Consider the following 986,111-nt stretch of genomic DNA (forward strand, 5'->3'; position numbering starts at 1 on the left):
TCCAACCTGGTTCATTCTATGATTCTATGATTCTATCAGAAAACAATGGAGGGTTTGGCCCCAGCAAAGCCTTGAGGGCACCAAGTGTCAGGTGTCTTGTGCTGCCCCTCACAGGAGGGGCAGGAAGCAGGAGAGAGGGGGCAGGAAGCTTTGAATTCATTGGCCAGAGCAATGATGCTGGTGCCTATTGGCCAGTTTCCTTTTCAAACTGATGTATTTAAAGGGGGGGGGGGGGGGGGGCGGGGGGGGAGATGTGATTTAGAAACTGCCTTTCTGCACTAACCCTCCAGAGAGGGACCAGCACCCCATTCTCAGCTCCCTAACTGGCAATTGCAGTGCCCAGGTGTTTGCAGCTTCCACCAGCTCAGCAGCAGCAGCAGCAGCAGCAGCTCAGTTTCTCTGCCCTCCCCTCTGCCTGGAACACCTTGTATATTACCCTGGGATCATTACTGTGAGTTTTGAAAGTGTCTTTGTACAGGAAACTTACTCAGGAACCAAAGTGTTCATCTGCTGGAGTTAATCCTAAGGCTCCATAAGCGTAGTTAGAGGTTTTTTTTCCCCAGTTTTGCTTTCCTATTTTCCAAATTGTGATGGATTAAACTGTTTAATTTCATGCTTATAAATACTCTTCATGCAACTGCTTCCTGCCAACTGACACTCCAAAGAATCTCAGGGATTTTTCCCGAGTTTTGGAGTATTAATAAAAAAGTAATATTCCCACAGAAATCAATATTCATAATTTATAGCCAATTATTCATTTCTACCACACAGCAACCTGGGCAGCCTGTGCCAATGGAAATTGTTCCCAACCTCCAACCTAACCCTCCCCTGGCAGAATTTCAGGCCATTTCCTCTCCTTCTATTGCCTGATATAGGGAGAAGAGCCCAAGCCCCAGCTCACTGCAGCCTCCTTTCAGGGAGTTGTAGACAGCAATGAGGTCTCCCCTCAGTCTTCTCGTCTCCAGGCTAAACAAGCCCACGTCCCTCAGGCACTCCTCCCCAGCTCTGTTCCCCAGACTTCTCACCAGTTTTGTTACACTTCCCTGGGCCCAGCCTTGAGACAGCTTCTCTGGTTAGTATCACAGTATCATCAGGGTTGGAAGAGACCTCACAGCTCATCAAGTCCAACCCTTTAGCACAGAGCTCAAGGCCAGACCATGGCACCAAGTGCCACGTCCAGTCCTGCCTTGAACAGCTCCAGGGACGGCGACTCCACCACCTCCCCGGGCAGCCCATTCCAGTGTCCAATGACTCTCTCAGGGAAGAACTTTCTCCTCACCTCCAGCCTAAATCTCCCCTGGCACAGCCTGAGGCTGTGTCCTCTTGTTCTGGTGCTGGCCACCTGAGAGAAGAGAGCAACCTCCTCCTGGCCACAACCTCCCCTCAGGCAGTTGCAGACAGCAATAAGGTCTGCCCTGAGCCTCCTCTTCTCCAGGCTAACCAATCCCAGCTCCCTCAGCCTCTCCTCGTAGGGCTGTGCTCAAGGCCTCTCCCCAGCCTCGTTGCCCTTCTCTGGACACGCTCAAGCATCTCAATGTCCCTCCTAAACTGGGGGGCCCAGAACTGAACACAGCACTCAAGGTGTGGTCTAACCCGTGCAGAGTACAGGGGCAGAATGACCTCCCTGCTCCACCTCCCTGTTACACCCAGAAAACCTTGGTCAGCTTCTTTTCTGTTAGGTTTGTCTCAAAGGTTATCTCGTGCTGTTTGGTCCATTAAGTACCATGTAGGAGGCACACCAGGCCCAAGAGAGCTTCAGAGGACCAAACCTGACTCTTGCTCAGCAGGAGACTGCTGGAAAGCAGTAGTACATATCTGAATATAAGGATGTAGTTTCTCTGTGGAAGCAACCTGATTAAAACTGCCTAGAGAGCAGGCAATTCCATACAGCATTTGCTGGATTTGCCTTTTCCTGTTATCATGGAAGTCTGCATTCACGTTTGCTGGCTTAACTGTGGGTAATTAAAGCAACAAAACATACTTTTCTCTTTAGCAAGTGTGTAACTGTACTTACCAGCACTGATGATTGCAGTTTGTTTATCCTACATCTGCCAAGAAGCTGTAGCAGAGTGATGCTGTCTGCATGACAGTGATACAGAAAGATATTGAGGTACTGGAGTGGGTTCAGAGAAGGGAAGCAAAACTGGTGAAGGATCTGGAGAGCAGGGCTGGTCAGGAGCAGCTGAGGGAGCTGGGGGTGTTCAATCTGGAGAAGAAGAGGCTGAGGGGAGACCTCATTGCTGTCTGCAGCTCCCTGAAAGCAGGTTGCGGTGAAGTGCGGGTTGGGCTTTTCTCCCTGGTATCACATAATAGGATGAAAGGAAATGGCTTGAAATTGTGCCAGGGGAGGGTTAGGTTGGAGATTAGGAACAATTTCTTTGCTGCAAGGTCAGGGATTGGCAGAGGTTGCCCAGGGACATGGTGAAGTCCCCATGCCTGGAAGAAACCTGTGGCCATGGCGCTGTGAGACATGGTTTGGTGGCCGTGGGGGTGTTGATCTGGGAGGTGTCTTCCAACCAAACCAATTCTGTGGCTCTAAGATACAGACACCACAAGTTGTAATCTATCAGGCAGCATTACAGGAGAACTTTTCTTTCTTACACTGATACAAACCAAAACGAACCACTAAATGTTCTGCACTTTGTCCAGCTCTTGTAGTTATTTGCAATGGAAAAAAAAAAACATCTATGTGAAATTAAAACAGCAGAGAACAGACCAAAGGTTCCAAAGATGAACATAAGCAACTCTGAATACAGAGAAGGTAAAAAGGCAAGAGCCTTGTACATCAGAACCAACAAAACCTTGCTGGTTGTGTTCAAAAAACATGGAGATGTGGTGCTGAGTGGTGTAGTTTAGTGGTGGACTTGGCAGTGCTGGGTTAACAGATGGACTTGGTCCCAGAGGTCTTTTCCAACCTTGATTATCCTACAGGTTTGTAATTAAAATAGTCAATCAAATAATGAGGAAATGACTTTGTGTTCCCTGAAAAAGTGGATGAGTCTGTGGAGCTCCTACACAGCCCTTTAGCAGCTGTGATGATGACATACATTCATCAAATCAGAATGGTCAGGGTTGGAAGGAAGCTCAAGGATCATCCAGCTCCCAACACCTCTGCCATGGACAGGGACACCTCACACTAGATCAGCTTGCCCAGAGCCCTGTCCAGCCTGGCCTTAAAAGTCTTCTGGCTTCCACCACCTCGCTGGGCAGCCTGTGTCAGGTCTTAGCACCCTCACTGGAAAGAGTTTCTTCCTAATCTCCAGTCTGAACTTACCCACCTCCAGTTTTGCTCTGCTTAAATGACTCTGAAGGCAAAGGCAGTGGACAGCAAGAACACCATCCTGCAGGGCTCCCAGGTCAAGCCAGCAAGTCAAGTCAACAGTGGCCAGGGCAGACCTGCAGTGTAGCTCAGGCAAGGACAAGGGTCAGGGCATGAGCTTAGGTCCTGCTCTGGAGCCAAAGGGTGTAGGGTGCACAGAAGGAGGCTTGAGGTGAGGGCTTCTCTCAGGTTTCTCTCACAGCCTAACTCTTCTCACAAAAGTCTGTTTCAAGGTACACTGTGGCAGGGTAAATCTAGAGGTCTGTGATGGGAGAGAAGAGAAGCTTCTTAGGAAGGCTGTAGATAGGTGCAGGCTGGTCAGGGCAGTTGGACCTCCCTGGTGTGCTCAAGGCTTTGACAAAGGCCATTTTAAATGTTATGCTAAAGCCTTTTTTTGGGGCAAAGACAGGCAATAACTCTAACTTAGCAGCTTCCTATGCTTCATGACTGTATTTATCTCTAGAAATGAGGGGAAATAAAGTGACCTGCTGTGACTTTACCTTCCAGAATAACTTTAAGTATTGCTTAAGATTCACCAAGGTTCCCTCTAATTCCTTGGTGGCTATTTATAGTCTTCTTCACAGATGAGCAGCTTGGTAGAGATAAATGTCAGTGCTTAATTCTCCCTGTGATTAAATGATCATAATATAACTCATTTCCCATGATACAGTGGAGCAGGCTGCTCAGAGAGGTTGTGGAATCTCCCTCTCTGGAGACTTTCAAAACCTATCCTGATGTGTTCCTTTGTGGTCTGCCCTAGAGGATCCTGCTTTGGCAGGTGGGGTGAACTCACTGATGTCCAGAGGTCCCTTCCAACCCCTAACATTCTGTGATGCTGTATATCCTCCTGAATCTCAAAAGCAAACTGCATGTCCATGGGTTTGGAATCTCTCCAGAGAAGGAGATTCCACAACCTCTCTGGGCAGCAGACCCCATGCAGTGAGTAGGGACATCTTCAACTAGAGCAGGTTGCTCAAAGCTCTGTCCAATCTGACCTGCAGTGGTCTCAGGGATGGGGCATCTACCAACTCTCTGAGCAACCTGGGCCAGTGTTTCCAGTGTTGCAAGTGTATATATAGGGAACATCATCCTGAAAAGGCCAACCAGATTTCCAGTGGGGATAGTTATTTGCACACAGAGCACCACTGCAGTGTTTATCACTGCTATCATAGAAGTGATGCCAGTAAATGGACCATTCCCTCCAGGACCGTTTGCATCTCTCCATGATGACTTCAGCTAATGATGTCACAGGAATGTTAAGTGATTATGGTTTTAATTAGTTTGTGGAGATAGAATGAGTAGTGCCTGGCAATTAGAACTGGATGGTCATAGAATCATTAAGGTTGGAAAAGGCCTCTAAGATCACCAAGTCCAATCATCAACCCAACCCTACCATGGCCATTCAACCACATCCTTAAGTGCCATGGCCACAGGTTTCTTGAACACCTCCAGGGTTGGGGACTCCACCACCTCCCTGGGTAGCCAGTTCCAATCCACTCTTGCAGCAAAAAAAAACCCTTCCTAATATCCAACCTAAACCTCCAGTAGCAATCTTCAAGGTGCCTTCCAACCCACACCATTCTGTGCTTCTATGTTTAGAACTCACTTAATTGAATTAGGCAAACTGAATTTCCTCTCAAAATGTTTCACTCTCTGCTCCACCACAGATTTAGTTAACAGGGAGATTTTCAGCTCATTTCAAAGAAGAAAGGGCAAAATACCTTTTTTTTTTTCCTTTCTAATGACAACCACCAGCCTCAGCCTCAGCTCCCTGCACTTTTAAAGTAGGTAGGTAAGGAATGTTTCTTCTTCAGCACAATATGCCACAGTGACATTTCTTATCATTGCAACATTACAGGACCAGAGGGTCTGTAAATAGTCTGTGCCTCCTGCTAACTTTATTTTGTGATAATATCCTTTTGATGTTGGGGCTGTGCACAGCTAAAAGAACCTCCAGGCTATCTCTGTACTTCCAGAAGTTGGCAAACTCTTTCCTGGAGGGAAAAGAAAAAAAAAATAGATATTTTTTAGGAACCTAAATAAATCAAAATAGAATGCAAGGGAAACAAAACTTGCATTAAATAATTCCTGTGTTCATTGGGTTGTAACAAAAGCAAGGAAGGTAGCTGAAAGGTTCCCACATCTGCCCTACAAGTTCTCTTCTATGTCTAATTATATTAAGCCCCTGAAGATATCCCTGGAGAGCTCTAATTATGTAAATAGTATAAAACCTTCTTTCCTGAAATTCCAAATCCATTCAGCACCTTCTGAAGGCAGTTTTGGGCTTGCTTAACAACTTTGAAGCTAGACAACAAATTTTGTAAACCTCCTTTTTGTACTCTGAAGAGAAAGGCCTCCTTACACCTGCCATTTGTCCTGACTTGAAGACCAAGATTCTTTATCACAGGTTTCAGAAATGTTCATAGGTTCATAGAACAGAATTAGTTTGGCTGCAGAAGACCTCTCAGATCACTGAGTCCAATTGTCAGCCTCTTAATGAAAAGAAGACAGGATTCATATCCAAAGGTGTGTCCAAAGAAAGGAGCTGGATCAGGGCACATTCAATAAAGGCTACGATTTCCTTGTGCACAAGGGAGCCCTGTACAGTCTGTGCCCTCTGTCTCTCCTTGTCTGTATAGTCTCTGCCTCTTCAATTACAGAATCCCAGCATGCTGGGGATTGGAAGGGTACTCTAGGGATCATCTAGTCCAAACCCCTGCTAAAGCAGGGGCACCCACAGCAGGTTACCAAAGATCACAATGCCCAGCTGGGTTTGGAATCCCTCCAGAGAAGGAGATGCCACAACCTCTCAGGGCAGCCTGCTCCAGGGCTCCAGCACCCTCACCCCGAAGAAGTTTCTCCTCATGTTCAGATGGAACCTCCTGGTTTTCACTTTGTGCTCATTGCCTCTTGCCCTGTGCAAGGGCACCACTGACAAGAGCCTGGCCCCAGCCTCTTGTCTCTCACCCTTTAGTTCTTGCTGAGCTTTGATCAGATCCTCTCTGGGACTGCTCTTCTGCAGGCTCAACAGCCCCATGGCTCTTGGCCTTTCCTCCTCACATAGATGCATCTGGCCCCTCAGCATCTTTGTTGCACTCTGCTGGACTCTCTCCAGTAGTTCCTTGTCTCTTTCAAACTGGGGAGCCCACAACTGGACCCTGCACTCAGGTGTGGCCTTACTAGGGCAGAATAGAGCAGGGGGATGACCTCTCTTGACCTGCTGCACATGTTATTCTCAGTGCCTGCCAGGAGACCATTGGCCTTCCTGACCACAAAAGCACATAGCTGACTCATGGTGAATTTGTTGTCCTCCAGCACTCTCGGGTCACTCTCTGTGGAGCTGCTTTCCAGCAAGACAACTGCTCACCTGTACTGATGCAGGGGATGATTCTTGCCTGGGTGCAGGACCCTGAACTTGCCCTTGTTGAACTTCACCTTGAGTACTGTGTTCAGTTTTGGGCACCTCATTACAAGAGAGATGTGGAGGTGCTTGAGAGAGTGGAAAAGAGGGCAAGGAAGCTGAGAAGGGCCTGGACAATCAATCTGATGAGGAGTGCCTGAGGGAGCTGGGGCTGGTTAATGTGAAACAGGAGGCTGAGGGCAAACTTCATGGCTGTCTGCATCTACCTGAAAGGAGGTTGTGGAGAGGTTGGTACTGGTCTCTGTTCACAGATAAACAGTGATAGAACAAGAGGGAAAGGACATGGGTAAGATTTTTTTTTCCCAGCAAGAGTGGTCAGGCATTGGAATGTGCTGCCCAGGGAGATGGTGGAGTCACCAACCCTGGATGTGTTTAAAGATGGTTTGGTTGTGGTGCTTGGGGCTGTGGTTTATGGTGAGCCTTGCTGAGTAGGGTTCTGGGTTGGACTTGGTGATCCTGAGGGGCTTTGCCAATCTGAATATTTCTGTGGTTCTCTATTGGCCTAAGCTGGGACAATGTTTTCTATTAGTTGTAGAAGGTACCTGCTGAGGTAGAACACTCTGGGGGCTTCATGCAGCTAAAGAGTAGCTACCCTCGAGGAAAGAAGTGTCTGCACCTCTAAGTGGTTATGCAGTTCTTGGATAAGGAAGAAAGTGGGTAACAAGAGATGTGAGACTTAAACATTGTGAACCTCTCTTTACTTTAGCTCCTTGGAAGGCCTTTTAGAGTCTGAGGTGTGATGCCCATCCCAAATGTGTGGAAATTCCTTTCAAAACCAAGCCATTTCTAGCCTCTACAAAAGAATTTACAGACAACTAACTCTGCTTTGGGGGGGGGGACGACAGCTTTTTGTGCATCACTTTGTGAGAAGACCCCCTAGGAGTTCCCTCCCACCCCCCAGAAGCTAGCAAGCAGCTGTTACCCCTGGAAACACTCTCGTTCACAGGTGAGCCAGGCTGCTGCAGCTCCTGATTTAAAGCAAACCCCTGCATTGCCTGAAAATATTCCCTCCTATTCCACTAAGTATAGCAATGGCAGCTTCTGATTTTCTCCTTATTTTGGGTTTGGGGTTTTTTTCTGGCAGTGCTTTGTCCCCAGTGAATATTAAAGTGTCTTCCCTCATGAAGCAGAGAAGCTGGATCAATGCACCATCTTCATTTGTTGCCTTTGCATTTGTGGCTGTAGCTAACAGAAATGTCTTGGGACAGTCTCAAAGCTTGTTTGCTACTCAGAGAAAAATGGCACAAGACACAAAAATGCCTCTGAGGTTTAATTATCCTTCTTTGCTGCCTCTCACTAGGATGAAATGTGCTGTAGGTGCAAGTCCTTCCTCGGCCATGATACCTGCACCTGTTGCTTCTTCATTGCCAAAGGCAAACAAGCCTTTAAAAATGGATTGTTCCTGCTTCCTTTTCCCCCTGCCTGTACTCTCCAGAGTGTCTCTCTTATGCACAGATGTGCAAATGTGATAATGGAGCCTGGGAAAAAAAGAATCTAATACTCCTCCCTACCTCTGTTTGTCAGTTGGTGTGGGTCTGATTTTTCTCTTGGAGAGATGGAACCTTCACTCCTGGAATGGTTCACCGATCCTCAGTGCTCTCCATCAGCTGTTTCTTTCACTGGCCTTCAAATTCTTCTTTCCTGCTTGGCTGCCTCATTTCCTCTTCACATTCTGTTAAAATGAGGAAAAAAGAACATTTTACTAGGATTTTAAGGCAGCAACCTTTTGCCTGCCAATCCCAAACCGAGTAGAGAAACACTTCTTTCCTGTCATTTCTCCTGGAGTTGCTTGAGTCACCTTAGGATAAAACTGTTAGAAGAGCAGTTTAGAACCAGCTCTGTCCTCATCCTGTGCTCCTATGGAGGGCCTGGTACCTTCTGGAACTTCTCCATCTGGCACTTTTAAAATGACCACTGAATTTTTACCTTGTCCAATTGTGTAATTCCCAGAGGGTGCTTTTGTTTCACCTGCATGAATGAAAAATGAGCGGTGAACACAGACCCTCAGAGGAGAGGCTGAGGGAGCTGGGGGTGTGCAGCCTGCAGAAGAGGAGGCTGAGGGCAGAGCTCATTGCTGTCTACAACTACCTGAAGGGACATTGTAGCCAGGTGGGGTTGGGCTCTTCTCCCAGACAACCAGTAAGAGAATAAGGGGACACAGTCTCAAGTTGTGCTGGGGGAAGTATAGAATCATAGCATCAACCAGGCTGGAAGAGACCTCCAAGCTCATCCAGTCCAACCTAGCACCCAGCCCTACCCAGCCAACCAGACCATGGCACTAAGTGCCTCAGCCAGGCTTTGCTTCAACACCTCCAGGGACGGTGCCTCCACCACCTCCCTGGGCAGCCCATTCCAATGCCAATCACTCTCTCTGCCAACAACTTCCCCCTAACATCCAGCCTGTACTTCCCCTGGCACAACTTGAGACTGTGTCCCCTTGTTCTATTGCTGGTTGCCTGGCAGCAGAGACCAACCCCCACCTGGCTACAGCCTCCCTTCAGGTAGTTGTAGACAGCAATGAGCTCTGCCCTGAGCCTCCTCTTCTGCAGGCTGCACACTCCCAGCTCCCTCAGCCTCTCCTTACAGGGTTTGTGCTCCAGGCCCCTCACCAGCTTTGTTGCCCTTCTCTGGACACCTTCCAGCACCTCAACATCTCTCTTGAATTGAGGGGCCCAGAACTGGACACAGTACTCAAGGTGTGGCCTGAGCAGTGCTGAGCACAGGGGCAGAATAACCTCCCTTGTCCTGCTGGCCACACTGCTCCTGATGCAGGCCAGGATGCCATTGGCTCTCTTGGCCACCTGGGCACACTGCTGCCTCATCTTCAGCCTACTACTTATCAGTACCCCCAGGTCCCTCTCTGCCTGGCTGCTCTTCAGCCACTCAGTCCCCAGCCTGCAGTGCTGCTTGGGGTTGTTGTGGCCAAAGTGCAGAATCCTGGATGTTAGGAGGAAGTTGTTGGCAGAGAGAGTGATTGGCATTGGAATGGGCTGCCCAGGGAGGTGGTGAAGGCACCATCCCTGGAGGTGTTGAAGCAAAGCCTGGCTGAGGCACTTAGTGCCATGGTCTGGTTGACTGGCTAGGGCTGGGTGCTAGGTTGGACTGGATGAGCTTGGAGGTCTCTTCCAACCTGGTTGATTCTATGATTCTATGATCACAAGGATCTGATGTGGTAGCTTTCAATCCCCTCACCTTTGCTATTCCAACTGGTTGGAATCCTTCCAGTCTTTCTGCACAACCTGAGGTTCTCAGGGTTACTACATATATGATTATATTTCCAGCAGCAGCTTGGAAGTCTAAATCAAAGATCTCATTAATGGCCTGCAAAGGGAGCATGGATCTTTGACCACTTTTCTTGGCTGTCAGCATAGCTTATGAGAGGGAGATGCAGTGGAATTGTGCAAGGACTGACCTCAGCACCAGGGTTTACTGAGGATAATTGCCACATTTCTACAGAATTAATTCTATGCAGCTTTATGAGGCATAAATAATGGAGCTGTGCTCTCCCACAGGTTTCCTGAGAGAGTAGCTGGCTCTCTTCTGAAGAATCTTTTTCCTAACACATACTAGCAGCCTTAGGAAGTGTGCTACATAGTCTGAGCTAACATAAGTCATGTGAAGTACCTTTTTCATTCACACAGCTGTAAAAATAAGTGACTTCATCACCTACAAGTAGCCAGGTGGGGGTTGGTCTCTTCTCCCAGACAACCAGCAAGAGAACAAGGGGGGAGAGTCTCAAGTTGTGCCAGGGCAGGTCTAGGCTGGATGTTAGGAGGAAGTTGTTGTCAGAGAGAGTGATTGGCTTTGGAATGGGCTGCCCAGGGAGGTGGTGGAGTCACCGTCCCTGGAGGTGTTGAAGCAAAGCCTGGCTGAGGCACTTAGTGCCATGGTCTGGTTGACTGGCTAGGGCTGGGTGCTGGGTTGGACTGGATGAGCTTGGAGATCTCTTCCAGCCTGCTTGAGTCTATGATTCTATGATTCTATAAAGACACAGAGTAACCAAAGGAGAGACATTAATCATAGAATGATAGAAGGTAGGGGTTGGAAGGGACCTCTAGAGATCATCTAGGCTATCCCCCCTGCCCAGGCAGGATCACCTAGGACAGGTCACACAGGAATGCATCTAGATGGCTCTCAAAAGTCTCCAGAGGAAACTGCCCAAACTCTCTAAGCAGCCTGCTCCAGGGCTCTGCCAGTGAAGAAGCTTTTCCTCATGTCGAGGTGGAACTTCTGTGTTTCAGTGTGCTTGCATTGCCCTTAGTCCTGCCACAGGACACCACTGGACAGAGCCTGTCTCCTTCTTCAGACATTTGCAAACATCAGCAAGCTCTCCTCTCAATCTGCTCTTTCCAAGGCTAAGCAGCCCCAGGTCTCTCAGCCTTCCCTCACCACACAGATATTCCAGCTCCTTCCTCATCCTCCCAGCTTCCATTGGACTCTCCATGTCCTTCTTCAACTGGGGATCCTAAAACTGGACACAATACTGCAGATTAGCTAATTTTGCTTATGCACTTGTTGTTTTCCACCTGTGATGTTAAGTACAGTGATAAGAAGACATTTAGTGTCCTCAGCCTACTAGAACAGTGATGAGTAAAGCAAGTAACAGCCCAGGTAGATTCCATCAGGAAAAAAAGGGTCTGGAGTTTTAAACTTATTCATCTTATTCTTAGCCTTTTTTTTTTCCCTCCTTTTTGAGGTCCATCACAACTCCTATTGACCTAATTGATCTCTCCCTGCTTGAAGAAATAATTCTGCTCTTTGCTGGATGATTTCCAGCCTCTCCCAGCAGAGCTGGCTGAATTATGTATGCTTGGAGGGAGAAAGGGAAGAGTCTATCAGCATGAGAAGCAGACAGCAGCGTGAGGAATTTTACCCTGATGTTTATTACTGTACAGCACAGCAGTGATAATTGTTGTGCTAATTAACAACAGCAGCTTCTTGTAGTGGAATGCAGTAATGGAAGCTATTGAGCTCGTTTGGTCCATGTTTCTGAAGCCATTCCACTGGGATTATATACTGAATCATAGAATCACAGAATCAAACAGGTTGGAAGAGACCTCCAAGCTCAGCCAGTCCAACCTAGCACCCAGCCCTGTCCAGTCAACTGGACCATGGCACCAAGTGCCTCAGCCAGGCTTTGCTTGAACACCTCCAGGGATGGTGACTCCACCACCTCCCTGGGCAGCCCATTCCAATGCCAGTCATTCTCTCTGCCAACAACTTCCTCCTAACATCCAGCCTAGACCTCCCCTGGCACAACTTGAGACTGTGTCCCCTTGTTCTATTGCTGCTTGCCTGGAAGAAGAGCCCAACCCCCACCTGGCTACAGCCTCCCTTCAGGTAGTTGTAGACAGCAATGAGCTCTGCCCTGAGCCTCCTCTTCTGCAGGCTGCACACCCCCAGCTCCCTCAGCCTCTCCTCATAGGATTTGTGTTCCAGGCCCCTCCCCAGCTTTGTTGCCCTTCTCTGGACACCTTCCAGCACCTCAACATCCTTCTTGAATTGAGGGGCCCAGAACTGGACACAGCACTCAAGGTGTGGCCTGAGCAGTGCTGAGCACAGAGGCAGAATAACCTCCCTTGTCCTGCTGGCCACACTGCTCCTGATGCAGGCCAGGATGCCATTGGCTCTCTTGGCCACCTGGGCACACTGCTGCCTCATCTTCAGCCTACTACTTATCAGTACCCCCAGGTCCCTCTCCGCCTGGCTGCTCTCAGCCACTCTGTCCCCAGCCTGCAGTGTTGCTTGGGGTTGTTGTGGCCAAAGTGCAGAACCCTGCACTTGGCCTTGTTCAATCTCATCCCATTGGCCTCTGCCCACCCATCCAGCCTGGCCAGGTCCCTCTGCAGGGCTCTCCTACCTTCCAACAGCTCCACAGCTGCTCCTAGCTTGGTGCCATCTGCAAACTTACTGATGCTGGACTCAATCCCCTCGTCCAGATCATCAATAAAGATATTGAACAGGACTGGGCCCAGCACTGATCCTTGGGGCACACCACTAGTGCCAGCTGCCAACTGGATGTGGCACCATTCACCACCACTCTCTGGGCTCTGCCATCCAGCCAGTTCCTGACCCAGCACAGAGTGAATCTGTCCAAGCCATGAGCTGTCAGCTTGGCCAGGAGCCTGTTGTGGCAGACAGTGCCAAAGGCTTTGCTGCAGTCCAGGCAGACTCCATCCACAGCCTGCCCCACATTCACCAGGCAGGAACCTGATCATAAAAGGAGATCAGGTTGGTGAGGCAGGACCTGCCCTTCCCAAACCCATGCTGGCTGGGCCTGATCCCTTGGCCATCCTGCAGGTGCTGTGTGGTGGCACTCAAGAGCAGCTGTTCCATGCCCTTGCCTGGCACTGAGGTCAGGCTGACAGCTCTGTAGGGACCTGTAGGGGAAGCTGCCTGTGTTAGAAACAAAAATTGGATATTGGTGAAAATGTCTTTGCATAAAGGTTGCTCAAGCTGTGAAACAGGCTGCCCAGGGCAATGGTAGGCTCCCCAGCCCTGAAGGCCTTCAAGAAGCCTGTGGCACCTGGGGACAGGGTTTAGTGGCCACGGTGGTGTTAGGCTGAAGGTTGGACTGGATGATCTTAAAGGTCTTTTCCAACCAAAACAATTCTGTCATTCTATGAAACTAAGATGTCTTTGGGGGCACTGGTTGTGGCCAATGGCCCTCTGGCCCCTCTCAGGCTCAGCCCAGGTCTCTGCCAGCTCTCCCTGTGCAGGGCCTGGCCAGCAGTGAGGGCTGTGAGGGGCCTGCTTGGGGGGGAGCAGGTGAGGTAGGCCTGGGCAGGCCCCGAGAGGCCAGGCCTGTGTGGAGTGGCTGGGGAGGGGCCTGGAGCACAAACCCTGTGAGGAGAGGCTGAGGGAGCTGGGGGTGTGCAGCCTGCAGCAGAGGAGGCTCAGGGCAGAGCTCATTGCTGCCTGCAGGGAGGCTGTAGCCAGGTGGGGGTTGGTCTCCTCTCCCAGGCAAGCAGCAACAGAAGAAGGGGACACAGTCTCAAGTTGTGCCAGGGGAGGTCTAGGCTGGATGTTAGGAGGAAGTTGTTGTCAGAGAGAGTGATTGGCATTGGAATGGGCTGCCCAGGGAGGTGGTGGAGGCACCGTGCCTGGAGGTGTTGAAGCAAAGCCTGGCTGAGGCACTTAGTGCCATGGTCTGGTTGACTGGCTAGGGCTGGGTGCTAGGTTGGCCTGGATGAGCTTGGAGGTCTCTTCCACCCTTCCTGATTCTATGATCCTTTGATTCTGTGATGCTATCTGAGCCTTCGATGCCTGCTGTGAAGGGGCTCTGTGGGTGGGAGCAGGTGAGGGAGGCCTGGGCAGGCCCCGAGCGGCCAGGCCTGTGTGGAGCAGGGCCTAGCTGGGTCCTCTGTGCCTGCTGTGAGGGTTCTTCTGTGTGGGGACGAGCAGGGCCTGGCTAGTGGCTTGCAGAGGGCAGAGCCCAGTGGCCAAGGGAGGAGCAGAAGCAGGAGCCAAGGCTTTACACAGCTCTTTTCATTTGGCAGAGTAGGATTAAATAGCTGCTTCACTTGGAAAACAGCTCTGAGCTCAGCAAGATCAGATGTCACAGCACCATGGAATGGTTTTGGTTGGAAAACAGCTCTGAGACCATCAAGATCAGATGTCACAGCACCATGGAATGGTTTTGGTTGGAAAACAGCTCTGAGACCATCAAGATCAGATGTCACAGCACCATGGACTTGTTTTGGTTGGAAAACACCTCTGAGCTCAGCAAGATCAGATGTCACAGCACCATGGAATGGTTTTGGTTGGAAAACAGCTCTGAGACCATCAAGATCAGATGTCACAGCACCATGGACTTGTTTTGGTTGGAAAACACCTCTGAGCTCAGCAAGATCAGATGTCACAGCACCATGGAATGGTTTTGGTTGGAAAACAGCTCTGAGACCATCAAGATCAGATGTCACAGCACCATGGACTTGTTTTGGTTGGAAAACACCTCTGAGACCATCAAGATCAGATGTCACAGCACTATGGACTTGTTTTGGTTGGAAAACACCTCTGAGACCATCAAGATCAGATGTCACAGCACCATGGACTTGTTTTGGTTGGAAAACACCTCTGAGCTCATCAAGATCAGATGTCATAGAACCATGGAATTGTTTTGATTGGAAAACACCTCTAAGATCATCAACTCCAATCATCAACCCAACCCCACCATGGCCACTAAACCATGTCCCACAGAGCCATGGCCACAGGTTTGTTGAACACCTGCGAGGATGGGGACTCCACTGTCTCCGTGGGCAGCCTGTGCCAGTGCCTGACCACTTTTGCAGGTAAGAAACTGTTCCTAATTTCTTTAATCAAATGCTATGGTTCTCTTGGTTTCTGAGCACTCCTCTCAGAGTGTTCCAACAGCACTTGGTGCTTTAATGTCTCCGAAACAACAGAGGTGTGTTTTCTGGAGGGGAAGGCATAAGCTGTAACCATTGCCAGGGTTGACTGCAGCATCCTGCTACTTAGTTAATGCATTCTGTGTTTCTGCAGTGCCTGGATCCACATTTGCACTCAGGTACCCTTATCTGGCTGTCTTGTTTTGGTCTTGTTTGGCAGTGAGTGTCAATTTGCATCCACACTTTTCTCATGGAGAAAAGAAACCAAGATGGTGGTTTGTTGTTGGCTTTTTATTTTAAGGCAAGCATAAAGGCTTAATATTTATTTGGGGTATTAATTTCAATGAAGAATGGGAACCAGTGGACTTAGGAGGTAGAATACAAGCACCCTATAAATCCTGTCTTTGCTTGATGCCCTTTCACGTGTGTTCCTCAGTAAAGAACAGGGAGTTCTGTAGTCTTGTCTGGAACACAGATTATTAGGAGGAAGTTCTTCCCAGAGAGAGTGATTGGCATTGGAATGGGCTGCCCAGGGAGGTGGTGGTGTCACTGTCCCTGGAGGTGTTGAAGCAAAGCCTGGCTGAGGCACTTAGTGCCATGGTCTGGTTGGCTGGCTAGGGCTGGGTGCTAGGTTGGACTGGCTGAGCTTGGAGGTCTCTTCCAACCTGGTTGATTCTATGTTTCTATGATTCTATGGTGACAGTAGTTCCTTTGTATTTGCTGAGGAAGCTCATGCATATGAACCTTGTGCCAACTGTATCACATAATGGTAGGCATTGGAGAGGACCTCTGAAGATCGAGTTCCCCCTCTGCCAGGGGAGGATCACCTGAGCAGATGGCAGGAATATGTTTAGATGGGCCTTGAAATTCTCCAGAGAAGGAGACCACAATATTCCTGAGCAGCCTGCTGCAGGGCTCCAGAACCCTCACAGCAAAGAACTTTTTACCTTGTATTCAGGTGGAACTTCCTGAGTTCCAGTTTTGCCCATTGCCCCCTGTCCTGCCACTGGGCTCCACTCAGGAGAGTGTGACCTCATCTTCCTGACACCTACCCCTTGGATATTTGTCAGTATTAATAGGATCCCTCCTTAGCCTCCTCTTCTCCAAGCTAAACAGCCCCAGCTCTCTCAGCCTTCCCTCATATGAGAGATGTTCCAGCCCCCTAACCATCTTAGTGTCCCTGAGCTGGATCATCTCCAGTAGTTACCTTTTTCTTGAGCTGGGTTGCCCACAACTGAACACAGTACTCCAACTGAGGCCTCACCAGGGCAAAGTAGGGGAGGAGTGGGAAATAACTTTTAATTTATGGCATTTTCTGTTAGCATGGTGTAGATAAATGTGGCAGGAGGTTGAGGAGGAAAGATAAAAGGAGCCTATAAAAAAATGGACTGCTTAAAAGATAAGCTGTGTACAAATATTTTCTACACCAAAGCAGATAAAGAATTATCTGGTGGTTTAATGAGATTTGGTTAGCAGGAATCACAGAATCACAGAGTGTCAGGGGTTGGAATTGACCTCAGACTCTCATCCAGTCCAACCCCTCTGCCAGAGCAGGAGCACCTACAGCAGGTCACACATCCAGGCAGGTTTTGAATGTCTCCAGAGAAGGAGACTCCACAACCCCCCTGGGCAGCCTCTTCCAGTGCTCTGTCACCCTCACAGGGAAAAAGTTTTTCCTTATGTTTATGTGAAACCTCCTCTGCTCCAGCCTGCACTCACAGAGAGTAAGAACTCTCTCCAACAGTTCCCTGTCTCTCCTGAACTGGGGAATCTAGAGAACTGGACACTGTACTCCTGGTGTGGCCTCACTAGGGCACAGTAGAGGGGAAGGAGAGCCTCTTGCAATCTTCTGACCACACTCTTAATGCACCTCAAGAGACTTTCCTGGCCAGGAGAGCACATTGGTGACTCATGGTGAATTTGTTGTCCACTCAGGTGTCTAGTGTCCAACCAGCACTCTCAGGTCCCTCTCTCTGGAGCTGCTTTCCAGCAGGTCAGCTCTCACCTGTACTGGTGCAAGAGGTGATTTCTCCCCAGATGCAGGACTCTGCACTTGCCCTTGTTGAACTTCTTGAGGTTCACCTCTATCACAAGGGAAACTGTCCCAAGCTGCATCCCCAGCAATGTGGGCAGCAGGTGAAGGGAAGAGATTCTTCACCTCTGCAGTGCTGGATCCAGCCCTGGAGTCCTCAGCATGGGAGGGACATAGACCTCTTGTGGCAGGTCCACAGGAGGCCACAAAGATGATCAGGGAGCTGGAAGCCCTCTGTAGTGAGGATAAACTGAGTGGGCTGGGGCCGTTCAGTCTGGACAACAGGAGGCTCCAGGAAAACCTCAGAGCAGCCTGCTGGTGTTTGAAGGGCACTAGAGAAGAGCTGGAGAGGGACTTTTTAGAAAGGCATGGAGTGACAAGATGAGCAGTGAGGGCTTCAAACTGGGAGAAGCTGGATTTAGATGAGACATGAGGAAGAAAATTTTGCCCATGAGGATGATGAGGTACTGGAATAGCCCAGAGACGTTCTGGAGGCTCCTCCCCTAGCACTGTTCAATGCCAGGTTGGATGAGGCCTTGAGCAGCCTGCTGTAGTAGGACGTGGTGTAGGGGTTGGAATTAGATGAGTTTTGAGGTGACTCCCAACCCAACCCATTCTGTAATTCTGTCCTCCAGGCTCCTGAAAAAGCATTAACCTCTTGGAAAAAAAACAAACCCAACTTCCTAGCCCAAGTTAAGCTGAATTTCAATCATCTTGGCATTAGTGTCTTCATTCTGAACTGATCTCATTAAGTATTTTTGAAGGAACATACACCCTGATGTCTTCCTGTGATGAAATATTTAAATGACCATCACTGCTGCAAATCCTGTGATGAGAAATAATTTTACCAGAGCAGCTGAAATGAGCACATCAGGCCTTCTCTGTTGTAAGTGCACCCTGCTCTGTGAATTATTCAGCACTGTGTATCTATATAGACATGAAATATACATGGAGGAGCTGTGCAGTGCAGAGCCCGGGGTGAGCCTGGTGAAAGCACGCCTGGAATGTGAGCTGAGATAGCCCAAATCTCAGGTGAAGCAGGAAGCATGTGTGGTGAGGGTTGTCCTGAGGATGATGAGTGCTTGAAGCTGTGGTGAGAGATGTGCACAATCAAGGTCAAATTTAATGGGTCCTGATCTAGTTCAAGATCACAGAATGCTAAGGGTTGGGAGAGACCTCTGGAGACATCGAGTCCCACACCCCTGCTGGAGCGCAGTCACCTGGGGCAAGTCACGCAGGAATGTGGCCAGGTAGGTTTTCAAAGTCCCTAAACAATGAGACTCCACAACCTCTTTGGGCAGCCTGCTCCAGGCTCCTGCACCCTCATAATAAGGAAGCTTTTCCTCATGTTGAGGTGGAATTTCCTGTGTTCCAGTTTGTATCCACTGTCCCTTGTCCCATCACAGGACACCACTGAAGAGAGCCTGGTCCCTGTTTCTTGACACCCACCCTGCAGATATTCATAAGATCCCCTCTCAGCCTTCTCTTCAAACTCAACAGCCCCAGACAGATGTTCCAATCCCTTCATCATCCTTACTCTTTTGTTATTTTCTTGTCCCTCTTGAACTGGGGAGCCCAGAAGTGGACACAGTACTCCAGTTGTGGTTTCACTAGGATCAGCTCAAACGGCCACACTAGGGCAGGCTGTGTGCTGTGGAAACCTCTTTTGTCATCCCTGATTTGTATTTCTAGAAGTCCTCCCTGCACAGAGTCTTCAGGTGAGCCAGGACTTGATCTGCCTCAGAAGTTCTTGGTAAACATACACAGGTATCTGATCTTCCTGACATGCAATCATATTTGAAAGCAAGGACAATGATGACAGCATCACAGGCTCTCTTAAAGACACCTCTGACATCATCCAGTCCAGCTACCAACCCAAGACCACCGTGGCCATTAAACCATGTCCCAAAGCCCCATGGCCACATCTTTCTTGAACACCTCCAGGGATGGGGAGTCCACCACCTCCACGGGCAGCCTGTTCCAGTGCCTGACCACTCTCACAGGAAAGACTTTTTTGCTGATAACTGACTGCACACCAGGAAAGCTGAACCACAAGTAGAACTACAATGGTTGTTTGCATGTGGCTATAGATGCTAAAGTAACTTCTGTGTCATCAGAGCCACTGGCTAGTGGCAGGTAATACAGAAACTTATCAATGGTGAAATGTGCTTTTTGTACTTAATTCTCGTTGGGAGCTTTCAGCCTATGTGAGTGTTGCAGTATGCTGGGAGCAGGAATTCCAAGGGGAAACAGAAAAGTCTAAAGCATCTCAGTGCAGTCTTTGAGTCCTGACTCAGCAGGCTTTAAAACCAGCAACGATTGTGTCCCTGGTAGCTTGACTCATCAGGCCACAACATCCATCACAATGGTAGCTGGATGCCTTCCCCATGTTCCTGCTAAGGGTAAATCAGTTTAACACAGACCTTTTGAGACATCCTTTACCCAGTCTTTTCTTGAATCCTGGCTGGCTGCTCTGAAAGGTGTGAGAAAACTGAGCATCAGAGGGAGCTGGCCACACTCAGGCTTAGGCAGGTAACACATGTCACCTTCACTTTCCCTAATGCAAGGAGACAATGTCATGAGCAGTGCCAGTGAAGATTTACAGCCCCTCGAGATCCCTTTTTCTCTTTCACAGGAGCTAAGGGTAAGCAATAAAGTACACAAGCTCCTGGAGCCGCGTAACTCTTTTTGTCAGCTGTGTCACTTGGATTCAATATATCCCACACTAGGTGACAGGAGGGTCTGCTGCTGTGTGGTGAATAGCCCAAAGCACCACGCAGGGCTCTCTCCTCCTCACTTTCCAAAGCCCTGCAAATGGAATCACATCTTGGCAGGCTAGCAGGCTCAGGCTTGCGGATGCATCGATCTGCTTGTCTCACCCCCTGGCTGCAGACTTCGGCTGCTTTTGATTTCCTGCATGCTCTGTTTTATCCTTCTTTGCCTTCTCCACTCTCCAGATGCAGAAGAAGCAAAGTGCTGTCGAGTCAGCTGCAGCGTTTGCAGATGACACTAAACTGGGTGGATGTGTTGATCTGCTAGAGGGTAGGAAGGCTCTGCAGAGGGATCAGGATGGGCTGGCTGGGCAGAGGTCAGTTGTGTGAGGGTTAACAAAAGCCAAGTGCTAAGTCACAACAACCCCATGAACCCTTCAGGCTTGGAGCAGAGTGACTGGAAACTGCCAGTGGAAAAGAGCCTGAGGATGCTGGTTGAGAGCTGACTAAAGATGAGCCAGCAGTGTCCTCAAGTAGCCAAGAAGGCCAGCAGCAACCTGGCCAGGATCAGCAATGGTGTGGCCGGCAGGGCCAGGGCCGGGACTGTGCCTTTGTGCTCAGCACTAATGAGGCCGCATCTGAAACAACAGGTTCAGTTTTTGATCTGTCACTCCAAAAAGGACATCAAAGTGCTGGAGTAGGCCCAGAGAAGGGCAGCAAAGCTGGTGAAGAGTCTTCCCCAAAAGGGTTGTCGATCCCTAGAAGAGCTGCCCAGGGCAGTGGCGAAGTCCCCATCCCTGAAAGGGTTTCAAAGCTATGTAGATGTGGTGCTGGGAGATGCAGATTAGTGGTGACCTGAGAGTGCTGGGTAAAGGGGTGGACTTAATGATTTTCAAGGTCTTTTCCAACCTTAATGACTCTGTGATTCCATGAAACCCCTCTGTTGTTGACCACAGGCAATGGATGGGTGAAGGAGAAAGTGTGCTGGGACATCTGGACCTGAGACTATTATTACTGGTCACCCCAGGCCTCTGGATTTTGATGGGTGTTAACAGTCTGACCTTAAGAAATTAAACAAGAGGAAGGCACTTCAAGGCTCTTTTCTCCAAATCCAGAAGGCTGATGAGCATATTCAATTAGCCAAGTCTATTCTCTGCCTTTTTAACTAATAAACACTTGTGAGGTATTTCCATCCTGTGATACCTCCTCAACCATTTCTCTCTGTGGAGAAAGGCACTTTCCTTCTAATTACTGTGTTTGCCTTGAAGCAAGACTGACATTTCCAGCAAGGGCTAAGATGGGAGATTTTGGGGAGATAATGAAATCTGTGGCTAAAAAAAAACTCCAAAGCAAGTAGAAAAGGTTTAGATTAGAAAAATTAATGTGCTGTATGCTTAGCTAATTATGTCAGGCACTGGCTAGAATGCTGCAAGCTGCTGTCTTCTTTTTCCTTCCTCATTTAACACTTGAAGGAAAGAAAATTACAGTTCTAATTCTGCCTTAATTTTATTGTTTTTTGTCCTTGTACTCATAATTAATATGTTCTGTCCTGCAGGAGGTTGAAATTATATGCTCATTATGGAATTAATTAAAGTCAGATTAAGCCAACTGATTCACACGCTCCCTGCTCTGATGATATTTTTGGGGGCCTTTTGCTGCTAAGTCATTATTCCATTCTCTCATTTCTTCTGGAACTAGGTAGGAACCTCTCCCTTGTGCTAAAAGCCATTGTTCCAGCTCCTTGTTTCCTCTGGAACTAGGTGGGAACTTCTCTCTCATCCTAAAAGTCATTATTGCAGCTTCTTATTTCCTCTGGAGCCAAGTAGGAACTTCTCCCATGTCCTACAATAAAACTGCAGTTGCACTGATTCGTTTTCCTTGTTTCCTCTGGAACTAGGTGGGAACTTCTCTCTCATCCCAAAAGCCATTACTCCAGCTTCTTATTTCCTCTGGAGCCAAGTAGGAACTTCTTCCTCGTCCTACAATAAAACTACAGTTGCACATATTTGTTTTCCTTGTTTCCTCTGGAACTAGGTAGGAACTTCTCAATCATCCCAAAAGTCATTACTCCAGCTTCTTATTTCCTCTGGAGCCAAGTAGAACTTCTCCCTCGTCCTAAAATAAAACTGCAGTTGCACTGATTTGTTTCCCTTGTTTCCTCTGGAACTAGGTAGGAACTTCTCTATCATCCCAAAAGTCATTACTCCAGCTTCTTATTTCCTCTGGAGCCAAGTAGAACTTCTCCCATGTCCTACAATCAAACTGCAGTTGCACTGATTTGTTTTCCTTGTTTCCTCTGGAACTAGGTAGGAACTTCTCTCTCACCCTGAAAGTCATTATTGCAGCTTCTTATTTCCTCTGGAGCCAAGTAGGAACTTCTCCCTCATCCTAAAAGTCATTATTGCAGCTTCTTATTTCCTCTGGAGCCAAGTAGGAACTTCTCCCTCGTCCTACAATAAAACTGCGGTTGCACTGATTTGTTTTCTCCTCCATTAGATCTCCTCAGTGTTTCAGTCTTGCTTAAGACAAGAAAAAAAAATGTAAGTCAACCTGAAAGGAATTTTTTTTTTCTGTGTTTTGTGTTTGGTTTTTCCTGACAGTCTTCCCAGGAGCTGTCTCAGAGCTCTCTGATCCTACTGACAGGGATACCTGTGCGTGCTCTAAGTAAATCATGTAGTTCAGCGAAGAGCTTCCCTGGTGGCTCCAAGGGCTGCTCACCTCATCCTCTCTGCTCATCTCTCCCTCTTGTAATTCCTGGATGAGATTCAGGAGCTGACATCAAACAGCTGACATTGGAAGCTGACTATATGCTGCAGGGAGGGAACAGGCCTGATTTCATTATTTCTCTCCAAGCACAAACAGAGTCTGATATCGATAACGAGAGGTAATTTGTGTTCTGGTGAACGTTTATGGTTTAAAAGACATCCAACAAATTAAAAAGGGAAAAGAACATGAACATTCTCTACAGAGATGTAAATAGAAGCTCTGGAGCTTTTCCTTGTCTCCAAGCCTGAGAAAAGCAAAGACTAAAAACAGAATGTGTAATGCAGCTGCTTTGGCAGTGTGCAGTGCAGAAAGAAGTGAGTAAGTTCTCCTCATGATCTGTTGCTGCAGGCAGCGAAGGCAAGGCCAGACTCTTCACACTCATGTGTGCCTTACATCGGCAGGGACCATCCTGAGATGGAGTCAGCAAGCTGGGCTGTTCCCTGCCTTCTGGAGCTGCTCAGGACATACATGTAGCTGTGCTTTCCCAGGAAGTGTTTTAGTGTTCCCAGGATGTTTCAAGTGTGACAAAATCCTAAGCAAAGGGACTGAAAATTGTCAAGGGTCAGGGCTGGGCTGGCCAATAGACAGTGAGAGAGGCTCTCTGTGAACCCCTCTGCCTTCCCAAAAGGAAAAGAAAGGGAACACCTCACTGCAACCTGCTTTCAGAGAGTTGTAGAGAGCAATGAGGTCTCCCCTGAGCTTTGTCTCCTTTGGACTCAAGCAATCCCAGTTCCCTCAACTGCACCTTATGGGACTTGTTCTCTAGAGCCTTCATGGTGAAAAAAAACTTCTTTTTGCTGAAGCATCAGTAAAGTCAACCCAAAATTCATCTCCACTTATAATGTGGAAATAACACAACGTGAAAATATGTTGCAGGAGATTAGAGTGCAGGAGAAACAGAGATTGGCTGGATTGAAGACAGCAATAAATGAAGGGATGTTTGTGAGATGTGTGTATAGGTTGAAGACCCCCAGTTCCCTGAACTGCTCTTCACCAGACCTATTCTCCAGACCCTTCACCAGCTTTGTTGCCCTTCTGGGAAGTTTTAGTATAAGTTTAAGTAGAAATCATATTAGAATCCTGTAAAAAATTGAGTTGAGCATCCTACTTAAAGCTTCCTCTGCTGCCCTCTAGAATAAACAGCCTCACTACAACAGGAGGTTATAGAATCATAGAATCAACCAGGTTGGAAGAGACCTCCAAGCTCATCCAGGCCAACCTAGCACCCAGCCCTAGCCAGTCAACCAGACCCTGGCACTAAGTGCCTCAGCCAGGCTTTGCTTCAACACCTCCAGGGACGGTGCCTCCACCACCTCCCTGGGCAGCCCATTCCAATGCCCATCACTCTCTCTGACAACAACTTCCTCCTCACATCCAGCCTAGACCTCCACCAACACAGCTTGAGACTGTGTCCCCTTGTTCTGTTGGTGGTTGCCTGGGAGAAGAGACCAACCCCACCTGGCTACAGCCTCCCTTCAGGTAGTTGCAGACAGCAATGAGGTCTGCCCTGAGCCTCCTCTTCTGCAGGCTGCACACCCCCAGCTCCCTCAGCCTCTCCTCATAGGGTTTGTGTTCCAGGCCCCTCACCAGCTTTGTTGCCCTTCTCTGGACACCTTCCAGCACCTCAACATCTCTTGAATTGATGGGCCCAGAACTGGACACAGCACTCAAGGTGTGGCCTAACCAATGTTGAGTAGTGAGGCTGGAGCTGGTCTCTTCTCCTCAATTACTAATGATAGGACAAGAGGAAATGGCCTCAAGTTGCATCAGGGGAGGTTTAGGTTGGAAGTTGGGAGGAAGTTCTTTCCTGAGTGGGTGGTCAGGCACTGGCACAGGCTGCCCAGGGAGGTGGTGGAGTCATCATCCTTGGAGGTGTTTAAGAGGAGAATGGATGTGGTGCTTGAGGCTTTGGTCTAGTGCTGAAGGATGCTGAGATGAAGGCTGGACTGGATGCTCCTGGTGCTCCTTTCCAACCATAGCAATTCATAGTGATTAGATGTTGTGCTGAGGTGTTTGGTTTAGTCAAGGACTTGTCAGTGTGAAACTAATGCTCGGACTCGATGAGCTTGAAGGTCTTTTCCAATCTAAGAAGTTCTGTGATTCTGTGTTAGCAACAATGTTTTGGGGCTGCTTTCCAGCTGCTGGGTTGTTAAAAATAACCCTCCTGATTAAAAGTGCTTTTCATAGGGAGGTTGCTAAGGTGATGAGCTGCTTAGGAATGGCCAGTTTCATCTTCATCATTTTAATAACTTGCTGCTGCAGCAGAGGTAAATATCAGAGGAAAGTGTCATGAGTTTAACAGGCTTTCCATGGAAGCTCTTAGTCAGGGTTGGCAGGGTTGCTGTGTTTAATTAGCCTGTCAGTAAATCCTGCAGACCTATTAATAAGTAAGTTTACTTCAAAGGTAGACCTAGTGTCACATAAGTGTGATGAATCTGACATATTTGGGCAAATAAGCCTATCATTCTAAAGCTTAGTTGGATGGCTGGCCAAGGGGCTTCCTAAGTGGCATGACCACAGCTAGAGTACTGCTGGTTCTCATTTCTCATTAGCTTTCCATGTCCTTGCTGTGTAGACAAGCACCTGGAGTCCTAAGTCATTTGCTCGTTCTTACAGGAAGACTGGGAACAGCAAGGACATCACTATGGGTTGTCTAATCCTTCCTTACCCCAGTGTCTTACATCAGTAATTGCCAGTGCCCATAATACAGGAAGGACATGGACCTGGTGGAGCTGGACTTGAGGAGGGGCAAGAAAATGATCAAAGGGCTGGAGCACCTCTGCTGTGAGCACAGGCTGAGGGAGCTGAGGGTGTTCAGCCTGGAGAGGAGAAGGCTCAGGGAGACCTAATAAAAACCTGCGAGTACCTGAAGGGAGCTGCAAGAAGGCTGCAGAGAGACTGGAAAGGCTGCAGGGACAAGGTGAGGGCAATGGCTTCACACTAGAGCAGAGCACATAGAGACTGGATGTGAGGAACAAGTTCTGCACCGTGACTGAGAGTGCTGGAACACTGCAACAGGTTGCCCAGAGAGGTGGTTGGGTCTCCATCCCTGGAGATGTTCAAGGTGAGGTTGGACAGGGCTCTGGGCAATCTGCTCTAGAGGAAGATGTCCCTGCTTAGTGCAGGAGAGTTGGACTGGATGAGCTTTGGAGGTCCCTTCCAACCCAGACCATTCTGTGATTCCATGATAATAAAATTGCTAGTACCATGATGCACTTCCATTTCTTTCCCTACTTGTAATTGGCTGTGATGCAGAAGTGAATATTCTTTCTTTTAGAATCTTAAAATGATAATAGAAGTTGGAAATTCCATTTGAGGTCATCATGTCCAAGCATCACCAAATGTCCATCATAGAAAGCCACCAAGTTCATCAGGCATGATTTGCCCATGGTGAAGCCACGCTGGTTATCACCATTCACCTTGATGATTGACCTCAATAATTATACTTTATGAGGAAACTGAAGTCTGTTGTCTTTTCTGTGTTTTTCTCTCACATATGCCAATTTCAGAGGTCTAAAAAAAACATGTGAGAAAGACAAAAATCCTGAAGGAGTAACTCAGTGTCGTTTGAAGGGATTTGTCATCACAGAATCACAGAATGTGGGCTGAAAGGGACCTCAAAAGCTCATCCGGTCCAAGTCCCCTGCCACAGCAGGAGCTCTTAGAGCAAATCACACAGAAGCACATCCAGGTGGGGTTCATAGTCATCTCCAGAGAAGGAGACTCCACAACACCCCTGGGCAGCCTCTTCCAGAGTTCTGTCACCCTCACTGGGAAAAAAATTCCATGGCACTTCCTATGCCTCAGCTTCCACCACTGCCCCTTGTGCTGTCCTTGGGCATCACCCAGCAGAGCCTGGCTCCAGCCTCTGCCCACTCACCCTGCACATCTTTATCACCATGACTGAGGTCACCCCTCAGGCTCCTCCTCTCCCAGCAGCACAGCCACAGCTCCCTCAGACTCTCCTTGTAAGGAATCTCTTCCACTTGCCTTTATCATCTTTGTGGCTGTGATAGTTTGGGCTCTTACCCAAACATTCTGGCTTGCTTCACACTAGCACAGTGGCTCTGTGCTGGACTCTCTCAAGCAGTTCTCCGAGGTCCTTCTTGAACTGAGGGGCCCAGAACTGGACACAGTCTTCCAGATTTGGCCTCGGCAGGGCAGAGTAGAGGGGCAGGAGAACCTATCTGGACCTGCTAACCACAGCCCTTATAGTCCAACCCAGGGTGGCATTGGCCTTCTTGGCCACCAGAGCATGTTGTTACCATGTGGACAGATTTTGGCTTCAGATACAGACATCTCAGAAACTGTCAGATTAAGAACTGGAAGAGTTAGGCTGTAGGTCTGTATCACTAGGAGAATGGCTTGATCCAGATCACAGCATCCCACATTATTTCTGACATTTCCATAGCCCATTCTTGATCTATAAAGCCTGTGGACCCCTCAGGCAGGTGGGAGGATGTTAATCTCCCCATTTTTCTCCACTTAGAATCTAGGTTGGATTATTCATTCACTTCATGAGAAGATTTTCCTCTCTCTTTTGTTCCATTTATTTTTGAACTGTCAGTGATGACAAGATGCCAAGGCCACAACACAGGCTAAATGATTTTCTAAGTCCCTTTCTATCTATGCAAACAGGACCACAAAAAAAAAAAAAGGCTTGGATGTGTGGATGGGTTGAACACAGCATGGTTCACACACTGAGAGATGATGGGGTTTGTAAATGCCCCTCACTCACAGCCATCTCCAGTCTCTTGCTTTGAGAAGTTAAAACACAAGAGAACTTTTCTTCCACTGGAAGTTTTGCCCCCATTTCACTTCAGAACAGGCCAGAACTTGGGAATATGGGGGATGTCAGAATGTGCAAATAGGTGCTTTTAACACCATCTCACAGCTCTAATTCCAGTGCTGTTCTGTGCCAGGGAGTGTAACTATTTGAGAAGCCTGAGGGCAGCTGTGTTTGCAGCATCAGCTGGGCGAGAAATAGCTGGCAAGTCCTCCTCTTATGTCCATACACACAAGCCTAGCTCCTCTGAACAGATTAAGTTTGGGCTTCAAGATGGGAAGGGGTAGATTGAGACTGGAGATTGGGAAGAAATTCTTTAGAGTGAGGACAGTGAGGGCCTGGAACAGGTTGCTCAGGGAGGTTGTGGTTGTTGCCCCATCCTTAGAGGTGTTCAAGGTCAGGTTGGACAGGGCATTGAGATGGTCTAGTGAGACCTGGTCTGATGAGAGGTGTGCCTGCCCTTTGCAGGGAGGTTGGAGCTAGATGGTCTTTCATGTCCCTTCCAATCCAAACTGTTCTCTGATTCTGTGATTCTGTGAAGCTGACAAAAAGTGCAGCTGCTCTAGGCACTTAAGCATTTCCTTTTCCTGGTAACCTATCTCCCATTTTCATCCATGAGAGACTTGTGTGGGCACCAAACTGTTTCTGCTGGCTTTACAAGAAGCCAGAAGGAAGATAGTAGAGTCATTTTGGATTTTCTGGCCGTGGGTCAGGTTGTCCTTACCAAGTGCCACTCTGCTTTCACCCACTTCAGGACGTACACATAACATCTTTCTTCTATTAGGACTTGCCTTGACAGAACTGCTCCTGTCACTATGTTGTCAGGCTTTAGCATCAGTGATTTAACACCAGCACAGCCAACTGACCATGCTGATAGGATTGATGCATACCTTGAAGAAATCATGGAATTGTTGTGGTTGGAAAGGACCCCTAAGATTATGGAATCCAACAGTCTACCCAACACCACCATGGCCATTAAACTCTGTCCCACAGTGCCATGTCCACATGTTTCTTGAACACCTCCAGGGATGGGGACTCCACCATCTTCCTGGGCTGCCTTCATCCAGTGAAAATTGTTCCTAAAATCCAAACTAAACCTCCCCTGCCATAATTTCAGACCATTTTCTGCTGCTGTTCTCTATGTTCTCACTAAAAAGCATCTGCCAGTGCAACAGCTTGTGACTTCCCTGTTACTCAGACTCTGATCCTGGTCATTGGCATCTCAAATGAATCCTAATATGCACAGTAAAATTTCATGTTACAACAGGGTGTGCAAACAACTCTTCTCTGTCCTTCCCTCAGAGCATAAGTGAATGGATCTGGAGTGCCGGAGCACCTATCTCAAGAGGAAGTCCTTGACCAGAAATGTCAAGGAGAGAAGCCAGCAGATTTCTTTTAATATTTAGCTTTGAGCAATCCTGTTGTGTCAGAGCAAAAGATTAGCAAGGATAGAAGCCATCTCCTAATCGAGTTGATAAGATGCCCAGTGGATATCAGAGATAAACAGCTTTATTGTGTATTTATCTTGTAGAGAGCCTACATTTCATCCTTGCTCTCTCCTCTTTCTCCATTTATCTTGGAGCTGCTTTAGAGATCAAAAGTTTATTGAATGCTCCAGAAGGAGGCACAGTTCCATATCCTGCTGGGAGCGTTCTTGGCATATCATTAAAACCTGTGGACATACAAAGGTTAGAGGCAGGAGCTGAACAGCATTGATGAGACTCAGTACAAGAGGAGCCAGAAGTGAGCAGGTTCAACCACTTGAAAGGGGAATAGCTCTGAGTGGATGGGCTCAGCAAGTCTTTTTCACCCAGGAAAGGTACTTTGAGCCCTGGGAGAGTGCTGCTGGTGGTGTAATGGAACTGTAATTTCAATCATCTTGCTAGGGAGGGAAAAGGAGCCAGCCAGGGACAAAAAAGCATCTTGACTTTTAATACCCAGCCCTGAGGTTTTTGAGCAAGCTGAAAACTGCCTGTCTGGGGTTTACATTCTGTCATGTGGCACTAGCATTAAAAGTTGAGATGGGTTAATTAGGATGCTAAGCCAGGATCTGGGGAAATCTGAAAGTAACAATTAATGTGTCCTAAAGCTGCTGAGGATCAGAGGGAGAAAACTCTTTGGTAGTTGTTAGTTCGTTGCCTTTTCACTTTCCTCTGGTAAGAGCAGGGACAGCTACCTTAGGGATCTCAGTGTCTGGCTGCCTGTTCCAATACGACTTTTAACACTCTTGTTTGGGGCCCCAGGAGAGCATGGACCTGGGTCCTATAGTGTCTGCCAGAGCAGTCATAGCCACCTTAGAGATGGCTGTGAGGGCTGAAGCAGAGGCAATGAGACAAGGCAGGTGCATTTTCACCAGAGTTTGGGGGGGTAGAAGATTAATGACTTGGAGTGGTTTCCCCTTGGACACCAACTTAAAACAATGTATCTCAACTCTAATCTTCAGTCTCAGTGGTCCCACGGATTAAGCTAATAAGTGTTACATTCCTCATTAATCAAATAACTAAACCCAAGTATACAAATCATCACACAGGATCTTAGGATCAATGACTGGGAGAGGTTGGAAGTGACCTCTGCAGATCATCCAGTCCAACCTCCCTCCTAAAGCAGGGCACCCACAGCAGCTTGCCCAGGATCACAATGGCCAGAGGGGTTTGGAATCTCTCCAGAGAAGGAGACTCCACAACCTTTGAGAGCAGCCTGCTGCAGCACTCTTACAAGAGAGAATTTTCTCCTCTTGTTCAGGTGGAACCTCTGGAGAATCACTTTGTGCTTATTGCCCCTTGTCCTGTCCCTAGGCACCACTGACAAGAGTCTGGCCCCATCCTCTTGCTCCCCATCCTTTAGTTCTTGCTGAGCATTACTGGGATCCTCTCTGGGGCTGCTCTTGTCCAGGCTTAAGAGCCCCAGGGCTCTCAGCCTTTCCTGCTCACAGAGACCTCCAGGCCTCTCAGCACCTTGGTTGCCTCCTCTAGACTCCTCAGTAGTTCCCTGTCTCTTCTGAACTGAGGAGCCCAGAGCTGGATCCACTCCTCCAAATGTGACCTTCCTAGGGCAGAGCAGAGGGGGAGAAGAATCCCTTGTGAGCTGCCAAACTCTTCTTTGTGCATCCCAGGGCACCCCTGGTCTCTCTGGCTGTGAGGGCACATCGCTGACTCGTGGGAAACTTGTTCCTGCAAGGGGTAGATTCTGTGTTGTGGAGGGATCAGGGCCTAGCCCTGCCATGGTGAGATGCAGTGACCTGTATTCTTGTGCTGCTTCTGCTGCAGTAAAGTGACAGCACCCTGGTGGCATCCATGCCACGCTGACCACGCTGTCCAAGCAGGATGGATCTTGTTTGTTTTCCCAGTGGATGCAAAGGACAGGGAAGGCAGGAAAACTCCAAGCTGACACTGCACTATTAATATTTATACCCATGGGTTTCTGCCTCACTCTGCTTCCCCTGCTCTGTTGCAGATCTGTCTTTCCACTTTGCCAAGTGCAGCTCTGCTCTGCAGTTTGCAGAGCCTGCACACACCCTGGGGCCAATGCTGAGGCTGCTAACTCTCAGTGAGCTGATCACTGAGCCTGCTTCAGGGAGCTGAGGTGCAGAGGCATCCTTTGTTCAATTAAGCACTTCCTTCTCTTGGAGCTCTCTTGGTTTCCTGCAGACTTATTTGTTTTCTCATTAATTTCTTCATTCAATTGCCTGGCCTGATTTCTTTTTTCTTCTCAGGGATGAGAAGAATGGCATCTTGGCCTACATCAGGAGCAGTGTGGCCAGCAGGACAAGGGAGGTTATTCTGCCCCTGTACTCAGCACTTCTCAGGCCACACCTTGAGTGCTGTGTCCAGTTCTGGGCCCCTCAATTCAAGAGAGATGTTGAGGTGCTGGAAGGTGTCCAGAGAAGGGCAGCAAGGCTGGTGAGGGGCCTGGAACACAAACCCTATGAGGAGAGGCTGAGGGAGCTGGGGGTGTGCAGCCTGGAGAAGAGGAGGCTCAGAGGTGACCTCACTGCTGTCTACAACTACCTGAAGGGAGGTTGTAGACAGGTGGGGTTGGTCTCTCCTCCCAGGCAGCCACCAGTAGATCAAGGGGACACAGCCTCAAGTTGTGCCAGGGGAGGTCTAGGCTGGATGCTAGGAGGAAGTTGTTGGCAGAGAGAGTGATTGGCATTGGAATGGGCTGCCCAGGGAGGTGGTGGAGTCACTGTGCCTGGAGGTGTTGAAGCAAAGCCTGGCTGAGGCTCTTAGTGCCATGGTCTGGTTGATTGGCTAGGGCTGGGTGCTAGGTTGGACTGAATGATCTTGGAGGTCTCTTCCAACCTGCTTGATTCTATGCTATGCTCTATGCTCTATTTGAGAAGGCTCTTCCTCATATGGCCCTTTGAGCTTTGGGGACTCCACCAATTTGTTTGCTACTGCTAACAGCAGCCAGCTTTGCTCCTGGTTTTCCCAAGTAAAATACACAATGGTTTGTCATTTCACTACACTCTGCAGTGGATGTCTCTTCTGATTCTAGTGCTTTGCATTTTTGTTCTTAGGTTTGCATTGCTTTTGTGTTTTTTTTTCTTGGGGAATGAAAAATAAACGAAAGTCACCCAGAAATCATAGAATGATGAACTAGTTTCCTCTGCTGCCACAACTCCGATACTGGATTGAGTTTTGAGCCCCTCTCTCTAGGAAGGATGTTGAGGTGCTGGTTGGTGTCCAGAGAAGATCAACTCAGCTGGTGATGGGCCTTGAACACAGCTTTTCATGAGGAACAGCTTAAATGGAGTTGTATACCCTTCAGAAGGAGGCTTTGTCTACCTTTACAACTATCTGACAGGAGGTCAGAATGAGGTGGGGGTTGGCCTCTTCTCACAAGCAGCAAGTGCCAGGACAAGAGGAAATGGCCTCACACTCCACCAGGAGAGGTGCAGGTTGGGTATTAGGTGAAAAGAAATTCTTCCCATAAAGGGTTCTCAGGCACTGTAACAGGCTGCCCAGGAAGGTGGTGGAGTCAGCATCCCTGCAGGTGTTTAAAAGATGCGCGGATGTGGTGCTGAGGGATGTGGTTTAGCAGCTTAGCAGTAGTGGTGAGATTGTGAGCTCTAGGTGAGCAGTTGGACTTGATGATCTCAGAGGTCTCTTCCACCCTCAACAGTGCTATGATTGCATGATACTACCCCACAACAGAATTCCACTTGCATCCTGCCTCTTACATAATGTTGTCCAAAGAGTCCTGGTGGCCACCACATTTGTCAGAGCACAATTGTATTCACATCCCCAAGTAGGCAGTTGTAGCCTTGGATGTTGTTTTATTTCATGGAATCACAGAATCAAGACTGGTTTGGGCTGGAAGAGACCTTTAAAGGCCATCTAGTCCAACCTCCAGCAGTCAGCAGGGACATCTGCAACTAGAGCAGGTTGCTCAGAGACCTAAACAACCTGACCTGGAATGTTTCCAGGGATGGGGCATCTACCACCTCTCTAGGCAACCTGGACTAGGCTCTCACCACTCTGAGCTATTTAAGTCTTGCCATTAAGAGAAATCATTATTGTACCTAGCAACAACCAGCAGTAAGATTTTGAAAGCACTGATGATGATAAGATTCATTCTTATTTTGTTTCTCTGATAACTTCTCTGAGGTATTGAAAGAGCTTTTAGGATAAGATCAAGTCTTTAGTAAACTGCAGCTGTTCTACAGTCTGAGTCATCACACATGGAACGCTCTAAACAAAATCCACACAGTGGCTTAGCACCTTTTACTGTGGAGCATTTGGCTCTTTCTTTGCCTTTTAGTCCTTGCCCAGAGACTGATGGGTTGGGTGGTGAGCAGCAAGTGCAAGAAGCAATGTGAAGGATCCCTTGAGCTCTTGCCATGAAGTGTTGGTGCCTGAGCTCTCAGTGTGATCTCTGGTGGTAATTAGCTACCTCTAGCTTTATCCCCCACACCACAGGCTCTGTGCACTGTGGGCTGCAACATCACAGCCCATTAGCTGATAGCCCTCAGCAAGTGAATATGCCAAAAGACCATTATGTGTAACTCTGTGATCCCCTACCAGCTACACCCCAAGTTTACTGAATCATCAAGCAGACTAACTTTACTTTGTGATCCTTTGGCATCATTCCAGACCCTGTAATACCCAAGATGGTTTCCAAGGCGTTTGAAATAGTGGGGGTGAAATTCTCCAAACAACCTCAAATTAGCTGAGGAACAGAAGGATTAAAAAAAATCCCCAAGCAACAACAAACCACCACATGAATTATTTACAGGAGAGCATATGCTCCCTCCTATTCTTTTTTTTCTGCACATACAACTTGTCAAACACCTTTTTCTGAGACATTTGGAAACCCCTGAGGAAAACAGCACTGCTGCAAGTGTACCTACAGCTCCATGTGTGCCAGCAGTGCCAGGTGGAGCAGAGGCAAACCTTCTAGAAGGTGCATCACAGACAGAATAGGCACATTGTGTTACATGCTTGATGCTGCTTAATTGTGCTGGATCAAGAACTGGCTGGATGGCAGAGCCCAGAGAGTGGTGGTGAATGGTGCCACATCCAGTTGGCAGCTGTCACTAGTGGTGTGCCCCAGGGATCAGTGCTGGGCCCAGTCCTGTTCAGTATCTTTATTGATGACCTGGACGAGGGCATTGAGTCCAGCATCAGTAAGTTTGCAGATGACACCAAGCTAGGAGCAGGTGTTGGAAGGTAGGAGAGCCCTGCAGAGAGACCTGGCCAGGCTGGATGGGTGGGCAGAGGCCAATGGGATGAGATTGAACAAGGCCAAGTGCAGGGTTCTGCACTTTGGCCACAACAACCCCAAGCAGCACTACAGGCTGGGGACTGAGTGGCTGAGAGCAGCCAGGAGGAAAGGGACCTGGGGGTACTGATAGAGAGTAGCTGCAGATGAGGCAGCAGTGTGCCCAGGTGGCCAAGAGAGCCAATGGCATCCTGGCCTGCATCAGGAGCAGTGTGGCCAGCAGGACAAGGGAGGTTATTCTGCCCCTGTGCTCAGCACTGCTCAGGCCACACCTTGAGTGCTGTGTCCAGTTCTGGGCCCCTCAATTCAGGAGAGATGTTGAGGTGCTGGAAGGTGTCCAGAGAAGGGCAACAAAGCTGGGGAGGGGCCTGGAGCACAAACCCTGTGACGAGAGGTTGAGGGAGCTGGGCCTGTTTAGCCTGGAGAAGAGGAGGCTCAGGGGGGACCTCATTGCTGTCTACAACTACCTGAAGGGGCATTGTAGCCAGGTGGGGTTGGGCTCTTCTCCCAGGCAACCAGCAATAGAACAAGGGGACACAGTCTCAAGTTGTGCCAGGGCAGGTCTAGGCTGGATGTTAGGAGGAAGTTGTTGTCAGAGAGAGTGATTGGCATTGGAATGGGCTGCCCAGGGAGGTGGTGGAGGCACCGTCCCTGGGGGTCTTCAAGCAAAGCCTGGCTGAGGCACTTAGTGCCATGGTCTGGTTGACTGGCTAGGGCTGGGTGCTAGGTTGGACTGGATGAGCTTGGAGGTCTCTTCCAACCTGGTTAAAAAAAAAAAAAAAAGTGTGTCTGCATCCCTGAGTGCCTGCTGAGGGAGCTGTCTGTGAAGATAAAGGTTTACACCTGAGGGTTTGGTCAGAGAGCTGCTAATTGTCCTTATTTCTGAATATTAAAGATGTTTTCCCCTTTTCCAGTGCCCCTTATGAGGGAATAACACCACATAGTTTCATTTCTCAGCTGGGTAATAGTTTCTGATGAGTGTTAAAAAAAATCCACACTCTCCAGGCCTAGAATTTAATGAATTTCATGTAACATTTAAAGGGATACTGTGGAAAGTATGAAAGCCATAAATTTTGCTACAGTGCTGAAAGCTTCATTTCCTCTTACACAGAGGTTCCTGACATAGAATCAGAGAATTACAGAATTATTTCACTTGGAAAAACCCTCCAAGCTCATTGAGTCCCACCAACAACCTAACACCACCATGGTCCTACAGTGAACACCTCCAGGAGTGGGTACTCCACCACCTCCCTGGGCAGCCTGTTCCAATCTCTGACCACTCTCACAGCAAAGAAACTGTTCCCAATCTCCAACCTAACCCTGCCCTGGCACAATTTCAGGCCATCTCCACTTGTTCTGTCATTTGACACTAGGAAGAAGAGCCCAAGTCCCTCCTCACTGCAACCTCCTTGCAGGGAGTTTTAGACAGCAATGAGGTCTCCCCTCAGCCTCTTCTTCTCCAAAATGAACACCTCCAGTTCCCTCACTGCTTCTCACCAACCACCTTTGTTGCCCTTCTCTGAACCTTCTCCAGCACCTCATGGATGCTATCCATGGATGCAATCCCTTGCTGGTCAGTGAGGGTCGTCTGTCTTGTGTGCTCCTCCCCACAGCTGCCACCTCTGCTTCCCTGCAGCCCAAGGTGAGGCACAAGCCGTGGCAGTGCCCTTGGTGTGCAGAGGAGCAAGCCTAAGGCACAGCCTTTATGCAGCCCAGCCCTTGGCAGGAACTCTCCTCATCAGCTTCTCCTTGCTAGGAGCAGCTCCTGGCTGTGCAAACTGCCCTGAGCTTCACAAAGTGCCTCAGTGAGCAGAGCCTGAGCTGAGAAGTCACAGCACTGAGCAGAGTTAGGTCTGATCTAGCTCAAACTAGGACTCATTGTTACAAACCCAAACCCAACCAGCTCCCTAACAGATAAAGACATTGCAACCATATTCATCTGCAGCAGATTTCTCTGCAACTGCCCAAGACCTGTCATAATCTTTCAGTAGCTTTGCTTTCAGCAGAGCACTCACATTTCTCTGCTTGTTTGTGAAGGCTTTGGTGTGTGTGTGCCAGTGATTAGAATGGTTCTGGTAACGACAGCCCTGTGGGTGACATGCTGGAGTTCTCCAAGCTTGCTGTCATAGCCAAGAGCCATCACGGTGCAGGTGCCACATGTTCTGTTTACCAAGAGGAATGCTCCCTTCCTGCAGTTTGCTATTCCAGCTCTGCACACGTGCAGGGACAGCTGCTGGGAACTGAGGAAACTGCCTTTCTGTCAGGTGTCCCAGAAGAGTTCCAGCACAGTCAGCAAAAGGAGTCCTTCATCCTCCTCACCCTGGTGGCTGCTTCCTCCACCTGCTTGTTGTTGCCTGCATCTGGCTCAGGGGAGCGAGGCACACGTACAGCATGCAGCGAGTTGGCTGAAACTTGGAGAGCTGTCTCCAGCATACTGGTGACCATTTGAGGCAAGAAAAGTGCTGACATAAGCACGTTTGACATTACAAATCTAGGCTGGGTGGAAAATGGACAGAGATCAGTCCTGGGGAGAAGGGACGTGCTGGGTGATGGGAAGTTCAGCATAAACCAACACTTTATGCTCCCACCCCAGACCTAGATGTTTCCTACACTGCTTCCCCAGCAGTGTGCGGAGGGAGGGGATTCTGCCACTCTGCTCTGCTCTGCTCTGCTCTGCTCTGCTCTGTTCTGCTCTGCTCTGCTGAGACCCCACTTGCAATGCCAGGGCCAGCTTTAGTGAGTCCTCAGCACAGCAGAGACATGGACCTCTTTAAGCAGGTATCGCAGTATCACAGTATCATCAGGGTTGGAAGAGACCTCACAGACCATCAAGTCCAACCCTTTACCACAGAGCTCAAGGCCAGACCATGGCACCAAGTGCCACGTCCAACCTTGCCTTGATCTGCCCCAGGGATGTCCCCAAAATGATGTGAAGGCTGGAAGCCCTCCATTAAGAGACAGGCTGAGAGAACTGGATTTCTTCAGCCCGGAGTATAGGAGGCTGTAGGAAGACTTCAGACCCTTCCAGCATTTGAAGGAGGCCTGCAGGACAGCTCTTTACAAAGGCATGGAGTGACAGGACAAGAGGTAGTGGCTTCACACTGAGAGAAGCTGGATTTAGATTAGACATGGTGAAGAAATTCTTCCCCATGAGGGTGGTGAGGCACAGGAACAGATTGCCCAGAGAAGCTCCAAGCCTGGCAGTGTTCAAAGCCAGGTTGAAAAGGGTCTTAAGCAGTCTGGTCTAGTAGGAGGTGTCCCTACCCATGGCAGGGGGGTTGGAAGTAGATATTCTTTAAGCTCCCTTCCAAGCCAACCCATTCTCTGATTCTCTGACCCAGTGATCAAATGAAGCAAGTTAAGAGCATCAAATCACATCAAGAACGTGATGGCTTTGGTCTTTGCTGTCCTGTGTTAAACACAGTCACAGTCAGTGATCCTTGGAGTGGAGATCAGCTTCTGCTGCAGGGCAGAAAGATCCTGTGATGTTTGCAGTGACATTGCTGTTTCACAGAGTTTGACATAGCTATTTCATGGAGTTTTTCTCTTGTCAGAAGAGGAGAAAAACTTAACTGTGTCCTTCTCAATAAAGTCTGAGATGTCATACATGCAGTTTCGTCACTGGCTGTGAGACAGCTGTAGGATTTGGGCACAGCTACAGCACTCAACAGAAAGGGAAGGAGAAATTACTTCAGAGTGTGGAAGAGAAAGTAATTTAAGGCCTTTCAGTCACCAGAGGATGGTTTTAGCAGAACTGCTGTGATTTTCTGCATTTCATTAAGGCCCAACTTCCAAGGGTGGATAATTAAGTTTGTAACTGATGCAGCAGACAGCTTAATGTCAGTCAGCACATCCAGGTGGAATTAGACTTGTCTCTCTAAACAAGGAGCTGGAACTCAAAGTGGTGATCAGCCACCTTTTGGTTATAGATGCCTCTCTAGTGTTTATTTATTCAGCACTGACAGGCAGGCAGCTGGCAGAAGCAAGTAAAAAACATGCAGAGTCATCCATCTTGTCCAAGGATGTCCTGGACAGCTTAGCTCTTCTCTTCCCTCTCATTTAAAATTAGGCAAGACTGAATCATAGAATCATAAAATCATGGAATCATAGAATCAACCAGGTTGGAAGAGACCTCCAAGCTCATCCAGTCCAACCTATCCCCCAGCCCTAGCCAGTCAACCAGACCATGGCACTAAGTGCCCCATCCAGGCTTTGCCTTAATATTCACAGAACAATGGAGCTCAAAAAATGTATTTACATTTCAAATATGCTCAAGACCTATAAAGAAGCTACTATATACTTTTAAAATGTATTTTGGTGCCATAGCCTTCATCACATTATTCCTGAACACAGCAAGAACTCTTCAAGTCAGACTGAAGGACCTACAGCTCCTACTGCATCTGAAAGCAAGCAAGTGGTCTTGACTCCAATACACCACTTGTGTTGCCATTTCAATCTTTTTTCCCCCCTTCATTCACTTTAAAATGAGTCTCCCCATAGATATATTTAATTTAATGAACTGCTGTGCAGGTTTGAGGCTAATTGGAATATTTTATTGAGAGAAATCAGGTCACTGATTGTGAACAGAAAATAATCACAGTATCGGTTCCCTGACCGGGAACTGACTGGACTGGGAGGTAGTGAAACCAAACAGAAGGAGACTGAAAACATATTTTCTGAAAGAATGGCTATTTCTAGGGGAGTGAATTAAAAGAGAAGGGACTTAGTTCCCTCCAGAGGAGTTCTAAGCTAACACAGAAAGGACTGGATCTTGTGGAGTCTCCTTCTCTGGATGCGTTCCTTTGTGGCCTGCCCTGAAAGATGCTGCTTTGGCACGTGGCTTGGACTTGATGATCTCCAGAGGTCCCTTCCAACCCCTAACATGCTGTGATTCCAGTGAGGAGGGTCTGAAATGGGAAGGAAATGTGAGGACTGGGTGCTGATTGTGTTTTTTCACAGTATCACAGTATCATCAGGGTTGGAAGAGACCTCACAGATCATCCAGTCCAACCCTTTAGCACAGAGCTCAAGGCCAGACCATGGCACCAAGTGCCACGTCCAGTCCTGCCTTGAACAGCTCCAGGGACGGCGACTCCACCACCTCCCCGGGCAGCCCATTCCAGTGTCCAATGACTCTCTCAGGGAAGAACTTTCTCCTCACCTCCAGCCTAAATCTCCCCTGGCACAGCCTGAGGCTGTGTCCTCTTGTTCTGGTGCTGGCCACCTGAGAGAAGAGAGCAACCTCCTCCTGGCCACAACCTCCCCTCAGGTAGTTGCAGACAGCAGTAAGGTCTGCCCTGAGCCTCCTCTTCTCCAGGCTAACCAATCCCAGCTCCCTCAGCCTCTCCTCGTAGGGCTGTGCTCAAGGCCTCTCCCCAGCCTCGTTGCCCTTCTCTGGACACGCTCAAGCATCTCAATGTCCCTCCTAAACTGGGGGGCCCAGAACTGAACACAGCACTCAAGGTGTGGTCTAACCAGTGCAGAGTACAGTGGGTGATATTTGCTTTGCTGTCTCAGAACATGCTTCGAGGCAGGCTAGCCAGCTAGTGGTAATGCTGGCAAAAGCATCCCCTGGCCAGGCCTCGGGCAGCTGATTTCAAATCCACTGTTTTTCAGTGCTGCCAGGTAGAAAACACAATCTGGGAGCCCTCCTTAAGAATGACAAAGTTCTTCACAGAAGGTCATTGGCATAGTTGATGAGGCTGGTGAGTGGCACTTGGGTAGTCTGAAGGGAGGGTGTCTACAGCAGCAGGTTTGATACCTAGGTGAAGTTTTTATGTTGCCAGAAGGGTTGTTATTTCTATTACTGTTACCTAAAGGGACACAGTCTCCAGTTGTGCCAGGGGAGGTCTAGGCTGGATGTTAGGAGGAAGTTGTTGACAGAGAGAGTGATTGGCATTGGAATGGGCTGCCCAGGGAGGTGGTGGAGGCACCATCCCTGGAGATGTTGAAGCAAAGCCTGGCTGAGGCACTTAGTGCCATGATCTGGTTGACTGGCTAGGGCTGGGTGCTAGGTTGGACTGGATGAGCTTGGAGGTCTCTTCCAACCTGCTTGATCCTATGATTCTATGATTCCATGAAATCTAGAGCCTGTAATTCAAATCCATCTTCACCCAGGTGTGAGCTTACAGAGGTTTTGGATTTGTCGGTGTTTTAGAGGTCACTGTAAAGGCTCTTTTGTCTAACAGGAGAAGGAAATTTAGCTTTGTGTTGTGCCAGAGCAGTATTCCCATGGGAAGGTCCTAGCAGAGCACTAAGAATTAGTATTAATCAATTACTCCCATTCTTGGATCCTTCTGTTTGGGGTTTTAATCATTTGGACCCAGTGGTTCCTGGTTTTCCCCTTGGACTTCCTACACTTGATTCCTTGGCTTGTGGGGCCTTAGTTTGCTTTCTGACACCACTCACTCTGTGCCTCTCATGGAATCTTAGAATGCTTTGGGTTGGAAGGGGCCTCAAAGATCACCTAGTTCCACCCCTCCTGCCATGGGCAGGGACTCCTTCTACAGGCCTCATCAAACTTGATCATTCCCAGGCTTGGAGCCTCCACAGCTTCCCTGGGCAACCTGCTCCAGTGCCTCACCACCCTTATGGGGAAGAATTTCTTCCTCATGTCTAAACTCAATCCAGATTCTTCCAATCTGAATCCTCACTTGCAAACTGGAATTCTCACTTGTGATTTTATCTCTTGTTGTGGCTTCACTTCACAAATAATTTCCAGCAAACTGGCAAGTCCCTTTCTCTTTTTAAGTTGCTTCCATAATAAATATCCCACCTCTTAAATGTGTTTTCATTAGCAAAGGCATGGGCGAGGCAAAAGGCTTCTCTGCAGGCAGAAGACACTCATTTTAGTTTCTGGTTAATCTGGAGAACAGCAGCCTGAGAGAAGACCTTGTTAATGTTTCTGAATGTCTGCAGGGTGGGTATCAAGAAGCAAGGACCTGGCTTTTTCAGTGGTGTCCTGTGATAGCACAAGGGGTGGTGGATACAAACTGGAACTCATGGAGTTCCACCTCAACATGGGGAAAAGATTCTTCACTGTAAGGGTGCTGGAGCCCAGGAGGAGGCTGCCCAGAGAGGTTGTGGAGTCTCCTTGTCCAGAGACTTTCAAAACCTACCTGGATATGTTCTTGTGTGACCTGCCCTGGGTGATCCTGCTTGGGCAGGAAGATTGGACTCGATGATCTCCAGGGGTCCCTTCCTGTCCCTGCCATCCAGTGTCTATGATGTTCTGTGGCTTTGGGTGAATGGGTTTGTGTTTTTACATCCCTTCAGCAGAATGCCTCTTCCTGTGAGTGACAGGTCTGTAATGGGATTTTCTGCTAATGCCATCAGAAAAAAGAAAAGACAAGTGTTAGCAGTCTGGACCTGCAAGCATTTGTCCGTATTGGACTAGGGTTTGTGCATCCTTGAACCACTGGTTCATGGTCAGGCAGGAGAAACAATGGTAATCACAATCCTGCAGCTGATCCAGTGGGGATAGGACACTTGACTGAAGGTAACTTCTCTGTTTAGATCTTCTCCTGCTCATCTGCCTCAAGGCCAGATGCAGAAGGGATGTGGTGTAAGGCTTTGTGTGAGCTTCCTCCAGGCTTTGCACTCTTCTATTCCATGGAGATAACTGTCTTCTAGCTTGTGTCTTCATAGTAGCCTTCCAGTATCTGAAGGGGCCTAAAGGAGGGCTGGGGAAGGGCTACTGACAAGATCTTGTAATGACTGGAGGAGGAGAGGAGGAGGAATGGGTTTAAACTTGGAGAGGGGAGATTTAAACTGGATGTTAGGAGGAAGTTCTTTGCAATCAGGGTGGTGAGAGACTGGCAGAGATTGCCCAAGGAGGTTATGGCTGCTCCCTTCCTGGAGGTGTCTAGTGGGAGGTGTCCCTGCCTGTGGCAGGGGGGTGGAACTGGCTGAGCTTTGAGATCCTATGCTATGATTCTATGATTCAAACAGCAAATAATGTGTTAAGTGTCTGTCACAGACTCATGGAATTGTTTAGGTTGGAAAAGGCTTCTAAGTTGATCAAGTCCAACCATGAGCTTATCTCCACCACAGTCATTAAACTGTGTCCCCAAGCACCATCTCCACAGGTGTCTTGAGCAGCTCCAGGGAAGCTGACAGCTTGCTGTGGCTGAGAAGTGAACTTGTTCAATATGGCTTAGCTGACATCATCATGGAAGAGCAAAAAGGTGAACTGTGCCTTTTCTGTTTGACAAGTGTTGAGTTTATCCCAGCTGTGCCACACAGGAGCAGGCCATTCAGTCACTTGCTGCAGCATTTGAGCTTTAGTGTTGCCTCTTTGTGTGAAAGTCAGCCCTGGCCTTTGTGGTCACTTGTAATACTCAGGTGGCTTCCCAGATTTCATCCAAAGCACCAGCAGACTCTGCAAGACAAGTGATTGTACTTTAGATCTGATTCCTCATTGGTATGCAAGACTGCTGGACTGAGTTTCCACTTGTTTACAAGTTGAGAGAGAACTTGCTTCCTGATTAAAACTCTGAAGTCAGGCTGAGTAAACCTATTGATTTTATCACAGGGTTGCTCTCTGTGAATGCTCTTGATTTAATGGCTTCTCAAAATAATCAGCCTTTGTCAATGTGAAGGAACTGTCATTCAGTTGTTTCAGTTGGAAAAAGGCCTTTAAGATCAAACCCAACCATTCCTAGATTGACAGAATGGTTTGGATTGGAAGTGACCTCTGAGATCATCTAGTTCCAACTCCCCCAGACATGGGCAAAGTCACCATCCTCTAGACCAGGTTGCTCAAGGCCTTCAGAGATGTCAAGGGAATGACATCACTCAGATGTCCCTGTCCCAGGCCACATAGCTGGCACTGAAACCTTAAGCCAGAACCATTACATGCCACTGCAGTAGCCTCCCACTGCCACCTCCAGAAGCCACCACACTGCTCACATGGAGGAAGAACTGAAGGTGCCTTTAGACATCACTCCAAAACCTGGTTTATGCTGTATCTCCCTCTCAACCACAGCAGCAGCAAAGCCCTGGGTTTGCAGCCACACAAGTCCCCAGTCCCTCCCAGGATGGAGTGAAGCTAAGCTTGGGGTTCATCACACCTCCATTTTGGGGAGCCTCATGGCTTCTAAGAAGACATTTGCCTCCCACCAGCTGTGTGACACAAAGGGGCTCTGAACATTTGGTCCTTCAGTGGTCTGGGAGATTTGGGTCTCTGAGACCTCTGGTGTTAGCATGAATCATAGAATGGTCTGAGAAGGAACTCTGAGTCTGGTGCTAAACCATGCCCCTCAGCACCACATTTCTGTCTCTTTGGAACACCTCCAGGGATGTGGATTCAACTACCTCCCTGAGGAGCCTCTTCCAGTGGTTGAGAACTGTTTTGGTGAAGAAATTTCTTCCAACCTAAACCTCCTTTGGTGCAACTTGAGACCATGTCCTCTGACTTGGTATTTGTGATTCTTTTGAGGGAGCCTGCATCCTATTTCTCCTTGATAAAGCTCATAATCCCAGCTCACTTTCTATTTGAAATATAGGAGTTTGACCATTTTACTGCAGAGTTTGTAAAGAAAAGAAGTCAGCCTTCTGGCAGTGAAAGTGTTCCTTTGAAGCACCAGAAGTTCTCATTTTCATCCTGCCCAACAGTTTGATATGAATTGGATGGAGACACTCCAGAAGGTGATACAAAGCCTGGTGAATTGTCTCCTGCCTCTGGGTAGAAATCAGTCCTCATCGCTGCATATTGTAGATCCATTCACTTCAGGCACACATTCTGCACGTTCTGAGTGGGTTCTCCCTTCAAAGGGTTTGGTAGGCAGCCTTTGGATCCCAAAAAGGGATGTGCTGTGCTGTTTGGAGTTCCATCAGTGCTGGCTTGGTGGAGCAGAATCACTGCTCCCATTGATAAATCATTGTCAGCTAAGCATTAATCTAACCTACAGGAAGAATGAGCCAAACCAGTGAGCAAGGATCCAGTCTGTAAAGACTGAAACCACCAGATTTGTTCCCAAAGTGCATGAGGAGTCCTCTTTGGCAGAAGATAGAAAGTGAGAAAGAGTCTTTGCTCCCCAGCTCAAATACATGGTTTGGTTGTAGGGGGTTAAATGGCTCTCCAAGGTTTGCTAAGACATCAAGATATCCTGCACAAAGGCTTTTTAAGCATGTATCACAGTATCACAGTATCATCAGGGTTGGAAGAGACCTCACAGATCATCAAGTCCAACCCTTTACCACAGAGCTCAAGGCTAGACCATGGCACCAAGTGCCACATTCAGGCTCCTGGTGGAAATGGAGCATGCTTCAGGCTCCTCCAGTTTGTCATATTGGTTTTGATCCCAGCACAGCAATGGAGCTGGTGTGGACATTTGGGAATGCTTCAGAAAAGAAACTGTCTGGGTTGTTTTTTTTCAGCTGAAACTGGTCAGGGCTAGGCTGCTGTGCCAGCTGTGTGACTAGGGATCAAATCTAGGTGGGATCCCATCCCATCTGGCAAAGCCAGCTCAGCAGCTGACAGACTACCTATCTCCAGCCACAAACTGAAGCTGAAAATTCTGAAGATCAGCAACATAAAAATACTTTTTACCTCCAGAGCTGTGCCTTGAATGTGGTCCCCGGCAGTGAGAAGAGAGCAGCAGCTACCTGCAGCCATGCCACAGCAGTGTGAGAGCCATTCTGCAAGTACAAATGTTAATATTAGGTGTATCCCAGATGACTCAAAATGAGATTAGTCGTAAGCTGTAAGAGAAGTGAGACCTGGGCTCTAAGCTAGCTACAGTATATTGAGCAGACATGTCCTGGGAGGTCTCTACCACAGAATGTTAAGCTGATTGCTGTTTCCAGATGCACCCTGTGTCTTCTTATTGGTGAGATCTGCCTTTGCCAGCTCAGCTCTTGCTGTTTTATGTATGCAAAGAAGCTCCAGCACTGCAAGGTTATATGAATCCAGAGCTGGTTTACCCACACTGCCACCTACAGAGGGTTACACAGAGCAGTGAATTCCAGGAGGTGTTTTGTTAAGGCACTCTGTCTTTCTCCCTTTTTTCTCTGTGGGTGCAGCTCACTCACATAAGCATTTGCTTTTTACAGGGATTTAGAGTGACAAGCTACAGTGCTGTGCTGTTAACACAAATCAAAAGAGGTTCTGCCCTAGTCACACCATATCCCCAGTACTGGGGCCATGGCTGGGCACCATCAAGAGAGGCACAAAACTACTGGGGAGAATTCAGCAGAGGCTACAAAGATGCTAAGGGGCCTGGAGCAGCTCTGTGAGGAGCAAGGGCTGAGAGCCCTGGGGCTGTTGAGCCTGTGAAAGAGCAGCTGGGAGGGGATCTGAGCAATTATCAGCAAGAGAAAAAAAGGGGGGAGGCAAGAGGATGGGGCCAGATTCTTGCCAGCAGTGCCCAGTGACAGGACAAGGGGCAGTGGGCAAAAACTGAACATCCCTTTGTTGGGAGGGTGCTGGAGCCCTGGAGCAGGCTGCCCAGAAAGGCTGTGGAGTCTCCTCTGGAAAGATTCCAAACCCTCCTGGACAGTGCAATCCTGGGCAAGCTGCTGTGGGTTCCCCTGCTTTAGCAGTGGGACTAGACTAGATGATCCCAAGAGTTGCCTTCCAGTCCCCCCCATGCTTGGATTCTGTGTGATTCCACGGGGAACACCTTTGCAAGTGTTACTGCCTTGGTCCTTCAGCTCACTTCATCTCATCTGGTTTTAGGCTGGTGTGCACTAGTGGTGTCCCTCAGGGATCAGTGCTGGGCCCCATCCTCTTTAACAGCTTCATAGATGATCTGGATGAGGGCATGGAGTCAGTCATCAGCAAGTTTGCAGATGACACCAAGCTGGGGGCAGATGTGGCTGGGTAGGAGGGCAGAAGGGCTCTGCAGCAGGACCTTGACCGCCTGCACAGATGGGCAGAGTCCAAGGGGATGGCTTCAATAGCTCCAAGTGCAGGGTGCTGCACTTTGGCCACAACAACCCCATGCAGAGATACAGGCTGGGGTCAGAGTGGCTGAGAGCAGCCAGACAGAGAGGGATGTGGGGGTGCTGATTGATACCCACCTGAACATGAGCCAGCAGTGTGCCCAGGTGGCCAAGAGAGCCAGTGGCATCCTGGCCTGCCTCAGGAATGGTGTGGCCAGCAGGAGCAGGGAGGTCATTCTGCCCCTGTACTCTGCACTGGTTAGACCACACCTTGAGTGCTGTGTTCAGTTCTGGGCCCCCCAGTTTAGGAGGGACATTGAGATGCTTGAGCGTGTCCAGAGAAGGGCGACGAGGCTGGGGAGAGGCCTTGAGCACAGCCCTACGAGGAGAGGCTGAGGGAGCTGGGATTGGTTAGCCTGGAGAAGAGGAGGCTCAGGGCAGACCTTATTGCTGTCTGCAACTACCTGAGGGGAGGTTGTGGCCAGGAGGAGGTTGCTCTCTTCTCTCAGGTGGCCAGCACCAGAACAAGAGGACACAGCCTCAGGCTGTGCCAGGGGAGATTTAGGCTGGAGGTGAGGAGAAAGTTCTTCCCTGAGAGAGTCATTGGACACTGGAATGGGCTGCCCGGGGAGGTGGTGGAGTCGCCGTCCCTGGAGCTGTTCAAGGCAGGACTGGACGTGGCACTTGGTGCCATGGTCTGGCCTTGAGCTCTGTGCTAAAGGGTTGGACTGGATGATCTGTGAGGTCTCTTCCAACCTTGGTGATACTGTGACACTGTGATACTGCATTTTGCTGGCAGTTTCCCTGGGTTAGATCAGGCCACAGACCTTAATGCATGCTCTAGGAAGTTGCCAACTGCAAGGTTCACTGGAGCTCACTGATTGTTGCCTCTCTGGTTAGTTATTCCCATTATCCCAAAGAATCCAGCTGTAATCTCATTGTGGCAATAGACTTTCCTGAGCAGATGGGAAACCAGTATCCAGCTAAGAGCCTTTCAGTGCCATTGGCCAGCAGACACAGCTCTGCCCTTGCTCTGGTCAGAACCCAGGCAACATCTAGAGCAGAGAAGAAGCCTCAAGGTGTTTCCTTTGCATCCAGCATGTTAGGGAAGGAATAGCAAAGTGTGCAACATCCTCAGCCAGGCATGACAGTTCTGTGGGGGATAAAGGAGGCTGAAAAAAACATTGTTTATGTTCAAGAATTCTCTAAATATACTAGAAAAATACTCCACTTGTCACTCTTAATGATCCTCTGCTGCCACTTATGGTGATTGGAGCTCCATTTACAGGTGTTAGGTTGTTGTTTTATTTTCCATTTGAAAGCATTTCAGTCTTGGAAAGAACAGAACAGATCAGAGTTCACTTTTCAAAGTGCTGAACAGAAACTTCCCCGGTCTGGGTGCTTTTTGTTATGCTTTGCTTCTACCAAGGTTTTTCCCAGGCACATCATTTGCTGTGCTGCTGGTGTAAAAAGCTTTGGCTTCTGTAGATAAAGGGGCAGTGGGAGGTATTCTGTGTTCTCCTATTTGATTGATTCGTTTCTGTCCAGTGATAGGAAATGAGGTTTGGCTATGGGAATTGGAGATGTTCAGCCTGAAGAGGAGAAGGCTCCAGGGAGATCTTAAAGCAGCTTTCCAGTACCTGAAAGGGGGCTGGGGAGGGTCTTTTGTCAAGGGCTCGTAGCAACAGGATGAGGAGAAATGGATTTGTGCTGGAAGAAAGGAGATTTAGACTGGAGATGAGGAAGAAACCCTATGAGGAGAGGCTGAGGGAGCTGGGGGTGTGCAGCCTGCAGAAGAGGAGGCTCAGGGCAGAGCTCATTGCTGTCTACAACTACCTGAAGGGAGGTTGTAGCCAGGTGGGGGATGGCCTCTTCTGCCAGGCAACCAGCAACAGAACAAGGAGACACAGTCTCAAGCTGTGCCAGGGGAGGTCTAGGCTGGATGTTAGGAAGAAGTTCTTCCCATAGAGAGTGATGGGCATTGGAATGGGCTGCCCAGGGAGGTGGTGGAGTCACCATCCCTGGAGGTGTTGAAGCAAAGCCTGGCTGAGGCACTTAGTGCCATGGTCTGGTTGACTGGCTAGGGCTGGGTGCTAGGTGCTAGGTTGGACTGGATGATCTTGGAGGTCTCTTCCAACCTGGTTGATTCTATGATTCTATGATGAGAGATTGAAACAGGTTGCCCAGGAAGGCTGTGGATTCCCCTCCTTAGAGGTGTTCAAGGCCAGGTTAGATGAGTCCTTGAACAACCTGGGCTAGTGGAACCCATGACAGGGGGATTGGAACTGGATGATCTTTAAGGTCCCCTCCAACCCAACGCATTCTATGACTGTACAAAAGCCTACAGCACCAGCATTGCTGGTGCTACAGTGGGTTGAAGTGGGATGCCTCACATGGGAAGCTAATGAGATTTCTGCAAGCTGAATATGTATGGCAAGCCCTTGGGAGTCAGTAGAATTGTGAAAAGTAGGCAGTGGATTAGAAGAAAGAAAGATGAGATAAACTGTTAAGATCATTCTTCAAAGTGATTCATTTGGAGAATTTACAGCCCATCCTCCAGAGAACTGTCCAGGCATTGCCTTTCAAACTCAGCATTAGCTCGATCCTGCAGCCTTTGGAAAGAAGAGGGAAGAGTGATGGATCCATCACTCTTCAAAGGCTGCAGGATTTCTTGCTGTCCCCTCAAAAATAAAAATGGAAGGAATGAAATAAAAAATCTTCCCTGCCTCGATTCCTGTTCTTAGAAGCTTTCCCAGCAGTCATCTTTTGACACATTTATTGCCATTCAGTTCTGATCCCAGGGAATTTCTTGTGGTGACATTCATGTTCTCCTGCAAAGGCAAGCAGCCTGCAGAGATTCCAACCAAGCAGTTTCTCTTCCAAGAAAGCCCACTGCACTCAACAGAGAGCTTGGCACTGATTTCAGGGGGCCACACGTGTCAGGGAGGTTTTTCTTCTGTTAAACTACAGGATCACAGAGTGTCAGGACCTCAGAAGCTCATCCAGTCCAACCTTCCTGCCAGAGCAGGAGCACCTAGAGCAGGTCACACAGGAACACATCCAGGCAGGTCTTGATTATCTCCAGAGAGGGAGACTCCACAACCACCCTGAGCAGCCTCTTCCAGGGTTCTGTCATCCTCACAGGGTAAAAATTACTCCTCCTGTTCCCATGGAACTTCCTCTGCCTCAGCTTCCACCACTGCCCCTTGTGCTGTCATTGGGCATCACCCAGCAGAGCCTGGCTCCAGCCTCTGGGCGCCAAGATTGGACGTGGCACTTGGTGCCATGCTCTAGCCTTGAGCTCTGTGGTAAAGGGTTGGACTTGATGATCTGTGAGGTCTCTTCCAATCCTAATAATACTGTGATACTGTGATACTGTGATAATTGAGGTCACCCCTCAGGCTCCTCTCCAAGCTCAAGACTCCCAGCTCCCTCAGGCTCGCCTCACCACAGAAACATTCCATTCCTTTTGTCATCTCTGTGGCCTTGTGCTGGACTCTCTCAAGCAGTTCTATGTCCTTTTTGGACTGGGAGGGCCAGAACTGGACACAGTACTCCAGATGTGGCCTCATAAGGGCAGTGTTTCTTCCTTCTGGCTGAAAAAATCCACCTCCTGAATCTGGTTCCCATCTGCTGCTGAGTCCAGACTGGAACTTCCCCAGTGCCTGCCCCCCAACATCGGTGGTGCCAGTGGTGGCATCACACAGTCTCACAGTATCACCAAGGTTGGAAGAGACCTCACAGATCATCAAGTCCAACCCTTTAGCACAGAGCTCAAGGCCAGACCATGGCACCAAGTGCCACGTCCAGTCCTGCCTTGAACAGCTCCAGGGACGGCGACTCCACCACCTCCCCGGGCAGCCCATTCCAGTGCCCAATGACTCTCTCAGGGAAGAACTTTCTCCTCACCTCCAGCCTAAATCTCCCCTGGCACAGCCTGAGGCTGTGTCCTCTTGTTCTGGTGCTGGCCACCTGAGAGAAGAGAGCAACCTCCTCCTGGCTACAACAACCCCACGCAGAGCTACAGGCTGGGATTGGTGTGACAGCCAAACAGAAAGGGATCTGAGGGTGCTGATTGATACCCGCCTGAACATGAGCCAGCAGTGTGCCCAGGTGGCCAAGAGAGCCAGTGGCATCCTGGCCTGCATCAGGAATGGTGTGGCTAGCAGGAGCAGGGAGGGCATTCTGCCATCAGGGGATGGGTTCCATATTGGTTTGCGTCTCTTTGTCTCTTGTTCATTGGATTGTTCTTCTTTCCATCCCAGTGGATTCAGCTTCTTTCCTATTCCATTAGTGTCTCTCCCTTCTCCCTTTCTTTTCCCTTTGGAAAGGCAGAGGGGTTCAGAGAGAGCCAGCCCAGCCCTGCTCCATGCTGACATGTTTGAGGATGGTGTTTTCCTCCGTGCTGCGTGGTGTTGATTAGTTTTGCAGTTGGCAATGAATGTTTCCCATGTTGTCCTAATAAATGCAGAATCAATAAACCACTTCAGCTGTTTATTCTGAGCAGCATTAGCTCTTTTCCTGAATAAGCAGTTCTTCCAGAAGATATTTAGAACTTGCCAGATTCCAGCCTCTCACTTTATTTCTGGGGGACTTAACCTGTAGAAATCTCTCATGGAAAATGGTGAAGCAGCCTTTATTCCTAAGTGCTCCTTCTTCACCTGACCTTTATGTGTTTGTCAGTTATGACAGCTGTTTTATGGGAAGGGGGAAAGAGCTTTGGTTGCAAGGAATGACTTCTTTCTGCACCATTTTTTTCTTTACATAACTTCAGAAGGACTGGTGAGCATCAGAAGAGATCTGTCATAAGGCTATAGAAGTCTTTCATCTAAGTGTCTGTCATTTAATCTCCTTCTCTGACAAGGCAACCTGCGAAGTGGGTGAGAGGAAGGCTGTGGATGTGGCTACCTAGATTGTAGTCAAGCCTTTGGCACTGTCTCCCACTTCATTCTACTGGAGAAGATGCCCAGAGATAGGCAAGGGACAATGGCTATGAATCTGAACAGGAGGAGAAACTTGGTTGATGTGATGGAGGCTCAGGGGTGACCTTATTGCTGTCTACAACTACCTGAGGGGTGGTTGTGGCCAGGAGGAGGTTGCTCTCTTCTCTCAGGTGGCCAGCACCAGAACAAGAGGACACAGCCTCAGGCTGCACCAGGGGAGATTTAGGCTGGAGGTGAGGAGAAAGTTCTTCCCTGAGAGAGTCATTGGACACTGGAATGGGCTGCCCGGGGAGGTGGTGGAGTCGCCGTCCCTGGAGCTGTTCAAGGCAGGACTGGACGTGGCACTTGGTGCCATGGTCTGGCCTTGAGCTCTGTGCTAAAGGGTTGGACTGGATGATCTGTGAGGTCTCTTCCAACCTTGGTGATACTGTGAGACTGTGATGGTGCTGGGGCCCTGGAGCAGACTGCCCAGAGAGGTTATGGAGTCTCATTCTCTGGAGAGATTCCAACCCCTTCTGGTGTCATGGTGGCCCAAACAGGTCAAAATAGGCTTATTTGATGTGCCAAGACATGGGCACTTGGTCACAGAACAGGTACAGCTGTGAGGAGACTGAGGAAGAGAACAATAAGTGGTTCAGTCTGTGCAGAATTACTTTTATTTGGTGCCTGTAACCAGCAGTTTTCAGTAATAGTATCTTTCTATCAAGTGTGCTTGACTAAGCTCTTTGTTCAGACCCAAACCCATGGTGATTGGATGTCAAGTAAAGGGTGAACAACCACAGAGAATATCAATTTGTTACAGTGTCCTGATGATGTAAAACAGAGCTCTCAATAAGATTTTACTTGTCTGCAACATGTCACTAAATGAATTTATTTAATCATAGAATTGTTTTGGTTGGAGAAGACATTTCATAAAGTCATAGAATGGTTTGGTTTGGAAGAGACCTTCAAGATCATCCAGTTCCAACCCCCCTGCTATGGGCAGGGACACCTTCACTAGCCCAGGTTGTTCAAGGCCTCATGCAGCCTGGCTTTGAACACCTTCAGGGATGGAGCACCCACAACCTCCCTGAGCAACCTGTTCCAGTGTCTCACCAATCTTACTCGAAAGAATTTCTTCCTAATCTCCAGTCTCAATCTCCCTACTTCCATCTCAAATTCTTTCCCCCTTGTCCTATCCCCTATCCCCTGCCTCTTTTTTACAAGCCCTTGTAGAGAAGCCCTTTCCTAGCTTTAATTTCAGCTCATCAGTCCAACCATTAACTCAGCACTGCTAAGACACTTAGAAACTCCTCACAGTCTTGCTGTTTTCCAGTGTGCATTGCATCGCTGGGGTCTGTTTTCCCCTGGCTTCTTCAGTGCAGGGATGAAGAATATCAGTTAGAAAGCAAGAGAGCCACTACAGCACTTACTGTGGAAAACACTGTCCAGAGTTACAAAGATGTTGCCCACTGGCTCTGTGCAGACCTGGTAAGCATCTCAGTAAGTCAGGGGAGACTTTCTCACTTTCTGGAAGGAGGTTGGAGTGAGGCTGGAGGTGGGGGTCAATCTCTTCTCAAGCTGAACAAATGACAGAAGACCACAAAATGGCCTTTAGTTTTGGCTGAGGAGTTTTAAGTTGGATATGAGGAACAATTTCTTCCCAAAAAGGATTGTCGAGGCCTGGAACAGGCTGCCCAGTGCAGTGGTGGAGTCACCATCCCTGGAAGGGTTTAAAAGCTGTGGTGATATGGTGCTGAGGGACATGGTTTATTGGTGATCTGGGAGTGCTGGGTTAAGGGTTGGACTGGATGATCCAAAAGGTCTTTTCCAGCCAGAATGACTTCATTATTGTAAGTCAGAGAAATACCAATCTCTGATCTGGTACAAGAGCATCCTTACATTAAGCATCTTCTGGGTAGCATCAACTTCCCAGAGAAATACTTCCACAGCTCTAAAGGGAAGAAGATAGAAGGTAGCTGAATTAAAACACAGCATCACTGTATGAAGTTCTGGAGAAGCATCAAAAATCCAATTCATTCTCTATCCACAGCAGTGGTTACACTTAGACTGCCTCACCAGCTGCTAAGCTCTTGCTGGCTCATTGCCACTCTTCACAAACACTGCTGCTGTTCACTTTCCTGTCTTCTGCTTGGAAAAGCCTCTCAGTCAATGCAGCTTCAGTTTGTGAATCTGCTGATCTAATGCTAAGGTTATATTAAAACTAGAAGGTATATTTCGAGCTGGTCCTTGTTCCATTATTGGCTTGAGGTGAAATGTTCCATGTAACAATTAAGGCTGATCCAAGGTCTGCCCTAAGCAGGATTCCTGTGTTGATCTTGCACAGGAGTTAAGGTTCCTGAGTGTTTCTAGGCAACAGCCCTCCCTGAAGTGATGACTCCAGCATCTGTCTCAGCATCCCACTGCACTGACCTTCCTTGCCCAGCAACTGGGTGCTGCCCAAAGCCTCATCCTCACTGTGCACCTGGAGTGAGGCTGAACCCAATACCCCCTACAGCTCCTGCTGCCCCATGGAACAGCTGTATGCAGTGTGGGCATTGATGCAGTTTCTCACAAGGCATCCATTAAGCAGAGCTGTTCACCTCTGACAACTCATGTTGTGGCAGATGGCACAAAGCTAAGCAGGAGATCAGATCTGTTTGAGGAAAGGAAGGCTCTACAGAAAGATCTGGACAAGTTGGATCAGTGGGCATGGGTCAGTTGCATGAGGTTCAGGCTGCTGAACATTGTCATGCTACTTCCTAGGAATACTCTTGGTTGTAATTTAAATTTCCCAGAGACCCAAATTTAGTTGATAGAACCAATAGCAATTCATAATATGCCCTTCCCTCTTCCCCCCCTTTCCCAAAAGAAAAGGAATTAGATGGAGAGAGAGGAAAGGCATGCACACCCAATTAAATAATCTCACTGTGATTTGGAAGTTCAAAGAGGAGAAGCTTAACAGTAAATAAAAGGTACATGAGGTAGGGAAGTTACAAAGATATAAGGAAGGGGAAACAAGATATAAAACATGTCAATATACAACCAGATTTTATGGCAATGGGTTTTGTCTGCCTCGTGGTGATGATGGCCATGTGGTAAGACAAAGAGCAGCGGGAAACAGGAATGGTGATTTCTTGTGAGCAGGAAGGCAAGGGAGGCAGAGAGAACAAGAAGTCTCCCTGCTTTTATGGATCTTTGGACAGCAAGGGGGAGTGGGCTAAACCACAATCACCTGGGAGTATTCAGACCCACCTCTGGGGAGGGGTCACGGCTACCTAATGGTGAAGATCACTCCCCCCAGAAGGGTAAATCATAGAATCATAGAATCAACCAGGTTGGAAGAGACCTCCAAGCTCATCCAGTCCAACCTAGCACCCAGCCCTAGCCACTCAACCAGACCATGGCACTAAGTGCCTCAGCCAGGCTTTGCTTCAACACCTCCAGGGACGGTGCCTCCACCACCTCCCTGGGCAGCCCATTCCAATGCCAATCACTCTCTCTGTGAAGAACTTCTTCCTAACATCCAGCCTAGACCTCCCCTGGCACAACTTGAGACTGTGTCCCCTTGTTCTATTGCTGGTTGCCTGGCAGAAGAGGCCACCCCCCACCTGGCTACAGCCTCCCTTCAGGTAGTTGTAGACAGTAATAAGATCACCCCTGAGCCTCCTCTTCTGCAGGCTGCACACCCCCAGCTCCCTCAGCCTCTCCTCATAGGGTTTGTGTTCCAGGCCCCTCACCAGCTTTGTCGCCCTCTGCTGGACACCTTCCAGCACCTCAACATCTCTCTTGAGCTGAGGAGCCCAGAACTGGACACAGCACTCAAGGTGTGGCCTGAGCAGTGCTGAGCACAGGGGCAGAATAACCTCCCTTGTCCTGCTGGCCACACTGCTCCTGATGCAGGCCAGGATGCCATTGGCTCTCTTGGCCACCTGGGCACACTGCTGCCTCATCTTCAGCCTACTATCTATCAGTACCCTCAGGTCCCTTTCCTCCTGGCTGCTCTCAGCCACTCAGTCCCCAGCCTGTAGTGCTGCTTGGGGTTGTTGTGGCCAAAGTGCAGAACCCTGCACTTGTAATGAGACCAAATGAAAGGAACGAGACCAAAAGTCTTCCCTGCCTCGATTCCTGTTCTTAGAAGCTTTCCCAGCAGTCATCTTTTGTCACATTTATTGCCATTCAGTTTAGATCCCAGGAAATTTCTTGTGGTGACATTCATGTTGTCCTGCAAATACAAGCAGCCTGCAGAGATTCCAACCAAGCAGTTTCTCTTCCAAGAAAGCCCACTGCACTCAACAGAGAGCTTGGCACTGATTTCAGGGGGCCACACGTGTCAGGGAGGATTTTCTTTCATTAAGCTACAAGATCACCTAATGTCAGATTCGAGATCACTCCCCCCAGGAGGGTTAACCCTGTACAACTCTAAGATGTCTCTTTATTTATCATTCTTTGCCTGATTCCAAAGTATCAATATTTTGATTTTTCAGTTCCAAATCCAAAGAAAAGACTAAGATTTATTTTGCCTAGAGAGGCCCCAAATGAATTTCATTTCTGTGTAGCTGATGATGTGTTTCACTTTGTTTCAAAACTTGCAAAAGAGAAGTTTTAAAAACAGTTAGAGAAATCAGTTGGATTTCTCCTAATGACTTCCCACTTGAAAGGAGGTCTTCTGATGAATCTGGATGAATTAGTGGCTTTTTTTTCCTTTCCCTGCTCTCCAGCTGGTAAAAAATATCTAATTAGAGTAAGGTCAGGTCATACTTGCAGAGGATGATGCTCTTTTCTCTGCACAGTTTAGCCCACAGGTGTTGCCACAGGCTTGTTGGATGTAGCTACAAGCACAGCTGTCATGCAGGTGTCAGGAAGGACTTGAGCTACTCAGAGCATAGGACCAGAGAATCACAGAATGGTCTGGGTTGGAAGGGAGCTCCAAAGCTCATCCAGTCCAAACCCTCTGCACTCAGCAGGGACATCTTCCACTAGATCAGGTTGCCCAGAGCCCTGCCCAGCCTCACCTGGAATATCTCCAGGGATTGAGACCCAACTGCCTCCCTGGGCAACCTGTTGCAGTGTTCCACCACCCTTTTGACACAGAACTTGTTCCTAACATCCAATCTAAATCTGCTCTGTTCTGGTTTGAAGCCACTGCTTTTGTCCTGTCCCTGCAGCCTTTGCAAACAGGAGGACATGATGGCATGAGCATCAGGAGGACAATCTCTACTCAGAGCATGAGAAGGACATTTTCTTGTCAAAGTGTGCTCACTGAGCACTTCTAGAGGAACTAAGGAAAGAAGGAACAGAGAAAGTTAACTATTCCATATTTAATTAAAACCAGCCTGACTCAACTTTTAGTTGACTACCGAGATGCAGTCCTCTCTGCCCAACCCTCTCACCCATTCAGAGAGGCTGAACCATTGGCTATGGTACACTTGAAATCATAGAATTACAGAATCATAGAATCAACCAGGTTGGAAGAGACCTCCAAGATCATCCAGTCCAACCTAGCACCCAGCCCTAGCCAGTCAACCAGACCATGGCACTAAGTGCCTCAGCCAGGCTTGGCTTCAACACCTCCAGGGATGGTGCCTTCACCACCTCCCTGGGCAGCCCATTCCAATGCCAATCACTCTCTCTGCCAACAACTTCCTCCTAACATCCAGCCTAGACCTCCCCTGGCACAACTTGAGACTGTGTCCCCTTGTTCTGTTGCTGGTTGCTTGGCAGAAGAGACCAACCCCCACCTGGCTACAACCTCCCTTCAGGTAGTTGTAGACAGCAATGAGCTCTGCCCTGAGCCTCTTCTTCTGCAGGCTGCACACCCCCAGCTCCCTCAGCCTCTCCTCATAGGGTTTGTGTTCCAGGCCCCTCACCAGCTTTGTTGCCCTTCTCTGGACACCTTCCAGCACCTCAACATCTCTCTTGAATTGAGGGGCCCAGAACTGGACACAGCACTCAAGGTGTGGCCTGAGCAGTGCTGAGCACAGGGGCAGAATAACCTCCCTTGTCCTGCTGGCCACACTGCTCCTGATGCAGGCCAGGATGCCATTGGCTCTCTTGGCCACCTGGGCACACTGCTACCTCATCTTTAGCTTACTAGATTTACTTGAATTTGAGTGGACACTAGAGTTCATCTAGTTCAGACTCCTCTGCCATGGGCAGGGTCACCTTCCACTAGATGAGATCATTGAATTATAGAATGCTAGGCCTTGAATTGGGCTTCCAGATATCATCAAGTCCAATCCCCCTGCCAAAGGAGGATTGCCTAGGGCTGGTCACACTGGAACACATCCAGATGAGTCTTTAAAGGCTCCAAACAAGGAGAGTCCAGCACCATTCTGGGCAACCTGCTCTATGACTCCAGCACCCTCACAGCAAAGAAGTTTTTCCTTCTGTTGAGGTGGAACTCCCTGTGTTACAGTTTGGATCCATCATCTCTTGTCTTATCACAGGACATCAATGAAATGAGCCTGATGCCTTTTACTTGACACGCACCCTTCAGGTGTTTAGAAACATCAATAAGATCTCCTCTCAGTCTTCTCTTCTGCAGACTAAACCATCCACATCTGTCAACCTCTCTAGCAGAGATGTTCTGTCTTCTCATAGGCATTAGGTGATAATAATGTTGGCCATGGAAGATCATTGGGTAAGAGAGCAAGAAACCAAAGCCAAATTTAACCATAATGGAAAGTCTTAAGAATGTTTTCTATTTATGTCCCTTCTGAACTGAAGAAAATCATAGAATCATAGAGTCATAGAATCATAGAATCAAGTAGGTTGGAAGAGACCTCCAAGATCATCCAGTCCAACCTAGCACCCAGCCCTATCCACTCAACTAGACCATGGCCCTAAGTGCCTCATCCAGGCTTCTCTTGAAGACCCCCAGGGACGGTGCCTCCACACTGAAGTGCCTCCCTTGAGTGCTGTTTAGTTTCCTGACTAGAAAGGAAGGAATTGATGTTGGTATCATCATCCCTACAGCAGTGGAGGCAATTAGAGCCATCCCCACAGTACCCATCTCTAGAGGCAGCAGCACCACCGCATGCAAAGTAGCCCAGCGAGGCCTCTTTCCTCTCACAGTGTGATTTGTCTGTGAGAGCTGCCAATGTGCCTACTGCATCCTGTCCTTCAGTGCACTCTACTGCTGGGAGCCGTTAGCTGTTGCCTTCAGCTTCAGAAAGAAACAATTTAGGTGGCAGATGAAGTAATACTTGGACATAGCTTTGTCAGCAGTCTAGGAACCAGTAAGGGGGAATATGCAAGCTTTGAGAAAGTACTCAAAGAGCTTCTAAGGCTCTGGTTTCTACTACCACTTAGTGACAAACTCAGCCAAATATCCGTGACCACGGCCTTAGGCTGCACCTCAAGACTGCTGAAGCTTTTCACACACAGTACTGGAGGCCTCAGTTCACATAAAAAGTTGTTTTAATGGAGCTGTGAGCACGCTGCTTCAGGGTTGAGAAGTGCTGAAACAAAGCAAAATCACTGCCTAGGCAGCACTCCTGATTCCCCGTGGCACGGTGTGTGCTCGCAGTCCAGAATGGTGGTGCAGGGCAGAGCCAGGCAGTGGGAGAGAGGAGAACAACTTTATTAAAGATGACTGCTCCTGTGAGCAGAGAAAAGGAGAGAGAAGATTAGAGGAGTTGCTGACTGCGCACAAAGAGAGCAGATGTTGAAGGTTAATGGAGCATTAGTAAAAGAAAGAAATCAAAGTCTCCCAGAACCTGGTGTGGTTATTTCAGTCAGAGGATCCTATACAGAAATGCACAGGGTTTAATGGCAGCTGAAATTTAAAGTGAAGATGCAGCTTGGCCTTATTTAGCATGAAGGAGTCCAGCAGAGTCATCTTTGCCTCCAGGATTGCCCTCTGTGGATTTCTTGCTTCCTGCAGGATCACTGCTTCCATGGCTATCAACCTAAGTCAACTTTATTGAGAGCAGGTTTAAGGACTTGGGGATGGTGGTTGATGATAAACTCCCCAGGAGCCAGCACTGGTCACTGGCAGCCCAGCAGGCAGCTGTGTGCTGGCTGCATCCAGAGCAGGGAGAGCTGCAGCACAAGGAGGGGATTCTGCCCCTCTGCTCTGCTCTGCTCTGCTCAGACCTCACCTGCAGCACTGCTTCCAGTTCCAGAAGGACAAGGAGCTGTTCCAGCGGGCTCAAAGATGATCAGAGGTCTGGAGAACCTCTGCTATAAGGATAGGTTGAGGGAGTTAGGACTGTTCAGCTTGGAGAAGAGAATGCTCCAGGGAGGCCTTCACAGTATCACAGTATCATCAGGGTTGGAAGAGACCTCACAGATCATCAAGTCCAACCCTTTAGCACAGAGCTCAAGGCCAGACCATGGCACCAAGTGCCACGTCCAACCTTGCCTTGAAGTGCCCCAGGGATGGCGACTCCACCACCTCCCTATGGCTCCTTATGGCAGCCTTCCAGTACTTGAAGGGGGCTAGTAGAAAGCTGGAGAGGGACTTCTGACAAAGGCTTGTAGTGACAGGACAAGAGGGAATGGCTTTAAGCTCAACAGCTGTGGCCATACTGATAATAAACCAACATTTAACTTTGATTTCTTGCTGACTTGGCTCATTTAATCATGTCTTCATTCAGGAAGAGCTTGTAAAAAGTAGAACCAAAATGCTAATATGATGTTTCTGCCCTTTCCTCCTTCCATCTGTGTTTGCTTTCCTCTGGGATCTTCAGATGATATCCACCACACAAGGAACTCTCCAGTTCTGCTAGTTCTGCCTCCATCATTACTAATGTACCTGATCAGGGTTTTTGTCCTTTTCTTTTGACATTTTTCCAGCAAAGACAGGTTCTTGGTGACTTCAGCTGAAGGCTGCCAGCTGATGACAGCAGAGGGTGACTTTTTTCTAGGTGGCTTGCCTATGAACTCACAGTTGTTCTGATGCTGCTTACTATTTAACTTCCACAACTACCTGAGGGGAGGTTGTGGCCAGGAGGAGGTTGCTCTCTTCTCTCAGGTGGCCAGCACCAGAACGAGAGGACACAGCCTCAGGCTGTGCCAGGGGAAATTTAGGCTGGAGGTGAGGAGAAAGTTCTTCCCTGAGAGAGTCATTGGACACTGGAATGGGCTGCCCGGGGAGGTGGTGGAGTCGCCGTCCCTGGAGCTGTTCAAGGCAGGACTGGACGTGGCACTTGGTGCCATGGTCTGGCCTTGAGCTCTGTGCTAAAGGGTTGGACTTGATGATCTGTGAGGTCTCTTCCAACCCTGATGATACTGTGATACTGTGTGATACTGTGAGTCTTTTAAGGCTGTAGATATCTGGGGGAGATACAGACTGAAATAGAAAAGATACCCCAAAAAAAGCTGCTGCAGTGATATAAACCTAGGTGTAAAACATAACTCATGGACTGGTTTTGGTTGGAGAAGACCTTTAAGGTTACTGAGTCCAACCATTCCTTAACTCTGTGAAGGCTGGTGCTAAACCATAGAATCATAGAATCATAGAATCAAGCAGGTTGGAAGAGACCTCCAAGCTCATCCAGTCCAACCTAGCACCCAGCCCTAGCCAGTCAACCAGACCATGGCACTAAGTGCCTCAGCCAGGCTTTGCTTCAACACCTCCAGGGACGGTGCCTCCACCACCTCCCTGGGCAGCCCATTCCAATGCCAATCACTCTCTCTGCCAACAACTTCCTCCTAACATCCAGCCTAGACCTACCCTGGCACAACTTGAGACTGTGTCCCCTTGTTCTATTGCTGGCTGCCTAGCAGAAGAGGCCACCCCCCACCTGGCTACAATGCCCCTTCAGGTAGTTGTAGACAGCAACGAGGTCACCCCTGAGCCTCCTCTTCTCCAGGCTTCTCTAGACTTCAGTCCCTCAGCAGTGCATCTCTGCCTCTTTGGAACACCCCCACATGTGGGGACTCAAACACCTCCCCAGGGAGCCTGTTCCAGTGGTTGAGAACCCTTTCAGGGAAGAAATCTTGCAATGTCCAGCCTAAACCTCCACTGATGCAGCCTGAGGCTATTTCCTCTCATTCTGTCATTTGTTGCTAGGGAGAAGAAATCAATTCCCACTTGGCTCCAGCTTCCTTGGAGTTGATCCGAGTGGCTTTAAGAACTGAACCAGCTGCTGCTGTCTGCTGTGCCACATTAAATGGCTTCAGTTAGATACGTCACCTACCCAGTCCCTCCAGCTCTCTTTTTTGTTCTCTGCTTTCTCTGAGAAGAGGGAGAGGTCCATGGTTAATTTTCTGCCCCCAAATAAGGTCCTCTCTTTTCTTTTAGTATGCTTTGGCTTCCTCTCAAGATGAAAGATAGTGTGTAAGTGGGAAGGATTCATTTATTAGCACATTTCTTTCACCAGGAAAACAAATAGTTATTGGACAGTCTTGGACCTACACCTGGCAGCTGGAAGGGAGGCAGTGTAAGAGTCTCCATCTGTCTTAGTTTAAAATTCCTTTTTAGAAAGAAAAAGTGCAGATTCAGGGGGAAAAAACAGTTTAAAATGACTGTTAGTTTTCTTGTGTGAACTCATACATCAGCTGGGATGGGATGGAACTGGTTGGTGGAGTGTACCATTAGAAGAGGCCCCCACACACATGTCACTCCTCCAATGTCCTCCACTGATTTTCCACATGGCACTGGAAAACCACCCTGTAGGGAGTGTAGGGTAACTGAGAGTGGAAGAGGCCAGCAGGGCAAGGGAGGGGACTCTGATCCTTTGCTCTGCTCTCCTGAGACCCCACCTGGAGTCCTGTGTGCAGTTCTGGAGCCCCCAACACAAGAAGGACATGGAACTGTTTGAGCCAGTCCAGAGGAGGCCACAAAGATGCTGAGAGGGCTCCAGCAGCTCTGCTATGAGGACAGGCTACAAGGGTTGGGGCTCTGCAGCCTGGAAAAGGCATCGAGGAGATCTTGGAGTGGCCTTCCAGTATCTGAAGGGGTCTAAAGGAGGGCTGCTGACAAGGTCTTGTAGTGACAGAAGGAGGAGGAATGGGTTTAACCTTGGAGAGAGGAGATTTAAACTGGATGTTAGGAAGTTCTTTGCAATCAGGGTGGTGAGAGACTGGCACAGGCTGCCCAGGGAGGCTGTGGCTGCTCCCTCCCTGGAGGTGTTCAAGGCCAGGTTGGATGAGGCCTTAAGCAACCTGTTCTAGTGGGAGGTGTCCCTGCCTGTGGCGGGGGGTTGGAACTGGCTGAGCTTTGAGGTCACTTCCAATCTAAAGCATTCTGTGATTCTAAAGGAAGATACAGTGCTGTGCCACTCCTGGGTTTACTGAGGACACCTGGGATGGTGGGAAATTCCAAGGGAAGGTTAAGTAGAGCAGAAAAAAATAAGAAAGGAGAGGTAGCTGTACAGAGGAGCTTGGGTTAAGGAGTAAGTGCAAGCTGATATCCGTGCTGTCATTCCAGTCAGCTCACACAAAAGAGCTTGGCAGTAGCTGTGGAGAGCAGCTGCATTTGCTCTCTACATGTGACTGTCTCTAATGAAGAGGAGAGCTCCAAGCAGATTCCATCCCAATGTCTCCAAAGTTGACAGACTGAGGTAAGCTTCCTTAGAGGGAACTGTGGGCAAACTCCTTACACCGTTCACATACAGCCTCTTGGTGTGAGTGCTATTGAAAGTAAGGCTCAGACACAGATGTGACTCTTGCCAAGAGAGGTGAAGATGACTGGTCACAGTGCCCTCACCACAGTCACCAATCAAGTGATGCTTGTTCTGTGGCATGCTTAGGACAGCTTTACTGTCTGTGAAAAGGAACCTTCCCCATGGAATCCCAGCATGCTGGGGGTTGGAATGGACCTCTGCAGATCATAGAATCAGTCAGGGTTGGAAGGGACCACAAGGATCATCTAGTTCCAACCCCCCTGCCATGGCCAGGAACACCCTACCCTTCATCAGCCTGGCCTTAAACACCTCCAGGGATGGGACCTCAACCACCTCCCTGAGCAACCCATTCCAGGCTCTCACCACTCTTATGGTGAAGAACTTCTTCCTTACATCCAGTCTGAATCTGCCCACCTCCAGCTTTGCTCCATTCCCCCCAGTCCTCTCACTACCTGACAGCCTAAAAAGTCCCTCCCTAGCTTTTTCGTAGGCCCCCTTCAGATCCTGGAAGGCCACAAGAAGGTCACCTGGGAGCCTCCTCTGCTCCAGACTGCACAGCCCCAACTCTTTCAGTCTGTGCTCACAGCAGAGCTGCTGCAGCCCTCTCAGCATCTTCATGGCCCTTCTCCAGACATGCTCCAGCATCTCCACATCCCTCTTGTAATAGGGGCTCCAGAACTGGATGAAGTACTCCAGGTGGGGTCTCAGCAGAGCAGAGTAGAGGAGGAGAATCACCTCCCTCGACCTGCTGCCCACACTCCTCTAGGCCTAGATCATCTAGGCCAACTTGCCTGCCACAGCAGCTTGCCCAGGATCAAAATGGCCAGAGGGGTTTGGAATCCCTCCAGAGGAGACTCCACAACCTCTCTGGGCAGCCTCCTGGGTTCCAGTTTGTGCCCATTGCCCCTTGTCATGTACAAGGGCACCACTGAAAAGAGTCTGGTCCCATCCTCTTGCCCCTCCACCTTCTCCAGGCTCGACAGCCCCAGAGCTTTGCTCTTCACAGAGATGCTGCAGGCCCATCAGCATCTTTCTAGGCCTCCTTGAAGATCATTCTAGTAAGTTATGCTACAAATGACCCAGCCTGACACAGCTTCTGTGCTTTTCCAGGGGAAAAACAGAGCTCTGCTGACAACAGGGGAATCTTGCTGGAAGTATCTATTACAAGCTGTGACTGCAGGATGGATGGCACAATAAAGAAGAGGGAGTGGGCACTTTTCCATTCAAATTGACACAGTGACTCCCAAAAAGCCAATTTGAACAAGACTCAATGACTCCAGGACAGAACCATTATGCCCACATTACTGACTTCCTCTCACTTTCCACCCCATCATTAATAGTGACACCATTTATGTGTTTTTGCTTGGGGTAGGAGCTGGTAATTAGGGGAACTCCATGTGGGCTTCAGCCTAAGTCAGGCCTTTTGAAAGTGTGTGTCCTGCCAGCAGTGCTCAGATAAGCTAGCCAGCTTGGACTGCTGGCCTACTGTGCCCAGTTCTGGGCCCCTCAATTCAAGAGAGATGTTGAGGTGCTGGAAGGTGTCCAGAGAAGGGCAGCAAAGCTGGTGAGGGGCCTGGAACACAAACCCTATGAGGAGAGGCTGAGGGAGCTGGGGGTGTGCAGCCTGCAGAAGAGGAGGCTCAGGGGTGATCTTATTACTGCCTGCAACTACCTGAAGGGAGGCTGTAGCCAGGTGGGGGTGGCCTCTTCTCCCAGGCAAGCAGCAATAGAACAAGGGGACACAGTCTCAAGTTGTGCCAGGGGAGGTCTAGGCTGGATGTTAGGAGGAAGTTGTTGGCAGAGAGAGTGATTGGCATTGGAATGGGCTGCCCAGGGAGGTGGTGGAGGCACCGTCCCTGGGGGTCTTCAAGCAAAGCCTGGCTGAGGCACTTAGTGCCATGGTCTGGTTGACTGGCTAGGGCTGGGTGCTAGGTTGGACTGGATGAGCTTGGAGGTCTCTTCCAACCTGCTTGATTCTATGATTCTATGACAGATGTTGCCCACAGCTGGCTCTGCTTCCATGTCAGGAAGCTGAGTTTCTGTTGTGGCTTGCATGTCTTCTAGAGTTGAGAGCTGACTGATGAGACACCTCTGAGGGGAAGCTACAGAAGGGGAAAATCAGGAGGGACTTCAGGGCAGAGTCCCAGGGGGAGACAAGTGACTGTCAGCACAAGCAGAGTGGAATTTGTTGGGCACAAATACCCATTTCAGAAGGGAGGAGTTTGCTCTCCATTTCTGCTTTCCTGACTCTCTCTCTTTTACCTGCCCTCCCTAAATCCCTTCCTGTGGGGACTCTGAAGGAGGCCTGCAGAAAGGCTGGGAAGAGACTGTTTCCAAGCACATGGAGTGATAGCAGAGGGAGCAATGGCTTGAAACTGGAGCAGGGGAGATTTAGGTTGGATATTAGGAGGAAGTTCTGCACAGTGAGGGTAGTGGAATAGTAGAATAGGTGACCCAGTGGTGTGGTTGAGGTCCCATCCCTGGAGACATCCAAGGTCAGACTTGATGGAGCTGTGAGCAACCTGCTCTGGTTGGACATGGCTGTGCTCACTGCAGGAGGGTTGGGCAAGATGGTCTTCAAGTGTCTCTTCCAACCCAGTGTGTTCTGATTCCAGTGAACAGGAGCTCCAGGGACAGTCTGTCTTTAGCTGTAGCCACTTAGCAGTGAGGGTAGCAGCAGAACTACTGGAGAGAGTCCAGCAGAGGCTACAAAGATGCTGAGGGGCCTGGAGCAGCAATGTGAGGAGAAAATGCTGAGAGTCCTGGAGCTGCTGAGCCTGCAGAAGCACAACCTGAGAAGGGATGTGAGCAATTCTCAGTGAGAGATAAAGGGTGGGGAGCAAGAGAATGGGGCCAGACTCTTGTCAGTGATACCCAGTGACAGGACAAGGGGCAGTGGGTGCAAATTGGAACCCAGGAGGTTCCATCAGAATGTGGGGAGAAACTTTTTTGGTGTGAGGGTGCTGGAGCCCTGGAGCAGGCTGCCCAGAGAGGTTGTGGAGTCTCCTTCTCTGGGGGGATACTAAACCCACCTGGGCATTGTGATCCTGAGCAAGCTGCTGAGTGCTTCTGCTTCAACAAGAGGTTTGGACTGGATGATCTGCAGAGGTCCCTTCCAGCCCCCAGCAAGCTGGGATTGTGGCAGTGTGTGATGTGAATTGCCTGTCACATCAGGCTCTTGTAGCAATCCCTAGCAGGAGGGAACGTGAGCAGTTTTATAGGGCACAGCACTTCTTTACAAGGGTAACCCGAGCAACACACTGCTTGGTGCCTGCCTGGAAAACAGATCCAAAGGCATTAAACCAAGAGCACCGTTTGAGGGAGGGAACAGCGTTCGACAAGGGTTGGGAACAAAAGGTGGTTCCTCCTGTTGTGTTTTCAACTAGAAAGCATCAGCATCAAATCTTTTGTAGAGAGTTCAATCAGCAGATCTGGTGGGATTAGCAGTTAGCACCCTCGGGGTCCTTTTAAGCACAGCATCATCCAGGCAGTGCCTTTGGGGATCAGAGAGGGAAATCAGAGCTCCTGTTCACTGTTGGCAATCCCAGGTGGGGAAATCAGCAGTGAGCCATACAGTAGGCAGTAGCAGCACCTCGGGATGAGCCAGCCTGAGAGCCTGCTGGCTGAGGTGACATCTCTTGCCAGCAAGAGTCTGCTCCTGCTGCTTCCCAGTTAAGATAACAGGCAAGCATAAGAAAGAGCAAAATCACCCAAGGCACACAGCAGTAAAGGGGGAGACAGGTTTAGACACCTAGCAATAGTTTTCTGGAACATCACCACAGGCAGAGGGTTTGTCTTGGTAGACAAATAAGGGAAGGATGGAGAGCAGAATGCTCCTGGGAGACCTTCCTGTGGACTTTCACTACTTAAAAGGGTCTAAAAGAAAGCTGAGGACAGATGTTTAAAGCAGGGCCTGGTATGACAGCACAGGGGGTGATGGTCTGAGCTAGAAGAGGGAGATTTAGACTAAAGAGAAGAACAACACTGTGTTTTGCACTGAGGGTGGTGAGACTCTGTCCCTTGTTGCCCAGAGAGGTGGTAGAAGCCCCATTCCTGAAACCATTCCAGGTCAGGTTATCTGGGCCCATGAGCAACCTGCTCTGCTTGCAGATGTCCCTGCTGACTGCAGGGAGATTGGACTTGATGACCTTTAAAGGTCTCTTCCACCCCAAACCACGCTATGATTTTATAAAGCAGTAGCTTTAAATTGGAGCTCAAAAGCTTTGGCTTGGCCAAATATGACATTTGTTGGTAATCAGATCACAAAGATGTCAATCAGGATTGGTAAAGATCTAAATGTTTTGGGGTTTTTTTTTTCTGCATTTCAGAACAGGGCTTAGCAGAACCTGAATCCTGCTTTTGGTCCCTTATTTGGCTAGAAGATTTTTGAAAGCAGAAAAGGGATTTCACAACTTTGTTTCTTGAGTGTGGAACTGCTAAATAGCTCTTAGGAGTCCAGGGGTGCCACATTTGCAGTACTGACTACGAGGAGAATGAAGGGGATCTTCTAATGTAAAGCCCAGGGAAAGAAATAACCTTCATTGCCTCCAATTCTAGGGCTGCTGAGGGCCAGTTTGACTGCTGTGACATCAACACCTAAATCAGCAGGAGGTTTTTGTAGAGCTGATATGTAGAACCTTGCCTTTTTAGAGCCTCAACTACAAAAGCAGTTCCTGGACCTTGTGGTTGATCTTGGCAGGGAGAGAAGCCACTGCACAGAAAACTACAGGATCCCAGGATGTCAGGGGTTAGAAGAGACCTCTGGAGAGCTTCCAGTCCAACCCTCTGCCAGAGCAGGAGCAGAGAATCCAGCACAGGTGGCACAGGAACACATCCACACAGGGCTGCAAAGGCTGCAGACAAGGAGACTCCACAGCCTCTCTGGGCAGCCTGTGCCACTGCTCTCTCACCCTTACAGCAAAGAAGTTCTTCCTCCTCTTGAGCTGCAGCTTCCTGTGCTGCAGTTTCCATCCCTTGCCCCTTGGCCTATGGCAGGGCACAAGTGAGCAGAGGCTGTCCCTGTGCCTTCCTTCCTGACCCCCTGCCCTCAGCTCTTGATAGACATTGCTCAGCTCCCTCTCAGCCTTCTCCTCTGCAGACCGAACAGCCCCAGGGCTCTCAGCCTCTCCTCACCAGGCAGTGCTCCAGTCCTTCCAGCATACTTGGACCCCTGCCTTGGACTCTCTCCAGCAGATCCCTGTCCCTCTTGAAGTGGGGAGCCCAGAACTGGAAGCAATATTCCAGGTGAGGCCTGACCAGGGCAAAGTAGAGGAGGAAGAGAACCTCCCTGCATCTGCAGCCCACACTCTTCTTGATAGACTCCAGGATCCCATTGGCCCTTGTTTAACAAATACTGTCCAAAATTCACCTGGTAGGGAAAAAAGCACTGATGGCCTTTGGCTCCTATTTGCTTGGGAAAAGGGCTTGGAGCAAATTGGTCTTCTGAACACAGCTGTCAGCTGTGAGCACACTTAGTAATCTTTGCCATCAGATCTTAGATAGGGATTATCCTAAACTTGGAATAAAGCCCTGACAGAGATGGTAGAGACTGTTGCAGTGCAAGTGTTAGTTGTAGGAAATGTCATTTTCAGCCATGACATTTGAGTTTGGTTTTGCTCTCAGATCACGACACATGGGCTATGAAATGTTGTGGGGTTGTTTTTGTCTGCCAAAGAAGCGGTGGAAAAGAGAGTGGGAAAGTGACAGTTCCTCTGAGCCTGTCTCCCAGGCATGCACATTAGAGGCATTTTGCCTTTAATCTTTCATAGGCACTGTTGCCTTTCTCATGGGCATGGAGTCAGTCATCAGCAAGTGTGCAGATGACACCAAGCTGGGGGCAGATGTGGCTGGGTTGGAGGGCAGAAGGGCTCTGCAGCAGGACCTTGACCGCCTGGACAGATGGGCAGAGTCCAAGGGGATGGCTTCAATAGCTCCAAGTGCAGGGTGCTGCACTTTGGCCACAGCAACCCCATGCAGAGATACAGGCTGGGGTCAGAGTGGCTGGGAGCAGCCAGACAGAGAGGGATCTGGGGGTGCTGATTGATACCCACCTGAACATGAGCCAGCAGTGTGCCCAGGTGGCCAAGAGAGCCAGTGGCATCCTGGCCTGCCTCAGGAATGGTGTGGCCAGCAGGAGCAGGGAGGTCATTCTGCCCCTGTACTCTGCACTGGTTAGACCACACCTTGAGTGCTGTGTTCAGTTCTGGGCCCCCCAGTTTAGGAGGGACATTGAGATGCTTGAGCGTGTCCAGAGAAGGGCAACGAGGCTGGGGAGAGGCCTTGAGCACAGCCCTACGAGGAGAGGCTGAGGGAGCTGGGATTGGTTAGCCTGGAGAAGAGGAGGCTCAGGGCAGACCTTATTGCTGTCTACAGCTACCTGAGGGGAGGTTGTGGCCAGGAGGAGGTTGCTCTCTTCTCTCAGGTGGCCAGCACCAGAAGAAGAGGACACAGCCTCAGGCTGCGCCAGGGGAGATTTAGGCTGGAGGTGAGGAGAAAGTTCTTCCCTGAGAGAGTCATTGGACACTGGAATGGGCTGCCCGGGGAGGTGGTGGAGTCGCCGTCCCTGGAGCTGTTCAAGGCAGGACTGGACGTGGCACTTGGTGCCATGGTCTGGCCTTGAGCTCTGTGCTAAAGGGTTGGGCTTGATGATCTGTGAGGTCTCTTCCAACCTTGGTGATACTGTGATACTGTGATACTGTAATTACCTGCCTCTGCTCCCCACCTAAAATCAGGGTGGCAGTGGGGTATGAGGAATTCATTAGTGTGGGGAGTGGGTACTGGGGGAGTAAGTGCAGTGACACTGAACTGAACTGAATGCAGGGGGAAGAAAAGAAGAGTCAACCCCCCTGCGGGAAATCTTGCAGAGCAAGGGAGCAGGCTTGTCGTGAATGCCTCCAAACACTCCCTTACAACCTCAGTGATGACTGCAGATGGTGACAAGGTGACATTTTATGGTTGCTCTCCTGACCTAGACATAAGGCAAACATTAGGGAGCTATTTGCAGGAGTTGTCTTTCTCTGGAGGCTCTCAGCTGTCTCTGCGAATGCTTTGTCCCTTTCTTCTTCCTCCACTTCCAGCTCCTGCATGCAAAGGCTGTGAGTTTTATACTCTCTGATGTTCTTCTCTAGAATGTCAGCCTCAAAAATTCATCTCGATAGTTTCTGTCTCCCCAGCCCCCATCTGTCCTCTCTCTTCTGCCTCTGGGTGACATCTGGTGTATTGGCAGAGGTCTCCAGGCAGCTTCGTGGCAGCCTCAGCCTTGCCTAGGGCAGCTGGCTGGAGCCATCAGAGGGGATGACTGCTTTCTTTTGTCCTCCCTGAATGTTGGATGCTCTAAGTCACCTTTGGGTTCCGGGAGTTTTCAGAGTGGCTTTTGTCTTGCCACTCCGTTGGCTCACAGGCAGCCTTCACACTGAGGGAACAAAAGCAGATTTCAAAGCAACCTACAGTTTCCCTTAGCTCTTGAAATGTGCTCTCCCTCCCCATCCATCTCCCACTAAACAATTGTATCATAGATTGACTTGGGTTGGAAGAGACCTTAAAGATCACCTATTTCCACCCCTCCCTGCCATGGCCAGGGACACCTTCCACTAGACCAGGGTGCTCAAGACCTCATCCAGCCTGGCCTTGAGCATCCACAACCTCCCTGGGCAACCTGTTCCAGTGTCTCACCACTCTCACTGGAAAGGATTTCTGCCTAATCTCCAATCTAAGTCTCCTCTCTTCCACCTTAAAGACATTCCCCTTTATCTTAATCACTAACAGCCCTTGCAAAAATCCCTTCTCAGCTTTTTTTGTAGGCCTCCTTCAGCTACTGGAAGACCACCAGAAGGTCTCCCTGAAGCCTTCTCTCTTCTCCAGGCTGAACAGCCCAAACTCTCTCAGCCTGTCCCCACAGGGAAGGTTCTCTAGCCCTCTAATCACCTTTGTGCCCCCTTCTGGACCTGCTCCAATGGTTCTATGTCCTTCTTGTGTTGAGGAGCTCAGAACTGAACACAGTGCTCCAGATGGGAGTGCAGAGTAGAGAGGAAGGAAGTAGAAACAGTGGTGCTTCTTTTCAATAGCATGTTCTGTTCATGCTGGAAGGCAACAAATATTCATAGACCCATAGAATGGATTGGAAAGGACTTTAAAGATCATCTAGTTCCAAACTCCTGCTGTGGGCAGGGACACCTCCAACTGACCAGGTTCTTCAAAGCCTCATCCAACCTGGCTCTGAGTACTTCCAGACTTAGAGCTTCCACAACTTCTCTCCACAACTTTTCTGGGCAACCTGTTTTCCACATTTGGAAAGGGAATCAGAATGGTTTCAGTTGGAAAAGGCTTCTAAGATCATTAAGTCCAACCATCAACCTAACACCATCATGGCCACAGTATCCCATGTCCCACAGTGTCATGGCCACAAGTTTCCTGAACACCTCCAGGGCTGGTAACTCCACCCCTCTTTGGGCAGCTTGTTCCAATTCCTGACCACTTTTGCAGCAAAGAATTTTTTTCCTAATCTCCAGCCTAACCCTCCCCTGGCACAGTTCCAGGCCATCTCCTCTCATCCTATGACCCAATACCAGGGAGAAGAGCCCAACCTCCACCACCTCCCCACCCCCCTTTAGGGAGCTGTAGAGAGCAATGAGGTTTGTTTTCAATGACAAGAGCATTCTTCCTGGAAGGACTGAAGTAATCTACTTTCACCTCAAGTATGCTGACCTGCACCCTGAATGCCACCCAGCTACCTCATCTTCCAGCCTGGCAGCCCCCAGCCTTGCTGAGGACACTTCGTACATCCAGAAGATAATCAGTGGTGGATACAGGAGCCTTAAGGTCCACTGAAGATCACAACCCGAGGTGCAGGACACACCTGATAGTTACAGTTTTGCAGTTGCTTAGGAGCACAGCAGAATCATAGAATCATAGAATCAGGCAGGTTGGAAGAGACCTCCAAGCTCATCCAGTCCAACCTAGCACCCAGCCCTAGCCAGTCAACCAGACCATGGCACTAAGTGCCTCAGCCAGGCTTTGCTTCAACACCTCCAGGGACGGTGCCTCCACTGCCTCCCTGGGCAGCCCATTCCAATGCCAATCACTCTCTCTGCCAACAACTTCCTCCTCACATCCAGCTTAGACCTCCCCTGGCACAACTTGAGACTGTGTCCCCTTGTTCTGTTGCTGTGTGTGCAGCCATGAAATGAAGCATGACAACCTACTCAGTCATTCAGACAGGGAGCTGATGATGGAAGACTGCAAGAGAAGCTAAAATCCTTCTCTGTCTGAGGTTCTCTCTCTTACCAGTGAACACTCTGCAAAGGACTTTGCAGAGACCAGACGTGAAGGAGAAGAAGATTGGTAGAGGAAGACTAGAAGTACAGATTTGGATAGGTGTCCTCTTGTCTGTGGCTTGGGTAAAAAGATGGCTGGATGGGCAGCTCCAAAGAGTGATTAGGAAATGTAATTTAAACCACTTGGTGGCTGGTCACAGGTGGTGTTCTCCAGGGCTCAGTATTGGGGCCAGTTCTCTTTAATATCTTTATCAGTGATCTGGACAAGGGGATTGAGGGCACCCTTAGTCAGGTTGCAGAGGACACTAAATAAGCTGGGCAGGAGTATTGATCTGCTCCTGGTGTGAAGGCTCTGGGCAGAGGGACCTGGCCTGGCTGGATCAATGGGCTGAGGTCAGTGGGATGAGATTGAATAAAGCCAAGTGCTGTGTGCTGCACTTGGGTCACAACAACCCCATGAGTGCTTCAGGCTCGGGGCAGAGTAGCTGGAAACTGCCTGGTGGAAAAGGATCTGGGGGTGTTGATCAAGAGCCAGCTGAAGATGAGGCAGTGTGAAGCATTCTTGCCTGGATTGCTAATGGTGTGACCACCAGGACCAGGACAGTGATTGTCTGCTTGTACTCAGCACTGATGAGTACTAGGTTCAGGTTTGAGACCCTCACTATAAGGACATTGAGGTCCAGAGAAGGGCAGCAAAGCTGGGGAAGGGTCTGGAGAACAGGGCTGGGGAGGAGCAGCTGAGGGACCTGGGGGTGTTTAGCCTGGAGAAGAGGAGGCTGAGGGGAGACTTCATTGCTCTCTGCTACTCCCTGAAAGGAGGTTGGAGCCAAGTAGGTGTTGGCAAGTGACAAGACAAGAGGAAAAAACCTCAAGTTGCACCAGTGGATGTTTAAGTTGGCTGTAAGGAACATTTTCATCCCTGAAAGAGTAGTTAAGCCCTGAGACAGGATTCCCAGGGAAGTGGTGGAATCATCATCCCTTGAAGTGTTCCAAAAAATGTGTAGATGTGGTGCTGAGGGGCATGGTTTAGTGTGACCTGGCAGTGCTGGATTAACAGCTGGTCTTGATCTTGTATGTCTTTCCCAGCCTTACTGCTGGTGTGATTTAAACGAATGAAAACAGTTCCCAGCAATGAGGTTTCTACTGGTAGTCAACTTCACTGCTGGAAAGCTGAGATCTGCACTCCTCCATCAGTCTGGTGAGCAGCCAGGCCTCTTGCTTGTACAGAAGGAAACAATTTTGCTGCTGTTATTCACTCTGTGGTCTATTTTTAGAGCAAATCCTAGACCTTCAGTCAACAGAAGAGCAGCCAAACTCCACCTTTGCCAGTACAGCTGGAAGGAGGTTTTGTTGTTGCTGTTGTTCTGAAGGGTGATAAAATCTAGGAGCTGGTTGTGCTTCCAGGAACAGGTTGCAGCCTTTTTTTTTTCACACATCAGGCAACAAAAATAGAAGAAGTCAATAATGCAGCTGGTTGGAAAAGGAAGAGCAAGGCTCACAAGCAGGAGAGATTGTGATTTATCAAAGCAGACATGTGCAAAACAGAATCATCTTTAAAAATGAAAGGGAAAAACAAACCCCAAACCAGATCAGAACTGAGAGTCTGACACATTGTCTTTATAAACAGCAGAGCCCAGCACAGAACAGCCCTGGGTTTCCTTTCACACATAAGTCACTTCTCTCCTGGGAGGCAAAACCCAAATCTCCTTTGGTTTCAGGTGCATCCCACATCTCTATTAACCATAGAAATGATCATGATTGGGGGTTGGGGTTTTTGGTTTGGTTGCTTTTGTTTCCCTCCCCCCCCCCCCCCCCCCCCCCTCCAATGACAAAAGATGATTTATGAATATTTCTAAAGGAGCTAAATATTCTTCTTGCCTCTTCCCCCTCATTGTTTGCAGATGATCCTCAAAGAGGAGCTGTTTGCTTACAAGCAGTCGGGACTGGAAAGACTGGGAAAGTCTTAATTGCACCATTTGAAGCTCTTTTGTTTTTCTCAGCTTTTGACAAAGCTGAAAATATTTTGTCACAGCACTTCAGTGTGTTCTGGGGGCTTCTCTTACCCTACTTCTACTCCACTTCAGGTAGATAGTTCTTCTGATGAGTAAATGGTCTTTAACAAATGTACTGCTAGCTGCTTAAGCAGCAGGGGAATGGAAGTGGCTTGGAGAGGAGTTTGAAGTTGACTGGCTAGGGCTGGGTGCTAGGTTGGACTGGATGATTTTGGAGGTCTCTTCCAACCTGGTTGATTCTATTCTATCCTATTCTATTCTACTCTATTCTATTCTATTCTATTCTGAGTGTGTGTTGCTTCATGTATGGCTTTCAGAGAAAGTAAGGGACCCCACTGCATGATTAAGTGTGGCCAGCAGTTCAAAGGAGGTTGTCCTCCCTCTCTAATCTGCCCTCATGAGGTCACAGAGACATGGAGAACTGAGAGCAGTTCTGGGCTCCGCAGTACAAGAGAGACAGGGATCTGCTGGAGAGAGTCCAGAGGAGGCTACAAAGATGCTGAGGGCCTTGGAGCAGCTCTGTGAGGAGGAAAGGCTGAGAGCCCTGGGGCCGTTGAGCCTGGACAAGAGCAGCACCAGAGGGAATCTGAGCAATGCTCAGCAAGAGCTAAAGGGTTGGAGGCAAGTGCATGGGGCCAGGCTCTTGGCAGTGGTGCTCAGTGAGAAGGAGCAGTGGCCACAAACTGGAATCCAGGAGACTCCATCTGAACATGAGGAGAGACTTCCTTGATGTGAGGGTGGTGGAGGCCTGGAGCAAGATGCACAGAGAAGTTGTGGAGGCTTCTTCTCTGGAGAGATTCCAAACCCCCCTGGCCCTTGTGCTCCTTGCAAGCTGCTGTGGGTGTCCCTACAGAAGGGTTGAACTGGATGATCTCCAGAGGTCCTTTCCAATCCTTGCTACTGTGAGGCAGTTGTTGGACATGATGTGGAGTTCCAGTTTTGACCTCCAGTCCAAGTAACTGCCTGGACAGGAAAACTGCTGCCTGAAATGTTTGCAACCCATTCCCTGTTTAGCTGATTTCATGTTTCCTGGGCAGGCTCAAGTGAGGCATGAGGGAGTTTGTTACTGGTTTGGTTGGGGGTTTTATCACCAGAAATACACTTTGAAGGTTTTGCATCAATTGCTTCATAGTGCAGTGTTCATGCTTCTGTTTGGATTCTCATTTCACATGTTTCTGCAAATCAGCTGTGCCCAGGCAGTGCTGACAAAAGGAATTGGGTAATTTAAGGGAAATAATTTGTTCTGTGACATTTTGCATCTCATAAAGCATGAATTCACACAACAAATGTGGCATGTTTCAGCCACCAGTTTATTAAACACATAGGAGGCAGGAAACAAAGTGGTGGTTTTCTTGCTCTGAGGGTTTCACCAAATGGGGTAAAGGAGATTTTCATCAGCTGTCAGTACTGCTAAGAGTTCTCCTTGTCTCTGCAAGAGCCAAGGTGCTCTAGGAGGCTCTAAGAGTGTGGAAGCCAGTCAAGATTAGTCTTGATGTGGCTCTGGGTGTTCTGATCAGGATGGAGGTGTCTCTGCTGACTGCAAGGAGGTTGGACAAGATGACCTTTGATGGCCCTTTCACCACAATGAAACCTGTTGGCCTGTAAGAGTAAAGAATCACCAAAACCAGTGCAGAGTCTGGTGCTGTTCAACATCTTCATCAGTGTCATTGATGAGGGGACAGACAGACAGACAGAGTCTGCTCAGCGAGTTTGCTGGTGACACCAAACTGGGAGGCATCCAGCAAGACCTGAACAGACAGAGCTGGCCACAGAGGAACCAAATGAGGTTCAACATGGACAAGTGCAGAGTCCTGCACCTGAGGAGGAATAATAAACTGCACCAGTACAGGCTGGGAGGTGATCTGCTGGAGAGCAGCCCTGTGGAGAGGGACCTGGGAGTGCTGATGCACAGCATCTGTGGGGCAGCAATGTGCCCTGGTGGCCAACGGGACCCTGGGGGGCATTAAGAAGAGTGTGTCCAGCAGATCAAGGGAGCTTCTCCTCCCCCTCTACTCTGCCCTGGTGAGTCCTCATCTTGAGTACTATGTTCAGTTTAGGGCTCCCTAGTTGAAGAGGGACAGAGATCTGCTGGAGAGAGTCCAGTGGAGAGCTACAAGGATGATGAGGGGACTGGAGCACTGCCTGATGAGGAGAGGCTGAGGACCTGGGGCTGCTTAGTCTGCTCAGTCTCTCTGACTGAGAGGGGATTTGATCAATGTTTATCCATATCTGAGGGCTGGGGGTCAGAAGGAGTTTCACAGCTAGCATTATCCTGGCCCTAATGAAAACACAGAAGAAACATTTTTTACCTTAGCATGAAAGGCATTTTGGGAAAGCCATTTTCTTTGCAAGAAAGAAGCCATCAGGTGAACCAGTTGACCAGTCTTGAGTCGCAGATCTCAAAGCCAAAGATGAGCTGTGTGAATGGGCACAGTTGTTATGATGAACTGATCTGTGATGTGTTTGAAGCAAGGCTTAAGAATTAGAAGTGACTGCACAGTAGAGAAGTTTGCTAGGCTTGAAGAAAAGAAGTCTCCATAAATGCAGCTTTTACAGAGCCACAGAATTGTCAGGGCTGGAAGGGGCTTCAAAGATCCTCCATGGGCAGGGACACCTCACACTAGATCAGGTTGCTCAGAGTCACATCCAGCCTGGCCTTAAAGACCTCCAGGGATGAGGCTTCCATCACCTCCCTAGGCAAACTGTGCCAGTGTCTCAACATCCTCATGGGGAAGAACTTCTTCCTAACGTCTAACCTAAATCTCCCCTCTTTTGATCCATTCCCCCCAGTCCTTTCACCACCTGACACCCTCAAAAGTCCCTCTCCAGCTTTCCTGTAGCCCCCTTCAGATACTGAAAGGCCACAATAAGGTCTCCTGGGAGTCTTATCCTCTCCAGACTGAACAACCCCAAGTCTTTCAGCCTCATGGCCCTTCTCTGGACACCTTTCAGCACTTCCATATCCTTCTTTTCACAGAGGTCCAGAACTGGGCACAGTGCTCCAGGTAGGGTCTCACTAGGGCAGAGTAGAGGGGCAGAATCCCCTCCCTCACTCTGCTGACCACACTGCTCTTGCTGCAGCCCAGGATCTGGTTTGCTCTCCAGGCTGCAAGTCCACAGTGGCAGCTCAAGTTGAACTTCTCATCCACCAGTATGCCCAAGTCCCTCTCCCCAGGGCTGCTCTCAAGCCAAGCACTGCCCAGCCTATATATTTGTGCTTGGAGTTGCCCCAACCCAGACGCAGGAGCTGTTTTAAGTGTGCTTTGGAGAGGCCTCCTGTGCAGCTGTGTGAAAATCTGCATCTAAACCTACAAAAGGCAGCAGCATCAGGGGCCAGATTTGTCTACAACCAATATAGATTGATAATATGGGATGGAATTTCCAGTCAGTGGAATGCAATGAAATTTCCATTGCCAAAAGAAAAGCTGGAGAGGGCTTTTTTACAAAGGCAAGGAGTGAGAAGATGAGAATTGATGACTTCAAACTGGAAGAAGTGAGATTTAGATGGGAAATTCTTCTCCATGAAGGTGGTGAGGAGTCAGAACAGATTGTCTATAAAAGGGCAACCAAGCCAGGGGGCATTCAAGGCCAGGCTGGATGAGGCCTTGAGCGAGCTGCTCTGATGGGAGGTGTCCTTTCATCCTTGCACATGACATAGGGGTTGGAACTAGAAGATCTTTAAGATCCCTTCCAACCCATTCCATGATTCCATATATATATATCCTAAGAAGAACCACTTAACTAGAGCTCAGTTCTCAACACCAGTTTCAAAAGACATGACACAACTCTGACCATGGAGGGTCCAGTGGAATGTCTCTGATGGATTTGGTCACTGAAAGTCTGAACTTGCCTCAGACATGGAATTGATGATCTGTGAGGTCTCTTCCAACCTTGGTGATACTGTGATACTGTGACATCTAAGGATATACACATCACTAAAGCCCAAAGGAGAAACCTGCTTTCTTTCCACAAATCTTTGCCTTTTCCAGACTCTACCAAGTCCTTTAGGAGACACTGTTGTAAAATTTCACTTTACTGTTGGTGCTTACATTTAGGAAACAGAGGTTTGGCTTTGTTGGGTTGGTTTTATTCACTCAGGTAGAGCAGCAAATATTCTTCTTCAACAGGAAAATCTTCCATAGAGCAGCTTTAGCAGGCAGTCAAATTTCAATTAAAAATACAACAATCAAACACCTCCAGCTTAAAAAAAATTCTTGCATTAATCAGCAGCAAGTGGAGCAGGAAAGCTCTTAGGGCAAATGAAGACATTTAAAATTCAGTCCAGTGAAGATCTCACTTAAAAAAACAATCCCTAAGCCTCCAAAAAGATCACCACTGCCTAACCAGATCACTTGGAGGGGTAAGAATTACTGTCCTCCCAACTCTCTTATCTGTTTCAGAAGCAACAGATACTTCCAAAGTTATTACCTGCTAAGTGGAAAATTACAGACCAGATGGAGCTAATTAATTTGCAATTAAAAAATTGCCACAAACCAAATAATTAATTTTCTGCAAGAGATGGTTAGGCAAAGGACTGGGCTGCCACGCTGAAGGCGTCCAAAGCAGTCAGAACAGCTACAGGAGCTGAGAGGGGCTGAGGAGCTGAGCGTAAGCACCCACAAATTCTAGTGTGTGTCAGCAGGAGCAGGGAGGTCATTCTGCCCCTGTACTCTGCACTGGTTAGACCTCACCTTGAGTGCTGTGTTCAGTTCTGGGCCCCCCAGTTTAGGAGGGACATTGAGATGCTTGAGCGTGTCCAGAGAAGGGCAACGAGGCTGGGGAGAGGCGTTGAGCACAGCCCTACGAGGAGAGGCTGAGGGAGCTGGGATTGGTTAGCCTGGAGAAGAGGAGGCTCAGGGCAGACCTTATTGCTGTCTGCAACTACCTGAGGGGAGGTTGTGGCCAGGAGGAGGTTGCTCTCTTCTCTCAGGTGGCCAGCACCAGAACAAGAGGACACAGCCTCAGGCTGTGCCAGGGGAGATTTAGGCTGGAGGTGAGGAGAAAGTTCTTCCCTGAGAGAGTCATTGGACACTGGAATGGGCTGCCCGGGGAGGTGGCTGGAGTCGCCGTCCCTGGAGCTGTTCAAGGCAGGACTGGACGTGGCACTTGGTGCCATGGTCTGGCCTTGAGCTCTGTGCTAAAGGGTTGGACTTGATGATCTGTGAGGTCTCTTCCAACCTTGGTGATACTGTGATACTGTGATACTGTAAAGCTTGGGCTGGAAGTTGCAAAGCTGGACAGCAAACTTCCAGAAGGCTGTGAAAGTTGAGGTTGGTCTGGCAGGATTTTCATTTCAGCTGAAAACTGTGCATAGAAACAACAGCAGCAACTTCTTTAAAAGGTAGAAGTGTGACTTTGTAAAGCTACAAGCTAAAAGCTAAAAGGATTATTGTTCCACCTTGGAATATGCATTGCTACAAGTTAGGTGATGCTCTGAACCATGCAGGAGTCTGAGTTGCTGTTTTGTGAGGGTTTAGGACTGGGAAGAGAAAGGAAGGAAGGGGGAGAAACTGATGAGCTGGGAAAGAAAGTGAACCAGCTGGGATGGAAAGAACAATCCAATGAGATAGAAACAAAGAATCACAGGGTGTTAGGGGTTGGAAGGGACCTCCAGAGCTCATCCAGTCCAACCCCCTCTGCCAGAACAGGAGCACCTAGAGCAGGTCACAGTGGAACACATCCAGGCAGGTTTTGAATATCTCTGGAGAAGGAGACTCCAAAACCTCTCTGTGCAACCTGCTCCAGCACCCTCACAGTGAAAAAGCTTTTCCTTTTGTTCCCGTGGAGCCTCCTCTGCTCCAGCCTGCACCCATTGGCCATTGTCCTATCATTGGACATCACTGAGCAGAGCCTGGCTGAGTCCTCCTGATGCTGCCCTGCACATCTTTATCACCATGACTGAAGTCCCCCCTCCTCCTCTCCCAGCAGCACAGCCACAGCTCCCTCAGGCTCTCCTCCTAAGGAATCTCTTCCACTGCCTCCACCATCTTCGTAGCTCTATGCTGGACTCTCTCAAGCAGTTTCCTGAGGTCCTTCTTGAGCTGAGGGGCCCAGAACTGGACACAATATTCCAAATGCAACCTGACCAGGGCAGAGTAGTATGGCAGGACAACCTCTCTTAACCTACAAACCCCTCTAATCCAGCCCAGGGTGGCCTTGGCCTTCTCAGACACCAAAGAACATTGCTAGCTCATGGACATCCTTCTGCCCACCAGGAGACACAAGCCAATATGGAACCCTACCCCTGATGGCAATGATGTCTCCATCAGTTTATCAATTAATGGATTTCCAGTCCTGTGCTCTGGATAGGAGTATCATCACAGCCTTGTAAGTGCATAACAGCCTGTGCAGGCATCTGTTAGCAGCTGCAGCAGCTAACACTTCCTGTCCATGCATTTGCTATTTATTTTGTACTTTCTTTTCACAGCAGCACACAGCAGCCAAGAATTCTGTGTTCTGCTGCTTCAGGGATGTTCCAGACTGAGTCTGCTGAAGGGTAAATCAGGTCATTCAGTGGTTCTGCATGTGCTGAGTTAGAGTTAACCTTCATCCTCTTGAGCATCTTTGAGAATAAGTGGGTGTGAGTTTCTGTCTCACTAAGTTCTGGATGTTAGGGGTTGGAAGGGACCTCTAGAGATCATCCAGCCCAACTCCTCTGCCAAACCAGGATCACCTGGGGCAAGACACACAGGAACACATCCAGACAGGCCTTGAAAGTCTCCAGAGAAGGAGACTTCACAACTCTCTGGGCAGCCTGCTCCAGAGCTCTGGCACCCTCACTGCAAAGAAATTTCTTCCTGCGGAGAGGTGGAACCTCCTGTGTTCCAGCATGTGCCTGTTGTTCCTTGTCCTGTCACTGGGCACCTTCATCCTGACACTCACCCCTCAGCTATTGAGAGACATTGCTCAGATCCCCTCTCAGTCTTCTCTTTGCCAACTAAGCAGCCCCAGGGCTCTCATACTCTCTCCACAGGGGAGATGCTCAAGTCTCCCATTCTCATGGCTCTCTGCTGGACTCTCTCTAGCAGGTCTCTGTCTCTCTTGAACTGGGGAGCCCAGAACTGGACACGGTATTCCAGATGTGGTCTCCTGCAGTAGAGAGGGAGAAGAACCTCCCCAGACCTGCTGAACAGTTCTTGATACAGCCCAGAATGCCATTGGCCCTTGTTTAACAAACAGTGTCCAAAATTCACCTGGCAGACATCACCCTAGGAGAACCCAAGAGTCTCAGAAGTTTTAGTAAGGCTTCAAGGCTAAGGACTTTTGGTGACTGTCTCTTGGCCATGAGGGCACATTGCTGTCCCATGGGTAACTTGCTGCCCACTAGGACTCCAAGGTCTTCTCCATGGAGCTGCTTTCCTGCAGGACAACTCCCAGTTTGTGGTGTTGCCTGCCGCCCCAGGTGCAGGACTCTGCTCTTGTCCTTATTGGACTTCAAAAGGTTTTTCTTTGGCCTGGCCAGGTCTCACTGGATGGCAGTACAGGCATCTCCCCCACCCAGCTTGGTCTCATCAGTGGACCTGAGAGTCCACTCTACCCCTCATTCAGGTCATTCAGGAAGAGGGAGGTCATTCTGCCCCTGTACTCTGCACTGCTTAGACCACACCTTGAGTGCTGTGTTCAGTTCTGGGCCCCCCAGTTCAGGAGGGACATTGAGATGCTTGAGCGTGTCCAGAGAAGGGCAACGAGGCTGGGGAGAGGCCTCGAGCACAGCCCTATGAGGAGAGGCTGAGGGAGCTGGGATTGGTTAGCCTGGAGAAGAGGAGGCTCAGGGCAGACCTTATTGCTGTCTACAGCTACCTGAGGGGAGGTTGTGGCCAGGAGGAGGTTGCTCTCTTCTCTCAGGTGGCCAGCACCAGAACGAGAGGTGAGGAGAAAGTTCTTCCCTGAGAGAGTCATTGGACACTGGAATGGGCTGCCCGGGGAGGTGGTGGAGTCGCCGTCCCTGGAGCTGTTCAAGGCAGGACTGGACGTGGCACTTGGTGCCATGGTCTGGCCTTGAGCTCTGTGCTAAAGGGTTGGACTTGGTGATCTGTGAGGTCTCTTCCAGCCTTGGTGATACTGTGATACTGTGATACTGTGATACTGTGAAACTGGACCCAGCACTGATCCCTGGGGAACACCCCTGGCCACATGCTGCCAGCTGGGCTCTCAGACCTCTGTTGTTGAGCCAGTTTCCAATCCACTTCTCTGTCCAATCATCTAATCCATTTTCCTTGATTTTGCCTGCAAGGATCTTATGGGAGACTGTATCAAAAGCCTTGCTGAAGTTAAGGTAGAAGATATCCACTGTTCTCCTTTCATCTATCCTTTGGACTTTTGTAGTAGGCACCCAGCAAGAATGGCTTCTGAGTGAGCTCAGCAGCAGCAAACTTGACGGCAGAGTAACCTGAACAGATATTTACACCCATCCTGCTGGTTTTGAACTCCAGAATAAACACTCAGGAAATATTTGGATGATGAGCATCCTTTTCAAAACATTTAGAGAAGCCTTGATAGGACTAAGCCTTAATCAGTTTTTCAAGATACCCACTGATGAGATTTTGCTTCTCAGAGGAAGTTCCCTTATTTCCTTTTTACAGCTTCCAAGAGCCCACTTGGCAGCACTCTTGCTGCAGCCACTCTGTGGTGATGATTAGCTAACACCAGTGAGCTATTTCTTTCAGGCCTTTTGCCCAGGACTTCCCAGCTGAAGCAACTTTAAACAGAAGGGGAAGAGATAGGAGAATTATTTCAAGAAGCAGAAGGTGAAAAATATAATCCAGCAGAAAAGAACTTGGGGGTGCTGACTGAGAGCCAACTGAACTGGAGCTGGCAGTGTGCTCAGGTGGCCAAGAAGGCCAATGGCATCCTGGCCTGAGTCAGGAATTCTGTGGTCAGCAAGAGTAGGGAAGTGATCATGCTCCTGTACTCAGCACTGTTGAGGCCACACTTTGAGTACTTGGCTCAGTTTCAGGCCCCTCACTATAGGGAGAACATTGAGGAGCTGAAGCAGGTCTGGAGAAGGGCAACAAAACTGGAGAAGAGCCTGGAGAACAGGGCTGGGGAAGGGCAGCCGAGGGAGCTGGGGGTGTTTAGTGTGGGGAAGAGGAGTCTGAGGGGAGACCTCACTGATCTTTACAGCTTCTTGAAAGGAGGTTGCATTGAAGTGGGGGTTGGGCTCTGCTCCCTTGTATCAGGTGATAGAAGAAGAGGAGATGGCCTGAAATTGTGTCAGAGGAGGCTTAGATTAGGGATTAGGAAAAGTTTCTTTGCTGCAAGAATGGTCAGGGATTGGAAGTGGCTGCCCAGGGAGGTGGTGGAGTCCCCATCCCCGTTGATGCTCAGGAAACCAGTGGCCATGGCACTTGTGGACATGGTTTAATGGCCATGGTGGTGTCAGGTCGAAGGTTGGACTGGCTGATCTTAGAGGTCTTTTCCAACCCAAACAATCCTATGATTCAGTGATGTTTTGATTATAATCTTTCATGACAATCACAGTAGTTTAGTTCCATTAAACACATCCTTTGGCTGCCGTGGCTGCTTACTGAGCTTTTTAATATGGAGAAATCCCATGTCAGAGATCAAATTGCATCAGAAGGACAGGGAATTACTATCAAAAGGGCTTTGGGTCAGTTAATCCACCAAGAACTCACTCAGAGCAGGAATGCTGTCAGCAAAAGATCACATCAGATCTCTCCAGAAGTTCAGGATCTGTGTCCCCACATTAGCAATACATCCATACTGTAAGAAAGGCAAGGACTAAAGAGATGGGAAGTCCTTCAGCCAGCCTTATTCTTTCCTGCTGCTTACCTTCTGCACATCTGCTCCCTACAGACCTCACTGAAGCCTGTAGACACAGAGGTGCCACCTGCAAATATTCCTGGTGGAGGTGGAAGAAAAATTGGGGTGCTTGTTTTGGTGGCTGCACACATTGTTTCTCAAATGTCTGCATTCACCCAGCACTGCCATTTGTTTGGGGGACAAAATTGTTCCTAAAGTCCAACCTAACCTCCCCTGATGCAACTTGAAGACATTTCCTCTTGTTCCATCCCTAGTTACCTGGGAGAAGAGGCTGACCCCCACCTCACTACAAGCTCCTCTCAGGGAGTTGTAGGGAGTGAGAAGGTCTCCCCTCAGCCTCCTTTTCTCCAGACTAAACAATCTCAGGTTCCTCATCTGCTCTGCACAAGACCTCCAAGGGTGGAGACTCCACTAAGAAAGGTGCACAAACAATTGTAGGAACTTCTTGATGCTTTGTCACTCTCTAGGATTAGATTAGCAGTGTGCCCAGGTGGCCAAGAGAGCCAATGGCATCCTGGCCTGCATCAGGAACAGTGTGGCCAGTAGGACAAGGGAGATTATTCTGCCCCTGTACTCAGCACTGGTCAGACCACACCTTGAGTCCTGTGTCCAGTTCTGGGCTCCTCAATTCAAGAAGGATGTTGAGGTGCTGGAACATGTCCAGAGAAGGGCAATGAAGCTGGTGAGGGGCCTGGAACACAAACCCTATGAGGAGAGGTTGAGGGAGCTGGGCCTGTTTAGCCTGGAGAAGAGGAGGCTCAGGGCAGAGCTCATTGCTGTCTACAACTCCCTGAAGGGGCATTGTAGCCAGGTGGGGGTTGGCCTCTTCTGCCAGGCAACCAGCAATAGAACAAGGGGACACAGTCTCAAGTTGTCTCAAGTTGTGCCAGGGTAGGTCTAGGCTGGATGTTAGGAAGAAGTTCTTCCCAGAGAGAGTGATTTCCCATTGGAATGGGCTGCCCAGGTAGGTGGTGGAGGCACCGTCCCTGGGGGTCTTCAAGAAAAGCCTGGCTGAGGCACTTAGTGCCATGGTCTGGTTGAGTGGCTAGGGCTGGGTGCTAGGTTGGACTGGATGATCTTGGAGGTCTCTTCCAACCTGGTTGATTCTATGATTCTATGATTCTATGACTGAGATCCATGTGCTCAGACCCACTTTAATGAAATACTTAGTGTGCAGTTGCTGCCTTTGTGTCGGCAAGTCCACACTGCTTGTTGTCCACCAGCACTCCCAGGTCCATCTCCACAGAGCTGCTTTCCAGCAGGTCCACCCCTCCTCTATACTGGTGCAGGAGGTTATTATTTCCCAGATACGAGATCCTATGCTTGCCCATGTTGAACTTCTTGAGGTTCAACTTCATCCAGCTCTGCAGCCACTCCCTGCCACCATGTGTGGCAGAACAGCCTGCTGTGCTGTCAGCTTCTCCTCCAAGTTTGGTGCCATCAGCAGACTTGCTGCAGATCTGCTCTGTCCCCTCATCCAGGTCTGTAATGAAGATGATGAAGAAGGCTGGACTGAGTCCCAAGCTGTGGGAACACAATTAAACAGTTGGGTTTTTTTTTTTTTTTTTGGTAAATCAATGTCCTTTTAATGCTCAAAACAGTAGAATCTTCCAGAACCTGACTGGCAATCTCCATTGCATTTTGCAGTATCCTCTCCCTTCATACAGAAGCATGAGAGGAAAGCAGATTAACAACTGCATGCTGCTAGAACAGAGACTTTGCAGTCTCCTCAGCTATAAAAATGATCCTAATTAGGACAATTCTTTGCTTCTGTAGAGCACAGAGTGGACTTTGATGGGATGGTTTTGTCATGTGGGCTTGTTGAGTTGGGAGAAAGAAAAGGAAGAGGCATTAGTGTTGTGCAAAGTGTTCCTTTGATTTTTGATGTAGCTTATCATTTATCACCTGCTCATACAGAGGCTTTTTTCTACTCCACCTGGTTTTGCCCTGCAATAGTCATCAGCCTCCAAGTCTACAATGGTTCATGCAATATTAACAGTCCTGATCTTGCCAAGATGTTTGGAACAAGCAGCCAGGACAGGCTTGCACTCTGGTACCCACCAGGGATGGAGTGCGTTCAGATCGCAGCGGCGCCAGGCCAGGGCTGCGAATGCACTGTGTGAGCACAGCTTGAGGGATTAGCAGGGCTGGAGAACTTGGCTGCATTCAGAAGAAGTTAAGCAAAGCTTTTCCAGTAATTTTTCTCACCATGATTACTTCCTGCACTGCATTTACCATGATGGAATGCTTTGAGCAAGACTGTTTCTGAACTGGACCTGAATTTGTCTTGGTTCAAGGTGATTTTTCCTTCAGCAGAAGACAGAAGCCATAGCAATGCTGTGCCACAGAATCCCAGCATGCTGGGGGCTGGAAGGGACCTCTGGAAATAATCTAGTCCAGCCTCCCTGCTAAAGCAGGGACACCCACGGCACTTTGCCCAGGATCATAATGTCTGGGTGGGGTTGGAATCTCTCCAGACAAGGAGACTCCGCAACCTCTCTGGGCAGTCTACTCTGGGCAGCACCCTCACAACAGAGAAGTTCCTCCTCATGTTCAGATAGAACTTCCTGGGTGCCAGTTTGTTCTTGCTGCCCCTCGGCCTGTCACTGGGCACCACTGAAAAGAGACTGGCCATGTCCTCTTGCGCCCCACATGTCCTTTATCTCTTCTTGAGCATTGCTCAGATGCCCTCTGGATCTACTCTTCTCCAGGCAACAGCCCCAGGCCTCTCAGCCTTTCCTCCTCACGTTGATGCTCAAGGCCCCTCAACATTTTTATCACCTCTGTTGGACTCTTTCCAGTATTTTCTTGTCTCTCTTGAACTGGGGAACCTAGAGCTGGACACAAGACTCCAGCTCTGGCCTCCTTAGAGCAGAGCAGAGGATGAGAAGAGCCTCTTGAGCCTTGCTGATCACACTCTTCTATAAAATCATGTGTAAAATCTTCTCTTAGGTGGCAGAAGCATGAGAGAGATATTTTTGAGTAGAGGAAAACACATCTGCTGTTTGCCTGAGCACAAGCAATGTATTATTGTAAGTCTAGCAAATATAATTATTCTGATGTTTTACTATACCACATGGAATCCTTGGATGAACAACCTCCCTCTCTGCCTACTGGTGAGAAATGACAGTGCTGGGGCTTGGACTGAATGAATTTAGAGTCACGGAATGGGCTGGGCTGGAAGGGACCTCCAAATCTCAACCAGGCCAACCCCCTCTGCAGGCAGCAGGGACATCCTCAACCAGATGAGGTTGCCCAGAGTCCTGTGGAGCCTCACCTTGAATATCTCCAGGGATGGGGACCCAACCAACTCCCTTCCAACCCAAACCGTTCTCTCATACTATGATTCTGTGATTCTGTGACTCTGTGATTCTATGAACCTGTGATTCTGTGACTCTGTGACTCTGTGATTCTATGATTCTGTGACTCTGAGTCTGTGATTCTGTGATTCTGTGACTCTATGAGTCTGTGATTCTGTGATTCTGTGACTCTATGATTCTATGATTCTGTGACACTATGAGTTCTGTGATTCTGTGACTCTATGAGTCTGTGATTCTGTGATTCTGTGATTCTGTGACTATGATTCTGTGATTCTGTGACTCTATGATTCTGTGACACTATGAGTCTGTGATTCTGTGCCTCTATGAGTCTGTGATTCTGTGACTCTATGAGTCTGTGATTCTATGAACCTGTGATTCTGTGACTCTATGATTCTGTGACTCTGTGACTCTGAGTCTGTGACTCTGTGACTCTATGAGTCTGTGATTCTGTGACTCTATGATTCTGTGACTCTCTGATTCTGTGACTCTATGATTCACCTTCACAGAAACCCAGAAGGCCTGGCAGGAGGAAAGCTGTTTTCTTTTTCACTTCAGTACTCAGTGGAAGCTGTGATTACACTTTTCACTTCTCTAAAGTTCTAAAGCAGGTGATCTCCTAAGGCATTACCATCCCTGATGAACTTAATCTCATAATGCCTGAGAAACAGCAAGCTTCTTTAAATCATATTTTCTAGGGCTTACAGGAAACCATCAGCTCAGCCAAGCATAAAACTATTTCCCCTTACCCCTTTATCTCTGCCTCAGTCAACCAAAAAATCTGTCTTAACTAATGGCTCTCATCTTCTCATTTTAGTTTCTTAATTTGCTCTGTGAGGAGATAGCTTTGGTCTTCTTCACAGGCATCAAAAAAGTGTCCCCAAACAACAGCAGTAATTCATTCTTGGGTAAGCAATTCACCTCTTGGCCAGATCCCACCGGTTCAAGTATCTCTATGAAAGGTTTGTGCTCTAATCAAAAGAAACAACAACACATTGCAGGAGAACCTTGACTTGCTTGATGTATTTAAGAAGCCAAAATAATTAATTTCATCTTGACTTAGTAGAAATTTGTTATCTTATCTCTTTCAAGCTTTACTGGAGCCTGAGTTACAAGAAGTCTTGTCCTACCTGCCTTGTACTGCCCCTGCTGCATTCTGCTTGCCTTGAATCTCTCACCTGAATCCCATCCTGAGCAGCTCCTTTGTTTCCTCTTGTTCTTGAATTGTTCTCAACCACTGCTCAGCTGCTTTGCAACTGCTCTCCTGCCCTTACAGGCTGGACTTGATGAACAAGGGGACACAGTCCCAAGTTGTTCCAGGGAAAGTACAGGTTGGATGTTAGGAGGAAGTTGTTGGCAGAGAGAGTGATTGGCATTGGAATGGGCTGCCCAGGGAGGTGGTGGAGGCACCGTCCCTGGAGGTGTTGAAGCAAAGCCTGGCTGAGGCACTTAGTGCCATGGTCTGGTTGACTGGATAGGGCTGGGTGCTAGGTTGGACTGGATGAGCTTGGAGGTCTCTTCCAACCTGCTTGATTCTATTATTCTATGATTCTATGATCTCAGAGGTCTTTTCCAGCCTCAATGATTCTGTGACCTTGGCAGGCAGTGGAGAGTTCTGAGGAGCTAATCAGGCTTTTACAGACCTCCAATCAAGAGCAGCACCTTGTCAGGAAATGCTATGTAGACAAAACTTTACTATTTTTTGAGGCCTTTTCTCTGCCTATTTTGACACCCAGAGATCTCTGTCCAGGCTGCTGATATGAATACAGGTAGGCAAAAGTGATTTGTATTGAATTAAAATGCTTTCTACAGCTTGACTAAGCATAAAAGTCTTCAAAATACAGCCCCCAAATAAGGACTCCAGGGAGACATTCACCAAATGAAACCTCCCAGAAAAGCACAACACAATTACTTAGCAAAGCAAACTCCAGCTTAAATAATTCATGCCCATTCCTCTGTGCCATTAGTTGAGATGAAGAAGCAGGGATGGTGACAAAGTCTTTCTCAAAAGCCTTCTAAATGTCCATGTGGACCTTTCTGGGTATTTCACCTTCCTGTGTGGGTCAACAGAATCGATGGTTGGAGGACTTAGGGTGTCCTCATCCTAGAAATTCTCTGTGAATGGAGTCAAATCCAGTTGGAGGTCAGTCACAGGTTGTGTTCCCCAGGGCTCAGTGTTGGGCCAATTCTCTTCAATGTCTTTGTCAATGAGTTGAGTGAGGGGATCAAGGCACCTTCAGTCAGTTTGCAGATGACACCAAGCTGGGAGGCAGTGTTGATCTGCTTGAGGGTAGGAAGGCTCTTCAAGGGGTTCAGGACAGTCTAGGTTGATGAGTTGAGGCAAATGGGATGAGGTTCAACAAAGTCAAGTGCTGGGTCCTGCACTTGGGTCACAAGAACCTCCTAAACTTTGGAAGAAGTTCTCCAGTGCAAGGGTGGTGAAACTCTGGAATAGGCTGGTCAGGGAGTTTGTGGCTGCCTCCTCCCTGGGGGTGTTCAAGGGCAGGTTGGATGAGGCCTTGAGCAGCTGAGTCTATGTGAGAGGTGTCCCTGCCTGTGGTGAGGATGTTGGAGGAAGTGGTCTCTGAGGTCCTTTCCAGCCTACACCATTCTGTGATTCTATTGAACTCTCCAGGCTTGGGGCAGAGTGGCTGGGGACTACCCAGCAGAGAAGAGAGCTGCTCCACAGCTGGGATCAACATGAGGCAGCAGTGTGCTTGGGTGCACACCAGGCCACCAGCACCCTGGCCTGGTGGGGCCAACAAGATCAGGGCAGGGATCATTGCTCTGTATTGGGCAGCTTGAATACTGGGTTCAGGTTTGGGGCCCTCACTACAAAAAGGACACTGAAGTGCTGAAGCATGTCCAGAGAAGGGAAAAGAAGCTGGTGAAGGGCCTGGAGGAGAGGTTGTATGACAACCTGGCTTTGGACATCTCCAGGGAGTGGTCATCCACCACTTCTCTGGGCAACCTGTCCCAGTGTCTTGCTACCCTCACTGGAAAGAATTTCTTCCTAATCTCCAGGCTGAATTTCCCCTCTTCCACCTTAGAACCACTCTCTCTTATTCCACCACTCCAAACCCTTCTCAAAAGTTCCTCCTCAGCTTTCAGTTACTGGAAGCCCACCCTAAGTGCTCCCTGGAGCCTTCTTTTCTCCAGGCTGAACAACCCAAATTCTCTCAGCCTGTCCTCAGTTTTTCCAGCCCTCTGATCATCTTCATGGTGTCCTCTGGACCCTCTCCAGCAACTCCATGTGCTTCTTTTTCTGGGGGCCCCAGAGCTGGAGGCAGTGCTGCAGGCATGGTCTGAGCAGAGCAAAGGGGCAGAATCCTCTCCCTGTGCTGCAGTTCTGCCTGCTCTGGATGCAGCCAGCACACAGCTGGCTCTGGGCTGACAACAATCAGTGCTGGCTCCTGGGGAGCTTTTCATCAGCTGTCACCCACAAGTCCTCCTCCAAACTGCACTCCAGCTACTCCTTGCCCAGCCTGGATTTGTGCTTTAGTTGCTCAAGGCTTTGTCCAGCCTGGCCTCAAACCCTGGCAGGGAGAGGACAGCCAGAGTGGCATCATTCCCATTCAGGCTTGCTCCTCCTTTCTCAAACATAATTTGCAATGATGAATTTCTGCCTTGTTCATCTGAAATGACTTAGCTGAGACTGAAAATACTAACAGATAATAGTGGTACAAATGACATTCTGTGACAGATTTTACCAGTGCAAGGTATTTGTCTAAAGGCACTTCAGTGTACTGTTGATTTCATAGAGAACTGTGATTTCTGTAACTTTCATCATCTCATGCTGTAGCTCTCTAAATGGAAAGTGCATTGTAGCCTGCATCTTTGTGCCTCCTTGTCTTGCTGTGGTGGCACACAGCTGTCTGCTGTTAGCTCAGCATAGTAGCATTTAGAAGGGATGTTTGGGGAGCAGCAAATGAGCAGGTCACACATGAATGCATCCAGATGGGTCTTGAAGGTCTCCAGAGAAGGAGAATCATAGAGTCATAGAATGGCCTAGGCTGGAAGAGACCTCAGAGATCAGCTAATCCAACCCCCCTGCCATGGGCAGGGACACTTTCCACTAGCCCAGGTTGCTCAAGGCCTTATCCAACCTGGCCTTGAACACCTTTAGGGAGGGGGCATCCACAACCTCCCTGGATGATCCATTCCAGAGTTTTGCCACCCTTGGAGTGAAGAATTTCTTCCTGAGATCCAATCTAAACCTACTTCAATCTAAGTCCATTTTTCCTGCCTATCTGTGAGAACTCTTGTAGAGTCCCTCTGCAGCCTTCCTGTAGGAGCCCTTCAGGCATTGGAAGGCAGCCTAAGGTCCCTCCAGAGTCTTCTCTTCTCCAGGCTGCACAATCTCAGTTCTCTTAGCCTAACCTCATAGCAGAGGTGCACTGGGCCCTTGATCATCTTTGTGGCACTCAAAGGAGACTCCCCAACCTCTCTGGGCAGCCTGCTTCAGGCCTTCAGCACTCTCACAGCAACAAGTTTTCTCCTCCTGTTCTGATGGAACCTCCTGGGTTCCAGTCTGTGACCACTGTCCAATGTCCTCTCCGTGGGCACCACTGAAGAAGAGTCTGGCCTCACCCTCTTGCCCCCTGCCCTTTAGCTGTTGATCAGCATTGAGGCTGCTGCTCAGTGTGTAGGAACTCACTGCTCTCAGTCCTTTGTGGAGCTCAGGACTGGACATGAGGAAGAATCTTTTCCCTTCAAGAGTGGTCAGGCATTGGAATGTGCTGCCCAGGAAGGTGGTGGAGTCTCCAATCCTGGGTGTGTTTAAAGGTGGCTCGGATGTGCTGCTTGGGGCTATGGTTTAGGGTGAGCCTTGCAGAGCAGGGTTCTGGGTTGGACTTGGTGATCCTGAGGGGCTTGTCCAGCCTGGGTGTTCTGTGATAGTGTGACTCCCTCAGGTCTAGCGCACACCACCATCTAGTGGCTGTGAACTGAACAGAGGACATGGCACCTAACTGCAGGTTTGAGCTTTGGAAAGGAACATTCCCCACAAGCAGTTTTCCCAGGCGTCTCCTCTAATTCCCTCAGAATTCCCTGGGAGTTTCCAAACGGTCTCAGCCACCTTTCCTCATATGAAAACGTCCTGCCAGCATGCAAGGGAATGGAGAGAGGGAGAAAAATACTCCCTAACCCCATTCCTCACTCTCTTTGTGGCACTGAGAGTCACTGGAGCAATCTACAGAGGGGAGGATCATCTGCCTGTCATAATCTGAACCTCAAACCCACCTGAAATTAGCTCTACTGTGGTGTGAGCTGTGTAGTCAAGGGGAAAATGACTTTGTTCCTACCTCAGAGGAAGTCTTCTCCAAAAACATTTCTTTAGTGGCAGACCTTTTCTGCTAGAGCATCAGGCTGGATGTAAAAGCAGCATGAAATGTGGGATCTGGACATCAAGACTTAAGGTAAATGGCAGCTGTTTGGCATCAGGTGAACAAAACCTGCATCCCTGAGCAGTCCCCTGCTACAAGAGGGACATTGAAGTGTTGGAGCATGTCCAGAGAGGAGCAGGGAGGTTGGTGAAGGGTCTGTGAGGAGCAGCTGAGGGAACTTGGGGTTGTTTGGTGTGGAGAAGGGGAGGCTGAGGAGGGACCTGCAACTGCCTGAGGGGAGGCTGTGGTGAGGTGGGGTTTGGTCTGTTCTCCCTAGTAACAAGTTATAGGAGATGTGAGGAGATAACCTCAGGTTGCATCAGGGGACTTTTGGGCTGGATATTGGAAAAAATCTTTCCTGCAGGAGCAGTCAGGAGTTGGAGCAGGCTGCCCAAGGAGGTGGTGGAGTCTCCATCTTTGGAGGTGTAGACACGGCACTATGGGATGTGAGCATGGTGGTACTGGATTGGTGCTTGGACCTGATGATCTTGGAGGTCTTTTCCAGCCTCAGTGAATCTGTGATTTAAAGCATCTGATCTATGTAGGTCCTGGAATCCTTTCATGATCAGGCAGGCTTTGTAGAACAGCAGTGGATGTTTAGAATCATAGAATCAACCAGGCTGGAAGAGACCTCCAAGATCATCCACTCCAACCTAGCACCCAGCCAGTCAACCAGACCATGGCACTAAGTGCCTCAGCCAGGCTTTGCTTCAACACCTCCAGGGACGGTGCCTCCACCACCTCCCTGGGCAGCCCATTCCAATGCCAATCACTCTCTCTGTGAAGAACTTCTTCCTAACATCCAGCCTAGACCTCCCCTGGCACAACTTGAGACTGTGTCCCCTTGTTCTGTTGCTGGTTGCCTGGCAGAAGAGCCCAACCCCACCTGGCTACAGCCTCCCTTCAGGTAGTTGCAGACAGCAATGAGGTCACCTCTGAGCCTCCTCTTCTGCAGGCTGCACACCCCCAGCTCCCTTAGCCTCTCCTCATAGGGTTTGTGTTCCAGGCCCCTCACCAGCTTCGTTGCCCTTCTCTGGCAGGGAAGAGAAGGGAAGGGGATCAGTCAGGTACTATTCTCTAAGCTATGACACAGGAAGCTGGAGTAGGATAACAATATCGCAGCATCCTGGGGTGAGCAGGTCTATCCCCCTGCCATGGGCCTCTCTCCCTGTGGTTTTGTTGAGGGAGTCCTAGGATCCCTCAAACTGCCACACAGATGGTGAAGGTGGGCAGAGCTCTGAACCACAACTGGGGAGCAGAAAATAACCAAAGGTAAGCAAAGATGAGGAAAAACAAAGCTGAAGTGAAGATCAGATGGCTTCCAGGAGAGCTTGGAGTGGCCTCCCAGGAGAGCTTGGAGAGGCCTTCCAGGGTATGAAGGGGGCTCCATGAGGGCTGGGGAGGGACTATTGACAAGGTCTTGTCATGACAGGAGGAGGAGGAACAGGTTTAAAGTGGCAGAGGGGAGATTGGAAGTGGGAGTTAGGAAGAAGTTGTTTGCAGTGAGGGTGGTGAGACACTGGCACAGGTTGCCCAGGGAGGTTGTGGAGCACAGAAGCACCCAATGTGATCTTTGATCACATTGGGTGCTTCTGTGCTCCACAACCTCCAGGGAGGTGTTCAAGGCCAGGTTGGATGAGACCTCAAGTGACCTGTTCTAGTGGGAGGTGTCCCTGCCTATGGCAGGGGCTTGGAACTGGCTGAGCTTTGAGGTCCCTCCCAACCTAAACCGCTCTAGGATTTTATTCCTTGATTCTGTATTTGACTGACTCTGCTCAAGTGAATGAAGAAGACATGAAGCCAAAGCCCAGCACCTCCTCATCTAGCAGCAGCCATGCATTTTGTCCTGGTGGGTGCTAGCAGCTCTTACCTACACTTCTCTGCCTGTGGGAAACACAGGCTGCAGCTGGACAAACTGGACTCCAATACTCCCTATGGTGATGTTGGAATCAAAGCACAGAAGCCAGCTTAAATCAGTCGACTTTCAGGAAGCAATCTGGGAGACAATATTCCTGTCAGGATAACAGGTAGATTTGTGATGGCAGGGTGTTTTCTAACAAAAAAGCTGCTGTGCTTTGGAATTATAGAATCACAGAATGGTCTGGTTTGGGAGGGACCTCCAAAGCTCATCCAGTCCAACCGCCTGCACTCAGCAGGGGCAACCTCAACTAGACAAGGTTGCTCAGAGCCCTGTTCAGCCTCACCTTGAATATCTCCACGGATGGGGCCTCAACCACCACCTTGGGCAACTTGTTGCAGTGTTCCAGCACCCTCCTGGCGTTTCAAACATCCAATCTCAATCTGCTCTGCTCTTGTTTGAAGCCATTGCCCTCATCCTGTTGATGCAGCCTTTGCAAACAGTCCCTCTGCAGCCTTCTCACAGTATCACAGTATCATCAGGGTTGGAAGAGACCTCACAGATCATCAAGTCCAACCCTTTAGCACAGAGCTCAAGGCTAGACCACGGCACCAAGTGCCATGTCCAACCTTGGCTGCTCTTAGGTCTTCTTGGAGCCTTTTCCTCCAGGCTGAACTCCCCCCCAGCTCCCTCAGCCTGTCCTCATAGCAGAGCTGCTCCAACTTCCTGATCATTTTTGTATCTTCCTCTGGCTTGCTTCATCAAGTCCATGTCCTTCCTGTGTTGAGAGCTCCAGAGCTGGATGCAGCACTGCAGGTGAGATCTCAGCAGAGCAGAGCAAAGTGGCAGAATCCCCTCTCTGGCTCTGCTGGCAGTGCTGCTTTGGATGCAGCCCAGGCTGCCATTGGCCTCTGTGCTGCAGTCTCACACTGCCTGCTCACATCCAGCTTCTCCTTCACCAGCACCCTCACGTCCTTTTCCACAGGGCTGCTTTCTGTCACCTCCTCCCCAGTCTGTATTGACAGTGAGGATTGTTCTGGCCCAGGTGCAGAACTCTGCACTTGCTTTTGTTGAACCTCATGAGGTTCACCTGTGCCACCTCTCTGACCTGCCCAGGTCCCTCTGGATGCCATCCTGTCCCTCTGGTGTATCTTTTTATTTCTTTTTGCAACTTCTCAGTAGAGACTCAAAATTGCTTGGAGCAGTGCCAGGTATCCCACTGGTTCCTCATAAAAAAGCATAGTTTAAAGGAGGTGTCATTTTGGCATTTTTAAGCAGTATTTTCCTTCCTTCTCTCTCAAATGATTTTTGATCCTTTTCAGCACTCTCAGAAGAGTTTCATCTGTGGTGGAGGTTGTCATAAGAAGTTTAATACTTAAAGCAGTTCCTGATAATAGTAGTGGCCCAAATCAGCAATTTTAACCTATTTGAGGTGTGGGAAGTTTTTACTAGAAGGTTTTGCTCAAAAGGAAAATAGCAACTTTGTGCATTTAACAAAGAGAAACAGCTAAAAGAAAGCAAGGGAGTGATGGCTTCAAACTGGGAGGAGCTGGGGCAACAAGGCTGCTGAGGGGCCTGGAGCACAAACCCTATGAGGAGAGGCTGAGGGAGCTGGGCCTGTTTTGCCTGGAGAAGAGGAGGCTCAGGGGTGATCTTATTACTGTCTACAACTACCTGAAGGGGCATTGTAGCCAGGTGGGGTTGGCCTCTTCTCCCAGGTAACCAGCAACAGAACAAGGGGACACAGTCTCAAGTTGTGCCAGGGTAGGTCTAGGCTGGATATTAGGAAGAAGTTCTTCACAGAGAGAGTGATTGGCATTGGAATGGGCTGCCCAGGGAGGTGGTGGAGGCACCGTCCCTGGAGGTGTTGAAGCAAAGCCTGGCTGAGGCACTTAGTGCCATGGTCTGGTTGACTGGCTAGGGCTGGGTGCTAGGTTGGACTGGATGAGCTTGGAGGTCTCTTCCAACCTGCTGGATTCTATGATCCTATGACAGTAGGAGAAAATTCTTCCCCATGAGGGTGGTAAGGCAGTGGAACAGGTTGCTCAGAGAGTTGTGGAAGTACTGAAAACCAGGTGGGATGGGTCCTTGAACAATCAGGTGTGGTAGAAGGTGTCTCTGCCCATGGTAGGGGGTTTGGAACTAGATGACCTTCACTATCCTTTGCAGCCCAATCCAGCCTGTAATACTATGAGTTCAGATTGCTAAGTGTATTTATATCTGCCAGCCACTGTCATGGTAGGCCTGAGTAGGCCAAAATAGAGGCTTATACATGTCCTGGCTTCCCCAAACATATTTTTCTGCTCTCACTCCTTCTGCTGTGGGGAGAAGTAACCGTGGGAAAGGGGACAAAGAACCTGGAGTCACTGAGTCTAAGGACTCTGGCATGCTCAACCTTGTTTTGCTCCTGTTTGCATCCCATGGTAAACAAGGTACCTACACTTGGCTTGTGCCTGTCTCATGCAAGGTCTGTATTTTCCCCCAAATTTGGGTAAAGAAAGTGTATGGCTTCACCTATTGTGGTCAAGCTTGCATGACTGCCTTTCTGATTGCCTATTCCAAAGTGTCCAAAGTTCCATTAGCCTTGGGTTACATTGATAAAAAGAGATGGGCAGGTAAGCACAGTGTGTGCTCTGCTGCTGTATGAGTGCTTGCTTGCCTGCTGCTGCCAACCCGCTGCCATGCTATGCTAAGTTATAAGCTAGCTCTGCCACAACGTAACAAACTCTGATGCTCTGAGTTCCTTTGCCTGGAAACTGCCTGCCTCGATTTTACCAGGATCTGGCTGCAAATGCCTCTACGTGGCAGGGATAGCCTCTGCTCATAGGACAGGGGCAAGGGATGGAAACTGCAGCACAGGGAGTTGCAGCTCAGCATGAGGAAGAACTTCTTTGCTGTAAGGGTGCCAGAGCAGTGGCACAGGCTGCCCAGAGAGGCTGTGGAGTCTCCTTCTCTGCAGCCTTTGCAGCCCTGTCTGGATGTGTTCCTGTGCCACCTGCGCTGGATTCTCTGTTGCTCCTCTGGCAGAGGGGTTGTACTGGAAGCTCTCCAGAGATCCCTTCCAACCCCTAGCATCCTGTGATCTGTGATCCTGTGATTTTTAAAGAGAGAGGTGCTTGGAAAGAGGGAAGAGAATAGAGAACTCAAGGAATAAAAGGAATAGACAGAGCTACAGACAGTTACAGAGCTTGCATGTGTATCTTATTAGAGAAAAACAGAGAGATGATCAATAGAATCATGGACTCACAGATCAGGGACTGGAAGGGACCTCCTCAAAAGCTCATCCAGTCCAACCCCCCTGCCAGAGCAGGAGCACCCAGAGCAGATCACACAGGAACACATCCAGGCAGGTCTTGAATATCTCCAGAGAGGGATAGTTGTAAAGTATCTTCACAGCCAGGAAATCACCTTCTTGCTTCACCTCTTCAGTGCAGACAGGAGGTACTGGGCCTGGCTGGAGTTCCGTGGTCTGTTAGGCAGGAGGGCCAGTTCCAGAGGATAAAGCTGTACTTTATTGACCAGAAAATCATTTTAAGCCTTAAGTATCATAGAGAAAACTAATCATGCAAATCTGATTTGTCTGTGTTCCAGCAGAACCTTTCTTCTGGGAAAGTTGTCAGAGTGATGTAGTGCACAAGGAGCATCCCCTTCTGCTGCTTCTTCAGGGTAAGTTACACTTGATAACACAGATTTGGGAGTGTGTGGCTGCAAGCTTGCCATCGCTTCTGTCTGAGCCCTGCAGAAACCTCTCTGTGCTGCTCATAAAGAGTGAGGTGGGGAGGAAAAGGTGTCGCTAATTTCATTCCTCGGGAGAGGGGGAGAGAGATGCCTTATCAAGATAATCAAATAGAGGGAGATCAGCCAACATTAGCATCCTGACTAATAACACAGAGATTAACTAAAGCGATTTAAACACTTGAGCACACCCTGGTAAGAAAGGAAAATCAATTCTTCTGATTGCAGTTATTGAAGCTAAGCCATTGCAAAAACACAGTTTATGGCATGAATGAGTGACTACAGCACAGGAATGAAAAACACCTTGGTGCATGAGCCAGGATGGTCAGATGGCCTTTTGTGGCAGAACATGGAATTGTTTCAGTTGAAAAAACACTCTAAGATCAATCCCAACCATCAACCCAACTCCACCATGGCCCTTAAACCATTGCCCACAGTGCCATGGCCACACAATTCTTGACCACCTCCAGGGATGGAGACTCCATCACCTCCAAGGATGGAGAGTCCACCACCTCCAGGAATGGAGAGTCCACCACCTCCAGGGATGGAGACTCACCACCTCCAGGGATGGAGAGTCCACCACCTCCAGGGATGGAGAGTCCACCACCTCCAGGGATGGAGACTCACCACCTCCTAGGGATGGAGAGTCCATCACCTCCAGGGATGGAGAATCCACCACCTCCAGAGATGGAGACTCCACCACTTCCCTAGGCAGTCTGATCTTTCACAACTTTCATGATTCTATGATTTGTATGCATGCAAAGTAAACTCTGCTTGTTTGCACTTAATTTACCACACCACAGTCAAAAGCACTAGGTGGATTTGGGCACTTCTTAGATGTTTTGTGGTTGTTTTGGTCTCTAGTAATTGCACTAACTCTGTAGCTTAGGTAAATGTGTCAGGAGTTGACCTTCCTTGAAACAGACCTGTGGAAATAATAGAATGGTAAAATTGGTTTTGTTGGAAATGACCTCTCAGATTGTTTGAGTCCAACCATCAACCCAATCCCACCATGGCTATTAAACCATGTCCTACAGAGCAACATCCAACAGCGTCCTGGTAGGGCATAAATCCTGCCAGGCTGGTTTAACCCTTGCTCTCCTCCTTCTCTTGTGGGGAATCTCCAGGTAGTTGAGTCAGATGAGCAAAACCTTGAGGGCTAGGGGGCTTAGCACCGTGTGTCAGGTGTCTTGCGCTGCCCTCAACGTGCCTGCATGGTCAAAGGAGGCACAAAGCTTTGAATTCATTGGCCAGAACACTCTTCGAGTTCACTGGCCAGAACAATGGTGCTAGTGCCTATTGGCCAACTGGGGACAGGCTGGGGACTGAGTGGCTGGGAAGCAGCCAAGAGGAGAGGGTCCTGGGGGTACTGGCAGATAGTAGCTGAAGATGAGGCAGCAGTGTGCCCAGGTGGCCAAGAGAGCCAATGGCATCCTGGCCTGCATCAGGAGCAGTGTGGCCAGCAGGACAAGGGAGGTTATTCTGCCCCTGTGCTCAGCACTGCTCAGGCCACACCTTGAGTGCTGTGTCCAGTTCTGGGCTCCTCAATTCAGGAGAGATGTTGAGGTGCTGGAAGGTGTCCAGAGAAGGGCAACAAAGCTGGTGAGGGGCCTGGAACACAAACCCTGTGAGGAGAGGCTGAGGGAGCTGGGGGTGTGCAGCCTGGAGAAGAGGAGGCTCAGGGGTGACTTCATTGCTGTTTACAACTACCTGAAGGGACACTGTAGTCGGGTGGGGGTTGGGCTCTTCTGCCAGGCAACCAGCAACAGAACAAGGGGACACAGTCTCAAGTTGTGCCGGGGCAGGTCTAGGCTGGATGTTAGGAGGAAGTTGTTGTCATAGAGAGTGATTGGCATTGGAATGGGCTGCCCAGGGAGGTGGTGGAGTCCCCATCCCTGGAGGTGTTGAAGCAAAGCCTGGCTGAGGCACTTAGTGCCATGGTCTGGTTGACTGGCTAGGGCTGGGTGCTAGGTTGGACTGGATGAGCTTGGAGGTCTCTTCCAACCTGGTTGATTCTATGATTCTCTGATTTTCCAAGTTCCAATTGTTTAAACTGTTTAATTCTGTGCAATTATTTCCTGTCAGGTGAAAATCCAAAGAATCTCAGGAAAATTTCCCAAATTTCTGAATAGTAATAAAAAAAATATTCACACAGAAATGAATATTTATAATTCATAACAACTATTAATTTGCAATACAACCAGTTCTTGCACACCTCCAAGGATGGGGGCTCCACCACCTCCCTGGGCAGCCTGTCCCAGTGCCTGACCACTCTTGCAACAAAGTCATTGTTCCTCATCTCCAACCTAACCCTCCCCTGGCACAATTTCGGGCTCTTTCCTCTGTGTTAGATAAAAAACCTGCCCCCCCACCCCCACCCCACTGCTGGCTGAGTCCATCTCCTTAGTGTTCACTCACTTGAAAAGCAAAGCAATCTGCATTTCAGCATTATCTTCTTTGCTTTTGGCCCTGGGTGAACCAACCAACACATGCAAATAAGGAAGATTTTGTGCTGGCTGCAAAAAATGATCCACAAATATGGTGGCAGCAACAATTATTTATCAGTAGGCAGGGCAATGGAGGCATAATTATCGAGCAGCCACCAAAGAGTAAATGTAGGTTGAGTCTAGCAGCTGATTTTTAGGTGCCAAGCCTATGATAATCTTGCCAATTTTACTTGGATTTGCACTCCCATTGAATACCACAAAATATCCCTAAAAATCCTACCATTTGGACAGCTAAAACAGATCATCAAGAGCCTGTTTGATGTAATGCACTAAAAGAACAGAAATCATCCAGATATAAAGCAAGTATTTAGTTGCCCTAGCCCCTGGATCATCACTTGGGCTTGCTATGTGTGGATTAACCTTTTTCCCTACATGTAGGAATGGGTTGAGCCAGTTCTCACCAACCAGTACCAGCACAAGGGAACTCCATGCAGGGCATAATTTTGCACAAGTTATTGGTGTTTAATTGGGGGAAAAGGAGTAAATCAGTGGAATCCTGGTTTGAGTTGGAGGAGACCTTTCAAAGTCATCTAGTCCAAACTCCCTGCAGTCAGCAGGGACATCTACAACTACAGCAGGTTGGTCAGAGCCCCAAACACCCTCACTGGGAATGGTTCCAGGGATGGGGCTTCTACCACCACTCTGGGCAATCTGGGACAGTGTTTCTCCATCTTCAGTGTCATTTCATCCTTCTCTCCAGTCTGAATCTCCCTCTTCCAGTTCAAATCATCAGCCCTTTGTTTTGTCACAACAGACCCTGCTTAAAAACTCTGTTCCCATCTCTTTCATAGGCCTCCTTCAGTTATTGAAAGGCAACCAGAAGGTCTCCCTGAAGCGTTCTCTTCTCCAGGCTGAGCAACCCCAACTGGCTCAGCCTGGCCTCACAGCAGAAGGGTTCAGCCCTCCAGTGAGTCATTTCATATTTCTTCAGTTTCTGTAACAGTGAGGATAACTTTGGACATTCCTAAATACCTCAAGAGTGAAGAGTTCTGTGGAGGTTCATCACCCCTGTGGGTTCTCTGTCTTGAGCCAGGCAGAAAGAGGCAGGTCCAGTTTTATTGTGTTTTCCTGCTGCCTTCCTCTCTTTCTCACAGATTCACAGGTCCTGTCGAGCTGGAAGGGTCTCTCAAAGGTCATCCTGTCCAACCACCCTGCAGCCAGCAGGGATACCTCTAGCTAGAGCAGGCTGTCTAGGGCCATATCAAGTCTGATTCTGAATGTCTTCAGCAATGGAGCCTCAACCATATCCTTGGACAACCTGTTCCAGTGTTCTGCCACTCTCATTGTGCAGAACTTCCTCCTGATGTCCAACCTGACTCTACCCTGCTCCAGTTTCAAACCATTGTCCCTTGTCCTGTCATTACAGGCCCTTCTAAAAAGTCCTTTCCCAGCCTTCCCGTAGATCTCCTTCAGATATTGAAATGCTGGCCTAAGGTATCCCCCAAATCCTTCTCTTCTCCAGGCTGAACAACCCCCAACTTTCTCCACCTGTCTTTGTAGATTCCCCAACTCAATACCTTTGGTCTTGGCTCAAACTTTGCAACATCAGTGAAAGTTAAGATCTTATCTGCTTTCTGGAGCTTTGCTGCCAAATTAATCTAGCCTTGTGATATCTTAGTGGAACTTGGACTGTTCCCTGAGGTTTTTCAAGAGGCCTGAGGTTAGGTTTCTATCCACTGCAATGAGTGATGAAGAGCAGGTGAAATCCATGCATCTAAAGCTATTTATGTTTTAAAAGAACCAATTGATCCAGAGAACTTTGGGAACAAGATGATTTTGTTAGTTTAAGCATCATGCTCTTTTGTTGTTCTGGATGCTGTTTGCTTGGTTACACATCCAAGAGCACGGATAACCCTGCCTTGTCAGGAGTTTAATTATGTTCTCATCCAGACTTGGTTTTGAAGCTTAGTGAAGCAAAGCAGTGTGGGCAGGGCAGCTGTCACTGTTCTCTAGCTGCAGCTCGAAATGCAGTCCTCCTGATCCCCATTGTAATGCAATTAATCTTCTGCTTTGCACTAATGGATGAACAAGCATCTTTACTGCAGTAGAAAATCCCAATTATTTCCTGAGCAGATGCAGAAAGGGAATTTAAATTAATGGCAAGTGACAAATGTGATAAATGCAGATAGCATCGTTAAATACCAATGCTCTGCAGCCCAGGCACTTCTTCAGTACTCACAGCTTCTACACCTCCATGGGATGCTTCTTCCCCCCCTGAGGAAGCTGTCTCATGAAGAGGTGTTTCTTGCACCACAGAACTCCCCCTGAGGACACCCCTGAGTTGTGTTGCATTCACAGAAGTTGCAGTCCCTGTTTCTGCAATACAGTGTTCAGAGTTTCCCTTTCATCCCAGCTTCATGACTTTATAGTCTGTCAGAAACACGTGGGTAAGGTATCACAGTATCACAGTATCAGTTTCACCAAGGTTGGAAGAGACCTCACAGACCATCAAGTCCAACCCTTTAGCACAGAGCTCAAGGCCAGACCATGGCACCAAGTGCCACGTCCAGTCCTGCCTTGAACTGCCCCAGGGACGGCGACTCCACCACCTCCCCGGGCAGCCCATTCCAGTGTCCAATGACTCTCTCAGGGAAGAACTTTCTCCTCACCTCCAGCCTAAATCTCCCCTGGCACAGCCTGAGGCTGTGTCCTCTTGTTCTGGTGCTGGCCACCTGAGAGAAGAGAGCAACCTCCTCCTGGCCACAACCACCCCTCAGGTAGTTGCAGACAGCAATAAGGTCTGCCCTGAGCCTCCTCTTCTCCAGGCTAACCAATCCCAGCTCCCTCAGCCTCTCCTCGTAGGGCTGTGCTCAAGGCCTCTCCCCAGCCTCCTCGCCCTTCTCTGGACACGCTCAAGCATCTCAATGTCCCTCCTAAACTGGGGGGCCCAGAACTGAACACAGCACTCAAGGTGTGGTCTAACCAGTGCAGAGTACAGGGGCAGAATGACCTCCCTGCTCCTGCTGGCCACACCATTCCTGAGGCAGGCCATTATGATCCCTTTCCTCCTCTCTAAACTAAGGGGACCAGTAGGAGAAGCGAGCAGAACTGAATGTTTACCACTCCCTGGGAATCAAAGGGACAGGCAGCAGTACAAAAAGCACAGGCAAACAGGAAGGAAAACCAGTGTACCAATAGAAGGAATAAAATAACCCCCTGGGGCTTAATCAGCAGATATTTAATTGTCAGAAAACCTTGTTAGAGGCATTGTGGCTGCTACCTGTTTGCAGTTAGCTCTGGCCCTTGGGTACCAAGGTTTAGCCACCAGTACATTTTCATCGTGTCCAACTTCTCATTAGCCATGTAAATGTATAATTCTCTATTAATTCCCATTTAAGCTCTTAACCTCCATTATATCCTCCTGGCAGCAAGTGCCACAGGTTAATTCTGCAGCATGTTTAAAGAATTTCCTATTCCAGCAGCTTTCTATTTATCTCCTAACAATCCTTCCTTTATCACCCTAGTACAATTTAAGTCATTTCCTAGACACTGTCTTTTCCTGGCCTCCAATTGCTGGTTTGCTTTTTCTTTCCTCTGGAGTAGAAAGTTTTGACAGAATGGGGTGTTTTTTTGCTTGTTTGTTTAAATTATTCTTATTATTTTAAACGAAGTAGCTCTAAAATAATTAAAATATGAGACCAATGTCAATTCTTTTTACTTTGAGCCCAGACAAACACTTTCCAGTATTTCCTTTGAGAAAGAGAGCTGACCTAACATGTTTTCATGCAATCATAGAATCATAGAATCAAGCAGGTTGGAAGAGACCTCCAAGCTCATCCAGTCCAACCTAGCACCCAGCCCTAGCCAGTCAACCAGACCATGGCACTAAGTGCCTCAGCCAGGCTTTGCTTCAACACCTCCAGGGACAGTGCCTCCACCACCTCCCTGGGCAGCCCATTCCAATGCCAATCACTCTCTCTGGGAAGAACTTCCTCCTAACATCCAGCCTAGACCTTCCATGGCACAACTTGAGACTGTGTCCCCTTGTTCTGTTGCTGCTTGCCTGGCACAAGAAAACAACCCCCATCTGGCTACAACCTCCCTTCAGGTAGCTGTAGACAGCAGTGAGGTCTGCCCTGAGCCTCCTCTTCTGCAGGCTGCACACCCCCAGCTCCCTCAGCCTCTCCTCATAGGGTTTGTGCTCCAGGCCCCTCACCAGCTTTGTTGCCCTTCTCTGGACACCTTCCAGCACCTCAACATCTCTCTTGAATTGAGGGGCCCAGAACTGGACACAGCACTCAAGGTGTGGCCTGAGCAGTGCTGAGCACAGGGGCAGAATAACCTCCCTTGTCCTGCTGGCCACACTGCTCCTGATGCAGGCCAGGATGCCATTGGCTCTCTTGGCCACCTGGGCACACTGCTGCCTCATCTTCAGCTACTATCTATCAGTACCCCCAGGTCCCTGTCAATCAAATATAACAGACACTTTGTATAGAGGAATTACTGAAGCACAGATTGGTAGGAGTTGGAAGGGACCTCTGGAGATCGTTGAGAGCAACCCTCTTGTCTAGTCAGGTTCACCTGCAGAAGATACTACAGGAACACATCTTGGCAGGCTTTGAATGATTCCAGAGATGGAGATGCCAGCTCCTCTTTGGGCATTTTGCTCCAGGCTTTCATCACCCTTATAGTTCCTCTGCTCATATTTGTCCTGTCACTGGGCACCACTGGAGAAAGACTGGCTCTCTCCTCCTGCCACCCTGTGGTTTCTGTGATTCTATGTCTTCTCTCAGGTGGCCAGCACCAGAACGAGAGGACACAGCCTCAGGCTGTGCCAGGGGAGATTTAGGCTGGAGGTGAGGAGAAAGTTCTTCCCTGAGAGAGTCATTGGACACTGGAATGGGCTGCCCGGGGAGGTGGTGGAGTCGCCGTCCCTGGAGCTGTTCAAGGCAGGACTGGACGTGGCACTTGGTGCCATGGTCTGGCCTTGAGCTCTGTGCTAAAGGGTTGGACTTGATGATCTGTGAGGTCTCTTCCAACCCTAATGATACTGTGATACTGTGATATAATCCAGTTGTTCCCCCCTGAATAATCTGTGTCAAAATACTGACTGCAAGGAATGCTGCTTGCAATGGGATAAAAACTGCAGCCTGAAAGAAGTCTGTCATGATAAAGTTTGGGTTTGTTTTACTTCCATGAATCTAAACTGTAACATGAAAGGTCACTTCAGTATTAAAACAAGAAAGTAAACAAAGAGAGAAAGAGAGAAATATCCCTGATACCCTGCTCCAAAAAGATGAGAATGAAACAATCTCCCATATGAGGGAGCCTTTTTCACTTGTCCTTGAGAAAATGCCAGTGAAATTGACATATTTCTGTGAATGGTTTCCCTTTTGTAGGAAAAAAAATACCCCAACCCTCTTTTCTAGAAGGAAAAAAAAAGGAAAACAATTTCACCCTTTCTAATGAACCATTTGTGTTTGAGGTTTGGATAGAAAATTCAATAATTCATGAGGTGAAATAAGATTCAGTTAATTCTAGCTTAGTGGTTATGCCCTTCAGATCTAAAGGGAGGAAAGTTGTTCAGTCACAAAGTCAGAAGAGGGCAATTCAAAGGGACTCCAGCAAGTATGTGTGTATAGAATCATAGAGGGGGCTGGACTGCAAGGGGCCTCCAAAGTTTATCCGCTTCAAACCCCCTGCATGGACATCCTCCACCAGAACAGGTTGCCCAGACTCCTGTCTAGCCTCACCTTCAATATCTCCAGGGGTGGGATCTCAACCACCTCCTGGGGCAACCTGTTGCAGTGTTCCAGCAACCTCCTAGTGCAGAACTTGTTCCTAACATCCAATCTCAATCTGTTCTGCTCTAGTTTGAAGCCATTGCCCTTGTTCTGTCCCTGCAGCCTTTGCAAACAGTCCCTCTGCAGCCTTCTTGTAATCCTTCAGGTCCTGGCAGGCTGCTCTTAGGTTTGCCAGGATCCTCCTCTTCTCAGGCTGAACACTTCCAGCTCCCTCAGCCTGTCCCTGTAGCAGAGATGCTCCAACCCCTAATCATTTTTCTCGGCCCTCTTTGTATGAGCAGCTGCTTTGCATAGGCTTATTTGTCAAGCAGAAATATACTTTAAGGCTTCTCTCAACTGTACTGGGACCAGTTCCTGCATTCTAGCTGAGTACCAAAGTTTACCATGGACTGGAGCAGGACATAAAGGAGCAAATGTAAAGTACTGATGACATTTATATCATAGAATCACAGAATCAAGCAGGTTGGAAGAGACCTCCAAGCTCATCCAGTCCAACCTAGCACCCAGCCCTAGCCACTCAACCAGACCATGGCACTAAGTGCCTCAGCCAGGCTTTGCTTGAAGACCCCCAGGGACGGTGCCTCCACCACCTCCCTGGGCAGCCCATTCCAATGCCAATCACTCTCTCTGTGAAGAACTTCTTCCTAACATCCAGCCTAGACCTCCCCTGGCACAACTTGAGACTGTGTCCCCTTGTTCTATTGCTGCTTACCTGGGAGAAGAGGCCAACCCCCACCCTGGCTACAATGCCCTTTCAGGTAGTTGTAGACAGCAATGAGGTCCCCCCTGAGCCTCCTCTTCTCCAGGCTAAACAGCCCCAGCTCCCTCAGCCTCTCCTCATAGGGTTTGTGTTCCAGGCCCCTCACCAGCTCTGTTGCCCTTCTCTGGACATGTTCCAGCACCTCAACATCTTTCTTGAATTGAGGGGCCCAGAACTGGACACAGCACTCAAGGTGTGGCCTGAGCAGTGCTGAGCACAGGGGCAGAATAACCTCCCTTGTCCTGCTGGCCACACTGCTCCTGATGCAGGCCAGGATGCCATTGGCTTTGCTGCCCACCTGGGCACACTGCTGCCTCATCTTCATCCTGCTATCTACTGTAAGTCTATATGACTGTTAAGTGAAGATTTGCCATGACACATCATGGATCCACCTGCAGTGAGGGACAGCTGTGGATTGTGCTGGGCATTTGGGTATCCAAAGCTGGAGTTGCTAGTCCTGGTTAGGGCCTGCAATGCTTTTTTCTTGCCTAAACACTCAAACTTTTTCTCCAGGAGGAGTGGCTTAATAATGCCAGTGTGGAGTTTGGACTTGGTGGTGACACAGGACAGGTTTGGGAGACCAGAAGGATGGGCTAGTGCAAAAAGTGCATTGATGGAGATGTTTGGAAAAGGCCTTTAAGATCATTGAGTCCAAATATTGACCCAGCACTGCCAAGCACACCACTAAACCATGTCCCTCAGCACCACATCTGCACAACTTTTAAATCCTTCCAGGAGTGGGAGCTCCACCACTGCCCTGAGCAGCCTGATCCAGGGCTTGACAGCACTTTCAGAGAAGAAGGTTTTCCTGATGCCCACCATAAACCTCCCCTGGCACAACTTGAGCTTGTTTCCTCTTGTCCTCTAGACTCCTCACCCTCTTTGTTGCCCTTCTCTGGACACACTCCAGCACCTCAATGTCCTTCATGGAGTAAGTGCCCCCAAACTGACCCTAGTGTTGGAGGCATGGCCTCACCAGTGCTGCATACAGGGCAGGACCACTGGCCACTCTATTGCCAGACCAGACCAGCATGCTGATGGCCTTCTTGGCCACCTGGGTACACGCTTGGTCACGTTCAGGCAGCTGCCAACCCACACCTCCAGGTCCTTTTCCTAAGGGCAGATTTCCAACCGCTCCACCCCAAGCCTGGAACATCTCAGGGGGTTCTTGTGACCCAAGTGCAGGAGCTGGCACTTGGCCTCGCTGAACTTCATCCCACTGGCCTTACTCCATTGTTCCAGTGTGTCCAGATCCCTCCCTGCCCAGACACAGCCAAAGACCAGACTGTTCTGCTCAAGCAGGCCTCAGGAAGAAGACTTGCTCAAGGAATTTTTTGGTGGTGGCCTTTCCTCAAGCAATTTCTGGAATGCTCCCCAGGGAACCAGAAGCACTGCAGACAGTCCAACCTAGCAGCTAAGATTTATGTCTGGCTGGCCAGTTGACCACCAGTTTTCAGGGCTCCCCACGTCTGCCATAGAATCATAGAATCAACCACGTTGGAAGAGACCTCCAACATCATCCAGTCCAACCTATCCCCCAGCCCTATCCTGTCAACCAGCCCATGGCATTTGCTAACAACTCAGAATGTGTTGTTAGCAGAATTTCAGAACCAAAATTAGCAGAATTTCAGAACCAAAGACCCTGCTGAAAGAGAGAGGCTGCAAGACCTTTAGTTGTCTTGTCTGTGCTGGGCCCCATCCTCTTTAACATCTTCATAGATGATCTGGAGGAGGGCATGGAGTCAGTCATCAGCAAGTGTGCAGATGACACCAAGCTGGGGGCAGATGTGGCTGGGTTGGAGGGCAGAAGGGCTCTGCAGCAGGACCTTGACCGCCTGGACAGATGGGCAGAGGCCAAGGGGATGGCTTCAATAGCTCCAAGTGCAGGGTGCTGCACTTTGGCCACAGCAACCCCATGCAGAGATACAGGCTGGGGTCAGAGTGGCTGAGAGCAGCCAGACAGAGAGGGATCTGGGGGTGCTGATTGATACCCACCTGAACATGAGCCAGCAGTGTGCCCAGGTGGCCAAGAGAGCCAGTGGCATCCTGGCCTGCCTCAGGAATGGTGTGGCCAGCAGGAGCAGGGAGGTCATTCTGCCCCTGTACTCTGCACTGGTTAGACCACACCTTGAGTGCTGTGTTCAGTTCTGGGCCCCCCAGTTTAGGAGGGACATTGAGATGCTTGAGTGTGTCCAGAGAAGGGCGACGAGGCTGGGGAGAGGCCTTGAGCACAGCCCTACGAGGAGAGGCTGAGGGAGCTGGGATTGGTTAGCCTGGAGAAGAGGAGGCTCAGGGCAGACCTTATTGCTGTCTGCAACTACCTGAGGGGAGGTTGTGGCCAGGAGGAGGTTGCTCTCTTCTCTCAGGTGGCCAGCACCAGAACAAGAGGACACAGCCTCAGGCTGTGCCAGGGGAGATTTAGGCTGGAGGTGAGGAGAAAGTTCTTCCCTGAGAGAGTCATTGGACACTGGAATGGGCTGCCCGGGGAGGTGGTGGAGTCGCCGTCCCTGGAGCTGTTCAAGGCAGGACTGGACGTGGCACTTGGTGCCATGGTCTGGCCTTGAGCTCTGTGCTAAAGGGTTGGACTTGGTAATCTGTGAGGTCTCTTCCAACCCTGCTGATACTGTGATACTGTGATACTGTTGTCTTGCTCACAGACAGATGCTAGAACCTTTATCTGTCCAACATTAGCCTTAATTGTCCTTGTATTCATCTGCCCTATGATGACAGCAAAGAAATCATTCATGGAATTAAAAAAAAAAAAAAAGGAAAAAGACAGCACTTGACAAGCAAAATCTGTAGTTTATTAATAATTAAAAATGATTTCCATGTTCTGTTGCTGATGGAATATTTAATCATCAGTTCAGTCAATAGCAATGTCTCATTTATTATTCATTGAAGATAAATAGTGTGGAGTGCTCCTGGATTGAAATGTGTTACAGCCAGATTACCAAGAGCACCCAGAGTTGATTTATTATTTAGGAATCAATTAAACTTCCCTAGGGAATTTAATGGCTTAAATAACCCTCTGGCCTTTGGGAAAGTTAACAATGAGCTTTCGTTTCAATATTGGGGATGTGAAGGGAAGGGGATAGGGAGGGGAAGAAAACAAACAAGGCAAAAAGAAGCTCTCAGGCTTCTAGTTTGATGATGAAACTGAGATGATTTCGGAGGGGAACACTTCACTAGTAGCAGGCCTGCCTCACACAACCTCTGTACACCTATTTTTAATGTGGAGGGATGAGCTGTGCTGTTGCTGTAACCTTGCCACCGCTCTGAGGAGTCAGCAGGACCCCTCCCTCCATCCCCTCATGTTTTGCCTCCTTCACATTGGGTTCCTTGACTTTGTCGAAGGGACTAGTGTGTAATTGAAGGAGGTTGTGCTGCACTTCTTATTCATCTCTATCCTGAACAAAGGCAGAGAGCAGGGAAGGACAGATTTGTGTCTTCACATCCTGTCAGTGGTAAGATACCACCTGAGGAGAAGAAGGAGATGAGGTACTCCTTTCTTCTCTGCAAGTGGACAGGAAGCCTAGCAGCAAAAAGTCTGCCACCTTGCTCACTAAAAAGCTCTCTAACTTGAATGATAATCTCTAGATACTAAGTGAAGCCATGCTTGAAATGGCAACACCTTTCATTTCTGTAGCTCCCTAATTGCAGGGGCAAAGCTGACTTCTGCAGTCCAGGTCAGGGAAGTGGATTCACTGGAAAAGACTGAGAAGAGAAAGAGAGAACAAGGAAACAACTTTGGTATCTGCTGCTTATAGCTTCAGAGCAGAGAGCTCTGCCTACAGGGTGTTATGCAGAAGACAAAGTTCAGTTTGTTAGCTGGTAATAAAGCATTACCTTAGCATCATAGAATGGGTTGTGTTCAAAGGGACCTTAAAGATCAGTTAGTTCCAGAGATGCCTTCTGCTAGCCCAAGTTTCTCTGGCCTTGAACACTTCCAAGGAGAGGGCAACCACAACCTCCCTGGGCAACCTGTTCCAGTGTCTCATCACCCTCACTGGGGTGAATTTCTCCCTAATCTCCAGTCTAAGTCTCTCCTCTTTCAGCTTCAATCAGTTTCCCCACATCCTATCACTATAAGCCCTTGTAAAAAGTCCCTCCCCAGCTTTCTTGTGGGTCCCCTTCAGGTACAAAAGGGACTGTCAGAAAGGTTTTAGAGTAATCACTGTAAAAGCAGTCTTGTTTGTGCAATAAAGCAAGATTATACCCCAAAGATTTGGTCCAGTTTTGGGCTCCTCGCTCCAAGAAGGATATTGAGGTGCTGGAGGAGATCCAAAGAAGAAAGTTGGTGAAGGGTCTGGATAACAGTGCTGGTATTTAGTCTGGAGGAGGCTGAGGGGAGACCTCATTGCTCTCTACAGCTCCCTGAAAGGAAGTTCAAGTGAGGCAGGGGTTGGGCTCTTCTCCCTGGTATGAGGTGATAGAAGGAGAAGAAATGGCCTTGTGCTATGCCAGGGGGAGGTTGAGGTTGGAGATGAGGAATAATGTGGTCAGGGATTGGCACAGGCTGCCCAAGGAGGTGATGGAGTCTCCATCCCTGGAGGTGTTCAAGAAACCTGTGGCCACGGCACTGTGGGACATGGTTTAATGGGCATGGTGGTGCTGGGTTGACAGCTGATGGCAGAGCTGAGTTAACAGATGGACGTGATGGTCCTAAAGGTCTCCAGTCTAAACTGTTGTGTGATTCTAAGGTGTTTGCTGTGCCCAGTGCAGAGGCAGTTGTAGCAGAGCAGCCCAGGGGCTGGCAGGAGTGATGGAGGCTGCCCTGCTATGGACTCCCTGGAGAAGGGAGGGGTGAGAAGTTAGTTTTCTTTCAGGAAGAAGTGTAGCCTTCAGCTGCATTCTAACAAAGTAGACAATTAACAGCAAATGCCCTGTGGAAGGAAGGAGCAACACCTTCTCATCTGTCATCTGAGAGACAAGTGGAAAGAACTCCTGCTCTCTAGGTGTCCACAAAGGCTTGTCACAGGCTTTACCCTGGCAACATTTCCTCATTAAAAGTGAAGGGTAGAGACAGAGTGTAAATATCACCACTGTGCTGTGGCTCTGCCTGCCCCTACCTTTGTTGAATCACAGCTCTGCTCGTCTTCAAATCCAGATCCCTGGAAAAATGAGACTCTGTGAGCTGAGAAATGCTGCTGGGTGTTGCTGGGAGACAGTGTGGGACCAAAGAGGGCAGGCTGAAATCTGGGAAGGTGGAGGATGGAAGTGGTGATCTGGGCAGCTCCTCTGTGAAGATGGATTTGTTCAGTGTTCCAAGTGTGAAATGCCTGTCAGTGTGGTTCTAAGCACACTGTAATTAAGATCACTTTACATCTGCCAATCTCTGTAATTAATTCCTTAATGTTATTATTATAGAAACCAGAAGAAACTGAAGTGATTACAATATCACTAACATAGGTAATCACATCAGAAAGACACTCCTGAATCCTTCAGAATGGAAACTTGGGTTTAGGGAAAGACTTTATGAATATCTTCAGGGAGAGGGGCAAGAGGATGGGGCCAGACTCCTTCCAGTGGTGCCCAGTGACAGGCAATTGAATGGCCCAGAACTGGACACAGCACTCAAGGTGTGGCCTGAGCAGTGCTGAGCACAGGGGCAGAATAACCTCCCTTGTCCTGCTGGCCACACTGCTCCTGATGCAGGCCAGGATGCCATTGGCTCTCTTGGCCACCTGGGCACACTGCTGCCTCATCTTCAGCTACTCTCTACCAGTACCCCCAGGTCCCTTTCCTCCTGGCTGCTCTCAGCCACTCTGTCCCCAGCCTGTAGTGCTGCTTGGGGTTGTTGTGGCCAAAGTGCAGAACCCTGCACTTGGCCTTGTTCAATCTCATCCCATTGGCCTCTGCCCACCCATCCAGCCTGGCCAGGTCCCTCTGCAGGGCTCTCCTACCTTCCAACAGCTCCACAGCTGCTCCTAGCTTGGTGTCATCTGCAAACTTACTGATGCTGGACTCAATCCCCTCGTCCAGATCACCAGTAAAGACATTGAACAGGACTGTGCCCAGCACTGATCCTTGGGGCACACCAATAGTGCCAGCTGCCAACTGGATGTGGCACCATTCACCACCACTCTCTGGGCTCTACCATCCAGCCAGTTCTTGACCCAGCACAGAGTGAATCTGTCCAAGCCAGGAGCTGCCAGCTTGGCTAAGAGCTTCTTGTGGCAGACAGTGCCAAAGGCTCTGCTGCAGTCCAGGTAGACTCCATCCACATTCACCAGACAGGACCCTGATCATAAAAGGAGATCAGGTTGGTGAGACAGGACCTGCCCTTCCTAAACCCATACTGGCTGGGCCTGATCCCTTGGCCATCCTGCAGGTGCTTTGTGATGGCACTCAAGATTACCTGTTCCATCACCTTGCCTGGCACTGAGGTCAGGCTTTTAAGTAGCCACACTTTGAAGTGTGGCTTTTAAGTAGCTTTTAGTGCAGGAGAGGTAAGCAGCTAGGAAAAAAGCAAACAAAGAATTTCAGATAACTAAACCTTTGGCAAGGTGCCTGGCATGCCACAGATAACTCTGGGTGCTTGAAAGCTTTGCAGTTACAGGGACCCATCTTAAAAATTAATCACATCAAGAGAAACACTTTCATCTGGAAATGACTTTTCTGGGTCTATTTATGACAAAGTTTGTGGATCAGAATCACTGAAAGTAGAGTTAAAGAGATTTTCAGTGAAACCCAGAGCCAGTGTAGGGCATGGAACTTAGTGGAAGTGTTTCATAGGTTAGAGGTGAAAAGAGAGTTTGCTTTCACAGGGTTTTAAAGTGAAGTGTGCTTTCTATCAGATCCCTAGCAAGAAGGCAGAGCGGCCAGACAGAGAGGGATCTCTCTTGAACTGAGGAGCCCAGAACTGGACACAGCACTCAAGGTGTGGCCTGAGCAGTGCTGAGCACAGGGGCAGAATAACCTCCCTTGTCCTGCTGGCCACACTGCTCCTGATGCAGGCCAGGATGCCATTGGCTCTCTTGGCCACCTGGGCACACTGCTGCCTCATCTTCAGCTACTCTCTATCAGTACCCCCAGGTCCCTTTCCTCCTGACTGCTCTCAGCCACTCTGTCCCCAGCCTGTAGTGCTGCTTGGGGTTGTTGTGGCCAAAGTGCAGAACCCTGCACTTGGCCTTGTTCAATCTCATCCCATTGGCCTCTGCCCACCCATCCAGCCTGGCCAGGTCCCTCTGCAGGGCTCTCCTACCTTCCAACAGCTCCACAGCTGCTCCCAGCTTGGTGTCATCTGCAAACTTACTGATGCTGGACTCAATCCCCTGGTCCAGATCATCAATAAAGATATTGAGCAGGACTGGGCCCAGCACTGATCCCTGGGGAACACCACTCGTGACTGGCCGCATCTCACTCAGCCCAGAGCAGGGGAGTGTGTGTGTGTGTGTGTCATAAATGGATTTCCTCTACCTCTTTATTGCAGTTGTGAAACACATCTTCCATTAACTGTGTGAGGTTTCCATTCTGGGGACTGGACATTTTTCTTGCCTCTAACTGTATTGATCCCTGTGCAGCTTTCAAGTCCTAGACATGCTGGTTATAAATTCCTTGAGGCCACCAGCACTTTCCTCCTGTGGAAGAAGCATAAATGAGCAGCAGGAATGCAGGGCTTGAGATCTGGATATTTGTTGGGTTTCTTTAACTCCCTTCTTTCCTGCTAAGGAAACTCCTGTAGGCAGGGTTGTGTGATGAAACAAAGACTGCAGGAAACAGAGATTGTTGCTGCTTGAAGCCTTCAGGAGCTTTTGAGGAGACAACTGTTCTGATGGCCAGTTTGTGCAGACACACTGAATGGCTTACAGCTGTGAGTATTTGGTACTGCTCAGGCTGCCTGTGTAACACACCCCTCCAGAATAGCCTTTCTGGCCAGTAGCAGGCAAAATGGGCCATGGGCCTGGGTCTTCTTCCAGCTTTTATTGTTGGCAAGACAACACAGCACTCAGAATTCCACTCTTCCACCTAAAGTAAGCTGCTTCTGTATTTAAGTGCCCTAATCTATCCAAATTTCTTGGCCAGAGTACAGAACCATAAAATGGTTTGGGTAGGAAGGGACCTTAAAGATCATTCAGTTCCAACTGCCCTGCCATAGGCAGGGACACCTTCACTAGCCCAGGTTGCTCAAGGCCTCATCCAGCCTGGCCTTGAACACCTCCAGGGAGGGAGCAGCCACAACCTCCCTGGGCAATCTGTGCCAGTGTCTCACCACCCTCACTATAAAGAATTTCTTCCCAATCTCCAGCCTCAGTCTCCTCTATTCCAGCTCAAAGTCATTGCCTCTCATCCTATCACTACAAGCCATTGCAGACAGTCTCTCCCCATCTTTCTTGTAGCCCTCCTCAGGTACTGGAAGACTGCTCTAAGGTGTCTCCAAAGCCTTCCTTCCTCCAGGCTGAACAGCCCCAACTCTCTCAGCCTGCCCCCACAGGGGAGGTTCTTCAGGGCTCTGCTTATCTCCATGGCTTCCTCTGGACCCACTCCAGCAGTTCCATGGAGCACTTGCATGACAAGGGTCAAATCTTCTGAAAGGCACTGAATGAAGACCTTCCACATATGCACTTTAAAACTCACAAGAAGCTGATTTCTCTTTTTCCTTTTCTATATTTGCTCACAGAGTGGTGCACTGTAACCAACCTACTGGGAGTCTTATTTTTCCCTGGGGAATAATCAGCTTACAGAGCTCTCTGTCTCTGAGATCATGGGAAGGCTTAGCTGGGGAAGAGCTCATCCCATTTATATAGAATTTCTGGCATCTGAACTTGATTTGTGTTTTAGCCTCTGAAGACCTTCTGCTTTGGGTCACCCACAGCTGGCTCATTGTCAGCTGGAGTGAAGATGCAGTGGGGAAGAGGAGGTGACTCACTGGGTGGCCTTACAGACAATATGTAGGTCAGGGGTTTCAAAGTCATACCCTTCTCCTTCTCACTCCAGGGGAGTCTCTGCAAGCCCTCCTCAGGACAAGTTGTGCCGAGGAAAGTCTAGGCTGGATGTGAGGAGGAAGTTGTTGGCAGAGAGAGTGATTGGCATTGGAATGGGCTGCCCAGGGAGGTGGTGGAGGCACCATCCCTGGAGGTGTTGAAGCAAAGCCTGGCTGAGGCACTTAGTGCCATGGTCTGGTTGCTTGGCTAGGGCTGGGTGCTAGGTTGGACTGGATGAGCTTGGAGGTCTCTTCCAACCTGCTTGATTCTATGATTCTATGATTCTATGACATGTTTTGCAATGAAATATTTACTGGCTTGTGGGCTTCATTCTTCCTCTTCAGAGAATCACTGAAGGCAGCAGATTGGAAGGGATCTGCAGAGGTCATCTTGACCTAATCTTGTGCAGTCAGCAGGGACACCTCCAACTAGATCAGGTTGCTCAGGACCCCTTCAAACTGATCTTTAATGTCTCCAAGGATGGGACTTCCACAGCCTCTTCTGGCTTAATGGTGTTATGATGGTTGGACTGGGTGACCTTGGATCTCTTTTCCAGTCAAAGCACTTCTATGAGTCTCTGATCTTTTAGTCACAGTATCACAGTATCATCAGGGTTGGAAGAGACCTCACAGATCATCAAGTCCAACCCCTTACCACAGAGCTCAAGGCCAGACCATGGCACCAAGTGCCACGTCCAGTCCTGCCTTGAACAGCTCCAGGGACGGCGACTCCACCACCTCCCCGGGCAGCCCATTCCAGTGTCCAATGACTGTCTCAGGGAAGAACTTTCTCCTCACCTCCAGCCTAAATCTCCCCTGGCACAGCCTGAGGCTGTGTCCTCTTGTTCTGGTGCTGGCCACCTGAGAGAAGAGAGCAACCTCCTCCTGGCCACAACCTCCCCTCAGGTAGTTGTAGTCAAGTCACAATGTCCCTCTGCTCAGCACTGCTGGGTCTCACCATCTCCTGCTTAAAGCTTCTCCCAGAGGCCCTTGTCACATCATGGAGCAGATTATTCTGAGGTGATTTCACTACCAGCTTGGGAGCTCATTTCTTACTGCTGCCCATCTGTACCAGATCTTATTGACAGCTTCCAGTCCGTGGACTGCAGTTTGTTAAATGAAACCAGGCACATTCTGCATTCATTTTTACATGGCTGCAGTCTGCTGCTCTGGTCTTCCATTGGAGTTTCATTTGTATTCCTAGATGGAAGAAAGGGAGACATTGCAAATGTACAGAAGTTTGCAATAAGAAGTTGTTGATGAGCTCTACATTTTGGTAATGCTTTGGACCATAAACCAGCAGGAATGAGCAGAAATTGTATAACTGCTTCTTCTGAAGCCTCTTGTACATGACTGTGAAACCTGATGCAGCTTCACCCTGGGTCAGAGCTCTTGGCTTTGTGGGAATCTGATTCACTGCACTCATGTGGTGGACACTGCACTGTGTTCCTGACAGATAAACAGAGAGGTTGATGCTTGCTGCAGTGAGAGCTCAGGCAAGTCAGGTATTGAAGGGCCACAGCTGCCCCAGTCTTTGAAACAGCTCAGCACTGTCACTCCTGAACCACATCTTAGAACTGTACAATCACAGAATCATTTTGGTTGGAAAAGATCTCCAAGATTATTGAGTCCAACCACCAACCCAGCACTGCCAAGTCACCACTAAACCACGTCCTTCAGCTCTGCATCTACACAGCTTTGACATCTCTCCAGGGATGGGGACTCCACCACTGCCCTGGACAGCCTGGGCCAGGACTTAGCCTCTCTTTCAGTGAAGAAATTGTTCATATCCAAACTAAACCTCCTCTGGCACAGCCTGAGGCTGTATCACCTCATTCCAACCTCCTTTCAGGCAGTGAGGAGCACTGAAGGAAGCAGTGAGTTACACAAATTGATTCCACTTAGGCCACATGGAGTTTATTTCTCTCTTACTTTACACTGTGAACAATTAAACTCATTTGCAAAGAGCAAGTGGAAAGTAGATAGAAAATACAGCTGGCTTGCACCTGACAAAGCCTCACACATTCTGTGCAGAGGCAGATTACAAATGGCAGAGCAGCAGAGAATTTAGCCTACACACTGTAGGAAGCTCTGTTTGGGAATGAAGATGAGCTAGACAGTGTCTTCAGACACCTAGGCACAGCTCTGACATCTCTGCAAACACAGCAGATTTATAGGTGAGATTTAGAGAAACACTCTGTTCAGTTTGGCATCCCTCACTACAAGAAGGACATTGAGGTGCTGGAGCATGTCCAGGGAAGAGTGAATAAGCTGGTGAGGGGCCTTGAATATGAGTCATGTGAGGAATGGTTGAGGGAATTGAGACTGCTTAGTCTCAGAAGAGGAGGCTGAAGGGAGACCTAGTTGTTCTCTGCAATTCATGCCAGGGGAGGTCTAGGCTGGATGTTAGGAGGAAGTTGTTGGCAGAGAGAGTGATTGGCATTGGAATGGGCTGCCCAGGGAGGTGGTGGAGGCACCGTCCCTGGAGGTGTTCAATAAAAGCCTGGCTGAGGCACTTAGTGCCATGGTCTGGTTGACTGGCTAGGGCTGGGTGCTAGGCTGGACTGGATGAGCTTGGAGGTCTCTTCCAACCTGTTTGATTCTATGATTCTATGAATTACCCTCAAAGGAGGTTGGAGCAAAGTGGGGTTGGTCTGTTCTCATGTGCATCATTAAGGGGCAGGACAAGAGGAAATGGGCTCAAGTTGAGCCACAGGAGATTCAGGATGGATATTAGGAAGAATTTATTTACAGAAAGGGTTCTCAGGCACTGGAACAGGCTGCCCAGGGGGGTGGTGGAGTCAGTACCCCTAGAGGTATTGAAGCATGGATATGGTGCTGAGGGCTGTGGTGTAGTGGCAGCAGCTTAGCAGCAGTGATGGGGTGGTGAACTGCAGGTAAGCAGCTGGACCTGGTGAGCTGGGATTGGTTAGCCTGGAGAAGAGGAGGCTCGGGGGTGACCTTATTGCTGTCTACAGCTACCTGAGGGGAGGTTGTGGCCAGGAGGAGGTTGCTCTCTTCTCTCAGGTGGCCAGCACCAGAACAAGAGGACACAGCCTCAGGCTGCACCAGGGGAGATTTAGGCTGGAGGTGAGGAGAAAGTTCTTCCCTGAGAGAGTCATTGGACACTGGAATGGGCTGCCCGGGGAGGTGGTGGAGTCGCCGTCCCTGGAGCTGTTCAAGGCAGGACTGGACGTGGCACTTGGTGCCATGGTCTGGCCTTGAGCTCTGTGCTAAAGGGTTGGACTTGATGAGCTGTGAGGTCTCTTCCCACCTTGGTGATACTGTGATACTGTGATCTCTTCCAACCTCCACAGTTCTGTGAAAGTAGAGTGGGCTATAAGACTCAAGTGCCTGTTTGTCTGGCAAGCCTTGGCTGAACAGCAATTCTGTCTTGGAGTTTCAGTTATGTAGCAGCAGCTTAAAAAGACCACAGTGAAGGTCTCAAGAAGGCCTCCCTGTTTCAGTATCTGCTTAGAAGTGCTGAGTAACTCCACAGGCATTAGCATCAGCATGAATGCAGACTAGTGGGCTTGTGCAGGTCTAATTTTAACTGGGTTTAAGACAGAATAGGCTCCAGTAGCTCTGAAATGCCTGCTTGTGACAGTGAGAAATTGGTATTTTTACTCATTTCCTACTAGAGGTTTTTAAATCCCCCAATCGCTGCCTTGCTATTAATTAAACAGCTTTCCCAAGCTGCCCTCATGGATGGGTTTAAAAATAGAAACAGAAATTAGCTTTACCTCTGTGCCATTAATTCCTCACCCTTCCCAGGTTGTCACTGAAGCTGGCCCTGGCTGCCTCAAACTGTCAGTCAGTGTAGTGTTTCTGAGGCCAGTGAGCAGCATCATGAACAATCGAGAGCCACAGAAATATCCAAGCCAGAAACGTTTCTCTTCTTGACCCTTCAACACTTCCATCCTGTCTGCTCTGTAGAATATGAGCAGAGGTGTCAATGGCTACAGATGGGGAGGATGTACAAGTGACTGGATGAGACAGATGGATTGAAAGGTGCTTTTCTTCTGTGGCTGATCAAAAAGTAATCTCTTAGGCTCTGTTTTGGTAAGATAAAGAGATTGAATATTTTGAGTTTCTCACTGTAAAGATGATATCCTTCCTGAGGTTCTTTTCCTCATGAGTTTCACTTAGTAAACATCTAAACAAGTGAAAATCACAGAATCATACAGAATTCCAGTATGGTGGGAGTTGGAAGGGGGCTCTGGGGATCATTCAGTCCAGCCCCTCTGCTAAAGCAGGGCACTCACAGCAGCTTGCCCAGGGTCACAGTGCCCAGCTGGGTTTGGAATTTCTCTGCACAAGCACACTCCACAGCCCCTCTGGGCTGCCTGCTCCATGGCTCCAGCATCCTTGCAAAAAGGAGTTCAGATGGAACTCCTGTTCCTCAGCTTCTTCTTGTGACAGAGCTGCTCCAGTTCCTTCAACCATCTTTGTAGCCTCCACTGGACTCTGTCCAGTAGTTCTCTGTCTCTCTGGAATTGGGGAGACCAGAAATGGACACAGGACTCCAAATGTGGACTCAGTAGTGCAGAGCAGAGGAGGAGAAGAACCTCCCTCAACCCACTTACCACGCTCTCCATGCATCCCAGAAAGCCACTGCCCTTCTTGGCCACAAGGGCAGATTTCTGCCTCATGGTGAAGTTGTCCACTGGCATTCTCAGATCCTTCTCCACAGAGATGCTTTACATCAGGTCAACTTGTGGTGATGCAGGGAGTGGCTCCTCCTCAGGTGCAGGACTCTACACCTACCCTTCATGAACTTCATGAGGCTCCTATCCCCCACTCTCTCTGAGGAGTTCCACTTGTTAGGAGGTTCTCACATTTTAAGCCCAATTTCTGTCTTCACCCCAGCAGCAGAGGTGCCATGTCAATAGAGTTCACAGGCAGGGATTTAAAAACCAAAGAGGAAAAAGACAAAACATCAACTCTTGAAATATTTGACAGGATCACAGAAGCACAGAGGTTGGAGAGGACCTCCAGACATCATCCAGTCCAACCATTCTGCCAAAGCAGGATCCACATAGGAACGCATCCAGGTGTGTTTTGAAGGGCTCCAGAGAAGGAGACTCCACAACCTCTCTGGGCAGCCTGCTCCAGGGCTCTGGCAGCCTCACTCTAAAGAAGTTTCTCCTCATGATGAGCTGAAACCCCCAGCTCATCCTGCAAAACAGGTTAATCAAAATAGAAAACATCCATGCAGAGGTTAAAGGGAGCTGGTGCCTGAGGTGGTGTGAAGTGTGCCCAGCTCAGACACTGGTGTAGTTGTTTAATCATAACTCCTTGTCTCAGACATGTTATTCCTCTTCATTCTTGGATGAGTCAAGCTGTCAGCCAGCATAATGTATGTGAACCCTTGCCTTTCAAATGAGCTCAGGAAAAGCTCATTTGCATTTTCTTTCATACCAAATGCAATTATTCAGGCTTCAAATGCCTTCCTCATCGTGTTCGTGATCGCGGGGCGTGAGGACCCGACGTACACAGACCTGGCGTCTGAAGGAATATCAACTGCAGGCAAACAGAAATGGGTCCTGACAGAGCAACAAACACAATTGCAGAACATGTCCTACTTTTCAGCTTGAAAAATGAGCAGGTCATTTTCTCTTTGGGTGACAAGTTGCTGACATACAGCCTAGAGAACTCTTAAATGTGTTTAATTTGAGAAGAGGTGGCCATCAGAAAGCAGAGAATGACTTTGGCCTTGCAGGCTGAGAAGAGAAGGCTCTGGGGAAACCTAATGACAACCTTCTAGTACCTGAAGGGGGCTGCAAGAAGGCTGCAGAGAGGCTGTTTGCAAAGGCTGCAGGGAGAGGATGAGAGCAATGGCTTCAAACTAAAGCAGAGCAGACTGAGATTGGATGTGAGGAACAAGTGCTGCACCATGAGGGTGCTGGAACCCTGCAACAGGTTGCCCAGGGAGGTGATTGGGTCCTCATCCCTGGAGATCACAGTGTCACAGTATCACAGTATCACCAAGGTTGGAAGAGACCTCACAGACCATCAAGTCCAACCCTTTAGCACAGAGCTCAAGGCCAGACCATGGCACCAAGTGCCACGTCCAGTCCTGCCTTGAACAGCTCCAGGGACGGCGACTCCACCACCTCCCCGGGCAGCCCATTCCAGTGTCCAATGACTCTCTCAGGGAAGAACTTTCTCCTCACCTCCAGCCTAAATCTCCCCTGGCACAGCCTGAGGCTGTGTCCTCTTCTTCTGGTGCTGGCCACCTGAGAGAAGAGAGCAACCTCCCCCTGGCCACAACCTCCCCTCAGGTAGCTGTAGACAGCAATAAGGTCTGCCCTGAGCCTCCTCTTCTCCAGGCTAACCAATCCCAGCTCCCTCAGCCTCTCCTCGTAGGGCTGTGCTCAAGGCCTCTCCCCAGCCTCGTCGCCCTTCTCTGGACACACTCAAGCATCTCAATGTCCCTCCTAAACTGGGGGGCCCAGAACTGAACACAGCACTCAAGGTGTAGTCTAACCAGTGCAGAGTACAGGGGCAGAATGACCTCCCTGCTCCTGCTGGCCACACCATTCCTGAGGCAGGCCAGGATGCCACTGGCTCTCTTGGCCACCTGGGCACACTGCTGGCTCATGTTCAGGTGGGTATCAATCAGCACCCCCAGATCCCTCTCTGTCTGGCCACTCTGAACAGGGCTCTGGACAACCTGATCTAGTGGAGGATATCCTTGCTGAGTGCAGGAGGGGTTGGACTGGGTGAGCTTTGGGGGTCCCTTCCAGCCCAGCCCATTCTATGATTCTATGGTTCTCCAGAACAAAAGCTTATCCCCATGATGAACTTTAACAGGAGAGGAGAGGAAAAGATCTGTCCTGCTCTCTTTGTTCACCATTTCCTTATCAAGAAGTTGCACTCCATACTCACACAAGTGGTGAGTAGCAAAACTGAGCATCTTACAATCACAGAATCCTAGCCTGGTGGATTTGAAAGGGACCTCTGGAGATCATCCAGTCTAACCTCCCTGATGAAGCAGGAGCACCCAAAGCAACTTGCCCGGGACTAAAATGGCTGGCTGCAGTTGGAATCTGTTCAAAGGAGGACTCTGCACAGCCTCCCTGGACAGCCTGCTCTAAGGCTCTATCACCCCAACAGAAAAAAAGTTTCTCCTCCTCTTCAGGTGAAACCTCCTATATTCTAGTTTGTGCCCATTGCCCCTTGTCCTGTCTCTGGGCACCACTGAAAACAGTTTCACCTCATCCTCTTGCCTCCCTCCTTCATCTCTTGCTGAGCATTGCTCAGATGCCCTCTGGGGCTGCTCTTTTCTGCAGGCTCAACATCCCCAGGGATCTCAGCCTTTGCTCCTCACAGAGATGCTCCAGGCCCCTCAGCATCTTCATGGCATCCATATACCCTCCAGTAGTTACTGTCTCTGTTGGACTTTGGAACCCTTTGACTCCACTACTCCACCTTTGCCCTCACTGCTGAGACCACATCTCCCCAGTTGAAGAGAGACAGGGACCTGCTGGAGAGGGTCCAGTGGATTGCCATGAGGATGATTGGGGAACTTGAGCACCTCTCTGGAGAGAGACTGAGAGCCCTGGGGCTGTTTAGCCTGGAGAAGAGAAGGCTGAGAGGGGATCTGAGCAATGTCTATGAGTAGCTGAGGGCTGGGTGTCAAATGGAGGGGGCCAAGCTCTTTTGGGTGCTGCACAGCAATAAGCCAAGGAGCAATGGATACAAACTGGAACAGAGAAGGCTTCAGCTCCACGTGAGGAGAAACTTCTTCAGAGTGAGGCTGCCTGAGCCTGGAGCAGGCTGCCCAGAGAGGTTGTGGAGTCTCCTTCTCTGAAGTCTTTCCAGACCCACCTGGAAGCATCCCTGTGTGGACTATCCAGGGTGATGCTGCTTTGGCAGAAGGGTTGGAGTAGATGGTGTGTGGAGGTCCCTTCCAACCTCTGTGGTTTTGTGATTCTGTGATTTTGATTTTCAGTCACTGCATGAAAATAACAAATACAGTTTATGTGCCAAAATGACCACTGAGCATTTGGACTACTTCTGTCTGGACCTGTTGCTTTCCATGCCTGGTCAGTGAAGGAAGTTGAACCTATCTGCTTAGCTTAGTAGTTCACCTGTCTTTAGGTTTGCATGAAGGCTTGGTTGGTTTCAGCAGGAGAACACAACCCAAATGACCTTTAAAGGTCCCTTCCCATCTACAGCATCCTGTGTGAGGAAGGAAGGGACAGGGACAGCCTCTGCTTGCTTGTGCCCTGCAATAGGACAAAGGATAATGGGTATAAAGGGCAGCACAGCAAGTTGCACCTCAAGATGAGGAAGAACTTCTTTGCTGTAAGGATGACAGAGCAGTGGCACAGGCTGCCCAGAGAGGTTGTGGAGTCTCCTTGTCTGCAGCCTTTCCAGCTCTGTCTGGATGTGTTCCTGTGCCACCTGTGCTGGATTCTCTGCTCCTGCTCTGGCAGGGGTGTTGGACTGGAAGCTCTCCAGAGGTCCCTTCCAACCCCTAACATCCTGTGAGCTGTGATCCTGCAAACCTCTGTTTTGGGGAGTGCTGTGCTCTCAGAGCTGCTCTGTGTCAGGTTCAAGTATGAGCTCCAAGCTTTGATTCTGAAACAACATTCAACAGTGCCACTCTTGGAGCCTCTTTAACATCTTTATCTGGTACCAAAATAATACTGCCTAGAACGTGGTGTGATTTATGATACAGAAAGTGTCATAAATCAACATGCAAGATGCTGGTTAAAATAGACCATTTTTGTCAGAAGATGTCAGGTTGTATCACACTGGGGTTGATTTGATTTTCTTTTGTGTGTGTGTCTGTGTCTTTGTGCCATGTGAGACAATTTCCAGGCCATTTTACACTGCGTGGATGTGAAATGGAACACATAAGATCCTGTGAAAGTTATTTGTTTGTGTTCCCCTGTCACAATTACTAATGCTTCAGCTTTGCAACTGCTCAAAGGAGCACTGAAATAATCTTTTTATCATGGCTGTGTTGCATTCATATTGGTTTTATTCTCTGTCTGAGATGAAATGGCTGAAATGTTCCTGCTCAAATATTTCTAGTATCATGTTGAAGATGCCAGAATTATATTTCAATAACTGGAGTGACAATCTGAGGGTTTTGAGTGTTGAAGATGCTAAAATTAGGACTATTTCAATTACTGGAGTGACTATCTGAGGCTTTTGAGTGTTTTCAGCATGGAGTTAGAAAGAAGCCCTTTATAATTTTGGTGGGCACTGCCCTCTTGCCTCTCTTGTGATGTATTTTTGCATCACTCAGGCTGAAAAGTCTTCAGGTTCAGATCTTAACTGTAAGCTTGGGCTGTGTTGCTATATTCTCTAGTCACAGTCTCAGGATGATGAAGCTGGTGAGAGGCCTGGAACATGAGTCCTATGGGGAGAGGCTGAGGGAGCTGGGATTGTTTAGCCTGGGCAAGAGGAGGCTCAGGGCAGACCTCATTGCTGTCTACAACTACCTGAAGTGAGGCTGTAGCCAGGTGGGAGTTGATCTCTTCTCCCAGGCAACCAGCAACAGAACAAGGGGACACAGTCTCAAGTTGTGCCAGGGCAGGTCTAGGCTGGATGTTAGGAGGAAGTTGTTGTCAGAGAGAGTGATTGGCATTGGAATGGGCTGCCCAGGGAGGTGGTGGAGGCACCGTCCCTGGAGGTGTTGAAGCCAAGCCTGGATGAGGCACTTAGTGCCATGGTCTGGTTGACTGGACAGGGCTGGGTGCAAGGTTGATGATGTTGGAGGTCTCTCCCAACCTGGTTGGTTTTATGATTCTATGAGTGGCCTTCCAGGAGATGCTGGTCTGTGGTGGCTTGCAGCTTTGCCAGCTTTACAGCCTGAATTACAGTGGAGTTATGCTTCAGGCTGAGGCGAGGTTCCCACCTTGTCTGTTAGAACTGATGAGAAAAACTGGCTGGGTGTGAATGCAGAAATCAGCAACTTCCTGGCACCACTTGCAAAAGGAGGGTCAGCTTTGTTTACAGAGTGAAGGCTTTGCTTAAATCAGGGAGAAGGATTTCAATTTCATCCTGATTTGATATGGGCTTTTGTCTTCTTTCTTTTCTAAAAAGGCAACCAATCTTCAAGGAAAAAGAAAAAAGTATTTAAAAGGAAAAGCTCAGTCTCTGCTTGCATGGATATTCATAAGCAGACCTAAATAATTTAGCAAGAGCTTAATCCCTTTCATTTTTAAATACATTACATTAATCCATTTATATGAGATCCTTATTTCTAGCTCTTCTGTCAGGCACAGCCTCAGTACCTAACTCTGGGATTGTTTTCCATTGATAAAAAACCAACAGCATAAAACCAGTGGGAAAAGTCACCAAATTCCTGGGACAACAACAAATGAGGGAGATTTGATCTTATTACAGTCTGTGTCCTGGCCACTTCTATCCCCATCTTGTGAATGATTAATACCAGTCCATAGTCTTAGCTAAGCTTGGTTTCAGTTTTCACAGAATCCCAGCATTTCATTGTTCCTCTAAGCATGGAATTGACACTGCTTAATTCCTTACATTAATTCAAGTGGATGGAAGTGTGTTTTCCTAACAGCAGGGAGCAACAGGGTGAGGCTATGAGCCATAGAGAAGCTTTGCAGTTATCCTGTGCACCAGGCAGACAGTGTTGCTGAATCAGAGTGGTGAAGGTTGGAAAGGACCTCTGAAGATTATCCAGTCCAACCCCCTGCTAAAGCAGGGCACCCACAGAAGCTTGCCCAGGATCACAGTGCCTGGGGGTTTGGAATCTCTCCAAACAAGGAGACTCCACAACCTCTCTGGGCAGCCTGCTCCAGGGCTTTGTCACCCTAACAGGAAAAGAAGTTTCTCCTCCTGTTCAGGTAGAACCTTCTGCATTCTAGTTTGTGCCCCTTGGTGCTGCTGGCAAGTGTCTCGCCCCATTCTCTTGCCCTCCACCCTTTAGCTCTTGCTTTTGTGCCCATTGCCCCTTGTCCTGTCACTGAGCACCACTGACAAGAGTCTGGTTCCATTTTCTTGCCCCTCACCCATTATCATAGAATCATAGAATCATAGAATCAAGCAGGTTGGAAGAGACCTCCAAGCTCATCCAGTCCAACCTAGCACCCAGCCCTATCCAATCAATCAGACCATGGCACTAAGTGCCTCAGCCAGGCTTTTCTTGAAGAGCCCCAGGGACGGTGCCTCCACCACCTCCCTGGGCAGCCCATTCCAATGCCAATCACTCTCTCTGTGAAGAACTTCTTCCTAACATCCAGCCTAGACCTCCCCTGGCACAACTTGAGACTGTGTCCCCTTGTTCTATTGCTGAGCATTGCTCAGATCACCTCTGGGGCTGCTCTTCTGCAGGCTCAGCAGCCCCAGGGCTCTCAGCCTTTCCTCCTCACATAGCTGCTCCAGGCCTCTCAGCAGCTTTGTACTCCTTTTCACACTGACCACTGCAGTTCAGGTTCTGTTCTCATGCCTTGCTCTCCAGTCCAAGGCATTCCCTGCTCTTGGTGGCTCTTCCTTTCAAGCCAGCCTGTTACAGAAGCTCCAGTTCCAATGCAGGAACCTTTCACAGAATCCCAGAATTAATCAAGTTGGAAAAGACCTTTAAGATTGTTGAGTCCAACTTACCACCTAACTCTCTCTAATGAACTAAACCATGGCACCAGGTGCCTCACCCTGTCTCTTTTTAAACACTCCCAGAGATGGTGACTCCTCCACCTCCCCAGGCAGCCCATTCCAATGCCAATCACAGTATCACAGTATCACCAAGGTTGGAAGAGACCTCACAGATCATCCAGTCCAACCCTTTAGCACAGAGCTCAAGGCCAGACCATGGCACCAAGTGCCACGTCCAGTCCTGCCTTGAACAGCTCCAGGGACGGCGACTCCACCACCTCCCTGGGCAGCCCATTCCAGTGCCCAATGACTCTCTCAGGGAAGAACTTTCTCCTCACCTCCAGCCTAAATTTCACTCTTGCTGTGAAGAACTTCTTCCTAAGATCCAGCCATTTCTTTGTCCTGCAGCTGTCATTGAGTAGCTCCTTTGCAGACATCTAGCCTTAGATAAGGAACTAGATGGCATTTCTAATCATAAAGAGCCTCCAACAGTAAATTCATCCTAAATCTCCTTTCCAAAGGCCAGACTCCCTGTGAAGCCTCTGGGGAGCTGAGTTTGCCCTTTGCAGAGCAGACTTTTGGTGCTCCCCCAGCACACAGCAGTGCTGACACATTTCTTGCACGGGGCACTGTGGATGCCTCAACATTTGCATGGAGTTCAAAAGCAATTAGAGTGGAAAATAGATCCAGGATGCTGCTACTAACTACAGGGAGAACACTTTAGGTTCAGGAAGTTTCTAAACCACAAATCTCTGGGGCTAGGAGGGGACATCAAAGAGTGACCAGTGTGTGACCTCTGACCTATGCTCATCTCTCATGGTAGGGCCTCAGGCTTAATGAATTCTTGCAACGATCTTCTACAGCCACTTCTCCAAAGTGCCAGGACTGCAACAATTTGAATGGATGCCACAGACACAAGCCAATAAATCTTTCCCTAACAAGGGGTTAGATGTGGTTTTTGTAGGCAGTGACAGCTTTGCTGAAGTCAATGAGCCACTGGGGACGTTCCATCTAAGGTGATTCCAGGTCTGACAGTGGTGAAGATACTTATTGTCTGAGTGTGACTAATCTGTGAGGAGAGGGAGGGCTGGTGCTGATTGCTACAACATCCAACAGGGAAATCAAGGCAAAGAAACCCAACCTTGACAAAAGAGAAGATTGGACATTTTTGGTTTATTTTTACCATAATTAAAAACTTTTTTTGCTGTGAGGATGCTGCAGCTCTGGAACAGGCTGCTCAGAGATGTTGGGGAGTCTCCTGTACAACCTGCTGTGAGACCTAAGAGCAGCCTGCCAGGACCTGAAGCAGGCTACAAGAAGGCTGCAGAGGGACTGTTTGCAAAGGCTGCAGGGACAGGACAAGGGGCAATGGTTTGACATTAGAGCAGAGCAGGTTGAGACTGGATATTAAGAGCAAGTTCTGCACCATAAGGGTGGTGGAACAGCAGAACAGGTTGCCCAGGGAGGTGGCTGACATCCCATCTCTGGAGATATTCATGGTCAGGCTGGACAGAGCCATGGGCAACCTGATCTAGTGGAGTATGTCTCTGCTGACTGCAGGGGGCTTGGAGTGGATAAGCTTTGGAGGTCCCTTCCAACCCAGACCACTCTATGATTCTGTGCCTGGAGTAGGTGACCTTGAGAGGTCTCTTCCCACCCCCACTGCAGAGGGATTCTGTGCTGCCATTCCCTACCCCAGTGCTCATGACTCTGCTTGGATTCTCATTTCACATGTTCCTCATCTGTTCTCCCCACCATGCTGGGATTCTGGGCTAACCAAAAATGCCATAGCTGGCTGAGGCTCGTACAGCTGAACAGAACAGCTGCAAGGCAGGCTGCAGATAGCTCTTAAGAGCTTTGCAAAGAGCAATTGATTCTCACTTTCATTTTCTCTGTCAGTCACATGAAGAGAAAAGAAACTTTGGCAAGTGGTGAAGTTCTGGGATTACTCTTGTCCCTTCTAACAGTGGTAAAATGTGGAAGGAAGCTGAGAAAACTGTAGCAAAATGGTCACCTGTTAAGATGCCTGCCTCATGATGAATGGATTCATTTGTGCTAAGATTTGCTATGTCACCTCAGGTCCTAGAGCTCCTTTCCTTCAGATGTACATCCCCTAAGTGCCATTCACATTTACTCAGTGGTGTTATCAACCACAGGCATAAGATGGGAAGAGGCTTGGTAATAGCAGGGCAACAAAGCTGGGGAAGGGGCTGGAGAACAGGGCTGGGAAAGAGGAGCTGAGGGACCTGGGGGTATTGAGTCTGGAGAAGAGGAGGCTGAAGGGAACTCTCATGGCACTCTACAGCTTCCTGAAAGGAGGTTGCAGTGAGGTGGAGGTTGAGCCCTGCTCCCAACTATCAGGTGATAGAAGGGGAGGAAGTAGCCTGAAATTGTGCCAGGGGAGGATTAGATTGGAGATTAGGATCCATTTCTTTGCTGCAAGAGTGGTCAGGGATTGAAACAGGCTGCCCAGGGTTCAGTGCTGGGGCCTGTCCTCTTTGATATCTTTATCAATGATCTGGATGAGAGGATTGAGTGCACCCTCAGTGAGTTTGCAGGTGACACCAAGCTGAGTGGCTGTGTCAATCTGCTAGAGGGTATCACAGTATTATCAGGGTTGGAAGAGACCTCACAGATCACCAAGTCCAACCCTTTAGCACAGAGCTCAAGGCCAGACCATGGCACCAAGTGCCACGTCCAGTCCTGCCTTGAACAGCTCCAGGGACGGCGACTCCACCACCTCCCCGGGCAGCCCATTCCAGTGTCCAATGACTCTCTCAGGGAAGAACTTTCTCCTCACCTCCAGCCTAAATCTCCCCTGGTGCAGCCTGAGGCTGTGTCCTCTTGTTCTGGTGCTGGCCACCTGAGAGAAGAGAGCAACCTCCTCCTGGCCACAACCTCCCCTCAGGTAGTTGCAGACAGCAATGAGGTCTGCCCTGAGCTTCCTCTTCTCCAGGCTAACCAATCCCAGCTCCCTCAGCCTCTCCTCGTAGGGCTGTGCTCAAGGCCTCTCCCCAGCCTCGTTGCCCTTCTCTGGACACGCTCAAGCATCTCAATGTCCCTCCTAAACTGGGGGCCCCAGAACTGAACACAGAACTCAAGGTGTGGTCTAACCAGTGCAGAGTACAAGGGCAGAATGACCTCCCTGCTCCTGCTGGCCACACCATTCCTGAGGCAGGCCAGGATGCCACTGGCTCTCTTGGCCACCTGGGCACACTGCTGGCTCATGTTCAGGTGGGTATCAATCAGCACCCCCAGATCCCTCTCTGTCTGGCTGCTCTCAGCCACTCTGACCCCAGCCTATATCTCTGCATGGGGTTGTTGTGGCCAAAGTGCAGCACCCTGCACTTGGAGCTATTGAAGCCATCCCCTTGGCCTCTGCCCATCTGTCCAGGCGGTCAAGGTCCTGCTGCAGAGCCCTTCTGCCCTCCAACCCAGCCACATCTGCCCCCAGCTTGGTGTCATCTGCACACTTGCTGATGACTGACTCCATGCCCTCATCCAGATCATCTATGAAGATGTTAAAGAGGATGGGGCCCAGCACTGATCCCTGAGGGACACCACTAGTGACAGCTGCCAGCTGGATGTGGCACCATTCACCACCACTCTCTGGGCTCATCCCTCCAGCCAGATCCTAACCCAGCACAGAGTGTTGCCATCCAAGCCATGGGCTGACAGCTTCAGCACATTCACATGGGGTGCTCCCAAGAACTCGAAGGGAATTACTCTGTCCATGCAAACCAGAGAAATAGCTGCCCAGATGCACAGGTGTAGAATCCTGCCACTATTGGTTAGATTGGGAAATACCTCCAAGGTCATTGAGTCCAGTTGCCAGAGGAGGCTCAGGGGTGACCTTATTGCTGTCTGCAGCTACCTGAGGGGAGGTTGTGGCCAGGAGGAGGTTGCTCTCTTCTCTCAGGTGGCCAGCACCAGAACAAGAGGACACAGCCTCAGGCTGTGCCAGGGGAGATTTAGGCTGGAGGTGAGGAGAAAGTTCTTCCCTGAGAGAGTCATTGGACACTGGAATGGGCTGCCCGGGGAGGTGGTGGAGTCGCCGTCCCTGGAGCTGTTCAAGGCAGGACTGGACGTGGCACTTGGTGCCATGGTCTGGCCTTGAGCTCTGTGCTAAAGGGTTGGACTTGATGATCTGTGAGGTCTCTTCCAACCCTGATAAAAAGAAAGAAAAGAAACCTCCATGGCCACTAAACCACGTCCCCAGCTGCCATGTCCCCACGTCTCTGGAACACCTCCAGGGTCGGGGACTCCACCACCTCCCTAGGCAGCCTGTGCCACTGAATCTCTGTGTGAGTTGGAGTCCAACTGACTGGCTTGCTGATAACTGTATTCTGCATCTTTCCCACCATTAAAAGCAATTCATTTCCAGACTGGAATCACAGATTCATTAGGGTTGGGAAACAACTTCAAGATCATCAAGTCCAACTGTTAACCCAGCACTGCCCTGCCCAGCACTAAGCCATGTCCCTCAGCCATCACCATGGCTTTTAAATCCTGTTTCTCTGCATGGGGTTGTTGTGGCCAAAGTGCAGCACCCTGCACTTGGAGCTATTGAACCCCATCCCATTGGACTTTGGAATTTAGCATGTTACAGGATGCTGTTTTGCTCAAGGGGTTGAAATAATGTTAGCTAATTGTAATAAACAAAGACACTTCCAAAATGTTAACTTCCATGCAATTAAAATGTGTGAAACAGCCAATTTCTTGAAAGGTAGGTGAAGAACACTGAGCTTTAGTGGAAATCTGCAAATTAGATGTTAGGAGAAGGATAGAAGTAGGTCTTCCAAGTATCATTTCACCACCACTTCCCAACTGGAACCAGACAGAATCACAGGATCACAGAATGGTAGAGGTTGAAGGGACCTCTGGAGACCATTGAATCCATCCCCCACTGCCAATGCAGTTTGCCTCAGGCAGGCCACACAGGAACACACCCAGGTGGGTCTTGACAGTCTCCAGAGATGGAGCCTCCACAACCTCTCAGGGCAGCCTTCTGCAGTGCTCTGCAACCCTCAAAGTTCCTTCTCATGTTTAGATGGAACTTGCCACGTTCAAGTTCAGACCAACCCCATCTGGCTGCAGCCTCCCATCAGGTAGTTGTAGGCAGCAATGAGCTCTGTCCTGAGCCTCCTCTTCTGCAGGCTGCACACCCCCAGCTCCCTCAGCCTCTCCTCATAGGGTTTGTGTTCCAGGCCCCTCACCAGCTTTGTTGCCCTTCTCTGGACACCTTCCAGCACCTCAACATCTCTCTTGAATTGAGGAGCCCAGAACTGGACACAGCACTCAAGGTGTGGCCTGAGCAGTGCTGAGCACAGGGGCAGAATAACCTCCCTTGTCCTGCTGGCCACACTGCTCCTGATGCAGGCCAGGATGCCATTGGCTCTCTTGCCCACCTGGGCACACTGCTGCCTCATCTTCAGCTACTATCTACCAGTACCCCCAGGTCCCTTTCCTCCTGGCTGCTCTCAGCCACTCTATCCCCAGCCTGTAGCACTGCTTGGGATTGCTGTAGTCAAAGTGTAGAACCCTGATCTGATCCCATCTTCATGTACCCCATCCTGTAGATATTTGTAAGCATTGATGAGATCCCTCCTCAGCCTCTTCTCTGAGCTAACAGATCCAACTCTCAGAGCCTTTCCTCATGTTCCAGTCCCCTAATCATCTTAGTGGCCCCGTGCTGGGCTCTCTCCAGTAGCTCTTTGTCCTCCTTGAGCTGACTCCAGGTGCCAATAGGAGCGGAAGCTTCGCCAGATTTTCAACCCCCAGCAGCTGAGAGCATTCACTGAGTCCAATTCTGCCATTCTGTCTTGCTGCTGTTCTAATTGAAGCAGACTGGGGTGTGGGAGGTTGAGGCCAAGCAGCTAAATATAGGCAGCACAGCTGCATGTGTATTGCCTCTGGGAATTCTTCCCCAAGCCAACTGACAGTGCAGCATGTGTAAATGTGTGCACACCACAGCTTTTAGCTCTCCTCTGGCACGTCTGCACTGCACCTGAGAAGAAGCAGACTTGCACAAACTCTCTGCTCTGCCATTTGGATCCTGTTAGAAGGAGTTTTCTAGCCCGTGGACACTGTCCTGCCTCAGCAATCCCATGAGATTCCTCAGCATGAGAAGAAGGAGAAAGAGCCTCCTGAGCACCCACATGGGGATTTGTAAGGCTTGCTACTTGGTGATACTGTTTCTAGCAGGCTGCATGATGCCTGCAGCGCAGCCAGCAAGGTCTCTTCAGCCTTCTCTGCTGAAGCCACAGACACTGGGAGGTGGAAAGGTAAAGCCTTGAATATGGGATGGCTTATAGCTTGACTGTGGGCCTCAGAAGAGTCAACAAGGACATGTGCAAGGTCCTGCAGCTGGGCCAGGGCAACTGCAAGTGTCTGCAAAGAGCTGGGGGATGAAGGGATGCAAAGAAGTCCAGTGGAGAAGGGCTTGGGGGTGCTGAAGGATGAAAAGCTGGACATGAGCAGACACTGAATGCTGCCAGCCCAGCCTCAGCTGTGTCCTGGGCTGATCCCCAGCAGCATGGGCAGCAGGAGCAGGGAGGGCTGTGCTGACACCTCCCCTGCACTGCTGGAGCCAGCTCTGAACTCCTCAGCACAGCACAGACAGGGACCTGTTGGAGCAGGTCCACAGGAGGTTGCTGGAAACCCTCTGCTGCAAGGCCTGGCTGGGAGGGTTGGGGTTGTTCAGCCTGGAGAGGAGAAGGCTCTGGGGAGACCTTCTGGTGGCCATTCTGATCCTACAGGGACCGATCAGAAAGCTGCAGAGGGACTTCTTAGCAGTTTCTGTTGTGAGAGGCCAAGGGATGGAAAGAATAATTAGGCTGGATATAAAGAATCATTTTAGTTACACTGAGAGTGCAGAAACTGACCCAGGTTGCCCAGAGAGGTGGTAGGAGGCCCATCCCTGGATCCACTCCATTTGAGGTTGTTTGGGGCTCTGAGCTCAGAGCTGTCATTGCAGATGCCCCTGCTGACTGCAGGGAGGTTAGAACAGATATCTTTTAAAGGTCCTTTCCTACCCAAATCGTTCCTTTACTCTATAATATTTATTCTGAAGTCCACTTGAAGGTGAACATAGCTGTGGGCATGTTGGTTTTGTAGCAGAGGAAGAGGAGCCTGGTGGAACCAGGAGTTCTGAACTCCAGGCATTCCTAACGAGAGGCAGACTTGCAGGAAGTGAAGTCCAGCTTCTAGCTTCCAGCTTCCACTGCCTTGCTGGAATTTGCATTTTCCTACTAGTGCCCAGGAAATGTGTGGATGTAGCACTCGAGGACATGGTTTAATGGCCATGGTGGTGTTATACTGATGGTTGGACTTGATGATCACAGAATTGCCAGGGATAGAAGGGCCCTCAAGGATCATCCAGTTCCACCCCTGCCATGGGCAGGAACACCTCATGCTACATCAGCTTGCCCAGAGCCACATCCAGCTTGGCCTTAAAAATTTCCCAGGGATGAGACTTCCACCACTTCCCTGGGCAACCTGTGCCAGTCTCTCACCACCCTCATGCTGAAGAACTTCCTAGCATCCAGCCTGAATCTACCCACTTCTAGTTTTGCTCCATTCCCTCCAGTCCTGTGGCTACCTGACACCCAAAGAAGTCCCTCCCCAGCTTTCTTGTAACCTCCTTTAGATACTGAAAGGCCACAATAAGGTTTCCTTGGAGCCTTGTCCTCTCCAGACTGAACAACCCCAACTCTCTCAGCCTGTCCCCATAGCAGAGCAGCTGCAGCCCTCTGATCATCCTCGTGGCCCTTCTGTGGACATGCTGCAGATCTTAGAGGTCTTTTCCAACTGAAACAATTCCCTGGTCCTATTTTTTCCCTGTGGCAGACTCTCCCTTCTGACCTGTCTGTACTCTTTTAAGTGAGCACTTTGCACTTCTCTTTGCTGAAGTTACCCAGCCCGATGTCAGAGAAGTTATCCAGGAATGAACTGGGGATGCTTTCATCTGTCAGCTGCTCATTGAGCAGACTGGCACAGGATATCTTAGCACTTCAGGATATGAAAATGTGGAGGGGATGCAAAGCTACAGAGATTTCCTGTGTGATACTGTGGGATGTTTATCCTGCTGTATCCATAGTGTGGAAATGAGTAGTGAGATGAGAGCAGTGACAGGACCACTGACAATGTAGATCCATCAGATTGGAACAACCAGAATATTTTTGTGTTGCTTGGTTGCTTTAGATGTTATCAGAAGATACCTTTGTACCTTGTGATCTCTGCTCTACTCACTGAACCACTCTTCAGCCAGCAGGACTGACAGGCAGCAAAAGGAACCCTCTGATGCCACTCTGGGTAAGATCTTGTATCACACAGTTCATAACCACTGCTTCTCAACCACTGCAACAGGCTACCCAGGGAGGTGGTTGTATCCCCATCCCTGGAGGTGCTCAAAAGCTGTGCTGCTGAGGGGCACCAACCTTGGTAGAGTTAGAGAATGGTTGGACTTGATAACCTGAAAGGTCTTCCAACTATTCTCCTCTCCAGCGTTCCACCTGCTGTCCTTACCTGCATCCCTCCTGCAGATGGCCCCAGTATGATAGGAGCAGAGCTATCTGGAATGTCATTAGGACCACTGAGAGGCAGCAGGTTTTGGGAGCACTGCTGGCTATGTGGGACTGCATCAGAGCTGGGAGGTGCTGTGTGTTAGGTCTTCTGTGACTGCTTCACGGCCTGGCTTTTTTTAAGAGGCTGTGGGAAGTGAGAATGGCCACAGCTACCTCCCTCTCTCCAGTGAAAATGCAGCTGCTGATTTCTAGGTCTGGAAGGATCTCTTAGTTGCAGGTCAAAAGCCATAGGGAAATGCTGTCTGAAACCATGCTGACACAGAGACATTGTCCAGAGGAAATACAAAGAGTTTGGGATCACTGGTATCCCAAGGATGGTACTTTCCATGGTCCAGACAATCTGTTGTAGTGAGGTTTTGTCTCAGATGTGCTTTTCCTAAGCAAAAAAACCCAAACATCTTTCTTTGGACAGGGATGGTTTAGCCCTTGATTATTTTTGCACGGTCCTGAAGGGAGCAGGTTTGTAGGGAATAATCAGACCTGCTGAGCTAGCTCACAACTGGTCTCATGGGACTATCATCCAGTTACTTGCCTGAGAAAGGAAGCAACTTGTGATTAAAACCCCAGCCAGAGGTGCTAATTAGAAACTGCAGAAGCAGGCTTCAACAGAAGATTGGTTGAGGTTTTGTTCCAGAGACTGTGAAGGAGACAAAGCTGTGTTTTGCCTGCTGACTGATCAGTATGTTTAAGAATAAACTGCCTCCACCTCATATATTTTCATTTTGCTTCAGCTTTCTCTCCATCTCCATGGTTTTTCTCTCCCTCTCCTTCTGTGTCAGATGCTTTACCATTCCCTTCATCTGGATGTGGGGAAGATAAGAGATGCTACCATATGTGACAATTGCCTTTTACCAGCATGAGGTCTTGAACGTGCTTGAAGAGGGAGTTGTGGAAAGGACTGGGGAGTCAACTTACCTCTTGCAGAGTGCCTGGAGTGAGCCCTGCTGAAAACATGAAGAGTGACTGACTTCTCAGACTGGGGGTGTCATGTTTGGGCTTTGCCAGGGTGTCAGGTGCAGAGGCAACTGTACCCTGGGCTGCATCAAGAGAAGTGTGTCCAGCAGGTTGAGACGTGATTCTTCCCCTCTGCACCCCTCTTGTGTGACCCCACCTGCAGCACTTAGTGGTGGTGGTGTCACTGTCCCTGGAGGTGTTGAAGCAAAGCCTGGCTGAGGCACTTAGTGCCATGGTCTGGTTGAGTGGCTAGGGCTGGGTGCTAGGTTGGACTGGATGAGCTTGGAGGTCTCTTCCAACCTGCTTGATTCTATGATTCAGCAAGCCTATGAGTGCAGTAGACATCATTATTGTTTCCTTTCCACAGCCTATAATCTATGTCCTCTCACTGTGTTCAGTTCTAGAGCCACTATTGCAAGAAGGATATGGAGGTGCTGGAAGGTGTCCAGAGAAAGGCCATGAAGCTGATCAGAGGGCTGGAGCTGCTCTGCTATGGGGAAAGGCTGAAAGAGTTGGGGTTGTTCAGTCTGGAAAGGAGAAGGCTTCAAGGAGACCTTCTTGTGGCCTTTCAGTATCTGAAGGGGGCTACAGGAAAGCTTTAGGGAGAGACTTTTTAGGTTGTCACATAGTGATAGGACTGGGGGGATGGATCCAAGGAGGAGAGATTCAGATTAGACATTAGTGAGGAGTTCTTCAGCATGAGGGTGGTGAGAGACTGGCACAGGTTGCCCAGGGAGGTGGTGGAAGCCTCATCCCTCAATGTTTTTAAGGCCAGGCTGGATGTGGCTCTGCACAAAACCTGATCTAGTATGAGCTGTCCTTGCCCATGGCAGGAGGGTTGGAACTGGATGATCCTTGAGGTCCCTTTCAGCCCTGACAATTCTGTGACTCTGTGAAGCAAGTATTTCTTTAGATGTTCAATTGCCTGGTCATCCAAAATGGAACATGAGAGTCTACAGGATGCCTTGATACCCAAGAAGCAATAAAACCCATGGCACATTTTCTACTGTAGTCCATTTGATCCCCAGTCTTTGGCTCTCACTGGCTGTGACTATGATGTTTTTCATCTTGTCACAGGTCAGGATTTGAATGCATTAAGCCAGCCCTGCCATTGCTTTTTAAAGACAGTCTTGTCAGATGCTGCCTGCTGAAACACAGGTCCTGCAGCATGTATTGTGCTGCAAATGGGCTTCTGTGCTTACTCAGAATGGGAAAGAAACAGTGGACATTGTGGAACGTCTTTCTAGGTGACCTGGACAGTGAGAGTGAGGCACCCTCAGCAAGTTTGCAGGTGACACCAAGCTGTGTGGTGTGCTTGGCACACTGGAGGGAAGGGATCCATCCAGAGGGATTTGGGCAGGCCTGACAGCTGGGGCCATGCCAACCTCATGAAGTTCAAAAAGGCCAAGTGCAAGGTCCTGCACCTGGGTCAGGGCAATCCCAAGCACAATTCTAGGCTGGATGAGGAGTAGCTGGAGAGCGGTCTGGAGGAGAAGGCCTTGGGGGTGTCACTTGGTGCTGAACTCCCCAGGAGTCAGCACTGGTTGGCAGCCCAAAGGCAGCTGTGTGCTGGTTGCATGCAGAGCAGGGAGAGCAGCAGCATGGGGAGGGGATTCTGCCCCTCTGCTCTGCTCTGCTCTGCTCAGACCACACCTGCAGCACTGCCTCCAGCTCTGGGGTTCCCAGCATGAGAAGGACATGAAAAGCTTGGAGCAGGTCCAGAGGAGGCCAGATGATCAGAGGGCTGAAAAACATCTGCTGTGGGGACAGGATGGGAGAGTTGGGGCTGAAGAGAAGGCTCCGGGGAGACATTTTAGTGGGTTTGCAGCACCTGAAAGAGGACCTGCGAGAAAGCTGGGGAAGGACTTTTTAGGTGTGGATGAGAGGCAATGACATTGAGCTGGCAGAGGGGAGATTTAGACTGGAGATTAGGAAGAAGTTATTTATAGAGAAGGTGGTGAGGCACTGGAACAGGTTGCCCAGAGAGGTAGTGGAAGCCTCATATTGGAGGTGTTCAAGGCCAGGCTGGTTGGAGCCTTGAGCATCCTGCTCTAGTGCAAGGTATCCCTGCCCATGGAAGGGGAGTTTGAACTAGATGATTTTTAAGGCCCTTTCCAACTCAACCCATTCTGTGATTCTATTATCACAGTACCACAATGTCACCAAGGTTGGAAGAGACCTCACAGATCATCAAGTCCAACCCTTTAGCACAGAGCTCAAGGCCAGACCATGGCACCAAGTGCCACGTCCAGTCCTGCCTTGAACAGCTCCAGGGACGGCGACTCCACCACCTCCCCGGGCAGCCCATTCCAGTGTCCAATGACTCTCTCAGGGAAGAACTTTCTCCTCACCTCCAGCCTAAATCTCCCCTGGCACAGCCTGAGGCTGTGTCCTCTTGTTCTGGTGCTGACCACCTGAGAGAAGAGAGCAACCTCCTCCTGGCCACAACCTCCCCTCAGGTAGTTGCAGACAGCAATAAGGTCTCCCCTGAGCCTCCTCTTCTCCAGGCTAACCAATCCCAGCTCCCTCAGCCTCTCCTCGTAGGGCTGTGCTCAAGGCCTCTCCCCAGCCTCGTTGCCCTTCTCTGGACACGCTCAAGCATCTCAATGTCCCTCCTAAACTGGGGGGCCCAGAACTGAACACAGCACTCAAGGTGTGGTCTAACCAGTGCAGAGTACAGGGGCAGAATGACCTCCCTGCTCCTGCTGGCCACACCATTCCTGAGGCAGGCCAGGATGCCACTGGCTCTCTTGGCCACCTGGGCACACTGCTGGCTCATGTTCAGGCAGGTATCAATCAGCACCCCCAGATCCCTCTCTGTCTGGCTGCTCTCAGCCACTCTGACCCCAGCCTGTATCTCTGCATGGGGTTGTTGTGGCCAAAGTGCAGCACCCTGCACTTGGAGCTATTGAAGCCATCCCCTTGGCCTCTGCCCATCTGTGCAGGCGGTCAAGGTCCTGCTGCAGAGCCCTTCTGCCCTCCAACCCAGCCACATCTGCCCCCAGCTTGGTGTCATCTGCACACTTGCTGATGACTGACTCCATGCCCTCAGGATCGATGCCACAGCATTGCACACTGAGAGTCAAGTCACAGCATGAAGAAAGCACAGAAGGCAATTGATAGTGAGCAAAAAGAAAAGATGGAAATAGGACTTATCTTGACCTTAACATTTAAGAACACTTTCTTTTTCCTGGACATTAGAGGAATGAAGTTCTCACAGCCCTGTAGAAACACTGTTCCTTGTTTGATCAAAACCACTAAACAGTTGAAGGAACCTCCCTGCATAATTCTTCTGGAAGTTTTGGCACAGGTCCCACTACTTGTTGTGTAAAAGACTTTGGGAATTTAAAACCTAAATAATCCTGCTTGGGAAAGGGATTAGAAGAATAATACCTCAAGGTATACTGGGCATGAGCAAAAAGAAGGGAGGGCTTGTGAAGGACAAAGGCATTTGCAGAGAAGGAAATATGAAGCAGTCCTTGAGAACAAAGGGGTCCAGGATGGTTGGACCTACTTTAAACAGGAGCTCTTGAAGGCACAGGAGCTGGCAGTTCCCATGTGCCCAAAGATGAGCCGGCAGGGAAGGCAACCAGCCTGGATGAGCAAACAGCTCCTGAAGGAACTGGGGGGAAAAAAGAGGGTGTATCACCTCTGGAAGGAGGGGAAGGCTTCTCCTGACGTGTTTAAGGAGGTAGCCAGATTATGCAGGAGAAAAATTAGAGAGGCTAAGGCCCAGCTAGAACTTAGGCTGCCACCTCTGTGAAAGATAACAAAAAGCACTGTTATAAATGTATCAGTGCTAAAAGGAAGGGCAAGAAGAGCCTCCACTGCTTACTGGACCAGGAGGGGAACACTATAACTGATGATGTAGAAAAGGCTGAGGTCCTGAATGCCTTCTTCACCTCAGTTTTCAACAGTAAGGAAGGAGGAGGAGAAGAATGGCCTCTTAAACTGGGGGATGGGGTCGGGGAGCGGTGTGTTCCCCTGGAAAGTCATGAAGAATTAGTTCAGGACCTGCTGAGCCACCTGGACACCCACAAGTCCATGGGACCAGATGGGATCCATCCCAGGGTGCTGAGAGAGCTGGCAGCTGAGCTGGCCAAGCCACTCTCCATCATTTTCCAGCAGTCCTGGCTCACCAGAGAGGTCCCAGGAGACTGGAAACTGCCAACGTGGTCCCCATCCACAAGAAGGGTCGGATGGAGGAACCTGGGAACTACAGACCTGTCAGCCTGACCTCAGTGCCAGGGAAACTGATGGAGCAGGTTAGCTTGGGGGTGATAAGAGCACACCTAAGGGATGGCAAAGGGCTCAGGTCCAGCCAGCATGGGTTTAGGAATGGCAGATCCTGCCTCTCCAACCTGATCTCCTTCTATGCTCAGGTGACTGCTTGGTGGCTGTGGGGAGGCCTGTGGATGTGCTCTGTCTGGACTTCAGCAAGGCCTTTGACACTGTCCCCCACAGCAAACTGCTGGCTAAGCTGTCAGCCCATGGCTTGGATGGCAACACTCTGTGCTGGGTTAGGAACTGGCTGGAGGGCTGAGCCCAGAGAGTGGTGGTGAATGGTGCCACATCCAGCTGGCAGCTGTCACTAGTGGTGTCCCTCAGGGATCAGTGCTGGGCCCCATCCTCTTTAACATCTTCATAGATGATCTGGATGAGGGCATGGAGTCAGTCATCAGCAAGTGTGCAGATGACACCAAGCTGGGGGCAGATGTGGCTGGGTTGGAGGGCAGAAGGGCTCTGCAGCAGGACCTTGACTGCCTGGACAGATGGGCAGAGTCCAAGGGGATGGCTTCAATAGCTCCAAGTGCAGGGTGCTGCACTTTGGCCACAGCAACCCCATGCAGAGATACAGGCTGGGGTCAGAGTGGCTGAGAGCAGCCAGACAGAGAGGGATCTGGGGGTGCTGATTGATACCTGCCTGAACATGAGCCAGCAGTGTGCCCAGGTGGCCAAGAGAGCCAGTGGCATCCTGGCCTGCATCAGGAGTGGTGTGGCCAGCAGGAGCAGGGAGGTCATTCTGCCCCTGTGCTCTGCACTGGTTAGACCACACCTTGAGTGCTGTGTTCAGTTCTGGGCCCCCCAGTTTAGGAGGGACATTGAGATGCTTGAGTGAGTCCAGAGAAGGGCGAGGAGGCTGGGGAGAGGCCTTGAGCACAGCCCTACGAGGAGAGGCTGAGGGAGCTGGGATTGGTTAGCCTGGAGAAGAGGAGGCTCAGGGCAGACCTTATTGCTGTCTGCAACTACCTGAGGAGAGGTTGTGGCCAGGAGGAGGTTGCTCTCTTCTCTCAGGTGGCCAGCACCAGAACAAGAGGACACAGCCTCAGGCTGTGCCAGGGGAGATTTAGGCTGGAGGTGAGGAGAAAGTTCTTCCCTGAGAGAGTCATTGGACACTGGAATGGGCTGCCCGGGGAGGTGGTGGAGTCGCCGTCCCTGGAGCTGTTCAAGGCAGGACTGGACGTGGCACTTGGTGCCATGGTCTGGCCTTGAGCTCTGTGCTAAAGGGTTGGACTTGATGATCTGTGAGGTCTCTTCCAACCCTGGTGATACTGTGATACTGTGATACTGTGATAGTGTGATACTGTGATACTGTGAAAGCAATGGATAGAATGGTTCATTTAGGGTAAGGAAAGACTAAGAACTTCATCTATGGGACAAACATAGACCTGAGGTACATTAGGAGGAGGGTGGCCATCAGATCACAGAAGGTTCTCCTCTGCCCCACTGAATCCACATCTGGAGTACTGGGTCTGGTTCTGGGCTCCCCAGTTCAAGAGAGACAGGGAATTACAGGAGAGAGTCCAGGAGAGGCTGCAAAGATGCTGAGGGGTCTGAAGCTGTGAGAAGGAGAGGCTGAGAGCCCTGGGGCTATTGAGCCTGCAGAAGAGCAGTCTGAGAGGGAGCTGATCAATGCTCAGCAAGAGCTAAAGAGCAGGGGCCAAGAGGATGAGGCCAGAGTCTTCTCAGTGGTGCCCAGGAGGTTCCATCTGAATGTGAGGAAAAACTTCTAACCTGTGAGGGTGCTAGAGCCCTGGAGCTGAGAGGTTGTGGAGTCTTCTTCTCTAGAGACATTCCAAACCCTTCTGGCCACTGATATCCTGGGCAAGCTGCTGTGGCTGAACCCTGCTGTAGCAGAGGGGTTGGATGAGATGACCTCCAGAAATCCCTTCCAAGCTCTAGCATGCTGTGATTGTGGAATTCTGTAATGCATGAGCATTTCAATTTGAAAAGGACAGAGAAAGCACTTGGAAGCCTCCTGTCAGGGTGAAATGCAACTATGGGTTAAGCTCTTGTGCATAACCCAGTGACTCTTCAGTACCTCTCAGGAAAAAAGTTATTTCCAGTGAGGGTGATGGAGCCCAGAAAGGTGGCTGAGGCCCCAGCCCTATTCCAGGTGAGGCTCATTGAGCCTCCGGGTGATCTAGTCTGGTAGGGGATGTCCTTGCTGACTGCAGAGGGGTGGGACTGGATGACCTTTAGAGGGTTCTTGGGACCTGGGTGAAGCTATGATCCTGTGATTCTGCTCTCAAGTCAGTCACTGCTGCCAGGAGCTTTGGGAAGCTTACTGAACCTTCAGCCTAGGCACGTGTGCCCTGTCCCCAGGGCTGCGAGTGCCTGAGCACCGTTTCCGTGTTATCCTTTCAGACAAGCCAATTTATGTGTGCAGAGAGTGCAAGTGCAGGAGTTTTATGCCCCTGACCTGTGCTTTTCTTCTAAGCAGCCCTTTGCTGTCCCCTTCCTAGCAGGCTGCCCCGAGTTTGCTGTGCTGATGCTCGTGTTCAGTGGTGCAGCTTTTTCCTCCCTCTGCTGGGGTCGTGCAGAACTGCAGAGCCTGCCAAAATGCTCTGCAGCAGTCATTCCTCAGCTCACCTCCTCCTGCAGACACCTTTTCTTTGCCTTCTGAGCCCTGTCTCATGGATTTGGGTTTGTGTTAGCTGTGCTTTGTTTCCAGCCTGAGGAAGGTGCTCTGAAAAAGAACGACCCAAAAATCAAGCAGGCCAAAGTTGTGAAACAAGGATGGAGCAGATCTGTTTCTGTGGAGTTAATTCAGTGACTTGGAGAAGGTAGTAAAGGACTCTGCTACTGATTTCTCTAATTCAGTGGGAAGTGTTAGTGATGCTTTTACTGTCACAAAACAATTCAGCAGCAAGGTCAGGCCCAGGACATGGCTGGAGCTCACCACCCTCAGATCTCACAGAACCACATAATAGTCAGGGCTGGAAGGGACCCTAAGGATCAGTCCAATTTCAACTCCCCTGCCATGGGCAGGGACACCTCACACTAGATGAGGCTGCCCAGAGCCATGTCCAGCCTGGCCTTAAAAGCTTTCAGGAATGAGGCTTTCACTACCTCCCAGGGCAACCTGTGCCAGTGTCTCAACACCCTTACACAAAAGAACTTCTTCCTAACATCCAATCTAAATCTCCCCTCCTCTAGCTTGGATCCATTCCTCCTAGTCCTATAAAGTCCCTCACCTTAAAAGATCCCTCCCCAGCTTTCTTGCAACTCCCTTCAGGGACTGGAGGCCACCATATGTTCTCTTTGGGACTTTGTCTTCTCCAGACTGAACAACCCCAGCTCTCTCAGCCTGTCCTCATAGCAGAGCAGCTGCAGTCATCTGCTCATCTGCTGGTTCCACTTTTCTCTTTCCTTTTAAGAACAGCCCATGGTGCATTCACCCTGTCTGAAAACAAAGTGGAGATATAACTGACCTGTTGTTAGCCAACAATTCTCTGCCAAGCTAACTGCCTTCCAGCAGCTGTCCTGACACAGGAAGAAGAGCCCCAGAGAAGACTTCTTGCAGACTCACAGAGGCATCTCCTTCAGTTCTGCAACACTCAGGCTGCTGCCAGTCAGGGCAAAGCAGGACAGCAGCTCCAACACAGTCCTATCTCATCAATACAGATCAATACTGAAAGGGTGGGTGTCAGGAGCATGAGACCTGTCTTTTTTTCAGTGGTGCCCAGTGACAGGACAAGGAGTAACAGGCACAAACTTGAGCACCAGAAGTTCCATCTAAACACAAGAGGGATCTTATTGAATTGAAGTGTGACAGGGCCCTGGAGCAGTCAGCCCATAGGGGTGGTAGAGTCTCCATCTCTGGAGCCATTCAAACCCCACCTGGACGTGTTCTCTGTGTGACCTGTGCTGGGCCTGATCACCTCCAGAGGTCCCTTCCAACCTTTGCCATTCTGTGATTGTGCATGTCTGCACTAAGAAGGTACACAAATTATGGTAGCCACCTGAGGTGGTTGTAAACACTTGAGGTAGATTTGAAACTGACCTCTTCTGGTCTCTGAGTCATAGCTACATGAAAGAGTCAAAGTTCCCAGGTTGTTTTAATGAGCCTTCTTTATCATCTCCAATTATAAGATGACATCCCTGACCTGCACCTTCAAGAAGTCTCTGGTAGCAGTGCATGCATTTGCCTGTGTTAAGTGCACATATGGATCCAATTCCAAAATCACAGCCATCCTTTCCCCCCCCACCCCCCCTTTTCAGAACCACAGAATCACAGCACACTTGGATTAGGAAAGCCCCTCAGGATCACCAAGTCCAACCCAGGACCCTACTCAGCAAGGCTCACCCTAAACCATAGCCCCAAGCACCACATCCAAAACACCTTTAAACACACCCAGGGTTGGGGACTCCATCACCTCCCTAAGCAGCACATTCCAATGCCTGACCACTCTTGCTGGGAAAAAAAATCTTCCTCATGTCCAGTCTAAACCTACCCAGTGGCAGCTTGAGGCCATTCCCTCTTCTTCTGTCATTAATGCCCTGTGACCTCCTTTCAGGTAGGTGACCTCCTTTCAGGTAGCTGTGGATGGCAATGAGGTCTGCCCTCAGCCTCCTCTGTTTCACAGTGACCATCCCCAGCTCCTTCAATCACTCCTCATCAAACTTATTCTTCAGGCTCTTCCACTCAAAACAGGCTTCAGTCCCTTCCCAGCTTCCTAGCCCTCCTGGGCACTCTCTCCAGCACCTCCACATCCCTCTTGGTCTTGAGGTGCCCAAAACTGAACAGAGCACTCGAGGTGCCTCACCAGTGTACAAGATCTCACAGAGGTACAATAAGAGAACTGTGATAAGACCCAATTAGAGGTTGTGGATAATTAAAGAGTTTCCAGAAAAGATCTGTTCTTTGTGACACCCAAGATTTGAAAGGATTAGGCTTCAGAGTGAGCATGAGAATCACAGAATGTTCCTTTGTGGTCTGCCCTAGAGGATCCTGCTTTGGCAGGTGGGGTGAACTCAATGATGTCCAGAGGTCCCTTCCAACCCCTAACATTCTGTGATCATAGAATCATAGAACCATAGAATCAAGCAGGTTGGAAGAGACCTCCAAGCTCATCCAGTCCAACCTAGCACCCAGCCCTAGCCAGTCAACCAGACCATGGCACTAAGTGCCTGTTCAGCTGGAGATAACAGCAATACAACCATAACAGCACTTGGGGCTGTAGATCATCTTGTACAGGGCCTGTGCTCCTTAGGACTTGAAAGTGACAATGGCAGGAAAACATTTACAGGCAAAGTGAATTTTCAAGTACTGTGAAATTAATGTGTCCTCCTCATGCCCAAATCTTCAGTGTGCTTTAGTTTGCCTCTATCCAGAAGCAAACATTTTCATCTCCTGTGAACATAAAGTTAAATTCTCTCTCTTCTTTTCTTTTTTTTTGAGTGGGGGGTCTGAAACTGGGACCAGAGCTCCAGTCCACAGTCTTGATGATGATAAGCCAAGTGCAAGGTCCTAAACCTGGGTCAGGGCACTCCCAAGCACAGATTTAGGCTTAAGAGCAGTCTGGAGGAGAAGGCCTTGGGGGTATGAGTTCATGCCAAAGTGCCCAGGAGCCAGCACTGGTCACTGGCAGCCCAGAGCCAGCTGTGTGCTGGCTGCAGCCAGAGCAGGGAGAGCAGCAACACAGGGAGGGGATTCTGCCCCTCTGCTCTGCTCTGCTCTGCTCTGCTCTTCTGAGCCCACACCTGCAGCACTGCATCCAGGTCTGGGAGCCTCAGCATAAGAGATACATGGATCAGCTGGAGCAGGTCCAGAGGAGGCTGCAAAGATGATCAGAGGGCTGGAGAACCTTCCCTGTAGGGACAGGCTGAGAGAGTTGGGGCTGTTCAGCCTGGACAAGAGAAGGCTCTGGGGAGACATTTTAGTGGGTTTTCAGTATCTGAAAGGGTCCTACAAGCTGGGCAAAGCGTTTTCAGATGTGCTTGTAGTGACAAGGTGAGGGGGAATGGCTTGCAGCTGGCAGAGGGGAGATCTACACTGAAGATTAGGGAGAAATTCTTTCCAGTGAGGTTGATGAGACACTGGCATAGGTTGCCCAGGGAGGTGGTGCATGTTCAAAGGGAGGTTGGATGAGGCCTTGAGCAACCTGGGCTAGTGGAAGGTGTCCCTACCCATGGCAGGGGGGTTGGAATTGGATGACCTTTAAGGTCCCTTCCAAGCTAACCCATTCAGTGCTTGTATGAATCTCTGAGCACCACTCCATCACAGATACTCTAATCACACTGTAGACCTGTGAGAATCAGTGACACAGCCACATTCAGAGGCAAACAAACCCACTCAGTCCCACGTTCAGACCATTCTGTTTGCTTCTCTCCTTTTCTTTCACTGCTAATCTTTTCTACTCATCTCTCTTTTCAATGTTCCAACCTCAATTCAACACAGAGAAAGAAATTCAGGCTGCTGTTAAATCCTCCAGAAGGTTTCTGACTGCCTTTGCTCTCCAATATTTTCTGCTCATGCAGGTAGCAGTTTAAAAAGAAAGGGGAAAAAAACCCCTCTGTTGTTGTTGTTATTGTTCTGAAAGGAGAATGCACTACCAGTGAAAGCTTCCAATAGGATCTACTCCAGGGCTCAGGAAACACTGTGAATTGGATATTAGCACTGTTTTTCCAGGGAATAGGATATCCTTGTGGCAGGAGGGAAAAGAACAGACCTCCTCCAAGAGAGAATTACCATGCAGCAATAGGTACTGGCTTGACAGCAGAGTGGAGAGGGTTGTCATCAGTGGCAGAGAGTCAAGTTGGAGGCCTGTGGGCAGTGGTGTTCCCCAGGGATTGGTGCTGGGTCCAGTTTTGTTCAATGTCTTTGTCAGCAACCTCAATGAGAGCATTGAGTGCACCCTCAGCAAGTTCTCTGATGATACCAAAGTGGGGCGCAGGGGTGGTGTGTGCCTGACAGTCCTCAGGCCCCCAGCCTGTGCTGCCACCCAACCAGTTCTGGACAGACTACAGAGCTGGGGGAAGGCAGAGCTCATGGAGTTCAGTAAGGAAAGGTGGAAGTCCCTGCATCTAGGGCTGCCCTGCTGGAAAGCAGCTCCATGGAGAAAGACCTTTGACTGCTGGTGGGCAGCAAGTTCTGCATGGGGCAGCAATGTGCCCTGGTGGGCAGAGAGTCAATGGCAGCCTGGGGTGCATCAGGGAAAGTGTGGCCAGCAGGGCTGGGGAGGTTCTTCTCCCACTCTGCTCTGCCCTGCTGAGAGCACTCCTGGAATACTGTGTCCAGTTCTGGGCTCCTCAGTTCAGGAGAGACAGGGACCTGCTGGAGAGAGTCCAGCAGAGAGCCATGAGTGTAAATGGGGGAGTTGAGCATCTCCTCTGTGCAGAGAGACTGAGAGCCCTGGGGCTGGTTAGTCTGGAGAAGAGAAGGCTGAGAGGGGATCTGATCAGTGTCTATCAGTAGCTGAGGCCTGGGTGCCAAGTGGAGAGGGCCAAGCTCTTTTGGGTGCTGCACAGCAATAAGCCAAGGGGCAATGGATACAAACTGGAACAGAGAAGGTTTCAGCTCAGCATGAGGAGAAACTTGTTTAGAGTGAGGGTGCCAGAGCCCTGGAGCAGGCTGCCCAGAGAGGCTGTGGAGTCTCCTTCTCTGGAGCCTTTCCAACCCCACCTGGATGCATTGCTGTGTGGACTGCCCTGGGTGATGCTGCTTTGGCAGGGGGGTTGGACTGGATGATCTCAGGAGGTCCCTTCCAACGTTCTGTGATTCTCTGCTGGTTGTCAGAAACTAATGTAAGTGGTGGTGAGATAAGATTGAAAAGAAGCACAACTATAATGAGGGTGAGCATTGAACAGCTTGTCACAAAGTGTATCATGAAAGCAGTCCCATGTCAGAGCCATGGAACAGCAGGAGAAGTTACTTAAGGCAAATCAGTTAGGAATTGTTAGGAGTGAGGAGGAATTCCAGTAGGTGAAATGGAGTAGCAGTGAGAATTTCATTCCTCCTTCAGCATCTAGGTTGTAGGAAGAAGCCCACATTTGTCACCCAGTCAGAAACACACCTGCCTTCTAGTGAGGGTGAATGAAGTACAGAATCATACAATGGTAGGGATTGGAAGGGACCTTTAGAGACCATCCAGTCCAACCCCCCTGCCAAAGCAGCATCACCCAGGGCTGGTCACATGGGAATGCATCCAGATGGGTCTTGAAAGTCTCTGGAGAAGGACACTCCACAACCTCTCTGGGCAGCCTGCTCCAGGGCTCCTGCACCCTCACAGTAAAGAAGTTTTTCCTCATGTTGAGGAGGAACTTCCTGGGTTCCAGTTTGGATCCATTGCCCCTTGTCCTATCACAGAACACCACTGAGAAGACCCTGGCCCCTTCCAGACATCCACCCTGCAGATATTTGTAAGCATTCATAAGATCTCCTCTCAGTCTCCTGCTCTCCAGGCTCAACAGCCCCAGGTCTCAGCCTTTCCTCATCACACAAGTGTTCCAGTCCCTTCATCATCCTCACAGCTGCCATTGCACACTCTCTAGTATATTCCTGTCTCCATTGGACTGGAAAGCCCAGAGCTGAGCACAATACTCCATATGTGGCCTCAGTTGGGCAGAGTAGAGGGGGAGGAGAACCTACCTTGACCTGCTAGTCTGTGAGTTACACACAGGTTTGGAGCTCTTTGAAAAGTGAAAACCCAAGAGCTTTGTGGCCTCTCCCTGTGTACACAGATAAAAAGCTTCTGTCAGGACTCCAGGGATTTCTGTATTTATTCTAGGTACAATATGCAGATTAGATGAGAGTTGTGATGCCCTTTGTTGCTGTGAGCACCACTCACTGGGTGAAGTTAACTTAAAATGCAGCCAAGACCCATGGAGAGAGTAAGAGAAATGATGGTAACCTGGCCCAGAAAAGGTCAAGTGGGAAAGTAAAAGAAACTGAATGCTGCTGCTTTGAAAGAGGCACCCAACAGAAAGTCTACTGTCATTTTGTTCCCTTCGTGGCCTCTGCAAATACACAGGACTGAGTTTCAGTTTGAGACTGGAGTCTTTCAAGGCTCATCTGCCTGCATTCCTGTGTGACCTGCCCTAGGCTGTCTTGCTTTGGCAGGGGGACTGGACCAGATGATCTGCAGAGGTCCTTCCCAACCCCTACCATTCCATGATTCTGTGATTCTATGATTAGGACTGCAGCAATGAAATATTTAGTGCTGAGTAGATGTGAAGTGCAGAAGACCACAACCCCTTTTTTGTCTATCAATCAAACACTAATGATATTTTTCTCAGGGTGAAGCAGAACTCATGTAGGTTTGGTTTTTTAAGGCAACTCTCAAGTCAAAAGCTTCTGCTCTTTGGAGAAACACTCACCAGGGAGACTGTCTGGGGCTTTGGAGTTTATAAAACCCAAAGCAGTACTTTCTCCAGAAAAGAAGAGTGAATATTTCCTTGATTGCCAAAGTCTCACAGCCTGAGGGCAGTTAGAAAGCCATAAGTCAGGCAAGAAAGTTGCCCTAATCCAAATAGGAGAAGGTGAGCATGGCTGTGCAGCTGTACAGCTGTTTCTACTCCAGGCAACACCCAAAAGTGTGTGCAAGGCAATTGCAGAAGTAGGGAGGAGCTACAGATTCTTCTGGAAGATCCAGAGTGGTTGTGACATGTCAGACTTATGAGCTCTAAGAGCACAGAGTCCTACACTCATGTCATGAGTTAGGTCGGAAAGGACTTGAAAGGTCATCTAGGCTAGCACTCATGGCCCCAGCAGGGCCATCTGCAACTAGAGCAGGCTGCTCACAGCCCCAAACCAGCTGACCTCAAGTGTTTTCAGGGATGTGGTTTCTGCCACCTTGCTGGACACCCAGAGCCAGGGTCTCACCAGCCTCACCAGTGTAAACAATTCCTTCCTTCTCTCCAGTCTGAATCTCCCTCTTTTAGTTCAAACTACTGTCCCTTGTCCTGTCACATCAGGCCCTGGTAAAAGGTCTGTCCCCAGCTTTCTGATCATAGAATTGAGCAGGTTGGCAGAGACCTCTAAGCTCATCCAGCCCAACCTAGCACCCAGCCCTAGCCAGTCAACCAGACCATGGCACTAAGTGCCTCACCCAGGCTTTGCTTGAACACCTTCAGGGGTGGTGACTCCCCATTAAGCACTGAAAGGCCACCAGAAGGTCTCCAAGGAGCCTTCATTTCTCCTGGTTGGACAAGCCCAACACTCTCAGCCCACTCTTACAGCAGAGGGCTTCCAGCCCTGCCATCATTGCTGGCTCTGCTCCATCAGGTCCCTGTCTCTGCTGTGCTGAGGACTCAGAGCTGGATACATAAGTTCAGCACTCATCCATGAGAGGTTATGGACTTCATTTTTCAGAACAGATAAGGCCAAGAAAGCCTGGAAACGACAAAGAAACCCCAAATCATTGGGGGTTCAGTGCCAATTTGAGTCAACAAAACAGACAGCAACCCCAGGGGATTGTGGAGTCTCCTCCTCTGGAGATATTCCAAACCTGCCTGGATGTGTTCCTGTGTGACCTACTGCTTTGGCAGGGGGCTTAGACTGGATGAGCTGTGGCAGGGAGGTGCCAACCACTAACATTTTGTGCCTCTGATTTTGTGAACTGCCTCCCAGTGCAGGATTACAGCAGAGTGACAGCTCCTTGTGGAGTGCTGTGAGCACTGTGCAGCACTGCTGCCCCTGCCTTAGCACCGAGCAGGCTGCCTCTGGTCCTGCTGCCCACCTCAGCTCTGCAGGCTGAGAAATGAGGGCTTGCTGGATATTATCCAAGCTGAGTTAATGCCTGGGCTCTTAGCCCAAGCTAAGCTGCATGCTGCTGGGCTTCCTCTGCTTGCAGAAGCCAGTTGACATGAATTATTTACAATCCTCAGCAGATTTTGTCTCCTCTCTCTCATTTCTTAGCTAGCTTTACAGTAGCTCAGATATGCCTACACAAGCTACATGCACAGTTGTGCGTGTGTGGGAAATACATCCCAGGCCAAAAGCTAGTCTGGGGGTTTTATCCTTGCTGTTGGAGGAATTCCATCATGCATGGAGACCAGGAAGAAATTCTTTCCAGTGAGGGTGGTGAGACACTGGAACAGGTTGCCCAGGAGAGCTGTGGATGCTCCCTCCCTGGAAGTATCACAGTATCACAGTATCACCAAGGGTGGAAGAGACCTCACAGCTCATCAAGTCCAACCCTTTAGCACAGAGCTCAAGGCCAGACCATGGCACCAAGTGCCACGTCCAGTCCTGCCTTGAACAGCTCCAGGGACGGCGACTCCACCACCTCCCCGGGCAGCCCATTCCAGTGTCCAATGACTCTCTCAGGGAAGAACTTTCTCCTCACCTCCAGCCTAAATCTCCCCTGGCACAGCCTGAGGCTGTGTCCTCTCGTTCTGGTGCTGGCCACCTGAGAGAAGAGAGCAACCTCCTCCTGGCCACAACCACCCCTCAGGTAGTTGCAGACAGCAATAAGGTCTCCCCTGAGCCTCCTCTTCTCCAGGCTAACCAATCCCAGCTCCCTCAGCCTCTCCTCGTAGGGCTGTGCTCAACGCCTCTGGATGAGGCCTTGAACAACCTGGGATAGTGGGAGGTGTCCCTGCCCATGGCAGGAGGGTTGGAACTGGATGATCTTCAAGGTCCCTTCCAACTCAACCCATTCTATGATTCTCTCTACAGCTACTTGAAAGGAATTGTTGTGCAGCTGGTGCTGGTCTCTTCTCCCAAATAAATAGGGACAGGATGAGAGAAAATGGGTTACAGTTGTGCCAGGGGAGGTTTAGTTTGGACATCAGGAAAAGCTTCTTTGTTGAGAGAGTGGCCAGGGGGTGGCACAGATTGTCCAGGGAGGTGGCACAGTCCCCATCCCTGGAGGTGCTCAAGAAACCTGTGGGCATAGCACTGTGGGACATGGTTTAGTGGCCATGGTGGTGTTGGGTAGATGGTTAGATCTGATGATCTTAAAAGTCTTTTCCAGCTTCCATAATGCCATGATTGTAGCCAGGTGGGGGGTGGCCTCTTCTGCCAGGCAACCAGCAACAGAACAAGGGGACACAGTCTCCAGTTGTGCCAGGGTAGGTATAGGCTGGGTATTAGGAAGAAGTTCTTCCCAGAGAGAGTGATTGGCATTGGAATGGGCTGCCCAGGGAGGTGGTGGAGGCACCGTCCCTGGGGGTCTTCAAGCAAAGCCTGGCTGGGGCACTTAGTGCCATGGTCTGGTTGATTGGCCAGGGCTGGGTGCTAGGTTGGACTGGATGATCTTGGAGGTCTCTTCCAACCTGTTTGATTCTATGATTCTATGATTCTATGATCCCTTTCACCTGAGATGGACTGAAGACCATGATCTTTGTCTCCTTGATGAGAGTGCCGAGTGCCAGGCCTCTGCTGGCACCCAGAGGCTTTGAAAGCAGGTTGTAGTGAGGGGGAGGTTAGTCTCTTCTCCCTAGTAACAACTGGCAGGAGGAGAGGAAATGGCCTCAAGCTGCACCAGGGAAGATTTAGATTGGATATTTTTTTTGCCAGAAAGGATTGCCAAGCCCTGGAACAGGCTGCCTGGGGCAGTGGTGGAGTCCTTATTCCTGGAGGGACTGGATGGCTATGGAGATGTGATGCTGAGGGACATGCTTTAGTGGTACCCTGCTTTAGTGGCTGACAACTAGCCTTGATGCATTTAAAGGTCTTTTGCAACCTATTCTATGCTTCTGTGACTGCCCTGACCACCTCACCTGCAAGCCTCCCCTCTGCAGTGCTCCTGGGACTTGTCCTCACCACTAGGTTGTCTGTGCCAATGTTATGGAAAGATTGGGTTTAGAGAGCCACTCTCCATGAATTATTCCTGCCTCTGTTTGGTAATGTGTTAGCTTCACTGCTGGAAATGCCAACTTATGGAGGTCTGCTTGGGGAATGATGCATCTGAGACCACTCCCTACCTCAGGAGGTAGGATGATTTTCCCCCAGTGTCTTCAAATTATGACATAACAGCACTAAACATTTAATTAATGCTTAAGTAAACATGAGAACAGTTCAGGGACAATGCAAAGCAAGGCTGATGGAATGTCTGGTGTGTACAGATCCAGGATCTATCCTTCACCAACGTAAATTCCCCTCTGTAGCAGCTCTATGAAGGACCTTGTGGACATTAATTTGACCATGAGAGAGGAATGTGCCCTTGTGGCTAGAGTATTCTGTGGTGCATTAGGAAGAGTGTGGCCAGCAGGTCAAGGGAGGTTGTCCTGCTCCTCTATTCCATACTCATGAGGCCACATCTGGAGGACTGGGGCCAGTTCTGTGCTCCCCAGTTCAGGAGAGACAGGGAACTACTGGAGGGGCTCTAACAGAGGCTCCAAGGATGCTGGAGGGATTGGAGCATCTGTCTTATGAGGAAAGGCTGAGAGCCCTGGGGCTGTTTGGCCTGGAGAGGAGAAGGCAGAGAAGGGATCTGCCCAGTGTTCACAAATACATTAAGAATGAGTCTCAAGAAGCAGCAGCAAGTCTCTTTTCATTGTTTCCCTGTGATCATAGAATCATAGAATCAAGCAGGTTGGAAGAGACCTCCAAGCTCATCCAGACCAACCTAGCACCCAGCCCTAGCCAGTCAACCAGACCATGGCACTAAGTGCCTCAGCCAGGCTTTTCTTGAAGAGCCCCAGGGACGGTGCCTCCACCACCTCCCTGGGCAGCCCATTCCAATGCCAATCACTCTCTCTGTGAAGAACTTCTTCCTAACATCCAGCCTAGACCTCCCCTGGCACAACTTGAGACTGTGTCCCCTTGTTCTATTGCTGGTTGCCTGGGAGAAGAGACCAACCCCCACCTGGCTACAGCCTCCCTTCAGGTAGTTGTGGACAGCAATGAGCTCTGCCCTGAGCCTCCTCTGCTGCAGGCTGCACACCCCCAGCTCCCTCAGCCTCTCCTCATAGGGTTTGTGTTCCAGGCCCCTCACCAGCTTTGTTGCCCTTCTCTGGACACCTTCCAGCACCTCAACATCTCTCTTGAATTGAGGGGCCCAGAACTGGACACAGCACTCAAGGTGTGGCCTGAGCAGTGCTGAGTACAGAGGCAGAATAACCTCCCTTGTCCTGCTGCCCACACTGCTCCTGGCCACCTGGGCACACTGCTGGCTCATCTTCAGCCTACTGATGAGGAGCAATGGATACAAGCTGGAACCCAGGAAGTTCCACCTCAACATGAGGAGAAAGTTCTTTACTGCAAGGGTTACAGAGCCTTGGAGCAGGCTGCCCAGAGAGGTTGCAGAGTGTCCTTCTCTGGAGGCTTTCCAGACCTGCCTGGATGTGTTGCTGTGTGACCTGCCCTGCTTTGGCAGGAGAACTGTGCCTGATGACCTCCAGAGTTCCCTTCCAACTCCTCCCATGCTGTGATTCTGTGATTTAAAGCCAATATATGGAAGGCAATAGATTCCAGTCTAGTGCTTGCTTTGCTGGTTAATTTATTTCCCTTTCTTCTCTGAGTTCCTTCTTTGATGTATGGCAGGAAACATCAATAAAAAAAAACAACAAAAAGAAGGGAAAACAAATAAAGGTATCACATTTTTTGTTCAAATGTCACCTGTCAACTGAAGGATCACAAAGCACTTTAAAAATGCCATTGGATGTCTACTGAATACACACTGAAGCTGATGGGAATCTTGCCACAGACTTCCCCACAGCTTTGGATCAAGGCTTAAAGAACCAACTCCCTTGGAAAGCCAGTGAAGTTGGGAAAGTTACAAGTCCAAGAGATACCTATAGAAGTTATACTCTCTGGATTAAGAATGTGGGAATAGAAATGAAAGGTATCTTCTGAGACACACAACCTGAGTATTGTGTATCTCAGATCCGTGTTGCCCATCGTTAAGAGCAATCATTCTAAGACTCACAGGTGCCATGCAGAAAGTAGGAAATGCATCTGGTGTTGGCAGGATACCAAGAGGGTGGAATCATAGAATCCATGAATGGTTTGGCTTGAAAGGGACTTTAAAGATCATCTAGTTCCAACGCCCTCACCATGGGGAGAGACACCTCCTATCAAACCAGCTTGCTCAAATCACAGAATCACAGAATCACAGACACATGCAGGTTGGCAAAGCCCCTCAGGATCACCAAGCCCAACCTAGAACCCTACTCTACAAGATTCACCTTAAACCATAGCCCTAAGCCCCTCAGCATCACCAAGTCCAACCTAGAACTCTACAAGATTCACCTTAAACCATAGCCCTAAGCCCCTCAGCATCACCAAGCCCAACCTAGAACCCTACTCTACAAGATTCACCTTAAACCATAGCCCTAAGCCCCTCAGCATCACCAAGCCCAACCTAGAACTCTACAAGATTCACCTTAAACCATAGCCTTAAGCCCCTCAGCATCACCAAGTCCAACCTAGAACTCTACAAGATTCACCTTAAACCATAGCCCTAAGCCCCTCAGCATCACCAAGTCCAACCTAGAACTCTACAAGATTCACCTTAAACCATAGCCCTAAGCACCACATCCAAATGGCTCTTAAACATTTGTAAGGTGGATGACTCCTCCACCTCCCTGGGCAGCTCATTCCAGTCCCTGATCACTCTCTCCATGAAAAGCTTTTTCCTAATGTCCAATCTAAAGCTACCCAGTCCCATACAACCTGGCTTTCAACACTTTCAGCCTTGGAACCTCCACAACCTGTCCCAGTGCCTTGTCACCTTCACAGGGGAGAATTGCCTCCTAATGTGTAATCTAAATGCAGCTTCTCCCAGTTTGAAGCCATTACCACTCATGCTGTCACTCCATGGCTCTGTAAAATGTCCCTCCCCTGCTTACCTCTAGATCCCTTCAGGTACTGGAAGGCTGCTCTAAGTTCTCCACAGTTGACTAAATGTGAGCCAGCAGTGCCCAGGTGGCCAAGAAAGCCAATGACATCCTGGCTTGGGGCAGAAACAGGGTGGGCAGTAGGGACAGGAGGGGACCATCCCCCTGTGCTCAGCACTGCTGAGGCCACACACGTCGAGTGCTGTGTTCAGCTCTGGGCCCCTCACTGCAGGAAGGACATTGAGGGGCTGGAGCCTGTTCAGAGCAGGGCATTGAGGCTAGAGAAGGGCCTGGAGGGGCTGGGCTGTAAGGAGGGGCTGAGGGTATTCAGGCTGAGGAAGAGGAGGCTAAGGGAGACCTCTTTGTTCTCTGCATCTTCCGGAAGGGAGGTTGGAGCGAGGAGGGGGCAGCCTCTGCTCCTTGGTGGCAAGACACAGGAGCAGAGGAGATGGTTGCAAGCTGCCCCAGGGGAGGTTCAGGCTGGGTGCTAGGAAATATTTCTGCACTGGAAGAGTTCTCAAGCATTGGAATGTTCTGCCCAGGGCAGTGCTGCAGTCACCATCCCTGGGTGTATTTAAGCAGTCTGTGGAGCTGGTGCTTAGAGACATGGTTTAAGACTGACCCTAAAGTGAGTCAAGGGTTGGACTGGATGACCTTGGAGGTCTCTTCCAACAGGATATTTCTGTGATTCTGTAATTCCCTTATTCTCTTCTCCAGGCTGAACAACTCCAATCTCCAAGCCTGTCTTCACAGAGGAGGAGTTCCATGCCCTCTGATCATCTTCGTGTCCCTCCTCTGGACCCAAGCACAGAAAAAGGTAACCTAATGATCTTCTCTTTGCCCCTTCATGTTGGTGTGCATGTATGTGTAATAGTGATCAAGAAAACAAAACTGATGGAGAAATAGAAATCACAGTGTCACAGTATCACCAAGGGTGGAAGAGTCCTCACAGATCACCAAGTCCAACCCTTTAGCACAGAGCTCAAGGCCAGACCATGGCACCAAGTGCCACGTCCAGTCCTGCCTTGAACAGCTCCAGGGACGGCGACTCCACCACCTCCCCGGGCAGCCCATTCCAGTGTCCAATGACTCTCTCAGGGAAGAACTTTCTCCTCACCTCCAGCCTAAATCTCCCCTGGTGCAGCCTGAGGCTGTGTCCTCTTGTTCTGGTGCTGGCCACCTGAGAGAAGAGAGCAACCTCCCCCTGGCCACAACCACCCCTCAGGTAGTTGCAGACAGCAATAAGGTCTGCCCTGAGCCTCCTCTTCTCCAGGCTAACCAATCCCAGCTCCCTCAGCCTCTCCTCGTAGGGCTGTGCTCAAGGCCTCTCCCCAGCCTCCTCGCCCTTCTCTGGACACGCTCAAGCATCTCAATGTCCCTCCTAAACTGGGGGGCCCAGAACTGAACACAGCACTCAAGGTGTGGTCTAACCAGTGCAGAGTACAGGGGCAGAATGACCTCCCTGCTCCTGCTGGCCACACCATTCCTGAGGCAGGCCAGGATGCCACTGGCTCTCTTGGCCACCTGGGCACACTGCTGGCTCATGTTCAGGTGGGTACCAATCAGCACCCCCAGATCCCTCTCTGTCTGGCTGCTCTCAGCCACTCTGACCCCAGCCTGTATCTCTGCATGGGGTTGTTGTGGCCAAAGTGCAGCACCCTGCACTTGGAGCTATTGAAATAGCAAAGACTGCACCTCTTTGTCTGAACAAAACTCAGCACTCTTCACTCTCCAACTTGCAGCAGCAAAGTCTCTGCTCCTCTCGGAGAAGCTGCAGCTGACAGTTTCAACCAAGATGCTTGGGAATCTCTGTGAAATGTTAGGGACAGCCTGGAAACAAAAGCTTTCTGCTCAGCATCCTGCCTGAGTTATCTGATTCAGCAGTCAAATAAGTTTGAAGGAGTGGCCTTCAGAAATGTCCAATTTGATTTGCACTCATTGCATTCTCTTTTCAGCTCTTTAAGAAACAATGAGAGACTGAAGCAGTCGAACATCCCATGGCTCAAAGCAGTTGCAGGCACTCTGTGAAACAGTTCTAATCTGTCATCCATCATCTTCTTTCCACAAATCATTACATCCATGAGTAACTTTATGGACATGAGTTATTCTGCTGATTTGCAGGGGCCGTTTACATCTCCTCCCTTAATGGTCCAGGGAGTGTGAGCATTAGAGGCATGCAGGTAACTTTACCTGTTGCTGTATGTTTCTGTCCAAGGAGTGATTCCAGTGGAAGGCTTTGTGGTAGCAGAGTGTTTCCAACATGCCTGGAGTGACCTTTGAACATCTAAAGCCCTAAAACTTTGAAAATCCCTGACAGGAGATTGGGGCAAGGCAGGGGTTGGTCTCTTCTCACAACTAACTCATGATAGGACCAGAGTTGCCTCAAGTTGCATCAAGGGAGGGTTAGGTTGAATATTAGGGACAATTTCTTTGCTGCAAAAGTGATCAGGGATTGGAACAGGCTGGTCAGGGAGGGGGTGAAATCCCCATCCCTGGAGGTGTTGAAGAAACCTGTGACCATGGCACTTGGGGATATGGTTTAATGGCCATAGTGGTGCTGGGTTGATGTGTGGACTCAATGAGCTTAAAGGTCTTTTCCAGCTGAAACAATTCTGTGGTTGATTCTAATATTGGTCACAGGGCACAAGACGAAACCTGCACTGAAGGGGAAGAGCAGGGAGAGAGACCTTGTGGTGCTCAAGGTTTGTTAGTGTGTGTGACATCGAATGCCAACAAGACTTAGGGTGTAACACCTTTAGAGTTCATTTCTGTAGTACCAGGACCATAAAGACCAAGAAGCAAAGCTATTTGTGTCTGAAATCAGCACAGTAGCAGGGCAGGTATTATCCCCCTGCATTCACAACTGGCAAGGGTGCACCTCGAATTCTGGGTTCAGTTTAGGGCCTCTCACTCTGAGAAGGACATTGAGGTGCTGGAGCAGGTCCAGAGAAAGGCAATGAAGCTGGTGAAGCATCAGGAGAACAGGGCTGGTGAGGAGCCACTGAGAGAACTGGGGGTGTTCAGCCTGGAGAAGAGAAGGCTCCAGGCAGACCTAATAGCAGCCTTCAGTACATGAAGGGGGCTACAAGAAAGCTTCAGAGGGACTGTTTGCAAAGGCTGCAGGCACAGGATGAGGGCAGTGGCTTCAAATTAGAGCAGAAGCAGATTTAGATTGGATGTGAGGAACAAGTTCTGCATCATGAGGGTGCTGGAACACTGCAACAGGTTGCCTAGGGAGGTGATTGAGGCCCTATCCCTGGAGATATTCAAAGGGAGGCTGGACAGGGCTTTGAGCAACCTGTTCTAGTGGAGCATGTCCCTGCTGAGTGCAGGGGAGGTTGGACTGGATGAGCTTCGGAGGTCCCCTCCAACCTCGGTAATTCTACGCCTTAAGCAAACTCTCTTTTGGACCCTAAATCCTTTCACAGAGCCCTTTCATGGACCCTAAATCCTCAAGTGGAGAGGAGTTCCCTCGCAGATTAGAGTATCAAATAGTGAGAGAAATCCCAGAAGCCAAGAGCAGCTGTTCTTGGCTAGACCAAAGGATACTTGTAAGCCACTATTGTGCCTCTGATGAGTGGAGATAGGCAGCGGGCAGGTGTGGGAGAGCCTGGAGATAACTGTAGTGTTAAATCAAGCTGCTTTCAATCCCAGATTAAAGTCTTTAGAACTGTGCCCAGTTTACTGCTACATCTGTGCATTTTCTTCCCTCAGCTCCAAAAGGTGTGTTTAAAGGGCTTCCCTTGCACTTCAAAAGGCCACGTATTTCTTACCTGGGCATTCAGCATCTGAAGGAGCATTTCAATGACTCTGCTGGGTACTGGGTTCTCTAGGGAGTGGCTGCACACTTTAGGTGTTTATATCTCATTGGAGATACAGAGTTGGGCACTTCATTAGAAGTCAGAGGCCTGCAAAGCACTGATAAGGTAGAGCCTTGTCTCTGCAGACAGAAGCTTTGCTGCCCGTAGCATTATGGCATCCTGGCCTGCATCAGGAGCAGTGTGGCCAGCAGGACAAGGGAGGTTATTCTGCCCCTGTGCTCAGCACTGCTCAGGCCACACCTTGAGTGCTGTGTCCAGTTCTGGGCCCCTCAATTCAAGAAAGATGTTGAGGTGCTGGAACATGTCCAGAGAAGGGCAACGAAGCTGGGGAGGGGCCTGGAACACAAATCCTATGAGGAGAGGTTGAGGGAGCTGGGGGTGTTTAGCCTGCAGAAGAGGAGGCTCAGGGGAGATCTTATTACTGTCTACAACTACCTGAAGGGGCATTGTAGCCAGGTGGGGGTGGCCTCTTCTCCCAGGCAAGCAGCAATAGAACAAGGGGACACAGTCTCAAGTTGTGCCAGGGTAGGTCCAGGCTGGATGTTAGGAAGAAGTTCTTCCCAGAGAGAGTGATTGGCATTGGAATGGGCTGCCCAGGGAGGTGGTGGAGGCACCGTCCCTGGGGGTCTTCAAGAAAAGCCTGGCTGAGGCACTTAGTGCCATGGTCTGGTTGATTGGTTGGGGCTGGGTGCTAGGTTGGACTGGATCAGCTTGGAGGTCTCTTCCAACCTGCTTGATTCTATGATTCTATGATTGCCACAGAGGTGAGTGACAGCATGGAGGGGTTTGGACATGGGTGAGGACTCAGGCCTTAGAAAATCCAAGTTTCTTGCTTGGAGTGCCCTACAAAGTACTCTGTAACTAAATTCAGTCTGTCACACTCATCCCAGCTCTTCCCTAGCCATTGGCAGCCTTTTCAGGACACGGTAAGGGCAACATTGCCAGATTCCTGGAGAAGCAAAGGAGCAGATAACTGCAGATCGCCAGAGGTGAAATGCAGCTGCAGGGAGCACTGCACCTGATACATGCCACTGGGGCTCTGTGCAGCACACAGACACTGTCTTCCTCACTAAGCAGGGAAGCACAGCACCTCCCTGAGGCAATGCACACTAACGACCCATTCTTATGACTGCCTGAATCCTAGCCTGGAGTAGCCAGGTATGGCCAGCAGCACCGGGATCATGCCCCTGTGCTTAGCACTGCTGAGGGCACCCCTCAGATGCTGGGGGCAGTTTTGGGTTCTCGCTCCCAGAAGGATATTGAGGTGCTGAAGCATGTCCACAGGAGGGCAACAAAGCTGGGGAAGAGTCTAGAGATCAGGGTCTGGAGGAGCAGCTGAGGGAGCTGGGGATATTTAGTATGGAGAAGAGGAAGCTGAGGGGAGACCTCATTGCTGTCTACAGCTTCCTGAAAGGAGGCTGGAGTGAGGTGGGGGTTGGGCTCTTCTGCACAGTACCATAGAATCATAGAATCATAGAACCAACCAGGTTGGAAGAGACCTCCAAGCTCATCCAGTCCAACCTAGCACCCAGCCCTAGCCAGTCAACCAGACCATGGCACTGAGTGCCTCAGCCAGGCTTGGCTTCAACACCTCCAGGGATGGTGCCTCCACCACCTCCCTGGGCAGCCCATTCCAATGCCAATCACTCTCTCTGCCAACAACTTCCTCCTAACATCCAGCCTAGACCTGCCCTGGCACAACTTGAGACTGTGTCCCCTTGTTCTGTTGCTGGTTGCCTGGGAGAAGAGACCAACCCCACCTGGCTGCAACCTCCCTTCAGGTAGCTGTAGACAGCAATGAGCTCTGCCCTGAGCCTCCTCTTCTGCAGGCTGCACACCCCCAGCTCCCTCAGCCTCTCCTCATAGGGTTTGTGCTCCAGGCCCCTCACCAGCTTTGTTGTCCTTCTCTGGACACCTTCCAGCTCCTCTACATCTCTCTTGAATTGAGGGGCCCAGAACTGGACACAGCACTCAAGGTGTGGCCTGAGCAGTGCTGAGTATAGGGGAAGAATAACCTCCCTTAACAGAATGTAACAGAATGAGAGGAATTGGCCTGGAATTGTGCCAGGGAAGGTAAGGTTGGAGATTAGGAACAATTATCTTTGCTGTAAGAATGGTCAGGGATTGGCACAGGCTGCCCAGGGAGATGGTGGAAGTCCCCAGCCCTGAAGATGTTCATGAAGGGTGTGGCTATGCCACTGTGGGATGTGGTTGAATGCTGTGGTGGTGTTGGGTTGATGGTTGGACTGGGTGATCTGAGGAGTCTTTTCCAACAGAAGCAATTCTGTGATCCTCCCATTCTATGTCTTTGTCTCTTTCAGCAATACAAATCCCTCTGTACTATATCCTGGTGTTCAGCAAGTCTGGACTGAAATAGATCTCTCTGGAATTTTCTTTCTCTCTGTTGTTTTTCTGGCTCCAGCTAGCAAGGAGAAGTGTGTTTGAAGGGAGAATTAGGTTCTTTGGGGGTGGTTAGGTGGGTAAGTCTGCTAAAACACATTTGATCTAAACAGTAATCCCCCAGGAAGCCTCTGAGATTCTGAATGTTATTGCTGGTGAGTCTGGAGCTAAAATTGTTCCCTTGCCTCTCCCAGGTTGTTTTCTCACAGTTACAGTGGAGAGCATAACCTGGGTTTTGTAATAAAATCTACTTAGCATGCAAAATTCCAGATGTGGAATCAATGAAGATGCTCAAAGGTAATTTGGCAGCAGTGATGAGTGACAGCTGAGAAATCAGCTCCACCTTTTCCACCTGGCACTGCTGAATTGAGGCCATTGAATCCTAAGTGTTCACTGATTCCAAAATGCCAGTAAGGGTGAAGTCAACAGGGATCAGGGATGAGTTTGGTTAGGGAAAATACACCCTTTACATTGTCAGCAGGAAGAAAAAGAGCCTTTGAAACAGTAATTTAAATAGCAGGTTGGAAAATATGCAAAGGAAAACAGCCTCAGTGGTTTTCAAAGCATTTGTTGCCTGTGTGATTGATGGAGCTGACAGCCTTGTGGGAGCTGTGCTCCTGGGGGCTGCTTAGTCTGGAGAAGGCTGAGAGGGGATCTGAGCAATGTCTATCAGTGTCTGAGGGGTAGATGCCAAGTGGAGGGGGCCAAGCTCTTTTGGGTGCTGCACAGCAATAGGCCAAGGAGCAAAGGATACCAAGTGGAACAGAGAAGGTTTCAGCTCTACATTAGGAGAAACTTTAGCATGAGGGTGCCAGAGCCCTGGAGCAGGCTGCCCAGAGAGGTTGTGGAGTCTCCTTCTCTGGAGCCTTTCCAAATCCTCCACATATTCAAACCCATTACTCCTCATCTTGTCATTACAAGACCTTGTCAATAGTCCCTCCCCAGCCCTCCTGCAGGCCCCTTCAGATACTGGAAGGCTGCTACAAGGTCTTCTCAAGGCCTTCTCTTCTGAAGGCTGAAGAGCCCAAACTCTTGTAGCTTGTCTTCAATAGCAGAGGTGCTCCAGCCCTGAGCATCTTCTTGGCCTCCTCCATGGCCATATACACTCTCCTAAGCTTTAGCAGGAACCCACAGCTTTATCACAGGTTGGGTTTTTTACAGCCATCTGCTGGAATTTCAGAAGATTAAATTAGCCAATTAAGTCCTCACTACAAAATGTCACAGGGTAGCTAAATGAAAACATTAAAAAGAGATAATGCTGTATCCTGAAAGCTGACCCTGGCAGGCCTGAGACAGGAGGGTCAGTGGCTATGAACTTGTGTTGGAGCTCTTCACACCATGTGTAGATACAGCAGTGCAAAAAGAAATGTCAAGGACATCTGTTGGAAGGTAGGAGAGCCCTGCAGAGGGACCTGGCCAGGCTGGATGGGTGGGCAGAGGCCAATGGGATGAGATTGAACAAGGCCAAGGGCAGGGTTCTGCACTTTGGCCACACCAACCCCAAGCAGCACTACAGGCTGGGGACTGAGTGGCTGAGAGCAGGCAGGAGGAAAGGGACCTGGGGGTACTGATAGAGAGTAGCTGAAGATGAGGCAGCAGTGTGCCCAGGTGGCCAAGAGAGCCAATGGCATCCTGGCCTGCATCAGGAGCAGTGTGGCCAGCAGGACAAGGGAGGTTATTCTGCCCCTGTGCTCAGCACTGCTCAGGCCACACCTTGAGTGCTGTGTCCAGTTCTGGGCTCCTCAATTCAAGAGAGATGTTGAGGTGCTGGAAGGTGTCCAGAGAAGGGCAACAAAGCTGGTGAGGGGCCTGGAACACAAACCCTATGAGGAGAGGTTGAGGGAGCTGGGGGTGTGCAGCCTGCAGAAGAGGAGGCTCAGGGGTGATCTTATTACTGTCTACAGCTACCTGAAGGGGCATTGTAGCCAGGTGGGGGGTGGCCTCTTCTGCCAGGCAACCAGCAATAGAACAAGGGGACACAGTCTCAAGTTGTGCCAGGGAAGGTCTAGGCTGGATGTTAGGAAGAAGTTCTTCCCAGAGAGAGTGATTGGCATTGGAATGGGCTGCCCAGGGAGGTGGTGGAGGCACCGTCCCTGGGGGTGTTGAAGCAAAGCCTGGATGAGGCACTCAGTGCCATGGTCTGGTTGATTGGATAGGGCTGGGTGCTAGGTTGGCCTGGATGAGCTTGGAGGTCTCTCCCAACCTGGTTGATTCTATGATTCTATGATCTCTCCCTGAGGGCTTCCCCATCTCTAACTCCCCTCTGAATTTTCTATCCCACAGTGTGGCTGCAGTCAGTGCTCTCAGGTGTGTTTTGTGTTCCCTCAGAGATGCCATTGCTCTTCTTTCCCAGAATCTGGGGGGAAGCTTTTTTTCTGTAGCAGCTTCTTCCTTCCCACCCCTGCTCTCTCTTCTTTCTTTCTCTCACCCCTGGCAGAAAGAACAAGCTCACCTCAAAGGTAGCTCCTATCAAATTTCATCAGTTTTCACTGCACCTCCAAAACCCATTTGGTGAACCTCTTCAGATCCTCTTAACTGTGCTTCCAATAATTGTAGCAGCCTCTGGGGCATGCAGGTGATTGAGGCAGAAATGGGATGCGAGTCCTTGTATTGATCACAGCACAAGGAAACCTTTATCTCCAGATCATCCAGGCCAAGTAGGTACAGAACAAAACTTTGCAAGCAGAGAGGGACATCTTATTCCTGCTCTAGGACTGACACCAAGGCAGTGTGAGCAAGCACAGGCAATTAATTCTTTTTAAACACTGATCTCCAGGGTTAAACTTTCAAGAAACAGTTGATTCTCATGGCTGGCTCCAACAGGCAATGGACTTCATGGTGTGTAGAGGGAGTTTATCCACTTGGGAGGCAGGATAGACTGCAGGATGCTTTCTGAGTGCAGATTAATGCTTGTGAACGACCTACTAGCACTAAACTGAAGCACCTGCACTAAAGCTGTCTATGGTGGTCCATCAAGCACTTCTGGGCCTCCAAAGGTCTGTTTTGGATGCCTAAAATGAAACAAAGGGTAGTGTCCTGAGAAGTTAACTCTTTTTAAGAGCAACTCTAAAAGGAGCCTGCAAGGATAAGGTTCATGCAGATGTATAACCACAGGTGCTGACTGGACTGCAGCACTGCCTGAGGAGGAGAGGCTGAGGGACCTGGGGCTGTTTAGTCTGGAGAAGTCTGAGAGGGGATTTAATCAATGTCTATAAACATCTGATGGCTGTGTGCTAAGAGGGCTGGGGGGAGAGGCTCTGCTCACTGCTCCCTGGGATAGGACAAGGAGCAATGGGTGGAAGCTTCAGCACAGGAGGTTCCAGCTCAACACAAGGAGGAACTTCTTTACTGTAAGGGTCCCAGGCTGCCCAGAGAGGCTGTGGAGTCTCCTTCTGTGGAGCCTTTCCAAGCCTGTCTGGATGTGTTCCTGTGTGCCCTGAGCTAGATTGTATGGTCCTGCTCTGGCAGGGCAGGTGGACTCAATGAGCTCTTTGGGTCACTTCCAACTCGTGATATCCTATGAGGGGCTTTTGACGAGAGCTTGGAGTGACAGGAGAGGGAATGGATTGAAGCTTGAGGAGGGGAGATTGAGACTGGAGATTAGGAAGTGGTGAGACACTGGAACAGGTTGTCCAGGGAGCTTATGGATGCCCCCTCCCTCGAATTGCTCAAGGCCTGGCTGGATGAGGCTGGATGATGAAGGTGTCTGTGCCCATGGCAAGAGGGTTGGAATTAGATGATCTTTAAGGTCTCTTCCAAGCCAAACTATTCTGTGATTAATGCTGGAGGGTGTGCTTGGAAGTATTCAGTGGTTTGAGTGAGGAGGGAGAAAAACCAAAGCAAGCATCCTTCACTTGAAATCCAAAGTGATCTGCTCTTCTCTGCCATCTTTAAGGTTAAAACTTATCACAGGCAAAGGGAAGACTAAAACTGAGCACCAGAAAAGCTACTCTCCTGCTGTCTGTTGTCTGTGGTGCTATCTAGGTTTTCAGAAGAGGAGATTCTTGTATTAGGGAAAGAAGAAAAAAGGCTTCACTTCATGTGAAGAAGAGGAACGGAATGGTCATGGGTTGAAGGTTGGACTTGATGATCTTAAAGGTCTCTTCCAGCTGAAACAATTCTATTAAGGAAAGTTCCACAAAGGAAATGAGTTGTCTAAGCCTGTTACAACCTCCATCAGCAAGTGGTAGCTGAATTGGTGCTCATGACTTTACAGTTAACTTTGAGAGCTGTTAGGCTCTGAAAGAGTCTCCAGTGAGGAGTGATGGAGAATACTGCTCAGACTTAAAACTAGTCTGCAAGCTGCTAATGCTTGTTAGAGAGCTGATCTGAGTTGAGAGAGAGAGGCAGAAAACATCTCTTCTGTTTCTGCAGTCCATGAGGTAACTGCCAAGGTAACAATCAAATCTAATCACTTGTCCAGCCTAAACCTGTTACTGAATCTTCTTCTTAACATTTTCCCCACCTCCTGCTTCACGGAGCACACTAACCCCTTGCAATCACAGCTGAGTTCCAGGTTTGGTTGTTTTCTATCCCAATAGATGTATCAGCATTGCCATCTCCCTGTTTTGAGGCTAAAGCAGCTTTTATTTTGAGCTTCTGCAGCAGCTGCTGATCTCTCAAGCCTTTGTCCCTGGTGTGAAGAGAAATATCTTATTTCAGGTCTGGCTTGGGTTAAGCTAGAAAGTCTTAAAATCCCATATTTCAGCATGACTTTGGTATTCCAAAATACTGCCCTGATAAGCATGAGAAGACATTTTGATCTCTCCCAATCTTCCTGGCAGCCAAATATACGTCCTGCAGTGTGCAGATAAACAGAGAAAGCACACCTTTGGGCTAAGGGAAAGCTGATTTTACCCACACTCTGATATTTGTTATTCCTTTAGTGGTGTCTACCCCACTACTGTTGAGCTGGTTTGCTGAATTCCTGTGCACACAAGTGAGACTTGAATGGGAGCCTGGAGCTGGGGCTGACAGAATGTCCTGCTGTGTTTAAAACTTATTCTCCTCACTGCTGTGGCTTCTCAGCTCAGGCTCTGCTCACTGAGGCACTTTGTGAAGCTCAGGGCAGTTTGCACAGCCAGGAGCTGCTCCCAGCAGGGAGAAGCTGATGGGGAGAGTTCCTGCCAAGGGCTGGGCTGCATAAAGGCTGTGCCTTAGGCTTGCTCCTCTGCACACCAAGGGCACTGCCACAGCTTGTGCCTCACCTTGGGCTGCAGGAAGGCAGAGGTGGCAGCTGTGGGGAGGAGCACACAGCACAGGTGACCCTCAACTGCCCACCAAGGGATTGCATCCATGCATGGCATCTTCAGGAGAGAGCTGAGGGATCACCAGAGACAAGCCTCTTCTTCACTGGCTGGTGTCCCAGAAGGACTCTGTCCCTTCTGCCTTTGATTGTGATCAATGTGTTCTTGAACCTAGGCCCAGAATTCAGCTCCCAGGTCTGTTTCCCATCTGCTGCTGAGTCCAGTCTGGGACCTCCCCAGTGTCTGCCCCCAGTATCAGTGGTGCCAGTGGTGCCATCCTTGCCATCAGGGGCTGGGTTCCACATTGGTTTCTGTCTCTGTCTCTATTACATTGGATTGTTCTTTCCATCCCAGCTGGTTCAGTTTCTTTCCCAGCCCATCAGTCTCTCTCCCTTCTTCCCTTTCTCTTCCCTTTGGGAAGACAGAGGGGTTCACAGGGAGCCTCTGGCACTGACCTGATGGCTGGTCCATCTGGAGCCCTTGATAAGGGAAAAGGGCAGCTTTGCAAGAGGGGGAATGTTGGTGAGACTATCCCTTAGGCATTCTGAATTGCTGTCAGTAACACCTGAGTCAGTGCTGGTGGGCACAAGGAGCAGAGAGGGGATAGTGAAAGCTCCTGGAGAGCTAAAGCTTTGGAGACTCAAACTACTGATCGAGGATGTGAAATATCTAAAGCTTCCAATTCTTCTTTCTGGTTTCTTTTTTGTTGTTGTTTTTCACCAAAACATATCTTCAGTGAAAGGTCAGGAAGATATTTCTGGAAACTAGAAATAAATAATAGAATTTTATTACTGCTGAGCAAAGAAGAATCTTCTGAGGAACTGGAATGTAAGAGTGTAATGCCCTGCTCCTTTGGGTAGCAATGCTGCTTCAGCCAAGGATAAATCCATCCAAGCTGTTTAGTTTGTGTTTAGTCACTTTCATTGTGTTTCTCAAGCAGTGATGCAGTGTTTAAGGCTGCCTTTGACAATCCAGCTGGATTGAAGGAGTGCTCAATGATGTGAGAGTGAAATGCAGACCATTTTGACCATCTGGCTTTGCTAAAAGACATACCAAGCCCTTTAGTTCTTAGAACTTGTCTCTCTACAGAGAGGAAGAGAGATGGTAACTGCCACAGAAAGGGCTTGATGCTGCTGATCCCTCACCGTCCTCCTGAAGGTGTCATTCATTGAATGGGATCCCTTATTGGTCAGGTTAGGCTGCCCTGGTGGGTCTGCTCCATCCCTAGAGAATCACAGAATCATTGAATCAACCAGGTTGGAAGAGACCTCCAAGCTCATCCAGTCCAACCTAGCACCCAGCCCTAGCCAGTCAACCAGACCATGGCACTAAGTGCCTCATCCTCCCTATGAGGAGAGGCTGAGGGAGCTGGGGGTGTGCAGCCTGGAGAAGAGGAGGCTCAGGGCAGAGCTCATTGCTGTCTACAACTACCTGAGGGGTGGTTGTGGCCAGGAGGAGGTTGCTCTCTTCTCTCAGGTGGCCAGCACCAGAACAAGAGGACACAGCCTCAGGCTGTGCCAGGGGAGATTTAGGCTGGAGGTGAGGAGAAAGTTCTTCCCTGAGAGAGTCATTGGACACTGGAATGGGCTGCCCGGGGAGGTGGTGGAGTCGCCGTCCCTGGAGCTGTTCAAGGCAGGACTGGACGTGGCACTTGGTGCCATGGTCTGGCCTTGAGCTCTGTGCTAAAGGGTTGGACTTGATCTGTGAGGTCTCTTCCAACCCTGATGATACTGTGATACTGTGGTACTGTGCTACTGTGATCTCTGGGGGCTGGGAGTCTGTGGGCATGGTGCTTCAATTTGTCAGGAGTGGTAAGGTTCCCAGTAGCCTGTTCTATTCTGTGCTTTCCAAATAAGCCTTTACACCATTTCTGTTAACTCAAAGGCAAAAAAGTAAGGCCACATGGAAGTGGTTTTATGATTTAACTCCTGACTTTTGCTCAGTTTGGCTTCATCAGGTGTAAGGCAGGGGTGGGAAATCAGCCTCCCATTAATAGCAGCCAAACAGCACCAAGTCAAGGTGGTTATGAGAAGTATTTCTGCACTGGAGGATTAATTTGACATTGCAGGCTCGAGGTGCTGACTTAGGAGAGATTTTTAGGCAGAAGATTGAAAGCTGACAGCAAGTCTCTGTCACAACTAAAAATATCTCCAACAAAACCTGCTCAGTTTGCCAAAGAAGCTGGCTCAAAAAAGAGTATTACTGCCCCTGCATGTCATGCCTGCCTTTACTGTAGGGCAGCCAATACCTAAGCACCTGGCATTGCTCAGGCTCAGGAGCTCACTAGACTGACTGAGCTTTAAGATGTGAAGTACATGCAGAGTCTGTTTGCTGTGGTTATGCTGTTAGAGTCATAGAATCACAGAATCAACCAGGTTGGAAGAGACCTCCAAGCTCATCCAGTCCAACCTAGCACCCAGCCCTAGCCAGTCAACCAGACCATGGCACTAAGTGCCTCAGCCAGGCTTTGCTTCAACACCTCCAGGGATGGTGCCTCCACCACCTCCCTGGGCAGCCCATTCCAATGCCAATCACTCTCTCTGTGAAGAACTTCTTCCTAACATCCAGCCTAGACCTACCCTGGCACAACTTGAGACTGTGTCCCCTTGTTCTATTGCTGGTTGCCTGGCAGAAGAGACCAACCCCACCTGGCTACAGCCTCCCTTCAGGTAGTTGTAGACAGCAATGAGCTCTGCCCTGAGCCTCCTCTTCTGCAGGCTGCACACCCCCAGCTCCCTCAGCCTCTCCTCATAGGGTTTGTGTTCCAGGCCCCTCCCCAGCCTTGCTGCCCTTCTCTGGACACCTTCCAGCACCTCAACATTTTTCTTGAACTGAGGGGCCCAGAACTGGACACAGCACTCAAGGTGTGGCCTGAGCAGTGCTGAGCACAGGGGCAGAATAACCTCCCTTGTCCTGCTGCCCACACTGCTCCTGATGCAGGCCAGGATGCCATTGGCTCTCTTGGCCACCTGGGCACACTGCTGCCTCATCTGCAGCCTATTTTCCTCCAGTACCCCCAGGTCCCTTTCCTCCTGGCTGCTCTCAGCCACTCAGTCCCCAGCCTGTAGTGCTGCTTGGGGTTGTTGTGGCCAAAGTGCAGAACCCTGCACTTGGCCTTGTTCAGTCTCATCCCATTGGCCTCTGCCCACCCATCCAGCCTGGCCAGGTCCCTCTGCAGGGCTCTCCTACCCTCCAACAGATCAACAGCTGCTCTCTCCCTGGAGAAGAGAGGTTTGGATAGAATGACTTCACTTATTCACATGTTTATTGCCACAGGAACATCTTGATTATCAACTCTGCAAGTCTTTTAGGAGTTTGCCAACACTCAGCTTTCCCCCTCCAGATAGATGTTCTCTTTCTCTGAAACAGAATTGGTTTGGTTGGAGAAGACCTCTCAGATCATTTGAGTCCAGCCACCATGGCCATTAAACCATGGCCCACAGTGCCATTGTCACAGGTTTCTTGAACACCTCCAGGGATGGGGACTCCACTCCCTCTCTGGGCAGCTGTACCAATCTCAGACTATTCTTGCAGCAAAAAAAATTGTTCTTAATCTCCAACCTAAACCTCCCCAACCCTATTTCAGACCACACTCTCTTTCCTCCTATCATCTAATGGTCTGGCCTTGAGCTCTGTGGTAAAGGGTTGGACTTGATGATCTGTGAGGTCTCTTCCAGCCCTGATGATACTGTGATACTGTGATACTGATACTGGGTGGTTACCCCCACTTCACTGCAACCTCCTTTCAGGGAGTTGTAGAGAGTAATGAGGTCTCCTCTTCTCCAGGCTAAACAACTCAAATGCCCTCACCTGTTTCTCATAACACTCAGGTGCTCCTAATAACACTCAGGTGTTCCTCATTGGTCTTGAGCTCTAGAACTTTCAGCTCTTCTCTGCACATGCTCTAACAGTGTGTGGTTGCAAGTAGCTTTCACAACTTGTGGGAGAGAAGAGCAGGAAAGACTGGAAAGCCATTGCAGTGCTCCTAATGTTGTTCTGTCCAGCTCTGAAGGTGCCTTGGCCCAGCACTGGGTTGCTAGGCTGTAAGAGGAGTTGCCATGGCTCTGGAACAGGAGCAGCAGAAGCCACGTCCCTGCCGTTTGCTGAGCAATAGGTATGTGTTTTCCTTTAATGACTTGCCTGCAGAAAAGCAGCTGGCGGGGTTGGTTAATAGCTTGCTGAAGGTGAGACCCTGTGTGCCTAGCTGCCCAGGGAGGTCACCAGCAGCCTGGCTTGGATCAACAATAGAGTGACCAAGAGAAGCAGCCAACTGACTGTTCCCTGCGTGTGGCACTGGTGAGGCTGTATCTTGGGTGCTGGGTTCAGGATTTGGGGCCCTCACTCCAAGGAGGGCAAGGAGGTCCTGAAGCAGACCCAGAGAGGGGCACCGAAGCTGGTGAGGGTTCAAGAGCACAAGTCTGGTGAGGGCTGGCTGAGGGAACTGGAGTTGCTTAGCCTAAAGGAGTCTGAGGGGAGACTTTACTCCTCCTTCCTGGAGGACAAGAGGGTGATGGTCTCTGCCCCCAAATAAAAAGGGACAAGAGGAAATGGCCTTAACTTGTACCAGGGAAGATTTAGGTTGGATATGAAAAGAAAATTCTTGGCTAAAATGGTCTTCAAACACTGGAACAGGCTGCCCAGGCAGGTGATTGAATCCCCATCCCTGGAGGTGTTTCCCAGACACAGGTGGTGCTGAGGGATGTGATTTAGTGCTAGGCATGGCAGAGATAGAGCATGGTTGGACTTGATGGCCTTATGGAATTGTTGTGTTTGGAAAAAGACCTTTTTATTCTATGGCTCTCAGAGAGCTCAGACAGAAGCACTGGGTGTCAGGCAGTGATGTGAGCAGGATGGGTTGGGAAGAAGAAAAAGTAGTTGCAGCTGAGAAAACCCAGTGAACATTTCCAGTGTCCCCTCCTGTTAGTTCTGTAAGCTTCCATATTAATAAATCATTTTTAGGTTTAAATTCTAATGCAAGTTAAGCTGAAAAAAAAAATGGGGAAAAAAGTCCAAGTGACTGCATGTGATGAGTGTGAACAGGAGCTGCCTTTTCATCTTCTGAAAGAGTTCCCTGCAGTGCTCTTTACAGCTGTCAGGGAGGTGCAGCCTCTTAGTGCTGCGTAGTTGTGTAAGTTGGGTGACTTGGAATTGTGGTGTTGACTCTGTGGTGGTGTTTGGTGTTGTGTCAGCAGTGCTCATGGACAGGTCTCTAGGCTTGTGGTCCTCTGTGCTGAAAGCTACAGTGCTTGTATCACAGTATCATCAAGGTTGGAAGAGACCTCATAAATCATCCAGTCCAACCCTTTAGCACAGAGCTCAAGGCCAGACCATGGCACCAAGTGCCACGTCCAGTCCTGCCTTGAACAGCTCCAGGGACGGCGACTCCACCACCTCCCCGGGCAGCCCATTCCAGTGCCCAATGACTCTCTCAGGGAAGAACTTTCTCCTCACCTCCAGCCTAAATCTCCCCTGGCACAGCCTGAGGCTGTGTCCTCTTGTTCTGGTGCTGGCCACCTGAGAGAAGAGAGCAACCTCCTCCTGGCCACAACCACCCCTCAGGTAGTTGCAGACAGCAATAAGGTCTGCCCTGAGCCTCCTCTTCTCCAGGCTAACCAATCCCAGCTCCCTCAGCCTCTCCTCGTAGGGCTTGTGTTGTGGTCAGGGCACCCAGGCTGCCTGGCTAGCTGAAAGTGCCCCAGCACGTCCATCTCTGTGCAACCAGGGTAATTGTAGGAGTTACTGTGGTAGGTTGTGATATGATGCACCAAACTGTGTCCAGCTTTGGGTGCTGAGAGACCCTGAGGTGCTGGAGTGGGTACAGAGCTGATGTGGGGTTTGGAGAGCAGGTCTGGTGAGGAGAGAATCATAGAATCAACCAGGTTAGAAGAGACCTCCAAGCTCATCCAGTCCAACCTAGCACCCAGCCCTAGCCGGTCAACCAGACCATGGCACTGAGTGCCTCATCCAGGCTTTGCTTGAGAGGCTGAGCAAGCTGGGGTTGTTTAGCCTGAAGAAGAGGAGACCTCACAGCTCTCTACAGCTACCTTAAAGAAGGTTGTATTGAGGCTGGTGTTGGTCACTTCTCCCAAGTGACTAAATACAGGCCTCAGACCGTGCCATGGAAGATTTAGGTCAGAGATTATGGAGAATTTCTGTGCTGCAGGAGTGGTCAGGGATTGGAACAGGCTGCCCACAGAGGTGGTGGAGTATCCATCTCTCAAGGTATTCAAAGAACAAGTAGATGTGGCACTTTTGGACATGGTTTAGTGGTCATGGAGGTGTTGGGTAGAAGGCTGGACTCAGTCTTGGATGTCTTTTCCAACCTTAATGATTTTATAGTCCATTCAAGGGGGACCTCTGTCAGGACCAATGAATCAGATCCTCACTAGTATCAAGTAGTAAATTCTAGCAGTCCTCCATCTGCTTCTGAAGAACTCTTTGGTTTTGCTTTCAGGCTTCTGAAGGAGTCTCAAAGTGGTGTCTGCTTGGGGGGAAAAAAGGGAATTGCAAATGAAAATGAAGACAGCAGTGCTGCAGGTTGTGCCTGCCAGAGAGGAGCCAGCTCACCTGTGGGAAGGTAAGGGCAACATGAAGTTGCATTTTTCACTGGAGTGAATTACAGCTTGGACTTGTGCTTGCCACAGCAGATCATCAGCCACGTCTGTGCACCACTGCAGCACAGCAGCCACTTGGACAAGCCGTGGAAAATCTGTTGGGCTGAGAACTTCCAACTCATTTCACGAGTGCCAAGGCTTCAGCAGAAGGCTTGTCAGTGCAGAAGGGAATCTCAAGCCCCTTCTTAAATGCAGTGTTGGATGCCTGCCTCCACTGCCTTTGGAAATTTCTCTTTCCCTGCCAGAAATCCTTTCTTCTCTAGAAATATTTATTTCACTTTGCATAGTGCTGCATAATCTAGAGCTGCATCCAGAAGACAGTGCTGCCTGCTGGAACAACGGCTTGTGAAAGGAGCTGCTGGGGAGCAGATCCCCTACCCTAACACGCTCTTCTGGGGGCTGCTTTGGAGCAAACCCTCAACACCCCAACGCCATCCCCCCCCCCCCCCCCCCCCCCAGCTCTTCTGGGTGCAGCGAGGCTTCTACACGCGTTCCCTCCTCCCCGGCTTCATCTGCTGCACCTCTCATCCGAAGGAAAATACAATTGCTGCTCCTTGATATTCATTAAGTGATAATCCCGATTAATTCAGGCTGCGATAGAGAAGCAGCTCCCGTTGGAGCTGCAGGGAAAGCCGAGCGGCCCCACGGCCAAGGCTCTTCCCCCCCCTCCCGTCTCCACGCAGGCGTCCGTGCAGTATGTAGAATGCCTTAAAGAAACTGTAGCTAACCACCTTATTAGTATTCCTCCCTCCTCTGGGTTTCACTTGCAGCAACAGAGGGCTGAGCAAAACGCAGTCGAACATGGACAGAGACAGAGCTGGCAATCATCTCGGTGCAGGCTGCCGAATGTAGGGGGTTGGGGGTGGGGGGGGGGGGGGGGGGGGGGGAGGCGGTGTGGGATGCAGCAAAGCAAGATTAATAACCTTGCCATAATCCTGTGCACCCTAGAAGGAGATACCTCTGGTGACGGAGCCGTTCTTGCCGTGATGAATTGGACCGAGTGACCGAGCGGCTGGCAATCCACCTGCTTTTGGAGACGACCCCCTCCCTGGTTTTGCTGCTCTCCGAATCCTCCTCTCCCCATCTGGGAAGGTAGCAGTGAGCTGTACCATCTGCGGCAGGCGCAGCAGCTATTGGAGGCTACTCCTGACAGTTCGCACTCCAGTTTGCCGGCGAGCAGGGAGCCAGGTAGATCGTACGCTCGGATATTTCTGCCCTCCAGCTCCCCCATAACACAGGCTGGGCTTGCAGCAACCCCCTGCTACGCTCCCGGCTTTTTCCCATCGCCTTGGAGTTCTGGGCTTACTTTTTGGCACGGTCTCCTGGATGCATTTTGCCGGGGATGAGAAGAGCGGTCCCTGGAACCTCTGAGAACTAATTGTTGTGCTTCTGTGTGACTGGAGAAGGGAAAGCAGCGAGAAGGAACCGCAGCCAGCTGGAGGAATTTAAATTTCTTTCGGAGAAGTCGACAGAGGGACTTTAAAAAAGGTAGGGCTGGGGGCTTGCCTACCCCTTCTGTTGCCTCGTTTGTATCCTGCTTGCCTGTTGGAGGTGGGGGCGGGGGGAAAGCTAAAGCCTGGCATAGACCTTCATATGAGGGCATTTGAAGTGGAGTGTTGGCAAAGTCTGTGCTTGTCGTTTATATTCCCTGGTTTTGCTTCCTTCTCTGGCTTGGTTATTTCCCCCCCCCTTCCCCTCCCTGCCATTTGCACAGTTAAAATGCTCTCTAAAGAACGGTCTGCAGAGCTGGGAAGTGTCAGTTAAATAGCATTGGGAATCTCCTTTCATTTCTGAAGGCGTTAGAATTTTTAGGGGGGGGGAATTCTCCTCGGTAAACCAGCTGAAATATTTGGAGAGTGCCTAGAAGGGACAAGCCATGGAGCTCATGCAGCATCTTCAGTGGAAGTCTCCATATTTTCATAAATCTTGTCTAGTTTGGGTTGTGGGTTTGGTGTTTTTTTTCCCCCTCTCTGCATTTCAGCCAGCTCTGGAATGATGAATATGTAAGTAAAAAAGCTGCTGCTGCTTCTGTGAGCGGAAGTAGAAGCTGGCAGGGTGGAAATATGAGGATTTGTGCATCACTTAGGTGAAGTTCATCTGTTTGCTTCTCGTTAACCTTTTGGGTGCTGTTGCTCAGAACTGGTTTTACTTGGTTCCAGAATTAATGACAACCATAGGGCTAAACAGTAATAGCTGGCATGGAACAGAGTGCCAGTCACAAATGGGTTCTTGTGGGCCCTTCATGTTGGGGCTGGAGATGCTACCCAAGTGCTCAGGTGACCAATGTCTCATCTGACATGGTTTGTGGCACACTGCTGTTTCTAGAGTGGGATCTATCAGCCCTATGGCAGTGGTGCTACTTGCTGTTTGGACCTGGCACTTACTCTCTCCCCCTCTCTGTGCTTCCCTCCCCTCGCTGCAGTTTCTGTAGGAGCAATCTGACTGTTTTGGACTTTCCCATCTTTTCATTAAAGAAGAGGGAGGGGGAAACCACTGTTGCACTGCAACAGAACTGGAGCTCTTGTAGTTGAGGGTTATTTTATTGCTGCACTGCTAGCACTTAGCGTTCCCAAGGAGGTGAGAGCCATCTGTAAATACACTTCCAAGGCGCTTCCCTCTCCAAATGGAATTGTGAGCTGCTGGCTCCTCAATTCTAGGGATATGGAGGACTAGCACCGGAGGAGGTGGTGTCTGTAGGGAAGGCTGCAGAGCCTGTTGGTGTCTGTTGAAAGGCTGCAGGGTGCTCAGTCTGAGGAGATGTGGATTCAAAGGCAGCCCTGCCGAAGAGCCGGACGCTGAGGGGCTTGCGTTTGCATGGATCCATATGTAATGTATGCAAAGAGAAGAGGGCTTGCGTCAGCCTGTTCAACCACGAGGAGACATCAAATAGGAGGGACCTTTGATCTGACCCTCCTGGTAATAGATCCTGTGTTGTAAAGCTGAAAAACTTAATGAAAAGGCTCTGCTCCAGAGTAATCAAATCACTTCGTGTTATTGCATCCTGTCAGTCAGTCCCTCTGTTTCCCCCTGCTTTTCCCTAATGGCTTTAGAGAGGCGATGGAGGAAGAGAGAACTGCTCATAGGTGTATGTTTTCCCCCTCATTTTCTGGAAGTGCTGCTCTGTGGCATCTGGTTCTTCACTCTCTCATGCCAAGCCAACCTCTTCCCGGGCAGGATGCAGTTCAGCAGTCGTCTCTCGCAGCACAATGCTCAAGCCCCATGGTGTGGTTCCTCCAGCCCCACCACACGGAGCGCAGGAACCTGTTCCACCAGGCTGCCAGCCAACCTCTTCTAACTACGGGCAACAAAAGGAGATGACAACTCACAGGGTTTTGCTCTCTCTTTTTTTGGTTGTTGTTTCGTTTGGGTTTTTTTGTGAGCCTTACTTTGCTTTTAGTGGGGAAATGTAGGGCATTGTCTGGCTTGAAAGCAGGGGGGAGATGAAACAACTTTCACGTTCTGGGGAGGGGGAAGGTGACATGCTTGGTGTGCTTATGCTTCTGTGCATTCTGCTGTGTAGGATATAATTTGGTTGTGTTTTCCTGAGGGGAAGGGGGGAGGTAGTCAGATGTGTGCTGGAGAAGATGTCACTGATCTCTCGATGTGTTGCCCAGGTGTTACTAACCATCTCCCTAACCATCAGTCATTCAGAAGCGAGGCTGCTGTGGGTTTTGGGGGTGCCTGTGCTGCCATGTGAAGCAAATGGTGCTCATTGCACATATGAACAGCTTCTGTGGAGGGGAACTCTTCCCTCATCAACTCTACCAAAGTATTTTTGTTGGTTTAGTGGCTTACAATGAGAGCTTTTCCTGGATTTGAATGCTTCCCACTTTATACTTTCACACTGGCTCTTTGGGGTTGCTTATGAATGCACAAGGCTGTACATAACACAACACATTTGCATCGTGTGCATTGCAGCTTCTAATAGTGCTGCTATTCTTCTGGCAAGGACAGGGAATGGATGAGAGTCAGTGCTAGCAGGCTTGGTGTGGGAACAGGTGTTTAGCTATGTTTGGGCCATATGTGGGGGTTTGGATGTTCAGCTGAAGAGTGAGAAGAGTGTCAGAGGTTTCATCTGAGCAGCCTTGCTGTTTTCATGGCTTTTGGTGCTGGTTTTGGTCTTGGTTACCATAAAAAAAACCCACTTTGTGCTGTTGGTGCTGCTGTGAGCTCAAGCCACTACCCACCAAGCATCTTGCTGAACTGGGAAGACCAGCACAGGTCTTGCAGGGAGTGCATCAGAGGTAAAGCCTCTCAGCAGAACTGTGGGTAGAGTGGGATTCTCATGAGCTGAACGACCTAAATGTTGTGTTAAGAGTAAGGGAGAGGCAAAACTGAAATTTCTTTTTCACTTAGTTCCAGTTAATTGAGCAGCTTCCTTTTTCTCCTTGCTGAGGTCAGCCAGCCAGGCACTGAGCTGCTCCAGCACATGTTGCTGTGTTTCTAAGACTCAGGGTACTTTACACATGAATTCCTCCCTCCTCCTGAACCAAGCTGAGCTGACAACTGGTAAGTCAATCCTGGAGCTCTGCAGCAGCGTGCAAGGAAAAGGAGGAGGATGGGAGAGAGGTAACAGCAATTCCAGGACTTGAACCAAAAGGCAGCAGCTCTGTGGGATGGCAGAACATGTCGCTTGGATTGCTGACTCATGGTGTTGGTCTGTGATGTTATCTTATCCTACTGTGCTGACACTCAGCTTGGCTTGGAAATGAGGAGCTGGGAAAGGGGGTTACCACCAAACACATGCTGGGAAGGGATGTGTACCTCTCTAATGGCCAAGAGTGGTCACTGGAAATTCCTTTCTTAGATCTCTTACTGTTAAGGGGATGAATAGCAAGTACAATGTCCTGGTTTAGTCACTCTGGGGAAGAAAAAGGAAGTTACAAACACATCTTCTCAGTTGACTGCAGTGTATTTCCCCCCCCCCCCCCTCCACACATCGTTGCTCTTCCTTTTTATTCAGTGTCAAAGGATAAGGTTTAGGTAATAAAAGAAGCCTTGGAACTCAGAATTCCACTCCCTGGTCTAACCCTAAGGCTTTGAGATAAACTCAAAACTCTGAAGCTGCAGACTAAAAACAGTGACTTTTTTTTTCTCTGCTTTCACTGCTTCTGGTTGGAAGTGTGAGAATGAGGTTGGTTTGGGAGATCATTTCATTCCTTGGCTCTTCAAAAGGACATTCACTCAGGTGCATAGGGAAGAAAACTTTGGTGGTGCTACCTGGTGATTGGCCTTCCACAGCCTGAGGTGGCTAAGAAGAGAGGGGATCTGTGATGGTTTGGGTGTTCCCTGCCTCCCCCCACCACCACTACTTTGGGAATCACCCAGACTGGACTCAGCTGGCTCTGGAAGCTGAATGAAGCTTATATTTGCAGCTAGCACAATATACTAGCAGATATTTACAGTATATACAGTTATAGACAGAAATAGACAAGGTAAAAGCTAATACAGAAACACAACTCCCCTCCCAGAAACCTGAGTCCTCAGGAGGGGCTCCCAACTGCCCTTCCACCCCTCTCCCAAGGGAGAATGGAGGTTTGGCCAGGGGGTTAGAAAGCAAAGTGGATTCATCAGAGAGACAGCAGAGAGGGTAGAGAGAGAGAAAATGCAGCTCAGAGCTCCCAGGCAGAAGTGTTTTATCTGTGTTTGGATTCTTCTTATATCTTTCAGCAAGCCTATGAGGGAAGTAGACATCACCCTTGCTTCCTTTCACAGCCTGTAATCTAGTTCTTCTCACCAAAACATTCTAGCTAGCTTCAAACTAGCACAGGATCATAGAAAGATCTGTGTTGGAAGGGGCCTCTAAAGCTCATCCAGTTCCAACCCCCCTGCACTCAGCAGGGACATCCTCCACTAGAGCAGGTTGCCCACAGCCCTGTCCAGCCTCACCTTGAATATCTCCAGGCATGGGGCCTCAACCACCTCCCTGGGGAACCTTTTGCAGTGTTCCAGCACCCTCCTAGCACAAAACTTGTTCTCAACACCCAACCTAAACCTACTTCTTCTCTAGTTTGAAGCCATTGCCCTTGTCCTGTCGCTGCAGGCCTTTGTTAGCATCCTTCAGTATTAGAAGTTCCTTTGTGGTTTCATGACATAATGCAGAAGTCAATGTGCTTCTGTTGTGTAATTGAAAAGCACCATGTGAAAAGGTTGACTTGGAGTGGTCCAAAGGAGCAATGTTGAGAGCATGAGAAACACATGCAGGTATTGGAATGGTAGGTCCTAGTTCAGTGCTGTAAGGGTGGTGGAACACTGGTAGCCCAGGGAGGTAGTTGAAGCATCATCCCTGGGGATATTCAAGGTGAAGCTGGACAGGGCTCTGGACAACTTGCTCTAATGGAGGATGTCCCTGCTGAGTGCAGGGGGGTTGGACTGCATGAGCTTTGGAGGTTCCTCCCAACCCAGACCATTCTGTTTGCTTCTGGAGGGACCTGTTCAGGTAGTAATAGAATCATAGAATCAGCCAGGTTGGAAGAGACCTCCAAGCTCATGCAGTCCACCCTAGCCCCCAGCCCTAACCAATCAACCAGACCATGGCACTAAGTGCCTCATCCAGACTTTGCTTGAAGACCCCCAGGGACGGTGCCTCCACCACCTCCCTGGGCAGCCCATTCCAATGCCAATCACTCTCTCTGGGAAGAACTTCTTCCTAATATCCAGCCTAGACCTACCCTGGCACAACTTGAGACCTCTAGTGACCTGGAGATGGTGATGCTCTCCAGACTGAGATTCCAAAGCCCTGGTGGCATTCTGAGTTATTTTATACTGCTGAGGAGGAAATGTGCTGTTTCTGTCTCCTCCAAATCTGCACGGTGCTGCTGTGGGAGAGCTCTTGCTGCCAAAGCTGTTATGTAAGGTAGGAGCCTATTGATCCTGGAGGAGGCTAGTGGTGGGCAGGGAGTTCTTCAGCAACTGGAGACTTGCTGTCTCAGAACATACTCTGCAGAGGCACAAACCTAACCAGGAATCTAGGTCTCTTCTCCAGGCGTGTTGGAGACACTGTGCAGACACGGAGAGGTTTGGTGCTTGCCTGAGCTCTTTACACAGCTGGCTGTGAGTGGTAGGTTTCCTTTGTACTCAGCACAGGCCAACAGGAGCATCCCTGCCAAACAAAGGCCTGCTTAAACGAGGCAAACATCAAAGTTCATCTCTTACTGCGTTTTTGACACTGCTTTGAGTTTGCAGCCCCTGTTATTCTAACCTCAGGATGCTGTTATGGGAGGTTACATCTGTGCCAAGTGCTCATCAGGTCCAGCAGCTACTGGTAAATAAAGACTGTTCCAGCCGTGGTGTTCCTGTGGACAAGAGGAAGAGCAGGCTTAAACCCTTCCCAGATTAGCTCCTCTGCACTGCTCTGAGGTAAAGATGCAAACAGGTGAGATGGGAGGTCAATCACGTTTGTTTTTTGGCCACTGTTTGCTTATTTCTAACTCCCTATGACACCAAAAGTCAACCTCCTTCTACTGCTTAGCTGCAGGAGAAAGATCTTAGCATTGCAGCATGGGGTTATTAAGTAGTGGTTCTGTTGTCCATGTGATCTTGGGTTTAATATCTCTACAGACAAATGACTTTGGCTACAGACAGCCTGAGACAGTTGGGGCTGCTCAGTCTGCAGAGGAGAACGCACTGAGGAGCCTATATTGTGGCCTTCTGTGTCCAGTCCTGGGCTCCTCAATTCAAGAGAGATGTTGAGGTGCTGGAAAGTGTCCAGAGAAGGGCAACAAAGCTGGTGAGGGGCCTGGAACACAAACCCTATGAGGAGAGGCTGAGGGAGCTGGGGTTGTGCAGCCTGCAGAAGAGGAGGCTCAGGGCAGAGCTCATTGCTCTCTACAACTACCTGAAGGGAGGCTGTAGCCAGGTGGGGTTGGTCTCTTCTGCCAGGCAACCAGCAACAGAACAAGGGGACACAGTCTCAAGTTGTGCCAAGGTAGGTCTAGGCTGGATGTTAGGAGGAAGTTGTTGGCAGAGAGAGTGATTGGCATTGGAATGGGCTGCCCAGGGAGGTGGTGGAGGCACCGTGCCTGGGGGTCTTCAAGCAAAGCCTGGCTGAGGCACTTAGTGCCATGGTCTGGTTGATTGGTTAGGGCTGGGTGCTAGGTTGGACTGGATGAGCTTGGAGGTCTCTTCCAACCTGCTTGATTCTATGAAGGAGTGTACAAGAAAGATGGGGAGGGACTTTGTGGAGTGTCAGGTGATGGTAGGACTGGGAGGAATGGAGCAAGAGTAGAAGTGTGTAGATTCAGATTGAAAGCCAAAAAGAAGCTCCTCAGCAAGAGGGTGGTGAGAGACTGGCACAGGCTGCCCAGGGAGGTGGTGGAAGCCTCATCCCTGGAGGTTTATAAGGCCAGGATGGATGTGGCTCTGGGCAAGCTGATCTGGTGTAAAGTGTCCCTGGCCATGGCAGGGGGTTGGGAGCTGGCTGATCCTTGAGGTCCCTTCCAGCCCTGTCAGTTTTTGATTCTACTAGGAAATGGTTTTGTTGCCTGCTCTGCTGGCCCAGAAAGACACTGACAGTTCAGTACGAGCAACACTTCTGCACTACAAGCATGGTGAATGAACAGCTTAGTGAAGCCAAGAGACCCCATTTTGGTGCTGTTAGGTAAAGCTAGGTGTGGTGGCTTGGCTGTTACAGTATCACAGCATTATCAGGGTTGGAAGAGACCTCACAGATCATCAAGTCCAACCCTTTAGCACAGAGCTCAAGGCCAGACCATGGCACCAAGTGCCACGTCCAGTCCTGCCTTGAACAGCTCCAGGGACGGCGACTCCACCACCTCCCCGGGCAGCCCATTCCAGTGTCCAATGACTCTCTCAGGGAAGAACTTTCTCCTCACCTCCAGCCTAAATCTCCCCTGGCACAGCCTGAGGCTGTGTCCTCTTGTTCTGGTGCTGGCCACCTGAGAGAAGAGAGCAACCTCCTCCTGGCCACAACCTCCCCTCAGGTAGCTGCAGACAGCAATAAGGTCTGCCCTGAGCCTCCTCTTCTCCAGGCTAACCAATCCCAGCTCCCTCAGCCTCTCCTCGTAGGGCTGTGCTCAAGGCCTCTCCCCAGCCTCGTTGCCCTTCTCTGGACACGCTCAAGCATCTCAATGTCCCTCCTAAACTGGGGGGCCCAGAACTGAACACAGCACTCAAGGTGTGGTCTAACCAGTGCAGAGTACAGGGGCAGAATGACCTCCCTGCTCCTGCTGGCCACACCATTCCTGATGCAGGCCAGCATGCCACTGGCTCTCTTGGCCACCTGGGCACACTGCTGGCTCATGTTCAGGTGGGTATCAATCAGCACCCCCAGATCCCTCTCTGTCTGGCTGCTCTCAGCCACTCTGACCCCAGCCTGTATCTCTGCATGGGGTTGCTGTGGCCAAAGTGCAGCACCCTGCACTTGGAGCTGTTGAATGCCACCCCCTTGGACTCTGCCCATCTGTGCAGGTTACCTGCCCCCCCACACTTTAGAAGGTACCTCAGCTAACTCAGACAGGCTCTTGAATATAAATGAAGCTATTTATTTACAGCAGCACAAATATACAGGCAGGATTTACAATATATACAGTTATAGACAGAAATATACCAAGTAAAAATAATACAGAAGCACAACTCCCCTCCCAGAAACCTGAGTCCCCAGGAGGGGCTCTCAACCACCCCTGCACCTTCCCCCTGCCCCTCTCAACCTTACCCCAAATCCTAGGAAGAAAAAGAGGTTCAGCCAAGAGGTTAAGGAGCAAGGTTAGTGGCAGTGAGGTTAGGGAGATGTAGCTCAGTCTGAAGCCAAAAGCAGAGTGAGAAGATGGCAAAAAGTGTTATCTAATGTTTACTTTCTTGTTCCCATAGCTCTCAGGGAGACTGTGAGGGAAGGAGACATCACCAATGTTTTCCTTTCATAGCAATTTTCTACTTTCTCTCACCAAAACATTCTAGCCTGTTTCAAACTAGCACACTAAGGCTGGCACTTCTTTGCCTTCATTACCTTGCATTGCTCATCAGTTTGGGAGCATCCCCAGCTTGTAGTTGAAGGGACAAAGAGAAGGTGAACGTTTTGAGATGAGGCCTTTCTCTCCTCCTGAAGCTTTGCTTTGTTTCAACCTCTTGTGCTTTATAGGCTTTTCTCTGGAGCTGCTGCCTGCAGTAACGCTGCTTTTCAGCTGAACCTATACATCTTACCCCATACCCTCAGTTATTTCAGGAAGAAAATGAGGCACTTTGGAACTAAATGATCTACCTACAATTTACTTAAAACTTGGGAGAGCTGCTGCCTTTTGAGGACTTAACAGTGGAAAGAAAACTGGAGAGGGGAGAGTGGAAGGAAGAGAGAGTAAAAAATAATCCTTGCCTAGATTACCCTTAAGGCAGCAGTAGCAGATTGGATTGCAGGAACAGTTTCCTTGCTGCAAGAGTGGTCAGGGGCTGGCACAGGCTGCTCAGCGAGGGGGTGAAGTCCCCATCCCTGGAGGCGTTCAAGAACACAAAGGCACTGTTGTGGGGCATGATTTAATGGTCCAACGTGGTGTTGGATTGGTGCTTGGACTCCATCTGCAAGGTCTTTTCCACCTGAATCATAGAATCAACCAGGTTGGAAGAGACCTCCAAGAGCATCCAGTCCAACCTAGCACCCAGCCCTGTCCAGTCAACCAGACCATGGCACTAAGTGCCTCAGCCAGGCTTGGCTTCAACACCTCCAGGGACGGTGACTCCACCACCTCCCTGGGCAGCCCATTCCAATGCCAATCACTCTCTCTGTGAAGAACTTCCTCCTAGCATCCAGCCTAGACCTCCCCTGGCACAGCTTGAGACTGTGTCCCCTTGTTCTATTGCTGGTTGCCTGGGGGAAGAGACCAACCCTACCTGGCTACAGCCTCCCTTCAGGGAGTTGTAGACAGCAATGAGCTCTGCCCTGAGCCTCCTCTTCTGCAGGCTGCACACCCCCAGCTCCCTCAGCCTCTCCTCATAGGGTTTGTGTTCCAGGCCCCTCACCAGCTTTGTTGCCCTTCTCTGGACCTGAAATGATTCTGTGAGTGTCCAAGCAGGGAGTGCACTTTACAGCCTGCATGTGGAAGAACATTTTCCTTCTGTCTGCAGTGAAAGCATATTTGAGCAGCTTGGGGAGGTGGCTGGGGGGGGTTAAGTCTGGCTTAGTAGACTGTTCTTTTAAGCATCCTCAGCAGATGCTTCAGAAATGCTCCTTAGGTCCCAAGTCTGCATCTGTAGTTTGAATGAGGGCAGATAAAACAAGGCTAATAACAGGAGTGGCATTATCACAGCTCCATAAGGGATTTGATGGCTCTTGAAAAAGCTTTGAGAACTTAAGCCTTGGACTTTGATAGGAAATTTGAGCTGCAGTTCCTTAAGCAAAGGAATGGATCTTGAGTAAGAATAAACATCAAGTGAGAACATGCCTTCCTGAGGAAGCTGCCTCTCTGCAGCCTCTTCAATTGTTGCCTTGAGTGGGGTTGTAAATATTAAAGTCATGTTCCTTTATGTGCTCAGCTGTGCAGTCACTCCTCTCAGGTGGAGGTGGAATCTAGTTCTGAAAACAAATGAGAGCAGAGACCTGCTTTAGACACTGCTTGGGTAAAAGAAGTGTGTTGACTGGAGAAAGGTGAAAGCCCAGGAAAACAAAAGATGCTTTCTATGGTTAGAAGTTTGTGTGGGTATGTGCTAAGGTTGAGTTGTTGGGAGGTTTGAGTTCAGCAGTTAATGTTTGCCTCGGTTGGATTCAGCAAATCTGAAGCAAACTGGCAAGCAGAAGAGGTGGTTTAAGATGTAGATGTGGATGTGGAAGAGCCTAGGTGCGCAGGGATAAGGCAGGTGAAATGACACTGCATTGGAAATGCCTATCATGAAGTAAGTGTGGAGTAATTGAACTTAATTTCTGAAAACCTAAGTATTGTTTCAGTTGGAAAAGCCTTCTGAGACCATGGAGCCCAACTGCTGAGCCAACACCACCATAGCCATTAAACCATGTCCTGAAGTGCTGTGTCTGCAACGTGATCTGGATGAGGGCATGGAGTCAGTCATCAGCAAGTGTGCAGGTGACACCAAGCTGGGGGCAGATGTGGCTGGGTTGGAGGGCAGAAGGGCTCTGCAGCAGGACCTTGACCGCCTGCACAGATGGGCAGAGTCCAAGGGGATGGCTTCAATAGCTCCAAGTGCAGGGTGCTGCACTTTGGCCACAGCAACCCCATGCAGAGATACAGGCTGGGGTCAGAGTGGCTGAGAGCAGCCAGACAGAGAGGGATCTGGGGGTGCTGATTGATACCCACCTGAACATGAGCCAGCAGTGTGCCCAGGTGGCCAAGAGAGCCAGTGGCATCCTGGCCTGCCTCAGGAATGGTGTGGCCAGCAGGAGCAGGGAGGTCATTCTGCCCCTGTACTCTGCACTGCTTAGACCACACCTTGAGTGCTGTGTTCAGTTCTGGGCCCCCCAGTTTAGGAGGGACATTGAGATGCTTGAGCGTGTCCAGAGAAGGGCGACGAGGCTGGGGAGAGGCCTTGAGCACAGCCCTACGAGGAGAGGCTGAGGGAGCTGGGATTGGTTAGCCTGGAGAAGAGGAGGCTCAGGGCAGACCTTATTGCTGTCTGCAACTACCTGAGGGGAGGTTGTGGCCAGGAGGAGGTTGCTCTCTTCTCTCAGGTGGCCAGCACCAGAACAAGAGGACACAGCCTCAGGCTACGCCAGGGGAGATTTAGGCTGGAGGTGAGGAGAAAGTTCTTCCCTGAGAGAGTCATTGGACACTGGAATGGGCTGCCCGGGGAGGTGGTGGAGTCGCCGTCCCTGGAGCTGTTCAAGGCAGGACTGGACGTGGCACTTGGTGCCATGGTCTGGCCTTGAGCTCTGTGCTAAAGGGTTGGACTTGATGATCTGTGAGGTCTCTTCCAACCTTGATGATACTGTGATACTGTGATCTCTGGAATGGGGGTTCCACCTCCCTGGGCAGCCTGACCTTTTTGGCGTCTTAGAGGCAGAAAAAGATCTACCACATGGTTGGAAAAGCCCTGTAGGTTAAGATGTGGTGTGCAGGGCATGGGAATCTCACCTGCTAGGAAACAGCACTGCAGAGAAGGAGCTGGGAGTGCTGTGGGACAAGTTCAGTGTTAGGCAGCAGTGTGCCCTCATAACCAAGCTCTCCTGGGCTGCGTGAAGAAGAGCATGGCCAGCAGGTCAGGGGAGGTTCTCTCATCCCTCTACTGTGCCCTACTGAGGCCACTTCTGGACTATTGTGTCCATTTCTGGGCTCTGCAGTTCCAGAGAGGCAAGGAACTGCTGGGCAGAGTCCGCTGCCTTGGACCTTAGAATAGTTTAGTTGCAGTTTTTATGCAGTTGCCCCTAGTAAAATTCCTTCCAGAGAAGAATAGAAGTCAAAACTGTTTAAGCTTTGAAGATTTACTTATTTTTAGTTTGTAGTGACTTAATCATCAGGAATGACTTTTATTTTTAATCAGCTCTAGAACACAGAAAGGAATTTGGCTGGGTTGATGTAGTGTGGTTGGCAGTCAGTAAACACCATCCATTTTCTTTCTCCATGGCTCACATCATGCTTGATCCACAGGGGTAAGCTTTTGCCTCTGAAATTTCGGTGGGTGCTCACTGAGGGGTGCTCAGAGGCACCTCTTGTTGTCCTGTCACCTGCACCTGAGGTTACTGGAGAGGAAGGGGAGCAAGGATTCACAGAATCCTGGAATGGTAGAGACTGGAGGGGGGTCTCTTCCTGACTCTGCCTTGCTCTGCAGGCTCTGTGTGATTTGGATGAGCAGGAAGGGGGAGAGAGAAGATGGCTGAACTTGTTAGCCTCCCTTTCCTTCCTTTGGCACTGATGGGCAGGCCTTGCTGCAGTAACCTGCTGCCCTCCTCTTCCACAACCCTTGCAAACCACAAAGCATCCCTTCCAACTGGGATTCCCTCCACAATCAGCTTTATAGTTTAAGCAGCTTTCTGCTATACCCAAAACAGTGACAGTTGAGAGAGGTAACTGGGAGACTTCTATTATAAATACTTGGCTTGGCAGTGTGTGCTTAAGGGTCTTAAGCTGCCTAGAAGAGTCTCTTAATCTGTCTTAATTCTTCTTTTTGTATTGCTTTTCTGAAGTAGGAGGAGATGCAGGATCTTTCTTTCATCCAGATGAATAGAGAACTTCCACATCTGTCCCCAGAACTCCCCTCTGGCGCTGCAGGCTTTGGGATTCCACATGTGTCATCAGAAGCCAGGGCTTACTGCTCTGGATCTATCCTACTCCTCAAGAGACACTTGTCTCTGCATTCCTACCCAGATCTGAACTTAATTCCCCTCTCAAGGGGGGGAGCATTTGCTACTGGTCAACTGGTGGTAACTGCTTTTTATTTTGCTGAATGGGAAGTGCAAGGTTAAAGAATAAGAAAGCTGAAATTTCCTTAATCCCACGAGTGCCTTCTCATGAAGACTTTCAGCCTGGAGAAGAGGAAGCTCAGGGCAGACCTCATTGCTCTCTGCAACTGCCTGAAAGGAGTCTGTAGCCAGGTGGGGTTGGTCTCTTTTGCCAGGTGCCCAGGGACAGAAGTAGAGGACACATCCTCAAGCAACAGCAGGTCAGGTTCAGGCTGGGTGTTAGGAAGAAGTTCTTTACAGCAGGAGTGATTGGCATTGGAATGGACTGCCCAGGGAGGTGATGGAGTCCCCATTTCTGGAGGTGTTTAAAAAGAGGAGGCTGCATGAGACACATTTTAGTTAATGAGAAGGTGATAGGTTGGACTTGATGATCTTGATGGTCTTGTCCACCCTGATTGATGCCATGATATATATATATATGTAGCTTCCCAAGAGTATCACAGAATCTCAGCATTTTGGAGTGGGAAGGGACCTCTGAAAACTGAATCCAACCTCCCTGCCACGGCAGGTTGACCTAGAGAAGGTCACACAGGAGCACATCCATGGAGACTCCACCACCTCTCCAGGCAGCCTGCTCCAGCACCCTCACATTAAAGAAGTTCCTCCTCATATATTAGCTTTAAGGCTACTCATGAAATGCCTCATTTCAGAGATGGATGTGTGTATGTTACTGGACTATAGAAAGCTAGGGGACACCTGGGCATGCCCAAAATACATCTGTTCATGCGATTTCCCATTTGAAATCAAAGCCTAGCAGAGGGTAATGAATATTTCCAGTGATTATTCCCTCTGCAATTTCATGGGAGCTTTTCAGACCCAGCAGTGGGGGACTCTTAAGTTGTTTCATCATCTCTTATCTGTCAGATATGTTAAGCCTACATCTCTGGGTAGGAATGAGCCAGCTTCAAGTCTTTTTGGGGGTGTCAACAGGAAACATGCTTCCCCACCACCACCTTCCTCTCTGCTTTTGGATGCAGGGAGGGAAATTTCAGGAGTGAAATATGAGGTCTTGAGGATACAGAAAGTGTTCTGTTCTGAGGCCCCCAGTACTAAGATGCTGCTGGAGCAGGTCCAATGGAGGTCTACAAAGATGATCAAGAGTTCTGGAGCACCTTCTCTCTGGGGACAGGCTGAGGGAGTTGGGGCTCTTCAGCCTGGAGGAGAGAAGGCTCCATGGAGAACTTAGAGTAGCCTTCCAGCACCTGAAAGGTCTACAAGAAAGCTGAAGAGGGAATTCTGACAAGGGTTTGGAATGATAGGATGAGGGGAAATGGCTTCGAGCTGGAGGAGAGGTTGAGGGAGCTGGGGCTGTTTAGCCTGCAGAAGAGGAGGCTCAGGGGTGATCTTATTACTGTCTACAGCTACCTGAAGGGGCATTGTAGCCAGGTGGGGGGTGGCCTCTTCTCCCAGGCAACCAGCAATAGAACAAGGGGACACAGTCTCAAGTTGTGCCAGGGGAGGTCTAGGCTGGATGTTAGGAGGAAGTTGTTGGCAGAGAGAGTGATTGGCATTGGAATGGGCTGCCCAGGGAGGTGGTGGAGTCACCATCCCTGGAGGTGTTGAAGCCAAGCCTGGCTGAGGCACTTAGTGCCATGGTCTGGTTGAGTGGCTAGGGCTGGGTGCTAGGTTGGGCTGGGTGAGCTTGGAGGTCTCTTCCAACCTGCTTGATTCTATGATTCTTTGCATTGAGGGTGGTGAGACACTGGCACAGGTTGCCCAGGGAGGTTGTGGATGTCCCTTTCTTGGAGGTGTTCAAGGCCAGGTTGGATGAGGCTTTGAAGAGCCTTGGCTGTGGAAGATGTCCCTGTCCGTGGAGGGGTGGGCTGGAACTCTCTGATCTTTAAGGTCCCTTCCAACCCAAACCATTCTACGATTGTGTGTAGTAAAGGATAAAGCTACTCTTGGTATTCACAAGCATTTGCTTTGCTGGGGGAAGTGGATTCTGTCCTAGTGAGGGAGGAGAAAAAGTGCCTTTGGGAAGTGATGATTTCTCTAAACCTGTGAATATTTGGGGGGGGAACCCCCAGACCTACAGAATAACCAACACAACTCATCTATCCCTAAATGAGACATAAGTAATTCTTCCCTGAGGTTATTTTGTCCAGGTTAAGTGTCTCTTGTAAAACAAGAGTGCTCTCCCTTCAGTGGGTTCTTCATTCCCCTATCAGAGACCATGCCTGAGCTTTTAGCACTCTAAATCCTTTTACCTCTGAACGTTGCTGATGGTTGTCTCTTTCTTGCTTTCCACATTGTTTAGCTGTAATTGGTGTAGTAGAAGGCTGCTTTCATGAGGCTTTCCAGGCCCTCAGGCAATGGAAATGAGGAGGGAGTTCCAGTAAGGATGTCAGTTTATGAGAATAAGCATTTGGCCTCCAGTTGTTGTTCTACAAATTATTGCCTAAATAGTCCTTTTCGAAGAGCGGTGCCCTCCTGCAATCACTTCAGGTTTAGGCATCCTGAATTATTTAAGGCTAGCAGTAAGCACAGCCAGAAACAGCCCAGGAAAGGTCACCGGAGGCAGAGGATGCTTGTCTGCTACAAAAGGCACTGATGTTTGATTTTTAGGAGGATCACACAAACGCTGGGGAGCATTAAGAATTTAAGGTTACATAGTCACTAGTGGTGTCCCTCGGGGATCAGTGCTGGGCCCCATCCTCTTTAACATCTTCATAGATGATCTGGATGAGGGCATGGAGTCAGTCATCAGCAAGTGTGCAGATGACACCAAGCTGGGGGCAGATGTGGCTGGGTTGGAGGGCAGAAGGGCTCTGCAGCAGGACCTTGACCGCCTGCACAGATGGGCAGAGTCCAAGGGGATGGCTTCAACAGCTCCAAGTGCAGGGTGCTGCACTTTGGCCACAGCAACCCCATGCAGAGATACAGGCTGGGGTCAGAGTGGCTGAGAGCAGCCAGACAGAGAGGGATCTGGGGGTGCTGATTGATACCCACCTGAACATGAGCCAGCAGTGTGCCCAGGTGGCCAAGAGAGTCAGTGGCATCCTGGCCTGCCTCAGGAATGGTGTGGCCAGCAGGAGCAGGGAGGTCATTCTGCCCCTGTACTCTGCACTGGTTAGACCACACCTTGAGTGCTGTGTTCAGTTCTGGGCCCCCCAGTTTAGGAGGGACATTGAGATGCTTGAGCGTGTCCAGAGAAGGGCAACGAGGCTGGGGAGAGGCCTTGAGCACAGCCCTACGAGGAGAGGCTGAGGGAGCTGGGATTGGTTAGCCTGGAGAAGAGGAGGCTCAGGGCAGACCTTATTGCTGTCTACAACTACCTGAGGGGAGGTTGTGGCCAGGAGGAGGTTGCTCTCTTCTCTCAGGTGGCCAGCACCAGAACGAGAGGACACAGCCTCAGGCTGTGCCAGGGGAGATTTAGGCTGGAGGTGAGGAGAAAGTTCTTCCCTGAGAGAGTCATTGGACACTGGAATGGGCTGCCCGGGGAGGTGGTGGAGTCGCCGTCCCTGGAGCTGTTCAAGGCAGGACTGGATGTGGCACTTGGTGCCATGGTCTGGCCTTGAGCTCTGTGCTAAAGGGTTGGACTGGATGATCTGTGAGGTCTCTTCCAACCTTGGTGATACTGTGACAGTCAAAGTGTTACTGAGCTGCTGCATTAAGCTGCTGAATGGCTCCCCCAGTGCATGACCCACTCACCTTCAGGACAGGAATGAGAACCTCTCCTGCCACCACCTTGTGTGCTCTCACCCCTTGTGCCTTTCTGAGTCAGTTGGTTTCTGTGTGCTGCAGTAACCAATGTCTTTAGTGGTGCTCCAGTGTCCCTCCAGTGCTCTGAGGTTCCCAAGATGAGGGAATACCTGCCTGGGCTTTCAATCTCCACTTGCAGGCACTTGGCAGGACTTGTTCTGTTTGTTTATGGTGGAATGGCTGCTAGAACTCAGGCATTTTGAGCCAAAACCTCCTTTCTCAGACCATGCTGTTGAACTTGGCAGGACTGGAACTAAACAGGTATCTGCCTTCATGACCAAGAAGGTCAATGGACGCCTGAGGTGCACTAAGTAGCATGAGGCTCCTGTAAAGAGAGGTTCTCCTCCCTTTATACTCTGCCTAAGTGAGACCACATCTGCAGTCTTATGTCCAGTTCTGGGCTCCCCAGTTCTAGAGGGACAGAGATATACTAGAGAGAATCCAACAGAGGCTGTGAGGATGATGAAGGGGCTGCAACACGTGTCTGATGAGGAAAGGCTGAGAGCTCTGGGGTGCTTGATCCTGGAGAAGGCTGAGAGATCTCATGCATGTTTATGCAGATATGCAGGGTGGGTGTTAAGAAGCAGGGGGCAGGCTTTTGCAGTGGTGTCCTGTAATAGGACAAGGGTACAAACTGGAGTACAGAAAGCTCCACCTTGACATGAGCAAAAACTTATTTGTTGTGAGGGTGCTGAAGCCCTGGAGCAGGCTCCCCAGAGAGGTTGTGGAGTCTCCTTCTCCTGAGACTTTCCAGATCTGTCTGGATGTGTTCCTGTGTGACCTGTTCTGGGTGATCCTACTTTGGCAGGGGATTGGGCTTGATCTGTAGATGTCCCTCCAATCCCTGCTGTTGTGTGGTTCTGTGAAATCAGGCTGCACACTCAAGGTACTAAGAGTCAAGGCTGTGGTTCAGGTATAGATGATCTTTTGGTATTTACAACCTTTAAAGCAAAAGTTATTCTATTGATCTGCTCCTCTGCAGGATCAGAAGGTTTGTACCTCCTCGTTGCCTTCAGTGGCCATGTAGGTTTATGATTATCCTGCAGCAGTGCAGGACAGAGGTTAACTGAATCCTCCTGGAAATGCCTTCATGTGAACCACCTCTGCAGAGCCCTGATTCAAAGCCATGCAGTGAAGCTGGGTTCTGGTTTGGCAGCTCAAGTTGTGCTGGGGAGGCATAGGCTTGATATTAGGAGGAAGCTCTTGACAGAGAGAGTGATTTGCCACTGGAATGAGCTGCCCAGGGAGGTGGTGGAGTCACCATCCATGGAGGTGTTCAATACAAGCCTGGATGGTTCTGTCCTGCTCTGTGTGTGTTGCTTAGCCCCTGGTTTGCTGTGGAGGTGAAGCTATAGCCACAGTCCAAACTGCACTTGAGACAGCAAATCCTACTCTGGAACTGCAAAGCTGATTGCTTCCTTCAAGGGCAGAAGCACTGCAAGCAGAACTGTGGAATCAGCTTGGATAAATAGATTAATATTGCAAACCTCTGCAGGTGTTAATTGCTCTGCAGCTGCTTAGGGAGGTGGAGGACAGACACAGCTCTGAGGACACTGGCATGTAAAACTTGGAGTAATTGGCTCCTGGTGCTCAGCACTGGTGAGGCCACACTAGGGGGCTCATCAATCCAGGAAGGGCATTGAGGTGCTGGAGCATGCCCACAGAAGGGCACTCAAGCTGGTGAAGGGTCTGGGGAGGAGCAGCTGGGGGTGTTTATCCTGGAGAGGAGGAGGCTGAGGGCAGACCTCATTGCTCTCTGCAGCTCCTTGAGAGGAGGTTGCAGTGAGGTGTGGATTGGGCTGTTCTTTAGTGTCAGATGATAGAACAAGAGGACATGGCCTGAAATTGTGCCAAGGAGGTTTAAGTTGGATATGAGGAAGCATTTATTTGTTGCAACAGTGGCCAGGCACTGGAACAGGCCACCCAGGGAGGTGGTGGAGTCCCCATCCCTGGAGGTGTTCAAGAAGCCTGTGGCCATGGCACTGTGGGACATGGTTTAATGGCTGTGGTGTTGGGGTGATGGTTGGACTCAATGATCTTGGTGACCTTTTATAACCAAAATACCTGAATGTGAAGCTTATTTCAGACCCCAATGAATCTAAAGAGAAAGCTTTAATCTTGGAGAAAGCAGCAGGAGGGTGTTTGGGTTTTTGTGTGCAGTGCATTGCTTTTGATTGCTGCCTCTGAGCTGCTTTGTGTGTGTGCTGGCGTGAGGACTGTGAAGCAGCAAAGCCACCTCTGGCCCTGTCTGCTAGGGCTTGCTCTTGAACACATTTGCTTGGACCTCAGAACTGTTTTGTCTGGGAAAGGCTTCTAAGACCCTACAGCAGTGTGGGGGCTGAGACCCTACAGCAGCCAGGCCAGCGAAGGATCTACCTGCCCAATTTGGGAGAAACACCCTTGGAGCAAGAGTTTTCCAGATGGAAAGGCCATGGCTTTTGTGTCTGTCACAGATTTAGAGGCACCTCTGCCCCCTGAAGGAGATCCATATGGCTTTTAATGGATGTGAAGATTATAGGCTTCCATCAAAATGTAATAGGACTACAAGGTGATTAGTCTGCAATTTATGGCTTGTAGTAAAATGTTAGTACAGCACTTTCCTGTAGGACTTGTTGAAGTATCCCACAGCATTTAATATTTGGGATGTAATTTTCAATTAACTTGATGGGAAGCTCCAGAAGTAGAGAACTAGGATGAAAAAGCAGGTTATAGAATCTGCAGGGTTGTCAGGGCTGGAAGGGACCCCAGGGATCATCCTGTTCCAAGCCTCTGCCATGGGCAGGGACATCTCACACTAGATCAGCTTGCCTGGAGCCACATCAAACCTGGCCTAACAAGTTTCCAGGGACAAGGCTTCTACCACCTCCCTGGGCAGCCTGTGCCAGTCTCTCACCATCCTCATGATGAACAACTTCTTCCTAACACCCAACCTGAATCTACCTGTTTGTAGCTTTGCTCCATTTCTCTCAGTCCTATCACTACCTGAAAGCCTAAAAAGTCCCTCCCCAGCTTTCTTGTAGGCTCCTTCAGATCCTGGAAGGTCAGAACAAGGTCTCCTTGGAGCCTTCTCCTTTCCAGACTGAACAATCTCTCAGCCTATCATAGAATAAACCAGGTTGGAAGAGACCTCCAAGCTCATCCAGTCCAACCTAGCACCCAGCCCTAGCCAGTCAACCAGACCATGGCACTAAGTGCCTCAGCCAGGCTTTGCTTCAACACCTCCAGGAGCTGTGACTCCACCACCTCCCTGGGCAGCCCATTCCAATGCCAATCACTCTCTCTGACAACAACTTCCTCCTAACATCCAGCCTAGACCTCCCCTGGCACAACTTGAGACTGTGTCCCCTTGTTCTGTTGCTGGTTGCCTGGCAGAAGAGGCCACCCCCACCTGGCTACAATGTCCCTTCAGGTAGTTGTAGACAGCAATGAGCTCTGCCCTGAGCCTCCTCTTCTGCAGGCTGCACACCCCCAGCTCCCTCAGCCTCTCCTCATAGGGTTTGTGTTCCAGGCCCCTCACCAGCTTTGTTGCCCTTCTCTGGACATGTTCCAGCACCTCAACATCTCTCTTGAATTGAGGGGCCCAGAACTGGACACAGCACTCAAGGTGTGGCCTGAGCAGGGCTGAGCACAGGGGCAGAATAACCTCCCTTGTCCTGCTGGCCACACTGCTCCTTATGCAGCCCAGGATGCCATTGGCTCTCTTGGCCACCTGGGCACACTGCTGCCTCATCTTCAGCTACTCTCTATCAGTACCCCCAGGTCCCTTTCCTCCTGGCTGCTCTCAGCCACTCAGTCCCCAGCCTGTAGTGCTGCTTGGGGTTGTTGTGGCCAAAGTGCAGAACCCTGCCCTTGGCCTTGTTCAATCCCATCCCATTGGCCTCTGCCCACCCATCCAGCCTGGCCAGGTCCCTCTGCAGGGCTCTCTTACCTTCCAACAGCTCCACACCTGCTCTTAGCTTGGTGTCATCTGCTGAGCAGCTCCAGGCTTTTGATCATCCTCATGGCCCTTCTCTGGACACCCTCTAGCACCTCCAGATCTCTCTTGTAATAGTGGCTCCAGAACTAAACACATTAGTCCAAGTGGGGTCTCACCAGGGTGGACTAGAGCAGCAGAATTGTATCTTCTTTTCCCCATCCTTGCTATATATTCCTTACAGAGCAACTAGATTGGCATTTGGGGTTTTAGCTGTAGGGCAGAACAGGATAAATTTCATCCCATCACTGCTGTTGTGGGACAGGAGATCCATTTAAATCACAAACTAAATTTGCTGTCAACATTACTGCTGTACTTAGGGCTTTATCTAGACCAGGTAAAACAGTGATGGTGCAACCAGGAGAGGTGGGGGAGTCTCTGAAAGCTGTTCAGTGGCTGAGTGTGTCAGGCTGTGGATGTTGTTCCTTTGCACTTGAGTGAAGCTTTTAGTGCAGTGTCCCACAGTGTGCTGGAGAAGCTGGCTTCTGATGGCTGGCCTGGGTGGGTGGTTTGCTGGGTGAAACACTGGCTGGGTGTCCAAGCACAGAGAATTGGGGGGGGGATGGAGTTAAATCCAGTTGGTGCTCTCTAGGGTGCAATGCTGAGGCCAGTTCTCTTTAAGGTCTGTAGCAGCATCTTGGGTGCATACTTGGTAAGTGTGCAGGTGACACTGAGCTGGGTGGGAGTGTTGCTCTGCTAGGTGGTTGAGGGGCTCCACAGAGGGGTGAGGGAGTGGGAGTGTTGCTCTGCTGGGTGGTTGAGGGGCTCCACAGAGGGGTGAGGGCAGGCTGGATCAATGGGACAAGGCCAGTGGGATCAGATGGAAGAGAGCCATGTGCTGGGCACTGCGGTTGGGTTCTGACCCCGTGAATGCTGCATGCATTGGGAGGAGTGGCTGCAAAGCTACCTGTGTTCAGTTTTGGGTGTTTCACTCCAAGGAGGAAATTGAGGTGATGAAGCAGGGCCAAAGAAGGTCATGTAGACTGGTGGAGAACGTTGAGCACATGTCTCCTGAGAAGTGAATGAGGGAAATGGGACTTTGCAGCCTGGAGAAAAGGAGGTTGAGGGAAGAGCTTGCTCTTTCCAGCTACCTGCAAGGAGCTTGTAGCCAGGTGGATGTTGGTCTCTTCTCTCAAGGAACAAGCAACACAATGAGGAGACAACCTCAGGTTTTCCTAAGGGAGGGTTTGGTTGGACATAAGAAATAATTTCTTCCCCCAAAAGGTGGTGAAGGCCTGGAACTGGCTGCCCAGGGAAGTGGTTGAACCATCATCCCTGGGGGGAACTTGAAAGCTGTGCAGACATGGTGCTGAAGGACATGGGATGGCAGTGATGTTGGTAGTGTCAGGTCAACTGTTGGGTTTGATGGTCTTAAAGATCTTCTCCAGCTGGTACAGTCCTATGAAGTGGGGGAGGGAGGGCCATAAAGATGATGGCTTTGACATTTGTGTTTGTAATCTAATGTCGGAGTGGCTGAGAGCAGCCAGACAGAGAGGGATCTGGGGGTGCTGATTGATACCCACCTGAAGATGAGCCAGCAGTGTGCCCAGGTGGCCAAGAGAGCCAGTGGCATCCTGGCCTGCCTCAGGAATGGTGTGGCCAGCAGGAGCAGGGAGGTCATTCTGCCCCTGTACTCTGCACTGGTTAGACCACACCTTGAGTGCTGTGTTCAGTTCTGGGCCCCCCAGTTTAGGAGGGACATTGAGATGCTTGAGCGTGTCCAGAGAAGGGCGACGAGGCTGGGGAGAGGCCTTGAGCACAGCCCTACGAGGAGAGGCTGAGGGAGCTGGGATTGGTTAGCCTGGAGAAGAGGAGGCTCAGGGCAGACCTTATTGCTGTCTGCAACTACCTGAGGGGTGGTTGTGGCCAGGAGGAGGTTGCTCTCTTCTCTCAGGTGGCCAGCACCAGAACAAGAGGAAACTGCCTCAGGCTGTGCCAGGGGAGATTTAGGCTGGAGGTGAGGAGAAAGTTCTTCCCTGAGAGAGTCATTGGACACTGGAATGGGCTGCCCGGGGAGGTGGTGGAGTCGCCGTCCCTGGAGCTGTTCAAGGCAGGACTGGACGTGGCACTTGGTGCCATGGTCTGGCCTTGAGCTCTGTGCTAAAGGGTTGGACTTGATGATCTGTGAGGTCTCTCCCAACCTTGGTGGTACTGTGTGATGCTGTATTAAGAAGTTGGAGCTCACTAAGAGGTGAAGAAGCTTGCAGAGCTGGAGCCCAGTGATGTGTCTGCATCCAAAGACTTTGGGCTACTTGATGAGAACTGCCTTGAGCTGGCTTCACGTTTTGCTCTGATCTCCCTATTTCCAGCTATCACTCTTGTCTCTGCTTTCTCTCTCAGCACTGCACAGCATCGATTTCCCAGCCTTTAGGGCAGGGAGCAGCACAGCACGGAGAGGCTGCGCTCCTGTGCCTGCAGCTGGCTGTAGTGCTTTCGTACACACACACTGCTCTGCTGCTTCGCCAGTCTCAAGTGCTGCTGTCATACTCCTGCAACACAAGTAGGTTTTTTCCTATTCCAAACATTGCAGCTCCTTGTACTTCTGAGGTGAACAACTGTCACACCTTTAAGATGACCTTTGCTTTTGCTTTTTTCCCCTCTTGCTGCAGTCTGTGGAAAGAAGGTGAGATTTCAGGTTGGAACCAGAGTGCTTTCCCTGTGCCTGGCCTTCAGTCCAAACATTAGCTGCCTTTTTCTGCTGGCCATAGCCCTTCAGCTCCTTCCTTGTAGGAGCATATCTGAGTGGTGCTTCCTCTAGTAAGTCTCTTTGAAAGGCTGTCTCTGAAGCCAAGCCTTGAAAGAACATTTCAGTGAGCTCTAATTCAAGCCTTTCAGCCTTTCCCCTTGCTTTGTTCGAGGCTTCTGACTGAGTTTTCATTCTTGAAAGTGTTTGAAATGGAGGTTTTCTTGGTGACCAGCAGCTGCTTTATGCAGAACTCTTAAAGCAGGACCACTTCCAAATCCAGTTTCTCATAGTGCAGCATAAGTCACCAGCAGTGGTTCAGCTTGAGGTCTCTCACCTAATTGCAGCCTGAAAGGGGACCGAGAGGGCGAGAAGCCCCAGGGTGGGATGCAGTGAGGCTCCTTCCCAGATGCTCCTCCCAGGTCTGCCTTGCTTCCCTCATTACAGCTGAGTTTCTCTAAGCAAACATAAGGTGGTGGGTCTAACAACTAATTATTTCATTAGCTGTGTGCACTGAGGTGGCTTTATATGCTTACCAGGCAAGTACATCAAGTTAATAAGCAGGTAAAATTTGTTCATGACCTCTTGCAGCCTGTCCCACCTTCTCCTCTTCTCATAACTAACTTCTGATACATTTAATTCTGTTACTTACTCTTCACCTAAAAAGGTTCCTGAAGTTCTGGGCATGAAATGCTCCATCAGGAAAAGATGTTGGTAGGCTCAGTTTTGGTCTCCTTACTCCAAGATGGATATTGAGGTTCTGGAGCATGTCCATAGAAGGGTAACAAAGCTGGTGAAGGGCCTGGAGAAACAGGGTGGGGAGGAGCAGCTGAGGGAGCTGGGGGTGTTTGGTGTGGAGAAAAGGAGGCTAAGGGAAGACCTCCTCATTGCTCTTTACAGTTGTCTGAAAGGGGGTTGGAGCAAGGTGGGGTTTGATCTTTTCTCTCTGGTGTCAGGTGATAGGACAAGTGGAACAGCCTGAAATTGTGCTTGGGTAGTTGGTTGGAGATTAGGGAAAATTTCTTTGCTGCAAGTGTGGTCAGAGATTGGCCCAGGCTGTGCAGGGAGGTGGTGGAGTCCCCATCCCTGGGAGGTGTTCAAGAAACCTGTGGCCATGGCACTGTGGGATGTGGTTTAATGGCTGTGGTGGTGTTGGGTAGATGGTTGGACTCAATGATTTTGGTGATCTTTTACAACCAAATCTGTTCTCTGTATGTGAAGCTTACTTCAGACCCCAATCAATCAAAAAAAGAAAGCCTTAATCTTAGAGGAAGCAGCAGGAGGGTGTTTGGGTTTTTGTGTGCAGTGCATTGCTTTTGATTGCTGCCTCTGAGCTGCTTTGTGTGTGTACTGGCCTGAGGACTGTGAAGAGACAGCAAAGCCACCTCTGGCCCTGTCTGCTAGGGCTGCAGGGCTTTCTTGATGGCTGTTGACACCTTAAAACCTATGCATTGTTCCAAATGGAGAACAGATTCTCTTTCCTAGGTGGCAGAACACAGCTGTTCTGCACTAGACTCATGCTTCTGCTCTGGCATGGGGGTTGGACTCGATCCCTGGAGGTCCCTTCCAACCCTTAACATCCTGTGCCCTTCCCTTGGATGGATTTATTTCTTTCTTTCTCCCCCCTCTTTTTGTCTGTGCTGTTTGCTCAACTTTTGCCAGGTTGGCTTTGGTTAGTGTGGAGTGTCAGAAAACAAAGGGCAGTGCTCTGGATCTGCAAAGTGCTTTTCAGAGCAGTGTCTTGTTCAGCTTCTAGATGCACAGTACTCGCTCTTGAGAGTGAGTACTCACTCTTTGCTCTTGAGAGAGGAAGGGAGCAGCTGACTGCTTATGCTACAACAGCTACCAGGCTTAGTTGTTACAGAATGGGTTGGGTTGGAAGAGATCTAAAAGATCATCTAGTTCAAACCCCCCTGCTATGGGCAGCAACACCTCCTCCTAGACCAGGCTGCTCAAGGTCCCGTCCGACCTGGCTTTGAACAATGCTAAGCTTGGAGCATCCATGACTCTGGGCAACCTGTTCCAGTGCTTCACCTCCCTCTCCATGGCAAAGAATTTCTTCCTAATGTTTAAGTTGAGCTTCTTTCAGTTGGAAGCCATTACCCTTTGTCCTGTCTCTCCATGCCTGTCTAAAAGGTCACTCTCCTCCTGTCCTATAGGCCCCCATCAGATACTGGAAGGCTACAGTAAGGTCTTCCTAGATCCTTCTTATCTCCAGGATGAACAGCCCCAACTCTTTCAGCCTGTCTTCATAGAGAGCTGCACTCTTTCTTTTGGCCCTCCTCTGGATCTGCTCTAACAGTTCCATGGGCTCCAGAGCTGGACCCAGCACAGCAGCTGGGGTCTCAGCAGAGTGGAGCAGAAGGGCAGAATCCCTTCTCTCCACGCTGCTGGGGATGCACCTGGGATACGTTTGGTTTTCTGGGCTGCAAACACACATTGCCAGCTCATGTTAAGCTTCTCATCTCCCAACATCTGCAAGTTGTCATCATCAGAGAATGAATAGAAAGTGGATCTCTCTCTATCTATAGTGTTCAGAGTTACCCTGACCTAGGTGCAGGACCTCACACTTGGCTTTGCTGAACTTAATGAGGCTGAGTTTGTGACCTGAGGTTGGCCTCTTCTGCCAGGCACCCAGCGACTGAACAAGAGGACACAGCCTCAAGCTACACCAAGGCAGGTTCAGGCTGGATGTTGGGAGGAAGTTCTGCAGAGCAAGAGTGATTGGCACTAGAATGGGCTGCCCAGGGAGGTGGTGGAGGAGTCCCCATCCCTGGAGGTCTTTGAGGAGGCTGGATGAGGCACCTGGTGCCAGGGTTTAGTTGATCAGATGGTCTTGGGTAACAGGTTGGACTGGATGATCTCAAAGATCTTTTCCAACCTGGGTGATTCTGTGGTTCTGTTATCCTCAGGAATCAGAGTATAATCCCCTTGAGGTGAATACCCACTGTGGAGAATTCTCCTTTCATTATTCATGAAGGGATTTTCATGCTTTACCTTTGCTTGTTATTAAGTCATGAGGTCTTCAAGCTGGAAGATCTGAAATCTTCAGTTTTATTCCTAAGTGACAGCTCCTCACCAAAGTGCTGTGGCAAAGGGCTAAAGCTTCTGCAGATGGCCACAGCTGTGAAATATTGTTTTCTTCATAATTAGCTCAAATTTCAATTTATCTTCTTTCCACTGTCAAAATGCCTCTGAGAACCAGCAGCCTTTGCTTTGCTTTACTCCTTCTGACAGCTGCTGAACTGGCAGCTGATGCCAGGACTTGATCCCCATATGAAAGGCCATGGCAGAAATCAACACCACATCATGCATCTGTTACTGGTAAGGATTTCTGTGACAGAAATTGTCCTAGTTCCCATGTACACATGGGAAAGGGAAGATGCTTATGGTAAGAAGTGCTAGATATTGATGTCTTTAAGGCATTTCATCATGTGGAAGATGAGGAGATGGAGTGCAGCCTCACTAAGCTTGCAGGTGACACAAGTAGGAGTGTTGCTCTGCTTGAGAATAGGAAGGCTGTGCAAAGTGGATAGGTTTGGTCATTGAGCTAAGGTTTGCAGGAGGTTTGTAAGGTGAGGTGCTGGGTCACAACAGCCTCAGCATGCAGTGCTTCTGGCTTGGGAACATGCAGCTGGAGAGCTGCCTGTCAGAAGAAGGACCTGGGGGTATCACTTGACATCTGACTGAGACCTCCATCCAGCAAAGTGATATTACTATCTTCCAGGAGCTAAGCTAACTCCCATTAGGAAGATCTGACAAGCTTGTTTAAAGGTCTGCCCTAAGGAGGCTGAGGGGAGACCTTGCTCTCCAAACTCCTGAAATGAGGTCAGAGCCAGGTGGGCTTGGTCCCTTCTCCCTAGTAACAAGTGATAGAACAAGAGTCAGTGGCCTCAAGTTGCACCAGGGGAGGTTTAGGTTGGATGTCTGTGATAGTCTGGGGTTGGAGTGGCTGGACAGCAGCCAGACAGAGAGGGATCTGGGGGTGCTGATTGATACCCACCTGAACATGAGCCAGCAGTGTGCCCAGGTGGCCAAGAGAGCCAGTGGCATCCTGGCCTGCCTCAGGAATGGTGTGGCCAGCAGGAGCAGGGAGGTCATTCTGCCCCTGTACTCTGCACTGGTTAGACCACACCTTGAGTGCTGTGTTACACTGCTGGCTCATGTTCAGGTGGGTATCAATCAGCACCCCCAGATCCCTCTCTGTCTGGCTGCTCTCCAGCCACTCCGACCCCAGCCTGTATCTCTGCATGGGGTTGCTGTGGCCAAAGTGCAGCACCCTGCACTTGGAGCTATTGAAGCCATCCCCTTGGACTCTGCCCATCTGTCCAGGTGGTCAAGGTCCTGCTGCAGAGCCCTTCTGCCCTCCAACCCAGCCACATCTGCCCCCAGCTTAGTGATCCTGCAATCCTGTGAACTCCTGAAAGGACAAGAACCATGGGTGTGAATTAAAAATAATCACAATGTTTTGGGGGTTTTTAAGCTGTAAGGAAAATATCAGTGTCCAAGAGATGCAGTTTGCACCACTGTAGTTGATCATTTCTCCTTGCAGCTGAACACTTCTTAATGTTTGTGTAGTTGGCAGTAATTTGAGCTGTAGTTCTGCAGACAGCTATTTGCTTCTGTCTCCCCCTTTTTCCCCCCCTGCTCTGTCCACATCAGCTTTGTCCTTTTCTGGGCAGAAAGGCATTTTTGCCTTCCCTCTCCAAATCTGGCCTGACATTTAGCAAGGCCCGTTTGTAAGACTGTCAGATTGATGAGAGCTGTTTGCTGAAGTCTCACCATGTTCACTCAGCTGCACAATGTCTGTTGTTAACAGCCATAATTATTATGAGCAGGTTTAAAAGGACAGGCTTATTGCTGTGCTTTGGCAACGTGCTTCCCAGCTGCTGCTTACACACCAGTTGGGCTTGGCACCTTTGGACTGCTTTTGCCTTCAAAGTGCTTACAGATATGGACTAATTAGAATCCACATAGAATCAACCAGGTTGGAAGAGACCTCCAAGATCATCCAGCCCAACCTAGCACCCAGCCCTAGCCAGTCAACCAGACCATGGCACTAAGTGCCTCAGCCAGGCTTTGCTTCAACACCTCCAGGGACAGTGCCTCCACCACCTCCCTGGGCAGCCCATTCCAATGCCAATCACTCTCTCTGCCAACAACTTCCTCCTAACATCCAGCCTAGACCTACCCTGGCACAACTTGAGACTGTGTCCCCTTGTTCTATTGCTGGTTGCCTGGGAGAAGAGGCCACCCCCCACCTGGCTACAATGCCCCTTCAGGTAGTTGTAGACAGTAATAAGATCACCCCTGAGCCTCCTCTTCTCCAGGCTAAATAACCTCAGCTCCCTCAACCTACTCCCTTCCTGGGCATCCTATTCCCAGTTGTAATGCTCACCTACTGCTGCTGACTCCACCACCTCCCCGGGCAGCCCATTCCAGTGTCCAATGACTCTCTCAGGGAAGAACTTTCTCCTCACCTCCAGCCTAAATCTCCCCTGGCACAGCCTGAGGCTGTGTCCTCTCGTTCTGGTGCTGGCCACCTGAGAGAAGAGAGCAACCTCCTCCTGGCCACAACCTCCCCTCAGGTAGTTGCAGACAGCAATAAGCTCTGCCCTGAGCCTCCTCTTCTGCAGGCTGCACACCCCCAGCTCCCTCAACCTCTCCTCACAGGGTTTGTGCTCCAGGCCCCTCACCAGCTTTGTTGCCCTTCTCTGGACACCTTCCAGCACCTCAACATCTCTCTTGAATTGAGGGGCCCAGAACTGGACACAGCACTCAAGGTGTGGCCTGAGCAGTGCTGAGCACAGGGGCAGAATAACCTCCCTTGTCCTGCTGGCCACACTGCTCCTGATGCAGGCCAGGATGCCATTGGCTCTCTTGGCCACCTGGGCACACTGCTGCCTCATTTTCAGCTTACTGTCTATCAGTAATATATAATGTGACAAGGCAGAGCAGGCCCAGCAAAAATAGAAGTGAAAGCAGCAAAAGCCTGTGGCAGAAACCCATTTATTGTTTTTCCTGCATGCAGTGGTCACCTTGGCCATGCAAATTCACCACTCAGTGTGGCACTTTGCAAACCTGCCCATAGTAGGTGAACTCAAGGAATCAGTCAGGGTTGGGACCATAAGGATCATCCAGTTCCAACCTCCCTGCTATGGGCAGGGACACCCTACCCTGCATCAGGCTGGCTACAGCCTCATCCAGCTTGGCCTTAAACATCTCCAGGGATGGGGCCTCAACCACCTCCCTGGGCATCCCATTTCAGGCTCTCACCACTCTCATGCTCAACAACTTCATCCTCACATCCAATTTGCATCTCCCCACCTCCAGCTTTGCTCCATTCCCACTAGTCCTGTCACTCCCTGATAGCTTAAGAAGTCCCTCCCCAGAGGAACCCAACTCAGGAGCTTGCTGTCCCTTGCTTGGGAGGAACAAGTCTAGGCAAGTCTTGGACCCTCAAAGTGGGTGTCTCCAAGCCTGTTGTCTTCTCCTTGTGCTCTGCTTCCCCTCCACACCCCTGCACCAGAGGGAAGCCAGTACAGGGATCTTCCACAACACAGGTTCCTGATCATCTGTGTGCCCATCCTGGACACCCTGCTCTGGGTGACCCTGCTTTAGCATGGGAGTTGCATCTGATGATCCCTCTGAGGTCTCTTCCAGCCCTTACAAATGTGTGAGTCTTTGTATATCCATTTTTGGACAAAGTATTGCTTGTGATTATCAGATCACAGAATCATAGAATCAAGCAGGTTGGAAGAGACCTCCAAGCTCATCCAGTCCAACCTAGCACCCAGCCCTAGCCACTCAACCAGACCATGGCACTAAGTGCCTCAGCCAGGCTTTGCTTCAACATCTCCAGGGACGGTGCCTCCACCACCTCCCTGGGCAGCCCATTCCAATGCCAATCACTCTCTCTGTGAAGAACTTCTTCCTAACATCCAGCCTAGACCTTCCCTGGCACAACTTGAGAGCCTGTCTCCTTGTTCTGTTGCTGGTTGCTTGGCAGAAGAGCCCAACCCCACCTGGCTACAGCCTCCCTTCAGGTAGTTGTAGGTGCTCTGGCTCCTCACTGGTACAGGTGGGAAATGATGGTCCTTGTCTCTTCAGATGGAGATTTTAGCCCCTCAGAAGAAGGCCTGATTTGCAAGCCTAAAATGCACCATTCTTCAGAGTGTGCTTTGTGATTTCTACCCAGTGATGTTTCATCTTCTCAAGGCTTATATTCACTTTGGGAATGAGTGCTGGTGAAAGGAAGGCTATGGGGAGACAGAGACCAACCCACTCAGTGGATCAGAGGACAGCTTCCTCTAGCTGTGAATCTGGAAGGATGTCAGAATGATCTCTGTCATTTTTGGTTGCTTATTCATCAGTGAAAACTTCTAATGGTGAGGACTACACAGGCTCTGCACCACAGGGAAGTGGTGGAGTCCCCATTGCTGGAGATGTTCAAGAAACCTGTGGGCATGGCACACTGGGACATAGTTTAATGGCCATGGTGGCGTTGGGTTGATGGTTGGACTGGATGATCTCAGAGGGCTTTTCCAACCAGTTCTATTCTGTGACTCTTTGAGCAGATCACTCTGTTAACCTGGGGCTAGTGACCAGTCATGGAGAGGTTGCCTGCAGAGCTTGCATGTTACAGATACAACTGCTAATGATAGCTGCTGCTGCCTTCATCCTTATCCCCATCAGCATGTGCCTGATGCTTTCACAGATTGCAACCCTTGAACTGGAGCATGGCAAATCACAGCAGGGATTGATCTTCCCAGGCCCACTGCAGTTTTGGCAGACTGTTGCTGAGAAATCTGGGGCTTTGCTTGCACTCTAGACTAGTTCCTAGGGAATTGCAGGCATTCTTGGAACACAATTGACAGGAGGCAGCTGCTAAGGAGAGTCAGGTGAAGAACTTGTGTTTAGGGCAGAATTTCATACAACTATAGAATGAATTGGGTTGGAAGGAACCTTAAAGATCACCCAGTTCCAACCCCCTGCCATGAGCAAGGTCACCTTGCACTAGCCCAGGTTGCTCAAAGCCTCCTCCAGCCTGTCCTTGGACATCTCCAGGTAGGAAGCATCCACAACCTCCCTGGGCAACCTGTGCCAGTGTCTCACCACCTTCACTGGAAACAATTTCTTCCTCATCTCCAGGCTCAGTCTTCCCTCCTCCAGCTTAGAGCCATTGCTTTTCATCCTATCACTGCTAACCCTTGCCACAAGTCACCCTCAAACTCTCTTGTAGCCTCCTCCAGGTGCTGGAAGGCTGCCCTAAGATTTCCCCAGAGCCTTCTCTTCTCCAGGCAGATCAACCCCAGCTCTCAGCCTGTTCCCATAGGAGAGGTGCTCCAGCCCTCTGATCAGCTTTGCAGCCTCCTCTGGTCTTGCTCCAACACTTTGTCCTCCTTATGCTGGGGGCTCCAGGAATGATTAATGACTCATTTCTACCTTGTATCTTGTGGTTTGCTATCTGAAGTAATTTTCCTTTCTAACCAAGTGATCTTCCCTCATGAACAGCATGGTATAGGTTTGAAGCTGCTCTGTGAGTATGGACAAGTTTCCATATGCAAAAGGTGAGGATAGCAGCTAAGTGATAAGAGCAGATGATGCTCTTGTTATCAGAGGAAAAGAGCTGAAGAAGTTGTCTGAGAGGAAGAGGGGAATCCAAAAATGCTGTGCAGAACTCTGCTCTTGTCTGTCTTGTAAAACAACCCAACAAACCTACCCATAAAATCATGGGCTGGTTTGAGTTGGAAGGGACCTTTTGAGGTCACCTATCTTGTGCAACCCCTCTGCAGCCACCAGGGACACTTGCAGCTACAGCAGGTTGCTCAGAGCCCCAAGCAACATGACCTGGTTCCAGTGATGGGGCTTCTGCCAGCTCTCTGAGCAAGCTGAAGCAGTGTCTCAGTACCCTCTGCATAAGAAACTTCTTCCTTCTCTCCAGTTTAAATCTCCCCTTCTTTAGTTTGAGGTCATCATCTCTTGTCCTGTCACAGACCTTGCCATCAAGGTCGTCCCCTTTCAGCTCTTGCCTTATGCCACTTTGTTCTGCCTTCAGCTGCAAGTGTGTCCTCCCTTTGCTCTGTACCCAGAAAACCATGGCAGAGCTGTAAGCAGCCATGGCTGGAGTCAGGGTTCAAGTGGCCAAATAGAAGAGCAGAGTATGAGACAAGGTGGGATACCTGCTTTGTCTTGGCAACCTCAAGCCTTGCACAAGCATCCAGAGCCAAGCAATCTCTACTGAGTTCTCCAACAGCTCAGTTTGGTTTGCTGTGCCATATGTGTTTAGCTGCTTGTGGCACTTTCTTGCTAGCATTTATGAAGTCTCCACAGTGTAGCTGCATCTTGATCAGCTTTTCTTAGTTACACCAGATAGAAGCTCTAGGAGATGAATCAAGTCAGGGTGGAAACTTTGAGCTTTCTGTCTAGGCTGCGGGAAGAAATTCTGCCCAATCATAGAATCAAGCAGGTTGGAAGAGACCTCCAAGCTCATTCAGTCCAACCTAGCACCCAGCCCTAGCCACTCAACCAGACCATGGCACTAAGTGCCTCAGCCAGGCTTTGCTTGAAGACCCCCAGGGATGGTGACTCCACCACCTCCCTGGGCAGCCCATTCCAATGCCAATCACTCTCTCTGGGAAGAACTTCTTCCTAACATCCAGCCTATATCTACCCTGGCACAACTTGAGACTGTGTCCCCTTGTTCTGTTGCTGGTTACCTGGGCTTGAGGCTAGAAACTCTCTGTGTGTTGCTCTTCTGAAGTGGAGTTAGAATGGTTTGGTTGGAAGGGACCTTAAAGATCACCTAGATCCATCTCCTGGTCTACTAGGAGGCTAGCAAATGAAAGTACTCTATTACACCTAAGTAGAATTACAGAACTGTCAGGCTTGGAAGGGACCTCAAGGATCAGCCAGTCCCAACTCCCTGCCATGGGCAGGGACACCCTACCCTAGATCAGGCTGGCCACAGCCACATCCAGTCTGGCCTTAAACGTCTCCAGGAATGAGGCTTCCACTACCTCCCTGGGCAACCTGTGCCAGGCTCTCACTACCCTCATGCTGAAGAACTTCCTAACATCCAACTTGAATCTACCCACTTGGAGTTTTGTTCCATTCCCCCCAGTGCTATCCCTACCTGACACCCTTAAAAGTCCCTCCCCAGCTTTCCTGTAGAGCACCTTCAGAGGAATTTGTCAGAAACCCTCCACCAGCAACAGAAAACTCAAAGCTGCCACAAGCTTCTGCAGAGCTGGGTCTGGGAATGTAGCCTTGATCCTATCCATGGCTGTGCAAGTGTTTGGTTGTGCTTAGAGACATCAGTGCACAACTAGAGTGCAAGAGTTTGCCCCTCCAGGGCAAGGGGTAATGGACACAAACAGGAGCTTAAGAAGTGTTATCTAAACATAAATAAATAATAATCCTCTTAATAATAATCCTCTTCTTGGAGTGTGGCAGAGCCCTAGAGCAGCCTCTACCCAGAGAGGTGGTGGAGCCTCCATCTCTGGAGGCATTCTGGGCCCGCCTGGATGTGTTCCTATGTCCTTTAGTGATCCTGCTTGGACTCTGTGCTCTCCAGAAGTCTCTTGCAGCTCCACCATTCTGTGGTGGTGTGAGGTTTTTGTACTTAATTGCCATATTGGTTCATGGGCTGTCAGTAACTCCTCATGTCCTCCTGTGCAAATCGAGGAGGAAGATGATGGCTTCCTCCGAAATGCTGTGCTTTCATCTGTGAAGTGAGGATGCAAGGCTGTTCAGACACACACAGATAAGAAAGTAAAGTGTGAAGGGTGCTTTAGTATATTAAAAATGATGTGGGGGAAAAAGAAATCTATTTTAGGAGGTGGGTTCTCTATTTATAGTTCTTTGCCTGCCTTTCCAAGAGGCACATTAAAACTGCATCACCTGACGTGGTCTAGCGATCAGCTCCCCGAGCAAGGGCTCTTTGAAAGCAGAGGCATGGGGAGGCTATGAAAGATGAAAGAACAAGTTCCTTCTTAGCTCTTGGCTCTGCTAATTAACCCAGACAAACCCTTTCTCTTTCCTCATTCTGCTTGCAAAAGCAGAACAGTGCTGGCTGCCTTTGGGATGCTCCTCAGGGCTCTTGCCGAAGTGTGGGTGCCCCGCAGCAGGTTCCTCTGCCACCAGGTCCTCTCCAGGGCTGGCAAGCATCAAGATGCTGCTGGGAGTCTGGGCAGGGCTCTGGAATGTCTTCTAGTGAACAAAGAGCTTGTTCTTTGTCTGTGTTTTGTGCTGGGGATAGACACAGCAGCTCTAGCAGCTGTGCTGTGGTGAATGCTAACCAGCGCCTGGGGGCACACCATGAGCCTTCCTTGATGCTCTTGCATCATGCCATGCTGCCTTTACCACTTCAGGCTGGGGCTGCTGGTTTGTGTCACATCTGCAGTAAGGGTTCAGCAAGGCTTCTCCCCTGCTCCTCTCAGTTTCCAGGTGTAATGGTCAAGTGGTGCAGCTGGCATCCCTGAGTAACAAGATTCCACCCAAAGGGACATGGATGAGCTCAAGAAGTGGGACTGTGTGACCCTCATGAGGCCAAGGGCAAGGTCCTGCACAAAGATCTGAGTGTCCCCTGCTACCAATCCATGCTGGGGGGGTGAAGGGCTGGAGAGCAGCCCTGTGGAGAAAGCCTGAGGGGTGCTGGTGGCTGTAAAAATGGATATGAGCCAGCAAGGTCTCCTTGCAGCCCAGAAGCCAACACTGTCCTGAGCTGCATCTCTGGCACTGTGGGCAGCATGTTGAGGGAGAGGCACCCTGTAGGTGCTCAAAACATGTGTAGACATGGCACTTGGGACTGTGGTTTGGAGGTCGCAGTGGTGTTAGGTTGGTAGTTGTACTCAATCACTTTAGAGGTCTTTTCCAGCTGAAAAATTCTGTGTTCTACCCTTCTGCTGAGACCCTCCCTGCAGTGCTGGGTCCAGCTCTGGAGTTCCCAGCACAGCAGAGACAGGGACCTGTTGGAGCAGGGTCAGAATGCACCACAGCAGCGACGGGAGGGCTGGAAGCCCTCTGCTGTGTGGACAGCTGAGGTTGTTCAGGCTGGAGAAGCCTCCAGGAAGACCACTTTGTGGCCTTTCAGTGCCTGAGGAGGCTGATCAGAAAACTGGGGACAGACCTTTCAGGAGGGCCTCGTGTGTCAGGACAAGGGGTGATGGTTCCCTGCTAGAAGAGGGAGATTTAGCCTGGAGAGAAGGAAGAAATGTCTTCCACTGAGGGTGGTGAGACCCTGACCCAGCTTGCCCAGAGAGGTGGGAGATGCCTCATCCCTGGAAGGATTTTGGGTCAGGTTGTTCTGGGGCTCTGAGCAACCTGCTCTAGCTGGAGAGGTCCTCTGATGGTTTGGAGTTACCTGTTCCCCCCTCTCTTCTGAAATCACCCAGGCTAGACTAAGCTGGCTGGAAGTTAAGGAATGCAGCTTTGTATTTACAGCTTAGCACAATAGGAAGTTCCATGGAAACAGGGGGAGGAATTTTTTCCCTATGAGGGTGCCAGAATCTTGGAAAAGGCTGCCCAGGGACGTTGTGGAGTCTCCTGCTCAAGACCTGCCTGGATGTGTTGCTGTGTGACCTGCTCTAGGTGCTGTTGATGTGGCAGGGGGATTGGACTAGATGAGCTTTGGAGGTCCCTTGCAACCCCTGATGTTCTGTGACTCTGAATTAATGGACTTGGTTTGGGTACAAAGAGGCAGGAGTGAAGCCTGCGTGCCTTAACCAAGGACTTCACAGAACAGCAGAGTCTACAGCCAGGGACAAATGGGATTTGTATCCATGCACCCAAGTCCCTTTCCATGGCAGTAACTAGGGGCTCAGGAGTCACATGTCCCTTGCTACACCGGTGAAGCTCTAAGTGGCTTTGCTTAGGGCTGCCTCAAACCTCCCCACAGGTAGAACGCAGCTCTTCAGCTAGAGCACTGCTGCTGTACCTTGTCATCCCATATGTGCTGCAAGAGATTTTTCTGTCCTCTCCATACCCACATGCATTTCCTTCCTCTTGCATAATTCATGGTGGAAGGATTTGCATTTCCCTGAAGTTGAAAGTTCCAGGAGTGTGTTGTAATGATGAGAGGAACGGGGGTGGAAGGAGCTGCTTGGGTTGGGGTTTTTTTTTGACCCAGCACTTTTGCATATTGATTTATTGCACACAACACCTCCCCCCAGACCCTTTTTAACTAAGAGGCAGCTGAACTGGTGCCAGTGGAATATTGCAGACCTGTAAAGTGACACACGACCCATATGTGTATGGGCTTGGAGAAAGCATTTTCTGAGCTGCCTCAGCACGAAGTGACCATCTGTCCCTGGCCCCTGCTGAACTGAGTGCAGGGAAGTGAGGCCTTTGCCTGCCCCTGTGCACAGACACCCCTGGCCCCAGTATGTCACCCAGTGTTGGATGCAGGGAGGCAGCAGTTAATGGTAAAATAGAACCACAGAATCATCTTGTTTGGAAGAGACATTTGAGATCCAGCTTATGGCCAGCGCCAGAACGAGAGGACACAGCCTCAGGCTGCACCAGGGGAGATTTAGGCTGGAGGTGAGGAGAAAGTTCTTCCCTGAGAGAGTCATTGGACACTGGAATGGGCTGCCCGGGGAGGTGGTGGAGTCGCTGTCCCTGGAGCTGTTCAAGGCAGGACTGGACGTGGCACTTGGTGCCATGGTCTGGCCTTGAGCTCTGTGCTAAAGGGTTGGACTTGGTGATCTGTGAGGTCTCTTCCAACCCTGATGATACTGTGATACCTTCTAATCAACTTGACCATGGCACCAAGTGCCTCATCCAGGCTCCTCTTAAACACCTCCAGGGATGGTGCCTCCACCACCTCCCTGGGCAGCCCATTCCAATGCCAATCACTCTCTCTGCCAACAACTTCCTCCTAACATTCAGCCTGGACCTCTCCCAGCACAGCTTGAGACTGTGTCCCCTTGTTCTGTTGCTGCTTGCCTGGCAGAAGACCCCAACCCCACCTGGCTACAGCCTCCCTTCAGGTAGTTGTAGAGAGCCATGAAGTCTGCCCTGAGCCTCCTCTTCTGCAGGCTAAACCACATCCCTCAGCAGCACACATCTGCACAGCTCCTAAACCCTTCCAGGAATGGGGTTTGCACCACTGCCCTTCTTGGCCTATGCCAGGGCTCTTTGACCCATTCAGGGAAGAATTGTTCTTTGTGTCCAACCAAACCCTCTCCTGGCACAACATTGAAGCTGTTTCCTCTCATCTTATTTCTTGCCAGAAGACACTGCCCCACAGCCTCACTCCAGTCTCCTTTCAGGGAGTCAGTGAGCAAGAAGACCTCTCCTGGGGTCTAGACTAAACAGCCCCAGTTCCCTCAGCTTCTCCTTGGAGGACTTCTACTCTAGACCCTTCACCACTTTTGTTGTTCTTGTCTGGATATGGTCCATCACCTACAAGTCTTTCTTGCAGTGAGGGCCCCAAAATTGACTCTAGTACTGAAGTTGTGGCATCATCAGTGCCCACTACAGGGCAATCACTTCCCAGTCTCACTGTTCCAAGCAAGGATGTTGGTGGCCTTCTTGGTCACCTGGGCACACTGCTTTCTCACCTTCATCTGCATGTTGTCCTAGCACCCCCAGGTGACTTTCCAGTCACTCTTCCCCAGCCTGTGGCACTCATGGTGTGGTTGTGACTCAAGTGCAGGTTGTGGGCAAATAGGCAAGGGGACTTTTTTGTCTGGTACCAGGCATGGAGCTGTGACAGGTATACTCAGAGCCAGTCTGCAGTGAAGATGCATCTGATGGGATGCACAGGGTATATGTTGGGATAACTGCAGTCACTGTGATTGCACACTGCTTGAATCACAGAACCTTAGAGGTTGGAAGGGACCTCCTGAGAGCATCCAGTCCAAGCCCCTGCCAAAGCAGCATCACCCAGGATAGTCCACACAGGGATGCATCCAGGTGGGGTTGGAAAGGCTCCAGAGAAGGAGACTCCACAACCTCTCTGGGCAGCCTGCTCCAGGGCTCTGGCACCCTCACTCTAAAGAAGTTTCTCCTCATGCTGAGCTGAAACCTTCTCTGTTCCACTTTGTATCCATTGCTCCTTGGCTTATTGCTGTGCAGCCCCCAAAAGAGCTTGGCCCCCTCCACTTGACCCCCAGCCCTTGGCTATTGATAGACACTGATCAGATCCTCTCTCAGCCTTCTCTTCTGTAGGGAGTCATGGAGTTATCTGTACTTACATATATGTGGTGACCTCCCCAACTCAGCATTCATCATCTGCCCTGTGGGAGCCTTTGCTTTTGAGACAGATGAGCCAAAGACTTCCAAGAAACTCTTGTTAGTAACTCAGGTTTGCTGGTTCTATTTCTAAAGGGATGTAACCCAGCAAGAAGGCTTTTATCAGTCCAAAGGAGCAGTTGGCTTTCACTGAGGGTGCCCTTTGTCTTATGCCCACAGCAGTGGGTCATAGGAACAGCACTGTCCTGGATCTCCCCAGTACCATCTCTTCCAGGCTGTCATTCCAAAGGTTTAATGACACCTCAACCAGAGATGCATTTGAGGCCCCATCCCTGGAGATGTGCAAGGTCAACCTTGACAGGGCCCTCAGACCCTTGATCTAGATGGAGATGTCCTTGCTTGCTGCGTGGGGGTTGAACAAATTGACCTTCAAGGATGTTTGCCATTCTGATTCATCTGATCCCTGCTGTGGCAGAGGACTACAAAATGTGGGATGGGAGCTCTGCCAGGTTGATATCCTCGGGATATCAACAGCCACATAGATACCACCTGTACTGCTGCTGGATGGAATCATGGAAGCCCAAAAGACAAGGTGATAAGTTGTAGCTGAAAGGTCCCTAGCTGGGAGAGAGGGCACGCCAAAAGGCTGGCACGACCTTTCCAGGTCACCACTCTGCTTGGTGTAATTCATGACAAGCTTCCTGCTGGGCTGCAGTGTGGAGGTGTTTCCTTGGGGTGGGGGTAGGAGAGCTTGGGAAGGGACAGGGATGTGAGCTGGGAAGAGCCCAAAAGGCAGAGCCCTGTGGAAGGAGCGAGATGGTATGGTGCTGGCCAGCTCAGGTAGGCAGGGCTTTGCTGGCAGGTCGCTGAAATGAATGAATGGCAGTGTCACTGCCTGCGTCAGTGCAACATGTCTGCTGGCACCTCTGGCAATCTCCCCTCGGCTCAGCCTCCTTTGTCATCCTCCTGCTGCACCAGGAACCTTTTCATCACCGCCGCACAAGCGCTGGCTGCAGCTCCCCAGCCCGGCTGGGGAGGAGAGGGTTTTACAACAGGTTAAGAGCTCAGACAGGCATAATTTCCCTTTGGCAACGCTCCGTTTGATCCTCTTTTACAGATCAAATGCATGCACTGGAGATGAAGGGAAGGCAGCGAGTGGAACAAGCCCAGGCAGCGCCTGCCGCAACCCCCGAAGCCCCCCGCGATAGCTAAATCTTCTGCTCGCACACTGCTGCCGCTGCCTCCCTGCTTTAAAGGCACAAATGCCTTCGAGTTCCTGCCGGCAACCCAAGCTGGCCAATTTGTCTTTAATCAGTTATTTGTCACTGTCTGGCATATTTTGCCTGAGTGGGTATTATGTGTTTATTTGGTCTCTGTTTCCCCGCCGTGTTTTGCCGGAGCAAGGAGAGCAGGGAGGCATTGCCTAGCAGAAGAAAACCCGTGGTGGTGAATCACACAGACCTCATTCCTCGCCTCTTGCCTTAGCAATGCGTGTGCCTGTGTGGGAGGGGAAGCTGTGTGCAACCGATCGCTTGCTCTGCCTTCCTCTTCTCCTGCTTCCTGTCTCAGGTGGCTTTGCAGAATGCCAGGTTGGAAGGGATCTCAAGGATTGTCCTGTCCAACCTTTCTCCTAACAGCAGAGGTGACAGCACAGAATCACAGGACTTTAGAGGTTGGAAGGGACCTCCTGAGAGCATCCAGTCCAACCCCCCTGCCAAAGCAGCATCACCCAGGGCAGTCCACACAGGGATGCATGCAGGAGGGGTTGGAAAGGCTCCAGAGAAGGAGACTCCACAACCTCTCTGGGCAGCCTGCTCCAGGGCTCTGGCACCCTCACTCTAAACAAGTTTCTCCTCATGCTGAGCTGAAACCTTCTCTGTTCCACTTTGTATCCATTGCTCCTTGGCTTATTGCTGTGCAGCACCCAAAAGAGCTTGGCCCTCTCCACTTGACCCCCAGCCCTCAGCTACTAATAGACACTGATCAGATCCCCTCTCAGCCTTCTCTTCTCCAGGCTAAACAGCCCCAGGGCTCTCAGTCTCTCTCAGCAGGGGAGATGCTCAGGACCCCTAATCATCCTCCTGTCTCTCTGCTGGACTCTCTCCAGCAGGTCTCTGTCTCTCCTGAACTGGGGAGCCCAAAACTGAATACAGTATTCACACCAGGACAGAGCAGAGGGGAAGAAGAACCTCCCTAGCCCTGCTGGACACCCTTTGCTTAATGCACCCCAGGATGCCATTGGCTGTCGTGCCACAAGGGCACATCATTGGCCCATGCAGAACTTGTTGCCCACCAGGACTTTTTCTGTGGTCTTTCTCCATGGAGCTGCTTTCCATCAGGGCAGCCCCAGCCTGTACTGGTGTCTGTTGTTATTCCTTCCCAGATGCAGGACCCTGCACTTGTCCTCACTGAACTTCACGTTGTTATGTGCTGGCCCAGCACCCTGTCAAGCTGAGGCTTCAAACTGCCTCATATAGAGGACTCCACTGCTTCTGTTAGGAGATGATGCTGGAAGGTGTCCACAGAAGGGCAACGAAGCTGGTGAGAGGTGTGCAGTGCAACCCTGTGAGGAGAGGCTGAGGGAGCTGGGGGTGTGCAGCCTGCAGAAGAGGAGGCTCAGGGCAGAGCTCATTGCTGTCTACAACTACCTGAAGGGGCATTGTAGCCAGGTGGGGTTGGTCTCTTCTCCCAGGCAAGCAGCAACAGAACAAGGGGACACAGTCTCAAGTTGTGCCAGGGCAGGTCTAGGCTGGATGTTAGGAGGAAGTTGTTGGCAGAGAGAGTGATTGGCATTGGAATGGGCTGCCCAGGGAGGTGGTGGAGTCACCATCCCTAGGGGTGTTGAAGCAAAGCCTGGCTGAGGCACTTAGTGCCATGGTCTGGTTGACTGGCTAGGGCTGGGTGCTAGGTTGGACTGGTTGAGCTTGGAGGTCTCTTCCAACCTGGCTGATTCTACAAAGTTTAGGAGAATCATAGTGAGAACTCTTAGAAGAGGAATGCAGCAGGCATGGTTTTAAGCCTAAGATCCAGTACTTAAAGTGGCTTCTTAAAACTCTCAAAGGCAGCCCTGCAACTTCTGTGAGCAGTGTGGATTTCAGTGGGTGCCACAGACCTTCATGGGAGGAACTGGAGCAAAACCATCGTGCCCAAACGTGAGAATAGAGACTTGGCTTGCTCTGGGCACCACATGTGGCCTCCTTTAGCTTTTCCACCCCCAAGTCTATCAACACATGTGAAAAAGTGAGTTGTTTTGAGGGAGAAGAGACGTTGTGCTCTGCTTCCACCAGTGCCTGCTTGTGTGCTGTGCTGTCTGACCCAGATTAGAGAAGGAAAAGGCTGCCTGTTTGCATTTGGCAATAAACCCTTTCGAGCCAGTGGTGGAGTAGATGTTAGCAGCAGAGCAGGCATCACTTCTGGGGTGCCAAAAGAGCTCATGCAGTCGGTCGCTTCTGGTTCTTCACTCTTCTCTGCCCAGAGAGATGCTTTAAAAGGAGCATCGTTCTTATGCAACGTTTGCATCAAACAGTGGAGGCTTGCTTGATGTAAAAAAATGACTTGCTAGATGTCAGCCATCTGTTCTTGCAAGTCTTTAAACGCTCAGTAGAGCCCCCTTCCATTTTTAGAGAGCACAAAAGAAAAAGCAGAGTTCCCTCGAGTGAGCAAATGCCATTAAAGTGTCAGATCACCTCTTGGCTCAGCAAACAATAGCCAGGTACACAAAGCATTAATAGATCCTTCCTGTGGGCCTTGGTTCCTATCCAGAGGAGGTTTGTCTGCTAAAATAGGAGCCTTGCAGTGCCTCTGCAGGCAGGAATTGTTGGGCTTTTCTTGAGGGATAGCCTGTCACCCTCAAGGCAGTTTGTCACTTAAAATGAGCTGGAGCTTTCATGGGCTCATTGTACTCTGCACTGGTTAGACCACACCTTGAGTGCTGTGTTCAGTTCTGGGCCCCCCAGTTTAGGAGGGACATTGAGATGCTTGAGCGTGTCCAGAGAAGGGCGACGAGGCTGGGGAGAGGCCTTGAGCACAGCCCTACGAGGAGAGGCTGAGGGAGCTGGGATTGGTTAGCCTGGAGAAGAGGAGGCTCAGGGCAGACCTTATTGCTGTCTACAGCTACCTGAGGGGAGGTTGTGGCCAGGAGGAGGTTGCTCTCTTCTCTCAGGTGGCCAGCACCAGAACAAGAGGACACAGCCTCAGGCTGTGCCAGGGGAGATTTAGGCTGGAGGTGAGGAGAAAGTTCTTCCCTGAGAGAGTCATTGGACACTGGAATGGGCTGCCCGGGGAGGTGGTGGAGTCGCCGTCCCTGGAGCTGTTCAAGGCAGGACTGGACGTGGCACTTGGTGCCATGGTCTGGCCTTGAGCTCTGTGCTAAAGGGTTGGACTTGATGAGCTGTGAGGTCTCTTCCAACCCTGATGATACTGTGACACTGTGATTCCAGCCCACGCCCCTATGCGCCACGTGTGGTGTCCCTGAATTGAGGCTCCATACCTGACAGGATCAAATCAGTGCTGCTGTGTAGGCACCAAGGTGCTGACAGTGCATAGAGCTGACTCATGAAGTCTAAAAGACACAGCAACTTAGAACAGAACTGAAGCTTGCCGTGGGATGTTTGTGCCTTTCTCTTGCTTTCCAGGTGGGATTAGGCTCTTGCTGTGACATATAGGAGCTTCAGAATCATAGAATCAAGCAGGTTGGAAGAGACCTCCAATCTCATCTAGCCCAACCTATCCCCCAGCTCTAGCCAATCAACCAGACCATGGCACTAAGTGCCTCAGCCAGGCTTTGCTTCAACACCTCCAGGGACGGTGCCTCCACCACCTCCCTTGGCAGCCCATTCCAATGCCAATCACTCTCTGCCAACAACTTCCTCCTAACATCCAGCCTAGACCTCCCCTGGCACAACTTGAGACTGTGTCCCCTTGTTCTATTGCTGGTTGCCTGGCAGAAGAGACCAACCCCCACCCTGGCCACAATGTCCCTTCAGGTAGTTGTAGACAGTTCCTGTTTTGCCTCCTGCAGGGTGATTTGGCAGGTGGGAGCTGCTGGCCTTGCTTAGTCAGAACAGGGACCTGGACTTGAATGTAGTGCTCTGAATCTCAGAGGTGGCCTCATGCTGCGGTGGCCTCACCTTTGTTTCCTCTTCTCTGGCTGTCAGAATTGCTTACCCTGGTTTGTCTGCCATCTCTGGAGCATAGTTGTGTCTGAAACGCTAGGATGTCAGAGGGTGCATTGTAATTCTCTTTTCCTGCTTTGTGTCATCCCAAGATTAATAATAAAAAGCTTCACTGCTGCTGTTTCCCTTCCAAAAGGGAATTCTGAGCTGGAAATTTCCTTTTGCCTATGGTTGATTTACTCCTGCTTGAGCACTGCGTGCCTATGAGCACATTCGCTGGGCTGTCTTCTGAGCAAGACCTAAATGAGCTCCATGCTGGCTGCAGAAGAGTCTTGTTCCATTGCATGTTCAAATTCCAAGTGCAGGAGTGCACTCAAGTTAGATAAAGGTGTGTGAACCTCCTAACAGCTTCTGCACTCCTGGCATTGCATGTCCTAACCAGGAGTTTGCAAGGCTTTGCTTAATTGGCTCAGCAGCGTGCTGAAGGCTTTCAGGCTTGTTGCTCAGGTCAAGACTTGGGGTAAGGACTGCTGTGGTATCAATCTTGTCCATCAGACAGTCACCTAGGCTGCAGAAGACACTTAAGCTAGCATCCACCCATCACCCAAGCATTGACAAATCCTCTGTGAAGCCATGTCTCTCAGCACCATGCTCACATGGCTTTTAAATACCCCCAGAGGTGAGGCTGCAGCCATCCAGAGGTCACAGTGCAACCACTGCCCTGGCTTTGACTCTTCCAGGCCTTGACAACTGTTTTGTGGAAAGAAATTGTCTCTGATGTCCAACCTAAGCCTTCCCTTGTGTAAGTTGAGGCTGTTTGCACCTGTTGTAGTGCTTCACCTTAGGAGAAGAGACTGATTTCCTCCTTGTCCCAGTTTCCTTCCACATAGTTTCAGGGAATCATACAATCAGGTTGGCAAAGCCCCTCAGGATCACCAAGTGCAACCCAGAACCTTACTCTGCAAGGTGCACACTAAAGCATAGCCTCAAGCACCACATCCAAACCACTTTTAAACACATCCAGGGTTGGTGACTCCACCACCTCCCTGGGCAGCACATTCCAATCCCTGACCATTCTTGCTGGGAACAAATTCTTCCTCCTGTCCACCCTAAACCTACCCAGTGGCAGCTGAGTGTCCTCACAGTGAGAGCCCCAAACTGAACCCAGTAGTCCAGCTATGGCCTCACCAGTGCCAAGTACAGGGGAACATTGCCTGCCCTGTTCCTGCTGCCCACAACATTGCTGATCCAGGCCAAGTTGCTGTTGGCTGTCTTGCCCACCTGGGCACTCTGCTAGCTCATCTTCAGCTGACTGTCAGCCAGCACCCTCAGGTCCTTTTCCACTGGGCAGTCTCCAGCTGCTCTGCCCCAGGTCTGGAGAGTTCACAGGGTCGTTGTGACCCAAGTGCAGGACCCAGCCCTTGGCCCTGCTGAACCTCCTGCAGCTGGGTGTAGCCCATTGATAGGTACATACACCAGCTCCTTGTTTGTTCTCACCACCTCTGGCTTGCTTTAGTCCTTGTGCTGCATAGAAGACTGGGGTGGAAGGAACCTGAAGGAACATTTGCCACAACTTTTCTGGGTAATAATCTAATTTACTACGTTGTTACATTGAGGAGAGGGACCTGGGGGTGCTGGTGGATGAGCAGCTCAACAGGAGCCAGCAGTGTGCACTTGCAGCCTGGAGGGCCAAGCAGAGCCTGGGCTGCAGCAGGAGGAGTGTGGCCAGCAGGTCGAGGGAGGGGATTTTTCTCTCTCTACTCTGCTCTGGTGGGACTCCACCTGGAGTACTGCATCCAGTTCTGGAGCCTCTATTGCAAGAAGGATGTGGAGATGCTGAAGCATGTCCAGAGAGGGCCAGGAGGATGCTGAGAAGGCTGCAGCAGCTCTGCTGTGAGCACAGACAGAGGGCTGTGCAGGCTGGAGCAGAGGAGGCTCCCAGGTGACCTTCTTGTGGCCTTCCAGTGTCTGAAGGGGGCTTCCAAAAAAACTGGGGAGGGACTTTTTAGGCTGTCAGGGAGTGACAGGAATGGGGGGAATGGAGCAAAGCTGTAGGTGGATAGAGTCAGACTGGACTTCAGGAGGAAGTTGTTGGGCAGGAGAGTGGTGAGAGCCTGGACTGGGTTGCCCAGGGAGGTGGTTGAGGCCCCATGGCTGGAGATGTTTGAGGCCAGGCTGGCTGAGGCTGTGGGCAGCCTGCTCTAGGGTAGGGTGTCCCTGCCCATGGCAGAGGGGTTGGACTAGATGATCTCCTTGGGTCCCTTCCACCCTCTAATATCCTGTGATGCTGTGTAAGTGTTGAAAGTGTCTGTTGGAGTTCTGCAGCCAGTTCCATGCCCTTTTCCACTCTCACTGTTTCCCAGCTCTTACTGCTTCCTGCCTCTGAATTTTTGTTTTCTCTTACTTTCTGGATGCAGTTCCTTGTCTTTAAACATTCATAGATGATTTCTAGGTGCAGCTTGCATCATCATAGAATCATCTTCATCATAGAATCAAGCAGGTTGGAAGAGAGCTCCAAGCTCATCCAGTCCAACCTAGCACCCAGCCCTTGCCAGTCAACCAGACCATGGCACTAAGTGCCTCAGCCAGGCTTTGCTTGAAGACCCCCAGGGACGGTGCCTCCACCACCTCCCTGGGCAGCCCATTCCAATGCCAATCACTCTCTCTGTGAAGAACTTCTTCCTAACATCCAGCCTATACCTACCCTGGCACAACTTGAGACTGTGTCCCCTTGTTCTGTTGCTGGTTGCCTGGCAGAAGAGGCCACCCCCACCTGGCTACAATGCCCCTTCAGGTAGTTGCAGCCAGCAATGAGCTCTGCCCTGAGCCTCTTCTGCTGCAGGCTGCACACCCCCAGCTCCCTCAGCCTCTCCTCACAGGGTTTGTGCTCCAGCCCCCTCCCCAGCTTTGTTGTCCTTCTCTGGACACCTTCCAGCACCTCAACATCTCTCTTGAATTGAGGGGCCCAGAACTGGACACAGCACTCAAGGTGTGGCCTGAGCAGTGCTGAGCACAGGGGCAGAATAACCTCCCTTGTCCTGCTGGCCACACTGCTCCTGATGCAGGCCAGGATGCCATTGGCTCTCTTGGCCACCTGGGCACACTGCTGCCTCATCTTCTGCTACTCTCTACCAGCACCCCCAGGTCCCTTTCCTCCTGGCTGCTCTCAGCCACTCTGTCCCCAGCCTGTAGTGCTGCTTGGGGTTGTTGTGGCCAAAGTACAGAACCCTGCACTTGGCCTTGTTCAATCTCATCCCATTGGCCTCTGCCCACCCATCCAGCCTGGCCAGGTCCCTCTGCAGGAGGTCAGTAAATTTGGTAGAAGCTACTTTTAATAAAGCAGGAGAGCAGAGCAGAGCTCTCTCTCTTCACTGCTGAGAGAGCACAGCTGGATTTGCTACCAGCACCTTTTGCTGAGCCTCTGGGGAGTGTAAGGAAGCTGTTGCATTAATTCCATGTGATCTGACTCAATCCATGTGGTTTGTGTAGAGGACACATATTTGTAGGCAGCCCATTGGGCTGCTTTTCTCTGCTCCACTACAGGAGAGAAAGCAGAGCTGGGGCTGATACTTTCGTCTGAAGCTTCTTCACAAGAGGTTTGCTCTGGAGGCTTATTAGAAGTGAATTGCTGAAGTGAATTACATATTGGAGGATGAGATTGTTGATTAGAAGCTGGTTGGGGGACAGAATAATGCTTGGAATTGATCAGTTTGCTGTAAACAAAAGACAGCTGCTGGCAGCATCTTGCCTCGGCATTGTATAATATGGTGAGGCAGGCTGCTGAATATGCTTATTAGGTGTTAGTTCTGAGCCTGTCACTCCTAAATGTTAGAGAACAGGAGGGAAATGAAACCTGAAATGTCTGTTTTCATTAAAGAAAGCAAACCCAAACTCTTCCCCTGTATTATTTTTTTCCACGAAGATCAGTCTGAGGAAAATGGAAGCAAGGACATAGGTGACAGAAGGCTTCAGAGGTGGTGAAGAGTCGAGGGAAAATGCAGTTTGAGTTTCTTTGTTAAGTTCAAAGAGGCTTTTAAAGAGCTTTATGAATTTGTTACAATGCTAATCAATGCAGAGAGGCACGAGATGGTGAACTTCAGAAGGAGCTTAAAGCCACGAATGGGTTCAAAAGGAAACTGCTCTCACAGCCTGCTGGGCTTAGGTACCATTGGTGTGCTGGAAAGATCTGCACAGTGTTTAGCACAGATAATTCTCTCTGCTCAGAATTGCTGTTGTACAGGTATTGAGAACTAGCCCAGAGAGTGGTGGTGAATGGTGCCACATCCAGCTGGCAGCTGGCACTAGTGGTGTGCCCCAGGAATCAGTGCTGGGCCCAGTCCTGTTCAGTGTCTTTATTGATGATCTGGACAAGGGGATTGAGTCCAGCATCAGTAAGTTTGCAGATGACACCAACCTAGGAGCAGGTGTGGAGCTGTTGGAGGGTAGGAGAGCCCTGCAGAGGGACCTGGCCAGGCTGGATGGGTGGGCAGAGGCCAATGGGATGAGATTGAACAAGGCCAAGTGCAGGGTTCTGCACTTTGGCCACAACAACCCCAAGCAGCACTACAGGCTGGGGACTGAGTGACTGAGAGCAGCCAGGAGGAAAGGGACCTGGGGGTACTGATAGAGAGTAGCTGCAGATGAGGCAGCAGTGTGCCCAGGTGGCCAAGAGAGCCAATGGCATCCTGGCCTGCATCAGGAGCAGTGTGGCCAGCAGGACAAGGGAGGTTATTCTGCCCCTGTGCTCAGCACTGCTCAGGCCACACCTTGAGTGCTGTGTCCAGTTCTGGGCTCCTCAATTCAAGAGAGATGTTGAGGTGCTGGAAGATGTCCAGAGAAGGGCAACAAAGCTGGTGAGGGGCCTGGAACACAAACCCTGTGAGGAGAGGCTGAGGGAGCTGGGGGTGTGCAGCCTGCAGAAGAGGAGGCTCAGGGGGGACCTCATTGCTGCCTGCAACTCCCTGAAGGGAGGCTGTAGCCAGGTGGGGTTGGGCTCTGCTGCCAGGCAGCCAGCAATAGAACAAGGGGACACAGTCTCAAGTTGTGCCAGGGGAGGTCTAGGCTGGATGTTAGGAGGAAGTTGTTGTCAGAGAGAGTGATTGGCATTGGAATGGGCTGCCCAGGGAGGTGCTGGAGGCACCGTCCCTGGAGGTGTTGAAGCAAAGCCTGGCTGAGGCACTTAGTGCCATGGTCTGGTTGACTGGCTAGGGCTGGGTGCTAGGTTGGCCTGGATGAGCTTGGAGGTTTCTTCCAACCTGGTTGATTCTATGATGATTCCATTGAGAACTGGCTCAAGGACAGAGCTCAGCTGGTTGTGATCAGCATTGCAGAGCCTAGCTGAAGGCTTGAAGCTTCTCGTGTGAGCTGGACTGAGGCTCGTTGCACACCTTCCTTAGTGATCTGGAGGAAGGGGCAGAGTAAAGTAGCAGCAGGTTGGCTGATGATGGCAAACAGGAAAGAATGGCTGACACCCCAGCAGGCTGTGCTGCCTTCCTGCTGGAGAGCTGGACAGAGGGAAGCATCATGGAGTTCACCAAGGATAACTGCAGAGTCCTGCAGCTGAGGCAGAATCGTCCCCTGCACCAGCACGGGTGAGAGACTGACCCACTGGAGAGCAGCTGGGTGGATAAGGGCCTGGCAGTGCTGGTGGACAAGTTCACCATGAGCCAACAATGATGTCCTGGTGGCCAAGAAGACTAATGGTCTCCTGAGTGTCCAATGTGTCCAGCAGGTTGAGGCAGGTTCTTCATCCCCTCCTCTCTGCTCTAGAGAGGCCACAGGTTGTGTACTGGGGCTAGTTCCAGGCTCCCCAGTACAAAAGAGACAGGGAACTACTGGACAGAGTCCAGGGGAAGCTACAAAGCTGCTGAGAGGCCTGGAGCAGCTCTGTGAGAAGCAAAGGCTGAGAGCCCTGGGGCTGTTGAGCCTGCAGAAGAACAGCTCCAGAGGGCACCTGAGCAATGCTCAGCAAAAGGATGGGGCTGGGGTTTTGGCAGTGGTGCCTGGGGACAGGCCAAGGGGCAATGGGCACAAACTGGAACCTAGGAGGTTCCACCTGAACATAAGGAGAAAATTCTTTGTTTGTGAGGGTGCAGGAGCCCTGGAGCAGGCTGCCCACAGAGGTTGTGGAGTCTCCTTGTCTGGGGACTTTCAAAGTCCACCTGGATAAGTCCCTGTGTGACCTCTCCTAAAACAATCTCCATGGTTCTCTTCCAACCTGGATGTCTCTGTGATTTTGATGTTGCTCTGGCAGGGGAGGTTGGACTGAGCAAACTTTTGAGATCCCTTCCAGCCCTGAGCACTCTGTGGTTCTGTGATTTCAGTCAGGTCAATGTGAAAAAGAAAAACAGCATTTTCAAGCAGCTCCCAAGGAAAAATCCTTTCAAAAGGGAGTAGAAACTTTGTGCATCTTACTCTCTGAACTTAGATTCATAGAAGCAACCAGGTTGGAAGAGACCTCCAAGCTCATCCAGTCCAACCTAGCACCCAGCCCTAGCCAGTCAACCAGACCATGGCACTAAGTGCCTCAGCCAGGCTTTGCTTCAACACCTCCAGGCACGGTGCCTCCACCACCTCCCTGGGCAGCCCATTCCAATGCCAATCACTCTCTCTGACAACAACTTCCTCCTAACATCCAGCCTAGACCTCCCCTGGCACAACTTAAGACTGTGTCCCCTTGTTCTGTTGCTGGGTGCCTGGCAGAAGAGACCAACCCCACCTGGCTACAGCCTCCCTTCAGGGAGTTGTAGACAGCAATGAGCTCTGCCCTGAGCCTCCTCTTCTCCAGGCTGCACACCCCCAGCTCCCTCAGCCTCTCCTCATAGGGTTTGTGTTCCAGGCCCCTCACCAGCTTTGTTGCCCTTCTCTGGACACCTTCCAGCACCTCAACATCTCTCTTGAATTGAGGAGCCCAGAACTGGACACAGCACTCAAGGTGTGGCCTGAGCAGTGCTGAGCACAGGGGCAGAATAACCTCCCTTGTCCTGCTGGCCACACCGCTCCTGATGCAGGCCAGGATGCCATTGGCTCTCTTGGCCACCTGGGCACACTGCTTTTTCCTAACAACAGCAAAAACAAACCAACAAACAAAACCAAGAAAATGAGTAGGGAAGATGTTGTTCCTCTCTCCCTCCCCACTTCCCTCAAATGGAATAAATGAGCCTAAGCTAATTCTTCTCCAAACTGGAGTGCTGGAGAGAATCAAGAGATTGATGCATAATTTGTTGTTGTTTTCTTTTTTCCCCAATTCTGTTTGTTGTGGGTTGTTTTTTTAACTCCTTTTAGTGTGTTTTCAAGGCAATCTGTAAGAGCACTACAAGAGGATGAGTAGCTTTGATATTAAAAGACAAGAGACTGCAGCAGGATTTGATTGAAGTACATTTCCTGAAAGCAAAGCTTTCTCCCCAAGTGTGCTGATTTTTTATCATGCTGCTAGGACTGGGAGCAGAGGCTGTGGGGTACTGATTTTTGGCCTTTCAAATAGGTTGCCAGCTGCTGACCATTGGACTTGGGAAAGTGTTTTCCTCACAGAGGCAGGAGTTCTTAGTTACCATGAAAATTCCTGAGGGAGGAAGAGCACAGGAAGGAAGCAGTGTTTTAGAGGAGGATCAGACTGATGGTGTGGGTCCAGAGGAGGCCACAAAGATGATCACAGAATGTCAGGGGGTGGAAGGGACCTCCAAAGCTCATCCTGTCCAACCTCTCTGCCAGAGCAGAGCACCTACAGCAGGTCACACAGGAACATGTCCAGATGTGTTTGGACTATCTCCAGAGAGTGAGACTCCACAACCCCCCTGGGCAGCCTGTTCCAGGCTTCTGTCACCTTCACAGGGAAAAAATTCCTCCTCCTGTTTCCATGGCACTTCCTATGCCTCAGCTTCCACCACTGCCCCTTGTGCTGTCATTGGGCATCACCCAGCAGAGCCTGGCTCCAGCCTCTGCCCACTCACCCTGCACATCTTCATCACCATGACTGAGGTCACCTCTCAGTCTCCTCCTCTCCCAGCAGCACAGCCACAGCTCCCTCAGGCTCTCCTCCTAGCAGAGAAGTTCCATTCCCTTCATCATCCTTGTGGCTCTGTGCTGGACTCTCTCAAGGAGTTCTATGTCCCTCCTGAACACAGTATTCCAGCTGCAGCCTCCCCAGGGCAGAGTAGAGGGGCAGGAGAACCTCTCTGTCTCTACTCACCACAGCCCTTTTAACACACCTCAGAATGGCCACCAGAGCACACTGCTGGCTCATGGTCAACCTCCCACTCACTAGGACCTGCAAATCCTTTCCCCCTTCACTGCCTTCCAACAGATTCATCCACAGCCTGTCCTGATCCCTGGGGTTGCTCTTTCCCAGGTGCCAGACACTAAACTTGCCCTTACTGAATTTCATTCAATGTCTCCCTGCCCAACCCTCAGCCTGCCCAAGTCTGGCTGGATGGCAGCACAGCCTTCTGCTGTGGCAGCCACTCCACCCAGCTTGGTGGCCTCAGCAAACTTGCTGGCAGTGCCCTCTGTGCCCTTACCCAGGTCAGAGGCTGGAGAAGCTGTTGTTGACAGGCTGTGAGAGAGTTGGGGCTGTTCAGCCTGGAGAGGAGAAGCCTCGAGAGAGACCTTAGAGCATCTTTCCTGTGTCTGAAATGGGATACAAGGAAACCAGGAAGGGACTTTTGACAAGAGCTTGTTGTAACAGGATGAGAGGGAAGCTTGAGGAAGAGAGATTCAGACTGGAGATTAGGAAGAAATTCTTCCCAGTGAGAGTGGTGAGACACTGGCACAGGTTGCCCAGGGAGGCTGTGGATGCCCCCTGCCTGCAGGTGTTCAAGGACAGGTAGGCTGATGCCTTGAGTCTACCTGGGCTGGTGGGAGGTGTCCCTGCCCGTGGGAGGGAGTTGGAAGTAGATAATCTTTAAGGTCCCTTCCAACCCATTCTATGGATGTTCTTCAGCATGGCATGAACCTTTTGTTTGAAGTGTCTTTAAGGTTGGCTGCTGGCTTCGGTAAGGAACTGAGACCAGAGGCTTATTATCCTTGCTTGGTTTACTTTGATTGTTTCAGCTACCTTCATCCCTGCAGCCCACCTCTGCTTTAATCACAGAATCAAAGCCTGGTTTAGTCTGGAAAGAACCTCTCAAGCTCATCTAGTCCAACCCCTTTGCAGTCAGCAGGGTCATCTGCAACTAGATTAGGTTCCCCAGAGTCTCAAGCAATCTGACCTGAAATGGTTCCAGGAATGGGGCTTCTACCACCTCTCTGGGCAGCCTGAGTCAGTATCTCACCAGCCTCATTCTATCAAATTTCCTCCTCCTCTAAAGGACTAAATCTCCTCTCTCTTAATTTATACCTGTCACCTCTTGTCCTGCCCTAGCAGACTGCTAAAAGACTATGAAGATTAATCCAAAGGCCCCATGGCTTTTGGCTCAGGTGATGCCTGGGCCAGCAACCCCACCTTATAGCTCAGTAGTGTTGCTGGTGATGCCTCTATGCCAGGTATGAGTTCATGCCTGCTGTTACTTAGCTAACCTGGGCCTCTGATTATTGTGTTACAGCTGATGGAAATGAGCATCTCCTGTGCAAAGACACTGAAGGAGACATAAACATACAGTAGGGAACACACTGTGGTGTCTTCATACTATCCCAGCATATTAGGGGTTGGAAGGGGCCTCTGGAGAGCTTCCAATCCAACCTCCCTGCCAGAGCAGGAGCAGAGAATCCAGCACAGGTGGCACAGGAACACATCCAGACAGGGCTGCAAAGGCTTCAAAGAAGGAGACTGCACAGCCTCGTTGAGGAGCCTACTCCAGTGCTCTGTCATCCTTAGAACTGCAGCTTGGGTTGTTTTGGTTCTGCTGGGGCAGAATCCCAGGCCAGCCCTGGTCTGCTGGTCATGAAGAGCTCTGTGTCAGGGCCCCTGATTCCTGCTGGTTCTTAGGTGTATCCCCTGACATGAGCACTGCCTTTAGTATAAAGGGGAAAGTTTGATGAGGAGAGGGCATCCTGTTTGGGCTCTTCCTGACCCTGCTCCTCTCCTGTCTCCTGCTCTTTGACTGAAATTCTACAGGCTTGAGGCAGAGTGGCTGGAAAGCTGCCTGGCAGAAAATGGCTTGAGGGTGTTGGTTGGCAGCTGGCTGAGCATAGAATCAAGCAGGTTGGAAGAGATCTCCAAGCTCATCCAGTCCAACCTATCCCCTAGCCCTGTCCAGTCAACCAGACCATGGCACTAAGTGCCTCAGCCAGGCTTTGCTTCAACACCTCCAGGCACGGTGCCTCCACCACCTCCCTGGGCAGCCCATTCCAATGCCAATCACTCTCTCTGCCAACAACTTCCCCCTAACATCCAACCTAGACCAACCCCAGCACAACTTGAGACTGTGTCCCCTTGTTCTGTTGCTGGTTGCCTGGCAGAAGAGACCAACCCCACCTGGCTACAGCCTCCCTTCAGGGAGTTGCAGACAGCAATGAGCTCTGCCCTGAGCCTCCTCTTCTGCAGGCTGCACACCCCCAGCTCCCTCAGCCTCTCCTCACAGGGTTTGTGTTCCAGGCCCCTCACCAGCTTTGTTGCCCTTCTCTGGACACCTTCCAGCACCTCAACATCTCTCTTGAATTGAGTGGCCCAGAACTGGACACAGCACTCAAGGTGTGGCCTGAGCAGTGCTGAGTACAGGGGCAGAATAACCTCCCTTGTCCTGCTGGCCACACTGCTCCTGATGCAGGCCAGGATGCCATTGGCTCTCTTGGCCACCTGGGCACACTGCTGCCTCATCTGCAGCTACTCTCTATCAGTACCCCCAGGTCCCTTTCCTCCTGGCTGCTCTCAGCCACTCAGTCCCCAGCCTGTAGTGCTGCTTGGGGTTGTTGTGGCCAAAGTGCAGAACCCTGCACTTGGCCTTGTTCAGTCTCATCCCATTGGCCTCTGCCCACCCATCCAGCATGAAGCCAACAGTGTGCTCAGGTGGCCAGGAAGGTCAGTGGCATCCTGGCCTGAGTCAGAAAAGGCATGCCCAGCAGGAGTGAGGAAGTGATTGTGGCCCTGTGCTCAGCACTGATGAGACTGCACCACCAGTACTGGGTTCAGCTGTGAGCTCATCACAAAAAGAAGGACATTGAGGTGTGCAGAGAAGAGCAACAAAGTTGGTGAAGGGCTTAGAGAATAGGTCTGGTGAGGAGCAGCTGAGAAAACTGAGGTTTGCTTAATCTGGAGGAGGCTGAGGGGAGAGCTCCTTGCTCTCTACAGCTCCCTGAAAGGAAGTTGCTGCAGTGAGGTGGGGCTGAGCTCTGCTGCCTTCTCTCAGATCATAGAATGAGAGGAAAAAGGCCTGGAGTTGTGCCAGGGGAGGGTTAGGTTGGAGATCAGGAAAGATTTCTTTGCCGCAAGAGTGGTCAGGGATTGGAAGTGGCTGCCCAGGGAGGTGGTGGAGTCCCCATCCCTGGAATCACTCTCCCTGGAGGTGTTCAAGTAATGAGTATTCTGGGACATGGTTTAGAGGTCGTGGAGGTATTGGGTAGAAGGTTGGATTGGATGATCTTAGAGTTGCCCACCTTTATGGTCCTATGGTTCTGTACCTTCATGGGGTAGAGTACAACTGTACCTACTTCATATTGGCATTGGCTTTGCTGTGTCATTAAATCCATTTTCATTAGGAGCCAAGGGGCTCCTCCTCTTTCCTCTGCTAGGAGGGGATCACTGCTGACAGAACAACTTCTGTAGCTTGGCCCCAGGTAGACAAAAGTGAAAAGAATGGCTCCTGAGATGTGTTAGGCTCCGTCTTAAAATGTGCCAGGGAGAGCTTCAGTGCCACTGCAGGCACCGCTCACACAGCTCCTGTGGCAGGGGTGGCCTGAAGGCAGCAAGAGAATTGAGGCTGATACCATTCTGCTTTATCCCCTCTGCTGAATTTGGCACTCAGCAGGAGGCTGCAGCAGTTGCGTGCTGGGGGTTTGCCCTTCAGGATGCTGGGCAAGCGCAAGCTGGAGGAGTCTCTGCCTTTCAGCTGTGTAGGTGCTGAAAGGACTGCAAATGCTTGGTGTCAGCTGTGGAGAGCTGTGAGAGCATTGCCTTCAGTATCAGGTGTGAGAATGCTGCTGTGCCTGCCGGTGTTAGCAGTGTGCTTTCACCCAACGTGATATCATAGAGCTTCTTGGGTTTGCTTTTTGCCAGCGGCAGAGCTGGTTTCTCTCCTGGGTAGAGTGGCTCCTACATGTGTTGGCAGGGGGCTGTATCCTTGAGATTTCCTTGCTTTCATTTATCTCTAGGGCTTCTTGTTCTCCCTGGGGAAAAGTTAGCTGTGCTGAAATGGTTGCAGCTCTTGAGTTCTTTCCTCTTTCTGCAGAACCTCGGTTGGAAAAGCAATAGAAGATGGCAGTCATAGAATTAAAGAGTGGTTTAGCTCAGCAAGGACCTTAATGCTCATCCAGTTCCAACCCACTGCTGTGTACAGGGACATCTCCCACTGACCCAGGCAAGGGTGCTCAAGGTCTTATCCAACCTGGCCTTGAATACCTGTAGGGAGGGGGTATCCACAGCCTCCCTGGGCAACCTGTACCAGTGTCTCACCACCCTCACTGCAAAGAATTTCTTCCTAATCTCCACTCTGAATCTCTCCTCCTCAAGCTTCAATCTATTTCCTCTCATCCTGTCGTGACAAGCTCTTGTCTAAAGTCCCTTCCTGGTTTCCTTGTATGCCACTTGAGGTACAGGAAGGCTGCTCTAAAATCTCTCTCAAGTCTTCTCTTCTTCAGGCTGAACAGCCCCAGCCTGTCCTCTTCAGGATTCACACAGTTTGTCTGAAGATAGATTGGCCTGGAAAGGCTCTCTGAGGTGGCATTCATTAGTTGAGTGCAGGGGTGGAAATAGATGATAGAGTGGGGTTGAGAAGCTGGAGAGAAGCCATCTCATCCAGGAAGACCTGCACAGCCTGCATGCAAAGGTGGGCAACAAAGGTGTAGGTCAACTGCAAGCTTCTGCAGCTGGGTCAGGGCAATGCCAGGCACAAATACAGCTTGGGGGCAGACCAGGTGGGAAACAGTGCTGAGGAAAAAGGTCTGAGGCTGCAGGGTGAAGAGAAGCACAATGTGAGCTGGCCATGTGCAGGCTGTTGAGAAGCCCACTGAGTCCTCAGCTGCAACTCCAGCGGTGTTGGCAGCAGTTCAAGCTCTGGATACTAGGGACCATCTAGTTCCAACTCCCCTGCCATCCCTTCTAGCTCTGGATACTAGGGACCATCTAGTTCCAACTCCCCTGCCATCCCTTCTAGCTCTGGATACTAGGGACCATCTAGTTCCAGCTCCCCTGCCATGCCTTCTGGCTCTGGATACTAGGGACCATCTAGTTCCAACTCCCCTGCCATCCCTTCTAGCTCTGGATACTAGGGACCATCTAGTTCCAACTCCCCTGCCATCCCTTCTAGCTCTGGATACTAGGGACCATCTAGTTCCAACTCCCCTGCCATGCTTTCTAGCTCTGGATACTAGGGACCATCTAGTTCCAACCCTCCTGCCATCCCTTCTAGCTCTGGATACTAGGGACCATCTAGTTCCAACTCCCCTGACATCCCTTCTAGCTCTGGATACTAGGGACCATCTAGTTCCAACTCCCCTGCCATGCTTTCTAGCTCTGGATACTAGGGACCATCTAGTTCCAACTCCCCTGCCATGCTTTCTAGCTCTGGATACTAGGGACCATCTAGTTCCAACCCTCCTGCCATCCCTTCTAGCTCTGGATACTAGGGACCATCTAGATCCAAGTCCCCTGCCATGCTTTCTAGCTCTGGATACTAGGGACCATCTAGTTCCAACTCCCCTGCCATGCCTTCTATCACTTGATGCTAGGGACCATCTAGTTCCAACCCTCCTGCCATGCCTTCTATCACTTGATACTAGGGAAAATAGCCCAGCCCCCACTGCAACCTCCTTTCAGGGAGGTGTAGAGAGCAGTGAGGCCTCCCCTCAGCCTCTCCTTCTGTCACACACACTTATGTTAATTTTCAAAGCCTGTTTTGTCTGACTGAAGCATCCCTGTCAGTGGAGAGCACAGCTGGAGATGCTCACAGCAGCAGCCTGTGTTGTCCTGTAGCAAATTGGTGTTTCCAATCCATTTCTCCTCTCCATACACATCTGACCAAGAATCAACATCCTGAACAATATCATTCAACATGGGTACTTGTTAGGGGAAAAAGCAATTAATTAAACTTTCCAGTGTGGGTTAGAGTGCTGGCTGCTTGTTTATTGTTCCTCAAATCAATACATTTTGATTCATTTTGAGTATTTGTTGGGGTGTGTGTTGGTTTGGTTTTTGTTTTCCCCACCAAGAAAGCAATTTTTGTCCTTGTACTTCAGAAAAGCCTCAGTGAAGTTAAGCAGGTAACACATCATGCACAAAAAGGATCTGTCCACAGGCACTTTGCCCACCCAGTAGTGTTGTTTGCTGTATCTAAACATGCCAGGAGAACACACAGTTAGTTAGTTATTGGTGTACTTATTTTCCCACTGAATGCTGCCTTTTGTTTGCTATCAACTTTGAACATCTTTCTACTTCTACCTCAATCTATGGAATCCCAATTGCAGAAGTGTATCCTGCCACTCATTTGCTTTGTCTGGCAATGGAATACAAAATTAGCATAGAGATGAGGGCAAATGTTGTTTACATTTGATAAATCATAGAATCAGCCAGGTTAGAAGAGACCTCCAACATCATCCAGTCCAACCTAGCACCCAGCCCTAGCCAGTCAACCAGACCATGGCACTAAGTGCCTCAGCCAGGCTTTGCTTCAAGACCTCCAGGCATGGTGCCTCCACCACCTCCCTGGGCAGCCCATTCCAATGCCAATCACTCTCTCTGCCAACAACTTCCTCCTAACATCCAGCCTAGACCTACCCCAGCACAACTTGAGACTGTGTCCCCTTGTTCTATTGCTGGTTGTCTGGGAGAAGAGCTCAACCCCACCTGGCTACAGCCTCCCTTCAGGTAGTTGTAGACAGCAATGAGCTCTGCCCTGAGCCTCCTCTTCTGCAGGCTGCACACCCCCAGCTCCCTCAGCCTCTCCTCATAGGGTTTGTGTTCCAGGCCTCTCCCCAGCCTTGCTGCCCTTCTCTGGACACCTTCCAGCACCTCAACATCTCTCTTGAATTGAGGGGCCCAGAACTGGACACAGCACTCAAGGTGTGTCATTTAGACATCAGTCCATATCAGTCACAGAATTCCAGCATGGAGTGGAAAGAACATTTAGAGATCATCCAGTCCAGCCCCTTGCTAAAGAGCACCTCAATTTAAGGAAGATTTTGAGGTGCTTGAACATGTCCAGAGAAGGGCACCAAGGCTGGGGAGGGGCCGGGAGCACAGCCCTCTGAGAGGCTGAGGGAGCTGGGGCTGTGCAGCCTGGAGAGGAGGAGGCTCAGGGCAGAGCTCATTGCTGTCTACAACTACCTGAAGGGAGGCTGTAGCCAGGTGGGGTTGGTCTCTTCTGCCAGGCAACCAGCAATAGAACAAGGGGACACAGTCTCAAGTCGTGCCAGGGGAGGTCTAGGCTGGATGTTAGGAGGAAGTTGTTGTCAGAGAGAGTGATTGGCATTGGAATGGGCTGCCCAGGGAGGTGGTGGAGGCACCATCCTTGGAGGTGTTTAAGAGGAGGCTGCATGAGGCACTTGGTGCCATGGGTTAGTTAACTGGAAGGGTTAGGCGATAGGTTGGACTCAAAGGTCCTGGATGTCTTTTCCAACCTGGTTAACTCTGTGATTCTGATTGTAAAGCAGGGCACCCACAGCAGCTTGCCCAGGGATTACAGTGCCCAGGTGTGGGTTTGGAATCTCTCCAGAGAAGAAGACTCCACAACCTCTCTAGGCAGCCTGCTCCAGGGCTCCAGCACCCTCACCATTTTGAGCTGGAGTTCCTGGGTGCTGCCTGAGAAGGGGCATCAGTCCCTTCCAAGTCTGCTTGAAAGATGAGGGTTATATGAAGCTCAGGTGCCAGAGCTGTCTCTTTAATAGTCTTGGGTTTTGTGTGCTGCTAAAACATCCTGTCTGAAACACCTCCACTGCCACCCTCATGCCCATGGACCAGACTGGTAGAGGCAAACTGCAGACTGAGTTAGAAATGGAGCATGGATGGAAGTAAAAGATAACCCAGCACAGGATGCATAACTGTTTTTGATGTCTTTGGGAGGGGAAGCTCTGATCAGGAGTGATTAGAGACAGGCACCCTGGTAGCCTGGATTTTGTTGTTCTGTGTGTGGAAGTGTTTTGAGCCTGGCAGAGTGCTGTGTCACAGAGTGTTTTGTTGCATCCATTAACTTGGCATCTTGTTAGTCTGGGTGACTCCTCTGCTCACGAGTCAGCCTGTCTGCTCTCCTCACTAAGCTCCAGTACTGTGCTGTTGTCTTTATCCTGACACGGTGCTGCAGGGGATGCTTCAGAACTGGTTTTTAGGAGTCACAGGAGGTGAAGTACTTTGCCTTGTGACTTGGTTCCTCCCCTTACCCACCCTGGTGTTCGGTGAGCTGCTGAAGGAGAAAGAGAACTAAGAGGTGGCTTGTGTCTTCATGCTGTGCTGGAATGAAGCAAGCCCAGCTGCTTTTAGGCAGGGAGACTGAAGAGAGAACCAGCTTGCACACTGAGAATAATTAGAACAACAGGGCTTTAATATCATCATTGCCAGGCAGTCCTCCAGCCACTGCACTGCTGCAGCTCTGCTCCTGCTTGCCAGAAATAACAGCAGGGCCAGGCCAGCTAGAGACAGCAACCTGAGATTCAGTTAGCTGCCTTATTGCTCGGGGGGTTCTCCACCTTTGCTGTTGCCTCTTCAGCTATAGCAGAAATCTCACAGTCAGAGGTCTCTAACAACTCAAACAGTTCTGTGAGAACAAGTTCAGCTCTTAGTCTAGTGCTGTCAGGTCACCACTAAACTGTGTCCCTCAGCACCACATCTCCTCTACCTTTCATTCTGACCTAGATAGTTCCTCATTTGTCTCTTTGAAGGTAGTAGCAGCACAAACGTTGAGCATCTTCTCCATTCTTTTTGCACCTTTTCATTGTTCTTATGCTTTTCATTTGAATTTCAGCAGCTTTGTAGCCTGTTTCCCCTCTACTGAGCACTGGTGAAGCCACAATTTGGGCACTGGGTGCAGTTTTGGGGTCCTCATTTACAAGAAAGTCATTGAGTTGTTGGAGTGTGTCCAGAGTGGGGCAATGAAGCTGGTGAAGGGTCTGGAGACCAGGGCTGATGAGGAGCAGCTGAGGGAACTGTGGGTGTTCAGTTGGGAGAAAAGGAGGCTGAGGGAAGATCTCCTCACTCTTTACAACTCCTGAAGGGGGGTTGGAGTGAGGTAGGGGTTGTGTTTTTTCTCCCTAGTAACAAGTGATAGAGCAAGAAGAAATGGCCTCAAGTTGAGCCTAGGCAGATTAAGGATGAATGTTAGAGACAACTTCTTGACTGAAAGGCTTCTCAACCATAGAACAGGCACCTCAGTTGGGTGGTTGCATCCCCCCATCCCTGGGGGTGTTTAAAAGTGGCAGAGATGTGATACTGGGAGATAGGGTTTAGCACCAGACTGGGCAGAGTTAGAGAAGGGTTAGAGTGATTTTGGTTGGAGAAGAGCTCAATGCTTCTCTGTGAGATACTGCTTTTGAGCTGAGGAAGAAGAAGAAGGAATGGAGGAAGGCTGAGTGCAAAGGGATCTGTATACTTGCCAAGTTAGAGAGTGTGATAGTGGCTCTGGCACCTCTGAAGCTTGGCTCTGTAGAAATGCAAAACTCCCTCTTTTATGGGACATGAGGACAGGTGAAATCTGTGGCACTCTACCAAACCACAGAGCTGTGTGCAGGGAGCAGTGCAGGTGCCCTCTAGGACATTGAATGGCAGACTTTGAAGTCCTGGGTGAGGGGATAGAATGGACCTCCAGCAAGGTTGCTGCTGATACCAAACTGGAAAGAGTGGCTGCTGCCCCATCAGGCTGGTCTGCCACTCAGGGAGATCTGGACAGGCTGGAGAGCTGGTCAGAGGAGAACATCATGGTGTTCAACAAGAGTAAGTGTAGAGTCCTGTACCTGGGGAGGAATCACCCCCTGCAGCAGTACAGGGAAAGGATGGACCTGCTGGGAAGCAGCCTTATGGAGGAAGATCTTGGAGTGCTGGTGCACAGTAAGTTCTCTAGGGGACAGCAAGGTGTCTTTGTGGCCAAGAAGGCCAATGGGATCCTGGAGTGCATTAAGAAGAGTGTGGCCAGCAGGTCAAGGGAGTTTCTCCTTCCCCTCTTCTCTGTCCTGGTGAGACCACATCTGCAGCATTGTGTCCAGTCCTGGGCTCCCCATTTCAAGAGATGTATTAGAGAGGGATATACTAGAAACAGGGATACCATAGAGAATGTCCAGCAGAGGCTATGAGGAAGCTGAAGGGATTGGAAGAGGAAAGGCTGAGAGCCCTGGGGCTGTTCAGCAGGGAAGAATGAGAGGAGCTCTCATTAATATTTATGACTGTCTGAAGGGTGAGTGTCAAGAAGGGGCCAGGCTCTTTCAGTGGTATCCTCTAATAGGACAAGTGGCAATGGATACAGACTGGATCCCAGGAAGTTCCCTCTCAACCTGAGTAAAAACTTCCTTACTGTGAGAGTGCTGGAGCCCTGGAGCAGGCTGCCCAGAGAGGTTGTGGAGCCTCCTTCTTCAGTGACTTCCCAGGCCTGCCTGCATGTGTTGCTGTGTGACCTGCCCTGGGTGATCCTGCTTTGGCAGGGGGGTTGGACTTGATCTGCAGAGAGGTCTCTTCCAACCTCTACCATGCTATGATTAATGAAGAAGTCTGGAGTAGAAATTGAGAGTACAGCTTTCAAGAAAGTACTTAGCTGGTAAAACATCTCCTGGCTGTGTTGTTGACTGGAGATGTTTTGCCATGTGGAGAAAAACCTATGGCAAATGAAGCTTCTGAAGGCAGTTGGGCAGTGCAGATGTTCAACATGTGTATGGGCACTGCCAAGGGAGAGTCATTTATTCATTTATTCCTCCAGCAGACCACACCTGTGTAATGTGCTATTCCCCAGGGGATGGGGAGTGTGAGATGCTGCCAGTAACTTGCATATGCAAGCCAGCAGCTCTGGAAAGCATCCACAGCACTGCTTTGACTTGTAGCCTTGCACAACCTGCTGCGTGGCAGTCAGAACCTGCACACAGCTTCCCCAAAGGAGGTGTTTGCTCTGGTGAGCTGACTGACAGCAGCAGTGGGAGGATGATGGCCCAGTCACTCCCACTTGCCTTGCTGGATGGCAGAGCTCAGAGAGTGGTGGTGAATGGTGCCACATCCAGTTGGCAGCTGTCACTAGTGCTGTTCCCCAAGGATCAGTGCTGGGCACAGTCCTGTTCAGTATCTTTATTGATGATCTGGACAAGGGGATTGAGTCCAGCATCAGTAAGTTTGCAGATGACACCAAGCTAGGAGCAGCTGTGGAGCTGTTGGAAGGTAGGAGAGCCCTGCAGAGGGACCTGGCCAGGCTGGATGGGTGAGCAGAGGCCAATGGGATGAGACTGAACAAGGCCAAGTGCAGGGTTCTGCACTTTGGCCACAACAACCCCAAGCAGCACTACAGGCTGGGGCCTGAGTGGCTGAAGAGCAGTCAGGAGGAAAGGGACCTGGGGGTGCTGGCAGACAGTAGCTGCAGATGAGGCAGCAGTGTGCCCAGGTGGCCAAGAGAGCCAATGGCATCCTGGCCTGCATCAGGAGCAGTGTGGCCAGCAGGACAAGGGAGGTTATTCTGCCCCTGTGCTCAGCACTGCTCAGGCCACACCTTGAGTGCTGTGTCCAGTTCTGGGCCCCTCAATTCAAGAGAGATGTTGAGGTGCTGGAAGGTGTCCAGAGAAGGGCAACAAAGCTGGTGAGGGGCCTGGAGCACAAACCCTATGAGGAGAGGCTGAGGGAGCTGGGGGTGTGCAGCCTGCAGAAGAGGAGGCTCAGGGGTGATCTTATTACTGTCTACAACTACCTGAAGGGAGGCTGTAGCCAGGTGGGGGGTGGCCTCTTCTGCCAGGCAACCAGCAACAGAACAAGGGGACACAGTCTCAAGTTGTGCCAGGGCAGGTCTAGGCTGGATGTTAGGAAGAAGTTCTTCACAGAGAGAGTGATTGGCATTGGAATGGGCTGCCCAGGGAGGTGGTGGAGGCACCATCCCTGGAGGTGTTGAAGCAAAGCCTGGCTGAGGCACTTAGTGCCATGGTCTGGTTGACTGGCTAGGGCTGGGTGCTAGGTTGGACTGGATGAGCTTGGAGGTCTCTTCCAACCTGCTTGATTCTATAATTGTATAATTCTATCTCCCAGCCTAGTTGTGCCTTTAGCCTGCTCAAGGTGAGCACATCTCCTGTGTTCCACCCCTGCAGGAGTGCTCGGGTCATGGGATCAGGCTGGGGCGAATCACAGCTCCATCATGGTCTCATTTACCATCTGAAGGCTGAGTGGCTCTTACTGGGCCAGAGCTCCTGCTTGGTGGTGGTCCTGGCCAGCACAGGTGTAACTTTAGGCACCAAAGCTGAAGGTTACTGACTCAAGAGTTGCTTTCCTCCTTCCAGCAAAGCTCAAGGTTGCTTTCCTCTCATTTTCTCTCCCGATACAAGGGTGAGAAGACCAACATGCATCACAATCCAACTTCCTTTCAGGGAGCTGTAGAGGGGCACCTCTCAACTAGACTTGGCTGCTCAAGGATTCATCCAACCTGGCCTTGAACATCTCCGGGGAGATGGCTCTGGGCAATCCATTCTAGAGTCTCACCACCCTCATACTGAACAACTTCTCCCCAAGCTCCAGTCTAACCCTGCTGTGCCTCCAGGTCCAAACCATTCCCCCTTGGCCTGTCTCTAGGCACCCTTAGGAGAAGTTCCTCTGCAGTCCTCCTGCAGGATCCCTTCAGGCGCTGGCAGGTAGCTCTAAGGTCCTCCTGGAGTCTTCTTCGGGCTGAACACCCCCAGCTCCCTCAGCCTCCCCTCAGAGCAGAGCTGCCTCAGCCCTTGGGTCATCTTTGTGCCCTCCTCTGGACTCACTCCACATTTCTGTGTCCTCCTTCTGCTGGGAAAACCAGACTGGAGGCAGGATTGGAGATGAGGTCTCAGCAGAGCAGAGTCCAGGGGCAGAATGCCCTCTCTTTCCCTTCTGTCTACACTCCTCTGGCTGCAGCCCAGCACACAGCTGCTTGCTGGGCTGCAGGAGGGCACTGCTGGCTCCTGGGGAGCTGCACAGCAGCCAACACCCCCAAGGCTCATTCTTCAGAGCTCCTCTCAACCTCGTCTGAACCCAGCCTGGATCCATGCCTAGGCTTGGCCTGACCCAGCTGCAGGACCTTGAACTTCACCTTGTTGAACCTCAACAAGAAATGTGTTTCTCCAAGCTGTGTCATGCTCTGCCTTTACTTAGAGTAGCAATGATGTGATTTTTCACTCGTTTTCTCTTTCCTCTGAAGTCCTGCTTGCTGAATTGCAGAGTGTGTTTCCTTTGCTCCCACAGCCCTTCTTCTCCTGTGGTTGGTTGCTTTTTAGTGCTTCCATTGTGCAATTTTAATTGAGTGCTTCCCTCTTAATTAGCTATATGGCTGTAACCAAGGGGAAAACACTGCCAGTTATTGTTCCTCCTGAAATATCTGCTTTGAATCTTTGCAGCATTGACATCTTGCTATTAAACTCTAGTTGGGAACCTTAAGCTGATAAGCCTACGTGGGTGAATCATAGAATCAAGCAGGTTGGAAGAGACCTCCAAGCTTATCCAGTCCAACCTAGCACCCAGCCCTAGCCAGTCAACCAGACCATGGCACTAAGTGCCTCAGCCAGTCTTGAGCACATCCAGGGACGGTGCCTCCACCACCTCCCTGGGCAGCCCATTCCAATGCCAATCACTCTCTCTGGGAAGAACTTCTTCCTAACATCCAGCCTATACCTACCTTGGCACAACTTGAGACTGTGTCCCCTTGTTCTGTTGCTGCTTGCCTGGCAGAGGACACCAACCCCCACCTGGCTACAGCCTCCCTTCAGGTAGTTGTAGACAGCAATGAGGTCCCCCCTGAGCCTCCTCTTCTGCAGGCTGCACACCCCCAGCTCCCTCAGCCTCTCCTCATAGGGTTTGTGTTCCAGGCCCCTCCCCAGCTTTGCTGCCCTTCTCTGGACACCTTCCAGCACCTCAACATTTCTCTTGAATTGAGGAGCCCAGAACTGGACACAGCACTCAAGGTGTGGCCTGAGCAGTGCTGAGCACAGGGGCAGAATAACCTCCCTTGTCCTGCTGGCCACACTGCTCCTGATGCAGGCCAGGATGCCATTGGCTCTCTTGGCCACCTGGGCACACTGCTGCCTCATCTGCAGCTACTCTCTATCAGTACCCCCAGGTCACTTTCTGCTGGTTGCTGTGTTGTGTTAGGGTATTAGCAGCATAAAAAGCAATAACCCCAACTGAGCTAAGCAAGGTTAGAGAAGTAACTGATCTGCATCTGTAACACAGACAGAATGCCAGGGGTTGGAAGGCACCTCTGGGGATCACTGAGTCCAACCCCCCTGCCAAGGCTGGTTCACCTAGAAAAGGTCACACAGGAACATGCCTGAAATTCTGCTAGGGGGGGCTTAGATTGGAGATTAGGAACGATTTCCTCACTGCAAGAGTGGTCAAGGATTGGCACAGGCTGCCCAGTTGGTGGTGGAGTCCCATGCCTGGAAGTGTTCAGGAAGCTCTGTGGGCAGAGCACTGTGGGCCATGGTTTAGTTCCCATGGTGATGTTGGGTTAGTTATTGAGCTGGATGACCTGAGAGTTTTCTTCCCAGCTGCAAGAGTTCTGTGATTCCAGGAAACAGTGTGGGAATACAGGTGAGGACTCTTGTAACCCACAGCTATTTTTCCTCTCGATAAGGAAGATTTTATAGCTGTTGGAAGCCAGTGAATTTGGAACTCCTCTCTGTTTGCAGTACTTGGAGCTGAGCTTCCTCTGATCTAATGCATTGCTCAGGCATGGTAAGTGCCCTGCAGATGCCCACTGGTGAGAGGAGCAGAGGTAGGAGGCAGGAGCAGCTGGAGACATCAGGCTGGCTGCAGGTTTTGCAGATGCAGGAGAAGAGAGGGCTTGTAAGCCAGGATGTAAGCAGCCTCCCCTCTGGCAAGCTGTCAGGATCCATTTGGCAGGGTGAGGCTCAGGCAGAGCGAGTGCTGAGCTGCCCGGGAGAGCCTGGCTCAGGCAGGTGCTTGTGTGCTTGGCAGCAGCCTGGGCTCTGGGCTGCTCTGGCCTGGGAGCAAGGGGGCTGCTGGAAGCTGATAAATGGTGATGACAAAGAGGTTCTTGCTCCTGGTGGGGATGTTCTGTGCAAACAAGGCTGTGAAGGGCTGACTGATGTGTGTGTGTTCAGCACAGCTGCTGTGGCATCACCAGGGGGGTTCTGGAGGACCTGTGGGAGGGAAGGTGTTAATCCCATCCAGTTTTTCTTGAGGTAGTTAGGAATCTGTCTCTGATACAAGTGTCAGCTAGGTTCACTTCAGACTTGCTCTGCCTCTCTGGAGATATTCAAGAGTCATCTGGGTGTGTTCCAGTGTGATCTGCTCTTGGTGATCCTGCTCTGGCAGGGGGGGCTGGTCCAGGTGATCTTTTGAGGTCCCTTCCAGCCCCTGACATTCTGTGACCAGTTGTCCAACTGGACTGCTTTGCCCTGCAAATGGTTGTACAGACTGCTCTGTTCTGCTGGGACTCCCCTAGCAGTGCTGTGCAGCACAGCACAGACAGGGACCTGTTGGGGCAGAGTCAGAAAAGGCTCTGTACATATCTGTATACCCTCTGCCATGAGGCCAGGTGCAGAGAGTTGGGGTTGTGCAGCCTGGAGGAGAGAAGGCTCCAGGGAGGCTATCTGGTGGCCTTTCAGTGCTAAAAGAGGCTGATGAGAGAGATGGGGACAGAGTTCTTCTCAGAGCCTGTTGCAACAGGACAAGGGTTGATGGCTCTAAAGAGGGAGGTTTAGACTGGAGAGAAGGAAGAAATTGTTTACCCTGAGGGTGGTGAGACCCTGGCCTAGGTTGCCCACAGAGTTGGCAGGTGCCCCATCCCCAGAACCATTGCAGGTTGGGTCAGACAGGGCTGTATGCAGCCTGCTGACTGCAGGTGGGTTGGGCTAGAGGAGCTGGAAAGATCCCTTCCAACCCAAACCAGTCTGGCACTCTGTACCAGAGACTGTGCTGGTTGTGATGCAGATGAGCAGAGGGCAGGAGGGGCCATGCAATGCTGAAGTCATTACTTGAAGGGCTGTGATTTATGCCATCTGAGTGTGCCTAGCTCAAAGTCTGACATCAGGCCTAAGCTGTAGTGCCATCCCTCCTCTTGCTGCAGAGTTATGGTAGGGAAAAGATTCCTTCTGCCAAGTAATTCATGCTATCTATCTATCTATCTATCTATCTATCTATCTATCTATCTATCTATCTATCTATCTATCTACACTTAATTTTAGGGTAGAGTGAATCATATTTTTTTGGGCAGTAGATATTTCCAGAAACATGAGAGTTGAAGTACCTTTGAAAATGTAGTTGTGTAGCCTAATGAAGTTAGGATTCTAAATGAATTGAAGAAACCTGTGGGCATGGCACCTGGGGATATGGTTTCATGGCCATGGTGGCCTTAGCTTGATGGTTGGAGTCAATGAGCTTGGGAGGTCTTTTCCAACCAAAGCAATTCTGTGATTTTTATCTTCAGGGCCACAAGTATCTTGTGCCTGGTTTGACATAAATGTCTCACATGGCACCCTGAAGTGTTTTTTTGGTGTTATCCTCCTCCTTTTTCTTTCTAAAGTCTATCACAAAAGATATTTTCGAGCTGAATTAATTTTCCCTGGGTAATTTCCAAAGGCAAACCAGTTGGAATAGTTGCAGAAAGTGAAAAGCCTGGATGAGGCACTTGGTGCCAGGGTCTGGTTGACTGGATAGGGCTGGGGCATAGGTTGGACTGGCTGAGCTTGGAGGTTTCTTCTGACCTGGTTGATCTATGAATTGCAGACTCAAAGTGGGTTTTGCTTCTAATTGTGGCCTGGACCATTTGAGAAAGAGGGGAAATAAAAAAAATCATCTTGGTAAAGAGGAATGGGCTGAGGAGAACCTCATGAGGTCCAGTAAGGCAAAGTGCAAGGCCATGCACCTGGGTCAGGGCAATCCCAGACGTCAATCCAGGCTGGGAGATGATGAGACTGAGAGCAGCCCTGCAGAGAAGGACTTGAGAGTGCTGGTGGGTGAGAAGCTGAACAGGAGCCAGCAATGGGCACTGGCAGCCCAGAAGGCCAATGGCAGCCTGGGCTGCATCCAAAGATGTGTGGCCAGAGATGGAGAGAGGGGATGCTGCCCCTCTGCTCTGCTGAGTCCTCACCTGCAAGGCTGTGTTCCTCAACACAGGAGTGATAGGGACCTGCTGGGGTACCTCCAGGTGAGGGCCACCGAGATGATCAGACAGCTGGAGCAGCTTTGCTGTGGAGACAGGCTGAGAGTTCTGATTGTGCAGCCAGGAAAATGGAAGGCTCCCAGGAGACCTTACAGCTATGTTTTAGTGTCTGAAAGGGACCTGCAGGCACTCTGAGGAGGGACTGTTTCAAAGGGCTTGTGGCAATAGGATGAGGGGCAATGGTTTGCAAGTGGAGCAGGGCAGAGTTAGGCTGGATATTAGGAAGGAGTTCCACACAATCAGCTTGGTGAAATAGTGCCACAGGTTGCCCAGACATATGTGAGGCCCCATCCCTGCAGACATCAAGGTCAAACTTGATGGGGCTCTGCGCAGCCTGCTCTAGTTGGAGGTATCACAGTACCACAGTATCATCAGGGTTGGAAGAGACCTCACAGATCATCAAGTCCAACCCTTTAGCACAGAGCTCAAGGCCAGACCATGGCACCAAGTGCCACGTCCAGTCCTGCCTTGAACAGCTCCAGGGACGGCGACTCCACCACCTCCCCGGGCAGCCCATTCCAGTGCCCAATGACTCTCTCAGGGAAGAACTTTCTCCTCACCTCCAGCCTAAATCTCCCCTGGCACAGCCTGAGGCTGTGTCCTCTTGTTCTGGTGCTGGCCACCTGAGAGAAGAGAGCAACCTCCTCCTGGCCACAACCTCCCCTCAGGTAGTTGTAGACAGCAATAAGGTCACCCCTGAGCCTCCTCTTCTCCAGGCTAACCAATCCCAGCTCCCTCAGCCTCTCCTCGTAGGGCTGTGCTCAAGGCCTCTCCCCAGCCTCGTTGCCCTTCTCTGGACACGCTCAAGCATCTCAATGTCCCTCCTAAACTGGGGGGCCCAGAACTGAACACAGTACTCAAGGTGTGGTCTAACCAGTGCAGAGTACAGGGGCAGAATGACCTCCCTGCTCCTGCTGGCCACACCATTCCTGAGGCAGGCCAGGATGCCACTGGCTCTCTTGGCCACCTGGGCACACTGCTGGCTCATGTTCAGGTGGGTATCAATCAGCACCCCCAGATCCCTCTCTGTTTGGCTGCTCTCCAGCCACTCTGACCCCAGCCTGTATCTCTGCATGGGGTTGTTGTGGCCAAAGTGCAGCACCAGCACTTGGAGCTATTGAAGCCATCCCCTTGGACTCTGCCCATCTGTGCAGGCGGTCAAGGTCCTGCTGCAGAGCCCTTCTGCCCTCCAACCCAGCCACATCTGCCCCCAGCTTGGTGTCATCTGCACACTTGCTGATGACTGACTCCATGCCCTCATCCAGATCATCTATGAAGATGTTAAAGCGGATGGGGCCCAGCTCACCACGAGGCACTTGGACAAGATGACCTTTGAGGGTCCCTTCCAACCTGCCACATTCTGTGTGGCTCCCTGATTCTGTAACTGCTGCTTCTGTAGCAATACTTAAAACTGCTATTTCAGTAATGATTATGGTTAAAACTGGAACAAAAGGGGCCTAAAAAGCAGCAAAATAAGCATCTGTGATCTGTGGAGGGCTTGCATTTGGAAGCTGTGTGCAATTTATTCAAGCTCTCATTAGTCAGTATTAGCTCCAGAACATATTTCCATGTGTTTCACAGAGCTCTTGTAGTGCCTTTTGGCATCTCTGACCAGACAAGATCATACAACTTCTATGTGGAGTAAAATCTCTCCCAGACAAGACTTGTTCTGCATCAGTTTTGCTTCAGGTTTAACCAGCTGAGCCGTGAGGCTGCAAGAATTTTGCTTGCTTCAGCATGTGTGGTGTAAAAATAGTGATTATAATGTAGCTGTCAGGTTGATGGAAAGGGCTGTGCCAGCTCAGGGCTGCTGCTGCTGTCTCTGGAGGAGGCTGAGTGGTTTCTCAGCTGCGTGAATGGAGGAGGGTGCTCTTAGTTCAGGTTCTTCCAATAGGTGTAGTGTTTGGGCTGTCAGGTAGTGATGGGAATAGGGGGAATGGAAGAAAGCTAGAAATGGCTGGGTTCAGACTGGATGTTAGGAAGTTTTTCACCTTGAGGGTGGTGAGAAACTGACACAGGCTGCTCAGGGAGGTGGTGGAAGCCTCATCCCTGGAGGTGTTTGAGGCCAGGCTGGATGAGGCTCTGGACAGCCTGATCTAGTGTGAGGTGTCCCTGCTTGTGGCAGAGGGTTTGGAGCTGGATGATCTTTGTGTCTCCTTCTAATCCTGACTGATTCTGTGATTTCAGAGTCACAGAATGCTAGGTTGGAAGAAGGCCCAGGAATCCCCAGGTCCAACCTGTTCCTAGGTAACAGTAGAGCTGGAAGGAGCTGGTCCAGCACCTCAAAAAGCTGAGCCTTAGAACTGTCCCATGTAAGGGAATGCACAGCTGTCCTTGGGAGATGACTGCAGCATCTGACTGTTCTCATGGGGAAACGTTTCCTTCTGGAGTCCAACTGCAATCCCCCCAGCAGGCACTTGTCCCCATCACCCCTTTTCTTTTCTGTGGCACTCCTTGGAAAAAGATCATAGAAGATCATAGATCATAGAATCAACCAGGTGGGAAGAGACCTCCAAGCTCATCCAGTCCAACCTAGCACCCAGCCCTAACCAGTCAACCAGACCATGGCACTAAGTGCCTCAGCCAGGCTTTGCTTGAAGACCCCCAGGGACAGTGCCTCCACCACCTCCCTGGGCAGCCCATTCCAATGCCAATCACTCTCTCTGTGAAGAACTTCTTCCTAACATCCAGCCTAGACCTACCCTGGCACAGCTTGAGACTGTGTCCCCTTGTTCTGTTGCTGGTTGCCTGGGAGAAGAGGCCACCCCCCACCTGGCTACAATGCCCCTTCAGGTAGTTGTAGACAGTAATAAGATCACCCCTGAGCCTCCTCTTCTCCAGGCTGCACACCCCCAGCTCCCTCAGCCTCTCCTCACAGGGTTTGTGTTCCAGGCCCCTCACCAGCTTTGTTGCCCTTCTCTGGACACCTTCCAGCACCTCAACATCTCTCTTGAATTGAGGAGCCCAGAACTGGACACAGCACTCAAGGTGTGGCCTGAGCAGTGCTGAGCACAGGGGCAGAATAACCTCCCTTGTCCTGCTGGCCACACTGCTCCTGATGCAGGCCAGGATGCCATTGGCTCTCTTGGCCACCTGGGCACACTGCTGCCTCATCTTCAGCTACTCTCTATCAGTACCCCCAGGTCCCTTTCCTCCTGGCTGCTCTCAGCCACTCAGTCCCCAGCCTGTAGCACTGCTTGGGGTTGTTGTGGCCAAAGTGCAGAACCCTGCACTTGGCCTTGTTCAATCTCATCCCATTGGCCTCTGCCCACCCATCCAGCCTGGCCAGGTCCCTCTGCAGGGACCTGCATCTAAAGCCCTGGGGAAGCCCAAGGAGACAGTGCCCACTGCTCGCCCTGCGCCGACTGACTGGGTTGTGTTGTGGTGGAAGGTGATCAGGTTTGTCAAGCACAACTTGCTCTGCTGCATAGTTCCAAGTGTCCCTATGGCTTTGATGCTTCAAATGGCCATCAGCCATCAGCTCTGGACATTTAAGTGGTATGGGGGAATGGAAAGCTGATGAGCCTACTAATATAATAGCATGGCAATGGGATTAGTGTTGATCACTCCAGTCGGGAGAGAGGCTTGATGGAGGGAAGATGCCTGCTGATATTGTGTTATGTTTCAGTGTAATCCACTCTGTAACAGCTGCTGTCAGGTTTGACATTGGACATTCATCACAGTTTGTCCTCTGCTGGCCTGGAACAGCATTACCTTCTCTGTGTAGCTATCCGTGACGCAGTGTCAGAGCCGAGTTGCAGCTTGTCTTCCTCTGCATCAGCAGGCAGGCTGCATCAGGCTGCTCTCGCTCACAGCTATGTCTGCAGCTCCATTCCAGACCCTTTCTCAAACACTTCTCCACTCCTAACCTTGATCTAGATTTGCCTAGCTCTCCTGAGAATATTGTGTCCATCCAGGAGCAACATCTTGTGCACAAACATTCCTCCTGTGCTCCATACCCACCGCAGTCAGTGGCAGATGAAACCACAGTATCACAGTATCACCAAGGTTGGAAGAGACCTCACAGACCATCAAGTCCAACCCTTTAGCACAGAGCTCAAGGCCAGACCATGGCACCAAGTGCCACGTCCAGTCCTGCCTTGAACAGCTCCAGGGACGGCGACTCCACCACCTCCCCGGGCAGCCCATTCCAGTGTCCAATGACTCTCTCAGGGAAGAACTTTCTCCTCACCTCCAGCCTAAATCTCCCCTGGCACAGCCTGAGGCTGTGTCCTCTCCTTCTGGTGCTGGCCACCTGAGAGAAGAGAGCAACCTCCTCCTGGCCACAACCTCCCCTCAGGTAGTTGCAGACAGCAATAAGGTCTGCCCTGAGCCTCCTCTTCTCCAGGCTAACCAATCCCAGCTCCCTCAGCCTCTCCTCGTAGGGCTGTGCTCAAGGCCTCTCTCCAGCCTCGTCGCCCTTCTCTGGCTCTCTTGGCCACCTGGGCACACTGCTGGCTCATGTTCAGGTGGGTATCAATCAGCACCCCCAGATCCCTCTCTGTCTGGCTGCTCTCAGCCACTCTGACCCCAGCCTGTATCTCTGCATGGGGTTGCTGTGGCCAAAGTGCAGCACCCTGCACTTGGAGCTATTGAAGCCATCCCCTTGGACTCTGCCCATCTGTCCAGGTGGTCAAGGTCCTGCTGCAGAGCCCTTCTGCCCTCCAACCCAGCCACATCTGCCCCCAGCTTGGTGTCATCTGCACACTTGCTGCTGACTGACTCCATGCCCTCATCCAGATCATCTATGAACCCTCACGCTGGAAGGTTGTTTTCCTGCTAGCTAATTGCTGGTCAATTACAGGATAAGAATCTGACACATTTGGTCTTAATTGTTTTTTTTAGGGGGGAATCAATTTTATTTCTACAAGTGGTCATGTTCTTTGTGGCCTCTTCTGATAATTTTAATCAGCCCCAATAAATATATCTGACCTCTTCTACCAAGTCCTGATGTATTTGCATAGAATGGGTTGGGTTGGAAAGGATCTTAGAGATTATCTACTTCCAGATCCCCTGCTGTGGGCAGGGACACCTTCTACTGGCTGGCCCAAGGCCTCATCCTTCCTGGCCTTGAACACCTCAGGCAAGGGGCATTCACAGCCTTCCTGGGCAACCCATGCCAGTGTCTAACCACCCTCACTGGAAAGAATTTCCTCCTAATTTAAAGTCTCAATCTCTTCTCCATCTCAAAGCCATTGCCCCTCAAGCTATCACTATAAGCCCTTCTAAACAGTTCCTTCATGGCTCTCTTGTAGCCCCCTTCAGGTACTGGAAGGCTGCTCTAAGGTCTCCCTGGAGCCTTCTCTTCTTCAGGCTGGACAGCTCTAACTCTCTCAGCATGTCCCCATACCAGAGTTACTTCACCTTCTGATCATCTTTATGGTCTCCTCTGTATCTGTTCCAATAGTTCCACATCCTTCATGTACTGAGAGCATCAGAGTGGTACACAGTGCTCCAGGTGGGCTCTCAGGAGAGCATGGCAGAGAGAGTGATTTGCCACTGGAGTGGGCTGGCCAGGGAGGTGGTGGAGGCACTGTGCCTGGAGGTGTTGAAGCAAAGCCTGGCTGAGGCACTTAGTGCCATGGTCTGGTTGACTGGCTAGGGCTGGGTGCTAGGTTGGACTGGATGAGCTTGGAGGTCTCTTCCAACCTGGTTGATTCTGTGATCACAACTTTACAGATGGTTTCCCAGGATTTTATTTAGTTACTTTATGCCTTGGCCTTTGAGTCTGCAGAGCTGGGTGTTCTTATTCACCAGCTCTTTCCCCTCTCTAAAACATTATTAGTCAGAAGGAAAGATAATTGCAAGGTTGGAGATGAATGCTCTAATCCCCTGCCTTCATTTTTCCCATTTCCCTGCATTATTCATACTTTTTTTTTGGCTGGCTGTGGACAGCATAAGCTGAATGCTGATGCCTGTGCTGCCTGTCCACTGCCACCTGGTCCATGCCAGGAGAATATCTTCAGTGAGCACCTGTTCTCTTGCTCCTGATTTAGGAGAGGCACAGGTTTATGTCTACAACTACCTGAAGGGGCATTGTAGCCAGGTGGGGGGTGGCCTCTTCTGCCAGGCAAGCAGCAATAGAACAAGGGGACACAGTCTCAAGTTGTGCCAGGGTAGGTCTAGGCTGGATGTTAGGAAGAAGTTCTTCACAGAGAGAGTGATTGGCATTGGAATGGGCTGCCCAGGGAGGTGGTGGAGGCACCATGCCTGGAGGTGTTGAAGCAAAGCCTGGCTGAGGCACTTAGTGCCATGGTCTGGTTGACTGGCTAGGGCTGGGTGCTAGGTTGGACTGGATGAGCTTGGAGGTCTCTTCCAACCTGCTTGATTCCATGATTCTATGATTCTGTGATTCTAACTGTCTTGCTACCAGGTTGTTTTTGAAGTGTGTGAAGCAGAGAAGTTTTCTGACTGAGGAACACAGGCAGTACTGCAGTCCAGGGAACCTTAGGCACTCTGCTGCCTAAGAGTGATCCTCATGGCTCTCCCCAGCTCCTGAAATGAGGGTACAGTGAGGTGGGGTCAGCCTCTCCTCTCAAGGTGATGGAACAAGAGGAGATGTCCTGTAAGAGCGGTCAGGCATTGAAACAGGCTGCCCAGGGAGATGGAGCCCTCATCTCTGGAGGTGTTCAAGACCTGTGTGACAATGGCACTTGGGGATGTGGTTCAGTGGCCATGGTGGGGTTGGGTTGATGCTTGGACTCATCTCAGAGGCCTTTTCCAATCAAAGGCATTCAATCAGTCTATGCCTGTTAGCACTTGCCTTGCTCTCCTGATGCGGTGTTCTTTCTTCCCCTCCTCTTTTCTGGAGGGGAACTCCTTTCTTAGCATCTGAAACTTTTCTCTTCTGGGGGTTTCTCTTTTGCTGCCACTTCTAAGGTGGCACACTTCAGTCTGTGTCTGTTCCTTTCGTCACTCGTTTTGACTTCTGGCCCTGGAGGAAGAAAGGCCAAGTCTGATTAAGAGGCTGTCTGGTGTCAACAGAGGCCACACGACAGTGTCCTCATGGCCCTGGAGTCGATACTAAAGACTCAGCTTCAACCCAAGGCAACAGTAATGCAAAAATCTAAAGCCAGCAACTTGGGGACCTGATAAAGTTGCCTTTATTGGTAGCTTGGTGATGACTCCATAGGGGTTGTACTCCTAACTCCACAGGTGTGTTCTGTAAGTCCACAACTGAGTTACTTGAGTGATGTGACAAGCTTTGATTTGCTGGTGGTGTTGTTTTCTTGCCAGAAGGGTTAATTTCTGCTGTGAGGTAAGTCCCTCCCTCAGCCAATTGTTGTGGGCTTCGTTCTGTTATTTACTGACTAGAGGTCAGAGTTTAAAGACATTTGCGAGATTAAATCCCTGCTGGAAGAATGCTTCAGATACAAAAGAGCCTTAACGATGCTGAGGGACCTTCAGTACAGAGGTTAATGGAGCAGCTGTTCTGCCACTTAATGCTTTCATCCTGTTTCAGTGTATGGGCAGGAAAAGATGAGGAATTGCTTCATCTGTAATGGCCTGACTGCTGGTACCAAAGTGAGAGGGGTGGCTGGCACCTGCTGACTGTTGGTACCAAAGTGAGAGGGGTGGCTGGCACCTGCTGACTGTTGGTACCAAAGTGAGAGGGGTGGCTGGCACCTGCTGACTGCTGGTACCAAAGTGAGAGGGGTGGCTGGCACCCAGTGACTGCTGGTACCGAAGTGAGAGGGGTGGCTGGCACCCAGTGACTGCTGGTACCAAAGTGAGAGGGGTGGCTGGCACCCAGTGACTGCTGGTACCAAAGTGAGAGGGGTGGCTGGCACCCAGTGACTGCTGGTACCGAAGTGAGAGGGGTGGCTGGCACCCAGTGACTGCTGGTACCAAAGTGAGAGGGGTGGCTGGCACCCAGTGACTGCTGGTACCAAAGTGAGAGGAGTGGCTGGCACCCAGTGACTGCTGGTACCAAAGTGAGAGGGGTGGCTGGCACCCAGTGACTGCTGGTACCAAAGTGAGAGGGGTGGCTGGCACCCAGTGACTGCTGGTACCAAAGTGAGAGGGGTGGCTGGCACCCAGTGACTGCTGGTACCAAAGTGAGAGGAGTGGCTGGCACCTGCTGACTGCTGGTACCAAAGTGAGAGGGGTGGCTGGCACCCAGTGACTGCTGGTACCAAAGTGAGAGGGGTGGCTGGCACCCAGTGACTGCTGGTACCAAAGTGAGAGGAGTGGCTGGCACCTGCTGACTGTTGGTACCAAAGTGAGAGGGGTGGCTGGCACCCAGTGACTGCTGGTACCAAAGTGAGAGGAGTGGCTGGCACCCAGTGACTGCTGGTACCAAAGTGAGAGGGGTGGCTGGCACCCAGTGACTGCTGGTACCAAAGTGAGAGGGGTGGCTGGCACCCAGTGACTGCTGGTACCAAAGTGAGAGGAGTGGCTGGCACCTGCTGACTGTTGGTACCAAAGTGAGAGGGGTGGCTGGAGCCAGTCAGGGATCTGGGCAGCCTGCAGAGCTGGGCAGAGGGAAGCCACATGAGGTGCAGCAAGAGTGACTGTAGCATCCCACACCTGGGCAAAGAGGCACCATGCAGGTTTCCAGGTGAGGGCTGACCTGCTGGAAAGCAGCTACATGGAGGAAGGTTTTGGAGTGCTGGTGGCACAGCAAAGTCTCCTGGTGGCCAGGAAGGCCAATGGGATCCTGGGGGGCATAAAAAGAGTGTGGGCAGCAGATCAACGGAGGTGATAGGACTGGGGGGAATGGAACCAAGCTAGAAATGGGTAGGTTCAGCCTGGATGTTAGGAAGAGGTTGTTCAGCATGAGGGTGGGGAGACCCTGGAATGAGTTGCCCAGGGAGGTGGTGGAAGCCTCATGCCTGGAAGTGTTAAAGGCCAGGCTGGATGAGGCTCTGGCCAGCCTGATCGAGTGCGAGATGTCTCTGCCTGTGGCAGGGGGGTTGGAAGTGGATGATTCTTGTGGTGCCTTCCAACCCTGACTGATTCTATGATTCTACAAAACATCAGTGCAGAAATACTGGAGGGGGGACAAAGGCATGGAGCCTGTTCATGGAAAGGGAGGTTGTGCAGGGGCCAATGGGCAGGAGCCTTTGATCAGTGCTTAGAGGCTGGATTGGAGCTGCAGCCACAGTGTGGCAGCCCAGGTGCCTTAGCACAGCTCTCACTTCACCATGTGGTAGAGGGGGAAGCAGTTGGGGATTTCCTTGCTGACTTCAGTGAGCAGAAAGGACACAAAATGCTGATTTAAGCAAGTGACCTCCTTTATCTGTTTTCAGTTCTGAAAATGAACCTAGGCTGATCCAAGCACTCTTGTCTGTCATCTCCTTTGCATCCCTGTCTGTCTTCTCCTTGAGCTGCTAAATCAGTGTTTGGGATCTCTCTGAAAGTTTGGCTCCCCCATGTTCTAATTCCATCACAGTATCACCAAGGTTGGAAGAGACCTCACAGATCATCAAGTCCAACCCTTTAGCACAGAGCTCAAGGCCAGACCATGGCACCAAGTGCCACGTCCAGTCCTGCCTTGAACAGCTCCAGGGACGGCGACTCCACCACCTCCCCGGGCAGCCCATTCCAGTGTCCAATGACTCTCTCAGTCAAGAACTTTCTCCTCACCTCCAGCCTAAATCTCCCCTGGTGCAGCCTGAGGCTGTGTCCTCTTGTTCTGGTGCTGGCCACCTGAGAGAAGAGAGCAACCTCCTCCTGGCCACAACCACCCCTCAGGTAGTTGCAGACAGCAATAAGGTCTGCCCTGAGCCTCCTCTTCTCCAGGCTAACCAATCCCAGCTCCCTCAGCCTCTCCTCGTAGGGCTGTGCTCAAGGCCTCTCCCCAGCCTCGTTGCCCTTCTCTGGACACGCTCAAGCATCTCAATGTCCCTCCTAAACTGGGGGGCCCAGAACTGAACACAGCACTCAAGGTGTGGTCTAACCAGTGCAGAGTACAGGAGCAGAATGACCTCCCTGCTCCTGCTGGCCACACCATTCCTGATGCAGGCCAGGATGCCACTGGCTCTCTTGGCCACCTGGGCACACTGCTGGCTCATGTTCAGGTGGGTATCAATCAGCACCCCCAGATCCCTCTCTGTCTGGCTGCTCTCAGCCACTCTGCCCCCAGCCTGTATCTCTGCATGGGGTTGTTGTGGCCAAAGTGCAGCACCCTGCACTTGGAGCTATTGAAGCCATCCCCTTGGACTCTGCCCATCTGTGCAGGCGGTCAAGGTCCTGCTGCAGAGCCCTTCTGCCCTCCAACCCAGCCACATCTGCCCCCAGCTTGGTGTCATCTGCACACTTGATCCCCTCATGTAGAGGCAGCTCGAAGCTTTTCCTGTGACAGACAGTGGAAATTTCAGAGCTATCATCTTCATTGACTTGTTTGCACTTCTCTGATAGATGACCTTGGAGATCTTTTCCAACTTCAATGATTCTCTGATTATTTTGGGTTGTCTCTATATTTGTGCATGGGCAGCTCCAAAACCTGCCCTGCTCCTGGAGTGACTTTCATTTCTCCTTTGCAATGTTCTATCTCCTGGGACTGATTTTAGCTGCTTACTTCTACTTGGCATTGGGGGAGGGAAGAGGGGGGATTGTCCTTGTATTAGGTGTGGGTGTGGGAGCTGTCTTGGGGGTTGGTTTTGGGGCAGTATTTTGGTTTGGGAGCTTTTAAGGTGTTTTGGGGTATGGAGGTGTTCTGGGGTATGAAGTTGTTTTGGTTTTTTGTGTCTGTTTAGTTTCTTTGGGGTTTTAGGGAATTTTGGTTTGTTTTGTGGTTTGTTTTTTGGGCTTTTTTTGGTGGCTTTCAGGCATTTTGGGTTTTGGTTGGCTTTCACAAAGCCATCCATTTGGATTCAGTTTGCTTCATGGAAAGGATTATTTTTTTTCTCTCTTGAACAAAGTTCTGAATGAACCTTCCTATCCCTGTCCTACTTCTTTGTTGTGAGGACCTCTGCTGTTAGTAGTCCATTAAATATGAATGACTCCTATTGCAATTTCTTTCTGATGTGCTTTATTTTGGTACCAGTCCAAGCTGTGGAAATGAAAAACCCCTTGGGACCTTCTGTAGGATGTAATTTGCTCTGCAGCTTTGGCTGTAAACATGATAATAAATTAGGGGATGTAATGAATATTCATTGAAGCACAGGTTTCCTCCTTCACCCATGTCTGCTTACCCACTGCCCTCCAAACTGTATCCAGTAGGAGATGTGGATGTTTGCAGCTCCAATGGTTTGATGAATTCAGTCTTAGTGATGGTTTTGGCATGAAAAAATTGAAGTTAAAATGGGCCAGAAGTGTCTCCTCCTTGCAAAATGAATAGGAGGAGAAGAAAAACCCAAACCAGATCTTTTGGTCTTCCAGTTTGTTTCTCATAGAATAATACAACTGTCGAGGATGGAAAGAGACCTTTGAGATCACTGGGTCCAGTGGTCCAGCCTGTAGCTCACAAGCCCAACGCTGCTGCTAAAGCAAATGCCTCAGCAGCACATCCTAAGGGACCTCCAAAGCTCGTCCAGTCCAGGCCTTTGCCTAGAGCAGGTCACGCAGGAACACATCCAGGCAGATCTTGAGTATCTGCAGAGAGGGAGACTCCACAACTCCCCGTGGCAGCCTGTTCCAGGCTTCTGTCACCCTCACAGGGAAAAAAATTCCTCCTTGTCCTTCCATGGCACTTCCTATGCCTCAGCTTCCACCACTGCCCCTTGTGCTGTCATTGGGCACCACCCAGCAGAGCCTGGCTCCAGACTCTGCCCACTCACCCTGCACATCTTTCTCACCATTGATGAGGTCCCCCCTCAGGCTCCTCCTCTCCCAGCAGCACAGCCCCAGCTCCCTCAGGCTCTCCTCCTAACAGAGATATTCCATTCCCTTCATTGTCTTTGGCTCTGTGCTGGACTCTCTCAAGCAGTTCTATGTCCCTCTTGAACTGGGGGATCCAGAACTGGACAGAGTACTCCAGATGCAGCCTCAGCAGGGCAGAGTAGAGGGGCAGGAGAACCTCTCTGCACCTACTCACCACAGCCCTTGTAATCCACCCCAGAATGGCATTGCCCCTCCTGGCCATGAGAGCACATTCCTGGCTCATGGTCAACCTCCCACCCACTAGGACCCTCAGATCCTTTTCCCCTCTGCTGCCTTCCAACAGATCAGTTCAAAACCTATACTGATCCCTGAAGTTGTTCTTTCCCAAAGAAAGAGCAGAGAGGAACCAAGCTAGAAATGGGTAAATTCAAACTGGATGTTAGGAAGAAGTTCTTCAGCATGAGGGTGGTGAGACCCTGGAACAGGTTGCCCAGGGAGGTGGTGGAAGCCTCATTCCTAGAGGTATTATGGCCAGGCTGGATGAGACTTTGCACGGCCTGGTCTACTCTGAGGTGTCCCTGCCCATGACAGGGAGGTTGGAACTGGCTGATCCTTGTGATCCCTTCCAACCCTGATTCTGTGATTCTATGACTCTAAGAACCTCAACTGCCTCAGCCTGGCCTCACAGCAGAGGGCTTCCAGCTTTCAAGGTTTATCCATAAACCATTTTTGGATAAGCAAAAAGTGCTAATGGAGAGCAGTAGTTTATTTTTCTTACTTTCCTCCCTGTCAAAGCTTTAAGAGGAGCACAGAGCCTGTGTTTTCATAGTCTGCTGGGGGCTTTATTGGCTTGGGTTTTCTGAGAGCACCTAAGCAATCTGGGCTCTGATTGAGACAAGGCAGCACTTTCAATCTGGGTCTGTCACAGCCCAGCCATGCTCCCTAACATCTGTCAGGAGATGGAGTGTGCATTTTTCCCTCCTGCTGAAGCATTCTGGAGCACAAATCAAGATGAATGCTTTTGCAGCCAGAATAAGTGATTCCTTAACTCTTTTTGCTCACCTTGGTCTTTTTCGTTCAGTTCAAAGCTTCTCCTTACTGTTTGTGTTTCTTCATAACAGAAGTGAACTTCTTGAACTCAGAATCAGCTTCTTAATGCAGTTCAAAGTTTATCAGGAGCTGGCATTTCTACTTTAGAATAGTTCTAGTTGAACACATGTCACAGAGAATCACAGTGCTGCAGTGGGAATGGTTAGGAGAGGCAACAAATAGATGTCAACCTTGGAGAGATCACTTCTTGTGAGGTCCATCAGCAATAACCATTGCCTATGGCTGCCTCTCACTTGTTATCAGTACATAGCCATAGAGTCATAGAATAGCTTAGGGCGGAATGGAGCTTAAAGATCTTCCAGTTCCAACCCCCTGTCATGGGCAGGGACACCTTCCACTAGCCCAGGTTGCTCAGGGCCTCATTCAACCTGACCTTGAACATCTGCAGAGAAAGGGCATCCACAGCCCCCCTGGGCAACCTGTTCCAACATCTTACCACCCTCACTGGAAAGAATTTCTTTCACACAGTTAGCCCATAACCATCTCTTCTAACTCAGCTGGGGGGGCACAGTCTGCTAGAGGTGATGCCATGACACAATTTGAAGTCCTTGGTGATCTTATTTGAAAGTGGAGGAGCAGACTGCCCAGACAAGATGTGGCTTCTTTTCTAGAGCCTTGCAGAACCTGCCTGCATGCAACCCTGGGCAACCTGCTCTGGGTGACCCTGCTTTAGCAGAGGACTTGAATGATCTCCAGAGGGTTGGAGGGGACCTCTGGGGAACACACAGTCCACCTCTCTTATAAAGCAGGGTTGCCTACAATAGCTTACTCAGGATCACAATGACCACCTGGGTTTGGAATCTTTCCATAGAAGGAGACTCTGCAATCTCTTTGGGCAGCCTGCTCCAGGGCTCCAGCACCCTTTAACTCCAAGAGTAAGACTCACACATGCCTTACTCTGTCCCATTTGTACAACTTGATTATAACTCTCTCTGCCCCTTTGCACTTGATGTTATTTCTGCTTACCTGGGCTTATTGCTGGCTGTGACCCAGTGTCACACAGTCCTGACCTGCTCTTGCTGGCTGTGCTCTTGTAGTTTGCTTATGGCTGCGCTTGAGGCATGTGAATATTAGTTGCTCTTTGGGTGTGATTTTGAGTGCAACATGTCTGGTCTATGTGTTTTGGAAGCACCACTGCTTCTCTGCTGATGCTGGCAAAAACAGTGATGTTTTTTTGTGTGGTGACAGATGTTAAAGTTGCTCTTTTATTCTTCTCCTTCTCTTGGTGGTGGAAATGGATGTGGCAGAGTATGGGATGATTCCTCACTTGGTATATGAGTATCACAGTATCAGAGCATCACAGTACCACCAAGGTTGGAAGAGACCTCACAGATCATCCAGTCCAACCCTTTACCACAGAGCTCAAGGCCAGACCATGGCACCAAGTGCCACGTCCAGTCCTGCCTTGAACAGCTCCAGGGATGGCGACTCCACCACCTCCCCGGGCAGCCCATTCCAGTGTCCAATGACTCTCTCATTTGTATGTGGGACCTCACTGTAAGAACAATTCCTCTTCATAAGGGGAATAATGTTCACCTGCTTAAAGCTTATCAAGTGGTTTGTAGCATGTGATGATGTAGAGCAATTAATTTTACCACCCCTTATGTAAGCAGTCTCTGCTGCTGTCATCTGGGTAGTTGACCTGTTCCTGTCCAAAATGACATGGAAGAACTAATAACACTTATTAATAAGAGCAGCTGAGGGAGATGGGCTTGTTCAGCTTGGGGAAAAGCAGGCTGAAGGGAGACTACCCCAGTCTCTACAGCTGCCTGGAAGGATGTTGGAGTGAATATGATGCAGAGGGACACAGTTAAATGGTGGATGTGGTAGTGCTGGGTTTGTGCTTGGGCTGGATGATCTTTACATGTTGTTTCCAACCAGAATGATTCTCTAAGTCTGTGACATATGAACAATACCATCCTATGCTTTCTGAGGTGGAGGCTTCCCAACAGCATTGGCTGATGGCACACATCTAGGTAAAGCTGGACTTTGGACCCCACAGGATTGTAACTTCAACACCTCCCCTCCTCTCGCAGTACTCCCAGTAGCAGTAATTCTCTGCCTCTAACAGCTCTGCAGGAATTGGTTTCACCTTACTGTGCCACCTACTTTGGTCACTTGGTTAAGTAGGAATGAGTTTTGTTACGCTGGATTAAAACAGAGTGGCAACATTTTCTGGCTGTGCCACCAGCTAGTAAGGAGCCTGACTTCACCCTGACCATGCCATGGCTGATGTGTCTCTAATGGACCCTGTCCTGGTGGTGACTTCCTAACTTCTCAGCACACTTCTCTTGAAAGGTGCACACAGAGGAGCCTCCTGTGTGCTGCCATTGACAAAGCCCAGGTCCCATCCCAAAAGCAGATCATCCTTCTGGTCTAGCTAAGCCACCTTCCCAAGCTCCAGCTGCTGGACACAACCTCCTCAGTTCCTGGGTGTCAGAAGGAGCCTGTGCAGCTCTTGCAAAAATACCTGTGTGCCAGAAGCGTTGCTGGGCTGTTCCTGCTGTCAGCAGTGCCAGCTTAGAAGCCTTTCTCAAAGCTCACACTGCATCAGTACATGACTGACTTCTCTTCAGAGCAACAGTGTGCCCAGGTAGCCAAGAGAGCCAGTGGCATCCTGGCCTGCCTCAGGAATGGTGTGGCCAGCAGGAGCAGGGAGGTCATTCTGCCCCTGTACTCTGCACTGGTTAGACCACACCTTGAGTGCTGTGTTCAGTTCTGGGCCCCCCAGTTTAGGAGGGACATTGAGATGCTTGAGCGTGTCCAGAGAAGGGCAACGAGGCTGGGGAGAGGCCTTGAGCACAGCCCTACGAGGAGAGGCTGAGGGAGCTGGGATTGGTTAGCCTGGAGAAGAGGAGGCTCAGGGCAGACCTCATTGCTGTCTGCAACTACCTGAGGGGAAGTTGTGGCCAGGAGGAGGTTGCTCTCTTCTCTCAGGTGGCCAGCACCAGAACAAGAGGACACAGCCTCAGGCTGTGCCAGGGGAGATTTAGGCTGGAGGTGAGGAGAAAGTTCTTCCCTGAGAGAGTCATTGGACACTGGAATGGGCTGCCCGGGGAGGTGGTGGAGTCGCCGTCCCTGGAGCTGTTCAAGGCAGGACTGGACGTGGCACTTGGTGCCATGGTCTGGCCTTGAGCTCTGTGCTAAAGGGTTGGACTTGATGATCTGTGAGGTCTCTTCCAACCTTGGTGATACTGTGATACTGTGATAGTGATCCTGGGCAAGCTGCTGTGGATGCAGCAGCTTGGTTGGATTGGGTGATCTCCAGATGTGCCAGTAGGGTTGGACTGGGTGATCTCCAGATGTCCCTTCCAGCCTCACCGTGTTGGGATTCTGTGAATAAATCTAAACCAGAAAACCAGTGGCAGGGAAAGGACTGACTTCTGCAGAGCCAGGAGCAAAGGGAAATAGACCCCCACACAAACAGCTCTGTTGCAACACAAACATTTCGAATGCCTCTGGCTATTTTTTATCAACACAACCATGAGATGCAGCTTCTCATTTAAAGCATTTTAATGGGTGTCCTAATTAGTCTGCATCAAACAGGAGGAAGAGCAAGAGCAAAGGAGGACATGTGACCTCTGGGGAGAATTGTTTAATGGTAATAATAGTGATGATAATAACAACAGTGATAGTAATAGTAGTAATAGCTGTTATTGTTCTTGTTGTAAATATAATGGTAATAATAATTGTTGTTGGAACAATAAGAATCATTTAAACATAAATGTAAATATCATGTTAATAATGTTAGTTATTGGTGTAATAATAGCAATAATAATTATAATATTATAAATATAATTGTAATAACAGTTGGTGGTAGCATATTGCTACTACAGCTACTACTAATGATGTAAATCTAAATGTAAATAGAATGGCAACAATGAAAATAGTGATAATAATAATAGTAGTGGTTGTTGTTGATAACAACCAACAATGATAGTTGTTGTTGGTATATTGCTACTACAACTACTACAAATGATGTAAATCTAAATGTAAATAGAATGGCAACAATGAAAATAGTGATAATAATAATAGTAGTGGTTGTTGTTGATAACAACAACCAACAATGATAGTTGTTGTTGGTATATTGCTACTACAACTACTACAAATGATGTAAATCTAAATGTAAGTAATGATAACAATGAAAATAGTGATGCTACTCCTACTAGTTGTTGTTATTAACAGCAACCAACACTAACAACCCCCAACAATAACAACAACCATCAACACCTCCCTCACCTCCATAAGCCCCAGCATGAGAGCTGCAGATTGCTGCTGCAGTTTCCCCTCCTAGCACACCAGAGCTAACTTCAAACCTTTCAAGAGCTAATTAGAACAAGATTTGGGTGGGCTCTCTTTTTATGTCACTTGTCCATGTGTCAGTCAGCAGCTGAAGCTCTGCCATTTGCATTTTCCCCTGGCTCAGCCAGGGTCTGTGTCACTTAAAAGCAACTGCAGCAAGGTGATAAGGAGTGCGTGAGGATCTCGGCCTTTCCTTCAGCTCAGCCAGCTTTGGCTGTTGTCATTAATCTCTGGTTAATTAGGAGATGACTTTAATGTCTATCTATAGCCCAGGATGCAAAAGGATTATGGTGTTAATATGTTAAGTATAAGATCTGGAGATATGAAGTCCTTTTTGTTGCCACCAGTTGTATTTCAGCAGCAGCTAATATTCTGGTTGGGTTTTTTAAAGCAGCCTTATCAAAATGATTTCAAATGCCTCTAGATCGATTTTAGTACTTGTTTTTATTTGGCATCTGTTTATATTGAAGAAAGGATGAGAAGGTTGATCTGGGAAGATGAGCCAAGGGGGATGTGAGCATAAGGTCTCTGAAGCTCTTTGTAGATTAATTTGTCTTGTCTGCAGCTTCATTTTAAGTGTAGAGACCTTAATTTTCAAGGAGGTGAAACTCAAAGCATTTAAGACCAGGCTGGATGTGGCTCTGGGCAAGTTGATATTAGTGTGAGGTGTCCCTGTCCATGGCAGGGGAGTTGGAATTGGATGGTTCTTGAGGCTCCTTCCAGCCCTAAAAGTGTTCTGTGATTCCTTGATCAGTGAGGGCATTGGAAGGAGCAAGCTGGGGGCAGATGTGACTGAGTTGGAAGGCAGAAGAGCTCTGCAGCGGGACCTTGACTGCCTGCACAGATGGGCAGAGTCCAAGGGGATGGCTTCAATAGCTCCAAGTGCAGGGTGCTGCACTTTGGCCACAGCAACCCCATGCAGAGATACAGGCTGGGGTCAGAGTGGCTGAGAGCAGCCAGACAGAGAGGGATCTGGGGGTGCTGATTGATACCCACCTGAACATGAGCCAGCAGTGTGCCCAGGTGGCCAAGAGAGCCAGTGGCATCCTGGCCTGCCTCAGGAATGGTGTGGCCAGCAGGAGCAGGGAGGTCATTCTGCCCCTGTACTCTGCACTGGTTAGACCACACCTTGAGTGCTGTGTTCAGTTCTGGGCCCCCCAGTTTAGGAGGGACATTGAGATGCTTGAGCGTGTCCAGAGAAGGGCAATGAGGCTGGGGAGAGGCCTTGAGCACAGCCCTACGAGGAGAGGCTGAGGGAGCTGGGATTGGTTAGCCTGGAGAAGAGGAGGCTCAGGGCAGACCTTATTGCTGTCTGCAACTACCTGAGGGGAGGTTGTGGCCAGGAGGAGGTTGCTCTCTTCTCTCAGGTGGCCAGCACCAGAACAAGAGGACACAGCCTCAGGCTGTGCCAGGGGAGATTTAGGCTGGAGGTGAGGAGAAAGTTCTTCCCTGAGAGAGTCATTGGACACTGGAATGGGCTGCCCGGGGAGGTGGTGGAGTCGCCGTCCCTGGAGCTGTTCAAGGCAGGATTGGACGTGGCACTTGGTGCCATGGTCTGGCCTTGAGCTCTGTGCTAAAGGGTTGGACTTGATGATCTGTGAGGTCTCTTCCAACCCTGATGATACTGTGATATGATACTATGATATTAATATTTAGGAATTACTCTCAGCACTTTTCTTCCACTGTTGCAATTTTTCATTAAGTCAGATTCTTCAGTAGTCTGCCAGCAGTTGACAATCTTTTTGAGGGTGAGTTCTGCAGTCTCACAGCAGCTAACAATCTTTCTGAGAACAAATAGATTTTAGACCCTGCAGTGACTTAAATCCTGTGGTGAACCTCTTATTTTATGACTGGTTTTTTTTAAACAAATATTCCTAATTCTGGCAACTTGACAACTTTGAAGCTTTTCATCCTTTGCTTTTCCTCTGCGGTGTTGAAAATTACAACAGCACACCAGCAGCAGTGGTTGCCTTGGTAAAGTACATTGAAGAATATAAGATGTGTTTGACTATCTATCATTTCTTATCATCTTCTCCTCTAACGTGGTAATTTTGGGCTAACTTAAGTGAAGAGCAGAGTTAAGCCCCTGGGAAGGAACAACAAACTGCACCAAGTACAGGCTGGGAGGAAATCTGCTGAAGAGCAGCCCTGTGGAGTGGGAATGGGCTGCCCAGGGAGGTGGTGGAGTCGCTGTCCCTGGAGCTGTTCAAGGCAGGACTGGACGTGGCACTTGGTGCCATGGTCTGGCCTTGAGCTCTGTGCTAAAGGGTTGGACTTGATGATCTGTGAGGTCTCTTCCAACCTTGGTGATAATGTGATGCTGTGATACCTGGGAGTGCTGATGGGCACCAAGTTCTGCATGGCACAGCAATGAGCCCTGGTGGGCAAGAAGGCAAATTCTGCTGATGCAGACGACAAAGCCTGAGAGGACATAGCCCTTCTAATGCTCCCCAGGATGCCTTTGGCCTTCTTGGCCACCAGAGCACATTGCTGGCTCATGGTCAACCTCTTATCCATTTAAAACTAATTTTCCAGTACTGGGTGCAGGAATGTAGATGAAAGCTGATTTGTGAGACCAAATTATGGTGAAAATACACCTGAATTGCTGCCTCTCCTTCGTGTGGTGAATTGAGGATGAGGACCTTTTCCCAGCATTTCGGAGGAGCAGTGTGGCCAGCAGGACAAGGGAGGTTATTCTGCCCCTGTACTCAACACTGCTCAGGCCACACCTTGAGTACTGTGTCCAGTTCTGGGCCCCTCAATTCAATAAAGATGTTGAGGTGCTGGAAGGTGTCCAGAGAAGGGCAACAAAGCTGGGGAGGGGCCTGGAGCACAAATCCTATGAGGAGAGGCTGAGGGAGCTGGGCCTGTTTAGCCTGGAGAAAAGGAGGCTCAGGGGTGATCTTATTACTGTCTACAACTACCTGAAGGGGCATTGTAGCCAGGTGGGGGGTGGCCTCTTCTCCCAGGTAACCAGCAATAGAACAAGGGGGGACAGTCTCAAGTTGTGCCAGGGTAGGTCCAGGCTGGATGTTAGGAAGAAGTTCTTCACAGAGAGAGTGATTGGCATTGGAATGGGCTGCCCAGGGAGGTGGTGGAGGCACCGTCCCTGGGGGTCTTCAAGAAAAGACTGGATGAGGCACTCAGTGCCATGGTCTGGTTGAGTGGCTAGGGCTGGGTGCTAGGTTGGACTGGATGAGCTTGGAGGTCTCTTCCAACCTGGTTGATTCTATGATTCTATGAGGAGTGCACCTTTCCCTCTTCCATTAATGTCTTCTAATAACTCTTAAGTTATCAACGTAGCAGCTGCTGAATGTGGAAAGCAAGGGCCAGCTCTGGTGCCAAAAGAAGTATCTGGGAAAGAAAAGAGAAGAAATATGTGGTAAGAGGGGATGGAAGCTGTAGAGCAGTACTAGGGAATAACTCTGTGTCACAGAGTGGTTGTGCTGAATGACCTAGCAGTGCACCTTTGAAAGGTGACAATAAAAGAAGGTCTCTTTCTTTATTGCCCACAGAAGTAAGGAGACTTTTACAAGTCCCTGTGCCTCTGTCTCCTGCAAGGTGAGAACCACTGGAGGAGTTTGATTCTATAAATGAAGCTTAATTAGATAGGAAGCTGCATGAGTCAGAGCAGAGTCCAGCTGGCTCGCTCGGCTACAGAACTAACCAGCGGCCAAAGCAAGAGAAGCTTTTGTCAAACAGTTCATTAGTGGAGGCTGTGATGGTTAAAAATATTCACTTTGTACATATGTTTTAAAAGAATTTTCATTAAAAGTCCTCCCATGGCCTCTGATTAATGGGAAGAATGGATCCTGATGCTTGTACTTGCTGCAGTACTGCTTAAAGCACTGGAGTTACTGGTTGACTTCTCATCACTTGGGTTATTGTAGAGTCATAGAATTGTTTCAGTTGGAAGTGGCCTCCAAGGTCATCCAGTCCAACCATCAACCCAACACCAACATGGCCACTAAACCATGTCCCACAGTGCCATGGCCACTGGTTTCTTGAAGACCTCTTGGCATGGTGACTCCACCACAGCCCTGGGCAGCCTGCTGCTCTAGCAAGGACAGAAAAATGCTCTGAGTGCTATTATCCCCTTCACAAATAGCATAGAACAAAATATTGCTCTCAGGTTATTATCTGAGTCCCTTCCACCATTTCTTTCAGCAACTGCATGAATAGGATCCAAGCTCTGGTTTCTCGAATCTATGTCATGCATGTTTAGGACAAGGAGAGAAGGACAGGGGATCATAAGATCACAGGATGTTAGGGGTTGGAAGGGACCCAAAGAGATCATTGAGTCCAACCCCCCTGCCAGAGCAGGACAATGCTCTCTAACACAGATCACACAGGAACACATGCAGGCAGGCCTTGAAAGGCTCCAGAGAAGGAGACTCCACAGCCTCTCTGGGCAGCCTGTGCCAGTGCTCTGGGATCCTTACAGTAAAGAAGTTCCCCCTTGTGTTGAGGTGGAACCTCTTTTGCTGCAACTTACACTCATTGCTCCTTGTCCTATCCCAGGGAGCAGTGAGCAGAGCCTGTCCCCCCACTCCTGGCCAGCCCTCAGATACTTATAAGCATTTATCAAATCCCCTCTAAGTCTTTACTCCAGACTAAAAAGCCCCAGGGCCCTCAGCCTCTCCTCATGAGCCATGCCCTCCAGTCCCTCATCATCCTCGTAGAACTCTGCTGGACCCTGTCCAGCAGATCCCCGTCCCTCTTAAATTGGGGAGCCCAAAGGGGACTGTGTTTTGGAGAGGTTTGTGTTAGGGAACTTTGCCAAATGGTTTTCTTCTCCATTTATGTACTGGGATGAAGAACAAGGTAGAGGGAAAACAAAACAGGTCTTGTAAGGGAAGGCAGCAAACCTACAGGCCAGAAGCAAAAGCTTCTGCTTTGATGGAAGACTACAAGGGCCGTGGGGCTTTTTAGTCCAGAGAGGAGAAGAGTGAGAGAAGATTTAATAAAGGTATATAACTATCTGAGGGCTGGGGGTCAGGAGTGGGGGCAGAGGCTCTGCTCACTGCTCCCTGGGATAGGACAAGCAGCAATGGATGGAAGCTGCAGCACAGGAGGTTCCAGCTCAGCACAAGGTGCAACTTCTTGACTGTAAGGCTCACAGAGCACTTGCACAGGCTCCCCAGAGAGGTGGTAGAGTCTCCTCTGGAGCCTTTCAAGACCTTTCTGGATGCATTCCTCTGTGACCTGAGCTAGATTGTATGGTCCTGCTGTGGCAGGGGGGTTGGACTCAGTGAGCTCTTTGAGTCCCTGATATCCTGTGAGCCTGCAACTTTGTTCTCCTGGTGGATTTCTCAGTTGCTGTGAACCAAGTCCAGTATCCTCCTCACATCTTCCTAAGATCAGTGAGGATCTTGGCCAGTAGAGGAAGATTCAGGGGTGCAAATCAACAGCTGGCTGAAAATGAGCCACTGTGCTTGAGTGGTCCTCCCCTCAGCCTCCTTTCCTCCAGGCTAAACAACTCCACTGTTGCAGGTAGAGGTCAGGATGCAATTTAGCCTGCAGCTAAGCACCACCCTGCTAACCCTACTGTTTAGTTGTCTGAATGCCATTATGAACTCCTGTTTTTTTTAAGACCCCTTGCATCCCACTCCTATCCATGTCTTGAGATGCAGGCAGTGTAAGAGTTGGCTGCACCTAGCTGTAAGTCATCCCTTTTGACCTGTAGCCTGATCAAGATGTCAGATACTTCATCTCCAGGAGTGGCTGATGTTACCAGTAGGAGTGCCTAACATCCAGGCTAATAAATTCCTGGTTTAAATCTTTCAGCTCCTCTTTCTATAGGCAACATATGATGCTGTAAACACAGACATCAGGCTTGATAGCAAAGTCCCTTCTATTTTCTGTCACCTACTGTCAAGTTTATGAGTTCCTGGGTGTTTACTTGCTGTAAACTCTTGTTGAAGAGAAGCTTCACACTCATGGTGCTGTTGGATCTTTACAGCTTGGTTTAGCTCCTTGTGAATCTGACAGTTCAAGGTTTGATTTAATAGTTCAGCCTATGTTTTCTGAACTGGTCCCTGTGATTCTGAGGTGATATTGAGCTTGTGGCAGAGGCTGAGCCTACAAGGAACCTGGGGAGGGGCTTGTGGCAAGGGCATATAGTGATGGGACAAGGGGCAATGGCTTTGTGCTGGAGGAGGAGAGATTGAGACTGGAGATCAAGGTCTTGTAATGACAGGACAAGGGGTAATGTGTTTAAACTGGCGGAGGGGAGATTCAAACTAGATGTTAAGAAAGGGTTCTTTCCAGTGAGGTTGGTGAGGCACTGGAATGGGTTGCCCAGGGAGGTTGTTGTTGCTCCCTCCCTGGAGGTGTTCAGGACTAGGTTGGATGAGGCCTTGAACATCCTGAGCTAGCAGAAAGTGTCTTTGCTCATGGCAGGGAGGCTGGAACTGGAGGATCTTTAATGTCTGTTCCAAGCCAAACCATTGTATCATTCTCTAATCTGTGCTCTTGCACAACTGTATTGAACACAACCTTCCAATCTCACACTTCTCAGCCAGTATATGCCCAGAGGACAGATAGCCCCCACTTGAAAATTTCTCTTCAGATGAATGGAAGAAATCTTTTCCAAGGGAGGTATAGACAGCAAGAGAAATTGTCATCTCATCCATGGGAGATGCCTTCTGGCAGATGGGAAGCATAGCTTGCTAGAAGAACCTGGACTGCCTGTGACTTAGAATCATAGAATCAACCAGGTTGGAAGAGACCTCCAAGATCATCCAGTCCAACCTAGCACCCAGCCCTAGCCAGTCAACCAGACCATGTAACTTGTAACTGAGATGTCACACAGAGCTAAAAGACTCTTCTGGAGAAATGATTCAGTTCAGAGACATGGGAGAGAAAATAACCCCTAATGTTGTGGATCTCTTTTCTGTCAGTGAGCAGAGGATGATAGTTAATGAGCAAGGGTGCACAGGGTGCTAGCAGGAAGTCAGCAGTAACAGGGAAGTGATTGTGCCCCTGTGAGGTTACATCTCAAATATTGGGTTCAGTTTTGGGCTCCTCACTACAAATTATTGATGTGCTGGAACAAGTCCAGAGAAGGGCAACAAAGCTGCTGAAGGGTCTGGAGAACAGAGCTGGTGAGCCTGAGGGAAGTGGAGATGTTTAATGTGGAAAAGAGGAAGCTGAGGGGAGACTTCATTGCTCTCTACAGCTCCCTGAAAGGAGGCTGCAGTGATGTGGGGTCAGGCTTGGGCTCTTCTCCCTGGTACTAGGTGGTAGAATGAAAGGAATTGGCCTGAAACTCTGCCAGGAGAGGTTTAGGTTGGAGATTAGGAGAAATTTCTTTGCTGCAAGAGTGGTCAGGGATTGGAACAGGCTGCCGGGGGAGGTGGTGGAGTCCCCATCCCTAAAGGTGTTTGAGAAAGGTGTAGCCACGTGTGCTGGTTTGAAGCTAATTGGAATAGTTTACTGGGAGAAACTGAATCCTTAGCTGTGAGAAGAAAGCAAAAAACAACAGTACCTTGTGTCACTCATTCTTCTGCTGAGAAACACAACTAGTCAAAATACAAATAAGACACTTCTCACACACTTCTCAGTTCTGCCCCTCCCTGGCAGTCTGTGTGTGGGTCTGAATCTGCCTTAACTCTAATCCAACCTAACCCTTTATTTCCCCTAACCTTCTTGTCGAGTTTTTGACATCTCACCTCAGATCTCTCCAGATTCATGACGTGAGATATATGGGGATTGATCTGGCTATTTCTGAAGGGAGGGAAAGAGGTAGGGGGTGGGGGAGTGGGGAGGAGGTTTGGGTCAGGAGCCTCCTGGCAGTCTGATTTCTGGAAGGGGTATTGTGTTTCTGTATGACTTTTAACTTGTGTATTTCTGTATATACCTGTATATATTTGTAATATCTTGTATATATCTGCTTGTATATTGTGCTAGGCTGTAAATGTAGCTTCATCCCTTAACTTTTGGCTGACTGGATGTTAGGAGGAAGTTCTTCACAGAGAGAGTGATTTGCCAGATGGGTTTGGCCTCTTCTCCCAGGCAACCAGCAATAGAACAAGGAGACACAGTCTCAAGTTGTGCCAGGGGAGGTCTAGGCTGGATGTTAGGACGAAGTTGTTGGCAGAGAGAGTGATTGGCATTGGAATGGGCTGCCCAGGGAGGTGGTGGAGTCCCCATCCCTGGAGGTGTTGAAGCAAAGCCTGGCTGAGGCACTTAGTGCCATGGTCTGGTTGACTGGATAGGGCTGAGTGCTAGGTTGGGCTGGATGAGCTTGGAGGTCTCTTCCAACCTGCTTGATTCTATGATTATAAATCACTTCATAAGTGTGGTGGGGTGGGTAACTCCCAAACCATTGCACCATGGCAGTGTGGGACATGGTGTAGTGGCCACGATGGTGTTGGGTTGATGGTTGGACTCAATGATCTTAGAGGTCTCTTCAAACTGCAACAGTTCTATGATTCTCTGAGGGTATTTTGGTTCATCTTCAGTGGAAGGATGATGCTGTGTTCAGTTCTGGGCCCCTCAATTTAAGAAGGACTTTGAGATGCTTGAGCGTGTCCAGAGAAGGGCAACGAGGCTGGGGAGAGGCCTTGAGCACAGCCCTACGAGGAGAGGCTGAGGGAGCTGGGATTGCTTAGCCTGGAGAAGAGGAGGCTCAGGGGAGACCTCATTGCTGTCTACAACTACCTGAAGGGAGGTTGTAGCCTGGAGGAGGTTGCTCTCTTCTCTCAGGTGGCCAGCACCAGAACAAGAGGACACAGCCTCAGGCTGTGCCAGGGGAGATTTAGGCTGGAGGTGAGGAGAAAGTTCTTCCCTGAGAGAGTCATTGGACACTGGAATGGGCTGCCCGGGGAGGTGGTGGAGTCGCCGTCCCTGGAGCTGTTCAAGGCAGGACTGGACGTGGCACTTGGTGCCATGGTCTGGCCTTGAGCTCTGTGCTAAAGGGTTGGACTTGATGAGCTGTGAGGTCTCTTCCAACCTTGGTGATACTGCGATACTGTGATACTGTGTGGTTCCTTTATATTTTAGCCTATCAGAAAGGGGAATTGTGTTCAAATGAACCTTCTGGATACATCAGAGTCTCTTCAAAACCCTGGCCTGAGGGTTTGAGGAGTTAGGGAATAGAGGTGAGTGCTGAGTTGGCCTCAGTTAGGCCATGCAGGAGCGGGAAAGACACAAGCTTGTACCAGTATGGTATGTAGGAGGTCAGTCCGTTTATTGAAGCTAAGAGTGATGCTTATGTAGTCGATTGGATACATGCACACAGTAATTCTGGTAAGTTTCACTAGCCAGAACATTTGCTTGTTCCCAGGGCTGACCAACCTGCCCCCTCTTCGAGGCTCCCTTGCCCAGCTCAGTTTACAGACAGCAGCTAAGCTCTCCCAGCTTCTACCCAAGGCTGCTTCCCTGCAGCTGCACTTCTTATCAGTTCTCAGCCTGTTCAGTTACTCAGCCCCGTTCACAGGATCACAGAACGTTAGGGGTTGGAAAGGACCTCTAGAGATTATCAAATCCAACCCCCTTGCCAGAGCTGGACCATCCTTAGCACCCAGACCATGGGATCATCTGGGACAGAGGTGCCTGTGTGCAGGATACTGAGCAGCAGAGGATGCTGAGGCACTAAAGCTCCTTGGAGTACAGGATGCTACAAGGAGGGCAAAGGCCTCTCACAGACTGTACCACAGCCCATAATAGGCAAGCAGCAGCAAGAAGCTTATTTCAGTGGTCAACCAAGAGGGCACTGGAGCGGGAGGCTGCTCCTGAGGGTAGCTCTTACTGTTCAAGCCCCTGGCAGGTGAGGAGTTAGGGAGTGGGGCTGAGGAGGTAGGGAATGGGGCAAACACAGGTTTGATTTGTCACAGACTGGTGCAAGGCAATGGTCAGAATGTGAAGTGGTGTAACAGCCAAACTCAGCATGAGGAGCTTTATTATCCCCCTCATTATATTTCAGATTAATTGGAGCTGCTCATTTCCAGATTTAAACTTGATGAAGTGGTAACTAAAATGTGGCTATTTCAGTCGCTACGATAAATATTTATGACCTTATTAGAAATGACTGAGTGGGTGAAGCAGAAATGGAGTTGCACTCATGTAAAACAGGGGTGGTTATTTCCAAACCACCTCAGATATTGCATGGCCATGATATAAAATGTAAATGTGGTATTTATTACCCCTCCTCCTCCCCCATTAATGGCCAAGTCACACAAGGAAATTGAATATTCAGCTCTTTACTGGCTGTAAAATGCCCAGCTGAAAGAAAAGAAGTTTCAGCTGGAGATGGCAGTTGTGTGTGTGGTGTCCCCTGGCCTTACCCAGCCCAAACAGCTTCAGATGCAATATGCTCACAAACCAGACATGCACTGCAGGGAGGTTTATGTTGGGCATAACAGAGTAAAACATGAGAGGACTTAAAAGTGAATGATAGGATTATGACTTCTGTGTGGTTTGGAGTGTTACTAGGTGTGGGTGAAACCAGGTGAGAGCCCTGAACCTAGGAGAGGGTATTTGGGGGGAAAACTTCCTGACTGAGGAGGTGTTTTCAGAGTGTTTTGTAAGTGTGATCTTGCCATGGGTCAAACCAAATAGCATAAGAGGGACATTGAACTGTTGGAGTGGGTCCAGAGGAGGCCACAAGGATGCTCAGAGGGACGGAGAACTTCTCCTGTGGGGACAGGATGCAAAAGTTTGGGCTGTTTAGCTTGGAGAAGAGAAAGCTTCAGGGAGACCTTAGAGCATCCTGCCAGTATGTGAAAGAAGCTACAAGAAAGCTGGACAGGGACTTCTGACAAGGGCTTGGAGTGACAGGATGAAAGGGAATGGCAATGTCCCTGCAGGAAATACAATGGAGTGACAGAAGAGCCCAACAGAGGTTACTGAAAGCCCATCACACGTGTGGCAAGGGACAGGATGAGGGGCAGTGGCATAGAGCTGGAAGAGAGGAGATTTAGGCTGGAGATCAAGAAGAAATTCTTTCCAGTGACAGTGGTGAGACATTGTCGCGGAGGGGATTCTGCCGCCCACACCGATTCTGGCGGAGGGCAGAAATTAATTGGGGCAAGATAATAGTCTATAAAAACATATCTTTATTAAACTCAATATTCTGAATTCTGGCCACCCCCAACCACTGTATATTAATATTAAAATGATTCTACACAGTCATGAAAACATTCTAGGATAAATATCTACAGTAACTTATTAATAAGTAGCAAACATTCAGACTATAAACAGAGAGAGGAGTTTTTCATAGGATCATAGAATCAACCAGGTTGGAAGAGACCTCCAAGATCATCCAGTCCAACCTAGCACCCAGCCCTATCCAATCAACCAGACCATGGCACTAAGTGCCTCAGCCAGGCTTTTCTTGAAGACCCCCAGGGACGGTGCCTCCACCACCTCCCTGGGCAGCCCATTCCAATGCCAATCACTCTCTCTGTGAAGAACTTCTTCCTAACATCCAGCCTATACCTACCCTGACACAACTTGAGACTGTGTCCCCTTGTTCTATTGCTGGTTACCTGGGAGAAGAGGCCACCCCCCACCTGGCTACAATGCCCCTTCAGGTAGTTGTAGACAGTAATAAGATCACCCCTGAGCCTCCTCTTCTTCAGGCTAAACAGGCCCAGCTCCCTCAGCCTCTCCTCATAGGATTTGTGCTCCAGGCCCCTCCCCAGCTTCATTGCCCTTCTCTGGACATGTTCCAGCACCTCAACATCTTTCTTGAATTGAGGGGCCCAGAACTGGACACAGTACTCCCGTGGCAAATACCATTTGGGGTCTATATACTCTTTGCCCAGCAGAATGGGCTGGAAACTTTCTGCTCTATGGCAGAGACAACAGATATCACAGAGGCATTAAAGCATTTACTCACAAGCTTTGATTAATCAATAATCACCCTCCAGGGCTACGTCACAGCCTATTACAAGTGTCCAAACTTCAGGACAGCTTTGCCCGTGGACTTTGAGGCTGGAATCTTCCCAGCTTCTGGGGAAAGAGAATCTTCCCAGCTTGCGGAAAGGACAGTCTCTGACCTTGTTCTCCTGGCAAAGGATGCAATCTCTGCCTTTGTGCTGTTGGCTTCTTCTGGATGCTCTGTCCAGGGATTCCTAGGCAGGACCTCAGGTGTAGGAGTAGGATGTCATGCTGTCTCAGCACGATGTAATGCTGGCCAGCCAGGCGTGCAGACAATTGGAGTCTGCTTCCTGGTAACTTGGCAGCAGTGGCACACACCAGGCACTGATAGGCAGCAGGTGTGCAAGGTGTGCACGGCTGCTGGGAGACTATGGGCTCCACATATATATAGGCAGGCTTAAGTGAGCTCTGCAAGTGAATATGCAGGCAGGGGAGTCTGAGCTATGCAGGGAGGAGTCCGAGCTGCAAGTGAGCGTGGGCAGGGGCATCCGAGCACATTGTTTGCCTGTGCGCCCCTATTTATTGAATGTGGGCTGAGATGAATGGCCCTTTGGCCACTAGAGTGACCAATCAGGTTGGCAGTCAGCCAAACCTTACCATAATAGGCAAATGCCACAGGCCTGGACTTTCCCCAAATATGGGAATCACATGGGCCTACACCAGGGAAGCACAAGCTGGGTGTGTGGGGCTTACACAACCTCTTTACAAACAGGGGTCCTGGCAGACCAGACTTTGTGGCACCAGGTCTGTTGTGCGCCTTTTATCCATTCAATGTGCTTACAGTATCACAGTATCACCAAGGTTGGAAGAGACCTCATAGATCATCATGTCTAACCTGTTACCACAGAGCTCAAGGCTAGACCATGGCACCAAGTGCCACATCCAATCCTGCCTTGAACAGCTCCAGGGACAGCTACTCCACCACCTCCCTGGGCAGCCCATTCCTTAGGCAGAAAAACATGTCCAGGCAGGACAAGGCATAAATAAGCCTGTTTTCAGGCCTACAGGCCCTCCACAACAGACATTGGCACAGGCTGCCTAAGGAAGCTGTGCATGTCCCCTCCCTGGAGGTATTCAAGGCTGGGCTAGATGCAGCCTTAAGCAACCTAGGCTGGTGGAAGATCATAGTATCATCAGGGTTGGAAGAGACCTCACAGATCATCAAGTCCAACCCTTTAGCACAGAGCTCAAGGCCAGACCATGGCACCAAGTGCCACGTCCAGTCCTGCCTTGAACAGCTCCAGGGACGGCGACTCCACCACCTCCCCGGGCAGCCCATTCCATGTCCCTGCTCATGGCAGAGAGATTGGAATTAGATGATCTTTAAGGTCCCTTCCACCCTGACCCATTCTGTGAGTTTATGAAAATGAAACTTTTTCTTTGCAAAAGTAATTTTGAATTACAGGCAATTGTTGTTTTTCAAACTAGGGCTGATAGAAAACGGCAGAGAGATACCTCAGGGTAATAAACAGGAGAGTGATGTTTAGAAATGGTGTTTAAAATATCTGTATGGTGAAATCCATGATATATGCTTGTAACAGAGCACCTATGCCTAGGGGACAAAAGGAAATACAAGAAGATATAAATCTAACACCGTGGAAGCAGAGGTACTTGTCATAATTCAGGGAGATGAACACAGCTTGTGTGTTTGTTTTGGAAAAGCACTGATTTATAGACTGAACTGACAATGAATTATTTTTCCACTCTCTTAGTATACACCAGGTAGTGTATTTGAAGCACAATGCTTTTAACCTTTGAGTTCTGACAAGATATTGGAACAGGTGGCCCTGGGAGGTGGTTGGGTCCCTGTCTCTGGTGATACTCAAGGTGAGGCTCTGGGCACCCAGCTCAAGAAGGACAGGGATCTGCTGGAGAGAGTCTAAGGCAGGGCCTCAAGGCTGCTGAAGGGCCACACTGCTCCTGATGCAGGCCAGGATGCCATTGGCTCTCTTGCCCACCTGGGCACACTGCTGCCTCATCTTCAGCTACTCTCTATCAGCACCCCCAGGTCCCTTTCCTCCTGGCTGCTCTCAGCCACTCAGTCCCCAGCCTGTAGTGCTGCTTGGGGTTGTTGTGGACAAAGTGCAGAACCCTGCACTTGGCCTTGTTCAGTCTCATCCCGTTGGCCTCTGCCCACCCATCCAGCCTGGCCAGGTCCCTCTGCAGGGCTCTCCTACCTTCCAACAGCTCCACACCTGCTCCTAGCTTGGTGTCATCTGCAAACTTACTGCTGCTGGACTCAATCCCCTTGTCCAGATCATCAATAAAGATATTGAACAGGACTGTGCCCAGCACTGATCCTTAGGGAATACCACTAGTGCCAGCTGCCAACTGGATGTGGCACCAGTCACCACCACTCTCTGGGCTCTGCCATCCAGCCAGTTTTTGACCCAGCACAGAGTGAATCTGTCCAAGCCATGAGTTGCCAGCTTGGCTTCTTCTCTATAGGCATTCAAAACCTGCCAGGGCGTGCTCCTGAGTGGTTCATTCTTTGTGATCCTGCTCTAGCAGAAGTGTTGTGACTAAATGATCTTCAGAGATCTTTTCCAACCCTTACCATGCTATGATTCTGTTATTCTCTATCTTTTGTGAGGCATTTTAGGGAGTTGCTTTTATTCCATCTTGAACAGAATAATGAAGAAGACCAAAGCACTCTGTTGCACGCTGGCTGCATTGGAAAGGCACAATCGTCTCAAAAGGTTATTGCAGATGCATTCCAGCTACAGCTCAGTGGGGATCACTTCCTGATCCCATACTCTTTAATGTTATTAACCTGGAGGAAAGCTATAAAGGAGTTAAGATGTCTGGAGACACAGAGCTGGAGGACTAAAATAGCTGTTTTTCAAAATCAAGTGAAGGTAATGATGCTCTGAGGAAAGGGAGATGCAGTTTTTAAGGTGAAAATTAGTCAGATGAAGCCTTTTCATTGGAAAAAGTACCACACAGAGGCCTGCAGAATTAAATGCTGAGGAACTACAGTGCAAAAATACTGCTTAGGCCTGCACTACTGCAAGGCAAAAGCAGAGGGAAGACAATGGAACAGCAGGGAGATGTTTGCAGATGCGTCCTGGAGCACCTCTTCCAGGAGGAAAATGTGGATTAAAAGCTGCCACCAGACAAGAGGAGAGCAAAAGGATAAAGCAGCTGTGCAGAATGTGGCAGGAGATATCTGAGGCTGTTTACACAGCAAAAGATTGTGACGGGGAGATAATATTTCCCTGCATCCTCACTTGTGTCCAGCTTTGTTCTTGTTCTGTTAAACATCAGGGCAAGTTGTTGCATCCCACTTCAGAGAAGGCCAAATGAGGACCAATCTGTAATTCCTTAGTTAAAGGAGGGGTGTTAAATAATCATAGAGTTATAGAATGTCAAGGGCTGGAAGGGACCTCTAAAGCCCATTCAATCCAACCCCCCTGGCAGAGCAGGAGCACCTAGAGCAGATAACACAGGAATACACCCAGGTAGGGTTTGAATATCTCAAGAGAAGGAGACTCCACAACCTCCCTGGGCAGCCTGTTTCAGGATTCTGTCACACTTACAGGGAAAAAATTCTTCCTCGGGTTCACCTGGAACCTCCTATGCCTCAGCTTCCACCCCTTGCCCTTTGTCTTGTCACTGGGCATCACTGAGGAGAGGCTGGGTTCATCCTCCTGGCACTCACCCCTTACATATTTATAAACATGAGTGAGGTCACCCCTTAGTTTTCTCAACCTCCTAACAGCAGCCCTTCTAATCCTCCCTGGAATGGCACTGGCCTTCCTTGCCATAAGAGCACACTGCTGGTCCATGGCCATCCTTCCATCCATCCACCAGGACTCTGAAGTCTTTCTCCCCTTCATTGCTATCCAGCAGGTCAGTCCCCAGCCTGGACTGATACATGGGATTATTTTTTCCTAGGTGCACAGCTCTACACTTATAGAATCACAGAATCAAGCAGGTTGGAAGAGACCTCCAAGATCATCCAGTCCAACCTAGCACCCAGCCCTGTCCAGTCAACCAGGCCATGGCACTAAGTGCCTCAGCCAGGCTTTGCTTCAACACCTCCAGGCACGGTTTCTCCACCACTGGGCAGCCCATTCCAATGCTCAGTGTTGAATTAATCCTGATGCTAATTTGCGCCTCAATTCCTCCAGCTGAGTGAGAGGCCATTTGTGAGGGCGGAGCTTTCAAATCCTTTAATGCTGTGAGATGCTTGGAAAAGAGTCTTTTTTAGCTCTTACTTAGGGGCAGAACGACAGAGGAGAAGCATCTCTAATCCTTGAGATGTTTCACCATTGTCCAGTTTTCAACAGAATTAATTTTTCCAGCGAAGGATCGGGGTGGGGGGAAAAAAAAATCCTTTTTTTTCTTGGGTAAACTTCATTAAAGACCTGCAGGCAGCCCATCAATGAGGAGATTCTCCCTCTTCCCTGAGCTCCCTTGTCTATTCAGTGTCCTTTCCCACCTGCACTGACAATGGTGGCTGTTTGCTCCCACATGCATGGAACAACGCAGCGGTTGTGAGCTGGCCCTTATTCACTGGGTGCCTGTTTGAAAGGCCTGACAGAAAGCCCTGTGAGGAGGCTTTCCATGCAAATGCCAGTTTAATGACTTGGTTCATTCAGCAGGAGGGACTCTGAGGTAGTTTTGACTTCTCGCTCCAAACGACAAGAAAATGTTTTCATAAAGCCCCGGACGTGTCGCACTTTCTAACGAGCCGCTCTGGGTTTGCAAACAGGATCTGATGGCTTTAACTTTAATTAAATCAAAAGCTCTTGGATTTGGCGACAGCAGCAGCAGCAGCAGCAGCAACCTTTCCGACACCTCTCCCGTCCTGCAGACAGGCAGCCTCAAAAATGCATCTCTGAAAACCACACCGAATGGTAGCGGTTGGAAGAGACCTCCAAAGCTCATCCAGTCCAACCCCTCTGCCAGAGCAGGAGCACCTAGAGCAGATCACACAGGAACACATCCAGGCAGGTCTTGAAAGCCTCCAGAGAGAGGGAGGCTCCACAAGCTCTCTGTGCAGCCTGCTCCAGGGCTGCAGCACCCTCACGGTGAAAAAGCTTTTCCGTCTGTTCCCATGGCACCTCCTCTGCTCCAGCCTGCACCCAGTGCTCCTTGTGCTGCCATTGGTCACCCCTTAGCAGAGCCTGGCTGAGTCCTCCTGGCGCTGCCCTGCGCATCTTTATCGACATCAGAGGTCCTCAGACTCTGTGAACCGGGGGCCAGTTCGCTGTCCCTCAGGCGCTGCCGGGGGCCGGACTACAGTTGGGTTCCAGCCCAGCCCCGGCCGGTGCCGGAGCGGATTCAGCGGCAGGAGGCTGCTGCCTGCTTTCCCGCCCGAACCCCGCGCGGGGGGCGGAGGGGCTCTGTCAGACCGGCGGGCCCCACTGAGGACCCCGGCGGGCCCCACTGAGGACCCCGGCGGGCCCCACTGAGGACCCCGGCGGGCCCCACTGAGGACCCCGGCGGGCCCCACTGAGGACCCCGGCGGGCCCCACTGAGGACCCCGGCGGGCCGTGTCTGGCCCGCAGTGTGAGGGCCCCTGACCAACATAGAACCATAGAATCAACCAGGTTGGAAGAGACCTCCAAGCTCATCCAGTCCAACCTAGCACCCAGCCCTAACCAATCAACCAGACCATGGCACTAAGTGCCTCAGCCAGTCTTTTCTTGAAGACCCCCAGGGACGGTGCCTCCACCACCTCCCTGGGCAGCCCATTCCAATGGGAAATCACTCTCTCTGGGAAGAACTTCTTCCTAATATCCAGCCTATCCTGCCCCAGGCTCCATCTCCCTCAGCCTGTCCTCAGCAGGAAGGTGTTCCACTGCTTTCAGCTCCTTTGTGGCTCTGTGCTGGACTGAACTAAGGGGCCCAGAACTGGGCACAATATTCCAGAGGTGGCCTCAGTAGGGCAGAGTAGAGGGGCAGGAGAACCTCTCTTGACCTACTCACTACAGCCTTTCTAATGCCCCTCAGCCTGCCCTTAGCCACCAGAGCACATTGCTGACGTCCTTCTGTCCTCCAGGCTCCCTGTGTCCTTCTCTGCACTGCTCTCCAGCAGCTCAGTCCCCAGCCTCTACTGCTCCTTGAGGTGGTTCTTTGCTGTGTGCGAGACTCTCCCCTTGCCAGATGTCATTCAGTTTCTCCCCAGGCAGCTCCCCAGCCTCTGCTGGTCTCCTGAACGGCAGCACAACCTTCAGTTTGGTGTCACCTCTTGGGCTTGAGACGTTCCTTCAGCAGAGCAGTGGTTCTCTGTGAAGATAAAGCCTTGGCTTGTTTGCTCTCTCTCGGAAAGAGTTTAAATACCAAATGATTGGGAAACGATGAGCAGAGTTACTGTTGTTAAAGCCAAAGGACAAACCAGGTTTAAGCCTGTTTGAACAGCCTGCGCTCAGCTTTGCCCTTGGGACATGGTGTTGGAAGGTCCAAGTTATACCTGGAGTGCATCGCATGCCCTCAGCACCTGCCTGGACGCCCAGCCCTCAGCCTGCCTCGGGGCGCACGCAGCGCGGCAGCGCAGACAACAGCCTCGGTGCCTCTCCGCCTGTCCCGGGCGCCATGTTTGGCCTCGTTTCGCAGCCTGCGTTGTTTGCGGTGAGCACAGGTCGGGGGCGCTGGGCCTCTGCCTCTCCCTTCCTGGAGACACAGGTGGTTTTATTTGTTCCTATTGGTCACAGACGCTCCTCAAAGTGCTTAAAAACCGAGCAAACGTATTCGTTTGCTGCCGCTGCTGCTGCTTCTGTTTTGTTTGCTACCCTTTTGCCTCGCCTGCCTCTGTGTGCCCTCACACTTCGCGTCGCGGGGGACGGCCCTGAGCCTGCCTGCCTGCCTCCTGCGCTGAGCCGAGGGACTGAAACGGCTTGCTCTAGGCGGCCGAGGGACTGAAACGGCTTGCTCTAGGCGGCCGAGGGACTGAAACGGCTTGCTCTAGGCGGGGATACAGCTGTCCGCCTGAGCTCAGCCGAGCCCAAGTCTAGGCAACGACCTAGGGACGGCCTAGCAAAGAGCTGCGACCCCTGCTTTGCCGCCCGGCCCCTCCGGCCCGCCGCTCCGGCCCGAGGGCCGCCTCCTTGCCGAGCACGGCACCCGATGGGACTGCTCCAGCTCGCCAACCTGCGTCCTGCTTTGCCCAGCTGCCTGACCGCTCCGATGACTTCTGAGAGCCACGGAGGACTCGTGCTCAATCTAACCTAAAGAAGCAGCGAAGCCCTGCCCCACCATCACCTCCTGGTGACCTGCGGAACGAACCCCAGAGCTCTGCAGTAGGTATGTTTTATTACAGCACTTGGTGCAGGCAGGATGGCTCCATCTATCCTGCACACCCCATGCTGGCACAAGCCACGGTTTATGTCATAAGAGGAGGCATATTCATAATAGGAGGTAGGGTTATTACAAGTCTTGGAGTTCATTAACATAGGTATTTTCCTATTCTCCACCCCAATTCCAACAATGCCAATCCTGGTGGTCAGGAATGGTTATCTGCGATGAACATCCCACACAGTCTTCCTCCCAGAGTCTTTCTCATCTCAGGTTAGCAGACCCTTCTTTGCTGCTGGTGTCAGGATATCCCTGCTTATCCTTTATCTCCTTCCTGCTTTCCTTAGTCACTGCAGGCCTGGGTCTTTACAAGATTGCTTATCACAGATCTCCAACGAGTAGCTGCAGACACTCCTACAGTAGCCCTTGTTCAGGTTTGCAGATTATCAACTGATTGCTACAAACAAACATCTCTACAGAGTTTGGTGGTTTATGGCTTGTCACAGACACCTCAAAATGAGCATCTGCTCTATGAGACCTTTTTACCAGTATTCCTTGATTGGAAGGCCACAAGGTTTATGCTTTCGGATTGCAAATATTGAGACTCTTCACCAGTGACTAAACTAAGTCTCTTTACTCAAGTTTGTGGAAGTTGATGCTTAACCTTTAAGCAGCAGTTTCTGCTGCAAAACTCTCCAGTGATAAACATTTTCTATAAAACCTTTCCTAAATCATTTAAGTTCAATCTGACTGTGCCTATACATTCAGCTAAAAGAAAAGACTGGATGAGGTATGCAGTGCCATGGTCTGGTTGACTGGATAGGGCTGGGTGCTAGGTTGAACTGGATGAGCTTGGAGGTCTCTTCCAACCTGCTTGATTCTATGGTAGCAGAAGCTCTGTGTGTTACCTCTAAGTCTGGGGGGAAATTTTCTCTCTCTCAATTATTTAATAATTTTTTTATTGGCCTCATTGCAATTCATTTCTAACCCAGATTCAAACCCCTCCTTCACAGATGTGTGTTCCTAAATTCATTAATTTTGCTTTTCTACATCACTTGTTTATTGAATTTCCTCACAGAAAGATGAAATTGAAGTTGTGGTAATAATTTTTTTTAAAGGAAGAATAGAGGCAGCCCTTGGGTATTTGGAACAGGGCTTGAAGGCAGTGATTGTAGCACTGATGTTGTAAAAGAAACAAAGGAGTTAATTTGCTGTTTTAAGTTCACAAACCCACACTAGAGTTACTGGGAAGCTGTGAGGAACTGACCACAGATAGAGCAGACAAGAGTGACACACAGTGCCAGCAGGGTAGGAGCTGGAAGAGACATCTGGAGATTGTCTAATCCAGCCACCGTGCTGAAGCAGGGCACCCACAGCAGCTTGCCCAGGATCACAGTGTCCATGCAGGTTTGGAATCTTTCCAGACAAGGAAACTCCATGACCTCTCTGGTCAGCCTGCTCCAGGGTACTGGCATCCTAACAGGAAAGCAGCTTCTCCTTATGTTCAAATGGAACCTTCTTGCTTCCAGTTTATGCCTGATGTCCCTTGTTCCATCACTGGGCATCACTGAAGTGAGTCTACCCTTATCCTCCTGTCCTCTACCCTTTAGCTCAGGTCCCCTCTCAGGCTGCTCTTCTCCAGGCTTCACAGCCCTGGGGCTCTGAGCCTTTAGCCAGCCGTCCTGGTCCTCTCAGCACCTTTGTAGCCTCCCCTGAACTCTATTGGGTTTACACAGCCTACGATAAAGTTTTCTCAGAATTCATCTTGACAGAGGAATTAAGAGATTGATTTCCTTTGCTGTGGGATATCTGACTAGGATTTAGTCTGTAGTGGTGGGATGACTTTGATGTCTCCCCACCCTCACTGGAAAGAATTTCTTCCTAATCTGCAGTCTCAGTCTCCCCTCTACTAGCTCTAAGCTATTGCCCCTTATTCTATCTCTACAAGACTTTGTCCAAAATCCCTCCCCAGCTTGCTTGTAGACTCCCTTCAGGTCCTGAAAGGCTGCTCTAAGGACTCCCTGGAGCCTCCTCTTCTCCAGTCTGTGCCTGTCTTGTAGAAGATTCACAGATGAACCTCTTGAACAAGTGATTTGCTGTTTTACACCCTCTTTTGTGACTCGTACACAATGCCGTAGCAGCTCAATTATCCTCAGCCTTGGTAATTCCAGTCTGTGCTGTGATCATTTTATTAGGATAAATTGCAGACCTTGTACAACTGTAAATATCCATGGATCATGTTGTGCTCCTGGCAGGGGTGTGTGTATTTGGTTGCCCTTGACACACAGCAGCAATGAAAAATTAAACATTGTATAGCCTCCAGCATTGTAAAAGGTGGAGGAGAGTTGTTAGGTGATAACATTCATGCGATCAATATGAAGACATGAGACAGGGAACTACTGGGGAGAGTCCAGAAGAGGCTACAAAGGTGCTGAGGGGTCTGGAGCAGCTCTGAGAGGGGGAAAGGCTGAGAGCCCTGGGGCTGTTGAGCCCGCAGAAGAGCAGCCCCAGAGAGCATCTGAGCAATGCTCAGCAAGAGATAAAGGGTGGGGGGCAAGAGGATGGGGCCAAGCTCTTTGCAGTGGTGCCCAGTGATAGGCCAAGGGGCAATGGGCACTAACTGGAACCCAGGAACTTCCGTCTGAACAGGAGGAGAAACTTGTTCAGTGCAAGAATGCTGGAGCCCTGGAGCAGGCTGCCCAGAGAGGTTGTGGAGTCTCCTTTTCTGGAGAGGTTCCAGTCCCCCCATGCCATTGTGACCCTAGGCAAGCTGCTGTGGGTGCCCTGCTTTTGCAGGGGTTTTGGAGTGGATGATCTCCAGAGGTCCCTTCCAGCCCTTGTCATGCTGGGATTGTGTAACAGCAGAAGCACTTTACAAAACACATTGCACACAACAGACAAAACCCGCTGGAGATAAAAATGACTGATCACATTCATTGTTCTTTTGGGTCTAAGCTCAATCATTCCAATGGGGATGTGCCTTCTGCTCGTGAATGATTTGTCTTTTTGTTGTTGTTGTTATTTTTGTTGGTTTGTTGTTTTTTGGCTGTTGGATTGGGTTTCTTTTTTTGTTGTTGTTGAAACTTGCTCATGGCTTCATTGATTTTCCAGAGGACCAAAGGAGGCCTCGTGTGACTTTCAGTGTCAAGTGTTGTGATTGATCAAGGGTTTTGTCCTTCCTAGTTTATTGTATTAGGTCCTCTTGAGTATTTGGGGCTTTTTGCAACAGGAATTATATTAATGTGTGTGGGAGGAGAAAGAGCTGAGAATAGTCCAACACTTCGTGGACTGCTTGTCCCTAGTGGAAAGGAGGCTGCAGTGATAGGACCATAAATACTGAATCTTCTGCTTATGACTTTACCTTGGTGTTGAAATTCCACCTCTTTCACTGCATAGACCTGTGTGATTGCTCCAGTAGAATGGAAGGGTGGTCCCTTTGAGCTGTTCCTGATATCCAGTGTGCTGAATCTGCATGCCTGAGAGAGGGGTGACCCTCCTTGAAGCACATCTCTTGTTCAAAGCCATGTTACATGGGGCCTTGAGCAACCTGGTCAAGTTTGAGGTGTCCTTGCCCATGGCAGTGGGGGTTGGAACTAGGCGATCTTCCAGATCCCTTCCAACTCAAAGCATTGTAGGATTCTATGATCTTTAAGGTCCCTTCCAACCCAGATCATTCTGTATTCTAGGATTATGAGGAGAGCCTGAGGCTGTGCTGCTGGGAGAGGAGGAACCTGAGGAATGACCTCAGTCATGGTGATAGAGATGTGCAGGGTGAGTGCAGAGAGGCTGGAGCCAGGTTCTGATGGGCAATGCTTAATGACAGCACAAGGGGCAGTGGTGGAAGCTAAGGCATAGGAAGTTCCACAGAAACATGAGGAGGATTTTTTTTTTCTCTGTGAGGGTGACAGAAGCCTGGAAGAGGCTGCCCAGGGAGTTTGTGGAGTCTCCCTCTCTGGAGATATTCAGGACCTGCCTGAATGTGCTCTAGGTGCTCCTGCTCTGGCAGGGGGTTGAACTGGATGAGCTTTGGATGTCCCTTCCAGCCTCTGACATTCTGTGCATCTGTGCATCACTGAACTGTGATTCTGTTATCCCTAAGGTCCTTTCCAACTCAATCCATTCTATGGTTTGGTTGAGTTTCTGCCAAGGCTGGTAAATTTTGTCATTCAGCTTCTGCCTCCTTGTTGACTGTAAAGCAGGACAGGTCTGAAATGGGCAGCTGGTGGTTTGTCCCAGACTGTGTGGCTGAAGGTATCTCTGCCTGTGTGAGAAGGCAGCTATGTAATACAGAGGAGACTGAACACACTGTGGATTTATCCTTGTTTCTTTCTTTGGCATGAATGAGAAGGAATCACAGAATTGGTTTGGTTGGAAAAGATGTCTAAGATCACATCGACCTCAGACCACCAACATGCCTGGGGTAGTTCTGAAACACTTCTCATTACCTAATGGTTTTGCTTTAGGAGGAGGGATGCTGTGATACTGTTTGCTGCCATATCTGTAATACCAAAGAGCTTGTGGAGTCTCCTCTGGAGACATTCAAAACCCACCTAGACAGTGTGATCCTGGGCACCCTGCTGTGAGTGGCCCTTCTTTAGCAGAGGGGTGGGACAAGATGATTTCCAGAGGTCCTCTCCAGTTGCCACCATGCTGAGATTCTGAGGCTTCCTAAGTATCAACTCATCCAGCAGTCGTTGCAGGAGCATTTCAGTGCTGAGCTGCACTTTGGACCACCACTCCCTTTGTTGGTGGAACCTAGGGATTTCTCACCTCTTCAGTTCTTGTCTGACAGCCCGGGTGAGTAATTCCCTATCTTCTTAGGGTATGGGTAGATTTCATTGCTGAGTTTAATGATTGTGAGGACTAACACTGCGACACATGGAACAGTTGAATCATATCATGCTAAAAGGGTTTGGGTTGGAAAAGGACCTTAAAGATCATCTGTTTTCAAGCCCCCTGCTGTGGGGAAGGACATCATTCATTAGCCCAGGCTGCATAAGGCCTTGCCAACCTGGCCTTGAACACTTCTAAGGAGGGAGCACCCTCAGCTTCCTTGGATAACCTGTTCCAGTGTGTCACCACCCTCACTGGAAAGAATTTCTTCCTAATCTCCAGTCTAAATTTCCCTTCTCCTAGCTTCAATCCATTTTCCTTCATCCTGTCACTCCAAACCCTCCTAAAAAGGCCCTCCCCATCCTTCCTTTAATTCTCTTTCAGGTACTGGAAGGCTGTTCTAAGATCTCCTTGGAGCCTTATCCTCCCCAGTCTCAAGAGCCCAAATTCTCTCAGCCTGTGGCCATAGTGGAGGTGCTCCAGCCCTCTGATGGACCTGCTCCAGCAATTCCGTGTCCTTGTGCTGGGGACCTTAGAGTCAGATGCAGCACTCCAGAGCAGAGGAGGAGAATTAGCCCTCTGGTCACACCACGTGGAGCTGGTTTGTCATTACTTCCTAAGCAGTCCTTGGCAAAATCTCTTTGCACAGGCCTTGGGACAGTAATTGAAGAGCTCTGTATAGTGAAGCCAAGGTTTCCACGTGTTCCATCTAGGGAATGCAAAAGAACACACCCAGTGGTGTCAGGCTAGAAACTGAGAGAAAAATGTAATTCATGTGTGAAGGGAATAACGTTAAGTGGGGAGTAACAGAGCGTGCAGGTGGACTGCCACATGTTTATGTCCCAGTGCACGGTGTAACCCAGTGAGATGCTTTGTTTCTGCTAACAGCAGTGCTTAATACCCGACACTGAGTCTGTGTGGCAGAGCTAAAGGAGCTCAGAGCCTGCTGAGGTATGGACGTGGCACATCTCTTGTGTTTGTGTCGATGCATCCTTAGCTGTTGCATTAATCTAGGAGAAGAAACACAAGAAGGGCTGCTGCAAAGCATGAGACAAAGCACTTTGAGGGCACTGTCCTGATAAAAGCTGCTCGTGTGTCTGAGGGCACACTTAGCTCAGAAAATCCTGGTGGATAAAATACACAGATTTTTAGGAATTTAAGATGAGGACTGGAGCAGCTCTGCTGTGGGGACAGGCTATGAGAGTTGGTATTCTTCAACCTGGAGAAGGCTTCCAGGAGACCTTGGAGTGGCCTTCTAGTGTGTGAAGGGGGCTACAGGAAGGGTGTAGAGGGATTATTGACAAGGTCTTGTAATGACAGGACGAAGAGTAATGGGTTTAAAGTGGCAGAGGAGAGATTGAAAGTGGATGTTAGGAAGTAGTTGTTTGCAGTGAGGGTGGTGAGACACTGGCACAGGATGCCCAGGGAGGTTGTGGAGCACAGAATCAAAGATCACATTCTGTGATTCTGTGATCCGCAACCTCCTTGGAGGTGTTCAGGGCCAGGTATGGTGAGGCCTTGAGCAGCCTGGGCTAGTGGGAAGTGTCTCTGCCCATGTCGGGGTGGGGGTGTGTGTGGAACTGGATGAGCTTTGACATCTCTTCCAGCCCTGACCATTCTATGATCTCAAGCTGGTTTTAGTACTTCAGACTAATACATACTGGTAGAAGAGACCTCAGCTTTAATCAGTGTATAACCCATTGCAGTTCTGGTATTAATCCTAACAAGCTTTCTTGCTACAGGGTTGAGTTGCGAAGTGTGTTAATTCATAGCTCACCATCTTAAGGGTTGAAACATGAATGCTGAGAAGGAAGCAGTCTGAAAATGCTGCAAACGATGAGACAGGGAATGAAGAACAATGTCAAGCAGTAAAACTGAGTAGAGGGGACAGGAATGCCCAGCATGGCCAGCAGGTGTGGGGAAGTGATTGTGCCCCTCAACTCAGCAGTGCTGAGGCCACATGTGAGTACTGGGTTCAGTTTTGGGTCTCTCACTGTAAGAAGGACATTGAAGTGCTGGCCTGAGTCCATTGAAGGGCAGCAAAGGTGGTGCTGGAGAGAATGTAGAGGAGGGCAAGGAAGCTGGGAAGGGCTTGGAGAGTAAATCTGATGAGTGACTGAAGGAGCTGGGGCTGGCTAGTGTGAAACAGAGGAGGCTGAGGGCAGACCTCATAACTGTCTGCAGATACCTGAAAGGACCTTGTGGAGAAGTTGGTGCTGGTCTCTTCTCACAGGTCATTAGTGACAGAACAAGAGGCAGCCTCAAGCTGCCACTGGGTAGGTTTAAACTGGACATGAGGAAGATTTTTTTCCTAGCAAGAGTGGTCAGTGATTGGAATGTGCTGCCCAGAGAGGTGGTGGAGTCACCAACCCTGGGTGTGTTTAAAGGTGGTTTAGATGTGGTGCTTAGAGCTATGATTTAGGGTGCACCTTGCAGAGTAGGGTTCAGGGCTGGACTTGGCAATCCTGAGGGGCTTTGCCAACCTGAGTGTTTCTGTGACTCCATGAAGGGTCTGAAGAACAGAGCTAGTGAGCAGAAGCTGAGGGATCTGGGGTTGTTTTGCATGGAGAAGGCTGAAGTAAGACCTCATTGCTCACTACAGCTCCCTGTAAGGAGGTTGGAGTGAGGTGGAGTTGGTCTCTTCCCCATAATATCAGGTGATAGGAGAGGATATGGCCTGAAATTGTGCCAGGGGAAGTTTAGATTGGAGACTAGGAAAAGTTTTTTTTTCCTGCAAGAGTGGCCAGGGATTGGCACAGGCTGCTTAGGGAGATGATGGCGTCATCCCTTGGATGTGTTCAAGAAACCTGTGGGCAGAGAGCGCTGTGAGACATGGTTTAGTGGCCATGGTGGTGTTGGGTTGATGATTGGACTCAATGATCTCAGAAGTCTATTCCAACTGAAACAAATCTGTGGTTCTAATAATTTCTCTAGTTTTGCTCTACTGCAGTGACTCATTGTGTCCTGCCTAGTGCACCCTGAAGCCTACCACTGGATGCCAAACTGATTTATCACAATTGTGCATTCCTAAAAAGCTTGGTTCTGCTGGTTAGTCAATAGAAGGAGGGCTAAAGAAAACACTTCACAATGGCTCACAGCTGTGCTTGAACGTCGCTGTCTTTGAGAATCATCTTGCTATTGTCACTTTGATCTTTCTCTTCCTATCTTGTTCTCTCCTCTTAATGATGCTCTGTTGTGTAATGTCAGATGAAGAGATGTGATAACGTAGCTTTTTTGCTCTTAGGAGCATTCTGCCTAATTATAAAAGTGCTGATGAATAGCTGGTATTAGAAATGCAGGGAGATCCCATAGCTGTAGGAGAGCTGCTCTGACAAGGTTGGAACTGGAGTGTAACAAAGAAAAAGGTTGGAAGATAATATGGCATAGAAGAAGCAAAAAGGGCCAGCAATATGCTTTGAAATGACAGTGTGAAGATGCACACCTGAAATGCTGCATGAGAAAGAAAACCTCTTGATTGAGGTTAGCTCTGTGGCTTTTATGCTCTTCTCGTGTATGAAAAACAGTCAAACCAGTTGTGATCCAGATGTCTTCAAAATCCCAGCATGGTGAGGGTTGGAGGAAACCTTTGGAGATCATCTAGTCCAATCCCACCTGCTAAAGCAGGGGCACCCACGATGGGTTGCCCAGGATCACAGTGCCAGCATAGGTTTGGAATCTCTCCAGCGAAGGAGACTCCAAAACCTCTCTGGGCACCCTGCTCCAGGGCTTCAGCACCTTCTCAGAATAGTTTTTTCTGTATGCTCAGATGGAACCTCCTGGGTACCAGTTTGTGCCCATTGCCCCTTGGCCTGTCACTAGGCACCACAGACAAGAGTCTGGCCCCAGCCTCTTGCCCCCCACCTGTTGCTCAGATCCTTTCTGGGGCTGCTCTTCTCCAGACTCAACAGCCCCAGGGCTCTCAGCCTTTCCTCCTCACAGAGCTGCTCCAGGCCTCACAGTGTCTTTGTAGCCTCTGCTGAACTCACTCCAGTAGTTCCTTCTCTCTCTTGAACTGAGGAGCCCAGAACTGGCACCATACCCCAGATGTGGCTTCACTAGGTCAGAGTAGAGAGGAGTGAGAACCTTTCTCCATTAATGAATCAGAAACAAAGGCATTCACTGGATTCCTTCATCTCCATCCTGGTGATGAAGTTTTGAAAGGTTTAATTCTACAGCATTATGTTTCCCTTGGATGTTCCTTCACGGAGAAGTATGTGCTGTAACCAGCCTGGTATGTTCCACAGCAGTGATCTTTGGTCCTGAGGTATCCTTTTATTTGTACAGAGTGAAGAACAGCTTTGACTGGTTCAAATCACCTTGTCACAGTTGGAAACCATATTTATCAATTCCTTGAGCCTTTTCTGGTTTTTTTTTGTAAGACAAACTCCCTGGATTATGGTGAGGAGAAGACTTGAGCAGTGGGACAGAACTGCTATGCATTATTGCCATTAGCCACTGAGTACTAACCAGCTCAGTGGATTCCGTGCTTGGTCAGTTGTGGTTCCATTCACACTAGATCCCTCCTTTCACTTGGGATCCTTCTTCTGAGGTTGGATAAGTGACCTTAATCCCATGCAAAGGGCAAGAGAGGTTCTCCTGCCCCTCTGCTCTGCCCTGGTGAGACCACATCTAGAGTTTTGTGTCCAGTCCTGGGCTCCCCAGTTCAAGAAGGACAGGGATATACTAGAGAGAGTCTAATGGAGGCTACAAGGATGTGGAAGGGACTGAAACTTCTGTTTAATGAGGAAAGGCTGAGAGTCCTGGGGCTGTTCAGCCTGGAGAAGAGGAGGCTGAAAATGAATCTTATGAATATTTCTAAATTTCTATGTCAGGAAGCAGGGGCCAGGCTCTTTTCAGTGGTGTCCTGTGGTGACACAAGAGGCAATGGATACAAACTGCAACCTCACCTCAACATGAGAAAAAACTTCTTTACTGTGAGGATGCTGGAGCCTTGGAGCAGGCTGCCCAGAGAGGTTGTGGAGTCTCCTTCTCTGGAGCCTTTCAAAATCCATCTGGATGTGTTGCTGTGTGACCTGTCCTGGGTGATCCTGCTTTGACAGAGGGATTAGACTTGATGGGCACAGGAGATCCCTTCTAACCCCTACCATTCTATGATTCTACAATAATGAACTTCCAGTGCTCCTTTCTGGAGAGGGAGCAGAAAGCAAAGGGAAGAACTGCAGAATCCAGAGAAACCAGGGTTACAGTGTGTGGTTCCAGAATGTGTCCTTTACTCCATGTGAAAGACAAGGCTTGCATGGAGTCAGTCACAGAATGCTCTGGATGGGAAGTGACATCAAAAGGTCATTTAGTCCAACCTCCCTGCACTCAGCAGGGGCATCCCCAAATAGATCAGGTTGCTCAGATGTTCATGAAACATTTCCAGAGATGTGGAACCTCCACCATCTCCCTGGGCAGCCTGTTCCACTATTCCATCACTCTCACAGTAAAGAACTTCTTCCTGATGTCCCTAGTTTGCTGAGAAAGACATCACTGAGAAAAGATATTTCTCAAAAAGCAATCCATCAAACAAACAAAAACCCCAAACATTTTCAGCCTCTCTTGAAATGCTTTCTCCTTGTTTTGTATTGTCCTCCTTTGTAACTTTCAAACGTTGTGAGCTTAAAGATTCCCAACATGTACATTTCCACTCAGAGGCAGACACACTGCATGGCTGCTGCCAGATCAGCTCATTGGTCTCCTTTGTCTCTACTCATCTGGTTTATGAGCTTATAATAACAGAGCAAAACCCAGCAGCAGATTGGATGAGTTTATGGAAGGTAGATAAATGAAGGCAGCTTCTGATCTTGGCATCCTGTTCATTTCAGGAGCTGTCTGAGGCTGAGAATAGTTGGAAGTTGGGAGAGCATTGGCTGGAAGTGTGATCTGTGCAGTCTTGTTTTTCACCCTGGGCAGGTGTGGAGCAGCTGCTGGAGATGGTTGTGTTGGTAGGGTAAAGCCTTGCTGGCTTAGCGTGCAGTCACTGCAGTCAGTTTTTCAGGATGAGGAGGAGTAGTGTCTCAAGTTAGTCAAGGAAGCAAAACTCTCTGAAACCTTGGCTGTGTGAAATGATGCCTTTGAAGATTGACTGGAGCATTTAATGAGTTCTCACAGTTCTTATTGTCTCAAGACCTGTCTCTCTCTCTCTGAATTCCTGACCTGAAATACCCATGTCATGCTTGAGATTAAGTACGACTGAGCCCCTACAAGCTAACTAATCATTCAGATCAGACACTTTTTGGTGTCATCAGATGTTAAACTCCTGCACTGACTGGTCATTGAAGAGCAGCAGCTTGTGTGGAGCTGGCTCCAGCACTGCTCATCTGTCAGAGATCCCTGCAAAGGCAAAAGGCAGAGAAAATAGTTTTGTTCTGAAAAGAGGTAGAGGAATTAACTTAGCAGTGATTGATGTTGCAAGATCTTTTGTCTTGCTTAAGGCTTTTTGTCATTTATTTTTATGTTCTTATGCAGTAGAGGAAAGGAGAAAGAGAGACTTAATGGCAAATTCAATTCTGATCAAACAAAGGGAGGAGATCCAAGCATTGTGAATTCAGCAGGACCAGATTTCATTTTTTATGAGAGGCAAGACCTGTGTGTCTTAGGCACACACAGGTTGGGTTGGAGCAGCTCTTGTGTGAAGACAGGCTGAGAGAGTTGAGCTTGTTCAGCCTGGAAAGGAGTCGTCCCAGGAAGACCTTAGAGCAGCCTTCATGTATTTGAAGGAGGCTGCAGGAGAGCTGGAGAGGAGCTTTTAACAGGATGAGGGATGGATTCAAATGGAAGAAACTGGATTTAGATGAGACATTAGGAAGAAGTTCTTCCTGATGAGGGTAGTGAGGCACAAGAACAGGTTGCCCAGAGAAGCTGCAGCAGCTCCAAGTCTGGCAGTGTTCAAAGCCAAGTTGAACAGGGCCTTGAGCCACGTAGCTTAGTGTGAGGTGTTCCTGCCCACAGCAGGGGTGTTGGAACTAGATGATCTTTAAGATCCCTTCCAACCTAAACCATTTTATGATTCTGTGAGCTGAATTGAAGGCATTGGTGGGTTACTTCATTGGGCTTTGGCCCAGTTTGTTAGACTTTCCAGATATGCATAGGTGGAGGTGGAGGCATGTCTACCAACCAAACAGAACCCCAAGTAACCCTACTCTTTATTCAAGAGGTGATAAACTATAAATAAAGATCCATATCTCCTTAGAGGGATATCTTATCATGAGGTGCTCCTATGTGCTCCTAGCAATAGCCAGTTCCTGCAGACTCTAGAAAACTTGTTTAGTCTGTAGAAGAGAAGGCTGAGGAGAGACCTCATTGCTCTCTACAACTCCCTGTGAGAGCAGGTTGGAGTGAGGTGGGGTTGGTCTCTTCCCTCTAGTATCAGGTGATAAAATGTGATGGAATGGCCTGAAATTGTGCCAGGGGAGGGTTAGGTTGGAGATGAGGAACAATTTCTTTGCTGCAAGAGTGGTCAGAGACTGGAACAGGCTGCCCAAGCAGGTGGTGGAGTTCTCATCCCTAAAGGTGTTCATGAAGTGATGGCCAGGGCACTGTGGCACACGGTTCAATGGCCATGGTGGTGTTGGGATGGTGGTTGAACTGGATGATCTTGGAGATCTTTTCCAGCCAAAGGAGTTCTGTAATTCTGTGATTCCAAGTGTGAGCAGAGCCTACTGCTGATTGATTTTCATTTTGTTTTGGTGCCTTCGTGGGCAGAATATGCTTGGTGAATGCTTCTGCAGTGAATGCAGCTGCTTGGAGAGAGGCAAATAGAGAAGACAATGACTTCTCCTGCTGATACAAAACGCCAAGCCTTGTGCCAGCAAAAGGCTGTTTGGATTTCTCTACAGCTGCTCTCAACTTGGAGTAACTCTTTGAAATTTAAAGTAGCAGCGTAACAAGGAGCATGCACAGCATTCCCAGGATACCTGATGGGTTCTGCATCTGGCTCCAGACGTTGTGTCAGTTACAATTACCCAGGATGGCTTGACTTATGCTCTCTGTGGTTTTACCCATTTATTCTTTTTCCAGTGAGCACCTCAGACCATATGTCTCTGTTCTCTGAACAGAAGCAGGGAGCACTGTTTAAAGGCTGTAGTTCCTATTGCAGTTGGGTAATCACAGAATGAAGGAGTCTGGAAAGGACCTCTAGAGATCACCTCCACCCTGTCAAGGGAGGTTCACCTAGAAGAGGTCACACATGAGCGTGTCCAGGTGGATTTTGAATGTCTCCAGAAATGGAGACTCCTCCACCTCTCTGGGCAGCCTGCTCTAATGCTACATTAATGAAATTTCTCCTCATCTGTAGATATTCAAGTTTGTGCTCCTTATGTCTTGTCCTGTCACTGGGCACCACTGCAGAAAGCCTGGTCCCATTCTCCTGACACACACCCTCTAAGTACTGATCAGCACTGATGAGATCCCCTCTCAGGTTGCTCTTCTCCAGACTAACAACCCCTGATTCTCTCAGTCTTTCCTCATAAGAGAGATGTTTCAGTCCTCTCTGCATCTCTCTAGCCCTTTGCTGTACCCTCTCCAGCATGTCCCTGTCCTTCTTCAACCAGGGAGCCCAGAACTGGCCACAGTTCTTCACATGTGACCTCACCGAGGCAGAGTAGAGGGTTAGGAGAACCTCCCTTGACCTGCTTGCCACACTCTTCTTAATGCACCCATGGAGACCATTTGCCTTCTTGGCCACGAGGGCACATTCCTCACTCATGGGGCACCCTGGTTTCCACCAGGGTTTCCAAGTCTTTTTCCTGGGCACTGCTGTCCAACAGCTCAGCCCCCACCCTGTAGTGGTCCATGGAGTTATTTGTCCCCGAATACACGACTCTGCTCTTGCTCTTAGTGCGTTTGATTGCATTTCTCCCTGCCCAGCTCTCCAGCCTGGCCAGGTCACCCTGGATGGTATCACAACCTGATGTGGTGTTAGCCACTCCTCCCTGTTTGGTAATCTTCACAAAGGATGAAGGTGGAGAGCAGTGGAGCTCTGCCACAGGCAGTGCTAATTAAATGTATCCATGTGAAACACAAACATCCTCGGAAGCTGCTGTAAGGCTAATGGACTGCTATTTTTTCCCCCCATTTTTTCATTTGTTTGCTTACTTTGAGCAGAGTGATCAGTGCTGGATGCATTAATGTTCTGAGGGTGATTGGGTGAAAAAAGATGAGAAAATTCTTACTCAAAAGCCTTTCTCCACTTGAGCAAATCTCTCAGAAGCTTGGTTTCAAGTTGAAGATTGGTGGAACTTGTTAGCTAAGAGCTATCTAGGGCTTTGCATGTGCTTGAATGTCCATCACAGAATTGTCAGGGCTGCAAGGGACCTCAAAGATCATCCAGTTCCAACCCCACTGCCATGGGCCAGGGACACCTCACACTAGATCAGGCTGTCCAGAGCCACATCCAGCCTGGCCTTAAACTCCTTGAAGAAGGAGGCTTCCACCACCTCCCTGGGCAACCTGTGCCAGTCTCTCACCAATTGCATGCTGAAGAACTTCTTCCTAACATCTACCCACTTCTAGTTTTGCTCCATTCTGCCCAGTCCTATCACTACCTGACACCCTTACAAGTCCCTCCCCGGCTTTTTTGCAGCCTCCTTCAGATACTGGAAGGCCACAAGAAGGTCTCCTTGGAGCCTTCTCTTCTCCAGACTGGACAACCCCAACTCTCTCAGCCTGTCCTCTTAAGAGAGGGAAGTCTTTACTTTTTGTTTCTGTCCAACAATTATTGTCCTATCTATCCCATGGCTTTTCTAGTTGAGTATCACCAGCATAGCTCTCTGCACTCTGGGATTTTTAGCTTCTGAATATCTGTTAGGATAAAATTTCCCATGTATTCTTTAATCTGTTTCTCTCGGGGTAAAAACAACTCATGGAACCACAGAAGTGTTCTGCTTGGAAAAGCCCTGTAAGGTCACCCAGTCCAACCACCAACTCAACCCCACCATGGCCATTAAACCACGGCCCACAGGTGCCATGGCCATCAATTTCTGGAACAGTTCCAGGGATAGGGACTCCACCACCTCCCTGGGCAGCCTCTGCCAACTCCTGACCACTCTTGCTGCAAAGAAATTGTTCCTCATGCCCAGTATAAACCTCCCCTGGCACAATTTCAGGACATTTCCTCTCATTTTATCACCTGATACTAGGGAGCAGAGCCCAACTCCCACCTCACTGCAACCTCCTTTCAGTAAACTGTAGAGCGAAATGACATCTCTCCTCAGCTTCCTCTTCTCCAGAGTTAATCCCATCTCCCTCAGCTGCTTCTCCCCAGACCTGTTCTCCAGACCCTTATCCAGCTTTGTTGTCCTTTTCTGGACATGCTCCATCACCTCAGTGTCCTTCTTGGAGCAAGGGGCCCCAAAGTGAGGCTTAGGCTATTTTCTCTGCATGGAGTTTATTTAAATAACTAAACCACATCTCTTCAAAATGTTAGTATTGGTGACAGGTAGTTATGGATATCAGTGAGGTCTGCCCTGAGCCTTCTCTTCTGCAGGCTGCACACCCCCAGCTCCCTCAGTCTCTCCTCATAGGGCTGTGCCTCAGGCCTCTCAGCAGCCTTGGTGCCCTTCTCTGGACACCTTCCAGCACCTCAACATCTCTCTTGAATTGAGGAGTCCAGAACTGGACACAGCACTCAAGGCATGGCCTTACCAGTGCTGAGTATAGGGGCAGAATAACCTCCCTTGTCCTGCTGGCCACACTGCTCCTGATCCAGGCTGGGATGCCGTTGGCTCTCCTGGCCACCTGGGCACACTGCTGCCTCATGTTCAGGTCCCTTCTAACAGAGTGCATTCTTTGGTTCTGTGAGTTTTTTATCACTTTTAGGGGCAGTGACTCAACCACTTCACTGGGCACCACTGAAAAGAGCCCAGCTCCTTCCTCCTGCCCCCCACCTCAGCTCTCGCTGAGCATTGCTCAGATCCCCTCCGGGGCTGCTCTTCTTCATGCTCAACAGCCTCAGGGCTCACAGCCTTTTCCTCCTTACAGAGCTGCTCCAGGCCTCTCAGCATCTTTGTAGTCCTCTTGTTGCTGTGTGGGTTCAAGTGCTCCAGTATGGCTGAATCTGGAAGCATCTGGTACAGAATTGGAAGCTGCTTTCAATCCATTTTCCCAAGGATTATCAGCATTTTAAGCAGACAGGGTTTTTTTTATTCATCTCCCTTACCAATAGCTGGATTTGTAGCTCTTCCCAGAGTTTTTCCTCTTAGCTGCTGTGGCAGCGTCTCTAAAATGCAGTGTTTGGTTTGTGTGACTCACTGCCTTTGAATAATTAATTTCTCTGTTGTTTATAGCTATATCCTCCTAGTAATTTAAAAAGAGGTTTGTTTTTCCCCTAACATTGACTAATTCATTAGCTTGCTTGTTTTAAGCCAGTGAAATCCAGACAAACTAATCTATGGACAAGTTGGTTTTTTTTTGCCTTCAGATAATGAAGGGAAGGAGGAAGATGATGTAATTCATTGTGCTTTAGCTTCCAGCTAGGAAAACTAAGACTTAGGGAGTTGACATAGGATGAGTTGAAGTGTTGGTACTTGGTTGTACCTCTCTGTGTGATGTTTGTGGAGAAAAACCTGCTCCATGAGAGCTGCACAGGCTGTCTCCTGCCAGCTGCTCTAAACATGATGCTTACCATGTGTCAGCCTCCAGAGCAGGACCTCCTTATGCAGTAAATGTGCCTGACATGGGATAAGGTTTGGATCAGCGTGACTGTGGGTGGTAGAAGCAGAGACCTTGATAGGTGCTGAAGAAAGAGCTATAAAAAACTCCTGTCAGCTGAGGTAATGTAGACAAGTTGCATAATGTTGAAAAGGGCTCAGTGAACTGTGAAGACTGACATTTGCATCATAAAATCAGGCTTTGTTTAACTAAGTTAATGCGTTTTAGGCTCGTTCTGTCTCGTGGTTTAATAAAATGGGAGCAGTGAATGATTGCAGAATTGAAAACAGATTGGCTCCCATATTAAAGCCTGTCAGGTTTCATTTAGTAGATATATTAATTTTGGGGTTTTTTTTTTGGATGGTTGAAAGCAATGGAAGGTTCTCAGCAGCAAGCTGAGTTTCGCTGCGCTTACGCACAGCACCAAGTTTGACCTTCAAGTGCGACTAACTTAAAGTGTGCCTTTCCTACAAAGCCAAAGGGAGGGAATGTTCCTTCCTTCCAGCCTCTTTTCCTTCCACCCTGTCCAAAGGCACCCCTTTCCTCCCACCCTGTCCAAAGGCACCCCTTTCCTCCCACCCTGTCCAAAGGCACCCCTTTCCTCCCACCCTGTCCAAAGGCACCCCTTTCCTCCCACTGTTTCCAAGTGATTTGCACTGTTGCTGTGAAATTCCAGGGTAGCCTGCAGGATAAGCATGTCCAGAGAAGAGTAACAAAGCTGGTGAAGGGTCTGGAGAATAGGGCTGGTGAGGGAACTGAGGTTGTTCAGCCTGGAGAAGAGAAGGCTGAGGGCAGACTTGAATGCTTTCTGCAACAAGAAGGAGGCTAAAATGATCTGGGGGTTGGTTTTTCTTTTTTCTTTTTCTTTTTTCCTTTATTTTTCTTTTTAATTTTCTGCTTTTCCTTCTCTGCTTTTCCCCCTGCCCTTTCTCCCCTCTTTTCTCCCCCCTCCCCCCCCTTTCTTCTCCCCTTTCTCTCTCTTATTTTCATTCCTCTTTTTCTTCTCTGTACCTTTTGAGGTTGTAAAAATTCATCTGATATTACATTGCCATCTTCTGCCAGGAAAAAAACATTTCTGCTCCTTCTGAAGTTCCACTTAGTGGCACTGCTTGCACTAACAAGCATAAACCTCATCTAGATCTTTCTCCTTTTTGCTATTGCTGTCAAATGTACTGTCCAGGAATGTCTGCAGAATATAGGCCTCAGAGAGTGTAATTGATTTCATGATGCACCTCTCCAGCTAGGACAGTTCAAGACATTGACTGAGGAAGGTTCTTTTCCCTGTCTACTCTGTCCTGCTGAGGCCCCACCTGGAATATTGCATCCAGCTCTAGGCTCCCCATTTCAAGAGGGACAAGGATATGCTGGACAGAGTCCAAGGCAGGGCTGCAAGGATGCTGAAGGGCCTGGAGCACTGCCTGGTGAGGAGAGGCTGAGAGCCCTGGGGCTGTTGAGTCTGCAGAGGAGAAGGCTGAGAGGGGAGCTGAGCAATGTCTGTCAAGAGCTGAAGGCTGAGGACCGGGAAGGAAGGCACAGAGACAGCCTCTGCTCACTTGTGTCCTGCCATAGGCCAAGGGCAAGGGATGGAAACTGCAGCACAGGAAGTTGCAGCTCAAGATGAGGAAGAACTTCTTTGCTGTCAGGGTGCCAGAGCAGTGGCACAGGCTGCCCAGAGAGGTTGTGGAGTCTTCTTGTCTGCAGCCTTTGCAGCCCTGTCTAGATGTGTTCCTGTGCCATCTGTGCTGAATTCTCTGGTCCTGCTATGGCAGGGAGGACTGAACTGGAAGCTCCCCAGAGGTCCCTTTCAACCTCTAATATTTGACCCTGTGATCCAGACAAGGACAGCAAAGATGGTGAAGGGTCTGGAGAACAGGAGTGCTGAGGAGCAACTGAGGCAACTTTGGTGGTGATGTGGTGTTGTGGGACATGGCTTAGTGCTGGGCTGGGCAGTGCTGGGTTAATAGTTGGGCATGGTGACCTTGGAGTTCTTTTCCAACCCTAATGATTCTGTGATTCCAGTGTGGAAATGAATTGTTTTTAATGGTAGGAAAGATATATCACATTAGATGAAAAATACAATTATGAGCAAGCCAGTCAGTTGGACTCCAACTCACACAGAGTTCCAACAGTGACCATTTCCTTTCTTCTTTCGACATGACATTTTTCTCTGAGAAGTTTACTTGATTGCCAGGAAGCAAAGAAAAGATTCACGCTTCCCCCTCACATTTTTTTTTTCAGAAGGGAGCAAATATTTTTTTTCCTTGGAAAAGTCATGTGAGAAGTCACCATCAGCATTCTGATGCAGGACATCTGGGGGTGTTCTGCCTGGAGAAGAGGGGGATCCTGGCAGACCTAAGAGCAACCTGCCAGTACCTGAAGGGGGCTACAAGAAGGCTGCAGAGGGACTGTTTGCAAAGGCTGCAGGGACAGGATGAGGTCAATGGCTTCAAACTAGAGCAGAGCAGATTGAGATTGGATGTGACAAACAAATTCTGCACCATGAGGCTGCTGGAACACTGCAGCAGGTTGCCCAGGAGGTGGTTGAGGTGCCCATCCCTGTCAATACTCAAAGTAAGGCTGGACAGAGCTCTCTGCAACCTGCATTAGTGGAGGATGTCCCTGCTGAGTGCAGGGGGGTTGGACTGGATGAGCTTTGGAGGTTCTTTCCAACCCAAATAATTCTGTGATTCTAATTGCTGTTCTCATCCCATCTCAAAACATGGATTCATAGTTGATAACTTCTCAGAGATGTTTTCCATTACTTTGGTTGATTAATTTACATTAGTAATTCCATTCACAGCAGTAACATGCAGAGAAAAGCTTCCAATGAGAGACAATAGGAAATTTGAGTAAAAGAAGTGAAAAAAAAAGTCTTGTGGAGTAGAATGAAATAACCAAAGGGAGAGGTTTTATTTCCTACTTAAAAATCAGGATTTTGTGGTTGTATCTGTCAAAGGTCAGAAATTTCTCTTGGCCTTCAAGGTTGGGATTGATGCTACAAAACCTCTGCAGATGAACTATTCTATGGTGAAGGTTTCTGCTGCCCTCCTTGGTGCGTTCTGAGAGTGTTCTCTTCTGGAGCTGCATGGCTACAGGTGATTCATTTCCATGAGTGTGATTTGGTGTTTGCATTACTTAGTGTGGAGCATTTAATTAGCTCAAGTCATGATTGAACAAATACTTGTTAAAACATGAATATGTAGTGGCATGTGAGTGCTTAGTAAGCCCCTACACCAGTTCCAGGTGAGGGGTTGACCTCCTGGAAAGCAGCTCTGCAGAGAAGGAGCTGGGAGTGCTGGTGGACAACAGACTCCTCATGAGCCTGCCATGTGCCCTCATGGGCAAGAAGGTCCCTGGTCTCTTGGGGTGTGCGAAGAGGAGTGTGAACAGCAGGTTGAAAGAGGTTCTTCTAACCCTCTACTCTGCTCCAGTGAGGCCACAGATGGAGTATTGTGTTCAGCTCTGGGCTCCTCAGTTCAGTCCAGCACAGAGCTACAAAGGTTCTCAAGGCAGTGGAACATCTCCCTGCTGAGGACAGGCTGAGGGAGCTGGGGCTTGAAGCTTGGAGCAGAGGAGCCTGAAGGATGACAGGGAAATGCTGGAGAGAACCAAATGAGGATGATGAGGAGACAAGAGCATCTGTCTTAAAAGTAAAGGTTGAGAGCCCTGGTGCTGTTGAGTCTGGAGAAGAGCAGCCCCAGAGGGAATATGATCAATGCTCAGCAAGAGGTAAAAGGTGGAGGGGAAGAGGATGGGGCCAGGCTTTTCTTAGTGGTGCCCAGTGACAGGACAAGGGGCAGTGGGCACAAATGGGAACCCAGAAGGCTACATCTGAACATTAAGGAAAACTTTGGTGTGAGGGTGCTGGAGCCCTTGAGCAGGCTTATCAGAGAGGTTGTGGAGTCTCCTTCTCTGGGGAGATTCCAAACCCACCTGGGCATTGTGGTCCTGGGCAAGCTGCTGTGGTCAACTCTATTTTAGCAGGGGCCTGGAGTAGTGAATCTCCAGAGGTCCTTTCCAACCCCTACCATGCTGAGATGATAAATACAAATCTATTTGGTTAGCAGAGTAAAAACCATTGTGATGAGGCTCTGACACCGTGAGCTGCACCCAAGGCTGCAGAAGCAGTCTAGACTCATGCAATCATTGGTGGGGTTTTGGGTAGGTAAATTGCAGTTACAGTGCCCTGAGGGCTTAGCTCACTTGGGAAGGCATCTTCAGCTCTGTGAACTTTTTAATCTGAGGGAAAGTTTTCATTCTGCTTCATACTTACAGCAAAAGCTGAGTGTGCCAGTGTCGTAACTTGCTTCTTTGTGGTGAGGAGCATCGTGTGCGTCATCTGTGGCTTCCTGGGATCAAATTTAACCTTCAGTCTGCCTCTTAGGAGGCCACCAAGCAGTGCTTTGCCCAGCTTTAGCAAGCCCAGGACCTGAGACAGTGCTGCCTGTATTTTCCACAGCCTTTTTATCCTGCCAGACCGAAATCTTAGGGCAAATCCAGCTCTTTGTGTCCCTTTTCCATACTTATTCTAAATATTGAACTTCTTTCTAGTGATTCTCCACCACTCTTTTTTTTTTTTTTTTTTTTTTTTTTTTTTTTTTTTTTGCTTTCTAGCTATTTTTTTCCTTCAGCAGCTTCCTTTCCTCCCCAGCAGGTGCCAACTTGGCACCGTTTAGGCTTCCTCTGAACTTGGTGCTGTGGCTGGTTCCAAGGCTGCTGAACAGGGAGCTCTTATGTGAGCAAGTGCAGCTGGAATTTTGCTCTTCTACCTTCTCCTCCTCCTCCTTTCCCCACTGCTTTTCCCCTCAACTCACTCCACAGCAGGCTGGTGAAGCTGAAGAGCAAGAGCATGTTGTCTCCTGCCAGGAGCAAGCCTCACACACAGCTGGGCAGTGTGCCACAGCTTGCTTGGGTAGGTGCTGACTGCCATGAGGGTGGGAGACGCTGTAGGAGGCTGGAGCTGCATAGGGCAGCCTGGCATCTCTGCCAACTGCAGTGACACGCAGGGCTGCCACCAGTCTCCCCTCTTATTGGGCTGTCCTTCTGCAGGAGCTTTAAGATGAAATGCAGCCTCTCATGAGCTGCAGGAGCATGGGGTTGCTGACTACCTTCCTTTAGAAAGCCCAACAAAAGAACAATAGGGAACAATTTCTTCACTGCAGTAGTATTCAGGCATTGGAAGAGGCTGCTCAGGGAGGTGGTGGTCAAGAAACCTGTGGACATGGTTTAGTGGCCATGGTGGTGTTAGGTCAGTGGTTGGGCTCGATCTTAGAGGTCTTTTCAAGATGATTTTTTTCAGTTAGGCTTTGCTATTGAAACCAGGAAATGTCTGTCTGACTGTGTTTTCATTCTCATGTCTGTCTCCAGAAGCATGAAAGCACTTCTTGGCTCACTTTTGGATCAAACAGGCTCTGTCTCTGCATGATGAGACTTGCTCTGCAGTTCTCAAGCACTTTATTGATGTTGGTTTTACTTTCAGAAGTTACTGATGTTTCCTGAGAGGCTGGCTACCAGCAGTGTTGCTCATGGCAGGATCACACCATCTGAGGATGTTACAGGTTGGAAGGGACCTCTGGAAAGCTTCCAGTCCAACCCCGCTGCCACAGCAGGACCAGAGAATCCTGAGCAGGTGGCACAGGAACACATCCAGACAGGGCTGCAAAGGCTCCAGACAAGCATTCTCCACAACCTCTCTGGGCAGCCTGTGCCACTGCTCTCTCATCCTTACAGCAAAGAAGCTCTTCTTCCTGTTGAGGTGCAACTTCCTGCACTGCAGTTTCCATCCTTAAATCATCTCAGTTCTAGTTTAACTTTCCCAGAGACTTATATATATATATATATATATAGCTAAGAGAACCTCTACAGTTATAGGATGCCTTCCCCTCTCCCCCCTTTTGGAAATACCCACCCAAATAAATAGTCTCACTTTGATTTGGAAGTAGATCTTCAGGATTTGTCCACCACGTGGAAGGATGAGCACATGGTAAGACAGGAGCAGCAGGAACCAGTGTGATGTTACCAGGCAAGCAGGGCAAGAAGAAGAGAAACAAGAAGTTCCTCTGTTTTATAGGGAGCTAGAGAGGAAGTGGTCGTGGGCTAACCACTACACCTGGGGCCAGGGTCAGACCTACCCCAGGGAAGAGTCAGGAGGAGCTGGAGGCAGGCTCAAGACACCCTCCCCCAGGAGGGTTAATGCTTTACCTGTCCTTTGCCCTTGTCCTATGGCAGGGCACAAGTGAGCAGAGGCTGTCCCTGTCCCTTCCTTCTTGACCTCCAGCCCTCAGCTCTTGATAGACATTGCTCAGCTCCCCTCCCAGTCTTCTCCTCTGCAGACTCAACAGCCCCAGGGCTCTCAGCCTCTCCTCACCAGGCAGTGCTCCAGGCCCTTCAGCATCCTTGCAGCCCTGCCTTGGACTCTCTCCAGCAGATCCCTGTCCCTCTTGAACTGGGGAGCCCAGAACTGGATGCAGTATTCCGGGTGCGACCTCAGCAGGGCAGAGTAGAGGGGGAGGAGAACCTCCCTCTATCTGCTGGCCACACTCCTCTTAGTGCCCCCCTGGATCCCAGCCCTTCTTGACCAGCAGGACACATTGCTGTCTCTGGAGAGCTTCTTGTCCACCAGTGCAGTGTTTCACTAAGGTCACTTCCACACTTCATAGTCTCTTTGTACACACTCAGGTGGCTTTTCTTGGCTTAATTTGTAGCAGGTCACGCCGTGCAGTGATCCTAAATGTCTCTGTGGCTGCAGCTTCAAGGTTAACAACACTTCTTATCAAGTCCTCGACTGCAGTGTAACATGCCAGGTTGTATTAAAGTGTGTGGGAAGGGCAGGAGAAGGTTTTTGGCTTCCTATTGATATTCTGTTTCAAAGTGCCTTTTGTCATTATTATTCTGCTGTTGGCACTCTTGCCCTGAGACTCAACCTGAAAATCTAAGCTTTGTGTTTTTGGCTCAGTAATCGATTTTTCAAACATTAACCAGAGCTACAGTGGACAATTCCATGTCAAACTCTGTTTGGGATTGCATCTGCCCACTAATAGGTGTGTTATGAGACATCTGTGAATCTCTATGTAATCCATCTACTGTAAGAGGAGACCTCCAGAGGCTTTCAGCAGTGTTAAGAGATATCATGAAGCGTATTTGCGAGGTTGGGAGGATGGAGTTGAAGTTTTAGGCTGAATAAGCTGATAATGAGCTGGTGTGCAAGCAGGATAACAAGGCTGGAGGGCCTCTGAGATTGAAGGTTGGAATGATCTGAGAGGTTAAAGCAAGCAGAACCAAGCCACAGTAGAGCAGAATCCAAAGGCAGGAAAAGTCTGTCAGCCTGTGGAGCTAATGCCTCATTCTGGCTTCTTTACAGAGCCACATCTGGAACGGGCTGCTTGGGGAGGTGGTGGAGTCACTGTCCCTGGGAGTGTTTAGGAACAGCCTGGAGGTGGCACTTGGTGCCATGGTTGAGTTGATCAGATGGTAGTGGGTGACAGGTTGGACTTGATGATCTCGAAGTTCTTTTCCCAACCTGGCTCATTCTGTGATGGCCAAGCCCAAAGAGAGATGTGAGAAATGGATTTTTGGTCATTTGGAGGCTGGTCCCCAGTGGGGTTCCTCAAGGCTCATTGCTCATCTCTGATGACAGCACAAGGATCAGTGAGTGGAAGTTGAGCCATAGGAAGTTCCATGGAAACATGAGGAGGATGTTTTCCCTGTGAGGGAGCAGGCTGCCCATTGGGGCGTTGTAGAGTCTCCTGCTCTGGAGATATTCAAAGCCCACCTGGATGTGTTCCTGTGTGACCTGCTCTAGGTGCTCCTGCTCTGGCGGGGGGATGGACTGAATGAGCTTTGGAGGTCCCTTCCAGCCTCTGACATTCTGTGATCCTGTGTGAGCTGGATGGTGTCCCCTCCATGACCTGTGGGGAGTTTCACGCTGAGTTTAACCCTTCTGGAGGAGAATTTAGATGGCAAAGAAGGTGGCAAATCAGTGTCAGGAGCCAGGTAACGGTGGAGTGACTTAGCAAAGGGGGCAGCATGGAGTTAATCATGGCAGAATGGGTTGGGTTGGAAAGGACCTTAGTGTCACCACCCAGGCTATGTTACCAACCCTGAGTAGTCTCTTTCTATCTTGGCTGTAAACCACTGCTCATTGAGCTCTGGAGGAGTGGATTTGTGGTTTAGCAGCCAGCACCTGTTTGAGCAGGACCAAGATAAAGCCAAATATCTCAACTCTCTGTGTAGATCAAAAGGCTGCAGCAGCTCTGCTATGAAGACAGGCTACAAGAGTTGGGGCTCTGCAGCCTGGAGAAGAGAAGGCTTCCAGGAGACCTTGGAGTGGCCTTCCAGTATGTGAAGGGGGCTACAGGAGGGCTGGGGAGGGACTATTAACAAGATCTTGTCATGACAAGACAAGGAGGAATGTGTTTAAAGTGGCAGAGGGGAGATTGAAACTGGACGCTGGGAGGAAGTTCTTTGCAGTGAGGGTTGCCCAGGGAGGCTGTGGATCACAGAAGCACAGATCAAAGATCTTTGATTACATTCTGTGCTTCTGTGAACCACAGCCTCCCTGGAGGTGTTCAGGACCAGGCTGGATGAGGCCTTGAGCAACCTGTTCTAGTAGGAGGAGTCCCTGCCTATGGTGGGAATTGCAACTGGCTGAGCTTTGAGGTCTCTTCCAACCTAAACCATTCTATGATTGACTTTGCATACTGGGGACCCTTTCTGGGGGGAGAACTACATATGGGTTATGCACAATCCATGAGAGAATAGAGAGAGATGTTACTGTAGAATCACAGAGTTGTTTTGGTTGGAGAAGATCTCTAAGATTGCTGACTTCCAGCATTGACCTGACTTCACAATGGGCATTAAACCATGTCCTGACCTGCCACATCCACATATTGCTTGAATACTTCTGGGAATGGGGCCTCCACCTGCTCCCTTGGCAGCCTGTTCCAATGCCTGGCCACTCTGTAAAGACCTTTTTCCCAATATCCAGCAACACCAGTTCCCTCAGCTGCTCCTCATCTGTTCTCCAGACCCTTCACCAGCTTCATTGCTTTTGTCTGCATCTGCTCCAGCACCTCAATGTCATTCTTGAAGCCAGGGGCCCAAAACTGAACCCACTATTTGAGGTGTGGCTTCACCAGTGCCCAGCCCAGGGGAACAGCTCGTTCACTGTCCTGCTGGGCACACTGTTGATGGTACAACCCAGGTGATGTGAGCCTAAGGTACTCTTACAGTATCATGCAGTGGTGTTTCTGCTGGGCTTTACACTGAGTGTGCTGCTTGGTTAAATTCAAGTGCTCTGTTGAGGGAGTTTTAGAAAGGAATCTTTTCCATAGAATCATGGAATTGTTTTGGTTGGAAAAGCCCTCCAAGATCCTTGAGTCCAACCTTCAACTCAACAGTACTGTGGCCATTAAACCACATCCTAAAGAGCCATCTCCATATGTTTCTTGAACATCTTCAGGAATGGGGACTCCACCACCTCCCTGGGCAGCCTGTGCCAATCCCTGACCACTCTTACAGCAAGGAAATTTTCCTTGTCTCCAACCTAAGCCTCCCCTGGCACAATTCCAGCCCATTTCCTCTCATTCTGTCACCTGATACTAGAGAGAGAGCCCAACCCCCACCTTATTCCAACCTCCTTTCACAGGGACTTGTAGAAAACAGTGAGGTTTCCCCTCAGTCTCATCTTCTTCAGAGTAAACAAGTTTTCTACAGCCTGTAGGACTTTCCTGCGAGCCAGGAAATGCTCTGCTCTTTTATCACTGCTGCCAGAGAAGGAATAGATGTCACTGAGCTTGATAGTGAGCATCACTTACTTGAGAAGTTAACAGGCTTCCCCAGCCCTTTCAGCACCTGTCAGGAGGAATGCCTAAATCGATCCTTAATGGACACAACCTCACCACCAAGTGAAAATTGTAGCTTATTTGATTGTTGTTGCTGTGCTTCCTCCCCCCCCCTCCCCTTTCAGAAATCCATTACTGCCATGGCAGCAAATGGTTGGAATAAAAGGACCACTTGGCCCTGAGTGGGTTTTCTGGAGCATTGCGGACTGGCATATTCTGTGTTGCAAAACAAAATTAATAAGGGGAAAGGAGGAAATGAATTCTGATGTGTTTGCAAGAGATGAATCCCCACTGCAAGAGGCAGACCTAATTTTATAAAGATGTGCAGGGTGCATGCCCAGAGGCTGGAGCCAGGCTCTGCTGGGTGATGCCCAATGACAGCACAAGTGGCAGTGGTGGAAGCTGAGGCAGAGAAAGTTCCATGGAAACAGGAGGAATTTTTTCCCTGTGAGGGTGACAGAAGCCTGGAAGAGGCTGCCCAGGGGGGTTGTGGAGTTTCCTTCTCTGGGGATATTCAAGACCTGCCTGAATGTGTTCCTGTGTGACCTGCTGGAAAGTGTCCGGAGAAGGGCAACAAAGCTGGTGAGGGGCCTGGAACACAAACCCTATGAGGAAAGGCTGAGGGACCTGGGGGTGAGCAGCCTGCAGAAGAGGAGGCCCAGGAGTGACCTCATTGATGTGTACAACTACCTGAAGGGAGGCTGTAGCCAGGTGGGGTTGGTTTCTTCTGCCAGGCACCCACCGATAGAACAAGGGGACACAGCCTCAAGTTGTGCCAGGGGAAGTACTGGCTGGATGTTAGGAGGAAGTTGTTGGCAGAGAGAGTGATTGGCATTGGAATGGGCTGCCCAGGGAGGTGGTGGAGTCACCATCCCTGGAGGGATTGAAGCAAAGCCTGGCTGAGGCACTTGGTGCCATGGTCTGGTTGACTGGCTAGGGCTGGGTGCTAGGTTGGACTGGATGAGCTTGGAGGTCTCTTCCAACCTGGTTGATTCTATGATTCTATGCTCTAGGTTCTCCTACTCTGGCAGGGAGGTTGGACTGGATGAGCTTTGGAGGTCCCTTCCAACCCCTGACATGCTGTGATTCTGTGTGATTCCCAAGCACAAATCTAACTTGCTGCATGGGTAGGAGTTGTGGAAGTAGTCAGGATTGTTGTTGTTGTTGTTGTTGTTATTGCTGCTATTATTATTTTATTAGATGTTTTTGTGCCTCGGGGAGCAGGAGTTGTGAGGTGGCAGTTGCCAGGGAAACCAGTTTGAAAAATGTTGTGGAGAATCAGTGAATCTGCTTGTGAGACAGCTGCCAGCCCTGGCCAGGAGGGAGATGTGTGCTGTGCTGGGAGTGAGCTGCTGCCTTTGAGGACGTGTGTGTGTGGGGGGGTGGTTTAGAGTTAATCTCACATTTTGATCCTGTTTGGGAGAGATCTTTTTGTGCAAGTCTCTTTTTTTTTAATCAGAGGAGTTTTGTTCATACATTCATAGAATGGGTTGGGTGGGAAGGGACCTTAAAGCTCATCTAGTTTCATCTCCCTGCCACGGGCTGGGACACCTCCCACCAGCCCAGCTTGCTCAAGGTCTCATCCAGCCTGGCCGTGAACACCTCCAGGGAGAGAGCATCCACAGCCTCCCTGGGCAACCTGTGCCAGTGTCTCCCCACCCTCACTTGAAAGAATTCCATCCTCATCTCCAGTATCAATCTGCCCTCCTCAAGCTTAAAGCTGTTCCTTCTCCTCCTGGATGAATGGTTAATGAAGGCAATGTTTTTATTAGTCTTCTCTAGTCATGTGTCCTGGTACTGAGTAAAGTTTGTTTTCCCAAGATGCTACTACAGAAAAGCTTATTTTGGTTGCCTTTAATTCCACAAATACAAAGTGGCAAACTCAAGAGCACAGACTTTTTTTTCTTAGCATAACAAGAACTCTTCATCGTCATGGGTTGCTCCTTGGGGTGATAATTCAGCCTTAGCCTTGTTTTATAGCTGTTCTGCTCCATTAGTCTTATACCCCAACCTACTCTTCTCCTCTATGCATAAAGCAAAAAATCCATTTTAATCAAGCAGTGTCATCTTAGCCAATTCCTGCCTTTGGGGAGCTGAAGACAGGCTCTTCATTCTCCATTTTTTAGGCATTTCCTCAAGAACAGAGGTTTCACCCTAGGGAAGGGGTGGTTGTTTCATCTTTGTGTTCCTCTGTGATGTGACACTCCTTATTGACGTGGTGCTTGGGTTTGCCTTTTCAAACACTCTCAAGGGGCTTTTTTTTTCCCCTAGGCTGAGCTCATCTCTTGTAGCCTGTAGAGTAGAACTTTCTTCTACATCTCCTTGTTCCAAGAATCATGGAATGGTCTGGGGCGGGTGGGACCTCCAAAGCTCAGCCAGTCCAACCCCCCTGCAGTCAGCAGGGACATCCTCTGCTAGATCAGGTTGCCCACAGCCTTGTCCAGCCTCGCCGTGAATATCTCCAGGGATGAGGTCTCAGCCACCTCCTTGGGCAACCCGTTGCAGTGTTCCAGTACCCTCCTAGTGCAGAACTTGTTCCTCACATCCAATCTTAATCTGCTCTGCTCTAGTTTGAAGCCGTTGCCCTCGTCCTGTCCCTGCAGCCTTTGTGAACAGGCCCTCTGCAGCCTCCTCATAGCCCCTTTCAGGTCCTGGCAGGCTGCTCCTAGGTCTGCCAGGATACTTCTCCAGACTGAACACCCCCAGCTCCCTTAGCCTGTTCTCGTATTTCCAACCCCCTGAGCATTTTTGTGGCCTCCTCTAGATCTGCTCCATCAGGTCCATGTCCTTCCTGTGTTGAGGGCTCCAGAGCTGGATGCAGCACTCCAGATGAGATCTCAGCAGAGCAAAGCAAAGTGGCAGAATCCCCTCTCTGGCTCTGCTGGCAGTGCTGCTTTGGATGCAGCCCAGGCTGCCCTTGGCCTCTGCAGCAGTCTCACACTGCCTGCTCCTGTCCAACTTCTCCTCCATCAGCACACTCACATCCCTTTCCACAGAAGAAAAGTTCTTTTGGTCAATAATACTTCCCCTTGGCCAGATGCAGAAGTTAGTATTTCTTATCTGAGCTTTTGGTGCGTTTTCAGTCTTTCATCATTCATTCCTTTAATAATTTTTCATCATTTGTGTCTTTCTGGATCATGGAATCAGTGTGGTGCTTGCCAGAAAGTTTCATCAGGAATGAGAGAAACTAATCCCCAGCTCCCCTCTGATTGGAAATGTCCTGTTGCAAAATAGTGTAGGGCTTTCTAAGGAAGCTGGGAAGGGGAGCGACTGCTTTCTCCTTTTGTAAGGAGATAAAGGGAGATAATTATCCTAGAAAGCTGAGGGCAGCCAAATTTCCATGAGAAAGAGGCGCTTTTAAACATGACGAACTGCTAGAATCTGCTGTCATGGAAGGTGTGTTTGCTCAGCTTTTGATGGCATTCCTATCACTCCCCGAAAATAGGCCTTAGCCAAATGCAAGTTAAACGTCCATTAAATGCAAATTGATGAGCTCACTGTAAAGACAAACTGGTGGCAGAGAGGAAGTCAGACTGGACTGGAATGCTCACTTCAGCCTCAGCTTTAAAGATCAATAGCAGTGCAGTTTTCCCTCATTTCCCCCTGATCTCTTTTCTCGTTCTCAAGTAGAAACTGACCGTAAGTAGCGTTTTGGTACAAGAGTCTTTGTGGCTGGCTTGTGTATTAAGAGTATTTTATATACTCTTTGTGACAACTAAGAGCCAAGTGCTGGAGCTGGCTGCAGGAGACCCAAACTCTCTCTCCATTTCTACAGCAACTCACAGTATCACAGTATCAGCAAGGTTGGAAGAGACCTCACAGATCATCAAGTCCAACCCTTTAGCACAGAGCTCAAGGCCAGACCATGGCACCAAGTGCCACGTCCAGTCCTGCCTTGAACAGCTCCAGGGACGGCGACTCCACCACCTCCCCGGGCAGCCCATTCCAGTGTCCAATGACTCTCTCAGTCAAGAACTTTCTCCTCACCTCAAGCCTAAATTTCCCCTGGTGTAGCATGAGGCTGTGTCCTCTTGTTCTGGTGCTGGCCACCTGAGAGAAGAGAGCAACCTCCTCCTGGCTACAACCTCCCTTCAGGTTGTCGTAGACAGCAATAAGGTCACCCTTGAGCCTCCTCTTCTCCTTGAATGCAAACCTGTCAGCTGTGAACAAGCAACCCTTGTAGCTCTGCTGCCAGGCTGCCACTTCGTTAGACCTGTCTGGGTCCTGTCGTCAGCCCAAGTAGACTCTGTTCTTTTAAGCAGCAGGGTGACTTTTTCTTGTCGTTGAGGGTGTGGATAGCTGCTAGCTTGAAGCAAACAGATGTGGCAGAGTAATTTCATTAGAAATGAGATGTTCAATAGAAATGTTGTTTGGCAAACAGTTGGGCTGGGTTAACTGAGCAGCTCCACCCCTGCTCATGTTCTATCATTCTGTTTCTGATTCTTTCTTAGTTAGGAAGTTGTTTTGGTTTGGGATTATTTGCCAGGAATAATTGGGCAGATCTTCCTGTGCCAGGTTGCAGCAGGAGCTGGTTCTAAGACTAAGAGGGGATCTGGTCAGTGTCTATCAATGGCTGAAGGCTGGGGGGTCAAGTGGAGGGGGCCAAGCTCTTTTGGGTGTTGCATAGCAATAAGCCAAGGAGCAATGGATACAAACTGGAACAGAGGTTTCAGCTCAGCATGAGGAGAAACTTCTTTAGAGTGAGGGTGTCAGAGCCCTGGAGCAGGCTGCCCAGAGAGGTTGTGGAGACTCCTTCTTTGGAGACTTTCCAGACCCTCCTGAATGCATTTCTGTGTGGACTATCCTGGATGCTGCTGCTTTGGTGGGGGGGTGGACTGCATGATCTCTGAAGGTTCCTTCCAACCTCTAACATTCTGTGATTCTGCATATAAAAAAGGCTGGTGGTTGCAGAATGGGAATAACTCATCTATGAGATGTTCACTTTAAACCTGTGTGCTGAATGACTCTCTGAGCAGAGTGGTTTTTGCTCTGGTTCAAGGAGAAACTTGTTATGATAGTTCAGATGGCATTTTCTTGCACCTGTGTGTTCATGATGTGAGCCAGTAGAGTTGATGGCTAGAATTTATCACTAGGCACTCATTTAATCACTGGTAATTTCTATTTTAAATTCAGAGTATCAGTTTGATTGGAGGAGACCTTTAAAGATCATCAAGTCCAACCCTACACCCAGTACTGCCAGGTCACCACTAAACCACATCCCTCAGCATCACATCTACACAGCTTTTAAACCCCTCCAGGGCTGGTGACTTAAGCAATGCCCTGATCAGCCTGTTCCAGGGTTTGACAACCCTTTTAGGGAAGAATATTTTCTTTCTATGCAATATGCAAACAAATGTTAACGATTCAGACCTGAGGAATCCATTTCCTAAGCGTAGTTTTGGGTTGTTGAGTTCTTGGCCCACAGTATGTCAGCTGCTCCTGGAGCTGCAAAGCAGGGTTAGAAGTCTGTGTCTGATTGGAGCCCCTTTCTGGTGTCTGCTGCTCTGCTTCAGTGCAATGTCTGCTTTCAGGAAGGTTAGCAAGTGAGTGAAACAAGAGATCTCTTCATTATATTGGTCATTCCACAGTGGTATGGTTTGGATTTGCTGCCCATAGCTGTTTGAGGAACAATGGAATCCAGGTAAGGAAGGCTGCTGACTGGAGGGGTAAATAGCAACAGTAAAAAAATGTTTTCTGTTGTTATTTTAAGACAAACTTAGGCAACAGCTTCCAGCTGATCTCTGCAGAGCAGCCTGAGACTTTCATTTCTCTTTTATTACAGACTGGTTTAGCATACAGACATGTGCAGGTACAAATCATAGAATCCATCAGGTTAGGAAAGCCCCTTGAGATCATCATCTCCAGCCATTAACCCTACTCAACCAAGTTCACCACTAAACTACATCTGTTACTACTGAGCACCACATCTAAACGACCTCTAAACATCTCCAGGGACAGTGACTCCACCACTTCCCCAGGCAGCCTGCTCCACTGCCTGTCCACTCTTACAGTGCAAAAGTTTTTCCTGGTGTCTAACCTAAACCTCCCTTGGTGCAGCTTTAGGCTGTTCCCTCTCCTTCTCTCACTAATTTCTTGTGAGAAGAGACCAGCACCAACCTCTCTATGTTGTCCTTTCAGGTGTTTGGAGAGAGCAATGAGGTCTCCCCCTCAGTCTCCTCTTTCTCAACCTAAACAGTCCCAATTCCCTCAGCCACTCTTCATCAGACTCATTCTCTAGGTCTTTCAGCAGCTTGGGGGGCTGGGTAGGTTTAGATTGGACATCAGGAAGAAGTTTTGCAGGGAGAAAGTGGTCATGGGCTGGAATGAGCTGCTCATGGAGGTGGTTGAGTCACCAACTCTGGATGTGTTTAAGGGTCATTTAGATGAGGTGCTTGGGGACATGGTTTAAGGTGAGTCTTGTAGAGTAGGGTTCTAGTTGGACTTGGTGATCCTGAAGGGCTTTGCCAGCCTGCATCTGTCTGTGATCCTGTGATTTGTTGCTCTTCTTTGCACTCCCTCCAGCACCTCAATATCCTTCTTGTATCAAGGTGCCCCAGACTAAGCACAGTACTTGAGGTGTTGCCTCACCAATGCCAAGTGCAGAGGGACAATCACTTCCTTAAATATGACTTTTCAGTTCATAGAGCAGGTTGGAAGAGACCTCCAGGCTATGATAATTCATTATTAGTAATTAAAAGCATAATCATTAGGAGATTTTGCTATAATGACCTTGCTTCACTCATGTGATGCTTCTCAGCTGATGAGAAAATGAAGTTGACCTCTCAAAGTGGCTCAAACAAATGAATGGTTTTGGTGTACTCAGTCCACAGTTGTGGGCATCTTGGATGATGACAGTATCTTCTTCCATCATTTGTTCCCAATCATCATCCTCTCTTCTCACTTCACAGAATTCCAGCATGATAGGGCTTGGAAAGGTCCTCTGGAGATCATCCGGTCCAACTCTCTAGCTAAAGCAGGGCACCCACAGCAGCTTGCCCAGGATCACAAAGTCCAAGGGGGATTGGAATCTCTCCAGACAAGGAGAATCCACAACCTCTCTGGACAGCAGCCTGTTCCAGGGCTCCTGACCCTCACATCAAAGTTTTTCCATGACGCTCAGATGGAACCTTCTGGGCTCCAGTTTGTGCCCATTGTGCCTTTTCCTGTCACTGGGTACCACTGACAACAGTCTGGCCCTATCCTCTTGCCTTCTACCCTTTAATTCTTGATGAGCATTACTCAGATCCCCTCTGGGACTGCTCTTCTCCAGACTCAACAGGCCCAGAGCTCTCAGGCTTTTCTCCTCACAGAGCTGCTCCAGGCTCCTAAGCATCTTTTGTCCCCTTCATGGTCTAGTTGACTGGCTAGGGCTGGGTGCTAGGTTGGACTGGATGATCTTGGAGGTCTCTTCCAACCTCGTTGATTCTATGATTCAGTGAACTCTCTCCACTGGTTCCCAGTCTCTCTCAAACTGGGTAACCTAGAAGTGGCCTCAGTCTTCCAGCTGTGGCCTCACTAGGGCAGAGCAGAGGATGAGGAGAACCTCCTTCAGCCTGCTGGCCACACTCTCTTTAATGCATCTTCATACCTATTTCTGAATACTATTTCCAGCAGCTTAGTTTTGAGAACCATTGTATTCAGGAATATTTTGGGGAGGATATGGGGGGCAAATCTACTCTTTAGCTTTGGACGTGTCACTCCAAAGGGCAGGCAATATTTATCCCTGACTTTTAGTGAAATTTGTAGGCTCAGGCTTTTTATCATCTATTTAACCCAGCCATCGATGCTGCTCAATGCATTTTGTGACTCATCTCACCTGGAACATGAAGAGAGAAATCCTCCCAGTTCCACCTCTGCTTCCTATTAATCAAAGTATTAGAAACAGCATTTGCTTCTGTTGTAGTCCTGAGCTCAGAGCACTGCACAGAGATCCTACATAGTTCTGTTTACACCCTGATTTCTGAGGGATTCATAGGGAACATCACTTGGGAGGGCTTTTCATTCACTGAGCTGCAGGTCAGTGGCTTTGGCTTAAATATGTAGTCAAGTGTGACCTCTTGGGCACCTGAAACAGTCAGAAGGTCCTGTTGTGCTGGCTGGGTGAACGGTGAAGCTGTTGAGTGCTCACTGATGGGAATGGTGGAGTATTCAAAAAGTCTGTTATGTGACAGAAAGGTTGGAGAGAAGCTTCTTGGCCTGCTTTAAGAAGGTGAGTTAAGGAGTTACTGTGGCACAGCTCAGAGGGGGTAGCTTGTTGAGCTGCTGTGCTTAAGCTCAGTGCCTGGACTGATAAACTCCATTCAAGTAAGTGAGATGAACGCTGCCTTCAGAAAATGGGACATCCTCGAGTCAGACAATGCTTTAGCTTGAGAGGGACCTTGAAGTTCATCTGGTTACAAGCCCCTGCTGTGTATAGGGACACCTCCCACCGGCCCAGTTGACTCAAGAATTCATCCAACCTGGCCTTGACCACCTCCAGGCAGGGGGGGCATCCACAGCCTCCCTGGGCATCCTGTGCCAGTGTCTTACCACTGTAAGGAATTTCTTCCTAATATCTAAATATGCCCTTCTCAAACTTCATTCCCTCTCATCCTGTCACTCCAAGCCCTTGGGACTTATCTCCCCTGGAACATGAAGAGAGAATTCCTCCCAATTGCACCTTTCATCTACCCTCTGCTTCCTATTAATCAAAGTATTAGGAACAACATTTGCTCCTGTTGTAGTCCCGGGCTTAGAGCACTGCAGAGAGATCCTACATAGTTCTGTTTATGCCCAGATTTCTGAGGGCTTCTGGAGGGCTTATAAACCTAAACATGCCTGGAATTCAGGGGAAGCTTCTGGGAATGTCAGCCATCTCTCATGTGTCCCACTTCACTGGCAGTTGAAAGGCAAAGAGGAAAAAAAAAAGAAGGCAGGAAAAGAAGGAAACAACCCCCTCACACTTGGTGCTTTGTGCTTGGTTACTATAGTGATGGATCCTGGATAAAACCCCTCCGCAGCTCCCACTGCAACCCAGGCATGCAGACACTTGTCAGCACAGCGAGAGCAGAGAAAGGGAGGAAATTCAGGAGCCTGATGCTGAATGGTGCTGAAAACCAGATCTGTGGGGACCAAATTATTGCCTCAATTTGAATCTGGTCCTTACTGGTTTAGATACTGATGTGAAATAGATCTGTCAGGCTACACCTGAGGTGCAGAAAGGATGGACATGCAGTGAGGCATGCTGCAGGGAGGATAAAATTGTGACCAGTGAGACCAGGGAAGTGATTGGATTCCTGTACTTGGTACTGGTGAGTCCACAGCTCAAATACTGGGGTCAGTTTTCTGGCCCTTACTCCAAGGACTTTAAGGGGCTGGAAAGTGTCCAGAGAAAGGCAACAAAGCTGGGGAAGGGTCTGGAAAGCAGGGCTGGGGAGCAGCAGCTGAGGGAGCTGGGGTTTGTTTAGCTTGGGGGAGATTGAAGGTAGATCTCATTGCTCTCTGCAGCTCCCTGAAAGGAGGTCACAGTGAGGTGCAGATTGGTCTCTTCTCTCCAGTATCAGTGTCTTCCTAGTATCTCACTTTTTGGGTAGGAAGGTTCTGGGTCAATGGGCTGAAGCCAGTGGGATGAGATTCAACAGGACCAAGGGCAGGGTTCTACACTGTGGCCACAGCAACCCCGTGCAGGAACACAGACTGAGGGAGATAGAATGTGGGGACAGAGTGAACATTGCTGGTTTGTCCCACAGATGCATTTGCATTCTTCCTTTAAATAACTTTCTTGGTACTTCTGGAGAGAGCCTGGCAGAGAGGGAGCTGACAGTGCTGGGTGACGGCAGCTGGCCATGAGCCAGCAGTGTGCCCAGCTGGCACGGAAGGCCAAGGGCATCCTGGCTGTATCAGCAGCAGCAGCAGGGCTGTCTTTCTGCCCTGTACTGGCACTGGGGAGGCCTCACCTTCAGCACTGTGTGCACCTCTGGGCCCTCACTGCAAGAGAGAACTTGAAGGACTGGAGCAAGGCCAGAGGAGAGCAACAGGACTGGAGGAGAAGGCTGCTGAGGAAGCTTGGGGGGTTCAGCCTGGAGAAGAGGAGACTCAAGGGGGACCTCAGCACTCTCTACAGCTACCTGAAGGGAAGTCGCAGCCAGGTGGGGTCAGGCTCTGCTCCCAGGCAGCTTGTGCCAAGAGGAGAGGGCATGGCCTGAAGCTGTGCCAGGAGAGGGTTTGGTTGGATGTTAGGAAGCAGTTCCTGCTGGAAAGGAGAATTAGAATGGAATGGGCTGCCCAGGGAGGCGGTGAAGTCACTGTCCCTGGAGGTGTTTAAGGACAGCTTGGGTGTGGCACTCAGTGCCATGGTCTGGTCCTTGTGGTGATGTTAGGTTGGACTGGATGACCTCAGAGGTGTTCCAGCCTGGGTGGTTCTGTGACTCTGCAGTAACTCTGCTTTGTCCTTGTCGTAGCTGAAGTGCAGACATGGCACTTTGGGACACGGCTTCGTGGCCATGGTGGTGTTGCTTTAATGGTTGGACTCAGTGATCTTAAAGGACTTTTCCAACCTTTCCTGACTTTCTGGTTCTAAGAACTCCTGCACAAAGGTTTTACACTGGTAGGTCTTCACAGCACACACTCTGTAAACATGCTACACCTCCTGCTTGGAGCAGCTGACCAGAGTGAAACAGAGACCACTCACCTTAGTCTTTGTATTTGTGTTATCTCCAGGCACCTTGTTAAAGCTGAGAATAAATTAATTATTGCATTTCTATCTATTAATGACCACTGCATTTCATGGATCAGAAGGCTGCTTTTAAAATTGTTATATCTCATTATTAGTAATTGCTCTTATTAAGCTGAAATTAAAGGCACACCTTTAGTGTTGTCTCGGTGCCTTAGCTGAGTGCTAAAAACACTTGTGGGGAAAAGAAAAAGTGATAATTTGACTGTTATTGTCTAGAAATGCAGCAAATATCTCCCTGGCTTTTCACAGTAGCTAGCAAAGCTTGATTACTATTGGTAACAGCTAAGTGGTAGTGGTGTGATGGTGAAAATTAACCTCCTCCTAGCCAAATCCAGGACATCACTACAAGAAAAACAGTGAGGTGCCAGAGTGTGTCCAGAAAAGGGCAACAAAGCTCTGGTGAGGGGTCTAGAGAATAGATCTGGTGAGGAGCATCAGAGTGAACTGCAGGCTGGAAAAGAGGAGGCTGAGGGCAGGCTCATTGATCTCTGCAACTACAAGGAGGTTGCAGTGAGGTGTAGGTTGTTCTCGTCTCCCTGGTATCAGGAGATAGAATGAGAGGAAATGGCCTGGAATTGTGCCAGGGGAGGGTTAGGTTGGAGATGAGGAAAAATTTCTTTACTGCAAGAGTGGTCAGGTGTTGGCACAGGCTGCCCAGGGAGGTGGTGGAGTCCCCATCCTTGGAGATGTTCAAGAAACCTGTGGCCAGGGCAGTGTGAGACATGGCTCATGGCCATGGTGGTGTTGATAGTTTCACTCAACCATCTTAGATGTCTTTTCTATAGAATAATAGAATGGTTTGGGTTGGAAGGGATCTTAATTAAGTATGAACTAAGTAATAAACTTCATTAATTAGGACAATAGATTTCTTTCAAGAAAAAGCTGAGAGGCCTGGGACTGTTCAGCCTGGAGAAGAGCAGACCTGGAGAGGATCTTCTCAAAGCTCATCAGTAGCTGGAGTGTTGTCAGGCCCTGGAACAGGCTGCCCCAGGACAATGGTGAAGTCCCCATCCCAGGTGGGCTTCAAAAGCTGTGTAGCTGAGGGACATGGTTTAGTGGTGCACTTGGCAGTGCTGGGTTAACGGCTGGACTTGGTGATCTCTAAGATCTCCTAATTCTATGATTCAGTGTCTTGCTGCCAGAGATGTTTTGCTGCCATGGCTGGAGCAAGTGATGTGTGACAACCCTAAATTGTCTCTCCTGAACTTGTAGTAGTGGGTGCTGCACCCCAAATTCATAGGGAACATCACTTGGGAGGGCTTCTCATTCACTGAGCTGCAGGTCAGTGGTTTTGGCTTTAATATGTAGTTGAGTGTGAGCTCTTGGGCACCTGAAACAGAAGGTCCTGTTGTGCTGGCTGGGTGAACAGTGAAGCTGTTGAGTGCTCACTGATGGGAATGGTGGAGTATTCAAAAAGTCTGTTATGTGACAGAAAGGTTGGAGAGAAGCTTCTTGGCCTGCTTTAAGAAGGTGAGTTAAGGAGTTACTGTGGCACAGCTCAGAGGGGGTAGCTTGTTGAGCTGCTGTGCTTAAGCTCAGTGCCTGGACTGATAAACTCCATTCAAGTAAGTGAGATGAACGCTGCCTTCTGAAAATGGGACTTCCTCCAGTCAGACAATGCTTTAGCTTGAGAGGGACCTTGAAGTTCATCTGGTTACAAGCCCCTGCTATGTATAGGGACACCTCCCACCGGCCCAGGTGACTCAAGAATTCATCCAACCTGGCCTTGACCACCTCCAGGCAGGGGGGGCATCCACAGCCTCCCTGGGCATCCTGTGCCAGTGTCTCACCACTGTAAGGAATTTCTTCCTAATATCTAAATATGCCCTTCTCAAACTTCATTCCCTCTCATCCTGTCACTCCAAGGCCTTGTGAAAAGTTTCTACTCAGCTTTCTTTTAGGTCCTCTTCAGATACTGGGAGGCTGCTCTGCGGTCTCCTTGGAGCCTTCTCCAGGCTGAACAGCCCCAGTTCTCTCAGCCTGTCCCTATAGGGGAGGTTCTGAGCCCTCTGATCATCTTCATAGCCTTCTCTGGATCCATTCCAACAATTCTTTCTTATCTTGGGGGCAGCAGACCTGGATGCAGTGCTGCAGGTGGGGTCTCAGCAGAGCAGAAGGGCAGAATCCCATCCATCATGCTGCAGGTCACACTGCTCTTTCTGCAGCCCAGGGCACAGGTGATTTTCTGGGCTACCAGCAAACATTGCTGGCTCCTGTTGGGTTTTGTAGCTCCTTTCTTGCTTAGGGACTTGTGAAAAGTATTTTTTTGTTGTTGTTCTTATTTATCTTTCTCTTCCAGCAACACTTCATGTGACACCAATTAAGTATTTTGGTGGTGGTGACTCATTTGATAGAGAGGTACATATCCAGATGGTAAAATCACTTGGCAGTGACTTCAAGTAAAGGAATTGATCTGAATAGATCTCTCTTTGCCAGCTCAGTAGTTTGCTAAAATTGTAATTTAAAAATAGACAATTAAGGAAATTAAGTGAGTTTATTAGAGCTCAAATAATGAACTAAAAATAGGCTTCAGTGCTGGTAATGGGCGATTTCTTGAGGTTTATTGTTTCATTAATTATCCCATTTCAGCATTTCTGCCTTACTGGAATGAAAATGTCCTAGATGAGATGGCTCCTGCAGATCCAGGGCTGCTTGTATCTCAAAACCTTGTGCACTCTGCAGCTCTTGGTTTGGAAGTGTTGGATCAAAACCGAGCAGGTTTGGCTTCTGTGCCTAAATTCTCTTTTCTCCGCTGGAGGCTAAGAATATTTAGGGCAATCAGGGCAAGTATGAAGTCCAAGACCTGGGGAGGGATCCTCCCCTGCAGCAGGCCAGGGAAGGGGTTCACTTGCTGGGAAACAGCTCTGTGGAGAAGGAGCTGAGAGTGCTGGTGGACAGCAGGCTCACCAGGAGCCAGCAATGTGCCCCCATGGCCAAGAAGAAAAGTGGTCTCCTGGGGTGTATGAAGAACACTGTGGCCAGCAGGTCAAAGGAGATTCTCCTCCTTCACTATTTTGTCCTGGTGAGGCCACATCTGAAGGACTGGGGCCAGTTCTGGGCTCCCCACTTAGAGATAGGGAACTACTGGGGAGAGTCCAGCAGGGGCTACAAAGGTGCTGAGGGACCTGGAGCAGCTCTGTGAGGAGCAAAGGCTGAGATCCCTGGGCCTCTTCTCCCAGGCAACCAGCAACAGAACAAGGGGACACAGTCTCAAGTTGTGCCAGGGCAGGTCTAGGCTGGATGTTAGGAGGAAGTTGTTGTCAGAGAGAGTGATTGGCATTGGAATGGGCTGCCCAGGGAGGTGGTGGAGGCACCATCCCTGGAGGTGTTCAAGAAAGGACTTGATGAGGCACTCAGTGCTATGGTCTGGTTGACTGGCTAGGGCTAGGGGATAAATTGGACTGGATGAGCTTGGAGGTCTCTTCCAACCTGGTTGATTCTATGATTCTATTGATCCTGCAGAAGAGCAGCCCCAGAGGGGATCTGAGCAATGCTCAGCAAGAGATAAAGGTTGGAGGACAAAAGGATGAAGCCAGACTCTTTTCAGTGGTGCCTACAGACAGGACAAAGGGCAACAGACACAAAGTGGAACCCAGAAGATTAAATCTGAACGTGAGGAGGAACTTCTTTGGTGTGAGAGTGCTGAAGGCCTGGAGCAGGCTGCCCAGAGAGGTTGTGGAGTCTCCTTGTGTGGAGAGACTCCAAACCCACCTGGCCATTGTGATCCTGGGCAAGCTGATCTAGTTGAGGATGTCCCTGCTTACTTCAGGGGGGACTGGACTGGATGACTTTAAGAGGTCTCTTCCAACCTAAACCTTTCTATGATTCCATGATCCTGGGCGAGCTGCTGTGGGTGCCCCTGCTTTAGCATGGGGAGGGGCTGGGGAGGGGCTAGCTGGTCTCCAGAGGTCCCTTCCCAGTGCAGATGTGAAGGATTAATGATTTCCCTACTGATCTATCTGAACATAGCTTCACTTGCTGCTACCAGCATTTGCCATTTCAAGTTTGAATATTACTGACTGCTTCTTGTACCTCTTGAGTTACCCTGTTAATGGGTTATAACCTTGGGGCTGGGGAGGGCTGTACAGGATCTGGGCATTATCAATCACAGCATCCTTTTGGTTGGAAATGGCCCTTAAGATGATGGGTTGAAACCATTACCTAACTCTTAGAGTTAGCACCTCCAACATCTGTCTCTATAGATGATAGTTTCCATATGTTTGCATGCTGCATTTGAAGCTGCACATCAAGATCACCTTGATGCAGAGAGTGAGCATCATCTACCTAAATCAAAGCAGTGTGCTCTGGTGGCCAGGAGGGCAAATGCCATCCTGGGGTAGATTAGGAGAGCTATGGTGAGTAGGTCCAGAGAAGTTCTTCTGCTCCTCTACTCTGCCCTGCTGAGGCCACATCTGGAAGACTGTGTTCAGTTCTGGGCCTCTCAGTTCAAGAAAGACCTCAGGGAGCTGCTTGAGAGAGTCCAGCACAGAGCCACAAAGATGCTGCAGGCAGTGGAAGATCTTCCTTAGGAGGAGAGCCTGAGGGAGCTGAGGCTGTGCTGCTGGGAGAGGAGGAGTCTGAGGGGTGACCTTAGTCGTGGTGATAAAGATGTGCAGGGTGAGTGGGCAGAGGCTGGAGCCAGGCTCTGCTGGGTGATGCCCAATGACAGCACAAGGGGCAGTGGTGGAAGCTGAGGCACAGGAAGTTCCATGGAAGCATGAGGAGGAATTTTTTCCCTGTGAGGGTGACAGAACCCTGGAATAGGCTGCCCAGGGAGTTTGTGGAGTCTCCCTCTCTGGAGATATTCAAGACCTGCCTGGATGTGTTCCTGTGTGTCCTGCTCTAGGTTCTCCTGCTCTGGTAGGGAGGCTGAACAGGATGAGCTTTGGAGGTCCCTTCCAGCCCCTGACATTCTGTGGTTCTGTGAGATGTTAGAGAGAAACTTTCATTATCCATTGGTGACCACAAAAAGGTCATAAATATGTTTTTAGTGAAAAACATTCTGTGATTTCCATTCCAACTTCTGGGAGCAGAGCAGTGCTCAGTGTCTGCAGATATGTTAACCGACAGCATGGAGAGAGTCTTGCAGCCTCGGGAAGATGGTTTAGTTGAGCAATTCCTGCTCCCCTGAGCGTGTTCAGGAGCAGGATTTTGGCAAGGGAGAAATAAATAAGAACTGGGTACTTGATTGTCAGCAGCTCTCAGGAGTTTAGGAAGGCAGTGAGGGGGCTAAAGATGCTGCTGCCACTAGGTGTCATGCTGCGATCATCTCTTGAAGCATGAGTGGCTGTCAGAGGTGCTGAAGGAGGGAGCAGCAGCTCTCCTTTCTGGGCTTCAGAAGCTGAAAAAGCTCATTTTGCAGGCTGCAATTGCCACGGGCCTGCCAAGGCTGGGCTGGTATCTATGCACCTTCCTGAGTGAGGAGGGGTGGGTGGCACTCAGCCTAAAGTAATGGATTGCCCAGGGAGGTGTTTAAGGCCAAGCTGGATGAGGCTCTGGCCAGCCTGCTCTAGGGTAGGCTGCCCCTGCCCATGGCAGGGGGGTTGGAACTAGATGATTCCTGTGGTCCCTTCCAACTCTGACTGATTCTGTGATTCTAAAGGCAACCATTTCTCTTTTGGTTTTGGGTGGTGGATATCCGCCACAAAGATCCTCAGTGCTTGGCACTGCTAAGGCCACACCTCAACACTGCAGTCACTTTTGGGCACCTCACTCCAGGAAGGACATTTTGGTGCTGGAGGGTGTCTAGAGAAGGGCAACAAAGCTGGGGAAGGGCCTGTAGAACAGGGCTGGGGAGGAGCAGCTGAGAGAGCTGAGGGGGTTTGGTGTGGAGAAAGGAAGGCTGAGGACAGACCTCATTGCCCTTTACAGCTCTCTGAAAGGAGGTTGCAATGAGGTTAGGGGTTGGGCTCTTCTCCATAGAATGAGAGGAAATGGCCTGAAGTTGTGTCAGGAGAGAGTTAGGTGGGAGATTAGGAATGATTTCTTTGCTGCAAGAGCGGTCAGGGATTGGCACAAACTGCCCAGGAAGATGGTGCAGTCCCCACCCCTGGAGGTGTGCAAGAAATGTGTGGCCAAGGTGAGGTTGGGTTGGTGGTTAGAAAAATACATTTGTATTATTTCCTGAGGGAGTGGTTGGTAATATCAGGAAAGAAATGCTGCTGCTATTATCATTATTATTGTTATTGCTGGTGATAATAATTATGTCATAGAAACCTCAAATGAGGCAAATAGAAACTAAAGAAATCACCAAGAAACACTCCTCCAACTCCCCCTCAAGCTGAAGGTGATGCAGTTTTTTGCCTACTGAAAAACTCTTGCAGCAAGAATTTGGTTTCATAAGCCCTGAACACAATGTCAAGCAATAAAGCTTTCTATTTTTTGCAATTGCCTTTATAATATGGAAATCATCCTGGGAAAGGGGAATACAAAATGAGATTGAATCATAGAATGGGTTAGGTTCAAAGGGACCTTAAAGATTATCTAGTTCCTATCCCTCTGCCGTGGGCAGGGACACCTTGCACTAGTCCAGATTGTCTGGGACATTGAGTAACCTGGCCTTGAACACCTCCAGGCAGGGAGCATCCACAGCCTCCCTGGGCAACCTGTGCCAGTGTCTCACCACCCTCACTGGAAGGATTTATTCCTAATCTCCATCTTAAATCTGCCCTCTTCTGGCTCCAAGCCATTGCCTCTCCTGCTGTCAGTACAGGCCCCTGTCACATGTTCCTCCCGGGCTTTCCTGTAGTCCCATTTAGGTATTAGGGGATTCCACTAAGTTCTCCCTAGAGCCTTCTCTTCTCCAAGCTGAACCATCCCAACATTCTCAGCCTGGCCTCACAGCAGAGCCCTTCCAGCTCTGCCAGCACTGCTGTGACCTCCTGTGGCCCCGCTCCAACAGGTCCCTGTCTGTGCCGTGCTGAGGACTCTAGAGCTGGCCCCAGCACTGCAGGGGGGCGCTCAACGGAGCGCCGCAGAGAGGCAGAATCTCCATTTTCTGGCCACATCATCACATTAGCAAACTTTTTGAAGGCATTTCAGGTGTCATGAACGTTGGCAGACTGACCATGGCAGGCTGGAGTTGAGCAGCAGTGAAGGGGTATGTAGCCCACTTACAGGCCAGCACAGGGTGTGGTATCTGCCCACGGGGGTGATGCTTGTGCGTCAAGCGCAGGGGGATCTGCACTAGCAGGGTTGGGTGTCCATCACATAAGATGTGTTTTCATTGTAATGCCTGCTGTCTGTCTGTGCTACAGCTGCCTGGTCTCAGCTTCTCACCTGAATTCTTCAGTTAGGAAGGAGGCAAATCTCCTCAGGAGGCTTTCACAGCAGTGAGTGTGTGCAAGGCAGGGCAGGATGGTAACAGATGTGCTGCAGGTTCACACTGCTGCTTCTGCTGTGTTCTTGTTCTGTACCTGTGAATTGTGCCACCTCGGGCCAGGGGCTTGCTGAGATGGCCAGAGTCTAAAATATGCTGTTGAAGATTGCCTGTGGCTGTTGGTCTGTATCCAGTCTGCTGTCTTTACTCTGTGTTTTGTGCCTGTTTGCCGTGCAATGAGATGCTGATCCGTGGTCCTTGGGCACAGTCAGCATGGTGATGAAAGGTTCATTGATGGGAATTAATGAAGCAGAAGAGTTTCTCATTCCCGGGATTTGGTGTTTTCATCAATATGAATAGTTCTGAGGAACAGACTTGCACATGACAGAAACTTGAACGTAGGAAGTTCCATCGAAACCTCTTTCTTTTGAGGGTGGCAGAGCCCTGGAACAGGCTGGCCAGAGAGGTGATGGAGTCTCCATATGTGGAGTAATTCAAAACCTGCCTGGGCAATGCCTTCCTGGGCAACCTGCTCAGCGTGACCCTGCTTAAGCTCTGGGCAACCTGCTCTAGTGGAGAATGTCCCTGCTGAGTGCAGGGGGGTTGGACCAGATGGCCTTTAGAGGTCCCTTCCAGTGCAAATCATTCTATGATTCCCTTGAGCTGCTAATTTTCTTTACCAACCACTGTAGGTCATGACACTGAACTTAAGCAGGGAGGTTGGACTAGAGCTCCAGAGAACCTTTCCAACTCCTCCATGCTGGGATTCTGACTTCATCTTGGAAGGAATACTGCACACTTGGGAAGACAGCATTAGGATGTAACACTGTCTTGAGGTTTATGGAGAGAAATGACCTATGAGGAGCAGCTGAGGAAACTGGAGTTTGTTAGTCTGCAGAAGAGGAGGCTGAGGGGAGACCTTATCAGCCTCTACAACTCCCCAAAAGGAGGTTGGGTTGGGTTGGGGTTGGTTTCTTCTCACGTTCAACAAGTGACAGAAGAAGAGGAAATGGCCTGAAGCTGCACAGAGGAGGTTCAGGTTGGATATTAGGAAAAATATCTTCACAGGAACTGCTCTCAGGCACTGGAACAGGCTGCCCAGGGAGGTGGTGGAGTCAGCATCCCTGGGGATGTTTAAAAGATGCGTGATGTGTTGCTCATGGATGAGGTTTAGTGGCAGTGGCTTAGCAACAGTAGCAGGATTGTGAGCTCTAGGTGAGCAGTTGAACCTGATGATCTCAAAGGTCTCTTCCAACCTCAGCAGTTCTATGGTTCTATGGCTCTAAAAAAGGAAACCCACAGAATTGTGGGAAGATAAATGGGAAGTTAGGTGTGTAAAGGAAAACATACAGCTAAGTACCAAACCAGTAAGTGATTGGGCAGTGCAGCTTTCAAAAGTACCTTGGAAGTTACAGCAGGTGAGCTACTGTAGAGAAATGAGGGCTGCTCTGCTGCTGGTGTTTGTGGAAGAATTATGGGGTGGTTTGGCTCAGCTTCATCTGGCAGCAATCAGAATGGGGCCTCGTGGAGCAGTATATCCCCTGGTTGGCAGCGCAAGTAAGGAGATGCAGGTAGTGCTTGGAGAATGTTAAGTACACAGTGATGCACAGCAGTGGTCTCTTTGCTCTGCTCTGCTAAGACCTCACCTCAGTGCTGTGTCCTTCTCTGGAGCCCTCAACACAGGAAAGACATGGACCTGGTGGAGCAGGTCCAGAGGAGGCCACGTGAATGATCAGGGTGTTGGAGCAGCTGTGCTAGGAGGACAGGCTGAGGGAGCTGGGTGGGTTCAGCCTGGAGAAGACCTAAGAGCAGCTTGCCAGTATCTGAAGGGGGCTACAAGAAGGCTGCAGATGGATTGTTTGCAAAGGGATACAGGGACAGGACAAGGGCAAGGGCTTCAAACTAGAGCAGAGCGGATTGAGACTGAATGTTAGGAACAGGTGCTTTATTATGAGGCCACTGGAACACTGCATTGGGTTGCCCATGGAGGTGATTGAGGCCCCATGCCTGGAGATATTCAAGGCGAGGCTGGACAGGGCTCTGGGCAATCCAATCTAGCTGAGGATGTCCCTGCTGAGTGCAGGAGAATTGGACTGGATAAGCTTTGGAGGTCTCTTCCAAAGGGATTCTGTGATTCTGTTATCTTGGAGAGGGAGAGGAAGGTTAGACCTGGACGGAGAAGGAGAGAGGATTTAAAATATTTGCATTCCAACAAGGTGAGTGCCTTAAAGACAAGATCTATGTGGTAGTTTGTTTTGATGTAGAACAAGCCTCTAGCTGCAGAGACAACCTCGTATAGCACATTTTGATTCTGACAGGATGAAAGTGCTGAGATGTAGCAGCCAAAGAAAAATCCTCAAGCAATTGGCCATTAGCACAGCTGAAGACTGTTTTTAGTTCCAGCAATACTTCAAAATATTGAGACAGCAGAAGAGCAGGATATGCTGCAGCATTTGAGAGAATATTGATTTCACTCTAATTTGTGACTAGCAGAAACACCACACACCCATCCCCTATTGTGGATGGAGATGAGTAACGTCTGTGTTTTAACGTGGCAAGAGCGCAAAAGCTTGGCCAGTGCCCTCACCTGCAAACTGGTAGCCAAGTGAGGCTTCACCAGAGGGAAAGGGGAAGATTCTGTGAAGCATTCTTATGAAATTTGACAGGATCTGAGTGCCTTAGAACCACAGAAAACAATCTGGCTCTGCAGGAACATCCAAAATTAACCAAGCACTTAGAATCAGTCAGGGTTGGAAGGGACCACAAGGATCATCCAGTTCTGACCCCCCTGCCATGGACAGGGACACATCACACTAGATCAGGATGTCCAGAGCCTCATCCAGCCTGGCCTTTAACACCTTCAGGGATGAGGCTTCCACCACCAACCTGGGCAGCTCATTCCAGGGTCTCACCACCCTCATGCTGAAGAACTTCTTCCCAATACCCAATCTGGATCTACCCACTTGTAGCTTTGTTCCATTCTCGACAGTCCTACCTGACATCCTAGAAAGTCCCTCCCCAGCTTCCTTGAGCCCTCTTCAGATACTGATAGGTCACAATAAGGTGACCTTGGAGCTTTCTCCTCTCCAGACTGAACAGCCCCAACTCCCTCAGTCTTACTTAGCGTGGGGGCCAGTCTTGGGATCAGTTCTGTTAGGCTGGGGTCGGAGTGGCTGGAGAGCAGCCAGACAGAGAGGGATCTGGGGATGCTGCTTGATACCCACCTGAACATGAGCCAGCAGTGTGCCCAGGTGGCCAAGAGAGCCAGTGGCATCCTGGCCTGCCTCAGGAATGGTGTGGCCAGCAGGAGCAGGGAGGTCATTCTGCCCCTGTACTCTGCACTGGTTAGACCACACCTTGAGTGCTGTGTTCAGTTCTGGGCCCCCCAGTTTAGGAGGGACATTTGAGATGCTTGAGCGTGTCCAGAGAAGGGCGACGAGGCTGGGGAGAGGCCTTGAGCACAGCCCTACGAGGAGAGGCTGAGGGAGCTGGGATTGGTTAGCCTGGAGAAGAGGAGGCTCAGGGCAGACCTTATTGCTGTCTACAGCTACCTGAGGGGAGGTTGTGGCCAGGAGGAGGTTGCTCTCTTCTCTCAGGTGGCCAGCACCAGAACAAGAGGACACAGCCTCAGGCTGTGCCAGGGGAGATTGAGGCTGGAGGTGAGGAGAAAGTTCTTCCCTGAGAGAGTCATTGGACACTGGAATGGGCTGCCCGGGGAGGTGGTGGAGTCGCCGTCCCTGGAGCTGTTCAAGGCAGGACTGGACGTGGCACTTGGTGCCATGGTCTGGCCTTGAGCTCTGTGCTAAAGGGTTGGACTTGATGATCTGTGAGGTCTCTTCCAACCCTGATGGTACTGTGATACTGTATCCTTGTGGACGATCTGGATCAGGGGATTGAGTGCACCCTCAGGAAGTTTGCAGGTGACACCAAATTGGGCGGAGGTGTTATTCTGCTGGAGTGTAGAGAGGCTCTGCCAAGGGATCAGGACAAGCTGAGGTCAGTCATATGAGGTGTCACAAAACCAAGTGCCAGGTTTTGCACTTGGGTCACAACAACCCCATGAGTGCTCCAGGCTTAAGGATGAGTGGCTGGAAAAGTGCCCTTAGGATAAGAACCCAGGGGTTGTGGGCACAGCTGTCTGAGCATGAGCCAGCAACGTGCCCAGCAGTGTGCCCAGCTGGCCAAGCACCAGCATCCTGGCCTGCATCAGCAGCAGTGTGGCTAGCAGGACTAGGGCAGTGATTGTGCCCTATACTCAGCACTGGTGATGCTGCACCTTATTTCCTGGGCTCAGGTTTGGGCCCCTCAATTCAAGGAGGCTATTGAAGTGCTGGAGCAGATCCAGAGAAGGGCAGGTTCAGTTGCTTCTAGAGTAGTCTTAATTTTCTTCCTGGTCTGGTCAATGTAATGATGTTAGGTCATAGGCTGGACTTGATGATCTCAGAGGTATGTTCCAGCCTCAGTAATTCTGTGGTTACAAAACCCAAGTAGTCTTTAGATACCTGAATTGTTGATTTCAGGGCTTAGTTGAAGTTGAAATTAATTTTTTTCCCCTAGAATGAAGGCCACTGTCTAGAATCATTTCACCACAGAATTTAGCTTCCTTTCAAATAATCCTCACGAGTGAGTGGAGACCTTGGTTTGGATCAGAGATGCTGCAACAAAAAGACAGTAAAATGAAGAGCAAAAAGGGAGGGAGAAAAAAAGCAGCTTAGTGTGCTCAGCCTTAGCTCAATCAGTGAAGAGGCAGAGGGAGCAATGGTTCACTTCACTTAGTGTGGCCTTCCAGCATCTGAAGGGGGCTACAGGAAAGCTGGGGAGGGAATTTTTAGGATGTCAGGGAGTGATAGGACAGCAGGCTGAGGGAGTGCATCCTGCCTCTCTCCTCCGCTCTGCTGAGACCCCACCTGGAGCATTGTGTCCAGTTCTGGAGCCAATATTACAAGAAAGATCTGGAGGTGCTGGAAGGTATCCAGAGAAGGGCCACAAGGATGATCAGAGGGCTGGAGCTGCTCTGCTGTGAAGACAAGCTGAGGGAGTTGGGGTTGTTCAGTCTGGAGAGGAGGAGGCTTCAAGGAGACATTCTTATGCCTTCCAGTATCTGAAATAAAGGAGGCTACAACAAAACTGGGGAGGGACTTCTTAGGGTGTCAGGTACTGATAGAACCGGGGGGAGGGAAGCAAAGCTAGAAGCAGATAGATTCAGGCTGGATGTTAGGAAGAAGTTCTTCACTGTGAGGTTGGTGAGACCTTGGCACAGGTTGCCCAGGGAGGTGGTGGAAGCCTCATCCTTGGAGGTCTTTAAGGCTAGGCTGGATGTGGCTCTGAGCAACCTGATCTAGTGTGAGGTGTCCCTGCCCATGGCAGGGGAGTTTGCACTGGCCTGCATCAGGAGCAGTGTGGCCAGCAGGACAAGGGAGGTTATTCTGCCCCTGTGCTCAGCGCTGCTCAGGCCACACCTTGAGTGCTGTGTCCAGTTCTGGGCTCCTCAATTCAAGAGAGATGTTGAGGTGCTGGAAGGTGTCCAGAGAAGGGCAACAAAGCTGGTGAGGGGCCTGGAACACAAACCCTATGAGGAGAGGCTGAGGGAGCTGGGGGTGTGCAGCCTGCAGAAGAGGAGGCTCAGGGCAGAGCTCATTGCTGTCTACAACTACCTGAAGGGAGGTTGTAGCCAGGTGGGGGGTGGCCTCTTCTGCCAGGCAAGCAGCAACAGAACAAGGGGACACAGTCTCCAGTTGTGCCAGGGGAGGTCTAGGCTGGATGTTAGGAGGAAGTTGTTGTCTGAGAGAGTGATTGGCATTGGAATGGGCTGCCCAGGGAGGTGGTGGAGGCACCGTCCCTGGAGGTGTTGAAGCAAAGCCTGGATGAGGCACTTAGTGCCATGGTCTGGTTGACTGGACAGGGCTGGGTGCTAGGTTGGACTGGATGATGTTGGAGGTCTCTTCCAACCTAGTTGATTCTCTTCTAATCTTTGAGGTCCCATCCATCTCTGACAATTCTGTGATTCTATAATTTCCTGTTCACTAATTTCTAAGCTGGAAAATCCCCAGGGACTCACATTCTAGCTGCTCGTTGATTTCTCCTATCTCCTTAGTTAGTTCTTTAGGAACTTAGGAGTTCCTTTTACTCCTAAGATAAGGAGAATGCTGTGGGAAAATCCAGCTTCAAATCTTGAAACAAAGGTGGTCTCCAGAGGTCCCTTCCAACCCTGCCATGCTGGGACTCTGAGATTTGCAGTTCTGATTTGGGTGGCCCTCCAACTGCAGGCAGAAATGAATGAGGCAGCTTTTATTAGGATCACAGAATTGTTTCAGCTGGAGAAGACCTCTAACACCACCCAGTTCAAACATCAACCCAACATCACCATGGCCATCAAACCATGTCCCACACTGCCATGGCCACAAGTTTCTTGAATATCTCCATGTATGGGGACTCCAGCACCTCCCTGGGCAGCCTGTGCCAATCCCTGACCACTCTTGCAGCAAATGAATTGCTCCTAATCTCCAACATAAACCTCCCCTGGCACAATTTCAGGCCATTTGCTCTCCGTGTATCACCTGAATCTAGGGAGAAGAGACCAACCCCCACCTCACTGCAACCTCCTTTCAGGGGAGCAATGAAGTCTCCCTTCAGCTTCCTCTCCTCAACTGAAAAGCTCCAGTTAGAAAAGTTATTTGTACCTGTCACTCTTGTAGCTCTACTTGGATGTAACATCGTCTGGACAGGATCCTGACAGTGACAGGATGAGGGCTATGGCTTCAAACTGGAGCAGAGCAGATTTGGATTGGATGTTAGGAATAAATTCTGTACCAGGAGGGTGCTGGAACACTGCTACAGGTTGCCCAGGGAGGTGGTTGAGGCCCTATCCTGGGAGATATTGAAGGTGAGTCTGGATGGCTCTGGGCAACTTGCTCTAGTGGAGGATGTCCCTGCTGAGTGCAGGGGGGGTTGGACCGGATGGCCTTTGGAGGTCCCTTCCAGCCCAAATCATTCTATGATTCCCTTGAGCTGCTAATTTTCTTTACCAATCACTGTAGGTCATGACACTGAACTGAGCAGTGCAGCTGCTGACTAAACCAGATTCCAGACTGGAACTCCCCCACCCCATAAATCTTTGAGGAGAGATTGCCTCTCTCTTGTTTTTTTTGCTATCTCTTTCTTTCAGGACTCCATGATCAGTGCAAGTCCTTTGAATTTTGAATGTGCTCCTGGTAATTGATGTGCTGCTGAAATCTAATTAACAGCAAGCAAAGAAACTGGAAGGTCTTGTTTGCTTTCCTACAGCATAAACATTTTGCTGGTCACCTTGTCTGTGGGGTGGTTTACTTTGGAGGGCAAGGTTTCAGTACAAGGGGTTTGCATAGCTGACTGAATCCTGGGAAGAAGCTCAAATGTCACAGGTGTTTGAGCCTTGTCACACCCTGCATCCCTGAGCCTTGTCACAGTCTTCATCCCTTTGGACACTTCTCTTTTGCTGGCTATTTACTTAGAAAAGAGTGATAGTAGCTGCATTTTAGCAGTCCTTGGGGTTTCCTGCCATTGGGGTGTCCTTGTTTCACCGAGCAGGTCTTTGCTGAGTGGAATTAATGAGTTTCATCATAGGCCATGCCCTGCAAACACCTACAGACGATTGCCTGCAAAGCCAATTATTAGAAGATCACTTCTCTCTTTGTACTGAGGTGATCTGGAGTAGGTTGGATGATCATGAAGTTGTTTGCAGTGTCAGCTCTGAAGCGCTGCTGCTGTCACAGAACTATAGAATGGTAGTGGTTGGAAGTGGCCTCTAGAGATTGTCCAGTCCAATCACCCTGACAGGGCAGGATCACCCAGGGCAGGATCGCCCAGGGCAGGCTGCACAGGAACGCATCCAGGTGGGTCTTGAAAGTCTCCAGAGAAGGAGGCTCCACAACCTCTCTGGGCAGCCTGCTCCAGGGTTTCAGCACCCTTACCATAAAAATATTTCTGCTTGTGTTGAGGTGGGACCTCCTGTGCTCCAGCTTGTGCCCTTTGTTCCTTGGCCTATCACTGGGCACCGCTGAAAAGAGCCTGGCACCTTCATCCTGGCACCCACTCATCAGGGATAGTGGTCTGCTGGGGTACATGGAGAGAAGTATGGCCAGCAGGCTCAGGGAGATTCTCCTCCCCATCCTCACTGCTCTGGTGAAGCCACATCTGAAGTGCTATGTCTTATGTGCAGTACAGGAGGTTCCATCTCAAGGGGAAACTTCTTTATTGTAAGGGTCACAGAGCACTGGCACAGGCTCCCCAGGGAGATTGTGGACTTTCCTTCTCTAGAGACTTTCAAGGCCTATCTGGATGTGTTCCTGTGTGACCTGAGCTAGATTGTATGGTCCTGCTGTGGCAGGGGGGGTTTGGAACTATCAGAGAGTCCAGAGGAGGTTATAAAGATGCTGAGGGGCCTTAGAGCGTCTCTGTGAGGAGGAAAGACTGAGAGGCCTGGGGCTGCTGAGCCTGGGGAAGAGCAGCCCCAAAAAGATCTAATCAATGAAAGGATGAGGGGCAAATGGATGGGGCCAGACTCCTTCAGTGGTGCCCAGTGACAGGACAAGGGATAATGGGCATGAACTGGAGGCCAGGAGGTTCCATCCTAAGATGAGGAGAAAATTCTTGTGAGGGTGCTGGAGCCCTGGAGCAGGCTGCCCAGAGAGGTTGTTGAGTCTCCTTGTCTGGAGAGATCCCACATCTGCCTGGACAATCTGATCTTGGGCAAGCTGCTCTTTATGTCCCTGCTTTGGCAGAGGGGTTGGACTAAATGATCTCAGTAGTTTCCTTCCAACCCCCACCATGATGAGATTCTGGAATTCATTATGACCTTGGTTCTCATTAACTGGTGTTGTAGGAAGTGTCTGCCATGATTCTTAGCAAGCCTTAGAATGTAGATGTGATTGCTCATGAGCAACACTGCCAGATGCCCAGAGTCATAGAATGGTCCAGGCTGGAAGGGAACTCCAAAGCTCATCCAATCCAACCCTCTCTGTGTTCAGCAGGGATGTCCTCCACTAGATCAGGTTGCCCAGAGCCCTGCCCAGCCTCACCTTTAGTATCTCTAGGGATGGGGACCCAACCACCTCTCTGGGCAACCTGTTGCAGTGTTCCAACAGCCTCATGGTGCAGAACTTGTTCTTCACATCCAATTTCAATCTGCTTTGCTCTGAATGTTGTTTCTGAACATGTACGTATGCAAATCAGCTCCACTACATCTGCACAGTGATTGCAGCGCATTGAAGAGGTACCAAGCCTCTTAAAACTCTTCTGCACACAAGATTTGCATGGAGAATGTGTTGGAACCACTCTCTTCCTGACCAGGAAGTCTGATGACTGTAAAAGAAAGTGTTTAGAGACAAGAGGCAGGTTTTAAAGTGTGTTTAGTTGTAGCTTTCCCTTTGTGAGCTGAGACAGATTGTGACTACCCTTAAAAAATATTGAATGATTGCATATTTGCTTTTTGGTGCTCTCCTCTCTTTGCCTAGCAGCTTGCTCAAATAAATATTCTCTTGGTAGCTCCCCCAGGAGCAGTTGGGGAAAGCAGATCAGCACAATACAGCGGGAGAGGAAGAAAGACAGACATTAAATTTGATGGCAGAACATGAATAATAAGCATAGAATTGTTAAGGTTGGTTGCTGAGACCTCAGGGATCATCAAGTCCAAGTGTTAACCCAGCAATGCCAGGTCACCACTAAGCCATCTGCCTCAGCATTTTCAGGGTGCTTCCAGGGATGGTGATTCTACCACCACCCTGGGCACGCTGTCCCAGGCCTTGACAATCCTTTCAGTGAAGAAATCATTCCTAATATTCAATCTCAGCCTTCCCTGGTGCAACTTGGAGCCCTTTCCTCTTATACTGTCGCTTTTTACTTTGGAAAAGGACTGACCCCCACCTGCCTCCTACCTCCTTTCAGGGAGCTACAGAGCCAGAAGGTTTTCCTTCAGCCTTCTCTTCTCTAGGCTGAACACCCTCATCTTCCTCAGCTGCTCTTCCCCAGTGCTGTGCTGCAGACCATTCCCCAGCTTTGTTGCCTTTCTCTGGACCTTCTCCAGCACTTGAGTGTCCCTGTAGTAACTGCTCAAAACTGAACACGGTTATTGGAGGTGCCCTGTTCACCAGTGCCCTATACAGGGGGACAAGCTCTACCTTAGTCCTCCTGGCCACACTGTTGCTGACCCGGGCCAGGATGCTCTTGGCCTTCTTGGCCACATTGCTGGCTTGTTTTGAACCAGCTGACAACCAGCAGGTCTTGTTCAGCCAGGCAGTTCCTAACCATTCTGCCACAAGCCTAGAATGGAAGGTAGAAATAACAGATTTAAGATCAGCCCAAACAGTTCTGCCATGGCTCTTGGATGGGCACATGGAATGTTAATTTGTTCTGTACAATGTTTGTAGCTAGGGAATTATTTTTGCTTTCAATTTAAATGATAAAAAAAAAAAACCCACAAAAGTTGTATGATGAAGCACTTAATTTAAAACTAAAATCTCCTAGCACAAAGCAGTGTTGTGACTGAAACTTTCTTTTGGGAAGAAAATAATTAGAGTTTGAAGTGGTCCTTTTTTTGTCTACAAATATTTTTTAGTTGAATTTTGACTAGAGAGTGTCCAAGTGAGGGTTATGAGGATGCTGAAGGGGCTGGAACATCTGCCTGGTGAGGAAAGGCTAAGAGACCTGGGACTGCTTAGCCTAGAGAAGAGCAGCCTGAGAGGAGATTTTATTGATGTTTATAAATGTCTTCAGGGTGGATTTTGAGAAACAGAGGCCAGGCTCTTTTCAGTGGTGTCCTGTGATAGGACAAGGGGCAGTGAATACAAACTGGAACCCAGGAAGCTGCACCTCAACACGAGGAGTAACTTCTTTACAGTAAGGATGACAGAGCCCTGGAGCAGGCTGCCCAGAGAGGTTGTGGAGTCTTCTTCTCTGGAGACTTTCAAGACACCTCTGGATGCATTCCTGTGTGGCCTACCCTGAGTGACCCTGCTTTGGCAGGGGCATTGGGCTCAGGATCCCAGGAGCTCAATGACCTTCCAACCTCTCCCATTCTGTGATTTTGTGACTTATCAATTGAATTCAGGTTCAGATGAACATTCTCCCCAGGACCCACCTTTAGTAGATGCACTGCTCATCTGCAGATACCTAGCACACAGGGTAGAGATACCTAGCACACAGGGTAGAACCAGACAAGGAGGGCAAGGAGGAAATCCATGTTTCTGCTGCAGAGAGGATTGGAAAACTTCCACATGTTCCTGTCAACATTGTTTTGCAATTCTAAGCGAGCACAGAGGGACTGCAGCTGTAAGAGTGCTGAACACAGGCACCTGGCAGACGTTTCATTACAGGGCTACGTGTGTAGTACATGGGCTTCTGACTGCTCACACCACCATGCCATCAGCCATGCACAGGGGCTTGGAGCATTTCTACCAGGAGAGGCTGAGGGACCTGCAGCCTGGAGAAGAGAAGGCTCTGGGGAGACCTAATGACAGCCTGCCAGGACCTGAAGGGGGCTACAAGAAAGTTGCAGAGACACTGGTTGCAAAGGCTGCAGGGACAGGATGAGGGTAATGTTTTCAAACTAGAGCAGAGCAGATTGAGATTGGATGGGAGGAACAAGTTCTGCTCTGGGAGGGTGCTGGAATATTGCAACAGGTCCCTGTCTCTCTTGAACTGGGGAGCCCAAAACTGGGCACAGTATTCCAGGAGTGGTCTCACTAGGGCAGAGTAGAGGAGAAGAACCTCAGTAACAGCAGAGAATTGTTCTTATTGGGTACAGAAAATCTTTTCATAACAATACCTTGGAGATATTAAATTCAGAATTATAATTCCCTGAAATACCTCATCTGTCTTCCTTAGAGGTGCAAAAGGGCTGCAAATGAGCTCTCAGAATCTCAGGATTTGAGAATTCAGGGAACTCATAATGCAGTTGTTATTAATAGCTGAGCCCCTGTCACGGAGGGGTATTCTGCCACCTACGCCGATTGTGGTGGAGGGGAGAAATTAATTGGTGCAAGAGGATGTTCTATAAAAATATATAACTTATTAATTTCAATATTCTGAACTCTTGCCACCCCCAACCACTGAATTTTAATATTAATATCAGTTCTACATGGTTATGAAAGACATTATAGGAATAATATCAAACCATAACTTCTTAATAACTAGCAAACAAGCCAAACTATGAAACAGAGAGAGGAGCTTCCCCGCAGCAAATACTGCTTGGGGTCAGTATGCTGCTTGCCCAGCAGGTGGGCTGAAAGCTCTTTCTACTCTACGACAGGAGGTAATAGAAATTACAGAGGCATTAAAGCTTTTACTCATAAATTCTTAATAATTATCAATCACCCTCTGGGGCTACGTCACAGCCTATACAAGTGTCCAAACTTCAGGGGACTTTGCCCATGGACTTTGAGGCTGGAATCCTCCTGGCTTCAGGGGAAAGGATGAATCTTCCTGGCTTCTGGGGAAAGGACAGTCTCTGACCTTCTTCTCCTGGCGAAGGATGCAATCTCTGCCCTTGTCTCCTGGCTTCTGGACACTCTGTCCAGGGATCCTTAGGCAAGACCTTGGGTGCAGAAGGAGTACGAAGCCATGCAGTGTCAGCACGGTCTCACCTGGCTATATAGGCTGGTTGTGTGCAGACAGGCAGGGTCTGCTCCTGGTAACTCAGCAGCACTGGCGCGCAGCAGGCAGCGATAAGGCAGTGGGCGTGCAACAGGGTGCACAGCTGCATTGGAGACTAAGCCCTGTGGATACAGGCAGGCTTCAGCACAATAATGAACACGAGCGAGTGAGCACTGCGGGGGAGTCTAAGCACTTTGTTTACCTCTGTACCCCTATTTATTACATGTGGACCAAGATTAATGGCCCTTTGGACTCTAGAATGACTAATCAGATTGGCAGTTAGCCAACCTTACCCTAATAGCCAAAAGCCACAGGGCTGGACCTTCCAAATATGGGAATCACATGGGCCTAGCACCCAGTAAGCATGAGCTGGGCTCATGGGCTTACACAAACATGTTTACATAATCAGGGGTCCTGGGCAGGCCAGACTTTATGGCACCAGGTTTGTTATGCCCCTTTGTGTTCGCTTATGTGTTTGCCTCTGGTGCAGGCAGAAAAACATGTCACAGTATCACAGTATTCTCAGGGTTGGAAGAGACCTCACAGATCATCAAGTCCAACCCTTTAGCACAGAGCTCAAGGCCAATGACTCTCTCAGGGAAGAAATTTCTCCTCACCTCCAGCCTAAATCTCCCCTGGCACAACCTGAGGCTGTGTCCTCTTGTTCTGGTGCTGGCCACCTGAGAGAAGAGAGCAACCTCCTCCTGGCCACAACCACCCCTCAGGTAGTTGTAGACAGCAATGAGGTCTGCCCTGAGCCTCCTCTTCTCCAGGCTAACCAATCCCAGCTCCCTCAGCCTCTCCTCGTAGGGCTGTGCTCGAGGTCTCTCACCAGCCTCGTCAGGCAGGGCAAGGCATAAATAAGCCTATTTTCATGCCTATGGGCCCTCCACAACAGCCCCTCACTAGGGCTCAACCCTTGAGTCAAGCCTAATGAAATAATATCATTGTTTTAGTGTAGTTTTACATTGATTCTTCTCCTCTGGGTCTCACTGTCTTGCACGGTCTCAGAGCCATCACATGCAATCAGCTGAAGAATGGCAGATCTTCATCCTGGGACAGGTGTGTTATTAGCATCCTTTTTGCCAACATGTTCCGAACTCTGTTGTGAGATGTGACCTTTACATGAGACTCTGAAAGTGCAGGCAGCCTCAGCTTGTTCTTAGTATCAAGATCTTATGGTGTAAATGCAGATGCTTGTGATGGAGTGCAGAGAAGCACAGATGGCTGTTGGTCTGTCCAGCAGGTGTGGCCGGAGCACACAGCAGCTTCCTACCAAGGCATGTGCTTTAAGCAAAAGGAATTAGATAATAGAGTTGTTTTGGCTGGAAAAGAACTTCAGGATCATCAAGTCCAACCATTTGCTAACTCTGCCAGGGCTGGTGCTGAAGCATTTTCGTCAGCACCATGTCTCTGCCTCTTTGTAACACCTCCAGGGATAAGGATTCAACCCCCTCCTTGGAGACCCTGTTTCATTGTTTGAGAACCACTTTAGCAGTTTGAAAAGTAGAAGGCTGAGGGGAGACCTTATTGCTGTCTACAGCTGCCTGAAGAGATGTTGTGGAGAGGCTGCTGCTGGCTGCATCTTGCAGGTAGTTAGAGACAAAACAAGGGGGAATGGCCTCAAGCTGAGGCTGGGAAGGTTTAGATTGGACATTAGGAAAAAGATTTTCACAGAGAGAGAGGTTAGGGACTGGAATGTGCTGCCCAGGGAGGTGGCAGAGTCACCAAGCCTGTATGTGTTTAAGGGTGGTTTGGATCTGGTGCTTAGGGATATGGCATAAGATGCACCTTGTAGAGTAGGGTTATAGCTTGGACTTGGTGACCGTAGAATCGTAGAACCACAGAATGGTTTAGGTTGGAAGGGACCTCAAATTCAGCCAGTTCCACCCCCCTGCCATAGGCAGGGACACCTCCCACTGGAACAGGTTGCTCAAGGCCTCATCCAGCCTGGCCTTGAACACCTCCAGGGACAGAGCATCCACAACCTCCCTGGGCAACCTGTGCCAGTGTCTTACCACCCTCACGGCAAAGAACTTCTTCCTAACATCCACTTTCAGTCTTCCCTCTGCCAGTTTAAATCCATTCCTCCTCCTCCTGTCATTATGAGTCCTCGTTAATAGCCTCTCCCCAGCCCTCCTGTAGCCCGCTTCAGATCCTGGAAGGCCACTCCAGGCTCTCCTGGAAGCCTTCTCTTCTCTAGGCTGCAAAGCCCCAATCCTCGTAGCCTGTCCTCATAGCAGAGCTGCTGCAGCCCTCTCAGCATCTTGGTGGCCTCCTCTGGACTGGCTCCAACAGTTCCATGTCCTTCTTGTGCTTGGGGCTCCAGAACTGCACACAGTACTCCAGGTGGGGTCTGATGAGAGCAGAGTAAAGGGGCAGAATCCCCTCCCTTGCCCTGCTGGCCATACCTGGGTGTTTCTGTGATTCTGTGAAAGGAGTTTCTTCTGATGTGCAATCTAAACATCCTCTGATGCAACTTGGAGCCAGTTCCTCTCATCCAGAAGCAGTCATTGGCTGTGCAAACCTTCTCTGACCTCCAGAAGGTGCCCTCCCTGAACAGAGGCTGAGCTGAGAAGTCACGGAACTAGTTCTGTTCTAGCTCAAACCAGGACACTTGGCAGGGGAAGAACATGAATTCTGGAGCAGAGTTTCAGATGTGTGAGTTTCATGTTTCCACACATTTTGCAGCTAGACCAAGGCTTCACTCTGGAGAGCAGTCAAATCTGAAAGAGAGAGATAGACAATGATTGTTGTTTCTCAGGAATTCAGCATCTCCAAAAACTCCATTGACCACTGGTTATGTGAGTGACAGCTCGCTGAAGGAAGGAGCAGGAGAACAGGAATTCAGAATCACAAGAGCTAAAAGGAGAGAGGATGCAGCCTTTTGGACTGGGCTGCCCAGGGAGGTGGTGGAGGCACCGTCCCTGGAGGTCTTCAAGAAAAGACTGGATGAGGCACTTAGTGCCATGGTCTAGTAGACTGGCTAGGGCTGGGTGCTAGGTTGGACTGGATGAGCTTGGAGGTCTCTTCCAACCTGGTTGATTCTATTGATTCTATTGATTGATTCTATTGATAAAGTAAGCAGGATGAGGGTAGAAACTGCATCAGGAGAAGTGTGGCCAGCAGGTCGAGGGAGGTGATTCTCCCCCTCTACTCTGTGCTGGTGAGACCTCACCTGGAGTACTGCACCCAGGTCTGGAGCCCCCATTACAAGAGGGATGTGGAGAAGCTGGAGTGTGTCCAGAGCAGGGCCAGGAGGATGCTCAGAGGGCTGCAGCAGCTCTGCTGTGAGCACAGACTGAAAGAGTTGGGGTTGTGCAGTCTGGAGAAGAGGAGGCTCCCAGGTGACCTTCTTGTGGCCTTCCAGGATCTGAAGGGGGGCTCCAAAAAAGCTGAGGAGGGACTTTTTAGACTCTCAGGGAGTGACAGGACTAGGGGGAACAGAACAAAGCTGCAGGTGGGGAGATTCAGATTGGATGTGAGGAGGAAGTTGTTGAGCATGAGAGTGATGGTAGCCTGGAATGGGTTGCCCAGAGGGGTGGTTGAAGCCCCATGGCTGGAGGTGTTTAAGGCCAGGCTGGATGAGGCTGTGGGCAGCCTGCTCTAGGGTAGGGTGTCCCTGCCCATGTCAGGGGAGTTGGAACTGGCTGATCCTTGAGGTCCCTTCCAACCCTGACTATGATTCTGTGAAACCTCATTCTCAACTTTGAGCAGGAAGAGATTGTTCAGGAGCACAGCTGGGAAAGGCCTTTTCATCTGTTCCACACTGAGATGTTCTGTGCTGATCTGGGAAGGAATTGGTGCCCAGGTCAGTGATCAATGGAGTCCTTGGGGCTCGCTGGTGTAATCACCAGTAGGGAATGGATTTGCATGTCATGAGCTGGTCTGTACCACTTCATTCATCTCTTAGGAGACATCTGATAGTCTTTAGTAATTGCAGTGTCTTTAATAACTGCAACAAATCTGGACTGGGCCCTGCTAGAAGGCAAGCTTGACTTGAAATCTATTTCAAAAATACATATTAGAGAAGGAAAAAAAGAAATGGAAGCTGTCCTACAGCCTGAAGCAAGATACCTTTATCTCATTCCTTCTGACATCTAAATGTCTGCTGTGCATCTCTGCCACTGGAGACCCCCATCTCAATCTAGATAAAAGGCTTTTGATTGTTTATTTATTTATTTAGCCATCAGATGCTTTTAAGAAAATGAAGTGCTTGGTAGGAGAGTGGAACTTTTTTTAATTGAGGCTTCTGGAACGTGTCCACCACTGGAAGAAACCAGGAACAGAAGTGATTGTATGATGGCTTCTATAGATTGTTGGCTGGTGCTCTGCCTGAGAGCCCTGGGGCTGTTCAGTCTGCAGAGGAGAAGGCTGAGAGGGGAGCTGAGCAATGTCTATCAACACCTAGGGGCTGGGTGTCAAGAAGGAAGGGACAGGGACAGCGACAGCCTTTGCTCACTTGTGCCCTGCCAAAGGATAAGGGCAAGGGATGGAAACTGCAGCACAGGAAGTGGCACCTCAGCATGAGGGAGAACTTCTTTGCTGTAAGGGTGCCAGAGCAGTGGCACAGGCTGCTCAGAGAGGTTGTGGAGTCTCCTTGTCTGGAGCCTTTGCAGCCCTGTCTGGATGTGTTCCTGTGCCACCTCTGATGGACTCTCTGGTCCTGCTGTGGCAGGGAGGTTGGGCAGGAAGCTCTCCAGAGGTCCTTTCCAACCCTATATATCCTGGGATGATGTGGTTTAAGGGTATTTGGTCCTGTTCTTGCACAGATAACTAGAGCTTTCTCAGTATTCATCAGGGAAAAGCATTTTAGGAAGGGAGGTGGAATATTTCTCCAACAGTTTGACTCCAAAGGGCAGAGCCTTGAGGAAAACATCAAGGCACAGTGACAGAGCTCAAGGGGAAGACTTTGACCCTGTCATGGCCTCAGATGTGACTTCTCATCAAAAATTCATTCTCCGTCCCTAGCACTTCTTCATTGACAGGGAGTGTATTTAAAGAAGGAAATATAAACTTGTTTATATATGCAGACAGTAGCATAAATGTCATATAAATGCAACCACAACCCTTATCCTATGAGACCTATGCATGTCAAACTGGGCTCTGGAGTGCTAGAAGGTGTTTTTTTAATACATGTAAAACTTCAGCAAAACCATCTCCAAGAACCATCTAAAAGAAGGATAGAGAGAGGCTGCAGTGACAGGATGAGGGCAGTGGCTTCAAACTGGAGCAGAGCACATTGAGATTGGCTGTTAGGAACAAGTTCTGCACCATAAGGGTGGTGGAACCCTGCAACAGGATGCCCAGGGAGGTGGTTGGGTCCCCATCCCTGTTGATATTCAAGGTGAGGCTGGACTGGGCTTTGGGCAACTTGATCTAGTGGAGGATGTCCCTGCTGAGTGCAGGGGGGTTGGACTAGATAAGCTTTGAAGGTCCTTTCCAACCCAGACCATTCTGTGATTCTGTGAATATTTTTTAGCATGTTTTTCCCTAAAATACTGAGAATGTAGTTTTGCTTCTTCTGAAAGAAAGCTCCTCCAGAGCTCCTAGGCTGGCTTAGAGGAATTTCCTTTGATTGAAGCATCGTCTGGTTGTTCCCAAAACTCATCTGTTCTTCAAACATCAAGGCCTCAGGGCAATTTTTCAACCCAGAGAGGAATTCCTGTCGTGTTTTTGGGATGAAGGGAAAAAATAAATTGTTTAGAGAATGGGATTAGACCTGCAGAAAGCTTAGAGGCATTGATGTGCTGATAAGTAAGAGCATTTGAAATCTGCAGCTTGACAGCTTCATTATGATTCCTTCTGGTTTTTCTCCAGCAGGGTTGCAGCTTGGCAAATAGTTTAGCCCTTTGGTAAAATGATAAAGCTGTACCCGTTGAGGAGAACTTGTTTGGCACTTGCAGGCATTGCCCTAGAGAATCACAGGCAGATGCAGGTTGGCAAAGCTCTTCCTGATCACCAAGTCCAACCTAGAATCTTACTCTTTAAGATTCACCTTAAACCATAGCCCTTAAGCACCACATTCAAATGACTCTTAAACACATCTAAGCTTGGTGACTCCACCACCTCCCTGGGCAGCTTATTCAGAGATATGCAGCTCCAGAAGGTGTCCAGAAAGATCCAGAAAATCTGTTTAAAATGAAGTTAAATTGGGATGAGGTAACCTAGAGATCTGTAGCTCCAGAAGATCTCAATGTGCAACAGATCCTATAGGTTTAATCCAGTGCAACACGGGGTGAAATTTCTCCATGGATAATAGGAGCCTTAGAAGTTCTAGAGGAAATCCTTGCAGATTCTTTCCAGAATGAAGTTTAATTAGGATGAAGGAACCTCAAGTTGTAAAAAAAGGAGGGGGAAAAGAGCTGGGAAAATCCACATTTTGCAACCTGTTGAAGAAATTCTGACTCATTTCTTATGCCCAGTTTGCTGTTAGGATGGACTCATGGTGACAGACATTGATAACATTAGGATTTGTAGATGCCTACAGGGTCAATTGTTGTTATATTACCATTTGCATGTCAGGCTATAATTCTGTGTGACATGTGGTATTAAAGCTCTAAATCCTGATCTAAGGAGCTTACAAACTGACTTAAATCATAGGGAGAAAATATAACATGAAGTGACAACAGTCCAGTAGTGTGTGTCTCTGCTAGGGAAGTTGGAAGGCTTTCCTTGCCAGCAACTGAATCAAAGGATCCCAGAATTGTGGAGGTTGGATGAGGGAAAGGCTGGGGAAAAGCCTTTGATATTACCCACAGAATTCCTGGGGCCAAACTGGCTGCTAATGGCTTGGATGAACACAGCTCTGCTGGACAAAAGGGCCTGAAGGGTGGTGGTCAGTGGAGCTAAACCCATCTGGCAGCCAGGCACAAGTGGTATGCCCCAGGGCTCAGTGTTGGGGCCACTTCTGTTTGACATCTTTACTGATGCCCTTGATGCAGACACAGAGTGTGCCAGCAGTGAGTTCATAGGTGACATCAAGTTAGGTGGCAGAGTTGATCTGGATGGGGGTAGGGAAGCTCTGCAGAGGGGCTTGGATAGACAGGGTGGATGGGACAATGTCAATGGGATGAGCTTCAGCAGGGCCAAATGGCAGCTCATGCACTTGGGCCACAACAATCCCAAGCAATGCTACAGGCCTGATGCAGTGTGGGTGGAAAGCTGCCTGCAGAAAGGGACCTGGGGGGTTGTAATGGACAAGCAGCTGAAGATGAGCCAGCAGAGTGCCCAGGTGGCAAAGAAAGTCACTGGTATCCTGCTGGGGTCCAGCAGGAGCAGGGAGGGGATTGTCCTTTGGACTGTGCTCTGGTGAGGCCACACCCTGATTTTTGTGTTCAGTTTTGGGCACCTCAACACAAGAGAGATGTGGAGGTGCTGGAGAGAGTGCAGAGGAGGGCAAGGAAGCTGGGAAGGGCCTGGAGAATGAATCTGATGAGGAGTGACTGAAGGATCTGGGGATGTTAGTGTGAAACAGAGGAGGCTGAGGGCAGACCTCATGGCTGTCTGCAGCTACCTGAAAGGAGGCTGTGGAGAGGTTGGTGCTGGTCTCTGCTCACAGGGCATTAGTGACAGAACAAGAGGGAATGGCCTCAAGCTGCCACTGGGCAGGTTTAGACTGGACATGAGGAAGAATTTTTTCAGGGAAAGAGTGGTCAGGGATTGGAATGTGCTGCCCAGGGAGGTGGTGGAGTCACCAACGTTGTATGTGTTTAAAGGTGGTTTGGCTGTGGTGCTTGGGGCTGGGGACCTTGCAGAGTAAGGTTCTGGGTTGGACTTGCTGATCCTGGGGGGCTCTGCCAACCTGAGTGTTTCTGTGATTCTTTGAAGGGCATTCTGGAGCTCACCCAGTCCAACCCTCCTGCTAAAGCAGGGCCACCCAAAGCAGGTTGCCCAGGATCAATGGCCAGGTGGGAAGGAGACTCCACAACTTTTCTGGGCAGCCTGCTGCAGGGCTCCAGTGAGGGCACCACTGCCCCTCAACCTATCCCCACAAGCCCTTCCAAACAGGTCTTCCCCAGCCTTCCTGCGGCTCCCCTTCAGCTACCGAAAAGCAGTTCTAAGGTCTTGCTGGAGCCTCCTCTTCTCCAGGCTGAACAGCCCCAACTTTTTGAGCCTGTCCTCACAGCAGAGGTGCTGCAGCAATCTGATCATCTTTGTGGCCCTCCTCTGGACCCACTTAGGTAATGTCCTTGTGGTTTTGTCCTGTTTTTCCAAAGCAAACAAGGAGGTAACCAAAGCATGTCGCAAGCAGTGAGGTTAAGTAGCAGCTTCATGGCTTTGTGACTTTACATTTCCTAACTGAATCCCAAACACTCTTAGTGCTCATCCCTGAGTCCCCAAGGAGAGGTGTAACCCAGTTATAGGGAATATCACACTCCTTGGATCCTTAGAGACCAACAGAAAATTGGGGCAGTGGTCTGACCATCCTTAATTCTTCCAGCCTTTCTGGTTGTCAAGCTGGTTTTGCACCACTTCACAGTTAAATAGCTGATGGATGATTTTTAATGGCCAAAGATGTCATGATGTCAGAATGAAGTGGAAATGTGGTAAACTGGGGCACTGAGCTTCCAGGCTGGGACTCATGAGGTAAAGGGAAAACAGAAACACTGTTAAGCAAGTTGTCCCTTGGTGTTTTCAGTGAAGTAAAGCTGCCTGCATGCCTTTCCCAATTTATCTTGATTGCCATCTGATTGCCAAGATTTATTTCTATATAAGCCCTGCTTTGATGAGCAGAGTTAGCTCTGAATTAAAGCATGAAAGCTAGGTATGTCTGAAGTTCAACCTCTGGGGAACAGGGCTGAACTTCATGCCTAAGCTGTTTCCAGAAGTAATGTAAGAGAGAAGGGTTTTACTTCTTTTATTCTGTGCCATGCTTCATCTTTACTGCACTGCAAACCCCACTATGGAACCCATTTCCCTGGTGACTTTTAAGTGATTCCTTTCCACCAATGGGCTAAGCTTAGCTCAATATCCAAGATCACTAGTGGAGCATCTACCTTACAAGGAAAAGCTGAGCACCCTGGGGCTGTTGAGCCTGGAGAAGGGCAGCCTGAGAGGGAATCTGAGCAATGCTCAGAAAGACTTGAAGGATGATGTGGGCAACAGGATAGGGCCAGAGTCTGTTTTTTTGGTGATGTCCAAAGACAGAACAAAGGGGAACAGGCACAAACTGAAAGCCAGGAGGTTCCAACTGAACATGAGGAGAAACTTCTTTGGTGTGAGGATGTAGGAGGCGTGAGAGGCCCAGAGAGGTTGTGAAGTCTCCTTGTCTGGAGAGATTCCAAACCTGCCTGGAAAATGTGATTCTGAGCAACCTGTTGTTGCTGACCCTGCTTTAGCAGAGAGATTAGACAAAGTGATCTCCAGAGCTCCCTTCCAACCTCATCCTCTGTTCAATACTTCTGAATTTTGTGGAGCTGAGTTTTGATACAGAACAAAACAACGCATCTTAACTGGTGCTGTGTTGATCTGCCCAAAATCAGCTCCTGATTCCTGTATTTTAGTTGCTTACAGGCAGTGTACAAGGGCTGACATTGCCCTTTATACTACCTTTTTTCCAGACCTTTTAATCTAAAGATAACTTGATCCTAGATGACAAAATAATGAATATTGCAGATTTTTCCTCTCAAGATTAGATAGTCTTGAAATTCCCTTTTGTCAGTGACTCCTTTTCAAATTGTAGCTGTCACTATTTACCACTCCCACATCTCTTGTTCAAAAGTGAGGTGATAACCTGGAAAGTATTAATAAATAAGTGGGCAAGTGAAATTCTGAAATCATGTAAGAGTGACCCAACTGTGGCTCACCAGACTCTTGCCTGCTCTGGTGCTGTTAGTTTTGTCTTTCTGAACTAGAAAGACAAAAAGGTGTTGCCAGAGTGCTGGACCATCTTGTTTATATTGTACTGTTCCCTAGAATCACAGAATCACACAGAATGTTAGGGGCTGGAAGGGACCTCCAAAGCTCATCCACTCCAACCTCCCTGCCACAGCAAGAGCACCTACTGCAGGTCACACAGAGACCCATCCAGGCAGGCCTTGAGTAGCTCCAGAGAAGGAGACTCCACAACCCCCCTGGGCAGCCACTTCCAGGTTTCTGTCACTCTCACAGAGAACAAAATTCCTCCTTGTGTTTCCATGGAACTTCCTATGCCTCAGCATCCACCATTGTCTTTTGTGCTGTCATTGGACATCACCCAGCAGAGCCTGGTTCCAAGGAAAGGTTGGACCAGATGATCCTTAGGGGTCCCCTCCAGGTTGGTATTGAGATTCTCTGGCCACTCACTACTCCTCTGAAATTGGTAGGAGCTGCTTCTAGAAAAGTGGCCCCAAGGATTTCAAACTTGGGGCGGGCAACAAATTTTCCTTCTTAATAGTGGAATTGTGGTAGTTTCTGTAGCCAGGTTACCTGAAATGTTCAGATATAGGTGACCTTTGAAGCTCAACTGCCAAAAAGTGTTCAGTTAGCTCTGCTGATGATTTTCCTCTTGAAGCTGGACATGCATGAGCAGATGGCAAGCAGGGCAGCCCCCTGACAGTGAGCAGAGCACTGTCATTTTGGATCCAGATTGCAGTTCATTAGCACAGAAAAAATGATCTCTTCTCCCTGTGGTGGGATATGATGCTGAGGTGCTTGAATGTGTCCAGAGAAGGGCACCAAGGCTGATGAGGGGGCTGGAGCACAGCCCTGTGAGGAGAGGCTGAGGGAGCTGGGGATGTGCAGCCTGCAGAAGAGGAGGCTCAGGGCAGAGCTCATTGCTGTCTACAACTACCTGAAAGGAGGCTGTAGCCAGGTGGGGTTGGGCTCTTCTGCTAGGGCCGACCTCATTGCTTTCTACAAACCTAAAAGGAGTCTGTAGCCAGGTGGGGTTGGTCTCTTCTGCCAGGCACCCAGGGACAGAACAAGAGGACAGCCTCAAGCTGTAGCAGGGCAGGTTCATGCTGGATGTTAGGAAGAAGTTATTTACAGCAAGAGTGATTTGCATTGGAATGAGCTGTCTGAGGAGGTGGTGGAGTCCCTGGAGGTGTTTAAAAGGAGGCTGAATGAGGACTTGGTGCCATGGTTTAGTTAATTAGAAAGGTTAGGTGATAGGTTGGACTGGATGATCTCAGAGGTCTTTTACAACCGGGTTAAGTTCTGTGATTCTGTAATCTCAGTATCAGACTGCTGTCTAAAAGATTCCTTAAGCAGGAAAAGTTGCAGAAGTAGTTTCTGTTGATCCTAGGTGTTGGTATTGATGTGAGTGGCCTAATGTATATAGTGGAGGTCTTGAGTTTCAGTCTTGGACTTCATAGAGCCATAGAATGGTAAGAGTTGGAAGGGACCTCTGACAATCATCGAGTCCAACCCCCCTGCCAAAACAGGCCCATCTAGGGCAGGTCACACAGGAATGCCTCCAGGTGGCTCTTGAAAGCCTCCAGAGAAGGAGGCAGTAGAATTTGTCACTGAAGTACTTCAGACAAGTGACTCAATCTTTGATTCTTGATTACTACATCCTTGAAACGTGAGATTCTTCTGCAGCGTAGTGTAAAATTTAATGACTACTTTTGAAGTGCTATTAGCATCTGAGCCACCACAACACTTGTGCCTGGTGTGGTGTGCTGATCTGAGAGCAGCAGGCAGAATAGCAGCCCTGTCAGGAAAGCTTGCCAGGCTTTTGTTTTCAACACTGAATGATGACACCTGACAACAGCACATCTTCCAAAACATGTTTTGCTCTGTGTGTACAGAGAAAAGTGGGGAACCACTTGTTGTGGTAGACCTGATAGGCCCAGGCATGTTTTTTCTGCTCTCTCTCCTTCTGTTTTGAGGAGAAGCAACCATGGGAAAGAGGAAAAAGAACCTGGAGCCATTGAGTCTAAGGATTCTGGCTTGCCCAGACTTGTTTACATCCTGTGGTAAACAAGATACACACACTTAGCTTGTGCCTGCCTTGTGCAAGGCCTGTGCTTTTCCCCAGTTTGGGTAAAGCAAGCCTATGGTTTAACCTAATATGGTCAAGCTTGGCTAACTGCCGTTCTGATTGGCTATTCCATGTCCAAAGGTCCATTAGTCTTGGGCTACATTGATAAAAAGAGATACACAGGTAAACACAACGTGTGCTCTGCTATTGTATTAGTGCTTGTTTGCCTCCTGCTGCCATTGCTTACTGCCTCAGTGCATCCTGATTTCCCTGGGAACTCCACTGCCTCGAGTTTACCAGGAACAGGCTCTAAATGCCTCCACATGATCAGCCTGCATGGCCAGCGTGACATCCATGCTAAGACTGCACATCACAAGACATCCTGCCTACACCTGAAAGTCTCCTGCCAAGATGGTAAGTTCTGGATATACATGGATCATCCAGAGATATCAAGACACGCTCAGAGATTGACTCCTTTCTCCAGAAGCCTGGGAAGAATCAAGTCTCAGTGGTTGACAAGACAGTAACAGAATTCTCTGAAAGCATTTGGGTACTGTCTGAAGCTGTAGCTAGCCCTGTGAGTCAGGTGATAGTATTTTGTGAGTAAATACTTAAAGCCTCTTGTAATTCACCTTTGACTTCTGCCAGAAAGAAGCTTCTTGAGTCCATCCAGTGGGCAAGCAGTATCTTGAGTCCATCTAGTGGCCACAGGAATCTTCTCTTGCAGTTCACTTAATGTGTATATATTTTTGCTGGTTATTTCTAGATCTAGTTATTCCTCTGTAAAATGTTTCCATGGCCATGCAAAGAACCCATTATTGTTAAAATTAGTGGTGGGTGGTGGTGAGAGTTTTGACTATCAAAATTAATGAACTATATTAATTTTGCAAATATCATCTCACCATTAATTAATTACCCCTCCATTACACCACTTCTTTTTAATGTCTTTATTAATGACCTTGATTCAGGCATAGAGAGTGTCAGCAGGAAGTTTGCAGGTGACACCAAGTTAGGTGGCAGTCTTGATTTGAATGAGGGTAGAGAGGCTCTTCAGAGGGACTTGGATAAGCTGAATCAATGGGCCAACATGAATGGGGTGAATTTCAACAAGGCCAAATGCCAGGTCAGTTTTGGGCACCTGAACACAAGAGGCAGTAAAGTCACTATCCTTGGAGGTATTTAGGAGAAGATTGGATGTGGCACTTTGTGACATGGTTTAACTGATTGTGCTAGTTTGAAGCAGGCTAGAATGTTTTGGTGAGAGAAAGTAGATAATTGGCTGTGAAAGGAAAACGTTGGTGATGTCTCCTTCCCTCACAGTCTCACTGAGAGCTATGGGAACAAGAAAGTAAACATTAGATAACACTTTCTCCATTTTGTATTCACTTTCTGGCTGGCTTCTGGACTCAGCTGCAGCTCCCTAATCTCACTGCCACTAACTTTGCTTCTTAACCTCTTGGCTGAACCTCTATTCTTCCTTGGGACTGGGGTAAGGTTGAGAGGGGCAGGGGGAAGGTGCAGGGGTGGTTGAGAGCCCTTCCTGGGGACTCAGGTTTCTGGGAGGGGAGTTGTGTTTCTGTATTGCTTTTACCTTGTCTTTTTCTGTCTATAACTGTATATATTGTAAATAACTGCTTGTATATTGTGCTAGCTGTAAATAAATATCTTCATTTATATTCCCAGAGCCTGTCTGAGTTAGCTGAGGTACCTTCTAAAGTGTGGGGAGGCAGGTAACAGCCAAACCACCACACTGATGTTGTGGTTTAAACTCATAGGCTGGACTGGATGATGCCAAATGTCTTTTTCAGCTTCTGTGATTCTGTGATCTTAGGTAGAAATTATCTCAGGGCCGTTATGAATCATGCAGAATAGCTGCATTGTGAGATAGGAGGATGTGGCAGAGGCTGGATTGGGAAGGGGGAGGAGGCCTATCTGTCAGGTGAAACATAGAAGTGGCTTTGTACTGAGAAGGTTGCTGCTGCTGGAAGTTGAATGTGAAAGAAAGGTAAAGCAAGGGTCATTCCTCCTCCTTCACACTGGCTTTCTTTTTTCCCCCTCTCTGTGATGTGTAGTTGTGGGGTGGTGTATTTTTGATAATGGAAACTTATTTCTGTCGAGGGAATGTTTTGGAAAAGGCTCTCTGTCCTTATGTGCTTTAGCTTTGATTATTCATGTTCTCAGGAAAAGAGCTATGAATGAATTTTTCATCAGTGCCAAGAAGCACAGGAGAAGGATCCTTCAGTCTTTTTTATATTTCAGCTGAACTTATTTGCAGCCACTGCAGTATTTTGTTCCAAGGCTGCTGTCCTTCAGCAAGTTCGGTATTACCCCCGGGAGAAAGTCTGGGAGTTGGTACAAGCAGAGGCTTTGGGTGAGGCAGAGGACAAAGTGAAAGATGAATGTCCCTGCCAGTGACAGGGGCGTTGAACCTAGGTAGTCTTCAAGGTCCCTTCCAGGGCTCTCGTCTTGTCAAGTGCAGGCAGGATGTCTTGCAGTGTGCAGTCCCAGCACAAGGTCATGCTGGCTGTGCAGGCCGATGGCATGGAGGCATTTAGAGCCTGTTCCTGGTAAACTCGAGGCAGTGCAGCTTCCAGGCAGTTCAGGAGGCACTGAGGCACTGAGCAGTGGCAGCAGGGAGTAGCAAGCAAGCACGAATACAATGGCAGCACACGTTGTGTTACCTGCTCATCTCTTTTTGTCAGGTGATGGTTTTGGTGTTCCCCACCCCCTCATACTTTAGAAATCACCCAGACTAGACTCAGCTGGCTCTGGAAATATGAATGAGGCTTATATTTACAGCTAGCACAATATACCAGCAGATATTTACAGTATATATACAGAAATAGACAGAAATAGACGAGGTAAAAGGTAATACAGAAGCACAACTCCCCTCCCAGAAACCTGAGTCCCCAGGAGGGGCTCCCAACCACCCCTGCACCTTCCTCCTGCCCCTCTTAACCTTACTGCAGTCCCAAGGAAGAATAGAGGTTCGGCCAGAGGTTAAGAAGCAAAGTGGGTTAGCCCAAAATGGAGGGTGAGGTTAGAGAGATGCAGCTCAGCCAGCAGCCCCAGTGAGAGTGATGCTGAGAGTGTTATCTAATGGTTTTATTTCTTGCTCCCATACTTCTCAGCAAGGCTGTGAGGGAAGTAGACATCACCATTGCTTTCTTTTTTACAGCCTGTAATCTCGTTCTTCTCACCAAAACACTCTAGCCTGCTTCAAACTAGCACGTATCAATGCAGCCCGAGACTAATGGGCTTTTGGACATAGATTGGCCAGTCAGAATGGCACTTTGCCAAGTTTGGCCATATGAGGTGAAGCCTTTTTGTGTTTTGTGTTTGTTTCCCACGGTTGCTTCCCCCAGCATAGGAGGAGGGGGAGCAGGGGAACATGTCTGGACAAGCCAGAGTCCTTAGACTCAGTGGCTTCAGCTTGTTTGTCCTCTTTCCCGTGGTTGCTTCTCCCCATAGCAGGAGGGAGAGCAGAAAAACATGCCTGGGCAAGCCAGGACATGGATAAGCCTATTTTAGCCTACCCAGTCCAGAACTGGATGCAGTGTTCCAGGTAGGGCCTCACCAGAGCAGAGCGAGAGGAGAACCTCCCTTGACCTCCTTGGCCACACTCTTCTTGTTGTCCCCCAGTACCCCGTAGATCTTCTTGGCCACCAGGGCTCATTGCTGTCCTATGCAGAACTTGGTGCCCAGCAGCACTCCCAGGTCCCTCTCCACAGGGCTGCTGTCCTAGCCTGTACTGGTGCAGTTTAGTTTTCCTTCCTAGGGGCAGGACTCTACACCTATCCTCATGGACTTCACAATGCATTTGTTCCTGTTCAGGGTACCTTGTGTGCTGTTCTCTTGCATGTCCCAGTGCCTCACATGGAGTGAGCTTATCCTGATGACTTTCAAACCCAAGCATATTGTTCTATCTTCTCCGTGTGTTGGTGATTTCACAGCTAGCAAAGCTTCAGCAGCCCAGAGATTATCACATTTTTTTTTCCCCCTCTCTAGAATACTGGAAAGTTGTTACAGAATCAGCTTAAACCTTGCAGGGAGTCGAAACAAATAATTAAAGTTCACTTCTTATCAAATCGATTGGAACTGAGCAGCCCCTGAAGGGCTACAAATTCACTCAACAAAGTGAAGACACCAAGAGTTGAGCTCTCAGCTTCTGTCATTCCTCAACAAGCTAATCTGAGTCATCATTCCTGGCTTGGTAATAATTGCTCTCATTCATCCTTTGTTCTGGCTTGATTGTTTCTCTGTTTCACTTCTTGTAAACCAAGCTCATCAAAAGGAATAGTTGGAGTTTGGCACGTGGGAGATGTGCCTTGGAGCAAGCCAGGAGCGACAGCACAATGCTGGCCTGGCTTGCTGGCCTGGCTCCCTGTAGGGATCCATCAGAGCCACTCAGTGCAAGCTTACAGCAGGTGATTAATGTTCTGCCTCTGCTCGTTTGTTCCTTCTGCAGTGAGGCTTCAGCAAAGCTCTTCTCACAATGTGTTTCTCCTTTGAGGGGCAAGAGGGTCTAAAGCAGAGTCTTATGAAGTCTGGCTGAGGAATCTGGGCTTGTTTAGTCTGGAGAAGAGGAAACTAAGGGAAGAGCTCATTGCTCTTCTACAGCTCCCTGAAGGGAGGTTGCAGTGAGATGGTGGTTGGTCTCTTTTCCCTACTAGGAAAAATAGCCTGGAATTCTGCCAGGGAAGGTCTAGATTGGAGATTAGGACAAATCTATTTGCTGCAGGTGTGGTCAGGGATTGAAACGGGCTGCCCAGAGAGGTAGTGGAATCCCCATCCCTGGAGGTGTTCAAGAAAGGGGTGGGCATGGCACCTAGGGACAAGGTTTAGTGGCCATGGTGGTCTAGCCTTGAACAGCTGGACTCAGTGATCTTAGAGGTGTTTTCCAACCAAAATAATCTTGTGTTTGGAAAAGAACCTGGCTGCCCAAAAAGGTTGTTGAATCACCTTCTCTAGAGTGATGCAAAACCTACCTAGACAGTGTTATTCTGGACAACCTGCTGTGAGTGGCTCTGCTTTACTTGGCAGTGGGCACAATCCCAACCACAGCTCCAGGCTGGGTGGGGAATGGCTGAGAGCAGCTCTGAGGAACAGGGCCTGGGGGTCTGGGATGATGAAAAGCTCAACTTGAGCCTGCAGTGTGAGTGCAGCTCAGACAGCAACCCTGTGCTCTCCTCAGACCCCACCTGGAGTACTGTGTGCAGTTCTGGAGCCCCCAGCACAAGGACATGGAACTGTTGGAGTTATTCCAGAGGAGGCCACCAAGATGCTGAGAGGGCTGCAGCAGCTCTGCTATGAGGACAGGTTATGAGAGTTGGGGTTCTGCATCATGAAGAGAAGGCTTCCAGGAGACCTTGGAGTGGCCTTGCAGTATCTGAAGGGGGCTACAGGAGGGCTGGGGAGGGACTACTGACAAGGTCTTGTAATGCCAGGATGAGGAGGAATGGGTTTAAACTGGCAGAGGGGAGACTGAAAGTGGATGTTTGGAAGAAGTTGTTTGCAGTGAGGGTGGTGATACACTGGCACAGATTGCCCAGGGAGGTTGTGGATGCTCTGTCCCTGGAGGTGTTATAGGCCAGGTTGGATGAGGCCTTGAGTGATATGTTCTAGTGGAGGTGTCCCTGCCTGTGGAGGGGGGTTGGAACTGGCTGAGCTTTGAGGTCCCTTCCAACCTAACCCATTCATTCTATGATTAATTCTATGACTGGATGATGTCCAGGGGTCCCTTCTAATCCTCATCATGCTGGCATTCTCTAGCCTCAGAGCTGTCATACTTCTCCCACCTAAGTAATAACCTCTGCCCTAAATGGACACATGTTCACAAGGACATTTCTGTATCCTGATAAGAAAACCTGATTTTAGTCTTTGTTCCATGGTCTGCACTTAAAACATCCCAATGCCACTGCAGAATGCTAATGACTTCTCTGCTCTAATATGACTCCCCCCAGCTTGCTGCTCTGTCAAGGCTTAGAGCTGGGCTGGCCACTGAACAGAGACTTTCTCTGAACCCCTCTTTCATTCCCAAATGGAAGAGAAATGAAATAAGGGAGAGACATTGACAGACTGGGGAAAAAAAGAAACCCAACAAACCAGAACTCAAAACTAAACTAACTTTAATGACAATCACAATGATAAAAATGAAACAGATCAGCATAGCTGCAAACCAACATCCAAACAGGTCTCTGGTGGCAATTCTGGGGGCTGCTTATTCTTGCATTCTCTGACATAGGTGAGTCTAACAAGATGTTTACTTTCTCACAGAGCTCACAGGGGTGACAGGCAAAATGTTGCTGGTATTTTAGGCAAATGTCAGGTAATAACAAACTCTAAGATACTGTAATGTGATGGAAATGAGCAGAGCCAAAATTATCCTGTTAAGGAATCTGGAGGACGTGGTCACTTCCCATCTATCAGCTGAAGCAACCTTTGTTATGGTTGCTCACTGTCAGTCACTGTGGCAATTACTGTGTGATTAACTGTGAAATGTTGTTAGCTTCTAGTCCTACATTTTCTTGTCCTCCCGGTGAGAAGAGATGAAGTTTATTTTGATTGAGTCTTCCTCTCTGGAGATATTCCAAGCCTGCCTGGATGTGTTCCTGTGTGACTTGCTGTAGGTCTTCCTGCTCTGGCAGGGAGATTGCACTAGCTGAGCTTTGGAGGTCCCTTCCAGCCCTTGTCATTCTGTGAGTCTGTGGTTGTGTTAGGCTACAGTAACCTAAAAGAAGACCCTAATACCCTCTCTGATTCGTTGAGTGACTGGAGAAGCTTATGGCTGTGCTGAAGAATCCCATATTGGTTATGATCACTCTTTCCAAGATGCTGTGTGTTACTTGTGGGGTGGAGACAATGGTGCTCAAGTCATGGAAGTGTCATAGAGATGTTATTATAGATGTGAGGAACAAGTTCTGCACCAGGAGGGTGCTGGGACACTGCAACAGGTTGCCCAGGGAAGTGGTTGGGCCCCACCCAATCACCACCCTAGGCAACCTGTTGCAGTGTTCCAGCGCTACAGGCTGAGAACAGAATGGCTGAGAGCAGCCAGGAAGAAAGGGACCTGGGGGTACTGTTAGAGAGTAGCTGAAGATGAGGCAGCAGTGTGCCCAGGTGGCCAGAAGGAGCCAATGGCATCCTGGCCTGCATCAGGAGCAGTGTGGCCAGAAGGACAAGGGAGGTTATTCTGCCCCTGTGCAGAACTGTGTCCAGTTCTGGGCTCCTCAATTCAAAGAGATGTTGAGGTGCTGGAAGGTGTCTAGAGAAGGGCAATGAAGCTGGTGAGTGGCCTGGAACACAAACTCTATGAGGAGAGGCTGAGGGAGCTGGGGGTGTGCAGCCTGCAGAAGAGGAGGCTCAGGGCAGAGCTCATTGCTGTCTGCAACTACCCAAAAGGAGGTTGTAGCCAGGTCGGGTTGGTCTCATCTGCCAGGCAACCAGCAACAGAACAAGGGGACACAGTCTCCAGTTGTGCCAGCAGAGGTCTAGGCTGGATGTTAGGAGGAAGTTGTTGTCAGAGAGAGTGATTGGCATTGGAATGGGCTGCCCAGGGAGGTGGTGGAGGCACGGTCCCTGGAGGTGTTGAAGCAAAGCCTGGCTGAGGCACTTAGTGCCATGGTCTGGTTAATTGGACAGGACTGTGTGATAGGTTGGACTGGATGAGCTTGGAGGTCTCTTCCATTAGGGTTGATTCTATGATTCTGTGACCTAGCTGAGAATGTCTTTGCTGATGCAGGGGAGTTGGACTGGATGAGCTCTGGAGGTACCTTCCCACTGGGCCCATTCTGTGATTCTATGACAAAGCAACTGTTAAAGAAGTCATGGGAAAACATGGCTTCTTTTGAGGCTCAGTCCAGCTCCTCCAGTGAAGGCTTTCCTCTTGCTGGCAAGAGTTCTTTTTGCTCTTCTACAGCTTTCCATTTCCAGTTATAGTCTTCTTGCTGCTTTGGCTGGAAAGTAGATTTGGGGTAAGAGGTGCAGCTTAGCATTAAGATTTGATGAGGAAGCTGCAGCAGTGTTCTGGATACTCTCATCAATAAATCATGAACTTGTCATGAACTTGAGGTTTAGAACTGTTAATTCTGAAGTAATACAGTTTTTTAGTGTGATGCTGTCTCTCTTGAGCTGGGGAGCTCAGACCTGGGCACAACACTCCCATTGTGGCCACATTTTCAGCTTAACAATGTGTTGGCTAATTGGTAGAACACAGCAAGCTCTGCCTGCATGCATGTGTGCAGTAGCTGGGCTGTCAGGAGCACATTTAGATGTACATTCTCACTTCAGGAAGACATTTGACTCCATTTCATGAAGACAGGGTTCATTTGGATCATTAAATCCTACGCTGTTCTGGTTAATAAAACAGCAAATCTGCCTGGGCTGTGCTGAATTTCTCTCTGTGACTCAGGCAAGTCTTCACCTTCCCCCAGCTTGTTGAGTCATTCAGCAGATTGGGTTTTAATACCATGTTTATTTAGATACTCTTGATTACATTCCTTGTGGGTCTTCTCTGTGAGGTTGGATGGTATGTGCCAGTGGAAGGGTTTCTTTCAAAGGCAATGTCAGCATTTTCAATTTCATGGATGTAGGTAAAGTCACTTAGTAATTAGGTCAGGGTTTTTTAGTGCAAATAGTAAATTAAAACCTAACTGATGATCAGTTCTGGAAACTTCAGAGTGTCTGGCTGTGTGAGAAAACCTTGTGCTTAATAGGGATGTCTTGTAGTCTTGGTTTTGCCCTACTCAGCCTTTTCTGTCGGTCTGCTGTTTGATTTGAAGGAAACTTCTCCCTGTGTTCAGCCCCAGCTTGCAATCCTCCTTCCCTGGCTGCTGTCACCTTGATACACCAAGTCCTGAATGCTGAGACATTCCAGAAAGTAATGGAATGCAGTGATCAGTTCATTTGTGCTTGCTTTCTTGGAGAGATTTCTCTCAGGATAACCGTGCCACTGATTTCAAAGCTGTTTTCTACACAGAAGATCATAGATTCCCAGCATGGATGGTTGGGAGGGACCCCTGGAGGTTGCCTATTACAGTCTCTGAGCAGTGACAGGGTTCTTCAACGCAGCTTACGCAGGATCACAGTCGCCAGGGGAGACTGGAACCTTTTCAGTCAGGGAGACTCCACAACCTCTCTGTGCAGCCTGCTCCAGGTCTCTCTCAGCCCTGGCTGCTCCAGGGTTCTGTCAGCCCCTACATCAAAGAAGTTCCTCCTCTTGTTCAGATGGAACCTCCTGGGTTGGAATTCCCCTCTCCCTCTCCCTCTCCCTCTCCCTCTCCCTCTCCCTCTCCCTCTCCCTCTCCCTCTCCCTCTCCCTCTCCCTCTCCCTCTCCCTCTCCCTCTCCCTCTCCCTCTCCCTTCCCTCTTTCTTTTCTCTGTTGTTTCTTCAGATTCAGAGCAATTTCATCTCCTAACAGCCTTGTTCTGTTTTTTTTAGCTGCAAGCCATTCCCATTCAAATCCCCAAGTCCTCACTAGTCTCTTTTCCATCTTCACGCTGTCCCTTTTCAGAGTGAACTTCATTTCCCTAAGTATTTCTCCTACAAGAGGTAATTTTTCTTCAGAATCTCTCATACTTCCTTCAAGTTGCAACTGGCAGCTGATAATTTATGCTCTGGCTTGGGGCGATCCTCTCCTCCATGTGGGAGTAGCTGTAGCTGGTGGTTTACAAGGAAAGGTTTGATCTTTTACTTCAGGAACCGAAAGTTGTTGTGAAGATGTAAATGAAGTTTCTCCAGGATCCTAGAGAGACTCCTGGAGATTCCATGTGGTCAATATTTGCCACATTCTAAGTGTTTGAATTCCACATCCAGGTGAAGAGACCTTCTTGGCCACATGGGCACATTGCTGGCTCGTGGTGAACTTTGTCCACTTGTTTGAAGTGGTTTGTCTTTTTCTTAGTTTTTGACTTTGAATGCTCTGTTTATTGTGGTGGTGCTCACAGAAATGATCTTTCTCCCTGATTATTTCTCTGCCTGCCTTATTTTTTTACATGAGTTACTGCATTTCAAAGCCTCTTCCAGGAATTTATAAAGTGCTGTGGATATTTGTGTGGTTTTTGGAGAGCATTGGTTGGGATGGAAGCTGGATACATCCAGCCTGTAATTACCCAAGTACATGGTTGTGGTATACTCACATGGATTCATGGAATCACAGAATGGTTTGGATTGGAAGGGACCTCCAAAGTTCATCCAGTGCAACCCCCCTCTGCAGTCAGCAGGGACATCCTCTGCTAGTTCAGGTTGCCCAGAGCTCTGTCCCAGCCTCACCTTGAATATCGATGGGGATGGGGACCCAAACACCTCCCTGGGCATCCTGTTGCAGTGTTCCAGCAGCCTCATGGTGCAGAACTTGTTCCTAACATCTAATCTCAACCTGCTCTGCACTGTTTTGAAGCCATTGTCCCTTGGCCTTTGGAAACAGCCCCATGATGCTTCACAGGCAGCATCAATTCCTTCTCAAGAGCGAATGGGAGTCTAAAGGTAAGAAGTTCTTCACAATGAGGGTTGCTCAGAGGTGTGGGGGGTGTCCCATCCCTGGAGACATTCAAAGTCAAACTTGATGGGGCCCTGAGCAACCTGCTCTAGTTGGAGATATCCCTGCTGACTGCAGAGAGGTTGGACCAGATGACCTTCGAGGATCCCTTCCAGGCTGATGCATTCTGTGATTCTTTCAAACAAACAAAAAGGAAAATCATCCTAGGAGGAAAATCTGTGTCACCCTACACTAATGCCAGCTTGCCTGAATCTGTCCACCACCTCCCTGGGCAGCCTGTTCCAATGCCCTACCCCTCTTTCAGTGGAAAGATAGTAGTGAGTGAGAGCAAATTCCTCATCATTTCTAACATGGAAATTGCATTTTGCTTTTCTTCCTTTTATTACATTGTAGAAAAATAAAAACCAAACAAGCAACTCTTTTTTTTATTCTGGAAAGAAAGAGCCAAGCTTTGGAGCAAAGTCTTGACATCATAAATGCTAAATCTTGCATGACTGGACCTGAGTGAGGCGTTTGACTCTGTCCCACATGACATCCTGGTACCCAAACTGGAAAAGCAGGGACTTGCTGAGTGGACCACTCACTGGATAGGGAATTGGCTGGATGGTCTCATGTACAGAGTGGTCATTGAGGGCACAATGTCCACCTGGAGACCAGTGCCAAGTGGCATCCCTCAGGGGTCAGTGCTGGGACCAGTGCTGTTTGACATCTTTGTCAGTGACATCAACAGAGGAATTGAGTGCACCCTCAGCAGGTTTGCAGATGGCTGTTTGGAGGGGAAATTATGCTGAGAGCTTTAGAAGTCTCTCCTTTTGGAAGCCTTTTGTTTCAGTATCCATAGAATCACAGAATAGTTTAGGTTGGAAGGGACCTCAAAGCTCAGCCAGTTCCAACCCCCCACCATAGGCAGGGACACCTCCCACTAGAACAGGTTGCTCAAGGCCTCATCCAACTTGGCCTTGAACACCTCCAGGGAAGGAGCATCCACAATCTCCCTGGGCAACCTGTGCCAATGTTAAACCAAATTTAATTGCAATGGGAAGCTTCTACTTCTGCCTTGAGCATTTTCTTGCAATCATCTTTCTAATGGAGTGGACCTGTTGCACATATGAAATCTTGTTGGATGTGTGAAACGAGCACAGTCCCACTGGGCTGTTCAGAATGTCAGTTCAGGGAGGGAAATTGATGTATTCATGAAGCCTGGCATCTGCTAGTATCATGTAGTTACAATTTGTTTTCCCTGGACAGCCCTCCAGAGAGAGTGGAGAAGACTTTGATTGGTGTGGCTCCGCAGATGGATAGTACCTACAAAGATATTGTTGCTAGCAGTCATTGTTTTGCTGCCTTCATAATGGTTGCATCCATTAAATATGCCACCAGTGGTCAATTAGTGGTTGCAGTTGAGAGTTGTGCTTCAGTGTTTCTTGCAGTTGGTAGCACTTGCGGTGATTGCTGTCCAGTAAGTGCTGGAGAGTGTCTGTGGCTCCTATGAAAAGGCAGAGCTCTCTACCACACAGAATCACAGTCACAGAATTAACCAGGTTGGAAAGACCTCTAAGATCATCAAGTCCAGTCTATCACCTAACACCTTCTAATTAACTAACCCATGGCACCACGTGCCTCATCCAGCCTCCTCTTAAACACTCTGGGGATGGTATCTCCACCACCTCCCCAGGCAGCCCATTCCAATGCCAGTCACTCTTGCTGTGAAGAGAAATTCCTCCTCACCTCCAGAGATGGTGACTCATCTTGGACCCCCTTGGACTTCAGGATGTAACAGCCTGCTGGAGAGGTGAATCACTCTCTTGGGTTAATTTTTGTGTCAGTTCAGTGATGGAAGCAATTCAGTCAGCAGCTGTTGTGTTCATAGTGTCACAGGATGCTAGGGGCTGGAAGGGACCTCCAAAGCTCAGCCAATCCAAGCCCCCCTCCAGGGCATAACTACCTATGAAAAGTTACACAGGAACACATGTGAGTGGGTCTTGAAATTCTCCAGTGAAGGAAACTCCACAGCCTCTGTGTGCAGCTTGTTCCAGGGTTCTGTTACCCTCACAGCGAAGAAGTTTTCCCTTCTGTTCCCATGGCACCTCCTCTGCTCTAGCCTGCACCCAGTGCCCCTTGTGCTGTCATTAGACATCCCTGAGCAGAACTTCGCTGAGACCTCCCAGCACTGCCCTGCACATCTTTATGAGCATGACTGAGGTCACTCCCTCAGGCTCCTCTGCTCTGAGCTGTTTTAATCAGTAGCTGTTGTGTTCAGCAGCATTTAGTCTCCCTTTCTTGGCCAAGTTCCCATTCTCTCCACACCTTTCTGAGCCTCAACACCAGGAGGCAAGACTGAGCCTGAAGCATTTAACAAAGCAAAGCAATGCTCTGATGCTGCTAATGTACAAAGCAATGTACAGAGCAACAATTCCAATGTTGACTGTGTAGATCATCACATCATACTTAGCCTCAGCTTTCAGAACAATCTGATCTGTGAACAGCAGGTAAATATTAAGGTAATACATCATGAAGGCCATGGCAGTTTGTACTGAATTTGGGTGGACACCACAAATCTTTGCTCATAAATTGGACAGGGCCTTTGCAATGCACCCTGAAGTCTTCATTGTTTTCCCCATTTCTTCTCTCACTTGCAAGACAGGTGAGAGGATAGAATCATAGAATCAAGCAGGTTGGAAGAGACCTCCAAGATCATCCAGGCCAACCTAGCACCCAGCCCTAGCCACTCAACCAGACCATGGCACTAAGTGCCTCAGCCAGGCTTTGCTTCAACACCTCCAGGGATGGTGCCTCCACCACCTCCCTGGGCAGCCCATTCCCATGCCAATCACTCTCTCTGCCAACAACTTCCTCCTAACATCCAGCCTAGACCTCCCCTAGCACAACTGGAGACTGTGTCCCCTTATTCTGTTGCTGGTTGCCTGGCAGAAGAGACCAACCCCACCTGGCTACAGCCTCCCTTCAGGCAGTTGTCGACAGCAATGAGGTCTGCCCTGAGCCTCCTCTTCTGCAGGCTGCACACCCCCAGCTCCCTCAGCCTCTCCTCACAGGGTTTGTGTTCCAGGCCCCTCACCAGCTTTGTTGCCCTTCTCTGGACACCTTCCAGCACCTCAACATCTCTCTTGAATTGAGGGGCCCAGAACTGGACACAGCACTCAAGGTGTGGCCTGAGCAGTGCTGAGTACAGGGGCAGAATAACCTCCCTTGTCCTGCTGGCCACACTGCTCCTGATGCAGGCCAGGATGCCATTGGCTCTCTTGGCCACCTGGGCACACTGCTGCCTCATCTTCAGCTACTATCTACCAGTACCCTCAGGTCCTTTTCTTCCTGGCTGCTCTCAGCCACTCAGTCCCCAGCCTGTAGTGCTGCTTGGGGTTGTTGTGGCCAAAGTATAGAACCCTGCACTTGGCCTTGTTCAATCTCATCCCATTGGCCTCTGCCCACCCATCCAGCCTGGCCAGGTCCCTCTGCAGGGCTCTCCTACCTTCCAGCAGCTCCACACCTGCTCCTAGCTTGGTGTCATCTGCAAACTTACTGATGCTGGACTCAATCCCCTCATCCAGATCATCAATAAAGATATTGAACAATACAACAAGCTGGGTTTGAGGAGGGACTAACTATGAGTGTTAAATGGTCTCCCTTTTTTTTTTTTTTTTTAATAGGAATTAACTTCATTTTCCTCTCTTCTTCTGGTGTTGTTCCCATTCAGTGAGGTCATTCTGTTCCCCTAAAAACAAATAAGTAATTAGAATTAGGACTTTTCCTTTTGGGTTTCAGACAGAGGTTCATTTTATGGCCAACTGCACTCCTGCAAAGCAACACCTTTTATTAAATCTTGTGAATGAAGTTGTGGTTCTGATGCCAGAAGTGCTTCAAAGCTGTGCCTCAGTTTCTTGGTGTTGAAATGTGTCTTCAAAGGAGCCTGCTAAGATCCATTCCCAGTCCAGTTTGCGTAGGATGTGTGAAGTTCTCACAGTGTTGTGGTTAAGGGCATGGGTCACAGAATACATCAGGTTGGAAGGCTCCCTCAAAGGGCATCTTGTCCACACCTCCTGCAGGCAGCAGGGATCTCTCCAGCTAGATCAGGTTGCTCAGGGCTCCATCAAGTTTGAGCTTGAATGTCTTCAATACTTTACTGTTCCAATATTTTACTGTTCTTATTGTAAAGAACTTTCTCTTAATGTCCAACCTGAACCTGCCCTGCTGTAGTTTCAGACCACTGCCCCTTGTCCTGCTGCTACAAGCCCTGCTGAAAAGTCCCTCCCCAGCATTTCTGTAGCCCCTTCAGGTTCTGGGAGGCTGTTATAAGGTCTCCTTGGAACCTTCTCTTCTCCAGGCTAAACATCTTTAGGTCTCCCACTCAAAGGTACTCCATCCCTGCTCCCTGGGATAGGACAAGGAGCAAGGGATGGAAGCTGCAGCACAAGAGGTTCCAGCTCAATACAAGGAGGGACTTTTTTACTGTAAGGATCAGAGAGCACTGGCACAGGCTCCCCAGAGAGGTTGTGGAGTCTCAGGGTTGTAGAACAGTGGAACAAGTTGCATAGGGAGGTGGTTGGGGCCCCATGCATGGAGTTATTCAAGGTGAGGCTGGACAGGGCTCTGGGCAATCTGATCTAGTGGAGGATGTCCCTGCTGACAGCAGGGGACTTGAACTGGATGAGCTTTGGGGCTCCTTCCAACCCAAGCCATTCTGTGGTTCTCTAAGGAAGAAGGTGTCCCCACCTCGCTTTGTGTCACCAGCAGGCTTGGTGGGGTTATTTGTCTCATCCTCTGGATCATGAATGAAGATACTGAACAGTACCAGGCCCATTGCTGACTTCTGGAGTACACTGATAGCTCCCTGCCTTCAAGCAGACTTGCTCTTACTGATTACCATCTTCATCTGCATCTCTATACGATTGCAGCCCAAAAGGGTAACAGCTGCAGCAAAAGCAGCCAGAGCAGCAGCATGGGGGAGGTGATTTTGCTCCTCTGCTCTGCTGACATCCCACCTGGAGCACTGCTTCCACTTCTGGTGGCCTCAGCACAAGAAGGACATGGAATTGTTGGAGAGGATCCAGAGAAGGCTATGAAAGCAGAGGGATGGATAACCTTCCCTGTGGGGATAGGCTGAAGGAGCTGGGGTTGCTCAGCCTGGAGAAGAGAAGGCTCCAGGGAGACCTTAGAGCAGCCTTCCAGTACCTGAAGGGCTACATGAAAGCTGGGGAGGGACATTTGGCAAGGGTTTGTAGTGCTAGGATTGGAGACAGTGGCTTTGAGCTGGAAGAGAGGAGATTGAGAGTGGAGGCTCAGAAGAAATTCTTTCCAGTGAGGGTGGTGAGAGACTGCCACAGGTTGCCCAGGGAAGTTGTGGATGTCTCCTTCCTGGAGGTGTTCAAAGCCAGGCCTTGAGCAACCTGGGCTAGTGGAAGGTGCCCTGTCCATGGCAGGAGGTTTGGAACTAGGAACTTTTTAGAAGGGCTGGTGGTGATAGTAGGAGGGCATAGAGGGGTGAATGGCTTTGAGCTGGAAAAGAGGAGATACAGACAGGAGATCAGGAAGAAATTCTTTGCAGTGAGAGTGGTGAGACCCTGGCATAGCTTGCCCAGGGAGGTTGTGGATGTTCCCTCTCTGGAGGTGTCCGAGGCCAGGTTGGATGGAGCCTTGAGCAACCTGGGCTGGTGGGAGGTGTCCTTGCCCTTGGCAGTAGGGTTGGCACTGGATGATCTTTAAGGTTCCTTTCAACCCAACCTATTTTACGATTCTATGTTATCTCCTGATGCCTCCTGGGAGCTGCTGCAGGGAGGGGCAGCAGGCTTAAGTGCCTATTTTTATGAAGTAGATTCTCTGAACTACTGCAGTGCAAGAGAAAGGGAATTGTGCAGCTGCATATACATTTTGCACATGCTGAAGGACAGGGACAGGATTTCAGTGCACACAGGGGACAGGCAGGAAGGTGTTTGCAATACACCAACTGCCTGCTGTGTTTGTCAGAATTTCCTCTCGAATTAGAGCAAGTGCTTTAAAAATCTCTAAACATCCTCAGGAACTTTGAAGCTCATTAAAAAGAAGGGGGAAAAAAGGCATTTAGCTGGGTTTTTTTTTTATTCTGGCCTTGTTATTGAAGAGCTATTCCAAAAGACAGATTTTATAGTCACCAGGAGTGTTAATAACATAATTAGTGCTGTGTGAAATGCTAAAGCAAGCAAAGTGAGCAGGGAAATTAGATGATAGTAAAGGTAGTATGGAGGCAGAGTTTGTAAGCTGTTAAAAGGGATAAATCTTGTGTCCAGGTGTGGGATTCCCAGTTCAAGAGGGACAGGAGAGTGTCCAACAGAGGCTGTAAGGATGATGAAGGGTCTGGAACGTGTGTCTGGTGAGGAAAGGCTGAGAGCCCTGAGACTGTTCAGTCTGGAGAGGAGGAGGCTGAGGGGAGATCTTATTGATGTTTACAGATATCTTCAGGGTGGGAGTCAAGAAGCAGTGGCCAGGCTCTTTTCAGTGATGTCCTGTGATGGGACAAGGGGCAATGGATATGACCTGGAACCCAGGAACTTCCAGCTCATTATGAGGAAAAAAATATTAGTGTGATGTTTCTGGAGCCCTGGAGCAGGCTGTCCAGAGAGGTTGTGGAGTCTCCTTCTTTGGAGACCTTCAGGACCTGTCTGAATGCCTTCCTGTGTGACCCTGCTGTGGCAGGGAGATTGGACTCAATGATCTCTGGAGGTCACAGAATCATAGAATCAACCAGGTTGGAAGAGACCTCCAAGATCATCCAGTCCAACCTAGCACCCAGCCCTAGCCAGTCAACTAGACCATGGCACTAAGTGCCTCATCCAGTCTTCTCTTGAAGACCCCCAGGGACAGTGCCTCCACCACCTCCCTGGGCAGCCCATTCCAATGGGAAATCACTCTCCCCTCCCGTTCTGTGATTCCTGCTATCCTATGGTTCTATGAGTCTGTAATTCCACCACTGCCTAGGAAGCAGGTGAGAAGGAGATGCCAGTGTTCTCTGCAGTCACAGCATGAGGGCTTGGGGAAAGGGGCAGAGCACACTGACAGTTTGATAATTAAGGCTGAATGAAAAGGTGGCAGGTTTGAACTCAGGGATCAGAGATACCTTGTGTCAAGCACAGATGTCTCTGGGGAGGGTTCCTGCCAAGGGGGATGAACACTGAGAGCTGAAAGGCTCCTTGCCCCCTGAGGAATGAGGAAAGGAGAAAAGAATCCCTCCTGAATTCCTCAGCAGGCTGTGTTCTTCAGGTGCTGTGAAGTTCAGGTCTAAACAAGCAGTGCCTCAGACCCAGCACATGGCTCCTTTGGAGCTGAACGGTTTAATTGCAGCTGAGCATTGTCATTCCAGACAGTTCAGTCCAGCTAGTTTAAGAGTGTAAACTGGACTGCCAGTTGCCCAGGGAAGTGGTGGAAGCCTTATCCCTGGAGATGTTTAAGGCCAATGGGATGAGATTTAACAAGGCCAAGTGCAGGGTTCTGCACTTTGGCCACAACAACTGCAGGCAGCACTACAGGCTGGGCACAGAGTGGCTGGAGAGCAGCCAGGAAGAAAAGGACCTGAGGGTACTGGTACATAGTAGCTGAAGATGAGGCAGCAGTGTGCCCAGGTGGCCAAGAGAGCCAATGGCATCCTGGCCTGCATCAGGAGCAGTGTGGCCAGCAGGACAAGGGAGGTTATTCTGCCCCTGTGCTCAGCTCTGCTCAGGCCACACCTTGAGTGCTGTGTCCAGTTCTGGGCCCCTCAATTCAAGAGAGATGTTGAGGTGCTGGAAGGTGTCCAGAGAAGGGCAACAAAGCTGGTGACTGGCCTGGAACACAAACCCTATGAGGAGAGGCTGAGGGAGCTGGGGGTGTGCAGCCTGCAGAAGAGGAGGCTCAGGGCAGAGCTCATTGCTGTCTACAACTGCCTGAAGGGAGGCTGTAGCCAGGTGGGGTTGGGCTCTTCTCCCATGCAACCAGCAATAGAACAAGGGGACACAGTCTCAAGCTGTGCTAGGGGAGGTCTAGGCTGGATGTTAGGAGGAAGTTGTTGGCAGAGAGAGTGATTGGCATGGGAATGGGCTGCCCAGGGAGGTGGTGGAGTCCCCATCCCTGGAGGTGTTGAAGCAAAGCCTGGCTGAGGCACTTAGTGCCATGGTCTGGTTGATTGGTTAGGGCTGGGTGCTAGGTTGGGCTGGATAATCTTCCCTATGTACTCCAGGCCCTGGATGAGGGAGAGGAACCCTGGAGGAGGGAACACTCCCCACTGGTCAGTACAGACTGGGTTAGGGATCAGTTACACTAATTAAACATGAACAAGTCCATGGGCCCTGATGAGATGCACCCAAGGGTGCAGGCAGAACTGGCTGATATTATCACTCTACCACACTCCATCATCTTTGCCAAATGGTGGCAGAAAGGAGAGGTGCCCTGTCTGGATGTGTTCCTGTGCCTCCTGCATGGGATTCTCTGTTCCTGCTCTGGCAAGGGGGTTGGACTGGCAGCTCTGCAGAGGTCCCTTCCAAGCCCTAACATCCTGTAACCCTGTGATTTGAAGGTGTTTGGTCCTGTCCCTGCACAGGTAACTAGAGCTTTATCAGTATTCATCACTTCCTGTGCTCCTGTGAAAGGCAGAGCTCAGAAAGCAGGTGAAGCATTAAGCAGAGAGGGTTACAGCAGTGTTGCACTCTGTGATACATTCTTAATGGAGTTAGGAATGTATTTACCTTGAAAACTGTGGTATGAATTCACAGGAGCTCTCAGTCCATGCTCTCTGTATTATTAAGAGGATTACACCTCCCAGCACACTTGCTTGTTTAGAAAGGACTGAAATTTCAGAGCCAGAAGAGCCTGAGTGTTTCCATCTTCAGCACAGTATTTCTCATTCTAATATCTCTTCCAGAAATTTGGGGGCATTATTTGCTCTTCTCAGTGATTAATGCTCTTTCTTACCCTGATATGAGAGGGGTGAAAAAGCAAAGCCAGCCCTGGTGCAGAACAAGAGTGACATCTTTGGCTTTATCAAGCCATGAACTCGATTTGTCAGCCATAATCAATTCCATGACAATTCCAGTATGTGCCCTTTAACATTGAGCAGTGGCCAGGAGCAAGCTGGAAATGGTAGATGATATGAGAGCTGCTGCCTGAGATCTGCTGGTAGTGATGATTGCAGAAAGGAGGAGAGCAAAGCATGTCCTTAATGGCAGAGCCCTCTCTAAAAGTGAATGATTTTGCTTCTCATCTTTATTTTACATTTTCCTTGACAGCTCTTCAAATGAAGTGGGGTTTTTAAAGTTGTTTTTTCTTTCTTTTTGTAGCAGCAGGCTAAGAAATGATGTAATAATATCATTGAATGCAGCATTATAGAGTTAGGAGAAAGTTCTTCCCTGAGAGAGTCATTGGACACTGGAATGGGCTGCCCGGGGAGGTGGTGGAGTCGCCGTCCCTGGAGCTGTTCAAGGCAGGACTGGACGTGGCACTTGGTGCCATGGTCTGGCCTTGAGCTCTGTGCTAAAGGGTTGGACTTGATGATCTGTGAGGTCTCTTCCAACCCTGATGATACTGTGATACTGTGATTTAGGCTGGGGAAAAGACCTTTAGACCATCAAGTCCAAGCATTAACCCAGCACTGCCAGGTCACCACTAAACCATGTTGCTCAGCACCACATTCCATGGCTTTTAAAGCCTTCCAGGCATGGGGACTCTACCACTGCCCAGATCATTCTGTTCCAGGGCTTGACAACCCTTTATCATAAGAGTCACAGAATGGTCAGGGCTGGGACCTCAAGGATCATCCATCTCCAATCCCAAACTCCCAGCATGGTGGGGTTGGAAGGGACCTCTGGAGACCACCTTTTTGTTTCCAAGGTTTGAAGCTGGGTTTGTACACAGCATTCTCCTTGCTCTTCCAGTTTGTTAGGAGAAACCAACAAGCAGCTAGAATGTCATTCCCTGAGGATTTTCCAGCTTAAAAAATAGTGAACAGAAAATTATAGAACCAAGTGTAAGGTCCTGCACCTGGGTCAGCACAATCCCAAGCACAGCTCCAGGCTGGGTGGCGCATGGCTGAGAGCAGCCCTGAGGAACAAGACCTGGGGGTCTGGGTTAATGAAAAGCTCAACAGGAGCCTGCAGTGTGAGTGCAGCCCAAACAGCAACCCTGTGCTGGGCTGCAGCAAGAGCAGTGTGGGCAGCAGGGCCAGCGTGACCCATCTGGGCACATTCTTGTTTGACCTGCCCTAGGTGATCTTGCTTTGGCTGGATGGTTGGACTCTATAATCCCCAGAGGTCCCTTCAAACCCCCATGGTTCTGTGGCTCTGTTTCCCCTCATTGCTACTTGGCAGAACCAACCACCCCCCACCTTGCTGCAACCTCCTTCCAGGTATGGAAAACGTCCTGTGGTTGGATCTCAGGAAGACAGAGAATCTTGTGGTCATTTTGAAGATTGGAGTGAATTTGATCTAAACCTTATAACAAACTCCATGATCCACTGCAGAAGAGGTTGATATCATTACTAGGCAGTTTGCAGCTGCACAGAGTGTTCACATCTTGGGTTTTCAAAAAGATTGGATGGGCAGGCAGTTGAAAGTAAAATTGGAGCATGCCTGAGGAAGGCTAAAGGAGGAGGAATTTCTCCTTTTTCTCTGGTGCAAGCAGCAGTGTGTCTGCTGGAGGAGGACAGTGACTCCAGATCAGCTCAGAGCTGGCAGATTAGCTCAAAGAGGTCAGAACAGTTGTGCTGCATTACAGAAACCAGGGAACCTTTTGTTGAAGTGACAGTCACGGAATCATTGAGGCTGGAGCAGACCTCTGAGGTCACCCAGTCCAGCCTGTGACCTAACAGCACCACAGCGACCAGACCATGGCACTGAGTGCCACAGCCAAGCTGTCCTTAAACACCTCCGGGGCTGCTGACCCCACCACCTCCCTGGGCAGCCCATTCCAGTCTCTAATTCCCCTTTCCAGCAGGAACTGCTTCCTAACATCCAACCTAACCCTCCCCTGGCACAGCTTCAGGCCATGCCCTCTCCTCTTGGCACAAGCTGCCTGGGAGCAGAGCCTGACCCCCACCTGACTGCAACTTCCTTTCAGGTAGCTGTAGAGAGTGCTAAGGTCCCCCCTGAGTCTCCTCTTCTCCAGGCTGAACCCCCCCAGCTTCCTCAGCCTCTCTTCAGCAGCCTTCCCCTCCAGTCCCTTCCCCAGCCTCGTTGCTCTCCTCTGGCCCTGCTCCAGCCCCTCAAGCTCTCTCCTGCAGTGAGGGCCCAGAGCTGCACACAGTGCTGGAGGTGAGGCCTCCCCAGTGCCAGCACGGGGCACAATGACAGCCCTGCTGCTGCTGCTGCCCACACTGCTCCTCATACAGCCAGGATGCCCTTGGCCTTCCATGCCAGCTGGGCACACTGCTGGCTCATGCCCAGCAGCTGCTGTCACCCAGCACTGCCAGGCTCTCTCCAGAAGAACCAAGAAAGTTATGTCAAGAAAGAATGCAAATGCATCTGTGGGCCAAAACAGCAAGGCTCAGTCTGCCCCAAAATTTTCTCTCCAGAAGGGTTCATGGGAGCCCTGAGGCTGGGGGGAGCTGCAGAAGTAGTGCACCCAAACCTGGATGTTTCTGTCCTGCACTCTGCCCTACTTGAGCCCTCATTTAGAATTTGGGATTTTAGAGAGTACATTTCTTGGCATCTTAATGACTAATAACTGTTGGACCTGCCTAAACATAAAGTCATGTTGCCCCTGTGGCATCAATATCCTTTCTGAGTTGCCACAGGTGTTCTTTCTTTTGTAAGACCTGTGGCATGCTCAGAGGTGAAGAATAATTCTGTAGCAGTGCATTCCACGTTGTCCTCCTTCCTCACCACTCTGCTTTTCAGGAGCAGAAGTCACCTAGTCTGAGGCCAGTGAGATGAGGTTCAACAGGGCCAAATGCTGGGTGCTGCACTTCGGTCTCAACCACCCCAGGAATGCTTCAGGCTTGGGGCAGAGTGGAAAAGGATCTGGGGGTGAATCATAGAATCATAGAATCAAGCAGGTTGGAAGAGACCTCCAAGCTCATCCAGTCCAACCTAGCACCCAGCCCTAGCCAGTCAACCAGACCATGGCACTAAGTGCCTCAGCCAGGCTTTGCTTCAACACCTCCAGGGACGGTGACTCCACCACCTCCCTGGGCAGCCCATTCCAATGCCAATCACTCTCTCTGTGAAGAACTTCTTCCTAACATCCAGCCTAGACCTCCCCTGGCACAACTTGAGACTGTGTCCCCTTGTTCTATTGCTGGTTGCCTGGGAGAAGAGCCCAACCCCCACCTGGCTACAATGCCCCTTCAGGTAGTTGTAGACAGTAATAAGATCACCCCTGAGCCTCCTCTTCTCCAGGCTAAACTGGCCCAGCTCCCTCAGCCTCTCCTCATAGGATTTGTGCTCCAGGCCCCTCACCAGCTTAGTTGCCCTTCTCTGGACACCTTCCAGCACCTCAACATCTCTCTTGAATTGAGGAGCCCAGAACTGGACACAGCACTCAAGGTGTGGCCTGAGCAGTGCTGAGCACAGGGGCAGAATAACCTCCCTTGTCCTGCTGGCCACACTGCTCCTGATGCAGGCCAGGATGCCACTGGCTCTCTTGGCCACCTGGGCACACTGCTGCCTCATCTTCAGCTACTCTCTATCAGTACCCCCAGGTCCCTTTCCTCCTGACTGCTCTCAGCCACTCTGTCCCCAGCCTATAGCACTGCTTGGGGTTGTTGTGGCCAAAGTGCAGAACCCTGCACTTGGCCTTGTTAAATCTCATCCCATTGGCCTCTGCCCACCCATCCAGCCTGGCCAGGTCCCTCTGCAGGGCTCTCCTACCCTCCAACAGCTCCACAGCTGCTCCTAGCTTGGTGTCATGAAGCAGGGTGTGCCCAGGTGGCCATGAAGGCCACCAGCCCCAGCAGGAGCAGGGCAGGGATTGTCCTCCTGTCCTCAGCACTGATGAGGCCACAGCTTGACTGTTTGTTTCAGTTTTAGGCCCTTCTCTACTAGAAGGATGTCAAGGTGCTGGGTTGTGTCCAGAGAAGGGCAGCGAAGCTGGGGCAGGGTGTGGGGAACAAGTCTTGTGAGGAGGGGCTGAGGGAACTGGGATTGTTCAGCCTAGAGAAAAGGAGGCTCAGAGGAAACCTCATTGCTCTCTACAGCTCCCTGAAAGGAGCTTGCAATGAAGTGGAGGTTGGGCTTCTCTCTCATGCAGCAAGGATGAGAGGGAATGGCTTCAAGTTGCATTAGGGGAGGTTTAGGTTGGAGATGATTTTGTCCCTGAAATCACAGAATCTTCCAGGTTGGAAGAGCCCCTCAGGGTCACTGAGTCCAACCCAGAAACCTACCCTGCAAGGTTCACCCTAAACCACAGCCCTAAGCACCACATCCAAACGACCCTTAAACACAGCCAGGGTGGGTGACTTCACCTCCTCCCTGGGCAGCTCATTCCAGTCCCTGAGCACTGTTTCCATGAAAATCTTTTTTCCTAATGTCCAATCTAAACCTCCCCAGCCTCAGCTTGAGGCCATAAATATTTGTCAAGCCCTGGACCAGGTTGCCTGTGGTAATGGTGGAATGCCCAGTCCTGGAGGGATTGGAAAGCCATGCAGGTGTGGTGCTGTGGGGCACATGGTTTAGCATCAGACTCCTGCTGTGGACCTGATAACCTTCAAGGTCTTTTCCAGCCTAACCCAGTCTATGATTTAACACAACCAAATTTTAAAGCTGTTCTTCACATGGCCTAAATGTTTGCTGTTGTAAAAGCAAATTCCCTTCCAAAAGGCTCCTTTTCTTCTTCCAGGTGCTTTCTTTTCTCCTTCACATGTGTCCTGGCTCCGTTCACTCTGCTGTAATCATTGTGTTGGAATTTATTTCACTCAGTCTCCTCGTTGTAGCCAAAAGCAGCTTCACTTTGAGACCTGAGGAGTTATTATGTGCCCCAACTGTAGATAATGGCTATGAGCTCTGACTTGTATTTTATTTCTTTGGTTTTTTATACTTCCCCTTTAGCTTTAATGCCTTCTGAAGGCACCAATGTGTTGTATTTTTTGAAGCAGGCAGCTGATCCATTACCAGATGTTCCCCCATCAGGATGCTACTAGGGGAAGTATGGCAAGGGGAAAAAAAAACCCTGCAAGTTGTAGCTTCTCTTATTGAATAATAATAATAAATAATAATAATCATTCTGAAGTTGGATCTTGGTAAGCAGTAAGAGTTGTTTGGGGGTTTTTAAACACATAATGAAAAAATCAGATTATCTTCTTCCATGTTGATTCCTAAGTGATTCTCAGGAGCATCTTCTGCCCCTGGCGCTGTGTAGTGAAACCATTATGCTGCCATGCAGTGCAGTAATGACAGAGCACTTGCTGTGGAATGTAAATGTGCAAGCCAGTTCCAGGCAGATGTTTTCAGGCTGTCATCTTTGCCAGCAGCAGGAGTGGAATTAAAACCGACATTAACAACCTCCCCCGAAACACCAAACTCCCTACAAACTCCCTCCCACTCCCCTATCTTTGCCCCCACAGCAAGAGTCATTGAATCAACCAGGTTGGAAGAGACCTCCAAGCTCATCCAGTCCAACCTAGCACCCAGCCCTGTTCAGTCAACCAGACCATGGCACTAAGTGCCTCAGCCAGGCTTTGCTTCAACACCTCCAGGGATGGTGCCTCCACCACCTCCCTGGGCAGCCCATTCCAGTGCCAATCACTCTCTCTGCCAACAACTTCCTCCTAACATCCAGCCTAGACCTCCCCAGGCACAACTTGAGACTGTGTCCCCTTGTTCTGTTGCTGGTTGCCTGGCAGAAGAGACCAACCCCACCTGGCTACAGCCTCCCTTCAGGCAGTTGTCGACAGCAATGAGGTCTGCCCTGAGCCTCCTCTTCTGCAGGCTGCACACCCCCAGCTCCCTCAGCCTCTCCTCATAGGGTTTGTGTTCCAGGCCCCTCACCAGTCTTGCTGCCTTTCTCTGGACACCTTCCAGCACCTCAACATCTCTCTTGAATTGAGGAGCCCAGAAATGGACACATTACTCAAGGTGTGGCCTGAGCAGTGCTGAGTACAGGGGCAGAATAACCTCCCTTGTCCTGCTGGCCACACTGCTCCTGATGCAGGCCAGGATGCCATTGGCTCTCTTGGCCACCTGGGCACACTGCTGCCTCATCTTCAGCTACTCTCTACCAGTACCCCCAGGTCCCTCTCCTCTTGGCTGCTTTCCAGCCACTCTGTCCCCAGCCTGTAGTGCTGCTTGGGGTTGTTTTGGCCAAGTTGCCAAGTGGGTTTGCTTTGATCAAGTCTTCAAAAGGGTCTAGAGAAGAGAGGGGAAGTGAGGTTGTCTAATCCAGAGCAGAGGAGGCTGAGGGGAGACCTCCCTGCTCTCTACAACTCCCTGCAAGGAGGTTGCTGTGAGGTGGGGGTTGGACTCTTCTCCCTAGTACCAAGTGATGGGCCAAGAGGAAAGGGCCTGAAATTGTGCCAGGGGAGTTGTGCTAGTTTGAGGCTAGCTGGAATATTTTGGTGAGAAGAATTAGATTGTAGCCTGTGAAAAGGAAGCAGTGCTGATGTCTACTGCACTCATAGGCTTGCTGAGGTGTATAAAAACAAGAACATAAGAATAGATAACCCAGTGTGTGGCTCTCTGTTGCAGCTGGTGCCTGCACTTTTCTGCCTAACCTGCTGTCTGTGTGACTAATCCTTCTGCTTTCTAACCCCCCTGACCCATCCTCCAAACTCACCCTGAACGTAAGGCAAACTCTGGGGTAAGGAAGGGAGGCGGAAGGTTGGTTGGGAGCCCCTCCTGGGGGCTCTGGTTTCTGGGAGGGCTGCTGTACTTCTGTGTTGCTGTTAACTTGTGTATTTATGTATATGGCTGTAAATACCTGCTTGTATATTGTGCTAAGCTGTAACTATAAAGCTTCATTCCTTAATTGCCAGCTGGCCAAGTCTAGTCTGGGTGATTTCATCAGAGTGGGGGGGCAGGTAACACCCAACCCATCACAGGAGGATTAGATTGTAGATGAGGAAAAATGTCTTTGCTGCAAGAGTGGTCAAAGATTGGCACAGGCTGCCCAGGTTGGTGATGGAGTCCCCATCTCTGGAGGTGTTCAGGAAAGGTGTGGCCATGGCACTGTGGGACATCCTTTAGTGTCCCTGGTGGTGTTTGGTTTATGGTTGGACTGGATGATCCTGGAGGCCTCTCCCAAGCACAGCAGTTCTGTGACTCTGTATCTCTCTTTTCCTTTAGCTTGGTTTCCTTGCCTCACTGGGCATGTGCAACCTAGTGCACAATGTAGCATCTCTCTGGTTGTGTCTTTGGTGGGGGGTGGTACATTTTTACTTCCATAGCTGTCAGTCTTGAGGAGAGCCTGAGGAGAATGCATGCCAGGAGTGAAGTGCAGGCCACGATCGTTCTGTGCACCTCTATCTAGTGTGATCCTATCTGCTGTTTAATCTGGCTGAGATTATGAACCAGGATGACATCCAAAGGCTTAATGATTACATTTCTCTAGCATATTTTTTTCTCTTCTTTCATGTTCTTTGAGCTTGGGAAGTGTTGTAAATACCAGCCAGATTATTATGTTCCTTGTAAAACATCATTCTGAGAGGTAGGCAACTTTATCCGGTGGTATTGAGCACTAACTTGCTCTTCAGCAGTCTTTCTGCAGCTTTCACTGGCACAACTTTATGGTGAGAGAGAAGATGTCAAGGGTCAAGGCTGGCCTGGCCACTACATAGGTGATAGAGGCTCTCTGTGAAGCCCTCTGCCTTCCCAAAGGGAAGAAGAGAGAGAGACTGATGGGATGGAAAGAAGAATAAATGAAATAGAGAATAAGAGGCATAAACCAATGTGAAGCCCAGACCCTGATGGCAGGAATGGCACCACCTGGCACCACTGATGCTAGGGCAGGCACTGAGGAGTTCTAGACTCAGTAGCAGAACTAGAACTAGAAGTTGGATTCAGAGGTTGGATTTAGGAATGTATGGAATGAGGTTGAAGGCAAAATACACAGACACCTCCTCAGATACCACCCAGTGAAGAGAGGCTTGACCCTGGTGATCCCTCAGCATTCTTCTGAAGTTGCCATCCATGGATGCAATCCTTTGGTGGTCAGTTGAGGGTCACCTGTCCTCTCTGCTCCTCCCCACAGCTGCCACCTCTGCTTTTGTGCAAGGTGGCAGCATGCCCAAGGTGAGGCACAAGCTGTGGCAGTGCCCTTGGTGTGCAGAGGAGCAAGTCTAAGGTAGAGCCTTTGTGCAGCCCAGCCCTTGGCAGGAACTCTCCCCATCAGCTTCTCCCTGCTAGGAGCAGCTCCTGGCTGTGCAAACTGCCCTGAGCTTCAGAAAGTTCCTCAGTGAGCAGAGCCTGAGCTGAGAAGTCACAGCACTGAGCAGGAGTGACAGTGGGGATGGTAAGATAGTGTTTGTCTTGAATGTTTCCCTTGAACTGCTCTTTGTGTAACTAATGGCTAGAGAGGGAGGTATGGATTTGGATTCTTTTCCACCACAGTCTAGTTTGCAGAGACGTTTTGCTGCATGGTTCTGCAACAGACAGGGATGCACAAGGCTTCCCTAGCCTGCACAGAGAAGGGAATGATGTTCTGCAAGTATGTGCTCATGGCTCTGCTCACTCTGGAGATGCTTAAGAGGAGGTGGGGTGAGGCACTTGGTGCCATGGTTTAGTTGATTAGAAGGTGTTGGGTAGTAGGTTGGATTCGAGCATCTCAGAGGTCTTTTCCAACCTGCTTAAATTCTCTGATTCTACGATTCTGTAAGTTGGCAGAGGAACAGGAAGGACATTCAGTCTTCTGCCCTAAACCAGGCAGACTTCAGCAGAGAATGAGGAACATATCCCCTTCATTCCTCCAACCCCAACTTCTAGCAATAATGAACAATTCCTGTTATTCCAAACAATCACAGAATCACAGACTGGTAGAGGTTGGAAGGGACCTCCTGAGAGAATCCAGTCCAGCTCTGCTGCCAAAGCAGCATCACCCAGGGTAGTCTGCACAGGAACACATCCAGGTGGGTTTGGAAAGTCTCCAGAGAAGGAGACTCCACAACCTCTCTGGGCAGCCTGCTCCAGGGCTCTGGCACCCTCACTCTAAAGAAGTTTCTCCTCATGCTGAGCTGCTGAGCTGAAACCTTCTCTGTTCCAGTTTGTATCCATTGCTTCTTGGCTTATTGCTGTGCAGCACCCAAAAGAGCTTGGCCCCCTCCACTTGACCCCCAGCCCTCAGCTATTAATAGACATTGCTCAGATCCCCTCTCAGCCTTCTCTTCTCCAGACTAACCAGCCCCAGGGCTCTCAGTCTCTCTGCACAGGGGAGATGCTCAAGCTCCTCAGTCATCCTCATGGCTCTCTGCTGGACTCTCTCCAGCAGGTCTCTGACTCTTGAGCTGGGGAGCCCAAAACTGGAGGCAGTATTCCAGGTGTGCTGTCACACATTGACACCCATGATGTCAATGTTTGTGTAGAAGACATAGCATTCTAATCAGCTCTCATGAGGAGTTTTTCAATCACTATTTATTTACATGGGGAAAAAAAAAACAATACCAAAATGATTTCTTCTGCAAACATCCTGGTTTAGCTACTTCATGGTTTCAAAAATGCATGTTCTTGTAGCCCATAGTTTAATTAAAGAAGAGAGTTAGAGGTGAAGGAGAAGAAATGGAAATCAAATGTTGTAGTTGAAGCACTCTGCTGTTGTTTTCCAACTGACTTTCTAGTTCATTAGTGTGGTCAGCAGATCCAGAGAGGACATTCTGCTGCTCAGACCTCACCTGGAGTACTGTGTCCAGCTCTGGGAACCCCAACACGTGGGACATGGACCTGGTTGAGCAGATCCAGGGGAGGGCCACAAAAATTGTCAAAGAGCTGGAACACCTCTCCTATGAGGACAAGCTCAGAGAGATGTGACTGTTCAGCCTGGGGAAGAGAAGGCTCTGGTGAGACCTTAGAGTGGCCTTCCAGAACCTGAAAGGGGCCTACAGGAAGGCTGAAGAGGAACTGTTTAAAAGGGCTTGCAGTGATAGGACAAGGAGCAATGGTTTTAAACCAGAGAAGAGTAAATTCAGGTTAGATATAAAGAGGAAGTTCTTTGCTCTGAGGATGGTGGAACACGAACAGATTGCCTAGGGAGGTGCCATCCTTGGAGACATTCAAGTTCAGACTTGATGGGGCTGTGAGCAACCTAATGCAATTGGGGATTCCCTGCTTAATGCGGGGGGATTGAACTGCCTGACCCCTGAAGGTCCTTCCCAACTCACTGCACTCTGTGATTCTATTCTATGATTCAGTAGTAATAGAAATGTTTCATTTTTTCCACCTATCAGCAATAGAACAAGGGGACACAGTCTCAAGTTGTGCCAGGGTAGGTATAGGCTGGATATTAGTTCTTCACAGAGAGGGTGATTGGCATTGGAATGGGCTGCCCAGGGAGGTGGTGGAGGCACCGTCCCTGGGGGTCTTCAAGAAAAGCCTGGCTGAGGCACTTAGTGCCATGGTCTGGTTGACTGGCTAGGGCTGGGTGCTAGGTTGGACTGGATGAGCTTGGAGGTCTCTTCCAATCTGCTTGATTCTATGATTCTATGATTCTATTGGAGAGAGTCCAGTGAAGGATATGAAGATGCTGAGGGGACTGGAACCTTGCCTTGTGGAGCAAAGTCTGAGAGACCTGGAGCTGTTTAGCCTGGAGAAGAGCAGCCCCAGAGGGGATCCAAGCAATGCTCAGCAAGAGCTAAAGGGTGGGACACAAGAGGCGGGAGCCAGACTCTTGTCAGTGGTGCCCAGTGACAGCACAAGGAGCAGTGAGCACAAGCTGGAACCCAGGAGGTTCCACCTGAACATGAGCAGAAACTTCCTCTGTGTGAGGGTCCTGGAGCAGGCTGCCCAGAGAGGTTGTAGAGTCTTCAGTCTTCCAAACCCACCTGGCCAGTGTGATCCTAGGCAAGTTGCTGTGGGTGCCCCTGTTTTAGCATGAGGGTTGGGCTGGATGTTTCCAAGAGGTCTCTTCCAACCACTACCATGCTGGGATTCTCTGAATTGATTTTGTAGACATTAATTCAAACCATAAATGCAAAGTAGCATTCACCACAGTTCAATGAAATCATGCACTCACATTGGTGGTTCTGATCATTCTGCTAAAGGCCCAGAGGCTGTCATGGCAGCCCTTGGGATTCACAAATGTTAGAGAAGAAAATAGGAAGGACTTTATCATGCAACAAGTGGCAGAGAAAAGAAAGAGGAAGCTCAGTGGCATTCAGTGATGTCAAACAAAATGGTCATTACAGGCCCCAGTGAAATGGGAATCTCCAGATAATATTTCTAACAGTCCTGTTTTCTCCACACACTCCTGTAAGTGAAAAAAAAATAACAGTTTGAGAAGCTGGGAGAGAAGCAATCCACCTGTCAGATCTTTGCATGTCTGTCACGTCTCAGAATCACAGAAAGCTGGAAGGGACCTCCAGAGCTCATCCAGCCCAAACCCCTGCCAGAGCAGGAACACCTACAGCAGGTCACACAGGAACACAGGAGCTTGCAGGTCTTGCATAGCTCCAAAGAAGGAGACTCAACAGCCTCTCTGAGCAGCCTCTTCCAGGGTTCTGTCACCCTCACAGGGAAACAATTCTTCCTCTTGTTTCCATGGAACTTGCTATGCCTCAGCTCCCACCACTGTCCCTTGTGCTGTCATTGGGCATCACCCAGCAGAGCCTGGCTCCAGCCTCTGCCCACTCACCCTGCACATCTTTCTCACCATGTCTGAGGTCCCTGCTCAGGCTCCTCCTCTCCCAGCAGCGCAGCCCCAGCTGTCCCTTAGGCTCTTCTCCTAAGGAAGATCTTCCACTACCTGCAGCATCTTTGTGGCTCTGCACTGGACTTTCTCAAGTAGTTCTCCAAGGTCCTTCTTGAACTGAAGGACCCAGAACTGGACACATCTCACCTTGTCTTGTGGCATGGGTTCCCCTTAAGCCAAAAGGCAGCACAAAGGATGGGAACAAGGCTCAGGGGACATTTGGATTGTTTGGGATGATGTGAATAATGGGATTAAGCCTCTCAGTACTTGGTGATTTATGCTAGGACATCCAAAGTGTGCTGTGTGTCCTGGGTTAAGTGCAGAGCTTGGGTTCCAGCCAGGTGCTGGATGTTCAAAGGGAGCAAGGGCTGGAACTCAGCCTGGGAGCCTGCCCCGGGCAAAGGACACCTCACCAGCTCTGGGAAGCGCAGCAGGGTCTGTACTGAGGCTCTTCTGGCTCTGGTTTCTTTCTCCTCTGCTGGTTGAAGATGGCTGCAATAACCCTTACTCTCCCTCTGCTCCAACAGAAAAGCTCAAGATAAACAAGGTTGAGGAATGACTCAATTGTCTGTAATGAAAAAAATGTGCTCAGTGGACACTTTCATTTTACAGCCATTACCCCCTCAGGACCCTCCTTGTTCTCTCAGCTAGCTTTTGCCAATGATTAAAGTCTTGACTGATCATCATTCTCTGAGGTACTTGGGGAGGATTTATGGCTCTGAAGTGGTTGCCACACATGCCACTGAACTACTTCACTGCCTTTTCTTTTCTTCCTGTTTTTTTGTTCCCCTTCTCATTTTGTTACCTTCCACAACCCAAAAATGCTTGGTTGGATTGAGGCTTTCATGAAACTGAAATCATGGCAGCTTCAAGGGCTTGAAGGTAGTGTAGTAGGAAGAGAAGGTGTCAGAGAAGCAGCAAAGTGTTTCAGCAATCACACCTTGCTGTTTGTGGAAGTCTCTTCTGGTTTTTGCTTTGCTGTTGAAGGGATTAAATGCACAGAAGCGTAGAACTGTTGAGGTTAGAAGAGGTGTTGGAGGTCAAGTCCAACTGTTCACCCAGAGCTCACAATCCCACCACTGCTGCTAAGATACCACCACTGAAACAGGTGCCTCAGCACCACATCTCTGCTTCATTCAAGTGCCTCCAGGGATGGTGACTCCACCACCTCTCTGGGCAGGCTGTTCCAGTGCCTGAGAACCCTTTCTGAGAAGAAATTCTCCTTGTATTCAACCTGAACCTCCCTTGGCACAACTTGAGGCTGTTTCTTCTTGTCCTGTCACTTGTTGCTTGTGAGAAGAGACCAATCCTGACCTAGCTCCAATCTCCTTTGAAGTAGGAGGTGAAGAGGTCTCCCTTCAGACCACATCCATGATGGAATTTTGTGTTTTGTGCACACAGCATTAGAAGGTAGAGATGGTTTATAAAGTAGTTTTAAGAAAGAAGCAAACACATAGGTAGTTGTGCATTTATAGAGGTGGTATGTGCAGAAAGGAGCATTACACAAGCACAGAATGGTCTGGGTTGGAAGCAGTCTCCAAAGCTCGTCCAGTTCAACCCCCTGCACTCAGCAGGGACATCCTCCGCTAGAGCAGGTTGCCCACAGCCCTGTCCAGCCTCACCTTGAATATCTCCAGGGATGGGGCTTCAACCACCTCCCTGGGCAACCTGTTGCAGTGTTCCAGCACCCTCCTGGTGCAGAACTTATTCCTAACATCCAATCTCAATCTGCACTGCTCTAGTTTGAAGCCACTGCTTTCATCCTGTCCCTGCAGGCCTTTGCAAACAGTCTCTCTGCAGCCTTCTGGGAGCCCACTTCAGGCACTGATAGGTTGCTCTTGGGTGTCCCTGGAGTCTTCTCTCCTCCAGGCTGAAAACCCCCAGCTCCCTCAGCCTGTCCTTGTTAGGAGAGGTGTTCCAGTCCCCTGATTATTTCCATAGCCCACCTCTGGACCTGCTCCATCAGAGCTGCTGCACCAAGTCAGTGGTAGGTAGCCTGTTTGGAAACCTGTCCAGTAAGGTTAAACCAAAAGATCTCAGATGTGAAGCCAATAAACTGAGACACATGGGGCTGAGGCCAGTCCTTGATGGCTAGAGCTAAGCAATTCTTTGTCATCCATGATCAAAACCATTGCTCCAGCAACACAGAGCAGTGAAGCAGTGTGGAGTCAGCCCCCACTGTAAGGAGTGAAGTGGGTGGGATGCTAAAAGCACTGCCAAACTGTGATCTCCTCAGCTAAGTGAGAAAACCTGAGGCTGTATGAAATGAGTGATTTGGAAAGCTGATTGCAGCTGAATTTTTACTGCACTCTGCTTTTCCAGCTCTTCGCATGAAAACCATCTGAGCCAGGCTGTGCCTTCTCAGTGAGTGGCAAAGAAAAGATATCCAGGACAAACAGGAGCCTGCTGAGGTCAGGGCAGAAAGTGGCACTTTCAAACACAGGAGACTGTGTTTATGTGCTGCTTAGCTAGCTCTGAACTCCCAAGAAGTGCCTGAATTGGCAGTCTGAGAGTAGAAATGGAGGACTGTGTTCTTGACCTTAATGTTTCTCTTTGCTGTTGTGAGAGTCACTCAAGCAAAGTCTCAGGGCAGTTTTGTGATGCCTTCTCTAGTGCTGGCTGAGTAGTTTCTGGGTTGACAGAGGCGTTGTGCTTCTTTTCACATGAGGCTGTGTTTTGTGGCATTGAGTGGTCAGCAGAAGTCTTCCTTCAGGGGCTGTAATGCTGACAGGAAGTGGCAATCTGCCTCCTACAGGTGTCTTTTACTAGGTCTGGGGAGTTCCCCTCACTCCAAGGACATCTGAGGTGCTGGAATGTGTCCAGGAAAGGGCAACAAAGCTGGGGAAGGGTCTGGAGAACGGGGCTGAGGAGGAGAGGGAACTGGGATTGCTTAGTTTGGAGAACAGGAGGCTGAGGGGAGACCTCATTGCTCTCTACAATTCCCTGAGAGGAGGCTGGAATGAGGTGGGAGTTGATGTCTTCTCCATACTATCAAGTGATGCAATGAGAAGAAATGGCCTGAAATTGTGCTGGGGAGGGTTAGGTTGGAGATGAGGAAAAATTTCTTTGCTGCAAGAGTGGTCAGGGATTGGCACAGGGTGCCCAGGGAGGTGATGGAGTCCCCATCCCTGGAGGTGTTCTAAAACACTGTGGATGTGGCACTGCAGGACATGGTTTATTGGCTGTGGTGGTGTTGGGTTGATGGTTGGAGTTGATGATCTTAAAGGTCTTTTCTAGCCCTTATGACTCAGTGATTGGGTGATTCTGTGATCCCTTTCACATGAGATGGACTGAAGACCATGATCTTTGGCTGATGGTTGGACTCAGTGTTCTTGGAGGTCTTTTCCAACCCCACCAGTTCCACGTCTCTGTGACTGTCAGTGGTGAAGGCGCTGAGCTGTATGGGCATCCCTGCCAGTGAGCCATCTTGGCAGCTTGCTGTGACTGTGTGAGTGGGAAGGGAGGGAGCTCTTCTAAATAAGGGCTTATCCTTAATATCACAAATGCTAAACATCAAAGTGAAGGATCATGTGAGGATTTCACCATGACAGACTCAAAAGTGAGTGCCGTGGCTGCTGGTGTGTGTGATGTTGGTTCAGAATAGTTATCAAGAAGAAATGGTTTGTGTTAAAGGTGGTAAGGCACTGCCCCAAGTTGCCCAAAGAGGTGGTAAATACCCCATGCCTGGAACCATTCCTGGTCAAGTTGGGCAGGGCTCTGAGCAATCTGCTGTAGTTGAGGATGTCCCTGCTGGCTGCAGAGGGGTTGGACTAGGAGACCTTTAAAGGTTCAACCTAAGTCATTCTGATTCTATGATCATAGAGAGGTGATGCAGCAGACAGGATTGAATTTCCCTACCCAGTATTAGTTCCTGATGTTTTCTCTTGCAGACCAGCAGAGCACATTTTGTACCAGTGATAGTGGCTTGGCTTGGGGATTATCTCTCATGAGACCATCCCCTCCTTTGATTCCCTGCTGAGGCTACAACTCTGTGAACTGGGTAAAGAAAGAAAACCAGTCTGTGTCCTGAGCTGATACCAGAACACCTTTTATTAGGGACAAAAAAGAAATGTCTTTTTTCCCCTGCCTGTTGAGCTCCAGTTCTGGCAGTTTCAGGGTAAGGAGAGCAGGGAGAATTACCTGTTCACTTGTCAAGTGTCCTCATGCTATGAAATGCACTCGGTGTGGCCATTAGGAGCTGTAATGTCAATACAGCTCCTTTTGTTGTCAGAGTTTTCAGCTCAAAGCGAGAGGTGAGCTGTTAAATACTCCAGATTTGCATTTCTCCTCCTCTCCATTGTTCCTGCAGCAGGTCAGGTCTCTTCAGACTCCCGTTGCTTTTTCCTTTCACCTCCACATGCTGTCTGCCATTGACTCCCTCTATAACAGGCAAAGTTCCAAGTGAAAATAGTGCAGCTCAAGTGCAGGCCAATGGACCTACTGCATGGGTAGAAGATGCTGCTGACTTAAGGCATTGAGTTGTTGGAGTGTGTCCAGAGAAGAGACACAGAGATGGTGGAGGATCTGGAGAACAGGTCTGGTGAGGAGCAGCTGAGGGAGCTGGGGGTGTTTAGTGTGGAGAAGAGCAGGCTGAGGGGAGACCTCATTGCTCTCTACAGCTCCCTGAAGAGGTTGGAATGAGGTGGGGTTGGGCTCTTCTCCTTAGTATCAGGTGATGAAACAAGAAGAAATAGCCTGAAATTGTGCCTGGGGAGGGTTAGATTGGAGATCAGGAAACTTTTCTTTCTAAGGACAGTTTGAGAGAGTCCAGCACAGAGCCACAAAGATGCTGCAGGCAGTGGAAGATCTCCCGATGAAGAGAGCCTGAGGGAGCTGTGGCTGTGCTGCTGGGAGAGGAGGAGTCTGAGGGGTGACCTCAGTCATGGTGAGAAAGATGTGCAGGGTGAGTGGGCAGAGGCTGGAGCCAGGCTCTGCTGGGTGATGCCCAATGACAGCACAAGGGGCAGTGGTGGAAGCTGAGGCATAGGAAGTTCCATGGAAACAGGAGGAGGATTTTTTTTCCCTGTGAAAGAGACTGAACTCTGGAGTAGGCTGCCCAGGGGGGATGTGGAGTCTCCTTCTCTGGAGATATTCAAGACCTGCCTGCATGTGTTCTGTATGACCTGCTCTAGGTTCTCCTGCTGTGGCAGGTGGAGTTGGACTGGATGAGCTCTGGACATCCCATCCAGCCCCTGACATTCTGTGATTCTGTGAAGATGTAAAACATGCAAAGCCTCAATAAAACACTTCTGCGCTTGGGTTGGGTCTCCCTGCTCCTCTGGATGACAAATGTTGCCAAAAAGTGACAAAACATTGTCCTGCCATTACCTTATAAAACCTTTATGGTAGCCACAATACACCAATCACTACACTCAGGTGACCACTTAATCAAATCATAGAATCAACCAGGTTGGAAGAGACCTCCAAGCTCATCCAGTCCAACCTATCCCCCAGCCCTATCCAATCAACCAGACCACTAAGTGCCTCATTCAGGCTTTTCAGTCTGCTTCCCCAGAGCTTCCTGTTCTATCTCACAAAGTGAGATTGTGATTCATGCATGGAATGGCTGGAAAAAAACCCTCCAAACCAACAACAAATACATTGAGTGGTTTTCACCTAAAAACATGGGGGGAAAAAGGATGCTTGCAGTAAATGCAGGTTGGAGTGTGGTAGATGAGAGGCTGTGGTGCTGCAGGGAGGCTTAAATTATTAGCAAAAAGCTGCTAATCTTCATGAGAGGAAACTGATTGCAGGTAGAGGTTTTGGAACCTGCAAGCATGGCACTTTTCATCTGAGTTGCCTCTAAAATCCTGTGGGCAGTGAGAGAGCCAACAAGGATTTCAAGTCAGCCTCCTCTCCAGCATTCCTTAAGCTGCTTAATTTATGATGGGGTTTGATGCAGTAATGTACTTTCCCTCCACACTGCAAGCTGCTCACTTTGAGTCCTCACAGTTTCTACTTTGGCATCAGAAAAGAGGAAAATGCTGTCTCAGCTGTACCATCACAGCTGCTTTGCCTCACTGTGTAAAGCAAAGAGAGGTTAGAGAGGTCTGCTGAGAAGGGCAACAGAGCTGGTGAGAGGCCTGGAACACAAACCCTATGAGGAGAGGCTGAGGGAGCTGGGGGTGTGCAGCCTGCAGAAGAGGAGGCTCAGGGCAGAGCTCATTGCTGTCTGCAACTACCTGAGGGGAGGTTGTAGCCCAGTGGGGTTGGCCTCTTCTGCCAGGCAACCAGCAACAGAACAAGGGGACACAGTCTCAAGTTGTACCAGGGGAGGTCTAGGCTGGATGTTAGGAGGAAGTTGTTGGCAGAGAGAGTGATTGGCATTGGAATGGGCTGCCCAGGGAGGTGGTGGAGGCACCGTCCCTGGAGGTGTTGAAGCCAAGCCTGGCTGAGGCACTTAGTGCCATGGTCTGGTTGACTGGCTAGGGCTGGGTGCTAGGTTGGACTGGATGAGCTTGGAGGTCTCTTCCAACCTGGTTGGTTCTATGACTCTAAGGTTTCACAGTGAGGCAGTGGCAAGGGTTATGTTGCTTATGGAAGCAGAAGAAAATAAGAGTAAAAAGAAAGACTTTTCCTTGTCCTTTCAGAACAACCTCAGCAAATCTAAACCTAGGTGCTCTGTCAGGAGCGCCTGGAGGAGCACAGCAGTGGAGCACATTGCCCTTTGGCAGGTCGTTAACCCATCCTTACAGTGAAAGGGAAGCCATAGGTTGAGGTGTAATGTGAGAAGGGATTTAAGAGAGTTAAACAGCAAAAGCTTATGTTAGAAAGAAAAGGGGTAGGGGTGGGGTGTGCTGTCTATCTCTCTCCTGAGTTTTGCAACCCAGAGAGGCCAGTGGCATCCTGGCTGTATGAGGAGCAGTGTGGGCAGCAGCAGCAGCAGGGCTGCCGTTCTGCCCTGTGCTGGCACTGGAGAGGCCTCACCTCCAGCACTGTGCAGCTCTGGGCCCTCACTGCAGGAGAGAGCTTGAGGGGCTGGAGCAGGGCCAGAGGAGAGCAATGAGACCGGGGAAGGGACTGGAGGGGAAGGCTGCTGAGGAGAGGCTGAAGGATCTGGGGGGGTTCAGCCTGGAGAAGAGGAGACTCAGGGGGGACTTAGCACTCTCTACAGCTACCTGAAGGGAAGTTGCAGTCAGGTGGGGTCAGGCTCTGCTCCCAGGCACCTTGTGCCAGGAGGAGAGGGCATGGCCTGAAGCTGTACCAAGGGAGGGTTAGGTTGGATGTTAGGAAGCAGTTCCTGCTGGAAAGGGGAATTAGAGACTGGAATGGACTGCCCAGGGAGGTGGTGGAGTTTAAGGACAGCTTGGCTGTGGCACTTGGTGGTATGATTTGGTTGATGTGATGGTGTTAGGTCATAGGCTGGACCTGATGACCTCAGGGGGCTTTTCCAGGCTAGGTGATCCTGTGATTCTCTGATCTGTCACTTCAGGCCTTTGCAAACAGTGTCTCTCCATGCTGCTTGTAGGTCCCCTTCCACTTACTTACTCTTTGCACTGATGGTTGTCCATCTTTTAGATCCAAGAGCAAGTTTTGATTCACTGTTTGTATTTGCCATGGAGGAAGAGATGTAAGCATCCATCTAAAATGCAATCTGGGCACTGAATCTCTTTTCTACCCTTGAATCAGGGAACAATCCTCAGGCAGCCTGAACACACAGCACAAATCAATATTCCCTGAGCAGTGGTAAATACCCCTGGTAGTTTTTAATGCATAATTAGCAGTGAGTAGTAGTTACTAACACAGCCAAATGACTATGCCACATTTTACTATTACTTCTATGGGTTTCAGCCACACAGGCAAGCAGTTAAAATGTGGCCAGGTCTTGGGAGTTTGGCACACTCATTTTCAGCTCCAAATTCCCAGAGAGCTCTTTACAAATCTAATTAGCAGCAGCTCTTAGGGTTGGCTTTTTCCCCTCGGCTTCAGATGCGAACCAAGCAGCATGGCTTAGTGGGGTGAAGTCCTACAGCAGTGTCTCAGTACTGCCTAGCATGATTCATTTGCCAGCAGGACAAGAGAGAGGATTTGTCCCTTGGCTCTGCTCTCATCAGACCCCACCTGGAGTACTGTGTGCACTTCTGGAGCCCCCAACACAAGAAGGACATGGAACTGTTGGAGCCAGTCCAAAGGAGGCCACCAAGATGCTCAGAGGGCTGCAGCAGCTCTGCTATGAGGACAGACTGAGGGAGTTGGGGCTCTGCAGCCTGGAAAAGAGAAGGCTTCCAGGAGAGCCTGGAGTGGTTTTTCAGTATCTGAAGGGGGCTACAGGAGGCAGGGGAGGGACTATTGAGCAGGTCTTGTAATGCCAGGGCAAGGAGGAATGGGTTTAAAGTGGCAGAGGGGAGACTGAAACTGGAAGAAGTTGTTTGCAGGGAGGGTGGTGAGACACTGGCACAGGTTGCCCAGGGAGGTTGTGCAGCACAGAAGCACAGAAGGTGATCAAAGATGAACAGCATGGGTGGACAGACGGATGTGGCAGATGGGACAAGGGACAAAGGGCATGAGTTGGAACACAGGAGGTTCCATCTGAACATGGGGAGAAGCTTCTTTGCTGTGAGGGTGCTGGAGCCTTGGATCAGGCTGTGGAGTCTCCTTCTGTTCTTGGAGAGATTCCAAGCCCACTTGGACACCTCAATTCTGGACAACCTGCTGTGGGTGACCCTGCTTTTAGCAGCAAGGTTGGACTGGATGATCTCCAGAGGTCCTTTCCAACTCCCCACTGCGCTGGAATTCCACGTTTCAGCACCATGGAGCCAGGAATTCCACATGGAAAAGAAAATGTTCACCCAGGAGGAGACTGTAGATCCCATGTGGTGGGAAAAGAGGAAATCAGGGTACAGAAAGGAGCATAATTTAGCAAGCTATATGACTAAATCCACCCCTAAAGTAGCTGTGCTGAAAGCAAAGGGGCTGTTTCTACCAAAAATTAACTGGGGCCAGGAACATCCCTTACTGGGTTGAATTTGCAAACAGAACTTTACAGCAGGGAGAATTGCTTGGATCCATAGCAGGGAACAGAAATTAAGCAGAAGTCTCTCAAGGCCACTTCCTCACCTTTCTGTGACCAACTTGGGACACATTCTGCCTGCAGTGTCCCTGCTGGAGTGACTCCCATCAACTATCTGCAGAAACAAAGCCAGGGAGAGGATGTGCTGTAAAGACATTAAGTGGTGGAATCAAGAGAGATGGAGGGGGAAAATGTAGAGCTACCAGCTAGACAAACAGAGGCAGTAGAGCAGACAATAGCTCAGGCAAATGCCTTGCCCTTCTCTCCCATTCCAGCAGGCTGTGGTGAGAAAGAGATCACAGAATCACAGAATGTCAGGGGCTGGATGGACCTCCAAAGCTCATCCAGCCCAACCTCCCTGCCACAGCAGGAGCACCTACAGCAAGACACACAAACACATCCAGGCAGGTCTCAAATATCTCTGGAGAAGGAGACTTCACAACCCCCCTGGGCAGCCTGTTCCAGGCTTCTGTCACCCTCACAGGGAAAAAATTCCTCCTCATGTTTCCATGCAACTTCCAAGGCCTCAGCTTCCACCACTGCTCCTTGTGCTGTCATTGGGCACCACCCAGCAGAGCCTGGCTCTGGGCATTCACCCTGCACATCCTTCTCACCACTGATGAGTTGTCACATTCAAGAAAGGACAGGTGAAGGACCCAAATGCCTTTTCCATGCTTAATCCAAAACCATTGGCATGAAAATTACGGAGCAGGTAGGGAAGAATCAGGTTGGACTGGATGATCTTGGAGGTCTCTTCCAACCTGGTTGATTCTATGATTCTATGATTCTATGACTTGAAAAACAAAAACGTTTTGGCTTTTGGACTTTACTTACTAAATCTGTAAAACCAGACCTCCTTGAGAGAGCTTTGTGCTCTGTACCAGAAAGGAGAGGAGGTGCAATCAGCAGCTGTAAACTTGAGATGCTAATAGTGCCATGGATTTCTGGCAGGCTGCTGCTCTCCGAGCACTTCCTGCTGCTGCTGTGCTTACAAACACTGCTGCCTGAAGAGGTCTTCACAGAATGGTGTCAGCTGGAAAAGGCCTCCAAGGGCACTGAGTCCATCAACCCAACACCACCGTGGCCGTTAAACCACGTCCCACAGTGCCATTGCCACAGGCTTCTTGAACACCTCCAGGCATGGGGACTCCAGCACCTCCCTGGGCAGCCTGTGCCAAGCCCTGACCACCCTTTCAGCAAAGAAATTTTCCCTAATCTCTAACCTAACCCTCCCCTGGCACAATTCCAGGCCATTTCCTCTGGTTCTATCACCTGATACTATGGAGAAAAGACCAAGCCTCACCTCACTGAGTTTCTTTGCCTTCAGAAAATATCACTCATTTAGGAAGAAGAAAGAGGCAGTGTGGTTTTGCTTTCAGAATTCGCCTCGATGCTGCCAAGGGCAGAGGAAGACATGGGGGCAGTGTGGAGCAGACGCTGGCAGGAGCCAGTTGTACAGCCAGCATCTCTCCTCCAGAGCTACTAAAGCCACCACCCTGCCTGTTCAAGCCCAGGCATTGTCACATCGTGTCTGAGACACTAGGCTCATTCACAAAATCAAAGAAGTATTCAGGTGGGAGTAGCCCCTCAGGATCACCAAGTCCAACCCAGAACCCTACTCTACAAGGCTCACCCTAAACCATAGCCCCAAGCACCACAGCCAAACCACCTTTAAACACACCCAGGGTTGGTGACTCCACCACCTCCCTGGGCAGCACATTCCAGTTCCTGACCACTCTTTCCCTGCAAAAATCCTTTCTTATGTGCAGTCTAAACCTACCCAGTGGCAGCTTGAGGCCATTCCCTCTTGTTCTGTCACTAATTCTCTGTGAGAAAAGCCCAACACCAACCTCTCCACAGCCTCCTTTCAGGTAGCTGCAGACAGCCATGAGGTCTGCCCTCATCCTCCTCAGTTTCACACTAACCATCCCCATCTCCTACAGTCACTCCTCATCCATCACAGTTATTCTCCAGGCCCTTCCCAGCTTCCTTGCCCTCCTCTGCACTCATGAAAAGGTGCCAAGATTGTATTTGTTCAGTGCTGGACTTGGACTGCCAAGAGACAACAAAAAAAAGAGTTCAAAGAAACATGTGGGCATGGCCCTTTGGGCTATGGTTTAATGGCTGTGGCTGATGGTTGGACTCATGGATCTTAGAGGTCTTTTCCAACTGCAACAGTTCTGTGATTCTCTGATGCCTTACCAGCTGTCTGATGCCAGTCATGTCGTTAGCTGGAGGGCTTTCCAGCTCCAAATACATACATGACACTGTGGTTTACATTTGCAAATATGTCAAATATCAAACCTAAAGTAGATTTAAACTGAATTATTGTGTCAAGGCATGGGGGTGAGTCAGCCACCAGATCAGGGCTGGATGATCTCTGTTTTCCAAAGGGAAGAGAAAGGGGAAAAGGGAAAGAGTCTGATAGGTTGGGAAAGAAACTGATCCCAGTGGGGTGGAAAAAACACTCCAATGAGATAGATACAAAGAGACACAAACCAATATAGAACCCAGCTCTTGATGGCAGTGATGTCACCATTGGCACCACTGATGCTGGAGAAGTACCAGAGTGGACTCAGAGGCAGATGGGAACTGGATTCAGGAGTTGGATTCTTGAACTGGATTCAGGAATGTAGAGAGTCCTCCTGGGAGACTTGCCAGTGAAGAAGAGGCTTGACCCTGGTAATTCCTCAGCTTGATGCGCAGGTGCAATCCCCTGTTGGTCAGTTAAGGATCACCTGTCCTCTCTGCTCCTCCCCACAGCTGCCACCTCTGCCTTCCTGCAGCCCAAGGTGAGGCACAAGCTGTGGCAGTGCCCTTGGTGTGCAGAGGAGCAAGTCTAAGGCAGAGCCTTTGTGCAGCCCAGCCCTTGGCAGGAACTCTCCTCATCAGCTTCTCCCTGCTAGGAGCAGCTCCTGGCTGTGCAAACTGCCCTGAGCTTCACAAAGTGCCTCAGTGAGCAGAGCCTGAGCTGAGAAGTCACAGCAGTGAGCAAGATTAGTTCTGGTCTAGCTCAAAGCAGGAGAAATATTGAAATGTTTTATTCAATATTAAAGCAAGTGTCTTCAAGGATTATGGAAGTGATGTAGAACAGAGCATTTGGGTCTTTTTTTAGTGGTCTTATCCATCAAAATGAATTGAGACTGAGCTCATAGAAGCTGATTCTGTCTTCATTAGCAGCACTGTTAATCTATACAAACCATAGCCAAAGAACATGTGAGGCTGAAAGGAGAAGCATAGTTACTGGCAGCTTGTCCCTGGGGATGAGCTTTTGCTCATGAGAAGTACAAAAGGTTTACCTTAACCTATCTAAACTCAATGTGCACCTCTGCACACCTTCCACATTCACTGGCTGGAGAGGGGAGGGCTCCAAGGAGACCTTATTGTGGCCTTTCAGTATCTGAAGAGGGCTAGGAGAAAGCTGGAGAGGGACTTTTGAGAGTGTCTGGTAGTGATAAGACTGGGAGGAATGGAGCAAAACTAGAACTGGGTAGATTCAGGTTGAATGTTAGGAAGAAGTTCTTCAGCATGAGGTTGGTGAGAAACTGGCACAGGCTGCCCAGGGAGGTGGTGGAAGCTTCATCCCTGAAAGTTTTTAAGGCCAGGCTGGATGTGGCTCTGGCAAGTTGATCTAGTGTGAGGTGTCTCTGTCCATGGCAGGGGGGTTGGAGCTGGATGATCTTTGAGGAGCCTTCCAAACTTGTCAGTTCTGTGATTCTGTGAAATGCTGCAGCTCTCTGTGTGCTATGTACAAGTTTTTGTTGCTTCTGCATCTGTTTCCCTTTCAGTACTGTAATGCATGGATTCATTTCTGTCTAGATACAAGGAGGATTGGACGTGGCACTTGGTGCCATGGTCTAGCCTTGAGCTCTGTGGTAAAGGGTTGGACTTGATGATCTGTGAGGTCTCTTCCACCCTTGGTGATACTGTGATATTGTGAAGGTGTCAGGGCTCTGGAGCACGTTGCCCAGAGAGGTGCTTGAGTCTCCTTCTCTGAAGACTGTCAAAACCCACCCGGATGCATTCCTGTGCAGCCAGCCCTGGGTGATACTGCTCTGGCAGGGAGGGTTGGACTCAGTGATCTCCAGAGGTCCTTCCCAACCCCTACCATTGTGTGATTCCAGATAATTTCAGGCTCAGCAAGTCTGGTCAGTTAGATTAAAATGAATGACCTATCCAAGCTGTTAAACTTTTAATTACCAATGCTATTAATTACTACTGCAGCCTCTTCTTTCCTGCATCCCTATTCCTGTCACTGACATAGCCATTCATAAACATCTGCTATTTATAGCAAGCAATTTTCAGCTAATGACAGGAAATGAAGCACTGAAAATGAGCATTTTGTTTGCTTCAGTTACTTGTTGGGGTCTGGGTGGTCTGTGCAGGATTTGCTATCAGTTGTTGTCAAGAGGTGACTGGAAGCATTTTCCTCTCATGAAGGGTGGATACGGTGATGTAGAATTAACTCTTGGTCTCAGGAACAGCTTTTCTCTCTAGTGTCAGGTGATAGAATTGGAGGAAATGGCCTGAAATTGTGCCAGGGGGAGGGTTAGGTTGGAGATAGTGAACAATGGCTTTGCTGCAGGAGTGGTCAGGTTTTAGTATTTCAGTAGCTGAGTTTTTAGTTGATTTGGTGTGGATTTACACAAGTCCCTGTAGTGCAGCTAAGTCACACCAAGAGTACACACACTAAACGCTGTCTTTGGTCTCCTCTGCTTCTACCTTCCCTGCCTTACCTTTTCTTCTCCCTGCTACTCACATTCAATACACACCTGTGAAGAAAATGTGAGTTACATTTGTATTGTTTGCCAAAACTCTTCATTTGTCTGGCTTATTATGAGTAGAATATCTGCTGGATTTAGAAATGAGAGAATCCCAGGATGTTAGGGATTGGTAGGCACCTCTGGAGAGCTTCCAGTCCAACCTCCCTGCCACAGCAGGAGCAGAGAATCCATCAGAGGTGGCACAGGAACACATCCAGATAGGGCTGCAAAGGCTCCAGACAAGGAGACTCCACAACCTCTCTGGGCAAGCCAGGACAAGTATAAGCCTATTTTGACCTATCCATGACTACCACAACACCCTCTTCAAGTGGGGAGCCCAGAACTTCATGCAACATTACAGGGAGGCCTGACCAGGGCAGAGTAGAGGGGGAAGAGAACCTCTGTCGACCTGCTTCACCACATTCTTCTTAATGCCTCTCAGGAGATTTGTTTTGGGCCTTTTTCCCTCTACTCCTTCTGCTGGCACTAAGGCTTCCAACCATGTGCTTCTTGGAAAAGAAACTTAAGGTGCCTGCTGATGGTCTGATGGTTTTCAGAGAGGATATGTTAAAGGCAAAACGAGAAATTTCTCCTCCTCTGCTGTGCAAATATTGCTCAGTATGGTTTCATCAGATGCTGTTTGAGGAAAGAACCCAAAGCCAAGAGGAACTGTACAAAAACTGGGACCAAAAGGACATTCAGAGACAAAGTAGGGGAATGAGATCTGAAGCAGTACTCAGCACTGGTTAGGCCACACCTTGAGTGCTGTGTCCAGTTCTGGGCCCCTCAGTTTAAGAAAGATGTTGTGGTGCTTGAACATGTCCAGAGAAGGGCAGCAAGGCTGGTGAGGGGGCTGAAGCACAGCCCGGTGAGGAGAGGCTGAGGGAGCTGGGGGTGTGCAGCCTGCAGAAGAGAAGGCTCAGGGCAGAGCTCATTGATGTCTACAACTACCTGAAGGGAGGCTGTAGCCAGGTGGGGTTGTTCTCTTATGCTAGGTACCCATGGACAGAACAAAAGGACACAGCCTCCAGCTGTGCTAGGGCAGGTTCAGGCTGGATGTTAGGAGGAAGTTGTTGCCAACAAGAGTGATTGGCATTGGAATGGGCTGCCCAGGGAGGTGGTGGAGTCACTGTCCCTGGAGGTGTTTAAAAGGAGGCTGGCTGAGGCACTTGGTGCCGTGGTTTAGCTAATTAGAAGTGTTAGGTGATAGGTTGGACTGGATGATCTATAAGGTCTTTTCCAACCTGATTAATTCTGTGATTCTCTGAAACAAGATCACCACTGTGCAAGGAACACTTATGGGTGTTTTATAGACAGCCTGGAGAAGCATAAGCAATGGACTCCTGCAGGAGCCACATTCATTGCCACTTAGGAAAGGTTGCTGTGACCTCACTGCTGTCTACAGCTACCTGAAAAGACTTTGTTGAGAGGCTGCTGCTGGTCTCTTCTCACAGGTAACTGGAGGCAGAACAAGGGGGAATGGCCTTAAGCTGAAGCTGGGGAGGTTTAGATTGGACATTAGGAAGAAGAGAGTGGTCAGGCACTGGAATGAGCTGCCTGGGAAGCTGGTGGAGTCACCAACCCTGGGTATGTTTAAGGGTCATTTGGATGTGGTGCTTGGGAGTATGGTTTAAGGTGAGTCTTGTAGAGTAGGGTTCTAGGTTGGACTTGGTGATGCTGAGGGGCTTTGCCAACCTGCATGTTCCTGTGATTCAGTGATTCCATGATTTTGGAACACTTCTGGGGCTGGTGACACCACCACTTCCCTGGGCAGCCTGTTCCAATGCCTGACCATTCTTTCAGTGAAGAAATTATGTTTAATGTCCAAGCTAAACCTTTCCTGGCCCAACCTGAGGCCATTTCCTCTTGTCCTGTTGCTTGTCACCTGGGTGTAGATACTGACCACAGCTTGGCTCCAACCTTCTTTAAAGGAGTTGCAGAGAGCAGTGAAGTCTCCCCTCAGGCTCCTCTTCCCCAGGCTCAACACCCCCAGCTCCCTCAGCTTCTCCTCACCAGCCCTGTTCTCCAGACCCTTCAGCAGCTCCGTTGCCCCTCTTTGGACACAATCCAGCGTTTCAGTGCCCTTCTTGGAGTAAGTGACCCAAACTACAACCAGTATTCAAGGGGCAGCCTTAGTAGTGCTGAGTACAGGGCCATGATCTCTGCCCTCATCCTGCTGGCCACACTACTGCTGATAGAGGATGTTTCCATGATGCCCATTCCTGGAATCCTTTGTTGGGCACTTGGGGGTCACCTATTTGCTCCTCCCTGCAGGTGTCACCTCTGACTTCCTGCACCCCAATAGGGGCAGAAGCTGTGGCAGTGCCATCAGTCTGCCCAGGAGCAAGTCTAAGGCAGATGCTTTGTGCTGAGAAGTCACAGCACTGCACAGGATTACCTTGGTCTAGCTCAAAGCAGGACAAGATGTCAGGTTCTGTATTTTCACAGTTGTATCAGAGTAACACCAGGACACTGAAAGAATACTTTCTAGTTCTGCTGATTGCAGATGTGAGCTCAATAGCTGAAAGCAATTAATGCCAAGCTTCAGCCAGTCAGAGAATCTCCTGATTATTGCAAGAACTTAGAGATTATCCATGGCACAGCAATGTGCCCTGGTAGCTAAGAAGGCCAGTGGGGTCCTGGGGGGCATTAAGCACAGTGTGTGCAGCAGATGGAGGGAGGTTCTCCTCGCCATCTACTCTGCCCTTGTGCAGCCCAGCCCTTGGCAGGAGCTCTCCCCATCAGCTTCTCCTGCTAGGAGCAGCTCCTGGCTGTGCAAACTGCCCTGAGCCTCAGAAAGTGCCTCAGTGAGCAGAGCCTGAGCTGAGAAGTCACAGCACTGAGCAGAATTCTGGTCTAGCTCAAAGCAGGACAAGATGTCAGGTTCTATATTTTTACAGGTATATGAAAATCACAGAATCATAGAATCAGTAAGGCTGGAAAGACCTTTTAAGATCATCAAGTCTAACTGTTGCCCAACTACCATGACCACTGAACTATATCCTGAGGCACCACATCCACAGGCTTCTTGAACACCTTCAGGGATGGTCACTTAACCACCTCCCTGAGCAGCCTGTTCCAACACCTCACCACTCTCTCAGTAAATAAGTTTTTTCCTAATGTCCAATCTGAACATCCCCCTGGCACAGCTGAAACCCATTTCCTCTTGTCCTATCACTGCTACTTGGTAGAAGGGACCAACATCAGCCTCATTACCTCCTTTCAGGTAATTGCAAAAAGCAGTAAGATCTTCCAGCCTTCTTGTAGGACCCTTTCAGGTACTGAAAGGCAACTATAAGGTCCTCCCAGGGTCTTCTCTCTAGGCTGAACAACTCCTGCTCTCTCAGCCTATCCTCACAGCAGAGGTGCTGCAGCCCTTTGATAATCCTTGTAGCCCTCTGGATTCAATCCAACAGCTCTGCATCCTCCTTATGATGGGGATACCAGACCTGAATGCCTTGTTTGAGGTGAGGTCTCACAAGAGCAGAGTAAAATGACAGAATCAACACCAGGACATGGAAAGAATGATTTCTGGTTCTGCTGATTGCAGATGTGAGCTCAATAGCTGAAAGCAATTAATGCCAAGCTTCAGCCAGTCAGAGAATCTCCTGATTGTTACAAGAACTTAGAGATTATCCATGGGACAGAAATAGCAACCAGGGGGGAAGAAAGTTAGAGGGTCAGAGAGGGTCAGTTAGAGGGTCAGTGCTGTTAATACTTCCCCGAGTGGAATTTTCCCTTCTGTTCCTATTGGAGCTGCTGTGCTGGGGCTTCCCGTGTGCTGTGCAGGGAGGAGTCTGATACAGGTGGCAGAAACTCATTGAAATGCAAAGGTTCAAACCCCCTGGTGTGCAGTTTGTAGGTAAATGCGTGGCAGCTCGCAGAAAATTACCAATCCAGGTCAGTTAGCACAAGATTGATTTTATCTTCGTTTTCCCCCTCCCCTTTCCTTTCTTTTTAAAGCTGGGGAAGTGGTGAGAAAGGCAGCAGCAAAGTTTACTATTTGTTAGGTGCAGCTTCAAATTAAATGGTGAAATATGGGCCAGGATGCAGTTTCTGGGGCAGTTTTCTTCTCCATTAGCAAGCTGGAGGCTTCGTTTAGGCACTGGAAAGCACAGCAACAAATGAGGTGGGTGAGTGCTCAGCAGGATGCGAGCGGAAAGATGGAAGGGTGCATCTGGGAGGTGCAGTGAGGAAACACACAAGAGAAAATAGATGTCTCCATTTGAATATTTCCACCTACTCCCCTTCTGGTGGTACCATGTGCTTCTTGTTCTCCCGTGGGTCTGCTTTCACAGCTTCAGGCTTCTGACAAAAGGAGTATTTGAGAATCACAGAATGCTTTAGGTCGGAAGGGACCTCAAAGCTCAGCCAGTTCCAACCCCCTGCCATAGGCAGGGACACCTCCCACTAGAACAGGTTGCTTAAGGCCTCATCCAACCTGGCCTTGAACACCTCCAGGCAGGGAGCAGCCACAAGCTCCCTGGGCAACCTGTGCCAGTGTCTCACCACCCTTACTGCAAACAACTTCTTCCTAACATTCAGTTTGAATCACAGTGTGCAGTTCTGGAGCTCCCAACACAAGAAGGACATGGAACTGTTGGAGCCAGTCCAGAGGATGCTGTGAAGATGCTCAGAGGGCTGCAGCAGCTCTGTTATGAGGACAGGCTACAAGAGCTGGGGCTCTGCAGCCTGCAGAAGAGAAGTCTTCCAGGAGACCTTGGAGTGGCCTTGCAGTATCTGAAGGGGGCTACAGGAGGGCTGGAGAGACACTATTGAGCAGGTCTTGTAATGCCAGGGCAAGGAGGAATGGGTTTAAAGTGGCAGAGGGGAGACTGAAACTGGAAGAGGTGTTTGCAGGAAGGATGGTGAGACACTATCACAGGTTGCCCAGGGAGGTTTTGGAGGCTTCCTCCCTGGGAGGTGTTCAGGACCAGGTTGGATGAAGCCCTGAGCAACCTGTTGTAGTGGGAGGTGTCCCTGCCTATGGCAGGGGGTAGGAACTGGCTGAGCTTTGAGGTCCCTTCCAACCTAAACCATTCTGTGATTATTGACATGAGCTGTGATGGAGACAGGTCTTAACCTCTTGCCTTCCTTTCATGTGCTCACAACTTCTACCTGCTCTTTGAATGTGTGTGCCAGGGAATTTCCAAACACTCTCTAGGATTTCCTGGTGTTTCTGCATGCTTCCAAAAGTTTGTGGGAGATGGTTTCTGGCAACCTTTTGCTTCCTCCCTGTGTCGCCTGCTAGTAAGAGACTGTCCACACTAGAACACTTCAGACTCTGCCATCTGTCTTTTAGACTATTAACTGAAATATTTTGGCTGGAAAACTCTGGTCTGGCTCACAGAACCCAATGTAAAAATATCAACTAAAGAAACAGAACAGTCCTGGAGAGACTCTGAAGAGGGGAGGGAAAGAGAAAATTCTAGGAGAGGAGAGAAGAGAAAAACAGAGGAAGACAATGAAGCAAAAAGACAAATCATAGAATCATAGAATCAAGCAGGTTGGAAGAGACCTCCAAGCTCATCCAGTCCAACCTAGCACCCAGCCCTAACCAATCAACCAGACCATGGCACTAAGTGCCTCAGCCAGGCTTTGCTTGAAGACCCCCAGGGACGGTGCCTCCACCACCTCCCTGGGCAGCCCATTCCAATGCCAATCACTCTCTCTGACAACAACTTCTTCCTAACATCCAGCCTAGACCTCCCCTGGCACAACTTGAGACTGTGTCCCCTTGTTCTATTGCTGGTTGCCTGGGAGAAGAGGCCACCCCCACCTGGCTACAATGCCCCTTCAGGTAGTTGTAGACAGCAATAAGATCACCCCTGAGCCTCCTCTTCTCCAGACTGCACACCCCCAGCTCCCTCAGCCTCTCCTCATAGGGTTTGTGCTCCAGGCCCCTCCCCAGCTTTGTTGCCCTTCTCTGGACATGTTCCAGCACCTCAACATCTTTCTTGAATTGAGGAGCCCAGAACTGGACACAGCACTCAAGGTGTGGCCTGAGCAGTGCTGAGCACAGGGGCAGAATAACCTCCCTTGTCCTGCTGGCCACACTGCTCCTGATGCAGGCCAGGATGCCATTGGCTCTCTTGGCCACCTGGGCACACTACTGGCTCATGTTCATTTCTGGTTGATTTTCATCAGGGTGAAGACAAGTTTCATTTTATCAACTAAGAAAGGGGATCTGATTTCCTAGGAGATACCACCACACTCTGTAGGTGGCATTGCAAGGATTTGTGGCATAGGCAAGGAGGGTGAATCTTCTGTCTGCTCTGCTAAGGAAAATACCTGGGAGCAGGCAGAACCTGCTGGGAAATTAGCATATGAAATATAAATGATGCTGGAGACAAGGAGCTGCATTAGCAGACTGAAGGGGGTTTGTAATGGAATGTATGAGAAGAAATCTAACCCCTTAGAGACTTCTCTTTTTTTGGCCTCAATATGAATGCAGCCATATTGGTTTAGAGGTTTTTTTTTTTGCTGATAGTACTCTTTGGAGTGTTCCAGCCCAAGTGAAATCTGTTTAATAGCATTACAAGGTCTCTTTAGTTTTGGGTTTGGATTTTTTTCTTTCCAGAAGGTGTATCCCAATAAGATTAATGGCAGGGCTCTAGTCACAGTGCTTTGAAATGTTCATTTGATCTACAACATAATTTGAAGTGCTAATGCTTATCATGTCTTGGCCAACAGCCAGCAGTGGTAATTACAGTTAGTGGCTCAGGCTTCACCTGGAAGCCTGCAATGGAGAGGAGAGAGGTTTGTTTCCTTTTCCTGCAGCAAAAGCAGGTCCTGTGAGCAGCTATTATTGCCAGGTGGGGGTTGGCCTCTTCTGCAAGGCAACCACCAACAGAACAAGGGGACGCAGCCTCAAGTTGTGCCAGGGGAGGTCTAGGCTGGATGTTAGGAGGAAGTTGTTGGCAGAAAGAGTGATTGGCATTGGAATGGGCTGCCCAGGGAGGTGGTGGAGGCACTGTCCCTGGAGGTGTTGAAGCAAAGCCTGGATGGGGCACTTAGTGCCATGGTCTGGTTAACTGGATAAGGCTGGGTGCTAAGTTGGCCTGGATGATCTTGGAGGTCTCTTCCAACCTGGTTGATTCTCTGATTCTACAGTCCTGGAGATCTCATCAGCAAAACTCTTTGTGATAGGACTGCAGTGGTAAGGGTGAGTCAAGGATTTCAGTGCTAATTTGCTGATGATTCCATAGATTTATGTCATCAACAGAAGGAAAAAGCAGGGCTAGACATTTAGAACTTCCTCTGGCTGTATAATGAAGTACAGCTTTTCAGTCTGGGTAGCAAAGAATTTCTGTGTTTGTCTTAGAGAATCACAGAATCAGAAAGGTTGGAGAAGAGCTCTAAGACCATTGAGTCCAACCTTCTACCCAACACCTCCATGGTCACTAGGCTGTGGCACAGAGTGCCACATCTACTTGCTTCTTGCACACCTCCAGGGATGGGGACTCCACCACTTCCCTGGGCAGCCTGCTCCAATGCTCCACCACTCTTGCAGCACAGAAATTCTTCCTGATATCCAACCCAAAGCTTCCCTGCTGCAGTTTCAGGCCATTACCTTTGGTTCTGTCATTAGTTACTTGGGAGAAGTCAACACTACTTCACTGCAACTTCCTTTCAAGTATCTGATGAATTCTGCTCTTAGCCCTCTCTTCTTTAGGCTAACCAGGCCCAATTCCCTCAGCTTCTACTCAAAAGATATGCCTTCCAAACCCCTCACCAGCTGTGTTGCCCTTCTGTAGCCTTTATGTTCTGTGTCACAAAGGCTTTTCTTCTGCTTTTTGGTTCCTTTGATAGAAAGAACGCAGTTTGCCACTGAAAGAGGGGCTTGACCCTGATGTTACCTCAGCTCTCTCCTGAAATGCCATCCCTTGGTGGGCAGTTGAGGGTCCCCTGTCCTCTCTGCTCCTCCCCACAGCTGCCACCTCTACCTTTCTGCAGCCCAAGGTGAGGCACAAGCTGTGGCAGTGCCCTTGGTGTGCAGAGGAGCAAGTCTAAGGCAGAGCCTTTGTGCAGCCCAGCCCTTGGCAGGAACTCTCCTCATCAGCTTCTCCCTGCTAGGAGCAGCTCCTGCATGTGCAGACTGCCCTGAGCTTCACAAAGTGCCTCAGTGAGCAGAGCCTGAGCTGAGAAGTCACAGCACTTCTGGTCTGGCTCAAAGCAGGACAAGATGTCAGGTTCTGTATTTTCACAGTTGTGTCAGAGTAACACCAGGACACTGAAAGAATACTTTCTAGTTCTGCTGATTGCAGATGTGAGCTCAATAGCTGAAAGCAATTAATGCCAAGCTTCAGCCAGTCAGAGAATCTCCTGATTATTGCAAGAACTTAGAGATTATCCATGGCACAGCAATGTGCCCTGGTAGCTAAGAAGGCCAGTGGGGTCCTGGGGGGCATTAAGCACAGTGTGTGCAGCAGATGGAGGGAGGTTCTCCTCGCCATCTACTCCGCCCTGGTCAGGCCCCACTTGGAATATTGCATCCATTTTTGGGCTTCCCACTTCAAGAGGAACAGGGATCTGTTGGAGAGAGTCCAAGGCAGGGCTGCAAGGATGCTGAAGGGCCTGGAGCACTGCCTGGTGAGGAGAGGCTGAGAGCCCTGGGGCTGTGCAGTCTGCAGAGGAGAAGGCTGAGAGGGAGCTGAGCAATGTCTGTCAAGAGCTGAGGGCTGGGGGTCAGGAAGGAAAGGACAGGCACAGCCTCTGCTCACTTGTGCCCTGCCACAGGACAAGGGCAAGGGATGGAAACTGCAGCACAGGAAGCTGCAGCTCAGCATGAGGAAGAACTTCTTTGCTGTAAGGGTGAGAGAGCAGTGGCACAGGCTGCCCAGAGAGGTTGTGGAGTCTCCTTGTCTGGAGCCTTTGCAGCCCTGTCTGGATGTGTTTCTGTGCCACCTGTGCTGGATTCTCTGGTCCTGTTGTGGCAAGGGCTTGGACTGGAAACTCTCCAGAGGTCCCTTCCAACCCCTAACATCCTGGGATCCTGTGATTACTTTAGAAGTTTCCTAGCAGAGTCTGAACTTCTGGAGCTGATTACAGAGTGCTTGTGCTGTATTCCCTGTCTGGTGTGAGGGAGGAGCTCTGCTCCAAGGCAGTATTCCACTGAGTTACTGTGTGTATAAAAGTCTGGCCTGACCCAGCTCCTAGAAAACACTTCTGCAGATATGTTTGAAGTACCTTCTCCTCTTCAATAAACAACCAACCAACTCCAAGCATATAATACAGGCTCTTTCTTTTGCATCTTTCTGCTGCATAGTGACCTTCTTAATCCTTGCGATGCAGCGAGTGCTCACCAGCTTAGGGTTTGGTAGCATTCTGAGTACCCACTTCTGGATTGTTGGTTCTTTTTTAATTAGCATGTTAATTACTCTTGAAAGTAATTGGAAACTGTGTTGGAAAAATGGTGCATTTGCTTATAATCCCTTTGGTAGCACTCAAGAGTAAGCTTTTCCCAAGGTCAAATGTGTGCTTGAGACAGTGGCGAGTTTCTGTGATGTCGTGCCAAAGGCTTGGCGAGCAGAGAGATTTGTGCCAGGCCTTGCTGTTGCCCTCTTGCTGTGGTAGGGGAAAACCAGTAAGCAGCAGGACAACCAGGTGGGCAGGTCCTGCTTGATGAACCTGATCTCCTCCTACAAGTTATGCTTAGTGGATGGATCACAGAATCACAGAATGTCAGGGGCTGGAAGGGACCTCCAAAGCTCATCGAGTCCAAGCCTCCTGCCAGAGCAGGAGTACCCAGAGCAGGTCACACAGGAACACATCCAGGCAGGTCTTGAATGTCTCCAGAGAGGGAGAATCCACAGTCCCCCTGGGCAGCCTCTTCCAGGGTTTGTCACCCTCACAAGGAAAAAATTCCTCCTTGTGTTTCCATGGAACTTCCTGTGCCTCAGCTTCCACCACTGCCCCTTGTGCTGTCATTGGGCATCACCCAGCAGAGCCTGGCTCCAGCCTCTGCCCACTCACCCTGCACATCTTCATCACCATGACTGAGGTCCCCTCTCAGACTCCTCCTCTCCCAGCAGCACAGCCACAGCTCCCTCAGGCTCTCCTCCTAAGGAAGATCTTCCACTGCCTGCAGCATCTTTGTGGCTCTGTGCTGGACTCTCTCAAGCAGTTCTATGTCCCTCTTGAACTGGGGAGCCCAGAACTGGGAAAAGCTGTGGGTATTACCTACCTGGACTCTGGGAAAGCTTTTGCTACTCGCTCTCTCACAGCATCCTCCCAGAGGAACTGGCTGCTCATGGCTCGGGTAGTTGGACACTTCATTGGGTAAGAAACTGACAGATAGCAAGGTCCCAAAAGTGGTAGGGAATGGAGTTAAAGCCACTGGGCTCAGTGCTGGAGCCTGTTCTCTTCCATGACTTTATCCTGCCTCAGGAAGTTGGCAGATGAGAAGTAGAGGAGGAATATTAATCTTCTTAAGGAGAGGAAAGCTCTGCAAAGAGATCTGGACAGGCTGGCTGGTTGGGCTGAGATCAGTTGTATGAGGTTTAACAAAGCCAAGTACCAGGTCCTGCACAACGACCCTGTGAACACTCCAGGCTTGGAGGAGAGTGGCTGCAAGCTGCAGTAGAGAAGGACCTGGGGATGTTGGCTGACAGTTGGCTTCAGATGACCCAGGGTGTGCCCAGGTGGCCAGGAAAGCCACCAGCATCCTGGATAGACCAGCAATGGTGTGATCAGAGGAACCAGGGCAGGGATTGTGCCTCTGTGCTCAGCACTGGTGAGACCACACTTCGAATATTGGGTTCACTTTCAGGTCCCTCACTCCAAGAAGGACATTGAAATGCTGAAGCAGGTCCAGAGAAAGGCAGCAAAGCTGGGGAGGGGTCTGAAGAGCTGGTGAGGACTGGCTGAGGGAACTGGGGTTGTTCAGCCTGGAGAAAAGGAGGCTGAGGAAAAAAAGATTTGACTCTCTACAACTCAGGCTTGATCTCATTGCTGTCTACAACTACCTGAAAGGAGATTGTAGCCAGGTGGGGGTTGGTCTCTTGACACCATAACCACAACCCAGCAGAGCTGCTTGCTTAGGAATTAACTGCTCTTGTCCCCTTCAGGGGCTCAGGCAGCTGAAGACCAAAGTAAAGCCAAGCAAAGGTGAGCCCTGCAGCACGTGGGAAGCAGCAGCAAAATAACAGGCAAATGGCACAGCAAATGCACATAGCTGAGCTCAAGGCAAAGACTAAAAAGCTTCTTGCTCCTGAGGGGACTGTGGGTGGCTGCAAGTGGAGAAGGGAACAGCCCCTGCTGGTCAGAACTGAGAGAGGGAGGCAACCTCTCTGAAAGGAGGTTGGAGCCAGCTGGGGGTTGGTCTCTTCTCCCCAGTAACTAGTGATAGGACAAGAGGAAATGGCAATGGCTTCAGAGTGCAGCAGGGGAGGTTTAGGTTGGATATTAGGAGAAACTCTTTTATTGAAAGGATTCTCAAACACTGAAACAGCCTCCTCAGGGAGGTGGCTGAGTCCCCATCCCTGGAGGTATTTCAGAGAGGCACAGATGAAGTGCTGAGGGATATAATTTAGCACCAGGCTTGGGTGAGTTACATAATGGTTAGACTTAATGATCTTAAATGTCTTTTCTAGCCAAATTGATGCTTTGATTCTTAGTAAGAGGCATTCTGCTGAGCTTGGCTTTCTATGCAGTGTGAGCTCTGAGATGCTGTGTTGCCTTCTCGCTTACCAAAGCCAGACTGCACTTGTTGTAATCATCCTTAGTGAGTCTCAAGTGGCTCTTGCTGGGAGGAAGGCTTTAATTTGTGGCAGTGCTCCTGGACAGTGTGTACACTCAGGAACACTCATCCCACACAGCATCACTGCAATCTAAGCAAAGGCTCAGTTCCTGGAATTGTCTAGAGAAGACACTGAACAGGTGCAGAGGGTCCAAGCAGTCTGGGTCCTAGTAAACTGGAAATAAAAAGCTATGAAGTAGCTGGTGGGTGTCAAGTGGAGGGGGCCAAGCTCTTTTGGGTGCTGTGCCAAGGAGCAATGGCTAACAAACTAGAACAGAGAAGGTTTCAGCTCAGCATGAGGAGAAACTTGTTTAGAGTAAGGGTGCCAGAGCCCTGGAGCAGGCTGCCCAGAGAGATTGTGGAGTCTCCATCTCTGGAGCCTTTCCAAACCCACCTGGATGCATTCTTGTGTGGATCCTGCTTTGGTAGGGGGGTTGGACTGGATGCTCTCTGGAGGTCCCTTCCAACCTCTAAGGTTCTGTGATTGTGTGAGATAATTGTTTAGTTATCATTTCAAGAAGCTGAGTCCTTACTAAGTGGTAGAGGAAGCAATGAGATGACCTCAATAATCAGTTTGGCTTCCCTTACTGTGCAAGTGCTGTGGGAAATTCTGCTCATTCTCTTCTCTTTTCATGCTTTATATTTTTGCCTGTTCTTCAGCTGGAGGATCTGTGCTGGGATGATTCCAGCAGTCTCTCATCAGGGTGTACATTTCATACTGAAATGCTAGATTGGTCTTATTTTCACTCAGAATGGCTAGTTCCAAATAATGTGTGTGCTGTGGGGGGACTCTTATTCCCATCCCACGTGTGCAAAGGCAACTCTGCTCATTGCTCTCACTCGTGGGTGAATGGAGTTAAATGCAGTTGCAACCAGTTACAAGTGCTGTTCCCCAGGGCTCCCTACTGGGGCCACTTCTCTTTCATGTCTTTATCAATGATTTGGATGAGGGGGTCTCAGTAAGTTTGCAGATGTCACCAAGCTGGGTGGGCATCTCGATCTGCTGGAGGGCAGACACATCTGGATAGGCTGGGGAGATAAGCTTGAAAGAGTCCAGCACAGAGCCACCAAGATGCTGCAGGTGCTGGAACATGTCCAGAGAAGGGCAACAAAGCTGGTGAGGGGCCTGGAGCACAGATCCTATGAGGAGAGGCTGAGGGAGCTGGGGGCCTGTTTAGCCTGCAGCAGAGGAGGCTCAGGGGTGATCTTATTACTGTCTACAACTACCTGAAGGGGCATTGTAGCCAGGTGGGGGTGGCCTCTTCTCCCAGGCAACCAGCAATAGAACAAGGGGACACAGTCTCAAGTTGTGCCAGGGTAGGTATAGGCTGGATGTTAGGAAGAAGTTCTTCACAGAGAGAGTGATTGGCATTGGAATGGGCTGCCCAGGGAGGTGGTGGAGGCACCGTCCCTGGGGGTCTTCAAGAAAAGCCTGGCTGAGGCACTTAGTGCCATGGTCTGGTTGAGTGGCTAGGGCTGGGTGCTAGGTTGGACTGGATGAGCTTGGAGATCTCTTCCAACCTGCTTGATTCTATGATTCCTCAGGAGGAGAGCCTGAGGGAGCTGTGGCTGTGCTGCTGGGAGAGGAGGAGCCTGAGCAGGGACCTCAGTTATGGTGATAAAGATGTGCAGGGTGAGTGGGCAGAGGCTGGAGCCAGGCTCTGCTGGGTGATGCCCAATGACAGCACAAGGGGCAGTGGTGGAAGCTGAGCCATAGGAAGTGCCATGGAAACATGAGGAGGAATTTTTTCCCTGTGCTGTGGGTGCCCTGCTTTAGCAGTGGGGTTGTGCTGGATCACAGAATCACAGAATGTCAGGGGCTGGAAGGGACCTCACAGGCTCATCCAATCCTACCTCCCTGCCAGAGCAGGAGCACCTACAGCAGGTCATGCAGGATCATATCCAGGCAGGGTTTGAATATCTCCAGAGAGGGAGACTCCACAACCCACCCTGGGCAACCTGTTCCAGAGTTCTGTCACCTTCATAGTGACAAAATTGCTCCTCCTGTTTCCATACAACTTCCTCTGCCTCAGCTTCCACCACTGCCCCTTGTGCTGTCATTGGGCATCACCCAGCAGAGCCTGGCTCCAGCCTCCTGGCGCTCACCCATTTGCTATTTATAACCATTAAAGGTGTATGCTAGATGATGTCCAGGGGTTCCTCCTGATTCCCAGCATGCTGGGATTGTATGAAATTGTGCAATTGAAAATATCCTTTCAGTGACAATTTGATCTCCAGAGCACCTAAGCAGTCACAGTCCTTGCTAAGGTTTGTGGAGGTTGTTTTCAGCCCATTATGCCTCACATTAAGAAGCTGTTTCCCCATCCATTTCCAGAGCCAGGCCTTCATCTTTTTGGTCTGAAACCTGCAGATTGAGCAAAAAAAAAAAAAAAATCATGGCACTGACTTTGGAAGTTCTCCTGTGTGCAATAGTGGTGGTAGGAAGCATGAAGTATTAGGGAAAGCATCTCTTACTTTGTGCTCATTGGGAAATCAGGATTAATTGCTAGCTGAGCTTGCAGTTGATGTCTAATTGGCTCGTTGTTGCAGAGCAGGCTGGAGAGGGGGAGCTACACTGTTTATTGCTTTGGAAGTTAAAAAAGGAGTTGTCTGCTGTGTTTGAAATGAAAATAAACCAGCTAGAGGCTGACCCCCATTGAAATGCTTCATCCTTTCCATTGTTAGCAGGAGATCCTCAGCGAGGCAGATCAGATGTAATTATTGAGGGAACATAAAGGAAACATCTTTGTTTGCCCTGCTGTAATGAGGGAAGCTCAGCAGGATGGGTCCTGAGCGTGCTGGTATCTGACTGGCTGGTAAGCTGCAGAGCTGGCAGGGGTCTTCCTGCTTTAATTACAGAGTTGAGTTTGCTTTTGCAAGCACCAGGAACTTTATTTAAAGGAGGCAAGAGCTGGCAATGCTTGAGGTGCGCTTCGGATCCTGAAGGTGCTTTGCAAGTAGGAAGCAGTTAGCTTGGGTGCCACATGAGTGTTCTTCTGGTGGTTCATATCACAGAGTCAGAGAATGTTAGAGGTTGGAAGGGACCTCCAGAGATCATCCACTCCAACCCCCCTGCCAAGGCAGCATCATCCAAGGTAGTTCACACAGAAATGCATCCATGTGGGTTAGGAAAGGCTCCAGAGAAGGAGACTCCACAACCTCTCTGGGCAGCCTGCTCCAGGGCTCTGGCACCCTCACTCTAAAGAAGTTTCACCTGGAAGACAGTGAAGGGGAAAAGGACTGGGAGTCCTAGTGGGTGGGAGGTTGACCATGAGCCAGCAATGTGCTCTAGTGGCCAGGAGGGCCAAGGCCATTCTGGGGTGGATTACAAGGGCTGTGGTGAGTAGGTCCAGAGAGGTTCTCCTGCCCCCCTACTCTGCCCTGCTGAGGCTGTATCTGGAGTACTGTGTCCAGTTCTGAGCCCCCCAGTTCAAGAAGAACCTCAGGGAACTGCTTGAGAGAGTCCAGCACAGAGCCACAAAGATGCTGCAGGCAGTGGAAGATCTTCCTTAGGAGGAGAGCCTGAGGGAGCTGGGGCTGTGCTGCTGGGAGAGGAGGAGCCTGGGAGGTGACCTTAGTCATGGTGATGAAGAGTGGCCAGAGGCTGGAGCCAGGCTCTGCTGGGTGATGCCCAATGACAGCACAAGGGGCAGTGGTGGAAGCTGAGACCTAGGAAGTTCCATGGAAACAGGAGGATTTTTTTCCCTGTGAGGGTGACAGAAGCCTGGAATAGGCTGCCCAGGAGGGTTGTGGAGTCTTCTTCCCTGGAGATATTCACACCCCACCTGGATGTGTTCCTGTGTGATCTGCTCTAAGTGCTCCTGCTGTGGCAGGGGATCGGACTGGATGAGCTTTGGAGGTCCCTTCTATCCCCTGACATTCTGTGGCTCTGTGATTCTCATGGTGAGGTGAAATCTGTGCTCAGGTTTGTATTAGTTCAAGTTTGCATATGGCTTGGTGGATATAAGCTAACCTCAATCATCTCCATTTAGAGATGGAGAAATAAAGGAAAAGGAGGCATTTTGGTGTGTCCAAAATCTGGGTCAGAGAGTTCAAGGGAGTTCTCCATGTGATAGCTGGAAAAGACCTTCCAGATCAAATCCAACCATTAACATAACACTACCAAGTCTGCTGCTAAATCACCACATCCCTGAACTGCAACTAGAGCAGTTTGCTCGGGGCCACATCCAAGCTGACTCAGAATGCTTCCAGAGGTGTGCATCTAACACCTCTGTGGGCAGCCTGGCCCAAGGTCTCAGCACACTGAGTTTAAAACATTGCTGCCTTCTCTCTAGTCCCTATCTGCCTGGTTTCAGTTTGAACTCATCATTCCATGTCCTGTCACAGCAGGAAAAAAATCTGTCCTCAGCTTTCTTGTAGATCTCCTTTAAGTTGATTTCTCTATGTGCAGCATTTATTTACATACAAATAGAGCAGTGAAGTTACAGACAGCATTAAATTGTCTTTCCAGTGGGAAACCTCAAGAACTTGGCATTGCTTTGTGTCAGTTGCAAGCTGAGATGAAAAGCTGAAATTCTTCTTTCTGACAGAATTTGGGTTTTTATGCTGAAGAATGTTACTTAGTGCACACATTTCAAATGATCCCAGGGTCTCAGAGCAGTAGGGGTTGGAAGTGACCTCTGGACATCGTCTTGTTCAGCTTCCATGCTGAAGCAGAGGCACCCACAGTAGCTCACCCAGAGTCAAAAGGGCCAGGTGGATTTAGAATCTCTCCAGACAAGGAGACTCTACAACCTCTCTGGGCAGCTTGCTCCAGAGCTCCAGCACCCTCACACCAAACAAGTTTCTCCTGTTCAGATGGAACTTCCTTGGTTGCAGTTTGCGCCCATTGCCCCTTGTCCTGTCACTGGGCACCACTGCAAAGAGCCTGGCCCCAAGCTCTTGCCCACCACCCTTTATCTCTTGTTGAGATGCTCTCTGGGGCTGCTCTTCTGCAGGCTCAGCAGCCCCAGGGCTCTCAGCCTTTCCTCCTCACAAAGGTTTTCCAGCACCTTCAGCATCTTTGCAGCCTCCCTTGGACTCTGTCCAGCAGTTTCCTGTGTGTCTTGAACTGGGGAGCCCAGATCTAGACCCAGTTCTCCAGTAGGGCAAAGTAAAAGACTATTCTCTCTAGTGTCATAATTCAAACCAAAGGAGAACTCAGAGTTTCATATTTACCTCCTCCAAACAATATTTTGACATTCTTGCAATGAGGTGGGAAGGGGCAGTAATGATTTTGACCTTACTCTGCATGAAATTCTGCCCCCACCAATGTGTTCCTGCAAACTGCTGAGTTTTCTGATGGCAACCCATTTTGTGAGCTTCCACCTCTTCTTCTAGCACAGTGCTGTTATCAGACACCTACATACATTGTAGTAAATAAGTTTTCCCTGAACACACAAAGCACTGCATATTAAAATACATCAATTGATTGCAGTCTGAACCTTTCTCCCTTCACACACAAAAAAAACCATCTTGGTTTGGATGTGGCTGAGGCAATGACAACAGCAGTAAAAAGAAGCAGGGGAAATTGGAGGATTTCCTCAGATTTCCTCAGGTTGATCAGAAAGAATCAAAGAATCACAGAATTTCAGGGGATGGAAGGGACCTCCAAAGCTCATCCAACCTCCCTGCCAGAGCAGAGCACCTACAGCAGGTCACACAAAAACACATCCAGGTGGGTTCAGAATATCTCCAGAGAGGGAGACTCCACAACCCCCCTGAGCAGCCTCTTCCAGGGTTCTGTCACCCTCACAGGGAAAAAATTCCTCCTCCTGTTTCCATGGAACTTCTTCTGCCTCAGCTTCCACCACTGCCCCTTGTGCTGTCATTGGGCATCACCCAGCAGAGCCTGGCTCCAGCCTCTGCCCACTCACCCTGCACATCTTCATCACCATGACTGAGGTCACCCCTCAGGCTCCTCCTCTCCCAGCAGCACAGCCTCAGCTCCCTCAGGCTCTCCTCCTAAGGAAGATCTTCCACTGCCTGAAGCATCATTGTGGCTCTGTGCTGCACTCTCTCAAGCAGTTCCCTGAGGTCCTTCTTGAACTGGGGGGTCCAGAACTGGACACAGAAAGGAAAACATTGCTCCCCTCATGAAGCAAAAATCACCTGTCACAGTGGTAAGATGGATCACCAGGAAGTCATTTACTGACCTGCTGCACATCTTCTTCAAGTGGTGGCTTGTGTCTTGGAATGGGCTGCTCAGGGAGGTGGTCCCAGGAGTTTTAACAAGTCCAAGTGCCAGCTTCTGCACTGTGGCCACAGCAACCCCAAGCAGCACTACAGGCTGGGGACACAGTGGCTGGAGAGCAGCCAGGCAGAGAGGGACCTGGGGGGACTGGTTGACAGCAGCTGAACACAAGCCAGCAGTGTGCCCAGGTGGGTAAGAAGGCCAATGGCATCCTGGCCTAGATCAGGAGCAGTGTGGCCAGTGGGACTATGGAAGTCCTTCTGCCCTGGTACTGGCACTGGTTAGGTCACACCTTGAGTACTCAGTATGACATCATGAGATGCCTTTTGAGATAAAAATCCAACCCAACAGTAATTGTACAAAAACTGGGACCAAAAGGACATTCAGAGACAAAGTAGGGGAATGAGATCTGAAGCACTGGTTAGGACACACCTTGAGTGCTGTGTCCAGTTCTGGGCCTCTCAATTTGAGAAAGATGTTGAGGTGCTGGAATGTGTCCAGAGAAGGGCAGCAAGGCTGAGGAGGGGCCTGGAGCACAGCCTTGTAAGGAGTGGCTGAGGGAGCTGGGGGTGTGCAGCCTGCAGAAGAGAAGGCTCAGGGCAGAGCTCATTGCTGTCTACAACTACCTGAAGGGAGGCTGTAGCCAGGTGGGGTTGGTGTCTTCTGCCAGGCAGCCAGGGACAGACCAAGAGGACACAGTCTGAAGCTGCAGCAGGGCAGGTTCAGGCTGGGCATTAGGAAGAAGTTCTTGAGAGCAAGAGTGATTGGCATTGGAATGGGCTGCCCAGGGAGGTGGTGGAGTCCCCATCCCAGGAGGTGTTTAAGAGGAGGCTGCATGAGGCACTTGGTGCCAGCATTTAATTAATTAGAAGGTGTTAGGTGATAGGTTGGACTCAATGATACCAGAGGTATTTTCCAACCTAAATGTCTCTATGGTTTTATGTTATGACATATAAAATATTTGAGCTCTGCTTTGCCATGAGTACAGAAGTGTGAGGCTGTGAACAGTAGGGTTTAGCTGCTTAAAAAAATGCCTTTATGTGACATTCCCAAGTGTGCAGCTACAGTTGGGTATTGGGCTAGTTTGGGGCCAGTTGGAATATTGTAATGGGAAAAGTTAGATTATAGGCTGTGGAGAGGAAACAGTGGTGAAGTCTACTTTACTCATAGGCTTGCTGAGATCCATAAAAACATGAACACAAATATTGATAAGACAGTGTGTGTGTGTGTGTGTGTGTGTCTGCTGAAGCCTGTGCCACAACCTCCCTGGGCAACCTGTGCCAGTGTCTCACCACCCTCACTGCAAACAACTTCTTCCTAACAACCACTTTCAGTCTCCTCTCTGCCAATTTAAACCCATTCCTCCTCATCCTCTCATTACAACACCTTCTCAATAGTCGTCCCCCCCCAGCCCTCCTGTAGCCCCTTTCACATACTAGGCCACTCCAAGCTCTCCTGGAAGCCTCCTCTTCTCTGGGCTGCAGAGCCCCAACTCTCTCAGCCTGTCCTCATAGCAGAGCTGCTGCATCCCTCTCAGCATCTCAGTGGCCTCCTCTAGACTGGCTCCAACAGTTCCATGTCCTTTTTGTGTTGGGGGCTCCAGAACTGCACTCAGGACTGCAGGTGGGGTCTGAGGAGAGCAGAGCCAAGGGGCAGAATCCCCTCCCTTGCCCTGCTGGCCATGCTGCTCTTGACATATCCCTATCTGTATCTATATCTATATGTATTTATCTTGATGAATAAGTGGAAAGGAGAATTGGGAAAAAGCTAACAGCATCCTGTCCTGAATCAGCAGTGCTGGGGCAGGGATAGTCCCCCTGTGCTCAGCACTGGTGAGGCCACACCTTGAACAGTTTTGGACCCCTCGCTATAAGGAAGACATTGAGGTGCTGGAGAACCCCAGGGCTCTCAGCCTTTCCTCCTCACAGAGCTGCTTCATTCCCCTCAGCATCTCTCTAGCATTGACTGGGTTCCCTCCAGTAGTTCCCTGTCTCTTGAACTGTGAACCCCCAAACTGGGCCCAGTACTCCAGATTTGGCCTCTTTAGGGCAGAGTAGAGTGGGAGAAGAACCTCCCTTGGCCCGGTGGTCACATTCTTCTTAATACAGCTCAGGACTTCATTGGCCTTCCAGGCCATCCAGGCACATTGTTGGCTCTTGGTTAAGAAGATCTGTTGTATAACATGGGCTTTTTTTTCTGTTTGTCCTTCTCTTGGAAGGGGCTGAGGTAGGAAAATCATTTTCCTTTTCTCCAGTAATCAAGAACTAAGACATTTTATATTGTTCTTTTTTTTTGTTGACTTGGTTCTTCTGCAAAATGAGCCATTTTCCTCTTCCAGGGACTGAGAGTAACAAATCCTTCACAAGTTCTAGGTGATTTTGCATTTCCTCCTGGCTGCTCTTTTTGTGGTTTCCCCTCTCTGACTCATGCCAAGAGCTCTTTCAGCTTGACATATTGTAAGTGCATTTGCTGTCTATAATGAAATGGAGAAATGTGGGTGATGGATGTGCAGGAGGCTTGCTCACTCTTGTATGCTTTGCTGTTGAGAAGGAAGCTTAGGTAGCCAGAAATGAACTTGTGTTTACTTCAAAGCCACCTGGGCTCCCTTCATTCAAGTTGTCTGGAGCACCGTGGGTGTCCTCTTGTCCTCGTCGTGATTCATACCTCTTGCTGCTAAAGATTTCCACTTTCCTCTTTACCTCTCTTCCTGTAAATAACTCAGATGAAACAAGTCACTTCATTACGTGGCATCTTTTCAGTGGATGCTGCTGCCTCTTGCTCACACATTAAGGGCTCTCTGCTGTAGCTTTATTAACTTAAGAGCATGTGTTCAGAGTGCATGTTAATGCTGCCGTTTGATTTCTCTAGTGCATATGGGATTCACAGTGTCACAGCATCACAGTATCATCAGGGTTGGAAGAGACCTCACAGATCATCAAGTCCAACCCTTTAGCACAGAGCTCAAGGCCAGACCATGGCACCAAGTGCCACGTCCAGTCCTGCCTTGAACAGCTCCAGGGACGGCGACTCCTCCACCTCCCCGGGCAGCCCATTCCAGTGTCCAATGACTCTCTCAGGGAAGAACTTTCTCCTCACCTCCAGCCTAAATCTCCCCTGGCACAGCCTGAGGCTGTGTCCTCTTGTTCTGGTGCTGGCCACCTGAGAGAAGAGAGCAACCTCCTCCTGGCCACAATCACCCCTCAGGATTATTGCAGAGTCTAGAGTTGCTGACAGGAAGCAGGGGCCAGGCTCTTTTCAGTGGTGCCCTGTGCCAGGACAAGGGGCAATGGATACAAACTGCAGCCCAGGAAGTTCCACTTCAGCACAAGGGAAAAAACTTCCTCACTGTGAGGATGCTGAAGCCCAGGAGCAAGCTGCCCACAGAGGTTGTGGAGTCTCTTTCTCTGGTGATGTTCAAAACCCACCCAGATGCATTCCTCTGTGACCCTGCTTTAGGAAGGGGTTGGACTAGATGATCTCTGGAGGTCCCTTCCAACCCCTACCTTCTATGCTTCTATGACTTTTGTTCCCTGCTGTTTGAGCTGAATTCTGTACTTGTGAAACCAGTCAAGACAAGAGAATCTCAGTCATGTCAAGGAAATACGTTGTGAGAGGTAGGGTTAGCAGGTCTAAACTCAGACCTAATCTTTCTCTGCATCCAGATTTATTTCCCATTTGTTTCTCAGCTGTGTTGGGACAGCAGATGGGACACTGGGAAAGCATAGAATCATAGAATCAAGCAGGTTGGAAGAGACCTCCAAGCTCATCCAGTCCAACCTAGCACCCAGCCCTAGCCAGTCAACCAGACCATGGCACTAAGTGCCTCAGCCAGGCTTTTCTTGGAGACCCCCAGGGACGGTGCCTCCACCACCTCCCTGGGCAGCCCATTCCAATGCCAATCACTCTCTCTGCCAACAACTTCCTCCTAACATCCAGCCTAGACCTACCCTGGCACAACTTGAGACTGTGTCCCCTTGTTCTATTGCTGGTTGCCTGGCAGAAGAGGCCACCCCCACCTGGCTACAATGCCCCTTCAGGTAGTTGTAGACAGTACTAAGATCACCCCTGAGCCTCCTCCAGGCTAAACAGGCCCAGCTCCCTCAGCCTCTCCTCATAGGATTTGTGCTCCAGGCCCCTCCCCAGCTTTGTTGCCCTTCTCTGGACACCTTCCAGCACCTCAACATCCTTCTTGAATTGAGGGGCCCAGAACTGGACACAGCACTCAAGGTGTGGCCTGAGCAGTGCTGAGTACAGGGGCAGAATAACCTCCCTTGTCCTGCTGGCCACACTGCTCCTGATGCAGGCCAGGATCACAAACCAACTTGGGAGATGCATGGATCTTTTGGTTCACAGTCTTCTCTTAACATTTCTCCACTCCTTCTGCAGTAATTGCAGGAATTTAAGATCCTTTAAGGGGGTCTGATTGCTTTGTGCTGTTGCTTTCTGTTACAGGGAACTGTTTGAAATTGATGGCTAGAAGAGGACCCTTCAGAAACTGAAGGGGGGAAAGTGAATAAGCTCACACATGTGGGCTGCCTATTGCCCATTAGATTCCCAGCTTCTCCTATGCTTCACAATGTTTTCAGCCAGCAGCGTATCTAAAGCTGTGTGATCTGTTGTTTGTGTTACCCTATTCATTATTCTTTAAACCACCTTGAATCTTGAGCTCTAAGTTTATATTTTCTCTCTACAGTAATTAGCAGTGTCTGGCAACTCAACTCTGTGATGCTAACTACCTAGGAATGATCTTTATTGCCTTGGAAACTTGGAGTGTTTAACATCAGATATGAGCATGTCTCTAATGTGGTTCTAGGAGGGGAAGATCATTTTGAATTATGACTTGATTTATATTGAAGATGCTGCTTACTCATAGGCTTAAAGCAGACTTAATAAGTTATTAAATGCAGAAGTTCAGGTCATTAAATGTGTGCTTCCCCTCATTTTTCTCTGACCTTTAAAGTGGATCTTTGCCTTTCTTCTTTCATAGAGTCATAGAATAATTTGGGTTGCAAGGGCTCTTAAAGGTGATTTTGTTCTGGCTCCTCTGCCTTAGGCAGGAACACTTTCCACTAGCCTGGACTGCTCAAGGCCTCATCCAACCTGGCCTTGGGCAATTCCAGGAAGAGGGCATCTGCAGCCTGCTGGGGCAGCCTCTTCCAGAGTCTCACCACCCTCATTCTAAACGATTTCTTCTAGTCTCCAGTCTAAATCTCCCCTTTTCAAGCCTCAATCCATTGCCCCTCATCTTGTCACTACAAGCCCTGCTAAACAGTCCCTCTCCAGCTTTCCTGTAGCCCCCTTCAGGTACTGGAAGGCTGCTATAGGGTCTCCCTGGAGCCTTCTCTTCTCTAGGCTGAGCAATCATAGTCCCTGCAGGGGATGTGCTCCAGCCCTCTGATCATCTTTGTGGCTTTCTCTGGACTCACTCCAACAGTTTCAGGTCCTTCTTTTCTTGGGAGCACCAGAACTGGAGATTGCTCCCAGTGAGGTCACAGGGGAGCAGAATAGAGGGGGAGAATCGAGTAAACACATGTGCAGATCCCTTCCTGTCTCTCAGGGTGCTCCACGGGAACAAGATGCCTTCAGAATAGTTCCAAGGTTCACTGCTGAATGATTCTCAGAAAGACAAAGGATGTTTAAGTGCAGTTACAAAGTGTTTGTGGTGCTCCCCCTTTGCTGTCTGGTTCATTGAACAGCCCTCATGTTTCTGCTTCAGGGGTTAGGATGCTGGCTGGACTTTGATGCCCAAGTAAATTGTCTGCTCTGTCTGAGGCAGATAACAGCCTGGCTGTGGGAAAGCTGTGGACCTTTTGACAGCTGCTCTGCACTTTGGGACCTTATTGCTGTCTACAACTACTTGAGGGGAGGTTGTGGCCAGGAGGAGGTTGCTCTCTTCTCTCAGGTGGCCAGCACCAGAACAAGAGGACACAGCCTCAAGCTACATCAGGGGAGATTTAGGCTGGAGGTGAGGAGAAAATTCTTCCCTGAGAGAGTCATTGGACACTGGAATGGGCTGCCCGGGGAGGTGGTGGAGTCGCCGTCCCTGGAGCTGTTCAAGGCAGGACTGGACGTGGCACTTGGTGCCATGGTCTGGCCTTGAGCTCTGTGCTAAAGGGTTGGACTTGATGATCTGTGAGGTCTCTTCCAACCTTGGTGATACTGTGATGCTGTTTTAGTGGATATGGTGGTGTTGGGTTGGTGGTTGGACTTCATGATCCTAGTTGGCTTTTCCAACCCAAACAGTTCCATGGTTCAGCTGCCCCACTGGCACAATGGTAGAATGATCCAAATTGGAAGGGACCTCTGAAGATCATCTCGTCCAGCCCCCTTCCAGTGAGGACCATCCTCACCTAGATGTCCAACCTATAACTGCTGCAGTTTGTCCCCAGATACAGGTTAAATGTAGGTTAAAGAAATATAGCTGTGGGTTTGTTATGACTCAGAGTGGTCTAGAACAAAGTTTTGGTAACCAAAAAACCAAGCTCAACAGCTTTGGTTTTATTAAAGCCTGTCTTGGTGAAATCACCTTGTAAAGAGATGAATTAACTGATGGCTGCATGAATTCACTGCAGAGCCCTTTGGAACCTGTGGTGGAATTCACTGATGGGGGAAAGGAAGATGTTGGGAGGTGTTTCCTGCACACTTTTTCCTTAGGAGTGATCAAAGTTGGTGTCAGTTGCACAGCAGATTCACATCTCATAAATCATAGAGTCATAGAATGCTCTGGGTTGGAAGGGACCTCCAAAGCTCATTCAGTCCAACCCACTGCACTCAGCAGGGACATCCTCCACTAGATCAGGTCGCCCATAGCCCCACTGAGCCTCACCTCGAATCTCACCAGGGATGGGGACCCATCCACCTCCCTGGGCAACCTGTTGCAGTGCACAACCACTCTCATTGCAAAGAACTTTTTCCTAACATCCAATCTAAATATTTCCAGGTCGCTTTTATTTACTGCATTTTAATTACAGTGTGCTTAGATTGCAGCTCAATAAGAGGTGGTTCCTGATGCCTGGGTGTAATAACAGACCTTGGGAGAGGAAATGGGAACAGTTCATTTTACTGATTGATTAAGTACTTCCCATTAAATGTCTTTTAAGCTAAAGAATTCTGAGAGGCTGTTAGAAGAATGCTGCAATTTGAAAGCCCAAGCCTCTCTCTCCAGCTTAATCACAGGATCTCTGATCTCTCCATTGTGTTTTGAGGCCCGCTGAAGTGAGGAGGTCGATGTGGAACAATCACATGCAGTCACAAAAGAGCTGCATGTTGTTGTGCTTTGCAAACCGCGGGGGTGGCTGCATAATAATTGCTTTGGGAGCTGTGAAGAGGAAAGGCAGGATGGCATTCAGGAGCGTGGGATTACTCAGAAGGTTTCTTTATGAAATCTTCGACTGCTATTAAATGATAGGTGCCACCTTTCACCCCTTTACGTGGCATTGGTGATACTAAAATCTTCCCCAAAGTTGGTTCATTTTGCCCTGGGGCAAAATCAGAGCAAAGCAAAGGCAGTGATAACCAGGAGGAAGCATGGACATGAGTTAAGTTGCCATCACTATAACAAAAAAGATATTAAGGTGCTGGAGCAGGTCCAGAGAAGGGCAGCAAAGCTGGCAAAGGATCTGGAGAACAGGTGAGGAGCAGCTGAGGGTACTGAGGTCATGTAGTCCTGAGAAGTGGAGGCTGAAGCTTGGGCACTGTGGTAAAGGGTTGGACTTGATGATCTGTGAGGTCTCTTCCAACCTTGGTGATACTGTGAAGGGAGACCTCATTGCTCACTGCTGGAAGGAGGTTGTAGCAACAGGTAGTCATAGAACCATAGAATCAAGCAGGTTGGAAGAGACCTCCAAGCTCATCGAGTCCAACCTATCCCCCAGCCCTAACCAGTCAACCAGACCATGGCACTAAGTGCCTCAGCCAGGCTTTGCTTGAAGACCTCCAGCACTCAAGGTGTGGCCTGAGCAGTGCTGAGCACAGGGGCAGAATAACCTCCCTTGTCCTGCTGGCCACACTGCTCCTGATGCAGGCCAGGATGCCATTGGCTCTCTTGGCCACCTGGGCACACTGCTGCCTCATCTTCAGCTACTATCTATCAGTACCCCCAGGTCCCTTTCCTCCTGGCTGCTTTCCAGCCACTCATTCCCCAGCCTGTAGTGCTGCTTGGGGTTGTTGTGGCCAAAGTATAGAACCCTGCACTTGGCCTTGTTCAGTCTCATCCCATTGGCCTCTGCCCACCCATCCAGCCTGGCCAGGTCCCTCTGCAGGGCTCTCCTACCTTCCAACAGCTCCACAGCTGCTCCTAGCTTGGTGCCATCTGCAAACTTACTGATGCTGGACTCAATGCCCTGGTCCAGATCATCAGTAAAGATACTGAACAGGACTGTGCACAGCACTGATCCTTGGGGCACACCTCTAGTGCCAGCTGCCAACTGGATGTGGCACCATTCACCACCACTCTCTGGACTCTACCATCCAGCCAGTTCTTGACCCAGCACAGAGTGAATCTGTCCGAGCCATGAGCTGCCAGCTTGGCTGGGAGCTTCTTGTGGCACACAGTGTCATAGGCTTTGGGTGTTGGTCTCTTCTCACAGATAACAAATGACAGGATGAGAGAAACTGGCTTAAAATCATGCCAAGGGAGGTTTGGGTTGGACGTTAGGAAAATCTTCTTCACTGAAAGAATGGTTAAGGCCTGGATCAGGCTACCCAGGGTAGTGGTGGAATTGCTGGACAATTTCCAGCCCCTCTTCCTGGAAAATTCACAGGGCTGTTGTGACCCAAGTGCATGACTTGGGACTTGGCCTTGTGCAACCTCATCCCACTGCCCTTGGCCCATTGGTCCAGCCTGTGCAGATCATAGAATCAGACTTGCTGGTTGTCTGCCCACTGACAGAGGCCCTACCATCCCTCTTACTGCCCAGAGTGTTTAGTTCTCCGTTCAGTGACACAGAAAACAGGTGCCAGGGAGGCTGCTTTCACTGCAGCTACACTGTCCTTTCTCACAAGAGTTTTTAGGACCAGGTTTTCATCCTGTTGCTTTTGTTGTTCTGCACTCTGGCAAATTGGTGCTTTGTGGCAGCAGCAGCAGTGGACCAAAACATCTTTAAAGCTGAATGGCCTTGGCTGGTCTGAGAGTGTCACTGGTCTACTGAAAGAGAAGGGTTCACCAGAGTACAGAATTGTTCATCCTGGAATCAGTCAGAATATTACTCTAACATTCCCCAGCAAAAGAGAGACATGGAACAGAGGCAGCCATGAGGATGATCACAGGGCAGCAGCACCTCCCTTACAGGGACAGGCTAAGAGAGCTGGGAAAGAGAAGGCTCCAGGGAGACATTAGAGCAGATTTCCAGTGCCTGAAGGGGACTACAAAAAAGATGGGGAGAGGCTTTTGGCAAGGGCTTGTAGGGATAGAATCACAGAACCACAGAAACATCCAGCTTGGAAAAGTCCCTCAGGATCACCAAGTCCAACCCAGAACCCTACTCTACAAGGTGCACCCTAAATCATAGCCCCAAGCACCACATCCAAAACACCTTTAAACACACCCAGGACTGGTGATTCCACCACCTCCCTGGGCAGCTCATTCCCATGCCTGACCACTCTTGCTGGGAAAAAAATCTTGCTCATGTCCAGTCTAAACCTTCCCAGTGGAAGCGTGAAGGGGATGAGAGGCACTGTCTTCAAGCTTGAGGAGGGGAGATTCAGGCTGGAGATGAGGAAGAAATTCTTCAGAGTGAGGGTAGTGAGACATAGGAACAGGTTGCACAGGAAGGCTGTGGATGCTCCCTCCCTGGAGGCATTCAAGACCAGGTTAGATGGGGCCTTGAGCAGCCTGGGCTGGTGGGAAGTGGCAGGGGGTTTACTAGTGGTGTTCCTCAGGGATCAGTGCTGGGCCCCATCCTCTTTAACATCTTCATAGATGACCTGGATGAGGGCATGGAGTCAGTCATCAGCAAGTGTGCAGATGACACCAAGCTGGGGGCAGATGTGGCTGGGTTGGAGGGCAGAAGGGCTCTGCAGCAGGACCTTGACCACCTGCACAGATGGGCAGAGTCCAAGGGGATGGCTTCAATAGCTCCAAGTGCAGGGTGCTGCACTTTGGCCACAGCAACCCCATGCAGAGATACAGGCTGGGGTCAGAGTGGCTGAAGAGCAGCCAGACAGAGAGGGATCTGGGGGTGCTGATTGATACCCACCTGAACATGAGCCAGCAGTGTGCCCAGGTGGCCAAGAGAGCCAGTGGCATCCTGGCCTGCCTCAGGAATGGTGTGGCCAGCAGGAGCAGGGAGGTCATTCTGCCCCTGTACTCTGCACTGGTTAGACCACACCTTGAGTGCTGTGTTCAGTTCTGGGCCCCCCAGTTTAGGAGGGACATTGAGATGCTTGAGTGTGTCCAGAGAAGGGCGAGGAGGCTGGGGAGAGGCCTTGAGCACAGCCCTACGAGGAGAGGCTGAGGGAGCTGGGATTGGTTAGCCTGGAGAAGAGGAGGCTCAGGGCAGAGCTTATTGCTGTCTGCAACTACCTGAGGGGAGGTTGTGGCCAGGAGGAGGTTGCTCTCTTCTCTCAGGTGGCCAGCACCAGAACAAGAGGACACAGCCTCAGGCTGTGCCAGGGGAGATTTAGGCTGGAGGTGAGGAGAAAGTTCTTCCCTGAGAGAGTCATTGGACACTGGAATGGGCTGCCCGGGGAGGTGGTGGAGTCGCCGTCCCTGGAGCTGTTCAAGGCAGGACTGGACGTGGCACTTGGTGCCATGGTCTGGCCTTGAGCTCTGTGCTAAAGGGTTGGACTTGATGATCTGTGAGGTCTCTTCCAACCTTGGTGATACTGTGATACCTCCTGTCTAGACCCCCTATAAAAACAGAAGAACTTCCTTTTTCTCTTTCTCATTGCCCTCCCTGCCTGCTTGATAGCACCACCCTTGTTGCTGCTCCTGTTCTGCCCCATGGCCAGCCTACCACAAGGTGGGACAACCACCCTCTGAATCTACCTCCATCGATTAAAGCCTGGATGAGGCACTTAGTGCCATGGTCTGGTTGACTGGCTAGGGCTGGGTGCTAGGTTGGACTGGATGATCTTGGAGGTCTCTTCCAACTTGCTTGATTCTGTGATTCTATGATTGCCATCAATCTGGTCGCATATATATTTTGTACCTTGTTTCCCTTCTCTATACCTTTTTATAACTCCCCTTAAATACCTTTTGTTTACTGTTAAAGTCTTTCCTTTAACTTCCAAATGGAAGCAAGATTTGGGTGTTTTACCCCTTTTTCCTCTCGACATCTAATTCCTTTCTTTCCAAAGAGGGGGAGGGGGGAAGGCATCCTATTACTGTATTGGTCTGTCAGGTTTTGAGTCTCTGGGAAGCTTAAATCAGAGCAATACATTAATAAGGCAGCTCACTCAGACCCTGTTCACTCAGCAGCAGGAGGACAGGAGAAATATTTCTGTTTTTGAACTCCTTGGCACTGTCTTGCTGGAGGATATTTATTTTAATAAACACAAGGTCGTTATGCTGGCATAAGGACACCACAGGTTCTCCCTAAGTGCTATTCTCTGATTACATCTCATCCATCTTGCCAGCCTATCTCTGCCTGAAACTTGTCAGCCTCAACTCAGCTGCTCCTCTTAAAACTAGGGAGAAAAACAACCCCAAAACCTTCCAGAGAGGGCAGTCTCACAAAGAGAGGAGGGTAATTTGGGGCAGTAAGCAGACAGCATCATGTGTGGCAGCAGCTCCAACTACCCCTCTGCTATCAAGCCAACCCTGCACTTCCAGCTGCATGCTGAGGGCAATGTTGCTGCTGTCTTACCTTCACCTTCTGCACTTTGGATGCACAATGCAGGGACTGGTCACTGAGAGGCTTTTTTATAATATGGTTTGCATTGGAAGGGACCTTAAAGATCCCAGTATCACAGTATCACAGTATTATTAGGATTGGAAGAGACCTCACAGATCATCAAGTCCAACCCTTTAGCACAGAGCTCAAGGCCAGACCATGGCACCAAGTGCCACGTCCAGTCCTGCCTTGAACAGCTCCAGGGACGGCGACTCCACCACCTCCCCGGGCAGCCCATTCCAGTGTCCAATGACTCTCTCAGGGAAGAACTTTCTCCTCACCTCCAGCCTAAATCTCCCCTGGTGCAGCCTGAGGCTGTGTCCTCTTGTTCTGGTGCTGGCCACCTGAGAGAAGAGAGCAACCTCCTCCTGGCCACAACCACCCCTCAGGTAGTTGCAGACAGCAATAAGGTCTGCCCTGAGCCTCCTCTTCTCCAGGCTAACCAATCCCAGCTCCCTCAGCCTCTCCTCGTAGGGCTGTGCTCAAGGCCTCTCCCCAGCCTCCTCGCCCTTCTCTGGACACACTCAAGCATCTCAATGTCCCTCCTAAACTGGGGGGCCCAGAACTGAACACAGCACTCAAGGTGTGGTCTAACCAGTGCAGAGTAGAGGGGCAGAATGACCTCCCTGCTCCTGCTGGCCACACCATTCCTGAGGCAGGCCAGGAAGTGAGAGTGTGCTAACCACTACACCTGGAGTCAGGCTCAGACCACCCCCAGAGAGGAGTCAGGAGGACCTGGGTTCAGGTTCAGACCACCCCAGGAGGGTTAACCCTTTACACACCTCTAATTGAAAGCTGTCCGTGGGCTTGCCACAGCTGGGGCTCATTTATTTGTTTGTGACCACAAAGTGCATGCAGAGTACGGAGGGAAGGGGTGGTGTAAGACAAAACTGAGCTCTATCTTCCAGATGTGTTGAGGAGGTTCTTCACAGAGAGAGTGATTGGCATTGGAATGGGCTGTCCAGGGAGGTGGTGGAGGCACCGTCCCTTGAGGTGTGGAAGCAAAGCCTGGATGAGGCACTCGGTGCCATGGTCTGGTTGACTGGCTAGGGCTGGGTGCTAGGTTGGCCTGGATGTCTTGGAGGTCTCTTCCAGCCTGGTTGATTCTATGATTCTATGAAAGGTTAGCAGGCTCCCCATGCTGCTTATTGTAAGTGATGATGGTGGTGGTAAAAGCATGAGAAAACAAAAATAAGTCAAGGCAGTCGCAGGTGCTTCACAGGCAGGTTCCTGTTATGCTGCTCTGAGCTCTGCACATGCCTGTGGGTCGGGTGGGAATACCTGCCCTGCAAACCTGAGGCACAAAGTGGGACCTGAGCTTGCAAAGCAGGCATCTAATCAGGTTACCAGCAGTTGTCAGCTCTTGGTGTTAACTTCAGCCTTGCAAATGTTTCAGCTACTGAGGACCAGATTGTAGAATCATGGAATCATGAATCAGTCAGGGTCGGAAGGGTGTTACAAATTATGCAAACTTAATAACCTGTATGAATTTTGATATCCAGGTGAAGATTGTTACTAACTATGAACATGGTTTATTAACATTAAACCTCACCAGAAAACTCATTTACAAGGTTCAAAGCGCACACTTTGGATACTTATACACAGAGGGAACAGGCACAACTAGCACACTTTAAGGAATAACTAGCAAATGCAAACATTATACTGGAGGAGAAGGTTCTTGGGGTCACTGTACCACTTGTGGTTAGTTATACTGCCTATCCACTAGATGGGACTCAGGAAGCTGCTTTCTGCTTGTGGCAGAAGGCAGTTAGTGAATTACAAGAGGCTTTCAGCATTTCTTCACAAAAATTATCTCCCAACTTGTGGGGCTATAGCTACAGCTTCAGACAGTACCCAAAATGCTTTCAGGGAATTCTGTCGGTCTTGTCAGCAGCTGTGATTTCTGATTCTTCCCAGGCTTCCCAGAGTGCTGGGAAAGGAGGCAATCTGTGGCCTTATCCTGGCTTCTCTGTGTGATCTGTGTTTCCCTTCCAGGGCTCCTCATCGTGTCAGGTGCAGGCAGGATGTCTTGCAGTGTGCAGTCCCAGCTCAAGGTCATGCTGGCTGTGCAGGCCGATGGCATGGAGGCATTTAGAGTCTGTTCCTGGTAAACTCGAGGCAGTGGAGCTTCCAGGCAGTTCAGGAGGCACTGAGGCACTGAGCAGTGGCAGCAGGGAGTAGCAAGCAAGCACAAATACAATGGCAGCACATGTTGTGTTACCTGCTCATCTCTTTTTGTCAATGCAGCCCGAGACTAATGGGCCTTTGGACATAGATTGGCCAATCAGAATGGCACTTTGCCAAGCTTGGCCATATGAGGTGAAGCCAGGGCTTTTGTGTTTGTTTCTCATGGTTGCTTCCCCCAGCACAGAAGGAGGAGGAGCAGGGGAACATGTTTGGACAAGCCAGGGTCCAGAGGGAGCTGAGAGAGTCCAGCACAGAGCCACAAAGATGCTGAAGGCAGTGGAAGATCTTCCTTAGGAGGAGAGCCTGAGGGAGCTGGGGCTGTGCTGCTGGGAGAGGAGGAGCCTGAGGGGTGACCTCAGTCATGGTGAGAAAGATGTGCAGAGCAGTGCCAGGAGGACTCAGCCAGGCTCTCCTGGGTGATGTCCAATGATAGGAGAAGGGGCACTGGGTGCAGGCTGGAGCAGAGGAGGTGCTTTTTCCCTGTGAGGGTGCTGGAGCCCTGGAACAGGCTGCACAAAGAGGTTGTGGAGTCTCCTTGTCTGGAGATACTCAAAACCTGCTTAGATGCTTTCCTGTTTGACTTGCTCTAGGTGCTCCTTCTCTGGCAGGGGGGGCTTGGACTGGATGAGCTTTTGCAATCCCTTCCAGCCCTCGACATTCAAGTGATTCTGTGAGGCCTTTGCTCACCATGGTTTTTAATATCTGCAAAGATGGAGGTACCACAGATTCTCATGGCAACCCCCATGGTGATGTTTTTTTCTGTTCTCACTTTCATCTAAGCAGATCACCCTTGGTGCAGATTGTGGTAATCTCCTTTCATCTGCCACTGGCACTCTTGAGGAGGGTCTGGTGCTCTCTCTGCTGCTAGCAGCTCAGGTAAGAGGCCTTGAGCTTTCCCTTCTCAAAACGGAGTGACCTCAGTTTGAAGCCTTGTTTCACACATGATGTACTCCAGATCACTTCAGCACATGGGTGTCTCTCTTGTACTTTGTGCCTTACACATGGAGAGCAGTTGAGTCTCACAGCTGCAGCAGAGGGAAATAATCAGTGGTCTCAACCTGCTGCCTGTCACTTGGCTCATGCAGCCCGTGTGCAGTTGGCGTGGGTTGCTCCATCCCAGCAGCAGGGCATTTGCCCTTGTCAGACTTCGTTAGGTCTCTCTCAGTCCATGTCTGTGCTGTGCCAAAGCACTTCTGAAGGGCCTAGTTCTGGGCAGAGAGGCATCACAATTTCCATATCATATTTTGCATAGGCTTTGGTTGGTTCTTTTTTTTTCTGTCCTTAGGACTAACTTGATTCTTCCTCTTGAAGTGGTTTAAATCTGTTACTGTTGGCCATGTAATCCCTTGGCATGGAAAATCAATTCATGCTATCTTTGCAGCAGCTCTTTAGGGATTTGAAAACTTATCATAACCTTCTCTTAACTCTTTTCTGGCTTTCTCTCCTCTCTCACAAGTCATATTCCCTTTGTGATTGTTCTTGTTACCTCTAGACTGTCTGCAGCTGAAAAGCCTGAAGTTCCACGCAGTATTTGTTTGCCTTCATGCTTGATGCATAGAGTAGAGGATCATTTCCTACCTTTCACAGGCTGTGTATGAGCAAACACATCCCAAATACAATTTACTGCTTTTCCAAAAGCATAACATTATGCTTAGCTACCTGAACCAGAGAAATCAATCCCAACCCTTCAGCTGTGAAACCATTTTTCCCACCCTGTCTTTGAGGAGCAGGTTACTGAGCCTAGATTCAGAATGTTGTCCACATCTGAGGGGCATTTGCTTTGCTGCAGTTTGGCTTTTCAAAGGGTTCAGTTTGGTTTTTCTGTGCAAAGCTCCACCCTTTCAAGACAGCTTTTGGTTCTAGGCTTGCCCTTCCACCAGGCTGTCAGGTTTTATCTCTCAGCATCCTCATCATTAATGGAAGCAATGAGTAGCCCTGAATCAATAGGGAGCTTCCACAGATCTATTGATCTGTTTTGATGGTGTGGATTGGTAATAACTTTCCCAGAACTGGTCTGTGAGCAGCTTTGCCCCTCTGTTCTTGTCTGTTTTCATGTAGACTCTGCTTTCTCTCCTGGTTTTGAGCATATCAGATGAATCATAGAATTGTTTTGGTTGAAAAAGGCCTGCAAGAACATCCTGTCCAACCAGCAACCCAACACCACCATGTCCCTTAAACTGTCTCTCAAAGTGCCATGTCCACAGCTTTCTTGAACACCTCCAAGGATGGTGACTCCTCCACCTCCCTGGGCAGTCTGTTCCAATCTCTGGCCACTCCTGCATGAAATAATTTCCCCCTCATCTCCAATCAAAATGTCCCTTGGCATAATTTCAAGCCATTTCCTCTCCTTCTATCATCTGTGATATCAGGGAGAAGAGCCCAACCTCCACCTCATTCCGACCTCCTTTCAGAGAGCTGTAGAGAGCAATGAGGTCTCCCCTCAGCCTCCTTTTCTCCTGCTCCTCACCAGCCCTGTTCTCCAGACCCTTCCCCAGCTTTGTTGCCCTTCTCTGCTCCAGCCTCTCAATGTCCTTCTTGTAGTGAGGGGTCCAAAAACAAGCACAACATCCTTGGACATCTCTCTTTGCCTGAGCTGGAGGTGGAGCTGGCAGCCAAGGTTGCTACTTCCAAAGAAGGAGGCACCAGAAGGACTTAAAAGGTGTTTGAACTATCAGCCTTCCCTGGCACAACTTGAAGCCATTTCCTCTCATGCTCTAGTGAAAGGTGTCCCTGCCCATAGCAGGGAGGTTGAAACTAGATTGTTTTACCACGAGGGTGCTGGAACACTGCAACTGGTTGCCCAGGGGGGTGGTTGAGGCCCTATGCGTGGAGATATTAAAGGTGAGGCTGGACAGGGCTCTGGACAGCCTGATCTAGTGGAGGATATCCCTGCTTGCCACAGGAGGGGTTAAGACTGGATGAACTTTGGAGGTCCCCTCCAACCCAAACCATTCTATGATTCTGTGATCTTTAAGGTCCTTTTTGACCCCAAACCATTCTATGCTTCTGTGACTTTTCCAGCTTCTGATTCTGTGTTGTCCTGAAACACCATCCTGAGGTCCTTTCTGGACCCTCCTCTGCACCAGCACACATTATCTTCAGGGTCTATCTGCTTTAACCTGAGCCTGAAAGGACTGAAAGCCCAACAGCTGATTTTGTCACCACTCACACCACTTCTGTTTGCTTGAGAGATACCTTTTATCTTCACAGAGCAATCCCTGGTGGTGCCAGCATCTGCATGGTGTTTGTGGATGAGTTCAGTAGCTTTAGAGGAACTTTTCAGATGCAGGCTCCTGAAGGACAAGCTATCTCCCAAAGCATTTGGCTACAAACACTTCAAAATGGCTTTTATAAGAGTTGAAGTCAGCCTGATTTCAGGATCAACTGGAGAGCAAATTGCCATCTGATTGCTTTTCCACCCCAGGTTTCTGTATGCCTCCTGGTCTCTGCCAGTGGATACCTGCCAGGCCAACATTTGGTTGGGTCATCTCATCAATAAAAAATGTTCTTCCAGGAAACTACTTTAATTCATTAATGTAGCAAGTCAAGCTAGGTCAGTATTGAAATTCAGGAGCTATTTGTATCACAGAGATATTTGTTAACTACATCCAGTTTTACATCAGGGACCCCATCAGAGAAAAGGCTTTAAAGGAGGGAACAAAAATGTCCAACAGTAATTGAGCCATCAACAGAGACTCTGTGAAGGCTGAGGTAATTAACAGTGCATGTGTTTGATGCTCTGTAGGAAATGAAACAAAAAGATGATCAGAGAGAGGGATCAGGAGGGGAAAGTAATCATATGAATGGTGTTTAGATGGACTAAAATCCCAGTGAAACTCTGGAGGAGAGGCTGAGAGACCTGGGGCTGTTTAGCCTGGAGAAGAGCAGTCTGAGAGGGGATGTTCTCAATGCTGTCCTTAAGGACAGGGGGTAAAAGGATGAGGCCAGACTCTTTTTCATGGTGCCCAACAATGCAATGTGGGGCAAGTGGCACAGGTTAAAACCCAGGTGATTCTGTCTGAATGTGAGGAGAAGCTTTTTTGCTGTGGGGGTGCTGGAGCCCTGGAGCAGGCTGCCAAGAGAGGTTGTGGATTCATCTCATCTGGAGAGATTCCAACCCTCCCTGACCACTGTGGTTCTGGGGAAGCTGCTCCTACTTTAGCAGGAGGTTGGACTGAGTGGCCTTCAGAGGTGTTTTCCAGTCCCTGCCATGCTGGAGTTCTGTGATTCCAGGATGTATAGAAACCCCAAATATCAAAGGTAATCCATATTGTCAAAGAAACAAGGTCAAGATTAAGCTCAGCACTTTAAAGCTCATGCAGCAGTTGCTGAGGATAAACCAGAATTTAGTGCAAGCCTTAACACCAGTTTTAGAATCATAGAATGGTTTAGGTTGGAAGGGACCTCAAAGCTCAGCCAGTTCCAACCTCCTGCCATAGGCAGGGACAACTCCCACTAGAACAGGTTGCTCAAGGCCTCATCCAACCTGGCCTTGAACACCTCCAGGAGGGAGCATCCAAAACCTCCCTGGGCAACCTGTGCCAGTGTCTCACCATCCTCACTGCAAACAACTTCTTCCTAACATCCACTTTCAATCTCCCCTCTGCCACTTTAAACCCATTCCTCCTTGTCCTATTGTTACAACACATTCTCAATAGTTGTCACCCCAGCCCTCCTGGAGCCCCCTTCAGATCCTGCAAGGCCACTCCAAGGTCTCCTGGATGCCTTCTCTTCTCCAGGCTGCAGAGCCCCAGCTCAGTCAGTAGAGCATGAGACTCTTGTAGCCTGTCCTCATAGCAGAGCTGCTGGAGCCCTCTCAGTATCTTGGTGGCCTCCTCTGGATTGGCTCCAATAGTTCCACATCCTTCTTGTGCTGGGGGCTCCAGACCTGCCCCCAGGACTGCAGGAGGGGTGTGAGGAGAGCAGAGCCAAGGGGCAGAATCCCCTCCCTTGCCCTGTGCCCACACTGCTCTTGCTGCAGCCCAGCACAGGGTTGTGTCTGGGCTGCGCTCATGCTGCAGGCTCCTGTTGAGCTTTTCATCAGCCCAGACCCTCAGGGCTGCTCTCAGCCATTCCCCTCCCAACTTGGATTTGTGTTTGGGATTGTGCCCACCCAGATTCAGGACCTTACACCTGTCTTTGTTGAATGTCATGAGTTTAGCCTGAGCCCACCTCTCCAGCCTGTCCAGGTCTCTCTGGATGGATCCCTGCCCTCTAGCAAGTTGACTGTGCCACACAGCTTGGTGCCATCTGCACACTTTTTGAGACACCATCTCAACATTCCTTCCACCTATCATATTTACTACATAAAAAACAGGCAGGCAACAGCATTCCTCTCGTTCCTAATTTTATTCTAACTGGTTTTAGCCATGAGCTGCCCAGAACCAAAGGAAAGGAAGTCTTTCACCCCAAAGGACTAAATGAAACCACTTGCACAGAATTGGAGGCAAAATGGAGAATACTCTTTACAAAAGTAACCAAAAGTACAAAAGATGTAAAAGCAGAAAGGGAATAGATACACAACGAAAAATCAGCCCTCAGTCAGTTTTCTACCTTGGCCAAAACCTTCCCTCCCCACCATGCTGTGATGGTTTGGGTGTTCCCCACCCCTCCACACTTTGGAAATCACCCAGACTAGACTCATCAGGCTCTGGAAGTTGAATGGAGCTTACATTTACAGCTTAGCTGGATATACAAGCAGATATTTACAGTGTATACAGTTAAATACAGAAATAGACAAGGTAAAAGGTAAGACAGAAGCACAACTCCCCTCCCAGAAACCTGAGTCCCCAGGAGGGGCTCCCAACCACCCCTTCACCTTCCCCCTGCCCCTCTCAACCTTACCCCAGTCCCAAGGAAGAATGGAGGTTCAGCCAGGGGGGTTAGAAAGATAAATGGATTAGGAAAAAACATGGAGGGTGAGGTTAGAGAGTGAGATGCAGCTTGGAGCTTGCCAGCAGCAGAAGAGAAGTGCTCATCAGTGCTTTTATTTCTTGTTCCTATACATCGGCACCTTCCCTGGAGCTCTTCAAGAGAAGCCTGGCTGAGGCACTTAGTGCCATGGTCTGGTTGACTGGCTAGGGCTGGGGGATAGGTTGGACTGGGTGAGCTTGGAGGTCTCTTCCAACCTGCTTGATTCTATGATTCTATTCTATGATCTCAGCAAGCCTATGAGTGAAGTAGACATCACCATTGTTTGCCTTTCCCAGCCTGTAGTCTAGTCCTCCTCACCAAAACATCCTAGCTAGCTTCACACTAGCACAGCCCTCATCCTCAATAGACCCTGCACAGGCCAAACTGTGCCCCCAGCTGGGAGAGGCCTACCCAGAGCAGGCTTGGCAGGCCTGAGCAGCAAGCTGGAAGCAAAGTTGGCAGGCAGGGCCACGGAGGCCTCCCTCCCACACAGCCTGGAGAGGCAGCAGCTGCTCTGCACGCTCTGGGAAGAGAGGAGGGAGAAAGAGAAGGAGCTGGCCATGAGCTCTCCTTGAACAGGCAGACACAGGATTATGGGATAGCATAACAAAACTGTAGTTCCCTGTGCCCACACCCTGAGGACCATCTAGCACCCTGGGTACTGTCTCTGGAGGGATTTATCTGCCTGGTAAGCCACTGAGTCCTTCCTCAGCCTATAACAGCCTCACATCACACTTGAAGACTTGTCCAATTAAAGCAAAAAGCATAAGCTGATAGAGAGGATAATCAGGTACCTCATGAGCTTCTCTTGGTTGGCAGTGTGAGTAGACTTGGATGAGCCATGGTAAAGCAAGCCACAAACTGTTGGAGCAGTGTCCACTCCAGCTGAGTTTTCTGCTTTCCAATTGTTAGGTGAAGCAGGAAACAGAAAACATTTTGATGTCTAAATTGTTGGGGTTTGAAGGGAATGTGTAAATGGATGTATTTTGCCTTACATGGACTTGTGATGGTTTCTCCTCAGCTTTTCATTGGGTTGAAAATGGCCTCTATGCCAAGAATGTTGTTGGGCAAACATCAAGTAAGGTCTTGAGTGTGATACTGCTTTTCTGCACAGTGTTGGTGTAGCTGTTGCATCTGTTGATGTCCAGGTGAGATACATGTTCTGCTTTGTGCTGGGCCAGAAGTAATTCTGTGCAGTGCTGTGATTCTCAGCTCAGGCTCTGCTCACTGAGGCACTTTCTGAGGCTCAGGGCAGTTTGCACAGCCAGGAGCTGCTCCTAGCAGGGAGAAGCTGATGGGGAGAGTCCCTGCCAAGGGCTGGGCTGCACAAAGGCTCTGCCTTAGACTTACTCCTGGGCACACCAAGGGCACTGCCACAGCTTGTGCCCCACCTTAGGCTGCAGGAAGGCAGAGGTGGTAGCTGTAGGGAGGAGTATACAGCAGAGGTGACCCTCACTGCCCACCAAGGGATTGCATCCATGGATGGCATCTTCAGGGTCAAGCCTCTTCTTCAGTGGGTGGAGGAGTCCAAAGAGGACTCTATCTCTGCTGCCTTTGACTCTACCTGTGCATTCCTGAATCCAGTTACAAAATACTGCTTCTGGATCTGTTTTCCATCTGCAGCTGAGTCCAGTCTGGAGCTTCTCCTGTGCCTGCCGCTAGCATCAGTGGTGCCAGTGGTGCTGTCATTGCCATCAGGGATTGAGTTCCACATTGGTTTGTGTCTCTGTCTCTATTTCATTGGATTGTTCTTTCCATCTCAGCTGGTTCAATTTCTTTCCCAACCCATCAGTCTCTTTTCCTTCCCTTTGGGAAGGCAAAACAGTGTTCCAGTGAGATCTTTGGGGCCAGGGAATGCTCTCACACATAGCTACCCCTCTCTGGGTACAGTTTCAATACTTCATTATAGCTTAAACACTAAAACCATAACGAGAAAGGTATAGTGGAAGCCATGATACCTATGGCTCAAATACCAAAATCCTAGAGAGAAAGGTGTATCATAGAATCATAGAACCAGACAGGGTTGTAAAGGACCACCAGGATCATCTAGTTCCAGCCCCCCTGCCACAGGCAGGGACACCCTACCCTAGATCAGGCTGGCACAGCCTCATCCAGCCTGACCTTAAACACCTCCAGCCATGGGGCCTCAACCACCTCCCTGGGCAACCCATTCCAGCTTCTCATCACTCTCATGCTCAACAACTTCCTCCTCACATCCACCCTGAATCTTCCCAGCTGCAGCTGTGCTCCATTCCCCCTAGTTCTGTCACTACCTGACAGCATAAAAAGTCCCTCCCCAGCTTTTTTGTAGGCCCCCTTCAGATGCTGAAAGGCCACAAGAAGATCACCTGGGAGCCTCCTCCAGACTGAACAGCCCCAACTCTTTCAGTCTGTCCTCATAGCAGAGCTGCTGCAGCCCTCTGAGCATCCTCATGGCCCTTCTCTGGACATGCTCCAGCATCTCCACATCTTTCTTGTAATGGGGGCTCTGGTGGGGTCTCACCAGAGTGGAGTAGAAGGGGAGGATCACCTCCCTCAACCTGCTGCCCACACTTCTGCTGCAGCCCAGGCTCTGGTTGGCTTTCTGGGCTGCAAGTGCACACTGCTGGCTCATGTTGAGCTTCCTGTCCAGCAGCACCCCCAAGTTCCTCTCCTCAGGGCTGCTCTCCAGCCACTCACTGCCCAACCTGCATTTGTGCCTGGGATTGCCTCAACCCAGCTGCAGGACCTTGCACTTGGTATATGACAAGGAATGCTGAGTAACTCTATTGACCAAAGAGCAGGTTATACTCACCCTATCCAACTGAGCAGCTAAACTCCTGAGATGCATAGATGGCAGGGCTGGCAGGCACTTATCTCCTTAAGGTAGGCATCCCCTCTGGGAACCACACCATCGTGGTGATAAGAGTGGTGCTGCTCCAACCCAGCTCCCCAGGCTCTCGGTATATATGGGCTCAGAATTTGGTGACACATGGCCAGGAATTCCCAGAAGGCCAAACAAAGGAGGATGGAGCTCCTTCTTTATTTTGGAGTCTGTTACATACCATATTACCCCCACTGCTCATGCACATACCTGCAAGTCCAGGATCTTATCTCTAGTAACCTAGTGACTGACTATCAGCCTGTTGTAACTTCTGACCAAACACATACCAACTCTTCCCTCTTACAAGGAGTTCATAGAGAGCCTCTGGCACTCATGAGTGACTGGTCCAGCTCTGATGCTTGGCAAGACTATAAACCAGTTTGAGACCAAGCCAGAGAAGTGTTCTAAGCACAGCCTGTGACCTGGGAAAGACATCAGCAATCCAGTCTGCTGAGTTTATTGAAGTAATGCTTAAGAGTTCAGTGTAGACACAGCACTTTGGGACGTGGTTTAATGGCTGTGGTAGTCTTAGGCTGATGGTTTGACTGGATCTTAGAGATCTTTTCCAACCAAAATAATTCTGTGGTTCTATTCTTATTACAACTTGGCAGTGTGGGTGTGAGGAAGACCTTGTAAAGACTTTCCAAACCCACCTGGGTGCATTCTTGATTTGAATATGTCTAAATAAAATGTCTAAACATTACTGGAATCTTTTTCACAGTATCACAGTATCATCAGGGTTGGAAGAGACCTCACAGATCATCAAGTCCAACCCTTTAGCACAGAGCTCAAGGCCAGACCATGGCACCAAGTGCCACGTCCAGTCCTGCCTTGAACAGCTCCAGGGACGGCGACTCCACCACCTCCCCGGGCAGCCCATTCCAGTGTCCAATGACTCTCTCAGGGAAGAACTTTCTCCTCACCTCCAGCCTAAATCTCCCCTGGCACAGCCTGAGGCTGTGTCCTCTTGTTCTGGTGCTGGCCACCTGAGAGAAGAGAGCAACCTCCTCCTGGCCACAACCTCCCCTCAGGTAGTTGTAGACAGCAATAAGGTCTCCCCTGAGCCTCCTCTTCTCCAGTGTGTGGACTACCCTGGGTGATCCTGTTTTTGGCAGCAGGGTTGGGCTGGATGATCTCTGGAGCTTCCTTCCAACCTCTCAACATTCTGTGATTGTGTGATTGCATGGAGACTGTTCTCTACCCAAAAGTTGCAAATAGAGCCTCACAACTCAAATATGGGATGGAATGAGGCTAGAAATGAGACACATACAGTATATCATGGCACAGCAGAGGTTTCTTCTGTCTTTGCTAGTGGGGCACACTCAAACTCCTCAAGTGTTGGCAGGGGAGAGAGTAACACCCACTGATTCCAGTCTCCCAGTTATGGAAATGAATGTATTTTGAGGGTAGCAGTAACACAACTGAATGTAAAGTAGCAGATTCAGGAACACTGAGAGCTGTCTCCAAGCCTTTTCAGTGCCTGATTTGTTAGCCCTGCCGTTTCCATACATCTTCAAGTGAAGACACAGCTCTGAACACAGAGCATTTAATCAGTAATAGGCATTTGCTGAAATGAAGTTGGAGTGGCTGCAGGATTTATAGCCCAGAACACCAGGCAGGTGCTCAGACACTTTTATCCATGTGTTACAGTGATGGGAGGTGGAGAAGCCTCAGCAGCAGAGGACCTGCTTCTGCTGTTTACAGTAATGCTGCCTCCCAGGGGAAGCATAGAGAACCATAGAATAGTTTAGGTTGGAAGGGACCTCCAAAGTCATCCAGTTCCAACCCCCTACCATAGGTAGGATGGATCCCTTCCCTGTAACAAGTTGACTGTGCCACACAGCTTGGTGCCATCTGCAAACCTGCCCAGGGCTGTCCATGTCACTGACAAAGATGTCAAACAGCACTGGTGGTCCCCTGAGGGAAGCCAGCTGGCACTGGGCTCCAGGTGGACATTGTGCCCTTGATCCCAGCTCTCTGCATGCTGCCATCTAGCCAATTCCTTATCCAGCAGTGGCCCACCCAGCAAGTCTGTGTTATTTCCAGTCTGGTGACCAGGATGTCAAAGAAGTCCACATCTCTGCATTTGGGTCACTTTATTGCCACAGTTGCTACATGAATAAGTCTGAATTGCAGCCAGGGAACTGATTTGTTTTGTCAGACTGAAACTGCAGTCTCCTTTCACAGACAAAACATGAAATAAGGCAGGGAGGTGCTGGCTCTGCCTTCCTGCTCTGCTCAGGCGTTACTGCTCTGAGATGAAAGGAGCTGATATCCAGGCAGGTGGCTGCTTTGCCTTGGTCAAGACAAATGGAGGGAGGGTGTCCTCTGCCTCTACTCTGCCCTGGTGAGACCTCATCTTGAGTACTGCCTTCAGTTTTGGGCTCTCCAGTTTAAGAGGGACAGGGATCTACTGGACATAGTCCAAGGGAGGGCTATGAGGATGATGAAATTCTATAATCCTATGATACTCTCCTGTAGGAACTGCCTTTGTCTCCCCAAAACTCCCCAAGTCTTCTTATTCTCCAGTCTGTACAAGCCCAGGTCACTCAGTTTCTCCTCCCAGGACAAGTGGCCTCAACTCTGACAGTCTTGGTGGTTCTTAACTGGTCTTAATCCAATTTCTTCTGCTCCTTTTTTTTTTGTCTTCTTTGGGAACAAACCAATGTGTAGTTTTCAGTGATTAACAAACCCAGCTTTTGTTTAAAAGGTTCCTGATAGAATTATGTTTGGATATCTGTTGAGGACAGGCTGAGAGAGTTGGGCTGTTCAGTCTGGAGGAGAGAAGGCTCTGAGGAGACCCTATCGTGGCCTTCCAGTATCTGAAAAGGGCCACAGGAAAACTGGGGAGGGGCTTCCTAGGGTATCAGGTAGTGATAGGACTGGGGGGAATGGATGAGGCAGCAGTGTGCCCAGGTGGCCAAGAGAGCCAATGACATCCTGGCCTGCATCAGGAGCAGTGTGGCCAGCAGGACAAGGGAGGTTATTCTGCCCCTGTACTCAGCACTGCTCAGGCTACACCTTGAGTGCTGTGTCCAGTTCTGGGCTCCTCAATTCAAGAGAGATGTTGAGGTGCTGGAAGGTGTCCAGAGAAGGGCAACAAAGCTGGTGAGGGGCCTGGAGCACAAATCCTATGAGGAGAGGCTGAGGGAGCTGGGCCTGTTTAGCCTGCAGAAGAGGAGGCTCAGGGGTGATCTCATTACTGTCTACAACTACCTGAAGGGACATTGTAGCCAGGTGGGGGGTGGCCTCTTCTGCCAGGTAACCAGCAATAGAACAAGGGGACACAGCCTCAAGTTGTGCCTGGGTAGGTCTAGGCTGGATGTTAGGAAGAAGTTCTTCACAGAGAGAGTGATTGGCATTGGAATGGGCTGCCCAGGGAGGTGGTGGAGGCACCGTCCCTGGGGGTCTTCAAGCAAAGCCTGGCTGAGGCACTTAGTGCCATGGTCTGGTTGACTGGATAGGGCTGGGTGCTAGGTTGGACTGGATGAGCTTGGAAGGCTCTTACAACCTGCTTGATTCTGTGATTCTATGATTCTATGAAAGCTAGAGGAGGAGAGATTGAGCTTAGACATTAGGAAGTTCTTCAGCATGAGGGTGGTGAGAGACCGGCACAGGTTGCTCAGGGAGGTGGTGAAAGCCTCATCCCTGGGTGTTTTAAGGCCAGGCTGGATGTGGCTCTGGACAACCTGATCTAGTGTGAAGTGTCCCTGCTTGTGGCAGGGAATTTGGAACTGGTTGATTGTTGGTGTCTCTTCCAACTCTAGCGGTTCTGGGATGAATTCCAGTTGTCTGGGGACACACAGCTTTCCACTAAAGCCACAGGACTTCCTGGAGGAAAGAAGAGACTTGGCAGTTTGCCTCTTCTCTTCAGAATTCATGGAAGATCTCATAATGGAATATAAGAAGGGACAATGTCCTCCAGTTTAGGAGGGGCATTGAGATGCTTGAGCGTGTCCAGAGAAGGGCGAGGAGGCTGGGGAGAGGCCTTGAGCACAGCCCTACGAGGAGAGGCTGAGGGAGCTGGGATTGGTTAGCCTGGAGAAGAGGAGGCTCAGGGCAGACCTTATTGCTGTCTGCAACTACCTGAGGGGAGGTTGTGGCCAGGAGGAGGTTGCTCTCTTCTCTCAGGTGGCCAGCACCAGAACAAGAGGACACAGCCTCAGGCTGCACCAGGGGAGATTTAGGCTGGAGGTGAGGAGAAAGTTCTTCCCTGAGAGAGTCATTGGCCACTGGAATGGGCTGCCCGGGGAGGTGGTGGAGTCGCCGTCCCTGGAGCTGTTCAAGGCAGGACTGGACGTGGCACTTGGTGCCATGGTCTGGCCTTGAGCTCTGTGCTAAAGGGTTGGACTTGATGATCTGTGAGGTCTCTTCCAACCTTGGTGATACTGTGACAACACAGAAGCCACCTCACCCTCCTCCCAGCTGGAAATCCTGCCATATGGTGCAGCTTATTTGTGTTTTTCCTTTAAAGAGAACCCAAACCACTCTTCTGAGGTTATGTGGATCACAATTTGTGTTTACTCAAGACCTGCAGAAACACATCCTACTGTGATCCAGTCAGCTGACTGTGGTTCTGCTGTAGAACCTTAAAATCTGCTTAGTTTCAGGCAAATTTGTTTTGATGTGATTGCAGTCCCACTCTGCCCCCTCCCTCCCCACTTCTTTAAGGCAAGTTGGTGACACTTAGGAGAGGAAGCTTGATTGTCCAGTCTGAAAGCTTTAAACTTGCCCACTGCAGGGCATGACAAAAGAAAGCAAGGAAAAGGATATCTTGGTTACCATGGCAACAATAAAACTCTTCCCCCGACCCTACTGAGAACCACCAGCTCCCTCTGTCCTCTCCTCCTATGCTGTTAAGCAATTAGATGTGAAGCATTATCTGTGGAGACATTCTGCACTGAACTGAAAAGCACATTTGCTTCTGAAACTGAGACCTCTGCCCACAAGAACTCTTCGTGGGCATGCAAGGGTAGCACAAAACTCCTTTTAGTTTCTGCTGGAGCTGTCTTTAGTTCTTTTATATAGAAAACCACAATGAAAATCCTTGTGTTCCACTGCACTGTTTGTCCTCAAGGAGGTAGAGGATAAGGAGAGGGAAAAGCTGCAAAACCCAACAGGAGTCAGTGGTGGTGCATTTCCAGGAGCAGAAAATGGAATGAAGGAACAAACCCAAAGATCTTCATGATCTTCATCTTCTATGTTTCTACAATTCATGCTGAGGGGAGAAGAGAACTGGAGCAGACTGCCCAGAGAGGTTGTGGAGTCTCCTTCTTTGGAGACATTCCAAAGCCCTCTGGACATGCTCCTGTGTGGTTTGCTCTAGGGGATCCTGTTTTCTCAGGGAGTTGGACTAGGTGATCTTCAAAGGTTCCTTCCAACCCTCACCATTCTGTGACTCTCTAATTTAGTTTCCTCCTGAGGAAAGCTGTGAAAGTGCTTTCTTCTTGTCAGCATTCTGCTTGTTACAGCTCTGACTTCCCATGGGGCAGTACAGGGTGGGGACTGACCTGCTGGAGAGCAGTGAAGGGGAAAAGGACCTGTGGGGTCTTTGTGGGTGGGAGGTTGACCATGAGACAGAAATGGTGGCCAAGGCCATTCTGGGGTGCATTAGAAGGGCTGTGGTGAGTTGATCCTCGTGCCCCTCTATTCTGCCCTGCTGAGGGCCAGTTCTGGGCCACTCGGTTCAAGGAGGGCTTTGGAGAACTGCTTGAGAGTCCATCACAGAGCTACAAAGATGCTGCAGGCAGTGGAAGATCTTCCTTAGGAGGAGAGCCTGAGGGAGCTGGGGCTGTGATGCTGGGAGAGGAGGAGCCTGAGGGGTGACCTTAATCATGATGAGAAAGATGTGCAGGGTGAGTGGCCAGAAGCTGGAGCCAGGCTCTGCTGGGTGATGCCCAATGGCAGCACAAGGGGCAGTGGTGGAAGCTGAGGCATAGGAAGTTCCATGGGAACATGAGATAGAATATTTTGACTATGAGGGTGACAGAACCCTGGAACAGGCTGCCTGGGGTGTTCTGGAGTCTCCCTCTCTGGAGTTACTCAAGACCTGCCTGGATGTGTTTGTGTGTGACCTGCTGTAGGTGCTCCTGCTCTGTCTGGATGGGTTTTGGAGGTGCCTTCTATCCCCTGGCATTCTGTGGCTCTGTGATTCCTGACTAGCTTGGTTGACAGCTGCATATTAATTCTGGCGTGCCCAATAGTTGGGATCTTCTAATTCAATATACTCAGATCTGACTTATTAAATTGAATTTAAATTAATGTCAGGTACTTGTTTTTCTCCCTATAAGACTCATTTGGACATTTCAGACCTGCTTTTTCCTGCTGTAGTTGAGTTTTTTGCCTGTTTATCCTGGGTGCTTTGAGTTTAATCCAATAAACTGTGCAATATGCTGTGGCATGGGTAAGGATCCTTTTGAGTGGAATGCTCTTAGTTGCTGGGATTTCAGGGACTGATCCTTACAGTTGTATGCTCCCAGCCACCTGCTTCAGTACAGGTAGCAGATTTGATGCTGGTCTTAGCAAAAGATAGCTCCAAGTGCCAGGTGCTGCACTTTGGCCACAGCAACCCCATGCAGAGATACAGGCTGGGGTCAGAGTGGCTGAGAGCAGCCAGACAGAGAGGGATCTGGGGGTGCTGATTGATACCCACCTGAACATGAGCCAGCAGTGTGCCCAGGTGGCCAAGAGAGCCAGTGGCATCCTGGCCTGCCTCAGGAATGGTGTGGCCAGCAGGAGCAGGGAGGTCATTCTGCCCCTGTACTCTGCACTGGTTAGACCACACCTTGAGTGCTGTGTCCAGTTCTGGGCTCCTCAATTCAAGAGAGATGTTGAGGTGCTGGAAGGTGTCCAGAGAAGGGCAACAAAGCTGGTGAGGGGCCTGGAACACAAACCCTACGAGGAGAGGCTGAGGGAGCTGGGATTGGTTAGCCTGGAGAAGAGGAGGCTCAGGGCAGACCTTATTGCTGTCTACAACTACCTGAGGGGTGGTTGTGGCCAGGAGGAGGTTGCTCTCTTCTCTCAGGTGGCCAGCACCAGAACAAGAGGACACAGCCTCAGGCTGCACCAGGGGAGATTTAGGCTGGAGGTGAGGAGAAAGTTCTTCCCTGAGAGAGTCATTGGACACTGGAATGGGCTGCCCGGGGAGGTGGTGGAGTCGCCGTCCCTGGAGCTGTTCAAGGCAGGACTGGACGTGGCACTTGGTGCCATGGTCTGGCCTTGAGCTCTGTGCTAAAGGGTTGGACTTGATGATCTGTGAGGTCTCTTCCAACCCTGGTGATACTGTGATACTACAAAGAGGTTTTGGGTCAGTCAGAGTGAGAAATGTGAGTCTAGCAACTTGTTTGCTGTTATTGTTTATTGGTGTTTATGTTTTGTTTTCCCTTCCCTAGATCAAACCTTTCTCTTTTATCCATCGATTTCCCCTTGAAAGATTCTCTCTTAGAATACTAAGTGGCATTCAGTAAAACTGAGTTACTTTTGTTATAACAAAGAAGAGTTTTGTGAGCATCAAAATGAAGTTTCTGGGAATTGGTAGAATGTTGTTTTCCTTTTCTCTTTGCCTCTTCAGTTTCACAGTGTGCTTATATAACCTCTGAATCCTTTGTCTGGAAAGAACCCATTGAAGTTCCTAATTCACTTGGGTGCTCTCAACACAAAATAAATCTTTCTTGTCTTGCCTTGAACTTTGGAGGGCAGAGAAATTGCTGTGGATTACAGTTAATAGAGAGTGGAGTCGAGAATAAAGTCTTCTGAAATCTCAGGCTTGCATTTTAATCATTATGCACTGTAATGTGCCAAATATTTCACCTTCTAGCAACTTCTGTAGTTAACCTCCCCTGTTTTTAAACAGAATTCACTCAGCATTTCCTGGTGTTGCTACTTAGTGGCTAATGCTGTGGGTTTTGATGCTGCTTAGCTCCGTTTGCAGCAGATTGACATTGTGAGGTCCAGCTTGAATCTGTGTGGTTTGGTGGGATTAATTCTGCTTGTGCAGATGGTTGTCTGCATTCATTTAAGGAAACTGACTGGCTTGAGGGACATCCTCTGCTAGGGTTTTCATCCCTCTTCTGTACCCATGGCAGCAGTGAATTGGAGTTTCCTAGTGTAGAGTTGTTTCAATTGGAAAAGCCCTCTAAGCGTTGAGTGCAGTCATCGACCCAGCACCGCCACGGCTGCTGAACCATCTCCCACACTGCCATGGCTACACATTTCTTGAACACCTCCAGGGATGGGGACTCCACCACCTCCCCTGGCAGCCTGTTCCAATGCTTGACCATTCATAGAATCATAGAATCAACCAGATTGGAAGAGACTTCCAAGCTCATCCAGTCCAACCTAGCACCCAGCCCTAGCCAGTCAACCAGACCATGGCACGAAGTGCCTCAGCCAGGCTTTGCTTGAACACCTCCAGGGATGGTGACTCCACCACCTCCCTAGGCAGCCCATTCCAATGCCAATCACTCTCTCTGCCAACAACTTCCTCCTAACATCCAGCCTATACTTTCCCCAGCACAACTTGAGACTGTGTCCCCTTGTTCTGTTGCTGGCTGCCTGGCAGAAGAGCCCAACCCCACCTGGCTACAGCCTCCCTTCAGGTAGTTGTAGACAGCAATGAGCTCTGCCCTGAGCCTCCTCTTCTGCAGGCTGCACACCCCCAGCTCCCTCAGCCTCTCCTCATAGGGTTTGTGCTCCAGGCCCCTCACCAGCTTAGTTGTCCTTCTCTGGACATCTTCCAGCACCTCAACATCCTTCTTGAATTGAGGAGCCCAGATCTGGACACAGTACTCAAGGTGTGGCCTGAGCAGTGCTGAGTACAGGGGCAGAATAACCTCCCTTGTCCTGCTGGCCACACTGCTCCTGATGCAGGCCAGGATGCCATTGGCTCTCTTGGCCACCTGGGCACACTGCTGCCTCATCTTCAGCTACTCTCTATCAGTACCCCCAGGTCCCTTTCCTCCTGGCTGCTCTCCAGCCACTCTGTCCCCAGCCTGTAGTGCTGCTTGGGGTTGTTGTGGACAAAGTGCAGAACCCTGCACTTGGCCTTGTTCAATCTCATCCCATTGGCCTCTGCCCACCCATCCAGCCAGGCCAGGTCCCTCTGCAGGGCTCTCCTACCTTCCAACAGCTCCACAGCTGCTCCTAGCTTGGTGCCATCTGCAAACTTACTGATGCTGGACTCAATCCCCTCATCCAGATCACCAATAAAGATATTGAACAGGACTGGGCCCAGCACTGATCCTTGGGTTCCTTCAGTTCTGTAATTGAGAGCTGTAATAAAAAATACAGAATCCAGTAGGACAGATGAATGTTTCATGTGCACTGCAGAAGTGACACAGTCACTCTTCAGTATGTAACTAAGGGTTAAGGGTGAGGGCAGGGCTGCATAGTAAAGAAGTGTCAGATGATCTCCATGAGCCCCTCTGCCTTTCTGAAGGGAAGAGGATGGGAAGAAGGAAGACAGACTGCTGGTCTGGGAAAGAAACTGAACCAGCTTGGCTGGAAAGAACAATCCAATGAAATACAGACAAAGAAACACAAACCAAAATGGAACCCAGCCCCTGATAGCAGTGACAGCACCACTGGCACCACTGATACTGGGGACAGGCACTGTGGAAGTTCCAGACTGGACTCAGCAGCAGATGAGAGATGGACTGAGGAGGTGGATTCTGGAACTTTGTTCAGAAGCACAGAGATTGGGATGGAAGGCAGAATGGATAGAATCATCCTCTGGCCATTGAAGAAGAGCATTGACCCTGGTGATCCCTCAGCTCTCCCCTGAAGATGCCATCCATGGATGCCATCCCTTGGTGGGCAGTGAGGGTCACCTGTCCTGTGTGCTCCTCCCCACAGCTGCCACCTCTGCCTTCCTGCAGCCCAAGGTGAGGCACAAGCTGTGCCCTTGGTGTGCAGAGGAGCAAGTCTAAGGCAGAGCCTTTGTGCAGCCCAGCCCTTGGCAGGAACTCTCCTCATCAGCTTCTCCCTGCTAGGAGCAGCTCCTGGCTGTGCAAACTGCCCTGAGCTTCAGGAAGTGCCTCAGTGAGCAGAGCCTGAGCTGAGAAGTCAGTCACAGAACAGAATTATTTCTGATATAGTTCAACCTAGGGCACAAGCAGAGCTCCTTTCAGTAGCTGCTGGTCTCTTGGTTGGCTTAGGCTTCTTTTGTATTGTCTTTCACAAGCCCCAGATTCCAGCCTGCTTAGAGTTCCTCCTCTCCTCTCCTCTCCTCTCCTCTCCTCTCCTCTCCTCTCCTCTCCTCTCCTCTCCTCTCCTCTCCTCTCCTCTCCTCTCCTCTCCTCTCCTCTCCTCTCCTCTCCTCTCCTCTCCTCTCCTCTCCTCTCCTCTCCTCTCCTCTCCTCTCCTCTCCTCTCCTCTCCTCTCCTCTCCTCTCCTCTCCTCTCCTCTCCTCTCCTCTCCTCTCCTCTCCTCTCCTCTCCTCTCCTCTCCTCTCCTCTCCTCTCCTCTCCTCTCCTCTCCTCTCCTCTCCTCTCCTCTCCTCTCCTCTCCTCTCCTCTCCTCTCCTCTCCTCTCCTCTCCTCTCCTCTCCTCTCCTCTCCTCTCCTCTCCTCTCCTCTCCTCTCCTCTCCTCTCCTCTCCTCTCCTCTCCTCTCCTCTCCTCTCCTCTCCTCTCCTCTCCTCTCCTCTCCTCTCCTCTCCTCTCCTCTCCTCTCCTCTCCTCTCCTCTCCTCTCCTCTCCTCTCCTCTCCTCTCCTCTCCTCTCCTCTCCTCTCCTCTCCTCTCCTCTCCTCTCCTCTCCTCTCCTCTCCTCTCCTCTCCTCTCCTCTCCTCTCCTCTCCTCTCCTCTCCTCTCCTCTCCTCTCCTCTCCTCTCCTCTCCTCTCCTCTCCTCTCCTCTCCTCTCCTCTCCTCTCCTCTCCTCTCCTCTCCTCTCCTCTCCTCTCCTCTCCTCTCCTCTCCTCTCCTCTCCTCTCCTCTCCTCTCCTCTCCTCTCCTCTCCTCTCCTCTCCTCTCCTCTCCTCTCCTCTCCTCTCCTCTCCTCTCCTCTCCTCTCCTCTCCTCTCCTCTCCTCTCCTCTCCTCTCCTCTCCTCTCCTCTCCTCTCCTCTCCTCTCCTCTCCTCTCCTCTCCTCTCCTCTCCTCTCCTCTCCTCTCCTCTCCTCTCCTCTCCTCTCCTCTCCTCTCCTCTCCTCTCCTCTCCTCTCCTCTCCTCTCCTCTCCTCTCCTCTCCTCTCCTCTCCTCTCCTCTCCTCTCCTCTCCTCTCCTCTCCTCTCCTCTCCTCTCCTCTCCTCTCCTCTCCTCTCCTCTCCTCTCCTCTCCTCTCCTCTCCTCTCCTCTCCTCTCCTCTCCTCTCCTCTCCTCTCCTCTCCTCTCCTCTCCTCTCCTCTCCTCTCCCCTCCCCTCCCCTCCTCTCCTCTCCCCTCCCCTCCCCTCCCCTCCCCTCCCCTCCCCTCCCCTCCCCTCCCCTCCCCTCCCCTCCCCTCCCCTCCCCTCCCCTCCCCTTCTCTTCCTGTGTATTTGCCCTTTCTGCCTTCAGAGAATTCCTCATCTTCTTTAGATCCTTTTTAATGGATTCCTTTAAAATTATAGCAGGTTCTGAAACTTTCTTACTAATTTCATACTACTCCTTCTTAACCATTTGCATTTTTGGGGGGGGGGGATTCTTGCAAACTCCCTGACAAAACAGTTTTGACAGGAACTAAAATGATAATATGGTCCAGAGCTATTTCTGCTCCAATTAATCTTTACATTAGAAGGTATTTCACAGAGAGCTCCAGAAGTGAAAATTCATCTCTCTGGGAATTGTCAATTACTGTCAGCACTCTGGCTGGCTAAGGAACTGTAACCAGGGCATATCAAATTAAACTGAAAATGTCTCTTTTTTTTTTTCCCCCTCCCCTCTCTGACCTTCAACCAGGTTAGTGCTACTTGCTTCCAGGAAAAGCACAGTCAATACACATTCATTTCTGTGGGGTTTTTTTTTTTCCTAGAAATAAATTAAAAAATGATAAATTTAGGCACACTGAAGAAAAATCTTAGCAGTGGTGTTGAGTTATTACATTGCAGGACAGCAAAATTTCTCATCAATTTTATATTTATCTCCTCACTGCTCTGGTCAGCAGAGAAGAAAATGCATTCTTAGAGACAGCATTGAGCAGACAAATGGGAGCACAGAGACTGAATTAGTTTGTTGACCTTGGGTATGTAATGGTCTAATCTTCTGTAATGACTTTCTTGGTGTTGCTTTGCTGATGACAACTGTGAGTGGTCATCACTGAATGCTGAAAGAGTTGGGTCAGTTTGTAGGAGCAATAAACCTCCACGCTATGCTGTAAGGCCCATCCCTTCCCTCACCTGCTGGATGACTTTGATTTGCTTCATCAATAATCTCTCCCAAAATGAAACTACCTGAAGGGAAGTTGCAGTCAGGTGGGGGTCAGGCTCTGCTCCCAGGCAACTTGTGCCAAGAGGAGAGGGCATGGCCTGAATCATAGAATCAGCCAAGTTGGAAGAGACCTCCAAGATCATCCAGTCCAACCTAGCACCCAGCCCTAGCCAGTCAACCAGACCAGAGAATCATGGAATCAATATGGAACACAAACCCTATGAGGAGAGGCTGAGGGAGCTGGGGGTGTGCAGCCTGCAGAAGAGGAGGCTCAGGGCAGAGCTCATTGCTGTCTACAACTACCTGAAGGGACATTTTAGCCAGGTGGGGTTGGTCTCTTCTCCCAGGCAAGCAGCAACAGAACAAGGGGACACAGCCTCAAGTTGTGCCAGGGGAGGTCTAGGCTGGATGTTAGGAGGAAGTTGCTGGCAGAGAGAGTGATTGGCATTGGAATGGGCTGCCCAGGGAGGTGGTGGAGGCACCGTCCCTGGAGGTGTTCAAGGTAAGCCTGGCTGAGGCACTTGTGCCATGGTCTGGTTGACTGGCTAGGGCTGGGTGCTAGGTTGGACTGGCTGAGCTTGGAGGTCTCTTCCAACCTGGTTGGTTCTATGATTCTATGATTCTAAAAATGTTGCCAAGCTCTTTTCCAGGCTGCCCAGAGCAGTGGTGAAATCGTCATGCCTGGAGGGATTTAAAAGCCATGTAGATGTTGTTCTGAGGGACATGGCTTAGTGGTAACCTGTGAGTGCCAACTTGACATTTGGACTTGGTGATCTTGGGGGACTTTTCCTCCAGCTGTTCTGGATTAGATGCAGTAGATGTTGGGAGAGCAGAGCTCTGTTTTAATAGAACTATAGAGTAATTTAGGTTGGACAAGACCTTTTCCTTTAATTATCCTTATGTCAAACTGATCGAATCTTTAAGTCTCCCTCTTGACAGAGTACAAGAAATTAATTAACACTAATCATTATTAACAGTTCTGCTGTTAATGTCTTTGATTTTAAAACAATTACCAAACAATTCCCATTCAGTTCTGATTTCCTGCTTCAATCTAGCAGTTATCATTTGAGTTGTCCTTCCCTTTCATCATATGATCATAATCCTGGATGCTGTGTCTCCTATTCTGCTGTTCAAATATGCTTGCTACAGGTATTGAAGAGGATCTTCTTTGTCTGCATAGCTTATTCTGAGCTCCCTCAAAGAGGAGAAGAGAGTTTAATCTAGGTAAACATTAAAGATTGCTATGAATAGTTGTCTGCTCCTAGATCACTTCTGTCACTTCAAGGTCTCCACTGGAGATGGATATTGCCTTGGAAGTGAGAACCAGGAAAAAGATTCTCCCTTATTAATGACATAAACTCTCTGCCACCCTTAACCTTGTTGGGTTGAACACCTCATTCATAAATATTCCAGTGTTTTCAGGATTTGTCAATACACAGCATAGAGAACAGAGAGTTGACTGTGAAGGGTGTCAGGAGGACAGAGTCAGGCTCTGCTCAGGCATGTCCAATGACAGCACAAGGGGCAGTGGGTGCAGGCTGGAGAAGAGGAGGTTCTGTGGCAACTGAAGGAAATTTTTTGTTCCCTGTGAGCAAGCTGGAGCCCTCCAACAGGCTGCACAGGGGAGTTGTGGAGGCTCCTTCTATGGAGACATTCAAAACCTGCCTAGATGTGTTCCTGTGTGGTCCACTTGAGGTGCTACTGTTCTGGCAGTGGGATTAGACTGGATGATATTTTGAGGTCCCTTCCAACCCATAACTTTCTGTGACGGGTGCCAAGGCTGGTGAGGGGGCTGGAGCACAAATCCTATGAGGAGAGGCTGAGGGAGCTGGGGGTGTGCAGCCTGCAGAAGAGGAGGTTCAGGGCAGACCTCATTGCTGCCTACAACTACCTGAAGGGAGGCTGTAGCCAGGTGGGGTTGGTCTCTTCTCCCAGGCAACCAGCAACAGAACAAGGGGACACAGTCTCAAGTTGTGCCAGGGGAAAGTATAGGCTGGATGTTAGGAGGAAGTTGTTGGCAGAGAGAGTGATTGGCATTGGAATGGGCTGCCCAGGGAGGTGGTGGAGTCACCATCCCTGGAGGTGTTGAAGCAAAGCCTGGCTGAGGCACTTAGTGCCATGGTCTGGTTGAGTGGCTAGGGCTGGGTGCTAGGTTGGAATGGATGAGCTTGGAGCTCTCTTCCACCTACTGTGATTCTCTGCTTCTGTGATTCTCTGATGCTGCAGTTCTCTGCTTCTCTGATGCTGTGGTTCTCTGCTTCTGTGATTCTCTGATGCTGCAATTCTCTGCTTCTCTGATGCTGTGGTTATCTGCTTCTGTGATTCTCTGATGCTGCAGTTCTCTGCTTCTCTGTTGCTGTGGTTATCTGATTCTGTGATTCTCTGATGCTGCAATTCTCTGCTTCTCTGATGCTGTGATTCTCTGATTCTGTGATTCATGCTGCAATTCTTTGCTTCTCTGATGCTGTGGTTCTCTGATTCTGTGATTCTCTGATGCTGCAGTTCTCTGCTTCTCTGATGCTGTGGTTCTCTGCTTCTCTGATGCTGTGGTTCTCTGCTTCTGTGATTCTCTGATGCTGCAGTTCTCTGCTTCTCTGATGCTGTGGTTCTCTGCTTCTGTGATTCTCTGATGCTGCAGTTCTCTGCTTCTCTGATGCTGTGGTTCTCTGATTCTGTGATTCTCTGATGCTGCAGTTCTCTGCTTCTCTGATGCTGTGATTCTCTGATTCTGTGATTCTATGTGGGGCTTTTTCTTTGGTTTTGTTGTTTGCTCTGCTGTGTTTCTAGGAATGGGGTAGGGACTTGCATGTCTGTGATTGGCATTAAGAGATGCTTGTGCTGTTCTAATTGCTTTGGAGCTATTATTCTGTTATGGTTGAACTCAATGATCTTAAATGTCTTTTCCAACCTAAATGATTCTGTGAAATGCCTTCTCTGCACCCACAGAAGTCTTTCCCCTTGAAAACCATAGAATGGTCTGGGCCAGAAGGGACCCCTAAAGGTCATTCAGTCCAACTCCCCCCTGCAGTTAGCAAGGACAGCCCTCAGCTAGAGCACGTTGCCCAGAACCCTGTTCAGCCTCACCTTCAATATCTCCAGGGGTGGTGGCCTCAATCACTTCCCTGAGCAACCTGTTGCAGTGTTCCACCACCCTCACAGTTCAGAACTTGTTCCTGACATCCAATTTCCATCTCTTCTCATTTCAGACCATTGCCCTTGCCCTGTCCCTGCAGGCCTTTGCAAACAGTCTCTCTGCAGCCTATTTGTAGCCCCCTTCAGGTACTGGCAGGCTACTCTTAGGTCTGCCTGGAGCCTTCTCTTCTCCAGGCTGAACCCCCTCTGCTGTCCTCACAGCAGAAGTACTCCAGCCCCCAATCATTTTCATGGCCATCAGGTCCAAAAAAATCTGTGTATTTTTATACTTATGCATCTTCTTAAAGACATGTTCAGAGCTTGTAATGAGGGTGAGAGAATGCACTGGGCTAGCTCAGGAGAAGATGGTGAGCAGGTCAGATAATCCAAAACCAGCATGGCCATTACACCACAGTGGGGGGGCAGGAGGAATGGGTGACAGGATTTGTGATTGAGTCTGAATTGCAAAAAGACTATTTCCTGTGTGGGAGGAATTCAGAACAAACAGCAAGTTGTCTTCTCCACAGACAGGTTGCATCCTGCAGAAATAATTACCTCAGTTGATGTTCTGCTGGTGTGGGGCTGGCTAATTCCCTTTATGACCAGGAGGTCTCCGAGGGCCTATGGGCTGCAATCACTTCCCTGCATTCATCTCACATCCTCTGTCTCAAGTCCCATCTGATGTTCTCAACCTGAAGTTCACCTTCAGAGCTCTTTGCAGTTCTGAACTTCCTTGTGGGATCATAGAATCATAGAATCAGGCAGGTTGGAAGAGACCTCCAAGATCATCCAGTCCAACCTAGCACCCAGCCCTAGCCAGTCAACCAGACCATGGCACTAAGTGCCTCAGCCAGGCTTTGCTTCAACACCTCCAGGGATGGTGCCTCCACCACCTCCCTGGGCAGCCCATTCCAATGCCAATCACTCTCTCTGTGAAGAACTTCTTCCTAATACCCAGCTTAGACCTACCCTGGCACAACTTGAGACTGTGTCCCCTTGTTCTGTTGCTGGTTGCCTGGGAGAAGAGGCCAACCCCACCTGGCTACAATGCCCCTTCAGGTAGTTGTAGACAGTAATAAGATCACCCCTGAGCCTCCTCTTCTCCAGGCTAAACAGGCCCAGCTCCCTCAGCCTCTCCTCATAGGATTTGTGCTCCAGGCCCCTCACCAGCTTTGTTGCCCTTCTCTGGACATGTTCCAGCACCTCAACATCCTTCTTGAATTGAGGGGCCCAGAACTGGACACAGCACTCAAGGTGTGGCCTGAGCAGTGCTGAGCACAGGGGCAAAATAACCTCCCTTGTCCTGCTGGCCACACTGCTCCTGATGCAGGCCAGGATGCCATTGGCTCTCTTGGCCACCTGGGCACACTGCTGCCTCATCTTCAGCTACTATCTACCAGCACCCCCAGGTCCCTTTCCTCCTGGCTGCTCTCCAGCCACTCAGTCCCCAGCCTGTAGTGCTGCTTGGGGTTGTTGTGGCCAAAGTGCAGAACCCTGGCAGAACCTTTGGAAAGGAATCTGGAGCTTTTATCTCTGGGTTTAAGGAAAGTCACACAGTGAGCATCACCTTGGGAGATATGAGGAACAAATCAACCTATTGCTTGCTGCCTAAGATTTGTCTCCTGCTTTTATTACAGCTGACAGTCCACTCTTACTCTAGCACAGTTCCCACACTCATGTTTCTTGGTTTTTTAAAGACTCCATCCATCAAATTTCAGGAAATGACATCGAATTCCTGTGGCATTGCTGGGGCTGCTTTGAAGTTGTCTCCTGTTTCAGCACCTCCTGTAAGTTCATGCAAGTGTTTTGAAGTTTAAGGAGCTGCTTGAAGACTTGCTGGAAAAGAAGTGCTCCTAGATTCACAGTCTCACTGACTGCATAGGCTTGGGAGGGACTCTCAAAGGACAGCTTGTCTGATCCACTGCAGGCAGCAGGGATGTCTTCAACTAGATCACAGAACCACAGAACCACAGAATCACAGAAGTGTCAGGGCTGGAAGGGACCACGAAGATCCGAGACTGAGTGGTGAAGGGCTGGAAGGGACCACAAAGATCTGAGACTGAGTGGTGAAGGGCTGGAAGGGACCACAAAGATCTGAGACTGAGTGGTGAAGGGCTGGAAGGGACCACAAAGATCTGAGACTGAGTGGTGAAGGGCTGGAAGGGACCACAAAGATCTGAGACTGAGTGGTGAAGGGCTGGAAGGGACCACAAAGATCCAAGACAGAGTGATGAAGGGCTGGAAGGGACCACAAAGATCTGAGACTGAGTGGTGAAGGGCTGGAAGGGACCACAAAGATCTGAGACTGAGTGGTGAAGGGCTGGAAGGGACCACAAAGATCCGAGACAGAGAGGTGACCTGAGTCATGGTGAGAAAGATGTGCAGGGTGAGTGGGCAGAGGCTGGAGCCAGGCTCTGCTGGGTGATGCCCAATGACAGCACAAGGGGCAGTGGTGGAAGCTGAGGCATAGGAAGTTCCATGGAAACAGGAGGAGGAATTCTTTCCCTGTGAGGGTGACAGAACTCTGGAACAGGCTGCCCAGGCGGGTTGTGGAGTCTCCTTCTCTGGAGGTATTCAAACCCCACCTGGATGTGTTCCTATGTGACCTGCTCTAGGTGCTCCTGCTGTGGCAGGGGGTTGGACTGATGTGCTTCAGAGGTCACTTCCAATGCAATGCTCAGCAAGAGATAAAGGATGGAGGGCAAGAAAATAGAACCAAACTCTTGTCAGTGGTGCCCAGTGACAGGACAAGGGTCAGTGGGCACAGACTGGAACCCAGGAAGCTCCAACTAAACATGAGGAATTTTTGTTTTGCTGTGAGGATGCTGGAGCCTTGGAGCAGGCTGCACAAAGAGGTTGTGGAGTCTTCTCTCGAGAGATTCCAAACCCACTTAGGCCATTGTGATCCTAGGAAAGCTGCTGTGGGTGCCCTGTTTTAACAGGGAGGTAGGACTGGATGAACTCCAAAGTTCCTTTCCATTTTTTTCCATTCTCTGATTCTATGAGTGACCAGGTTTCACCAGTACCTGGCTTGTTTCTCTACCAGGTAAGAGACACAACCTGTCAGAAATGAAGTAGTATTTTCCTCTTTGCCTTCTTTTTTGTCTGTAGAGCTTGGGTCATGCACTTCTGGAGTATGTGACATCCAGGAATAGTCTTCAAAAGAGAAGTTTGAAGTATTTGACTAAGCTGAGGTTGCTTAGCTTATTTGCAGTGTTCCCTCATCAGTCAGCGTGCCAGATGGAAACAGCTCCTGCTGAGAGCAGCAGCACTCCTCTGGGCTCTGAAGAGATTCTGCATCCTTCCATGATGTTGATAAATTCTGAAAGTATGTTGATTGGACTAAAGATAGTATCTTGTCAGTGCAATAGTGGGCAGCACTCACTGCTTTTCTTTTAGGGAGGGAAGAGAAGGGGAGGTTCTACCTCCCCCTCTACTCTCTACTGGTGAGATCCCACCTGGAGTACTGTGTCCAGTTCTGGAGCCACTGTTACAAGAGGGATATGGAGGGGCTGGAAGTTGTCCAGAGAAGGGCTATGAGGATGAGCAGAGGGCTGGAGCTGCTCTGCTGTGGGGACAGTTTGCAGATGACACTAAGCTGGGGGCAGATGTGACTGAGTTGGAGGGCAGAAGGGCTCTGCAGCAGGACCTTGACCGCCTGCACAGATGGGCAGAGTCCAAGGGGATGGCTTCAATAGCTCCAAGTGCAGGGTGCTGCACTTTGGCCACAACAACCCCATGCAGAGATACAGGCTGGGGTCAGAGTGGCTGAGAGCAGCCAGACAGAGAGGGATCTGGGGGTGCTGATTGATACCCACCTGAACATGAGCCAGCAGTGTGCCCAGGTGGCCAAGAGAGCCAGTGGCATCCTGGCCTGCCTCAGGAATGGTGTGGCCAGCAGGAGCAGGGAGGTCATTCTGCCCCTGTACTCTGCACTGGTTAGAGCACACCTTGAGTGCTGTGTTCAGTTCTGGGCCCCCCAGTTTAGGAGGGACATTGAGATGCTTGAGCATGTCCAGAGAAGGGCAACGAGGCTGGGGAGAGGCCTTGAGCACAGCCCTAGGAGGAGAGGCTGAGGGAGCTGGGATTGGTTAGCCTGGAGAAGAGGAGGCTCAGGGCAGACCTTATTGCTGTCTACAACTACCTGAGGGGAGGTTGTGGCCAGGAGGAGGTTGCTCTCTTCTCTGAGGTGGCCAGCACCAGAAGAAGAGGACACAGCCTCAGGCTGTGCCAGGGGAGATTTAGGCTGGAGGTGAGGAGAAAGTTCTTCCCTGAGAGAGTCATTGGACACTGGAATGGGCTGCCCGGGGAGGTGGTGGAGTCGCCGTCCCTGGAGCTGTTCAAGGCAGGACTGGACGTGGCACTTGGTGCCATGGTCTGGCCTTGAGCTCTGTGCTAAAGGGTTGGACTTGATGATCTGTGAGGTCTCTTCCAACCCTGATGGTACTGTGGTACTGTGATACTGTGACAGGCTAAGGGAGTTGGGGCTGTTCCGTCTGGAGAGAAGAAGGCAGCAGGCTCCAAGGTGACCTTGTGTTGGCCTTGCAGTATCTTAAGTGGCCTACAAGAAAGCTGGTGAGGGACTTATTAGGGTATCAGGTAGTGATAGGACTGGGGGGAATGGAACCAAGCTAGAAATAGGTAGATTCAGACTGGATGTTAGGAAGAAGTTCTTCAGCATGAGGGTGAGCCTGGAACAGGTTGCCCAGGTTGGTGGTAGAAGCCTCATCCCTGGAGGTGTTGAAGGCCAGGCTGGATGAGGCTCTGGCCAGCCTGATGTAGTGTGAGGTGTCCCTGCCCATGGCAGGGTGGTTGGAAGCAGATGCTCTTTGTGGTCCCTTCCCACCCTGCCTGATTGATACCAAGAAAGGAAGTCTAGCCACTGGTGTTGCCCAAGAGAAAAGAACACCAGCTCTTAAGCCCTTTGTAATTCAGCTGTGGGGTAGTCCTAAAGCTCAAAGCAACACGACCTGAAATCCCTGCAGCCCTTTAGGAGTTCAAGGTCACCTCAGTTCATTTTCTACGAGCAGCCTTCTCTGGCTCCTGCTGCAGCTGTAGAACAACCAAGCAAACATATCCCGCGAGGAGATAAGCTTGGGCATCGCAGGCACCGCTCTGCCCTAATGACTCCCTATCGAACCTGTGCCTCGCAAAAGGAGTTTGAAGCTGTCACCTTCTCTTCTGGATTAAACATTCAAGCTGAGCTATCCTGTGGTAATGACATTATCTGTTGCTTGGCTTTTTACCAGGAGAAATATTGACCCACAGCTGAGCTCTCACTGTTTGGGGTTTTTTTTCACCCTAGCTGCATAACTTCTCACATTTCTCTTCGCATCGAGCCAGTGCTAAGTGGAATTTTTTTGGTACTGTTCTTGGACAGTTGCTGTGCTCTGAATTCCTGGAGGGATATTGATGGAGTAATTGTCTGTGCCATTCTGTTGTGTTAGCATTGGCCCAGGGAGGAGGTTGAATCCTCAACCCTGAGTGTGTTTAGAAGTCGTTTGGATGCGGTACTTGAGGGTACGGTTTAGGGTGCACCTCAAAGAATAGGGTTCTGGGTTGGACTTGGTGGTCCTGAGAGGCTTTTCCAGGCTGGGTGTTTCTGTGATACTGATAAGGTAGAGAATGAAGTCTAAATGCAAGAGCAGAACTCTGTGAAATCCAGGTGTGCTGTTCCATTTTCAAGTGACAGCTCAACCTGGAGCCGAGTCCTTCATTGGCCCTTTGATTCCCCAGAAATATGGCACAATTCATTGAGTTTCTTTCTTTTCAGTCAAGGAAGCTCTGTTGTGACTCTATTCCGTTCTAACATTTGTTCTCATTTGCTTAACTGTGAGATTCTCAAAGGCTGAGATGTGTTAAAAGCCCAGGCTAAGGGTGATGTCTTGGAGATGTCTCTAATGGTTTCAGCTGTAGCACTAGGTGTCCACATCTGTATTCATAGCACTGCAAGCCAAGCTAAACCCAGCTGTGTGTGCTTCCAGCCAGCCTGCCTTTCCTTGTGATGAGACAAAGGCAGGATGTCAGCATCACTGTTCCATGAAGGGCTGACAAAACTGCAGAGCTGTATCCTGCTACCTGCACTCCTGCCACCAGCACCTGCATGCCATCTTTTGTTGCTTTGTCACTGTTTGATGAGGCTTTAGATCCTAAGCAGATGTATTAGATCATTTACCTAGCTGGGTGTCACAGAATCACAGAAACATCCAGCTTGGCAAAGCCCCTCAGGATCATCAAGTCCAATCTACAACCTTGCTCTACAGGATTCACCACCTTAAACCACAGCCCTAAGCACCACATCCAAATCACCCCTAAACACCCCCAGGGTGGGTGACTCCACCACCTCCCTGGGCAGCTCATTCCAGTCCCTGACCATTCTCTCCCTGAAAGACATTTTCCTAATGTCCAATCTAAACTTCCCCAGTCCCAGCTTGAGGCCATTCCCTCTTGTTCTGTCTCCAATTACCTGTGAGAAGAGGCCAGCAGCAGCCTCTCCACAGTGTCCCTTCAGGTAGCTGTAGAGACCCATGAGGTCTGCCCTCAGCCTCCTCTGTTTCACACTAACCATTCCCCTCTCTCTCAGTCTCTCCTCATCAGATTTATTCTCTAGACCCTTCGCTAGCTCCATTGCCCTCCTCTGGACCCACTCCAGCACCTCCACATCTCATCTGTATTGTGGTGTCCAAAACTGAACACAGTACTCAAGATATGGCCAAAGACTCAAGGTGTCAGTCTCTTCTCCCTAGTAATAAGTGATGGGATGAGAGGAAATGACCTCAGGTTGCAACAGGAGAGGTTTAGGTTGGATATTAGAAGAAACTTCTTCACTGAAAGGGTTCTCAAACACTTGAACAGGCTTCCCACAGAGGTGGGAAGGTCTACAACTACCTGAAGGGAGGCTGTAGCCAGGTGGGGTTGGTCTCTTCTGCCAAACAACCAGCAACAGAACAAGGGGACACAGTCTCAAGTTGTGCCAAGGGAGCTATAGGCTGGATGTTAGGAGGAAGTTGTTGGCAGAGAGAGTGATTGGCATTGGGCTGGGTGCTAGGTTGGACTGGATGAGCTTGGAGGTCTCTTCCAACCTGGTTGATTCTATGATTCTATGGTTGAATCCCCATCCCTGGAGGTGTTTAAATGATGCAGAGATGTGGTGCTGGGGGATATGGTTTAGCATCAGCCTTGTTAGTTAGATAATGCTTTGACTCCATGATCTTAAAGGTCATTCCAACTGCAGTGATTCTGTGATTCTGTCACTGCAGTTCACCCTCACTACCATCTTCTCCCAATCTTGAAAGGTTTAAAGTTATAAGAACTCTTTAGCTTGGACAAAAGGAGACTGAGAGGTGACCTCATCAACGCTTATAAAGGTGTGCAGGGTGAGTGCCAGGCTCTGCTGGGTGATGCCCAATGACAGCACAAGGGGCAATGGTGGAAGCTGAGGCAGAGGAAGTTCCATGGAAACAGGACTTCAGTTATGGTGAGAAGATGTGCAGGGTGAGTGGGCAGAGGCTGGAGCCAGGCTCTGCTGGGTAATGCTCAATGGCAGCACAAGGGGCAGTGGTGGAAGCTGAGGCAGAGGAAGTGCCATGGAAACATCAGGAGGAATTTTTTACCTGTGAGGGTGACAGAAGCCTGCAAGAGGCTGCCCAGGGGTGTTGTGGACTCTCCCTCTCTGGAGATACACAAGACCTGTCTGGATGTGTTCCTGTGTGACCTGCTGTAGGTGCTCCTGCTCTGGCAGGGATATTGATCTGGATGAGCTTTGGAGGCCTCTTCCAGCTCCTGACATGCTGTGATTCTGTGAAGAAGCTTCTAACTAAAATTTCCTCCTATATTTCACATCCTCACGTGTAGGGTGGCTGAGGATTGATGCACAAGAGGTCCCAAAGTGCAAGTAAAAACCCCAAGCTTCTTTGTGACCAGGTTTAAATCCAGAATTCAGGAACCTGCAGAAATGTAGTTACTTATCACAGGTGTTTCTAATTCCCTGTTGACAGCAAGGGACAATCCAGAACCCTGACTGGAAATGCTGCCATGGTTTGGTAGTTTAGGACAAGCAAGACAGCCAACTTAGTACCACACTAACTGGAAGATATTTCTTTATGTGCTTAAGAAGCAAAAAAAAATATTTCAGAGGGTCTTATTTCCCACTAGAGGAAATGTTAGGCACTCTGAAGCTTCTCTCAGAGCAGGCAGGATGAATTTGGGCTCACAAATTGTGATCTATCTACATAGAATCTCCATTTTCTTGGGAGTCTACTCTGCTCTTGAATTGATTTCACTTTAGAAGTCTGTTATGCAGCCTACCTGAGCTTTTTTCCCCCCATGTATTCTCATTAACTAATATTGAAAAGGGATAAAGGGAGGTACTCTGGGATATAATCTACAGGATTTCCTTCAAATCCTTCTACCATTAATATTCAAGGAAAATCTCCTTTCTTTCCTCTTTTTCCTCCATAAGAAAGATGGATTTATTTTAGCTCAGATTCTATTTCCTTTTAGATTATTGGTAAAAGAGTGGTTCCAAAGAATGTTTATCAAAATAGATTCATACAACTCTCAGGACTGGAAAGGAGCTCAAGGATTATCCAGCTCCAGCCCCCCCTGCCATAGGCAGGGACATCTCACACTAGATCAGATTGCTCAGAGACACATCCAGCACGGCAGTAGAAACTTCCATATGGTGCTAGGCACTTCATATCTGTAACTAGAAATAAATACATCTTAAAAAAGCATATATTGAAACTGGGAACTCATGCTCCCTGAGAAGCCAAAACAGAGATCCTGGCAGAACAAAGTAGCACAGAAATAGAACCAGAGATTCACAGAATGGTTTGGGTTGGAAGGGACGTTAAAACTCATCCAGATCCAGCCCTACTGCCATAGGCAGGGACATCTCCCACTAACCCAGGCTGCTCAAGACCTCATCCAATGTTTTCACTCTGTGCTGGGTCAGGAACTGGCTGGATGGCAGAGCTCAGAGAGTGGTGGTGAATGGTGCCACATCCAGCTGGCAGCTGTCACTGGTGGTGTGCCCCAAGGATCAGTGCTGGGCCCAGTCCTGTTCAATATCTTTACTGGTGATCTGGACGAGGGCATTGAGTCCAGCATCAGTAAGTTTGCAGATGACACCAAGCTAGGAGCAGCTGTGGAGCTGTTGGAAGGTAGGAGAGCCCTGCAGAGGGACCTGGCCAGGCTGGATGGGTGGGCAGAGGCCAATGGGATGAGACTGAACAAGGCCAAGTGCAGGGTTCTGCACTTTGGCCACAACAACCCAAAGCAGCACTACAGGCTGGGGACTGAGTGGCTGGAAAGCAGCCAGGAGGAAAGGGACCTGGGGCTACTGATAGATAGTAGCTGAAGATGAGGCAGCAGTGTGCCCAGGTGGCCAAGAGAGCCAATGGCATCCTGGCCTGCATCAGGAGCAGTGTGGGCAGCAGGACAAGGGAGGTTCTTCTGCCCCTGTGCTCAGCACTGCTCAGGCCACACCTTGAGTGCTGTGTCCAGTTCTGGGCCCCTCAATTCAAGAGAGATGTTGAGGTGCTGGAAGGTGTCCAGAGAAGGGCAACAAAGCTGGTGAGGGGCCTGGAGCACAAACCCTGTGAGGAGAGGTTGAGGGAGCTGGGCCTCTTTAGCCTGGAGAAGAGGAGGCTCAGGGCAGAGCTCATTGCTGTCTACAACTACCTGAAGGGAGGCTGTAGCCAGGTGGGGGTGGCCTCTTCTCCCAGGTAACCAGCAATAGAACAAGGGGACACAGTCTCAAGTTGTGCCAGGGGAGGTATAGGCTGGATGTTAGGAAGAAGTTCTTCACAGAGAGAGTGATTGGCATTGGAATGGGCTGCCCAGGGAGGCGGTGGAGGCACCGTCCCTGAGGGTCTCCAAGCAAAGCCTGGCTGAGGCACTTAGTGCCATGGTCTGGTTGATTGGATAGGGCTGGGTGCTAGGTTGGACTGGATGAGCTTGGAGGTCTCTTCCAACCTGCTTGATTCTATGATTCTATGATTCAATATGGCCTTGATCACCTCCAGGAAGGGGTAATCCACAACCTCCCTGGGCAGCCTGTTGCAGTGTCTCAGCATTCTCACTGAAAAGAATTGCTTCCTAACCTCCCTCTTCCAGCTTCAATCCATTGCCTCTTGTCCCAGCACTATCAGCCTTTGTGTTGTCACTGAAAAGAATTTCTTCCTAACCTCCCTCTTCCAGCTTCAATCCATTGCCTCTTGTACCAGCACTATCAGCCTTTGCAAATAGTTCTTTCCTGGCTTGTTTTGTAGCCCCCCTGCAGACACTGGAAGGCCAATAATGAAGAGAGTCCCTACAGGTGAAGGAAATAATTACCTGTCTATGAAATATATTCTTGACTCTCTGGGATGGTTTGGGTGTTACTCGTCCCCCCCTCACATTGGGAAATGACCCAGACTAGGCTCAGTGGCTCTGGAAATTGAATGAAGCTTTATCTTTACAGCTTAGCACAATATACAGGCAGCTGTTTACAACAGAGACAGAAATAGACAAGGTAAAAGGTAATACAGAAACACAGCAGCCCTCCCAGAAACCTGAGTCCCCAGGAGGGGCTCCCAACTGCCCTTCCACCTTCTCCCACTCCCCTACCTTACCTCAGATCATAGAATCATAGAATCATAGAATCAAGCAGGTTGGAAGAGACCTCCAAGCTCAGCCAGTCCAACCTAGCACCCAGCCCTATCCAGTCAACCAGACCATGGCACTAAGTGCCTCAGCCAGGCTTTGCTTGAAGACCTTCAGGGATGGTGCCTCCACCACCTCCCTGGGCAGCCCATTCCAATGCCAATCACTCTCTCTGACAACAACTTCCTCCTAACATCCAGCCTAGACCTCCCGTGGCACAACTTGAGACTGTGTCCCCTTGTTCTGTTGTTGGTTGCCTGGGAGAAGAAACCAACCCCACCTGGCTACAGCCTCCCTTCAGGTAGTTGCAGACAGCAATGAGCTCTGCCCTGAGCCTCCTCTTCTGCAGGCTGCACACCCCCAGCTCCCTCAGCCTCTCCTCATAGGGTTTGTGTTCCAGGCCCCTCACCAGCTTTGTTGCCCTTCTCTGGACACATGCTCAAAGAAGATTGGAGGGTTGGCCAGGGGGGGTTAGGAAGCAGGTGGATTAGTCACAAAGGCAGCAGGTTAGGTCAGAGAGAGATGCAGCTCAAAGCCCAGACAGAGAGCGTCTGTGTTATCTATGTTTGTGTTCCTGTTCTTACCCATCTCAGCAAGCCTATGAGTGAAGTAGACATCACCATTGTTTTCTTCTCACAGCCTATAATCTAATTCTTCTCACCAAAACATTCCAGCTAGCTCCAAACTAGCACACTCTCATAACATGCTCATGGAGTGTTCACACTCACAATACAAACACCCAAAACATTTAGTGATGTAGCATTTGAGGTTAAACCATGCCATGTACCTGTAACCACACCAGAGGGCTGTGCTGCCTTTCAGCCAAGCTTAGGATGGAGAACTGGGCAGGGAGACACTGAATGAAACCCAACAAGGGCAAGGTAGGGTCTGACTCCTGGGAAAGAACAACCCCATGGAGCAGTACAGGTTGGAGACTGAGCTGCTAGAGAGCAGTGAAGAGGAAAAGGACCTGGGGATCCTAGTGGATGGGAGGTTGACCTTGAGCCAGCAATGTGCTCTGGTGGCCAAAAAGGCCAAGGCCATCCTGGGGTGGATTAGAAGGGCTATGGCAAGTAGCTCCAGCAAAGTTCTCCTGCCTCTGCACTGTCCTGCCGAGGCCACATCTGGAAGATTGTGTCCAGTTCTGGGTCCCCCAGTTCAAGAAGGACCCCAAGGAACTGCTTGAGAGAGTCCAGCACAGAGACACAAAGATGATGAAGGCAGTGGAAAATCTTCCTTAGAAGGAGAGCCTGAGGGAGCTGTGGCTGTGCTGCTGGGAGAGGAGGAGCCTGAGAGGTGACCTCAGTCATGGTGATAAAGAGGTGCAGGGTGAGTGGGCAGAGGCTGGAGCCAGGCTCTGCTGGGTGATGCCCAATGACAGCACAAGGGGCAGTGGTGGAAGCTGAGGCCTAGGAAGATGCATGGAAACAGGAGGAGGAATTTTTTCCCTATGAGTGTGACAGAACTCTGGAAGAGGCTGCCCAGGGGGTTGTGGAGTATCTTCCTTTGGAGATACTCAAGACCTGCCTGGATGTGTTTGTGTGTGACCTGCTCTAGGTGCTCTTGCTCTGGCAGGGGGCTTGGACTGGATGAGCTTTGGAGGTCCCTTCCAGCCCCTGACATTCTATGACTGTGGAAAAAAAAAAAACCCAAAACCAAACAACCAAACAAAAGCCAATCCTTGAAGCTCATGGGTTTTTTAACTGTTGTTGTTGTTTTATTGTTTGTGTTTCCAGACATGACCTCCTTTCCTGTGAGCAATCCTGATTCCCTGATGCTGCCGACAGCAAACGGCCTGATGTTCTCCTGGGTGTTCTGAACAGCATGTAAGTGCACTCCTTTCCCTGGAACCCCTGTTTACATCTTCCACTCAGCTGGTGACTGTGATCTGATTTTAGTTAGAGATGTTTCTTAATGTATTTCTTCCGTGGCAGCCGAGGAGGCACCGTCACAGATTGTGTCTGAGGTCATGTCTTTCTGAAGGTACTTTTGTCCCCTTGTTTCACTCTGCACAGTCATCTCCATCACACTCTTCTTTGCTTGGCAAAGTCCACAGCAACACAAGTCAGGATGAATGAGAACTGATAAGCAAAGCTCAAAGTAAGAAAGAGAAAAAGAGAGGGAGAAAGAAAGAGAGGGAGAAAGAAAGAGAGGGAGAAAGAGAGAAAGAAAGAGAGAAAGAGAGAAAGAGAGAAAGAGAGAAAGAGAGAAAGAGAGAGAAAGAGAGAAAGAGAGAAAGAGAGAAAGAGAGAAAGAGAGAAAGAGAGAAAGAGAGAAAGAGAGAAAGAGAGAAAGAGAGAAAGAAAGAGAGAAAGAAAGAGAGAAAGAAAGAGAGAAAGAAAGAGAGAAAGAAAGAGAGAAAGAAAGAGAGAAAGAAAGAGAGAAAGAAAGAGAGAAAGAAAGAGAGAAAGAAAGAGAGAAAGAAAGAAAGAAAGAAAGAAAGAAAGAAAGAAAGAAAGAAAGAAAGAAAGAAAGAAAGAAAGAAAGAAAGAAAGAAAGAAAGAAAGAAAGAAAGAAAGAAAGAAAGAAAGAAAGAAAGAAAGAAAGAAAGAAAGAAAGAAAGAAAGAAAGAAAGAAAGAAAGAAAGAAAGAAAGAAAGAAAGAAAGAAAAGAACCTAGGACATACCTGGTCAGCAAAGTGCCATGGCACCAGGTGAACTTGTTTACTTGTCAGACAACAACCCCAAGCAGCACTACAGGCTGGGGACTGAGTGGCTGAGAGCAGCCAGGAGGAAAGGGACCTGGGGGTACTGATAGAGAGTAGCTGAAGATGAGGCAGCAGTGTGCCCAGGTGGCCAAGAGAGCCAATGGCATCCTGGCCTGCATCAGGAGCAGTGTGGCCAGCAGGACAAGGGAGGTTATTCTGCCTCTGTACTCAGCACTGCTTAGGCCACACCTTGAGTGCTGTGTCCAGTTCTGGGCCCCTCAATTCAGGAAAGATGTTGAGGTGCTGGAATGTGTCCAGAGAAGGGCAACAAAGCTGGTGAGGGGCCTGGAACACAAACCCTGTAAGGAGAGGCTGAGGGAGCTGGGGGTGTGCAGCCTGCAGAAGAGGAGGCTCAGGGCAGAGCTCATTGCTGGCTACAACTCCCTGATGGGAGGCTGTAGCCAGGTGGGGGTTGGCCTCTTCTCCCAGGCAACCAGCAATAGAACAAGGGGACACAGTCTCAAGTTGTGCCAGGGGAGGTCTAGGCTGGGTGTTAGGAGGAAGTTGTTGTCAGAGAGAGTGATTGGCATTAGAATGGGCTGCCCAGGGAGGTGGTGGAGTCCCCATCCCTGGAGGTGTTGAAGCAAAGCCTGGCTGAGGCACTTAGTGCCATGGTCTGGTTGACTGGCTAGGGCTGGGTGCTAGGTTGGACTGGATGAGCTTGGAGGTCTCTTCCAACCTGGTTGGTTCTATGATTCTATGATTCCCTTAAAACATCAGTAGGGGGATGGGTTCTACTATGAGCTGCAAAAAACAGCCTGCAGGATGGCTGAGAAAAAAAACATAAAAGTGAACTCTGATTAAAATCTTCAGTTTTGAGAGAGAACACTGAGGAATATTAATGACCTTATCAGCCTGGATGCACTCGTACACAAGGGAAGGCAAAGAGGCCACTTATTCGTTCCTGCAGCCATACGTATCGAGCATTGCTGCTCTTCGGTGACAGTGCTGTGTTTGCTATTGCTAGGGGGATAACACTGTTCAATTTCCTTCCATTTCTGTTTGATTTCATTGCCATAAGCATTTCTGGCCTGGTAAAGGTCCAGTTCCTGAGATTGATGTTGGATCTCTGAGTATTCCTTTGACTTTTGAAAGATGAATTGATTCGGTTTCGCTCGCGATGTCCTTTCAGACTTTTCGGTGCACAGACATTTGTGGGGATGATTTTATTTGCTCTGCTGTTTGGGGGATTGAATAGCTGTCATGCAAGTAGTCATGCCCTCACCCAGAAGGAGGATTTGAGCATCCCATTATTCAGGATTGTCAGCAAGGTTCTTGTCACTGTTTGCAGTAAAGCTCCAGACCAAGTACAGGAATGGTAGGAGCTGACTGTGGTGCCTGATGCGCCTCGTGGGTGCTAGTCGCTTCTGCCAGGTGGGTGCTGTCTACAGCTACCTGAGGGGTGGTTGTGGCCAGGAGGAGGTTGCTCTCTTCTCTCAGGTGGCCAGCACCAGAACAAGAGGACACAGCCTCAAGCTACACCAGGGGAGATTTAGGCTGGAGGTGAGGAGAAAGTTCTTCCCTGAGAGAGTCATTGGACACTGGAATGGGCTGCCCGGGGAGGTGGTGGAGTCGCCGTCCCTGGAGCTGTTCAAGGCAGGACTGGACGTGGCACTTGGTGCCATGGTCTGGCCCTGAGCTCTGTGCTAAAGGGTTGGACTTGATGATCTGTGAGGTCTCTTCCAACCCTGATGATACTGTGATACTGTGACTAGTGATAGGGTGAGAGGAAATGGCATCAGGTTGCATCAGGGAAGGTTTAAGTTGGATGTTAAGAAAAAATTCTTTGCTGCAGGAGTGGTCAGAGATTGGAACAGGCTACCCAGGGAGGTGGTGGAGTCCCCATCCTTGGAGGTGCTCAAAAACTCTCTAGACGTGGCACTGTGGGGCATGGTTTAGTGGCCATGGTGGTGTTGGCTTGTGGGTTGGGCTCCACCTTAGAAGGCTTTTCAAAGTAAAACAATTCTGTGATTCTCTGAGTCATCTGATACAGTATCAGAGTATCACCAAGGTGGGAAGAGACCTCCATTCAAAACCAGGAGAGAAAGCAGAGTCTACATGAAAACAGACAAGAACAGAGGGGCAAAGCTGCTCACAGACCAGTTCTGGGAAAGTTATTACCAATCCACACCATCAAAACAGATCAATAGATCTGTGGAAGCTCCCTATTGATTCAGGGCTACTCATTGCTTCCATTAATGATGAGGATGCTGAGAGATAAAACCTGACAGCCTGGTGGAAGGGCAAGCCTAGAACCAAAAGCTGTCTTGAAAGGGTGGAGCTTTGCACAGAAAAACCAAACTGAACCCTTTGAAAAGCCAAACTGCAGCAAAGCAAATGCCCCTCAGATGTGGACAACATTCTGAATCTAGGCTCAGTAACCTGCTCCTCAAAGACAGGGTGGGAAAAATGGTTTCACAGCTGAAGGGTTGGGATTTAATTCTTCTTCAGCCACAATTCTGCTTTATGATTCTATGTTGTGCCCAGTGAGAGCCTGAAGGTGAGGCTGGTTCATGTAAAGTGAACCAGCAACTCTGAATAATAAATTACTTAATAAAAAATTGGTATTTTTGGAGTCACAGAACTGTCAAAATTGGGAGAGACTTTTGAGATAGTGGATGGAAGGTTGAGCCAGCAATGTGCTCTGGTGGCCAAGAAGGCCAAGGCCTTCCTAGGGTGGATCAGAAGGGCTGTGGTAAGTAGGTCCAGAGAAGTTCTCCTGCTCCTCTCTGCTGAGGCCACGTCTGGAAGATTGTGTCCAGTTCTGGGCCCCTCAGTTCAAGAAGGACCTCAGGGAACTGCTTGAGAGAGTCCAGCACAAAGCCACAAAGATGCTGCAGGCAGGGGAAGATCTTCCTTAGGAGGAGAGCCTGAGGGAGCTGTGGCTGTGCTGCTGGGAGAGGAGGAGCCTGGGAGGTGACCTCAGTCATGGTGAGAAAGATGTGCAGGGTGAGTGGGCAGAGGCTGGAGCCAGGCTCTGCTGGGTGATGCCCAATGACAGCACAAGGGGCAGTGGTGGAAGCTGAGGCACAGGCAGTTCTGTGGAAGCATGAGGATTTTTTTCCTTGTGAGGGTGCCAGGACCCTGGAAGAGGCTGCCTGGGGGTGTTGTGGAGTCTCCCTCTCTGGAGATACTCAAGACCTGCCTGGATGTGTTTGTGTGTGACCTGCTGTAGGTGCTCCTGCTCTGGCAGGGGGCTTGGACTGGATTAGCTTCAGAGGTCCCTTCCAGCCCCTGACATTCTGTGATTCTATGTGAGATAATGAAGTCCAACAAGCAAATAATTTCTCAGCTGAAGGAAGGACTGGTTTGAATCTGTCTGTTCATCTGTAGCTGAGGGCAAGTTCCCAAAGTGGGATCCAAATGCATGTCTGTGTGCTCTGCTGTAAGACTGACAACAGAAGGATGCCAAAGTGGTTCCCTGGTCAAAAAATTAGAGGTGTGCTGTCAAAAATCTTGTTTGACCTGTCTTGTTTTATCTGTCACAGATGCTTCATGCAAGACCAGACCAGAGAGAAATAAAGGCTCCATGCAGCCCTTAGCAAGGTCTGTCTTTTCATTGTGGTTGTTTATAGATGCTTTCAGTGTCATGATTTAATATCAGCTTTTCCACTGTTGGAGGGAGAACAGAGACGTTTTGTCACTGCATTGTGAAGATAAATACTTTTACTTGATGCACTTCTTAGATTTTGTGCTGGAAGAGATCAGTTTGGAAAAAAAAAATAAATGGGTTAGTGCCACCTTATTGTCCAAACTGAAAGTTAGATTGTGGCTGGCCCTGGATCAGGAGCAGTGTGGCCTGTAGGATGAAGGAGGTTATTCTGCCCCTGTGCTCAGCACTGGCCACCTCACACCTTGAGTGCTGTGTCCAGTTCTGGGCCCCTCAATTCAAGGGAGATGTTGAGGTGCTGGATGGTGTCCAGAGAAGAGCAACAAAGCTGGTGAGGGGCCTGGAACACAAACCCTATGAGGAGAGGCTGAGGGAGCTGGGGGTGTGCAGCCTGCAGAAGAGGAGGCTCAGGGCAAAGCTCATTGCTGTCTACAACTACCTGCAGGGAGGCTGTAGCCAGGTGGGGTTGGCCTCTTCTGCCAGGCAACCAGCAACAGAACAAGGGGACACAGTCTCAAGTTGTGCCAGGATAGGTCTAGGCTGGATGTTAGGAAGAATTTGTTGGCAGAGAGAGTGATTGGCATTGGTATGGGCTGCCCAGGGAGGTGGTGCAGTTGCCATCCCTGGAGGTGCTGAAAAAAAGCCTGGCTGAGGCACTTAGTGCCATGGTTTGGTTGAGTGGCTAGGGCTGGGTGCTAGGTTGGACTGGATGAGCTTGGAGGTCTCTTCCAGCCTGGTTGATTCTATTGATTATCTATGATTATGACTCTAGATGTTGGCTGTAGCTGATCTGAAAGCTTCAACTTGACCTGTATGACAATTCATCATTTATGTCTCCTGCTCTTGCAGTCCTTGTAATTTTGTGATGCCCAGTTGTTCCTCGTGCCTTCTGGAATGTTCTGACTCCTAGTCCCTGTTTTCATGAGAGGGTAGCAAAAGATACACCTCAGAGAGTGCCAGGATAGATAAAAGTGCCTCAGTGTGGCACATCTGCATTGACAGAAGGAAAAACTTCTTCACTGGGAGAATGACAAAACACTGGAGCAGGCTGTTCAGAGAGGTTCTGGAGTCTCCTGCTCTGGAGGCATTCAAAACCTGCCTGAACATGTTCATGTGTGACCTACTCTAGGTGAGTGTGCCTTGGCAGGAGCTTTGGAATAGATAATCTTTTGAGGCCACTTCCCACCACTAATGTTCTGTGACTCTGTGATTTCCATCCAATCATGCAATGGTTTGGGTTGGAAGGGTCCACACTCCATGCAAATAGCAGAGACATCTGCAGCTACAGCAGGTTGATCAGAGCCCCAAACAACCTGACATGGAATGCTTCCATCTATCACCTCCCTGAGCAACCTAGGCCAAGGTCTCACCACCCTCAGCACAAGAAATGGCTAGTTAAAGGCACCCCTCCTGACCACAGAAGAAGTTGGACTGGATGCCTTCTTCAGAGTCTTTCTGAAGGGAGCTACTGGAAGGCTGGGGAGGGACTGTTTACAAGGACTTGTAATGACAGGAGGAGGAGGAATGGGTTTAAAGTGGCAGAGGGGAGACTGAAAGTGGATGTCAGGAATAAATTCTCTGCAATCAGGGTGGTGAGACACTGGCACAGGCTGCCCAGGGAGGCTGAGGCTGCTCCCTCCCTGGAGGTGTTCAACACCAGGTTGGATGAGGACCTGTTCTAGTGAGAAGTGTCCCTGCCTATGGCAGGGGGTTGGAACAGGATGTGTCCTCTGCCATGAGCAGGGACATCTTGCACTAGACCAGGTTGCTCAAGGTCCTGTCCAACCTGCTCTTGAACATTACCAGAGAGGAGCCATTCACAACTTGGGGGTCTGCAGCCTGGAGAAGAGAAGGCCCCAGGGAGACCTTAGAGCAGCCTTCAGTGCCTGGAAGGGGTTACAAGAAAGTTGGGGAGGGACTTTTGACAAGGACATGTAGTGATAGGATGAGAGGCAATGTCTTTGAGCTGGAAGAGGGGAGATTGAGACTGGGTAATAGGAAGAGACTCTTTCCAGTGAGGATGCGGAGACAGTGGCACAGGTTGCCCAAGTTGGTTGTGGATGCTCCCTGCCTGGAGGTCTTCAAGGCCAGATTGGCTGAGGTCTCAAGCAACTTGATCTAGTGGAAAGGAGATCTGGAACTAGATAATCTTCCAGCCCAGTCCATTCTATGATTCCCTGTGCAAGATGTTTGGGAATGATGAATTTATTCCTTTCTTTCTGTTGTTGGAGTACTGGCTGCTAACAACAGTCAGCATTTCGTGCTGCCTGGTTGCTTAAATCACACAGTATCACAGTGTCACCAAGGTTGGAAGAGACCTCACAGATCATCAAGTCCAACCCTTTAGCACAGAGCTCAAGGCCAGACCATGGCACCAAGTGCCACGTCCAGTCCTGCCTTGAACAGCTCCAGGGACGGCGACTCCACCACCTCCCCGGGCAGCCCATTCCAGTGTCCAATGACTCTCTCAGGGAAGAACTTTCTCCTCACCTCCAGCCTAAATCTCCCCTGGTGCAGCCTGAGGCTGTGTCCTCTTGTTCTGGTGCTGGCCACCTGAGAGAAGAGAGCAACCTCCTCCTGGCCACAACCTCCCCTCAGGTAGTTGCAGACAGCAATAAGGTCTGCCCTGAGCCTCCTCTTCTCCAGGCTAACCAATCCCAGCTCCCTCAGCCTCTCCTCGTAGGGCTGTGCTCAAGGCCTCTCCCCAGCCTCGTTGCCCTTCTCTGGACACGCTCAAGCATCTCAATGTCCCTCCTAAACTGGGGGGCCCAGAACTGAACACAGCACTCAAGGTGTGGTCTAACCAGTGCAGAGTACAGGGGCAGAATGACCTCCCTGCTCCTGCTGGCCACACCATTCCTGAGGCAGGCCAGGATGCCACTGGCTCTCTTGGCCACCTGGGCACACTGCTGGCTCATGTTCAGGTGGGTATCAATCAGCACCCCCAGATCCCTCTCTGTCTGGCTGCTCTCAGCCACTCTGACCCCAGCCTGTATCTCTGCATGGGGTTGTTGTGGCCAAAGTGCAGCACCCTGCACTTGGAGCTGTTGAAGCCATCCTGCAAAAGACTTTAAGGAAGGAGAGCGATGAGTGACAATCTGTTAGGGGAGTGTGTATCACAAAACACACAGCTTCAGCCCACATGCAAAACTATCATTTAGCTGTGATAATAGAAATTAGATTTCAATCAGTGTGCTCTTTGTTATTAATCCATTTTTCTCCTTTCATCTGAAGAGGTCCTAATAACACGTTAGATAAATCAGAGCTGGGTTGGAATGAAAATGCTTTTGAATCCTTCTGATTCTGGGCCTTCATTTTGGCAATAATAACAATAATGATACATTCCCCTTGCTGCTAATGTATTGTAGCAGACTTTTAAGGATGCACCATGCTTTACTTTTAGTTTTAAGACCCAAATTTCTCATTAAGAATGAAATTGTTCATCCTATGTAAGCGGATTTTGGGAGGCAGCTCTGGGAGGGAAGGGTAGGAACATTCAAACTGAAGACAAGGAGGAACTTCTTGACTGTAAGGGTCCTAGAGCACTGGCACAGGCTGCCCAGAGAGGCTGTGGAGTCTCCTTCTCTGGAGCCTTTCAAGGCCTGTCTGGATGTGTTCCTGTGTGCCCTGAGCTCGATTGTATGGTCCTGCTGCGGCAGGGGGGTTGGACTGGAGGATCTCTTTGGGTCCCTTCCAACCATGGACATCCTGTGAGCCTGTGATCCTGTACAAGCTGCTGTAGGTGCCCTGCTTTACCAAAGGTTTGGACTGGATGATCTGCAGAGGTCTCTTCTGGCCCCTATCATACCATGGTTCTGTGTGATTCTGCATTCTCTTTCCTTCATCTGACTTGTGGGAGCTGGACAGCTGAATGCAGCTGTAATCTTGGCCTAGCAAATTTTCTAGGACCCCTCCCTTTTAAATGTTTTTTTTCCCTCCCTTTCACTTCCACTTTTCTATCTCTGAAAATGTTCCCTAAGGTGTCCTATGTTACTGTGAATTTTAGGCAGTTTGATGTGGGGAGGAGGGGAAACAAAATAAATAATTTCACAGATTTTTAACCAACCTCAGAAAAATGAATATTGGGAAAATCTTCCAGAGGATCATAGAATCAAGCAGGTTGGAAATAATCTCCAAGCTCATCCCCCCCAACCTAGCACCCAGCCCTAGCCAGTCAACCAGACCATGGCACTAAGTGCCTCAGCCAGGCTTTGCTTGAACACCTCCAGGGATGGTGCCTCCACCACCTCCCTGGGCAGCCCATTCCAATGCCAATCACTCTCTCTGCCAACAACTTCCTCCTAACATCCAGCTTAGACCTTCCCTGGCACAACTTGAGACTGTGTCCCCTTGTTCTCTTGCTGCTTGCTTGGCAGAAGAGGCCACCCCCACCTGGCTACAGCCTCCCTTCAGGTAGTTGTAGGCAGCAATGAGGTCTGCCCTGAGCCTCCTCTTCTGCAGGCTGCTCACCCCCAGCTCCCTCAGCCTCTCCTCACAGGGCTGTGCTCCAGGCCCCTCACCAGCCTTGCTGCCCTTCTCTGGACACCTTCCAGCACCTCAACATCTCTCTTGAATTGATTAGCCCAGAACTGGACACAGCACTCAAGGTGTGGCCTGAGCAGTGCTGAGTACAGGGCCAAAACATTTAATCTGACATGAACTTCTTAGTCTCTGCCTCTCCACTGGGAGGTGCTTAGATGGCTTTTCTGTTTCAGATGCTTGTAGCTTGGGTAAATGCCCATGTTTCATGCTCCATTTACTGCTCTTTTCTTTGACTGCTGATTGCCTGCTCAAACAATTGGTGGAAACAGCAGTGTAGAAATGGTGAGTTCTAATGAATTGACACTGCCTAAATAAAATACAGAAGATGTAAAAGAAGAGCATTTTTTTTGGCCTTTTGCTGGATTAGTACCTTTTGGATCCATTTTTTCCAGACTTCCAGAGAAGCATTCAGTGAGAGAAGCTGAGAAGGGCTCAGGAATAGAAGCAGCAAGTGCTGACTCCCTGCATTCGCTCTGCTCTCTCTGCCAAGCCCAAGCAAGTGTTTGCTTGTTACTCCTCACTCAGCAGCAGAAAAAAGCAGGAGAGCAGATACAGAAGGATGTCACTCTGGGCTAGCTGGAGTTCTATTTGTGTTGTCCTTCAGATATGCTCTCTGTTTTCCTGATGTTGTTGTCCTCTTCAGTCATAAAGCATTGTATGGAACAACACAGAAATGCTTTGCTACTGAGGGCAGTGGAACACTAGAGCAGGTTGCCTGGGAAGGTGGTTGGGGTCCCGTCCCTGGAGATATTCAGAATGAGGCTGGACAGGGCTCTGGGCAACCTGATCTAGTTAAGGATCATCCTTAACTAAAATTCTTCCCTGAGAGAGTCATTGGACACTGGAATGGGCTGCCCGGGGAGGTGGTGGAGTCGCCGTCCCTGGGGCTGTTCAAGGCAGGACTGGACGTGGCACTTGGTGCCATGGTCTGGCCTTGAGCTCTGTGCTAAAGGGTTGGACTTGATGATCTGTGAGGTCTCTTCCAACCCTAATGATACTGTGATCCTGTGATCCTGCTGACTGCAGAGGAGGTTGGACTGGATGAACTTTGGAGGTCCCTTCCAGCACAGACCATTCTGTGATTCTACACTGACTTAATTGTGACATCCTCAACTCACAGAACACAGAACTATAGAATGGGTTGGGTTAGAAGGAGCCTTAAAGATCATCTAGTTTCAACACCCTTACCACGGGTAGCAACACCTCCTACTACACCAAGCTGCTCAAGGCACCATCCGACCTGACTTGCCAGGCTTGAAGCCTCCAAAACTTCTCTGGGCAACCTGTGCCTCATCGCCCTTATGGAGGAGAATTTCTTTCTAATGTCTAATCCAACTCCTTCTCCATCTGAGATTTCCTCCTGGGACTCTGAACAGGACTTCAAATCAGTTTTGTTTTCCTAAAGAAATTAGAATGGCCAGCAGTGCAAAAGTGACTCTTTCTCATATGCAGAACCAGAATCATAGAATCAACCAGGTTGGAAGAGACCTCCAAGCTCATCCAGTCCAACCTAGCACCCAGCCCTAGCCACTCAACCAGACCATGGCACTAAGTGCCTCATCCAGGCTTTGCTTCATCACCTCCAGGGACAGTGCCTCCACCACCTCCCTGGGCAGCCCATTCCAATGCCAATCACTCTCCAACCTAGCACCCAGCCCTATAAAGTCACAGAAACATATAAAATGGAACAGAAACAAAAAAAAAAGTCTATTGAGTGACATTAAGTTGCAGCTGACCACTCAGGAAGATAAAGTTCTGGCTGATGCAACAATGAGGGAGATGTATTGCACCACACAGCCAGAATTAAATCTGTTTATCTTCTCTTGATCTCCTTTACTCCCCATTCAGGGCATGTGTTGTGATTTTTACTACTGGCAAGGCCTTGTAGCCTTTCTGTCTGTTTCAACAGGGTAATTGATGTTTAGAACTGTGATATTTTTACTTCCTTTACAACCCCTTCCCCCATTGCTGGGAAACACTTGAGGTTCACAAAAAAAAAGAAGAGGGTATTACACACTGTTAGCTCTTTATCTGACTTCTTCTCCATGTTCCTGGATTGTGTAATGCTTCCCAAGCTAAATACTTGTCAGACAACAGCAGTTCCATTGCTGTTATCACAGAGTCACAGGATGGTGGAGGTTGGAAGTGACCTCTGGGGATCATCCAGTCCAGCCCCCTTGCTAAAGCAGACCTCCCACAGCAGCTTGCCCAGGATCACAGTGCTTAGGGCAGGTTTGGTGTTTCTGCTGGAAATCACAGAATCATAGAATCAACCAGGTTGGAAGAGACCTCCAAGCTCATCCAGGCCAACCTAGCACCCAGCCCTAGCCACTCAACCAGACCATGGCACTAAGTGCCTCATCCAGTCTTCTCTTGAACACCTCCTAAGACTGAGAGGAGCTGGTTGAAAGGCCTATTGACAGGGTAAACTGGGCCATGGGTGCATGTCCTGCCTGCTGCTGGATGGAGATCCACTGCTGAAGTGTATCCCAGTGGCTGCATGTTGCTAGGACTGAGAGGAGCTGGTTGAAAGGCCTATTGACAGGGTAAACTGGGCCATGGGGGCATGTCCTGCCTGCTGCTGGACTGAAATCCACTGCTGGAGTGATGTGATGAAGATGTGCAGGGTGAGTGGGCAGAGGCTGGAGCCAGGCTCTGCTGGGTGATGCCCAATGACAGCACGAGGGGCAGTGGTGGAAGCTGAGGCAGAGGAAGTGCCATGGAAACAGGAGGAGGGATTTTTTTCCCTGTGAGTGTGACAGAACCCTGGAAGAGGCTGTTTGAGTGGGTTGTGGAGTCTCCCTCTCTGGAGATACTCAAGACCTGCCTGGATGTGTTCCTATGTGATCTGGTATGGATGTTCTTGCTGTAGCAGAGGGGTTGGACTGGATGAGCTTTGGAGGTCCCTCCCAGCCCCTGACATTCTGTGACTCTGTGTGGTTTCACTTACTGTGAGCCACTGATAGTTAATTTCAGAAGCTTTCTCCATTCCATCTTTGAGATGTTCCTGTTTTGTCAATGCAAGTAAGAGAAGGAACTGTGCTGCCTGACAAATGGAATAGTTCTTCTTTTACTTAAATTTTACTTGCAAAAAAGTTTCCAAGTAGAAAACTCTTCAAGATTATGGTGCTGAAAAGGAAGACAACACTCAACAATGATGTCATGGCTTCAAACATTTAATCCCTTGGAAACTCTGCACATCTTTTGTGGGTATGCAAATAACACATCGTTAATAGCTCAGCTTTATTTTAGGAGTAGGGTAGGGAGGCTCTGCAGGGGGACTTGGATAGATTGGATCTATCTATCATGGCCAATGGCAATGGCATGAGCTTTGCCAAGGCCAAATGCCAGCTCCTGTACTTGGGCCACAACAACCCCAAGTAACACTACAGGCTTGGGGCAGTGGCTGGAAAGAATGGGACCTGGGGGTTGTAATGGACAAGCAGCTGAAAAAGAGCCAGCAGTGTACCCAGATGCAATAGAAGGTCACTGGCATCCTGGCTGGGATCATTAATGTTGGGTCCAGCAGGAGCAGGGAGGGATTTGTCTCCTTGGACTCTGCTCTGGTGAGGCCACACTTCAAGTATTGTGTTTGGTTCTGGGCCTCTCAATACAAGAGAGATGTGGAGGTGCTGGAGAGAGTGCAGAGGAGGGCAGGGAAGCTGGGAAGGGCCTGGAGAATAAATCTGAGTAGGAGTAACTGAGGGAGCTGGGGATGTTAGTGTGAAACAGAGGAGGCTGAGGGCAGACCTCATGGCTATCTGCAGCTACCTGAAAGGAGGCTGTGGAGAGGTTGGTGCTGGTCTCTTCTCACAGGGCATTAGTGACAGAACAAGAGAGAATGTCCTCAAGCTGCCACTGGGTAGGTTTAGACTGGACATGAGGAGGAATTTTTTCCCAGCAAGAGTGGTCAGACACTGGAATGTGCTGCCCAGGGAGGTGGTGGAGTCACCAACTCTGGGTGTGTTTAAAGGTGGTCTGGGTGTGGTACTTAGGGCTATGGTTTAGGGTGGTCTTTGTAGAGTAGGGTTCTGGATTGGACTTGGTGATGCTGAGGGGCTTTGCCCACCTGAGTGTTTCTGTGATTCTGTGAATTCTTAGCCTGTGCATTATGTGAGTTAACTATCAGCTGAAAATCCCCCAAACAGAGGTCTGAGCTAAAAGCCATGCAAGAGCACTTGATCGTCTTTGGACAGCAAAGATCAAGTTGGTTGATGAACTAAATTCACCTCCACTCTGAAGGGGCAGATACACTATCGACTGAGCAGGGTAGGTCCAGACAACGTCAGACTGAAAGGCAGAGTCCACTTGTGTGAAGCTGAAAAGCACAGTGCACTCTCAACTCATGTGTGGAGATGAGATCGTTAGAGCCTTTGTGATGTTAATGTGCTCATCACTTCCTTCAGCTTAGAAAATGAAGGAGATGAAGAAGTGTAGGGAAGCATGAAGGCCTGAGATGTACATTTCAACTAATTACAGAATCACAGCATCACAGAATGGTAGGGGTTGGAGGGGACCTCTGAAGAATATTGAATGCAACCCTCCTGCCAAAGCAGGATCACCTAAACGAGGCCACATAGGAATGCTTCCAGGCAGGCCATGAAAGTCTCCAGAGGCTCCACAACCTTTCTGGGTAGCCTCTTCCAGGGCTCTGAAACTCTCACAGTAAAGAAGCTTGTTCTCATGTTGAGGTGAGACTTCTTATGTTCAAGTTTATGCCCATTAACACTTGTCCTGCCATTGAGGACCACTGAGGAGAGAGTCACAGGGTGATAGGATGTAAGGGGCTGGAAGGAACCTCTGGAGAGCTTCCAGTCCAACCTCTCTGCCACAGCAGGACCACAGAATCCAGTGCAGGTGGCACAGGAACACATCCAGACAGGGCTGCAAAGGCTCCAGCCAAGGAGACTCCACAACCTCTCTGGGCAGCCTGTGCCACTGCTCTCTCACCCTTACAGCAAAGAAGTTCTTCCTCCTCTTGAGCTGCAACTTCCTGTGCTGCAGTTTATATCTATTACCCCTTGTTCTATCACAGGGTGCAAGTGAGAAGAATTTGTCCCTTCTCTCTTGACCCCCAGCTTTAGATACTTATGAACATCGATTAGATCCCCTCTAAGTCTTCACTTCACCAGACCAAAAAGCCTCAGGTCCCTCAGCCTCTCCAAAAAGCCTCTCCCCACATCTTCTTGGCACCCACCCATGAGCTATTTGCAGGCATTGACAAGATCCCCCCCTCAACCTCCTCTTCTCCAAACAAAACAGCTTCAGCTGTCTCAGCCCTTCCTCATATGAAAGAACTTCCAATCTGCTCAGCATCTTAGTGACAGAATTAACCACAGGATTCATGGAGTTATAGAATAGTTTAGGTCAGAAGGGACCTCAAAGCTCAGCCAGTTCCAACCCTCTGCCATTGGCAGGGACACCTCCCACTGGAGCAGGTAGCTCAAGGCCTCATCCAACCTGGTCCTGAACACCTCCAGGGAATCTGTGCTCCACAACCTCCCTGGGCAACCTGTGCCAGTGTCTCACCACCCTCACTGCAAACAACTTCTTCCTAACGGCCACTTCCAATCTCCCCTCTGCCACTTTAAACCCATTCCTCCTTGTCCTGTCATGACAGGACCTTCTCAACAGTCCCTCCCCAGCCCTCCTGTAGCCCCCTTCAAATACTGCAAGGCCACTCCAAGGTCTCCTCAAAGCCTTTTTTCCACCAGGCTGCAGAGCCCCAACTCTCACAGACTGTCCTCATAGCAGAGCTGCTGCAGCCCTCTGAGCATCTTGGTGGCCTCCTTTGGACTGACTCTAACAGTTCCATGTCCTTCTTGTGTCGAGGGCTCCAGAACTGCACACAGTACTCCAGGTGAGGTCTCAGGAGAGCAGGGTTGGAAAAGACCTCTGAAATCATTAAGTCCTACCTATAACCTATGGCCCTTCACTGGACTCTCTCCAGCAGTTCTTTGCCCTTGAGCTGAGGAGCCCAGATCTGTGAAAACCAGTGCAGGTGAGGCTTTGCCAGCTTTGGCCTCACTGCCAACTTTGTAGCAGAAAAGGTTTTCTTAGTGCTCATTATTTCTGTTACAGGACCTGAGGTTCAGCAAGTCATTATTTCCCTGTCAGGCTTGAGTTCAGCACAGCACTCCTGAGCATTTTTCATTAGCCTGTCAGGTGATGCTGTTGCTAATGTATGAAGGGAGAGAGCACAGCTCCCTGGTTCTGTCCCACCTGCAGCTGGGTGGTGTGTGAAGGGAGAGAGCACAGCTCCCTGGTTCTGCCCCACCTGCAGCTGGGTGGTGTGTGAAGAGAGAGAGCACAGCTCCCTGGTTCTGCCCCACCTGCAGCTGGGTGGTGCAGCTGGTGAGCAATCGTGAGGCAAGCAGGAATTCAGGTTGGGTGTCCCCCCGCCACCCCAGTCCTATTCCCTTCATCCTGACAGCTGCTCCCTTGACATCTCCCCAGACTAGTCAGACCTTAGGAGTAAATAATGGCAGGCAAAGTGAGAAGAGGAGGGGATGTAGCTCTTCACCCACTGTCTCTCACGCTGACAGTCATTTTTCATTCCCCAAAGAGACTGTCAGTTTCTTGGATGACCGCTCCTGCTTCTTGGACTGCAGCCGCCTTTGGGTTTGCTTTGTGAGGAGTTCAGGAGATGGCAATGTGAAGCAAGTGACCCTTTCCATCCTTCATCTGGAGAAAAGAAAAGAATGAAAATGACAAACTTGGTCCATTTCGGCATAAACTGAGAGTTTTCTTTTTTCCCCATCTTCAACCAAGCCAAGGGAGTTGTGCCATTAAAAATGTTTCGACCAACTTAAGCTGCTGATTAGTGTTTTGCAGTACTCAAAGTGGCAAGTGTGGCACCAAAAGTCTTCCACATGCAGCTTGTTCACCTGGGGCAATGCTATTTCTGACCCCTTTGAGTGAGGGCTGGTGTGAAAAATAGCAATGAAAGAGCCTGTCTCAACAAAGCAGTCACAGCATCACAGAAACACAGAACTTTAGAGGTTGGAAGGGACCTCCTGAGATCATCTGGTCCAAGCCTCCTGCCAAAGCAGCATCACTCACAGGTAGTCCACACAGGAATGCATGCAGGTGGGTTTGGAAAGGCTCCAGAGAAGGAGACTCCACAACCTCTCTGGGCAGCCTGCTCCAGGGCTCTGGCAGCCTCACTCTAAAGAAGTTTTTCCTCATGTGGAGCTGAAACCTTCTCTGTCCCACTTTGTATCCATTGCTCCTTGGCTTATTGCTGTGCAGCATCCAAAAGAGCTTGGCCCCCTCCACTTGACCCCCAGCCCTCAGCTCTTGATAGACATTGCTCATATCCCCTCTCAGCCTTCTCTTCTCCAGGCTAAACAGCTCCAGGGCTCTCAGTCTCTCTCCACAGGAGAGATGCTCGAGTCCCCAAGTCATTCTCATGGCTCTCCACTGGACTTTCTCTAGCAGGTGTCTGTCTCTCTTGAACTGGGGAGGCCAAAACTGGACACATTGGTCATTAGACTGTAAATAAAATCATAGAATCATTTTGTTTGGAAGGCACCACAAGATCATCATGTCCAGTTGTTAACCCAGCACTGCCAGGTCACCACTTAACCATGTCCCTGAGCACCATCCCTCCAGGGTGGCTACACCACCACTTCCCTGAGCAGCCTGCTCCAGGTCTTGACAGCCTTTGCAGGGGCCACTTTTTTTATTGTAATATCCAACTCAAACCCTGCCTGGTACAACTTGAGGCCAACCCCCACCTTGCTCCAACCTCCTGTCAGGGAGCTGTAGAGAGAAATGAGGTCTCCCTTCAGCCTCCATTTCTCCAGGCTGAACACATCCAGTTCCCTCAGGTGTTCCTTACCAGCCCTGTTTTCCAGACTCTTCACCATCTTCATTGCCCTCCTCTGGATACATTCCAGCACCTCAGTGTCCTTCTTGGGTTGGGGAGCCCAAAAGTGAATGCAGTATTTGTGGTGTATCCTGAACTGAAACCAAAACTCTTTCTTCTGCTGCTGTTTAAATGAGAGCCCAGTGCCATGAAATCTATGGTTCAAGCCATAGAATCAGAGAACTGTCAGAGTGGATCATCCACTTCCAACCCCCCTGCCATGGGCAAGGACACTTCACACTAGGCCAGGTTGCTCAGAGCCACATCCAGCCTGGCCCCTAAAACATCCAAGTGTATGTGAGTAGAAACCCACAGCTGCCAGGAACAGGAAATCCTGACTGAGCACTCGATTGACAAGTTGTTCATCAGACTTGTGAATGAAAGACTGAGATCAATAAATGGTTACCCTTCTTCTTTGCCAGTCACAGAGGCATCCAGGCAGTGTGCACTTGTGCACTGCAGGTGTGATCTAAGAAAGATGTTGAGGTGCTGGAAGGTGTCCAGAGAAGGGCAGTAAGGTTGGGGAGGGGGCTGGAGCACAGCCCTGTGAGGAGAGGCTGAGGGAGCTGGGGGTGTGCAGCCTGCAGAAGAGGAGGCTCAGGGCAGAGCTCATTGCTGCCTACAACTACCTGAAGGGAGGCTGTAGCCAGGTGGGGTTGGGCTCTGCTGCCAGGCAGCCAGGGACAGAACAAGAGGACACAGCCTCAAGCTGTGCCAGCATAGGTTCAGGCTGGATGTTAGGAAAAGTTCTTCACAGCAACAGTGATTGCATTGGAATGGGCTGCCCAGGGAGATAGTGGAGTCCCCATCTCTGGAGGTGTTTAAGAGGAGGCTGCATGAGGCACTTAGTGCCATGGTTTAGTTACTTAGAAGGTGTTAGGTGGAAGATTGGACTCAATGATCTTAGAGGTCTTTTCCAACCTGGTGAATTCTGTGATTCTAAGCACATGAAGTGAAATGCCCCAGGAGTGTTCTTCACAGAGGGGATGAAAATCAGAATATAGACAAACCACCTCCATGATGACAGTAAGGGCAAAAAAAAGGCAACCGAACTATAAACTTAGCTTTGGTCTTCTTATTTTGTTTTTATTTCCTCTATTTTCTCTTTTATTTCCTCTCTTTTCTCTTTTATTTCTTTATTCTGAGTCATTTGAGACTAATCACAGTTACTTTAGCACCATGGAGCCTTGAGCTCTGTGGTAAAGGGTTGGACTTGATGATCTGTGAGGTCTCTTCCAACCTTGGTGATACTGTGATACTGTGATACTGTGATTTCCTCTTTTCTTCTTTCTTCTTTTCTCTTTTCCTCCCTTTCTTTCTTCCTCCCTTCCTCCCTTCCTCCCTTCCTTCCTTCCTTCCTTCCTTCCTTCCTTCCTTCCTTCCTTCCTTCCTTCCTTCCTTCCTTCCTTCCTTCCTTCCTCCCTTCCTCCCTTCCTCCCTTCCTCCCTTCCTCCCTTCCTCCCTTCCTCCCTTCCTCCCTTCCTCCCTTCCTCCCTTCCTCCCTTCCTCCCTTCCTCCCTTCCTCCCTTCCTTCCTTCCTTCCTTCCTTCCTTCCTTCCTTCCTTCCTTCCTCTTTTCTTTCTTTCTCTCTTTCTTTCTTTCTTTCTTTCTTTCTTTCTTTCTTTCTTTCTTTCTTTCTTTCTTTCTTTCTTTCTTTCTTTCTTTCTTTCTTTCTTTCTTTCTTTCTTTCTTTCTTTCTTTCTTTCTTTCTTTCTTTCTTTCTTTCTTTCTTTCTTTCTTTCTTTCTTTCTTTCTTTCTTTCTTTCTTTCTTTCTTTCTTTCTTTCTTTCTTTCTTTCTTTCTTTCTTTCTTTCTTTCTTTCTTTCTTTCTTTCTTTCTTTCTTTCTTTCTTTCTTTCTTTCTTTCTTTCTTTCTTTCTTTCTTTCTTTCTTTCTTTCTTTCTTTCTTTCTTTCTTTCTTTCTTTCTTTCTTTCTTTCTTTCTTTCTTTCTTTCTTTTTCCTCCTCAAAGAAAATACCCAAAGTAGCCCTCTCCAAAAGCTCCTGTATCAAAAGGAGTTTGTAGTGGATGTTAAACTGAGTATAGAAACAGCATTAAGCAGGAAATCCCACTCTATTCTATGCAGAGCTAATTGAATAGTCTATCTAATTGCAGAGGTTCCAGAAGTCAGGTATTCAGAAAGGGATTAGACTTGTAAAGTTCATAATGAGAGTATCTAGCACAGCTTTAGTGTAGGACAGATCTGCAAGGATTATGGCATTTATTATTTCAGGACATAAATCACAGGCAGCCTAGGAATTAGGGCTGAAATGTGCTTCTCTGGCCAGAGGAGAATTGGAAAGTGCTCTCATTTCACTGGGATGGTAAGGATGGAATAATGGATCAGCTCAGATTTCAGATGGCACTTCCAAAATCTTGGGGTTCTTTTAGTCTTTTGGAGTTATGGAAATCCTGTGCTGCCAAAAGGCAGTGGAAATAGGGGTGTGCTAGAGGGGGTATTCTGAAGGTATGGATTCTGGGGTGGATTAGAAGGGCTGTGGTGAGTAGGTCCAGAGGGGTTCTACTGCCCCTCCACTCTGCCCTGCTGAGGCCACATCTGGAAGATTGTGTCCAGTTCTGGGTCCCCCAGTTCAGGAAGGACTTGAGAGAGTCCAGCACAGAGCCACAAAGATGATGAAGGCAGTGGAAGATCTTCCTTAGGGGGAGAGCCTGAGGGAGCTGTGGCTGTGCTGCTGGGAGAGGAGGAGCCTGAGAGGTGACCTCAGTCGTGGTGATGAAGATGTGCAGGGTGAGTGGGCAGAGGCTGGAGCCAGGCTCTGCTGGGTGATGCCCAATGATAGCACAAGGGGTAGAGGTGGTAACTGAGGCCTAGGAAGTTCCAAGGAAACAGGAGGAGGAATTTTTTTCCTGTGAGGGTGGCAGAAGCCTGAAACAGGCTGCTCAGGGGGGCTGTGAAGTCTCCTTCTCGGGTGATATTCAAGACCTGCCTGCATGTGTGATCTGCTCTAGGTGCTCCTGCTGTGGCAGGGACGTTGGACTGGATGAGCTTTGGAGGTCCCTTCCAGTCTCTGACATTCTGTGATTCTGTGATTCTGTGGTGGGGAAGAATTCCAGATAGGAGAGGGAGAAACTTGTGTGATGGATATCTTTGTCTTGGCAGCACAGATCATCATCTTGTGTTTGGTTAATTGCCATACAAATGGTATGGTCTACAATTAGCTTTAATTACAGGAATGCACAACCATTATTATGCTAAAAGGAAGATGATAGTTGTGTGGAGTGGAAGAACCTGAAAGCTCTTCCGTACCTTTGTATTTGCTGGGAGAGAGAATAGGATTAGCAGGCTTGTAGGTGTTGCTTCTGTCAGTTTTGGAGCAGCAGACATCACAATTATTTCCATTAGCAACTTTCATCACTCATTAAACAGCTTTGTAGAACGGAGAGGAACATCTTGCTCTGGAACTCTCTGTCTGTACCTGGCAAAGGCAAAGTTGTACAACTGCAACAGGAAAAAGATGAATTTTCAGCTGGTGCTGGTGGCTCTGGGGTTGTCATCTCTCTCCAGATGGTCTCAGGCACTGGTCAGGCAGCTGGGGGAGGGCATTCTTCTGTCACCTCAGATTTACCATCACTACTGCTGTGATTCAGTGTGCCCAGGTGGCCAAGAGAGCCAATGGCATCCTGGCCTGCATCAGGAGCAGTGTGGCCAGCAGGACAAGGGAGGTTATTCTGCCCCTGTGCTCAGCACTGCTCAGGCCACACCTTGAGTGCTGTGTCCAGTTCTGGGCTCCTCAATTCAAGAGAGATGTTGAGGTGCTGGAAGGTGTCCAGAGAAGGGCAACAAAGCTGGGGAGGGGCCTGGAACACAAACCCTATGAGGAGAGGCTGAGGGAGCTGGGGGTGTGCAGCCTGCAGAAGAGGAGGCTCAGGGCAGACCTCACTGCTGTCTGCAACTACCTGAAGGGACGTTGTAGCCAGGTGGGGTTGGGCTTTTCTCCCAGACAACCAGCAACAGAACAAGGGGACACAGTCTCAAGTTGTGCTGGGAGAAGTATGGGTTGGATGTTAGGAGGAAGTTGTTGTCAGAGAGAGTGATTGGCATTGGAATGGCCTGCCCAGGGAGGTGGTGGAGGCACCATCCCTAGAGGTGTTGAAGCAAAGCCTGGCTGAGGCACTCAGTGCCATGGTCTGGTTGACTGGATAGGGCTGGATGCTAGGTTGGACTGGATGAGCTTGGAGCTCTCTTCCAACCTGGTTGATTCTGTGATTCTATGATTTGGATTTGGACCCCAAGGAATTGGAGTTTACCCTTTGCAGTAAATGCCCAAATGAACTCAGAACTCAGAAGCAAGAGCAAGGTCATATATTTATAAAGGTGGACTGACTATCCAAAGTATAAAAGGCAGCAGACATAAAGGTATGTCTGCATATATTGACAAGTTAACAACAATACAAGGACCCCTCTTGTACAATAATTCAGTTGTTCCCCACCCTGGGCAGCCCAGAGGACCTGCTGACAGCCTTTCACCACCACCTTTATCCCTTCCCAGTGCCTCACTGACAGAATGTGAGCCAGCAGAGGGTCAGAAGGGAGCTAAGGGAGCTGTGCAAGCAAGCAGAGGCACAGAGAGAAACAAAGAAAGAGAAGAATTCTTGCTAGTCCAAGCTACCAAGTATTAAACTGCCCAGCAAACAAGTGGGATGCTATAAACTTATAGAATCATAGAATGGTTCAGGTTGGAAGGGACCTCAAAGCTCATCTAGTTCTAACCCCCTGCATAGGCAGGGACAACTCCCACTAGAACAGGTTGCTCAAGACATCATCCAACCTGGTCCTGAACACGTCTAGGAATTCTCTGACCCACAGCCTCCCTGGGCAACCTGTGCCAGTGTCTCACCACCCTCACTGCAAACAACTTCTTCCTAACAGCCACTTTCAGTCTTCCCTCTGCCAGTTCAAATCCATTCCTCCTTGTCCTGTCATGACAGGACCTTGTCAGTAGTCCCTCCCCATCCCTCCTGTAGTCCCCTTCAGATACTGCAAGGCTACTCCAAGGTCTCCTGAAAGCCTTTTCTCCACCAGGCTGCAGAGCCCAAACTCTCTCAGCCTGTCCTCATAGCAGAGCTGCTGCAGCCCTCTCAGCATCTTGGTGGCCTCCTCTGGACTGACTCAAACAGTTCCATGTCCTCTGTGTGCTGGGGGCTCCAGAACTGCACACAGCACTCCAGTTGGGTACTGACAAGACCAGAGTAAATGGGGAGAATCTTACCAGTGATTATTATTCTGTGTCCCATCTCTAACTTTATTTGCTCTAAGTTTATGGAAAAATCCTGTTCTTGTTTGCAATAATAAAATGAGCTAAAATATTAGTTCTAAACCATCACAGTAACCTCTCTCTCCATCAAGGTCAGAGGGAATTCTGTTCACTCTTGAGAGCCCCAAGACAAGGTTTGGAGAGCAAGCAGCCTGGGAACGCATCTGTGTCCTGCTCTAGAGAGTATTTTCTGCATCCCAAGGGAAAAAACAACAACTTCCCTGTGCCTGTGAGGACAAACCACCTTAGTGCTCTGCAGGTGCTTGATTGCAGAACTTACAAGCCTTATGAAGCTGGTGAGGGGTTTGGAGAACAGGTTTGGTGAAGAGGAGGCTGAGGGAAGACCTCATTGCTCTCTGCAGCAAAGAGGTGGCAGAGAGGTGAGAGTCTGTCTCTTCTCCCTAGCATCAGGTGATCAATGAGAGGAAAGGGCCTCAAACTGTGCCAGGGGAGGGTTAGGTTGGGGGCGAGGGAAAGTTTCTTTGTTCATAGAATCATAGAATCAACCAGGTTGGAAGAGACCTCCAAGCTCATCCAGTCCAACCTAGCACCCAGCCCTAGCCAGTCAACCAGACCATGGCACTAAGTGCCTCAGCCAGGCTTTGCTTGAAGACCCCCAGGGACGGTGCCTCCACCACCTCCCTGGGCAGCCCATTCCAATGCCAATCACTCTCCCTGTGAAGAACTTCTTCCTAACATCCAGCCTAGACCTACCCTGGCACAACTTGAGACTGTGTCCCCTTGTTCTATTGCTGGTTGCCTGGGAGAAGAGGCCACCCCCCACCTGGCTACAATGCCCCTTCAGGTATTGCAGTTGTTGCAAGAGTGGTCAGAGATTGGCACAGGCTGCCCAGGGAGGTGGTGGAGTCACTATCCCTGAAGGTGTTCCAAGAAATGAGTGGATATGACACTGTGGGACATGGTTTAGTGGCCGTGGTGGTGTTGGGCTGAAGGTTAGACTGGATGCTCTTAGAGGTCATTTCCAACCAAAACAGTTCTAACTGGAAAGGAGCTGCAGAGTAAAAAGCAGTGCACATCATTTCAATGTTTCAATGAGACCTAAGTTTGCTTCTAACAAGCATAAGGATAAGGGTTAATTTCTCTCTGTTAAAGCTACTTTCAGATCTCTCTCCCTATTATTATATCTTAGAATATACTTCTGTCTGGAGACAACAGTGCTTAATCTATCCAAATCAGTGAAAAGTGATGTATCAGTGATGTATGATCTGTAGTTTCAGTAATTGCTTGGTTTGCTGATACTACTTTTTATTGGAGGAGGATGAGGCTAAGTAAAGGGAAAAGTAGAGAATCATAGAACTGTTTTGCTTGGGATTATCACAGAATCATAGAATTGTCAGGGCTGGAAAAGACCTCAGTTCCAACCCCCTGCCATGGGCAGGGACACCTCACACTAGATCAGCTTGCCCAGAGCCACATCCAGCCTGGCCTTAAAAGCATGCAGGGATGAGGCTTCCAGCACCTCCCTGGGCAGACTGTGGCAATGTCTCACCACCCTCCTGGTGAAGAACTGCTTCCTAACATCCAGTCTGAATCTGCCCTCCTCTAGCTTAGATCCATTCCCCCCACGCAGTTCCATCACTACCTCATGCCCTAATTATGTATTAGTGTGATTAAGTGAATGAAGGCTGGTGAGGGGGGCTGGACAACAGCCCTCTAAGGAGCAGCTGAGGGAGCTGGGGGTGTGCAGCCTGCAGAAGAGGAGGCTCAGGGCAGACCTCATTGCTCTCTACAACTACCTGAGAGGAGATGTTGGCCAGGTGGGGTTGGTCTCTTCTGCCAGGCAGCCAGGGACAGAACAAGAGGACACAGCCTCAAGCTGCAGCAGGGCAGGTTCAGGCTGGACGTTAGGAAAAGTTCTTCACAGCAGCAGTGATTGGCATTGGAATGGGCTGCTTGGGGAGGTGGTGGAGTCCCCATCCTTGGGGGTGTTTAAGAGGAGACTGAGTGAGGCACTTGGTGCCATGGGTTAGTTAATTAGAAGGTGCTGAGAGATAGGTTGGACTCAATGATCTCAGAGGTCTTTTCCAACTGGTTAATTCTGTGATTCTTTGCAATACCTTTTTAATGTAACCTCGGTGCAATTCCATTAGGATTGAGGCCTGAATGTCTTCTAAGAGCTTGAAAATGAAAAAGGACTAAGAGGACAGGAGTTTGTCCTTTTGAGGGGATTTGTATTTCTGTCTGTCTGTCTTTAATGCACAGGGGTCAGCTCAGTGTGATTAAGTAATGGAAAGCAGTAATTAAGTGGGCTAACAGTATGCTGTGGGGTGGGGAGATGAACACTGAAGAGAAAGTAACCTCAAACCAGCAATTGTCAGTAAGCACAGGTAGAAAGTTATCAGTGGAAAGGGTGTTCTTAGAGAAGACCTGAATTTGACATAGAGAAGCTGGAGAACAAAGTACTGCTGATAATGGTAAGGCTGAGAATCAACATCTTTTTCTTCTTCCCAAGTCACTAACTCAGACATGCTGCAGTTCTGTCACTCACTGTGGTATTCTGTAAGCACCTTTCAAAGAAGTGAGCACAGGATGTAACCCCTCAGGCTCTCTAGCAATTATTTGCTTCCTCTTCTATTGAAGGGATCAAATTTAAAGAGAGTGAAGACTGAGATTTGTTATCAGAGGCATTATCACAGAATGGCTCAGTTTGGAAGAACCTCAGAGATCAGCTACTCCAACCTCCCTGCTGTGGGCAGGGACAGCTCTCACCCAGGCTTGACTGCTCAAGGGTTAAGGAACCCCAAAGTGAAGTATTTGTGGTGTATCCCCAGCTGAAACCAGAGCTCCTTCTGCTGTTACTGTTTCAATGAGAGTCCGGTGTCATGAGATCTATGGCTTGTGCCACAGAATCACAGAAGTGTCAGGGCAGGAAGGGACCTCAAGGGTCATCCAGTTCCAACTCCCCTGCCATGGGCAGAGACACCTCACATTAGATCAGGTTGCTCAGAGCCACATCCAGCCTGGCCTTGAAAAGCCCCAGGGAGAAAGCATCCACAGCCTTCCTGGGCAGCCTGTTTCAGAGTCTCACCATCTTTGTGGTGAAGAACTTCTTCCTAAGATCCAGTCTAAACTTACTCTCCTTCACTTTCAAACCATTCCTCCTTGTCCTGTCTCTTGACACCCATATGACAAGTCCACTTCACAGAATCACAGAGCCACAGAATGTCAGGGGCTGGAAGGGACCTCCAAAGCTCATCCAGTCCAATCCCCCTGCCAGAGCAGGAGCACCTACAGCAGGTCACACAGGAACACATCCAAGCAGGTCTTGAATATCTCCAGAGAGGGAGACTCCACAACCCTCCCTGGGCAGCCTCTTGCAGGCTTCTGTCACCTCCATAGGGAAAAAAATTCCTCCTTGTGTTTCCATGGAACTTCCTCTGCCTCAGCTTCCACCACTGCCCCTTGTGCTGTCATTGGGCATCACCCAGCAGAGCCTGGCTCCAGCCTCTGCCCACTCACCCTGCACATCTTTATCACCATGACTGAAGTCCTGTTTCCATGGAACTTCCTCTGCCTCAGCTTCCACTCTTGCCCCTTGTCCAAGCTCTCCCTCAGGATCCTCACAAATCTGGAGGAAAGTTATGATTTGGCCTCCTCAAAATTGGTCTTTGAGTGTAATTAAATGTAACAGTTTTAATAGCTTTGCCATTAAAAAAGGCTAGCCAGTGTGGTAATGATGTTCTCATGCCACAGCACTGGGGGGGAGGGGGAGGGGAGTCCATCTCTGCAGCAAAAGATTAATTTAATACACAGGAATAATCTGGTGATTTTACATACTGGAGAGACAGCAAGGGGATTGAATTTATTAGCTTAAAATGCAAGTCCTGCTCTAGGGTCATGGCAAATCATATTTTTTTGGCTAAAGCTTTTAGTCACTTCTGACAGAGAAAGATCTGGCTCAGTGTAAATCATCTGGCATGAGGAAGACTTTTATGAGGCATTAGTGAGGTCATGTATAGAATATTGCACAGTTGTGCCTATCCTGAGCAATAAAACCTAACTATAGTTGTCAAATTCCTGGAGTTCAGTCAGAACAGTAAATAGAGAGCAGGGAAGTTTGTTTGTGGTAGGAATCTGGAAGAACTTGCCTGCTTTTTCTAGCAAAATCCAAGCAGGACTGAGCCTTAACAGGATGTAAATGAGAGCTAAGAAACAATGCTGGCACAGCTGCAGATGAGGAGATATTGGCTTCAAATAAGTCTAGGCTGTCAGAGCAAGGAACATTTCTACCTGGCAGACCAAAGGGAATAGCTTTGAAAGAAAGAAAGGAAGAAAAAAAAGAAGCTGAGGTGACAAAATGCAAACCCCAAAGGGACTCAACTGTTTTGCTTCTTACTATGGAGTTTTGGTAAGCAGTTCCATCATGTTCTCATTGAACCTCACGAGGTTCAGCAAGACCAAGTGCAGGGTCCTGTATATGGGTTGGGGCAATCTCATGTACCAGTATAGGCTGGGCAGTGCCTGGCTTGAGAGCAGCCCTAAGGAGAGAGACTTGGAGGTGCTGGGGGTGCTCAACATGAGCCAGCAGTGTGCTCTTGCAGCCCAGAGAGCCAAGCAGAGCCCGAGTTGCATCCAGAGCAGTGTGGGCAGCAGGGTAAGGGAGGGGATTCTGCCCCTCTGCACTGCACTCCTGAGACCCCACCTGGAGCACTGTGTCCAGTGCTGGAGCCCCTGGAACAGGAAAGGTCTGGAGGTGCTGGAAGGTGTCCAGAGAAGGGCCATGAGGGTGATCAGAGGGCTGGAGCTGCTCTGCTATGGGGACAGGCTGAGAGAGTTGGGGTTGTTCAGTCTGGAGAGGAGAAGGCTCCAAGGAGACCTTTTTGTGACCTTCCAGTATGTGAAGGGGGCAACAAGAAAGCTGGAGTGGGACTTTTTAGTCTGTCAGGTAATGATAGGACTGGGGGAGAATGGAGCAAAACTAGAAGTGAGTAGATTCAGGTTGAATGTCAGGAAGAAGTTCTGCAGCATGAAGGTGGTGAGAGAGTGGCACAGGTTGTCCAGGGAGGTAGTGGAAGCCTCATTCCTGGGTGTTTTAAGGCCAGGCTGGATGTGGCTCTGGGCAGCCTGACCTAGTGTGAGGTGTCCCTGCCAATGGCAGAGGGCTTGAAGCTAGATGATCCTTGTGGTCCCTTCCAACCCTGACATCCAGCTGGCAGCAGTCACTAGCAATGTCCCTCAGGGATCAGTGCTGGGCCCCATCCTCTTTAACATCTTCATAGATGACCTGGATGAGGGCATGGAGTCAGTCATCAGCAAGTGTGCAGATGACACCAAGCTGGGGGCAGATGTGGCTGGGTTGGAGGGCAGAAGGGCTCTGCAGCAGGACCTTGACCGCCTGGACAGATGGGCAGAGGCCAAGGGGATGGCTTCAATAGCTCCAAGTGCAGGGTGCTGCACTTTGGCCACAGCAACCCCATGCAGAGATACAGGCTGGGGTCAGAGTGGCTGAGAGCAGCCAGACAGAGAGGGATCTGGGGGTGCTGATTGACACCCACCTGAACATGAGCCAGCAGTGTGCCCAGGTGGCCAAGAGAGCCAGTGGCATCCTGGCCTGCCTCAGGAATGGTGTGGCCAGCAGGAGCAGGGAGGTCATTCTGCCCCTGTACTCTGCACTGGTTAGACCACACCTTGAGTGCTGTGTTCAGTTCTGGGCCCCCCAGTTTAGGAGGGACATTGAGATGCTTGAGTGTGTCCAGAGAAGGGCGAGGAGGCTGGGGAGAGGCCTTGAGCACAGCCCTACGAGGAGAGGCTGAGGGAGCTGGGATTGGTTAGCCTGGAGAAGAGGAGGCTCAGGGCAGACCTTATTGCTGTCTGCAACTACCTGAGGGGTGGTTGTGGCCAGGAGGAGGTTGCTCTCTTCTCTCAGGTGGCCAGCACCAGAAGAAGAGGACACAGCCTCAGGCTGTGCCAGGGGAGATTTAGGCTGGAGGTGAGGAGAAAGTTCTTCCCTGAGAGAGTCATTGGACACTGGAATGGGCTGCCCGGGGAGGTGGTGGAGTCGCCGTCCCTGGAGCTGTTCAAGGCAGGACTGGACGTGGCACTTGGTGCCATGGTCTGGCCTTGAGCTCTGTGCTAAAGGGCTGGACTTGATGGTCTGTGAGGTCTCTTCCAACCCTGATGATACTGTGATGCTGTGATACTGTGATACTGTGATTTCTATGACCCTGTGATTCTATGTGTGTAGTGTGATGTGGCACAGGAAATCCCTTCCATTCTCATTAACCTCTCAAACTACCCTCCTCTCTTTTCACCAAGCAAGTTCCAATAAGCAAAGAAAAGGTTTTTTTTCCCCTGGTTTTAATTTCTCTGCATGCAATATCCCTCCTCAAGCAGTCTATACATGAAAATAAAACTCTAGGAGACTATATAATAAACTATAAACTATAGGAGACTAATAAATAAAACTCCAGGAGACTATACATGAAAATAAACCCCTTCAATCTGGAGACAGACTGCCAGAGAGGTCTTGAATCTCTTTGAGAATTCTCAGAGCTGCCAAAGATTTTTTGGTCTCTGTGTATTGTTTTGGGGTTGGTTTTGGTTCATTGGGGTTTTTGTGGTTTGGGCTTTTCTTTTTGTTAGCTGTTATGCTATTTATAGTTGGCTCAATTAATCCACAGACTGCCCAGCACAGCTCTAGACCTTTAGTTACTTAAAGCTGCACCAATGCCTCTCTTCAAAGCTGTTGTGTTTTGTTCGTTGAGTTGTAAAAACTTTGCTGTGTGAGGCAATTGAGAAGGCAACCTGAAAGGGACAGAGTCCAAGTCCTACTCATTGCAGCTCCTTAGGAAGGCAAATAAGGTTGTCAGAAAACTGTTTAGAGGTGAAGTTGTTTTCTGCAGTGTCAAAGGGAATTAACAGGCAAGTTCCAAATATGAAGTTTTAAAGGGAAGAGTCCCTTGATAACTCTCTAGGTTAATGCTACTCAGCTGTGCCTTCCTTGAATATAGTTTCCCTCTCTGCTCCACTCTGCTGAGACCCCATCTGGTAGTGGCAGGTCCAGCTGTAGAGTACTCATCACAGGGCAGACAGTGACCTATTGGAGGAGGTCGAGAGGAGGTCACAACAATGCTGGGAGGTCTGGAAGCCTTCTGCTGTGAAGCCAGGCTGAGAGAGTTGGGATTGTTCAGCCCTGAGAAGGGAAGGCTTAAGGGAGACCTTCTGGTGGCCTTTCTAGTTCTTGAAGGGACCAAAAAGAAAGCTGGGGACAGATTTGAAGCAGGGCCTGTTGGGAAAGAAAGAAGGGTGATGGTTTGAAACTGAAAGAGAAGACATTTTGACCAGATAGTCTAGAAGGAAGAAGTTTTTACTGTGGGGGTGATGAAACACTGACCCAGGTTGCCCAGTGAGGTGATGGAAGCCCCATCCCTGGAACCCTTGCAGGTCAAGTTGTTTGGGGCTCTCAGCAACCTGCCCTGGTTGAAGATGTCCCTGGTGACTGAAGGGGAGTTGGACCATGTGTCCTTAGGAGGTCTCTTCAACCTAAAGCATTCTCTGATTCTCTGATAGCTAAAGCTCTGCCCACTGTTTTTACTGGAGGCTTTGTTTCACACCCACCCTCCAAAGTGGAAAGTGCCTCCTGCAGAGCTTTTGACTGAAGCAGCCTGTGACCTTTATTCATGTGCATCTTCACTTGCAGCTGAAGCTTGGTTAGCACTGACTGCTTTTGAAACTGACAGCAAATATTTGTCCCATCTGGCGGTGAGAAACTGCAAATAAATGCTAAAAGGAGGGAGGGAAACCAAACAGAAGAGAAAACAAAGCAGGAATGCTACCTAAAATCAGTTCATGCCAAACTACTTCCTAATTACATGGGTGAAGGGACTGCTGCTGGTTTCTGTTCATATTAATTAAATACAGGAATTCTGAGAGTGAAGAATAAAGAAAAGGAGACTTAAGTCCTGATGGTGAGAGCTCTTTTGACCCCTTCACACTGATATCCCTAGGAATGGTGAAACAAAGTGAGACTTCTCTCCTGGGCTCTTCTGAAGTGGAACTGGACAAAGATGTTCAGTTTCCCACAGCCAATATTGTTTGTAAAGTGGACTAGAATTAGAACTTCCAGGAAGAAAACAGAAGCTGGATTTGTGCCTAGTGGCAGAGCTGTTAGCCTCAGGCAGCCTGGAGAAATGTGTTTCTTGAAGCAGTGCAGCAGCTGGATGAAAGACATCTCTACAAAGAATAGATCCTGTGGCTGAGTTATTAACAGTAAGAGAGGAATGCTCAATGCAGCCAAGATCAGGAGGCTTAGGAGTCCCTGATGAGTTCAAGAGAGATGTTGAGGTGCTGGAAGGTGTCCAGAGAAGGGCAACAAAGCTGGTGAGGGGCCTGGAACACAAACCCTATGAGGAGAGGCTGAGGGAGCTGGGGGTGTGCAGCCTGCAGAAGAGGAGGCTCAGGGGTGACCTCATTGCTGTCTACAACTACCTGAAGGGAGGCTGTAGCCAGGTGGGGTTGCTCTCTTCTGCCAGGCAAGCAGCAACAGAACAAGGGGACACAGCCTCAAGTTGTGCTGGGGTAGGTCTAGGCTGGATGTGAGGAGGAAGTTGTTGGCAGAGAGAGTGATTGGCATTGGAATGGGCTGCCCAGGGAGGTGGTGGAGTCACCGTCCCTGGAGGTGTTCAAGCCTAGATGAGGCACTTAGTGCCATGGTCTGGTTGAGTGGCTAGGGCTGGGGGATAGGTTGGACTGGATGATTTTGGAGGTCTCTTCCAACCTGGTTGATTCTATGATTCTATGATTCTATGTAGGTGTGTGACACTAGGACAAGGGGCAGAAGTCTTAAACTGGATGTGGTATTTAAGCTGGTTTTCTAGCTCAGACATAGAGGAGAAGTGAACATTCCAGGGATAGGCCATAGGATGGCAACAATAGCTGAGTTAATATCATTTCACTGGAGCATCAAGAGCTTTATGTCTAGAAGCACAGCTTGTTCTTTCCCCCTTGCTGCCTTCTGCTGCTTGAGCTGCACCTGCCACTATCTTCTCTGGGTACTGTTCTGGCAGCTGCTGCTTTTTGCTGCTTCGCCGCCACTTGAGCCCTTCCCCATCTTCCTTAAGGTCATTATATTTTTTTTTCTCAGCAGTTTATTTCTCTTTATGCTGTTATATTTCCACTGTAAGGAATAGAGTTTCATCTTTCCCTGACTTTCCAGAAAAAACAAACCTGTGTTGTGGTGAGTTTACTCTACCGGGGGGAGGGATCCACCCTAACCCGGGACACTGAAGAAAGGTAGATTTAGATTCATAGAATCATAGAATCAACCAGGTTGGAAGAGACCTCCAAGCTCATCCAGTCCAACCTAGCACCCAGCCCTAGCCAGTCAACCAGACCATGGCACTAAGTGCCTCAGCCAGGCTTTGCTTCAACACCTCCAGGAACGGTGCCTCCACCACCTCCCTGGGCAGCCCATTGGACGTTAGAAGAAAGTTCTTCTCTATGACGGTGATGGAACCCTGGAACAGGTTGTCTGAGGATGTGGTGGAGGCCCCATCCCTGGAATCATTCAAGCTTTTGCTTGTTCAGACTCTAAACAACCTACTCTAGTTCAGGATGTCCCTGCTTACTGTAGTGGGGCTGGACTAGATGACATTTGAAGGTCCCTTCCAACCCAACACATTCTATGATTCTTTGGTACACATCAGACACTTGAGCAGTGGCAGATCTCTTCCTGATTAGATCTAGGTTCTATCTAAGTGTGTATAGGATTAACACTCCACGGGGAGTAATCCTGAACCTGACCCTAGGTGGTCTTGACCACTCCCCAGGGGTGGGTCTGAACACCACCAGGTGATGGTTAGCCCACTCCCCGCTCCTATCCCATAAAAGCAGGGGGACTTCCTCTGTCACTCTCTCTCTGCAGCTCTCCCTGCACCTCTCTGCATCACTCTGCTCCCTGCATCCCACCATCACCACCTGTTCCTGGGTTCTCTTGTTTCACCATGTGGCCATCACAATTGGGTTGTATTTATACCTTTTGTATTTGCTTTCCCTTCCCTATATCCTTTGTAACTTCCTTACCTCAGATACCTCTTTTAAGTTCTTGTTAAACTTCTCTTTTTAACTTCCAAACGGAGTGAGGTTCATTTATTTGGGTGTGCTTAACCTTTCCTCTCTCTCTACTTCTGATTCCTTTCTTTGGGAAAGGAGCGGGGAGAGGGAAGGGCACTCTACAAATAGTTATTGGTTCTATCAAATTGATCTGAGTCTCTGGAAATTTGAATTAGGACCCAGACAAAGTGCCTGTCAGGGACCTGGCCAGGCTGGATGGGTGGGCAGAGGCCAATGGGATGAGATTGAACAAGGCCAAGTGCAGGGTTCTGCACTTTGGCTACAACAACCCCAAGCAGCACTACAGGCTGGGGACTGAGTGGCTGGAAAGCAGCCAGGAGGAAAGGGAAAACTGGGGGTACTGGTGGATAGTAGCTGAAGATGAGGCAGCAGTGTGCCCAGGTGGCCAAGAGAGCCAATGGCATCCTGGCCTGCATCAGGAGCAGTGTGGCCAGCAGGACAAGGGAGGTTCTTCTGCCCCTGTGCTCAGCACTGCTCAGGCCACACCTTGAGTCCTGTGTCCAGTTCTGGGCTCCTCAATTCAAGAGAGATGTTGAGGTGCTGGAAGGTGTCCAGAGAAGGGCAACAAAGCTGGTGAGGGGCCTGGAACACAAACCCTATGAGGAGAGGCTGAGGGAGCTGGGGGTGTGCAGCCTGCAGAAGAGGAGGCTCAGGGCAGAGCTCATTACTGTCTACAACTACCTGAAAGGACATTGTAGCCAGGTGGGGGGTGGCCTCTTCTCCCAGGTAACCAGCAACAGAACAAGGGGACACAGTCTCAAGTTGTGCCAGGGGAGGTCTAGGCTGGATGTTAGGAGGAAGTTGTTGGCAGAGAGAGTGATTGGCATTGGAATGGGCTGCCCAGGGAGGTGGTGGAGGCACCGTCCCTGGAGGTGTTCAAGCCTGGATGAGGCACTTAGTGCCATGGTCTGGTTGATTGGATAGGGCTGGGTGCTAGGTTGGACTGGATGAGCTTGGAGGTCTCTTCCAACCTGGTTCATTCTATGATTCTATGATTTCTGGGGTTAAAGGTGTAGTATTAGGAGCCCTGCATGGCTCCAGTGCCTTCCAATTACTTTGTGTCAGAGACACCTGGCTGTGGTTGATGCTTTGTGATTAGAAGACATCACATGTCAATGCATTTCCAGTGTTTTCTTTTCTCTACACATACCTCATTTGTGACGTGCTCCTTTGAGGGTGAAAAAGCCCTGGAAGAGGCTGCCCAGAGAGGCTGTGGAGTCTCCTTCTCTGGAGGGATTCCAAACCTTCTTGGCCATTGCGATCCTGGGCAGCCAGCTCAGCAAGGGAGGTTGGGCTGGACGATGTCCTTTTCACTCTTCAGCATCCTGGGATTCTGGAATTGCAGTCTGAGGTATGAAGACATTGCTTGATACTCAGCACAGGTCAGGAGTAAGGTTAGACACTTACTTATGGCTGTGTATTGTTCATAGAAATTGCTTATAAACTCTACTGTTTTCTTGAGATATTAAATGGGCAGAGAGAGTTGTTGGTTGCAGTTTGGGTTTGGGGTATTTTTTTTGTTTGGTTGGGGTTTGTCTTTCTTTTTCTTGTCTTTTCTCTTGGCAAATGTCACATGTGTGGGACTTTGCTAATCCCCTTGAGTGGGACTTGGCTAATGCCACTGAGTGGGACTTAGGCAGTTGCAGGATCACCAGAGGCAAATTGACTTTTAAAATGTTCTGGGCTGTGAAGGAGGAATTGCCAGGGGAGGCAGGAAAACACAAATCCAGTCAGATGTTTATAGGGTCCTGTCTCTTCAGGCTGTTCCATACGGAGCACAGGACATTCCCTATCTGCATGAGGAAAAACAGCTCCAGCAGAAGGGCTTCAGAGCTCTGGAGCAGGCTGCCCAGAGAGGCTGTGGTGTCTCCTTCTCTGAAGACTTTCAAGACCCTTCTGGGTGTGTTCCTGTGGCCCCTGCCCTGGGTGATACTGCCTTAGCAAGGGGGTTGTACTGGATGACCTCTGGAGGCCCCTTCCAAGTCCTACCATCCTGTGATTCTATGATTCTATATGGCAATTTCAGATCAGGTTAAACCATGGCATCTGTGCAACTTTGAGGACTGGTGGCTTCCATTACAAGGAAGAGGATGACTTATTCCATGTAGGGAGATAAGAAGTGGAAGGGGGATATTAAACTGGGTGTTGGGAAGAAGCTCTTTCCAGTGAGGGTGGTGAGACACTGGCACAGGTTGCCCAGGAAGGCTGTGACTGCTCCTTCCCTGACGGTGTTCAGGGCCAGGTTGGATGAGGCCTTGAGCAAACCTATCCTAGTGGGAGGTGTCCCTGCCTGTGGCAGAGAGTTGGAACTGGATGAGCTTTGAGGTTCCTTCCAACTTAAACCATTCTATGAACATCCTTCTTTTCTCTAGCTGCAAGACACAAGAGCCAGAGCAGGAAGAAAACTGTTAGAGCAGAGTGCTGACAGATAAATGAAGGGGAAAAACAAAGGGTGACTACATTTAGGTGGAATATTTGCAATGGAATCTTGTAGCTAGCAAAGAGCTGACTTAGTGAGGAAAGGGAGAATTCTCAGCACAATGCTTTTCAGCTCCTGGTAACTGCAGCTGTGGTTGCTTGGCAGCAAGAAGCTGGGTCCCCTGACCTCTGCATTCGCAGGTGTATTTCTGTTGTCTGCTTGCCCTCATTCTCTCACCCCTGGCACCTCAATATGCAAAATTTTGGTCTCTCTCTGCCTGCTTATCCAAGAGCAAGGATTCTTTTTTGTTTTACCCTTCAGGTAGTTTGCCTATCTAGGATAACTACAAAAGGAAGGCTCCAAACATGAGTGAACAATGATGCTCTGCCAAGTTGTCTTTTGAATATATCAGAGTAATTGGCACTGGAGATTAGGAAGAAATTGTTTCCAGTGAGGGTGATGGAACTGGAACAGGTTGCCCAGGGAGATTGTGGGTGTCCACTCTCTGGTGCTGTTCAAAGCCAGCTTGGATGAGGCCTTGAGCAACCTGGGCTAGTGGGAGATGTCCCTGCCCATGGCAGGGAGGTTGGGACTTGATGATCGATCCCTAAGGTCCCTTCCAACCACCCTGCCCATGGCAGGGAGGTTGGGACTTGATGATCCCTAAGGTCCCTTCCAACCACCCTGCCCATGGCAGGGAGGTTGGGACTTGATGATCCCTAAGGTCCCTTCCAACCACCCTGCCCATGGCAGGGAGGTTGGGACTTAATGATCCCTAAGATCCCTTCCAACTACCCTGCCTATGGCAGGGAGGCTGGGACTTGATGATCCCTAAGATCCCTTCCAACCACCCTGCCCATAGCAGGGAGGTTGGGACTTAATGATCCCTAAGATCCCTTCCAACCACCCTGCCCATGGCAGGGAGGTTGGAACTCGATGATCTTTAAGGTCCCTTCCAACCCAAACCATTCTGTGATTCTATGACCAACTATCTATTGATGACTTGAAATGCTCAGAAGTTCTTGGTGAGCAGAATGTAGGCAAACATGAATGACTTTATTTTCCTCTATGGGTTCAGCCACAGTGGGTTTGGAAAGAAGCAAAGGCTGTAGAGCAGTGGAGAGCACCCTGAAAGCAAGGTATGTTATCAGCTGCTTTTATTCTTGATGCCACCTAAAATACAAGTATGAAAGAGATGAACTGTAGAAATGGATGTCCCAAGGTGATGCTCTGCAGCACCCTGAGAGCAAGGTACGTTATCAGACGCTTTTATTCTTGATGTCACCTAAAATACAAGTATGAAAGAGATGAACAGTAGAAATGGATGTCCCAAGCTGATGCTCTGCAGTGCCTGACTTGTCAGAAGGCAGCTGATAAGGTAAATAACTGTAAAAACAACAGATTCTGCTACAGCAAGTCCCTCATCCAAAACTGAAGCAGAGCAGTTCCTCTGGGGTGATGTATGGCAGCTCTTCAATAACACAGGCAAACACTGGAGGGTTCAAAAGGATTGAGAGAACAGGCTTGTAACCATATGGCCAGCACTGAAGGGGGTGTAGAAAAGGGAAAAGCTGTTTCAGAGTAGTTCTAGGAGTTGGGCTTCTTTGGTTCTGTTTTCCCTCTGATCTCAGAGGTTAATAAGCAAAACTGAAGGAGTCATTAGAGAACCTGTTGCTGCTCTGGGCTGAACTACTTTACAAATGTCAAACTGCAGATTTCTCCTGTTAAAAATTCACTTCAGAGACCACTTGAAAAGGCCATGGGTGAGGGCAACTTTTACAGCTAGTTGTGTTCCTAGCTGATAACTCTGTTCTGGAATTCTCTAAGAGGAAAGGGACATTTTTCAGTGCCAGTACTGTGTGTGGTGGTATTTCCTCTGGAATATTGAAGGCTTTGCAGGAGAGCAGGGTCTCGTGTGCTCAAGACATCATGTTCTGCCTTGCTTATGCTGGCATAACTCAGCTAACCTGAAATCTGCTGGGAAGGGGTTTGAATGTGATGTGGCTGGGTTGGAGGGCAGAAGGGCTCTGCAGCAGGACCTTGACCACCTGCACAGATGGGCAGAGTCCAAGGGGATGGCTTCAATAGCTCCAAGTGCAGGGTGCTGCACTTTGGCCACAGCAACCCCCATGCAGACATACAGGCTGGGGTCAGAGTGGCTGAGAGCAGCCAGACAGAGAGGGATCTGGGGGTGCTGATTGATACCCACCTGAACATGAGCCAGCAGTGTGCCCAGGTGGCCAAGAGAGCCAGTGGCATCCTGGCCTGCCTCAGGAATGGTGTGGCCAGCAGGAGCAGGGAGGTCATTCTGCCCCTGTACTCTGCACTGGTTAGACCACACCTTGAGTGCTGTGTTCAGTTCTGGGCCCCCCAGTTTAAAAGGGACATTGAGATGCTTGAGCGTGTCCAGAGAAGGGCGACGAGGCTGGGGAGAGGCCTTGAGCACAGCCCTACGAGGAGAGGCTGAGGGAGCTGGGATTGGTTAGCCTGGAGAAGAGGAGGCTCAGGGCAGACCTTATTGCTGTCTGCAACTACCTGAGGGGAGGTTGTGGCCAGGAGGAGGTTGCTCTCTTCTCTCAGGTGGCCAGCACCAGAACAAGAGGACACAGCCTCAGGCTGTGCCAGGGGAGATTTAGGCTGGAGGTGAGGAGAAAGTTCTTCCCTGAGAGAGTCATTGGACACTGGAATGGGCTGCCCGGGGAGGTGGTGGAGTCGCCGTCCCTGGAGCTGTTCAAGGCAGGACTGGACGTGGCACTTGGTGCCATGGTCTGGCCTTGAGCTCTGTGCTAAAGGGTTGGACTTGATGATCTGTGAGGTCTCTTCCAACCTTGGTGATACTGTGATGCTGTGAATGGTTGTCTAGACCCCTGTATTCAACACTGATGAGGCAGCACCTTGAATACTGTCTTCAGTTTTGAACCTGTCACTACAAGAACATTGTAGCCAGGTGGGGTTGGGCTCTTCTCACAGGCAACGACCAACAGAACAAGGGGACACAGTCTCAAGTTGTGCCAGGGGAAGTCTAGGCTGGATGTTAGGAGGAAGTTGTTGGCAGAGAGAGTGATTGGCATTGGAATGGGCTGCCCAGGGAGGTGGTGGAGTCACCATCCCTGGAGGTGTTGAAGCAAAGCCTGGCTGAGGCACTCAGTGCCATGGTTTGGTTGACTGGCTAGGGCTGGGTGCTAGGTTGGACTGGATGAGCTTGGAGGTCTCTTCCAACCTGCTTGATTCTATGATGCTATCAGCAACCTTGCAGACTATAATCTCACCTCTACCTGTGGATCTGGTCCAGTGTGTAAATGCCATGAGAGGTTTTTATCACCGTGCTTGGAAAGTGTGTTTGTGAACTGAGTAAGCTCCATCTCCACAACCAATTCACTTGCAGAGTTCACAGGCAGTGAAGAGGAAGTATTCTTCAGCCCTCTGTTTTTTCCTCTTTCAGCAGCACTGCATTCACCAGATGGTTGCAGTAGCTTGAACCATATAAATGAGGAAACCAAGATGTACAAGAGTTGGTGGATAGCCTGGAGCTCTTCACTGTGTTGATTATATTCCTCTAATAACTCCTGTTCTTAGCCAATTTACACTGTTCTTTTGAGGGCTGAATTGAGTATAAGTTTGAGGCTTTCCCAGGATCTGACTCTGGTTTGAGCTGTATTTATTGGTTTCAACAACATATGCACATACAGAGGTCCTTGCCTCTGGTGAATTTCTGCTGCTCATGATCCTTCATTGCTCTGAAACAGACCCAAATGGTTTTGGGATGTTGTTTGTATACCTGTTGTAGCTGTTTGGGTTTGGTATTTGGATATGTAGCTTCCATCCTCTAAGTTCAAAGAGGAGAATCACAGTTTCTGGCATTGTGTCATCAGTTAATGTACAGACACCAAAAGATCCCTGGGCAAGTGCTGTTAGAATACAACTCGGAGAGCCTGGCTGCTGAATTTTGATTAGCTTTGGAGTTATTTCACTGCTCACCAAGTTAACAAGAATGATGATTACCAAGTTAGGCGTGCCTAGGAAATAGAAACACAGAACTGTACTGGTCAGTTTGGGGTTCCCCAGTTGAAGAGGGACAGGGATCTGCTGGAGAAGGTCCAGCACAGGGCTATGATGATGAGGGGACTGGAGCACTCCCTGGTGAGGAGAGGCTGAGGGACCTGGGGCTGTTCAGTCTGCAGAAGAGAAGACTGAGAGGGGATTTAATCGATGTTTATTGATATCTGAGGGCTGGGGGCCAGGAGGGGGGATCAGGCTCTGCTCACTTGCTCCCTGAGATAAGACAAGGAGCAATGGGTGTAAGTTGCAGCACAGGAGGTTCCAGCTCAACACAAGGGGGAACTTCTTTACTGTAAGGGTTACAGAGCACTGGAATAGGCTCTCCTTCTGTGGAGCTTTTTAAGGCCTGTCTGAATGTGTTCCTGTATGACCTGAGCTAGACTGTATGGTCCTGCTCTGGCAAGGGGTTGGACTTGATGGTCTCTTTGGGTCCCTTCCAACCCCTAACATCCTGTGAACTGTTAAGGCTGGGAGAAGCCTCTGGGATCATCAAGTCCAAACACTCACCTGGAGCTCACAATCCCACCACTGCTGCTAAGCTATGACCACTAAACCATGTCCCTCAGCATCACATCTGTGGGTCTAAACACTTCCAGTGACTCCACCACTTCCTTGGGCAGCCTATTCCAGTGCCTGAGGACCCTTTTTTGGAGGAAGTTCTTCCTAATATTCAACTTGAAGATGTTTTAGCCAGCCAGAGCTGAGTTTGGACATGAATTCCTTACATAAATTCAGGCCTAACTTATTAAGTCATGGAATCACAGAGGAACATCCAGGTTGGCAAAGCCCCTCAGGATCACCAAGTCCAACCTAGAACCCTATTCGACAAGATTCACCTTAAACCACATCCCTAAGCACCACATCCAAACGACCCTTAAACACATCCAGGGCTGGTGACTCAACCAATTTAGGATGTCCAAATACAAACCCAACCAACAACAGCAATGTCCCTTCAGGTCATTGTAGCCAGCAGTGAGATCTCCCCTCTAGCCTCCTCTTTTTCAAACTCAACAGCCCCAGCTCCCTCAGTCACTCATCATAAGATTTATTCTCTGGTCTCTGTGGTTTTTAGGATGCCCAAATACAAAGCCAACCAGCCACCACCAGCAGCAGCAACAAGGTGAGAAAATCACCTCCTTGTTCTAAATCTGGAAGGCACTTCTAGACCTTGAAAACAATTTATGCATGGAGTAAAAACAATTTATGCATGGAGTAGCTCTTCTTTTTCTGGCAAGAGAAAGCGAGAGGTTTAGGTTGGACATTTCTTCCCTGAAAGGGTTTTCAAGCCCTGGAACAGGCTGCCCAGGGCAGTGGTCCTCATCCCCAGAGGAGTTTAAAAGCTATGTAGATGTGGTGCTGAGGGGCATGGTTTAGTGGTGACCTGGTGATGCTGGGTTAAGGGTTGGACTCAACAAACTTCAAGATCCTTTCCAACCAAAATGATTCTGTACTTCTGTGATTCCTGTATTAGTGTGTGAAAAGTCTAAATAACCTAACAAGCCACACCATATTTCTAGGGAAAGAGAATAAGTATCTGAAGAGGGAAAGAAACCAAACAAACATCAACAAAAAAACAAACCCAAACCCAAAACATTTTCAGTGGAATTTGTGTTAACAGGCTTCCAAAAAAAGCAATTACAAATTTAATTGGAAACTGTTGAAGCCACAAGGAAAAGTCCTTTTAGAACTGGGTCAGAATATTGGAACCATTACCCTGTGCGCCTCTGTGGTTGTGCAGAAGATAAAAGCACAGACACAGATGCACTTCCTAGGGGGATGGAAAGGCTTTGTGGCCCCACTGAACACTGCCCACTGCACTAGAGGGTACCAGTGGAGGGATTAATCACCTCTCCTCCTGCTCTCCAGGTCTTAAGTGGAAAGGTTTTGTAGTCATTGATGGCTTTTTATGGTCAATCTGTGTTGTTCAATCTGCTGGCATCTGGCTCCAGCACTGAGATCTTGCTGAGACCTCTCCTAATTAAAACTTTCCTCAAACCAGAAAAGTGGGTTTTGATGGGAGCTTGCTGTTATGGTTTGCTTGTTTTAATCTCTGTGTTGCATCAAAGTTAGCCTTTGTTAGCCAAAGCTGCCCTGATTTTCTGTGCTCCTGGGGCACTTGAGATGCTGTGATGCTTAAGTACTTGGCAATAGTTTACACAGGGAAGCAATATCAAGTAGTCCAGTATAGAATGGCCAGACCCATTGAGCACCTTGATAAATGTACAGAACTTTGTTTCTTTCTGTCAAGCATCTAAGTGCAATTTGAAAATCAAGCAGAGAATCTTAGGTGGCTTGCTCGGATTAAACTACATCAAAGAGATCCCTGTCACCCACTGCAAAAACAGGGAGCAATCCCTCATTTACATCTATGCAGAGCTTTGTCAAGGGGCAGGGCAGGGCTGGGCTGGCCACCAGGCTAGTGCCAGAGGCTCTCTGTGAACCCTCTGCCTTCCCAAAGGGAAGAGAAATGGAAGAAAGGAGAGAGACTTGATGGGCTGGGAAAGAAACTGAACCAGCTGGGATGGAAAGAACAGTCCAGAGAAGTAGAGACAAAGAAACACAAACCAATGTGGAACCCAGCCCCTGACAGCAAGGACCTCACCACTGATGCTGGAGGCAGGCACTGAGAAAGTCCCAGACTGGACTCAGCAGCAGATGGGAACCAGATTCTGGGACTGGATTCAGGAACACACAGATTGGGATCAAAGGCAGAAGGGACAGAGTCCTCCTGGGACACCAGCCAGTGAAGAAGAGGCTTGACCCTGGTGATCCCTCAGCTCTCTTCTGAAGATGCCATCCATGGATGCAATCCCTTGATGGGCAGTGAGGGTCCTCTCTGCTCCTCCCCACAGCTGCCACCTCTGCCTTCCTGCAGCCCAAGGTGAGGCACAAGCTGTGGCAGTGCCCTTGGTGTGCAGAGGAGCAAGTCTAAGGCAGAGCCTTTGTGCAGCCCAGCTCTTGGCAGGAACTCTCCCCATCAGCTTCTCCCTTCTAGGAGCAGCTCCTGGCTGTGCAAACTGCCCTGAGCTTCACAAAGTGCCTCAGTGAGCAGAGCCTGAGCTGAGAATCCTATAATCATAGAAGTCAAACCACTGAAGTGGTTTCAGCTTCTAGCTGAAAGCAGGAGTGACTTAGACGCAGCCTTAAAATGTTCCTTTTCCAACTGCAGTGAATTGACAAAGTCCAAGGGAGGAAAATCAGTTTGTTTGGGACTTTTCTGTTGATGAAAGAAAGGGAACACTCCCACAGTTCTAGGGCGGTTTGATTGCCTAAAGATGGATGGCTCCATGCATATTTCACCATAGCTCTTACATGAAAGCATCTGCACCTTCATCACCTTGTCTCTAATCCATGCATCCATTTCAGAGGTGAGACAGATTATTGCTAGATCTGTTCTTTTCTTCACCCCTCTAATTTTAAATTTCAGGCCTTATACTAGCACAATAAAGAATCATAAAACTCTCTCACACTCCCTCTTCAAATATGTCACATCTTCAGTGTGACAGCAGGTAGAGAACCTGAGCTACATAGTATGGGGGCTCTGTGGGAATGACTTCTTGTTGTGTCATCTGGGGCTTTCTGTAACACTCTTTCTCCTCAGGGATGTGATGGGGACCGTGGGAAGTCAGTGTGGACTTCATGAGGTTCAGATGAGGTCATTCTACTCCTGTACTCTGCACTGGTTAGACCACACCTTGAGTACTGTGTCCAGTTCTGGCCCCCCCAGTTTAGGAGGGACATTGAGATGCTTGAGCGTGTCCAGAGAAGGGCGAGGAGGCTGGGGAGAGGCCTTGAGCACAGCCCTACGAGGAGAGGCTGAGGGAGCTGGGATTGGTTAGCCTGGAGAAGAGGAGGCTCAGGGCAGACCTTATTGCTGTCTGCAACTACCTGAGGGGAGGTTGTGGCCAGGAGGAGGTTGCTCTCTTCTCTCAGGTGGCCAGCACCAGAAGAAGAGGACACAGCCTCAGGCTGTGCCAGGGGAGATTTAGGCTGGAGGTGAGGAGAAAGTTCTTCCCTGAGAGAGTCATTGGACACTGGAATGGGCTGCCCGGGGAGGTGGTGGAGTCGCCGTCCCTGGAGCTGTTCAAGGCAGGACTGGACGTGGCACTTGGTGCCATGGTCTGGCCTTGAGCTCTGTGCTAAAGGGTTGGACTTGATGATCTGTGAGGTCTCTTCCTGTGATACTGTGATACTGTGAACAAAGCCCTGTACATGGGTTGGGGCAATCCCCACTGTCATTATAGGCTAGAGGATTGAGAGCAGCTCTGGGGAGAAGGACTTGAGGGTGCTGCTGGGTTAAAAGATGGGCATGGGCTGGCATTGTGCAATCCCAGCCTGGAACCAGCTGTGTACTGCAGCAGCAGCAGGGAGGTGATTCTGCCCCTCTGCTCTGCTCTGCTGAGACCTTGCCTACAGTGCTGGGGCCATCTCTGGAGTCCTCAGCACAGCACAGACATGGACCAGTTGGAGCAGGGCAGCCAGATGGAAGGGCTGGAAGCCTTCTGTGATGAGGACAGGCTGAGAGAATTGGGCTTGTTCAGGCTGAGATAATTTGGCTTGCTCAGCCTGGAGAAGGCTCCAGGGAGAGCTTCTGGTGGCTTTGCAGTGCTTAACAGTGCTGATCAGAAAGCTGAGGACAGACTTATTAGCAGGGCCTGATGTGATGGGACAAGGGGTGATTGTTTGAAACAGCAGGAGGGAGATTTAGTCTGGAGAAGAAAGGAAGAAACAAGGACTTAAAGTGGTGATCCACTGACCCAGGTTGCCCAGAGAGGTGGGAGATGCCTCATCTCTGGAAACATTCCTGGTCAGGTTGTTTGGGACTCTGAGCAACCAACTGTACTAGGAGATGCCCCTGCTGACCCCAAGGGGGTTGGCCCAGATGACCTTTAATGGTTCCTTCCAGCTGAAACCTTTCCATGGTTCTGTGATTCTACTTTTTTGTTTCCTTCTTCACAGCATGTTTAACCTGAAGAGACAAAGCTGCAGGGCAGAAGGATGGGCTGGCAGTGCTTCTCCTCAGCTTAGCAACACTTCTTTCCTCCAACTGTCACAAAGTTGGGGAACATTAATTGCATTTCCCTGTATTAGTTCTAATCCATCTTCAGCTGTCTTTGCAGAACGGTTAAGCACGGTCAAAGGCTGGTGGCACTCAGCTCTCAGCAGTGCTGCTCACTGGATTATGTTAGCAGCTAATGCTTGTAACATCTGTCAGGTGACAACTATCAGTACAGTATTAATCTGTCCCTACTAATTGTGAAACTATGGCTGCCTAATTAACATGCAGACTAAGTTTCTGATGCCTGCTTGTCAAGGACGCCTGGTTTTAACCGCAGCTCTGTCCGTAGAAGCTGTGCCTTGCAACAGATGCACTTGCAGGAAGCCCTACTTAGTTATCTCTCTGCAAACTTTTGTTTGTTCTCACTTGTGCCACTGGCTTGGCTCAGCAGAAACTGCAGGCAAGAAGCATTGCATGTGGCAGCAGCTTGCTGCTTTTGAAGAGTTTGCAGTGGAGACTTGATTTAGTTGCCTAAATCTAGCCTGCAGCTGTCTTTCCAGACGGCCATGAGCCTCCCATGGATCCTGTCCTATCTGCCAGGCTCCTGACAATGTCTCATATAATCCTGGAGTATGTCAAATAGCATTAGATGGTTATATTTAAGCAACAGATTGAGCCCTCCATGGTTAAATACCTCATGTATGTCACTTAAGCTTCACTGAAGGACATTAAGAAGTAAAATATGTCTGAGCTGGGATCAGAACAAATTCAAGTAGGCTTGGCCAATGCGCATCCAACTGCAGGGGAACCTAGGATGAGTTCCATAGATGGAATTCATTTCATCTCAACTCAGACCCCATCCAATGTGCATTTGGAATAAGGATCCATCTGCTTTTATGTATCCCTGGTAATGTTTCCTACTGTTTCTACATTTGAAAACAAAAGAATCTACCTCCGAAGAAGAGGGAGGTTATTTCTAGTGCCTTTGCTATTTAGAAGTGTGGCTAATTCGCTTCTGTCTGTCTCAGAGCACCCTGTGGGTTTTAAATGGGTGAGATATTTACATCTACCTCCTCTTCTAAAGGGCTGACAGTGTTCATCTGTGCTGTTAAGCCACTGCTGTGTTCTGTCTCTGGAGCTGGCTGCAGTTCAGTGGTAAGTGGAATGATTCTATTATTACAGCATTGTGAAGTGCTTTGAGGTCTGTCAGGATGTAAAATATTTTGTGACTGCTTTGCCAGGTAGATAAATATCTCAACCATTTTACCCTGTGGGGGAAGAAAAAGAATAAAGATGGATAAAAAAGCAGCCCAACAACTTTCATAGAATCAACTAGCTTGGAAGAAACCTCCAAGCTCATCCAGTCCAACCTAGCACCCAGCCCTAGCCAGTCAACCAGACCATGGCACTAAGTGCCTCAGCCAGGCTTTGCTTCAACACCTCCAGGGATGGTGACTCCACCACCTCCCTGGGCAGCCCATTCCAATGCCAATCACTCTCTCTGCCAACAACTTCCTCCTAACATCCAGCCTAGACCTACCCTGGCACAACTTGAGACTGTGTCCCCTTGTTCTATTGCTGGTTGCCTGGCAGAAAAGCCCAACCCCCACTTGGCTACAGCCTCCCTTTGGGTAGTTGCAGACAGCAATGAGCTCTGCCCTGAGCCTCCTCTTCTGCAGGCTGCACCCTCCCAGCTCCCTCAGCCTCTCCTCATAGGGTTTGTGTTCCAGGCCCCTCACCAGCTTTGTTGCCCTTCTCTGGACACCTTCCAGCACCTCAACATCTCTCTTGAATTGAGGGGCCCAGAACTGGACACAGCACTCAAGGTGTGGCCTGAGCAGTGCTGAGCACAGGGGCAGAATAACCTCCCTTGTCCTGCTGGCCACACTGCTCCTGATGCAGGCCAGGATGCCATTGGCTCTCTTGGCCACCTGGGCACACTGCTGCCTCATCTTCAGCTACTCTCTATCAGTACCCCCAGGTCCCTTTCCTCCTGGCTGCTTTCCAGCCACTCTGTCCCCAGCCTGTAGTGCTGCTTGGGGTTGTTGTGGCCAAAGTGCAGAACCCTGCACTTGGCCTTGTTCAATCTCATCCCATTGGCCTCTGCCCACCCATCCAGCCTGGCCAGCTCCCTCTGCAGGGCTCTCCTACCTTCCAACAGCTCCACAGCTGCTCCTAGCTTGGTGCCATCTGCAAACTTGCTGATGCTGGACTCAATCCCCTCGTCCAGATCATAAATACAGATATTGAACAGGACTGGGCCCAGCATTGATCCTTGGGGCACACCACCAGTGCCAGCTGCCAGCTGGATGTGGCACCATTCACCACCACTCTCTGGACTCTGCCATCCAGCCAGTTCTTGACTCAGCACAGAGTGAATCTGTCCAAACCATGAGCTGCCAGCTTGGCTAGGAGCTTCTTGTGGCAGACTTTAATTATATGTTGCCATTTTCATTAGTGTTATTCCTTCTTTTTAGCTCCTTACAGGATACAGAAATCCTGAGGGAGAAGTGGAACACAGAATTAGCCTGGTACTTTTCTCTTCCAGCAATGCACAGTAGGTGTTTGAGTCACAAGGAAACAGTTTCACTTGGGTGCTTTTGGATGGGGTGTGGGATCTTCCTTGTGTTTCCTTTGGGAGGTTTAGGCAGATGGTTTGGACAGATTCACTCTGTGCTGGGTCAAGAACTGGCTGGATGGCAGAGCCCAGAGAGTGGTGGTGAATGGTGCCACATCCAGCTGGCAGCTGGCACTAGTGATGTTCCCCAAGGATCAGTGCTGGGCCCAGTCCTGTTCAATATCTTTATTGATGATCTGGAGGAGGGGATTGAGTCCAGTAGTAGTAAGCTTGCAGATGACACCAAGCTAGAAGCAGGTGTGGAGCTGTTGGAAGGTAGGAGAGCCCTGCAGAGGGACCTGCGGGGTGGTGGAGGCACTGTCCCTAGAGGTCTTCAAGAAGCCTGGCTGAGGCACTTAGTGCCATGGTCTGGTTGACTGGCTAGGGCTGGGTGCTAGGTTGGACTGGATGAGCTTGGAGGTCTCTTCCAACCTGGCTGATTCTATGATTCTATGAGGAATGAGTGCAGCATTGCCTGACTCTGTTGTACAGAAGGTGTGGGTTCAGGGGAGTCTTTTGCCTTCTTTTATGGGATGAGGATCCAGCCCTTTTCATGAAGCTACACAGCAGAAACGATGATAGTCTTTCTCCCTGCCATGCTGTAGTGGCCACAGTGGTGATACCATGCAATGGCATCCAAGGACAATTCAGATTGGAAGGGGCCTCCTCCTTTTGTTTGCTTTTTAAGGTTTAGGCAGATGAGGAATGAGTGGAGAAGGGAAGGAACAATAAACTGCAGCAGTACAGGCTGGGAGGTGATTTGCTGGAGAGCAGCCCTGTGGAGAGGGACCTGGGAGTGCTGCTGAGCACCAAGTTCTCCCTGGCACAGCAATGTGCTCTGGTGACCAAGAAGGCCAATGGGGTCCTGGGGCGCATTAAGAAGAGTGTGGGCAGCAGATTGAAGGAGGTTCCTCTGCCCCTCTACTCTGCCCTTGTGAGACCTCACCTGGAATATTGCATCCAGTTCTAGGCTCCTCAGTTCAGGAGGGACAAGGATCTGTTGGAGAGAGTACAAGAGAGGATGCTGAAGGGCCTGGAGCACTGCCTGATGAGGAAAGGCTGAGGGGACACAGTCTCAAGTTGTCTCAAGTTGTGCCAGGGTAGGTACAGGCTGGATATTAGGAAGAAGTTCTTCACAGAGAGAGTGATTGGCATTGGAATGGGCTGCCCAGGGAGGTGGTGGAGGCACTGTCCCTGGGGGTCTTCAAGCAAAGCCTGGCTGAGGCACTTAGTGCCATGGTCTGGTTGACTGGCTAGGGCTGGGTGCTAGGTTGGACTGGATGAGCTTGGAGGTCTCTTCCAACCTGGTTGATTCTATGTGGATTCTATGTGGACCTGGGGCTTTTTGGTCTGGTGAAGAGAAGACTGAGAGGAGATCTAATCAGTGTTTATAAATATCTGAGTGCTGGGGGTCAAGAGGGAAGGGACAGACTCTCAGAGTGCAGCATTGTCGGACTCTGCACAGAAGGTGTGGGTTTGGGGGAGTCTTCTGCCCTGTTTTGTGGGATGAGGATCCAGCCCACAGCAGAAAAGATGATAGTTTTCCTCCCTGACATGTTTTAGTGGCCACAGTGGTGATACTATGCAGTGGCATCCAAGGACAATTCAGATTGAAAGGTGCCTCTGGAGGTTTTTTTGTCTGTCTGCCTGCTTGAAGCAGGATCAGCTTAATTAGATGAAGCTGCTCTTGAGTCCTGTTTGGTTAAAAGCTAAGCAGATCCAAGTATGGAAATTCCTCATCCATGCTGGGCACCTGCTCCAGTATTTAATTGTTGTAATTGGGAATTTTGTTGGTTGTTTGGTTGTTTTTCCCCTTGTATCTAATTTCACAGAATCCCATCATGGTTGGGGTTGGAAAAGACCTCTGGAGATCATCCAGTCCAATCTCCCTGCTTTACTTGCAGAGTCACCCACAGCAGCTTGCCCAGGATCACAGAGTCCAGGTGGGTTTGGAATATCTCCAGAGAAGGAGGCTTCACAACCTCTTTGGGCAGCCTGCTCCAGAGCTCTGGCACCCTCACAACAAAGATTTTCCATATTTTCAGCTGGAACCTCCTGGGTTCCAGTTTGTGCCTGTTGCTCCATGTCTGGTCACTGGACACCACTGAGAAGAGTCTGGCCCCATGAGATGCCAGAGTGCTGCAAAAGGGTCACAGCTTGTTTGCCATTGCCATGAAATGAAGGGCAAAGTAGGTCAAGGTGGAAGTCTCAGGTTGCACCACAGGAGGTTTAGTTTGGTCATTAGGAACAGTTTCCTCCCCAAAAGGCTTGTCAAGCCCTTTAACAGGCTTGAGGCATTGAATGACCTGTTCTAGTGGGAGGTGTCCCTGCCTACAGCAGGGAGTTGGAACTGGCTGAGCTTTGAGGTCCCTTCCAACCTAAACCATTCTGTGATTCTATGTTCAGGCTGCCCAAGGCAATGGAGTCCCCACCCCCTGAAGGACTTAAAAACCATGTAGCTGTAGTGCTGAAGGACATGCTTGAGGTCTGACCTGTCAGTGCTGGGTTAATGCTGGCACTTCATGAGCTCAAAAGTCTCCTCCAACCACAATGAGTCTATGCTCTGAGAGGTCTTTTCCAACCAAAGCAATTCTGTGCTTCTACAGTTGTGTGATAATTGGATTAAGGATGGACATTATACCCAGCACTGTGTATTTTGTGGTTTCTGTGCTATGGGAATTTCAAGCATGTGAAGAGGAAATTTCTTTCATGTGAAGAATCTGTGCTGGGTTAGGAACTGGCTGGAGGGCCGGACCCAGAGAGTGGTGGTGAATGGTGCCACATCCAGCTGGCAGCTGTCACTAGTGGTGTCCCTCAGGGATCAGTGCTGGGCCCCATCCTCTTTAACATCTTCAGAGATGATCTGGATGAGGGCATGGAGTCAGTCATCAGCAAGTGTGCAGATGACACCAAGCTGGGGGCAGATCTGGCTGGGTTAGAGGGCAGAAGGGCTCTGCAGCAGGACCTTGACCGCCTGCACAGATGGGCAGAGTCCAAGGGGATGGCTTCAATAGCTCCAAGTGCAGGGTGCTGCACTTTGGCCACAGCAACCCCATGCAGAGATACAGGCTGGGGTCAGAGTGGCTGAGAGCAGCCAGACAGAGAGGGATCTGGGGGTGCTGATTGATACCCACCTGAACATGAGGCAGCAGTGTGCCCAGGTGGCCAAGAGAGCCAGTGGCATCCTGGCCTGCCTCAGGAATGGTGTGGCCAGCAGGAGCAGGGAGGTCATTCTGCCCCTGTACTCTGCACTGGTTAGACCACACCTTGAGTGCTGTGTTCAGTTCTGGGCCCCCCAGTTTAGGAGGGACATTGAGATGCTTGAGCGTGTCCAGAGAAGGGCAACGAGGCTGGGGAGAGGCCTTGAGCACAGCCCTACGAGGAGAGGCTGAGGGAGCTGGGATTGGTTAGCCTGGAGAAGAGGAGGCTCAGGGCAGACCTTATTGCTGTCTACAACTACCTGAGGGGTGGTTGTGGCCAGGAGGAGGTTGCTCTCTTCTCTCAGGTGGCCAGCACCAGAACAAGAGGACACAGCCTCAGGCTGTGCCAGGGGAGATTTAGGCTGGAGGTGAGGAGAAAGTTCTTCCCTGAGAGAGTCATTGGACACTGGAATGGGCTGCCCGGGGAGGTGGTGGAGTCGCCGTCCCTGGAGCTGTTCAAGGCAGGACTGGACGTGGCACTTGGTGCCATGGTCTGGCCTTGAGCTCTGTGCTAAAGGGTTGGACTTGATGATCTGTGAGGTCTCTTCCAACCCTGATGATACTGTGATACTGTGATACTGTGAATCTTCTCTGAGACCATTTGAAATACATCTTTTGATGTTCATGTCTCAGCAGAGGGAGTTTATAGGAGACTTGCATGAAGGTGCAGAGGGTTTAAAGTACCTTCTGTAGAAGAAAACTCTCTTATTCCCAGGCTGGTGGTTTCTTCTGGATGGGCACTGGTGAGGGAGTCTTTGGAGAACAGTGAACCTAATGAGAAAGGAAAACAATAAGAGTGCTCAGTGGCAAGAGAAATTTGACTTCTGGTACTGGAAGTCCCAAGTCCTTCTCACCATTGTTGGTATATAGGAAATAAAACAAGAAAACCCATCAATCACAGCATAGCACGAGTTGGAAGGGACCTCTAGGGATCATCCAGTCCAACCCCTCTGCCAAAACAGGCTCACCCACAGCAGGTTGCCCAGGCTCTGAGGTGACCTTATTGTGGCCTTCCAGTATCTTAAGGGGGCCTGCAGGAAAGCTGGGGAGGGACTTTTTAGGCTGTCAGGTAGTGATAGGACTGGGGAAAATGAAACCAAGCTGGAAATGGATAGATTCAGACTGGATGTTAGGAAGAAGTTCTTCAGCATGAGTGTAGTGAGAGCCTGGAACAGGCTGCCCAGGGAGATGGTGGAAGTCTTATCCCTGGAGATGTTGAAAGCCAGGCTGGATGAGGCTCTAGACAGCCTGATTTAGTGTGAGGTGTCCCTCCTCATGGCAGGTGGTTGGAACTGGCTGAACCTTGTGGTCCCTTCCAACCCCTGACTGAATCTCTGATTCTATGATTCTGTGATCACATTGACCCAATGGGTTTGGAGTGTCTCCAGATGTCTCCACAATCTTTGTGGTCCAGGGTTCTGACACCTTGGCAGGAAGGAGATTCAGGTGGAAATTCCTGAGTTCCCATTTGTGCCCATTGTCCCTCATCCTATCACTGGGCACCACCAAAAAGAGTGGCCCCAGCCTTGAATATAATATTAAAGTCCTGTACAATGGTGGAGAACCTCAGGCAGAATGGCCTTGGAATTTCATGGCATCCACAGGTTTTCAGTCCTTTTCCACAGTATTTGGGAGGTTAACATAGTAGGAAAGAAGTGCACCTGCTTCTCTGCAGCCCAGACATGATGATTCATGGTGGTGGCAATGCTAAGTTGTGTCACAGGCTAAAAAGAGAGCTGGCAGCAGGAGTGTTCTGACAAACAGATCCCAGGTGCTCTAACCTCCAAATAGTGGGTGCAACAGGGAAGAGATTTTTTTCCCCCAGGAGCTGCATCCCAGTGTAGTCAGGCTAAGAAGTGAAACATTTTGCAGCAGGGTTACAGGTCCAGAAAAGGAAGTGGAGTGTCAAGTACAGTCCTGGTTGTAATTTCAGTGCAGGTCATGGTTTGTCTGGAATCCATGGATCAGCCTGGGGACTGACCTACTGGAGAGCAATGAAAGGGAAAATGATCTGGGGGCCCTAGTGGGTGGGAGGTTGACCATAAGCCAGCAATGTGCTCTGGTGGCCAAGAAGGCCAAGGCCATCCTGGGGTGGATTAGTGAGTAGGTCCAGAGGGGTTCTCCTGCCCCTCTGCTCTGCCCTGCCCTGCTGAGGCCACACCTGGAAGATTGTGTCCAGTTCTGGGCCCATCAGCTCAAGAAGGACCTCAAGGAACTGCTTGAGAGAGTCTGGTGCAGAGTCACAAGGATGCTGAAGGCAGTGGAAGATCTTCCTGAGGAGGAGAGCTGGAGGGAGCTGAGGCTGTGCTGCTGGGAGAGGAGGAGCCTCAGCGGGAGAGGAGTGACCTCAGTCATGGTGATAAAGATGTGCAGAGTGAGTGGGCAGAGGCTGGAGCCAGGCTCTGCTGGGTGATGCCCAATGACAGCACAAGGGGCAGTGGTGGAAGCTGAGGCAGAGGAAGTTCCATGGAAACAGGAGGAGGAATCCCCTGTGAGGGTGACAGAAGCCTGGAACAGGCTGCACAGGGAGGCTGTGGAGTCTCCCTCTCTGGAGATATTCAAACCCTGCCTGGATGTGTTCCTGTGTGTCCTGCTCTAGGTTCTCCTGCTCTGGCAGGGGGGTTGAACTGATGAGCTTTGGAGGTCACTTCTGACCCCTGGCATTCTGTGAGTCTGTGATCCTGAGAGTCATGCAAGACAGCAAAGCCACTGCTGGCTAGAAAGCCCAGGAGCCTCTTGGCTGGTGTGTGGCTGCCTGTGCACGTTTTGGAAGACAAGACACAGATAGAGGCAATCACTGTGCAGTTTTGCTGGGTTTTTATCCCCCCTCCCTGATCTCCTGGATGTGTCTAGGTACAAAGTGTCTTTCTGAAGAGACAAGTTGCAACAAATGAATAGTTATGAGTGTCTGAAAAGCTCTTTTTTTCTGGAAATTTCGACTCAGAGGCTGTTCTAATTTGGCAATAACCCTACTGAGTGTGAGCTAGTGTGGGATCTTACTCTATTCTCTCAATCTTCCTGCTATGCCATATGGATTTTTGGGTTCCCTATAGCTTTGATAAGTGCCTGTTACCACATTGAGTGTAACTTGTAGAAATCTATTCTGCACTTGTTTCAGCCAAGCCCACAGCAACATGTTACAGAATCACAGACTGACAGGCTGAGAGAGACCCATCTAGTCCATAGGTAATGGAATGACTGGAATGAGCATCCAGTTCTGAGCTTCCTGCTTCAAGAGGGACAAGGATCTGCTGGAGGGAGACCAAGGCAGGGCTGCAAGGATGCTGAAGGGCCTGGAGCACTGCCTGGTGAGGAGAGGCTGAGAGCCCTGGGGCTGTTCAGTCTGCAGAGGAGAAGGCTGAGAGGGAGCTGAGCAATGTCTATCAAGAGCTGAGGGCTGGGGGGCAGAAAGGAAGGCACAGGGACAGCCTCTGCTCACTTGTGCCCTGCCACAGGACAAGGGCAAGGGATGGAAACTGCAGCACAGGAAGCTGCAGCTCAGGATAAGGAAGAACTTCTTTGCTGTAAGGGTGAGAGAGCAGTGGCACAGGCTGCCCAGAGAGATTGTGGAGTCTCTTTCTCTGCAACCTTTGCAGCCCTGTCTGGATGTGTTCCTGTGCCACTGCACTGGACTCTCTGGTCCTGCTCTGGCAGTGGGGTTGGGCTGGAAGATCTCCAGAGGTCCTTTCTCTTCTAAGCCTTGTTGAGAAAGAAACATAGGCAAGGTCATTTCAGTCTTTCATCATTGCTGGTAGTAGCAACGGGTCCAATGCATCAGAGAGACAACAGCACACAGGATTTCTGCTGCTGCTAGGTGTAAATGCTTCAGAAGTACTGATGCAATCTTGTGAACCATCTTAGAAACTAACCTAGGAGCAAAACTTTTCTCCTGCTCCCCTAACAATGAATTTATTAGGGGCCAGGTATACTGGTAGCACAAAAGTAACCACAGTGTTATTTGGGGTGCTGGCACCACTGCAAAAAAAATATTTAAGGAGGAAACAGGCAGCTGAGGGGGTGGAAGAACTCTTCTGGAGACATGGTCTGGGAAGGAAGCACCATGCTGGGAAGCATTGAAGAACCGTGGCCCACGCTGTGGTAGGGACACAGAGAACCAGAGATGCAGGAAAACCTGACAGAGAAAAGACTGCCACTGACTCTGAGAAGGACACTGAGGTGCTGGAGGGGGTTCAGAGGAGGGAAACAAAGCTGGCGAAGGGTCTGGAGGACAGGGTTGGCAAGGAGCAGCTGAGGGAACTGAGGTTGTTTAGTTTGGTAAAGAGGAGGCTGAGGGCAGACCTCATTGCTCCCTACAGCTCCCTGCTTGGAGATTGTAGTAAGGTGAGGATTGGGCTCTTCTCCCTAGTATCAGGTGGTAGGAGAAGAAATGGCCTGGAATTGTGCCAGGGCAGGGTTAGGTTGAAGATGGGGAAAAATTTCCTTTGCTGCAAGAGTGGTCAGGGCTTGGCACAGGCTGCCCAGGGAGATGGTGGAGTCCCCATCCCTGGAGGTGTTCAAGAAACCCGTGGCCATGGCCCTGTGGGACATGGTTTAATGGCCATGGTGGTGTTGGGTTGATGGTTAGACTGGATGATCTCAGAGATCTTTTCCAACCTAAAGCAATTATTGTAGCTCTTCTGGTTGATTCTGCCCAAGTTATTGTTCTGATAAATGATAGAAATAAAGCTTTACAGAGAGTGAAGTTGTTCAGCCATAAGTTAGCTAATACCCAAAGCATAGCAATGCTCTTGCTGCTGCCTTTTGGCTGAGGTGGGGTGTCATATGTATGGGTGTCATAATAATGTCAGGAATTCATCAAGCGAAGCTGGCGGCGCTCAGCTGCATCTCATAAGTCTTGCACTGCTCATAACTGGGGGTGGGGCAGTGCTGTTCCTTGGAGAAGGGGAGGTTTGGAACGAAGGGAACTGAGAGGAGCAGTTCCTGCATGAGTGTGTCACAGGATCACAGGACGTTAGGAGTTGGAAGGGAGCCAAGGAGATCATCGAGTTCAACCCCCCTGCCAGAGCAGGACCATACAATCTAGCACAGGGCACACAGGAACACATCCAGACAGGCCTTGAAAGGCTCCACAGAAGGAGACTCCACAGCCTCTCTGGGCAGCCTGTGCCAGTGCTCTGGGATCCTTACAGTCAAGAACTTTCCCCTTGTATTGAGCTGGAACCTTTTGTGCTGCAACTTATATCCATTGGTCCTTGTCCTATCCCAGAGAGCAAGTGAGCAGAGCCTGTCCCCCCTCTCCTGACCCCCAGCCCTCAGATAGTTATAAACATTGATTAAATCCTTTCTCAGCCTTCTCTTCTCCAGACTGAACAGCCCCATGTCCCTCAGCCTCTCCTCATCAGGCAGCACTGCAGTCCCCTAATCATCCTCGTAGCCCTCCACTGGTCCCTCTCCAGCACATCCCTGTCCCTCTGAAACTGGGGAGCCCAAAACTGAACACAGTATTCAAGATGAGGTCTCACCAAGGCAGAGTAGAGAGAGAGAAGAACCTCCCTTGATCTGCTGGACACACTCTTTTTAATGCACCCTAAGATCCCATTTGGCCTTCTTGGCCACCAGGGCACATTGCTGTGCCATGGATGTTATCCATCCCTCTCCACAAGACTGGTCTCCAGCAGATCACCTCCCAACCTGTACTGGTGCAGTTTATTGTTCCTTCCCAGGTGCAGGACCCTGCACTTGTCCTTTCTGAACCTCAGCTAGTTCCTCTGTGCCCAGCTCTCAGTCTGTGCAGGTCTTGCTGTCATAGAACGGTGAGTTTTGAGGGGCAGCCAGGGGAGTTAGGAAGCAGATGGATTAGTCAGGCAGCAAGTTAGGTTAGAGAGAGGAGTGCAGCCCAAAAAGCCCAGAGAGAGACTCCAAGAACAAAAATACAGATTTATGTTCTTGTTCTTATACATCTCAGCAAGCCTAAGAATGAAGTAGACATCAGCAATGTTTCCTTTTCACAGCCTATAATCTAATTCTTCTCACCCAAATATCACAGCTAGGCTCAAACTAGCACAAGCTGACTCTCAGGATGAACCTCTCAGTTGCACTGGAAAAAGAAAACAATGACATTTAGAAAGAAAAGATACAGAGAAATTACAGAGAACACACAACACTTTATAGTGACCCCCTTAAATCTTCCCCATACTTGAAACTAAATCTATAATCCACAGTGCTCCAATCCTCACCCCTGACACCTTTGCCATCCACAAGCCCAAACACAAGCCTCTGGAAGCCCCCAACAAGGCCTGTTCCTTAGGTGTTAGTCCCAATAGGTAACTCTTGCCAGACACAAGGCTGGAGGGAGAGGAGAGGAGGATGAGCTGGCTTCACCACTAGTTTATAAAGAAATAGCAGAATTAGGAGATCAAATAACAATTTTCCAGTCCTTAGATGATTTTTTGACCCTAGAGTTTCCACATCTCCACCCTTTTGCTCTCCATTTCCCTCCTGGCAGCACTTCCTTCCCATTTCCACCATACCTGCCCCTTTCCCATGCCCCACTGAATGTTCCCCTTTCCCCCCCAAACCCAGAGCACCTGGGTGCTGTTGGAGTCTCCTCCCACCCCAGGTGTCACCACTTTGCCCTCCCTGCCCACTCCCCTTTTTAACCAGCTCCAGGAAAGGCAGCTGCCTTAAGCTTGCCCAACTGGGCAGAGGGATCCTTCTCTCATCACTGGTGAGTCCTCATGCTGTGCACTGGGTGAAGAGGACCAAGGGCTGGGGGCCCTGGTGGCCTCCTGGTTAAACAGAAATAGTCTTGATGATTGCTCTAACATCACCCACGGGTGCTGGCTGGGTCTCCTAGGCTGAGTTCCTCTATGTTTAGCTGCTTCTTTCTGCTCACTTGTGAAGATGGCAGGGATGAATCTGTGAAGTGTTTTGAGAAGCTTTGAATTAGCATGGAGGAAACATCTGAGAAGCCCTAGCAAGTAAAATGGAATGAAACTGAGTGACATTAAGGAAATCTGTTCCCTTCATTGCTCTGCTTGATGGCTTGGTAGGGGAATTGTGGCAAACATTATTGCACCGACTGGAGGAAGCATTAGGGTCGCTGGAGGGTCAAGTTTCCCTTCTTTGACTGAAGGTGCAATATTGCTTTCTGAAGGCTCTGAACAGCCTAACACCTCCTGCACTTATCTCTTCCAATAAAGCATCTATGACAGAAAGTGCAATCTCTGCTTCTCTCTGCAAGAGCACACTAGAGATGCAATGGCTTACATGCCTGTCATCCTGTTGAATGATCCTCTTTGTGGAGAGTCACAGAACGTCAGGGGCTGGAAGGGACCTCCAAAGCTCATCCAGACCAACTCCCCTGCCACATCAGGAGAACCTAGAGCAGGTCACACAGGAACACATCCAGGCAGGTCTTGCATAGCTCCAGAGAAGGAAACTCCACAACCTCACTGGGTGGCCTGTTCCAGGGTTCTGTCTCCCTCACAGAGAAACAATTCTTCCTTCTGTTTCCATGGCACTTCCTCTGCCTCAGCTTCCACCACTGCCCCTTGTGCTGTCATTGGGCATCACCCAGCAGAGCCTGGCTCCAGCCTCTGCCCACTCACCCTGCACATCTTTATCACCATTGATGAGGTCATCCCTCAGTCTCCTCTTCTTCCAGCAGCACAGCCACAGCTCCCTTAGGCTCTTCTCATAACAGAGATGTTCCATTCCCTTCAGCATCTTTGTGGCTCTGTGCTGGACTCTCTCAAGCAGTTCTATGTCCCTCTTGAACTGGGGGCCCAGAACTGGACACAATACTCCAGATGCAACCTCAGCAGGGCAGAGTAGAGGGGCAGGAGGAGCTCTCTGGACTTATCACAGCCCTTCTAATCCACCTCAGAATGGCACTGCCCTCTGGCCACCAGAGCACGCTGCTGGCTCATGGTCAACCTCACATTAATCACAACCCCCAGGTCCCCTTCACTGCCTTCTAACAGGTCAGTCCCCAAGCTGCACTGTTCTCCAGGGTTGCTCTTTCCCAGGTGCCAGACTCTCCCCTTGCCCTTACTGAGTGTCATTCAGTGTCTCCCTGCCCAACCCTCAGCCTGCCCAAGTCTGGCTGGATGGCAGCACAGCCTTCTGCTGTGGCAGCTTCTCCACCCAGTTTGGTGCCATCAGGAAGCTTGCTGGCAGTGCCCTCTGTGCCCTCACCCAGGTCACTGATGAATGTATAGAACCGAAGTGGTGCCAGTAGTGACCCTTGTGGGACCCCAACAGCCACAAGCCTTCAACTGGGCTCCATCCCATTGACCACAACTCTCTGCTCTCATCAGTGCACCTGCTGAGGCCCTGCCAGGGGCTATGCTCTGCTCTGCCTCATCAGTGCACCTGCTGAGGCCCTGCCAGGGGCTATGCTCTGCTCTGCCCTCATCAGTGCACCTGCTGAGGCCCTGCCAGGGGCTATGCTCTGCTCTGCCTCATCAGTGCACCTGCTGAGGCCCTGCCAGGGGCTATGCTCTGCTCTGCTCCCTCCGGGCAGGGCAAGTCCCTCCTTGCCTCGCGGTGAGTGCGGGGGCAGGGACCTGTGAGCTGCCTCTGGAGGAGCGGCTGAGGGAGCTGGGGACGGTCAGTGTGAAACGGGAGGCTGAGGGCACACCTCGCTGCTGCCCGCAGGGACACCGTGGAGAGGCTGCTGCCCAGGAGGCTGAGGGCACACCTCGCTGCCGCCCAGGAGGCTGAGGGCACACCTCGCTGCTGCCCGAAGGGACGCCGCGGAGAGGCTGCTGCCGGGCTCTGCTCACAGGTGACTGCAGGCAGAACAAGGGGGAGCAGCCTCAAGCCGAGGCTGGGCGGGTTTCGGTGGGACATCAGGGGAAAGTTTTTCGCGGAGAGAGCGGTCGGGGCTGGAAGGAGCTGCGCAGGGAGGCGGTGGAGTCACCCTCCCCCCGGGTGCGTTGAGGGGTCGTTTGCATGTGGTGCCTGGGGCTGCGGTTTAAGGTGGCTCTTGTAGGGAAGGGCTGTGGGCTGGACTCGGCGCGGCTGCGAGGGGCTTTGCCGAGCCGGGTGTGCCTGTGCCTCTGCATCTCTCGGGGGGTGTGTGTGGGAGGCGGCTGCTGCCCGGCAGGGCATTTCCAGCTGCGTCATGCGGCCTGGCAGGCCTCAGCCGCCAAGCACAGGCCCGGCCCGCGCGCAGGGCTGCCGAGGGTGCGGGGGGTGGAAGGTTCTAGGTGGATTTGGTCTAAGAGACTTGGCTCAGCTTGTGGATGTCTTCATCCTACCTAATGGTCTGCTGCATATGTGCACTCGTGTTATAAATTGAGAATGACTCAAAATCCAAGTGTGCAGATTACAAATTTATTCAATTAGGCAAGTAGAATATGAGCAAAGTTACAGCGCTGGACGACAGGGGAGTCACCGCTCCGCCAACTGCCCTGGCAAGTCTCTCAATCAGCCTATATTTATACTGTGTTGTCTGCGTTGTTCTGCCCTGCAAATTACATAAACCCATCCTTTCTGTGCATGTTCCTTCTTTTGGGTTAGGGTCTTCCTTCCCTTCTGGTGGTCGTTGAGGATGAAGTAAGCAGTCCTCCTCAGGTGTCCTCTGGTTAACCCGTCTCCAAATATGGACTGCCTTTGGCTGGTTAATGTCCCGAATCCCACTTCTCAAAATTAAAGCTTAGTCCTTGGAACATGACTGATTAATGTCCGAGTCCATATGTGGCATGTTCTCTCTTAGCTCAACATTAAGGATGTACCTAAAGCTTAGTCCTTGGAATATGACTGATTAATGTCCCGAGTCCCACATGTGGCCTGTTCTCTCTTAGCTCAAAATTAAGGATGTACCTAAAGTTTAGTCTTTGAAATACTTAGCAATTAGCTAGCTTATTCTTTGCACATTACCATCTATAGCATGACCTCTGGGTTAGGCATATCTCCTGATTTGCAACAGCTGTATATACACTACCGTTTGCAGCTAAGCATGCTTAACATTCTATTAAAATATTTATTTATTGGATAATTACAATTACCTATTACAATTCTATTAAAATGTTTCCTTATTAAACAATTACGATCACCTATTACAATTCTATTAAAAATGTTTCTTTATTAAACAATTTACAATCACCTATTACACTAGTAGAATCGTAGAATAGAATCACAGAATCAAGCAGGTTGGAAGAGACCTCCAAGCTCATCCAGTCCAACCTAGCACCCAGCCCTAGCCAGTCAACCAGACCATGGCACTAAGTGCCTCAGCCAGGCTTTGCTTGAAGACCCCCAGGCACGGTGACTCCACCACCTCCCTGGGCAGCCCATTCCAATGCCAATCACTCTCTCTGACAACAACTTCCTCCTAACATCCAGCCTAGACCTCCCCTGGCACAACCTGAGACTGTGTCCCCTTGTTCTATTGCTGGTTGCCTGGCAGCAGAGCCCAACCCCACCTGGCTACAGCCTCCCTTCAGGTAGTTGTAGACAGCAATGAGCTCTGCCCTGAGCCTCCTCTTCTGCAGGCTGCACACCCCCAGCTCCCTCAGCCTCTCCTCACAGGGAGGGTGTCATAAATAACAGGCACAAACTGGTGTTCATGCAAGTTAAGGCTTTAATAAAGTTGCAGGAATCAAGCAATTTTACAGGCCTGGGTGCGAGGAGAGACTCTGATCTACCCCAACGCACCCCCTCTGGCTTCAGTTCTCTCTTTTTATACCCTAAGTTCAAAGAAAAGGTTGGGCTTTCTTTATCAGGTTTTAGGAATGTGAGATGTCTCTTCCACACAGGTCTCCTTTTTTCCGGTGGTCCCTCTGGTAATCTTTGATGAAGTAAGGGGTCTTGCTTAAGTGTCTTCCTCATGAACTTCAAATCCTATGAGGAGAGGCTGAGGGAGCTGGGCCTGTTTAGCCTGCAGAAGAGGAGGCTCAGAGGTGATCTTATTACTGTCTACAACTACCCGAGGGGCATTGTAGCCAGGTGGGGGGTGGCCTCTTCTCCCAGGCAACCACCAATAGAACAAGGGGACACAGTCTCAAGTTGTGCCAGGGTAGGTCTAGGCTGGATATTAGGAAGAAGTTCTTCACAGAGAGAGTGATTGGCATTGGAATGGGCTGCCCAGGGAGGTGGTGGAGGCACCGTCCCTGGGGGTCTTCAAGCAAAGACTGGATGAGGCACTTAGTGCCATGGTCTGGTTGACTGGCTAGGGCTGGGTGCTAGGTTGGACTGGATGAGCTTGGAGGTCTCTTCCAACCTGGTTGGTTCTATGATTCTATGATTCTATTTGCTCATACAGGAAAGGTGGCACCAGGAGGAATGCATTTCCATTTCAGTATGCAAAAGACTCTCTCTTCCACATGCCTCCCTCCTTTGCCAATCTAATTACTCTTATCTTTAAGCTTATTGAGATGGTGATGCAAGCAGGAATGCTGTTTTATTCAAACCCCCCCCTTCCTCCTTGTCTGTGACCTCTTGCCACGAATTGATCAGTTCAAACATATGATTCTACATATTTCTCACAGAGGGTATGGAATCTATCTTTTAAATTCCAATCAGTGTGCAGTATTTTCACTCTTGCTCTCTAAAAGGAGCAAGAGTCACCTCTGTCACCAGTCCTGGGTACCTCATGGCCTCAAGTTGTGACAAGTGAGTATTAGAAAGAATTTCCTCCCTGTAGGAGTGCTCAGGCATTGGAACAGGCTGCCCAGGGAGGTGGTGGAGTCCCCAACTGCAGAGATGTTTAAGAAAAAAAGTAGATGTGGCACTGTGGGACATGATCTAGAGGTGATAAAAGGTTAAACTTGACCTTTGAGGTCGTTTCCAACTATAATGATTCTATGATTCTTGCAATGGTGCTATGATATGTTCACTTTTAGGCCCTTCAATGCAAGAGAGATGTGGAGGTGCTGGAGCTGGTGCAGAGGAGGGCAGGGAAGATGGGAAAGACATCATGAGGAGTGACTGAGGGAGCTGGGGCTGGTTAGTGTGAAACAGAGGAGGCTGAGGGCAGACCTCATGGCTGTCTGCAGCTACCTGAAGGGACCTTGTGGAGAGGTTGGTGTTGGTCTCTTCTCACAGGTAATTACTGACGGAACAAGAGGGAATGGCCTCAAGCTGCCACTGGGTAGGTTTAGACTGGACATGAGGAAGAATTTTTTCCTAGCAAGAGTGGTCAGACACTGGAATGAACTCCCCAGGGAGGTGGTGGAGTCACCAACTCTGGGTATGTTTAAAGGTGTTTTGGATGTGGTGCTTGGGGCTATGGTTTAGTGTTAACCTTGCAGAGTAAGGTTCTGAGTTGGACTTGGTGATGCTGAGGGGCTTTGCCCACCTGAGTGTTTCTGTGATTCTGTGTGTCCTTATCTACCAAAACTCAGTAGATCAGACTAATTAAAGTTAGAAATTTAATATATGGATTATAAATTGCACAGAACACATGGAAAAGGGAGTAGAACATGCTTTGCTTTTTTGAAGGCTGTTTGTTTTCAAGAGAGTAGTAACAAAACAGTGAGTCTTAACACCATCCAGAATCAACACCTTGTTGTGCTCTACAAGTAGGTGTTTGCTGAATCTTCATCTAAGTGCAGTGAATGATTAGGTGCTAAGGAAAGGGTGATGAAAACACGGCTGTGGTTAGCCATTTTCTGTAGAATCTGTAGCAGAAGTCACAGTTCTGGAGTCACAGAAGTTCTGGAGCCCTTATTACAGAAAGATCTGAATGTTCTAATGTGAACACAGGGAAGGGCCATGAGGATGATCTAAGTGCTGGATCTCCTCTCCTGTGAGGACAGGCTGAGAAAGTTGGGGTTGTTCAGTCTGGAGAGGAGAAGGCTCCGAGGTTATGTTATTGTGGCTTTCCAGTATCTGAAGGGGACTACAGGAAAGCTGGGGAGGGACTTTTTGCTCTGTCAGGTACTGATAGCACTGGGGGGAATGGATCCAAGGTAGAGGAGAGGAGATTGACATTAGATGCTAGGAAGAAGTTCTTCCCCATGATAGTGGTGAGAGGCCAGCACAGGCAACCCAGGAAGGTGGTGGAAGCCTCATCCCTGGAAGTTAAGACCATGCTGGATGTGGCTATGGGCAAGCTGGTCTAGTGTGAGGTCTCTCTGCCCATGGTAGAGGGGTTGGAACTGGATGATCCTTGAAGTCCCTTCCAACCCCGACTCTTCTGTGCTCCCTTGAAGCCTATCCCAAATGAAATGTAGCCCAGTATTTTAAGGAGCAAATCTACCTTTAAGTAGTCATTAAAAAATTCATACCCTTACTGTCCCTTTTGTGCTCTCTGTCAGGGACTCTTTGCTCTGTAGGGAGGATTTAAGGTTGCTCAACACTGACCGGTGTTACTGGCAACAAAATGCTAAGCCTAAGGCTAATAGCCTAATAGAGCTTTTATTTCAACTGAAGGTACTGCAAGTGAAACTGTTTGCTACTCTTCTATTTCTTTTATCTTCCCCAGTAAAATCATAGAATCACAGAATGGCTTAGGCTGAAAGGGAACTTAGAGTCCACTACAACCTGCCTGCCATGGGGTAGGGACATCTCTCAACTAGATTTGGTTGCCCAAGGTCTCATCCAGTCTGGCCTTAAGCACCTCCTGGGAGGATGCATCCACAACCACTCTGGGCAACCTATTCCAGGGTCTCATCACCCTCATACCGAAGAATGTCTTCCTAAAATTCTACTCTCCTCAGCTTAAAACCATTCTCCCTTGTCCTGTCTCTAGACACCCTTATGATAAGTCTTTCTCCAACCTTCATGTAGGATCCCTTCAGGTATTGTAAGGCAGCCATAAGGTCCCTCCTGAGTCTTCCCCAGGCTGAACTATCCTAGCTCCCTCAGCCTGTCCTCACAGCAGAGGTGCTCCAACCTTTGGATCATCTTTGTTGTCCTCCTCTGGATTCACTCCAGCAGTTCTATGTCCTTCTTGTGAAAATGCCAAATGCACTAGGGAAAATAAACACCACTTCCTTCATGGTCTCAGTGCCTAACCCGATCAAGATTAAAGATGAGCATCATGGCATTGGGTTGGGAGGAGGTAGAGAAACTGGAAGTGAAGCTGAGCTCAAGATCAAAGGAGGAGTGCGGCAAAGGAGGTTTAAGATTTGGGATTTTGTATTTCATTATCCTACTATGATTTGCTTGATAACAAGCAAAGTTAATTCCTCAAGCCGAGTTGCCTGTGATGGTAATTGCTGAGTAATCTCTCCCTGTCTTCACCTCAACCTATGAGCCTTTTGTTAAAGGTTCTCTTCCCCATTCTGATAAGGAGGGGACTGATAGAGTAGCTTCGGTGAACACCTGGCATCCAGCCAGGGTCAACCTCACCACAATTATCTGGAGTTAAAGAGCATGAGAGTTCCTTTCCATGTCTTTCTATTACAGTACAGAGATGTGTGAACTCTCAAGGTTACTCTAAGTAATGACTCTTGAGTAGTTATCCCACTAGTGCTTCCTAACTCATCACACTACAGGAAACCTTGGTGATGAAGGATAGTCCCTCACAACAAATTATAGCAAGGAGACTACACCAAACACTAAAATGCAAGTTTCCACAAGTGACTGCTTTAAACAGCAATTGAAATTCTTCAAGGGCTTGGACCTGACAAGCTAATGTTGAAAAGAGAGAATGACTGAAGAGATAGATAATTGCAAGTAAGACATTTGACATTTTCATTTACTTAGAATTCTGGCTGCAGTTAGTTGGAAAGATCACAGTTCAGTTTATTTTTTTTTTTCTTTGTAAGGGGTCACTTCCAAGAGCAGGAAGCAGCTCTGTGAAACTAAAGGAATTGCCAGATGCTGGAGGTAGCAGTACCTGTGTCTGCTTTGCCCTGTGGTATTGATACCACCTCAGACTGTACACAGAAAAATGGCTGTGCTAGCTGACATCAGTTAGCTTTGCCAAAGGTTGGCTGTGGAGTGAGATTTGATTTTTACAACCAGTGTAATTCTCTGTTGGCTTCTGGGTGTGTGTGATGGTCTGAACTTCCCTTGAATAACCCAAAAGACAAACACGAATTGATAGAACAATTTGCCTTCATGGAATCACAGAACAGGCTGGGTTGGAAGGGACCTCCAAAACTCATCCAGTCCAACCTCCTCTGCAGTCAGATGGGACATAAAATCATAGAATGGTTTAGTTTGGAAGGGACCACAGAGCTCATCCAGTTCCATCCCCCAACCCATAGGCAGGAACACTTCCCACTAGAACAGGTGGCTCAAGGCCTCATTTGGCCTGGCCCTGAGTGCCTCCAGGGAGGGAGCAGCCACAGCCTCCCTGGGCAACCTGTGCTAATGTCTCACCACCCTCACTGCAAATAACTACTTTGTAACATCCAGTTTCAGTCTCCCCTCTGCCAGTTTAAAGCCATTCCTTCTCCTCTTATTACAAGACCTTGTTAGTAGTCCCTCCCCAGCCCTCCTGTAGCTTCAGATACTGGAAGGCTGTTCCAAGGTCTCCTGGAAGCCTTCTCTTCTCCAGGCTGCAGAGCCCCAACTCTCTCAGCCTGCCCTCATAGCAGAGCTGCTGCAGCCCTCTGAGCAGCTTTGTTGCCTCCTCTGGACTTGCTCCAGCGGTTCCATGTCCTCCTTGTGCTGGGGGCTCCAGAACAGCACACAGTACTCCTCAACTAGATGAGGCTGCCCAGGGCCCTGTTGAGCCTCACCTTGAATATCTCAGGGATGGAGACTGTAATGGTCTGGGAGTTACCCGCCTGCCCCACGCTTAAGAAATCACCAAGACTAGACTCAGCTGGCTGGAAGTTAAGGAATGAAACTATGTTTACAGCTTAGTACAATTTACAAGCATATATATACACAATATACATAAATATTTACAGTTATATACAAGTTAAAAATAATACAGAAACACAAAAATCTCTCCCAGAAACAAGCAGACTGCCAGGAGGCTCCAGACTCAAACCTCCTTCCTCCCCTCTTTCCCTCCCTTCAGAAATAACCTGTTTAATCCCCATATATCTCAAGTGATCAGTCTGGAGAGATATGAGGTGAGGTGCCCAAAGGATGACAAGAAGGTTAGGGGAAAATAAAGGATTAGGTCAGATTAAAGTTAAGGCAGAGGCAACCATACACAGACCACCAGAGAGAAGAAACAGAACTGAGAAGTGTGTGAGGAGTGTCTTATCTGTATTTTGACTAGTTGTATTTCTCAGCAGAAGAGTAAGTGATAGAGGTTACTGTTGTATTTTTGTTCTTCTCACAGCTAAGGATTAATTTCTCTCAGTAAAATATTCGAAATAGCCTCAAACCAGCACAGGGATCCAACCATCTCCCTGGGTAACCTGCTCCAGTATTCCACTGCCCTCATGGTGCAGACATTGTTGCTGACTTCCTTGTCTACATTTAGCATGTATCAGAGGCTCAGCTGCAGCACCTGCACTGTCACCTGAGTATCCCTCCCCAACAGAGGAGGGAGGGGTTCAGGAAAAGGAGAGAAAACCCACAGGCTGAAATGAAAATGGATTTAATGAAACAACAAAACTAATTCCAATGTAAAACACACAAAGTCATCTCAGCCCAGCAAAAGTACAGCAGTCAGGAAGCCAAAACAAGAGTGGAATCCTTGAGAGAAGAAAGAGGATCAGGGCAAGGAGAAAGCCTTTTCCCTCAGCAACCTTCCCTCATGCTCAGTGTGATGGGACATACTGGGAGCTAACTCAAGTCAGCTGTGCTGCTTGACTCTGAATTGCTAATGGCCTGCAGCTGACAGCTCAACTGGCTTCCTGTCCCACCAAACCCAGGGCAGCCTTCCTCTTATAAGCCCCAGTGGATCGTTCAGGCTCTGAGGAGTTGTTGTTCTTTGCTGTAGAAGATCCTGCTATCCCCTGAGGGGTTGACTCTGGATTTTCCTACTGTGTGTTTTGGAGTCCCCAGACCAGTGTTGTGTTGCTGTGAAGAGTTGGGAGGCCTTTTGGAGTGGTTCTGTGTTTGAGGTATGTTACATTTTACTCTCTGGAAAGGGTTTTTCCCTGAGCAGCCAACTCAGGACCTAGGCTTTTTCAGGCAGAGTTTAGTCATAGGAGTGGGTTCCAGCTTTATTAATTTTGAAGGGTAGTGTCAGTGTCCTGTGGGCTTACTAGGGCCCCTAGGGAGGATGGGGATGCAATTTTGAGCAGAGCCTGTTGTGACAGGACAAGGAGTGATGGTTTGAAACTAAAAGGGAGAGATTTAAAACCAATAGAAGGAAGAAATTTGTTCCACTCTGGGTGGTGAGACTCTAGCTCAGGTTGCCTAGGGTGGTGGGAGATACCCCAAGCCTGCAATCATTCCAAGTCAGGTTGTTTGGGGCTCTGTAGCAACCTGTGCTAGCTGCAAATATCCCTGCTGACTGCAGAGGGGTTGGGGACTAATTGACCTTTAAAGGTTCCCTGCCAGATCAATACATTCTGTAATTCTGTGATTCATTCTTAAGCTGGTATTAGTGTATTCATTACTTGCAGAAGAAACTGTTTTTCTTTCCTCTTGTTGTAATGCAGTGGGGCTACTCAGCAGGTTTATTTCTAAATGTAAATTGCTAACACTTGTGCAGTGAAGCAGGTGTGTGTTGATTCTGAGAACATGAGTGTGGTGCTTTTATAGCACCCAGAGTTTGGCATCTAACCCCAAAGAGTAAATTGCCACACTTGTCACAATTTGGAACAAAAATTAAATGATTCTTTACCAAAGTAGGGTAAATATAAAAGGTCATAAGCAGAGTTGTTTATTGTTATCAAGTTGTGCCAGGGGAGGTCTAGGCTGGATGTTAGGAGGAAGCTCTTCCCAGAGAGAGTGATTGGCATTGGAATGGGCTGCCCAGGGAGGTGGTGGAGGCACCGTGCCTGGGGGTGCTCAAGCAAAGCCTGGATGAGGCACTTAATGCCATGGTGTAGTTGATTGGCTAGGGCTGGATGCTAGGTTGGCCTGGCTGATCCTGGAGGTCTCTTCCAACCTAGTTGATTGTATGATTCACATGCAGATATATATATGTGTGTACAACTAGACAATAGCCCAGCTACCTCCTGGACAAAGTATTATCTTTTCCTTGCTCCCAGTGTTCTTACCATAACCCAAAGGTTGGTGCAGAGAAGCAAGCATGGCCACAGGGGTTAAAAAAAAAAAAAGCAAGTGAGAGAGCCCAGGTCAAGCTGTGCTTTAAACTATCTCATTCCAGTGCTCTAAAAAAGCTCATCTAAACATATTTCTTGTATTTTGTTCAGCCCCTTGAGAGTCCATCCCTCTGGACTCTCTGCATTCTGTAGAAAACTTCATTGGCAATTAGGACCTTGGTCTTAAACTGTAACAATAGCGAATGGGAAGGTTTGCAGGGAAGGATATGTGCAAGCACAGCTCTCGTTGTCTTGCTGGTTACAAGACCTTCAGTTGTTGGCTTCTGTGGTTAATCACACAGTAAGGTTTGTGGAAAGGGGTTGGGAGGAACACCTGGAGATCACAGGCTCACAGGATGTTAGGGGTTGGAAGGGATCCAAAGAGCTCATTGAGTCGAAGCCCCCTGCCCAGAGCAGGACCGCACAATCTAGCTCAGACTGCATAGCAACACATCCAGACAGGCCCTGAAAGTACCCACAGGAGACTACAACCTTTCTGGGAAGCCTGTTCAGTGCTCTGTGACCATTGCAGTAACAAAGTTCCCCCTCGTGTTGAGCTGGAACCTCCTGTGCTGCAGCTTCCATGTATTGCTCCTTTTCCTGTCCCAGGGAGCAGTGAGCAGAGCCTCTCCCCCAGCTTCTGACCCCCAGCCCTCAGGTATTGATAAACATTGATTAAATCCCCTCTCAGTCTTCTCTTCTCCAGAATGAACAGCCCCATATCCCTCAGCCTCTCCTCATCAGGTAGTGCTCCAGTCCCCTAATTATCCTCATAGCCCTCCCTTGGACTCTCTCCAGTCCCTCTTCAACTGGGGAGCCTAAAACTGAATGCAGTACTCAAGGTCAAGTCTCACTGGTTCCATCCCTCCCTGCTAAAACAGGGTCACTCACAGAAGCTTGCCCAGGATTCCATCATCTAGGTGGGTTTGGAATCCCTCCAGAGCAGGAGACTCCACAACTGCTCTGGGCAGCCTGCTCCAGGGCTCACAGCAACGCAGTTTCTCCTCATGCTCAGATGGAACCTCCTGGATTTCAGTTTGTGCCTTTTGCCCCTTGTTGTGTTGCTGGATGTGTACTCTCAGATTGGAGTAAGTAAATCCAGAGATGTAGTAAAGATGGAAAATTCAGTGAAGAGCCCTGAATTTCATACACTGAGAGTGAAGAAATGAAGGTATTACTTAAAATGCTTATTAGTTTTGGAGGGAACAGGTTGCTTAAAGAAATGTGTGCATCTCAGAATCCTTGTGATTGCTTAGAAATGAGGGGGCCTGGTTTAACAGAGTAGAGGAACAGAAAGTGAGAGAGGAGGAAAATCTGTGCTGCTGGGTTTTCCAAACATCACTTGCTGCCTGATACTGATTGCTGAAAATGAGATCTGGTCCAACAGAAATTTCCATTTGAATAACATTTTAAACATCAGAAAAAAACATACTCTGTGATGCATGAAAAAGTACAGAAGAATACCAAGATGTCCTCCAGCCCATCTCTGGACATCTCTTTGTATTCCTGCTCTAGAAGTCAGCAGCTCCACTATGTAATTTCTGAGACATGATCATCTAATGGTGTTTTGGAACCTTGATGAGATTATCTACTACCTGCAGAACCCCTCCCAAAGTGTGTTGTTTTTCTGGCAATTGCATGATACTTCTTTCTGAGCTCCTCTGATTGCTTGCTGGGAATAGTTTAATCCCTTTTTTTGTAATAGGCTTCTACATTCCTCAGCTGTTATCTTCTCTGCCATGAACAATGTGTTCTCCTTGCTGCTCTTCTCTTGCCTCTTCCAAACTCATCAATATCTCTCTAGCATGTGGCCTCCCAGGACAGAAATAATTCTGAGCTGAAGCCTTTACCAGGACAGGGTGGAGTGAAGATACAATTTGTCTCACACACAATTTCTAGTCTTTATTTTGAGCTTTTATGGTTGCTTTTTTCCTTAAGGTTGGTGACTTTGACTGAGGTTAATTTCTGACCCATGGTGATCACAGAATATTAGGGGTTGGAAGGGACTGGAGGAACTCATTGAATCCAGCCTCTCTGCCAGAGCAGGACCACACAATCTAGCACAGTTCACAGAGGAACACATCCAGACAGGCCTGGAAAGGCTCCAGAGAAGGAGACTCCACAGCCTCTCTGGGCAGCCTGTTCCAGTGCTCTGGGACCCTTACAGGAAAGAAGTTGCCCCTTGTGTTTAGCTTGGAACCTCCTGTGCTGCAGCTTCCATCCATTGCTCCTTGTCCTATCCCAGGGAGCAGTGAGCAGAGCCTGTCGTCCCCCCCTCCTGACCCCCAGCCCTCAGATGTTTATAAACATCTATTAAATCCCCTCTCAGTCTTCTCTTCTCCAGTCCCTTTTTTTGCCAATCTTTGTCACAATTACAGAAGGCATCAGGTTGGAAGGGATGCTCCAAGGTCATATTGTCCTACCTTGCTGCAGTCAGCAGGGACTTCTCCAACTGGAGCAGGTTGTTCAGAGTCCCCTCAAGTTTAAGCTTGAATGTCTCCAGGGATGGAGTCTCAACCACATCTCTGGGCAACCTATTCCGGTTTTTCACCACTCTCACTGTAAAGAACTTCCTCCTTGCATCCAACCTAACTCTACACAGCTCCAGTTTCAAGCTTGTCCTGTCGCTGCAAGCCCTTCTAAATGGTCCAAAAGTCTCCATCCTTTCTCTAGGTCCCCTTCAGGTACTGAAATGCAGCTCTGAGGTCTCCCTGGAGCCCTCTCTTTTCCAGGATATGCAACCCCAGCTTTTTCAGCTTGTCCTCATAGGAGAGGTGCTCTAGTCCTCTGATCATCTCTGTGGCCCATCTCTGGACCTGCTCCAACAGGTGCATTTCTTCCTTGTGTTGGGGGCCCCAGGGCTGGACCCAGGCTTCCAGATGAGGTCACTCCTTTCTGAGGAGGCTTTAGTTCAGTCTGAATTAGTGAAGTGTAGCAAATATTCTGTGTCATCTATAGGTACATCTTGATGTGATGAGGTTTTGTGTTCAGAAATGTGATGTAAGACACGTTAGAGGTAAGGTTGGTATCCACAAAGTGTTTTGGTTAGCAGCAGCTGTTTGACTTGAAGTAGCACATCAACTGCTATTGTATGAATGCTGGTTTTGCAAGGCAGTCTGCTCAGGCATGCTTCCTTCCATCACTTCACTTGAAATAACTTCACTGCCTGACTTCTGTGTTTGCTGGAATGTGCTGAGGAGCTGGTGTTGAACCACCTAACCACTGCAGCTGTTTGTAAGCTTTTCATAGAGAGAGTGATTTGCCATTGGAATGGGCTGCCCAGGGAAGTGGTGGAGTACCTGGAGGTGTTCAAGAAAAGACTGAATGAGGCACTTAGTGCCATGGTCTAGATGACTGCATAGGGCTGGTTGCTAGGTTGGACTGGATGCTCTTGGAGGTCTCTTCCAACCTGGTTGATTCTATGATTCTAGTGCATGTTGTTTGTCTTGGTTGGCTTCACCTCATCGGTGCCATTTGTGCAGGAAGTGTGTCAGTAAATGGAGATGATGAAGAAGCTCAAACCCTTTTGATTTGAAACAAGTTGACCTTTTGGTCTCCTTAAATAGCACCACTACAAGAAGAAAACAAAGGGCTGTTTGGAATGAGAGCTTGAAGTTATTGGTCATCTAGAGATGGTAGTTTTTGTTTTGGCTCTGCCAGCTAGTCTGGGGAGAGGGCAAATGTGGTTTGGATTTACCTCCCAACAAAATGGGTAATTTACCCTCTTACCATACTCAGAATTTTGTCAGTTAAATGACATTTACAAAAGAAGACTAAATATAAACGTTTAAAAAGGCAATGAACACATCTAAAATGTATTGACATATATTTACAGTTCAACAACAGCACAAAGTAATTCCTCCTCATTCCACTGGCTTAGGCTTGTGATTAAGCTTTTTTATCTCTCTGGCCCTGTTCCTTAGGGAATGAGTTGCTTTTGCTCTGGTTGGAGACTCCCACTTACATAATTTTGGTCCCCTGTGGATCAACAAAGCACAGAGTCTCAGTTTTGGGGTTAGGGTGCTCATTCACTTCTCTTTGCAGGTGTTTGTGAACACAATTTCCTGATGTGGCATTTCAGAGATTCATCAGACCTATGGTAAACTAAATCAGTTTTGAAAAGGTGCATTCCTTTTATCACTTACACAATTGGAATGTTTTGAGTTTTACAACATTATACTTTTTTCATTAATACTTATTTTTAAGAAGATCACACTTTCAGTTCCAAAATGAAAAAGTGATTTCTTTTCCTTCATTTCAATGAAATCAATATTCATTTTGAGGGTGGTGGTTGTTCCCTCTTTTTCCCCCCCCCCATGTTAGCTGTTTTGTTCCTTCTACATTAATCCAACCAAATTAACATACACAGATTGCTTCCTAAGACCATCACTGAATTGTGTCTAATTGTTTTGGGGTTTTTTTATATATATATTGCCAGTCCTTGAGTATTGTGTTCAGTTTTAAGCACTGCAATACAAGAGAGACATTGAGGTGCTTGGGCCAGTGCAGAGGAGGGCAAGGAAGCTTGGAAGGGCCTGGAGAATAAATCTTACAAGGAACAACTGAAGGAGCTGGGGCTGGTTAGTGTGAAACAGAGGAAGCTGAGGGCAGACCCCATGGCTGCTTACAGCTACCTGAAAGCACCTTGTGGAGAGGTTAGTGCTGGTCTCTGCTCACAGGTCATTGGTAGTAGAACAAGAGGGAATGTTTTCTAACTGCCACCAGGCAGATTTAGACTGGACATGAGGAAAAAAAAATTGCAGGGAAAGAATTATAAGTAAGAAGTATTAGGGATTTATTTAATCAGAGAAGAGCAGGTTTAGATTGGGTGTTAGGAACTAGGTCTCTAACATGAGGCTGGTGGAACACTGCAACAGGTTGCTCAGAGAGGTAGTTGAAGTCCCATTCCTAGTCAGGCTGAACGGGGCTCTGGGCAGCCTGCTCTAGTGGCAAATGTTCCTGCTGACTGCAGGGGAGTTGGATTGGATGAGCTTTGGAAATCCTTTCCAGCCCATTCTATGCATTAAAACTGTGATAATCCAGTTAATTTTGGACCTTGGGTGGCAAACTGTGCCAATGAGTGTGGATTTTCAGTGCCTCTGCACAACTAATCACAGAAACATTCTGGTTGGCAAAGCCCCTCAGGATAGGGTTGGACTAGATGATCTTGGAGGTCTCTTCCAACCTGGTTGATTCTATGATCACCAAGTCCAACTTAGAACCCTACTCTACAAGGCTCACCCTAAACCACAGCCCCAAGCACCATATCCAAACCACCTTTAAACACATGGCAGGGTTGGTGACTCCACCACCTCCCTGGGCAGCATGTTCCAATGCCTAACATTACTAGTGAGGAGAGTAAAAAGACCAAGGTGGCACCCAGAGCATCTGAAATAGTTCCTACCTTTGTCTGATTGGTTGCCTACTGATTTAAATACTTAACTGTGCATTCACAAGAAAAATGTCAATGTTTTTATAGTATATGGGGTTGGCATATTTTCATTGTTTCTTGACTTCTCAGTATCCTACAGAATATTCCTTCTTTCAAAGTGGCAAGAGAACAGAAATAACTTACTGTCCTGTTAGAGAAGCTTTAATTATAGAGCTTGCAGGTGGGAAGAGAAAGAGTAGGTCGTGGCTTTATTAAAACATGTCTAATTAGGTAGTGCAGATAAAGCTTTCCAGCCTTACAAATGCCTCCTTTTTGATAGAAATCTGACAGCTGATTGGGCTGCAGTTAAAGAGTAAGTTTCAGGTCACCCAGCGTGCTCGTACGTTGCCTTCCCACTGAAGCCACACTCAGCTAAGGCAACAGGAGTCAGTTTTAATGAGGCTGGTGCTGCCCAAGAAGGAGATAGATCAGAAATTAGGCACACAAGAAAGAGGAGACATAAATGGATATACACAGGAGATAAAAACAGGTTTGGCAGACAAAGAAAGATGAGTTCCTGCTGAGGGCACTCCCAGGTCTATCAGAATGAAAGCAGCAGATGGCAGGGGCATTGTCACCAAGCTGGGGTGAGAGTGCTTTTGAAATTGATTGTTGCCAAGGATATTTCTCTGAAGAATCAGAGGTGGGACTTTCTGAATCTCAGTTGACTGTCTTGTATGTTCTTATGGAAGACAGAGTGCTTTAAATCATCACAGGATGTTAGGGGTTGGAAGGGACCTCTGGAGAGCTTCCAGTCCAACCTCCCTGCCACAGCATGACCAGAGAATCCAGCACAGGTGGCACAGGAACACATCCAGACAGGTCTTGATTATCTCCAGAAAGGAGACTCCACAGCCCCCCAGGCAGCCTCTTCCAGAGTTCTGACACTATCGCAGGGAAAAAATCCCTCCTCCTGTTTCCATGGAACTTCCTATGCCTCAGCTTCCACCACTGCCCCTTGTGCTGTCATTGGGCATCACCCAGCAGAGCCTGGCTCCAGCCTCTGGCCACTCACCCTGCGCATCTTCATCACCATGACTTAGGTCCCTGCTCAGGCTCTTCCTCTCCCAGCAGCACAGCCCCAGCTCCTTCAGCCTCACTCTTGGCGCTGGTGAGACTGCACTTTGAATACTGGGTTCAGTGTTGAGCCTTCAGCAGTTTTGTGGCTCTGTGCTGGACTCTCTCAGGCAGTTCCCTGAAGTCCTTCTTGAACTGAGGGGCCCAGAACTGGACACAATAGTCCAGATGTAGCCTCAGGGCACGGTAGAGGTGGCAGGAGAACCTCTCTGGACCTACTCACTAGCGCCCTTATAATGCACCCCAGGATACCCTTGGCCTTCTTGGCCACCAGAGCACATTGCTGGCTCATGGTCAACCTCCCACCTGCTAGGACTCTGAGGTCCTTTTCCCCTTCACTGCTCTGCAGTGGGTCAGTCCCCAACCTATATTGTCCCATGGGATTGTTCTTTCCCAGGTGCCAGACTCTCCCTCTGCCCTTGTTGAATTTCGTTCAGTGTCTCTCTGCTCTCTCTCCAGCTAAGTCCGGCTGAATGGCAGCACCAACCCCCTGGTGTGGCAGCCACTCCGTGGAGCTTTGTGTCATCAGCAAACCTGCTGGCAGTGCCCTCATCTAGGTCGTTGATGAACATATTGGATAGTACTGGTCCCAGTACTGACACTTGAGACACAGAAGTGATGCTTTTACTGGTCTGCTTTCTGCAAGATGATCAGGAACTCTGATCATTAGTGGGAACTCAGTGACACCTTGTCAAGGTCCAGAGAACAGAGATGAACAATATCTCTGTCCAGAGGAGCAAGATCTGTTCTTAGGGATTTCCATGTTGTGAAATTAAGGTGTGAATGAGACCATAGATCACCACAAAACTATTTATTAAAGGATGAAGTTGGACCAAACAGAGGGAGAGAGAGTTAAAGAGAACTACAGAGAAGAGAAGCAGCAGGGAAGGAAAAGAGCTGGGATCATATTACCCTCAGTCGCAGATGAGGGGGAGGGGGAGAGAGATGGGTGCATAGCCCAGGGATAATCTTCTGTGGAGTTCATCAGGGGTTCTTCTGGTGGTGGTGCAGCTCTGGTAGTCTGCTGGAGGTCCACCCTTGGGAGTCTGGTATTTGAGCACACTTTGGCAGGCACTCCTCCTGCCTTTTACACATTTTTTTAGCTCGGTGTCCAGGTGCAGCTCCCCAGGGAATCTTCCTGTGTATTCACACATAAGCAGGGGTCTGTCGGCAGCAGCGGGGGAGGACCTCTGCCCCGTCCCTGCGCTGTTCATACTCCCGAATACACATAAACCTTCTTCTCTTGGCGTAGTTGAGGTAAGATGTATGTATCCTGGGCATTCCAGCCAGGCTGAGGACCAAGAACTTCCAAGGCATTGTCTGTTGATTTGCACCCCTGAGCTCTAGGCCAAGCACCTAGTCTGAGTCCCAGAGGTCAACAAAGGCAATCTTTATCTTTGTTGATGAACGAGAGAGAGAATTTAGACTCTCAGGCACCTGAATGCAAGACAGGGCTGGTGTAGATCAAATGGATGAGGCTTTCTTTGCAGTCAGAGTTTGAATCAGCAGCCTCAAAGCACTGCTCTAATAAAACCTCTGCAGAGTGGCAACCCATCAGTAACAGCATGGCAGGAATGGGGTTTGTAGGGTGCCACAGCTCAGAGGCTGCAGACCTTCCTAAAACAACTGAATGTTTCCTTTCCACATTGCTGTTGTGATTTACTTTACAAGGCAATATATCAGGGTGTCTTGACTTGGCTTCTGGCTACTGACAGAAAAGTCCACAGAGATAAAACCTCTTCTTTTTTTAAGAGAAATATAGACCCATCAAGAAAACCTGGGATGTATCATGGTATTTATTTGTTCAGTCTGTGATCTCTTACTCTTGCTGCTGATGGTGTTTCAGAGATGATAACTTCAATGTTAGTGTCTGTGAGTTATGAAGCTGTATATTTCAAAGCTTTCTTCTGACCAGCACAAAGCCTACAGGATATTTTTCTTTCCCTTTTTTTCCCCCTTCCTTTTCTTTACTCTCCTGAGATGGTGACTTTTAAGTCTTTGGTAGGAAACAAGCATGTTTTACTGGAAGGAAGGAAGTAAACCTCCAGAAACTTTGCAGACCACATCACCTAGGTCTTATTTGACTGCCTGATTTTATACTACTGATTAAACATTGAAATGAGACATGAGGATGACTGGGGTACTGGAGCATCTCCCCTGTGGAGAGAGACTGAGAGCCCTGGGGCTATTTAGTCTGGAGAAGAGAAGGCTGAGAGGGGATCTGAGCAATGTTTATCAATAGCTGAGGGCTGGGGGTCAAGTGGAGGGGGCCAAGCTCTTTTGGATGCTGCATAGCAATAAGCCAAGGAGCAATGGATACAAAGTGGAACAGAGAAGGCTTCAGCTCAGCATGAGGAGAAACTTCTTCAGAGGGAAGGTGACAGAGCCCTGGAGCAAGCTGCCCAGGGTAGTTGTGGAGTCTCCTCTGGAGACTTTCCACCCCCACCTGGATGCATTCCTGTGTGGACTACCCTGGGTGATGCTGCTTTGTGCAAGGCAGTTGGACTGGATGATCTCAGGAGGTCCCTTCCAACCTCTAACATGCTGTGATTCTGACTGGTCTATCATGTAATTCCCTTTGACACTAAACCATCTGTATTGCCTACCCAGAGAGGCAAGCCATGGTTAATCCTGCTTTCAGAAGTACTCTGAGGTGGCTGCTGTAACAGCTGCACTGAGTTCTGTTCCCTTGCTGCTTTCCCTACACACCATTTATTCAACTCCAGTAGAGCTGTCTCTGCAACCCTCCCTGTGTGAAGTTGCAGCTAATGCAATTCTTTAAGTGTAAACTTGCTTCTGCAAAATCCTGCAAGGTTTTTATTGTTAGCATCAGTGAAGTGTGAAGATAGGCTTGTGACTTCAGTGGCCTGTTCTACAAGTGACTTCATGAACCTGACTCTTCTGTTCTAGAGATGTTTGTCAGTATGAACAGCTCTGCTGAGAGGAGCAGAGAAAAACATCTTCCCCTTCTTTCAGGTTTGCGTGCAGAAAGTTATTTTCACAGTCGCGAGGGCCTGCAACAGTCTAACTTCTTGTTTTGACTAAGATACAAATTCAGTACTTCAAAGATTGATAGGTGAAGCTGGAAGCAACCAGAAATGTGGGGCTCAGAGTTTTGCTGGGGTTCCATTTCTTGTAGAACTACTTTTAAAAGGCAAAGTATGCTGCAAACGTTCACCATTGAGCAATGGATGGAAGCTGCAGCACAGGAGGTTCCACCTCAACACAAGGGGGAACTTCTTTCCTGCACTGACACAGGCTCCCCAGAGAGGCTGTGGAGTCTTCTCCTCTGGAGACTTTCAAGGCCTGTCTGGATGTGTTCCTGTGTGATCTGCGCTAGATTGTATGGTCTTGCTCTGGCCGGGGTTTGGACTAGATGATCTCTTTGTGTCCCTTCCAACCCCTGACATCCTGTGAACTTCTTTCTCTGTTGTTAGTCAGAATCTGGAGTGGCTTTTTCTACCAAATAGTTGCATCGTTTGTAAGAGTTTGAGATCCTGAAGGGCAAACTGTAATTGAGTACACCCTCAGACAACATGAAATTGGGTGGGATTGTTGATCTACTTGAAGGTAGGGAGGCTGTGTAAAGGGATCTGGACAGGCAGGATCAATAGAATAAAGTCAGTTCTGTGAGGTTTAACAAAGCCAAGTGTTGGCTCCTGAGCTTGGGTCACAACAACCCCAGGAACACTGCAGGATTGGGACAGACTGTCTGGAGTGTTGCTCAGCAGAAAAGGACCTGGAGGTGCTGGTTGACAGCTGGCTAAAGGTGAGCCAGCAATGTGCTCAGGTGGCCAAGAAGGCTGACAGCAACCTGGTCTGGATCAGCAACAGTGTAGCCTGCAGCACCACAAAGTGTGAGCCGCCCTCTATACAGCACTGGTGAGGCTACAGCTTGAGAAGGTATTCAGTTTTGGGCTCCTCATCCCAAGAAGGACATGGAGGTACTGGAAGCCATCCAGAGAAGGGCAACAAAGCTGGTGAAGGGGAGAATAGGGCTGGTGAGGAGTGGCTGAGGGAACTGGGACCTTTTAACATGGAAGGCAGAAGGATGGGGAGAGACCCATTTGTGATAGGAGAGGAAATGGCCTGAAATTGTGGCAAGGGAGAGCTAGGTTGGAGACGAGGAAAAATTCTGTGCTGCAGGAGTGCTCAGGGATTGGCACAGTCTGCTCAGAGAGGTGCTGGAGTCCACCATCCCTGGAGGTGTTCAAGAAATGTGTGGACATGGCACTTTTGGTTCCCTGGTCACAGTGGTGCTGGGTTGATGGTTGGACTCGAATGATCTGAGCAGTCTTTTCCACCCAAACCAATTCTATGATTCCATGATAATTTAAGCCTGATTTATTTGCTGTCTAGCAGCAATCAGTCTGTTTTTTCATTTAGATTACTTATTATGGAAATGGAGTAGTTATTATCAAGTAGCCATCTCTTTCTCTTGGAAAATAAACTCCTGATCAAGTGGAAGCACCTCCACTAAATTATCTGTTCTCAGCAGCAGTATTTGACAGCACGATATGCAACTGTTGGCATGGATTCACTGCTCCAGACTGAAATATGCTTTACAGCTGGTCACATTTTGACTTAATACTATGTCAAGCTCTGTAGATAATTTATTCACATAATTTAATTCTTTGCTCAGTCGCCAAGCTGAAAAGTACCATAATTAAATGGGTTTAGGCTTTTCCTAACATGAAAATGTTTCATTTGTGGTGTCAGGTTGAATGAGCCCATCAGAAATGCTTCATGTGAGGCTTTTTTATTAGTAAGAAAGGACTGGGGTTTTTGAACCAAATACCTAAATCACATGAAGACTTAAAACCAAGATGTCAGGGGTGTGCTGATGACATATTTGTTACTTTCCCAGAAAATCAGAGATAAACAGAATGGTTTGGGTTGGAAGGCACCTTTTGAAGATCATCTATTTCCAGCCCCCCTGCCATAGGTAGGGACACCTCCCACTGGAGCAGGTTCCAACCTGGCTATGAACATCTCCAGGGAAGGGGCATCCACAGCCTCCCTGGGCAACCTGTGCCAGTGTCTCATCACCCTCACTACAAAGAATTTCTTCCTGATCTCTGGTCTTAGTCTCCCTTCTTCCAGCTCAAAGTCATTTCCCCTCATCCTATCCCTACAAGCCTTTGTCAGAAGTCCTTCCCCCCTTTCTTATAGGCACGTAGAGAGCTCAGCTGACAAGTGCAATAATATGATTTAGCCTGCTGCTTCTTCAAATAGTTTTCCTATGGCTATCCCACTGCTTTTTCCCTTCCCTGCATCTCCCCAAGCTAATGAATTGTAGGGGGGACTAGATGATCCTTTGAGGACCCTTCCAGCCCATGACATTCTGTGATTCTGTGCTAGTTTGGGTTACTTTAAGGCTAATCCCTCTGCACATAACATTTTACACAACATTTCTGAAGAGCACACTTAAGATGTTCTTAACAAATCCTAAATATACTCTGAAGAAATTAAAGTCAAGTATGAGAAATTAGCTTTGCTTTCCAAGTTCGTGTGACTGCTATTTTTGTTTTGCTTTGTATTTGTATTATTTTTAACAGTATGTTAAACATGGAAAAAAACTTCTCCTGAAGCCAAGACTGTATTTAAAGTGAAACTTGTGGCTGTAACTCTGCAGATTTGTATGAATATTTTTACCTAGAGGTAGCTGTTACTCGCATACCTTCATGTCTGAGTAATATGTGACACCCAGTCACAAGTGGCCTTCCCCAGGGCTCAGGATTTGGGGCCAATTCTGTTTAGTATCATTATCAAAGATCTGGATGAGACGATCAAAGGCACACTCGATCATTCTACAGGTGACATCAAGCTGAGTGGAAGTCTTGGTCTGCTCAAGGGCAGGAGGATTCTACAGAGGGAGATGAGAAGAATGGATGGATGTGATGAAGTCAGTGGGATGAGGTTTGACAAATACAAGTATTACTTCTTGCATTTGGGTAAAAGTAGCCCCATGAATGTTCCAGGTTTAGGCAAAGTGGCTGGAAAGTTGCCTGGCAGAGGAAGGCCTGGCAGTGTTGGCTGACAGCCGGCTTCAGATGAGCCAATGTTTGCTCAGGTGGCCCAGAAGGCCAGCAGCATCCTGACCTGTATTAGGAATAGTGTGGAGAGGAGGAGTAGGGAAGTGATTATTCCCCTGTACTCACCTGTGCTAGTTTGAGGCAAAATTGGAATAATTCAATGAGAGAAATTAGATTATAGGCTGTGAAAAGAAAACTATGGTGATATCTACTTATAGGCTTGCTGGGATGTATAATACAAGAACACAAAACACAGGCAAGACAGAGCAGGAGGGACAGTGTCAGTGTGTGTGTGTCTCTGTTGCAGTTGGTGCCCTGGGCTGCTTCTGTGTAACTAATCCTTCTGCTTTCTAAACCCCCTTGCCAATCTTCCAACCTCACCTTGCATGTAAGGCAGAATCTGGGATAAGGTAGACAGGTGGAAAGAAGGTAGAAGGGTGGTTTGGAGTCCCTTCTGGGGACTCTGGTTTCTGGGAGGGCTGTTGTGTTTCTGTGTTACTTTTAACTTGTGTATTTCTGTATATAACTGTATATTTTTGTGATATATTGCAAATATCTGCTTGTATCTTGCTCTAAGCTTTAAATCTAAAGCTTCATTCCTTAACTTCCTTAGTCAGGTGATTGGGGGGGGGGGGGGGGCAGGTCATACTTTGAGTACTGAGTTCAGTTTTGGTGCCCTTACCTGAAGAAGGACACTGAGATGTGGGAGGCTATCCAGAGAAGGGCAGCAAAGGTGGTGCGGGGTCTAGAGAACAGGGTTGGTGAGGAGCAGCTGAGGGAACTAGGATTGTTTAGTCTGCAAAAGAGGAAGCTGAGAGGAGACCTCTCTACAGCTCCCTGAGTTGCAGTGAGGTGGGGTTGATCTTTTCTTCCCAGTATCAGGTGATAAAAGGGGAGGAAATGGCCTGAAATTGTGTCAGGGGAGGGTTAGGTTGGAGATGAGGAAAATCTTCTTTGCTGCAAGAGTGGTCAGGGATTGGCACAGGCTGCCCAGGCAGGTGGTGGAGTCCCCATCAGTGGAGATGTTTAAGAAACCTGTGGCCAGGGCACTGTGGGACATGGTTTAATGGCTGTGGTGATGTTGGGTTGATAGTTGGAGTTGGTCTTAGAGTATTTTTCCAACTGAAAAAGTGCTGTGATTTTATAAAGATGAGAGGAAATGGCCTCAAGTTGTTTCAGGGGAGGTTTAGGTTGGACATAAGGAACAAATTCTTCCCCAAAAAGCTTTGTCAAACCCTGGAACAGGCTGCCCAAGACAGCGGTGGTATCACCATCCTTGAAAGGATTTAAAAGCCGTGTAGATGTGGTGCTAAAGGCCACTGTTTAGTGATGGACTTGGGAGTGTTGTGCTAATACTTGCACCCAGTGACAGCAAAGGTTTTTTCCAGCCTAAACTATTCCATGTTTCCATGAAGTATGGAGGCCTAAGATTTTGTCTAGCTTTGTTAGTCAGGAAACTGCAGATGCAGAAAACGATAGAGATCCCAAATGTTTATTGTATCTGAGATTTTAAACTGCTTCTCAAGAGGAAAACAAAGTTTCTTGAGGAGGATTTGAGGCACCTTGCTTGTTTTAGTGTTCCTTTATCTTGTCATTTTTGAACATAGGTGAATTCAGTTTGCAGCTTTGAAGAAAACAAGAACTTGTTTTCCTCAGGTAGGTCTCTTGAGACAGGATGTGGGTTTTAGGAAATCAGACAGTAATATGCATAGCTCTCTAAAATAGTTCTTTATATAAATGCTCAGGTGGTTGTAAAATGTCCATTCCTAATGATTACCTTTTTAATCTAGGATTCCTTTTTAGTTGGGATTCAGACAGCTTTAAAGGAAAGGCTGAAAATGAAAGACAGAAAAAAATAATTTAGCAAATGAACAATGTGACAAAACTCTTTGTGTATGTGTGTGTGTGAAATCAGCAGTCCTTATTTGACTCCTAACTGGAACACTTTCTTGAAAGGTTGTTTGCCTCAATTATTCCTTATTTATTTGTTCTGCCTCAAATGCTTGAGTTGAGGAGAAAGTTCTTCCCTGAGAGAGTCATTGGACACTGGAATGGGCTGCCCGGGGAGGTGGTGGAGTCGCCGTCCCTGGAGCTGTTCAAGGCAGGACTGGACGTGGCACTTGGTGCCATGGTCTGGCCTTGAGCTCTGTGCTAAAGGCTTGGACTTGATGATCTGTGAGGTCTCTTCCAACCCTGATGATACTGTGACACTGTGATAAATTAGAAGTTAGGTGGTTGGCTTTTTTTGATTAAAATCTCTCTACCCAGGTGTAATGCCTCTTGTGACAGTGCAGATCAGAATGAAGCAAAAGAGCATAATGAGGGGGTAGTTTGGAAAGGCCTGGGGATCTAAAATTGGCTGCAGTTTGTTCTGGCTACTTTTAACAAAATAAAAATAGTTGAAATACTGCAGTCATCCTGAGCTCTGGAAATCATTGAAATGTAAGAAGTGTGGTGTAAAACCTGGAGTTCTATTGCAGCAGAGAAATGTTGTTCATTGGACCAAACCAGGTGCTTCTCTGACCCCCTTCTTTCTCTTTCTTTAACAGTCATGTAGTCTTCAGGAGAATATTACCTTTTTCATAGGGTGAATACTCAATCCTGGATTGAGATCAGGGGGTTGGAACACCTCTGCTATGAGGATGGGCTGGGGGAGCTGGAGTTGTTCAGCTTGGAGAAGAGGAGGCTCAGGGCTGATCTCATTGTTCTCCACAAATACGTGACAGGAATCTGTAGCCAGGTGAGGTTGGTCTCTTCTGCCAGGCAACCAGGGACAGAAGAAGAGGACACAGGCTCAAGCTGCAGCAGGGCAGGTTCAGGCTGGATGAAGCTCTTCAGAGCAAGAGTGATTGGCATTGGAATGGGCTGCCCAGGGAGGTGGTGGAGTCCCCATCTATGGAGGTGTTTAAAGGAGGCTGGATGAGGCACTTGGTGCCATGGGTTAGTTATTTAAAAGCTGTTGTATGATAAGCTGGACTTGATGATCTTTGAAGGTCTTTTCCAGCCTGATTGATTCTGTGTTTCATACTAGAGCAGAGCACATTTAAACTGGATGTGAGGAAGAAATTCTGCACCAGGATGCCCAGGGAGGTGGTTGGGTCCCCATCCCTGGAGGCATTCAAGGTGAGACTCAACAGGGCTCTAGGCAGCCTGCTGTAGGGGAGGATGTCCCTGCTGACTGCAGAGCAGTTAGACTGGATGAGCTTTGGAAGTCCCTTTCAGCCCAAACCATTCTGTGATGCTTTGGGAGAAAGTAGTTTTCTAAGCCCAGTTTCAGGGTGTTGTTGTGAAGTGACTCTCTTCTGTTGATTATAAAGTGCACCTGGATTTTGTGTCATGGGTTAAGTGTCCAAGTAAGAGAAAAGATGCAGTTTACTGTGAAGTAGTTAAAGTCTGAAGGTGATTTCAAGGTGTTTCATAATATCACACAATGGTTTTGGTTGGAATGGACCTCTAAAGATCATTTGGTAACATCCCTGCAGACAGCAGGGACATCTGAAACCAGAGGAGGCCACTCAGGCTGGGGAGAGCTGTGATGTTGAATTTACCTGGGGATGGTGTGAGGAAATGTGTTGTTCAGAGGCAGGAATCCAGGAATTTTGTGTGAGTGGTGCAAGGCTGGAAGTAGTTCACTGAATTGAGATAAAGATCCTCTTTGCTTCACTCAGCTCACTGAGATGGGAAACAGCCACCCACAGGTATGCACCTAATGATGGAATCATAGAATGGTTTGGTTTGAAAGGGACCTTAAAGATCATCCAGTTTCGACCCCTCTGCCATGGGCAGGGACATCTTTCACTACATCAGGTTTCTCAAAGCCCTGTCTAACCTGACCTTGAACTTCTAAGAAGGAGACAACCTATTCCAGTGCCTTGCCACCCTCACTGGCAAGAATTTCTCCCTGACTTCCAGTCTGAATCTCCCCTCAGCTCAGCGTTAAATGTAATTTCACCTAATGCTTGGCTGGGATTATTGGAACCATTTGGATATTTGTGGCTTGCAGCTCTGGAATTCCTCTGCCCCTTTCAGCTGCATTATTTCAAGCACTTCCTCTCTTAGCAGACAAGGGGAACAGCAGCTGATTTACTTGCAGCTGAAGTTAGTTGAGAGAATGCCTTTAGTTTTTCTCTTCTTCCTTTTTATTGAGTATGAGTAAATCTGTCCAAGTACTTTACCCCCTTCCTAACACTTCAAGAGAAGAAAGAATCGTTCAGGGTCAAACTGGCTTAGCCAGAGGATGTGACAAACAGTTATTGCAGTAAGGTGAGACGTGGCTAAAAGCAAATCTGCCAAATCCATACTTAAGGTAAATGGAGGCCTGTATTAATGAACCTCGTCGAGAAGCTGATGGCAGGGGGGAGAAAATGTGGGGTGAGAATAATTATTTGAAAGCCAACTAGTCAAGGCTCATTCTGCCAAATGAACACACACACACACAAAAAACAACCAAAAAGCCCAAACCAAAACAGTTCTGCGTTCAATGCCGTCTGGAAATTAAAAGAAAGTAAAGGATTGCAAATCAATAGCAATAAAAAGTGCACTAAGCTAATGGATCCCTCGTTTCAGACGGAAAGTGACAGCTTTGAATTCCAGAGTAAAGCCTTTGTGATGGCTCTCTTCATTAGCAGGCAGCCGCCCCTGCCATTTGCGCCTCCGCAGCGCTGCTCGCCCAGCTCCCTGCTGCTGTGATCTATGGCTCTATTTGCGCAGCCTTTCAGGGCTGGGGAAGTGGGAACTCATTACTGAAAAACACCCGAGTGATTTGGAAGATAGATTTCTCATGTCACCAGCCGCTCCCCCAGGCTCAGCATCAACCCTTTGGAATAGAAAGTTAAGTAAGACCTGAGATGCTTTCTATGTCGTTTCTTTCAATCGGGACCTTGCTGACTAACCGATTTAACAGCCATAGCTGTTCACAGGCACTTCAGAGAATCACAGAATTGTCAGGCTTGGAAGGGACCTCAAGGATCATCCAGTTCCAACCCCCCTGCCATGGACAGGGACACCTCACACTTAGATCAGCTTGCCCAGAGCCACATCCAGCCTGGCCTTCAAAACAGCCAGGGATGAGGCTTCCACCACCACCTCCCTGGGCAAGCTATGCCAGCCTCTCAGCACCATCTTGGTAAAGAACTCCTTCCTAACATCCAACCTGAATCTACCCACTTCTAGTTTTGCTTCATTTCTCCCAGTGTGATCACTGCCTGACACCCTAAAAAGTCCCTCCTCAGCGCTTTTATAGGCCCTCTTCAGATACTGGAAGGCCACAAGAAGGTCTCCTCAGAGCCTTCCCCTCTCCAGACTGAACAGCCCCAACTCTATCAGCCTGTCCCTGTAGCAGAGCAGTTCTAGCCCTCTGATCTTCCTCGTGGCCCTTCTCTGGACACCTTCCAGCATCTCCATATACTTCTACTAATAGTGGCTTCAGAACTGGACACGTTGCTCCAGCTATGGTCTTACCACAGTGGAGTAGAGAGGGAGAATCACCTCCTTTGATCTGCTAGCCACACATTTTCTCTCATAGTGAAGAAATAGCTCAGTGGTGGTTTTCTTAGTCCTGTCTCTTGCTTTTGGCAATTCCTGTAATACTCTGGATCACTGGTGCTTGACACATAGGAGTTGAAATAATCAGGACTGATTGAAATGTCCAATAAAATTGATGCAATATTCCACTGTGGGTGAAAATCTTCTAGATAGAGTTGCTTTAGTCTTCCATCACCCCCTTAACTTCCCTGAATGCTACAATCATTGTAGTCTCAGGGCTGAGAGAAGTCCTACAAATGTCTACAGTTAGTGGTCAGGTTAGAATGTGCTGCCCAGGGAGGTGGTGGAGTCACCAACCAAAGGTGGTTTGGATGTGGTGCTTAGGGCTATGGTTTAGAGTGAGCCTTGCAGAGTAGAGCTCTGGATTGGACTTGGTGATCCTGAGGGGCATTTCCAACCTGAGTGTGTCTTTGATTCTGTGAAACACATGAAGGGAGGGTGCAAAGATGATGGAGCCCAGCTCTTTTTTGTGGCACTGAGTGACAGGACCAGTGGCAGTGGAGCTACATGGGGCAGTTGCTTTTTCCTCCTACTTAGCAAGTGATAGGATGAGAGGAAATGGCCTCAAGTTGTACCATTGGAGTTTTAGTTTAGGTACGAGTAACAATTTCTTCACTGAAACATTGGGTAAGAATTGAAACAGCCTGCCCAGGAGAGGTGGAGTCAGCACCCTTGGAAGTGTTCAACATGTATATAGAATCATGGAATGGTTTAGGTCGGAAGAGACCTCAAAGCTCATCTAGTTCCAAACCCTCACCATAAGCAGGGACACCTCCCACTAGAACAGGTCACTCAAGGCCTCATCCAACCTGGCCCTGAGCAATTCCAGGCAGGGAGCAGCCACAGGCTCCCTGGGCAACTTGTGCCAGTGTCTCACCACCCTCACTGCAAAGAACTTCTTCCTAGCATCTGTTTTCAGTCTCCCCTCTGACATTCTAAACCCATTCCTGCTCCTCCTGTCATTATAAGAACTTGTCAGTTATCCCTCCCTGTCCCTCCCCATCCCTCATGTAGCCCCTTTCAGATACTGGAAGGTCACTCCAAGGTCTTCTGGAAGCCAGGCTGCAGTGCCCCAACTCTCTCAGCCTGTCCTCAGAGCAGAGCTGCTGCAGCTCTCTGAACTTCTTTGTGGCCTCCTCTGGACTTGTTCCAACAATTCTGTGCCCTTCTTGTGCTGGGGGCTCCAGAACTGCACACAGTACTCCAGGTGGAGTCTCAAGAGAGCAGAGTAAAGGGGCAGAATCCTCTCCCTTGCCCTGCTGGCCACGCTGCTCTTGCTGCAGCCCAGAACACAGTTTCTGTCTGGGCTGCACTCACACTGCTGGCTCATGCTGAGCTTTGCATCACCCCAGACCCCCAGGTCCTTTTCCTCAGAGCTGCTCACAGGCAGGTATAGATGTGGTGCTGAAGGACATGGTTTAGTGGTGGAATTGACAGTGTTAGGTTAGTGGTTGGACTTGCTGATCTTGGAAGTCTTTTTTTATTGGTTTGTAGGGATAGGATGAGGGGAAATGCTTTGAGGTGGAAGAGGAGAGATTAAACTTGAAGGTGAGGAAGAAAATCTTTATTGTGAAGGTGGTGATGCACTGGAACAGGTTGTCCAGGGAGGCTGTGGATGTCCTTTCCCTGGAAGTGTGCAAGGCTACGCTGGACAACCTGGGATAGTGGAAGGTGTCCCTGGCCATGGCAGAGAGATTGGAACTAGCTGTGCTTTAAGATCCCTTCCAACCCAACCCATTCTGTGATTCAGTGGCCTGAGACAAGCAGGTTTAATTATCTGTGCCTTCATTTTCCAGTTTGTAGCAGGCAGATAATAAAATGCCCCTACCTTTCAGGGATGTTGTGAGCTTCAATTAGTGCTTGTTGAGGGCTCTGAGCTCCACAGATAAAAGCCCTTGTGGCAGGAGGAGCTATTACTATTGTTCTGTCACTATAATATGTGTTAGCTCAGCTCTGTGACATTAATCTCCATTCATCAAGAGGCTTAGAACTCACTCATGGCTACCTCTCTGATGCATTATAGTTTTCTCTATATACTGAATATATATCTAATGTCAAATTGGTATACAACCATGTTGGGTTTTATATCTCTATGCACTCTGTCTTCATGAGATAGAAGATATTTCTTAAAGCTGCTGGCAGGAGCTCCTGCTCATTGATTGGAGTGATTGTACTCTGAACTGATGTTGTGTTTTCACCTGGGTTTTAAAAGCATTCCCATTAATTTATTTCTTTCAGTTTGAAAGGAGGCTCAAATAAAATGTTGTGTCATGAGATGAGGAACTAAAATACTAGGTTGAGTTTTGGGCCTTTCTCTCCAAGGAGGATGTTGAAGTGCTGGATTGTGCCCAAGAAGGATGATGATGCTGGTGAGAACAGGGCTGGTGAGGAGCAACTGAGGGAACTGAGGGTGTTTAATCTGGAGAAGGGGAGGCTGAGGGCAGACCTCATTGCTTTCTGCAGCTGCCTCAAAGGAGAATGGAGTGAGATGGGGAGCAGTCTCTTCTTCCAAATAACAAGTTTTAGGATGAGAGAAAATTGCCTCAGGTTGTATCAGGAATTTTAAGTTGATGATTAGGAACAATTTCTTTCTTGAAAATATGATTAAGCTTTGGAACAGGCTGCCCAGGGAGGGGTGGAATCATCCTCCTGTAAAGTATTCAAGATGTGTATAACACATAACAGGCTCACAGGATGTCAGGGTTGGAAGGGACCCAAAGAGCTCACGAGTCCACCCCCTCTGCCAGAGCAGTACCATGCAATATAGTTCAGGTCACACAGGAGCACATTCTGACAGGCCTTCAAAGGCTCCAGACAAGGAGACTCCACAACCTCTCTGGGGAGCCTGTTCCAGTGCTCTGTGACCCTTAGAGTGAAGAAGCTCCCCTTGTGCTGAGCTGGAACCCCCTGTGCTGCAGCCTCCATCCATTGCTGCTTGTCCCATCCCAGGGAGCAAGTGAGCAGAGCCTGTCCACCACCCTTCTCACCTCAATTCTCCAGCATCAGCTGAAGGATGTAGTTTAGTGGGTAACTTGGCAATGGTGAGGTAATGACTGCACTTGGTCTTGGAGATCTTTTTCAACCTTAATGATTTTGAGATTATTGCACTCTGTTGAAGTTTAGCAATCTGCAGTTCAGGAGTGGACCTGCTTTGCTGCCTGCATTGTTGCATATCGAACATGAGGACAAGCACAATCCTTCACCTCAAGGAATGGAACTCATTGGCTGCCCCCAGTGTTTAGTACCTTGCCACTATAGTCTTTGAGGTAGAGAAATGATGCTTGTGGGGTTTGTTGCAGAGCATTTTGCTCATGTGGCTGTATCCCTCCACTAGTTATCAAACATATTGCACCAAAGAGGCTGAAAGAAATGAAGGTGTGTCAAGTCAAATTAGCCACAGGGGTCTGGTGTCCTCTGCCAGGTGCTCTTGCCTTGTGTATTGGACTACATCTGTAATGGCTGTTGACACCAATCTCTGCATCACTTCTAAACCATTAACTCCAGTGAGTGGTAGCTGCAAAACTATTTTCACTTTATTTACTCCTACTTGTTGAAATGCAGTTGGGTAATTTCCCCTTCCCCCCCTTTTTTTTTTTCCAGACTTACAGCCTCCTATTGTTTGAGTCACTTTGCAGTTTGAGAAGGTAGAGGAAATTTCATTGTCTTACTTCAAGGTTGCATTTTTTTGCCCCACTCTCCTGCTCTTTCCTCCCTTCCTTCCCTTACCAATCACGTTTCAAACTGCTGAGTCTCTTTTCAAACCCTGTGCATGGATAGTTTGTCACAGTAGGCTTCCTGCAGCTTTTTTTCAGCGCTTGGTACCCAGTGAGCATTTTCAATTGAACGACAGCATAAGCTCCTGTTCAGTGCTGACTTGGATCTATTGTGTGTGTTAGTGAGGTATTCGATTGTTAAAGCAAATCATATGTAAGACAACTGGTCAGGTCTAACAGGTTTCTTAAAAGTATTTTGTGGTGAGTTACCTGTGATAAAACAGAGCTGTTGGTGTCTCAGAGTCCCTTTCATTCAATAATAATGAAATGATGTGTTGTAGTTACACATAGTTCTTGAGGGAAAAAGTCACTTTCCTGCTGATAAAGCTTTTTTTAGGTTTTGGTTTTCATAAAGCACACTGATTTTGTGTGGTCTTCCCTAAGGCTTTTGAGAAAAAATGAGATATGCAGTGATGCTAAGAGAACCTTTGTACAAGAGAGAGGCTGCCAGCTTCCCCGAGTTGTGAGAGGTACTGAGCTCTTGCTCAGGAGCTGCTGGGTTAGAGCTAAAGGCAGTTGGAAAAGTCATTCTGCTCCAAACGAGAAAGGGAGTGAGGGGAAGTTCTTTTGGCTGTGAGAGGAGAGTCTTCAGTGGTGGCTGTGAGAATGATGAAGGGTCTGACGAGGAAAGGCTGAGAGACCTGAGGCTGTGTAGCCTGGAGCAGACTGAGAAGAAATATTGTTTATGAATATCTGTGGAATATGTGCCAAGAAGCAGGGGCCAGACATTTTACGGTGGTGGCCTGTGACAGGACAAGGAGCAGTGGATACAAACTGGAACAGAGAACACTCCACCTCAATTGGAGGGTGCTGGAGCCCTGGAGAAGACTGCTTGGAAAGGTTGTTTGAGTCTTTTTCTCTGGAAGCTTTCAAGATCCATCTGGATATGTTTCTGTGTGACCTGCCCTAGGTGATTCTGCTCTGGCAGGGCTGTTAGACTCTATCTTCCAAGGGTTTTTTCCACCCCCTACCAATCTGTATTTCTATGATGTGGTGCAGTAAAAGTTGTTACCTTTTGAAGTCAGTTCCTGATCAGAAGTACAGAAAAGCAGCAAAGAAGTCAGAGCTTCCTTCCATTTAGGAAACCTTTCCCTCTCCACCCCGCCCTTGTGTAACATGCTTTATGTGTTTGGTTTCTCTTAATGTTATTATATGGCTGCTAACTATGCCAGCTGTGACTTTTCCCTGCTTATTTATTCCTTTGAATCTTTCTTTCATGTCAAATTCCATCTCATTAATCAATTTTACATATACTTCTCTTCTCTGGATCTCTGATTACTTGTAGAACTGCCTTGCTTGGAAGAGACCTTTAAGATTATCAAGTCTAACCATCAACCCAGCATTGCTAGGTCAAATTAGAGTTTCTTTGGTTGGAAGAGACCTTTAAGATCATCAAAGCCAGCAATTAACCCAGTTTCTAGGTGGAATAACAGTCCATTTTGTTGATCCACAGACAGAAAAGAAAACCAGGAGAGCGTTCTGCCTTGGGGAGTGCACAGCAAAGCTGTATAGGCCCTTGCCCAGGCTTGGTGGAGCTCTGAGCAACCTGACCTAGTTGTGGTTGCTCTCTGCTTACTGTAAGGGAGTTGGGATCTCTAGAGGTCTTCTAGTGTTTCCAACCCAATGCATTCTATGATTGATTTTTCTTAAATGCTTTGTGGTGAGCAAAAAGTACTCAGTTCTCAAGAGCATTAAATTAAAATTACTCATAGAACTGTTGATTTTGGAAGAGGTATTTGAGATCATCAAGTCCAACCACTTGCCTAGAGCTCACAATCCCACCACTACTGCTAAGCTGCTGTCACTAAACCACATCCCACAGCACCACATCTGCTCATCTTTTAAACACTTCCAGAGGTGGTGACTCTACCCACCTCCCTGGGCAGCCTGTTCCAATGCTTGAGAACCCTTTCTGGGAAGAAGTATTTCCTAGTATCCAACCTCAGCCTGCTTTGGCACAATCTGAGGCTGTTTTCTGTTGTCCTGTGTGAGAGGAGAGACTCAGCCTCACCTCACCCCAACCCCCCCTGGTTTAACCAGTCATGTTACTGGGAAAGCAGAGCTTGCTTTAACTCAGAGATGTGGTCATGCTGTTCTTTAAAGAATGTTTTTGGCCATGGGCATGGATAAATTCCAACCTCTAGCAAGATGTTTTATCCTGATGAATGCTGGTCTGCCAAAACAGTCCCAACTATTGTATTTGGGTCTGATAGTCTAAATTCATGATAACAGAATCCTAGAAGTGTCAGGGTGCTGTGGTAGGTCTGATAGGCCCCAAAATAAGCTTATCCATGTCCTGGCTTGCCCAGGCATGTTTTTCTGCTCTCCCTCCTTCTGTTTTGGGGAGAAGCAACCATGGGAAAGAAGACAAAAGAACCTGGGGCCACTGAGTCTAAGGACTCTTAGCTTGTGCCTGCCTTGTGCAAGGCCTATGCTTTTCCCAAATTTGGGTAAAGCAAGCCTATGGCTTCAAGCTTGGCTTCCATTCCCATTGGCTATTCCATGTCCAAAGGCCTTTAGTCTCAGCCCACATTGATAAAAGAAATACACATGTAAATGCAGTGTGCTCTGCCATTCTGTTTGTGCCTGCTGCTGGTGCTGCTGCTCCTCACTGCATCCTGCCTGCCCCCTCTGCAAGGCTTCTGCTGAATTAGGAATCAAGAGGAATCAAGTTAGAGACTATGCTCTAGACTCCAGGCTTCCTGAGAAAAGAGCCTGGGATTCCAAACCCTTTAACAGCTTTGAGACCACCAACAGCAACCCCTCCACATGCTTTGGGTACTGTCTGACAATATTTTGTGAGCAAATACTTAAAGCCTCTTCTAATTCACTAATTGCCTTCTGCCATAAGCAGAAAGGAGCTTCCTGTGTCCTCTAGTGGATAAGTGGTATTATTAACTGTAAGAATCTCCTCTTCCAGTGTGATGTTTGCATTTGCCACTTGAAGAAAGAAGTGCTCTAATTTTGCCTATTCCTTATGTGTATAAATTTCCAAACCTTGCGTTTTTTTAACCTTGTGAATAAGTTTTCTGGTGAGTTTTAGTGTTAATAAACAGTTTTCATAGTTATTAACAATCTTCACCTGGATATCAAAATTAATACAGATTATTAATTTTGCATAATCCGTCACACAGGGTTGGGATGAACCTCAAGGATCATCCAGTTCCAACTCCCCTGCCATGGCCAGTAGGACAAGGGAGGTTATTCTTGCCTTGTACTCAGCACTGGTCAGGCCACACCTTGAGTGCTGTGTCCAGTTCTGGGCCCCTCAATTCAAGAGAGATGTTGAGGTGCTGGAAGGTGTCCAGAGAAGGGCAACAAAGCTGGTGAGGGGCCTGGAGCACAAACCCTATGAGGAGAGGTTTGAGGGAGCTGGGCCTGTTTAGCCTGAAGGGGCATTGTAGCCAGGTGGGGGGTGGCCTCTTCTCCCAGGCAACCAGCAATAGAACAAGGGGACACAGTCTCAAGTTGTGCCAGGGTAGGTCTAGGCTGGATGTTAGGAAGAAGTTCTTCACAGAGAGAGTGATTGACATTGGAATGGGCTGCCCAGGGAGGTGGTGGAGGCACCGTCCCTGGGGGTCTTCAAGAAAAGCCTGGCTGAGGCACTTAGTGCCATGGTCTGGTTGACTGGCTAGGGCTGGGTGCTAGGTTGGACTGGATGATCTTGGAGGTCTCTTCCAAGCTGGTTGATTCTATGACAGGGACACTTGCCACTAGATCAAGTTGTCCAGAGCCACATCCAGCCTGGCCTTAAAGACTTTCAGGGGTGGGACAAGTGAGGTTGTTGGGATTTTTTTGGCCATGAAGTGGCCTTTCCATAGAGTATGTACATCTGTGAACTCCTTTCAGGAAGTTGTAGAGGGCAGTGATGTCTCCCCTCAGCCCCCTCTTCTCCAAACACAATTTCAGGCCATTGGGTAGCCCTGCTTTTCTGTCCCACATATTGTAGAAGCTCTGCTCTCTGGCAGCCCCTGTCCGAAGGTTCTCTTTTCAGATATGCTTTCACAAGTTAGCTGACAACAAAGCAGCTGATTTCTGGAGTGGCAGCTTGGTGCAACATGCTTTTACTCTCCAGCAGTGCTCTTTGCTATGCAGAGTTAAGGAGCAGAAAATTATTATTAGAAATGGTTGAGATGGTTCTGTAAAGATAGGAGGGGAGCAGCTGTATGAAATATGATGCTTTGTGTCCTCAGTGTTCTGCCTGTGACAGCACAGCAAAACACTGCCAGCATTTTCTGTGGCACACTATAATGTATATAACAACTGCCCTTCCTCTGTTCCCCTAACAAGACATGAATGAAGTGTATTTACACCTGGCAGCAATCCATTTTGTTGCTAGTCTATAGCTCCTCCTCAGCCCTGTCCCTCCTGCCTTTTAAGGACCATGAAGGCAAATGACATCCTGGCCTGTATCAGGAACAGTGTGACCAGGAGGACCAGGGAAGTCCTTCTGCCCTGTGCTCAGAACTGGTTAGGCCACATCTTGAGTACTGTGTCCCATTCTGGGACCCTCAGTTTAAGAAAGAAACTGAGATGCTGGAACATGTCCAGAGAAGGGCACCAAGGTTGGTGAGGGGCCTGGAGCACAGCCCTGTGAGGAGAGGCTGAGGGAGCTGGGGGTGTGCAGCCTGCAGCAGAGGAGGCTCAGGGCAGAGCTCATTGCTGTCTGCAACTACCTGAAGGGAGGCTGTAGCCAGGTGGGGTTGGTCTCTTTTGCCAAGCACAGAACAAGGGGACACAGCCTCAAGCTGCAGCAGGGCAGGTTCAGAATGGATGTTAGGAGGAGGTTCTTCAGAATGAGAGTGATTGGCATTGGAATGGGCTGCCTGGGGAGGTGGTGGAGTCCCCATCTCTGGAGGTGTTTAAAGGAGGCTGGATGAAGCACTTGGTGCCAGGGTTTCATTAATTAGAAGGTGTTGAGTGATAAGTTCTACTTGATGATCTTGAAGGTCTCTTCCAACCTGGTTAATTCTGTGATTCTCACAGTGTAAAAGGTATCCTAGGATAGAAAACAGTAAGCCTCTACTTCAACAGCAGTTCTCTTCCACTGCCAGAAGATAGCCTGTGTGTTTTCCTCATGTAATTGATTCACACTGCAGTTTGCATCGTGCCTCTTGCTAGTTTCTGTGCAAGTGAAGAGCAGCAAGCAAAACAGTGGGACTCGCTTCTGAGGTGTTTCAGAGCAAGAGCACCCATCCATCTGGGGTGTATTAAAAGGGCTGTGGCTAGTAGGTCGAGGTTCTCCTGCCCTTCTACTCTGACCTGGTGAGGCTGCATCTGGAGCTCTGTGTCCAGTTATGGGCCCTCAGTTCAAGACATAGAACTGCTTGAGAGAGTCCAGAGCAGAACCACAAAGATGATGAATGGAACAACTTAGGGGGAGAGCCTGAGGGAGCTGGGGCTGTGCTGCAGGGAGAGGAGGAGACTGAGGGGTGACCTTGTCAATGTTTATAAAGATGTGCATGGTGAGCCCCAGGAGGCTGGAGCCAGGCTCTGCTGGGTGATGCCCAGTGAGAGGACAAGGGGCAGTGGTGGAAGCTGAGGCATAGGAAGTGCCATGGAAACAGGAGGAGGAATTTTTTTAATTATTTTTTTTTGGTACTGTAAAGATGACAGAGCCTGGAAGAGGCTGCCCAGGGGAAATGTGGAGTCTTCTTCTCTGGAGATACTCAAAACCTACCTGGATGTGTTTGTGTGTGACCTGCTGTAGGTGCTCCTGCTCTGGCAGGGGAGTTGGACAGGATGAGCTTTGGAGGCCACTTCTAGCCCCTGACATGCTCTGATTCTATGATTCTTTATTCTTCTCTCCCTCCAATGCTTCTCACACAATTCAAGCCTCAAAAGATGATAAGCAAAGGAATAATAGGGTCCCCACAACATCCTGCTCACCAAATTGGAGAGAGATGGATTTGCTGGGTGGACTGTTCAGTGGGTAAGGAATTGTCTGTATGGTTGTATCTGAAGTGTGACACTCAGTGGCTTGAAGTTCAGTGGAGATCAGTGACAAGTGGTGTCCCTCAGGGGTCCGTGCTGGGACTGTGCTGTTTAATATTTGCATCACTGCTGTAGCAATCTTCCAAGAAGGACATTGAGGTGCTGGAGTGTGTCCAGAAAAGGGCAACAAAGCTTTCAACCAAAGTCTGGAGAACAGGGCTGGGGAGGAGCAGCTGAGGGAGCTGGAAGCATTCATCCTGGGGAAAAGGAGGCTGAGGTGAGACCTTATCACTGTCTACCACTATCTGAAAGGATGTTAGGTCGAGGCCTTGGGTTGTATAAGCAGAGGTTTAGGTTAGACATGAGGAAAAACTTCTGCTTTGGGGTTGTGAAGCCTTTGGAAAGGCTGCTCAGAGCAGTGGTGCCATCACTGTCCCTGGAGGTATTTCAAAGCCATGTAGGTGTGGTGTTGAGGGACATGGTTTAGGATGACTTGGCAGTGCTGGGTTAATGGTGAGACTTGGTGATCTCAAAGTCTATCCCAACCGAAATGGTTCTGTGATGTGATACTGGATTGGGATATTTGCCACTCAGTGTGCCATGCCCTGTATGGTATAACTTGCACTGGGGAAAGAGGAAAAAGCCCTCTGAGAAGTGTGTGACACTCTCTGGGTCAGTCTGGGTGACTTTTGCTATACACAAGGAACTGTAAGTAGGATATGTGCCAATTATAAGTAGAAAACAATAATTTATTGGTGAGATACAAAGGAAGGAGCTGGAGCTAACTGTGCATCAGGTTAACCATTAATATCCTTCATCATCCTCAATGAGGCACTTGGTGAGTCTTGGTGGTCTGTATGGGGAAGGGTCATTTGCTTTTTGGAATGAGGTGGTCTTTTATGTTCCTGAACTGCCATATTCCATCTCTGGTTCCCCCCTTAGATTTTCCCCCTCCCCCCCCCATCTTTGGTGCTTCTCTTGAATCCCTGACAGTCCTTTTCTCCTTTATTTTACCTCTGCCTTTCATGTCTTGCATAGCGTTGGGCTATGCACTTTGCCACAGATGTTTCCTGTAACACAGTTTCTGAGAGGTCCAAGCCAATGATATGCACCTGAGCTGTATCAGAGCTGGAGTAGGGTCATAGAAAACAAAATCCCTCCAAAGACAGATATTTATTTTCTCATCAAGCACTTAGGGACAGCTCTGCAGCTTGAACCCAAAGTGATCTTGATTCCATTATGTCAGTAATTGAAGTAAGGAGGCTTAAAATTGTCTCTAAAGTCTCTAGATGGTCATTACTGAGAGCTTTCAGCAGTTATTTTCCTGAACTGTCTTGAATTCATCACAGTGGTTTTATTTTGATCTGGGCATTGCACAGAACACTGCTGCATCAAAGATGGGATGCATATTGTGTTCAAACTAGGCACATCTGGGTGGTCCTTTGGTCTTTTTGTCCCAAGAAGTAACCTAATTTATAGATGCAGGATTCCTCAAGCATTTTAGGTTCTTGAAGAGTCAGAGGAAAATCATAGAACAGAATCACAGAAACATTCAGGTTGGCAAAACCCCTTGGGACCACCAAGTTCAACCCAGAACCCTACTCTACAGGGTGCACTCTAAACACCAAACACCACATTCAAACAACCTTTAAACACATCCAGGGTTGGTGACTCCATCACCTCCCTGGGCAGCACATTCCAATGCCTGATCACTCTTACTGGGAAAAAGTCTTCCTCATGTCCAGTCCAAACCTATCCAGTGACAGCTCGAGGCCATTCTCTCTTATTTGAAACCATTGAGGTTGGAAGAGACCTTTTCAGATCAAGTCCAACTAGACTTGAACTCAGGTGGTAGTAAAAATTAATTGATACAACCATAGATAGAGAGGCTTGCAGTAGCTCCTGACTAGGATGAAGCATTAAGTTTCTGGTTTTAATCTTTACTTTCTGATTTCCAGAGCACTGTTACAAGGGCCTTATAATCCTGACCACTATCTAGAAACTTAGGATAGCCCTAAACTGAAGACCTTCAAAACTTTAAACAGTTAAACCCTCTTAGTTTCTGCTGCAACCTGCAGGACACATCCATCTCCTGAATGCAACTCAAATACTTAAGCTAGGGCCATAACCTAAACCAGCCTAACCTAAACAGATGGGATGAGATCCCACAAAGTTCTCATTAACAGCTGGATGCCTAAAACAGCAGGGTTCTTTCTACCAAACCCTGGTACACTCTTGGTGTACATCACTGAGCTTGCAACTCAACAGGAATTTCACTGCAGAATCAGTAGGAGGACTCAAACCTAACACTTCAGCACTTGGCCGTCTTACCTGTGACCTTTATTAACTGGTAACTATGCTTAACCAACCATAAAGACATCAGCAGACTGTACCTGGCCTTTGGACCAAAATGACATCAGCAGACTACCTGGTCTTTGGAGCATGAGTCAATACAGTTGGCACTGCTCTCAGCCTATGTATCCATGCAGAGCTTGGTCAACTGGGCACTCTTCTTGGAGAAGACCCAACCTATGATGTGATTGTTGCCACCCACACACCTTCATGATCACCTTCTTCACAGTAATGCCAATTGTATTTGGAGGGTTTAGAAGGTAGCTGGTTCCACTTAGAGCTGGTGCCCCAGACATGGCATTCCTATGGATGACAACATTAAGATTCAGATGATTACCACCACCCTTCTTGCTCCTTCTCCACAGAAGAGGTCAGAGTGCATATAGATTGAACCATATATCCCTGCCTTGCTGACAGCCTATAGTAGAGTTGCCAAATGGATCAGTTTCTCCTTGCCTTCCATTTTCAACTCTACATTTCTTACTAAGTGTTTCTCTTCCTACCTTTCTCAACTTATCTTGGAATGGTATCAAACTACATCTTTCAGCTTCTAAGGCGGCAGAGGTATGGGAGATTAACTACAGAGTTTGTAGGAGGATGCAAAACTTTTTCAGCCTCTCATCTAGCCATGACCTACTTGTCACAGTGTAATGCCCTTTCTTCTAATGTGCTGACTCCAGTGTAGCTGTAGGAACAAAAATAAATGCTTTAAGCTCTGCTTTTGGACTCCATCCAGAAATATTTTCCCCTAAGCTTGTAACAAACAGCTGCCAGGACTCCATGAGTCCCTGAAAGTACAGCAGTGAGTGCTCTTCATGAACATTGCATTCATAATGTGCTTGGTCAACAGTTTCACAGAGGCCTGATCCAAAGATGTACATCGAAGGAACAAGGTCTTCAGGGACATTGCTGTACTTTCTGCTAAAAACCCAAACTGGAGAGCAAACCCATAAGCATGTCTTTGCTTTCTGCTTGATTTCCACTCTTCATCCAACTGAACATTCGTGGGAGAGGAGTGTGCCGTGGGTATCTCTGCTTTCACTTGCCTTTCCTTTTTAATACATTGAGAACTCTGCAGGTTCTGAGCTTCAGTCCTCTGCTTTAAACACGTGGCTGGACAAACCTAGCCCTGAGGTGCATGTTTCCAAGAAGTTTAGAAGTTATCCAATCTGTTCTTCAGACAAACCCAAAATGACATCAGTGTACATGGTATATGAGGTTTCATCCGTGCAGATGCAGTTAACCAAGTGCAGGCAAAGCTGGAGCACAAAAAGGAAGCAAAATGGTTATGCAAAATCAAAGGGCAGGCTGAATTGCCTGACCTGAACAAGATCAGCATTCATGTGTGTACTGGGAAGAAAGAAAGAGTGTATTGGCTTGTTCTGTAACATTAGTGTGTTGTACAATAAACCCCTCAGGTTGAGACGTTGGATGATGAAATTTGAAAGGAAACTGAAATTTCCCTGTTAGTGGCATATGTGAGTTAGCAGGTTGGGCTCTCCCTCTGCTTGTTTGTGAAACACAGCCATGGATAACAAATGCTGCCAAGGGGACAGTCTCATGGGCACTTAAAAGTGGTCACTCTTCCTCTCGGTCATACCTTCCTTGCAATGTTTTCCTGTAATGAATACAGAACACTCTGCAGAGCCCAGAAAGGCAGGACACTGAAAAAGTCTCAGCTCTTCCTTTCTCTCTCATTCCAAATGCTGATCTGAAACACTAAGTATTCCTTCTGTCAGTCATGGAGTCACAGAATGATGGGGATTGGAGGAGATCTCTGGGGATCATATAGTCAAGCCTCACTGCTAGAGCAGGGTCAACCACAACACATTGCCTAGAATTGTGTCCAGGTAGGTTTGGAATCTCTCCAGAGAAAGAGACTCCACAGTGCCTCTGGGCAGCATGCTCCAGGGCTCCAGCACCCTCACAGCAAAGAAGTTTCTCCTTATGTTCAGATGGAACCTCCTGGGTTCCTGTTTGTGCTCTTTGTCCCTTGTCCTGTTGGTGGGTACCACTGAAAAGACTTTGGTCCCATCCTCTTAGTGCCATGGTCTAGTTGATTGAACAGGGCTGGGTGCTAGGTTGGACTGGATGATCTTGGAGGTCTCTTCCAACCTGTCTGATTCTATGGTTCTGAGATCCTATGAGATCCTCTTGCCCCACCCTTTAGCACTAAGAAGATTCACCTCTCAGGCTGCTCTTCTCTAAGCTCCACAGCCCCAGTGCTTTCAGCCTTTCCCTCTTACATGCCCTTGTCATCTTTGTAGCCTCTGCTGAACTCTCTCCTTGTCTCTCTTGAACTGAGGAGCCCAGAATTGGACACAGTACTCCAGCTGTGGCCTCACTAGGACAGAGAGAAGGGGGCCGAGAACCTTCCTCAACCTGCTGTTCACACCCTTCTTAATATACTGCAGGAGATCGTTTGCCCTCTTGCTTATGAGGACACATTGCTGGCTCTTGGTGAACTTGTCTGCTGGCAGTCCCAGGTCCTTCCCCATGGAGCTGCTTCCCAGGAGGTCAACCCCTCCCCCGTTCTGGTGCAGAGAAATACTTCTCTCTAGGTGCAGGACTCCTCTTCTGCCTGTGCTGAATGGCAGCACAGCCCTTCTCAAACACCTCTACATTTTCTTCTTTTAGATATTAGAAATCATTTTGGATCTTAGGAAATATTTCTTTACTAAAAGAGTGGGGAAGCAGTAGAACAGGCTGTGCAGAGATGTGGTGGAGTCACCATCCCTGAAAGTGTTTAGGAAAAGGAGAAGATGTGGCACTTCAGGGCATGGAGCATTGGGTAGAAGGTTAGTCCTGATGAGCTTTAGAGGTCTTTGCCAACCTTAATTGTTCTCCAGTTCACCAAGCACAGAGAACACTGTGCTCTTCTGTGTATAGAGAAAGAGAGAGCAATGATGTCAGAGATAAAGAACTTCCCACAGGGTATCTTTGTGTTCACGGATCCCAAGATGGTAGGGGTTAGAAGGGACTTCCATAGATCATCATGTCCAACCCCCCTGCTAGAGCAGGACCAGAGAATGCAGGACAGGTGGCACAGGAACACATCCAGACTGGGCTGGAAAGGTTTCAGAGAAGGAGACTCCACAACCTCTCTGGGCAGCCTGTGCCACTGCTCTCTCACCCTTACAGCAAAGAAATTCTTCCTTGTGTTGAGGTGAAACTTCCTATGCTGTAGTTCATACCACTTACCCCTTTTCCTATCCCAGGGCACAACTGAGAAGAGTTTGTCCCCTCCCTCTTCACCGCCAGCCCTCAAATATTTATGGACATGGATCAGATCCCCTCTGAGTCTTCTCTTCATCAGACCAAACAGCCCCAGGTCACTCAGCCTCTTCTCACAGGGCAGCACTGCAGCCCCTTCAGCATCTTCATAGTGTTGCTGTGGATGCTGTTGGGAGCAGAGTCCTGGAGCAGCCAGTCAGCTTAGCTCCTGGAGTCCTGTGAGGAATGATGTTGCACTGCCAACATACAAGTTGGAGATGGCAATGAGTAAACTGTCTAAAAGAGTGTTGAGAATTGTCAGATCTTCTTTTGACCTTATCTAGCTGTAGGTCAACACAAAACATTGACTCTGTGGGAAAGTCTATCTTTAAATATAAACACAGGGCAGGGTTAGTGCTCATTTCCTTTTCACATCTCCTTCAGAGTCGCTGTCATCATGAACCAGAGAAGCTGCTGCTGTTCTTCAGGGGCTAGAAGCAGAGAAGACATCACAGGATTGCCTGTCGGTGTAGTACAGACTTGGATAACCATGCTGTCCACCAACATCATAACACTAGGCTTGGACAGGCACTGGCATTGCAGGGCAACTGGAAGGGATGTAGAGGAGGCAGATGAGTCTAGTTTAAGGTTGGATTACAAGCATAGAATATAGAATGTCAGGGATTGGAAGGAACCTCCAGAGGTCCAACAGCCCTGCTAACCTAGGAGCACCTAGGGACAGACCACACAGGAACACATCCAGATAGATCTTGAAAGCATTTGGAGAAAGAGGCTCCACAACGTCCCTGAGCAGCCTGCACAGTCCCCCCAGCTCCAGCACCCTCACGATATATAAGTTTTTCCTTCTTGTTTGTATGGAACCTCTTGCCCCTTGTCCTGTCACTGGCCACCACTGACAAGAGTCTGCTCCCATCCCCTTGACCCCCACCCTTTATCTCTTTCCAAGCATTGCTCAGATTGCCTCTGGGGCTGCTCTTCTCTGTGCTCAACAGCGGCAGGACTCTCAGCTTTTGGCCATCCATTTATACACAGTGTCTGGATTCTTGCTCCTGAACAATGATTCAATAAACTTTCTCATGCCTAGAAACTTTCCAAGTCAAGTTGTCTGGAGCTCCTTGCAATCTGCTCTAGTAGTAGATGTCCCTGCTGACTACAGGAATGTTGGACTAGGTAACCTTTAAAGGTTTCTTCCAACCCAACCCATTCCATGATTCTCTGACCATCTAATTCCATAAGGTAGCTTTATTTTAAATCTACTTAAAATCATAGAATCAGAACTGTCAGGGTTGGAAGACACTTCAAGGATCCTCTGCTTCCAGCTGCCCCTCTGCTGTGAGCAGGGACACCTCACACTAGATCAGGTTGCTGAGGGCCATGTCCAGCCTGGCCATAAAAACACCCAGGGATGAGGCTACCACCACCTCCCTGTGCCAATCTCTCACCACCCTCATGCCGAAGAACTTCTTCCTAACATCCAGCCCGAATCCACCCACTTGTAGCTTTGCCTCATTCCCCCCAGTCCTATCACTACCTGACACCCTGAAAAGTCCCTCCCAGTTTTCCTATTGCCCTCTTCAGATACTGAAAGGCCACTAAGAAGCCTTCTCTTCTCCTCCTACCGTATCATGTCTCCATTAATGATTCTTTTATCTGAGGCACTTCAGGTCTACAGAGGGAAAAGGTAAGCAGATCTTAGAGATCATTCCAAGCTTCCCTTTTGTCTGGGAGGTGATATTAATAATGCCCTACAGGGAAATAATCAGAGTTTCATTCTGCTCCTGTGCTGTAGATAGGAAGCATGACAGCCGTACATTACTGCTAATTGAATTTAATGAGCTTCTTAGCACCCTGTGAGCCAGCCTTTGAAATTGAAGCTATTCAATTTAGATAATTTGGATTATAATTAAATAATTTCCCATTTACCACAGGGGCAAGTTTAATCTTAATTAGGATTTTTTTTTTTTTTCCCCTGGAAAGGTGATGCCATAGATCATCATTTCATCTCTATAGATGCATGCATCTGAAATGCTTCTATTAATCAAAGTTTAATCTTGAGATTGATAAATGTGGCAGCATTTTTTTCTAGTAGTGATGCAGTCTCTGGGTTTGAGATAATCAAAGTAGATTGTGTCCAGTTCTGGGCTCCTCCATTCAAGAAGGTACCTAGGGAACTGCTTGAAAGAGTCCAGTGAAGAGACACAAAAGTAGAGTGGAAGGTCTTCCATAGGAGGAGAGTCTGAGGGAGCTGGGGTTGTGCTGCTGGGAGAGGAGGAGCCTGAGGGGGGTGTGCTAGAGGGGGTATCCTGAAGGTATGGATTCTGGGGTGGATTATAAGGGCTGTGGTGAGTAGGTCCAGAGGGGTTCTACTGCCCCTCCACTCTGCCTGGCTGAGGCCACAGCTGGAAGATTGTGTCCAGTTCTGGTCCCCCCAGTTCAGGAAGGACCTCAGGGATCTACTTGAGAGAGTCCAGCATAGAGCCACAAAGATGATGAAGGCAGTGGAAGATCTTCCTTAGGAGGAGAGCCTGAGGGTGCTGGGGCTGTGCTGCTGGGAGAGGAGGAGTCTGAGCAGTGACCTCAGTCATGGTGAGAAAGATGTGTAGGGTGAGTGGCCAGAGGCTGGAGCCAGGCTCTGCTGAGTGATGCCCAAGGAGAGCACAAGAGGCAGTGGTGGAAGTTGAGGCATAGAAAGTTCCATGGAAACATGAGGAGGAATTTTTTCTCTGTGAGATAACAGAACCCTGGAAGAGGCTGTCCAGGGGGGTTGTGGAGTCTCCTTCTCTGGAGATATTCAAAGCCCATCTGGATGTGTTCCTGTGTGATCTGCTGTAGGTGTTCCTGCTGTGGCAGGGGGGTTGGATTGGATGAGATTTGGAGGTCCCTTCTATCCCCTGACGTTCTGTGATTGTCTTCAAAACATTTTCTCCAAAACAAAGACCTTGCCCTCTTTTGTAGCTTGGTCCATGGTCTGGACCTTCAGTAAGTTTGCAGATGACACTCATCTCAGAGAGAGTGTTGACCTGCTGGAGGGCAGGAAGGCTCTGTAGAGGGACCTGACAGGCTAGCTGGGTCAAGGGCAACTCAGCAAGGCCAAGTGTCTGGTCCTGCACTTGGGTCACAACCATCTCATGAATACTCCAGGTATGGAGCAGAGTGGCTGGAAACTGCCTAGAAGAGGAAGACCTAGGGGTGTTGGTTGACGGCAGCTGAAGATGAGCCAGCAGGGTGGCCAGGTGGACAAAAAGGCCACCAGCATCCTGGCCTGGATCAGCAGGATTGTCCCTTCATCCTTGACACTGATGAGACCGCTCCTTGAGTACTGGGTTGGTTTAGGGCACTCACTCCAAGGAGGACACTGAGGCGCTGGAACGTTCCCAGAAAAGGCGACCAAAGCTGCTGAAGGGTCTGGAGAGCAGGGGTGGTGAGGAGCAGCTGAGAGTGTTTGGCCTGGAGAAGAGGAGGCTGGGTGAGAGACCTTATTGCTCTTTACAGCTCCCTGTAAGAAGGTTGGAGCCAGGTGGGGGTTGGTGTGTTCTTCCTAGTAACAGGTGATAGGACAAAAGGAAATTGCTTTAGGTAGCACCAGGGGAGGTTTAAGTTGGGTATTAGGAGAAAGTCTTTCCCTGAATGGGTTCTCAAACACTGAAACAGGCTTTCCAAGGAGGTGGTTGAATCCTCATCCCTGGGGCTGTTTCAAAGATGTAGAGATGTGGTGCTCAGGGATGTGGTTTAGTACCAGACTTGGTTGAGTTAGAGAGGAGTCAGATTTCACAGTATCATCAGGGTTGGAAGAGACCTCACAGCTCATCAAGTCCAACCCTTTAGCACAGAGCTCAAGGCCAGACCATGGCACCAAGTGCCACGTCCAGTCCTGCCTTGAACAGCTCCAGGGACGGCGACTCCACCACCTCCCCGGGCAGCCCATTCCAGTGTCCAATGACTCTCTCAGGGAAGAACTTTCTCCTCACCTCCAGCCTAAATCTCCCCTGGTGTAGCCTGAGGCTGTGTCCTCTTGTTCTGGTGCTGGCCACCTGAGAGAAGAGAGCAACCTCCCCCTGGTCACAACCTCCTCTCAGGTAGTTGCAGACAGCAATAAGGTCTGCCCTGAGCCTCCTCTTCTCCAGGCTAACCAATCCCAGCTCCCTCAGCCTCTCCTCGTAGGGCTGTGCTCAAGGCCTCTCCCCAGCCTCGTTGCCCTTCTCTGGACACGCTCAAGCATCTCAATGTCCCTCCTAAACTGGGGGGCCCAGAACTGAACACAGCACTCAAGGTGTGGTCTAACCAGTGCAGAGTACAGGGGCAGAATGACCTCCCTGCTCCTGCTGGCCACACCATTCCTGAGGCAGGCCAGGATGCCACTGGCTCTCTTGGCCACCTGGGCACACTGCTGGCTCATGTTCAGGTGGGTATCAATCAGCACCCCCAGATCCCTCTCTGTCTGGCTGCTCTCCAGCCACTCTGACCCCAGCCTGTATCTCTGCATGGGGTTGTTGTGATCTTCGAAGTCTTTTCCCTTTCACAGTGGTGTGATTTTAACAGAGTGGTACCAGATAATTTCAGCACAGTGGCAAAAGCGAGGAAGCTTCATTAGTTGTTGTTTGATTTAGAAGAGCCTCATGAATCTTGTTCTTATCAGCTGATTGAAGTGACAGTGAGCTTCAACTTGCTTTTGCTGGGATGGTTTTCTTGTGCTCTTTTTTGCTGTCACTGAAAGCCTCATTGACCTTATGATTCCCAGTGTTACATGTACTAACAAGGCCTAAGGCATTGCCCACAGGTTGCATAATCAATACAGGGGATTGGTCAGTTGAATTAACACTGATAAATTTTACATGAAAGTATTTGAGTCATTTTTTCCTGGCTTTATAAGATTTGTGTTAGTAGTTTCTTGGCAATATTGTTTTCAAGATGTTGGATGTGCCACACAGGATTGCTCAGCTCTGGAGCATCTCCAGCCCTATCTGAATGTGTTACTGTGTGATCTGCCCTAGATTATGATCCTGCACTGTCAGGGGATTTGGACTAGAAGTTCTGGAACCCCCAACACAAGAAAGGCATGGAACTGTTAGAGTGAGTCCACAGGAAGGCCACAAAGATGATCAGAGAGCCAGAGCAGCTCTGCTATGAGGACAGGCTGAGAGAGTTGAGGCTGTGCAGCCTGGAGAAGAGAAGGCTTCCAGGAGACCTTGGAGTGGCTACAGGAGGGCTGGGGAGGGACTATTGACAAGGTCTTGTCATGACAGGACAAGGAGGAAAGGGTTTAAACTGGAAGAGGGGAGATTGAAACTGGATGTTAGGAAAGGGTTCTTTAGAGTGAAGGTGGTGAGACACTGGCACAGGTTGCCCACAGAGGTTGTGGCTGCTCCTTCAGAGGAAGTGTCCAAGGCCAGGTTGGATGAGGCCTTGAGCAACCTGTTCTAGTGGGAGGTGTCCCTGCCTATGGCAAGGGGTTGGAATTGGATGAGCTTTAAGGTCCCTTCCAACCTAAACCATTCTATGATTCTGTGATGTCCAGAGGTCCATTCCAATCCATAACACCTTGTGATCCTGTGACTGATTTATTGTTGAGAAACAAACAGTTCCTGCCTTTTTACCAGCTAACTGCTTGCTTAGTTCCCTGCAGTCTGGGGTGACTCACTGCAGTATGGGAAGGTCTCTCCTTTGCTCTTTTCATAGGGTCCCATTCCCTACACTTCATAGAATCCTGGAGTGGTTGGAGCTGGAAGGGACCTTAAAGATCATTCAGTTCCAACTCTTTGCCATGTCCAGGAACTCTTTCTACTAAACCAGGCTGCCCAAAGCCCCATCCAACCTGGCCTTGAACATCTGCAGGGAGTTGTCATCCACAATGTCCCTGTTTGACCTGTTCAGTGTCTCTGCACCCTCACTGGAAAGAATTTCTTCCTAGCTTCCAGTCTAAATCTTCCCTCCTCCAGCTCAAAGCCATTTCCCCTTATCCTTTCACTATTGCTAAGCTCTTGTCAATATTCTCTCCTCAGCTCTCCTGTAGCCCCCTTCAGGTAATGGAAAGATGTTAAAAGGTCTCCCCAGACCCCCCTTCTCTTCCAGTTTCTTTCAAACGTTTGAAATGCAGGTGCTTACCAACCCTGTAAACAAGGGCAGAGATGACTCAGGGCTCTAGGCATCATCATGGAAACTGGAGAAGTCTTTTACCTTTGACAATGTTCTCTCTCCAAGTGGGCTGTGATGGGAAAGAGCCTGTAGTACAGCTACTTAGCCTGGTTGTGCTTGGTGGATGAGCAGAAAACTGAAGTCTCCAGGGCTGCCAATCCAGCATGAAATTGAGATGCTTTTTTACAAGGATTGTTTTAGCTCTGTGAGTCACTTGGTGATGCATAAAGACATGTGCAAGATACAGAGCATGGGTCAGACCCACCTCAAGCCTTTAAGTGCAACATGCGAGGTGCACTTGGTAGACTTCTTGATCTCTGTGTCATTTCAAAGTGGCATTTCTAAATGGGTGATAAAGGCAATGACTCAAGCTTAGGTAATAACACTTTTAAATGTTCACATTTTATTTGTATTTAAAAGGAACAAAAAGGAAAGTATCCCAGTATCACCAAGGTTGGAAGAGACCTCACAGATCATCAAGTCCAACCCTTTAGCACAGAGCTCAAGGCCAGACCATGGCACCAAGTGCCACGTCCAGTCCTGCCTTGAACAGCTCCAGGGACGGCGACTCCACCACCTCCCCGGGCAGCCCATTCCAGTGTCCAATGACTCTCTCAGGGAAGAACTTTCTCCTCACCTCCAGCCTAAATCTCCCCTGGCACAGCCTGAGGCTGTGTCCTCTTGTTCTGGTGCTGGCCACCTGAGAGAAGAGAGCAACCTCCTCCTGGTCACAACCACCCCTCAGGTAGTTGTAGACAGCAATAAGGTCTCCCCTGAGCCTCCTCCTCTCCAGGCTAACCAATCCCAGCTCTCTCAGCCTTTCAGTAAAGAAAAAGTGTGTAATTAAAGATTCACAGAATGGGTTGGGAGGGACCTGAAAGATCATCTAGTTTGAACCCACCTGAAATGGACAGGGACACCACCTTCTAGACCAGGTTACTCAAGGCCTCATCCAACCTGGCCATGAATACAGAATCACAGAGTTGTTAGGGCCAGAAGGGACTTCAAGAATAATCCACTTCCACTCCCTACTGCTATGGGCAGGGACACCTCACACTAGATCAGCTTGCCCAGAATCACATCCAGTTTAGCCTTAAAAGCATCCAAGGATGAGGCTTCCACCACCTCCCTGGGCAACCTCTGCCAGTCTCTCACCACCTTCATGGGGAAAAACTTCTTCCTAATATCCAATCTCAGTATCTCCTCTAGCTTGGATCCAGTCACCCCAGTGCTATCACTACCTGACACCCTAAAAAGTCCCTCCCCAGCAAACAAACTGCTGCTTAGAATTAGGGAGAAATTTTGGTCTCTGCATCAGATGTGTTTCATGGAGCTGACTCAAGAGACTGACACTTCAGTGCTTGTGTCTCAAGTGACAAGTTGGGCAACCTGTTCCAGTGTCTCACCATCCTCACCTGTAAGACTTCCTTCTTGATCTCCAGTCTAAATCTCCTCTCCTCAAGCTTCAGTCCCTTTCCCCTTGTCCTATCACAGCCTTAGAAAATGTCCTTCTCAGCTTTTTACGGGTCCTCTTCAGGTACTGGGAAGCCTGAAAGTGTCACTTAAGACACAGGCACTGAGGTGTCAGTCTGTTGATTCAGCTCCATGAACCATATCTGATGTGACACCTGAAAACGAGCCCTGCAGCAGAGCTGGATGGAAACAGAGGAACTTGGAAAGACCAACACTTCTCCCTAATTCCAAGCAGCAGTTTGTTTGCTGCACAAACAAGAATGTTGATTACCTTCTGATTTAGCTTTAATGAACACAGATGCATTTAGTCATGCAGTTATTCAGCCTTTAGACATCCAGCCATAATATTTGACTCAGTGCTGCAGTCAGAATTGATGCTGAGAATTGGAAGTGCTAAACACAGATGAACGCCCTTGCTGCGACATGGAAAAGTTTGGGATCTGTTGGTTGTGTTTTGTGGGTGTTTTTTTCCCTCCTGCAGTGGGCTGGATGCCAGATGTCTGAACATGAGCCAGCAGTGTGCAAACAGCATCCTGCCCTGGATCAGAAACAGGAGGGTGGCCAGCAGGAGTAGGGAAGCGATCAATGATCACCACTGATGAGGCTGTGCCTTGAGTACTGGGGTCGGTTTTGAGCCTCTCAATACAAGAGGGACGTTGAGTTGCTGGAGGGTGTCCAGAGAAGGGCAACAAAGCTGTTGAAGGGTCTGGAGAACAAAGTTGATGAGGATCAACTGAGGGAACTAGGGGTCTTCAGTCTGGAGAAAAGGAGGCTGAGGCAAGACCTCACTGTCTACTGCTACCTGAAAGGATATTGGATTGAGGCCTCAGGTTGTGTCAGGGAAGGTTTAGGTTGGATGTGAGGCACAATTTCTGCCTTGGGAGGATTGTCAGGCCCTGGGACAGGCTATTCACAGCAGTGGTGTCATCACCATCCCTGGAGGTATTTCAAAGCTGTGTAGGTGTGGTGCTGAGGGACATGGTTTAGGGGCAACTTAGCAGTGCTGGGTTAGGGGTGGGAAAATGAAGATGTTTAGTTCAGAGAAGAGGAGGATGAGGAGAGACCCCCACTACTCTCTACAACTTCCTGAAAAGAGACTGCAGTGAGCTTAGGAGATTAAGGTGAATTAGGAAGATGAGTGCATTGCAGCATCACTCTCTTGAGCCTAGCAGTTGTGGGCACAAAATGCCAGGAGATGCAACATCAGGCACTTTTAGAAAGGGGATTTTAACATCCATTAACTATTTTCTTTAGATGAGGATTTCCCAGAATTGCAGCATGCTGGAGGTTGGAAGGGATCTCTGCAGAGGAGCAGAATCCCCTCCCTTGCCCTTCTGCCCGCACTGCTCTGAATGCTGCCCAGGCTCTGCTTGGCTCTCTGGGCTGCAAGTGCACACTGCTGGCTCATGTTGAGCTTCTTATCCACCAGCACCCCCAAGTCCTTGTCTTCAGGGCTGCTCTCAAGCCAGGCACTGCTCAGCTGAAGTTGATGCTTGGGATTGCCCTGACCCAAATGCAGGACCCTGCACTTGTTCTCACTGAACTTCATGAGCTTGTCTTGGGCCCACCTCTGCAGCCTGTCAGTTCTTTTTTCTGTGTCAGTGAATTGCTCATTCCCATTAATTAAAATTGCCCATCGTTGCTCAGGAAAGGGAGCAGAAGATACCAATACACATTGTTAGTTCCTAAATGAACTGGAACCAGTCAAGAGAAAGGCACTTGGGAATTGCAGCAGACAGATCAGGAGGATAGGGAAAAGCTTCATGTGCAGCAGAGAAGTGAAAGCAAATAGAGCACTGGCACATGTAGAGATTAGGAACCACATTGCAAACACAGTGCAATTATGTAAATCAACAGTGCTGCTTCCTTTGCCTGCTAACATTCAGGCAGGAGCAGGTATTTGCTTTGGCAAAGTCAATAAAGTGATACCCCAAGACAGAACATAAGATACTTGAGTGGTGAGGAAAGGAAGTGACAGCCTGGTTTCTGTCTGCAAGTCACCTCTGAGAGCATGGCCTTCAGCATTTCATCTGAACAGAAATAATTAGATGAGTAGATTGTGAGGAGAAACTTATTGTGAGGAGAAACTTACTGTGAGGGTGATGGAGCACTGGAACAGGCTGCCCAGATAGGCTGTGGAGTCTCCTTCTCTGGAGATGTTCAAAACTCACGTGGATGTGTTCCTATGTGACCTGCTTTACAGAGAGTTGAAGTAGATCACAGGCTCACAGGATATTAGGGGCTGGAAGGGACCTGGAAAGACCATTGAGTCCAACCCTCCTGCCAGAGCAGGACCATGCAGTCTAGCTCAGGTCACACAGGAACACATCCAGACAGACGTTGAAAGGCTCCAGAGAAGGAGACTCCACAGCCTCTCTGGGGAGCCTGTTCTAGTGCTCTGGGATCCTTCCAGTAAAGAAGTTCCCCATTGTGTGAGCTGGAACCTCCTGTGCTGCAGTTTCCATCCATTGCTCCTTGTCCTATCCCAGAGAGCAAGTGGGCAGAGCCTCTACGCCCTTCTCCTGGCCCCCAGCCCTCAGATATTGAAAGATATTGATTAAATTTCCTCTCAGTCTTCTCCAGACTAAACAGCCCCAGGGCTCTCAGCCTCTCCTCACCAGGCAGTGCTCCAGGCCCTTCAGCATCCTTGCAGCCCTGCCTTGGACTCTCTCCAGCAGATCCCTGTCCCTCTTAAACTGGGGAGCCCAAAACTGAAGGCAGTACTCAAGGTGAGGTCTCGCTCACTCAGAGTAGAGGGGGAGGAGAACCTCCCTTGATCTGCTGGACACACTTCTTAATGCACCCCAGGATCCCATTGGTCCCCTTTGCCACCAATGCACATTACTGTCCCATGGATAACTTGTTATCTGCCAGGACTCCCAGGTGTTTCTCTATGGGAATGATCTCTGGAAGTCCTTCCAACCCCTGACATCCTGTGATGAAGTGCTTGTGTTCAGTGTTGACCCTGAGGCATGTCTGTATTCAGTGTTGATCAAATCTGACTACCTTCCAGAGTTGGTTCTCTTTCTTCCTCAGCCCATTTGTGGTTCTGGAGAATCTTAATATTCACTAAGTCACAGAATGGTAGGGGTTGGACCTCTAGAGATCATTAACTCCCAATCCCCTGCCAAGCAGGTTCAGCTAGATAAGGTCACACACATTCTGGGCCCTTCACTTCAAGAAAGGCCTCAGGGAACTGCTTGAAAGGGTCCAGCACAGAGCCACAAAATAATGGAGTGCAACATCTCCCTTGTGAGGACAGGCTGAGGGAGCTGGGGACCTTGAGCTGGGAGCAGAGGAGCTTGAGGGCTGACCTCATTCGTGTTGATAAAGATGTACAGGGCAGTGTTGGGAGGACTGTGGTTTGCCATTGGAACAGGCTGTCTGGGAAGGTGGTGGAGTTTCTGTCCCTGGAGGCAGTCAAGAAAAAACTGGCTGGGGCACTTAGTGCCATGGTCTAGTTGATTGGCTAGGGCTGGGTTGGACTGGATGGGCTTGGAAGTCTCTTCCAACCTGGCTGATTCTATGACTCAGCTAGGCTTTGTTCAGGCATCTGATTTCCCATTGGAATGGGCTGCCCAGGGAGGTGGTGGAGGCACTGTCCCTGGGGGTCTTCAAGAAAAGCCTGGCTGAGGCACTTAGTGCCATGGTCTAGTTGATTGGCTAGGGCTGGGTGCTAGGTAGGACTGGATGAGCTTGGAGGTCTCTTCCAACCTGCTTGATTCTATGAAAGTCTATGAAACATAAGGGCAATGGGTGCAGACTGGAGCAGAGGAGGTTCCAGAGGAACATAAGGGAAAACTTTTTCCCTGTGAGGATGCTGGAGCCCTGGAACAGGCTGCACAAGGAAGTTGTGGAGTCTCCTCTGGAGACATTGAAAACCCACCTGGATGTGTTCCTGTGTGACCTGCTTTAGGTGCTCCTGCTCCAGCAAAGGGATTGGACTGGATGAGTGTTGAGGTCCCTTCTAACCACACTTTCTGTGACTGATTGATTCTGTGATCTGATCTTCTGGCACTCTTCTTTATGTTAGCAGCTCCCCAGAGAGTTCTCCTGATATATTTATACACTTCAATTATGTCTTCTCTTCACCTTCATTTTGCTGGTGGATATGAGCTAAGCACTTTCCAATTCCCCTTACAAGATTGGATTCTATTCTTTTGGTGATGATCCTGTTACCTTCTACAGCTTGAATTAATATTTTTTGCACATGGGTGGTCATCTGCTGAAAGCCACATAAGGTTTTACACAGTTGCATTGAAAGTGGAATAATACTGCCCTAGTACATTCTGGCTGCTTTGTCTTGGTTATCCAGTAACTGTCAAGTGGCATTAAACTATTGAAATTAGTCCTTCCACAGCCAGTTTTGCCCTGGTTTGAGCTAGACCAGAAATAATTGAGTTCAGTGCTCTGACTTCTCAGCTCAGACTCTGCTTACTGAGGCACTTTCTAAACTTCAGGGCAGTTTGCACAGCCAGGAGCTGCTCCTAGCAGGGAAAAGCTGATGGGGACAGTTCCTGCCAAGGGCTGGGCTGCACTAAAGCTCTGTCTTAGACTTACTTCTCTGCACACCAAGGGCACTGCCACAGCTTGTGCCCCACCTTGGGCTGCAGGGAGGCAGAGGTGTCAGCTGTGAGGAGGAGCACACAGGACATCTTCAGGAGGAAGCTGAGGGATCACCAGGGACAAGCCTCTTCTTCAATGGGTGGTGTCCCAGAAAGACTTGATACTTTATGCCGTCAATCCAGTGTGAGTCTAAACAAAGTTTCATAATCCAGTTCTGGAATCTGGTTCCTATCTGCCACTGACTCCAGTCTGGAACTCCCCCAGTGACCGCCCCTAGTATCAGTAGTGATGATGCTGTCATTGCCATCAGGGGCTGGGTTCCACTTTGATTTGTGTCTCTTTGTGTCTCTCTCATTGGATTGCTCTTTCCATCCCAGCTGGTTCAGTTTCTTTCCCAGCCCACCAGTCTCTATGCTTTATTTCCTGTATTTTGCCTTTGTTGAGGCAGAGGAGTTCATAGAGAGCACTTGGCACTCCTTTAGGAGCTAAGGCAGCCCTGATCCTTAACAGAGTGGAAGATTTTTGATGAACCATTCCATGCAATCCTATTTCTTTTGCTCATTTTCAGGTGCCTGAGCGAAGATAGATCAGACAGACTCTTCCTACTAAAAATAGCCCTCAGGTTAGGGTTGGGTGCTGAACCTCCCATCAAACTGCACTGCATTGTATTACATTTTTCATGTCTCTGCATCTTGAATTACTTTTTTTTCCTTCTTAATTTTCTCTGGAAATTCCCAGATCTGAAGCTCTTGAGACTGCTGCTCCCACTTCTTTTGAGGAACTTTGATGTTTATTCATCTATAATGAAATATATATATGCCTGCACTAATAGATTAGAGAAAGTTCTTTGATCTCTCTTCCTCTCCTCCTCCTCCCCCCCAACTTCTTTCCCCCCAAGAGCTTGGCTTTTGCTGTTTCACAGCCATAACAGGCTGCCCAGGGAGTTGGTGGAGCCACCATCCCTGGAGCTGTTCCCAAAAAGGAGTAGATGTGATATTTGCTTCAGGACATGGTCCTGTGGTCATGGAGGTGCTGGTTGGATTTAATGATCTCAGAGGTCTTTCCCATCATTAATGATTCTAGGATTCTGTGAGTTATCACAACCATTGTTTTCCAGCTGATTCTCTTTGATTCCTAGAAGGACAGAAATAAGAGGGTGGAATGATGCTGGAATTAAAGGGTAATGATCCCCCACAGCCCAGCCACTTCCCCATTGAGTATCACTCAGGGACCTAAAGATAAGTGCAGAGTCCTGCCCCAGGGGAGGAACAATAAACTGCAGCAGTACAGGCTGGGAGGGGATCTGCTGGAGGGCAGCCCTGTGGAGAGAGACCTGGGAGTGCTGCTGGGCACCAGGTTCTGCATGGCACAGCAATGTGCCCTGCTGGGCAAGAAGGCCAATGGGGTCCTGGGGGGCATTAAGAAGAGTGTGCTGAGCAGATGGAGGGAAATTCTTTCTCCCCCTATACTCTGCCCTAGTCAGGCCCCGCCTGGACTACTGCATCTAGTTCTGGGCTGTCCACTTCAAGAGGGACAGAGATCTGCTGGAGAGAGTCCAAGGCAGGGCTGCAAGGATGCTGAAGGGGCCAGAGCACTACCTGATGAGGGAAGGCTGAGAGCCCTGGGGCTGTTCAGTCTGCAGAGAAGAAGGCTGAGAGGGAGCTGAGCAATGTCTATCAATATCTGAGGGCTGGGGGTCAGGAAGGAAAGGACAGGGACAGCCTCTGCTCACTTGAGCCCTGCCATAGGCCAAGGGGCAAGGGATGGAAACTGCAGCACAGGAAGTGGCACCTGAGTAGGAGGAAGAACTTCTTTGCTGTAAGGGGTATTCTGCTGCCTACGCTGATTTTGGCGGAGGGGAGAAATTAATTGGGGTGAGATAATAGTCTATAAAAATATCTATTTATTAAACTCAATATTCTGAACTCTGGCCACCCAACCACTGTATATTAATATTAAAATGATTCTCCACAGTTATGAACACATTCTAGGATAAAATATGTGCAGTAACTTCTTCATAAGTAGCAAACATTCAGACTATAAACAGAGAGAGGAGTTTTCCCCACGGCTTAATGCCACTTGGGGTCTATATGCTATTCGCCCAGCAGAGAGGGCTGAAACTGCTTCTGCTCTATGGCAGAGACAACAGATATCACAGAGGCATTAAAGCACTTAGTCACAATTCTTATTAATCAATAATCACCCTCCGGGGCTATGTCACAGCCTATTGCCAGTGTCCAAACTTCAGGGGAGCCTTTGCCTGTGGACTTTGAGGCTGGAATCCTCCCGGCTTCAGGGGAAAGGAGATTCCTCCTGGCCTCTGGGGAAAGACAGTCTCTGACCTTTTGCTCTTGGTGAAGGATGCAATCTCTGCCCTTGTGCTGGTGGCTGCTTCTGGCTGCTCTGTCCAGGGATCCTTAGGATCTGAGGTGCAGGAGTCGGATGCCGTGCAGTCTGAGCGCGGTGCTCACGCGGCTAGCAGGCTGATGGCAGGCAGGCAATTCAGAGTCTGCTTCCTGGTAACTCGGCGTCAGTAGCACTTGCCAGGCAGTGATAGACAGCAGGCATGCGAGCTGTGCACGGCTGCTGGGAGTCTGTGCTCCATAGGTGAAGGCAGGCAGTACAGGATCTGGTCCTGATAACACAGTGGTGTGCGGGTGTGCACAGCTGGCTTGGAGACTGTGGGCTCCACCTATATAGAGGCAGGCTTAAGTGAGCTCTGCAGCTACCTACACGAGCAGGCAAGCAATGCACGGGGTCTGAGCTATGCAGGGAGAGTCTGAGCACGTTGTTTACCTGTGCACCCCTATTTATTGAATGTGGGCTGAGATGAATGGCCCTTTGGCCACTAGAGTGACCAATCAGGTTGGCAGTCAGCCAAACCTTACCATAATAGGCAAATGCCACATATGGGCATCACATGGGCCTACACCAGGGAAGCACGAGCTGGGTGTGTGGGGCTTACACAACCTCTTTACAAACAGGGGTCCTGGCAGACCAGACTTTGTGACACCAGGTCTGTTGTGCCCCTTCTATTAATTTAATGTGTTTACCTCTGGTTTGGGTAGAAAAACGTGTCCAGGCATAAATAAGCCTATTTTTGGGCCTACAGGCTCTCCACGACAGGGTGAGAGAGCAGTGGTACAGGATGCCCAGACAGGTTGTGGAGTCTCCTTGTCTGGAGCTTTTCTAGTCCAGTTCTGGGCCCCTCAATTCAAGAGAGATGTTGAGGTGCTGGAACATGTCCAGAGAAGGGCAACAAAGCTGATGAGGGGCCTGGAGCACAGCTCTATGAGGAGAGGCTGAGGGAGCTGGGGGTGTGCAGCCTGCAGAAGAGGAGGCTCAGGGCAGACCTCATTGCTGTCTACAACTACCTGAAGGGAGGTTGTAGCAGCCAGGTGGGGGTTGGTGTTTTCTGCCAGGCAACCAGCAATGGAACAAGGGGACACAGTCTCAAGCTGTGCCAGGGGAGGTCTAGGCTGGATGTTAGGAGGAAGTTGTTGTCAGAGAGAGTGATTGGCATTGGAATGGGCTGCCCAGGGAGGTGGTGGAGGCACCGTGCCTGGAGGTGTTGAAGCAAAGCCTGGCTGAGGCACTTAGTGCCATGGTCTGGTTGACTGGCTAGGGCTGGGTGCTAGGTTGGACTGGATGAGCTTGGAGGTCTCTTTAGCCTGGTTGAGTCTATGATTCTTTCTGGATGTGTTCCTGTGCCACCTGTTTTGGATTCTCTGGTCCTGCTGTGGCAGGGGGGTTGGAGTGGAAGCTCTGCAGAGGTCCCTTCCAGCCCCTAACATCCTGGGATCCTGTGTTCTACCCTTCCAGTTAATCTATGTGGAGAGGCAATGCACAGGTGACATTTTTATCCCTCTCCAGAGCTGTCTTGCTTTCTACTGTTGCAAACACCTCTTCACACAGGTCTTCTCCTTTGTACTGCAGCACAAAGACCACAGTATTGCAGTATTGAGTATCATGACTGGAGAATATCTGAGCTGCTGTTATTTTTTTCAGAGATGTTTTGTTTTAATAGAGTTGGTACAATCTCTGATGCACTCCCAAGGTTATGTTTAAGGCTACATCAGTGAGGGTAACAAAATACTGGGATGGGCTGCCTAGGGAGGTTGTGGATTCAGCTTCTCTGGAGACTTTCCAAAGCACTTGGATGTGTTCCTATGTGACCTGCCCTGAGTGATCCTGCTTTGTCAGGGGGGTTGGACTGCATGAGCTTTTTAGGTCCTTTCCGAACTTGAAGAGAAAAAAACCCTACCTTGAAACAGACTGCCCAGAAAGGTAGAAGTGTTACAAAAATGAGTCAATGTGCCATGTCAGGACATGGTTAAGTGGTCATGGAGTTGTTGGGTAGAAGTCTGGACTTGATGATCTTAGAGGTCTTTTCTAATGATTCTCTCATTGTGTGATCTTTATCTTTTAATCCATCTAATCTCTGTGGTGCTTTCTTTCTGCATTGCTTTGCATCTCTCTGACATAGGGGTGTGTTCTGCTTTGGTTGTTCTCTGTAGGCCATGTATGCACTTAGAGAAGTCATGTGCAGCTGACATGGTGCACATATCTACAAGAATAAAGTGGACCTAAAGTCCACTGTGGATTTGCAGTCTCCCTCTACAGAACTGCCTGTAGAATGCTCCCTGTGAACAGCTCATGTAGGGAACGGATGTGCAAGCTGTGTCCAGGTAGAGGATCTCTTTTGATGTCAAGAGCTTTTGGATAAAAGTGAGTGAAATGCCAGTTCTAGTCCAAAAGGATTGATTTTACTAGGAAAGAGAAAGAGCTAAATCTGTGAAGCTGCACATCACAGAATCCCAACTTGGTGGGGGTTGGAAGTGACCTCTGGTGATCATCCAGTCCAACTCCTATACTAAAGCAAGGGCACCCACAGCAGCCTCCTCAGGATCACAGTGGCGTGGGAGGTTTGGAGTCTCTCCAGAGGAGACTCCACAGGCTGTCTGGGCAGCTGACTCTAGGGCTCTGGCACCTTCATGGTCAAGTTTTTCCTCATGTTCAGATGGAACCTCCTGGCTTCAAATTTGTACCTGTTTGGCCCTTATTGCCTTGCAGGGCAACACTGAAAAGAGTGACCCCATTCTCCTGCCCCTTGTCCTTCAGCTCTTGCTGAGCATTGCTCGGATCCCCTCAGGGGCTGCTCTTCTGCAGGCACAACAGCCCCAGGACTCTCAACCTTTACTCCTTTCAGAGATGCTCCAGGCCTCTCAGGATCTTTGTAGTCTCTATTTGACTCTCTCCAGTAGTTCTCTGTCTCTTTTGAACTGGGGACCCCCAAATTGTCCTCAGTCCTCTAGCTGTGGCCTCTCTAGAGCAGAGTAGGTTGGGCGACACTAAGAATCATATCATAGAATCAAGCAGGTTGGAAGAGACCTCCAAGCTCATCCAGTCCAACCTAGCACCCAGCCCTAGCCAGTCAACCAGACCATGGCACTGAGTGCCTCAGCCAGGCTTTGCTTCAACACCTCCAGGGACGGTGCCTCCACCACCTCCCTGGGCAGCCCATTCCAATGCCAATCACTCTCTCTGCCAACAACTTCCTCCTAACATCCAGCCTATACTTCCCCTGGCACCACTTGAGACTGTGTCCCCTTGTTCTATTGCTGGTTGCCTGGGAGAAGAGGCCAACCCCACCTGGCTACAACCTCCCTTCAGGCAGTTGTAGATAGCAATGAGGTCCCCCCTGAGCCTCCTCTTCTGCAGACTGCACACCCCCAGCTCCCTCAGCCTCTCCTCATAGGGTTTGTGTTCCAGGCCCCTCACCAGCTTCATTGCCCTTCTCTGGACACCTTCCAGCACCTCAACATCTCTCTTGAATTGAGTGGCCCAGAACTGGACACAGCACTAAAGGTGTAAGGAAAGTATTTCTGTCAGTTTAGGTTACAGGTTGTCAGCTCTGGGCTGTAGTTTATTTTCTTCTTCTTACTTGCTTGGGTTGTCCTTGATTTCAGCCACAGCTCAGTAAGAAGGCACACATCATTTCTTTTGACATGCTCAGGGATAGGAACCCTTCTTGGATTCCAAAACTGCAAAATGTGTTCCAGCTTATCTGGAATTCTGTCCACACACTGCTCTAAGGGAGACCTAATACAAGACCTCTTCTAACACCCTCCTGCTAGGAAGCTCAAATTTTGTTTTCAAGATGTTGGTATAATCAAATAGCAACTCCTACATTTTGGCTGTAGGATGTGACTTACAGCATTTAACCATGCATTTATGGGAACAGGATAGTTCTTTCTTACATTGGTTAGGTATGGACTAAGATTTTTAGATGTTTCTGATCTCTGAGTGTATGCAAAGAACAGCCCCTTGAATGCTCCAGGCTTGGAGCAGTGTGGATGGGAAGTACCTAATAGGAAAAAAGGACCTGGAGGTGTTGATCACTGTGAACAGCCGGCTCAAGATGAGCCAACAGCGTGCCCAGGTGGCCAAGAAGCCAACAGCACCCTGGCCTGGATCAGCAATAGTTTGGCCAGCAGGACCAGCGAAGCGATTGACTCCTTGTACTCAGCAGTAGTGAGGCCGAACCTTGAATACTGGGTTCAGTTTTGGGTTTCTTGCTCCAAAAAGGCCATTGAGGTGCTCGAGCAGGTCCAAAGAAGGACAACAAAGTTGGTAAAGGGTCTAGAGGATAAGACCTGTGAGGGCTGGCTGAAGGAACTGGGGTTGTTAAGTCTGGAGACTCTCACCAACTCCTGAGGTAGTGATTGGTGTCTTCTCCAAAGGAACAAAGTGACAGGACAAGAGGAGGGCATCAAGTTGCACCGAGAAAGGTTTTGGTTGGACATAAGGAACAATTTCTTCCCCCGAAGGCTTCTTAGACACTGGAACAGGCTCCCCAGGGTGGTGGCTGAGTCATCAACCTTGGAGGTGTTTAAAAGGAGCAGAGATGTGGTTCTGAGGGACGTGGCTTAGCAGTGGACTTGGTAGTGTTGGGTTAGTGGTTGGACTGGATGATCTCAGAGTTCTTTTCCAACCTAAGTGGTTCTATCGAATAAATGTTGTGGTTCAGCTTGTTCAGTTATTAATGAGCAAATGTGAAGCTGATTCTTCAAGCAATATAATTTCTTCCTGGTTTAGTCACCTTTCCCTTAATGAATTCTGATTAAAGCTACATATTGTCCTGTCTTGAGAAATTAAATCATCTGCATTTGTTGATCGCAGCGTGGAAAATGGTTTCCGTTTCTGCATATATAAATAGCAATTACAAGGCATCTTTTTCACTCTGTCCAGGAGCTGCTTTTCCCTCTTTGGAAGGGAATTCAGCTCTATTGCCTTTCCTAAGTGAATAGCATCTGTCAGGGACTATATGAAGATGACTCCAGTCCAGATATAAATCTGTCCTGAAAGCCAGTAATGAGTCATCTCCTCAGTGCTTCCAGTGTAAGCCCCAGCGCAGGCATTCATTTTGCAGAAGAAGTGTCAGCATTTGATTTAGCTTAAGCCAGTCCAAAATGACTTCAATCAATGACTTCAAAAATGACTTCAATCAATCTAATGTGGTGTTAAAGTTGCTAATGTTCACACAGTGGCTTTAAATAGCAGTCATCTTTACACTGCGGTTTCACGCCCGCTGGAGACGTCCAACACCAGCGAAAGGCCTCCTCTCCCCCAGCCTATCCAACACCATAGCACCTCGAGCTGTTTCTGCCACGTTTAGGAGCTGAAGAGAGAGATTTGAACGTGACAGTGTGTCATAGTTCTTTGTGTAAGAGCGTGATGGACTGAGGTTGTTTCCCTTTACTCTTTGCCTAGGGAAAAAAGGGCAGTAAAGTAATAATGCTCTCGCTGCATTGGAGAAGAATATACAGAAAGGCTGTATTTAAAGGTTGAGGGAGCTGGGCCTGTTGAGCCTGGAGAAGAGGAGGCTCAGGGGTGATCTTATTACTGTCTACAACTACCTGAAGGGGCATTGTAGCCAGGTGGGGGGTGGCCTCTTCTCCCAGGCAACCAGCAATAGAACAAGGGGACACAGTCTCAAGTTGTACCAGGGTAGGTAGAGGCTGGATGTTAGGAAGAAGTTCTTGCCAGAGAGAGTGATTGGCATTGGAATGGGCTGCCCAGGGAGGTGGTGGAGGCACCGTCCCTGGGGGTCTTCAAGCAAAGCCTGGCTGAGGCACTTAGTGCCATGGTCTGGTTGACTGGATAGGGCTGGGTGCTAGGTTGGACTGGATGAGCTTGGAGGTCTCTTCCAACCTGCTTGATTCTATGAGCAGGGAAAAAGATATAGCAATGATGGTTTGGGTGTTACCTGCTCCCCTCCCCTTTAGAAATCACCTGGACTAAACTCAGCCAGCTCTGGAAATTGAATGAAGCTTATATTTACAGCTTAGCTCAGTATATAAGCAGATATTTACAGTCTATACAGTTAGAGACAGAAATAGACAAGGTAGAAGGTAATACAGAAACACAGCAGCCCTTCCAGAAACCTGAGTCATAGAATCAAGCAGGTTGGAAGAGACCTCCAAGCTCATCCAGTCCAACCTAGCACCCAGCCCTAGCCAGTCAACCAGAACATGGCACTAAGTGCCTCAGCCAGGCTTTTCCTGAAGACCCCCAGGGACGGTGCCTCCACCACCTCCCTGGGCAGCCCATTCCAGTGGGAAATCACTCTCCCCAGGAGGGGCTCCCAACTGCCCCTTCACCTTCCCCCTACCCCTCTCCTCTTACCCCAGATGTTGCCTTGTGCCCAAGGAAAAATAGAGGGTTGGCCAGGGAGATTAGGAAGCAAGTGGATTAATCAGAGAGAGATGGTAGGTGAGGTTAGAGAGATGCAGCCCAGCACATGGACAGAGAGTGACTCTCTTACCTATGTTTGGATTCCTGCTCTTATACCTCTCAGCAAGCCTATGAGTGAAGTAGACACCACCGTTGTTTCCCTTTCACAGCCTGTAATCTAGTTCTTCTCACCAAAACATTCTAGCCTGCTTCAAACTAGCACAGAATCCTTAACACCTAATACAAAATCAGGATTCATGCAAATTCCCCATAAACCTTCCCCCCAAGCAAACCTAAACCACCAAGAAACAAAGACTCCAGTGCTCATTTTCTTCCACTCTCCATTGTCTCCCATTAAGCCCAAGCAGGCCAGATTGACTGCAGCCCATGGCCTTGAAGGCTGCAGCCTACAGGGTACTGCTTACATAGTTACTTGGTTACCCAGATAAGGATCCTTCTGGAGAGCTGGAAAGGCAGGGAGAAAAAGAGAATGAGCTGCTTTTGTTGCTTGCTTTTAAAGTGTTTGCAGGGTTATAGGATTGAATAACATAATTATGATAGCCAGGGCCACCAGTTCATCCCCTGGGATGGCTTTTGGTCTTTGTAGTTTTTTTAGGGAGTCTGGGATAATCTGGAACCCCTCAAACCACAACACAGGGAAAAGGATTTCCTCAGAGGAAGCTTTTTGTGCCTGGGAGAGGACACTTGGAATCCTCCTTGGATGGTGGGGCTCCATCTCATTTGTTTACACCAGATGGCTTCTCCTGCAAGAATTCGTGGGAGGGTCTCCTGGTACTGTGCTCCTTTGGAAGCAGATGTATAGAGTCATAGAATGTCAGGAGCTGTAAGGGACCTCGAAGGACCATCTGGTCCATCACCCCCTGCCAGAGCAGGATCACCCAGAGCAGATTACAGAGGAATGCATCCAGATGGTTCTTGAATATCTTCAGAGTGGGAGACTCCACAACCTCCCTGGGCAGCCTGTTCCAGTGCTCTGTCACCCACACAGGGGCAAAAGTCTTCCTCAGGTTCACAGGGAACCTCCAGTGCCTCAACTTCCACCCATTGCCCCTTGTCCTGTCACTGGGCATCACCAAGAAGAGGCTGGCTCCATCCTCCTGGCATTCACCCCTTACATATTTGTAAACATTAATGAGGTCATCTCTTACTCTCCTCCTCCTCAAGCTCAAGAGCCTCAGCTCCCTCAGGCTCTCCTCATAAGGAAGATGTTCAACTTCCTTAGTAATTTTTGTGTCTCTGCACTGGACTCTCTTAAGCAGCTCTCTGTCCTTGAGCTGGGGGGGCCCAGAACTGGGTACAATACTCCAGATGAGGCCTCATCAGGGCAGAGTAAAGGGGAAGGAGAACCTCTCTCGACCTACTAACCACAGCCCTTCTACTCCGCCCCAGAATGGTACTGGCCTTCCTGGCCACAAGAGCACACTGCTGGCTGGTGGCCATCCTTCCAACCACCAGGACTCTGAAGTCCTTCTCCTCTTCACTGCTCTCCAGCTGGTCAGTCCCCGACCTATACTGATGCATCCTGGGCTGTAGCTGGATATCCCCATAAGCAATATTCTCAGACAGGTGTAAAATGTTGCAAGGCATTAGGAGTGTTGGTCAAGAGTCTCCTCAAGATGAGCCTGCAGAGAGTGCTCAAGAAGGCCTCTGTCAGCAACTGTGTGGGCAGCAGGACCAGGGCAGGGATTGTCCCCCTGTGTTCGTCACTGGTGAAGCTCACTGCCGTGAGCACTGCCTTCAGTTTGGGAACCCTCATTCCAAGGACATTGAGGTGCTGGAGTGGGTGCAGAGAAGGAAAACAAAGCTGGAGAAGATTCTAGAGCACAAGTCTTGTGAAAAGCAGCTGAGGGTTGCTTGGCCTGTAGATAAAGGGAGACCTTCTTGATCTCTACAACTGCCTGAAAAGAGATTGAAGCCAGGTGGGGGTCAGTCCCTTCTCCCAAGTAACAAACAATAAGATGAGAGGAAACAGCCTCAAGTTTTATCACTGGAGGTTTAGGTTTGTCATTAGGAAGGAAAATCTTCATGGAAAGGGCTGTCAAGCCTCAAAAATGACAGTGGTGGAGTCCCCATCCATGCATTAGTTTCGTAGCTGTGGATTAACAGAATTAACCAGTTTGGAAAAGACCTCTAAGATCATTGAGTACAACCATTCACCCAACACCTTCTAATTAACTAAACCCTGGCACCAAGTGCCTCATGCAGCCTCCTCTTAAACATCTCCATGGATGGGGACTCCACTGTCTCCCCAGGCAGCCCATTCCAATGCAAATCACTCTTGCTCTGACATCCAGCCTGAACCTGCCCTGCTGCAGCTTGAGGCTGTGTCCTCTTGTTCTGTCTCTGGCTGCCTGGCAGAAGAGCCCAACCCCACCTGGCTACAGCCTCCCTTCAGGTAGTTGTAGACAGCAATGAACTCTGCCCTGAGCCTCCTCTGCTGCAGGCTGCACACCCCCAGCTCCCTCAGCCATGTGGAGGTGTGGTACTAAGAGGCATGGAATATCAGTGGATTTGGCAGTTAACCATTGGGCTCCCTTGCAGGTCCTCTCCAGCCTCAACAGTTCTGTGACTCTGTGAACCCTGTTCTCATGGTTTCAACAGGAACATTAGGCTGGAGGTGAGGAGAAAGTTCTTCCCTGAGAGAGTCATTGGACACTGGAATGGGCTGCCCGGGGAGGTGGTGGAGTCGCCGTCCCTGGAGCTGTTCAAGGCAGGACTGGACGTGGCACTTGGTGCCATGGTCTGGCCTTGAGCTCTGTGCTAAAGGGTTGGACTTGATGATCTGTGAGGTCTCTTCCAGCCTTGGTGATACTGTGATTCTGATCTTCACACAGCACAGGAGTAAAATCCCTGTCTTCAGGGGAGTTGTTGGAGTGATGGCTGTGATTTTTCAGAGCAGCAGCAGTCTCTGTAGCTTTCCCTTATATAACAGCAAGTTAAACTGTGGCAGAATCTGTGACTGTGTCTGATGCATTTTTGTCTCTTGTGGCTATTTTTGTCCCCTGATTATTCTCCTTTGTTATGGGAGATGAATAATATATTGATGGTGTAGGTGTAGGTATAAAAGGATTTTTCTGCTTTAAAGATTAACACTTTTTTACTTTTATACTCTCTCTATATGATTCTCTGTGTGATTCTGTGATATTCATCTAATTTTTTCTCCATAAGATGAAATGTTTCTGGTGGTATGTACTATAAATTTGATTTTACTTTAACCAGCTATGCATAGGAAGCAGTGAGCAGAGACAAGAAGCTGCGAACAGCCTAAGTCAATTACAGTTAATTAATAAATTGTCTGGCTCATGCTAAGTTAATACAATGAGTTGATAATATCTCTTTGGGATAGATAATCACTGCTTGGAGAAAACATGAGAGATGTGGAGGCCTCTTCCAACCTGGTTGATTCTATGTGATCAAAGCATTCCTTGTGTTTCCATCCTGCATATTGTCTGCATAGGTCATTGTCAGTTACTCAGTCTGGAGACTGGGAGGAAATTCATTCCACTGAGGGTGGTGAGACGCTGGTACAGGTTGCCCAAGGAGGTGGTGGAAACCTCTTATCTGGAGTTTTTTTAAGGCCAGGCTGGATGTGGCATTGAGCAACTTGGAATGTGCCCTTGCTCATGGCAAGGGAGGTTGGAACTGGATGAGCCAGCAGTGTGCTGAGGTGGCCAAGAGAGCCAGTGGCATCCTGGCCTGCATCAGCAATGGTGTGGCCAGCAGGAGCAGGGAGGTCATTCTGCCCCTGTACTCTGCACTGGTTAGACCACACCTTGAGTGCTGTGTTCAGTTCTGGGCCCCCCAGTTTAGGAGGGACATTGAGATGCTTGAGCGTGTCCAGAGAAGGGCGACGAGGCTGGGGAGAGGCCTTGAGCACAGCCCTACGAGGAGAGGCTGAGGGAGCTGGGATTGGTTAGCCTGGAGAAGAGGAGGCTCAGGGGAGACCTTATTGCTGTCTGCAACTACCTGAGGGGAGGTTGTGGCCAGGAGGAGGTTGCTCTCTTCTCTAAGATGGCCAGCACCAGAACAAGAGGACACAGCCTCAGGCTGCACCAGGGGAGATTTAGGCTGGAGGTGAGGAGAAAGTTCTTCCCTGAGAGAGTCATTGGACACTGGAATGGGCTGCCCAGGGAGGTGGTGGAGTCGCCGTCCCTGGAGCTGTTCAAGGCAGGACTGGACGTGGCACTTGGTGCCATGGTCTGGCCTTGAGCTCTGTGCTAAAGGGTTGGACTTGATGATCTGTGAGGTCTCTTCCAACCCTGATGATACTGTGATCTGTAAGGTCCCTTTCAACTCAAACCCTTCTGTGATTTCATGATTCTGTCTGTAGTTTAAATACAGCTGCACAGTATCAAGTGATCTGCACTGCTCTAATTTCTGAAATGCAAAGAGAAACTGGAAAACTCACAGCATCTTGAATCTTAATCTGTTTTAGGGTATCTCAGATCTTAATCTGCTTTACAGTAGCTCGAATCTTAATCTATTTTACAACATCTCAAATCTTAGTCTATTTTACAACATCTCAAATCTCAATTTATTTTACAGTATCCCAAATGTTAATCTGTTTTACAACATCTCAAATCTTAATCTATTTTACAGTATCCCCTATTTTAATCTACCTTACAAATACAGCTGGAGAGCTGTAACTAGTCGAGTCCCCAGGGATCAATGCTGTCTCTGATGCTGTTCAACATCTTCATCAATGGCATTGATGAGGGCACAGAGTTTGGTCAGCAAGTTTGCTGATGACACCAAACTGGGAGGCTTGGCTGATACAGCTGAAGGCTGTGGCCATCCAGTGAGAGTTGGACAGACTGAGAGCTGGGCACAGAGGAAGAAAATGAGGTTCAACAAGGACAAGTGTAGAGTCCTGCACCTGGGAAGGAACAGTAAACTACATCAGTACAGGCTGGGAGGTGATCTGCTGGAGAGCAGCCCTGTGGAGAGGGAGCTGGGAGTGCTGGTGGGTATCATCTATGAGGCAGCAATGTGCCCTGGTGGCCAAGAGGGCCATTGGAATCCTGAGGTGCATTAAGCAGAATGTGTCCAGCAGATCAAGGAAGGTTCTCCTTTGCTTCTACTCTGCCCTGGTTAGACCCCATCTTGAGTACTGCCTTCATTTTTTGGCTCCCCAGTTGAAGAGGGACAGGTATCTGCTGGAGGGAGTCCAGGGGAGGGCTACAAGGATGATGAGGGAACTGGAGTACTGCCTGATGAGGAGAGGCTGAGGGACCTGGGGCTGTTCAGTCTGCAGAGGAGAAGGCTGAGAGGGGATTTAATCAATGGTTAGAAACATCTGAGGGCTGGGGGTCAGGGGTAGGGGGAGGAATAGGCTCTGCTCTTGCTCCCTGGGGTAGGACAAACAGTAATGGATGGAAGCTGCAGCACAGGAAGTTCCAGCTCAGTACAAGGGGGAACTTCTTTCCTGTAAGGCTCCCAGAGCACTGGCACAGGTTCCCTGTTGAGATTGTAGAGTCTTTTTCTTTGGAGCCTTTCAAGGCCTGTCTGGATGTGCTCCTGTGTGACCTGAGCTGGACTGCATGGTCCTGCCGTGGCAGGGAGGTTGGACTCAATGATCTCTTTGGGTCCTTTCCAACACCTAACATCCTGTGAGCCTGTGATATCTCAAACCTTAATCTATTTTACAGTATCTCAAATCTTAATCTGTTTTACACTATCCCAAATCTTAATGTATCTTAAATTAAGCTCAGTATTAGCTATAAAAGAATATTAGCTGGTTTTTTTTTTTGCATTTGTAGGTCCACATAATTAAATAATTTAGGGTAGCAAAGCTGATGAAGGGTTTGGAGAACAGAGGAGTAGCTGAGGGGAACTGGAGTTGTTTAGCCTGGAGAAGAGGAGGCTGAGGGGAGACCTCATTGCTCTCTACAGTTCCCTGACAGGAGGTTGCAGTGAGGTGGGGGTTGGGCTCTATCACGTGATGGAATGAGAGGAAATGGCCTGAACTTGTGCCAGGTTTAGGTTGGACATGAGAACAATTACTTTCCTGCAAGAGTGGTCAGGGATTGGAACAGGCTGCCCAGGGAGGTGGTGGAGTCACCATGCCTGGAGATGTTCAAGAAACCTGTGGCCATGCCACTCTGGGGCATGGTTTAGTGTCAATGGTGGCGTTAGGTTGGTGGTTGGACTTGATCTTGGAGGTCTTTTTCCAACCAAACCAATTTTGTAGTGCTGTGATTAATGATGAGGTTTCTAAATATGTTCATTATAAAGCACATCACCAGCTGATGCTGTCAGCACAAGACACACCACTCCATAAAATGAGCTCTTTATTTTTTCCCCTAACACATACAGGTTGCCAACAAAAAAGGACTGTGCAGTGGAGGCTGTTGATATGGAACTATCCTGAAATACAAGACACCATCTGAGAGAAGAATTCCTTTACCCTGGCATGAAGGAGAATTAATTGCACCTTGAATTACTGAAGACAGGTAAGCTCAAAATCTCCTTCCATTTTTGTGGTCCATGATACTATGTTTGCCAGGGTCTGCTCTTCTCTTCTTCCAGACTTGATTCTTGGCTGTTCTTCTGCCCCTTTTCAGGTAGTCACATGCAGTTGGGTAAGGAAAAAGAACTGTTTCAAGGAGTGCTTGGAGGGCAGGTTTTTAGGACAGATTTCTGGCTGATTTGTCCATGGGTTACTGGAGGCTTTCTGTCAGGACCAGAAGGAAATTAGGTTTTTTGAGACTCAGCTATGGCAGACTCATCTGTGGATGAGTCTTCCTCTGCTACAAGGGTGTTCAGCTTGGAGAAGAGAAGGCTTCAGGGAGTTCTAATAGCAGCCTGCCAGTGCCTGAAGTGGGCTACAAGAAGGCTGTGGAGAGACTGTTTGCAAAGGTCTGCAGGGATGGGACGAGGGCAGTGGCTTCAAACTAGAGCAGAGCAGATTGAGATTAGATGCTGGAACAAGTTCTGCACCATGAGGGTGCTGGAACACTGCAACAGTTTGCCTGTGCTTAAAGCATATCCTGGATCTGGGTGCCAGCTGAATCAGCAATTGAGAAAGCATTTGGAAAATCCTTGTGTGCTCTTTTCTTCTCTCTGACTTTTGCAGCTTCATAAAGGCAGTGAATGAAGCCAAAGATGGAGGCTGTTGGGCTTTAAGCTAAAGAGAAACAGCTTGTAGTAAACATAGCAGTAGGGGGCATTAAGTTGATTATATTATGTAGGAAGCATAAGTATTAATTATTAATGTAAGTAGTATTTATTAATGTATTATGAACTTCATGTATTAAGTACTGTTTATATTAATAACATAACAATAATGAAGTAATACCTATCAAGATAAGTATTATTAACTAATACTCACAAAATTCTGTCTCTAGTCAAAGGGGAGGAGGAGGCAGCAAGCACAGAGCCTTTTGATAGAGCATCCAAGTCTGTTGACCTGAGGTTTTGGGCTGTATTTGGGAGAAATACTGAGAGAAATTTACATACAGGAGAGAAATTGAAACAACAGGAGAAAACTTTAGGCTACTGAAGGTCTTACAGAGCAATAGGTCTGATTTTTTGGTTTGTTTTCAGTTATTTGAGTTATTGTGAAGAGTGAGTCCTGATGGCTACCAGCACTGGGATGGGCATCTTAGTTTTCCACTTTTCAGTTAATGACTTTGAATTTTGAAACCTTTTGGTGGTGAAAAATCAGTTTCTTTCTTTCCTGCTTTCTGGTATCTTTTCCTTCTTCCTACATGTGAATTTGCTGTTTAGTGAGAGTTGTTGTGAAAGGAGGCTGTGGGGAGGTTGGTGCTGGTCTCTTCTCACAGGTAATTAGTGGTAGAACAAGAGGTAATGGCCTCAAGATGCTGCTGGGTAGGTTTGGACTGAACATGAGGAAGAATTTGTTCCCAGCAAGAGCGGTCAGGAATTGGAATGTGCTGCCCAGGGCAGTGGTGGAGTCACCAACCCTGGGTGTCTGATGGTGGTTTGGATGTGCTGCTTGGGGCTATGGTTTAGGGTGAGCCTTGCAGAGTAGGGTTCTGGGTTGGACTTGGTGATCCTGAGGGGCTTTTGCAGCCTGAGTGTTCTGTGATTTGTGGGTTCCACAACCATCCAGGTGCTTACAAAAGCTTTGCAGATTAAAACCAAACCAGACAGATGACACAAAATTAGAAACAATGATATTATAAGAACATCAGGCTTGGTTTTTTTTCCAATTATCTTCTTTCCTCCCATAGAAATGCAACCTGCATTGCTCAAGGAAGAGAATTGTTTGTCTTCTGAAGAAGAATTTGTTCTTCTTCTGGGGTGTATTAGAAGGGATGGTGATGAATAGGTCATGAGAGGTTCTCCTGCCCCTCTACTCTGCCCTGCTGGAGTACTGTGTCCAGTTCTGGGCCGCTCAGTTCAAGAGGGACATAGAACTACTTGAGAGAGTCCAGTGCAGAGCCACAAAGATGCTGCAGGTGGTGGAAGATCTTCCTGAGGAGGAAGCTGTGGCTGTGCTGCTGGGAGAGTAGGAGCCTGAGGAGTGGCCTCAGTCATGGTGAGAAAGATGTGCAGGGTGAGTGGGCAGAGGCTGGAGCCAGGCTCTGCTGGGTGATGCCCAATGACAGCACAAGGGGCAGTGGTGGAAGCTGAGGCATAGGAAGTTCCATGGAAACAGGAGGAGGATTTTTTTTCCCTGTGAGATAATAGAACCCTGGAAGAGGCTGCCCAGGGGGGTTGTTGATTCTCCTTCTCTGGAGATATTCAAGACCTGCCTGGATGTGTTCCTCTGTGACCTGCTCCTGCTCTGGCAGGGGGGTTGGGTGGATGAGCTTTGGAGGTCCCTCCCAGACCCTGACATTGTGTGATTCTGTGATTCTTTTTGCTGCTTCAGCATGCCTCAGAGTATAACATTACTATAATCTGTTTAGCTCCATTAGAAATCACTTGGCAATGTTGTCTCTTATCTGTTCAGGAGAGAGGTTTTGTGAAAGGTTTTGTTGCTGCAATGCAAGTGGAGAAGTTTCATAGCTGATAATGACGAGCTCAAGCTGAATACATTTGCATTGGTTAGTCTTAATTTAGGAGCAAATTGAAGTGAGCTAAGATGAGCTAAATGAATTTCTAAATCTAATCAATGCACAAACATGATGGATGTAGGCTTGTCTGATTTGATATCGAGGCTTTCCTCCTCTTCTCCTTAGGAGAAAAGAGTTAAACTTTGTGCTGGAGGTATTTGTTATATCATTACCACTTCTCTTGGTGAATTTCTGTCTCCAATCTCTGCATTTCTTTCTCTCTCCCTGGAATTTGTTAAGGCTAAGCTGGATGTGGCTCTGGGCAACCTGATCTAGTGGAAAGTGACTCTGTCCATGGCAGGGGGGTTAGACCTAGATGATCCTTGAGGTCCCTTCCAACCCAGGCTGTGATTCTGTACCACCTGCTGAGTGCAACTTTGTTAATTTATTTCTACCTGGTTTAGAGCTTCAGGCTTGGAAGACTTTTTGCTGTTGCTTATCAGAGCACATCAGGATGTTTTTTTTATCAATATATACAGTCCCTCTGTTGTCTGGGCATGGAGAGTGCCACTGTAAGTCTTAACTACAAAAAAAGTACGTTGCTTTCTTATGCTGCAGGAGACAATTGTGTGGGAATTAGCATTCTGTAGATGTCTGTTGAAATGTGTGGGGTTTACATTCCTTGAGGAAGCACAAATGGCATATGCATGATATTGCTATAAATCTAAGCACCCAGACTGCTGTCTTCTACATAAAATCAGCAATTCCCAGCTTTGTGTATTTGAGTTCCCATGGCCAGGTTTTGGTAATGAGTGGCTCTAGGGTTTCCACTTTTAGGTCAAGAAGACTGCCTGTGCTGAGAGAACAGGCTGAGAGAAATGGGATTGTTCAGTTTGGAGAGGAGAAGGCTCCCAGGAGATCACCTTGTGGCCTTCCAGGATCTGAATGGGGCTACAAGAAAGCTGAGGAGGGACTTTTTATGGTGTCAGGTAGTGACAGGATGGGGGAAAATGAAGCAAAACTAGAAGTGGGGAGAATCAGTTTGGATGTTAGGAAGAAGTTCATCAGTGTAATGGTAGTGAGACTCTGGTACAGGTTGCCCAGGGAGGTGGTGGAAGCATCATCCCTGAAGGTGTTGGAGGCCAGGCTGGATATGGCTCTGGGCAACCTGATGTAATGTGAGCTGTCCCTACCCACAACAGAGGAATTGGAATTGGATGATCCTTAAGGTCCCTTCCAACTCTGACCGTTCTGTGACTCTATGAAATGTCCTCAATTTGCCACAAAGGAGATTTAGCTTGGAAATGAGGATAAAATTCTTCACCAGAAGGGTTGCTGAGCCCTGGAATTGGCTTCTCAGAAGGGATGGAGTCCCCATCCCTGTAGGGGTTTAAAGGCCATACTGATGTGGTGCTGACGGATATGGTTAGTGGTGACCTGGCAGTGCTGGGTTAATGGTTACACTTGGGGAACTTAAAGAGCTGTTTAGTCTGGAGAGAAGAAGTCTGCGAGGGGATCTTATCAATGTCTATAGATGTCTGAGGGGTGTGTGTCAAGATGAAGGTGCCAGAGTCTTTTTGTTGGTGCCCAGTGATAGGACAAGGAACAGCAACCACCTGGGACACAGGAGATTCCACCTCAACAGAAGGAAATGCTCCTTTACTGTGAGAGTGCTGGAGCAACCTGCCCAGAGAGGCTGAGGAGTCTTCCTCTCTGGAGACCTCAAAAACCTTCCTGAATGTGTTCATATGTGACCTGCCCTGGGTGATCCTGCTTTGGCAGGGAGGTTGAACTCAGTGATCTCTGGAGGTTCCTTCCTACACTTACCATTCTGTAATTCTGTGATTCCAACCAAAACACTTCTGTGATTCTGTGAGGAGATGCCAGAAGCTTCCTCTGCAACCAGCAGAGCCAGCTTGGCTTCAAGATGTGCCCATCACTGGTATTCCTGAGACAGTCCTTGCTTGTGGCAGCCCCATTGTGCACACACAAAAACCCAAAAGAGGTGCAGATGCATTACCCTGCACCTCAGCAGTAAGAATTTGTAGCTCTGTCCTTTCATCAAAGCTTTGTCAGCAAAAAGTAACTTTATCCTTCTCAGCTGCTGCAACTAGATCAAGTTCTCTGTTCCATCTCAGACTCTGGGCAGCTAAACTTTTCTCAGAGAAATGAAAGCATTCCACAGGATCCCAGGATATTAGAAGTTGGAAGGGACCTCTGGAGAGCTTCCAGCTCAAGCCCCCTGCCACAGCAGGACCAGAGAGTCCAGTGCAGGTGGCACAGGAACATGTCTAGACAGGACTGGAAAGGCTCCAGACAAGGAGACTGCACAACCTCTCTGGGCAGCCTGTGCCACTGCTCTCTCACCCTTACAGCAAAGAAGTTCTTCCTTCTACTCGGGTGCAGCTTCCTGTGCTGCAGTTTCCATCCCTTGCCTTTGGCCTATGGCAGGGCACAAGTGAGCAGAGGCTGTCCCTGTGCCTTCCTTCCTGACCCCCAGCCCTCAGCTACTGACAGACATTGCTCAGCTCCCTCTCAGCCTTCTCCTCTGCAGACTGAACATCCTCAGGGCTCTCAGCCTCTGCTCACCAGGCAGTGCTCCAGGCCCTTCAGCATCCTTGCAGCCCTGTGTTGGACTCTCTCCAGCAGATCCCTGTCCCTGTTGAAGTGGGGAGCCCAGAACTGGATGCAATATTCCAGTTGAGGTCTCATCAGGGCAGAGCAGAGGGGAAGGAGAACCTCCCTGGATCCGCTGGCCACACTCTTCTTAATGACATATATTAGGAATAATCTGCAAGCACATCACAATTTCATCCTCATCTTGAGTAATGAATTGGACTTACTGAACCTGTGTCCTCTCAGGCTTTGTCATCTGCCTCAGCAAAATTTTCTGGGAGCTGTACCCAAGGAGCAGGATGCAATAAGCAGGTAATATGCTTGCAGCTTCTGCAGACTTTAAGCACAAATAGCAATTAAAAATAATGTCCTAAATCTTCAAAATCTCAGAATCCATTCATAGTGGAAGTTGAAAGGGACCTCAGGAGATCATCTGCTCCAACTCCCCTGCTAAAATAGGGTCACCCACAGCAAGTTATCCACTATCACAATGTCCTGTTGGGTTTGGCATCTCTCCATACATTTCAGGCACTGGAATGAGCTGCCCAGGGAGGTGGTGGAGTCACCAGCCCTTGATGTGTTTAAAGGTTGTTTGGATGTGGTGCTTAGGGCTGTGGTTTAAGATCAATTTTGTGAAGTAGGATTCTAGATTGGACTTGGTGATCCTGAGGGACTTTGCCAACCTGGATCTTTCTGTGATTCTGTGAGACACCACTCTGGGCAGCTGCTCCAGGGCTCGAGAACCCAGACAGTAAAGAATTCTCCTCACCTTCAGATGGAACATTGTGACTTTCAGTTTGTGCTCATTGTTCCTTGTGCTGTCACTGGGCACCACTGACAAGAGTCTGGCCCTATCCTCTTGACCCACTTCCTTCAGGTATTGCTGAGTAATGACAAAATCCTCTCTCAGGCTGCTCTTCTGCAGGCTCAGCTGCCCCAGGGCTCTCAGCCTTTCCTCCTCACACGGGGCTCTGGGGCCCTCAGCGACTTTGTAGGCTCTGCTGGACCCTCTCTAGTAGTTCCCTGCCTCTCTTGAAACTGGGAAGCCCAGAGCTGTCCCCAGTACTCCAGCTGTGTCCTCAACAGAGCAGAGGGGGAGAAGAACCTCCCATGACTGACCATGTTCTTGTGAATGCAGCCTAGGACACCATTTATCTTCCTGGGCTTGAGAGCACACTGTTGGCTCATGGTGAGCTTGTTGTCCACCAGCATTCCCAGAGCTGCGTCCTATCAGATCAGGCCCTAACCTTATGTACTGGTGCCTACAGTGATGCTTTCCCAGGTTCAGGACTTGGGATGCTTATGGGTGTCACCCACCCCCCCTGCCAAAGATTCACCCAGACTAAACTCGGCAAGCTGGAAGTTAAGGAATGAGGCTTTAGATTCACAGCTTAGCACACTTTACAAGCATATAGATACACAATGTATTACAGCTATTTGCAGCCAGGTACAGTAACATACAATTTCAAAGTGATACAGAAATACAAGACCCCTCCCAGCAGCCAGAGTGCCCAGGAGGCACTCCCAACCACCCCTCCCCCTTATTGCCACATTTTCCCCTAACTCAGACTCTCCCTTACGTGCAGGGTGAGATGGAAAGGTCAGGAAGAGGTGTTAGAATCATAGAATCAGTCAGGTTGGAAGAGACCTCCAAGGTCATGTAATGGTCTTCTAATGACAGGACAAGGGGGAATGGGTTTAAACTGGAAGAGAGGAGATTCAAACTAGATGTTAGGAAAGGGTTCTTTCCAGTGAGGGTGGTGAGACACTGGCACAGGTTGCCCAGGGAGCTTGTGGCTGCTCCCTCCCTGGAGATGTTCAAGGCCAGGCTGAATGAGGCTTTGAGCAACCTGTTCTAGTGGGAGGTGTCCCTGCCTGTGGTGGGGAGGTTGGAACTGGCTGAGCTTTGAGGTCCCTTCCAACCTAAACCATGATTCTGTGATTCTGTCATCGAGACCAGCCTATCACCCAGCCCTATCCAACCACACCAAGTGCCTCATCCCATCTTTTTGTGAACACCTCCAGGGACGGTGCCTCCACCACCTCTCTGGGCAGCCCATTCCAATGCCAACCACTCTCTCTGCCAACAACTTCCTCCTAACATCCAACCTATACTTCCCCTGGCACAACTTGAGGCTGTCCTCTCCTTCTATTGCTGGTTGCCTGGGAAAAAGAGACCAACCCCCACCTGGCTACAGCCTCCCTTCAGGTAGTTGTAGACAGCAATGAGGTCGCCCCTGAGCCTCCTCTTCTGCAGGCTGCACACCCCCAGCTCCCTCAGCCTCTCCTCACAGGGTTTGTGCTCCAGGCCCCTCACCAGCTTTGTTGCCCTTCTCTGGACACCTTCCAGCACCTCAACATCTCTCTTGAATTGAGGAGCCCAGAACTGGACACAGCACTCAAGGTGTGGCCTGAGCAGTGCTGAGCACAGGGGCAGAATAACCTCCCTTGTCCTGCTGGCCACACTGCTCCTGATGCAGGCCAGGATGTCATTGGCTCTCTTGTCTACTGGGGCACACTGCTGGCTCATGTTTAGCTACTCTCTATCAGCACCCCCAGGTCCCTTTCCTCCTGGCTGCTCTCAGCCACTCAGTCCCCAGCCTGTAGTGCTGCTTGGGGTTGTTGTGGCCAAAGTGCAGAACCCTGCACTTGACCTTGTTCAATCTTATCCCATTGGCCTCTGCCCACCCATCCAGCCTGTCCAGGTCCCTCTGCAGGGCCCTCCCACCCATCAACAGATCAACTCCTGCTCCTAACTTAGTGTTGTCTACAAACTCTCTGATGGAGGACTCAATCCCCTCATCCAGATCATCAATACAGATATTGAACAGGAATATAGAAGCAGAATGATTAGTTGGAAAATGTGCAGGGTCAGACAAAAGAGCTAATATGGCAATAGTCAGGCAAGGACTGTCTTATCTATGTCTGTGTCCTTGCTTTTGTATGCCTAAGCAAAACCTGAGTGAAATAGACATAATTGTTTACTGCTCATAGCCAATAATTGAATTTCTGCCACTGAAATATTCCAATGAGCTTCAAAGCAGCACAGGACTCCACACTTGCTTTTGTTGGACTTCGTAAGGTTCCCCAATGAGTTTGCAGAGCAGGTGATGTAAGCCTCAAAAGCCACTGCAGTAAAATAATGGAAGAATACTGTGGATATTTAGGCTTTGAAGTGCTCCAGAGACAGAGATCTGATTGTTTCTGAGTGTGTTATCCATTGAAGAGCGTTGTTTGGAAGGTCTTTGAAATGGTGACCTTGCAATCATCAATCCACACACCCTGACCTTCCTGCAGCAGTGTCCTTCCTGCAAAGGCTTTCCTATCTGCCAATGAAATTGATAAGACTGATTCTGCAACAGCAATTAGGTGAGAGATGTTCAAAACTTCAGTATCAGAACATTGGTAGTTGTTAACTTCTTGGGCTTAGAAGCTGGAGGAGACAATGACCCTGAAGCTAATGGGAGTGGGTAAAAAAGCAAAGGACAGAGGTCTGAATGTCAAGAGCAAATAACCTGGACCTAATATATTTAAAAGTCTTTGAAACCCCTTTTGCATTAATGAGTTCTAAGGTGCCCTATGTGACATTCAAGTGGAGCAGGGAATTACAGAGTCACCGAGGCTGGAAAAGATCTCTGAGGTCATCCAGCCCAGCCTGTGCCTAACACCACCACATCAGCTAAACCATGCCACCAAGTGCCACCTCCACTCTTCTTTTAAAGATCTCCAGGGTTGGTAACTCCACCACCTCCCTGGGCAGTCCATTCCAGTCTCCAATTCCCCTTCCCATCAGGAAGTGCTTCCTAACATCCAACTAAACTCTCCTCTGGCACAGCTTCAGGCCATGCTCTCTTGTCCTGTCACAAGCTGCCTGGGAGTAGAGCCTGACCCCACCTGACTGCAACTTCCCTTCAGGTAGCTGTAGAGAGTGCTAAGGTCCCCCCTGAGTCTCCTCTTCTCCAGGCTGAACCCCCCCCGATCCCTCAGCCTCTCCTCAGCAGCCTTCCCCTCCAGTCCCTTCCCCAGCCTCTCTGCTCTCCTCTGGCCCTGCTCCAGCCCCTCAAGCTCTCTCCTGCAGTGAGGGCCCAGAGCTGCACACAGTGCTGGAGGTGAGGCCTCCCCAGTGCCAGCACAGGGCACAATGACAGCCCTGCTGCTGCTGCCCATACTGTTCCTCATACAGGTCAAGATGCCCTTACCCTTCCATGCCAGCTGGGCACTGCCAGGTCCCTCTCTGCAAGGTACTCTCCAGCCACTCATCCCCCAGTCTGTATTGCTGCATGGAGTTGTTGTGGACAAAGTATAGGACTCTGCCCTTGGTCCTGCTGAATCTCATCCCATTGGCCTCAGCCCATTGACCCAGCCTGGCCAGGTCCCTCTGCAGCATCCTCCTGCCCTCCAGTAGATTGACTCCCTCCCAGCTTGGTGTCAGCCACAAATATATGGTGAAGAACTGATTGGAAATGTTCAGAGTTACTCCTGGAGGAACTGCCCTGCTGACAACAGGTAAAGGCAGTTTGGCAGAGAACAGAAATGCTTTCAGCCAGGAGATGATGACAGCTGCTGCTTACTGCTGAACCACAGGCAGGTGCAGCTTTTGTCTACCTGGAGGTGACCTCACTGCTCTTGCTTGTAGGTTTATGTTCTCTGGAACTTGCACTTTCTTAGATACTCTTTCAAGCAGAAATGTTGCTAGAAGTGTAATATTTTACCCTGGGCTGCAAGATATGATATCATGATGTATGACTTCTCTGAGGAGCAGCTGAGGGAGCTGAGGTTGTTTAATCTGGAGAAAAGGAGGACCAAGAGAGACCACCTGGCTCTCTACAGCTTCCTGAAAGGAGTTTGGAGTGAGATGGGCATTGGTCTCTTCTCCCTAGTAAGAAGTAATAGGGTAGGAAGACTCGGCCCCTATTTCTATTAGGGGAGGTTTAAGTTGGACCTTAAGAACAATTTTGTCATGGAAAGTGTCATCAAGCCCTGGATCAGGATGCTCAGGGCCAGGGTGGGGACATCTGAAAGCCATGTAGATGTGGTGCTGAAGGGAGGTGGCTCAGTGGTAGGTTTGGCAGTGCTGGGTTAATGGTTTGACTGTGCCCTTAAAGGTCTTTTCCAAAGTAAACTGTTCTATGATTCTATCTGTGCATGGCTCCAACATTCCCCTGTGGGCGTTCTCCCTTTGCAGAGGTGTCACTTGCCAGTGGATCCATGTTTCTTCACATGGCTGGAGGAGGGCAGATTTAGGCTGGATATTAGGAAGAAGATCTGTATAGTGACGATGGAGAGACTCTGGCACAGGTTGCCCAGGGAGGCTGTGGATGCTCCATCCCTGGAAGCATTTAAGGTCAGGTTGGATGAGGCCTTGAGCAACCTGGGCTAGTGGGAGGTGTCAGTTAGAAGGTAGGAGAGCTTTGCAGAGGAGAGGTATCTGGATATGTTGCATAGATGGGCACAGTCCAATGCCATGGGGTTTAACAAGTTCAAGTGCAGAGTTCTACACTTTGGCCACAAAGACCCCAAGCAGCACTACAGGCTGGGGACAGAGTGGCTGGAGAGCAGTGAGGCAGAGATGGACTTAAAGGCACTGTTCAGCAGAGACTGAACATGATCCAACAGTGTGCTCAGGTGGCCAAGAAGGCCAATGGCATCCTTGCCTGGATCAGGAATAGTGTGGCTAGCAGGACTAGGGAAGTCCTTCTGCCCTATGCTCAGCACTGGTTAGGCCACACCTTGAGTACTGTGTACAGTGCTGGGGCCCTCAATTTAAGAGAGATGTTGAGGTGCTGGAATGAGTCTAGAGAAAGGCAGCAAGCCTGGTGAGGGGCCTGGAGCACAGCCCTGTGAGGAGAAGCTGAGGGAGCTGGGGGTGAGCAGCCTGCAGCAGAGGAGGCTCAGGGGCGACCTCATTGCTGTCTACAACTACCTGAAGGGAGGCTGTAGCCAGGTGGGGTTGGTCCTTTCTGCCAGGCACCCAGGGATGGAACAAGAGGACACAGCCTCAAGCTGCATCAGAGTAGGTTTAGGCTGGATGATAGGAAGAAGTTCTTGACAGCAAAAGTGATTTGGGTTGGTATGGGCTGCTTGGAGAGGTGGTGAAATCCCCATCCCTGGAGGTGTTTAAAAGGAGGCTGGATGAAGCACTTGGTGCCATGAGTTAGTTAATTAAAAGGGTTAAGTGATAGGTTGGACTTGATCCTAGAGGTCTTTTCCAACCTGGCTAATTCTGGGATTCTGTAGTTAGCCCAGGGGTCCAGAAAATAACTTTTGTGAGTAAATACTCAAAAGCCTCTTTAAGCAAAACTCTGTACAAACGTGATTGAAGTCCAAGTGCCTTCTGCCTTAGCAGAAAGGAGCTTCCTGAGTCAGTCTTGTGGGGTTGTTTAGCCTGCAGAAGAGGAGGCTCAGGGGTGACCTCATTGCTGTCTACAACTACCTGAAGGGAGATGTAGCTAAGGTGGGGTTGGTCTCTTCTGCCAGGCAACCAGCAATAGAACAAGGGGACACAGTCTCAAGTTGTGCCAGGGGAGGTCTAGGCTGGATGTTAGGAAGAAGTTCTTCCCAGAGAGAGTGATTGGCATTGGAATGGGCTGCCCAGGGAGGTGGTGGAGGCACTGTCCCTGGAGGTGTTCAAGCAAAGCCTGGCTGAGGCACTTAGTGCCATGGTCTGATTGAGTGGCTAGGGCTGGGTGCTAGGTTGGACTGGATGAGCTTGGAGGTCTGTTCCAACCTGGTTGATTTGATGATTCTGTGATCTGCAAATTTAACATAAGCTATGTCTTTGCTGAGGCACGGGAAGGTTATGGACAGCTCTACTGCTGCTTCAAGAGTGGAAAATATTGCTTTGTAACCACCTTTGTGACTCTAATGACTCTTTACACCTTTCCTGCTGCCATCATGGGACAGAAGGTGAGGACGACTGGGCTGAAATACAGAATATGAGGCTTGGCTGTGACTTATGAGGCAGAAGCATGACTGTGAGCATGAATTAATGAACAAACAGCAGGGGAGGAGTGAAGATCACAGAATAGTGGAATTTGGTTTAGATTGGAAGGGACTTCAAAGTTCAACCCCCCTGCCATGGGCACAGACACCTTCCACTAGACCAGTTTCCTTAAGGCCATTTCCAACCTGGCCTTGAACACTTCCCAGGGAGGGGGCATCCACAGCCTCCCTGGGCAACCTGTTCCAGTGTCTCACCACCCTCACTGGAAAGAATTTCTTCCTAACCTCCAGTCTAAATCTACCCTCAAAGGTGTCTGATTTAATATCTGCCCTCAAAGGTGTCTGATTTAATATCTGCCCTCAAAGGTGCCTGATTTAATATCTGCCCTCAAAGGTGCCTGATTTAATATCTGCCCTCAAAGGTGCCTGGTTTAAATCCTACCCTCAAAGGAGCCTGGTTTAAAATCTGCCCTCAAAGGTGCCTGGTTTAGAATCTACCCTCAAAGGTGCCTGGTTTAAAATCTGCCCTCAAAGGTGCCTGGTTTAAAATCTGCCCTCAAAGGAGCCTGGTTTAAAATCTGCCCTCAAAGGAGCCTGGTTTAAAATCTGCCCTCAAAGGTGCCTGGTTTAAAATCTGCCCTCAGAGGTGCCTGGTTTAAAATCTGCCCTCAGAGGTGCCTGGTTTAAAATCTGCCCTCAAAGGTGCCTGGTTTAAAATCTGCCCTCAGAGGTGCCTGGTTTAAAATCTGCCCTCAGAGGTGCCTGGTTTAAAATCTGCCCTCAGAGGTGCCTGGTTTAAAATCTGCCCTCAGAGGTGCCTGGTTTAAAATCTGCCCTCAGAGGTGCCTGGTTTAAAATCTGCCCTCAGAGGTGCCTGGTTTAAAATCTGCCCTCAGAGGTGCCTGGTTTAAAATCTGCCCTCAGAGGTGCCTGGTTTAAAATCTGCCCTCAGAGGTGCCTGGTTTAGAATCTGCCCTCAGAGGTGCCTGGTTTAGAATCTGCCCTCAGAGGTGCCTGGTTTAGAATCTGCCCTCAGAGGTGCCTGGTTTAGAATCTGCCCTCAAAGGTGCCTGGTTTAGAATCTGCCCTCAAAGGTGCCTGGTTTAGAATCTACCCTCAAAGGTGCCTGGTTTAAATCCTACCCTCAAAGGTGCCTGGTTTAAATCCTACCCTCAAAGGTGCCTGGTTTAAATCCTACCCTCAAAGGTGCCTGGTTTAAATCCTACCCTCAAAGGTGCCTGGTTTAGAATCTACCCTCAAAGGTGCCTGGTTTAGAATCTACCCTCAAAGGTGCCTGGTTTAGAATCTACCCTCAAAGGTGCCTGGTTTAGAATCTACCCTCAAAGGTGCCTGGTTTAGAATCTACCCTCAAAGGTTCCTGGTTTAGAATCTACCCTCAAAGGTGCCTGGTTTAGAATCTACCCTCAAAGGTTCCTGGTTTAGAATCTACCCTCAGAGGTGCCTGGTTTAGAATCTACCCTCAAAGGTGCCTGGTTTAGAATCTACCCTCAAAGGTGCCTGGTTTAGAATCTACCCTGGTTTACCACATTATCATAGGGGCAGCACACAAGGTGAAGTATAATCAAATGATGAGTTGCAAGGCTAGAAAGGTCTTTAAAATATTATCCTTCACTGTCTCAGTGCACATCTCTGGCTTAGTATGTGTGGTTTAATGAGAAATAAGCACTCAAATTGCTGAGCCCAGCAAATCTCAGCATTTTCTCTAAGTCTGTGTGTGCTTAACTCTACAGCTAGTCAGTGTTGCAACTCTACAATCAATTGAAAAGGAAAACAAATAAGACAAACCCAAACCAAAAGCAACCTAGGAATTAGTACAGAAAAACATGGTCCCTGAAGTGTGTGAAGGATTGCTGGAGCTGGATGGGAGAACCCCCTGAGCACGGCTGACATATGGCCGCTGCTACCCTGTAGGGAAATGTACAGTGCAAGGAAGTTAGAGTAATCCTTCTTAGAAAATAAAGGTCACAAGTGACAGCAAATGCCAAGAAATCATCAGGGATGTTTTTCCTAACAAGCCTGTTGGGTCAGTCAGACCTCAGTGGGCTCCTGTACTTCTCTAACTGCAAGAAAGGAGTCTGTTTGGATCAGAGAATAGAAAGGTTTGTGAGTGAATCATAGGATGGTGGTGGGGGGGGGGGGGTTGGAAAGGACCCCTGGAGGTCATCATGTCCAACCCTGCTTGCCAAAGCAGGATCACACAGGAGGTCACACAGGAACACAGCCAGATGGGGCTTCAGGATCTCCAGAGAAAGAGACTCCACAGCCTCTCTGGACAGCCTGCTCCAGGGCTCCATCATCCCCATAGGAAAGGAGTTTTTCCTTGTGTTGAGGTGGAACTTCCTGGATTCCAGTTGTTGTCCATTGTCCCTTATCCTATCAGAGGATACCACTGAATATAGCCTGTTCCCTTCCTCGTGCCCCACTCTTCAGACGTTTGACAACATGAATAAAATCTTCTCTCAGCCTTCCTCAGACTAACCAGCCCCAGGTCTGTCAGCCTTTCCTCACCAGGCAGATGTGCTGGTCATCGCATTTAATCATCTTCATCACTTCTCCTAGGCACTCTGTAATACAGCCCTGTCCCTCTTGAACTGAGCAGCCCACAACTGGACACAATACTCCAAATGTGGTGTCACTAGAGAGGAGACCCTCCCTTGACCTGCTGGCCACACTCTCCTTAACACACCCCAACAGATCATTTGCCTTCCTCGCCACGAAGACACATTGCAGGCTCATGGTGAACTTATGCACCAGCTCCTCCTGGGCACAGCTGTTTCCCAGCAGGCCAACTCCTAACCTGTACTGATGCCTGGAGGTGCTGCTCCCCATGATCAGTGCTCTGTGCATTTTTATCTTGAACCCTGAGAACAGCCTCTCTCCTCTCTTTTCATGGTTGTGGCATTCAGACATGTCCTTCAACGCTTCTCTAGATCAATAGCATCTTGCTTTTTGGCTGCTGTGTTGTTGTGTTCTGGCTCCTCAGCTTCACCATTCACTTCATTTGTAAGAACCTAGCCCGATGCAACTCTCATCTGCAGCTGCACTGAGGGAACAACTTGTCACCATGGCTGTCATCAGCATTAGCAGCAGTACTCTCACTCAGTTTTGCTGATGGAGGTCTTTGAAATTCTGCTTTTTTGTATAAGATGTGCAGTCTGCTTTGGTCTGGAAGAATCAATTACTCCATAACAGATAAAGCTTAGCAATGCTTTCCTTTCAAATAGAACAGACTCATTCTGCAGGGGTCAGCAATGTGCCCTTGTGGGCAGGAGAGTGTAGCTGCCAGGTCAAGAGAGGTGATTCTGCCACTCTGCTCTGCCTTGCTGAGACCTCACCTGGAGTACTGTGTCTGGCTCTGGAGCCCAAACACAGGACCTGCTGGAATGAGTCCAGAGGAGGCCACAAAGACGATCAGAGGGCTTGAGCACCTCTCCTATAAAGACAGTAGAGATAGTTGGGACTATTCAGCCTGAAGAAGTCTCTGGGGAGACCTTAGAGCTGCATTTCAGTATCTGAGGGGCACCTAGAGGAAGGCAGGGGAGGGACTGTTTAGAAGGGCCTGTAGCGATGGGACAAGAAGCAATGAATCTGGAGCAGGGCAGATTTAGGTTGAACATGAGGAGAAAGTTCTGCACAACAAGAGTAGTGAAATACTACAACAGGTTTTCTAGGGATATATTTGAGGCCCCATCCTTGAAGACATTCAAGGTCAGACTTGATGGATTGAGTTGGAAATGTCCCTTCTGACTGCAGAGGGGTAGAACAAGATGACCTTTGAGGATCCCTCCCATCCTGATCCGTTCTGTGATTATTATTGGTCTGGATCCTTCTGTTCCTTGGCAAGGTAGAGTCAGCTTGGTAGCATTAGATGAGTTTACAATTCTTTAGTAGTTGCATGGACAGGAGATGTTCAGATGCTTGTAGCCTTGCAGATTTGGGGAGTAAGAAGTTTAGCTCCACCAAGCAGGCTTGTAAAAATAAAAAGGGAAGCTAAAACCAGAGTGTTTACTCTAGTGCTTGCTCTGACACCTTGGCAGGATGCCTGGGAAGATCCCTTCTGTGATTGTACAAGGCTATAGATGTAGTGAAGTGCCTGCTTTGTAGAGTAAAACAATAAAGGAAAGCCAAATAGCAAGGGGGAGGGAGAGGAGAAAGGGGGGAAGGTCGTTTAGAAGTGGGTTTGTCTCTCACGCGACTGTATGCATTCTTATTTCAACACTTAGTAATACAAAACTGGGGGGGGATGGGGGTGGCTGCCACCCCTCAGGCTGTGCTGCCATCCAGCCAGATCCAGACAGGCTGCAGAGCTGGGTGAAGGCAAACCAGATGCAGTTCAGTGAGAACAAGTGCAAGGTCCTGCATCTGGGGAGGACTACAGTACAGGTTGGGGCTGCCCTGCTGGAAAGCAGCTCTACAGAGAAAGACCTTTGACTGCTGGTGGGTAGCAAGTTCTGCATGGGGCAGCAATGTGCCCTGGTGGGCAAGAGAGCCAGTGGCAGCCTGGGGTGCACCAGGGAAAGTGTGGCCAGCAGGCCTGGGGAGGTTCTTCTCCCACTCTGCTCTCCCCTGCTGAGAGCACTCCTGGAATACTGTGTCCAGTTCTGGGCTCCCCAGTTCAAGAGAGACAGGGACCTGCTGGAGAGAGTCCAGCAGAGAGCCATGAGGATGTCTGGGGGACTTCAGCATCTCCTCTGTGGAGAGAGACTGAGAGCCCTGGGGCTGTTTGGAAAAGAGAAGGCTGAGAGGGGATCTGAGCAATGTCTATCAGTAGCTGAGGGGTGGGTGTCAAGTGGAGGGGGCCAAGCTCTTTTGGGTGCTGCACAGCAATAAGCCAAGGAGCAATGGATACAAACTGGAACAGAGAAGGTTTCAGCTCAGCATGAGGAGAAACTTTTTCAGAGTGAGGCTGCCAGAGCCCTGGAGCAGGCTGCCCTGAGAGGTTGTGGAGTCTCCTTCTCTGGAGCCTTTCCAAACCCTCCTGCATGCATTCCTGAGTGGACTACCCTGGGTGATGCTGCTTTGGCAGGGGGTGTTGGACTTGATAGTCTCTGATGGTCCCTTCCAACCTCTAAGGTTCTGTGATTCTAAGATTCCTCATGTCATATCCAGCTCCTTGTTCTCCTTGTCCTTTCACAACAGGTGCATGTGATTTAGAAAGAGAGTGTGTGGACTTGGTAAAGCTCTTGGTGTGTAGGAACTTCCCCAGGTCAGGTGGACCCTCCAGCTTGTAGATGTCCTCCTTTCCCTAAAGAATATCTTCTCTCTTCTGGTATTGATTCTAAATGCATGTTTAGAAGGCAGAATTGTGTCTTGTTAATGCTTTCTCCATTGTCTTACTCTGTCAGTTCTTCCACTCTTTGCAGCACCGTGGTTTTCATGCTAGGAGGCCTTACTCATGTGGATACATTCTAAAAGCTAAACTTTGATTTCAGTAGGTAAGGAAAAGAGCAATTGTTAGGCTCAGATTAAATGCTCTGATGCTCTTCAAGTTGTGATTCGAGACAAAAGGGTATGTGCCAGGGCTACACAAAGTTAGATGAGAGCAGTGACCTGATGAAGGGCAGAGGTGCTCTGCAGAGGGACCTGGATGGGCTGGATCAGTGGCTCAAGGGCAATTGTGTGTGCTTCAACAGGGCCAGGTGCTGGATCCTGCACTTATAATTGTTCCTCCAGGTCTTTAAGGCCAGGCTGGATGTGTCCGTGCCCATGGCAGGAGGGTTGGAAATGAATCATAGAATGGCTTAGGTTGGAAGGGACCTCAAAGCTCAGCCAGTTCCAACCCCCCACCATAGGCAGGGACACCTCCCACTAGAACAGGTCACTCAAGGCCTCATCCAGCCTGGTCTTGATCACCTCCCTGGGCAACCTGTGCCAGTGTCTCACCACCCTCACTGCAAACAACTTCTTCCTAACATCCACTTTCAATCTTCCCTCTGCTGCTTTAAACTTGTTCCTACTCCTCCTGTCATTACAAGACATTGTAAATAGTCCCTAAGCAGCTCTCCTGTAGGCCTCCTTCAGCTACTGGAAGACATCTTCTCAGGAAGATACTTGGGTCACAACAACCCTGTGAATGCCCCAGGCTTGGGACACAGTGGCTGAAAACTCCCTGGTGAAAAAGACCCAGAGGATATTGGTGGACAGGCAACTGCAAGTGAGCCAGCATGTGCCCATGTTGCCTAGAAGTCCACCAGCACCCTGGCTTGGATCATCCATAACACAGCCAGTGAACCCTTTCACTCAGCACTGGTGAGGCCACATCTTTAGTGGTGGGTTCAGTTTTGGGCACTTCACTCCTAGAAGGGCATTGAGGTACTGGATTGTGTCCAGAGAAGAGCAATGAGGCTGGTGGAAGGTGTGGAGTAAAGGTCTTGTGAAGACTGGCTGAGAGAACTGGAGGAAAGGAGGCTCAGGAGAGACTTTTTCCCTCCACAGCTTCCTGAAAGGGAGGGGGGATATGGTGAATTGGAGGCTGGCCTCATCTCCCAGTTAACACCTGGAAATGGGCAGAAGTTAGTCAAAAGGTTTAGGTTGGACATGAGGAAAAATTCTTTCACTGAAAGGGTTGTCAAGCCCTGGAACAGTTTGCCCAGGGTAGTGGTGTAGTCTTCATCCCTGAGGGGCTTGCAAATGTGTGTAGCTGTGATGCTGAGGGACGTGGTTTAGCGGTGACCTGGCAGCGCTGGGCTAACACTGATGGTCTTAAACATCTCTTCCAAACAAAATGGTTCTGTAATTCTGTGTTGGCAGACTCCCAGAGAGCTCAGGGTGAGCAGACTTGTGGGTTCTGTCAGTGTTTAGGGGAAGATCCTTCCTAGCAGCACTGTCTTTTATTGTCCCCAGTCCCTAGATGTTAGGAAGAAGTTGTTTGCAGTGAGGGTGGTGAGACACTGGCACAGGTTGCCCAGGGAGGTTGTGGCTGCTCCCTGCTTGGAGGTGTTCAAGGCCAGGTTGGATGAGGCCTTGAGCAACCTGTTCTAGTGGGAGGTGTCCCTGCCTATGGTGGGAGGTTGGAAGTAGCTGATCCTTGAGGTGCCTTCCAACCTAAACGGTTCTAAACCAGGCTGCTGATTTGTGCAGAGCACCCTTGCAGCACTCTTTGTCTTCTGTTGCTCATTAATTCACTAAATAAATACTTGAGATTGAGGCAGGGCAGGGATGTTATTTTTCCTCACTGCTCCTGGCTTGTCTCACTGAATTCATTGAGGATTTTTGAGCTGGCTAAGACACAGCCAGATTGAGTTAGCTGGGAAGAGTCAGGCAAATGAAGATTCAGGTTTGACCAGAGGCGTGTGAGTTCATTGTTGAAAGGGATTGTGTGGAATTAGCATACATCCTGCCAGAAGAGTTTCACTTCAGGAATTAGTCAAGCACATTAGACAAGCAAGGACCTCCCAGTAGGGCTCCAGGTGTTGCCATGTCAGTATTCTGTGTGGTCAGGCCACACCTTGAGTGCTGGGTCCAGTTCTGGGCCCCTCAATTCAAGAAAGATGTTGAGGTGCTGGAACATGTCCAGAGAAGGGCAACAAAGCTGGTGAGGGGCCTGGAGCACAAACCCTATGAGGAGAGGCTGAGGGAGCTGGGGGTGTGCAGCCTGCAGAAGAGGAGGCTCAGGGCAGAGCTCATTGCTGTCTACAACTACCTGAAGGGAGGCTGTAGCCAGGTGGGGGTGGCCTCTTCTCCCAGGCAACCAGCAATAGAACAAGGGGACACAGTCTCAAGTTGTGCCAGGGTAGGTCTAGGCTGGCTGTTAGGAAGAAGTTCTTGCCAGAGAGAGTGATTGGCATTGGAATGGGCTGCCCAGGGAGGTGGTGGAGGCACCGTCCCTGGGGGTCTTCAAGAAAAGCCTGGATGAGGCACTTAGTGCCATGGTCTGGTTGATTGGCTAGGGCTGGGTGCTAGGTTGGACTGGATGATCTTGGAGGTCTCTTCCAACCTGGTTGGTTCTATGATTCTATTTCCTTTCTAGTGCTTTGAGGAGCTGCCCTCTCATCGAATTAAAATGCCTTCCCTCCTCTAGCCTCCAGGGGTACACTGAAAGAGGGTCTGCAAAGCAGGGTGTGATGTCCAGGGGGCTGTTTGCTCATGAATCAGGTTTTAACCACTAGGGCTCCTTGCACAAGGAGCTGTGATTGTGGGGAAGGAGGGAATGGTGGCTCTCAGCTTCTGCATTCACATGCACGCCCTGGTGAGACCACCGCTGGAGTATTGTGTCCAGTTCTGGGCTGCCCAGGTCAAGAGGGACAGGGATATAGTAGGGACTATCCAAGAGAGGCTCTGAGCATGCTGAAGGGGCTGGAACATCTGGGTGATGAGGAAAGGCTGAGAGCCCTGGGGCTGTTGAGCCTGGCAAAGAGCAGCCTGAGAGGAGATTTTGTTCATGTTTATAAATATCTGAAGGGTGGGTGTCAAGAAGAAGGGGCCAGGCTCTTTTCAGTGGTATTCCATGGTAGGATGTGGGGCAATGGATACAAACTGGAACCCAGAACATGAGGAAAAATCTCTTTGTTGTGAGGGTGCTGGAGTCCTGCAGCAGCCTGCCCACAGAGGTTGTGGAGTCTCCTACTCTAGAGATTCCAAGACCTGTCAGGATGTGTTCCTGCTTGATTTGCCTTAAGTGATTCAATGATCTCTTTGGGTCCCTTCCAACCCCTAACATTCTGGGAATTGATCCTGCTCTGGCAGAGGGGTTTGGTGTTGCCTTCTGACAGCTGCAGTGCTGTGATTCCATGTTTCTACAACTCTGAATTTATGAAAAGTAATATATTCTGCACTAAAAAAAACCCTAATTGCTCTCCTTTCCCCAGTGCTTCTCACTCTGTGCTGGGTTAGGAACTGGCTGGAGGGCTGAGCCCAGAGAGTGGTGGTGAATGGTGCCACATCCAGCTGGCAGCTGTCACTAGTGGTGTCCCTCAGGGATCAGTGCTGGGCCCCATCCTCTTTAACATCTGCATAGATGATCTGGATGAGGGCATGGAGTCAGTCATCAGCAAGTGTGCAGATGACACCAAGCTGGGGGCAGATGTGGCTGGGTTGGAGGGCAGAAGGGCTCTGCAGCAGGACCTTGACCACCTGGACAGATGGGCAGAGTCCAAGGGGATGGCTTCAATAGCTCCAAGTGCAGGGTGCTGCACTTTGGCCACAGCAACCCCATGCAGAGATACAGGCTGGGGTCAGAGTGGCTGAGAGCAGCCAGACAGAGAGGGATCTGGGGGTGCTGATTGATACCCACCTGAACATGAGCCAGCAGTGTGCCCAGGTGGCCAAGAGAGCCAGTGGCATCCTGGCCTGCCTCAGGAATGGTGTGGCCAGCAGGAGCAGGGAGGTCATTCTGCCCCTGTACTCTGCACTGGTTAGACCACACCTTGAGTGCTGTGTTCAGTTCTGGGCCCCCCAGTTTAGGAGGGACATTGAGATGCTTGAGCGTGTCCAGAGAAGGGCAACGAGGCTGGGGAGAGGCCTTGAGCACAGCCCTACGAGGAGAGGCTGAGGGAGCTGGGATTGGTTAGCCTGGAGAAGAGGAGGCTCAGGGCAGACCTTATTGCTGTCTGCAGCTACCTGAGGGGAGGTTGTGGCCAGGAGGAGGTTGCTCTCTTCTCTCAGGTGGCCAGCACCAGAACAAGAGGACACAGCCTCAGGCTGTGCCAGGGGAGATTTAGGCTGGAGGTGAGGAGAAAGTTCTTCCCTGAGAGAGTCATTGGACACTGGAATGGGCTGTCCGGGGATGTGGTGGAGTCGCCGTCCCTGGAGCTGTTCAAGGCAGGACTGGACGTGGCACTTGGTGCCATGGTCTGGCCTTGAGCTCTGTGCTAAAGGGTTGGACTTGATGATCTGTGAGGTCTCTTCCAACCCTGATAATACTGTGATACTGTGATAAAGCAAGTTCAAAACTCCGGCCATGGGCAGGGATGCCTCACACCTGATCAGGTTGCTCCAAGCCTCATCAAACTTGACCTTGAATGCCTCCAGGGAGGAGGCATCCACAACCTTCTTGGGCAACCTGATCCAGGTTCTTTCCTTCACTGGAAAGAATTATTTCCTAGTATCCATTCTGAATGTCTCCTCTTTCACCTTCAATCCATTCCCTCTCATCCTAGCATTCCAAGCTCTTGTCAAAAGTCTCTCGCCAGCTTTCTTGCAGCACACTTCAGGTACTGGAAAACTGCTAAAAGTTCTCCCTGCAGCCTTCTCTTCTCCAGGCCAAACAGACCAAATGCTCTCAACCCATCTCCATAGGGAGCTCTCTGATCATCTTCATGGCCTCCTCTGGACCTTCTTCAATAGTTCAGTGTCCTTCCTGTGTTGGGGGCAACCGAACTCCTGAGAGAAGAGAGGAGCAGAATAACCTCCCTTGTCCTGCTGGTCACACTTCTTTTGAAGCAGCCCAGGACATGGTTGGCTGCCAGCAACCACTGCAGGCCCTTGCTGGGTTTTTCACTAAGCAACACCCCCAAGCCAAAATGTTGGCTTGACCATGGCTTCATTGCATAAGTGGGGCCAAGATAGAATCACTGAATTGTCAGGGCTGGAAGGGACCCAAAGGATCATCCAGTTCCAGCCTCCCTGCCAAGGGCAGGGACACCTCAGACTACACCAGGTCGCCTAGAGCCACATCCAGCCTGACCTTAAAGACCTTTAGGGAATAAGGCTTCCATCACCTCCTTGGGCAACCTGTGGCAGAGGTGAAGAACTTCTTCCTAACATCCAGTCTGAATCTACCCACTTCAAGTTTTGCTCCATGAAATTTCCCAGGATACTTTACCTTAAGCAAGAGCTAAGCAGGCCTGTTCTGCTCTTCCTGTGCCCCTTTAATGGTTAATTTCTGCTGCTGGTGCCAAGAACAGTGCCAGTTTTAGTTTGCCTGTTGACAGTGATTCTTCTGAACATCAGTCTGCTCCACGCTGTGCTGAGATCCACCAAACTTATTGCAAGTAACAAGTGAGAACATCTCCCCCCCCTGCTCCCTCCTCCCCTCCCCTCCTTTACACCTCCACATGCTGCTCTTAATATAGGGAAAGTGTTCCCATCAAAGCTGTCAGAAGGTTTCTGTGATCTCATTAGCTATACTTATTTCTACTTACAGAATAAGTGAATCATCAACCAAAACAGCACTGAAGACCAACTGCTAAGGCTCACATGGCTGCAGCTATATCTGGGCTGAGAAGAGGTTTGGGGGCTTTTTTTTCTTCTCAAGTCTCTAAATTGAGGTTGTTCAGGTTGCTACTTTGCAGACCTAAAAAGGGTTAAGTCATTTCTGAGATGAATTTGCTTCACCTCAGTGTGAGGAAACAAAACTTGTTGTAAGGTTTAAGGAGTTGGTTTGTTATTTCACATGGGAACAGGTTGTGGGAGTTGGGGATGTTCAGACTGGGGAAGAGAAGGCTCTATGGAGACGTTAGAGTGGCCTTGCAGTACCTGAAGTGGGCTACAAGAAAGCTGGGGAGGGACTTTTCCCAAGGACTTGGAGTGATAGAATGAGGGGAAATTAATTTAAGCTGGCAGAAGAGAGATTGAGACTGGAGATGAGGAAGAAATTCTTTGCAGTGAGGGTGGGGAGACACTGGAACAGGTTGCCCAGGGAGGTTGGTTGTGGATGCCCCCTCCCTAGAGGTGTTCAAAGCCAGGTTGGACAGAGCCTTGAGCAACCTAGACTAGTGGAAGGTGTCCTTGCTCATGGCAGGGGGAGTGGAACTAGAATGATTCTCTACAGATGATCTACCTGAGGGGAAGTTGCAGTTGGGTGGGGGTCAGACTCTTCTCCCAGGCAACTTGTGACAAGCAAGAGGGCATGGCCTGAAACTGCACCAGTAGAGGATTAGGTTGGCTACCAAGAAGCAATTCCTTGTGGAAAGGATGATTAGGCACTGGAATGGACTGCTCAGGAAAGTGGTGGAGTTGCCATCCCTGGAGGAATTTAAGGACAGATTAGATGTGGTACTTGGTGGCATGGTTTAGCTGATGTGATGGTGTTAGGACATAGGCTGGACTGGATCATGTCAGAGGTCTTTTCCAGCCTCAATGTTTCTGGGACTCTGTGATATTTAAGGTCCCTTCCAAGCCAAACAGGAAGGAAGGAAGGAATCCACCTTTCTGTTTATAGAACTCCTGAAGGAACTGAAGTGAAAGAAGTGTTTTTGCTGTTGGTGGGCTTCTGGTTTGCTTTGTTTATGTAGTTAACAGACAGAGTCGTTTGGCTTTAGGGCTGTGTAAGGTAAATTGGATAGGTGGCACCCAGCTGAAATTAGCTGAGGTGATTCAGCCCATTTAAATGCTTCTGAGTGTAAGCAGGCACTGCAGGGGAGTGAGATCTGATTAGAGGGGGAAATGAAGAGTGAATGGACATGGCTAGGAGCTGTGTTAGGTGAGTGATGTAAGGATATTGGTGCTGGATGGAGGTGTTGGTCCTGCATAGTGAACAAGTAAAAGGATTCTGATACGTAGCTGCTGGTTCCTGATGCTATGTGAAGATCATTTCAGAGGCTGTTGGGAAGGGTGGGCACTGGAAACTAAAATCTGCAGCAAGCAGCAGGACTTTGCAGAGGAGCTGCTGTCAGTCAGCAAGGGGAGGCAGGTAGCACTCTGAAAATTCAAGACTGATTCACTCTTCAGGGATGAGATTTTTGAGGCTGCACCTCAGATTTGGGCCCTCACTTCGGGGAGGACATTGAGGTGCTGGAGCAGTCCAGAGCGGGGCAGTGCAGGGTCTAAAGAAGAGATCTTGTGAGGAGGAATGAGAGAGCTTGAGGGTGTTTAGTCTGGAGAAGAGGAGGCTGAGAGGAGACTTCATTGCTCTCTACAGCTCCCTGAGAGGAGGTTGCAGTGGGGTGGGGGATCAGGCTCTTCTCCTAGGTAACAAGTGGCAAAATGAGAGGAAATGGCTTCAGGTTGTGCCAGAGGAAATATAGATTGGATATTAGGAAATTATTTTTCACTGAAGTAGTGCTTAAGCCCTAGAGCAGGCTGGCCAAGGAACCAATGGAGTCACTGTACGTAGCAGTGGTAAAGAAGTGGCGTAGTTGTGGCACACAGGGGCATGGTTCAGTGGTGGGCTTGGTTGTGCTGGGTTAACTTGATGATCTTGGAGGCCTTTTCCAACCTTAATGACTCTAAAATGGAGAATTCAGAGCTGGCCATGGAATTCATAGAATCATATCATAGAGTCAACCAGATTGGAAGAGACCTCCAAGATCCAACCTAGCACCCAGCCCTATCCAACCAACCAGACCATGGCACTAAGTGCCTCAGCCAGGCTTTGCTTCAACACCTCCAGGGATGGTGCCTCCACCACCTCCCTGGGCAGCCCATTCCAATGCCAATCACTCTCTCTGACAACAACTTCCTCCTAACATCCAGCCTAGACCTCCCCTGGCACAACTTGAGACTGTGTCCCCTTGGAATTCTCCTAGTTTTGTATTGCTTTTCTTTACAGCTAAGGGGAAAGAAAGAGTCTTGCAGACTTGACAAAGTGAGATTTATCCTGTGGATGAGGAATGTGAAATGAGGGAAGGCAGAGAGCTCTGCACCTTCTCTTTTTGTTCAGCTCTATGTAGATACCTAAATGAAAACCACTCTTTAGAACTCTGAGTGCCATTGCCACACACAGATCCTCTGTGCCACTGTAGACCCAGACCAGTGGAATATGTGAGTGTCTGAGCAGTGAACACAGATCTTGCACCAATAAACCAGCACCCTCCTGAAGTGCAGTAGAAACAGCTTCTCCTGACAGAGCTTTGACAGTAGTTTGTCTGTGCCTGTCTCATTCCCTGACCCAGGCTGCCCAGAGAGGTGGTAGAATCCCCACTCTGGGAAACATTCAAGGTCAGGTTGAACTGGGGTCTGAGCAACCTGATCTAACTGAATATGTTTCTCTTCAGTGTGGGGGGTTGGACTAGATGGTCTTTAAAGGTCCCTTCCAACCTGAACCCTTCTGTGATTCTTTGAGCTTCAGAAAGTGCCTCAGAGAGCAGAGCCTGAGCTGGGAAGTCACAGCACTGAGCAGGATTAGCTCTGGTCTAGCTCAAAGCAGAACACAGACAGAGGACTGAGCTTCACAGATAATTGTGTGGACAGAATAGGTTCCCTTGTGGACCTCATTGCTGTCTACAACTACCTAAAGGGAGGCTGTAGCCAGGTGGGGTTGGTCTCTTCTCCCAGGCAACCAGCAACAGAACAAGGGGACACAGTCTCAAGTTGTGCCAGAGGAGGTCTAGGCTGGATGTTAGGAGGAAGTTGTTGGCAGAGAGAGTGATTGGCATTGGAATGGGCTGCCCAGGGAGGTGGTGGAGTCACTGTCCCTGGAGGTGTTCAAGCAAAGCCTGGCTGAGGCACATGGTCAGTTGATTGCACAGGGCTGGGTGCTAGGTTGGACTGGATGAGCTTGGAGGTCTCCCAACCTGGTTGATTCTATGATTCTAAATTCCCAAAGCATCAATTAGAGGTCAAGTATTGGGAGGCTTGGGTGCCACACTGACAGGTGATCACACCAGAGTGAAATCAGGAACATGCCACTAGTGCCACAGACAGTCTGAGAGGTGAAAGTATTGATTTCTCAAATACTGTGGGGCTTGGGAGCTGGGGAAGGCCTTTTGGCAAGGGCTGGCTAGTGCCTATGAAACACCATCTGGGGAAACTGAGTAAGGGATTTGCTGCAGCTGTGAATGCTCTTCACCATGAGGGTGATGAGACCATAGAATGATTACCAAGCTAGAAATGGGTGGATTCAGACTGAATGTTAGGAAGAAGTTCTTCATCATGAGGGTGGTGAGAGCCTGGAAGGGCTTGCCCTGGGAGATGGTGGAAGTCTCATCCCTGGAGGTGTTTAAGGGCAGGTTGGATGAGGCTCTAGACAGCCTGATCTAGTGTGAGGCCCATAGCAGGGAGGTTGAAACTAGATGATCATAGAATCATAGAATCAATCATGTTGGAAGAGACCTCCAAGCTCATCCAGGCCAACCTAGCACCCAGCCCTACCCAGTCAACCAGACCATGGCACTAAGTGCCTCATCCAGTCCTTGTGGTCCATTCCAACTCTCACTCATTCTATGATCCTCAAACCCCACAAGGCTATGGATTTACTCTGGTTAACCTCAAATGATGTCTTTGAGTCCCTTTCTATAAATGTGGGTGTCCAGCACTTTGAGTAAGTGGTGAAACATGATCCAAGAGTTCTCATTCCTAGGGGTCACATCAAGTGGCAAACTCATGCTGTGCAGCTCCTCTTTTAATTAGGTGGTGAGAAATCTGAAGGAAAGCTTAAAAGCAGCTCCTAATCTCACTTGTGAATTCCCTTCCAGTGGGGGGCAAACAAAGGCTAACCCCCCCCCCCCACACACACACATTTTGGAACTTACCCCCTTTCTGGTTCAGGCAAGCAGCATTAACAAATGTCAGCTCCAGCTGAATTTTGCCTCTGCTATGATCTGTCCAGCCTGGAGGCACAGCACTGCCCATGAAGGTGCTGGAATTAGCCATTATGTTCTCCAGCTTGGAGCTTTCACATACCTTGTGGGCTCTGCTGATTCATTGTATGCATTTGGCTCTAAAAAGGGCAGCACCGTGCTAAAAGCAGCTTGCAAATTGTGCTGCTCTCTCTCTGTGTGCATGGAGAGAAAGAAGAGCAAGGCAGGGCAAGAGTCAAACACCTGAAGTAATGTAAACTTATGTTACACTTGACATTTGAGCTTTTCCAGGGAGTTCTTTGTGTCATAGTCCATTCCTGGGCATTGCTGTCGCTTCTGCTTGCAGTATGGGACATTAACTCTGCTTTCATTGCTCACATCTAGCAGTGATCAGATGAAGTGTGGCATATCCAAGCTGATAACCTATCATTTGCTCCCTTCTAAATGCAGACAGAGGCAATTCTTATAGCACTGGTTTCTGTTGTTAAAATGCTGCTTCTTCCATGTGGAAAGGAGATTAAAAATAAAGCCCAACCAATCAACCAACGGCATGAAAACAACCCCCAGTTTTTAGGGGGTTTTGTTTTAGATGTTTGTTGGGTTTGGGTTTGGGTTGGGTTTATATTTTTGCCTCCCCTGGTGAAATGTTTAAAACTGTCTTTGTGAAACAGTAGAATCGTAAGCACCCTAAGACACATCAGAACAGGGTACAAAGATACTGAGGGGCCTGGAGCATCTCTTCCAGGAGGAAAGACTGAGAGCCTTGTGGCTCAGGCTAGAGGATGGGAAGAAGTTCTACAGCATCCTCTGTTGGACTCTCTCCAGCAGATCCCTGTCCCTCTTGAACTGGGGAGCCCAGAACTGGATGCAACACCCCAGCTGAGGCCTGACTAGGGCAGAGGAGGAGGAGACCCTCCCTCCATTTGCTGCCCACACACTTCTCATTGTCTCCCAGAACCCCACTGGCCTTGACCACTAGGGCTCATTGCTGTGCCATGCAGAACTTGGTGCCCATCAGCACTCCACAGGGCTGCTCTCCAGCAGATCTCCTCCCAGCCTGTGCTGGTGCAGTTTATTATGTTGGGCTGATGGTGAGACTTTAGGAATGGCTCTTTCAATCTTAACATTTCTATGATTCCAAGAGAAGGGCAAAGCTAAAGAAGGTCATATAGGGACTTAGAGAGGCAAGTGAGAGTTAAGCCATTGGGCCACAAGGATTAATAGATTGAATTACAGTGAATTAAGTTGGGGAAAGTGTGGAAAAAACTTGCCTTTGTATTTCTGCTGTAGCTCTGCTGCTGAGCCTTTGGTGCCAGGTGCCTTTGAAAAGCAAGGCTGCAGAGTCACAGCATCACAGTATCACCAAGGTTGGAAGAGACCTCACAGATCATCAAGTCCAACCCTTTAGCACAGAGCTCAAGGCCAGACCATGGCACCAAGTGCCACGTCCAGTCCTGCCTTGAACAGCTCCAGGGACGGCGACTCCACCACCTCCCCGGGCAGCCCATTCCAGTGTCCAATGACTCTCTCAGGGAAGAACTTTCTCCTCACCTCCAGCCTAAATCTCCCCTGGTGCAGCCTGAGGCTGTGTCCTCTTGTTCTGGTGCTGGCCACCTGAGAGAAGAGAGCAACCTCCTCCTGGCCACAACCTCCCCTCAGGTAGTTGCAGACAGCAATAAGGTCTGCCCTGAGCCTCCTCTTCTCCAGGCTAACCAATCCCAGCTCCCTCAGCCTCTCCTCGTAGGGCTGTGCTCAAGGCCTCTCCCCAGCCTCGTTGCCCTTTTCTGGACACGCTCAAGCATCTCAGTGTCCCTCCTAAACTGGGGGGCCCAGAACTGAACACAGCACTCAAGGTGTGGTCTAACCAGGGCAGAGTACAGGGGCAGAGTGACCTCCCTGCTCCTGCTGGCCACACCATTCCTGATGCAGGCCAGGATGCCACTGGCTCTCTTGGCCACCTGGGCACACTGCTGGCTCATGTTCAGGTGGGTATCAATCAGCACCCCCAGATCCCTCTCTGTCTGGCTGCTCTCAGCCACTCTGACCCCAGCCTGTATCTCTGCATGGGGTTGCTGTGGCCAAAGTGCAGCACCCTGCACTTGGAGCTATTGAAGCCATCCCCTTGGACTCTGCCCATCTGTGCAGGCTGTCAAGGTCCCGCTGCAGAGCCCTTCTGCCCTCAGTCAAACGCTGCTGTACCTGCAAGCCACTGACTCACTGGGAAAGCCTGAAGCCCACGTGTGAGGAGCATTCATTTCCTGGCCTTCTCCACTCCTCGTGCACATCCATGGCTTATTCAGATTTACAGGCAGCCAAGTGCCTGCACTTTGCTCCTTTTCTTTCTGCTGTGTGGAAAATGATCCCCAATGCTTCGTATTAAAATTCCAGGCTCCTCCAGCACACCTTCTGTGGAGCACTGCTGCAAATTAAACTCACTCGTACATTAGGACAGGAGCCAATGCAATCATAATAGAAGGCTGGAGTGCTGCAGTGATGAAGTGGTTCTTCTGCTGCCTGCCTTGGCACACGCTCAGCACCCCACTTTGATTCCACCATTGTATCTCTCTGGTAAGACTCTGGAGAGCAATAAAAGATTCCGTATGATGAAGATGATTTGTGAGCAGAGGCACAGGAGCTCCACTGGGAGTTTTTTCCACTTGTGCATGGAGCAGTTGCAGAAATGTTGGTTCTTATCCATCTGTGTTTTTGAGGAGACCTTGTTCTGGCCTTCCAATATCTGAAGGGGGCTACAAGAAAGCTGGGGAGGGACTTTTTAGGGTGTCAGGTAGTGAAAGGACTGGGGGGGGATGGATCCAAACTAGAAGTGGGGAGATTTGGAGTGGATGTTAGGAAGAAGTTCTTCACCATGACGGTGGTGAGAGACTGGCAGAGGTTGCCCAGGGAAATGTCGGAAGCCTCATCCCTGGATGTTGTTAAGGACAGGCTGGATGTGGTTCTGGGCAAGCTGATCTAGTCTGAGATGTCCCTGCCCATGTGAGGGGTGCTGCAACTGGATCATAGAATCATAGAATGGTTTAGGTTGGAAGGAACTGCAAAGCTCATCCAGCTCCAATCTTCCAGCATAGGCAGGGACACCTCTCAGTGGAACAGGTTGCTCAAAGCCTCATCCAACCTGATCCTGAACACCTCCAGAGAGCTTGTGGAGCACAGAACAACAGAATGTGATCAAAGATTCTGTCATCCACAGCCTCCCTGGGCAACCTGTGCCACTGTCTCACCACCCTCGCTGCAAACAACTTCTTCCTAACATTCACTTTCAATCTCCCTTCTGCCAGTTTCAACCCATTCTCCTTGTCCTGTCATTACAAGACCTTGTCAGTAGTCTCTGCCCAGACCTCCTGTAGTACCCTTCAGATCCTGGAAGATCACTCCAAGGTCTCCTGGCTGCAGAGCCCCAACTCTCAATGATCCTTCAGGTCCCTTCCAACCCTAAGACTTCTGTAATTCTGTGATTTAGATTAAGAACTTCCTAATAGTGACCCTTTAATAAATACCAGGGGAATATAGTCCTTGTTGGGAGGGCTGCCAGGCTGGAGAGCAGACAGCCCTGCCCCCAGCTCTTGGCTGCTGGATGAAGCACATGGAGTGAGTTTGCTCAGGGGGCAATGTCATCCATGTCACAGCCCTGTAACATGGCATTTTCCTGTGCACTTAGCCTGACTGATCCTCTCACAGTCACTCCACATCTACTGTTAAACACTTCACAGAGCTGATTGCTTTCACAGGGATTTTAGGCTCATAAAGTCATAGATTTGTTTTGCTCCTGGAGCCTGTCCAGAGCAGAGCAGCAAGGCTAGAGGAGGTCCTGGAGCAGCTGTGTGTGAGGAGAGACAGAGGAAACTAGGGGTATTGAGGCTGAAGAAGAGGAGGCTGAGGGAGTCCTCACTGCTCTCTACAGCTCCTTGCAGGGAGGTTGGCGTGAAAAGGGGCAGCCTCTGCTTCTTGGTGCCAAGGCACAGGAGCAAAGGAAATGGTTCCAAGCTGCCCCAGGGGAGATTCAGGCTGGATGCTAGGGAATATTGCCACTCTGGAAGGGTTCTCAGACACTGGAATGTTCTGCCCAGGGCAGTACTGCAGTTGCCATCCCTGGAGGCGTTTAAGCAGTGCACTCATAGACATGGTGCTTAAGGACATGGTTTAGTGTTGACTTTTTAGTACTGGGTCGAGGGTTGGACTGGATGAGCTTTGAGGTTGGACTGGATAAGCTTCCAGCTGGATGTTTCCTGTGATACTGTGAGAAGACCTTCAAGATCACATCAACTCCAACCTAACACCACCACAGCCATGAAACCATGTCCCACAGTGCCATGGCCAAAAGTTTCTTGAACATCTCCAGGCATGGGGGACTCCACCACATCCCTGGGCAGCCTGTGCCAATCCCTGACCACTCTTGCAGCAAATTTGATTTCAGGAAGTGTTTTATACGTTTTGTGTTTGATTGTTTAGCTTTTTGATGCAGTCTAATGATTGAAACCCTGCTTTCCTCTCCATAAATTTCGGTGTTATGACAGCTTTTGGAGGCACCATGCTTAAGTTTCATAGGAAGGTTGTGAGGGTTGTGTCTGTTGGTGTGCTAGGCCTTGAAAAAAATACAGACACAGATGTAAAGAATAGAATAGTTTGGGTTGAAAAAACCTTGAAGAAGATTGAGTCCAACTGTTCTCTAACTCTGCCAAGCCCGGTGCTAAACCACATCCCTCAGAACCACATCTTCTCTTGTCAAAACACCTCCAGGGGTGAGGATTCAGCCACCTTCCTGGGCAGCCTGTGCCAGGGCTTGAGAACCCTTTCAGGGAAGAAATTTCTTCCTATACCAAACTTAAACCTCTTCTGCTACAACTTGAGGCCATTTCCTCTTGCCCTATCACTTGTTACTAGGGAGAACAGACCCTCATCTTATTTCAGCCTCCCTTCAGGGAGTTGTAGAGAGTGAGAAGGACTTTCCTTAGCCTCTTTTTTCCCAGGTTAAAGTTATAAAGATACATATATATATATAGGTGCACAAGCAGGCCTAGTAAGTATGAGGCCCCTGACTTGTTCTTAAAGGACAGATAAATAATGGCAATAACATAAAACCTACCCATTATTAAGTTCTGATTCAGAGCTGGAGGCAAAAACTATGACTTAATTTCTTTTTCAATAAGATCAATGATTTCTTAGCCAAGGCTCTATTCAGGAGTGTGAGACCTGTCACCAAGCACAGATTGATTTCAACAGTTGACACCAAAGGGTGATCTTGTTTTGAATACTGGCTTGAGACTGAAATCCAGATGTCTGGAAGGGGAAAAAGAAAGGCTAGATAGAGGCCTCTAGCTGACCCAGGCGTCAGGTCTGAAGCTAGCCCTGTTCTATATCTTCATCTGGATGAAGGAGGTGGAGTGGACACTGAGCAGGTTTGCTGATGATAAAAAAGGGGGAGGAGTTGCTGACAATCATCCTCTGGAGACATTCAAAACCTGCCTGGATATCTTCTTGTGTGACCCACTCTAGGTGCTCCTGCTCTGGCAGGACGGGATGAGCTTTGGAGGTCCCTTCCAAGCCCTAATGCTCTGTGATTCTGTGCTGCCATTCAGCCAGACCTGGGCAGACTGGACAGCAGGGCAAGAAGGAACCTCATGAAGCTGAACAAGGGCAAGTGTGGAGTCTTGCACCCGGGGAGGAACCACCCCCTGCAGCAGTGCAGTGGTGGACTAACCTGCTGGAAACCAGCTCTGTGGAGAAGGACTGAGAGTGCTGGTGGACAGCAAGGTCCCCATGAGTCAGCAATATGCCCTTGTGGCCAAGAAGGACAGTGGGATCTTGGGGCACATTCAGAAGTGCTGTGTTCAGTTCTGGGCCCCCCAGTTTAGGAGGGACATTGAGATGCTTGAGCATGTCCAGAGAAGGGCGACGAGGGTGGGGAGAGGCCTTGAGCACAGCCCTACGAGGAGAGGCTGAGGGAGCTGGGATTGGTTAGCCTGGAGAAGAGGAGGCTCAGGGCAGACCTTATTGCTGTCTGCAACTACCTGAGGGGAGGTTGTGGCCAGGAGGAGGTTGCTCTCTTCTCTCAGGTGGCCAGCACCAGAACAAGAGGACACAGCCTCAGGCTGCACCAGGGGAGATTTAGGCTGGAGGTGAGGAGAAAGTTCTTCCCTGAGAGAGTCATTGGACACTGGAATGGGCTGCCCGGGGAGGTGGTGGAGTCGCCGTCCCTGGAGCTGTTCAAGGCAGGACTGGACGTGGCACTTGGTGCCATGGTCTGGCCTTGAGCTCTGTGCTAAAGGGTTGGACTTGATGATCTGTGAGGTCTCTTCCAACCCTGGTGATACTGTGATACTGTGAAGAGTGTGGCCAGCTGGTTGAGGAGAGTTCTCCTCTCCATTCACTGTGCCTTGATAAGGCCACTTCTGGAGTACTGCATCCAGTGTTGGACATCCCTGGTCAAGAGAGATGAGGAACTACTGGAGAGAGTCCAGGAGTGGCTACAAAGATGCTGAGGGGTCTGGAGCATCTCTGTGAGGGGGAAAGGCTGAGAGCCCTGGGGCTGTTAAGCCTGCAGAAGAACAGCCCCAGAGGGGATCTGGGCAACGTTCAGCAAGAGCTAAAGATTGAAGGACAAGATCATGGTGTCCAGTGATAAGATAGGGACATACTGGGAGCCAGGAGGTTCCATCTGAATATGAGAACAAACTTCTGTTAAAAGATAAGCTTAAAACCATGTAAATTATGATCAACCAATCAGAAATCAGTTGAGAGTAGTTTTGAAAGAGAGATTTGCATAAATAAATTAAGAGTCAGTTTGAAAGAGGTCTACAGTGAGATGTGAAGTGAGTTTCTCCAGTGAGTTCTCAGTAGAATAGAGTCAAACAATCTAAAAAGGTTTGAAGGTGAAGCTTGAAATAAGCCACTGTGGGAAGTTATATAAAGATGTCCAAGAATTCCTGGCATACGAAGGTTGAACATTGATGTCTGCTGTGCCAGTACATCTAAAGGGTGTGGAAAGAAGTCTTGTTTACACTTTTATTTGTATTAATCCTCAACTTTAAAGCTTTCCTGGTTCATTTGCTGAGGCTAGAATCATAGAATCATAGAATCATAGAATCAACCAGGTTGGAAGAGACCTCCAAGCTCATCCAGTCCAACCTAGCACCCAGCCCTATCCAATCAACCAGACCATGGCACTAAGTGCCTCAGCCAGGCTTTGCTTGAAGACCCCCAGGGACAGTGCCTCCACCACCTCCCTGGGCAGCCCATTCCAATGCCAATCACTCTCTCTGGGAAGAACTTCTTCCTAACATCCAGCCTAGACCTCCCCTGGCACAACTTGAGACTGTGTCCCCTTGTTCTATTGCTGGTTGCCTGGGAGAAGAGGCCACCCCCCACCTGGCTACAATGCCCCTTCAGGCAGTTGTAGACAGTAATAAGATCACCCCTGAGCCTCCTCTTCTGCAGGCTGCACACCCCCAGCTCCCTCAACCTCTCCTCATAGGGTTTGTGCTCCAGGCCCCTCACCAGCTTTGTTGCCCTTCTCTGGACACCTTCCAGCACCTCAGCATCTCTCTTGAATTGAGGAGCCCAGAACTGGACACAGCACTCAAGGTGTGGCCTGAGCAGTGCTGAGTACAGGGTCAGAATAACCTCCCTTGTCCTGCTGGCCACACTGCTCCTGATGCAGGCCAGGATGCCATTGGCTCTCTTGGCCACCTGGGCACACTGCTGCCTCATCTTCAGCTACTATCCACCAGTACCCCCAGGTCCCTTTCCTCCTGACTGCTCTCAGCCACTCAGTCCCCAGTCTATAGCTTGGGGTTGCTGTGGCCAAAGTGCAGAACCCTGCACTTGGCCTTGTTCAATCTCATCCCATTGGCCTCTGCCCACCCATCCAGCCTGGCCAGGTCCCTCTGCAGGGTTCTGCTACCTTCTCCTAGGAAGGGTCAGAGAAGGGTCACCAGGATGATCAGAGGGCTGGAGCTGCTCTGCTATGGGGACAGGCTGAGGGAGTTGGAGCTGTTCGGTCTGGAGAGGAGAAGGCTCTGAGGAGACTTTATTATGGCCTTGCAGTGTCTGAAGGAGGCTACAGGAAAGCTGAGGAGGGACTTTTTAGGGTGTCAGGGGGACTGAGAGGAATGGATGCAAGCTAGAAGAAGGGAGATTCAGACTGGATGTTAGGAACAAGTTCTTCAGCATGAGGGTGGTGAGACACTGGCAGAGGTTGCCCAGGGAGGTGGTGGAAGCCTCATCCCTGGAAGCTTTTAAGACCAGGCTGGACGTGGCTGTGGGCAAACCGATGTAGTGTGGGGTGTCTCTGCCCTTGGCAGGAGAGTTGGAACTGCATGATCCTTGAGGTGACTTCCAACCCTGACAATTCTGTATGGTTTTCCTTCCTCTTCTTTTTCTTCCAGAGTTAAAAATTTCAGTTTTTAAATGACTAGAGGCAAACCCAAAGGGAGACAATGTGGTGGTAATTGGCACTGGAATGAAATTCTCCTGCCTGATTCTTTGGGGTACCCTACTTATATTTTTGAGGTTTAAGCTTTGCTCCATATTTAAGTTCTTTTGCTTCTCTTCACTGCCAGTACTGGGGTAGGGTTCTGGTTCCATTTCTAGGGTGATCTGGAAATGGGATTTAAGGAATTCTTTGCTTTCATTCTTACACAGGGTCCACAGGATATTGCAGTCATCTCTGTTCTTTTTCTGTTCCCCTTCTGTGGACATTACACCTGTGAAATCTTCTCTCCTGCTGCATGTCACAGAAATACTGAGAGTTAGTTTTTGTCATCCAAGGCTTTCCTTACCCAGTGTGGGACTGGCTTCTCCAGTACAGGTGGCCTTAGAAGCTGCAGAAGGGAGTTTCTACAGTATTAATTCTTCATTGGATGTGGGAGGTTGGGACAAATTCAGACAGCAATTGTGTGAGACCAGTATAAACGACTGACTTCATAGAATAGATTGGCTTGGAAAGGATCTTACAGCTCCAGCCCCCCTGCCATGGGCAGGAACATCTCCCACTAGAACAGGTTGCTGAAGGTCTCAGCCAACCTGGCATTGGACACCTCCAGGGAAGGGGCAACCACAGCCACCTTGGGCAATCTGTGCCAGTCTCTCACCACCCTCACTGCAAAGAATTTCTTCCTAATCTCCAGTCTTGATTTCCCCTCTTTCAGTTTCAATCCATTCCCCTTCATCCTATCACTACAAGTTGTTTTCAAAAGTCCCTCCCCAGCTTTTTTGTAGCCCCCTTTAGGTACTGGCAGGCTGTTCTAAGGTCTCTCCAGAGCCTTTTCTTCTCCAGGCTAAACAACCCTGACTCTTGCCCCTGCCTTATGTGCTATGTGAGAAGTTTTCTTTCAAACAACCATGAGCAAAGACAGGAGGAAAACTGTAAAGCTTCAGAGGCATTACTATGCTTTCACTACACCTGTGTCACTTCATTTCTGTTCCCAGGACTCACTCATCCCAGTAGGCACAGAAGATAATGATCGTGCTTGTGAGGCCCTTGTTTAGAACTCCCAGTAACAGCTGCTTGTACCTACAGAGTCTTGTGCTTGCCCAATTGCATAGCTTTGATGTCCATACTTTTGTGGTCTTCAGTGTGTCAGAACTGAGTTTCCCTGTCCCCTGAGAGTTCTTCCTGCTCAAATGGAAAAGACCTGATTAGCAGGCAGGTAGGAGATGATAAAGCTCTTGATAAAAGCCATGCCTGGCAGCTCAGAAGTGTTGGTAGTAACAGAACAGCAGGCAATTGTTACTTCACAAAAGAAATGCAGTGGTCACTGTCTGGATTCACCTTAGGTGGTGATTTTCCAGCAGCCAGCAGCTGATTTGATGCAGAAGTGTTTCCAAGAGGCTTCGGTAGAGTCATGTAAGGAGTGGGAATGGCCTAGGCTGAAAACTCTGTATCAGGTCCTTGCACTGTGCCCCAGCTGGAAGACCCTCTCAGCTTTTGGTAGACTTCACAGCATCACAGTATCACCAAGGTTGGAAGAGACCTCACAGATCATCAAGTCTAACCCTTCACCACAGAGCTCAAGGCCAGACCATGGCACCAAGTGCCACGTCCAGTCCTGCCTTGAACAGCTCCAGGGACGGTGACTCCACCACCTCCCCGGGCAGCCCATTCCAGTGTCCAATGACTCTCTCAGGGAAGAACTTTCTCCTCACCTCCAGCCTAAATCTCCCCTGGCACAGCCTGAGGCTGTGTCCTCTTGTTCTGGTGCTGGCCACCTGAGAGAAGAGAGCAACCTCCTCCTGGCCACAACCTCCCCTCAGGTAGTTGCAGACAGCAATAAGGTCTGCCCTGAGCCTCCTCTTCTCCAGGCTAACCAATCCCAGCTCCCTCAGCCTCTCCTCGTAGGGCTGTGCTCAAGGCCTCTCCCCAGCCTCGTCGCCCTTCTCTGGACACGCTCAAGCATCTCAATGTCCCTCCTAAACTGGGGGGCCCAGAACTGAACACAGCACTCAAGGTGTGGTCTAAGCAGTGCAGAGTACAGGGGCAGAATGACCTCCCTGCTCCTGCTGGCCACACCATTCCTGAGGCAGGCCAGGATGCCACTGGCTCTCTTGGCCACCTGGGCACACTGCTGGCTCATGTTCAGGTGGGTATCAATCAGCACCCCCAGATCCCTCTCTGTCTGGCTGCTCTCAGCCACTCTGACCCCAGCCTGTATCTCTGCATGGGGTTGCTGTGGCCAAAGTGCAGCACCCTGCACTTGGAGCTGTTGAAGCCATCCCCTTGGACTCTGCCCATCTGTGCAGGCTGTCAAGGTCCTGCTGCAGTTGCAAGTCCCAGCTTTTGATGGACTTGAGTGGAAAAGGTTGCCCAGGGAGTTTGTGGATGCCCCCTCCATGGAGGTGTTCAAGGCTAGGTCAGACAGCACCTTGAGCAAGCTGGACCAGGGGAAGGTGTCCGTGGTCATGGAAGGGAAAGGTGGTGTAGTAGTTCAAGGCTTTTTTGAATATTCTCATGAGATAAATTGGTAGTTTCCTGAGAGTTCAGTGCTGAACCTAACTGAATTGGATCATTGGTTGTGAAAGCATAATGATGAAGTCTGTGTCATTCATTGGTTTGCTAAGAGGTATAAAAAGCCAAAGCAGAAACAATTCTTCTTTCTTCGCTCTTGGGCCCTGGCTCTGTTCACTTCTTCCCCTACCTAACCCTGACTGCCCAGCTAACAGGTGAGCTTTGCTTGTTGTTTTCTATCTGGGGAGAGAGAGACTGGCACTGGCCCCTTCTGGGCTTTCTTTGTCTGGGGTGGGGTCAGGGGGGAGACTTGATTCCTGTACTATTTCCAAATGATATATAATTGTAAATCCATCTACCTATATTGTGTATATATGCTTGGAAATTTGGCTTTGTGGTAAAACAGAGCTTTAGCATACTTCCAACACATCTGAGCTGGTCTGGTGAGTTTTAATTGGGGGTAGGGCGAAATTATTAACCCACCACAGTTGGAAGTAGATGATATTTAAGATCCCTTCCAACCCATTTTATCATCAGATCACTGTGTGCTGGATAAAGCACTGGCTGGACAGGAGGGCCCAGAGGGTGGTGGTCACTGGAATTAAATCCAGTTGGCACTGGTGGTTTAGATTGGACATTAGGGGAAAAAAAATTCATAGAGAGAGTGGTCAGGGACTGAAATGAGCTGTCCAGGGAGGTGGTGAAGTCAGCAACTCTGGATGGGTTCAAGGGTCATTTGGATGTGCTGCTTTGGGCTATGGTTTGGGGTGAACTTTTTAGAGTAGGGTTCTAGGTTAGACTTGGTGATCCTGAGGGGCTTTGCACACCTGAATGTTTCTGTGATTTCTCTGATCATTCCGTGGCTGGACCCTAATGTTTGGTCTCTTTTGCCAGGCACCCAGTGACAGAACAAGAGGACACAGTCTCAAGCTGTGTCAGGGCAGGTTTGGGCTGGATGTTAGGAAGAAGTTCTTCACAGCAAGAGTGACTGGCATTGGAATGGGCTGCCTGGGGAGGTGGTGGGGTCACCATCCATTGGAATGTTTAAGAGGAGACTGGATGGGGCACGTGGTGCCATGGTTTAGTTAATTAGAAGGGTTAGGTGATAGGTCAGACTCAATGATATTAGAGTTCTTTTCCAACTTGGTTGATTCTTTGTCTGTGATTCAGTGTAATATGCTCAGACAAGCTTCAAACTAGAAGTTAGTCTTGATACAAAGAGTGGTAACCTTGTAGGCAGGAAGGAATGAGCAGATGGACTTACTGCCATGGTCTCGTTGGCTGGCTAGGTCTGGGTGCTAGGTTGGACTGGATGAACTTGGAGGTCTCTTCCAACCTGACTGATTCTATGATTCTATGAGTGATGTACCTGGGTGTTAAGTGCATGTTCCAACCAAAATTCAGTCTCTGGGTGGCTTAATGAGAGCAAGCAGGTTGCCAAGTTGAGTAGATGTGGTGGGAGAGGAGGGCTTCACTCCAAACAGGTGGTGATCGTTTTGGCTGCAGTGCTTTTGGGTTTTACCATCCATTTATTGACTTCACTGCTTACTTTGAAATGTGGAGAATGTTTTTCTCCATCACATTTAATGAAAAAAATAAAGAGAAAGATGCAAGAAAAGAAGGGAAAAAAAAAAATGAGCTTATTGTGGGTTTGTAAAGGATATCACACCCTGAGTGCTGTGTCCAGTTCTGGGCTCCTCTACTCAAGAGAGATGTTGAGATACAGGAACATGTCCAGAGAAGGGCGACAAAGCTGATGGGAGGCCTGGAACACAAACCCTATGAGGAGAGGCTGAGGGAGCTGGGGGTGTGCAGCCTGCAGAAGAGGAGGCTCAGGGCAGAGCTCATTGCTGTCTACAACTCCCTGATGGGAGGCTGTAGCCAGGTGGGGTTGGGCAACCAGCAACAGAACAAGGGGACACAGCCTCAAGCTGTGCCAGGGGAGGTCTAGGCTGGATGTTAGGAGGAAGTTGTTGGCAGAGAGAGTGATTGGCATTGGAATGGGCTGCCCAGGGAAGTGGTGGAGTCGCTGTCCCTGGAGGTGTTGAAGCAAAGCCTGGCTGAGGCACTTAGTGCCATGGTCTGGTTGATTGGACAGGGCTGGGTGCTAGGTTGGGCTGCATAATCTTGGAGGTCTCTTCCAAAATGGTTGATTCTGTGATCAACAGCAGCAGGAGCTTTGGTGTCGGAGTGTCCAAGCAGCATGGGGTGACACTTTCCTGCACATGGGACTAGGTGCCAGTATGGTAGGATCTGCTATGATGGTTTTTGACCTGAAATGAGTCTTTACTTGCTTTTTTTGCTATGTTAGGGGTACAAGGCTGCACAAAATCTAGTCGAGAGCGTGATTTGACACAGTCACACTGTGTTGTGCCAAATCTGTGTTTTGCAGATCTTGGTGTCCTTGGTTTTCCTTAGTGGTCATGCTCATGAGGGTGGACATATATCTCCTACCTAGTAATTAGATGCTACAGAGTGAAAAATACATCAAGGGCAAGCTAAAGTTCAAAAAACAGCAGAAAAATATAATCCCTGATCACACCAGAAATCAAATCCATTGATATTTTCATGTGACTGACATTTATTGGACCCTCCTCAAAATGTAAAGTAATAAAACAATATATTCACTCTTGGACTGGATGATCTTAGAGGTCTCTTCCAACCTGCTTGATTCTATGATCCTGTGATTCAGTTTTTATCTTTGAAGGAAATTGGGAGAACATTTTGAAATGCATCTCTGGGAGAAAGAAAGGCTGAGCAAATCTGGGGCTGTTGAGCCTGGAGAAGAGCAGCCTGAGAGGGGATCTGATCACTAGCTAAAGGATGGCAGGGCAAGAGGATGGGACCAGGCTCTTCAGTGGTGCCCACACACAGGACATAGGGCAAAGGGCACAAACCTGAAGCCAGGAGGTTCCATCTGAGCAGGAGGAGAAATTTCTTTGATGTGAGGGTGCTGGAGCAGGCTGCCCAGAGAGTTTGTGGAGTATCCTTGTCTGGAGAGATTCCAAACCCACCTGGCCCTCGTGATCCCAGTCAGTCTGCTGTAGATCCCCTACAGGGATTGGATGAGATGATCCCCAGAGGTCCTTTGAGCCCCCCCCATGCTGGGATTCCTGGGTTCTATAGAATACATCAAAAAGAAGGTGGATATCTGTGCATTACAGGAGTAATCAGCTGGCTCACTACTTCTGAATCTCAGGTTATTTGAATTTCCCAGGGTTTTACAGGGACAACAAGAGATCCATCTAATGTATGTAAATCATAGGCCATGTGTGTCTGTGCATACAAGTGTAAAAATCAGCTATGCAAATGCACGTGTCTGAATGTGTGCTCTCATTCTGCTTTACTCTGGCCTGAAATTGCTAATGTTGTGCAGGAGGCATTAAGAATTCCTGGGGGATTGGATTTTTGTAGCACCTGTTATTAAGTGTCATTAGCATTTACAGTAGTTGGACAAATAAACAGGATCCCAGGATGTTAGGGGTTGGAGGGGACGTCTGGAGAGCTTCCAGTCCAAGCCCACTGCCAGAGCAGGAGCAGAGAATCCAGCGCAGGTGGCACAGGAACACATCCAGACAGGGCTGCAAAGGCTCCAGAGAAGGAGACTGCACAGCCTCTCTGGGCAGCCTGTGCCACTGCTCTCTCACCCTTACAGCAAAGAAGTTCTTCCTCCTCTTGAGCTGAGATGCAGCTTCCTGTGCTGCAGTTTCCATCCCTTGCCCCTTGGCCTATGGCAGGGCACAAGTGAGCAGAGGCTGTCCCTGTGCCTTCCTTCCTGACCCCCAGCCCTCAGCTCTTGATAGACATTGCTCAGCTCCCTCTCAGCCTTCTCCTCTGCAGACTCAACAGCCTCAGGGCTCTCAGCCTCTCCTCACCAGGCAGTGCTCCAGGCCCTTCAGCATCTCTGTAGCCCTCCCTTGGGCTTTTCTCCAGCAGATCCCATGATCTCTCAAGCAGAACTCCCATGATCCAAAGCCTCTCTCAGTTGTTCCCATCTCATTTTCTAAATGGGATGAGTCATTATCTTCCCTCATTTCAGACAAACAAAATAATCCCTGCCTTTCATACAGAGCCTTTTATTCCTAGGGATGGACCTAAGGGCTCTCTGCAACTTCCTGTGCTGCAGCTTCCATCCCTTACCCTTGGCTTGTGGCAGGGCACAAGTGAGTGGAGTCTGTCCCAGGGGTCCCTTCCTTCCTGACCCCCAGCCCTCAGCTCTTGATAGACATTGCTCAGGTGCCCTCGCAGCCTTCTCCTCTTCAGACTCAACAGCCCAAGGGCTCTCAGCCCCTCTCATCACCAGGCAGTGCTCCAGGCCCTTCAGCATCCTTGTAGCCCTGTATTGGACTCTCTCCAGCAAATTCCTGTCCCTCTTGAAGTGGGAAGCCCAGAGCTGCATGCGGTGTTCCAGCTGAGACCTCACCAGGACAGAGTAGAACAGTAGGAGAACCTCCCTCCATCTGCTGGATATATAAATCAATGGTGGTTTAAACGTGCTTTGGTGTTGTTAGGTTGATATTTGGGCTCTAGGATCTTAGAAGTATTTTCCAACATCTTTATAACCATTGATGAGGTCACCTCTCAGGCTCCTTCTCTCCCAGCAGCACCCCTCAGCTCCCTCAGGCTCTCCTCCTAACAGAGATGTTCCATTCCCTTCAGCATCTTTGTGGCTCTGTGCTGGACTCTCTGAAGCAGTTCTGTGTCCCTCTTGAGCTGGGGGGCCCAGAACTGGATGCAATATTCCAGGTGTGGAATACCGGGGCAGGAGAGCCTCCCTGGGTCTGCTGGACACACTATTCTTCATTAAACCCAGGACCCCAGTGGCCTTCTTGGCTACCAGAGCACATTGCTGTCCTGTGTAGAACTTGGTGTCCACCAGGACTTGTTTCAGTGTTGCTGAATAGCTGCCTTCATGTGTTGGCAGGGACAGTTGTCTGGGTTGGGTTTAGAATGTGAAGGTGTTAACTTTAGTCATCTCTACTGCATTTCTCTGTCTTTCTGATCCTCAGAAGTCTTCTGAATGAGGTGCAACCTACCAAATCTTAGAATGCCAGCTTGGGAGGGACCCCAGGGCTCATCTGCTCCAACCTTTCTAGGCAGGAGTGTGGTCGCAATGAGCTGACCCAATCCCTTGTCAAGCTGAGTCTTAGAACTGTCTTAAATCTGTGTAGGAGATTCCACTGCCTCCTCTGGAGGATTATCCCAGTGTCTTGCTGTTCTCATGGTGAAAGCTGAGGCATAGGAAGTTTCATTTAAACATGAGGACTTTTTTCCCTGTGAGGGTGACAGAACCCTGGACCAGGCTGCCCAGGGAGGTTGTGGAGTCTCCCTCTCTGGAGATATTCAAACTCCACTTGGATGTGTTCCTGTGTGACCTGCTCTGGATGCTCCCTCTCTGACAAGGGGCTTGGACTGGATGAGCTTTGGAGGTATCTTCCAGCCCTGACATCCTGTGATTCTGTGAAATAATAAGTGGAGGAAAAGGAGATGAAATTCTCTGCAATGCATTAGATAAAGAAAAGGTTGTTAAGAGAAGGAAAGGTAATTATAATTTAGAATCTGTGGAGGGCTTTAATTAGGTGCTTCTAAGGTGCATGAATGCCAAGCAAACAAGATGCACTTAAAGAATTCTTTAACTCTTCCCTTGTATAATGACTTTCCAAATGTTAACACAGATCCTTAGATGAAATTGGGACAGAAATTAAAATATCCTGAGTTTTTTATTTGGTTGGTTGGGTTTTTTTTTAGCCTATAAATGAAATGCAGAACTTTTGGCAGAGGTTTTCACTGTTTGTTTCAATTTTGAATTTGAAAATAACCTGTTTGTGTAATTAAAATTAATAGACTGAGTTCTTATGGGAAAGGCTGCAGTAAACATTTCTCTATAATAATATTAGGTACATAAGAGCTTGTTAAGGAAGAGTCCTCTCAACCTGGCTCAGCAGGCTGAGACAGCTGATATTTGAGATGGAGATGCAACTAAAAGTTGCCATAAATTGAAGGTTGGACACCTAAGTCAGGGCAATCCCAAGCACAAATCCATGCTGGGTAAGGAGTGGCTGGAGAGCAGCCTGGAGAAGGACTCAGGGGTGTCAGCTGGTGACAAACTCCCCAGGAGCCAGCACTGGTCACTGGCAGCCCAGAGGCAGCTGTGTGCTGGCTGCAGCCAGAGCAGGGAGAGCAGCAACACAGGGAGGGGATTCTCATGTAGACCACAGCTGGCAGCACTGTGTCCACTGCTGGTGCCCCTAGCATAAGAAGGATGTAGAACTCCTGGAGAGGGTCTGGAGGAGGCCACAACAATTGTAAGAGGGCTGGAAGACCTCTGCTAAGGGAACAGCTTGTGAGGGTTGGGGCTGTGCAGCATGTAGAAAAGAAAGCTCCAGGGATGCTCTTGTAGGCCTCCTTTAAGTATTGAAAGGCCACTGTAAGAAAGCTGGGGAGGGACTTTCCCAGGGGCTTGTGGTGGTAGGACATGAGTGAAGGGCTTTGAGCTGGAAGATGGCATATGGAGACTGGATGTTAGGAAGAAATTCTTTACTGTGAGGGTGGTGAGACACTGACACAGGTTGCCCAGGGATGCCCACTCCCTGGAGCTGTTCAAGACCAGGTTGGATGAGGCCTTGAGCAACCTGAGCTACTGGGAGGTGTCCTTGCTTGTGGCAGGGAGGTTGGAACTGGATGGTTTTGAAGGTCCCTTCCAATGGAAACCATTCCATGAATCTATAAATCATGGAGGTCTTTTCCAACCTTAATGATTGTGTGGTTCTGTGCTAAAACCAAATGAACAAAGAGATCTATTCCTGATGTTTCTTTGCCTTAAATTCACTCAAATGAACAACCACAGAATGGGTTATTCTGGAGTCCTCAACGTTAGCTATTCTGTGAATATTAATCAGGATAGCTTTTGGAAGTTAAAAATGTGAATTTAACTCACTAGATCTCCTGTTTCATTCATGTCTTCAGCAGTATCATTTAGAAGAAAATGCTTCATCAAACTTTCAATCATAAAAGGATGAGGCAGCAGAAGTATTACAGTTAGGGGTTGGAAGGGACCTCTGGAGAGCTTCCAGTCCAAGCTCCCTGGCAGAGCAGGACCAGAGAATCCGGCACAGGAACACATCCCGACAGGGCTGGAGAGGCTCCAGAGAAGGAGACTCCACAGCCTCTCTGGGCAGCCTGTGCCACTGCTCTCTCACCCTTACAGCAGAGAAGTTCTTCCTCATGCTGAGCTGCAGCTTCCTGTGCTGCAGTTTCCATCCCTTGTCCCTTAGCCTATGGCAGGGCACAAGTGAGCAGAGGCTGTCCTTGTGCCTTCCTTCCTGACCCCCAGCCCTCAGCTCTTGATAGACATTGCTCAGCTCCCTCTCAGCCTTCTCCTCTGCATACTGAACATCCTCAGGGCTCTCAGCCTCTCCTCACCAGGCAGTGCTCCAGGCCCTTCAGCATCCCTGTAGCCCTCCCTTGGGCTTTTCTCCAGCAGATCCCATGATCTCTCAAGCAGAAGTCCCATGATCCAAAGCCTCTCTCAGTTGTTCCCATCTCATTTTCTAAATGGGATGAGTCATTATCTTCCCTCATTTCAGACAAACAAAACAATCCCTGCCTTTCATACAGAGCCTTTTATTCCTAGGGATGGACCTAAGGGCTGTGTGTACAACATTTATTATCTTACCTTCAAATATGCATTCACCTCTGGGCTGGAACAAAGTGGAATGCTTAAAGGCTCAACATTGCCTGCTCTTTCTTGATGACAGTGGTTCTTTAGATTGCCTCTGTAATGAGAAAGCAAATGGTGCAATCTGTTCTAAAAGGCAGCCCCAAGTTATGCCAATAGTGGAATCTGCAGGCTCAGCATCTTGTGGGGAACCTGGGAGAAAACAACCATTTGTTTTCTAGTGGCAGCTTTCAGCTGAGGACTTGCTTATACTTTTCTAGTTGTTAATAAAGTTGACTTTGAAAGCCTGCTAGGAGCTCTTATTTTTCAGCTTGAACTGTGTTTGTCTCTTGTCTGAGAGATATCAGACATCATCCCAATCACCAATACAGGCTTGGTAGTGCCTTGCTTAAGAGCAGCCCTGTGGAGAGGGACTTGGGAGTGCTGGTGGATGAGAAGCTCACTATGAGCCAGCAGTGTGCTCTTGCAGTCCAGAGAGCAACCAGGGCCTGGGCTGAAGCGAGAGCAGTGTGGGCAGCAGGGCAAGGGAAGTGATCCTCCTCTGTGCTCTGCACTGGTGAGACCCCACCTGGAGTATTGCATCCAGTTCTGGAGCCTCTGGTACAAGAATGCTGGAAGGTGTCCAGAGAAGGGCCATGAGGATGATCAGGGAGCTGGAGCTGCTCTGCTGTGAGGAGAGACTGAGGGAGTTTGGGCTGTTCAGTCTGGAGAGGAGAAGGCTTCCAGTATCTGAAGGGGGCTACAAGAAAGCTGGGGAGGGACTTCCTAGGGTGTCAGGTAGTGATAGGACTGGGGGTGAATGGAACAAAGCTAGAAATGGGTAGATCATGACTGGATGTTAGGAAAAAGCTCTTCACCATGACGGTGCTGAGACACTGGAATGAGTTGCCCAGGGAGGCTCATCCCTGAAGGTGTTTAAGGGCAGGCTGGATGAGGCTCTGGACAGCTTGATCTAGTGTGAGGTGTCCCTGCCCATACAGGGGGGTTGGAACTGGATGATCCTTGAGATGCCTTCCAACCATGTCTGATTCTATGATTCTATAATCCTTAAACCCCATGTGGTTATGGATTAACTCTGGATAACCTCAAATGATGTCTTTGTGTCCCTTCCTATAAATGTGGGTGTCCAGCACCTTGGGTAAGTGGTGAAACATGATCCAAGCGTTCCCATTCCCAGGGGTCACATCAAGTGGCAAACTCATGCTGTGCAGCTCCTCTGTCAATTAGGTGGTGAGAAGTCTGAAGGAAAGCTTAAAAGCAGCTCCTAATCTCAGTTGTTGTGAAGGCTGTAACATTACTCTTAAAATCCTTTTCCAAGTTGATTTCCAGGGAATACAGAGGGGAAAAGCAGACCCTCTCTCTCTGGTGCAGATTAACACTACTGCTGGAATTTGGGGGTTAAACTCTGTAACACCCACTCATGATTTTATTTTCATTCTTAATCCTTTTATATTCCTCCTCCCTCCTCTTCCCCCAGGCTACACACACAGATTAACACAGCTCAGAGCAGACCAGACTGTTCTTTTTCCTGGCTGTTCCAGCTCAATTTCAAATCCCAGCCTCGCTGAGCATCCTGTGATTTATACTCCCAGGTGCTACATGACATCTATTCAGCTGCACTATCTTCTGAGGCATAGGGAAAACCTCCTCTAATGTGAGAGTGATCACATTTGATACAAAACCACACCTGATAATCTTCAGAATTTTAGGCCAGCTGCCTTTGTAGTGCAGGGGATTGAGTGGCTTGGAATTTCCTTTCTCTAATGGTTTTTTATTTACCAGCTCCACTTTACTCTGGTTTTCTGCATACTATACAGTCATAGAATGATTTTAATTGGAAAAGACTTCTAAGATCATTGAGTCCAACCATCAACCTAACAACACTAAGGCTACTAAAGCATGTTTAAACCACCGTTGATTTATATATCCAGCAGATGGAGGGAGGTTCTCCTACTGTTCTACTCTGCCCTAGCCAGGCCCCACCTGGAATACTGCACGCAGCTCTGGGCTCCCCACTTCAAGAGGAACAGGGATCTGCTGGAGAGAGTCCAAGGCAGGGCTGCAAGGATGCTGAAGGGCCTGGAGCACTGCCTGGTGAGGAGAGGCTGAGAGCCCTGGGGCTGTTGAGTCTGCAGAGGAGAAGGCTGTGAGGGGAGCTGAGCAATGTCTATCAAGAGTTGGGGGCTGGGGGTCAGGAAGGAAGGGACCCCAGGGACAGCCTCTGCTCACTTGTGCCCTGCCATAGGACACCTCAAGATGAGGAAGAACTTCTTTGCTGTAAGGGTGAGAGAGCAGTGGCACAGGCTGCCCAGAGAGGTTGTGGAGTCTCCTTGTCTGGAGCCTTTGCAGCCCTGTCTGGATGTGTTCCTGTGCCACCTGTGCTGGATTCTCTGGTCCTGCTGTGGCAGCGGGGCTTGGACTGGAAGCTCTCCAGAGGGCACTTCCAACCCCTAACATTCTGAAATCCTGTGGCCATACCTTGGGGTCTCTCTCTGAGAAAGAAAGATAGTACCACAGTGTACCACAGCTAATTAGCAGGAGAGGTTTGTATATTGGGTTTGGGTTTGGTGTTTTTTTCCATACTCAAAAAAACTAGGGTTTAAAAATGATCTGCAAATGTTTCTACAGCTGTTAATATATTTTCCTTCATCTTTTCCAAGTGGTTTCCAGGGACATTGTGAATGAATTCACAGCCAAATTAATAGAACTTCAGACTTTACTCATCTACATGTGAACAGGTCCATTGAGTTGATTCTGAGTGTGAATAAAATTGCATCCTAGTGCATGTCAGAGACAGAACTCTCTTTTAATTCAGCTATACAGATTTAGGTCCTATTCCTCCTACCTAAAAAGGAAATGAAGCCTGAATATAGTGAAAAATATATTCTCATTTCAAGGCTGTTCTTGCCTCATACTCATTATACTGCCAGCATCTTCAAATCATGCAAAAGGTGCCCTTTTCATATTGAGATATGATAAGTAGGCTCACAAAAATATGTACCAGAGTGCAGTAATTTCAGCAAAACAGGAGTGTGCCAATTCCTAGTGCATGGCCTGGCACTGGAGGTGCTCTCTCTGGGCAGAATTAATGTTGTCATTCAGCACATCTGCTGATTCAGTAGAGAAAGTGCTGCCATGTTCCTAACCCTATAATACCAAGACCTTGACATCCCAGCCTTTGCTATGCTTGGCTACACTTGTTTATAATCAGGAATCAAATCTCTCTTCTGCCCTAGTGAGGCTACATCTGGAGGACTGGTTCCAGTACTGGGTTCCCAGTTCAAGAGAGACAGGGGACTACTGAAGAGAGGCCAGCAGATGCTATATAGATGCTGAGGGGCCCAGAGCACAGTATCAGTATCACCAAGGTTGGAAGAGACCTCATAGATCATCAAGTCCAACCCTTTAGCACAGAGCTCAAGGCCAGACCATGGCACCAAGTGCCACGTCCAGTCCTGCCTTGAACAGCTCCAGGGACGGCGACTCCACCACCTCCCCGGGCAGCCCATTCCAGTGTCCAGTGACTCTCTCAGGGAAGAACTTTCTCCTCACCTCCAGCCTAAATTTCCCCTGGCGTAGCTTGAGGCTGTGTCCTCTTGTTCAGGTGCAGATCTGTGAAGAGCAAAGGCTGATAGCCCTGGGGCTGTTATGCCTGGAGAAGAGCAGCCCCAGAGGGGATCTGAGAAGTGCTGATCGATAACTGAAAGGTGGGGGGCAAGAGGAAGTGGTCAGGGATTGGCACAGGCTGCCCAGGGAGATGGTGGAGTCTCCATCCTTGGAGGTGTTCAAGAAAGATGTGGCCATGGCACTTTGGGACATGGTTTAATGGCCATGGGGCAGTTGGGTTGAGGCTCCATGTTCTTGAAGGTCTTTTCCTACTGCAGTTAATCATTCTGTGATTCCAAACCCACACAGACAGCGTGACCGTGGGCAGCCTGCTCACGGTGAGCTTGCCCGACCGGATGATCTCCAGAGATCCCTTCCAACCCCTACCATTCTGTGTGGTGCTGCCATTTCACCACTAGCACTGCAGTTCTGCTTTGTTGGGGAGTTTTGTCTGGGTTCTCCACCTAATAGCAAGGCTGAACGACAGACTTGGCTGCTTATAACAGGTTTCTGCCACGTAACAAATTACTTTTGCCATCTGCCAGTGTCTGGAGGAGCTGAACTGAAATAGTCTTAGCTGTGCATCTCTGTGCTTATCTTTCCAGAAATAATTGATGTAAAGCTTGTAGCTCCTTATACATTTAGCACTTTCTGTCTGCTAGTGTTACATGCCAATGTAAATAAGACAAGGTAGGTTGAGAAGTGAGGTTTGCAAATTTGAGATTCCCTCTTCTCTTCTCTTCTCTTCTCTTCTCTTCTCTTCTCTTCTCTTCTCTTCTCTTCTCTTCTCTTCTCTTCTCTTCTCTTCTCTTCTCTTCTCTTCTCTTCTCTTCTCTTCTCTTCTCTTCTCTTCTCTTCTCTTCTCTTCTCTTCTCTTCTCTTCTCTTCTCTTCTCTTCTCTTCTCTTCTCTTCTCTTCTCTTCTCTTCTCTTCTCTTCTCTTCCTTTTTCCTTCCCTCCCCTTTCCCCTTCCCCCTTCCCCTCTCTTTTCCTTTCCCTTTCCTTCTCTTTTCCTTTCCCTTTCCTTCTCTTTTCCTTTTCCTTTCCTTCTCTTTTCCCTTTCCTTTCCTTCTCTTTTCCCTTTCCTTTCCTTCTCTTTTCCCTTTCCTTTCCTTCTCTTTTCCCTTTCCTTTCCTTCTCTTTTCCCTTTCCTTTCCTTCTCTTTTCCCTTTCCTTTCCTTCTCTTTTCCCTTTCCTTTCCTTCTCTTTTCCTTTTCCTTTCCTTCTCTTTTCCCTTTCCTTTCCTTCTCTTTTCCTTTTCCTTTCCTTCTCTTTTCCATTTCCTTTCCTTTCTTTTTCTTTTCTCTTTTTTGTTTTCTTTATCCATATAATTTTCCTTTCTTTTTCTTTTCCTTTCTTTTTCTCCCCCTTCCTTGTTCTTCCCCTTTCTTTTTCTTCCCCTTTCTTTTTCTTCCCCTTTCTTTTTCTTCCCCTTTCTTTTTCTTCCCCTTTCTTTTTCTTCCCCTTTCTTTTTCTTCCCCTTTCTTTTTCTTCCCCCTTTCCCCTTTCCCCTTTCCCCTTTCCCCTTTCCCCTTTCCCCTTTCCCCTTTCCCCTTTCCCCTTTCCCCTTTCCCCTTTCCCCTTTCCCCTTTCCCCTTTCCCCTTTCCCCTTTCCCCTTTCCCCTTTCCCCTTTCCCCTTTCCCCTTTCCCCTTTCCCCTTTCCCCTTTCCCCTTTCCCCTTTCCCCTTTCCCCTTTCCCCTTCCCCCTTTCCCCTTTCCCCTTTCTCCTTTCCCCTTTCTTCCCTCTCCTTTTACCCCACCCCCTGCCCCCTCCAGCCTTATAAACATTAATTAACTTTCACCCATCTGTCTCCTTGCACTTCCTGCTTATGCAAACAGGAGACTGAGTTCAGTGTGGAGGCTGGCAAGCCATTAAGGGGTGCTTTGTGCAAATGCCTTGCAAAAACATAGGCTTCTTGTTTCTCTAGAGTGCAGAGGTCAGCTCTGAGAAAGCTCTGAGAAGCATAAATAAAAATGAATGCCAGCTCTTCAGTGCTATCTCTTTCAACAGTTTATGAGGGGGGTGCCAGGAAAGTATGAGGTGTATTTCTGCAACACTCTGCATCCTGAAATGAGTCAAGGAGCTGATTAAAAGTCCACAACTCTATAGGTTGTTGCTGAGGTAAAGACAGTTTCAAGACTGCTTTGTTACAGCATTTTGCAGCCCCATCCAGGCACAGAATCATAAAGGAATGCGTTGGGTTGGAAGGGACTCTCAAAGGTCATCTCCTCCTGCAGTCAGGAGGGGCATCTCCAACTAGAGCAATTTACTCAAGGCTCCATCAAGTTGAACCCTGAGTGTTCCTGAGGATGGAGTCCTCACCACATCTCTTCACCACACCCTGCTCTGGCAGGGGGTTTGGACTTGATGATCTCTTTGAGTCCCTTTCCACACCTAACATCCTGTAATCCTGTGATCTTAGGCCAACATGTTCCAGTGCTTCACTGGACAACCTCATTGTGTCCAATCTATCTCTCCTCTGCTCCACTTTCAAATCCCTCATTGTATCACCACAAGCCCTTCTAAACAGTCCCTCCCCAGCCATCCTGTATGTCTCTGTCACATCCTGAAGCACCTGGTAGCTTCCTGAGGTTGAGCATTTCATTGCACAGAATGTTAGGGGTAGAAAGGGACCTCTGGAGATCATCACTGATCTGAACCTCCTTGGTGAAAATGATAAGCTTTTCTGATTGGTAGGTGGAAAGGGGAGAGTAAAGATAGTAGTTGAAACTTTTCTGCACTCTTGTACTTCCCTGGTTCTATTAAAATACATAGGTGCATAAGATGAACTGATTTGTAGTTAAGGCTGAAAAAGCACAAGGGTGATGCATACATTCTAAGGTCAAAATCTGCCTTGGTAGCTTATATGTGGGTAAAACCATAATAACAGTGAATAAATGAAAGCAAGATTTCCCACTGGATCCAACCTGTGATCAAGTGCTCAGTTCTGATCATACCTGTTCTGGAAAGCAGAACATCATGGAGTGTCTTTTTGGCTTGAAGATTTCTATCTCTCAGAAATCAGTTGATTTCACAAGGTCTCATTAAGCCTGTTTAAGTCAAATTCTTATCTGAACTCTACCAAGCTCAGAGTTTCTCTGCTGTCTTAGAACTCTAGATTAAAGCTCCTTTATATTTTAAATGTTGTATATATATAGTTTTTCCTTAAAAAATCAAAACCAACCCACACCACTTTTGGATTTGAGTATTAAGGGGGGGATTAGGTTTCAGACTGGGTTTGAGGTGAAATGCACCGAGGCCAACGTAAAAGTTATTAAATAATTTATTAATGTATACATAGAATTCAACCAGGTTGGAAGAGACCTCCAAGCTCATCCAGTCCAACCTAGCACCCAGCCCTAGCCACTCAACCAGACCATGGCACTGAGTGCCTCAGCCAGGCTTTGCTTCAACACCTCCAGGGACGGTGCCTCCACCACCTCCCTGGGCAGCCCATTCCAGTGCCAATCACTCTCTCTGTGATTGTTAGGAGGTCTCTTCCTCCTGACATCCAGCCTAGACCTCCCCTGGCACAACTTGAGACTGTGTCCCCTTGTTCTGTTGCTGCTTGCCTGGCAGAAGAGACCAACCCCACCTGGCTACAACCTCCCTTCAGGTAGTTGCAGACAGCAATGAGCTCTGCCCTGAGCCTCCTCTTCTGCAGGCTGCACACCCCCAGCTCCCTCAGCCTCTCCTCACAGGGTTTGTGCTCCAGGCCCCTCACCAGCTTTGTTGCCCTTCTCTGGTCACCTTCCAGTACCTCAACATCTCTCTTGAATTGAGGGGCCCAGAACTGGACACAGCACTCAAGGTGTGGCCTGAGCAGTGCTGAGCACAGGGGCAGAATAACCTCCCTTGTCCTGCTGGCCACACTGCTCCTGATGCAGGCCAGGATGCCATTGGCTCTCTTGGCCACCTGGGCACACTGCTGCCTCATCTGCAGCTACTCTCTGTCAGCACCCCCAGGTCCCTTTCCTCTTGGCTGCTCTCAGCCACTCAGTCCCCAGCTGAAAGCTTCCCCAAACTCGTTCCCAACAGACCCGCACGGATCCTGTGATGCAGTTGGCAGAACTGTTGTTGCAGGATGTCTCTGTACAGTCGAACGATGCAATGTGGAAGAGGGTTTTGGAAATCTTTCTAATCAGAGACTCTTACAGCATAAGCTGCTGCTGGTAAGGTTAATCAAATTCTTTTAGCGACTTGACTAGAGAGTTCAGATACTCATTGGTCCGAAGTCTTAATAGCTGCGTTCCAAGAACACACACAGGAATATATATATATGTGTGTGTGTGTGTGTGTGTGTGGCTGCTGTGATGGGGCTTGTGGCCAGTTCCGTGCGAAGGGAGCAGGCCGCTGAGAGCGGCTCAGGGACACAGAGAGCTGCGGGCGGCTCTCGGCAGGCACCGGCGGGGAGCAGCGCCCGGGCACGGCAGCGCAGGGCGGGCTGGAGCCGTCCGGGCGAGCGCTGCGGCAGCCAGAGGCGGCCCTGGGCCGGGCGCGGCGGGGCCGGGGCGGCGGCGGCAGCTCCCCGGCTCCCAGCTCGCTGCTGGGGCGGTGCCTGCGTTCGGGCTCGACCCGGCAGGGTCAGGCTGCCAGCCGTAGGCGAGTCCCCGCTTCCAGGCGGCGCAAAGTGCCGTGGCAGGCAGGGGCATGAGGCGGACAGGCGGCGAGCGAAAGAGAGGCGGCAGCAGCAGCAGCGGCGAGCAGGCGGCAGAGGTGAGCGCCTCGTTTGCTGTGCTCCCCTGTGTGTCAGCTGCGGGCCGAGGGTAGTGCTCCTGTGGCCGCGACGGCACCCAGCCGGCTCTGGCAGTCGGCCGGAGCACACCGAGCTCGGCAGGGTCCGCAGGCCTGGCCCCAGCTATGGGGGGGAGCAGCAGAGGCCTGGGGCCGGCAGGCCATGGGCTGGGCGCCTGGGCTCACGCAGCCGCCCCACAGCCTGGGCCTGGGCAGGCCTTGTGCCGCCGGCCCCCGCTGCCCCCTTGTAAGCCTACCTTGGGCCTGTGGGCCCTCCACGACAAATGCTGCCCTGATTGCGGTGTTCTTTAAGGGCTAAAGATAAGCAAATATCTATTTACACCTCCACCGCTGTCTCAAGAACCTCTGGGGCTGCTCTCCCGGCCGGGGCTGCCTGGATTAGAGTGCCTCTTTTGTGTTGGCAGAGTGTCTGTGTGGTTAATTCAGTGATCGTGAGAAGTAGGGCTCCAAACTGTTTGTAATGGTCTCACATCCTGAGGAGTCTTATCTGTATTAAAAAAGACTCTTCTTGGTGAGATTATCTGCGAGGGTCCTTTATAATTCAGTACAATGGAGATGGTTGTACTTCAGTCCAGTACCAACTTTGGAAGGATGCTTTGGGTTTTCAATCACTAAATTCTCCTCTGTGATGTCCCTTGAAGATGAAATCCTTGTAGAGGAGGCAATAACGGTGTGCTTCAGACTGCATGATGTGTCAGTTCAGGATGCTTTGACTTGTGAAAGGTTTTCAGAGGAAGGAGGATTCTTGTCCCTTGCTTTTTAAATAAGTTGCTTCTTGAAGGTCCTCTGACACAGCCAATACCTAAATCTCACAACCATAAAATGCTCCATGAGACTATCAGCAAAGCATCTTGTTGGAGACTAAAGGCTAAGTGATGGAGGTAGCGATCCTAATGTTCAAAATAAACTGTGCCTTTGAAAGCAGCTTGGACATGCAAAGCAAAACGTTTTCTTTTTCTCTTGCATTCCAGTATTAGTTTGCTTCTCAGGATGTTGTATGTGGACTGGACGTGGCACTTGGTGCCATGGTCTGGCCTTGAGCTCTGTGCTAAAGGGTTGGACTGGATGATCTGTGAGGTCTCTTCCAAACCTGATGATACTGTGATACATTCAGCTTCTCCAGTCTGTCCATGGCAGTGTCCCCTGGCAGTGGGCTCAGGAGACTCTTCCTCTTAGTTTTGTTTTTCCTCCCCACATCTGCTCTCTTGGTTGTTTTTCAGTCTGTTCTTCTGCTCACGTCTGCGGGAACATCTGGTCTGCTCCAGCCTGTTTCCAGTTATCTATACATTGTCTTAGATAAGCATTCCACAGGTTTACCTTCATCTAAACACTGTGTTTTGATGTGGCAGATTTCTTCCTGTATGGTAAACAGGCATTGAGCTTCTAAATGCAAAGACCAAGATAGTCTTGCTTTTGAGTGAGATCACGTGTGATCTTCAATCACACTCTGTGATTCTGTGATCCACAACCTCCCAGGAGGTGTTCAGGAGGTGGAGGTGTTGGATGAAGCCTTGAGTGACCTGTTCTAGTGGGAGGAGTCCCTGCCTATGGTGGGAGGTTGGAACTGGCTGAGCTCTGAGGTCTCTTCCAACCTAAACCATTTTATGATTCTATACTGTCAGTCATTGTTACTGTTTTTTTCCTCCTTTCCCAAATAGATGCATTTTCCTAATCTCCTTAGCATCTTAGATGTACAGAAAAGAAATCCAAACAGCCCAGAATCAACTTTTCATTGTCTGTTACCCCCAGAGTGAAACACTCTCATGTCCCAAATGAAACCTCTGAAAGTCTCAAGTGAAAAAAAAAACCAACAAACCAAACCCAGAAAAAAACAATCAGTGATGGATTTTCTGTTAGCACAAAAAGCTTCTTCAAGTGAGTACTGCAGAAAAGGTCCCTTAAATAAACCCAACAAAATAAATGTTTGGGTGGTCACAATGAAAAATTCTTTCAAAGTGCATTGCCAGAATGAAGGACAGAGTCAGGTGAGGCTTTTGAAATGTGTTTGAAAGGGAAGGAAGTTTGGTGAAGTACAATTTGCTTAGCTGAAAGGCATCGTGTACAGAAATGCCTCTAAAGGTGGTTTTCACTTGTAAACAAGCATCCTTGCTCCTGAAGTACTGCTCTCCAGAGACACGTTGGCTCTGAAGCCTTTGTTAAACCAACCTACCTGACAACTGCACCAAAAGGCACTTAGCTTTCTTATCTCCGGAGCAAAGAACTGCAGTGTTAATAGAGAGCTGGCAGCCACTTCTTGTTTCACTTTGCAGGATCCCAGGATGTTGGGGGTTGGAAAGGACCTCTGGAGAGCTTCCAGTCCAAACTCCCTGCCAGAGCAGGACCAGAGAAACCACACCCATTAAGTGACCCGAAACACATTTTTAATGGTGGATATCTTTAAAGTGATTACTTAGTGCCAACATCACAGGATCCCAGGGTGTTAGGCGTTGGAAGGGACCTCTGCAGAGCTTCCAGTCCAGAGAATCCAGCACAGGTGGCACAGGAGCACATCCCGACAGGGCTGCAAAGGCTGCAGAGAAGGAGACTCCACAACCTCTCTGGGCAGCCTGTGCCACTGCTCTCTCACCCTTACAGCAAAGAAGTTCTTCCTCCTACTCAGGTGCAACTTCCTGTGCTGCAGTTTCCATCCCTTGCCCCTTGGCCTATGGCAGGGCACAAGTGAGCAGAGGCTGTCCCTGTGCCTTCCTTCCTGACCCCCAGCCCTCAGCTCTTGATAGACATTGCTCAGCTCCCTCTCAGCCTTCTTCTCTGCAGACTGAACAGCCCCAGGGTTCTCAGCCTCTCCTCACCAGGCAGTGCTCCAGGCCCTTCAGCATCCTTGTAGCTCTGCCTTGGACTCTCTCCAGCAGATCCCTGACCCTCTTGAAGTGGGGAGCCCAGAACTGGATGCAATAGTGCAGGTGGGGCCTGACTAGGGCAGAGTAGAACAGTAGGAGAACCTCCCTCCATCTGCTGGGCACACTCTTCTTGATGCCCCCCAGGACCCCATTGGCCTTCTTGCCCACCAGGGCTCCTTGCTGTGCCATGCAGAACTTGGTGCCCAGCAGCACTCCCAGGTCCTTCTCCACAGGGCTGCTCTCCAGCAGATCCCCTCCGAGCCTGTACTGGAGTAGTTTGTTTTTCCTTCCCAGGTGCAGGACTCTGCACTTGTCCCTTTTGAACCTCCTTAAGTTCCTCTCTGCCCAGCTCTCAGTCTCCTCATATTTCATCTTTTCCTTCCTGTAAGAATGCTTTGAGTGTATGTGCAAGGAAAGGAGACAGCTGGAATGTTAATGCAATCTAGCATTTTCCAACTAAAACCAGTGTCAAATCGTGCCTTAATCAGGGCAAAAGAAGCTAGGAGTTTGGACATCATTTCAGGAAAGCTGTCATTCTGTATGGTATGAAGCACTCTGCACTCATTGAATCCACAGTGTCAGTCAAGTTGAGCCTCTAGCTCAATTTCTGAGGCCAAAACTGGAGAGGGACAAAAAAGGATAGGAAAAAGTATGTTGTTTTTTATCTTGTTTGGTGGTGTGGTGCCTGCTACAATTCCAGAACAAGCTGCCAACCTGAGAAACATCACTCTTCTTTTTGTGTTGAAGTTCTGTTCTATATAGCTTAGCATTTTGGCCTACCTGTCACTGAGGATTTGGAAGAATTCCTGCCATATTTCCAATGGCAGAAAGTTCAGTCAGTGTTTAAACTCTGTTGGCCTCAGTAAGTTGAAATTCCACCATTTAATGTCTCTAAGGAACTATCCTTTGGTGGTCTGGAAATTGTTTTGAACTTGCAGGTAGCTCTGAGTCATAGTTACTGCATTGCTCTGACTCCTGCCCTAGAAACAGCCTTCAAGGAGTTATAGATCAAGAGCACAAGTGCTAATGGGCTCATTTAGTACAAGAAACTCCACAGCTAACATGAGCCCTGGCTTGCACAGAATTTATGGAAGCTTCCCTGTCATGTGTTGAGATAAAAAATGGAAACAAATACCCAGGACTTACACAGCAAAGAGGAAGAAAACAGCTTTTGGTAGAGCAGGAAACGACAGTTGATGTTGGATACCTGCATTCTGTATTGCTCTGCTTTTCGTTTGTTTCTACTCTGGTGAGACCTCACTTTGACTACTGTGTCCAGTTCTGAAGCCCCTATTAACAAGAGGGATCTGGATGTGCTGGAAAGTGTCCAGAGAAGAGCCATGGTGAATAGTAGAGGGCTGGAGCTGCTATGGAGACAGCCTGAGAGAGTTGAGACTGTTCAGCCTGGAGAGGAGAAGGCTCTGAGGAGATGTTCTTGAGGCCTCCCTGTATCTGAAGGGGGCTACAAGAAAGCTGGGAGGGGACTTTTTAGGGTGTTAGGTAGTGGTAGGACTGATGGTAATGGAGAAAAATTAGAAGTGAGTAGATTCAAATTGGATGTTAGGAAGAAGTTCATCAGCATGAGAGTGGTGAGACACTGGCACAGGCTGCCCAGGGAGGTGGTGGAAGCCTTATCCTTGGAAGTCTTTAAAGCCAGGCTGGATGTGGCTCTGGGCAAGCTGATCTAGAGTGAAATGTCCCTGCCCATGCCAGGGGAGTTGGAACTGGATGATTCTTGAGGTCCCTTCTAGCCCTGACAATACTGTGAGTCTATGACCTGGATGACAGCTGCATTTTGGCCAAGACATGAGACCTAGGCAGATGATCTGAGTGTGATTGTCATTAGGACCTGAAGGTAATGGCCTATGATCCAAGCTGTGGACCAAAAAAACCTGTCAGAACAACGCCTGGAACTGTTGGAAAGATAGAGCAAAACATCACTCTGCATGGCTTGTACTGCCAAAGGAGGTTTGGGCTCTTCTCCCTTGTATCAGGCAATAGAATGAGAGGAGATGGCCTGAAATTCTGCCAGGGGGTGGGGAATTAGGTTGGAGATTAGGAACAATTTCTTTACTGCAAGAGTGGTCAGGAATTGGAACAGGCTGCCTAGGGAGGTGGTGGAGTCCTCATCCTTGGAGGTGCTCAAGAAATGTGTGACCATGGCACTTTGGTATGTGGTTTGATGGCCATGGTGGTGTTAGGCTGATGGTTGGAGTCGATGATCCTAGAGGTCTTTTCCAACTGAGGCAGTTCTATAATTCTATAACTGTGAGGGCTAGAGCAGTATGTGGGAATGTAATACATCTGATCCTGGAATGAACAATAATCATCCAACCCTTTTATTTCTTGCCCTTTAAATTCAGCATGTGCTTGGTCATTTGCTATCACAGTATCATCAGGGTTGGAAGAGACCTCACAGATCATCAAGTCCAACCCTTTAGCACAGAGCTCAAGGCCAGACCATGGCACCAAGTGCCACGTCCAGTCCTGCCTTGAACAGCTCCAGGGACGGCGACTCCACCACCTCCCCGGGCAGCCCATTCCAGTGTCCAATGACTCTCTCAGGGAAGAACTTTCTCCTCACCTCCAGCCTAAATCTCCCCTGGTGCAGCCTGAGGCTGTGTCCTCTTGTTCTGGTGCTGGCCACCTGAGAGAAGAGAGCAACCTCCTCCTGGCCACAACCACCCCTCAGGTAGTTGTAGACAGCAGTAAGGTCTGCCCTGAGCCTCCTCCTCTCCAGGCTAACCAATCCCAGCTCCCTCAGCCTCTCCTCGTAGGGCTGTGCTCAAGGCCTCTCCCCAGCCTCGTTGCCCTTCTCTGGACACGCTCAAGCATCTCAATGTCCCTCCTAAACTGGGGGGCCCAGAACTGAACACAGCACTCAAGGTGTGGTCTAACCAGTGCAGAGTACAGGGGCAGAATGACCTCCCTGCTCCTGCTGGCCACACCATTGCTGAGGCAGGCCAGGATGCCACTGGCTCTCTTGGCCACCTGGGCACACTGCTGGCTCATGTTCAGGTGGGTATCAATCAGCACCCCCAGATCCCTCTCTGTCTGGCTGCTCTCAGCCACTCTGACCCCAGCCTGTATCTCTGCATGGGATTGCTGTGGCCAAAGTGCAGCACCCTGCACTTGGAGCTATTGAAGCCATCCCCTTGGCCTCTGCCCATCTGTCCAGGCGAATACCTTTCATCAGATATTAGATTGCAATGCAAAAATTGCAACACATCCTGACGTGATTTTCAACATCAACTGAAGAGCAGTCCTCTCCTGTCAGCTAGCATTTGGCTAGGTTAGAGGTCATGCTCCTAAGATGGTTTGATATCTAAAAGACCATCACAGAATCACAGAACCACAGAATGTCAGGGACTGGAAGGGACCTACAAAGCTCATCCAGTTCAATCCCCCTGCCAGAGCAGGGGCACCTACAGCAGGTCACACAGAAACACATCCAGGTGGGTTTTGAATATCTCCAGAGAAGGAGACTTCACAGCCCTCTTGAGCAGCCTCTTCCAGTGTTCTGTTACCTTCACAGGGAAAAAATTCCTCCTCATGTTTCCATGGAACTTCCTATGCCTCAGCTTCCATCACTGTCCTTGTGCTGTTGTTTGGCATCACCCAGCAGAGCCTGGCTCCAGCCTCTGCCCACTCACCCTGCACATCTTTATCAACATTGATGAGGTCACCTCTCAGTCTTCTCCCAGCAGCACAGCCCCAGCAACTTCAGGCTCTCCTCATAAGGAAGATCTTCCTATCCTTTCGTCATCTTTGTGGCTCTGCGCTGGACTCTCTCAAGCACTTCTATGTCCCTCTTAAACTGAGGGCCCAGAACTAGACACAGTATTCCAGCTGTGGCCTCAGCAGGACAGAGTAGAGTGGCAGGAGAGCCTCTCTCAACTTCTTCACCACAGCCCTTCTAATGCACCCCAGGATGCCCTTGTCCTTGACCAGCAGAGCACATTGCTGGCTCATGGTCAGTCTCCCACCCACTAGGATCCTCAGGTCCTTTTCCCCTTCACTGCCTTCCAGCAGGTCTGTCCCCAATCTATACTGATATCTGAAGTTCTTTCCCAGGTGCCAGACTCTCCCCTTGCCCATGTTGAATTTCATTCAATGTCTCCCTGCCCGACCATCAGCCTATGCAAGTCTGGCTGAATGGCAGCACAGCCTTCTGCTGTGGCAGCCACTCCACCTCGTTTGGTGCCATCAGCAAACTTGCTGACAGTGCCCTCATCCATGTCACAAATGAAAACTGTTAATTCTCTGAGATAGGGGTATAAACCTGGAAAATGCATCTTAGGGAGTTTAGGCTGGGGAAGGAAAGAAGATCAAAAGAGGAAGAAGAGGGAATGTCTAAACTGTGTGAGAAGGCATAGTGCTGAATGCAAGGTGGTTAAAAGGAACTGTTAGGGGATCTGCCCCCTTTATAATGCTGTATGTGAAGTGTGGTTGAGACCTGGTTTCAGGGACTGAACTTCCCAAGTTAGAGCAGTTTTCACATGTTATGGGTTTTTAATATCAGAAAACATGGTAAATTGAACTCAGGGATTGCAACTTAACTCCTAAGGTTTCCTCATGCACCCCCACTTGGCTCTTGACACCTGTGTTTGACCCTGGATGTGTTTAAGGGTGGTTTGGATGTGGTGCTTAGGGCTATGGTGTAAGGTGAATCTTGTAGAGTAGAGTTCTAGGCTGGACTTGGTGATCCTGAGGGGCTTTGCCAACCTGCATGTTCCTGGGATTCTGTGGTTTCTTCTTGGTAGACACAAAGACACTGTGTGTGTTTGAAGAACTTTATTGATGGGTAGAGGTGTCCTGGGCTTCAGTGATAGATTTTCCTCTCCCTAGTATCAGGTAAGAGACCTGACCTCACCGTGTGCTGGGGGAGGTTTAGCTTGGAGATGAGGAAGAAATTTCTTTGCTACGAGAGTGGTCAGGGTTTGGAACAGGCTGCCCAGGGAGGTGGTGGAGTCTCCATCCCTGGAGGTATCAAAAAAACATATAGCCATGGTTTGGTGAACATGTTGTTGTGTTGATGGCTGACTTAATGATACAAGAAAGCTGGGGAGGTGCTTTTTAGGATGTCAAGTACTGATAGGACTGGGGTGAATGGATCAAAACTAGAAGTGGGGAGGTTTGGATTGGATGTTAGGAAGAAGTTCTTCACCATGAGGGTGCTGAGACACTGGAATGAGTTGCCCAGGGAGGTGGTGGAAGCCTCGTCCCTGAAGTGTTTAAGGCTAGGCTGGATGAGGCTCTGGCCAGCTTGCTGTAGTGTGAGGTGTCCCTGCCCATGGCAGGGACGTTGGAACTGGATGGTCCTTGTGGTCTCATCCAACTCTGATTCTGTGATTCTATGATCTCAGAGTTCTTCCTCAACCAAAGCAATTCCATGATTCTGTGTCTCTTCCTGGGTGGTCCCCAGAGGACTCTGCCCAATCCCTACGATTCTAATGAGGGAATGGAAACTCTTCTCGAGGTAGTGCAGTTTACTCCTACCACACTTCCCCTTCACAGATCAACTCAAAAGCCCTTGAAGGCTGACTTCATTGGACTGCTTCCAGAGGACCTTTTACTTAGCACTTTCTGAAATACCAAAGGGATCTTTCTATTTACAGTTTTTGATGATGCTGGAAGCCTCACAGGTCCTTTCTTCCTGGATTAAGTAAAATCTGCAGTGCAAACTATGCAGATGCATTTTGTCATCCTCTTCCCTGGGTTGCCTCTTAACATTTTATCACAGTGAGAATTATTAGGTTAGAGTAGTTGTTGTCCCACAAGCACCTGCGGTGTACATCTAAAATGAAAAGGAAGAGGCAGGGAGGAACCCAACCTCCTGGCCTTTTGCCAGGAAAGCTGTCTGTTTTCTCCTCAGAGAATCACAGAAGGGTAAGGGTTGGAAGTCCAGCCCCCCTGCCAAGGCAGCTTCAGCTAAAGAAAGACACACAGGAGCACATCCGGGTGAGTTTTGAATGTCTTCAGAGATGGGCATTCCATCACCTCTCTGGGCAGCCTGTGCCATTGCTTCATCACCCTTAGGTTAAAGGAATTCCTCCTCATGTTTAGATGGAACTTCTGATGTTCCAGTTTGTGCCCATTACCTCTTGTCCTGCCTCTGGGCACCACTGAACAAAGCCTGGCCCCATCCTCCTGACACCTACCCTGTAAGTATTGATCAACATGGATGGGATCACCCCTATGTCTTTCGTTCTCCAGACTAAAGAGCCCCAATTCTCTCAGTCTCTCCTCACCAGAGAGATCACAGAATCACAGAACATCAGGGGCTGGAAGGGACTTCCAAAGCTCATCTAGTCCAAGCCCCGTGCCAGAGCAGGGGCACCTGAAGCAGGTGACAGAAGAACACATCTAGGCAGGTTTTGAGTGTCTCCAGAGAAAAAGACTCCACAACCCCTCTGGGCAGCCTGTTCCAGGCTTCTGTCATCCTCACAGGAAGAAAAATCCTCCTCCTGTTTCCATGGAACTTCCTATGCCTCAGCTTCCACTCTTGCCCCTTGTGCTGTTGTTTGGCATCACCCAGCAGAGCCTGGCTCCAGCCTCTGCCCACTCACCCTGCACATCTTTCTCACCATGACTGAGATCACCTCTCAGGCTCCTACTCTCCCAGCAGCACAGCCCCAGCTTCCCCAGCCTCTCCTCATAGCAGAGATGTTCCATTCCCTTCAGCATATTTGTGGCTCTGTAGTGGACTCTTTCAAGCAGTTCTATGTCCCTCTTGAACTGGGGGTCCAGAACTGGACACAATACTCCAGATGGGGCCTCAGCAGGACAGAGCAGTGTGGCAGGAGAACCCCTCTCGACCTACTAACCACAGCCCTTTTAAAACACCCCAGAATGGCATTGGCCCTCCTGGCGACCAGACCACAGTGGAGGTTCGTGGTCAGCATCTCTGTAGCCTGTTTCTGTGCCCTCTACAGCAAGTCCCTGTCCTTCCTGAACTGGGGATCTGAGAGCTGGATTCCAGATGAGGCCTCACCAGGAAGGACTGGATAGTGAGGAGAACCTCCCTTGACCTGTTGGCCACATTCTTGATACACCCCAGGATGCCATTGGCCCTCTTGGCCGCAAGGGCATGTTGCTGTCTCATGGTCATCTTCATACTCCCAGGTCCTTCTCCTCAAGGTTGATCTCCAACATATCAGCCCCCAACATGTTCTGATCCGTGGGCTTGTTCTTCCCCAGATGCAGGACTCTACACTTGCCCTTAGTGAGTTTCATTGGCATGAGACATGGCACAGCAGTGTGTCCTGGTGTCCAAGGCCAATTGGGTCCTGGGGGCCATCAAGAAGAGTGTGCCCAGCAGATGGAGGGAGGTTCTCCTACTGTTCTAGTCTGCCCTAGTCAGGCCCCACCTGCAGAATTGCATCCAGTTCTGGGCTCCCCACTTCAAGAGGGTCAGGGATCTGCTGGAGAGAGTCCAAGGCAGGGCTGCAAGGATGCTGAAGGGCCTGGAGCACTGCCTGGTGAGGAGAGGCTGAGAGCCCTGGGACTGTTCAGTCTGCAGAGGAGAAGGCTGAGAGGGAGCTGAGCAATGTCTGTCAAGAGCTGAGGGCTGGGGGTCAGGAAGGAAGGCACAGGGACAGCCTCTGCTCACTTGTGCCCTGCCATAGGCCAAGGGGCAAGGGATGGAAACTGCAGCACAGGAAGCTGCAGCTCAAGATGAGGAAGAACTTCTTTGCTGTAAGGGTGAGAGAGCAGTGGCACAGGCTGCCCAGAGAGGTTGTGGAGTCTCCTTCTCTGCAGCCTTTGCAGCCCTGTCTGGATGTGTTCCTGTGCAACCTGCAGTGGATTCTCTGGTCCTGCTGTGGCAGGGGGTTTGGACTGGAAGCTCTGCAGAGGTCCCTTCCAATGCCTAATATCCTGGGATCCTGTGATGTTGGCACTAAGTAATCACTTTAAAGATATCCACCATTAAAATTGTGTTTTGGGTCACTTAATGGGTGTGGTTTCTCTGACACACCCTTAGATTTCCTTTTCTAGTTATCTGTAGAAGTTCAGATCATCAGCACAAGAGCTGATGTAGCTCCGATGCCACTTTCTCCAAGTGGAATCTGGGGCTGAGGGGCAGAAATCTTAGGAATCCTTTTCTTTGGACTTCATTCCCATTGGAATGGGCTGCCCAGGGAGGTGGTGGAGGCACCGTCCCTGGGGGTCTTCAAGCAAAGACTGGATGAGGCACTTAGTGCCATGGTCTAGTTGACTGGATAGGGCTGGGTGATAGGTTGGACTGGATGAGCTTGGAGGTCTCTTCCAACCTGCTTGATTCTGTGATTCTATGATTTCTCACTGGCATAGATGTTAGTTGAGGCAGTGATAGTGTCGGCCCCCATCAGCGCAGCCTGAATCTAATTAGCAATGCAGTGGCTGTTGCAGGCTGTGGATCTGTGATGAATAGATGGAGTGCAGCAAGCAGGAAGAATGGGTTACAGCCTTTACTGACAGCAGATGTAGGGGGAGTGATTAGTGCCCTTGTCAAGCACCCAGGTAATGGGTATCTGCCTGCCACAGGTGCGTGGTTTTCATCATGAAGAAATCATCTAATTCATCACGGAGAAATCATCTCATTGATGTTCTTCCTGTTCTCCAAGAACATAGTTGTATTTTAACTTAAACCTAGGCATCTGTGAAGGTGTCAGTTCTTCCCAGAGCAGGATTTGTGTTGCATTTGAAGTTTATACGTAGTTAAACACCTTGTAGTTCTTTGGGGATCTAAATCTAATTCAGCCAAAGCTAATGAAGGTAATAATGAAGTTGCTCACACTTACTGAAGCCTTTTTATCAGATTTCTTTTTTTAATGAGGCCTCATCAGTCTGGCTCCTCCTCAACCAAGAGCACTCAGCACTCCATCAAAATCACTACAATTAAGACAAAATATTGATCTCCTTACCTAGCAGAAGCAATAATCTGTCATTTAGAGACTGTATCATGCCATAGTCGATGTATTGCAAAAGCAGAAAGTGGAAGGGTACAGCCATAGATTAGATTCAGCTCTGAAAAGAATGAGAGGTGTGACCTCAGATGATCTAAAAAGGATAAGTAATGGAGAGGTGATAGGAACGTCAGGGGAGTTTGCTTAATTTATAGTGAGGTACTATGGAGAGTGGAATTGTGTAAATTGAAATGCAGGTAAGGGAGGAAAAAGGATTAATTTTAAAGCTGTTGCAGTGGAATAAATGACTGGAGCCTGTAAAATATGTGAGCTCAAAGAGGGAATGGCAATGCTATGGCCTAGAGAATAGCTGAGAGTGAGAATTGCTTTTTCATCGTTGAGAGAGAAAGAAAAGTACTGGGAAGAAAGACACAGCTGATTTCCTCCAGACAGCTTTCATCTGCTGTAGTCAGTCCACAGGAGGCCACAAAGATGATCCAAGGGCTGGAGCACCTCTGCTGTGATGATGGGCTGAGGGAGCTGGGGGTGTTCAGCCTAGAGAAGACTCCTAGGGGACCTTACAGCTGCTGTCCAATAGCTGAAGGGATCACAGTATCACCAAGGTTGGAAGAGACCTCATAGATCATACTACAGGAAAGCTGGAGAGGGATTTTTTCTAAGGATGTGTAGCAACAGGACAAGGGGGAATGGTTTGAAGCTGAGGGAGAGGAGGTTAAGACTGGATCTTAGGAAGGAATTCTTCAATATAAGGGTAGTGGGACTGTGAAAAGAGGCTGCCCAGGCAGGTTGTGGATGCCTCTTTCCAGGGGGTCTTCAAAGTCAGGCTGGATGAGGCCTCAAGCAGCTCAGTCTCTCTGAGAGATATCCTTACCCATGGTGGGAAGGGTGGAGTAGATGGTCTGATGATGGAGTAGTAAAGTCCCTTCCAACCTAAGCCATTCTGTGATTCTAAGTAGGTATAAAACAGCTACTAGGAGAACAACATCTATGGAAAAAACCCAAACACACAAGCAAAAGAAAAATCCCAAACCAAACAAACAAGCAACAATCACACAACCCAAGACAAACCAAACCAAACAACAAACAAAACCCCAAACAAGCCACCAAAGAAAACAACAAGAACAACAAAAAAGCCAAACTAGACCAACCCCTCCCCATAATTTTCAGTCACAAAATGTTAGAGGTTGGAAGGGACCTCCTGAGATCGTCCAGTCCAACCCCACTGCCAAAGCAGGATCACCCAAGAACAGTCCACACAGGAATGCATCCAGGTGGGGTTGGAAAGGCTCCAGAGAAGGAGACTCCACAACCTCTCTGGGCAGCCTGCTCCAGGGCTCTGGCAGCCTCACTCTAAAGAAGTTTCTCCTCATGTTGATCTGAAACCTTCTCTGTTCCAGTTTGTATCCATTGCTCCTTGGCTTATTGCTGTGCATCCCCCAAAAGAGCTTGGCTCCCTCCACTTGACCCCCAGCCCTCAGCTCTTGATAGACATTGCTCAGATGCCCTCTCAACCTTCTCCTCTGCAGTCTGAACAGCCACAAGGCTTTCAGTCTCTCTGCATAGAGGAGATGCTCAAGTTCCCCAGTTGTCCTCCTGGCTCTCTGCTGGACTCTCTCCAGCAGGTCCCTGTCTCTCCTGAACTGGGGAACCCAAAGCTGAACACAGTACTCCAGGTTTTCATTTCCTGGAGTGAGCAGGGCCAGGCTGGAGAGCACAAATTACTGCCCTTCTGAACTCTAACTCAGCTCTTCACTGAAGCAAAGATGTGAGCTAGGTGTGTGGTATTGTATATTCTCTTGTGCAGCCCTGTAGTGTGCTGAGGGAGCTGGAGGTGTTCAGGCTGGAGAAGAGGAGGCTGAGGGAGACCTCACTGCTCTCTGCAGCTCTCTGAAGGAAGGGAGGGGTGAGGAGGGGGCAGCCTCTGCTCCTTGGTAGCAAGAGACAGGAGCGGAGGGAATGGTTCCAAGCTGCCCCAGGGGAGGTTCAGGCTGGATGCTAGGACATATTTCTTCCCAGAGAGGCTTCTCAGACACTGGAATGATCTGCCCAGGGCAGCGCTGCAGGCACGATCCCTGGAGGTGTCTAAGCAGTGCCACTTATGGACATAGTGCTTAGGGACATGATTTAGTGTTGACTTTTCAGTGCTGGGTGGAGGGTTGGATTGGATGAGCTTTGAGTTCTCTTGCAGCTAGATGTTTTCTGTGATTCTGTATTGTAGTTGGTAGGACAGAGGACAGATATTTCTAATGCCAGATGGCCTGGATCAGCAGGAGCATGACCGACAGGACTGGGGCAAGAATCTACCCCCTGCACTCAGCACTGGTGAGACTGCACTTGAAATATTTGCTTCAGTTTTAGGCCACTCACTCCAAGAGCATTGAGGTGCTGGATGGTCTTCAGAGAAGGGCAGTGAACCTGGTAATGGATCTAGAGCATAAGTCTTCTGAAGAGCAGCTGAGGGCACTGGGGATGTTTAGCCTGGAGAAAAGGAGTCTGAGAGGAGACCTCGTTGCTCTTCACAACTCACAAAAGGAGGTTGTAGTAAGATGAGATTTGGGCTCTTCCCCCAAGGAACAACTGACAGGACAATAGGGAGCAACCTCAAATTGCACCAGGGGAGGCTTAGATTGGATATTAGCAAACAATTCTTCTTGTCAAACCCTGAAACAGGCTGCCCAAGGCAATGGTAGAGTCCTTACTCCTGCAGGGATTGAAATGACTTGCAGATGTGGTGCTGAGAGACATGGTTTAGTGACAGACTTAGCAGTGCTGGGTTAACAGTTAGATGCAATATTCTTAAAGGTCTTTTCCAAGCAAAGCAGTTCTGACTCTCTGTCTGAGACCTTGGGGCAGATGCAGGTTGACTGCTTGCAAATATGGCTGGTTTTAAGGCAACACAAAAGGTGTTTTGTCTATTCACCTCCTACAAAGCATAAATAGTTTTCTCCTACGTTTTCTTCCCATTTCCATAGGTAGTTGCTCAAACAAATCAACCATGAAAGGTGCACCAGTTCAGTGAGCAAGCAAAAAGCTGGAGCTAGTAAACACACAGCCTCCAGCAATGCTCCAGATGCCTTTTTCTGTAGCTGTCTTAGTAGCTTTACGTGGCTCTGATGGATGATGCCATGCAGGATACTGACAACACTGCGGGTTTGAGATATTCAGGCAGATCCAAGGCTGCAAAGGAATCTCTCTGGGTTTGTGAACCCACTTGCACTAAAATTCACACTGCCTGGAGAGCATTTTACTGCTCTTCTAAGGTGGAGCTGAAGCAGTAGGTGTCTAACTTATGATAGAGATCATATATATATATATCTATGATTGTACTCAGCTTGTACCTTTGTATTCATATATATATGTATATATATATGTATGTGTGTGTGTGTGCATCTGTGTGATTGTACCAGATTGTCCCCTTGTACTCTGCTCTGGTGAGGCCCCACCTGGAATATTGCTTCCTGTTCTGAGTTATCCACTTCAAGAGGGACAGGGATCTGCTGGAGAGAGTCCAGCACAGGGCTTGCATGGGTGCTGAAGAGCGTGGAGCACTGCCTGGTGAGGAGAGGCTGAGAGCCCTGAGGCTGTTGAGTCTGCAGAGGAGAAGGCTGAGAGGGAGCTGAGCAATGTCTGTCAAGAGCTGAGGGCTGGGGGTCAGGAAGGAAGGCACAGGGACAGCCTCTGCTCACTTGTGCCCTGCCACAGGACAAGGGCAAGGGATGGAAACTGCAGCACAGGAAGCTGCAGCTCAGCCTGAGGAAGAACTTCTTTGTTGTAAGGGTGAGAGAGCAGTGGCACAGGCTGCCCAGAGAGGTTGTGGAGTCTCCTTCTCTGGAGGAGACTGGAGTCTCCTTCTCTGGAGCCTCTCTGGATGTGTTCCTGTGCCACTTGCACGGGATTCTCTGGTCCTGCTGTGGCAGGGGGTTTGGACTGGAAGCTCTCCAGAGGTCCCTTCCAACTCCTAACATCCTGAGATCCTGTGTGTCCCTACTTGTCAGTGCAAGGTCCTTGCACCCCAAATCTTCTCTTAGATCAAAATTATTTCACGTGTGCACCTGTTATCCATCTCATCAGTCCTGATGAGGGAAATTATGGCCTGTTGCACTTGGAGTTTCTCAGAATTGCTATCAAAAAGGTCTTTCCTGACCAGCTGTATTCCACAAATATTCACTTGCAGTCTAACATAACAAGCAGAGTGGCACTCAGATGGCAGTAGTTTACCAAGAAAGCACATATCACCTGAAAGAAGGCTCAGAAGCCTGTTATCATGCACTTCTGGTGTGTCACTGACCTCCTCTTAGCAATACTTTTATGCTTTATGCTGTCTTGAAAGCTTTGCTTGAGCTGGCTCGGTTCAGCAGCTGCTTGTCTGTGCTTCTGATCTATATGAATAGTAGCAGAAGCAGAATATTCTTGGGTTTGGAATTAAATCCATAGGTTTGGAATTAAAACCTGCTTGTGTGCATGCAGGTTGTATGTGTTACACGTGAAGGCACAGCTGCCAAAGTGAATAAATGATTCCTGAAGAAGTTTACAAGGGAATTATGACTAAATCGATGATAAGGCTGATTGCAGAGACGTGTGGGGATGGCAGAGCTGCTGTTTTTATCCCCTGCATCTGTCTTGTGCCTCTGGCACAGAGAAAATGAAATGTAAACAGTAAAAAACTCTCCAAATGGACCCAGAAGAACTCTGGTATTTTTGTGTTCCACTCTCTGGATTTGGAAAGTTACTGCTCCCAACACAAGCAGTCATTTCAAGCAGTTTGCTGGGTTTATGTGAGGACAGTTGTTTGTATGTGCCTGTCCTTTTCACTAATGAAATCTGAGTGCTCTACTGAGACAATGGCCTTTTGTATCTGATCCTTCCCCAAATAAAGCAGGGTAAACTGTCAGAGACCATTTCTGTGCAGGATTAGTGTGGGTCTATAAATATACTGAGGAGTTGAGGAGGAAAAAAAAGAACCCAACAACACGAGAGAAAATAAACTGTTCAGTCTAGCTCAGGCAAAGAAATACAGATGTGTTTGGTTCCTTCTTTAATTATAGAATCAGAGAATCAACCATGTTGGAAGAGTCTTAAATGAGCTAAGTGTCTCTTCTTCCTATACCAGAGAGGGTTCAAAGTGGGTATTAGGACAAATTTCTTTGCTGCAAGAGAGATCAGGCATTGGCACAGGCTGCCCAGAGAGGTGGTGGAGTCTTCATCCCTGGAGGTGTTCAAGGAACCTGTGGCCATGGCAAAATGGTACATGGTTTGGTGGCCATGGTGGTCTTAGGTTGAACTTGATGATCTTGGAGGTCTGTGCTACTGTGATCCTGTGATGCACAAAGGCAATTGAATAATCAGATTCATAGAATCATAGAGTGGTCCAGGCCAGAAGGGACCTCTAGAGGTCATCCAGTCCAGCCCCCCTGCAGTCAGCAGGGACATCCCTACTGGACCAGGTCACCCAGGGCCCCATCAGGCCTCACCTTGAATGTCTCCAGGGAAGGGGCTTCAACCACCACCTCCCTGGGCAGTCTGTTCCAGTGCTCCACCATCCTCATAGTAAAGAATTTGTTCCTGACATCCTATCTCAATCTACTCTTCTCAAGCTTGAACACATTGCCCCTCATCCTGTCCCTGCAGGCCTTTGTGAACAGCTTCTCTCCATCCTTCCTGTAGCCCCTTCAGGTCCTGGCAGGCTGCTATTAGGTCCCCCCCAGAGCCTCCTCCACTCCAGACTGAACGCTCCCAGCTCCCTCTGCTTGTTCTCATGGCAGAGCTGCTCCAACCCTCTGATCATTTTCATAGCCTCCTCTGTACCCTCTCCATCAGCTCCATGTCTATCCTAGGAGGGCTGCAGAACTGGACTCAGTATTCCAGGTGAGGTCTCCTCAGAGCAGAGTGGCAGAATCACCTCTCTGGATCTGCTGGTCACACTTCTTTTGATGCAGCCCAGGATATGATTTGCCTAAACCCAACCCAACAGCAGAGTTGATGTGACAGAGAAAATTGAGAAAAGCATCCTAAGGGGTGAGTTAGGCTTCTGAGGTCTCCTTCCCCTTCATGTCATTCATGGGTTCAGCAGCCAGGGAGTGAATTGGTTCATCATGCAGAATTATTTCACTTAGCTGTTCTTGGGCTTGCCAAGTTCAGAAGCAGCCTTGGAAAAGATATTATCATTCTGCTGGGTGCTGCTATGTGAAATGGGTTGAAATTACTCAAAATTAATTTCCATAGGACCTCTCTGTAGGGTTTTGTATCCCTGACTTTGAAAATAAGGTAGATGAGCCATCAGAGCCTCATACTGCTGTGTTCAGAAAGCAGACACCTCTCTTGTCTCTGTTCTTCACTGTCGCTTTTGTCTCACTCAGTCTGGCCATGTCTACTTTAGTGACATTCCACAGCATCCCAGGATGTTAGGGGTTGGGAGGGACCTCTGGAGAGCTTCCAGTCCAACCCCTCTGCTCCATCAGGTCCATGTCCCTCCTGTGTTGAGGGTTCCAGAGCTGAGTGCAGCACTCCAGGCGAGGTCTCAGCAGAGCAAAGTGGCAGAATCCCTTCTCTGCTGGCAGTGCTGCTTTGGATGCAGCCCAGGCTGCCACTGGCCTCTGTGTTGCAGTTTCACACTGCCTGCTCATGTCCAGCTTCTTCTCCATCAGCACCCCCAAGTCCCTTTCCATAGGCTGCTTTCCATCACCTCCTCCCCTAGTCTGTATTGACAGTGAGGATTGTTCCACATTGTTCTTGTATCTATGCATTCTGTTCTTGTATCTATACATTCTGAGTCTCAAATTCATGTCAGACAGTTCCCTGTGGTGACTCCTTGCAGTATGGGCTAGTTGGAGAGGTTAGCCTTGGCACTTCTATGCCATTGGAATGGGCTGCCTGCCATGGGAATGGGCTGGCCAGAGAGGTGGTGGAGGCACCGTCCCTGGAGGTCTTCAAGAGAAGACTGGATGAGGCACTTAGTGCCATGGTCTGGTTGATTAGCTAGGGCTGGGGGATAGGTTGGACTGGATGATCTTGGAGGTCTCTTCCAACCTGCTTGATTCTATGATTCTATGATGCTGGGCTTCCCACCACATGTGGCTGCATCAGTTTAATGTCTTAATCAGTGGACTGGATGAGGGAAATGAGGGCACTTCCAATAAGTTTGCAGAAGACACCAAGTTGAAGTGGGAAGGTCTGCAGAGGAACCTGACCTGGCTGGAGCAATGGGCCATGTCCAACTGTGAGAGATTCAACAAGGCTGAGTGCTGAGTGCTGCACCTGAGTCACAACAACCTTGGTGATACTGTGATACTGTGTGTGAATGCTTGTGGCAGAGTGGCTGGAAACTGCCCAGCAGAGAAATACCTGAGGGTGTTTGTCAACAGCTAGCTGAAGAAGAACCAATGTTTGTCCAAGTGGCCAAGAAGGCCACCAGCATCCTGGTGTTTTAGGTCCTGTCTCTTTTATACCACAGGAAGTGGGGGGAGTGGGCTAACCATCACCTGGAGTGTGGCCCACCCCTGGGGAGGGGCCAAGACCCCTAGGGTCAGGTTCAGGGTCACTCCCCCAGGAGTGTTAACCCTATACACCTGGTTTGGATCAGCAATAGTGTGGCCAGCAGGAGTAAAGCAAGGATTGTCTCCCTCTGTTTGGCACTGGTGAGGATGCATATCAAATGCTAGGTTCAGCTTTGGACTTCTCACTCCAAGAATGACATTGAGGTGCTGCAGTGGGTCCACAGAAGGGCAGTGATGCTGGTGAAGGGTCTGGAGCACATGTTCTGTGAAGAGGGGCTGAGGGAACTGGGATTGTTCAGCCTGGAGAAGCCGAAGCTGAGGGGAGACCTCACTGCCCTCTACAGCTCCATGAAAGGAGGTTGTAGTAAGGTAGATCTCAGTCTCCTCTTCCAGGTAACAAACTGCAGGATGAGAGGAAATAGTCTGAAATGATGCTGGGGAGATTTAGGTTGGCTATTATGAAATAATTCTTCACTTGAAAGAGTGGTTAAGCAGTGGAACAAGGCAGCCCAAGGCAGTGATGGAGTCACCAGCTCTGGAAGCATTCAAAGATAGCCTAGAAGTGGTGCTGAGGAATTTGGTTTAGTGGTGAGCTGGTGGTGCTGAGTTGGTGGTTGGACTTGGATGGTTTTGGAGGTCTTTTCCAATCTTTCTGATTCTGTGATATTTACAGGTGGTCTGATCAGTGCTCAGCTCACCAAAAAGCAGTGCCAGGAATAAGCCAAGGTGCTCAGTAAAAGGCAGCACCTCCTCTGTCAGTGACCTGCAGGTTTCACCCATGACCATCCCTGAATGTGTTCAAAGGACATAGAATCATAGAATGGTTAAGGTTGGAAGGGACCTCAAAGCTCAGCCAGTTCCAACACCCTGCCATAGGCAGGGACACCTCCCACTAGAACAGGTCACTCAAAGCCTCATCCAATCTGGTCCTGAACACCTCCAGGGTGTTGATCACATTCTGTGATCCACAACCTCCCTGGGCAACCTGTGCCATTGTCTCACCACCCTCACTGCAAACAACTTCTTCCTAACAGCCACTTTCAATCTCCCCTCTGCCACTTTAAACCCATTACTCCTTGTCCTGCCGTGACAAGACCTTGTCAATAGTCCCTCCCCAGCCCTCCTGTAGCCCCCTTCAGATCCTGGAAGGCCACTCCAAGCTCTCCTGGAAGCCTTCTCTTCTCCAGGCTGCAGAGCCCCAACTCTCTCAGCCTGTCCTCGCAGCAGAGCTGCTGCAGCCCTCTGAGCATCTCCATTACCTTGCAGGTCTTTTCCAGTCTTAATGATTTTCTGATGAATGCAGTGCATGGAGATTTTTTTTAGTAGCATTTAAGCCCTAAGACAAAATAAAATAAACCCAACCAAACAACTTTGACCTTGGTGGTTTTATGTGGGCCAGATTGCATGTTTGGGGTTTTTTTTTTATCCATTTCATTTCTCAGAGGTGTAAATTTCTTTTCAAGCCTAACAAAATGACTTTTCCTTTTGCATCTTTGCTGCAAGCTGTTTATTTGCTCCCACCAGAGATAGTTTCTGATGAATCAATCAACTCGCAATAACCATATCTAATGGGTAAAGGAGAGGATTTCTGACAGTGTGGGTTTGGCCAGGTTCAAATATTGAGTTATTTATTTATTATTAAGTAGTAGTTTATTTCTTTTCAGTTTGAAATACTGGCAAGTTTAACTTAAGAAAGACACCCACAGAGATAAGAGCAAGATAGTCAAATGAAATATTTTATCTGTCCTCCTTCTGAATCTACTGAGAAGTTCTTGGCTGTCTGGTTAGAGTATTATTTTTTGAAGCAAGGGAATTGAAATAGGGCAAGAGAAATATTCTCATGCAGCTCTTGCATTTCCTCTGTAAGATGAGTTGTTAGTGTTTCTGAGGGAGGTGAGCTGAAATCCACAGGTGGGAGTTAGCCCCTTGGATCTGATCAGTGTATCTGTTACCTACTGCAGGTTTGGCAAACTTTAATGCGTTCACATAGCTGCTGGTGGTAGTAAAATGGAAGTGGGTCCCTGTGAGCCTCATGAGGTTTATCAAGGCTAAGTGCAGGGTCCTATAATCTGCATTCAGGCAGGTCTTGGTATCAGTATAGGTTTGGAGTGAAGTGATGGAGAGAAGCCCTCCTGGATGTGATCAGAGATGCTGTGTTCAGCAGGAGCAGGGAGGTGATTGTCTCTCTGTAGTCTGCTCTGGTGAGGTCACACCTCGAGTTCTGTGTTCAGTTCTGGGGACCTCAACACAAGAGGGATGTAGAGGTGCAGGAGAGAGTGCAGAGCAGGACAAGGAGGCTGTGACAGGCCTGGAGAATAAATCTTACAAGGAGCAATTGAAGGAGCTGGGGCTGGTTAATGTGTAACAGAGGAGGCTGAGGGCAGACCTCATGGCCGTCTGCAACTACCTGAAAGGAGATTGTGGAGAGGTTGGTGCTGGTCTCTGTTCACAGGGCATTAGTGACAGAACCAGAGGGAATGGCCTCAAGCTGAAGCAGGGTAGGTTTGGACTGAACACGAGGAAGAATCTTTTCCCATCAAGAGTGGTCAGGGATTGGAATGTGCTGCCCAGGGAGGTGATGGAATCACCAACCCTGGATGTGTTTAAAGGTGATTTGGATGTGGTGCTTGGGGCTATGGTTTAAGGTGAGCCTTGCAGAGTAGAGTTCTGGGTTGGACTTGGTGATCCTGAGGGGCTTTGCTGACCTGAGTGTTTCTGTGAATCTGTGACAAAGGGCTTGGTGGTGCTGGTGGGTGAGAAGCTGGGCATGTGCCAGCAATGTACATTCCCAACCCACAGCCCACCATGTCCTGGGATGATCCTCAGTTGTGGAGACAGCAGGGGCAGGGAGGGGATTCTGCCCCTTTGCTGCACTCTGCTGAGACTTCTGCTGCAGTGCTGGGGTCCTCAGCACAGCAGAGACAGGGACCTGTTGGTGCAGGGACAGAGAGGTTACAGCAATACTGGGAGGGCTGGAAAGGCTCTGCTGTGAGGCCAGGCTGAGTGCGTTGGGGATGTTCAGCCTGGAGAGGAGAAGGCTCCCAGGAGACCTTCTGGTGGCCTTTCAGTGCTTCAAGGGACTGATAAGAAATATGGGGACAGACTTTTGATGAGGCCTGCTGTGACAGGACAAAGGGTGATAGGTTTGCATTGAAAGAGGGAGATTTAGACACATCTATGAAGAAGAAATTGTTCACAGTAAGGGTGGTGAGACTCTGTCCCATGTTACCCAGAGAGGGAGATGCCCCATCCCTGGAACCATTTGAGGTCAGGCTGTTTGTGGCTCTGAGCAACTTGCTCCAGCTGGCTGCTGACTGCAGGGAGGTTGGACTGAATGGCCTTTAAAGGTCCTTTCCAACCTAAAGCACTCTGTGATTCTCTTAAAAACTGCATGAAGTAATTTGGCCTTGGTGATATCCTGAAGTCTCCATTTAAGAGAAGCTTCAAGTGTAAAATAGTCTGCTTTGGTGTTTGGAAGCCCATCACACAACGGCCTTGTGGGAGATTGGCACCAAGAGAATCCCTCTGCCCAGTGTTTCTTTTAATGTTCTGTCCAGTGGAGAAAGAAAAAACAACATTCCTCATGGAAGTGATAAGACAAATTGGATCATTTGGGCATTTTTGGTTTAAAATGTGAAAATAAGTACAGCTGGAGGTCAGAGCTACTCCTGCTTTTGGTTCTTTTGATGAATGGAAAATCAAAATAGAAATGGCCTTCTGAAAGAGGAACTGGAAATGTCTGAGTATCTGAAGAGTGAGTCTTAAGAGGATGGAGCCAAACTCTTCTCAGTGGTGTCCAGGCACAGGACAAGGGACAGTGGATACAGACTGAAACACAAGAAGATCCATGGAAAAAAAAATGAATGCTTTTTGAAGATGCTGAAACACTGGAACAGGTTACCCAGAGAGGTTGTGGAGGGAGGTCTCTGGAGGCACTCAAAACCTACCTGGATGTGTTTGGGCAGGATTTACACTGCTGGAGCCTGCTCTAGCAGAGGGACAGGACTGGATAGTCTTAGAATCATAGAGTGGTTTAGATTGGAAGGGACCTCAAAGCTCAGCCAGTTCCAACCCCCTGCCATAGGCAGGGACACTCCCACTCAAGGCCTCATCCAACACCTCCACCACCTGAACACCTCCAGGGAGGTTGTGGATCACAGAATCAAAGAATCACATTCTGTGATTCTGTGCCTCACAACCTCCCTGGGCGACCTGTGCCAGTCTCTCACCACCCTCACGCTGAAGAACTGCTTCCAAGAATCCAAACTGAATCTCCCCAGTTCCAGTTTTGCTCCATTTTCCCCAGTCCTATCACTACCTGACACCCTAAAAAGTCCCTCCCCAGCTTTCTTGTAGCCTCCTTCAGATACTGGAAGGCCACAGTAAGTTGTCCTGGGAGCCTTCTCTCCTCCATCCTGAACAACTCCAACTCTGTTGCCATACCAAGAGGGTTGGAGTTATTCAGTCTGGAGAAGAGAGAATTCACCTCTTCTCTCCTCCAAAATCAATACAGTGTCCAACTGAAAACCTCTTACTCAGATCTTTTCACATCAGTCCTCTTTCTCTCTATTAACAGAAATGCAGTGCAGTGCTTTAAGTTCCCTATCATAAAGAAATTGCTTGACATAGTGTACTGCATCCAGTTCTGATGCCCTCCACACTAGAAGGACATGAAACTGTTAGACCAGGTCCAGTGGAGGAACAGGAAGATGGTCAAAGGGATGGAGCACCTTTCCTATGGACACAGGCTGTGAGAGTTGGGGTTGTTCAGGCTGGAGGAGAGAGGGCTCCAGGAAGACCTTAGAGCAGCCTTCTGATACTTGAAGCAGGCTATCAGAAAGTTGAGAAGGTACTTTTGACAAGGACTTGGAGTCCTGGGATGAGGAGGAATGATTGAAAGTGGAAGAAGGGAGATTGAGTCTGGAGATCAGGAGGAAATTCTTTCCAATGGGAATGGTGAGACACTGGCACAGGTTGCCAAGGAAGGTTGTGGCTGCTCCCTCCCTGGAGGTGCTCAAGGCCAGGTTGGATTTGGCCTTGAGCAACCTGGGCTAGTGGGAGGTGTTCCTGCCTATGGCAGATGATCTTTTAAGTTCCCTTCCAACACAAACCATTCTATGATACCCTAACCATGGGGAAAAGAAAAAAACAAAGTCATTTCATCCTGCAGCTTCTGTCATACTTATTAAGCTTCTTGCAGTCTAATAGGAGAAACTTAATTTTCTGGGAATGATTCAATATTCACTTCCTGTCTTTAATGCAGTGGAGGCATTTGTGTGCTGTTTGTAGAATCACAGAATCAGCCAGGTTGGAAGAGACCTCCAAGATCATCCAGCCCAACCTAGCAACCAGCCCTAGCCAGTCAACCAGACCATGACACTAAGTGCCTCATTCAGCCTCCTCTTAAACACCTCCAGGGATGGTGCCTCCACCACCTCCCTGGGCAGCCCATTCCAATGCCAATCACTCTCTCTGCCAACAACTTCCTCTTAACATCCAGCCTAGACCTCCCCTGGCACAGCCTGGGACTCTGTCCCCTTGTTCTGTTGCTGGTTGCCTGGCAGAAGAGCCCAACCCCACCTGGCTACAGCCTCCCTTCAGGTAGCTGCAAACAGCAATGAGGTCTGCCCTGAGCCTCCTCTTCTGCAGGCTGCACACCCCCAGCTCCCTCAGCCTCTCCTCATAGGGTTTGTGCTCCAGGCCCCTCACCAGCTTTGTTGCCCTTCTCTGGACACCTTCCAACACCTCAACATCTCTCTTGAATTGAGGGGCCCAGAACTGGACACAGCACTCAAGGTGTGGCCTGAGCAGTGCTGAGCACAGGGGCAGAATAACCTCCCTTGTCCTGCTGGCCACACTGTTCCTGATGCAGGCCAGGATGCCATTGGCTCTCTTGGCCACCTGGGCACACTGCTGGCTCAGCTTCAGCTACTATCTGCCAGTTGATTGACTCCATAGCAGTATACTTCTGCTTCCTGGCTGAAAACATTGCCATGGGTGTTTCAACTAAGCAGAAATAATTCTGCATTAAGTTAGGCCCCTAATTATGGCATTTAAGGGAAAGGCTCTGAAGTAAATTGAAATATTTTCCCTTTTATGTTCTTTTATTTATTTTTTTATTGCTTATGTTGGATTAAAATATCTCCCATGCAACACAAACTTCTCTGGGTAGTACTTTTTTAGGAGGCTAGAAGGAGGAGGTTTTGAGGCTCAGGATGGGATCAAATCTCCTTAAACACCTCATGATCAGCTGCTCTGAAATTTCCATAGAACAGCAAACTGGCTTCAAAAAGTTGCAGCAAATTCAGTCTTTGCTGTGATTTGTGTTTGGATCTGAGCCTCCTCAAGAGCTGAAGTCACTGATAAACAAAGAAGCTTAATGCTGTCTTCCCTGGAGTACAAATACTGGTGAAGCAGCCCTAGCTTCCTGCAAGCTCCTGCATCTGGGTCAGCTCAGGCTCCAGTATCAACACAGGCTGGGAGATGATAACACAGAATCACAGAAATGCTGAGCTTGGAAAAGACCCTCAGGACACTGCATCCAGCCCAGAACCCGACTCTCTGCAAGCTTCACCTCTAAACTCTATCCCCAAGCACCACATCCAAACCACTTTCAAACACCTCCAGGGTTAGTGAATCCACCACTTCCCTGGGCAGCACATTCCAACACCTGACTGCTCTTGCTGGGAAAAGATTCCTCCTCATGTCCATTCAGCTCTGGGGACAAGGATTTGGAGATTCTGGTGGGTGAAAAGCTTGGCATGAACTGACAAAGTGTGCTTGCAGCCTAGGGCAAACCATGGCCTGGGCTTATCCTCTGTAGTGTGGGCAGCAGGGGTGGGGAGGAGATTCTGCCCCTCTGCTGCAGTCTGCAGAGACCCCTCCTGCAGTGCTGGGCCCAGCTCTGATGTCCTCAGCACAGCACAGACGTGGACCTGTTGGAGTGGGGCCAGAGGAGGATGAAGTAGTGGTGGGAGGCTGGAAGCCCTCTACTGTGAGGTCAGGCTGAGGGAGTTGAGTTGGTTCAGCCTGGAGAAGAGAAGGCTTCAAGGAGCCCTTCTGGCAGCCTTCATGTACTTAAAGGGACTGATCAGAAAGCTGGGGACAGACTTTTCAGCAGAGCCTGCAGGGGGAGGATAAGGAGTGATGGGAGGGCTCAGGGGTGATCTTGTTGCTGTCTACAACTACCTGAAGGGAGGCTGTGGCCAGGTGGGGTTGGTCTCTTCTGCCAAGCAACCAGCAACAGAACAAGGGGACACAGTCTCAAGCTGTGCCAGGGTAGGTCTAGGCTGGATGTTAGGAGGAAGTTGTTGTCAGAGAGAGTGATTGGCATTGAAATGGGCTGCCCAGGGAGGTGGTGGAGTCCCCATCCCTGGAGGTGTTGAAGCAAAGCCTGGCTGAGGCACTTAGTGCCATGGTCTGGTTGACTGGCTAGGGCTGGGCGCTAGGTTGGACTGGGTGAGCTTGGAGGTCTCTTCCAAACTGCTTGATTCTATGATTCTCTGATTCTGTGACAAAAGAGGGAGATTTAGACTGGAGAAAAGGAAGGGAGTTTAGTTTTTATTTTTTTCTCACTGTGGGGATGAGAGCCTGGCCCAGGTTACCCAAAAGGTAGTGAGTGCCTGTTCCCTGCAACCGTTCCAGCTCAGGTCGCTGTGACTGATCAACCTGCTCCACTTGCCAATGTCCTTGCTGACTGCAGGGGTTTGGGCTAGTTGACCTGTAGAGCTCCCTTCCCACCTAGCTCATTGATTGTCTGAAGCTAAGACAAGCACAGTGAGATGTCCCAGGTGCAGAAGGAGCATTCAGAGCATATTTCTTTGGACAGCAGGACCAGAAAGTGCTATCAACATAAACTCTGTCAGATGCTGCATCAAATCTAGCAGGGCTCTGGTGATTGCTGACATCTCATTTTCTCCAGCGCTCAGGGGGTGGAGGGGAAGTGCTGTTGTCTTGAGCCCACTTAAAAATAGCTTCTGTAATGAGCATTTTGCAGCCTAACTTCTATTTTGGTTTTTTTTTTGACACATGTTGTGGGTTCCTGTTGCTAAGTTCCAGTGCCACAACTTATTCTAGTGCTGGATGCTTTACCTGCTACACCACAGAAATCACAGAATCACAGAATTAACCAGGTGGGAAAAGACCTCTGAGATGATAGAATCCAACCAAACCCTTCTAATTAACTAAACCATGGCACCAAGTGCCTCATCCAGTCTCCTCTTAAACACCTCCAAGGATGAGGACTCCACCACCTCTCTTGGCAGCCCATTCCAATGCCAATCACTCTTGCTCTGCAGAACTTCTGCCTAATATCCAGCCTGAACCTGCCCTACTGCAGCTCGAGGCTGTGTCCTCTTCTTCTGTCCCTGGTTGCCTGGGAGAAGAGCCCAACCCCACCTGGCTACAGCCTCCCTTCAGGTAGCTGCAGACAGCAATGAGCTCTGCCCTGAGCCTCCTCTTCTGCAGACTGCTCACCCCCAGCTCCCTCAGCCTCTCCTCACAGGGCTGTGCTCCACTCCCCTCCCCAGCCTTGTTGCCCTTCTCTGGATGTGTTCCAGCACCTCAACATCTTTCTTAAACTGAGTAGCCCAGAATTGGGCACAGCACTCAAGGTGTGGCCTGAGCAGTGCTGAGTACAGGGTAGGACTTCCCTGGTCCTGCTGGCCACACTATTCCTGATCCAGACCAGGATGCCATTGGCCTTCTTGGCCACCTGGGCACACTGCTGGCTCAGGTTCAGTCACAAGCAGCACAGCTCTGCACTGCTGCTTGCTGCTTTGCTGCCTGCACCAACCTGGTCACATTTCTTTTCCACTCTTTCATGCAAATGCTTCTCACTTCTCGGATAGCTGAGTGGATTTCTTTGAAGAAACCATAACTAATCTCCTAATCCTAAAACAAAGGCAATCCATAACTGCCTACACTGGAAACCTTTTCTTTATTTTGTTTTTCACACCAGCAACATAGTTTGGAAATGTTCTTGAGTGTGGTTTGAGTTTGAGGGGTTTGGGTTTTGGTTTTGAAGGTGGCTGAGGTGTGATCAGAGGGCTGGAGCACCTCTCCTATGAGGAGAGACTGAGGGAGTTGGGGCTGTTCAGTCTGGAGAGGAGAAGGCTCCCAGGTGAACTTGTGACCTTTCAGTATCTGAAGGGGGCTACAGAAAAGGTGGGGAGGGACTTCTTAGGCTGTTGGGTAGTGATAGGACTGGGGGGAATGGAACAAAGCTCGAAGTGGGTAGATTTAGACTGAATGTTAGGAAGAAGTTCTTCAGCATGAGGGTGGTGAGACCCTGGCACAGGTTGCCCAGTGAGGTGGTGGAAGCCTCATCCCTGGAGGTGTTTAAGGCCAGGCTGGATGAGGCTCTGGCCAGCCTGTTCTATTGTGAGGTGTCCCTGTCCATGGCAGGGGGGTTGGAACTGGACGATCCTTGTGAACTCTTCCAACCCTGACTGATTCTATAATTCTACACTGTCATCAAGGTTTATCTGGGGCTGGAGAAAATCACATTTGGAAAGCATCTAATGAAAAAAAATAGTGTTTGTTCGAAAAAATAAAGATAAATTAATTCCCCTTAGTCAAATCATACCAAGATGTTGCCTCCCTTAAGCTAGAGTAATTTTGGCCAGCTGAGATTCTGGCTGTGTTTGGGTATAGCCATAGGAAACCTGTACCATGGAAGGTCGATGCCCCCTTCTGGGCTGCAAAGAGTGAGGTTCATATCTGATGAACAAGAGGACACTGCCTCAAACTGCAGCAGGGCAGAAGTTCTTCCCAGCAAGAGTGATTGGCATTGGAATGGGCTGCCAAGAGAGGTGGTGGAGTCCTCATCCTTGGAGGTGTTTAAGAGGAGGCTGGATGAGGCACTTGGTGCCATGGGTTAGTTAATTAGAAGGTGTTGGGTGAAAGGTTGGTCTTGATAATCTCAGAGTTCTTTTCCAACTGGGTAAATTCTGTGATTCTGTGATCCTGTCCCTCCATACCTTCGTAAAAAGTCCCTTTCAAGCTTTCCTGGAGGCCTCCTTCAAATCCTGGAGCGCTGTTGGTTGGTTTTGGTTGCTCAGCATCGTTTCTCATTAGCTGACAAAAGAGCCATGACTTGACTTTGAAGCTGTATGTAACATTTTATTCAGTGATTACTACATACCTTGCTATAATTACATAATTACCTGCTTAAGCAGCTCCATCACATTTTAATGTAGGAAGGTTTTCCTTGTTGTGTGTACACAGACACAAATGATTGCTGAACCTGTAAAGAAAACAACATTCTAAAGCACTCTGAGGCCATTGTCAAAGAGCCTGAACTCACATTTCATGCAGTTAACAGGTAGTGGTGTTGCAGGGGTTGCACAGAAGGCATTTAAGAAGAGGGGAAGCTCTTTTTGAACCAGGCTGAGTGGGGATCAAAGGATCCAGGCTGGAGCTGATCTCTTCTCCCCAGTTACTAATGGTAGGACAAGAGGAAATGGCCTCAAGTTGTGTCAGGGGAGGTTTAGGTTGGATGTCTGGAGGAAGTTCTTCCCTGAGCGGGTGGTCAGGCACTGGAACAGGCTGCCCAGGGAGGTGCTGGAGTTGCCATCCCTGGAGGTGTTTAAGAGGAGAGTGGATGTGGTGCTTGAGGCTATGGTCTAGTGATGAAGGATGCTGGGATGAAGGTTGGACTGGCTGATGCTGGTGGTCCTTTCCAACCATAGCGATTCATAGGGATCAGATGTTGTGCTGAGGGGTTTGGTTTGGTCAAGGCCTTGTCAGTGTGACTGATGCTTGGACCTGGTGGGCTTGAAGGTCTTTGCCAATCTAAGAAATTCTGTGATTCTGTGAATTGCACCAACTTGATTTGGAGATCACAGGTTGTCAGGGGTTGAAGGGACCCAAAGACGTCATCAGGTATAACCCCCTGCCAGAGCAGGACCATATCTAGCTCAGGGCACACAGGAACACATTCAGACAGGCCTTGAAAGTCTCCAGAGAAGGAGACTCCACAACCTCTCTGGGCAGCCTGTGCCAGTGCTCTGGGAGCCTTACAGTCAAGAAGTTCCCCCTTGTGTTGAGCTGGAACCTCCTGTGCTGCAGCTTCCATCCATTGCTCCCTGTCCTATCCCAGGGAGCAGTGAGCAGAGCCTGTCCACCCCCTCCTGACCTCCATCCCTCAGACACTGATAAACATCTATTAAATCCCCTCTCAGTCTTCTCCTCTGCAGACTGAACAGTCCCAGGTCCCTCAGCCTCTCCTCATCAGGCAGTGCTCCAGTGCCCTAATCATCCTCATAGCCCTCTGCTGGACCCTCTCTAGCTGATCCCTGTACTTCTTAAACTGATGGATGAAACAAAGATGGATGAAAAACAGATTGAGGAAACAAAGGTGCTTGTTCTTAGCAGTGCAGAATGCCTGGGCCAGGAGTGTTTGATGGGATGGGAAGAAGGCTTTAGAGCTCACATTCATCAGAAAGGGGTCATGCTGCAGGTCGTTCTGGAGACAGTCACAATTGCATTAGCAGTGCTGAGCTTGACATTAAATGTCATGTTCAATTGCAGCTTATTGAAGGTGAGGCCCATGGCTGGAAGAGTGGTGAAAAGGCAGGGGAATGTTTTATCTAATAATAGGTGAGAGATCAATGGGAGCATGGCCAAACACTGCTGAAAAAAGAAGAGAGAAAAATAGAGCTACAACTTGGTGTGACTAAGCTGTGCTTTTCTAGGTGGTGCTTTCATTTAGCTTCCCTCTCTCTCTGCATCTATCTGCTAGCAGAAACATGGAAGTTGACAGTAGCCTGGAAGGAGCTGGGAATTCAAGAGAAGGGAGGGTGTCAAGAGGATCATAGACTCATAGAATGGTTAAGGTTGGAAGGGACCTCAAAGCTCAGCCAGTTCCAACTCCCTGCCATAGGCAGGGACACCTCCCACTAGAACAGGTCACTCAAGGCCTCATCCAGCTTGGCCTGGAACACCTCCAGGGAGGTCATGAATCAGAGAATCACAGAATATGATCAAAGATCACATTCTGTGCTTCTGTGCTCCACAACCTCCCTGGGCAACCTGTGCCAGGGTCTCACCAGCCTCACTGCAAACAACTTCTTCCTAACAGCCACTTTTAATCTCCCCTCTGCCACTTTAAACCCATTCCTCCTCATCCTGTCATGACAAGACCTTGTCAATAGTCCCTCCCCTGCCCTCCTGTAGCCACTCCAAGGTCTCCTGGAAGCCTTCTCTTTAGGCTGCAGAGCCCCAACTCTCTCAGCCTGTCCTCATAGCAGAGCTGCTGCAGCCCTCTGGGCATCTTCATGGCCTTCTTTGGACTCACTCAAACAGTTCCATTTTCTTCTCATGTTGGGTGCTCCAGAACTGTACATGATGGGGCCAGACTCTTTTCAGTGGTACCTAGCAGTTGGACAAGGGGCAGCAGGCACAAAGCAGAGCTCAGGATGCTCCACCTCAGTGTGAGGAAGAACTGCTTCACTGTGAGACTGTCAGAGCCCTGGAGCAGGCTGTCCAGAGAGGCTGTGGAGTCTCCTTCTCTGGAGATGTTCAACATCTGCCTGCACACAATCCTGTGCAACCTGGTCCAGCTGATCCTGCTTTAGCAGGAGATTTGGACTAGATGATCTCCAGGAGTCCCTTCTGATCCCTGCCATTCTGAGTGAACTCTGCTTGTCAGAGTGGGAAGAACCAAATGATATAACTCGTTTAGCTTCCTGATACTGGTGTGGAAGGAACTTCTGATTTGCTGTTTCCAATCCAAAAATTGATTGCAAATTAGTCTGTGCAGAACTAAGTTCTCACCTACTGTACCTGGCACTGGTGAGGCCACACTTTGAATACTGTGTTCAGTTTTGGGGTTCTCACTCCACAAATGACATTGAGGTGCTGTAGTGTGTCCAGAGATAGGCAATGAAGGGTCTAGAGAGCAGGGCTGGTGAGGAGTGGCTGAGGGAACTGGAGGTGTTTAGCCTGAGGAGAACAAGTCTAAGAGGAGACCTCATTGCTGTCTACAACTCCTGAAAGGAGGTTGTGGTTAGGTAGGTGTTGGTCTCTTCTCCCTACTAACAACTATGAGACAAGAGAAAATGGCCTCAAGTTGCACCACAGGAAGCTTAGGTTGGATATTAGAAGAAACTTCTTCAGCTGGCCTCCAGTTACACCAGAAGAGTCTTAGCTTGGATGTTAGAAGAAACTTCTTCACAGAAAGGGTTCTCAAAGCCTGGCACAGGCTGCCCAGGGAGGTGGCTGAATCCCCATCCCTGAAGGTGTTGAAAAGAAACAGAGATGTGGTGTTGGGGGCACCACCTCTGGAGGTCTTCAAGAAAAGACTGTATGAGGCACTCGGTGCCGTGGTCTGGTTGACTGGATAGGGCTGGGTGCTAGGTTGGACTGGATCTTGGAGGTCTCTTCCAACCTGGTTGATTCTGTGATTCTATGGTTTAGCACCAGCCTTGGTAGAGTCAGGTAGAGGTTTGACTTCTTGAATCCATTTCCACAATCCAGCTCCTGAATCTGGTTCCTGTCTGCCATTGAGTCCAGGCCAGGACTTCGCAGTGCTCGTCCACAGCCATCAGTGGTGAGTGTGATGTCATAGCCATCAAGATGCTTCTATTCATTACTATTTCAAACCTGGTTAATTTTAGCATCAATATATATTTGCATGTATTTTATTGCCATCATTTCCTTTAAAGGTGATTCAGTTTCTTGCCCTGCCCATCAGCCTCTCTCTCCCTTCTTCCCTTTCTCTTCCCTTTGGGAACACAGAGGGGTTCACAGGGAGCCTGTGGTATTTTTCTAGCAGCCAGCCTAGCCCTAACCTTTAACACAAGTGAAAGCATGGTAAAAAAAAACAACAAACTCTGCATTTTTAAATATCCTACATTAAAATAATGAATTATTCTAGCCAACAGTCAGGTTTTGACACTTTCTGCTTCCCTGGAGGTGATGGAAAACAAAACCTTCTCATGATCTGGTAAATGAAAGTGATTATCTCAAGGGTGAAAAAAAACAACCCAAAACCAACCCACAAATGAAAACAGTTCCCTGCAAGAAAATGGCTCAGAGTTGCATAACCAACAACACAGTAAATAAGGAGTGTGAAAATAGATTGCATTGAGCTTATGTGTCATAGAGTTATTGAGCCTGGGGTAGACCTTTGAGATCATCCAGTCCAGCCTATGACCTAACAGCACTACAGCAACCATAACCATGGCACTGACTGCCACAGCCAGGCTATCCTTAAACACCTCCAAGGACAAGCCAGCACCACCATGGACATCAAACCAAGTCTCAAAGTGCCATGTCCACAGGTTTCCTGAGCACCTCCAGGGACGGTGACTCCACCACTTCCCTGGGCAGCCTGTTCTAGTCCCTGACCACTTTTGCAGCAAAGAAATTGTTTCTAATGTCCAATGTGTGACAGAATCACACAATGTCAGGGTCTGGAAGGGACCTCCAAAGCTCATTCAGTCCAATCCCCCTGCCACAGCAGGAGCACCTTGAGCAAGTCACACAGGAACACATCCAGGTGGGTTTGGAATCTCTCCAGAGGAGACTCCACAGCCCCCCTGGGCAGCCTGTTCCAGAGTTCTGTCACCTTCACAGGGAAAAAAAAAGTCCTGCTCATGTTTAACTGAAACTTTCTGTATCTCAGCTTCTGCCATTGCCCCTTGTGCTGTCATTGGGCATCACCCAGCAGAGCCTGGCTCCAGCCTCTTGGCACTCACCTTTACATCTTTGTAAACACTGATGAGGTCACCTCTCAGTCTCCTCCTCTCCCAGCAGCACAGCCACAGCTCCCTCAGGCTCTCCTCCTAACAGAGATGTTCCATTCCCTTCAGCATCTTTGTGGCTCTGTGCTGGACTCTCTCAAGCAGTTCTATGTCCCTCTTGAACTGGGCAGGGGACAGAAGTGGACACAGTACTCCAGATGCAGCCTCAGCAGGGCAGAGTAGAGGGGCAGGAGAATCTGTACTGGAAATGAAAATGTGACCATTGCTGCTGCTCTGAACCTCATCTGAAAGAGCCTAAAGTGCTTTGGAAGTGCTCACAGAAAGCGTCGGCGACAAACTTCCGCTTACCAAATCTACCACGGTGCTTCTGATGGGAGCCACATCCGTGGCACGTCGTGGGGAGGCAGCTGTGTGATTTGGAAAGCACCTGAGCTGAGTGAGACATTGAGCCCCAGCTGACAGCATCTGCTCTCAAAGGGCTTCGTGTCTTAGAGTCAGGCTGGCATTAATTGCACCCCCCTCGCTGGCGCGTGGGCAGGATGAGACACTTGGCGGTGGTCGGCGTTGCTCGAAGGAGCTCTGTCAGGCTGGTGACATTCACGGGTGACAAACAATGCCTAGAACAGGGCTGCAAGTGGGAGGAAGGGGGTTGGAGTGAAAGACAGAAGTGTGAACGCAGTGTTGTGCTCTCGGGGCTGACGTCTCATGGGTGATGTTGTCACCCAGCGAGATACTCTCGGGCAGGCAGCAGCACCTGACTGAGTCTGCTTCAGTGTTCCCTCAGGAACAAAAGAAGAAATCTCTTGCCCTTTACTACATTCTCATCACCACACTCAGAAGAGTCATTTTTCTGTCTGCTTCTTTCATTCTGTTGTGGGTTTTTTGGGTTGGTTCTTCTTTGTTTTTTTTTTCCTTTCCTCCCTAGGATGAAGGAGTTCTGATCAATTGCTACCCACTGCTCTTAAGTCATGTTCTTGATGGATAAGGGGGAAAAAAACCCTCTTTAGCCCACAGCTATGCCTGTGAATCATTCATATCTGATGGTAGAACCTTTGTCTCTAGTTGCACTTCTTCCTAAAATGGTGATTGCAAGACTTGGCAATGGGTTTTGAGTGGAAAATGAGAATCCTCCTGATTCTTCTAGCACATTTTGCACAGTCTGAGAGTCTTACCTACCACCATGTAGGCCTCCAGCTGAGTCACTAACCAGAATATTCTGAGATTCCAGGACATCTTAGCAAGCTTCCAGTGACATTTACATCACATTGCATAGCATCTCCAGATGTCTTGATTCGGATTTGAGGTTCTCCCTGCTCAACTGTCATTATCTGAACAAGGCTTAGCAGCTCTGGAAATCAGATGGTACATGCAGGTACCAGAAGTGTTTAGTTCAAGTCTGAGCTCCAGTTCAGTCAGCACTCTGGGGGTGCTGGTGGATGGGCAGCTGAATATGAGCCACCAGTGTGCTCAGGTGGCCAAGAAGGCCAAAGGCATCCTGCCTTGCAGCAGCAATGGTGTGACCAGCAGGTCTAGCAGTATGATTGTGAGGCCACACCTTGAATACCCTGCTCAGTTTTGAACCCCTCACTACAAGGAGGTTATGGAGCACTAAAAGGAAGTGCTAGAGCATGTCCAGAGAAAACACAAGCTGATGAAAGTCCTTGAGCAGATGTCCTATGAGGAATGGGTGAGGGAACTGTGCTTGTTTAGCCTTCAGAAGAGGAGGCTGAGGGAAGACCCTCTGCAACTACCCCAAGGGAGACTGCAGTCAGGTAGGGGTCAATCTCCTCTCATGTGCACCAAATGGTGCTCACAGGCTCACACAATGTCAGAGGTTGGAAGGAACCCAAAGAGATCATCCAGTCCAACTTCCCTGCCAGAGCAGGACCATGCAGTCTAGCCCAGGTCACACAGGAACACATCCAGACAGGACTTGAAAGGCTCCACAGAAGGAGACTCCACAATCTCTCTGGGCAGCCTGTGCCAGTGCTCTGTGATGCTCTGTGACCCTTCCAGTCAAGAAGTTCCCCCTTGTGTTGATCTGGAACCTCCTGTGCTGCAACTTACATCCATTGCTCCTTGTCCTATCCCAGAGAGCAAGTGAGCAGAGCCTGTCATCCTCCTCCTGACCTCCAGCCCTCAGATGGTTATAAACATTGATTAAATCCCCTCTCAGCCTTCTCTTCTTCAGACTGAACAGCCCCAAGTCCCTCAGCCTCTCCTCATCTGGCAGTGCTCCAGTCCCCTCATCATCCTCGTAGCTCTCTGCTGGACCCTCTGCAGCACATCCCTGCCCCTCTTAAACTGGGGGTCCTAAGACTGAATGCAGTACTCAAGATGAGGTCTCACCAGAATGAGAAGAAACAGCCTCAGGTTCCCAGGATCACAGATGTCAAAGGTCAGAAGGTACCCAAAGAGATGGTTGAGTCCAACTGCCCTGCCAGAGTAGGAGCACACAGTCTAGCTCAGGTCACAGAGGAACCTTGTGCCAAGGAAGGTTCAGGTTGGATGTTAGGAAAATATTGTCACAGAAAGAGTGGTCAGGCACTGGAACAGGCTGCCCAGGGAGGTGGTGGAGTCACCATCCCTGGAGGTGGTGTGGATGTGATGCTGAGGGATGTGGTTTAGTGGAAATGGCTTAGCAGTAGCGGTGGGGTTGGACTTGATGATCTCAAAGGTCTCTTCTCCTAGTGGTGTGGATGTGATGCTGAGGGATGTGGTTTAGTGGAAATGGCTTAGCAGTAGCGGTGGGGTTGGACTTGATGATCTCAAAGGTCTCTTCTCCTAGTGGTGTCCCCCAGGGATCAGTGATGGGCCTGATCTTGTTCAATATCTTTATTGATGATCTGGACGAGGGGACTGAGTCCAGCATCAGTAAGTTTGCAGATGACACCAAGCTAGGAGCAGGTGTGGAGCTGTTGGAAGGTAGGAGAGCCCTGCAGAGGGACCTTGCCAGGCTGGATGGGTGAGCAGAGGCCAATGGGATGAGATTGAACAAGGCCAAGTGCAGGGTTGTACACTTTGGCCACATCAACCCCAAGCAGCACTACAGGCTGGGGACTGAGTGGCTGAGAGCAGCCAGGAGGAAAGGGACCTGGGGGTACTGGTAGAAAGTAGCTGAAGCTGAGCCAGCAGTGTGCCCAGGTGGCCAAGAGAGCCAATGGCATCCTGGCCTGCATCAGGAGCAGTGTGGCCAGCAGGACAAGGGAGGTTATTCTGCCCCTGTGCTCAGCACTGCTCAGGCCACACCTTGAGTGCTGTGTCCAGTTCTGGGCTACTCAGTTCAAGAGAGATGTTGAGGTGCTGGAAGGTGTCCAGAGAAGGGCAACAAAGCTGGTGAGGGGCCTGGAGCACAAACCCTATGAGGAGAGGCTGAGGGAGCTGGGGGTGTGCAGCCTGCAGAAGAGGAGGCTCAGGGCAGACCTCATTGCTGTCTACAGCTGCCTGAAGGGAGGCTGTAGCCAGGTGGGGTTGGTGTCTGCTGCCAGGCAGCCAGATACAGAACAAGGGGACACAGTCTCACGTTGTGCCAGGACAGGTTCAGGCTGGATGTGAGGAGGAAGTTGTTGGCAGAGAGAGATTGGCATTGGAATGGGCTGCCCAGGGAGGTGGTGGAGTGTCCATCCCTGCAGATGTTTGAGAGGAGGCTGCATGAGGCACTTAGTGCCATGGTCCAGTTGACTGGCTAGGGCTGGGTGCTAGGTTGGAGTGGATGATCTTGGAGGTCTTTTCCAATCTAGTTGATCCTCTGATTCTGTGATGTCAACAATTGTGTGATTTGATTCTATAGGAATGGGCCTTTTCTTTAATCTCCATTGGGAGATTAAAGAAATCTTTTTCTTTAATCTCACATTGGGAGGTACCTACAGATGTGGTGATTGACAATCACTTCCTTAAGGTGGTTTATTACAGCAGAAACTGCAGCAGAAACAGGACTGTAGTGCCAAAGCAGTGGGTGTGGTAGATCAGGTATTTTGGCTAAAATGCCAGGGTACAAGTTGCTGTCAAAAGCTTGCTCCTAAAACCCTTGCTCATGAGGCCATCACTTCAATGTCTTTGTCAGGAGATCCTGTCAGGGAAGGGCTCACAAGATCTAAAAGAAGACTTTTCTTTCCCCACCCCTGTTGGTGGCTGGATTAATGTGAGCTAATTTTGTGGATTGAGGGGGCTTCTTCATTCATGCTCTAGAGAGTTTTGTCTTTGTTTACTCTGGCTTCCAGGATGCCTTGTTCTGCAAGATTGATGTGTCTGGGAGAATGTCATCTCTGTTGTGCATGAAGAATAGTGTGGCCAGTAGGCTGAGGGAGGTTTGCTTTCCTTCTGCTGTGCTCTAGTGAGACCACAGCTGTGGCCTTGTGCCCACTTCTTCAAGGAAGACTGAAAAGAATCCAGCAGAGGTTGGATGGAGGGACTGATGACACCAAACTGGGAGGCTTGGCTGATACAGCTGAAGGCTGTGGCCATCCAGTGAGACTTGGACAGACTGAGAGCTGGGCACAGAGGTTAAAAATGAGGTTCATTTTTAAGGACAAGTGTAGAGTCCTGCACCTGGGGAGGAACAGTAAACTACAGCAGTACAGGTTGGGAGGTGATCTGCTGGAGAGCAGCCCTGTGGAGAGGGAGCTGGGAGTGCTGGTGGGTAACATCTATGGGACAACAATGTGTCCTGGTGGCCAAGAGGGCCGGTGGGATCCTGGGGTGCATTAAGCAGAGTGTGTCCAGCAGATCAAGGGAGGTTCTCCTCCCCCTCTACTCTGCCCTGGTGAGACCTCATCTTCAGTACTTCAGTTTTGGGCTCCTAGGTTTAAGGGACAGGGATCTGCTGGAGAGAATCTCTCAGCACCTTCATGCTGAAGAACTTTTTCCCAACATCCCATCTGAATCTAACCACTTCTACTTTTGCTCCATTCCCCTCAGTGCTATCACTACATGACACCTCAGAAAATCCTTCCCCAGCTTTTGTGTAGCCCCCCTTAAGATAGAGGGCTTGAAATAGATGAGCTCTAGAGGTCCCTTCCAACCCCTAGAACCATAGAATCAATCAGGGTTGGAAGGGACCACAAGAATCCAACCCTCTTGCCATGGGCAGGGACACCTCACACTAGATCACTCTTCCAGAGCCTCATCCAGCCTGGCCTTAAACACCTCTGGGAATGAGGCTTCCACCACCTCCCTGGGCAATCTGTTCCAGGGTCTTACCACCTTTATGGTGAAGAACTTCTATTGGGAAACTCTTTTTCCCTCAGGGAGTGGCTAAGTCCTTTAACAGCCTGCCCAGGACTGTGGTGAAGTCACCAGCTGTGGAAGCATTCCAAAGTGGTGTAGATGTGGTGCTGAGGAACTTGGTTTAGTGGTGACCTGACAGTGCTGGGTTGATGGTTGTACTTAGATGGTTTTGGATGTCTTTGTGATTCTGTGATAGCTACAGGTGGTCTGATCAGTGCTCAGCTCACCAAAAACCAGTGCCAGGAATAAGCCAAGGTGCTCAGTGGAAGGCAGCACCTCCTCTGTCAGTGACCTGTGAGTTTCACTCGTGACATTTTAGGTGACAAAACTTCTCTTCATGTATCTGATCCTGTGCCAGTTGTTGTGGAGTTAAAAAGATGTCAGTGTGTATCTATATACACACATCTATAGATATCTGTCTCTATATATACACATGTCTATATATACACACAGAGCTCTAACTCAAGGGAAGCAGCACATCACAAGAAGTTCCACCTGAACATGAGGGAAAACTTCTTCTTCACTTTTCTAAATACCTGCAGGGTGAGTCTCAAGGAGCAGGGGCCAGGCTCTTTCAGTACTGTCCTGTGACAGGACACAGGAAGTTCCACCTCAGCATGAGAAAACTTCACTGTGAGGGTGCTGGAGCCACTACCCAGAGAGGTTGTGGAGCCTCCTCCTCTGGAGACTTCCGAGGCACATCTGGTTGTGTTCCTGTGTGACCTACCCTGGGTGATCCTGCTTTGGCATGGGATTAGACTCCATGATCTCCAGAGGTCTCTTCCAACCCTCACCATTCTGTGACTCTGCTGTACCCACAGATAAGAATCACTAGTTTGAAGCTGCTCTTCGAAGCCAAAAGGCTACTGTGAGCTATAAACAAAGCTCTTTGGGACGTTTCATTAAGTGTGATAATTCTGCCCACGTGCTGTGCCACAACACACAAGCTCGAGGGATGGGTGTGGGTGTTCCTTAGCTTACTCTCATTCTGCTCAAACTCATTGCTTGAATGCTCTTTATGACCAGGAGGTTGGAAGGATGCCAACTGTGCTCCCAACAGTCTACACTCTGCCTAACACTGAACTTAGATGCTGTTGTGATGAGAAGCAATAATGAGCAGTTGAAGAGAGGTTGCTTTGTTTCTGTTTAAACATTTAAGAAACACAAAACTTTACTTTTTGTCTCAGAAGTGTGATGCTATCATAGATTCATAGAATGGGCTGGGCTGGAAGGGACCTCCAAGGCTCATCCAATCCAATCCCCCTGCAGTCAGCAGGGACACCCTCAACTAGATCAGGCTGCCCAGAGCCCTGTCCAGCCTGACCATGAATAGGTCCAGGGATGGGGACCCAACCACCTTCCTGGGCAACCTGTTGCAGTGTTCCAGCACCCTCATGGTGCAGAACTTGTTCCTCACATCCAATCTCAATCTGCTTTTCTCTGATTTCAAAACATTGCCCCTTATCCAGTCTCTGCAGGCCTTTGCAAACAGTCTCTCTGCAGCCTTCCTGCAGCCCCCTTCATGTCCTGACAGGCTGCTGTTAGTTTCCCTGCAGCATTCTCTTCTCCAGGCTAAACACCCCCAATTCTCTCAGCCTGTGCTCCAGCCCTCTGATCATCTCCATGGCCCTCCATAAAGTGCAACCTGGGAAACTCCACTTCTACATGAGGAAAAACTTTACTGTGAGGGTGCTGGAGCCCTGGCACAAGCTGCTGAATGAAGTCGTGGAGTCTCCTTCTCTAGAGACTTTTAAGGCCCATCTGGATGCATTCCTGTGTTACCTGCCCCAGCAGAGCCTGATTTAGCAGGGGCTTTGGACTTGGTGATGTCTGCAGGCTGCTTCCAATTCCTCCCCTTCTATGCTTCTGTGACCCACTGGGATCATTTGTACAGCTTGTTTGTCCTGAACCTTGTGTGTAAAGCACTGTGGGACTTGCCACTACATGTTGCTTTTTGCCTTCTCACTTATCCCTCTAGGGATAGATGTTTGGAAAACCTATCAGCTTTCCAACATGCTGATGGAGTGATACTGATGACCTTCTTTTGCTCTGAGTAGTGACATTGAAGAGCTTGCAAGGAAATCATAGAATCATAGAATCAGCCAGGTTGGAAGAGACCTCCAAGCTCATCCAGCTCAACCTAGCACCCAGCCCTAGCCAGTCAACCAGACCATGGCACTAAGTGCCTCAGCCAGGCTTTGCTTGCACACCTCTAGGGACGGTGCCTCCACCACCTGCCTGGGCAGCCCATTCCAATGCCAATCACTCTCTCTGACACCATCTTCCTCCTAACATCAGCTTTCTGCACCAAGGTGCCAGAAAAACCTTCAGCTGATCCTCTTGATCCTGACTTCTTTACAGGCCCAGCAGCAGTATTAGAAGTACAGAATTCACAGACTCAGAGAATGGTTTGATTTGGGAGAGACCTTTAAAGCTTATCTCGTCCAACACTGCAGCAGTCAGCAGGGACAGCTTATGGGATCATAGAACTGGTTTGGTTGGAAAAGACCTTCAAGATCATCAAGTCCAACTGTTAACCTGAGATTAATGGTTGGACTCCATGATCTTGGAGATCTTTTTCAACCTTATTGATCACAGAACCACAAATTTTCAGAGCTAGAAGGGGCCTCATAGATCATCCAATTCCAACTCCCCTGCCCTGGACAGGGACACCTCACACTACATCATCTTGCCCAGAGGCACATCCAGCCTGGCCTTAAAAACATCCAGGGATGAGGCTTCCACCACCTCCCTGAGCAACCTCTGCCAGTCTCTCACCACCCTCATGATGAAGAACTTCTTCCTAACATCTTATCAAAATCTCCAATCTCCATTCCTCCTCCAATCCTATCACTACCTGCTACCCTAAAAAGTCCCACCCTAGCTTTTCTGTAGCCCACTTTAGACACTGGAAGGCACAAGAAGGTCTCCTTGGAGCCTTCTCCTCTCCAGACTGAACAACTTCAACTCTCTCAGCCTGTCCCCATTGCAGAGCAGCTCCAGCCCTCTGATCATCCTCACAGCCCTTCTCTGGACACCTTCCAGCACCTCCAGACCTTTCCTGTCCCAGGGGCTCCAGAACTGATTCTGTTATTCTATTACATGAACAAGAGCCTTGGGTCTCTAAGCAGAAATCATGTGTCTCCATCCTCTGCACACAGAATCACAGAGTTGGTAAGACTGCCAAGATCATCCACTCCAACCATTAACTTAAGTCCACCAAGCTCATCAAACCATGTCCTGAAGTGCCATATCCATAGGTTCCTTGGACATCTCCAGGGACAGTAACTCCACCAACTGTGACTTGGAGGTGCCTACAATGCAAATTGGAGAGACACAAAGAAACTTAGTGGGAGAAGAGCAACAAATGCTCGATGCAGAAATAAAGCAACCCTGTCATATGGTGGGGAAGGCAGGTGCCTTCCAAACTTCCATTAGAAGCTTCTCCGCATCCTCAGACATAAAAATAGTTATAAAATCCTGCTCTGCCCAGATGGAGAGGAAGCATGGAGGCTACTCCAGACTTTTCTTTAGGAAAACTTGTATCACGATTTCACAGTGACAGCTTTCTGAGCTCTTACACAAGGGGAGAGACACAGAGATGCTGAAGGGAGAGGAACATCTCCCTTATGAGGAGAGCCTGAAGTTGCTGGGGCTCTGCTGCTTGGAGAAGAGGAGCCTGAGGGAGCTGGGGCTGTGCTGACCTCAGTCATGGTGATAAAGATGTGCAGAGTGAGTGGGCAGAGGCTGGAGCCAGGCTCTGCTGGGTGATGCCCAATGACAGCACAAGGGGCAGTGGTGGAAGCTGAGGCAGAGGAAGTTCCACAGGGACAGGAGGAGGAATTTTTTTCCCTGTAAGGGTGACAGAAGTCTGGAAGAGGCTGCCCAGGAGGGCTGTGGAGTCTCCCTCTCTGGAGATATTTCAAACCCACCTGGATGGAAATTTAGGCTGGAGGTGAGGAGAAAGTTCTTCCCTGAGAGAGTCATTGGACACTGGAATGGGCTGCCCGGGGAGGTGGTGGAGTCGCCGTCCCTGGAGCTGTTCAAGGCAGGACTGGACGTGGCACTTGGTGCCATGGTCTGGCCTTGAGCTCTGTGCTAAAGGGTTGGACTTGATGATCTGTGAGGTCTCTTCCAACCTTGGTGATACTGTGATACTGTGATACTGTGATGTGTTCCTGTGTGACCTGCTCTAGGTGCTCCTGCTCTGGCAGGGGGTGGGACTGGCTGAGCTTTGGAGGTCCCTTCCAGCCCCTGACATTCTGTGAGTCTGTGGAACAAATTTAGTTATTCTGCTGCTCTGCTCTCACCTGGACCACTGTGTCCAGTCCTGTGTGACCTCCTGCAGGTGCCCCTGCTCTAGCAGGGAGGTGGGACTGGATGGTTTTTCGAGGTCCTTTCCAGCCCATGACATTCTATGATGAGTCTATGATTTTGGATCCCTCAGCACAAGAACACAAAACTGTTGGAGCAAGTCCAGATGAGGCCCCAGCAATGATATGTAGGCTGGAACCCCTCTGTGACCTGTGAAATGAAGCCTGAAACTCATAGAGAGTTCTGAAGCAGAAATGTTTATTACAGTGCTGGCTACAGGAGGGATTACTTCACTGATCCTGTACACCCTATGCTGGCACAAGCCACAGAACCATAGAATCATAGAACCAACCAGGTTGGAAGAGACCTCCAAGCTCATCCAGTCCAACCTAGCACCCAGCCCTAGCCAGTCAACCAGACCATGGCACTAAGTGTCTCATCCAGGCTTTGCTTCAACACCTCCAGGGACGGTGCCTCCACCACCTCCCTGGGCAGCCCATTCCAATGCCAATCACTCTCTCTGGGAAGAACTTCTTCCTAATATCCAGCCTGTACCTCCCCTGGCACAACTTGAGACTGTGTCCCCTTGTTCTGTTGCTGGTTACCTGGGAGAAGAGGCCACCCCCCACCTGGCTACAATGCCCCTTCAGGTAGGTGTAGACAGTAATAACATCACCCCTGAGCCTCCTCTTCTGCAGGCTGCACACCCCCAGCTTCCTCATCCTCTCCTCACAGGGCTGTGCTGCAGGCCCCTCACCAGCTCTGTCTCCCTTCTCTGGACACATTCCAGTATCTCAACATCTCTCTCGAATTACTAGAGAGAAGAGACCAACACCCACTTCACTACAGCCTCCTTTCAGGGGCTTTTAGACAGTGAGAATGGCTCCTCTCAGCCTCCTTTTCTGGAGGCCAAAGACCCCCAGCTCCCTCAGCCCCTCCTCCTCAGCCCTGTTCCCCAGCTCTGCTGCCCTTCCCTAGACACACTTCAAACCCTCAATGTCCTTCTTGGAGTGAGAGGCCCAAACCTGCCCCCAGTGCTTGGGGTGTGACCTAAGCAGTGCCCAGTACAGAGGCAGTCACTTTTCTACACCTGCTGGCCAAGTTATTCCTGATCCAGGCTAGGATGCTGCCAGCCTTCTTAGCCACCTGAGCACACTGCTGGCTCATCTCTCCCTCTTCAAGTGCCACATGCAGGGCAAAATATGGGCATAAATGTCTGATCTACTACTGGAAAGAAACAAAAAGATTTAATAAGCATCTCCTTCTTGAGAAATGCCTAAATACAGGCACACATTATGGAAGGCAGCTTGGGGGAAGAGGAAAATGACATTAACTAAAGAGAGGGAATATCCCTCCTTTTTATTCCATGCTTTTCTCCATCCATCAATATCACTGCTGCCTTTACATCCTAAGAGTTGCATTAATATTCATCACTGCACGGCTTTAGATGTGCAGATGAAATGAATTGGCCAGCAGAGACCAAAACTCACCACTCCCCTCAGCCCCTCCAACTACACTTGTGTGTACTGCTCATTTCAATGACAGATCTGACCAGAGCTTTGGCACCACGCAGAGCTTTTGGAAGCAGGTTCCACATAAAGCTGATGGGAGTTTCAGGTGCATTTTTAACCACTGCCTAAGGTGGAAATGGAGGGGAAATAGTCACTAGACAACAGTTTGCTCTCCCTTTGACTGGTGACATTGGCTTGGGCCTAAAAGATTTCCTGTGGGGCTTATGAAGACAAAAGACAATTATTACATGGAGTTGCTAAGTTGATTAACAGCTTAGAATGGCTCCTGGTAGATCTCTTCTTCACCAGGGGAGGTTTAGGTTGGGCATCAGGAAATGCTTCTTTCAAAAAGGGTTGTCAAGTCCTGGAACAGGCTGCCCAGGGTAGTGTTGGACATCTCTGGGAAGACTTAAACCTGTGTAGATGTGGTGCTGAGGGACGTGGTTTAGTGATGACCTGGTGGTACTGGTTGAAGTTGATGATCTTAAAGGACTTTCAGAGTAAAACAGTTCTATGAGTGTATGAGTTTGTGAGTAGCTACTTCTGAGCAGTTCCAGCTACAAGAGAAAAATTCCACACAAAACAGGTAGATGATGATGATGATGATCACAGAATCACAGAAACACCCAGATTGGCAAAGCCTCTCAGCATCACCAAGTCCAACTTGGAACCCTACTCTACAAGAGTCACCTTAAACCATAGCCCTAAGCACCACATCCAAAAACTCTTCAACACATCCAGGATGGATGACTCCACCACCTCTCTGGGCAGCACATTCCATTCCCTGACCACTCTCTCCATGAAAAACTTCTTCCTAGTGTCCAATTTAACCCTCCCTCCCTGCCTCAGCTTGAGGCCATTCCCCCTTGTTCTGTCTCCAGTTACCTGTGAGCAGAGCCCAGCAGCAGCCTCTCCACAGTGTCCCTTCAGGTAGCTGTAGACAGCCACGAGCCTTCAGTTCCTCTTCCTCACACTAACCAGCCCCAGCTCCCTCAGTCACTCCTCATCAGATTTATTCTCCAGGCCCTTCCCCAGCTTTGCTGCCCTCCTCTGCACCTGCTCCATCACCTCCACATCTCTGCTGTGTTGCCATGCCCAAAACTGAACACAACACTTAAGGCTTGGCCTCAACAGAGCAGAACACAAGAGGACAATGCCCTCCCTGCTCCTGCTGGAGTTAAGCTGTAAAACATTATCTGAGTGAGTAGAAGTTCAGGTCTTGGCTGGAGCTAAAGCCAATCCTTTTGCCCTCAGGTGAGGCTGATTTAAAACTCCTCTTGGCCACTGCTTCTAAATCCATGGGCATTTGGCAGGCTGGTGGCTCAGTTTCTGAGAGGAACAAAACTAAGCCTGTTCAGCACTGCTTGGCCTTTTTAACAGGTTATGGATTGCATTTATGGACACTGCAGTTTCAAACTGCTGCCTGCAAGGCGTAGCTAGAAGCCATATTCCATTACTTTAGCTCTTCTAATTGCCTGTGTGATCTGTCTGTGTGCTCTCTTGCTGGTTATGGGGACCGTGGCAGAGCAGCTCTTTATTCTGCTTCTAACATCTGATTTTGTGCTCTGTGGTTTAGCATTCATGTCCATGCTGGGAGGGGGGGAGGGAAAGAAGAAAAGGCTGCTAGGAAATCTTAGCCATGGTAAATAAGCAACTACAGTGATCAGGTTCCCTCCTCAAGACAACAAACAAGGCTTTCTGCTTCAAGTGTCTAGCTCTGCCTTTTGGGAGGGAAATGGAAAGCAAATCAGACTCTGCTGCTGCTGCTGCACTGAACTCTGAGGCTCATCTCCCTCTATGTTTCTAAGAGGCCATAATATCATAAACATGTGTTGGTTAGGAAAGACCTTTAAGATCATTAAGTCCAACTATCAACTTACCACTGCCAAGACTGCTGCTAAACCACGTCCCTCAGCCACAGCGTCATCCAGCCTGGCCTTAAACACCTCCAGGAATGAGGCTTCCTCCGTCCCCCTGGGCAACTCCTTCCAGGCTCTCACCACCCTCATGCTGAGGAATTTCTTCCTAACATCCAGTCTGAATCTACCCGTTTCTAGCTTGGTTCCATTTCTCCCAGCCCTGTCACTATCTGACAGCCTAAAAAGTCCCTTCCCAGCTTTCTTGTAACTCCCTTAAGATATTGAAAGGCCACAATAAGGTCACTTAGGAGCCTTCTCCTCTCCAGACTGAACAGCTCCAACTCCTTCAGTCTCTCTTTATAGGTTGGCTCTCAGAAGAAACTGAAACAGTTCTCAAAGCCTGGCACAGGATGCCCAGGGGAGCGATCCAAGCTCTGGAAGCGTTTCAAAGACACAGAGGTGCGGTGCTGGGGGACCACCAGCCTTGGTGGAGTTAGGTGATGATAGGGCTCAATGATCTCACTGATCCTTCCCATACAAAATTATCCTGTGATCAGTGAGTGCAAACACCACTTGATACCTCAGCACCCTGCTTGTGTGTGAGTCACAGGACCACAGAATGATTTGGGCTGGAAGGGACCTGCAAACCTTATCCAGTCCAACCCCCCTGCCAGAGCAGGAGCAACTACAGCAGGTCACACAGGAACACATCCAGGCAGGTCTTGAATATCTCCAGAGAGGGAGACTCCACAACTCCCCTGGGCAGTCTCTTTCAGGCTTCTGTCACCCTCACAGGGAAAAAATTCCTCCTCATACTTCCATGAAAAGGGAAAGGTATTTTTTTGCCTCCAGACCACAGTCTCTTTCCTGGTGGGAAGCTCAAGGCTGTTACATCCATAGCTGAGCCTTTATTGTAAAGGGTTATACTTGGCATTTAGACAGATCCTACTGCACATGAATCTCAAGGTCATTCCAACTTAAAGTTTTCCTGAGTGCATTTATTGTACCTACATTGATCCCTCAGGGATCAGTGCTGGGCCCCATCCTCTTTAACATCTTCATAGATGACCTGGGATGAAGGCATGGAGTCAGTCATCAGCAAGTGTGCAGATGACACCAAGCTGGGGGCAGATGTGGCTGGGTTGGAGGGCAGAAGGGCTCTGCAGCAGGACCTTGACCACCTGCACAGATGGGCAGAGTCCAAGGGGATGGCTTCAATAGCTCCAAGTGCAGGGTGCTGCACTTTGGCCACAGCAACCCCATGCAGAGATACAGGCTGGGGTCAGAGTGGCTGAGAGCAGCCAAACAGAGAGGGATCTGGGGGTGCTGATTGATACCCACCTGAACATGAGCCAGCAGTGTGCCCAGGTGGCCAAGAGAGCCAGTGGCATCCTGGCCTGCCTCAGGAATGGTGTGGCCAGCAGGAGCAGGGAGGTCATTCTGCCCCTGTACTCTGCACTGGTTAGACCACACCTTGAGTGCTGTGTTCAGTTCTGGGCCCCCCAGTTTAGGAGGGACATTGAGATGCTTGAGCGTGTCCAGAGAAGGGCGACGAGGCTGGGGAGAGGCCTTGAGCACAGCCCTACGAGGAGAGGCTGAGGGAGCTGGGATTGGTTAGCCTGGAGAAGAGGAGGCTCAGGGCAGACCTTATTGCTGTCTGCAACTACCTGAGGGGAGGTTGTGGCCAGGAGGAGGTTGCTCTCTTCTCTCAGGTGGCCAGCACCAGAACAAGAGGACACAGCCTCAGGCTGCACCAGGGGAGATTTAGGCTGGAGGTGAGGAGAAAGTTCTTCCCTGAGAGAGTCATTGGGCACTGGAATGGGCTGCCCGGGGAGGTGGTGGAGTCGCCGTCCCTGGAGCTGTTCAAGGCAGGACTGGACGTGGCACTTGGTGCCATGGTCTGGCCTTGAGCTCTGTGCTAAAGGGTTGGACTTGATGATCTGTGAGGTCTCTTCCAATCCTAATAATACTGTGTGATACTGTGATACTTCAGTGATAAAACGAGGTAGAAAGAGGAAGAGTCATTTTTAAACTGAGCATTAGCTAAAAGTCAGAGCTCCAACTAAGAAATCAGTCAGGATTTAAGTGGCCAGGACTTTGGTGGCCACTCTCAGACAGGGGCTGAATTCTCCCTAAGGAGACTGAAGTTTAAAGTTTCTGCAGTATTCAGTGGCTGTATGTGCCTGACTAAATCTGGTTATTTTCAGCACAGCTGAGTATCCTCAGCTTTCTCTGTAGCTAGTGCACTTGGTGAAAGATCTATCACACTGAAACATCCTTGTGCCACCAAATTGCAGGTTGGAAATGATCTATGAAGATAACTCCAGAAATATCCTTTTCTTACTTCCTTTAAAACAGTCTTTAAACAAGGGGGAAAAAAGGTTCACTGTTCAAATGAGAGTACTTTTTTTCCTCTGATACGAAGGTATCACAGAATCACAGAGTGTCAGGGGCTGGAAGGCACCTCCAGAGTTCATCCAGTCCAACCTCCCTGCCACAGCAGGAGCACCTAGAACAGGTCACACACTAACACATCCAGGTGGGGTTGAATATCTCCAGAGAAGGAGACTCCACAATACCCCTGGGTAGCCTGTTCAGTCAAAAAATTCCTCCTCCTGTTTCCATGGAACTTCCTATGCCTCAGCTTCCACCACTGCCCCTTGTGCTGCCATTGGGCATCACCCAGCAGAGCCTGGCTCCAGCCTCTGCCCACTCACCCTGCACATGTTTCTCACCATGACTGAGGTCACCTCTCAGGCTCCTCCTCTCCCAGCAGCACAGCCCCAGCTCCCTCAGGCTCTCCTCCTAAGGAAGATCTTCCATTGCTCACAGTATCTTTGTGGCTCTGTGCTGGACTCTCTCAAGCAGTTCCCTTGAACTGTGGGGCCCAGAACTGGACACAATATTCCAGATACAGCCTGAGCAGGGCAGAATAGAGGGGCAGGAGGGGTTTGTCCAGAGGAGAGTTAAAAAGCTGATAAAGAGGCTGAAGAAGAAGCCTTATGAGGAACAGCTCTACCACCTTCTCTGAAGGAGCTGGGGTTGTTTAGCCTGAAGAAGAGTAGGCTGGAAGGAGATCTCATTTCTCTCTACAACTGCCTGAAAGGAGGTTGGGGCGAGGGCAATGATGGCCTCTTCTTCTAAGCAACTAACAACAGGATAAGGGGAAATGGCCTCAAGTTGCAGCAGGGGAGGTGGAGGTCAGATATTAGGGATAATTTTTTGTTTCCTGCAAGGGTGGTCAGGCATTGGAACAGGCTGCTCCGGGAGGTGGTGGAGTCCCCATCCCTGGAGGTGCTCAGCAAACAAGAGGACGTGGTTTAATAGCCATGATGGTCTTAGGTTGATGGTCCCAGTTTCTGGATGTAAGTAACAAAAGACTTCACTATCCCTGGAGGTGTTCAGAAACCAAGCAGATGTGGCACTGTGAGACATGGTTTAATGGGCATGGAGGTGTTGGGTAGAGAGTTGGACTGGCTGAAGTTTTTAAGGTTAGGCTGGATGTGGTTCTGAGCAGCATGATCTAGTGTGAAGTGTCCCTGCCCATGTTAGAGGTGTTGGAGCTGCATGATCCTTGATGTCCCTGACAGTTCTATGATTCTGTGATCTTGGAGGTGTTTTCCAACTGCAGTGATGTTTTTATTCTGAAGTCTAGGCTGGATGTTAGGAGGAAGTTGTTGGCAGAGAGAGTGATTGGCATTGGAATGGGCTGCCCAGGGAGGTGGTGGAGGCACTGTCCCTGGAGGTGTTGAAGCAAAGCCTGGCTGAGGCACTTAGTGCCATGGTCTGGTTGATTTGCTAGGGCTGGGTGCTAGGTTGGACTGGCTGAGCTTGGAGGTCTCTTCCAACCTGGTTGATTCTATGATTCTATGCTGAAATAACATCTGATCAATTCTGGGGGAGTCCTCTCTGCCTTTCTTCCTTCTAAACATTTGAAGACTTTATCACTTCTGCCCTTTTTCTCCCCCTCCCCACTGAAGCACTTCTGATACAGATCAATGCAGCTGAAGGTCCCTTTATTGTTAATGGTGCAGTAACGCTGGCGACTGACAGCTGCAGCCGTAATTGGGCTGATGATGGGGAAGTGATGGTCGTTTGCAGCCACTTACTCTGTCTGACCTTGCATTTCATATCAAAGGGGAACTGTTCATTCCTCTTGGAAAGCTTGGAGGAACCTGGGGCTGTTTAGTCTGGAGAAGAGAAGGCTGAGAGGGGATCTGAGCAATGTCTATCAATAGCTGAGGGCTGGGGGTCAAGTGGAGGGGGCCAAGCTCTTTGGGTGCTGCACAGCAATAAGCTGAGGAGCAGTGGATGCAAAGTGGAACAGAGAAGGTTTTAGCCCAGCATGAGGAGAAACTTCTTGGGTGTGAGCCTGCCAGAGCCCTGGAGCAGGCTGCCCAGAGAGGTTGTGGAGTCTCCTTCTCTGGAGCCTTTCCAAACCCACCTGGATGCATTCCTGTGTGGACTACCCTGTGTGATGCTGCCTTGGCAGGGGAGTTGGTCTGGATGCTCTCTGGAGGTCCCTTCCAACCTCTAAAGTTCTGTGGTTCTTGAGTGGAATCCTGGAGACAGGGTGACATTGGTACAGGAAACATGCAGCTCTACAGAAAGACATTGAGGTGCTGAAGCAGGTCTGGAGAAGGGCAATGAAATTGCTGAAGGATCTGGAGAGCAGGTTGCCCAGGGAGTTTGTGGAGGCCCCATCTCTGGAGACATTCAAGGTCAAATTTGATGGGACCCTGAACAACCTGAACTAGTTGAGGATGTCCCTGCTGACTGCAGAGGGGTGTGGGGAAGATGACCTTTGAGTCTCCCTCTCAACCCTGCCTGTGGTGTGATTCTCTGAGGCTATGCTCATGCTGCTGTGATGGCAGTTGCATGCTCTGTTTGGATTTTCCTAGTCTAAATAGGGATTTATTAGAGTGATACATCAAGCCAGTTCTCATCCCATATTAATGCTGATGTGTCTGGTGTCTGTTCATAGCTGCATGAATGTTTAATTGAGGACAAGCTTTCATTTTTCTTTTCTCTGGGTGAAAGCACTTGGCTTTCAGGCCAGCATTCAAATCCTGATTGCACCTGCAAACATTATCTTCTTTATTCCACTGCCAGTAGAGTTAGGAGCTTGCTCCACACAGGAGGTTTCTCAAGGCCTGTTTGTCAGAAGAGAGCACTGGAGCTGGGTCATACCAGTTGGTATGATCATGGCAGATGTTCTCACTGGCAGCTCAGGAGTTCTCTTGCTTGAGATCAGAATGAGGAGAGGCTGAGAGAGCCTTGAGAAGAGAAGGCTCAGGGTAGACCTTATCACCATGGACCAGGACAATAAAGGGTGTCTAGCAAGAGGATAGAGACTCCCTTTTTGCAAGGAGTCCCATGGAAAAGACAAGGGGAGATGGGGACAAGTGGCTGCTTCTTTCCAGAAGAAAATGTTTCCCCATGAGAACAGTCAGACACTGGAATCATGGAATCAGGGTTGGAAGGGACCATAAGGATCATCCAGTTACAAGCCCCCTGCCATGGGCAGGGACACCTCACACTAGATCAGGTTGCTCGGAGCCACATCCAGCCTGGCCTTAAGCACCTCCAGGGAGGAGGCTTACACCACCTCCCTGGGCAGCCTGTTCCAGGCTCTCACCACACTCATGCTGAAGAACTTCTACCTAACATCCAGACTGAATCTACCCATTTCTAGCTTGGTTCCATTCCCACCAGTCCTATCACCACTTGACAACCTAAAAAGTCCCTCCTCAGCTTTCTTGTAGGCCCCCTTTAGATACTGGAAGGTCACAATGAGGTCACCTTGGAGTGGTGGAGTCGTTATGTGTGTTTGGTTTACACTTGCACCTCGAAATTTTGACCAGAATAAACAGAGTTGTCAGGACTGGAAGGCACCTCAAGAGTCATCCAGCTCCAACTCCCCTGCTGTGAGCAGAGACACCTCACACTGGATCAGCTTGCCCAGAGCCACATCCATCCTGATCTAAAAAACATCCAGGGATGAGGCTTCCACCACCTTCCTGGGCAACCTGTGCCAGCCTCTCACCACCCTCATGCTAAAGAACTTCTTCCTAAATTCTAATCTCAGTCTTCTCTCCTCTAGCTTTGATCCATTCCCCACAGTCTTATCATAGAATCATAGAATCAAGCAGGTTGGAAGAGACCTCCAAGCTCATCCAGTCCAACCTAGCACTCAGCCCTATCCAGTCAACCAGAACATGGCACTAAGTGCCTCAGCCAGGCTTTACTTGAACACTTTCAGGGACAGTGCCTCCACCACCTCCCTGGGCAGCCCATTCCAATGCCAATCACTCTCTCTGCCAACAACTTCCTCTTAACATCCAGCCTAGACATCCCCTGGCACAACCTGAGTCTCTGTTCCCTTGTTCTATTGCTGGTTACCTGGCAGCAGAGCCCAACCCCACCTGGCTACAGCCTCCCTTCAGGTAGTTGTAGACAGCAATGAGGTCCCCCATGAGCCTCCTCTTCTGCAGGCTGCACACCCCCAGCTCCCTCAGCCTCTCCTTACAGGATTTGTGCTCCAGGCCCCTCACCAGCCTTGTTGCCCTTCTCTGGACACCTTCCAGCACCTCAACATCTCTCTTGAATTGAGGGGCCCAGAACTGGACACAGCACTCAAGGTGTGGCCTGAGCAGTGCTCAGTGTAGGGGAAGAATAACCTCTCTGACACTCTAAGAAGTCCCTCCCCAGCTTTCTAGTAGCCCTCTTCAGATCCTGGATGGCCACAGTAAGATCTCCTTGAAGCCTTCTTTGCTCCAGACTGAACAACCCCAACTCTCTCAGCCTGTCTCCTTAGCAGGGCAGCTCTGATCAACTTTGAGGCCATTCGTTAACATTTCAAAGGCGGGGGGGGGAGGGAAATCTTCCTTTGCTCTTTGCTTCTGAAATGCATCACTGAGATGCAGTGGAGAGAATAAACAGTAAATTAAATTAATAATCAAGTTATATAATTTTTTTGCAGCTTCCAAAAGAAAGGAAGAAAGAAAGAAGAATGTTTCTCCCATTCTGTAGTGTTTGATTTTTATTAGCCACACAAAGAGACAGAATGCTTCATTTAACCATGTCAAAACCAATCTCAACTCACTGCTATTTACTTTCCTTTCTATAAATGTTTTAATGCATTTTTAATTCCACCCCACTGCTTGGCAAACCAACCATTGAAGTCATTGCTGCCCTGTAATGTGTTTCAGTCATTTCTAATAAGCCTGGACTTGGAGATGATTTATTGTTATCTCTGGACCCGGGGAAAATGGATCCGCTGCCCGTGCTGGGTTTCGGCCCTTTCATTCCTAGGGGGTGTGGAGATGGATGATTTGGAGCAAACTAACAAATGTGACTAATTGGAATTGCAACACTTTGCATTCTCTTCTGAGGAAGAAAAGGGTTGGTGGGAAAACCAGAGACAGGGGAGGAGTGTTTCGTGCATTTGAAGAAGCAGCGCCTTGAGATGCGTTTAAAGGAGCATCGTAGCCTGCTGTGGGCAGGGACACCTCACACTAGATCAGCTTGCCCAGAGCCACATCTAGCCTGATCTAAAAAACATCCAGAGATGAGGCTTCCATCACCTTCCTGGGCAACCTGTGCCAGTCTCTCACCACTCTCATGCTGAAAAGCTTCTTCCTAAATTCTAATCTCAATCTTCTCTCCTCTAGCTGAGATCTGTCCCCCTGAGTCTTGTCATAGAATCATAGAATGAACCAGGCTGGAAGAGACCTCCAAGCTCATCCAGTCCAACCTAGCACCCAGCCCTAACCAGTCAACCAGACCATGGCACTAAGTGCCTCAGCCAGTCTCTTCTTGAACACCTCCAGGGACGGTGACTCCACCACCTCCCTGGGCAGCCCATTCCAATGCCAATCACTCTCTCTGCCAACAACTTCCTCCTAACATCCAGCCTATATCATCTTGAGAAGCAGTTACTTTATCAGGATCCTTCATTACAGAAGCTGCTCCTTTTCCTGTGTGAAATTCACATTTCTTTCCTAAGGTTCAATGGAGCCATAGAAAGGTTTGAGTTGGAAAAAGAACTTACAGATCATCTATTTCCAACCCCCCCTGCCATGTGCAGGGATACCTGGGTGAGAGCTGAGGCATAGGAAGTTTCATTTAAACATGAGGAGGAATTTTTGCCTTGTTAGGGTGATAGAACCCTAGAACAGGCTGCCCAAGGGGGTTGTGGAGTCTCTCTCTGGAGATATTCAAGAGCTGCCTGGATGTGTTCCTGTGTGACCTGCTGTAGATGCTCCTGCTCTGGCTGGGGGCTTGGGCTGGATGAGCTTTGGAGGTCCCTTTCAACCCCTGAAGTTCTGTGATTGTGTGACCTTCCATTAGCCCAGCCTGATCAAGGTCTCATCCATCCTGGCCTTGTACACGTCCAAGCAGGGTGCATCCACAGCTTCCATGGACAACCTGTGCCAGTGTCTCCCCACTATCACTGTCAGGAATTTCTTCCTCATCTCCAGTCTAAATCTGCCCTCTTTCATCTATAATCCATTTCCTCTCACTCCCAGCCTGTATCAGAAGTCCCTCTCCAGCTCTCATTTAACCCACTTCAGGTACCAGAAGGCTGCTTTAAGGTCTCTCTTGAGCCTTCTTTTCTCCAGGCTGGACAGCCCCAACCATCTCAGCCTGTCCCCATATGGGAGGTTCTTCAGCTCTCTGATTATCTTTGTGGCCTCTCTACACCCAGTCTAGCAGTTCCAGGTCCTTCTTATGCTGAAAGCCCCAGAACTGGATGCAGCACTCCCAAGTGTGGCCTCAGGAGAGCAGATGGATAAGATTCCATCAATCATCATCCTCCTCTACCTGGCTTGTGTGGAATTTTTCTCTTGTAGCTGGAACTGCTCAGAAGTTGCTTCTCACTCACAAACTCATATACTCATAGAATTGGTTCACTCTGAAAGTCCTTTAGGATCATCAACCTCAACTGGTACCACCAGGTCATCACTAAACCATATCTTTCAGCACCACATCTACACAGGTTCTTCCCAGAGATCTCCAACACTACCCTGGGCAGCCTGTTCCAGGACTTGACAACCCTTTTTGAAAGAAGCATTTCCTGATGCCCAACCTAAACCTCCCCTGGTGAAGAAGAGATCTACCAGGAGCCACTATAAGCTGTTAATCAACTTTGCAACTCCATGTAATCATTGTCTTTTGTCTTCATAAGCCCCACAGGCTGCTCTAAGGTCTCTCTGGAACCTTCTCTTTCGCAGGCTGAACAGCCCCAACTCCCTCATCTTGTCCCCACAGGGAAGTGCTGGGGACAAAGCTGATTGTTAAGCTCAGATTTCAGCAAGAAAGTTGGAAACGATTCCAAAGTAAAATGACTCAGGCAGAATTAAAACATCACATCAAAATGCACCCTCATGAGCCAGCCTCTTCCTTTGGACATGTTTGTTCAAACACAACAAGAATTGAGGCTTCTCATCTGCTGGAGGCCACATCAAAATTACTTTGTTCATCCCATTTATCACACAACAATAATTGCTGCCAAATAAAAACAGGCTTATGTTAAGCCTGGTACAAGGCAGAGTGCTAAAAAACTGAGTTGATGTTATCCTCATCTTCATTTTCTTAAGAGTTGCTCCCTGTTGGTGGCATTTGGCCTGGATTTGGACTTCTATCCCAACATCCTCACACTAAATATTTTTCACTGGCATGAGAACAAAAGGTTTTTCAACGAGTGCTGTAGCTGGCAGCTGAGCAGATCTGCAATCTCTGTCCTTCAAGCTGAGTTGACTTGATTCAGGAATTGTCCAGGGAATGTCAGGTCAAAGTGAACAAATTTATCTGTTCTTTCTATATCCTTGCTTGTGGCTACAGTCTGTGAGTTTTCTGGAGCAGAGAGTGTTTCAAATTCCTCCAAAGCCTTTTAGAATGACTGGGCCTTTCTTCAGAGAGCTAACAAAGTCTTTAAAATGACTTTCAGGGTAGTTTGAAAGGAGGAGCTCTTGCAGGAGATGATGTCTTGTGAAATGTACTTGAACTCAGAGAATGGCTGGGATTAGAAGGACCTCTGGAGATCATCCAGTCCAACCTCCCCCCGCCAAAGCAGGATCAGCCAGGGCAGGAACACATACAGATGTGTCATAGAATCATAGAATCAACCAGGTTGGAAGAGACCTCCAAGATCATTCTGTCCAACCTAGCACCCAGCCCTAGCCAGTCAACCAGACCATGGCACCAAGTGCCTCAGCCAGGCTTTTCTTGAAGACCTCAAGGGATGGTGCCTCCAGCACCTCCCTGGGCAGCCCATTCCAATGCCAATCACTCTCTCTGCCAACAACTTCCTCCTAACATCCAGCCTAGACCTCCCCTGGCACAACTTGAGACTCTGTCCCCTTGTTCTATTGGTGGTTGCCTGGGAGAAGAGCCCAACCCCCACCTGGCTACAACCTCCCTTTGGATAGTTGTAGACAGCAATGAGCTCTGCCCTGAGCCTCCTCTTCTCCAGGCTGCACCCCCCCAGCTCCCTCAGCCTCTCCTCATAGGATTTATGTTCCAGGCCCCTCACCAGCTTTGTTGCCCTTCTCTGGACACCTTCCAGCACCTCAACATCCTTCTTGAATTGAGGGGCCCAGAACTGGACACAGCACTCAAGGTGTGGCCTGAGCAGTGCTGAGCACAGGGGCAGAATAACCTCCCTTGTCCTGCTGGCCACACTGCTCCTGATGCAGGCCAGGATGCCCTTGGCTCTCTTGAAAGTGTCTTGAAAGTCCTCCAGAGAAGGAGACTCCACAACCTCTCAGGGCATGCTGCTTCAGGGCTCTAGCACCCTCACAGTGAAGAAGTTTCCCTCCATGTTCAGATGAACCCCCCTGGGTTCTGGTTTATGCCCCTTGTGCTGTCTATGGGCACCACTGAAAAGAGGCTGGACCTATCATCTTGTCCTTTAGGTATTGCTAAGCATTGACAAGGTCTACTGCCAGTCTTCTCTTCTCCAGGCTAAGCAGCCCCAGGTCTCTCAGCCTTTCTTCCTCAATATGGATGCTCCAAGCCTGCCAACATCTTTGTAGCCCTTTGTCAGACTGTGCTCAGGAGTTCCCTGTTTCTCTTGATCTGGGAAGCAGCTTGCCCAGGGTGGTTGTGGAGCCTCAGAATATCTCTGAAGATATTCATACCCCACCTGGATGTGTTCCTGTGTGACCTGCACTAAGTGCTCATGCTCTGGCAGGAGCATTGGACTGGATGAGATTTGGAGACCCCTTCCAGCCCCTGATACTCTGAGAGACTGTGATCTGCTTTCCCCTAGCCTGTACAGGTGCAGGGAGTTGTTCCTCCCCAGTTTAGAATCATAGAATCACAGAATCCGGGTTGGAAGGGACCACAAGGAACATCCAGTTCCAGCCCCCTCTGCCATGGGCAGAGATACCTCACACTCTGGCCAGCCTCATCTAGGGTAGGGTGTCCCTGCCTGTGGCAGGGGGGTTGGAAGTAGTTGATCTTTGTGGTCCCTTCCAACCCTGACTGATTCTATGATTCTAGAGTGGTCCCTTCCAACCCTGACTGATTCTGTGATTCTGTGATTCTAGATCAGGCTGTCCAGAGCCTCATCTGGCCTGGTCTTAAACACCTCCAGGGATAAGGCTTCCACCACCTCCCTGGGCAGCCTGTTCCAGAGTCTCACCACCCTCATGCTGAAGAACTTCTTCCTAACATCCTGTCTGAATCTACCTGTTTCCAGCTTGGTTCCATTCCCCTCAGTCCTATCACTCCCTAACATGCTAAAAGTCCCTCCCCAGCTTTCTTGTAGGCCCCCTTAGGATATTGAAAGGCCACAAGAAGTCCCCTGGTAGCCTCCTCCTCTCCAGACTGCAGAAAGGTGGTTTCTAAATCACCCCTCATGAAATACATCAGTTTGAAAATGAAACTGGCCAAAGGCAGCAGCATGGTTGTTCTGGCCAATGAATTCAAAGCTTCCTGCCCCCTGTGACCATGCAGGCACGTTGAGGGGCAGCACAAGACACCAGACTCCTGGTGCTAAGCCCCTAAGGCTCAAGGCTTTGCTGGGAACAAACCCTTATTGTTTGCTCATCTAACTCCACTCCAGGACTCACAGGAGGAGAGCAAGAGTTAAAGCAGCCTGGCAGGATTTATGCCCTACCAGGACAGGTTTAAGGTGAGCCTTGCAGAGTAGGGTTCTGGGTTAGACTTGGGGATCCTGAAAGGCTGTTCCAACCTGAGCAGCTTTGTGACTCTGTGAGAGGTTTTGTAGGGACTGTGGTCTCTTCATGCATCTTCAAGTCATACCTAAGCTCCTCTGTGTAGGATCTGTGTGTAAAGCACTGGCATGGAAATAATCTGTTTCGCTTTGGCCATGTCAAAATACACTTGGCACTCTGTGACTCAGCTTGTCTATTTTAAAGAGGAACTGGTGACAAGGTCTGCTCATCACCTTTTGCTGCTCATATAAGCATTATTTCTCTTGCCAGCACGAATTGTGCTTGCTGGGTGTCTGAACGTGGCACTCCAGTGAGGAGTTCATGATCCAGTAGATGGTGATTTGCTCAGGTTTTCAAAGCATCACAACAGGTCAGGCACTGTCATAAGTCACTCCCTCCTCTTGGTACTCTGTGGCTTTCTGCTCAGAAGAGCATACAAATGTTTCCTGTTAGTTACACAGAACTAATTGAGTTGAGTTGAGTTGAGCTGTGACTTCTCAGCTCAGGCTCTGCTCACTGAGGCACTTCGTGAAGCTCAGGGCAGTTTGCACAGCCAGGAGCTGCTCCCAGCAGGAGAAGCTGATGGGGAGAGTTCCTGCCAAGGGCTGGGCTGCACAAAGGCACTGCCTTAGACTTACTCCTGGGCACACCAAGGGCACTGCCACAGCTTGTGCCTCACCTTGGGCTGCAGGAAAGCAGAGGTGGCAGCTGTGGGGAGGAGCACACAGGACAGGTGACCCTCACTGCCCACCAAGGGATTGCATCCAGGGATGGCATCTTCAGGGGAGAGCTGAGGGATCACCAGGGTCAATGCTCTTCTTCAATGGCCAGAGGATGATTCTATCCATTCTGCCTTCCATCCCAATCTCTGTGCTTCTGAATGAAGTTCCAGACTCCACCTTCAGGAGAGAAATGAGGGATCACCAGGGTTAGGTCTCTTCTTCAAAGGTGGTATCTCAGGAGAGCTTTCACCCTTCTGTGTTTGATCCCAGTCTGTGTGTTCCAGAATCCAGCTTCAGAATCCACTTCCCATTTGTCACTGAGTCCTGTCTGGGACTCAGTGCCTGCCCCAAACATCAGTGGTGCCAGTGGTGCTGTCCTTGCCATCAGGAGTTGGGTTCCTCATTGGTTTGTGTTTCTTTGTTTCTATCTCATTGGATTGTTCTTTCCATCCCAGCTGGTTGTTTCTTTCCCAGCCCATCAGTCTTCCTCCCTTCTTCCCTTTCTCTTCCCTTTGGGAAGGCAGAGGGGTTCACACAGAGAATCTGTCACTCTTCTACTGTGTCCCCAAGCCCTGTCCTGTGACAAAATACAAGGGGCAGTAGCAAAGAGAACACAGGTCCAGGCTGGGTCCCAGAGGGAAGGAATCTCATGCAGATTTCAGTGAGATGTGCCAGGTGGCTTTTTCATGGCAACCATAAAATTCCAGTGGCAATCCCTATTTTCTCCAGCAAACTGAAGCCTTCATAAAGAGGGAATGGCTAATTTGTTCATGTTCTGTTCTACCTCCTTCTTCTAGTGTTAGATTTTCTGTGTCTTTATTATTAGGTGTCACTTCCAAAGCAAATGGCACTAGTGGAAAAGGGAAACCCTCCCCTTGTATTTAGGGAACTGTTTTTGATGTCCTTCACATTCACTTTTCTCTCATCTGCTGAACCTGAGCAGTACCTGACCTTAAAATCTTACAGGTGATTGAAGCAGATAATAAAATACATTAAGCTGTGGAGAAGAGCAACAAGAATGATCAGAGGCCAGAGGATTAATTTACAAGTAAAAATGAAATGGGCAAAATGTAGAATGTGTAGCTTAGAGAAATGAATTGAGTTGGAGAAGCAAGATCAAAGGGGGAGGCACAGAACCATCTTAAGATCCCTAGAGGATAGAAACTTCAATGGCTGAAAGGAACCAGTTAGTGACAGACTCAGTGTGGACAGTGCAGAAGGCTTCTTCTTGAAGCTCAGGACACAGAAAGGAAAAGCAAAACTGCTGCTGTCTTTTGGGAAATGGAAGTCACAGAATCATAGAATCATAGAATAAACCAGGGTGGAAGAGACCTCCAAGCTCATCCAGTCCAACCTAGCACCCAGCCCTAGCCAGTCAACCAGACCATGGCACTAAGTGCCTCAGCCAGGCTTTGCTTCAACACCTCCAGGCATGGTGCCTCCACCACCTCCCTGGGCAGCCCATTCCAATGCCAATCACTCTCTCTGCCAACAACTTCCTCCTAACATCCACCCCAGACCTACCCTGGCACAACTTGAGACTGTGTCCCCTTGTTCTCTTGGTGATTGCCTGGCAGAAGAGGCCAACCCCACCTGGCTACAGCCTCCCTTCAGGGAGTTGTAGACAGCAATGAGGTCACCCCTGAGCCTCCTCTTCTCCAGAGGAGAAGTCATGCAAGGCCTGCTCACCTTGGTGTCAAATGATGACAGGGAGAAGAGCAAAGAATTTGCTTTGGACCAGACCTTCTGTGGCTCTGTTATTTTCACCTGTGGCCAGGGGGAGGTTGCTCTCTTCTCTCAGGTGGCCAGCACCAGAACAAGAGGACACAGCCTCAGGCTGTGCCAGGGGAGATTTAGGCTGGAGGTGAGGAGAAAGTTCTTCCCTGAGAGAGTCATTGGACACTGGAATGGGCTGCCCGGGGAGGTGGTGGAGTCGCCGTCCCTGGAGCTGTTCAAGGCAGGACTGGACGTGGCACTTGGTGCCATGGTCTGGCCTTGAGCTCTGTGCTAAAGGGTTGGACTTGATGATCTGTGAGGTCTCTTCCAACCTTGGGGATACTGTGATACTGTGATCCTACTTTTAGCTAATGACACCGGAGTGAATTAATTTCTCCCACTCCTCTAGTGTGCCCCCAACCCCCCATTTTCTCCTCTCTCCTTCAGCGTGGCAGTGAATCTGTAGTGCTGCTGTTTTGGTGGAAAGAGAAGGAATCTAATAAAAATGAAGGCCCAGGTTTCACTAAATTGATGAGCTGTAGAGGCTTCCTTTGATGCAGCACATTAGAAAGGCTCATTCCTGAAGAATGAATTTGGCTGTGAGAAATCCCCAAATGAGAGCTGCACACCTCAATCAATCAAAAGGAATTTAAATACCTCAAGGGCAAGTTGAAATGAAAACAGATAAGCTGTTTCCAAATGCAGGCAAACAGGAAAATCAATGCAACAGGCTCGGGGGTTGCCTCCATTAAAAGCTCTCAAGTTCATTTTGAGTTGCACTGGCATTAGCAATTACTCTAATTAACTCTAATTATTTCATTGTGCAGGTTAGGAGGTGACTGTGGTTCGGATTTGGTGTCGAGGTGTATGGCTGCTGTCTACAACTACCTGAAGGGAGGTTGTAGCCAGGTGGGGGTTGCCTCCTTTCCCAGGCAAGCAGCAATAGAACAAGGGGACACAGTCTCAAGTTGTGCCAGGGGAGGTCTAGGCTGGATGTTAGGAGGAAGTTGTTGGCAGAGAGAGTGATTGGCATTGGAATGGGCTGCCCAGGGAGGTGGTGGAGTCACCATCCCTGGAGGTGTTGAAGCAAAGCCTGGCTGAGGCACTTAGTGCCATGGTCTGGTTGACTGGACAGGGCTGGGTGCTAGGTTGGACTGGATGACGTTGGAGGTCTCTTCCAACCTGGTTGGTTCTATGATTCTATGATTGTTGCAGCAGATGGATTTAGTTGGATGTGAGGAACAGGTTCTGCACCATGAGGGTGCTGGAACACTGCAGTAGGTTGTCCAGGGAGGTGGTTGGGTTCCCATCTCTGGAGATATTCATGGTAAGGCTCAACAGGGCTCTGGGCAACCTGATCTACCATCAACCATGAGATATCCTTAATCTCATGGTCTAACCTTTAAATGTCTTTATTAGAATGTGATTCCCAGCATGTCCCCCCATGCAGTGGTTCCTCTCATTTCAAACTCTTTTTCTATGTAAGAAGATGTTTTAGTTTTCCTTCATTTCCATTGCTTCTCTCAGAGGAGGACTAGGACATGGTCAAGGGCTTGGAGCAGCTCTGCTACAAGGACAGGCTGAGGGAGCTGGGGAGGGTTCAGCCTAAAGAAGAGAAGGCTCTGGGGAGATCTAATAGCAGCCTGCAATAACCTGAAGGGGGCCAAAAGAAGGCTGCAGAGGGACTGTTTCCAAAGGCTGCAGGGGTAAGATGATGGCAATGGCTTGAAATGAAAGAGCAGATTTAGATTGGATGTGAGGAACAAGTTCTGCACCATGAGGGTGGTGGAACACTGGAACAGGTTGCCCAGGGAGGTGGTTGGGTCCCCATCCCTGGAGATATTGAAGGTGAGGCTGGACAGAGCTCTGGGCAACCTGCTCTGGTGGAGGATGTCCCTGCTGAGTGTGGGAAGGCTGAACCCGATGCTGGTTGATACCCGCCTGAACATGAGCCAGCAGTGTGCTGAGGTGGCCAAGAGAGCCAGTGGCATCCTGGCCTGCCTCAGGAATGGTGTGGCCAGCAGGAGCAGGGAGGTCATTCTGCCCCTGTACTCTGCACTGGTTAGACCACACCTTGAGTGCTGTGTTCAGTTCTGGGCCCCCCAGTTTAGGAGGGACATTGAGATGCTTGAGCGTGTCCAGAGAAGGGCAACGAGGCTGGGGAGAGGCCTTGAGCAGAGCCCTACGAGGAGAGGCTGAGGGAGCTGGGATTGGTTAGCCTGGAGAAGAGGAGGCTCAGGGCAGACCTTATTGCTGTCTGCAACTACTTGAGGGGTAGTTGTGGCCAGGGGGAGGTTGCTCTCTTCTCTCAGGTGGCCAGCACCAGAACAAGAGGACACAGCCTCAGGCTGTGCCAGGGGAGATTTAGGCTGGAGGTGAGGAGAAAGTTCTTCCCTGAGAGAGTCATTGGACACTGGAATGGGCTGCCCGGGGAGGTGGTGGAGTCGCCGTCCCTGGAGCTGTTCAAGGCAGGACTGGACGTGGCACTTGGTGCCATGGTCTGGCCTTGAGCTCTGTGCTGAAGGGTTGGACTTGGTGATCTGTGAGGTCTCTTCCAATCCTAATAATACTGTGATACTGTGAACTTTAGAAGTCCCTTCTCACCCAGACCATTCCATGATTCCATGACCTGCTTAAATGCTTGGCCAGACTGAGAGCAGTATTCCAGTACAGCAGAATGAAACTTGGTTTAGAGGGCATTGCTGATAATCTTAAGGAATGAACACTGACTTCACTTCAGTTTTCCTCCTGGTCTTCAATCATTATACACTTGGTGCACAAGATTTGGAGGAAAAAATCTTCCTTCCATGTATGTTTGTTCTCTTAAGGCTTGGAGTAGCTTGAGTGTGTCCAGAGAAAGGCAACAAAGCTGGGGAAGAGTCTGGAGAACAGGGCTGGGGAGGAGCAGCTGAGGGAGCTGGGAACTTTTAGTCTGGAGACAAGGAGCCTGAGAGCAGCCCTCATTGCTCTGCACAACTCTCTGCAAGGAAGCTGCAGGGAGGTGGGGGCTGGGCTCTCCTCCCTAGCATCAGGTGATAGAATGAGAAGAAATGGGCTGAAATCTTGCCAGGGGAGGTTGAGGTTGGATATGAGGAGAAGTTTCTTTCATGAGAGACTTTTCAGGCTTTGGAAGAGGTTACCCAGGAAGGTGGTGGAGTCTCCATTCCTGGAGGTGTTCAAGAGATGTGTGGATGTGGCACTTTGGGACGTGGTTTAATGGCCATGGTGATGTTGGGTTACTCTTGAACTGGATCATCTCAGAGGTCTTTTCCAGCCAAAACAATTGTATGACTTAGGAAAACAAGTTGTCCTTCAGTGTGTTTTTGTTCTCTCTGGAATGCAGTTATTGACAGGGTACTAGAGCTCATCAGGGAAAGAAAAAGGAAGAAAATATGCAGGATTCATCCAGTTCAATTCAATATGATTTGGTTTAGCACCACATAAAACTGGACTGAGTTTCATTTGCAATGTTTATCTGACTTCTGGAGGAAGAGGATTGAATTTTGTATCCCTGAAGATTAAATCACAGACTCACAGAATGTCAGGGGTTGGAAAGGACCTTCAAAGCTCATCCAGTCCAAGCCCCCAGCCAGAGCAGGAGCACCTAGAGCAGGTCACACAGGAACACACCCAGGTAGGTTTTGAGTATCTCCAGAGAGGGAGACTCCACAACCACCCTGGGCAGCCTCTTTCAGGGTTCTGTCACCTTCACAGGGAAAAAAGTCCTCATCCTGTTTGCATGGAACTTACTATGCCTCACCTTCCACCATGGCCCCTTTTGTTGCTCACCACGGGACTGCATCCATGGATGGCATCTTCAAGAGACAGCTGAGGGATCACCAGGGTCAAGCCTCTTCTTCCCTGGCTGGTGTCTGAATAAGACTCTGACCATTCTGACTCTGATCCTGATCCCTCTCTTGCTTTATCTGTCTCACATATGGCACTGAGACCAGTCTGGGACTTCCCCAGTGCCTGCCCCAGCATCAGTGGTGTCATATTTGCCATCAGGGATTGAGGTTCATACTCGTTTGTGTCTCTGTCTCTAGTTCGTTGCATTGTTCTTTCTATCCCAGATGATTCCAGTTCTTTCCTAGCCCATCAGTCTCTCTCCCTTCTTCGCTTTGGGAAGGCAGAGCGGTTCACAGAGAGCCTCTGGCACTCATCTGGTGACCAGGCAAGCCCAGCCCTCACCATTCATACAGTTATTTCTGAGAAAAAGCTCTCCTGAAATCCTGTTTTCTAGACTGTTGCCAGAAAGAATAACCAGAAAGGGGCCTGGAGGCAGGGGAATAAATAGAAACCTGGGGATGAGCACTGCTGATTTCTAAGGCACTCAAATTTGCCTGACTTTATTAATGCTGTTTTGTTGTCATAGCTGCCAGATGAATACATGGAAACTTTTTTGCATACATAGAAACCTCTGACTGGACTAAATTGCAGTGGAAATCTCCCCAGGTTGTCTTGCTCACTGTGTGTAAAGAATTCCTTCTCAGTCTCCTTTAGAGTGGACAAAACTCTTTCCAAGACTTTCCAAGTTCATATCCTTCCTTGTGTTTAGATCATGGAATGCTGCCTTCCTTGGGTCCTGCCTTATGGGGAAGGAATCAGGAGACAAATGTTTCTCTTCAGAGGGATTTGGATAGGCTTAGATCGTGTGCCAGCATTAATGGGATGAGTTTCAACAAGGCCAAATGCCAGCTCCTGCTCTTGAGTCACAACAACCCCAAGCAGGACTATAGGCAGTGTGCCTGGAGAGCTGCCTGACAGAAAGGGACCTGGGGGTTGTAGTAGACAGGAGCTGAATATGAGCCAGCAGTGTGCCCAGGTGGCAAAGAAAGCCACTGGCATCCTGGCTGGTATTGAAAATGCTGTGTCCAGCAGGAGCAGGGAGGTGACTGTCTCTTTGGACTCAGCTCTGGTGAGGCCACACCTCGAGTGCTGTGTTCAGTTTGGGGCATCTCATTACAAGGGAGATGTGGAGGTGCTGGAGAGAGTGCAGAGGAGGGCAGGGAAGCTGGGAAGGGTCTGGAAAATAAATTTGATGAGGAGTGACTGAAGGAGCTGGGGATGTTAGTGTGAAACAGAGGAGGCTGAGGGCAGACCTCATGGCTGTCTGCAGCTACCTGAAAGGAGGCTGTGGAGAGGAGGTGCTGGTCTCTGCTCACAGGTGACTGGAGACAGAACAAGGGGGAATGGCCTCAAGCTGAGGCTGGGGAAGCTTAGGTTGGACATCAGGAAAAAGTTTTTCACAGAGAGAGTGGTCAGGGACTGGAATGAGCTGCCCAGGGAGGTGGTGGAGTCACCCACCCTGGATGTGTTTAAGAGTCTTTTGGATGTGGTGCTTAGGGCTATGGTTTAAGGTGAATCTTGTAGAGGAGGGTTCTAGGTTGGACTTGGTGATGCTGAGAGGCTTTGCCAAGCTGCATGTTCCTGTGATTCTGTGAAAAGCTTACTCTTCCTGAAGGGGGAGGGAGCCACCTGTCAAAGACAAAAAAGCCTGGATGAGGCCCTTAGTGCCATGGTCTGGTTGATTGGACAGGGCTGGGTGCTAGGTTGGACTGGATGAGCTTGGAGGTCTCTTCCAAGCTGGTCGATTCTATGCCTCTGTGCCCTGCTTTAGCTTCTAGAACTGCTGCTCTGCTGAGCAGCACTCTGAGCAACACCTGGCAGTGGTAATGATCAAGGCCAATGGCCTTTGCTCTGCTTGAAAACTGATTTTTGTAAGGCAAAGAGCTCTGAGGACAAAGCACTCAGAGTGCTTTAAGCAACAGCCACTGAGGGGGAAAAGAATTCCTTCAATTCACACTGAGCTAAGCAAATGGAAAAAAGAGAAGTGCTGGGAAAGGACATTTCTTGTGGGCTTTTGGTTGCTAGGACAGCATTAAGTCAGTGTTAGGATCAGATGATTGTCCTGCTTCTAAAGAGCCTGTTGTTCAGTTTATGAGGGAGGACAGTAAAGCAGCTGACCCTTGTAAACCCTTGAGGTGAAAGGAAGAGCAGGTATCTGTGGTACAACTGATGCTGCCTTTTAGCTCAGCTCCTACTCTCCAGTTTGCAGCCAGTGATGTCCTATGACACCATTCATTTCATGGAAACATAAAACTGATTCTGTTGGCAAAGCCCTCTGAGGTCACCCTCCAACCATCAGCCTAACACCACTTCAGCCACTGAACCACATCCCGAAGTGTCATGGCCACAAGTTCTGTGAGCACCTCCAGGGATGGGGACTCCACCACCTTCCTGGGCAGCCTGTTCTAAAGCCTGAAAAGTCTCTCAGGAAAGAAACTTTTCCTCACATGTAACCTCACCCTCCCCTGGCACAATTTCAGCCCATTTCTTCTCATTCCATCACCTAACACTAGGAAGAAGAGCCCAACCCACACCTCACTGCAGCCTCCTTTCAGACCTCAAAGAGGTCTCCCCTCAGCCTCCTCTTCTCCAACCTAAACACCCTCGGGTCCCTCAGCTGCTCCTCACCAGCTCCTTTCTCCAGACCCATCACCAGCTTCATTGCCCTTTTCTGGACATGCTCCAGCCCCTCAACATCCTTCTTACAGTGAGGAGCCCTAAACTGAACCTAGTACTAAAGGTATGATCTCACCTGTGCCAAGCACGGTCACTTCCCTGGTCCTGCTGGCCACGCTGTTGCTGATCGAGGCCAGGATGCTGCTGACCTTCTTGGCTACCTGAGCACACTTCTGCCTCACCTCCATAAGTCTGTCAACCAGCATTTTGTGCTTCTTTCTGAGCCATCATATAAATACCTTTCTTTCTATAAAATAGATTCACAGAAAAGACATTAATTCCTCTGGGGGATTTCTGGGGAAACAGTTCTAGAGGCAGGAAGTTCCACCTGGGGTTTTTCAGGGCTAAAAATGCTAAACATTTTTTTCCAGAGCTGTACATCATTGGCTCCTGTGCTCAGCTAATCACCACTGTGAGCTCTGTGGCTGTGTGATGATCTACAAAGGAAATGTCAAATCCACTGTGGTTCCTCTTGCCTCCAATAACTAAAGTCAAGGAACAGGGCCAAGGCTCTTCTCCTACAGAGAAAACCAATTTGAAAGGTGTAGCAACAGGCATTTGTATTCCAGTAGGCAGCTCCCATCTCTCAGAGTCTTTATGAAACCAAAACCTTTGTCCTAGACAAGTGCCCCTGTTTCTCACAGCACCTTGTGCATCAGGTGTGGGTCTGAACCTCTGTGTGCTGCCCAAATTGCATTCTGCCTCGTTCCATTCGCTTTGCAGTTGCAGTATATTGCTATGGGTTGGTCTTTTTCTTTCCACTTTCTGCCCAGAATTGTTCTAGTGCAGTTGGTGCCATCATTCTGGTGGCTCTGTGTTTGCCTTTCCCAATGAATGTCAGTTTAAGTAGCATCTTAGAATCGCAGCATGGTCTGGGTTGGAAGGCATCTCCAAAGCTCATCCAGTCCAAAACCCCTGCACTCAGCAGGGACATCCTCCACTCGATCAGGTTGCCCACAGCCCTGTCCAGTCTCACCTTGAATATCTCCAGGGATGGGGACCAAGCCACCTCACTGGGCAACCTGTTGCAGTGTTCCAGCACCCTCCCGGTGCAGAACTTGTTCCTAACATCCAATCTTAATATGCTGTGCTCTAGTTTGAAGCCATTGCCCTCATCCTGTGCCTGCAGGCCTTTGCAAACAGTTCCTCTGCAGCCTTCTTGTAGCTCCTTCAAGTCCTGGCAGGCTGCTCTTAGGTCTGCCTGGAGCCTTCTCTAGGCTGAACATCCCCAGCTCCCTCAGCCTGTCCTCCCCCTGTTCCAACCCCATGATCATTTTTGTGGCCTCCTCTGCACCTGCTCCATCAGTAGCTGTTGTGCTGTGAGGAGAGACTGAGGGCATTTGGGCTGTTGGGTCTGGAGAGGAGAAGGCTCCCAGGTGACCTTATTTTGTCCTTCCAGTTTCTTAAGGGGGCCTACAGGAAAGCTGGGGAGGGACTTTTTAGGATGTCAAGTAGTGATAGGACTGAGGGGAATAGAACCAAGCTAGAAATTGGTAGATTCAGACTGGATGTTAGGAAGAAGTTCTTCAGCAGGAGGGTGGTGAGACATCCTGAAACAGGTTGCCCAGGGAGATAGTCCTCATTCCTGGAGGTGTTTAAGGCCAGGCTAGATGAGGCTCTGGCCAGCCTGATAGAGTGTGAGGTTTCCTTGCCCATGGCAGGGGGCTTGCAATTGGATGATCCTTGTGGTCCCTTCCAACCCTGACTGATTCTGACTCTATGATCCCTGAAGGTTTTCAAGAAACCTGTGGCCATGACACTGTGGGGCATGGTTTAATGGTCGTGGTGGTGTTGAGTTGAAGGTTGGAGTGAAAGATCTTAGAGGTCTTTTCCAACCTTAATGATTCTATGTCTACATAAATTGGTCTTAGCCTTAAATAGTTATGAATCATAAAATCAACCAGGTTGGAAGAGACCTCCAAGATCATCCAATCCAACCCATCCCCCAGCCCTATTCAATCAACTAAACCATGGCACTAAGTGCCTCATCCAGTCTTTTCTTGAGCACCTCCAGGGATGGTGACTCCACCACCTCCATGGGCAGCCCATTCCAATGCCAATCACTCTCTCTGCCAACAACTTCCTCCTAACATCCAGCCTAGACCTCCCCCAGCACAGCTTGAGACTGTGTCCCCTCATTTTGCTGGTGGCTGCCTGGCAGAAGAGGCCAATCCCCACCTGGCTACAGCCTCCCTTCAGGTAATTGTAGACAGCAATGAGCTCTGCCCTGAACCTCCTCTTCTCCAGGCTAAACAACCCCAGCTCCCTCAGCCTCTCCTCATAGAGTATCAACAAACTCAGAGCATCACATAGTTATCAAGACTATCAACAAGCTAATAGCATTAAACAGTTATGAAGAGTATCAACAAACTCATAGCATGAAATAGTTATGAAGAGTATCAACAAACTACTCTCTGTGGTCTCAACAACTCCATCCCATGGGGACAGACATGTTGCTGGTGGTGCACTGGAGCACAATGCATGTACCGTGAGAGGGCACTCTTTTATCACAGCATCACAGTATCACAGTATCACCAAGGTTGGAAGAGACCTCATAGATCATCAAGTCCAACCCTTTAGCACAGAGCTCAAGGCCAGACCATGGCACCAAGTGCCACGTCCAGTCCTGCCTTGAACAGCTCCAGGGACGGCGACTCCACCACCTCCCCGGGCAGCCCATTCCAGTGTCCAATGACTCTCTCAGGGAAGAACTTTCTCCTCACCTCCAGCCTAAATCTCCCCTGGCACAGCCTGAGGCTGTGTCCTCTTGTTCTGGTGCTGGCCACCTGAGAGAAGAGAGCAACCTCCTCCTGGCCACAGCCACCCCTCAGGTAGTTGCAGACAGCAATAAGGTCTGCCCTGAGCCTCCTCTTCTCCAGGCTAACCAATCCCAGCTCCCTCAGCCTCTCCTCGTAGGGCTGTGCTCAAGGCCTCTCCCCAGCCTCGTTGCCCTTCTCTGGGCACGCTCAAGCATCTCAATGTCCCTCCTAAACTGGGGGGCCCAGAACTGAACACAGCACTCAAGGTGAGGTCTAACCAGTGCAGAGTACAGGGGCAGAATGACCTCCCTGCTCCTGCTGGCCACACCATTCCTGAGGCAGGCCAGGATGCCACTGGCTCTCTTGGCCACCTGGGCACACTGCTGGCTCATCTTCAGGTGGGTATCAATCAGCACCCCCAGATCCCTCTCTGCCTGGCTGCTCTCAGCCACTCTGACCCCAGCCTGTATCTCTGCATGGGGTTGCTGTGGCCAAAGTGCAGCACCCTGCACTTGGAGCTACTGAAGCCATCCCCTTGGACTCTGCCCATCTGTGCAGGCGGTCAAGGTCCTGCTGCAGAGCCCTTCTGCCCTCCAACCCAGCCACATCTGCCCCCAGCTTGGTGTCATCTGCACACTTGCTGATGACTGACTTAGGATAATTATTGGTGTAGAGTCTCTCTCTTCACACAGGTATTTGATCAGGTTTTTAATAGATGCTACTCAAACAATCTTGGAGTCTATGATTTTCTGAACTAAAAGAGGAGGAAAAAAAGCTGCAAGTTCTCACCTAATGGCCCTGACATTTATTTTTTGGCAGTGTAGCTATGCAGTTAATCAAGATCCAGAGTTAAGTTCCTAATAAATAAAGAACCCTTCTCAAGAGGTTAGGATTGCACATCCATTATTATCAGTCTTCCTCAGGGAAAAAAAAGAGAGGTAAATTCAATCCCCTCGAGTTTTCTGTTGCTAGGGAAAGTTGCAATATTCTTCTCTAGGTTTTTTTTTTCACATGGTCTTCATTATTGTCATCTCTGAACACCTTCAAAGCATATGGCGATGGTGCAGTGGGGTGAAATTACATTCCAACTGCCACAGGTGGTCTTAAGCAGGCTCAGTGAGTCTCCCTGTCAGAGCAGGACCTTAGAATGTAGTGCAGGTCTCACAGGAACACATCCAGACTGGTTTTGAAAGTCTCCAGAGAAGGGGACTCCACTTAGAGCCATGGTCTGGTTGACTGGCTAGGGCTGGGTGCTAGGTTGGACTGGCTGAGCTTGGAGGTCTCTTCCAACCTGGTTGATTCTATGAGTCTGTGATTCTATTCTATGATATAAAGTGGACCATTGGTTGGGGAAAGATGAACTGTGTGGAGCTGGGAGCTTTTGCATCACCTTTTCAGAAGTCACAGCAAGCTGTGGTCACAGGCACAGCTGAGCCATGGTCATGTCTCATTGTCAAGGTTCTCTGCTCCAGGGTTTGGTCATTATTGCTTATTGCTTTCTACTCCTACCTGAAATGAGGCTGTAGTCAGGTGGGGTTGGTCTCTTCTGCCAGGCACCCAGGGAGAGAACAAGGGGACCATCAGAGTGGTGAGAGCCTGGAATGGGTTGCCCAGAGAGGTGATTGAGGCCCCATCCCTGGAGGTGTTTAAGGCCAGGCTGGATGAGGCTGTGACCAGTCTGGTCTAGGGTAGGCTGTCCCTGCCCATGGCAGGGAGGTTGGAACTAGATGATCCTTGTGGTCCCTTCCAACCCTGACTGTTTCTGTGATTCTATGACACAGCCTCAAGCTGCAGCAGGGCAGGTTCAGGCAGGATGCTAAGAAGAAGTTCTTCACAGAGAGAGTGACTGGCATTGGAATGGCCCAGGGAGGTGGTGGAGTCCCCATCTCTGGAGGTGTTCAAGAAAAGCCTGGATGAGGCACTCAGTGCCATGGTCTGGTTGGTTGGATAGGGCCAGGCGCTAGGTTGGACTGGATGATCTCAGAGGTCTTCCAGCCTGGTTAATTCTGTGATTCTGGAGTTCATCAGATGACATTTCAGAAGGCAGGTGAAATGTCCAGATTTGGAGACTGGACTAACAGACTGTGAGCAGTCACCTGGAAGAAGAAAAGCAAAAGCTAGGACCCAAATGCATGGACTGGGAGGGTGAGATTCTTTATCAGTATTGCATTTATAGGTATAATAAGTTGTGGCATCAAAGATATTTGTGTGCACTTGGGGTCTAATAAAGCCAGAGCAAGGAGTAAGAATATAATTCCTCTATCAAAATAAGGAGGCAGGACTGATTAACAGGGTCTGTGGCTTATCTAAGGGCAACAAAGCTGGTGAAGGGTCTGGAGAACAGGGCTGGGGAGGAGCAGCTGAGGGAGCTGGGGGTCTTTTCCAACCTGGCTGATTCTGTGATTGTAGTTGTCTCAAACACACCTCAAGCTACCCCTTCAATTTAGAACCATAGCATGGGAAAAGACCTCAAATGTGATCTAGTTCCAAACCCCCCTGCCATGAGCAAAGACACCTCCCGCTAGCCCACCTTGTTCCAGTCCTCATCCAACCCAATCTTGAACAACTCCAGGGAGGGGACATCCACAACCTCCATGGGCAACCTGTTCCACCCTCACTGGAAAGAATTTCTTCCTAATCTCCACTCTGCATCTGCCTTCCTCAACCTTCAATCAATTGCCTCTCATTCTATTACTAAAAGCCCTTGTGAAAAATCCCTTCCCAGCTTTCTTCAGACATTTCCCTATTCTAAACCCCAACCACCCTGGTCACAGTATCACAGCATCACCAAGGTTGGAAGAGACCTCACAGATCATCAAGTCCAACCCTTTACCACAGAGCTCAAGGCTAGACCATGGCACCCTGATCAACATGGTCCAGTATTGCCCCACTCTTGCTAGAAGGAGTTTTTTCTCCAGCCTCAATCTCCCTGGTCCTGGGATGAATTAAGGAAATTATGGGACTCATTCTTCCCCCTCTACTTGCCACTAGTGAGGCCACAGCTGGAGTACTGGGTTCAGTTCTGGGTTCTCTACGTCAAAAGAGGCAGGAAAAAAATGGGGAGAGCTCAGCTGGGGGCCACAGAGATGCTGAGGGGCCTAGAGCATCTCTGTGAGCTCTGGCAGGGAGGTTGTATTTGATGATCTCTTTAGGTCCCTTCCAACCCCTAACATCCTGTGATCCTGTGGAAAGCTGAGAGCCTTGGGGCTGTTGAGCTTGTGTGGTGGTTTGGGTGTTACCTGCCCCCCTCACCCCCGACTTTGGAATTCACCTGGACTAATCTCAGCCAGCTCTGGAAATTGAATGAAGCTTACATTTGCAGCTTAGCTCAATATACAAGCAGATAGTTACAGTTATACACAGAAATAGACAAGGTAAAAGGTAATGCAGAAACACAGCAGCCCTCCCAGAAACCTGAGTCCTCAGGAGGGGCTCCCAACTGCCCTTCCACCTCCTCCCAGCCCTCTACCTTACCCCAGATGTTGCCTTGTGCCCCAAGGAAGAATGGAGGTCAGCCAGGGGGGATAGGAAGCAAAGTGGATTCATCAGAGAGACGGAGGGTGAGGTTAGAGAGAAAATGCAGCCCAGAGCCCAAAGAGCAACTCCTTTATCTATGTTTGGATTCTTGTTCTTACATATCTCAGCAAGCCTATGAGTGAAGCAGACATCACCATTGTTTCTTTTCCACAGCCTGTGATCTAATCCTTCTCACCAGCACATTCTAGCTAGCTTCAAAGTAGCACAGCCTGCAGAAGAGCAGCCTGAGAGGGGATCTGAGCAATAGCTAAAGGGTGGGGGCCAAGAGGATGGGGGCAGACTCTTTTTAGTGGTGCTCAGTGACAGGGCAAGGGGCAGTGGGCACAGCCAGGAGGTTCCACCTGAGCATGAGGAAAAAAATTGCTTTGAGGATGCTGGAGCCCTGGAGCAGGCTGCCCAGAGAGGCTGCAGAGTCTCCAGCTCTGGAGAGATTCCAACCCCACCTGGCCACTGTGATCCTGAACAGGCTGCTGTGGGCTTGGACTAGCTCTTCAGAAGCCCTTTTAACCATTCTGTAGTTCCATTTGCATCCTATTCTTCAGCAGACTCTGGATATGATTCTTTTTTTATGGAGACTTTTACCTTCAGAGCCTCCCACAAAGCTTTGCTCACATAAACACTGGAGATATTCTAGAAGCATATCCCAAGAACTGGACGTTACAGATCCAGAAGGTACATTCCACAGCCAAAATGCTGTTAGGGCCAATGCTTTTGAATTTAGAGCACCAAATCTATAATCAGCATAAAGCATTGTTCCCTTAGGTTGCAACTAATTGTAGCTATTTATCATTTGCTTAGCAGTTAAGTGAACTGCTTCTGTGGTGCAACTCCATTGCTGCTTCTTAGCGCTGAACCATGTTCAAAAGTGGTTTCAGTGAGGAGATGAGGAGGAACGTGCTGGAACTAAAGATTAGTTTCTAGGACTGCAGTGTTCTGAGGGTGCAGAGCTAATAATAACAACCATATTTGCTCAAAAGGCATGGACCTGTTTCAATAACTGTGTGTGGCTACCACTTTCCTGCACACAGAGGCTGAAAGAGTTGGGGTTGTTCAGCCTGGAGAAGGGGAGGCTGCTGGGTGACCTTAAAGTGGCCTCCTGGTACATGAAGTGGGATACAAGAAAACTGGAGAGGGACTTTTTACTAGGGTCTGTAGTGCTAGGATGAGAGGCAATTGATTGAAGGTTGAGGAGGGCAGATTTAGGTTGGAGATTAAGAAGAAATTCTTTCCAGTGAGGGTGGAACAGGTTGCCCAGGGGATGTGGGGAGGCCTGTGGATGTGCTCTATCTGGACTTCAGCAAGGCCTTTGACACTGTCCCCCACAGCAAACTGCTGGCTAAGATGGCTTGGATGGCAACACTCTGTGCTGGGTTAGGAACTGGCTGGAGGGCTGAGCCCAGAGAGTGGTGGTGAATGGTGCCACATCCAGCTGGCAGCTGTCACTAGTGGTGTGCCCTCAGGGATCAGTGCTGGGCCCCATCCTCTTTAACATCTTCATAGATGATCTGGATGAGGGCATGGAGTCAGTCATCAGCAAGTGTGCAGATGACACCAAGCTGGGGGCAGATGTGGCTGAGTTGGAGGGCAGAAGGGCTCTGCAGCAGGACCTTGACCAGAATAGAAGCACAGAATGGTCTGGATTGGGAGGGACCTCCAAAGCTCATCCAATTCCAACCTCCACCATAGACAGGGACGCCTCTCAACTAGACTTGGTTGCCCAAGGCCTCATCCAGTCTGCCCGTCTTAAACACCTCCAGGGATGGGGCATCCACACCCACTCTGGGCAAACTATTCCTGAGTCTCACCACCCTGAGACTGAAGAGCTTCTTGCAGTGCTGAGCACAGGACACAATCACATCCTTATGTGTTAATTTCCTATGTCATAACCAAAGCTTGGCTGACTCTAATGTGAATCCTGTCTGAAATATGGAACTCAGTGGTGATTATCCATAATTTTTATTGCCATGGATTTGCAGTAGCATCTTCCCATGGCTATTTCATCTCTTTTGCTTAACATTTTTTTAAGGAAGCAGCACTCAATAAATAGATTTTTAATGTGTGTGACAGCAGTGAAATCTGCTATGAGTAGCAGAAAATCATCCAGGATGAATGGAGCTCTAGTGAAAGAGACCTAAAGAGGTCAGCTCAGATCATCTCTGCCCTCAAAATTAAGGTGAAATGCAATTGATTCCTGACTTGGACTTACCTAACCCATTCTTGAAGACCTCTCCAAGACTTCACAGGTTCCCTTGGCCAACAGGTAGCTCATATGAACCATAGAATGGTCCAGGCTGGAAAGGACTTCCAAAGGTTGTCTATTCCCACACCCCTAGAGTCAGCAGGAGCACCCTCAGCTAAAGCAAGTTGCTCAGAGCCCTTTTGAGCCTCCCTTTGAATGTCTCCAGGGAAAGAGATAGGAAATCTCACAGAGCTTGGTTGTGACAACCTCTCCTTTTCTCATGGTTGAACCTTTTCCCATTTGTAACCTTTTCCATTCTTCCTGCCTTCTGGTGGCATAGCAAATTGATGAAGGTTTAATATCCTCAAGGAGATTTCATCATTGTCTTTTCACAGCATTTGCATGCTGTTTATTTTGTCCTAAGCTTTGGAGCTGGGATTGGTTAGCCTGGAGAAGAGGAGGCTCAGGGGAGACCTTATTGCTGCCTACAACTACCTGAGGGGTGGTTGTGGCCAGGAGGAGGTTGCTCTCTTCTCTCAGGTGTCCAGCACCAGAACGAGAGGACACAGCCTCAGGCTATGCCAGGGGAAATTTAGGCTGGAGGTGAGGAGAAAGTTCTTCCCTGAGAGAGTCATTGGACACTGGAATGGGCTGCCCGGGGAGGTGGTGGAGTCGCCGTCCCTGGAGCTGTTCAAGGCAGGACTGGACGTGGCACTTGGTGCCATGGTCTGGCCTTGAGCTCTGTGGTAAAGGGTTGGACTTGATGATCTGTGAGGTCTCTTCCCACCTTGGTGATACTGTGATACTGTGAATATGTGTGTTAGATCCCTACAGACCTATCTTTTAACCTGATTACCTTGAGTGGGACAGGCAAGGACTAGTGTGGTTTCCTTCCTTTGAACTTAAAAACCTGAAATCATACAATGACAGAACTGTTTTAATTGAGAAAGGCCTCTGAGATCACCAAGTCCAACCACCAACGCTGGCTTAGCCTGGAGTAAAACACACAAAGGAAGTACTGCTTGCGATGGATGGAAAGCTGTGAGCAGTGTTCAGGGCTACAGCACTCACTACTCAGAGGTTAAGGTTAGAAAGGGATTTTTTGTCCATCATTAGAGTGGTAATGCCCTTGGTTGGTTGTTTGGTTTGTTTTGTGTCATGGTCACAAAATCCCAGGATGTAAGGGGTTGGAAGGGACCTCTGGAGAGCTGCCAGTCCAAACCCCCTGCCACAGCAGGACCAGAGAATCCAGCACAGGTGGCACAGGAACACATCCAGACAGGGCTGCAAAGGCTGCAGACAAGGAGACTCCACAGCCTCTCTGGGCAGCCTGTGCCACTGCTCTCTCACCCTTACAGCAAAGAAGTTCTTCCTCCTCTTGAGCTGCAGCTTCCTGTGCTGCAGTTTCCATCCCTTGTCCCTTGGCCTATGGCAGGGCACAAGTGAGCAGAGGCTGTCCCTGTGCCTTCCTTCCTGACCCCCAGCCCTCAGCTCTTGACAGACATTGCTCAGCTCCCCTCTCAGCCTTCTCCTCTGCAGACTGAACAGCCCCAGGGCTCTCAGTTCTATAGTATTGTGCCTGGACCACTTTCTGGGGTCATGCAGTGCAACACTTGCAAGTGACTCATAGGAGGTTCTCTCCTCTTTCTGCTCTGCACTGGTTGGGCCTCATCTGGGATGTTACATCCAGTCCTGGGCTGTCCCATTCAAGAAGGACAAGGAGCTACTGGAGAGAGTCCAACAAGTAGCCACTAAGATGCTGAGGGAACTGGAACATCTACCTTAAGAAAAGCTGAGAGCCCTGAGGTTGTTTAGCCTGCACAGGATCAGCCTGACCAGGGAGGCTTCTGAATTCTCAGCAAGAGCTAAAGGGCAAGGGGCAAGAGGATATGGTCAGACTCTTCTCAGTGCTGTCTAGTGACAGGACAAGGGGCAATGGGCACCAACTGGAACTCAGAATGTTCCACCTGGACATGGGAAAATACTTATTTGTTGCAAGAGTGGCAGAGCCCTAGACCAGGCTGCACAGAGATGTTGTGGAGTCTCCTTGTCTGGAGAGATTCCAGACCCACCTGGACATGTACCTGCTTGATTTACTCTAGATGGCCCTACCCTAGCAGGGGGATTGGATTAGGTGATCTTCAGAGGTCTCTTCCAGCCCCCACCATCCTGTGGTTCTGTTCATTGAGAGGATTGCATGAACAGGAGCACTAACATAGAAAGATCTGTTGCAGCTCATACAATGCCAGTTCTGTTAATCTAGTCTTCTTCCTGACAGTCTTGTCAGAGCCTTTGCATTAATTAATGTCCAATCAACTCTGTAATTAGTTCTTACATGCTTTAATACATTGGAAAGGTTGTGAGACACTCTGCTTGCTTTCTAGCTAAATAGAAAAGGTTATCAGTCTCCAGGACTGGCAGTTTAGTGAACACTGAATGCATTCACCACCAGGGGTTTTCACTGGAAGTCAAGCTCATGAAATACCTTCTTTTCATTTTTATTCTCTTCTGGGAACTGGTTGAAGGAAAGGAGTCAGAGAGTTGTAGTCAACGAGATGGAGTCTGGCTGGAGGCCTGTGACTAGTGGGTCACCCCTCAGGGGTGAATATTTGGACCACTTCTGCTCAATATATTCATCAATGACCTGGGTGAGGGCACAGAGGGCACTGCCAGCAAGTTTGCTGATGGCACCAAACTAGGTGGAGAGGCTGCCACAGCAGAAGGCTGTGCTGCCATTGAGCCAGACTTGGGCAGGCTGAGGGTTGGGCAGGGAGACATTGAATGGAGTTCAGTAAGGGCAAGGGGAGAGTCTGGCACCTGGGAAAGAGCAACCCCGGGGAGCAGGATAGGTTGGGGACTGAGCTGCTGGAAGGCAAAAACAGGAAGAGGATTTGGGGATCCTAGTTGATATGAGGTTGACCATGAGCCAGCAATGTGCTCTGGTGGCCAGAAGGACCAAGGCCATCCTGGGGTAGATTAGAAGGGCTGTGGTTAGTAGGTCAAGAGAGGTTCTCCTTCCCCTCTACTCTGGAGTACTGTGTCCAGTTCTGGGCCTTCCAGTTCAAGAGGGACGTAGAAGTGCTTGAGAGAGTCCAGTGCAGAGCCACAAAGATGCTGAAGGGAATGGAACATCTCTGTTATGAGGAGAGCCTGAGGGAGCTGTGGCTGTGCTGCTGGGAGAGGAGGAGCCTGAGAGGTGACCTCAGTCATGGTGATAAAGATGTGCAGGGTGAGTGGCCAGGGGCTAGAGCCAGGCTCTGCTGGGTGATGCCCAATGGCAGCACAAGGGGCAGTGGTGGAAGCTGAGGCATAGGAAGTTCCATGGAAGCAGGAGGAGGAATTTTTTTCTTCCCTGTGAGAGTGACAGAAGCCTGGAAGAGGCCCCCCAGGGGTGTTGTGGAGTCTCCCTCTCTGGAGATACTCAAAACCTGCCTGGATGTGTTCCTGCATGACCTGCTCTAGGTGCTCCTGCTCTGGCAGAGGGGGACTTGGACTGGCTGAGCTTTGGAGGTCCCTTCCAGCCCCTGGCATTTTGTGATTCTGTGATTCTAAACATGCTCTTGCCTCCTGCTGGCTCTTTGCTCGGTGTGAAGTGGCAACTGATCCTATCTCTGTACTGCAGATTTCTTCATCTCTCAGGGTCATGGCTCAGCTGAGCTCCAGATGCCAAGTGCTTACATTAAGCAAATATTTCATGTTTCTTTTCTGATGCTTTCCTAGATGAGCCCCTTGTCAAATCCTGACAACCTGTGAAGATGGTAGATTGTGGGACAGAAGGTATAGCCTTGATCTTATGGAAGTGAAAATGTGCATGACAACTACAGCATATGATTTATTAAATGGTTGTCTAACTCTGTTAATTTAACCATTGCATCATTTCTGCTTCTACATTGCATCTGCAGTGTGATCTTCCTGATCACCTGCTTCTCTGCTGGAAGCTGAGAACCTCTCCACACAGCTCAAAAGCAGGAAGCCAGTTCCAGCTACACACCTCTTGAAAAGGGAACTGTTTAAGAAAGGTTTGCTTTCCAGTACAGATTAGAGGTTGACCTGCTGGAAAAGAGCTCCATGGATAAGGAGCTTGGAGTCCTGATGGGCAACAAATTCACCCCAAGCCAGCAACGTGCTCTGGGGCCGAGAAGTGCAATAGTCTCCTGGAGTGCATTAAGAGCCTCAAGGGGGGTTCTTCTCTCCCTCTGCTCTGCCCTAGTGAAGCCAAATCTGGAGTACTGGGTACAGGGAACTCCTGGAGAGAGTTTTGGGAAGGCAGTAAACATGCTGAAGGGCCTGGACTGTGTCTGTGAGGAGGAAAGGTGGAGAGCCCCACAGCTGTCAAGCCTGGAGAGGAGCAGCCCCAGAGGGGATCTGAACAATGCTCAGCAAGAGCTGAGGTGGGGGCAGGAGGAAGGGGACAAACTCTTTCCATTGGTGCCCAGCAACAGGACAAAGTGCAATGGGCACAAACCAGAATCCAGGAGGTTCTACCTGAACATAAGGATAAGATTCTTCCCTTTGAGGGTGCCCTGAAGCAGGTTGTCTGGAGAGCTTATGGAGTCTCCTTCTCTGAAGAAACTCCAAACCCACATGAGCACTGTAATCTTGGGCAGACTGCTCTGCTTAACCCTGCTTTAGAAGGGAGTTGGACTCCAGAGGTTCCTCCTAACTTCTGACATACTGTGCTGTTTGCATGGATGTCCAGGCATGAGGCTGCTTGATGACCAAGCTTACTCCCTTGACTGTTGAGTTAGATCTAACAATTTGAATGTCAGTTCTTCACCTTCTGTCACAATTTCTCCTAATCCCCATTCCTGGTAAATTTTCCATTACAGAATCACAGAATGTTAGAGGTTGGAAGGCAACTCCAAAGATCATCCAGTCCAACCCTCCTGCCCAAAGCAGGGTCCCACAAAGCAGGATTCACCCTGGAATGCATCTAAGTGGGTTTGTAAAGGCTCTAGAGTACACTCCACAACTTCTCTCAGCAGCCTGCTCCAGGGCTCTGGCACCCTCAGACCCAAGAAGTTTCTCCTCATGCTGAGCTGAAACCTTCTCTGTTCAACTTTGTATCCATTGCTCCTTGGCTTATTGCTGTGCACCACCCAAAGAGTTTGGCCCTTTCCACTTGACCCCCCTCAGATATTTGTACACATTGCTCAGATCCCTCTCAGCCTCCCTTTCTCCATACTACACAGCCCCAGGGCTCTCAGTCTCTCTCCATAGGCAGATGCTCAAGTCCCCCAGACATCCTCATGGCTCTCTGCTGGACTCTCTCCAGCAGGTCCCTGTCTCTCTTGAGTTGGGGAGCCCAAAACTGGACACAGTATTGCAGGTGTGGTCTCAGCAGGGCAGAGCAGAGGGGCAGAAGAACCTCCCTAGCCCTGCTGGCCACACTTTTCCTGATGCCCCCCTGGGCTGCCTACTAGGGCACATTGCTGCCCCACGCAGAACTTGCTTCCCATCAGCACTCCAAGCTCTTTCTCCATGGAGCTCCTTTCCAACAGGGCAACCTCTAACCTGTACTGGTGCCTGCTGTTGTTTAAATGGAGAGGTATGATTTTTCTTGATAGAAGGATGAAGGAGAAAGGTATTAACATCATTTACTGGGTCGTGGGTTTGGTAGGTTGCTTTTCTGTGTGGTCCTGTTTGGCTGAAGTAGAAGTAAAAGCCGAAAGTTTGCACTCCTTCAACACTCCTTCCAGATTTTGACTTTGTCATTTCAGATTCCTGTCAGATCACTCAGCTGACTCAAGTCTGTAGCACATTACAGCATTCTAAATGGCATTTGGTTCTGCCATATGCCACTCTGTGCTGTGGCACACCAGAGCAGTAGCATGATTTGTCAAGCTTATCAATACTTAATTTATCCTTATTAGAGTTTTATCTAATGCAGCTCTTCATTTAACTTACATCCTTAGGCACTCACTGCTAAAGCACAGGCAGGAAGTTTAGCCTGGAAGAAGGTGTTTTGAGGGAAGTTATTCCTTCTGCATAGGTCAGTAGGTGTTTAGCCAGAAAGCAGCTCTGTTGTATCTCCATTGATCATAGAATCATAGAATCAACCAGATTGGAAGAGACCTCCAAGCTCATCCAGTCCAACCTAGCACCCAGCCCTATCCAGTCAACCAGACCATGGCACTAAGTGCCTAACCAGGCTTTGCTTGATGGTCTGGAGGAGGAGATTTGAGTCCTCCATCAGTGAGTTTGCAGGTGACACCAAGTTGGGAGCAAGTGTGGATCTGTTAGAGGGCAGGAGGGCTCTGCAGAGGGACCTGGACAGACTGCACAGATGGGCACAGTTCAGTGTCATGAGGTTTAACAAGTCCAAGTGTCGGGTTCTGCTCTTTGGCCACAACAACCCCATGCAGAGGTACAGGCTGTGGACAGAGTGGCTGAGAGCAGCCAGGCAGAGAGGGACCTGGGGGGACTGGTTGGCAGTAACTGAACGTAAGCCAGCAGTGTGCCCAGGTAGCTCTCTCATCCTGTCCTCACAACAGAGGGGTTCCAGCCCTCTCATCATTTTTGTGGCCTCTTCTGGACCCTCTCCAACAGGCTGATGTCCTTCTTGCACTGAGGGTTCCAGAGCTGGATGCAGTAATCCAGATGAGGAAGTATGGAAGTGCTGGTTCAGAAGCCAGAATGCAGATGCCTCAGCAGACAACTAGAAGGAATGTTTGCTAATAGCTTTTCATCCCTCTGTGCATCTCTCACATATTTGCCCATTTAATCTTTGTGTATTTAATTATTAAGGAATGTTAATAGAAACTTGCTAGCAGTTCTTATGTGGTTTAAGAGCCTAACTCTTGTAATCATAAATTAGCTAGATAAGTGGAAACTAGAAGCCCACTGCCAGTCAATTAGTCGTAGACATCCGAGTGCCACTGTCACTATGTTTTCTTGGCACACAACTTAGGCTTACAAAAACCATTGATGGACTTCAGTGCTTTTGTGGCACAGAACTGGCTTAACATTTTCTGTTACCAGCTGTTGGATAGGACATAAAGATGTGTTTGAAGGAAAGGAAACAGCAACACAGAAACACAGAACTTTAGAGGTTGGAAGGGACCTCCAGAGAGCATCCAGTCCAACCCCCCTGCCAAAGCAGCATCACCCAGGGTAGTCCACTCAGGAATGCATCCAGGTGGGTTAGGAAAGGCTCCAGAGAAAGACACTCCACAACCTCTCTGGGCAGCCTGCTCCAGGGCTCTGGCACCCTCACTCTAAAGAAGTTTCTCCTCATGCTGAGCTGAAGCCTTCTCTGTTCCAGTTTGTATCCATTGCTCCTTAGCTTATTGCTGTGCAGCCCCCAAAAGAGCTTGGCCCCCTCCACTTGGCACCCAGGCCTCAGCTCTTGATAGACATTGCTCAGATCCCCTCTCAGCCTTCTCTTCTCCAGACTAACCAGCCCCAGGGCTCTCAGCCTCTCTCCACTCTCTCCACTGGACTCTCTCCAGCAGCTCCCTGTCTCTCTTGAGTTGGGGAGCCCAAAACTGGACACAGTATTCCAGGAGTGGTCACAGCAGGGCAGAGTAGAGCTGGAGAAGAACCTCCCTAGCCCTGCTGGCCACACTTTTCCTGATGCCCCCCAGGCTGCCATTGCTTCTCTTGCCCACCAGGACACATTCATTGCTGGCCCACGCAGAACTTGCTGCCCACCAGCACTCCAAGGTCTTTCTCCATGGAACTGCTCTCTAGCAGGTCAGCCCCAGCCTGTACCGGTGCCTGCTGTTATTCCTCCCCAGATTCAGGAGCCTGCACTTGTCCTTATTGAACTTCATGTGGTTAGCCAGCCACTCCAGTTAGTACATTTTGGGTGCAACAGAAGTAAACAGGTGAGTCAAAACCACAAAACCCCTTTGATTATGTAGAGACCTCCCAGCTCCAAAGGCCTTTTACAGCATCAAGTGTTCAGGTTCCTAAAATGAGCTTGAGCAACAGGTTGGTTCTGACTTCTAAGTAGAGGGGAGAAAAGGGAAGAGTACCAAAGAGGAACAAACTGAACTTGTAAAGCAGCTCCCAGAATTGCCTGCACACCAATTCCTACCAGTTCCTTGTGCTAATGAGTGGCTTGGCAGTGTAGCTTACAGGAGATTTGCATTCTGCTCTGGTGACTTCTTCTCTTCTTGGCTTCCTCAGTGATAGAGCTTCAGATGTCGCCACCATCAAACAGCAGGAACGAACATCTGCTGCCCCCCTTAAACTTCCCTGAGCTCTCTTCCCTGGTGTCCCTGGATGGAAGCCTGAGGATGGCCTTGGGGGCTGTATTGTAGTGAAAGATTTTCTAGGGCAGATGGCCAAATTAAAATTATTTACTTGCCTTACACAGCCAGGCTCTGAAATTGACATGAATGAGCCCAATAAAGTATGGAGTACTTAGGTGGTAGAAGAGAACTGGGGTTTAATTTACACAAACTTGACACTGAAATAGCTTCAAAACAAAACAACAAACAGACAAATAAAAAACCCTCAACCTGCTTACAAAGGAATATCACCCAAATAGTAAACTCTTTAGTAACAGTGGGCTGGCATTTGGATCCATAGCTGCTCCTTTATGCAGAGATGGAAGGCTAAGCAATTGTGTTGGTTGCTCTCTATGTATCACACTACACAGAGTTGTTTCAGTTGGAAAAGACCTCTAGAATCCAGTCCAATCACCAACCCAACACCACCATGGCCATTAAACCATGTCCCAAAGTGTTGCATCCACACTCTTATTGAACACTTCCAGGGATGGGGACTCCCACACCTCCCTGGGCAGCTTGTTCCAGTCCCTAACCAGTCTTGCAGCAAATACAGATTTCCACGTCTCCAAACGAAGCCTCTCCTGGCACAATTCTAGGCTAATATCCTCTCATTCTGTCACCTGATGGCAGGACTGTTTCCATTCTATAAGGTCATTCAATTTGTAGAATGGCAGAATTGTTTTGCTTGGAAAATCCCTCCAAGATCACTGAGTCCAGCCATCAACCCAGCACCACCATGGCCACTAAACCATGTCCCATAGTGCCATGGCCACAGGTTTCTTGAACACCTCCAGGGATGGGGACTCCATCACCTCCCTGGGCAGCCTGTGCCAATCCCTGACCACTCTTGCAGCAAAGAAATTGTTCCTCATCTCCAACCTAAACCTCCTCTGGCACAATTTAAGGCTGCTTCCTCTCCTATCACCTGATACTAAGTAGAGGAGTCCAACCCCACCTCACTGCAACCTCCTTGCAGGGAGCTGTAGAGAGTAATGGGATCTCCCCTCAGCCTCTTCTTCTCCAGATTGAACACAGTATCACAGTATTATCAGGGTTGGAAGAGACCTCACAGATCATCAAGTCCAACCCTTTACCACAACAGCACCCCCAGTCCAACCCTTTACCACAACACCACCCCCAGTCCCCTCAGTTGCTCCTCCTCAGCTCTGTTCTCCAGACCCTTCAGCAGCTTTGTTGCCCTTCTCTGAACATTCTCTAGCACCTCAGTATCCTTGGAGTGAGGGATGCCAAAACTCTACCCAGTGTTCATGCTGCAACCTCACCAGTGCTGAGTACAGGAGGACGATCCCTTCCCTGGTCCTGCTGGCCACACTGTCCCCTGTCCAGGCCAAGTTGCTCTTGGCCTTTTTGGCTACCTGAGCACAGTGCTGGCTGTCAACCAGCACTCCCAGGTGCTCTTCTGCCAGGCACCTACATACATACAGAGAGCCTTTGTGTTAAATACAACATAGGAGCCATATGCAGTGGTGGAGGAAGTAAAGAAAGCAAATGTTGTATGTGTTGGAAAGGTTTATTCTAGAGGGCTTTTGTTTTCCAAAGCAAATCTGGTACCCTCAGTCAGGAATATAACCTAAGTGTTGTTGTACGATGGCAAATATTAGTCAGAGTTTCAAGCTGACATGAAGTCCATTAGGGAAAATAGAAAGTAAGTAAGTAATAGCCCTGACTAATTCTGGATACAAAGAAGATGCAGGTGGGAGCTGAAATAAATAGGTGTTTATTTCTTCAATTGGTTGCATTTTGTCTTCATCTGCTAACAGGAACTGCTGTAGATGTAACCAAATAGTGCTCTCTGAGAAGGTTCTACACAAACAACCCAACCAGATGAGTTACTTCTTTAACTAAGAACATGAATGTGGGGTTTTGTTCTTTTGCTGCATCTTAAGATCTGAGAAAGCCAGGTTGGATGGGGTCTTGAGCAACCTGGACTAGCAGGAGTTCAAAAGATCACAGGATGTTAGGAGTTGCAAGGGACCCGAAGAATCCAATCCCCCCTGCCCATGGCAAGGGTGAGGTAACAAAGTGGCCTTTAAGGTCCCTTCCAACCCAACCCATTCTACTGATGGATTGAATAGATTCAACAGGTGGGCAGGAGGAGACTGCCAATGGTTTTTGAAGTTGAAATGAATTTGTTGTGAAATGTGCTAAATACCAAAATGATGGAGTCTTTATCATCCTTTTTTATTCACTGTGTAGCTTTTTATTCTGTTACTTGGCCAGGTTAGGGAGATGCAGTGTGTGTAACAGAAAATATGAATGGCAACATTTGGCTTAAGTATGTCCTGTCCAAAGGGCAGGATGAAGCTTCTGAAGGGTCTGGAGAACAGGTCTTTGGTGCTGGGGGAACTGGGTTTGATTAGCCTCAAGAAAAGGAGGTTGAGAGGAGACTTCCTTGCTTTCCACAGCTCCCTGAAAAGAGGCTGATGGAGTTGTTCTCTTCTCCTAAGCAGACAAGACAAGAGGAAGCAGCCTCAAGTTGCACCAGGAGAGGTTTAAGTTGGACATTAGGGAAAATTAATCAATGGGAAGGAATGTCAAGTCCTGGAACAGGCTGCCCAGCAGGGCAGTGGTGGAGTCACCATCCCTGGAGAGATTTACAGTGCGTGCAGATGTGGTGCTGAGAGACACGGTTTAGTGGTGGATTTTGTTGTGCTGAGCTTACAGGTGGACTCATAGAATCCACCTCAAAGCTCATCCAGATCCACCCCCTTGCCACAGACAGGGACACCTCCAACTAGAACAGGTTGCTCAAGGCCTCATCCAAGCTGGCCTTGAACACCTCCAGGGAGAGAGCAGCCACAGCCTCCCTGAGCATCCTGTTCCCATGTCACTGGAAAGAACTTCTTCCTGACATCCAGTCTAAATCTCTCCTCTGCCACTTTAAACCTATTTCTCCTCATCCAGTCATTACAAGACCTTGTTAATAGTCCCTCCCCAGACCTCCTGTAGCCCCCTTCATATCCTGGTAGGCCACTCCAAGCTCTCCTGGAAGCCTTCTCTTCTCCAGGCTGCAGAGCCCCAACTCTCATAGCCTGTTGAAGATCTTTCCTAACCTAAGCCATTCTCAGCCTAAGCCTCTTGTGTACTAAGGGGAAGCCTAAAGACAGAGCAGGCCTCCAGCAAAGGCTCCTGGAGTATCTTATTGAATCTGCAATGAGATCAGTTGAAAAGGAATTGAGTTGTGACCTGTGAATGTCATGGATTTCAGTCTGGAAAAAAAGAAGGCAGAGAGGAGATCATGTTAATGGCTCTAAATATCTGTGTGGTGGGTTTGAGGAAGCAGGGGCCAGGCCCTTTGCAGTGTTGTCCTGTGCTAGGACAAGGGTAGTCTTCAACTACCTGAAGGGAGGCTGTAGCCAGGTGGGGCTGGTCTCTTCTCTCAGGCAATCAACAACAGAACGAGGGGACACAGTCTCAAGTTGTGCCAGGAGAAGTCTAGGCTGGATGTTAGGAGGAAGTTCTTCACAGGGTGATTGGCATTGGAATGGGCTGCCCAGGGCGGTGGTGGAGTCCCCATCCCTGGAAGTCTTCAAGCAAAGCCTGGCTGAGGCACTCAGTGCCATGGTGTAGTTGATTGGCTAGGGCTGGGTGCTAGGTTGGACTGGATGAGTTTGGAGGTCTCTTCCAACCTGCTTGATTCTATATTCTACATTCTATATTCTATAAAGGGGCAGTGGATACAAACTGAAACACAGAAAGTTCCACCTCAACACGAAGAAAAAACTTTAGAGTGAGGGTGCTGGAGCCCTGGAGCAGGCTGCCCAGAGAGGCTGTGGAGTCTCCTGCTCTGGAAACTTTCCAGACCTGTCTGGATGCATTCCCGTGTGGCCTGCCCTAGGTGATACTGCTTTGGTAGGGAGAATGGACTCAATAGGTGTCTGGAGGTGTCTTCCAACTCCTTCCATTCTGTGATCCAGTGATTTCTGTTTTCCACATCTACTGTCTAGTCCCACTCTGTCTTTATTTCTTGATTCAGGTTTGTCCAACTTGATCTGAACAGAAGTGTGCTTGAAAGAAAACAAAGAAGACAAAGAGTAGAGCTTGGGTCAGGAAAGCTAAGGCTTGGCTAGAATTGAATCTGGGTGGAGCAAGTAGAATTTCTTCAGGTATATTATTGAGAAAATGAGGACTAGGGAGAATGTGGGACCCTTCCAGAAGGGAAATGGGGAACTGGTGAAAAGAAGGACATGGAAGTGTTGGAGCGAGTCCACAGAGATGCTCAGAGGGCTGCAGCAGCTCTGCTATGAGGACAGACTATGAGAGTTGGGGCTCTGCAGCCTGCAGAAGAGAAGGCTTCCAGGAGAGCTTGCAGTGGCCTTCCAGGATCTGAAGGGAGCTCCAGGAGGGCTGGGGAGGGACTATTGACAAGGTCTTGTACTGACAGGATGTGGAGGAATGGGTTTAAAGTGGCAGAGAGGAGATTGAAAGTGGCTGTTTGAAGAAGTTGTTTGCAGTGAGAGTGGTGAGACACTGGCACAGGTTGCCCAGGGAGGTTGAGGAGCACAGAATCTTTGATCACATTCTGTGATTCTGTGATCCACAACCTCCCTGGAGGTGTTCAGGACCAGGTTGGATGAGGTCATGAACAACCTGTTGTAGTGGGAGATGTCAGATGTCCCTGCCTATGGTGAGGGTTGGAATTGGATGAGCTTTGAGGTCTCTTTCACTGTAAACCATTCTTTGATTCTGTGGTTCTATACTGATGCTCCAGAACTTACAGATCCATGCTTCTCTAGCTCATCACTCAAATCCTGCCTTTTGGAGAGAGTATAAATTAGCTCTTCAGACAAATGTCTTCTTCTCTGCTTTGCAGAGTGCTTCCCCTGACTATAATTCCACATGGAGCTGTCTCACGTTCCCAGTTACTCCACTCAGAGAGCAAAGTCTCTCGTTCTTATGCAAACAAAATCCTCCCACTCCAGAGTGTTCTACTGTGTCACTGCAGAGATCTGTCACTCGCTGGTGGATTTTAATGTCACTAGAATATGCTGCTGGGGTTTTAATCCTTGAATGTGTTTTTGTTTTGGCAGAGATGGAAGGGATCACTTGACCACCTGGTAGACTCTGGGTTGGGTTGGGAAGGACCTTAAAGATCTTCCAGTTCCAACTACTACTCCATGGTCAGGGGCACCTCCCACCAGCCCAAGTCACTCAAAGCCTCATTCAACCTGGCCCTGAACACAGTATCACAGTATCACACAGTATCACAGTATCATCAGGGTTGGAAGAGACCTCACAGCTCATCAAGTCCAACCCTTTAGCACAGAGCTCAAGGCCAGACCATGGCACCAAGTGCCACGTCCAGTCCTGCCTTGAACAGCTCCAGGGACGTCGACTCCACCACCTCCCCGGGCAGCTGGCAGGGACACCTCCCACTAGAACAGGTCACTCAAGGCCTCATCCAATCTGGCCTTGAACAACTCCTGGGAAGCAGGAGCCACAACTACCTGGCATTTCCTCAAGCCCCTTAGAATTCAGGGGCAGGACTTCACCTAAAAGATTAAGCAATCAAAAGATCAAATGAGAACTTGATTTCAGTCACTTTTCCTGACTGAATGCCAGAGGGAGTCGACAACTGGAGAAGGCTGACAGTCACAGAATCCCCAAATCACACAATTAGCAAGTTGGAAAAGATCTCTGAGATCATCCACTCCAAACTAGCACCCAGCCCTGGCCAACCAACCAGACCATGGCACTAAGTGCCCCATCCAGGCTTTGCTTGAACACCTCCAGGGACAGTGACTCCACCACCTCCCTGGGCAGCCCATTCCAATGCCAATCACTCTCTCTGCCAACAACTTCCTCCTAACATCCAGCCTAGACCTCCCCCAGAACAACTTGAGGCTGTGTCCTCTTGTTCTGTCCCTGGCTGCCTGGCAGAAGAGCCCAGCCCCACCTGGCTACAGCCTCCCTTCAGGTAGTTGTAGACAGCAATGAGCTCTGCCCTGAGCCTCCTCTTCTGCAGGCTGCACACCCCCAGCTCCCACAGCCTCTCCTCACAGGGCTGTGTTCCAGGCCCCTCACCAGCCTTGGTGCCAATCATTCCAGTCAATTGGACTGAGTCAGCTGGGGCCTAGAAGAAAGTCAGGAAGGGATTATTTACAATGACCTGTAGAAATAGGATGAGGGGCAAGGGCTTCAAGCTGGAAGATGAGAGACTTAGACTGGAGGTTAGGAAGAAATTCTTTCCAGTGAGCGTGGGGACACAGTGGCACGGGTTGCCCAGGGAGGCTGTGGACATCCCCATCCTGGAGGTGCTGGCTAAGCTGTCAGCCCGTGGCTTGGATGGCAACACTCTGTGCTGGGTTAGGAACTGGCTGGAGGGCTGAGCCCAGAGAGTGGTGGTGAATGGTGCCACATCCAGCTGGCAGCTGTCACTAGTGGTGTCCCTCAGGGATCAGTGCTGGGCCCCATCCTCTTTAACATCTTCATAGATGACCTGGATGAGGGCATGGAGTCAGTCATCAGCAAGTGTGCAGATGACACCAAGCTGGGGGCAGATGTGGCTGGGTTGGAGGGCAGAAGGGCTCTGCAGCAGGACCTTGACCTGCCTGGACAGATGGGCAGAGTCCAAGGGGATGGCTTCAATAGCTCCAAGTGCAGGGTGCTGCACTTTGGCCACAGCAACCCCATGCAGAGATACAGGCTGGGGTCAGAGTGGCTGAGAGCAGCCAGACAGAGAGGGATCTGGGGGTGCTGATTGATACCCTGCCTGAACATGAGCCAGCAGTGTGCCCAGGTGGCCAAGAGAGCCAGTGGCATCCTGGCCTGCCTCAGGAATGGTGTGGCCAGCAGGGAGCAGGGAGGTCATTCTGCCCCTGTACTCTGCACTGGTTAGACCACACCTTGAGTGCTGTGTTCAGTTCTGGGCCCCCCAGTTTAGGAGGGACATTGAGATGCTTGAGCGTGTCCAGAGAAGGGCAACGAGGCTGGGGAGAGGCCTTGAGCACAGCCCTACGAGGAGAGGCTGAGGGAGCTGGGATTGGTTAGCCTGGAGAAGAGGAGGCTCAGGGCAGACCTTATTGCTGTCTACAGCTACCTGAGGGGAGGTTGTGGCCAGGAGGAGGTTGCTCTCTTCTCTCAGGTGGCCAGCACCAGAACAAGAGGACACAGCCTCAGGTTGTGCCAGGGGAGATTTAGGCTGGAGGTGAGGAGAAAGTTCTTCCCTGAGAGAGTCATTGGGCACTGGAATGGGCTGCCCGGGGAGGTGGTGGAGTCGCCGTCCCTGGAGCTGTTCAAGGCAGGACTGGACGTGGCACTTGGTGCCATGGTCTGGCCTTGAGCTCTGTGCTAAAGGGTTGGACTGGATGATCTGTGAGGTCTCTTCCAACCTTGGGGATACTGTGATACTGTGTGGATGAGCTCTGAGCTGCCTTCCAAGCTAAAGCATTCTATGATTCTATGAAATTCCACTCCATAAATGCATTTTTTTCTGGAAAGAAAAGTAAGGGGGGGGGGGGGGGAAGCACCACAGACCACAAAAAGAACACCAAAGTCACCATGTACCACTGCTTTCCCTTTCAATAACCTCAGTGTTTTCCAGCCAGTCTGCATCTTTTGTCATCTGTTTTGTGTTTTTTTTTTCTCCTCTGTGTCCTCTTTTTTGCTCTGAATCATAGGAGATATTTTAAAGCCTATTGGACTGGTAAACTGGAGACTGAAGAGAGCTTCCTTCTCTGCTGAAATAACTGAGCCAGAAGGAATCACTTTCAGTGGGTGAGTTGTGACCCAGCCTGTCACTGGCTGCTTTTCTGAATCAGCTAAATAGCTAAATACCTCTCTACACTATTTGGAAATCCTGGAGTTGGGATTGCTGCCTGCTTTCAGGCTTGCCACTAAGCAGCCACTGCTTTTGTCTTCTCTGACTCCCTGGCCTATGGTTATGAATAAGACTGGATGAGACACTTAGTGCCATGGTCTGGTTGCTTGGATGGGGCTGGGTGCTAGGTTGGACTGGATGAGCTTGGAGGTCTCTTCCAACCTGCTTGATTCTCTGATTCTGTGATTCTATTCTATGAATGTAACTGAGGGAACACCTTCAAATGGCTTAACTAAATGAATATTTATGGCCTATTGGAAGGCTCTGCAGCCATTCAGTGAGAGCTGTGCAGATTGGAGAGCTAGGCAAAGGGCAACCTCAAGAGGTCCAGGAAGAAGAAGCGTGGAGTCCTGCATGTGGGCAGGATTAACACCATGCATTGGGGTGCATCATGCACCTGATTAGTGACCTGATGGAAAGCAGCTCCATGGAGAAGGACCTCGGAGTCTCAGTGGGCAGAAAGTTCTCCATGGACACCAATGTGCCCTCATGGTAATGCAAGCCAGTGGTCTCCTGGCATGCATTCAGAAAAGTGTGGGCAGCAGGTTGAGGGAGGTTCTCCTTCTCTGTGCTCTGCTCTGGGAGGCTGCATCTGGAAGATTGTGTCCATTTCTGGGCTCTCCAGTTCAAGAGGGACATAGAACTGCTTGAGACAGCCACAAAGATGCTGAAGGGAATGGAATATCTCTATTATGAGGAGAGCCTGAGGGAGCTGTGGCTGTGCTGCTGGGAGAGGAGGAGCCTGAGGGGGGGCCTCATCAATGGTGAGAAAGATGTGCAGGGTGAGTGGGCAGAGACTGGAGCCAGGCTCTGCTGGGTGATGCCCAATGACAGCACAAGGGGCAGTGATGGAAGCTGAGGCATAGGAGGTTCCATGGAAACAGGAGGAGGACTTCTTTTCCCTGTGAGGGTGACAGAAGCCTGAAAGAGGCTGTCCAGGGTGGCTGTGGAGTCTCCCTCTCTGAAGATACTCAAAACCCATCTGGATGTGTTCCTGTGTGATCTACTCTAGGTGCTCCTGCTCTGGCAGGGGGGTGGAACTGGATGAGCTTTGGAGATCCCTTCCAGCTCATGACATTCTGTCATTCTGTAATTGAAAATAGCTTCCTCCTGATGTCCAACCTAAATCTACCCTGCTCTAGTTTCAAACCATTGCCCTTCATGCTACCACTGTAAGCCCTGCTAAAAAGTCCCTTTCCAGCCTTTCTGTAGACCCCTTTCAGGTACTAGAAGGCTGCTGTAAGGTCTCCCAGAGCCTTCTCATCTCCAGGCTGGACAGTCCCAGCATTCCCAGCCTGTCTTTGTAGGGGAGGTTCTCCAGCCCTCTGATCATCTCTATGGCACTTCTCTGGACCTGCTCCAGCAGCTCCATGATTCTCTTGTATTGGGAGTTGCAGCAATGGACAGAGTGCTCTAGGTGAGGCAAAGCAGAGGGGCAGAATCCCCTCTTGAAGCTGCTGGCCATGCCTGTTTAGTTGTGTGTTCATGGCTGCAGCATCCTTTCTGGAGATACTGTAGGACAGATATGGAGAAACCCAAAACCTTAGAGGGAAAATTGTGTCTCCTGTGCAATGTGAAGATGAGCAGACCTGCTCTGGCTGAATAACAGAATTGTCATCAAAGCAGCCATGGGCATCATTTAGTTTCTGTTGGCACCTCGAGGTCAGTGTATGGAGGCCATTAGTAACTTCTTTTGCCCTGTGCAGGTAATTGTGGGCTCTGGGGTGCATGAACACTCAGGCAAGGGTTTGAAAAGCACTCTTGGTGCCTTGAAATGACTTCTTCTGGGAATGACTGTCTGTGGCAGTGCTAAATGTTTCCTAGCAGAGAAGTGCCATAGGCACTTTTAATTGAATCCAGGAGCTGATGGCAAGAGGCAAAGCCTGTGCTGCAATCCTGCTGTCTATCTGCAGCACGTCTGGCAGACAGCAACGGCAGAACCTTCTGACGTTCAGTCAAACCTCAGAGAGGTTTCCAGAGGGACAGCTCCTGGGAGCTGAATTGTGACCTGTTTCTCTCTGGCTGTCACAGCCTTTGCCAGTGCTCTAAGCTTGCTGTTGCCTGCACCACTGGCATCTTTCCCCTGGGAGGTAAGAGGAATATTCTTTTCTTGAGAGGTAAGGCAAACCTGCTTTTCTGCTCTGTTCTGGGCTCCCCAGTGCCAGAGGAACAGGGATGTACTACAGTGTGCAATAGAGGCTGTGAGGGTGATGAAGGGACTGGAACATCAGTCCCAGGAGGAGAGGCTGCAAGCCCTGGGGCTGTTTAGACAGGAGAAGAGAGGAGATCTTAGTAATGATCACAAGTATCTGAAGAGTGGTGTCAAGAAGCAGGGGCCAGGCTCTTTTCTGTGGTGTCCTGTGACAGGAGAAAGGGCAATGGGCACAGACTGGAACCCAGGGAGTTCCACTTCAACATGAGGAAAAACTTCTCTGCAATAAGGGTGACAGAGCCCTGGAGCAGACTGTGAAGAGAAGTTGTGGACTCTCCTTCTCTGGAGACTTTCAGTACATTCCTGTGTTACCTGCCCTGGAGGATGCTGCTTTGGCAGGGGGGGGGTTAGACTCAGTGGTCTCTGGAGTTCCCTTCCAACTTCTACCATTCTATGATTCTCTGCTAATCTATTTCCTGTGGGTGATGAATGCTGCCTTTTGCTGGCTTACTGCTCAAGAAGTTTCTGTGCTGTTATGATTACAGCAATGCATATAAGAGACCCTCACCTCCTATCCAAACAGAATTGTTGGCCTGCCAGCCTCTGAGTTGCAAGGGGGAGTTGCTGAGTTGCTCTTGGTGCAATTGTAAGAGCAGAATGAGTGGGTCCTGCATGCTGCAGGTCCTACATGCTGCAAGAAAATAATAGAACAAGGTGCCCAGGGAGGTTGTGGATCTCAGAATCACAGAATGTGTTCCACAGCCTTCCTGGAGGTGTTGAAGGCCAGGGTGGATGAAGCTTTGAGCTCCCTGGGCTGGTGGGAGATGTCCCTGTCCATGGCAGGGGGTTGGAACTAGCTCAGGGAATCACAGAGTCAGAGAATCACAGAATGACATTGCCAGGAGAAGAATGCAGAAATGGTCTTGAGTGTTTAGTTTAGAGCAGTGTCCAGCAGCCTCATTCTGCTGAGCCTGTGTCAAATGTGCAATGCTCACTGCAATGCCTGACAGTGAGGGTGGGGAGACACTGGAACAGGTTTTGGATTGCTGGTTGATACCCACCTGAACATGAGCCAGCAGTGTGCCCAGGTGGCCAAGAGAGCCAGTGGCATCCTGGCCTGCATCAGGAATGGTGTGGCCAGCAGGAGCAGGGAGGTCATTCTGCCCCTGTACTCTGCACTGCTCAGACCACACCTTGAGTGCTGTGTTCAGTTCTGGGCCCCCCAGTTTAGGAGGGACATTGAGATGCTTGAGCGTGTCCAGAGAAGGGCAACGAGGCTGGGGAGAGGCCTTGAGCACAGCCCTACGAGGAGAGGCTGAGGGAGCTGGGATTGGTTAGCCTGGAGAAGAGGAGGCTCAGGGCAGACCTTATTGCTGTCTGCAACTACCTGAGGGGAGGTTGTGGCCAGGAGGAGGTTGCTCTCTTCTCTCAGGTGGCCAGCACCAGAACAAGAGGACACAGCCTCAGGCTGTGCCAGGGGAGATTTAGGCTGGAGGTGAGGAGAAAGTTCTTCCCTGAGAGAGTCATTGGACACTGGAATGGGCTGCCCGGGGAGGTGGTGGAGTCGCCGTCCCTGGAGCTGTTCAAGGCAGGACTGGACGTGGCACTTGGTGCCATGGTCTGGCCTTGAGCTCTGTGCTAAAGGGTTGGACTTGATGATCTGTGAGGTCTCTTCCAACCCTGGGGATACTGTGATACTGTGATACTGTGGATGCCCCCTCCCTGGGGGTTTCCAGTGCCAGCTTGGATGTGGCCTTGAGCAACCTGGGGCTGGTGAGAGGTGTCTCTTCCCTTGGTGAGGGGATTTGGCCCCAGCTGATCTTTAAGGTCCCTCCCAACCACAAACCCCTGTAGGATTCCCTTGGCTTTAATGTTTTTGTGGCTGAACAAAAACCCTCAGCACTGTTTCCCAGGTACCACAGGTGAGAGTTTTCCAAGGCAGAGTCAAGAAACTTTGCCAATAGAAATGGTGCTTTGGGGGTTGTTTTCTTTTGTTCCTTTGTTTGTTTTTTAACAACACTCCTGAAATTAGGAAGGATTTCTTCTTACAGGTTGCACTGCTGACTACAAAATGATCTATTCAGATGAAGGAGAGCCAGACATTATCCACATTGCTAATCCCTAGCAACAATGCATGCAGAAAGCTACTTTGCAATGAAAACTGAAATGTGTTTGTATTATCTGTAGGATTAATGCAGCAGTGGCTGGGAAGTGATTTGCCTGCTTGTGTCCTACAGCACTGACCCTGGAAAGCTGGCAGAAGCCTTCTCTCTTGTCAGGCAGATCTTATAGTAGGATTCACAGACATTTAACATTCTAAATTGAGTGTTACAATCACTAGTAACAATTTTGACCATCTCTTTGGTGCCATTTTCATGAAAACTAGGTTGAATGGGGCCTTAACTAACCTGGTCTAGTGAAAGGTGTCCCTGCCCATGGCCATAGATGATCTTCTGACCCAAACCATTCTGTGATTACAGCCCAGAGGGCAAACTGCATCCTGGGCTGCAGCCAGAGCAGTGTGAGCAGCAGGGTGAGGGAAGGGATTCTACCCCTCTGCTCCACCCTGGTGAGACCCTGCCTGGAGCACTCTGTCCAGTTCTGGAGCCCCTGGGACAGGAAAGATCTGGAGGTGCTGAAAGGTGTCCAGAGAAGGGCCATGAGGGTGATCAGAGGGCTGGAGCTGTGGGGACAGGCTGAGAGAGTTGGGGTTGTTCAGTGTGCAGAAGAGAAAGCTGAAAGGAGACCTTCTTGTGCCCTTCCAGTATCTGAAGGGGGCTGCAAGAAAGCTGGGGAGGGACTTTTTAGGGTGGCAGGACTAGGGGGAATGGATCCAAGCTAGAAGAGGGGAGCCTGAGATTAGACACTAGGAAGAAGTTCTTCAGCGTGAGGGTGGTGAGAGACTGGCAGAGGTTGCCCAGGGAGGTGGTGGAAGCCTCATCCCTGGCTGTTTTGAAGGCCAGGCTGGATGTGGCTCTGGGCAAGCTGATCTAGTGTGAGGTGTCCCTGCCCATGGCAGGGGCAGTTGGAGCTGGGTGGTCCTCGAGTTCCCTTCCAGCCTTGACCATTCTGTGGTTCTAATGTCGACAGGCTGAAAGCAGAGCAGTTGGATATCATCAGAACCCACACAGCCACAATGCCCAGGTTGTTCCAGTTGGTATTTACTTGTGCTTTAAGCCACAGAGTGCTCAGCTAGGATTTTTCACCTCTACATTCTGCTGTTTTGATTGTAATGATTGGGAACATTTGCAGCCTCTCCTGTTCACATCACGGTTGGTAAGTCTACCAGCTCTGCCTCTGCCAGATACTGCTCTGGAGCATCTGGCTGCTAAGCTGTTGAATCTCCCTGGGAGAATCTTGTTTTAGATCCATGACTAACAGTCATATAAAAATATGTCCCAGACAGATGCCTTTCAGCTTGTGTGGTGCTTGACACTGAGGTGTGTTCTGCAGTCAGGCTACTTCCCAGACTTGCCCAGGGAAATGTTTTAACAGAATAGTAGGGTTTGGAAGGGACCTCTGGAGATCAGCAGGTTCTACCTCCCCTGCCAAAGCAGAATCACATAGAAATGCATTCACAGTATCACAGTATCATCAGGGTTGGAAGAGACCTCACAGATCATCAAGTCCAACCCTTTAGCACAGAGCTCAAGGCCAGACCATGGCACCAAGTGCCACGTCCAGTCCTGCCTTGAACAGCTCCAGGGACGGCGACTCCACCACCTCCCCGGGCAGCCCATTCCAGTGTCCAATGACTCTCTCAGGGAAGAACTTTCTCCTCACCTCCAGCCTAAATCTCCCCTGGCACAGCCTGAGGCTGTGTCCTCTCGTTCTGGTGCTGGCCACCTGAGAGAAGAGAGCAACCTCCTCCTGGCCACAACCTCCCCTCAGGTAGCTGTAGACAGCAATAAGGTCTGCCCTGAGCCTCCTCTTCTCCAGGCTAACCAATCCCAGCTCCCTCAGCCTCTCCTCGTAGGGCTGTGCTCAAGGCCTCTCCCCAGCCTCCTCGCCCTTCTCTGGACACGCTCAAGCATCTCAATGTCCCTCCTAAACTGGGGGGCCCAGAACTGAACACAGCACTCAAGGTGTGGTCTAACCAGTGCAGAGTACAGGGGCAGAATGACCTCCCTGCTCCTGCTGGCCACACCATGCCTGAGGCAGGCCAGGATGCCACTGGCTCTCTTGGCCACCTGGGCACACTGCTGGCTCATGTTCAGGTGGGTATCAATCAGCACCCCCAGATCCCTCTCTGTCTGGCTGCTCTCAGCCACTCTGACCCCAGCCTGTATCTCTGCATGGGGTTGCTGTGGCCAATGTTGAAGAGCCTTCCTCCTTCAGCACTTGTGCTTCTGGAGACCAGAACTATACATAGTTCTTGAAAGGATAGTTAAAACCAGCTATAAAAAGCTAGTGTATATCCATCTAAGTTGACTCAATCCAGTGGGTAAATCAGCAGTACCTTAAGTTGCTGAGAAAGTCTGTCAACATAAGGCAAAATATAGCCACTCTCTAATATCATTTGAACCATTCTAAAGGTAGTTGCTATACCAAACTCATGAGAAAGCTAAAGCTGAAACATTTCCTGTGATTGTGAATAGCAGAATTTCACCACTGAAGTTTCAGAAGTTCAGGGCTTGAGAGCAGCCCTGAGGAAAGGGACTTGGGGGTGCTGGTGGATGAGAAGCTCAACAGGAGCCAGCAGTGTGCACTTGCAGCCCAGAGACGCAAGCAGAGCCTGGGCTGCAGCCAGAGCAGTGTGGGCAGCAGGGTGAGGGAGGGGATTCTACCCCTCTGCACTGCTCTGCTGAGACCACACCTGGAGCACTGTGTCCAGTGCTGGAGCCCCTGGGACAGGAAAGGTCTGGAGGTGCTGGAAGGTGTCCAGAGCAGGGCCATGAGGGTGATCAGAGGGATGCAGCTGATATGCTATAGCAACAGGCTGAGAGAGTTGGGGTTGCTCAGTCTGGAGAGGAGAAGGCTCCCAGGAGACCTTCTCGTGGCCTCCAGTCTCTGAAGTGGGCTACAAGAAAGCTGGGGAGGGACCTTTTAGGGTGTGAGGTAGTGATAGGACTGGGGGGGATGGATCCAAACTAAAAGTGTGGAGATTGAGACTGGATGTTGGGAAGAAGTTCTTTGCCATGAGAGTGCTAAGAGACTGGCAGAGGTTGCCCAGGGAGGTGGTGGAAGCCTCATCCCTGGCTGTTTTGAAGGCCAGGCTGGATGTGTCTCTGGGCAAGCTGATCTAGTGTGAGGTGTCCCTGCCCATGGCAGGGAGTTTGGAACTGGATGACCCTCGAGATGCCTTCCAACCCTGACAATTCTATGGTTCTATGATTCAGAGGAATCTCTGTTGTTTCCCTGACTGCTGTAAAGGCTCTTTTGCCTCGTTAAAACAGCTTAGTTGTTTGTTTGAGTGTGCCAGGAAATTTTATTCTACACTTGAACCCTCTGTAGACCTTAACTGAGGAGAAAATGAATGCTCTTTTCCTAGCAAGAGTGGTCAGGCATTGGGATGTACTGCTCAGGGATGTGGTGGAATCACTAACCCTGGGTGTGTTTAAAGGTGGTTTGAATGTGGTGCTTGGGGCTATGGTTTAGGGTGAACCTTGCAGAGTAGGGTTCTGGGTTGGATTTGGTGATCCTGAAGGACTTTCCCAGCCTGAGCATTTCTGTGAGTCTGTGATACCCAGAACCTGCCTTTCTAACCTGATCTCCTTCTATGCTCAGGTGACTGCTTGGTGGATGTGGGGAGGCCTGTAGATGTGGTCTATCTGGACTTCAGCAAGGCCTTTGACACTGTCCCCCACAGCAAACTGCTGGCTAAGCTGTCAGCCCATGGCTTGGATGGCAACACTCTGTGCTGGGTTAGGAACTGGCTGGAGGGCTGAGCCCAGAGAGTGGTGGTGAATGGTGCCACATCCAGCTGGCAGCTGTCACTAGTGGTGTCCCTCAGGGATCAGTGCTGGGCCCCATCCTCTTTAACATCTTCATAGATGACCTGGATGAGGGCATGGAGTCAGTCATCAGCAAGTGTGCAGATGACACCAAGCTGGGGGCAGATGTGGCTGGGTTGGAGGGCAGAAGGGCTCTGCAGCAGGACCTTGACCACCTGGACAGATGGGCAGAGTCCAAGGGGATGGCTTCAATAGCTCCAAGTGCAGGGTGCTGCACTTTGGCCACAGCAACCCCATGCAGAGATACAGGCTGGGGTCAGAGTGGCTGAGAGCAGCCAGGCAGAGAGGGATCTGGGGGTGCTGATTGATACCCACCTGAACATGAGCCAGCAGTGTGCCCAGGTGGCCAAGAGAGCCAGTGGCATCCTGGCCTGCCTCAGGAATGGTGTGGCCAGCAGGAGCAGGGAGGTCATTCTGCCCCTGTACTCTGCACTGGTTAGACCACACCTTGAGTGCTGTGTTCAGTTCTGGGCCCCCCAGTTTAGGAGGGACATTGAGATGCTTGAGCGTGTCCAGAGAAGGGCGAGGAGGCTGGGGAGAGGCCTTGAGCACAGCCCTACGAGGAGAGGCTGAGGGAGCTGGGATTGGTTAGCCTGGAGAAGAGGAGGCTCAGGGGAGACCTTATTGCTGTCTGCAACTACCTGAGGGGAGGTTGTGGCCAGGAGGAGGTTGCTCTCTTCTCTCAGGTGGCCAGCACCAGAACAAGAGGACACAGCCTCAGGCTGCACCAGGGGAGATTTAGGCTGGAGGTGAGGAGAAAGTTCTTCCCTGAGAGAGTCATTGGACACTGGAATGGGCTGCCCGGGGAGGTGGTGGAGTCGCCGTCCCTGGAGCTGTTCAAGGCAGGACTGGACGTGGCACTTGGTGCCATGGTCTGGCCTTGAGCTCTGTGGTAAAGGGTTGGACTTGATGATCTGTGAGGTCTCTTCCAACCCTGATGATACTGTGATACTGTGATAACCCTTCAGTAACCTGTGACAACTCCCTCTCTGGAGATACTCAAACCCTGCCTGGATGTCTTTGTGTGTAACCTGCTGTAGGTGCTCCTGCTGTGGCAGGAGGGTTGGACTTGGTGAGCTTTGGAGGTCTCTTCCAGCCCCTGACATTCTGTGATCCTGTGAACTCTGAACCCCTCAGCAGCAGCCTTTGGTTAGGTTTGGTTTTGTTCTACCAAGAGCTTTAGAGACAACAGAGTCTCTTGAGAAATATTGTCACTAAGGTCTCACTGTGGTGCTTGGGAGAGACCTGGAGAGCTGCTTTTTGATACTCAGCAGCTTTTGAAGTGCAAGCTCTGACCTCCAAACGATTGTTAAATCAGTTCTTTTTTGATCGTGTATCATTTCCTGGGCTTGCTGTAAACCTTATTAACTCACTGGATGTCAGCTAAGGCTAAAGGAATGATTACTCTCTTTTGTGTTTTGGTCAGTATATACATATCTATGTGGGGTTTATGTTTGGGGTTTTTCTTTGTGTGTCATCCCTTCCCCTCCCCCCCTTTCTATATTTAATATCAGTCATAAAAGCTGTTACAGATCTGTGCTGTGAGTCTCAGTAGAAGACCTGCAAGGCTCATGCTAGTGCTGTCTAGACTGTTTCTATTTAAATGGTGAGAATGTGACCTACTTTCATCTCTGTCCCTGCATCTGCAGATCCTCCTATTCCTGTCATATTAACTCAGCCAACTTTAATGATTGTCTTGCCTCATTAGCTGGACTCGAAGGACACATATGGGAGACCTCAACTAAGCCAAAACTCATTTCTCAGCCATGCCAAGAATGTGTCACCATATTTACCCAGCCCTTGGTGACCCAACGAGCTCAAGTAAACATTTCTTCCACTTCTCACTAATGGTTTCTGAGACGTCTTGCACAGAGTTGAGCACAACTACTTAATGATGGTCTGTCCAGCTAGGCTTTTAATAACAAGTGACTAATATCCAACATAAATAGAATTTTAATGCTGACTCATTGCTTTTCTTGGAGGGTTGAATAGAAGCAAATCTTTCACTTCCAATTCGGGTCTCAACGCGCTATTTGGCGACAGCCTTTGCCAGAAGCCAGTGCCCTTGGTTCCTCTGTGAACACAGCAATGTGGTGAATCTCTCTTGCTGTTTACTGCATCCCTTGCCAGTTAGTAGTAGTTCTTGATACTGGAACCTATCCAGAGAAGGGCAACAAAGCTGATGAGAGGCTGAAGGAGCTGGGGGTGTTCAGCCTGGAGAAGAGCAGGCTCAGGGGTGACCTCATTGCTGTGTACAACTACCTGAAGGGAAGCTGTAGCCAGGTGGGGTTGATCTCTTCTCCCAGGCAACCAGCAACAGAACAAGGGGTGACAGTCTCAAGTTGTGCCAGGGTAGGTCTAGGCTGGATGTTAGGAGGAAGTTGTTGGCAGAGAGAGTGATTGGCATTAGAATGGGCTGCACAGGGAGGTGTTGGAGGCACTGTCCCTGGGGGTCTTCAAGCAAAGCCTGGCTGAGGCACTTAGTGCCATGGTCTGGTTGACTGGCTAGGGCTGGGTGCTAGGTTGGACTGGATGAGCTTGGAGGTCTCTTCCAACCTGGTTGATTCTATGATTCTAAGTCTATTGGTATATTTCCCTGGAGAGAGCTGGAGTGGATGTGAGGTATTTCAGGTTGCTGTTCATGATGGCAACTGGATTGATGGGAATTCGTTAGTTAGATGCTCTGGAATATTTCTGCAGTTTCATAGGAGGGGTTCTCCTGCCCCTCTGCTCTGGAAAGCTGCATCTGGAATATTGTGTCCAGTTCTGGGCTCCCCAGTTCAGGAAGGACCTCAGAGATCTACTTGAGAGAGTCCAGCACAGAGCCACAAAGATACTGTGAGCAGTGGAAGATCTTCCTTAGGAGGAGAGCCTGAGGGTGCTGTGGCTGAGCTGCTGGGAGAGGAGGAGCCTGAGGGGTGACCTCAGTCATGGTGAGAAAGATGTACAGGGTGAGTGGGCAGAGGCTGGAGCCAGGCTCTGCTGGGTGATGCCCAATGACAGCACAAGGGGCAGTGGTGGAAGCTGAGGCCTAGGAAGTTCCATGGGAACCTGAGGAGGATTTTTTATCCTGTGAGGGTGACAGAACCCTGGGGTGGTTGTGGAGTCTCCCTCTCTGGAGATATTCAAGACCTGCCAGATGTGTTCCTGTGTGACTTGCTCTAGGTTCTCCTGCTCTGGCAGGTGGGATAAGCTTTGGGGGTCCCTTCCAGCCCCTGACACTCTGTGGTGCTGTGATTCTGTGATAGTCAAACCCCACTGCAGTCAGCAGGAATATCTGCAACTACAGCAAGTCCCTCACTGCTCCAAACAACCTGACCTGGAATGATTCTAGGGGTGGGATATCTACCACTTCCCTGGGCAACCTAGGCTAGGGTCTCATCATCCTCACTGTAAGAAGTTTCTACCCTGTATCCAGACTGAATTTTCCCTCTTTTAGTTTGCATCCATCATCTCTTCTGTCACAGCTGGCCCTGCTGAAATGTCTGTCCCCATCTTTCTTATCAACCCCTTTAAGTTTTGAAAGGCCACAACAGAATCATAGAATCATAGAATCAACCAGGTTGGAAGAGACCTCCAAGCTCATCCAGGCCAACCTAGCACCCAGCCCTATCCAATCAACTACACCATGGCACTAAGTGCCTCATCCAGGCTTTGCTTGAAGACCCCCAGGGACGGTGCCTCCACCACCTCCCTGGGCAGCCCATTCCAATGCCAATCACTCTCTCTGTGAAGAACTTCTTCCTAACATCCAGCCTAGACCTACCCTGGCACAACTTGAGACTGTGTCCCCTTGTTCTATTGCTGGTTACCTGGGAGAAGAGGCCACCTCCACCTGGCTACAACCTCCCTTCAGGTAGTTGTAGACAGTAATAAGATCTCCCCTGAGCCTCCTCTTCTGCAGGCTGCACACCCCCAGCTCCCTCAGCCTCTCCTCATAGGGTTTGTGCTCCAGGCCCCTCACCAGCTTTGTTGCCCTTCTCTGGACACCTTCCAGCCCCTCAACATCTCTCTTGAATTGAGGGGCCCAGAACTGGACACAGCACTCAAGGTGTGGCCTGAGCAGTGCTGAGCACAGGGGCAGAATAACCTCCCTTGTCCTGCTGGCCACACTGCTCCTGATGCAGGCCAGGATGCCATTGGCTCTCTTGGCCACCTGGGCACACTGCTGCCTCATCTTCAGCTACTATCTATCAGTACCCCCAGGTCCCTTTCCTCCTGGCTGCTCTCAGCCACTCTGTCCCCAGCCTGTAGTGCTGCTTGGGGTTGTTGTGGCCAAAGTGCAGAACCCTGCCCTTGGCCTTGTTCAGTCTCATCCCATTGGCCTCTGCCCACCCATCCAGCCTGGCCAGGTCCCTCTGCAGGGCACTCCTACCTTTCCCTGGAACCTTCTCCAGGCTGAATGAACTCTACTCTCTCAGCCTTTCTTCATAGAATTGTTCCAGCCATCTGAGCATTGGTGTGTGGCCTCCTCTGGAAGTGGAATTTTACTTCACAGTAAAATTCCCTCAAACTCCTCTTAAAATGATGCAGTTTTATGAGCTTCAGTTCTCCTGTGATTTGCAGCAATACATTATACTGCTTTCAGTCCTGGTGTCTGTATGCTATGGCATGGAAATATTCCTTAATTATCACTAGGGAAGAAGTTAAGGCTGCCTCGAGTCACAATTAATAGATAAAATTAATAGCAGTAAAGTTTATGTCTAACTCCTGATTTGCTGCCCCCAAATTTCTCTATTCTTCTTTTATAGATTTATGGGTGTTTTTCTGAGGGCCTGAGGAGTGAAATCAGTGCAATTTGACTTCATGACTTAGCTGTTGTTGTGTTGCATCCCGTGTGGAGCTTATGGTTCCTTAGCAAAATTGAGTTGCAGTTTATTGCTGGTTCTTCTGGTCACTACACAGCAAAACACAACGAGGAAGAGCATCCACAGGCAGGAGTTATTAACATGTATCACAGAGTCCAGAACAGTCTGGGTTGGAAGAGACCTCCAGAGCTCATCCAGTCCAACCTGCCCTGCATTCAGCAGGGACATCCTCTACTAGAGCAGGCAGCCCAGAGCCCTGTCCAGTCTGACCCTAAATGTCTCTGGGGATGGCTAACCAACCACCTCCCTGAGCAGCCTGTTGCAGTGTTCCATCACTCTCATGGTGCAGAACTTCTTCCTTACATCCAATCTCTGCTCTAGTTTGGAGTCTTTGCTCTCCTTGCAGGCCTTTGTAAACAGTTCCTCTGCAGCCTTCTTGTATCACAGTATCACAGTATTATTAGGATTGGAAGAGACTTCACAGATCATCAAGTCCAACCCTTTACCACAGAGCTCAAGGCCAGACCATGGCACCAAGTGCCACGTCCAGTCCTGCCTTGAACAGCTCCAGGGACGGCGACTCCACCACCTCCCCGGGCAGCCCATTCCAGTGTCCAATGACTCTCTCAGGGAAGAACTTTCTCCTCACCTTTAGGTCCTGGCAAACTGCTATTTGGTCTCCTTGGAGCCTTCTCCAGGCTGCACACCCCCAGCTCCCTCAGCCTGTCCTCATAGCAGAGCTGCTCCAAACTCCCTGATCATTTTCATGGCCTCCTCTGGACCTGCTCCATGAGGTCCAAGTCCTTCCTGTGTGCTCCAGAGCTGCACACAGTACTCAGGCGAGGTCTCAGCAGAGCAGAGCAAAGTGACAGAATCCCTTCTCTGGATCTGCTGGCAGTGCTGCTTTGGATATCTGCTGATAACTCATCATTAAAAAGTCTTCCTTATCTCAGTGGCAGGAACAGTCCTCTGTGCAAAAGTTTGCTACAAGAAGTGTAGACTATTTAAATCCTCAGGCAGAACTCGAGTGGTTTATGAAGAGTTGCAACAGGTTCTGTTGAGTTTCTGCACCCTCTGTGCTGTAGTGAAGTAGCAACTTGGGGAGTAGGTGTCCATGTTCAGACTTCCTTATGTCAGGGTGGTGAGACACTGGCACAGGTTGCCCAGGGATGTTCCCTCCCTGGAGGTGTTCAAGGCCAGGTTGCATGAGGCCTTAAGAGACCTGTTCTAGTGGGAGATGTCCCTGCCTATGGTGGGGGGTTGGAACTGGACAAGCTTTGAGGTCCCTTCCAACTAAACCATTCTATGATTCTGTGACTTTTCATTGTGACAAGGACATGAGGATGCTAGTTGGTTTCTGGCTGAAGATGAGCCAGCAGTGTGCTCAGCTGGCCAAGAAGACTAGCAGCATCCTGGCCTGGATCAGCAATAGTGTGGCCAGCAACACTAGAGAGGTGCTTCTCTCCCTGTACTCAGCACTGCTGAGGTCACACCTCCAATTTCAGTTCTGGGCCCCTCACTCCAGCTATGGTATTGAGGTGATGGAGCATGGAAGCTGGTGAAGGATGTACAGAGCAGCCAATGTAAGGAGTAGCTGAGGGCACAGGGGGTGCTTAGTATGGAGGAGGGAAGGCTGTGGAGAGACCTCATTGTTGTCTATAGCTCCCTCAAAGGAGAATGCAGTGAGGTGGGGATTGGGCTCTTCCTACTATCAGGTGATAGAATGGGAGGAAATGGCCTGGAATTGTGCCAGGGGAGGGTTAGGTTGGAGATGAGGCAAAGTTCCTTTGCTGCAAGAGTGGTCAGGGGTTGGCACAGGCTGCCCAGGGAGGTGCTGGAGTCCCCATCCCTGGAGGTGCTCAAGAAACCTGTGGCCGTAGCACTGTGGACATGGTTTAATGGCCATGCTGGAGTTGGGTTGCTGCTTGGACTGGATGATCTTAGAGGACTTTTCCAACCACAACAATGCTCTTAGCCTAGAGAGGGACTGAAGTACCTCCTGTATCAGCACACATTTGCCTACATTGCTTTGCTGTTCAAATTACAGACAGAAAAAGGGATCCTAAAAGTGGAGAATTAGCTAAGCCTCATGCAAATCTTTCTAGTGCTTCAGAGCCTCAGTGGTTTGCACTGAGGCTATTCATTCCCCTGCTTAGATATTACTCCTTTTCTGAGTGAGGAAGTGCATCTCATGTGAATATTTTCCACAGAAGTCCTTTTGAATGTGAAACAGAACTGCTGTGAGCAGAAGTGCCTCATTGTGTGAGGGCTGTATTCGGACTGGGTCCTCCAAAAGTGAATGCACATTTTCAATTAGCTCTGACTCACAGAGCATTACAAAACCCTGCAATAGATTAGTTTCATTGTATATAGAGACCTGGAAAATGTCAAACTTGGAAGAACTTTTCTAACAGCCCAGGAAAAGCTTTCCTCCTTTCTTAACTGGCCTCAGTCGTGGCAGCATCACACCATTAACTGAGCAAACAGAAATGCTTTACAGCATGCTTTAGCTGCACTTGAAGCTGGAGGTCTCCCACTGACAGGAGATGGGACTGAGCCCTATCAGGGCTAAAAGTTGCAGGCACATTGTGCAAGAAAACTGAGCTCCAGCAGAGAGTCAAAGATGCATTTAGTTTGGAAAAGCCTTTCTGAGATCGTCAAGTCCAACACTCAATCTATGATTTAGAATCAGAGTGTCACAGAATGGTCTGGGTTGGAAGGGACCTCCAAAGCTCATCCAGTCCAGAGCCCTGGCCAGCCTGGCCCTAAATGTCTCTGGGGATGGCTAACTAACCACCTCCCTGAGCAGCCTGTTGCAGTGTTCCAGCACTCTCATGGTGCAGAACTTGTTCCTCACATCCAATCTCAGTCAGCTCTGCTCTAGTTTGGAGTCATTGCCTTCATGCTGTCCCTGCAGGCCTTTGTAAATGGTTCCTCTGCAGCCTTCTTTTAGCCCCTTTAGGTCCTGGCAGGCTGCTCTTAGCTCTGCCTGGAGCCTTCTCTTCTCCAGCCTGCACACTCCCAGCTCCCTCAGCCTGTCCTTGTAGAGGAGCTGCTCTAAACTCCTTTGTGGCATCCTCTGGACCTGCTCCTTCAGGTCCATGTCCTGCCTGCTATGAGGTCTCCAGAGCTGGATGCAGCCCTGCAGGTGAGGTCTCAGCAGAGCAGAGCGAGGTGACAAAATCCCCTCTCTGGCTCTGCTGGCAGTGCTGCTTTGGATGCAGCCCAGGTTGCCACTGGCCTCTGTGCTGCAGTCTCACACTGCTCATGTCCAGCTTCTCCTCCATCAGCACCCCCGAGTCCCACAGGGCTACTTTCTATCACCTTCTCCCCCAGTCTGCATTGACAGTGAGGATTGTTCCAGCCCAGCTGCCCTTGCTCTTGTGGGCAGCCTGATCTAGTCAAGGCTGCCCCTGCTGACTGCAGAGGAGGGGGTTGGACTGGAAGACCTTTGGAAGTCCCTTCCAAGCCAGCCCAGTCTGTGATTCTGTGATGCCATCAGCACACAAATGTAAATCTGATAAATGTGAGATGTTTTTTTTTCTGTACATACCCATTCAGATAGGATGACCTAAACTGGATGCTCGATAATTTTCTGGTCAGTGACGATGTACCAAGTTATTTAAGAGGAAGTTAAGGACCATTTGTACTTTCCACTTTCTCTCCACAGGCATTTTTTAGCTATTAAAATTCAGTTTGAAGGGCTGCACGCTCCTCATTCTATAGAGGATTAAAAGCCTCATGTACTGGAAGTGCTGAAAAACCTCACCCTGTAGGAAGATACTCAGCACTAATGCTTTTATTAAACCCAGCAATATACTTAAAGAGATTTGCTACAGATTCTGGGGTGGGTTTTTCCCCACCCCCCCCCTCCCCTCCTAATAAAACCCACACAGGCATTTTCATGGGAATGACAAAGACATCTTCCCAAGCAGTGGTTGTTATCTGGGCCTTGTCATGCATCAGCATTGTCACTTGTAGCATGAAGAGCTGAAAATCATCAGCCTGAGTCACATACAGTGACATTTTTTCCCCCCTTTCCCATCTTTCACTTTGTGCTATAAAATATATTATGTTTATTTGTCTCTTTCCTAAATTGCCCATCCAAATGATAATGATTAAGAGCTCAGGGTCAGCAGAATCCATGGGCAGAAGATTAGTAGGAGCTAAGGCTGTGATTAAAGGGGTGGGGTGTGTGTGGTCCTTTGTCCCTGCAAGAACCAGGACTGTGTTTAACAGGGAGAAAAAAAGAATGCAAAACCAAACCAAGAGAAGTTAGATGGAAAATAAAGTGTGGAGAGAGAGAACCACTGCAAGAAAAAGGTCAGAGCTGTGCTGTTAGAGTGATATGCCTGATGAGGAAGGAGGATCTTGGAGTACTAGAAGATAGTGCTACCCACGGGACAGCAGTGTGCCTTTGTGGCCAGGAAGGCCAGTGGGATGCAACAGGAAGGGTGTGACAAGCAGATCCAGGGAGGTTCTCCTCCCCTGTTACTCTGCCCTGGTCAGGCCCCATCTGGAATATTACATCCGGTTCTGGGCTCCCCACTTGAAGAGGGACTGAGATCTGCTGGAGAGAGTCCAAGGCAGGGCTGCAAGGATGCTGAAGGGCCTGGAGCACTGCCTGGTGAGGAGAGGCTGAGAGCCCTGGGGCTGTTCAGCCTGGAGAGGAGAAGGCTGAGAGGGGAGCTAAGCAATGTCCATCAAATAGCTGAGGGCTGGGGGTCAGGAAGGAAGGGACCCCTTGGACAACCTCTGCTCACTTGTGCCCTGCCACGGGACAAGGGACAAGGGATGGAAACTGCAGCACAGGAAGCTGCAGCTCAAGAGGAGGAAGAACTTCTTTGCTGTAAGGGTGAGAGAGCAGTGGCACAGGCTGCCCAGAGAGGCTGTGGTGTCTCCTTCTCACAGAATCACAGAATTAACAAGGTTGGAAAAGACCTCTGAGGTTATCCAGTCCAACCTATCACCTAACACTCCGAATTAGCTAAGCCCTGGCACCACCTGCCTCATCCAGTCTCCTTTTAAACACCTCTGGGGATGGGGACTCCACCTCCTCCCCGGGCAGCCCATTCCAATGCCAATCAATCTCTCTGTGAAGAACTTCTTCCTAGCATCCAGCCTGAACCTGCCCTGATGCAGCTTGAGGCTGTGTCCTCTTGTTCTGTCCCTGGCTGCCTGGCAGCAGAGCCCAACCCCACCTGGCTGCAGCCTCCCTTCAGGGAGTTGTAGCCAGCAATGAGCTCTGCCCTGAGCCTCCTCTTCTGCAGGCTGCACACCCCCAGCTCCCTCAGCCTCTCCTCCCAGAGTGCTGCTCCAGCTCCTCTCTCTGGAGCCTTTCCAGCCCTGTCTGGATGTGTTCCTGTGCCACCTGTGCTGGATTCTCTGCTCCTGCTGTGGCAGGGGGCTTAGAATGGAAGCTCTCCAGAGGTCCCTTCCAGCCCCTCGTGTCCTATGATCCTGTGACTTGACAGTTACTTCAGCACCGATTCTGACAAAGCACTGCAGGATTCTTTCTTCCATCATTTTGAGAGGTACTTGAGGATGTGGGCAAAACATTTAGAATCTGATTGACATATTCCAAAGTGGTATTTGAAGGTGGCAGTCTTGGCAAACTAACTTTTTTTTCCTAAGTGCAGATATGAGATCTGTAAATAGCATTGCTGAGGTTATTGAAAGGGGGTTGTATTTTCTCCTTCAAGCTTCCTCACTTTGGAAGACCCCAAACATGAATGAAGACCTTTCTTGTGGAGAAATAGAAAAATCATGGATCCTCCAGCTCATCACTTTCACTGGAACATCACAGATGAGTGAGTCCAGCCACTAAGCCAGCCCTGTGTGCCTCAGCACCACATCTAGGCAGCTTTTCCATCCCTCCAGGGATCTTTGCCCCACTACTTCCCTCAGCAGCCTTTTCCAGGGCTCCACAACCCTTTCAGTGAAGGATTTTCTCCTGATGTCCAACCTAAGCCTCCCCTGTTGCAATCTGAGACCATTTGCTTTCATTCTGTCACTTGCTACTCAGGAGAAGAGACCTGTTTCTTCTCAGAATTGTTTTGCTTGGAAATGCCCTCCAAGAGCATTGAGTGCAAACATCAACCCAGCACCACCGTGGCCACTAAACCATGTCCCACAGTGCCATGGCCACAGGTTTCTTGAACACTTCCAGGGATGGGAACTCCATTCTCCTGGCACAATTTTAGGCTGTTTTCTCTCATTCTATCACCTGATGCTGAGGAGAAGAGCCCAACCTCCATCTCACTGCAGCCTCCTTGCAGGGAGCTATAGAGAGCAGTGAGGTCTCCCTTCAGCCTTCTCTTCTCCAGACTAAACACCCCAGCTCCCTCAGCTGCTCATCACCAGCCCTGTTCTCCAGACCCTTCCCCAGCTTTGTTGCCCTTCTCTGGACATGCTCCAGCATCTCAATGTCCTTCTTGCAGTGAGGAGCCCAGAACTGAACTCAGTACTTGAGACTTGGCAATGAGGGGGGAAGAAGGTGTAGAAAAATGGAGTTTCAGAAGGAGCTGAAACAGCTGACACAGAAAAGGTTCATAGAACCACAGAGTGATTTGGGTTGGAAGGGACCTCCAAAGCTCATCCAGTCCAACCCTCCACTCAGCAGGGACATCCTCCACTAGAGCAGGTTGCCTAGAGCCCTGTCCAGCCTCACCTTGAGTATCTCCAGGGATGGGGACCCAACCACCTCCTTGGGCAACCTGTTGCAGTGTTCCAATACCCTCATGGTGCAGAACTTGTTCCTCACATCCAATCTCAATCTGCTCTGTTCTAGTTTGCATCCATTGCCCTCATCCTGTCCCTGCAGCCCTTTGCAAACAGTCCCTCTACAGCCTTCTTCTAGTCCCCTTCAAGCCCTGGCAGGCTGCTCTAAAGTCTGCCTGGAGCCTTCTCTTCTGCAAGCTGAACTCCCCCAGCTCCCTCATCCTGTCCTCCTAGCAGAGCTGCTCCAAGCCCTTGATCACCTCATGATCCTCCTCTGGGAGAAGCAATGGAAATGGAGGAAAACTCAAAGTAATTCTCACATAAAAAAAGTGTTTCAAATGAGAGGAATCACTGCTGGCTGTGGGTGGGATAGGTTGGGATTCACTTTCTCATTAAGACATTTGAAAGTTTGACCATGAGATCAAGAAATATCTATTATCCAGTTCTTCCTGAACAGTTTACCTTGGAAGAGAGGATGAGTAGTGAAGAAAAACAACCTGCTAAAAGGCCTGAATGTTGAGGTAGAAGGAATAACACTTTTACACTGAGAAGGGGGTAAAAAACTGACCAAGGTTGCCCTGAGAAGTGACAGGTGCCCAATTCCTGGAACTATTCCAGGTCAAGTTATGGTTTTGCACAGAAGGGCACAATGAGAACTTTTGTGAGATACCCTTAGCTGTGTGTTGCAGAGGGGGTTCTCTATACCAAAGCCTATTTGGTGGAGGTGAGAAATTAATTTGAGGTGATATAAAATTTTATATAAAATATAATTCACTAAAATTAATAGTTAGGAACTCTTGCCCCCCCCCCCCCCCCCCCCCCCCCCCCCCAACCACTGTGTATTAAAACTTAGTCCTGTGCAAAGTTATGAAAACAATTTGGGATAGAATAAATACAGGGATTTGGTTAATAACTAGCAAAACATGAAACTATAAACAGAGAGAGGAATTTGCCTTTGGCTTAGTGCTGCTTGGGAGCTTATGCTCTTTGCCCAGCAGAGGGGCTGAAACTCTTTCTGCTCTAAGGCAGAGGTAACTTATATTAGAGAGGAATTAACAACTTATAAGTGTTGTTATTAATTATATAATCACCCTCCCAGGGTTGTGTTACAGCCTGTGCCCAATGTCCAGACTTCAGGGGATCTGCCTGTGGATTCTTGGATGCTGGAATCTTCCCGGCTTGAGGGGAATTGAGGGCATGGAGTCAGTCATCAGCAAGTGTGCAGATGACACCAAGCTGGGGGCAGATGTGGCTGGGTTGGAGGGCAGAAGGGCTCTGCAGCAGGACCTTGACCACCTGCACAGATGGGCAGAGTCCAAGGGGATGGCTTCAATAGCTCCAAGTGCAGGGTGCTGCACTTTGGCCACAGCAACCCCATGCAGAGATACAGGCTGGGGTGGGAGTGGCTGAGAGCAGCCAGACAGAGAGGGATCTGGGGGTGCTGATTGATACCCACCTGAACATGAGCCAGCAGTGTGCCCAGGTGGCCAAGAGAGCCAGTGGCATCCTGGCCTGCCTCAGGAATGGTGTGGCCAGCAGGAGCAGGGAGGTCATTCTGCCCCTGTACTCTGCACTGGTTAGAGCACACCTTGAGTGCTGTGTTCAGTTCTGGGCCCCCCAGTTTAGGAGGGACATTGAGATGCTTGAGCGTGTCCAGAGAAGGGCAACGAGGCTGGGGAGAGGCCTTGAGCACAGCCCTACGAGGAGAGGCTGAGGGAGCTGGGATTGGTTAGCCTGGAGAAGAGGAGGCTCAGGGCAGACCTTATTGCTGTCTGCAACTACCTGAGGGGAGGTTGTGGCCAGGAGGAGGTTGCTCTCTTCTCTCAGGTGGCCAGCACCAGAACAAGAGGACACAGCCTCAAGCTGTGCCAGGGGAGATTTAGGCTGGAGGTGAGGAGAAAGTTCTTCCCTGAGAGAGTCATTGGACACTGGAATGGGCTGCCCGGGGAGGTGGTGGAGTCGCCGTCCCTGGAGCTGTTCAAGGCAGGACTGGACGTGGCACTTGGTGCCATGGTCTGGCCTTGAGCTCTGTGCTAAAGGGTTGCACTTGATGATCTGTGAGGTCTCTTCCAACCCTGATGATACTGTGGTACTGTGAAATGACAAATCTTCCCACTCTCTGGGGCCTTAGGTTTCTCTAAGCTTTGTTCTCCTGGCGAGGGATGATCTTTGCCTTGATGCTGCTGTCTTCTTCTGGATGCTGTGTCCAGGCATTATCAGCTTGGCAGGATTACAGGAGCAGGAGAAGAATGTCCATGCTGGCTCTGGCACTCTTCCTTCACGGGTTCAGGCTATGTGTTTGTGGATGCAGACAATGCAGAAGTCTGCTTCCTGGTCCTCTCCAGGCAATAAGCAGCAGGCCTGCAAAGTGTGCTAGGCTGCTGGGAGACTGAGCTCCTTAAGATAAAGCAAGATCAGGATCAGGTCCAGATAGCAATATAGCTTGCAGGTATGCACAGCTGGCTTAGGAGGCTATCAGCTCCTTATATATGTATGTGCAGGCTTGAATGAGCTCTGCATCTAAGGTACACAGGCAGGTTAGCTGCAGTTGAGATCAATGCACGAGGTCTGTGCCTCAGAGGGCGTTGGAGCTATGCCATGGCATCCGAGTGTGCGGGTATGAGCGGCTGAGCGCTTCAGGTGAAGGGCAGAGCTGTGTCTGATCCTTGCAGGTGGGTCAGAGAGCTGAGCTGAGCTGAGCTGAGCTGAACACGTGGTTCTCCTGTGCACCCACCTTTATGGACTGTGGGCTGAGATTAATGGGCCCTTTGGCCATAGAGTGACCAATCAGGTTGGCAGTAAGCCAGACCTTACCATAGTAGGCAGGAGGCTCTTGCCTGGACTCTCCCAAATATGGGGACCACATGGACGTGCCCCAGGGATACACGAGCTGGGTGTGTGTGGGTGACACAACCTGTTTACAACCAGGGGTCCTGGCAGAAAAACATGTCCAGGCAGAGCAGGCATAAAGAAGCCTCTGTTTGGGTCTACAGGCCCTCCACCACAATGTGTGTTCCTCCCAGCACCACATCATTGTAGCCAGGTGGGGGGTGGGCTCTTCTCCCAGGCAACCAGCAATAGAACAAGGGGGGACAGTCTCAAGTTGTGCCAGGGTAAGTATAGGCTGGATGTTAGGAAGAAGTTCTTCACAGAGAGAGTGATTGGCATTGGAATGGGCTGCCCAGGGAGGTGGTGGAGGCACCGTCCCTGGGGGTCTTCAAGCAAAGCCTGGCTGAGGCACTTAGTGCCATGGTCTGGTTGACTGGCTAGGGCTGGGTGCTAGGTTGGACTGGATGAGCTTGGAGGTCTCTTCCAACCTGGTTGATTCTATGATTCTATGATTCTATGATTCTATGATTCTTTAGCTCTTGCTGTGCATTGATCAGGTCCCCTCTCAGGCTGCTCTTCTGCAGGCTCAACAGCCCCAGGTCAGAGCAGGAGAAGTAAGTGGAATCACAGAAGAATCTCTTCTCCTTTTCCCATCCCCTTGAGCTCATGTAATGCAAATTCAGATGACTTTCATGTTTCTGCAACATCTGCATTTGTCACTGGGAGATTCTGGGCAACCTAGGAAGAAAGGAAGGAAATACTTCTCTCTGCCTAGCTAGCTTGTTACTAAGGTAGCTACCACAGCTTCATGGCTTTTACAAGCTGTGATTGCTATTTCAATGTACATTTCATAGTGACATTAGTCTTTACCCTTGTAGTAAACTGCAACAGGAACTGACACAGATCAGAGTGATTTGGTATCGTGCAGAGCAAAAAATTGCCTGGCCTTGGTTCCCCAAGCACCACTGTGCAGACTTTACAGCTGTAAAGGAGCAGGTAGGCCTTTATGAAGATGTTTCAGTGGAAGAGTATGAATCCCAGGGATGGCAGCAATTCAGCTCAGAGACCTTATGAAGCAGCTGCCCTTTCTGTTGCTGTGCTTCTCATAGATGGCTGATGGAAGGTTACAAATCATAGAGTCCCAGAGTGGCTTGGAATGGAATGGAACTTTAAAGGTCATCTGAGGTGACCTTATTGTGACCTTTCAGTGTCTGAAGGGGATTACAAGAAAGCTGGGGAGGGACTTTTTAGGCTGTCAGGGAGTGATAGGACTGGGAGGAGTGGAACCAAACTAGAAATGGGTAGATTCAGGGTGGAGGAAGTTCTTCAGCATGAGGGTGGTGAAACCCTGGAATGGGTTGCCCAAGGAGGTGGTGGAAGCCTCATCCCTGGAGATGTTTAAGGCCAGGCTGGCTAAGGCTCTGACCAGCCTGATCTAGTGTGAGGTGTCCTTGCCCATGGCATAGAGGTTGGAACTGGGTGATCCTTGTGGTCCCTTCCAACTCTGACCGATTCTGTGATTTGGTGGTTCTGTGATTCTTTGACTTGGTGATTCTGTGATCTGTGATTCTGTGATCTCTGATTCTGTGACTCTACAATTCCATGACTCTATGATTCTAATCTAACCTAACCTGCAGTCAGCAGGGACATCTGCAACTACAGCAGGTTGCTCAGAGCTCCTGACCGGGACTATTTCCAGGCATGAGGTGCCTACCTGGGCAACATGAGCCAGTATCTCACCATCCTCACTGTAAGCAATTTCTTTCCATATCCAGTCTGAAGCTCCCTCATTTAGTTTAAAGCCATCACCCCCTCTCCTGTCAGGACAGGCCTTTTTGTGAAAGGAAGTCAAACCACAGAATGGGTGCTGGGCCCAGTCCTGTTCAATATCTTTATTGATGATCTGGACGAGGGGACTGAGTCCAGCATCAGTAAGTTTGCAGATGACACCAAGCTAGGAGCAGCTGTGGAGCTGTTGGAAGGTAGGAGAGCCCTGCAGAGGGACCTGGCCAGGCTGGATGGGTGGGCAGAGGCCAATGGGATGAGATTGAACAAGGCCAAGTGCAGGGTTCTGCACTTTGGCCACAACAACCTCAAGCAGCACTGCAGGCTGGGGACTGAGTGGCTGAGAGCAGTCAGGAGGAAAGGGACCTGGGGGTACTGATAGAGAGTAGCTGAAGCTGAGCCAGCAGTGTGCCCAGGTGGCCAAGAGAGCCTATGGCATCCTGGCCTGCATCAGGAGCAGTGTGGCCAGCAGGACAAGGGAGGTTATTCTGCCTCTGTACTCAGCACTGCTCAGGCCACACCTTGAGTGCTGTGTCCAGTTCTGGGCCCCTCAATTCAAGAAGGATGTTGAGGTGCTGGAACATGTCCAGAGAAGGGCAACAAAGCTGGTGAGGGGCCTGGAGCACAAATCCTATGAGTAGAGGTTGAGGGAGCTGGGGGTGTGCAGCCTGCAGAAGAGAAGGCTCAGGGCAGAGCTCATTGCTGTCTACAACTACCTGAAGGGGCATTGTAGCCAGGTGGGGTTGGTCTCTTCTCCCAGGCAACCAGCAATAGAACAAGGGGACACAGTCTCAAGTTGTGGCAGGGGAGGTCTAGGCTGGATGTTAGGAAGAAGTTCTTGCCAGAGAGAGTGATTGGCATTGGAATGGGCTGCCCAGGGAGGTGGTGGAGGCACCGTGCCTGGGGGTGTTGAAGCCAAGCCTGGCTGAGGCACTTAGTGCCATGGTCTGGTTGATTGGATAGGGCTGGGTGCTAGGTTGGACTGGATGAGCTTGGAGGTCTCTTCCAACCTGGTTGATTCTATGATTCTATGATTCTAATGATTAGTGAAAATCCCAAACTGGCAACACATAGCTGAAGCTGCCAGCAGCACAGCAGAATGCTCCTGCACAGCAGAAATGGAATCTCTCCTGATTTGCAGGCAGGAGCTGACTTTCATATGCCAACCTCTGTCCACAAACAGGAGACAATTAATGTTAAAGCAGTTTGTCAACCTGCAGTCTTTGTACATTATTCACTGCCCTCAGTGAAATGAAATTTCTTCCTTGTATCCAGTCCAAACCTCCATCTTTCTGTTTAAAACCATCACCCTTTACCCTGTCACAACAGGACCTGCCAAAAAGGCTGTCCTCAGCTTTCTTACTGTCCCAATTAGGCCACTCAGAGGCCATAAGAAGGTGTCCCTGGAGCCTTCTCTTCTCCAGGTTGACCAATCCCAACTCTCTCCTCCAATCTTCACATCATTGCTGTGGCCTCCTGTGATGGTTTAGGAGTTACCTGCACCCCCCCTCCTCTTATGAAGTCACCCAGACTGGACTGGCTGGAAGTTAAGGAATGAAGCTTTATAGTCACAGCTTAGCACAATATACAAGCAGATAGTTACAATGGATACAGCTGGAGACAGAAATACACAAGTTAACAGTAATACAGAAACACAACAGTCCTCCCAGAAGCCTGAGTCCCCATGGGAGCTCCCAACTGCCCTTCCACCTTCCTTCCACCTCTCTACCTTATCCCAGACTTTGCCTTATGTGCAAGATGAGTTTGGAGGATCAGCCAGGGGGGTTAGAAGCAGAAGGATTAGTTACACAGAAGAAGCTCTCTTATCTATGATTGTGTTCTTGCTTTTACACATCTCAGCAAGCCTATGAGTACAGTAGACATCACCACTGTTCCTTTTCACAGCCTATTATCTCATTTTTCTCACTAAAATACTCCAGTTAGCCTAAAACTAGCACACCTCCTCTGGATTTGCTTCAACAGGTCCGTGTCTCTCCTGTGATGAGGACTCCAGAGCTGGTCCCAGTACTGCTTTTGGAGGTCTTTACACAGCTGTTGTTGTAAACAGGCAGGAAGAAATGAATCATAGAATCAATCAGGGTTGGAAGGGGCCACAAGGATCATCCAGTTCCAACCTCCCTTCCATGGGCAGGGACACCTCACACTAGATCAGGCTGGCTGGAGCATCATCTGCCCTGGCCTTAAACACCTCCAGGGATGAGGATTCCACCACCTGCCTGGGCAACCTGTTCCAGGGTCTCACCACCCTCATGCTGAAGAAATTCTTCCTAACATCCAGTCTGAATCTACCCATTTCCAGCTTTGTTCCATTCCCACCCAGTGCTATCACTCCCTGACAGCCTAAAAAGTCCCTCCCCAGCTTTTCTGTAGTTCTCTTAAGGTACTGAAAGGCCACAATGAAGTCACCTTGGAGCCTTCTCTCCAGACTAAACAGCCCCAACTCCTTCAGTCTCTTCCTCATAGCAGAGCAGCTTCAGCCCTCTGAGCATCCTCCTGGCCCTTCTCTGGTCACTTTCCAGCACCTCCATATCCCTCTTCCACCAGGGACTCCCAAACTGGATGCAGTACTCCAGGTGGGATCTCAGCAGTGTGGAGTAGAGGGGGAGGATCACTTCCCTCACCCTGCTCTGGCTGCAGCCCAGGCTCTGCTTGGCTCTCTGGGCTGCAGGAACACACTGAAGCCACCAAGTCTCCTTTTGTTTCAGTTTCCTAAGCAGTTAGTTCTGGTTCAAATTCCTAGCAGGCAGCATGGAAGGACATTGGCAGGGGGAGACATTTGTGTTGCTTGTCTGAAGTGCGGCACAAGAGAGAGCTGTCAGGAGAAACCTCGGTGTGTGCTGGTCTCTCACACAGCTTTCCTGCCTTCAGATGCCCACTTCTTTCCTCATATGGAACCAGTTATGTCCCATCAGCTTCTCCAAGTTATCTTCTCTAGGTTAAGGCTTAGGTCAGAATTCTCTCTTCTAGGTTAATAACTAATCTGCTGGCTGTGCAGAGAGCATCGTAGAATTACGGTGGCAGGGAGGGAGCTGGGGGTGCTGGGTGACAGCAGCTGCCCATGAGCCTGCAGTGTGCCCAGCTGGCACGGGAGGCCAGGGGCATCCTGGCCTATATGAGGAGCAGGCCTCACCTCCAGCACTGTGCAGCTCTGGGCCCTCACTGCAGGAGAGAGCTTGAGGGGCTGGAGCAGGGCCAGAGGAGAGCAACAAGACTGGGGAAGGGACTGGAGGGGAAGGCTGCTGAGGAGAGGCTGAAGGAGCTGGGGGGGTTCAGCCTGGAGAAGAGGAGACTCAGGGGGGACCTTAGCACTCTCTACAGCTACCTGAAGGGAAGTTGCAGTCAGGTGGGGGTCAGGCTCTGCTCCCAGGCAGCTTGTGCCAAGAGGAGAGGGCATGGCCTGAAGCTGTGCCAGGGGAGGGTTAGGTTGGATGTTAGGAAGCAGTTCCTGCTGGAAAGGGGAATTAGAGACTGGAATGGACTGCCCAGGGAGGTGGTGGGGTCAGCATCCCTGAAGATATTTAAGGACAGCTTGGCTGTGTAGCTGACAGGTGTTTTACAGAGGTGAACAGAGAACTCAGCTTTGGCCATGTAGATAATGCTGACACAGTCTGTGTGTGTGTTTGCTTCAGTAGGAACTGGCCAGCAACAGAAATATCTGAGGCTGAGGGGAGACCTTCTAGCTCTGTACAGCTCCCTGAGAGGAGGTTCTGGGCTCCTGCCCTAGGTAACTAGTGATAGGATGAGAGAAAATGGCCTCAAGCTGTGCCAGGGGAGGGTTAGTTGGACCCTAGGAAACATTTCTTCTCTGAAAGGGTTGTCAAGGCTTGGAAGGGGCTGCCCAGGGCAGTGCTGGAATCCTCATCTTTGGAGAGATTTAAAGGTCATGCAGATGAGATGCTGAGGGACAGGGGTCAGTGGTGACCTGGCTAGTCAAGGGTTGGACTTGGGGATCTTACATGTTTTTTTCCAAACCAAATAGTTCAGAGATTCTCTTTGATGGTCTTAACCACAGTGATGAAAAAACTCTTCACATATAGAATCATAGAATCATAGAATCAACCAGGTTGGAAGAGACCTTGAAGTCCAACCTATCCCCCAGCCCTATCCAGTCAACTAGACCATGGCACTAAGTGCCTCATCCAGTCTCTGCAAATGAATTGGGGCTTTTTGATCATTTAAAGGTAATAAGCTCACAGGGTTTGGGGTTTTGTGTATGAGAATATTGCTAACAAATTGAACTTGCTGGTGGAGGGCATGGTCATTAGCTCTGCCCTTTGTAGTTGCCCATGGAAGTGATCTGCACTAGAGTCATTGTTCCAGCTATTGCTCTAACAAGAGTGGTGCACAGCAATAAGCCAAGGAGCAATGGATACAAACTGGAACAGAGAAGGTTTCAGCTCAGCATGAGGAGAAACTCTTTCAGAGTGAAGGTGACAGGGTCCTGGAGCAGGCTGCCCAGAGAGGTTGTGGGGTCTTCTATGCAGCCTTTCCAAACTCACCTGGATACATTCCTGTGTGGACTACCCTGGGTGATCCTTTTTTGGGCAGGGGGGTTGGACTGGGTGATCTCTGGAGGTCAACCTCTACCATTCTGTGAAGAGTGCTCACGGTGAGCTCTGTATCCACTGTATTCCAAAAGAAGCTTGTTAGCATCCATGACATCTAGATCAAGCTTGGAAGTGCTGATAGCAGCAGTTGGAAGGTCTCATGAAGGGCTCGTTGCAGTGGCACTATAGTAATGATTCCTGACTTGATATAATTATGTTGGAGAATTATTTTTTCTGAGTTGCTGCTCAAGTCTGACTTTAAGAGGTTTTGGGTTTGTTGTTGAGTCCCAGTAGAAGTTTGCCTGAAATAATTCCATTTAAGGAAAAGAAACACAACACAAAATCAAAGACCTTCAAGAGCCTGTGTCAGCGAGGAGGGGACAGGCTCTGCTCACTGCTCCCTGGGATAGGACAAGGAGCAATGGATGGAAGCTGCAGCACAGGAGGTGCCAGCTCAACACAAGGGAGAACTTCTTTACTGTAAGGATCACAGAGCACTGGCACAGGCTGCCCCAAATGGTTGTGGAATCTCCTTCTGTGGAGACTTTCAAGACCTGTCTGGATGTGTTCCTGTGTGACCTGAGCTAGACTGCATGGTCCTGCTGTGGCAGGGGGGTTGGACTCAATGATCTCTTTGGGTCCCTTCCAACCCCTGGCATCCTGTGAGCCTGTGAACAGAGAGTGCTATTGAAAATAGGGCAGAAAGAGAGAAGCAAACTCTGAATAAAAACTGAATAAATTATCCAAACACTCCAAATTTTCATTTGGAACATCCAGTCCAGCCACTCTCTAAGCCTCCCAAGGCTGGTGCTAAGCCACATCCCTCAGCACCACATCTCTGCCTCTTTTCAACACCTCCAGAGATGAGGATTCAACCAGGCAACCTGTGCCAGAGGTTGAGAATCCTTTAAGTAAAAAGGTTCCCCTCTACTCTGCTCTGGTGAGGCTGCATCTGGAGTACTGTGTCCAGTTCTGGGCCTCCCAGTTCAAGAGGGACACAGAACTGCTTAAGAGAGTCCAGCACAGAGCCACAAAGATGCTGAAGGGAATGGAAGATCTTCCTTAGGAGGAGAGCCTGAGGGAGCTGTGGCTGTGCTGCTGGGAGAGGAGGAGCCTAAGAGGTGACCTCAGTCATGGTGAGAAAGATGTGCAGGGTGAGTGGGCAGAGGCTGGAGCCAGGCTCTGCTGGGTGATGCCCAATGACAGCACAAGGGACAGTGGTGGAAGCTGAGGCAGAGGAAGTTCCATGGAAACAGGAGGAGGAATTTTTGTCCTGTGAGGGTGACAGAAGCCTGGAAGAGGCAGATCAGGGAGGTTGTGGAGTCTCCCTCTCTAGAAATATTCCAGAGCCACCTGGATGTGTTCCTGTGTGACCTGCTCTAGGTGCTCCTGCTCTGGCAGGAGGCTTGGACTGGCTGAGCTTTGGAGGCCCCTTCCAGCCCCTGACATTCTGTGATTCTGTGATTCTGTAATTCTGTGAAAAAGTATTTTCAGACATCTAAGCTAAACCTCCCCTGGTGCAACTTTAGGCCATTTCCTCTTGTCCTTCCTCTTGTTACTTAGAAGAAGAGACCAACCCTCACCTTGCTACAGCCTCCTTTCAGGCAGTTGTTGAGAGTGAGCAGATCTCCTCTCAGCCTCCTTCTAAAGAACCTCAGTTTCCTCAGCTAGCCCTCACCAGACTTTTTTCTCCAGACCCTCCACCAGCTGCTTTGCAAGAGTTTTCTCATTGTGATTCATTGCAGTGGAAATACCACTTAGAAAGTTTTGCTCCTATCAGTTGCTTTTCAAAGACATAAACCCTGCTTTTAATTATGTATAGCCACAGTGTGAGATGTTCTCAATTCAAGGCATTCAGACTGCTGCCTTCATCTGACTGCCTCCTGGTTTGTGTCTATGTTTAAAGATGACAATTCTGTCTGATCTCTGCTTTGCTGCTTGCTTTCTTCCTTTTTCCAGGGTTATTTTAGCTTTCCTGTTTACATCTTTGCTCCTGCACATCCAACCTCCTATTAACCTTTCTCCTGGGTGCAAAGTGTGGAGCTCACAGCCGTGCTCCTACAACCCATTGCATATTTGACCTGGTCTTTGTTCAGATCACTTTCTCCAAGGCCTGCAGACGTGGCTGAGTAATATTGAGGGAGTACTGCACAGGCAGAATACTGAGTCCTTCTCAGGAAGCCTTTGTGAATACATCTGGTTTTGTAATCAGAGAATAGCAGGGGTTGGAAAGGACCTGCAACCTCCCTGCCAAAGCAGGATCACCCAGGGCACGTCACACAGGAACACATCCAGACAGCTCTCAAAAGTCTCCAGAGAAGGAGACTCCACAACCTCTCTGGGCAGCCAGCTCCAGGGCTTCAGCACCAGAGACATTTATCCATAGGTTGAGGTGGACATTCCTGAGTTCAGGCTTGTATCCATTGCCTCTTGTCCTGTCACAGGACTCCACTGCCAAGAGCCTGGCCCCTGCTTCTCGACACCCACCCTGCAGATATTTAGAAACATCAATAAGATCTCCTCCCAGCCTTCTCTTCCCCAGACTGAACAGTCCCAGGGCTCTCAGCCTTTCCTCCTCAGACAGATGATCCAGCCCCTCCATCATCCTCACACCCTTCACTGGGCACTCTCTATCACATCTCTGTCCCTCTTGACCTGGGGAGCACAGAACTGGATGCAACGCCCCAGAGGCAGTCTCAGCAAGGCAGAGTAGAAGTCATTAATTAAAGCTGATGATCGTTCCTAAGCAGTCAACGATCTCCTGGCTTGTGCTGCTAGATCCATCCTGCAAAGGGCAGCAGAGCTGTGCCTGGGTGGTGCTGACAGTGGGATTTCCCCAGGATGCAGTCCCTCTGGCTGCTGCTCAGCGCTGATAAGGCTCCCGATGGCAGCCTGAGTGACACACCACACAATGAATAATAATGTGTCAGAGCTTCCCTCTCCCTTCTAGCACCTTGCCTAACAAACTACTCCACTCCCACAGGGTTTGCTGACAAAGGGCTGGGATATATTTTTATCCTCTTGCTCTCATTGAACCAGAGCAGAAGTCTTTGCCATCCCAGGGCTCAGCATGCCAGGTCCTCATCAGCACGAATATCCCACTTAAATACCTTAAAGAAGCAAATCCTCCAAAGGTAGGCATGAGGTGGCTGGGATTGTTTAGCCTGGAGAAGAGGAGGCTGAGAGGAGACATCATTGCTTTCAACACTACCTGAAGGAGGCCTCTTCTGCCAAGTAACTAATGACAGGACAAGAAGCAGTGGCCTTAAGCTGTGCTAGGGGAGGTTTAGATTGGACATTAGGAAGAATTTCTTTGCTGATATAGTTGCCAGGTGTTGGGGGATGGTGGAGTCTCCTTCTATGGAGATAGGAGAGCAGTGAAGGGGAAAAGGACCTGGGGGTCCTAGTGGGTGAGAGGTTGACCATGAGCCAGCAATGTGCTCTGCTGGGTGATGCCCAATGACAGCACAAGGGGCAGTGGTGGAAGCTGAGGCAGAGGAAGTGCCATGGGAACAGGAGGAGGAATTTTTTCCATGTGAGTTTGACAGAAGCCTGGAAGAGGCTGCCCAGAGGGGTTGTGGAGTCTCCTTCTCTGGAGATACTCAGAACCTTCCTGGATGTGTTCCTGTGTGGTCTGCTTTGGGTGATCCTGTTCTGGCACGGGGCTTGGACCAGATGAGCTTGGCCTGGAGCAGCCCCTGGCATACTGTGACTCTCTGATTCTGTGGTGGAGTCACCATCCCTGCAGGTGTTCCAAGAAAGTGGAGACCTGGTGTTAAACAAGTAGATGTGGCACTGTGGGACATGGTCTAGTGCTCATGGAGGTGTTGGGTAGAAGGTTGGACTCAATGCTCTTAGAGGTCATTTCCACAGTTTCCTGTGGTGAACAACAAGTCCAGCAGGAGCAGGAAGGGGATTGTGCCCTGGTACTCTGCTCTGGTGAGGCCACACCTCGAATATTGGGTTCACTTTTGGACACCTCAATACAAAAGAGATGTGGAGGTGCTGGAGCAGATCCAGAGGAGGGCAAGGGAGCTGGGAAGGGCCTGGAGAATAAATCTGCTGAGGAACAACTGAAGGAGCTGGGGCTGGTTAGTATGAAACAGGAGGCTGAGGGCAGACCTCATGGCTGTCTGCAGCTACGTGAAAGGAGGTTGTGAAAAGGTTGGTGCTGGTCTCTGCTCACAGGTCAATAGTGACAGAACAAGAGGGAATGGCCTCAAGCTGCCACTGGGCAGGTTTAGACTGGACACAAGGAAGATATTTTTTCCCAGCAAGAGTGGTCAGACACTGGAATGAGCTGTCCAGGACAGACAGTGGAATGTGCTGCCCAGGGAGGTGGTGGAGTTACCAACTCTGGGTGTGTTTAAAGGTGATTTAGATGTGGTGCTTGGGGCTATGGTTTAGGGTAAACCTTGTAGAGTAGGGTTCTGGGTTGGACTTGGTGATCCTGAGGCTCTTTCCAAGCCTGAATGTTTCTGTGTGATTCTGAGATTCTTCATCCTTCCATCTATGGCAGCCATGTAGGAAATGAAACAACTGTCTCAGTGTGATCAGATGAGTTTAATATCTATCTGAATTCTTAAGAGAGTGCTAGGGGAAAACACTTGTGCAAAACTAAATCCAATGCAAGGCAAGGATGGATGTGGCACTTGGTGCCATGGTCTGGCCTTGAGCTCTGTGGTAAAGGGTTGGACTTGATGATCTGTGAGGTCTCTTCCAATCCTGATGATACTGTGATACTGTGATACTTCTTGAGCTATTCATTTATTGTTTTCCTAAATCACACAATCATAGGAACATCCAGATTGGAAAAGACCCTCAGGATTACCAAGTCCAATAACAATACACAGGTATTGATAGTTGAATATTTTCTTTCTCTTCATTTTCCTAAGCAAAGAGCATTAATGGATAAAAACCCCAACACCCAATGCTCAACTAATTATGCTAATAGGAGTCCTTTTTATTATACTGACATATGTTCTGATACTAATTTGTCTTTCATTATCATATTTCTGGGGGGGGGGAAATAGCTAATACCAAACAAAATCAACTTATTAACCTTACTTTTGGGAGAGATTGCAAGATTAGCTGTCAGCCCATGGCTTGGATGGCAACACTCTGTGCTGGGTTAGGAACTGGCTGGAGGGCTGAGCCCAGAGAGTGGTGGTGAATGGTGCCACATCCAGCTGGCACCTGGCACTAGTGGTGTCCCTCAGGGATCTGTGCTGGGCCCCATCCTCGTTAACATCTTCATAGATGATCTGGATGAGGGCATGGAGTCAGTCATCAGCAAGTGTGCAGATGACACCAAGCTGGGGGCAGATGTGGCTGGGTTGGAGGGCAGAAGGGCTCTGCAGCAGGATCTTGACTGCCTGCACAGATGGGCAGAGTCCAAGGGGATGGCTTCAATAGCTCCAAGTGCAGGGTGCTGCACTTTGGCCACAGCAACCCCATGCAGAGATACAGGCTGGGGTCAGAGTGGCTGAGAGCAGCCAGACAGAGAGGGATCTGGGGGTGCTGATTGATACCCACCTGAACATGAGCCAGCAGTGTGCCCAGGTGGCCAAGAGAGCCAGTGGCATCCTGGCCTGCCTCAGGAATGGTGTGGCCAGCAGGAGCAGGGAGGTCATTCTGCCCCTGTACTCTGCACTGGTTAGACCACACCTTGAGTGCTGTGTTCAGTTCTGGGCCCCCCAGTTTAGGAAGGACATTGAGATGCTTGAGCGTGTCCAGAGAAGGGCGAGGAGGCTGGGGAGAGGCCTTGAGCACAGCCCTACGAGGAGAGGCTGAGGGAGCTGGGATTGGTTAGCCTGGAGAAGAGGAGGCTCAGGGCAGACCTTATTGCTGTCTACAACTACCTGAGGGGAGGTTGTGGCCAGGAGGAGGTTGCTCTCTTCTCTCAGGTGGCCAGCACCAGAACAAGAGGACACAGCCTCAGGCTGTGCCAGGGGAGATTTAGGCTGGAGGTGAGGAGAAAGTTCTTCCCTGAGAGAGTCATTGGACACTGGAATGGGCTGCCCGGGGAGGTGGTGGAGTCGCCGTCCCTGGAGCTGTTCAAGGCAGGACTGGACGTGGCACTTGGTGCCATGGTCTGGCCTTGAGCTCTGTGCTAAAGGGTTGGACTTGATGATCTGTGAGGTCTCTTCCAGCCTTGGTGATTCTGTGATACTACTGTGACACTGTGATTTACTTCTTTTTTTTACTTCAAAGCCAAATCTCTCTTCTTGCTTTCAATTTCCTCTTCCCAAAAAAGGAATTCTAGTATAAAAAAATTACCCTGCTTGGAGATGCTTAATTCCTACTTCCTGAGCATAGGTGTTAAACCTCCTTTTCAAGAAGTGATGATTCATTTCAGTTGGCTTATCTCTGGAGAAGGCATTTTTTAGATGGGGCTCCAAGGAACAAAAATGGTGGTGCTGGCATTTGAAAAGAAGGCAACCTTGAAAGGTTTTAAAGATCCTTTTCCCTTGGATATCCTGATTGGTCTCAAACGTGTCTCTGAGCAAGTTTCATTCTTTTAACAGCCTGATATTACAGAATCACAGAGCATTAGAGGTTGGAAGGGACCTCCAGAGATCATCCAGTCCAACTCCCCTGCCAAAGCAGCATCACCCAGGGTAGTCCACATAGGAATGCATCCAGATGGGTTTGGAAAGTCTCCAGAGAAGGAGACTCCACAACCTCTCTGGGTAGCCTGATGTGGGACTCTGTCAGCCTCACTCTAAAGAAGTTTCTCCTCATGCTGAGCTGAAGCCATCTCTGTTCCAGTTTGTATCCATTGCTCCTTGGCTTATTGCTGTGCAGCACCCAAAAGAGCTTGGCCCCCTCCACTTGACCCCCAGCCCTCAGCTCTTGATAGACATTGCTCAGATCCCCTCTCAGCCTTCTCTTCTCCAGACTAAACAGCCCCAGGGCTCTCAGTCTCTCTCCACGAGGGAGATGCTCAAGTCCCTCAGTCATCCTCATGGCTCTCTGCTGGACTCTCTCCAGCAGGTCCCTGTCTCTCTTGAACTGGAGAGCCCAAAACTGGACTCAGTATTCCAGGAGTGGTCTCAGCAGGGCAGAGCAGAGGGGCAGAAGAACCTCCTCAGCCATCCTGGCCACACTTTTCCTGATGCCCCTCAGGCTGCCATTGGCTCTATTGCTCACCAGGGTACATTGCTGCCCCATGCAGAACTTGCTGCCCACCAAGGTCGTTCTGGCAGGGCAGTACCAACCTATACTGGTGCCTGATGTTATTCTTCCCCAGATGCAGTGAGTTCAAACTCACTGAACTTGATGAGGTTTGTCCAGGTCTGGCTGGGTGGCAGCACAGCCTGAGGGGTGTCAGCCACCCCCTGTCAGTTCTCACTGGGGGCCCTCAATGCCCTCATCCAGGTCACTGATAGAGATATTGAACACAACTGGACTCTGCACTGATATTCTTAATATTGCCCCCATTTGCTGGCCAAAGCCCATCACTGCTGTAAATTCTGCTAGTGTTACTTCTTACCTCTGAATTTTTAGTAGCATGTGGAGGATAATTTCCACATGGATGAACAAAGAGAGAGCTGTAAAGCAATTAGAACTGTAGGGTGATGCACTTTCAGTGTAGTCTAGGTGGGAAATGCAAGGAGTAAGAAGTAGGAGGTCTGAAAAGCAATCAAAAAACCCAACTGCACTCCAATTGTTGCCAAGTGGTCACCAAACCCAGGGTCCTGTGTCTCAGCTGTCTGTTACTTGTCTCTTTTTCCTGTCCCCAGACAGTTCTGTAATTGTGGTGTGCAACTTCTGAAAACAATATTTCATTCCTTGCAGGTTTTTCTTTGCTCTTCTTCATCACCAGAAAGAGGTTTTTTTTTTTTCCCCTGCCCAAGAAGATTTACTGTAGAACTTGGAGACCTGATGTGAATCATTAAGGTGAGTTTCAGTTGCTGAGCTCTATCCACTGGGGATGAAATTTAGAGAGACAAGAAGAAAACTCAACCTGAAGTATCATTGATTGGAAAAAAGAAGAGAAAAACAGCTTAAATAATCGTTGTTCCTGCTGGCATGGCCACAGGATGTGACTAGCTGTGTGGCTGAGGGATGGGTGGCAGCAGAGCAATCTGGCAGAGAGGGAGCTGGCAGTGCTGGGTGAGAGCAGCTGGGTGCGAGCCAGCAGTGTGCCCAGCTGGCATGGAAGGCCGAGGGCATCCTGGCTGTATCAGCAGCAGCAGCAGCAGCAGGGCTGTCATTGTGCCCTGTGCTGGCACTGGGCAGGCCTCACCTCCAGCACTGTGCAGCTCTGGGCCCTCACTGCAAGAGAGAGCTTGAGGGGCTGCAGCAGGGCCAGAGGAGAGCAGAGAGGCTGGGGAAGGGACTGGAGGGGAAGGCTGCTGAGGAGAGGCTGAGGGAGCTGGGGGGGTTCAGCCTGGAGAAGAGGAGACTCAGGGGGGACCTTAGCACTCTCTACAGCTACCTGAAGGGAAGTTGCAGTCAGGTGGGGTCAGGCTCTGCTCCCAGGCAGTTTGTGCCACAGCTTCACTGTGCCAGGGGAGGGTTAGGTTGGATGTTAGGAAGCAGTTCCTGCTGGAAAGGGGAATTAGAGACTGGAATGGACTGCTCAGGGAGGTGCTGGAGTCACTGTCCCTGGAGGTGTTTAAGGACAGGTTGGGTGTGGCACTCAGTGCCATGGGCTGGTCGCTGTGGTGCTGTTAGGTCATAAGCTGGACCTGGAGATCTCAGAAGTCTGCTCCAGCCTCAGTAACTCTATGGTTCTGTGGTCTCACCTGTGCTGTTTTTCATTATGCTAGGAAATAACCAGGGAGGCTGTAGCCAGGTGGGGTTGGTCTCTTCTCCCAGACATCCAGCAACAGAACAAGGGGACACAGTCTCAAGTTGTGCCAAGGGAGGTCTAGGCTGGATGTTAGGAGGAAGTTGTTGTCAGAGAGAGTGATTGGCATTGGAATGGGCTGCCCAGGGAGGTGTTCAGGAGTCACCATCCCTGGAGGTGTTCAAGCAAAGCCTGGCTGAGGCACTTAGTGCCATGGTCTGGTTGACTGGCTAGGGCTGGGTGCTAGGCTGGACTGCATGATCTTGGAGGTCTCTTCCAACCTGGTTGATTCTATGATCCTTCTTGATGTAAAACTGGAGACATGAGGAAGTTAGGTGATTAATGCACTCACACAAGAATCTGTCCATCAGTGTTCCAGATCTGCATGTGTACCTGTCTTGCAGCATAAAGTCAGGGTCAGAGATGCTTTGGTGATGTTCAGAGAAATGGAAAGGATTGTGGCTGTGGTGCTGTTAGGTCATAGGCTGGACCTGAAGATCTCAGAGCCTCAGTGATTCTGTGATTCTCTGGTTTCTTAACTTAGAAGGATTTGTAACAGACAGTCGATAAAGAAGGAGAGATGTCCTCACTCACAAGTTCCTTTTAGAACTGACCAGATGGGGACAGAGAAGTGCATTTGTATTAAATAGACATTGCATGCAAGATTCCCCTTACTGCCTCCAAGCTAGAGTTACATTTTCCCTTGGTGACCTTTCCAGGGCTTTAAGTGCAAATCCAATGAAAATGGCTCTGATTTATTCTTCCACTTACAGTGTTCCATGAAACAAAAGTTATGGAACTACCTGTTGGGGAATAGTCCTGTATCCTCTTTAGTAGTCATAGAAAGGCTTGAGTTGGATTAAAAATCATCTCATTCCAGCCTCCCTGCCATGGGCAGAGATACCTCTCACTAGACCAGGTTGCTCAAAGCTTCATCTAATAACCCCATGTAGGATTGGGGACTGACCTACTGGAGAGCAGTGAAGGGAAAATGGACCTGGGGGGGGGTTCTAGTGGGTGGGAGGTTGACCATAAGGCAGCAATGTGCTCTGGTGGCTAAGAAGGCCAAGGGCATCTTGGGGTGCATTAGAAGGGCTGTGCTGAATAGGTCAGGAGGTTTTCTTCCCCCTCTGCTCTGCCCTGCTGAGGCTGCATCTGGAGTACTGTGTCCAGTTCTGGCCCCTCAATTCAATAAGGACCTCAGGGAACTGCTTGAGAGAGTCCAGCACAGAGCCACAAAGATGCTGCAGGCAGTGGAAGATCTTCCTTAGGAGGAGAGCCTGAGGAAGCTGGGGCTGTGCTGCTGGGAGAGGAGGAGCCTGAGGGGTGACCTCAGTCATGCTGATAAAGATGTGCAGGGTGAGTGGGCAGAGGCTGGAGCCAGGCTCTGCTGGGTGATGCCCAATGACAGCACAAGGGGCAGTGGTGGAAGCTGAGGCATAGGAAGTTCCATGGAAACAGGAGGAGGATTTTTTTTCCCTATGAGGGTGACAGAACCCTGGAGTAGGCTGCCCAGGGGGGTTGTGGAGTCTCCCTCTCTAGAGATATTCTAGACCTGCCTGTGTGTGTGTTCCTGCCTTCATTCAGTTCTAAACTGCTCCCTGACTTGAAAAACTTTTCACTTTGACAGCAGTCAGCCACTGGAATACTCTCCCTGGGGAAGTGGTGCATCCTCTAACACTGGGCACTGGATTCAGCTGGCGAGCTGCTGGGCTAAAAAGCACTGGGACCAGATGACCCTTGAGGTGCCTTCCCATTTGAGATTCTCTGGTTTTCCAGTCTCTGACCTTCCTGCCTCTCCACACATTTATATCACAACACATTCACAGATCTTAAGTTATTTCAGAGCAGGCATTGACTGCTAGGCTGTGGAAAAGAATTGCAACTGTTTGGATTGAAAGACCTATTTATTTTTACCCTCTCCTCCTTATATTTGTCTCACTCCCCCATTTTGCACTTGACTCATCCATGCAACTGTTTCAGAGGGGGATTCCTCAGTATCTATTTGGCGGAGGAGAGAAATTAATTTGGGGTGATAGAAGATTTTATATAGATTTATTAAATTCAATAATTTGAACTCTCACCACCCCCAACCACTGTATATTAATATTGAGTTCAGTGCATGGTTATGAAGACAATTTAGGATAAAATATGTACAGGGATTTGTTCTTCAACTAGCAAACATTTAAACTAGAAACAGAGAGAGGAGTTTTCCTGAGGCTTAATGCTGCTTGGGGTCTTTATGCTGTTTGCCCAGCAGAGCAGGCTGAAACTTAAGCGTGTCCAGAGAAGGGCGACGAGGCTGGGGAGAGGCCTTGAGCACAGCCCCAGGGAGACACAGTATCACAGCATCACAGTACCATCAGGGTTGGAAGAGACCTCACAGATCATCAAGTCCAACCCTTTAGCACAGAGCTCAAGGCCAGACCATGGCACCAAGTGCCACGTCCAGTCCTGCCTTGAACAGCTCCAGGGACGGCGACTCCACCACCTCCCCGGGCAGCCCATTCCAGTGTCCAATGACTCTCTCAGGGAAGAACTTTCTCCTCACCTCCAGCCTAAATCTCCCCTGGTGCAGCCTGAGGCTGTGTCCTCTTGTTCTGACGCTGGCCACCTGAGAGAAGAGAGCAACCTCCTCCTGGCCACAACCTCCCCTCAGGTAGTTGCAGACAGCAATAAGGTCTCCCCTGAGCCTCCTCTTCTCCAGGCTAACCAATCCCAGCTCCCTCAGCCTCTCCTCGTAGGGCTGTGCTCAAGGCCTCTCCCCAGCCTCGTTGCCCTTCTCTGGACACACTCAAGCATCTCAATGTCCCTCCTAAACTGGGGGGCCCAGAACTGAACACAGCACTCAAGGTGTGCTCTGACCAGTGCAGAGTACAGGGGCAGAATGACCTCCCTGCTCCTGCTGGCCACACCATTCCTGAGGCAGGCCAGGATGCCACTGGCTCTCTTGGCCACCTGGGCACACTGCTGGCTCATGTTCAGGTGGGTATCAATCAGCACCCCCAGATCCCTCTCTGTCTGGCTGCTCTCCAGCCACTCCGACCCCAGCCTGGGTGTGTGTGGCTTACACAACTTGTCCTGGCAGAAAAACATGTCCAGGCAAGGCGTAAATAAGCCTCTTTTGGGGCCTACAGGCCCTCCACGACAGCAACTTTACTCTCCCTAGTCCAGTTATTGCTGAGTCCATCCTCCTAAACATATTCACACAGCGTCACAGTATCATCAGAGCTGGAAGAGACCTCACAGATCATCAAGTCCAACCCTTTACCACAGACCTCAAGGCCAGACCATGGCACCAACTATTCTTTGCATTTTACAGGGAGGGAAGGGAAATCAAATCACCTACCTGGAGATCATGCAAAAAGCTCTGGAAATCCAATCCCAGTGACTCCTGGAGATAACCTTTCTCATGACCTCAGCGCTGGCCACAGTCCTGCGAGCACTAAAGGTGAGGTCTTGCTGTATAATATCTGCTTTAAAGCATTCAAATCTGTTTGGTTTGGGCTAAATCTGGGACAGAACAAGAGGTTTTCTGTGGGTTTCTAATGGGTAGTGATTTAAGGGGGGGAGGATCACTGCAGGAAGCACAATTGCATGGCTTCTTCTCTACTGACCAATAAAAGCCGAGTAGAAATCTGCCTGACATGTAAAAGAATAACATCCAGATTTGGGGTGTAAATGATGCTGAAGTGAATGAGTTGAAGTGATTTAGTGAGAAAGCTATAATTATCTGAAAATAGATCTTGGAAAGAGAAGTTCTCTCCTTGGTTCCTGTTATTTGTGCCAAGGATTTGTGGGTTTGGGTTGTTATCTCTCTCAGTGATTATGTCTCTCAGTGATATCTTTGCACGAGTTTCTTTCCCACCCCAATTATTTGAAAGCTTATCCTTTTCTTTGGGACCTTGCATGGTTGAAGCAAGTTGTGGGCCTCTTTTTTTGCCATGAACAGTCAGAAATCTACCATGTTACTATTTCTGTGGCTCAGAGGGGAAAGTGCAGGTTTCTTCCCCATACCTCAGTTTCACTTTGGATCCAGGCTAAAGGTGAGGACAAGCTGGAATTGTGATCATGGAATCATAGAAGCAGACAGGGTTGGTAGGGACCACAAGGGTCATCTAGTTCCAACCCCACTGAAATAGGCCAGGGACACCTCACACCAGTTTAGGCTGTCTGCAGCTTCATCCAGCCTGGCCTTAAACACCTCCCGGGATGAGGCTTCCACCAGCTCCCTGGGCAGCCTATTCCTGGCTCTCACCACCATTATGCTGGAGAACTTATTCCTAACATCCAGTCTGAATCTACCCATTTCTAGCTTGGTTCCATTCCCCCCAGTCCTATCACTCCCTGACTTCCTAAATTGCCCCTCCCCAGCTTTCTTCTAGCCCACTTCAGATACTTAAAGAACATGATAAGGTCACCTGGGAGTCTTCTCATCTCCAGACTGATTAGCCCCAACTCTCTCAACCTGTCCCCATAGCACAGTAGCTCCAGCCCTCAGAGCATCCTCCTGGCCCTTCTCTGGACACCTTCCAGCACCTCCTGATGCCTCTTCCACCAGGGGCTCCAGAACTGGATGCAGTACTCCAGGTGGGATCTCAGCAGTGTGGAGTAGAGGGGGAGGATCACTTCCCTCACCCTACTGCCCACACTGCTCTGGCTGCAGCCCAGGTTCTGCTTGGCTCTCTGGGCTGCAAGAGCACACTGACAGCTCATATTGAGCTTCTCATCCACCAGCAGCCCAAGTCCCTCTCCTGAGGGCTGTTCTCAAGCTAGTCCCAGACCAGTCTCTATTAGTGCTTGGCATTGCCTCGACCCAGCTGCAGGACCTCACACTTGGTCTCATTGAACTTCATGAGGTTAGCTTGAGCCCACCTCTGCAGCCTGTCCAGGTCCCTCTGGATGGATCCTCCCCTCCAGCTGCCAGCCACACTGCCCAGCTTGGTGTCATTGACAGGCTTGCTGAGGGTGCCTCAGTGCCACTGTCCATGGCACCCACAAAGATGTTAAGTATGCTGGTCCAAGGACTGACCGCGAGGGACCCCACTTGGTACTGGCCTTTACTGGGACATGGAGCCATTGACAGCCACTCTTTGGCTGCAGCCCTCAAGCCAGTTTTTTATCCATCCCATGTCTCTCCAGTTTGGAGATCAGGACATGGTGCAGGACAGTGGTGAAGGCTTTGCTCCTGCCCAGGTAAATGCCATCAGTTGCTCCCTCCTCACCAATGAATGTTGTGATTACACAGTGTGTTTATACAGTGGTAGAGGTTGGAAGGGACCTTTGGAGATTGTTTAATTCAACCCCCCTGCTACAGTGTCAGCAGCTTGTCCAGGATCATAGTGTCCAAGTGGGTTTAGAGTCTCTTCAGTGAAGGAGGCTCCACAGTCTCTCTGGGCAGGCTGCTCCAGGGTCTCCAGCAGCCTTGCACCAAGGAAGTTTCTACTCATGTTCACATCGAACCTCCTGGGTTCCAGTTTCTGCATGTTGCCCCTTGTCCTGTCACTGGGCACCACTGAAAAGTGTGTTTGGATGATGGAAGGTGTCCAGGGAAGGGCCACGAGGATGATCAGAGGGCTGGAGCTGCTCTGCTATGAGGAGAGACTGAGGGAGTTGGGGCTGTCCAGTCTGGAGAGGAGAAGGCTCCCAGGTAATCTTCTTGTGGCCTTCCAGTACCTGAAGGGGGCTACAAGAAAGCTGGGGAGGGACTTTTTAGGATGCCAGGTAGGGATAGGACTGGGGGCAGTGGAGCAAAACTACAATGGGGTAAATTGAGTTTGGATGTTAGGAAGAAGTTCTTCAGCATGAGGGTGGTGAGAGACTGGCACAAGTTGCCCAGGAAGGTGGTGGAAGCCTCATCCCTGGAAGCTGATGTGGCTGGATGGAGGCTGGATGTGGCTCTGGGCAAGCTGATTTAGTGTGAGGTATTCTGCCCATGGCAGGGGAGTTGGAACTGGATGATGTTTGAGCTCCCTTCCAGCCCTCATGATTCTATGATTATCTTGCCCCCCACCCTTTAGCTTATTACTGAGCTTTTATCAGATCCCCTCTGGCACTGCTCTTCTGCAGGCTCAACATCTCCAGGGCTCTCAGCCTTTCCTCCTCACAGAGATGCTCCAGGCCCCTCAGCATCTTTGTAGCCTCTGCTGGACTCCGCCAATTCCCCATCTTAAGCTGCAGAGCCCAGAACTGACCCCAGTACTCCAGCTGTGGCCACACTAGGGCAGAATATAGGAGGAGGAGCACCTCCCTTGACCTGCTAGCCACACTCTTCTTCATGTAACCCTGGAGACCATTTGCCTTCTTGGCCACACAACCACACTGGCTGCAAGGTTGTTTCTCAGTGATGTTTTGAAGCATCTCTAGTTAAGATTTCACTCTCCATAAATGCAAATTGCAGTTTTCCAGTCACAATAACTCTGCAGGAATAAAAATGAAGACGTTTGATGTATCCATTCCGATGTCAGAGGATCATCCTCTTGTGTTTAAAATTCACTGAAGTGAGAAAAAATGCTGTCACACAGTAAAGATGCCATTCCCAAGGTGGTGCATCATTTTCTGTCCAAGTTCTACTTCTCTATAGGCTTAAATTTTCTGTTCTGAAAAATTCAGTTGAGGAGAGAAAAAAAAGTCCTTTTCTTTCCTTCTTTCTTTTCTTCCTTCCTTTCTCTTTTCTTTTCTTTTCTTTTCTTTTCTTTTCTTTTCTTTTCTTTTCTTTTCTTTTCTTTTCTTTTCTTTTCTTTTCTTTTCTTTTCTTTTCTTTTCTTTTCTTTTCTTTTCTTTTCTTTTCTTTTCTTTTCTTTTCTTTTCTTTTCTTTTCTTTTCTTTTCTTTTCTTTTCTTTTCTCTTCTTTTCTCTTCTTTTCTCTTCTTTTCTCTTCTTTTCTCTTCTTTTCTCTTCTTCTCTCTTCTTCTCTCTTCTTCTCTCTTCTTCTCTCTTCTTCTCTCTTCTTCTCTCTTCTTCTCTCTTCTTCTCTCTTCTTCTCTCTTCTTCTCTCTTCTTCTCTCTTCTTCTCTCTTCTTTTCTCTTCTCTTCTCTTCTCTTCTCTTCTCTTCTCTTCTCTTCTCTTCTCTTCTCTTTTCTTTTCTTTTCTTTTCTTTTCTTTTCTTTTCTTTTCTTTTCTTTTCTTTTCTTTTCTTTTCTTTTCTTTTCTTTTCTTTTCTTTTCTTTTCTTTTCTTTTCTTTTCTTTTCTTTTCTTTTCTTTTCTTTTCTTTTCTTTTCTTTTCTTTTCTTTTCTTTTCTTTTCTTTTCTTTTCTTTTCTTTTCTTTTCTCCCTCTCTCCCTCTCCTCTCCCTCTCCTCTCCCTCTCCTCTCCCTCTCCTCTCCCTCTCCTCTCCCTCTCCTCTCCCTCTCCTCTCCCTCTCCTCTCCCTCTCCTCTCCCTCTCCTCTCCTCTCCTCTCCTCTCCTCTCCTCTTTTTTTCCTTTTTTTTTCCTTTTTTTTTCCTCTTTCTTTTTCATTTCCTCAAAGCTCATCCAGTTCCTTGCAAAGAGAGGCTAAGAGCCCTGGGGCTGGTTAGTCTGGAGAAGAGAAGGCTGAGAGGGGATCTGAGCAATGTCTATCAATAGCTGAGGGCTGGGGGTCAAGTGGAGGGGGGCAAACTTTTTTGGATGGTGCACAGCAGTAGGCCAAGGAGCAATGGATATGAAGTGGAACAGAGAAGGTTTCAGCTCAGCATGAGGAGAAACTTCTTTAGAATGAGGGTGCCAGAGCCCTGGAGCAGGCTGCCCAGAGAGGTTGTGGACTCTCCTCTGGAGCCTTTCCAACCCCACCTGAATGCATTCCTGTGTGGACTACCCTGGGTGATGCTGCCTTGGCAGGAGAGTTGGACTGGATGATCTCTGGAGGTCCCTTCCAGCCTCTAACATGCTGTGGTTCTGTAATACATGCATAATTCCAGGATTCAAAGCTCCATGAAAATTAGACACCCTAAAGTCATGCTACCATAAACTTGGAAGTGATTCCAAACCTTAAGGAGTGAGCTCTTGATAGGGATTTAATTTCCTGAAGCTTCTACCATTGCCTACCTATCTCTATACCTATATAATCTCTGTCATCTCTATCACCTCTATCTCTATATTATCTATAACATCTATAGCATTTATATCATCTCTCCATCTCTATATCATCTCTATCATCTATATCATCTCTCTAGCTCATATCTCTATATCTATTTCTTTCTATATCATCTATCTCTATATCTCTATTTCTGTTTCTCTATTTCTATCATCTCTATCTCTACCTCTTTCTCTATTTCCATCTCTATATTATCTAATCTATCTACATCTCTATATTATCTATATAATCTATATCTTTATCTCTACATCATCTCTATCATATCTCTATCTCTATCACATTTATCATTTATATCTCTATTTCTATATCTCTATAATTTATCTCTGTCTCTATCTATATAATCTGTATATCTATGTCATCTATATCTATATCATCTATATATCTGTATCATCTATATCTACAGCTATCAGAATTGGACCAGAATAACCCAAAGAGCAAAGTCAGGAAAAGTTAAACTTTTCTTTTTGTGGCTGCTTTTTCCTATGTATTGATTTATTTTCCCTTCAAAGTATCACTTTGTTTTAGAAGAAAGGTCTTTTCTGCTAGTCCTGAGCTGAATGCTAGGCACATGCTTCTCTTGAGCACACAGGTGAACAAAAGCATCTGAGAGCAGAGCAGGAATAAAAATACTTTTACTGAATAAGTATCAGATTTTGTTGCTTTCCTCCTATGTAAATCAAGTGGCTGATAAAGAAGATGTCCCCTGTACTCAGCACTGCTCAGGCCACACCTTGAGTGCTGTGTCCAGTTCTGGGCCCCTCAATTCAAGAAGGATGTTGAGGTGCTGGAACATGTCCAGAGAAGGGCAACAAAGCTGGTGAGGGGCCTGGAGTACAAACCCTATGAGGAGAGGCTGAGGGAGCTGGGGGTGTGCAGCCTGGAGAAGAGGAGGCTCAGGGGTGGCCTCATTGCTGTCTGCAACTACCTGAAGGGAGGTTGTAGCCAGGTGGGGTTGGTCTCTTCTCCCAGGCAACCAGCAACAGAACAAGGGGACACAGTCTCAAGTTGTGCCAGGGGAAGTCTAGGCTGGATGTTAGGAGGAAGTTGTTGGCAGAGAGAGTGATTGGCATTGGAATGGGCTGCCCAGGGAGGTGGTGGAGGCACCATCCCTGGAGGTGTTGAAGCAAAGCCTGGCTGAGGCACTTAGTGCCATGGTCTGGTTGACTGGCTAGGGCTGGGTGCTAGGTTGGACTGGATGAGCTTGGAGGTCTCTTCCAACCTGGTTGATTCTATGATTCTATGATCTTTCATGGTCTTGTACTGCAGTGCCCAGATCTGGGCACCACACTCCAGGTGTGGCCTCACCAGTGCTGAGTGGAGAGGGAGGATCAACCTCCCCCCACCTGCTGGTACCGCTTTGCCCAGAGTATCATCTGCCTGCTCTGCAGCAAGGGCATGCTGCTGGCTGACGTTCAGCGTGGTGAGCTGGTGGTTTCTGCTGCACTGCAAGCACTGGCAGGATGGGATTCAGTGCCAGAAACAGGCATTCCAGAAAGTTTTTCCAGAATCCAGGTAGCTTTTTAGTGAAAGATTACTAGCATCAAAGATGAACACTTGTAGAAGAGCTGTAGGACAGTTTGTGCTCATTTGAAGCTAGCTAGAATGTTTTGGTGAGAAGGACTAGATTATAGGCTGTGGAAGGAAAACAAGGCTGGTGTCTACCTCACTCATTGGCTTGCTGAGATGTGTAAGAACAAGAATCAAAGCATAGATAAGGCATAACTTCTTCTGCTGGGGAGCTCCGAGCTGCATCTCTCTCTCTAACGTCACCCTCTGTTTCTCTGACTAATCCACTTTGCTTCCCAACCCCCTGGCCAAGCCTCCATTCTTCCCTGGGACTGGGGTAAGGTTGAGAGGGGCAGGGGGAAGGTGCAGAGGTGGTTGGGAGCCCCTCCTGGGGACTCAGGTTTCTGGGAGGGGAGTTGTGTTTCTGTGTTACCTTTTACCTTGTCTATTTCTGTCTCTAACTGTATATACTGTAACTATCTGCTTGTATATTGAGTTAAGCTATAAATATAAGCTTCATTCAATTTCCAGAGCTGGCTGAGTCTAGTCTGGGTGATTCTCAAAGTGGGGGGCAGGCAGGGAACACCCAAACCAACACACAGTTTGAAACTTCTCCTGTTAACTCAGCTGGACTATGAGGATTGGCAGAGTCCAGTGCAGGATGCTGAAGGGACTGGAGCACTGCCTGATAAGGAAAGGCTGAGAGCCCTGAGGCTGCTTAGTCTGGAGAGGAGAAGGCTGAGAGGGGAGGTGGTGGGTTAGGAACCTTCCTCCCCCAGCCGTTGAAATTTACCAGAGCAGCTCAGAGGATTTGGAAGTAAGATGAAGCTGTGTTTACAGCAAAGCAGATATACAGAGGCTGGGCAGGTTTACATGGGACATTGGGAAAAGTTTATTCACTGAAGGAGTGGTCAGGGACTGGAATGAGCTGCCCAGGGAGGTGGTGGAGTCACCCAGCCTGGATGTGTTTAAGGGTGGTTTGTATGCAGTGCTTAGGGCTATGGTGGAGTCACCCAGCCTGGATGTGTTTAAGGGTGGTTTGGATGTGGTGCTTAGGGCTATGGTGGAGTCACCCACCCTGGATGTGTGTAAGAGTGGTTTGGATGTGGTGCTTAGGGCTATGGTGGAGTCACCCAGCCTGGATGTGTTTAAGGGTGGTTTGGATGTGGTGCTTAGGGCTATGGTGGAGTCACCCACCCTGGATGTGTTTAAGGGTGGTTTGGATGTGGTGCTTAGGGCTATGGTGGAGTCACCCACCCTGGATGTGTTTAAGGGTGGTTTGGATGTGGTGCTTAGGGCTATGGTGGAGTCACCCAGCCTGGATGTGTGTAAGGGTGGTTTGGATGTGGTGCTTAGGGCTATGGTGGAGTCACCCAGCCTGGATGTGTTTAAGGGTGGTTTGGATGTGGTGCTTAGGGCTATGATTTAAGGTGAAGCTTGTAAAGTAGGGTTCTGGGTTGGACTTGGTGATCCTGAGGGGCTTTGCCAACCTGCATCTCTCTGTGATGTCTCTGATTTTCTTTCACTCCTTCCAAAACTCTGAGACCCAGTAGAATTCACCTATGAAACCAAATTGCTCCCCAGCATGGTAACTGAGTGGCAATTGAGAAATGAGGCAGTGTTTTAGCCAGCTGCTCATTCTGGTGGTCAGAGATGTGATTTTGGTGGGGCTTGGAAACTGTTGAGCAGCCATCAATGAAAAACCCATCTGGAGGAATCTGTGCCCCACGAGCTTCAATTACATTACAGAGATCACACAGGTCTCCCTGTGAGATTATGCCTGATGTATTTTGTGTAGTCTGAGATTCTCAGGATCTCTCTGGAATCCCTGAAGAGATTAGTGGGGCTAGATCCATGCAGCTGAGAGTCTGTCAGCACTTTTTGTTCCCCTTTGAAAGCAGTGAGCTCTAAGAGGATTCGAGCACTGCCTCCATGTGCATGCAGCTTCTTGTCAGCAATGCTTAATAGAATAGAAAGAATAATATGTTCCAAAGCTTCCTTTTTGATTTCTTCATATTTATTTATAAGGAAGGCAGGGCTGTCACTGGCTTAGAACAACTTGAAACTGCTTTTCACTCTCTTTTGAATGCTCTGGTTTCACTCTTTAAACTTGGGTTATGCTTATTCCAGGTTAAAGTTTCTCTGCTTCTTTAACTACAAGCCAGAATCCTTTCTTTCTTTTTAGATGTTTACTGAAAGAGTTCTCCAACAGTGGAAAAGGTTGAGTGCACCTCCTGGGGCTGTTGTCCCTGCTCAGACTCCACCTGCAGTGCTGGGGCCAGCTCTGGAGTCCTCAGCATACCCCCCCATAGAGTAGGGCAGGGGCAGCCACAGCAATGAAGGGAAGGCAGGCTGGAAGCTTTCTGCCGTGAGGCCAAGCTGAGAACACCTTGAGTACTGTGTCCAGTTCTGGGCCCCCCAGTTTAGGAGGGACATTGAGATGCTTGAGCGTGTCCAGAGAAGGGCGAGGAGGCTGGGGAGAGGCCTTGAGCACAGCCCTACGAGGAGAGGCTGAGGGAGCTGGGATTGGTTAGCCTGGAGAAGAGGAGGCTCAGGGCAGACCTTATTGCTGTCTGCAACTACCTGAGGGGTGGTTGTGGCCAGGAGGAGGTTGCTCTCTTCTCTCAGGTGGCCAGCACCAGAACAAGAGGACACAGCCTCAGGCTGTGCCAGGGGAGATTTAGGCTGGAGGTGAGGAGAAAGTTCTTCCCTGAGAGAGTCATTGGACACTGGAATGGGCTGCCCGGGGAGGTGGTGGAGTCGCCGTCCCTGGAGCTGTTCAAGGCAGGACTGGACGTGGCACTTGGTGCCATGGTCTGGCCTTGAGCTCTGTGCTAAAGGGTTGGACTTGATGATCTGTGAGGTCTCTTCCAACCTTGGTGACACTGTGGTACTGTGATACTGTGATACTGAGAAGGTTAGGGTTCTTCAGCCTGGAGAAGAAAAAGCTTCCAGGGAGACCTTTTTAGAGCCTTTCAGTAATGAAAGGGGCCCACCAGGAATCTGAGGACAGACCTTTCAGTGGGTCTGTTGTGACAGAACAAGGGGTGATGGGTTTAAATTAAAAAAGGGTAGATTTAGACTGCATAGGAGGAAGAAATTTTTTGCACCAAGGGTAGTGAGATTCTGTTCCAGGCTGCCCAGAGAGGGGGTAGATGCCTCATCCTTGAACCCTTCCAGGCTGTTTGGAGCTCTGAGAAACCTGCTGTAGTTGAAGATGTCCCTGCTGACTTCAGAGGGGTTGAAGTTTAAAGGTTCCCTTCCAAACCAAAGCAGTCCAAAGACATTTTTTTTTCCAAGCAGCATGCGTTGTCATCTCTGGGGAGACCTAACAGCAGCTTGCCAGTGCCCCAAGGGGGCTAGGAGAAGGTTGGAGAGAGACTGTTTGCAAAGATCTGTAGAGATAGAAAGGACAATGGCTTCAAACTAGAGAAGAGAAGATTTAGATTGGATGTTAGGAACAGGTTCTTTACTTCTGAGCATGGTAGAACACTGCAACTGGTTGCCCAGGATGGTGACTGTGGCCTCATCCTCAGAGATATTCAAGGTGAGGCTGGACAGAGCTCTGGTCAACCTGATATAGTTGAGGATGCCTCTGCTGACTGCAAGTAGGGGTGGACTGGGTGAGCTTTGGAGGTCTCTTTCAGCCCAGACCATTCTGATGCTGAGGGCTGAAGCACCTCTGCTATGAGGAGAGACTGAGGGAGTTTGGGTTGTTCAGTCTGGAGAGGAGAAGGCTCCCAGGTGACCTTATTGTGACATTTCAGTATCTGAAAGGGGGCTAAAAGAAAGCTGGGGAGGGACTTTTTAGGTTGTCAAGTGGTGATAGGACTGGTGGGCATGGAACCAAGCTAGAAATGGGTAGATTCAGTCTGGATGTTAGGAAGAAGTTCTTCAGCATGAGTGTGGTGGGACTCAGGAACAGGTTGCCCAGGCAGGTGGTGGAAGCCTTATCCCAGGAGATGTCTGAGGCCAGGCTGGATGAGGCTGTGGACAGCCTGATGTAGTGTGAAGTATCCCTGCCCATTTTAGGGGGGTTACAACTAGATGATCTTTGTGGTCCCTTCCAACCCTGACTGATTCTATGATTCTATGGAATACCACTCATTAGATTGCTTTAAAGCAACCCTAAGAAGATATTCACTATCTTCTATCTTTATTAGGTGACGAAGCATAATTGCTATATTGAACATAACAAACATCATGAGAGAAGGTTATTTACTGCAGTCCACAGCATATTAGTCTTGGCACTAGTTCTGTGTTCACATCAATACCAGAAAATACATTACCTTTACAGTATCACAGTATCCCCAAGGTTGGAAGAGACCTCACAGATCATCAAGTCCAACCCTTTAGCACAGAGCTCAAGGCCAGACCATGGCACCAAGTGCCACGTCCAGTCCTGCCTTGAACAGCTCCAGGGACGGCGACTCCACCACCTCCCCGGGCAGCCCATTCCAGTGTCCAATGACTCTCTCAGGGAAGAACTTTCTCCTCACCTCCAGCCTAAATTTCCCCTTTGTGTGTCTGTACATCTATACCTATACCTCTATCTGTATCTATCTAATATAGATACTAATATAGAAGAGGAGGCTCAGGGCAGAGCTCATTGCTGTCTACAACTACCTGAAGGGAGGTTGTAGCCAGGTGGGGTTGGTCTCTTCTCCCAGACAACCAGCAACAGGACAAGGGGACACAGTCTCAAGTTGTGCCAGGGGAAGTACAGGCTGGATGTTAGGAGGAAGTTGTTGGCAGAGAGAGTGATTGGCATTGGAATGGGCTGCCCAGGGAGGTGGTGGAGTCACTGTCCCTGGAGGTGTTGAAGCAAAGCCTGACTGAGGCACTTAGTGCCATGGTCTGGTTGAGTGGCTAGGGCTGGGTGCTAGGTTGGACTGGATGAGCTTGGAGGTCTCTTCCAACATGCTTGATTGATTCTATGCTGTGATACTGTGATACTGTGTGATATATCTATATATATCTTATGTCTCTGTATCTGTATCATATATCATCTGTCTATCTCCATCTCTGTCTCTACCTCTGTCTCTACCTCTATATTATCTATATAATATCATCTATATTATCTATCTATATCTACCTCTACCTCTCTCTCTCTATCTCTATCTCTATCTTATCTATATAATATCATCTATCTATATATCTATCTCTATCATCTATTCATCATCTATATCTATATCATATAATCTATATCTGTGTCTCTATCTACATCTATATCTTCAGTTATTTAAGCATTTGGCTACCTGAAGAGAGCCTACAATAAAGCTGGGGAGGGATTTCTGTCAAGGGCCTCTAGTGATAGGAGAAGAGGAAGGGCTTTGAGCAGGAAGAGGGGAGGCTGAGACTGGAGATTAGGAAGAAAGTCTCTCCATTGGGAGCGATGAGACACTGGAACAGCTCACCCAGGGAGACTGTGGATGCTCCCTCCCTGGAACTGCTGGATGAGGCCTTGGGCAACCTGTCATAGTGGAAGGTGCCCCAGCCCATGTTGGATCTAGGTGATCTTTAAGGTCCTTTCTAACACAACCCATGCTATGATTCTGTGCTGTCTGTTAGAAATGTGCCTTTTGATTCCCTCTGAACAGCATCACAAGTCCTAAATGTTCAGCTTCCCATCAAAAGCCAAATATTAGTTTGCATCCACAGCTGTGCTGCAGCTCATGCTGATGCTCATGGCTTAGATTCTGCTGAGATTTCCCTCCCAGCTCTGAATCTTCTGTCCTTGATGCCCATCTATTTGTTTAATGCAGTTACAGAAACCTTCACTTCTCCTCACAGGCTCTTTAATACGAGCAGGAAATTGGTTCAGGCGCTTTAAAAAGAAAGAGTGGAGCAATCATATATTAGGCTGTGATGTTTTTATCCTTCTGGGAAAAGGAACAACTTTGTGGTTTGGGTTTGTTTTTTTCCCAGATTTTAAGTAGCAGGAAAAGGGGAGGTGTGTGGGGGGGGAAGACTCTCAAGACATTTGTTGGCCCTGAAGTCCACCAACGACATCAATGACTCAGACAGGAACAAAATAAGAGGCAAAAAAAAAAGAGAGAAAGATTGTTCCTTGTCAGCAACTTCATCTCCTAAGCCTTCTCCAAAAATCCCCAAAGCCTTGTGTTGGCATTCCTGAAGGATTGTTGTGTTTGGGTTACTCATTAGGGCTACCACTCAGCCTTTCACCCACCCTTGGCAATTGGTGTTTGCCGTGGATCCTAACGGCGGTGACATCAGATGCTAATTGATCTAACAGTGATTAAGGACTCGGTTCCAGTTGCTTAACTTCTGTCTGGTAGAACTTTCTCTCCCCAGCAAGCCCGCTGAGTCAGTAGGATAAATCTGAAAGTCAATGTTAATGATTCAGTAAGTGTTATTTGACTGAACTCAGCTAGCTGATGGATTTTGTAATGTGAGGGGAGGAAAAAAAAACAACCCACAAAACAAAAGCAAGCTTATAATGTGACACAGAACTTCAGCATTTCTCTTCTTGTAGCTTCAAGCATCTTGGTTTCACACCAAGGTTGACAGCTTAGTAAGGATACCAAACATAGTCTACCTAGTGCAGGATTCTGCACTTTGGCCACAACAACCCCAAGCAGCACTACAGGCTGGGGACTGAGTGGCTGAGAGCAGCCAGGAGGAAAGGGACCTGGGGGTACTGGTGGATAGTAGCTGAAGATGAGGCAGCAGTGTGCCCAGGTGGCCAAGAGAGCCAATGGCATCCTGGCCTGCATCAGGAGCAGTGTGGCCAGCAGGACAAGGGAGGTTATTCTGCCCCTGTACTCAGCACTGCTCAGGCCACACCTTGAGTGCTGTGTCCAGTTCTGGGCTCCTCAATTCAAGAGAGATGTTGAGGTGCTGGAAGGTGTCCAGAGAAGGGCAACAAAGCTGGTGAGGGGCCTGGAGCACAAACCCTATGAGGAGAGGCTGAGGGAGCTGGGGGTGTGCAGCCTGCAGAAGAGGAGGCTCAGGGGTGATCTTATTACTGTCTACAACTACCTGAAAGGACATTGTAGCCAGGTGGGTTTGCTCTCTTCTGCCAGGCAACCAGCAACAGAACAAGGGGACACAGTCTCAAGTTGTGCCATGGGAGGTCTAGGCTGGATGTTAGGAGGAAGTTGTTGGCAGAGAGAGTGATTGGCATTGGAATGGGCTGCCCAGGGAGGTGGTGGAGGCACCGTCCCTGGAGGTGTGCAAGCAAAGCCTGGCTGAGGCACTTAGTGCCATGGTCTGGTTGAGTGGATAGGGCTGGGTGCTAGGTTGGCCTGGATGAGCTTGGAGGTCTCTTCCAACCTGGTTGGTTCTGTGATTCTGTGATTCTACCTTGACCTTAGCAAGGCTTTTGGTACCATCTCCCATGACATCCCAGAGAGCAAGCTCAGGAAGCATGGCATGGAAGAGCAGACAGTGAGGTGGATTAGGAGCTGGTTACAAGATAGAGTTAAGAGAGTGGTGATCAATGGTGCCAGGTGCAGCTGGAGAGCTGTAACCAGTGGACTCCCTCAGGGGTCAGTGCTGTGCCTGGTGCTGTTCAGTGTCTTCATCAATAACACTGATGAGGGCACAGACAGAGTCTGCTCAGCAAGTTTGCTGATGACACCAAAGCGGCTGTGTGTCCATCCAGAGAGAGCTGGACAGACAGAGCTGGGCACAGAGGAACCAGATGAGGTTCAACAAGGACAAGTGCAGAGTCCTGCATCTGGGGAGGAATAACAAACTGCAGCAGTACAGGCTGGGAGGTGACTGCTGGAGAGCAGCCCTGTGGAGAGGGACCTGGGAGTGCTGATGGATAACATCCATGGCACAGCAATGGGTCCTTGTGGCCAAGAGGGTCAAGGGGTCCTGAGGTGCATTTAAAAGAGTATGTCTAGCACATCGAGGGAGGTTCTCCTCCCTCTCTAATCTGCCCTGCTGAGACCTCATCTTGAGTACTGCCTTTAGTTTTGGGCTACCCAGTTTAAGGAGGAAAGGGATCTGCTGGAGAGGGTTCAAGGGAGGGCTATGAGGATGATGAGGGGACTGGAGCACTGCCTGATGAAGAGAGGCTGAGGGACCTGGGGCTGTTCAGTCTGGAGAAGAGAAGACTGAGAGGGGATTTAATTAATGGTTATCAATATCTGAGGGCTGGGGGTGAGGAAGGAGGGGACAGGCTCTGGTCACTGCTTCCTGGGATAGGACAAGGAGCAATGGATGGAAGCTGCAGCACAGGAGCTTCCAGCTCAACACAAGGGAGAACTACTTGACTGTAAGGGTCCCAGAGCACTGGCACAGCCTGCCCAGAGAGGCTGTGACCTGAACTAGATTGTATGGTCCTGCTCTGACAGAGGCTTGGACTGGATGATCCCTTTGAGTCCCTTCCAACCCCTGACATCCTGTGAGCCTGTGAGCATAAGCCCCAGAAACCTGGGGCTGTTTAGTCTGGAGAGAAGACTTGAGAAGTGATCTGCTAAATGTCTATAAATATCTGAGGGCTTGGGGGGGGGGCACAAAGGAAGGGAGAGTGTGGGCAACCTGACCTGTTTGGGGGTGCCTTTGCTTACTGCACAAGGGGTTGGACTAGATGACTTTCAGAGGTCCCTTCTAGTCCAGGCCATTTTAGGCTTCTATGATTCTATTATTCTAGCCTCTGTTCACTTGTTTCCTGAGGTAGGACAAGGCACAAGGGATGGAAACTGCAGCACAGGAAGTTGCACTTAAGGATGAGGAAAAACTCCTTTGCTGTAAGGGTGAGAGAGCAGTGGCACAGGCTGCCCAGAGAGGTTGTGCAGTCCCCTTCTCTGGAGCCTTTGCAGCCCTGTCTGGATGTGTTCCTGTGCCACCTGCACTGGGTTCTCTGGTCCTGCTATGGCAGGGGGCTTGGACTGGAAGCTCTCCAGAGATCCCTTCCAGCCCCTAACATCCTGGGATCCTGTGATAACTGGACCAAGAGGGGAGATTTAGATTGGAGATTAGGAAGAAATTGTTTCCAGTGAGGGTGATGAGACACTGGAAGAGGTTGCCCAGGGAGGTGTGGATACCCCTTCCCTGGAGGTGTACAAGACCTATCTGAATGAGGCATTGAGCAGCCTGGGCTAGTGGAAAGTTTCCTTGTTCATGACAACAGAGTTGGACTTAGATGATCTTCATTATCCCTTCCAACCTAAACCATTCCATGGGTTCTGTGAGTGCTATTTGAGAGAGCAAATAGATAGCACCTGGCACAACACTGAGTTAGAAATGTGCATTTTGATTGAGTTTGAGTAACATAAACCCCAGAAAATGTTGAGAATTCCATCAAAAGCCAAATATTAGTTTTTGTTCACAGAGAATCTGCTGCTCATGGCATGGTCATGGCTCAGATTCTGCTGAGATCCTTGAAAGCTGCTTAATACCTGAAGTTTGTGGTAATTATCATGAGAGCACCTGACTAGTTATTTTGGGGGGGTGGGGGGGGAGTGTGAAGGAGTCAGAGCTATAAATAATTTCTTTCTGATTTGGAGAGAGACAAATGCCAGAACATACCTCACCCATATCCTTGGTTCTTTTCATCTTGGAGAGGGTAGTGTATCATATTATACATGCAAAGTCTGCTCTTAAGGTCCTGATGAATTTAAGGCCCTGAAAACAACCAAACAAACAAACAACGAACCCCAACAACCACCAAGCTATGACTCAATTCTGGGAGTTGTTGGTAAGATACCTGAGAACATTTCATACTTGGTAAGCATCTAACAAACAGGTCAGTACTTTACTAACCCAACTTAGATAATCCATCCAGGAGACTCACATCTGGAATATTGTGTCCTGTTCTGGGCACCCCAGTTCAAGAAGGACCTCAGGGCACTGCTTGAGAGAGTCCAGCACAGAGCCACAAAGATGCTGCAGGCAGTGGAAGATCTTCCTTAGGAGGAGAGCCTGAGGGAGCTGTGGCTGTGCTGCTGGGGAGAGGAGGAGTCTGAGGGGGGACCTCAGTCATGGTGATGAAGATGTGCAGGGTGAGTGGGCAGAGGCTGGAGCCAGGCTCTGCTGGGTGATGCCCAATGACAGCACAAGGGGCAGTGGTGGAAGCTGAGGCCTAGGAAGTGCCATGGAAACAGGAGGAGGATTTTTTTCCCTGTGAGAGTGACAGAAGCCTGGAACAGATTGCCCAGGGGGGTTGTGAAGTCTCCTTCTCTGGAGACATTCAGAACCTGCCTGGATGTGTTCCTGTGTGACCTGCTCTAGGTGCTCCTGCTCTGGCAGGGAATTGGACTGGCTGAGCTTTGGAGGTCCCTCTCAGGCTCTGACATTCTGTGATGCTGTGAAATCCTGGTCAGAAGTCATTCAAATCAGATTGCAGCATGTTTGAGAGGTGTGACAAGAGATCATACTACTGCCTGGCTGTCACTGGACACCTCACTGGAGTAATCACTTAAAGCCACTGAAATCTTGAAGCACTTCAGAAGGCTTTGGGTTGGAACAGGCTACAAGAGTGGGGGCTTTTCAGCCTGGAGAAGAGAAGGCTTCCAGGAGAGCTTGGAGTGGCCTTCCCGTGTCTGAAGGGGGCTCCAGGAGGGCTGGGGAGGGACTACTGACAAGGTCTTGTAATGAGAGGATGAAGAGGAATGGGTTTAAAGTGGCAAAGGAGACATTGAAAGTGGATGTTAGGAAGTTGTTTGCAGTGAGGGTGGTGAGACACTGGCACAGGTTGCCCAGGGAGGTTGTGGAGCACAGAAGCACAGAATGTGATTGAAGGAGGTGTTGAAGGCCAGGTTAGATGAGGCCTTGAGTGACCTGTTCTAGTGGGAGGTGTCTCTGCCTATGGCATGGGGATTGGAACTGGAAGAGCTTTGAGGTCCCTTCCAACCTAAACCATTCCATGATTCCATGACCTGCAACAGGTCAAGCAGTGATAGTTTTGAAATTTAATAAAAAGGGGAGACTTAGACCAGGTACAATGAAGACCTTTTATACTATGAAGGTGATGAAGTACTGGCCCCAGCTGCCCAAAGCAGTAGTAGGATGTCCCATCCCTGGGACCACTCCAGCTTAGGTTGGACAGGTCTCTGAGTAATCTCTTTCAGTTGAGGGTCAGACATTCACAGAATGATTTGGGTTGGAGGGGACTTCAAAGATCATCTAGTTCCAACCTCTGGGCCATGGGCAGGGACACCTCCCACTGGAGCAGGTTGGTCAAAGTCTTGTCCAACCTGCCCTTGAATGCTGCAGGAGGGTTGGGCTAGATGAGCCTTAAAGGTTTCTTTCAACCCAAGCCATTCCATGTTACTATGGTAACACCACCACGGGGTTTTAGGTAACTTTTATGTGCATACAAATTTTAACCCAACATTTATTTCTGTAATAGAAGACTGGTTTTCCTTCCATAAAAACTATTCCTAGAGAGGAGGTGGGGGGGAAGGGGGTTTCAACCTCTTCTCCCAATTAATTAGAGATGTTATGAGAAGAAACTGCCCCAAGTTGTGCCAGGTTGTGGTTGGAGATTAGGGAGAAAATGCTTTACTGCAAGAGTGGTCAGGGATTGGCACAGGCTGCTCAGGGAGGTGGTGGAGTTCCCATCCCTGCAGGGGTTCAGGGAAGGTGTGGACAGGGCACTGTGGGACATGGTTTAGTGGCCATGGTGATATTAGGTCAATACTCTACCCTGGTGAGATTTTATCTTGAGTACTGCCTTCAGTTTTGGGCTCCCCGGTTTAAGAGGGGCAGGGATCTGCTGGAGAGGGTCCAGCAGAGGACTGTGAGGATGACAGGGGACTGAAGCACTGCCTGATGAGAAGAGGCTGAGGTTCCTGGGGCTGTTCAGTCTGGAGAAGAGAAGAATGAGAGGAAATCTAATTAATGTTTATCAGTATCTGAGGTCAGGGGGTCAGAAGGTGGGACAGGCTCTGCTCACTGCTTCCTGAGATAGGACAAGGAGCAATGGATGGAAGCTGCAGCACAGGAGGTTCCAGCTCAACACAAGGGGGAACTTCTTTCCTGTAAGGCTCCCAGAGCACTGGCACAGGCTGCCCAGAGAGGCTGTGGAGTCTCCTTCTCTGGAGCCTTTCAAGGCCTGTCTGGATGTGTTCCTATGTGCCCTGAGCTAGATTGTATGGTCCTGCTGTGGCAGGAGGATTGATGATCTCTTTGGGTCCCTTCCAACCCCTGACATCCTGTGAGCCTGTGGTCTTAGAGGCCTTTTCCAACTAAAAAGAGTTTGAGGAATCTGATAAATCATACCTGGTTGTATTTTGGTGTGGTTCCTCTGCACCACTGGCTGGAGCTGGTTCCTGTAGCTCCTGCTTGTTCCCTTCTCCTTTTTGCAAAGACATCTTTACACCTCATTTCATCTTACTGTCATTCCCACTGCTCCCCTGGCTGAGCTGGGATCTGCGAGCGCTGCTTAAACTGTCAGGATCAGGCAGGCTTTTAGGAAAATGAGTTTTGACGTTTTGATTACCTACTTGATTTTTTTTCCCCCCTTCAGACGATCCCTTGTTTTTCACTTAACTGCTTTCTGAGCGGGGAGATTCCCCTGCAAGCCTCCCTGAGCTTGTTCGCAGACTGTCAAGCAGGTGGCAGCAGTGCCACGTTGGAGCATCTCTTGTCGTTTCCCCCCCCCCCCTCCACCCACCCCATCTCCTGCCAGCAAGTGTTAACGCGATTGTCCAATCAGTGCTAAGATGATGGGAGGTAATTGGGTAATTGTATTTTACTGATCACAAGCAGAGAAAAGGAGGAGGGAGGGGGATGGGGGGAGAGGAGAAGAAAGGGTAAAAAAAAAAAAAAACGGGGTGTGGGGGGGGGGAAACCAAAGAAAAAAAGGAAAGAGGGGAGAAGGAAGAGTGTAGGCGGAAAGACTGACCCTGGGACACTTGGGTACCACCGAAAGGTGGGCAGTGAGGGGAAGGCAGAGCGACGGCGAAGCAGAGCTAACCCCAGCATCACCGGCACCAGGAGCAGCTGCCGGGGGCTGGAAGTGCACACACATGCACACAGAAGCAGGATTCCCGGCGAAGCTGATGGGAGGGAGGAAGGCTTTCGGCTCCGCAAAGGGCTCCGCGTTTCGGGGATGAAACTACCAGAAGCGGCTGCGCTCCTTGGGAATGTGTCATCTTGGAAGGGAGGGAGGCAGGAAGGAAGGAAGAAAGGAAGGAAAGGGGGAAGATAACTGGCATGTGGAAGAAGATGGGAGACTAACCGGCTGCTATGCAGAAGGGAGATCCAACTTGTAGATCTGAAATACGCCAGGCTGAGCTTGGAAATGAGAGCAGAGCAGCACTGAAATACAGGGAAGAAAGAGAGGCAGAGGCCGGAGAGCTTTTATCCTTTTTCCTCTCTCTCGTTCCTCCTCTCCCCTAAAAGAAGAAATCGAAGTTTATCTGCCTCGGTGCTGCTGGATCTGTATCGTTGCTGGACAAAAGGCGGAGAGGAAGCCGAAATGAAAAGCAAAGGGTGCCTGTGAAATTTACAGCTGAGAGGACAAATCCACGCCCCCCCCGGGGCCGCTTTTGTGCCCCCTCGGGGGAGTTTTAACGTTAGAGAGAGATCTGAGAAGTGTGTGCGTGTGTGCGGCCGGGGGGTGGGGGCAGAGTAGGCGTTCAAAACCCCCGTCCCAAGCGCTGGAAAAATAACAAGGGGATGGATTTATTCTTGACAGCTGGTGGGAACCTTGGGGGTTTTATTTGATTTTTTTTTTCACCACCTTCCCCCCCCCCCCCCCCCCTCCCTGCTCCCTCCTTCCTTCCATTTAACGTGAGCTTCTGGAAAGGCAGAGGAGCTGGAAGGAAGGGGAAAGGATCCAGCGTGGAGTTTGAAGCGGAGGGGAGCAGGCAGCCGCCGCCGCGGCTCGCCGAAATCAGAAATCCAGTTGCGCACTGGGTTGTGATTGGAAATCTAATCAGATCCTTGGAAAAGGGAAGGGGTGGACGGGGGGGGGAGGGGGGGTTGGGGGGGAAAGAGAGACTAAAAGTTTATTGTTTTGCCAGCCGCAAGTAAAAATCCGAATGCGAAAGGAGATTGTTTCCTAAAGGAGCGTGCGGAGGATAGAAGCGGGGGGTGGGGAGGGGAGGGGGGGAGGAAGGAAAAAAGGATGGGAATCCCCGGTCTAATGTGGAGGCACAAGGATTGGGGGATTGGTAGTGCAGCAAAGAAAGGGGGAGAAGAAGAAATTTGCCTGGCAAGACCTGGATCTTAAGAGTCGCCAGAGAATCGCGTTGCAAGAACGCGGATGGAGGGTTGCTTCGAAAGGAATCCAGCCCTTGCTGCCCTCCAGAGAGATGCCCAGCAGCCGCCAGCCATGGAGAGCAGCGGAGCCAGAGAGACACAAACCCTCAGCAGAAGGCAACTGGGGAGAAGGATCCAGGGTGGAATGAAAAGTTTCTGAAGGGAGAAGGACCGTTCATCCTCTGCAAGGGATTTTTGGGTTCGGTTTGGTTGTGGATTCCCCCCCACCCCCCCCACCCCTGTTATTTCAAACCGCTCCAGCGAAGGCAAACATCGACGTTACCATCGCAGCGATTTCCAGTGGAAAAGTTGAAAGCCACAGAGAGGGGGGGAAAAAAATCAGATAAGAAGAAAAACAAACAAATAAAGGACAGAGGAGAAGGAGAAAGCCAAAAAAATTGCCAGGAGGAGAGAGTTCAGCAGCGCTGGGTTGGATTGGCAGCACCTCTATGGACTGGAATTGCTGGGAAATTGCAGTTGGATATCTTTGATTTTTCTTTTTTCATATTTTTATTCCTGTCTCGTTTTTTTTGTTGCTGTTGGGTTTTGGTTTTTTGGTGGTTTTTTTTTTAATTGAATTTTGGTGTGGTGGCTGCAAATGAAATAGTTTTCTCACCCCCTCCCCCACCCGGGTTTTTCGTAACGGCTCGGATTTCCAGCTGGATAGTCTTTGAGGATACAGTGAGTACACTTTCCATTCTATGCTGTTTGGGGAAGGGAGACAGAGCCTATTGCCTCTCTTCTTTCTTCTTCATCCCTTTTTTTAATTCTCTTGATCTTCCTCCCCCCCCCCCCCCCCCCCCTTCCACCTGAATAAAGGATCCGACTGGATTTTGATGATGGCTGGAGGGGGTGGGGGGGCGCTTGGGAAAGGAGAAGCGAAGGAAGGAGGACAGAGCCTGGATTCCCACAGCAGCTCCTTTAGTAGAACTCCAACCTTGGTAGGATGCTGCAGGTACCTGCCTGCTTGGCTCTGGAAATGGTCACTAGCAAAGAAATCTTTTGAGGGGGGTGTGTATGTTGGGGGTGGGGGTGGGGGGGAGGAGAGAGGTGTGAGTTGCCTGGAATTGGGTGCCCGGGAGGAGGCTTCCTCACATCTGAAATGTTTGGAGTAGAGAAAGGTTCTGGGTTGAATGCTGGTCCCCAGGCTGACACTGCAGATCCATATGGTGTATGACCAGGAGAATTTGGTAACTGAGCAGGGAGGTGAAGGATGCCTTTTGGTGGGAGTAGGTGGTGGAGGTTTGGGGGGGGGGTAGTGTAGGACAAGGGAGGGTTAATGGATTTTGAGGAGGCAGCACTGAGAGGAATGGCACGTTTTACACTCCGTTGCTGGGGGGTGGAGGGGGGGAGAGGAAGCAGTAGCAGGCAGAGAGAGGACATTCTGCTATTGAAAGGGAGTTTAGCAAACTGCTGCACAAGCCACCTCTGCCCTCCAGATCTCCTAGGAAATTCTTCCTGATTATTTTGGGGAGTGGGTTTTTTTTTTTTGGTGGTTGAATCCTTCAGGCTCCCTTAGGACTTTTGGTGGCAGCTGAAGGAGGTTTAGTTGGATTGACAAAGCAGCAAGAGGATGGCTTAAGCGTAGTGTCTGGATGGGTTTTGTCGTCGTGTTGGTAATGAGAAGCGATTTTGCAAGTGTCTCCTGTATATGGTGGGGTTCACAGATGAACAACGATGTGTGGCAGACCAATAAATGCCCTCCCCCTTCCTGCAGCAATGTGGTGTTAGGTGGGGGGGGAGTGGAACAAAGGGTGCATAACCTGATGGTTAAAATACAGCTCCTCATTTCCCTGTGGCGAAACTTCCACCCCCTCTCTTGGCATGACTGCTTAGCTTGCAGAGAGGGCATTTTCATTCCTCATTTCTCCCCCTGATCTCTCACCTCTGCCCACCTCAACCTTGGCCTTCACGTGTAGAGGCTCCACTTGAAAGTATCAGGCCAAAACTGGCAGAGCAAGAGAGAGAGAGAGAGAGAGGAACAGCTAATTAAATGAGCCATTGAACAGATATGGGTATTTTTTGGCAGGCAAGGTGCAGAACAAGCTTCACCATTCTTTTTGACTTTCCCCTAGCTGCAATATTCTGGAGGAGGGGAGAGAAGGCAGGGAGGAGAGAGGTGTTGGTAGAGGTGGATTTCAACGTTAGGTTTGTGTTTGTTTTTTGGTGGTGGTTGTTGTTGCTTTATAATCTGTCAGCATTTCCCTCTTCAGAAGCTTCCTTCAGAAGCTCTAAATTCCCTGGATAAATCACACATAAATGTTAGCATTTTTCTTTCCTGCTACCCCCTTTCACTTACAGCATCACCATAAACATCCTGAGTCTTCTGGCATCATGGCAGTGAGACCTTTTACCTCTCACCCAACATGTCCCATTCTGTTCTGTGTGGAGGTCATGCCTCTTAAGGATGTAAAGGGCAAGGCTTCTGCTTGTAAAGGATTAAGATTTAGGGTGCAATCCTGCTCCCAAGGAAGTCCCTGGGAGTTTTTGTTTGGCCACACGAACAGATCAGAGCCTTTTGTGCTGTTGTGTGTAGAAAAAGAAGGAAGCAGGCACAGAAAAAAACAACACCACCCCCCCACCCCCACCCAAATTGTTCCTTCCAGCTCCAGTTCCTCTCATCTTTCTCAGCCTAGCTAAATTGGTGCCTTTAGCTTCATTTCTTTCTCTGGGCATACCACTTCCTGGTGGGACACTCAGTGGGAATGAAGTTTGTCAAGCATCTGAAAATCAGCTCCCAACTCTTTACTGCATTCCTTCATGGATCAGTGTAAGTCTGTGCCCTATTGTGGGCTACACTTACATCAGCAGTTGCAGTAATAGAGCAGCTAAATTTATGTTAAGCTGCTGCTCAGTAATTACTGAAGGCGGGGGGGGGGGGAGAGAAAAAGAAGCTGGCTAAGGAAAAGGCATCTCTGAGCTTTTCCCTGGATTGCTGTCAAGTGAAAATCAACAGGAAATTTGATGGAGGGACTCTGGGCTTTGACAATAAGAAAGCTGCCATAGGTGCCCTGTTCCTTTAGTACAATCACTGGCAGGAGGGGTTTGTTCCATGCCCTAAGGAAGCACCAGGAAAACGTAGCCACCACTTTGGGCTGAAACAGGCAAACCCTGTCGATGATAAAAAAAGCTAGGGATGCGTGGCTGCTCCTAAAGAGGCAACAGTTTCACACTTGAGTGAATCATTCCCTTAATACAGTAGCCAAAAGGCACATGGAATAACTCAAAAGACTTTTTTTAACTGCTTCCAGAGTGGGAGCATCTCTCAGCTTTTGTGCTGGGGCTTAGCCAGAGCCCAAAGGACTGATGGTGAAATCAATGGCCCCAAACCTCAATTCAAACAACTCAGCCACAGGAGGAGCAGCAAATCTCTCCAAGCAGAGCCAAGAGCTGCCTGTCTCTGCTACTCCCCTTGCACGTTCCTTAGCACAGGGCTAGCATCCAGCAGCAAACATTGGTCCTACTCTTCAAACCAGGGACAATCCTTCTGCTGCTGGCCCCAGGCAGCTTGGGACTGTGGCTCCGTACGGGCAGCCTTTGTGGGTATATTTAGGCACCGAATGGTTGCGTAGAAGGAAAGAGAAAGCTGTGTGGGAGGCTGTTCCAGTTGTTGTCCAGAAGGGCAGACTTCATCAAATCACAGAAGCATAGAAACACAGAAGCCTAGAATCACAGAAACAGCCAGGGTTGGAAGGGATCTCAAGGATCAGGAGCTCTGAGCAACCTGCTGTAGTTGCAGATGTCCCTGCTGACTGCAGAGATGTTAGATTAGACTCACAGAACCATAGAATCAGTCAGGGTTGGAAGGGACCACAACAATCATCTGATTCCAAACCCCTGCCATGGGCATGGACATCTCAAACTAGAGCAGGCTGTCCAGAGCCTTATCCAGCCTGGCCTTAAACACCTCCAGGGATGGGACTTCCACCACCTCTCTGGACAACCCATTCCAGGCTATCACCAACCTCATGCTGAAGAATTTCTTCCTAACATCCAGTCTGAATCTACCCATTTCTAGCTTGGATCCATTCCCCTCAGTCTCATCCTAAAGAGTCTCTCCCCAGCTTTCTTGTAGCCCACTTCAAGTACTGGAAGGCCACAATAAGGTCACCTGGGAGCCTTCTCCTCTCCAGACTGAACAACCCCAACTCCCTCAGTCTCTGCTCATAGCAGAGCAGCTCCAGCCCTCTGATCATCCTTGTAGCCCTTCTCTGGACACACTCCAGCACATCAGGTAGTCTTGGCTAGCTGTAGGTGGGTGATGCAGAGGGCTGGCTGCTCCTTGTGTTTTCACACATCAGGAGTGGTTTGCAATGATCTGGAACAGGAGCAGGTTGGGTTTAGCCAGAGCAGCAAATTTCGTATCACAATCTCTCCCAGCCTGCTAGCACTGACGAGTCAGAAGTGGGCTTTGAATTTGGTTGAGACCCAAAAAAGAACACTCTAGATGTGAGCCAACCCAAGCAATCATGTGGGACAGGAGGAAAAGAAGGGGGATATTGAATCATAGAATGGTTTAGGTTGGAAGGGACCTCCAAGCTCAGCCAGTTCCAACACCCTGCCATAGGCAGGGACACCTCCCACTGGAACAGGTTGCTCAAGGCCTCCTCCAACCTGGCCTTGAACACCCCCAGGGAGGTTGTGAATCACAGAATCATAAAATGTGATCTTTGATCAGGTTCTGTGATTCTGTGATCCACAACCTCCCTGGGCAACCTGTGCCAGTGTCTCACCACCCTCACTGCAAACAACTTCTTCCTAACAGCCACTTTCAGTCTCTCCTCTGCCACTTTAAACCCATTCCTCTTCGTCCTGTCATTACAAGACCTTGTCAATAGTCCCTCCCCAGCCCTCCTGTATCCCACTTCAGATACTGGAAGGCCACTCCAAGCTCTCCTGGAAGCCTTCTCTTCTCCAGGCTGCACAGCCCCAGCTCTCATAGCCTGTTCTCATAGCAGAGCTGCTGCAGCCCTCTGAGCATCTTGGTGGCCTCCTCTGGACTGGCTCAAACACTTCCATGTCCTTCTTGTGTTGGGGGCTGCAGAACTGCATACAGGACTCCAGTGGGGTCTCAAGAGAGCCAAATGAAAGGGGAGAATCCCCTCCCTTGACTTGCTGGCCATGCTGCTGGTGGTGCAGCCCAGGACTACCTACAGACAGACCCAACACATTATTTGCCTGCAACCTACAAAGCTGTCTCCCATCTGACATGAAGAGTCTTCCTGTAGCCATATGAGGCAGAAAGATTTTGAAGGAGGCTCAAGACAGGATTTTAGCACCTTTTGAGGGAGCTTGGTGCTGGTGAGAACTCAGAAGCCAAGCTATCCAAGAGTAAAGCTGCAATGTATTCTCAGAGGGACTGCCTCCAGCTCACTCTCACCAGCCTGCCTTTGCTTTGGCATGGAGATGTCTCTTTGTTCCTGATTGCTGGTGAGGGAATGAGCTGAGAGAGAAGGATGCTGGAATTAGAGCTGCTTGTGGCCTAGCAGGAAAATTGCTCCAAAGAAGTGCAATTAACACCCACCAAGTCATTTCTGCAGCAGTCAAGCTGACTGCATTTTGGCCTCCTATTAGCAGGGACCTTCCTTCTGCATCTCCATCCATCCCTTTGCCAAGTCGCTCCAGGAAGATCATAATGATCTCCAAGCCTCCTTCAGTTCTGAAGTCTTTTATCCCTGCAGGACAACCTGAAGGAGAAAGATTTACTACCAGCAGGAAGCACAGTGGTCTGGAAGGCAGCCCTGAAGCGTGCTTCAAGTCTAGCAGCACAAGCAAGGAGCTACCATTGGAAAGGATGCTGCCTCCACATCCTGCAGTGGTAGCAGTCATTGGGGCTTGGCTTGTGATGTTTTGGGGTGCCTTATTTAGTGATGTTATTATAAAAAGGTGGGTTCCTGTTATGGAGCTGTAGTGTTCAGGCACTGGAATAGGTTGTCCAGGGAGTATCAGGTGACGGAAAGAGAGGAAATGGCCTGAAATTGTGCCAGAGAATGTTTAGGTTGGAGATGAGGATCAATTTCTTTGCTGCAAGAGTGGTCGGGGATTAGAGCAGGCTGCCCAGGGAGGTGGTGGAGTCCCCATCCCTGAAGGTGTCCAGGAAACCTGTGGCCATGGCACAGTATCACAGTATTACAGTATTATCAGGGTTGGAAGAGACCTCACAGATCATCAAGTCCAACCCTTTAGCACAGAGCTCAAGGCCAGACCATGGCACCAAGTGCCACGTCCAGTCCTGCCTTGAACAGCTCCAGGGACGGCGACTCCACCACCTCCCCGGGCAGCCCATTCCAGTGTCCAATGACTCTCTCAGGGAAGAACTTTCTCCTCACCTCCAGCCTAAATCTCCCCTGGCACAGCCTGAGGCTGTGTCCTCTTGTTCTGGTGCTGGCCACCTGAGAGAAGAGAGCAACCTCCTCCTGGCCACAACCACCCCTCAGGCAGTTGCAGACAGCAATAAGGTCTGCCCTGAGCCTCCTCTTCTCCAGGCTAACCAATCCCAGCTCCCTCAGCCTCTCCTCGTAGGGCTGTGCTCAAGGCCTCTCCCCAGCCTCGTCGCCCTTCTCTGGACACGCTCAAGCATCTCAATGTCCCTCCTAAACTGGGGGGCCCAGAACTGAACACAGCACTCAAGGTGTGGTCTAACCAGTGCAGAGTACAGGGGCAGAATGACCTCCCTGCTCCTGCTGGCCACACCATTCCTGATGCAGGCCAGGATGCCACTGGCTCTCTTGGCCACCTGGGCACACTGCTGGCTCATCTTCAGGTGGGTATCAATCAGCACCCCCAGATCCCTCTCTGTCTGGCTGCTCTCAGCCACTCTGACCCCAGCCTGTATCTCTGCATGGGGTTGCTGTGGCCAAAGTGCAGCACCCTGCACTTGGAGCTATTGAAGCCATCCCCTTGGACTCTGCCCATCTGTGCAGGTGGTCAAGGTCCTGCTGCAGAGCCCTTCTGCCCTCCAACCCAGCCACATCTGCCCCCAGCTTGGTGTCATCTGCACACTTGCTGATGACTGACTCCATGCCCTCATCCAGATCATCTATGAAGATGTTAAAGAGGATGGGGCCCAGCACTGATCCCTGAGGGACACCACTAGTGACAGCTGCCAGCTGGATGTGGCACCATTCACCACCACTCTCTGGGCTCGGCCCTCCAGCCAGTTCCTAACCCAGCACTTGGGGACATGGTTTAGTGGCTGTGGTGGTGAGTTGATGGATGGACTGGATGACTGCAGAGGCCTCTCCAACCAAACCAGTTCTGTGATCCTATCACGGTGACTTTTGTCTCCTGGAGGATAGAAATGAGTGCGCAGGAGGGGAGATGAGTGTGGCAGTGATGGGTTTTAATTACCACTTCAATACATGGAAGTGAATTAACACAGAGTCCCTGGTGAGGTTGAGGGGGGCTGGATCCTTTGGTGCCCGTGAGAGGCAAAGGCAAACATCAGAGGCACACTGTAAAAGAGGCTCAGGATTTACATTCAGTATCCAAGGAAGCAAGAGCAGAATCCTGCAGGGCTTTTTGTTCATTGTTTAAATGTTGCCATGGCAATATCTCAGGGCAGAAGTTACATGTTTTCCACTTCTGGAGTTGAGCTTTTCTTCCCTCTCTCTCTCTCTCTCTCTGGTTTTCTCTCCATCTACACCAGGAGCAGGGAAGATCTCACCCCGAGCTTTACCGAGCGATCGGCGTTGCAAGGCTGCGCTCTCCGTTCGCATCCCTCCCTTCCCATCTTCTCCCCCACCGTTTGCTAGTCTCTTGGAAGAGCAGTTGGAAGGAGATGGTTGGATGGGAGTGGAGTGTGAGGCTCTCGTTGTTAGGACATGCAGCATATTACAACATTTTGTGTCGTGGTGCTGTGCTAATTGGATAGCTGCAGGCAAGCAAAGTGTACCAGTCGCTGACAATTAGGAACAACAACGAACTTCCCAGGACTGAACCTATTCCTTGGGCAGATTAAAATGCATTTCAGGTGCATGCCAGAGCCTCTGTAAATTTAAATACTAGCTCACAGCACTGTTAGAAGCCTGGAAATCCTGTTTTCCCACTGCTGAGATGAGATGTACCCTTGCTGCTTGTGAAAGGCAAGAGAGGCAGCATCAGACCATCAAATAAAATCTCTCCCAGCCTTTGCTGCAGAGCTTGTACTTGGTATGGCAGGACTGTGGGGGAGCAATATAGCCAGGAAACCAGGAGAATGAGAAAGGAAAGCAGCCAACTCCCCCCAAAAAACAAGCAAAAAACCTCCCCAACAAAACCTCAAAACTCCAGCAGAAAGATTTCACTTGCAGCCAGATAAAGCCAGTTCAGATCTACCTCTGCTGGATCCCTGAAATGGATGCAAGCCAGCAGCAGTTCAGGGCATTTAGTAAAGCTCTTTGTGTTTGAGGGGTCTCTGCCCACTTCTTTGGCAGCTATGGCATCCACACTGTCCTGAGCATTACATCATCACAGAATCATCAAATCACAGAACTGTTTAGCTTGGAAAAGACCTCTAAGGTCATCAAGTCCAAACATCAACCTAACACCACCATGGCCATTAAACCATAGAGTCATAGATTGGTTTAGGTTGGAAGGGACCTCCAAGCTTGCAACACCCTGCCATAGGCAGAGACACCTCCCACTAGAACAGGTCACTCAAGGCCTCATCCAGCCTGGCCCTGAACACCTCCAGGGAGGTTGTGAATCACAGAATCACAAAATGTGATCTTTGATCAGGTTCTGTGATTCTGTGATTCTGTGATTCTGTGATCCACAACCTCCCTGGGCAGCCTGTGCCAGTGTGTCATCACCCTCACTGAAGACAACTTCTTCCTAACATCCACTTTCAGTCTCCCCTCTGCCACTTTAAACCCATTCCTCCTCATCCTCTCATTTCAAGACCTTGTCAATAGTCCCTCCCCAGCCCTCCTGTATCCCTCTTCAGATCCTGCAAGGCCACTCCAAGCTCTCCTGGAAGCCTTCTCTTCTCCAGGCTGCACAGCCCCAGCTCATGCAGCCTGTCCTCATAGCAGAGCTCCTGCAGCCCTTTGAGCATCTTTGTGACCTCCTCTGGAGTGGCTCCAACAGTTCCATGTCCTTCTTGTGCTGGGGGCTCCAGAACTGCACACAGTACTCCAGGTGGAGTCTGAGGAGAGCAGAGCCAAGGGGCAGAATCCCCTCCCTTGCCCTGCTGCCCACACTGCTCTTGCTGCAGCCCAGCACAGGGTTGACAATGTCCCAAAGTGTCTTGAACTTTCCTCAGTGTCTTTTTAGGTGGCAAAACAGGTGGGCAGCTGCAGTGGGGATAGAACATTCAGTGCACTTAGTAATGCTTTTGTGTTTGAGGGGTCTCTGCCCACTTCTTTGGCAGCTGTGGGATCCATACAGTCCTGAGCATTACATAATTCCAGAATCACAAAATCATAGAATTCTTTGGCTTGGAAAAGCCCTCTGAGGTCATCGAGTCCAACCATCAACCTAACACCACCATGGCCATTAAACCATGTCCCAAAGTGCCCTCAACTTTCCTCACTGTGTGGAAAAACAGGTGGGCAGTTGTGGTGGGGCTGGGAGATACCTCACTTCTCAGCCACTCTTTCTTACTCATCAAATTACTTAAGGCCATTTTACTTTCTTATTTATCTTCCAGACCACCTAGTAGTGAACAGAAAGAAGAGTCTGAGATGTCAGTCTCTCTGTAAAGGGGCACATGAGAGAATTCCATCTCTCAGAGAGCTAACTAAAAGCATTTTCTGGTTTTACTTGCAGTCTCCAGAGCCCATTTTTGTGATCTAATGCAGCACTGCAGTGTGCATGAGCTAACTGATTCTCTAGTAACTCCTGTGGGCAGTGGCACGGAGTCTGGTTGGAGGCTTGTAACTAGTGGAGTCCCTCAGGGGTCAGTACTGGGACCAGTTCTGTTCAATATGTTCAACAGTGACCTGAATGAGGGCACAGAGGGCACTGCCAGCAAGTTTGCTGATGGCACCAAACTGGGTGGAGTGGTTGGCACTGCCATTCAGCCAGACTTGGGCAGGCTTAGGGTTGGGCAGGAAGAGATGGAATGAAATTCAGTAAGGGCAAGGGGAGAGTCTGGCACCTGGGAAAGAACAGTCCCAGCGAGCAGTACAGGTTGAGGACTGACCTGACAAAGGCAGTGAAGAGGAAAAGGATCTGGGGGTTCTAGTGGAGGGGAGGTTGACCATGAACCAGCAATGTGCTCTGGTGGCCAAGAAGGCCAATGCCATTCTAGGGTGGATTAGGAGGGCTGTTGTTAGTAGGTCAAGAGAGGTTCTACTCCCCCTCTACTCTGCCCTAGTGAGATTGCATCTGGAGTACTGTGTCCAGTTCTGGGCCTCTCAGTTCAAGAGGGACATAGAACTGCTTGAGAGAGTCCAGCACAGAGCCACAAGGAAGGTTAAGGGAATGGTTTAGGAAGGTTAAGACACAGTGCCAGAAGGATGGTTAAGGGAATCTCTGTTAGGAGGAGAGCCTGAGGGAGCTGTGGCTGTGCTGCTGGGAGAGGAGGAGCCTGAGGGGGGACCTCATCAATGGTGATAAAGATGTGCAGGGTGAGTGGGCAGAGGCTGGAGCCAGGCTCTGCTGGGTGATGCCCAATGACAGCACAAGGGGCAGTGGTGGAAGCTGAGCCATTGGAAGTTTCATTTAAACATGAGGAGGAGTTATTTCCCTGTGAGGATGCCAGAACCCTGTAACAGGCTGCCCAGGGGGGTTTGGAGTCTCCTTCCCTGGAGATATTCAAGACCTGTCTGGATGTGTTCCCCTGTGACCCGCCCTAGGTGCTCCTGCTCTGGCAGGGGGGCTGGATTGGATAAGCTTTGGAGGTCCCTTCCAGCCTCTGACATTCTGTGATTCCATGCAACCAGTTTCATTCCTTTTACATTTCTTTCTCTTCTCTTCTGTCATCGTGCAAAGAGAAGCCTGCATCTGATCCAGCTAATCTTAACTGGAGCTGTAGTAATTGCTTCACAAGAACTGGTCCTGCTCTGTGCCTTTCTCTTTCCTTCTTTCCCCTTCTCCTCAGTGAGGTACAAAACCTGTTGGAGTTCCAGAAATAAACAGGATAAACATTTTTGTTTGCAGGCATAAAAAGAGGATACAAATACTGCTCTGCATTAATGTGCCATAAACTTCTGAATTTCCAGCTGATCCATATTCCCTTTGCAATCCCTGGTGACATTCCAAGTATTAATGCTTCTTTTTCATCACTCTTTAATGTAAGAATTGATGGATGAATTATGGAATTACTTAGCCTGTGTTATTTCTGCACTAAAACCTAAGTCTGTATTAGAAAAGACAAGGCAAGGCAAGAGGAAAGGAAAGGGGAAAGGGGAAAGGGGAAAGGGGAAGGAAAGGAAAGGAGAAAGGGGAAAGGGGAACGGGGAAAGGGGAACGGGGAAAGGGGAACGAGGAAAGGAAAGGAAAGGGGAAAGGGGAAAGGGGAGGGAAAGGGAAGGGGAAAGGAAAGGGGAAAGGAGAGGGGAAAGGAAAGGGGAAAGGAGAGGGGAAAGGAAAGGAAAGGGGAAAGGAAAGGGGAAAGGAAAGGGGAAAGGAAAGGGGAAAGGAAAGGGGAAAGGAAAGGGAAGGAAAGGGAAGGAAAGGAAAGGGAAGGAGAAAGGAAAGGAAAAAGGAAAGGAAAGGAAAGGAAAGGAAAGGAAAGGAAAGGAAAGGAAAGGAAAGGAAAGGAAAGGAAAGGAAAGGAAAGGAAAGGAAAGGAAAGGAAAGGAAAGGAAAGGAAAGGAAAGGAAAGGAAAGGAAAGGAAAGGAAAGGAAAGGAAAGGAAAGGAAAGGAAAGGAAAGGAAAGGAAAGGAAAGGAAAGGAAAGGAAAGGAAAGGAAAGGAAAGGAAAGGAAAGGAAAGGAAAGGAAAGGAAGGGAGGGGAAAAGGGAAATGAAATGAAAGAACAAGGGTTGGTCCCTTCTCTCTAGTGTCAGGTGGTAGACTGAGAGGAAATAGCCTGGAATTGTGCCAGGGAAGGGTTAGTTTGGAGATTAGGAACAATTTCTTTGCTGCAGGAGTGGTCAGGGATGGGCATAGGCTGCCCAGGGAGGTGGTGAAGTCCCCATTCCTGGAGGTGCTCTGGAAATGTGGGGGCATGACGTGGTTTAATGGCCATGGTGGTGCTGGGTTGACAGTTTGACTCAATGATCTTTGAAAGGGACCTTGAGGAGACTAATGGACAAGCAGCTGAATATGAGCCAGCAGAGTGCCCAGCTGGCCAAGAAAGCCAAAGGCATTCCAGCTGGGGTCAGAAATGCTGTGTCCAGCAGGAGCAGGGAGGTATTGTGTTCAGTTTTGAGCACCTCAATATAAGAGAGACGTGGAGGTGCTGGAGAGAGTGCAGAGGAGAGCAAGGAAGCTGGGAAGGGCCTGGAGAATGAATCTGATGAGAGACTGAAGGAGCTGGGGATGGTTAGTGTGAAACAGAGGAGGCTGAGAGCAGACCTCATGGCTGTCTGCAGCTACCCAAAGGGATATTGTGGAAAGGTTGGTGCTGGTCTCTGCTCACAGGGCATTAGTGGCAGAACAGGAGGGAAATTCCTCAAGCTGCCACTGGGTAGGTTTAGACTGGACATGAGGAAGAATTTTTTCCCAGCAAGAGTGGTCAGGAATGTGTTGCTCAGGGAGGTGGTGGAGTCACCAACCCTGAATGTGTTTAAAGGTGGTTTGGATGCGGTGCTTGGGACTATGGTTTAGGGTGAGCCTTGCAGAGTAGGGTTCTGGGTTGGACTTGGTGATCCTGAGGGGCTTTGCTGAGCTGAGTCTCTCTGTGACTCTGAGGGCTTTTCCCACCAAAACAACTCTGAGTTGCTAGGATTTAGTAAAATGCTCTGCTTTAGGTCTGTGCTCTCCCTCAGGGCTGGGTGAATCCAGTGCTACTGTGAGCCATGGACTCTCCCCCACAACACCTGCATGCTGTGACGTGTCTCAAGTACTGCTACCAAAACCAATGCCATGTTTTGCCTTTTAGAGGCTACAGGTGAGCCTCTGCAGGAAGAGAGAAAGGGTTAAGTATAGGAATAGAGTTTTTCTCTCTCTCAATGCATCCAGGTTTCCAATGAGGTACAGCAAAACATATTAAATTGCACGAGCTGCTTTGCCAAGGGGCATGTAGGCTGTGCTGAGGGTTTTTTACTTATCTGTTTGCTTTTAACAAGGCTTTTCTCTGCCAGCACTCCAGTTGTGAGCCCTTATTGGCCAGGCAGCTCCTTCAACAAGTGGCTCTATATTATTTTTTTTTCCAGGGGCAAGCTTTTGTATTTATTACATCCTTTATATTTGTTACATCTTTTCAAGAACTGAGGTTCATTTTCGTGTGTGTGTGTTAGGGTTGTTGATGACACAGCTGCTGAGGAGGTTGGTGTCCCCATTAGCCTTTCAGGTTGCTCATACCCAGTGCAGAGTCTGCTGGTTCAAAAGAGTTTTATTGCATTTAATGCCTGCCTGAGTCTCACTGTGTATGGTGCAGGGAATTAAAACCATAATGGATTTCTCTTCTGAACTGGAAAGAATCATAGAATGGTTTAGGATGGAAGGGACCTCAAAGCTCAGCCAGTCCAACCTTCTCTGCAGTCAGCAGGGACATCCTTCACTAGATCAGCCTCACCTTGAGTATCTCCAGGGATGGGCACCCAACCACCTCCCTGGGCAACCTAGTCCAGTGTTCCAGCACCCTCATGATGCAGAACTTGTTCCTAACATCCAATCTGAATCTGCTTTCTGCTAGCTTGAAAGGATTGCCCCTTGTTCTATCACTGCAGGCCTTTGCAAACAGTCCCCCTCCATCCTTCTTATGACCCTGTTCAGGTGCTGGAAGGCTGCTATTAAGTCTCCCCAGAGACTCCTCTGTTTCAGGATGAACACCTGCAGCTCCCTCAGCCTGTCCTTGTAGTAGAGGTGCTCCATCACTGAAAAGATCCCAACTCAGTCTGCTCTTTCCCTGACTAAAGAGCTCAAATTCTCTCAGTCTTTCCTCATCAGAGAGATGTTCCAGTCCCTCAGCTTATTTGTAGCCCTAAATCCAAAAGGGAGTCACATTTGACTCTCTAATGCAGAGGATGATGAAGTCAACATTAACAATTAATCAGAAAAACCCAAACCAAAATAGTGCAGAGTAGCTTAAAACAAAAGCAAAGAGGAAACCAGAACCAACTCTATTAAATTAAGGTAGAAAATTGATCCAATTGGTCTAATAGGAGAGAAATGTTGACAAGATTGGCTTGTGGGCTTAGAGTATTCCAGATGGTTGGGCTTGATAGAATGAATCAGAGAATCATAGAAGGGTTTAGGTTGGGAGGGACCTCCAAGCTCAGCCAGTTCCATACCCCCTGCTATGGGCAGGGACACCTCCCACTGGAACAGGTCACTCAAGGCCTCCTCCAACCTGGCCTTGAGCACCTTCAGGGAGCTTGTGAATCACAGAAACACAAAATGTGATCTTTGATCAGGTTCTGTGATTCTGTGATCCACAACCTCCCTGGGCAACCTGTGCCAGTGTCTCACCACCCTCACTGCAAACAACTTCATCCTAACATTCACTTTCAGTCTCCCCTCTGCCACTTTAAACCCATTCCTCCTCATCCTCTCATTTCAAGACTTTGTCAGTAGTCCCTCCCCAGTTCTCCTGGAGCCCCCTTCAGATCCTGCAAGGCCACTCCAAGGTCTCCTGGAAGCCTTCTCTTCTCCAGGCTGCAGAGCCCCAACTCTCTCAGCCTGTCCTCATAGCAGAACTGCTGCAGCCCTTTGAGTATCTCAGAGGTCTTTTCCTAACCTAATGATTGTGTAGTTGCATGAAATGGGGACTGATGCTGTTCCTATTGCTCCTGCTCTTGCAGATCCCCTGTCAAGCTGTATTGGCAGTGGTGGTGCAGAACTGACAGAGTTGTTCAATTAATAGCTCTGCTCAGCAGTTGGAAAAGCCACGAGGTAAAATTCATCTCAGGCCAAGCCAAAAGCAAGTGAAAGAATATTAGAGATAACAAGGATTAGGGATCAATATTGTTAAATCAACAGTCCTGTTATGCTTGAGCACTCCAGAGTGTTCATCTAGAAAACATCCCAGTGACACAAGCACACTGGAGTTGGTAACCATTGACTATTTAGTTTGGTGCAGATTTTAGGGAACAGAAGAGAAAATCCAACACAGGATTTAGCTGATAGAGAATTAAGGCAGGGGAAATGTTTATTGGCAGCACTGTAGTAATACCATGGAATGATTTGAGTTGGAAGGGATATTTATGGAGTCATAGAATGGTTTAGACTGGAAGGGACCTCAAAGCTCATCCAGTGCCCTTGGTGTGCCCAGAAGCAAGTCTAAGGCAGCCCAGCCCTTGGCAGGAACTCTCCCTATGCTGCCCAGGGAGGTGGTGGAGTCACCGTCCCTGGAGGTGTTGAAGCAAAGCCTGGCTGAGGCACTTAGTGCCATGGTCTGGTTGACTGGCTAGGGCTGGGTGCTAGGTTGGAGTGTGTCACAGAATCACAGAATCAACCAGGTTGGAAGAGACTTCTAAGCTCATCCAGTCCAACCTATCCCCCAGCCCTGTCCAGTCAACCAGACCATGGCACTAAGTGCCTCAGCCAGGCTTTGCTTCAACACCTCCAGGCACGGTGCCTCCACCACCTCCCTGGGCAGCCCATTCCAATGCCAATCACTCTCTCTGTGAAGAACTTCCTCCTAACATCCAGCCTAGACCTCCCCTGGCACAACCTGAGACTGTGTCCCCTTGTTCTGTTGCTGCTTGCCTGGCAGAAGAGCCCAACCCCACCTGGCTACAGCCTCCCTGCAGGTAGCTGTAGACAGCAATGAGCTCTGCCCTGAGCCTCCTCTGCTGCAGGCTGCACACCCCCAGCTCCCTCAGCCTCTCCTCATAGGGTTTGTGCTCCAGGCCCCTCACCAGCTTTGTTGCCCTTCTCTGGACATGTTCCAGCACCTCAACATCTCTCTTGAATTGAGGGGCCCAGAACTGGACACAGCACTCAAGGTGTGGCCTGAGCAGTGCTGAGCACAGGGGCAGAATAACCTCCCTTGTCCTGCTGGCCACACTGCTCCTGATGCAGGCCAGGATGCCATTGGCTCTCTTGGCCACCTGGGCACACTGCTGCCTCATCTTTAGCTACTCTCTATCAGTACCCCCAGGTCCCTTTCCTCCTGGCTGCTCTCAGCCACTCAGTCTCCAGCCTGTAGTGCTGCTTGGGGATGATCTTGGAGGTCTCTTCCAACCTGCTTGATTCTATGATTCTATCAGCTTCTCCCTGCTAGGAGCAGTTCCTGGCTGTGCAAACCTGCCCTGAGGTTTAGAAAGTGCCTCAGTGAGCAGAGCCTGAGCTGAGAAGTGACAGCCCTGTGCAGAATCAGCTCTGCTCTAGCTCCAAGTAGGACAGGAGGATTAATTATCTTGTTGTGTTTAGAAGTTTTTAGGTGTTTATTGCATTTTGTGAGCATCTTATATTGCAGTTTTCTATTTGTATTGCTGCTCCTGCCCTGGCACTGAATGCAGGCTAATACAATGATGTTGGTTAGAGTGATGTGATTTAAATCATATGACTTGAGAAGTTTTCCCTTGCAAGAGTAAGTATCAGCAGCATGATTAAGTCAGACAGGCCTGCAGAGTGGTACTAGATGCAAAATGTTAGGCATGGGAAGGAAAGGCACAAAATAGAGCTTCAGAATGAAGGGTGTTTGTAAAAGCAAGTCTGAAAGGGAGCTGAGATCATAAGAGACAAAAAATAGTGTTAGGAGAGGGAAAATAAAGGTGTAAAAGGACAAATGCAGTGCTCAAACTTTAATCTATTGGTCAGGAAAGTGGAGAGCTGCTGTGATTCATGTAGGAGGGAAAACCAAGGGGAGTTAAAATGTCTTCTCATTGAGCAAATCAAGTGTCAAGCAGCAGCAAAAGCTGGAAGTGGAGAGTTCATAAAGCCAGGTTACAAATTAAGCAGAGGGTTGGTTTTTTCCCACAGTGAACATAATTTAGCACTCTTTAAATTGCTTGGGAAAGGGATTCTCTGCCTGCTGGAGTCTGTGCACACAGATTGGATGTCTTGGTGGAAGGCTGTTGTAGTGTATTGTTTACAGTGTATATGCTTTGTGTGCTGTGATAGACAGAAAGGTGCTTCTGAGGTGTGTGCTCTCAGGTCCTGCTGGTAGAAAGAATCACGGAGTCAAATAGAATCACAGAGTGCATCAGGTTGGAAGGGATCCTCAGAGGTCAGCAACTGAGGGAGCTGGGGATGGTTTGTTTGAGGAAGAGCAGGACAAGGGAGTTTATTCTCCCCTGTGCTCAGCACTGCTCAGGCCACACCTTGAGTGCTGTGTCCAGTTCTGGGCTCCTCAATTCAAGAGAGATGTTGAGGTGCTGGAAGGTGTCCAGAGAAGGGCAACAAAGCTGGTGAGGGACCTGGAGCACAGCCCTGTGAGGAGAGGCTGAGGGAGCTGGGGGTGTGCAGCCTGCAGCAGAGGAGGCTCAGGGCAGAGCTCATTGCTGTCTACAACTACCTGAAGGGAGGCTGTAGCCAGGTGGGGTTGGTCTCTTCTGCCAGGCAACCACCAATAGAACAAGGGGACACAGTCTCAAGTTATGCCAGGGGAGGTCTAGGCTGGATGTTGTTAGGAAGTTGTTGTCAGAGAGAGTGATTGGCATTGGAATGGGCTGCCCAGGGAGGTGGTGGAGTCACCATCCCTGGAGGTGTTGAAGCAAAGCCTGGCTGAGGCACTTAGTGCCATGGTCTGGTTGACTGGCTAGGGCTGGGTGCTAGGTTGGACTGGATGAGCTTGGAGGTCTCTTCCAACCTGGTTGATTCTATGATTCCCTGATTCTGTGATTCAGTGCTGTCTACAATTACCTGAAGGGACATTGTGCAGAGGCTGCTGCTGGGCTCTGCTCACAGGGAACTGGAGACAGAAGAAGGGGGAATGGCCTCCATCTGAGGCTGGCCAGGTTTAGATAGGACATTAGGAAAAAGTTCTCTATGGAGAGAGTGTTCAGGGACTGGAATGAGCTGCCCAGGGAGGTGGTGGAGTCACCCATCCTGGGTGTGTTTAAGGGTGGTTTGGATGTGGTGCCTAGGGCTGTGGTTTAAGGTGAATCTTGTAGAGCAAGGTTCTAGGTTGATCCTGAGGGGCTTTGCCAACCTGAGTGTTTGATTCTGTCATTCTGTGATCTTGTCCCAGCCCCCTGCAGTCTCCAGGGACATCTCCAATTAGATCAGGTTGCTCAGGGTCCCACCACTTTTGTCATCAGTGACATCTCTGGGCTGTGGCAGTTGGATTTCCACCCTGGAGGTGTTTCAAGGAGGCAGAGAGGTGGTGCTGAGAGATAGGGTTTAGAGCCAGGCTTGCTAGAGTTAGAGAATGGTTGGACTCAATGATCTTAAAGGTCTTTTCCAGCCAAACTGGTTCTGTTTCACAACCAAGCTTTCAACCCCAGCTCTGAGATTCCAGTCCCTGCTGAGAATGCTAGCAGAAGGTCCAGGAAGTTTTGGGGTGATCTGCTTCTTTTTATGGTAGTGCTCTGTTGGACTCAATGATCTTAAAGGTCTTTTCCCATCAGAATGATTCTGTTTCAGAGCTAAGTTTTCAGCCCCATCTCTGAGATTGCTAGCAGAAGGCCCAGGAAGTTTTTTTTTGGGTGATCTGCTTCTCAGTTTTGCTACCTTCCACTTCTGTCTGGTTAGTTGGGGAAAAAAATAAAGTCTATTTTAAAACCTGCTAATTTGTTAAACCAGGAATGATTTATGTAGGTCAGTTGTGTAGGTTATGCTGAGGGTGAACAAACACCATGCATATTTGGTCATTGGATGGTGAGGGGCCTGGAGCACAGCCCTGTGAGGAGAGGCTGAGGGAGCTGGGGGTGTGCAGCCTGGAGGAGAAGAGGCTCAGGGCAGACCTCATTGCTGTCCACAACTACCTGAAGGGAGGCTGTAGCCAGGTGGGGTTGGGCTCTTCTGCCAGGCAACCAGGGGCAGAACAAGGGGACACAGCTTCAAATTGTGCCAGAGGGGGTCCAGGCTGGATGTTAGGAGGAAGTTGTTGTCAGAGAGAGTGATTGGCATTGGAATGGGCTGCCCAGGGAGGTGGTGGAGTTTCTGTGCCTGGAGGTGTTGAAGCAAAGCCTGGCTGAGGCACTTAGTTCCATGGTCTGGTTGACTGGCTAGGGCTGGGTGCTAGGTTGGACTGGATAAGCTTGGAGGTCTCTTCCAACCTGGCTGATTCCATGATTTGCTCTGTAGCCCATTCACCAACGTTCTGTGTGTGAGCAAGCTTCCACCTCATGGAATCACAGAATGTTAGAGGCTGGGGGGTACCTCCAGAGAGCATCCTCCCTGCCAAAGCAGCATCACCCAGGGTAGTCCACACAGCAGTGCATCCAGGTGGGTTAGGAAAGGCTCCAGAGAAGGAGACTCCACAACATCTCTGGGCAGCCTGCTCCAGGGCTCTGGCACCCTCACTCTAAAGAAGTTTCTCCTCATGCTGAGCTGAAGCCTTCTCTGTTCCAGTTTGCATCCATTGCTCCTTGGCTTATTGTTGTGCACCACTCAAAGAGTTTGGCCCTTTCTACTTGATACTTACCCCTCAGATATTTGTACACATTACTCAGATCCCCTCTCAGCCTTCTCTTCTCCAGACTAAACAGCCCCAGGGCTCTCAGTCTGTCTGCATAAGGGAGATGCTCAAGTCCCCCAGTCGTCCTCCTGGCTCTCTGCTGGACTCTTTCCAGCAGGTTCCTGTTAATCCTGAACTGGGGAGCTCAAAACTGGACACAGTATTCCAGGAGTGGCCTCAGCAGGGCAGAGCAGATGGGGAGAAGAACCTCCCCAGCCCTGCTGGCCACACTTTTCCTGATGCCCCCAGGCTGCCATTGACTCTGCTGCCTACCAGGCCACATTGCTGCTCCATGCAGAACTTGCCCACCAGGACTTCAGGCCACACCTTGAGTGCTGTGTCCAGTTCTGGGCCCCTCAATTCAAGAAAGATGTTGAGGTGCTGGAACATGTCCAGAGAAGGGCAACAAAGCTGGTGAGGGGCCTGGAGCACAAACCCTATGAGGAGAGGCTGAGGGAGCTGGGGGTGTGCAGCCTGCAGCAGAGGAGGCTCAGGGGTGATCTTATTACTGTCTACAACTACCTGAAGGGACATTGTAGCCAGGTGGGGGGTGGCCTCTTCTCCCAGGCAACCAGCAATAGAACAAGGGGACACAGTCTCAAGTTGTGCCAGGGGAGGTCTAGGCTGGATGTTAGGAAGAAGTTCTTCACAGAGAGAGTGATTGGCATTGGAATGGGCTGCCCAGGGAGGTGGTGGAGGCACCGTCCCTGGAGGTGTTGAAGCAAAGCCTGGATGAGGCACTTAGTGCCATGGTCTGGTTGACTGGCTAGGGCTGGGTGCTAGGTTGGACTGGATGAGCTTGGAGGTCTCTTCCAACCTGGTTGATTCTATGATTCTATGATCCTTCTTGATGTAAAACTGGAGACATGAGTGAGTTAGGTGGTTCTATGATTCTATGACTTGAAAGTCTTTCTCCATGGAGCTGCTCTCCAGCAGGGCAATCTCAAACCTGCACTGATGCCTGCTGTTGCTCCTGCCCAGATGCAGGACCATTCACTTGTCCTTACTGCACTTCATGATGTTTGCCTTCCCCCAGCTCTGCAGCCTGTCCAGATCTGGATGGAGGATGGATGGCAGCACAGCCAGATGGGCTGTTGGCAACCGCCCCGCTCCACCTCCTTCCTGGTGGAGACACCTAAATCAAAATTACCCTCAGAGCTTTTTTGATAGCTTAGACATCCAGATAGGAACTTCTGTGGTAGTTTATCTTGGTGCCAGACTTCTTTCCCAGTCTGAGCTGGACTAAATATAGAGGTGTTAAAGCTGGTCCATCCTTCGCTCCATTTCTCTCTGCTCATGGGCCACTAAGCATTGCTCCATCCACATTTTTTTCTTGCTGTGAATGGCTGTGAAGCAATTTGGCCTAGAAATGTGGAGTCTCTCTATATTCATAAAACAGCTTCACTTGTGGACTTGGTTTTACTTGTTTCCCTCATTTGGCTAATGCATGTACTTGGTTTGGGAAGGCAAAGCAGGGAAAAGGATGATGTAAGCTTGGACCAGCATCTCTGCATGGTAGCTGTTGGTTGTGTAGGTTGCAGCCATGCACAGTCTGCAGTGGGCTGCCATAGTTGTAGCTGCTCTTCCTCTGGTTTCTTGGGCACAGATTGTTCTAAACCCATCTGAAAAATGTACTGATGGAGATCTCAGATTTAAGACACTTCAGGCTTAGCAAGCAAGGTTGGTGGTGGCTTCCTCTGCTCAGTCTGGAGTTGCCCAGTACGTTCCATAGAGTTGTTTCATAGCTCAAGTCAATTTTTGTTGTGTAATCTGGCAATCCTGCATTCAAGACCTTTCCTGGAGTAGTGGGCAAGGTTCCTTGTTGCAGTTGAGAGGTCCTGGACAAGAAATGGAATTTGTCCAGGCATAGTTTTCTGCCATGTCTAAGTAGAAAGGCAGAACAAAAACTGGTAAGGGTGAGAGACTGGAATGAAGCAACCTGTTTCCTCAAACTGCTCTGGAGACACTCCACAGCTTGTTCCCACAGTCCACCTCCTTCCCTGTCTCTGGAGGTGTTTAAGAGGAGGCTGGATGAGGCACTTGGTGTCATGGTTTAGTTAATTAGAAGGTGTTAGGTGATAGGTTGGACTGGATGATCTCAGAGGTGTTTTCCAGCCTGGTTAATTCTGTGATTCTGTCTCAGCCTTTCTTCGTGTGGCAGATTACCTTAATGTAGAATTAATTACATTCAGTTGATTTTGACTATAAATTGGTGACAGAATCTATATCCTGAGATGTCCAGCCCTTATTTCTTTCACTGTTGCTGAGAAACTCACCAAACTGCAAGTCTCAGGAGATCTTGATGCAATTAGTGCTTCCACGGATGCAGTCTCCATCTGTGCTGCTTCGGCACTAGCGGCGTGCGAGAGGCATCTCTGAAAGCATCACATTGTAGCAACCTTTCTTCCTCATCCATAACCTCCCTATTTAGAGTCATGGAGTTGTTCCATTTGGAAAAGACCTTTAAGATCTACCAAGTCTAGTCAGCAGCCTAACACCACCAGGGCTATTAAACCAAAGTGCCATGGCCACAGGTTCCTTGAACACCTCCAGGCATGGGGACTCCACCACCTCCCTCGGCAGCCTGTGCCAATGCCTGACCACTCTTGCAGCAAAGAAATGTTTCCTAATGTCAAGTCTAAAGCTCCTCATCTCCACCCATGCTGTGTACATCAAATGCAGGTAATTAAAATGCTGCATTCTTTGATACTCAATTTAATTGTCTCCTCATTCCTGTTGAAGGTGCCATGGAATGAGGTAATGGGGACTTACTCTTCTAGTGCAATGACTGTGAGATAGTCACCAGTTGGAAGGGACTTCTGGAGATCATTGAGTCTAACATCACTGCCAAGGCAAGTTCATCTTGAGCTCTGTGGTAAAGGGTTGGACTTGATGATCTGTGAGGTCTCTTCCAACCCTGATGATACTGTGATACTGTGATCTAAAAGTCAGGCTAGAACGTGTCCATACAGGTTCTGAATGACTCCAGAGATGGAGACTCCACCACCTCTCTGGGCAGCCTGTTCCAGTACTCCATCACCCATAAATCAGAGAAGGTCATCCTCATGTTTAGATGGAACTTGTGATGTTCAAGTTTGTCCTAGTCACCCCTTGGGCACCACTGCAGCAAGCCTGGTCCCATCCTTCTGGCACCCACCCTTTAAGTATTGATCAGCACTGATGAGATCCCCTCTCAGTCTTCTCTTTTTCAAACTAAAATCACTCAATTCCCTCATCAGAGAGATCAATGAATCACAGAATGTCAGGGGCTGGAAGGGACCTCCAAAGCTCATCCAGTCCAACCCCCCTGCCAGAGCAGGAGCATCTAGAGCAGGTCACACAGGAACACATCCAGGTGGGGCTTGAATATCTCCAGAGAAGGAGACTCTACAACCCTCCTGGTTGTCACCTGAGGTCTCTCCTCAGTCTGCTCCTCTCCCAGCAGCACAGCCACAGCTCCCTCAGGCTCTCCTCCTAAGGAAGATCTTCCACTGCCCTCAGCATCTTTGTGGCTCTGTGCTGGACTCTCTCAAGCAGTTCCCTGAAGTCCTCCTTGAACTGGGGCCCTCAGAACTCGAAACAGTATTCTAGATGTGGCCTCAGCAGGGCAGAGTAGAGGAGCAGGAGAACTTCTCTGGACCTACTTACCACAACCCTTCTCATGCACCCCAGAATGCCCTTGGCCTTCTTGGCCACCAGAGCACATTGCTGGCTCATGATCAGCCTCCCACTTACTAGGACCCCCCCCAGATCGTTTTCCCCTTCATTGCTCTCCAAAGGGTTAGTCCTCAACCTATAGCAATCCCTGGGGCTGCTCTTTCCCAGATGCCAGACTCTCCCCTTGCCCTTGCTGAATTTCATTACATTTCTTCCTGCCCAAATATTTCAGCCCCCTCAGCATCTTTGCAGCCCTTTTCTGTACCCTTTCCAGCAAGTCCCTGCTGGGCACAGTGTTCCAGATGTGGTCTCAGCAGAGCAGAGGGGGAGGAGAACCTCCCTCTGTGTGCTGCCCACACTCTTCTTGGACACAGCCCAAGATGCCATTGGTCTCCTTGGCTGCAAGGGCACATTGCTGTCCCTTGGGCATCCTGTTGTCCCCCAGCACTCCCAGGGCCTTTTCTCCAGAGCTTCTCTCCAACAGATCAGCCTCCAAGCTGCTGTTTGGAGTTGCTCTGTCATTGTATCCAAAGGGAAGCTGAGACTTACTAAGTCTGGCTCTCCATTTATTGTCACTTCTCACTGAGTGACACTAGGACTTCAAAAGCATGAAACTGAAAGTGCAGATTTTAAACTCTTCAAACCCAGCTCTGAGAATGCTTTACAGAGGAAATCCTCCCCTTCTCAAGTGTTCCAAATTCTGGGAAGCTCAGGATGAGGTTAGAGACAAGGCTATACTTCTGACCTTGCTGTTCTAGTCTTTACTGTGTTCCTTTTTGTTCCCTTTGCTACAGGCTTGAATAGATAATCTTAATTTTGAAGAGACTATTAAGGTCAATTAAGTGACCTCAGATGCTTGCTTCCAGATGAAGACTATGTGAATGGCTGCTCTAAGTTCTCCCCTGAGCCTTCTCTTCTCCAGGCTGAACATTTCCAACTCTTGCAGCCTGTCCCCATAGAAGAGATTCTCCAGCCCTCTGATCACCTTTGAGGCCCTCCTCTGGATCTGCTCCAACAGTTTGATGTCCTTCTTGTGTTGGGGCCTCCAGAACTGGGCACAGAAGTCCATCTAGGATGATTTTCTTGTAATGCTTCTATTTGTACTCTTGGCTCCTCCAATGTATTGTCAATTAAACATTGGCCCAGAGAGGTGGGAGATGCCCCAAATCTGCAAACATTTCAGGTCAGCTTAGATGGGGCTCTGAGCAACCTGCTCTAGCTGCAGAGGTTCCTGCAGCAGAGCTGGACCAGATGGCCCTTAAAGATCCTTTCTAGCCCAACCCATTCCACTGCAGGGTGGTTGGACTATATGACCTCTAGAGGTCCCTTCCAGTACATTCCATGATTCTAGGATTCATGACTCTGTGATTCTGTGTGTCTGTGATTCATAGAGTCATAGAATCATAGAATCAACCAGGTTGGAAGAGACTTCCAAGATCATCCAGTCCAACCTAGCACCCAGCCCTAGCCAGTCAACCAGACCATGGCACTAAGTGCCTCAGCCAGGCTTGGCTTCAACACCTCCAGGGACAGTGCCTCCACCACCTCCCTGGGCAGCCTACTCCAATGCCAATCACTCTCTCTGACAACAACTTCCTCCTTACATCCAGCCTAGACCTACCCCAGCACAACTTGAGACTGTGTCCCCTTGTTCTGTTGCTGGGTGCCTGGCAGAAGAGCCCAACCCCACCTGGCTACAGCCTCCCTTCAGGTAGTTGTAGACAGCAATGAGCTCTGCCCTGAGCCTCCTCTTCTGCAGGCTGCATACCCCCAGCTCCCTCAGCCTCTCCTCATAGGGTTTGTGCTCCAGGCCCCTCCCCAGCTTTGTTGCCCTTCTCTGGACACCTTCCAGCACCTCAACATCTCTCTTGAATTGAGGAGCCCAGAACTGGACACAGCACTCAAGGTGTGGCCTGAGCAGTGCTGAGTACAGGGGCAGAATAACCTCCCTTGTCCTGCTGGCCACACTGCTCCTGATGCAGGCCAGGATGCCATTGGCTCTCTTGGCCACCTGGGCACACTGCTGCCTCATCTTCAGCTACTATCTATCAGCACCCCCAGGTCCCTTTCCTCCTGGCTGCTCTCAGCCACTCAGTCTCCAGCCTGTAGCACTGCTTGGGGTTGTTGTGGCCAAAGTGCAGAACCCTGCACTTGGCCTTGTTAATAATAATCATGGTGATGGAGAGAGGTGCCTGAGGACTTCTTGAAAGCCTCTTTCTGAGCATTTCTCTATCTCTTTTCAATGGAAAGTTAAAAACCTTGGAAGCCTGGATGCTATTCTTGCCAGATTTTCCAGCCAGATGGAGTTATGGACCAGGATGAAGCTTCACTGAAAATAAAGCAGGTTCTATATTAAGGACAAAAATGTACTAGAGGAGCTGTCAGATTAACTTTGCTGAGCATGAGATGAACTTCTTCCACTACTAAAACTCTGTGTTCATTCTAGGTTCAGGTTTGGGCCCCTCCTTACAAGTAAAACTTTGAGCTGCTGGAGCTTGTCCAGAGGAGGGCAACAAAGCTGCTGAGAGGTTTAGAGAGCAAGGATCTGGTGAGGAGTGGCTGAGGATGCTGGGGTTGTTTAACCTGGAGAAGAGGAGGCTGAGGGGAGACCTCACTGTTCTCTACAGCTCCCTGAAAGCAGGTTGCAGTGAGGTAGGGGTTGGGCTCTTCTCCCTAGTGTCAAGTGATAGAAGGAGAGGAAATGGCCTGAAATTGTGCCAGGGGAGGGTTAGGTTGGAGACTTGGAAAAGTTTCTTTGCTGCAAAAGTAGTCAGGAATTTGAACAACCTCCCAGGGAGGTGGTGGTGTCCCCATCACTGCAGGTGGTCAAGAAACCTCTGGCCGTGAGGTGTGATTTAATGGCCATGGTGGTGTTGGGTTGGTGGTTGGACTGGATGATCTCCCAACCAAAACCATTCTATGCTTCTATGTGTGCTTAAGAGGGCTGACTGCCCTCGAACATTTTGGAGGACATTTGACCTTATGACATTAAAATGATGAAGTTTTTGCACAAGTGATTGTTATTGTAGGACAACAGCAAGGCAATTAGATTGTTAGGTAGAAGAGGAGATAGATATAGATATAAATGATAGAGACAGAGAGAGAGAGATGAGAGAGAAAAAGAGAAAGAGAGATAGAGAAAGAAAGAGAAATATATATAGAGAGAAATGATATATAGATATAAATTAGATCTAGATATAAATGATATATAGAGACAGAGATAAGAAAGAGGAAGACAGATATATGGAGAGAAATAGAGAGAGAAATGATATATGTATAAATTAGATAGATATAAATGATAGAGACAGAGAGAGAGAGAGAGGAAGAGATATAGAGATAGAGAGAGAAATAGAGATAGAGAAATATGGAGAGAAATTATATATAGAGAGAAATTTTATAGAGAGATATATATATAGATATAAATGATAGAGGCACAGAGAGAGAGAAAGAGAGGAAGAGATAGAGAGAGAACTAGAGATACAGAAATAGATAAATTATATATAGAGAGAAATTATAGATAGATAGATAGATAGATAGATAGATAGATATAAATGATATATAAAGACAGAGAGAGAGATAGAGAGATGACAGAGAAAGAGGGATAGAGATAGAGAAATAGAGATAGAGAAATATATAGAGAGTGAAATGATATATAGACATAAATTAGATATAGATGTAGATATAAATGATATGTAGAGACAGAGAGAGATAAGAGAGAGAGGAAAAGAGACATAGGGAGAAAGAAATAGAGAGAGAAATTATATATAGATATAAATTATATATATAGATATAAATGATCCATAGAGACACAGAGAGAGAGGAAGATATATATATATAGAGAGAGAGAAATAGAGAGAGAAATTATATATAGATATTAAATATATAGATGGATATAAATGATAGAGAGAGACACAGAGAGAGAAAGAGAGGAAATGATATAGAGATAGAGAGAAATAGAGATAAGAAATATAGAGTGAAATGATATATAGATATAAATTATATAGATGGATATAAATGATATAGAGAGACACAGAGAGAGAAAGAGAGGAAATGATATAGAGATAGAGAGAAATAGAGATAAGAAATATAGAGTGAAATGATATATAGATATAAATTGTATATATGGATATAAATGATATAGAGAGACAGAGAGAGAAAGAGAGGAAATGATATAGAGATATATAGAGAGAAATAGAGATAAGAAATAGAGAAATTATATATAGATATAAATTATATATAAAGATATAAATGATATGTAGAGACAGAGAGAGAAAGAGAGGAAATGATATAGAGAGAAATAGAGATAAGAAATATAGAGAGAAATGATATATAGATCTAAATTATATAGATGGATATAAATGATATAGAGAGACACAGAGAGAGAAAGAGAGGAAGAGATATAAAGATAGAGAGAAATGTAGAGAGAAATTATATATAGAGAGAAATTATATATAGATATAAATGATCCATAGAGACACACAGAGAGAGGAAAAAATATATATAGAGAGAGAGAAATAGAGATAAGAAATATAGAGAGAAATGATATATAGATATGAATTATATAGATGGATATAAATGATATAGAGAGACACAGAGAGAGAAAGAGAGGAAGAGATAGAGAGAAAAAGAGAGAAATGGTATATAGATATAAATTATATATATGGATATAAATGATATATAGAGACACAGAGAGAGAAAGAGAGGAAGAGATATAGAGATAGAGAGAGAAATAGAGATAAGAAATAAAGAGAGAAATTATATATAGATATAAATTATATATAGATATAAATGATACATAGAGACAGAGAGAGAGAGAGAAAGAGAGGAAGAGATATAAAGATAGAGAGAAATATAGAGAGAAATTATATATAGATATAAATTACAGATAGATAGATATAAATGATATATAGAGACAGAGAGACAGAGATGAGAGAGAAAGAGAGGAAGAGAGAGATAGAGATAAATGATCTCTAGCTATAAATTCTCTAGATCTAGATCTCAAAGCACATGCTTCCATGTATATCTCTGTGAGGGCTAGAGATCTCCATACATCAGTCATAGAGATCTCAGCAGAATTCTAGGGCTGACTGCATGGCAGCTAGGTAAAAAAGATAACTGCTTTGGCAAATGGGCAAGAATGTATAAGATAGTTGCAAAAGAAGGTGGTGCTGGAAAATGTGCAGCCATGGCACTTGAGGACATGGTGTAGTGGCCGTGGTGGTGTTCAGCTGATGGTTGGCCTTGATTGTCCTACAGGTCTTTTCCAAGCTTAATGACTCTTTGATTCTAAGTAATGAAAATATGCCCCACCTCCTAAAAGCAAGAGCAACACTGCAGATCTTCTACCACATCTTCCTCCCCTATTCACCTTTTAAAGGGCAAATGTAATTAGGAGAGAGATATAAATACAGTGGCATTGGCACTCTTGTGTAATGCAGGAGTCACCACTACAGATTCTTTGACCCTGATATTTGTGTGTCCTCTGACCAGTTGTCTGAAACAAATCACACAGACTCTGGGTGCTTTGTTTTCACAGAATCACAGAATTATTGAGGCTGAGATCTTCAGGTCCAGCCTCTGACCTGACAGCACCACAGCAACCAGACCATGGCACTGAGTGCCACAGCCAAGCTGTCCTTAAACACCTCCAGGGACAACGACTCCACCACCTCCCTGGGCAGCCCATTCCATTCTAATTCCCCTTTGCAGCAGGAACTGCTTCCTAACATCCAACCTAACCCTCCCCTGGCACAGCTTCAGGCCATGCCCTCTCCTCTTGGCACAAGCTGCCTGGGAGCAGAGCCTGACCCCCACCTGACTGCAACTTCCCTTCAGGTAGCTGTAGAGAGTGCTAAGGTCCCCCCTGAGTCTCCTCTTCTCCAGGCTGAACCCCCCCAGCTCCCTCAGCCTCTCCTCAGCAGCCTTCCCCTCCAGTCCCTTCCCCAGCCTCTCTGCTCTCCTCTGGCCCTGCTCCAGCCCCTCAAGCCAGGATGCCCTTGGCTTTCTGTGCCAGCTGGGCACACTGCTGGCTCACACCCAGCCACTCTCCCCCAACACTCCCAGGTCCCTCTCTGACATTTTATCTCCCTGTAATTTAAAACTAATCACTTTTGGATATGGCAGGTCAGACCCTTCCAGGATTTATGCAGAACTCCTTGTTTGTACCAGTTCAGACACCAAAACCAGTTGAGTGTAGTGTAAGAAACGGGAGTGGGACTTAAGAGAAGGTTTGATGAGCTTCAGCTTCCAGTTAGAATAAAAGGCAAGCAGAGGTTTTACTGCAGTCAGCATCCCCATACAGAACCCAGAGTGGTTTTAGAGGGGAAAACAAAAGAGCAAGTCCATCTTTTATCCTTGAATATTCCATTAGTGAAAGAGTTCTGGGAACAGAGATCAGAAAACTTCTTCTCTTATCCTGCCATTTCTTAAGAAAGGCTTTTTCTTGGTGCTGCAGCAATTTAATGATACCACAGACTATTTTATATTCAACCTCTTAGTGGCTTGTTCTTTTGTTTCCCCCTCACAATTTATTTTACCTCAGGCATAAAATTGAACAAACAAGCAAAGAAAAATTTTCCTTCCTTCGAGTTAAGGAAGATCAGGAGCCTGCCAGTTCTTGCTCTTAATGGCAAACGTCAGCTTAATCAAACCTTGGGCTGATATTTGAGCTCTAACCAAGTAAATCAGGAGGATTCCAGTAGAACCTGTTTGGGTCACAGGCTCACAGGATGTCAGGGGTTGGAAGGGACCCAAAGAGGTCATCGAGTCCAGCCCCCCTGCCACAGCAGGGCCCCTCTGCAGTCAGCAGGGACTGGTGGAGCAAAGCTAGAAATGAGCAGATGCAGACTGGGTGTTAGGAAGAATCAGCATGAGGATGAGGAGAGCCTAGAATGGGTTGCCCAGGGAGGTGGTAGAAGCCTCATCCCTGGAGGTGTTGAAGGCCAGGCTGGATGAGGCTCTGGCCAGCCTGATCTAATGTGAGGTGTCCCTGCCCATGGCAGGGGCGTTGGAACTGGATGATCCTCATGGTCCCTTCCAAGCCTGAGTAATTCTATGATTGTATCATCTGCAACTAGAGCAGGTTGCTCACAGCCCCAGAGAGCCTGATCTGGGATGATTCCAGGGATGGAACATCTACCACATCTCTGGACAACCTGGCCCAGGGTTTCACCACTTTAGTGTGAAAATACAGAACCACAGAGTGGCTTAGGTTGGAAGGGGCCTCAAAGCTCAGCCAGTTCCAACCCCCTGCCATAGGCAGGGACACCTCCCATGAGAACAGGTCACTCAAGGCCTCATCCAACCTGGTTTTGGACACCTCCAGGGAAGTTGTGCAGCACAGAATCACAGAATGTGATCTTCAATCATCATAGAATCATGGAATCACAGAATCAACCAGGTTTGTGTCTTCAAGCCAGGGGAGGCTTAGGTTGGGTATCAGGAAGAAGTTCTTTGCTGCATGAGCAGCCAGGCACTGGAACAGGCTGCCCAGGGAGGCGATGGAGTCCCCATCCCTGGAGGTGTTGTAGAAAAGGAGTAGATGTGGCCCTCTGGGATGTGATCATGGATATGTTAGGTAGACTTGCTGCTCTTAGAGGTCTTTCCAGCCTTAATCACTGTATGATCAGCAAAGCCTTTGACACTGTCTGCCACAAGAAGCTCCTAGCCAAGCTGGCAGCTCATGGTTTGGACAGATTCACTCTGTGCTGGGTCAAGAACTGGCTGGATGGCAGAGCTCAGAGAGTGGTGGTGAATGGTGCCACATCCAGCTGGCAGCTGGCACTGGTGGTGTGCCCCAAGGATCAGTGCTGGGCCCAGTCCTGTTCAATATCTTTATTGATGACCTGGACGAGGGGAATGAGTCCAGCATCAGTAAGTTTGCAGATGACACCAAGCTAGGAGCAGGTATGGAGCTGTTGGAGGGTAGGAGAGCCCTGCAGAGGGACCTGGCCAGGCTGGATGGGTGGGCAGAGGCCAATGGGATGAGATTGAACAAGGCCAAGTGCAGGGTTCTGCACTTTGGCCACAACAACCCCAAGCAGCACTACAGGCTGGGGACAGAGTGGCTGAGAGCAGCCAGGAGGAAAGGGACCTGGGGGTACTGATAGATAGTGGCTGCAGATGAGGCAGCAGTGTGCCCAGGTGGCCAAGAGAGCCAATGGCATCCTGGCCTGCATCAGGAGCAGTGTGGCCAGCAGGACAAGGGAGGTTATTCTGCCCCTGTGCTCAGCACTGCTCAGGCCACACCTTGAGTGCTGTGTCCAGTTCTGGGCTCCTCAATTCAAGAAGGATGTTGAGGTGTTGGAACATGTCCAGAGAAAGGCAACAAAGCTGTTGAGGGGCCTGGAACACAAATCCTATGAGGAGAGGCTGAGGGAGCTGGGGGTGTGCAGCCTGGAGAAGAGGAGGCTCAGGGGTGATCTTATTACTGTCTACAGCTACCTGAAGGGGCATTGTAGCCAGGTGGGGGGTGGCCTCTTCTCCCAGGCAAGCAGCAATAGAACAAGGGGACACAGTCTCAAGTTGTGCCAGGGGAGGTCTAGGCTGGATGTTAGGAAGAAGTTGTTGGCAGAGAGAGTGATTGGCATTGGAATGGGCTGCCCAGGGAGGTGGTGGAGGCACCGTCCCTGGAGGTGTTGAAGCAAAACCTGGCTGAGGCACTCAGTGCCATGGTCTGGTTGACTGGCTAGGGCTGGGTGCTAGGTTGGACTGGATGAGCTTGGAGGTCTCTTCCACCCTGGTTGATTCTATGATTCTATGATTCTATGATCGTCTTGGGTGCGTTAAGGGGTAGGACTGGACGCAGCTGAGCTGGTGGTTCAGGGAGAGTATTCAGTCCTGTTGCTACTTGTGGTTCTCTCTCGGTGGTTTTGCTTAGCGGTGCAAGCACGTGTGGAAGGGGAGAAGCCAGCAAGTGGCAGTACGTGTTTGTTTTGAAATGCTGATGAACCCTCTGCCACCCAATCTTCTCCTTTCAACCTGCCCTCTACTTATGCAAACGCTCATCCCCTCCCTCCTCTGCCAAGCAGCAGGTGGAGAGACCGGGAGCAAGATGTGGACTTGGACATCTGACTCCGAGGGTAAGAGATTCAGTCGTTGGAGGGAAGTTCAGTTCACAGCTAAGGACCATTTATTGTGCCCACCCTGCCCTGAGCAAGCTTCCAGCACAAGCAAAGAGCTTGCTGAGGGCTCCGTTTGTCACCTTCTCAGTCGCCCTGAGTTTGCACGGGGAGGCAACGTCTCTTGCTGAGCCAGAAATACACTGCTGAGTGCAGAGCTCTGGCTTGGAGAAAGGCTTTGCAGCAGCAGATTTTTGGCTGAATTTAAGGTTCCTATCACAGTTTCCAGTGTTGCTGTTCCTGCACATGAATCACTGCTTGTAATAAATCACAAAGTCAGGAAAACCAAGTTCAAGCAAAAGTCTGGCAAGGAAAAAAAGGAAAACTCTAGTGCTGGGTTCCTTCGTCTTTCTTTCTTTCTTTCTTTCTTTCTTTCTTTCTTTCTTTCTTTCTTTCTTTCTTTCTTTCTTTCTTTCTTTCTTTCTTTCTTTCTTTCTTTCTTTCTTTCTTTCTTTCTTTCTTTCTTTCTTTCTTTCTCTCTCTTTCTTTCTCTCCTTCTCTCCTCTCTCTTTCTCTTTCTCTCCTTCTCTCTCCCTTCCCTCTTTCTCTTTCTTTCTTTCTCTCTTTCTCTCTTTCTTTCTCTTTCTCTCTTTCTTTCTCTCTTTCTTTTTCTTTCTCTCCTCTTTTCTTTTCTTTTCTTTTCTTTTCTTTTCTTTTCTTTTCTTTTCTTTTCTTTTCTTTTCTTTTCTTTTCTTTTCTTTTCTTTTTCTACTTCTCTTTCCCTTCCCTCTTTCTTTCTCTCTCCTTCTCTCTTTTTCTCTTTCTCTCCTTTTCACCTTCTCTCCTCTCTTTCTGTCTTTCTTTCTCTACTTCTCCCTCTCTTTCTTCTTCTCCTTTTATTCCTCTATTTTCCCCTCCTTCTATGTCCTTTCTTTCTTTCTCCCTCTCTTTCTCTCTTTCTTTCCATTTTTTCTTTATTTTTTGCCTTTCTTTTATTTCGTTTTCTATTTTTTCCCCCTTAGAGTTACCTCTGAAGGTAGCCACACAACTCAGACACTTCAATCAGTACCAGTGCTTTGAATAGCTTTGGTGAATTGCTGAGTTGTTTATTGATCTCTTAATTGTTCAGTTTGTTATTATTTTCTTCTTTTTTCTTCCCCTTTGCATCACTTCATCCTCTTCTCAAAGTCCTGTGTGAAGAAGAAAAAATGGTTTGCCTCAGTTCAGAGTTTCTTAGCAAACTTTTCTGTGTTGATTCAATTCAAAGGAGGTTCTCCTCCTCATCTACTCTCTTCTGGTGAGACCTCACCTGGAATATTTTATTCAGTTTTGGGCTCCCCACTTCAAGAGGGACAGGGATCTGCTGGAGAGCGTCCAAGGCAGGGCTGCAAGGATGCTGAAGGGCCTGGAGCACTGCCTGGTGAGGAGAGGCTGAGAGCCCTGAGGCTGTTCAGTCTGCAGAGGAGAAGGCTGAGAGGGAGCTGAGCAATGTCTGTCAAGAGCTGAGGGCTGGGGGTCAGGAAGGAAGGCACAGGGACAGCCTCTGCTCACTTGTGCCCTGCCATAGGCCAAGGGGCAAGGGATGGAAACTGCAGCACAGGAAGCTGCAGCTCAGCCTGAAGAAGAACTTCTTTGCTGTAAGGGTGAGAGAGCAGTGGCACAGGCTGCCCAGAGAGGTTGTGGAGCCTCCTTCTCTGGAGCCTTTCAAAACCCACCTGGAAGCATTCCTGTGTGGACTTTACTGCTCTCTACAACTACCTGAAGGGAGGCTGTAGCTGGGTGGGATTGATCTCTTCTGCCAGGCAACCAGAGACAGAACAAGAGGATACAGCCTCAAGCTGTGCTAGGGCAGTTTCAGACTGGATGTTAGGCAGAATTCTTGAGAGCAAGAGTGATTGGCATTGGAATGGGCTGCCTGGGGAGGTGGTGGAGTCTCCATCCCTGGAGGTGTTTAAAAGGAGACTGGATGAGGCACTTGGTGCCAGGGTTTAGTTGATTTGGAGGGTTAGGTGATAGGTTGGACTCAATAATCTCAGAGGTCTCTTCCAACCTCCTTAATTCTGTGGTTCTGTGACTACTGTTGGGCAATCCTGCTTTGGCACGGGGGTTGGACTCAATGACAACTGCAGATCCCTTCCCACCCTCAAAATCCTGTGATCCACAGTACTGAAGGCAGATGTGACATAGAGGGACCTCAACAGTTAATTAACCAAAGGGAAAAGAAATTGTCCATGCATGCAGAATTAATTTCTCACCTTGGAGGCAGAAGATAGTTCTGGTGAATTTTGCAACAGGCTACTCCCACAGGGTCATATTTTATTAAACTGTGTAATTTAGATGAGTCAGAGCCATGACTGTCTAGGAATGCAAAGAAAATAATTTACACTTCTTTCCCAACCCTGCTGTATTTTCCTTTAGTTTTGGGGTGGGTGTTAGTTGGAGAGATGTCTGCACAAACTGCAGGTGGTGAAGAGAACAGCAATGCTGCTCCTGTCTGCATTTTGCTCTGGTTGGCATTTCACAGAGCAGATCTCCTGCAGACATGACTGTCCCACACCCTGGGCTGGCCATGTTTAATCTTCTTCCAAAAAAACCCTGGCAGCCTTCATTGATTTTTACAAAGAGAATCAGAGAATGGTTTTGCTTGGAAAAGATCTCTAAGATCATTGAGTCCAACCATCAACCTAACACCACTAAGGACATTAAATCATGTCCCAAAGTGCCATGTCCACACGTTTCTATAACACCTCCAGGTATTGGGACTCCACCATCTCCCTGGGCAGTCTGTTCCAATCCCTGACCACTCTTGCAGCAAAGACTTTCTTTCCTAAGATCAAATCTAAACCTGCCTGTCTCCTCCCATGCTGTATAGATGCAGCTAATAGAAGTGGTGTATTCTTTAATGCTCAGTTGTCTCCTCATTCCTCCTTAGACTGCCACAGAAAGAGATCACAGGATCATGAGTTCAGAGGATCCCAAGATGTCAGGGGCTGGAAGAGACCTCTGCAGAGCTTCCAGTCCAACCCCCCTGCCACAGCAGGAGCAGAGAATCCAGCACAGGTGGCACAGGAACACATCCAGACAGGGCTGCAAAGGCTCCAGCCAAGGAGACTCCACAGCCTCTCTAGGCAGCCTGTGCCACTGCTCTCTCACCCTTACAGCAAATTTCTTCCTCCTGTTGAGCTGCAGCTTCCTGTGCTGCAGTTTCCATCCCTTGCCCTTGTCCTATGGCAGGGCACAAGTGAGCAGAGGCTGTCCCTGTACCTTCCTAACCCTCAGCCCTCAGCTCTTGATAGACATTGCTCAGCTCCCCTCCCAGCCTTCTCTCTCCAGACTAAAATAACAGGACATGTTCTTACTGTAACATGACTTTCTGAGATCACAGAGTCAGAGGATGACTGATTTGCCTCTTCTGTAGAGTTACTCCACTCTTATGGGCACAGAATATGTGCATCATCGGACTGAAAGCAGAAAGCTTTGCAGCCTGCTGTAGGCAAACCTGCTTTAGCAGGGGTTTGGATTGGATGATCTCCAGAGGTCACTTCCATTCTGTGATTAAGGACCACTTTGAGTAATAGCATGGCACCTTTCCCTCCCTGCTCTCAGTCCCTAAAGGAAAAGAGTTGTGCTGCAGTACCAAGAGACTTGAATCCAACCACAACAGTTTCAAGAGGGACAGGGATCTGTTGGAGAGAGTCTAACAGAGGGCTATGAGGATGATGAGGGGACTGGAGCACTGCCTGATGAGGAGAGGCTGAGGGACCTGGGGCTGTTCAGTCTGCAGAAGAGAAGGCTGAGAGGGGATTTAATTAATGGTTATCAATATCTGAGAGCATAGGGTCAGGGGCAGGGGGACAGGCTGTGCTCACTGCTCCCTGGGATAGGACAAGGAGCAATGGATGGAAGCTGCAGCACAGGAGGTTGCAGCTCAACACAAGGGGGAACTTCTTTCCTGTAAGGGTCCCAGAGCACTGGCACAGGCTGCCCAGAGAGGCTGTGGAGTCTCCTCGTCTGGAGCCTTTCAAGGCCTGTCTGGATGTGTTCCTGTGTGACCTGAGCTAGATTATATGGTCCTGCTGTGGCAGGGGTGGGTGGACTCGATGATTTCTGGGTCCCTTCACATCCTGTGAGCCTGTGATCCTGTGAACACAGCGTTGCGTAACTGTGCTTCCACTCCATGCTGTCATTACCACTGAAACCATCTGATGTGGCCTTGCCTTTTTGTTCCTGTCTGGCAGGAACCAGGCTCTCTCACCACGGCACACAATAGGTTTTCTAAATATGGCTGGAGAGCTGGAATGTTCTTCAGAACGTTGCCTCAATGCAGCAGAAGTGAATGGCAAATGCTGGCCCTCCTTAGCGATGCTTTCTTGCATCAGCACGTAAAGGATGGGAGCTTCTGTTAGCACAGATTGCATTGGGTTGAAAAGGACCCTCAAAAGTCATCTTGCCCAGACCCCCTGCAGTGAGCAGGGACGTCTCCAACTAGATCAGGCTGTCCAGGAGCACACTGAGTCTGATCTTGGATGTCTCCAGGGGTGAGGCCTCAGCAATTCATTGTCATACATAAAAGTGTAATCACTTCCTGACCATAAAATTCACACCCATCTGTGCAACCCAGCTTGGAAATCCTAATGATTGTGGTGTGCAGGACTTGAAATCAGAGAGGGGAGTGGATTAGGGGAGTAAATTAAGAGCTAGAGTGAATTAAAAGCTAGAGTGAGCCCCTTCAGCTGCTTCAGTAGGGAAAGGAATAGCCAAGGGGTATCCCAGGAAAGGAGTTGTGATTTGGGTCTGCTTCCTACTCAGACAGTGTCTTAACCCCCTCAATGGCTTGAGCCCCCAGGGCTCAGTATTGGGGCCAGTTGTCTTTATCAGTGACCTAGATGAGGAAGTATCTTCAGTATCTTCAGGGGGCCTACAAGAAAGCTGGGGAGGGATTTTAGGCTGTCAGGTAGTGATAGGACTGGGGGGAGTAGAACAAAGCTGGAAATGGGTAGCTTCAGCCTGGATGTTAGGAAGAATTTCTTCAGCATGAGGGTGGTGAGAGCCTGGAACAGGCTGCCCAGGGAGGTGGTGGAAGCCTCATTCCTGGAGGTGTTTAAGGCCAGGCTGGATGAGGCTGTGGCCACTAGATGAGGCATTTAGTGCCATGGTCTAGTTGGTTGGATAGGGCTGGGCAATAGGTTGGACTGGATGAGCTTGGAGGTCTCTTCCAACCTGGTTGATTCTATAGTTTGATGATCTTTAAGGCTTTTTCCAACTAAAATCATTCTGTAATTCCATGGCTGTGTCCTGGGAAGGGAGTCAAGGATACAACCTGTGGGATGCTTTACTAGCCCAGGAGTAGATCTCTCTGCCCATGCAGGGCTGAGCCAGGGAAGAGAAAGGCAAGTTACTATAATAAGCCAAGTGCAAAATTGGATTACAAAGTCATTAGAGGGGCTCAAGTTGTTCAGCACCTTTTAGGCCTTTGGCAGAGATTATTAAACAAATGAAAGTGGATTTAGAACTAAATGTTCTGTTCTTTCCAAATAGTGATTTTTTTTTTCCTTAAGCTGCCCTTGCTCTTGTGGGTAGCCTGATCTAGTCAAGGCTGCCCCATCTCACTGCAGCCTCCTTGCAGGGAGCTATAGAGAGCAGTGAGGTCTCCCCTCAGCCTCCTCTTCTCCAGACTAAACACCCCAGCTCCCTCAGCTGCTCATCACCAGCCTTGTTCTCCAGACCCTTCCCCAGCTTTGTTGCCCTTCTCTGGACATGCTCCAGCATCTCAATGTCCTTCTTACAGTGAGGAGCCCAGAACTGAACTCAGTACTTGAGGCTTGGCAATGAGGGGGGAAGAAGGTGTAGAAAAATGGAGTTTCAGAAGGAGCTGAAACAGCTGACACAGAAAAGATTCTTAGAATCACAGAATGGTCTCTGGGTTGGAAGGGACCTCCAAAGCTCATCCAGTCCAACCCTCCACTCAGCAGGGACATCCTCCACTAGAGCAGGTTGCCCAGAGCCCTATCCAGCCTCGCCTTCAGTATCTCCAGGGATGGGGACCCAACCACCTCCCTGGGCAACCTGTTGCAGTGTTTCAATCTCATGGTGCAGAACTTGTCCCTCACATCCAATCTCAGTCTACCCTGCTCTAGTTTGAAGCCATTGCCTTTGTTCCTGTCCCTGCAGCCCTTTGCAAACAGTCTCTCTGCAGCCTTCTTCCAAACCCCTCCAGGTCCTGGCAGGCTGCTCTTAGGTCTGCCTGAAGCCTTCTCTTCTCCAGGCCGAACCCCCCAAGCTCCCTCATCCTGTTGTCCTACCAGAGCTGCTCCAATCCCCTGAGCATTTTCATGGCCTCCTCTGGCCCTGCTCCATCAGGTCTACATCCTTGCTGTGTTGAGGGTTCCAGAAGTCGATGCAGCACTGCAGGTGAGGTCTTAGTAGAGCAGAGCAAAGTGTCAGAATCCTCTCTCTGGCTCTGCTGGCAGTGCTGCTTTGGATGCAGCTCAGGTTGCCACTGGCCTCTGTGCTGCAGTTTCACACTGCCTGCTCCTGTCCTGCTTCTCCTCCATCAGCACCCCCAAGTCCTTTTCCACAGGGCTGCTTTCTAACACCTTCGCCCTCAGTATGTATTGATAACAAGGACTGTTACAGTTGACCTTATAAAGCACCAGGTGGCTACAGCAAGCTCCCTTGTAAAGGGGAAATGTTGAACACTGGCTCCAGATGTTGCTTAAAAGATGTTTTCAGATGTTAGGAGAAAATTGTTGGCAGAGAGAGTGATTGGCATTGGAATGGGCTGCCCAGGGAGGTCGTGGAGTCACCACCCCTAAAGGTGTTCAAGCAAAGCCTGGCTGAGGCACTTAGTGCCATGGTCTAGTTGATTGGACAGGCTGGGTGCTAGGTTGGACTGGATGAGCTTGGAGGTCTCTCTCTTTAGGTGTTCAAGCAAAGCCTGGATGAGGCACTTAGTGCCATGGTCTGGTTGACTGGACAGGGCTGGGTGCTAGGTTGGACTGGATGATCTTGAAGGTCTCTTCCAACCTGCTTGATTCTGTGATTCTATGAAATGCAAAAACATGAGGGTCAACATCTTGCTTACACCAGTTCTGCCTGTAAAGCAGAAGGAGAAGGAAGGGAAAGGAGGTCACATCTATTTTGACAGCTGCTTTGAAAAGGAAGAGGAAGGGAGGAAGAAGACAAAAGAATGAGGTGTTAAAATGTAGTGGTGCTCCAGAGTGATTGACTAGAAGAAGTGATCTCAAAGACAAAAAAAGGCAAAATGTAGCTGATTTAAGCCTTCTGTGTGATCAGTGTGCAATTGTTTCTTGCTGTCTCATGCTTTGCCTCCTCTATTTCCAAATCCTCTTGCCTTGCAGAATTATGTCTGTTGGACACATTTCAGTTCTACTACTGCTCACTTTATTACCTTCATTTCAGCCTATTGTTGTTTGCTGGGAGGTTCATTCTCTCCATGGCAGGCTAAATAAAGTTTGTTGTTTGGTTTTTTTTTCCTTGCTGGAGATCTGCAATCTTCAGATATTCATAACATTCCATCTTTTTTATTTAGCTGTCTTGGAGTGATCTGGCCTCCTAAAATAAGTTTGGGGTTTGGTTTTCTTTTGTCTTATCACTCTCCCATCTCTGAATATCCTGTTTGCCGCTGTCGGTTTGGTTGCAAGATTGCAATCAAGTCTGCAGCCACTCCAAGGGACATTGTGGAGAGGCTGCTGCTGGGCTCTGCTCACAGGTAACTGGAGACAGAACAAGGGAGAATGGCCTCAAGCTGAGGCTGAGGAGGTTCAGATTGGACATTAGGAAAAAGTTTTCTATGGAGAGAGTGGTCAAGAACTGGAATGAGCTGCCCAGGGAGGTGGTGGTGTCACCAACTGTGGGTGTGTTTAAGGGTCATTAGGATGTGGTGCTTGGGGCTATGGTTTAAGGTGAACCTTGTAGGGTTCTAGGTTGGATTTGGTGATGCTGAGGGGCATTGCTGACCTGGATGTCTCTGTGATTCTGTCATTGCCAAGCTGAGAGGGACTATTCCACCTATCATTGCATCAGATTCATGCCAGGCAGATGGTGGAGTTGATGGACTGTTTTAGTCTGAGGTGTGCTGTTGATCTTTACTGGACATACAATATTGCTTTGAACCCAAAAGTCACAGAATCACAAAACTTTAGAGGTTGGAAAGGACCTCCAGAGATCATCCAGCCCAGTCTCCCTGCCAAAGCAGCATCACCCAGGGTAGTTCACACAGAAATGCATCCAGGTGGGGTTGGAAAGGCTCCAGAGAAGGAGACTCCACAAGCTCTCTGGGCAGCCTGCTCCAGGGCTCTGACAGCCTCACTCTAAAGAAGTTTCTCCTCACTCTGAGCTGAAACCTTCTCTGTTCCAGTTTGTATCCTTTGGTCCTTGGCTTATTGCTGTGCATCCCCCAAAAGAGCTTGGCCCCCTCCACTTGACCCCCAGCCCTCAGCTCTTGATAGACATTGCTCAGATCCCCTCTCAGCCTTCTCTTCTCCAGACTAACCAGCCCCAGGGCTCTCAGTCTCTCTGCACAGAGGAGATGCTCAAGTCCCCCAGACATCCTCATGGCTCTCTGCTGGACTCTCTCCAGCAGGTCCCTGTTCTCTTGAACTGGGAGCCCAAAACTGGACACAGTATTGCAGGTGTGGTCTCAGCAGGACAGAGCAGAGGTGGAGAAGAGCCTCCCTAGCCCTGCTGGCCACACTTTTCTTGCTGCAACCCAGGCTGCCATTGGCTGTCCTAGCCAATGGCACGTCGCTGTCCCATGCAGAACTTGCTGCCCACCAGCACTCCAAGGACTCTCTCCAGCAGGTTTCTGTCTCTCCTTAAATGGGCAGCCCAAAACTGGATGCAGCATTCGAGGTGTGGTTTTGCCAGGGCAGAGTGCAAGAATCACAGAGTCACAGAACTAGGTAGCTTGGAAAAGACCTCTGAGATCATCGAGTTCAACCGCTCACCTAACACCTTCTAATTAACTAAACTCTGGCACTAAGTGCCTCATGCAGCCTCCTCTTAAACACCTCCAGGGATGGTGCCTCCACCACCTCCCTGGGCAGTCCATTCCAATGCCAATCACTCTCTCTGGGAAGAGCTTCTTCCTAGCATCCAGCCTGAACCTGCCCGGATGCAGCTTGAAGCTGCTTGTTCTGTCCCTAGGTGCCTTGCAGAAGAGACCAACCCCTCCTGGCTTGAGCCTCTCTTCAGGTACTTGTAGACAGCAATGAGCTCTGCCCTGAGCCTCCTCTGCTGCAGGCTGCACACCCCCAGCTCCCTCAGCCTCTCCTCACAGGGCTCTGCTCCAGGCCCCTCCCCAGCCTTGCTGCTCTTCTCTGCACACCTTCACTCTACGTGCCCCATTTTGCCCCTTTTTCCCACCCAAACCCAGAGCACCAGGGCTCTGTTGGAGTCTCCTGCCACCCCAGGTGTGACCACTTTGTCCTTCTTGCCCACTGCCCTTTATAATCGGCCTCAGGAAAGCTACACCCCAAACTTGCCCAACTGAGCAGAGGGAGCCTCCTCTCATTATCACTGGTGAGTCCCTGTGGTGCACCCTGGGTGAATGGTGAAGGGGTTCAAAGACCTGGTGGTCCCCTGGTTAGATAGGAACAGACTTCATGGGCACTCTGATATAGATTCATAGGATTGTCAGGGCTGGAAGGGACCTCAAGGATTGTTTAGTTCCAAGTACCCTGCCAGGGGCAGTGACACCTCCCACTAGATCAGGTTGCCCAGAGCTGATCCTGTCTAGCCTTAAAACCTCCGTCACATCCTGTGTAAAATGTCTTTGCTACTAACTGGAATAGATTCCTGCTTCCCTATTGTAAGTCAGAGCTGCAAAAGCTTTGCAAACAGTCTCTCTGCAGCCTTCTTGTAGCCCCCTTCAGGCACTGGCAGGCTGCTAATAGGTCTGCCTGGAGCCTTCTCCAGGCTGAACAACCCCATCTCTCTCAGCCTGTCCTCGTAGCAGAGCTGCTCCAACTTCTTGATCATTTTCTTGGCTTCCTCTGAGCCATTCACAGAATGTCAGGGGCTGGAAGAGACCTCCAAAGCTCATCCAGTCCAACCCCAGCTGCCAGAGCAGGATTTCCTAGAGCAGGTCACACAGGAATGCATCCAGGTGAGGTTTGAAGATCTCCAGAGAGGGAGACTCCACAACCCCCCTGGGCAGCCTGTTCCAAGCTTCTGTCACCCTTGCAGGGAAAAAAAAATCCTCTTCATGTTTAAATGAAACTTCTTATACCTCAGTTTGAACCACTCCCCCTTGTGCTGTCATTGGGCATGAGCAATTGAGCCTTGAGGAACATCACTGGGGACCAGCCACTAGATGACCAAATACCCATTACTCATCTCTCTTTGGCTTGGCCATCCAGCCCTTTTGTAACCCAGAGAAGCATGCACCCATCCAAGCCATCTTCTGTTTCTCTATCTTAAAGCAAAGCCTTTCAGCATTTTATTGGTTCAAACCCACACTTCTTTGTATTTTCAGAACAAAACAACTGCTGGCAGCTCTTCTTCTCAGGAAATACCTTCAGCACACAGAGCAAAGGGGGGGAAAAATCAATAAACCAATAAAGATGTCTTTAAAGTTTAGTAGATGATTCCTTGGATGTGATTTAGCACAAGGAGAAGTCCAATAATGAAGCAAAATTTAATCTGAAATTGAAAGAGAACAATTTCCCTTTATTTTTTTTTCCTCTGACTGAGGTCACAAATCCAACTGCTCTGCTTGGTGCTAGGTGACCCTTCAAGCAGGTCTCTGTCTCTCCTGAACTGGGGATCCCTAAGGGCCTGGAACACAAACCCTATGAGGAGAGGCTGAGGAAGCTGGGGTTGTTTAGCCTAGAGAAGAGGAGGCTCAGGGCAGACCTCATTGCTCCCTGCAGGGAGGCTGTAGCCAGGTGGGGTTGGTCTCTTCTCCCAGGCAACCAGCAACAGAACAAGGGGACACAGTCTCAAGTTGTACTGGGGTAGTATAGGCTGGATGTTAGGAGGAAGTTGTTGTCAGAGAGAGTGATTGGCATTGGAATAGACTGCCCAGGGAGGTGGTGGAGTCACAGTCCCTGGGGGTGTTCAAGCAAAGCCTGGCTGAGGCACTTAGTCTGGTTGACTGGCTAGGGCTGGGTGCTAGGTTGGACTGGATGAGCTTGGAGGTCTCTTCCAACCTGCTTGATTCTATGATTCTATGATGTAGTATTCCAGGTATGGTCTTGCTAGGGCAGAGTGCAAGAAATATTGTGGTGACTGACAGCATCTCCTCCTCAGAGACAACTACTCCTTGTCAGAGGAAAACAGCAGGGACAAGAGGCAGTTATTTGATTGATCTCTGCCCCAAAGGCAAAAAGTTGTTGAATTTGAGAGGAGCTTGTGGATGTGTCCATTAGCTTGAAAGAATTCTTCTACATAGTTTCTTCTCAGTGACACTGCCATTTGCTTTGGGCTCAAGAAAGAAGTTCTTTACTATGAGGGGGGCAGAACAGTGAGACAGGTTGCCTGTTGCAGAAATCTGTTTAGCTTGCCATGGGAAACGTGGTCAAGGCCCCACAGACCAATGTGATCAGGGCGATGCCACATGGACTCCAGATGATTCAATGTGAATTATGCCAGAGATCTTTCTTGATCATTTTGGCTCTCAATATATACCCTCAGGGCATAAAACACACACCTACACATTAGCATAATTAGTCAAGGACAACCCACTCCATCAGCATAAACCACACCTTGCTTTCCTCATTAGTGAGGTGTCCGTTATCAACCCTTTCTGGGATAAGTTAGTCAGCAGCTGGTGGGAACCAAAGTCAGCATCTGCCTGTTATTATCCTTCTTCACTTTGCATTTCCACAGTTGCCCAGGGAAGCTGTGAAGGCTCCATCCTTGTAGACATTCAAAGTCAGGCTTTAATGGGATCTGAGCATAGTGGAGGCTGCAAGAAGGCTGTGGAGGGACTATTGACAAGGTGCTGTAATGACAGGAGGAGGAGGAATGGGTTTAAATTGGCAGAGGGAAGACTGAAAGTGGATGTTAGGAGGAAGTTGTTTGCAGTGAGGGTGGTGAGACACTGGCACAGGCTGCCCAGGGAGGTTATAGATCACGGAATCTTTGATCACTCTCTGTGATTCTGTGCTCTGCAACCTCCCTGGAGATGTTCAGGGCCAGGCTGGATGAGGCCTTGAGTGACCTGTTCTCATGGGAGGTGTCCCTGCCTATGGCAGGGGGTTGGAACTGGCTGAGCTTTGAGGCCCCTTCCAACCTAAGCCACTCTGTGGTTCTGTATTTTCACACTAAAGTGGTGAAACCCTGGGCCAGGTTGTCCAGAGATGTGGTAGATGTTCCATCCCTGGAATCATCCCAGATCAGGCTCTCTGGGGCTGTGAGCAACCTGCTCTAGTTGCAGATGATACAATCATAGAATTACTCAGGCTTGGAAGGGACCATGAGGATCATCCAGTTCCAACCCCCCCTGCCATGGGCAGGGACACCTCACATTAGATCAGGCTGGCCAGAGCCTCATCCAGCCTGGCCTTCAACACCTCCAGGGATGTTCTAGTGGGAGGTGTCCCTGCCCATGGCAGGGGGTTGGAACTGGCTGAGCTTTGAGGTCCCTTCCAACCTAATCCATTCTATAATTCTGTAATTCTATTTCTTTTATCACATCACAAATTTATGTGTTCAGACAGAGAGTATCTGGCTTGGGACTAATCAGCCTAGGATGCAGAACTTTGTCTTGCAGCAGCATGTGTGATGAGAGAAACAACAAATTCAGGCTCTGCTAAAAAACAAATCCACAATGGATATTTTATCTGCAGGTTAAATTGCAAGAGAAGGACAAAGTGGTGGATTATTATTATTATTATTATTATTATTGCATTGTTGTTGTTGTGGTTCATAAAAAAATAAGGGAAGAACCAAACTTGGCAGCACATTGAAGTGACCCAAGAATGTGTCATGTCTGCATTTTGAGAGGGTTGTGCTGCCATCCAGAGGGACCTTGAAAGCCTGGAGAAATGGGCTGGGAGGAACCTCTTGAAGTTGATGATGGGGATGAGGCAAAGTGCTGCATATGGGGAATCACAGACTCACAGAATGTTAGGGGCTGGAAGGGACCTCCAAAGCTCATCCAGTCCAACCCCAGCTGCCAGAGCAGGATTTCCTAGAGCAGGTCACACAGGATCACATCCAGCTGAGTTTTTAATATCTCCAGACTCCACAATCCCCCTGAGCAACCTGTGGCAGGGTTCTGTCAACCTCACAGGGAAAACATTCCTCCTTCTATTTCCATGGAACTTCTATGCCTCAGCTACCACCATTGCCCCTTGTGCTGTCATTGGGCATCACCCAGCAGAGCCTGGCTCCAGCCTCTGCCCACTCACCCTGCACATCTTTATAACCATTGATGAGTTCTTCCATCAGTCTCCTCCTCTCCCAGCAGCATAGCCACAGCTCTCCTCCTAAGGATCATATTCCACTGTCTGCAGCATCTTTGTGGCTCTGTGCTGGACTCTCAAGCAGTTCTCTGCCCAAACAACTCTTTACAAAGACTCTCATAGGCACTGCCATAATACAACAATGTTAGAGAATAGAATCATAGAATCATAGAATCATAGAATCAAGCAGGTTGGAAGAGACCTCCAAGATCATCCAGTCCAACCTAGCACCCTGCCCTATCCAATCAACTACACAGTTACAGAATCATAGAATGGATCTGCTTTGGAAAGACCTCTGAGACCATTAAGTCCAACCATCAACCACCACCATGGCCACTAAGCCATGTCTCACAGTGCTGTGTCTCCTTGTGCTGCCATTGGGCATCACCCGGCAGAGCTCCTCCGTGCACCAGCAGAGGGCTTGACACCACTCAGTGCTTTAGGCTTGAAAAAGAGCTTTAAAAGTGGAGGTTGGACTTGATCTTAGAGGTCTTCTCCAACCTTCATGAATCTGTGATTCTATGATTCCCTCTGTATATGGATACAATGCTCCCCTGTGATAGGACAAGGAGCAATGGGTGTAAGTTGCAGCAAAAGAGCTTCCACCTCGATACAAGGGGGAACTTCTTTACTGTAAGGGTTCCAGAGCACTGGCACAGAGAGGTTGTGGAGTCTCCTTCTGTGGAGCCTTTCAGGGCCTGACTGGATGTATTCCTGTGTGACCTGTGTTAGATAGGACTGTCCTGCTGTGGCGGGGTGGGGGTTGGACTCGATGATCTCTTTGGGTCTCTTCCAACCCCTGGCATCCTATGATCCTATGATAATGTAGTTAAAGTACCAGAAATGCATTATGAACTGTAGAGCTTTGCTATTCAGATTCCCAATTTGGAGACCCAAATGCATCAGGACTTCCATCAAATAGAAATGATTTCTTCCTTACAGTGCTTTTGCTGCTGCAGTTGCAGCAGGCAGCTAAGGGCTTGCTCTTCTTTTCTACCTGTTCTTAGGGAGCATTGAAAGCTGCTAGGACTGATCTCAGATAAACACTGTTAATAGGAATTTAAATCTCTAGAGGGCTGATGATCTTCCCACTGACTGCTGCTGGGGGTTGCTAGGCACCTTGAAGGGTTGACTGCCACAGCTTGCTTCGCACATGGTACTGCATATGCCACTTGCGGTCTCCGAGTAGATCAGGCTTCTACTGCTGTCACTGTAGATGATGCTCTGTGGTTTTGGGGTTGTTTTGCTGTGCCTGGAACGTGAGTGTTCTTCTCTTATAAAGTGGGGGGGAATACTGGGTTTAGCAAAAACAAGTCACTAAAGATGCAAGGAGAGGAAAGACTTCGGTGCTTTGTGTGAGAGTGATAAAAATAATTAGTCATAGAATCAGAGAGTCATGAAGATTGGAAAAGAACTCTGAGATCATCAAACCAAGCCAAGTGATCCTCCCCCTCTACTCCACACTGGAGAGACCCCACCTGGAGTAATGCGTCCTGTTCTGGAGCCCCTGGTACAAGAGGGATGTGGAGGTGCTGGAAGGTGTCCAGAGAAGGGCCATGAGGATGATCAGAGGGCTGGAGCTGCTCTGCTGTGGGGAGAGACTGAGGGAGTTGGGGCTGTTCAGTCTGGAGAGGAGAAGGCTCCAAAGTGACCTTATTGAGGCCTTCCAGTATCTGAAGAGGGCTACAAGAAGGCTGGGGAGGGACTTCTTAGGATTTCAGGTAGTGATAGGATTGGGGGAATGGAACCAAGATGGAAATGGGTAGATTCAGACTGGATATTAGAAAGAAATTCTTTAGCATGAGGGTGGTGAGACCCTGGAACAGGTTGCTCAGGGAGGTGGTGGAAGCCTCATTCCTGGAGGTGTTTAAGGGCAGGCTGGATGAGGCTCTGGACAGCCTAATCTAGTGTGAGGTGTCCCTGCCCATGGCAGGAACTGAATGATGCTTGTGGTGCCTTCCAATTCTGACTGATTCTATGATTCTCTGATCAACTTAAGACCTCCATGGCCCCTAAACCATGTCCCAAACCTTTCTTGAACACCTGCGGGGATGGTGACTCCACCACCTCCCTGGGCAGCCTGTTCCAATCCCTGACCACTCTTGCAACAAATAAATTGTTCCTCATCTCCAACCTAACCTTCCCTCGGTACAGCTTGAGGCTATTTCCTCTCATCCTGTCACATGTAATGGCCTCATTACAACCTCCTTTCGAGTGCTTTAGAATTCCCTGAACGCTGAGAGAAAGCCTCTCCCCCAACATCAAAGGAGACAATGACTGAGGGTATGTGACAGGAATCACAAATCTTCATTTTCTTCCTGGCTTTGGTAGCTCCTTGTTCGTTGTTAACAGCCCTAGTAGGTGGTACTCCCTCTTGTAAGGTGATAGAATGAGAGGAAATGGCCTGAATTGGGCTACGGGAGGTTTAGGCTGGACATTAGGAACAATTTCTTTCCTGCAAGACTGGTCAGGGGTTGGCACAGGCTGCCCAGGGAGGTGGTAGAGTCTCCATCCCTAGAGGTGTGCAAGAAACTCATGGTCATGGCACGTGGGGACATGATGTAATGAGCATGGTGGTGTTAGGTTGGTGTTTGGACTGGATGGTCTTAGAGATCTTTCCAAGTGAAACAAGGTTGTGATTCTGTGTGCATTCCCACAGCCTCCCTGCAATGCTGGCAGTACCCAGGATGCACTTACCAGCAAAACAAGCGTGTCCCCAGAGCCCGAGGGCACCCAGCTGCCCTTTTGTTCCATGTAACCTATTGCAGAACTCCTCACAGAACAGCATGCTTAGCTGCCTGGCACCTTATTGCTTTATTATTAGCCCTCAGAAAGGTCAGATGGGCTTGCCTCAAACGTATGGAGAGCAAATGCTGTCCAGAGCTGCTTCTCCTCATTTTCCCTCCACCGCGGAGACCGCCACCTATTTTCCTGAAGGTCTGCAAGAGCATTTTCGATACTGCATGGAAGATCAGAGAGCTGTTTCCAATTCCCAGGGTGGTAATCAATGAGATGTAAAATTGCAGCAGTTGGGTGCTGCCTGGAGCCTCTCCTGACAAACCTCGTTTGCTTTGTCAGGAGGCATAAAGCACTCATAGGAGCGTGGCATTAGCTCCATTGCTCGCTGACGCCAACGAGCGCAGAAAGGAACCAGCTCTTAAGGAGACATTTTCATTTGCTTAAATAACCCTGCCATGGCTGCAGTACAGCAAGAAAAAAACCTCCCTGTGCTGTGCATAGTTATTAGGGTGGGAATAGGAGCCACTAGCATCCATGTCTGATGTCAAAAAAGAAAGGCACTGAGCCCCCTGGACTAGCTCAGGAATTGTTTCCTTTCTGAAATTGCTGTGCAGGCATAGAGCAGGTCACAGAAACAGTGCAGGTAAGTTGCTGTCTTTATTCTTTTTCTTAGCATTTTGGAGATTTTGTGTGTCATTGTCTGGTGATGTCAAGGGTTAGGGTTGGGCTGGCTGCCAGAGGTTCTCTGTGTACCCTTCTACCTTCCCAAAAGGGAAGGGAAAGGGATGAAGGGAGTGAGGCTGGTGGGGTGGGGGAAAAGCTGAGCCAGCTTTAACAAAAATACTAAGGAATAGATTAAAAGGTGCACAAAGCAAGTATTGAGCCCAGCCTCTCACAGCCATAGTGTCACCACTGGCACCACTAATGCTGGGGGCAAGCACTGGGGAAGTCCCAGACTGGCCTCTGTGGCAGATGGGAAGCAGAGTCAAGAGCTAGACTTGGGAACTGGATTCAGGAATACACACAATTGGGATTGAAGGCAGAGCAGAGTCCTCCTCAGACACCAACCTTTGAAGAAGAGGCTTGACCCTGGTGATCCCTCAGCTTACTCCTGAAGGTGCAATCCTTCTTGGTCATTTGAGGGTCTACTGTCCTATGTGTGCTTCCCCACAGGTGCCACCTCTGCCTTCTTGCACCCCAAGGTGGCAGTGCCCTTGGTGTGTAGAGGAGCAAGCCTGAGGCAAAGCCTTTGTGCAGCCTAGCGCTTGGCAGGAACTCTCCCCATCAGCCTCTCCCTGCTAGAAGCAGCCACCACTTCCCCTTGCAAACCCACCCTGAGCTTCAGAAAGTGCCCTCACTGAGCTGAGAAGTCAAATCACTGAACAGGACTGTTCCAGCTCAAACCAGCACAGGTCATCACCTGGAACTTAAGGAAGATGCACTATAGAATTTACCCCATGCTTTCATAAAAGCAGAACTCTTTTGCCTTAAGTAAAATCCATGTTCTGTGTACTAGCAACTGTTAAGTCTTTGAAAGAAGCAAGCAGTCAGAATCAATTGAATTTTGAATATAGAAATTCATATAGTATCACAGAATCACAGAATGGGCTGGGTTGGAAGGGACCCCAAAGGTCATCCAGTCCAAACCCCTCTGCAGTCATCAGGGGAAGCCTCAACTAGATCAGGTTGCCTCACCTTGAATATCTCCAGGGATAGGGCCCAAATCACCTTGGTGCATCTATTTAGAAGGAAGAAATTCTCAACTCTCTATCTTTTGGAAGTATGCAGAGTATGGCATATAGGGGAAAGGAAGGGGAAAGGAAAAGAAAAGAGCAAAGGAAAGGGAAAGGAAAAGAGAGAGCAAAGGAGAGGGGAAAGGGAAAGGAAAAGAAAAGAGCAAAGGAGAGGGAAAAGGAAGGGAAAAGAAAAGGAAAAGAGCAAAGGAGAGGGAAAAGGAAGGGAAAGGGAAAGAAAGCCCCCAAATATCTTCCTCTGAATGTTGTTAGAGATGGAGCAATTGTGTATTTTAGGGCATTAGCAATGAGCAAGAAGCTTCTTGTCTGGGTCTCTGATGCAGATAACTACACTCATCCCTTATCAATTCCTTGAAGGTGTTTGGAAAATGTTCTCTTCTCTTTCCCCTTGCTCCTGGAGCAAACATCAGCTTTATATCATGGTGTTTCTCCCGACTACCTTAGCTGATAAGCAAAGCATTGAATGAATGCTTAGAAATGAGGCAGCCTGCTTCTTCTCTTAGCATAGAAATGCAGGGCTTTGCACCCTCCTACCTCAGCCTGGAACTGCCTTCCAGAACAATTTAAGGAGATTTAAAGTTTTTTCCTTCATTATAGAAGTGGTTTACCAGGACAATGAAGGGCGTTGCAAGTTTTTGCCCTGTTCTGGAACTGGTTGCCAGGACAATTAATGAGATTGCAGTTTTCTGTCTCATTCTAGAACTGCTTTCCAGGACAATTAAGGGAACTGCAGTTTCCCACCTCATTCTAGAACTGATTTCCAAAGCAGTTAAGGGGATTCAGTTTTCCCATCTCATTCTGGAGCTGATTTCTAGAACAGTTAGGGGGATTGCAATTTTCCATCTCATTCTAGAGCTGATTTCCAGGACAGTTAAGGGGATTGCCATTTTCTGTCTCATTCTAGAGCTGATTTCCAGGACAGTTAAGGGGATTGCCATTTTCCATCTCATTCTAGAGCTGATTTCCAGAGCAGTTAAGGGGATTGCCATTTTCCATCTCATTCTAGAGCTGATTTCCAGAACAGTTAAGGGGATTGCCATTTTCCATCTCATTCTAGAGCTGATTTCCAGGACAGTTAAGGGGATTGCCATTTTCCATCTCATTCTAGAGCTGATTTCCAGAGCAGTTAAGGGGATTGCCATTTTCCATCTCATTCTAGAGCTGATTTCCAGAACAGTTAAGGGGATTGCCATTTTCCATCTCATTCTAGAGCTGATTTCCAGGACAGTTAAGGGGATTGCCATTTTCCATCTCATTCTAGAGCTGATTTCCAGGACAGTTAAGGGGATTGCCATTTTCCATCTCATTCTAGAGCTGATTTCCAGAGCAGTTAAGGGGATTGCCATTTTCTGTCTCATTCTAGAGCTGATTTCCAGGACAGTTAAGGGGATTGCCATTTTCCATCTCATTCTAGAGCTGATTTCCAGGACAGTTAAGGGGATTGCCATTTTCCATCTCATTCTAGAGCTGATTTCCAGGACAGTTAAGGGGATTGCCATTTTCCATCTCATTCTAGAGCTGATTTCCAGAACAGTTAAGGGGATTGCCATTTTCCATCTCATTCTAGAGCTGATTTCCAGGACAGTTAAGGGGATTGCCATTTTCTGTCTCATTCTAGAGCTGATTTCCAGAACAGTTAAGGGGATTGCCATTTTCCATCTCATTCTAGAGCTGATTTCCAGGACAGTTAAGGGGATTGCCATTTTCTGTCTCATTCTAGAGCTGATTTCCAGAACAGTTAAGGGGATTGCCATTTTCTGTCTCATTCTAGAGCTGATTTCCAGAGCAGTTAAGGGGATTGCCATTTTCCATCTCATTCTAGAGCTGATTTCCAGGACAGTTAAGGGGATTGCCATTTTCTGTCTCATTCTAGAGCTGATTTCCAGAGCAGTTAAGGGGATTGCCATTTTCCATCTCATTCTAGAGCTGATTTCCAGGACAGTTAAGGGGATTGCCATTTTCCATCTCATTCTAGAGCTGATTTCCAGAACAGTTAAGGGGATTGCCATTTTCCATCTCATTCTAGAGCTGATTTCCAGAGCAGTTAAGGGGATTGACATTTTCTGTCTCATTCTAGAGCTGATTTCCAGAGCAGTTAAGGGGATTGCCATTTTCTGTCTCATTCTAGAGCTGATTTCCAGAGCAGTTAAGGGGATTGCCATTTTCCGTCTCATTCTAGAGCTGATTTCCAGAGCAGTTAAGGGGATTGCCATTTTCCGTCTCATTCTAGAGCTGATTTCCAGAACAGTTAAGGGGATTGCCATTTTCCATCTCATTCTAGAGCTGATTTCCAGAACAGTTAAGGGGATTGCCATTTTCCATCTCATTCTGGAGCTGATTTCCAGAACAGTTAAGGGGATTGCCATTTTCCATCTCATTCTAGAGCTGATTTCCAGAACAGTTAAGGGGATTGCCATTTTCCATCTCATTCTAGAGCTGATTTCCAGAACAGTTAAGGGGATTGCCATTTTCTGTCTCATTCTAGAGCTGATTTCCAGAGCAGTTAAGGGGACAGCAAGTTCTTACCCCATTCTAGAACTAGTTTACAGAACAATTAAGGCGATTGCTGATGATACAAAAGTGAGAGGAGAGGGGGAGGTGTCTGACACCCCTCAGGCTGTGCTGCTATTCAATGAGGTCTGAACAGGCTGGAAAACTGGACAAAGGCAAACTTCATGAAGTTCACTAAGTGCAGAGTCCTGTGTCTGGAGAGACATAATGGCAGGCACCAGTACAGGTTAGGGTTGTCCTGCTGGAAAGCAGCTCTGTGGAGAAAGAGCTTGGAGTGCTGGTGGGTAGCAAGTTCTGCATGGGGCAGCAATGTGCCCTGGTGGGCAAGAGAGCCAATGGCAGCCTGGGAGGCATCAGGGAAAGTGTGGCCAGCAGGGCTGGGGAGGTTCTTCTCCCCCTCTGCTCTGTGCTGCTGAGACCACACCTGCAATACTGTGTCCAGTTTTGGGCTCCCCAGTTCAAGAGAGACAGGGACCTGCTGGAGAGTCCAGCAGAGAGCCATGAGGATGTCTGGGGGACTTGAGCATCTCCTCTGTGCAGAGAGACTGAGAGCCCTGGGGCTGGTTAGTCTGGAGAAGAGAAGGCTGAGAGGGGATCTGATCAATGTCTGTCAAGAGCTGAGGGCTGGGGGTCAAGTGGAGGGGGCCAAGCTCTTTCGGGTGCTGCACAGCAGTAAGGCACAGAGGAGGTTTCAGCTCAGCATGAGAAGAAACTTCTTTTGAGTGAGGCTGCCAGAGCCCTGGAGCAGGCTGCCCAGAGAGGTTGTGGAGTCTCCTTCTCTGGAGCCTTTCCAACCCCACCTGGATGCACTGCTGTGTGAACTACCCTGGGTGATGCTGCTTTGGCAGGGGAGTTGGAGTGGATGTCCCTTCCAACCTCTGACATTCTCTGATTCTGAGAGTGTGATTTTTTACCTCCTTCTAGAATTGGCTTCCAGAACAGGTAAGAGTTAAGTTATGAGTGAGGTTTTACCTCATTTTAGCACTGGGTTCCAGAACAATAAAGGGTATTGAAAGTTTCTGACTCGTTCAAGAACTGGTTTCCAGAACAATTAGAGAATTACAAGCTTTATATCTTATTATAGTACTGGTTTAACAGAACAAGTAAGGGGATTGCAATCTCCTACCTCATTCTAGAAGTGCTTTGCAGAATAGTTATGGAGATTTCATGAGTTTTTTCTTCATTCTAGAAGTGCTTTGCAGAACTATTATGAAGCTTTCCATTTCTTACCCCATTCTAGAACTGGTTTCCTGAGCTACCTGTCCATTTTCTTTGCTTCATGTTGATTTTTCTAATGAACTAGAACTTCATAATTGTTTCCAGAGCAATTATGAAACTTTCCATTTTGTATCTCATTTTAGAATTGCATTGCAGAAGAATTATGAAGCTTTTGATTTTCTACCTCATTATAGAACTTGTTCCCAGACCAGTTATGAAGCTTTCCATTTTCCAGCTCATTCTAGAACTGTTTTGCAGAACAGTTAGGTAGCTTTCAATGTTCTACCTCATTCTAGAACTGCTTTGCAGAACAGTTAGGTAGCTTTCAATGTTCTACCTCATTCTAGAACTGCTTTGCAGAACAGTTATGTAGCTTTCAATGTTCTACCTCATTCTAGAACAGCTTTGCAGAACTATTATGTATCATTCAATTCCCTACTTCCTTCTAGAACTGGTTTACAGAGACATCTGCCCATTTTCTTGGCTTCATGTTGATTTTTCTAATGAACTAAAACATCATGATCGTTTCCAGAACAATTATGAAGCTTTCCATTTTCTACCTCATGCTAGAAGTGCTTTGCAGAACAATTATGAAGCTTTTGCTTTTCTACTTCATTCTAGACCTGGTTTCCAGAACAGTTATGGAGCTTTCAAATTTCTACCTCATGCTAGAAGTGCTTTGCAGAACAATTATGAAGCTTTCCATTTTCTACTTCATTCTAGAACTGGTTTCTAGAATAGTTATGAGGCTTTCCATTTTCTACCTCATTCTAGAACTGGTTTCTAGAATAGTTATGAGGCTTTCCATTTTCTACCTCATTCTAGAAGTGCTTTGCAGAACAATTATGAAGCTTTTGCATTTTCTACCCCATTCTAGAACTGGTTTCCAGAATAGTTATGAGGCTTTCCATTTTCTGCCTCATTCTAGAAGTGCTTTGCAGAACAATTATGAAGCTTTCCATTTTCTACCTCATTCTAGAACTGGTTTCCAGAACAGTTATGGAGCTTTCAAATTTCTACCTCATTCTAGACGTGCTTTGCAGAACTGTTATGAAGCTTTCCATTTTCTGCCTCATTCTAGAAGTGCTTTGCAGAACAATTACAAAGCTTTTGCATTTTCTACCTCATTCTGGACCTCTTTTCCAGAATAGTTATGAAGCTTTTTCTTTTCTACTTCATTCTAGAACTGGTTTCCAGACTAGTTATGAAGCTTTCCATTTTCTACCTCATTCTAGACCTGGTTTCCAGACTAGTTATGAAGCTTTCCATTTTCTACCTCATTCTAGAACTGGTTTCCAGACTAGTTATGAAGCTTTCCATTTTCTACCTCATTCTAGAAGCACATTGCAGAACAATTATGAAGCTCCCCATTTTCTACCGCATTCTAGAACTGGTTTCCTGAGCTATCCATTTTCTTTGCTTCATGTTGATTTTTCTAATGAACTAGAACTTCATATTTTTTTCCAGAACAATTATGAAGCTTCCCATTTTCTACCTCATTCTAGAAGTGCTTTGCAGAAGTATTATGAAGCTTTCCATTTCCTATCTCATTCTAGACCTGGTTTCCTGAATAGTTATGGAGCTTTCAATTTTCTACCTCATTCTAGAAGTGCTTTGCAGAACTGTTATGAAGCTTTTGCATTTTCTACCTCATTCTAGAAGTGCTTTCCAGAATAGTTATGAAGCTTTCTATTTTCTACCTCATTCCACAAGTGCTTTGCAGAACAATTATGAAGCTTTTGCTTTTCTACTTCATTCTAGAACTGGTTTCCAGAACAGTTATGGAGCTTTCCATTTTCTGCCTCATTCTAGAAGTGTTTTGCAAAACTATTATGAAGCTTTTGCTTTTCTACTTCATTCTAGACCTGGTTTCTAGAACAGTTATGGAGGTTTCCATTTTCTACCTCATTCTAAAAGTGCTTTGCAGAACAATTATGAAGCTTTCCATTTTTCTACCTCATTCTAGACCTGGTTTCCAGACTAGTTATGAAGCTTTCCATTTTCTACCTCATTCTAGAACTGGTTTCCAGACTAGTTATGAAGCTTTCCATTTTCTACCTCATTCTAGACCTGGTTTCCAGACTAGTTATGAAGCTTTCCATTTTCTACCTCATTCTAGAACTGGTTTCCAGACTAGTTATGAAGCTTTCCATTTTCTACCTCATTCTAGAACTGGTTTCCAGACTAGTTATGAAGCTTTCCATTTTCTACCTCATTCTAGAAGTGCTTTGCAGAAGTATTATGAAGCTTTCCATTCCCTATCTCATTCTAGAACTGGTTTCCTGAGCTACCTGTCCACTTTCTTTGCTTTTCCTAATGAATGAGTAGGAATAAAAAGGCAACATCGTTGCCATTTCCAGGCTTCCACAAATTGCATTAGGCTTCTTGGCAGTGATGAAAAAAAAAGAGAGTAGTAAATCCTAAATGTCATTTAAAATTGGGATTGTGCCACAGCTTAGGGATGTCTGCCTCACATATTCCAGCTACTTTCACAACTAGCAAGTCAGCAGAATGAGAGTGTTCATCTCGTGGCTGAATTGTATGATGCACGTTTAGGAAAATACAGGATTTGGAGGTAATTATAGGACCAGAGAATGGTTTAGGTTGGAAGGGACCTCAAAACTCATCCAGTTCCAAACCCCTGCCATAGGCAGGGACACCTCCCACTAAAACAGGTTGCTTGAGTCCTCATCCAGACTGGTCCTGAACACCTCCAGGGAGGGAGCAGCCACAATCTCCCTGGGCAACCTCTGCCAGTGTCTCACCACCCTCACTGCAAACAACTTCTTCCTAACAGCCACTTTGAATCTCCTCTCTGCCACTTTAAACCCATTCCTCCTTGTCCTGTCATTACAAGACCCTGTCAATAGTCACTCTCCAGCCTTCCTGTAGCTCCCTTTCAGACACTGGAAGGTAATGCAGCTGGTAAGAACTGGAGAGCTGGATGTGTTGGGATCAGTGTCTCCACACGATTGTGTCAGGAGCTCATTTGGTGTAACTCAGCATTTGTGTGGTCTGGGCCACAGTTTGGGGGGAAATGTGACAGGGAGGATGGGGAGAGGGATCAGCAAGAGAATTATAGAATCATAAATTGGTTGAGGTTGGAAGGGACCTCAAAGCTCAGCCAGTTCCAACCCCCCCACCATAGGCAGGGACACCTCCCACTAGAACAGGTCGCTCAAGACCTGGCCTTGAGCATCTCCAGGGAGGGAGCAGCCACAGCCTCCCTGGGCAACCCGTTCCTGTTCTCCTAAGGCCAGTCACATACAGATGTGTCACAAGCATGGTTTTCTTGAAACTTCTCTTTCTGAAGTCTGAGAGCAAGGTAATTGTTGCATTTTTGAGGGGTTTGTGGTTTTGTTTTTTTTTACTAGCTTGGATACAAAATTCTGCTTCCCAAGTTGAAATATGGCTTTGTTATGACAGAATCACAGAATTAACCAGGTTGGAAAAGACCTCTAAGATCATCAAGTCCAACTTATCACTTAACCCTTCTAATTAACTGAACCATGGTACCAAGTGCCTCATCCAGCCTCCTCTGAAACACCTATGTTACATATTAGCTAATGAACAAATTTTATAGCTGGAGAGCACTTTGGGGGGAAAAAATAAAGGGGGGGGAAGGGAAACTCAGAGCTTTTGGGATGTTTAGTTTCATATTTATCTTTATATTGTTGCAGCAAAAATCAGTTTCCTATTTTGCTATTTTGATGAGGTCCTGCTTTGTGGAGCTACAGGATCACAGAAGGGTTTGGGTTGAAAGAGACTTTTATATGTCATCTAGTCCAAACCCACTGCAGTCAGCAGGGGCATCCAAGTTGCTCACAGCCCAAGGCCACAGTGGTTCCAGGGTTAGGGCATCTCCCACCTCTCTGGGAAACCTGGGCCAGGGTTTAGACCAGCCTAGGGGTAAATAATTCCTTCCTGCTATCCAGTCTAAATTGGTTTAAAACCATCACCCCTTGTTCTGGCACAGTAGGGTCTGCTGTCTGTCTCCAGCTTACTTGTAGAGCCCTTTAAGCACTGAAAGACCACCACAAGGTCTCTCTGGAGCCTTCTCTTCTCCAAGCTGAACAACACCAACTCTTTCAGCCTGGCCTCACAGCAGAGGGCTTCCAGCCCTTGAATCCTAATTGTGATCTCCTCTAGACCTTCTTCAATGGGGCCATGTCCCTCTTGTGTTAAGTCTCCAGAGCTGGATGCAGCATTTCAGGTCAGGTCTCCCCTGAGTGTTGTATGTAAGTGATCATTTGAATGTAGTGGTTTGAGTGATTTGGAAAGTTCAGAGCTCTTTGTCCCTGGAACCATTCTTTTATTCTTTGCACTCAGGGTTTCAGTGCAGCTGCTGCCTGGTGTTGTTGAATACCAGAGTGTCACAGAATCACAGAATTAACCAGCTTGGAAAAGACCTTTGAGACCAATCTATTGATTTGGAGACAACATGAGATAATTTCTCACCCAAGATTTGGGTTTTTTTCCCCCATTCTCCTTTCCCCTTTCCCCCTTCTCTTTTCCTCTTTTCCCCTTCTCCTTTCTCCTTTCCCCCTTCTCTTTTCCCCCTTCTCCTTTCCCCCTTCTCCTTTCCCCTTTCCCCCTTCTCCTTTCCCCTTTCCCCCTTCTCCTTTCCCCTTTCCCCCTTCTCCTTTCCCCCTTCTCCTTTCTCCTTTCCCCCTTCTCCTTTCCCCTTTCCCCCTTCTCCTTTCCCCTTTCCCCCTTCTCCTTTCCCCTTTCCCCCTTCTCCTTTCCCCTTTCCCCCTTCTCCTTTCCCCTTTCCCCCTTCTCTTTTCCCCCTTCTCCTTTCCCCTTCTCCCTTTCCCCCTTCTCCTTTCCCCTTTCCCCCTTCTCCTTTCTTCTTTTCCCCCTTCTCCTTTCCTCTTTTCCCCCTTCTCCTTTCCTCTTTTCCCCCTTCTCCTTTTCCATTTCCCCCTTCTCCTTTCCCCTTTCCCCCTTCTCCTTTCCCCTTTTCCCCTTCTCCTTTCCCCTTTCCCCCTTCTCCTTTCCCCCTTCTCCTTTCTCCTTTCCCCCTTCCCCCTTCTCATTTCCCCTTTCTCCTTTCTCCTTTCCCCCTTCTCCTTTCCCCTTTCCCCCTTCTCCTTTCCCCTTTCCCCCTTCTCCTTTCCCCTTTCCCCCTTCTCCTTTCCCCTTTCCCCTTTCTCCTTTCCCCTTTTCCCCTTCTCCTTTCCCCTTTCCCCCTTCTCCTTTCTCCTTTCCCCCTTCCCCCTTCTCATTTCCCCTTTCTCCTTTCTCCTTTCCCCCTTCTCCTTTCCCCTTTCCCCCTTCTCCTTTCCCCTTTCCCCCTTCTCCTTTCCCCTTTCCCCCTTCTCCTTTCTCTTTCCCCCCTTCTCTTTTCCCCCTTCTCTTTTCCCCCTTCTCCTTTCCCCTTTCCCCCTTGTCCTTCTCGCCCTTCTCCTCCCCCTACCCCACTGTGCTTCACTTCAGCCAGATTGAATTTAGCAGGTGACAAAGTTGGCAGCAGTTTATTTCTTTTGCTGTATTTCAAAGGCTGGGCAACACTCTTGGATGTTCTTCCCCTCACTCTCTTCTCTCTCTGCCTGTGACTCTCACACTGTGTGGTAGCAGCGCAGCAGGGACGAAAGCAAACCCAAATGCATATTTGTGTCTACAGCACCAAAAAAAAAAGTGTATTTATAGAGGAACAAATCAGGTCAAATCTTTCACAGGGAGGAAAAAGAAACAGATAAATAAAGCAGCCATTTGTCAGAGGAGTATCTGCAGACAATGATTATTAGTTAATGGAAATAGAGGGGGATAGTGGGGAGGAGTTTTCTAATGACACCTTGTAAACACAGCCAGGCAGTCACATGAAAAAAGCACTAGACCTGTTTCTTACCCTGTGGTGTGGCTCTGAAATGAATCACTCACAGCTCTTCCTTGGTTAGGCTGAAGAAGACAAATGGCCTAGAAGATTGGTTCAGCATGGATTAACCCCTTTATTGATTAGAGATACAAAAACAGTGCCAATCAATAGATTTGGTTTGAAAAAGAAGAGGCTGAGGGGAGACCTTGTTGCTGTCTACAGCTACGTGAAGGGACATTGTGGAGAGGCTGCTGCTGGGCTCTGCTCATGGGTAATTTGAGACAGAACAAGTGGGAAATGGCCTCAAGCTGAGGCTGGAGAGGTTTAGATTGGACATAAGGAAAAAAGAGAGTGGTCAGGGAGTGGAATGAGCCACCCAGGGAGGGGGCTGGATGTGTTTAAGGGTGGTTTGGATGTGGTGCTTAGGGCTATGGTTTAAGGTGAATCTTGTAGATTGGGATTCTAGGTTGGACTTGGTGATCCTGAGGGGCTTTGCCAACCTGGATGTTTCTGTGATTTCTGTGATAGTAGAAGGAGATGAGCAAAATTTTTTGTCCACAGCAGATCACATAGAGAAGCTGAGGGTATGGGTTTGGAAAAGGAATTTCCACCTTCACTCCAGATGGTTTTGGAGAGAGGGCCCTGCTGAGTTACCTAATATCCATCTGCTTAACTCCAGGCCAGAAGTGCAGAAGTATTAACATCTCAGACATGCAACTATGCTTTGTTTTGTTTCCATCTGGCATTGGTGAAAGAGGAAAAGTGAGGAGCACAGTGCACACAGAAATTCCAAGTCTCATGCAGGAGAACCATCCTTACTCAGAAGTTTGCTAAACTAAAAGATGAGGAGGGGGTGAGGGTGGAAAAATGTAGTTGTGGCCTTGCAATAAAGAATGAAGGTTTATAGAGGTTTGGCTGATGTTAAAAAAATGCTAAGCATCTAAAATAAAACAGAGCAGAATATGTCAGTGACTGAAGGGATGAAAACTGGCAAGGAATCACCAAAAGAAAACCCCACCAGGAGCTGGTTTTACTGCACTGTGAGTCAGCACTTACTCAGAGGGGAGATTTCTCTTAGCTTCATGGTTACTGGTAGCACAGAATTGATGTGTGTTTGTCTTTCTGTGTGTAAGAAACTCTCCAGAGTAGCATTTTCTCTCTGTGCCTTAGTAGCATTTTCTCTCTGTGCCTTCTAGGAGTGTAGAAATTCTTCTGTGAACTCAGCACAGTTGTGCTTTTGCTGTCATTAACTTTTAACCTTACCTGTTACCTATGGTGTAAACACTCAGGGCTCACAAATGTTTGCATTAAGAGCTTACAGGAGATTTCAGTTCATAAATGAAAGAATCTCATGCTGTTTCTCCAGCAGCTCCATGAAGGAGGAGCTTGGAGTACTGGGGGACAATGTTATCCATGGGTCAGCAATGTGCCTTTGTGGCTAAGAGGGCCATTGGGATCCTGGGATGCAATAGGGAGAGTGTGACAAGCAGATCAAGAGGAGTCCTCCTCCCCCTTTACTCTGCCCCACCTGGAGTATTGTGTGAAGTTCTGGGCTCATGAGTTCAAGATGGACAGAGATGTGCTAGAGAGTGTCCAGTGGAGGCTCCAAGGATGCTGAAGAGCCTGCAGCACTGCCTGATGAGGAGAAGCTGAGAGCCCTGGGGCTGTTGAGTCTGCAGAGGAGAAGGCTGAGAGGGAGCTGAGCAATGTCTGTCAAGAGCTGAGGGCTGGGGGTCAGGAAGGAAGGCACAGGGACAGCCTCTGCTCACTTGTGCCCTGCCATAGGACAAGGGATGGAAACTGCAGCACAGGAAGCTGCAGCTCAAGAAGAGGAAGAACTTCTTTGCTGTAAGGGTGAGAGAGCAGTGGCACAGGCTGCCCAGAGAGGTTGTGCAGTCTCCTTCTCTGGAGCCTCTGCAGCCCTGTCTGGATGTGTTCCTGTGCCACTTGCACTGGATTCTCTGGTCCTGCTGTGGCAGGGGGGTTTGTACTGGAAGCTCTGCAGAGATCCCTTCCAACCCCTAACCTCCTGTAGTCCCCTGGCAGCATGTCTCTGGGGTTACTTTTTTTCCTTAAAGAAGATTTCCTTTCACTGCAGTTTTTTCATCCCTTTACAATCTTGAATGAATCCCTGATTACAGCTCCAGTAAGTTTGTGCTAATTATTCTTGTATTAGTTAAACAGAAAATATGTAAAAGGTTTTAGAACTAATTTTCATCAGTCACTGACCTAAGCTTGAAGCAAAATCAGTGAACTTGAAATGGGGAGCTGAGCATTGGATTCATATTGTTGATTGCTTTCAGAAGGCTTCTTGCAGTTCTCCTTGGTGAGTTACCCAAGCAAAGATGATCCTTTTAGATTAAGAATAATTCTCCTTCCATCCTTTCCCCACTAAGACTTCATGCTCCTTGCATTGTTCTTTCTCCAAACCTTCTCAAACTTCTCTTTGAATCACAAACTGGCAAAGATTTGGGATGGACCTCTGGGACTCACCTTGTTCAACCCCTTGTTAAAGCAAGGTTACCCAGAGCAGCTTGCCCAGGATCACAGGGTCTGGTTGGGTTTGGTTAGGACTCCACAACCTTTCTGGGCAGCCTGCTCCAAGATTCCAGCACCCTTACAGCAAAGAGGTTTGCCCTCATTGTATAATGGAACTTCCTGGGGCTTTTTAGCATGGAGTAGAGGAACCTGAGGGGTGACTTCATCAATGTTGATACAGATGTGCAGGGTGAGTGCCAGGAGGCTGGAACCAGGCTCTGCTGGGTGATGCCCAATGACAGCACAAGGGGCAGCGGTGGAAGCTGAGGCATAGGAAGTTCCATGGAAACAGGAGGAGGAATTTTTTCCCTGTGAAGGTGACAGAAGCCTGAAAGAGGCTGCCATGGGGAGTTGTGGAGTCTCCCTCTCTGGAGGCATTCCAAACCTGCCTGAATGTGTTTCTGTGTGACCTGCTGTAGGTGCTCCTGCTCTGGCAGGGGGTTTGGAACTGAATGAGCTTTTGAGGTCCCTTCCAGCCCCTGACATTCTGTGATCCTGTGATTCCTAAGTTCCAATTTGTGCTCATTGCCCCTTTTCATGTCACTGAGCACCACAGAAAAGAATCTGCTGCCATCCTCTTGCCCTCCTTTCAATGTTGATCAGCACTGAGAAGATCCTTCTCAGACTGCTCTTCTCCAGGCCAAACAGACCCAAGTCCCTCAACCTTTCCTCCTCACAGAGGTGCTCCAGGCTCCTCAGCATCTTTATAGCCTAGAACTGGACCCAGTACTTTAGATGTAGCCTCAGTAGGGCAGGGTAGAGGGAGAGGAGAATCTTCCTTGACCTGCTGGCCATACTCTTCTTAATGCATCCCAGGGGACCATTTGTCTTCTTGGCCACAAGAACACTCTGCTGGTTCAAATTGATTTTGCTGCTGTCCATATCCAGAAAGCTAAATCATTTTGCATCTCCCTCTTTTATTTTGAGAAGCAAAGGAAAGGAGGAAGGTGACCAAAAGGGTAGATCTCTTTGGTTTGCCTTTTTTGGTACCTCCCTTCCTTTGAAAGTATAAATCAGATGTGTTTTTTTCCAGTCTAAATGTACCTAATTATAGTCTTTGAAATTTGGGACAGGGATGCTTGCAACTTCTCTTTCCTTCTCTCTCAAGAGGCTTTGTTTGTTCTGCTTTTCACTTGTTTTCAGAGGTTTTTCTTTGGTAGCTGCTTTGGCATGATTCCCAATTTATTCCTTCTGTAGGAAAGCCTTTACACAGCATCACAGCATGGCAGGAATCATCACAGCACTTGAGATCATTGAGTCCCAACCACCTGCAGGTCCACCTAGAGCAGGCATCCTGGCCTGCCTCAGGCATGGTGTGGCCAGCAGGAGCAGGGAGGTCATTCTGCCCCTGTACTCTGCACTGGTTAGACCACACCTTGAGTGCTGTGTTCAGTTCTGGGCCCCCCAGTTTAGGAGGGACATTGAGATGCTTGAGCGTGTCCAGAGAAGGGCAACGAGGCTGGGGAGAGGCCTTGAGCACAGCCCTACGAGGAGAGGCTGAGGGAGCTGGGATTGGTTAGCCTGGAGAAGAGGAGGCTCAGGGCAGACCTTATTGCTGTCTGCAACTACCTGAGGGGAGGTTGTGGCCAGGAGGAGGTTGCTCTCTTCTCTCAGGTGGCCAGCACCAGAACAAGAGGACACAGCCTCAGGCTGTGCCAGGGGAGATTTAGGCTGGAGGTGAGGAGAAAGTTCTTCCCTGAGAGAGTCATTGGACACTGGAATGGGCTGCCCGGGGAGGTGGTGGAGTCGCCGTCCCTGGAGCTGTTCAAGGCAGGACTGGACGTGGCACTTGGTGCCATGGTCTGGCCTTGAGCTCTGTGCTAAAGGGTTGGACTTGATGATCTGTGAGGTCTCTTCCAACCTTGGTGATACTGTGATACTGTGATACTGTGACTGCACAGGAACCCTGTGCAGGTGGGTTTTGAATGTCTCCAGAAACACATCTCTGGGTAGTTTGCTCCAGTTCTCCATCAGCCTCAAAATCATGGAATGAAACAGGTTGGAAGAGACCTCCAAGATCAGCCAGTCCAACCTAGCACCCAGCCCTAGCCAGTCAACCAAACCATGGCCCAGGGAGGTGGTGGAGGCACTATGCCTGGAGGTGTTCAAGCAAAGCCTGGCTGAGGCACTTAGTGCCATGGTCTGGTTGACTGGACAGGGCTGGGTGCTAGGTTGGGCAGGATGATCTTGGAGGTCTCTTCCAACCTGATTGATTCTATGATTCTATTACAGCTAACACTTATTTATTGAGGTTGTAGTGAGGTGGGGGTCAAGCTCTTTACCCTGGTAACAAGTGATAGGACAAAAGGAAACATCTTTAATTTGCAGCAGGGGAAGGTTTAGGTTGGATATTAGACAAAATTTCTTCACTGGTGGGGTTCTAGAACATGGCAACAGACTCCCCCAGACAGGTGGTTGAATCCTCAGCCCTGGAGGCGTTTCAGAGAGGCAGAAATGTGAGTGACATAGTTTAGCACCAGACCTGGCAGATAAGAGTTGAACTCAATGATCTTAAAGGGCCTTTTCCAAACAAAATGATTCTGTGATTCGTTGGCTGAAATGGGGATTTGGTGTGGTGCAGCCAGGTAGAGCTTGAAAATGATTTCACAGGATCTACACCAAGGGACACTGTGGAGAGGCTGCTGCTGGGCTCTTCTCACAGGTAACTGGAGACACAACAAGGGGGAATGGCCTCAAGCTGAGGCTAGGGAGGTTTAGATTGGACATTAGGAAAAAGTTTTTCACAGAGAGAGTGGTCAGGGACTGGAATGAGCTGCCCAGGGAGGTGGTGGAGTCACCCACCCTGGATGTATTTAAGGTTGGCAAAGCCCCTCAGCATCACCAAGTCCAACCCAGAACCCTACTCTACAAAGACCACCCTAAAACATGGCCCTAAGTACCACATCCAGACCACCTTTAAACACACCCAGGGTTGGTGACTCCACCACCTCCCTGGGAAGCACATTCCAATGTCTGACCACTCTTGCTGGGAAAAGATTATTCCAAATATCCAGGCTAAACCTACCCAGTGGCAGCTTGAGGCCATTCCCTCCTGTTCTGTCACAAATGCCCTCTGAGAAGAGACCAGCACCAACCTCTCCACAATATCCCTTTGGGTGGCTGCAGACAGCTATGAGGTCTGCCCTCAGCCTCCTCTGTTTCACACTAACCATCCCCATCCCCCTCAGTCACTCCTCATCAGATTTATTCTCCAGACCCTTCCCAGCTTCCTTGCCCTCCTCTGCACTCTCTCCAGCACCTCCACATCTTTCTTGTAATGAGGTGCCCCAAACTGAACACAGCACTCAGGGTGTGGCCTCAGCAGAACAGAGTCCAGGGGCACAATCCCCTCCCTGCTCCTGCTGGACACAGCATTTCTGATGCTAGCCAGGATGCCTTTGGCTTTCTCTGCCAGCTGGGCACACTGCTCACACCAAAAAAGGCTTTATTTATGATTTAGTGTCATTGCTGATTCTTAAACCTTTGCCTTGTTTTCATTTCCACCACGAAGTGCCTCCAGGACTCCAGAGGGGGGGAGTTTCTGATGCTAGAATACTTTGCCCTATTTTCCTGCTCTTAACACCAGGGAAAGACTTAATTTCTACCACCAGACCCTTGATGGTGAAGGTAGTCATTACAGACACAGAGCAGTAATGCAGCCACCCCCAGCCCCTCTTGCTGTGACTGCTGAGCATGCCAAAACAGAAGCATTTGATATGCAAGATTAGGTGATCGCAGCTTTGGCTAATTGCTGCTTTGGAAAGCTCTGCTTATTTTTGTGTCTTAAAGACTTGCCATGGATTGCCACATTGGGTCATCTGATCCAACCTTTTTAGGTAACTGCATAATTTAAACAGAACCATAACGTTGGAAAAGACATCTAAGGTCATCAAGTCTAACCTTCTGTCCTCTTCCTCCTCCTCTCCTTCCTTCAGCTTCTCCAAATCGTTCTCCAGGGTATTCCCCTCTGGGTTCATTCAGGGGTTGAGACATGCTGGGGCTCCAGATCAGTCCTAGGTCCTTGGTTGGGTCCCTGGGGACTCTTGGTGGGGGCACTGAGTGAGTGCAGATGGACCAGTGCCTGGACAGGCAGAGGCTCATGGCTGCAGAGGGGCTGGAGGGATTAGTTCAGCAGCTGTGTGGCTCTGCCTGGCTCCTGCCTACAGTGGTGGTGGCAGCAGCTGACCCTGGAAGCTCAAACACCTGAATCCAGCCAGGGTCAGTCCTCTGACACCTCCTGACAGTCAACACTGCCCAAGCAGGCACTCAGGGGACCCTTCCCTCACACACATCCTGTATCCTAAGGCAGGAGTCACTGAGGTCTCACTCCCTCTCTGTCCCACTTGCCTGTGGGAGGTGGCTTCAGGGTCCCTCCCCACCCCCTAATCTGTAACCCACTCCCTTGGTTGTTCCTGGTTCTTTCATCCCTCCAGGTCAACCCAGCCTGTAGTCTCAGGGACCTTCCATTCTTGTACTCCTGCTTTCAGACAACTTTGTTAGATGCTTCTTCAGTCACCCCCTTTTCCTCCCCACCCTTCCAACTGCAGTGCCAGTGGAGGTGGGGAACACAAGGCCATGGAACAACAAAGACACCAAAGGCATGGCTGGTCTGGGAATGGTCAGGCAGGAATCAAGATTTGTCCCCCCAAAAAGGAGACAGGACTGGGGGCCCAGCTGAAAAATGTATGTGCAGGAAATGCCAGAATCTGGCAGCATTTCAGAAGGTAAAAGGAGTTAATTCTCCTGCACACTGGCATGTGCCAGCTGGGAGGTTACCAGCAGACCATGGGCACGGTGCCCTCACGTCAGGCCTCACTTTCTCTTGGGGACTGTGAATGGCACCTCCAGAAGAACTCCAAAGAGGAAACAGACAGAAATGGGCAGGAAGAGAAGGAACCAAAAACCTTTCAGATGTAGCTCTTTAGGTTGCCTCTGTGTGTGTGACTGGTGCTGGAGGTGTCAGGTTTGCCCAGGGTACAACTTCCTTCTCCAGCAGCAGCTCCATAGCATTTCTGTGACTAATCACACTTCAAATGATGTCTCGAGAAGCTTTCATTGCTGCATCACAGTTGTTCAATATGTTTCTTCTACAGGGTGGATGCTGTGAGGGGATTCCAGGCAGCTGTGTGGAACAATCTCCCGTGGGCTAGTAGGATGAGAAGGTCCAAGGGTAGCCTGGGAAACGAGGAGCAGCATCACCTCCCAAGACTGTACACCCACTGAAAAGGTAAGTCCTGCCAGGCTGTTGTTCTGCACTCAGCTTTCAGGCTCCAGGGGTAGCACGGCTGGAATACATGGGAGAAAAGTGGTTGAGCATGGTAAGCACAGACCTCTGATCTTGTCTGAGCCTCCTGAAAATCTTCAAGGAGCTCCCAAAACCTCACTAGGATCCAACTCTGTTCCCTTCTGGGAGTCTGTATCTCAAAGAGGTTTTTTGTCTTTCTGTGAGGGAGAAGTTGGGAGTCTATCTCAGAGAGGTTTGCTTGTCTCTCTGTGAGGGAGGACTTGGAGTCCAATTCAGAAAGGTTTGCTTGTCTGTCTATGAGGGAGAAGTTGGGAGTCTCTCTCAGGGAGGTTTGCTTGTCTCTCTGTGAGGGAGAAGTTGGGAGTCTCTCTCAGAGAGGTTTGCTTGTCTCTCTGTGAGGGAGAAGTTGGGAGTCTCTCTCAGAGAGGTTTGCTTGTCTCTCTGTGAGGGAGGACTTGGAGTCTAACTCAGAGAGGTTTGCTTGTCTCTCTGTGAGGGAGGACTTGGAGTCTAACTCAGAGAGGTTTGCTTGTCTCTCTGTGAGGGAGGACTTGGAGTCTAACTCAGAGAGGTTTGCTTGTCTCTCTGTGAGGGAGAAGTTGGGAGTCTATCTCAGAGAGGTTTGCTTGTCTCTCTGTGAGGGAGAAGTTGGGAGTCTATCTCAGAGAGGTTTGCTTGTCTCTCTGTGAGGGAGAAGTTGGGAGTCTATCTCAGAGAGGTTTGCTTGTCTGTCTATGAGGGAGAAGTTGGGAGTCTAACTCAGAGAGGTTTGCTTGTCTGTCTATGAGGGAGAAGTTGGGAGTCTATCTCAGAGAGGTTTGCTTGTCTCTATGTGAGGGAGAAGTTGGGAGTCTATCTCAGAGAGGTTTGCTTGTCTCTCTGTGAAGGAGAAGTTGGGAGTCTGTATCTCAGAGAGGTTTTCTTATCTTATCAAGGGCCTCTTAGAGAATGCAAATCACAAGCTGAAAGCAGCCTTCCCAGAAGTTCCTTCTGAAGCCTAAAGCTGGTGAAAGTGGCAGCTTCTCAGTCAGGCAACAATTTGGCACAACAAAATGTTTTCTCACAGGGAGTTTGTGGCTTTATGTTTAACCATACATGATCTTGGGTGGTTGGTTGGTTGGTTTGCTTCAGTCTGACCTTTCAGGCTTCACTGTTGGGTCTGTAGAGACTCTTTCTGCCCTGAACCATTAACTGTGAGTCTGTAGAGACTTTCTGCCTTCAACCCTTAGTTATGGGTCTGTAAAGACTCTCTTTCTGCCCTCAACCCTTAACTGTGAGTCTGTAAAGACTTTCCTTCTGCCCTCAACCCTTAAATATGGGTCTGTAAAGATTATCTCTTTGCCCTCAACTCTTAGCTATGGCTCTGTAAAGATTCTTTCTGCCCTCAACCCTTAAATATGGGTCTGTAAAAATTGTCTCTCTGCCCTCAACTCTTAGCTGTGGTTCTGTAAAGACTCTATTTCTGCCCCCAACCCTTAAATGTGGGTTTGTAGACACTCCCTTTCTGCCTTCAACCCTTAAAATGTGGGTCTGTAGAGACTCTCTTTCTTCCCTCAACCTTTAGCTATGGGTGGGTTTGCTGCTAGCATTTCAGAAGTCCAAGGCAATGTGGAAACTCAGATCTGTCATCTTTCAGGTTTAGCTGTAGTGAGTCTTCCTTTGTGTTAAGACGTTGAGTTGAGCCCTAAAGTGCCAGGACATTAACTTTCACTGCTGTTCCAAAAGCTCAGCTCTTTGGTGGTGTACTTCTGAGCCCAGCTGACTTCCACTACTTCCATGCTCTGCAAATATTTATTGGTCCTCAACTGAAATAAAGTTGGGCTGAAGAATGTTTTGTCCACTCATCCTCCACCCGTGTTACTTGGTGAGACTGACTTATATTGCTTTAATTTGGGGATGTTCCTTAATGTATGCACAGTGTATGATTATTCCCAATGGGAAATCACACTGGTAGAGAGAAAAATGAGATTTGTGATGCAAAAGTATTCTTAAGATTCTATTCCCACAGCTCATGAAGCATCAAAAAAACCCCAAACCAACAAACAAAAGAAACAGTCCCAAAAACCAAACACAAACAAACAACAAAGAAAGAAAAAGAAGTCAAACAAACAAAAAAACCCCAAAACAATCCAAAACCAAACCAAAAAAAGCTCCAGGAAGGTAGATCACAGAATCACAGCATCACAGGATGTCAGGGGCTGGAAGGGACCTCCAAAGCTCAGCCAGTCCAACGCCCTGCCAGAGCTGGAGCACCTAGAGCAGGTCACACAGGAACACATCCAGGTACCCAGCAGAGCCTGGCTCCAGCCTCTGCCCACTCACCCTGCACATCTTTCTCACCATGATTGAGGTCACTCCTCAGGCTCCTCCTCTCCCAGCAGCACAGCCACAGCTCCCTCAGGCTCTCCTCCCAAGGAAGATCTTTCACTGTCTTCAGCATCTTTGTGGCTCTGAGCTGGACTCTCTCAAGCAGTTCTATGTCCCTCTTGAACTGGGGGGCCCAGAACTGGACACAGTACTCCAGATGCAATCTCACTAGGGCAGAGTAGAGGGAGAGTAGAACCTCTCTTGACCTACTAAAAACAGCCCTCCTAATCCACCCTAGAATGGCATTGACCTTCTTGGCCACCAGAGCACATTGCTGGCTGGTCAACCTCCCACCCACTAGGACCCCCCAGGTCCTTTTCCCCTTCACTGCCTTCCAACAGGTCAGTCCCCAAGCTACACTGCTCCCTGGGGTTGCTCTTTCCCAGGTGCCAGACTCTCCCCTTGCCCTTGCTCAATTTCATTTAATCTCTTCCTGCCCAACCCTCAGCCTGCCCAAGTCTGGCTGGATGGCAGCACAGCCTTCTGCTGTGGCAGCTTCTCCACCCAGTTTGATGCCATCAGCAAACTTGCTGGCAGTGCCCTCTGTGCCCTCATCCATGTCACTGATGAATGTATTGAACAGAACTGGTCCCAGTAGTGATCCCTGAGAGACTTCAGTCGTTAAAGGTCTCCAACAAGATGCAATGACTCCTTCACCTCCCTGGGCAGCCTGAGCCAATTCTTGCAGTGAAGGAATTTTTTCCCTAATCTCCAAACCAAACCTACCCTGACACAATTTCAGATCAAATCCTAGATCTAATTTAAATTTATATATTTATAGTCATATTTAAGTTTACATGATAGGACAAGAGACAAGGGATGGAAACCACAGCATAGGCAGTTCCACCTCAACATATAAAAGAACTCTCCTAGTGAGACCACATCTGGAATACTGCTTCTTCTTCTAGGCTTCCCAGTTCAGGAGGGACAGGGATGTGTTGGAGAGAGTCCAGTGAAGCCTACAGGGCTGCTAAGGGGACTGGAGCTTCTCTTTTATGAGAAGAAGCTAAGAGCCCTGAGGCTGTTCAGTCTGCAGAGGAGAAGGCTGAGAGGGGAGCTGAGCAATGTCTATCAAGAGCTGAGGGCTGGGGGTCAGGAGGGAAGGCACAGGGACAGCCTCTGCTCACTTGTGCCCTGCCATAGGACAAGGGCAAGGGATGGAAACTGCAGCACAGGAAGCTGCAGCTCAGCATGAGGAAGAACTTCTTTGCTGTAAGGGTGAGAGAGCAGTGGCACAGGCTGCCCAGAGAGGCTGTGCAGTCTCCTTGTCTGCAGCCTTTGCAGCCCTGTCTGGATGTGTTCCTGTGCCACCTGTGCTGGATTCTCTGCTCCTGCTGTGGCAGGGGGCTTGGACTGGAAGCTCTGCAGAGGTCCCTTTAAACCCCTAGTATCCTGGGACCCTGTGAACATAACCATTCTTTGGCACAATTTAAAGCCATTGCCTCCCATTCTATCACCTAATACTAGGGAGAAGAGCCCAAAGTTAACCTCCCTCTGACCTTCCTTCTAGGCAGCCTTTAGACAAAATTGCACCAATTGGTTTGGGGCACCTTGCTCTAACCAGAAGACAAGAGAAGCTTACCTAGGTTTGGAAGTTTAAATCTTCTGTGATTCTATCTATTAAACTTCACTGGTCTGCCTTCCAGGCTTTATAAAAGTGGCAAAATAATACCCAAGCCTCAGGGCAAATATAGAAAGAAACTGAAATTAGATGAGCTGACACTGTGAGATCTTCATCTGCAACAGACTAAATAAAGTCTGAACTTTTCCACCCCTACATTTAATGAGAAGCAGGAAGCTTAATGGATTGATGTTTCAGTCTCTGATTCATTGCTCAAGTGATGCTTCTTGGGAACTATTGTTGGAAATGCCATTTTGACCAAAGGAAGGGGAAGATCAGAATGCTGATTTAATAGAACTTGAAGTCTTGATGCTGAAAAGGTAATTTATACTTTCAGTAAGAGGCTTTCATCTCCATTTCAGTCTAATGATATTGCTCTGATATCATTGCTGAGTATAGATTCTTGAATTCTGACCAGGTCCTGCTTCTGTAGAGGAACCACAATTGTTTTGCTTCAGAATCATAGAATGGTTTAGGTTGGAAGGGACCTCAAAGCTCAGCCAGTTCCAACCCCCTGCCATAGGCAGGGACACATCCCACTAGAGCAGGTCACTCAAGGCCTCATCCAGCCTGATCCTGAACACCTCCAGGGAGGTTGTAATGGAAGATCACATTTTGTGGTTCTGCCATCCACAACCCTCCCTGGGCAACCTGTGCCAGTGTCTAACCATCCTTACTGTAAAGAACTTCTTCCTAACATCCAGTTTAAACCTCCCCTCTGCCAGTTTAAACTCATTCCTCCTCATCCTGTCTCTACATGACCTTTGTTTCAAAAAATAGAGCTTTTGCATAGAATCAAAGAATTGGTTCAGTCAGAAAAGCCTTCTAAGATCACCCAGTCCAAGCATCAACCCAACACCACCATGGCCATTAACTCACATCCCACAATGCCATGGCCACACATCTCTTGAACACCTCCAGGCATGATGGCTCTGCCATCTCCCTGGGCTGCCTGTGCCAGTGCCTGACCACTCTTGCAGGAAAAAAATAGTTCCTACCATCCAACCTGAACCTCCCCTGGCACAATTTCAACACATTTCCTCTTGTTCTATCACTTGATACTAGGGAGAAGAGACCTACCCACACCTCCCTGCAGCCTCTTTTTATGGAGAGGTCGTTTTACAGCTGGCTGCACTTGATACTCAGTGTGATAAATATATATATATATATCTTTCATCTGTTTTAAGAAGACTACATCTAAAATTCCTATTTTTATATATATTTATTTTTATAGTCATATTTCATTTTATATTTATGTGATAGGACAAGGGGCAAGGGATGGAAACTGCAGCACAGGAAGCTCCTCCTCGACACGAGGAAGAAATTCTGTCCCAGTGAGACCATTTCTGGAGTATTGTTTCCAGTTATGGGCTCCCCAGTTCAAGAGAGACTACTGGAGAGAGTCTAATGGAGCCTACAGGGCTGCTAAGGGGACTGGAGCATCTCTTTTATGACAAGAGGCTGAGAGCCCTGGGGCTGTTGAGCCTTCAGAGGAGAAGGCTGAGAGGGAGCTGAGCAATGTCTGTCAAGAGCTGAGGGCTGGGGGTCAGGAAGGAAGGCACAGGGACAGCCTCTGCTCACTTGTGCCCTGCCATAGGCCAAGGGGCAAGGGATGGAAACTGCAGCACAGGAAGTTGCAGCTCAACAGGAGGAAGAACTTCTTTGCTGTAAGGGTGAGAGAGCAGTGGCACAGGCTGCCCAGAGAGGTTGTGGAGTCTCCTTCTCTGGAGCCTTTGCAGCCCTGTCTAGATATGTTCCTGTGCCACCTGCACTGGATTTTCTGGTCCTGCTGTGGCAGGGGGGCTTGGACTGGAAGCTCTGCAGATGTCCCAACCCCTAACATCCTGGGATGGTGGCAATCAGATTGCCTCTTCAGTAGTATTTATAATAAGATCTTAATTAATACAATGTTTGGTTTAGTTTTGGTTTTCCTTTTCTAGCAACTAAGAGGCCACTTTCATTCCATGAGTTATGGGAAAGTTCAGACCTTTCAGATAAAGTGAAGGGTGTACAGCCTCAGAATCCATGCTGTTCTTCAACATAATGACCATGGAGGAGAGGGCATGGCCTGAAGCTGTGCCAGGAGAGGGTTAGGTTGGGTGTTAGGAAGCAGTTCCTGCTGGAAAGGGCAATTAGAGCCTGGAATGGACTGCCCAGGGAGGTGGTGGAGTCATTGTTCCTGGAGGTGTTTAAGGGCAGCTTGGCTGTGGCACTCAGTGCCATGGTCTGGTCGCTGTGGTGCTGTTAGGTCATAGGCTGGACCTGAAGATCTCAGAGGTCTGCTCCAGCCTCGATGATTCTGCGAGTGTATGAAACAAGATGCTCAAATCCAACCAGGAATTCTTTTAACCTAGCAAACATTCACAGAGCCATTGTTAGAACAAAGCCTGGACTTGGAATGGCTTTAGCTACTCACCTGCGTGGGCACCACTGGCTGGCATCTAATAAGGGCACAGTCTTATCTGTTCTTTCACATGCAGTACTGTGTGGGCAGTGCTCACTGGTAGCAGGCAAAGGCAGTGCTCAGCTAAGGCAATTCTTACATTCTTTAGAAAGGAAAACTGGGAAGCTTCTCTTCAGTCTTTTTCTGTTTCTGGGGTGGTCTTTTTATCCTTTTTTTTCCCTTTCACCAAGAGACCTCTGGGGGTTTATCTTAGGGAAAAAAGAAACCAAACCCTTAGACAGACTCAAAGTCAACAACCCTCAAGAGGCAGATGGAAACAAGAGAACTCAGCAGAAATTCCTCCAATATTTCACAAAAGACTGAACAGGGCAGGGCAAGAAGAGGCCACTGGATCTCTGCAATGATCTGAACAACAATCAGATATGAAGGAGATGAGTTACCAGATAGCCTTCACCTGCATTCCTCAGTGCTGCAGGCACTGATGATATTGCTGGGTATAACAAATTGGGTATGGGGGGGAATGCTACATCATTCCTTTCAGCTGGCTGAGTGAAATCCTTCCTTCATCTACTAGTTTGAAGCTAGCTAGAATGTTTTGGTGAGAAGGATTAGATCACAGGCTGTGAAACAATGGTGATGTCTACTTCACTCATAGGCTTGCTGAGATGTATAAGAACAAGACTTAAAACATAGATAAGGGAGTTTGAGCATTACCTGAGCTCTGGGCATTTTCTCTCTAACCTCACCCTCCGTCTCTCTGATTAATCCACTTTGCTTCCTAACTCCCCTGGCTGATCCTTCATTCTTCCTTGGGGCACAAGACAATGTCTGGGGTAAGGTAGGGGAGTGGGAGAAGGTGGAAGGGCAGTTGGGAGCCCCTCCTGGGGACTCAGGTTTCTGGGAGGGCTGCTGTGTTTCTGTATTACCTTTTACCTTGTCTATTTCTGTCTCTAACTGTATAGACTGTAACTATCTGCTTGTGTACTGTGCTAAGCTGTAAATGTAAGCTTCATTCAATTTCCAGAGCTGGCTGAGTCTAGTCTGGGTGATTTCCAAAGTGGGGGGGAGCAGGGAACACTCAAACCATCACACTTCATAAAAAGCTGCCAGAGAAGCTGGACTCTAAAGAGTGACAGGATGCAAGTGAAGGCAGCGCCTCCTGCTTTTACCTCTGCCTTTTCACACAAATCACAGGAACATCCAGGGTAGAAACGCCCTTTAGGATCACCAAGTCCAACCTAGAACCCTCCTCTACAAGATTCACCTGCTGGGTGATGCCCGCTGACAGCACAAGGGGCAGTGGTGGAAGCTGAGGCATAGGAAGTGCCATGGAAACAGGAGGAATTTTTTCCCTGTGAGGGTGACAGAAGCCTGGAACAGGCTGTCCAGGGGAGGTGTGGAGTCTCCCTCTCTGGAGATATTCAAACCCCACCTAGATTTGTTCCTGTGCCCCTGCTCTGCAGGGGGGTTGGCCTGGATGAGCTTTGGGGGTCCCTTCCAGCCCCTGACATTCTGTGAGAAGAGTGTTCTGCATCATCCAGATGCTGCAATATGGGAAGCAATAACTTTATTTAATCCTCTTGATTTGTATCTATTTTTTCTTCTCCTTTCATTTTTTTCCTGGGCTGATTGCAAGTGTATTTGGCCACTTCACAGTCATTGACTCCTTCAGATGCATAAAGTAGCAAGAGATGCCTCTCTGAACACAGTGAGCCTCTGATTAGTACTTCAAAATGCAGTAGCACCCTGGCTAATGCATTCAGTAACCAAGCAGCACAGAAGTGCACAACTTCTCTGATGAATGCACTCAAAGATGGATTTCTTTATTGAGACTTCATGTTTAGAAGCAGTAGGTGATGAGAGTCTGAAAGTCAGTAGGTCTGTTTACCTCTGCAGTTCCTCTTGTTTGATCATTACTCCAATCTTACAAAGAGGCTGAGGAACAGACATGAAGCATTAGAATCACAGAGTGGTTTGGGTTGGAAAAGACCTCTAAGATCATAGAATCATAGAATGGTTTAGGTTGGAAGGGACCTCAAAGCACAGCCAGTTCCAACCCCCTGCCATAGGCAGGGACACCTCCCACTAGAACAGGTCACTCAAGGCCTCAACCTGGCCTTGAACACCTCCAGGGAGGGAGAAACCACAACCTCCCTGAGCAACCTGTGCATCACAGAGATGCTTCAGGCCTCTCAGCATCTTTGTAGGCTCTTCTGGATTCTCTCCAGTGGTTCCCTCTCCCTCTTGAACTGTTTAGCCCAGAACTATACCCAGTACATCAGAGGTGGTCTCACCAGGGCAGAGTAGAAGGGGAGGAGAACCTCCCTCAATGTCAGAGTCTTCTTAATGCACTTCAGGAAGCCACAACCTCTCTGGGCAGCCTGCTCCAGGGCTCCAGCATGCTTGCAGTGAAGAAGTTTTTCCTCATGTTGAAGTGGAACTTTGTGGGTTCCAGTTTGTGTCCATTGCTCCTTGTCCCTTCACAGGACACCACTAAAAAGAGTCTGGCCCCTGTTTCTTGAAACCCACCCTGCAGGTATTTAGAGACATTATAATCTCTTCTCAGTCTTCTCTTCTCATAGAATCATAGAATCAGGCAGGTTGGAAGAGACCCCCAAGATCATCCAGTCCAACCTAGCACCCAGCCCTGTCCAGTCAACCAGACCATGGCACTAAGTGCCTCATCCAGGCTTTGTTTCAACACCTCCAGGCATGGTGCCTCCACCACCTCCCTGGGCAGCCCATTCCAATGCCAATCACTCTCTCTGCCAACAACTTCCTTCTAACATCCAGCCTAGACCTGCCCTGGCACAACTTGAGACTGTGTCCCCTTGTTCTGTTGCTGGTTGTCTGGGAGAAGAGACCAACCCCACCTGGCTACAACCTCCCTTCAGGTAGTTGTAGACAGCAGTGAGGTCACCCCTGAGCCTCCAGACTAGCCCCAGGACTCTCAGCATTTCCTCCTCAGATACATGTTCCATCATCCTCACAGCTTCCTTTGTACGCTCTCTAGCACATCCCTCTCCCTCTTGAACTGGGGAGCCCAGAGCTGGATGCAATACTCCAGATGCATAATCTGTATCTTTTGATCCTCCTGCAGCAGATGTCCCTATTTCTGCTGCCATGAACCCTTCTAAGCACACATCAAGCACTGCAATTAGTTGCCAAGTTTCACAGTAATGGACACTGCCAACCAATATCCACCAGAACAGATGAGACTGTACCAGAATCCCTTTGTTTTCTGCAGCCACAAGTTGAATTTTAAATTGCCAGCATGAGAAGGAAAGGTTCTCTTGGTGGAAATTGTGGTTTGATACTGAGTCAGTGGTTGTTAGGGTTAAAAAAAAAGGAGTTTCTAAAAGGGGAAGGTCACCAAAAAAAAAGAGAGCAAGTGAAAAATGAGAGCTGCACACCAAGTGGGATCGATCTGTGTGAGCTGTAAGGAATTCAAGCTGCATATAAAACTTTATGCATCCTGCATGGGTTGCAGAGTGAAATCAATGATTATTCACTTGCTTGAATCCCAGCTCTAATGAATGTGATTAGCAGCAGCAAAGTGTGCTCTGGGTTTAGGGGTTTGTGTCCAAGTAATGATGTCATAGAGTTGTTAGGCTTTAGCAAAACTGCCCCTGGCTCCCTTGCTGCTCACTGTCACCGTTGCCTCTTTGGGGGTTTAAAATCACAGAATCCTAGAATTGATTTAGTTGGAAAAGACCTCTGAGATCAGCAGGTCCAACCAGCAGCCTGACACCACCAGGGGCATTAAGCAATGGCCACAAGAGCCATGGCCACAGCTTTCTTCACTGCTCTACCTGCCAGGCTCTGCTGTTTCAGAGTCAGGTGAACAACCTCTTGAATATTAAGCCAAGCTTGCACCTTTCCTTCACCTCTTGCTTGGGAATTCTGTCCTCTTCACTTGTTCTGTAATGTTTCTAACTTTTAGCTTGTTTGTTTTGTTTTCAATATCTAAATGTCACCAGGGACCTTTCTCTAATGACCTTTCTTCTGGCCCAGTTAAGAGGCTGATATGACCCAAATCACAGAAGTCCTGATGTTGGGAAAAAAAACCTCTGAGATCCCAGAATGGGAGAATTGATTTGATTGGAAAAGACCTCTGAGATCAGCAGGTCCAACCAGCAGCCTGACACCACCAGGGGCATTAAGCAATGGCCACAAGAGCCATGGCCACAGCTTTCTTCACTGCTCTACCTGCCAGGCTCTGCTGTTTCAGAGTCAGGTGAACAACCTCTTGAATATTAAGCCAAGCTTGCACCTTTCCTTCACCTCTTGCTTGGGAATTCTGTCCTCTTCACTTGTTCTGTAATGTTTCTAACTTTTAGCTTGTTTGTTTTGTTTTCAATATCTAAATGTCACCAGGGACCTTTCACTAATGACCTTTCTTCTGGCCCAGTTAAGAGGCTGATATGACCCAAATCATAGAAGTCCTGATGTTGGGAAAAAAAACCTCTGAGATCCCAGAATGGGAGAATTGATTTGATTGGAAAAGACCTCTGAGATCAGCAGGTCCAACCAGCAGCCTGACACCACCAGGGGCATTAAGCAATGGCCACAAGAGCCATGGCCACAGCTTTCTTCACTGCTCTACCTGCCAGGCTCTGCTGTTTCAGAGTCAGGTGAACAACCTCTTGAATATTAAGCCAAGCTTGCACCTTTCCTTCACCTCTTGCTTGGGAATTCTGTCCTCTTCACTTGTTCTGTAATGTTTCTAACTTTTAGCTTGTTTGTTTTGTTTTCAATATCTAAATGTCACCAGGGACCTTTCTCTAATGACCTTTCTTCTGGCCCAGTTACGAGGCTGATATGACCCAAATCATAGAAGTCCTGATGTTGGGAAAGAAAACCTCTGAGATCCCAGAATGGGAGAATTGATTTGATTGGAAAAGACCTCTGAGATCAGCAGGTCCAACCAGCAGCCTGACACCACCAGGGGCATTAAGCAATGGCCACAAGAGCCATGGCCACAGCTTTCTTCACTGCTCTACCTGCCAGGATCTGCTGTTTCAGAGTCAGGTGAACAACCTCTTGAATATTAAGCCAAGCTTGCACCTTTCCTTCACCTCTTGCTTGGGAATTCTGTCTTTGTCACTTGTTCTGTAATGTTCCTCACTTTTTGCTTGTTCATTTGCTTTCCAATATCAAAACATCACCAGGGACCTTTCTCTAATGACTTTTCTGGCCCAGTTAAGAGGCTGATAAGACTCAAATCATAGAATCCTTGATGTTGGGAAAAAAAAACCTTCTGAGATCAAGTCCAATCATAGCTCTATTCTCTCTGTCTGAAAGATGGGGAGTAAGAGGATGGGGCCAGAATCATTTCAGCGGTGCCTAGCAACAAGGCAAAGGGAAATGGACACCAGCTGGAATCCAGGAGGTTCAAACTCTTTTCCTGTGAGCATGCTGGAACCTTACACCAGGCTGCCCAGAGTCTCCTTCCTTCTCTGGAGAGATTCCAGACCTGCCTGATCAACCTGCTGTGGCAGTAAACTCTGCTTTAGCAGGGGGGGTGGACCTTGAGCACTGTGTCCAGTTCTGGGCTCCTCAATTCAAGAGAGATGTTGAGATATTGGAACATGTCCAGAAAAGGGCACCAAGGCTGGTGTGAGGCCTGAAACACAAGGCCTGTGAGGAGAGGCTGAGGGAGCTGGGGGTGTGCAGCCTGCAGCAGAGGAGGCTCAGGGCAGAGCTCATTGCTGTCTACAACTACCTGCAGGGAGGCTGTAGCCAGGTAGGGTTGGGCTCTTCTGCCAAGCAACCAGCAACAGAACAAGGGGACACAGTCTCAAATTGTGCCAGGGTAGGTCTAGGCTGGATGTTAGGAAGAAGTTCTTCACAGAGAGAGTGATTGGCATTGGAATGGGCTGCCCAGGGAGGTGGTGGAGGCACCGTCCCTGGAGGTGTTCGAGACAAGTCTGAATGAGGCACTTAGTGCCATGGTCTGGTTGACTGGACAGGGCTGGGTGCTAGGTTGGACTGGCTGAGCTTGGAGGTCTCTTCCAACCTGGTTGATTCTATGGTTCTATGATCCTCAGAGTTCACTTCCAACCCCTACCATGCTCAGGCCCTGTGACTGCCTTGAGGAGAGATTAATGTGGAATTCTGCCATCTGCAGGATTCAAGAAGGTGGAGTCTTAGGAAATGAATTCCTAAGGTAGAATATTCTTGGTTCTCATAGGGTGTCACATTATTCACTCCACTGTGTTCAAGTCTTACAGGCACAAATGTGTTGACAACATGTAGCTATAATCAAGAAATATTTGAAACTTAAATTAGGGATCATTCACAGGCTCACAGGATATTAGGAGTTGGAAGGGACCCAAGGAGATCATCGACTCCAACCCCCCTGCCAGAGCAGGACAGTCCTATCTAACACAGATCACAGAGGAGCACATCCAGACAGACCTTGAAAGGCTCCACAGAAGGAGATTCACTCAGATGATAACATTTTATTAACTGCTTCATAATGGAAGTTGGTATCATCTATCAGGTGATAGAAGGAGAGGAAATGGCCTGAAATTGTGCCAGAGGAGGTTTAGGGTGGAGATGATGAAAAAATTCTTTGCTGCAAGAGTGGTCAGGGATTGGAATAGGCTGTGCAGGAAGATGTCACCATCCCTGGAGATATCCAAGAGACCTGTGGCCATGGCACTTGGGGATATGGTTTAGTGGCCGTGATGGGGCTGGGTTGATGGTTGGATTTGGTGGGCTTAGGGATCTTTGCCAACTGGAACAATTTTTGCACAGAATTGTCAGGGGTGGAAGGGACCTCACAGATCATCCACTTCTAACCTCTCTGCCATGGGCAGGGACCTCACAGTAGATCAGCTTGCCCAGAGACACATCCAGCCTGGCCTTCAAAACATCCAGGGATGAGGCTTCAACCACTTCCCTGGGCAACCTCTGCCAGTCTGTCACCACCCTCATGCTGAAGAACTTCTTCCTAAGGTCTAACCTCAATCTGCCCTCCTCTAACTTGGATCCATTCCCCCCAGTTTTATCACTAGCTGACGCCCTAAAAAGTCCCTCTCCAGGTTTCTTGTAGCCCACTTCAGATACTGAAAGGTCACAATAAGATCTCCTGGGAGCCTTCTCCAGACTGAACAGCTCCAACACTTTCAGCCTGTCCCCAGAGCAGAGCATCTCCAGCCCTCTGATCATCCTCGTGGCCCTTCTCTGGACACCTTCCAGCACTACTATGATTCTATAATGAAGTCTCAGAAGCAGTTTTTGGGTTGGTTTTCAGTGGTTTGCTACTACTGAGTCCTAGAGCTGACAAGACAACCAGGGAACAAAAGAACCTTTTCTGTAAACAAAAGGCTTCTATAAATATATCCTGGTCTGAAACCTCTTAGCTCTGATGGAACCTCTCTGAGTTTTGAGAGGCATATTGCAGCTTTGCTTCAGTAGGAGGTTACATGAAGATCTGTAGACTTGTTTTTTCTGTTGGTTTTATAATAGCTTGCACAGAAGCTTCTTCAATGTTGATTAAGTCATATATATGCATTTTGATATCCATGAGAGTGGTGGAACACTGGAACAGATTGCCCAGGGAGGTGGTTGGGTTCCCATCCCTGAAGATATTCAGTCAGGCTGGACAGGGCTCTGGGCAGCTTGATCTAGTGGAGGATATCCCTGCTGACTGATGGCCTTTGGAGGTCCCTTCCAGCCCAGCCCATTCTGTGACACCATGAATCTATGATTTACTCATTCTCTCAGGGGAAGGCTTCAGAAGTTGGAAGTGGGAAGTGGGAAAGGAAAGACTTACCTGCTGCTCCTAATTAACTAACCCATGGCACCAAGTGCCTCAGCCAGTCTCCTCTTAAACACCTACAGGGATGGGGACTCCACCAGCTCCTCAGGCAGCCTATTCCAATGCCAATCACTCTTGCTGGGAAGAACTTCTTCCTAACATCCAGCTTGAACCTGCCCTGCAGCAGCTTGAGGCTGTCCTCCTGTGCCTGGGTGCCTGGCAGAAGAGCCCAACCCCACCTGGCTACAACCTCCTTTCAAGTAGTTGTAGAGAACAATAAGGTTTGCCCTGAGCCTCCTCTTCTCCAGGCTGACCAGAGAATCCAGCACAGGTAGCACAGGAACACATCCAGACAGGGCTGCAAAGGCTCCAGAGAAGGAGACTCCACAACCTCTCTGGGCAGCCTGTGCCACTGCTCTCTCACCCTTACAACAAAGAAGTTCTTCCTCATGCTGAGCTGCAGCTTCCTGTGCTGCAGTTTCCATCCCTTGCCCCTTGGCCTATGGCAGGGCACAAGTGAGCAGAGGCTGTCCCTGTGCCTTCCTTCCTGACCCCCAGCCCTCAGCTCTTGATAGACATTGCTCAGCTCCCCTCTCAGCCTTCTCCTCTGAAGTCTCAACAGCCCCAGGGTTCTCAGCCTCTCCTCACCAGGCAGTGCTCCAGGCCCTTCAGCATCCTTGTATCTCTGCCTTGGACTCTCTCTAGCACATCCCTGTCCCTCTTGAACTGGGGAGCCCAGAACTGAATGCAGTATTCCAGGTGGGGCCTGACTGGGACAGAGGATAGGGGTATGAGAACTTCCCTGGATCTGCTGGCCACACTCTTCTTAATGCCCCCCAGGACCCCATTGGCCTCCGTGGCCACCAGGACACGTTGCTGTGCCATGCAGAACTTGGTGCCCAGCAGCACTCCCAGGTCCTTCTCCACAGGGCTGCTCTCCAGCAGATCCCCTCCCAGCCTGTACTGGGGCAGGTTTAATCCCATTCTTGGCAGTAAATAAAAGATACCTGGATGTGATGCTCAAAGACATGGTTTAGTGGTGGTATTTTCATAGTCATGGTGGGACAGTGAGCTCTAGAAGAGCAGCTGGGCTTGCTGACCTCAAAGACCTCTTCCAGCATCACTAATCCTATGATTCTGTGACTCTATGATGATTCTGTACTGTGTAAATCTGCATAAATGTGATGATGTTGCCTTCAAGGACATGATCATGGTTTAGTCATTTCTTCTCTTGTATTCACCCTCCTTTGAGACCTTGCCTCATTCATTGCACAATATGACTTTAAAAACAGAGCAACAGGTAAAGGCTGTCTGGAGTATTTTGGGATGTTTGTCTTTGCAAGTTGCAAGGACTTATGTTTTTGAGGGCAATGTGTTTTAGGTGTAATTTGGATATGTTGCATTTTTTTTCCCTACTGTTATTAAGAATAGCTCAAATGAGTCCAGATTTGGATTACTGAGTCCAGTTCTTGGTTCTGTGGTTGGAGAGAAGCAGAGACATACTGGAGAGACTCCAGCAGAGACTCCAAAGATGTTGAGGAGCCTGAGGAGGAAAGGCTGAGAGCCCTGGGGCTGTTGAGCCTGGGGAGAAGCAGACTGAGAGGGGTTCTTCTCAAAGCTCATCAGTAGCTAAAGCACAGAGGGCAAGAGGATGAGTTCAGACTCTTCAGTGGTGTGCAGTGACAGAACAAAGGGTAATGGGCACCCAACTACACCCCAGGAGGCTCCACCTGAACAGAAGGGAAAACTTCTTTGGTGTGAGGGTGCCAGAGCCTTGGAGCAGCCTGCTCAGAGAGACTGTAGAGGATCCTTGTCTGGAGAGAATCCAGCCCCCCCAGACATTGTGATTCTATGCAAGCTGCTATGGGTGCCCCTGCTTTAGCAATGGAGTTAAACTCACAGGCACACAGGAGGTTGAGGGTTGGAAGAGACCCAAAGAGACCATCAAGTCCAAATCCCCTGCCAGAGCAGGACCATACAATCTAGCTCAGGTCACACAGGCCTTGAAAGGCTCCAGAGAAGGAGACTCCACAGCCTCTCTGGGCAGCCTGTGCCACTGCTCTGGGACCCTGACAGTCAAGAAGTTCCCCCTTGTGTTGAGCTGGAACCTCCTGTGCTGCAGCTTCCATCCATTGCTCCCTGTCCTATCCCAAGGAGCAGTGAGCACAGCCTGTCCCCCACCTCCTGACCCCCAGCCCTCTGATATTGATAACCATTGATTAAATCCCCTCTCAGTCTTCTCCAGACTGAAGAGTTCCATGATTATATGATTCTATCTCCAGAGGCCACTTCCATCCCCAGCCAGTCTTTGGTTTTATGTAACCTGGGAGTGCTCAGAACTCTGAGTAAAACCAACTGGAGATCTGTCCATGGAGGGCAAGCAGACTACTGAGTTGAGCTCAGCAGTGCATCTGCTTCCTACACCATCTGGGTTTTCTCTGGCAGAAGTTAGGATATAGAGGATGGATCTTAAGGACCACATAATTCAGATGCCCTTTTTTGTGCTGCCATTCCCACATTTTCCTCTCCCAAAAGAAACAAGTGGGCATTTCTAGTATGACATTTCATCTGATTTGCTTAAACTTTGCATTTCTAGAAGTGAAAAGGAAATCTTACTCACTTTCCAATGGGTTTTTTTCCTTCCTCTACTTAGAAGAGATGGGTTTGGTCTCCTTTGATTGCACTCTGTGCTCTCCTCCCTCTACATTTAATCAGTGCTTTTGTACTTAACTTGGTCTTGTAGTTCTGCCCTTGCAAGCTCCAACAGCTTCATCATATTAGGTTCTGAAGAAGGGCTCACAGGAAACACTGGAGATCATTCTTCTTGGAGACAGCTCTGCTTGCACCTCATCTACTTCATTTGCATCCAGCCATGATTTTGCCTTTCCTCCTGCTGCTGACTCACCCTGTCCTTTCCTGCCCTGGGTAGCACAGTGGCTTCCTCACACTGTCATTCTGCCTTCCAGATTGGTGTTCTGATCAGTAATTCATCCATCCTTCTCCTTGTGTCCCCTAGCTCAGCTCCACTCTTACCTTGAGGCAGCCCCTTCTGCAGTTGGATCACTCCCTGGCTTTTTGCCCCTACAGCTGTTTATCAGGTTGCATGGTGAGAGAGATAACTGATCTCTTTTGGAACTAGATCTCTTTTGGAACTAGATCTCTTTTGGAACTAGACTCGGGAAGCTGGGGCTGTTTTATTTCAGGAGGAGGAGGGTGACAGATCTCATTGCTGTCTACAGCTACCTGAAGGGACATTGTGGAGAGGCTGCTGCTGGGCTCTTCCCACAGGTAGAGACAGAACAAGGGGAAAAGGCCTCAAGCTGAGGCTGAGCAGGTTTAAATTGGACATTAGGAAAAAGAGAGTGGTCAGGGACTGGAATGAGCTGCCCAGGGAGGTGGTGGAGTCACCCAGCCTGGATGTGTTTAAGGGTTGTTTGGATGTGGTCCTTAGGAATGTGGTTTGAGGTGAATCCTGTAGAGTAGGGTTGTAGGTTGGACTTGGTGATCCTGAGGGGCTTTGTCAACCTGAGTGTTCCTGTGAGTCTGTGTCTTTATGGGCAGGCTTGTTACTAAACTGGGAGCTATAACCTGATCCCTCTGGAGAGTCACAGAATGTCAGGGGCTGGAAGGGACCCCCAGAGCTCATCCAGGCCAACCCCCCTGCAGAGCAGGGGCACAGGAACAAATCTAGGTGGGGTTTGAATATCTCCAGAGAGGGAGACTCCACACCTCCCCTGGACAGCCTGTTCCAGGCTTCTGTCACCCTCACAGGATAAAAAAGACCTCATGTTTAAATGAAACTTCCTATGCCTCAGCTTCCACCACTGCCCCTTGTGCTGTCATTGGGCATCACCCAGCAGAGCCTGGCTTGAGTTTCTGGGCACTCAGCCTGCACATCTTTATCAACATTGAGGAGGTCACCTCTCAGGTTCCTTCTCTCCCAGCAGCACAGTCCCAGCTCCCTCAGGTTCTCTTCATAACAGAGATATTCTATTCCTTTCAGCATCTTTGTGGCTCTGTGATGAACTCTCTCAAGCAGTTGCCTGAGTTCCTTCTTGAACTGAGAGTCCCAGAACTGGACACAGTACTCCAGATGTGGCCTCAGCAGGGCAGAGTAGAGGGACAGTAGAACCTCTCTTGACCTACTCACCACAGCTCTTCTAATCCACTCCTGGATGCCCTTGGCCCTCTCGGCCACCAGAGCACAGTGCTGGCTCATGGTCAACCTCCCATCAACTAGGACCTCCAAATTCTTTTCCCCTTCACTGCCTTCCAACAGGTCAGTCCCCACCGATCTGTGCAGTGAGTGGAATCCCAGCAGCACAACCAAATCTGTCTTCAGGGGATAGAAGCATCTGGCTGGGGACACAGGAGGCAGAAGCTTCCTGAGAAAGCCACAATTGCCCAGAGAAATGGCTGTGAAACTGTGGCTCATTTTCCTTGTCATCTCCCCCAACATCTTAACTTTTAATGGTTAGATTTTTGTCAGCTTCCTGAAGGTTTAAGGCCCTCTCAGCTCATCTTATTTTGAGCAATCTCCACCAGTCAGTATTTACCAGTCCCTCCAGGACAGGAGAGTGAAAAACAACTGTGCTTATTGACTTCCTCGTTTTGAAGGAGCTGAACTCTTTCCAGCAATTAAAGGGCAATTGAAGTTTTCTCAGAAGTGCAGAAATGAGAGTAAGTAATAGCAGTCCCTCTGATTTGCCAGCCCTGCAGGGATTTAGCTCTTGCTTGCTGGCAGCTCTCTTTTGTTTTAACCTTTGTATGACCTCCAAGGGATTTATGACCCACAGTTAGAGAAAACAGTGCCCTTCCTGCTCTCAGCTATCACCCTTCTGTGAATAAAATGTGTTGTAGCCTCTTCTGCCTCTTCTGAGACACCATTGATCTCAGAAGAACTGCCTCCTGCAGTGCTGGCATTACTAGGAGGTTGGTGGCAGGAATGTGAATCACAGAGTCAGACAGGGCTGGAAGGGACCACAAGGGTCCCCCAGTTCCAATCCCCCTGCCATGGACGGGGACATCTCACACTAGATCAGGCTGTCTAGAGCCTCACCCAGCCTGGCCTTAGACACCTACAGGGGAGGGAAAGATGTGAAGGCAGGCAGTTCAGTGTCTTGCATGTGTGTGGGCTTTGCTGGATAAAAAAAGTGGTTGGCTGGGCCCAAAAAGTGGTGGTAAAGAGAAGAGTTTGGTGGTCAGTCACAAAGTGGTGCACCCCAGGGCTCAGGGCTGGGGCCAGTTCTCTTTAATGCCTCTATCAGTGATCTGGTCTGAGGGAGCTGGGGCTGGTTAGTGTGAAATAGAGGAGGCTGAGGGCAGACCTTGTTGCTGTCTACAGCTACCCGAAGGGACACTGTGGAGAGGCTGCTGCTGGGCTCTGCTCACAGGTAACTGGAGACAGAACAAGGGGGAATGGCCTCAAGCTGAGGCTGGGGAGGTTTAAGTTGGACACTAGGAAAAAGTTTTTCACGGAGAGAGTGGTCAGGGACTGGAATGAGCTGCCCAGGGAGGTGGTGGAGTCACCCACCCTGGATGTGTTTAAGAGTCATTTGGCCGTGGTGCTTGGGCCTACGGTTTAAGGTGAATCTTGTAGAGTAGGGTTCTAGGTTGGACTTGGTGATGCTGAGGGGCTTTGCCCAGCTGGGTGTTTCTGTGATTCTGTGGATGGGGGATTGAGTGCTCCCTCAGTGAGGTTGCAGATGACAGTAAGTTAGGTGGGAGCATTGATCTGCTTGAGGACAGGAAGGCTCTGCTGAAGGATCTGAACAGCCTGGATGAAATGATCTGAGGCTAACGGTAAGAGGCTCAAAGGGTCCAAGTGTTGGGTCCTGCACTCAGAGTCATAGAATCACAGAATGTCAGGGGCTGGAAGGGACCTCATCCACTCCAAATACATACATGGGGTCAGTTCCTTTAGTAGTAACTAACCTAATGAGCTGTCACAGAGAGCAGCTAATGACAGTGCAGCCTCATCCTCCTTTTCCCTCATCCTCCTTTTCCCCATGTAGTTTTTCTTCCCTACTTACAAAGTCTTTCTGTGCTGTGTGATTCACTCTGCTAATCTCAGAGGTTTAGATTAATCATTAATTGTTACTCAGAGTCACAGTACCACAGTATCACAGTATCATCAGGGTTGGAAGAGACCTCACAGACCATCAAGTCCAACCCTTTAGCACAGAGCTCAAGGCCAGACCATGGCACCAAGTGCCACGTCCAGTCCTGCCTTGAACAGCTCCAGGGACGGCGACTCCACCACCTCCCCGGGCAGCCCATTCCAGTGTCCAATGACTCTCTCAGGGAAGAACTTTCTCCTCACCTCCAGCCTAAATCTCCCCTGGCACAGCCTGAGGCTGTGTCCTCTTGTTCTGGTGCTGGCCACCTGAGAGAAGAGAGCAACCTCCTCCTGGCCACAACCACCCCTCAGGTAGTTGCAGACAGCAATGAGGTCTGCCCTGAGCCTCCTCTTCTCCAGGCTAACCAATCCCAGCTCCCTCAGCCTCTCCTCGTAGGGCTGTGCTCAAGGCCTCTCCCCAGCCTCGTTGCCCTTCTCTGGACATGCTCAAGCATCTCAATGTCCCTCCTAAACTGGGGGGCCCAGAACTGAACACAGCACTCAAGGTGTGGTCTAACCAGTGCAGAGTACAGGGGCAGAATGACCTCCCTGCTCCTGCTGGCCACACCATTCCTGGTGCAGGCCAGGATGCCACTGGCTCTCTTGGCCACCTGGGCACACTGCTGGCTCATGTTCAGGCAGGTATCAATCAGCACCCCCAGATCCCTCTCTGTCTGGCTGCTCTCAGCCACTCTGACCCCAGCCTGTATCTCTGCATGGGGTTGCTGTGGCCAAAGTGCAGCACCCTGCACTTGGAGCTACTGAAGCCATCCCCTTGGACTCTGCCCATCTGTGCAGGCGGTCAAGGTCCTGCTGCAGAGCCCTTCTGCCCTCCAACCCAGCCACATCTGCCCCCAGCTTGGTGTCATCTGCACACTTGCTGATGACTGACTCCATGCCCTCATCCAGATCATCTCTGAAGATGTTAAAGAGGATGGGGCCCAGCACAGATCCCTGAGGGACACCACTAGTGACAGCTGCCAGCTGGATGTGGCACCATTCACCACCACTCTCTGGGCTCAGCCCTCCAGCCAGTTCCTAACCCAGCACAGAGTGTTGCCATCCAAGCCATGGGCTGACAGCTTAGCCAGCAGTTTGCAGTCCTCTGAGGTCTGCACAGCCTTGTGCTGTCCATACATTTTTAGATGAGTGTACTTCAGTACAGTGAGAGAAGTTATTACTTAGTAAGCAACCACTGGAAATTTACTTCACACAGGTTATTCTGGAGAGTAGAGTCGCAGAATGCTTTGGGTCGAAAGGGACCTGAAAGATCATCTACTTCCAACCACCCCACCATGGGAAGGGACACCTCCCATTAGCCCAAGTTGCTCAAGGTCCTTGTCCAGCCTGGCCAGGTTGGACGTGGCACTTGGTGCCATGGTCTGGCCTTGAGCTCTGTGCTAAAGGGTTGGACTTGATGATCTGTGAGGTCTCTTCCAACCTTGGTGATACTGTGATGCTGTGATACTTCCAGGGAGGTTGTGGATCACAGAATGTGACCTTTGATCTTAGGGCATCTTTGATCACATGCTGGGAAGAAGTTCTTTCCAGTGAGGGTGGTGAGACACTGGCACAGATTGCCCAGGGAGGCTGTGGCTGCTCCCTGCCTGGAGGTGTTCAAGGCCAGGCTGGATGAGGTCTTGAGCAACCTGTTCTAGTGGGAGGTGTCCCTGCCTATGGCAGGAGGTTGGAACTGGCTGATCTGTGAGGTCCCTTCCAACCTAAACCATGCACAGGGCTGCTGCCAAGCCATGTGGTCAAGTCTTGCCAGGCACTGCAGCACTCCAACTCATCCCTCTGCTTTGGAGAACAGTTGCTGTGCTGTTCCAATCAAATGGCTCATTTTTATGAGGCCCTGAAGTTTTGTTGCACCACTTCAAGTAATCAGAACATCTGATATGAAAGTCTTACTACCTTTATGTTCAGTTTGGAGTTATGAAACCTTTGGGGGATGAGTGCTTCCCAAAAAGCAGCTTAGTGCTGCATCCCACAACATTTTTTTGTCTGAAGGCTCAGCTATTTGGCATAAGAGGAGGAAAAAAAATTGGCTGCATTTGATAATCAAGAACATAAGAAATTATTTTGGGATAATCTTACCATATGGGTTTCATTCTCTCTTCCAGAGTGCTCATAAAGCACCTGGATTTAATTGACAATCTAATCAGCAGTGCTGCTTTATTAATGACTCTCATCTAGACGAAGAGTTGGCCATGGGGGAGTGAGAGCCTGTAAGAGAAATGATGAAAGATTAAAAGGCAATATTAAAAAATGCTGCATTTCAACTTTTTTTTTGTTTTGTTTTGGATGGAAGAAGAAAATGTTCTAAGTCCCTGGAGGTATGGAAAGGATGTGTGGGTGTGATGCTGAGGGACAGGGTTTGGTGGCAGCAGGGTAGCGCTAGCGCTGGGACTGTGAGCTCCAGCTACCTGGTTGACACTTGGTGATCCCAAAGGTCTCTTCCAAGCTCAACAGGTCTATGATTCTAAGGAAAGGTTGGGTATTAGGAAGCACTTCCTCACGGAAAGGGTGTTGACTGCACATGAGCCAGAGTGTGCCCAGGCAGCCAAGCAGGCCAATGGCATCCTGGCCTGTATTGGGACCAGGGTGACCAGCAGGACCAGGGCAGTCCTTCTGCCCTGTACTGGCAGGGTTAGGACACTGCTTAGGCCACACCTTGAGTGCTATGTCCAGTTTTGGGCTACTCAGTTTAAGAAAGATGTTGAGGTGCTGGAAGGTGTCCAGAGAAGGGCAGCAAGGCTGGGGAGGGGCCTGGAACACAGCCCTATGAGGAGAGGCTGAGGGAGCTGGGGGTGTGCAGCCTGCAGAAGAGGAGGCTCAGGGGGGATCTCATTGCTGTCTACAACTACCTGAAGGGAGGCTGTAGCCAGGTGGGGTTGGTCTCTTCTGCCAGGCAGCCAGAGAACAGAACAAGAGGACACAGTCTCAACTTGTGCCAGGGCAGGTTCAGGCTGGATGTTAGGAATAAGTTCTTCGCAGCAAGAGCATTGGAATGGGCTGCCTGGGGAGGTGGTGGAGTCCCCATCCCTGGAGGTGTTTAATAGGAGGCTGCATGAGGCACTTGGAGCTATGGTTAATTAGAAGGATTAATTACTTACTTAGAAGGTGTTGGGTGCTAGGTTGGACTTCATGATCTCAGAGGTCTTTTCCAACCTGATTAATTCTGTGATTAGGCACTGGAATGGGCTGCTCCGATAGGTGGTGGAGTCCCCATCCCTGGAGGTGTTTAAGAGAAGATTGGATGTGGCACCTGGTGGCATGGTTTGGCTGATGTCTTAGCTTATAGGCTGCACTCGATGCTCTCAGAGGTCTTTTCCAGCCTCAGTGATCTGGGATTCCGTGAAAACTGCCATGGAGACTGCTTAATTTGGGAACTGGATGACCACTGAGGTCCCTTCCAACCCTGCCAATTGTGTGACTCTTTGGAATTTCAGAGAATGGCAAAGACTAAAGGTGTGAGGAGAACAAGACACACAAACCTATCCGTGTTCTTAAGGAGCTCTGCCTTAATCCAGGTGTAGAGATTCGGAGTTCTGGAACATTTAACTCCTTGCTTCAGTGTTGTGTGCAGCCTGGGGGTGCAGTTCTGTTGCAGCAAGCATAGCTCCAGCAAACAATCTGCTGTAAGCAGGTACTGAAAATGACAGGGGTGCATAAAAGAGACCTGACAAGCTGTGAAAATTGGAACTGGATCTCTTCTTGCCTGAGATTCCAGGAACTGTGTTCAAAGGAAACAGAACTAATCTTAATGAAACATGACCTCTCCCCTGTGCCAAGCTGCTCTACACTGAATCCCACTGCCTGCTGCACTGGTGACATTTTCTAATCCAATTTAATGGATCCCAGCTCTTGGCTGGGCAGCTGTTGAAGCCTCCCATTGATTGCAACCTGGGTCAGCTTTTCATCTGCCTGGTTTGCGTTTCAATTAGTGTCTCCACCTCACTTTGCCTCTCCTCAGCAGGTGGGGATCCAGCAAATGGCTGCTATGAAAATAATCCCAATATTGCATGTAATTTCCTGTAATGATCCTCTGCCACCTCTGGTTTGCACAAGCTCTTGTCTCAGTTAATAACTAAATCCTGCTCTTCAAACTTGTTATTTACTCTCCATGTTTTCAAAGCTCGGTCTGCTCGTGGCTGCTCACTGAGTTTTACAGGATCCCAGGAGGTTAGGGGCTGGAAGGAGCTGTTAGGAGGAAGTTCTTCACAGAGAGAGTGATTTCCCATTGGAATGGGCTGCCCAGGGAGGTGGTGGAGGCACCGTCCCTGGAGGTATCACAGTATCATCAGGGTTGGAAGAGACCTCACAGACCATCAAGTCCAACCCTTTAGCACAGAGCTCAAGGCCAGACCATGGCACCAAGTGCCACGTCCAGTCCTGCCTTGAACAGCTCCAGGGACGGCGACTCCACCACCTCCCCGGGCAGCCCATTCCAGTGTCCAATGACTCTCTCAGGGAAGAACTTTCTCCTCACCTCCAGCCTAAATCTCCCCTGGCACAGCCTGAGGCTGTGTCCTCTTGTTCTGGTGCTGGCCACCTGAGAGAAGAGAGCAACCTCCTCCTGGCCACAACCTCCCCTCAGGTAGTTGCAGACAGCAACAAGGTCTGCCCTGAGCCTCCTCTTCTCCAGGCTAACCAATCCCAGCTCCCTCAGCCTCTCCTCGTAGGGCTGTGCTCAAGGCCTCTCCCCAGCCTCGTTGCCCTTCTCTGGACACGAGAAAAGCCTGGATGAGGCACTTAGTGCCATGGTCTAGTTGACTGGATAGGGCTGGGTGCTAGGTTGGACTGGATGATCTTGGAGGTCTCTTCCAACCTGCTTGATTCTATGATTCTATGAAGGGACCTCTGAGAGCTTCCAGTCCAACCCCCCTGCCAGAGCAGGGTCAGAAAATCCAACACAGGTGGCACAGGAACACATCCAGACAGGGCTGCAAAGGCTCCAGAGAAGGAGACTCCACAACCTCTCTGGGCAGCCTGTGCCACTGCTCTCACACCCTTACAGCAAAGAAGTTCTTCCTCATCTTGAGCTGCAGCTTCCTGTGCTGCAGTTTCCATCCCTTGGCCTATGGCAGGGCACAAGTGAGCAGAGGCTGTCCCTGTGCCTTCCTTCCTGACCCCCAGCCCTCAGCTCTTGACAGACATTGCTCAGCTCCCTCTCAGCCTTCTCCTCTGCAGACTGCACAGCCCCAGGGCTCTCAGCCTCTCCTCACCAGGCAGTGCTCCAGGCCCTTCAGCATCCTTGCAGCCCTGCCTTGGACTCTCTCCAGCAGATCCCTGTCCCTCTTGAAGTGGGAAGCCCAGAACTAGATGCAATATTCCAGATGGGACTTGTCAATAGTCCCCCCCCAGCTCTCCTGTAGTCCCCTTCAGATCCTGGAAGGCCACTCCAAGCTCTCCTGGAAGCCTTCTCTTCTCCAGGCTGCAGAGCCCAAACTCTCTCAGTCTGTCCTCATAGCAGAGCTGCTGCAGCCCTCTGAGCATCTTGGTGGCCTCCTCTGGACTGGCTCCAACAATACCATGTCCTTCTTGTGTTGGGGGCTCCAGAACTGCACACAGCCTGCAGTTGCAGCATGGGAGGTGCAGTTTAGGTATTAGAAGACAGTTCTTCACTGAAAGGGTTCTCAAACACTAGAAGGTGTTCCTCAGGAAGGTGGTTGAAACCCTGGCCCTGTGGCCCTGGAAGTGTTCAGCAGTACCTGCTTTGTTAGTCAGGTATGGTTGGACTCCATGAACTCAAATGTCTTCTCCCTTCAACCTGGAGAAGAGAAGGCTTCCAGGAGAGCTTGGAGTGGCCTTCCAGGATCTGAAGTGGGATACAGGAGGGCTGAGGAGGGACTACTGACAAGGTCTTGTAATGACAGGAGAAGGAGGAATGGGTTTAAAGTGTCAGAGGGGAGACTGAAAGTGGCTGTTAGGAAGAAGTTGTTTGCAGTGAGGGTGGTGAGACACTGGCACAGGTTGCCCAGGGAGGCTGTGGCTGCTCCCTCCCTGGAGGTGTTCAAGGCCAGGTTGGATGAGGCCTTGAGTGACCTGTTCTAGTGGGAGGTGTCCCTGCCTATGGCAGGGGGTTGGAGCTGGCTGAGCTTTGAGGTCCCTCCCAACTTAAACCATTCTATGATTCTGTGATTCTGTAACCACTCTTTTTGGTTAAACAATCCTGGGTGTGTCAGCTAAGCTCTTCATGCCTTAGTTTAATGGCCTTCAAAATTAATACTGCAATACCTAATTTACTGCATTATCATGAGATAATTAATGAAGCCTTTGGGAAAAAAAAACCCAACCTGTTTGGAGTTCTCATTTGTGAGGTGCTTTATAAATATGGAATAATAGAGTCATACAATTGTTTTCTTTTTCTGCTGCAAAACTGAGTCCAAGAATCAACCCAACCCCACCATGGCCATTAAATCATGCCCACACTTTTCATGGAATCACAGAATCAGGCAGGGTTGGAAGGGACCACAAGGAGCAGCCAGTTCCAATCCCTCTGCCATGCCCAGGGACACCCTACCCTAGAGCAGGCTGCCCACAGCCTCATCCAGCCTGCCCTTAAACACCTCCAGCCATGGGGCCTCAACCACCCCCCTGGGCAGCCCAGTCCAGGCTCTCACCACTCTCCTGCTCAACAACTTCCTCCTCATGTCCAGTCTGAATCTCCCCACCTCCAGCTTTGCTCCATTCCCCCCCAGTCCTGTCACTCCTTGACAGCCTCAAAAGTCCCTCCCCAGCATTTTTGTAGGCCCTCTTCAGATCCTGGAAGGCCACAAGAAGGTCACCTGGGAGCCTCCTCTTCTCCAGACTCAACAGCCACAACTCCTTCAGTCTGTCCTCATAGCAGAGGTTCTGTAGCCCTCTGCTCATCCTTGTGGCCCTTCTCTGGACATGCTCCAGCACATCCACATCCTTCTTCTAATGTGGGCTCCAGAACTGGATGGTCTCACCAGAGTGCAGTAGAGGGGGAGAATCACCTCCCTTGACCTTTCTGGGTAGGGCTGGGTGCTAGGTTGGACTGGATGATCTTGGAGGTCTCTTCCAACCTGGTTGATTCTATGATTCTATGATTCTGGAACACCTCCAGGGAGGGGGTCTCCACCACCTCCTTGGACAGCCTGTGCCAATCCCTGACCACCCTTGCAGCAAAGAACTTTTTCCTCATCTCCCATCTAACCTTTCCCTAGCACAGTTTCAGGACACTTCCTCTCCTCCTATCACCTGCTAGTAGACAGAAGACACTGACCCTCACTTCACTGTGCAATAGTCTTAGCAATAAATGCTGTTCATTTGCTGATTTTCAGACAAGTACCATCCAGATTCTGCATCTGTCTTGTTTTATTCTCCCCACACATAGTGCTTTGTAGGAGGTGGGGTGTCATAACTACATCATCTCCCATCTTTATGCTTCTCCTAAGTAATGATTGTTTCTTCTCTAGACATGCAGCAAAGGTAACTTCAAAGATTCATTCTTTTTTTCATATTCCATGTGTACCACCTGAGTCCTCACTTATTGGAACAACTCTTTCAACCTTATTTGCAGTTTAGAAGCGTGCAGTGAAAATAGGATGTTCACAAGTGAGGGATCCTGCTGGAGTGAGAGTTTAAAGTGGACCAAAACAGAGAATAATGGAATTATTTTGGTTGGCAAAGACCTCTGAGATTCTTGAGTCCAACCATCAGCCTAACAGCAGCAGGAGAAGGACTTGGGTGAATCATAGAATCATAGAATCAACCAGGTTGGAAGAGACCTCCAAGCTCATCCAGTCCAACCTAGAACCCAGCCCTTGCCAGTCAACCAGACCATGGCACTAAGTGCCTCAGCCAGGCTTTGCTTGAAGACCCCCAGGGACGGTGCCTCCACCACCTCCCTGGGCAGCCCATTCCAATGCCAATCACTCTCTCTGTGAAGAACTTCTTCCTAACATCCAGCCTAGACCTACCCTGGCACAACTTGAGGCTGTGTCCCCTTGTTCTGTTGCTGGTTGCCTGGGAGAAGAGTCCAACCCCCACCTGGCTACAGCCTCCCTTCAGGTAGTTGTAGACAGTAATAAGATCACCCCTGAGCCTCCTCTGCTGCAGGCTGCACACCCCCAGCTCCCTCAACCTCTCCTCATAGGATTTGTGCTCCAGGCCCCTCACCAGCTTTGTTGCCCTTCTCTGGACACCTTCCAGCACCTCAACATGAGCCTGCAATGGGCACTTGAAGCCCAGCAGGCAGCTGTGTGCTGGGAGAGCAGCAGCACCGGGAGGGAGTGGGTGGGAGAAGGGCGATGAGGCTGGGGAGAGGTCTGGCAAACATGACCTATGAGGAGTGGCTGAGGGAGCTGGGCTTGTTTAGTGTGGAGAAGAGGAGGCTCAGAGGGACCTTACTGCCCTCTACAACTACCTAAAAGGAGGTTGTAGTGAGGCTGGAGCTGGTCTTCTCTCCTAAATTACTAATGCTAGGACAAGAGGAAATGGCCTCAAGTTGTGTCAGGGGAGGTTTAGGTTGGCTGTTGGGAGGAAGTTTTTCCCTGAGTGGGTGGTCAGGCACTGGAACAGGCTGCCCAGGGAGGTGGTGGAGTTGTCATCCCTGGAGGTGTTTAAGGAGAGAGTGGATGTGGTGCTTGAGGCTGTGGTCTAGTGCTGAAGGCTGCTGGCACAAAGGTTGGACTCGATGGTTCTGGTGGTCTTGTCAATCATAGTGATTCATGGGGATTTGGTTTAGTCAAGGACTTGTCAGTGTGAAACTAATGATTGGACTCAGTGAGCTTGAAGGGCTTTGCCAATCTAAGAAGTTCTGTGATGATTCTGTGCTCTGCTCAGACCACACCTGCAGCACTGCCTTCAGTTCAGGGGCCCCCAGCACAATAAGGACCTGGAGCTGTTGGAGTGGGCCCAGAAGAGAACACAAATATGATTGAGGGGCTGCAGAAATTCTCCTATGGGACCAGGCTGAGAGTGGGGTTTGCTCAGCCTGGAGAAGAGAAGGCCCTGGGGAGACCTTTTAGCATCCTTCCAGTATGTAAAGCAAGCTGTGGAGGGACTTTTTGCCAAGGGCTTGTAGTGATAGGACATGGGGCAATGGCTTCAGGCTGGAAGAGAGGAGATTTAGACTGGATGTTCAGAAGTTCCCAGTGAGGGTGGGGAGACACTGGCACAGGTTGCCCAGGAAGGTTGTGGATGTCCCCTCCCTGGAGGTGTTCAAAGCCAGGCTGGATGAGTTCTTGAGCAACCTGGGCTAGTGGAAGGGGTCCCTGCCCATGGTGGGAGGGCTGGAACTAGTGGTCTTTGAGATCCCTTGCATCCCAAACCATTCTGCCATTCTCTGCTCCTCCTCCTGCTGCGCTATAGCAAACCACTCCATTTTCTTCAGCCCTTATTGATACTTTCAGCTTGCCTTGATTTCACATTATTCCATTAGCAGGATCCCAGGGATGAAGAAGTGGGACAATTTAACAGCTGAAGTGGCTTCTCAGAAAATTGCCCAAGTTACTGGCATCACTCACAATTTGCCTGCCACCATTATATCTAATGGAAGATGACTAACTTCATTAAGACTGAAATATTAGCTGGAGGAGGGGCAGCCAACTGAGGCTCTCCTTTTCCCCAACTGTTGCCTAAATCATTTCTATTTATCAGTCAAGCAGGGATTGCTCCAGAATTAAAGGGCATTTACTTACCTGTATAAATACAGACATCACCCACTGCTGTGAGCTTATGAAGCTAAAAAAAAAACAAACCCACCAAACCCCAGAAGAGGCAGAAAGTTTGTTATGTGTGTGAGAACAATGCAAGAATTATTGGAGTTGAGGGAATAAAATGGAGCAGATATTAATAGACCATCAGAGAACAGCAGTTGTAAAGCTAGCATCAAAAATCACTCTGCATATCTTCCACACTCCTTTAAGAATATTGGAAACACAGCCTGGGCAAACTTTAATTAAATCCCCACTGCTCCACTGAGACTACAGAATCACAGAATCCCAGAATCAGCCAGCTTGGCAAAGCCAACCTAGAACCCTCTTCTACAAGGGTCACCTTAAATCATAGCCCTAAGCACCACATCCAAACCACCCTTGAACACATCTAGGCTGGGTCACTCCACCACCTCCCTGGGCAGTTCATTCCACTCCCTGACCTATCTGTCCCTGAAAAGCTTTGTCCTGATGTCCAGTCTAAACCTGTCCAGCCTAAGCTTGAGGCCATTCCTCATTGTTCTGTCTGCTATCACCTGTGAGAAGAGGCCAGCAGCAGCCTCTCCACAATGTCCCTTCAGGTAGCTGTAGACAGCAATGAGGTCTGCCCTCAGCCTCTTCTGTTTCACACTAACCATCCCCAGCTCCCTCAGTCACTCCTCATCTTATTCTCCAGGCCCTTCACAGCTTTATTGCTCCCCTCTGGACCCACTCCAGCACCTCCACATCTCTCTTGTACTGGGGTGCCCAAAACTGAACACAGCACTCGAGGTGTGGCCTCACCAGAGCAGAGTCCAAGGGGACAGTCACCTCCCTGCTCCTGCTGGACACAGCATTTTCAGTACAAGCCAGGTGATTCCGTGACTCCCAGAGGTTGTCTTGTGCCCAGTTCTCCAGCCTGTACAGGTCTCAGCAGCAGAGCCTGATGCTGTGTCAGCCACTCTGCCCAGTTTGGTATAGTCAGCAAACATCCTCCAGCCCTTCCACCAGGACTAGACCCAGTCCTGACCCCTAATGAATGCTGCAATCCATACTGAGATAAAGTTAGGGCACAATCAAAAGAGTGATCAAGTCTCAAAGCCTTAAATTGCAGGTAAAATTTATCTAATAGGAGAATTCTTTCTCAAGCCTAACTTTTTATTGCAAAGAACATGAAGATGTTGCATTCACTGATGGCTCTTTGCAGGTCTAAGGCAGGGGTGTAGCAGGTATGTCAAACAATCACAGTAGTGTTTCAGTTGGAAAAGAACTCCAAGATTCCAACCAGCAACCCAACACCACCACGGTCATGAAACATGTCTCAAAGTGCCATGTCCATGCGTTTCAGGAATGACTCCAGGCATGGAGACTCCCCCACCTCCCTGGGCAGCCTGTGCCAATCCCTGACCACTTCTGCAGCAAAGTTTTTTTTCCTAATCTCCAACCTAACCTTCCCCTGGCGTGTCCTTTCAGGACAGGCCTGTGGATGTGCTCTATCTGGACTGCAGCAAGGCCTTTGACACTGTCCCCCACAGCAAACTGCTGGCTAAGCTGTCAGCCCATGGCTTGCATGGCAACACTCTGTGCTGGGTTAGGAACTGGCTGGAGGGCTGAGCCCAGAGAGTGGTGGTGAATGGTGCCACATCCAGCTGGCAGCTGTCACTAGTGGTGTCCCTCAGGGATCTGTGCTGGGCCCCATCCTCTTTAACATCTTCATAGATGATCTGGATGAGGGCATGGAGTCAGTCATCAGCAAGTGTGCAGATGACACCAAGCTGGGGGCAGATGTGGCTGGGTTGGAGGGCAGAAGGGCTCTGCAGCAGGACCTTGACCACCTGCACAGATGGGCAGAGTCCAAGGGGATGGCTTCAACAGCTCCAAGTGCAGGGTGCTGCACTTTGGCCACAGCAACCCCATGCAGAGATACAGGCTGGGGTCAGAGTGGCTGAGAGCAGCCAGACAGAGAGGGGTCTGGCGGTGCTGATTGATACCCACCTGAACATGAGCCAGCAGTGTGCCCAGGTGGCCAAGAGAGCCAGAGAAGGGCGACGAGGCTGGAGAGAGGCCTTGAGCACAGCCCTACGAGGAGAGGCTGAGGGAGCTGGGATTGGTTAGCCTGGAGAAGAGGAGGCTCAGGGCAGACCTTATTGCTGTCTGCAACTACCTGAGGGGAGGTTGTGGCCAGGAGGAGGTTGCTCTCTTCTCTCAGGTGGCCAGCACCAGAACAAGAGGACACAGCCTCAGGCTGCACCAGGGGAGATTTAGGCTGGAGGTGAGGAGAAAGTTCTTCCCTGAGAGAGTCATTGGACACTGGAATGGGCTGCCCGGGGAGGTGGTGGAGTCGCCGTCCCTGGAGCTGTTCAAGGCAGGACTGGACGTGGCACTTGGTGCCATGGTCTGGCCTTGAGCTCTGTGCTAAAGGGTTGGACTTGATGATCTGTGAGGTCTCTTCCAACCCTGGTGATACTGTGATGCTGTGATACTGTGACATTTCCTCTCCTTCTGTCACCTGATATTAGGCAGAAGAGACCAACTCACACCTCCCTGCAATCTCCTTTCAGCTGCATCTTCCTCAGCCTCCTCCAGGCTAAAGACCACCAGCTCCCTCAGTTACTCCACACCAACCCTATTCTCTAGACCCTTTCCCAGCTTTGTTGCCCTTCTCTGGACCTGCTCCAGAACCTTTGTAGCTGAACCCAGTATCTGTGGTGTGGCCTCAGCGGTGCCAAGTACCACCTGGGGGCATGTTCACTTTTCTCTATGTTTGCCATAAGGCTCACAGGATGCTTTCATCTGCTTCTTTGTCCCTTTGTTGTTTAAACCTTGCAGGTTTAAACCATACAGGTTTTGATTCCATTTCTTTTAGGAAGAGAGACTGAGAGCCCTGGGGCTATTTAGTCTGGAGAGGAGAAGGCTGAGAGGGGATCTGAGCAATGGCTATCAATAACTGAGGGGAGGGGGCCAAGCTCTTTTGGGTGCTGCACAGCAATAAGGCAAGGAGCAATGGATACAAACTGGAACAGAGAAGGCTTCAGCTCAGCATGAGGAGAAACTTGTTTAGAGTGAGGCTGCCAGAGCCCTGGAGCAGGCTGCCCAGAGAGGTTGTGGAGTCTCCTTCTCTGGAGCCTTTCCAACCCCACCTGGATGCATTCCTGAGTGGACTTCCCTGGGTGTGAACTGGATGATCTCTGGAGGTCACTTCCAGCCTCTAAGGTTCCATGGTGCTGTGAGCAGACTTTTAAAGCCCTGGCCCTCCCTTTGAAGCCCATGGGGTCTGAGAGCCATTAGATTTCTTGCAGCCTGAACCTTGATCTTCCACATTTATTTCTTCTAATAGCTCCATGTTAAACACAATTACTGTCCAAGGGATTTATTTAATGGAAAACAACTGCTGAAGAGATAATAGATAGTTAAAAAATAGAGAGCATGGAGAAACACCATGCAAGTGGTAGTTTAATTCCTAAGGCTCTCTCTCTCTGTGCTTTTATTATTCTCTGTAGTTAAATATTAATAGAGTCAGTGCCACTTAAGCAAAGTCACTGGTATCATCTCAGTAGCCTACATGGAATTAAGGAGGAATGGAGTTCAGCTCTTTAAGCGAGCAGGAGATAACAATGCAGCACGACAGAGCAATGATTGAATTTGCCAGCAGTGTTTGTGCCAGGCTTGCTAATTTACAAGGGCATTTTCAAGCTAGTCAGTGGCTGGGATTCCTTGGGGGCATTTCTCTTGGGCACCGAAACTGAATCAATGTTTAAATGGTTTTTACTTTTAGAGTGGTTTAGAAAAGAAAGAAGAAGAAGAAGAAGAAGAAGGGGGAGGGGGAAATGGTTAAGTAAATAGCTGTTTTCATAATTAATACAGCAACTGCAAATCATGCAAGGATCATTTGCTTTCCAAAAGGAGAGAAAGGAGTGTGCTCGTTTGGCTGGGCAGCTTGTGCTGTGTTTGTGAGAGCTGTGAAGAAATGCAAGAGGCAGATTGCTGGGTTAAGGCAAGACCAATTACTCACTGATCCGGAGGAATCCACTCCCTCTGTAGGAGGTGACACATCTGCTGCAGAGGAAATACAGCGAGCTGGGAGTCACAGAGAGCTAAATGCTTCTCTCTGCTCTTATCACCCTTGTGCCCCTGCTGGAGCATCCCAACCTTCCCCTTTGGCTAGAAAGACCACTTTCAAAAGAGCCACAGGATTGTCAGGGCTGGCAGGGACCTCAAGGATCACAGAATTAACCAGGTTGGAAAAGACCTCTAAGATCATCATGTCCAACCTATCACTTAACTCTTCTAATTAACTAAACCACAGCACTAAGTGCCTCATGCAGCCTTCTCTTACCTCCAGGGATGGGGACTCCACCACCTCCCTGGGCAGCCCATTCCAACGCCAATCACTCTTGCTCTGAAGAACTTCTTCCCAACATCCAGCCTGAACCTGCCCTGCTGCAGCTTGAGGCTGTGTCCTCTTGTTCTGTCACCAGGTGCCTGGGAGAAGAGAATAACTGCAAAGTGCAAATGGAGAAGGGAAAGGGCTGCTGGCAGCTGGGTAACACTGGTGATCAATGGTCTGCTGCCTCCAAACCGTGCCAGTCAGCTAGGACATGCCTCTGATAACATAACACCTATACTATTCCACAGGCCTGCTTGCTTCCTGTGGTGTGTCTGAACATCCCACAGACATTTGGATGTTTGGCTTTTGTCAATCGTTAGAATAGCAGAGGCTGGAAGGGACCTCAAGCAGGTCACACAGGAGCACATCCAGATGGGGGTTGAAAATCCTTTCCACAAGGAGACTCCACAACCTCTCTGGGCAGCTTGCTCCAAGGCTCCAGCATCTTCACATGAGGAAACATTTTCCTCATGTTGGGGTGGAACTTCCTGGGTTCCAGTTTGTCTCCTTTGCCTCTCCTATCACAGAATGCCACCTGTGAAAAGAGCCTGTCCCTTTCCTCTTGACACCCACTCTGAAAACACTTAGAAACATTAATGAGATCCCCCTCTCAGCCTTCTCCAGATTAAACAGCCCCAGGGCTCGCAGCCTTTCCTCATCAGGCACATGTTCTGCTCCCTTCATCATCCTCATAGTCACCATTGGACACTCTCTAGTATAGAATCTTAGAATCAGTCAGGGTTGGAAGGGACCATGAGGATCATCCACTTCAAACCCCCCTGCCATGGGCAGGGACACCTCACACTAGATCAGGCTGGCCAGAGCCTCATCCAGCCTGGCCTTAAACACCTCCCAGGATGAAGCTTCCACCACCTCCCTGGGCAACCCATTCCAGGGTCTCACCACCCTCTTGATGAAGAACTTCTTCCTAGCATCCAGTCTGAATCTACCCATTTCTGGCTTTGTCCCATTCCCACCAGTCCTATCACTCCCTGACAGCCTAAAAAGTCCCTCCCCAGCTTTCTTTTATCCCCCTTCAGATACTGAAAGTCCACAAGAAGGTCACCTGGGAGCCTTCTCCTCTCCAGACTGAAGACATTCCATGCTGGAATGTCTTCTGTTAAAGGAATTGTGTTGTGATTTCTGTTGCTGTAGCAGCCTGTGGAGCAGATGAAATGACACTGAGTTTAGCAAGAGACTCAGCTCCAGTGGCTGGACATCCCCACCATGGTTGAGATTCAAATCAGAGCATGTCTGCTGTGTTTGGGGAGCTGGTACTAAATAGATGGAGCTAACCTTGGAAGGAGGAGGGTTTAAAACCAGCTGATGCCTCCCACAAGGAGCAATTACCATGTTTGAGAACATAATTAAAGGTAGAGCCTCAGAGGTCTGGCTTGACTGCAAAGCCTGTGTACAAACATAGGCTTTTTCTTTTTCTTCCTTCCTATTCTTGCCTCCTGTAGAAGTGAAATTCATTAGATCTTTGCTTTAGAACCTACAAACCAGAGAAAGGCCGAGTGCAGGGTTCTGCACTTTGGCCACAACAACCCCAAGCAGTGCTACAGGCTGGGGACTGAGTGGCTGGAAAGCAGCCAGGAGGAAAGGGACCTGGGGGTACTGGTGGATAGTAGCTGAAGATGAGGCAGCAGTGTGCCCAGGTGGCCAAGAGAGCCAATGGCATCCTGGCCTGCATCAGGAGCAGTGTGGCCAGCAGGACAAGGGAGGTTATTCTGCCCCTGTGCTCAGCACTGCTCAGGCCACACCTTGAGTACTGTGTCCAGTTCTGGGCCCCTCAATTCAAGAAAGATGTTGAGGTGCTGGAACATGTCCAGAGAAGGGCAACAAAGCTGTTGAGGGGCCTGGAACACAAACCCTATGAGGAGAGGTTTGAGGGAGCTGGGCCTGTTTAGCCTGGAGAAGAGGAGGCTCAGAGGTGATCTTATTACTGTCTACAACTACCTGAAGGGACATTGTAGCCAGGTGGGGGGTGGCCTCTTCTCCCAGGCAACCAGCAATAGAACAAGGGGACACAGTCTCAAGCTGTGCCAGGGGAGGTCTAGGCTGGATGTTAGGAGGAAGTTCTTCACAGAGAGAGTGATTGGCATTGGAATGGGCTGCCCAGGGAGGTGGTGGAGGCACCATCCCTGGGGGTCTTCAAGAAAAGCCTGGCTGAGGCACTTAGTGCCATGGTCTGGTTGACTGGCTAGGGCTGGGTGCTAGGTTGGACTGGATGAGCTTGGAGGTCTCTTCCAACCTGCTTGATTCTATGATTCTAGAAGGCTGGTGAAGGGTCTGGAGAACAGGAGGAGGTTGCTCTCTTCTCTCAGGTGGCCAGCACCAGAACGAGAGGACACAGCCTCAGGCTGCACCAGGGGAGATTTAGGCTGGAGGTGAGGAGAAAGTTCTTCCCTGAGAGAGTCATTGGGCACTGGAATGGGCTGCCCGGGGAGGTGGTGGAGTCGCCGTCCCTGGAGCTGTTCAAGGCAGGACTGGACGTGGCACTTGGTGCCATGGTCTGGCCTTGAGCTCTGTGCTAAAGGGTTGGACTTGATGATCTATGAGGTCTCTTCCAACCTTGGTGATACTGTGATACTGTGAAATGGCCTGAAATTGTGCCAGAGGAGAGTTAGCTTGGGCATTAGAAAGGATTTCTTTACTACAGAGTGGGGAGGCATTGGAACAGACTGCCCAGGGAGGTGGCAGAGTCACTATGGAATCATAGAGTGCTTTAGGTTGGAAGGGACCTCAAAGATCATCTAGTTCCAACCCCTCGCTATAGGCAGGGACACCTCCCACTAGAACAGGTCCCTGGAGGTGGTCAGTAAACCTGTGGGCATGGCAGCTTGGCACATGGTTTAATGGCCATGGTGGTCTGAGGCAGGTGGTAGTCACTTCAGGCAACTCAGCACAGATTCTACACTAACTAGTTTTCTTCATCTTTGCAAACCCATGTTATCTGTTTCAGTTTCCTTTTCAGGAGGCACACTGTCAGGTACATCCCACTTTGGCTTCTAGAAATAGAAGGGGTTCCAAAGGGGTTATGTTGGCCAACAAAGTCAACAGCACCCTGAATTTTATCAGCAGGATCTAACACAGTGAATGTTGCCCTTTGCAGTGGTGAGGCCACACCTTGAGTACTGCGTTTAGTTTTGGGGGGGCCTCACTCCTAGAAGGACATTGAGGTACTGGAGTGGGCCAAATGAAAAGCAATGAAACTGGAGCTCACAAGCTTGCTGAGGAGCTACAGAGGAACTGGTGTTGCTTAGTCTGGAGGAAAGAAAGCTGAGGGGAGACCTCATCACTTTCTACAACTCCCAGGCAAGCAGTGTTAGAACAAAAGGACACAGGCTCAAGCTGTGCCAGGGCAGGTTCAGGCTGGATGTTAGGAAGAAGTTCTTCCCAGCAAGAGTGATTGGCATTGGAATGGGCTGCCTGGCGAGATGGTGGAGTCTCCATCTCTGGTGGTGTTTAAGAGGAGGCTGGATGAGGCTCTTGGTGCCAGGGTTTAGTTGATTAGAAGGTGTTAGGTGATAGGTTGGACTTGATGATCTCAGAGGTCTTTTCCAACCTGGTTGATTCTGTGATTCTGTGTTTAGGCACTGGAATGGGCTGCCCAGGGAGGTGATGGAGTCACCAGCACAGGAGGTCTTCAAAAGAAGACTGGATGTGGCACCTGGTGGCATAGTTTAGCTGGTGTGGTGGTGTTGGATGATAGGTTGGACTCGATGATCTCAAAGCTCTCTTCCAACCTGGTTGATTCTGTGATTCTGAGGTTGGAGTGAGGTCTCCTGGTCTCTTCTCCCTAGCATCAGGTGATAGAATGAGAGGAAATGGCTGAAATTGTGCCAGGGGATGTTTAGCTTGGATGCTAGGAGAAATTTCTTCCTAGAAAGGGTTGTCAAGCACTGGGCCAGGTTGCCCTGGTCCATGGTGGAGTCACCATCCCTGGAGGGATGTAAAAGCTACACAGTTGTGCTGCTGAGGGACGTGGTTTAGTGGTGGGCTTGAGAGTGCAGGCTTAATGATTGGACTGGATGAGCTGAAAGGTCTCTCCCAACCACAAGGGTTCTGTGATGGTTGCAGATCCCTGCTGTACCCAGTCAAACACCTCTCTTTCAGAAGGTCTTTCCCTCTATTGGAGGTTATTGCTGTGTGTCTCTTGTGGTGATCAGGAGCTGGAAAACACTCGAAGCAGCCAGTGGCTGTATGGCAAACTGTGTGTGACCAGCATTAGTGGCTAATTTCTTCATTTTGGAGATGCCACTCTAAAAAATGAGGGGGAAGCTGTGCTGGGCTTCAGGGCAATCTTCACTGCAGCAGTGCACAGTTAGTCACTAACCAGGAATGACACCAGGCAGAGCCATGCCTTAGAGTTTTTATCCACATCATTAAACAGCTGGAGTTCTGCCCACAAGTTAGAGCTGAAGACTGATGTCAGTGACTTTGGGTCATAGTTGAGCTCCTGATTCATTGCACGGCATTAAACAAATCATCTTGCATCTGTCCTCACTTTTAAGGTCAACGTTGCCATCACGAATTGGACTTCCAGTTGTCTGAATAGGAGCCAGCAGTGTGCTCAGGTGGCCGAGAAAGCCAACAGCATCCTGGCCTGGATCAGCAGTAGTGTGGCCAGAAGAAGTAGGGAAGGGATCATGCCACTGTAGTTAGGCCCTGGGGAGGTCACAGCTCAAATACTGAGTTCAGTTTTGGACCTTTCAGTACAAGAAGGGGATTGAGATGCTGGAGCACGTCCAGAGAAGGGCAGCAAGGCTGGTGAAGGGTCTGGAGAGCAGGGCTGGGGAGGAGCAGCTGAGGGAATTGGGATTGTTTAGCCTGGTGAGGGAAGACCTCATTCTCCCTACAACTCTCTGATAGGAGGTTTAGCAAGGTGGGGGTTGGTCTCTTCTCCCTAGTTTCAGGTGACAGCATGAGAGGAAGTCCACCGTAGAGTAGCAGAGATTTGACTCAAGGTGGTAATGAAGGGCAAAAGGAAGATTAGGACATGCTCAGCTACTACAAACAGCACAGCTAGCAGCTGGCTAGCAGAGCTCACCGAAGCTGGACCTGGGGTTTCACGGCCAGAACAGGTAGAGAAGGGTGAGGATGAAGGCTTTCTGAAGTGAAGTTATTCATGGTGTGAATTGCTGTGATCAGCATCACCGAAGTTAAACTGATTGAAACAGGAAACAGCTGAGGCTTGGATTTGCACAGCTCCTGGGCATGCTGCTTGGCAGCCCTCTGAGTGCCAGCCAGCAGTGTGCTCAGGTGGCCAATCAGGCCAACAGGAGCCTTGCATGGAACAGGAATAGTGTGAGCAGGAGCAACAGGGAAGTGATGATGTCTCTGAAATGGTGAGGCCAGCCTTGAATACTGGGTTCAGTTTGGGGGCTCTTAGGTGACAAAGTCCTAAGAAGGACTTTGAGGTGGTGAAGGGTCTGGTAAGAAGCAGCTGAGGGAACTGGGGGTGTGTAGTGTGGAGGAGAGGAGGCCGAGGGGAGACCTCATTGCTCTCTCTGCAGCCCCCCTGAAAGGAGGTTGGAGCAAGGTGGAAGCCAATCTCTATTCTTCAGTGTCAGATGGCAGAAGAAGAGGCAACAGCCTCAAGTCGTGCCTGGGGAGATTTAGATTGGAGATTAGGAGGGATTTCTTTGCTGCAAGAGAGGCCAGGGATTGGCACAGGCTGCCCAGGGAGGCGGTGGAGTCCCCATTGCTGGGGGCATTCAAGAAACCTGTGGCCACACCACAGGGACATGGTTTAATGGCCATGGTGGTCTTAGGTAGGTGGTAATCACTTCAGATACCCCAACACTGATTTTATACTGACCCCACACGTGCTGAGTCAAGACTGTAGGAGCTGAGTGAGCTTGCCAAGAGGAGCAGTCAAGTGCAAGAGAGGTCACTGGTGAGATGCAGGCAGTCCCAAACTGTGGTTTCAGGCAGCCATGGCAATGCATGATCCACACCCAATCATTTCCCTGCTGGGCTCCTTTGAAAGTCTTGGCTTTCATGTAATTAAGCAAGAGTGAGCTCCAGTCTCCTTGCTGCTTTGAGTCTTGTGCACCTAGCTGATAGTTCCCTGCATTTCTGCATTATGTCTACTTTGATTAGGCCTAGCTACATTTAATTAGCAGGTTGCTTGATCAATTAGATAATGAACCCTAAAGTCACCTTCTTGCTTAGATGTGCTTTGAATAACAGTTCTCATCTTAGTGACAGCTCCTGTGGAAGGAACCCAATGTAATTAAGATGTGAGTGCACAACCACACCCACAGCCTAACACTGAAACTACTTTGAGCTCTAAAACACAGGAGGCAGAGTTCAGGGGATGTAAGCTTGGAGGTTCTGAGCTGAGTCATCTTTTGTGATGAATAGGACAGAGATATTGGAAGCACTTAGCATTGAGTGTGGCCAGCAGGCTAAGAGAGCTTCTCCTCCCACTCTGAGAAGAGTGAGAGGGGATCTGGGTAGTGTTTATAAATATCCCAAGGGTGGGCGTCAAGAAACAGGGGCCAGGCTCTTTTTAATGGTGTCCTCTGATAGGACAAGGGGCAATGGATACAAACTGCGACACAGAAAGCTCCACATTAACACGAGAAAAAAACTTCACTGTGAGGATGCTGGAGCCCTGGAGCAGGCTGCCCAGAGAGCTTGTGGAGTCTCCTTCTGGGAGGCTTTGCAAACCCACCTGGATACAGTCCTGTACTAACTACCCTGGATGATCCTGCTTTGGTAGAGGGGCTGGACTCAGTGATCTCTGGAGGTGCCTTCCAACCTGTAAGGTTCTGTGATTCTATCACCTGACAGAAGGCAAAGTGTTACGTGACCTAGACAGCTGAAAACAAGTGAGCATTTAGACCCTGGTTATGGAAGTAGATCTAAGGTGGGTCTGATACTGTCAAGAAGACAACACTGGCTGGACACACAAAAAGAAAGGCTGAACTTGAGACCTTTGAGTGCTGATGCTGAATTAGTCTATTAATTAGGGTCTAGACCCTCAAAATCCATCTGAATTTGTTTCTGTATGGCATGCCCCTGGTGATCTTGCTTTGACAGGGAGCTTGGGCTTGCTCACAGGATGTCACAGAGAGGTTGGGCTTGATCACAGGCTTACAGGATGTCAGAGGTTGGAAGGGACCCAAAGAGACCATCGAGTCCAACCCCCCTGCCACAGCAGGATCATACAATCTAGCTCAGGTCACACAGGAACACATCCAGACAGGCCTTGAAAGACTCCAGAGAAGGAGACTCCACAGCCTCTCTGAGGAGCCTGTGCCAGGGCTCTGGGACTCTTAGAGTAAAGAAGTTCCCCCTTGTGTTGAGCTGGAACCTCCTGTGCTGCAGCTTCCACCCATTGCTCCTTGTCCTATCCCAGGGAGCAGTGAGCAGAGCCTGCCCCCCCTCTCCTGACCTCCAGTCCTCAGATATTTATAGACATTGATTAAATCCCCTCTCAGTCTTCTCTTCTCCAGACTCAACAGCCCCAGGTCCCTCAGCCTCTGGAGGAGGCATCATCCCTGTAGGTGTTCAAAAAAAGCTTGGATGAGGCACTTGGTGCCATGGTCTGGTTGACTGGATAGGGCTGGGGGATAGTTTGGACTGGATGATCTTGGAGGTCTCTTCCAACCTGGTTGATTCTATGATTCATCAGGCAGTGCTCCAGTCCCCTAATCACCCATGTAGTCCTCTGCTGGAGGTCTCTGGAAGTCTCTTGCAATCCCTACCAATCTGGGATTCTATGATTTAAGGAATGCAATCTTAGTCCTGGAGGAGAAGGAATGAAAGGGTCTGGATATGTGCATGTGTTCAAAGGCACTTGTCTGCAGCATTCTCATGTCAAATATTTCTCTTCATTGTGCTTTAGTGTCAGAAAACTTAAGCTGGAAATATGTTTTGTGGAGAAAGAGATTCACTGCTTTCTATTTGTCTTCTTATTCCACTGTGGAGCAGGGATAGGACATCAACAACAGGAAAACAAATGAACCCTGTGGAAAACTATTATTACTTACATAATGTGTTTGTGCCCCAGTAGTGAGTAGTGTATTGTTTGGCAGAGTTCCACTAGAGATACTTGATAGAGTTTGTTCTTTCAGGCTCTTGCAGAGTTGCTTGTTTTGTTCTGTTACTGGGAAACATCTCCACTGACTCAACAACTCTTTCTGTACTTCTTGAATTAAAAGAGGTGTGGAATTATTAAAATCAAAAGGTCCTGCTCTTGTTAAAAAGAAATCATTGCTGGAACTCACTGCTACCACCAGCCTTAAAACTCAGGATGGCATGCAGATACCAATACTGTTACAACAGGATTGACTCCACCACCATCAACATAAAGTATTTACTTTTGAGGACGTTTACTTTACTCTGCTCTCTGAGACCTCACCTGCAGTGCTGCATCCAGCTCTGGAGCCCTCAAAATAGGAAGGACGTGGACCTGATGGAGCAGGTCCAGAAAAGGGCACAAAAATGATCAGAGGGTTGGAGCAGCTCTGCTATGAGGACAGGCTGAGGGAGCTGGGAGTGTGCAGCCTGGAGAAGAGAAGGCTTCAAGTAGACCTAAGAGCAGCCTGCCAGGACCTGAAGGGGCTACAAGAAGGCTGCAGAGAGACTGTTTGCAAAGGCCTGCAGGGACAGGATGAGGCAATGGCATCAAGCTAGACAGAGCAGATTGAGATTGGATGTGAGGAACAAGTTCTGCACCATGAGGGTTGTGGAACACTGCAACAGGTTGCCCAGGGAGGTGGTTGGGTCCCCATCCCTGTAGATATTCCAGGTGAGGCTGGACAGGGCTGTGGGCGACCTGATCTAGCTGAGGATCTCCCTGCTGACTGCAGGGGGGTTGGACTGGCTGAGCTTTGAAGGTCCCTTCCAACTCAGACTGTTCTATGATTCCATGACTTGAAGATCATTCACTCCTTGGGGGATGATCCATTTCCTTTTCTGTGCTTTAGCCACACACTTGTTTTCAGAATGTGAAAATCAAAGAGCAAAACCTCCTCATTTCTAACAAAAGTCAGCTTTGGGTTTGTTTTTTTTCCATTTTCTTCTCCTGTTGCTGTGCTATCACTTTTTTCACTTTACTAAGAGGTGAAATGAACTTCAGGACCCAGTGGCCCTGAAGCAAAGTTCCTTTGAAGCTCTGTAAGTTTGGCTCAAGCTGATTCTCCATGAGTTTCTTATTCCCCCATCTTGCACCCAATCTTATGTAAGAAGGAATTCTGGTTTCTCCAGCAGCTCATAAATCTCAATACTGAATATAATTTATCATCTTAATGTTATATCTTCTCTTACTTTGAAGTGTTAGTCCTTTGGAGGGCCTGCTCAACATGAAGTGTGGTCACAGAATCACAGGATGGTAGAGATTGGAAGTGACCTCTAAAGATTATCTGGAATCATAGAATCATAGAATGGATTGGGTTTGAAGTGACCTCTGGAGATCACCTACTTCCAAACCCCCACCGTGGGCAGGGACCCCTCCCACTAGCCCAGGATGCTCAAGATCTTGTCCAACCTGGCCTTGAATACCTCCAGGGAAGGGGCATCCACAACCTCCCTGGGCAACCTGTGCCAGTGTCTCACCACCCTCACTGCAAAGAATTTCTTTCTAATCTCCAGTCCTGGTCTCCCCTCTGCCAGCTCAAACCATCCCCCCTCATCCTGTCACTGCAAGCCCTTGCAAAAGTCCCTCCACAGCTTTCTTGTAGCCCCATTCAGGTACTTCAGGCCCTAAGGTCTCCCCAGAGCCTTCTCTTCCGCAGGCTGCACAGCCTCAGCTCTTGCAGCCTGTTCCTCATAGGGGAGGTCCTCCAGCACTCTGAAGCATCCTCTAGTCTAACCCCCACTGCTAGAGCAGGATCACCTCAAGCACATCACACAGGAACACTCCCAGACAGGTTTTGGGGTGCCTCCAGAGTCTCCATGGAATCCTTTCTTCAGAAACAGGAGCATGAGAATGCTCTTTGGAAAAGACCTCTGAGATCAGTGAGTCCAACCTATCACCCAGCACCTTCTAATTAACTAAGCCATGGCACCAAGTGCCTCATCCAGCCTCCAGAAACAACACAGCTAAAGAACAAAAACGTGATAATGACAACTTATTGATTTACTCTCCAATGGTTTCAACTTGAGGCTTCTTTGGGGTGTTATTTTTGTGGTGCTCTTGCTAGGTTTTCATTCCCCTAGCTCATCTCAGGTTTTGATGCAAGGTAACCCTGGCAACTGCTTTTTCTCATCATGAATGCCTCTTGACAGAAGCAGTGCTACTGGTGCAGTATTGCCATGGCACTGTCTGTGCTGGTGTGGTTTTCAGAAGGAACCAAAGGTACACACCAAATAGCTGGAGCTGGGCAGCTCTTTGTGCTTCTTGCCATGCTAGGCACTCTTCATTCAGGGTTTTCAGCTCAAATCATTTTCTGAGCCTCAAGTCAATTTGTGTTTAATAAGCTGGAGTAATGAGTGCAGTTCTGGAGCCCTCAACACAAGGGGGACATGGAACTGCTGGAGCCACTCCAGAGGAGGCAACCAAGATGCTCAGAGGGCTGCAGCAGCTCTGCTATGAGGACAGGCTGAGAGAGTTTGGGCTCTGCCGCCTGGAGAAGAGAAGGCTTGGAGGAGACCTTGGAGTGGCCTTCCAGGATCTGAAGGGGGCTACAGGAGGCCTGGGGAGGGACTATTGACAAGGTCTTGAAATGAGAGGATGAGGAGGAATGGGTTTAAAGTGTCAGAGGGGAGACTGAAAGTGGCTGTTAGGAAGAAGTTGTTTGCAGTGAGGGTGGGGAGACACTGGCACAGGTTGCCCAGGGAGGCTGTGGCTGCTCCCTCCCTGGAGGTGTTCAAGGCCAGGGTTGGATGAGGCCTTGAGTGACCTGTTCTAGTGGGAGGTGCCCCAGCCTATGGCAGGGGGTTGGAACTGGATGAGGTTTGAGGTCTATTCCAACCTAAACCATTCTATGCTGACTCCACCATCTCCTGGGCAGCCTGTTCTACTCTTCACTCTCTCACTGCCCTCACTCTACAGAACTTCTTCCTGACATCGTTTCAGTCTCCCCTCTGCCACTTTAAACCCATTCCTCCTCATCCTCTCATTACAAGACCTTGTCAATAGTCCCTTCCCAGCCCTCCTGGAGCCCCCTTCAGATACTGGAAGGCCACTCCAAGCTCTCCTGGAAGCCTTCTCCAGGCTGCAGAGCCCCAACTCTCTCAGCCTATCCTCATAGCAGAGTTGCTGCAGCCCTCTGAGTACCTTCTTGGCCTCCTCTGGACTGACTCCAACAGTTCCATGTCCTTCTTGTGCTGGAAGCTGCACCGATGCACACTGGAGGTGTTGAAGAAACCTGTGACCATGGTACTTTGCCACTAGTGGTCACAGAGATGTCAGGTAGACTTGATGATCTTAGAGGTCTTTTCCAACCTTGATGATTCTCTGTTCCTGTTCTCTGATTCCCTCTGTTGCAGGCACAAGGATGGTCTTAGCTGTACCATCTCAAAATAAGGGCTGGCAGGTTTTCTGGGCTTCCCTCTCCACGGGAAGCCTGGATAAATTTGTCTTATTGCCAAGGATTTGGTGAAGCAAACAAGGAAAAATAAATAAAATAATGTCTTGTAAAATTCCTGCCCAGTCCTTATTATCCAACCCACTAAGCATAAAATCACATCTAGGAGGTGGCCATTAACTCCCAGGGAAGCTTGGCTTTATTTTATTACAACCAGCAAAACTTACAGATATGTATAGAATAAAAGGGCAGTGGATATTTAGAGATGAACTTGCTGCCTCTGCAGCAAATCCCAGTTGCAGGAATGTGGCCAGGAAGTGGTTTCGAAGTGCAGGAACCCTCCTGACCACCTGCAGGCCAGTAATGGAACCTGACACGTTAAAATAATACCTCATTAGAAAATCATAAGGCTTGTCAATAGCAGCACAATGACTCACCGAGGCAGGTAACTCATTATCGTGACCTAAATAGAGAAGGAGGAGGAGTGGTTCTGTTGGAGAAGAAGGATTAAGACTTCCTAAGGGAGGGAAGATACCAGGAGCTACGTCTGAGGATGTCTATGCAGCAACATTCCTGCTCTATAACTGCCAGGCTATTTTGTTGGGGGCATTCTGGTGCACTGATAAAGCCTAACCAGAGGCAAGGCATGAATGCTGCCTGGTGCATGGAGTGTCCTGGGAAACATGCCTGCTCACACGGTGTTATTAATAATACCCTAAGTTATGGAAGCTGACCATTTCTGGAGCTAATGCATGTGAGCTTTGCACAGCTTGCACAAGGAGTGAGCCCCCAGTCGGGTTTGCTGCTCTGCAGTTCAGCTGCCAGCACGAGGCTGAGCTTTGTGACAGGCAGAATTGTCAGGGTTGGAAGGGACCTCAGTGGTCATCCAGTTCCTACCCCTCTGCTATGGGCAGGGACACCTCACACTAGAGCAGCTTGCACAGAGCCACATCCAGCCTGGCCTTAACAACATCCAGAGAGGAGGCTTTCACCACCTCCCTGAGCAACCTCTGCCACCCTCATGCTGAAGAACTTCTTCCTAGTGTCTAATCCAAATCTGTCCTCCTCTATACTGGATCCATTCCCCCCAGTCCTATCACTACCTGACAGCCTAAAAAGTCCCTGCCCTGCTTTCTTGTGGCCCCCTTCAGATACTGGAAGGCCACAAGAAGGTCTCCTCAGAGCCTTCTTCTCTCCAGACTGAACAACCCCAACTCTCTCAGCCTGTCCCCATAGCAGAGCAGCTCCAGCCCTCAGACCATCCTTGTGGACCATTCTCTGGACACCTTCCAGCACCTCCAAATCTTTCCTGTCCCAAGGGACTCCAGCACTGGACACAGTGCTCCAGGTAGGGTCTCACCAGAGCAGTGCAGAGGGGCAGAATCCCCTCCCTCACCCTGCTGCCCACACTGCTCTGGCTGCAGCCCAGGCTCTGCTTGGCTCTCTGGGCTGCAGGTGCACATTGCTGGCTCATCCTTCAGCACCCCCAAGTCCTTTTAGAATCATAGAATCATAGAATCAACCAGGTTGGAAGAGACCTCCAAGCTCAGCCAGTCCAACCTAGCACCCAGCCGTGTCCAGCCAACCAGACCATGGCACTAAGTGCCTCATCCAGGCTTTGCTTCAACACCTCCAGGGACGGTGCCTCCACCACCTCCCTGGGCAGCCCATTCCAATGCCAATCACTCTCTCTGCCAACAACTTCCTCCTAACATCCAGCCTAGACTTCCCCCAGCACAACTTGAGACTGTGTCCCCTTGTTCTGTTGCTGGTTGTCTGGGAGAAGAGCCCAACCCCACCTGGCTACAGGCTCCCTTCAGGTAGTTGTAGACAGCAACTCTGCTCTCCAGCACTGCAGAAAGAGGTCCAAATAATAATAATAATAATAATAATAATAATAATAATAATAATAATAATAGTAATAATAATAAAAACAACAACAACAACTACTAGATAAATAACTAATGGAGGAAAGGTGGAAAGCAGCAAAATAATCCCTAGGGTTTCTATGACATTTTCTGTCATCAGCCCCAATCTCCTGAGCCTCCTTTCTTGAACAGGAAATAGCAATATGGAGACAAAGGGAAGTTTAAATATGGTGTCCAGTGGCTTTGATGATCTCATTCTGAAGACTTCCATTGCTCTTTACCACCTTTCTGATAAAGAGAAGTTAATTTGTGTTCCTGTGGAGGGACAATGCAGGATGTTTAAGCAGAGATCTGAAGCTCTGGAGAAGAGGAGGCTCAGGGGTGGTCTTATTACTGTCTACAACTACCTGAAGGGGCATTGTAGCCAGGTGGGGGGGGTGGCCTCTTCTCCCAGGCAACCAGCAATAGAACAAGGGGACACAGTCTCAAGTTGTGCCAGGGTAGGTCTAGGCTGGATGTTAGGAGGAAGTTCTTCCCAGAGAGAGTGATTGGCATTGGAATGGGCTGCCCAGGGAGGTGGTGGAGGCACCGTCCCTGGGGGTCTTCAAGCAAAGCCTGGCTGAGGCACTTAGTGCCATGGTCTGGTTGATTGGATGGGGCAGGGTGCTAGGTTGGACTGGATGATCTTGGAGGTCTCTTCCAACCTGCTTGATTCTATGATTCTATGATTCTCTGGGGACATTTGTGAGAAGCAGCGATTCAAAAAGTGCTCTGCCTTTGTCTCAGCTCAAAAGGGAAAAGATTTAACAGGTACAAAAATAACTTCTGTCAAGCATTGCCACATTTGAATGCCCAGAAATCCTATTTATAGGCACTCTCAGTGACACACAGCTTCAAAGGAAACCTTGAGCAGAGGCAGTCGAGCCCGAGGCCTAAGGGTTAATTCTCTGTGGTATGATGAACAGAACAGCAATTGGGAGGTAGGCAGTGATAGTAATGAAATGAATGAATTAGCAGGCACAGACTTGTAGTTAACTCAGAACAATATCAAACCAGACTTTGACAGCTGTGGTCTAGAGAGTTTTGTGTTTCCCACCCGTGGTTTCGCTCAGGGTTTCTGGTTCTGCTTAAAGGATATTCACAGAATGTTAAGATCACAGAACGTCAGGGGTTGGAAGGGACCTCCCAAAGCTTATGCAGTCCAACCCCCTTGCCAGAGCAGGAGCACTTAGAGCAGGTCACACATCCAGAGAGGTCATGAGTATCTCCAGAGAGGGAGATTCCACAAGCCCTCTGGGCAGCCTCTTCCAGGCTTCTGTCACCTTCACAGGGAAAAAAAATTCCTCCTCCTGTTTCCATGGAACTTCCTCTGCCTCAGCTTCCACCACTGCCCCTTGTGCTGTCATTGGGCATCACCCAGCAGAGCCTGGCTCCAGCCTCTGCCCACTCACCCTGCACATCTTTCTCACCATGACTGAGGTCACCTCTCAGGCTCCTCCTCTCCCAGCAGCACAGCCACAGCTTCCTCAGGCTCTTCTCCTGAGGAAGATCTTCCACTCCATCATCTTTGTGGCTCTGTGCTGGACTCTCTCAAGCAGTTCCCTCAGGTCCTTCTTGAACTGAGGGACCCAGAACTGGACACAATCTTCCAGATGTTGCCTCAGCAGGGCAGAGCAGAGGGGCAGGAGAACCTCTCTCAGCCTACTCACCACAGCCCTTATAATCCACCCCTTGGCCTTTTTGCCCACCAGAGCACATTGCTGGCTCATGGGCATCCTTCCATCCACTAAGACCTGGAGCTCCTTTTTCCCTTCACTGCTCTCTGTTGCCCATGCAAACAAAGCTGCACTGTTTTAACACCTGCTTTATCTATTTTCATACATTTAAGTTTGGTACAAGAGGAAATGCTGTTGGTTTTGGACACAGAAGTTGGAATTGCTTCATTATGCCAAAAGGTTTTCCCCAGCAATGTGCCTTTGTGGCCAGTGGTTTTCTAGGGTGTGTTAAGAAGCTTGTGGCCAGCAGGCTGAGCAAGGTTCTCCTCCCCCTCTACATCTAAAGTGCTGGATCCAGTTCTGGACTCTTCAATTCAAAAGAGGCAAGGGAAGTACTGGAAAGAGGGCTACAAAGATGCTGAAAGGACTGGAGCATCAGCCTGGTGAGGAGGGGCTGAGACCTGGAGCTCTTTAGCCTGGAGAAGAGCTGAGTGGAGATCTTCCCAATGCTTATGAACACCTAAAGGGTGGAGGTCGTGAGCATGAGGCTGGGCTTTTGCCAGTGGTGCCCAGTGACAAGTCAAGAGGCAGTGGGCACAAACTAGAAGCTGGCAAGTTTCACATAGGGTAAAACCTCTTTCCTGTGAGGGTGCTGGAGCACTGAGGCAGGCTGTGAAAAGAGGTAATAAGGTCTCCTTCTCTGGATGCTTTCAAAACCTGCCCACACACCTTTTGGTGGCCAAGAAGGCCAATGACATCCAGTGCAGAGGAGGGCCTGGAGAATCAATCTGATGAGGAACAACTGAAGGAGCTGGGGCTGGTTAGTGTGAAACAGAGGAGGCTGAGGGCAGACCCCATGGCTGTCTGCAGCTACCTGAAAGGACATTGTTAAGAGGCTGCTGCTGGTCTCTTCTCACAGGGCATGAGTGACAGAACAAGAGGGAACAGCCTCATGCTGCCACTAGAGAGGTTTAGATTGGACATTAGGAAGACATTTTTCATGGAGACAGTGGTCAGGCATTGGAATGAGCTGCCCAGGGAGGTGGTGGAGTCGAACACCCTGGATGTGTTTAAGGGTGGTTTGGATGTGGTGCTTAGGGCTATGGTTTAAGGTGAATCTTGTAGAGTAGAGTTCTAGGTTGGACTTGGTGATGCTGAGGGGTTTTGCCCAGCTGGGTGTTTCTGTGATTCTCTGTGACTCTGTGCAACCTGATCTGGGCATACTTGTGTCAGAAGAGGGAGTCTCCTTCTCTGGAGACTTTCAAGAGCCAGCTGGATGTGTTCCTGTGTGACCTGCCCTGAGTGTTTGGCGGGATGGCTGGACTGGATGACCTCTGGAGATCCCATCCAACCCCTACTATGCTGTGATTCAGAACCTGCCTTGGCCTCTAATTACCCCTCTTGCAAAAAGATCACAGAATCACAGAATGTCAGGGGCTGAAAGGGGCCTCCAAAGCTCACCCAGTCCAACCCCCTTGCCAGAGCAGGAGCACCTAGAGCAGGTCACACAGGAACACATCCAGGTGGAGTTTGACTATTTCCAGAGAAGACTCCACAAGCCCCCTGGGCAGCCTGTTGCAGTGCTCTGTCACCCTCCCAGTGAAAATGGCCCCGCTCAGAGTTTGTCTGCCTGCTCTCTGACCACTTCTGCCCACTTTTGGGGTATGAACAGCTATCAGAACATGATTTTCCTCTCGTATCCTGCCAAGGGAGGCCTCTGCTGTGCACAGCAATGTGTTGGCGATTGAAAAGAACCCTTCCCTGCAGGAAGCAGTAACACCAGAAATGATTAAAACAACCCCCAAAATGTCACCTTAGACTAATGAAATTCCATCAGCAAGCAGTACAGAGCTGACACTTCTGTGAGACCCTGTAAAACTCAGATTAAGGAGAGAAAATTAAAGTTGAAATGAGGGGAAGCAAACCTAGCTCTCTTTTCTTTGGCAAGAGTCAAGCACAGTGTGTTGATTATTGTCAGAGAGGATGATTTCACAGGCAGGAGCCCTAACTCAGCATGAAAAGCAGTGAACAGTGTGGCTTTTGGTGGCTGGTTATTGTTCATCATCTTAACACATGGAGCTGGCTGCCCTGCAGCTTCACTCCCATGCCACAGAGTTTTAGAATGGTTTGGGTTGGGAGAGAGTTTTAAGATCATGCAGTTCAACCATTAAACCAGCACTGCCAGGTCAGCACTGAACCATAGAATCCCAGAATCAACCAGGTTGGAAGAGACCTCCAAGCTCATCCAGTCCAACCTAGCACCCAGCCCTATCCAATCAACCAGACCATGGCACTGAGTGCCCCAGCCAGGCTTTGCTTCAACACCTTCAGGGACAGCAACTTCACCACCTCCCTGGGCAGCCCATTCCAATGCCAATCACTCTCTCTGTGAAGAACTTCTTCCTAACATCCAGCCTAGACCTACCCTGGCACAACTTGAGACTGTGTCCCCTTGTTCTATTGCTGGTTGCCTGGGAGAAGAGGCCACCCCCCACCTGGCTACAATGCCCCTTCAGGTAGTTGTAGACAGTAATAAGATCACCCCTGAGCCTCCTCTTCTGCAGGCTGCACACCCCCAGCTCCCTCAGCCTCTCCTCATAAGGTTTGTGCTCCAGGCCCCTCACCAGCTTCGTTGCCCTTCTCTGGACACCTTCCAGCACCTCAACATCTCTCTTGAATTGAGGAGCCCAGAACTGGACACAGCACTCAAGGTGTGGCCTGAGCAGTGCTGAGTACAGGGGCAGAATAACCTCCCTGCTCCTACTGGCCACACTGCTCCTGATGCAGGCCAGGATGCCATTGGCTTTCTCCTATAGAGACACTCCTGCATCACTTAATCACACTACACTGGGCTGCAAAAAATAGACACTTTTTGAACAGTAAGCCTGAATCCTGAGGTTGGAATCTTCAGCTGCTTTTTTGGATTGAGTAGAAATGAGAACTTAACTCAGATAGTCCACTGCACACTCCAGCATTTCTCTCTCAGCTGCTCGGCTGCATGTGAGAGTTGAAATGTAATTTTGCCTTGGGCATGGAGCCAGTCTCTGCAGTGCTGAGAGAAGTGATAGTTCAGGGCTGCTCTTTTCCTTCTTTTCATCACTGCTGAGTAGTGTTTTGCTTTCCTCATTTCAGAGAGGAACCTATCATGTGGGCTGTCAGCAGCTCCCTCTCCTGTTGTGCTGTGCTACAACTTGGTGGGGCTTGCTTCCATCCCCAAAGCTTCCACAGCCTGGCTCCTCTGTCCCCAGACAGAAACACAGAATCATAGAATCAGTCAGGGTTGGAGGGGGCCACAAGGATCATCCACTTCAAACCCCCCTGCCATGGGCAGGGACACCTCACACTACATCAGGCTGTCCAGAGCCTCATCCAGCCTGGCCTTAAACACCTCCAGGGATGAGGCTTCCACCACCTCCCTGGGCAACCCATTCCAGGATTTCACCACCCTCACGGTGAAGAACTTCTTCCTGACATCCAGTCTGAATCTACCCATTTCTAGCTTTGCTCCATTCCCCCCAGTCCTATCACTACCTGACATCCTAAAAAGTCCTTCCCCAGCTTTCTTTTAGCCCACTTCAGATACTGAAAGTCCACAAGAAGGTCACCTGGGAGCCTTCTCCTCTCCAGACTGAACAACCCCAACTTTCTCAGCCTGTCCTCATAGCAGAGCAGCTCCAGTCCTATGCTTATCCTTGTGGCCCTTCTCTGGGCACCTTCCAGCACCTCCATATCCCTCTTGTCCCAGGGGCTCCAGAACTGGATGCAGTACTCCAGGTGGGGTCTCACCAGTGCAGAGGAGAGTGAGAGGATCACTTCCCTTGCCCTGCTGCCCACACTGCTCTGGTTGCTCTCTGGGCTGCAAGAGCACACTGACAGCTCATACTGAGCTTCTTATTCACCAGCAGCCCCAAGTCCCTCTCCTCAGGGCCACTCTCAAGCCAGCTGCCCAACCTTCTCATGCTGCAGTGCACAGCCCTGGGCACACAAGCCGTTGTACAGGGTGTGAGCATGAAGGCAGCAGCTGTGGCTGCACAGAGAGAGGGAGCTGCCTGCTGCGTGCAAGGAGGAGGGGGAGGGGGGCTTCAGCATGCTGGATCAGGTCACAGCACCGTGAAGACCAGCATCTTGCTTTGAGCAATGAGCAGTATCTGGTGTTGCAAATGAAGCTGAAAGCACCTCAAAATGTAGCTGTAGAATTGTGCTGGCAGGAAAAAAAAAGACAGTTCTAGTTTACTGCTGCAAATGTCTGAGAAATGCCTGTGCCTTGACCTGAGCAAGCTGGGGAAGTGGACCCACGTGAAGCTCCTGAGGCTTTACAAGGCTAAATGTAAGGTCATGTACCTGGGTCAGGGCAAGCCTCAGGCTGAGAGATAAAGGGTTGAATTCTAAACCACAGAATCCTAGAATCATGGAATGGATTGGGTTTGAAGAGACCTGTAAGATCATCAAGTTCAACCATTAATGCAGCACTGCCAGCTCACCACTAAACTAAAGGATCCTAGAATCATGGAATGGTTTGGATTGGAAGAGACCTATTAGACTATCAGGCTCAACCATTAAAGCAGCACTGCCAGGTCACCACTAAACTAAAGGTTTGCAGAATAATGGAATGGTTTGGATTGGAAGGGACCTTTAAGATTATTAGGCTCAACCATTAAAGCAGCACTGCCAGGTCACCACTAAACTAAAGGTTTGCAGAATCATGGAATGGTTTGGATTGGAAGAGACCTATTAGACTATCAGGCTCAACCATTAAAGCAGCACTGCCAGGTCACCACTAAACTAAAGGTTTGCAGAATCATGGAATGCTTTGGATTGGAAGAGACCTTTCAGATTGTCAGGCTCAACTATTAAAGCAGCACTGCCAGGTCACCACTAAACCACAGAATCCTAGAATGGATTGGGTTAGAAGAGAGCTTTAAGGTCATTCAGTTCAACCATTAAACCAGGACTACCAGGACAGTACTGAACCACAGAATCCTAAAATGGATTGGGTTAGAAGAGAGCTTTAAGGTCATTCAGTTCAACCATTAAAGCAGGACTACCAGGTCACTACTGAACCACAGAATCCTAGAATGGGCAATCCTCAGTGTCAGTCCAGGCTGAGGGATAAAGGGACGGAGAGAGCAGCTCTGTGGAGAAGGACTGAAGGTGCTGGTGAGTGAAAAGCTGAACATGAGCTGGCACTGAATTACATTCTATAATCCACAGCCTCCCTGGGGGTGTTCAAGGCCAGACTGGATGAGGCCTTGAGGGACCTGTTCTAGTGGGAGGTGTCCCTTGGCAGAGGGTTGGAACTGGCTGATCTGTGAGGTCCCTTCCAACCTAAACCATTCTATGATTCTATGATCTTCATAGTCTGAAGCACCCTCCAGCCCTCACCATCCTGTGACAAAACCCACCTGTTTTTTGTCTTTCCATCTGAACTTACAAAGAGGTTGGAGTTATCCTGTCTGAGCTAACATAGCTCACTGAAGTACACACTGCTCAGGCCAGCAGACTGTGCTGTTAACCTGTCTTCACGCTGGTTTATTTAGTGCCGATCGCAGAGCCACTGATGCAGAGCACTCTGCGTTCAGATAAAGCTGCTCTGAAGCACACATTGGCTGAAATAGTGGACCCCTGATAAGGATGTACAAATGAAGATGCTTTTAATGGGTTATAAAAGCACTTTCCAGTGATGGCTGGTCATAGAAATAGGTTTTCCATCTTCTAGAGATCAGGTGAGTTTAAAATGTGTCCTTTTGGCAGAGTGATGGAGGCACTGTACCTGGAGAAGCTCAAGGAATCATAGAACCATAGAATCAGCCAGGTTGGAAGAGACCTCCAAGAGCATCCAGTCCAACCTAGCACCCAGCCCTATCCAATCAACCAGACCATGGCACTAAGTGCCTCATCCAGGCTTTGCTTCAACACCTCCAGGGACAGTGCCTCCACCACTTCCCTGGGCAGCCCATTCCAATGCCAATCACTCTCTCTGCCAACAACTTCCTCCTAACATCCAGCTTAGACCTCCCCCAGCATGACTTGAGACTGTGTCTCCTTGTTCTATGTATGGATGTGGCACTCTAGGACATGGTTTCATGGCCATGGTGGTGTTAGGTTGATGGTTGAGCTCAGTTATCTTAGAAGCCTTTTCCAACCAAAACGAATCTGGAATTCTGTGACTCTCACACGCAGAGAGTGGTGATCAAGGGCAAAATGTCCATTTGGAGACCAGTGCCAAGTGGCATCCCTCAAGGACCAGTGCTGGCACCAGTGCTGTTACACATCTTTGTCAGTGACATGGATAGAGGAGTCAAGTGCACCTTCAGCAAGTCTGCAGATGGCAGCAAGCTGTGTGGCACAGTTGTCTTGCTAGAGGGCAGGGATCCATCCAGAGAAACCTGGACAGGCTGGAGAGGTGGTTTGGGTTGGTTTTGGTTTGCTTTGGGTTTGCTTTTGGTTTTGGCTTGGCTTGGGTGGTTTTTTTGTTTTGTTTTATTTGTTGTTGTTGTAAAAACCCAATTCTGTCTTCAACCAAGAGAGATTTTTCCAAGTGAATGAGTCTGAGGGTGAGGTTTGGATAGACAGATTTTTGTCCTCTGCTTGGTAGACTTATTTTGTGCTGCTGCCCAGTCCAAAGCAGTTGAACCACTGAATGAGCAACTTTAAATGCGTGGTTTTGTTGGGGTATTTTTCAGTCACACAGGAAGGTAAATTTACCTAGTCCACAAGACCCACTTGTAGGAGATCTTGATTGATTCTGGGGGCTGGAATGGAATCCACTTTGCTGTTTGTGTCTGGGCCACTACAGACAGCACTAAGGAGGAGGGTGCTGGTTTGGTTGGCTGGGCAGGGATTAACGTCACGGCAGTGGAGGCACAAGCCTGGGCCCTGGTTTAAAAATAGGTATTGCAGACATTCCACAGAGGAAAGCTCTTTGAAATGTCTCCTTGGGTACACTCTGTTCCCTCTGTTTGTGTTTAGTAGTAGAGCATAATTAGATTCCCAATGAAGGGCTCACGTGACCTAGCCTCAAATAAGGCTAGGGTGAGTCAGGGGGGAAGAGAATCACAGAAGCACAGAATTAACCAGGTTGGAAAAGACCTCCCAGATCATCAAGTGCAGCCTATCACCTAATGCCTAATTAACTAAGCCATGGCACCAAGTGCCTCATGCAGCCTTCTTTTAAACACCTCCAGGGATGGGGACTCCACCACCTCCCCAGGCAGCCCAGTGCCAATGAATCTTGCTGTCAAGAACCTCTTCCTAACATCCAGCCTATACTTCCCCTGGCACAGCTTGAGGCTGTGTCCTCTTGTTCTGTCCCTGGCTGCCTGGCAGCAGAGCCCAACCCCACCTGGCTACAGCCTCCCTTCAGGTAGTTGTAGAGAGCAATGAGCTCTGCCCTGAGCCTCCTCTTCTGCAGGCTGCACACCCCCAGCTCCCTCAGCCTCTCCTCACAGAGCTGTGCTCCAGGCCCCTCCCCAGCCCTGCTGCCCTTCTCTGGACATCTTCAAGCACCTCAACATCTTTCTTAAACCGAGGGCCCCAGAACTGGGCACAGGACTCAAGGTGTGTCCTCATCAATACTGGGGCAGAAGGACTTCCCTTGTCCTGCTGGTCACACTGTTCCTGATACAGGCCAGGATGCCATTGCCTTCTTGGCCACCTGGGCACACTGCTGGCCCATGTTCAGCTGCCAACCAGTCCCCCCAGGTCCCTCTCTGCCTGGCTGCTCTCCAGCCACTCTGTCCCCAGCCTGTAGCGGTGCATGGGTTTGTTGTGGCCAAAGTGCAGAACCTGGCACTTGGACTTGTTAAAACTCCTGGTGTTGGACTGTGCCCATCTATTCATTTCCTCTTCCTAGGCCTCAATTCCATCCATTACCTCTTTCTGAAATGTGTGTATCTGGGAAACAGGGGTGGGTTTGGTGTGTTCCTGTGCCTGTGTAGCCATGCATTCATCTCTGCAGCCTTTCCAGCCGCGCTGGTGTGGTCATGCGTTCATGGGTGCAGCCTTGCCAAATGTCATTGCTGTTTGTCTGGAGCTGCAGACTGCAAACAAGTAGCTGAGAACCTGGCCCTGGGAGCTTAAAGGCACGATTATGCTATGAAACAGAAAATGGTAATGAAGCCACTCAGTTTTCCCATCCCATTACCTCTCCCCAGAAGCAATTCTGTCTCACTTGCATGGCACGATAGTCAAGTTGCTGCATCCGAGCCTCTCAGGACTGTCTCAAAGGACTAGTGATGGTTTCAGACCCTCTGCCTGAACACCCTTGGCAAGTTGTGATTCTGCACTTCCACAGCTCCATCGTTTTTCTTGGTTTGTCTATCTGGATTGCAGCTTTAGAAGGAACCTAAAGATGAGTCTGGACTCTTTCCACTGCTGTCCCATTAGAGGATAAGGGCAGATGGGTACAAAGTTTCACTTGAAACTTCTTTCCTGGTGAGAGTGCTGGAACACTGGGTCAGGCTGCCATGAGGGGTTGTGGAGTCTCCATCTCTGGAGATATTCAAAGCCCACCTGGATGTGTTCCTGTGTGACCTGCTCTAGGTGCTCCTGCTGTGGCAGGGGGGTTGGACTGGCTGAGCTTTGGTGGTCCTGTCCAGCCCCTGACATTCTGTGATTCTGTGAGAGATTCCAAACTGTCTTGGACATGTTCCTGTGCAAGTTTGAGGTGCTGGAACACTGGACCAGGCTGCTCAGAGAGGTTGTGGAGTCTCCTTCTCTGAAGAGATTCCAAACTGTCTTGGATATGTTCCTGTGCAACTTTGAGGGTGCTGGAGGCCTGAACAAGGGTGCTGAGAGAGGCTGTGGAGTCTCCTTCTCTGAAGAGATTCCAAACATGCATTCCTGTACAACCTGAAGCAGGAGTGTCTTTGTTAGCTGGGGGGATTGGACTGGATGATCTCCAGAGGTCCCTTCTAACTCCCACCATTCTGTGATTCTGTAAAGAGGGATGAGCCTGTATGAAGGGCACAGGACATGGCAAAGTGGTTCTCTGAGGAATAAATGATCAGTTGGACCAAATATCACAGGATCATGGAATGGTAAGGGTTGGAAGTGATCTCTGGAGATGATCTAATCCAACCTCACAAAAAGACTTTTTAAGCTCCTGCAAAATCCCAAGAGATTTATTTATATATTTATATGTATGTTTGAGTTGAGTTTTATTTTAATGCTGAATGATTAAGCAATGAGAGAAGGCTGAGAGGGGATCTGAGCAATGTCCATCAATAGCTGAGGGCTGGGGGTCAAGTGAAAGGGGCCAAGCTCTTTTGGATGCTGCACAGCAATAAGCCAAGGATCTTATTGCTGTGCAGCACAAACTGAACAGAGAAAGTTTCAACTCAACATGAGAAGAAACTTGTTTAGAGTGAGGGTGCCAGAGCCCTGGAGCAGGCTGCCCAGAGAAGTTGTGGAGTCTCCTCTGGAGCCTTTCCAAACCCACCTGGATGCATTCCTGTGTGGACTACCCTGGGTGGTGCTGCTTTGGCAGAGGGATTGGACTGGATAACCTCTGGAGGTCCCTTCCAACCTCTAAAGTTCTGTGATTCTGCAGTAACAATCCAATTAGAGGCAGAGGTGTTCCAGAAACACAGCTGTATTGCAGGACATAGCTAATGGCTGTGGTGAGTTGACAGCTGGACTCCAGGATCTTAGAAGTCTTTTCCTGTCTGATTTTGTGATACCAAGCTACAAACAGCAACTCTGGCTCAGAGCCTCAGAACTAAGTAGATGCCTTAGTCCTACTTCAGGAATTAAGTATTTGAGTACTGCTATGGGTGCTGGCTGCAGCCCTTTCGGTGTCTGTGCTTATCTGTAACTGACCTACCAAACCTGGGTGTGTTAGGGTGGCTGTGGTTAGTAGGTCCAGAGAGCTTCTCCTGCCCCTCTACTGTTCTGGTGAGGCCACATCTGGAATATTGTGTCCAATTCTGCCCTCACCCAGTACAAGAAGAAATTCAGGGCACTGCTTGAGAGAGTCCAGCACAGATCTACAAAGATGCTGAAGGCAGTGGAAGATCTTCCTTAGGAGGAGAGCCTGAGGGAGCTGTGGCTGTGCTGCTGGGAGAGGAGGAGCCTGAGGGGTGACCTCAGTCATGGTGATGAAGATGTGCAGGGTGAGTGGGCAGAGGCTGGAGCCAGGCTCTGCTGGGTGATGCCCAATGACAGCACAAGGGGCAGTGGTGGAAGCTGAGGCAGAGGAAGTTCCATGGAAACAGGAGGAGGATTTTTTTCCCTGTGAGAGTGACAGAAGCCTGGAACAGGCTGCCCAGGGGAATTGTGGAGTCTCCCTCCATGGAGATATTCAAATCCTGCCTGGATGTGTTCCTGTGACCTGCTCTAGGTGCTCCTGCTATGGCAGGGGCTTGGACTGGATAAGCTTTGGAGGTCCCTTCCAGCTCCCTAACATTCTGTGACTCTGTGAAAATCCATGTGAGTGAGAGAGGATTGGGATGTGGCTTTTAAGAGGTCTGAAAAGGATTGAGATGCTGTAGGAATCAGGCAGGACTGATTAACCTTATGGTTAAAGCATATGGAGTACAATGAAGCTCTTGTGGGAAGAAAGTGTTTTTGGTAATGATTTTACTGGGGCCAGCACTTCCTCCTCAGAACCTAATTAAAAATGATTTCCTTTAGATAGTGGTTTGGGGGTTATCTGATAAGGATGCAGAAAACTCTCTTGTAAAGTCTGTAGGAATGAAATTCATTGGGTTTTTTTTAATCTGTATTTTTTTAACCCCCCCCCTTAGGCTCTGCTGAAAGTGTTTCCAGGCTTCTGAATAGTTTATTATCATCCAAACCACTGTGTACAATTCAGGGGATTGCATAACACAGGCTATTGTTCAGTACAATTCTATTGGCAGTGGCTTTGGGAAGGGGGAAGGGGAGTGATGAAGAAAGGTTAAAAGGAAAAAAAAGACTGAAAAAGAAAGGAACTTAAAAGGAAAATGCAGCTTCTAATTACATTCATTTTTAGGGTTGTTTTTCTGGCAAGCCTTATGCTGTGGTGTTATTGCTTTGGCATCCTGTACCTGTTAGCCCCTTTAAGTTCAGCTATGGCCAAAGGAACAATTAACCATAATCAAAGATTTGTGTTGTTACTGCTTTGGCATCCTGTACCTATTTACCCACTTAAGTTCAGCTATGGCCAAAGGAACAATTAACCATAATCAAAGATTTGTGTTGTTACTGCTTTGGCATCCTGTACCTATTTACCCCCTTTAAGTTCAGCTATGGCCAAAGGAACAATTAACCATAATCAAAGATTTGTGTTTTTACTGCTTTTGCATCCTGTACCTATTTACCCACTTAAGTTCATCTATGGCCAAAGGAACAATTAACCACAATCAAGGATTCTGTGGTGTTACTGCTTTGGCATCCTGTACTTATTTGCCCCTTCAAGTTCATCTATGGCCAAAGGAACAATTAACCACAATCAAGGATTCTGTGGTGTTACTGCTTTGGCATCCTGTACCTATTTACCCCTTTAAGTTCATCTATGGCCAAAGGAACAATTAACCACAATCAAGGATTCTGTTTCATTCATAACTACAAAAGAGCATCCTTCATGTTTAATTTGTTAGGGTGCAACCTTTGCTGTTGTGGTTTTTTTCCACACCACATGAGTCAATGACACTAATGAGACAGATCTGCCTGTAGTAATTAGCTGAGATGAGCTTCTGGGTTGATGTGTTTGGGGGTTTGGTTTGGGTTTGTTGTTGTTGTGTTTTTTAATCCAACCCTTTGCCGAGAAAGACCTCCACAACTCTGTGATCTCGAGGCAGGAAGCTACTCAGCTGAGCTTCAAGATCAACTCAGCTTCAGTTCAGACTGTACAATGAACCCACCCTAGCAGCTTTCAGCAGCAGGTTGAAAAGTTATAACCTTCAGTACTGCAGCACAGAGGTTCTGCTCCATGGCATCTTTTGGGATGTGGTGCTTAGGAATATGGTTTAAGGTGAATCTTGTAGAGTAGTGCTACAGTTGGACTTGGTGATCCTGAGGGGCTTTGCCAACCTGGATGTTTCTGTGAATCTGTGAGTAACTCCATGAGATGTGGCACAGGATCTGCTTTCTGTGTCCTGCCCTGATTCAGCAACAGGGTGGGCAGCAGGAGCAGGGAAGTGATTGTTCCCCTCTATTTCACACAATCACAGAATGCCAGGGGCTGGAAGTGACCTCCGAAGCTCAGCCACTCCGAACTCCCTGCCACAGCAAGAGTACATGGAGCAGGTCATACAGGAACTCATCCAGACAGCTCATGAGTATCTCCAGAGAGGGAGACTCCACAGCCTCCCTGAACAGCCTCTTCCAGGCTTCTGTCACCCTCACAGGGAAAAAAATTCCTCCTCCTGTTTCCGTGGAACTTCCTCTGCCTCAGCTTCCACCACTGCCCCTTGTGCTGTCATTGGGCATCACCCAGCAGAGCCTGGCTCCAGCCTCTGCCCACTCACCCTGCACATCTTTCTCACCATAACTGAGGTCACCTCTCAGTCTTTTCCTCTCCCAGCAGCACAGCCGAAGCTGCACTTTGAATACTGGTTTCAGTTTTGGCCCCTTCATTGCAAGAAGGACATTGAGGTACTGGAAAGGGTACAAAGAAGAGCAGCAAAGATCTAGAGCACAAGTGTTAAGAGGAGCAGCTGAGGGGAATGATCACAGGCTCACAGGATGTCAGGGGTTGGAAGGGACCCAAAGAGATCATCCAGTCCAAGCTCCCCTGCCACAGCAGGACCATACAATCTACCTCAGGTCACACAGGAGCACATCCAGACAGGCCTGGAAAGGCTCCAGAGAAGAAGACTCCACAGCCTCTCTGGGCAGCCTGTGCCAGTGCTCTGGGACCCTTACAGTAAAGAAGTTCCCTCTTGTGTTGAGCTGGAACCTCCTGTGCTGCAGCTTCCATCCATTGCTGCTTGTCCTATCCCAGGAAGCAGTGAGCAGAGCCTGTCCCCTCCTCTCCTGACCTCCAGCCCTCAGATATTGATAACCATTTATCAAATCCTCTCTCAGACTTCTCCTCTGCAGACTAAACAGCCCTAGGTCCCTCAGCCTCTCTTCATCAGGCAGTGCTGCAGTGCCCTCATCATCCTCATAGCCCTGTGCTGGACCCTCTCCAGCAGATCCCTGTCCTTCTTAAACTGAGGTGCCCAAAACTGAAGGCAGTGCTCAAGATGAGATCTCACCAGGGCAGAGCAGAGTGGAAGAAGAACCTCCCCTGATCTGCTGGACACACTCCTCTTAATGCAGTTGCTTAGCCTGGAGAAAAGGAGGCTGCAGAGGCTGGAATGAGATCAGGGTTGGTCTCCTCTCCCAAGTAAAATGCTACAGTGCAAGAGGAAATGGCCTCAAGCTGCACCAGGGGAGCCTTAGGTTGGATATCAGAAGAAACTTTCATACTGAAAGGTGAGCATTATGAGCAGTTTTCTTCCTGTAAGGCTTGGCAAGCACTAGACAGGGCTGCCTAGGGAAATGGTGGAATCCCCATTCCTGGAGAGATTGAGGTGTGGTGCTGAGGGACATGAGGGAGCTGGGACTGTTTGGTTTGAAACAGAGAAGGCTGAGCAGAGACCTAATTGCTGTCTAAAACTACCTGAAGGGACATTGTTAAGAGGCTGCTGCTGGGCTCTTCTCACAGGTAACTGGAGACAGAACAAGGGGGAATGGCCTCAAGCTGAGGCTGGGTGGGTTCAGATTAGACATAAGGAAAAAGTTGTTCATGCAGAGAGTGGTCAGGGACTGGAATAAGCTGCCCAGGGAGGTGGTGGAGTCACCCAGCCCGGATGTGTTTAAGGGGGAGGTTTGGATGTAGTGCTTAGGGCTGTGGTTTAAGGTGAATCTTGTAGAGTAGGGTTGTAGGTTGGACTTGGTGATGCTGAGAGGCTTTGCCAACCTGCATGTTCCTGTGATTCAGTGACATGGTTTAGTGCTCACCTGGCAGTGCTGGGGGCTGATGGTTGGACTGTTGATTTTGAAAGCCCCTTCCAAACAGAATGACTCTGTAGGCAAATAGCTGGGGGGCTCGGGGTGGTGGTGGAAAATAATCCCTGAAAGAGTAGCTTCTTTAGCCAAACACCATCTTCCTGCCTAGAAAACAGAGAAATACCCTTTTAAAGAACCAAATAAATTCCCTTCTTTACTCTGACAATTTGAGCCCTGCTGTAAGCTGTAGCAGAAGTGCTCTTTGGGCTGCGTTTTGGACCATAAACTTCAGGTCTTCTATCAGCTCGAGAAGAACTGTTTTGAGGTGCAATCTGTTGGCAAAGCCTTTTAGCTGCTTCCAGCTTTATTTATTTATTTCTTTGCAAGCAGCCTGCTTTGTGTAACAAGCAGCAGCCTGGTAAGCTCATCCTTGGCTTTGCTGGAGTGAGAAACGACTCAGACATCAAAGGTTGTGGGTCCTGTTTTCTAACACGGCGCTGATCGTTTCATACGCTTCGTTCTCACTCAGCTGAAGTGCTGTCAGGCCTCATTAAGATCAAAGATCCAAGATAATGGAAGGCTCTGATCTCCTACAGTATACATTGTTAACTTCTGGTTAAGAGTGGTTCTGTAACTCGAATCAGGCAGGGGTGAGTTCTGCGTGGTGCATGTTGGAAGGGCTACGGCGGTTGCCCGAAGGGACAAGTGGCAAGCAGCAGTCTGAGAGAAACGTGTAAAAGCAATCAGCTCCATTGCCCTTTTGAAATCCTTCATGGCTTCCTTGGTCAGTGCTGCAGGAGGGAGCTGACTGGGCAAGCTGGGGTGATCATATCATTGTTTTGCCTGGAAAAGGCCTCCAAGATATCAAGGCCAACCCTCAGCCTAACACCACCCTGCCTACCAAACCATAGAATCATAGAATCAGCCAGGTTGGAAGAGACCTCCAAGCTCATCCAGTCCAACCTAGCACCCAGCCCTATCCAGTCAACCAGACCATGGCACTAAGTGCCTCAGCCAGGCTTTGCTTCAACACCTCCAGGGATGGTGACTCCACCACCTCCCTGGGCAGCCCATTCCAATGCCAATCACTCTCTCTGACAACAACTTCCTCCTAACATCCAGCCTAGACCTCCCCTGGCACAACTTGAGACTGTGTCCCCTTGTTCTGTTGCTGCTTGCCTGGGAGAAGAGGCCACCCCCACCTGGCCACAACCTCCCTTCAGGTAATTGTAGACAGCAATGAGCTCTGCCCTGAGCCTCCTCTGCTGCAGGCTGCACACCCCCAGCTCCCTCAGCCTCTCCTCATAGGGTTTGTGCTCCAGGCCCCTCCCCAGCTTTGTTGCCCTTCTCTGGACACCTTCCAGCACCTCAACATCTCTCTTGAATTGAGGGCCCCAGAACTGGACACAGCACTCAAGGTGTGGTCTGAGCAGTGCTGAGCACAGGGGCAGAATAACCTCCCTTGTCCTGCTGGCCACACTGCTCCTGATGCAGGCCAGGATGCCATTGGCTCTGCTGGCTCATCAATAAAGATATTGAACAGGACTGGGCCCAGCACTGATCCTTGGGGCACACCACTAGTGCCAGCTGCCAGCTGGATGTGGCACCATTCACCACCACTCTCTCTGGGCCCAGCCCTCCAGCCAGTTCCTGACCCAGCACAGAGTGAATGTGCCCAAGCCATGAGCTGCCAGCTTGGCCAGGAGCTTCTTGTGGCAGACAGTGTCAAAGGCTTTGCTGCAGTCCAGGTAGACTCCATCCACAGCCTGCCCCACATTCACCAGGCAGGAACCTGATCATAAAAGGAGATCAGGTTGGTGAGACAGGACCCATGCTGGCTGGGCCTGGTCCCAAAGTGCCATGTTCAGACATTTCTTGAAGGCCTCCAGGGATGGTGACTCCTTGGGCAGCCTGTTCCAATGCCTGATGACTGTCAGGAAAATATTTTTTCCCTAAGATCCAGTCTTTCCTGGCCCAATTTCAGGCCATTTCCTCTTCTTCAAGGAAGGTCTAGGGAGGTTGTTTTTGCCCTCTGCTCTGCCCTAGTGAGACCTCTCCTAGAATACTGTGTCCAGCTCTGGGCTTCTCGGTTCAGGAGTGACAGGGACCTGCTGGAGTGACTCCAGTGGAGAGCCACAAGGCAGATGAATTGGGCACTTAAGCATCTCCCCTGTGGAGAAAGACTGAGAGCTCTGGGGGTGTTTAGTCTGGAGACAAGAAGGCTGAGAGGGGATCTGAGCAATGTCTATCAATAGCTGAAGGGTGGGCATCAAGTGGAGGGGGCCAAGCTCTTTTGGGTGCTGCACAGCAATAAGCCAAGGAGCAATGGATACAAACTGGAACAGAGAAGGTTTCAGCTCAGCATGAGGAGAAACTTCTTGGGTGTGAGGGTGCCAGAGCCCTGGAGCAGGCTGCCAGAGAGGTTGTGGAGTCTCCTTCTCTGGAGCCTTTCCAACCCCACCTGATCCACTGCTGTGTGAACTACCTTGGGCGATGCTGTTTCTGGCAGGGGGAGTGGACTGGATGCTCGCTGGAGGTCCCTTCCAGCCTGTGAGCTTCTGTGATTCTATCACCTGATAGAAGGCAAAGTGCTTGCTTGATTTCTACAGTTCCAAACAAGTGAGCATTTAGACCTTGATCATGGAAGTAGATCTAAGGTGGATCTGATACTGTCAAGAAGACAACACCGGTTGGACATACCATAGAAAAGACTGAACTTGGGACTTTTGAGTGATGATCCTGAATTAGTCTATTAAGTAGGATATAGAAACAAGCAATATTTTGAGTTGGAATCCAAAACTCATCAGGAGAGAAGTAAAAAGTGTAATTTAAATACTTAATGTGATCTTTGATCACATTCTGTGATTCTGTGACCCACAACCTCCCTGGAGGTGTTCAAGGCCAGGTTGGATGAGGCCTTGGGCAGCCTGTTCTCGTGGGAAGTGTCCCTGCCTATGGCAGAGGGTTGGGACTGGATGATCTGTGAGGTCCCTTCCAACCTAAACCATTCTATGTTTCTATGTTGAAATGACTGCCAACCAGCCCCACCCCCCCCAGCTCCTTTTCTGCTGGACCAGTTTCCAACCACTCTGCCTGCCCAGCCTCTGAAGTTATCTTCATCCTTGCCTGTCTTCAGCCTTGCTCACTGCCAGTGAACAAAGTCAGGTGGAAGGAGTCCATCTGCCTTCAGCTATCTGTCAGCAGCACTGGGAGGGAAAATACACGACCAGGAGTTTGAGAAAGTATCTAAATGAGTTCAGTGAGCCAGATCCTGTGCCAGTGGAGCTGCACTGATTGATCCAAGCTGTGGATCCAGCCTGTGAATTTTCTTTTTGACAGTAAACACTCTTCCAGCAGAGTCAGGACTTTCTACAGGCAGCCTTCATGCTGTGGAGCACTGGCTCAGCAGCCATAACTAATGTGGTGTTGGATGACCTGAACTTTATGCAGTGAATTGAAATGGAAACCTTCCATTAAAAAAAAAATAATCCAAGGTAGTAAAAATTCAGCAGGAGTTGAGGGAAAAAAACAAACTTTTTTTTTTTTTAACTCCTCAGGGGGTCACCTTTGCTGAATTAGGAAGTGTGGAAGTGCTGGTGGGCAACAAATGAGCCACGCACAGCAGTGTGCCCTGGGGGGCATTCAAAAGATCCAGGGAGCTTCTCCTCCCCCTCTACTCTGCCTGGAATACACCTGGAATACTGCATCCAGTTCTGGGCTCCCCACTTCAAGAAGGAGAGGGATCTGCTGGAGAGAGCCCAAGGCAGGGCTGCAAGGATGCTGAAGGGCCTGGAGCACTGCCTGGTGAGCAGAGGCTGAGAGCCCTGGGGCTGTTCAGTCTGCAGAGGAGAAGGCTGAGAGGGAGCTGAGCAATGTCTATCAAGAGCTGAGGGCTGGGGGGCAGGAAGGAAGGCACAGGGACAGCCTCTGCTCACTTGTGCCCTGCCATAGGCTAAGGGGCAAGGAATGGAAACTGCAGCACAGGAAGCTGCAGCTCAAGAGGAGGAAGAACTTCTTTGCTGTAAGGATGAGAGAGCAGTGGCACAGGCTGCCCAGAGAGGCTGTGGAGTCTCCTTCTCTGCAGCCTTTCCAGCTCTGTCTGGATGCATTCCTGTGCCACCTGTGCTGGATTCTCTGGGCTTTTCCTGGCAGGGGGGTTGGACTGGAAGCTCTCTAGCGGTCTCTTCCAGCCCCTAACATCCTGGGATCCTGAGCGTTGTGGCAATCAGAGGGGAGGTCTTTCTCACACAGTTACACAGAAGCATTTGTTTTCTCTTTGCCATTTCAAACCTATTCTGTAAGAGCTGCCTTTTTGTAGCAATTGCCCCTCTGAACCTCCTGCCATTGCTCAAGAGTGGGCCTGGCTAGTTTAGAGGGGAACAAGGAGCACAGACTTCAGCTGCAATGAAAATCGTTCTGCTTTCACTGACTTGAATGGAGCAGTGCCAGTTTATCCCACTGGAGAACTGGCCTAAACTCAGCCACTCTTCTGGACAATTACAGAGCAGAAGATTTGCTGTCTCACTGTTGGAATGCTCAAGATTTAGAGAGGAAAGAAGCCATGGTGATGTGGAATAAATGTCAGGGGGTTGGGGTGGATTTTTCTGTCCTCTTTATCACAGTATCACAATATCACAGTATCACAGTATCACCAAGGTTGGAAGAGACCTCACAGATCATCAAGTCCAACCCTTTACCACAGTGCCCAAGACTAGACCATGGCACCAAGTGCCACATCCAACCTTGCCTTGAACAGCCCCAGGGACAGCGACTCCACCACCTCCCCGGGCAGCCCATTCCAGTGCCCAATGACTCTCTCAGGGAAGAACTTTCTCCTCACCTCCAGCCTAAATCTCCCCTGGTGCAGCCTGAGGCTGTGTCCTCTCGTTCTGGTGCTGGCCACCTGAGAGAAGAGAGCAACCTCCTCCTGGCCACAACCACCCCTCAGGTAGTTGTAGACAGCAATAAGGTCTCCCCTGAGCCTCCTCTTCTCCAGGCTAAACAACCCCAGCTCCCTCAGCCTCTCCTCGTAGGGCTTGTGCTCGAGGTCTCATGATCCAGAGAAGAGCTCACATGTGAAAAAAAAGGTTGGTTTGGGTTTTTTTTGACATCATCCCTTCCCTGACAGACATGGCTTAGCTGTAGAGCTGTAGTTGCAGTATGGGAGGAAGTTCTTGTAGCTGTGCTTCTCTTAAACCTGTGTATCTCTGATACCTGGCAGCTCTCTTGTCTTCCATGAATCACAGAATGGTTAGGATTGAAAAAGACCTTAAAGATCTTCTAGTTCCAATCCCCCCACCACAGACAGGGACACCTTCCACTAGCCCAGCTTGATCGAGGCCCTGTCCAACCTTGCCTTGAACACTTCCAGGAAAGCAGCACCCACAGCCTCCCTGGGCAACCTGTGCCAGTGTCTCCTCACCCTCACTGGAAAGAATTTCTTCCTAATCTTCAGTCTCAATCTGCCCTTTTCCAGAATCAATCCATTCTTCCTCATCCTGTAACTCCAAGCCCTTGTCAAAAGTCCCTCCCCAGCTTTCTTGTAGCCCCCTTCAGGTACTAGAAGACTGCTCTAACATCTCCCCAGAGCCTTCCATTCTCGAGGCTGGCCAGCCCCAACTCTCAGCCTGGAGGTGCCCCAGCCCTCTGATCATCTCCGTGGTCCTCCTCTTGACCTTCTCCAGCAGTTCCATGTCCTACTTTTGTAGGGGCACGAGAACATCCTCCTGAGCTTTAGACCCAAGCCCAGACATTAAGTCTTGTGAAGGAGATCTCTGTGCTACTGTGTAAAGAATGTTAGACAGAAGCCACTCTGGTCTCTTCTGGCTCTAGCTGTTCTTAAAATGTCACCTCATGGCAGTCTCACTTCCTTAAACAGTGTGTATGTGGATAGTAATAGGAGTAAAGCAAGTGCTGGTGGGCAGCAAGCTCTGCACGGGGCAGCAATGTGCCCTGGTGGGCAAGAGAGACAACGACATCCTCAGGGGCATCAGGGAAAGTGTCCAGCAGGGCTAGGGAGGTTCTTCTTCCCCTCTGCTCTGCCCTGCTGAGACCACTCCTGAAATAATGTGTTCAGTTTTGGGCTCCCCAGTTCAAGAGAACAGGGACCTGCTGGAGAGAGTCCGACAGAGAGCCATGAGGATGACTGAGGCACTTGAGCACCTCCCCTGTGGAGAGAGACTGAGAGCCCTGGGGCTGGTTAGTCTGGAGGAGAGAAGGCTGAGAGGGGATCTGAGCAATGTCTATCAAGAGCTGAGGGCTGGGGGTCAAGTGGAGGGGGCCAAGCTCTTTTGGGTGCTGCACAGCAATAAGCCAAGGAGCAATGGATACAAACTGGAACAGAGAAGGTTTCAGCTCAGCATAAGGAGAAACTTGTTTAGAGTGAGGGTGCCAGAGCCCTGGAGCAGGCTGCCCAGAGAGGTTGTGGAGTCTGCTTCTCTGGAGGCTTTCAAGACCCATTTGGATGTGTTCCTGTGTGGCCTGCCCTAGGTGATCCTGCTTTGGCAGGGTCTGGTTGGACTCAGTGATCTTCCATTCTATGATTCTATGACAGGTGCTTTAAAGCTGTCCCAAACAGTGACTAGACTCTAGGTATATCCCTGGCATGGAACATTTCATCTGTTAATGGTTAAATCTATAGTAAGAAACTAAAAACAGCCTTTCCTAATGGCAGATGTTTGGCATCCTTCACAACAGGTAGTGTCACTGCTGTCTGTGATAAATACAGTTGGATTGCTATCCAAGGCAGCACCACAATGGAAAGCTGCACTGCAAACAGGCACCTTTTATATCTCTGAATAAGATCTGCTATCAAATTGATTTGCCTGTGGGCAGGTAACTGTGGGTTTTTAAGGGATCTGCTGATGAGGTGATGGAGGTTGCTGCTCTAGAGCAAGACAAGGCACTGGCAAGAGATGCTCTTCTGCCAGCCACGAGCTGTATTCTGAGACTGAGGGAGTTGGGGCTGTTCAGTCTGGAGAGAAGAAAGCTCCCAGGTGACCTTTCAGTGTCTTAAGGGGGCTACAAGAAAGCTGGGGAGAGACTTCTTAGGATGTCAGGTAGTGATAGGTCTGGGGGGAATGGAACAAAGGTAGAAAGGGGCAGATGCAGCATGAGGGTGGTGAGATCCTGGAAGGGGTTGCCCAGGGAGGCAGTGGAAGCCTCATCCCTGCAAGTGTTTAAGGCCAGGCTGGATAAAGCTGTGGACAGCCTGATCTAGTGTGAGGTGTCCCTGCCCATGGCAGGGAGGTTGGAACTGGATGATGTTTGTGTTCCCTTCCAAACATGACTGATGGTAGGATTCTATTTGACAGAGTTGAGGTAGCTGCAGAGTTAATTCTAAGGGGTAATGTCTTTGGAAATTCTGTTCTGGTAACTCATCAGGGGCAGCTCGAGGGGAAATACTTCCGCAGCCAGTGCCTGTGGACTGGGTGACCAAGCTAGAAGAGACACAGAGATGGTATTGCTGTACCCAGGCCTTGCTGTGTGACCTTTGTTGTGTGGCACATGCCCCCTGGGGCTGTGTTTCCTCAATGCCAAAGCAGCGTTTCTGGCAATGCTTCCATCGCTGTTGAGGCTCAAGGGCAGTGCTGCAACTTGTAGTGGCACCACTAAAATGTTTGCGATGCTCCTGTGGATCCTTCTACCATGCTCTGGTACCACATAGTAGATCCACCTATGGATCATTCTGCCATACTTGGCAGCCTGCTAAGCTGTACTGGGCGGCTCTGCGCTGCCTGCTCCATCTCAGCCAGCACAGGAATACATCAGAGCCCTACACAAAGCAGCACAGTGATTGGCTCCCTATATTTGGCTCTGGTGAGCCCATACTTTGAGTACTGGGTTCAGTTTTGGACTACTCACTACAAGAAGGACATTGAGGAGCTGGAACATGTCCAGAGAAGGGCAGCAAAGCTGGTGAAGGGTCTAGAGAACAGGGCTGGGGAGGAACAGCTGAGGAGCTGGGGATGTTCTGTTCTCTTGAGTGCTGTGTCCAGTTTTGGGGCTCTCAGTTTAAGAAAGATGTTGAGGTGCTGGAATGTGCCCAGAGAAGGGCAGCAAGGCTGGGGAGGGGGCTGGAGCAGAGCCCTGTGAGGAGAGGCTGAGGGAGCTGGGGGTGTGCAGCCTGCAGAAGAGGAGGCTCAGGGCAGAGCTCATTGCTGTCTGCAGCTACCTGAAGTGAGGCTGTAGCCAGGTGGGGTTGGGCTCTTCTGCCATGTACCTAGGGACAGAACAAGAGGACACAGCCTCAAGCTGCAGCAGGACAGTTTCAGGCTGGATGTTAGGAAGAAGTTCTTTGCAGCAAGAGTGATTGGCATTGGAATGGGCTGCCTGGGGAGGTGGTGGAGTCCCCATCCCTGGAGGTGTTCAAGAGGAGGCTGCATGAGGCTCTTAGTGCCAGGGTTTAAGTTAATTAGAAGGTGTTAGGTGATAGGTTGTACTGGATGATCTCAGAGGTCTTTTCCAACCTGTGACTCTGTGATTCTGTGTTTAGCCTGGAGAAGAGGAAGGTGAGGGAAGACCTTCTTGATCTCTACAAAGTCCCTGGAAGGAGGCTGGAGTAAGGTGGAGGTTGGTCTCTTCTGCCAGCTAGCAAATGACAGAACAGGAGGAAATGGCCTCAGGTTGCACCAAGGAAGGCTTAGACTGGAGATCAGGAACAATGGAAAGGGTTCATGGAAGGGGTTGTCAAACCCTAGATCAGGCTCCCCAGGGAGGTGGTGGAATCCCCATCCCTGGAGTCGTTTAAACAGCTCAGAGATGTGATGCTGAGCCGCATGATTTAACAGCAGCCTTGATGGCATTAGACACGAAAGGTCTTTTCCAAGCAGCACAATGCCATGGTTCTAATTTTCAGATTCATTTTGACTCTTGGATTAATTCTGGATGACCTTTGGAGGTCTCTTCCAACCCAAACCATTCTCTGATTCTATTATTCTCTTCCCATACATTTTTTTCCCCCCTGTTCAGTAGCAGAGTAACGTCTTGGAATCTTTTCAGGCTCCTACATGTCAATGTTTCAATGCTGTATTGCTTTTGTTTTGTAGCACTCTTTTCACCTGCATGAACTCTTCTCTTTTTAGCTGTCTCACTTCCCTTTGTGTTATGTGGCAGTTTTAATTAAAGGGAAATAAAGTGTCCCTCCTAAAAGCATGAACTCAAAGCCCAGGGCTTGCAGCAGCAGTAAGCTGCAGTTGGCTCTGTCTAGCAGGTTCTTATTGATATAGGAAATGGAGTCCTGACTCCACTGACATCAGAAACACAACTCCCCCATTCACTTCTGCAGGAGTCAGTCTGTACCCAGGTTTTTATCCCATGGATCTAGTTCAAAAATCATAGAATGGTTTTGGTTGGAAGGGACCTCAAAGCTTAGCCAGTTCCAAGCCCTCACCATAGGCAGGGACACCTCCCACTAGAACAGGTCGCTCAAGGCCTCAGCCAACCTGGACTTAAACACCTCCAGGGAGGTTGTGGAGCACAGAAGCACAGAAGGTGATCTTTGATCACGTTGGGTGCTTCTGTGCTCCACAACTTCCCTGGGCAACCTGTGCCAGTGTCTCACCACCCTTATTGCAAACAACTTCTTCCTAACAGCCACTTTCAATCTCCCCTCTGACACTTCAAACCCATTCCTCTTCCTCCTGTCATTACAAGACCTTCTCAACAGTCCCTCCTGTAACCCCCTTCAGATCCTGGAAGGCCACTCCAAGGTCTCTTGGAAACCTTCTTTTCTCCAGGCTGCAGAGTCCCAACTCTCATAGCCTGTCCTCACAGCAGAGCCACTCAGGCCCTCACTCCTGCAGCCAGTAGCAGGCTCATGAACATCACCTACTGTGCAGCACTTCAGTGCCTGAGCAGCTGAAGGAGCAGGGAGCACTGCCGTGTCTGGGCAGTGGATGCTCCTGGCTAACCTGAGGCAGATAAACAGCACTTCAGTGCAGTGCCAGCACTGGCTGCAGAGGTTTCTGCCACCTTGCCTGGGCCTGCTGTGCACCTCATACCCCTGTCATAATGGCTTTGGTTAGTAATTTCAATAAGCAGCCTACAAGCAGCATACATAGAGAAAATATTTCACTGCATGAAACACAGACTCATAGAATGGTTTGTGTTGGAAGGGACCTCAAAGCTCAGCCAGTTCCAGCCCTCCTGCCATGGGCAGGGACACCTCCCACTAGAACAGGTCGCTCAAGGCCTCACCCAACCTGGCCCTGAACACCTGCAGGGATGGACATCTATAACCTCCTTGGGCAACCTGTTCCAGTATTTCCCCACCCTCACTGTCAAGAATTTCCTCCTAACCTCCAATCTCAACCTGCCCTCTGCCAGTTTAAAGCTGTTTCCCTTAGCTCTATCACTACAATCCCCTGCCAAATGTTTCCCCACCCCAGTACCCTTAGGTACTGGCAGGCTGCTATAAAGACTCCCAGGAGCCTTCTCTTCTCCAGCCTGAACAGCCCCAGCTGTTGCAGCCTGTCCCCATAGGGGAGATGCTGCAGATCTCTGATCATCTTTGTGGCCCCCTCTAGACATGTTGTGACAGTTCAATGTCCTGCTCATGTTGGGGTGCCAAAACTGGATGCAGTACTCCAGGTGTGGTTTCATGTTGTCCTGATCCTGCAGCAGTGAAACCCACGTGAAACTATTATAAACCTCCCAGTTATCACCTCCCAGCTATCACCCTCTTCCCTTTTCTTCTTCAGCTGGTGGGATAGTGAACTCTGATTCTTGATAGACTGATTTATGCCTTTTCAGTGGGACAGCCCCAAGTTCTGTACCATGAGGGTGCTGGAGCACCAGATCAGGTTGCCCAAGGAGGTGGTTAGATCCCCATCCCTGAAGATATTGAAGGTGAGGCTTGAGAGGGCTCTGGGCAAGCTGATCTAGCAGAGGATGTCCCTGCTGACTGCAGAGAGAGTTGGACTGGATGAGCTTTGGAGGTCCTTTCCAAGGCAGCCCATTCTGTGATTCTGTGTTAAATGTGAGGTGTTGCATTTTGCCACTCGTTGAGTTCTATGGCAGGAATTTTCCTCTACTGTTTTTAAATGTTTATGTTCCAAAATCAGTTCAGGACTTGTCAGGACCCCACCTGGCATGAGGCTAATCTGGAAGCTGTTCCTGTGGCCAAGAATCAGAAGAACATAGCACATGTACTGGGAAAGCCTTGCCAAGAGGAAGCTTTGAGAGCAGTTCACAGCTCAAAAAGAGGCAGCAGTTCCCCACCAGTCCCTGCCTGTTCCCACTGTAGTGGTTCCCAGGTGGTCCATACCAGCAGCTGTGGCCTGATCTCTGGGTTGAAGAAAGACACACTTCTTGTGAGATGTCTACTGAGTTTCAAGAAGGAATAGCCTAGAAAACGTCAGGAATTATTTCAAACTCAGTGCATTGCTTCAAACCTGACATCTATCACAGCAAGAGCTAATGGCAAATGATGGTTAAACAGCAGTGTGCCCTTCTGGCCAAGAAGGCCAAAGGGAGCCTGGAGTGTATTAGGAAGAGTGTGTCCAGCAGATCAAGGGAGGTTCTCCTCCCTCTCTAATCTGCTCTGCTGAGACCTCATCTTGAGTACTTCATTGAGTTTTGGGCTCCCCAGTTTAAGATGGACAGGGATCTGCTGGAGAGGGTTCAGCACAGGGCTAGGAGGGTGACCAGGGGACTGGAGCACTGCCTGGTGAGGAGAGGCTGAGGGACCTGGGGCTGTTCAGTCTGCAGAGGAGAAGGCTGAGAGGGGATTTAATAAATGGTTATCAATATCTGAGGGCTGAGGGCCAGGGTGGGGGGGGCAGGCTCTGCTCACTGCTCCCTGGGATAGGACAAGCAGCAATGGATGGAAGCTGCAGCACAGGAGGTGCCAGCTCAAGACAAGGAGGAACTTCTTTCCTGTAAGGGTCCCAGAGCACTGGCACAGGCTGCCCAGAGAGGCTGTGGAGTCTCCTTCTGTGGAGCCTTTCAAGGCCTGTCTGGATGTGTTCCTCTGTGACCTGAGCTAGATTGTATGATCCTGCTGTGGCAGGGGCGTTGGACTGGATGATCTCTTTGGGTCCCTTCTAACCTCTGACGTCCTGTGAGCCTGTAAGCCTGTGCCTTGATGGTCACAGGGGTAAATATGAGGGCTCAACATGAGCTGCCAGCGTGCACTTGCAGCCCAGAGAGCCAACCAGAGCTTGGGCTGCATCAAGAGCAGTGTGGGCAACAGGTCAGGAGAAGGGATACTGCCCTTCTACTCCACTCTGGTGCATTGTGTCCAGTTCTGGAACCACTATTACAGGAAGGATATAGGTATTGTGGAACATGTCCAGAGAAGGGCCGCGAGGCTGATCAGAGGGCTGGAGCTGCTCTACTATGGGGACAAGCTGAGAGAGTTGAGGTTGTTCAGTCTGGAGAGGAGAAGGCTCCCAAGAGACCTTACTGTGGCCTTTCAGTCTCTGAAGGGGGCTACAGGAAAGGTGAGGAAGGACTTTTTAGGGTGTCAGGTAGTGAAGGGATTGAGGGGAATGAAGCAGAACTAGAGGTGGGTAGATTGAACCTGTATGTTAAGAAGAAGTTCTTTAGCATGAGAGTGGCAAGATCCTGGAATGGGTTGCCCAGGGAGGTGGTGGAAACCTCATCCCTGGAAGTTTTTAAGGCCAGGCTGGATGTGGCTCTGGGCATGTGATGCAGGAGTTCTGGGTCCCTGCCTTGCCTCTGCTGCTGACACCTTTCATTACAACACTTGCACTTAGATTCTTTTTGACTGCTGTGAGCAAGATCCTTCCACGTTCCACTCAGATGCAGGCTCTATCTTTGTCCTCTCAGGGCAAAGCTGGAGCAGTGCTGTGAGACATTCTCTCGGGGTCAGCAGCAAGCTAACAGTTGCTCCCTGGCTACCACTTGGAGCAACACACATTGCATCAAGTCAGCAAGGAGTGTGAAGCTCATGTTTGCAGAGGATCATGTAGACATATCCTGAATGACAGCAACTGAGGTCATCCTTTAGAGCCTCAGTTTCTTTGGCCTGGAGGAGGCCTCCAAGGAAGGTGGGAAGTGACCAGCAGGACTAGGCAAGTCCTTCTGCCCCTGTGCTCAGCACTGCTCAGGCCACACCTTGAGTACTGCATCCAGGTCTGGGCCCTTCAGTTTAAGAAAGATGTTGAGGTGCTGGAATGTGCCCAGAGAAGGGCAGCAAGGCTGGGGAGGGGCCTGGAACACAAACCCTATGAGGAGAGGCTGAGGGAGCTGGGGGTGTGCAGCCTGCAGAAGAGGAGGCTCAGGGCAGAGCTCATTGCTGTCTACAACTACCTGAAGGGAGGCTGTAGCCAGGTGGGGGTTGGGCTCTTCTGCCAGGCAACCAGCAAAAGAACAAGAGGACACAGCCTCAAGCTGCATCAGGCCAGGTTCAGGCTGGATGTTAGGAAGAAGTTCTTTGCAGCAAGAGTGATTGGCACTGGAATGGGCTGCCCGGGGAGGTGGTGGAGTCGCCGTCCCTGGAGCTGTTCAAGGCAGGACTGGACGTGGCACTTGGTGCCATGGTCTGGCCTTGAGCTCTGTGCTAAAGGGTTGGACTGGATGATCTGTGAGGTCTCTTCCAACCTTGGGGATACTGTGATACTGTGATACTGTGACACTGTGAGAGCTGGGGAGGGACTACTGACAAGGACTGAGCTGCAAGAGGAGTAATTGAGACTGGAGATTAGGAAGAAATTCTTGACAGAGAGGGTGGTGAGACACTGGCAGAGGTTGCCCAGGGAGGTAGTAGCACCCTGGAAGTGCTCAAGGTTAGATGAGGCCTTGAGCAACTTGGTCTAGTAGGTGTCCCTGCCTACGGGATGAACTTTTGAGGTCCCTTCCAACCCAAAGTATTCCATAACTCTCTGATAATCCAGTGTAATATTACCTATGTCCTTTCCAGAGGATGTTTTAACATCTTATTAAGGTGACCCCCCACAGGATGGATTGCTGCCCAAACTTCCATTGCATGCAAAGGCCCCTGGGGCCCCTCCATTGTGCCAGCTCCCAACAAAAGAACTGTCAGGTCTAAGTTTGTTGTTCAGATCCAGGAAAACACTTGTAAGTAGTTGTTACAGTCCCCTTGAGTCATCACATAGGTTCAGCTCTCACTTTTGTTTCACCAGCTGCCTCCTAAATGGAATGGAAACATTCTCCCAGTTGCAATATTTAAAGGTGGAACAAATAGGGTTTGCAAGAGCACCTGTGGCCCTGTTCAGGGCCCAGCAGTGATAGACCTGGCAATAACCTGCTTGCCATTCTGGCCATGCTGCACTTGGGTAACACCTAGGGTTTAATTGTGATGGACCCTGCCTCTGGCTCTCCGCATCAGGCAGTGACTGGGTAGCATCACTATGGATCTGCTGAGGGATATTAGTGCACAAATGCCACATTGGTAATTTGGAGTCCTCTCAAACCTGTGCTGTAGCCTCACAGTAGTCCTTGAACCAGTCACAGAAGCACAGAATGTCAGGGGCTGGAAGGGACCTCCAAAGCTCAGCCAGTCCAACCCCCTGCCAGAGCAGGAGCACCTAGAGCAGGTCACACAGGAACACATCCAGGTGGGTTTGGAATATTTCTAGAGAGGGAGACTCCACAACCCCTCTGGGCAGCCTGTTCCAGGCTTGTCACCTTCACAGGGAAAAAATTCCTCCTCCTGTCCCTGTGGAACTTCCTCTGCCTCAGCTTCCAGCACTGCCCCTTGTGCTGTCATTGGGCATCACCCAGCAGAGCCTGGCTCCAACCTCTGCCCACTCACCCTGCACATCTTTATCACCATGACTGAGGTCACCTCTCAGGCTCCTCCTCTCCCAGCAGCACAGCCACAGCTCCCTCAGGCTCTACTTGCAACAGAGATTTTCCATTCCCTTCAGTACCTTTGTGGCTCTGCACTGGACTCTCTCAAGCAGTTCTGTGTCTCCCTTGAACTGGGGAGCCCAGAACTGGACACGATATGCCAGATGGGACCTGACCAGAGCAGAGTAGAGGGGCAGGAGAACCTCTCTTGACCTATTCATCCACCCCAGGATGGCCTTGGCCTTCTTGGCCACCAGAGCACATTGCTGGCTCATGATCAGCCTCCCATCAGCTAGGGCCCCCATATCCTTTTCCCCTTCCCTGCCTTCCAGCAGGTCAGTCCCCAACCTACACTGCTCCCTGGGACTGCTCTTTCCCAGGTGCCAGACTCTCCCCTTGCCCTTGTTGAGTTTCATTCAGTGTCTCCCTACCCAACCCTCAGCCTGCCCAAGTCTGGCTGGATGGCAGCACAGCCTTCTGCTGTGGCAGCTTCTCCACCCAGTTTGGTGCCATCAGCAAACTTGCTGGCAGTGCCCTCTGTGCCCTCCCCCAGGTCACTGATGAATAGATTGAACAGAACTGGCCCCAGTACTGACCCCTGTTGGAGCCCACTAGTCCCAGCCCCCCAACTGGACTCCCTCCCATTGACCACAGCTCTCTGGCTTCTTTCATTTTCAAAGAAGTAAAACCACAAAGGGACTCCTTAGACATCTCTACACCTATTTTTTAACTCTCCAGCCATGCTCAGCCTATGGTAATTGCATTGCCCTCTCACACTTGCATGTTCCTGCATGATTAAATAAGCAGCTTGTGAGTCGCCAACCACCAAATGCCTGTGTTCTGCTCTTACCTTAAGGGGTTGCCATAGCTACCAAGGACAAGAAGATTAACCATAACTTGCCAGACTCGAGGCTATTTGCAGCCTTAACTGTTTTTTTTTTCCCTCTTGAATCTTTTTCTTTCTCTCTTTTTCTTTTTCTTTCCCTTTCTTTTTCTCTCACTTTTTCTCTCTCCTCTTTTTCTTTTCATTTTTCCTTCTTTCTCTTTTTCTCTCTCCTTTCTCTTTCTTTTTATTTTTCTTTCTCTTTTTTCTTTTCCTTTTCCTTTCTCTTTCTCTTCTTCTATATCTCTTTTTCTTTCTCTTTTTCTTTTTCTTTTTTCCTTTTTCTCTTTATTTTTCTCTCACTTTTTCTCTCTCCTCTTTTTCATTTTTCCTTCTTTTTTTTCTTTCTCCTTTCTCTTTCTTTTTCTTTTATTTTTCTTTCTCTTTTTTCTTTTCCTTTTCCTTTCTCTTTCTCTTTTTTCTATCTCTTTTTCCTTCTTTTTTTTCTTTTTTCCTTTTTCTCTTTCTTTTTCTCTCACTTTTTCTCTCTCCTTTCTCTTTCTTTTTCTTTTATTTTTCTTTCTCTTTTTTCTTTTCCTTTTCCTTTCTCTTTCTCTTTCTCTTTTTCTATATCTCTTTTTCTTTCTCCTTTTCTTTCTTTTTCTTTTTTCCTTTTTCTCTTTATTTTTCTCTCACTTTTTCTCTCTCCTCTTTTTCTTTTTCATTTTTCCTTCTTTCTTTTTCTCTCTTTCTCTTTTATTTTTCTTTCTCTTTTTTCTTTTCCATTTTCTTTCTCTCTCTCTTTATTTATTTTTCTTTTATTTTTTCTTTCTTTTTTCTTTTCCTTTTTTTCTCTTTCTCTTTTTCTATCTCTTTTTCCTTTTTCTTTTTCTTTTCCTTTTTCTTTTTTTTCTCTTTCTCTCTTCCTCTTTTCCTCTCTTCTTTCTTTTTCTTTTATTTTCTTCTTTTTCCTTTATTTTTTTCTTTCTTTTCCCTTTTTCTTTTCCTCTTTCCTTCTTTCTCTTTTTCTCTCTCCTTTCTCTTTCATGTTTCTTTTCCTTTCTCTTTCTCTTTCTCTTTCTCTTTCTCTCTCTTTCTCTTTCTCTTTCTCTTTCTCTTTCTCTTTCTCTTTCTCTTTCTCTTTCTCTTTCTCTTTCTCTCTTTCTCTTTCTCTTTCTCTTTCTCTTTCTCTTTTTCTATTTCTCTCTCTTTTTTCTTTTTCCTTTTTCTTTCTCTTTCTGTTTTTCTCTCCCTCTTTTTCTCTCTCCTTTCTCTTTCTTTATCTTTTCCTTTCTCTCTCTTTTTCTTCCCCCCCCCCCCCCTTTCTTCTTTTATTTATTTATTTATTTATTTTAATTATTTTCTTTGTCTTTCTTTTTTCCCCCACATTTCTTTTCTCTGTTTATTAACAGGATGAGAGAGTATTTTAGGCTCAGTTAGCCACCACAAATGCAGTGATGCAAAATGGACTCTGGGGCTCCAGTGTGCTATTATCAGGGCTGTGTTTCTCCCAGAAGGTATTTTGGAAGCCAAGCAATGCAGCCCACACGTTACCAAGGTTATGAAATACCTATCAAGCACTTCTCCAACTCAAGATGAATTAATTCAGAGCTCAGAAAAGGAAACCACCTTGCTTCACACAGCACTGTGGCACAGAATCATTTAGGTGGGGATGTATTTCAACCCATGCCCTGAAAAAAAAACCAGAGGTGCAGATTTTGCTTTCCTATCATTCCTGTAATCACCTTTCACCCCTCAGTCTCCTCTGTTTTGCATCAAGTTTGGAAGGGCTGCACTTGTGAAGACAAGCAAGCTACTGAAACAAACAGTCCTGTGATTTGCTGAGCCCAAAATAATCTTAATTTTTTTTCTAAACAGCTCCAAATTTTTCCATCATCCTTTGTCAGTCAAAGAAATCATCCTCAAGAGCCTTGCTGAGCTCTTGACCTCAGTAGATAACACATAAATCAGAAGACAGAAATATTTCAGCCTGATGAATGTGGAGTAATGCAGCTGTGGACTAGCAGTGGCTTCTCCACTGTGGCAGCATCAATTTTATCAATCAATGCCATGATCATCAATTTCCATCCACAGCTCTGTCATCTCTGTTCACAAAATCCCAGCACAGTGGGGACTGGAAAGAACCTCTGGGGATCAATCAGTCCAACCACCCTGATAAAGCAGGGGCACCCAGGGTAGGTTACACAGCAGCACGTCCAGGCAGGTTTGGAAAGTCTCCAGAGAAGGAAAATTCCACAACCTCTCTGGGCAGCCTGCTCCAGGGCTCCAGCATCTTCACAGTGAAGAAGTTTTTCCTCATGTTCAGGTGGAACCTCCTGGATTCCAATTTGTGCCAGTCCTCTCCCTGGGAACCACTGGAAGCAGTCTGACCCCATCCACTTGTCTCCTGCCCTTTTATTATGGATTAGCACTAAGAAGATCCCTTCTCAAGCTACTCTTCTCTAGGCTACCAGCTCCAGGGCTCTCATCCTTTCCTCCTCACAGAGGTGCTGCAGTCCCCTCAGTATCATTGTAGCCTCCACTGGACTCTCTCCAGTAGTTCCCTGTCTCTCTCTTGCCAAAGTGTAGAAACCACTACTAATCATGGGATGATGATAATGACTCTTCACAGCAAGGGTGATTGGTCATTGGAATGGGTTGCCCTCCAAGGTGGTGGAGTCACTATCCCTGGAGGCTAGATGAAGCAGGTAGTGCCCTGGTTTAGTTAATCAGGTGTTAGGTTGGACTTGATGATCTTGAAAGTCTTTTCCAACCTGACTGATTTTGTGCTTCTGTGATTTGGATTTGAAGAGACCTTAAAGATCACCTAGTTCCAAGCCCCCTGCCATGGGCAGGGGACACCTTCCAGTAGACCATATCTGTGGCCCTGGACACCTCGAGAAGTGAAGCATCCACAAGCTCCCTGGGCAACCTGTTCCAGTGTCTCACCACTCTGACTGTAAAGAATTTCCTCCTAATCTCCATCTTAAATCTCTGCTCCAGAACTGAGTTATTAGACATTCATCAACCTGAACTATTTCTGTCTCCTAATTTATATTATCTGCTGAGGTCAAGAGCTCAGCACAGCTCAGAGGATGAGTTTTCTGACTGACAGACACTGAGCGTTAGCACATTCCGCAGGCAGCTGCAGACACTGGCATTTAAGCAGGGCTCTTTGGGGCTTCAAAACTAGACTGATTTTCTCACTTTAGGATGAAACTCACTTAAGGGCAAGGGAGTTCTATGCTAATTGCCTGGGGTGTTTTGATTTTCTTCATTGAGTGTCTCCACCACCTCCCTGGGCAGCCTGTGCCAACGCCTGATGACTCTGTCAGGAAAGATATTTTTTTCCTAATACTTAACCTCAATCTCTCCTGGCCCAATTTCAGGTCATTTCCTCTTCTTCTAGGAAGGTCTAGGGAGGTTCTTCTCCCCCTTTACTCTGCCCTAGTGAGACCACTCCTGGAATACCGTGTCCAGATTTGGGCTCCCTGGTTCAGGAGTGGCAGGGACCTGCTGGAGAGAGTCCAACAGAGAGCCACAAGGATGAGGGGGGGACTTGAGCATCTCCCCTATGCAGACAGACTGAGAGCCCTGGGGCTGGTTAGTCTGGAGAAGAGAAGGCTGAGAGGGGATCTGATCAGTGTCTATCAGTAGCTGAGGGCTGGGGGTCAAGTGGAGGGGGCCAAGCTCTTTTGGGTGCTGCACAGCAATAAGCCAAGGAGCAATGGATACAAAGTGGATCAGAGAAGGTTTCAGCTCAGCATGAGGAGAAACTTCTTGGGTGTGAGGGTGCCAGAGCCCTGGAGCAGGCTGCCCAGAGAAGTGTGGAGTCTCCTTCTCTGGAGACTTTCAAACCCACCTGGATGCATCCCTGCCTGGACTACCCTGAGTGATCTTCGACCACAGCCTCCCTGGAGGTGTTCAGGACTAGGTTGGCTGAGGCCTTGAGTGACCTGTTCTAGTGGGAGATGTCCCTGCCTATGGCAGGGGGTTGGAACTGGCTGAGCTTTGAGGTCCCTTCCAACCTAAACCATTCTATGATTCCATGATTCTACGAGTCTATGATTCCATGATTCTATGATCTTAAAGCTCTTTTCCAGCCACAACAATTCTGTGATTCTCTGAAAGGAAAGAAAAGGGATTTCAAAAGCATCCTTTCAATACTGCCCTTTAATTAATGCTCTCTAAAGTATTCCTGGCATAAGAGAGTGAAGTCCTGCAGGTGGTTGTGTGTCTTCCCCTTTTCTGATGGTTGGCACAGAGATGCTGCTGTAATTAAGAGAATTTTCTCATCAGGGCTATTGTGAAATCTTTCCTGCATAAATATCCACCCAGGAAAATGCAGAATGTGAGCTAAACAACAAAAAGGTTCAGAGAAATTGTGCTTTATTAACAGAATTAGTGAAGTGAGGAGTGCAAGGTGAGGACTAGACCAACCCAAGGGACCAGTGATGAGGCACAATACCTTTCTTTTTTACCTCGATGTAATTGGTTTGAATCAAACCCAGGCCAGCAAAGAACAAAAGTTCTCCATGTCTACATGGGGTCTTCAAAGAGAATGAATCCAAATTAACTTTGAAAAGGGACTGGCTAAACCACATTACATTCTTTTATGGACACTCTTAATTGAAATTACAGTGGCCTTGATTCAATTTAGCTTTAAATGAAATCCTAAATCAGAGTGTCCACACCGAAGATTGAGTGCAATATAATTAACCCACTTTAAAAGTTAATTCCAATTAAATTCCTGGAATGTTTCTGGGTGGAGGAGTACCAAGCTCTACTGTGTGGGCTTTTGTGGAAGAATTCAAGCTCTTTCATCGTGAATAGCTCATAGATTGCCTCCTATTCAGACCACTGCGAGCTGCCCTGAACAGAATGATTAGGACTGTTTTGTCCTCTTCACCCTTTGGGTGGCATCCAGGGAAAGGTCAAGAAAAATGCCAAGTAATTTGTCTTGGGGAAAAAAAAAGGAGATTCTGCAGCATTTTCTGCTGCCTGATGGTTTTCCTATAAAATTCACCAAGGTTGTGAGTTGGATGACACCAAGCTAGGAGCAGCTGTGGAGCTGTTGGAAGGTAGGAGAGCCCTGCAGAGGGACCTGGCCAGGCTGGATGGGTGGGCAGAGGCCAATGGGATGAGATTGAACAAGGCCAAGTGCAGGGTTCTGCACTTTGGCCACAACAACCCCAAGCAGCACTACAGGCTGGGGACTGAGTGGCTGGAGAGCAGCCAGGAGGAAAGGGACCTGGGGGTACTGATAGTAGCTGCAGATGAGGCAGCAGTGTGCCCAGGTGGGCAAGAGAGCCAATGGCATCCTGGCCTGCATCAGGAGCAGTGTGGCCAGCAGGACAAGGGAGGTTATTCTGCCCCTGTGCTCAGCACTGCTCAGACCACACCTTGAGTGCTGTGTCCAGTTCTGGGCCCCTCAATTCAAGAGAGATGTTGAGGTGCTGGAGCATGTCCAGAGAAGGGCAACAAAGCTGGTGAGGGGCCTGGAGCACAAACCCTATGAGGAGAGGCTGAGGGAGCTGGGGCTGTTTAGCCTGCAGAAGAGGAGGCTCAGGGGTGATCTTATTACTGTCTACAACTACCTGAAGGGGCATTGTAGCCAGGTGGGGGTTGGGCTCTTCTGCCAGGCAACCAGCAATAGAACAAGGGGACACAGTCTCAAGTTGTGCCAGGGGAGGTCTAGGCTGGATATTAGGAAGAAGTTCTTCCCAGAGAGAGTGATTGGCATTGGAATGGGCTGCCCAGGGAGGTGGTGGAGTCACCATCCCTGGAGGTGTTCAAGCAAAGCCTGGCTGAGGCACTTAGTGCCATGGTCTGGTTGACTGGCTAGGGCTGGGTGCTAGGTTGGACTGGATGAGCTTGGAGGTCTCTTCCAACCTGGTTGATTCTATGATTCTATGATTCTATGATTCTGAGGATAGAAAAGTCCTGTGAGCCTGGAGAGTAAAAGGTGGTTCATAAATAAAAGGACATAGCAACGTGATTTAATTTTAACTGTTATTTATGTGAGATTCCTTAGTACAGATCTATGTAATGCATCAGTTAAATTTGAGGCTCTAGGAAATCTCTTCCAGCTTAAAATGCAAATATCTCCTCTGTCTGGAGTGGTGCACACTAAAATTCTCCTTTTTAAAGACTCTCTTTCGTGCTTATTTCTGCTACCTAAAGTTAAGGAGGACATTTTAACCCTTAGGAAGACACGAGAGGGGAAACTGAACTGATGCCAGGAAATGAGGAGTGGGAAGCGAATCTGTTTTCTGTGTAACAAAATGAAAGAGGAGAAGAAAAAGGCAGACTGGGTCAAGCTCAGCTTTGATTGAGCTCCACTGAAATCAGCAGTGATTCAGGAGGATTGAATGTGTCCAATCATATTTAGGTCCTTCAGGTCAGTGTCTTAGTGATTCAGCTGCGACTTAAAAGGCTTGTGAAAGAGAAGGAAATGTGGGACAGAAATATCCACTCTGCCTCCTGCACTTCCGTGCTTCAAGAGGCCACAGAACACCAGAAAGAAACACTGGAACATGCCCAGAGGAGAATCATAGAATGATAGAACCACTGAACCATAGAATCACAGACCCATGGAATCATAGAATGTAGAACCACAGAATCACAGAATCATGGAATCATAGAACCACAGAATCATAGAACTATGGAATCATAGAACCACAGAATCATAGAACCACAGAATCATAGAACTATGGAATCACAGAACCATGGAATCATAGAACCACAGAATCATAGAACTATGGAATCATAGAACCACAGAATCATAGAACCACAGAATCATAGAACCACAGAATCATAGAAATATGGAATCACAGAACTATGGAATCATAGAACTATGGAATCATAGAACTATGGAATCATAGAACTATGGAATCATAGAACCTCAGAATCATAGAACCACAGAATCACAGAACCATGGAATCATAGAACCACAGAATCATAGAACCACAGAATCATAGAACTATGGAATCATAGAACCACAGAATCATAGAACCACAGAATCATAGAACTATGGAATCATAGAACCACAGAATCATAGAACCACAGAATCATAGAAATATGGAATCACAGAACTATGGAATCATAGAACTATGGAATCATAGAACCACAGAATCACAGAACCATGGAATCATAAAACCATAGGATCATAGAACCATAGGATCACAGAACCATAGAATCATAGAACCATAGGATCATAGAACCATAGGATCATAGAACCATAGGATCATAGAACCATGGAATCATAGAACCATAGGATCATAGAACCATAGAATCATAGAACCATAGGATCATAGGATCATAGAACCATGGAATCATAGAAGCATAGGATCATAGAACCATAGAATCATAGAACCATAGGATCATAGAACCATAGAACCATAGGATCATAGAACCATGGAATCACAAAACCACAGAATCATAGAACCATGGAATCATAGAAGCACAGAAACATAGGATCATAGAACCATAGGCTCATAGAACCATGGAATCATAGAACCATGGAATCATAGAAGCATAGAACCACAGAATCATAGAACCATGGAATCACGGAATCATAGAATCATAGAACCACAGAATCATGGAATCACAAAACCATAGAACCATAGCACCATGGAATCATAGAACCATAGAATCACAGAACCATGGAACCACAGAACCATAGAATCACAGAACCATACAATCACAGAACCATGGAACCACAGAACCATAGAATCACAGAACCATGGAACCACAGAACCATAGAATCACAGAACCATACAATCACAGAACCATGGAACCACAGAACCATAGAATCACAGAACCATAAAATCACAGAACCATGGAACCACAGAACCATAGAATCACAGAACCATACAATCACAGAACCATGGAATCACAGAACCATAGAATCACAGAATCATAGAACTATGGAACCACAGAATCATAGAACCAGAGAATCATAGAATCACAGAATCACGGAACCATAGAAGGGTAGAGGTTGGAAGGCACCTCTGGAGATCATCCAGTCCAACCCCCCTGCCAAAGCAGGATCTCCTAGAGCAGGTCACACAGGAACACACCCAGATGGGTCTTGTTGACTCCTCCAGAGAAGGTGACTCCACAATCTCTATGGGCAGCCTGCTCCAGCACCCTCACAGCAAAGAAGGTTTTCCTGATGTGGAGGTAAAGCTTTCTGAGGTTCAGTTTGCATCAGTTGCCACTTGTCCTATCACAGGACTCCACTGAAAAGTGCCTTCTTCTTGCCAGCCACTCTCCAGATATTTGATCAGGCTGCACTGAAGGGCTGCCTGCCTCTCCCTCTTTGGCCTCCACTGGTTAGCTGAAAATAGACCCCAAGCAGTTGCTGGGCTCTGAAGCCCCCCAGGTATTTAGGTGCTATTGGAATGGCTCTCTCAGGTGCTGCTGAGATTGGTCAAGTCCTGTAGCAGTGAAGAGGGAAAAGTGAATTTTGCAGAATGGAGGAGAAGGTGCAGAGCTGTATAGTCACAGTGGTGGTTCTCCACTGTGAAGCAGCCTGTTTAAGGAAGAGCAGACACCAAAGCAGGAGCCAGGCCTATAACCAGTCTGCATTAACCCAACTGGGTGGTTTTGCACAATGATTATCATAATGCTCACCCTCTCTAGGGAACAGTCACAGCTCTGGTCTTGCTTCCTGGAGCAAGTGAGAGGAGGGCAAGGAGGCTGGGAAGGGCCTGGAGAATGAATCTGATGAGGAGTGACTGAAGGAGCTGGGGATGTTAGTGTGAACAGAGGAGGCTGAGGGCAGACCTCATGGCTGTCTGCAGCTACCTGAAAGGAGGCTGTGGAGAGGTTGGTGCTGGTCTCTGCTCACAGGCCATTAGTGACAGAACAAGAGGGAATGGCCTCAGGCTGCCACTGGGCAGGTTTAGACTGGACATAAGGAAGTTTTTTTTCCCAGCAAAAGTGGTCAGGTGTTGGAATGTGCTGCCCAGGGAGGTGGTGGAGTTACCAACCCTGGATGTCTCTGAAGGTGGTTTGGCTGTGGTGCTTGGGGCTATGTTTTAGGGTGAGCCTTTCAGAGCAGGGTTCTGGGTTGGACTTGGTGATCCTGAGGGGCTTTGCCAACCAGACTGTTCCTGTGATTCCATAATACAATATCTGTGACACTGTTGCTGATCCAGGCCAGGATGCTGTTGGCTTTCTTGGCCACCTGGGCACACAGTGACTCATCTCCAGCCAGCTGTCAACCCACACCCTCAGGTCATGCTCTGCTCGGCAGTTTGCAGCTGCTCTGCCTCAAGCCTGGAGTGTTCACGGGGTTGTGGCGACCCCAGGAACGGTGGCAGTCAGTTCCCTGGTCATGCTGGGCACACTGCTCCTGACAGACAAAGCAGCATTTGTCTGGCTGTTAGCAGGGAACAACACACGGAGTGTCTCGGCTTCCCTTGAACTGCAAGCTCCAGCCCTCAGGGGTTCAGCCGGGTGGAAACAAAGCTTCAGGCCAGAAAAGGCAGGGAGGGGAGCAGGAGGGGCATGGTGAATGAAGCTCCAGCAATGTGGTTCCATCAGCCCAACCTTTCCCAGCCATATGGGGACACACAGCTGAGGCTGCAGGAGAGTTTGCAGAGCAGATGTCGGTGGAGGGTTTCTGACCCCAGTGGAGTTCTCTGCCCACAGTTCAGTCTCTGTTCTGGGATGCAGGTTTACCTTTGTGTGTTCCAGTATTTTGTGGAGCTGAAACATAGCCTGTGCTTGTCTCCTGGTATCCACACTGAAACTACCTTGGCTTCCTCTGCTGGCATTGCTGCCAACAGGGCATCAGTCACAGGCCCTGAGAGCATTCAAAGTTGAACACCTTTAGGCAGGGAGCATCCACAGCCTCCCTGGGCAACCTGTGCCAGTGTCTCACCACCCTCACTGTAAAGAATTTCTTCCTAACCTCCAGTCTAGATCTCCCTTCTTCCAGCTCAAAGCCATTGCCTCATATCCTCTCCCTACAAGCCCTTCTCAGTAGCCCTCCCCAGCTCTACTGCAGACCCCTTCAGGTACTCAAAAGTGTCACTTATGTGCAAGGTCATCCTGGGATTTAGCCCTATCTTCCCTGCTGTGCTCCATGCAGAAACTATTTCCCCTTCTCCAGTGCTGATGCTACCCAAAGAGACCTCCCAGTCAAATTACCTGGGCTCTGCACCTAGCTCCTCTTCATGTGCTTGGAAATCAACCATTTCCTTTAGAATCACAGGACTCTTTCAGTTGGAAAAGACCTCTAAGATCATCAAGTCCAACCTTCAACCTAAGACCACCATGGCCACTGAAGTGCCTCCAGGGATGGTGACTCCACCTCACTGTTCTCTCTGGGTCTGCTAGGGTGTTTCTGTGGAGTACCACCAGCATGGGGAGCTCCTAGGCTTGAGGCATGGTGGGCTGAGGCTTGGACAAGTTAGGAGGTAATGGTGCCCTGGCAAAGGCAAGGGTTTTGAGGGAGCTCTGTTGGGAGACTTCTGCCTTTAACAGAGAACAAGTCTTATTGCAGACTGCAATATTCTTCAGTGAAGGGTTTATTCTTCAGCCTTGAGGGAAAGAACTTGGGGGTCTGGGTTGATGAAAGGCTCAACACAAGCCAGCAGTGTGCGCACAGCCCAGACAGCAACCCTGTGCTGGGCTGCAGCAAGAGCAGCGTGGCCAGCAGGGCACAGGAGGGGATTCTGCCCCTTGGCTCTGCTCTCCTATAACCTGGCCTGGAGTCCTCTGTGCAGTTCTGGAGCACCCAGCACAAGCAGGACATGGAACTGTTGGAGCCAGTCCAGAGGAGGCCACCAAGATGCTCAGAGGGCTGCAGCAGCTCTGCTCTGAGCACAGGCTGCAAGAGTTGGGGCTCTGCAGCCTGGAGAAGAGAAGACTCCCAGGAGGCCTTGGAGTGGCCTTCCAGGATCTGAAGGGGACTACAGGAGGGCTGGGAAGGGACTACTGACAAGGAGGGGACGAGGAGGAATGGGTTTAAAGTGTCAGAGGGGAGATTGAAAGTGGCTGTTAGGAAGAAGTTGTTTGCAGTGAGGGTGGTGAGACACTGGCACAGGTTGCCCAGGGAGGCTGTGGCTGCTCCCTCCCTGGAGGTGTTCAAGGTCAGGTTGGATGGGGCCTTGACCTGTTCTAGTGGGAGCTGTCGCTGCCTGTAGCGGGGGTTTGGAACTGGCTGAGCTTTGAGGCCCCTTCCAACCTAAACCATTCTATGATAAAAGGATTATCTCCTTCACCAAAAGGGCTGGGAACCCTGGAAGAGGGCAGCTGGACAGTGGCTTGCTCACTAAAGACAGCCATCACTGCAAAAGGCTTGGGTTTCTGTTTCTGCCCTCTCAAAAACCCCTCTCAGAGGCTGTGCCGTGCAGCAGGCAGAGCTGTGCCGCAGCCAGGGAAGCAAAGGTGCGTTTGCCCAAAGCACCCACGCGTGCCTCAAGCCCAAGTGCAGTTGTGAGAGCTGCTCTGAGTGCTCCTCATCCCCAAATTATCTGGCACATGGCTGAGGGGGAGTTGTGGTGATGTAGCTGTGCTGTGGCAGAGATGTACTTGTGATGATTTAATTTTACTGCCATAGCTTAATCACCTGATGTCTGATAAATCCTGTCTGTATTTTCAATGTGCTGACATAGAGCATCCCATTTTTTTGTTGGTGACAGATGTACAGCACCAGCTGAAGTGCCTTAGATCAGAAACCATATATTGAGATAAAGCCATGGCCTTTGCTCTGCTCTGCTCTGCTGCTGAGACAGTTATTCACAGACCCAGAGACCAGACAGAAAGCTCAGGACGAGTTGCCAGCGGCAACTAAACAGTCAGTGATCCAGCAAAGGGTCACTGGAGCTCAGAAAAATATCCTTCCCACCTGTCATAGCTCATTAAGCAGCTCTTTGGGAATCACAGAATCAAAGGATCACAGAATGGTTTGGGTTGGAAGGGACCTTAGAGATCATCCAGTTCCAACTCCTGCACCATGGGCAAGGATATCTCCTGCTAGCCCAGGCTGCTCAAGGCCCTATCCAACCTGGCCTTGAACACTTCCAGGGAGGGAGCATCCATAACCTCTCTGGGCAGCCTGTGCCAGTGTCTCCCCACCCTCACTGCAAACAGCTTCTTCCTAATCTCCAGTCTCTCCTCTTCCAGATCAAAGCCACTGCCCCATATCCTACCACTACAAGCCCTTGTCAATAGTCCATCCCCAGCTCTCCTGCAGCCCCCTTCAGGTACAGGAAGGCTGCTCCCTGGAGCAGGTCTCTCTCCCTGGACACCTCTCCACAACGAATTCTTGCAGCCTGTGCTCCAGTCATCATCCTCCTCTAGTCATCATGACCTCCTCTAGATCCTCTGCAGCAGGTCCATGTTCTTGTGCTGGGTCACCAGACCTGGACATGGTGCTCCAGGTTGGGGTCTCAGCAGAGCAGAGGGCCACAGTGAAGTCCCTGGTCCTACTGGTTACTCTGCTGTGGATGCAGCCCACGTGGCCTTCTGGGCTGCAAGTGCACACTACCAGCTCACGTGGGATTCTTCATCACCTGATACCCCCAAGGGCTTCTCCAGGCAGCTCTTGAGCCTGGAGACAAGGAGTCTGAGAGTGGAGCTTCTCAGTGCTCATCAACATCTGAAAGGTGGAGGTCATGAGGTTGGGGCTGGGCTCTTCTCAGTGGTGGCCAGAGACAGGACAAGGGGTAGCAGGTGCAAACTGGAACCCAGAAGCTTACATTTGAACATGAGGATGAATTTCTTTGCTGTGAGGTTGCTGGAGCCCTGGAGCAGGCTGCTCAGAGAGGTTGTGGCGTCTCCTCCTCTGGAGAGATTCCAAACCCACCTGGACAATGCGATTCTATATTGCCTGAATTGGGTGAATCTCCTTTAGCAGATTGATAGGGGTTGGAAGGGAACTCTGGAGGTCATCTAGTCTAACTCCCCAGCTTAAAGCACCCACAGCAGCTTGCCCACCATCCTGTTAAAGCTGATTCTGCCTTGGCAGGGAGATTGGACTCAATGATCTCTGGAGGTCCTTTCCAACCTCTGAAGTCCTGTGATGCTTCTGTGAAAGAAGGCTGCATAGGACTGCATCCAGGTGGGCTCTGAATGCCTCCAGAAGAGAAAACTCCATCACCTCTTGGGGCAGCCTGTACCAGTACTCTACCACCCCATTGAAGATCCTGTTTGGAATCACATTTATTAACCATAGGCTGTCTGAGGAACTGCACTGTGCAGTAATGAACATTCTTAGCATCTAAAACCACATTTTAGATGTCTACAGCAGAGGGCACTGGTGGCATTGGATTGACCATAGAGTTGATGTTTTGGTAGAAGGGAGAATGAGGGGAGAGTTAAAAAAGAAAAATGAGAGAAAATCACTCAGAAGACAAAAAAATGTTGACAGAGAAGCTGGTTGCTGGTCTGGGTTTTGTGTGTGTGGCTTTATAAAGTTCAAACTTCCTCTGCCTCCAGCTTAAGAGGCAGACACTGAATAGCAAATCACCCTAGGACAGGGTTCCAGATGGATCTTTATGTAAAGCCCATAAGAATATTTCCCTAATGTTCTTCAAGGCTTTCAGTTAGATTTTCCACAGTGGGTTTTGTGCTGGCTGAATTGTAGTTTTTATTTCTTTTCCTGAGCATTTCCAGGATATTTCTGATTTCAAATTACCCTGATGTGAAATGACTCTGCTGAGACTTCCTCAACACTCTAAACTCTGAGCTGTGGAAAAGCACCAATGCAAAAGAAGGAACCTTCCCAGCACGTTCCCAGCAGCACTGGGAATCTCACTGCACTACCTTAGCCTCACACAAAGTTCAGGCTGTGTGGAAGTGAGGACCGTGCATACAATTTGATGGTCATCAGTTGAATCACAAAGTCATGGAATGGTCTAGGTTGGAAGGGACCACAAAAGCTCAGCCAGTCCAATCCCCTCTGCACTCAGCAGGGACATCCTCACCTAGATCAGGTTGCCCAAGACCCTGATGAGCCTCACCTTGAAATATCCAGGAATAGGCCCACAACTATCTCCCTGGGCAACCTGTTGCAGTGTTCCAGCACCCTCCTGGTGCAGAACTTGTTCCTCACATCCAATCTCAATCTGCTCTGCTCTATTTTGAAGCCATTGGCCTCATCCTGTCCCTGCAGGCCTTTGCAAACAGGGTTCTTTGCAGCCTTCTTGTAGCCCCTTCAGGTCCTGGCAGGCTGCTCTTAGGTCTGCCTGGAGCCTTCTCTTTTCCAGGCTGCACACCCCAGCTCCCTCAGCCTGTTGGCATAGCAGAGTTGCCCCAACTCCTTTATCATTTTTTGTGGCCTCCTCTGGACCTGCTCCATCAGGTCCATGTCCTTCCTGTGTTGAGGACTCCAGAGCTGGATGCAGCACTGAAGGTGAGGTCTCAGCAGAGCAGAGCAGAGCAGAGCAGAGCAGAGCAGAGGAGAGGGGCAGGATTGCCTCTCTCCGTCTCTGGCCATGCTGCTTTGGATGCAGCCCAGGCAGCCACTGGCCTCTGTGCAGTCTCACACTGCCTGTTCCTGTCCAGCTTCTCCTCCCTCAGCATCCCCAAGTCCTTTTCTTCAGGGCTGCTTTCTATCACCTCTTCTTCAGCCTGTATTGACAATGAGGATTGTTCCAGCCCAGCTGCAGATCTCTGTGTTTGCTCTTGTTGAACCTCAAGAGGCTCACTTGGGCCCACCTCTCCAGCCTGTGCACATCCCTCTGGATGCCATCCTGTCCCTCTGGCATATTTACAGCACCATTCAGCTTGGTGTCACCTGCAAACTTGCTGATCATAGAATCAGCCAGGTTGGAAGAGACCTCCAAGCTCAGCCAGTCCAACCTAGCACCCAGCCCTAGCCAATCAACCAGACCATGGCACTAAGTGCCTCATCCAGGCTTTGCTTGAACACCTCCAGGGACAGAGACTCCACTACCTCCCTGGGCAGCTCATTCCAATGCCAATCACTCTCTCTTGGAAGAACTTCCTCCTAACATCCAGCCTGTACTTCCCCTGCCACAACTTGAGACTGTATCCCCTTGGTGGTGCCCTCAATCCTGCTCTCTATAGCACTGATACAAGACATCAGCTCCCCTCTGCATTAGCAGCTCTAAGCCCTGTTTGTGCAGCCTTATGCTAAATCCTGCATTTTAATTCCTGTATTACCCAAGAATAATCCCAGAAGCAGAGAATGGCAGAGGTTGGGAGGGACCTCTGGAGATCAAGTCCAACCCAGGATGACAATGTCAAGGTGTGTTTGTCATCTCTCCAGAGAAGGAGACTACACAATCTCTCTGGACAGCTTGTTACAGGGCTCTGGTCCTCCCAAAGTACAGAAATTTTAGCTCACTTAAGTACAAGTGAAGCCTGCTGGCTTCTGACTTTTACACCTTGTCCATCATTGGCCACCTTGGAAGAGCCCATCCCAATACTCAAGATCTCCACCATTTAGCTGTTGATCAGCATCGATCAGATCCCCTCTTGGGCTGCTTACCTCCAGGCTAGACATCCCCAGGTCTTTCAAATTCTCCTGCTCAGAGAGAACACTGGAGAACAGGACTCGGGGGAGCAGCTGAGGGAGCTGGGAGTGTTTAGTCTGGAGAAGAAGAAGCTCAGGGGAGACCTCATTGCTCTCTGCAGCTCACAGGAATGAAGTTGGAGCAAGGTGGTCTCTTCTCCCTAGTTGTAAGTGACAGAAGAAGAGGAAACGGCCTTGAGTTGAGGCAGGGAAGGTTTAGTTTGGACATGAGGAACAATGTCAGGTTGTCAAGCCCTGGAACAGGCTTCCCAGGGCAGTGGTGGAGTCCCCATCCCTGCAGGGACTGAAAAGCCTTACAGGTGTGGTGTTGAGTGCCACAGTTTAGTGGTGACCTGGTAGTGCTTGGTTAACAGTAGGCTGAATGATCTTAAAAGGTCTCTCCCAAGCAAAGTGATGCTGTGACACCCTTCTTGTTCTCTGTTGAGTGTCTTTGCCACCCGTGAACACATGCCCTGTTCTTAACAGAGCATTAGAATAACCACTGTGCAAAACCACTGAGCTGAGCTAACACAGATTGGTTACAGGCCTGGCCCCTGCTTTGGTGTCTGCTCTTCTTAACCAGGCTGCTTTACAGCTCTGCACCTTTCCTCCATTCTGCAAAATCCAGTTGTCCCTTTTCAGTGCTGCAGCACCTGAGAGAGCCATTCCAATAGCACCTAAATACCTGGGGGGCTTCAGAGCCCAGCAACTGTTTGGGGGTTGTTTTCAGCTAACCAGTGGAGGCCAATGAGGGAGAGGCAGGCAGCCCTTCAGTGCAGCCTGATCAAGTGGCTGGAGAGTGGCTGGCAATAAAGGGCCAGGCTCTTCTCAGAGGCCAGGCTGCCTGGAGCCTTCTCTTCTCCAGGGTGAGTAGTTTCAACTCTTGCAGCCTGTGCTCTGGCCCTCTGTTAATCTTCAAGGCCTCCTCTAGATCCTCTCCAGCTGGTCCATGTCCTTCTTGTGCTGGGTCACCAGAACTGGACACAGTGCTCCAGGTGGAGTCTCAACAGAGCAGAGGGACAGAATGAAGTGCCTGGTCCTGCTGGTCACACTGCTTTGGATTCAGCCTTCTGGGCTGCAAGTGCACACTGCCAGCTAATGTGGAATTCTTCATCACTTGATACCTCCAAGGGCTTCTCCAGGCAGCTCTTGAGCATGGAGATGAAGAGACTGAGAGTGGATCTTCTCAGTGCTCATCAACAGCTAAAAGGTGGAGGTCATGAGGTTGGGGCTGGGCTCTTCTCAGTGGTGGCCAGAGACAGGACAAAGGGCGGCAGGTGCAAACTGGAACCCAGAAGCTTACATTTGAACATGAGGATGAATTTCTTTGCTGGAAGGGTGCTGGAGCCCTGGAGCAGGCTGCCCAGAGAGGTTGTGGAGTCTCCTCCTCTGGAGACTTTGAAGACCTTTCTGGATCCGTTCCTGTACCATCCTGCATTGGCAGGGAGATTGGATTTGATGATCGTTGGAGGTGCTTTCCAACCCCTACCATTCTACAATTCTCCCATGAAGCCCATGTACATTTGTTGGCAGAGGGTGAGGGTGGAGGGGAGGGATCAGTACCTTGCAACACAATAGTCACTGGGTGCAGTTCTGGAGCCCCCAACACAAGGAGGACATGGAACTGTCAGAGCTAGTCCACAGGAGGCCACAGAGATCCTCAAAGGGCTGCAGCAGCTCTGCTATGAGGACAGGCTGAGAAGGAGACCTTGGAGTGGCCTTCTAGGATCTGAAGGGGCCTACAGGAATCATAGAATCAACCAGGTTGGAAGAGACCTCCAAGATCGTCCAGTCCAACCTAGCACCCAGCCCCATCCAATCAACCAGACCATGGCACTAAGTGCCTCAGCCAGGCTTTGCTTGAAGACCCCCAGGGACGGTGCCTCCACCACCTCCCTGGGCAGCCCATTCCAATGCCAATCACTCTCTCTGTGAAGAACTTCTTCCTAATATCCAGCCTATACCTACCCTGGCACAACTTGAGACTGTGTCCTCTTGTTCAAAGGACTATTGACAAGGTCCTGTAATGAGAGGATGAGGAGGAATGGGTTTAAAGTGTCAGAGAGGAGATAGAAAGTGGCTGTTAGGAAGAAGCTGTTTGCAGTGAGGGTGGTGAGACACTGGCACAGGTTGCCCAGGGAGGCTGTGGCTGCTCCCTCCCTGGAGGTGTTCAAGGCCAGGCTGGATGAGGCCTTGGGCAGCCTGTTCTAGTGGAAGGTGTCCCAGCCTATGGCAGTGAAGTGGAACTGGGTGATCTTTGAGGTCACTTCCAACCTAAAGCATTCCCTGACCCTAAGATTCTGTGGGTCTCCAGAGTCCTGTGGCAGAAGTGTAGGGCGCGGGGAGCGCAGCTGCGCGGCTGGCTCAAGGATGCGAACCGCATTGGTTCCATCGATCTTTCAGCAGCAGGAGGATGCTTTAGAAATGGCACAGCTCAGGCTGCCCAATTCCCAGCCACGGGCTCCAGACCATTCTGTTGCCTCTCGCTGCTGTAAATTATTAAGAGGGAGACGCAAACGCTTGGAAGCTCTGAACCGTTCCAACAAGGTGTGAAGAGGATGCCCAAATGAGGTCTCAACTGCACCTTGGCTGAACACGTCATGTGGAAGGGTAAAAGGGAAAACAGAACTGCTTCGTAAAGCTAAATGCTGTGTGGACACAGAACAATTACTGCTTTTCACACACACAGTATCATCAGGGTTGGAAGAGACCTCACAGATCATCAAGTCCAACCCTTTAGCACAGAGCTCAAGGCCAGACCATGGCACCAAGTGCCACGTCCAGTCCTGCCTTGAACAGCTCCAGGGACGGCGACTCCACCACCTCCCCGGGCAGCCCATTCCAGTGTCCAATGACTCTCTCAGGGAAGAACTTTCTCCTCACCTCCAGCCTAAATCTCCCCTGGTGCAGCCTGAGGCTGTGTCCTCTTGTTCTGGAACTTCTTACTTTACTTTTTAATTTAATCCAACTTTATTTTGTGTTGTTTCATTTGATTTTATTTTGCCTGTGCTTTCTACTTTTAAGTCTTTTGTTTTGTTTTGCTTATTTTATTTTACTTCATTTTATTTCGTTTTATTACTTTATTTTTTTTAAATTTCATTTTATTTTACTTTATTTCATTTTATTTTACTTTATTTAATTTTATATTATTTTATTTTATTCTATTTTATTTTATTTCATTTTATTTTATTTCATTTTATTTCATTTAATTTACAATATTTATTTCACTTTATTTCATTTAATTTACATTACTTTATTTTATTTCACTTCATTTTAATTTATATTACTTCATTTTATTTCATTTTATTTTATTTTATTTTACTTTATTTCATTTTCTTTCATTTAATTTATATTACTTTATTTTATTTCATTTTATTTTAATTTAATTTATTTAATTTCATTTTAATTTATTTTATTTCGTTTTATTTTACTTTATTTTATTTCATTTTATTTTAATTTAATTTATTTTATTTCATTTATTTTACTTTATTTCATTCTATTTTATTTCATTTTATTTTACTTTATTTTATTTATTTTATTTATTTCATTCTATTTTATTTCATTTTATTTTATTTTATTTCATTTTATATTATTTTGATTTTATTTTATTTATTTTACTTTATTTTATTTTATTTATTTTACTTTATTTTATTTCATTTTATTTCATTTTATTCTATTTTATTTTATTTTATTTCATTTCATTTACATTATTTTATTTCACTTTATTTTAATTTATATTACTTTATTTCATTTTATTTTAATTTCTTTTACATTATTTTATTTCCTTTTATTTTAATTTTATTTCATTGTATTTTACTTTATTTCATTTTATTTCCTTTTATTTTAATTTCTTTTATGTTATTTTATTTCATTTTATTTTATTTCATTTTATTTTACTTTATTTCATTTTATTCTATTTTATTTTATTTTATTTCATTTTATTTCATTTCATTTATATTACTTTATTTTATTTCACTTTATTTTAATTTATATTACTTTATTCTGTTTTATTTAATTTTATTTTAATTTATTTTACTTTATTTTATTTAATTTAATTTTAATTTAATTTATTTCAATTTATTTTACTTTATTTTATTTCATTTTATATTATTTTATTTTATTTCATTTACTTTATCTCATTTTATATTATTTTATTTAATTTATTTTACTTCATTTTATTTCATTCTATTTTACTTTATTTGAATTCATTTTATTTCATTTGATATAATTTTATTTTATTTCATTTCATTTTACCTTATTTTAATTGATTTTATGTTATTTCATTTCATTTTAATTTCTTTTAATTGATTTTCTTTTTTACCACACTTTTTAATTAAATATTTGTTTCATTTTCTCTCTCTCTTTTCTTTTTTAGTTTTTATATTTTAATTGGTTTTCTTTATTTCTTTTTTTCTCTATTTAGTTTTATAGATTTTCTTCATAAGAATGTAATAAATCATAAAGAATAAAGAATAATATAAGTCTGGTTGATTGGCCAGGGCTGGGTGCTAGGTTGGACGGGATGAGCTTGGAGGTCTCTTCCAACCTGCTTGATTCTGTGATTCTATAAATACCTAAGAATAATAAATTCATAATTTTTATATTTTATTTTCTTCATGCTATTCTTAATTTAGTTTAGTTCTATTTATTTAACCTCCTTTTCATTTTTCATTTCTATTTTATTTCACTGGTTTTATTTTTTTAATATTTTTTTTATTTTTTATAATTTTCGTGCCTGAGTCTTATTTGTTATTTTATTTCATTGATTTTTTATTTTAACTTTACCTGTTCTTTCTCATTTATTTGATTTGCATTTAATAAATGTATCTTATTTTATTACTTTATTGTGTTTCATTTTACCTATTTTAGTTTTATTTTTATCCATTTTATTTTGTCTTTTATAGTTTTTATGATAGCTTTTTTCTTTTCCTTTTTCTCTTTTTCCTTTTCTTTCTCTTTTCCTTTTTTTCTTTTCCCTTAACTTTCTTCTTTTCCTTTTCCTTTTTCCTTTTCTTTCTCTTTTCACTTTCCTTTTTCTTATTCCTTTTCTTTCTCTTTTCCTTTTCCTTTTTCTCTTTTTCCTTTTCTTTCTCTTTTACTTTTCCTTTTTCTCTTTTTCCTTTTCTTTCTTTTTTACTTTTCCTTTTTCTCTTTTCCCTTTCCTTTCTTCTTTTCCTTTTCCTTTTCTTTCTCTTTCCTTTTCCTTTTCTTTTCCTTTTCCTTTTTCTCTTTTTCCTTTCCTTTTTCTCTTTTCCCTTTCCTTTCTTCTTTTCCTTTTCCTTTTCTTTCTCTTTCATTTTCCTTTTCTTTCTCTTTTACTTTTCCTTTCCCTTTTTCTTTTTCCTTTTCTTTCTTCTTTTCATTTTCTTTTTTCTCTTTTTCCTTTTCCTTTTCTCTTTTTATTTTCCTTTTTCTCTTTTCCCTTTTCTTTAATTTTCTTTTTTCTCTTTTTCCTTTTTCCTTTTCTCTTTTTCTTTTCCATTTTCTCTTTTCCCTTTTATTTCTTCTTTTCCTTTTCCTTTTTCTCTTTTCCCTTTTCTTTCTTCATTTTCTTTTTTCTCTTTTTCCTTTTCCTTTTTCCTTTTCTTTTTCTTTTTCTTTTCCTTTTCCTTTTCCTTTTTATCTTTTCCCTTTTGTTTCTTCTTTTCCTTTTTCTCTTTTCCCTTTTCTTTCATTTTCTTTTTTCTCATTTTCCTTTTCTTCCACTTTTTCTTCTTTTTTCCCTTTTTTATTTTTTCTTTTTCTTCTTCTTTTTTCTTATTATTTTTATTTTTCTTATTATTTTTTTTTTTTTTTCTTTCCTATAGAATCACAGAATCAACCAGGTTGGAAGAGACCTCCAAGCTCATCCAGTCCAACCTATTTTTTTTTTCTTATTTTCTTTCTTCTTTTTCTCTTTTTTTTTTCCTGTCTTTTTTTTTTTCCCCTTTCCTTTTAATTGTATTTCTTTTTCCCTTTTTTGTTTTGTTCTGTTTGGTTTTGTTTCATTTATTTATTTATTTCCCTGAAGCAGAATGAAATTCTTTGGAGCCTGGAGTGGAGCTCTCGTGCCTTACATGATTATTTTTTCCTGAGCAGATGCATTATGCATCTGGGTGCTGGAGGTTATAAATATACTAGAAGCGTGTCATTTAAAAGCCTTCACTTTTTGACTGATTTGGAGTGAATTTCATTCATCTCTACCACAGAGACCTTGCACTGAGCAGCAGATTGAAGAGCAGCTGAGGGGCGGGAGGGCGAGGGGGGCTTGCAAAACGACTCCATATTAATCACTGCTGAAGGTCTGAGAATCATAATGATCATTTGCAGTGGAAAGGTCTTACCCCTTCACCGTACAAGAAGAGCTGTAGGGTTGGGTTTGTTGCATTTTTTTTTCCCCTAGAGGTCTAAATGAGTCACAGAATCACAGAAACACCTAGGCTGGCAAAGCCCCTCAGCATCACCAATCCAACCCAGAACTACAAGATTCACCTTAAGCCATAAGCACCACATCCAAACCACATTAAACACATCCACGGTGGGTGACTTCACCACCTCCCTGGGCAGCTCATTCCAGTCCCTGACCACTCTCTCCATGGAAAACTTTTTCCTAATGTCCAATCTAAACCTCCCAAGCCTCAGCCTGAGGCCATTCCCTCTTGTTGTGTCTCCAGTTACCTGTGAGAAGAGCCCAGCAGCAGCCTCTCCACAATGTCCCTCCACGTAGTTGTAGACAGCAATGAGGTCTCCCCTCGGCCTCCATTTCCTCACACTAACCAACCCCAGCTCCTCATCATACTTATTCTCCAAGCCCTTTTATCACAGATAACATCCAGTTGAAAGACATCTCCAAGCTCATCCAACACTGAAGGGCCAATACTAAACCATGTCCCTAAGCACCAGCTCCACAGGCTGCTTAAATGCCTCCAGGGATGATGACTCCAGCACTGCCCTGGTAAGACCATTCCAGTGTCTGAGAACCCTCTCTGGGAAGAAATATTTCCTAGCATCCAGCCTGAACCTCCCCTGGGGAAGCCTTGAAGCTGCTGTGAGGGTTTTTTTTCCCCAGCATTTAAATTTATATCTGTGTTCAGCACACGTCTACTAATGAGTGTTCTGTGCTGCTTGGTGCCAAGCGAGTGGAGGAGGAAATATGAGCTTGGATGTTGCTGTTTTAGTGGAGGGAGGAATTGATGCTCAGGATGTTCCTTTTGTGGTTTATTAGGTTGGTTGGGGATTTTTTTTTGTTTGTTTGTTTGCTTATTTTTACTTGAAATAGATGAGATTTGCCTCTTCAAAACCTGACATTTGCATGACACAGGAAAAGCTAGGAAATATTTCTTCCCAGAGAGGGTTCTCAAAAGTTGGAATGGTTTGCCCAGGGCTGTGCTGGAGTCACCATCCCTGGAGGTATTTAAGCAGCCTCTGGAGCTGTCACTTTAGGGACATGGTTTAGGATTAACCCTAAACTGGGTCAAAGGTTGGACTGGATGAGCTTGGAGGTCTCTTCCAACCAGATATTTTCTGTCATTCTGATTCTGTGATACAATATTAAGGGCTTTACATGCTCACAGGATCTGAGGATGTTAGGGCTTGGAAGGGACCTCTGGAGAACTTCCAGTCCAACCCTGCTGCCAGAACAGGACCAGAGAATCCAGTGCAGGTGGCACAGGAACACATCCAGACAGGGCTGCAAAGGCTGCAGACAAGGAGACTCCACAGCCTCTCTGGGCAGCCTGTGCCACTGCTCTCTCACCCTTACAGCAAAGAAGTTCTTCCTCATCTTGAGCTGCAGCTTCCTGTGCTGCAGTTTCCATCCCTTGTCCTGTGGCACGGCACAAGTGAGCAGAGGCTGTGTCTCTCCCTGCCTTCCTGACCTCCAGCCCTCAGCTATTGATATATTACTTCTGGTTAAGCTGTGCTGCAGGAATCACATTTGTACAGACGAAGATTTTCACCCATACGAAACAGGAGCCTTCACCTGCTCGTCATAGAGTTTGTTGTCTTCTCTCACAATGTGTCGAGAAGGTTAACAACCTGAATATTCTGATGATTCCTACCTTGCTCATTTTCATCCTTTTGAGGCCCTTGTCACTTCTTTCAGCTCGCCCTGCTGAGTCAGAACATCTCTTTCTAGATAACTGCTGTAGTTGAACTTGTTATCTGCCATCCGGCTACACGTGTTACACACTGGAATGAGCAGGAGATGTTAAGCGTCTGTCTGTTATCTCATGGCCAATTACAGCTGAAATGCAGAGCTGCACAGGAGAGAAAGCAGCACAATTTCTATGGCTCTGTAGATTTCCATGCAATATGTCCAGTTCTGGGCCCCTCAGTTCTAGAAGGACCTCAGAGAACTGCTCGAGAGAATCCAGTGCAGTGCCACAAAGATGCTGAAGGGAACAAAACATCTCTGTTATGAGGAGAGCCTGAGGGAGTTGGGGCTGTGCTACTGGGAGAGGAGGAGACTGAGAGGTGACCTCATCAATATATATAAAGATAAAGGGTCAGTTTATAAAGATTTATAAAGATGTGCAGGGTGAGTGGGCAGAGGCTGGAGCCAGGCTCTGCTGGGTGATGCCCAATGACAGCACAAGGGGCAGTGGTGGAAGCTGAGGCTAGAATCATAGAATCATAGAATCATAGAATCAACCAGGTTGGAAGAGGCCTCCAAGCTCATCCAGTCCAACCTAGCACCCAGCCCTAGCCAGTCAACCAGACCATGGCACTAAGTGCCTCAGCCAGGCTTTGCTTCAACACCTCCAGGGATGGTGACTCCACCACCTCCCTGGGCAGCCCATTCCAATGCCAATCACTCTCTCTGTGAAGAACTTCTTCCTAATATCCAGCCTAGACCTACCCTGGCACAACTTGAGACTGTGTCCCCTTGTTCTATTGCTGGTTGTCTGGGAGAAGAGGCCACCCCCCACCTGGCTACAATGTCCCTTCAGGTAGTTGTAGACAGCAATAAGATCACCCCTGAGCCTCCTCTTCTGCAGGCTAAACAGGTCCAGCTCCCTCAGCCTCTCCTCATAGGGTTTGTGTTCCAGGCCCCTCACCAGCTTTGTTGCCCTTCTCTGGACATGTTCCAGCACCTCAACATCCTTCTTGAATTGAGAGGCCCAGAACTGGACACAGTAGGAAGTTTAATTTAAACATGAGGAGGATTTTTTTTCCCTGTGAGGGTGACAGAACCCTGGAAGTGGCTGCCCAGGGGAGCTGTGGAATCTCCCTCTCTGGAGATATTCAAACCACCCCTGGATGTGTTCCTGCATGATCTGTTCTAGGTGCTCCTGCTGTGGCAGGGGGGTTGGAGTGGCTGAGCTTTGGAGGCTCCTTCCAACCCTTGACGTTCTGTGAGTCTGTGAAATGGTAAAGTTGACTGAAAGGACTTTAGAAGTCTTTGTTTCATCTTAGTACACTTAACTATTTGGCCTTAATTTAATGTTCTCCTTCTCCCTTCTTCTTTCTTCCAGGCTATTCAAACTCCAGAAGGACCAACACCAAATAAATTATGAATGTTGAACAAGATGACCTTACATCCACAGCAGATAATGATAGGTCCTAGGTTTAACAGGGCCCTATTTGACCCCCTGCTTGTGGTGCTGTTGGCTCTTCAGCTTCTCGTGGTGGCTGGCCTAGTGAGGGCTCAAACTTGCCCTTCTGTCTGCTCCTGCAGCAACCAGTTCAGCAAAGTGATTTGCGTGCGGAAAAACCTGCGCGACGTGCCAGACGGCATCTCCACCAACACCCGCTTGCTCAACCTCCATGAGAACCAGATCCAGATCATCAAAGTGAACAGCTTCAAGCATCTGAGGCACCTAGAGATCCTGCAGCTCAGCAGGAATCACATCAGGACAATTGAAATCGGGGCTTTCAATGGGCTGGCTAATCTCAACACTTTGGAACTCTTTGACAATCGTCTGACCACCATCCCGAATGGGGCTTTTGTATACCTGTCCAAACTGAAGGAGCTGTGGTTGAGGAACAACCCCATCGAGAGCATCCCTTCTTATGCTTTTAACAGGATCCCTTCTCTCCGGAGGTTGGATCTAGGGGAATTGAAAAGGCTTTCGTACATCTCAGAAGGTGCCTTTGAAGGTCTCTCCAACTTGAGGTATTTGAACCTTGCCATGTGCAACCTCCGAGAAATTCCTAACCTCACCCCGCTGGTAAAACTGGATGAGCTAGATCTGTCCGGGAACCACCTGACTGCCATCCGGCCGGGTTCCTTCCAAGGGTTAATGCATCTTCAGAAGCTGTGGATGATACAGTCCCAGATTCAAGTGATCGAAAGGAACGCTTTCGACAACCTTCAGTCGCTGGTAGAGATCAACCTGGCACACAACAACCTAACGCTACTGCCTCATGACCTGTTCACGCCGCTCCGCCTGGAGAGGATCCACCTGCATCACAACCCTTGGAACTGCAACTGCGACATCCTTTGGCTCAGCTGGTGGATCAAAGACAAGGCACCCTCCAACACTGCATGCTGTGCCCGCTGCCACACGCCTCCCAGTCTGAAAGGCAGGTACATCGGCGAGCTGGACCTGAATTACTTCACGTGCTACGCTCCTGTCATAGTGGAGCCGCCGGCAGACCTCAACGTGACGGAAGGCATGGCGGCGGAGATGAAGTGCCGGGCCTCCACCTCCCTCACCTCCGTATCTTGGATCACTCCCAACGGCTCCGTCATGACCCACGGGGCTTACAGAGTTCGGATCGCGGTGCTGAGCGACGGCACCTTGAACTTTACCAAGGTAACTGTGCAGGACACGGGTTTGTACACGTGCATGGTGAGTAACTCGGTCGGCAACACCACGGCTTCTGCCACGCTGAACGTGACTGCCCTGGACAACCCCGGGTACACCTACTTCTCGACCGTCACAGTAGAGACTGTGGAACCTTCTCAGGACGAGGCACAGACCACAGAGCACGTTGGGCCCACGCCGGTTACCAGCTGGGAGACGACGAACATGACCACCTCACTCACTGCGCAGAGCACAAGAGCGACCGAAAAGACGTTCACCATTCCCGTGACGGACGCCAACAACGGCATCCCGGGAATAGACGAGGTGATGAAGACTACCAAAATCATCATCGGTTGTTTTGTGGCTATCACCCTGATGGCAGCTGTGATGCTGGTCATTTTCTACAAGATGAGGAAGCAGCATCACCGGCAGAGCCACCACGCTCCGACGCGGACTGTGGAGATCATCAACGTGGATGACGAGCTGACGGGCGACACGCCCCTAGAGAGTCACTTGCCCATGCCAGCCATAGAGCATGAGCACCTAAACCACTATAACTCTTACAAGTCTCCTTTCAACCACACAACAACAGTTAACACAATAAATTCAATACACAGTTCAGTGCATGAACCGTTATTGATCCGAATGAACTCGAAAGACAACGTACAAGAGACTCAGATCTAAACCCTTTATGACATGATGAGGGGTGGGGAAGGGGTGGGGTGGGGGGGGTGGTGGGGAGAGGGGGAGGGCTGACGACAGGTGGTTTCTAAAAAAAAAACAAATGACACAAATGACTGGGGTGAAAAACCTGCTGTTTCAAACGAAACAGAACAAACAAACAACAAAAAAAAAGCCAAAAAAAAAAAAAAGAGGGGGGGGGAAAAAAAGTGTCTTTACAAAGAAAAAAAAAAAAAAAAAAAAAAAAGAAATTTATTTATTAAAAATTCTATTGTGATCTAAAGCAGACAAAAACGCTGTGTATTCCTCACCAACCTGCTGCTTTGGCTGCACTCATTTACCCTCCTCCTGCCCCTTTTTTTTGTCTCCTCTCCCCACCCCCAACCCCTACCCTTAACTCCCATTTGCCCTAAGTTTCATTGGAGATTTCCCTCCTGAGAACTGGTCTAGGGAATTTTGTATGAATTGGTACACTTTGGGGATTTTCCTGGTGAATTCCAGTGGTGAGAGTCACTCTGTTTTGTTACTTTGTCTCTCTTACTTTTCTTTTGCTTTCTCATGCCCTTCTGGCGGTGACTCAGCAATGAACGGGATGCTAAGAGCAGCTTTAAAAGGGAGTGTGAGGCTCTTCTCCTTAGAGTCAGGTGATAGAAGGACAGAAAGTGGCTGAACTTGCACCAGGGGATGTTTAGGTTGGATAGCTGGAAAAATATCTCTGTTGTGAGAGTGGTCAGGCATGGGCACAGGCTGCCCAGGGAGGTGGTGAAGTCCCCATCCCTGGAGGTATTTAAAACATGTGGCTGCAGCACTGCAGGACGTGGTGTGGTGGTTTGGGTGTTACCTGCCCCACGTACACCTAGGAAACTCACCCAGACTAGGCTCAGCTGAGCTGGAAACTGAAGAATGAAGCTTTACATTTACAGCTTAGCACAATATACAAGCAGATATATACAATGGGCTGCCCAGGGAGGTGGTGAAGTCCCCATCCCTGGAGGTGTTTAAAACATGTGTGACCATGGCACTGCAGGACATGGTGTGGTGGTTTGGGTGTTACCTGCCCCACACACACCTAGGAAACTCACCCAGACTAGGCTCAGCTGAGCTGGAAACTGAAGGATGAAGCTTTACATTTACAGCTTAGCACAACATACATGCAGATATATACAATGGGCTGCCCAGGGAGGTGGTGAAGTCCCCATCCCTGGAGGTGTTTAAAACATGTGTGACCATGGCACTGCAGGACATGGTGTGGTGGTTTGGGTGTTATCTGCCACACACACACACCTAGGAAACTCACCCAGACTAGGCTCAGCTGAGCTGGAAACTGAAGAACGAAGCTTTACATTTACAGCTTAGCACAACATACAAGCAGATATATACAGTGGGCTGCCCAGGGAGGTGATGGAGTCACCATCCCTGGAGGAGGTCAAGCAAAAAGACTGGATAATACATATAGCTACCTACAGCAATATACCAGTTAAAAAGGTAATACAGAAACACAACATCCCTTCCAGAAACCAAAGTCCCCAGGAGGTGCTCCCAACCATTCTTCCACCTTCTTTCCACCCCGGACTTTGCCTTATGTGAGTTTGGAGGGTCAGCCAGGGGGGTTAGGAAGCAGAAGGATTAGTCACACAGACAGCAGGTTAGAGAGAGAGAGAGAGAAGTGCAGCCCAAAGCCAGAGAGCAAACTCACAGTATCATCAGGGTTGGAAGAGACCTCACAGATCATCAAGTCCAACCCTTTACCACAGAGCTCAACTCTTATCTATGTTTATGTTCTTGTTCTTATACATCTCAGCAAGCCTATGAGCGAAGCAGACATCATCACTTTGTCCTTTTCACAGCCTATAATCTAATTCTTCTCCTCAAAACAGCCTAGCTGGGCTCAACCTAGCTCAAACAAGCAAAGCTCTATTTATTTGTTTGTTCCCATGCAGTGATTTGCTCTGTACTTACCAAAACAGCACCGGCCTGTGGAAAAAAGAAGAAAGAGTCAAATCAACCAAGCTACCAAAAAAAACCCAACCACACAACCCCCCCCCCCCCCACAAACACTCAAGAAAGCAATTTGCTTGTGCAAACCTCTCAAACCTATGACCTTTCAAAACAATTCTAGACTCAGCAGTTATAGTTCAAGCACTAAACTTAAGATTATGAAGAGCTTGACATGAGCCTGCAGTGTGAGCACAGCCCAGACAGCAACCCTGTGCTGGGCTGCAGCAAGAGCAGTGTGGGCAGCAGGGCAAGGGTGGGGATTCTGCCCCTTTGCTCTGCTCTCCTGAGACACCACCTGGAGTCCTGGGTGCAGTTCTGGAGCCCCCAGCACAAGAAGGACATGGAACTGTTGGAGCCACTCCAGAGGAGGCCACCAAGATGCTCAGAGGGCTGCAGCAGCTCTGCTATGAGGACAGACTGAGAGAGTTGGCGCTCTGCAGCCTGGAGAAGAGAAGGCTTCCAGGAGAGCCTGGAGTGGCCTTCCAGTATCTGAAGGGGACTACAGGAAGACTGGGGAGGGACTCTTGACAAGGTCTTGTAATGATAGAAGGAGGAGGAGGAATGGGTTTGAAGTGGCAGAGGGAAGACTGAAAGTGGCTGTTAGGAAGAAGTTGTTTGCAGTGAGGGTGGTGAGACACTGGCACAGGTTGCCCAGGGAGGTTGTGGCTGCTCTCTCCCTGGAGGTGTTGAAGTCCAGGTTGGATGAGGCCTTGAGTGACCTGTTCTATTGGGAGGTGTCCCTGCCTGTGGCAGGGGGTTGGTACAGGATGATCTTCAAGGTGCCCTCCAACCTAAATCATTCTATGGTTCCATTATAAATGAACTATTGGCTTGGGTTTGTTTTGGGTTTTTTTGGTACTTTGGATTTAGCCAATTTTTACTGTGGCTTTGAATGTCAAAAAGCTGCTCCAAGTTCTTGTGTCATGATGGTCCAAAATAGAGTCACTTGGAAGAGAAGAACTGCACCAGGTTTGGATCACTGCTGCAGAGTAATGTAGGTTTCATTTGAGCTTCTGTAAGCAGCGCACGGCAACCAAGGGCGTTGGACTTCTAAGGCAAGATTAAGATCAGTCATTCAATTGTCTCTATTATCCTGCAGGGAGCGTCTCACAATGCCAGGGGGGGATTCAAAGCAAAGCAGCTTCAAGTGTCACTGAATTTAGTACACAAAGCTGGGTTTGGTTCTGTTGTTTATAGAATCATAGAATTCTTTTGGCTGGAAATGACCTCCAAGATCATCAAGCTCAACCAGCAACTTAACCATGGCCATTAAACCATGGCCACAGGTTTCTTGAACACCTCCAGGGATGGGGACTCCACCACCTCCCTGGGCAGCCTGTTCTAATGGCTGACCATTCCTGCAGCAAAGAAATTGCTCCTAATTGCCAACCTAACCCTCCCCTAGCAGAATTTCAGGTCATTTCCTCTCCTTCTAGCACCTGGTGCTAGGAAGAAGAGACCAATCCCACCTCACTGCAGCCTCTTTTCAGGGAGCTGCAGAGAGCAATGAGGTCTCCCCTCAGCTTCCTCTTGTCAAGACTAAATACTCCCAGCTCCCTCAGCTGCTCTTGTTCTTCAGGCCACACCTTGAGTACTGTGTCCAGTTCTGGGCCCCTCAGTTCAAGAGAGATGTTGAGGTGCTGGAAGGTGTCCAGAGAAGGGCAACAAAGCTGGTGAGGGGCCTGGAGCACAAATCCTATGAAGAGAGGTTGAGGGAGCTGGGGGTGTGCAGCCTGCAGAAGAGGAGGCTCAGGGGTGATCTTATTACTGTCTACAACTACCTGAAGGGGCATTGTAGCCAGGTGGGGGGTGGCCTCTTCTCCCAGGCAACCAGCAATAGAACAAGGGGACACAGTCTCAAGTTGTGCCAGGGGAGGTCTAGGCTGGATCTTAGGAAGAAGTTCTTCCCAGAGAGAGTGATTGGCATTGGAATGGGCTGCCCAGGGAGGTGGTGGAGGCACCGTCCCTGGGGGTCTTCAAGCAAAGCCTGGCTGAGGCACTTAGTGCCATGGTCTGGTTGACTGGCTAGGGCTGGGTGCTAGGTTGGACTGGATGAGCTTGGAGCTCTCTTCCAACCTGCTTGATTCTATGATTCTATATGATTCAGACCCTTCAACAGCTTTATTGCCCTTCTCAGGACCCTCTCCAGCACTTCAGTGCCCAGTAAGCAAATCTGTCTTTGCATCAAAGCTAGTGGTGTCCTGGTCAGCCATTCTGTGTCTCCTAGACATGAAGATGAAACATGTTTAGCTGTCTGTGGTACCCTGTAATGAGAGTTGTATCCCTATCTGCACAATTAAATCAAAAGGCTACTAATGGGAGTTGCTCACTCAAAGCAAGTCTGAGGATTGTGGTTATAAATAATCAAATAAATAAAATATAACATAAAATAATATAAAATAAACCCAAACAAAGCAAAGCAATGCAAAATGAAATAAAGTAAAATAAAAGACTACAAAATATTAAACCAAATCCATTCGATTGAAACAAAAATGGGAAGAACAAAGTCAGCCAAATCAGGGTAGAGGTTACTGAAATTTGCATGTCAGTGATCTGCTGAGAAGAGCTGATGTAAAATCATTTCAGCATTGTTGATTCAGCTTTTATCAGCGTGGAGGACATGATTTTGGTTTACCTAAATGATGCATAACATATCCTGGGTGGTTTGGGTTTTATTTCTAGCCAAATCCTGCATTCCTCTCACAGAGATCCCAAATCTTTTGTTGGATTAAAAACCCATAGAGAGGTCCACAGTGTGATTTGATTTCAGAGGGCAGTCAGGTTTGAAGCTTCATGCTTTTCTGCCATTACCTGGCACAGGTATGATTTATTACCATATTTTTCATTAACTCAGGAACAAGCTGCATAGAATCACAGCATAGTCTGCATTGGAAAGGACCTCCAAAGCTCATCCAGTCCAGCTCCCTGATGTGGACATCCTCAACTAGATCAGGTTGCCCAGAGCCCTGTCCAGCCTCATCTTCAATATCTCCAGAGATGGGGACCCAATCACCTCCCTGGGCAACCTGTTGCAGTGTTCCAGCACTCTCATGGTGCAGAACTTGTTCCTCACATCCAATCTCAATCTGCTCTGCTCTAGTTTGAAGCCATTGGCCTCATCCTGTCCCTGCAGGCCTTTGCAAACAGTCTCTCTGCAGCCTTCTTGTAGCCCTTTCGGGTCCTGGCAGGCTGCTCTTCTCTTCTCCAGGCTGCACACCCCCAGCTCCCTCAGCCTGTTGGCATAGCAGAGTTGCCCCCACCCCCTGATCATTTTTGTGGCCTCCTCTGGACCTGCTCCATCAGGTCCATGTCCTTCCTGTGCTGAGGGCTGGATGCAGCACTGCAGGTGAGGTCTCAGCAAGGCAGAGCAAAGTGGCAGAGTCCCTTCTCTGGCTCTGCTGACAGTGCTTTGGATGCAGCCCAGGCTGCCATTGGCTTCTGTATTGCAGTCTCACACTGCCTGCTCCTGTCCAGCTTCTCTTCTATCATCACCTCCAGTACTTTTCCTCAGGACTGCTTTCCATCACCTCCTCCCCAGACTGGTGAGGACTGTTCCAAGCCCAGCTGCACATCTCTGCATTTGGTCTTGTTGAACCTCAAGAGGTTCATTTGGGCCCACCTCTCCAGCTTCTCTGGATCCCTCTGGATGCCATCCCATCCCTCTAGCACAGTTACATATTTTCAGTCTTTAAAGTTTTAGATTTAAGAGTACACTTCAGAAGTGAATTGATTTAGACTGACTGTGGGATTCCTGTCGAGTTGCACATGTTATCAAAGGAGCAAGTTTTGGGGCTTTAAGCACATGAATGACATTTGGGATCTGCATAGTTACTGTGTCCAGTTCTCAAACCCCTATTACAAGAGTGATATGGAGGTGCTGGAAGGTGTCCAGAGAAGGGCCATGAGGAAGCTGGAGTTGCTCTGCTATGAGGAGAGACTGAGGGAATTGGGGCTGTTCAGTCTGGAGAGGAGAAGGCTCTGAGGTGACCTTATTGTGGCCTCCCAGTATCTGAAGGGGCCTAGAAGTAAGCAGGAGGGGCACTTTTTAGGGTATCAGATAGTGATAGGACTGGGAGGAATGGAACACAGCTAGAAATGAGTAGATTCAGACTGGATGTTAGGAAGAAGTTCTTTACCATGAGGGTTCTGAGACCCTGGAGCAGGTTGCCCAGGGTAATGGTGTTTAAGGCCAGGTCAGATGAGGCTTTGGGCAGCCTAATATAGTGTGAGGTGTCCCTCCCCATGGCAGGGGGGCTGGAACTGGATGACCCTTGTGGTCCCTTCCAACCCTGACTGATTCTATGATTCTGTGACTGTAATTCTCTGATTCTCAGCATTTTGCTGAGTAAATAATGAAAGATGAGGCCTTGGGCAAGCTGCTGTAGCGTGAGGTGCCCAGGCCCATGACCACAGTGGGTGGAACTCTGTGATCTTTAAGGTCCCTTCCAACTCAACCCATTCTATGATTCTAATTAGACTCTCTGTAGTGAAACCAATTTACATTCATTTAAACTCAGATTCATTTACCAAGAGGATTTTTCCCCCTCCCTTCTGTTTATATAAGTCCTTTGGATTTAACTTCTTGGTACAGCAATGGTGTTTACCTTGCCTGCTGAAAGCCAAAACGAAGTCTCTGCATAAGCAAACCAGCTTCAGGACACTGTGTTCTTCCAAGCAGAAGTTCTGCCAAATCCAACTACTTTTGTGCGTTGGCAACTGTATGGAAGCGCTGTGAGATGATTTACATGAGGAGAAGAAGAATGCTATAGATCATCTCTGAATGTCTTTGCACCTGTTTTCTTCCCTTGAGCCTCCTCACTGTGAGTTTTCAGAGTACTGTGCCAGGTAAGTGATGGTCTTGGCTCTTACTGAAAATAGCAACATAGAATCAGTCAGGGTTGGAAGGGACAAGGATCAGGAGCTCTGAGCAACCTACTCCAGTTGCAGATGTCACTGCTGACTGGAGGAAGGTTTGATTAGAGCCATAGAATCATAGAATCATAGAATGATTTGGGTTGGGAGGGACCTCAAAGCTCAGCCAGTTCCAACCCCCTGCCATAGGCAGGGACACCTCCCACTAGAACAGGTCACTCAAGGCCTCATCCAGCCTGGCCTTGAACACCTCCAGGGAGGGAGCAGCCACAACCTCCCTGCGCAGCCTGTGCCAGTGTCTCACCACCCTCACTGCAAACAACTTTTCCTAACATCCACTTTCAATCTTCCTTCTGCCAGTGTAAACTCATTCCTCCTCATCCTCTCATTACAAGACCTTGTATACAGTCCTTCCCCAGCCCTCCTGTAGGTCCCTTCAGACACTGGAAGGCTACAAGGTCTCCTCGAAGCAAGGGGTTGACTCAGTGGTGTCTCTGTGTCCCTTTCAACCCCTGATATCCTGTGATCCTTCTCTTTTCTAGGCTGAAGAGCCCAAACTCTCTTAGCATCCCTTTGGAGCTTTCTAGTATCCAGTAGCAGGTAGGATGAAGACCCTGCTGAAGAGTGCACTTCTTTTCTGTGCCTTTAAGAAGGAATTTCTGCTAGGTTGAAGGGGTAAATATCTCTTGGTGGAGGCACAGCCCTCAGGGTTGCAAGTGAATCTCATAGCAAGAAGACCTGATTTCAAGAGGAACACAGTGGAGATAGGCAACAACGAATAACACCCTGCAAGGAGCCTGATAAGCTTCATACAGAATGAAACCCAAAGTCCTCTAATAATCTCACAGCAAGATTGGGCAAGACATCATCCTTTGATGTGCCACATCTCCTCTAAGGGAATGTTAAGAGAGGGCAAACATGGAGCTGAATGCAAAGAGGTGCAATTAGCATTCTTAGCTTTGCCTGAGTCTTGTGAGCACACAAGAGCACTTCAGTGGTCATTTCTTCTAAGTGTTGTGGTGGAGGCTGTACAGAAACACTGCATTAACACGCTGCTATTTGCACTTTGGCCCATCAGGTGGGTAACACTGTGTTCATGACCAGTGTTTCTCTGCAAAGCGGGGGCAAAGAAGCTTTCCAGGAAACTGAAATGGGTTTTAAAATGGTATCAATATTGATCAAAGCACTTATGGTCACCACACGTTTATAAACTTAGCTCCTAAAGGTTATGCATGGGACACCTTGAAGAAAAAAAAGCTATAGCTGTTGACAAGGGGATACCAAGTCAGTGACCATCTTCTTTCCTCCATGGAGTGTCACAGAGAATCATCTGGGCTGGAAAGGACCTCTGAGATCATCAACTTCAAGCACTAGTAGTGCAAAATAATACAAGTAGTTCTTATTGAGTGCTGAAATGCCTTTGCTGGCTATCAAAATAGCAGAGAGGGAGTCTGAGGCAGGATGTTGAAGGGATGGGAGCACTGCCTGATGAGGAGAGGCTGAGAGCCTCTCAGTCTGCAGAGGAGAAGACTGAGAGGAGATCTGAGCAATGTCTATCACTAGCTAAAGGCTGGGGGTCAGGAAGGCAGGGAGAGGCACAGCCTCTGCTTACTTGTGCCCTGCCACAGGACAAGGGATGCAAACTGCAGCACAGGAAGCTGCAGCTCAAGAGGAGGAAGAACTTCTTTGCTGTAAGGGTGAGAGAGCAGTGGCACAGGCTGCCCAGACAGGTTGTGGAGTCTCCTTGTCTGGAGCCTTTGCAGCCCTGTCTGGATGTGTTCCTGTGCCACCTGCACTGGATTCTCTGGTCCTGCTGTGGCAGGGGGTTTGGACTGGAAGCTCTCCAGATCTCCAACCCCTAACATCCTGTGATTCTGTGATACTCCTGCTTGCTGATAAGAAGCATAAAGAAAAAGCATTTTGGTGTGTTTGGTTGGGTGATCATTTCCATGTTACATGGAAATCACATGAGTTATGATTCCCCCAGCATGTTCCCTGTCCTTGGAGTCACAGACATTAATTCTGACCCCTTCATGTTTCTTCAAAACACCCAAGACTTTTGCAGCTATTAAATAGCAGAGTGATAGAACATCACAGTTCAAATTAGCAACTGAGCTCTGCCATAAATGATTAGGGCAACAAAGCTGGTTAAGGGTCAAGAGAAGAGGTCTGGGAAGGAGCAGCTGAGGGAACTAGGATTGTTCAGTCTGGAGAAGAGAAGGATGAGAGGAGACCTCATTGCTCTCTGCAGCTTCCTGAAAGGAGTTTGTAATAAGGTGGGCATTGGTCTCTTCTCCCTAGCATAAGGTGATAGAATGGGCAGGAATGGCCTGAAATTGTGCCAGGGGAAGTTTAGGTTGGAGATTAGGAAATAATTCTTTGCTGCAAATGTGGTCAGGGATTGGAAGAGGCTGCCCAGGCTGGTGGTGGAGTCACCATGCTAGCAGGTGTTCAGGAATGACTGGAAAGTCAAGCTAGGAAACCCTGCAGAGTTTTGTCTGCTGGGAGGTGTTCAAGAAATGTGTGTGCATGGCACTGTGAGATATGGGTTGATGGCCATGGTGGTGTCAGGTTGATGGTTGGACTTGAATGATCTTAGAGGTGTTTTCCAACCAAAACAATTCCATGATTCTAATAAAGTAGAGGAGAGATGTGCTCCCTTGTTGTGGTGCCCAGCTCTCGTGCCAGTAGAGCCTGGTGCTGTTCCAGAGACAACAGAGCACAGAATGAAAGCCTGAGGCTCCTCTGCCTCAGAGCACAACTCAGAGAAAGCTCTGAGGGAACTTCTCTTGCAGGTGCCCAGGATGTAAGTGGTGTCTGCTGCCAACAAGGGAGAACAAAAGTCCTATTGTGATCCTGATCATGTAGTGAGATCACTTCTGCAGTATAGTGTCTAGTTCTGGGCTCCCAATTCAATAGGGACAGGGAAAGGTTGTGAGGATGATTAAGGGGCAGGAACAGCTCGCTGATGAGGAGAGGCTAAAAGACCTGGGGCTGTTTAGCCTGGAAGAGAGAAGACTGAGAGGAGATTTATTGATGTTTAGGAATTTATCTGCAGGGTAGTTGTTAAGAAGAAGGGGGGCAGGATCATTTTAGTGATGTACTGACTTTTTAGGGTGTCAGGTAGTGATAGGACTGGGGAAAATGGATCCAAGATAGAAGAGAGGAGATGGAGATTAGACATTAGGAAGAAGTTTGGTACAGGTTGCCCAAGGAGGTGGTGGAAGCCTCACCCCTGGAGGTGCTTAAGGCCAGGCTGGATGTGGCTCTGGGCAAGCTGATCTAGCGTGAGGTGTCCCTGTCCATGGCATGGAGGTTGGAATTGGATGATCCTTGAGGTGCCTTCCAGCCCTGATGATTCTGTGATGCTGTGAAAGCTATTTAATGATTTTTTTCCTTATTTGTCTAGTTGGTGCCAACAAACAAACAAAAAACTCCAAACAAACAATCAAAAAAAACAAACAAAAAAGCTCACACCACCAAAAAAGGCTCTTCTAGCTGTGACATGAGCTAGACTGTATGGGCCTGCTCTGGCAGGGGGGTTGGACTCGAGGACCAATTTGGGTCCCTTCCAACCCCTGACATCCTGTGATGCTGTGACTCTTTCAAAGTTGTGTCTAAAATTCCATCAACACTTAGTCTGAAAGCAGTGGCAGACAATATCTTATAGAGGTGGTGTTACCATAGAATGGTTTCAGGTGGATGAGACCTTAAAGATTACAGAATCACAGAACCTTAGAGGTTGGAAGGGACCTCAAGAGATCATCCAGTTCAACCCTCCTGCCAAAGCAGCATCACCCAGGGTAGTCCACACAGGAATGCATTATGGGGGGTTTGTAAAGGCTCCAGAGAAGTAGACTCAACTACTACTCTGGGCAGCCTGCTCCAGGGCTCTAAAGGAGTTTCTCCTCATGTGGAGCTGGAACCTTCTATGGTCTATAATCATCTAGTTCCAGTCCTCTCATCATGTCTTCCACACATCTCCCTGGGCAACCTATGCCAGTGTCTCACCACCCTCACTGCAAACAACTTCTTCCTAACATCCATTTTCAATCTCCCCTCTGCCACTTTAAACCCATTCCTCCTCCTCCTGTCATTGTAAGACCTTGTCAATAGTCCCTCTCCAGTCTTCTTGTAGCCCCCTTCAGATACTGGAAGGCCACTACAAAGCCTTGTATCTGTGGGGTGGGATATTTGGACTACAAAAGGACTCCAAATTGTGCAAAACTACACTTGAAAAAGAAAAAAAATAATCGGAGGGACAAGAAATAACAAAACTCTCAGGTTCTTATAAAGCAAATTCCTACAAGCAAAAGTGTTTCCTCCTGGTCTGTTTTCCTTTTAGTTAAGAGTAATTCCTCTGTTTAACTCAACAAAGCCATTAAGTCCTTTCCAGGCTGAATAAAGCAGAGGCACTGACAAGTCCCCTGGCTTTTGTGAAGGCTTTCAAGGCTTTGTACTGCTCCTTTTGGCTTTAGAAATTCCATTGCCTACACTGGCAGCCCTTCCAGCAGGGTGTATAGGAATGGTTGTCGTTGTGAATATTCTCACCACTCCTTTCCACAGGGAGACACCTGGGCTCTGGGTGCTCATCTTTTCAGCTCCCTGCAGATTTCTGACACTGCTGTGGGGAAGCAATCGATTCTAGACTGAAAGGGAAGCTCTGGCCTGCTTAACACAACGAGGA

At 49.2% G+C, this 986,111-nt stretch overlaps 1 protein-coding gene and 1 long non-coding RNA gene across 7 annotated transcripts; one reads left to right on the forward strand and one right to left on the reverse strand.

Annotated features, from left to right (window-relative positions):
- The first annotated feature begins 172,327 nt into the window (after positions 1 to 172,327).
- Positions 172,328 to 974,601, forward strand: LRRC4C (leucine rich repeat containing 4C). Of its 6 annotated transcripts, XM_064152050.1 has the most exons (11): positions 172,328 to 172,495; positions 174,836 to 174,958; positions 175,944 to 176,483; positions 464,250 to 464,339; positions 592,571 to 592,707; positions 679,935 to 680,007; positions 739,577 to 739,673; positions 776,393 to 776,494; positions 780,712 to 780,840; positions 868,579 to 868,712; positions 972,599 to 974,601. In XM_064152050.1, exon 11 carries the CDS (start codon positions 972,641 to 972,643, stop codon positions 974,555 to 974,557), a length of 1,917 nt encoding a protein of 638 aa, XP_064008120.1. In that variant the 5' UTR covers positions 172,328 to 172,495; positions 174,836 to 174,958; positions 175,944 to 176,483; positions 464,250 to 464,339; positions 592,571 to 592,707; positions 679,935 to 680,007; positions 739,577 to 739,673; positions 776,393 to 776,494; positions 780,712 to 780,840; positions 868,579 to 868,712; positions 972,599 to 972,640; the 3' UTR covers positions 974,558 to 974,601. The 6 variants fall into 6 exon arrangements, with proteins under 6 accessions (XP_064008120.1, XP_064008109.1, XP_064008139.1 ...); XM_064152039.1 differs by lacking the exon at positions 679,935 to 680,007; XM_064152069.1 differs by lacking the exons at positions 679,935 to 680,007; positions 739,577 to 739,673.
- LOC135179936 (uncharacterized) lies at positions 521,930 to 522,811 on the reverse strand. Its single transcript, XR_010304194.1, has 2 exons — positions 522,342 to 522,811; positions 521,930 to 522,291 (listed from the first exon to the last, which is right to left on the reverse strand). It is a non-coding gene; the product is annotated as an uncharacterized LOC135179936 (long non-coding RNA).
- Positions 974,602 to 986,111: the final 11,510 nt, after the last annotated feature.

This window comes from Pogoniulus pusillus, chromosome 1, assembly GCF_015220805.1.
Source record: "Pogoniulus pusillus isolate bPogPus1 chromosome 1, bPogPus1.pri, whole genome shotgun sequence".
Classification (NCBI taxonomy): domain Eukaryota; kingdom Metazoa; phylum Chordata; class Aves; order Piciformes; family Lybiidae; genus Pogoniulus; species Pogoniulus pusillus.

Excerpts from the sequence above, each read along its gene's own strand:
- LRRC4C (XM_064152050.1), top strand. The coding sequence starts at position 972,641 with ATGTTGAACAAGATGACCTTACATCCACAGCAGATAATGATAGGTCCT.